At 40.2% G+C, this 1,105,013-nt stretch overlaps 3 protein-coding genes across 20 annotated transcripts; all 3 read left to right on the top strand.

The window, feature by feature from the left end:
* The first annotated feature begins 150,556 nt into the window (after nucleotides 1–150,556).
* STXBP5 (syntaxin binding protein 5) lies at nucleotides 150,557–269,135 on the top strand. Of its 11 annotated transcripts, none has more exons than XM_049800567.1 (29): nucleotides 150,557–150,823; nucleotides 152,659–152,756; nucleotides 181,817–181,898; nucleotides 182,760–182,860; nucleotides 195,160–195,294; nucleotides 196,427–196,490; nucleotides 199,986–200,069; nucleotides 212,517–212,640; nucleotides 213,949–214,027; nucleotides 220,144–220,298; nucleotides 221,371–221,443; nucleotides 223,677–223,824; nucleotides 224,231–224,298; nucleotides 225,374–225,414; nucleotides 227,511–227,731; nucleotides 229,274–229,452; nucleotides 231,278–231,403; nucleotides 231,882–232,033; nucleotides 233,537–233,620; nucleotides 239,885–239,947; nucleotides 243,539–243,598; nucleotides 243,693–243,740; nucleotides 250,719–250,769; nucleotides 254,962–255,201; nucleotides 256,673–257,042; nucleotides 259,674–259,839; nucleotides 260,674–260,785; nucleotides 263,034–263,254; nucleotides 263,962–269,135. In XM_049800567.1, the coding sequence occupies exons 1-29, from the start codon at nucleotides 150,671–150,673 to the stop codon at nucleotides 264,001–264,003; spliced, it is 3,540 nt and encodes a 1,179-aa protein (XP_049656524.1). In that variant the 5' UTR covers nucleotides 150,557–150,670; the 3' UTR covers nucleotides 264,004–269,135. The 11 variants fall into 11 exon arrangements, with proteins under 11 accessions (XP_049656524.1, XP_049656526.1, XP_049656525.1 ...); XM_049800566.1 differs by having other exon boundaries at nucleotides 150,665–150,823; nucleotides 239,882–239,947; XM_049800569.1 differs by lacking the exon at nucleotides 233,537–233,620.
* A 36,891-nt stretch (nucleotides 269,136–306,026) lies between these two features.
* LOC126038598 (SAM and SH3 domain-containing protein 1-like) lies at nucleotides 306,027–879,116 on the top strand. 6 transcript variants are annotated; one of them, XM_049800528.1, is made up of 20 exons: nucleotides 306,027–306,509; nucleotides 776,179–776,307; nucleotides 814,810–814,860; nucleotides 814,982–815,031; nucleotides 826,475–826,515; nucleotides 828,066–828,143; nucleotides 829,476–829,588; nucleotides 831,309–831,410; nucleotides 846,167–846,299; nucleotides 850,357–851,192; nucleotides 855,158–855,229; nucleotides 857,645–857,788; nucleotides 859,990–860,125; nucleotides 861,144–861,313; nucleotides 862,424–862,633; nucleotides 863,363–863,513; nucleotides 866,214–866,327; nucleotides 872,607–873,745; nucleotides 874,312–874,443; nucleotides 875,278–879,116. In XM_049800528.1, the coding sequence occupies exons 1-20, from the start codon at nucleotides 306,027–306,029 to the stop codon at nucleotides 875,536–875,538; spliced, it is 4,545 nt and encodes a 1,514-aa protein (XP_049656485.1). In that variant the 3' UTR covers nucleotides 875,539–879,116. The 6 variants fall into 6 exon arrangements, with proteins under 6 accessions (XP_049656485.1, XP_049656488.1, XP_049656484.1 ...); XM_049800531.1 differs by having other exon boundaries at nucleotides 828,057–828,143; nucleotides 850,357–850,703; XM_049800527.1 differs by having other exon boundaries at nucleotides 828,057–828,143.
* A 44,297-nt stretch (nucleotides 879,117–923,413) lies between these two features.
* On the top strand, nucleotides 923,414–1,101,819 carry UST (uronyl 2-sulfotransferase). Of its 3 annotated transcripts, XM_049800284.1 has the most exons (11): nucleotides 923,414–924,047; nucleotides 989,288–989,331; nucleotides 1,004,435–1,004,590; nucleotides 1,012,048–1,012,127; nucleotides 1,027,566–1,027,719; nucleotides 1,054,207–1,054,304; nucleotides 1,056,496–1,056,653; nucleotides 1,086,521–1,086,800; nucleotides 1,092,839–1,092,898; nucleotides 1,093,447–1,094,002; nucleotides 1,094,970–1,101,819. In XM_049800284.1, the coding sequence occupies exons 1-10, from the start codon at nucleotides 923,783–923,785 to the stop codon at nucleotides 1,093,466–1,093,468; spliced, it is 1,317 nt and encodes a 438-aa protein (XP_049656241.1). In that variant the 5' UTR covers nucleotides 923,414–923,782; the 3' UTR covers nucleotides 1,093,469–1,094,002; nucleotides 1,094,970–1,101,819. The 3 variants fall into 3 exon arrangements, with proteins under 3 accessions (XP_049656241.1, XP_049656242.1, XP_049656243.1); XM_049800285.1 differs by lacking the exons at nucleotides 1,092,839–1,092,898; nucleotides 1,093,447–1,094,002; nucleotides 1,094,970–1,101,819 and adding an exon at nucleotides 1,090,851–1,091,020; XM_049800286.1 differs by lacking the exons at nucleotides 1,092,839–1,092,898; nucleotides 1,093,447–1,094,002; nucleotides 1,094,970–1,101,819 and having other exon boundaries at nucleotides 1,086,521–1,089,130.
* Nucleotides 1,101,820–1,105,013: the final 3,194 nt, after the last annotated feature.

Here is a 1,105,013-nt window from a genome sequence, read left to right as displayed (position 1 = left end):
GAGTTGAAACAGTGAGTGTAACCGATCAGTTTTGAAGTCATTTAACTTGGCAGGAACATGAGCTCCTTATGTGGATGACAATTTGTGGCGTTTATAATAATTAAATAGTGGCATACCACACTTTTCATATGCAGGCGTTGGAAAGCTTCCCAAAACCTGGTTCAGTAGGCACTCACAAGCTTTCTGTGCACTGTAGTATTTTTCCCTTTCATCATTCTCTTAAGTGTTTTTGAGTCTCACAGCAATTCTCTGTAGTGGCAAACTCATGGCACAACCTTCCAAGGCTTGCTGAATACTCCTTAAAACCCTATCACTCTCTGTTTATCTTTCCTAAGCTATGTTTTGTCCATGGTGGCTTTGCTCAAAGTGATTACAATAGACCCTTGGTTCCTAGACCTTCAGCTGGAATTTAAAAATGTTTTTTAAAGGTAGAACCAGTGTGTGAATGAAGTGGCAATCGCAGGCTTTCTACATGAAGGGTAAAATATTTCCTCTAAGCTCTTGCCTCCATTAGCATTGAATTACTGTATTTTTTGGTACTGTCATCAAACGCAAATAAATACGTGCATTCATACTCACTAGCTAGCATTCTGTACTCACAGACAATGGTCAAAACTCTTACAGTGGTGAAAACTCTCTCTAGACCAGACAGGGCTGTTTTAAATGGCTTAAAGAATTTTCTGTGTATGTAGTCACAAGCAGAAGGTTGGGAAGCTAGACTGCCTACATATTGTATACATACAATATGTCCAGGATGTCCAAAAGCATTTCATTATCTAGGCAACATAAGAAACCATGAGACTCACCTATTTAATGCAAACCACAAGAAATTTTATCCTTTGCATTCTGGCCGCTGGTACTGGCTAGCCATTGCATTTGAAACTAGCCTTTTTTCTGCATCCTAATGACATACCAGATGTTCGGCCTTTTGGTCACCTGTTCTGTCAGCACCTCGCTGCCTGGCTTGAACTTGACTCACTCCTCTATCAGTTCTGTGATGTCTGTTCTTTATACATCATCACACCTACACACCTGCTGTGATGCCTCTGCCTCCATTCGGCCTCCTTCCTCCCATACAACATAAACTAAACTATCTGGCTTGAGTTTTCCTGTTTGAAAAGGCGGAATTGAAACCAGAGTCCTAAAACTGCACTGGTGATTTTTATTTTAAAGAGCAGGAGCTAAGTTTTGCTTTGGCCCATACAGGCTGCAAATGAAAAGCCTGTCAGTCTTGTGCTATAATTGCTCTGACTTTGTCCTCCCGATTTTGGAATATGGAGTATACTGCTTCATAATATTCCATCTTGTTTCCATGGCAATAGCACGTGTTGGTTGTCTTCTTATGTGAATCTCTAATGAGCTTCTGTAGAGAAAGATCAAGCTGACGTTCTGTTCTTGATGTCACTGCAAGCGCTCTAATGACATTCTGTTGTAAAAATCAATGCAATTCCAAAAGCCAGCATAACTGACATCTAAATGTCAAAAATTCAGCTAATAACCTGCATGATCACAACCTGTCCCTGCATGTAATCAGCTACAAACTGACTTAAACTCAGACACAGTGTACTCAGATCTACATTATCAAATCTGATTCTGATGTTATACACAATGCTGGGTTTCATAATTTCCTCATTTCAGGGAGTAATGTGGCATCGTCAAAATCTGCTCTGTGGTTTGTGAATGTCTCTATTGGCTAGTTTATCATTTCAACAGCGCAGGTATGATGAGGGAGTGAATTACTGTCACACTGTTTAATTGCATGTACTTTGGAGTATGCAATGTTTTAAGAGAAGCAGAGTAGCAGTTTTATTAAATCCATGTGCATATTCCAGAAGAACAAAATATCCACTTACCTCATAATGGAGCCTGAAAGAGAAAAGGCCTTGTCTGGATTGTGCCAAAGAATGAACTTACGTTGGACCGAGAAATGGATGACCGATGAAATTTCATATGCATCAGTTTTACATCAACACAACAGCTTTTTACATGGTGCACTATATTGCAGGCTAAGTTAGTGGGGAAAGATGTACAAAAACTAAACCAAGATGTAACTGTATTTCAAAACAGTCATTTGCAGTAATTTAAGGAGCCATCATGTTTAGCACTTAACTGTAAGAAAAGCAAACAAAACCATTCATTGTCATTTAATTGATAGGATTGTTGCCCAATAGTCAAATTCTGTGTTCAAATGGATAAAGCACTTTTATTCTTTTGTCCTTTAGGAGTAAGACAGCTTTTAAGCACCATATTTTTTTTAAATTTAAGCAGCCTTGATATCAAAGGAATTTGCTGCCTGTATTCAGTGCAAGAAATTGCTCAAATTCTGTTTTTACAGATTGTATGTTTCAGAAATATGCCATATTGCATCAGGCATATTTTCTTAAGGTTTTCTGTAATAGAAGCTCTGGAATTTGGATAGTCATCATTCCTGCTTATACACAGCTTGGCCATTCAGGACCAGATTCAGTAGGGGCATAAAGACAAGCTTTAAATTATATGCTTTCTTATTCAGTAAAGAACTTCAGCAAAGGACTGAAACATGGGGTCAAGCCCTTTACAGAACAGACTGGGTAGGGAAAGCTTTTCTGAATCAAGACATGACTCCTAGATCTTTTAAGATGACAGTAGTTTTGGAGGTGCAATAGAGGAATGGCTGCATCAAAGCACACTTTACCTGGTGGCTTCAAGTCACAGAACAGAGGGTTTGGAATTGGGGGATTGGGAGCAGGGATTGAACAGATGCCTTCTAACATTTCATTTAGAAAATCAGCCCTGAGAAAGTTTGCACAGTTTGCCACTTACACAGCCTCTAATTTTTGTTCATGGAACGACTCTGTATCTGAAGAACAGCACAGATAACTATGTCGATCTCTCAACATTGCAGTTTAGTTGTCTTGTGACTTGGAGAGTTGCATACTTCTCCCCTGAAATGCCAAGTCTTACTCCTGAGGAAAAGTATGGCAATAGCCATCTCTGTGCATAGATGAAGAGGTGGGGTACTCCAACAGGTCAGAAATCCTGATCTGTCTCTGACAGAAGATTGTGTGCTGCTTACAGAACCAGTCTCCAATATTCTGGTAAGATTTTCTTGTCGTTGTGTGATTCCCCACACCTTGAATACCTCCAACTCATGAACCAAATACAAAGCTAATTCCAATCTCTGTGTTGAAAACACTATCAGTCTCGTAGTATCTAATCATCGCTGAGGACTTGCACAAGGAGAAGCAGTTTCAGGAACCAGCACAGCGGCATGTGGGAGACAAGCCTGGCTTTCCTCCTGTGTACCAGCCATGCAGCTTGAGAGACCTCATAAACTCAGAGCTTAGGGCAGTACTGGAAATACTTTACAATTATACTTTGAGATTGGCTGGAATTTTGAACAAAGATTTAGGGACTCTTTAGAGCAGGGCAGCATCTTTCAGAGCATCTTTAATGTTGAGCTGCATTTTTGTAGTGGTAAAACAAAAAGAATTTGTTTACTGTACTGATTCCTGATACTTATTTCTCTTTCATATGAAGTATAGCCAGTTATACAAAAGAAAATGTCACTGTTCAGCAGAAGTTTTGAAAAGTTTTGATGGAAACTGAAAATGCCACAGTAGAATGCAAACTTTTCAACATGCTAGACCACATTGTGAATAATCGCTGAAGAATTTCTCAGAGTTTGCTTGTTTTACTTCTACATTTTAGGGAAAATGGTAGCATGCACAAAGCAATGCAGGTACCTGAGAAAGAAATTAAGTCTTTGACTTGATAATTCAGTTTAATGGGGATTAACTCTGTAAAGAGTTAATCACTTCTAATAATTCATTGTAGGTGTGTTCTACTAAGCTTTAGCAATTTGCACTGCTTGATCCTTTTCTTTTGACCAGCTGTTATGAAATAGAAAGGATCTTTTTCATTAAAAAGTATATCTAAAGTTACTTTTAATGCAAGTAGCTTCATTAATCTTCAAATGACTTGTCCCATCTGCTTTGCTTTAATTTGGCTGGCATTTACACAATGAGTTACAGACCAAAAACCAGACCAAGCCCGTTCCAGGATGCCTCGCCGCTGAGACAAGCAATGTGCTGTGAAATCAGGCTCAGTTCTGAGCTGCCAGTCTGCTCACCCCGGCAATGTGCAATTTACCAGCTATGTAAGGTCTCATTTTAATTCAAGGAAGAGACACAGCATTTATGCACATGCACAGCATTTCCCCTCCAAAAGGCAAGTAAAGTGTCTACATATTTTGTCTGGCAGAAAACATAAGAGAACAGCTTTGCATAATCCCACAGCAGTTTGCAGAATGAAAAAAATCTCACTTTCAGAGCCCTTTTTCCCTCTCATTCATTTGTTGAATCAGCCCTAATAGATTCACAGTCCAGGTAATGTTTCAATCATTTAAATATCCTTGTTATTTGCAGAAAAACAAGATTCTGTTGTCCTCCATCTCAAAGGAGGACAAAGATGGGAAAGAAGTAGAAAGTCAGGGAGGGAGAAGAAACAGTCTGCATCACATGTAGTGAGACAATAGCACAAAAGAAAGGTGTGTTGAAGATGTTACTAGCCAAAATACGAGAAAAGAGATGGGGGGTCAGGTGGGACTCAGGACCTTTGACTTCTGTGGCAATAAGAATGTGGTTAGGGACAGTGGTTCAGGGACTGGCAGGCTAATCTGAGAGTGAGGTAATGTACAGACCCAGGAGTAGCCAGGACATGTCACTTCAGGTCAGGTCTGGATGCACGCTCGTCTCTGAAACGTGGGCTCCTCTGCCTAACACCTGGACTTCTCCCTGAGGGCAAGCACCAAAATGCTCACTCTTTCAGGAATACATGAGAGGGTTTTGCCTTGCACATGGTAGCCCATTGGGTGCAGCACAATCCATGGAAAGCAATAGCCAGGCTTCTGTACCCTCAGCCTGAGAAAGCTGAAGTGGACTCTGTCGGTGTGTGCCCCACTCAGCAGGGCATCACAGACATCTTTCCAAGCTACCCATGACTTGGGACTACCGTGCAATGCTCACAAGCCCAGGTATAAGCACAGCACAAGAGAGCCTGATTTTGTGTATAAGCCAACCTGTTGCAAAGCTGGAACATGCGAGAAGGAGGGATGCAGCAGCTGCATGTTCAGGGATGTTGGTAAGGTTTAACTTGCTAATAAGTCACATAAATGAAGTGTCTTGCTAAAATGAGACCACTGTTTTGTGGCCTGGCGTGTCCTGAATTTAACTTCCATCCCATAGCTGGCTATTCTACAGGTGGCAAAAACCAGAAGACATCAGGGTACAGAGGCAGTCAAAGCACTCAGCTGTGGCATGGCTAGGAGCAACCAGAACTACTTCAGACATAGCAAAAGCAGAAAGTGCCTGAAGGGACACAAAGGGGCATTGGAAAATCCATCCTTCCCCACTCTGCCCATGCCAGAGACCACAATGCAACTCTGAACTTTCAGCTTTAAGGCCACAAAATTATTTTTTTTTTTTTTATTTTTTACACTGCAGAGAAACCTTGAGTTGGCTCTGGTGACAGTTGTTGGCAGAGGCTAGAATCATAGATCTAGATATGCAGGAAAGACTAAAGCTGCTCCACTCCCAGCCATCTGGGCAGACAAAGGGATGAAAACTTACGTGTCCCAGGGTTTTACAAAGCCAGTAAAAATATAGCTCTTGGGAACTGGAGAAAGGTAAGAGACCAGAAATTAGTCACAAGTGCCTAAAGCAATGCTTGTCCTCTTCTCCCTCACACCACAGAAATGTGTCATGAGGGGATGTGAGGTGCAGCTACTGAAGGAATGAGAAGCTGCTTGCTCTCACCTTGTCCTTACTCTTGATAGAATGAGTTTCACAGCACTTCCCTGTCATCATCAAAAGCATTAGGAAAAGCAAGGGAATGCTTTTCTATTGTTCCAGTGCAAAAGGCGGCTTTCCCAAAAGCACATTTCTCAGGCTTGCTTAAGTGGCTTTCACCTAAATTAATCAGTGTTAACAGTTCCAAAGACTTCATTGACATCTTAGCTTTTTTGAGTGTTTTCTTTTTTTCTCCCACATATATTACTAGCTTAACACATTGCAGCTGCAATGTTGCAGATGATAGAAACTGTTTTGGTAACTGATGCTCTGAAATACCATTTATGCATAGACTGAGATATTCAAGTGCTGTTTAGGGTGCTTGCCTATACCCATATCTGCTTTCTCTGAAAGACTCTGATTTATTCACCACAAAACAAAGCAAATCTGGAAACTGGCTAAGATGAGAGGAATGCACTTCCCTGTCATACCTTACAAACTGGGTATACAGAAAAGCAAGTCAAGATGAGGTGTCATTGTATTTCAAGTCTTCTCACTGACCTTAGCAAGAGCTAGAGGTCTAGTATTTTCTCCCATGTATTTATCAGCACATGTGTTCTGAGTGTATCATCTATATAAATTAACGCACAGTCAGCACTGGTTCAACAGTACAGGCACGCAGCGCAAAACAATTGCAAATCAGGTGCAAGACATTTTATAAGATAAAGTCCCTGCTCAGTGAAATTCAGCTGGAGTTTTGCTAGAGGCCAGGACTTCACCAGTGGGATGTGCAGGGTAAGACATTGTGAGATATCACCCTTGACAGTCTGTCGTGGTTTAACCCCAGTCAGCAACTCAGCACCACGCAGCCGCTCACTCACTCCCCCCCGGCCCCGCAGTGGGAGGGAGGAGAAAATCGGGAAAAGAAGTAAAACTCGTGGGTTGAGATAAGAACGGTTTAATAGAACAGAAAAGCAGAAACCAATAATGATAACACTAATAAAATGACAATCGTAATAATAAAAGGATTAGAATATACAAATGATGCACAATGCAATTGCTTACCACCCAATGATTGATGCCCAGTTAGTCCCCGAGCAGCAATCCCCCCACCCCCACTCCCCCCAGTTTATACACTAGATGGGACGTCCCATGGTATGGAATACACCGTTGGCCAGTTTGGGTCAGCTGCCCTGGCTGTGTCCTGTGCCAACTTCTTGTGCCCCTCCAGCTTTCTCGCTGGCTGGGCACAAGAAGCTGAAAAATCCTTGACTTAGTCTATATACAACTTAGCAACAACTGAAAACTTCAGTGTGTTATCAACATTCTTCTCATACCAAACTCAAAAATACAGCACTGTACTAGCTACCAGAAGACAATTAACTCTATCCCAGCTGAAACCAGGGCACAGTCCAATTAAGTACTTTGCTTTCAGATACTACAGAGCCCAAAAGTCTCCCTGGTCCATCCTTTTTTAGGGGTTCCACTGGATTCATTGCTGCGTTCATGCTGTCACCCCAGCAGCAGTGTGGCTAGGTGGGGAAGTAATATAGATGAAGTGGAAATTACTTTAAATAGAAACCTACAGAAAGGTTGTGCCACAGTCATTTTTTTATCAAAGATAGTACAGATAGTATAGAGGCAATGCATAACTCTTGCCAACTAAATCTGGAGGCTGAGTCATTCAGCCACTTTTAAAAATTCATAATGATGATTGTTGCCTGGAGCAATTTCTAAAATGAGATGTCAATTGTGTCAATGCCAACAGGTAATATACACTGTGAATAAGGTAATTAAGAGATTATTTAGCTTACTAAATGCCTTGTAATTTTTTGTGTAGTCCTGATGCTGCTGTTTTCTTATGTAAAAATTTATAATGTTTTATTTATTAAAACAAAATATGACAGCTTTACAGTCATTCTGAGGAGTCTTAACACCTTCTTCCCACATCAGGTGTTTCCAAGTCTCATAAAAATACAAAACAAGCAAACACCTGAGTGCACTCTCAGCGCTTCTTTGCCAAACTGAAGATTTTTTTTTCTTCAGAGCAGTTGCAAAAAGAAGTGTCTTTCCACCACTAGACAATATCCCAGCACCAGTTTAAGGCTCCCCAAAATCCTGGGCCAGATGTGTTATTTATTAAGACCCCCCCACGCCTGTAGGAGCCACTTTTCCCTGCAGAGCTCACCTCGCTGCTGCTCCGGCTTCTGGCAGGGGCACCGGGGCAAAACGCCTTCCCCTGACCTGCGCCTAAACTGAGACCAGAGGCCAAATTCGGCAGCGAAGGAGTAACCTGGAGCTTGAAATAGCTTGACCAGCCGTGACAGCACGGCAGCTTTTGCCGGATCTGCTCGCTAGCGAGAGGTGTTTCTGTGCCTGCCTGGGCGGGCGACCGCGTCGGGGGGTCTTGGGGTGCTGCCCCCTCCCCACCTTCCCCCGCAGCCCAATTCCACCCTTGCCCAGCCACCACCCTGCAAACCAGGGGGGGGGAGATGGGACGGACACACGGCTGGGGCAGCCCAGGGGAGCTGCTGCTCAGAGCTGTGTCCTGGCTGGGCTCCAGCAAAGGCTCTCTATGAGCAATTTGTGGCTACAAAAGAGAAATGCTGAATTTCTAGCTGAGCTGGGCTTAATTCTGAGAGACTGCAGGCAAGGATAGCGATTTTTTAGTCTTTTATTTCCCCCACAGCAAAATATGTACTCAGTTTTGAGTAATGCTATAAATAAGCAAAGTAAAAAATAATAACTGAGAGGCACCGGTCTGCAAAATAACAAAAGCTTAGTGCTTTCAACTAGGCCCTTCAAAGCTGTGCCCTGTCTTGCCCTATTCCACTTTTGAAAGAGAATGAATCTGTGTGAACTGGAAGGATTTTGTGTGGCTTTCCATCCCTCTGTCCATTCAAAGGCGGTATGTGTAACTGCTCCACGAAGAATCTCGAGCTCAGCTCAGCTAACCAGCGGATGAACCGCCACTGCTGCAAACCCCCATGAACGCAGACACTGTTCATGTCTGGCTTTAGTCACCTCGAGTCCTTTGAGTCCGAGAAAACTTTTCTACTTTTTGTCTTCAGGGCTTCTCCTCAGGCCAGATAACTGCTCGGCTGGCTTTTCTCCTCCAGCAAGGTTGACACCACTGCACAGTATTGATCTCGCTGCAGCACAAGAGGTGCGGCCGAAATACCGATAGTCACTTACCTCGTATAGTGTAGTACAGTGAACTTCCAGAAAGTACAAATGCTTGTGCAGGAGACTGGTAGAGTAAATCATTAAAACTACCTGCTGTCCATTGTGCCTCTTGACATTCCTTGTGCTGTAACTGTGACTTGTTTTATTGACTCATTATAAGGATATAATGCACTGGGGAGTCAGGAACTTGCAAAGGGATGTATCTGCTGTCCCATAAATTGTCCCTCTAATTTTGTAACACATTACAGTTTAAAGGCAGGTCATAATGTTCCCAATCAGTTACCAAAAGGCAGGTGTCTAACTAAAAAATGCCTTGATTTTGTGAGGAGCTGAGGAACTTGCTTCAAATTGGGGCACTGAAAATCAGGCCAGTTTGAATTAACTGCTGGCGGAGTCTAGCTCTGAAAACTTGGGCTGCTATCTCTGAGTATAAAACAGATCCAGGGAATGAACGAGCATACAAATATTCCCGACAGCTTCAGGGTACTACTATTCAGTGGCACTGACCCTGCCTGTGCCGATGAGGTGCACGACCTGAAGGCTGTCACCCTGAGTGAAGACACAGTACAAGTGCCATCTCCACTGGATATGCATCTGCTTGACCCTGGGCAGGCTCTTCAGCTGGGACACCAAATCCACATTCTGCATGTTGTACGAGAGGAAAATCGGGGACCGGGATAAGCAAGGGTCTGTTTTCTCCCCTCCAAGTACTCTTGCACGGGTTGAGTAGCTAACTGTACAAGTAAGTTGAAGCATACCAGGGGCTGCTTAGGTTTTTGAACAGCTGATTGACCTTTTCGTTCCATTTGCGAATCTGATGATACATTTTAGTATGCTAATCTTTTTCAGCATATATTTGAGTTGCAGCACTAAGAGCTGTGGCAAACCACTTTGGTTTAGGTTTCGTTTATCACTTATTTTTCAGATGTCAGCATGCACCAAAGGTCTGCAGGAGCCCATCACTTCTCAGGGACAAGAAGACTGTGAGAACCTTCTGATGGGGAACAGTCCGTGCAGTCTTCTGCCTACAATAAACTTTCTTTTCCCAGTATGTGGGCAACAAGACAGAATATCACAGAGATTAAAAAACAGATTGACGCTCTCATTGTGCTTAAGCTGCAAGTATATATTAGGATACGGCGCTTGTCTAATGATGAGTCTTATGGCTGAGGTGTTAAAAAAGAATTAGTCTAGTCAATTTAGCCACCAGACAGCTATCGATATTAACAGAAGCAGTCTGATTGACTTTGAAAGTCTCCAGTTATAATCCTTGCTATAATTATGATTATGCTTCTCTGTAGAGCACTACTGAGCCTCCACTTTTGACTCATACCAGATTCCCACTGAAGTCAGCAGGAGCTGTGCCTGACATGGGGATCTCATAAGCAGTACTGTTTGTCTGAAAATAAACAAGCTGTTCCTGTAAACTGGCTCCTTAATATGGACTGGTTTCCCCTTTGTATGGTAATAACTCTAGTCATACATACAGCTTTTGCTTTGTTCTGCCACAGGAACAAAGTCAGATTTAAGGGCGCAGTGGTCTGGAGTATTTTCAGACTTGTCCCGCACTGTAAAATTCTTAACTAGACTTTTCAGGCTGTTAGATTTAGGGGCTAGCTCGAGTCTTTTGAGTTTCCATCCAATAATTCACTATCAAGAATACCCTGCTTGCCTGTAAATCTTCTCCTCATTAAATTTTGCACAGACAAGTAAAATATCTTTAATTGATTTCATCATCATGATTAGAAGGAGGCAAGTAGATTAACTGCAAAAGAAGTAAATACACAGGTCTATTGTGGAAAGCTTATATGGGAAAAAATCTATCTTCAGCTCCTTACCTACTGCATTATATACTCAGGAAAACTCTGCGTATTGATTATGGGTGAAGTTGTTAATTGCCTGGCCAGCACTGCAAATGAGGAAACGTGTTTGGGAAGCAGCTTTCCGTTTTTGTAGAAAAAGAGGAAAGAAAGACCATAAACTGGGGAAAATCTGAAACAGCAAAATTCATGAGACTATCATTATTCATGTTAAGATGCACAATTTGATAGGAAGATTTCATATTAGGAAGTTTCTGTAAAGGTTAGCTTGCTGACAAATTGCCCCCATTATCTCTATAATCGCTAAGCTGTAAAAAACATTAATCACTCATCTTGCAAGAAGATCTGTGGGAGTAAAATCCAGTGGGGTTCTGCATGGCCCTACCAGCCTCTTCAAGTCAATCAGAGGATGGGGTTAGGGCTGCTATCTCAGGCTATAATTGAACGTTGTTGTAGTCTCTTGTTTCTGGGAGAACTGGGGTCTTCATGCCTTCAAGTATTTGTCTGGGCATCAATGAGCACATATATCCAGAATCAGAAGTACATGGACATTTCTTCATGTGGACTTTTTAGAAATGTAATTACAACTGTCCTTAAATGCCATGTTCTACACTTTCCTGTGTCCTTTACAGTGCTCTGCTACACAATGGCTGTGTCAACCTAAAGCTTTACCAGCATGTTTATCTCAGGGTTGGTTTTTTTTTACTGGCTCCTTTTTCCAAAATTCTCAGTATCAAATACGGTCAAGCACTGAAACAGAACAGAGAGTATCACTCAAAAAGTTTTCCATTGCAGTGGTAGCTACAGCATGTTACCCTATGGTATTTGAGCACTTACATAGAGGACTGATTTCTGTCCCCTGAGAGTGCTGGGTGGTGGGGAGTTGTCCTAGTTTTGCAGAGAGTCATGTGGCTATTAGCAGTAATACCACATAAGCATTGTGGCCTTTTGGAAGTGGTGTTAGGTGGGAGGCACAGCATGGCCATGGTTTCAGAAGGAGTCTGGGGTCTTGCAGGACCTGGCCCTGGGCACACCATACTTTTGACAATTCAATCAATGGCTTCTCTCATTAATCCATAGCCACGCTGCACAACTCAGTAGGAGAAACCTTCTTGCTGAGTGCACATTACCTTCTTTCTGTTGGGAGGGAAACCAAAATTTGAAAAGTCAACTCATCATTTTTTCTCATCTTACTTTTGCAAAATAAAAAAAAAAAAAAAAAGAGGCTTCCTAATGTGCAACTGCTTGCATTAATCAGGCAGTGACTGTGGCTGAGAGGCGCTCAGGGAGCTCCCACCTGGGGAGGAGACGCCAGGTTAATATCACATTTCAACATTTCTGCTCCCTTCAAGAGACACGAGTGTCATCTAGTGGTGAAACAAACCCACTCACTCACACCCCAAGGGCCACCATCTGCCCACTGGTTTCCATAAAGATCATCGGGCGACACATTTTGTTTCTGCTGCACTTTAACAACCTAATACAGAATGTATATAGTAACACTTATTTTAGCTTTTGTCCTTGTGGGATTTCTTTTACGCATGCTGATGGAAATAATATGAGCCAACCACAGTTAAGAAGCAGGAGACTCTAATGGCTCTCTGCCTGAGGTTTTTCTGTCCCTGCGATGAGATACAGAAAGGGACAATGACCACCAGCATCAGCCTTGCTCCCCAGGAGTTAAGTGAGTGCTTTACAACATAAAGGGCCGTTTAAAGCTTTATTCACTTGTTATATTGTGTAATGTGTCCATTGCAGGAATGGACATTCAAGATCTTTCCATTTTAGAGTAGATTTTCTCCCAAACTCTTTAGCCGCTTTCCACACACAAATACAGATTTATTACTGAAGCAGAGCATAGACATAGTAATTCTCTTTTAATCAGCCAAATAAGACAAAAGGAAAAGCACTATCTCACCAGGAGCATCACTAGCAGAGGAACACACAGGGAAAGGTAGCTTAGCTGGTAACAGTGTAGTGGGGAAACACTGGCTGGTTATGTATAATTTTCCTGATTTGACTTTCTGGCAGTTCATCACAGTAATTGCAATGCAGCAATCCCAGATCAAGATATTGTGCTGGTCTTCTGAGGAAAAGCAGACTTTGAATGCCCACAAGTCACCTAGAAATCATCACGTTGTAATATTACTCCCACAATTGGGATCCACCTGAGTGCACGCAGTGCACTTTTCCGAGTGCGGAACTGGAGACCCACCTTTTTTTAGGACAAAGGTGAACTTCCCATATTTTCAGCTAATGCCAAGGACTGAGGCTTAAGGAAAATCCCAAGTGCTAAAATTGGGAGAGACGAGTAGGGGCTGGTGGACAGGGAGGAAGGAGAGCTACATGGCCTCGTAGCCCTGCTCCCACCATGGGCAGTGTGAAAAGAGAAACCACAGCATCTTATCCCCCTTCCCTCCCGCTGGAACAAGGCCAGTGGGCCATGCCGACGGAGAAGAGACTCAGGCCTCTGCTTCCCCTTTTGACTCAGCTGTTTCTCTGAGGAGGATTCACACCCAAAAATGAGAAGTGCCCAATGGCCGTTTGGAACTGGCGAGGGAAGAAGTGCGGATGGTCTTTCTGATCCCTGCGACTGAAGCCACGTGTGTCTTGCCACCAGTTCAGTGCCAGAGAAGTACACCCGTGTTTAAGAAAAGGCACGTTTCTAGTTCTGCCCTTGAAGCTGAGGAAAGGGTGCTCTCTTGGCAAAGGATGCTCCAGCAGCAGAGAGCAAAGGGTGCTCTAATTCCCTTCCCAAAGCAGAAGTCCACCTCTCCCACCCTTTCACCCCTTCTTACAATTGTCCCCAGGCTGTCTCCTGGCTTCGTGCTGTTTCCTCTCTTTGCTGCCGGATGCTTTCCCGTTAACTAGACACCCCTCCATGGCTCTGCATCTGTCAGGGGCTGCCCTGCTGCCTCCTGCCCAGTCGCTCGCCCTGTGAGCTGTGGCAGTGCTAATGCTGCTGCCAGGAGCCGGTATGGCAGTAAAAAAGGTGTGTGAACGTGAGAGCCTGGGCTCCCCGATCATCACCCTCCTCCTCCTCCTGAACTTTTGCTGCCCTTTCTCTGTGCTGTGCAGAGATGAACATCACTAATCCTAGATTTGACCTATTCACCACTGCATCCTATAGTGGTGCCAGCAATACAGGACGCACCAGTAAGCGGTGAGGCTTTTGAACGAGCAGAATTAAACTGTGCCCCTGGCTGCTCACAGATTAGCTCCTGGCTCCAAAGCCCCTGTGGTCACAGAGACCATATTGTGAAAATTTGAGCATCCAGTCCCTCTTCTAGGGGGAGAAACTAAGGGCGTGCTTCATCATTCTTCAAATGGCACTTCACCTCCCACTGCCTCGCAGAGCTTTCTGCTAGAGCAGGCCTTGGGCAGTCATGCCACACGCCTTTCTTTAGCCGAGGGGTGCACACAAGGGAGAAAAAAACCCCAACGACCAACCTCATAAAAAGCACTGAATCCCTTTGCAAAGCTGCCAGCTGGCTGTGTAACAGTGTGCTGGGCAGGACCCAGATCAGCCAGGTAGCGAGGGGCTCTCGGCAAGGCGAGGGCAGTGAGGCAAAGGGGTCTTTCCCCTGCCTTGCTCTGAGCCCGGAGCCACAAAGGGGAGGCTGAGCAAGAACCGCCAGCTCTTGCTATCTGCCAGCCCGTCAGCCTCCCGCTCCCGTTCCCCGTAAGAGCTGACCGGGCAGGGCTCGCGCTCGCTCTTTCGTTTGTCAGCCCGCCTGCGTCAGCAGGAACGCGGGGAGCTCAGCTGCTCATCGTCCCAGCTGAGAACGTTGCGGGAGGAATTAGGCGAGGCGTGCTGGTAAGAGGGAGAGAGAGGGGTTGAGGGGCAGTAGTCACAGGCGCAGTGATGTGGAAAAGATGAGATCAGGAAAAAAACCTCAAACGGGGTATTCTCGAGCTGGAAGGGAATGTATTTTTAGAAGGATCGGGCTGTTTCAATCCCAGCCGTGGGGACCCATGGGATCAGCAGTGGTCTCCCGGGGATTTCAGCAGGATTTGCCTCACGGCTGCAGTGAGCGAGTCGCCACGAGGCAATTGGCATTCAGCTGTGCTGTAGAAGAGCTAAATGGGTGGGCTGAGAGGCTCGGTTGTCCCCTTGTCCACAGATGAGATGTGGCAAGGGGCAGGGGAGGGCTTGCAGATGCTGCCAGGTCTGCAAGGGCACTGTGCAGGCTTTCCCTCTTCTGAGCAAAAGCGGAAAGCTTTGCTTGTCACAGATGCTCAGTCACACGCTTTTAGGCTTCAGTTTGAAGCACTCTTTCGCCATGAGGATAGTGCTAATGAGGAGAGGCCATGCCACAGCCGGTCTGACCGAAACCCAGGGAGGTCCTGGCAATGAGAGCAGGGTTAGTCGCTGTGCAGCAGCCAACTGGAGACCAGACCCTGGTACCTCTCTCATCAGCAGAGTGAGCAGAGTACTATATCAAAAGAAGGCACACATTTCATCAATTCCCGTGGTGCTGGAAAACTCAAATTTAATTTGAATTTTTTTAATCTGCTTCCATGTTTTGCCCACTGCTAATGCCAGAGCGACATTATTCTCCTTCTCCCAATTATTTCCCAGCAGAATGTGTCTCTTTTCACTGAAGTTCAGTAAACATTTTGAAAACACTGTGACAAGGCAAAGGACGTTTTGCAAAATCTTTCTCCCTGTAGCCTAAATGGACCTGGCAAAAGAGCAGATGATTGTGATCTGAACTTGGGGGAAAAGGTGAAATAACTCATCCCCATCAGTTCTGCTATTTGTATGTGGGAGTAAATTCAGGCTGATTGTCCATCTCCAAGTGCTGCACTGACCTCCAGATACATGGCATCCCGAGTTGCAGTGCCTGGATTGTCCAGTGGCGTGCACCACGTAGCCGCTTCGCTTTCCCAAATGCCACAAAGTGACCTCTGGAGCAAAGTCGGATGTCCAGAGTGCCAGCGCTGGGCTGACCACAGAGCCACAGACCAGAATTGTCAGCTTAGAAAGATGCCTGTCATGAATACCAGGGAAGGAACAAGTATGACGGTGCAGAATAAGCTTTGGGTTGGTTGGGGTTTTGTGTGTTGTGTCACGTCTGCACATCTAGAACCAAATACTGCAATATTCTGTGCCCATGTTTTGCTTTTTTGGACACACATTTCATTTTGGACACATATTTTCCATATCTCCAAATTTTCTGTAAATTTCAGCAGTCAATGATTATTTAACAATCAAAAAAAAATTGCTTTCTCACCCCTTTTTTTTGACTTTTTCTTCTTGCTAACTGGCCACCAACAGGAGAAGCACCGTTAGAGTAATACTGAACACAAAATCTTTAGCTAAGATTTTCAGAGTGACTGAGGGAGAATTGTCAAGGGAAAGGTGTCTGTCCTCTGCATAGCAGGCCCCAAAAGGTAAGCCCCAAAAGGGGATACCTTGGTGGTTGAGTTCTTGGCCTGTGGCTACATTTGAATATTCAACTGCTGTGATGGCAAAGCCTCCCTTGAAATGAATTATTCTCCCTGACATCATGCTGACAAGTTCAATTGCATTTCATATTCTTGCTAAGAAATTATCTCATACTGTGTTTTTCCTTTCAGAAAGTGCCTGGAGTAGACAGGCATCCTTTGCTAACAAGCCCAAAAGGAAAAGCCTAGCTTACACAAGTTAAAAAATGTCTGAAGGACTCATAATTTTGGCAGAAAGCACTTCATGCCCTCTAAGGGAAGATCATAAGAAGTGAGGTCTACAAATAATTAAGTCAGCTTAGCATTATCATAAACTTTGGGTTATTTGTCCTTATATCACGTTGATTTTTGTTTGGGAAATTCAAAAGCCGGTCCCACCCCTCTGTAATCTTTCAACCAAGCTTCACTTCAGTACCACATTGTGGGAAGTTTGCTGAAACACCTCATCATCGCCTAGATTTACTTTGTTCCTCCGTTCTGCCCAAGTGAAGAGCTTTTAGTTGCACAGTGCATATGTGTCTGGAGCAGCTTCCCTCTCGGGAGGTGCTCCTGCAAGAGCTACAAACACATTTCTTCTTCTTTCATTTGAGCTGATTTTTTTCCCCCATAGGGCTTTGCTAGCTGCAGTTGCAATAACTGGATGCAAATGCAGGACCGGGGAGCAAGGCCATTTGTTTCCAGTGAGACCCCAGGGTTATCCAGGCACTTAATTCCCCATATAACGACCTAATTCCCTGCAGTGAATTAATTCAGCAATGCATGGGTGCTCCTAGAGAAGCTGTAACCAGCAGCTCATAGATGGAGCAGGCTTCGGTGCTGCAGGAGTGGCTCTCATGGCAGGCTGGTCCCAAGGCTTGGAGAGTCAGATGAGGCTTAATGGTGACCTTACCCCTCCTCCATACAGACCTGGAGTCCATTTGACTCAGAAGAAACTCTTGTGTAAACATTTCCTCAATTCCCTGCTCTGCCCCAGCTTTGCTTCCCAAGTGCTGCATTCCTGCTCTGCCCCAGGCAGCGATGTGCCAGCCAGGAGGGGAAAACTTCTCCGGGGCCTCTGTCCTGACATTAGATCAGAAAAGGCTCAATCCTTGGACAAGTTAGGGCCTGCCATGAAACCTGGACCTTAGCGAAAGCAAGCTGAATGGAGAAAGTAAGCGATGCCTGCTGAAGGGACGATGTATAAAGAAGCCTTGCCTCAGGCCAGCAGCAAATACAAATTGGACATCAGGGTCTTCTGCCTTGGCATCAAGGTATATTTTGGGCTGAGGAAAAGATAACTCTAGGTCATCTGCTGTGAATAAAGGACTTGAGAACAGAGTTAAATGATGAGAAGCTATTGATGATGGGAGAAAATGACTGGGTACAGGCTGAAAGTCTGAAAAACAGGATTTTCCGGGATGGGTCTCAGATGATAAGCAGCAGCTGGTACAGCATCCACAAGGACTGAAGCAATGCTTGCCGTAAGCAATGCAGTGAGAATGGGACCAGCTCCCAGTGTCCTTCTGTGTCACAGGGCCAAGATATCCAACAGCATCTGGGTAACCAGCTCAGGGGCTTCTGCACCCAGGAAACAGTTCAGGCAGGGTCATGTTTGGGCTTTCCACCCCAGCAGCTAGGGATGGCTTATAGTCCCGTCTCTCTCTCATGAAACAAGCCTTTTTAAAATGTTTAAATATTCCAAGGTGCAAATCTTGAAACCTGTCCATTGCATCTCTGTTTGCTACCTGCGGCACATCATGGGAACCAGTGCTTACAGGTCTGCTTGGTGTCCATTTGTAGACCAGTGGGTGAGTTAACGAATTGTCCACCATGCTCACTCCTTATTATAAGCTATTTATTTTCACTTTAGAATACCAGCCAGAGGCCAGCAAAATTGGAGTCTGTATGTTTCTGTCTATAGCTCATTATATATCTACACGCATGCTCACACACACATAGAATAAACTGCACTCGGAACATGCAAGATTTGAGACTAAGGGGAAAGAAGTGTTACCCACCTTTTAAAGATGGGGTGCTGAAGGAACAGGAGATGATGTGAGTTCCAGATCATACCCAATACCCAAACACTTCACAAGAAAACCTTCCTTCCTTCCTGGAATGGAAAGAAGAAAGCTAATACGCACAGGAATAAATAGGACTGTACCTTCTGCAGAGTACCTGTAGTGTTAAAATAACCTTAATTCCCTGCCCAAGACAGTCTCCCCGCTTTTTTTTTTAATTTTGCATTCAGTAGTCTAAAGCAGGAACTGTGACACTTATTTTGATATTTTTTTTTAAAATTTCTTCATTTTTGCAGCAAAACGTGCAATAAATCAGACTCAGGAGCTCTGTGAAGTTTGCAAAAGCAAGCCCTACTCCGCTCCAGGCATTTATACATGATGCATACAGTCATCAGTGCTCACTGCTGTTATTTCTCTGCCAATCACCTCACCCAATGGGAAGATGTGTCACAACACTGAGCAAACATGGAAACAGCCACTTTAATCAACCATATTTTCCCCATCTGGTAACTTTCCTTTAACATGGTAGTTCAGCTTTCACACAGATTTTATAGAGAGAAAGTTTACAAGCCATAAAAATTAACAGCCAGTATATATGCAACAAACAAATCAACAAACCCCCCTTGTAGTGTGTGCCTGAGTGGATCTAATTCAAACTGTGACTAAACTGTGGCTGCATTTCCATGAGATATGTTGCCTGGTGATGCGCAGTATGCAAAAAGTGTGTGATTCTTTTCAGTGAGAACCAGACCAGGAGTGACAGGAAGAAGTTTGGAGGACAAGCACAGAAAACCAGCCACAACAGGAGAGGAAAGCCGCACGGAACTGCTTTGCACATGCCACAGTGCCCGTTGCTCACAGAGCAGTGACCGGGCAGGGCAATGACGGCCTTCCCTTCCCACGTACCTATGAAGAACTTACCTGGCTCCCTTCACCTTTACCTATCCCTCCTCATAATGAAAAAAACCCCAGAGCAATGTGGTTAAATGGTGGGATGCCCTGTCTCGACTCTGCCTCAGATCACACCACAGTTAGAGCTCCTCCACGCACACTGGAAGGACATTTCTGGGAGCACTTCTTTCTCAGGAGAAGTCTCTGTAGGGGCAGGGAGTGGGTGCCTCGCTAGAAGTGATCCTCGCCGTTCCCTGGGTCATGTGTTGTTAATGGAAGTACACAATTTCCACTGGCATAGGTTAGGAGCATTAATGGCAACAGAACAATGAATATCTGAGCAACCAGAATCTGACATCTTCTATTTGTCATGCCACCAAATGGCTTGTTTTCAAATTATAAAACACTTGTGCGGTGAATGGAATCAGGCTGTGATAATTTTTGTGTATGAACACTATTTTAAGGTCCACTCGTTACATCTCATTCAAATACTGCCGACGTGGATGTTGGCTGGATGGAGGAGCATACATACTTGCCTTTTCAGAGAGGCTTCTCTTCCCCTCCCTCGGTGTGGCTGATTGAACTGCTTTTCCTCTGGTTATTCACTTCCAGTAAGAGTGTGGGTAAGGAGAAGACAAACCGAACACAGCACAGCATCAGAGGACTTAGTGCTTTCAGAGTTGGCTGGGAGTTGTGGTCTGTTTTCCTCTCAAAACAAAGATGATGTGACAGCTCTGCCTGTCTCTTTTTGTCCAGTCTTCTCCTTCCTTCCCCTCGCCCTTCTCCTCTTCCATCAGCTGCGTCACCTCAGTCAGATTTGGCAAAGGAATGGAGGGATAATATCTCGGAGATACTAAGCTCCCACTGTCTTTGCCAAAGAGGAGAGAGCCCCTACTAGAGCTTGCCTTGAGGGAGAGGCAGGCTTTAGCCATTGCCTTGCAGCCTTGAGGCAGCTGCTCGCTGGCCGGTCATTACATACACAGCTCCCGGTTGCTTCAGTTATTTGCTGCTTTTTGTCCAATTTCTTTCCACTTTTTGTCCAATCGAGAGGCCAAGAACAGGTGAGGCAGTGGGATGGGATCAGGCTGCGCAGGGCAGCAGGATGGAGGGGGGGACAGGAGGGCACGGAGGGGTGGCAGAGGTGCTGGGTGCGGGGATAGACATCTGCGGCAGCGGTAGCAGTGGGGCTGGGGAAGTGGAAGCACTGCAGGTGGGACTGAGGATATTGCGGTACGTGTGAGTGAGTGCAAGGCCCCTGAAGTTAGTGACGAGGAGAAGAGGCAATGCAGAGAACAGAAGTCTGCCTATGATATAACTGGTCTATTTTCTGTGAAGAACTTAGAGTGAATTAAAAGCAATGAGTCAAATGAGATGTTTCACAATGTATGTTTCCCGTAACAAATTGTTTCTAAGGAATGCAATGGAAATATATTTTAAGAGAAACAAGGGAGAAGAGGGGAAAGATTTGAGACTCAAACCCCAGGAAGGATAAGTTTCTATATTTAAAATGTTCTTATTTCCAATTCTTTATTCAACTGCTTAACCATTTGCTTTGATAAAATACACTTGACTAATTGGCATAATCTTCTTTGTTTATAACGACGAAAGGTGATCTCAGACTCAGTTAGGAGATGCTTTGTGTTCTGTGGTAATTCCATGATAAGGTGGACTTGCAGTAGCTGATCATGCAACTTGTATTTTTGACTTAGCGAGAACAGGAGAGTATTGTTTCCTCTTAGCTGCTTGGGTCAATTTTGAGAGCCAGTGACATGTGATGCCAGGTTAGCAGAGAGCAATGTCTTATGGGCAGATGCAAACGACCATCTCCAAGCATGAAAGGAGTAGGAAAATATATATGGCCCTGGGAAATATTTATGGTCCGTGATGAGAACACTGGGAAGATATAGAAAGCAAGAATTATTATGGCCAGAGCAATCAGGGGTTATCTGACACCCATCTGTGGGAAGGTAGGCTTTCCCAGTTCCATACTGGTGGAATTCCTTTTTCTAGGAAAATTTGGTGGCATGGTGGCTGGTCTGTTCAGTTGTATAGTGCCCAGAGTGTCCTTGTTTCCCTGAAAGGACTAATGGAAGACAGTGGGAAACAACTAAAATAAATTCTTAACTGAGGTGTTTTCCTGGTACGTGCTTATATTTTCGTTCCATGTATTGAAATATCAATGTTGTTAAATGCAGAAATAAAATACATTGATAAATTTGACTTAAATCCCTTCAGCCCTATTGTTCTCTGAAGACCAGTATGTAATGTACATTTGATCTAATATGAATTTCATCAATACAAATTTAATTGCCAGCTTATTATCATCTGAGAGTTTTCTTCATCACAGGATATTTCAGCATTAAACTTTGTAGCCCAACTTTGCATAGGTAAGATTTTCGGATGAGGATTGCCCTTTAAATCGTTCATCCAGAAACAGTTGAAAATGGTCAGTGATCACCTCCTGCAACTCCAACTGCACACGCAAAATGCCAGGACATTTCAGAACAGCTTTCTTCTGTGTTCATTTTTGTTGGGGGTGGTTTAGGTGCGGCTGAAGCAGTTGTGCTATGTCTGGACAGGGGAAACCACAGCATTTTTGCAGAGCAGGCGAGCGCCAGGAAGTTGTCTTATATTCTGTTTTGGCATTAACTCCCAAATTCTCCTGTTCACTTTTCTAATATAATTTTGTTTTAAAGCAATATCACAAACAACAGGCTTCCTGGGAACTGATAAAGGTTTTCTTGCTCTTTTGACCGTAGCAGTGCTGTACTGTTCCAGCTCGGCTTATCAGAGTAAATTGCTCGCCTTCATTAACTGCTAACCTTTCCAAAGATAACAATGCAAGACCACAGTTTTTCTTTTGCTGATGAAAAAGATTTGTGAAGTCTGCTAAGGCATTGACTTTCTCATTCTCTAAATCCTTTTTTCTTTTTTTTCACCTGGTGATTTCTGGCATGTTGGAGAGCAGCTGACGCTTTGGGCTGAGGAATACCCCACCCAGCATGAGGACCTGCTGTTATCAATTCACACGGGGCCTCAGCTTATTCTAGAGATTAATCAACTGAATACGAATAGTGAGGGTGATTATCACATAAATAGCCAGCTCTCCAGTAAATAACTAAACCATTTATCCTGAGATCTGTTAATTAACTTTATCAAGCGTGGAAGATGAATAAACACCTAAGTATCTAGGTGCCAGTAAGATAATAATTTTTGCTTACAATTATACTGATCCTCTGTGAATCCCTACCTACATTTTTGACTCTGAAGACAAACCTCTTAAGAGTTTTGTGTTTCTCCCTTGTCTTTGCCCTAGTGTCTGAGCAGATGCACAACAGCTGATGGGAATTCAAAGATACTGTTTGCAAAGTCCTTTTCTGCAAGATGTCGTTTCAAACCCATCTAGTTCACAAAACTCCTGAGTCACCCTACATGTGGGTGTCTGAAATTCTCTGAACCAAAGTGGAGGATGGGGCTGATGTTCTGGTGTGACCTCACAGATGATCTGACTCAGTTTTGGAGCTCACCTGAAGGCTTGCATTGGTACACTAGTTTTCTGTGGGGACGAGGCCTGGATTCCTGCAGGTTGGCTAGTGATTCTGCCCATTGCCTTTTCATCACCTGGCCAATTTTGGCCAAATTTGCTGGAAAAGTGGAGCTCACAAAAACTATAGTTTCCCTATGCTTTCAAAAGTTGTCGGCCAGGGAAAGAGGCATTTGTGCTGCTATTGAAGGTACAACCTGCTGGCAAGGGAAGACGGGTCTAGTTTTCTTTTGCATCATTTTACTCATCAGCCAATTAATTAGAAGGGAGACAGTAAGTCAGAGTAACTTTTCATCTCCAGTCCTAATGTATGCCAAGTGCCTGTCCTTCACAGGGCTGTCGCACAAAGCTGAATCCTACAGCTGTGCCGTCTTGCTTTCAAGCATGGGTTGCAAATGAGGCCCCTGCAGAAGTTTCTTTATGAGAAAGTTCTCAGCACTGCCGTTATGGGTTTCCTTTGGATCTAAGTGGCCCCAGGCCTTATTCTCTTCCCCTCAAAGTGCAGAACTGCAGCAGTATGGCCTGTGCCTTTGCTTAACTCTCCTGTTTCTTGAGCCCTTATCAGGACAAACAACCAGAGTCCCCGGCTCTTCCCCTTTTTTGGGAGCTGCAATGAAAATTCGTTCAGTCAGCTGCGTGTGCAAGTTTTCCTGTGGTTTTAGAAACAGCAGCAGTGGAGCAACATTTAATTTGCTGCTTCTACTTCTTAATCTCGAAGGAAAGAGGTGGTAACTGTTAATTGCATCACAGCACACGTGTGCTGGAGAGCACAGCAGTTTGCACTGACTCTTGGTGTCCAGGGGCCAGCAAACCTAAGTAACCGCTGACCCAAAGCACCACGTGTTCAAACCTAAGCCCAAACCACACTGCAAAATATCTGTGTTTATTGTTCCTGTGGATCCGGAGGCATGAAATCATCAACCATCCCTCAGAGCTCCCGACGCTAATGCACACAGATATAAAAGATTGTGGGAATGCTGACACATACTCATCGGTGAGGGGGATTATGCACTGAACCTGTATATGTGGCAATTTTTTCCAAAAGAGCCTGAAGCTGTCTAGATCAGGCATGTTGCAAGAAATAGGTTGCAAAATCTGTTTTTGAGGCCCCATTCTTTTATTTTCAAGCTATGCCGGACCTCAGGGGTTCTGTTTGTTTGGGGGTTCAGTCTTTTTTATTACCTAATACTGGCTGCAGACTGCACAAGGGAGCATGCATTAGTGTACAGGGGAAGGATTGTGTGTGAAAGGCTACAGGGGTAAGGCTCCTGGGTGAAATCTGCAAGGTTACAAACTCTTACTGTTGCTTCTGCTTCAGGCTTGACCATGTTCCTCTCTCCCCTTCCCTCCTCCTTTCCCCTCCCTGCTCATCCTTTGCCAAGTGTAAAGCTGTCACTGTGAGAGGTAAGAGCTGTAAACGTCTGTGCTGTATTATAGCAGCTTGCAGGGAACCTGTGATGATGGAAATACAATGAAAATTGGACTTTTCTAATTAACCTCGGCAAAATTGCCATCAGGAATGCAGAGTATTCCCCGGTAAAGATGCTTTTAAGTGGCTGATTGTGTATTTGTCCATGAAGCTTTTATCAGACCACGTAACAGCTTTGGGGTAAGCTTGCAAGGACTGTTCTTGAATAGGCTTCCATCAGAGAAGGAGGGGTGGGAAGCCAGCTTGGATGCTGAGAGGCAGTCTGTTGCACTTAGGAAATACAGCAAACAGCCATATAGGAGAGCAAAAGAAATGAAAAAAACAACAGGGCTCTCTGTTTTGTGGCTCAAAGGCTTAGGAGCACCTCAGCCAGCAGAACCCAGCAATTCCAGACTGATGAGCCTTTAATCAGCTCACACTGGTGGAAGCTTTTCTGCATCAGAACAAATATCAAATCCTACTGACATGCATAATGACAGAATCTGGTAAACTATTTAGACCAAGCTACAAAATGAAGATGTGAACCGGACCAGCAACAGACAATAATAAGGTGCAACCCTGCAGCTTTACTGCTGTTTGTGATTTTTTTATTAGTAAATTCAAAAACTGCTTCTGTGTGATTTTGAGAGGTCCATTTCAAATATCGCTGCAGGGCAGTATGGGGCATTTTCCTGTACTGCCTTGCCTGCCTTAGGCTTGAGATACTTGTATTTAAACTGAGTCTCCCCCTTCCCCCTCGCCCCTTTCCAAACCTAGAATTAATTTGTTCCCACACCTCAGTTTCTGTGAACAGATGCCTCCATCTCTGAGCTCACCATTGCTGGCTGGGAAGTGATTCAGCTACTAAACAGTTATAAGTGAGCAAGGGAATAATCACTGGGTATTGCTGACATCTGAAGAAATAATCTCATGTTCATGACTTCCCTAGCAAATGAAAAGGGACAAAAATAGAGGCCCAAGCTGCCTCAGAGCAGGGCCGCATCTGAAGTTGTTTGCTACAAGCATGCCATGAAGAAACAAGAACCAATGAACAAAAAATCTCAAACTCGTGCATTGTAATGAGCCAACAGAGGGTTGCAAATATTTCTGACTCACTTTATGTTTTTTTAAAAATCTCCAGAATAAGCAGTTAGTTTTTATAGTCTTGAATGGGTTTTGTGCATGCAGTAAATACATTGGATTCAGTGTTAAGTAGTTCCTAGTTTGAGAAGTTTCTTAGTCAAAGCAGCTGAAATAGCTTTTCACAATTTATTAATCTTTGTAGCTGCAGTCTCTTCTTTTTGATTAAATTGTGTTCATTTTTACAATTTATTAATCTTTGTAGATGCAGTCTCTTTTTTTTGACTAAATTGTGGTGTTCAGTTTTATGAATAGAAATTTGGGGATTAAAATCACACACAGCTATTGGAGAAGAATGTCAGTTTGTTGATTCTTTCTGTGTTGTGTAATCTGAAGTCCAAAAGGATGAATTCAGCGAGCAGCCAAAAATGAAACAAAAACTTGTGCCAGAACAATAGCACCTCTGCAGCATAGACTGCTGCCTTGTCTTTTGTATTGTCTCCCCTGCAATAGTCTGTTAAAAAAAAGGCAACTCCAGCTAATAGCACAGGGGCATAACTCAGAATCTGTGGTCCTCTCAGGCTGATAAACCTAAATTGCACAGTCAGTCACCAAAATAAAAATCATAAACAAAGAAGACTGTAGATCTTGCTCCAAATTCCTTTATCTCCTTGAAGGCCAAAACCACGATCCATCATCAATGTACTATTGTGTGATGGGACTGGAACCCCACATCTGAACCTCTTCACACCCCCAGGCCTTAGCTTTTCTATATACTGCACATGAGGTGACCATGTCTGTGGAAAGAAATTCCACGATCCGCTCTTGGGTACAGGTGAGACTTTCCAGGTGAGGATGTATGTTTAATAGTCTTTATCTACTTTGAAGATCAAAAGCCATCATACAGGTAAGTAGGCAATAGATATTAAGACTGACCTGTTCGCTGAGCACGTTTTTTGCCTCTATATGGAGAAATGGATTGGCATAGAAATCAGAGAAGGACTTATTCTGCTGTATGAGTTTCACAGAAAAATTGCCACTGTGTACAGAGAGTACTGAATTTTGTCACTCATACTGCAGATAGGTATCTGCACAAGAGCCTGTTTTGTATTACGGTAGTAGAACTCATTGTACCATGACTACACTGATTTCACTCCTCATGCAAAGCAGCTGGTAGCAGTCCTGTCATCAGATTAGCAGGAGGTCCACAGGGATTTCTATTTCTGGTTGAAAAAGAATTATTAGTTTTCATATTTCAAGTGATAATGATCATGATAAAATCCCAGCTATAATTCATTCAAGGAAAAGAAACTCTTTCAATGAGTAAAAAATATTACCAGTACCTAAAACCATTGTGACTGCTCATCAGTTTCTTGTTAATGTAAATGATGTATAAGACAATGATGTCCTGTGAGCCAACTTTAGACAGGGTGGATTGGCAGAAGAGAGTATTGGTAAGGAAGGAGACATGAACACATCTTACCACTATGAGCACGTAAGTGGACCACTGTAAAGGTCACCATAGAAAGGAAGTTTTGAAGAGTCAAGGATTCAAATGTTTTGTGTCAGGAGTTGCCGAGGATGGCTCTGTCACTCCTAAGATAGCATTGAAGCTGCTTGGTCTAAAAATACCTCTAGCAGTAAGGAGTTTTCTGTGAGGAATTAAAAGAGGGCTGTTAAATTAACAAGTGTTTAACTCTGTCTTTCATCCTGTCAAAATATATAAAAAATTACAATTATGAATGAGAGGCATCATATGCTCATCACAGAAATGAAGATGTTGAGACAGATTCCATGCCACTGACAGAGTCCCTGGAAGCCTCTGTGGGTACTTGGCCAACCTCTGGGGCAGACACTGAACCTTACATGTACAAATATAGCTGGAAGAGCAGCCCCACACTTGGTCCACACACACTCCTACGGGGTCCCAGGGTCACTGCTGAATTACATAGGGCAGAATGATGTATATATGTCTCATGAATAAGTCTGGGCTGGATTTTATCGAAGTCCGGGTATGTGACATTTCCTACATTCCTGTGAGGAACTCCAGAACCATTCTTCTGGATCTCTCGTGGACCAGCTGAGGTTCCCTGCCACAGTTCCCACCATGACCAGTATCTATCATATGGTTGTGTGGGCAGAACTGGATCCTACCCTCTCCTTCCTGCTGGACAGACCTCATTACCCAGAAAGCCTGGGTACAAACTGCAGAATTATCATTATGTGTTTTTTCCCAAACCTCCTAAGTGATTTCATAGGCTGGCAGTCCAGCCTGGATCTTTGAAGTGCCAACACAGAAGACATCTCGAGCAGTATCTATCTTGTCACAGGAGACATCATCATAAGTGTATTAAATTTGTGGGTCGCATGAGGCTAGGAAGAACTATGCATGTGCTGGAGAACAGGATTATAAATCAGAATTAATTTGAAAAATGACATGAATCGAAGACTCCCTTCACAATGACATGAGATATGGAACAGTAAGGTGGGCCAAGGCAGAAATACAGGAACGCATATCAATTGCATGAGTAGTAGCTTTCCAGGGATGAATTCTACTAGTGAATTCACAGGGTAACAAGCTGACCAGGAGTCAGAAGCATCACACTGAAAAGAAAATAGCATATTTCATGCAGGGGTGTACTTACTGGACCACAGCCTGAAAGACACATGAAGTAATCCTTGGCTGGATTGGCAGTGGATGTTCAAGTAGGATTTCCTCAGCTGGGCCTATTTAAGCATCAAAACCCTACCTCCTCTCCTGTTTGAAAGAGAAAGCCAGATGAGGAGAAAAAGTGATAAATAGAGATGAATTCTGAACACAGCAAATAATAGTACTGAAAAGGGAGAAAGTGAAGCGAGAGATAGAGTCATTGCTTCATTTACCATCAAACTGATTATGACAGTTCAGTCTACCTCCCAAGTTCCCTTTTCCAGTCTGGAAGGAAAAGCAGACACCCTCCTTTCACGTTACCAGCTGGAAGCAGCAATATACACATATGAATGTTGGCCCGGTGTCAGTTTTGCCCTACACGTGCTGGAAGGAATTGCAGCACACTCATTGAACGACTGGATCAAACCCAGAAGAAGAGGTTATCGCATAAACCTTTTCCAGTGTATTTGCAAGCTAGTGTGCATGGCTACGTCGCCAAAGGCCTCTCTTCAATGGGATTATTAGTTTCAGTCTTCTCTTATTTAATTATTTCATATAAACGCTCTAACAGCATCTCAGGGCTCAAAAAACCTCTGCCAAAGCCTCCAGTGAAATTCCTGCTTGCAAGCCACAGCTCTCAGCAATTTTTTTCCTATTTACCTTCTTACATTCACCCCTAGTCACTGCCATGGTCCTCCTAACTTCAGAATTTGGCTGTGTCTCACAAAGCCCAACACTGTACAAGCCCCAAAGTTATCCCTAATCTTTAAGGTAGAGTTTGTATGCAGCTTCTGCTCTTTATTTTCTGCACTTTTTCTCTCAGCCTTTTAATTTACATACACTTAGCCCATCCAAGCTTTGTCATATTAACACAGAATAAAGATGAGACAAGTAAATCTGCTTTGCTTGCATTTTCTGCCAGTTTGGATCTAGCAAACTTGATATGATGGTATGATAATGTTTTAGAATTGATAATAATATTATATAGTGATGCCAGCCCCACAGCAAAGGTCTCTATAGTGTGTAAACTGTAGACGTTACTCAGCCATCTGGGGTGGCAGGAAAGGAACATCTGAAGAAGCAGCAAATCCCATCTTCTGTTTGCAGACAGCCCACATCAGCCTAGCAATAGCGGGCTGAAAGGCAAATTCATCTGGACTGCTAAGGAATATGTGATAAAGCACTGTTTGCATGAAGATTTGGGTTGACTCAGCAGGTCTTGCAGCTATATTGCTTCCCCATACCAGGATCTTTTTTTTTTTTTTTTTTTTTTTTTTTTTTTTAACTTTCTATATTTCTTAGGGGTTCATCTTTAAAATCTTTTGCATTAAACTAATTGTGGCAAAGTGAACAGTAGACAAACAAGCTTTCCCCTGGGACGGGGAACAAGGATGATATAACTATGGAAATAATTTTCTTTATTTAGAAAGGAATGCTCCATCAAGCACATTTTGATTGAAAAGTAACTGGTCACTAGCTTAAAAATCATAATAAAAACAGCTCATGTGCCTGAACGTGAAGAAGGCTGAGATCAGGACTTTGGATACTGGCACCTAAAATGGATCTCATAAGCATCAGTCCCCCTTGTTTTGGATCCCTTGGGACCAATAATTGGGTTTTAGCCTCCAGAGACTGGCAGGCTCAGTGTACATAAAAAATAGGATTTCTTTTTTAATTTTCCAAAAAAGCGACAGCTTCTCTTCCAAATAGCTGAGCTCAGACACTGCTGCTTTGAGTTTGTCTGCAAACCTGAAGGGTCCTGCTTCCATCTGAAAAGGTAGGCACTCAGTTCATTAGGCCCAGAAAATCACTTAGAAAGGTGGCCAGTTGAGGAGAGCTATGCAAAGCTCTCTGATATTTTGTGTAATAATGTAAAGTAATTCAAATATCCTACAGGCGTCAGAGCAATATTTAATAAAACACTCTGCTCTCTCTCAGGTCCGTAGGAAAACAGCTGAGGATTTCTTGAGTCCGGAAGTCATACTGAAAATTATTTTTATTCCAGAACCCTGTAAGATGACTTAAAGAAACCCTAACAGCAGCTGTTTTCTGTGAAAAGATATTGGATTTTTGGAAAAATTTATAGCTTAATTATCTATTATGGAACCCTCCCAATATGGTTATAGCTAGAGTCAGCAGATGGCACTGTTACTCATAGTGATAAAACTTTTTACAGCTGTGCAAAGCTTGGTACATCTTTGAATAAATTCTGCATTGCTGCTCATTTTCTAGTGAAATGTCCTTGGCCAAAACCTAGGCATTGGCTCCCTGCCTCACCTATTAAACCAAAGAAAATACTTAAGACAAATCTTGCCTTAGAGAACTGTTCAAATTCCTGAGAAAGGGGGTTGTTTGCACAATGTCTAAGTAACTCTGGTGCAAAAAAAAAAAGGAGTAATTGAATACTTTAAAGCAAAGAGCCATTCTTTTTGTCGGTGACTTCTCCTCTGCTGGGAAGTTGGTGCTTTCAAGGATACTGGTGCTTGGGCCATATGGCGTCCACCTCGGAGCCCATGAACACTGATGGAGAGGCTAGACAGGCACTGCAAGACGCAATGTGTGCAAAGCACCCTGAGCCATGCAAACAAAGGGGTCGCTTCAGTTCTAGGAGGAAAAAAAAAATCTGTTTTAAAATACACAGTCATCAGGTCACAAAAAGAAGGAGAAGAGGGTAGTTGAGGTAAAGCTGAGGAACTTTAGAGGACAGGGAGAAGCCCTTGGAAACAAGAGGTGACTCACCAGCAGGAAAATGGTGAAAGCACTTGAAAAGCCGAGGTAGAAACACATGGAGCATCGCAGGGGCAGCAAGACCGGTGGAAAATGAGAAGGGCTCTGAGAGGTACAGCAGGAGGGCAGGGAAGCGTGCCCAGAGGAGGCCGGCAAGGGAAGGCCGTGGGTCACTCACCCGTGGTTATTTGTTCCCCAGGAAGAAGCAGCACCTCTCAGAAAAATGCTGGTCCAGTCTGAAGTATTTACCTCACTGGTGCTATAAACAAAAAGAAAGAGTGCGTAACAGCTAGTAATTTTCTCAATAATCGCATCTGTCTTTGTTAAGGTTGTTTTTTTCTCCTAAGGGTCTTGTAAAAACCTCTGCGAACAGATTCCACTTGTCAATGTTTTGCTGGTGTTTCTGGCTTCTGTTATTAAAATTGTGGCATCAGTCACTTCAATCTGTCTGTTGATGATGAGTAGACACACAGATGCAGACGCACAACACTTTTTTGTCTGAGAACGACTAGTCCTAAGCTGAAAAGGATTTTACTATTTGACTGAGGCTGCATAAATCATCAGCAAGGTCTATACCCGGTGAGGGCAAAAGCCGGTTTCTAGGAATTTTCACTGGGATGTTCCCATCTGGTTTCAATTCTCTTTGCTACATGCAAATCCACAGGGATACTGGTCCCACTGGAAGCAACCTGAAATTCAGCCAGGGTTGAGATCTGATGGGCACCCTCAGCTCCTCACAGCTGTGAGCCAGGGGGAGCGGAGATGATGGGGGGAGAGAGCTAATAGGGCTCATTTTTCCTCTCCTCTCTCATTTAAAAATATCTGTCTTGCTGTGTTTCTGTTTCTGTCAGTTAATGTCAGCATTCCATCCACAAGATATAATGTAGAGTCTCTATGCCCTCTGGAAATTTGGAGAGTGCATTCTTTCCTCAGAGCCTTCACAAAGTGCTCACAACTGGTTAAGTTTATAGGCAATTAAGAAACACAGAGCTCTAAAAATAACAGTCTGTTTATAATCTGTTGTGCTGCTACCATAGTGGTCACCATTTTCTCTAGTTTGCAAGACTTATTGTATATTTTTTGTGTTTAAAAAAAAAAAGACAAAAGTAAATAAGGACTGCTATAATGGTTGACTTGATTAATGTTATGCCTTAGGCTCTGGGTTTTCTCAGATTCTGCAGCCAAATTGTTCATCAGGTATAAAATTTATTAAATCAAAAGGAGTAAAGACCTTTAAAACTGCAGGAGGAGCACAGGCTATATTCTCAATCTGCTTGCAATAAAATCTGTTGCTTGCTTGTCATCTGTCCTAGGTTTGCCTGTATTAATCAATATTTCTCCATCATTGATTAGGGCAGGGGTGGACAATGAGGGAAACTGGCAACATGGACTGAGCTGCAATATACAAAAGGGAAGAAAAATACAAGTGTGTAATAGACTTCTATTTTTATTTATGGGTTTCTGCACTCCAAGTAATATTTTCTTACGTTAGCTTCTCCGTAAAGTTTTGTTTAACTACTAGCTGAATTAATGAGAGAGAACTATGTCCAAGGCATTAAGAAGTGGGAACTGGATGCTAGAGAGATCCTTATTTACAGACTACTAAATTATATGAGGAGCACTGCTGTAGAATGTGCTGAGCATATGTTCAATAAGAGCTGCAAGGTTGAAGACCTGGTAAAATCATTTGGAAACAAGTCACTTGCATGGCTTCCTTCATATGCCTTTAGGCAATTACATATTTAAACTCTCAGCATCTCTACCTTCTCTTTCAATGAACAAAGAAAGATCTACAAAAAAAATCCTTTTAAAATGCTATTCAGTCAATGTCCAGTTCTGTGTTTGTATTCCTATTAAATTTTGGCAGGTTCAGTAATTTTTGTTGAAAGAAATGCAGTCTTCCTGTGCATAAAGGAAGAGGCCACAATATGGAGGGGTGGGGGGAAAACGCGCATTTTTGCAGTGAAGTACCAGTATAGATAATGATTCTTCTGTATTCATTTGGATGAGAATTTTAAGGTAATAATGCTTAAATCTTCCCACCTATGTTTTGGAACAGATTAAAAAATGGCATGACCTTATTGTCTAGCAGACATTTGATATCACCTGGAGTGTTATGAATTTGGCGACAGCGGAGTGTATACCACTCTTCTTGTTATGTTTTGGTTTTGGAGTTAATTGTTTCAGCTTTGTGAGGGTATGACACAGTATGTGTAAGAATGATCATGTAAGAGCTCAAGACAAAGCTTTTGGATATAAGAGGATACAAATGAGAATCCAGTTCTTCAGCTGCAAGGGTTGTCTCTGTACTGAGCAACAGCTGCCTGCCTGAGGAGTCTTGATTAGGAGGTTGAACAGGGCCGGTGCTTTTGAACTTCATTTTGCTGTTCTCCACCGATGTCCCTGGATAGCACACTGTAGCTGGCTGGAGTGGAAGTGTCACATACTGCCAGGAGGACTGTTGTCTCCTGTCCAGGGAGTCCTTTCTGGCGAGGCACTGGGACACCTCAAAACTGAAGGATGCGTCTCCCTGTGTGAATTGTGGAGGCCCAGGTCTAGGGTATGTAAAACCCGGGGGCATAGCAAGCCTCGTGAGTCTCCAGAGAGTATTTTCATCAAAGCTGTGCTGGCAGAGACATCTGTTTAAGTGCTGGTGGCCCTTTTACAAGCCTGGCATGGGATTTGAGACCTGTCAACATCTCTGACTGGGATTTCAAAGATGTCATTATTTGGAACAGGGCAAAATAGAGGGCTATCTCATCCGAGGAAATGGCTCAGGAACAGCCTTGCTGAATAATATCCCAGATCTCTCACAGAGGTGTTGTGTAAATTTAGGATGAAGGCACAGGGTTTCATCCAATTTCTGTTGTTTTGTGATTCAGCCCCTTCCCTTCCCAGGGAAGGTTTGTTCACAGCCGTTCCGTTTGGCACAGCATTGTATCATCAGATTTTTTGCAAACCTCAGCCTAAGAGCATGTGATCCTGAATCACTTCTTTTCTACTGAAATACCCAAGGATTCTTTTTTAGACAGGAGCCTTGGCTCATGGTGTTTTTTACAGGAGAGGCAAGCAGAAGAGCTGTCCCAGGCCATATTTTGCTGCAGTGCTTGGTTGGTCTGTCTGTGTAATTTCTAAAGTGCTGATTCATTTCCAGACTTTGAAACTAGTGACCCCAAACATGGCCCTTTTCTAACTTGAGGAGCATTTTTTCACGGTAGGTAGATGAACGACATGTTAATGTAAATTGTCAGGGTAAAGCTAGAGTTAATCTGATGTGCTGTATGGAACGCAAAATAAGCCAATTCCTTCAAGGCTGTTCCTCAGATTCAGACATTAGCTGCCGCCACAGCCTCTTTCTGTAGCTGCCAAGATGTGAGCAGTGGTCAGAAAACGTTGTGCTTCAGCACGGGGAGTGTAACAGCTAACAAGAGCAATACCTGACCCATCCCTCTGCAATCTAATGCAGTTCAGAAAGGCAGCTTTGCAAGGGCACTTTCCAGACTCCTTCTCCATTAATGTTTTTGAGTCAGGGCACGTGCAGAATTCAGCGAGGCAGAAACATCGCCACTCCTCCCTCTCTAGTTTTCCCCTCTGGGGCAGCTTGCTGTTGGGGAGGGGGAGAGGGGCTGTGTGGAAATGAAGCCTGCGAGTCACACAGAGGAAGATCACTACAGGTCACACAGTTGTACCCTCTAGTTGAAAAGGGCTGGATGCATTGCTAGTGAAAGAGTCTCTCATCATTGGGCTTTGCATACAGTAATATGGGACTGTGTAAACGCACAGGAGATCATGGTACAGAAGCTGTGTTTCTGAAATCAGATTAAAAACCAGGTGCGGAATGCAGTAAAAAGATGGGATGGGCAAGCTACCTTAGAGGTATGGATGTCTGAGCTAGTGCATGTGCACATATGTGAGGGTTGCTTGCATGAGAAAAGGTTCAGCTAAGAAAAAAAAGAATCCTCAGGAGATGTGTCCCTTGCTTTTCTTTGAATTTCACTTCACTCTAGAAAATTGTGTAGGGACTCAGCTGGTTCCCTCAGGATGGGAAGGATATGTGAGCTGCAACTCTGCTTTTAGGTATTTCCAATTACAGAAAGTACAGATCTTGCAGAATCACCTCTCGGCTGTTTACAGGTAAGCTTCTGGATAGATGCACCAACTGCTTTGTCTAAACACAGCTAAATATCTGATTAAGAGCTACATTTTGGAGCAGAGAAAAAAACCAACCCAAGTAATTAATATCTAGTAGAGTGCTCTGCTTCTAATTGTTAAATTTGTATATTAGCTACCAGTAAAGCAAATACTTGCAGCTAAACCAGCTAAATGTGATAAATCTGTCTTTGGAAAATAATTGAGTAAGGTAACTTAAATTTAAGCAAACTAAGACTGGACCTCAGCTCCAGGTGTCAAATCCCATTTCCCTACGCTTTCAGGTTGTTGTAATTTAATATTCCAGGGCGTATGTGCTTTGCCAGGCAAGAAAACCTATACCAGTTATTGAGATTGATATCTAAGCTGTTAATGTAGGGTACAGCTCCTGCTCTTCTGAAAACAAAATGTATGCCATATATTCACTTCTGAACAGAAGAATTCCTTTTTCACTCTTCCACAACAACCCATGTTTAAAAGGATGGAAAAATAGACAGAAAAGGTGGAGAGGATGAAACTTTGAACTTACTGTTTTGGAGAGTGTATCCCTGCCAGATGACTCAGAATTCAAGCTGCTGCTCGCTTTGCAATGCCAAGTGAAAGTCAAGTACCAGATCTGAAAGAGGAGACTGGATTGGGCTGAAATACACTGCCCAAAAAGTGAGGGGGACCTGTTCAATTGTATACTACCATCCCATAATCTTTCTGGGCTTTCCTCCAAGAGATGCCTCTTGTAACACAAAGATGGAGTAAGAAAGCGAAGACATGCGGGGTCACTGCCTATAATTTTTAATAAAGAAAAATAGTTTGAAAGGTCTATTGGCCACCTTGTATAGCCTGCAGTCAACTTGGCTAGAGCATTAAGTATTTATTTGTGAACTTAGAGTCCTGGCTGGACAGCATGATGATGCCCTAAAAGGGAAGAGATCTTTTGACATTATTTCACACAAAATTCTTGTGAATTAACTAGGAAAACATGGTCTTTAGGACAGTGAATTGGGTGAAAAATTTATTATATCCAGATAACCTGCTCTCTGGATGTGGTTATCAATGTTTCACCTTCAAAACAGAAGAAGATAGCAAGTTGGATTCTTTGTATGAAAGGCTGTTTAGGGTTGTTTTTTATTGTTTTGTTGGGTTTTTTTTTTACAAAACATGAAGGAATAATCTGATCTCGACACCTCAAAAATAGAGCAAAACCCTCTGATTTCATTGAGCATTTTGCTCAGTGAGCTTTAATTGCAACAACAGAGGTAGAGTTCAGGTGCTAGGAAGAAAAGCAAACCCTAACAAAAGAGCAATCTAAAAGTAAAAATAATGTAATGGGCTCAGTTTTGGGGCCAGTTCTGTTTAATATCTTTATCAATCTTCTGGACGAGGGGATTGAGTGCAACCTCACTAAGCTTGCAGACAGTACCAAGTTGGGTGGGAGGGTTGATCTGCTTGAGGGTAGGAAGGCTCTACAGAGGGATCTGGACAGGCTGGATCGTTGGGCTGAGGTTCAACAAGGCCAAGTGCCGGGTCCTGCACTTGTGTCACAGCAGCCCCATGCAGAGCTACAGGCTTGGGGAAGAGTGGTTGGAAAGCTGCCCGGCAGAGAAAGACCTGGGGGTGCTGGTTGAATATGAGCCGGCAGTGTGTCCAGGTGGCCAAGGAGGCCAACGGCATCCCAGCCTGCACCAGAAACAGTGTGGCCAGCAGGAGCAGGGAGGTGGTTTTTCCCCTGTACTTGGCACTGGTGAGGCCGCAACTTGAGTCCTGTGTTCAGTTTTGGGCCCCTCACTGCAGGAAAGATACTGAGGTGCTGGAGCGTGTCCAGAGAAGGGCAACCAAGTTGGTGAGGGGCCTGGAGCACAAGTCTTATGAGGAGCGGCTGAGGGAACTGGGGCTGTTTAGTCTGGAGAAAAGGAGGCTGAGGGGAGACCTCATCACTCTCTACAACTGCCTGAAGGGGGGTTGTAGTGAGGTGGGTGCTGGTCTCTTCTGTCAGGTGGCTGGAGATAGGACAAAAGGAAATTGCCTCAAGTTATGGCAGGGGAGGTTTATATTGGATATTAGGAAAAATTTCTTTACTGAAAGGTTTGTCAGGCATCGGAACGGGCTGCCCAGGGAAACAGTTGAGTCACTATCCCTGGAGATATTTAAAATACGTGTAGATGTGGTGCTTAGGGACATGGTTTAGTGGTAGACTTGGCAGTGGTTAGTGGTAGGACTCGATCTTAAAGGTCTTTTCTGACATAAACGATTCTATGATTCTATTCTATGATTCTGTAATGAGATATTGTCTTAGACTTGGGAAGCTGTGGAGGCCTTTAAGAACAGGTTGGACAAACATCAGTCAGAAACTACAAGACAGAAGCTTGACCTGGGCACACACTGTGTGACTTCATACAGTCCTCTCCAACCATCTTGTTGTATAGTGCTGTAACTTATTCATAAAGCTTACATTTTGAAAAGCAATGCTCACATATTGCCTTCATGGAAAGGTTAGTTTCTAAATGGCTGTACCAGAAGTGAGGTCTTTTTCTCCTAAGAAATTGGAAAATACTAAATTGATAATGATGTACTGAGTAATTCTTTCCACTGCACCATCAAATTATATGCTTGCATCTGTCAGCCATATGCCATTCCAGTCTTTCCTGTCTTGATTTCATTAATAGCACTGGGCCAAACCAGGCAGAATTCCTGTTTGTGTAGGCAGGTGAACTCTCTCATTAATATCTTCTTGCTTTCTGTTTTAGTGAGTATAACCCCAATAGTATGACATTTCAAAATCATATACTTCGTTAATATATGCAACTTAGAGTTAGTTGCAAGGTGCCAAAAATAAAAATGCACTGTTTATATTCACTCCCTGGCTTCTTGCACCTTACAGAGACCCCATTTTTGTTGTGTTCTTCCTCGCCTGCTTGTTCTGTACCTCATTCCGCACAGTGGGACTGCAAATCCTAGGAGGAGCTGTTGTAATACTGACAATGAGTTCGGCTGACATGAATATGAACTCTGTGCTTTGTCTGAAAATAATTATTCTAGTGAATTGATCCTCTACTGAAGTGATGGCTTGACCTCCCCACACTGAGTTATTCCCTTAGAAATCTCTGTGGGACACATGCGGGAGGCTGTTTTTGTAAGGCTGGGTGACAGTTCAGAGATATGGCAGGTAATTGTTCTCTGGCAAAAAGAAAATCTCAGTGGGACAGATATGCTACTAGACCTTTGCTGCTTTAATGAAAATGCATCTAAATGTGAACTGCTGTGCCCAGAAAGCTTTTGGAAGATAAAGCCCAGGCTGTCTAATGCAGCTAAGCAACTTGGATATGATTGGAGTTTTTGGGCAGGGGGTGGGGATTGTTTTCTTTGAAATGGTGAATAATTATCACACCCTGTTTTATCACCTTGCTAGGAAGGCACTGCCATGGGATTAATTCTTAAACTTCCTCCTAAGCATTTCTCAAGCTTTTCTCTGCACCCGTGAATATGAGCTGGAAACCCTCAGGCTTCCCATGAAAACTCTTGTGATTCAGGTGGGTAGTGCAGCGATTAACCCATTGGTGCTGCACCGCTCTGTGAGGTTTCTGCTTTTTAAACACTTGGCAAGTGCTGGGAAGAGGTAACAAGGAGAGAGACTTTGACGTACAAGAAGAAAAGTGGTGCACTGCTGAAAAATTATGGTGTAGTGAGAAAGCTCTTTATGTTTACAATATTATTCAGAGGACTAAGTCATGCTCCCCCAGGACACCTCCTCCACAGGTGGATCTAGCTGAACGTCATTCATCACAGAGGATGTCCAGTCAATGGCTTTTTTCTGTGATTATTTTAAAATTATTTTATTTACTGAAGGGGCTGCTTTTTCCAAAATTATGGTTTCCCTGACCTGTCTTAATGTTCAGCGTAGCTCTGTGGTTTTATAGTCTCTTCACATTAACTTTACAGTATAGTTAATATGGTAGAATGACTTTGTGCCAGAAACTCTCAACATATTTAAAACAAAACAAAACAAAACAAAACACAAACCAAACCATTTTCCTCTCAAAAGAAAAGGGATGTTCAATCATTTCAAGACTTAACCAGCTGATGTGGAGGTGAGTTGTTTCTCTTTAGAAGTATTTTTAGAAAAGACCTAGTCTTCACTTGTACTCCAAACAATTTTTTTGTCCTTTCTCAGTCCTCACTTCCACCACTGACAATGTCTTTTCCTGTCGTCAAGTCTCTGGTTAACAGAAATTTATAACCCTTTCCCAGAACACAGTAGATACTTGCCCTCCTATCTAAATCTCTGTTTACATATAGACTGCTTCTGATTTGGGAATCTTTAACCTCTTTGAGAAGCAATGGTATTACCTTTTCCATGGAGATCTCAATTTTATTCTTACCTCAGATTTTATAAATCTTCATCCAGGGCCATTTTGTGAAGAAGAAAATGTTGACTTTAAATTTCAGTTTGTTGCAGGAATCTATGTAAAAAAAAAAAAAAACCTAACAAAAATGTCAATTCCTTTGAAATTAAATTGCCCAACTGTTGTTTACATTACAAAAAATAATACCTTCAAAGGTAAATATATAACTTCTTACTGTTACAGCAGAGCTAACAGATTTTGAAGTCTGACGTAACATGGTCAATTCTAGTTGAATCAGTTCCATTTCAGCATTTCCACTTAATATAACCAAACTGACAGAAAAATTATTTATTTGATTGTTGAGAAGGTAAAGCATAATCTTTTGGTTTTCTTTTTTTTTTTCTCTTAAACTGACAGAATAAGAGCTGCATCTACAAAGAGGTCCCCTTTCTATTCAAGAACAGTAGATGCTGGGTAGAGTGTGAAGACTGCCCTGAGAATAGCCAGGCTGTCTCTGGGGTGGGAAGAGTTTGGGCTGAAGTGGATTCTTCAGCTCTCAAGCAGGGGAAGAAGGAAAAATATAACCCAAGGTGTATACTTGTATATACACAAAGCAGGGCCTCTGGCAGCAAGAGAATTCCCTGGCCACAAGGTTAGGAAAAGGCTCTGAGTGGCTCTCCTGCCTGAACTCTGTTTTAGATATGGACCCCCAGCTTTCTCCAAGTCTAGGTGCTCTTCTGCGCTGGAGGGAATAAGGAAGGGAACAGATTTGCTCAGAGCAGGTTGCTCGTGGTAGTGGAAGGAGCGACTGGAGTGAGGGCTTGCCTATATGTGGGATTACATTATTTGTATATATTGACATATGTGGGAAGAGGGTAAATCACTTTTACTCAGGCTAGCGTAACTTCTACAACTGCCTAGTGAACCAGTAATTGATACTATTTCTGCGGTACCTCAAAAAGTATAGATTTTCTGCATGACTTGGCTAGAATATTTGTATTCAGGTAGTATGTAAAAGGGCCTTTCATCATGTACAAGTAAATGACAGACTACATCGCATAAGAACTACAAAAAGCTCAACACTCTTAATGGCCTCATATGCTTATAAACTGAGCTATATTAATTGGGTGGAGTTTCCCAAGAGTAGAGAACAGGAGAGCTGGAAAGAACGCTCAGCTGGGCTAGTATTGAGTCAATCCCCAAGAAGCCTGAATAGGCACTGAGATAAATATGGCTGAAATGAGGGAAATAATTCTAGCGTCCTCTAATGAGATGAGAGGAAATTGTAGAGTCCTCACACAGAATCTAGACTGGCTTTTTTTTTAAGGAGCGATAATTGAGTTTTGGGCGATGTTATTTTTCACAGTTTGTATGTGGAGACAAAAACTATTTCTTTACTTCAGGTACTTAATGTGGTGCTGTGTGATGTTATTCCTGAAGTTTACTTGATTAACTTGGACTGAACACATCTTGCTGTCCTTTGATCCATTTGTGAAAGTTCATCTATTATTGCGCCATTGCAAAATAAGCAACAGAAATATTAACAGCATAGAGACTTCAGTCTTCATCACAGTCGGGATTTCAGGAGGATCAAACCTGTCACCAAAACCACTGGAGAGTGTAAGTCAGACCAACGCACCTTCCCTCATCCACAGCTTCTCAGTGGCTTTGGAGGAATCACACATTTCATGAATGGTGTTTCTAGAGGATTGTGGAGGGCGGTAGGAATACTAGACAGCTCCTTTATATCAACAGATCATGTAATGCTCATCTGTAACAAAAGGAAATGCACTTCAGACTGTTGAGACTGCTGATCTCTACTACACACCAGTGCCGTACCATTCACAGCCACATAGCTGTCTCCTGGAGTGGGTGGCAGCTGTACACCCAGCCTTTCCCTGGCCACAGGAGGTTTGGGCACATAGCACATGTGTTATGCAGCAAATAGAATCAGTTAAGTCTTTTGCTACTTTGGAGATTAACAGAAAAAGGCAAGCCAGAAATATACTCAGCTGGAAAGGTGAGTAGGCTGCATACCAGCTATAGGTCACTGTAGAATTCTGCTATACATACTACTTCAAATGCAAGGGACAGTAGGAAATTAAAAACATAGTTCCTTAAATAGGTACTGATCTTAGAAACATTGCTTCCTAGTACTTCAAATACTAGGATATTCCTGAAATTTGCTAGCTTTTCTAGCCTTTGTACAGGGAACACCAGTGAAATAAAATTGGCCTTGTATCATATACCCATAGCTTTTCGTACACTGAGGAGGCTGCAGATGATGTGGCAATGGGAAAAAGAGGGGGACCTGAGGGTTTCAAGCAGAGCAATACCTGAGTGCAGGGCTGCTGCCCTTAGACCAGTTGAGGGGCAAGTCCAAAGGATTTGAGCAACAGGACTTGCCAGGATAGTAAGGCAGGAAGGCAAGAGAAAAATATGTGGGACGCAAAATGCAACACTAGCATGAAATTTGAGTACAGATTTATGGCAATAAAAGAATAAAGAAGTTTTTTACCTTCTCCTTCCTGCCTCCCTTCCCCTCCTCCCCCCCACGCTCTTTTCTTTGGTGGAAAAGTCCCATCTTCTCCCTTGACCTCAAAGCAGGATGTCCATAGACAATCTGACCTGGCAAGGATCCCTGCAGCATCTCAGGTTTAGAAGTGTGCCTATCAGCTTTTCGTATGGTATTATTTGATAGGACCATGCTGACAACTTAGTAGTATAGACAATCATACCCCCATCCCTAGGAACAATCTCAAGCTTTATTTAATTAATGAGGATAGACAGCACCATGTTCCCTTTCTGAGACTTTTTACTGGGTGTTCCTGGGGAGCTGCAGTGAAATGACAGAAGCTCTACCGATATTTAGCTGCTGACAATCTGTTAATTGCAGAGAGGAAAGCACAGTGAAACAATTATCTCTTACATCCATGATACCTCCTTCTTGAAAAGCTGCCGGTTGTGGTAAAGAGTGTCCATATTTATCCTGAAATCCAGATAAGCTTCTGTTCTGGGTTTGTAGTTTGGATGTATCTGAATTAATGTAGAAGTGAGGTGCCATGCATCTTCAACTTAATATGACAATAGAAAAGAGACTAGAGGTCAGACTAAGGATCCATCCAGCTTACTGTCCTAGCTACTACAGTGGTCACAAATGGAGGCATGTAGAAAAGTGAAAACAGTGCAAACATGGGCAAGCCTGAATATTCTCCCAGCTATAGCTATTATTGTCTTAGGGAATGTTGTATAATGAACCTTATCCTTTTGTTTGCTCTGAACCTGGCTCAGAATGGCTTTCTTTACTGCCTCATTTATTTTACTGGCAAAGAGGGCAAAGAAGCAATCCCTTTTTAACCTATTCTTGAGCTTCATGATTTTGTAGACCTCTATCATATCCCCATTTGGTCATCTTTTTTTGTGACGGGTAGTCCAATCCTATATCCTTACTCTTTGTTGCTTCCCACTTCTGAATCTATTCCAGACTCCCACAAGAGATGACTCGACTGCACATAATATTAATGATCCAAATGAACCGTGGCATAACGATGGTCTCATTTTGTTCTCTATTTATCACCCAATAGTGCCTGCACTTTAAGTTTTTAAGCATTGCAAAGTATTGAGCTGGTGTTTTCATGGAGCTTCCTATTACATTTATATAGTTATATATTGTGTTCCTATTTCTGTTACAGTTTGAAGATACCACTTCTGAGTGGTAATGGTCAGCTCAGTGGTAAGGGTTGTCATTTACATGTGAATCTGGGATGGTGCTTTATCTTCTGTGCATCCTATATTACCGCCTACACTGAATTTCCCCTGGTCTTTTATTGTCCATTCAGCTCTCTGGTCCTGCCATTTTTCTGTTGGCCCCAATCCTTAATAACTTAATATTTACAAAATAAGAAAACTTTCTTGGTGCATTGTTTAGCCGCTTTCAGATCCTTCACCAGGATGAGAACCAGAACGAGTCCAAGTAGAACCAGTAGTCAGCAAGGAATAACCAGTTACTTCCAACCTCTGTTTCCACTCCTTTCAACTGACTATTCAGCTATGCTAACACCTTCTTCTTTTGTGCTGTAGTTGCTTGTTTCTTCCACTTTAATAAGATACCTCTGGGGAATTCTCAGTAGATATTATCGGCTTTATCACTCTTTTCCATAGACTTTCTTGCCCCCTTCAAAATATAGTTTTGCAAGGCATAACTTGTTTTCAAAGCCATGTTGACTCCTGAAATTGATCATTAAGATGCATACTAATTCTGTTTTTTTTTTAATTGAAGTTGCCAGTTACTTGCCTACTACAAACACCAGGTCAAGAGGTCCGGGATTCCCTTCAAACTGTTTGTTAATGATTGATGTGACATTTGTCGTGGTCTTCAGTTACCCATGCAATGAAAGGCTGCACACTGTCCTTGGTGATTCAGTTATTGGATCCCTGAGTTCCTTTAGAGCTCCTGGGTAAATACCATCTGGTCTTGAGAATTTGTTAAGTTCATTTTTTCAATTTGTTCCATAACTTATTCTACAGACACTTCAAATTCAGACAGCTCCTCTGTGTCACTCATTAAAAAAAAAAAAAAAAAAATCCCCCCCAAAACCCCACCTTTTTTTGTTTTGACATAGGAGTCTTCCTAGCTTCTCCCAGAATGAACAGCAGTGCAAGAAATAATATCTTTTCTTCATAGGTTTCTGTTCTTACGTTATGATCAATTGACTCTTTGTAATCTTTGACAGCTTTTCTGCTCCTCATGTACTTAAAAGTAGATTTATTAGTGATACCTTTTATCAATTGTGCATCAAAGTATTTTTGTCTGCTTCACTGTGTGTTTAGATTTTAATCTGCAGAAGTTCGTGATCCTTTTTATTCAGCTCATTTGGACACACCTATTCAGCTTTCTGACAGCTGGCTCTATAATGTACTGTGTAGCGATACTGAACTCCTATTGCTCCCTTTCTCAAGGATTTCTCAGTAGATGGTATTTATTTGCCCCATGCTTTCAATATGGTGGCTTTACAGAGCTTTGAGTGTATGGATGTAATTCTTTTAGCTATACCTTGTCTCCAACAAATTTTTCATTAATTTTTACATAGAGTTCTGACTTTTTGCAATAAATTTTTCAGCTGTGAGTAAGAAAAGTTTTCGTTTTTTCATCTCTGAGTGATTGGGTTAGGGATTCCTTGCTTTTTTACCTTGAAACTTGTTCTAGATACCAGCAATAGTTATGTACTCACTTAGGTCCTCTCTGCACTCCCTGAACACTAAAAAACCCCCCATAAATATACATACATTTTATGTATATATAAAATAAACATACATACGAATAAAAGGGAATTTGTGTTGTGTTCTGAATCAGTAGCACCACATGGGATGAATTGGCTAATTCTGGATCATTTTTATGACTTCATATAGTAAACGAGTTCCTGATGAGCTTGTTCCATAACCTTTTGATGTTTTTCTATAAGTCTCTCTCATAGGATTGCAGTGACTGAAATGAACTGTTCAGATAGCTCTTAGTTGCTAAGCACCAAGCAGGCCTTCAGTAAAAAGGAAAAGATAAATTTGAGAACTTAAAAATACATAAGAAATTATTTTAATCCCTAACTGCATCATTTGCTTTGACGTTATTTGATTTTGTCGTTCTAAAACAGGCAATGAAGGAGTGTAGTGTTCTAACCTGAGCATTGCTTCCTCTGGTTGTATATGGCATGTCTTGAAGCATATCTTTGGAAGGATCTTAACATAAAGCTAAGGCCACTCAGTGAGGCTTCCTGCTTATAAATTAACAATTTTATCAGTTACTAAGAAACACAGGCTATATTATCTGCCGGTAGCAGCTCTCTGCATGTGGGCATCCTGAAATATTGCCATGTATTTGAACAAGAATGGTCCTGTGCAGTTGCGTCTTTAAGGCTGATTAAAACACCGGAAGAGTTGCATGTGAGATTTAAATGTAATTATTAAAAGTAATTAAAACACCGGAAGAGTTGCATCTGAGATTTAAATGTGATTATTAAAAGTAATTAAAAACATCTCATTGTATATCTGCTTTCCTAATGCTACAAGTCCAGCTGACTTGTGGACACATTCTTGTGTACTACACATATATCTTTGTCTTCCTGTGAAAGATGAGAAAAATGGCTAGTAATGAGATGAGTAAAGGAAGACACGTTGTTATCTTCCTAGAGATGACAAGTTTGACATCTAACGCTTTGATGGTACTGGCCCATTAGCAGCGAGCTTTGTGCCCTGTCTGCACACTAAAAGTGATTAGAATGCATCACAAAATAAGTCTGAAAAGGTTCATTTGCCAAAACCAATTTTTTTTGTTTGGATTTTGTTGAAATGCTTAATCTCAGGAAGGTCAAAACACTATTTAGTTGCGATAAGGTTGAGGCGTTTTAGTTCAATTTTATCCAGTGAGCTCTTCTCTTACACAAAAATAGAATTTCTAACGTTGAGTATTTGAACAAGCTTTTAATGCTGTGTTGTTCCGTGACCAGAATAGCAGGCAGGGTGTCACGCAGAGGACACCCACTGCGGGCACCCCTCTGAGAGCAGAGCCAAACCAAAGCAAATATGCCTCAGTCCCTCCAGCTACTGCTGTCATCTCAGAAAAGGGAATATTATTGTTCCCTGTAAATAAGTCTTGACATAATATGACCAGCACTTCCATGTACGTACACTATATTATATAATACAGTGTGTAGGCATTCACAGGAAACTGTGATCACTGTCTTACTCTCATTTTCTTCTCCACGATCAGATGTTGATTTACAAGGACTTTCTGATCTCTTTCAGTGGTGGTAGAATCGTAACTTAACATTTCTTCTGGGGTCTAGTTCTGACACCAGCATAAATGCTATTGTAAGTAATAGTTTATTTTTCAGTGAGATTGTTTAATTTTCTGTTATATGCCTTAATGGCTTGCAGGTATTGATAAAACAATGAGAAACTGCCACGGTATTTTCAGTCACTTGAATATGACTTTTAGTGAAGTTAAATTTGCCTGCTCATTTATAAGATGCACTAAATATGGTGAAGTAGGATTTATTTTGCCTGAAGTTTGTTCTCTGAAAGTAGTCTAGGCAAGTTGGTTTGGACATCTGTAGTTGATGCACAGAGGAAAGTTCTTCCAGTGCTTGATTCCTCCCATGCACTGAGGTTGCCTCCATTTGGATGTGACAGATTGTCCTGTGGAGCAGGCTTGCTTTTTTCTTGGCTCCACAGCCACCTCATAAATGGCTTTAAGTTGGGTGCATAAAATCAGGGATGTAGTTGAAGGAGTTGGACTTCAGCAGCCCTCTGGTAGGATTAATCAATGCAGATAGGTCAAGAGACCTCTAATTCTTTCATTTGATAGCTAAACCATGCTGTTTTCTCAAGTGTGGGGTAATGCTATGCCATCTTTTTACTTTTGATCTGTGCAAAAACAGTGTTGTCCACTGCTCTCAATGTATAATCAACAAGAGACTTTCCTACAAGCTGCATCTTGTTGTGTCAGCCTTATCAACGGGCAAACAGTTATTATTTGCTGAATTTAAAACATTCAGCCATGTTAATATGCCTGCATCATGTCTGAGCTTTCCTGATGTATGACTGTACCATTGGTCTCTTCATAAAATGCTAACCAGCTTCTGGAAGAAGTTTCTGCTCTCCAAGTGAATGGCCTTTCTGAGGTAGTAACTTAAGGTTTGAGCATGTGTCTACTAGGATTACTAGGAAAAACATCTCTCCCTTACAAAGCAAAGGGACTGCAAGTGTGCAGAGGCTGTGATGGAGAATCACGGGAGACACCCCAAACCTTGTACAAACTGAAACAATCTCTCAAAATGTGGAGTGGTGAGATAAATATATGGCTAGAGGCTGCCTCTTGGGAAAAGGGGTCAAAGACATTTTATGTCATCTTGGAGGCACTCTGGAGGAAAACCCAAAATGCACCAGAGGGAGTCACACTCCCACCTTGATTGTCTCTGACACATAAGCTTCCCATAGAAACACGTTTTGGTATTGAATGACACCGCAATGTTAACACCTGATAGATTGCTTCTGCAATTATACTTTGGTCTCCTCTCCCTACAGTCCTCAACTCATCTAGTGGTAAAATCATCACTTTATGAGTGTTGTTCAAGTTAAAATGCAGCAAATAAGCTTGGAGGTTGGAAAGGGAGGAGACAGAATATATCTGTCTTGTCACTTACACCTGGTTATACAAAAAGGTGGAAACATTTTCAACCTCTTCCCAGCAGGGATTGCAGTGCTCAAAGTGATTCCTGCTTCGCCCTTGATGTGGCAATAATACATCCTTTAAGAAGGACTGTGAACACCTGAAAAATGGAGGAAGTGGTCATTCTCCAGCAATAAAAATCTAATAACTTCTAGCATCTGCCAGCTCCGGGGACTATCACTCACTCACTGTGGCCTGAAGTGGTAACAGAAGTGAGGAAGCATTAGCAGGAAACGCTTCTTTTTTTTTCTTCTTCATTTCAGTAATCCCAGCTATGGAACAAATGATCGTTTCCAAGTAGTTCTGTTGGGTAGGGGTTGGTATGGCCGACTGCACTGCCAATGAGTTTAAAAAAAAACCCAAACCCAGGTCATAGTGTCTGTAGTCTCCTCCTGTATACAGCCATCCCAAAATTGAGGCAAATTAACTGGTGCGAAACCTCAAAAGCAGAAAGATGAGTGTAGAATGCTGTGACTTAAATTACTGTGTGGCAGATGATACCATTTCATGTGCAAGTACTGTCTGCAAGGCGTATCTAGCTAGTAGGATTATTACTTTTTTTAACCAAGTCTCTCTTAATTACAAAGAAGAAAACGCTGAGCAATTATTTCTACTGAGTTTCTGAAAGAAGCATTTTTAGTTGCAAGTGGTAATTATGAAACATAATTATTCTTAATTTAATTTACATGTAAATTAAATTGTATTTCAGTTGCCACTCAAGCCACTCTTGCAAGATTATTACTAAGTGGGAAGAATGAGTCAGATGTGAAAAGAGAGTAGACTTCATGAACTGAAAATAAAAATCTAAATTATATTTCAAAATTTCAATTTTAACTAAATAATTGGTGTCAGAAGTGCAAGACAGTTGAGAAGACAGAAAAAGGGTTGTAATAAAGACCTTTAATTTTCCATGCACTGCTTGATACATTTGATACGAATAAAATCTGGCTTATTTAGTCACTTTTCACAAGTTAATTCCTGTCAAATTCAGATGGTCTTGCTTGAAAAAGGTGAACAAGATTTGGCTGGCCTGAGTCCAGATACAGTATACAGCTAATTAAGTTCACAGAACACCCACCCACAAAATAGCTTTTACATCAGAATCTGAAAGCACGTTGTATTTAACACGCATACTGGAGATAGGCAATCTGAGAGTACTGAAGGGGGAGGGGAAAAATATGCTTTTAGAGTTTCAGGCTCCTTCCTGATCGCTCTAATGAAACAAGAAACAGCGAGTCATCTGGATTTAGGGTCTAATGGGAACATTCCCAGCCTAAGCGTAAGGGAAACATATCCCCACTAGCCAGTTTTTGGCAGGGGGGGGTCCAGATGTCTTTTAAATTAGTAACTCAGATAGCGTCTTTGCTCCTACTGCCTGCAGTTACCTATCGAAGCAACCTGGCACACAAGTCCGTTTCCCACGTTTGCCTCCGTGAGGGGATCGCTTGCCCCAGAGTCAGTACATACCATCGCTGCCCTGAGAGCAGGGCCGATGGCTCCGGCGGTGCGTTGCCCCTGTGCCCCATCGCAGCGCACCAGCTCCCGCCTGGCAGACCGATGCGGCAGCACAGCGGAGCCTGTGAGGCAGGACGGGGTGCAGCTCCAGCCCGGCCTGTAAAAGCGGCCCCAAAGACGTCTGCTCCAAGGCAACATAATTAAGTTGTACAGAGCATCCGTTTGCTCCCAGACTCTTTGCTTATTAAGGAAATGGCTGTAGGAAGACTTCACCTCATTGTAACTCACAGCACGTGCATGCACGCTTTCACCAGCTTGGACCCCCTATTAAATAACAATTGTTTGTGGTTCTGGAAAACCCCGACAGAGCTGCTCTGTGACAAAGGCAAGAGGACCTGAAAGCCACAGAAAATAACTCTGCACAGAGAGGGGCTTAGGTGTTCTAGCTGTTACTGGCTATAGTCACGATCTTGTGGAGCGCACATCGTTGATTTCAAACAACAGGCTTTATACTGCCTGATGCAACAGCTTTCTCTCTTTGATTTTTGTGACCGAAAACTTTCACAAGTCGCCATACCTGAGTGCTGGTACCCAGACTGCAGGGGCAGGGAACCCAAGCAAAAGAAAATGGTTTTAAGAAATTCAGGAGATAAAAATTAAGTTGATGGTCAAGTTTCTTTTTTCAGTAATGTTTTGAAGTTGGCTTATTCACTCTACTCTATTCATATTTACACAATACAAGAATGTGTGTGTATTACTTTCCTCATTTTTTAGGGAAGAGGGCAACTTTTCTGTGGCATATTAATGTCCTAATTTTTCCTGGTTTAACTTCCTTTATTGGTGTAATAAAAATATGGCATATATAACTAGTGTACTGTGTAAGAATAATAAGTAAATCTCCTTGAGTTTCACTTTTGGACAATAGATAGTGAAAGCACCCTGTTATTTGTTTGTGCTTATTAAATTATGTACCATTTATTGTTGTCATTTAAAAAAACCCAACTTTTTTCAAATTAATTAAAAATGGAAATATATACCCGTGTCTTTGCAATACAAACAAAAGTGAAAAATGGGGAGGAATTCTAACATTTTAATGTGGAACTCTACAAAGCTGCTTTTATGCCTAAGCTTTTTTTCTGGATGGCTCAGTATGTACAGAGTCAGACTTCTTTCAGCTGGCAAGCGCTTGCTTCTAATCAATTAATAAGAGGCAGTGTTCGGCTCCTCTCCTGTTTGTCTTTTAGATCCTGTGTTCTCATGCAAACAACATTCTTCCTAATTGGAAGCAATCTGGGAGCTTGCTGGGATTGGCGCTAGGATGGTGAGTCCCCAAGTTGACTTGTTTTGCAGATTGTTTACATACCTGAGAAATTAGCCCTATCATCAAGAAATATGATAATAATGTAGGAATCACTTTTAAACAGGTATGTCATAAACAAGGTGAACTGTAGTCTAAGGGAATATACATACATATCTGTGTGCATACGCATGCACATGGGCAGACACCTTGTGCACAGTTTTCTGCTGAACTTGCTGTTCATTTCTTTTGCACAAACAATCAAAAGACCACTTAGGATTCCCAGAGGTTCCTACCAGGATTTGTTCCAAGTGGTCACGATTCAGCCTGCTGGGGTTTTTGGCACTTACACTCGGTAAGAAAGGTGCTGTTAGAATTGGAAATTCCTTAATCGCTGCCACAGAGAGTCAAAAAGCTTTCCCATTTGGAGCTATGGTTCAGCACAATTCCAGACCCTGTATTCAGCAGTGCAGAGAAGATGAGACTGTCTTTTCCATGCAAGGTGTCTGTCTGAGTTGCATTTCTCTTCCCCCTTCTCTTATGCATTGTGTCTTTGTAGCTGTTATTTTCTAAAAAATGCTACATGAGAAATTTATTTGTCCAAAGGCTAGCTGAAGTTGTAAGCTGACCTTGTCTTGGCTAGTTAAGGTCAAGAGATACACAGTTAGTGAAATCCCCCCCCCCCCCCCCCCCGAAGATAAGGGTTGTTTTGCTATTGACATTGAGAGGCAACATTTTCCTCCTCCAAATTTTCCCAAGGGAGGGACTATCTGTGTAAGGGACAGGGTACGGATGAGTGTTTTGATGTATTACCTACTGGTAATAAGCAATATAATCAGCCCAACAGTTTATACTAACAATTGAGATACTGAACTGGCTCAGATCATAGCTAGGGAGAAAGGGGGTCAAGAAGGGTTGGGTTTTTTGTTTTAGAGGTTCCCCCTAAGAGTTTCATAGAACAAATCTAATTTGTCCCTAATTTTACTTCAGTTGGTACGTATAGACTTACTGGACTTCATTTTGCAGTATCTCCACTTTATTTTTTTTTTTTTTAAGTCCATCACAGATGGAATTAATACATGTATGGCTTTGGTAGTCCTATATGACTTATTAAACTGAGGTAGTGATGAATGATCCACAGCTTGTTTGCAGAGCCATATTAAATACACAATGTTTTTATTTTCCTGTATTTGCCCAAAATTTTCAGGCCTGGTCCTTCAGTCCAAAAAGCAAAGGCAATTGGAAGAGCTTCAACTTCTATCTAGTCTGCTGTGCAACTGAAACAGACGGTTAATCGCCTTCCATAGTATCTGCTGAAAGCAGAAGTGGTTTTGTAGGATAGAGCTGATCCTGAATGCCTCTTCTCCCAGAGCAAACGTGCCTCCTGGCATCAGGCTGTGGTGAATGTGTCTGCAACAGTACATTTCCGCATAAGCATGTCTTGCTCCCTTCTTTGGAAGTCCAAAAACAGAGCTAGGCTTCTTGAATCGCAGTCCCTGGAGTGTTCTTTCCTTCTTTCTGTACTGCGTGACACATCTATTTGGTTTTCCTTTGTCCAATCCAATCCAATAAAAATTCAGGAAGATAGCATGTTCCTAAAAGCTAATGTTGTTACAATTAGATAAACTGAAAGCCATTTACTGCCTTTGCAGACACTTGTATAAAGCTAAACAACTCTTTTTGCAGTCATGAAGGAAGTATGTGTAGAGTGTCCTTTGTTCATCTCACCACTTTACAGAGAAGATATTGAAGTATAAAAACTTTCATAAATGTTTCCAGAAAAATTGTATTTCTCTTCCTCTGAAGTACCCTATTGTCCTCCCACATTTCTTTATAAATAGAAGAAAAATATGCTCAAATAATGATATTAAACATAATCATGCAATATCTGTGTAGTTTTGGAAATGTGTACATTGTAACTGATAGAGGCAATGCTAGATGGATGGCACTATGATGATATCATCACATTTATCACACCCTTGTTGAACTCCTTTGCTATTTATGAAGTTCTTTGTGATCTATGTGCAGAAATCATATTCTTTCTAAGACTATATGAATCGGTATTGGTACAACGCCAGCTAAGCAAGTTGTCATACATTCAAATAACTCTTGGTATGCAATAAAGTTAGAGCTTTATGTAGATATATTGCAAGTATTCATATGGCTACGTAAGTGTCTATATACAAGTTTGACATTCTCCAGCAGCAGAGAAACTTTTGCAATACTCCTAGGCACATGTTTGTTGTACTCCTACACCTCCTGATGGGGTGAGATTCACAGCAGAATTTCAAACCTGCTTAGCTGAATCCAGTTGCCATCTCACCTGCCATATACTACTACTAAGGTATGCTGGTAGTAAACTGCGAGTATGGGCTGGATAGCAGTGTCAGTCATATGAGCCTAAACAGCTGGTGTAATTTTAGAGCAGTGGTATATTAAGGACTTACACATTCCCTCTTCATGGTCTTTTTCTGATTGTGAAAAGTACATTACCTTGAGAGAGCTGGGTGCTAATGTGCTCTAGGCATATACTTTTTTTAGGGTTTATGTTGGTATTTTTGTCTCAGTTCTCACTGTAGCGAGACACCCAGAAATGAACCATGTGCAAATATGCAAGATCTTGCTACCCTTGTACACCGCTTTTATCTTAGATTTTATGGTTTCAGTTAAAAAAAAAAAAAAAAAAAAAAAGATAAGCAGGGCAGAAAAACTGCAATCTGTTTAAAGAGCTGCTACCCATTTTCTCTGTAATATAGTCATGTACTACCAAGGGACTTCTCTCTGTATCAGCAACCAAAATGTGATGTGTTAGGACCCTGCATCTGAACAGCGGTCGGGGGGCATGGGGTGGGGGGGACGACACCTTTTTTAAAAAATAACTGGTTTATGTTTGAACTACTCCAAAAAGAGTTTGGATATTACTACTGTGTTACAACAACAATGCTAAGGACCCTCGCAAGAAAAGCTCTCTTACCTGCTGTGCATAGTATAAAGTTTTTCTTGTGCATTAGAACTATCATAAAACACAGATTACATCCAGTTAAACTAAGGAATTGTCTAGCCCCCCCCGAAAGAGTTTGGAGGAGAAGAAAAGACTGTTGTCACACTTCACTTAGAAAAGAAGTTGGAACTAATGTATATTAATGCTGAAGAATCTGTCTAATACGCATGGCAAATTCATTTTGTACAGACAACTACATAAAGGAATATTCTAAAATGAAACCAATATACAATCCTTAACAAATACTGAGGTGGATAGGAACAGGCAGTCGACTGAGAACACAGCAAGCTGCTAATGATATCCTTCAAACAAATGATTCACACACCAAGTCTTTTGCTATAATCTTACTCATACAGTGCAGGTCTCTGAGGGGAAAGAACAGAAACAAATTGTGTTTCACTTCACTTGGCATCTCAGTATAATCAAAACCCCAGATCCAGGTGAGTGTGCTATTGAATTGTAAAGTATTCTTATCCCTTTCCTAAAAATGTCTATTCACATGAATCAGCTTTGCGGTCCTTGTTCTGCTGCCTGAGCTCTGCTGCCAAGCTACAGGGAGACTCAAAAGCTCAGTTCAAGCCAAACTTGATCAGAAATGGCAGTGGTATCAGGATTTCTGTGAAACTTGCAAGAATAGGGTTGGAAGGAAAGTCTGAAGTTGACACCTGCTGCTGAGAGGTAAAACTTTCAAAGTACTTAAGTCCCAAATGAGGCGTGGGGTCAGATTTTTCAAAGTCGTGATGCTGCGTAGACAGGAAGGTAGGTGCCAATTGGGATTTTCAGGGTCATCTGAGAAGCCTGACTTCCTAAAGCCAGCGTTTACTCAGGCTGACTGTGGTGGTTTTTTCCGCATGCATGTTGATGCTCATTTATGTCTGTATATGAAAAGAATGCAACTTGCTCAGTTCTAGGTGAAAAGGAGCTGTTTCAGTATGTTTTGGTTTTCAACATGCTCCGTGAAATTTAGGCACAAATTTAATTTGACTTTAATTCTAGTTTTTAACCTCATTCTGATCAGAGGTTTGACTGAGAGCTGGCAGAGTTTACTTTTATTCTGCACTACCTTGTACAACTGCTAGTTGTACAACTTGTGCTACCTTGTACAACTATATGCCAGTCCACAAAGCTGAAGCTGTTGGTTCCAAGACCCAACCCTGAAACTAGTTGCTCCATTTAATGACAACTTAGTAAAGCTTATCTGACAAATGTATCTATTCAACATGTTTATCTTGCAGAGGGTTAGAGACAGAAATTGTACACTATTCCTTGTTCATTTTGTTGATGTTCAACTCTTGTGTTTTCCCCCTACTGGGGTTTTTCACTGACTGTTTTTCTCCTAGTGACCACATCTAATGACCAGTAACTCTTTCATAATCACAGCAATAGTGCAAATGCCTTGCAAAATTTTTGAGGTTTGCAGAAACCTTAATTTTTCTAGATGTTATTTTTTTCCCTAAGCTTGCAAGTTACAGCATGCACCATGTAAGTGAACAACCAAAAAGTGGAAGGCAGTACCACAACTGGGGAGTGGGGAGGATGACCTTAGAGCTGAACTGACCTTAGAGCTTGACTTTATTTTTTTATCTCAGTTTTAATTGCTACAAGGCATTCAAAATAGTAATACAGACATGCTCAAATCAGAAGTGGTTCAGACCGTAGATACACATAATCTGTCATGGGACCACTACTAAATAACTTAAGCCCTGTATGAGTGCAATTTTGTACCAATTCCCATGCTGTTTCTCTAGGATTGAAAGCTGCAGCAGCAGTGACTTGGGCTCCAGAGGCTTTCTGCTTCTGGAACTGAGCACTCCCAGAAATACCTGGAGTGCTCACAAGTGACCATGACAAAGCTCACAGAGGAGATGCCACCTGCTTTGGGACCAACGACTGCTTCTCTGACTCAAGTCCTCCTTATCCCAAGAATATCTGAGACTCCTGCAGTCTTTCACTGAGACTCAATCTTACCCTATTGTCGGGGGATGCAACAAGTCTACGGAATTCCTGACAGTTCGAGAACAGAGCGACCTTGAGCAGCTTGTAGTATATCCTTGAGAGGTCTGGAAAGATCCGAGAAGACCAGTACGAAAACAAGATAGTGATAAGAAGAACCGTCCTGACAAACTCACCAATCATGAATTGTGAGTTACTAACTAAGCCAATCATATACTAACACATACTCTGAAGAAGGGGATAAAAAGGTGTGTTAGAACAATAAAGTAGCCATTTTGCGTGATCTATTACTCGTCGTGTCCGTCTCTACCGCGACACCCTATCGTTGCGTACGTTCAGAAAGTCATGCCTTTCGCTTTGAAATGCAAAAGGTCACCAAACTGTACCAATACTACTCCTCGATGCCAAACCCTGTAGGCCCTGCAGAGTGCAGCACTCATTTTTACTTTTAGATAGAGGAGACAAAATTGAATTTTGCTACCACAAGCATGTGGGACAGGGAGCAGGCCACTACTGCTGTAGGAAGAAGATGAGGAGGCAGGAGGTTAGAGAGGAGCAAGGCTGCGCTGGAAGGTGACTGTGGGAGGTGCTTGGAGATGTAGCCCTACTGCTCCTTCCAAGGCTGAATGAGGAAGGGATGTGGGAAGAGGAGAGTTTATTGTTGCTCCAGACCCCAGCAACAACCTGACCCACAAGCCCTGAGCCCTCCCTTGGCAGCAGAAGTGACACCAGCTCCACCAGCCAGGGCTATTGCAATGACAAAGCAGGCAGGGATTGCAGGCAGCTTTGCCACTCCAGCAGGCTGTTGCCTGGGGAGCTGTACTCTTCTGTGCCCAGAAATGCGATGTCCCACTGCCCACAAGACCGTCTCGAAGCAGATAAAAGAGCAGAGCTCAGCTCTAGCCATGCCTGAACAGCCTGCTATCTGCTCAGATCAGCTAAAGTTGTGAAATTTGAACGGGAGTTTTGGGAAAAGTGTGTCTAACAGATAAATAGTTTGGTAATTAAACACTGTGGTCATTCTCTAGCTCTTCTTTTTTTTTTAAGAATGCTTGGGGGTTTTTTGGTTGGTTTTTTTTTTAAGAATGCTTGTTATGAACCAGATTAATCTTTTCATTGATTGATCAGTTCACCAGCCTCCATCCGTTAGCACTGGTGGAGTGCATTGAAGCCTGCAATAATTCATGGGACATTCATCACAGGGTGTCCCTGGGATAGATGGAACTGGGGAACTTTTCATCCTCTGCTGTGGTGGAAGTATTTCCCAGGAAAGGTATATTTGTCTGTTTGCCAAATCTTCTCTCTTGTTGTCTTCTCCCAAACTTGGAGTGTAGCCACAGTCAGGGCCAGATGTCTGAGTTTGCAGGCCTACTTTCAATTTCAACAGCAGTCAGTATCACAGCTTCATTAATAATTCAGGTTTTTCCTTCTGTTAGGAAATCAAGAGCTTTTCCTCACTAATCTTTAAAAGCTATTTTAGTCAATCTTACCCATTTTTACATATTCTGACAGGTGGCAATACAGTGTCTGGTTGTGTTCTGAAGGTTTTTTATTCTATAGTTTTCACTTTGAGCACCCTTTTAATAATGTATTAAGCAATGTGATCATCCCTATTGAGTGGCCGGTTTTTCACCTCCTCCCTTGAGACACAAATGTGTTTAGGAAGCTGCTTATTTTGTACGGACAAGTCCTGCTCTGGTCTGAAGTTCTCTGGCATTTTAGGGGGTATTACCATGTGATTATGCTACAGAAGACCGAGTTCAAGAGACACACCTTCCATTTGCCTTGGAAGCAGCACATTTTTTTTTCTTTTTCTTGGAACTTCGTTTCAGAATAAATCTGTTCCCCAATTTCAGACTGGCCCTTCATAATGTTTAATGTGACAGCCTTATAAAGTGCAGAGCCAGAATTTCTGCTGTGACATCCCTTATCTTTAATAATTTATAAAGTCTTGTCTTGCAGTTTGCCTTTCCTTGACATTCTGTGCTTTTATTTAAGCTGAGTTTAAGCAGGACAAATGAAAAAACTAGGAACCCAAGAAGAAGTAGTTCCAAGGTAAGCATATTGGCCAGATGTATAAAATGTTTGGATATGATTTCATTGCAGGCTCACATTCAGCTGATCTAACACAGAATGGTATATTGGCATTTCTTTCTCACTGATATCTTGTTCCCAAGAATCTGATTTCTTTCTTTTTAAACAGTCTCTAATATGGTCACTGAGCTCTAAAAGCTGAGTGTTGTCAGTATAGTGGCACTGGAGTGCTATGTCTGCTTGCATTTTCAGGAACCTGAGAGAATGTCTTTGCAAAGCTATGAGTGCCCTACTCATCACAGTGCCCTGTCACAGTGTTTTAAATGCCAGCATCCTAATGTGCTGCATCTCTGAGTGTATGGAAAAGGTCTGGCAGGAAAAACTGTCCTGCTGAAAAGATGGCTTGCCTGTGGTGGTGTAACAGAAATGCTTTTCCTAATTGTCAGGGAGGACAGTGACTATCCCGCACTTGAAAACAACCAGGTCTTTCTCCTCTCTCATCATTTCTAGGTGATATCCATCCCTTAAAGCAGAAGGTTTTGCTGTCTGTCCTGAAATGAATAAGCTTTCTATGTGGAATGACATTCTCTCTTACAATTTCTATTACTCCAGTCTGCAAGGTCTTCCTTTTCTTCCAATATAATTGTCTAACCCTATTACATCTCCGTATGCCTCCCAACTTCAAAGGGTCAGCAAAGTTCATCAGCATGCTCCAAATACTGACAAGAACATTATGTAAGATGAGACCAAAAGACCAATTGCTGAGAAACTGCCTGCCTTGTTTCCTTCCAGCTTCATACTCCCTTCCAAGCCACTGTCTTCAGCCCGTTTCTTGCAGCCTACAATTCTCATAGGTAGACCCTATCTTCTCTAGTTTAATTTATAACTTCCTATGTGGTGGCAATTTAAATAATTTTGTGCTATTAGCTCAGCCATAGATTTCCCTGTGTGAATACTAATTATCTAGGCAGAGAAAGAAATCAGTCTAATCTGATCTAACGCTTGCAAATCCACATTGTGTCTTGTCCCATTTGCTATTACCTATTTCCTTCCATGTCTGTAACAATTCTTTTCTTTAAAATTTGCTTAAGTTTTGGTAAAAGCAAAGCCAAACAAATGACTCCATCGCTGCCAATGTATTTATGGCACCTTTATCAGCTAAAGGCATTGTGTTTGCTGTTCCCCAGTCAGATAACACTGCTGAACCCCACTTCCCGTGTAAACATGGCATATCACCCATTGCGTTCCCCAAAATTCTGGGGAGTGAATTGTCCTGTGCCTTCATTTCAAATGCATCAGTTTCTTCAAGTATTTCACTTGCACCTGTGTGATGGGTTGACCCTGGCTGGACACCAGGTGCCCACCAAAGCCGTTCTATCAATCCCCCTCCTCAGCTGGACAGGGGAGAGAAAAAAATATAACAAAGAGCTTGCGGGTGGAGATAAGGAGAGGAGAGATCACTCTCTGGTTGGTGGGTACTTCATCTCTGTATACTAAGTAAGTGTCCCATTCTTGCTTTTTCTTAATGCAAATCTGAACCAAAAATCTTGGTGTTTTGGGACTATAGTTGAAATGCCTTTACCCTAAATGTCCCTCTGTGGCAGGGAGGATGGGCCCTGGAAGGGCTCAGGAAAGCAGCTACACCCTTAGGCACCGTCAGCAGAAGGGAGGACACCCAGCTGGTGGATTTAAATAGCACGTCTCTTGGAGGAGATTCCCAGAGGAAACTGAATTCAGGGAAAGCCCTTACAGGTGGAGGAGGTTTTCTTTCTCAACTCCAAGATGAATGAAGGTATTGAATCTGAAACCTGGCATCGGCTGCTGCTTTTACCCCCTTCTAGAGGAGTATCTATGGCAAATGTTGCTTACCTTGGTAGGCAGCAAGAGCCCATGTGCTGACCTTTCCCAGCCTTAAAAATAGGAAAGACAGAGGGTGGAAGAGAAGGAAAGAGACCTCTTGTTTTAAAGAGGAAAAATACTTGAAGACAGATGCTGTCTCAGTTTGGGAATGTGCCACTGTGTCTTTGTGCCAGTCTCAATGAGAGACAGTAGGTGCGTCTGTGCCACTAAAAATAAGTCTGCAGTTCACTCTCTTTTCACAATTGCATAAGCAGAAGCTGGAATCTATTCCCGCATATAACCAGTAGAGACTGTATCTTTCCTAGTCTCTGAAGTCCCGCTCATGCAGGCAGAGTTCTGGGCAGAAGTATGCAGTGTTTCATAGTGAAAAGCTATATGTGAGTATGGCATAGTACTCCAAGAAGCTGTAAAACCTACTTCAGCTTGAATAATCTGAGATAAATTGAGCTTTTAGCCTGCCTGTAATCTATTTAAAATTATAAATAAGAAATATTGTTGAAGAAATATAAGTTGTTGGGGTTTTTTGCCCAATGCCTTGGAGGAGAAGGGTGTAGGGAGGGGACAGCCTCTCTGACATCCTACTGGGAGGGGCAATATTGAGCTCCTTTCTCATCAAAATGAGCACTAGCAGTGTGTGTTTATTTCCATGGTACTGCAAGCACAACCAAAAGACCTGCAGGCTCCTACTGTAAAACTCTATTCCGCAGAAGCAAAAAGGTTCAGTGACGTAGCATGATATACAAGACGATAACCACAGATTGCGCTGTTGATCTGTGCACCTTGCCTGAGGAGATCATTTTGCAATTGTTTAACAGGCTAATTGCAATGTTACAATGTAGTTTGGGATGGGCAGTGAAGGCTGACTTTATCATAACAAGTGAATTAAGAAACAGGTTGGAAACAAACATTAGGAACAAGACCAGGAAGTTGGCCAAAGTGGTGGAGGGTAGCTCCTCACTTCTGTGAAAAGTACCCTGAGACTGATTTATAAGACTAAGTTCTGAATAAACTCTGGTTCCCTATGGGGAGCTTTGATTTTATGTAATAAAAGTAGCTGCTTCCATTTTATTTTTATCTTAACCTGCATCTTGAATATGAAAGGAAGAGGAGATCATGTACATTATACCATGGCCAGACATCAGAATAACAACAATTCAGTATTTTTAGTACATGTAAAGAGTCTCAGCCATCACCTTCAACATAAATTATTCTAATCGCTCCAAAGGCAGTTTGGCAACCTTTGAGGCCTGCAGAACACAAAATGCCTTATTTTAGTGTTGAGTTAAAAATCAAGACTTAGAATAGACGCTGAATAACAAAATGCTAGGAAAGTGACCTTTTTGTCAGCAGTTATGAGAGCTTACTCTGCTTGACTGAGCAGACTGGACAGTCAGAATACCCTTTCACTGTAGAAAATTGGAATGAAAAATTTAATGGACGTGGCAAAAGGCTGCATTCCTGCATGGAGTACGTGAATAAGAACAAACTTGCAAAAGCGTGATTAGTGATACAAAATTGCTACAAGCTTTCTGAATTCAGAGGAAAAAATGTTCAGTACACTTGAAATTACTTGAAATTTCTAGGCCAAATTGAACTCTGATGTGATAGAGAAAAATTGTTTTGCTGTTCTTCTGTAAGGGTTTAGTACATCAGTACTTAATAAGCTAAGAAACCTCACACTGTGACCCACCAGATCTTCCCTTTCTGACTGTGCAAGTAAAGCAATCCACAAGAGGTAATACTTCAGGTGTAAATGCAAGATTTGTGCCACAACAATTATACACACACAAGTACAGAGCAGGAGAGGTGAGCAGGATGCATACTGACAGTCTGACTTGTCCAGAGGAAAGTTTGCCCCGATAAGACAGAGCTACTTCACTGTTAGTTTTAAATCACAACATTGCAACATTTGAAATCTCAAACATCTTGACTTTCCCCTGATACAATTACTTACTATTTCTTCTCCTAATGTTCTGTGTGGTTCATTCTTTCTGAGGCCTTAGGTAGAGAAAGACAGCCTTATTTTAAGCTGTCGTCAATGCTTCTGTTGAATGGTGATCAAGTAAGGTAGAAACACTTGCTGGAGACGTATGGAAAATGTTTTTTCCTTCATGTGATGAAATAGGCACTTGGCTTATTTTAATCCACAGCCCCTCAGAAATCATCATGCTGCCATTAGGTCTCTTTCATCTGCTACAAGAAACAGTAGCTCTAGCAGAAACATTGCTGTCTCAGCTTTCAAGAAGCACTGAGCATTTTAGCCTGTACTTTGTTTTCAGGGCCCAGTATGAAAACTCAAAAAACTTGCATCAAAACCCAGCTATGGTCACCAGTTCTTCTCAGTCATAAACCATAGCTGTTCCTGGAAGCGTACTGCAGAAAACTTGGTCAAGCTTCATTGAAATTTAGCCCAATCTTAGCATTAAGCTGTGGTTCCTGGTGAATCCTAGCTGAATTGTGGAGCTGTGCTGGGACTGTCAAGCAGACTCAAGGGAGCTTTGGAGGTGCAACGTTATATCTGAGTGTTACTGAGCATGTGCTGCAATTAACTCTAAAAATTAATTGCAAAATGTTCTTTCCAGAAAGGCTAAAGGGAGCTACCTCAACAGGAGAGGTTTCTGATAAGATTTGCCCCAAGCAGTCCCATTTGGGAGCAGCCACGGAGCGGAGTCTGCAAGCCCTCTGCAAGTGCCGATGGCCGCACGGTGCCATTCGTGGTGACCTGCTGCTTCATTCGCCGAGCGCCTGTGTGAGCATTAGTTGGAAAAGGATGTAGATGCAGGTGCTCCTTACATCTGCCTTATAAAGGCAGATCTTCACAACTGCGGAGTCATAAAGCACCTGGCTTGACATTCATGGGGGAATTATGACTGGATCTATTTCCTTGACTTTCAGCAGCACAGACCGTATGGGCAAAGTGGGTGAGTGTGCACAGGGGCAATATACCACTTTGTATGTATAGGTGTAGGAGACATGTTTTCTGACTATGCAAATCAGTTGCTGAGTGCTTGAGGGGCAAGGTAATATTTGTTATTCACATTTGCACATTACTGATGAGGCTATGCATTTAAAAAGAGGCATGCCATTTTCTTCTGATGTCTGTGAGTTGCTCCGTGTCATTGGGATGTCTATAGCCCTGGCATCAAAATGACATCTCTTTTATCTCCAACCATTTGCATCTGCAGAAAACGCATTCGCCCTAATGTGGTACTGTTTCCAAAAGCCTGATACTGGGGCTGCATTATAAAACATTTTCATAAATATTAAGCTTCACAAAATAAAGTATTCCCCTTGACAATATTAGGATTTCAAAAGAATTTAGAAACCCTCTTTTTCATTCAGTGCAAAACAGAAGTATAGCTTTGTTGTTAAAGCCAGATAATAATTGACCTATATTTCACATGCCTTTATTTCTAGAAGTTGACAAAAGCACTGCGCTCTTGAAGCTGATAAGAGCTCATACTGGAACTGGGTTTAAACTTTTTTTGTGGTGGTCCTCTTTGCATAGGTTTTGAGGTTCAAATAATACTGATAAAAACTGCTGTACTTTGAAACAGTTAGTGTGATGAGCTGTAGTTTTAGAGAGGAAGAACTCCTGTTCTTTATTACTGACAAGTTATGGGACGCTGTCTTAGTTAACCTTCACAAGTGAACAAACAAACAAACAAAAAAAGACTACTGCCTTCATCATTCCTTAGCCAAGACATGATCTACCTAAAATGACGGGGAAACCATAAGGTGTCTGAAGTCTTTGTTGGTAGCAAGAGGAGAGAGAGAAAAATCAGAAGTTCAAGCTGAATCAAAATAAATTGAACCCTGTAAAAAAGCAGTTTAGCAGTAGTCCAGAAATTAATTTAATTTACCTGCATGGCCTGCAGGGCTCATATTTTAACCTGACCTAAGGCAGAACAAATGCTTTAGTAATTCCAGTTCATGAAAGAAGATCAGAAAATCACGTCTTTGTTTATAGCGGGAGTTAAGAAATGAGCATAATAACGTCAAAAGATCTTGGATATATATACAAATGCTTGCAAGCTTATCTCAGATAGAAATAAGTTCGGTCTCAGGCATTTCACTCTTACCTTGCTCTTTTGTACCTCTGGTTCAGTCTAACTTAGAATTTTCAGAAGAATAATAGTCTCTGTCCCTTACAAATATCATATTTCCTTGAAAATGCCATTGGTTTCAGGTGTTCTTGTCATCTTGAGGTTGGTGAACTGCATATATAATTAAAGCATAGAAGAGTAAGGAAGATCATCTGTGTCACACAGAGTCTACACTCTCCAGATAGTGTGTCTGGCTCAGAACTGAACCAAGCATAGGGGAGGACGGGCTCTCTTGCTAGGCTGGTGCTCCCTCACAGCCTGGGAAAAAGAAAAACTGCAGAATCATACTCACTAAACAACAACCTTGGTTAGGAAACAGGCTCCTGATATAGCTAGTCAGGAGAAAAAGTCTCGCTTTAAAGAATTAATCAGATCTCCAGTGTATTACCAGTGAGTTTCCTCTCTCAAGGTGGCGTAGTCTGTATACACAGGTTGAGCTGATTATATGTGTAAATTAGGTATGGCAGTGAAGTGTCTAAAGACACATAAATTGAATCAGGACTTCTACAGCCTTAAAAGCAGTTATAGGTGGGAACTGGAGAAATGTCAAAAGTAAAGAATAATAGATACAATATGCTTGATTGAGTCACATCCTACTTTTTTTTTTTCTATCTAGTGTAATTGCACTATGCCATGAATTTGAGCTTGTGCTGTGAAAAGGGAAATACCTTGGAGGCTGTTGTTGTTTTTACAGAAAACTTTGCATTTATTTTTAATAGCTCTGCCTTGAAGTGAACATTTTATGGAAACTGTAAGTCTTGTGATTTGAAAAAAAATTTTTTTTCCCAATTTCATTAAAATCCCACCATCCAAAAAATCAGATTTTCTTTGTTTGTGTTGAGATTTTCCAGCCTGTTTTAGTAACTAAGTAAAAATTAGACATGTTTAATTAGCAAAGAATTTTTTGTTTCAGGTTTTTAATCAGTCTAGTTTTGTTTTCTAAAGCTCTCTTCCCCTACCGCATCCCAACCCCCATGGACTGCTGTAATCACATATTACTGCTAGTCACTTAAGAAAAAACAGCATTTCATAGAATAAGTAATGAAAGAAGAACCAACCTGATGATGCTACACGAAGGGACCACCCAATTTTCTAAAGCAAAGGTAACACTGAGGTTGTCAGACACCTCTGGCCTCTACTTGTGTGGAGTGCTGAACTCCTCACACAAGTCAAGTCTCTTCTAAATGGCCACGTTATTTTCTGCAGTGGTTTTCTAACAAAATGTGTTTTCTGTTTTGGGGTTGGGGGTTATTTTTGTGATTAAATTTAAATGAAGTGTTCCCAAGCTGGAAGGGAGAATAGGATGAGTGAAAGAGCAGGAGAAGGCTGCAGACAGCTGTTCTTAATGTGCCACACTTGAGCACAAAATTGTTGTTTTAAATTAAAACCAAAATTCTTCTTCCCCCTACTAAGTACTGCAGTCTAAGGATAAAAGAAAGATCCATTAAATAAATAAATAAGGCAACAAATATGGAAGAAAGGGATAAAACGCTGGTCAAGGAGAGAAATTTTATCTAATTATCAATGATGAGTGTGTATGGAAATACAGCGTGTGGGTAAAACCTGCTGGCAACTTGAGGCTGGGATGCAAATACTCCGAGAGTTTGCTTTGCCAGCCTGTGTCTCCTCATTAGGCGCTTCCTGCTTAAAAATGAAGCAATTCCTATTCATCAAAGAGAATACTGCTATATTCTGTGCTTAGGAGTACATATTATATATGATACCATGATGAGGGTTCTTTCTTTGTGAATACTCCAAATCATAATTTCTTTTTTCTTTTAAAAATGCATGTTACGGAGGTTGGTTTACTACCAGGGAAAGGCTTTCAGGTTATTTTCCATTTCAAACACAAGGGGAAACATTTTATATAGAGAATTGACAGTAATTGACTGTTCTTTAGCAAACTTTCTGAGTACATCCACAGACATTCAGTGTGTTGACATTATGCTAAAAAAAAAAAAAAAAAAAAAAAGAAAGCTGGGAATTTGAGGATGATCCAATTCAGAGATGTATGCATGTATATTTGAACACTTGGAAAATCTGCGTCTTTTGGTGGGAACAGGTAAACAGTTAGTTAAACATGATCAAGGCCTTGGGTGAGTATCCAGTACTGAAAGCATGATCGAGACTGATCCAGAATTACTTAAAAGATCATTAAACTGTGGCCCAAAGGACCCTTAGTCATAGCTGTAACCTGCTCTGCATTTGGGGCTCGAGGGCTGACAGTGGATCCGGGCGCTCGTCGCCGCGCTGGGAGCATCGCTGCCTCTTCCCCCCTGGTGAGGACTTCTCCTGCCTTGCCTCCGCATGGCGTCACGCAGAGGAGCTGGAGGAAAGTGGCCGTTCTTCCACCTCAAGCACTGTGTACCAGGCGTCATCAATATAAATCACAGCAGCACATAACCAGATCACAAACACAATATCTGGTGAAAAGACTGGATTTCCTGACAAGGATTTTCTCACCCTTGAAAAAAGCATATTCCACCAGAAAAATTTAAGCCTTTTCTCAGAAAAAATCTCTAGTATTGGTTTTGAATTGTCTCTCTCAGTCCAGTAACATCCCAGCTCTGACTCACTTTCAGTTCCACTTTAATGCTTGAAAGAATAAATGCCTTTGATCTCTTAGAAGGACATGCTTTCCAGATAACAAGAACATCAGAATAAAACTTGGAAAAGAGGCTACCTTCAAACCATTCTGGGTAACTAGTGTTTCACCAGGTCATTCATAACAGGTGACTTTTTTTCTGAGGCAGGACCACCAGCTGCATCTCTGAGTTTCTACCTCTCCACCCTGCATCTGACACAAATATAAACGAGAGAGAGAATGTTTCTTAAGAGTACCTAAACTGAAATGATCCTCTCCAATCCCATAATGAGCTGTGTTTTTCATAAGATTAATTCATAAAAAATGAGTTTTTTGCTCCTTTCTGTGGCTTCAGTGGGAAAATTCCACTCAGCTTTGGGTTGGCTTAAGTCTTTGAGGACTCTGCAAAAAAAGCATGCCTTAGATACGAGATTCTTTTCAAACAGGTCCCACATCTTCCTTCCCACTGGCACCTGGCCATTCGTGTGTGCCCCAGCAAGTACAGGTGACCTCCTCTCCCTTCAGCTTCCTGGGGCTTTAGTGGTCACTGCAAAGCTGCTCTGTGCAAGCAGGCTGATGATGGGAGTCAATGACACTTTGGTTTCCCTGACTCTGGGAATTGTAAGGTACAGCAAGAAAAAAGGTTTGCAGGGGTGAGGATAGTGCAGATTTTCCCTCTGGTCCCCAAACTCTTGTAAGTCCATTTATAAGATGTCTACGCTTAGGTGCCAGCAGTAACATGGCAGGTCCCTTCCCACCGTGTTGAGTCAGCAGGATGCAACCCTCCTCTGGCAAGTGTTGTCAACAGCATTTGGCTGTCCAGAGAAGGACGATGGCGGCACGGGTAGTGTCACACGTGCCAGTGGAGCCCTGCAAGTGGTCCTGCTGAGGCAGAGGGTGAGCAGAGCCCTCCCCTGCTGCACGGCCAGGGCTCTGCCTACGGGGCAGTGCAGCCGAGCGCAGCCCCTGGCAAGGGGTCAGCTAGCTCTGCACCTCAAGAGCCGCTTTCTTAAAGTTAAATTGCTTGTTGGAAGGGAAGAGTTGCTGCACTCTGGCACTCAGACAGAAGTGAGCTCTGGCTTCTTTAACGCCCTGCCGCCGTGGGTCTCTTGCACTCCCCCAGCTGACACTTGCAGGAAGGCTGACGGGTGGCAACTGCCCAGCAAAGGCTTACCAATATTTGCCTCACAAAATTAGCAAGGGGAGAGGCTTTCTGCTGTCTCATGCTCATAGGTCATGCCCTATCTCCACAAAACTGCCAAGAGGAGGGCTTGTGAAGATGTTGAGGGAAAAGGAGAGAAATAATGAAGTTGCAATAGGGGATAAATCTTTGGAGAGGTACAGGCTTTCTCTAAGTCATCTTCTCTAGGTACTAGTCTAGTCTGTCTTATTTTTGGCACGATCCAGCTTCAAAAGTTTCCAATGGCCCTTAAAATTCTCTCGCAGCAATTGTTTCTACTATTTCTGAACTACTGGCTCCCTGCCCCCTGCTCTGCTGAGCTGACTGCAGAAAAAAGCCCGTCTCCGGGCCGTGACTGACAGCACGCTGCCCCAGCAGCAGCAGCGCCTGAGAGCCGGTTTATGGCAGTCGGCAGGGGACGTCACCCCGTCCAGGTCCTGCTGCTCCTCCACACGTACAAGTAGCACAGCTGAAGAGGAAACCTGCTTAACATCTCGATGCACAGGCAGCACAGGATGCCAAGTTAACAAGCCTGGGCGTCAGTGTTAATAAAGCGCCTATGAAAGGGAAACAGTTTAAATGAGCCGCTGATCCCACGGGGAAAATCTGTCAAAAAGTCTATTTGTGTAATCCTGTAAAACAAGCAGACAGTGTGTCTTTTTCCATTTGACACTTCTTATGGCGAAAGCTTTGTCTTTGTAGCTGGGGTGGGGTTCTGGGGGCTGTATTGCTGTAACATTGCAGATACTCAGTACCAGTGTGTCTCGTGAAGCTATAGCACATTCATATAGATGGCAGGAGAGAAAGGAGTGGTACCATGAAGAAGCCAGCCGGCTGCTCACTGCCATTGTTGTCAGTCACTTACAGCATCACACAAAAGCTTTACTAGGGGTTAACATAAGGAACTACGCTGCACAACCATATCTGTGTAGAGCCGGCCGAGGAAACCAATTTGGAGAGAGAATAATTCACATTCTTCAAGTTTGTATTTGCTCCAGCTAGTAGTTCTCCTGCCAAAATCTTAGTTCCCCTGCAACGTCAGAGCTGTGCCTTTAGCACTGAACCTTGCAGCAGGGTGCTGCTATTGGGAGTGCTCCAGTGAAGGTCGGACACAGGCACAGCTAAGATCAGGAGTTCTGTTCTGGGTCCTGTTTACAGCCACAGCATTCGGAGTGTGCCACATGTAGCATGGAAAGAGTACGGAAAGACGAGCCCTGTGTCAAAGAGCTTAAAATCGTTATAGATGCAGAAACTGGAAGCAGGAGAGGAAAAGTGGGCTTGGTATCAGACACTGGGTAAAACAAAAGGGAGCTCTGATAAGGAACTGCAGGACTGCGATCTTAATGCAAACAAGTTTTAAATTTTCAAAATGTATTTAGAGGTTTTCTGGATGCCTAACTTCTCGAGAAGTGCTGAATGTTTATGCTGGGGAAAAACAAGCTTCCTTAATGTGACAAGTCATGCATGAAGAATTGACGGCATCCAAAATCATCAGTTTCTTTCATGAATTTTCACTCACGTACAAAGATCCAGAATAAAAGACACCGTATTTCTGAAAAAGTATTAGCGATGTTTTTAAACAGTTCTCACTCGTTTTAGCAAGGGATTGTGGGCTTTCAAATAAAGAGATAACACACTGACAAGAAGTTAGCTCATGAATATCAGGAAAGAAAAGAGTTCAGCCCTGACAAACAACGACAAAATGCCTTAAACTTAAACCCACAGGATCTGAACTTTAAACTCGGATCAGACCTGAAGCATCAAATCAAACATGTGATGTAGGACGTAAGCCGAGGCAGCAGCCCGCTGAGCTGATGCACTGCCTGGAGGGGAGGCCGGTGGTGCTCATGTCATGTATAATACAGGCCAAACAGGCTAGGGACTTCAAAAGGGGAAGAATGCGCTAACTTGGAGCAAGCCAGACCACAGTGCTTTACACCAACTTGAGCTGTCAAAGTCCTGCTAGTATTCCTGTAGAGCGTCAGAAGCAGGTTAGCTCCCCGGCCACAGCCTCACGGCCAGCCTTGTGTGTGGCTCATGTGGCAGAAGGACTGTTGACTGCACGGCTGGTACAGAAGCAGTGGAGCAGGAAGCTACTTCGATAAAATAGTTTTTAAAAAAATCATTGAGGATTAATGTTTAAAATATATATGCAAGCAAAAGAAGTGTGTAAACAAAATGCAAGCCACTAAAAGGACAGTCTAGCTCCATGGCTGTTATTAGAATACAGCTTTCTCCGCTGTAGCTGCAGAGGAACCAGTTTGCTGCTTCTGTACTGGAGGAGCATGTGGGAGGGGACCTGCAACCAGTAAGAAGAAACCATCCTTACTGGTGAGGATAGGTGCCAGTTCACGTAGGAGCAAGGCCTGTGCCTTACAGCCATGCCCGCATCTGGCTCTGGTCTCCTCTCAGAAGGAAAGCTCAGCCTTAGGGTAGCAGCCACAGCTATAGGGCAGCCCCTATAGCCTGCATATCTACAGATGCCCTGCAGCAAGCATGGTCTGTGGGGCTCAGTGGGTGGGTGTGTGCAACAGGGCAGAAGACTTTTCCCCAAGTAAAGCCTGGGGTTAATTAGATGTAAACTTAGATACAGTTCTATATGTACACTAATTGCTTTAGAGAGTTATTGCCCTGGGCTGCTCCAAACAAACACTGTGTTACAGACAGCATTTGCACTAGTTGTGCCTCCTGCAGGGATTTTCTTTTTCAGAACTCCTGTGCCCAGTGCAAATGGTTTTTGAAAGTCTGGATGTTTACGGCAGTCGTAACTGAGCCCAAAGTAACGCAAGTAACAAATGCTCAGTCTCAAACGGAAAGGCTAGAAACAGGTTCCTGGGAAAAGCGCTGTCGTAAACCTACCCCTCACCTTGCATCTGTCTGCTTTTTCCAAAAGCTTCAGCTCTAGTACTGCTTTGTTGTTGGAACCTTTATAAGTCTGCTTTTTTTCCTGTCCTCTGGTGCTTACAGAGAGGCCAGAGCTCCCTGAAAGTAGAGAAATAGAAGTAGTTTACAAAAGACCTAGCTAAGGTTTAAAATTCAGCATTTACCACTTTAGGTAATTGCAGAAATTTGCAGTTTAATTTAGACAGAGACATCATGGCACAACCGCAGCTGCAGAGTGCCTCTTAACAGAATGGTTGTAAGGTAGCAGCGTGTCTTTTTCCCTCCTTCACAAAGAGAGGCCACACACAAAACATGAAAAACTGGCATCCTTGTTGCTTGGTATTTTTCACTAGGTGTCCAATACTTTTAAAATGTCATGGTAGGGTATTGCTTGTTAGATGTACCAATCACTGCAAACTTTTTAAACTAGCTTACATTCTCTGCATGCTTTTAAAATTTCTGCTCAAGTGCTTTTGATGTTTTGCAATACTTCACAGACTACAAATAGCTGAGGAGGTTAGAACTGCTATACATATCGGCTGAAACCTTCTTTCTGCTGCATAGGGGATGATTTAAGACAGAAAGGATGGTGAAAGGTTTTCATTTGGAAAATACTTTTATAGAAAACAAGTCACAGAGGCAACACTGAACAGACAGGATTAAAGGGCATGCAGGATTGCTCAGAAATGCTACTTAACAGATAGTGATAACAGACTGATTAAAAGACCAGCAAAGCATTAGAGGACTATGTAATCTAAAGCTAAAAAAATGAATAATTCTTGACAAAAAAGGAGGAGAAAGGAAAAAACCTAACTACTTCTTGTACAGGAAGAGGAAGCTCGCTCTTATAGTAACCAAATCAAGTTTTGACATTATGCTTTCTATTTTGCCATATGGTTATGTTTGCTGACTTCTAAAAAAACCACCCCCCAAAACCAAAAAGCATTCCCAACTTGGGTAAACTCTTCCTTGAAGATGTAACGACCACATGTAGTCCAGGCCATTAATTATCCTCCAATTCCCACTCCTTTGCCACCTGCACTGTCTCATGGTGTATGCACATATAGGGTCCCTAATTCTCACTTAAATGCGTTAACCTTAAGTTCTAGGAAAATGATAGTTCTTACCAAAAGGTAGAGGAAAATGAGACTTCAGTATTTGTTTTAAAAACAGCTGTGAAGTTAAACATGTACAGCCCTCAGAGTGCTGGCTGGTACTTGAGTTGATGAGATTTTTAACAAAGTGGTAATGGTTGATTCTTTGCAAAAGAAGAGTCAATATTCTTTCTAAGGTCAAAGCAAATCAATGTTGTCTTCTTAACTGCTTTCTATCCAAAAGAGAAAATCACAAATTTGGGGTCATTTCACTGTCTTTCCCAGGTTTTCTACCCTCATCTCCCTGGATGAACCTGGTTCTTCCAGCTCTTTTCTAGTCAAAATTGAATTCTTTCCTTTGCTTATGGCCTGCACTTTCCAACATTCTTGCTATTTCTTTGGTACAATTTCTGTCAGGAGTCCAGCTCCAAAATCAAGTTTTGTTAGAAATAAAGAATCTTTACTTAATATTGGCTTTCCTTGAGAAACTCACCTATGAAAAATTCTAGCAATAACTTCAGACCTTTAATATTTCTGCTGTTTTTGTCTGGGTCAAAAACATTGTAAAGAAAAATTGCCACTTGAAATGTAAATCCATGAACATTTATCTTATATGTTAGAAGACCTCAAAGAAATGGAGAAAACCTGTCTCTTTTCAAAAAGAAAGAAAAATTAGAAATTTCATCCTAAAAGAAGTACCACTGTGCAAAATATAATTTTTTTTTTTTTTAAACTAAAACCAGAGAAGATTGAAGTCCTTCTGTAAATGCAAATTTAAAAGCAGATTTAATTACATAATTTCTCACGAATTTTGTGAGATATTTTGTATGGCTGAATAGCTGGCAATGACTAGCTGGCAGTGTAACAGAGCCTGTTCCTCTGATGGTTTGCACCTCGGGGAGTTATTTACAAAAAAGCAGACCCTTGTTTTCTGCTTGCAGTGAGTAGCTATAAACGACCGTCAGGTGCTTAGCAATAGCAAAAATGCAGGTCTTCCCTTGGTAATTTGATTTCAGGCAACCTGGATGTTTGGAAAGAGAAGGCAGTGACTGTATATGTATATTTATGTGAAGTGAGAGTACATTCCTCAGCTGTGGGGCCAAAAGACACCCGAACTTACCATACAACACCTCCCTTGTGTCCACCCCAAACCAGACACTTTCCTCCTGAAAACTTTGGGTATGCTGCGCTAGCTAGCAGAGGATGAATACACTAGCCTTTCTAGGTATCACGTGCTCTCAGAGTTTCTTTTAGGTCAAGTTTATGATTGGGTATAAGCTGCAATCTGTACCGTACTGGTCTGGGGGCCAAAGAGAAAGAATAAGTTCCTCGGATGGCAAAACAACACTAAATGTGCACGTAGGTTTATTAAAAGGGTGGAAGAAAACTTTGCATTCCTTTCTAACTCACAGAGCCAGTTACCTAGATGTAATTAAGAGATAAAGATACTTGAGAACAACCAGGAAAACCAGGGTCTCACCTAGAGCTATTTTGAGTGCCTTCCCTGAATGCAGTTGCATAAACAGAGTAAAGCTCTATTTTTAGCCATTCAGGGCAGGACAAGACTTTCCAACATGTTTGCTCACCTTGGTCTGCCGCTGCACAGTTCAGCACCAGGCTTTAGCTTTGCAAAGTTCAAGGGGAAGTTTAGAGCTGAGGTTTTGGTTCAGGTGTACTGTGAGAAAGGAAGTCAGATTTTGAATGTAAGAGTGGTCTGGCCTCCTATGGAAGTGCTGGCTGCTTGACCATTAGTACTTGTCATTTCCATATGCTCTGAGTTTCAGCCAAATACTGAAAAGACCAAAGAGGCTACCTGCTATGTGCCATACAAATATAAGCCTGGGTGCAGGCTGGGTGCTTATTACACCTGATCCCTTTACCTAAAGCTGTTATGCCTGCAGCCTTGTAGCAGAAATTGGAGAATGAAGGAAAAAAACCCGACTATGTTCCTCCAGCCTTGACACCTTTCTTTTTGTTTTCCATTCAGCAAGGCTTCACAATAGAACTAAAGGGGTGACATCACTCCACCAGATAAATTAATTTAGATTCTCACCAGAAAGCTGGCAGTCAGTACCAAGGAAGAGAGGACCACACAAGGATTGGGAAGGCCACCATCTGCACAGTGAGGTGGCTGGTGCCAACTGGGCCCAGGGCTAAAGGATGGCGAAGAGGAGAGGACGACCATTGTTCTGCGTGCATGGCTTTTGTTGTTTTCCTAGCTACAGATGGGACATGCCCAGCATTTGGAAGTTGCTGAGACTGCTAGGAAAGAAGAAAAGTACAGAACCTGGAAGCATGTGGCTGGAATTTGTCTGGGGTACAATTTGTAGTGTCTAAACATGCATGATGCAGTGAATTACATCAGTCCTGTCCTTCTGACTGTGTTTATTTTAGAGAGTTAGAGGGTTTAATGTTGTGAAAAGATCAAAGAAAGAGTTTCCTCCTCATGCTTAACTTCCATCAATTTGTTATCTGTCACTTTTATCAAAGCAATATTTTCCTAGTCTGGAGAATTCAAGACTGTGATGAAGCGTAGGAAATATCAGGATCTTCTCTCTGTATAACCCCATTCAGTCACTAGGAATCTGGTATCAGCAGGAGACTGCTACCGTCGCATCTTCAGTTCAGACACAGGCTGTTGCAGAGGAGATGCAGACTGTGTTCTCCCACAGACTATTTACTTTTAGCTTCTTTTGTTGTTCCCTTTTATGCAAAGTAAGTATTTCTGAATGTAAATATAAAATTAGGACTTGTATATGGAAAATGTGATTAGGCAGTGTGCGCCTACCAGCATGCATATTATTTTCATTAATGAGTGGTGACAGTCATTTTGTTTTCATGGTTTTTGGCAATCCGTTTGCTCTATCATGAAAGACTCGGTACCTAAGGAGTTTGCTGGAAAACATAATTTTGCAAGAAGACACTGGAAAAACACATTCTTTCAACCAGCTAAATGCTGTCATCAACAGTTATTCTCACATTATATGCAAACCATGTGTGAAAGCACAACACAAGCCCTTCCCAAGCTCCTTTTGTCTGGTGAAGGCTCATGGGGGTATATTGCACATATTTCAAGATGAAGGTTTTTTAACATGCTCTTTAGCTCCCTAAAGGAGGTTTCTGACTTGTATGTCCTCTGATCAAAAAAACAATAAGATTTCAACCGGACCAGGTGCTATTATCTAACCTATCACCACTTCTAAACTAATACTGTTTTCTTGCTAGGGAGATATCTCTGAGTTTATGGCTGCGCCATTTGGCTATTGGCCTAAATAAGCATACACATGACTGACGTGTCAATGGTAGATTTCTTCTTGATGAAAACCAGGTGTTTGACAATATTGCCTTAGCATCTCTTCTTGATTATGTTAATTACAAAGAAATGGGATCTGCCTTTTCCAGCTGTAGCCATCAAAAAGTTATTCCAGGTCATTCACCTAGGCTCTTACCATAAACCATGCAGGCACTTCTTAAGAAAAAATTGTTCAGCCTTTATCTCTTCCCACCAGCTAAGGAGATACGTACATGACAATAGCAGATATCTAACTTGAACATGGCTAACCATAAATGAGGTGGTTTTCCTTAGTGTGAATGACCCAGCTCTGTCTTAAAATAGCCGTTTATGTAGCTGGGATGTAGCCTTTCATTTAGTTCCCTACCCAGCTGGGGCAGCTGAAAAGTCACATAGGGCTATAGCTGCAAAAGGACTCACGTTCTGTGATTCCATGACTCCAGTTCACAGTTTGAACCCATGGGCTTGATTCTGGTGATTAAACTGCCAACAACCTTGGATGCCCAAGGTCCCCCACTTTGGTGGGATGGTTCCAGTTGCACAGCCCTTGAACTTGTAAGTAGGAAATGCTTCAGACACAAGTTTGTACCTTAAATCTTACCCTTTTTCTGAATCACATGTAACTTCACTTGATAGAGAGCTCCAGGTGTTACTTAGACTACTTAGTCTAGTGGTCTGGAGTACCAAATCACTTCCCAGAGCTGGGACCCTAAAAGACTCAGGAGGCATAATTCTTTTTTATTGAAAACATCCATCCCTGAGAAAGTCCTACTAGTATGAACCAACCTCAGCCTGGTATGTGTTTGATGACAAATAATGAGTGAATGAAAAGTCTTAAGACATCTTAGGGGACTGAACTCGAGGTTAATTCTTTGAGGCTCTGAAAGGTTAGATGTGTTCTTGCTGCCCAGTGAATTCACATCTGTATAATGGAGGGCCACATTCAAGAGTCAACGTGGGAGTACGATATCAGCTGAGGCATGGTGGTCAAGAGGTTTTGTGTATCCCAAGGTTAGAGATAGAAAATCCAATGTGAATTAACTCATAATTCGGATACTCCCTTCTACTGGAGGGAGTAAGTATGCACGTGTTCATACGGTGAGAAAGGGATACTCAATGTCATTCTCCTCTTTCTTTGTAGCTTTAAATGAATACAGCTCCCAGCACTGTTTTGACTAGGGACCAAACCTACTTATGTATCTGTTTTCTAAAAAGCGTACTGAGGATGGCTGCTAGGTCTGCTTCACTATGGCCAAGAAACATTTAAATTGAGGAGCCTGTCCAGTTTCGGGAATTAAATAAATTTGCTGAGCCTATGAGATGGAGAACTTCCTCTGGAGTTAAGCAGAAGCAGAACTTCAGGGAACTTATAGTGAAAATGCAATATATCTATTTTTTTGTAACTTTCTCAAAAAACTAAGTAGAAAACTTGAGGAGCACCATCAAGACTCTAGGACTCCAAGTTGTCACTTCTCATGGACTTGCTCCTTCGACTCTCTAATAACATCTAAGTATTAGGAGAACAAGTTCTTAAAGTCACAAGTTTAAGATTCTGTGGCAGTGGGAAGCCCATAAGCACTCAAGAAATATAGAAAAAGAAGCCTCAAGCCCTCGCTTCACGCCCTCTCAGAACTGCTTTATGGTATTAGGTATATCATTTATGACAGTTTCGGAATCACTGTTCTGCTACAAGGGTAGAATATTAATTCTAAATCCAAAGTGTATTTTGGCATCACACACACATATTGAGGCCTTCTTGCACTTTAGAAGAAAGACAATAAAAGTGGTATGAGATGATATAACAAAAAGAATAAAGAAACCAATTTCTTATTATTTGCTCCTTAAAGTATTATTCTGTTGAAATTCTGTCCTCATTCTACTTGTAATGCACTTACAAAAAGTTTAAGAGAGGATTACTACTCTATTGCATTTTATAGCATCCTGAGAGTAGTGGTCAATCTATTTTATTTTCTTACTGTAGGTATATTTATCTCATACTATTCCACCCAGCCACCATGCCACAAGAACGGTTATTTCATTGGGGTTGTATGTTTCAGTCTCTCTCCCTTTTTATTTTGTTACTTTGTACCAGATGTCAGTGGTTACTGCCAGAGTCAGACTCAGTTTTCTCAATGGTCTTGCTTTAAATCTTCCCTCTCCAAAAATATGTCTATTCTCATGGTTCAGGGACTGAAGCCATGACAATTCTAGCTGCTTTCCAGGTATTCTTCAACCTTTTAAGGTCACAGGGGAGTCTTTTAGAAGATGAAATGGCAAGCAACTTTGTTTGGAAAATATACAGTATAGTCATATAGATAAAAGCAAACAAAACTCATTGCATCTTCAGAGTAGTCCGCAGTCCCGGTCTTAATAACTGCTTGGCTTATTTAGGTCAAAACTCTACCCATAAAACAATCCTTGTGCATCTGCAGCTTCCCTTGTGGAATCAGTTAGACTCAGTCAAGTTGGCTGGTTGTTCTTCTGTGTGCTCATACCCCCTCCAGTCCAACACAGTCAAGGGTCCTGGATTCCACTCAGCCTTGCCACAACCACCTTGCTCTTGTTGAACAAGGCTGACCCTGCCTAATTTCTCTGTTCTTACCAAGGCTACCAGTACAAAGAAACCAAACAACAAAACCTTCTTAAACCCCTTGTCTTTCAGAGACAGCCCTGTTATTGAGTGGATTTTTTTCTGCAGTAGGAGCCTAAGTTTGACCGACCTTTAATATAAAAAGCACTGTTGCCGTAAAGTAATTCAAATGAGCATTTCTCTTGAGCACCAGCTATAAAACTGTGCACTTTTTTAAATGAGTTCATGGCAATTGCTCTGGGCACATAGATAACAGCTGAATCTCACTGGATAGCTGCCCTTAACCTCTGTCGCTTTAATTCCTCCTGCCATTAATGATTCTCCCTCATGTTGCCAGTGCAGATACAAAGAGAACAATTCCAAACCCACTAGTAAGCCAGACCTTCAGATGCAAGTACCATGGTATCCACAGTGAGTCTGTTCTCCCTTCTTGTAGCCAGGATCAAATTCATCCTTGGTGTAATTTTATCACGGTCAATGGAGTTCCACAAGAAATGACTTTCAGGTAATTCTCAGTGGATGGCCCAGCAGGAGCTGTTTACATTGGTGCTGATTCCCAGAGCTGTCCCTGTTGGTTTTAAGAGAGAGGCTGGAAAGAGGAGTTTTGATTTTTCAGTATGATGTTTCCAGGGAGTATTTCCCTTCTGAGTAGAAAATAAAATAACTTTAAAATGTACAAAAAGTGACATAAAACTGTATGCAATCTCTTTTATTGGACTAACTAAAAATAAGAGGCTATCTTCCATTACTGTTGCGAAGCTGTAAAAGACTGGGAATGTGATTTAGTTGTTAATGTTGTTGAGCTTCTCTGACAAAGGTACACCCATCAATAACCTCTGCTATTATATGTTTATGTCCTCTAAAAATAGCTGCTTATTTGCTTTACATCTTTTTCTTCCCAGAAAGTTTGTGGGACAGCTCCTTTTAAGGAAAAATTAATTCTAGCTTATAAATTACAAGACTCCTTGAAGTTTCCCTGAATAAGTTAGAAGACATCATAAGTCATTCTCTCTCCATTTCCCTTTCTCATACCTGTATTGCATTGCCTATGGAAACAAAGAAAACTCCCATGCCAGTGTGGAACTGAGCCACAGCAAGGGAATCTGGGGTTGGCCCATAGCACAGCTAGGCACTGCTGTGCAGGAACAGCCCATTACCACCTGGTGACTTCAAGACCTTTACCAGGGCATATGGAGGAGATTTAGGACGCCTACGGCTCTCTCTGACAAAGAGAAAGAGATCACCGTCAAACTTATAACACAAGTGGAAACAAACAGGTAGGCATAAAGAAAACAAACTGCAGCCTCACCTCATTTCAAGCAGCAACACCAGCCCCCATCAGGAATGTTCTCTGGGGATTAATATCTGCTAGTGGTTAATGAGCCAGAGCACAATGTGGACCATTAACTCCTCCCAGCTGGTTATCAGTTCCCCAGGAAATGTCCTACACCTCAATCATTATTGTCCAATTACAGCCACATCTCTGGGTCCTGCAGCCTTGCTGCAACATCACATTTTGAACAGCTGTGTTTGGCCAGCCACTAACTAAAAGGCTGCAGCCCAGTTTGAAAGTCAGCAGAGGGAGAAGGACATGAGGGCTGGTTGATGAGCAGCTGTGGTCAGTCCTGCATCTCCCTGGCTTTTGAGCAAAGTGTACTGGCAGTACATTCATAGAGTCATTTAGGTTGGAAAAGACCTTCAGGATCATTGAGTCCAACCATCAACCATGCCCACTAAACCATGTCCTGAAGTGCCTTGTCTATGCGCTTTTTGAATACCTCCAGGGATGGTGACTCAACCACTTCCCTGGGCAGCCTGTTCCAATACCAGACAACCCTTTCAGCAAAGAATTTTTTCCTAATAGCCAATCTAAACCTCTTTTGCTGCAACTTGAGGTCATTTCCTCTTGCCCTATCTCCAGCCACCTGACAGAAGAGACCAGCACCCACCTCACTACAACCCCCCTTCAGGCAGTTGTAGAGAGTGATGAGGTCTCCCCTCAGCCTCCTTTTCTCCAGGCTAAACAGCCCCAGTTCCCTCAGCTGCTCCTCATAAGACTTGTGCTCCAGACCCCTCACCAACTTGGTTGCCCTTCTCTGGACACGCTCCAGCACCTCAAAGTGGAGAGGTCATTCAAGTGGAGCACCTCATTCAAGTGGAGAGGAAAAAAGCAATAGTCATACTGGCTCCTTAGCTTTGCAGCGGGCAATGATCAAGCCCGTGGAAATCAGGAGCCTCGTCCAAGCATCTGCCGTACAACAGCTTTGGTCAGTGGTTCCCGTGCAGAGGTGTTCAGAAACCCAACTAGCCACACTGCATAGGCAAATCTGATTTCTTGTTTTGTTTTGTAAAGCCTCATCTTTCACACTTCCTATGAATAGACACTGTGGAAACTGCAGTGTGAATCTGCTATCAAAATGTTTGCTTTTGATACCATTTTCATAAAGTTAAATCACTAGGTTGCTTTAATGTCAGAATACTATCTATCTATATTACGTGTATATAACAGCTCATTTAGTATTTAAATGCACAGTAAATCACAGTGGTAAAAGTTGAGATGAGCTGTTTTCATAGCATAGAATTGAAACGAGAAGGCTCATTTTTCAAATGGGAAGAGTCCAAATGAATCAATGCTGTCATGTTTCTGTGAAATGTGTCAATTTTAATAGAACTGTCTCTTTAATGGAAACATTATTCTGTCAGAAATTTTCCAACCAGTTATATAGCCGGCAGCAACTGGTAAAAATGCTAGCGCTGGCTTTGAAGGCTGTCCCACTAGCCCAGGGCAGTCTGGCCGGTGAACCAGCTGACAGCCTCCTTTGCCTGAGAGGAGCTGCTGCTGCTGCTGCTGCTGCTGTTGCTGCTTTTGCTGCTGCTGCTGCTGCTGCTGCTGCTGCTTCCATGCGAGGGTGCGGGCAGGTCCCTCCTGCCAGCCCCAGCAGTGGGAGCTGCTCCCACCGCATGCCTGCTTGCACGGTCCTCAGTTTTCCTACTTCTCCGCCACCTTGCAGCTAAGTCTCATCTCCTGTAGTGTCACATAGCAAACTGCCAATACTTCTGTTCCAGGCAGAATGGCAAACTGTGACATCCAAGGGGTTTGCAGACCACCCAACTGCTCAAGTCCTAAGGGGCAACTAGGGAGGCACCTTCCAGTCCCTTGGAATAGTTTTTATTTGCATTTTATGTGAAGGTGACTGCGATATTTTCTTTCTTCAGTGTATTATGTGGAATGAGTCAAGATTAAATAAATGAATATTTAAATACTTGGGGGGAAAAAGCTGGTTTCGAGGAGTCACAAGCATATGGGACACTAAAAATGAAGAGTTTGCAAAGCAGTTGGCTATTTGTTGGCTTTAAGGACAAACTTAAAGCAAAAATCCCAACAATGCTTTGAAATTTTAAATTAATTTGCATCCACTGAAAGCTACATATGCAAGCGCAGCAAATAATCACAAATGAAAATCTCAAAGTGTCACTTGTTTTCATGCGTAAAAATGTAAGTAAGTTTTGGATGTCCCTGGGTACTCGCAAAATACCTGGAACTATACAGTTCATGTAACCAGTCTGGAAAGTTTTGTCCTGGTTGCTGCCTGCGAATCAAGGCACAGTATCTGCATCTCCTACACCTATTAAATTCTCAGCAGGTAAGTGTATGTGTTAGCTAGGTTTAGTCAGAAAAAGTGGGCTGCAAGAAGTCTGTTGTACAGGATCTACTTTTTAAAAGGTAATTTAAACAAGGTTTCTTTTCCTGGATACAGCATTGTACCTTTTGTCCGGCTGGAATTGTGACTTGCAAGCTCTAGAAGCAAGGTGATATGAGCGCAAAATAAATAAAAAAAAAAAAAACAAAAACTATTTAATTTAAAAGCAGTATGTTAAGAACAACATCTGTAGAGTGAATTCCAGACAGTCTCAAAATAGACTTTTGATCTTCTGTTCTCATCCATTGCAGAGTGAAGGGCTGTAGCTTCAGCAGAATGCAAATAAAGTAGGTAGTCTGTTTCTCTTACTGAACCTTATAAATTTCAAGACCACTTGTACTCCTAATCCTGTACTCAGGTCATAAAAAAATAATCCTTAAGAATAAAGGAAGCTAGTTAAGAGGTGTGAAGAGTAGTGATGCTGAGCGAGAGCCCTGTGGCGTTACGCAGGCACATAGTTGTCCCCTCCTGGAGGGCCTCGCTGCAATGGCGATGCAGGCGGCGTCGGGACAGCGCCTGCCACGGAGAGGGCGAATTGGAATGGTATTCGGACAACTTTTGCTTTGCACATCTCAGAGGCCGAACACCTCTACCTTCCCATTAGAAGATGCTGTTTCTGCTGGCTCGTTTTGCTTTCTCTTTCCAGGGTTTGCCCTGAACTGACCTTGCAGTTTTCTCTCCCTGCTCTTGGCCCTCAGTCCAAGCTAGACTGCCTAGAAGGTAGCAGTGCTACCAGGATGGACTGAATCTCAGAGCAAGGCTTATCCTCAGGTACTTACCTAGCAGATCTCTGCATCCTGCATTATGTTTATTATTGTTCTCTTAGCAGTTTAGTTTTTGTAGTTACCTCAAATATGGTTTACATGAGCTGCAGTAGTACCTTTGACGGGAGTAGCTGGGAAATCTCCATTGCCTTCTGAATGGGAGGTAGTTTGTAATCTGCTCTTCAGAAAAAAAAAAAAAAAAAAAAAAAAGTCTAGAGCTACAATGCCTAAATGGTGGCTCCTTTGGCAGTGACTCCAGGAAAGCTTTCTCCTACACGGCTGTCCGTCAGCGTTCTCTCCTGTGAAAGACAATGAGAAGCTTCTGCCTTCCTTCCACTTGTAGCTTCTGCTTGTAACTCACAAATTGTGCTCCAGCGCTACGCTTTGAAGGCTCCAGCAGCAAGGTTCCCAGAACAAGAGCCAAAACAACTCCTCATAAATGCTAATGAGGGTCATGTGGATAAGTCTTTATTTGCTGCACATTAAACTTACCCTGAAGGACAATTTCCGAGACTTTAAAACTTCAGTGAGATGAGGAGGAAGGAATATTAAGACTCTCTTCTAATGTCAGTGCCTTCTGGCCAGTTTCGTTACTTTCATTTTATTCCTTGCCACTGATCCTTAAATAGAATTTATGGTTGTCCATTTGCACTCACCTTACTCATAGGGTCACAGATGTATCCATGCAGAATGATTACTATCATACAGCCAGAGGAAATAAATGCTCCCAGAAAAAGAGCTCTGGGAAAAAAAGGAGGATAAAATCTCTTGGAAAAATCAAGCTTCTCCTATTTGCTATAGAAAAGACCCAAAAGGGACAGAGTAACTTTTCCGCTTTGCATACACTATGGCAGTGGCTTTGTGGTTAGTCTCACCACAGCCAGCATTATCCCTAGTAAGAGCACAGCTTCACAGAAAGAATCCAGAGTTCATGGAGGAGAAGTTATGCTTGTCAGCATGCTGGCAGAAAATAATCTTCCATTTACTTGTAAGGATCACATCTGCTCATGCCACGAGAAATAATATGCATTCCTGAAAGTCCCATGCATAGAGTGAGGAAACAAGACATACACACTGTCCTAGTAATACCTTTGACAAAACTGCCAAAATTATAGTTATACTTTGCCCTGACTCCTTTATGTGCCACTTCACAGCCAGTGTCTTATCACAGGATCAGGTAATTATGTTGGATTGGTTTTATATATTGGATGCAGTGGGGTACCATCTTTGACGCATCATTTCAGTGACCCCCTTCTTACTTCGGTCGGTGGTCTGGCTTCTACCTTGAGGTGCCCCGCGTGCAATGCTGGTCCGATATGTGCATGTGTGACAGCCAGTGTGTCACCATCTCACCTGATGAGCCAAGGAAACATTGCTGACAGGATGCGGTGCAAAGAAAGACCTACATAGACCAAGAAAGAAACACAGAAATGGAGAGGATCCTACTGGTCTCACTGGGTTTTTAAGGATTCAGAACAAGGCCATGAATAATTTCATTCCACTTGGCTGAGCAAGATTTTGAAAATTTTCAGAAATTCAGCCTTCAAAATGAAAGATAACACAGTAATTACTCAAGAAAACTAACACTGCAAAACTTTCTTACTCAACAGAAAAGTAGCTCTTACGTGACCTCTGTTAACTTTTGGCATTGTGTTATTCTGAGAGATTGACTTTAGTGTGACACTAGCCATGTTACCTACTTAAAACCACCAAATAATTTACTGTCACAGGGCAGAAAAGTTTAAAAAGTTTACCATCTACTTTTGAAGAAGTATATAAAAGAATCTAAGTAAACTGGTCTTGAATTTTGAGAAATAAATTCTATTTTTTTGTCTTTCCTTCCTTAGCTCCCGTGTATCTTTTCACTTGGTCATACTTGGGACTAGAATTAGAAAAGCCAGTACAACCATTAAAAAGACATTAGGCACTCAGAACCTGTTTCAACTGGAATTGAGCACTGAAGTACAAGGGAACCCTTTGAAAATCACAGTTTTCAGTGTTATTTGCTAGCTACAAAGGATCCTGAAGCATTATACGTAATGAAGGAGATGATAGGAGATACACTTTAAAAGATGCCCACTGTACCTTAGTTAAGGTTACTGATGTGAAACACCTAGCCTCCTCAGAAGAAAGATTTACACAAAATCTTGCAAATGTTTGTCCTTATGAAAATTTCCACTTTTTAAATTTTTTTTTAATAACTCAAGAACTTGTAGATCTGAAACATCCACATGTGGTAGTACTTCAAGTGAGGAAACTGGGACCTTTTGGAAATTTTTCACACTTCTTTCACAATCAGCAGAGGATTGCAAAGTAAAAGGTTGACATATGGGTCACTTTTGCTGACACACTCGCTAGATCACAAGCAGCTGCCAGACAATTGGTTTCAAGGACATAGAAATCACTGAGTTACATTAAGAGAGCTGCACACATCTTAATCGGTAGCTCCTCTGCAGAAATGTGTACCTAAGTTTGAAAGTGGTCTCCCTCACTAACTGGAGAATATACAGCATAAAAACTACTTTGTAGGTCTTTTAGAAGAATTCATTTGCTGATTGTAATGTATTTTTATTCATTTCCTCTTTCATAACATGATAGTTGGACAAAAACTGAAGTGTATAACAAATTCACAAACATAAAATATTTCTAAAGAAATAAACTTCCTACAGAAAACCAAAAGCTACTTTTCAGACTTCCCAAATTGCTCCTGAAAAATATCATATTTCCTTCACTGCCTGCTCAGATGGTGGGACTAGTGTGGCATTTGACCTCCTAAATTGCAGAAGTCTCCATGTAAGGTTTCCACTTTCTCTTTTTTTTTTACACTGATCACGTGTACAGAAAAGAGCCTGTTTATGGTCCTGAAAGTAATTGGTACTATTTGTTTGTTATCCTTGCTGAATGAGTCTTCTCCATTGGCATTTTTTTTCTGCCTAAAAAGCTCTTACTAACATTCTCATTTGTAAAACCAATGTAACAATGGGAATGTGAGCTCAGCTATACTGTGATTCATGGGTAAGAGTTACACTTCAACTGATGGTCCTTGTTACCACAGAGGACGCAATTTGATTTCAACTTGAGCTTAGGTTTGCTGGGCTGACAGAAGACAGTCAAACAGAAGTCAATGAGAGGCGGTAAAGATAAAACCTTCACTAACATCTGTAAAAAATTAACAAAACCTTCCTGACAATATAAAATATACAGCATGTAAAGACAACTTCTGAGTAGAGTTTTCCCCCCCAGAGCATACACACTCCAAGAGACAAAATTATTAATGATAGATTAATCTTTTCCTGTTGTTTATTCCTCATATACACCTCAGTCTGTAACACTGCAGTCATTTGCTGTAGAGGTTGTGATGGTGCCATAGAGAGTAATGACTGCAGTTGACAAATTAGGCACGGAACAGGCTAACTGCAGCAATATTCGTGTTCATATCGCTTCAACTCACTTGCAGCCTTGAAACCGGCCACAGGGCTAGCTTGTGTAATTTCTTCTGCTTACCTTGGTTAACCTAAATTACTCCTTATTTCATCATGTTTTAATGTTGGCCTGAGTCTCTGAGTCTCTTCATGGATGTCCTGCCACCACAGGCACAAAACAGAGCTCCCAATCTTTCCCTGACAAGTCTATTCTTTCTTTTGCAGAAACCACTCCATCTTCCTTGCCAGTTTGCTCTTTACAATAGTTCTATCCCTGATCCTAAAGCTGCATCAGAGCTAAAGTTTTCCCCTTATTCCCTCCATAACCTTCCAAAAATTGGCTACCTCTTCTCTCCACACTCACAAATAAATTCCTTATTCCCCTGCTATGGCCAGAAGGCTTCTGCAACAATCCTTTCCCTGGCTTGTCAGTACCGTCTTGAGGAGGGTGGAGATGTTGCACTCACTGGTAGAATGAACTATTCATCTAAAAAAAAAAAAATTATCACAGCACTGCTTGTCACTTCAGGTATGATCCACTACAAAGCCTTTCTCTCTTCCTCTGCTGTGAAATACCTGCCTAGACTATCCCCTTGTTTCTGCTGTTGACCCCTTCCTTGGCTTTGCCAATAATACCAATCTTCTTGTGTTTTCCTCTCATGGAAGAAGAGGCCTCCAAAAATTCCCCTCCCTCAAAACTGTCTCTTGTCTTAATGCTGACAAAAAGCACATGCTTATTAAAATTCAGGCAGCAGAAAAGCTGGGGTTACTTTGTTTCAGGCTAACTAGTATTGAGTCATCATTATCTCTCTGTTCCCCTTCCTGGTTCAGCAGACATTTTTCATCACTTATGTTACTCTTAGGTTTTAAATTCCTATATAAGGTATATACTCTACCTAGTAAGATGAGGCCCACATGCTATATTAGTTTCTGACAGCTGCCTCAATACAATAACAGAAATGATATGTTACTACCTAGGTTGTGGAGAGTGGGACCTGCACTTGTAGGTTTGCCAGTCTAATTGGCACCTTTGACAGCCACCATAATTTGCATTAAAATAGCTGACACAGAACAAATTCCTGTTTTATATTAAAACATCTAGCAAACACAGACATGGAGGCTCAGCCATAATGGAGGGAATCATAGGAAAGCTATTGCTGAAGTAATACTTCATGGTGTTTGACATGTGTAGTGTTACAGGGTATGAGTGTGCGTGTCACGTCCCAAATTTGGAGTGACTCAGGTTCGTGGATTTCTGTTGTCAGAATTAAAGTGAAATGACACCAGGGGAGTTCAAACAGCAATCAACATTTATTCAACACAGCTAACCTTGCCCAAGTACAAGTGAACTTATCAATATGAACCTTGCAACATGTCATTAAGCCGCTGTTTGAAAAGAGAAGGGAGGTGTAGAAAAAGAAATGGAAAAAGGAACATGGAACTGTATCAGGAGACCCCTCCTGTTGAGTCATGAGGTGCAGAGCAGACCCCCTTGCTTTCTGGACTTCTCAAAGAGGAGCCCAGGGGCAGCTGGATCTACTTCTAGTCTCAGACTTGGTCAATGGTTTATGTTTAAAAGAATGAGGTGTAGGGACTGTGGAAAAGAGAGAAGGAAAAGAGGGAGAAAGAGAATGAGAGAAAGAAAGAAATAGAGAAGAGAAGGGTTTCACCAGTCCTGGGTCCAGCGTTGGTCCAGCCAGCGTAGAGATCCAGTTCCGGAGGGCGCGCACTGAGAACTCCTCTCTTCTTTTATAGTGTGTTAGTCGATGGTCTCGACATGCACAGTTCACGTTCCCGGGGTTCTCTGGAATCAGTTGGTGAGCTCTGGGGGGGGGGGGTGTTCATTGTGGAGTTCCCTCTCTTTTCCTGCTGGCATGACCACTTAAGATAGAAGCACATCCCCATCTTCTGTGGGGCCTTCTTCCAGGCACATATGCTGCGCTCCTTCTCCTGGTCACTTAAGATAAGGAATTGTGTCTTTGGAGAAGTGCAGTCCCACCCTCTGTAGGGCCCTCTCCTCCGGCCACATTGTCCTGTTCACAAAACTCCAGTGTTTTTAGAGAGGCTGTTTTCTCCACCAAAGTTCTTTAACGAATGTTTGAGACATTGACTGTAATTTGTCAGACCGTCACAGTGTGTTTGGGATAGGGTGGGAGATTAGGGGCTGTATAGATACCCTTGAGATAGCAGCTCTGCATTAGGGAGTGTTTCTAGTTGGAAAGGGAAAGGGAAAAGCAAGTGAACAAACTTTACATAGGAGATGGTGGTCCCTCAGCAGACCTCCTTCTCCTTTCCCTGGGATCTTGTTCAAGAAGAAACAGGTCTGCCTGAGAAGCTGCATTTGGTGTCTGAGATGCTGCATTTTGTGATGTGGGCACAGCTCGTACCAGGTACCACTGTTCTACTAATCTGGTGTTATCGTTTCCCCCACCACCCTTTCAAGTCAGATAAAACAGCATAACCAATTCTGTCTCCACAGGCTAATCTGCATTGTCCTTATCTTGCCACTTCACTGGTATTTAATGTTCTCCCCACAAATACGCTGATTCAGCTTGACCATCTCACACTTAACAACCCCTCTCAAACAACTTTACAGCCACCTCACCAGCAATCTTTAGTTCAGACACAGTCTGGGTCCCTGCCTCTCTGCCAAACATTCATTTTTGCGTGCATCAGTACAGATTTTCCATTCCTCTGCTTTGGTGTAATTCAGTTATGCTTAACTGAGTTACTCCTGATATTCTCCAGTGGCAGAGAAGAGACCTGGCTGATCGTCTTTCTTTTGTCAACTGTAATTCTCAGTTACAGTTTTCTTAAAACTATCATCTCCAATTCAGTGTCCATTTCAGAGCAAGCGTGGACAAAGCTCAATTTGAATGGCAAGTTGTACGTAAATGGCTTATTACACCAGTCCCTGGAGTCTGTGGGGGAGCAGCAGCCCCCATCAAGCTGGAAGCTGCTCAAACACCCAGGAAAGCCTCTGAACTGAAGGGCATCCAGTTAAAATAGACAAGAGGGATGGCTGAAGGGGAAGTGTTACTTCAATAAAGGTGTGGAGCTGAGGAAATGCTGATTTGTCAGAAGAAAACTGAACAGATACCATTAAGGTATGACTTAGAATGTCTTCCTCATGACATTACTCCTCTTCCGATCCACAAGCACACTTAAAAACCATATTTCTTCTCCATTCTTTCCATTGCTTTTTTTCCAGCTAAACAGGGTTAGAGTTGGCCGGTTCATTACCTAGTGCAAAGCTCGCTGTCCCCACTGAAGTCCATGGAGGCTGATGACCTTTATTGCCAGGAAATGCAGTGCTGCAGAAATAGTGTCTGCAAGGATGTTTCTGCAGAATTTCTGAAGCTTTTATGGAGACTTCAGGTAGCAATTGATGACTTCCCATTTTCTGAGAACAATATAAGTGCCACCAGAGAAACAGCATGGGAAAGACAAAAGCAGTTAGTGTCTTGCTTCTTAAAGATTTCAGAACAAAATTATTGAATGGATGTAGTAAATATGGGGGTTTATACATGTTTACTGTGAGAAATGAAAATGGCTGATAACTTTTTTTATGAAGACTGTATAGAAAATGAGCCATGTCAGAACAGAAATATTTCATCCTGACAATTCCTGTTTGGAAGACACCATTAATTCTTTGTCACATGGCTCAGCATTTCAGAAAATTATTTTGTGCATATGTGCGTATTTAAAGATTAGCTAAAGTTCTTACATCTTAATGTAAGCAAATAAAAAGGTACTTTGTAGTTTATTGCATTACCATTATTCAATGTGTTTTATTGGTATGTTCTCTTTATTTTTTTATACTTCATAGTAAAAGCATTGAGTGTGTTATGCTTTTTGAAAGGAAAGATTAACCTGCTTACTCTTCTACAATAAACAGATGTAAAATAGAGGCAGCAATAAAAACACATAGTCTTTCGGTAAGCAGCTGGACATGATATCAGGATCAGAGATTCGGGCTAAATAGATTTGCTACTTTAAATGAGAGCCAAAAAATAATCCTTCAAAAAGTAAGTAAGTTCTAAATTTGTCAAAATGTATGTCTAAATATGTGTCTTGACAACCATACCAACATTGTAAAACAAAGGGACTATACCAGAATTTCTTAAGCCTGCATTTCCCTGGTACGTTCTGAAAGCATGGCAAAAAATAAAGCTGATGGGAAACACCACTGAAAATGGCAAATTCCAATTTTCTTACATTCATGAAACTTTGTTCTAGGGAATGCTGTGATGTCTTTCACTGCTGTGCTGCCAGTCTTTGTGCATATATTTAACTTTACTCCCCTGAACAGTCTCATCAAATTCTCTAAAATTGATCATAATTTTAGAGTTAACAATGGAGATGAGAGCTTGCAGGATCTGGAGTGCACTTTACCTTTCCAGTCTTAAATTACAGCTAAAAATTTTCTGACTTTTACCATTAGTAGAGTTCTTCTAGTCCCTTGCAACATCTTGCAATTTTGCAAGTCTAGAAGCAAAAGAACAGTTTGCGGCTTTGGGGCTATATTTTCTTAACTACTGAATTTCAGAGCCCTTGTTAAGTTTAGAATAATGCATAATCGAAGCTGAAAATTATCTTCCTCCTCTAAATTTGTCTCCATGGACTTCTAGACCTCAATATTCCTTGCCAAGTTTTAGTTAATAAAACATGAAAAGTATTTTTTTCTTTGACTATGAAAATAAGTCTTTTCTGTTGCTCCATTTACAAAATATTTTAAAAAACAAAACCTGTTTTCTGAAATGAAAAACCTAATTGAGGTGCTGATATTCTTAGGAAATCATCGCTCCTGAAACTGGTATTATTTTACAGTGTTTCACACCTTTCTGTAAAAAAAAAAGTCATGTCATGCTGGTAAATGCTGCCCAAGGAGTCTTCCCCCGCACCGTCCTTACTGGGTTTTGATGGCTTCTATTAATGCCTAAGAGGAAATACTACATCTTTCATGTATAATATCATTTTATGCAGAATACTGTATATGAAGTATTTTGATTTGTTATTTGTCCTTTGAACAGATGTACCTTCAAAGATTTACAAAACAAAACCCCATTTTTTTAAACTGATTTTGCCAGCTACCGAATGCCCCTTTGGTTGTCTTATATAAAAAATTAGTAAGCAGGGAGAATCAGAAAAATCTATTATATCATTAGAGTGGTCTAATATCACAAGTATGAAAATGGGACCATTTCCAAGACACATCTGCCTTTTTATCAAAACTTTTCCTGGTCTTTTTCCTGTATCTGCACAGTCATCAGAATCTGTCATTCATTGACCCTTGCATTTGCACAAACTGAAAAATTTGAGGTAGTCTTTTGTTATAAATCTGGACTCAAGAAGGAATATGACCTGGTAATTCTGAAGACCTAATAAGGGAACTGCAGTTCATATGATAGTACAGATGTACTCTAGATAGTGGGAATCCCTATTTGTTCATGTACTTTGGCTTGGATACTATTAACAATATAAATATATTTTTAAATATATTTATAATACATATATTTATGTTCTCATTTATGTTCTGATAACATTACCAGTATGCAGCTAAGGTACATACTGGCATGATATATTCTCAGCTTGGGCAGATGTACGGATTAATGCCTATTCATAGGAGAGCAGCTATTTAATGTAAAACTCTAACAATGAAAGAATGTATGATGTTAATATAGTGTGACAGCACTGATGTGAAGTTCTGTCTAATGTCAGCTATAAGGCACCAAAACAATTAAATCTGTGCATAGCTAATCATTTCTGGAACACTTCTTCCTAGGAAGTATGCTCCTTAAAGAATAGATTATCCATTCTTCATCTTTAGCTTGCACTATGCTGACATAATTTACATTATAGAAAATAAAATAAGCCGCAGCAGGCAACAGAAGTCCATGTTAATCTAACAGGTCATGATACAGAATTGCCACTTCTTACTTAAATTTTTTAGTATGGCTAAAACCCTGTTCCTGTCTTCTAGGCCTTTGAAGAGTATGTCACCTTCAACTTGGTGCTCTCTCAAAATTTTCACACGTCTTTGCATAAAAAATTTAGAAATTATTCTTACATTACATTTCTAAGAAAATGTCTTTCTCATCCTCCTTAAAGCAGGGCCCTTGTCTCACATGTCAGTTACAGCAACATCCTTTTCTCTTTCTTTGTGAAATGCGGTCTCAACCTTACTCTCCCCCACCCTGCCTGCTGCAAAGGTCTTTTTCCTAACATGCCCCATTGACTGTCAAAATTTCCCTGTGCACCCCATCCCTGGGCTTCCATTCTCTGTTTCACTGACCATGCTGCTTGATTTCCTTCTGTAAGACTGCTGATACCCATCCTGGCCATATGCACTTATTCTCATTTCTTACAAAACCCCTGATCTCTGACCAGATATAATGCCAGCGTCTGCTTCTCTTGTTAACCTTCAAACACAGTCTTCGTGTTTCTCTCAGGCACCCTTCATACTCTAAAAGAAAGGTCCATGACTAGTCACAGAGCTACCTTATTATTTTTCTTCTCTGTCTTCCTTATAATTTTCCTTTGCTGATGCCTATAAACTTTTGACAACAGCATGCTCAGAGCACATGTTGATCAATAAATACTATTTCTTTACTCTTTTATTAGTCTTCTCACTTAGCCTACGCTCTCTCAGAGGCAGAGGATGCCTTGTGGTCCCTATTTCCACAGTGCCAAGGACAATAGGTCTTTGTCCATGAATTAGGCACCTAAATGCTATAATATTCTGAATAGTAACTTGTATTCCCTATGAGTAGGTGTCTACCCATGAAGGGTAGATAGATAGATAGATAGATAGATAGATAGATAGATAGATAGATAAACAGGATTTTAGAAGCTTGAATTCAGAAGTAAAGTGTTCTAGGGCATTTTCATGGTAAAGCCTTAAGGAAGCAGCATGATTGACTTTTGTGCTGGGATTTCCCATTGTACAGTTCTATTTTATATGCCCAAGGAAACCCTTCTTCACATCAGACTTCAGTTTGTCTTGTTCTGTGAAAACCGGCGGCTGCTTCAGGGGAAGATTAGAAAAGCTCTGTAGAGGAAAGTTACGTAAAAAATATGATAGAATGTTTATTTAATCCTATCAGTTTATCACTGGTTTATATGCTGAAGCACAAAGGTCCAAAAGTACTCATTTTCTCAAAAGGAAAAACAATCCTTCCTGTAAATTCTTGTATGTATGACTACAATTCCAGCTTTGGAGATTTTAGAGGGAGGGATAACTAAAAGAAAAAAAAAAACAGAAACATACTCTTTGTTATACATTTCATAATTTTTTCCAATCTCCTCTCATTAGGAAAAAGCAAAGATCAGAAATAGTCACTGACTTCAGAACAGAGATTAGGAAATAAGATGGACACAAATTACCAACAAAGTAGTGGGAGTAATGGCAAAAAGACAGTGATAAAGACCTGGATAAGCTCAATAAGTTAAAGGTAAAACTGTACTCATGACCTGAATAGTCATTGCTAGTTCCTGCAGAAAAGGAGAAAAGTACCCAAGGCAATGATGGCTTAGACACTCTTTTAAAAATGAAGATTCTACTCTTTTTTCTGTGAGTGGAATGCTACAGGGAGAAGCATGATGGAAAAGCCTGAGAGTGTATAGCAATAAAAAGAAATGGGTATATGAATGAACTCTGTGGCACTAGGAAGCAAATAAAGAGAGTACTAGGTCTAAGGGATGGCAAATGCAAAATGTCAGCATATGTGGAGATATCCTTGAAAGAAAGGGCATAACAAAATGACAAATAAAAGACAGGTTTGCTATGAAAAAATATTCTAAATCAAAGCTAAACCCCTATGTTTAAAGACACTATTACAAGAAGAATATAAGTATGTTATGTGTAGTATCAATTAATGGACAGTAAAGAGATATAAAACATTAAGTGCAAATTTACTCCCTTTTAAAAAGCACTCAGGCATGAAGAAATGTCATTGCACAGAACAATGAAAACAAAGCAGAAGCAAATAATTGAAAAAGAAAGAAACCTATAATCTATAAGGCTACTTTCCTTAACAATACTTTCAGAAGCGCTGATGGCTCTTGGACTTTCACATGTCAATAATCTTCCTCACACCGATTTTGTTTTAGGTTTTCCTACCACGAGGTTTCTAACCTTGTTTGACTAATGCATGTGTGTAACCTCACCATGTATGATGTCGTTGGAAGGGTTAGACCATTAAGATAAGAAGAGCTTAGGGACTTCCTGAGCTAGAGGTCTTATCTTTGACTATGTCATACAATCTGACAATCTGCTGTGAAGAAGTGGTAATAAAACCCCTTCATACTGAAATAAATGACTGTGGCCAGTGTTATTTATTTTCTAGGTAATTGCAATAGCAGCATATTTTGCTTTTGAGACTCCTGACGCTGTAAGATGACACTCAGAACTACCATATCTAAAGACTGTAGGCTGCCTGTCTGCAGCAAACTCTGGCACTGAACTCACCTCAGGAAAACACAAGACTTCAGACATGCTGTTTCTTGTATTTTTCATATTATGTAATAGCCACAATTAAGAAAGGGTCTTTGAGCTCTCATTTAAAGAAACACTACCTGAACAGAGACTATCTGAATCCTGAAACCATTGTTGATAGAGAGAAGATAAGCTCCCACTTGAAAGAATAAGATTATTCTTATTAATATGTCGTACCAGGGTAGTTTGCGAAACCCTAGTAGGAGTAGGTCCCTGGATCTTCTGAGTATCTTGCAAATACAGAAGGAAAGGATGCACCAAAGAATGACTGGGGCCATCTGAATGCCAGCAACTTGTTCTAATGCATGCACATTGATGTACACCTAGACATTCTCATTACCTGTTGGCAAAGATGTTACCGTTTGAATCCCACTTAGGGGATGTCATCACCTTCCACCAGCACCAGGAGGCCTCACCGTGTATTTGTGTTGGACACCCGATTGAAGGAAATCACATGAGCAAGGAAGAAATCGTCATGTGATCAAAGTGTTCCTTAAAAATAAAGTGTCCTAGGCAAATAATTCCTGAATAAATACTTAAAGACACTGTGTTAATAAGGGAAACATTAATACAGTTTATACTTCTAGCCTGCTGTCTTGGAAGAGAACTTAATCATCAAATATCCAAATGCTGTACCATTAAGATAAATACATGTTTACACTGGGTTTACCTCAACAAATTTGATAATTTACATTAATGTTGTAGCTTATTGACAGTTTAGCTAATGCCTCTTGCATCTTCTGTGCAATTGTTTGACAACATTGCTTTATGACTTTCCTGAGCTGTCAAACACACTGAATCTACGTCTCTGCATGAGCATGCATGAATGGTTCAGTAGCTTCTGTGTACATGAAAGCCAAAATGATGAAACACAGAAATACAGTTAAAGGCGTAGATAACCAAACCCAATTACTCTACATAGTTTGCACTCTGTTGACTCTGGTAATTTTAATTGTTTTCAATCACAAACAAGACAAAGGTCAACATGAATGTGAATCATAGTGTGTCATGCGGTTCTTGCAGACTTACAAACAGGTTTGTCAGCATTTCTGGCATACAGCAGCTGCATGATGGTACCAAACGTTTTATGTCTAAAGCTCATTAGTTTTTTCTTTGCTTTACAAAAATAGAAATCTGTGCACACTTTGAAACAGGAAGCTCTGAACTCAAACTGTACATCACACTCAGTTATCTTTTGTTGAAATGCCTGCTTCAGGTAAGGCCATTAGCATATTTATACTGATCCATTTTCATTACAGAATAAGGAAGTAGGTTAGTTACAAAGAAAATGGATCTATTCCTCATAGCAAGAATCAGTCTGATGGTTTATTTGTAAATATAATGTCGCAATAGGGAGTGAGGAAAGATACACAAAAGTATCCAAGCTAAGAACAAAGGTTTCTTAGGCTTTCTATACCATTACCCTCCCTTTCAAATGCACTCTGCCCCCACTAACTATACTGAGGATTTTCTATTCATAAACTTAATCTATAAGAAATGATCAAATAAATGAATGAGATATATGGAAAAATAGAGGGCAGATATGCTGGCTAAAATGAAATTGCTATTAGAAACTGTTTAGAAAGATAATCTCCATGTTTCTTTAAATTTCTGTATTTGCTCATTACAGAAATAATTATTTTAGTTGTTGACATTTGCCAGGGCTTGTCACACCTCACAATTTATAACCACTAGATTTGTTTCCCCTGTGACATTGATTGTACACAGTATAGCCAGAATGACTACAAGCTAATGTATGCTCTTCTAAAATGTTTCATTTGGGTTACAAATACATCTTAGGCCTGATTTGTTTAAAATCTGTATGCATGAATAGATCAATGACACAGGATCCTAAATGATGAAACACTAGAAACTCTAACAAGAGGCCAAGGGAGTATTCACTTTCTGGCTTTCTCGTGATAGAAGCAGGATGGCCTGGAGGCAGGGCAATGCAATAATTAAATGGGCATTGCCAAGCAGGAATGGACTCAGCCAAGCTGGCCACAGGATGTCCTTATTCAGAGGTTTTCTAAGCTGCTGAAATAATTTCCAAACAAAAAGATTGGAAACTGTAAGCCAGTGATGACCCACTTCTAGGTAGCAGTAAGGAAAGAAAATTCTTGGTGTGACTGTAGCCACACAGACTTTCACAGCTGGAGAAACTGGGGAGGACTGTTTTTCTTCCTCCCTCCCCTCCCCCCACCCTCAAAACATCAAGAATGGGCAATCAGGGCCCAGAATTTGCAAAGATACCTTCAGTGCTGTGCTTTGCAATACACAAAATTAAAGAATAACAATTTCTGTGCCTGTCTCCTTGGACACCAGGAGGAAATGTGTTAATTTGCCTGGGCAGACTTTTGCAATTGATTGATTTGAAATAATTTCCATGCTGCCTCTGTGAAAAGTCCCCTCAGGGTGTGGGTAGGAAGTGGTTGCAATATACACCGCTATATTTTCAGTGTGATATCCATACAGTGTCCATTACTTCCACCTCAGAATCTCATCAGCTTTAACGCAATTACTCTCTAGCTCTGCTGTGAGGACGTGTAATGCTACTACTCTTATTTATTAGTGGGGAAAATGGTGTATTGGAAGGCTAAGATCTACATATTAGACACTTAATTCCAGCTAACCCCATGTGAAAAAAAAAAAATCAGTAGGATACAGGCACCTTTATACCCCCAAAGATTTTGTTAAAACAGTTTGTCTAGGGGTACCACAGGGGCTTATGGGATCAAGGGAACTGGACCCAATTGTGTGCTCTAACTACACATCCAGCCTTTCTCCCTAGCTGGTTATTTCTAGTATCTCAGTATTCATCTCCTTATAGAGGAATAAGTATTTAGTGTCAGGAGTGGACATGAGCTTATTTACTGACTGTAAAGTCAGTACACCACCTAGCATGGGAGAATTTTTAAAAAGCTATTATTGACCTAGCATGTAACTGCATCCTTATTATTTGTTTCTGGGCATACGTGTCCTAGCGTGTGCTTGTGTTACTTTACCTTTATCCATTTCAAAACCTATGAACTGGAATGAAACTAACCTTTTGTTTGAATGAGTCTTTAGTGCAGAAGTGTAGCTCAGTAACAGAGAGAAACTCTTTTTTTGGCATATGCAAAGCCTGCTGTTAATGTGCTTGGCCTTAGGGTGCCAGGAACTCCATAAAGCCTTATTCACATTTGTCTGCTGTGTAAAAGGTTCAGGCAGATGAATGGGAAAGTTTCACAGGAAACTGTAGTAGATTCTGGCTACTAGATTTTTGGTTTAGCTTCTGAGTTGCCTCTGATGTAGCTCATATTCTTCCTTTTGCCTTCAGTGTTGCTCGTGAGACTGTTCAGGGAGAATTATTTTGGTATTACTACGATTGTTTTTCACTTGGACTGCTCATGACCTTATCCAAATGCCTCAAAATCCATCAATAGTGTTCAATGAACCTTTACTAGCTAGAAGTTGGAATGGCATCTTCCCTTTTGTTCATTGTATGCTGTCCTGGGCACACCTGAATGGCTTGCTTCGGCTCTGCCAGCCATTTTAACACATACTTTATTGTAAGAAAAATTGGCTACTAGGACACCATCAGTTTTCAGTGCAAGGAAAGGCTATTTTTATATTTGAGAGCAACAACCGTTTTCTTTCCTCATCCGTAAGCTTTCAGATGAGTTCAGTCTGCACCATGCAGCTCTATGCTGAAGTTCAGCCCCAAGGCCTTTGCCAGATCATTGTAAAGATAGAAGCCATCTGTAAAATCTGGATCTCTGTGCAAACTTCCTCAAGACTGGAGCCATTCAGATCTGAGGCTTTGATTTGCATGACACGCTTCTGAATATTGACATTTGGCTGTGTCAAAAAACACAAGTTAAGCCAGCCCGGAGCTTTCCTCTCCACCTGTTTGTACAAAGCTGCCAAGCAGAAAAATTAAATGCTTGTATTACTAAATGGGAAAGCCTGCTAAAACTCCTGAGCTGTTGATTCTTGCAGTTAGTTTTTGTTGACTTGTTCCTATAGAAATGTTGCTAGCATCTCTTATCAAAGCTGGGTATCTGTTCAAGGGTGTTGAGAACAGTAAATCCCACCAAGTCTGGGTTCACTTTTGGGATACAGACTCACAGAACAGCAGAGGCTGGAAGGCACCTCTGGAGATCATCTAGTCCTGTCGCTGCAGCTCTGTAGTGGGGTCATGTCTAGCTACCAGAAACTCCTGTCAGTGCAGATAAGGGGTTCCTGTACAGCCATAACAGTGGTGTCGCTTGGACCAAAAACTTCGGGACAGGGCTTACTTACTATCACTGCACAGCCCTTGAAGACTTGTTCAGAGCCAGTTCTGCTACGTCTGAAACCATGGGGCAGGCTGCACCTCTCTTGCTTGTCTAATTTCAGACCAGAACATCTATTTTACACTCCACCAAAAGAATGGCGCACCGGAACATAATGTGATAGCAATTGGAAATATAAGGAAGGAGAAGGAGGGTAGCGGCTTTAGCTTTGAACAGAGGAAACCAATTACAGTCAGCAGATGGGGAAACATCTCTGTCCATCTCTTGCTCTTTCTCTGCAACAGTTCAGGGTGACACTGACACCCCCCCCCATCACTGCGTTGAAAACAAATCTAACAGCTGATGGGCAAGGAGGTGACCGAAGTGATCAAACGCCTCCCAGTACGTGCCCAACCATAGGCACAGCTGTATATTTGTTGCTAGACTGCTTCCTCTGCAGAGAAAATTAAATGACATTTGTTCAGTTCTGACTGGGCTGGTATTTCACATCTTGCTTTCGACTCTTTTTGATCTTCAATCTGTTGACTGCATTTCCCTCCAAAATAATGAGGGAGCCTGCTGAGGAGCCACAAAGCACCTGAGAGCTGCGGGAGAGAACAACACAGCCCAAGGTTCATCATAATGTCAATTTAATGGGGCCTCCAGTGACCTGTGATTTAAGTGGTTGGGGCATCCCTTACAGTGTAAATTCTTACTTCCCTTGGAGAAATTGCATTATACAACATTAAGAGAGTTACGGGAACTCAATGCCATGCCGGCTCAGTCATTACTTCACAGATGTTCATGCACCAAGCGCCAAATCATGGGGCAAATCATGGGCTTTGTGACTGCAAAGCAGAATTTGGCGCAGTTTGTCATTTGAAAAACCCTTTTCTGAAAGGCAAGAAGCAAATCTTTGCCACTGCTTTCTAAGAGGGGGTGGTTTTGTTTCAGCTGGCCCAGGTCTTTTTTTAAAATACTGCTTCTATTAAACCATCCCTATTCAAACACCTTCTCTCCCTCCTTAAAAGTTAAGCTACATACTGCCTATAACACATTACAGTTTGTCTCAGAAATGTTACACTCAGTGTGTCAGTTCTCAAGATTAGGTGGCACAAGGCCAGTGTAAATTCATTCCTGCAGTGGATCCCTCTTTGGCTTAAAAAGTAGCAAATCCTGCTAAAAAATATATCGTAAAGAGTGGTGTAACATTTGGAAGCAGGAGAGCCTGTGAAGAGGCAGCACTGCCCTCTGTATGACATTCATATACCACAGTGGAAATGTGTCATGTTCTGAAACTAACTTTCTGTTAGGCATATAGAAAGAAAAAGAAATGGGTGGAGAAGTTGGAAGGAATCAGATTATATTTTTGTGATGAGAAAGGAATCCAGGAAATAAGAATTCTTTCAGTGTTAGAAAGGAAGAACCTGTAGGGGCGACAGTGGGGAGAAAGCTCTTACAAGAAACACATTTCAGAAATCACTAGGAGCATTTTGCAGACTGCATGACAGCACACTGGGCAGGAAAAAGTTTTCTTAACTTGAAGTAAAAAACGTAGCCCAGGAAGGAAACCAGCTGTTCCTGATGCACCCCCATCCTGCTCATCATTGCCACTGGTATCCTGCAAGCTGTCTAGGCCTGTCCTTTTCATCAGACTTATGCAAATCCTGTGTCCAAGGATTTCCACTACAAGAACCTGACAGATACTTAGTTCTTTTCTTTCCAACTAGTTTCTAGATCTAGATTTAATTTCAGAGCTATTTATCCATTCAGGCTTAGCTCCCTGTCTTCTGTCTATAAATCAACATTGATCTCCATCTTCTTATTCTTTTAATTAATGCTTATTCACTGAGCAGTGTACCGAGAGAAGTTTTACTAAAGACTGCTGCTGCATGGCAAATGAAGCTGGGGGGCAGTGGTGGGAAGGGTTGGAAGCAAACAGGAGGATATTGCCTTCTTTTTCCTTTGTTACATTTCATATATCTCATGTTTGCTATAAAAGACAGTGGCGTTGTGTTGAAGCCAATCTTGGGGAAAAGGAAAGAAAGAGTCAGAAATAGAAAAATACCATCCCTAGATGAGTGGCCGGAGCATACATAGAAAATACACTTATTTGTCCAGGATAGCTTAGCTACAGGCTGTTTCCAGCAGTCCTTTTCCTTCTGGATGCACAGCTTTGATGCTGTCTGCAAGGACCGCCTGGAGAAAAAGTTGCTTATGTCAGGTTAGAAGAGAAGGAAAATAAGTGAAGAGGAGGGAGGGGAAGGAGCCCAAGCTCATCTCCGCTCCGCAGCTGCCTCAGTCTCTGCTCTCAGCTCGTGGTCACTGGTTCATGATTTGCTACCCCTAAAACATTTTCATTCGTGGTGGTTGTCACCCATCCAGCAGTTGCCCTTCTCTTCCTAGCTGCCATCCACAGCAATGCTGAGTGCTGAACATGGATGAGAAATCCAACTTGTGTTACATGTTCTGATGTCAGATGTTGAAATAGCTGAGAAAGACTAAGTCTCGGCTTAATACGTTCCATTACAAGAAGGCCCATGCTTGTGAAACATGAACTTCGAATGGGTCTAACCAGCAGTGAAATACCTTTCACAGGGCTGTGTCTCAGAAGGCCTGGTGGGCCAGCTGCAAAAGCTCGCTTTAAGCTAAAAAGATTTCCTGCTGAGGATCAGTAATAAATGCTGATCTGTGATGTGAATTTGGCTCGGGCTGAGATGTGGAGATGCAGTGCATTGGGCAATGGGTTTTTCCCTCTGACAAAGGAGGATTGCATCTCTGGGGGCAGAAAAGGGGCTGAGCCCCAGGAGCTCTGAGCTTCCCACCAGACTTTGGGGACATTATTGGCTGTTTCTGCACATCAAGAGGGAAGCCAATTTACAGAAACTGTGAATTCATGTCAAAATCTGAGGTGTAGTAAAGCACAAAGGCCATAGGTCAGTGGAACACAGCTCTTCTGGGTATGGGTAACGGCCTGCATTTTAGTACTGTCCCATGCAAAGTTATTCAACCAGAAATGAAAAATGAAAGCCATGATTACAGGAAGGAGGTCCTAGGACACAGTTACTCTGGAAAGGACTCAGGGCCCTGATGAGCAGGACACAAAGGCTCAGCATACCTACATGGCCACTGTAGTTCTGGGGAGAATAAAAGGGGAATATTGAGTAGCACTACTGACATTATGTTTCCACAGTATCCCTCATTTGCACAGCTGCTACTAGAATAATTAGTCCAAATTTGGTGTTACAGATCAAAACTTACACAGATATATTGGAGAGAGATTGGAGCAATGAGCATAGTGCAGAAACAACTCCTGAAGAGACAGAGTGAAGGAGCTCAGTATATTTAGCTTACAGAGATAAACGATGATGTGGTTGCAGTCTGTAAGTATGAGAGCATAGAATGTGGTAATAAGGTCTCTGAAGTCTAGCAGACAAATGAATAACAAAATCCCAAGCGGGTGATGAATCCAGTTAAGTTCCTGAACCTTCAAGAACAAAGTTTAAATTTTAGTAGAAAAGATAATTAACTGTTAAAACAAAATTTTATATTTTGTAATAGTTCCTCTATCATTGGAAAATTTTTAGTCATTGTCAGACACGTTTCTAATAATGGCTTCAGTGCAAGAAGGAATTAATTCAGCCCCTGGCTTCTGTTACAGCGGAGGTCATGAAGGGACATTGATCAATTTTAACACCAGGATTAATGAACATGTATTCATCCCATTCCATCCCAGGAATACGCTTGTAGCGTCAGGACTTAAAAGACCAAGATCCCCACCCATTCTACCCTAAAACTCTCCGACAACTGAGGGAGATGTCCTTGAGGAGTTTGAGCCATGTTATCAGGTGATTTTAAGAAGGATAAAACATTACTCAGAAAACCAAATTTTCCTCAAAACCTCCAGAGGAAAAAAGACGGTGAGAGCTATTTAAGGCTGTTCTGCTGCCACATGTCACACGTTGTGACGCACTCTGTCAGCGTGGTTACACAACACCACCACCTCCTCAGACACAGCCGACTTTCTGCACAGGGCCTGTGCCCCCCCCCCCCCCGCCGCCCCCCGGCCCCCCACCCTGCCAAACACGAAGTAATAAAACTCTGCTGATCTCTATCAAACCCACCAATTCTGAAGCAAGGATGCATTCTTCTCTTCCTAGAGACTTTGTGCCTGCCTTTGGCACACAAAACCCTTGCTGTGATCAAAATGCAATTGCTATTGTACTTTTATTAATTATTTACTGACATTTAATTTGGTCTTCTATAGAAGTATTAAGGGATGCTGGCATTGCATATGAGAGAATCAATCCAGCAGTCTTTCCACCTCCTGACACCAGAGTATGAAGCTATACAGTAAAGGTAGATAAGCTGCACAGCTAGTTTTGCGTACAGCCCTTCTGCAGCCCGGGTGAATCACTGTGTCTGTTCATGCAATAGGAACACTGGAGGGCCCTGAAATACTGTTTTGCAATACTGTTTTGGTCAATGTGAAAAATCATTAAAAATTAAATTACAGCTATGATAGCTAACAGAAACTAGATAAAAGCATATAAGTAATTTAACAGGAGTATTTGCCTGGGTTTTGACTGAATTAAGAGCACTAAGCTTAAAATATGTACTGCTGTGGTCATTATTTCTTTTTAAAAATGTTTCCAGGCTTTAGAGATAAGCATGTGTTTACATAACAAACTACTGGCATGAAATATATGTATAACAAATAAGGCTACCAGTAATCTCAAAGTGAAGGTTGCCCAATACTTTCCAGAACAGGGCTGTGCCTTGAAGTATTTACGGACATGCCAAATTGTTTCTTTTAAACTATAATATTATAATGTGGGTACCTGCTTTCGAATGAATGTTTAGTGGGAGGACAAAGAAAAGGTCAGCTATTTCTGACCTTGAGACTAAAGGAAAACATCGTGCTCTACCATTTTCAAAGTACACTTTCAACCATTTAGTTAAGAACTGGAACACTGCTGTGTTTCTTTGACAAGGGAGCCAACTCAGGAGCAAAGGAGCTGTCCCTTGGGAAAACTCTGCTCAAATACAAATTAAAAGCCTTTCAAAATGTGCATGTTCAATGCACAATGAGGATTCCAGCTAAACACCCCCATCATTCTGTCACATTGGGAAAAATCCAGTTTGGGACTCTCGGCGAAGGGAAATGCCTGCACTTGCTCTTTGTCCGTCATGCATGGCTCTGGCCTGAGCCATGGGAATACGGGACCCATGGGGGGAATACGGGAGCCATGGGAATACGGGAGCCATGGGAGTACAAGGAACTGAAAGCAGCTGTCTCTGCTTTCATGTCCAGGCAGTATGCAGAAAAACAATCTGACCTGACCCTAGTGTATAGGAAGGGAGAGTAAATGAAGGATAAGTGTAAGTTTGTAGGTGACTGGATCAAAGACATCTTGGGTTGAGGATGACATTAACTGTGAAGACTAAGTTAATGTTTCACAAGTGACATTAGTGATAATGCTAAGTTTGCAAATTTACCATTCTCTGAATTTGAAAAGTTTATGCATAACAGAAAAGTCAAGCAGTCTTGAAAAAATCTTATCTTCATTTTTTTTATTTAGATTTTTGATTTTTTGCCTGCACAAACCAAAAGGAGAGGCAAACTCCGTGATTATTTTGATAATCCAAACCCATGAATGTCTTCCAAGGTAAGCTATGTTTTCTTTTTAAAACAGGTTCACATAAAAATATCTATTCCTTCTCCTTTACAAATACAAATACAGCAAGCTTTTCCAGAACCAAAGATCAAACGTGGTACTCAGATCTGTGCCCTCTGGGATTAGTTGTGTTTTCAGAAGCTGCTAAGAGCTTTCCCCCCTTCTAAGCTAACAGGAGCCCAAAGCACACAGGAACTTGCAGGAAGTTCCCAGTTTAAAACTGCCCAGTGCTGGTTCTGTTAGGTTGTCTGTGTGCAATACGTAGATACTTTGCTTCAAATACAATTTGTTACTCTCTTAACTTCACAGAATCACAGAATGGCTGAGGTTGGAAGGGACCTCTGGAGGTCACCTGGTCCAAACCCCACCCCCCCCACTTAAGCAGGGTCACCTAAAGCCAGTTGCCCAGGACAGGGTCCAGACAGTTTTTTCATATCTCCAAGAACGGAGACTCCACAACCTCACTGGGCAACCTGTGGTAGTGCTTAGTCACCCTCACAGTGAAAAACTGTTTCCTGATGTTCAAAGGGAACGTCCTGTGTTTCAGTTTGTGCCCACTGCCCCTTGTCCTGTCACTGCTGAAAAGCACCTGGCTCCTATTTGTGCCCTCCCTTCAGGTATTTACATACATTGATAAGGTCCTTCTGAATCTTCTCTTCTTTAGGCTAAACAGTCCCAGCTCTCTCAGCCTTTTCTTATATGTGAGATGCTCCAGTCTCTTCATCATCTTTGTGGCCCTTCATTGGACTCTCTCCAGTATGTCCATGTCTCTCGTACCCAGGAGCCCCCAACTGGACACAGTGCTCCAGGTGTGGCCTCACCATTGCTGAGTAGATGGGAAGGATCAATCCCCTTGACCTGCTGGCAATAATTTGTCTAATGGATGATACCACTAGTCTTCTTTGCTGCAAGGACCCATTGCTGGCTCATGTCCAACCTGGTGTCCACAAGAACCCCCAGGTCATTTTCTGCCAAGCTGCTTTCCAGCTGGTTGGCCTCCAGCATATATTGGTGCATGGGGTTGTTCCTCCCCTAGGTGCAGGGCTTTGCACTTTTCCTTGTTGAACTTTGTAAGGTTCCTGTTGGCCCATTTCTTCAGCCTGTCAAGGTCCCTCTGGATGGCAGGGCAACCCTCTGGTTTATCACCCACCCTGCCCAGTTTTGTGTCATCAACAAAATTGCTCGCAGTACATTCTGTCCCACCATCCAGATCATTGATGAAGATGTTAAACATGATTGGACACATTATTGACCCCAGGGGTACACCACTAGTTACTGGCCTCCTATTAAAATTTGCGCTGCTGATCACCACCCTCTGGGCCTAGTAATTCAGCCAGTTTTCAGCCCACTTTGCTGTCACCCATCCAGCCTATACATCAACAGCTTGTCTATGAGGATCTTATGGGAGACAGTGTCAAAGGCCTTACTGAAGTCTAGGTATAAAATATCCACCACTCTCCTCTCATCTGCCAGGCCAGTCACTTCATCATAGAAGTTTATCAAGTTGGTCAAGCATGACTTCCCCTTGGCGAAGCCACGCTGACTACTCCTGATGATTTTCTTGCCTTAATGTGCCTGGAAATAGTTTCCAGGATTAGCTGCTCCCTCCTCTTCCAAGGGATTGAGGTGAGGCTGACTGACCTGTAGTTCCCTGGGTCCTCCTCCTCTCCCTTCTTGAAGATGGGGTGACATTTACTTTCCTCGTCTTTGGGAACTTCTCCCAGTTGCCATGATTGATTACAGATTATCAAGATTTGTCTTGCAATGATATCTGCCAGTTCCCTCAGCTTTCATGGGTGCATCTCATCAGGGCCCATGGATTTATGTGTATCCAGTTTGCTTAAGTATTCCCTGATCTGATCCTTTTCCACCAAGGGTACATGTTTCTTGCACCAGCCTGTCCCCCTGGTCTCCAGGACCTGGGATTCCTGAAGGCCGGACTTGCTAGTAAAGACTGAGGCAAAGAAAGCATTCAGTACTTCAGCCTTTTTCATGTCCTGCATAACCAGGTCCCCCATCTCATTGAATAACGGGTCCCCATTTTCTCTAGCCTTTCTTTTGTCACCTATGTGCTTATAGAAGCCCTTCTTGTTGCCTTTGACATCCCTGGCCAGTTTCAATTCCATTTGGGCTTTAGCTTTCCTAACTTCATCATAAATAACCCTACAGAATGGCAGAAACACTGACTTTCTGGCCTTCTGCTGTGATTCTCAGTAGCACCATGGTCTGGCAACAGACCTCATGAAAACAGTTCCAAATTATGGATGTTCTGTTCTCATGCAAAAATATGAGCTTTTAATAGAAAAGGTCATGTCCATCCATATGATTTCACTGCACTATTTGAAAACTGTCTGTATGGTAATGGGTTTTGTAGCAACTCAAAGAAGTTCAGACCATGGGAATCTCACTTTATCAGCAATACATCATACTTCATTTTGGAAAACATGGCCTCTCCAATAATGTTTGCATGGTGAAGTGGAGGTAATCATGAGTGACCATGCAAGCCAAATGATTAAGTTGGGGGTTTGGGGGGCCTTTTTTTCTTTCAAAAGAAAGAAGAACCTTGTTACAAGAAATCTTCATAGTATGCTGCAAGCCATTGTGTCATTCACATAATTTTGGGGATTGTTAGCATACAGATAGTAAGTAGGTCCGGTCAAATGGCATTTGCAGACTCATGGATGAATTATGTTAGGCATTTTTTTGACATTAATGATATTTGCAAACCAGTCCAATAATTTTATATTTACTGGTGGCTAAAAACACCCTTTATATATTACCAGCAAATAAATGGCAAACTGGGTTAATAGCTAAATACTTAATGTTTGCATTCAGTAGGTAAGTTTGGGTTGGAGACCCAAGCCATTTGCTGCTTAAAAATTCTATGTCTCTGTCTCCTGGAGGCTCTACATCAATCTGCAGACTAAAGCATTCAGAGATATGAGTTTGACGTAGAAGATATATTCTAACATACTTTGAAAATGATTCAGTTCAGTAACTAGTTCAGGTTCCGCTCAGCTGAACAAGAGTTGAATCAAGCAAGATTTCAAAAATATTCCCTGTGTGTTTCCAACCAGCTCTAATGTTGCTTGCTTTCCCAGAACAATTTTTTCTTTGCTTTTCTCTAAAATAGTGATTTTATTGATTTAGGGATTTGTTTTGCTAGCCCTGTACATGTTATTAGAGTGAGCAAGCAGGCTGAGATCTCTGGCACCCTGGAACCAATGAAAAGAAAGGTCTAGCTGATAAAGGGAAAGAAACGAAGAGTGAGCTTGTGGGAAAGCATGTATCAGTGACATACCCATAGTAACATTTAGCTTTTCTCAGTCCATTTTCTTAAACTTGAAGTCCTGAAGTCACTTGAAGAAATTACAGTAGGAAGGGAAACAGATGGGCTGTGTCTATCTGTGGGTAATTGCATTATCCTAAAAGTGTACACCTCCTTGGTCTGGTCCTCCGCTCAAGATTTTTACTTGATGGAGGCCCATGGAAATGCACTTCTGCTACAAAGGCAGCTGTACTCAGGACAGAAAAAGTACTGAGGGGGTAAACTAGAGCCTAAGGAGAAGTTGGCATTGGCCTTAAGAATGTAACAGCTGGGAGTGCCAGGGTCCGGGTGGCAATAGAAGGGCATAAACTAAAACAAATGAAACTTCCAACCAGTTGATGATTAAGAACCAATTTTTAAATTGCCTGGGGTAGCAGCACAAGCTCGCAAGGGGATACTCTTCTGTGTTTAAATAGTTGCCAAATCTTTGAGGCAGTCCTTCTGTTAACTGAGGTAACAAGAGCCAAAAGTGCATGCCTGCATACCCCGTCAGAGTAAGGTGTGAGTCCTCCATCTAGATTAGCGTCACAGGGGCCTGGGGACGTCATGGCCACCCTTCCTCTTCATGGCCAGAAGTGAAGGGAAAGGAGTCATAACTCTGTAATGGAAGGTCAGGGAAGACTGGGATGATCTTGCACTGTATCTTAATAGTGATGAAATAAAAGAAGGGAGAAAGTAAAAGTTGGTGTCAGTGTGAGGGCAAGCAGAAGGGTGGAGAGGACTGCTAAAAGGAGCAACACATTCTGGCTGAACTTCTCAGCAGGGGGAAAGGCAGCCTTCAAACCCTCCCTTATCATCACAAAGGCAGAAAATACTGCAAATAGCCAAAGTGTAACTTATTCAGGAAACACATTCTGTCCCCTTTGGGGAATATGTATCCTCAGTGTCAGGCACTGCAAACTACAAGAACGCAGTGTGGATCTCTGCAGATATTACACAAATGTACAAAAATCCATATTATTCAACCTGGTAGTAGAGGCATACACATGCAAAATAAAAAAAAAAAAACATTTAGAAACCAAACTTAATGTAGCAAAACTCACCAGATTTTAAAATAAAAGCCATGTGGCTACACAAACTCACTGAATGGAAAGGTCCTGTTGTGTTCACACGGGGTTTGCACTATATAAAATTCCATAAAATTTTGTAACTCAAGAAAGAGGCAAGAGTTAAATTCTCTTATTGCTGAGTGCTGACTTTGTTTTGTTTTTTGTTTTGGGGTTTTTTTTGTAGTTTACAATTTTTGTTGAGGTTTCAAGCCGTGTTGAGACCATACTTAAGCTACTCAAGTGTGGTCACCTCTGTTCGCTGGTAATCTCCTAAACCTCTGTAAGCAAGAGGGCAGAAAGCCTTATTCCAGAAGGCAACCCAGCCAAACACAACTCGTGCTGCAAATTGCTCCATGAAGGAACTTCTCTCTCCATTAACTATATGGGAAGCTGAGAAAGACAGGCTGGCGATTCAGGTGAGTGGTTTCTAACATTGTAGGTATGGAGAAGAATGTAAATGACAAGAGAAGATGGGACAAGAACAGAGTTTTCTTCTGAAGGAAGAAAACTTGCTAACTAATAAATCAGAATTTCTTTTTTTCCTATTGTCCCACCAGCTTACAAGCCACACAAGGAATTACTAACAGTGATCCAACAAACTGTTTAAGTATATTCTTGATTTTAACTACAGGACCATCTACTTTAATATGACTGCTTGCATACTTAAGAATGTACTTCAGAGTTTGCTGGATCAAGGCCTGTGTTAATCATAAACTATGTAACCATGAGAGTAGTTTATTTGGAGGCTAGGTCTTGATAGAGTTTAGCTCTTCCTGACCTTATTTTTAATACAGGACTGATTGCTGTACCTGTTTAATACTGTGATGTGTATTAAATCTGCATAATTACCTATAGTGGGATTTGTTTATCAAGCTCTCCAGATTCAATGATTTCCCCACTCAGCAGGCAAGTCTCTTCTGCTTTTGATCAAACATATCTAAAGTTATAATGACTTCTAAGATTTCACTCTGAAGTAATAGGGACAGGGGCTTCATCAGAGTGCCCAGAAATAGTATTTGTTCTATGGTGTTAAATCTCCAATTTTGTTTGAGAGCTGTTTGTTTTCTACCCCTGGAAAAAAATTTATTTACTTAAAATCTGCAGCACAGCTGGGTAGGGCTCTACCTTCAAATTGAAATATTTGCCTTCAGAGAATTTATGTAAATCTTTGGAAATTAATTTCAAAAGCTCTCCTCTGGAGAATCCATGCTGTTCTTGTACAACACACAATTATATTAAAAAACCCCACGACTTCTAAAACAACATAAACCAATGCACATTAAACGGAACAAGTTTATTCCTTTCTATAGACCAAATCCTTGGCTTGTGCAAATTGGTACAACTTCCAAGTCTTCAGAATGTACCAGTTTATCCTAGCTAGCCAACTGTTTTCAAAATCTGAATGTCCTGAGCCATACATTTAATTTTATTATATTTGGAGTAAGTAGGTAATTAGCATGTTCCAAGCCCCAGCCAGGGGATTGCTGGAAAACCTGTAGAAAGGCACTGCCAATTGCTGGGCTATGTTAGTCAACATTAAATTAATGTGGTGTTTCATAGCACATTGAGTAGAGCATTCATAAAACCAGTGGAGCAAGTCTTTTGTTTTATATAGGAGCAAAGGAAATCTGTTATGGTAATAATGCTGTTCAGGAAATACAAATATCTGCACCATTCGTCTGCTGCCAATGCATCATTTTCAAAGGTCATAAGTCTTTTACATCGTGTGAATATTGTCCTCAGCCTCATTTCGCTCATGAGGGGTTTTTTTCCTTTTTATTATCCTCAGCTGTCCTTTTTCTAAGTGGACCTCCCCGGGGTTCCTTTCACCCTTCATTGATCTATATCTATAGGTATGTCTTCCTAGAGCTCTATACTTCTTTCCTCCTTTCCTTGGAGTTAGTACATCTCATATGTACAAACGGAGGTGAGATTTTTATTCTTCCAAAGAATAATTACCATTCCTAGACACAACTAACTAATCTATCCATGATTATTAGTATCATATTTAATCAAATAGAAACTCATTTCTTGTGATTCCCGACTTTATTCCTTTCATTTTTAGCTTGCCAGTCTAAACTGATTTTATGGGAAAAAGTAATTTATTTCTAATTAACCAAAGTTCTGTTGTGACCACCTGGAACATGTGAACAAAACAAGTATGCTCTTATCAGAAAGGAAACTTGTGAAGTTTTCTGTAGTCTGCTTCAAGAGATCAGATCTTTATTTAATCAGCATCTTTATCAATCTTAGAAGAAAATTATCCAAAAAGCCTTTTGAGAACCCTTTTTACAAGGACCAAAGGTCATCTCTTCTAAAGTCGTAACTTCAGCTGGGGATTGCAAGATTGTAAAATCATTAGGGACCCTTCCTCAATTTAATGTTCCTTGTATGTTCTATGGCTTCAGAGTTCATTAAGCAGTTTGTCAATGAAAAGATGATGAGATGTCTTCATTAAAACCTCTGCCATTAAGTCCTTCTAATTTTAGGGGAGAAAAATATTTTTTTGCTCTGAGTTTTCTCTGCTCAAAAGTAAATGCTTTGTAAAATTTAGTAAAACTCCACTTGGCCTTTCCTGAGTGAGCTCAGAGTATGAAAAATTATTTTCATTCATGAATTCTGGTGTGCTTCTTTTGCAGTCAACCAACTCCAAAATGGTCTTACTTGTAAAAACAAAAATAAACCCAAAAACAAACCAGTCATTACAGATGACTCTTTTAACTTGTTTAAAAAAATGCTAAACTGTAAATGAGGGTATCTCTTCTACTCAAAAAAAATAGAGTTGGCAGCCAGTAAACACGTGAGTAATACGGTAATGAAAACAATGCATACCAACAATGAGAATTCATGCCAACAGATCTAGCACTCTATTCAATGAAATAAGTATTCATTTGTGTGTGTTGTGTATATACACCCAAACACAAATCCTTGGCACATTTGCCTGGAAAGCACAATCAGTTAATCATAATTTGTAAACTCATTTGCAAAGCCTCTGTTCAGCAGTGTCAAATCCATCCTAAAAGAATAAGCAGCAGCTCAAGCCAGCCATAGGAAGATAGTAAGAGAAACAAACGGGATTTAGGTGTCCTCTTATCAGAAATCCAAAAAGCTTTTATACAAAGCTGCCGATGCCTTGGAAAAATCTTTGAAGAATGTAGAGCAGTGTTATACTACATATAACTTCTAGATCATGTTTCAGACTTTATGGTTAGACATCACCAGATAGGAGAAGCAGGACTAACCATGTCACTAGTTAGCTAATGCAGATTAGCTAATCCCCAATTTTGATGGGACTAGCAGGTTTATGTTAAACCCTGTTTTAATTGTAGTTTCAACCGACCGTGTGTAGAGCTGGATGAATGAGAAGGGTGGAGAACAGCTGGTACACCATGCCTACTTTCGGCTCCTGGGTTTGTATACTCATGAAAGGGAATTCCACTTGTGCCAGCCAGTACATGAATTTAGAATAACAATGAATTTGGAAACTTTTGTAATCTCCTGTTACCCTCCATGACGCGCCCTTGACTTTATTGCAAACTTACCTCCTTATTTATTGTTCATATCTTTATTTTACACACAGAGTGTCTAATATATTGGCCTAGGAGCTAATGCAGTTACTATTATCCATGACATGTAACTAAACTCATGATTATAAATCAGCTCCTGCTCTGGATTCAAATAGGGAAACAACATGGGAATAGTTTTCTCAACAACAATATAATAATATACATCCCTCCCAAGAAAAGCAAAATTCATCTGAGATCAAAGACCTTTCGTATGCCATTTCAAGGGAGAGATCAATTTCTATGGTTTGTCCTTAAAAACTGACAAGCCTAGTAAAGTCTAGAAAGTGTTGTGGGACTTGCCGCCAGAGCAATTCTCTGGTCTCTGTTGGCTTTGGGGCACTGCATTTGCAAGGAATGAGGTAACTGATAAACTCCTCCTATAAGGGTTGGGGTGTTACTTTTTTCCTTTTTTTTTATGGTTTGGGGAAGTTTGTACTTCCCTTTCCTTTATGTCAGTGCAATAAACATGAACTTCTTCATGTTTGTAAAGATGCAGGTTTATTTGGAGGATCTCCCATTTCCAGAATGAACCAATTAAAGATAAACTGAATATATTGCAGTAATCTGTTCCTGTTTGTATAGTATTTTGGCTAATGTTAGAACAGTAATAAAGCCTGAAATAAAAAGGAGCAAATTAAAAATTCATAAAGCAGCTGTGCATTTCTGAAGTAGATGAGGGGAATTTTGGAATTCCAATGAATACTCACACCCAGTTGTGATTTGGGACCTGATTTCATTTCATACCTGTAAATCCAATGGTGTTAGTGACCCTACAGCCATAGTTCTTTAAATGATGGGCATGTTTTGTATGTGATTGGGAAGATTAATCTTGTAGGAGTTTATATACTATATGGGATAATTAAAAGAACAATACTCTGATATAAAGGCATTTTAGGGTCAGATAGTACTGCCACCTGAAACACGAAGCCTGAAAAATCATAGCTGTTTATTGTATCTGCATGCTGTGAAACTGATTAATCTATAGCCTTTTGATTTTCTTAAGGATCTATGGTGAGGAATAGTATGTACATTTTAAGACTAAGTTGACTATGATAGACATGAAAAAGTCATTTTCAAAGATGTCCATATAAAGTTGATGCTTTCTTTTGGTGTAATGATGAACATTAAGAAACTGGAATAAGCAGCCTAAGATATTGAAATAAGAATGCAATACTTTACAGATTGTCCTGAGATGACCTAATATATAAGTGAAGCCATTATATTTTATCCTCACATGGAATATTTAGTTCATGGAAACCTCTATAAACAAACAATTCATGACCTTGATTTTCTTCTCTTTTGTGGTTTTTTTTTTTTAGCCAGCCCTAACTTTTTCTACCAAAGCGCTCTGGTATAATTTTGAAAGTTTCTGACCCCCTTCCCAGTTATTCTTCTACTTCCAGGTGTGTTGTGTTTTAAATAAAGTAATAAAGCTCTCATGCACTGAGCAGCTAAGCAATTAAAGGCCCTGTGGATAGAAGCCAATATCTTAGTTTTCTTCTTGCAGTTGTAGATGGGAGTTAGAAGGTGTTCTTGTGTGAGAGTTACAGAGCTGAACATTAAGTAGGTGTACCTAAAAAGATAGGTGGAAGAAGCAAAGGTCTTTCAGACAAATTTTTAATAGTTTATTTTTATTTAAATGAAGGAAGTAATCCCACCATCTGTCACACAAAAATTCCTTTACCAAAGTAAGAGATACCATGACTCAGAGAGGCAAAATAACTCCATTATTATTAGACAGTCATTTATATTTAAAAGTAAACAAGAAATAAATTGCAGTGACACTATGTAACATGCTTGGGTCTGCAACGAAGAGAAATAGTTGTTTCAAGAAGTGAATACATTATTGTGGAAAGAAATACTGAGAGAGTTAAGAAAAGACTAAAACTTAACTGTTTTTTTCATCACAGTAAATGGTTACATCTGTAAAAAAAAAGAAACTTATAAAAAATATCATAAGACTGTTTTTGCTTCAGTGTATTAATCAATGAAAATCTTCATGCATTTAAAATGAAACAAATGTTAAAATGTGTTCAAAATGGAATGGAAAACTATATAGAAGATATATTAACATCATCCTATAATGAGGTCCATCCCAGCCACAGAATTATTTTTTTTTGCACAAAATGCAGCAAAAGGAGTTACTCTCAATAATTTTACAGAGGCCAGAAGCTAAGGAAAAAAAAAAAAATTAACAAAACAGAATTTTAAAGCTTTTCAAGGTCAGGCTGGATGGGGCTCTGAGCAACCTGATCGAGTTGAAGATGTCCCTGCTCATTGCAGGAGCGTTGGACTAGATGAGCTTTAAAGGTCCCTTCCAACCCAAACTGTTCTATGATTCTATGACTGAGCACCATCTTAGACTGAAATTGATGGGAGTCAGTATTTTTTGTTTTCTGTTAATTAGTCTCTGAATATTTTTCAAATAATTACAATTTCTCAGGTTTACTTCAGAGAGCTGTTAGTAAGTTTAATGTTCTTTTATTGCAAATATCAAGTTATCTCCCATCAAACCCTCCATAGCAATCTGTCAGCATTTTGTTATATCCTTCCACATGCAAAACCTTGTTCATGAATTTTGAGAGGGCAGCCTAATATCAATACATATCATGCTACAGAAATTAACTCCTCCAACAATGACTATTTCTCCTAACTATGCTTTTACTATGTTCTCCTATCTGCTTCTCAGATTTATGTCCTATATACATCTTAACCATTTTGCAAACTGCTAGCAATGCCTAAACCTTCTTGGCTATACAAATTAGTCACTTCAAGTTACAGCAACTGAAGTCAGCACTGATTGCAACATTATGTTTTTGTATTATTAGCACACATTTACTTTGCAGATGACTCATTAAAATTCCAGGTATCAAAACAATGTGTTATCCAGTTCATGTATCCTGATCAAAATTTTCATGTCTTTTGCTCTGTTCTCCAAATCAACTCTATCTTCTTTTGAATAAAACTAATTTACTTATGCCAAGCTAACTGTTGTACCAATTTTTTTCCTGTGTGCTTTGTTGTAAGGCAGACATCTCAATAAATTCAGTAGATGTAAAGGTGATACAATCTACATCTAATTTTAAAAGCATGACCTCGGGCATAACCTGTAGTTACCTAATTATAATTTCACTGAGATGCTTCATAATTGCCTATTCTGGTGGGTTTAGTAATTCATCTGACAGATGCAAGTTTGTGTGCAATACACCTCAGATCTGCTCCAGTATCACTAATCCCATGTTACTAAATAGTAGCCAGCACTACTGGAAGATCTAGCTGTGTACACCTTTGCTAAACAGAAAGAATTGATTGTAGGTAACAGTACTGCTTCTTGGACTCCTGGAATATTACAAGTAGTACAGAAGTCCCATTTCATTTTTATGGTGATTTTTTTTTTTCTCTTAGTAGTAGTTCAGATGTTTGCCAAAAAAACCCCCACCCCAAACAAAAAAACAAACCAACAAAAAACCCCAAACCCCAGTTCAGATGTTTGCCAAAAAAACCTCACCCCAAACAAAAAAACAAACCAACAAAAAAAACCAAACCCCCAAAAACCAAAGCGTCCCCCAAGATTCAAAATTATTGCACTTGGATTTGTTTTATTTCAATGAACGTTTTCAGTGAAGGGCAAATCATTTTTGTTGAAAGCCGTTTTCCATTTTGCAGAGGTATTTTTGTCAGCTCCAGCTGAAAATGCACAGAAATGCTCCCTCAGCCTCTGGCTCTTTAGCATATTAGCCATAAAAGCATCACAGCAAGCTATGTTAGTTAAAAAAAAAAAATTGCTTTGACCAAGTGCAGAGTCCTGTTTTCAAAAGCCTATAACTCAAGCAAATCAAAACAATTTTTCACTCAATTTCAGCTTTTAACATCTCTCCATTACAGTTGTACAGATGTTCAAAATAACACCGGTGCCTTTTTTATAATGAGAAATGTCTGTCTATTTTCCCACACTCACAGTCTGAAATGAATTTCTGATCAAACATTTTAAAAATTCTTTCTGGGTAGAAACCAAACAAGGATTACTCCAGCCAAAAGTTGATTTTTTCTGAGTTTGAAAATAACTGAATAAAAAGGGAAATCATTATGCTGCTTCAACCAAAGTTTTAGTTGACAGTATAATCAAATAACAGGCTGGTATCAGAAACTGAGATTACCTGAGGTATGTGCTCACTGGAAAGAGAGGTAGAATTAAATGTAAGGCTTTATCAAAGTATAATTGTAACCCAGTGTTAAAAGTTACCAAATTTCTTGTCAGGGAGGGTTACCGATGCTGCAGACATCTGTACAAAACGTTCCTGCAGTACCTGCCTATTCAGTACTTCTCTGCAGACACTGAGCTGAAATACACAAAAGCACAAACATTCTCCTTCAGTTCTCATGAAAAGTTTAACAAGACAAAATTAATTTGATATGTACCCAGTAATATTTTATTTTCAAAACACATATTTTGTTATTATATTCCCTTTTTGGGGTTAAAGAGAAGGTGAAAGTTGAGAGATGATAGCTGGGGAATGCACTGATTATAGTGGTGCTCATTAGGAGGTTTTGTGCTGGTCTTTTTCTTTGTATCACATTCATAAATCACCTGAAATAAAGTCTGCATCAAAGTCCAGCAATTTAAAAAAGAAGTAAAACTAAAAAATTCTACGTGAACTTCCATCCAGAAAGCACAAATATATACTTCTCAACAGACCTATGCAGTCATGCTGCTGACATGCACACATACCCTTAGTGGACCCACACTTATTCTGAAGTGTTGTGGATGTTATGCCAAAGTAAGGCTGATGTTCAAGATTGTAAGAAAATAGACTATAAAGTTAAAAAAAACCAACCAAACAAAAAAAAAATCCCAAAAACCCACCAAACCACAAAATACCCCCAACAAACCAAAACCCCAGAGCCCCAACCTTAGTAGATAAGGCTTGCACGCTTTCAGATGATGATAAAGCATTTTGAACACTTCTAGTCCCACTTATGCTACACTGCCAGGTAGCAGGGACTATACTGTGTCCAAATGGTGACTAATGGAATATTTCTGCTCCAAATTCAGACTAGGTTAAGGGTGGAACATTGTGAGCTTGCTCACATCAGTGCTGAATTTAGCTTCTTGTGGCGTCAGAAGCTGTGACTGGTTTCACCATCCTTACTTTGAGTATGTCCCTACTCACTGTACATATTCTCATAGAGAAGAACTTTGTTTGAATCAGTCAAGGCTGAGTAAGTATGACATCCATGCAGAGAAAACTCTTGAAAGCAAGAAAATGTCAGATTACGGAACTCCTCTTAAAGGCACCTCAGTGCCCACACAACACATTTCCACTGACATGAGTAGACTTCACACCTCCCCACAGAACTTCCTTCTGCCTCCCAAATATAAGGGATCCCATCCAGCTCATTAATTTCACACTATAGAACCCCCACACTATAAGCCTAGCTCAACACTGATTATTTCATAAAGTTAGTAAGGTCAAGATGATGTGTATGTGTGAGATTTTGAAATAAAGAGGAGATGGGGGTGTTTGAATTTTATTTATGCTTCAGATTTGTAGTTCAGAGCTGTCCAACTGACAGCAATTTTATTTTTTTATGTTTGTTTTTTTTTTAAATAGAATAACATGCACATTCTTTTTCTAATTCTATATTTCGGACTACCAGCTTGGAGAAAATGTTTGGCATTCATATAACAGGTGAGGTAGCAGAGCAGTTGGTCCAAAGATTAAATGAGGATAGTAGTAACTGTGAAGAGTTATTAGGTTAAGAATATGAATTGAAACATGCTGGATAAGCACACAGGCAATTTTTAAATGGGATAAAGATACTACTTGGTTTCTGCTGAGTTACTTTTGAAAATATCTGCTGCCTAATGAGAAAAAAAAATAGCATCATTTGCTAAGGCAGTCAGTTCCTGTGTCTTTCATACACTATCCTGTAGTACTACTACCTCTTCTTATTGCTGTCATCTAATGTCTATATATGAAGCAATCCAGAATACACGCTTTATAACAGCACTTGCTCACATATATTCTGCCTAGAGTAGGTATCTCACATTAAAGTTGAATGAAAATGTAAACTTAATGAGAAATAAATTAAGCAGTAATGAAATTTTAATCACACAGTCACGTGGTTATTGCTATTGCTTAATAGGCAAACTGGTCCCTTAGACTCAGATTAGCAAAGCTATTTAGGATCTTCTGGATGCAGAGAGGCACCAGGGAAATCTGCAAGTTTACATAATCACTCAGACACTTTTGTAACCCCCCCTCATCTGCATGCCAAAATAGCTTTGAAATTCTGGTTTCATCATTTTCTGGATTGGAACAGCAACTTTGGTTGATCAAGGCTGAAGGGGCAGAGAAGTCCTAGTTAGGACTCTCTTTTAAAGCAATTTTTTTTGCTTGCTTGCTCTACCACTATCAGTTTGGAGAGTAGTTTCTGCATTACTCTGAAGTGTACCTAATTTCGACATCAGCTGCCATTTGTTAGAGTGCAGGTATTCTGGTCCAATCCCTACCAGATCAGATGTGTCTGAAAAGATGGGATTGTTGTGAAAACATGATCCGGAAGGCATCTGTATCAGCTCCACACCGCTTGAGCAATCCTTAGTAGTAGGAAAGGCTTGAACTCCTGATAAAATAAGAGTTTTCATTTTTCCTTTTGTGACTGGAACTGTGTAAAAGGGACTTAAAATCGAGTTGAGCCTGAATTCAAAACAGTTTTGAAATCCTACTGATTGATTCAAAGAACATTTGACTGTAGGTGAATGAGAGAGAACGGTAACAGAAAGATAGGGGGATGGCACAATAAGCATTAGATTTGAGGAAAAGGAATAGAAATTAAGATAGCATAATGAGAGGACAATAAAAAGCATCAAAGTACTTTTCCCACTGCTAGAAACAGTCGCAATATTTTCCTGTGGGAGAATATGTGGAAAAGGGTCTTCATTGCTCATTTTTCTTTCCAGTAAAACACATTCCTGTGATCCTTTTGAATACCCTTGATCACAAGGTAGCAGTATTTCATTCTCAGAAAACCATCATATTTCAGAGAATGCTGGAACTAGTTTGGGAAAACAAATGTCTAACCCTGTAACTGAACATTTGAATGCTAATGCCACGTTTGAATCACTCTTTTTAAAAAGTACCTGAGCTTGGAGCATATAGGGTAGACAAAGTAGAGTTTAAATGGTGTTTCAAAGAGAAATTGCATACAGAGGTTGTTAAGCAGAAACAATAAGTCTTCTGCAAATGGATTTTCAGATATTTTTGGGTTTTGAAAATAGGGAATGTGCTCCTCCCTCATAAAAGCGTAAGTAACTAGGTAGCAGAAATTAATCTCTAAAGGAGAGTTTTGATAGTTCTGGGGCTTGGTTGGCTCCAGATGAATATGGCTTACAGAATGAGAGAGAGATATGCGACCAGAAACCTCTCTAAAATGCTAGACAAGCTAAAATGTTATGCAAAGGTAACACATGCTGCCATCCCCCCAACCTTTAAAAAGTTTCTGAAATTACTTAAGGGCTTTATGTATTTTATTTGAATCTACCTCTATACATATGCTATGACCATACTGACAGAAATTCTTTCCTTGCGGAAGTTTGTAGTTCATTTTTTTCCTTTAATTGAGTCAGATTTTCCCCTGTTCTGACTTGGGTCCATTGTTTCTTGTTCTTCCGCTGTGTACCTCTAAGAAGACTCAGCTTCTGGTTTTGGACAGCAGAAATGTTTCCCCTGAGCCTTCTCTTCTTAAGGCTGAACAAGTCCAGTTCTCTCAGCCTCTCCTTTGTACACCATGTGCTCCAGCCCCCTTATCATACCGGCAGGCCTCCGTGGGATTGCTCCAGTATGTTGATGTGCTCCTTAGCTTGGTTAAGCTTGTTAACTTGGCCACGGAACCGCATGGATAAACCAGTCTGAGACTGGTACATCCTAATAGTTGGGTGTTACTGGAGAAATGTTCTTGCTCAGGCATCTCTCCACTGAAGGCTACTTCTCCTATGGTCTCAGCCGGAGAGGAATCCACACCCACCGTGGTGATGAACTAATCATCTTTCCTCTGCTCAGACTGTTTAAATTTCTGGTTTTGTTTCAAGAAATTAAATTAGAATCAGTTCCATGGATGGAATTGCATGCATTCCAATCAGATTTAGGCCTCACAAGAGAAAATGTGCAGTCTGACACTAAATTAGGACCAAGCTCTGTCTCAGAACCTCATAAGGAAAATAACACATCACTGCTATCCTAGTCAGTGCCACAGTGAGGTAGCCTGAGGCAATGCTCCCAGACATTAGGAAGAAAAACATGTTAGGGACAGTCTCAGGCATGGTTTATGAAAATCTGAGGTAACTATGAATGAGAACAGTTAAGGCAGAGTTTCTATTTAAAAATGAACAATATTTTTGTTTCAAAAACTTTCACACCTTAATCACAGTAAACCTCTGCAGATTTTACTTTAAAAAATTAATCAACATAGCAAACCAAGTATTTCTTGCAGAGCCCTGGAAGAAATTTCTTTAAGGAAGACCTGATTGGAAGAAGAATGAGATCTGTTTAGCATTTATCATTTTACTCTGCAATTTTTCCACATCAATCTCTGCATAAGAAATGTAATCGTAAGATTTATCCCCTTGCCAAACCAAAACTGGTTCCTCCTCAGTTTGCCTCCATTAGCCCCATACTAAGAATGCATAAGCATGATATCTGTAAGAAAAAAAGAAGCAAAAGCAGCTTTTTTATCCCCCCGCCCCCCTAAAGCACCTGTAGTAGTTCATAAAACAATGACCTTGTCCCGCTTCTGCAACCATAGATATCAGGGTGAAACAGCCCTCATCACAACAGCATCAACACACAATTGGGCCTTCTAATTGTATTTTATATACTGCCAGAAGAGCTCTCTTTATAAAAAATGTCAAATGTTAAACAAATGCATGTTAAAAATTTGCAAACCTCTAAAAGTATCAGAAGATTTCCATTCTTTTCATCATCAAAAATTATCTGTTATGATACGTGGGATATGTGATGCATGTGTGATTTTCCATTGTTTCCAAATTTTCCTTGATTTTCAACTGCCTAGTTTCACCTTTATATTTAAAGGGGCTCTCGCCTTTTGGATGTCTTGGTCTTAAAATTGTACATCTTGGTACTTTTATGACCTAAGACCCCGGATGATCAGTTCAGTCCTTGGTGCACATCTCATTGCATGCTAGCCACTGACTCTCTAGTGGCAGGGGTATGGCTGTGCTATAGATAGGGGCAGCATTGGCAGGTCTTAGTTTCACACTTCACTCTGCTCCAAATGTTCTAGACAGATCACTGCAACTCATCTGTGCATTCCTTCCTTTGGGGATAGCAGCATGTCCCCCTTCAGCAGGAGATGCTGTAAGCCATTCCCTGTAGTTTGCAGCATGTTCAGGCAACGCAGCACTCTAAACAGCTGCTTCCACTGTAACCCAAGTATTTATTTGTTTTTTACCTCCTGAAATCTTCATACATGCTTTCAGCCTGAAATCTTAAAGCATACTAATATTTGAAGATATCCAACTTTAAAATAAGAGGTCATAAGTAGCTATAATTCAGAAAGGAAATTATTCTTCTTGATAAATTATGCTGACTATACCGCTTCTTTTCCCCAGACTGGCCACGTAATTAGACACTGAAAATAGTTTGTATACAGTGAGGTTTTCTATTCTGAAAATGCAAGTCTGTTTAGGCATCTGTACAAAGTCTATAGAGGGTCCTTCACTCACAATTGCCATTCAGCAGCACCTGGAGTACAACCAATCTCCAGCACTGGCAGCACTGTACGTGGTGTCAACAGCAGTAAGCAGTAACGTTTTTATGAGCAGAACTGAAAACAACTTCTGCAACTGAAACTGTAGAGGGAGGTAGACAATGAGCTTGGAAATGGCATGAAATAAAGTTACTCAGGAGCAAAGCAGTGAAGTGATGTGTGCTTGGTCTATACTTGGCAGCTTCCAGAAGTGCCTAGTCACAAATTTTGCTAAATATGCAAGGGGATGCTTGAAGTTACCTATATACTTCCACTGTGAGTCATCTCTGCTATGGGGAATGTTCAAGATAATTATTCTTGAACATATTCTTGCATTGTAGGAATCCATTGTTCATACTAATGAACAAAAAGAATATGCATTTATTTGATTGTTTGATATTATATACCCCAAGATGGCATTGAAATGCATTTTTTGAAGAGTCCTGTGGAGTTCTGGATAGAGCAACACATCCACCAAGGTTTCTCTCCTGATCATAGCTCTCAGAAGTTGTATTCTGATCACTCTACAGCTCCACTAGTTCTCTTTCTGTCACGGTAGAGACGGACACGACAAGTAATAGATCATGCAAAATGGCTACTTTATTGTTCTAACACACTTTTTTATCCCCTTCTTCAGAGTATGTGTTAGTATATGATTGGCTTAGTTCGTAACTAACAATTCATGATTGGTGAGTTTGTCAGGACGGTTCTTCTTATCACTATCTTGTTTTCGTACTGGTCTTCTCGGATCTTTCCAGACTTCTCAAGGTTATACTACAAGCTGCTCAAGGTCGCGCTGTTCTCAAACTGTCAGGAATTCCGTAGACTTGTTGCATCCCCCGACATCTTTCATATAGTTTTCTGTGCATTAACATAAATTTCTTCACTAACATGTACATACTACACTCTATTTATAGTAATAACTTTTAAATATTACATTAACAGATTTTACTGGTTTATCTTATTTGTAGTGTTATTAATGTTATGAATAACATGTAATACTAATACATTTATGTCTATATGATTTTATTTGTCTATATTTATTATTGTTCAGTTCATTTATTTACACAGACATATATTAGGTTCCAAACCAGAGGCCAAATAAAGGAAGCCCCAATACTCTAGGGCCTTTTCAAACATACGTGACAGCACATCCCTTCCTCAGAAAGGAAGAGAGCTCTAAACCAAAGGCATTAAAACCCAAAATATATGTTGCCAGATAAAGAACTGGAAACAACAATAGTGAAAAAGTACAGAGAATACATTGTGTGCCTTTTATTCTGAGAACTGCTTTCTTGTAGAGGCAGACTCCTGTGTGTAGCCCCGCCATGGAGGAAGCACAGTAACGGCCAGCCGTAGCACTATCCATGGAGCACAGCGGAGCAGATTGCTTTTCCAGGCTGGAAAACAGAGGCCCTTCCTGAACCATTCCCAGGGCCTACACAGCTGCCACAGGCATTCAGATAATGGGCTTTTCCACAACTATCTTAAGCCTGTAGCAGAAAACCTTACGTAGGCTGCATTGGATTCAGCCGTTGGTCACTACCTGGCTCATCCTCTACCAATAACTTCTTGAAAATACAGGTACTTTGCTTATGAATTTTTCTTACCAGTCTTGACATGATCTTTGTAAGTCTACGGAAACAATATTTAAGGGAATTAACATTGATGTCTGGAATTGATTCTCCTCCTGAGAAAGTCATGTGCAACATCCATGCTACTATTGACATAGATTTTTAAGGTTTGACAAAAATGGTGAGTCAAGCCTGTTTGTTCACTACAGCTACAACTGGGACTGTTTTTAAGGAGTGCCTGTTTAAATACGTTTAAATACCACACCCTCCATATCAAGGGGAAGGCCCTGCTCAACCGTGGTGGTTAATCCTTCTAATGTTTTAATAATTCTACTTGTTCCAAAGTACATAAGGTTTTCTAGTTTGCTCAGAACAATGTACAGGTGTCATAGTACCTACAATATACACTGGACTATTCCATCACCACGTATGCACCCATTAACATCAATTCAATCGTTTCTTTGTGAGATGTTTCATTTTCAGTCATCTCAGCTCTGAAATGCCCACCTAGATAAAAACTACTCCTGTAGCTGCTGAGACTTCTGCTAAAATAAGAGTAGCAAAAAATGGACATACAGTCATTCTTACAACAGAATTAGTCTGGAGAATGCCAAGGTTGATTTTTGAGATTAATAATAGAGTATTAGAGTGCTTAAATCTTAATATTCTACTGGTTGTGGTTGCTGATGGTTCTTGCATACTGTCTATTATCTTTCTAGCCTCAAACACTAGAGGAGATGAAAGTAGTTACTGGCTTAGAGTGTTGCCAGAGAAGTACAAAGACATCACGAAGTTGTGCCTTTTATCATTTGTGCAACTGGTGTGTTGTGCTTGCCCTGGTCGCACACACAGATAATGAGTATCCACACAACTGCTCTGTCCGCTTATCTGCAGCATAGCAGTGACTTCCTTCCTCCCTTCTGGAAATTCATAGTTTTAGCATGAGTCTTATAGTGTCTGGTGTTTCTTTTAAATCCAGTCACCTGGTATTACCAAATAAAATGTGTACCTCTTTTTACTTTAACAAATGAAAATGTATCTAGCCCTTGCATTTGAAAAGAAAAAAACCCAAAACACACCTCTCAAAGAATGACAAAGGTATACCTCAGGGTTCAAAACATAGACAGTGAGTACAAAGAAACAAATTTATCCTCATCCATTCACAACGAAATGTAGGGAAAGCTGATGTGTTAGAACTCCATTTATCAAAATACTGAAACACATGCTTAGCATTAAACACATGAGTGTCACACACCCTTGAGTGCTTAAATTTAGGCCCATGCTTTTATATTTTGCTCAATCAACATCAGTATATTCATTTTATGAATGGACACTTACTTTCAAATAAAAAAAAATCAATGAAGAAAATAATTACTACAGTATTCCACTCTGCTACTTACTTGAAGGAGAACTAGTTCAGAGGGCTTAGTATCTGGTTTTGAAAAAACATGAAGTAACTACCACACTGAACAGTGGTTTCTGACAACAGGGAAGCCACTTAGGCAATTTATATTTACAGTGTTGTTTACATATGGGAATAATACTCCAGAGCACAGTATGTGAGCTAAGGAAAGTAAATATACACCCAATTTGTAAACTTTTAATATGCTTGTTTTACCATAAAAATAGACTTGTAATTAGTTCCCAGGAGTTTTGGTACAATAAGATGAAGTCTAATTTCATACAAGATGAACAGAAGATTGTTGCTTTAGCTGAGACTCAGACAAGCATGCCAAAACCATTAAAATGAATGGGAGTCTTCCTACATGTTTAAATGCCTTTACATCAGAATAAACAGCATGAAATTGAGAGTGCTGACTGACAACCCAGAACGAGATATAGCACTATATCACTAGACCAGAGGATTTTCTTTTCCTATATTCAGTCTCTGAGATTGCTGTGTAAACATAAACATACAGTTTTGAGCAATTAAACAAGATAGGATAATTAACTGTTCTGAGCAGGAGAAGAGAAAGAAATCCTAAAATGTAACAAAGTTGTAGATCCACAAAAGCATTATGGTATAAAATGCCCTTTGATTTCAGTTTTACTGGATGTAGGCTAAAGATCCAATTCTGTAAAGATTTATTCATGAGAGTAATGAATTGTAGTCATCCCCACATGACTACTAATATAAATAAAATACCAAAAAAGCAGGCTTGCAAAATTAGGTCCAAATCATAACACAATATGGTGAAGCTCTCCACATATAAAATACATGTAACACACATAAAATACATTTCAATGTTTAAAGCAATTTTAGCAACTCAAAAAAATGAGGGAAAACCAGAAAGTGCAACATCCATAACGATATTTGGTATAAGAAAACCAAATGTCTATGTGCATAAGCTTGAAGGTTTTTCTGCCATACTCGTATTAAAGACAGTTATAGCTGGAAGGAGTTTCTTGCATGTTTAATTTAGGTGATCAACACAGATATTTCAGAGCTAAATTATGGTTTTTAACAGTATAGGCATGGTCTTATTACATCTTTTTCCCTGTCATTAACAATTTTGGAGACTTCGATGCAGTTTTCAGCAACTTGAAGAAAAGTTTATGGAGTTTTTTTTATTTTGTGGTATTCATAATGAGCTCCTAGATGATACTGTATGCCTGAGGCCACTTCAGTAAACTCCCTTGGGAAAAACATCCCAATGCGCGCTTTATATGCATGGATAGAGTCAAAAAAGTAATAGCATATTCCTATCTCAAAAGATATCTGATTCCTGTTCCTGCAATGTCTGATACAAAATCTTTGAAGACCCTTTCTATTCCTACAAAATGTCATGCAACCTTTCTCTGTAAATGAGTTGTTTTCAGTTTCTCTGTATAAAGTAATTAAATTATTATCTGTGCTGCAATACTTTCCTCTCTTCTTATTGCTTTCCTTTTAAAGAATTATTTTTGGTATATATTGCTCTTCCCGAATCTGGCTTTCAAATTAATAACATGGGTATAAGCTCTAGAACTAGTAATCACCTGATAATGGACTTCTCCCATGACACAGAGGGACAAGGGTTTCCCAAATGTGACCACAATATTCTTTATAACAAGGTCCCTAGCTCTATCTTGTCTATCTAGTTGGTGGTGTCTAATTTCAGAATGGGTGGGTTTTTTCTTGCTTGTTATTTGGTTGGTGAGAAGAGAATGTCTTGTACTAGTTTAATCAAGGAAGATTATTATATAACATCTGTCAGATTGACTTGTACCATATGGGCCCTGGGCCATCTTCTGTAAGAGAACCTACAGAGACATCTCAAAATGTCTGTGAAAATAGAACATATTTTTAGAATTGTAGAATATCCTCCTACACTGCCAAATGAACCTGTCAAAAGCGCATCTTGATTTCTTCAGCTCCTACAATTCATGCTTGTTTGCAGTAACGATATTTATTGACCAAGGGTGGGTGGAAGAAGTTTTTCATATCTGCTTTTGCAGATGTGAAACTAACAGTATGGGAAGATTTTTAGGGTGGGGGTTTTTTTGCAAAGTTTTCTAGAAGTTCTGAAGCAATCTCTTTTTTAATGTTATATGAGAGGAGGAAAGATAAAAGAGACCAAATAATGAGAACAAAAGAGGAAAACAATAAGTAACAAAATAAATGAAAAGCATTTACATGGTCCAGTACTGTTGTTATGATCCAAACACAAGATTACATGTACCTGACCCTAGTCATGATCCAAAACTCTAGATTTTCAGTAGCAATAAGAAGTAAAATTTTGAAATAATGATGCTTAGTTTAGGGGTGGGAAAATGGCATCTTGCCATGGAGCTACTGGAGCTGGTTTGAGAAGAATGAGGGAAACAGGCAGTAGGAGTGCAACTCATCTGGCTGGGGTAGAAGGGATTCAAGGTGCCAGAGGGGAACTGGAAGGAGAGCATTTGGGAAACATGGGAAAGCATCTAGTGGCTCAGTATGTGGCTTTTTGACTCTATGTATTTTATTTACTTGGCTAGCGGTCTTTAAAGGATAACACACTCCTAGCCTACATACTATGGTAGAAACAGAACCTGCTGTTCCTCAACAGGCAGGTATTCTAGCTAGTTCCTAAGAGGAAAGTAATCAAGCAGTCGTTTGCTAAAGTCATAGCTGCTAGGATATGGGTTTCTAAATGGTGGTGTCTAACAAATGAAAAAGCCTGAGCATAATTAAGACTGAACACAAAAAAAGGTTAAAAAGAAACATAAAAAAAAGGAAAGTAAAGGTCCAGAAATTGTTCTAAAAATGTCCATTGTCCTAGGACTAACAGTAATATGGGTCTTCCATTAAGACAGGTGTCAGTGGAAGATCACATTGTCTAGATGTATGCACTTAGACCTTTATATTGAGAGCATCAATGTGAGCTGGGAAAGAATGATTCACGTCTTGTAAAAGAAGCTATAACAGTGGCCCTCAAAAATATGTCTTGTACTGATCGAATAAAGTGACTATTCCTGCAGTCTTCAGGCTATTATCAGCCATCTATCAACTCTGGAAACTACATACATCTAGGACCAGATTTTTAAACACAGTAAGGGCGGGATCATAGGAGCTTATCAGCATCATGCAAGTACTAGTGTCAAAAGCCACAGTTCAGTCACTACTTACCCTCCCAGCTACCTAGAGTAGAGCTACAGTGCTCAAGGAGAGGAGTGCGTAGCCGTCTGAACTTCTGTCAAATGAGCTGGTAAGACAATATGGTGTAGCACATGTGCCAGCATGCTAGTTTAGCCTCAGGAAGCAGTCTGGCTGTGAAAGGAAGCCAATGTGTGTGAACTAATAAGTTTTACATCTCAGCAAGCCTAATGAGCTTGGGATGACACTGTGCTGATATGACTACAGTGTGGACCATGCTCCTCTTTGCACTACGGACATATCCTTTTTCTCCATCTGCTGGCATCTGCTAGCAGCCTAAATGCTGCTTCCACCTCCCAGTTTGCAAGCTGCTCAGAGCCTTAGCTCAAGTCACAGCCCTGAAGATGCTAAAGGATTTTAAGTTAGTAGAGACAGTGGGTCAGAGCATTTTACAGGGCATACCCAATATCTGCGGAATGCCCCATACCCTTGTATTTTGGCACAAAGCCTCATTCTGAGGCCTGACACTTGCTACAAACATGACAGCTCCCCGGTGCCATGTAACTCTGAGTAGGAATATGGGCAAATGTCCTTAATAAGCAGATGTACCAATACTTGCCCCAAGAATGCATGTCTTGACACGTGGATGCTGAAAGGGAGGGATAAGACCGTAATCTTGAGAAGTGCAACCGGGAGGTGTTTAGGTTTATGTTGTCTACTGCCTCTTTGCTTACTGTTCCTCTCCATGTAGCTGCCCAAGTAATCCAGTCTGTTCAAGGCAAAGTCAGCTTTCAGGAACTAGAAATACTTGCATTATCTTTTATCAGTTCTCACCTAGGAACCTGTAACTAACAGTTGAGCAACCTCTTTAATCACCTCCTAATGCAACAGGCCATGTTTGTTTGAGGGCTGCACCCTCAAAGGTTGGCCTTAAATCACTGGCACTTTGTACTGAAATGCAGTGAAGGAGAAACAGTCATAATTCAGGCAGCAGTCTCACCTGGGAGGCCACAACAAAAAGCTGAAGGGTAGTCCCTGCACCTTCCAGGAAAGGTCTTTCCCTGCCTGTGGGAGTGCTTGCTGCCTTCTGTTCTAGGGCAAACATGGAGGACCAACATGATCAAGTGCTTGCAGTAAGGAAGCAATTTCAGCTAAGGGTTTATGCAGCTAAGGCTACCAGTTGTTTGAGAATACACTGGGCAGAAGCAGCAGTGAAAGACCATTGACACAGTCAAGAAGAGCTGAGAGTTAGTTTAGGATGCTACTGCATCAAAGCTGTTATTGCCTGAAAGCACAGGTTAGCTTAGCATATGCAGAATACATATTTGTCTGTAAATAACATTGCCGTGACCTCTAAATTACTGGGTAAGCTGGTATTTTAAGATGTTTATGGAAGAGGTCTGGATGCAGCTGCCAGAGGGTGGAAGGGCTGTATGGGTCTCATCAAAACACAGCTGAGAGGCACAGTTAGCACAGTGCCTCTGTGAGATACCACACGTAAGGCAAGAAGAATGCAGCTGCTGGTCACAGGTTACTAAGGGCTCAGAGACACCATCCAGATTTACCACAGTGTAACAAATTACTCTGCTATAGCTGTTCCTGCATTAGCTCCTTTATTCTTTGAGGCTTAGGCAGAGGGACTTCACCTCTGTTTGTCACTGCTCTGACTTTGATGTATAACCCATCCCCTCTGAGTCAATGACATTTATGAGTTCTGCATGTGCCCTAGCTTTCATGAGATTTACATAGTATAGATGTTTAGATTTGAGATCAGTAAGGAAGGACAGATTAATTAATATGGAATGCTTGTAATGCAAACATGACTCCTGACTTGCCAAATTAGGCAAGTAACCCGTCCTGTGCATTGCATGGGAGCCTAACCAGCATGGTACTTGATTTTAATCCATCAGAAATCAGGCACATTAGTGGAGAGGTGTCGCCTCACTGAAACAAGCAGTCTTCTGAAAAATATCCTAAAAACCTGACCCCATGTTTCCTGTCTCCTAAAGAACATGTGTGGTAGTGTAGGCAGCCAATTCTAAGACTTGTGTTTTAAAGGCCCTTAAGATTTAAAGAACTGGCATAACTGGTCACCTGTATGCAAGAGCATAACATGCCTGAGCTTCCACTGTAGATAGTCTTGGGCACTACCCAGTGCAACAGTAGCTAGGTGATACCGCTGACGTGAAACGTACTGTCAATATGGAGCAGTTAGTAAGCGGACCTGATGCCAATTTTGCATCTCATTTACCTTCAGAGAAGCAAAAGAGATCAGTAGGAGGTCTACACTGCTCCCAGAAGGCTGCATGTGGATCAGATGCAGATCAGAAGCAATATCACAATGTTAACATGCAACATGTGCGCAGGATAACATATGCTTCTTTTTAGCAGAGATTTGCAGCTTGGGTACAATGTCACGCTAACATGGCTATGTGATTTCCAGAGAACTTGGAGTACAGGCAAAAGTCATTTAAGTACATCTATACCTGCCACATAGGCACACAGACAAGAATGCATCTAAATTTACTTTTTAAATTTTCATTGCAGTTATATGAAATTATGGTGCATCTGCATTGTTTCATTAAATACAAAGACAGCATCTGCTTTGAACACAGCAGGAAGAAAGCATTTCTGGCTAGACCAACTCTAAAAAACTGAAAGTGGCTTTTGAAGCCTGTTCTTGCCTTTGAGGTAGCCATATGCATTCCAAAATGCAGGTTATTGTCTCATAGGCAATTACAAGGTTTTGATTTATTCATTTTCACAAGGGAGAAGATTTGAATACAAATATAAATATTGCCAAAGCAGACTGCATAAATGGCAAACTTCTTATGTAACTCTAGATATGTGTCATAGACAAGCAGTTATAGAAATTCAGCAAGTTTCCTTCATTAAGTACAGATTAATTCTAGCTGATCTCTAGCTTCAGCTGTGTCAGGTCCAACTAAAATGAGTCTGCAAAAATGTGTATTTTCTCATGTCAGTTTGAAAGCTTCTGAACCATTGATCAAACAAATTTGGAAGATTCTTGAAACATGCAGTAAAGGGAAAACAATCACGTGTATTTCTTGAGCATAAATTGGCAAGAGGGAAAGGTCATTCTATTGACAGGCTGCAAACAAAGGGCACTTTTTTCTGGCAGCTGCAAACAAAAGTCACCATTCCCTCAGAAGTGTAATATTTGAGAGCTTGAAACGTATTTTCACAGCAGGCAAAAGTCAAGAAGTGGCTTAACCTGTCCAGTACACGTAAGATGTCCCCTGTGCCTACTGTCCCCACTTTTCCTGCCTTGAAATCTCCCACAAGAATAGTGCAGCACCTGCTAAGTAAAATTCAGAGAGGGAAAACACCAAACTGGTCAGCTGAATACCTTTAATCTGTTGGCTTCTGCTGTCTAACTGCTATGGTAACCAAGCACATAAGGTAAGAATTGGAGCCTACTAACAAAATTGTCAATGTTAGTATTCTGAAATAATGGTATTTACAAATAAGACATAGTTTGGAGAAATGGAGATAATAACACATTTTACAGCTATTGTTTTAGGCTAAAGCACTGATGAATGCAACACTATATCCATTGGCATTTAGGCTATTTTCCTTACAGACACACGCATGAAAAAAATTTATGACATCTTAAAATCTGCTCAAGACAAACAACATATTTGTTTTATAGTGAGAACGGGTTTGGTGCCTATAATTTGTGTATCATAGGCATATAATGCTGGCTGATGTCTTTAGGGCTCTTATTAGGCTTGGCAATGGCCCATGGTGAGATTGGGCCTACATTTACTGAGATCACCTTGGCTTTTACATTGCATAAGTTAAAAACAGACTTAATATTTTCTATGCAGTAGCATTAAAAAATAATTATTGGGAAGGCTTGGCTTCTGCTGTTGTAGAGGAAAATTTAAGCATGTTTGCATTCTTTCCAGTAAGTGAAACAGACACTCAAACTTTCAGTTTTTGCAACAGCCTAATACTAACACTTCTTTTCTAGGTTCAGATTTTGGTTTTGCATTTAATGTGTAATTCTTCTCTATTCTGCTGCATAACATGGGACATCACTTCAACTGTGTTCTCTGCTTTTAGTCAGCTATATCACATCAATTTTCATACAATAAACAGTTTATTTCTTAGTTTTGTCACAGATCCAACAAGACAATAGGAGAGTGATCCAGATTCTATATTGCCATTAATCAAAACACTTATGCCATCTTCCTTATGTACTGTGTGATTACAACAGTGTAATTAGAGGCAAAACAACTATTTTTATTATGCCTAGGGTGCCAAAGGGGTGCTCCGTTGTTATGATACATGAGTCAGTAAAACACCAGTCTTGATTTTCACATCTCAGAAGTAGTATGCTTTGCTGCCAATTAGAAAAATCTTTTTTATCTATAAACTTGGCAAATTTTAGCAAAAAAGCACAGTCAATAAACATGGAATTCTAATTTTCAGAACAGAATCAACAAACTTGAAAACAAGCCTAACAAATGCAATAGTTAAAAAATGTCTTTTATCACATGAATATCAACAGGCACCAGTTTTGTAAAGTTCACGTTGTCTGTTTAAGTGCATCCTCCTAATATTTCATGTAAGGAAAGGAAGTTTCCTTAAGCAAACAAGTTTCTTTTTGTTATTATTCTCAACTGCACATACTGTGAAGTACAATTTACAGTGCAGAGCTGTGACAATTACTACACTGGTCTCTTGGTATATCTAGGCAAGTAAAAGATATACACACAAATTTGGGAGGCTGAAGAGCCTCAAAATTAACTAGTTTTCTTACCAGATGCAAGACCAAACAGAGAAAACTCTAAAGACTAAGTCATCTTTTCATATTATGAGAAAGTTGGTTGTAAAATTGGTCCTACCGATAAGACTCCTGAGATTCTTTCACTGGGCAGGTTATTAAAGACCCAGTCCAACTTAAAGTTAATACATCATTTGTCACACAGAGAACTTCTATTAAAAATTTCAGACCTACATCATTATGCACCATCTCACCATCATTAAGTATGTTCTTCATGGCTGACTAAAGTTAGCAGAGACACACTAATAATCAGAGAGATATTACTGCTGAGAATTGTTAATGCCTCCTTTCATAAGGACAAGCTGCTGACGATGCTCAAGCATGCAATGGTTATATCTTCTTTCCAGCTATCTTTGGATACCAACAGATTCACAAAGTATTGTCCTGCCTGGCACCTGTTCCTTTTAGTGAGCTATCTGAAATGGTGTTAGGTGGCTAAGTATAGACCCAGACAGAGCCTTCATTTGATTTTATCTTAATCAGACTGTACAGACTAACAGAATATTAAGCTTGATGGAAGGTCTTCTCACAGCAAGAATCACAAATAATTGTCCTGATTTTTTAGGTCTTCTCACCTTCTCACCATTGACCATAATGTATTTCTGGCCTATACGGATGTATTTCAGGAATTTCACTTTGGTAGGGGATTCCAGACTGCCAGAGAATTGATTTGTTCCTTGAACCCTTTCCAGAAGAACTGACTGTACTCTCTTGTGACCCTTCTCTTGTTTGGTGAGTTATACAAAAACCTCAAGGGGATTCCTACTTTCATAGTGAGTTTATCATCTCCAATGCTCTTTCATTAAACACAAATTCAGATTTTCTCATTCCTTTGCCAGATCTGACAGCAAGGGACGGCTCAATCCAGGAGTGAACTTTATTGGTAGAAAGGCATTTGGGGGAGCAGGTAGAAGTTTTTCGTGCCCTGTTCTTTGACAGCATTATTAGCTTTTACCTCTGCACTGAGTTTTACTTGCAGGGTAAGAGAAGAGTTGCTTTTAAGATGTTGATGTTGAGTACGACTGAAGCCCTGGGCAGCCTCCAACAACAGCAGGGCTCCCCAGCACAACTCCCAGTGAATTGTTCAGAGCTAGCTGCAGACTTGGGTCAACACATGTATCAAACACCAAGCTTTCTATCACTCTAATTAGGACTTTTCTAGAGTTTCTGCCACTCTAGTATCTGAGCAATTATGCAGTTACTCCTGCTTCATATCAATGTTGAATTCAGTCACATCCAGTGGCAGGAATTTCTCACTTGAGTGATCTTACCATTGGGATGTGCTGCCCTTGAAGGCCTAAATCTCATACCCTCCAGGGCATGTTGCCCTGATTTTTCAGATTAGCATTTGATTCACTCTTTTCCTTCTTGTTTTGAATTTTAATCTCCACAAGAAAAACATTCACCAAACCCAATGCTAATAAATTACATTTTAAAAACAAATATACATACAGATACATATGTATATAATGCTAGTATTTGCATACTTAAAAACAAATAATTCAAGGGTGAATTTCATTGCAATGGTTTTGGGTAAAAAAGCATTGTGATAATATGAAAACATGTAAGTGAAATAACCAGTCCAGTGTTCACTCTCAAAGCTCAACACAGCTGAAAACTAGACACACAGTATTAACATTATGTATGTGAAAGGTCATGCTAAGTCTATAAGACAGTAAAGAATCTTTAAAGGACTGTATGTACATGCAGTGTCATTTTAAAAGGCTCCTCGAGTTAGAACTGCACATCCTGCGTAACTCCCTCAATCCTGAAACACTGCACATGTTTCACAGAAGAAGCAGTTTCTTTGTACGCAGTGAAAATTTCCTACAGGTATCCAGGCATATGTGCTGCTTGAATTTCAAGTGTCTTCCAGGATTCTTGTCCAAATATTAATAAGTTTTTAAATGTCAGATACTGTGTTTGCCAAATATATATAAAGTTTAACATAGTTTCTCAAACACATACAAACAATACAGAGAATTTTTCTTATTTATATTATAATGAAGTGATGATTCCTCCCATTAACATTGTTTAGAGGGTGGGAAATGCTTGTTCCAGGATATGAAGGTAAATTTCAGAATTCAGAGAACAATTTCAGGAACAGAAAGGCTCCTGCATAGAGGTTCAGTCACTGTTAATGATAAAGAAAGTGAGATACTTATAAATATGGTAAGCAGAAAGAAACTCAGTCATAACTAAAAAGCTACCACAAAAGAAATAAATGCTGCCTTAGTTGGGAAAAGAACAGCAGTTTACGAATGGAATTAAATCAGTGGTCCATATAATCCGATTTCTGACAGCAAACAATACTTGATAGTTACAGGAAGTTACAGAAAACTCCAAAATGAAGAAATACAAGTGATCTCTCTGTAGAGGAAATTCCTTCCTTACTTAAGCTAAATTCTGATTAATTTAGTCATGAATGTCTATATGCAATATTTTTCAAAGCTGTCAGCTAATTATCAATGGATGTTCTTATTAATCAGCCAAATATCTTCTTTTAAAATCTTTCAAAGCTTTTGGCTGACTAATTTTTTGCATTAAATTGCAACACTTCATTTTGTGTATTATAAGAGATACTCCCTGTTGTTAATTTTTAATTTGTTAACTCTTAGTTAAGTATTTGTCATTTTTTTCTTGGATGACTAAGTATAAAGTAGGCTCATCCCCTTCTCATAATGCCTCATAACCCTCTCTTTTTCACTATTATTTGTATATAACTGAAACCTCTTGAAGTCATCTCTTTCCTGAATGACGTAGGCCTTCTCTTTAATATCTTGTTACAGTTTTCCTAAACAGGTCAGACTCTCCTTACTTATTTTCATTTTACTTTAATATTTAGAATGACAAAATATAGTCTCAATTTAATATGTCACTAGTTTTGTTTTAGAAATATATCTATTGATTGTGCACAATTTATTTGTTTGCTCTTACCAAGCACAGGTTCTCCTTGAGCTTTCTACAGGCGTGATGCTGGTAATTTAAAATGTGAAAATAAATATTCATATTTATATTTGAAATTTCCTCACTGTATATATATTTACCAGCATTTTATTTTGCTGGTCATATGGCTCTTCTTACCTTTGTGAAATATTCTGACTAGTTCTCTCACCTAGATGTCACCAACTGTCTTTTCCAGATCATTAATAAATATATATCAATACATACATTAAGCATATCTTGGAATATTGTGTTAGCATTATTATTGTTTTTAATTTACTACTTATATCTCTTTCTTTTTACTTTCTTTTTTTGTCTTTTATGCAGCTCTAGTCAACAACTTTTTTTTTTTGTACATAACAGCTGTTCAGATGGACATCATTAAAGTACTAAATAAGACCAACCAAATCTTCCTTTACTTATAGTTCCTTTGACAATCTTTGTTTCACTAAAATATTCAAACTAGTAAAGCTGTTTTTTTAATTGTGCTTTTATTGGCTTTATTTGGTTTTTTTTTCTCTGTTAAACGTAAATGCATCTCCACCTTGAAGCTGTTCCCGGCACCCCTGATAATGTCAAGAAAGCAAATAGTCTTAGAGAAACCTCAGACACTTAAAATAATTCTTATGTGAACAAAGACACTTCAGAAAAGAAGCAGGGCTCTTCTTTCCTTTCAAAACAATCGCCTGTGATGTTTGAGGCTTCTGTGTATAAGGTATATGTTGTGGTTTAACACCAGCCAGCAACTAAGCACCATGTAGCTGCTCACTCACTCCCCTCCCCACCCAGTGAGAAATCACCCAGGGGAGAAAATCAGGAAAAGAAGTAAAACTCGTGGGTTAAGATAGGAATGGTTTAATAGAACAGGAAAGAAGAAACTAATAATGATAACACTAATAAAATGACAACAGTAATAATAAAAGGATTGGAATATACAAATGATGCACAGTGTAATTGCTCACCACCCACCGATCGACGCCCAGTTAGTCCCCGAGCGGCGATCCCCTCCGCCCCCACTCCCTCCAGTTTATATACTTGTATTGGGTTTGTGTGGCAAGGTGTTCGTACCAGAGGGGGTTACAGAGTTGGCTTTAGTGAGAAGCTGTTGAAAGCTTCCCCTGTGCCCGACAGAGCCCATACCAGCCGGCTCTAGACGGACCCACCGCCAGCCAAGGCCGAGCCTATCAGTGATAGTGGTAACGCCTCTGTGATAACATATTTAAGAAGGGGAAAAAGTTGCCAGGCACACAGAAAAGGCAGCCGGAGGGAGGAGTGAGAACATGTAAGAGAAACAGCCCTGCAGACCCCAAGGTTAGTGCAGAAGGAGGGGAGGAGATGCTCCAGGCGCTGGAGCAGAGATTCCCCTGCAGCCCGTGGTGAAGACCACGGTGAGGCAGGCTGTCCCGCTGCAGCCCAGGGAGGTCCACGGGGGAGCAGATCTCCACCTGCAGCCCGGGGAGGACCCCACGCCAGAGCAGGTGGGTTCCCAAAGGAGGCTGTGACCCCGTGGGAAGCCCACGCTGGAGCAGGCTCCTGGAAGGACCTGCGGATCTGTGGAGAGAGGAGCCCATGGAGCAGGTTTTTTGGCAGGACTTGTGACCCCGAGGGGGACCCACGCTAGAGCAGTGTGCTCCTGAAGGACTACATGCCATGGGAAGGACCCACACTGGAGTAGTTCGTGAAGAACTGCAGCCTGTGGGAAGGACCCATGGTGGAGAAGTTGGTGGAGGACTGTCTCCCATGGGAGGGACCCCACGCCGGAGCAAGGGAAGAGTGTGATGAGTCCTGCCCCTGAGGAGGATGAAGCGGCAGAAATAATGTGTGATGAACTGACCGTAAACCCCATTCCCCATCCCCCTGTGCCACTGCAGGGGGTAGGTAGAGAATCCAGGAGTGAAGTTGTGCCTGGGAAGAAGAGAGGGGGTGGAGGGAAGGTGTTCTGAGATTTGGTTTTATTTCTCATTACCCTACTCTGGTTGATTGGTAATAAATTCAGTTAATTTTCCTCAAGTTGAGTCTGTTTTGCCCATGACGGTAATTGGTGAGTGATCTCTCCTGTCCTTATCTTGACCACGAGCGCTTTGTTATATTTACTCTCCCCTGTCCAGCTGAGGCAGGGGCAGTGATAGAACGGCTTTGGTGGGCACCTGGCGTTCAGCCAGGGTCAACGCACCACAATATTAGATGGGACGTCCCATGGTATGGAATATCCTTTTGGCCACTTTGGGTCAGCTGCCCTGGCTGTGCCATGTCCCAACTTCTTGTGTCCCTCCAGCTTTCTCACTGGCTGGGCATGAGAAGCTGAAAAATCCTTGACTTTAGGCTAAACATTACTCAGCAACAACTGAAAACTTCAGTGTTATCAACATTCTTCTCATATCTAACTCAAAAACATAATACTGTTCCAGCTAGTAGGAAGACAATTAACTCTATCCCAGCTGAAACCAGGACAGTATATCAATTCAGTTACATTATTTTAATTTCTATTATGATTTTTGGTTTTGTTTGTTTTGTTTTTTTTTTTTTTTCTAGATTGTTTACTACGTGGTGGGAAGGAAAAGAAGTTCATATCCTACGAGAAAAGTGGTAAATTATATACAATAAGAGACACAAACCCCATTTTTTCCCCCCTTTTAAGCCTAATTTAGATTGCATAAAAGAAAAGGACTTTCTGAGAGGCTTACTCAGCCTTTTAATTTGATTTCAGAAACTTTACGTATATGCACGTAGGGCAGCATTGAAGAAAAGAGGACACCCTCCCAAACAAATAGTAAAAGTTAGGAATATGAGTATCAGAAATTAATTTAGGTATGTAAGGAGGAACAGGGTCTTACAGAACTTGAAAACGCTGACAGAATGGTTGAAGTTGAGATAATAGCAGATGAAGAGTAAGTAGGGGTGAAAAGAAAGATTGATATATTGGTAAGTGATGGGCAAGGATGGTAACTTGTGTTGCTGTGTTTCATGGAAAAAAATGTGTGAAAAGATGTTTTTAAAGACACCAGAGGGATGTTGCATTAGTTGTTATGGGATGAGGACCCCAGAAATGAACACACCCTTGAGGAGAAGAAATCTTTGTGACACTAAGAAAGAAGATGAAGTAAAATTGGAGCTCATATGGCTGTGGAGAGGGAGCAGGGGACAATTCAAATACACTACTTTTAGTGCTGGTAGTGTGAGCTCACATTGTGAGCTGTGTCCAATGTCTGAATAACATAATGTTCTGGGAGGAAGACCAAGGGGCCTGATTCTCTGTGTGTTAACTGGAGGCAAACAAGGGGATACCCAAGACAAAGTTAAGATATGATTCATGTCTCTGGTGAAGGGTGACAGGCTTATAGATCACCATCAAGAGACAGGAGCTATAACTGTGATGAGATAGCTTGCAGGAAATGTTAAGTTCAAAGTTCCTTCAGAATGCACCAGAATAAGGTATGAAGGACAACGAAACAAATGGGGAGGTAGCCAGGATGGAGAAAAGCCATACATATCATCTGACACTGCTCCTGATGATTATCTGACATCTGGTGGTATAGCAAGCAAATATTTTAATATCTTTTGTTACCCTGTTACTGGAAAATTCTCAAATTTTATGCAAATCTACACAATAAATTATCTCAGTAAATCTTTTCTGGTTCAAACATTTTCATAAAACTGAAAGTAATTCTTAATACTTTTCCCTTGGATTTCTGATACCTTTACGTTAGAGCAATAAAAGGAACAGTTGAGGGGCATGAGTGTTGAGTAAAACAAGTCTAAGAGGAATATGCACAAAAATATGGGAGCAGGGGGGGTTACGCTGTCCTTCACATAGCTCTCACTCATGTAACATTGCAACAGTTGAGGTCACCTGAAGCACTCATAATCACAATTCCACATTCAACCAGGCAGGAGCTGAAGTAAGAGACCTCCACCAAAGGATCTTCAATCTTGGGATGTGTTTCTCTGTTAAACCACTGGAGCTGGAAGTCACTGACCTCTGGGTCACACTATATTTTACCCACTTGCATACTTTGTATTATACAAAAGAAATGTCTGGCTTGTTCTCACTGGAGAGGTTGTGATATCTTAACACTGTTTCAAGTTGTATGCTTATTTCACAAACACTACACAATGCACACAATTAGTCAGAAATTAAATACCAGGCAGTGGTAGATTATGATCTTTTTTCAAAAAGTATGAAAAGCAAAGCAGAATCGCGCTTTTCCCTATTTATGCTCTTCCTTTAATTTGTTTAATTTTGATATTTTCCAGCATGAAAATACATGAGCACATTTTGCTCCTATTAAATTTTAGAATGTTTTACTGCTACTGGGCATGAGTTTCACTGGTTGAACTATCCTACTGTTTTTAAGTAGCAAGAGCTCTGTGGGGAAATTTTGTTTAAAAGCATTCCTGTTTTTTAAGTATTTACTTATTCTATTTATGTTCTTAGCATAAATATTTCTCTCTGCTTTCACCTTTATAAAAGATTTTCTTTATTGTTTAAACAAAGTTCTATTTTTTCACTAAATGTAATTTACAGTTTTGATGAAATATGGATTGTCACAAATATTACCATTTTTCTGATTGAAGTGTAAGGCACATTTCTTTGATCATACTCTCTCTTGCATAAAAATACAGCAGCATGTATGTGCAACCAACTCTCCACCTCAAAGAAAACTACCGAAGGGAAACATTATACTGCTCACATAATTTTTCTTAGAAACTGAGAGAAAACAAGCTGTGTATGACAGATGAGAGTTATAATGCTGAACTGGTGTTCAGTCAACAGCTACAGTGGTGATAGTGGTAGTAAGACCCTATGCAGAACAGAATAGGGAGGCAAGATAAACTTCTTATTTCATTTAATCATTTGCTTAGCTCAAAGATGCCATGCTTTCAAAAGATGTGAGGAAGAAAGCATTACTCTTCAGCATTTATGTACATGGGTTTTGGGGGCAATGTTTGTTAATGTTTATATGTTGCATTTTGGAAGAGGTGAAGTTTTATCATAGTATAACTCTAATATGCTTTTTTTCTGGGAAGATACCTTTTCAACACATCTGTCCACACCTGAAGGCTCCAAAGTCACAGGCATCATGAATCCAGCTTTACCAAATTTATGCTTAAATGAGAATAATTCCTTGAAAATGCTATTCAATGGCCTAAATTCTTGGATCTAAACCCCTGAGTTTAGTGCAGGATCAGGAGATAGACAAAGATATGTCAAAGCACCTAACAAAAGATAGAGCAGCCTCTTCACTCTCCTGAGTATGCGGTGTGGTGGCTTCTAGTATGTGGTGGCTCTAGGGTATTCCTGAAATACAACGTATCTATGAGTGCCTCCAAACCTGAATGGATTAACCAGGAGGAAGTCTGTAGACATGGATATAGCATCTAATATATGGATAATTCCTAAATACCTGGTTAGGAATTGAGGAACATGTAAGTGATGGAAATATAAGCAACCTGATGACTAACCTAGCCTAGCCATTGGTAATCCCTGATGCATCTGCTCAATTTCAAGTGAACAAACTATACTAAAAGCTAGTGCTAGGGACTACACACTATTTCTGATTAGAGTGTGGACAACAGAACAAGAACAGCAAAATGGATTTTGCAAACCTTTCATAATCACTGCCTAAAATGCAACAGTTCTTTCATTTTAAGATACACACAGATAGTTCTCCAAATCCATGTTAGGCTTACAGTGCATAATAAATAGCAAATAAAAGCAAGCTGCTTATTTGCACTTATTTGTGATGCCGAATTACAAGTCCTGTTTCCTTTCATCACCACCTGTGAAGTCACTATGTAGTGTTGGAAATAGACAGGAGTGTTGGAAATAGACAGGAGAACTCTATTTTAGTGGCAAAACCTATGCAGTCAAATGAAAATACGCAACAAGTGAGACAGACAGCGTGAGTGACACAGATCAGAGAAGCCCAGGTTTTTGGTTATTCTTAAATCAGCTCTCAAAAAAAGGATGGGCTCTCTTGCTTGGGAGTTCAAAGACTGAGAGTGAGAAGATCTTTCCATTTACTTCTGTAATAGGAAGTAAGTGACATTGCACAATATAAATCTTAAACTCATTTTCATATTAAGTGAAACAAAATAAACAGCTTTAATAATATCACTTATAGTACATAACTATTACCAGATTTCCCATTTTTAAATTTGAGAATGGAGCAACTTTATACTATTCCCCCCCCCAAAATGATTCTAGGAATATGAATGCATGTCCACACTCAATATATGTCAAGAGAATAACTCACAATTGATATAAGGATTATTTATGAGATATATTTTTCTCTTTAAAAAACTTTGAATTGCTGAACTTCTAGACAAAAGTTATCATGACATAGAAAAATATTTCCATGGGACATAAATTATGACTGCCCTTCAGATATGAACTGCTACTTTAGATGTCACCATGAAAATATCAGGGCCCCGGGGGCACCGCCAGCCCCGACTGTGCCTGGCCGGCCCCCCGGGGCTCCCCGACGGCCCAGGACTCCACGTCAGCCCCGGGGCCGTCAGCCCCTGCCCCAGCGATGCCGCAGCAGGGCCGGTCTCTGGCCCTCCCCAGCCCTGCCCGGCCATGGGCCCACGTCCCAGCCCAAGCTCAGCCTGTCCCCAGGGAGGTTCATGGCGCCCGGGGCTGGAGCTGCCCTGGGGCCTGCCGGCGGCCTGCTCCTGGCTGGGGTGGTGGCCCGGGCCCGGGCTGGCAGGCCCTGTCCCGGTGGACCCCCACAGACAGCCCCCAATGACACAGGGACCACCAGCCCTCACAGTGCCCTGACAGTATGCATATCAAACCACCTTGACAAGGAAACCTTAATGGCCCAGAGTTAGTGCAGCTTAGTATTTATTAGTTAGGCTGGAGTGCTTTTCAAAAGCTTAGCCACCATTTTTGCCTTGAAAACCTTACACTGTAACTAAGGGCTGCTCAGTCTCCAGAAGAGCAGCAGCTCGGTGCTGAGGGAGAGGGCAGAGGGAGCCGGGCTGGCCGGGGAACGAGAAGAGGAAAACAGATCTCCTCAACCTGGCAGCGAGACAGAGCTGTGGGTACCCTTAAGCTGTGCCTGCAGCCTCCGCCGTACCTCTGGACACGTCTCAACATTGTTACAGGAAAGCTATTTGCTTTATGAGCAAGAGGAAAAATGCAAATAAAATGCAAATTACACAGCTTCCACTGCAGACTGTAATTTAGGCACAGCTGTATGAAGTACTACAAATCGTATCAGATACTGATACGTTTTGCACGGCTAAACCAGCATGGCTTCACTTGTGTGTGTGTCTCAATTTCCAATTGCTAAAATGAAGATAATCTCTTTTTTCCCATTAACCTGTCTGTCTTGCCTAAAGCGGTGGGCCTCTGTGCCAATTTCTCCCACTGCTTCTCAGAAACCACCTTTTTGGCCTGACCATCTACATGGTAATGCACTATAAAATATAGGTATAGTTAATAAATGTTGGCTATTCGTTAGCATAGTGACCAGCCCTAACTGGGGTGCTACGGCAGAAGGGATGGTGACTCACAGGGAGATTTGAAGGAGCAGATATTAATGACTCCTTACACACCTTGCCTGAAGTAAAGCTCAAAACCATGATAATACATCAAGTTGCTGAACTTAATCCCAGCAATAAGTCTAAATTCTGGTCAGGACAATGCCATGCACTACAGTGCTTGCTGAGCTGATCTAATTAAAGCTTACAATTTCCTCTAGCCTTAATTCAATCAGTTACTACATGCCAAAGTTCAATTGCCTCAATTAGGGTTAGATTAAGTCACCAACTGGACCTAAAGCCTACTCAAGAAGCTCAATGACTAGTGTCTTGGGACAGAATCTAAAATAATGTAAAGAATGGGAGAAATGAGAATTCTCAGGCTTTTTGACTTTAATAAATTGGAACCTGTCCTGCATAGTCTAGGCTTCTCCTACTCATTTGCCTTGTTACTCATTTACTTTGAAACAATTATTTGCCTTGTTAATTTCAAATTATTACATTCTTCTTAAATTGCAGGGCACTAGCATTTTCTTTGGAAAGTCCCAGCTGTCCTTGCATTTCACCTCCTGTTTCACTCATTGGGAGGGAGGGGGGAAGGTATAGAAAGAGATTCTGTTTGCCACGCTTGGAATGAAGTTAAAACCATACATAATCTTGTTTTTATGGAAAATCTTTTAATTGTCTTGAAATCTGAAATTTTCTCACACAACTGAGCTAACCAGAAAATTTAAATATGTATCTGGTATTATTATTTCTGAACTGGTGTTACAAGAAGGGTTTACGTTCACAGAAAAATGGTAACACAGAATGAAAATAAATGTACTAAAGAAAAAAAAGCCTAAAAATAAATGAAGCATAGGTGCATTTTGGATCTTCTAGCTTCAACATCATTAAAGGGATTGTCTGCTTTCTTGCTCGCATGCTTAGCCTTGCAGTTTATGTAGTTCACTGCTCTTAAAGTAAGAAGAAAAAATATCAGTGAAATAGTAGCCACTTTTAACAAAGGCTTAATGTTTCTTTAGTTTAAATGAGTACTTGTCTAAATTGTTGAACTACTGTACAACAGGAATCCCATTCCAGCTAATGCATTGTAATTACAGTGATAGTAATAAAATACATAAGCTTATTTTTTCTTGTAGTGGGCAGTCACTTAAAATGACTCATTGATGAAAGATCCCGTCTGAAAGGCTACACTTTGTACAAAATACTGTATATAAACAGATCACTATATTTGAAAGACATATTTTAAATTGCAGCACTACAAATCTAAGAATGGATAAATTAGTTTTGTCCATCATATTTTAGCATTAATTCATTTAACCCAAGAAAATCCTTCTTCACTTGGCAGACACTCATACTTTATCTTAATTTGGCTATTTTATAAAGCTTGTGTTGATTTCACTTGTAATATTTTGCTGCTTTTTAATGGAGACAGATTGTATTTCATATTTACTTCACTCTCTTACACAGGTCTTAAAGTGGCACTGTAATAGAAAGCACTTGTATTATACTTGACCTAATACCATAAAATGTGTATGATAAATACATATGAAACAATATTCATTATTCAGTGAAGTATCAGCCTGTATTTTTCGAGATGGATAAAAGCCTTACCTTGTTTAAAACCTGTTCTGATTGTACTAGCATTGTATATCTGAGGTTTTAATTCTGGCTTAGGCCTATTATTAATGTAAAAGTGAGAAAACAGAAGTACGGCACATGGGATGTGAAATTGTAATTTTATTTTGTAGTAACACAAAAAGCAGACGTTACAGAATCTCCATGTTTAGAGATATGCAAAATTTAGACATGACCCTGAGCAACATGATCTGACTTTGAAGTTGGATCCAGTTAATGACTGAGTGGACCATTGGACCCCATGACCACCAGAGATCCCTTCTCACCTCAGTTATTCTGTGCTTATATGATTCTGCATTAATATGTTTCAAGTATCCATTTTAATAGATCAAATTGCAGAAGCAAGACAATACGAGGCAAGTGATGATGCAAGTTTTGTACTGTTGACAAGTATGTCATACTATCAGTTGAGTAAATCATGTCTTCTCCCGATGTAGCTTAAGTTTATACATAGTGTTAAGAAGGTGCATGATTGCATTGAAGGAAACAAGGTTAATTACATGTTGAAGTGATGGCATAGATGAGGTTACAATCAGAAATTCCTTAGTATCATTATTTGTAATTTTGCTTTGCCATCTAATGAACAACTACAACATATTAAGTGAACTTATTTGTTGAATGTACATATTACATGCTCCTCCGGTAAATTGTTACAATCCACTAGCAGTATCTGAGTAATGATTTTCTTATAAATATATGGAGACTGAAAACCCCCAAACACTTCTGTTCAAATGAGAGATAAACATTATGACATTAATTCATACACAAGAAAGTATCCATAAAAATATAATTAGTTAAGAATAGAAGAAACTGATGAAGGATCAGCACCACAGTATAACAGACGTGGATTTTAGGAGCCTAAGCACAACACTGCACTTCAAAACTGCTCATTTCTGTGGCTGCCTAGACCCAGTGGTGCTTATTTGTGACAAGAAAATGAGAATTTTAATTCAGACACCCCACTTTCCACCTAATGAGTAGACAAAATCCAGAGGAAAATGTCACGGAAAAAAACTATCCTCTACTTTACTTACTGATTTTTTTCCAAAAAGAAAATAGGTGACAGAAGGAGATCATCTCTGCAGCTTACAGAGTATCTGTTTGGAAGGGAGGCATCCTGAATTGTGAACCCTGCTCACAGGACTGTTTATGCCCTATACCCTAGAAAATCATGAAAAAAAGAGAAGAAATACTCTGCCACCAAAACTGCCTGTTTTGAGTGCACAAGAGATTAATTTGAAGGGCACATGGCAACAAGGGTACAACAGGAAGCTGTTGTAACTAAAAGCATGAAGCAAGAGAGTAGAGTAGATGCTAGGGTTGAAATATCTCTATTCTTAACACAGAGCTGGCCCAGGCTCAAGTAAAATGTGATATAGAAAGCAGAAGAAATCAACAGACCGCATGAACAAAAGAGAACTGTGCATATTTAGTACAACCTAAGAACAAAATTAATTAAATGCCTGCACTGGCCACAGAAGGTTTGGATAAACAGAAAAATAAATTATTCCTTCAGACAGTGATAAAAGGAAAGGATTGGCTGGAGCCAAATCAGCCAGGCTATGCTGCTAGGATGACCTAACCTTAGGTACTCAAGACACAGCTGAAAATAATGAAAGTAAATTTGAAAACAAAAAATGTAGTGTTAACAACCTCCTCAAATATTTCTTTAGTGTTATTTATTTTTTATTTAAAGAGCCTTTATCTCATGGCAAAAGACAGATGGATGCTTAAGTACAACACTTTTTGAAAGGACTGTATCAGTGAATATGAGAATAATATGTAAATAGGTCAATAGATAATAAGCAATAAACATATTTTCATTAGATACAGTAAATTTTTGTGTATAGTTTAATAGCTGACACTGCCTTTGTCTGGTCCAAGATGAGAGTGGTGGGACAAAGGTGCAAATAAGCATGTGAGTTACTAAGGAGGACAGTGCACAACCTCTTTCATAAGTTTCACGTTTCCATCGCATAGTGCTGCTGTCATCCATTCCTTTTGCCTTATGTACTCTCCCTTGCTAGGGCATTGTAGCTATTCACCTCATCACATACCACTGGTAGCGGCCAGCATTCAGAGACCAACAGTGGTCAACTGGTAACAATTCCCCAAATTCTTCCTCAGACAACCATGCCTCTTTCTTTTGCCATGCTCTAGCTCAACACACAACAGCTACGTGGGCACTTGTATATTATTATCTGTAGTAGTTGGGTAGATCAATGCCACAGGGCCCTTCCAGTTCATACTTCAACAACCAATATATGCACTTGTCATTATGCTTGCCGACCTGAGATGAATGTGCAGGAATCTTGGTGCAGTCTCTGCAGCAGTGGGATGTACCCTCTCTCTGCCATGCACGTCCATACAGCCTAATGGCATCCATACATTGCGTGTTAGTCATGCTGTTCCATAGGCCTTTAATAAAAGATGCCCATGATCTGTGAGCCTGCCAAAGACCACACAAGCTTCCAGATGCAGGAACTCATCATATCAGTACAGGCCTGGTCAATCAGGATGTTTCTGAAATGGGTGACTTTACAAACAGTAGACAGTCATCTCCAGTTGAGGTTATGGCAAGTACTACCATCACTTTTTTCCAGGAGCTGACCAGCTAATTGACACATGCTCTTCATTTCCTTCTTGTTTACAGCTTATTCAAATTAAGCTGCAGAAATATCAAAAAGTTGACCTATAGCTGGAAGCCCTCCTTAGGATTTGTCACCAATGCAGATTATTGGGGGGGGGGGGGGGAAATAAAAATCACAGATGTTTGTTTGGCAACAGCTCTGAGTCTAGAAAGCTTGAGCAGTTTCCCAGCAGCCAGGAAAGATTCCAAAACTCACTTGGAGCTGTGGCTACACTGCCGTGTCCAATACATTTGAGTAGAACAACCTGAATAGGATTAGTTCAGAAATGTTTCCCAGCTTCTTTCTATTTATGGCAAGGAAATGTTTGGCTAGGGCTCAGTCAATCCTGACTCTGCAGTGTGAGTGACTAAGCACCATTAAGAAGTTCTCAGGAAAGCTAAGCATCTTAGTCTTCAAAACCTGGACTGACTGACTGTCAAAATCTTTAGTGCAGTTAAAGGCCAAGCAGAGATCTTGAGGTCACTTCTGATGGTCCTTTTCTCATCCATGCTGTGTAGTACAATAGTTACTATGGTGTGCAAATCACCTGGACTACACTGCCTTCTCTGGATACAACTGGTAACACTTTTGGGGCTTATATACAAAATAATGACAAACACCACGAGTAGACCTGTCACTTCACTACCTACCCACTGCTCTGGTATTGTTCCACCAAATCTTAGCATACATTATAACTGCACGGGCTTTTACTCGTTCTGGCTCGTGCAGGGCTACCATAATTCTCTTTCTTCATGCTGACACTGGTGGTATACTACCCCACAAAAAAAAAAAAAAAAAAAAAAAAAAAAAAAAAGAAGAAAAAAGAAAAGCCCATAAGCACAGTGATGGCTGCACTCTGCAGTTATCTGTAAAGTTACTGTGATTATTTTAAGGCAGAAGACCCAACAAGTCTGACCTGCACCAACTAAAGGTCTATGGGAATCACAGTGGTAGGGAGGCCAACACTACATGCCCCATTGCCTCAAATACCTGTTAGGAATAGTGGTTGCTTATGTGGTATCTGTAGAATACTGATCAAGAAATGAACAGGTGATCCTCTCTCTCCTTTTCTAGGAGCTGTAAATAACAGGATCAGTAAGAAAAGGCAGGCAAAGAAGACCAAAGCCACCTGGATTTATTTGGTGGCAGGCATTTGTGTGGCCAATGAAGACGCACCATTGGGGCCAAGTGACTCACGACCATTTAACAGTGGCTCTGTCACAGCTGGACTCCGTCACAGTTGAGTACAAAGATGTTGCAAACTAGTTGGGTCTGCTTGCTTCTTCCCCAGCTGTGCAAGACAGTAAGGCTTTGGACTGGTGTATAAAACACTGGCAAGAGATTTCAGACATCAGAGGCCGGAAGGTCTGAGTGGGCAACATGAAGTAAGGAGGTTAAGCAGAATTGGTCTCGTTTGTAAACAGGATGTGGTTATTGGGTAAGAGCTGGAGGCCCCAAAGAAGCTCTGAAATACAGCAGCTAAATCCTGAGAGATAATGGGGATGTTCACTGAACTATAAAATTAAATGGCCTACTGAAGTCCCAGTGAGAGGGAAGGTTGCCACTAATTTTTTAAAGGAAGAGTTGAAGTCCCAGAAAGCATTGATTTGTTGAATGGCATCAACTAGAAAGTGTGAAGGAAGAGAACTGCTGTTGTCTCAACCTCGTGTATATAAATTGCCTAAATGTTTGCAAGCATTGGTACAATGTTGCAATAATGAATGAGGTTCTCCCGGTGTTAGGTGCTAAAGTAAACAGAAAATGAAATCCAATCTCTCCTCCAAAAATGTATAGTACAGTTAAAGAATGGATGCAAGGGCCAAGTACGTAGAAGGTAAGAAAAGGAAAGGGACTGTAGTATGCAAAAAGAGTGCTTTTAAAGTCCTTTAATTCTTCATCCAGTTTTGAGGTTTGGGTTTTTTTGTAACTAATATTACTATAAATAATGAGGGTAGTTGTGCTATGAAAGTTATAACTAGGAGTGTTTGCAGGGCCTGGCCTAACATATACTGAGAACAGAACTCAAATGGGCTATAACTTATATTCTTAGAGTTATACTTGTACACGCCTTTACCTGTAACAATCTGTGTTTTCCATTTAGTCAGACACGGCCAAGTTCTACACATTTTCTTCCCGGTTTAGTGTGTTACAATAAGCATGTGTTAATAGATGGACAAATTAGACATTACTTCTGTAACTTATGAACTGTTAGCTAAAATATGTAATGGATAAAGACATACTGAACATGCACACATTGCTCTCAAAATTAATTTTTATATCAAATATTTACTGATCCTTATTTAAGTTTACTTATTCCTAGGACTTTTGCCATCTCTGCAAGCATTCTTTCACATTTTACCACGATGATTTGAGGAAGTATCCAACTGTCCTGGTAACACAGGGGAACAGCTATGCAAGTTCATGACTCAGTCACTTTGTAAGGATATGTAAACTGTCTTGGTTTATTTCAAATGCTTATACACCATATACCTGCGGGCAGCATGGCTGTAAATTGACATGGGGTTACAGGTCTAAGAAGAGTTTGTGGAATTTTTAATTTTGAGGTTATGACGATGACTGCACCGTGAACTATTTTGCTGCATTCTGATTACGCTTGTCCCTCTGTGCACTATTATATTTACTGTGCTAATAAAGCATGGCTGGCTATCAGGCTGAAAACACCTCTTAAAGGGACTTTACTGTCTGCGGAGCCTTTTCCTGCTAAGGCATTCACGCTGTAGCTAGGAGAGGCGAGCCAACGTCTTGAATCACATCACTGCAAGTTTTCCCTCCAAAAGTGGCGACTGATCTTTCAGTGCATTTTAGTTGAAAAGAAAGCTCAGGAAAGAGTCACAAATAATAACTACTTTCAGCAATGTAACGACGACTGAGACAAGAGCAATTACCTATTGCCTGACTGCTGACTAGATAACCCAAAACTGCAATCCAGCAGGAAAAGAAAAATAAAGCGGAACGCAGACTACTATACAACAGCGGTTAGCCGAAAGAAGCGTTTAACTCCGTGCCACCTCCTTACATTAGTTCTGCTGCCGTGAGAACGAAGGGAAGCACGGCGGTAAGCCGAGCGGCTCGCCTTGCCGCGGGAGGGCTGGCGGTGGCTTCTTCGGAAGGCGTTGGCCCGCTCCGCACTAGCCCCCGGTCCAGCCGCGCCGGGCTACGAACGGCTAGCGCTCCCAGGCCGGGGTCGCACCGCCTGCGCGGCTCTCCCCGGCTCGGTGCTTAGGTGAGGGCTACGGGAGGATCACACCCCTCCGTTAACCGTTACTGCCGTTGGAAACGCTCCTCCACGCCTCGCCCCCCGGCCCCGCCGGGTGCCGCCGCCACCACCTGTTACCTGCTCCCGCCTCGGCCCGGCCGGAGACCAACCACGCTCACGCCCGGCGCGGGGCTCTCGTCGCCGGGCCGGACCCCGCTCACCCTCCCGCCGCCGCGCCCCACCCGCACCCCTCACACCGCGACGCGGCGGGGGAGGGGAGCGGACACCGCCACATCCGGGTGCCGGCGCTCTTAGCGCGCATGCGCGGCCGCCCCGCCGCTGCGAGGCAGGGCGTCGCGGTAGTCACTGCCGCCGCCACCGCCGCTCCTCCCTGGGGCGCTGCGCTTCCGCGTTGTCAGGCAAGGGGGAGCGACCGTGAGGCGGGGGAGGCGCCCTCCGCGGCGGCAGGAGGAGGAGGAGGAGGATGGTTGTGGGGGCGGGCGGCGGCAGCAGCCGCTGGCAGCAGCCGGGAGAAGCCCCGCTGGTGACTGGCTGGCGGCACACGCAGCTCTGAGGAGGCGGAGGGTGCCTGAGCCGCGGGGCGGGCGCCTGCGAAGGGGGGAGAGACTGCGGCGGCGGGAGGGGACCGGCACACACACACACACGCGCACACACACGCACACACACGCACGCAGAGACGGATGACAGCGGCGGCCGCGGCTGCCACGATGTGAGGCGGGCTGCGCGGGGGGAAGTGGGGGCTCCGCGGAGAGGAGAGCAGAGGCAGCCCGCACCCCCCCGGCGGCGGCGGCGGCGGCGGGAGGGGCGGCCGGGCCGGGGCGGGCCGTGCGCCCCGGCGGGCAGGGCGCGGGGCGCGGAGCGGCCGCGGGCGGCGAGTCTGGGACCGGCGGTGGCGGCGCTGGTGGGCTGACCGGCTCCTGTTTGCTTGGCTCCAGTCTCCCGTCTCCGAGCCCGCGGGCCCCGATGAGGAGCGCCCCTGCGCTGCCGGACTGACGCCTCGCCGCCCTCCCCGCGGACGAGGAGGAGCGCTGCCCGGCGGCGGAGAGCGCGGCGCCCCTGATCGCGGGCCGCCCCTGCACCGCCCTCCCCGGCGGGGGCTCGTCTGCCGCCTGCGGGGCGGGCGGCGCGGCGCGGCGGTGACAGCGCGGCGGCGGCGAGGCCGGGGGAGCGGGGAGCGCCGCCGCCGAAGACCATGAGGAAATTTAACATCAGGAAGGTGCTGGACGGCCTGACGGCGGTCTCCGCCGCCGCCTCGGCGTCGTCCGCCGCGCAGCAGCAGCAGGCGGGCAACCGGGAGACCGAAATCCAGGAGACGCTCCAGTCCGAGCACTTCCAGCTCTGCAAGGTGAATGAATGCTGCAGCCCCGAGCCGGCTGGCGGCCGGGGAAGGGGGCGCGCCGCCGCGATGGGCTCTGCGGGCATTGCTGCTCGGTACCGGCCTCGCCGAGCCTGCCCGCCGTTCCTGTTTACTTGTTTGGATGTTTTTTTTTTTTTTTTTTTTTTTTTTTAGGGGGGGGGGGGTGGGGGCGGAGAAGGGAAGGAAGCGGTGGGTGTAGCTGTACAGGTCTCGTTGGATTTCTGTAGTCATCCTTCCTGGAGAGTTTCAGGGTTTGTCGTCTTCTAGGCTCTTTCATGCGTGTAATGTTGACTGTGTTCATGAAGGCTTCGTAGAAGGAGTGGGGGAAGAAGTGATACCTAGCTGTAGTGCAGATCTGATTATCGCGGCATTTGAGTAGAAGCCTCTGCTAATGGGCCCGAAGGACAGGGGATCTGTCTCTCTGCATTATTTGGAAATGCATTTATCCCGTTCCTTTGCGCCTGAAAAAGGCTGTAGACGCTCGTGGTGGTTTTGCTGCAGTGTGTTGCCAAGTTGCCTATGCCGCTATCGCAAATCTTCTCCAGAGGCAGAGGAAGAGTTCCTGGTTTTTTTATTTGCTTGTGCGTGATAACGATAACTGCAGTTTGTGTCTGCACACTTCAGAAAATGATGCAGCGAATTAATCCACCAGCTGTACCAAGAGGAATAAAAACTGATTTGAATATCAATACCCATTTTTATCTTTACATTGCACCCGTGGCCTAGCTTGATATGGATGAGCTTGTTTGTGGATTCTCTTCCTTGTTTTATCTAGTATTGCAGGCGTTTCTGCCACTTTTGCAAGTTGTTCATGAAGGACATTGAAAAGAGCAGAGCTGTTACCAGTTAGATTTTATTCACTGTGAAATACTGAGAGTTGCAGGCTATGCCTGCAACTTCAGTGAAGTAAAAGTACATCGGAAGTTTGCTACGCATTTATGAGGTCCTAAAATAACTCTCCTTTAAACTAAACCATTTGAAATGGAAAAGCTGGCTTATGTTGTGTACGTTTATAGGGGAAGTAAGAGTAAGTGACACTCTTATGTTCTTGATTCTGATTAATTGCAGTCTGAGAAGTGTAATGGAGTTATCGCTTGGTCAATTACCAAATTAGTCTTGGCTAACCAAAAAGCTAAATGTGCCAGTAGCTTCATATTAAGAAAGAATTCCATGGTTGAGGGTTTTTTTTTTTTGGCTTTGTTTGGTGGGATGTTTTTCGTTTTTGTCTGTTTCGGGGGCTGTTTTTTCTCTTTGGGGGAAGCAGAGGGTGAGAGATTGGTTTTATGGAGCTTGGGTTGTTTTTTTTTTCTTAATGTGCTGAGAGAGGTTGCACTGTCATGTGGGGCCTGTTGGATTGAAATTGAAGTGATTGTCAGACAAGCAGGTCTAGTAATTTGTAATAGTTCTAATGATAGGTCTGAATTTGTTGCCAAACTTCCTAGGAACATCTCAGATTTTAATAGTTTAGTGCCTTTGTTAGAGCTGAAAATAAGATGCCGTGGAGAATGAGGTAGATGAAAAAAATAAAATGCTGAGTTGATACAGTCTTTGTACAGAAGAAATGTAAGATTCAAATTAAGTTTCAGTAAGTATGGCTGTCACTTGATGATCAAGGATGAATGAGTAACTATGACTAAAAAAAATCTTTTATAATTGGTTCATGTAAGACAGCTGATTTTCTCAGCCTGTTGTTAAAATGCTTTGTAGTTCCTTTCTTAATTGTGATTAACACTGAATCCTGTTTCCTAACATACGATATTGATTCTGTTTATTTTTGGTCTGCTGCTTGACCCATCATTACTGTGATGCTTTGACTTTGTTAGACTGTACGCCATGGTTTCCCCTATCAACCTTCAGCCTTGGCATTTGATCCTGTTCAGAAAATACTGGCCATCGGGACTCAAACTGGAGCACTAAGGCTGTATCCTTTCATATTATGAAGCGGATTTAGTGCACCTCATGCAAGCGATAATTTGATTCAGCTGCTGGAACCATTCAGAAGTGTGGTGGGAACCAGGTATGCAGGAAGGGGGAAAGAAAAGCTCTGTTTTCTGCTGGTGGGTGGCCTGGCTGTTCTGCTTGTTCTTTGTGTCAGTTCAAGTTGTGTTAATGATGTGAGGTATGGCTGCTCAGTCCCCATTAACTCAAGTTAATATATACATTTTGTAGAGGGTTACTAGAGTGCTGACAGTTTATAGCAGCTGACTGCAAATCTAAAGAGAGACCTGGGCTGAGCTCTGTTTCATTATTCTGCTGTATCCTCTGGGATTGAAAAATTCCATGCTGCTTAGTGGGGTTTTCTTTTTGTTGGTTGGTTTTGTTTTGTTTTGGGTTTTTTTTTTGTCTGGTTCTTGATAAGCTTTGTAATACTGTAGTTACCTGCTACTGCTTCTGTGTTGCCAAAAGATGGTTTCAGGTGGGGACACTAAAGGGTACAGGAATTGTATCTCATGAATAGTTTCCAAGTGACTGAGATGAACAGAATGAATGTGTGGAATAAAGCACCAGTAACCCTGCTTTTATTTTTTTTTTTTTCCTTCACTAAAAAGTGAACTACCCATATGTTCATAGCCATATGGTACCATAGCCATATGGTAGTATCCAAGCCATGTAACAACATATGTGTTTAAACTTTTATTTTTAAAATAAGATGCCCTGTAGATTCTTTTTAATCCACACTGCCATTGCCCAAACCTTACTTTTCATCAGAAGAGAGTGAATTGAATTCTCTGTTGTCCTGAAATTGACTGAACTCTGACCTTTTTGGGGAAGGTTTAGGCCATCTTGCTAGAAAAATTGACTTAATCCTCTTTAAACTGTAGGTAAATCTCATCTTTTCCTTTGCTACTTATATTAGTCTGCAGGTCAACTTTTTTTTGTTTCCTTCTGTAGCATCACTACTCTGTAAGGTTAATTGCCTTAGGCTTGCCTTTTACAAGTTGAAAAATTAGAACTTCAGTATTAAATCTGAGGCTTTAAGAAGAGGCTTAAGTGGCTTGTGTGGTATCTATACCAATATCTATTATGAACTCCCAAGACCTCTTAATTCAAAGTATGAGCAACAGTAATGACCATGCAGTGCTCTTAATGCTGTATTTGAAACTACCCCTAACTCTATAAATTTGGGGTTTAAAAAGGTGATAAAATTAATTTCAGTGAAGAAAGAAATGTGAGTGGTGCTGTTTATTACACCATATTGGTAGAATAGATGAGAAAACAAAAACAGATCTGAAACTAAGAATTTAGGTTGGAGGAAAAGGAGATATCAAAACGCACCTGTTCAGAGCTTACTCACCTGTAACTTTGGGCAACATGATGCTGCAGTTTGGGTAGTGATGACTTGATAAAACCTGTTTACTGGCACTCATCCATGACTACACCTGTGAATTCTCAGAGTGTGAATTGCTTTCTAAATAATTGAGAGAAGTGTTGCAAGATTGTGAGGGAAAAACCAGTTACTGTAAGAGGAAGCAGTAACATTGACAGAAAATGTATTTCTAAAGGGAAGGGAAGAAGTTTCATGCAGAGGCTGAAATGTTGGTGCTCCCCTAACTCGATGAAGATGAATATGCTTCTCTGTACCTTGATAGAGATCTTGATTCTTGGAAGAGCTGGCTAAAAGCCCTCAACCTGAGCTGAAAATTGTTAACCCAACAACCCTGCAGAAGTTCCATCTCCTGTGATTGATTACTTGCTCTTTGGGATGGACGAGTCCAGGCAGAAGGGATAGACTCAGACACATTCCCAATGTAAAACCAGCCTGTCACTTTCTGCCTAGTGAAACTGATTTGCAAAGCACTCTTTGGGAAGGAGTGCAACTTGCAAGAAGTGCTTATTTCATTCCATTGCTCAAAGATAAAAACATAACCAAAAACTGCTTGTTGACCTACAGGATGCTTTACCTGCTAAGGTTTTTATGAACAATAAATTATGTGCAAAGATTCATCAGTGGGAGCCACTTACTCTTTGGAGCTGCAAAAGTGTTTTTAGTTGGAATGAGGTTGGACTAGAAAGACTGAGAGTCAGTAAAGAGGTATTCATTGAGAAGTAAATCCTAAAAGTGGGAGAAAAGTCAATCCTCATTTTCTTCTGCATTCATGTTGTGAGAGTATAGAAGGAATCATAATGCGTCTTTCATTGCCTACCAGCAGATGGGAGCTGGATATTAGTGTTTTCCTTGCATCTTCAAGTATAGGTGCATCTTGTCAAGCTTTCATTTCCTTCCTATTGCAAGTAAGTGATCTGAGGAATTGTGAAGCAAGTTTTATTTTTTTTTTAGAAAGGTATTAAAGTTAAAATATTCTTAAATCAAGAAATGAGCTAACCTGTTCTTGGTTTTGTTAATATGTGAAGAAATTAATATTACAGTCCTGATTGACTTTGGGCCATTTATAAGCTAGCCCCTTTAGAGAACATGCTCCCTGTGTATGAGCAGTCTGCAGTTTGGGTATTTCAAGTTCAAAACCAGTGTTGATTAGAACAGCTAAATGTGATCAGGAATTTTCTTGACCGTACTCCCATCTCATTCTTCTTTGAGGACTCTGTAACCGCTAGTGGAGGAACAGAGAGAATTCTAATATATAAATACTAAATGTTGTCTCTAGTATTGGTACAGTGACATGTAAAAATAGAATTAAAGCATTTGCTGAAGAACCAAAATCTGTGGATACAAATATACTGGGAATTCGCTGACTTACTATATTTATCAATTGGAGATAAATAAAGACAAAATAACATCAACACTGTATTGAATTTTCTGAATCCACAAAGTAATTGTGAAAATGGAAATATCTAAACTATAGGTAGCATGTTTCACTAATTAGATTAGAAGTAGAATTCCTACTGTGATAATATTCTTTGTCCCTGATCCTAGGCTTGATGGATTAAGACTGGAGGAGGGCATTGTGGAGTTGGTGGCTTAGTGTGCCAGAGGCAGGACTTTGCCATTCCATGCCGGTAAGCAACAGTTGATTCTAGATATTGCAGTTTCAAGAGGGAGGGAAGTCCATAAAAACATTAGGAGGAGCCTGCTTTTAGTGTAAAACTTAACCTTATGAGTCACCAAAGTTACAGCTTGGGGTTATTCACTAGCTTAACTTGAGCGGTGTATCCCTTGTATTCCTTAAAAAACCCCAAACAAACAACAAACCACAAACTTGATTCTGTTTCCAGAGTTACTTAGAAATATTTCTAACTCCGATTTAGCTAGGATACTTAAAAGCAAGTGTTTCTGAGGCAGGCTGATATTGCTCAGGTAATTATCCTTAATTAGAGTAGTATTTTGTGCCCACCATAGAAAGGAACATTTTGAGCAATTAATAACAAAGGCTGTGCTCTGTTTCCAGCTATGGACAACAACTTGGTTCCTTTACTATATATGAAGAAAAGTTACAAAGTGTATGGTTTAGTAGAATACAGATCCTGGAGAGAGGTCAGATGCTGGACCTGCTACTCTTGACTATAGAACTGCCTGCTAATGTGACCTTCTCCCTAACATTACGATCTGTTGACAATAGTTAAGCCCTTTGATTCTGTTTTCTTTATTGCAGGGGAAGTTGAGTGATGAGGCAGGCACAAAAGCAGAAGCACAGCACCGAGTGACATAAAATTTTAAATTTATTTCTCACGTACACCCACACTCATCTGCTCACACTGATCCAGTTGTTCTTCTGAGTTTGTGGTGCTGATCAGAGGACACTTGTTCTAGCTGCTTGAGGTGTTTGAGTCTTGGCTGGTGGCCTGGCTCTTAAGCATAGCAATTTTGCCTCAGGCTCACCCTTCTGCACAGTTCTGGATGTTTGTGGATGTGTTCTCCAGAAGGAGCAATTGTGCTCACTATTGATTTCAAACTGCAATGGTCAGCTTAAGCTGCTGGTGGCCTCATTTGTCACTGCAGGCAATATCTTTGACTTTCCCCATACTTAAAGGAATTTAGCTATTGTTATCAGAGTGGCTTTCACCTTTTGATCTCCTGTCCCAAATGTGTTGGATATCAAGCAATTAAAAGTTCATCTGTGCTTTGCTTCTTTCCTGTGCATACCCAAACCATTACAGCAGGCCACGTAATCCATAGTCTTTAGGAAGTTTTGTGCGTAACTGGCTGTGCTTTGTTTTCCCAGCAGATATCATAACCTTCTAATGAGTTAGAGTTGAATATATGTAGTCAAGGTTTAACTTACCTGAATGCTGTAATTAGGTAGACTTCACCCTGTGACATCCTGACAGTGCTGTCCGTTGTTTTCACTCTTCTGCTTACAAGTCTCTCTAGAAGTTGAATGTAATCTGAACAGGGTAGCATTTAAACTGTAAAGAGGTTTGAGAAAGGCAAAATGGACTTTGTCAGGATTTGTCTGTCTTTGGGATGTTGTTTCCTCAGAACTTTAAATTACTAATTGTACAGGGCTCTGGACTTAATAGTCAGCTGAGCTTTTTTGTTTGCTTTTATAGGCAGTAGAATAAGCTTTGAAGCTAAAGCAGAAAAATCGAAGTTCTTCTGCTCCCTGCTGTTTAACTGCTCCATCTTAAACAAGTTTCTTCAGTTTTCTGTGCTTTAATGTCTCAATAGCAAAACTAGGACAGTGTATCAAATGAGACATAGTTTGATTGTCTGCCAACATGAATGCAGTATCTTTATTGGTGCTTCATGCCTTAAAAATACTCATTTTCAGCTTGAAGATCAGCTTCTCTCATGACAGAGGTAATTCTAAAAAGCAAGATCATTTCCAGTAGAAATTCTTGACAATAAAGGAGATACCTGTAGAATAAGTGTTGTCTTCCATACAGACCAAACTGTGCCTAAGACTCTTTATTCCCAAGCAGAACAGGATCTTTAATTAAAGTTTGGGGTTTTTTTTTTTCTGTTGCAAACCCAGTTCACAGGAAGGAGAAAAATTAGGTTGTTTGTCATTCTGTCATTAAATATCTGAAGATCCCAATCGTTCTGAATGTCAGCATCTGTTCATTTCCCCCCATTCTTTTCAGCAAAGATGACTTTTATGTAAGCAAATGGCTGAAGTTTTTATGTATTTGGAGTGTATAAAACTTGTTTTCTGTGACTTCCATTCTCTGGCTTTTGTGAGAAGAACTCGCAACTGTTATTCTTTGATCAAAATAGCTCAAAGCCTTGAATGTGTGGTTCTATGTAGTCAGTTTCTGATGAAGTGTTTGTGTTGCAGCATCTGGATAGTTTTGCTGTAGATGTATACCAAAAAATTCAAGCAATTTAGTGAATTCTCTGAAGCTCTAACAAAATCCCATTTCAAACTTGTGATGTGATTATATCAATTAAAAATACTTTTCTTTTGGATCATTTAGACTATGCAAGGCAGTCTGGCAGTATGACTGTGGGGTTTTTTTTCCCCCTCTCATGGAAGTATCAGCTTGATGTTGTGTGTTTGGCATTTCTTTTAAGTAGCTCTGTACCTGTTCTTTCTCGCTTCTGGAGAAAGGGCAGCAGGGCAATGGCTGGAGTTGTGTTTGCATTGTACAGAGCAAAGATTTCAGTTTTTCAAACCAGCATCTAACTATGAAGTTGGCACAGCTTCAGGTGGGGAGACTGGACCAGATGAACTTGGGAGGTCCTTTCCAACCTAAATTATTCTGTGATTCTGTCTGTTCTGAATATGCCAAAGTTGAACTAAACTACTGTTTTGTGGATTGTCAGGGTTTTTTTGGCATTTGTATGCTGAAGAGAATAGTCTCAACCTTTGCCAACGTTCTTCTGGACTTTGAACAAATCTTCCTGTTTTCGGGAGAGTACATTGGTAAAGCTACTAAAAATATTGCAATAGTGTCGTGCCAGATACACTCTGATTATCTGTTAAAAAGGAAATGTTTATTGGCTACCTTGCCACCCAGTTGACAAAGTAGTTTAAATGAGAAAACTACTTTGCTTAAAACATACATTAATCTTATCACATTTCAGTTTCTTTTAAGGCTACCACACTTCTTGTTGTATCTTCCAGCACATAGTTCATGTGGGTATCATTAGCTCTCTTGCATCTTTCTTTCAATGAAAAATCCCCATCCCTAAATGAAGAAAATCAACTACCTTTGGATATTCTGAAATGAAATAAGGCCAAAATGCCATGATTAGACATGTAACCCTTAAACATGTATGGAATTATAGCAAGTTAGTCCTACACAGAGAAAGCTATGACTGAATTCTTCATAAGAAATAGGATGGTGTACTTTTTAAATCTATGGTTACACTTGTTGGGGGACTTGGTGTGCTGGTTTTAGCTGGGATAGAGTTAATTTACTTCATAGTAACTAGTATGGGGCTATGTTTTGGATTTGTGCTAGAAACAGTGTTGATAACACAGGGATATTTTAGTTATTGCTGAGCAGTACTTACACAGAGTCAAGGCCTCTTCTGCTTTTCAGCCTACCCCACCAGTGAGTGGGCACAAGGAGCTGGGAGGGATCACAGCTGGGACAGCTGATCCCACCTGACCCAAGGGATAGTCCAGACCATATGATGTTATGCTCACCCTATAAAGGTGGGGGAAGAAGGAGGAAGGGGAGGATGTTTGGAGTTACGGCATTTGTCTTCCCAAGTACCCATTATGTGTGTTGGAGCCCTGTTTTTCTGGAGATGGCTGAACACCTGCCTGCCCATGGGAAGTGGGGAATGAATTTCCTGTTTTGCTTTGCTTGCATGCATGGCTTTTGCTTGACCTATGAAACTGTCTTTATCTCAGCCTACGAGTTTTTTCACTTTTACCCTTCCAATTCTTTCCCCCATCCCACTGGGGGTGGTGGTCCTGAGTGAGCGGCTGCATGGTGCTTAGTTGCTGGCTGGGGTTAAACCACGACAGTCCTTTTTGGTGCCCAGTGTGGGGCTCAAAGGGTTTGAAATAACAGATTTGATTGGAATGTGCTAGATTGAATTTATAGCTGTTATTGCTGTTTAGCTCTTAATCGGCAGGCTTCTGTGCTTGCCATGGGGCTTGCTTGCTTTACTGTGTATTGGAGTCTAGTGCTCATTAGTGGCTGCTTTTTGCTTTTACTGCTTGCTGTACTGCTTATTGTCTTACTCTGCTGTGCCTGGGAACATTTTGATAACAGCAACAGTGATGCGCCTGGGCTGGCAGATGGCCAGGGCATCGCTGGTGTTTCTGTGCTGCTGTACCGGACAGGCTGGAACTCCAGTGTGAACTCGAGTCAAAGGCACTCTGACAGGTGGATGAGTCCATGCACGAGCAGGACACCCTGAAGCATCTGTGGCTGTGGATAAGCCCACGCCAGAGCAGGTTTATCTTGACGTGGCTGTGGTTATGTCTGTGCCACAGCAGTAATACCTCGGAAGGGATTGTGGCCCAAGGATAAGTCCTTGCTGTAGAAGTACACCTTGAAGCATCGGTGGCTGTGCATGAGGTCATGCTGGAGCATCTGAAAGCGCGTGGCCATGGATAAACCCACGACAGAGCAGGTACGCCCCTGGAGGGACTGCAGCCATGGGTAAGGCCATGCTGGAGCAGGTTTACTTTTGAAGGGACTGTGGCTGTGGGTAAGGTCACGCTGGAGCAGGTATATCTCTGAAGGCATTGTGGCCCATAGATAAGGCCATGCTGGAGCAGGCACACCTCAAAGTGACTGTGGCTGTGGATAAGTCTATGCAGCAGCAGATCTTTGATTTGAAGTATTATTGCGTATACTGTAACTCTACTAAACAGCTTTTAGTAGTAATTGCTTCTGTTCAAAAATACCTGAAGTATAACTGCATTAAATCTCATACTGTAATGTAGAAAAACTTTAGAATGAAAACTCTTCTTCCCTGTAGGTTTTTTACTGACGAGGCAGAAACCTAATGGATATAGCCTTGTAGCTTCAAACTTGCTGGGTCATTCTGAGCTTGGGGAAGGAAATGTCTTTGGAAAGCATGGAAAGTTTGCCAGGCTGCTGGCATTACTGTAGCACAAGCATAGCCTGTTTCCTTGTACCTCCTAGCTATTTGTGAAACACTCCGGTGGTATGGATTGTGTGATCTGATGATGTCGGGGTGAAATGTAACGGGGAATTGGACAGCTGGGACCCAGCTTGAGTACTGTACCAAAAGTCTGAAAGCCTAATTTGCTAGCCTCTTAATTCAACATTTTACTGGCTTTGTTCTTTCTCAGTCACTGTGGAAGGGCTTTTAGAACTGAAGTAGCGTTATTGCTGCAGGAGAAGAAATGAGCAGTTTCATTAAAGTCATGTCTGGAAAAGTAGAAGCAACTCATGATTTGAGATGTGATAAAGCTTGAAAGCACAAATCAAGATTGCAAACCCTTCCTAACAAAACTTCCTGTTTAGCAGAAGTTTTCTAACTGTATTAGACTACTTCTAAGTGTCCAGGTCTCTACTTTCACAAAGGTTTCACAAGGCAAATGTAAGTGTTCTTACGCGTTACCTTTAAGGTGACTAGAGGTGCCCTCAGTTGTTATTTTTGTATGTTTGCTATTGCTTTTCTAGAACAGTCTTTTGTTTCTTAGTTTAATGGAACAGTAAAAAACCACATTTTATGAGGGTTCCCATAGCACATCTGGCTTTTTTTAGGGTTATCTATGTAGAAGCTCAGTGAAAAACAGAATAAAACTTGTAAATTGTTACATTCTATATGAAGTTAAACAAAACTGGAACATGTGGATTTTGGGAACAGTTCACTTTGCCCTTAATCTTATCTAACTGGTAAAGGTTTCACATTTTGAAAAATAGTCCTTGGCACTTTTGAAAGTTAATACTGCAGTAGGTCTTTACCTTTAATCTCTTGGGTCTTCTCTTTTCCTCTTGCTAGTCTTGGTGTGGCCCATCCTGAAGTGCACCATCAAACTGATCATTATAATTTTTTTGGAAAATGCAGATTCTTAATCCTGCAAAATACCTGGTTAAGTAGACAAGACCACTTTTCCAGAGATCTAATTCTTTGACATGAAGTGATTTTATTTGTTTGCTGGCCTGAGGAAGAAGTTTGTGGTACTTGTGAACCAAGACAGCATATGAGAGTGCATTGCTTACCCACTGCCAGTATGCTGTCTTTCAGCAGCTTTTGAAGTTACCTTATTTTGCCAAACTGTAAGCTTAAATCATGGTATTGTAGCTGGTTCTTGAATACTAATCAAGTATAGGCTCTTGTTACTCAATTGGTGATAATTTGGATGACCTTTTTCATGTCAGCTCTTCTGTCATAGGCACTTGATAATCAGCTTACATGTTTATGAAAGGGACCACTAAGTTACTACTTCTCTTGACTTCCAGTGCAAATACAGTGAAGGTCTAATGACATAAGTTAAATCTCAGGCAGTGATATTTGTATCACTGAATTTAGGCACAGTTTAAAATAATGAAGGTCTTGGAAATAGCTAAAACTGAAATATTTCACTAGTGAGGACTGTCATAGAGTGGTATAATTCCTTATTTAGTAGATTGCTAAAATACGTAGCAATTCTGTCAGCCTCTGGAGACTTATACTCAATTCTGATTCATCTTGATTTTTACAATGCTTTTGTGAAATTACTTTTTCTGTGGCTGTCATTTAGCCTGATCTGACACGATGTTCTGTTTAAGACTCTGCCACAAATGAGAAACATTTTGTTTTACAATGAAAATCTCTCTTTGGTAAGAGATTCCAAAACTTCTTTTATGTCTGAGATCTGTACAAGTTGATAACAACCTTGGCTGTGTACTAGTTGTTCTAACTTAAATCACTTCCTGCAAAGACTTAGTCTATTTTGAATCCCTAAGCTTCTCCTAAATCAATAAAAAAATCTAGTTACTGACAGTGTTCGTATTGAGGCAGCTCTAGTAATTGCCGAATTAAAATTGATGTTAATGCTGTATTAGTAAAACTTTTTTCACTGAAGTTCAGGAACAGATCTTCCCTAGTCACGTGTCCACAGTAGTTCTACTCTGCATCAGTGGTTCTGTACTTACAGATTTTTCATTTGCTTTGAATTTTATCTTAAGTGTCAAGAATAGTGAAAGTAGATGAAACTTGAAATTTGTCTGCTAGTATAGAAAACAGTGCAAGATTAAATGCTTTGAGGAATGCTAGTTTATGCTGATTGAGCTAATTAAAAGATGTGAAACTGAAATTTTTTTTGTAGTAAATGGTGCTGATCTTGCATTACTTGAAATTGCAGTCTGAAGTGTTGTAGTTTGCAAAAATCAACTGGTTGATTGCTGTTCTACAGAGAAGTTTATAGCTTGATAGAAATAACTAAAGGCTATTTTATTCATTTTACTGAATGTCATGGGATTTTTTCATAAATGCAGTAGTAGTAACAAAGTGTAGTAACAAAGTGTAGTAACAAAGTGTAGTAACAAAGTGTAGTAACAAAGTGTAGTAACAAAGTGTAGTAACAAAGTGTAGTAACAAAGTGTAGTAACAAAGTGTAGTAACAAAACCAGGTTTCTGTTTGGACTGCTTGAAACTTTATTTCCTTCTAAAATTGAGATAATATAATTGCAGTGACCACTGCTTCTATGTCCAGAATAAGTCTTAGCCTGTCCCACTCAAACCAGACAGTGTTTGTAAGAGCAATACTGGTGGAGAGAGGAGGTTAGGTTCTCCAGCAAGAAGGCTAGAGACCAAACTTGCCCTTTTATGAGGTATCTCCCATGGATTCTTCAAGAACTAATTGTTTCCTCCTGCTCCTATATTCTTGTGAAAAGTCTTCACAGGAGCTGTTTTAACTTTGGAAAACCAGGGAACTAAGGGAAGGATGCAGATCCAGAGGAAGCAAGGCCTTTATACTTCTGCTTAGTGAGCTACTACTTTATTTTGTGTGATACATGCCATTTCAAGCAGGGGATTGCATTGCATAGCCTCTTGAAGCTGCTGCCAGGCTTGTATTCTGTATGTGTTCAATTAACACTATTACATCTTCGGTTCATGTTAAGATGATATATTTAACACTTCAAGAGTAGCTGGCTAAAGAGGTAATCCAGCCTGTATCCAATGTTTTTTGTAACCTTTCCTACTAAAGGTCCTGCCTCTTTCCTACCTAGTAACAGCAACTCGTAGTCAGCAGCTGCAGATGGACAAAAGCAATTTGCATTTTTCTACTTGCTTATTAGGCAAAAATAATAGAATGATAATTTTTTGGTGATCACTTAATGTTAAATTGATAGGATTAGCAAGCTTGTATTCTTTTTAGCATATGCTCTATCCAGTCTTACTACCTTGTTAAACAGAGCAGATGTTCATCTTCACAGTTGAAAAACATTCTTGACTGAACTTTGTAGTGTTGATATTAAAAGTACAGTTACTAAGCTTTAGTGATGCTTATTAATATGCAGAATGGGCTGCAGAGCAATAACTTGCCTGGCATTCCTTTTTATGTGTTCCAAACTTGTGCTGTAAACTGGTGCAGTGAGATTAGCTTCACAGTTGCCCTTAAATGTCAGATAAAAAGGAAAGTCATCAATAAAACCCCCTAATAAAATTGCGTTTAAGTGACTAAATATAATCAGATTTTGTGCTGGCATGGTGAATATCCCCTCATTCTTTAAAATAATTAGGTGGGAAACATAACACTTTGGAAAGAAATCCTGGTGAGTTACTAACCTGGAAAAAAAGAGATCAGGTAGCCTATCTCTTTAAAATACACAGTCTATGATTAGTGTCCCCATGCTGTCATAAAGGCTGCTGGCCAAAGGAAATAGTATTCAAATAGCAGCCACTCGTAAAGAATACTACCATTTTCTTAGATTTTTTTGAACGTACTTCTGCCTCTTTCAGTTAAAAAAAAAACTAAACAAAAATATAGGTCCATATGCTTTTTTCAGTTACCCCCAGTATATGTGGCTGCCTAGGACTTGACTGTTGCCCTTGTTTTCTTAGACATTGCCCATGGAAGTACTGTGAATATAATCCCAATTATATTAATAGTCAAAGGGATAGTTAAAAATAATAAATAGAATGGGATTTATATGTGCTTTAGAGGAAGCTGTGAGGAAGAGGCAGCAGGAGTTAACTTTTGTAATATTGTTTCTATTCTTGAGTAGCAAAGGACAAAAACTACTTGACTCTTGAACTACAGCAATTTGAAATCACTATGGGTTTGTTGGGTTTTGATTTGTTTTGGTTTTTTTCCATATGAACACTCTGCCAATAATTTCTAGATCAAATAAATGCTGTTCTGAGTAAAAATAAAAAAAAAAAAGTGGGAAGGAGGTGGCATTTCCTGAGCAAACTTTACTGACTTTTGATGATTGTTCTTTCTGCTGGCAGTTCCCAGTGGGAGAAGCAGCACATCAGAAGGTGCTAATGTGAAGTTTGGTTACAAAATATTTAGGAACTCCAGTTTTGCATTTTAGTGTATCATAACCAGAAGCAGTTCCAGTACTTTGTGATAGTCATGTTGTGCATAACTAACAGTGCATTCTGTAGTTTCCAGACCAGTTTTTTTTTTTTATGACACTTGTGCAGCCTCTTTTACCTCCGGTAGCTTTCTATAGATAAACTGACTGAAACTTGGTAAACACATATCTTTGAATGCAGGAAAGTTACCTGTAACGCATTCAGTGTAGTATTAGTGCTAACAGCCATAAAGGCCCCTGATACAGCAGTTTGCAAATACATCTCTACAGAAATAAAAACCTAACTTATACAGATCTGCAAGTACACAGACATCACAGCTGGTGCATAGCTGTAATTGGAGAGCCAAGTGATCAATATTTGAATGCATCACTATCTGGTCCCCTACCTTGCAGCAGAACTGACTTGTATTTGTAGCAGACTTTATTTAAAGCTAGCTCTATTTTAGTACCAGAAATTACAATGCCAAAGGGGTCATAAATGTGATAGTGTGTGATTTAAATGTAAGTATATTGTAGTCACTAAAAAAAAATTTCTTGATGAGTTTTTTCCATTATAAAATAGCTAAAAAATGAGGCTGTTATTACTCTTGCACCTGAGGGTAAAGTCATCTGCCTTGGCATAATAAGCACTAGAGGTGATCACTGTCACCAGTTCCTCTGGTAAATAGGAGCTACCTGCATTTAATTTCAGTAGACAAAAGTTGTGGAGATCCTTGCTATTTTGTTAAGGTTATGGACAGGCTCTTCTCCCTTAAGTGCTCAAAAGTGACCTTAACTTATCGGTGTCTAGCGTACCCTGGCCTAGGCAGAATACTTACAGACTTCAGCTGTTACCTTAGTGAAACCCTTTTAAAGAAGGATAGTTTCTAAAACCAGGAGGAGGGAAGTATTTGGTTGTTGCCTACCTAGAGTTTCATAATTCAGTTAAACTTGGCTTTTCCTTTACAAATTTAGTCTTCCTCTGTTTTCAAGATTGACCTGGGGGGGTAGGATGGGGGTGAGCAGTGGAAGTCAATTCCTAGTCAGGCTGCAGAAACTTGGGAGACACTACTTCAATTCCAAGAATACTATTTAAATGTTTAGTTCATAAGTTTTGTGTATAATTTCATAGCAATTCACCTGTCTGAATTCAAGCTGATACTTAGTGTGTTGTATAAATATAAATGTATTTAGTGTACTGTATTATATGTACTATATAAAATATATTAAAGAAAAATAGGATTGGCTTAAAGTAGGTGTTTGAGACACAGATCACACCAGTCAAAGTACAAAGCTTCCAATTGGTGGATGAGTGGATACATACATACTTTCTCTGAGCTGACTACTGAAACTTGGCTTTTTGATTTGCTGTTACCAAATCTGCCCAACAAACTTGGAAGAGCATGGTGAGAAGAAAAATAGATCATAATTTTGGTGTCATATAGAACAGTAGTGTGTCCAGATTTTGAGTCCTATGTTTTCCTGGTTTCTGCATCTTAAGTGGCATTGGTTTAGAGGAGGGAAGCTAGAATTATTGAGAACAGAGTAGCTGCTTTACAAGAGGATTAACAGTGCTTGGACTCTTCAGTTTAGAGAGGAGAAGGGGTAAATATGATCAAGGGTTATAAAATCAAGAGGACACTGGTTAAAATGCATGCTGCGCTGTCACATAGCAAATTTGCAGTGCAAAAACTAGAGGGCATTCCCTAAAGTACTGTTAGACTGATTTAAAAGAGAGAAAAAGCAATTTTTAGTTTGAATACAATGAGTAGTGAAATTCTAGAATTTGTGGGTGTGGGAGATGGTGTCAGCAGGCTGTACTACTGTATTCCAGAGGGGAATGGACAAACTGTCAGACAACGGCTCAATAAGCAGATGCTGAAGGGACTGGACTAGGATTTGTCCTCTAACACACTTAATCCAGTAGGACGGTTTGGTTTGGGAGTGAGAAGGGGATAAGCTACAAAAAGTGGCCAGGCTAGTGTGGTCTCCTTAAAGAATGTTGATTTGCTGTTGTAGGAGAGACAGTGCTGGGCTGCATGGACCTCTGGCTTGAGTCAGTGTGGTGGCTCCCGTGCTCATAGTCTGGCTGACTCCTGTCAGAGGGAAGAATTCCTTAACTATGGTAGTTGTTCCACAGTATGATTGCACAAGTTTCTTCATTTCAACTCAGTACTTCACATTGTAATCATTTTATAAACACAACTTAAAATTTTCTCAGCTTCTGTGGTTTGTTAGCAAGGAAATAATCTTTGCTGCTTAAGCAAAATTTATCAGATGCCTGAACAGTTGATGAAACAGTTTCTATGGTATGGTAAAATATAAAGTGCCGAGAGGGTTGGTATAGTGTAGTGGTGAGTTTTAACATCAAGTAAGCTGGCGTGAAAACTGTGCGTTAATAACACTGTGATCTGATAATGTTCTCTGCCTTGGCTTTTTTGTCTGCAGTGGAGGTTGCTGTTGCAATTAGAACAGAGTGCCAGGCAAGTTCAGGAAACAATGGCTATACGTTTCAAAGGGGAAAAACTATTTTGTGCCATTCTTCAAATGTCATAATGTGCTATTACAGTAGTTCCATCCAGTTTGACAAAGAAGATGCTACTAATGCTTGCTGTTCTAATCTACAGAATAATGGATTGACATTTTTAGGAATATGATTTCAGCTGCTGTAGGAAGGCTCATTAAAAGAGACTGTTCTTGTAAAATATTAATGAAATTATATTTAGTGTCCAACTTAAAATTAGCAGATTTCAGTTACAAAACAGGTAATATACATAAAAACATACTTTTTGCTACAAAAAAGCTCTCTAAAAGTAGAGAATCCTCTGTATTCTGAAACTTCTCATTGTCTGCTATAGTAAGTTAAAAGCATATAATTATAAATTATACAAATGTACTTAATTAGGGGGGAGTTCACTTCTGAAATTAAACGCAGTTGGGGATACTTGTTAGTGTTGTCTTACTACTGTCGTACTAATGTAGTACTGTCGTACTAATGGAGAATCTTTAAAAATGATCAGTGTAAGTGCATTCTGTATGAGTGATACTGAATCATAAATATATTATTTTCAGCTTCTAATAAGAACTTTTAAAAATATTTAGTAGTCTGAAGTCTTAGTAGCTCAGTGCTGGTCACAGCTGTTATTTGATATGTTACTTATCTGGTTATCTTTTTTTTTTTTAAAGGAATACTAATAAATGCCATTCAGCATACTATTTTTGTTGATGTTTGACTGGAATGCATGTATTGGTCCATCATGGTGGTTTTTAGTAAAACAGATTTCACCCTGGATTTTTACAACAGGCCTCTAGTTGATGTTCCTTTTTTCACTTGTATTTGAGGAGATTATATGAAGATATTGTTCCTTTTATAATTGCTATTTTGAATTATTGGAAATTATTGGTTAATAGAAGTAATCTCTGCTTGTCTTTTGAAACCTAGTTAATATGTCTGTATCTTAAACATATGCAATTTTCAGTGTCTGTATGCGATTGATTTTCTCACTAAACCATTATTCAAAAATACTGTTTTCAGGTGTGCTGTAGTACAGTGGTGCTTCTGGAAGAGTTAATTGCAGCTCTTGTCTGTTAATAGCTTCTAATAAGTATCTGTCCTGGAGGTGGTTTGGAGTGAATGATTTAACTCTTTTCTCTTTCTCCTCTGCTTCAAGAGTATCAAGTTTGTGTATATATGTGGCTTGTGCGGAGGGATAAGGCTTGATTCTGTTGAAAAGTTTCATTGTCCTGATTGTGCAGCCTTGTTACCACACAGTGAATTTGAATACTACCTGTTCTCTGCAGACTCGCCAAGTTTAGAGAGTCAAACAGACTCAGAATGTGTAGGGATTCGTAGGGGATTCTTGATTAAACAGCCTGTCTGTCTTTCAGCCTTTCCTGGAGGCTGAAGTTGGGAACCTGGGTATTCATGGGGAAAAATGAGTAGTAATCAGACTTAAGGTTGCAGTGCTAGTTAGTTTTTTATAGTCCTTTGTTGCAAAAGAAGTTGGGATAACTTGCAAACAAAACACTTCCAGACACGTAATTTGTCAAAGAATTAAAGTGAATCTGCATGCAGTTGGCCAATAAAGTTTCTCTTTTTGTAAGCAAAAATAAACTTGGCTTTTTCTCTTAATACATATATGACTTGAATTTAGCTCCAGTGGAATTCCTTACCATCAGGAAGTCTAATGCTTTTCTTAAATTATTTTTTTATTCACACAGAGGTACTGACCACTATAAATACACAATGTGATTATTAGTTCCTGTTTGCCATTCTGCTATGCTAACATTTGAAAGAAGAAATAAACTTTGCATGGTACCTTGTAGAGATGGTATTTATTCTCTTCAAACTTTTCTAGCCAAATCTTGGAAACAATAGTTTTCCCCTGTGTTTCTGTTATTTTTTTTTTTCTTTCTAGTAAATGTTTAGAGGAACATTACAGGTGATTTAGTCTGTCAGATATCAACTTAAATGCTTGCTATTGCAGTTTATCTGAGCCTCCTGTGTTTTTACTCCTCACCATGCAGAGCACATGTCAAACTTCCACGTTTTGCAGCTTCTAGTCAGTTGCAGTAGCTGGCTGAGAGTTATTTTGCTTGTTTCCTGCTGTTTTTTGTTGATGGAAGGTGTTACAGAAGTGAATTTTCAAAACTAATTAATATCACTTTCTCTGTTGCTGAGTAGAGAAAGCTGTCTGACATTCAAAATGTTAAAACAAATATTTTAATGAAAATGTTTTAAGCAGTGAATTACACTGTATCAGTGCAGGTTTTCCTGACTCAAAGCAGGTCTGAAATTAATAGGCTACAATGCCATGTTAATTTTTGATGATCTGGATTTGCTGCTTAGAAACCATCTTGAGGTTGGATGCAGAGTCCTGTTTCAGACGATACTTTCTTCTGTCTGAGCCCCTGCATATTTTCATGTTACGGCATTTCTGAAGCACTGTTTTTCACAGCTGGAAACTTCCCTAGAGAAAGTGGGAAACCCTGTCTATTTGACACTGCAGCTTCAGTCTTTGACATTAAAACATCAGTAAAGCTCTGGACTGTGTTGATAGTCTGCCTCAAACAGAGAGTGTTTGATTTCTTTTTTAATGCCTTTTTAAAATTTTATTTGCGGGGGTAGTACTGTGACTAGAGATGATGATAGAGGTTACTTTTTTGGAAGATGTATGATTGCCAGGTTTTAAAATACTTTTTATCTTTTAACTAAGCAGCAGCCACTTCACTCTTGGAGTGGTTCTTGTGTAAATAAGTTGCTGAGGATTCCAATGGGAATCAAATTGCTTAAAAATCCCCAAAGTCCATATTTTCTTAGTTTTGTACTTTAGCAACTGTCATTTTGAAGGTGGTAGTCTTCTGAGAAATCTGGCTGTATTTGTCTTCAAGCACATCTTTGTGCAGACTTGGTCTTTACCTTGCCACCTTTTTACCATTTAAAAAAAGGGGGAGAAACAGTGGAAAAGTGAATGTCTTCTCCTGGTATTTGGGGAGTTGGGTGGTAGTAAAATAGACAACAGCACTGTGTGGAAAGGAAAACCTCTACTTTTTCTGCAGCCTTTCCTTGGCTATGCTCAGCTTTCTTTACCTACCCCCCCACCCCCCCCCCACCCCGCATGTTTCCTTGGTCCTAATAAATGAGAGGTCAAACTATTAAATTCCAGTGTGTATTTTTTTAAGACAATCTCATTCTTGCAGAACTATTGCTAGATATTTCAGTTAAGCTACAGGATTGTGGAGGAACCTTGGAAATGCTGAGCACATAAATGGGTGTAGTTCTGCACCTTTGAAGGGCTCAAAACAGTGATTTGTCATATATAGTATTTCCTTCAAGCTATCATATGAAGAGAATGGGTTTTCCCCTTCCCTTGGAACTGGAACAGTTTCAGTTACAGGAAGTGACTTGTAATATATAGACATTCATTATTTTGGATACTTTTATCTAGAGGAAAGAGACATTTGTGAAACCTGCTATCATATGGCTCTATCTTGTAGTGTAACTACCTGTGTGTTGTAACTTTTCAAATGTTTCCTGTGACTGCAGCTTTTTATACAGAGCTTCTATTTTAGGATGTTGAGGTAATGCTGCCACCTTTCTCCTTTTGATGGAATATGGCCCTAATCTGGGTTTTCCTATCAGCTTCCTATTTTCATAAAATTTACAGCAAAGTATGATCTATAAGACTTCCCTTCTGTCAAAGTTGATCAAAATAGCTCTTCAGCCTCAGAAATTACTAGCAAAGGACAAACAAGCAAAACAAACATTCTTGTAATAGCAGGGCAGATAAGCACTGCCTGAAGTACCAGACATTACTTGGAATCTGACAGGAACTGGAAGTGCACAAGGCTAAAAGATGAGCAGATTCTCTAAAGTATCAAAAAAAAAGAAATCTTGCTGAAGCTAGATTTGCAAGGTAATATCGTCCCTCTATCTAGTAGTTTAAAGGGCCTACTAGAAAAACTGTAGGAAAGATGCATAGGAGAACTACCTTGGACTGTGCTTTGCTGTTGATGATCTGTTTTCTATGCTTCTTAAACTGGGCTGTGGGTACTCGGAAATCTCATAACACTGTCTGAATTATTCCCTTCCCAGTGCTAATAAAAGCTATTTGTTTGACATCCACGTCCTGTACAAAACAGTAGGTCTGTGTTTATACTCTCATGGGAACTCTTTAGCACTGTCAAGTGGTGCACTTCTTAGGGCCAAAGAAAGGACCCATCTGTAGTCCTGAAGGACACTGAGAGTAAACTACTGGATCTAAGGTGGCATCTACAACAATTTTAAGGAGTTAAGATAGAATAGGTAGTGTTATTTTTTTAATGCTATGTGTTGCATTTTAATAATATTGAAGAACTGCATGTTTTAATGCCAATTTTTTATCTCATAATTTAGGTTTTTCTAATGACTGTTTATTTCTATTTGACACTATTTTAAAATAAAATTTAAGCTAAATAAAGCAAAATGCCTTCTAGTGATGTTGAAAGAGTGCATAAACTTTCAAAAATGTAATACATTTGAGGAGATGTCAATTAATGTTGTATAAGCAACTTCTAGGGACAATGTCAGCATTTTAATAGAGGGTAAACACAAGCTACAAAAGTACCACTTCATGCAACACTGATATGTAGCTATTTTTGTGGTGTGAAAAGCAACTATGTGTAATAGCACAAATGTCTAGACAAAATAGCTAAGTAAAATTCCAGGTATTTCAACAAAACAGTGATCCCTCTTCATATTTTGGTATGTAATAAATTATTTTTCCAAGTTCCATGAAAAGCACAAAAAGAAATCAAGAAACACCCTAATGAGTAGGAACTGGTTTTGCATATTAAAAATAAGAATTCCAGCTCCAAGGTACCCCTTGTTTACTTGATGACATACTCTCCTCTTTTGATTTTGGTGGGAGAGTGCCATCTACTGCATTGCTTGAATTGTACCTTAGTTTTTCATTTGTGGTGGTAATTTTGAGCAAACCTTCTATAAAATTGTCATAACTACTTTGATAGTAGTGAAATAGTAGGTTTGTCAGTTTGGTGATTTGCAAAACTAGAAATTATGCTATAGTGGAACCTGAGGAGGATTAAAATAAAATTGAAAACAATGTTCTTGGACTATATTGCAAAATACTTTTAGTAGCAATGAGAGCATAGTTATTGGTGGTTCATATATTTTTGAGGCTAATTTTAAAAATCTTAAGTGTCATTTTGAATGGAGAAGATTTAAGATGTCTCTCTACTTATGCCTTTGAGCAGACTTCAGGGAAACTCTCTCCTGAGACCCATATATTGCATTATGTGTGAACTAGGATTTAGATGCTGGTAGCTGAAATATTTAAAAAGCAATAGCAGCAGTACTGGTTGTGAACATCACTTTGGGTATCTGGAAGATATTCTAGCTTGTGACCATTACCGCTATGAGTCTGGAAACAGGTTGTCATGTCAAGTTGGTATAGACAGAGAGGTAAACTTGTATCTACCACCTTGATTTGGGGTCTAAGTTCTACTTCTTGTCTATATAATGGAAGTGTTGGTACTTCAAATCTGTGACCCTCTTAGCACTTCAGCAAGTAACTATGCTGGTAAGTACTTCAAAAGGCTACATAAGCAAAAAACATGCTGTACCTGCATCACTGTTTTATCAAACTCCTAGTGATGAACTAAACTTTCTCCAAAAGGGTGTTTGGAAAAGGGAGTTATTTCCATCACTGGTACAAGGCAAAATGGTGTGGAAAGTAGAAGGGTGGATTTAAGGCTCATCCACAAGTTAAGTGTTGAAGGACTATGTCCAAAGGGAGGAGCTAATATCAGTACTGAGAGATAGACCACAGCAAAACCTCGGGGAGAGGTTCATACATCTGAGCAACTTAAGATTTAACTTAAGGTAGTTTTTAAGACCTTTTCCTCATCCAGATCTACCAGCACTCTGTTGATAATGTTTTTAGTTCAGTCTGCTTTAGTCATCTGCTTTTCATGCCTTCTTTCTCAAAGCAAGTGACTAAAAGTTGATACATGAAGAGTGACAAATTGAATAGCAAAGATGAAGGATGGGGCAAAATCTTGTTTGGGATAAGAGAAGAATTAAAAGGGATTAATAGTTGATTCAAGAAGCAAGGTGTTCATGCCAAAAGGAAAGATGATGTGAGAATAACAATTTTTGTAAAAGGAGAGTTATTAACTGAGTGATAGCAGAGGATCGGGGGGGAAAAACAGTGTAGCTTATGTAAGTTGTAACAATACCCATGGTCTTATTCTGTATAACCCCCAAAAGATGTAAAGGCTTAATGAGATACAAGTGAAACTGGGACCCAGCAGACTGGACTAGCTACTACCCAGTTTGTAGGGAGGGGATTGAGGAATGGGCTTGTATTTGAACAAAGTTGAGGTGAAGTGACTAGTGATTAGTTAGTGTCTTCCGTCATGAATATCCAGTAGTCAGTGACTTGAAAATAAGTGACAAGGACTTGTCTGCCAAACAAGAGTTAAGGGAAGTATTTTAGGTCATACTGTGTGAATGGAGAGAGATTTCTGGACCTAGCAAAGAATTGCTTTGCAGTCAGAAGTCACTGTTGATGGACAGTAATTGATTGGGTAAGGATTGGCTATGTTCTTTGAAAATGTTAAATTGTCCTTCTTATTAGATAATATCTATGGTTCTTTATGCTCTCATAAGTTAAACTAAATAGGTATATAAATTCACTTAACATCTAATTCAGAACATTACATTTGTTAATGCTGCTGTTGGCAATGTCTGTACAAAATATTTGGACACTGGGAAGAGATGTCATTCTTACTTAAAGTAATCCTCAGGTCTGGGAGCATAGAATGGCCCTGCCTTTAGTCTTGGCCAAAAAGCTATGAACATAAGAGGAAAAGCCTGGTTAATTATTAATATTATGATACAATATGTGCTACCAAAAAGGTGGATGAGGTAGGATATCTGTAATAACATGTTAAAATTTGACATTAAAAGTAGACTGGTTTAAATGGATGACAGATGAGCAGGACTCGGAAGCATGCAACAATACAAAGATTTTTGCCTCTGGACTTTGGTGATAATATTTCAAAATATATAATTATTTCCTGGATTTACTCTTCTGTATATAGTCTTTGGAAAAACTTCCCTGAGTTAGCAGTTACCACCCATTTCACAGCATCCTGTGTAGTCAGAGGAACCATTATGCAAATATATTTGTAGCGATTTCCTACTCTTTCCCCTTGTGTTCTACCCTTCTCCTTCCCTTCCATCCCAGCCAAAAAAGTACCAGATTAGTCACCTTTTTTACATTGTTAGTGCTGAAATACAGCTTTTAGACTAAAGTAGTAGAACCTCTTAGTAGTAGAACCTGGATCAGAAAACGAAGTGAGTAAAATCAAGGAAAGCTTGTAGCCTTATTAGTTTTTTGAAAATACTGTGTTGTTTAGTCTAAATTGATGTTTTTACCTCTTCATTTAACAACATGCTTTGCTATGTGAATTGTGTATGTAGAAACTTATTAAAAACAATTTTGTTTCTTGTTTGATTTTAAATCGCAGTTTTTTAATCCTGTTTGCATTTGTACTACTTAATTACATCTTGTTCTAATGAAAGATTCCCTCTCTGGCAGCTATGAGAAAATTCTACCAAATACAGCCTTTACAGAAAATTTGCTGGCACTTTTCATAGCTGTTTGGGAAATACTGTATTTGTGCATATTTATGTAAGCAACTTTGAAGGTTAACATGTACTTTGTCTCCTAGCTATTATTGTAGTTAGAAAACGGATCAGATATGAATAAATACTCACTATCCATTCCTATCAGTTTCTATGCAAACTAGTTCAATAGTTGTTTAATTTTAGAATATATAACTCATGCTAATGTAAGAAAGAAGAAGTTTGTGCTTTAAAATTGCTGCAATACAGAAACTAGTTAATGAACTTTAACTGAGATCTATGTATTTTGGTATTTTTTTAAAACGGAGCTCCTTTTTCACCTTATCAGTCTAAGATTTTTTTTAGTTAACATTGAATCAGTTGGCTTCTGATGTTTAAAGGAGCTGAGCATTGTTTTACAAACGAAGTGAATACTTATGGAAATTGATGTGCATTTATGCAGGAACTAATGTTATTGGTAGCTGGTTTGGAAGTTGAGAAATTCAGCTTCCAGGCAGTTGCGTAGTCACCACTTCACTGGAATTTCTAAAGTTGCAGTAGCAAACAGCAGTAGTAGTTTGCTGTAACCTGTTAAGCTAATATGATATTTGTAATAAGATCTAACATCAACTGTTTAAATACCATACCCATTGTTGCCCTCTTCCACCTGACAGAAAAAGCATGAATGATATGCTCGCCCCCTTCTCAGGAAAGCATGAACTCTTATGAGTGTCAGGAGATGTAAAAACTGCTGAACTCATGGTATTAAATAATTTCATGATAATGTCTCTCATATACTTTTTTGGACAAATATAAACTGTGTGAATGCAGCTTCTCAGCCCTCACTATTACTTAAAATAAAATGGTGAACAGTCAATACTATTGTGCTCAAAAATATTTGGGAACATTGTATAATGTTAAGATTCCTAGAAAATGAGAAACATAATGCGTTTTCCAATATTTTGGCATGTAAATGATCTCTTCCAATTTATCCTCCTGTTTTCCCCGCCTCCTTCTCAAAGAGAAGGGAAGACCTTTGGGGAAGAGCCTTTTGGTAACCTTGCAGGACTGACGTCCTAGCCTCTTCATCTCTGTACCCTGCATTGTCTTCATCCTTATGACTAACAATGAAGCTGAACATAGTTTGGTTTTATTTTGTTGTTTGTTTTTTTTTAATTGCCTGGAAGTTATAGTTTTTTACTCTCTAAGGACACATGATTTATGTATAATATGTAATGTTGACTTTTTTCTGTCCAAGTAATGAGGTCAAACTGTATCTAGGTATTGGCTAATTTGCAAGTGCTGTATTTGCACGGAAGTTGCAGCCAGTGTCTTCTGACTGTCTGTATCTGATGTCTTCCTTTTCCTTATCCTGTTTCCTTACTGTCAGTTTTCTTGCCTTCTCACTCTCCTTAGCTGGTAGAAGGAGAATGCATGGCAACAGTCTGGCAGGAATTCCCAGAGTGAATTGTTACCAGTAATTTGATAGTATTGCTACCTGATGAACTTTAGTCACAGTTTTAAAGCCCTAGTTTGTTTTTGCTTGGTGCTGTGATTTACATATAGGAGAGTGGATCTGAAGTGTCAACAAATATTATTGTATACTTTTGCAAACATAAGTGCTGAGACATGGGGAGGGATAAAGACCTGCTTAGCTGAGTGATATAAACACAGCAAGAAGCTATGCAAACCTAAAGCTTTAGCAGGAAACTCTAGAATCCTAAAGTTGTTGAAAAATAGTGATATAATACCATACCTAATGTCTAAAACTATCCCAAAAGTATTTTGTGGATTTTTATTTTATCTTGTTTGGCAATACATAGACATGAAAGGTCAAAGTGTTTTGTAGACTGTGTTGACTGTAGTACTTTCCAACTTTTTAAATAATTCTTTCTTGCTAAATAGCTGTGTGTCTTGATAGATTGTTCTTTGAGATTGTTTCTGTGAGAGATCATGCTTTTGTATGTGCAAGTAATAGTACTAATTAGGTCTGGGCGCAGCTAAGATTGACAAACAAGAAAGTTGTGTGAAGTTGTTCTTGTACTGCTTAAGTCCTGCTTAGATGTATCACTAGGACTTTGTGGAACTCTACTTGATGTAAATTAAGTCTTTGGTTTTTATCTGGTTTTGGACTGTATCCAAATTTGGCAATGGTGAGACAGACTTTTAATCTTTATATACTTAAAATACTATTTGGAAGTCTCGCCATCATTGTGTGTTTTTTCTATGTTGTGATGATTCTTGGGAATCACAATCAAAGCACATACAGAAATGTGTGCAAAGTAAGTGGTGGCTTTGCCTATACAAATAATTTGGGGTCTGATTAAATAAGGTGGAAAACTGCTGCATAGCAATGACTATAGTAAAACATGCAGTTGTAGTATGCAGTCCTGGAGAGCTATAAGCTACAGACTGGTATACATGAGAATACTCTAAGTAATCTACTGCCCTTAGTGTTTTGTATGTAATTCAGATAAGTGGTGTGTGTTTTCTTCTAGTCGGAGATCTATTTTTTTGCATCAAAATTGTCAAATATTTAAATACTGTGAGGTGTTACAGCTACAGTATTAAGAAGTATCTAGGAATGAATTTTAAAAGCTGCCACAGTTTCAGATGTGTCTTAAAAATTGCTAGCTATTGTAACAGTGGCAAATCTGATACAGGAACATGGTCCATATCTTCTGCTGTACTATTGAAACTTTCTATAGCAGTGTAATAATGTGAAGATGCAAATATCCATGTGGTGATAATTTGGAAAGTAATTTATATTATAAATGTGTCTCTGTATGTGTAACTGACTTATGCTAGGAATTGAATTGATAGTTACAGTTTTTGCAGCTGTCGCCTATGTCAGAAGGGTCAACCACAGGGGAAGAAGAACCCAATATTCCCTATGTCTACTTAGAGTAACTTAAATTTAAGAATTAAAAAAAAAACACAACACAAAACAAACCCTGCTTTTCTGAGGCTTTCATAAATATTCTGGAATTAGTTTTTTCTTTCAAACTATGACTTCTAAGGGCAGATGTGTACTGAGTTGCCCCTATGTAGATAAGCTATAAATAATAGTAATAATTTTAAAAAATATTTTGCAGAGAGAACTCAAGTATCACTAATTGAAGTGCTTTAATTTTGCCTGGAAAAAAGAGAAAGCTTAGGTCTGAAGCTTGTTTGGAAAAAATATCTTTTTGGAACTGTTGCCTTTTCTCACAAATCAAAGTAAAATCAGTGTCATTATGCAGTATTAAATCAGAGTGATACTGTGCTTTCCTTATGTATGACCTGTGCTTCTAGCAGTTATGAAAATGAACACTGCTGTTAGGACATGAGTATGTTATCTCTTCCTTCTCTCAGCCACAGCTTTTGTCTCTTCACTGCATGTTTTTTGAAAAAGCAAGTAAGACAATGAGATACCAGTGTTATACAGGGTTAACTTCCTAATGGTTGTGGGGAACGCAGAAGTAATATTCAAAGGTACAGCTGAGAAGCTACTAATTTATCCAATTTGTTAATATTTTGAATAGGGGATAAAACAGGAATAGTAAAGAGAAATGCTTGAAAATGAAGGAAGAAGGAGGGTCTTTAGTTAGAAAACAGCTCAGAGCAGACTGTTTCCTCTAGAGCTACCCTCGGTCTTTGGCAGAGAGTTTTTTCTGTCTACAAAATTAAAATGCTTTGCCCATCTTGTCATTATTCATTATAATGTTTGCCTATTTTGGGGACTACTATGTGGTAGATGATCACTGCTTAGTGCAGTGAGCTCTCTTGCCTTAAGCACACATACGCAAGTATAGAGGTCTTGAACAAACTGCATTCCCTGGGATTCTGCCTGCTTTGTGTGGTTGAGAAATACTTAACATGTACTGAAACGGGCATGTATTATTATCCTTCTACAGTCAGTATTTAAGTGACATGCTTTTTCAACTTGGCATACCCTGCAAAACTGGGAGGCTTTGCATTTCTTTAGAAAAGAAGATTAATGCTAGTTAGGAAGATGATATTAATTTGAAATGAGAAGAATAATTTTAGCTGCTAGGTGAAAAAGCAAAGATGACATCATCCTTGGGTAAAGAAACTAAATGGGACTAGTTGCAAGGACTATATTTATTTTTTTGATAACTGTAAGCACTATAGGAGGCTGAACTCTATTTTCAGATCTATACATGAGGCTTCCACTAATTTGTCAAAAAGAAGAAACTTTCTCTGAATGTTTAAAGCTTCTGTAAACTTATTCCCAGTGGTTCATATTTAATGATTTCTGGAGAGAGAACTGGTTCGGGTATCCTGGAAAATGCAAAAGGATTTTTTCTTTTGTTTAAAGAAATGTTCAAGTATTCTTAATATTGAAATTTTTACTGACTAGTTGTAACAGTGCTTCCAGAAATATTTGCATCAGAAGTGCTTAAAGAAAACATTTGAGGGATAGAATTTGAAGGGTGGAGTAACTTAAGAAATCCATGGGTTTCTGTTTTTCTGGGTCATACTCCTCTTGTTTTGAGGCAAGATAGCTGTAAAGCCTCAATTCCAAATAAACTCTGTGTGGGTGAATGAACAAGGGTTACATTTAATTAGGTTGGAAGCTGTTGTTCAGGGGAGGGGCTGGAGAAGTCTTTTTGTTAGAAAACTGTCTGTGTCAGTGCAGATTAATAACAAGTTTTAAAATTCAGTTTCTATAAACATCTGAATTTCACTTTCAGAAATTGCTTCTTGTCTATTTCTGCAAATAATTATTAATTCAAGTGAATGCAAAAGCATGAGCAAGGCTGAAGCAAGTCTGTTCTGAAATGTCTGTTATTCCCCGTGGGGAAATTTTTTCCAATCTGGCAATTTGTGTAGTCAATCCATAGTTAATGCAAAAGCAATGATTTTACGTTAAAAGTATTCTGAATCTGTGTAGGAAGGTATCATTTATGGGGACAAACATCCCCCTCCTCCCCCTCCCAACCCCCCCAAGTTGTAAGCTCTGTCTTTTTTTTTTTTTTTTTAAAGCTATAAACTCAGTGGAATGCAGGAAACATATTGATAAGAATTTAAAATACAAGGAAAAAACAGGTGAGGCAAGCTGGCTCTTTAAGCCCTTCCATACCAGAACAAAATTAAATTGCTAATACTGTTTGAGGAAGAAAGCTGGTATTAAGTTTGCTGGATTATTCAACATCTGCTTAGTATATATCAACATCTGTTTAGTATATATCTCATCACTTAGCTGGATGTTATGCTATGGATGTCTAGAAGAACGTGATTGAAGTTTAAAAGTTAAAATATTGCGGTGTGTTGAAGCAGACTTGTTCTCATTGTACTTCTACTTACATTTTATGTTGCCAGTTTAGAGGCTGAGCAGGAGATGTGTTTGAGTCTTGATTTTCATGCAACCTATTAAGTCTCTTCAGCCTTTCAACTGTCTCTAGTGTGAATGCATATATTTTTTAAGAGTATTTGTGTCCACTTTGGTTTTGATTGACAATTTCTCAGTAAATGGAAAACTCGCAGAATGGGTGAGAATTATACTGTTTTATTAATTTCTAGTGTATACTGAGAGAACAAATTGTACTCTGTATTCCCTGTTTTGCGTACGTGCTTGTAATGATTTCCTTTCTTCCAAAAACTAAGGTGCCTCTTTAAAACAAGAGGTGTTAAGCTCTTTGACAAAGTGTATTCCAGAAACCCTGGGCATACTATAATGATGAAATAGTGACTGCTTTGCATAATTCATCTGGACTTGTGTTATTTCTGCTCTGTCTCATAGAGGTTGGAGATTTCCTTAATTTTGTATCAGAAGAAAGGGGAAAACCGTGTTTGAAATACAGAATCTTTGCTACTAATAAATGAATCGGCTATGGAGAACTGAAAGAATCTGGTTGCTTCTGTTTCTCTTAGATATTCATTATGGAAGTATAGGACTAATTTATGTGTGAGAGGGGAAAATGAACAAGCTTTTGTTATCTCATAGTTGGTGTGAAACCAGGAAGTCTTGATACAGAGATCCCGGAAATTTATGTTATACATAATTTCCCATTGACTCCTCTGTATTTTGGCTACTGATCTTTTTATCTCGGTCACAGCAGATTTTTTTTTTAACATGCCTTGCCTTATTCAGCTCTTTTCATCTGTTAAGTAGTGTTTAAAAAGGAGAAAAAGCTCCTTTAGCACTTGAAAAATGTGATAATTTGATTATGATGCTTATTTAGATTAACTTCCCTCTATACTAGTCCTGATATTTAACACTACTAAAATAACTGCTTCATCATTCTCCGTCATGTTCTCATTGATGAAGAATCCCTTAACTATAAGTTAAGCAGTTACACACAATTTTTGTATTCCATGGGGAAAAATAAGATGGACCTTTTAACTTCTTTGTGTTACTTTGTGGTGTTTATAAATGACTTTTTTTGGTGATCAATCATATCTATGTGGTTAAATACGTTGAATGCACTAGCTAGAAGCAGGACGTTAATCTGTTTGAATGTGATATTAGTTATAGTGACAATGCTGGTTATGGTGGTTAGTGGTTGTTTTTTTTTTTCCTGTTACATACAACAATTATTCCTTAATGGTACCAATTCCAGCTTTGGTCGGCCAGGAGTTGAATGCTACTGTCAACATGACAGTGGAGCTGCAGTAATCCAGCTTCAGTTCCTGATTAACGAGGTTAGTAAAAGGATGTACATATTCCATAATTCAGAGAAGATACAGAGTGTATTTTTTCAATTTCTCATTAAGCAAGCATCAAAATCAACTGACACAAGTGACTCTTAGCATGAATGGTGCACAGTGATAACAATTATAAATAAATTGCCTTTTTTAATTTTAGAAAATGCTTGACTAACTGCTGAATGTATATTTGTCTCTAGAGTACTCCTTTGCTATAAGCAAGAACTTTTTTCCTTGGAATATTTATTTATGTCATTGAACGTTAAGTTATCTCTTGAAGTAGTAAAGTACATTTTCAATAGTACTAACAGTTTCAGTATGTAGTTAATTTTATTTTGATGGCGGTACTGTTTTAGATGTGAGTGGGGAAGAATGATCTCTAATCTGATCCCCCAGTAATTTCAGGTGTGTTTTTTCTAGGGGTGTAGCAGCTGAGATCTGACAGCAGTGCTGTTCTTGAGCTAGCTGGGGCCAGATTTGTAGAGGGACTTCTAGCTCAGAGGAATGGTGAAGTCAAACTTCACTAGTTTTGTCAGCACATAGATATTAGCAGTTGAGTTCATTGCTTAATTTCTCTACAGAGGTGGGCATGAGGGAACTAACGTGCCCACACTGGAAAAAGCTGCTTCTGCCCCATTACCCCTCAGTATAGCACTGAACCAAATGTGGGTAAGCTAAATGACATCACTTAACTCATTACTACTACTTAGAATTTATCTGCACTATGGTGTTGATGCGCATGCTTATAAATATTTTTTTTCATCCTGGTAGCAAACATGTAATATATTACCATTATAATGATGATATGCTGTTACTAGGATTACGAAAATAAGTTGACAAACTTTTTCTTTCTTATAGGGAGCTCTTGTGAGTGCCTTGGCTGATGATACCTTACACCTCTGGAACTTGCGTCAGAAGAGACCTGCTATACTTCATTCACTCAAATTTAACCGAGAACGGTAGGGATTGGATTATTATTGCTTTGCCCCTTACCATCACACTGTGTGCTATTGTAAGATCCGATTTCTTAATGTAGTCCAATTCATAACTTGTTAAATAATTAAAACTGGATTTACATTGGATTTGAGTTGCAGGCTGTTAGGGCCCAAAGTCCTTGTGAGCAGACACACTAGTGACCTAAACTGAAATGACTTTTCTATCACTTTGCATATTGCATTGCTGAACATCAATTTTCCCATCTTTAAAACATGGAGGGATAGAAGACCTTCAGTGTATGTCTCCAAAGGAATTTTGGAACAGAAGAAAGTGTATGTGTGTGCACCAACAAGACAACAGGAAAACTAGTTCAATTTTTTAATTGGAAATTTTTCTCCCCTTGATGACAAATCATAATTCTGCAGTGTTAGAGCCACTGTATGTATCAGAAGCAGAAAAAAATATGCATTTTTAACTAACAATTTTGAGACTCAAGTAAGAGCATTGTAAGCAAGCTAGGGAGAAGTTTTAGAAATTTAATCTAAAAGTCAGTTGACTAAATTTCTGCAGAAAAGTGTCCTTTTTTTTTTTTTTTTAAATAACAAGTAATCCTAACCCCTTTGGGAAGTGGCCCTTCTTTTCCAGTATGGGTGAAGTCTCAACTGGAATGCTATGTCTACTTTCGAGCAGTGTGTTTCAGAAATGGACTGCTTGGGGAGCTCAAAGGATACTATAAGAACACAGAATAATCTGTGACTTGTACCTCTGAATAGGGCAGGAAGTAATAAGCTTTAAGTAACAGGTAGCAATAGAAAGAGTTAAGTTAAATATTTATGTAAAATTTTCTAATGTAATGTCATACAAAGTGCTAAACAGACTGTTGGGTGTGTTATGGAGTAACCTTGTTGTTTTAAAGAGCAGGTTATAAACAAATTTATCAGCAATAACATAAATGCACATTACTGGGTTTTTTGGGGGGGTAGAGTAATAAGTGATTCTAAGTTTCTTTTGAGGTTGTTTCTATGATTGCTGTGCATAAACTTTACCAGGGCCTGTAAGGATAGGACAAGGCGTAGTGGTTTTAAACTGAAAGAGGGTAGGTTTAGATTAGATAGAAGGAAGAAATTCTTCACTGTGAGGCGCTGGAACAGGTTGCCCAGAGAAGTTGTGGATGCCCTATCCCTGGAAGTGTTCAAGGTCAGGTTGGATGAGGCTCTGAGCAACCTAAGGTAGTGAAAGATGTCCCTGCCCACAGCAGGTGGATTGGACAAAATGGTCTTTAAAGGCCCTTTCAGTCACAAACCATTCTGTGATTCAAATTGTTATGCAGAAAACAGAAAGCTCTGACAGTGCAGAATTCTCTGCCCCAAGGGAGTGATGGCGTTCCTTTTTGCAGCATAAAAGTCAAATGGAAAGAAATGCACTTCGCAACCTCTAGTTCAGCTAGGATTGTCAACTATAGAATGCAGTGGTGTATACAAACCAAATTTTCTCCCCCTTCTTTCTTAAATGACTTTTCTTTTACCTCAGCATCTATTTAAGTGTCAATATAAAATTCAGATTTGCAGCCTGAAACCACACTTGGACATTGGCTTTTATCTAATGCTTTAAAATAGGTATCTGAGGTGGTGATTCTGATTGTGTGCAAATCTGTTGGAAGCTGGCTTAGAGTCTTAGGTATATAGATATCTTTGGTTAAAAAGAGTGGAAGTTTTAAACCATGCTTTTCTTCTAAATGTGGTGTTCTCACTAGCAAAACCAGTCACAGGGAGTTCAATGTGTGTACTCATACCAGAAAGAGGGGTGGAGGTAGAAAGGAGTCAAGGTCACTCATGTCACTTCAGCAGTTGTATTGTTATTAATTTTGGACAGAATACTGATTTTTTTCCAGGAAAACCTGTGCTGTGCTGAAATAGGTAATGAGAGCACCATAGTTACCAAGAGTGGTGAAGGTACAGTTTGAGACAAGGGCTTGTTCTTCTGGTAATTTTAATCTTAAAGTATCCATTATAATAGCATACAGAAGTAGCCAGAACACTTAAGATCCCAGAACCATACATTGTCATAGCCACTTAAGTCATGCTGCATGACTGATAACTGTTTTCAAATATTCTGTTTTCTTTTGACTAGTTTATAAAATAAAGCTTTATAAAATAAAGTGTAATCTCATTACTAGGGAATTATTTTGATTTTGAACTTTAGAGAATTGCACAAATTCACTGTTGAATAATTCTGAATAGGTGTCTTTAACATGAAGAGTTCTTAGTAATGAATTATACCTAGTAGGTTTGATATGTTATGTGAATTTGAAGTAATTGGGCTTTGCTTAGGTCAGTTGCATGATGTATATTAACTACTAAGTTTGTTGAGAAAAGCATTCATGAATAAAACTTGGTCTTCTCAATTTACAAGTGCTAAGTTGTTAGATATCTAATTAATAAAACCTTTTAAATAATTTATGCTGTGCAATTAAGAGTTGCGCATAAGGATAACTAACTTCTCAAACAGGAATTATTTAAATATTAAATACTACAACAAAGCCTTGTAGCAATATCTTCTCTAATGATAGTTTAATTTGCCAGCTTGTGTAGGGAACTTCAGTATCTTGGAAATCGGTTTGGGTAAAAAATAAATAAGTTAAACTGGAAAAAAAGTCCTTGGAGGGGAACCAAAGCTAAATGTTACTATGTGACTGAAGCAACTATTCCAGTTATTCATTATTTGCTCTAGGACTCTGTAGATGCTAAGGTTTAAAATTATATACCTGATTGGGATTAGCTGGAAGTGTGTTGACACTGAGGAAAAGCGGTATTTGGGTCCTCTTTAATATGAGTTGACCTCAACATGTCACAGGCCAATTTGTATTCAGGTTTTGTTTCCAAATCAGAGTTTAACATGTAAGGGTTAAATGTGAACTAGAAGGTTGTTTGTAGCACAGAGAACTGTAGCAGTTAGCTACCCAGATTAAAGGACATTCTGGTCTTAAACTATTCTTGAACTATGTTTTAAAAAAAAAATTAATAAAATTTGAAAAAATAAATAAGGCTATAACTTGTTAATGAATTCTGTATTCTCCTGGCACAGCCTTTTACCAGCTCTGGCAAATTCCCTGCTTTTAGCTGTATGGAAGAATTACTGCCCAATAGTTAACGCAATTTCTAGATTTCATATCTGTTTCTCCTATTGGTAATCTAGTTTGTCTAGCTTGTTTTCAGGCCTGTTTTGAAAATCTTTCAAATAAGGAATAAAAACTAGACATAGCTTGTGTATAAATGCTTGTGTCGTGTCTAAGTATTTTGTATACTAACCTGAAAATTGGAGTATTAAGTTACCTGTGAACTAATTCAGAATGCAGTCTCCAGTATATGACTGGAAAGTGTTGTGAATTCTTGCTTTTCTAGCCATGAATTTTAAGAATAGAGTGGTGAGAAAGAGTTGCTTTTTCTTTTAAAATAATTCTATGCCCATTACAGACTTTGTTCTGAGCTGTGGAAAGCATCTTCATTGGGTAACTTGCAGCTTCTTAGATTTGAGCAAAACTTTTCTTTAAAAGTAGTGGCCAAGAGTCTTTAAAGATGCTGCTTTCTGTTAATCTTTAAATAAGGATCTGTAGATAAGAAACTGGCCATTTAAGAGATTCATAGCTCTTGACTGCCTTTTGTACCAGTGATGGTTAGTAATTTGAAGCAAGTCTTCTGAACTGGTGATTGATGAAGTTTTTCATGTATAACAAATCTGTTTGAAATTACTGATGGATGTCAGAAGCACAGTGCAAAACTAGCTTGTTTTGCAAGTTTTCTAGCCTTTTGTTCCTGTTGCATTTGTGTGGGTTTTGCAGCTGCTTCATGTTCTAGTTACCAAATAAAAGTTAGAAGATATTAAACCAATGTCATGCTAAGCTTGGCCACTGTTCCTTGACTGTGGGAAGCAGTGTTTAGGGACCAGGAAAAAAATGCATGATGTTTACATGGGAGGGGTTGCTTGCATGACTTGTCATGCAAGTTAAGTGTAGTACCTCTTTGCAGAACACACAATTCAGTGTGTGAATGTATTTAGTATCCTAGGTTTTGTACTTCTCTAAGACTTCTTCAGTGTATCACAATGTAGTTTCTCTGTCATCTACATACCTGTATAAATATCCTACACATAATAAAATTGTTGTGTGCTCATATGTAATGCAAGCCTCATGTCAAATGTGTTTTGACTTAATAGCAAATGTTCATGTTAGGCTAGATTAACTCTGAAATAAGCACAGTTAACACTTCTTATTGAAAGCATGTTGTGAGATGGATATCCAATCTGGCTTTAGTGTCCTTGCCATGCAAGAACTACTAATCTTTGTGCTGATCTAAGGTCGGGTGTGAAAGGTCAAACACACATCACTAATGAGCCAGGGACTTTCACAGAACCAATCTGAGATGGTCAAGTGACAGACTAACTTGATTAAAAAAAAAAAAAAAAGAAAAAGTGGTATGGGTTGACTAATTTGTCTCCTTTGCTGCAAACCCAAACCAATCAGCTTTACGTACAAGAATGAAAAAATTTGTTTAGTTATCCAAGACTTGCACCCTTACTGAGCTAAGATTCCCTGTTCTAATGCCAAAAGAACTAGTTTACTTGCTTTGTGACTTAGCATAAAGACAAGAACCAGAATCATAGCATCAAAATAGAACTGAGTGTTTAGTGTGTATGTGTACTTTGCATATCGATCACTGAATGGATTGATAGCAGTTTAATTTTTAATATGTCAATTTTTTTGCTGTGGCATTTAAATAGTTTTCCTCAATGTTAAACTGCACAATTCAAGGTGACAAAATCATGCTTTAAATGTTGCTTGTTTTGTACCCTGCTCTAAATAGCAACTGTAGCATTGTGTTTAAAACACAAACTCTGTCTATAGTGAGTGAAAAATCCCACTTGTATTTACTACTTATTAATAAACAAGAGTTTTAACTTTTATTATGACACATACCTTACCTTTTTAGATACTGTAACTTTGTCCCCAGCCTGTGCATTAGCAGACATTGGTTGTGAGACAATTTTTCCTCCTACCTCACTGAATTTATAAACTGACCAATTCTGCCACTTTGTGGATAGCAGAAGGACATACAGCTTTTCTTGCCTGTGAGAGCAGGTGATGATAGATATTGTTCATGGTGTTTTCCTCCACTTTCTGTGTATCAGTATCAGTGTTTCATTTCCAGCCTTTAAGGGCTGCCCTTATCCCCTTTGCCCTGTGCATTTTGGGGTAGGATTATAGTATAACTAACAGAAGGATTACAGATGCATATCAAACCACACTTCTGAGAAGTTAAATATTTGGACCCTTTGCAGTGTCAGTGATATGCCAAGTACAGGTTTAATATACGACATAACTAAGTTTTTCACACATAACTAAGTTTGGGTTTTTTACACTTTTTAAACTGGTTTTCTTGAGAGTAAAAGGAAATGATCACTGGGTCTGCTTGCCTTTATGATGTCATATAAAGCCTTCTTTTATCTGGTGGACTTAAAAATGTTACTTGGTGGTGATCCACTAGATGTAATTAGAAGAAGTTTTATCTTGTTTCAAGAAGTTAGCAGGAGAAAATGAACTTCTTGACTGTCTGGATTTGCTGTAGGTATGAACGTGTTTTTCATGCAAGATCAGATTCCTTTGAAAAACATTTTCTTGAGGCTGTGCATGCGTGCGAAGCCCCATGTGTCAGTGCAGTTGATGGAACTGCAGTTCCATCAGTTGCCTTCTGCTGCCTTTGGCACTGAGGCAGAACTGAAGTGCTATTACTATTACCTATTACTCTGAGATTTCTGGTTTCTAAGAAACAGTTTTTAAAAAACTATCTCCATTGTCCATTAGCTGTTTTCCTTGAACGCTGATGACTTTCACAGTGGTATGAGGCACATAATGGCCAACTGCCATGTTCCTGGGCAGAATTTGACCTCTAGTCTTTACGCCCAGCCTGCCTGACAGACTTTTCTCCATCAGTGATGGGCATAATTCTTCTGTCTCCTGTGGAAAAGCTGCATCTCTCACATGACCAGTTTTTTTAAGTTGTGGTATGTGACTTCCCAGATGAAATGTTCAGCCTGAATTGTGTGTGTTAGAGCAAGCTACCCAAGTTTTTTCTGATGCCAAAAGTCTGGTTACTTTTTGAGTCATGTCAGATATACCAACAGGAGGAGTTCACAAACATGTAGTGCAGAGGATTTTCAGTGCTAAGAGATCCTCAAATATTTAGGGTATTTGGTGGGCATTTCTTCAGTATTGAAAAATTTTCTTAGTTTTCAAATCAACTCAAAAGGAATGTGTGCTTTGGTCTTTTGTCATCACTACAAGAAGTGAAGCAGCCCTTTTCTGTTTGTGTATAAATAAAAATGTGGAGTCCCCTTCTGAGTAAAGTACAACTGAAGCTTGAAAAGCCATCTTGAGAGGTGAAATATGACTCCATAAAGGAAAGAATATGTAAGCTGTGAAATATATTAGGAACACGTAAAAATACAAATACCTGCAGTACCTAAGAAACCTCTAAACTGGAGCCACCTTCTGGAAAATGATCTATATGGCCCTAATATTGATCACATCAGTGGTGACAATTTTATTTCTGTTCTTGGCTCTTGCTTCCCCATTACTCCATCTTGACACCACTAGTGTACACCACAACTTAGGTACTGAACGTGTACTTCTCAGCTGCCTTTAGAGGCAGTCCTTCAAGTGATCGTATTTTGAGAAACATTATTTGGAGTGCTGTTATGGTATCTAAATGGAATTGAAGTACCTGATCCAGTTTCTATAATATACTGCATTTATCCACATGGTCTTTTGGGGGGACAGTTTTCGGGATGCATTGAAGAGGAATTCTCCCTCTGCATGTGCCTTCTGCGCCTTCAGGCCTTTTTTGCACAGGTAGGTATTTTAAGCTTATTGCAGTTACCAGGTCTGGAAATAGACCCCTTACAGCAGTCTGGTAAAACCATAGCCACTGATTGCTTCCATCCGTATGTCATTCTGACACTGGCTCTTGACTCTTTATGCCTATTGAAGACTTGACAAGAGACTGTGGACATGGAGTCTAGGCTAACATAAAAATTAAACTTTTCAGCCACCATGTAAAATTCAGAAGCTATCTAACGCATGAAAGATTGAAGGTAGAGGTAGGCTGAATTTTAACTTTGGTAACAACACTTTTCTCTTAAGAAAACTTTTCTTTTATCTATACAATGATGACCTGAGCAGCTAGTGTAATTACTGTAACTGCAGACCTATAATGATAGCCTGAGGTTCTAGAAATAGTTTCAGTGACTTAAAAATAAAATCGGTGTTTGTCATTCATGAAAGTATTTGTCACTGTGCTTTGTTAAAACAATGGAAAATTCTGAAGAACATAGAATACTTTATAATGAAGTAGACTAAGGAAAGGTAAAGATTAATTTGGAAGGATTTCTGTTGTCATAATAATACACTCAGGTGTTATCAGCCTGTCATTTTTACTTAATATTTCCCTTAAATGCCTAATTCTTTGACTTACATTAATTTAATAAATTGTATTCTTTGATATTTCTGTAATGAAATTCCTTTAAGGAATACTATCACTTGCTATAATAACTATAATAAACCACAATTAAGATTTTTCTTAACTAACTTTGACAGATTATCAGAAAAGACACATGGTCTGTGGTTAAGAAAGGAAATCCTTTCAGTAGGTTTACAAATTACTTTTTAAAGACTCCTGTCACTGCTAATACTCTCCCATAAGCAACAGCACAAACTGTATTTTAAGTACAGTAAGAACAAGAAATATTTTGAGGGCTTTTCTTATCAATGTTTTCCACTGCTAGTGTACCACTGTATGTAATATATAATTTTGTTTTCTTGAACTATTGCTTCAACTCTTACAAATTAATTTCACAGAAAATTGAAATTTTTTTTTTTTTGGAAGAGGGCAAGAGGGGAAGGAGTGGCTTTGCAAATATCTATGCAGTGAGGAGGAAGATTTTATGCTTATGGAAAAGAACAGCTACAGTAGAGTTTGGAACTACCCTGACTATTCTGGGGTTCCATAACAGTACCTCATTTTAGCAGTGATGTTAGCATATATTAAAATCATACTGTAGATTTCAGATTAAAAAAACCAAACAGCTCTTTAAGGCATTGGGTTTTTTTCTATAAAGGGATTTTTCTTTTGACAGGTATAGGGAAGTGAAATATTTGGAATAAAGTGCTGTGCACAATACTTGCATTATGCTAATGCAAGTTCAGTCTACTTCGGTAAATGTACTATACTTACTGATGTAGCTGAAATTTCCTTGGAGATAATGTGAGGAATCTGTTGTGCCATGAAAGAGCTACCTGCAAAAGCCTGCTTTCTGTGATCACTGACTGAGACAGTCCCAGCCTATCTCCTTAGATGCACAAAACTGGTCTATTTTTTTATACATGCTTCTGTTCTAGTATTTTTAACCAGACTGGCTTGATACAGGAGAAGAAGAGTATGATACTCCGCCTTTTACTGTTTTCAGGCAGTTGGGGTTTGTGCACAAGAAACACTGAACCCAAGTAAAAAAATTTTGCAAGTCTATCTGTAGTCTTTTCTCTCTGTTCCCAACAATTGATTCTATTTTCCAGATTTATGTATGTATCCATTTGTGGGTAGAGAGAGAGGGGGAACAATGCTTGAGAAACGGCCAGAGCATTACATGGCAACTTCCACTTCTGTTGATCTTAAAGTATGTTATGGATGGAGTATATTATTCTAATCTTGTGGTGGCAGAAAGGTTTCTGAAAGGAAAATCTGCATTTTTCAGAAAAATATATATGCTGTCCTTGGCCAAGTGTTAAATCAGCAAGTATTGCCTCACCACCAAGACAACCCTGACCTTTTGTTTCCATCCTCCAGAACAAGTTTGAATCCCTGTAATCCTCAGTTCAGTTTTCAATGGAGCAAGCAAGGCCACTGAATGTACCCTGTATGTTGACATGCTAGTATGTTGTCATTGGTCCTTCAGATGGTCATAGTGTCACTGAATTTCCAATGTTGTTTAAAAACTGCATAGTTTAAGGTGAAGCCTTAATAATTGAAGAGAGAGAAGCTCAGTACATGGACTTTAACGTTGGAAGTGTTATTCTGTAAATTGCGAAAATAAATGCAGTTATCTGAAATGAATCACTTTAGACAAAAATATAATTGAATTTCTGAAAGTTGGAAGACGTACTTTTTCTATTAAGAAAATAAATAGCAAATTAGGTTATGTTTGCAAATGGAGGAATGTTTGCCACATTCAAGGTGAAATGGGACTTCTTTCATTATAGCAGGATCAGCCTGACAAATTCCTTTTTGAATTTAAGTAGTCATCAGTTGTTCTGTGAAACGGAAGTTCTAAGAATATTTTTTAGGTTATAAAAATCATACAAGACTTTTTTTTTTTTCTGATTGTAGAAGACTGGTAAAAGCACACTTTGAAGGATAAGGTTAAGAAACCTGTTTTATATGTGGCTACACTTAACAACTTTGAAGTCTCTTCAACCTCCTGCCTTTGAGAGTTTGTAATAATTTTGTGAAGTTACTAGTTGAACTCAATTTATTTTTGGTGTGGAATCATTTCATTGCTTGCTAACTCTTGACAAAATTAATCTTACTTGCAAAGAGGAGACAAATTGAATATGGCTGCATATTCAAATAGTGTATCAAGAATATTGAGGAGTTGGACACTTCTTTAAGTGTTGTCTTTTTGCTATAGCAGTCGAAGTTGCAGCCCCAACTTATATTTTGGCCAATTTTAAATGAAATAGATCGGGTTTTGTAATGAAAGTGTTGGACAACTATAATTGACAATATTAACTCCCAGATCAAGACAGATAGGCCCATGACCCTGCTCCTGAATATTATTTCTGGCTGCTAGGCCATGTTTTTAGATCCAACTGATCTGGCTGTCAGCTGCTTCTGGCACATGGAGTCCTGGCACAAAAAGAAGCTGTGGTGTTGCAGGGTGCTGAGGGTTTTATGTCTTCATGCTGCATCTCTTTCCCCTTCCCCATGACCTGCTTGTAGTGGGAGAGCTCTGTTGCTGGGCAGTAAGGTTTTGGGGCATGCCTAGGAAGCGTGTGTACAGATGTATGTGATTTAGCTTCCAGTAAAATATTTTTTGTCAAGGACATTGGGGAAACTCAAGTCTTTAACCTTTGGTGTTTGCATCTGTTGTGGTTTAACCCCAGCCAGCAACTAAGCACCACGTAGCTGCTCGCTCACTCCTAGCCCCACCCAGTGGGATGGGGGTGAAAATCAGGAAAAGTAGTAAAACTCATGGGTTGAGATAAGAACAGTTTAATAGAACAGAAAAGAAATTAATAGTGATAACACTAATAAAACGACAACAGCAATAATAAAAGGATTGGAATGTACAAATGATGTGCAGTGCAATTGCTCACCACCTGCTGATTGACGCCCAGCTAGCCCCAGAGAGGCAATTCCTCCCCCTCATGTTCCTATACTAGATGTGACACCCCATGGTATGGAATACCCCGTTGGCCAGTTTGGGTCAGCTGCCCTGGTTGTGTCCTGTGCCAACTTCTTGTGCCTCTCCAGCCTTCTCGCTGGCTGGGCATGAGAAGCTGGAAAATCCCTGACTTCAGTCTAAACACTACTTGGCAACAACTGAAAACATCAGTGTTATCAACATTCTTTGCATACTGAACTCAAAACACAGCACTGTACCAGCTACTAGGAAGACAGTTAACTCTATCCCAGCTGAAACCAGGACAGCAGATCACTATGCTTAGTAAGAATGCTACAACCTCTGAAAGTTCAATGAGGTGGAAAAGCATTTTAAATCTTGTATATGGTCCTTTTTCTCTGAAACTTCAATAAAGTAAGTTAGTGCAGCCTTTTGGCTTAAATATTTAAGCACAAGAAATCAAGAAAGTTAGAAAATGGATAAATTAAAGATTTGCTTGAGCAAGCTGCATTCCCTAACTAGAAGGAAATTAGTGATATAAAAAGTAAAGTACACTTTTGATCGAGGTAGTATTACTACAGAAGCTTTAACTTTTGAAACCTGTAATACAAATTAATATCTCTTCAGCCATTAGCAATTATTTTTCGTTGCTGCTGTTAACTTCAGCACAAAAGCAAAGGCTAAGTGTGTATATACAGCATCTAATGCAAAGGATCTAAAGCTGTTCTTTGCATAAATACTTATTAACAGGTTTGTGAAGTGATGCGTGGATGTGGCAAGAAGGGAGCCCAACTGGGAGAAAACAAGAATAAAAAAATCTGTAAAGCTAAGGATTAGAGCTGACAGAATAAATTTCCATTAAATAATTATTTTACCTTATCACTGAAACATTTCTGAAAGTCCAAGTTTGATAGTCCAAGTAGCTTGGCAATTTCTTTCAATATTGGACCCTGTCAGATTAAAATGGTTTAGAGTTTACAGTTTCCAGAAAGTTTCTAGACTCTAATTTCAAGTTAGTATTTCTGTTGTATAGAAAAAAATCAGATACTTTAGAAGCTTCAGTTCCTACAGACATTATTTCCTTATCAGTTTTGAAGAAATGATAAACAATAAGCAGGACCCAAGAGGACAGAAATAACCAAGTTTTCAAATACTAATATTTGCACTGGAGCTATGATCAAAGAAGAGTTCTCTGCTGGTACAAACTGCATTAGCTTTTGTGTTTTGTTCAGGTACTTCCTTCTAGCAGAAGAGAAAACTATAAGGCAGAAAATTAAAATGTGGTTTAAGTAAAGTAGTAGCCCCAAATATAAACTACTTTTAAAATGACTTTTATAATTGTTTAGGATTGGGTTTAGGTTTGCTTTTTATGGGATACTTCGGGTTACATATAAACTTACATTTCTTATGCTTTATTTTCTGCCTTTGTCTCCTCACTTGAAACCAACATAATCTGCATAAGGCTACTTCTAAAAATCCTTTGTTATTTAAAACTTGAAATTAGATACATTTCAAAGGGAGATTTGTAGTTTATAACATAGGAGTATTGTATTTTAAGTTTAAAATGACAGCAGTCATGAGCACGTACAATCAGTATGATAACTTTCAAAGGAGGCTGAGTGATTTTTAGCTGAATGACTTAATAGTTTTTGAATACCTTGTTTTCTGTTTTTTTATTTAAGTTTTTACATTGTCTGTGAATCTCTTGCTTTTGTCATGTACCAGCTTTGCTACTTTTCTCTGACTGTAACTTGTCTTATTTCTTCCTGTTTGCCTATTGTTTTTCTTCTACTTTTTGGCAATGTAGACCTTGAAGTGTAAGATATCTGATAGACTTTTCTTTAATTCCTTTTTTGGTGGCTTTCTCTTTCAGGATAACATTTTGTCATCTGCCTTTCCAAAGTAAATGGCTATATGTGGGCACCGAAAGAGGAAACATTCACATTGTCAATGTGGAATCATTTACTCTCTCAGGCTATGTCATCATGTGGAATAAAGCCATTGAACTGTGAGTTTAAGCAAGTATTGTCTGTTGATGGGAGGGAACAGAAGTGTCCCAGATGTTACTAATATCAGTTGCAGAAATGTCATTGTTGCCTACAGTGGCCTCCATATTAGTCTCACTACACCAAATACATGATCAAAATATGTAAATAGTCATGTAAATACTTTTTATTCTCATAAATGTGAAGTGTTAATATATGTTTCTGTCTATAACACTATTTTATCATAGTGCCTGGAATAGACATAAAAATAGACAAAATAGGTAATATAAAAATAGACATAAAAATCATTATCTGTGGTGATAAAGAACTAGAAAAATAATACATGTTAAAATATGATGTGGCTGGTACTTGGACAGGTATGTCACTTCTACAGTTTTGGGGTTAAAGCCAAAGTATAAAGATATGCATTGTAAGAAGGCTGATGCATGCCGAGTATAAAATTACTGGCTGACAATGTAAATTTAAATAAGCCTATTCCAAGAGTGAAGTATGTTTTACAGCTATTGTTATTGCTTCTCCTTTTTAACAATAAATATGTTTATGCAAATATAGTGGTTTGTGGGTGAAAACATACACTTGTGTGCTGCTGTTCCTGTGCTGTTATTTTGTTCCCAGAATGCTATGTATTATCTTCAAAACATACATGAGGTCTATCACTTGCCAAAGGCTGTTGAAAAAAACATAGCTCTTCATTAGTCCATCTTCTTCAATAGCAAGAAGTCAACATAAAGTCTTAACTCTGTTGTTTTAACAATGCCCAGCTTGGGCAGTTTGTGAATAATGGCAAGACCTCTTTTCCAGCATAAAAATAAACATTTTATCCAACTGTGACAGTTCTGTAACAACAAACATTAAGACAGATATTGTAAAGCTACTGGCAATTTTTTTCTGTTACAAATAAGCAGTAAATAAGTCTTTACTTCTTATTAAAAGACAGAAATTAAGTGCCTAAAAATAGACAGAAAGTATTTATGGGCTTGAAGATAAAAGTAAAAGTGACTCCATGCTGAAATGTCAATAGGTTGCTTACATGGAGTCTACATCTGCAGAATCTGTATTACTTGCAGTCATTTTGAGATGCAGTTCTGGCAGGGGAAATTTTTTTTTTTTTAAATTGAAATATTTTTTGTTTAGGTCGTCCAAATCTCACCCAGGACCTATTGTCCACATTAGTGACAATCCAATGGATGAAGGAAAGGTAGGATATGTTTAAAGACCATTCAATACAATATTATTTAAGCAAGACTTTTTTTTAAAGTAAGATGCTACTGCTTTTTAAGGAAGGATTAAGTAGATGAGGACAATGTTGAAAGCATAAAGGAAGGCTAAATCAAGGTTTTAGGCTCTGAAAATAATATGAAGCAAGGTACAGACATGGCTGTAGGACACATTACTGGAATAATTGAATGCATCTTGTAATCAGAAACACTTGAAACCACAGCTGAAAATGTTTAATTGCAAAAATTCTTGAAAACAAAACCAAAGAATTTTACTTATGGTGGTAAAAATTAAGATGTTACCAAAAAAACCCCAATCATAACCTGAGTGCGGAAATAGTGGGGTGGAAATTAAATAAACTTTACAAAGGTCTTTGGTGTTACTGTTTCACATCTTTAAAATGCATATTAGTATAGAATATTTATATAGAATACTATGTACTTTGTCTTTAGTTTAGCTAATCTAAGGCAGCAGTTTTTATGGGATTTGAGGTCTAACTGACATACTCTCATTTAGCAGACAGCATCTAGTGATTATAAAAATTTTCTTAAAACCTAACTGGACTGTAGTGCAACTAGATAGTCAACTCAACTAAAACATGTAAGAAAGAGCTATGTATTAGACTTGTCTTTTCCTTCTTTTGAGGTAATATTAACATAATCATCTTTTTACCTTGACTAAAAGTTTTACAGTACACATTCTTGAAGCCCTTGCAAGACAGTAATTTTTATGTCCTGTGACATAGCCACAAAGGAGAACTTAAGATATGAACTCAATGGTCATGAGTTCCTTCTGTATTATTAAATTAAATCTACAGGTATTACCCTTTGCTTTGGGATATCTGTTATGAGGGTCATGCAAAAACAACACAGAATGCATAACTTTAGTCCACAGTGAAGACTTCATGAATTAAAAGAGAAAGCAAGGAGTTAAAATGTTAATATGCCTTCTCTAGGTGACAGAGACAGACAATGACTGTAATACCAAATCATACATTCCCCACTTAAGTCATGGTTGCAAGACTAAGTCTGTTACAGACCTCTTCTACAAGTCTTGGGATGGGATCACCTGACTCATCCACTCCATGAGGGATCTTCAGCCTCTTTAGCTTGCGTGCTTCATATGGTTATTTAGAAAATCTTAGTGGTCTGCTGTAACTTTTGTTCAGATCCCTTGGTCCACACTGAAGAGTAAGCAGGCAAGGGTTTCTTAATTTTGACAATAGGAATAAAGCAATATAGGAAAGAAGGATTTGAAAACAGCAGTCTTGCATGCATTTTTTACAAAAGTGTGTAGACCCCTGACAGAAGTGTGGTTATAACTTAGCCAGAGACACCTTGATGCCACTTTAAACACATTTTCGTTAATGACTCTGTTCTAGATTAAGCAGGCATAGGTGATTGAGTAATTGATGAATTAAACTTTGAATTATTATTTTTGTCAGTGTAATGTCTCAAATATCCTAGAGTTTTGAACTTCCATTTGTGAAGAATCTTCACAGAGAGAAAATAATTTTTTGTACTACTGTTTTATGTATGCAGGAGAGATATTATTTTTTGGTTTACTTGCTTTTCATTTGACATCTTAGCAATGGATAAAACTGGAGAGAGGGAATGACACTATTGTCTCAGCAGTGGTTTGAATGTTTTAATAGCATGCTAGTTATAAGCTTGTATCCTAGACACCTGAGGTTTCAGTCCATCAAGGAGAATTTCATGTATACAGTTTTTTTTCATTGGGATGAAGCTTACTAATGAGTTTCTCTGTAGAATTAAGTTTGAATTGTGTTCCAGAATCATTGATCCTAGAATATGAATGCAATTAAGCTATGGTAACTTGAGAAAAGACAAATGATCTATTTATTCTGGTGTATTCCACCCCACATTTAATTATTTTCAATTAAAGTTTAAGAATTACTGGTTTTATCAATCATGCTATCAATCGGTGCTTTAGAATCTGATCTTACACTCCTCTTTCTCATACAAAAAACATTGCTGAAAAAACCCTGTGCAGTTGCAAGAACCTCCTGTGTACTCACTTTAAAAATTTGTTCATGCTTTTAGCCTTCTAATCGCTGTGATTTTTCTAATGTTTAAAGTTAAAATAGAAAAACTATAAAATACGGCTTATGATAAGCAAGATAATTTAAAATAATAGTATACATGACACTAGTGAGAAAAATTCTAATATTCATTTTTGCTAGACTAAATGTTATAATAGCTTTAGGGTATTTTTGTGCTGTATAGCATTGGAATAGATCAAATATTTTATCTGTAAGCTGGTAGGACATCCTCTGTTTTTCATACTGGAAATAACTGTACACCTTGAAAATCTTAAGCTGAAAAATCTGTCCAGGCAAAACCTCTAGGTACAGCAATAGGCCATATTGATTTAGATCTCTGTCCTTGACTACAATGGCATGTGTGTGAAGGCAGTGTTTTGTAATTTGTAATACGAGGGATGCTCCTCAGGGCACTTCTGTTTGCTCACAGGAAATAGGCTGTTTCAACAGTGAGTAAATCCCAGCAGCCAACTACTCCTTTTTGTATGTCCACACTGGGAGAAAGAAGTGAGAGTGAAGGCATGCTTCTTAATGCTAGGAGCTGCTTCTCCTGTAGCAACATTGCTCAAAGGAAAGATCTCGCAGTAGGTCCAGCAACTATGAAAGATGAAGCTGCGTTGCCTCCTATATATCAAGTGCTAAGACTGTTACTACTGCCTTATGTTGGCCTTGTTTTGGTTTCATTATGAGAAGTGTCACTTAAGATAGGACTGCAAAGCACTTAGATACTCAATGTGTTAGACCAATTATTATGAGCAATTTGAATCTTCACTCCCTTCAGAAATGGTTTAATATTGCTTCTAGCAAAAATTATTTGTAAAATTATCTTGTTTAATTTCTCTCTAGTTTTCCTCTTCTTAATAACTAATATTCTTGGTGTTCCTTTAGCCAGTTATCTCAGTTGTGATTAACATCTAGAGAAAGCTTATATTACATAGTTTCTTTATAGACAATGAATCATTACCTAAAACTTTAGGAAGGAAAGTGTGTTCTTCCAACAAATCTAAGCAGAACAAATTCCAGTGAGGAAAATGCACAATAAAAAGTTCTCTCTCCCCCCCATTTTCACTCAGGAAGGAAGATACTTAGGAAAGTTTAATGTTGACCTTTCTGGAGCTCAAAGGGATTTCCAAGGAATCTTCAGAGGAATGCATTATTTTTTTTTTTTTTCTAACTTTGCATGAATGTCAGTTGTATTAGCAGGAAGTTTAGGAGGATGGCAACAAGTACAAAGTAAACCTCTCTAATATTGAGTTCTTCGCCGCTTCTCACTAATCTTTGTCTTCATAACTACTTGCAGTTACTACACGTAGTATTATGCTGCATCTCTTCAGGGCAAAAACTACAGGCATTGCAAATGGTATTATTTTGCTTATCCTTATAAAGACTTAATATATCTGCTTATTATTGCAGCTTCTGATTGGCTTTGAGTCTGGAACAGTGGTATTATGGGATCTGAAGTCAAAGAAGGCAGATTACAGATACACACACGATGAGGTAACATTTAACCTGCATTTCGTACTATGAGAATACGATTTGCCATTCTTTATTATTTTTTTCATTTCTTCTGCTTCTGTCACCAGTGGATCAATAAATAGGTCTCTGAAATTGCAAGTACTTGAAGTTTTCTCTAAAAGAGCCGTAGAGTTTGAATAATAGAAACTTTGGACCAAATAAGTGTTCACTGATTTTAAATTTGTGAAGCAATGGATGGTGGCATGGATTGGACTTCTTTGCTGATTTTGGGGGCTGAGGGGCAAGCTTTCAGATCTTTTTTTCTGTTATTAAGTAGTGTGACTTTCACCTGTGTTAAGAGCTTGAGTCATAAGTTGAAACAAGATGGTTTAGCAATTTCTGTAATATGGAATCTCTCACATATTCTGAAAAGTGGCGCGTTGGGTGGGAAGAAACTGCTAAATAGCCTCACTAGGACACTTCTGTAAATACACCCTTTTTTTTATAGGATCAAGGTTTGAAATAAAACTGGAAGAGGTTTAAAAAAACCAATGGTATTGAATGGCACTTCTTTCAAACTTGATTCTTGAGAGAATACAGGCTTTTTGAATGACTGAGATTAAGAAAAATCATTCAACATAATATGCAAGTTGATGTATTTTATTTAAAATAACATAAAATTAGTCTTGATTACATTTCATTGTAAAATGTCTGTACCATTGTTCAGTACCAGCTGGGACTGTTTCTTGTATCACAGTGGGTGTATTTTCCTTAGCTCTGTGCTGAACTTTTCACAAGACAGGATTTGGGGGTTTATGTGGTGATTCTGGCTCAGTACTCATGCTTATGTGTTGGTTCTACCAATGAAGAGTTTCTTTGAAGGGGTAGTCTCTGAAGTAGTCTAAGCCTTAGATCATCAGAGCTGTATTAGAACATCAGAGTGGAATGAGGTTTCTTTGTGTGTTCAGAAATGTCTGTATAAGCCTCAAAGTATGTTATGTGAAGAACAACTTTCAACCTTCCAGTTCCATTGCATTCACCTAATTAATTCCCTCCATTTCTTTGTTTCATAAACTTATTCATATCTCCATCTTTTTCTAGTCTTAATCAAGTTCTTCCTGTACCTCTTATTGTTCTTGCTTTTCTCTAAACCATTCTATTTAATCTTTCTTTTATAAAAGAGAAACACAACAACATAGCATATTCAAAATGTGGGTATGCTGTATTTATGATGTGGAATAATTAAGTTTGGTTTTGTTTTCTTTCTCTGATCTTGATACTGGATTAGTCTTTTGATGCTGCAAGCATTAAGCAGATACTTCGTTGGAACAACCTACTATAAAACTAGAGTCTCATTCTTCAGTGTTAATTGTCAGCTCAAAGTCCATTGTGTTATGTATCGCTTCACATTTACATAGTTGGACAATAAAAATTGTAAGTCTTTCTGTAGTTCTTCACTGGAATCCTAATTTCTACCTTTGGTAGTGTCAGCTTTGGTACTGTCAGCACACTTATCACCTTAATATTCTTGTTCTAATTTTCTATGTTATTTATGAATTAACTCAGCAGCACAGATCCCTGAGGGTCTCTACCAATTATCCTCACCCATGAACTAATCAATTACTGCCAGCCTGTCTTTATTCTAGCTTGCTTTATTTCCTGATACCTTAACCAATTATTCATCTGTTCAAGGATCTCTAGTCTGTTTGTTTTTATTTTCCTTTGAGAGATGTTGTTGAAAGACTTTGAAAATTGTGTAGACAGCTTAATTGATGTTTCCATTAGGCACATGCTTGTTAACATTTTCAGAGGTTTGTTGGATATGATTTCCTCTTACAAAACCATGTTGACTTCCCATACCTGGTATATTATATTCATCCATATGTTGATTAATTCTGTTCTTTAATGAAGTTTTGTTGCAGTTTCTAGAAACTTACCGAGGGTAAACACTATACTGCTTATTCTGTTTTTCTTTGGATTTTGCAGTCCGTTTGTTTAAAAATTTACTGTATACTTGTCATCTTCTTGAACCAACCCTGATTTGAGAGGTTGCAAACAGCAGTGAATAGTTCAGCTGTTTCATCTTTGATTTCCTTTAGGATTTATAAATGAATGCATCTAATTGTTCAATTTGGTTTTTGATTGCAGAAGAGGTAATGAAATACCTCAGGTCAGATCCTTTGGTAAAGAAATGTGCATTATCATAAGCTAGGAATGGATAGGAAGGAGAAAAAAAAAAAAGGTCTGTAGAGTGAACTTGATGAGTTTCACTGTTCTCATCAGTGAGAATAAACATACATAAAGTTGCTTTAAAAAAATACTGGCTATTCAGGTCTTAAAAGTTGAAGTATGCTTTTTCTGTGAGTTCAGATTGCCCTTTAAGAAAAATCTCTTTGGAAAAAGAATGACTATATGCAGTAATAATTTCTTGGTTTTCATCCATTTAACATTCTATGACAAGGTATTTCTTCTTCAATGGGCAAGTTATTTAGATCTAATCTTCTAAGGGGGAAGGCAGAATAGAATAATGTCCCATTTTTGAATTTGGATTTGATACAGTTAGGCAGTTTCAAGTTCTTCTGGATTCTGGCCTGAATGGCATAGAAATAAAATGATTAATTTTGTCTAACAGAATTGAAAAATATGTGTTTCTTGAAAGGTGGCATTGCGGAGAGTGCTGTAATTGTTTCTGGACCAATGGTCTTGAGAGAAGATCCTATCAGATACAGGAAAAATAATGAATAGAAAGCTGCAGAAAGTGGATGATTATATGTATGCTATATATATCTGTCCTTTTTTTGTGTGAGTCAGGTGAGGTGGAGCTTCTTCTGTATCCTTCTTTTATTCTATTCTTCAGTGCCTCTCAGTTTTGTATTTAGCTGTGAAAATGGAGAATCTCTCTCAATTTGTCAGTGAAAGGAATATTGAACTCTAAATATTATTTATCTAATCATATTGTGATCAGTGCTGACTAACTAGTGGCCTGTATAAATATACTGTTCTTGCTGTATTTCAGCTAGCAGTTTCAAGTAAGTGAATGTAAATGTTAAGAAATGCAGCAGAAACGGGGGTTTTTATTGTGTTGTGCAAGAATAAAATGATATTGCCAAATAATAAAAACTTTGCTAGTTTCTATGAGCAGCTTCCTTAACAGAAAAGAGAAAAGTATTCTCACATGCTTAATGCTGAAAGAGGTTACTGTGGAAAGGTGGGTAACTTTTTGAGTCTCAGAAAAGTAACACCATAATTGATAGTGTGAAAAATGCTGACTGGCATTGTTGGAATTCTGATAATAAGGTAACCTGTTCATTCTAGTTGAATAACTTCACACACTTATCCAAAAATGAAATATCTATATATCTATAGTAAGTAAACAATTCTTTTCAGTGGCAAGCTAGTACAGTTGTGTTGATTCTAAAGTAGAATGGAAAATCAGAAACCAGGGAAACTGAATTGAGCAGGACACAGACAGGGTACAGCTAACAACAGTTTTGGGTAAGAGAAGAGTAACTAGTAGACAGTTCTAGGCAGAAATAATTTAATGTGTGTCCATTCTAAATTTCAATGATGCACCTTGATTTTTTTTTTTTCCCACATTTGAGACTGATACTAATTTTGTTCTCTTTAACATATAATACTGACTTCAGAGTTGAAAAAGTTTGGTCAAGAAGATGCAACGTAATCTGATTTTTAAGATATGTAATAGAAGTAACCAAAGTGTTTTTACAAGAATGTTTTAGCCAGGATGTAATGCAATTCATAACTTTTAGAGTTAAGCTTGCTCCTGAATGGTTTTGTGGAATATCTTGTTGACTGAAGCAGTAAGACATCTGCTCCCTTTGTAAAAAAGGAGCCTAAAAAATTGGTGGCCATATTCATTCCTTATTTAGCTTCCTCTCCCCTCTATCCCCGAAAACAAATAATTAGGGTGACATATCATAATTATTAAAATACTGTAATGTCTTGCCAAGACTTTTATTGACTAGCTTAGTCTAATCTAAGATAGTGTTGTTCCCCAAAAAGGCAGTCTTACCCTGACCACCCCAGCAGTGTCTTTCCATAACTAGTTGTGGCTGTGTGACAGTACAGCAAGTACAGCAGTATAATTAACTCTTTTCCCTCTTCCTGTACACCCAATTAAAGTATCAGTTGGAAAGACCCCATTGCACGTGAAGACTTAAGGCTTGAGGAAAATCGTCAGACTTTGTCAATGTAGTGGTTGCCTTGCTCAAGAGAGTGTACACACAGAGTCTAGCGGTGGTGGAATAATGCCTTATCTCATGAGATCTCCTCTGCTTCTGTTAAGTGTGGCATAGAGCAGAGAAAGCTCTCTGCCATTTTATTTCCTGCTAGCAAACCTTGTAAATTTGAATACTTCTGTGCACAGAATCTTTCTAGCTCTTGTTTCTTGTTGATTTCCTGTTTTAGTGGCTTTGCCAGAGGTTTTTCATGTGCTGACTCTAAGGGCTGTATCCTGTCCATGAATGTGTTTCACCTCTTCTCTCATAGAGGGTAATGCACGTGACATTCTGCCCTGTAGCAGGAGCAGGATTTTAAACCTCAGGATTTATGTTCTTGGTTCTCCAGTTGTTCTTGATGAGAGCTCTTCTGAGTGTGGAGTTGACAACCAGTAAGAAGAGAGCAACTTAGCCCGGTCTTGTCACCCTTGAGATGTGGTGCAGAGCTGCTCATCAGATACAGGACATGCTGTCTGGTCTCCCTCCTTCCTCCCTGACTGTGCCATCTCAGACTGCTGAAGTGTAGCAGGGCTGGTCACAGAAGGATCTTGTTTGGTGAATGAGGCCTACGTATTAGCACTGGGGAAACATTCTCTGGCTCTAACACTATTGAAAACAAGTAATTCTTCTGCTACTGGTTAACCATGTAGTCCCATCAGTCTCATCCATCACCAGTCATTGCAAAGGTGATGACTGATTCTGTGCTGTTAGAAACTGCTGTGCTCTACCTGAGATATGAGCTTCGTTGATCCAAATGTCATTCTTTACAATTGCTATGGGTTTGTGTGGTGCAGGTTTTTTGGTAGCAGGGAGGGGGCCACAGGGGTGACTCCTGGGAGAAGCTGCTAGAAGCTTCCCTGGCTCCAAGTCAGACCTGCCTCTGGCCCAGTCCGAGCCCATCAGTGACAGTGGTAGCGCCTCTGGGAGAACAGATTTGAGAAGGGGAACCTGCAGTTGAGTGGTGGGATTGGAATGTGAGAGGAACCCCTTTGCGGATACCGAGGTCAGTGAGGAAGGAGGGGGAGGAGGAGCGGGGGAGGAGGGGATGCCCCTGCAGCCTGTGGTGAGATGGTGGGCCGTCCCCCCCCAGCCCATGGAGGTCCATGGTGGAGCGGAGGCCCCCACAGATGGCCGTGACTCCATAGGAAAGCCTGCGCTGGAGCAGTTTGTGACTGAAGATTGGCCCGCGGAAAGGACCCACGCCAGGGAAGTTCACGAGGAACTGCGGCCCATGGGAAGGACCCACGTTGGAGAAGTTCGTGAAGGACTGTCTCCTGTGGGAGGGACCCCATGGTGGAGCAGGGAGTGAGGAGTCCTCCCCCTGAGGAGGAAGGAGCAGCAGAGACAAGGTGTGAGGAACTGACCCCAGCCCCTGTTCCCCTGTGCCACCGGCGGGGGGGAGGGGGGATAAGATGGAGAGAGAACTGGGAATGGGGTTGAGCCGGGAAGGAGGGAGGGGTGGGGGGAAGGTGTTCTAAGGTTTGGTTTTACTTCCTAATATCCTTGTTTTGATTGATAGTAAATTAAATTGATTTTGTTTCTTCTCCAAGTTGAGCCTGTTTTTTGCCTGTGACCACAAGTGAAGAGTGATCCCTCCCAGTCCTTATCTCGACCCACCAGCCTGCCTTTATATTTTCTCCTCATCCCACCGTGGTTGGCGGGGGTGGGGAGTGAGCGAGCGGCTGCGTGGTGCTTTGTTACCGGCTGGGCTGAAACCTTGACAACGATCTTCCTCTGCTAAGGAACAATGTGAGGGTCAAACTTCCTGAATGATCAGAGGTTTATGGAAAGATACCTGTGCAATTTCCTCAGGGAAGAAGCTGAGTCCTATTATATCTTTTTGTAGTTTCCTGCTAGGTTTCATTCCAAATTACCTGACCTTTAGGAAGCTTTCTTGAAGCAAATTCCCATGTTGTGGTGGGACAGTCTCATCTGTTGCCTGAAAGCTAGGTCAGTGGAACACTATCCATGCTTTCTTCCTGTCCGAACGTGTGTGCCTGCCCAGTACCCTGTTCTGATATTTGCAGCACAAGAACACTAGGAGCACTCATCCCCAGGACAGGAATGCTTATAGGGTAGGCAACACCACCACCCCTAAAACCTTTGTGATCATATTTCTGCTTAACCATGGCTAGGGGAGGCAGCTCTAGGTCGTGATTAGCATTAGTGCTGATTGCTGGCGTATTCTTTCCTTGACAATGTTCTAGTTCTTAACAGGGAATTTAGTTAGAATTTGTTCTTGATTTTCCTATATTACAAATGAGATCCTGAACTTCCAGTACTCTATACTTTTTATTAGTACAGTATTATGTTGCATGTTTAGAGTTAGTTAGAAGAATGCACAAATGTAAAATTCTTTTTCAGAGAATTTGGAGGAAATTATCTTTGGCATAATGGAGCTACAGTTGTGAATGAACTTTTCCTTAGAAAGTTTCTTTTAAACCCTCTCCTCAAAACATCCTTTTTGTCTTGGGCAGGCTTAGTGGAAAAATAAGTCTGTAAATTCTTTTTGCATCATTCTCAAGCCTTTTATGCTCAAACAGTGGGGATTAAAAAAAAAAAGTTATGCATTTCTTATGTGGAATACGGTTTATACTGCAAACATTTCCCATATTATGTTTTCATCTGTGAAAGAAATAAAACAAATTTCTTAACTATCAGTTTTGTTTCTAAAAAATTGAAGTGTAACTTCTGAAAACTAAATCTAGTTTTTTACTAAAGTCCATTCTTCAAGTAGTGTGTCATTTGTTCTGATTTAAACAGAACAAATGTGCACCTCATGCCTAAACGGGCAAGCAATTTATACAGTTCAGTTATACGTATTCAATTTCCAAAGTTCTTCCCCAAAACTATTACTGGTAGTTGCTTATCTAGCACAGTTTCTTTTGGGTTAAAGTTTCCCTGCTTCAAATTAAAGGTACGGTGTTCTTTTATTCTACAGCACATGCTCAAGGAGAGTGGGGAGGGTAAGTCTCTTGGTCTTGAATTGAGTCAGTGGTGGTGATCTCCTCTTGCCACCTTTACCTTTCCTTCAGTTATCAAAGAATTTTGCAGTCTTCATGCCTGTTAGCAATTATTCAACTTTTCTGTGCCTCCTGGGGTAGGATGTTCCCTTCTTATCAGTCTTTTATTTCTTTTTCAGGGGCACAGTCTTTAGCAAGGCATGCCTTGTATCTTAAGGGTATCTTATTTCACAAGACCTTTGTGGTCTTCTTAAGTACATAATTTGTTGAGTATATCACAGTCATTAGGCACTTGCACATTTCATTGTATCAAAACAATCTTCATGATATATTACCATTTAAATCTCAGTAGCTACACTCATTTTTTGTTTCTCTTGCAGCATTTTTTTCCCTTTTTTTCTTAGGCTGTTGATGAGAGAGTTAGCATAGGTACTCTCAAGTCACTATGCTTGCTTCGAATACTTTGGAAAACCTGTAGAAAAGGAGTCGGTGTCATCATCCATTCAAGTTTACCAGAAAATACTGTCCATGTCCATGGAAATGGAGGTCTATCATGATAGGGGAGTGAAATCTGAATAGGCTATGGTAAACAGTCTGGTTTACAGAATAACTAATCTCATGTCATGGACCTTACAAGTCATGCACAGTATGATGCCTCAATTAATGGCACAAGAGAGTAATGGATCATGGTCAAATTCAAAGAATGATGAAAGGAATTCTCCATGATTCTGGTGCATTCCTGTGGGAAAGTATGCAGAAATTTTGCCAAAGTTTGTGTTATAATTGAAAAACAAGCAAGGAGGTGAATACTGTTTAAAAAATAATAATAAATAAAAGCCAGTTTAGTCTAGATTTTTTCTTTTGAGTTGTAGCAACTGTATTTGCAGTAGTCTAAACTTGGTATTAGAAAAATGGGTTAAAAAAAGTCTTAGAAACAGGGTAAACTGCTTAAATTAACAGATTTTGTGTTCACATCAAAGTATCAGTAAACTTCTGCGTATATCTTGTCTTGCAGGAAAATAGGATATGAAGACTGATCTCAAACTATTCTGAAATGGTATGCATATAATGAGCTGTAGGGTTAGAATAAGTCTGTAGGAATTGAAAAGAAAGGGATTTTTTATATATGTATTTTATGAATTACAACAGTTAAATCCCTTGGTGGAAAAATACCATTGAAACTTGGGTCTTTATTGATGAACTTGTCTCTTAAATTGTAGGGCTGTATTTGGAATTATTAATTTTTCTACCTCTTTTAGGAACCAAGAAATAATAGTGATTTCTAGGGATATCGACGAGCTATTGCAGCAGTAAAATTGAATTTAATAAAATGTTTTTAAACATGCATTAATCCCTTTAAAAAGCTAGTGATCTACTTAAGATATTTCTGTAGGAGACTTGCATATAAATTCTTTTAATTTTGTTCCTCAGACTTTTTCTTATTTGTGATTGTACTTCACAGTCCTACAGTCTCCCTCAGGTAACTGTTGCAGTCACTGCAGGAATGTTTCCTTCTGGAAATCAGATATGTTCACCTTCTTTGCAGGCAGCATAGCAGTCATTTTTCCACATGGGATAATCCTCCTGGAACAGGTGGTGAAAGTGAGGCTTCCTTTGTGCACAGCCTGTCTCCGCTTAATACTCTAGGATGGTTAATCTATATGTTTCTGGTTAAGTTTTGGCATATGTAGGACAGCACAGTCAATCATGCTGTGCTTGTTATTCAAAACAGTAAGATTTGATATCCACACGCACCCCTGCCAAAAAAACCCCCAACACATAATTGTCTCAGAAGTTCAGAAGTTTTGAAACAAACTCCAATATAGTCCAGAACAGCTACCTTAACTTCGAATCAAAGTGAAGGGGATAGTAGGAGTAATTTTAATAAGAAACTGTTAGTTATAATTAAGTAAAGATTTATTTAGATAGGTGTTTTGTTGGGTTTTTTTAAGAGAGCATTCTCTGTGTAAGTTCTTGTAAAGATTCCCTGTATTCGGTGCATGTTTGTAAATAGAAGGATTCAGAATGTTAGTAAGGTCAGGACTTGAGTTACCTGTGCAGACAACTCCTCTTAAGGATACAAACACCTTGTGCCTTAAATACAGTAACAGTCCTCTGTGGTACTAGTGTATGATCTTGTCATAAGGGATTACTGTGTGTTTGGGATCCGTATGACCAGTGATATATTCCACAAAAATACTTGAGATGATCGATTTGGCACCAGCTAATTTAAGCACATTGCTGCATTATAGTACGAAAAGAGGAGTAGTTGAAGTTTTAAGTCAAGATGAGAATTATGATTAAAACTGAGAGTTTTATTCTGAATCGGTAAGTTTTGTGTGAAATATTGGAAAAATATATTATTCCTAGGGGCTTTTTAGTGTCGAAGAATCTATGTATAGATTTGCAGCCTCAGTGATTTCTGACTGATTTTTCTGTCTTGGATGTTATGCTTTCTTTCTATCACTAATATTAACCCTGGAAAAAATGTCAAAACTTTTGCTCTTGAGTATTGGGGTGACTTTTCAGTTATCAGTTTTGGTTTGGTGATTGAGGCTATTGATATCAACCAACTAGTGCCACCTAAAGTTGTTGTACTTTTTTCATTGTAACTGACTTGTCACTGTAGATATGCTAGCCTGTTGCATACCTAGAGATTATGCTACAGCTACTTACAGGTCTGGTTTTATTTTTCAGGCTTACAAAAAGTTGTGAATTGTGTAACAGCAACGGATAGTGCTCTGTACCAAAGCTTATCACACTCAGCCCACAGAATGGATTATTTTAAAACTACATAAAACATGTATTTTTGTTATGCTTTAAGTGATATTTAGCTGCATTGCTAAAAGTAACCAGATGCTCTATAAAACTAGACAATAAATAACTATGAAGCCAAAGACCTCATTGTTCTCTTTGAGTGTTCTTTCCATCCCATCAGGTTCCTTGCAGAAATTAAGTGATAGCAGTCACCCTTCTCCTTTGTGCTCAGTTTATCAGATCTTTCTATGTTCTTAATCATTAATGCAGTTTCAACAGTAATGGGGTTGCATTTCCTTCCTCTTGACCTTCTTTTTCAAGAAAAGGAAAAAGTGTTAATTTCTTAGATTTATCCTTCTATAAAGCTTGCTTTCTTACTGGCTCTTAAGACCTATTTCTACATAAATGTGTATCAAAACCTGTTCCGTTTATTTACACTATGGGATGCCTACTGTTGTCAGGGTTAGACTCCACATGGGAGAGTATTTAAAACATACTTATTACATTGTATTGCTAGCCATAGTACGGATAATTTATTTTCTTAGTGAAAAGAGCTTTTTGAAATGCAACCTTTGCTTTACGGAGTCTGCACTTTAAAACTTGCTGATCCCTGACTTTGGTACTATGTTGGTAAATAAAAACAAATTTTCAATATTTATGCAAAATTTCTTTCATAATACCTTTTCTTTGCTAAATAAAAATTTATTTTACAGCTAGAATGAGCAAGACTATTTCACTTTGTAGGAGAATTCATGCGAGATGTCTAGGTTTCTGAGCTACATAGGTATAGATGTGATACTGGTACACTGAATCTGTCTTCTAACAATCTATAGTGATTCCACACTGCATAGGGAACAAGATTAAATTTCACTAAGAAATACTGAACTTAGTCAATCTGTAGTTTACAGCTATCCAGATCTTCTACTGCTTTAAGTTGGAAAAGTTAATACCAGAGACTCTACATTCATGTGGTGTAGTAATTTTCCTCTGTCTGTTCTTTAATCTCTGGATTCGCCCAATCATATTGCTGGAAACTGTCTTGGTTTTCTGTATAATCTCATGAAATGTTAAGATCTAATCTGTGTATAATCAATTAGGCAAAGCTAGCTTACATCTTTTTTTACGTGATTTGCTCTTCACCTAGTAATTTACTGCCTAAGCTTTCACTGATAGTTATGGTTTCTTACTACTCATTCACCTGGATTTCCTCACAGAGGAAATCCTTATGTACCTGAGAAGCTGGGGTGAATGTGCTTACAGACAAAATCTCTGAGCGTGTCTACTCAAAAGATGGTATTGTACAGCCCATCAGCTTTCACATATTCAGGTCCTGCTTTCAGTTTTTCTGGAGTAAGGTCTTTACCATAAGTATTAAGCAAATCTACCTTCTCAGAAATATCAAAGTTCCATACTTCTAGCAGGTAATACTTCCTTCTGCACCTTTTGGGTAGTAGAGAAATACTTTGGGTTTTCATTGTTTATTGATATTTTCATGCTATAACTAAAATTCCCTCACACATCACCTAATGGTTTCATAATGTCTCCATGTACTAATAGAGATATTGGAAACAAAAATGGCACCAATCTTTTCTTAGTAGTTAATCTATTTGCCTTATTTGTACTCTCTGCTTCATTGTTTACTCTTCTCTTACCTTAAGGCAGAGACTAGATTTTATTTAGTCAGGTTTTTTTCTGCAGTAAGATTTTACGTGGCATGGCTTAATCATTCCATTCCTGATTTTATGAATATAAAGATTTTTCTGTATTCATGGAAAGATTTACTAGTAGATTCCTACACTTGCTTGTACCTCAATATTGCCATTGCAACATTAGAATGCTTATTCAAATAATATTTTGGGGTTTTATAGTGTTCCCCAAGTGATTTTACAGTCTTAACTGATGAGGAAATTAATGTAAAGGGATTGCTTCCAAACCTGCTGAAGCAGAACTGTTTCAAAGAAGAATCTCTGTATTAGCAGCTGCTAAAATGATCATTATTCCTCATCATTTCCAAAACATCTTATCATTACTTCAATTTTTGTTTTACTCAGGTTCTCAGCCCATGCTTGCCTTTTGTGCATACCCACATAGACATCTCAAAATGCCATTTAAAACTTTGACCTAATAATCCCATGAAGTAGATAGGGTTGGGTTTTTTTTGTATGGACAGTGTATTTTTCCTGATAAAAAAAGATTTTGGTTAGAAAGCTCAAATAAGTGCTTGCAGTTATTCTGTGCATGCTATCCATTGAAAAATATGTTAATATTACACTGAGGAGGATTTTGCTCCCCTTAAAAAATACTGTCTTCATTGTAGTGACATGTTTATGCATAAGGTATATCTGAAAGAAGTACCTATGAACCAAAAACTTACCATGGGTAAATTAAGATGTACTAAAAGCAGTATGATTTAATTAGTACTTTCTCTAATTTCCTTTTGCTGTCTAATGTCATTGAGGAAGGAGTAAGGATAAAATGGTAGTAAGATACTCAACTTACAATGTTCTGGTTTTTTTTCTTTTCTTGCATAGGCTATCCACTCTGTGGCTTGGCATCATGAAGGAAAACAATTTATTTGTAGCCATTCAGATGGTACCTTGACCATATGGAATGTAAAATCTCCTACCAAACCTTTCCAGACAATCACTCCACACGGTAAGATGAAAATGGATGCCCACTGTGTTTGACAGCTCTTAAAACAGAGAGAGCTTATTTTTAATAGAAGTGTGTTTTGCAAACCCAAGTATTAAAAATACACTTGCAGTACAAGTAAAAAAACTTTCTCTGTCATACTAAATTCTGATAGATTTCATTAAAAAAAGTCTTTATGAAATAAGAATCCAAATCACTGCAGTTCTGTCTAAATCTCTGAACTTTAAGTTCGCCTTTCACACAATGGCATTGAACTCAAAATTAACTAATGCATATTTTGCAGGGCTTGCTTTTTGCTTGACATTACAGTCCCATATGTTGTTTAAAATACATATAAGCAAGCATCTGTTTCATGTATAAATGTGTAGATTACCATATAAATTCTTGGAAAGATTTGTAACAGAGTAAGACTAGCATCTGGTAAGATGTTCCCACTTCTCAGAAGACTTGAATTAATGTTAATCTAGGAAATTAACATTGCATGTTGTTCTTCTGTGAAATATGCTGCTGCTCTTCAAAAAAAGTTCTATACAAATGCCAGGTTTGCATGGTGTGTATGTATCTAAGTCATGTCTTAGGAACTTACTTACCTGAGATACTTAAGTGTGAATGTAATAGGATAATCTGTGACGTTACAGTTGTAGTACAAGATGCTATAGTTGAGCATCCTGGTTTGCTTCTCTGAGCCTCTAGCAAGTCCAGAGGCTCACATTTCTATTAAAGTTCAGATAGAAAAAATGCATATTTACACTGTACTCTTAATTTCTACTGACTCCATGGGAAATTGTATCTGTAGAAGCTTTAGTTGCTAATAGTCCACAGCTGAGAGAGCAGGCCTACATGTTCAAATTCAGGTCTTGGCCTTTAAGGATAACACTCAGAATAAACCTCTTTTTACTTGTAAGCTGACCAATTTTGATTGCAAAATGGTAGACACGAGATAAATTTTAAATCTTAGTGCTACTTATAATCCTCCCCTAAAAAAGTTGTGTTGGTTTTGAAAACAAATATTCTACAACACTTCAAAAAAAAACCACCCCAACAAACAAAAAAAACAAAAAAAACCCAAACCCAGACAAACAAAAAAACCCCACCAATGGAAAAAAACCCTAGACCTAAATATTCTAGGTTGTTGTATTGAGTTTTAACAAATCTTTAATGATATTATTCCAAGGCATACTCCATAATTGTCAGAGGTATTGAATATCTGTGTGTATGAATGTTCTACTCTACAAGTTGCATAGTGAATTTCATAATTTGTCATGATGTTATGGAACTGTAAGACTAATATAGGAAAATAATTCGCTTTAGGAAAGCAGCTGAAGGATGGAAAGAAGCCAGAACCCTGCAAACCTATTCTTAAGGTGGAATATAAAACAACTAGAGCTGGGTAAGACTTGTTCTGTATGCAAAATTAACATATGTAAAATAAATGCAGCTCTCTGGGAATGTAATTTGTTTTACAGTTGTTGGGATACATATCTTGATGGTGCTAAGCTATGGTAAAACAGCTGAAATAGTTTTGGTAAATCAGGTAAATTGCTGAATAAACTACAAAAACATGTGTGAACGAAGTACTATATACAAACCTTAACTTAGGTAAAGATACTGCTAATGCGTTATCTATATGCTTCTTCCATGCTACTAAACTCATGTGTATTTTTGCTCAATCTCTTGAGAATATTAAAGAAAAAAAGGCTGCTGAAGCACGGAAGACACTAAAGCACAGACCTGAAACACTGAACTTTGACAAATAGTAGCCTGATGCAAATATTCTAAATTCTGAATATGTGTTCCTCCCCTAAAAATGTTACTGACAGAAGCTTTTCTGGTAGAGTGCTGTAATTTATGCAGTGAATTGTGCCTAATTATGCACATTGAGAATGTAATGAAGCAGTAATTGCAACAAGAGGCTCAGATGGAGTTACAGTGTCTTGAGTAGCATGTTTTGTTACCAACACTGCCATTAGGATTGAAGGATTTCATGAACTGTGTGGAATTTCTTTTATTTATGATTCTGAAGTGGTTTAAAGAGTTTGAGTAAAAAGTGCAATATAAAGATAAAATATAAATGAAACTTGCTCAGCTATTTGTAAAGGTTGATTTTTTTTTTTTTTATTTTTTAAATTTTCTTTTACTTGGGGGGATTTATGTATTGTTTTAATTTGCTTTTCAGACATTCAGATTTATAGAAGATTGTTACTTGATGTAATGTAGTTTTCTATTATATGTTAGTATACCCATACATATAGTATCAGTCCTTTGTGTATTTTTATTGTTTGCTAATATGAGGTAAAGAGAAATTTAAGACTGTGGCTAACTCCCAGATGTATGAACATCTATGATCAATTGGAAAGCCATATTTTACTTGCAGCAGTCTACATCTGTCTGCATATTCTTTTCCAACTGAAATGTCAAAAGCTGATCTAAAGAAAGATACAGATAAGCAAAAGTAGTCTCAGCTTCAGCAAGTTACAATTTCTGCAATCAAAAGCCTTCTGTTATGAATAGTCATTCTGAAGGAAAAGATTAGTTTGAAGCTTGTTCTATGTAATTATAATATTACAATGTGAAAACTAGTTGACTTTTCACACAGTTTAAAGAGAAGCTTATTCTAGTATAATTTCTAAGAATACATAGCTCTTTGGGTAGACTACTTTTTCCTAGTGTGGGCTTTTGTTACACCTCTCATTTTCCAGTGTTCATCCAAACAATGTTTTGATGCATTTCAGTTTAGTATTTTCTCTCTAATGTTTTCTTCATCTTTAGTGCACTTATAAATCTGTACTGTTGTGATACTCTTCCAGAACTTCAATTAAAAAGAAAAAAAAAGAAAAAACCCACAAAAACCGCAATCTGCACTGGTGGTGAAGCAGTGCACTGAAAATCTCCATTTGTTAACTTCTACAAGTACTTCAGTTCATACTTGAATTTTCGGTTTCAATTGTAGTCTTACAAGAATTTTAAGGCAAGGCAGAACTACCTTTCAATGCTTAAAATTTTGAGTTTTCTTCTTTACCAATTGAAATTGGTTAGGTATGAACATGATACAATTTTGACTTTTAGGTAAAGCACTATCATTTGTTGTTCATGGTTTAATTTCTGTAGTGCAGAGGAGAATGATTTCTGCACAGGACCACATTTTTTCTAGCTACTGAAAGAATATAAGAAACAAATCAAACTTGCTTTTTTAACAGTCTGCACTAACGGTTCTTCAAAAACAAACCAAAAAAACCCACAAAAGAAAACAAAAAAGCTTACAACATCTTTAAGAGGTATTGTTTAATGTATATTTAAGTTATTTCACCTAACTTCTTTATTGTGAAAAACAGTGAGTTACCATTCCATGTTCACATTTTCCGTGCTCTGTATGGAACTCTAACATCTTTGTCACCTCTTCTTTCTTGCTCCTTCCTTATCCAGAGTGGTCTAGGATCTAGATTTGTTTCAATGTCTCCTAATGCAGAAAACAATTCATTGATGTGATCTTACTTGTTGTCTTTTCTGGTTCTAATTCTAATAAACTGGTTTTTTTGAGAAAAGGTGTCCAGAACCACACAGAAGGAAGGAACATAACTGATTGCAACCTGTAGTAGGGTCTACAGACACTATTCTTTCTACTTTTGCAGCTCTTATTAATCCTTTCTCACTTTTTTCCACCATTAAGTTCTCCATATTATGAAGCTGGAGTCGGGGGAAACAGGACAGTGTGAGGCTTTTTCTGGTTCTTACAGACTACCTATTTATTTTTGCAGTCTGTGGTTTTTCTGTTGCTGGGTTTTTTGTTTAAGTCTACTGCAGATAGTGCCTGTGAAGTCTCCAAAGCCAAAGTTGTTTAGCCTACAACAATAGTATGTCTGTAACTTTTATTTCTGGCTATTTAATATTGGCAGTCCTGTACGTGGGCTATGGAGTAAAAAAGGCAAGTTCTTGATATATTCCTTGAGCAAACTGGCATAATTTTCCAATCCCACAGCATAATGTCATTATTCTCCAGCCATTTAAGTTCATCTAAAATACTCTATCCCTTTTTGAAGCAGTGAGTTCCAAAGGTAGTTTACCTTCTGAGCTTCCTGATAATGGTTTCCATGTTGACTTTTATGCATACTTTTCTGTCTAAAGTGAAATTAGAGAAGCTCTTGAGCTTCCTAATGCCATTTTCCACTCCTCCAGATTCAGTCCCTTACAGTATTTACTCTGGTTGATATTAGCATTATGGTAAAATTGCCCAAGCTTATTCTTTGCTACTAGAGCTCTGTGTAGAAATTAGAGTTCAAAAGTGTCCCTGTAAACCATTAAAAAAAAAAAAAAAAGTATTGTCTTGGTAGCTAATGCAGCTGTCATTGACTAACTGTAGAGCAGTACCTCTTAGCAAGATGGATGTATATAATTGGGAACCAGGAGTTACAATAACAACAAGGTCTCCAGATAAGTAAAAGTTCTTGATCTGTTAATTTAGTTTGAACAGCACTATTTTTTTGTGTGAGCTTGTTGGTTCAAAAGCACAATTCCCAAAATGAATTTGTAATTTATCTTCACTACTACTTCAAGATTTCTAATCTTAAGCTAAACTAACTCTTGAAGTCTTTTCTACTTTTACTACTAGGGATTAACTTGACAAATTCACCCATGGTTTGAAAAGTAAGCCAACTGGTACCAATGGCCTGGCTTCTGTATATACTGTTCTGTCTCATATCCAGATTGCTAGAAACTGCCCAACATTTGACAGTTTACTTTTAAAATTGAGCAGAAACCTCCTCCAGGCTTGTGAGCCAGTCAGCTCTCAGTTGTATTATGTTTTCATACGCTGCAAGACCTAATACTGTGTTTTCTGAAATTCTTTTCAATGAAACATTGCCTCCCATGTAGTAAATTTTTTTTATAGTGTTCCCCAAGTGATTTTACAGATGTAAATGATGAGGAAATTAATGTAAAGGGATTGCTTCCAAACCTGCTGAAGCAGAACTGTTTCAAAGAATCTCTGTATTAGCAGCTGCTAAAAATGCTATATAGGAGTTCTCTAAGAGCTGAGCACTGCTTTTTGTTAAATGTTTTCTACTGTTTCACATAGGTAAAATGTAACTATCAAAGTTGGAGTAATCTCATCTATTATGTACAGTACAAATTTTTTATTCTAAATTATGTCTTTCTATTTAACATTCATGTGCACTAACCTTTTAATATGTATCACAACTGAAGGACAACACTAAATATTTAATTAGAAAACACACAGATTGTGTTCATGGTAAATCCATGGTTTCATAAAAATATTAAAAGTTCATAGACAAACCTGTATTAGTCTTTCTGGCAGACTAAAGTCAACTTTAATCTTTGATTCATCTGTGAAAAATCCATGTGACAGATCAATGTGATCTGTTTTTAGCTCTTCCATTCTTTGCTTCATAAGGATACAGACTCTGGCAAGCCTCCCCAAATCAATGTGATTACCTTGAGAAATAAAACCAGGAGAAACCAGCATGCAGTTTTCACTGTGGTGTGTGAAACTTAGAAACTGAAATATGTCACTTTGTTGTCAGTTGATCTTGGTCAACCTGCAAATCTAACAATTACTGCAAATTGTCCTGGCAGCATTATTGTTTAAAAAAAACTAATGAATTTGTGTAGACAAAAAATACTGCAATAAATCATTCCAGCACAATGAGATAGTGCAAGTCTATCACACCAGTATTTTTTTCTTCATTGACATCCTGAAAAATAGCAGCTTAAATTAAAGTTTGTCCTTTTCCTGAAATTAGTTCATGGACCTGACCATAAAAGTTTGTCTGAAGTTCCAGTATGAAGAATTGAGATTAAATGAAAACTTGGAGAAAACTTACTCCTTTTCTAGAAATAAACTTTGGGCTGCTGTTGGAGGCAGGATATTGAACCTGGTGGACCCATGGTCTAATTTATGGCCATTCCTTTGAGGTCTCTTCCTCAGCCAGCAGAACTCTTTGATGCTATCAACTTTTCAGTCATAGGGCTTTCTGAAGGATCAGGCAGATTGTGCAATAATTATAGAAATTGAAAGCTTATCTCGGTCTGCTTTGCCTTTAATGCTACAAAGACAGAGCACATTTCAGCCAAGCCTTAAACTCATGAAGGGCAGCATGTGCATAAACTAAACTCTTCATACAGTTTTCAAGAAGAAAGATGTACCTAATCTGTCACATTTGTGTTTCAAATGCTAACTAGTGAAGGCTGTTTAGACAGTAGGGGAAATATGGTGTCATAGAAAGACAAAAAATTAAAAGATCTCTTCAGCCTCTTTTTCACAATGTGTCAGGATGGTTTGGTGTGGGGTTTTTTGCCCCTACAATTTTTTTCTAGATACTGACATAGTAGCTGCTTCCAAGGTAGACATAAACAAAGGGGTAGGATTCTTACCTAAACTAAGCATAAAAGTAGATTAGAGGAATTTCATGCTCTTAAGTGCCTATTTTTCCTCCAGAAATATAACCTGGAATTTGAGGCAATAGTCAATAATAGGTGGAATTTCTTGAGCTGTGTACTTATAAACAGTCTGCTCTTTAAAAGGTGTTATGCCCTATTTTAAACATAAACAGTATTAAAATGAGTGATGACTTTTGATAATCGGGAAAGAAGAAAATACCTAGCAAAACAAATATATTCATCTTGTTTTTCAATAAATTAAATACTAAACCATATATTATGTACATATTGGAGAAAATGTGGATGTGTTTAAAAGTTTGTTTCTGTAAAGACTTTAAAAAAATTTTAAGGGAAGCCTCTAACCTTTTTTCAAGACTAGAAGAAATATTTTTGCTTTGCTATACTCAGCCATTTAATTATGCAGGAGGAGTAATCTATGGCAGGGTAGTTCCTTGAATTTTGTGCGTGGTGTTGGGGGCAGGGGGAATGTATAAAATGTCTAAAGTAAGTGTGTAATGAGACAACTATGGGCATTTATTTATCTCTTTGCTTCTTAAAAGACATTAGGTCTTTGAAGCTTATCAAGCAGCCAGTTGCTTTTCCAAGACAGTGATATTATTGTGACTGTAAAATTACGTTACACTGTTTACAAAAATGTTGATCCTTCAAAATTTAGGATGATTCCATACAGGAAGAAAATGGGACTATTTCTTCCTGATCCTGCTAGAATATTTTGTAGTATGGATAAATGGGGCTGTTGGCAAATCTGAATCTGCAGTTCAGTAGAAAAGAAACAATTCTAAAGTTTAACTAAATAAATAAAAAAAAATAATCTTATCTTTGGAAGCAGTTGCAATGATTGGTTAAATAAGCAATATAGAACAAAAAGTCTGGAAGAGATGTCTGACGTATTATAGTCTTCTAACTCTTGGGTTTTAGGTTTTGAAACACATACCCAAGCTACAAATTGCATGGAGAGCTGGTTTGCATTATTCTTAATGTATCTCTGCTTAGTGATATCTCACTGAAGCTTATAATAAGGTTACAAAATTTGCCCAGTCTCTTTTAATGTATTATCTTGGTGTGATCCTAAATGCCTCTGCTTTATTCCAGGGAGCCTTTCATCATTCTCTCAGGAGGCTTGTCATATGACACTGTAGGAAGACGACCCTGTTTAACAGTTATGCATGGGAAAAGTACTGCTGTGCTAGAAATGGATTATTCTATTGTTGATTTTCTAACCCTCTGTGAAACACCATATCCTAATGGTAGGCTTTGGAAAGATTTTTCTCAGTACTTTGACCTCTCCTCTTTGGAGTTTTATCCCATTCTTTACAATTGCCTTTCTGTTTTATCTCTGGGGATCAGACTGCAGCAGCAACATCTGTTATCTCCATTGTCTGAAGTATGTTTTATTCCCGAAGCATCATAATACAATAGTTTATTATAAAACCTATTTTGCTTCTACAAGAGTGCCAATTACTGGTTCCATGGTTTTTCCTTTTTTAATCCCAAAAGCACATGCAGACAAAAAGTAGCATTACAATATTAAGCCGTAGTTACTGCAGCAGATGTGTTCATTAATATTTATTTAAGCACATAAGACCTTTCCAGTCAATGCTAAATCTTGATTAGCATTTGTGTAGTACTCTTAACTTTTAGTGACTTTATTCATTCCAGTATTCACATGAAGTTCATGACTAACCTGTAATCTCTCTTCTGTAGAAGGGGATTTTTTTTTTATCACAGTTTAGGTAGTTGTCCCAGTTTAATAGTGCTGATGACTTCAATGTTTTTAGTTGTCAACTTCCAGCAGAGTATATAAAACTGCTTAGCTCAGAATTGAGGTCTGCCTGAAAGAGGGAAAGATAAACTTTGGAAACTCCTTCAATTTTCTTATTTTAGTGTCAAGTCAGCTGTCTTTCAATCCATTTTGTAAGCAATTATAGAATTTAAACCCCACTGAATAAGAGGAAAGGCAGTTGGGGGGGGTGGGGGGGGGGAGGAGGATGTTATTGTTCAGTAATTGGCTCTTTCTCAAGAATACTGCTTATACAAGTTCCTCTGCATGTTCCTTTTCCTGTTATTTGAGCTATTGAAATGGTTCTAGCAAATTAGAAGGGAGTTGAGAATATTGAATTAAAGGGAGAATATGGCTTCTCCAAACTTAACTTGGAGTATTCAGGGGAGTGAGTGTATAAAATATCTCCAGAAACTATAGACATCTAAGTGGCTTTTCTACTCCTGAGTGATAGAGTGCAAGGCCTGCTCACATTCTTGGGGCTGTGCATACAAGAACTACATTTACCAATAAGTAACTTTTTTCTTTCTTGTTTTCAGACTTTCAGGAACCATACGCTGTAGTTGTTCTCCTAGAAAAGGACTTAGTACTGATTGACCTTGCACAAAATGGGTAAGAATCTTGTGTAGTCCTTTTAATGGTTGCCTGCAGTGATCAGCCTGTTGTTCTCTGTTGTTCTGCTCTATAGCTTTTTAATCTACTGTAATACCTCCCTGTCCAGAACATAAAATTTTGAATATTAAATATAAGGTTTCTTCAGCAGAACTAAGTATCTGTATAGATCAACTTTTCTCAGGTTAATATGTAGTAAATGAGTAGAATATTATGTGACTTTTTCCAGGCTTGACTGACAGAAATTACTGATCACTGCTGCTTTTTAATTGTCACAGTTTATTTTGAAGTTGATTCCTTAGTGCTATGAGGGGAGCTCAGAATTTTGGGGAAGGGAGCAGGGGGAACAACTAATCAGATAATGCAGGTAATTTTGGCTGACGCTGAGTGTTGTTGTTACCACATAAATACTTGCTGATTTTATTGCCAAATGCATTGCTATCTGTTTTGCTTAAAGTAACTCAATACTGATGCAATAAATATGGTATATGTAAAATGAGAATGGTAACATCTACTTCCTGGTTTACTACTGTGGTAAGAGGTTGCTTAAAAGTAGTATCCTATTACAGTTTTCACAACTAATACTTGTCTAACCCATTTTGAGTCTCCTGTTACTTTGTCCATGGAACAGTCCTTATCTATTAAGTGGTGATTAAAAATTCTGGATCCTACAAATTTTTCTACCAAGGCTTTTGAAGTTAGTATAGGCAGTAAAAACTAACTATTAAGGGATTAGTAGCAGAGGAACCAGATGTATAAGATCTTTGCAGTGTTTCTGATTAAAACTCACCAGTGGTCAATGAATTAAAAAAATCCTTGTGAAGAACATCCTTCTAGGGTAAACAAAAACCTGTAAATATGTATCCTCAGAGTCAATGGTTATACCTTAGCTAATGAAGACTCTATTGAATTTGGAAGAAGGTCAAGTTTAGTCCTAATATCTCTGCAGCTACTGAGCAATTTCATTTAGTTTTTCCCAATGTTACATGGCCATATGCTGTATCCAAAACTTGTTTCTGATATACCAAGAGCATTAAGCTTCCAACATTCATATGTTGAAAGATGAATAAAACAAGTTTTAAGGAGCTTGAAATAAAACAGTTTGTACAAGGCTTTATTTTCTTAAGTGAAAGTTTGCAGTGCCTGAAATTTGAAGTTATGTTAAGGCTTGTTCCATTTCATTTTAAAAAATCTTCAGCGGTTATGTTTTTAGAAGACTTATGATGGTCTTTGTTACAAATGACTTGCAAAGTATTAATTGTTTCACACCTGAAAAGCAATTAATAGGGTTTTTTTGCTACAGGAGGTTTCCTCTTGCCCTGTGTCATATGGATTTATCATGTTTTGTTAAAATTGAGCCTCTTTTCCATTTCATTTTTAGAATATTGTTTTAGCTTTCCAGATAGCTCTGTATAAAGTTATTGATATGCAGAATATTTTCATCTGTAGTTGACAATTTTTCCTTTAGATGAGTTAAGAGGCTGTGTCCCTTTTGGCCCTTCTCAAAAAAAAAAAAAAAAAAAAAAAAAAGGCAGGGAGGAAACTTATGGATAGTATGCATTTCTCTGGAGGTAAATGTTCTTGGAACACAGATGTATTTACCTCTTATTATTATTGGCTTTTTTCCCTCATTAAGGCTCTGTGACTTTTCTGATGGAGGTGATGGTGGGGAGTATATATATGTGTGTGAGTGTGTGTGTGTTTGCTTCTAATTGGTAATGTAGTGTTGCTATCTATAGCTTTCAGAAAGTGATCTTGGAGTTGCAAGTAGGTTATGAAAAGTGCTGGAAGACTTTGTCCAAGAACAGTATAATAATTCAAAGTGGGAACTGGAGTCTTCCCATCTTTCTCCCTGGAAGAATAGTCTGAAGTTAGAAATAAATTCGTAGCTCTGCATTACTACAACTAGGACTTGGTAACTTCAGTTTTTCCACAGGCAATTAAGATAGTAAGCTTTTAAAAATAGGAAACTATAGGGAATAGCAGTGTTCTAGAAGTATTCTAGAAACAGTAAAAACTTTAGGTTCTGTCTAGAGTACTACAGTACCTTGATAGCATACTGGATGAGCTGTAAAGCTGCATAGTATATTTGTTCATAATCTAATTTGATATGCATTTATTTTCCTCTATATGAAAAGAACGCAAACTTAGTCTTTAGTGTTTTACTTGTGTTCCGCATTAAAAAAAAAAAGTTTTTCTTAGATTAACAGTCATCCCCTTTCATCCATTAAAGGTACCCTATATTTGAGAATCCCTATCCTTTGACTATACATGAATCTCCGGTTACCTGTTGTGAATATTTTGCCGATTGTCCTGTGGACCTCATACCTGCACTCTATTCAGTTGGCGCTCGACAGAAACGTCAAGGTTACAGTAAGAAGGTACAACATCTACTACATACGTATGTATTTGAAAAGACTGAAAATCAACAGCTCTAAACAACATAAGAGTGGCCATACTAAGACCAAAGATCCATCTGACTTGTTATTCTGTCTTTGACAGTGGCTAATAGCAGATTTCTAGGGAGGATATAGCATATGTCAAGCCTGTAGTCATGCTTTCCTGATGTGCTCCCATTGATTGCCGTATCACTGGAAGCTAAGGGACTTCCTGGAGCAGGGGTGTTGTTTATAGCCCTTGATTATTTTTTTTTTCTCTGCAGTCAATATGTCTACTTACTTTTTGAAGATGTGAAATACTGGAATCTGCAGTATCTGCAGTAATTTCAATGGCTTAACTTTGCACTGTATGATATTTTCTTCCTCAGTGTATTTGTTAATCTTCCAGGAATGGCCTATCAGTGGAGGCAACTGGGGTTTGATCACTCAGAGTTATCCAGAGATAATTATTACAGGGTAAGTGACACCATAGTGTAGTAATAACTTTCTTAGCTGATTAAGTAGAAGTGAGAATATTTTGCGCCTCTTCTAGAAACCAATGTTCTAAGAGTGGTTTGAATGATTTAAAAAATTATGTTCACCAGACAAGTCATTTGCCTAATCTTCCTGAGGTGTTAACAGGAAAGTAAAGCAAAATGTGGAGGAGAAGGTAGGAACAAAATGATAGCAGGTGTTTTACAGGATTATTATGATGTGGTATTGTGATTATGTCTGCTTGCTATCAATATATGCTGGATGAAATTTACCTTTTATTCTTTAACTTTTGGAAAAGAGTTAAGTAGTGTTTTAAAGCACGGGAAGTCCATTAAATAGTTATTGAGTTCAGTTCTCAAAGGGAAGCCAATTTTTTTATTTCAAAAAGGACAACCAAATACTTAAATCTGTTTTGATCTCTTTTTGAGACTGATCCTTCTAATACTGCTCTAAGGAGCATAAACCAAATATAATTTGTAACCATGCAGTGCATCACTGAAAGTGAGAGCACTACTCAAGTTTTTTTTAGAACAGCCCGTTAACCCTAATGAGGATTACTGTCACTTTATGCTACACATTGGAGAAACGTTGAGAGACAGTCCTGAAAAAAAGTCTAGTCATCTGATTCTTAATTTCAAGGATAAATAAACAAGTTAGGTGACTCATTTACACTGAAATACAGTACATTTAGGCATCTCCTTTACAAGTGTAACTCCAAATAAATGGCATCTTTTAAGAAACAACACATGGCAAGGTATAGCAAACTGCTTAAGGGATATGCAGGTATCTGAAATCAGTATTTAAAATCATAAATTAGTATTAGTACAGCAGAATTTCAGGGAGTTAGCCTCCAAAGGTTTTTTTAATCCCTTCTGTCCAAAGTAATTGGGGTGCATGTTTGCAAAATATCTGCTTCCAATAAATTGTGAAAATAAAGTGTCACTAAGAATACTAAAAAAACCATAATGCTAGCCATATATTTTCTAATCGGTAGCAAAGAGGTCTAACACTCCAACTAACCATTTTACCATCTTATTAATTTTTTAATATTTCATAGGCATGCTGATGGGTCAATCAAGTTTTGGGATGCCTCAGCAAGTAAGTGTTTTCAGTAGAGATTTTTTCCTGTGCAGTAGGAGTTTTCTAAACTTACTGATTTCTCTAATGGAATGTAATTGCAGATTAGTCATTCTCATTATTTCCTGCCTCATGTAAAGTCAGTAACTCCATAGGAAACTGATTTAAAATTAAATAAAGTTCACATTATTTCGTAGTTAATTGTTTCACTGTTTTTACCACCTCGGTGAAAATGTACTGCTAGTCCAAGGACCTGCTAGAACGGAAGAGTTCTAAAATTTTTTAGAAGCACCTTCAGAAGCACATTATTGAGCACAGAGATGCATGATGGGCAAATGCATTCCTTTTTAGTACAATTGAATTTCAGTAAGTTATTTCTGTCTTTTTAGACAGGAGAGAGGCATGTGTTCATAAGATATCAGCTCCCCATAAATTACAGTATCTAAAAATGAGAATTGGAACTAGTAGTAGTTTGTGCTAATAAAATGATCTAGGCATTTGTGAAGAAAGGCAGAACAGTAAAGACAAAACACTTTTCTTTGGTGGAACACTGAACAGGTCTGAAGAGTCTAATACCATTTTACATTTCTCTTCAGTTAGAGTCAGTTGCATCTGATGGTCTACACAGCTAACAGAGAAATGCAGTAAGAATTCAAACTAGAATAGACTGCAGAGAGTTAGATGTTTTAATTAATCTAGTTCTGACTAACCTTACTCTTGGTACTTAAAAGCTGTCTGAAGCAATCTTGGAATCATCATCAGTTGTCTTTGAAAACTTGTGGAAGACTGGTGAGATTCCAAAACGCTAAGGCGTGTGTGGGAGGGAACAGATGCAATGTATATGTTTAAAAACTGGGAGGAGTAGTATTTGGAGTGTTATATATCTTTAATTTCACTTTAGGGTGGGGGTGGAACTGGGGCGGGGGGGGGGGGACGGGGGGGACGACAACAATCCTGATTGATTCTCTGTGCTTAAAAATTCTATTCATCATAGATCTGTCAAAAAGATCCTGTTAAAGGCACTTAGTTTCTTTCTAAAACAGATAAATAAACCTGTTAAGGGAGAAACTGCAAGTATCCTGTATCTTGATTTTAAAACTTTTAAATCTCAATAGCACAGTCTTACAGATGAGCTAGGGAAGTGTGATTCTGGTAAAAGCACTGAAATATGGAAGAGGAGAAAGGATGCTATAAATTAAGATTTCCTAATGATATGATTGGTATTTGTAGCAGTGATTTGGGCCATTGACTAGAGAATATGTCTGTGAAGTCTGAAAGCAACACCAAGGCAGTTGAAAGAAAATGTAAGAAAGAATTAGAATTGCAATTGAGAATGATCTTGCTAATCATGGAATAGCATCCAAGACAATTTATTTGAATATAGGATCAATGATTTACACTCAAAACTTGTTCTGGGGAAAAAAAAAAATCGGAGATCTAATGGATTGTAGTGTCAGTGTTGCACAAAAAAATAATCATTGGGATAAATAAGTGGGAATATCTGTAAAACCAACATGGAGTAACTCTTTCACAATATTAAACTGTGATAAGGCCTCACTAGAACAGTTCTAGGAAAATGCTATCAAGAAAAGTATGGACTGATCAGAGGGCAGCGCTTTTGAATGATCAGACAGGACAAAATAAAAATTGCAGGAACTGAGGCTGTTAAGCCTGAGAAGACAGGTGAGAGGCCATGGATCTGAAATACTGTAAGAAGAAAGGAAAGGAGCTTTACTTTCTCTGCCATAGATAAGCTTAAGTTGTGGGTATGGCACATGTAACTAGATGTTATTGTTATAAAGAGATGCTTAAGTATAGTTAAGCCTTGAGAAGCTGTGAGGGCTTAGTTTGTAACTGAAGCTTAGTACGCATCTGTCAGGAAAAGTGGTGCTATAGGGGTGTTTTGTTTTATACTAACTGATCCTGCATTAGGCAAGTGGTGCACTGCATGGGCAGAGTGAACACAGGTATTCAATGCTTCTATTCTGCCCTCTTTTGTTTAATATAGTGGCTTTATCTATGAAGGGAGATTTGTAAATTAAAAAAAATTAACAAGAGAAAAATAACTGGTTAGATCAAAACTAATTTTTTTTTTTTCTTTTCTGGTTTGTTCCTAGTAACGCTGCAAGTACTCTATAAGCTAAAAACAGCCAAAGTATTTGAAAAATCCCGGAATAAAGATGACAGGCCAAACACAGATATAGTAGATGAAGATCCATATGCTATTCAGATCATCTCATGGTGTCCAGAAAGTAGAATGCTGTGTATAGCTGGAGTTTCTGCACATGTCATTATTTACAGGTTCAGCAAGCAGGAAGTGACAACAGAAGTAATTCCGGTAACTAGTATAACCATTTCTTAACTTTGTAGGATTTAGCTACAAGAATACTGTTGTAGCAATTTACTACTTCATTGTCTTTCATTGTATTAGTGAAATGGACAAACACAGTTGCCTCAAAGTGAGATGTATTTTTTGTGGAGAAAAAATAATAAATTATGAAATTTGGCAAAAAGTGAAAATTGCACACCAAGATTTTGGTTTTCATTGGCTTTTTCAGCTTTTGCAGCCAATAATAGTTCTTTGTTCTATTTATCAAAGCAAATAGTGAATCAAAACTTGGCTGTATCCAGGGTAAAAAGAAAACAAGTGAATGAGATGTCAAGTTGGAGAATTTTCAAAGCTTTTAGGGAGTTGATTCCTTTTTTTCCTTCGTAGTAATTCATAGATTCATAGTAATTACGACTTGTCTTGGTAAAACTTCTGCAGTATGCAGAGCTGGAAGAGCAAAAGCGTGCCAGACATGCCCTAAGGTCTCTTAAGGACTTTGCAGTGTCACTTTTTTTATTCTGTATAAGATACAATGATGAGTTCTATTACAAGAGTTTGAGAATTCCTTTGTTAAATCAGACACACACATGCAACTTTATCCTAATGTATGAGCTGAAAGCTAACTTGAAGCCATTTAATTATAAAATGTTATATGTTCCAAGTAAAGCATTAATCATAATGTAGTTGGGTCCCATCCCCCGCCCCTTATTTTGCCCCCTTCAGATAAGTCTCAGTTGAAGGAGATGAGGCATATTTTTTTTTCCTTCTGGTGTTTACTTATGTACAAGTACATTCCCTTCTGAGGGAATAGGTTTTTCTAAATGATTTTTACAAATCAGCCCCTAGCAAACTATTCTTCAGTACTAGGAATGCTTTAGAAACAATAGTGTGTAGTTCTTTTTCTCAGTCCATGAGTTAAGTTATACTTTCCAGATGATGAGAATAAAACGGTGGAAAACTTTCTTTACACTGCGCTACAATTAATCCTAATATTGTTATAGATCCAGCAGAAGGAAATCTGAAGTCCCAATGAACTCTACAGTTCTTTAAAATGTATGGTTTAGTTGAATGCAGCATCAAACATTGAACTAAGTCCCATGTGTACAGTGCTACAACAGTATAAAGTGTAGCTGTTTGTATGCCTTCAGCTCATCTTAGGTTTAGCATTCCTGAACTACCTAAAACAAGTCCTCTTCATAACTGAGAATTTTATGTGCACAGAATGATAATTAAATGGGTCTCGTATCCAATATTTAATTTCTTTCCAACACTAAGCATCAAACTTTTAAACATTGGGAAATAGGTTAGATTGTCAAGTTTTAGCAATCTTCGGATATTCAGTCTGTAGTAGTTAGTATGACTCTGTATTTCCAAAGACTACATGTGTGTGTTTAGGTTGCAGTGTTTATTAAACTACTGTTATCTTTTAAAAGATGGAAAAGTCCTGGATGCCACTTTCATCACTAGTATCTTCCATTACACTTCATTTATTTCATATATAGTTTTTTGAAAGGCAAAGTTTATTGATAATTTTTTTACTTTAATTTACAGATGCTGGAGGTACGTCTGTTATATGAAATAAATGATGTTGAGTCTCCAGATGCCGAGCAGGTGCCACCTTTACCAACTCCAGGCACAGGTTCCAATCCTCAGTCCATTGTTCCCCAGTCTCATCCATCTACTAGTAGCAGTTCATCTGATGGACTTCGTGATAATGTCCCATGTTTAAAGTAAGTATATTCTGTTATACTTTTGTTGAGTGTAAAACTTTACAAGAAGATGTGATGAGATTATATGTACTTTGATATAATTACAGAAATGTCATTGTTGGTGAAAATGTTTTATTTCTTTGAGCAACGTTTTCCAAATATCTGTAAGTTGAGATCTGTTCTAAGAAATTGTTGCAATCTTAGTTTCTTTACATTTCATAAGTTGATTTTAAAAAAAATGATCTGAAAACTCTTACCTTATGACTGCTGCCTGCTTTAGGAAACTTTGGCATAGATGTTAGTATAATTAGAGATGCTCATGCTTTAGAGCAAACATTTTCAATAGCAGCAACATATAGTTACTTTGAAACTTTATTGTCCATTGAAATGAATAGGCAAATCAATGTTTTGTGGCTCTCCTTAACTTTAGGCCAATTATGTCTGAAGAGATTTTACCTGTTAGTTTTCCAGAGCCTTAGGTTTTTAGAGCCAAATCAAAAGCAATGAAAATACTTACAAATAACTTGACTTAAAGGTAACTCTATCTATGCTTATAAATATTTTTTTTTTTCGTAACTCTCCAAGGGAACTACTTTGTATTTTGGGAACAGGAAACATAATTAAATAGATGTCCTATTCTCATGGATCTTCATTTTGCATGATGCCTCGTAGTGCTCACAGTGTAGGTTTTTGACCAATTTTCAGATTTTTTTAAATTGGGAGGTTTTTCCTTAAGGTTCTTTGTGTGTGAACTTTTACTCATTTGAGAAATGAAAAGCTAAAAGACGACAATTTTTTTTACTCTTCTACAAGAGTGCATTATGAGGCCTCTGTACCATCACCTTTTCCTTACAGAATATACACTGAACTTCATTTTCAGATATAAAATGAAGAAATGTATGTACTTTTTTGTTTTCTGAAGCTTTAAGATCCCAACTTGGATTTTAATTCTTTGAGTGCATCCATCTAGAAAATAACTAATTCTGATGGGGTTATTTTCTCTGGGTGGGTGTTTTCATATATTATTGGTTGTACAGAGTTGCAGAAGTGTCTTTCTAAAGAAAACTGGACAGAGTAGAGAAATGGAAAATTTTGAATTTTTGTAAAATATTGGCAAACCAAAATATGCATTAAAGAGAATGAATGGGTTAAAAATAAGAGGAATTCAGGAACCAGAGGAGCTTATGTTCTGTGTAACATTTTTCACCTTAAAAGATGAGAAAGACCTAATCCTTCATGGAGGACATTCATAAGTTTGTTCATCAGCATGCAAACAAAATCTTTCCAGGAGCTTCAATTCCCCCATTCCCAGGTTCATTCCATACAACTTGGCTACCATTATAATAATTTACCTTGCTTTCACTTTTTTCTACCATATCATCAGCTTTTTGTTTGCATTTGTCTCAGTACATTGTGCTTTCGTTTCCTTTTTCAGTATGCTTCTTCCACATGCACCCTTCACCCCCTTCCATTCTCTAAATCGGAGTTCTGGGAACTCTGAAAAGAATGGGTAACACCTTCCTTGTAGACACTGAATGCCTTTATCTGTTCAAGTCAACATAGGATGTTAACACTGTTATGCCTTGCTCTGAAGAGGGGAGAAATGAAGTATTTGTGGTCATTGCTCAATTAAGTTTCAGTTAGGTAATGAATAAAAAGAGCCCTTAAAGAAGTGAATGACCAGTTCCAATGTGGTTTTTTCTGGTTGCTTGTGTTGATTTTTTTTTCAATTTCCAACTTTCTGAACTCCAGTGTGGTGTAGAATTTAATGAATTCTGAGCCCATAAGGAAAAAATGGAGACTGTAGAGAGTCATAAAAAGATACCATGTTTTGCTTACTTTGCAGAGTTAAAAATTCTCCTCTCAAGCAGTCTCCAGGCTACCAAATTGAGCTAGTTATCCAGCTAGTATGGGTGAGTGGAGAACCTCCTCAACAAATAACCAGCTTAGCAGTCAACTCGGCTTATGGCCTGTAAGTATATTTGACAAAGTTTTTTCATTATTCTGTTAAAGAGGTTTAAAATTATCTATTAAAAATTAGGTCTCCATGTGTGTTCACATAAGCTGCACAGCAACATGAGAGTCAGTCTCCTGTGCTTAAAAGATAATTCCTTTTGGGTCATGGCAGATCCTGATGATAACATCAGAAAACGAATCAGTATCACTCTTCCTCACCTGGCACTTTATAGCCAAGAGTAAGTGTCATTTAAGGCACTGTCAGACAGGTTGGCAAGTACAATGATGGTGATCTGTTCTACTCAGTGTCACATGTTTTTACAAGACAACAATTAAACAATACTGCATTCTAAAATAGTAATTTATAAATATGCGTAATTTAGTGTAATTCATAAAAATTAGAAGTCTTAAAATGTTGAACAGCAGCAAAGACTGATATAAAACTTTACCAATATTGATTAGCACTATCTTTCCTTCCACTTATCTTTTTCCAGAGTAGTTTTTGGAAACTGTAATGGTATTGCGATGGTTGATTACCTCCAGAAGACAGTGCTCTTGAATCTAGGCACTATTGAACTGTATGGCTCCAACGATCCTTATCGCAGGGAGCCACGATCTCCCCGAAAAACTCGGCAACCGTCTGGAGGTGAGTAACCCAAAACTTGTTTTAACCAACTGTGCCTTTCTTCTGAGCTTATCTGGACTAATATTGTATATTCTTCGAATACAAGCATACTTTTCTCCATTTTTTAGTTTCATCCTTTCTTCTTGATGTGTCCCTAATGTCACTATTGCAGGTTTGTTACTTCATGTTTCCTTCAAAACTGTTGCTTAGTGGAATCTACTTATGCTTGATATCATTACTTACTTTTTAGTAGCATGTATGCTTTAAAAAAAAGCAGATGGGAAAACATTATCTGTGTGAATAGATATAAGTAGAAATGTACAATGGATTTACGCAGTTTACAAGATTTTTAACTTAACACAGCATGAAGTAGTAGAAATATCTTGGTATTTCTGATAAACCTTGTACCCATATCACATGCTTGTATAAACCCATTAATGTTTGCAGATAGCTGGTGTATCTGCTGGGATCTTCTTGCTTCCTGTTTTAAACTTTGACTAGAAATGTCCCTGATAAGCTAAAACGTTACATTGTATATGCTGTTATGTTGTGCTTGAGAGGAAGCCTTCCATTTAAATGAACAAAAGAAACTTCCAAATACAAAATGGTAAATTAAATCTTTTTGAAAAAAGGACTTTGATTTAAAAATATACTCAAGAAGGGTGTTTCTTTGCAGCTGAGGAGGAAAGTGACATTTGAGTCAAAATGCCAAGCTTTTTATTGCCAAAAGGAAAATTTAGTATTTTTAAATTATTTTCTCCTCTTTGTTATGTAGTGGATAGTTTTAAGTTAGTTTGGAAAACAGCTGAACACAGAATGATAAACAGTGTTACTGCTGCCCCAAATTATTATTTTTCAATAGGAAATAAACTGTTCAAAAAACTTCATGCTCTAGTGTTGGTTGCTTTATTTTAAGAGATCCAGAATAAAGTCCAGGTAAGTTCTTTAGGAAATATTTTATTCAAATTGAAGTGGATGCTGTAAGATGTATTTTAGTAAATCATTGGTTTGGCAGAGATCCAGTTAACATCAGTCAGCTTATTTCAACTGAGGAAACTGGTCTAAAAATCATTTACGTAGAGCAGAACATACACAGTTGGTAACCTGTCACGTAAAATATTTTCTTCTAATATCTAAAAACTTTATTTAAAAAATTACTTTTTAAGAGAGAAATAACTTTACTGGTTGACTCCGTTAATTCCTCTTGGGAATAAAGAGCTTAAATTCCACTTCATGCATTTAGACTATAAACTGCCTTTTAGAGTGTTGAACATTACTTTCTTTGTTTTCTTGGCTTTTGTTATTTTAACGTATTGGATCTGCATAACTCTGAGTTACAACTGTGTCTCTTCATGAATATAACTGTTACATGAAATCATATATTTTCATCTTACATTTTAATACTAACGATCTGCATGGCAAGAGCATTTTATAAACCTGGTGATACAAGTTATTCTGCTGGCTTTTCTGTCTCAAATGTACTGTTAGTGTCTCCGTCTTTCCTTTTCTCATTGCTTCATAAAGGTATGCTGACTGTGGCTTCTTGCATGTGCGGCCTTTCTAACTTATATTCAGAGTCTGTGAAAAAGCTTCGCACGTCTTATTTAAGTAAGTCATCTCATGGCAATAAAATATTTTTGAACATCTGAACTTGTTTTTTTTTTTTACTTGTTCACTCACCATAAATATTTTTGTTAGTTCATTTTAAGTAATTGTTTTACTTCTAGAAACCAATTTTAATCCATCACACATCTATTGTGTTTCTTGTTCATGGCATCATTAAAAGAAACTTGAAGGGAAAAAAACAACTGTAATAGTATCTGTATTTTGCATTTTTTTAATAAATAAATATCAAAAGCAAAAGGAGATGCTGTCTCGGAAGTTACTGGTGTCTACAGACCTGAGATCTTACTCGCCAAAATTAGTGTTCTTTTGAGATCTGAGGCTAGATGCTTCCCTTGCTTGGTTCCCCTTTCTGGCAGAAAAAGCTTCAGAACTCTGGTGTTAGATTATTATTATTAATAATAATAATGCTTAACATCGTAAAAGACAGTGATTTGTCTGTTACAAATGAAAATTTACTTCTACAAAGATGATGTTCATAGGGATTAAGAGTGGAGGTGTTTGTGTATTGGACAGCCCTGTGGAGTGCCTATGTGAGGGAGGTAGCCCATCAGAACCATGATTAACCTGAGGGCTTCTCTGACTTATTCCATCATTCACAGCATCCAAGAATTTGGAGAACATAACACAAAGCTGATTTTTAAAAGCGTAACATTGTTCCTTTCCCTAGGATGCCAGTTTTCTCCAGCCCTTGGGCAGAGGTAGGTAATCTCATCCCATTTTTTAATGAAGGAGAGTGGAGCAAAACTAAGCTAAGGGAAGGACGATCTGGAGTAAAAAAAATTAAATAATTTAAAAAAAACCCACAAAACAACAGAAAAAAAAACACCAAAACTAAAAACACCCCTTGAGATTGTGGTCCAATTCTCTTAGTTCTGGGAAATTTCTCTCCCTAACAAGGGAAAAAAAATAAAAATGTTTCAGATAGGCAGAGAGGGGTAGGATCAATAGCCAAATACTGCTTTCTGTATAGTCTTCCATCCTTTGCTGCCAAGGGACAAAGGGAGCTAGGCATAAAAGAAATGCCTCCACCTTAACATGATACAGAACTGAAAACCAGGATCTGCCACTCATTTATTACTGTTAAGGAAAGTAAAAGATGGGCAGAAGTGCCAAAACTGGTTTCTGAAGCCAATGATTGTGAAGCTGAATCTACCTGGACTATTCAGTTTAGGAGCATGTTAAAGCAGGTTTTGTACAAAAGAGTTAATTTCTTAACCAGGTAGTTAATTCTCTTTCCCTCCACTGTCCTGCCAGTATCTTGGTCAGCTGGAGCTACAGTCGTTCTAAAAACTGCAAATAACTTCTCTAGAGTTATTTACTATTTCTCATTATTTGTACTTCTTTCAATGTATGTTGCCCAGACTTCAATAGCCTAAATAATAAAGCATTATTGCTATGTAATTTTTCACAAATAAGTCTGTTACATTATAGAACTATCCTTTCCTATATTTATAGGATTGGAATTATAAGATTTGGATTTTGCATTCTCCCTTTCTTGAACATTAATATCTGCATTTAGTGTCTTCAAGAATGCAAGGAACTAATATTTCCTTGGTTTTGTTTTGAAAGATATGCCTTCATTGAATTCTTTATTGTTAAAACATTTGTATCTTAATACTTTTAAATTTATTTTTCTATGAATAAAGACATTTTCAACTACTGTACAGCTCTAATAACCTAGGGAGTACTAGTACTTAATTTCTAAATTTTCCTAGAAAAAGTGCTTATGTATTTAATGTGGTTGTTTTGAAGAAACTGAGTATATTTCCCATTCTCTCAGACAACCACAATGTATTTTAAAAAAAAAAAAATCATACTAACCTGTGCATGCATTTGGACAAGTTCTTAATTAGTTACATTAAGTTCAGGTTCAGACAGCATGCAGCAGAGCAGCATGTTGTTACTGTACATTGTAGCCCAAGATTGATAGAAACAAAAATTAAATTATTTCATTATAGAAGGGAGTAAGAAAACATTATTCTCTTACTCAACCACTTCCATAGGTTTTGCCCAAAAAAGGCAGCAAGAATTGGTTCTTCCTCATTAAGAACCCTGCTATTCTGTATGTTCCAGCATAAAATGTCTATGTAATAGATCATCAGTATCTGCGTACCTATTTGTAATTTAGTAAATGGCATGTCCTGAGTAAACCAATTGAAAATTTAAAAATACTTTTTAAAAAAAAGTTCATAGAGTAAGAGTTACATATCTTCTAAAATATGAATGGAAATGCAAGATTTTTCCCTTCAGTTCTGTTGCAAGAATATGATGTATGTTTCTGTCATCTTATTTTTTTCTACTCAGAAAAGAAATTCAGATTCCCGTCTTAAAGCAGCATCTATTTAGAGACAAGGCTCTCTACACTAGCTAGACTGTAAACTGTCTTTTCAGGCTAGCTCAACAGATACAAGCTCCCAGTTGGGATCGTGTTTTGGAATTTATCAGTGATTCATAACCAGGTATATTACTCACATGTTTTGGGTGACAATTTATAGTTTGTGAAGCATGCAGTATATGTGTTTTGTGAAGGCCTGCTAGACAGTGTCGTCAGGTACTTGTCAAGGATAAAAACAAAGTCAACCTTTGCCTTGAGATCATAGTATTGGGGGTGGGGGGAGAAACCAACTTTGTCCATGTGCTGGAAGACATAAAATGTGTAAGTAAAAGCTTTATAGTGTGATGAGAACCGTACACAGTGGAGGCTTATACTGTTTAGAGACCTTTGCTTGATATACTGTTTGCTAAGTATGACAGGAGCCATTAAGGAAGTCAATATTGGTACCAAATTATCAAACAATTGGTAATTTTATGACTAAACACCAAAACTTAGGGACAGCTGTTATTTTTCCATGCTAAGTTACATAATTAAGTTCACATAGGACACCAATCTTAACTCTTAACTTACTATTGGTGGGAGTTACAAGATTTTGTGATTTCTCAACTAGTACAATACAATACAACTTTTTATAAGTTAGTATTTCCTAGCTATACCAGAGGCAGTTTAGGATTCAGACAAAATAGAAGCAGTTTTTTGTGTGCATGTGACTTTAAAAAAATTTTATTATACATCAAAAAACCTTTTTTTGAATGTGATCTGCAAGGGATTCAGAACTGGGGTTGAGTCAAACCTGAAGAAAATACATGCCTAGAACTCTTCTGGGGTTGCTTGTTCTGGTTGTTTTCTCTATTCCCTTTCTCCTTGAACTGGATGTGGACATGAGCTGTATGAACTTTTAACTTGAACATCAACTAAACCAAACCGACATCAGCTGTGGCTAAGCCAAGTCCAGAACTGGATCAGGAAGTTAGTTTGGGTTTGGCGATTTTTTTGTCTCTGTTTTTCAGGTTAATTGTTTTTAATTTTAACTTTACATGTTCCTATCAAGCTAGTTCTAGTTGTAATTTTTCATTAGTCTGGTTTCCAGTCAAGTTGTAGTTTCTTCAGAGATATATCTGCCTGAAGCTTATGTGGAAAAGCTGGCAAATGTCTCATCACACTTATTTATAGATCAGTTAATTTCAGTTGTAAGTCTAGGGAGTTTTTAATGCTGCGTGGTAATTTTTATATCTTTAATGAATGAAATTATTTGATTTTTTTTTTGTCATTCATTTGGGGAGGTTTTGAGTTTCTTGCTACTAGAGTTCAGAGAGAGATGAGCTAAAAGCTTATTAGAAGGTCACTTTTCCATATATTTGTGTTCTAGCAGCTTGTGATCTTTAGAGTTCTGAAATGGAAACTCTTGGATTAATTTGCTTTTGTAATCCATAGCAATTTGCACATATGCTGTAACCCTGAAACCAGAAAACTTTTCCAGGAGAGCTGCTTTACTGCCAGCGTGCACACTGCTTCTGCCAGTGTACCTGGGGTTTTAAGATGAACAGCAATAACGATTGTTACACCAGTTTCTTCTCATTGCTCACAGACAAACCCTCATAGTTCACAGACTTAGATCATTCTTGTTATTCTCTGCTTAATTTAAATACTAATACCGTCATAGGTAAAATTACTTTTTATCTATTTCTGTTCCTTCTTCTCTGTTTTAAATAATAGCAGTGATGACTATGCTTAGATTTCCAAGGTTTATGTGCCATAATGATTGTCATTATGCTCACTTACTCTTTAGTGGGCTAAATCCTACCTAATGCATAAAATTAGTGCACAGGTTTATGATGCGAGAATGTTTTGAGGGTTTTCTGTTGGATCAATTGATCTGAGTTATTAAGATGTGTATTAATCAAATTATAGCCTCAAGACTTCTTACAAAGAAATCAAGCATGCAGGTGTGTGACGTCATTCTTGGCTAAAGACTATTCCTGTCAATGAAGGAATTCTCATAGGAAAACTAGTTTGAGAAGTTAAACTCTTACTCTGAAGATAAAGAATTAAAATATTTACAGGAAAGTTCCTGAAGTGCATGTTTGGATTTGTTCAGTTTGGTTCCTGAAAGAGCATGATCTAGAAACACAACTACTTCTAAAAGCACAGTACAGGTTTGTCCTCCCAGCACTGCTACTATCTAAAACTTGTATTGCTTGTTGGGAGAGCAGCACCTGGATTTTTGAAAAATCTTTTTACATTACCCTGTCTAGTACAAAACATTTAGACCTCCATGCATGTTTAAAACTCTGGTGCTTTCAGATGTCAAATCATACTTTGTTAGAGAATATGTACCACAATTATTCCAGACTGTTCATTGATTTACTGATAGATGAATAAACGAATTGCTTTATTCTTTCTTCTGTGTAGTAGAAACGTATAGCTTCCACCTGGGATTTCACCATACATTTTTAGAATTTAAATCAGTTCCCGGACTGTTGTTCAGTATAGGCTTAACCATGCCTGAAGATCATTTGACAATTTCACATCAGTCCTAGCCTTTGAGTTTTGAGGTTCAAGCTGTACATGCTCTTAGTAATCTTATAAAAGACTGTTTTGCATAAATGAAACTGTGTGCGAGGGCAACATACTTTTAATGTGTTCCACATGGATACGGTATTTCAGGAGAACTTTTTTCCTTTAAATAATTAACTTCTGGTTTAGTATTTGTAAATTTTGAAGCTTTGATAGAAGAGTAGTGCTGTTCCCATTTCTTTTTGTTGTCGTCTAACAGGTATGTACAGATGCATTAGTGAATGTGTAGTACAGCTGTATAGACAGGCTTTGCATGTGCAAGCCCTTGTTGCCTTAGCCATTACCATTACACTTATCAAGCTTTTAGACTATTTGAAATATTTGTGTGCATGCAAAAACCTTTCATTTTAACAAATATTTCTTAACTATTAGTGTTAAGCATTACATGCTTGTTGGTATTAGTATTGCATCACGACATTTCTGAAGGAAAACTTTAATATATAAACCTGAAGATGCTTTACTAGCCTTAAAATATCAATAAAATTCACTTTTCTTAATCGTGGGCAGTCTTGACAGCAAGTTCTGGTCAAAAAGGAAAATAGAAAAATACCTTGTATACTTCTATTTAGTTCTAGGGAATATTATTTAGGACCCTTAGGAGGCAACTTCCATCTTTACCATCTGATTGTGGACTCCTATGCTTTATTTCCTTCACTGAAACGGAAGGAATGAGCTTTTAGATATTAACATATTACAGTTATTCAAATGATCAGATTTGACAATGTAAGAATTTAGTGGATTTCCTCGATACAAGAAAGAACATTTTTGTAAGCACCCTAGAACCTAAATTCTGTAAGTGACATCAGTAGGGAGTTTTGCTGGAAAACAAATTTGGCAATGCAACAGCAAATACAAAGTGTATCACTGCAACAGTGGAAAAATAATTTTTTTAAAAAATGCACTGTAGTTTCACGCATCATGCTGCACACATGGTTATAATCTTCAAGATCCTCTTTTATCTGACTTTCTTTTGCAATTATATTTTTAATATAACTCTAGGATTTTTTCAAAACAGAAATAATTGTACTTAATAGCTGTCTATAGTGTGTAAATAACTGTTCTGTTAAGTCTTGACTTGCTGAAAATATGGTGGTTTTCACTGAAATTTAATGAGGAAGCATATTTTGTGAAGAAAGCTTTAGTAGGAAGAAGTGACTCTACAGTCACTGTGGGTAATGTTCAAATTTTTTTTAAAAAAATAAATTAATACATAACAGAAATTCTATCAGAACTGGCTGGTTTGTAGCCAATAAGAAATGAAGTTCCTAACTGTAGCGGAAGAAGGTATAAAATAGCAGCTGTATTTATTATATACTGGTTTTGTGTTCCAGCAGGTCTTTGTGATATTAATGAAGGTACAATGGTGCCAGAAGACCGCTGCAAATCACCTACTTCAGGTAATCATAACTTTCTCTGATCTTCAGCTTCTGATTTGCCCGGAAGATGATATACTTTAAGTCAACACTTACTAGTTAAGTAATTATATAACATCAAACCTGTTGTCTTCTCACAAACTGTTTGAGCTGTCATGAATTTTGCTGTGTTGCACAGCTGCATTTTTAAAACAAGGATGATTTAAGAGATGCAATAGGAATATGTCATAAAGATGAATGAAGAGAGATAAATCTGAAATACTTATGCTTCAGGGAACATACTACACAATGGAATTTTGAAACATTGATAAAAGATGCACAAATTCCTGTAATAGTCCATGTGATTGTGTTTCAGAGTCCTCAAAAGTGGTAAAGATTATTTCTGTAAAAAGAGATAGTTTACTTCTGCTTCCTCATACGTGGTAAATTACTATTTTTCTTTGGAATCAGAGGTCTTCAGAAACTGGCATCCTTACAAAGTAGGAGTTCCCTACTTCATGCTTCCCCCCTCCCTTTTTTTCCCCTCAGTTGCCAATGCTGTACAAGAATATTTTAAATGACAGCTTCAGCAATATGTAATACTATTTAGTATTTTGTTTAATATCGCCTAGTTGAGGTTATAGCCATGTAAATGCTTGATAGTACATGTCAATATATAGTATTCAAGATGAATGTTTCATGTAGTACCTGAAAACTTGTCACTTATCTTCACTATTACTGTGAGAAAACTTTTGAAGTAATATGTCTCTTTATCTGTTTCATTCAAAGTTGGAGTAAAGGACAAAATTGCAGGTTTATTCAAGTAACTAAAGTAGTCTGTGTGCTCTTTGCAATGTAGTACAAAATGGTAATCAATATAGGCATCTGAAGATAGATTCCTTTTCTATTGTAGCCTGTATCTTTCAAAGCCAAGTTGAAAGCATAACAAAACAAAATATCCTGTTTGTACCTCGAGTAGAAATTTTAACATAAATTTTAATTTCTGATTTGACAACTGCAGTCTTTTGATGTCAATTTTAAGTTGTGCAAAACTCATCTGGATCAGTCGATGTAATTTTCTTTTTTGCTAACCCTTTCTTAGTAACAGATTTATTTATAATTAAAGTAAAATTTGGCTGGAAATTTTTAATTAAAAATTCTTAACTGAAGATGTGATTTCATGACAAACCTGTGTAATGCTAAGTGTTGGCATGCTGAAGTAGTCAACTTCAGCATAATTTTTAATGGTGGTGTTTAGAATAAAGTGAATCTTTCCTATTTCATTTTTAAATATCAAGACCAATGTCTGCAAATACCTTGTAGTGCAGTGCTGCTGTTGCAGTAAATCACTTTCACTCTCAAGGTTGAGGAGAATTATTGTTCTTAGTAAGGTATTCAAATTTGACCCACTTAAACAGTCCAGTCTACTTTCTGATAGACTGCTATAAAATGTGTACAACGAATAGCTAATGAGTTGTAACCCTTAATCTCTATCCTTTTTTCCCCTTGTTCCAGCATCACTCAAATGTCAGCCCAAACCAGCCCAATGTCAGCCCAACTGGTACTGCTAAAACTTAAAACACTACTTAATTTGAATTAGAGGGTTTCTTTCCTAATTTAGAGTTGAAGTAGCCACTAACAGTACAGTGAAAGCAAGCCCGAATCAAGGTTTATGTGGAAAAATCCTAAATTTAACAATTTGCCTCCCTTCCCTCTGTGTTTACCTACCTCACTCCCTCCTGAGTTGTCTTTGCTGAAGTTGGTTAAAAACGAATGCAATCTGCATATTTCTTTAAGAGGATCAAAAAGGTGGCCACTTAGAATAGATGGATTCAAATGAATTCCTGAAAGGAAACAATTAGGGTTAAATTCCTAATCCTGCAGAGGTAGAAATCAATCTCCAATTTGAGTTGACTATCTGAGGAGACTATTTTGAAGTTAGTTCATGTTAGAATAAAATCTAGAAGTTTGGAGAACTGACTGTTCTGTGAAAAGAGCATATAATGTCTTAGGTACACACACAATATTGAAGAGAAATAAGTCTAAAGTACCAAAAATAGTGAATGGACAAAAGATGGAGGGGGAAAGCCACTGTTGTGTTCCCCTGTAAAATAGAATCTTGAACTAGCAAGGTTGGACTGTGCCTTGCTTCCCTCAGTTCTGTCCTTTCCTCCCAGCTCTTGGTGAATGAGATAAGGTTCATGTCAGGCTTCTCCAGTTTTCCTTTGGGAAATGTACTTGGAGGGAGGCACCTCCCTGGTAGGGAAATCATTTGGTGGTGTTTGTGAAGACAGAAGAGCTGCAGTTCCTTAGGTTTGGTTTAAGGTTTATATCTTTTCTGGGCAAGAGCACAAGACTGGAAGGAAGCTTGAAAATGGCATACAGCTTTCAGAGAGGTAAGAGAGGACATTTTGGAGAAATCAGCTGCACAGAATTGCACAGATGCAGGACAGAGGCCAGATTAAATGAACTTTTTCCAGTCTAGAGGCTCTCTAGTAAAGAGAAAAATACACTAGCACAAAAAGTTTGCTTGTTACTAGCTTTAAGATTGGAGGATGGGATTTGCAATTAAGTACACTATTGGCTTTGACTGTTAGAATATGATCTGTAAAACAGACCAGTCACTGTTTGGGCTGAAGTCTGCATTTGCTCAAGTGATCTAAATCTTCCAACTCTTCCACCTTTCTGTGCCCAGGTGAAGAGAAGTGGAAGCTAACTTCTATTAGACTTCCTCCAGTGGGTGGTTATACAGTTCAGAGGACTGTGAAAGGGACTACCTGCCTATGCAAGTTAGGAGAGTGTCCTGCAGTTTTAATAACACAGTACTATGGAAATACTGTGAAAATGCAAGAGAAATAATAACTTTATGTCCTGCTTTTTCCTACAGAAGTTAAAATGTAATAAGCTTAGGCTCCAGTGGCATTTATCTGAGCCATAAAACATTGCATAGTGTTGTAAACTGTCAAGTTTTTGTGTTCATGAGTGTCAAAATGTTTGCATTATATTGTGAAAGTGTAAAATAAGAATAGAAAATCCAATGACATTTGGCATTTTTTAGTTGAACTGAGCTTTAATTTCATGACAATCATAAGCCTCAAGTTGTGGCCTATAGCCACCACTGTTTTTTCAGTATTAAGGATTCAGAAAAATCCCAGGTGGCAGCATTGGCTCCAAGTTGGCTGCAGAACAGTTGAAGAACTGTGACCCAAAAGTGAATTACTGCATTGGAAAAAAACCCCCAAATTTTCAAACTTGAGCTTATTGTTCCAGCAGTGTTCTGTGAATTATAATTTAGGTTAATCTTTGTGTCTGGAACCATGATTAGAACAGCAATCTAGCTATTAAACATAAGCATTTTATTCAATGAGGGAAATATTTCTAGCAATAAATTTGTCCTCTGCAACATTTTACCTTGCATTATCATTTTTGTGGTTAATCTCAATATCGCAGAATTCCTGTCATACCAAAATAATTTGGATTTTATAGTGTCTAGTACAGCCACAGAGAATACCAGTATCAGTATTTGATATATTAATATATCTTTGTATTTTCTTTAAACTCAAAGCTTGTATTAAAACATTGGTTTTGTCAAACATATATCTTTGTATATCCATTTCATTCTGTCTTCACTCATAGGTTCTGGTTCACCAAACAATTCTGATGATGATCAAAAAATGAATAATTTTATAGAAAAGGGTACAGTATTTTTCTTTTCTATAACCTTATTTTTTCTTCAGTTCATCCTTTGATACACTTAGATTGATCTTTTTTATTAAAATATTATTTACAGTGAAGACCAAAAGCAGAAAGTTTTCCAAGATGGTAGCCAATGACATAGGTAGGAACTAGAAAATTCTGCTCTGTTCCTAATCCAGTGCCTTACTCTATGCAACACTAACCCAGCAGAAAAAAAATAAAATAATAAAAAAAAAAATTCAAATTTCAATGCATTACGTTATTAATTTTTCATCCTTTATGCTAATTGGTTATTCTGTGGGCTGCTTCTGTACTAAACACACTGGGCACAATAATTTCTAAAAAAATCAATGATATTAGTGGTTTAAATTCTCTGACTTTACAATTGCACTTCTCTATTTTCTGGATGGGTGAAATTCTAATCAGTACTAAGAGTTCAGTCTATGCGAGTGACAACATCATTCCACTACTTTTGCAAAGGTACACTCTCTTTGAGAACATGTGGCTGATTTAGTTTCTTTTTATGTCTTGCATTCATAGCCATATGGTCAGATGTCCATATGACTATGGTCAAGATAGAGGTTGTATCATGTTTTCATTTAATTGTCTGGAAGAGAACTTCATTATATATAAGTACCCCCTGTTAGTGTTCCAGAACTGTATTTACTTTTCTGCATCCATCAGTGACACAATACTCTACCAGCTCCAGACTTGTGTCTAAAAAATTTGGTGACAAAATTGTGTTGGAATATGTTGTATGCAGGTAGATTGAACCCTTTTATGACTGGAATGGAAATTAACTCTGCTTCTGACAACTGGGCCATTACATGAATGAAGGCGAGAGGCTGTATGATTTAATTTGGGGGAAGGGACTCTTTCTTCTTCCATAACCAGGATATGGTTATTTTCATTTCAGAATCACTGTGTTAATGGTTCATTTTGTTTTCATTTCGTATGCTAGTATATCGTTGTAGGAGGATTTCACTTCATCTCTTTAGTCAGATCAAAAGGTTGAAACTACTTTATATAGTAAAACTGTTTGCTAAATTACTATTTCATAGGTTGTGTGGAACCATAGGTTAAGAATAGGGAGGAAGAGATTTCAGGTAATCTCCGTTGGTTTTGCTGTTTGGGAATTTAACTTTTATCCTAAACCATTAATCTCTTTCATCACAATTCCATAATTGAGAATAAGAATCATTTAAAATTAAGTGAGATAAATATGAGTATGATGAAGTTCTCTTTGGAATCTGAGGTACAGAATGAGGAAGAGTAAGAGTATGCCCTTTTTTTAGTACTATGTTGAGCCCTTCTTGCACTGGTAGCAGAAATGTTATGGAAGATGAGTTCTGAGACAGTGGAAGCCTGAAGATAATTCAAGAAAGCAAATGGCTGTCAATAATATATCAAGTCATCTGTAATTATTAAAAACTGAGTATTGTTTACATGAGTATTGATTATTATGTTCTCCTAAAGGAAATTCAGGCTAACTAGAAACTTACATTCAGTTCTTCTAACAAGAACAACACCACTTAATCTTGTACATGTTGTATCAATGCCTGTTGATGATGTAATGTTTCCCCTTTGTCCTAAAGCAGTCTCTTCTGAACTTAAGACAGCTTATCTTGTGCAAAAAACATAGTATGTTTGAGTGCGACTTCATTTTTTTTTTACTTTTTTCAGAGTAAAGTTACAGTATTCATAAGGCATGTTAATGATTTCTCTAGAAATGTTGACATCTGCTTCAGCTTGAAGCCTTTCAACTGAAAGTATTGTGAATGTTTTTCACAGCTAAAAAAGCAAAACATTTATTTACAAGTAATGCACTCTTCAGGGCATAAGTTAAATACAGAGTTAATTGAGACAATAATGCATTTGACATGTAATTCATAAGCATCTCCCAGTCAGCCCATACTGTGATTTGTGTAACTTGTACAGTTTATTGGAAGTTTGAAGGAACTTAATTATTTCATCTGTATTCTGTTAGACTTCTGAGTGGTTCGATGCTGTGCACTGAATGGTTTTTTTCGCTGCCATGTTTTCTATACCTTATCTGGCATGTTTACTCTGCATGGCTCTTTCTTAATTTACATTCTAAGCTCTTCCATGTAAGTAAAACACCTCTTCTTTGTTGTTAATAGTTGCATGGTTTTGTATTTCATTGTTTTAATCTGAATTACCAACTAAATGTGAATGGACAATGAGTTTTGTAAAATGTGAGCGTCACTGTTGTTAACTTCATGTTGTATGAAATACTGTTTACCATCAACTGTGTTCACATGGATGAATTTGTACATAGGACAGTTGTAGCTCTTTGCACTGGCATATAGTGCAGTCAGTTCAAGTTCTTTCCATTCTTTGTCAATATGTGAAATATAACCTGTCAAATGGATTGTGAAACAGAATAAGAATTGTTTACATTGATAACTTCAGTTGCTTTTAATATCACTCCTGTGGTTTTTGTCACATGGGAACAATAAGTAAGGGAATACTGCTTGCAAAGTAATTTCATTTCGGTGATAGGGCTGTAACATAATACACATGCATTTAGAAATATGAAGCCATTATCAATTTAATCACTTTATTGGAATTTATGTAAAGACATCTTCATTTCTACAGGTTTCTGTCATTACTGACAGTGTCAGACAAGGATTCTTGCTTTGTTAAAGGATCAAAAACCATCTAAGACTGCAAAAATAGCATAAATAAACCAAAATGTAAATGCTTCATGTACCAACACTTCAGCTTTCCCATATATACTGTTAAGATCAGTTGGTCTTCTGTTTTATTCTTCTGAATACTCAGTTGTGAATGTTCCATGCTAAGGAATGGATAGTAACTCAAGTTAAAGACCTATTGTGAGTATGTTGCTTTTGGGTCACATTTCCTTTTTATTTGCATCAGAGGTGAACTTTGGAAAAGTTGCAATTACCTTGGATATGTGGAGATACTTGGTTTAACTAACCGTTTTTAGAAACTATAGAAAATACTGTGTCCATTATTAAAAGCAGCCATTTCTCTTGGGAATGGCAACTATTTGAAAGTATAAATAATGTGCTGTGAAGTAGTACAGAGAAGTGTAACGAATAGATGAACTTACAGGAAGAAGAATTGGTAGGAAGTATTTAATTTTTAAGGCCATGTCATTTTTATAGAAAAGCTTTGTGATCCAGCTTCAGTGGAAGCAAAATCTTAAGCTGTTTTACTCATACTTTGGTCAGTTAATTATCTGGCATGAAGAGATATATGCAATTAGATATACAGCTACAAATCAGGTCAGAAGTTAAGGGTTATTGTAACGTCCATTTCTGGAAGAAGCTTTAGTAAAGGTACATGCAAAATACTGTAGACTCTCAGACCTTCATAACTGTTCCAGTACATTTGTTACATTTGAAGTGTACACCTGAATTTTTCAAATGGTGCTAAAGTCATTGACTGTTAATGCTCTTCATGGAATCAAATCTTAAGATCCTCATAATTAAGTTCTCTATTTGCCTTAATGTCAGAGCAAGACTGTTTCTTTGAATGTGTTTTTTGTACTTTGGTCTAATTTTGGATATATCAAGTACATCTTTTCTTACGTTTTCTTGTAAAATGGCTTTATTACTCTGATATCAAATTTAGAGATTTCAGCATTGATAATCTATTTCTCTATTGTACTGTCACCAGTACAGTATTCAATTCTTTAAGCATCTTGAAATTGGTAATGTTAATCTTTCACTTCTGTGTAGTTGGCACATATAGAATAATTTGGAAACTTTGGTATGTCTAACATTCTACGCTGCTTAGTTATTTCTCATGAAATGTTAAATGAAATAGGCTTTATGTTAACTGTTCTTTTTGTCTGTAAAAACACCGAGGCGCTTGTCTCCTTTATAATCTTCAGATTTTTTTCAAAGGGTTTAGACTGTTTCCTTAAATAAGGAATATGTGAGTAATTACTCTATAGCTTTCAAACTGATGTGCTTATACATTCTAAAGTATCAGCTCAGGATAACCCACTGCAAATAAAATGTGACTATTACTTTTAAGCCACAGCTTCCTATTGATAGTTCAGTCATGTCTCAACCTTCAGTTTTTCTTCATTAAATTGCTTGAGACTCCTCTATGCTGAAATGCAACACACTATGCCAAGGTAACCCTTTGTATTTTAACACCTTGCCCCCTCAAGCCTCACCTATGAGAAATCTCCAAGAATCTTGAACGTTGGTTTTGGACATTTCTCTAATGTCATACTTTCATGTTATATATATTAGCAACAGAAAGGGGGGGGGGGGGGGACGGTGTGCGTGTGTATGACTCTAGGTTTTCTAATTTAGAGGAGTATTAAATGTAGCTCTAAACACAGGCAAAATAGTCATTGTTGCCTTGAGCAGCAATGTGCTAGGAGGAGCAAAATGTCTCTCCTGTCTCTGTTTCTTTGGTGCACACCAGCCACAGAAGGGTAGTCTTAGCTGTAAACACTTCAGTGACCACTGCCACCACCAAGAGAGGTATTAAACCCTGATATGACAGCTACTTAAGGTCAGCTACACCCAGCAGCAGCAGTCACCGTCACCTTTGCCCTGTTGTACAACTGGAGTAAAAAGCCTGACATTGAGCGCTCTCTCTGTAGATCTCCATCGTATCTCTTCCATTTCTCTGATTTGTATCTTTTGTGTCATAGAAGTTGTCTATCATGTTGCTATTTTCCATCTGGGGCATAGCAAAACTGAATTTTCCAAAACTATTGTAAACCATAAGCCAGATATGAATACAAGCAGGTTTCTTTTATACTAAGTAATGTTAGTTAAAAATGGCTTAGCTGGCAAAGTACTCCTATTTTCTTATTGCATCTTTAGGCACTTTTTTCTTTAAACACAAGATGGCAGTACTGCTATGTAAATAGTTTATTGTTTCCTATTTACATTTGAATTATTGAGGGGTTTGACACATTAATGTATGTTTTCAAATGTATTTTTTTGCATAGCACATTAATGCACATTTTCTAGCAATGACTCTGTTTTAACATTTTGTGTATTCTCTTGTCCTATTAATGAGGCATAGATCAGTGTTTGTAGAAAATGATGTGTAACAAATTTGTTTTACCTTATCAAACTAGTTCACACAGCTGGCCTTTTGCTAAGGAGCAAAAAGCTAAAATGGGGGGACTGACTCTTAGAATCTAACGCACTTGCCTGTACTGCTTATTACCTGCTATATTACCTGTTACCTAGTATCTTTTTTTTTGTCAGTTTTCTCCAAGTTTTTAAAATCATGTCTTAAACATTTCTATTTGAAAAGCCAAAAGTGACTGGTCTGGTCTTCAAAGTGACTAATTAATCATTGCTGGTATTCACACATGGTAAAAGCTGTGAAAAGCCAAAAATAACTCAAGTTTATTTTCTGTGTGCATACTTGAGCTTTTGCTCAGTATCTCAGCTTTTATGATTTACATGACTAACACAGAAAACAAGTTTTACGATGAGGAATGCCCATCTTATAACTCATAATTCCAGGTGAAGTTTCATGATCTCCTTTCAAGCTGATGTAAGTTCAAGCTGACAGCAAAAAGATGACCTCCTGGTCACTAGTGCTGTTTTTTACCGTGTTTTTCTGCTTGTATAGCTGAGCTCTGATCTGGAGCAGGAGTTGATCTTGTTAAAAATAACCCTTGGCAGAAATTTCATTTAAATGAGTTTTGGCCTCCCCATTAAGCTAGGCAGATGCCAGTGCCAACATGAGGATGAGGGTAGAAAACATGTAGTCAGACTGCCCTTTTCAGTTTCAGCCTGCAGTAAAATAAAGTGACTAGCATTTCATTCTGAGAGTAAGTAATTTCAATTTAATTTGAATAGGACATACTTTGTAACATTGACACATGAAGGAAATTAGAAGATTATTTCTGGAGTCTTATTCTCAAATTTTTGTAATGTATGACAGGAATAAAACTGTTCAACTATTCAGATAACTAGCATTTGCAATATTGATGAACGTAATTGATGATACAATGAGGTATTTCACTTTCTGAAGGAGTGGAAGTAACTTTAAATCACATGCTGTTTTTCACGATATGTAGAAAACAGAATGATTTCTGTTAAAATGGTAATTAGAATAAATTAACTATTTTTAGCTGAGAGAAGCCGCAAGGTTCAGGCTGCTTTATGACTGGTATCCATTACAAGGTACTCCTAGAATTATAAGGCTATTGTCCACATCTGCTTTAGGTAGAGAAGTATTACCTTTACAAGATGGTGAAGAATTAAATGATGCATCACAATTCAAGCGTGTGGCTGGGAAATAAATTCAGAGTCTAGCCCTGGTCTAGTAGTTAAGATACATCAAAATTATTCCTTCTCTAGTAATTGTTGAAAGCTGGAAGAGGGATGTATGGCTACTAATTTACTAGTGACTTTTATTATAGCAGCATTTGTTAATACTGTACTGCATTTTAAATGGACCACAAGATTTCCATTCCTATAAAGAGAATTTTCCAAGTCAGGGATGAGTTCAAATGCTGTTTTTGACTTCAGCAATATAATAAAAATTATACTATCTTTTGTTTGACAGTGCTACAACTGTTTGTATGCTGCTGATTTTATAACTGTTCTCTGTAACGTTTTCATGGTTACAGATTGCATCTCAGATTACTAGCTTTTTACACGTGTGCATTAATGTTTTAGTGTAATTAAAAGTTCATCTTTTCTCTTTTTTAAATACCTTGGGTTTGATCAGGAAGTAGGGCAGAAGAAGAGAGGATGGGATGCTAACTTTATGTAAACTTCAGTGCACATTCTTGCAATAGCCAAGAGTCCATATTCTGTCCTCTCACCTGAGAAGATAAAACTTGAGGTTGAGCCAAAGCTAAATCCATCCAATCCATCAAGTTCTGCCTGAAGCCTGAGCAGAAATAAAGCTTGGCAAAAGTCAAAGTGCTGTATTTTGGGGATTTTGGTATCTGCCACATTTTACTTTGCACCCCTCCCTTGTGGAAATGAGGCTGTGCTTTAGTAGAAAACCTGTTAAGTACTGCAATTAATGTAATAAACAATGATATATTAACTATTGGGAAAGAAGCAAATAAAGGCCAGCAGAATCATGTTTATTCCTTTTTAAAAAAAAGATATACTTCACTTTTCAGCAAAGATGTCCAGGAAGCTAAGTTTGCCAACTGAGTTAAAGCCTGATTTAGGTAAGTTTACATAGTTGATTTTATTTTTACTAAAACTGTTTTTACAGAATGCGAGTACATTGAAGTGAGAGTCCTAAATTATGTAAACTATCATGACTTTGTTCCATTTATCTGAAGTCTAGAACTAAAATTTTAATTCCACTCTTTTTGGGGGCTCTCAGGCACAAAATGTCATTGCTGTCATCATAAGGTAAGCCTGCAAATCTTGTATGTGGCTTATCGCACTTTCATCATAATTTTTAGGCATCTGTCACTCACTTTATCGGTAGTGCTATGATAGCAAAAGTGTGAATAAACAGGTAATGTAAGGAAAATTGCTTCCTGTTTTGAACCATCTGATACATTTTAAATTGAAAAATGAAATATCTTAAGAATAACAGGATATGTTGAGGTCCACTCAACAAATAATTGGACATAGTTTTACAAATGTTGTCTTGTGACCACTCTCTCTAAATGAAAATAATATACAGCTGTTTGGATGGATGACCAGTCTGAGAATTTATTTTTTCTTGTAAAAGCACAGTAACTTTCTTTTGTATAAGAAGCAGTTCAGTTGAGGTTGTTAGTACTAAAGGTCATTGTATTGGATAACTAAAACGTCATACAAATGAGTAGATTTATTATTTTTTTAGTACTTTGCCAGCTTGTAGATCAGATCCAGCTCTCCTGCCTTGTTCTCTAAAGATGATGGGGGACAGCTGTAGACCTACAGCAGTAGAATGTAGCCTGAATGTGAAAGCTGCCTTCTGCCTGCCACAGCTTGCTCCCCCTCCTGCAGCAGAATTGCTACCACAACCCCAGCAGAAGACAGACCAGGATCAGACTGGCAGCTGCAAAGCTGTGTATTTGGCAACTTTTGCTATCAGCAAGGAAAGAGTCCATGGCACTGGAATATCCTGAAACTGAGCTGGACCACCCTGATTTACAATTACAGCTTGCTCTACTCGGAGAAATGTTGGAAGGAACCCTCATCCTTTAATCCATTGCTATGGCAAGGATCCAGACATCTGACAATTTAACCTCTCATTTATTCATGGGCCTCCAATAAATAAGTTTTTAGAAAAATTCCCAGACAGAAAGTTCCAATGTTTTATATTAAGACAAATTTCCTGTTATTTAATCAAACTTCCTTACTTCCATATTAACTTTTTCTTGTCCTTTCCACAATGAACAGGGATAACAAGTACTCCCTATCTTTTTGTTAGTCATCTTTTATGCTGTTGAAAGCTGTCATCATATCTCTAATCTTCATTTTTACAGATTTTTTTTTTTTTTACAAAATTCAGTTCCTTCTCCTTTCCTTTTTTAGGTTATGTTGTCTAAATCTAGGATGGCTTCTGTTAATCTCCTCTGAACTTGGAATTTTTCTTCATCTTTCTAGAGCTCTTGTGCCCAGAACTAGAGGGATTTAACTGGCCTTGTTGGCAAGAAAGAGCAGAAAATTTTGATTTGTCTTTTCAATCTGTTTCTGTTCTTCCTTACTATGTTTACTAATTTATTAGGGATGATTTCAGTTTAGGGTGACTTTTGTCATACTTTGCAAACTAGAACACATTTGTATTTAAATATTATCTAATTAATTCTAATTCTACTGTTGTTTTACTCCCAGTTCTTTGATAGCAATAAGTATTTAAATGTGTTGTGGGGTTTTTTTAATGAAGACTGGAGAAAAGAGAATGCTTAAAATCTTTCAGCGCTTTCTGATCCTGAAAGAGTTTCAGCATTTTCTACATCATTTAATACTTGCTGTTCTTTCTGCTGAAATAATGGATTATTTTTTTTGTCATCTCACTTCTGGTATACTCATAAAATGGTTTGTACCATCTGAATTGTAACAGCCTTTGGTTTTGCTTGGCTTTGCATATGTATGGATATCTGCACTTAGATGCCTCATTTAGTTCTGTGTAAAATTCTTCTAGGTTTTCAGGTCTGTAAATAACTTCCTTAGGCAATTATAATCTTTTTTATTTTTACTTCTATCTTTTCTCCTAGTGGGATAGCTTTTGCATAGTGTTCTTCAAAGATTGTCAACTTGCTTGTATTTTTTCTGTCACTTATGTGGCCATATCTACTGGCTCTAGGAGACACCTGAAATGCCTTTCTCCCAAGCTCATTATGCTTATCATTTTCTCTCCTTTCTTTCCATGGCTTCTTGAAACCTACTCTTCCATGATCTTGTTCTTTCAAATTACTCTTCTGTCTTTAGATCTTAAACCTACCCCTTTTCCTCCCTAAATAGCCATAACAAAATCTAAAGTTTGTGCTTCTTATGTGCTTAACTTCTGCTTTAGAAAGTGGAGGATATCTTGAACACACTCTAGTCTGCATTATAGCATTGCTTTTCAATGTTGTAATCCAAATGATTTAGGTACCATTGCCACAAGGTCCTATCCTTCAGTTTAGTTGCTCAAGAGAGTCTCATCCTTCCATCCTTCTGAAGTGGTGTGTAGTGGATCAGCACACTGTTGTTCCTTCCTCTTCGTCTGAAACTAATCTATTAACTAACCATAGATTCTTCCTTGACTTCAGGATAAATAATATTCACTAAGGCAGTTAAACTCTTTACCCTTGGTTCTCTCTTCTGAACGAGTTGGCCACTCTCCACAATGCCTGATTTGTCTGGCAAGTTAATTTTTATGGGGCTTTTTCCTGTCCATTCCAATGCTTCTGGAATTTGTACACATGCTCTTCAAATATTCAACCAGATGTAGCTCAACAAATGCACATTTAATTTTATGCCTGTTGCAGTTAATGTATGATTATATTCAGACTGATTAATCCATGTTAGAGTTGAAAAAAACATTGTTAGTAAATATTCAAGCCTGAAAAAACAAGCATCTTAAGAGGTTGTGGTCATTAGAAGAACTATAAAAAACAAATAATTGTTTTCACTGGTTTACTCTAGATTTGATTTTTTTAAATGTGAAAACTTAGCATGTCAACATCTGAGTGGTTGACCTAGTTTCTTTCTGTAATCCATGTTTTACATTTGACTTAGCTAGCGTTCAGCAGGACGATAATTTTTCTATCCTTGCTGGAATGAGACAAATATCTCCTGAGAAGATTCACTGTTTGTGTTGAGTAGATGTCTGTATTTAGTCAGTTGAAAACTAGTTTGTATGCTTTTTCAAATGCATGTTAGATGTTCTTTGTAGAAAGTTTTGCGATAATTTAATGAAATTAGCATAGTGATACTTCCAGAAAGTATGTGCTTAAAGATGCCAGTTGCATCTATACCCTACCCAAAGATCCAAAACAATAATTTAATTTTTCAGAAGTCATTATATAAATTGCATCAAAGTTTTACTAGTAAGGTTTGTCTTGTGCTAAAATTTTGGAATGATGAGTTAAAGTAAAGCATTAATTTGTGAATGCACAGATAAATTCAGATGTGCTGATGTGTTAAGTATCACCACATGTGCAGATAGTGCACAGCTAGAATGGAGCAGCAAGTTTACTGGTTTGAGCTTTTGTTAATATTGGAATTCATTCTCTGTTAAGAGAACCTTATTTGCCAAGCAGCGAGCAAGATGGCCTGAAAAGTTTTAGTGCTGTTTCTGGCACTACAGTACAGTACTCAAAATGGAAGTCTTCAGCTTTTCATACCAGTGCCAGGTGGCATTTGGTAGCATTTGATGTTTCTCTTGCTAAAAGTTTGGGTGTGTGTAAATAGCCTGTTAGACCTCCTCCATACAGTTTCCTAAAGCGGGACAATATTATTGCGAGTCCTTACAGGTTACATGGTATCATGCTGTCTGGATGTCACTGCAGTTCTTAAAGTAAATTAATTGCAACTTCATAAGATTATTAAACCGTGTTCCATGGAAGCCAAGATTTTTTTCATCTGATCAATGCACTAATTTGCAGAGAGGTTTGTAATTCAATTTTTTGTTTTTAAAGGAAGAGTCCTGTTTGACTGTTATCCTCTGTCCTAAGAAGACAGAAATATTCATAACAAGCGTTCATGACAATTAACTAATAGCAACCTCTGCAAAACAAGATTGGGCACTTTGTTCAGAATACAGTGTTGAAAACTGGGCTAAAAGAAAATATGACTAAGGAAGAATACAGGAGTAATAATCAATGGCATGGTATTAGAATATATTTCATGCTAAAGAACAAAAAAGAAAATCCAAATTCTCTTAATACCTGCATTTTGCTATTCTTTTTAATTAAATTGATTTATTTTCAGATGTCAAAGACAACTCTTTCAGTCGATCCCGGAGTTCTAGTGTAACTAGCATTGATAAAGAGTCACGTGAGGCAATTTCAGCTCTTCATTTTTGTGAGACTTTCACAAGAAAGACTGATACATCGCCTTCCCCATGCCTGTGGGTTGGGACCACGCTGGGTACAGTGCTTGTCATTGTACTGAACTTACCCCCAGGAGGAGAGCAAAGACTTCTTCAGCCAGTAATTGTTTCTCCTAGTGGTATGTACAAAGCAGATGTGCTAAAGCATTGTTCTCGTTCATATTTTTTTAAAGAAACTGTTTTTCTCAGTTATGGATTAGTTTAATATATATTCCATTGATTTAGCTACTAAAGTTAATGATCTAGCTTGGTTACTTCATTACCAGAGTTTTAAAGTTGCAAAGTTGAAAATATGATCTCCTGTAATATAAAAATACCACTTTAATGCATACTTGCTGAGAAACACGTTTGCTAACCTTAATGTAGTACCTGGCAATTGTTAAACAGACATAGCAGAAGAGATGAGTATTTCAAATGCTCAAATTTTTTATATTTTTTTTTAGTCATGAGGTAGGAAACTTTCAGTTTTCCTGCATCATGAAAAGGGAATACAAATTAAGGGTTGTATATTGAACAACAAGGTTTAAATATTAGTGATAAAATATTCATTTGGATTGCTGTGAGAGGTCTTGTATCTTGTTTTTCTGATACACAGCAACTGATTTTGTTGTAATTATATATTAATGGTTTGCTGAATATACTGTTAGGTATAGATTTAGCTTTCCTGCGACCACTGCCTCATGCAGAACATGCTGCTCTGCTCCACTTTGCTCACACAGCTGGTATCAGGACATGTGAATTGCAATGCTATTTCATTGAAATGGTTATTAGGAGTAGCGTGACCTCTAGACCATATATGTGATTTGTGCTTATCGAGTATGGTATTGGCAGCAGTATTCAGATTTGGTAACATATGATCATAAAGGCAAGACTGCAGACTAGGCAGTATGTTTAATCACAGTATCTGCAGCATAAGCCTTAAAAGGATACTGCCATGTGTATGGGTTTTTTGTGTACTTAGCAAATGTTCATGTTTTTACTTATGTGTGAATAAATATAAGTAATATAAGAAATGTATTAGCTTGAGATCTGGCCTACAGAGATAGTGACTTAAACAGTGGGGAGGAAAAACTTTTCTTCTTTCATTTTATACTAAGGAATTGCTTTCAAGTATGAACTGCAGGGGAGGGGAAGAAAACCCATGTTGCTTGTTTCTGAACCTGCCTGTATTGAAGAAAAAGGAGGTGCTCACCTTTGACTAATATTTATTGTTGACATTAAGCACACTGTGTACTCCTCAGGAGAGAATGAAATGAGTTGCATTTGTGGCACTGAACTTGAATACACGTGTGCATTCCAGCTTGGCTCTCTTAATAAATGTATACATTTCCATTGAAGTTAATGGAAGAGTATGCATACACTTAACACTTGAAAACTGGTTTAACATTTTCTTGAATACATACGTGCTCTTGCACATGTTTCATTGGTTTTTAGATAAATATCCAAAGGTTTTGGTACATCTGTGTTGCTACAGAGGCAAGCCTAAGTTCTAGTTTTCATTGTGCTAGCTTCTGAAAGGAGTATTTTGTAGCTTGAAAGACAATTAGGAGAACTGTTTTAGAAATGTTCTCAATTGTTTTTTTTTCCTAGGAACCATCCTGAGGCTAAAAGGGGCAATCTTGAGAATGGCTTTTCTGGATACCACAGGATCTTTGGTCCCACCAGCACATGAACCCTGGAGAGAACTCAATGTTCCTGAAGATAAAGATGAAAAAGATAAATCGAAAAAGCGACGACCTGTCTCAGTGTCCCCCTCTTCCTCTCAGGAAATCAGTGAAAACCAATATGCAGTGATTTGTTCAGAAAAGCAAGCAAAAGTTATCTCACTGCCATCTCAGAACTGTATTTATAAACAAAACATAACAGAGACTTCTTTTGTTCTTCGTGGAGACATAGTGTCATTGAGTAACAGTATCTGCCTTGCATGTTTCTGTGCCAATGGGCATATTATGACTTTTAGGTAAGACCTGTTTGATAGTAACTTAAACATAAAAAGAAAAAATAGTCTTCTGCTAGATAAAAAGTTTCCTCTTCCATACAAATATGAAATTAAAAAAAAAAGTACATTCACTCAGTGTTCATGAACTTCTAACACTTGGGCCTGGATAATTTTGATTATGCATTCCTATTAGTTATGCCCTTAACACATGAAAAAGTTTACTAGTTTAGCTCAAGCTACCCCGATTCAACAAATAGTTCTAAACGTGATACCAGTCCATGAGTTGATGAAGTTTGTCTCAAAGTTGAATTTACTCCCTGATGGAGAAAACTGCCTTGAGTCAGACCTTCAGCTGGTACATGACCACAACTCTCCATATTTTTGTGCAGCTGTTTGCATCACATTCATGCCTCAAGCCAACCATTTTGTTGTGTAGCTTGCTCATTTCTATACCACAACTACTAGCAATTAATCTTGCCTTTATAGCCCAAGTTTAAGGCCTTTAAGACATAAGTCATCTAGAGTAAAGGGTTTAAGTTATGAGTTTAAACATGTGTAGAAGTAATGTTTGACTGTACTTACATTTCACTTAGGTAATTTTAGTATGTCCTTTTTCTTGAGCATTTTCAAATGATGTTTTATTCTGAACAGCAGTGTGTATATACCTATACCCTTGTCACCTACATTTTAGTCACAGCTAATGCTAAGATGAATGTGGCATTTTAAAATTGTGCTGGTAAAATTCCTAAAACATTATTTTTAAGGTTGCGAAAACAAGCTTTCAGCTTGGGAAATTCTCTAAAACAGACTTCTTCAGGAAATTGTTAGGAATAAAACCAAAGCTGATGCATACTACAATTAAAAAATAAGTTTTGATTAAGTCTTTTAACTCCATTGATGTGTACCCCAACATATATTCTAAGCATCTCTACAAAATGCTGCTCACCTTTTAGGGCAAGCACTGTTTTTTCCCCTAATGAAAACTGAACTTAATAAATAATGTTTTGGTACCATATATTGAAAAATCCTGTTTTCCTCAGTGTTTGTTTTGTTTTCTAATGAACTTTGCATAGAGGTAGGTGCTAAATTATAAATATTGAATTGTTACACTGTGTAGGGAAGTTGAATTCCCAAGGATTAACTCCATTCCATAAACATGAATTCCTGTTTGGAAGTGGACTTAATGTGTAAAAAAAAAAAAAAAAAAAAAAAAAAAAAGCTGTTTGTGTAAAGTTGTCAAAGCATTGTATCGTTCCCAAGATGGCAAATACTTACCTACTGATAAAAATTTAGATAGGGCATACGATTCTGTTAGGTTTGTTTAAAACTCTGAAAATGCTATCATGGATGTCATGCTCGTCCTATCTGATCTAATGTTTTTGTTTTTTGTCTTGAAGCTGTAACGATGTTTTATGCTTCCATCAGTCTGAAGCAAGGCATTTCTCTGTTACTAACTCACTCTTAGGAATATTCTTGGTTTAGATAAGTGCATGGCAGAAGTGTCATTTCTGAGTGATGTGCTTATAAGAGAACATTGGTTTTTATTTCTTACCTGTAGAACTTGCCTCCAAAGTCATGTTAAGAATTCTCCTTCCTTTTGTTTGTCATAGATTAAATCTGCTAAGAGCCTATCCACAGTCTGCAAAATGCAAGCTAAATGTTTAGAAATCTCAGTATCATATAAAAAAACACCCCAACGCTTACTGTTGTGGTTACTACATCTTTCTTTTTCATTGCTTTTGGCTTTACTTTGCACCTTTACTTTTTTTAGTTTCTAGCAGTAATAATCTTATACAGATGGTATCTGCAGCAAAAGCTGCTTAATGTATTGTTGGTACATTTGCAGCTAACATCTGATGTAAATTACGCTTTTACAAACATTTCAGAGGGAATGTTTTTGAGACAGAAGTCTATTTTGGGTTCTATTTATCAAGACATCAGGTGTTCAGTCACTTCTTTCTTGCATTTATTATTACTTTGAGGGAGAGGAGTGTTTGGTAGCAAGAGCATTGTTACAGCCTGAGTGTGTTGCATCTGTTCTTCAGTAGCTTGATGCAAATGTACTGCAATTACATGTGCAGAATCAGAAAATGCAAGGTAAGTAACCTTTGCCCTAAGAGGAATTCCTCTTAATTATGTGGTCAGACAGTAAAGTTGGACATAATTCATAAGATTGAGGCTACTGAATTCTCTTTTCCTTTGAAAGCACACCCCTGCATATTTCTAAGTGTTCTTGAGGAGAGATCGTTTAGACTTGTATTTTTAGTCAAGGAGAAATTCTTCACCCAAGAGAAGAGGCAGGATGTTTAGTTGTAAACTTTTGGTAGATACTTATCAAAATACTTTGTTAGTAATTACTGAATAATGCTTTAAGTGAATCTGAGATTTACATGTTCAGAGTATCATTTAAAGGATGCTTTTAAATGCGTCTGTGATGCAGATGTTTAAATTTCACTTTTGAGGCACTAACTTGAAAAAATTCATATTTATGTTTTGAGATTTTGCAATTGCATTAAATGATACCCTGTTTATGTGGTAATTATGCAGATGGTGAAGAGAAAAATAATTTATTGCAGTCTAAAATGAGATATTTGATCAATAATAGACAATCTTGCTATATTTAATCAGGTTTTTTAATTCTTTTTTCTTAAGTTTGCCAAGTTTAAGGCCGTTGTTGGATGTATATTACCTGCCACTCACCAATATGCGGATAGCCAGAACATTCTGCTTCACCAACAATGGACAAGCACTCTATCTTGTCTCACCAACTGAAATACAGAGGCTCACCTACAGTCAAGAAACATGTGAAAATCTTCAGGTAATGAATTACAAAAAATAATTACTGTTTTCCTAGATATATTCTGAGGTTCTTGGTTCTAGATTCGTGATGCTTACAGTAATTAAGTTTGTCATAAGGCCAAGCACTTTGGCTTTCATGCTTTGATTTTTTTTTGCACTGTAGAGTCTGATTCAGGGTGAATCACTCCTACTCTTAAATTTTACTGTTTCATCCATCCTCTTGTATTTGAAACAGTTTCTTACTTAATTTCCTTTTTGATCAATAAGATATTTCCTTGTTTAACATGTGCAGTTAAAAATCAAGTGATGCTGGTAAAGGTGTTCAAGTGATGCTGGTAAAGGTGCATGCTGACATAAGCGAGGAATACTAACTTAGGATAATTGAAGAAAGCTATTATGTTTCAGGAGTATTAACAGCTTGAAAAGATTCTCAGCCATACTTCAGCTTAGAAGTTGTATAGAATACTGAAATAGCAGAGATGCAGGCTGTAAGCTCTACTTTGGTACCATGCATGGATATGGGTATTTGTAGTTATAGTTTCACCAGAACAAAATCAGGAGTGTTGTCCAAGTTGTTGAGGGGCAAATGCAGCTTTACTTGAACCCATTTCTTTGCTAGTGAATTTCATGAGCTATAAGCTTTCAGCTATCAGAACAGATGGTTTGGACAGATTTCTTAATATGTTTTTTTTATTTTTTATTTCCTAAGTTGCTTTGCAAAGGCAGATGCCTATTACAGCATATTCATTTTCAAATTCAAATCCACAAAATAAATCCTTAAAGTGAAAGAATATTCCATTAATTTGCATGTGAAATAACAGATGCCTTGTTGTGTCTCCTCTTCATTGCAAAGGAAATGTTGGGTGAGCTCTTCACTCCTGTAGAAACACCAGAAGCACCAAACAGGGGGTTCTTTAAAGGCCTGTTCGGAGGTGGGGCACAGTCACTTGACAGAGAAGAACTCTGTAAGTTTTTAGTATTTGTTATTTTTCTGGTATTTCTACCCAAGGAAGCCAGTGATCCTTGAGAAATGTATTACCTGTGTTAATAGAACATTATATTTGCAAAGAGGAAAGTAAAAAAGGGAATGACAAATACTTTTTCATATCTTTTACATGTTGTACACCTTACCAACAAGATCAAAAAAGCCTGGTGCTGTTTTTTCACAGGCTCCTTTACCTCATTTATTTAGGAGTAGATTATAAAACAAGAAATGGGATAATTGATCTTATTTTTAGTCACCTTTATGAAGTGTGTAGTACTGACCATGTTTTTCTTAATGGTGTTAAACTGAAAGGGGCTGGTTCTGGAGAACACTATTCTAGACAGTGAGAAAATTAAAACTCCATTCTACTTCAGTTTGTTTGCTAGATTCTTTTTCCTCATTTGACTTGTGCAGAGATGCCTTAGGAATGATAGCAAGGACAGAACTGTATGGTAGTTCAATTTGGTGCTCTGTTCATAGGACAGTAAAATTCAGATTTGGCAAAGTTTTTATTGCTTTATCATTTTTTCATTGTTTTTTGATTACAACTTTTTTAATGTGGTAGCATGCAGCTTTTTAGTATATTTAAGGAAAATAACTTCCACTTATTCAGATATTTGCTAGATGCAACACTATATTATGCATGTTTATTTGTAAGAACTGTTCCCTTTTTAACATGAAACATAGCTCTTAACAGGCAAGGCTTCCTGGCAATCCTTTATTTTTTTTATTGGTTCTTTTGATGTATCCAATAAAAAATAAATTAGTCTTTACTATTTGTGCCTGTACATTTTGAACAAATATCAAATATTTAGAGGTCACTTTCTCCGTTAGAAATTCCATTTGTATTTATATATGTGTAGTACTTTGAAAGGTTGGTCAGGTATTCTATTAGAGAAATTTGAGTGCACAAATTATATGTTTAATTAGTATGACTGGGACAGGAAAAAAAATGGCTTTTTGTGGCAACAGAAAAACACTCTTGTAACTTTAGAAGCTATCTTCTTACATCATTTCAATTTTCCACCATCAAGTTTTGACTTGGATCTTCAGAAGGAAAATAGTATTGAGTGGGAGAAAAAAGCCTAATGAATTAATTGTAGCCTGAAAGCGAGTTCAATGACAATTCAAAAGACATCTGAAAGTCTCTTTAAAATAGTCATATTTAACATGAGGGTCACAGCAGAATCTGTAATAAGTGAAATGATTCCTTTTTTTTTTATTCTTGGGAATTCACAGAAAGATCTTTATAGTGTTAGTTGAAATCTAAATCATTCTTCCTAGAAGCATAACATCAAATCATAAAATCATGAAATACTGCAGTAAAACTTGTTAAGTATGTTAATATTATTTTTCCCAGAAGTGAAAAAAAAAAAGTTTAAACCATAATTTCATTGTTTAGGAAAAAAAAAGTTACAGATTATTTGGTTTGACTTCAGCATCCAAAAATGTTTTGGCCTTAACTCAAATTTTTGTAGAATATACAATTCAGCATGAGATTGACATGTCCATTAGGTGTCTAGACTGAACTAGGTGGCTGATGTCCCATTATGAGCAAAGGAGATGTAGTCAATGCAGTCACTGGAGTTTAGAGAGTTGTTCAGCTGGCCATTCATGGGTGTTTACTTCAGGATGAGCTGATGTGTTCTTACAGCTGTACTGCCTTTTCATGACTTAAATGACTTTTTTTACAAGATCTTTACAATAGTGAGAGCATAAACACCTAATCTTCAGGTGTCTGCATTTAAAACAGAACTTCCATCAAAGGAAACTTCTGCTGGTGGAGTCATACTGGCTAGCTACCCCAGCAAAGCACTTCTAGAACTGACCAGGCTCGTATTTTCAAAATTCTCCTCCTTTGTCTTCTGAACTCCCAACACCTTCCCTGTGAAGTAAGCTATATTGTTAAAAACCACTTCACCAGCACAATTCTGTTGATGACTGTGATGCTGGCACTGTTGAGAGAGTTTTAATTTCACACTTGAGCTGTGGAAAGGTTATAATTTTATAACCTGCCTGGAAATTTGGAAATACATTTGAAAAATCTCAATTTTATTGAATAGTAACATCTAGAAACATTGAGTAGTGAGTATTGCTCATCATCATGCCTATGATTAGGTGTTTGGTGTCCATGCAAAGAAATGACACCCCAAACTTGCATTGGTATTTATGTGATAGTGATAGAAAACTTTACTATTCTGTTTTTGCTGCTTTGCAAATGCTTCCAGTTGGAGAATCAGCATCTGGGAAGGCATCAAGGAGTCTTGCCCAGCATATTCCAGGGCCTGGGGGTATTGAAGGTGTCAAAGGAGCAGCATCTGGTGTAGTTGGTGAACTAGCACGAGCCCGGTTGGCGCTAGACGAAAGAGGACAGAAACTAGGAGAACTAGAAGAAAAAACTGCAGCTATGCTTTACAGTGCTGATTCTTTCTCTAAACACGCTCATGAGGTGAGTCTGCATGTTAAACTGAACATTAAACTGATACTCTAGCAAAAATTGCAAGTTTTGCAAGTAACTGGCTTCTGCAAAGGCATGTTAGAGGTGTCTAAAGGGAATGCAATATCGCTGAAGAAGGACACTTCCCTTTTATCTATCAATCATTACTCCAAATAATTAAGTATTAATGTAAACAGCTTTGTCTCGTGGCACATTGGTCTCGAGCATACCCTCTGCCTGAGTGGCATGTGGATTTCCAAAAGTGCAGCTCAGTTCACATTACTTAAAGAATTTGTCACTGAGTTAGATAAGATTATTGCTCTGTGTGAAATTCCTGTGGTTAAGAAAGACCTAATTGTTGTATGCAAACCCCAGAGTCCAAGTTTTGGGGTTTTTTCCCTCAGTAACTACATAGGATGGCTGATCTCTTCTGTGTTCATCCAGATCTCTTTCCATCCCCTAAACTCCTGTGCAACCTCTCCATTGTCCCAAAACCATCTTTTTCTATCTGAGGCCAGATCATCAGCAGTGTTGCTACCATTAGAAAATTCATCATGCTAAACCCTTGCTGTTCAGCAATGTTGTTGTTGCAGTTTTGAGAAGCCTTACTAAAGTCCCTCTTTCTCATGCTGCTTTGTAAGCATATAGTTTGTTTATATTATTGTACTTTTTGGTTCATTATAGAAGCAGTAATTAGAAATTGTTTTTTGTTTTTCTAGATGATGTTGAAGTACAAAGACAAGAAGTGGTACCAATTCTGATGATGCTCATCAATTACATCTGTTTAATTTTGTCCTGATGAAAAAAAATCTTGGTTTCTCATTAATTTTGGCAGGACCTTCGAAATTCAAAGGAGTATTTACCATTGGATACTGTTGTTTCCTAGCACAAATCACACACTGTTTTACCTCAGTCGTGGCTTTAACTGAGGAGCTTTACATTTAAAAGAAACACACACACAAAAACCCAAACTTGAGTGTTTCTTAGCTGTTGGTTAGCTGAGAGTTGGAACAAAGAAGGTAACTGGAACATGTGGGAAAGAGGGTAAAGGGAAAATGTAGTGTGAGATGGGCAGGGGCAATGCAGGGTCAATCCTGTGTTAATATTTCATATGCCAGAAGTTTTTGTGCTATTGTAATTGCTGCCAGTGTTATACCCTCCTGTGAGGAGAGGCAATAAATCAGGGGTCCAAGAGCTGGAATAAAGTTGTCTGTCGTGCTGGACGGTAGCTGACTTACACTTACCCTCTAAGACTCACTATATTTACCATTATTGTTGAAGAAGAGTTCAAGTTTGCTGTCACTTCTTTCATCGGAAAAGCTGGAAGCTTGGAAGATTTCTTGTTGAAAATTGTATACATAGTTGACCTGTGCATAGTCTTTTCTTGGACCCCTGATCTAGTATTCCTGTATTCACATCATATTCTGTGAAGTGCAAAACAAGAGAATACACAATTTTTGCATTAAAAAAATCAAGTGAATAATATGACTGGAATGTGTCATGCTGGGAGTTTTCATTTGTGTTATGGCTGTGCAATGTGAAATGAAATGTGGTAACATCTTCATTGTGGTAAGAATACTTCAACTTCTGTTCAGTTAAATATTATTTTTTGCCAAAAATAGTTATTGGTTCAGTTTGTGTAACATATAGAATTGGCTGTGGGTTCCATTCATGCTGTGAACTTTTATAAATATTTAACAGAATGTATCTTTACAGCCATTAATTAAAATAGCTGAGATAGTTTTGAGCAAAACTTAAGTTCTAGATGCCCCTCTAGTCCTTTACTGTGAAATCAGATAATCTTGGACTCAGGTTTTCAAAGTTTTACACTCTGTGGAGGTGCTGATGCATGAATAATGGCAAGCATCTAATATTTAATAATTGTCAGTATATTGTTTAGCAAATTTCTAAATCCTGCTAGTAGAGGTATTTTACAAGTACCTATCTCAGCCCCACCCAGTGCTAAAGGCCTAAAGTTTGGATTTAGTCTCTAAAGCAGTGTTTTCAATGTGGGCAGTGGTAAGTGTGCACTAAAACTTCAGGAACTGGTGAAATAATGTTCAGTTTGGGTGAGGTAAATAATATAGCTGAGCTAACTTGTTAATGGCTGCTGCACTAAAGCTGTAACAGTGGGAATGATCAGAGCTCTTTTTTTAAAAGAGAGGATTCCTTAAAATAAATGTTTGCATTTCAAAAATTTATTTAGACTTTCTTCCTCAAAGCAGGAATAGTTACTGACTGATTTTGTTTTATAAAAGGGAGTACTTACAAGCTGATAGGTCTACGTTGTCTGAAATTAATCATTTGGGTTTGCTTCTCCAAGCATCACATTCTGTGTGGTGTTTTTTGCACACTTTCTGAATGTTCTTAAAGCAAAACCTTTGTTATATTTGTATTGTGAAGTGATGTTGCAGGTACATAGATGAGGCAACCTTACAAAACACTTAAAGCATGCAAAACATTGAAGTTACTGATGGTTCTTAATTCATTTTTCAAATGAAAGGCAAATATGTTTGGGCATTGTAGCACAAATTGATAAATTTTCTGATTTTATGTATGGTAACAATTTAAAAAGAGAAGTGAATTCTGTTGCCAGTGTGAGGGCATGCCATACCATGTCCACTGTTCAAAGAACTTAGCAAATGAGAACATGACAACTTGAACAAGTAGCTTTGATTTCTTGATGGCTCTGTCCCATACCTACTGAGTCAATGGTAACTCCAGTTACTTAACTCAGCTTGCCACGCAATTTTTGCCTCTGCATGTTAATTCCTTTTCTAGTGTCCAATTAATGCATAATTAAATTAACACTATTTTGTTAAAAATTCAGGTAGAAGAAAACTAGATAAACTACTATCCATACCATTTCCAAAAATAAAACACCCTAGCTGACACTTGTCCCCTTCCTTATCTCACATTTATAGAGATGACTGATTATAATATTATAAGACCTGGTGAAAATGAACTATATTTCAGAGCTACAGAATCCTGGAAAATTAGTCTGGTCAGGCTCTGTGGGAGAGGATGGCAAAAGTACTCTTCAGCAAATCATGGTATCAATTCAATGGAAGATGACCTTGGTGTGAAAGGAAAGCCTACTTAACTTTCTCATCAATAAACATTTGACAACCACCAGCAAGCAAAAAAAGAGGCAATGAGAGACCATCTGCCAGTACAAGAAGAGTAGTGGCTTATTTGGTATTATAGAATTTATCATAGCTGAATCTTTTTTTCTGTTGCATATGTTCGGAGCATGCTTCTAGAGTTGAAAACTAATGAAATGATTACTCATGAGATGAATACACAAATGGTTCTTGATCAATAAAAGGGGCTATGTACAATTTTATTCTAAAGCGTTCCTTTTTCCTTCTCTGTGGAAGGAAGTTGATCATACGTCATTGCATCTTATTCTGCTATTGGTGGTGCACCTTTTGTACAGCAAAGTATATTGAAATCCTTAGGGTAAGCACCCCTGGTTTTTTTGCTAGCATTTTAGTTGCGTGAAATTTTTTTAGAGTGTCTGGAAAACTATAAAATACAATTGAGCTATTACTTTTTTTATTTTTTTTGATGGAAGTGTAAGAAACTGCTGCTACCTATCTGTTTGTGTAGTGTGTCTCATTAGGAACTGTAAATTGAAGAAGCTTTTCTTCACCTTAGTCCTGCCAAATTGTAACTTTTGAATGTTGATATGTGTAAATATGCGTGTATTCCAAATAAGTCTGAAAGTGTTACACCACAGGCATCTCCAGTGATTTGTTCTTCAGCAAACAGTCAGTTATAAATTATAGTAATATATAGCTGTGTTCGTTGTCTGTCTTTATGCAAAGATTTTTGCCTGAGGTGGTACTTGTATGGCAGGTGATGTTGGAAAGCTATATCCAAAGGAGGATTTTTGGAAGCAAGTTCATTTCCTTTTTTTCCTTTTTGCTTTCCTTTTCTCTTTTCCGTTTTGCATTTGGGTTTGGGTTTTGGGGTGGGGTTTTTTTTGCTTAATTAATGGCACTGATCTTACCTGAACTTTTAAACTTGAATTTTTCCTGCACTTTAATTCAATCATGGTATTTTATTCCTTAATTTTGTTTTTACATTTGTGCAGTTCAGGTTCATTATCTGTATATAAACACACATGTTCAATAAAGACTTTAGAACAGATTACTTTCAGGCACACTTGCTAATTATGTGACTATCATTTCAAATGTGTGTTTTCTTAGCAAAATATGTATATACAAGTATATACAATATAGAATCTAATGAAAGGCACGTATCCTGTGTCAGCATTCAGTTTATAAATTTCTGCAACACTTTCAGATTTGTTACTAGATAATACAATAAAATCTGTTATATTTATACATACTGCTTAAGAATATACTTTTAGTTTTAAATAATTTTTATATGTACACTTCTACCTTTAATTTTAAAAATACTTATGTTCAATTTTTAAGTCAAAGTACTTAAAGTATGTATATTATCCATAGAAGAAGTTGTTTTAAGCTTATGAATACATTCATATCTCATATCGAGATGATACAATTACTAAGCAATGAAAACAAATAGCCCATTTTGCTTTGCAGAAAATAATCATGCTTATTTTTACTTCTCATTATAAACATTCTTAAACAATTCCCTAAGTATGGAGAGGGAAGATAGTGCATTCAGAAAACTAACCTTATGTCAAAGTTTTCTCAATAGCTGCAGTTTGTGGCTGACTGGTTTTCTATGATTTGATTATTTTTTTTTTCAGGTATACACATGAAAGACTTCTTTCAGCTTTATTCCTTGGACTCTTAAAATTCCCAAAAATTTAAGTGAGGTTTGTCCAATAAGTAGTTTCTTTGAGTAATGTATGAATTTTGATTATACATCAGCTCTTTACATGTAAATCGGGGCAGGGGGGTAGGGGGGGTGGTGTGTACCGAACATGTGTGTGAAAACTTACAGTCTGTGGCTGAAGTGCCCTCTGATTTCTCATCATGGTTTAACATACCTGGGCAGGCATGGATAGCATGTTCGGTGCGTGGGGAAGGAGTGCAGTGCCTTGCCTCCCTCTCCAAGTTGCAGGGTAACTTCTTGATTGAACCTTTTCTCATTCTAGCCAATTTCCTATATGATTTCTGTGAATCTTTTTGGTGGATGTTGATAGCTTTGCTACTACCACAAAATCTTCAAATACTTTGTAGACAGAAATTAATGATGTTTGGGGGGAAGGAAGAAAGTAAAACAGAAAAAAGATGTGTAGTGTAGGCAAATCAGCTAAACCAATTTTATTTCAGTTTTCATTGAAAAGCTAAATTAAGCTGGGCCAATTTCTTCTTATGCATGTTATAGAGATGTGCTGTAAATCATCTACTTTATTACTGTTTCAAGCCAGATGAGTGTACTGTGTTTCTGGGTTCTTTTACACTAAAAGATGTGGGTGTTCGATTTTTAAAAAGAAAAAAAAAAGGGGGGGGGGGGGGCGGGGGAGAGAAACGAGGCAGAAACATAGAACAATCAAATGAAAGGTGTCAATCAGTATTCCTTTTAGTTTTCCATGTAAAGCACCTAGAAATGTTTGTCATACAGCTGTAGGTTACTTTGACACTTGTACTTCTTTTTGTTAGTACCTGAGTTACATACTACCAGGCAAATAATAACTAGAAGTTAAACTGTTTCAGTTGAAAACATGTAAGGAGTTGTATGTGGATTACCACTACCATTCAGTAATAGGTGATGCAAAGGGAGAGGGGGTGGGAACATGTTTTAAATATTCCCTTTTAAAACAGAATTGTAAATAAGCAGTACTGTGTTATTTTAGACCTGAGCTCTGCTATCTGTAGTGGTTAGAACTAGGAAAACATGCTGCTTTCTAGTTATGCTACTGCTTCCTTGTACCAGCACCATGGGGGGGGGGGGGGGGGGGATAAAAAAACATCAGTAAATTTTTCTAACATTGCCCCCTTGTGGGTAAGCATGCTTGATGTGTAGCAGTTCTCGTTTATGTATAACTTAGTGTGTACATGTGTGTTTTCTTTTTTCTTTTTGTTCATTGCAACTTATTCTTCAGTTAAGTCTTGCTGAGCCCCACTAGCTCTTCTGAGGGTGATTACTGGAATATGCATTTTAGGTAGGGTTGCAAATCCATCTGTCTACAAATATAGTTTCATATGAACTGCAAACTGTACTGTTACAAACACAACTATGTTAGATTGCATAGAGTTATTTTACTTACATGTACTTGAACTGAACTATGTCATCATAACAAAGTTAAAAAATTAAGTATGGAATATTTTTGTAAATAAAAATACCTGTGCAGCTGGTATTTTAAATTTAAAATGTATTATACATTAATGTTTCAGAAAAAATGTTCATATATGTGTATATGAATGTGTCATTATGCTGAAGGGCTCTTGACTGGGCAAAATAAACTATTCAAATCTCTCCTGAAATGAGTGGAGCTTACTCCTTTTCTTCCTAACCAGTTCTTTTCCTGCTGGCTGGAGCATACAGTGACTCCTTGCCAAAAGAGGCTGTTTCATTCTGCTTAAGTTTTTGTGGGATGCGCCCTACGACTAGCAGAGCGGTGTGTGCTTGAAGCACTGGCAGCCAGGCTGACAGTGAGTAGCCCCTAAGGAGCACGAAAGGCAAAATGGTTTGTCTGTGGTGGTGTTCCCAAGCAGGTCTAAAAACATTCTGAAATACACATCTTGATGGCGACAATGTGAAGTCCTGTTATCCTTTGAAGCTATGAGAAAAGTTGAGGTTGTTCATTTTACAGACTCAGTAAAGCGGAGTATTTTCTGTAGGTGCATTTTAACAGTGTTCATTAATTTAAGAATCCAGGGTGTGTGGGGAGAAGAGAGGAAGCTGATTATTTTTTTCCTTTGCCATATTTATGGCACAGCAGATGTATTATTTTCTGTGGTTGAGGCTCAGCTTTGCCACCAACCAATTTCCAGCTTGCAGTCTATTAAATTTTCTGTCTTCTGTTGCGTGGGGGGAACCACCTTTGTAAACATGCTCTGAATGATGCAGAAATACTGAATCTGAAGAGAGGCTGGGGCAGTAATTCTGAAGTGAAATTGCTCCACCTCAGTGAAATTTTTGGAATCTCATGATGTCAAATAGTAAAATATTTCAGTGCTGGTTGTTTTAGTATGTGATTGATGTAGTGAGGATGCAGTTTCATCTGTGGGAAAAGTCTGCTGGTTCCAGGCTTCTCCTGCCTGCCTCCCCCCACCCTCCCCGGTATCTGATAGTTACGTATTCTGAACTTTAAGCACTGCAGCACATGGAGTTATAAATAGGACGATGCATTGGAATAAAGAATTGTTTTATCTTCAGTCCAATTAAACTGAAATCTCTGCCATCACCAGTAACACAGCAAGAATAGCTCCCTCCGGATGGGGCCTGTGGGGCTCCACAGAGCATCGATGGACTGACAAGAGGAGGGCATTGTCAGACTGAGGTTGCAAAGTGAAAGACTTTTAGTAGAAGCCAGGATTTGATGAGACCTACATAAAATGGTCCCTTTGCGCATTGTGTGTTACGACAGTTCCGGTGCCAACATACTGTAAATTAACTGCATCTAGAACCTACAGACACATGATGGTACGCCCATTAGTATTAAACTGTGCCACCCTCCACAACTTTTCCTTATTCAAATTCTTTATTGGGAATGGTCCCCGGCCAGCTCTGCCTGGGAGGAGGCTGGGAATGCCTGTAAGGACATGGCAGTGGGCATCCAAGGTCCAGTGTGGAGGGACCGTAAATTGGGCAGTGCTAAAGACTGAGAACAGATGCAGGGACCGGGCTCGGGTCCCAGCTTTTGGCGGCAGTCTTTTCGTCTAGGCTGCATCACTGAACCAGCTCTTCCTTGTTGCCCACTGGCCTGCGGGTGCTTGGTGGCATCTTAGCCCTGATCTTGCCTGCTCCCTCCTCCTGCCCTGGTGCACCTGGGCTGCTCCCTTGGCCGTGGCTTGGCCAGGCGAGAGGCACTGGCTGTTTCCTCTCTCTTAGGAGAAAAGGTAGCAGCCTTGCTGGAGGCATCCCAGTCTGGCCTAAGGAAATAGGATGTTTTCCCTTGGTCCTGCACTGAGATAAACTCACAAGGGCAGTATGTCAGCAGCCGGTTTCTCACCTTCTAGTTTGCTGGCTGATTTTTTCACAATGCATAATTAATGTTCCCTTAGTAAGGGCTTAGGGGCCTGCATATGTGACTCATTATAGTAGCAGAGTTCTGCTCAGTTGCTGTAGCCGTTTTCTGTATTTTTTAGGCATGGGAGACGGCCTGGGCTGGGGCTTGTGCACTGGCTGCTCAGAAGGGAGGGAGCTGTACCCCCTGGCTGGCTGAGACCTGGGGAGCACTCCTTTATCTTCCAATATGCATTTAGAGCTGTTTGACTCAAACTACTCAGAAGAGGTGATGGGGGACTGTAGTAAAGCCATAGTCGAGGAAAAATAGGAAGATGTATGTTGTGTTTTGGAGCAGTTAACAGCATTTCTGCATCTTGCTGCAGTCACAGTGTGAGCCGGGCTTCAGAGAGAGTTGATCGTTTGAAGAGGTTTGCAATCAAAATGTCAGACTGTGCTTACGTTTTGATAAGTTTACCAACTTGTCTGCCTCATTAAGCAGACCTAATGAGAAATTTTATATAACTGTGGTTTCTGTGGCGCAAGAGACTCCTGGGAAGAATAATGTGGAATGCAGTCTGCTCTGTGGGAGTGAGCAGAAAACAATTTCAAGCTGGTATCTCCTAATTTTCTTGGGCACCCACAAGTCTCTTAGCACCACCTCAGTAAGTACCTTTTATCTGAATATCAGTGTCACCTACCGACTACGGTGCTTTTTCTTCTGGGATCTCAAAATACATAGCACAGTGGGCCAGGCCCTCATGAAGCTTTCCCATTACAGTTACTCTCTTTAGACTGAGTATGCAGATGCTTGTCATTCAAGATGTATCATAACTTAATACTAATTCATATGAGGAAGGACAGTTTTTTTAAAACCTATCTTCTATGAAAGGGTTAGACAAAATTCAGTAAAAAAAAAAAAAATAATCAAGGTCATTGTATTTCTCTTTAATATGCTCAAACTCTGAGTCAATTCTAGAAGTGAACTTAGGAGGTCCCTACTTCCCATTTTGTTTCCAAGCACAGCAGTTTCTGGTTGCGCTTTAGAGTTTCCAGTGTCTCTTAGAAGAAATCTGTGAAGCACCTGGGAAGATAGAAATCAGTTCCTTTATTCTACTGTTCCAGTTAAACCCCCTTAGAAAACTTTTTTTAATACATTCTTAAATATAATTTGTTGCCAGAGCAGGATTCATGGAAGCTGCATTGACCTCTAGAGCTTTCCTTTGGTTGTAAAAGGCCAGTAGTTGGTTTGGCTTTAAATGTCAAACATACAACTGCTTGTTCTTATTAGGATTCTTCTGGAAGCAGCTGCTTCCTTTCCAGTAGTCCGGTCATGCTGCATGCACCAATTTTGGCAAGTAGCTTGTGGGCTGTAGTCACCGATGCAAACTTTCTCTTCCTGTAGGTAAAGGAGAACTGAAAAATACCTGAACATTGCTGGCTAGGAGGATCCAATACCAGTATCACAACTGCTTGAATGTATTTAGCAGACTATGTCCTAAGGGACAACCAAAAATCTCTCCCTGTGCGCTCTGCGGGGCACAGTGCAAGGCCGTGGGACTCATACCATGTCGGAACGGGGGAGCACGGTGTGTGAGGCCTGTCACCCTCTCACTGTATTTCAGTACTGGGAATGTGTCTGGCTGTCAGTCTGAAGTGGATACAGAGTTTACCGAGGGCATTAATATAAACATAAAATATAAACAGTGACAGGGATGGGCCAGGTACCACATCCTGGAGAGCCAATTTCAGGCCTGAAAACCCGGCTCCTCATGATTTAACCTGGGGAAAAAGCAAAGCTGATGTGAATAATGGCTGTTTGCCATAGTCCTCCGCCGGACTGATGGCAAGCGATAATCTAAAATTTCTTCTGTAGCTGTTGAAAGGAGTTTCTTTACATTTGAATTACCAACAGTAAGGTTGTGATTTGCTCTCAGTCAGGGCATGAGCTGTGTGTATTGCTGTATTGTTGAGAGGCCTACTCATAGTCTACTACCTGATTATGACAGGTGGTGTAAAAACATTGAAAAAAATGTTGGTCTGAGCCTGGCCGCGTAGGCTTCAGCCTGGTAAAAGAATGACTGACGTAGGTCAGAGAGACAAGGGGGCAGAAACAAGAAGACAAGGTTTGGCTGAGCTGGTTGGCACAACACCCGTTCTCTTCTTGCCACATTTTTGCAGCTATTGTGGCAAAGAAATGCTTTTAAGAATGCACTGAAAATGAGAAAAAGCGGCTGTTTGGGCTTTTACAGGGAGCTGCTCTGACATAAACAACAGCGTGGAAAAAGTGAAGCGGGACTGTTTGAAAAATCTAACTGGGATTCATAGTGTTTGGCATAGTTCACCAATCGTGAGGGATCTGGCATCCCACTAAAGGAGCAATGATAGCTCTGGAGGGGACAGGGTGCTGAGAAGGCAATAAACACAGAGACAAACTGCTCGCGTTCGGGGCTGTCAAGAAGGGGGAAGCAAAGGGAAGGCAGCACAGGGGAAGGCAACAAGCACGATGCAGCAGGCTTCGGAATGATCTTTGCGGCTGTGTAGTGCAGAATGGCGTTTGTCAGAACCAGAGGACAGCATCTAAGGAGCGCTGGTGTGGAGCTTTGTCACATGGGTGTACGTGACAGGCTTTGCTTCAGAAGAGATGCACAAAAAAGGGCCCGTGAGGCAGCAGGCAGCCCCCTCGTCGGCACCGGGGGAGAGTAGCTGGAAACGATGCCTGAGGAGACACCCGCTTGACCGAACAGAGGACCCACATTATCCCAGGCATCACTTCACATACAGGCACCACCAGATATAGGCCACGGGTTTCCAAACACAGTCACACCTGGAGCAGCACTGTGGCTTGTGACGGCCCAGGAGTGACAGGCCTCAAATTTGTCTGGCAGCCAGGGCGAGGAGAGCACTGACCTGAGGGCTCTTCTGCCAGCAGCGAGGAAACTGAGAGCAAGAGTCTGACACTGCTGCCTCCTTCCCAGCATCCAGACCAGGATCTCTGTCATCCTCGAAGTGATCCAAATGGGCTTCTTGCCCTTCACAGTTGGTAGGAGGTGACTCGGGGACCCCTCGAGCGGTCCTGCTGACTGCTCTGACGCTGACACCAGGGCTTTGACCCCCGAGGTTTTCCAAGGTGGCTCTGAACCGAACGTAAAAAGACAGGTTTTCTTTTCTTTAGCAGGGAAGGTAAAAATTAATCATCCTTTGATTTTATAGATCTTTTTCTTTAAACAAACAAACAAAAAAGCCCTACTGCTCTGGGCCAAATGGACTGACAATGTCGCTCAATGTAACTGAGGCGCAATGTGCGCAGCTTCCTTTGGTGCACTGACATGTGGCCACATCTGTCCACAGGGCATTGCAGATGCAAGCACCCTCTCCTGTGAAGAAATTAGTAGTTGCAGAGTGCCCTTCAAGTAGCTTTTGGCTTTACAGCTGCTGTTCTGCAGGCCTGCCTTACCTTGAGACTCTTGTTCCCTGAAGGCAACGCACGTGACACAGGAACAGATTTTTTCATTTATTCCCAGAGCTTACAGTGGAAGTGTCACATTTTGGCTGAAGGCTCATGAGACAGGGTTTCCTGGGCATGCCAATTCCTGAGCTTCACTGCCAGTTGCTGTGAGTGGGATCTGCAGGAAACTCACAGGCTCGGCAGCAAATGTGCCCTGTAAGTAATAAGCCCTGTGGGTCTTGGGCACCAGATGGAGTTCATGGGAGGAGTACTAGTAATATTGCAAATTAATAAGTAAGGAGGCATCCCCTTCTCATTGTTACCACCCATCCTGCTCTGGAGTGAAATAAAAACCCCTCCTGCTCTGTAGTTTTAATTAAAAGCTGTGATGGTACATCGCAGGGCATTAAGGATGACTGAAATTGCAGGCTCCTCTTCCCCTCCGCTGGAAGATTTACTGTGTAGGCAATTGGGAGTTGTATGTCTTCGCGATAGCGTTATCCTTTAGTCCTTTGCACACCTCAGTAATACAGTAACTAGTATATGCTATAGGAAAACTTCCCATAAAAAGTTCCCATATAACTAAATTATGGGTCTCTAGAAACTTTTGCTTTGATAGGGTCACTTAAGAATCACACACTCAGCCTTTCTTTTTTTTTTTTTTTTTTTTTTTTTTAAACTGTTCCTACGTGTGTACAAGCTACAGGAAAAGCTTTCCCCAAACCTATTCTCCATTTTTTTGTGGAGCAGCCTGGCAGCTCATTGTGGAGGTTTTTCCTTGCTTGCTGTGCCAGGCAAATAAATGTCGCTGGGCCACGGGAGAGGAGGCACAGCAGACGTGCCTTGCAGAAAAGGAAAGCTCCTCCAAGGCTTTGCCTCTTCGTGAACGGCCGCCCTTTTCCCCTCAGGTGGGTGGAAAGCATGGCGTTTACGCTGGGAGAAGCAGCAAAGCCTGTGGATTGCCAACACGAGGGCGGGCAGCTGGCGAGTTTGGAGATGGAGGAGGTGGGCCAAGGACGGCGCGAAGGGAAAGGTCTGTGTGGGGAGAGTCGCTGCTCCGACTGCGCAGCAGAACTGGACTTTGCTTGCCGGGACCTAACCTCCTGCTTTGCAAATTTTGGGCATCACTGGAGACCTGTCAGAAGCAGCTTGGCTTCTCTGATCCTTCCAACCCACGCTATTAGTTTTCAGTTTAAACTCACTCTCTAACCAAGAGAGTGTAAGAGAGGGACCAGCTATGCACACAGGCTTTTACCTCTCTTAAGCTTTGAGAAAATCACCCAAGGACGGGAGCAGCGGCACTAGCATGTGCGTCACCCAAAATCTGACTGAATCAAACACTTGGGGATGCTGCACCCTGTGTAATCCTACTCGCCTCTAACTGGCGTTTGCTAGGAAATTCTTGTTTCTCAGAGGATGCTTTACACAGGCTTGTGATTACTGCCTGGCTGGGGCACTGAGGGTTGGAGCAAGGGGAAAAATTTGCCTCAAAATACATAATGAAGGCAACAGTGTGGATTTTTAGCTAGCCCTGACTAATGAAGTGAGCCTTGGGTCATTTAGCCATTATTGTGGTTGATTCATAATAAGCACTTCATAAATTGATGTACCCAGCTCCTACACAAGATGAGGGTTTTACAGATAGCAACCCTTGTCATATCGCAACAACTCTGATACAACTGTCCCAGTCTTTTCTAGCGCTGAACAAATCAACTTTTGTCAAAAGCACAATGAGACATTCGGCTCCTGGTCTGGGTTCAGACAGATCAACCCTGTGGTTTCTCAGGAGTTTTTAAAAATAAAAACAAAATGCCTTTACTTAGCATAGGCTGCTATTATAAAATGTCATTGTGCATAGATTACAGATTTTGCTAGAGTTTAACAGTCAATCTTTTCCATATGAGCACATGCTTTTGGCTGGGAAAACTATTATCTGAATATAATGGCTTTCTTTTCAAGCCAAAAACTAAGTATGGAAGGCACATCCAACTGAAATGAGAAATGCTGTGTTATTTCAGTTTTTGTAAAACTGCTCTTATTTCTGACAGTGGTTTTGCTGAAGACAGTGGTTTTGCAGAAGAGATGCAATCTTTCTTAAATAGACTATAAATAATAGCTAAAAATTGAATTGGAAGCAGAATAAATAGACACAATTAATTCAACTGAAAAAGGCTAATTTTCATTCTGATTACCCATGCTAGCACACAATCATCACTTAATGCCATTACGAGACTGTAGGATGAGGAACAAATCATAGAATTCAACTGATAAAATAAATAATACGCGTGCTGTTCGTTTCAATCCGTCAGTAATTATTCTCCACTGTGTTACATAAAAATATTCCTTTCCAGTTTGAACACAGTTTCAAAACTCTCATTTAGAAATTTCAAGACACTTATGTAGACAATGTGGGTGACGCTCAGTCCTCAGTTCTTCAGTGTTGCGTGTGTGTCTTTCTGCCTTCACTTTCCAAATGCATACTAGAAAACCCTTCTCGGTTGGCCAGTATGCTTATGCCCCCCCTCTATATTCTAAAATATTTCACTGGGGTTATTCCTCAAACTTCAGACAAATCTTGCTGCTTCCCTTCCGCCAGCTAATTTCCCAAGCTAGCCCACAGTTAATTAATTTTTTGTTGTCCTACTGTGCTGGACACATTTCATTCCTACCACCAGATGCCAAGTGAAGTTCCCTCTAAGTGGCAGCTGTCATCCAAAATTGGATCTGGAGGAAGGTCCGTGCTGCTCTCTGCTGGGAGGACCCAGAGGTACGTGCAGAATTTGATGGCTGTGTTGGTTTCGCTCTGCAGTGCCAATTTCCCCTGGAAACCTATTGCAAGACTGCCTTTAGAACAAAATTCCTCAATTTTATCAGTGCAGTCTTCATTTTCTGTTTAAAAGCATCCCTGTCTAATAGATTTATTTCACTGTAATACTGACCTTCACCACCCTCACTCATTTCTGCCCAGTCTGGACCAAAAACTATCCATAGCTCAGCATTTCTGCCATGGGGTGGGGGGTGTGATAGTACCAGTACATCTGCTTTTCTCATTCTAACTGCTGATGACCGGGGAATGAATCAGAATTTGGAGGGGATTGCTTTTAGCATGATGTGAAATTTAAGTGAAATTGTAAATTGAAGTTTAAGTTCAAAAATAATTTGCTCAGCATGGGCAGCCAGACTATATAAGCACATAAAACTTGTTTTCCTGAGAAACTGGGCTAAAGACCTGGTTAGAAACCCTCAGTACATTTGGATCAAACAGTACTGAGAAATCAATTCAAGAAATCATATAAACAACCCTACCTTAAAAAATATTGCTTCAAATATTAATTTCTAACTGGTGCAGCAATGTACTCCTAAAAAAAATTCTGTTAGCTGGCTGAAAACTTTTCTAAGCCTATCTTTCAGCTTATCTCTCATCTTTATAGAGTCTGGGAAGGCATGTTAGTCTCTAAGCCATGAATATGATTTGTTTACTCAAAGAGCTTCCTGAAATCACAACGCAGCACTTCTGTATGTTATTAAAAGATAAAAAATGTATTACTGTCAGGTGAAGGGTCAACGTCAAATCCTTGTTGTATCTGGAAAATTCAGATTTAAAGGTGAAGCAGTCTTGAAGATGCTCAGTTGAAAGCATCATATTCAGCAAAAATATCTCATGATACCACATTGTTTCCTATGTCTGGGTCCATCTAGTGTTGTCAGGAGAGAAATATCACCCTAACATGCAGCTGCCTGTCAATTTACAATAAATTACAAGTTGTACAACAAAAAAAAAGAAAATTAGAGAAAGACCATCTTTATAGTATGTGTGCTGGGGCGGGAGGAGAGGAGAGCCGGGCTGGTCTGAAAGGGCTTGCTGGAGTCTTTGTCTCTTTTTGACTGCGAGACCTGGTTCTGCACTGAAAGGAGACTTTTAAAATGGCATTGGTACGTACTGTATCTCAAGGGGAAAGGCAATAAAAGTAATTTCTGTCAAACAACTAAGCAGACATGACTGGATATTGTAAGAAGCTGTTCAGTCGGAAATCAGAAGTCATTTTTACATAACTGTGTTCCGGAAGAAAGATTCTTTAAGTTTTCACTGCAGGACTCAACCAAGTCTTGCATATTTTCCTTTTCATTCAGTTTTACACAGATACCCGCTTCATAAGGGTTATATACTCTTACTATAACTTATTTTGTAGAAACTATGATTATACCCTGCATAATTATTCTTGCCCTGGGAAATTATTAAAAAATATAGAAAGTCTGCTTGAAGTACTTATAGTCACAGCACTGTGATGAAGGTGAAGTAGCACAACTGTAACTTTTTATTCAGAAACCAAACCAAAATATCTGTTGAATTGGGGGGTGGAATAGAGCAGTGTGTTAGGACCACAAGGCAATCTGTTTTTCCAGCTAAATTGTAGGAATCCATCATGTTGCAATGAGGTTCTCAGAGGCAATTTAGCTAACTTTGTTTGATATACATCTCAAAACAGTAATGGTAACAATAAACTACAGAGAAAACAATTTACCCTGTTTCTGACAATTATTCTTTCAATATTGCAGTGACCCCATTAACCAGCCATGTGCATTAGCAAAATCCAGCATTTCAGCTAAGAATAAGGGGAAGAATAACAATGTCTAAATGGGTTCATTCTAAATCTAATAGCCATTTGAAAAACCTATAAAGTTTTTATCAAGCGTATAGATTCACCTAAATAGACAATGTTCTTACTTATTTTTCCACTACAGAAAAAGATGAGCTCCTTAAATCCAAGGCCTTTTCCACAAAGGGCTTGAATTTCTATTACAAATCTTAGCTACTGGAAACTGCTTTTGTATTGACATTTTTCTGACAGCAGAGGATCAAATATTTAAAATGCCTGATTTATTATTGCTCGCATGCAAACAATTTCTCTCTTCCAGAATGAACAAGTGCAAATAATTACTTATGCATTCCTGACAAGAGAGGCACATGGATTTTTTTTCCCTCATGTAGTGAGGCCATCGACCCATCAGGTATGTCTCCTGCAGCTGTTCTAAAGAAAAAAAAATATTAATGTCTTTCAACGCCTTGATATGATAGTGTGTAATATCAGCAGCTTATAATAAACCCTATTCTCAAATGATTTTGCTGAGACAGGAGTTCTGCTGACTTTCCATACGAGCGATACCCATTGACATATTTCTGCCACAAGCAGCTACTGTGGGTGTTAACAAATCACGTTTTGTCCCCTGGGACAGTCAGAGCCCAGTGGGGTTTGTATCACGTCTCGTCCTTGCTTCAATCTACTCAGGCATTTTCCTTGGGCTGCAGTTCCCATTTGCTAACACGGTGTCCCTAGAACAGACCATGTTCTTGCAAAGCTGCTTGTGTTTTTATTTCCGAGTGTCCCTATGCAACCGCAACCTTATTTCCATAGTTTTGTGCATTATGGCAGAGCTTCTTGGCTGGCAGAAGACATCCAGGGTGTAGATTCATTAATGCTAGCCAGCAAAGCAGCAACTTGGTAGTTTCAATTCTTTGGGTACGTAAAAAAAAGTTTTAGATGTTTCTCTTCAAGTTCAGATGTGATAGAAAGTGAATGTTGCAAATTCTTCAAATTCTGCGACAAAAAATCACAAATACAAGAACAACGTGCCAATCAATCCACGTGCGGTCTACGTAACGTTTGGCCACATGTAAATCATTATGGAGTTTGCCTGTTAGCACTCCTGTGCACCCCAGTAAAACAACTAGTCACTGCTAATGAAAACACAAAGCAGCACAAGCTTAGAGTCTGGTTCCATCTTATGCTGTGGCCCCATGTCATATAGCAGTTGGGACCAGATCCTCAAAGATATTTGGCTGCTTGATGCTCTTTGAAATTAGAGGAAATCGGGTCATGCTTACTTGTAAAACTTTGCTTCTTGGGGAATTTTCAGAAGCACTTAAGCACCAAGTTTTCATAGCTTTCTCTGGGATCTTTGAACCTAGGGGTTTGAGCATTGCTTTTGGGTGCCTCTCCACATCCTTAGGTATCTACATATCACTAAGACTCCTGCCTGTGGAGCTATGATCTCATTAAATCACAACAAGTAAACGGTATCACGGCTGATAAGTACGTGAACAATTTCCCTGACGCACCAACAAGCAGCAGCAGACCTCTTGAGCTAGAGATGTCCTGTTTTATTTGCTTGCTTGTGATCACTCATAATCCCATGGCATTTTTCGTAAAAGACCTCAGCCCACAATTTAATTGCGAGCTTAAACTGCAGCGCCAGCACAGCTGCTATTTGAAATGGTAGATGTGGTCCCACTGGGAGCCAGGCAGGGATGGAGCCGGCTCTGTGGGGTGACACGGGATGTTTTGGTCAGGCTGAGGTGCTCCATTTCCCTCCCTGGAGGAGAAGGGCAGGCAAGGAGGAGGGGAGCGGGGCAGGAGGACCGGACCCCACACAGGTGAGGATGGCAGGGCCACCGCCAGCTCGGCCCTGCTCCTCCTCCTCCAGCCACGGACAGCACAGCCCGTGCCACACGTGGCTGGTTTTCCTCCCTGTTGTGGTATAATCATGGCTATTATAAGCAAAGAAAAAAAAATAATTTTAAAAACCACAATAAATTAATCAAAGGCCGTTACTGAAAAGCAAAAACAGAATCGGGAACTGTTTTCAGACAGATTCCAGCAATACCACTGTGTAGCCTCCATTTCTTTTCTTTCTCTGGACCTGAGGCGCTACATGTCAAGCAAAGCAAATGTTTGTGACCCTGGGATAATGACTGTACAGACATTTGATGTTTTCATTTGTGCTTTCTCTGCGTTTCAGAGCAAGACCTCTGTGGCATAGTGGCATAAATGCTGTACTCCATGCTGGAGCATACACCCCTGGTAGGACCAGCTCTGAAAAATACAGTTTTCCCCAGGGTAAGTAAAGTTCATCAACCTGTGGTGGTGTGGGGGCTCTTATACAGCTGCTTTGCAGTTAGTATTTATGAGTGACAACCCGAGAGTTGAATGTGTTGGCTGTATGAGAGGTTTTTTCCTTAGAGTTGTCTTCAAAGTAGTAATCGTACTGTCTCCTAACAGTTTCCATCTGAAAAGCTACTTCAGATTTCTGCGAAACAGAGACGGGCAGTCTGGATACAATTCACTTCACTCATGACCCTTCTTGTCACACTCATCAGCAGTGTCTCTTGTGTCAGGCTGGTGTTGCCATGACCTGGTTGCCATGCCCAAGCTTGTGTACTATTTATTTTACTTACAATTACTTATTCAGCTGTTGGGAGTGTACACATGTAGTTTGGATCTTCACAAGTAGGACTAATGGTAACTAATGTTTGACAAATTTTGTACCAAATTAAAAGCCAAAGAAGGAAAAACCCATGTTGATACAGAAGCTGTGCCTGCTGTCCATTTTCCATCAAACTCCCCCCAGAATCTATTAATCCAGGGTAAGAGCTTGGAGGTTTCCTAGTTGCTGTTTCCTTTTTCTCTGCTTTTAAAAATTTCTAGGAAATTTAGTAAATGCTGGCGCGATGGCAGGTATAATGTTAATCCACTTCAGGCCACAGAGATCTATGGGCAGATGGGTCAGCACGGCTTATGGTGAAGGAAATCCTTTGAGGGAAAACAAACTGGCTTAAAACAGAGTGATTTATTTTTTTTTTTCCTTTCAAATCTAGAACAGAAATACAGCCAGCTATGATGGAAAGTTGAACTTCAGATGATAAATTATGCTAGTCCTTTATACTTTATGCATATAAGATTTATATGTTTTCGTGCTAACCTGAAACAGCAAACAGGTCAGCAGAGATTGTGTTCCTATTTTGAACAGTGAAAATTTTAAGGCGCTTAAGACAAAAGAGCTTTGCTTTGTTTGTATGTTGTAGGAGCAGTTCTGGTTACAAGGCAGACCTTTTCTCCTTGCCCCTGTTCCTACACACCAGGTTTCCTGCCAGTGCCCGTCCCCACTACTGCTGCCCCAGCCTGCCCCAGTGCCCTGGTGTCGTGGTTTAACCCCAACCAACAACTCAGCACCACGCAGCCACTCACTCACTTCCCCCCCCACACCCAGTGGGATGGGGGACAGAATCGGGAAAAGAAGTAAAACTTGTGGGTTGAGATAAGAACAGTTTAATAGAGCAGAAAAGAAGAAACTAATAATGATAATGATAACACTAATAAAATGACAACAGCAATAATAAAAGGATGAGAATATACAAGTGATGCACAGTGCAATTGCTCACTACCTGCCTATTGACATCCAGTTAGACCCCGAGTGGTGATCCCCCCAACCCCACTCCCCCCAGTTTATACACTAGATGTGAAGTTACGTGGTATGGAATACCCCTTTGGCCAGTTTGGGCCAGCTGCCCTGGCTGTGTCCCCTCCCAATTTCTTGTGCCCCTCCAGCCTTCTTGCCGGCTGGGCATGAGAAGCTGAAAAATCCTTGACTTTAAAGTAAACATTACTTAGCAACAACTGAAAATACCGGTGTTATCAACATTCTTCTCATACTTAACTCAAAAACGAAGCACTGTACCAGCTACTAGGAAGACAATTAACTCTCCCAGCTGAAACCAGGACACCTGGACTGGCCGTCTGGGTACTGCTGGGGCCTGCAGGCCCCCGCCAGAGCAGGGGTTTGTCCCCACCATACCCATCCTGCTGTTCCTCCTGCCCTGCAGCTCATCTCACCAGCTAGCCCTGCAGCACCTCACACCTTTCAGCCATGCCCTCCTCTCTCCTGCCTTCATGCCAGGAGGACCCTAGAAGCTTCCTACTAGCCCTGCTTTGCTGATTATCCCCAAATCTTCATTGTCTGTATCCTAGCTAGTCTGCTCCCTCTCTAGCCTCCTACCCTGTCACCCTTTTATAGTTTCTGCCAACCTGACTTTCTTCAGATCCTGCTGTATTCAGGTTTTGTCTCCAGTTTCATAGTCTGGTGTTGGCTTCCCAGCCCCAGCTAACCATCCTTCAACCCCAAAAGGGCCGAACCAATAATTTTCTATCTGAAAATAAACAAACTTTGATAAGCATTTGCTGAATTGAATAGACAAGGTTTAGCAAATTATTTTACTTTCACTGATTCCCTCAGCATTCCCCACCTTTGAACACCAAGAATAATGACTAAGGCTCTCTCTGAAGACCAGGAGCTGTCCTTTCACCAGAGCCCCTGCTGCCAGGTGTAAAAATGCTCTGTCCCCTACCCCACAGCTTTGCACATCCCTAGCGATGGGTCTAAGCTGGACTCTGTAGGGAAATCTGCTTTTTGTCCACTTTAATAATGGCCCATATAGCCATGTCCTTTCAGTCACCAAGCCATAAAATTGCTTTTGTTATTTGTTACAAAAGCACTTGAGTGCAGCCTCAGCAGAGCTTTCTGTGCTAGGTTGTTGGGTTTTTTTTCCTTTTTGCCTTTGTCTTGCAATTTACTGATTGAGGTCCTTATAAAGATGATTAATGTCCCAGCACTACTGAGCGTGGAAGAGTTGCATTTACCTCTTTCTCCAGACAGGAGGTCAAAGAAGTGGCTTGTGTATTTAGCCCTGAATATGGCAGATGTTGTGTTCATGTCAGGTCCATTTTGTAGTGAGCTACAAACCTCAGACTCTTGAACCAACTGACAAGGAAGCGAAAGGAAACATGGGTGCTCCCTGGTGCCGCTGCCGCAGAGGTGAGAGCTCGTTGTTCTGATCCAATTACAAATCCCAATTCCATAATCTGTTGGACTATGCAAATACAAATTGCAATTTGTTCACAAATCAAACCTTTCCTCTGATTTGTTGTTAGATACAGAAGTGCTAAAGGCAGCAGGGCAGGAGTGATATCATTTTGATAACCGGTGCTGCCTAGCACGTGTCCTTTGGTCAGCAATGCTTTTCTTGATGCAAACAATTTACATTCGTATTTCAAGCTTTAAGTTTAAAAAAGCGTTTATCATACAGCAGTCTGAATTCAACAGGAAAATTGCTGCTGCCTTTCCAGCTGTCAGTTGGCTCAAAAGAGCATCATTCTCCTTTCTACCAAACTCTCCTGTGAGACTCTTTCAAAGCCTGAAGAATATCTTAAGAATTTTGCTGGACAAGTAATGCAGTAATGCCATTTTTTTCTGTATCACATGTTTACCAAATAGCATAGAGTCATATCAAAATTAGGATTAAGTATTTTAGAGTTTCTATCACAAATGATTAGCCTTTTCAGAAAGGAAAAAAATACAAAACATTTACTTTCTGCTATTGAATTTCACCCTCCTGAGAGCAGGACATCCACACAAATGAAATTTTTGCATTGGTTGCTTCAGTCTTTTGACAGTTCAAGCATCTCCAGTGTCTTCCACCAAGGATAAAACATGCCTGGAGGCCAGGCTTGGAGGTTAGGATTTTTTTAAACCCCCCCCAGGGAGGTTTGCAATGTGAATTGAAAGCCGAATTTTTTAGGTGTTTAGAACACCAAAATGCATGACTGCAAGTGTACTTATTGGTTTGTACTGCATGGTTAGCATCCATTATTGTCTTCTAGATTTGTTTTCATATGACACACAAAACCTCTCAGCTATCTGTAAGCTTACGGACTTAACCTTCCCTGAAGGTTTCAGACTTTTCCTTGGTCTAGGTCATGAGTAAGATATTCTCCTGAAGGGAAAATGGGCTCTGGCCATCCTGTGAGTATTGTCTTTTCTTCTACACAGCAGGGTTGGGGTCAATAAACCAGCTGAGTATTACCTTCTCTTTCAAAAGACCAACAAAGCTTAGTGCAGGGAATTTTAGAGTCCTTGGATCAAAGGAAAGACCTGAGCTAGAAGAAAGTCAGTGCTGGGCTGTTAGAGTGAATAGGAAAACTGCTGGTGGTGACAATGACACAAAGTCAGGCCCTACCTGCCTTTAAGGTAGATTATTTGATGTGTAAAGTCTTCAAGGAGCCACTGGGCCGAGAAAGCCAAGGGGGGAGGGGGGAAAAAAAAAAAAAAAAAAGCACTGGAAACTGTAGTCCATGTTGACTATAATGACTATTTGTTTTGATATTTTGCCTTTATTATTGTCTAACCACTAAACTGGCCTGAAGCCCTGTCTCACGTGGCCATCAATTTTTTAGGATTGGGAGGTGGTGTGTTCTTGTGAATGCCCTTCTTGGTGCAAAAGTTTCTCTCCCAAAGCTCAGTGCTTTCTCTCTCGTAAGCATTTAAAGGGTGTTTTGTGTGCTTTTTGAAGTTTGAAGATCTTGTGCCATTCCCACTCTTCAAAGCAATATGAATTGATGGACAGTGAAAAGGCCATACTTTGGAGCTGTGATTTAATTTCAGAGATCTGGTTTTACTGCAGCAAGTTAAGCACAAACAGCAATGCCGATGTCCCCCTCCCCTCGCCTCCCTCCTCATAAAGCAACAGCTGTGGCTTCAGAAACAACACCCAACACCAGATATTAAGTCAAGTTTGAGGAGTTTCATTTCAACTAATTACATGTGCAGTGTTCCAGGGTACTGTCTACATTTCTGAGCTTCATCCATTTAATTTCTTCATTCTCAGCACTAATCCATGTGAATAGCAGACGACATGCAGACCTAGCAGTAGTCTTGTTACTCCAGTTGTTTCTAGTTAATCAATCATGAAAACCAGCCTTGGAGTAAAGTTTTCCACATTTCTTAACCTCTCAGCTTGAACTAGCTCTTTCATCATTTCCCTTCTAGCACCAACAAAGATTCCACAGAAAAAAAGAGAAAAACAAAGGACTGCATTAACCTACCTTAGAAAACAAAGAATAGTTAACGGAGAAGGGCATACCACCAGTGGCATGACTTTCCTCTGCTCCAAAAGAAATACTTGTATTGTTGGTCTCCAGAAACTTCATTGGTGTTGGCACTGGAGGAAAAGAAAACCTCTGACTTCTATGAAAATACACCTGGAAATTCAGTAGTTATTTCTTACTCTATTTTCTTCTGTGCAAATAATTATGGTTGCCAGCGTACATTGCAATAGAAATGGTCTGAAAGGTCGCAGGTGGTGGTGGGGAAGTTCACAAGAGTCGAGGACTTTGTTAAGTTGTAGTCACTGTTATGAAAGCCCCTATTCCATGGCTTTGGGCACTCTGGCCCTTCTTCCTCTTGCTGCCTTTCAAAATATGGATTTCATTTAAACCTGTGTTGGGGTTTTTTTTTCTTTGTTTTTGGTTTGTTTTTTTTTAATCAGCTGCACAGATTGAAGAGGATGTCACTGCTGATGATATTCTAATTCTCTGGGCTGGGATCTTTGAAAGAGCCTGGGTACCCAGCCTCTTAAAGCTGAACTCTGGCCTTACAGTGTTTCCATCCACTGCTAGGACTCACCTAAACAGAGCATCTAGCTGCAACTTCCACTCTCCTCTTCGCAGCAGTCCTGTCATCAAGTCACAGTACTTAAAAGACTTTAAAGAAATCAGCAGATTTTGCTTGTATATATAACAAATGGCTTCTAAAAAACAGAAAATAGGATACAACTCTGCTTTGTCACTATCCAGAGAATGTAGGAGCTCTTAAACCTGTAAACAAACCTTCTTCCTTGTGACCATGTAAGCTTCCTAGCCACTAAGAATAAACGCCTTATAAAGACTGCAGTAATTCCAAGTTAAAATTTAGTATACTTATAACTAGTGATGGATTCCGCAAAATAATTAATATTACATAAGTTTGTACTTTTGAAGAAGTCATTGTTTGTTATTGCGTTAGTTATGTATCAGTAGCACCAAGGCGCTTCGTGACATTTACAAAACTCCAGAGGGAAGGTATCTTTCTTGTAGCTCAGTGTTTCATTCATTTTAGCCACTCACATGTGAGCCTTCAATGATTTGCTGTTCTTCATTGTACTGAATATGAGCTTCTAAGCCTGTTTTCTGAATCTCCTGTGATTTAGCTCTGACCAAGCTAGCTCTGGCTTAGAATGTTGGGAAGGGTGGGGGTGGGGGTGGCTGGCTGCTATCACAGCTTTTTTAATGCAAATATGCAAATGACCTTCAGTTTGTCCTCCGTCAAGTGCCTCTAAGCATAGCATGAATTTTCCCCAATATTTAGATTGCTAATACCACCCCTTTCTCCAAATCTCTAATTAGCATTTGCTTCTGTGCTGGGGCCTGCTGGAATTAATTGATATTTGTTAGATGCTGAAGGGCAGGAACATATGGTGCCACCTTGCGTGCTGTGCCGATCTGTATAAAACCCTGCCTCTGTAACTGCTGAGTCAGTTCTTCCCTTTCCTCCTCGATGGCAGTAGCTCCAAGACTGACAAGTAGCCAAGGTGAAAACGCTTAACCCAGTGTCAGAGCACTGTGGCTACAGCTGCATTAGAGGATAGGATTACCCAATAGAAAGATATTTGTAGAGAGAAACACTCAGTGTTAAAGATCCAACTTTCGGACTATACCCAAGTCAGGAAGGTCACTTTGGACTAGGTCGATTCTGGTCCCCTGGGCTGAACCCCAATACGCAGATGCAGCAGATTGCATGTGTATTTTTGTTTACTTTTGATCGGAAGGAAACCAGCTCCTGTGCTCCAAGGCTGCTCTGTGATGCTCACCAAGCATTTGCTGATCTCTACCAAGTTTATCAAAGTGGTTAGCAGGAAAAGTTGAGATAATAAATGTAAGCACACTCTATACATGCCAGACCTTGTCTGTAGCAGCAATGCCCCGTGTGTGATCTAATATACAGTTCATTTTCCTGCAGATGTCCAAAGTGTGAATTGTTAATTCATGCCCTGGCTTTCGAGTGGGTTTAAACTAGCCGTTTCCTTCGGCAAAAAAACATGGGTGTGATGAGAGGGCTGCTAATGCCAAGCTCCACGCCTGTAGATGCAATGCAGATGTAGACAAAACTGTTTGGCTTTCTAAGACTGACGTAATCTTCCAAAAATATCCCAGAAACCTTTGTAGCCTCTCTCACTCATAAGCCACATACAAGTCTCCATATGACACACATGGACATCGTGCTGTAAAAAGTTGCCTGTGGTGGGCTGTGAAGCAGCCAGTCATTTCTGTACCAAAGGACACAGGGGTTCGGTGACTTCAACGCTCTAGTTTGCAGTTGTTGTGACTTGGACTTTGCTTCAAGCAGCAATATAAGAAGGCAGCTCAGCAACTGCTTGATGCTGGCTTTCACTCTAACAGGGCAGGGTGGCAATCCAAACACGAAAAGGCAGCCTACCTGAAGCCCATGAAGAAAAACACAGCCGTAGCACAGCAGAACATATTGTCCTTGTTTTGGCATGGAGACCTTTGGTACAGAGCCCGTGTCAGAGGGTCTGCTCATACATGACTCTCTGGGGTTGGGGTCTGGGCTCCATGTAAGCTTGTGTGAGGCTCTGACTGCAAACTCCCCTGTGAGTTTCTCAGTGCCTGGAGCAGCTCCTGGGGACCATGAGCAAGCCCTGCCCAGCAATCTTGGCCATAAGTTGCTTGAGCTTCTCCCAAAGAGCATGCCTTCCTGCTGTACAGGAGTCCAGCCCTGGGGAACATTTTGTCCTGGTTTCTGTGTTTTGAGGAGAAAGAAGAGGGCACAGCGGCTGTGAGTAGAATGCAAACATTGTCTGGCGCTGTATGTGGGCAGTGAGGTGTGAGAAGACAGGCCACAGGGCTCGGAGGCAGGCAGAGCCTTCCAGAACCACTGGACCATTTTTATTCCTGCCCCATGACAGCTACGCATAAGGTCTGAGCGGCTCAAGCTACCAGCCCGCATGTCTGACAGGGACCAGGCACCACTTCTGCATTGCATCGGCCCGTAGCGCAGCTACGCTCCCCGGCAGCCCGCTGCAGAGCACAGGGCACGCGTCCCTCCTCGGGAAGCCTTGCCCTCGTAGGCATCCTTGCCCTACCACACGCCACTGGATGGGGATGCTGCACATCATGACACAAATGTTGTTTCTTAGAAAGCAAGGTCTGGATTCTATGTTCACTGACATGTTGCTGCTGTGGGATTAAGGCAACCGTGTCTGTACTGCAGTTACTCTGGGTGCTTTTTTTAAAAAATCACCCTCATTCAGGGACTAGTGGTGGTAGTGTAAACATACAATGTATTACCAGCCTCCTGACTTCATTGTTCACCTTCTTTCCTTCAGAATAAATAAATTGAAAAGCCCGAAAAGAAAACAGAAAAAAACCAAGAGCCCCACCAAACCAAAACCTAAACTGAAAACTAACTCCCCATTGCAAAAAAAGGTGGTGCCTAGGAACCAGAGGTGCTGAAAAACTAAACGGGCCATGGCTTTTTAGTGCTGATTTGGTACACCTTTCTCCCAGGTTTTCAGCAGATGGTAGTACCACAGAATTAGTTCAGAGCTGGGGATGCAATCTAGACTTTGTTATTCCTAAACCATTCAGCGTGATCCCTTCTTAGAGAAGACACATGCGTTGAATAAAAGTTTATTGTTTTAAAGCTACGCTGCAGACCCATCTATTGAGATTTTTATTTTGTTTTTTAAGTTTACAGACTTAGCTATGTACTGGTAGAAAGGTGCATACACGTTTTTCTCAGCCAAGGAAAACCATAAATTGGCTACATTTACTGACAAAAGAAGGTGCTGCTAAGGCAAACATTCTATTTCCTGCTGAGAAGCTGTGAATCATAGCGCACAAAGCAATATGTACAGAGGTTTTATTCTGTTGTAAAAATATGGGGGTGAATTTGCTGCCTGGAAGAAATGAAATGTGGTGAGATAGTGTGAAATACCTTGATCTGTTGCTTGCTGACATAATGTGCTTTGGATAGCTTTCCATTATATTACCCTAAACAGCTGGACATTTGAGTTCAAGAGATTTTATCTATTTTTCATAATTAATATAGTTTTTTCTGAGGGAATGGTATTTCTAGCACAGCAAAGGGTTATTTTATTTTCCTTATTTTACTCTCATTTTTCTTCACATCTTTCTCACTGACTTTTTATTTCAGCACCTTTTGCTTTTCATGGGTCTTTAGTTCCATTAAACATCCAGCGCTAATTAGACTCTGTTGTCTAAACTGTACCAAACACTTCACTCAAAATCAAAGAGCATTTAATTAGTTAGTCTACAGGTTACACCCTATCTTGCAATGTTAACACAAATGAACAGTTGAAATGCTTGTTACACCCTAGCAAAAAATGTAAAAAAAGCTTCTTTAATAGCAATCAAGATTTCCATTTCACTATTGATGAAGGCAGGCATGACAAGCCCTTGCTACTCAGATGGCTGCTGGGCTGTTCATGATGGAGGGAAGGCACGGAAGCAGTAATGCTTATTTCCATCCTTTCCCAGGAACAGTTACGCAGGCAAAGCCCCATGCCTGTGCCAAGAGCTGCAAGAGGAGTGAAGCCACCGGGTAGCCTTGGCTTAGGGCAGCCTGCCACTGCCTTGGACAGGATCAAACTTCCAGAGAGTTTTGCTCCTGCAGCTTTTTTGGATCTCTGGGTGTTTGTTCTGGCATTTGAATGGGAAACAAGGAAGTCCAGAAACAATTGCTGATCTAGTCATATCTAACTGTTCTAGTGAATACAGCAATAGCATGCTAAAGTTCAGTTTATCTATGTTTAGTAAGTGTTTTGATATTGCTGAATGTGCTACCACCATGCTACCAAACTCTTCTCATCACCTGATATTTTAGTCAAGTTTGGGGAAGGAAGGGGTGCATGCCAGGTTTGGGGTACATTGACTATGGTGGCAGCTCACTGTTAATGTACCTGTCCATATCTTCTAACCGTTCACAGGCAGGAGGTATTAAGCCTAAAAAGACACATCAGAACCAACTAAACTAATTAAGTGTCTTAGGTCTTGCCCCTCTTTTCCGACTTGGACAATGTGATAATGACTGATACAATTAGCCACATGCAGGTGAGGTAGGAGGAATTCAGCTTCCATGTGCTGTCCGACAGACAGTATTTCTTTCAAGAGCACAGTAGGCGTAAGGTTGAACTGGATGCCCACTGGATGCTAGACAAAGCATCCAGTGCAAAGTTTACTACAACTCCAAATCCCCAAAGCAAGTGATTATGTGAAAACCTCACCTTGCTTTTTTTAAAAAACAAAAAAGTGTTCCCACACACACTCCACACACTCTCAGCTGCCCCTCTGCCAAAAACACCCCATCTGTCTTGAAAATAAAATTAATGTCATCAAACATCAGACCTAGTTCATGATTTCTGAATATTCTGAATTGAAAACACATTGGTTGCTACAGAAGCAAAGAATATTAGGCAGTTCACTTAAGAAGTTCAATCTCCTAAGTAATTACTCTTCAACTTGTCAAAACCATGAATAATAATTATTTGTGGTCTCTAGTAAAGCTGTATGTAGCCGTGTGAATGTTATGTTGAAAAAATGGAAATGGCTAAACAGAGCCAAAAACTTGATCTGAAAGTCCTTTAAATCTGTACGATCTCTAGAATACTTGGAGAAAAAAGATCTGCACAAGTGAGTGAACAAATTCTTCTCAAAGTAGTTCAGACCAGTGACCAGCAGTAATGTTTTCCAGGCATGCTTTACTCCTCCTTCCTTCTCTCCTCAGTAACAACCCTCTAGCAGCATTTTAAAAGAAAATTCTTTCACGTTCAGATTCTGCCTCTATTTTGCAAGACATTTAAGTATCTGTTAAAGTAAAACTCCCAAAAGGAGCCTCTTCTCACAGATGGATCTTCATGAATGATCTTTTCAAAGAAAACTTGTGCTGAAATATGCAGAACTGCTCAAGATGTGCTTGAGATAATTTGTTGACGATATCGGGTTAGGCAGCTCAGTCTGCAAGAGCAAGTTCTGCAAATTAACAAGGAAAATAAAATTAACTAAACTGATAGATTCCCCCTTTAAAAAATGGAAAAATATTTTTGATAGAGAAAAGAAAATTATTTGAAGCAATACAGAATCCAATTTATAATGCTTAACTCTTTTCAGTGATCTTCAGAATGCTACATTTGTCAGTCACTTGCTTTGGTTCACTAGCATAGCTGACTATGGCAGATATATTTGTGGTGTTCCCATTGTAAAACATAAAACAATATTGCCATTACCAGTTTCTAAGTATTATTATCATTTTCACAGTGCTGCTGTCAAGAATGATTGCCGCAAGTCCTCTCTCTTCCTTGTTCATTCTAGGAGTGAAAATCTGAGGAAATAAGGAAGCTTCTCCATTCTCCCTCATGAAATTAAAGTCTCCAAAATTAAGTTGAACTGTGCACTGCCAAAATTATAGTAAGTATACTTTTTTTGTAATAAGATCTTGCTAGAGCCATCTTTTAATAAAATTACATTAAATGCAAGTAGACAGGTACCACATATACTGCCACCATATCTGCAGGAAGACTTCCAATAGATGTGCAATTCCATGAGTTTGAGGTGTCTGCCACTCCTTGAGGGGAAGGTAAGTAAATAAAGCAACATATCCTTCTTTATATTTATTTTAGCGTATTAAAAAAAAAAAAAGAGAGAGAGAGACATGTCTGACAAGCAGTTGTGATTTTATTTTTTTAATCTGCCTTTAAACAAAAATCAGAATTAGCACTTTAGAAACCACATATTTGACTGGTAACTTCTGCAGTGTTTTAGGGGTGTTACATCTCAGGGCAACGGCAGAGAATATTGGGCATAGGTCAGATCAGCCAATATTAAAAGAGCAGCACTAAGTATCTTTGGTTTGCAGCAGAAAAAGACACAGTTTTCTATTTGTACTTGAGGCAGAGGCAAAATGAAGATAATATGGCATTCCATCACTACTTTTCAGAGCTCTGGAACTCCTAACATCCTTGGCCTGTCATCTATAAATACTGTTTATTGCTATACACCACAATTAGGAGTAAGCTAGTGTTTGAATTTAGTTTATTCTAGAAGTTCAGTGAAGTCTTCTAACATTGCAAAGGTTTATGCACATGCTTTGCGCAAAGTGCCTTCAAAATTTCATTAAAAATTATTCATTAAATTAATTATTCATTAAAAATTACATTCATGTGTGTAAAGGCTGAATTAGTAGGCAGACGACAGAGACATATAGGTTTCACTTCCACAGTTTTCTTTCATCTCCACGATATGACCTTCCATTTTGTATTCCTTACCTAATTCACCAAAATCTTTAGCATCTCTCTTGCTCTTACTTAACTTCAACTATGTGCCACTTCCAATGATCCCTCCTACAGTTAGAGTAGACATGAGGTGCATAGCTTGGCATAGCTGTGGGTAAGGGAGAAGACATCTATGAAATAGGGACTGTAGGCATTTAAAAGCTCTGATTGAAAGCACCTGTAGAGGACTATCTTTTTCTGAAGGTAAAAGAGCTCATTTGGGTGAGATGGAATTTTGTTAAAAGCTTGTAACACAATACCCATGAGCCCTGCACTGGACTTTGGGCATTTTGCACAGCCTGGAGCTGATGAAGATTTGTTTGGTTTGATTTTTGCTGCCATAAGACAGGTGAGATTTTACTATAAAAAGACAGGGGATGGCTGCAACAGTAGCTTATATGACTGCTAATGGAAAGGTAAACTACAGATTGCCTCATAGATTTACTGACTGGCATGACTAGAAAGAGTTTGCTTTTTGTATTATCTGGAGAGAGGAAAAAATAATTCATTACAGCACATCTCTGAAGAATAATTCTGACACTTCAGCTGACCAGTCTGAACCAATGCTGATTTTATAAGGCCAAGAGTGGTCAGAGATAAAGATGTATTAATCTTCTACCTGGGTCTTCAATTGGGCTCGAATGAAACAGGAATTGCCCTAATATTCGACTAATCCAAATTAGGCTAATTCATCTTTATTTTATTAATGTTAGATTTAGATCAAACCTTGGATCTTAATTCCAAATCAGTCTTGAACTTGATCAGGACATGATTTGACCTGTCTCAAATCGTTAGCAAGACTGAAACCCAGAGGCTGCAGTTAGATGGAAAGGTGGGTGTGCTTCATGGCACACTTCCGAGTTCTGCTCTCTCAACCATCTTAAGGTTTTGGTTGACGTGAGCAATAGCTGTCTTCCAGGCTGTGCAACTGCTGTTCTTACTATATGAGTTAATACAAAGGTAACTACCTGGATCCCCAAATTCCACTCTGGTAAGAGGTTGTGACACAGCTGAAGGTGTCACCTGGTCACCTGGGAGGTCAGAAACATCCTTGGTCCACCAAGCTGAGATACAGCCATTGTCTGATGCTCAAAAGGCAGAGCTATAGACTTACAACTGCGCCTTCTGAATCTGGCAACCTGAAATGGCAAATCAGGATGTTGACAAATGCCAAGGTGTTGTCAATGAGGCCGTTTCTGGGCTAGGTTTGACCCATGCTAGATCAGAGCTGGTGTCACGGCTTGGATCATCTCACATGTGCAGCTCTTTTTCCACTTACACAACAGTCCACTCCTACATTGCATACTCAGCTGAAGTGGGTGAGACATGAAAGCCTGCAGAAGCCTGGAAGGGAAGAAAAGATTTCTTTCTCCCCCTACCAACACATCCAGGGTTAACAAGCATCAGTGATCTGCACATATGGTATTTTTGAAATTTGAGAGTTATTTGCTTTATAACTCATCTTTCTCCTGTCTTCTCCCACCAGAGGTGCAGAGGTTAACCCACAGATCTGTCTATCTTTCTGCAGCCAGCGTCTGTACCCCTCAGCAGTCTTCCCAGATTCACTTCAAATGTAACCTGATAATTAAAGAGGGATGAGGGTTCACTCAAATGAAAGTGTTTGTAAATGAATGAAAACTGCATGCATGCATGCTATAGAGAAATGAAGACATAGAAAAATATTTCTGTTGATTTACTTTATGTTGAAAAAGAAATTAAAATATAATATGTCAGAAAATGTAAAATTGGATATGTTCCCTGGAGATAAAACCCATCATCCCAATTTTGTATCTATGGAAAAACTCTGTGTTCTTTTAGCTGGCATGACTCTTTATAACAAGGAAAAATGGTCTCGGAAGGACAGAAAACACATGTTATGTCTTCCTTTTTCTTCCTTGCATTTCTATTTGTACTGTTACATCAACTTTAACAGAAATGTGTGGTGTGAATGAATTCGTATGATTGTAAGAACTTTTGTTTGTTAATTCCCTGACCTTATAATATTCTGCTAGTCTCATATTTATCCATCTGAACAGTTAAAACCCCACAGATGTGCCAGCTGTGACTGCGTGTGTCAGGAAGATGGTGGGTATCAGCTGCAGGAAGACTGGAGTCAACCCTGATTTAATGAAGAGTCAGTGCCGAGCGGCGGTGTGGCAGTCGGCAGAGGCAGGGCGGGCGTGAGGGGTTGGGCTCTGGTGACGCGTGATTGACTCCTGACATGCCCAGGAATGGCAGAACGAGTCCCAGCTGGAAAAAAAGATTGCAGAAAAGGCGGGAGCTGGGATGCAGCATTGTCTTTTGGGAGACTTAGCTGAATAACTGACAAAAATCTATTAGGGAGAAAGGGGAGAGCATGAGTAAAAGGTCTCACAGCGTTTATTCTGACAGGATGATTAATTTCTTGTTGCTCATCCAGAATGGGGCTGTCTGGGGGGAATTCAGGGAAATATTTGATTCTTTCAAACATTGATTATTTGGAGAAAAGCTTTTGCATAAATCCAAACACTTTATCCTGTCTTTGTTTTGAAACGGCACAGCGGGAGTTTTCTAATTTCTTGGTGGAAGTTCTTCAGAGTCTCAGCACTATCAGGACTCTTTATTTCAAAGCCAGGAGCCAAATCCTTAGCTGCTTCAGAGGGTCTAACTTACTTGGGTCATGCTGTACCCTTTCATGCCAGATGGTTTCTTCTCCTCCTCCTCCTCCTCTAGGACTCTTGGTCCTGGTGATGTGTTGGGCTCAGGTCCACGAGAGAAAAAATCATGACTGCTAATCTGTGGTGCTGCTTGGCTCCAGGAGTTTTTACCTGATAGCCACCTGGATAATAATCTTGACTTCTTCTTGCAAGGAAGCACTTTATGTTTGATGACCATCAAGGAAGAAAATTAGCATTCGCTACTTTACTCTTGCTGATTTCTACCTTGCATGGCTCCGGCTTTTATGCCTTGTGTCTCAGGTGCCATTCAGGAAGCTCTGTGTGTTTATATCATCTACAGCATCTTAGCTCAAGAGAGAAAGGGAAAGCTAGGATAGTGCTTTTTCCCCTCATGAAAACCATACATAGCAATAGCCATGCTGAATCAGACAAGAAGTCCCTCCAGCTCAATATCCTGTCTAGGTAGCAGGTGCCTAAGCAAAAAATAAGTGTATGAACGGGGCAAACATTACAAGGAAATTTTCCAACTTAACTATTTTTGTTGGAGAGGCTGGAGGAAAGAATCAGATCTGGACATAGCAAGAGAAGAAGAATATAACTGAAAGAGAAGAGTGTTAACAAAAAAGGCATTCAGCAGAGAAGTCGTGAAGGAAAAGGGTAGGAGTTGTGGAAATAGGAGATGATGAAAAATGCAGTCCATGAGGCAGACAGAGCTGCAGGAAATTGGTTGGGATAACAGACATGGAGGAAGGATGGATGAATGGAGCAGTAAGAGCCCATGCAATAAGGGAACTGAGCATATGCCAGCAGGTAATAAGAACAGCCAGTCTCTACTGTCAGCTATGTACATAACAGAAAGGAGTTTAAGAACAGAGTTTTATTGCCTACATACTTAAGGGAGTCTGGGTTTTGAGTAATTTTGAAAATTTCACAATTTTCTACCTATCTTCCTCTAAATACCTTATAAATCCAGGCCTTTGCCTATATGCCGCTGAAGAGAGACAGAGTGAAAACAAACATGGGAGAAACAAGGACCTGGTTGTCATACGTCAGCTTTTCTGACAGCTCTGTAAAACAAATGGGTGACACTGCTCCAGGAGCGCACAGAAGCCTCAGCTGTTCTGCACTGAACTGAAGGGTTTTTTCCCTGATTTCCCCTAGGGTCAGAATACTACCTTGTGGTCTTAGGACATTGGAGAACCCTTTTGGAATGGAGAGGATAATTTCTGAAGGGTTGAAGGGTTCTCTCCTTCCCTGGCATAGGCTTTCTCTCCCACAGTAATTACAGCTGGTGCCACAATTTTTAGGGCAAGATACACAGGCTAGTTAGAAATGATGGATCCATTTTTGCCCATTTTATTAAATCCCCCCTTTTTTTTCCCCTCTACAAAATGCTTTGGTGTCCTGGAAAACTGGTGCCTGATGTTTGCAGATTTTTAATGTATTTGTTTAAGACATATGACTATGCTGACTGTGAGTTCAATTTTATTAGGCAGTAGCTGTATCCTCTAAATTCAGTTTCTCACTGAAAAAAACCCAACAAGCAACAACTTGAAAGCTGCATAAAGATTGTTGTTTCATGGTTTGTACATGTGTCTGATGAAGAAGCACTTCTTGATGAAGGGGACTATGTGGAAGTTCATAGAAAAAAGGAAACAGAAGCTCACAGTAAATGTCTAAGTGAGCAAAGTTTTCAGCTTTTCATTCATTATGATTCCAAGACGGTATCACATGGAAGTGCTGGATTGTAAATTGCGAGGACGTAAATATTTATTAGTTCTCTACCCACTGTGCTGATATTCAGCTGGTATTTCTAGAGACTTCCACAACTTAAATAGTAGCAAGAACACTACCATTAGTAACAATTTAGGATTTCTTCTTGTATTTACCTGCAATAAATAGTTCATTTAAACAGCATTCAGTGTGAAGCAAAATGTTTTTAGTACAGGTAAAATTCAACCATGTGCACACCGTATTGGCATTATCTTCTGGCTGAAAGCCAACAGTAAAGAGAGTGTGTCAGTGATTTAAATTTGTAAAGACAAACCTACCCTGAATTATTGCAGGGAACCCTTTCTTTCTGAAAATAGTTGTCTGTTACCAGCTGGTAAAATAGCAGTCACAATATATTTCTAGGGATAAAGTGAGGTTTTGTTTTGTTTTAGGATAATTTTGTTTGCTTTCAGGATAGTCTTTGCCACAAAAGGCCAAGAAGGTAGTACTTGTGCAAGCCTGTTTTACCTTCTCATTGACAGTGACATGCAAAAAAAATGCTAGAGGTTGACTGGTTAATAGAGAATTGGGTAGTCGATGGAAGAAGGTGAGCTCTTATACTTTCTTCTTCTGTTACTGAGGGAAAAGAGGCTAAATTTTTAGACTAAATTCTGGTTACAGAACTTAGTCTGAGGAAAACAGCAGCCTAGATTTGGATATCTATTCCCATTTCTATTCAATTTCCTTCTCTATTGCATTCAGAAATTGATCTTCTAGTTATCACAGACTTGATCTTAAATTAATGCCTGTAAATTTTTATGGGAAAGGAGCATCATAGTAAATAAAGTAGCTGCTCTATTTCAAATGCACTCTCAAGTCCAAAATAATTTTATCTTCATGACACAGAAAAATGGATGTTTCATCAGCTAAATCCTTTTACATTCCCAGTTAGATAGTCCTAGTGAGCATTGAATTATTACAAACATAGTGAGTAAATTTAGAGCAGGGGCTCGTGTTTTTGTATATTTTAAAGTTTCCTTTAAAATTAAAACATTGCTTTGTTTATATAAAATACTATGTGATAAATTTGTGTTTGTAAACAATTCTATTTTTACACTTAAATTTCATATAAATTCCTTATTGCAATGTTCTCATTAGTCTCCTTTTTTCTTTTTTTCTTTTCTGTGATAGAGCTTTTGCTAAAATAACCCTTCACTTCTCACAAAGAGCATCTTTTCAAATTTTTGTCTGCTGACAAATTATGAAGAGAGGCTGGGAGAACTTGGTTTGTTTAGCCTAGAGATGAAAAAGCGAAGGGAACCAAACTGCAGTCTTTCTCTATCTATGGGGAAAGCCATAGAGAAAACAGAGCCAAACCCTTCTTAGAAGTGCTCAGCAAGAGGACATGAGACAAAGGTCACAATTGATTTGACTAGATAAAAGGAAGATATTCTTCATGATGAGAGTGGGTCAGTGCTGGAGGAGACCACCCAGAGGCTGGGGAACCTCCATGCCTGCAGATTTTCAGAAGTCAACAGGGCAAAGCCATCTGCAACCTGATCTGAGTTTGCAGTTAGCCCTGCTCTGAGTGGGTGATGCCCAGGGATCCTTTCCAATCTAAATTTTCCTAACCTTCTATGAAAGAGTACTTAAAGTAACGGTCATCTGATTTTTTTTAATGAGGAAAAGTCAGCCTCCAGAGTGCTTAACAGCCAGTAATATTCATTAGAGTTAGTACAGCTCATGGGAGTTGACATGATGTGCACCAATGTTTGAAGTTCTAAGCTTTATACATCAGCTTATTTGTCTGCAGAGTTTACACGAGCAAATCTTCCTTTAGCTGCTGAGTTTTGTTGCTATGTATTCTTTAGGATTGACACTTTAGATAAGACATAGGATGTTTTCAAACCTTCTCTCACCGTTATCATTATTTTCCTCTGGATTCTTTGCCAGTGTACTCCAGGTACAGTCAAATAATTGCAACATTTTACACAGAAGTATAAATAGCTCCATTTACGTGAACTAATAGCCTGGTTCTGGAAATAACTGCCATCGTGTATGAGCAGTTGCATTCATTTTAGTGAATTATTCACCTTGTGCCCTAGTGGAAACCCTAGAAAAGTGTTTGAGAATCTGCTTCTGTTGTTTTAGAAAAGTACAGAAGTATTAGCTTGCACTCATTCATTGCACATTATTCATTGCAACATATTCATGCGGTACTCCCTCACTCTGTGCGTGAATCTGAGTTTCCTTTTCTAGGTGAACAACTTCACTAATATCTTAACGGAACTCTATTCATTTCGGAGTCTTCCTCACATTCATGCAGTATGTGATTACTCTTCCAAGCATTTGTGTTCTTGTCTAGCTTTGTTGTTTCAACATCAAATACATCAGTGTATGGTTCAAAACACTAAAAAGTATTTAGGTATCCAAAGGCCCACACTGTTAGCTTAATGTGTCAAAAATGGAGTAAGTCCTGATAAAGGTAGAAAAAAGAAAGAGCTCTAAGGATTCCTGAATATATTTTATATCTAGGTGTAAAGTTAGCGTTCAGCTACATTTTTTTTTTATCTCATCCCAAACAAAATTACTATATACAACATCTCATGGTATAGAAAATGTGTGACCATAGCTTTGCAAAATCTATCATATATTATTGTCAGATAATGTAATCCAATACATAATCAAACATTTTAATAGAATATCTTTCAGAACAGAAGGATGAAACCTTTTCATTTCCTGGTACACTACATAAATGCAGGGTGCCCTCTGTTTAAAGGATACCTAAATCAACAATTCAGTTAAAATAGCCTTTACATTTGCTAAGCAAATCTGTCATTGCTATGCTGTATCCTTTTTGGCGATATCAATCACATTTATGTTGTGTTACATGAACAATATAGTCTGGCATGGCAAAACCTGCCAGGAATCTTAGTTTTTCCTCATAGTAGGCCTGCACAGCTTACAGAGCAGGAAAAAAACCCACAGGAAAAATAGTTTGGTTTTTTTTTTTTTTTTTCTGCCATGCATCTCCTTTGGGCTTGGTTCTTCTGAATACATGTTAGAAGTAACTTTTACCCATTTTGCTGGAAGCTACCCTTAAATGCAAAACTCTGGTCCTTATCCTCCACTACCAAACTGCTTACATGTAAAAAGTCTACCAGCAACTTCATAGCAAACATTTCTGTACTTGCTCTCCATATGTGTGTACGTATATTGTGGCTGCAACATAGCAATCCTGTATTGTTGGTGCGACTTCTAATACATCTTCCCGCTTTTATCATCTGCTGAATTTGAAAACGAAAGTCAAGGCTGAGTTTGGAAATACTGGAGACAATCTAGTAATACTGAGCACTTCAGAAATTAAGCCCTTTGTGTCAAATATTCAACAGCCCCCACAATTCAAATAAATTTCAATCAAACTGTGGATTGATTAATTTAAGCTCAGATAAGCTTGGAAAGAAGTGGTCTTTATTTGAAGGACAAAGTAGGGAAAGCATGGAGAAGTGTCCTTTTCTCACCTGTTTATAACAGGTAGGAAAATATTTATTACGTGCTGCATGTATCTCCTAGGACAATGCAGTTCAGGTTTCCTCTGGGAGGCTCATCCTTTCTTACGTAGTCCATCAGCAAGGTCAGAGGTGACAGACCGTTCCATAGCCTGTGCATGGGCTTAGGTAATTCTAGAAAAGAGAGGGACTATTTGCATGATGAGAGCAAGGTATGATGCTAGATGAAGGAAGCCAGGATGTGTGGCACTAATATATTTACTTTTTAACTCATCATAGTTTGTTCTTCTGTTTATCCTGGAACTCAAAGGCAGACTTACCTGTACGTACGTGCTTTATCTCACCCATATTAGAAGTCTGCTTGTGCTCCTTTCATTTACAAATTGCTCATGCTCCAGCTCTTTGTTTAGGCACAACCTATTTCCAGCATGTGTCAGGAAACCCTATGCATTCAGGGAAAGCTTCTCCCACCCTGTAACATATAAACGCCTTAATTAGTATGTGTATATAATATGAATATAAATAGTGTACTGCAGAGATAAGCTAAATTTAAGGTGAAATACAGGATCTGTATTCCACCACTGAAATTAATCTGCAAATACTGCAAGAAATACGGTTTAGAATGATACTACCCTATTTATTGATTTAATAGTTCTGTAGATACAATACATATGATAGGCGGGGACTTACAATCAGCAAGCACACTCTCAGCTGGATTGAAACTACAGTTCAATGTCTCAGAAATTAACATTTTTTTGCATTTAATAATTTTTAATCATAACTATGCACTTAATAAAAAAAATTAAAAGCACATAAAGGAGGTTTTCAAACCGAGTTTGCTGCTATCACTCAAAACATGCCTCCATGTCCTGCTCTGCCACTCTGTGACCTTCCTTTTTTTCCACTCTCAAATCAGCTTCCCAGCATATTGACTGCCCCTCCCAATTTGGTGCCATCTGGGAACTTGCTGAGGATGCATTCATTCCACCTTGTCACTGAAAGCATCAGTGAAGATGTTGTACAGTGCTGGCCCCAGTATCAACCCCTGAGGAGCCCCCCTTCTAACTACCCACCCAAACGTCATCTAAGTCTTCACAAAGGCTTGTGCCAGAGTTTTCCTAGGGACTGCTGTGAGGTGGACTGGTCTTTTGTTCCCTGGACTTCTGATTGTCTTTTTTAAAGGTGGACATAACATTTTCTTTTTCTTTGTTGTTTATTGTTGTATTTCAAAGTCACGTAGAAGTGCTGTATTTCCTATCAGGTGAACTCATTTTGTGAAACTAAAATCAATGCCAAACACAACCAGAGCGAGCTTCACACTGTTGTAACCTGCTGCCACACTCCATGCTCCCATGGGGGTGCACCACTTCTCCTGCTGTCCTGTCAGAAGCTACGGATCCTACCCTTTTACAGGTAGGAGACCTGCAGTTTAACAAAGAACATCTGAATCATAACATTTGCAATACCTTAAAAGCCTTCCAAGACCCTTCCAAAACACACACATAAAAATGATATAATTCTGTATGTACTGTCAATAAGCCCGATGAAGATGGGCTGTACCAGTCAGTTTTTCCTATCTCTCACACCATCAATTCCAGCTCCAGTTCACAGAACCACCTTGCTAATTTCTCTGGCGTTGTCAGACTTTCACCCGGTCTGTGAAGAGAAGATAATTGCTGCTTCAATCTCTGTCTCTGGCCTGAGAAGAGGGTTTGAAATATTATGTGACCTGGAAGGAAAATAAGATGCAGAAAAAGAAGAGGGATGGAAGGAGATTTTTAAAAGGAGTAGAATGCTGTTCCTCCCTTCTTCCCCTTTTAGCGCATGAATCTGTGATCTCTAGGCTTTTTACCCAGAGGCTGTGTTTTAACCACTTGCAAGTATCTAACCTTTTCAAAACACCTTGCAATGTAATGCTCTTTGTGAGAACGCTGCTATGCTACACAATCCTGTGGCGAACTACCACAAAGTCCCGAGCAGAAACGTGGGCCTATCTGTTACAAATAAACCCCAGCAAATTGCAAAAGGGAGCGTGTCCCTCCTCTGGCAATCCCTGTGCTGCGGGGAGGCAGGGTGGGCGCCCCCACCGTCGGTCCCCAGCTCCCCCCAGCCCCTGTAGGGCTGTGGCTGCCCCCGTCCCTTCTGACGGGACCCGACAGGCAGGGTCAGCCCGAAATGGTCTGACTCCCTCGGGACCCCACGCGTGGGGCTGAAGGGTCAGCTGAGGGAGAGGCATTTGCGTAAGAAAACAAATTTCAACCTGTTTTAAATTCAAATGGCAGCGGGGGCCGCGCCTCAACATCCCCCACCCCCACCCCTGCCTTCCCCGGGGGTCGGTAAGGGGAGCGGGGAGCGCCGGCCACCCCGCCCCGCCACCCGCAAGGCCGGGTGGGGCGGCGGGGTCCGGGCCGGGCCCGCGTTGGGCTGCGCTTTCCGCAGCGGCCTGGCGGGGGCGCTGCGAGCCCGGCGTTGCAGGGTGAGCGCGGCGGGCAGCGTGCGGCGTCTCCGCCGGCCCCGGGCAGCCCGCGGAGGCGGCGGAGGCTGGGAGAGCGGGGCCAGCGCCTCCCGCCTGTCCCCAGCGCTTCCCGGAGGCGCGGGGGGACGCTCGCCCCCGCCGACAGCCCCCGCTCTTACTCCCCCCACGAAGGGTCGCCCTTCGGCCGCCAAGGGGCTCGGTGCTCCCCGCGGGGGAGCCGCCGCCGCCGTCGGTCCGGCTGTCCCAAGGGCGCTGGGGGTCAGCTCCCCGGGTCGTGCCCCCTCGGCGCGGTGCTTCTGCCTTGCCGGGGGCGGGGGGGGGGGGGGGAGGACGGGGACGGGCAAGCCCACCGGCTAGCTTGCGGAGCGGAGGCAGCCCCCCGCCGCTGCCCGGCCGGGCTGCCTTGCCCCCCGGCCGGCCGCACGCCGCCTCCCCGCGTCCCCGTCACCCCCCCCCCCCCAAAACCTGCGGGTCGGGCAGGGGGGCGGCCGGCGGGGGACACCGCGGGTTTGCCGGCGGGGAAAGTTGAAAAGGCCTTGGGGAGAGCCGGGGCAGGGGGGCTGGCAGCGGGGTGACGGGCGGCGGAGGAGGAGCGGGGAGAAGCCGCACCGGAGCACCGGGAGGAGCCGGAGGAGATCTGCTGGCGGCGCGTCAGGCGCCTCAGGGGTAGGGGATGGAAGGAGGACCCGGGAGGGGAAGCACCGCTCCGGGGTACCGCTGGCAGGGAGGGGGAAAGCACCGCCACCAGCCGGGGGAGGAGGAGGACGAGGAGGAGGTGGGGGGGGGGGAGCGCCGGTGACCTGTCGCGGATCGGCTCCGCCGCCGCCGGAGCATCGATGCACGGAGCGCCGGCTGCCCGCACGGCCCCGCCGCCGCCGCCGCCTCCTCCCGAGGGCGGCTGCGGGGAGCGGCGGGAGGGCCGGCAGGGATAGGGGAAAGCGGCGAAAGTTGGGCTGCGCGCCCCGGAGGGGGGGGGGGGGGGGGGGGGGCGGGTGGGCACCGCCGGCATCAGGGCCGAGAAAGTGGGGTTGGAAAGCAGTTTCTGGGCTCGCTGCCGGCGAAGCGCAGTTAACCATCATCCCAGGGGTGAAGGGGAACCGGGAAAGTAAGTCGGAAAAGTGAGTGGGATTCTTATTTATTTTTTTTTTCCTTCTTTTTTTCCTCCTAATCCGAAAGGACCCGTTTAAAAGGAAAGCAAAAGCCGCCGTGTGCGCCCGCTGCCGGGAGAGAAACGGGAGAGGAGGGCACTGCACACCCGCTGGCACCCCCGCCTGTGCTGGGCGAGGGTGCGGGATCCTGCGCTCGGGTCTCCCCCAGTACGATCGTGTACCAAAGCAGCTACACACAATAAACAGATTCATCATGCGACAGAGCCTAGGAAGGTGAGACAGAAGCAGAAACAGAAACTAACACTGAAAGGAAGAGGGGGGAAAAACCAGACAGCGGCTGCGGATTACTTCCAGAGAAAGTGGGTGGATGTTGTGCAGCAGCGGCTTGGGATTTTAGGGGATGCACCCTTACATTTTGCTTCTCTCTAGTCCGAGCCTCCCTTCTCCGGTGGCAGAAAGCGGCTGTACTTGGTGGTAGGAAAACAGGAGGAGGAATAAACAGGAGGGGTTCGTTCGGCAGTGCTTGCGATGCCCCGCTGATCTGCTTTAAGGATTTTTTTTTTTATTATTATTATTTATTTTTTATTTTTTCCCCGGTGGATGTTGGTTTCTTGACCTTGATTTGGAGACCTTTTAGTTGCATCGCAGTTCGGGGGCTGTGTTTTTCTCTCCTTTGGCGAGGAGTGGAAAGGGGGAGGCTGGCTTCGGTGCTGAAAGTTGCAACCGTGATTATTTTGGAGCCAGCATGTGCACCAACATAGTCTACGAGTGGCTGAAGACCCTGCAGCTCCCCCAGTACGCGGAGTCCTTCGTCGATAATGGCTACGACGACCTGGAGGTCTGCAAGCAGATCGGGGACCCGGACCTGGATGCCATCGGCGTTGCCGTGCCCCACCACCGGCGCCGGATCCACGAAGCCGTGCGGCGGCTGAAGGAGGCGGACGAGACGGCGGCGGGGCTCTACTTCACCCTGGAGCCCCAGCCGCCCCCTCCGCCGCCCCCCCCCCGGCCGGTGCCGCCCGCCGCCGGGCGCTGCCCCCGGTACCGGCCCCCGGGGCCGGAGGAGGCCCGGAGGGGGGCGGCCCCCCGGTACCGGGCCGGAGGGCGGCGGGGGGCGGCCGGCGGCGGGGGCTTGGCCGCCTACCCCAGGTTGAAGCTGAAGATCATGATCCGGGACAAGCTGGTCCGCGACGGCATCAACCTGAGTAAACCCCCCTACTCCAACAAGGTAAGAACCGGCCGCTGCTCCGCGGAGGGGGGCCGGGGGGCCGGGGCTCCCCGGTGCGGTGGGGCAGCGGCGGCAGCTGGAGGAGAGGGGGCCGCCTCTGCCGGGCGCTGGCGCTGAGCATCTCCAGGTGTGCCAGTGGCATTTTCGGAGGGAAGGGTGGTCAGGACGCGGCACCGGCCAGGTGTGAAGAGGAGCGGGGCCAGCGCAGGTCAGCTCCGCAGGTCAACGCTCGTTGGCCCGGTGCGGACGTACAGGGTGGTGCAGCATGGCGCTCGGGTTTTGGGTTTGCCTCTCTCCGGTTTTTGCCTTTTAGCCCAGTCCAGTTCGGGGCGTGAAGGCAGAAATTGTCAGGGCGGTCTTAACGGCTTGGGGCTTGGTTTGGCTTTCTTTTCGGTGAAACTCTTCTGTTGTGTCGGAGAGTGATGGCTCCTCTCATCTTTGGCTAAAGGTCATATTTTAGTGTCAGTTTCTGTTGGCGTAAATGGCTCATGAAGCAAGTGGTAATCTGGCTAGAGGAACCACTCCTTCCACTGCCTGGATTTATTTACTGGAGGATGGTAATGACTGGTGAATGTCAAAACTATTCATCAGGGGCTCCAGCACAGGCCGGTCTATCTCCTGGACACGTGGTTTGCTGAAAGGCCAGAGAAGTGCAGGTCCCGGAAGAGTACATTCCAGTTTGACGAAACCCCAATATTTACCTAATTCTTATCTTTTGAAAAGGTTAAAACGTAAGATTAATGTGGTTTGGAAGACAGAAAGAGTTTTGTCTGAAGTTTTCAGTAGGTTTCCTGCTGAAAACATCATATGCAGAATAAGTAAAATGATAGAATTAAATGGACAATACCATGGAGGAGAAAATGATTTGTGAAAGAAAATAAGGTGTTGTAATGCACGGTTGCTTCAGAGTTCAGAATTATTTGCTTCAATGTTGTCTGATGATCTAAGTTGCCTGTATTTTCTTTAATGATTTGAAGCCTGATTTTTCGGAAAGACTGAGCAATTGCAGTTGACCTTCAAACTGTGGGTACCTTTTACCTCTGAAAAGCTTACGAAGGTATGGAAGCAAGGTAATGGGGAAGTCTGCAGGTCTGGGTTTACAGAAATGTGAGGAATTAAGATTGAATTATCTGCTGTAGGGGACCTGGGTGTGAGGATAATGAGTAAAATTTAACTTGGACAACAATGCAGAGGTGCAGATAATAAGACTGATAGGACAGTAAGTTTCAGGACTCCAGTTTTTTAACAGCTTGGTGATAGAGGGCCGCTAGTCACTTCTCAAGTACAGCACAGTTGGCTAGTTTGAGGTGTTTATTTGTTCTCTTTTCCTGAAACATCTGGCTGATGACTTTGTCAGAGACAGTGTATCAAATCTGATAAGACAGTAGCCAAATCTAACGAAACATCCATGAACATCTAGTCTAAGTACAGCATCTTCCAAAAGTTACTGTATCATTCCGGAGAGATTTCCCCCCCCCCCCCCCCACTTCCCCTTAGAAGTGATCCATCGTTGGACTGACACCCTTCTGAAATTACCATTACATGCCTTATATAAAAGAACTTCTGGCTTACCGGCGTAGCTGCAGCACATTACTCACCTCCATAGCTACATTTTGCTTCTTCCTTTTGTCTTTGTGTATGTTCACAGTGACCAATTCCATCTTACCAAGTGGATCCTCTCCCTTCTCTCTTCTATACCTCGTCCATAGGAATTGTAAAATTTCTAAGATGCCAGCATATGACATCAAGGAAATTCAAATCTTTGGCGTTGATTTCTTCTTTAGCTCACCTTATTTTAATTTGATGGGTCTGATAATAGTGTGGATTAACTGTCAGGGCAAGCTCATCTTACACAGAAAGAGTCACTCAGCTTTAATTGGTTTAAATCTAAATGCAATATTTTGAAATAGAAAGAGGAACCAAGCTCACTTACCTAGTTTTAATTCAGCCTGTGGTGTCAATGTATTTATTTTGGATGATAAATGCATATAACATCATTTTTTTACAGTAATAGAAAAACTTTCTCCATCTCCTCAGTGTGAATCACTTCACATTGTAGCATGTTGTAAGAAACCATAAAGCTGGCAAGATTTGAGTGTGTGTTGCTCAACATGTGTTATTCTGAATGCCACCCACTGTAGCAATCCATCTCCAAAACGGCTTAAAGGGAATAGCAAAAGATCACGTCACTGTACATTATTCATTGGATGTTGTTTAGAGCAAGAAAAATGAAATACTGTATTCTTTCATTTGGGAAAGAGCCATGTTATAACAGTGTCTCTTTTTAAAAAAAAAAAAAAATAAAAAAAAAATTGTGGATATAATTTAAGCAACCTGTAGTATACTTTTTATATAGAATATGCAGGGTACAGACTTCTGCATGTCAAAAGAAACTGGATGTATTCTCTGCTGTGCACAGGATTAAAGAATCAGCTTGAGGTTTGTGTTAAGTTCTTTGTATACATTTATCACATGGCCATCTACAGATGGTCATGTGGATATTCTGAAGCAGGGCACTAGACACTGACCTGTTTGCCATCCATTTGCATTTCTGGTGCTGCTGGGCTGCTAGCTAGCCTTCTACTTCCCTCCATGGCTTCTGTGGAGAATGTCATCTTTTCCTCTTAATATCTGTGAATGGAAAGTAGTATCTATGAATGGAGGAGCATGCTTTTGTATACATATATGTATATGCATTTTACTTGTTTCCTGAAGAATACTTCGTGTGTTCAGTTATGTAGTTCTGAGACAATTTTGGAGTTTTATTGGAAAACACCCCTGAGAACTGGAAGTGCTGCTCCTTTGACTTGTTTGTAGCCTTTTGCTAGGTGCCAGAGCTCTAGACGTGTCAAAAGATCAAAAATGAGTATTGGATGTGGTCATGAAGATGTTAAAAGCATCCTTTCGTGGTCCTTCCAGTGTTGGTGCTGTATTTTCAGATGAAGGGTGAAACAGCAGAGTGGGAAGGATAGAAATGTATTGGCATGATAAATTTTAGTTTAACTTAGCTTGATTACAGTCAGCAGAAATGACTAACAACTACTTAGCAGAGCTTAATATAAATCTCTTAAAGACGTGCAAACTTTGAATTGAAGCCATGTGTGTGGGCGACTTCAGACATGGAGAATTATCACAAGCCATCTTGATTATTTCCATGGAGAATTAGAACAAGGCCTCACCTCCTCAAATTGCATCTTACATATTTTTCAGGTATAAACCAATATAACTGTAACTGAGAAGAACTCAACAGAAGTCAGATCTTGTTCCATGTTGGTAACGCTCCTTGATAGTCAAAGCCTCCTGTTTTAGTTTCATGCCTGCTGTTGCTGGCTGATAGCCCTGGAAGTCTCATATATCTAAGAAACTTCTTGTGGAGTGGATGGGCTTGAATGGCCTTCAAAGAAGATCCCGTGGTACCTCTCTGAGTGAAGTGAAACATCTGTGTCATCTCAAAATATCTAGCCGCTTTAAAAAATTATCCTTGATGGTTGTAATTCTGTCCTTAATTAGGAACTTAATTATGCCCAGTGTAGGAATAGTATTAATATTCTTTTGTCATGTAGACGTTTTGGAGGATGAACTGATGGCAGAAGGAAACCAAAATGAGCAGCCCCCCTGGGTTCCAGTGAAGATGAACGAAGGGAAGCACAGCACTGACCTGAGCCAGCTGGATCAGAGGAACAGAGCCTTTACCTCCACCAGAGACACTTCTTGCCTTGGTGGGCTTGTTGCAAGATGGATTATGTCCATGCTGGGTTTGAGCAGGAGTAACGTCACTAAATGTCACCGTGGCAGGGAAAGCAGAGGCGCACCAATTTTGTCAATATAAAGACAAGTAGGGTACCTCCTTGTGGAAAGTGCCAAGAGAAATTAAGTATCCTATTTATCTCAAATATAGATTAAGTGACATTTAATAGTTTACTGGAATTTCATTACTATTTCTAATTGAAATAAATGGCCTGACTTGTTTCTTGAGGAGCTTTATTCAATTTTTCATCTGCAGAGAATTGCAAATACATTAAAAATCACTAAAAACCTAGATGCATTAAAAGCTCCCACACCAGTTGATTTGCTTAGCCTCAGTAAAGTTATATTCATGTAGATTTCAGTATTTGTTAGAGAGAGTAAAACTGTAGCGTGACATATGTATGCGTACGTGACCTCACTGTCACTCACTGTGCTGTTCATGATTATCAGCATGCCTGAAAAACAAACACTAAAAATTCAGCTGCATTTGAGGTCATAATCTCAAGAGTTCAAGCAGATGTAGAAAAGTAAGAAGTCAGATCCAAGTATCTGCTTAAACACCCAACCACATTTTTTTTTAAGTTCTGTGCTGCTGATATAGCAGAGATTTGTGGTTCATATTAAATCTTTGTTTAATCCTTGCCACTACAAAATGAGGACTATTTCACGTAAGTTAAAAGTTAGGAGGTAAAGATGCCAGTAATACTGCTTTGAAATACACTGGTTCAAGCTGAGTCTGGTGCTGGATAGTGTAGTCAGAGCCTTAGATATCTACAGAAGTGAATACAGTGAATTAAAAATATGGTGCTTTGAAGAAATGGCAACAGTCACCCATACTAGAATTAAACATGAACCTTTTTCTAAAGACCTGGCTGCTTTGGAAGAACTGCATCAACTCTGATTAGCAGAGCGTTCTCAAATATGCCTTGGGGAAAGCTGCCTATTGACAAAAGTACTAGTGCATTAAGTAGTAACAATATTTTCATGGCAATAAATTAGCAAAGCTACAGGCAATGTTCAGGAAGTGAAAAGGTATTTTATATAAGAAATCACTGAATTTGCCTTTGATTTCATAACTCTGTTTTCTTTTAAAGAAAATATAGCACCTCATATATTGGGCAGTTGTTTCACAGTCCCGGTTTATTAAACTCACCGAAAACAAACTGGAAAAGATCTTCTTCTGATCAGACCATTAAGGCAAAATGTTGCAGAATATGAATAATACAGTACTGTGCCGTATTTGCATTTGAATTGTTTCTGAATATTTTAAAGTGTATTCAATCTCCTCTGGAAATGTTAATGTAAATCTTCCTGGGTTTCATTATCTCTCAGTTTTGAGGGGAGGAAAAGCCCATTAGGGTATATTAAAGGTGGAGTCCTGAGAGAGGATAGTATCAACTCCACAGCCTTCTGGCCCATCTTTCTACAATGGCGTGCAGTGTATTTTCTCCGTCCTGGTCACGGTGGGGGCTGACAGAGGAGCAGGGGAAGTGCGTGGCTCCCAGCTCGAAGGAGCTGTGCGGGACCGAGCCCCTGCCGCTGCCCTCGGCGCGGGAGCCTTCCTTCGACCCCACGCCGCTCCAAGTTGGAAAGAAGAGCTAAACTTGCAGGTCCCTGGCAAAAAAGAGAAATGCCTGGCCTCTTGTAGTTCCCTAAAGGCTTTTTGCCCCCCCCCCCCTAAAGGACATGATTTAGTCGGACCTCTGTGGTGCAAAGCTGAACTGAATTTTCTCACATAAAGTTTTGCGGGCGGCGGGGGGGGGGGGGCGAACCACACCTCCACAGGGACACCACCAGTGGTCTGGCAAAAGTCTAACTACCAGTTTCACTCCCGCACACCAATAAACCTGTCTTGTTTTAAGTAAGTTTGGTGATCATAAGTCTTTCTGAGGAGAAAAGAAAATGTTTCTGTTGATACCCCACCCTCAGAGCTTCTGTCTCCACCGTATGTAGGATGATGAAGCTCATACAACCATGTGTGAGGAGTCACTGGCAAAGAAACTGAGGTAATTTCTTACCAACAAAGTAATCTTGGGAACCATGTTCCTAGTTTTGTTTACAACTGATATCACTATTATTTCACATATGCCATAATATATAGGGCAGCTGTCTCCCTGATTTCGGATGTGACATTGAAGAATTTGCCTAAAGTCATGAAAAATTTTAGGCGGATGAAGTGTTGGGATCCATCCACTACTACAGTGTCTTTGTCCATTGCCTTATGCTTAAGTATAAACTTCCCTACGTGTAACAGAAAAGTGATGAAGGAACAACCAGTAACTTGCCTATATGGCAATTAATTATGCCTGTTAATTTTGCCTGTCAGTTATACCCTGAGCGTACATGTCATTAGGAAGAGTCCCTATTCACTGAAGACTGAGGTATATAGACCCATATGTATGATCTGAAACATGCTAATGGCTATCGTAGAATTTCTGAATAGTGCAGCAGAAGGGTTTGAAGTGACAGGAATATTGTTATTGCAGATTAGGAATTAATTTATTGTATCACTTACAGGAGCTCACTTACTGGTTTGAGACTCTTCCAAAGCGGGAGAGGACAGAATGAGTTAAGACTAGGTTGGTAGGTTCAACTTTTAAATTTCTTGCGTTGTCAGTTTGAATGAGCCCCTTTGCTTGGTGTTTGACAAAGTTATCTGGTTCAATCTCTTTGTCTAAGCTAATATGACATCTCATATCCATGTGCTTATCTTGACAAATGTGGTGGCTTGTACACGCTGCAGGAATTGTCATTTATTAGAAGAGCACGGCGGCTCTATGTTTAGCACTGCCACGTTATTTTGGGACCGGCTGTGCAGCAGGAAGGGGAGGGTCGGGTGAACCTTCCCTGACACTGGCAGTCTGCGAGCTGAGCTGGCCCAAAACTGCCTCCAGTGACTCATCCAGCCTCTTCGGTTTGTTACTTGCAGATAGTAAAAAACTTTTCTTGCGATTTTGCAAAACGAAAGAGAAGTGGTGTGTCACATGAAACAGGAGTAGAAGGGCCTTCAAATAGTATCTCATCCCGGTTCTCACAAACTCAGCAGGATGTGAATGACAGTGATGCATGCCTCTCACGGGAGCCTTGCTCTTCCAGTTGGTCTCATTCCCAGTGAAGTCAGTGGGGGTTTTGCCAATGATTTCATTTGATGCTGGGTTTGGCGTGAAGTGTTCGAATTTAAATTGGCTAACAAGCACACCCTTACCAACTGTAATTGTTGTGGTGGGTGAGAACAGGATGAGATGAGAACGATAAATACAGTAGTAGCATGCAAAAAAAAGAAGTCAGAACTTTTCAGAGCTTTAAATATCACCGTTAGCAGCTTGATCAGCAGCAAGGCAGACTTCTGAACATAGGTTCGTGCTGGAATAAATGTTTGATAAATATTCTCTGAAGTCTCCACTAACGTATATAGGCTGGAATCAAGTACACATAGTTGTTTATGGCTGTCCTCTCTGTAACTTAAAACTGGGGAGAAATGGCAATAATATATAGCAAATAAAACTTACAACTGGGTACAAATGTATGTCTTTTACAAGTTCTTTTTTCCCAAGAAGTTGGTTTTGAAGATCCACACCCTGAAGCAGGGATGTGGTGTTATCACTGTGTATGATGTCAGTCGGAACTTCAGGGGGAAATTAAGTCCATTTCTGATGTCTGTGCCTCAGAAACCACACGGTAAATTTGGTGTGGTTAAGAAAAGAGTTAAAAAGCTGGAAAAAACCCTTGCCTTCCAGTCAGGGACTAAGAAAAGCTTGTTCTGTTTTTTTCCCGGAGTTAGTTAAGTGGCCACTTGGCCATGCTCTCACATGCACGGAAGGAAATATTTTTATTAGCAGAAAAAGGCATTGAGAACTTCAGTGGCTGAGAGCTGAGCTAGGCTATTCATGCTGTGAAGAAGGCCAAAAGACAGTGTAAACCAAGAATTTAATAAGTCAATATTCCATAGAGAAAAATAAACCCTCAAAACTCAAAAGTAGGAGTGGGCGCCAGTTCTGCATCAGTGCCCTTGGTTTGTGGATAGAGATGTTTGCTGGGAGTGACTCTTCTGCACTAGCAAGCTCCTGTCCCTTGGGCTCTGCATCTCCCAACCCTGCTGTCCCAGAGCCCATTCCCTGACCTCTCCTAAATCATCACCCCTAAGTCTGCCTCCAGGCACACTATCTTCTTCCCTAAGAGCAGTCTCTTTCCCATCCAAGAATGTACATCTTTTGCCTTAAGTCTCCCTAATCTTTTTCTCCCCAGTCTACATTCACTCAACAAAGTTGAGGAGTGTTAACTGTGATCTGTTTGGGTGGAAAGACAGAACTGATGCAGTGATACCTTTTTGTACAGCTTGAGACAATGCCGTGTCTTTCTCACTTGACGCCATCCCACCCCATCCCATCTCACCCCAAGTCCTGTATGAGTTTCAATCCATCTCTCTCTCCTGCTGCCCCAGAGTCTCAGGCTGTAATTTGGCTCCTTCTCTCTCCTTCCCGATGAGAAGAGAAGCTTTCTCTCCCACTTGGGAGAGTGGGGCCGTCCCTTCTCTCTCCTTTTCACTCGGTGCCCCCAGCTGCCTTCCCGTTGACCGACGTGGGTGGCTGAGCCCAAGTTGTTCTCATAAAACTAAAGTTCCGGACTTCGATCTTAAAAATTTCAGTCTTAAAACTGCCACAAGCTGCAGTTATCCAAAGTCCCTCCAGTCCCAGTTCTGTGGCAGAAAGAAGGGATTGATCTAGGAAAAGGAGGATGCATTATAGCTGTGGAACGTATATATGGGACTGACTTGGTCTTTTCAAAGCAAGACTAAATGTATTGTTAAAAAAATAAGTTGTAATCTCATCAAAAGTTATGAGTTCAATGCAAAAATGTTGCAAGATTTTCTTGGCATAGTTTTTTAGGGCTAACCATGTGATCATGATAATTGCTTCTAATTGCAGCATCTCTGAATTCTTGTCCGATTGTTCAGTATTTGCCAAAATGTTTTTCTTCAAATTTTGTTTAAACCTGTTCTATTAATAACTACTTGCGTTGTACTGCATTGAGAATTTTTATACAAATGCATCTCTGATCTTTTGTATAGATCATAATCAAGGTTTCCGCCTAAATATCCAGCTATTAGTTTAGCAGAGGTTTTTCCATAGCTAGGGAATGAGAAGTACCAGAATAAAGAAACATCAAGAATCGAATTTGCCCTTGAGAAGGTCTGTCACAGATCTTCATGGGCTAGTTCCTAGGCTAAAGATTTCAACCTAAAGATAAGAAAGAGTGACTATTTCAGCCCCTGAGTCTACATTCTCACTCGTATCAGACCAAACATTACAAGGAAATCTCATTTTAAAACACTAACCTAAAGAAACTGAAGAGTTAATAGAGAGAACTGTGGAAATTACTAACCAAGAAGGTTTGTTCATTTTAAAGTGTTAACATTGAAAAATGGAGAAAAACAGAAAATAAGGAAATGTAAGTGAAACTATACCAAGAGATCTGGAAAAAGAGTCATTTTGATTTCACTTGCTTTCTTATTTTCGTGTGAAGAAAATGCATTGGACTTTCCTATGATAACTTCTAAATAAGATTTTGCCAAGAGAGTATTTCAGAGAGAGGATTTTCACATACACGTGGTATTTACACAGTGGCAGAAATAAAGCTCTCTAGCTGGTGGAGTAGGATGGGGCCAGAGGAAGTTTGACAAGAATAGCACTAGCTCGTTTCTGTCCAGCTCTAAAAATTACATGCAGTAAGGACATACTTCATGCAGTCAGTGAATAGGAGTAATAGAATGTGTGTGTGTGTCATTGCCGATAATGTCAAAACCAAACAAAAAACCCCAGTCACTCATTTTGTATCTCTTGAAGAAGTAACATCAGTATCCCTAGCAAAGGTTATGGCAAAATTCTCCTAAAAAGTTGACTTTATTTCCCAGATCTGTGATCTAAAAGTTCCGTGTTTGAAGCAATGTTGAAAAATTCTCCTTTCGGTAATACTTTGGCTCCTGATACAATAATTCCCCAGAAAAATGATTTTCTTCTTTTTAATGGAAAGGCATGCACCTGCTGCAAAGTGAAAGGAAGGGAAGTAATTTAATTGCTGTCAGGCAGCAATGGAAATCAGGTGAGCCAGGCTTGCTCCTGGGTACTCCCAGGCTAGTGCCCTCAGTGCTCATTTACTTCCATAAGTAGGAGTAGCACTGCAGAGGATTGAACCAGTTTGGGGTATTTTTCCCAACGGAGTTTAGCTAATCTGAAATACCACTTCTCATAGGTAAGTTTTATGCATATCAACAAAAGCAGAGATTGTAATTGTTAGAGCTAGTCTGAATCTCTTTTTGAAGTTGGCTCATACTGCTGCTGTAGTAAGTATGCAATAGCGTGGGTGCTGTGCGCTTTATAAAATGTTACATTGCTTATAAAATTAGGCAGTTTTCGTATGGGCCTTCAGTAGCAGTTATTAACTCACCTATACAGAAAGTGGTAAAGGATTGAGGTGTTTCCCTAAGGAATTATTTCATCTTAGAGCTGGAAACTTACTTAAAAGAGGATTTATATTCTAAACTTAAGTACAGTGAAAAGAATGGCTTATGCAACCACTGGATTTGTTAAATTGATTCCTATGGTGTCTAACAGGAAATAAGCTGTTCCAGTGTGTCCTTTGTCTGTGTGTGTGAGTGTGATGGTTTTGGGTTTGGAAGGAGCACAGATTTGTCCAGGAGAACTAATTGTTTTATAGAACTTGTTTTATAGATCTTTCAGTGGTTGAAATTGATGCAATAGTTAATAGTATTGATCTAGACTTGGAAAATAAGGCAGAAATTCCTTTGTGCTGAGCAGAATTCTTCCTATAGGGACAAGGAAATGAGCATCATTTTCTTAATAAGAAATAGCTTCGTACTTACAATGAATATGAATTAAATTCAAGGCAAAGGTAGTGAAGGAATTTCAAGGGCTTATTTTCCTTTTCTTCTTCTTGCCTCTCTTATCATATTTACCATGGAAAAATTTCTTTCTCTAATTTGAATTTACTGTACAACTGGACAAAACCAATTTTATCCTTTTACTTAGCACATTCTAATTCCATAATCTTCCTTTTTGTGTTGTTTTCCCTGACAGTTTGTGCAGTATGAATATATACTTCATGTACTTGATGGTTTTCAGTTCATAAGTGTCTAATTTTAAATTTTCAAGGTGTGCTATTTTTAACTGAAGTGGTAGCATTGGTTTTCCTTCACATTAAACATGGTATTTAACTTACATTATGAACTTTTAGAGGTGGTGTCATAAGAATGACTTTCAGAATGATTCAGGTATTCTCACGAACACCTCGCTTTTTTAGACAGTCTCTCCCAGAACTTATCTTGGCTCTTCAGTAGTAAAAGCTTGCTGCTATTTTTATTATTATTTTTATTATTATTTTTATTATTATTTTTATTATTATTTTTATTATTATTTTTATTATTATTTTTATTATTATTTTTATTATTATTTTTATTATTATTTTTTCTGCCCTCCCCCCCTTATTATTTGCTGATATATTGTTTTACTTCTCTGGCTCCTGCTGACAAAAGATTAAAAATTCCATTCTAAATAGCTTTGCTTTTGTCCAGTCCCTCTTTATTTTAGTGCGGGTTTGTCTTGCAAAGTGTTACATTTACAAAAAGACCCACCAAACTTTTCTGTAGACCCTTTCAGATAGTTACCTGAGTAGTAATTATCTATTGGCAATTATGTATATCGTGCAGACAAGGAACAATATTCTAACGGAGCAATTCTTACTGGTTTTATATTACGTGCTTTTAGGGGCATGCATGAATATTTAGGTTTTAGAGATTTTGTAATGCTTTCTAAACAGACTGCAGCACTGAATTTTTGTCTTTGTGTGTTTTCCTGCAGTCTGTTCGCTAGCTGCTTGCGAAAAGTGCAGAATATGTAACTGAAACATGTACGTTGGTAGGTAAATAGACTTTTGATATAAGAGGAAACTTCTGCAGTTTAAGCAGCAAGTGTTATCAGTTGCCTTTTCTATAGCAGGATTTTTCAAAAGTAAAAGCATGTTTACAATAGATCTGTCAGGTATGTAGGCTCTGACCCTGTTACACCCTATCATGAAAGTTGGTGGAAATTTTGCTACTGATTTTGTTGGGAACCGAGTGAGGCTTTTGCCAAGGACCAACGTTTCTGCTTTCGAAGTACTGAATCAGAAAATGTAACCATTATGGTTTCCGACTGAAACCTTGCTTTTGATCTAAATGACTTTTTAAACGCATTTCTATTAGCTGTTATTTTTGTGAACTGGTAAAAGTCCTTTCTCTTTGGAGTGGGCCGCTGAGATTGCGAATGTCCCCCCCCTCCCCTTGGTTAATGTTGCCATTCAAATACCATTAAATTGATCTGTACCTTTTTTCTCTCTTAGTTTTTTTTCCTCTCATCCCTCCTCATTTTTTATTTTTTTCTTTTTTTTTCCAGTTTGGAGACTTGTGAAGTAAGTCCTAGCCTGTCAAACAGTGTGGTGAAATTCTGGATGGTTTTCAATTTTTCAGCTAAAAGTAAGGGAATAGAAAATGTCATCAGTAAGAATGAGATGCTTTTTGGTACCTGAAAAATATTTAGAAGGCAAGAAATGGAAAAAAAAATATTATAATTGTGCTATAATTATTTACTGAGGCTGTATAGCCCTTTCAAAAGGAGTTTAGCTCCTATATGTTAATTATCGGTGCCTTACTGGACTTAAACTACCAGGGAAGAGCTAAACTTGGAAAGGAGGTAGGAGCCTGTAGTAAAGAAATCTCAAGAGCAGCCAGGTTGAGAAAAAAGTTTTTAGGCTGCGAGTTTCTATCACGTTGTTTTGGAACTATATTCCCCAAGGAGGAGATTGCTTTGATTTTGGTGAAATGGTGGGATTTGTTTGCAGATGGGTAGATTGGTTTACTTCCATGTTCAGTCAATCCTAAAGGCGGAAATTTGGTAGATGTAACCAATTTTCTGTTCTTTTCTAAAAGTGATGTGTTCAGAGAAGTTGCTGGCTGTCTGCCCGTATGCTCCCTCACTTTCTTCAGAATCTCTGGTTTCTGCTCCCCTTCCTGATAAACACATGTGGTTTTAGACCTGTTAGCCCATCGCTTATGCCCATGTAGACCATTTTGTTAGCCTGGGGTTAAAAAAAGCCTGAAAGGGTATGTGAATAACACTCTAAGGGTGTTTTCTTTCTATATTCCCAGAACTGCGTATAAAGAATACTTAAACTTTGGGTTTCCAAATACTGTCAGTGTCTCTTAAATACAAGAAAAAGTTGGAAGAGAAAAGCTTTTTTTTTTTTTAATAGGTTCATGTTTAAATCACAGCTCTGGATGTTGTTTAGACAGCTTGCAGCTGAAGAATATGTTTAGAAAAAAACTCCTGCAGTTTTATGCAGGCTTCTTTTCCACTGTACAAATAAGTGGTAGTGCTTCATGGAACTGAAGCAACTGTATATCTCAAGAGCAGAAAAAGCAGTGAAATTGGTGCAGAAGTTTTACACGTGTTCCCTTTCAATATATCTAAGGTTTGACTAAATGAATGTTGCCAAAGTTGTAAAAATAATTTTACTTACGTGACATCAGATCCATACTGGGAGTTAAATGTCCTTCAGCTCTTTGGCTAATTGGTAGTACCAACCCTTAGTAATTTTTGTGATTGAAGTACTTGTCCAATACCTCTGAATAGAGGTGACATAGTGGCAAGTGTTTTTCTCAAGAGTGAGCTGGATTTTGAAACTACTGATTGACAAGCAGTTGTCTAACTTTACAGAAGCTGCATTACTGGCGATCTTAATCTTGGCTATTAATCTTTTTACAATGCTAAGCTGTCTTTGCCATTAGAATTTTTTCCTAGTACCTTATGTAAATCTTCCATGCAGTTTTTTTTTTTTTTTTTTTTTTTTTTTTTTTTAGCTTGTTACTTTTTGCCATGTCTGCCAGGAGCAGGGAAAATAGAGTTTTTTTCTTTCCCTCTGGCAGCAGGCTTTAGCTACCTGAGGCTACTGCTAAATCCTACCTAAATGTCTCTGCTAAAATAGAGAAGATGATTGTTCATTAATCCTCCTTTCAGGTTATACTTTCTAGACCAATTCTCATTCTTTGAAGTTGGTCCCTTCTGTATTCTCTCCCTCATTGGTCAGAAGGTGTCTGGGTATGGTATCCCAGTGGGGGCCTTGCTGATGTTGGGCAGAATGTATGTTATTCTGTCTTTGCAGTTGATAATTTGGTTTGTTTGCCCCCATATGGGGCTGTTACCCTTTTTGTAATGTTATGATATTACTGACTCATGCCTTGGATCCACAGGAGGCCCCGAGACCTTTAGGTAGCAATGAGAGCCATTTGTTTCCCATTACTGGTGTATGTAATGATTCATAGTCAGGTGTGCTTTCTTGCTGTTGTCCCTGATGAATAACATTCCCTGTATTTACCAGGCTCTCCCTCCAGTTTAAGGCCATTTTGAAGTCTAAGCCTGGCTGCCTGTGCACTAATGCTCCAACCAGTTGAACGTGGCCTGCTGACATAAAAAAATTCTGTTTCACTACCCAAATCGGTACTAAAAATAATGATTATTGCTGTAGTGAGGACAGCCCCCTGCAAAACTTCTCTTGATACCTCTTCAAATTTTGACATAGATAGTTTGTAAATATGTTTTTCCTCATGTTTTGTACTCATTTGTTATTTTGATTTAGGCTGTGCTTCCCCAGTTTGTTAATACAAATGTCTTGTGAAACAGTATCAAAAGATGTAATGAAGTCAAGATTTTTGGCATCTACTTCTTTTTTTTTTCCTGGAGGTTTATTGTCTGGTATATGAAGAGATTAGGCTGATGTGACATAATTAGTTCTTGATGAGTCTATGTTGACTGTTAAACATCTTGTCACTTCTTGATTCATGAAACAAAAGCATTTTTGTGGGGGAGGATCAATAAGGTTTTTCCTATACAGGATAATAATCTTGTTCCAACAAATACAGGTTTGTTTCATCCTTCTGTTATCTTCCTTTACCCAAAAAGTAGCCGCTCTTGGTCACTTACACCACTGGTTTTGGGAGAGGGTAGCACGCTATCGTGGTACACAGCAGACCATCTCCTTGCACGCAGTCCTGATTTTCCCCCATGGTACCAGTCTAGTTGTGATCATTAACCTAGTAGGTGAACTCCTTTGTAGAGCCGTTTGTCCCTATGTATATGATGTCTGTTGGGCACAGACACCTATATGTCCTCTGCATTTCAGCTCCTGCTAGTTTTCTAGTGGGTAGAGGGAACCGAGGATAACTCTGTGCTGCACTTTAGCACTTTGTGCCTGAGGAGACTTTGTCCGTAGGCACTACAACAATGTGAGTGTACAAAAGCAGGGTCTGCAAAGGAAGGCCTTGAGGCACTTGTGTAAATCATCTCCTGGGGATGCTGTGTGCATTTTGGCCACTGCCAAGGATCTGGCCTGATGTGTATTGAATGCTCCGTGGCATCCGTTCTGTCGTTCAGGATGTAGCTGATGAAAACAGTAACGTGTCTGGGTCGCGCATTAATCGTGATTAAATTTCTCAACCCTCAGATGTATCTTTATTATGTGTTAGTCTGACTCAAAAATATAAACTGTAGGAAACACTTTTCCTACTGGGCATGTCATGTAAAAATAAATGTGTCTATTCTGCCTGTCCCTGCAGACGTACTGACCCGATTCAGGGTCGCTGGGGGTAGGACTAATGTGATCGCAGGCCTTTGTGATTTTACTGCATACTTGCAAGGATATCTCCCTCCCTCCTCCTCTCGCTGGATAAACTGGAGAATTGGTTTTTCCCAAGGAATTGCTGTAATTCTACATCTTTCCTCTTGCACCAAGACCTCAAAAAGTTTCATAGACTTTTTTGTAGGTCTGGCAATGGGCAGATAAGTGCCCTGCAGCTTGTTGGTGCGGGGCTTTTTTGTTTAGAGAGGGTAGACTAAAAACCAGCCAAACAAAACCCGAAACCAGTTGATTAGTTTGCTCTAGTTCAAACAACGCACCAGGGACAAAAGTCTGGCAGTAGCCTGCTGTACAAGTATGAGCAATTGAATGACTGACCCAGGAACAGACTTACAGGGCATACCACAGATGTCCTTCATTCTGTGTGGAGAAAAGGTGCCTTCTTTCTCTCCTCCTTGTGCATGTAGCTGTTGGTTTTGCAAGGAATTCATCGTTCATGTTTCTAATCCCTAGGATCTTCATCCCTTTTTAAACCCACCTAACCTGTCCCTTAGGTGGGAGAGCCGCAGCGGGCTTATTGTAAATCTCTTCTTCTGTCAACAGTGGTCCAGTAATGAAATCTGTGATACCATTATCTCTGAAAAAGGGCTCTTCCTCTATTAATTGCACTGCATGATGGCCATATGTTGCAAGGATCTACCTGCTGTGATGTTGCAAAAGACAGAAGCAAGAGCAGTTGACTATCATACCTTAAGCATTTGGCCTAGTGAGAAGAAATCTTTTCCTGACTAAAATGAGTGCTTAGTCATACACACAGCGTTCTGAAACACAGCACAGTAATGTAACCGTGGGGAGAGATGTGCTGCTGAAAGGAATCAGGTTCCTGGAAAAGCCCTGGAGAGCTTAAATGTACAGGCAAGAGAAAACCAGAGCCAAGTGACTCTCGTGTTTCCTTAAGCCTTAGCAAGGGAAGGGGTAAATGAGGAAAAGCAGCATCTGCATCCCCATGCCTGCTTCTCTCTAGTGCTGTTTATCTTACTCCCTACTTGTATAATCAGCAGATCTTCTGGTTAATGCAGTGGGAGCCCATTTAGTGTCTTTAAGTGTTGTCGGCATTATCGTTCTAATGGACTGAATATGTTTTGATTCACAAATGCTGATCTTGAGGTGAAGGGGGCAAGCTGCAGCATACTGGAGATTATACTTAATTACTGAACCTCACATTCATCTACATATACTTATGCAAAGTTTGGCATTTTCAACAGTTTATTTTTAAATAGCTGAAAACATTCTTAAATAATGCTGATGTTGCCTACTTTCGGCACGCTGTTCCTGAAAACAAACAGTTCAATATATTGCTTTTAGGGGAAATATTTTGCATGGTTGCTCCCAGCCTGGAGCTTTGGGAAAAATTAGGAAATAATTTAGGGGAAGCTATAAATCAGTGAAAAGGGACTTTTAGATTAAAGAATGCTTCTTCAACCATGACTATGGCTCATAATAGGATGTTATAATCTGGTTATGTAGAAATTTCTGTATTAAAGTTGGGGGGGGGGGCAGGGATGGACAGGGGGAGGAAAGGAAAGGATGAAGTGTACTTGTTCTGTTCAAATTCTGTCCCTGGAGATTCTGCAGGATGGATCTGCAAATTCTCTCTTACTGATTTTTTTTCAGGGTCTTTAATTTAGGAAAACCCCACCAGAATGTAAAACAATTGTTACCTACACTAAAATAAACTTTGGTGACCAGTGGAAGCAGACAATGACATCAGTATGTAGGTGTGGAAGAATCTTTGTGATTTAGGAAACTGGTTTATTCCTATCATTCATCCTAGTAGAAGCACTTCAAGATCCCTAAAACTGTGGTTTTGTGGTTTTTTTCTTTTCTTTTTTAAATAGGAACTGTTTTCTAATTCCCAACCCACATTTATTAGTGATTTGTTATTTATTTTTTTTAAATCATGATGACTTTTAGTTTCAGTAGGTTACTGTGTTTAAAAAAACAAAACAAAAAAAAAACCCAAAAACCCCAACAAACACCCCCCCCCCCCCCAAAAAAAAAAAACAAAACAAAACAACCACCCAACACCCACAAACAAACCCACCACCACAGTATATGGTCTACCTGTGCATAATCTCAAATAGAGGTTTATCTCCGTGTGTGCACAGATTAATTGCAACAGTACTTCCCATTCAAGGAATATCCCAGATTCACCAGCATGATGGGAACAGTCATATCTCTTCAATGTTTTTGTTCAGATAGCTGAAACAAGGAAATCTCTTTCAGTCTCTCCTTGTTAATTGGGCTGTCCAGATATCTGAACATCCTGATATCCGTTTTCTGCACCCATCTAAGTTTGTATTATCCATTTTTTTGGAATGTGGGTTTATTCCAGATGAATTTTTATTCTAGTATTCTATGAGATGTCTAGCTAGCATACACTTTCATATATCTAGAAACATTAAAGCCTTTTCCTGTTATGAGGTATTTAATTTTTCTGATTTCCTTTCCACCCCTCCTAGAAAACACATATTTCTAGAAGCCAATTTTCTTTTTATTGCCAAAGAAATGCAGTAGATTGCCCAAGTAGTGTGTGGGCACTTTTTCTTCTCTTTCTTTTTTTTTTTTCTTTTTATAATAAATTCATATACAGTGTTTTACTACTCTGTGGAATGTTTTTGGGCAGTGCTGTAAGTGATAAGTCATACCAGGTGTTATAAGTTGTTTCTTTAAGTTTTTAATTACAGGTCCAAATTGCATATATACCACTGCTGGCCTTTTCAGTTTTTATGTATAGCACTTAGAGCAGATTTTTTTAATTGGTGATTTTGATCATCACATGTATTACACTAACAAATGGGAGTGCCAGATCTAATCCTTGACACTTTTAACTTTTTTTTTAATACACCAAAGCAACTACTACTGTCCCTGCTACTACCACTGTCTTAGATAAAGTAAATGATTTTAAAGTTAATTCTGTAGAGCTGCAATTCTTGGTAACAAAATAATTTCAAGCACTAGTAAGAAAATTTATGGATTTCAATTATAGCTTGCAGTGTATCATAATTCTAGTTTTATACCCTGTGCAGTTCAGTGTTTTGGATTTTTAATGGGTATAGAGCAGTAATCATAAAAGTGATTCAAAATGCACCCAGTAATTACAGAGATTTGCTGTTGCTTTTGCATTAAAAAATGATGATGATTTACAATCAACAAAATTGCAGTCTGTGGTTTTACTTCAGATACTCATGCTGTTACACTGCTTATTAGTTATGGTCAGTGATTTAGAGCTTAAGAGCTACACGTTAGAAAGCTGTAAAATTAGTTATTCTTTAATAGATGATAACAGTAAATTTAAAATGGATGTTATATTAATTATAATCTTGTACATTAAAGAATACATATGTAGCCCTTTGTGTCTTCTTTCGTTGCTGGAAATCAATTACAACTAAAATGAGGTAGTTGGACTACAACCGCCAGAGTCACTTTTTTTTTTTCTCTTAGTTTCTATTATGGTCCAAGAATTTTAAGGTTAGCTGCCAGAGTAATTTCTGTCTAGCAAGTAATGTAAATAAGTCCTTTTCTTCACCACTCCCCAACCCCAAATGCATATCTAGGTGTTTATGAGTTATTAAAATACAGTTAATATACTGAAATTGTGAGCATTTAAAATTATCCAGAATGAAGGAAGACCTATTTTACCTGCAAGTTATTCTTAAGTACCTTTGAAGTAAGGTAAGAATATGGAGGGGATTTGTTCTCATCTCTCCTTTCTGTCCATTTTCTTCCTTTCCTGAATATTTCCTCTTTTTCATGCATCAAAACTCAAGGAAAACAGATTACTACCTGTAAGAAGTATTATTTCTGAATTGGGCTTTGCAGTTGGGAACAGCAAGAGTTAAAGCTATTGTAACAGTAACGTGTTTCTTTAGAACATTCTCAAGCATTAGCATAAACAGCACTTTTCCCTTCTTATTAAACCTGGATTTTAACTAAGATAAGATAGTGATCAGGTACATTAGCAGTCAAGTCACGATGTAAAATATCCTGGTATAGTTACTGATTATATAGCTGTTTGTTAGAAATACTGACTGAAAAACTCAGAACTAGAGAAGTTTCTGAACTGTTGGATGACAATGGTTTGTTTCTACAAGCTCTTATGGAAAGAGGGCCCCTATTATTTTTTTGACCATAGTGTTACTAGAATAAACTTACAGTGCTTTATTTTAGATTGTTTTTTACGTGGAATCCGTAGTTGACTAAGGTTTCAATCACTGTCTTGCATTAACAGTTGTATTCATTTTACTGTTTGCAAAATATCCTGAAGTGCTGGCCTTCAGAAATTCTCCTTGTCAAAATTCTTCATCTGAAAAAGGGTTTTGAAATGTAGCAGAGACCACCTCAGTACTAGTTGCTTTAGGGTTTGCATACTCTGGCAGATCCAGCGAGTACCTCGTTTAGGTGGTTATGTTAGTGTGAGACAGGTGCATCGGAAAATTAGAATAGCAAGATCTTGTCTTTATTTTATTGTGGTTAAGGACTTGACCATTTCTAAATACAAGCAGGAGAGACAAAATACAAACCCTCACCTGAAAAGAGTTTTGGTTTGGTTTGTTTGGGGTTTTTTTTCCCCATGGTGCCTTCAGGTCTAGAGATTGTTGGATACTTTTTGATTGAAATTAATAGTCTGGAATGTTTCATTTGGGTTCTTCCAGGCTGAGTGAACTTTCGCTTTCTGATGAAACTTGGCTCAGGCTTCCAGCAGAATCTCTCTGGTCTGCAAAGCTTCACCTGTTCATTTCTTCTTCTCATCCTCTTCCTCACTAGAGGACCTGAGAATCCCTAGCTGGCGTCTGGCCCCAGTTTCTGCAGCCAATCTCCGATATATTTGTGAAGCCCAGGTGGGTTTCTGTTGGGTAGCCAACACTTCAGTGTATCAAGTCCAGGAATTGATTGTCAGGGTAAGGAGGAGTTTGCCCAGGAGCCATATATCCTGCAGGCACTCACAGCTGCTCAGTGAGATTGCATTCTTGCATGACTAAAGATGCCTTTTGCCAAATCAAGTTTTAACTACTGTACTTTCACTGCATTAGCTGAAATAGCCTGTATCAGAATTAGACTCTCATTTTACAAGCAGTTTAGACTGGTTGTGTTTACCTGCCTAAAAAAGGATTTGTAAAAAATTACTATTTTTTTTTTACTTTAAATCTTTGCTACCTTCCTCTTTTATGAGCATGCACACAAACTCCTGAGTTCCTTCTATGAGAAGGATTAGTTTTGACTTGGATTAGTCCAGTGATATGGGCAAGTCCATGGTCCTGCAAAGACAGGTGGCATAACGAGCATTAGGAGAGAGTAGAGGCAGAGAGGAGGACATGAGGGATGGGGGGAATTCATGAATGCTTCTTCAGAGTCGGGGTTTGCCTCTGCCTCCTTAAGATATGTGACCCTCTGTCCTGTGCAGTGTAGATTCATATTTTTTGAGCAAGATTATTTCATCCTAGTATTAACGGGAAGGGGTAGGGAGTGATGGATAAGTAGCAAACAGCCCTGACAGAGTCCTTTACTCAAAATAGCTTCTGTTTGTCAAGAGAGTTCAAGCCTGCCTGTTTCAAAATAGCTCTGGATTTGCAGAAATAAAAGTGTTGGGCAGAGGTTATTGTCAATTTGTATAGTAGCTTGTGCCGGATGGGTTAATACTTGCTGCTAATAATTCAGTGGTTTTTCTGTTTGGACTCTGTTTTCCATGTAATACAGGAAGGACAGAAAAAGTAAGACCTTAAGTTCCCAGTAAGTCTGTAAAGTGCGAACATCTGCTGGAGTCATGAACTGTGTATTTACTGTGTTTGGTAACAGGGCAAAGGCAGCTGATCATGATCTTCCTTCTCTTAATTACTTTGTCAAATGTCACTACAGCTCCGTGTAGGGAAAAGAGGTATTTCCTTAATGACAAGGAAATAAGATAAACAGCAAGCAAAAATGGGATAGACTGACAGTATGCTGCTGCTCTTAGTTTTATTTAATCATAACTGTCACTTGTCATGTTGAATCCTTTCTCGCTAAGATCTCAGTACCTTTTTTCTACCAAAATACATGGTCTCAAGTACTAGTTTTAAAAACTGTTGGCCTTTCATCCTTCTAGTAATTACCCAAAGTGAATATAGGTCAGAGTTTCAGTTTCGATGTTTCTTCTGGCACTTCTATTTTCTCTAGCCTTGTGCTTGTCCATCCTAATATTGATGGGGTTTTATAATGTCTTCTTAATGAGTGCTTTTGTGCAGCAAGATGAGGATGAGGTATACTTTGCAAATGTGAATGGCTTACCAAAATGTAAAATGGACAGACTTCAAATGAATCCATTGCTAGTAGCGAAGCCTAGCAATTGAAATTACATTTGAGGCCTTTGGACCTTCAAGGGACAGTAGTAATCCATAGCTAATCTTTATGTTAGCAAAATGAAAGACATGTTAATACATTTTTAACACTGCAGTACTTAGAATATTCTACTCCAAAATGGATTGAATAGGTAAGCCAAAAGTGTATTACATTGTGCTAATTCCATATTGAACATTTAGCTTGTGAAGCTTGAATGAGGTTGTGGTCTGTGAGGCAAAATAGACCCGTGACTGTTACAATCACAACCTCTGCCTGTACAAAGGCAAAAATCAGCCTTTTTCAGATTAAAGCTAGCTAGATGATAACAGTAATATCCCAGTTTAGACTTCAGTGTCGACTGTGAAATTCTGGTGGGAATTTTCTGGACAGCAAGGGACATACGGTAGGTAGATGTGCAAGTTAAACTAAAGCTGTCCTCGCGTTGAGCTTAGTCTTTTCGATTTGTTAAGTACTGTTGAGTCCCCTGAGCATTTCTCTCTGTGGGAGTATAAGACAGCACCAGTTTCCTGTGCAAAACAACCTGCTACTGCTGTTTGTTAACACTTAACTATAGAAGTGACTGTTTGCCTTCAGTCATGCTGAATTATGTTAGCCTTTTAAGATGGAATATTCTGAAACCAGCTGCATTTACATGCATTAGCTGAAGCGGCCTAATTAGTTTAATTAATTAGCATAATTAGCTACAGCTTCATTGTTCTGCAGTTAGACTGCTGGGTAAGTCTTTGGGCTCAAAAAGGGTATTTGAAGTACCTGGGCTAAACTAGGGTAGACAGGGATGAACTGACTATTTATTTATTAATCTCATAAGTAATAAAAGATGATATGGAAGGTACTGGTGGGGTTAGTCTTCATGTGTAAAGGAGGTCTTTAAGTCTGCTAGGATGTAGAGTCGTCTTGTATGAAGACTTACATGAACTTTATTTGAACAGTTTTTCTTATGGCAAATATAAAACATGAGTTTGAACTATGTTATAGCGACTGTATATGAGATTGGAGCGTAACTTGTTGGGATAGTTTAACATAACTTATCAACAAAAGGTCCAGTCACTTGTATCAACTTTTTAGATTATAAATTCCACATAGGTTGCTTGGGAGCTTTGTTAGGTGCCTGCGAAGGACCGTCAGGGACCTGAGGAGCACCAGCAGTGGAAGCTGCCATGTTCACTACCATTTCGGGTGTCTGGGCAGACTCAGTCTGCTGATGGGAGAGGAGCATCTCCTCTCTGATGGCTGAGAGCAGCACACCTGAGGCAGAGTGCTTTGGTACCCTGCTCTCTGCAGCCTGGGACCGTGCCGGGCTCCATGCCCTTTCACAGCAAGTACCTGTGCAAACCAGGTAGGCAACGGGCTGCCGTGACCACGTGCAGGTGCATGCTAACCTTCTCAGACTGTCCAAGGGACTGGTGGGTTTTTTCTAGGTTGGGTTGCTTCTGGAGAGGTGTAGATGTGTTCTGTCTGCTTGCCTGTCAGGCTGACGGTAGGTAGGGTTGGGTTGTTTTGCTTGACTGCTCACAAAACTTGAGGGGTGAGACTTGTGCCTGATGTATAAAACTTTTGTGGAGTCACTGCAGAGTTGAATCTGGTATGTTTTGTCTTGTGTGTCTTTTCAAACTAAACCAGTAGTTTTAGTAGCTGGATGAACAGTACTGTACGTTCCTCAGTAAGCGTGCAGTGCCAAAGCATGCAATGCCCTACACCAGCAACTAGAATACTGAGGCTTATATGGCAAAGGAGTGAAAGGGAGGTAAGGCATTGTGCTCTACTTACAAGTTCTAAAAAATTAATAGAATAGGGAAATTGAGCAATGAAAAGGACGTGAGAAATGGCAGCAGCTGGTATGGACTTATATAATTTCAAGTGTGAAATTGAAATTGTCTTGTGATCATAGTAGGCATCTACATTATTAATGCCTGGTGTATTGGTTCCTACAGCAATAGTGCTGTCACTTGTCTGTGAAATAATATGTAGTAGACACTTTTATTTCAGTGATCAGCCTAAAAATAATTTTGAAAGGCACAATTTTAGAGGCTCAGTTGGAACCAGACACTTGTGACTGATCAGTCCTAGGACACATTCAGTGTTGAAGCTTAGCTTGAACGCTTACTATTCATTCAAAATCTTGCCTCTTCTAAATAAATGGAAACGTTACTTTACTGTGTGAGCATTTCCTTCACCAGCACCACTTGTTTCAGAAAACCTTGTAGATAAGTGATGAGTGTACGCTAGGGGCCATATGGATGGAGAAATAGTGTTGAAAGCCAGAGTAATTTATTACAATCAGCTTGTTCCTGGAACAGGTGGGGTAGATTATTAGTTGCCAAGGACATCTCATGAGTGTGCAGAGAGGCAATACATTAACTGAGGGGGGTGAAAGCAGACGGCAACTTTAATATTCTCTTGTCCCAAATATAAATGAGGAAGAAGAGTGGTACAAACAGGATATTCTGCCTCACAAGGACTAGGGAAGACATTGTGTTTGGTTTTTTGTTGTTGTGGCAAATGTATATTGCTGCAAGCAGCTAAGTTTTATTTGTCCTGCTAGTTGTCACTGATACCCGATAAGCTCTTTGGAGTTTGCATCCCCTGTTTGTTCTTTAGACAGTTTTCTGCACCTGATTATAATGCTAAAATTTCAGGAGCCTGTGCCTTACCTTGTCCAAGTTTTAAAACCAGCTATTGTTATACTTAATTGGACAGGAGAGCTGGTTGAAATTTTTTTTCTGACAATATTTTAGTGGAGCAGTATTTTTTAATTAAGTATGTGAGATTTGATACTACAGCATTTTTTTAATGTTTCAGTTTTTCACAAGAAACAGCAACATTCATTATGGTTTTAAAAAGTGTTTTAAATGGTCAATTTAGAATAGAGTACTTGATTTTATTTAAAGAAGTCTGTACATCAAAGGAATGTGGTGTGTTAGGGGGTTTGTTTTGTCTTGTTTTTACCTCCTATGGAAATGAGATTCTTTTTTTGGAAAATGGAAGTGATAGTTTTTTCCTTCAAACAAACAAACAAAAATAGCTGGTGCTGATGCAAGATGTGCAAACTAAGGAATGTGGGAGATGGAAGTAAGGGATGTGATGAGTGGAGGCCACCCAGGAGAGTCGTCATGAATTTATTCCTTCTTGTTTTGGAAACTGAGAAGGAAATGTTGCAGAGCAAAGGGAATGCAAAGAAGGTTGAGATGGACGTATAGGTTAGTATAGCTGTCCTATGCCAAAGTACCAAACCTCGTGTGTGCCTGATGATGGTTGCTTTTGGGGAGAGTTTGTTTCATATTAAATAAAATATGAATTAAATAAAGCTGTGGCCTGCCATATAACCTGATAGTGTTATCCTTGCTGCATGTTTGAACAGTGATAGCTAAATGCTGTCAGATAAGAAAGTGACTATTTGACTTGCTTTACATAGCTGGGATCTTCTAAAGCACATCTACATGCTCTGTGTGCTTGTTCCCACCCTTAAGGTTTGCACAGCAGTATTCCAAAATAAACTTGGGTCTTGGCATTGCATGACTGGTTGTCTCTCTGCTGACAACCTATACGTAACTGGTAGTCTCTCTGACAACCTAAACCCCTTTTGATCATGATTTGTTGCAACTGATTGCTTACAGATCCTCTTCCAATCTGTGATGAACAATAGTAACTTTTTTCCTCTTTGTCTTTCTTCCTTCATACAGCACAAACTAGGTCTCTAGTGCAGCTAGCACATACAGTGCATCACACACAGCGTGCACAGAACTGTTCTTGTTATGTTTGTACAACTCTGAAATTAAATCAGACCTTGACTGCTGTATGGGATCTCAAATGATGAGATTTCCATCCTAATCAAATTATTCTAGTTATTACATTAAATTTTCATTACATTTAAAGTTATACTGCTAACTTTGGTTTTCTTTATACAGCCAAGCTGACTTCTGTAGGTGACATGCAGAGAATCTCTAGATGTCGCTCCTCCTCATCTCGATTGTTTCAGGAATGAGATTGTGCCATTTAATATATGCTAATTTTGATGATTTGTTACAGATGTTTATTGTTGTTATTGACACGCTATGAAGTACAGCCCAACCTAAACGTGACGCCTCTCTCAAGATTTCCATTTGTCCAGACAAGATGACAACCTTTTCTGGTTCAAGGGGCTGTTTGGCTGAGCGTCTCAGGCCCTAGTCTGTCCAACATCTTCCTTTCTGTGTAGGGTGGCGTACTGGGGAAGGGAGCTGACTGTTGGATCCTCCTGGCCCTCTAAGAAATCTGTGTGGAGATAAGACAGCAGAGGAGTTGTATCACTAGTCTAAGAGCATTGATATTTGAATAGTTGTGCCAATGAATTTAGTCTTTGTCGTAGGAGAAGGGGATTTTTGTCTTTCTAACACTATTGTTATCATATTCTGTCTCTTGCCTCTTCAGTTGTTTAATAAGGCACCCAGATGACTGAGTTAATAAATAGCTTGCATCTTCTTCCTGCTCTGCATACTAATCTAGTTCTTTGCAACTGCTGTGTCCAGTAGGCAGTTGTGATTGGCTCTGGGTTTTTTTTCTAAGCTGCTTGGATCAATTCTGAACTGCTCAGCCGGTGCTTTCCTGCTGCAGTTAGAGGGAGGAAATGTAATCTCTGATTGGTGTTGAGGAGATGCAGTGTCCTGCTGAGGGCTCTGTCATTAGTCTCCCTCTGTGTCTCGAAATCAGAAGATTCTTTTCCTAGTGGTAAAATATCAGTGATTGGAATGCATGTACAGCAGCATAAAGAGGTAACATATGAAACAAGTCATCTCCTGATGATGAAATCAAGAAATATGATATGTCACAGATGGCAGAAGGGCTGTAACAGAGATAAATGGATGCAGTTAATTTCTACGCTAAAAAAATAAAAAAAAATCTTCTCAATAGCGGACTTGGTTGAACTCGTTGCCTTATATGTGAAAAAGCAAGGCATTTGGGAATTACAATTGTTTCTTGAGTTTTAAAGCCCAACACGAGAAATGTTTACTGAAGTGGACATTGCTTTTCTTTTTTAACTATTATTCTTCTAAGTGTTTCAGGTTTCATTAGATAACTAAAAGGCACTGCAGTGTGCATCTTTAAACTGCCGGGAGTCAGGCAAACAGATACATAGTTGCAGTTGAATGGGATGTTTAATAGCTATTTGTGTAACGTGGGTTTGCGTGCATTCTTTTACTTTTTTTTGCACTACTTCAGTCCCAGGGTTTCACAGAGCTCATCAGTGCACAGAATTTATGCTATCGTCTGCACCAGATTGTTCTGTACATCATGTGTTGGCTTTCCAATGAGAAACAGCTCTCGGAAGATAAGAAATTTTTGAGGATGGTAGAAGGAGGAACTGGAGGCTAAAGTGTGGACCAACGGTTCATGGGAAACTTTCTGGGGAGAAACAGGTTATGTTCTGATCTTGAACTAAGTGATCAATGTGAAAGGGAGTCAAGTGTTATTTAAAACAACCAAACAACAACAAAAAATAACCCAAATCCCAGCATTAGTCAAGGTAGCATTATTGCAGGCGAGTGTTTTATTGCAGTAAATCTTAGATAGTTCTCATATCCTTTATAATTTAAATGTACCAAGTTCAGTCAACAGTGAGTGGTTTGGGAGACTACTGGTAAAGAACTGACCTGCAAGCTAATGGAGATTTGCTGAATTTATTATTCAATACCCAGGTATCACCCGGGCTCCAGCTGAGCCTGTGGGATCTGTGACCTGAGGTGGCAGGCTGAAAAAAATCTCTGGTTTGGTACTGAGTGTTGTTGTATTTGTTAATGAGAATTATCTTTGTACCAGGTTAGCGCTTGCTGCCATGCTGCTTCACAAACATGTTGAGGAGACTGTCACTTGGACTTACCATGTGAATAGGCAAGATGAACTATGAAACAGGAAAAAAAAGGTGAAGGGTAGAGCTGATGCATACAAGAACTGGGACTAGATTTTCCAGGTTGATAACCTGTCTTCAAAGCTATGCTGACTATTGATAAAAGGAAATGGCGACCTTTCTCCTAACTACTCCTGTCCTTGGTTCAGCAGGCCTGCAGTTTTCTTCTTCTTTGTGGCTGATTCTTAATGTATGAACCCTGATTGCTTGTGATGGGACATAGACTGCGTTTGGTGACCTGGTGCTGCCTTTGTGCCAAGTGATGTGATTTATTATTTTTTTTTTTAATCTTGCTTGGAGTATACAGAAACAACACAAGAATTTTTCCTGTTTCCCCTTTCAGGTAGGTAGCAGCGATGGCTGGAGGAGCTGGCTGGCAGCCTCCCAGTTCCTATCTGCTTCTACTTTTCAACCCATAAACACTGTCGGTTTGCTTTATGTTTCCAACCCTCTCAATGACAAAGCTATTTTTCTCACTTAACAAATGTAAAGTTTTGGTGTGTTATACACAATATCTTCAGTGTTAGAGTAACCTGAGCACAAATAAAATGATATAATTGGCAAAAATGCCTTTGTTATGTTTATGTTTTAAAGTAAGAGAAGTCTTAGTAATATCTCCCCAGTGACGAGAAGACAGTAGTTCTGTAAAACATAATTACAAATTACTTTCTCTGGGCTACTGTTGGCTTTTGTTTCTGATAAACAGTGTTGTTTGTTTTGTTTTTTTTTTTTTAAACAACATTGTTGCTCAGTATCAATGGTTTCAAGTTAGTGTTTAATGTTCCAGCAGTTTGGGTTTCATGGGAGTTGAGAAAGGGCCAGTTCATACTTAACAAGCTTCTTGGTTTTCCAGCCAGTGCAGTCATATTTCTGAAGTAAAAATAAATAAATATATAAGTCTAAGTTAATATTTGTTTTAGCTGACTTGAGAGATTCATTTTCTTTTTCAAGAGGGCTATAGGTGACTTTTGGAATAAATTAATCGCTTTCCAACAAAATGCTTTTCTTACAAAGTGGGAACAATTATTTTAGTAGGGTTTTGGATTTTTTTTAATCTGTATTATCTCAGCAGTGATACTGTCAAGGCTGTGAGAATACTTTTTAATATTGCATGTGATAATTTTTTTGTTCATTTAATCTGTAGGTTCTGTAATCTCTTGACCTAGATGCCTATTTAGTGAACTGAAAAATAAAAGTACTACATAATGTAGAGGTCTTCATCAGCAGATCTGAAGTGTTTTACAATAGAAATAAGTACCATTTGACAGATGATGAAACTTATGAATAGTAGCAAAATAAATCACCCAAATGTTCTCATTAGATAAGATGAAGATCTGGGAATAAAACATAATTTTCCCGCACCATTCTCTTGTTTTCTTTCCAATAAAAAAAAACCAAACAACCTCCTTGTGCAGCCAAGTTTGTTGGGTTTTTTTTTGTTTTTCCTGAAAAGAATATCAGGCAGTTACTGAAAATAGTAACAGGTAGCATATGTGTGTGCATATAGTGCTATATATAGTGCTTGCCTACTCAAGGGTCTTTACGGACACTGAGTATTCTAATTATCTGCAAGGTTATATTTTATTATATAAGTATCATTAATATTCCTAATTATCTTCAATGTTAATATAATTTTTAAATTCAGTCAAATCTGTCTTTTTTCCAATGACAGCATCATTCTCTATGGTTTAAAAGAATAAAAAAATAAGAGATCTGGTTGTTGTATAAAGTGAGATTTATCTCTTCTCTTCTATAAATTTTTGCAGTTTGTTTGGGGGGTTTTTGTCTGTTCGGTGGGGTGGGTTTTTTGTTTTGTTTTTTTTTTCTAAGATTGAGTAGAGATCTCAGTATTGCTTTTTTGAAAAAGCTGTAAGACTGGTTATTCTTGGCCTCCAGCACAGAACAAAGGAAGTCATTCTGAAGTGGGATTAAACTTTTATTTCTATCATTAACATAAATGCCCCATATGCATAACGCGGCTATATTTCAGCTGAAATGGAATATTTCCACTGTATATACCTCATTGATCCATCACTGAATTATATCCGCTTTTCCTATGCGCAGTGTTGTCCTGCTGACACTTGCAGCTGATTCAGTTTCATCTGTACACTCAGGTGTTCCCTCCTCTAATGTTTTGATATAAACTGACCTTGCACTCTGTATTGGTTTTGTTTGGAAAGGTTTTGGTAGCAGGGGGGGGGTTACAGGGGTGGCTTCTGTAAGAAACTGCTGGAAGCTTCCCCTGTGTTCGAGAGAGAGCGAGCCCATATTAGCTGGCTCTGAGACGGACCCGCCGCCGGCCAAGGCCGAGCCAATCAGTGATAGTGGTAACGCCTCTGTGATAACATTTTTAAGAAGGAAAAAAAGTTGGGACGGAGAGAAACTGCCGCCGGAGTGAGGAGTGAGAACATGTAAGAGAAACAAGCCTGCGGACACCAAGGTCAGTGCAGAAGGAGGGGGAGGAGATGCTCCAGGCGCCGGAGCGAAGATTCCCCTGCAGCCCGTGGTGAAGACCCTGGTGAGGCAGGCTGTCCCCCTGCAGTCCAGGGAGGTCCACGGTGGAGCAGATCTCCACCTGTAGCCCGTGGAGGACCCCACGCCGGAGCAGGTGGGTTCCCGAAGGAGGCTGTGACCCCGTGGGAACCCCGCGCTGGAGCAGGCTCCTGGCAGGACCTGCGGATCTGTGGAGAGAGGAGCCCACGCTGGAGCAGGCTTTCTGGCAGGACTTGTGACCCTGTGGGGGACCCGCGCTGGAGCAGTGTGCTCGTGAAGGTCTGCACACCGTGGAATGGACCCATGCTGGAGCAGTTCGTGAAGAACTGCAGCCCGTGGGAATGGCCCACGTTGGAGGAGTTCGTGGAGGACTGTCTCCCATGGGTGGGACCCCACGCTGGAGCAGGGGAAGAGTGTGATCAGCCCTCGTCCTGAGGAGGTGAAGCGGCAGAAAATAACGTGTGATGACCATAAACCCCATCCCTGTCCCCCTGTGCCGCTGGGGGGGCTTGGTGGTGAAATCCGGGAGGGTAGTTGTGCCCGGGAAGAAGGGAGGGGTGGTGGGAAGGTGTTCTGAGATTTCATTTTACTTCTCATTACCTTGCTCTGGTTGATTTGTAATAAATTGAGTTAATTTTGCAAATTGAGTCTGTTTTGCCCGTGACGGTAATAGTGAATGATCTCTCCTGTCCTTATCTCGACCCGCGAGCCTTTTGTTATATTTTCTCTCCCCTATCCAGCTGAGGATGGGGAGTGATAGAACGGCTTTGGTGGGCACCTGGTGTTCAGCCAGGGTTAACCCATCACACACTCTGAAGTGTTATAGCTGTCTCTTTTCCATACAGTAGTCCTTGAGATCGTTCAGGGCTGTGTGAGACCAGCCCTCCTGCGTGGTGGTGAACCTCCCCTGTTTTGTGACGTTCACAAATGCCACTTGCTCCTTTTTTCATATCAGGTAAAACACTAAATAAGATCAGTCTTGGGACTGATCATTGAAAAACGCCAGCAACAACCTTGTTTGTGTTGCATAGTTCCCTTTTCACTATAACCTAGCTACATCTCTGACTGCTTTCAAATTCATGTACTAATCAGCCTGCTGTCCCTGTAGAAAACTAGGCAAATGTGATGTAAATATGGAGAAAATGAGACAGAACAGATGAGGGGTTAACAGTTCACCAGGACCAGATGCCATTTACCAAAGGGGACTGAAGGGACTCAACTGTGACATGCAAAATTGCTGAGCTGCTGGCCGAGTTGAGTAACCTCCCGTTTCAGATGGCCACCATGCAGAGTGCTAGTATGGCCCCCATCTACAACAAAAGAGCTTAAGTGGCCACCCTGGAAACTAGGGACCAGTAAGTCTGACTTGTATCCATGATACAATGGTAGAGCCTATGATAAAGGGTAAGATCAGCCAGAAGATGGCTAAATGCTTTTGGGAGAGGATGAGCATGGCTTCAGTAGAAGGGAAATCCAGCAAGGATTTTGAATGTGTACATGGTGTGTGAAGGAGGGGAGGGGATCCCCTGAACAAAAGTTTATTGGATTTTCAGAAAGACTCTGTGGTTCTACACCAAACACTGTTAAAGAAGTCAAATTGCCCTGAAATGGGAAGAAAGGCCCTGTCATGGGTTAAGGGGCAGGAAGGAAAGGGTTGGGGGTTAATAGTCAATTTTCAGATTGGAGAAGAGTTAGCACCGGGATTCCCACTGGGATTTATGCTGGGACAGGTTTTGATCTGTATCTTCGTCAGTGGTGTGAAGAAGAGCTGAAACAGTAAAATCGCTAATCCTATGGATGATGAGCTGCTTTTTTATTGTTGTTTTGGGGTTTTTTTTTGAGTGGTCAAATGCTGTAGTGATGTTGGAACTGCAGGAGGAGCTTCATAAAACTGAGTGGGCAAAAAGGAAACAGCTTTAGCATAGAAAATCAATAAATATGGAAGTAGTGCATTGAGGGGAACCAGGCCTACATGTTTCTGAACTTGGAAATGCCAGTTAGAACTCAGGAGCATCACAACATGACAGAGCGGATTTGCTATTTGCCAAATCTTGTAACAGGAAAACTACAGCAGACTCAAAACTTGTAGGATATGGGTATAAAATGGATAAAGAAAGCATTCCTGACACAGCAAGTAGGGAACTTCTAAAACTGCCTGCCCTTACAACAGGGAGGGAGATGAAGAGAAAGTGCCTCTTCCCATGCCTGCTCCTTCAGTATCCCTTTCCCATTGCTGCTGCTTCTTGGGGCAGAACATGGGGTTGAATGGACCGGTGGTCTGAAGCACTGGGATATTTTTCTTGTTCTGTAACAAGTGATCTGTTAGGTTTGTGCAAAAAATCTCCCCACTGACCTGATGACTTTCATTCCTGCTCACAATTATGGAATGCAGATCGTCTACTTCTCCAAAATCAAGTGTAAACCTCTGCCTAGATTAATCTAAGAGCTCAGTCCTCGCTTGTTCATGGCTCCTGCCCTCATGTTGCATATCCTCTGCTATTTAAAACTGAGCCAAAGCAGGTTTTGGTCCACATCTCAAAAATTAAACACCATCTTCCCAAAACTTTTTTTAGTGACTGATGAAAATAATCCATTTTCTACCTTTCCCAGCAGCCACTGGTGTTATTAGTTCCCTTTTTTTCATTAATTTCTATGTGGTAGATTCAGTTACTGAGATAACAGTGTATTTGTGGCTTCTTCAGTAAAACACTGCTCTTCACTCATAGCTTCAGATTTGTATTTAAGCTGAATTTGATACAGCAAAATTTTGGTGATGCTCTGTGTGAATGTTTGACTTGACGCGTGCTGTGAGAAGGCCAGCAGTAGGAGTATATTTGTTATGGAAACTTAAGCATAAGTATAAGCCTTTGCAGGATCACATTTCTGGGTTCTTCATCATCAGTTACTTAAATGCTTAAAATGGCTATGACTTGTTAGTTTGACTTCAAAGCTACTTACCTTGTATACTTTTGTGTGGGAGTTTTCTTTCTAAGATTGTAACAGAATAGAATAGGGTTGGAGAAGAGTTCCAAGGGACTGGAGGGCCTTTCAAAGGGTTATCTTCAAGAACGAACATCAGGGCTTTATTTTTTTTGTATTTGACTTAACTGTTTTAAGAAACTAAATACAACAATGCATGTTATAGACTTCTGCTAGAATTTCTTGAAAGGTTTTGCTTGTCAGCATTTGACTTTTCTCTTTCACTATCAACTTGACATAAGATAAAACATTCTTGGTTTTGTGTGTGGCTTAAAGGTTATCCTTTGTAACATGTAAAAGATGGATAGTGGGGGGTTTTGGTATGGAACAACACAATGCCATTTTTGTATTGTATCAAAACATTTATTTTTTTCCTTTGTATTTCTTAATTTCCTTAGTTCAGTGTTTTAAGCTATAATTTTCTTTTAAAAACACCATAAGCAGTAGTTTAAAGAGATGCATGAACAAAATTCTCTGTGTAATCCATCTATCATTTTGTGGTTGCACTACATAATTTGGTAGGATACCAAATCAATTAATAACAGCCTCATAATTAACATACTGGCACCAGCAGGCAATTATTTGAAGTGTGATTTTTTTTCCCAATCCCTAAAAATTGTTGGTTGGTTTAATGCAACCTACAATAGTAGTATAACGAAAAAAATTGTGATGAAAATATGCTTTTAATGTATCTGAAAAAAACTGATGTGGTCTATAGAGAAAGCTTATATTCTTGATGAAGGGGAAAATTAAAAAAGTCTAAGAGTACTTCAGAATATGTTGGATTGCCTTTAATAGCAAAATAAAGGGAAGGTGATCCTGGGTTTTAGGATAGTAACAGAGCATGAGATAATGTCAACATCTTCATGTCACTGACCGAGGGATCTCTCCCAATTTCACCTCTTGTCTCTGTACTCATGGAAATCTTTATGAAAGGACACGCTCACGCTGACTCCTCCAGGACAGCAGGGTGAGGCACGGACTTATATGCCATTTAAGCTATGCATAAGCCTCTCGGTATGATTTTTGGTGGTGCCTGGGTGGCTGTGTGGTCTCTTGCAGCAAGGTGAGTGTGGCTGTTCGGTTAAAGCTCGCAGGGAGTGCCGGGGTCCTCCCCCCAGCCCCTTCCCCTCCCGCTCCTGGCCCTGACCCTCCACTCGCATCTCCCCCAGGAGAGTCGGGGGAGACGCGCCGTGACACATTTCTGAAGGGCTGACTTTCAGCCTTGACAGATGGGGCGGTAAGTCGTTAATTCTGCTCGCGTTCAGTGTTGCAGGGGCTGTCGTTCCAAAGAAGGCAGTTAAAACTGTCAACACCTAACAGTGCTTGAAGATAATGAACGTAATAGAAACCTGAGAAGCCCACGAGCAGCACTGGCTTCCCACACAGCAGATGAAATCCACTGGGTCTCTGCATTTCAAGAAAGCCTCTTAATCCTATTCAGGCATTTATAATATGTGCTTATGCAAAAAAACCCAAAAACAACAACAACAAAAAACCTGCTTGTTCAAAGAAGCAAGTTAACAAAAAAGTTAAAAGTATTTAAGCATCCGATGTTTAACGTGTTCCAAAACCACTCCAGGATGTTGACAGCTGGTTATTAATTACAGTGCCATGGATAAATATGCCATGATAATGCAGCACATAATTTTATGTAACTTTTATATACACCTTCCAGTACATGCTCAGTGTTCCCATGGTAGGTTTTAGTGATAAAATACGATATGGTGGATTTTTGTGTTTTTCACTAGCTTAGCTGCTTTTAATTGAGTGAAATGTAGAAGCAAATTTCATTATCAGTTAGTAATGTTTGTGATACTTGTTTACTTACCTAGAAGAAAAGTCTTTGTATTTAAGTCATTTTCCTTTTTGGGGGGGACAGGAAGGAAGGAAGAAAGAATGAGCCCTTAGTAAGGCTCTTTCAGGAGGAGTAAAAGCAGGAAACCTAATGATGGAAGAGGCCTGGCTTTCAAAATCCTTTAAAATGAAATAGAGTACAAAGTATTGTAGCATAAAGTAATCCCCAAGGAAAGTAATTAAACAGAGAAATGATCATGAAATGTGTGAAGTCATTGCTGAGAATCATGCATACAGAAATAATTTGTTTTCTGTCAGCATGTGTGGCTTTAACTAGAATAGAGTATTGTTTGAAGATACTTAGAGCTGCCACTAGCCATGGAGTATTCTGTGTGATTTCCTTTTTACTTACCTATTACAATTGAAGTGGCTTGAGCTTTTTAATTACATGACCCTATATGATAGGAGGGATTAAGAATGATATAACACATGACTTTCATTGTAGAAATCACATGGATGCTCTAGAAGTGTTCCGTAATTATTATTACAAACACTAGTCCATACACATATCCACACACAGCCATGGTATTTATAGAACTGTAAGATAATAGAGTTTCTGCCAAGAATGAATTTTTCTGTAAAAAATGACTTGTTTATCCTCAAACATTTTCATCTCCTTCAGAGAGGTGTGTGCTTTGTTGTCCATCCTCAAGCAGTAGAGCATGTAGTATATTATTAGTTAAAACAGTAGAGCCAACTTTAACAATGGGATGCAAACTGAAATTCATCAGTAGCATACGTGAACCCGCTTGTTGAGCTGGCAATGCTCTTGGTAGGTCATGTTGTTTTGGGAACGCATAAAAAAGAACAAACTAAGCTGGGGAGAATTTACATCAGCTATGAAGGCAGTAACCCATTTTGTGTACTTCCTTGAAGGTGCAATTCAGAAAAGAATTTCACTTTCAACTTTCTGACATAGCAAAAGTGTCCAAGTTAAATCTACATGGGGGGAAAAAAACTTGGGTCCCCTCTCCCCAGATTACTTTGAGGGCAGAAAAGGTGAGAGTTACTGTGCCCTGAATAGTTATACACCATACAACAACCTGACTGATACTGTCTCATAGTCTCTGTGGAAGCTCATCATTGCTCCTTCTATCTTTCTCTTTCAATACTATTTCTACAGAAAGAAAAGACATCTGGTTTTGTACAAACTACAGCGTTTAATTCAAAATAAACAAGTGACAACTCTGTGTGACGAAGCTGTACAGTAGAGCTCTGGCTTAATTTTTAATACCAAATTATATGCTTAGAATTGGGGATCCCTGTGTTAAGAGTGCCATGAAATGCTGCAGGACCTCTCTGTAAAACTCTGCAAAATCCTGGGTGCACTTCAGCTATTACTTGCATATAAAATGGATTTTAAAAATAAAAATAAAAATATATTATTTACTCCTTTGTAATGTAGAAATAAGTGTTGGTTAGGAGGAGGGATGCGTTGGGTTTTGGAAATTTGTAAGGGACCTAATAGTGAAATGCACCACTGTGGGAATGCATATAGCTAGCGAAGGATATAGATAAAGTTGCTGTGCACTAATAAAACTGATACACTGAGCAGTTAACTGACTTTGTAGAATAAGGGTCTATGAACATTAATGACACTAGCTTGGTTTTATAAAAATTAGCTGTTCCACTCAAAAATTATTTCTCACTCATGTCTATAGTTAAGGAAACATTCAAATGTTTGAAGTGTTAATCCCATGGACGTTGTTTTCTGGAATGGGAGTTAGTATAAAACTGGCATTATTACAGTTTTGCATATCCCACAAGAAAGACAATGCTTCTGAAGAGAAAGGAAGATTTGACCAAAAGTTTGGGGGTTGTTTTTGGGGGTAGTGGTTTGTGGGAGGGTTGGTTTTGGGTTTTGCTTGCCTTTTTTTTTTTGTGTGTGTGTGTTTTTATATTCTTGTGAGCATCTCTATTTAATGTTTCACGTGCTTTACTGACACTTCTTTTTCATTCAAGCCTCAGGCATCTTCCCTTTTGTTGTAGGGTGTGATACCAAGCTGAACAATATTAGTTAATCTTTTCTACTTTGGGCTTGGGCCAATAGCTGCATGCCACAGTCAGTGATCAGCTCAAATTATGGAATAGGGAGTATGTTACATGAGTGTTTGATAAATACATATATTCTAACTCCTGTTTCTGAAGTTCTTAGGATGAAATACTACAGGGCTGCAGTGGATAGGGCACATTCACCTGCACTACAAAATCAAACTAGTTGTAATTTTTCCCATTGTAAAGGGCTATTGAAAGTCATACAAAGAAACAAGTCAACCAATTGAAGAAAAAGAAGGAAAGTTGGACTTTTCAGTTAGTTCGTCATGTAATTTCCCCGGAATTTCTCAGGAGAATAAATATCAAAAGGCAAACCAGGTAAAGTGAATAAAAAAGGATTATGTCTGTAACTTGCAGCTTTGGGAAGACTTCAAAATTGTATAAATCTTAGTGTTAACTTCAGATCAGAAATAAATGGGTTAAACTCTGCATTTAGATCTGGTTTCTACTTTCCAGTTAGTTCTGCCAAAAAGTCATTCCACTGGAACATTAGGAAGGAAATAAACTTTTAAACATAATTTAAGACCGGAAAAATCTTTTATGGTTGTATTTTGTATCATGACTTTTTATAAAAACAACAACATTTATTATGTAAAAAATGAAACAGCCCTTCAAATATGTGCAGGATGAAACAGTACATCCATGGGACCAAATGTCAGGCATGTCACTGTTTTCTGTATTTGTTTTAATGGTTCTCAGTGTTTAACATTCTTAGCAACTAGTTCATATACTAATGGCTTAATTCAGTAAAACCCTTTAAGAATACGGATATCTACCCAGTCCCTGAAAAATCATTCTGGGGCTTGTTCAACAATGTAAGTGCTTACATAAGAGTGTGTGGGGTCTTCAGTTTTATTTAAATATTTTCCTAAAAGTATTTCCCTGTTGGTTTTTTTTTTTGTCAGACCTGTAACTCTGAAGCAGTTTGTTTATTCTTTTCAGACAGCATAAATGCTGGGAGTTTTTCCTTTCTGTCTCTTCACTTAAAGCTATTGTTGCAGTAGAACTATACTTGATGCCATTATTTCCGTTGAATAACACCTTATCTTTGAAGTATTTCCAAACAACATGTGTAAGCTGCTACTCGTAAGAATAAGGATCTCGAAACTTGGTCCTCTAGAGAAACCAACACGAGTAAGAAGCACAATTTTTCATATAGTTTGGATAATTGTTTAGACTTACTGTGACTTGCAGAATTACATAGCTTGTTTTTATTCTTGTAAGACCAACAAATTCATCCAATGGTGGCAGCAATTCTCCCTCTATGTTCCTTGGAATAAACCTGCATGCTTTGGGCAGCTCTCAGACATCTGTATATTCAATGAACAGGGACATAATTGCATATAGAAACTTGGTTTCCAAATTTTGAACAATGGGCACACTCTGAAAGAAGAAAAGTATTTGGTGATTATTATTGCTGTTTTCTCTTGAATATTCATTGGATTGTCATTGAAAGCAAATCATGCTTGTGACTAAGTGTGAGCAGAACAGGGGTAGGCTGGTGGCAATGGTCTGTAGCTATATGCCAGCTCCAGCCAGCAGTGACATGGGAGGCCCTGTGTTTATTAAGAAAAAGGTATAATTCATCAAATGTTAAAATTAACATTTAAAATCTTGACTAGACAAGGTGAACCACAGGCATGTAGATGATCGAGGCCTGTCCTTCTAGAGTCAAACATAGATGACTGAGGCCTCAGAGTCCATTGTGAAACTGAAAATAAATTTAAAACATCTGATTTTTAAACTAGCTGATTGCTTGATGCCACATTTTAGCAAACCGTATGCATCTGTGGATCCTTCTGTGGTGCCAGAAGCCTCACTAGGTTGAAAACTAGAAAATACCAAAATCTTAACCCCCCAAAGTTACCAAAATTAAAAAAAAAAAAAAAAAAACTAAATATTTTCAATAACCTGAAGAGTCCGTGCCCCTGGAAAAATGGCAGGCAAATGTATTGTCAGCTTTCCGAATGGAAGGGGTAGAGATTGAGGGGAGAAGAGCATGGAAAGTTGCATCTAAAAAGCCCAGAAAGGAGAAGTATGGAAGGCAATAAGCAAAGTAACACCTAAAGTATTTTCCATAGGGAGTGTGTTAAGTAAGGGGAGAAAATAGCTATGCAGTCAATAAATTTGAACATGTGCTGAAAAATATATGAATTTATTTTGCTATCTAGTCAAATTGCTGTTAATTGGAGTAGAAAATTAAAGTAACTTAGAAATAAATTCAGTCTTATTCAAATATTTGTCCCACGTCACCTACTTTCCCACCCCTTTCCAGTGTACAAAATGGATGAGAGGAAAAAAATCTGGCTGTAGAAACAAGTTGAAGCACTCCATGACAAACTGTAAAGAGTGCGTGTTACTTGGTGAGATAAGAATTTAATCAAAAAGATCTGAAACTTGGCACAGGGGGTTTTGCATGGGTTTAACTTGTTAATGTTCTCAAAATGCATGTACTAGGATGTGACTGATTTTAAGTGTTAGGAGTTAAGTTTGCATCTTTACACCCTTCTGCTTCCATCCTGAAAATTTTTCCACTAGATTGGATGCACTTATTTAAAATAACCTAAATTAGTCTTGCTTGTTTCATATTAGCCATACTAAACACATCCTTCACTAGCTAGACGAAATTCAAGTTTTTCAATTAAATTTACAAATTCAGTTTCTAAAACAAGTAACTTCTATAAATACCAAATTCTAATCACTTGGTCATATTAGTTGATCATAATTTGACTGTTCTATGAATTATAGGCATAAAATAAAAACAACTTATAAAATTTTTAGGTATCTCTGTGGAAGTAGTAGTTACCTTGATGATTGTTAATAGAGGTTTACAAATCATGTTACTTCATAGTTTCCTTCTTGTTGTTGTTTGGTTGTTTGGTTGTTTTTTTTTTAATATTTCAGAGAAAAATAATGTTTTGCAGAATACACTGGTTTACATAATCTTATGTCAGAGATAATTTAAGGTCTGGCCTCATCCAAGTCAGAAAGCAGTCAAATATCATGCTACTACGTGTCTAACATATTCTACTTGCTGTAAGAAGGTTAATTATAAAGGAGAAGCCTTGAACAAATTGTAAATGTGATTATCAATCATTTTTCAGGTTGCCTAGGGGCAGTGTGCATTTCTGTAATTAAGGGTGTGCATTTAACCAGCACAAACATAGAAGAAAAATGTATCAATGTCTTAATACAGTGTTTGTGAAGCTGTGTTCATTTTTTTTTCCCTGAACTGGACTACACACGTGAGGTTATTGTATCAAATTCAAATATCAAATAATTGTTGCTTATGTTATTTTCAGTGGTTTTAATGAAAAAACCCCAAACTTCTAAGGTAATGGAGACATTTTATTTTAACAAAAAAGTTTTGGTGTAATGCTGTCTATAAATATTAGGTAAAAGATGATAGTCGTTAAAGAACAGTTTCAGGTGGTGTTCAGGAACTGGGTCATGGCTTTCTGGAGAAGAAAATGTTACTTCTGCTCAGATGTTAGATTACTAAAAGAAAAGTTTAAATATTGTATGCTGACTGTTCTTGAAAGTCTTCCCCTCCCCCACTCAATCCTTGCATCTCTCTACCCAAGTTTTGAATGAAATCAACTGGTGTATGTATGGCTCGGTTTGCTATGGTCTGTTTTTGATTAACCCAGGGCAGATTATCCAGTTTTGAGATTAACTCAACCACAGGGGCAGATGGACTTGCTGGCAGTAGGCAGGGTGGGCTCTGCCACCCTGGGCTGTTGTTGGGGACTGCTTTGCCCAGGTGCCTCTTGGCTTTTCCATTTACACCTTCCTGTGTTGCATAATCTCTCTTGCATAAAGTAGCTTGATCTGTTTTTTTCCCCTCTGTTATTCATGGTGTGAAAAACTCGGTAACCTACAAATGTAGGAAAAAATGGAAAAAAAGGAAAAGTGCGTGACTCTGAACTTGAAATGAGAGTTTGTTAAAAAAAAAAAAAAGTACAAAATGAATATTCTGTGGGGTTTTACCTTCCTGAAGATCTTTGTCCTCTCACTTTGAAAGGGAATTTTTGCGTGTTGGAGGTTCAGCCACCCTAGCCTCCAGTGTTTATCATGGAAGACACCAGCTCTTCCAAATCAATTGTGTAGCACAATTGGTGTAACTAGATCTTTTCTCAGGCTCCTGGTGTATGTTAAGAATGGTTAAATTGGGTTGTCTTGTGTTACTGTAGGTCATCCCTGTGTCTCACTGATCAATTTGTGGCATGGATACTGTACGCTTTCCTCTGCCATTATTTTACCTTGCACTTTTAGCTCTTCTACTTATTATTATATTGTTAATTGTATCTTTCCCCTCAGTTCATACAGAAGTCTTTTCTGTATTTGCTGTCTCTGAAGATTTTATTCAGGCTCATAAGTTTTAATATCAAACAGTGTCTGCTTCAATGGATATAACATACAACCACTTTGCTCAATGTTTCCACTGAGCTGTAATATTGCAAATATATTCAAAAACACTCTAGTGGGTGTCTCTAACGCTGTATTCCCCCGAATAAGCTCGTCATAGCTCTTTGTTTTCTTGTAGTTTAAAAATAAGAGCAAATTTAATAGAAAATTGAAATCAAAATTGTGTGATTGAACTTAAATCCATCCCAGAAAGCAGGATGCAGTTGAAATGACAACTGCAGTTGCCTAAAGTGTCATTCTGAATGATATTAAAAGCAGTGGCTGAATATTCTGTATTTAAACTATAAAAATAAGAAAAAGTCTTTCCTACTTCAATCCTCCCCCTTGTGTGCACAGACAAAATATGTCAGGTGAAGAAAATCTAGTTGAACAATGACTTGGACTCTTTGCGAACCCTGTATTTTACTGCTTCTTGAACTGTACACTTCATTAAAAATTGAGGTAACAACTTTGATAAAAAGGCCCTTTTTAGATAATAGAAAGGAAAGCAAATGGAATGTCATGTCAAGCTGCAGCACAAAATGAATGTAACATGCACAGATGTATGTTAAAAGGATATGTCTAAACCAAAAGTTAATTTAAAATTTTCTTGTGCTGTGTACAAATAGCCCAGAACAGAGACCCTTGAGATCTGTACAGCAATATTAAGTAAATTATTGTAAAAATCAAATGCATCAAACTAATAGTTCTATTAAATGGATGGTATTTCAAGAGATAATCTGTGCATTTGACAGCCCTTTACTATGTAAAGTGTTCTGAAATACAGCTATTTACACAACAGTCTATGTGGTATCTTATTTCTCACAGTATTTCAGACTGGTCTTCCAGTCTACTGCTTGCCAAAATGTAGTTATTGGCATTTGCCTTTGTTAAAGACTTCAGAATCTTGCTAAGTTTGTTTAAGGATTTGTTGACAATAACTATATTAGGGAAGCTTGCAATATAAATATTTTATTTCATGTTGTATTATGATGCTTTACACGTGTTGCTTAATAGTTAAATCTAAATTTTTCTTTAAGAAGAAAAAATCCAGTTTGTTTCAATGAAGTTAAAGAATGTTAATTTAGAAAATGAAAAGCTGTGCTAAATGGTTTAGTATGGTAATCCCGTGATTTGCTTGGGATCAACAGTTGCTTGGGAATAAAACAGCTGCTTAACACATGTATCCATTTAATAAGGGTCGATACATTAGAAATGAGGTACAGCTCATCAGGTTTTATTCTTCAAAATTTTTCTTAGAGAACTTGAAAAATAACAAAACTACTTCTCCCTTCTTTTTCTTCTCGTTGAAAATCAATGTGCTCTCTAGTAGGAAATATTGTTTCGGAAGAGAGCGCTAGCACTTGCAAATGAGTTTCATTGGGAATTTGGGGGAAAAAAACACGTGTATACACTTACAAGGATGTAATAGTGCATAGTTATATGCTTATGACTGATTTCCTTATGCTGACTGTAACTTGCTCTTCCTGAGGCTTTTCAAAATGTCCTGTTTTAAAAATCAGGAGAAGGGCTATAACACTGGCTAACTTTTAAAATAGAAGCCCTTTGGGCTGCTTGAAAAGGGCTGAGCTTTCCCAGCAGACCATGTTTCTCGCTCTTCTTGTTATTTAAATGCCTATCAGTGTGGAGAAGAGTCCGCCTTACACCCCTTGCATTGAACCATATGTTCTTCAAAATAGCATTCTGGGAGGGTGAAGGGTTTGAAACGCTGACTACTGAAGTAACATGAACTAGGTGAGACAGTGCAAAGGAATAGACCTTCTGGAACTGTGTGGACCCCCATCCAAGTAGCATCAGGCTATGTCTCGGGCTGCAAGCTGTGCTTTGGGAAGCCTGGCTTGTGGTCTGTACCAAAGTTGTTCTGTGCAGTGCCCAGAAATCCTCAGACTGTTTTGAACTGCAGCTGCCGAGGTAGCTACGGTATTTGGAGACCACCCCCTGGTGTGATGCTCTCAAAAGAGGCTGTGTTCAGGTGATGCGAGTGCAGCACACGTGGGGTTTTAATGGATTGTGTTTACTTTGGGTACCTGAAAAGCTCCCTGAAACCTATGTGGTCCAGGTCAAACTTGGTCATTTGGCAGGTCTAGAAAAGCAAGAGTGTAATTTGGAGGACAGTATAAAAACATGTTTAGCTGCAGGAGGCATTGTTTTCCTAAGCTCCACTGTGCTAAACTTCATTTGAACAGTGTTTTCTTAAGAGTAATTTCTATCCTTAAAATATTTCTTTGTTTTACTGAGAAGCTGTTTCTTCATCTAACCTTCTTATGCCAGATTACACGATTACACTGTTCCCATTTTCCCTTTACGTGCACAGGTGAAGCAAGGGTTTGTCAACAATCAGAAAGTTTTTTAACCTCTAGGTCACAAGTTTAACTTTGTCTTATGTCAGTACTGGTAGACAGGGTCACGTCTGAGGAACTGTGTGACTAGGATGTGGGATCTCAATGACATTTTTAGTAGCCTTCATCCATAGAGTAAAAAAACCCAAATCTCACTTCTCTTCACAGCCTAGGCATGATCCTTCTGCACTAGGATGGAATGAGTTTAAAAATGTGCATCATTTGTCTACATTCTCTCTTTTCCCTGGATAGAATGTTTTTAAAACTGCAAACCCCACATCTTTTCTAAGTACTAAATTCATTATTAGAAAATAGTCTTATAAGAACAAGAACAAACCCTTTACTTCCTCAGTTGTGAAATTTGCTTATGACTCTTATGTTAAAATGCATCAGTAGATACGATTTCCCATTGGTGCATTACTTCTAAAATTTCACAAACAGGAATCACTTCTAAAGTGACTTATAAATGTATAATAGCATACTGATTGGTTTGATTTTATTTCTAGTGGTGACGCAGAGCACAGCAAGCTACAGACCTTTGCTGAAAAATCCTTGAGGTTTTTGTCCTTGCGTGTGCTCAAGGAATAAGGACAAGTGAGGGAAGGAAGTTGGGTTATGATGAAAGAAGTAGTGTTCAGTTACCCCTGATTATGTTTAGTTTGGCAGTGTTGCACATGTAGACTCATGATGAGATATACATTTTTCCACTTTCTGTTGCATAGTGTATATGTACTTGTTTTCTTTGGAACTGATAGAGAAAAGTAAATGTCAAAGGATACACTGGGCATAGTGGTGTTTAAGTGCACACTCCTCTCCCTGTAAAACACGTTTCTATGTTACTCAAAATGAGAACAAGTTGTTAAAAGCACACAGCATTTGTAGAACTTTTATGTTTTAAGTGTAAAAAATGCAAATTTTTGTGGGTTGGTTTTTTCGAGTGCTTTTTTTGTGGATATTTTACAGAATAGAAAATGAAGCAGATGTTTCAACAGATGTCAAAGGGGGCCTCTGGAGGGAATGGCTGTTCCACACACCAACAGCATTAGAAAACTACTGAAAGGGAGGGGGGAATCTAGAGTTATGTAGCCTGAGGTCCAGTGAGCTAGAACTCAAAGGCTCTGAGATTGCAGCCATTAAGAGTGGCAGGTTCTACTTTTATTCTTGTGTCAGGGCACAAATTCAGAAACCTTCATCACAGAGAGTATTTCTCCTCCTTTGGCAGCTATGAAACTGTCTGCAAAGATTGCAGTGGCCCTCTGCAAGCTCTTGTGCAAAGCGCTCCATCTCTAAGAGGAGCGTCAGAAGCAGATTCCCCTGCCTTGTGAGGAGAAACCTTACTCTGGCCACTGCAGAGATGTGCTCCTTGGAGGAGCTGCCAGAAGGAAATGGGGCACAGCTGTCTGGAAACAGGTTTTCTGGGCTGGAGAAAACTGCTGAAATAAAGGATGAAGAATAGAAATTAAAAGCAACTTTATGAAAAGGTAGAATGGGATATGAACTTTAGACTTGTTGCGCAGCTAAGTGGTACCAGTTGTAGCATTTAGTCAACTCTAAATTGAGACTAATTTAATTTCACAGCAAGGACGAATTGCAGCAACCTCCACATCCTGCCTAGCAGTGCCTTGCTCAAGAAAGAGCTTTCCTAGCGCCCCCCTGCTTTTTTTTTTTGCCTTTTTTTTTTTTTAAATCAGAATGCCTTTCCTAGTTCTAATAACCATAACAAGGTAAAAAAAAGTTGGAGTTAACTGAGGTGTTTATCACCTAATTTTATCTTTATTCTCTAATGTGCAAAAATGTTAGGTGTGGGGTTTGTTGATTTTTCTTTTTTTTTTTTTTTTTTCATACTATATGAATATTGGCTCCAGCAGTCCTGAGTCAGCATGGTTATTCGTAGGGTATTCATGTCATGAATGTGATATGCTCCATTCAGTAGATGCAGTTTTGTGGAAAAATGTCATCTTGCTAATGAATATAAACACATATTAAGAAGAAAAAGGAAGACCCCATTTCATTTGGGAATAAAAGCTTTTGTCTGTGAGGCCTTGTAGCTTCCAAATGTATCTGAATCTTCTGTCTGAATGACACAAAGCTACAGGGAAGATAAAGTGATAGGTCTTAGGAGTCAAGAAAACCTTTCAAAATGCAAACCAAGCCTTTATGCTTTTAATTACCTAGAGTGGGATGGTGAAAGGAGTGGGATGATGGAGGGGGCAAAAGTAAGGAAAGTAGCTCATGATTTCTGAGCTGAACTTGTGCAAATCCGCAGAGGCGGGAAACGTAGGTTTTCAGTTCATTAAAGGCAGCAAGCTGTCAGTCAGATGCTTATGAGCCAGCTCAGTTGAGAGAGGGCACATGCCTTGGTTGTTTACACAGAAATCCTGTGAGTGCTGCACAGACGCTTTTGCAGCCACTGTTGGCAGCACTTAACACAGTGGCATGTTGCTTTGATTTTGGACATGCTTCCCGGTTTGGACCTACTTTCCCATGTCATCACAAATCAGCTCAGAGGCATACAGAGCACCTTAGATTTTAAGTAGTTCAGAACTAAAATTTACATGCTGTATTTTACCTGGGATCGACTGTGTGTATCTATTAATTTAATCTGTGAGTTGCTGCTTCCGGGAATAAATTATTGCAATAACTTATACAATGGGAGCCTGTAGTACAGCAATAGAATGAGTTCTCTGTAAATCCATCCTTTTCCCTGCTGTATACTGCAATATGAAGAACAGCCATCACCCTGCTTCAGGTGGGAAAGGATTGCCAGGGCAGGAGGAAGAGAGGGGTTAAATTTTTAAGAGGATTTAAGAATTCCTGACAAAATAGGTTTTGCCTCGTGCTTTTCCACAATGTGAGAAGCACAAAATGAAGGGGAGAGAAAAAAACAGAAGTAAATGGAGCAAAACAAAATCTAGAAACATGGAGCTGTAAGAATGTATGAGGTGTTTTGTTGGGTCGGGGGTTTTTGTCTGGGGTTTGTTTGTATGTGTGATTTGAGGAGTATCTTTTGACTCTGGGCAGCACAGAGCTGCATGAACAACACTGTGTGCATGAGTGTAGAAAACACTGAAGAGCTCTAACGAGAGGAGTTGGAGCAGAACCTGGGACCATCCTGGGCTACGGTTCCCAGAACCGTGTGGTGTCCTACAGAGAGATAACATCAAATGGAAAACAATGGTCTGCTGAGAGGGAGAAAAATACCCTAAGGTGGCTACACTCACCAATCCCTTATGATACAGCATATTATCATGGTTTAAGTGTCACAGAGTCTGGAGTAATATAATATTTTGGTGCAAATAAAACAAAAAGTATTGTGAAAGATTTACGTGTATTATCTATCCACTGCCCAAATGGAAAGAAACTGTCTGCCAAATTCTTAGTTGTGAGATGTAAATGGCTGGAATTATACTCAGAAAGATGTCTTCCATTCCTTTTCATTATATCGTTTAGTAGCTCCTGAAAAAAAAAGAGAATAGTTTTGCTGATTCAAGGGCCTTGGAGATGTTCATTGCTATTTTCCCATGTACCATAAATCTCATCATTTGTACTTCCAGCAGCAAGCTGATTTGCAGATGTAGAGGCTGAAATTTATGGCAAGAAGTAGAGGACTCCAAGTGGGCTTAACACTATCCACAGCTGAACTGCAATAAATCCAGAGCAACTTCATTTAAATATAACAGTTGCTTCAGAACCTTTTTTATTGCAATACCTTTTCTCTCTAATGTATTGTTTTCCTTTATTTTTATTACTACTTATTTATCAAGAATCATGTGACTTGAGACCATTAAAAAGGGAATCAAGAATTAAATGTTGGGTATTTGTGACTCTTATTAGAACATCTGCTTTATTCATAAAGGCCAACCTGTTGTGGTGGCAGGTTTTTTGGTAGTGGTTTTCTTTTGTTGGTTGGTTGGTTTGTGGTTGTTGTTTTTTTTAAGTAATGCACAGTGAAAATATGCAAAGACACTCTTACGTGGTGGAGATTAACCCAAAAGGAATTGTATCTATATTACTGATGTATACATTTTCTTGATTTGATTTATAAGATCCAGTATAAGACACTCTGCAATACAGCATACTGCAGAGCCATGGAAAATGCTTCTCTGTTTCAGAAAAGTGCCAATGCAGGCTGCCCTCCCCCTTGCAAATGAGAAATGCAAGCATTAAAGAACCATCATTGTTAGTTTTTATGATAGTTTTTAATATTTTCATGCATTTGTGATCTGAAGGTGGAGCAGGCGGTGAAAGCGTAGTTATATTTGATGTGCGCATTAGATGAACCCTGTGCACTGTGGAGATGTAGATGTGTTTGTTTATCGTGCAGTTTTATTTCTCTTCCATTGACATACCTTGACAGAAAGTCCCATGGAAAGACATGGGACTTCTGAGATAAGAATCCATGGCAGAGCAGTGACATTCTTTCTAAAGCTTTATTTATTGAAACGCAGGGGGTAGTTGAGTTAAATGCCTCATATACGGTATGTCTAAAGAAGTGGAAATATGTATTGTTTTTTAGCAGGGTCAGATTTGCTGCCCAGAACACAGAGAATTCATGCCGTGAGGAGGAGGATGTGGATGGGGGAGGAAAGATGCTATCCTTATGACTTACTGATGGTGTTTCAATTCTTTTCTCCATGGTCTCTTTGGGAACCACAACTGTGTAATGTTAGTGAGTACAACTATGTTATTTTAAAAAACAGAAGAAAAAAGAAAAAGTATTGCATATGTAGGTATGTGTAATAGATCTCTCTAAATGGTTGTGAACAACAATATTGCTAAATCATCACATGCTCATGCCAGAAATTCTCAGTTGTGTTCTCAGGAATAAGAGTGCTGGTCCAGCAGTGAGCATAATTTAACCTGGTTCTGGGCAGTGGAAGATATTTGCTATAGAGGCCTATTTAGATATCTGTATGGAAAACCTGACTTGTTTCATCACCCTCATTCTTAGCTACGAGGGATGAAGTGGATTCTGCAGTAAATATCTTTTGTGCTGGATGGGGTCAGGAGCTGTCATGTTTTTCCATCTGCACAAGGGACACATACTGGAGACTTTGATGCCATGTTCACCTCGGTGGTACATGTCCCCTTATGGTGGCTCTTAATTACTTCAACTTCTACCTGACTGGGTTTAGGGCACTGCCATCCACAGATCTTACTGAGAGTGTAGCAGCCATTTATTCACTCTTCTAGGCCACCACGACTGTATTACCACTCAAAAAAAGAAATAAGGAAACGGACTGAAAATCATGAGATCGATTCAGATTCTTTCAGTGCTTCTGAAATTAATTTTTGTCTGTTGTTTTTGCTTTTGTGTTTTTTAAGCTTTTCACCCGGCTACAAAGAACACATCATTAAAGAGCGGATGCTCATTGGATTGTCACTTAACCATATGCCTCAGGAAAAAAAGGAAAAGCGCTGATAGCACTTCTGACAGTGTTGTAGAAGTTGGCAACATGCTCATATCCTCTCTGTGTTCTTGACAGAGAAGGCAGGCTGACTTTGACACTTATATTTTGACACTCTAAATTATTTGGCTGACATGCATATTAAAAACAAAAAAACAAGGAAAAAAAAAAAACCCTTCCTATTTTTTCCACTACTAGTATCTAAACAAAGAAGCGAGAATCACATTTAAATATCCTGGTGTCACCAGACTTTTATTATGGTTGAGCACAGGTATAAAAACTCATTGTCCCTGATTTCCCTCTTCCCACATAGGACTCCAATCATCAGTTTTGTGTTTCCAAATTGTTCTCTCTTTTAAAACTTTTATTTTATGTGAGCATTGTTGTCCCCTGTAGAAATTTCCTTTCTTTTCGTGTATATTCTATCATCATAAAAAATTAGCCTCTCTGAAAACAAATACATGTTTCTTGGGTTGGTGAATTGGGTTTTATTGCACTTTCCTATTCTCAATATGGCATAATAACACAAGCAATTTAAGGAGAGTGTGTTTTAATAATAATTAGTTCAGCTACAAGAGGTATTCCAATAACTTCAACTGTAGCAGTAACAATATTTTCTCTATATATTTTTAAAAAAGGGCCATTACACAAAGTGTTTGCAATAGTAGCAGGGACATTTAGCTTTAATTTAATCTACTGGTTGACAGATCACCTGTCATCTGCTGATGCTGACCAGTTTCTGAAGGCTGAATGCAGTTATGTTTCAACATAGCTAGAAATTCAAGTTTCCTCTCCTGATACTTCAGTTGAAGGGGGGGAAAAAGTCTCTTAATTGACTTAATCAGTACCACACTAAATAATTACATAGTTTGATTTATATATTTTTTAAAATGCCAAAAAAACAGGAAGAAAAAGGGAAAACTAAAGGACCATAGAGGTGCTACTTAAGTTACCAATAGTGTTCCTGTGCTATTTGTTTAATTCCAGTAGTTTGGTTCAATACATTCTCCTTTAAATTACTTTTCTGTTCAGTTAGGCTCTTCCATGCTCAGAAAATAACCTACTTTTAGCTGATGTTTGCAATTTAAATGTATGATTTGGTAACTGTTATGTTAGGGATTTTTTTTGTGTGTCAGGTAAACAGAATCATTGACTGTACGTGATACTTGCTTAAACAGGCATCGGGGGAAAGGGTATCAAATGCAGAGGAAAAAGTAATATGAAAAGTCACAAAATAAGTTATGGATAAAGGTTATTTTTAAAAATGCAATATCAATGATTTATTCTTAACCAGTTGATCCCCCTTGGTTCATCTTTCTCCAGACACTTCAGTTATTAATGTAATGCAAACAATAAGTCATTCAATTTCTCTTAGTTCTCTTTACGCTTGTCAGACACATTTCTGTACAGACTGTTTTGGCAGCAGCAGTGATGAAATACATTTATTGACTGCAGCCACAGCAATCTAAATAGATATCTGTCTTTCCCTAACACCATGTAATAGGAATTTGTGGGTTTTATCCCTGAAGTAAATCTACTTAGAGAATTTTTCCTACCATAGGTTTTAATGTTTGTTTTTGTCTAGAGTGTTTTTGTTAACTTTTGGAATACTTACAGAAGGCAGGAAAGTGGTTTCCTGTGACACAAAGTTCCTTTGAACATATCTTGCTATATTTCAGACTTGTTTCTTACAATTCATGTATAGAATTTTGTTCTTTTTCTGTCACTAAAAACAGTCATTTACTGTTTTCTATAAATGTGGTATAAAAGAAGCCTGGAATAATGGGGTTTTTTTTTTCCTTCATTCCAGTGCATGACCCATCTCATTTTCTTTGATTCATTTTTCTTCTTTCCAGGTTATCGAGAGGACTTCTTCAAATAGTTCTAGTTGTTCTGAGAAATGTGCAATAAAATTAAAGCAAATTGCTAAATCAAGTAGACAATTAGTTGTAATGGGCAAGTCCTCGGTATTGTGGTCTCTATTCTGCTACCTGTGTCTTTATTTTGTATGACACAATAATTGGATAAAACCAGATAATTCTGTTAGGAAAAGTTATTGGTAGAACAGTGGATGGATGCCTTTGTCACAGACTGTGGAGTTACTTACTTTTCCAGTGCCCTCCTTTCCCCCTTTTCTTGTCTGTGTCATTGTACAGACAAGCATTGCAGAGTTCAACAGGGGACAGAAAGTGCTCTAACTCGGTCTGTCCTATAATTTTATTATTAGCACATGCTTTTGGGAGGTGAGACACATGGGAGGGTGGAGAGTGCAGAGATAGCACCAGGTTCTTCGTCACTAGTTGATGCTCTTCAATTACCTTTTTAACAGACCCAGGCAGGGAAGAAACTAGAAGATAGACCATGTATTACATATGAGTGGCAGGGAAGGCTATACTTTCTGTGTGTGAGATCTCAGATGTCGCAGGTCATCTACTGCCCATTCTACTCTCTAATCTTGCAACTGTAGCTGTATAATGACCACTTTTTTCACCAAAACCACTTTCCTATCAAACCTCTATATTACTACTACCATTATTGATTTTCAGTTTCTTCACAACTTGAACACTTCTCTATCGGGTTTGTGTGGCAAGGTTTTGGTAGTGGGGGGGCTACAGGGGTGGCTTCTGTGAGAAGCTGCTGGAAGCTTCCCCTACATCTGACAGAGCCAATACCAGCCGGCTCCAAGATGGACCCGCTGCTGGCCAAGGCTGAGCCCATCAGCAACAGTGGTAGCACCTCTGGGAGAACAGATTTAAGAAGGGGAAAAAAACCCTGCACAGCAGCAAGTGCAGCTGAAGAGAGGAGTGAGAACATGTAAGAGAAACAGCCCTGCAGACCCCAAGGTCAGTGCAGAAGGAGGGGGAGGAGATGCTCCAGGCACCGGAGCAGAGATTCCCCTGCAGCCAGTGGAGAAGACCATGGTGAGGCAGGCTGAGCCCAGGGAGGCCCACGGTGGAGCAGATCTCCACCTGCAGCCCGGGGAGGACCCCACGCCAGAGCAGGGGGATGCCCGAAGGAGGCTGTGACCCTGTGGGAAGCCCACGCTGGAGCAGGCTCCTGGCAGGACCTGCAGATCTGTGGAGAGAGGAGCCCATGGTGGAGCAGGTTTTCTGGCAGGACTTGACCCCACGGGGACCCATGCTGGAGCCTGAAGAACTGCAGCCTGTGGGAAGGACCCATGCCAGGGAAGTTTGTGGAGGACTGTCTCCTGTGTGAGGGACCCCACACTGGAGCAGAGGAAGAGTGTGGGGAGTCCTGCCCCCGAAAAGGAAGGAGCGGCAGAGACAAGGTGTGATGAACTGACCCGAACCCCCATTCCCCATCCCCCTGTGCTGCTACAGGGGAGGAGGTAGAGAATTCCAGAGTGAAACTGTGCCTGGGAAGAAGGGGAGGGGTGGGGGGAAGGTGTTTTTAAGATTCGGGTTTATTTTTTATTATCCTACTCCGATTAGCTGGGTAATAAATTAAACTAATTTTGTGAAGTTGAGTCTATTTTGCCTGTGATGATAATTGGTGAGTAATCTCTCCCTGTCCCTATCTTGACCCATGAGCCTTTTGTTGTATTTTCTCTCCCCTGTCCAGCTGAGGAGGGGGAGCGACAGAGCGGCTTTGGTGGGCACCTGGTGTCCAGCCAGGGTCAACCCACCACAACTTCCTTTTATTCCATCTTCAGGCAAGCAGCCTCGGAAGGTTTCTCTAAACATTCCTCCCACTCTCTACTTAGTTCTCACTCTGCAGATTGTGTTCTTGGTGAGATGTAATGTGTTTTGGAAGCACTGGGCTTATGGTACTCAAGTGTGCAGGTGCTTGGTAGGACTGAAGTTAATGGCAAGTATCAGCTGAACTTACTAGATCAATATTCTCTTAAACTTCTGATTTATCATACAACTGCCAAATTTTTAGGCATTTGTGAGAAGGAATTTTGGTTTTGATAGTAATATCTAAGCATTACATTGCAGGTAAAATAAACACCCTGAACAAAACTTACAATGACAAGTATCCTATATATTTGTGTAAGTGATAGTTTCACTTGAGTTATAAATTAGGTTTCTTTCCTGTTGTCATGTAGTCTATTATAATAATGTGACACACATTCACGAAGAGATTTCTTCGACTTCCTGGGCCAGAGGGAATTGGGCATAAAGTGATGCAGTAGGATTTAAAAACATCCTTGGTATCTTTTTTGCTATTGAGATTCTACCAGGTACCTCTGTGAATTTTTGGTTAACTAAGTAGCTTTTAGAATTTGATGTGGAGTGGTTTCTTTCCATCTCTGGCTTTGCCAATGCAACTAGTTTTCCAAAAGTAAACAGCATGCAAAGACTTAAGCTGAAGAATTCAGGACTACAGGAGGAGAATATTATGGCAGAAACAAGCACTCTGAACAGGGAGGAAACCAAGTTGTGGCTATCTGTGCAATTTTAGCTTCTTTACCCTTTCCCTTCTTCCATGTATATATTATTTCATAGATTTTTTTTTTTCCCAACTGGTCATAAACTTTTTTCATCCCACGGGATGTGTGATGTGCAAAATGTTACTTTTTCTTCACCATATCCCTAGTACATTTTGGTATGCTAATTAAACTATGTTTAATGCAAAACTATTCATTTCGCTGTGGGCTTTTACGGTGGATGTCAGTGAAGCATCTTTGTGCTTCACAAAGTTGGTTTTTTGTCGTCCCCTCCCCCCCCCCCCCCCCCGATATCCCTTGATGTACTATCTCTATTATACATTTGGGTAACTTAGATACAAAGGAGGAAAACCAGTATCAGAATTTTTAGCGTATTTAACATCGTATAGACGTACTGTCAGATTCAACTATGATGATGGGAACGTTCTGCAATGAGGTCTTTAGCTCGTTGTTAGACACCCCTCTAAGCTGGCTGTCACACATTGTAGATGATTATGGTTCATATGAAATACCTCATATAATTACAATATTACTTTTGTAAAAAGAGATATGCCCATCTTCTTGGTGAGACAAGACAATTAAATAAGGTTATTCACAAACACTGCAGCCCTGTCATGGTTTTGCATAGGCTTCTCTTTGCTTTTGTGTATCACTTGTATACCTTGATGATTTTTAAATTAAGTAATATTCATAGGCTGCCTCATGATTTATGTATTCTCACAGGCTTGGTGGTTATAATTGTTTTTCTCAAATTCCCACGCTGGTGCCATACTTCAGAATCAAGAAATAGGTGAGTGATTTTTTAATAGCATTTGTCTCCAGTGGTATATATGCTGGAGACCAGAAATGTCACCGCTTTTGTAGTTGCTCTGTATGTTCACACAGCACACACATATGGTCTTGTAAGTCAGTAGTTAGCTAACGTGTTCTAGTAATGTGATGTTAATCATGCAGATGGGCATTTAGGAAGTCAGCGTTTTCTCAACTCTAGGTTGTTGATGATTTTCTTTAGGACTAATTAGTAGGGTTATTAATCCAAACAATTAAATTCTCTTCTAACACTACAGCTGTTTAATTAATGAATCTATTAATTAATCAGTAGGTTCTCCAGATGTCTACTGAGATACTATCCCTTGAGCAGCAATATTAGTTGTTGGATTTTTGTAAACCAAGAACTAGAATCTTTCATTTGCTTGGTTGTATATTAAACAGGAGTTGGATTTATTAAGGTACAAGAGTTGTATCTTTTTCCTCTTTTTCTCTGAGTAAAAATCTATTTTTAATTATCATTGGTTAATTTTTCCATTCAGCCACCTGACATACTTGTGAATAGATAATGTGTGATTAAAATTTAAGGGGTTGTTATTCAAATGTCTCCTTTGCAGCGACCCGGAAAAAGCTTGTGCAAAAATGAATGCTACCATATAAACATGCAGATAGCGTAATTGCTTTCAATTTCAAAAACCTACTCGCCTTGTGCCAGTAAGTCATGATCTTACCACAATACTGCTGCTGAACTCGCATTTACGGGGGTGTGTTTCATGTTTTTCTTAATGCTCAATGGGAACACGCATGCTGAGCCTAAGGTCACTATTTTATTCAAAACTTTTGGGTAATAAGCCATTACTAAAGATCTGGTGAACCTGCCTGCTGCCCTCCCACATGCTTATCTCTTCCCCCTTTCAAATTATACCCATGCAAGGACGGGGAAGTTTTTATGCCTGCTTTCACCTAGAGACTTAAGTGTTGTCCTTCTCAGCCTTTTGTAGAAGGAGACCAACCTGTGTGAAAGCGGTGTGCGCTGTATCATTCCCAAAGGTGTGTTCTTATCTGCAGTGTGCTGCCTCGCAGTGCAGCTTGAAAAAGGGTGGCTGTTTGGGTGAAGTCTGACAAAGTCATCTTGTCTGGTTTCATTTGACTGGTACTGTTTATCCCACAAGAATGGCAAGCACTTTGACCACACGCTCTGCATATCTTTATGTGCACAGGTTTGACAAAAAAAGTTTCTCTGCATACTGAAATATATAGGATATACGTGCATGTTTATGCTGGTCTGCCTGGTTTGTAATTTCTTCTGAAAAAGTGAGGTTTCCAAAATTAAATATTATATCTTGGTATTTTAGCATCTTTTGTATCACAACTAAAACTGTTCTCAGTTTATTCAGTAATGAAATCTTAGTCATCTAAAAGTAATGAAACCAGTGATCATGCTTCCCTCTCTGTTCTGTAGAAGCCAAGGTATAAATTACCTCATCAGTTCTAATTATCGTACAACAGGCTAGAATGTAACTGTGAAGCTGCCATGGCTGCATTTTTGCTAGCACAAAAGAGACAAGGAGACAAGGAACTATTTTATTTCTCATCTCATTCCTTCCTCTTAAAATTCCTTCCCTTTTCATTTATCAGGTCCAAAAGAAGGTAAGGAGAAGGAATGTAAGCCTCAAGCAAACTGTATTCATTTTAATTAAAATCCTAGAATGCAATCCACACCTATTCCTGTGCTGGTGTGCATGAGACTCCAAAACTTGCCAGCCCACAGCTGCCAACGTTGCTGTATTATTGGAACATATGTAGAGTTGGCTGCTTTTCCCAGTGCCATGCATCTATGCCGAGAAAGGTGCTATACTGGGAAAGGATGATGTCAGAGGAGCTAAGGGCATATGTTCTCAACTGGAGTTTGTCCATAGTGACGTTTTGCTGGAGGCTTGTGCTGTTTGGGAAGGTAGTTTTACTGAGGTGACAGGCTAGGTTTTGCCAGCTGGCATCAAACTTAGGCAAACTATTGGCAACAAGGAACAACTACTTTGAATAAAACTTGTAGGAGCTCAGACCTGAGTGAAACTGGCTTTACTCGGGAAACATCTTGTTTGGGTTCCTTCAGCTTTTGTCCATCTAATTTATTGTTAACGTGGATATTTTAGGGAGCTTTGAGACTACATTGTCTCAGTTTGCAGCTGATGGGAACTGAAGACCAAGCAAGGGTATAATTCTGTTTCTAGCGATAGGCTGAACTAGAGATAACTGTTAAGTGTTTATTGTCTTGACTATGTTGTGCAGAAACCTATAGTTGCACTATATCAATAGCTGTCTGTGTGTGGCTAACCAAGCAAAGAGGACTAACTGCAAAATAGGAAGAATGCTGAACAACCAAGGAAATAAATCCTGAATCTATTAAAGGAAGAAAATAGAAAACCTAGCTCTATAAAACTCTTCTGAATTAGGAAGAGCCTCAATCTGCTTCAAGGGCAAAAGTTTTATTTAGATCATCGCTAAGAATCTTCAGTATTCTTGTTCCTCTGAATTCTTTTGCTGGGATTTGAAAGATGAATCTGACCTATCATTAATTGAAAACCTTTCAGTGGCAGCTGAACAGGTAGTATTTGGGTTTTTTTCTTGTAATTTATATAATATCTTTTTATTCCTGTAAATGTGAAAATCATTCCTTGATTATTTTTTTAAATAAGTGTTTAAAAAACCCCAAACAACTCCTCTCCCCCCCAAAACCCTGATAACAAAACTGTAACTATGTAAGCTTTTAATAGAAAAGAGTAACCACCCCTAAAACAAATGATAGTGTTGTTGGAAAGGTTTGTATAGTTGCATCTTAAATATTTTCTCTGACTAAATAATCTTTGGAATCTGGCTAATCAGAAACCGGAAAACAGTTTGTCTTTCACACACACCCACTCCCCTCCCTGCTCTCCACCCCCCCACCCCCCCCGCCAGCTCAATTCATTACCTAGTTTTAGAATTTTATAGTCACTTGCTATTGTATTAGTACTTGTATTTTCTATGGATTTAAGGCAACAGTGCTAAGAATTGTTTGAGTAGTAAAGTGAAATGAGCAAAACTCACTGTTTGCCTACTTTTATCTTGAATTTCCACTGTGTCATAAAGGTTTTTTCACTCTGTGGTTCACTAGTTATTGGTGGTCTGGGAAGTATATGGCAAGTATTTGATCCTTAGAGAGCTAGCTAATCATATGGTTTTAACTGTCCTGTTCATTTTCAATTTCAAAATTGCATTAAAAGGAAGACAAAACCACATTGCCAATATTGCTCTCTTATGTAAGCAATTTATATAGTCATTGAAAAGATATTATATGACTTGTGAATGGAAAAGGAAAGTTGTCCATGCCTATGAAAGGAAGGATATATGTTTAAGAATTATGTGAAGACATAGTGTACAATATAAAAGCATTTGAGAAATCCTGCGATCCAACCTCAGCCTCAATGTTTTCATATATTTGAATTCAAGGATAACCAGTGAGGTCCAAAACCTGGGTCTAGAAGTTTTCAGAGGCAGAATTAAGATGTGCTCAAGTTCTGCTGATCTACAAGACAGTTCGGAGCACATCATTTTATTTTGTGCCTTTGAAATTGTGCCTTTGAAATTGTTTCCTGGCAGTGAAATCAAAAGGTCCATTTTTCAGTCTTGGCTCTATTAATATCTTGATTTCCCCTTTTTGTGTCCTAACCAAAGCTATATTATAATATTTACTCCAGCCTTTCTAGCCTACTTACAAAAAAAGCACCACAAAGCTTTTGCTGCTGTAGCATTCTGCATCCTACACAAGCACTAATAAAGATTACTTTAATAAGACAGAAACTTTTCCCCATCTTTTTTATATCTGTTCTCTATTATAGATTTCCACATTAAGTGCTGAAGAAACATGGTTTTGTGAATCTCCACAACTTAATGAGAAACTTCCTCCTAGGATGGACCAAGTAGGTAATTTGTTGCAATGAGCTCCACTTTTGGCTAGGGTTGAGCACTCCCTGAAGAGCGTAGGTCAAAAGCATACCTCCAAGGTGAGATTATTTCAAGAAACGGTAGTCTTTACGTCCCTGCCAAACTCTTCTGTGTGCTTCAGTTTCTCACCACCTTGCTCTGTTTCATTCCTTTGACACTAGCTATTTGTAGTGTTTAGAGACGCTTTTACTTCATCAGGATGATCTCGAGTACAGTAGATTCTTGCTATGCGAATAACAAGATCCTTTTGAAAGCTGGGAGACAGTGATGTGCCAGCCAACTTTCCAAGCAGGTATAAATAAATTCCAAAGTAGATTTCACAGAAATGGGTTTGTACCTTTGGTCCTATTTCTTCAAAGAGCGTAGCCTCCATGCTGTCCTACTATGTTTGACAAAGAGGTTTTTAAAGGCAACTTAGTTTGAACCTTCTGGTTTTTGATGTATGTGGTAAGGATCCTTGAAATATGAATAGCTTTTTGTTCTTCCAGCTTACCTAAACACAGCTCCTGGAATGTCAAGTCAGTTTTGAATGAAAGCGGAAGGCCCCCTTAGTCTCCTGTTTAGGCAGACTTTCTCAGTATATGGTGCATGATACTTCAGCACTTTAAATAAACATGCTGTGTCAGGCATACTTGATCAAAGGTAGCCTTCCATTTCTGATTAAGGCAGGTGTGCTTAGAGCCTGCCTTTTCAGAAGTGCTGAGCATTTACAAAGCTCTGAGTCACCTGGATTTGCAAAGACTCAGCATCTTTGGAAGTCACACCACTAGCAATGACAAAACTGGAGTATCCAATTAGGTGATCTCATTATAAGTCCAGTTAAATTATAGATGTTAGTATACTTACAGCTGCAGGTAATCATGTGAATGCTTACCTCCATTGAAATCAATAAATGTTAAATTACTTCGTGCTTTTGAAAATCCCATTAGGCACTGAGACAGCTGAATAACTTTAGAAATCTGATGTATGGGAACATTATTTTCTGTGTATGGCACCTATTATGCTCCGAGACTGCAAGAAAGCTGAGCTTTTTAGAGGGAGTAAAAGGAATTAATTGCCCAGTCAATGGGGCATTCAGTGGCTAACTGTCGTAAGCTGCTTTAAAGCCCCAGATTGACGCCTCTGCTTCCAGAGGTTTACGGCCCATATGTAGGACATGAACAACTTGGCGTATGGCAACACTGAAGCCCAGCAGAATGTTTATAATATTCAACACACTGTTGCCCTTGGCAGAGAAGTATAAGTATTGACCAACTGCCATACTTTCTAACCACTCTTAGCCAAATTCTCTTCTGAGATATGTTCATGCACTGCCATTAAGTTCAGTGGACAGAACCTAATAAACATCAAAAGGGGGGATATCTGGAAAAGCAGGAATTCTTTAGAGTTTATTTTTTTTTAGTATCCACATATTTAACTGGATTTTCTTTTTCTCCTGATCTTTGTGAAATATAAGAAAATAATATTTTCTATTTTGAAAAGCTTGTGTGTAAGAAAGGGTTATAATCTCTTGGGGAGGGAAGGGAGAGTTATGGATGATAATCAGAAAGCCTGAGTGGTAGAATTCCAGTTACAGTGTTAGTGAGAAGAGTAGATGCGTAACCAGTATGAGTCAGGTGAGATGATGCGAAGATAGGCAATTTTACTTGTCTGACAGATGTTCAAAAACTTATTTCAAAGGCGTGTCTAGAAACCTTTCAGTGAATATGAATGTATTAACGATGTTGTTCTTAAGGTTTCAAAAAATAAAATACATTAAAGCTACCACTTGGCTATTGGGTCCCCCATGAAATTTTCCAAATGCCAGCCACAGATAATAGCAAGAAAGTTTGTTTTATCAGATATTATCAGAAAAGTCAAATTATGTCTTAGCGGCACTCTATTGAAACAAGTGGCATATAGAAAAGGATTGAAAACACTACGTGAAATTTCCTTCAGTTGTGTTTGTTGTCTTGCGTACCTTGACTAGTCTAGACAGCTTTTTGTAAAATTTTCATCATAAAAGTCTCTTAACATGTTAAGATCTTAAAAATGTATTTTCAATGTGGTCAGTTAATCCATTTAGAAAAACTGTAAAAAGCATGTCTTCATAAAATGCACTTGGTTAAACTTTTGAATACAGAAACTGCTAAAATTAAGGATTGAGTAACAATTTTTTATGGTCTTAAATATACTTATGGTCTCATTTTGTGATAACAGCAGTAATGGAGCTACAAATTTTTACCTAAAAAGCATCAGGTGAAATGCATCTAAATTACTATTTATTCCTGCAATGCTATTCCCTTTTCTTGGGCCAGGGGGCAAGTGAGGATGGGGTAGGTTTGGGGACTTTATGGGAGGTGCTTTTTTTGATGGGGAAGAACATGGTTCTATTGGGACAAATCTTGAGGATGGACATTTAGCAGAGCTTTCAGCCTTCACATTTTTTAGTTTCCTTTCTGAAGATAAGGGTCTGGGTCAAAAAATATTCTATGAGCTTAGTGACAGTAACACTTAATAGGGCTGCAAACTGACCCCTGTGAATGGATTGTTCCACACAACTCCTCCCTGTTCCGTGGTGTTATAATATAGTATGTAATAATCCTCAGTAAATCCCTGTAGGTTTTGGGGTTTTTTTGGTTGGGTTGTCCCGTCCCGTCCCCCCCCCCCCCCCCCAATATGGGATGTGTTTGGAGGTAAGGTAATTTGCCATTGTTTGACCTGAGACAATTTTGTACCTCACCAGAATAACCTATGGGAGCCAAGACATAATATTTTTGATGGGACTGAGCACCACATTTGTACATGCGTGTGTTTTAAATTTTCCATTGTAGCTGAATTTTTATTTTTAGTATTTTTAAAAGTTTTGGACAAAATGGGTGCATAGTTTCTGGAATTGAGATGAGGAGAAAAAATGTTTTGCACTTAAGATAATTCCCACAGCTTTTATTATTATTAACTTTATCTACTGACTTCCATAACTGACTTGGGAGCATAGCCTTGAAATTTAGGACCAGGTGGCCTTTTTGTCAGGGCAATGTCTTTCGTTATTCATTTGCCAAATTATAAACTTTAAAGTCTGCTTGCATGGGCTGAATAGAGACAAAAGGGAGGTATTGAAAAAGGCTAATCTTCTCTGTAGTTAATAGCAGACAAGTTCTTCCAGGGCTGATTCAAAGGATCAAAGTTAGGTTCCTGCTGAGTTGCTCTCTTCCTTCATTACTTCTGGAGGAAGTCAAGGGAGAGAAAACTCAGTTGACTGAAGTTAGCCTTGGTGAACACTGCTTTTAAGGTTTTCTTGAATTCACTGAAGTTGTGTGTGAGCATTTTGCTGCACCTTTTAGTTCTGCTAGTGCTGACCAGTCTGTGCACATATCGACGCCCCTGAGATACTTAACATACTTTAGCCTGGAGCTACATCATTAAAGTCGGATTCATTTTACTGCAATTGCTGCTCCTGGCTGAAGAACTAGCACCGAAACTGAAATCATAGTCGCTATCTTGCTGTGCTCTTGGTGAACCCCATGCTGGCCCTGAGGCAACGCTGTGGAAGAAGCTGTCAGATGGGAGCGTGCAAAGCAAGAGGGAAGGAGCAGGGCTGAAGTGTTTCAGTGGCAGTGGAACAACAGCAGTGGGAGGAAGAAGAACTAATAATCCTGATAGTTCATATCTTTTTTGTGACACAGGGGAAGACGGGGAATGGAGGAAAAACCAAACAAACCCCTGGCAAACCTGAAGCAACCAACCAACAACGAAAAAACAACCCAAACAAAACCCCCTTGGTTCTTCAACATGGCACTAAACCCCTTGCTTTTATATGTTTTCTTTTACTTTTTTCCTATATTGTTGCCCGCTGCTTTTTAATTTCATATTTCCATAATAAACCCATTTAGACTCAAATGTATAAGAGAATGATGCTTTTGTGTGTTGAATGTTCTTTGACATAATTTATCTAGAACTTGACAGGGATGTCATCCTTGATGATTAAAAAGGCATTAATGAGATGAGTACTTGTCAAGACTGGATTATGGCCACCTCTCTGTTAGTTAAATGGCAGTGGAATGACTACTGGAAACAAATGTGAAGCGCACATTTTTGCAATGAATTATTGATTTTTCTTGATAGAGGAAATAAGAAATTAGAATGATTGGACAATAAAATATAAACACTCCTTGATATTTTAATGAGGCATATTATGACATAGTTGATGTAAGATAAAAAGCTGCATGATATGAAGTCTTTTCTCTTTAAAGAAACCTAATTCTGTTTAGATAGGAAAAAAGGAATGCGTGGGGTTTTCTTTTTTTGATTAAGCTGTAATGCACTATGGTTTATGTGATATGCAAATAGTTAGATTTCTTCAACATGTACATGGGAATTCTTAATTACCATTAGATAAACTGATAATAACTCAGCTAGATACTAAGCATATGGTTGACATTACATCTATAAAAATTCTCAGAGCTTAAAAATTTAAGAATACACTAATGCTGATTTAATTTCTTAGCTATTTAGTTATCTATTTTTATTTGACAAACTGAAATAGGTGGCATCTTGGGGAACCAGACCAAAATCTGATGTGTAAAGACTTGCTATCTTTACAAATTGCTTTACAGACACTGCTTTGCTGTGAAAGTCTCTTCACAGATTTTTATCTTGTAATGTCAAAACAATTAAGGGGAAAACAAGCAGTTCAGGGTGCTTCATCTTACTTGTCTTCAGTTTGTTAACGAGCTCATCTCTCTATATCTGGAAGTTTTTAATATTTATGTGTGAGGAAAGATGTACTGCAGTGCTGCTGCTGCTTTATGGGGCAGTAAGGTTTCAAGAAAACTGGAACCATGAATGAATATTCCTTCATTCCCTCATCTAATCTCAGAACTATGCAATGTGAGATACAGTAAACATTTCCTGCTCACCATAAATTTGTGTGTCTTCCAGCAAGAGATAAGGAAAACAACATATTAGGGTTTGGCATTTGCAGAATTTTGCCTAAACGTGTCGAGATATTTTTAGGGTATATTGGTCTCTAGTATTGGAAAAAAAAACACTATTTCTTTTCAACAGCCCCCCCCCCCTTTTTTTTTTTGCTATTCTTCCCGTCATGCAATTGAAGAAAAATGGAGGAAAACAATTTTAATCACTTTTCATTCCACAATAGCAATTTCACTATTTTTGCTTGCGTACATCAAATAAGCAGTCTTTATCCACTTTCATGTTCATTACTGTACCAGTATACTTTCCTATTTGAACCCTCATAAATAATGGTAGCTTTAATTCCAAGGCATGATGAATGAGTGTGTCTGGGCTTTTAACACTCGATATGAGAATTTTAAAAAGTCTTTATTTTCACATCTCATTTTCAAACATTGTTTTAGTAAACTGCAACAAAGTAGTAGTTAGGAAGATCCAGCACTGACATTAAATGTCTGGTCTTGTGGAAAACCAAGCAGTCCTCTGTTCTGAGTTAGCTATGTACTTTTGTTGGCACTTTGGTTTTGGGTTGCAGCACAGGGATTACAGGATTACATTGTCTGCTAGGTTAGTAAATGATTCCTGCCTGGCTGTAAGGCAAGTATGTAGCAAAGCTTACCTAAACTTTTAGCTCTTCTTTTTAACCTTTTTGTTTCTTAATGGCAATAACTTGGAAAACTGCTCCCTATCTCCTCAATTCTTTCTAGCTGCCTGTGTTTTTTCACGATGACAGGTAATTTATAAATATCTAAGCATAGATGTCTTGTGACACATTTATGGATGTAAGCATGCCAAAATACCCTAATTGGTTTACTAGGAAGTGTGATCATCATGTGTACAAACATTATCAAGCACATGATCACTTGTTGTGACTTTAACTTCCCCCATTTGGCAATAACATGAGATAAACTGCCTCCTCTTAAGCGCTGCGAAGGGAACTGTTTCCTGCATGCTGGCCAAGCAGCAGTGCTGGCAGAGGGATCCGCTTTGCTTCTCCCACACTAGGATTACACTGGGAAGAATTTCCAAGCCATCACATGGAAGGGGAAGGGAGTGGGTCTGTGTGTGTATGTGTGGTAGTGGGGTGGGGTGAGTATTTCACCAAGAGAAGAGTTTGGTCTGCTGGGTTTTTCAGCTAAATTAGCACTTGAGCTAATTAGAAGCAACTTAAATACCTGCTCAAGCTGTAAAGTAACTGTTGGCAGAACAGGCAAGCACAGACATTTTTCTGGCTGGCTGGGTTGTGCCAGGATGTGAACAGCTACTTTTTAGATATAACATGCAGAGTAAAATCCATTCAGGTTTGCAATGTACATTAGCTTTTTCATTGAAAATGGTAACTTTCAGAGCATTGGGCTTTTTTTCAAATTGTTTCTGTTAATGTAAGGTTTCTGCATTTAGAGAGTGAGAAATACCCCTTTTTCCAGTTTTATGATGCTTGGGTGTTTTACCTTTATGTGAAGGTTTTTTAAAATTATGAGAGTATTTTCTGATTAAAATTCTCCTCTTGCTGAAATCAGTAGGAAAAACCTCATGAACTTGACTGGGAGGAGAATCGGGCTAATAATGGGTAGGAAAAAATGAACCATGCTCTGACACCAAGCTGGTTCCACTTGTACCCAAGCCCACGGCATTTTCTCACACGACGACTGCTGGGAGGTTGTATGTGTCAGCCCCACGCTGGTAAGCCCTGGGCTGACTGGAACTGCTCCGAACAGACCTAAATATCACCAGATACAGAGGAGTCTGTTGCATGTTCACATCATTCCTGCCCATAAGAAGCAACTTGTGGGTAGGTGTAGGCAGGTGTAAAAACGCTGGTTATCTTTATGTTAGGTCACAATGAGAGTTTTACCAGGTCTGCCACAAAATCACAATCCAGGAGGATGGTATGTCATAGCCAAACCTGTTACACCTTGGTGTGATTTAGTCCTAGGTGAGAATTTAGCTAGTGTAGCAAGCTGTAATGTTTTATGTCAGCGTTTTGCAGCTGAATCAACACAAAACATTAGACTCACAAGAAGTGTTCTTAATACAAGTCCAAGCATACAGTGAAAATTAAGTTTCCTATAGAAACTCTCTCAAAATATTAACTGTGATGATTCCACTATTATAAGTTGTTAGCTCCCATTTAGTTGAATGTTGTGGGCATATAAGTAAGTATGGAGTGGAGAGAGCTGTGAGAGAAAATAGGTTCTCTCCCCATCTGGTAGGTTTAAAAGAAAAATGATGCTAAATTAGAGGTTTATATTATCCTTTATTGATGGTATTTTTATGCTTCCATAACATCTTAAATTTGAAAATACCAGTGCCTCAGGAAGCTAACTCACTTCTCTGTAGGTGCTAAAATTTCCATAAATGTGTGGCATGAAATCTGATAGATTTGTTTTTACTGAATTGAGATGTAACTGAGGCTCTATTAACTTGTTATAATCCCTCTGCTAAATTGGGTTCTGCATGTTTTCTCACTGTTAAGTTTCACTATGCAGTGTATGTATTGCAAATATGTAACTCCACAATTGACTGGGAATAGTTGTGAAGAGGTTGTTATGGTCTCTCTTGCGTAAGTAATACATCTTTAGAAAACAAAATTAGGTCATTGGCACAGGCATTTAACAGTGATTTGACTCAAACAGAAGAACTGGAACTGTTTCTTTGCCCCCTGAGGAAAAGAGCAGTTTTGCGTGTACTAAAGTCCTTCAGACATTTCATCTTCGGCTTATGCTACATGTTATGATTGCTGTCCTTCCTTTGGAGGACAATTAGACCTTTTGGGTCAGTGTTTTACTTTTTATCCTGGTAAGTGAAGCACCAAAAATCTCTGCGGTATTGCCATGGCTGCGCATTAAGTCAGTAATACACGAGATAAGAAGTCCAGAAGTCCAGAGTGCCATCCGTTACTAGTTGAACTACTACTACTTCCAATACATCTAATTAAATAACATCTGAAGGGTAACTATACATCCAGAACTGGTAAGCAGTTTTAACAGTTCATATGAGAACAACTGATAGAAGCCTTACATTTTTAAAGGATCTCAGTGGCATGAAATTAGTTAAGAAAATCAGATGTGTTGCTGATGCAGGACATTGGCTGGCTGGAGTGGCACTTGTCCACATGAGTTCCTCGGTGAAGGCTTGAGTTTCCCAGTCTGTGTGTGTGGTTGTGCCTCCGCTCTGAGGGAAGTACTGCATCAGCATAGCTGTGCAAAGCCGTGTGCGTAGTCCTCAGTGTCCTTCCTCCTCCCCACACCCTGCTCTGGCTTGAGTATGAAATGGCTGTCAGAATATTACATTTAAATGTCCTTTCTGTTTTCTACATGAGACCCTGTTAAGGCTGGTTCTTACTTACCTGGGAACAGTTTTACACCACTTTCACATTCTGAAGACTTCACATGGTCTCAGGTTACATCACCCACCAGTGGGATGTGCCTCACTGGTGAGGTGGAAATATATTGTCCGTGAGCTGCAATGCAAAACATGAACAGAAAAACTTCGCTAGACCTGTACTGGTTTTCTGCATGGTCAGTTTGTTATTTCAGTCCCTAAATCTTGGTGCGGGAATTTTGTAGCCATGATAATTTCCCAAGAGCTGTGGCTTTGGAAAGGTTAGGAGAGGTTATTCTGCACTGCTCCACAGCGTGAAAAAATGTACAGGATAATTTGTTTCCAAGTGTTAAAATTTCTTCAGTTATTCTGGTCAAAACAGAATAGCTTCATCAAATCTAGCATATATATTCTGGACTGGTATTCAGTAAATACAGCAGAATTGTCACTTTACTGCTTGAATATTTTATTCCATGCTTAATACAATGTTCCTGACAGAGGGACCATTTCTTTGTATTAAAAAAACACCCTGGAGTGTGGCAGTTGGTTGCATAAGAATCTCAGCACACTTAAAAATAAATATATGAAGTAATGCTATATGTAGCAACTGTCATATGGTTTAATCATAGTTTAATACAACCAAGTTCAGCCTGGGTCCAAGAGATAGTTATCCTATTAAAATCCAGTGTGATTACAGAGCTGTTTTCAGGAAAGAGGGGGGGGGGGGGGAAAGGGCTTGTCAGCTTTTGGCAGTGCTGAGGTGTTGGACTTTGATCAGAAACTTTGATTCCTGTGGCTTCTATTACACAGGAAAGGAACTAGTCTTGGCACATCTTCTAACAGGTTGTGAAAGATCTGTTGCTCATGCCCATTGGAAGAACTTTCTTGACTATCAGACATCTTGGTTTCATTAAATAGTTCAGAGAAGTCATGAATTAGAACTGGAGCATTCACAAAAATGGTTTTAATAATGAGTTTCCAGGAACCACATTTATGAAGCATGGGAGAATAGCACTTCCCTGCCTGACAGATATCTGGAAGGAAAAGTTTATTGAAGTTTGAGATACTGTACTTAACCAGAGATTAAAACATGGTAAGGGAACAGAAGGTGAAAAATAATTTGTAAATACTGGTATGAAAACTAGAAGCTACCATCTATGACTTATTTTAATAAGCATATTAGACAATAAAAAATGGTTGAGATTATATATCTTTTCTTAGGTTTTACATTTTCTGTTTATAGTTTGTATGATTTCAGTCCCCTCTTAAAGTTAATGTAGTGCTAAGTGGTCAGGTTTTTTTCTGTGTTTACCCCTCAAAAGCCACTGGAGGGCTTGAAATAGGAACATGTACAATCCTAAACAGTGTCAATAAAAGGAAAGTGAAAAGATACTGACTGAATCCACCTTACTTCCATTTCTTCAATAAAGCTGAACACTGCAAGCATTACACAGAGCTCCACAGATGAGGAATGGAGTTATATGGAAATTCAGGTGCCCATTTTGGCAAGCCTCTAGGCAGGCATGGATTTTCTAAAGTGGACAAGCGTTGCTGCTTCCCTAGCACTGCCCCGAATTCCCCTATCTTGCCCATGCGAGATGGGAGAGGCTGTGTAGGGTCTTCATTTACTGACCAGTCAGCCCACTTCCATGTCTGCAGATACAGCTGGCCACCTACTGCAGTTTTCAGAGCTGTGGAGCTCCTGCTGGCTGATCTCAGTCATATTGCAGCTGTCAGCCACCTCAGGTCTCAATACTTCTGAAAATTCAGCTTTAGCTCCCCTCCCAAGTGTTTCTTATTATAGCAGAGTGTGAATTTAGAGTGTAATAGCTGTGTGTGATCAGCTCCACATCCAGACCCTAGCAATAGGGATGCATATGCATGGAGTTAATCAGAAACACTTTCATATACAGATAGCCAAACTAGTTCATCCAAGGTAATGGGGACTGGGAAACACAGATTTTGGGTACTGTAAGTTCGTGCTTGTAACCTGAAGCTTTAGTTTATCTTTTTTCTTTAAATGTCGCTATTGCACTGGTTGATGAACAGTGTGGACTGAGCACATGTCTGCAAGTATGTCCCACAGACCCAAAATGCCCTAAGGTTATCCCGGCCAGATGTGGAAAACTAGCCTTTCTTGCTGGGAGACAGGGACTGCAGGAGGGGAACTGGAGGATTCTCACTGTTATTTTATTTGTGTCTCTGTAAAATGGGCAAGTGCTAACTTGGTTTAAACTAGATCCTGGGCTCTAAGCCACGCTGCCATCTGTGCTAGCTAGTCAGAATTCAAGATATCCAGACTCAAGTTAACCTTTTGCCTTTGTAGAGGTGAGGAGGTTTCAGCCAAGATTCAGTAAAAACATTGAACTATTGATAATGCAAAAAGGACAGGGCTTATCTTATTTTTCATTAACTTTCTGGACTAAAATGGTTTGTTCTTGTATCTGTAGTTGGAGATAATGCACAAACAAATTTCAGTCTTTAAAAGAAGCTTGGAGTAATTATAAGCTTCCATACAAATTAATAATATTAAAAAAATAAAAACCTCAGGACCTGACAGGAGTCAGTGTTTTTGTTTTTCTTCTTACTATTCCAAGGCAGAATTCTTCAGTTCAGCTCTGGGCTTGATTTTCACTTTGGATGATACAGCTCTTGTTTTAACTGAATAGCTAGAGCTGTCATGATGTTGTAATAGTTATTTAAGCCAAAGATGTTGTATACAATTTTTTTAAATGTTCCCTGGTTCGGGGAGGGGGGGCAATAAGGGAGAGTAAATTAAAAACATAAGGGGTTTTTTTTCCAAAATATATCCTTTCAATGTTCTGAATACCACAATTTCATGTTTAAACTTTTAACCAAAATCCAGCACACTTAATGAAGTACAGCATGCAGATCAGTGGTTTCCAATTTTCTGCTGTTTGTGAATCCAGTTCCAGCATCATAGCTTTTTTTCCAGTTGCTCCTTAGGTCTGTGAACCCTGATTTACTTGAAAACCACTGAGTTTGCAGAACCATGGCTATGGGAAACCTCAGTAATGAGGAATGAGCCCTTTGTTTGTAGGAATACCAGTTCCCAGTGCTGCCTTGGCTGGTGTCCTGGCTCTGACAGTGCATTTGACAGCATCAGATAACTGAAGTTGTAAAAATGGCACAGTAGGCAGATAATTTCTTCTTCACAACTGTTTTCACCCTGATTACAGATATTTAAAGGCAGGTTTAAAACCATAAAACATGAGACTTTGATAGCCTTTCAAAATGTTATGTTAGTTTCACAAAATCTGAGTATCCTTGGCAGCTGTGCAAGTTATGCATGCCTGTCAAAAGTTTAGATATATCCTTGCTCTTATTTTGAATTTTTCTTTCTGTAAAACACTAGTGATCAGTTTATTTCTGAATTTCTCTGCCTTCGGTTTCATTGCATGACTCCTTGTTCTTGTATTGTGAGACTCTGATTCTAACTTCTCTATACGATCACTGTGTTACTTTTCTATCCTAGCTGTTCTTATTCTTTTGCTTGAGCAAAACAAAAAGACTTAAAACTGCAGTCTCTTCAGTTTCATGCTACCAGGTTTTCTTATTTCTGTAGTTCAGAATGGTACAGGTCAGGTTGTTGGACGGACCGTGGCAGGCGGATCATTGTACATTTCCCTGTGTGTACAGCCTCTCCCTTTTTCCCTTCATATTACTCCCAGCTGCATATGCCTCTTATTTGCCTCTGCGTTGTCCCCACTAGTTCCATTATGTCCTCTTTATTTTAAAATATCTCAAACCTTTGGCTTTCTCTGGGCAAGAGGTGGAGCAGCTGGGTGGATGAGCACTCTGGCTGGACACGTGATGGAGGTGGCTGGGAATTGCTGGGCCAGCTGGCTTCTGTATCTTGCCTGTCAGCTACTTGTGGCAATTTACTCTTTCACGGTGTACTCATTTTCATAGCACAGATGTGATAGAGGGGTGATGAATTTAAGCTGCTCTCCGGTGAGCCTGGATTGCATAACTAAGTACATTGGTATATTGTTGATATGTTTACTGTTTGAATATGCAGCTTCAGTTTAGCAGGGAGCTGTTGGAGGAAAAATTAGTAGTGAAAATGAGTATCAGAAGGTAAACTGCTTCTGGACAAATGTAGGAGAACCGTTAGCGGCAAGCGACAGGATGGGGACAGGTGGTGATGTGGTGGCAAGCTGAGGGAAGGGACCTGCTTGGGAGAGAGTGTGACCCTTTTTGGTGAGGGGAAGCAGAGAATCAAGCTAGAACGCTGGCTGGACTTGTCTGAGCCCTTTCCTAGATTACCTGCAGACAATGGTCAGTCTTTGCGTTATCAACAGTTTCACATAGAAAGGCCTTTTTTTTTCTAGAGGCAATGTGAATGCTACTTGTGTTTGAAGATGGCTTTGCAGCTGGTGGCTTGTCACAGGCGGCTGGAGGCCCAGCCTGACAGACCCAGCCGTGCCGGGGCCTGTGGGAGGCACACAGCGGGCAGGCCGGGCAGCTGCAGGGGCTGTGAGGTGGGGCCTTGCCAGGCTCTGCCGTAAGGCCTGCAAAGGCCGCAGGTCTCCAGGTCTAACTGGATCATCCCTCCAAGCGGAACTGAACTTTTCCTTTCTGAAGGTGAGGGGATGTGCTGGAGAGGCAGAGAGAGACAAGGGAGCTGGGGCAGGCTGGCTGCCCAGGAAGGCAGGGCTGGCTCTTTCTCCCCCAGGCAGGACTCGCTGCCGTGCCTTATACCCTTCCTCGGCATCACCGGCTCCTCAGAGATCGTCACGGGAAGGCAGGGACAGCTGCACAACGTAAAGGATCCTGCGCCGAGAAGTCTGAACAGAGGCAGCCTGGCGTGGTGGCAGCAGGCGAGTCCTGCCAAATTCCAACATATTGGAAAACTGGATGTGAAGAAGCATGAAACTTTCTATCTTGATTCAGGATGTCAGTACAAGTTCTTTTATATGAAATAGTAACTAAGCCAAAGGGAAAAGCTGCACAGAAAGAGGCTGGGACTGTCATTCACAGACCAAAGCAGACCAAAGGACAGTACCCCTTAAAAGAAGATGCAGAGGTATTTTATGCAATACTTTCTACCCCATGTTGGGATAGGTGTCATTTTCTGAAGGTGAAGTTCCTTATGCCGTTCTGGGTGTGGCATTTCTGTAGTAAGTGGAAGAAAACCAAGAGAAAGACTTTCTGAGTTTGCTAGCAATGAGGGTCTTTAACATCAGTCTGTTGAAGGGATGTGAAGTTATTTTGCAGGGTATTTATAAATCCTTTCTGTTCAGCTAGTATTTGTGCCTTGTACCATAATTTTTGGCGAGAGCTGTGTTATACTCAATCTACACTTGTGATGGACCCCAGAAATCATCTGACTGTATTTTCTTGCAGGGTTGCAATGTATGTTTCAGTAAGTGTTCTTGATAGTAAAGACTGTGATAAAAGCTCTGGTCTGATACAATATGCGTGGTTTTACAAATGCTTTGCTCAGATTAATTTTTTTATTCCCAGTGCGTCAAATAGCAACTTATAACTGGAGTTTTTTTCATTAAGTTGTTGAAAATAACTGTACTGCAGCAAATGACAAATATGCTATATTATTCTGAAAATTCTGCACTGTAAAGCATGAACATAATTTTCGAACTTATAAGATACTTTCCATGCTGTGCACAGATCTCTCATTATGTGTCTTGTGTTGCGGTTGTCCTTATTTTCATTTAAATTTATTGCAGTGCTTTGTCTGAAGAAGATATTTTGATTGGTTAGTAAACATGCCACAGGGGGTAGGTAATTTACATGAACCGGCAATTCCGTTGGAATTGCTATTCAGCAGTTTAAACTACCTATTTCATCCTTGCAGTAGTTAAACAAGGAGGAAGAGCTCCCCAAAACATGACCTGGGGGGGGGGGGGGGAACCCAACCAACCAAACAAAATGAAGCAAACCCCAAACAAAAACACCCCCGCCCCCTGCCAGTTCCAGAAGTATGGAATAGGCGGTTGGTTTGTTTATTTGTTTCTAATAAGGGAGTAACTTTCTGGGAAAATAGTAGGAGCACAGTCTTAGTCTCTGTGAACACCCCAGCAATGTGTTTCTATTGCAGTAAATTCCTGTAGCCATCGATGCTGTTCTTGTTCTGCTATAAAACTAGGTGGGATTGAAGTTCATACTCGTAGCTTGAGACAACTAAAGTTAATGTCTCAACTACTCCCCTTAGCACTAAAAGATGCCTAGAAAGTAGCAACTTCTTTGACAACATGAAGCAAATGAAAACAAATATCAGAGATCTGTCAAGTATGAAGAATGCTGTTTTCTCCAGAACATGAAGTTTCTTAAAAAGCTGTTGTTTGCTCTTGTTCTCATAAATCTGTTAAGTATTAAATAACTAAGACATTATGAATTCTGTAAAACCACCTAATACCTTAAACATCACCTGAGGATTGTTAAGGAATGTTTAAGGTGTGAATGATGTCCTAGTTCTGCGACAGGACTTTTGAAAGTTGTGCAGTCCTGGGCCTCCATTTCCCAGTCTTTCAGGACTGTGTCAGGCTGTAAGTGAAAGCATTTGTGTTTGGGAACCACTGAAGCGTACATAATGCTGAACACTTTAAATATGTAAAAGATTCTGCTCTGGGATGTGATGCAACAGAAGATGTCCTTTGTTACTCTTGGACATTGCAGAGCAACTTGCACTCTATACATACTTGTGAAGTGTTAACTGACAAACTCCTTTCTGCTGCCTTGCTCCTTCTTTTTCCATTTTCATGCATTCCTGTTAAGTACTGGGACCCAAGCCCCACTGGCCCCAAAACTAGATAGAAAAAGAAATTTAGAAGCCTAAATACATTCTCAAGATATGTCTAACCACACACATGTCTTAAGTTAATCAGTCTTCTGATTTTCATTATTAAAATTTTCTGAGAGCTGGAAGGTCTGTTTCTGCCTAGGCATTAAAGGGTCTGCCATATCCATGTGAGTATTCCTGTCATTTTGCTACACTGAAAAAATCACAATGGGACTGCAAAAGAGGGGGGAAAAAACCCCACCTCAAAACGTGAGGGAGGGGCAGCCTTCCCATGTCTATTTTAGAGAGTTCGGCAAGGATGCAGAAGATTGTAGATAATTTCTGTCTTACATCTGGGAATGTGCAAACTCAGAGACTCAGGGAAGTATGCTGCCTTGCAGATGACATTCATCTGGACTGAGGGACAGTCCTCAGTTGAAACAGCTTTTTGCACACAAAAAGATGCGAGACCTATCTAAAAGCAATAACTAAGAGTTTAAATTGTTTTTAATGTTTATGTACCTAACTCTTGGACTACATTCAAAGCTGTTTAAATGGGCACATTGCTGCTTGTGCCACAGGGGGAGTTGGGTTGAAGATGCACTGTTAGGTTCCCCACTAGCATTTATGGTTTCCATTGGCTAACTTCATCATCTCCCTAGGCAGGTTACTGGTTCCTAAGGGTGCCTTGGGAGGCACCTCCTTTCCCTGTGAATGCAGGGCGCTGAGCACAGGTACTCAGCTCAGGATTGTAAGGACAGTGCCTGGAAACTTGGCAATGAAATCTAGGCAGCAGGTAGCTCAGCTGCACAGGGGCTGTGTGTCTCCCCAGAGAAGGTATTTATCAAGTTGTATCCTCTGTCCAAGAGAAAATAACCTGTAGACTTCCTTTGTAAGTCAGGATTTGCAGCCTACCTAAACACTGCAACTTCATGATTAACATTAACCCAGGCCATTTCCCCATCAGAAACTGCAAAAAGTTTGTACCAGGACAAAGGAGGCAGCATGTGCTAAGCATGTCCACGTATAACATGGGGGTTGAAGAGCCAAAGATTTTACTTTTTCCAGATAATCTTCTCTAAAACATAGCTACACTCTTAAATCCTGTACATCTGAAGAATTAACAGTAAATCTTGAGACCAGCTGTAACACATCTGATGATTAAATGTGGTGATCCAGGGACAGAATAATTCATTCAATGCTGAGCCACGTATCTACAGCATCCCTTTTTGTTGTGTTTTGTGATGCCTGTGGATGGTTTAGTGTGAGAGATTGACTCACTACACAGAGTATACAACAGAAGCTTATTAGCTTTTCACTCATTTTTCAAATACTTCTTGCTCCGATAAAAGTAATGAATTAAAAATCAAAGCGTAAGATACTGTAGTATTGCTTCTTATAGCTACATGCAGGCAGTTTCTTTTTTTTCTTTTATTCCTTACTTAAGCTCTTCTGATTCAGTGACAGTTCATTTATGTCTATAAAACGCACCTCACAGTTCACTCCAATTTCTAAAATGGTTGAGTTTGGAATGCTATCTCTTTACTGTAGCTCTGTAATAGAAATATTTCATGTCATCCACACGAAGGCCAGGCTAAGCAGCAAACTGCACCAGGATTTGCCTGGCTTCAGCCTTAATAGGAAGTGGTCAGGAATTTCCTGCTTTGAAATGTTTTTGATGGAGTTTTGAAATTCTTGTGACATTCTAATTTAACACTGTTTAAATTAAATAGTTCTGCTTTATTCTTTGGTGCTTATTTCAAAGGCTGTAATAATTTACAGAAAGACAAAAAAAAAAAAAATTTAGCCGACAAAACATTTCAATTGATTTAGGATTACTTTCGGCTTGAGGCCGTGTTTGGATTTTTGACTTTTTATTCATAGTTAGAAAGAAAATTGAAATTTTGTGTGACAGCAAAACAGCTTCTATCCTGGTCTAGTATTAATATTGTGTTAAAGCTAGCTTTTCGCATTGGAAACTATGAATGGAGGAAAAAAAATATGGAAGGCTATATTTCTTAGACATAAGAAGAAATCATTACGAATGACATGAAAAAACTGCTAACCTTCAATTGACAAAGTCAATGTCATAAATATGTGAATATGTTTGTATATGCTCTAGCCTTAAAATATTTTGAAAGCAACAGCCACCACTCCACCTGAGCATTTTCTCATGCAGTTTTAGTATCTCTGTTTTCTCTTTTTGCTCCTTTTACGTCTCCTTGCTCGTGCAGATGGGTGTGGTATTTGTAATATTACAGCTATTCTTGCTGACCTGAAATGTGCGAAAGCTCAGTAGCTGATGAATATACAGCATAGTAGCAATCATGATGATAATGAAGGCTAATTTATTACTCTGTCCCAAGCCTAATTTGATGCAGTTGTCAATGTCAGATGCCTATGAGGTGGTTGTTCTTTCCATATTACCAAGTTAGGAGCAAACTGAGAGTTGGCAAAAAATAGTGGGAACGTTTTCACTCATATTTTCCAACTTTGTGAAATGCCTGTTGCCATTTGACCTTTTACTGCTGGGATGATTTTTGTGAAGTTATATTGGTACTAAAGTGGAGAATAGGAATAACAGTCTACCCCAGAAACTATAATGTTGTTTTGAAATTTTGCATAGATTCTGGATGATTTTATTGGAGTGTTAGTATAAGCAAGTGTAGCCATCAGAGTGGTAGAAAGCCAATCAACCACCTCCTTCTTAGCTATATGCTAATGTATTTTGAGGCATCTCTTTTGGGGAACAGCCCATCCCAATGAATAACTTATTTCAGGGCAGTTTAAACTTGAGTTACAAGCAATATATCTTCTTTGTCTGCGTGTGGAGGGATTCAAAGCCCAGGCTGGAAATGGGCAACAGCAAACCTTGTTAAAAATCGCAGCTTGGCAGAAGTGTGATGTAGTTATCACAGACAACTAATACCACTGATTATTTTACAGGCAGAAAACTAGTTATAGGCCACAGCTGGGGATAAGGATGGAGGGGAAAGGAAGCATGCCAAGACTGCGAGAAAGAAATCGCTTTTTGTTGAGCAAGTTTGAAATGTTCAAGGCAGCCTCCCAGGTTACTGGTGCATGGGTTGTTTGCCCACCTGAGAAGCAGAAATATACCTGCTAGGGAAGTGCACATGATGGAAACACTGACAATAATACCTTGTTGTTAACTGTAGTAATTTCAAATGGCTTAGAAATAGTAGCCATTTAAAAAAGCAAAGGTATTTCAAAGTGGTTTAGAGTCAGAGTAATCTAGGTTGGAAGGGACCTCTGGAGACTCAAGTCCAGCCTTCCACTGCAAGCAGGATGAACTACAGCAGGTTGCCCAGGGCCTCATCCAACCCAGTTTTGATTATCACCAAAGATGAGCATTCAACAGCTTGACTGGGCCCCTGTTCCAGTGCTCGACTGTTTCATTGTGAAAACTGATTTCCTAATACCTCACTGGAATTTCCTGTATTACAGCCCATGTCAATGTCACTCATCCTGTCCCTGTACGCTTCTGAGAACTCCTTCCCCCCCCCCCCTCCCCCCCAGTTTAGCTAGCTTACATTACCGTGTTATCATATCCGTGCTGACTGTAATGGAAAGAAAGAACAAGTAGCCTTGTTTCCAAGAGGAGCTGCACATTCCGACTTACATAGTTTTGCAGGGACCCAGAATGAGAAATTAAGAGTACAAACCCAATATCTAAAGTGGAGCATTTTGCTTATGTGTCATACTAAATATCAGTAGCAACAGAGCAATAATTTTCTATCCGATTTTTTTCTTGGTTTAAAAAATGCATATCTTAATGGTACTTACAATATAACCCACATCCAGATAGACTCTACATGTTATTACTGACAGGAGTCTAGTGTACACCTTTCTTCCTTTTTACGATTTCCGACCTAACTCTGTATTGATACTAGTTAATTAGATTTAATAATGACATGTCTTCAGTTCAAGCGTAATTTTGTCTTCACATGCTCCTTGATACATATTATAGCAGAAAGAAGTGCCCTCATTTGATCATCCTCTTAGAAAGTCCTTTGCCTGCCCCAGTTCACTGTTGAGCAGCTACTGTGATTTATAGGATAGTTTCTGTGTCAGTTACATAAAGTGTGGGGTGGCAAGTTCATGATTACTAAAGAATATGTACAGCTGATCACAGTTAAGATTGATTATGCTAATTGTGGTAAAATACAGTACAACACTGGTGCCAGTATGGTGCTTTGATGGGCCAAGGACAAATACCTTGCAAGCTTTTCATGCACATAATTTTGCTTTATTTTGTTGCCTAGGATGAGTTTCAAGTCACCTAAATCTAGCTGTCTGGAAAGGCACAAGTCTTGGGCATCTCCACACTGTGGGTTGTTTTGTTTTTGGATTTTTTTTTTCCCCGTGTCTATCTCCAAAGATGCTCTCTACTCTTTTCTTTGACAAAAAAAAGAGTACGTGCTTGGATTCCTTGTTTGTTTGTTGTTTTTTTTTTTAAGCTGACCAAAACTAGATAGATAAATCCTGCCCCTAAGCAGTAGCTCTCTCTGGTGTAATTCCCAGCTTCATTTTCATAATAGCGTAGTTCTTTTCATACCTTCTACTTCTTATTTGTGGATTTGAAAACGCAGTGGAGACTAGTAGCAGTATACCAGTTTCTGGGTGGGAAACTAGAAACATCATAAGCTGAGAGTAGAAGCAGATAACAAGAAAACCATAATTAGAATCTGTATTTTCAAATTCCCCGTGTACTGCCCTAACCTCTAGGACACACTGTAATGTGAGTCCTTTAGGGATTTTTTTTTTTTTTCTCTTTTTTTCCAGAAATGCTAGAGCTTGGAATTAGGTTATTATGTGATAACTTCTATTCCCTTTTTAAATTTTAATTAACCCCCCAGCTGGAAGATATAAGACTCAAAGCTCTAAATGTGTAGAGAAAATAAAGGCTTTTACATAGAGTCTCTAAAAGAAAACCTATTTTTAAACATAAACTCTTGAGCTTTGAAGAGGGCCTTAGTCATGGCTCTCCCCAAATGCCAAAGATTTCACTTCCCCCCCCACCCCCCCTAACTTTTACTGTCTCCTTATGTGTATGCACTTAGCCAGCACAGTATGCTCTGTTTAAGCAGTGATGGTGGTAAATAGTGATAAATATATTGCAGAGTAGCAGGTCTTTGTACAGAGAGCTGTGGGTAGTAGTCTAATCTGTCTAGTGTAAAGATGACTCAGTATTGAAAATCTGGGTGGTCTTGGAGGGGAAGGAAACAATAGCCTGTTTTAAGTAGCTATATTTTAAGCAGACCACCTCCTTGCTTTTGCGGGGCGGTGGGAGTGGGGGGTAAAAGTGAAATTGATCTGTCATCAAAAGCCAAGCAAGTCTGGAAGGGCTCGTTTTCAAAATGTATTATGTTTTTTTACCATGGTGGGAGTCTCTCCTGGATCGATGGCAACTTACAGTAAGGCTGTGCATCTGTTGGTGTGGAGTAATTAACAATATGGAGCAGTGCAGGTGCTTACCCCTGAACTGCAGTCAATGAGACCTTTTGTGTTTTTAGAGCTAATTGCAGCAAGTCTACATAGCAGGGCATTTTACTGTAGGAAATACCTCTTAAACATTGCAGTTTCGTCCAATATGAAAGAATTTAGCAGTAAGGCTGATGAGGATTGAGTTAGTGGGTCAAAATTATTTCTCTGGATGACTATCTTAGACTAAAGATAATACAATTTTGCTAGTGGTTTTCAGTCACCTGCAAGTAGGTAGATTCTGGCTTTATGCCTAATATACTACGTGACAATGTTCTATATAGTGTTCAATAATGTTAATTTCCTAAACTTAACAAGTATAGGTACAATAAATATGAGAAATGCATCATTCTGGTAACCTAGAATGGTGTTAAAAGGATATAGAAGGGAGTTCAGAGAGGTAAATGTTTGCTCTGTGTGTGTTCTTCTGGGGAGAAAAAAATCTAGTGAGGAATACGTAACTACTTCAATGTGTTGGGGGGGCGGGGGGGATAAAATATATGTACTCTTGTTATCACCTCAGCATATGTATATGCTTCATTTCGGCGAACTCAATGCTTATAATGCAGCAAAAATCACCATTAGGCAATATTTAAGAGAGTATTTTAATTAAATTTAAGCCTCTAAACAATTAATTTAATTAATAAGTTGTGTTCCTTAATGGCCTCTAAATAAAAAGGAACTTGTTTTGTTTTCTGTTGAAGAACAAATGGTTTCATACATAATAAGCTGCTTCAGGACTTTTCCTTTCTAAACCTTTAAAAGCTGATTTGGTCTTTACAGAAGAAAATTCAATTGCAACTCCCACTTGTGTTGCCCTGCTGCCAACATACCTAGGGAATGATTAAGATGGTACTGTATGTTACTGTGCAAGTTGAAGAAAACATAATGTATCTTCAGTACTACTCACTATTTTGCATGTGCACATATGCAAATGTTATATGGGTAAAAAGTAAACACCAAGATTTCTAGCTGAAGCTGTCTGTAAGCATTGATTAGGTACTTTTTTTTCCTAAGTAGACAGCTATATCGTGTATATTTGGAGTCAGTTTAGATATAGTTATTTATTTCTGTTCTGTAAACGTTGGCTGTCTGCCTTCATTTCTTTATGTCTGTGCCTGTGATAAGTTTCTGGACAAATAGTGCTATACTTTGGAATCATGCTGTTGTAGCTCAAACATTGTTTTAGCAGAGACTTGAAAGGAGTATATTAACTGTTATTTTAATTAAGCTGTAGCCTTTTTTAGTTGGCAATATAGTACACTTCACATTATATATATGAAATCAATTTAAAAACCATTTTTTTCCTACTTTTTTTTTATTTGGCAGTCCCTGAAAAATATCTGGAACCATAACTATTCCGGTTTATTCCTCACTTTTGTATATATTTCTTTAATTTCTTCTATTTCCCTTCCTCAGGGTTTGCTTTCTCTTTTTTTAGGTACAATCTTTAGATTCAGTCCTTTGCTTGAAGTACAATCACTAAATTTTATTGTATCATAGTAAGCAAAGTGATGGACTACAGCCCTTGTTATACACTCATTGCATGGCTCAGATTTGTTTTTTGAGACGGTGCAAACAACCCTCGGAAACAGAGAATGGCTTCTTGGGAAAGGGATAGAGGTGTCCTTTTACAGCTGACTGTCACTTACTTGAGTTGCTGGTAGGAAAACAAGGATAGAAACTGGACCTACAAAAGAAAGCAGCCCTCCACCTAAGGAACTCAATAATATAGCACATACTTTCACATGAGTTTGTGCTGTGCTCCCCTCAATGCAATGCATCAGAGGAGCATTAGGGGACACTTATCGCAACAATACAGACTTGGTATGCGTTATGCTCTTCTGGAGCATGAGGAGGAGAGGAATACAAACTGAGTCAGTCTCCCTCTTAGACTGTTTCTGAGACTGCACAACTGCGTCCTATTTGCTTGTGACCTGCATTGGCTGCAAATTTAGAAAAAAGCCATTTTAGGCACTTAACAGGGACCAGAGCAGTTTTATTTGCAGAATGCACAAGGCTGTATTTTAGTCCTAAGTGGTAAAGCTTGTGTGATTGAAAGCATGTGACATACTGCTAATTGCAACAACACCCAGCTCCTAGCATTTGTAGTGCTTGTCCAGAGGAAATCTGAAAGCACTTCAGTAAGGTTACTGCCATTGGCCTTCATTTTGAAGATTGGGAAATTGAGGCACAAGGTGACAAAGTTATATGTCTAGATCAGTGAGGCATTGGCAAGTCTTATTCCCCAGAGCATCAGCCCAACATGCAGTACAATAGGCCACTACCTTCTGTTTGGCCCATCTGTTATCAATGAAAGTGTGATTGATTCAAGTGCTCTTTGGACACAAGAGCACTGTGTGAATGGTCTGTTCCTGTTATGTTAGGAAAGATTTTTTTTCTTTCTTTAATGCTGTTAAATATATGTCCATGTTCTAGAATCAGTCATTGTCTTATGCTTTTAGTCTTTCGGTTTTATATTGTACCTGATCCACCTCTGTTTCTCCATTATCTTTTACTTTCATTTTAAAACTTTTTTACAGTTTGACAAAGGTTGATGGTTTTCCATAATAGTCTTTATGCTTACACATTCTTAATATAAAATCAGTTTTCTAGAATAAGGATATAAAAGCTTAATTTTAAAAGGTGGAATAGAAGTTTCTATGTATTGTGTGATTTTAAGCTCTAGATATCAGTGGCCAACACAGTTGCTGCAGCTCAGACAAGAGAGGTGTTTGCGACACTGTTCAGGGAGGGCAGTCCAGGGATGTAACATTGCATCCCACTACAGGCCTATGAACAAACATTAAATAATGGCAGTACTTGAACAAGATTTTCAGAGGTGCTTTAAATGAGCATTTAGTTTAATATGGCTTTGAAGGCAGGTGGCATGCAATTGTTCTGAAACAGAATTGAATCGGTGGGTATCATCTATGTGGGGATGGAGTTTATTCAGTATCCTGCAAACCATGTATTCTTCACTGATGTAAAAAAACCCCAACAAAACCAAAACTAGTCTTATTGCTTTCTCATCACGAGAATGCACTTCGAAAATCTTTAAGTAATTCCAAAATAAGTAAAAAAGACTTTTGATCCAGGCCTACATCTCATCTTCTCTTCTTGCAACAGCGTTTGTACCCTCTCTGTCCATGCCTTCTCATGAGCTATGGAGAATCATTGACTTCAGTGGCAGCGTGCATTTTACTAGTGAGACACTGTGGAGAAAATATATAAATCGAAGAGTCATCATACAGGCTTTTGGTATGTGGTTCATCTTTTGTAATAAAGATCAAATAGGTGGTAAATTTCAGTTTAAAAATAATTTCATGTTTGAGATACAGAAGTAGGGAGCACAAAGCATCTGTATAATCCTTGAATTGGTGATAGAGAATTTTTATGCTTGGGTGTTTTGTGTGGTTTTTGAGGTTTGGTTTTTTGTTTGTTTGGTTGGTTTTGGTTGGTTGGTTTTTTAATATGCAATTTTACAAGAATGACAAATACCCTCAGAAATCATGGGAACAAATCAAGCATAAGAAATTTTGTCCCAAAGGATGACCGTCCTAAGAAAATTTATGCAAATGCCTGACATAGGGACTTATGATAAAAATGACTTCTCAATCATAGCTGTGACATTGTCCCTCTGCTCCCAAAGTCTGCATACTGGATGTAGCAAACAAGATTGGATTTTGTTTGGTTGTGGCAATACACTGCTGCCATTACTGCTAATCCTTCATGCAGGTTGTTAGAGTAGTTATCCTGTTGTTCTCGTGCAGCATTAACTTAGCTCTAAGTATATGGTATGCATCCTGCTTACCTGCAAATTCCCGGTTAGAATGGATGCAGCATATTGTGCTTTTAACACAGAAGTTACCTTCATATTGTCAAGTAATTGGCAAACCTTTACATGCTAGGATTGGCTTCAGCATTGCTAAAAATTAAATTGATACTATGCCAAATTCATTCATGCTGTAACATCGATGGCACTGCACCAGATCTGAGTTTAGTCTATTGTGCTTCTGTTGCTTGTTTTTTCTAGGCACAGATACAGGAAGGAACAGGGTGGGTATAGAATAGTTGATATCTTCTTTGCCTTTCCCATGATTCATTTTTCTTGTAAATTAGCTTCATTGAAGGAAATGATATAACTTAGCAGATCCTTGGCACAGTTCTTCATACAAACAAAACACATTATGGAAAAAAAATATCTTTGTCCATTATAGTTTGACAGCATTGTGTTCACTAACTATGTCTGACATCTGAAAATATAATGGGGCCACTCCATCTGAAGCAAGGAAGGAACAAAAAAAGCATTTCAAATAGGATGGCAGTGACCAAATAACTTTTCACAATATGGGGTTTTGTTTGTATTCTTTTAGATCTTTTATAACATTGTGGTAATATTGACAAAACCCAACCAAACCAAATAGCTTACACAATAGTTTTGTTTGGAGTATTGTCAGTTAAAGTAGGACACAAAGTAGAAAAATAGGCAAATCTAGTCTGTGCAGCAAATTTGGTCTAACCTGATGATTGTCCATCATGTCTTATGGAAAGAAATTTAAGAAGAGAGAAAGCAGCTTAGTCCTAGATTCTACCCTGTGGACAAACAGTAAAGCGTGAATTGTGAATCTGAAAATGACATTTTGGGGAATATGTCTTCATATTTTACTTATTTATTTTCTATTCATCATTTCTTCAACAACTCCCGGAGCTGGCAGAAGAAAAGAGGACAAACTTAGTGTTCATCCTGTCTCTTCTGTAGGCACTCATCCTTCTCTTTGCCACTGTAAATGAAGCTTGCTTGTCTTACCTCATTTCAGGTTGGTGCATGGTATGTCTGTTTCCTGGCCTGTTGCATTGACTGTGCCATGATTTGAGTCTGTGGACTTGCTGCTGCTTTTCTCCTACATAGACACTTGTCATTGCTTGTTATTTGTGTTCTGTTCCCTTTTGGCAGCAGCCTGCTCTTGCACAGGATAGGTCTAACATGACACTGCTTTTGGGGACATCATCTTCTCTCTTGTATCATTCCACTATCTCTGTCTCTATTGCCTACTAAAGAGATTCTGAAATGAGCACCCATTGCAGTTTCTTGCATGCAGCTTTCTGTACTTGGATGGAGCTCATCATGAAGATCTGCAGAACTACTTCATTGCTTTCCTTCACATCCTTCCTTTAAACTGTCCCCCAAGATGAGGCCTATGGAAAACAGACTTTGCATGTGGCTGTTGGGCCGACCTGCACTGCTCACACTTTTTATTTTGGTGGACCTCCACCTCTCCAAATCCATCTCCCCTCCTTCCCTATGGATAATATTTTATTAAAATGAAGGACTATCCATTTGTTCTTCATTCTGTTTTCTGCAACGGTGAAATCTTGATCCGTGGTTAAGGCAGAAAGTAAGTCATCTTACTTGTATTCATTAGCATGTTGCATTAAGGAAGGACACAATGGAAGGATAGGGAGAACAACACTCAGAAAAAGCACTAAATTAGAAGAGTGGCTGAGGTATCAGGACCAGTCCTTTTAGAACCAATGCCACATGGCACCGTTCCTTGCAATAGAATTTATTTCAGGACTGTTTTTCTTAATTGTTCATTCAATTTCAGTGTCATCACCCTGAAATATCTATCTCCAGTGCTCGTGAGAGAAAATTATTTTGTGGTTTAGAGTTGGCATGCAAATCTTAAAATTAAAACAGACTGGAGTTAAGCAGCTCTTGAAAGCAGCACTGCTTTGAAGTAAAATTCTGTTCCTCCTGCAACCCTGTTCATTTAACATACAAGGACAGGCTTGCGTGCAGGAGAGACCAGCTATGATATATAGGAGTACAGATAAGCATTAGTGGGGTTTTCTTTGGGGTGGGAGAGGTGGGGAAAGACCAGCGGTGGGAGAAATTTTGATTATAGATTCAATTTATGCCCACTCTCCCACTTTGCTGATCTTGTTGACAGGAAACTGGTGGAACTCCCTTCAAAACTGTATTTTGGGGATGGGGGATCCCGTGTGCTTCTGAGGTTGCACAAAGCCTTTGCTAAAACCCTTCACTATCCTTTCTTCACTGGTCCCTCGATGAGAACTGCACATTCTTGCTGATTGCTGTTGTACTCTGAAGTAACTGTATGTATTATTTCTTGTGAGATTTATAGCTCTGGTTTTGGGGTTGTTTGGTCTTTTTTTTCCTCTTTCTCTAGTGTTGCCTATATATGAGTATACATCATTACAGTTGGTTCTTCCTTTGTAGAGTGTCAATATCCACTCTGACCCTAACCTTACAATAGTATATTAATTTTTAGGTGCAGTATTTAAGCATGTTGATCTTTAAATCCACTGGCAAATTTCACAACCCAGTGAAGTAGCACAGGTGTCTAGGAACTATTTTAAATATTCCAGCAAATGCCACAAGCCGAATCCTGTTCTGTTCTATACCAGTGTAACACAGAAGTTAAGTATTTGCTGGTCTAGCATGGATTTACAGTAATGCTGTAGATGCCTTCAGTTCTTTGGACTTTGCAAAATTATGCTGCTATTAAATTAAGCATACTAATAAAATGGAGCACAAAGCAGAAATAAAATGTCTCAGTATTATTTTTTTACATTCTTTTCTAATAAGTGTAAATAATAGTGATGGGCCTGTTTTATGAAAAAAGGAAAAGTAACATGAAAACAATTAATGTATTTTTCTTATTTTTTAATCAAAATGTCTTTTCATAAAGCTTCGTTGTTCTGACAGTGCTTCAAAAGGGAGGGAAAAAGCCCTAACAAAAGACAGAACTCATCCTCTAGTTTATTTGTTACTTACTGCCTATGAAAATCAGGGATTAGAATATTATTTTTTTTTTTGGTGGAGATAGAACTTAATGACACATATGACATTGTGGTTTTACAGGAGTTTAATTGCCAGAGGAATGATCTGTTGCTCTTTTGTGTCAAGCAACAGGGCATTTGTTTAGGAGCAGAAGAGAATCCAGTGTAGCATCAGCTATGCCTTCCCCAACAGGTGGGCAGCCGAGAGGGCTGCTGAGTTTGCTCTTGGACTGTGACAGGTGAAAAACGCTATTTAATGAGTTTTTTTCCCAGTCAATTAGCAGGCAGAGGGAGCTTTCCCATCTGTGCCTGACACAAACAGGGTTTGCCGGTTGCCACATTTCCTTTGTGAGACTGATGGGCAATTCATAGAATAGGGTAATGACAAGACTTTGCTGGCTGCAGTCTCACTAACTGCTCTGATCTGTTTAATGTCAGGGTTTTTTTTATTAAATACCTCCCACTAGTGAAAAAGGCAATGTGGAAGAAGGGTTCTCACTAGCACAGTGCAGTGCTGTACGTGGGCTACGGATGTCTCGCAGTAAAACAGAAAAACAACTAGCAACTCCCAGACTGTACTTAATATTCTCATCTATACATGTAATGTATCAATAAGACATGCATGTTTGTTTGGATTTCTTACTATCTGCAGGAGCTGCTGGTAAATGTTGCCTTATTTTTGACGACTACTGGCTTTCTTGAAGAAGTGTGCTATACCCACATCAATAAAATACATATAAATCCTTCTGAAGTCTTTATTAACCTCTTCCCACCCTTTTTTTTTTCAGGGCACCCTAGTAAGGATAATTTCAGTCTGACACCAGAAAGCACAGAAAAATTCAGTAGATTACCGTTCACATGAATGTAATGTGCCTTCCTCTCTGCAAATTCTCTTCTTAATTTAAACAGAATTTTGTAATTGCGTATTTTATTCATTCCTAGACTCTATTAATCCCTCTAATGCACAGACTTTAAATTTCTTCACACATCAGTTCTGCTGAAGTAATGGAAATTAGAGCACATTAACATATCACATCCTACTGCTGATACATTATATTTACTTGCAGTGATACATAGAATTTTCACAAAGGAAAGGGCAAGATAGGTAGCTATGATTTCTGTACAGCAAATAAAGATCTCTTTGCAGGTTTACCTGGAAAGTAAGGTTCTGATAAATATACAGCATTTGGCCAAGAATCTATATACTAGATGACATTCAATTGCCTGGTAGCAGTATTATTTCTGTTACCTACACTCTTGGTACTTACTTTTCTCTTTCCAAAAACTATTTTTGTCTTAAAATCTACTTGAGCAATTTTATTTCATATGTTTTATTGTGGGTTTATAAACTAGCATAAATACACTTTTGAGTAGAGGGAGTTGCTTTGGTTTTCTTAGTCTTTTCTTTTATTTTAAATCTTCAATTCTGTGAAATATAGCTGCCTTGGGGATTCCTTTGAAAAACCTGATAATGAATGTAAGATGTGAGTGACTGGTGTGTGATTGTGTTGATGTTTTCCCTTCTCTTGAGCCCAGTTTGAAATTCAGCTCTGCACAGCAGGGATTGTCCTCAGCCACATATGACTATTTTGAGGATTGTGTGCTCGAGTAGCTGTGCAGGCTTTGGGCAACTGGCAGCAGTTTGTCATGGCTGCCTTTAGGCTAGTAAACCTTGGGGATTTTAATCCCTGTCCTTCTCTGTCAATCAAGTCTGTTTCACTTTTTAATGTAGTATTATATATTTTCAGACAAATGGTGTTCATTCTACAGTGAGTGCAAAAATACCAAAAGGCAAAATGCATAATGTAGGGGGCTCACCTATTTTCCTCTGGCTGTGTCACTGAAAATGATTTGCTCTGTGATATAATTGTTCATATTTAAATCATCAAGCTTGCTTGCCTATTTTCTCATTGTTTTATTTTGATTGAGTACTTTGATGCTGTGAATCCTGGCTGCATTTAATACATTATAATCATGTGAAACTAAACCCTGAATGGCTTCCAAATGAATATTATTTAATTTTCTTTGGCATTCACACAAGCAGCTTCTTTGCCAGCTGAGTAGTAAGTATAGACACGTTTTTCACTTCTGTGTGACATGGTCAGATTTTAGAGCTGTTCTCTTTTGCATTTCCAAAGTACTGAATATGCTGTTCTGAATATTATTATTCATAGTTTTCCTTCCTTTTAGTCCCAAAATGTGAAAAGTAAAGAGTAAATGGTGTTAACAATTTTTTCAGAGCTGTACAAGATGAAAAGGGAGTTTCCACACTTAATAGCCAGGTACTGTGCAAAGATGATGAGGCATACTGAATGTTCAGGAAGAATAATTTTGTTTGCTACACATTTAAAAATATTATTATATAATATGGAAAAAAAAGACATTTGTATGGCTTTATGTGTATAGCCACGTTATTCAGTTGCAAAACCTCACATTGTAATGTTGACAGGACTTCCAACACTCCAAGTGAATTAGTTTTGATTTTAGGATTCTTTTTGTCCCTTGTTCTTTCTTCGGCAAGTCAGTGAATGTGGTTCACAGTCTCTATAGGTAACTCATACTAAAATGTTGGAATTTTGATTTCAACAAGTTAGTCATAGAAAACAAGTTAGAAACAAATTGTGCTCAAATATAAGTGATCTCAAGAGGAGGCTGAGGTATCATCTTTTATTGCCTGATGTGGTAGAGGAATCGGTGTGGTTTTCAAAGGCTCTTTTGATTGTTGAAATTGTACAATTCTTTTCATGTCTGAAAGGAGCAGGCAGCCAAGAAGTCAAAAGTTGCTCACAGTGAGCTGATGGAGCTGCACTGCTAACTGTGGTGTGCTAGAAGCAAACCAACAAAACCCGTCCTCTCCTTGCTTCTCCCAGTGGAAATAGGCATTAGAGTCTAAAATGTGAGGCCTTTGCAGCATTTTATTTTTTTTTTTTTCCCAAAGAAAGGTCAATGTAGCTCCAGTTCTGTGGCACCCCAATCATTTTCACCACCCATGAAGCTTGCATACTTGGAGTTTGGCGCTATTTTTTTTCCACTCCTTTGGGGGATTGTTACTCTATTGTAGGAAGATGAGTCTGGGTTTTTGTTCCTTTAGTGGGGTTTTGGGTTTTGTTTTGGGGGTGGTTTTTTTTTGTTGTTGTTGTTGTTTTTTGGGTTGGTTTTTGTTTTGTTTTTTTTGGGTTTTTTTTTTTTTTTTTTTTAATTTAATTCAGGATCATCAGTTGAGGGATTTCCCTCCCCTACAGCAGATTATATGATGAGCAACATCTTTCATGACATGACGATAGGGCTAATGCCAGCTTCCTTGTCTCCTGCCTTCCTGTTGAGTCTGAGAATGGGTGAGTCCCTAAAGCCATTACTTAAAAAAGGTAAAAACCCTTCATAATGGACTCCATGTAGGACAAAATCCAGAGGCTTTGTTCAGAACAGAGGTCATCCTTTAATGATAATTGTCATGGGTCCTCTGGTCAACACAGTACATGTGCTCCTATGAAAGAATGTCTTGCCTTCTACTCACTTAGTTTGGTTTTTTAATAGGGTTTGAATACATAAGAACTGCAGGCTGTGCTGCATGTATTTGAATGGTATGAACATCAGCCCAAAACAAGAATGAAATGGGAATCCAAAGAATGCAAAAATGAAGTGGCAGTCAGTCCTGATAGATGAACAGGAAAAAGAGAAATGGAGGAAGGGCTTAAATCTCATGAGATGTTGGAGACAACTCTTGCATCCCATTTCAATATGACAGTAAGGAGGTATATTAAATCCAACATACTGTGCTTGCACTTCTTGTGTTCTGCAAGGCTTACCAGACATTTGATTATTAGAACCCTTGGTTCTGCTTGCTGGCTGAGGGACATGCTTAAATGTGTCTACATTTCCTGTAGTTGTATTTAGGTTTTTTTAAGCCTTTTTCCCCCTGTAATTTCCATGCTGTTACTACTGTTACCTACTCAGTCACCTAAACACTCTGCATTCTGCAAAACTTTGTCCCAGTATTCATCAGGCTATCAGACTTCCATGGTACAATTACAGAATGCATGAGGGAGGCTTAAAAATTATTTGGTCCCCTAGTTCTTAACAGTTTTACATATGATTAGCTACTAACTGTCTCAAAATGCTGCTGTAAGCACCATCTTTATATTCCACCAGAGAGGTGCTCTTGGGAGAACAATGAGACGTTTATGGTATTTGGGTGGGAGGGAGATTAGAAAGTGTAAAATAATTTCTTACTCATAAACTCCTAGTAAATTATCTTTTCATTTTGTAATAAAATACTTAGTTTCAATAAAGATATACATCAGGCAATTGCCAGAAAATGGCACTATATTTCTAGTCCTTACTGAAGGATAACAGTGAAATAATCAGATGGTTTTGGAAATTGTTTCTCACAAATATTTGGATCTTTGTTTCTGGGTATTCTAATGCTGAGCCCTTTCATTTATATTCACCTCTCATCGTCTCACTTTCATTAATTCAGAACCTCAAGTTACTGAATCGTGAAGTCTGCTTTTGTTTTCATTTAAATTGCAGAACATTAAACAACAGTGGTATGTTATACTCAGATGGCAGTGCCATTTTTCTCCTGAAAATAGAAGACATACAGCCCAAGACCCAAATCTTCTTCTGGCACAAAAGAATAGATGGTCCCATAGAAAGACAGGGTCTCACTCGGCCCTGGCTGCCTGCTTCCTTTAAACTCTTGTGTTGTCTTACATGAAAGCCTGTGACTGCGTCACTTTTTGTAACATTCTAGGTGATGGCCCTTCTCCATAGCCTAGCTGGTCTTTAGCATGCTTTTCTGAAGAGCTCCCTAGTCCGGTTTAATTTTTTGTGTGGAAAAATAATGAAAGTGGAATGGATGCTATGGAAGTATTAGAGACCTCTTTCTGTCTCTGAAATGTCACCTTTCATACAGAAAGCTACACGGATGAGAGATGATTTGGGCACAAGGACATTGGGACAACTTAGAAGTTTCTCCTGTGGTTCAAATGATTGGCTTTTTTTCTGGTTCTCTTTCCAGAGTATAGCAGCTCACTTTGAGCTGGATCATCAGGCTGCGGCATCATATTTGCTCAAAACTTGCCTTGTGGGTTTGAAATTCTTCAGGCTTAACCCTGGGAATGGAAGTAAAATTACCTTTACAAATGACATGAAAAGCACATGGTAAAGAGTCTGAAGATCGTGTCCTTGGGCACGGAAGTGATTCTCATTAAATCCCCATCTATGTACCATGCTTATATTATGGATTTTAGACTTACACTCTGACCTTTGGAAAACCAGCCTGCAACACGTCTGGTAACAATTGGTTAAAGATCTTCAATATCTGTAAAGCATGCTTTTGCTACAGCTCCATACAGTTGGATAATGTCTAATAAACTGAGGTACAGGTCAGATTCCCAGTGAATAATGAGCCTCTTTCAATCACTATAATCCTAATTTGTTTATTCTCTCTATTCTTAAAAATAAGAAAGAATTGCCATATTTACTGTTATTATCACTGTTTAATTTTGTTTAAAATTTATACACAGTCCATTCTTATGCCTTTTAATACTGCAGTAAAACAGAATGTTGGTAAGCTTAGTTTTCTAGATGGCTAGTCTTTGGCTTCAGACTTTTTCTTCCTCTCTCGTTGATTCAAGTTCCTGATGTTTTCACTTAACATCCAGGATTCAACAGCCTAAACTAATGGACCTGTGTGTGTGTCTTCCAACAGCTGACATCAGTACCCAGTCAGATGAGTGCTGAGCAGTCGGGGATTCTTTCAGCAGCAATTCTGCCCAGCATTTTCTGAGGAGTGTGCAGTACCTGGCTGATCTGTGGATATCTTTTTAAATTTGGAACATTTTAGATGGACAGAATAGTTTTGGCAAAATACATATTTTTCTAAGGGAAGTTCAACCAACTACTTTTTTCTCTTGTATTTATGAATTTCAGAGTATACGGCCAGACTTCAAATAGCTGATAAGCTTGCTTGATAGGAAGAACTTGCATAAAATTACAGTCATGTTTCCACACTTGCTTCTTTCAGTGCAATAGAAAATGAGAGATGCGGTATGTGGATGGCATACCGAAAGCAATGGCATGAGGAAATGGTCACAACTGAGCACTGTTACATTTACCAGCCTTAGAAAGAACAATAGTACAATAATCAAGATGCAAGATGCTGCGGGCTTGCATGAGCATTGTAGCCATGTGGATGGATACAAAACAGCCCTATCTTCCTTCCTTCTCCCAACAACCCTGACAGCTCACTCTGCCTCCTTTTACTTGCACTAGTGCCTCAGTTTGTAAGTCACAGAACTAAACCCAAAACAAAACACAAAACCAAACCAAACAAAAAAACCTCCAAACCCACAAATGCTACATTCAAGTACAAAGAACTAGATACACTTTCGCTACACTATCTTTCCATGCTTACACAAAAAGTAATTCTCGGTAGAATTATGTAATTATTTTTTTTATTTTTAAATAAAGGATCATACCAATTGTGAGGTCTTCTGTTCAGTTGTTTTCTTCATTTGTAATACAATACATATTTATAAACTAGTAATACATATTTATGGATTGCTTCTAAGACAGTAACTATTCCACAGTTTGTATAGAAAATGGTTCACAGGGCTCTACTATGTAATTTTCAGAGCTTGTGGAAAAATAACAGTATCTGTAACCTTCTTTTGAAGAGATACAGCCTTAGTAGATTTCACTGTTAAATTAAAAAAAATTAGAGCATGCCTGTATAGCTACCAAGGCTTTGCTTTTGAAACATGGCAGGAATGCAGTTGCCCTGAACCATGTTTTATTTTTCTTTTCCCCCTGTCTTCCTAAAGCACAAGGAATGGAGAAGGAGTGATGTAGGTAATCTGTAGCCTTCCCACTCACAACATGCAGTACAATCCATTGTGTTTGGGATGAAGCCTATGGACCAAACAGAAACATTGGTCTGGCTGTTTTGGGGTATGAAGCTGACCTCTGGTAGCTGGGCGAAGGAGCTGATGTGGGTTACGAAGCAGTTTAATACATCTAGGAGACATAAAGGTGACTTTTGCTTCTTCACTCTGCTGGACTGAGTCTACTCTGCTGTACTTCTTAATTCACCCAGCAGAACTAAGCTTGTGAATCAGAACTAGTCACTTTTGATATAAGTCTTTGTGGCTGCTTTCTTAAAATTAGCATATTTCAGAAAGAGTTGGACAAAAAATTACTGGAGAACAAAATATGCAAGTCCCTAGGAAGTTTTTACAGGAAGGAGTTGTGCCTGCATTTTAAAAGCAGATAGCAATGGGAAGGAGTCATTTCCTAGACTTAAAATGTTCTGTCTTCATAGTGTAATATTACTGATCGCTGTAACTTTCGTGTTTCACTTCCAAAAGTCAAAAAATGGGGTTGTCTGATTCCTCAGTTGATTCATGCTGGTAGAGTGATCATCTCTGCCTCGGGGCTCGGTTCAGCGGCCAACAGCATGTCTCCCACATACATAGGAGTTAATCAAAGATTGGATTACTGCAGGTCTTAGTTGCCCAGAATACACATCTTCTGTCAAATGAATCTAAGTTCACATAGCACTTCAAAAACAGCTTTTCCTCTTGCAGGATGAGGAATATATTGCATACATAACTTGAGGGAACTGGGTACTTCTGTTTGTGCTGAAGCACATACTGAGTGAATGGAGAAAGTGAGAAAGATGAAAGCCTGTTTCTTCACCTCTGCTCATCTCTAAATTATGAGTCTTGTAATGTCCCAGCTTCATGTTGGGACAAGTCTAGACCACATAGTAATTCCTCCTACTTCTCTTACTGCCTCTCCCCCCACCCCCCCCCCCCCCTTTTTTTTTTTCATCTTTTCCCTGCACCCACACATGCTCAGGTCAGGTGCCCTGCAGTTCAGACATAGTCTTTGTGACTAACAAGCCCCAGTGTGGATGGGAATCTCCAGCTGCCTTGTTATTGCAGCACCAAAGGAGCTAGCCATAGGACTACAAGGCAAATTTTGTTATATAGAGAGATATTTTTTTATATTCTGAAACCTTGTATATCTGCTATATCATGAAAATTTAACTTTTTAAGCTCTATTTTTGTGATTTTTTTCTGTATTCTTTTTATTATTGCTTTAATGATAAGTGCTTATATTAGTTTTGTGGAGGCTTTGCTACTCTACTGCAAAAACGTTTGAAATACAAAGAGAAATGCTTTAAAAAAGATCTAAATTTTACAGGTGCTCAGATTCCTTTTGGTAAAATAATTTCTATTCAGCTTTATCAAGGTCCAAACTAGGGTGTTTGCAAGATCTTCCAGCTTTGAATGTACTTAGCAGTATTAGAAAATTAAGATTTTAGAGACTGCTGGTATCTTATGCTGTTTCAGTAGAAGTCATATGTGGACATCACTTTGCTTTGCTAATTCGGGAGGATAACTGAAGGTGCCATTGCAGTTTTGCCTTTGCACTGCACAGTCCTTATTGTCTAGAAATGAGCAAGGACCTTCATGCTGAGGGGAAGAAGAAAGGAGTTTTCCAATGAAAATTCCAGAGAACCACAGTCACTGTACTTTGTTCAGAGGACATAAGTGGAGATAATATTTCTTCCCAAAATTTACAGCCTGTCTTATGTTGTTGATAATTGTGGATAAAAGTAAGAAACCACACAACAAACCAAAACTACATAATTTAATATCCTTGACTGCAGCAGTACAAATTTGATGGATCTGAAAATGGAATTTCCTGTCTCAGGGCTTGGCACGCAGTCTGGGAGCATAATGCCTGATATTAAAACTATGGCTATTAAACTGCATAAGGTAAACTAAGCTATGATTCTCAGCTGTGTTTCAGGTATCAGCATCCAGACAGGCAGAGAGCTGAGGGCTATCTTGAAGTGAGCATGTATACCTGCAAATCAGCAAGGGAATTCATAGCAAGGCTGAGGCATTAAAGAGAAATATAGGTGGCAGATATTTTTTGTTTCCTATCATTTTCAGAGGAAAAAATACTGTTAATGTTTCAAATGGATCTGTACATAAGCTTGGTAGGTGTTCAGGTTCTCTTGTTTCTTACAGGCTGTAATAAGGGATTTCTGGCCTTTGTCTCCTCCATTCACTTTCTTAAGTGAATCTGTTGCATGTAGCAAGAATGAAGAGTTTTATAGTACTAGAGAATGCACTATGAGTTCATGGTGCCAGCACACTCCAGGTAACCAGCCAATACAATCCTCTGCTGAGAATTATACTCTTTGGTTGCCACTGAGTTTTTTTTAAGGCTTTGTGACTACCATAGTAGCAGTGCTACAGGGAACTCATTCCGATTTTAAAGAATTCACCTTAGTCTTGGTAATTCAGCAGGGTTAGTGAGTCTTAATGGCCATAATATTATATGCACTCTCACACTCCCTGCCTGCCCCCACCCCCCATTTATGTTCATTAATGTTACACATATTTTTGCTTAATACGTTCTCTTTATGTTTTTTGGGTGGGGATCCTGTGACCTAATAATCTGTGGTGTATACATCCACATGTGAATTCAGCTACCGTTGCAGTTCGTAGAAGTGGCACTTGGAGAAAATGATTCACACATTCATCCTCTGACAGATGTCTAGAGCTGGTCAGGTGAATCACAGCCCAGAAATGCCCTTCTCTCATGGTGAGTCTAGGCAGCTAGCCAAGATGTGGATGTCTGCGTTGCAGAAGTCTGAAGCTGTGTCCTTAAAATAAAATGTCATTGCTTTCATTTCCTGAACAATGCAAGCTATGGCATTCTAACACTATTAGGCTATTTATATAATTGCATGAAAAAGTTTACTTTCAGAGTCTGAACTTTAAGAAAATCACTTAAAATGATGGCTAAGTTAAGTAAATGAGAAAGCGCATTTATTTAAAATTATGGTTAAGTAATATTGGTATTTCCTTTATCCATTTGATTTTGGTGAGAAAAGTAGGACTTGTACCTTATATATAACATGCAAAATATTTTTTGCATATTATATGGAATATGTTGTAGGCACATAGAAACTTTTGTTCAGTGACTGTAAAGGCAGATGCTCCCTCTAGTGCCTAAGACTATTTTCTGTAATGTCAATAGCTTTGTTGGGCTTTCTGCCATGTCTCACTATCCAGCCATTTGAGTCCCTCAGGTATGAATCTTAAAATAGGTAATATGAAACGGGAATAAACTCTTTGGTATTGCATGCCTCCTGCATCTTTCACCTTCTGTGTAGCAGAGGGAGTCAGATAATGCATTAGGATAAAACATATGGGAAAGTTAATCTAAATATATTATTTTAATTAATGTAAAGTTTTTTCTATAGTCTATCAGGTCAGCAAACTGTTTCTTCAAATTAAATGTCATCTGGGAAAACGATGGTACTTGTGAGCATTTCTGAACATAAGGAGGGTTCATTGTGTACATCAAACACGAGGGACTCAAAAAGTACCTGGACACTAATCTCAAATTCAGGTCATTGTTCCCTTTTTGATATTTTTGCTAGCTGATAGTTTTAATATGGCTATTGAAGGTAGCAGACTAAAGTTATATGATGTGTTGTAAACCAGTATATAACATCACTATTATGATGTAGAAAGAAGACAAGGCTGAACTATCTAGACAGCCATATACCAGTTTAGTAAGAAAGCATAAGCTGTGGGCATCTATGCTGCCCACATATCTGGTATCTGGTAGCAGGAGAGGGGAGAACGGAATATATTCGCATGCCACATGAGATGCCTGAAGATGCATATCCTCCTTGCTTGTTAGCCTGTGGCTGCATTCATCCCAGCACACAGTTCTTTCTGAAGGCAGCCTTTCTACACTATGTGCATTCTAAATTTTTTAAATGTCGTTTTTAAAAATATGCATTCTATAGTTTTGTGTGTATCTGTAAATCATGCTTAAAAATAAATTATGTTAGAAATAGCATGCATAGGGAAAAAATATGTACGAATCAATGTATATTCCTAGCAATGTTCCATGATAAATTGTAAAATCCAAGGTTATGAATATTACTGCACTAATGCATTGCCTACACCATTATCGAGCTCTGGTAGATGTGACAGCAGAGGGTTTTGAGGGGATTTGAGCGAAGAGAATAGCTAGGGGTTTCTGAAGAAAATTTTTCCAAGTATGATGGATGGTAAGTGAATATTCTTGTGCTTTGTATTTATCCTGACTAAAAGCTGTCTGAAATGGTAAGCTTTTATTCTGAGGAGGTTTCTTTTATTTCTGTAGGTAGTCTGTGTTTCCCTTTTCCCTTCTTTTCCCTCCTTCAATCTTTCTCCCCACAAGGAAAACAAATGGAAAATCTATTCTAAAAGCTCTGTTGACATCAGCATTCAAACCCAAGAAAAACGTATACAAGTAAAATGCATATTCTACTTAGGTGCACTGGGAATATCAGTAATATTTTTCATTCTGTAGCTTGCATTTATACAGCTGAATGGAAGAGTGATACAGTGCAATTTGAAATAGCAGCCAGCAGCAGCCTCTCTTCTTTCCTGGATCCTTGAATCTTCCTCTTTCCCAGGGGGAGGGAGTGAGGAAGTATCGTGTTTTAGCAATCTATCTTATCAACATGTACCAATACATAGGGTAAGAAAAAGTAACTGAAAGTAATTAAATATGCTTGGTTACATTTTAAAGTAGTCTGAAACTAGAGCTGAGAAAAAAAAATAATCCAGTAACTTGTTACAATTATAACTGATTGTCTATTAAAAGTTACTTTCTCAGTGTTGCCATTGGCAAAGCCATTTGCGGGCTGTAAAGATTCCTTTTCTCCTTGTGGTGGCATGTTATCAGCGTTAGTGGGTATGACGGTAAACAGCAAAATCATGTTGTTTAAGAAATAGACTCTACTACAGATAACCCCTCCATGAAAAGGATGCTTCTTAGATTACCTCTCTTAAATTCTGACGATATGTTTACATCCTGTTTGATGTCTCCATATGCCTTTAACCACTTGGAAGTTTAAATGCTGTGCACTTACTCTTTTGTTTCCAGCTGTGCATTGTAGACTTTGTGCAGTAAAATGTTCCACTTATCTGCTTCAAATTACTAGGTAGGCTAGACCCTTAGCCAACTGAGTCTATATTTTATTGTGGTTTTTTGGGTGGTCACTGACCTTCTCAAGAAGGGCACATATTTCCTAGGAGGGGAACTTAGCCCCTAACTTTTTATTGTGTGCTACATGATTACCTTTGCTGAGGTTCTCTCGAGAGAAATGCTGTTTCTTGGCAATTGCAGTATAATGTAAGTAGAGACAAATATGGTTCAACAGAGTCATATTCAGGAATTTTAAAGATCAGGTAACATGTCAACATCCTGAAACACAGTATGGAAATGATCATTCACGAGGATGCCAGTTGCATGAGAATATCACATTTCTTTTCTTTGAGGAAATGGGAAGGAATTTATCTATCATGAGCATTTGCATTCCTGCTTCAAATAAAGGTTTTTTTCTTCAAGCTGCGTTGAGTCAGCAGGATGTGGCCCATTGCTATGGTTCCCTCCTTGCTGCTTCTTCCCTCTAAAACTATAGCAATTAGCTGATAACCTGTTGGAATAGCCAATTATTACTCCCCCTCCTGCTGGCTCTGCTTAAGGAGGGGAAAAAAGGAGGATAAGATTTTGAATATGAAATGCTGAATTATCTCCTTCTTTTAATCTGATGATCAGCCCCTGTGTATTCAAACCGAAGATGTGGGTGCTATTTCAGAAATGTTTAATGAAGTAGTCTCTTTATTGTAATCTATCCTTAACGTTGTCTTATAACCATTGCTGTTGCAGAACCAAGATTCTCAGACTTGTGATCTTAGGCCTGTTTCTGCTCTATTGCATGCAATTAGCTTTGTGCTTAGTTAAAATTGTGATGTTCATTTAGAAATGGCTAAGAACAGAAGTGCACAGCATGATGCTGCACTAATGCAGTTACAGTTATAACTATAATTTGTCTAAACATCAACTGCTATGGGATTCAAACTTCAACAAGATTTTTAGATTTATAGTTTTGGTTTATTAGTAAAGGGTAAAGACTGCCCTGCAATTCTGAAAAAAATGCATTGGCTTTTGGTTTTTATACTGTATACTAGTTTACCAGGTAAGGATAGGAGAATTTCATGTAGCTGTATATATATTTAAAAAATGACTGTTTTCAGTAATTATTCTTTGAAGATATTTTATTTTTGCTTCCCCAGTCCTGGGAATGTCTGAGCAGTGGGGCACTGACCTGACCTGTAATTCTGTCATGAATTCAGGTCCCATCATAGCTAATCCGATTTATATCACTGCTGAAGTTCAACCAAGACCTCAACCATTTATATGTCATGTAGTGATTTTTTTTTTCAAGTAGTTTTTCTTTTGTTCAAAATGGTGACTGTTAACTTACTGTGAATTGTAGAATTCTTAATGTTTTCTGCCAGTCCTGTTGTTCTGAGTTAGTGTTCCGCTGAATACATTTGTACACTGTGTGAAAGCTGATTTTTCTATGATGCAACATGAGGGCAGAACTTAGCTTGATTTCATTTCATTCTAATAATGACCTATTTGGCATAGTTTGCAGTTTGCCTTTTTATAGATATAAATTCATACCTCATGTCTTATATTTACGTATTTCATCTGGATTTTCTCAGGATAGACCTAGTGAAAAATGCTGTCTATGATAAAAGAGCTTTAAGATGCTAAAGCTACTGCCTGTATCAGACCTATATTTTCTGCAAAAGGAGGCAGCCATAACAATGAAACAAAAGTCCATCAAACATTTAGCATTACCCTACATTCCTAACTTAAAACTATAAAATAAACCCATTGCTATTTCTCTCAGTTTTCTCTTGTAACAGTTTATCATATCAATAATCTAATTTACACCATTCAACTGACGTGCTACCAGGAGTTATCTTTAAAGTGTAAATCAAACTTCTGGAAATATTCCAGAATATATCACAGTGTTATATATGTCATTGTATAAATATGTTGGCCAAGCTTACCTTAGTATAACTGTGGTGAACTAGAAGTGTGAGCCACTGTGTTCATGTATTTCCAGTAGCTATTTTTCCTTTTCACACTTTTATGATAGTTGACCTGCTTATCTTGTATTCTTTTCTCTGATTTGTATGCTCTTTCTCATTTTCTGTCTGAGTGTTATAGTTCTGTATGTGTTTCCTGACAGCCAATTAATCGGCTAGGTCTTCTCACAGCCAAGAATAGAAGTAGCAGTTCTACATGGACCCCTCATGTCCATTGATGTGTACAGCAGACATCCTAAGAATGGGGACATATTTCCCTGGTCTTGCAGCTGCATGCTGTTCACATCAATTTCCCATTAAAAGGTAATTTAAAGGTATAGCCCTAGGCAGACTCAGGAGAGAGTTATAAAAAGAGTTTAATTAACAGTTCAGTGTAATATAATCTAAGGTTGAATAGTCTGTAACCATCTCATTTTTTTGTTCACATTTGTCATTTCCTTTACTTGCAGATTAGAGGAGGCTTCCTTGTGTGCTAAAGAACACAGTGAAATAAGTCTTCGAAGAGCCTTTGTTGTACGTGTCTGGGAGCTAGCTCACTGTGTTATCACGAGTTTTAAACCTGCCACTGCTTATCTCCCTTCTGCATTAGCTCACCTCTTCTGGTCAACACATTTTAAAGGGAGAGACTCAAGTCACCTTCCAGTTGGGCCCTCTATGCTTTTTGAAAGCTTTACTGCTGTTCAAGAATATATTTAGCCCAACTTGTTCCAAAATACTCTGAAGAAATAGCTATTTTCATGTGGAAAAACAAAGGTAGAAAATGGGGCTAGAAGAGATATAAGAGGCTTTGTATTCAAAAGCACGTTGTCTCTCTTTCCTCCCCCTTGTTGGTTATATTTTTGATAAAACTTTCTTTGCTTTGTTTTTCTCTCTTCCCCCCCTCCCTCTCTGTGTTTTTGTGTTGTGCAGGTTTCTGCACATGTCCAGCCAGGCTGAGTATAACAGGATGTGTTACTTTCATGACTCCTAACAGCCTTCAAATTGGAATGATTTTCTGTCACGCTGGCCTGACCTTTTCCTAGAAAAATTTATTACCTAAAAGAAGGAAAAAGAGAGATGTAAGGGGTCCGAAGTACTCCCTTCCTTGAGGGCTAAAGATATACAGTACTTGTTGTCATTTAACCATCCACCCACCTAATTCATTCTAAAATGCCAGCTACAAGTGCAACAATTTGTGGACATGACATATCTTGCGTGCTTGGTACATTAGTCTACAAGCCTGACAATTTTATTCCCCCACAGAAATCTGTCTTGCTTGCTTAGATCTGCCTTCTTTTCTCTTCCAGTGGAAAATATGTAGATTTCATAAAAACTTTTGGTTTTTACATAGATCACCTCTGAGGAATAGAGTGGAAGTAGTGACTGAACTCTTGTTTTGCCCTGTGGCCTAGTATGTTAAATCATTCCACAATTAAATATGGCTACACTGGGACATATTCTACACAAGTTAAATAAGCCTGACTTGTCAAGTATTGAGTTTGTTTTGATTGCAGAGAAAATGAGATGAGGCATAATTTGATCTTTATTCTTTTGTGTGCCAAGTTTTTTAGTACGTTATGACAGTTTAGGGAAAAAAAAAAAAAGGCAAAACAGGAATCTTTTCATATGATTGACAGAAAGACCCCTAAAGAAGTACTTGAAGTGACTACCTCAGTGAAAATTGTTGTGGAGCTAAATCAGCTTTTGCAGTATCTAATTAAGACTCCCACAACATCCAGATAGTTTGTCAATTATCATTCTGCTTCTCCCTTCAGTTGCTGTGTCAGGTAGGCGCAAAAGTTAACATGCACCTCCATAGTACACGTCAAATCTGTTAATTTTCATCATACCCTCACAATGGAAAGCTGTAGAGGTGATCAAAATAATTTTTAACTATAGCCATTCTGAAGGCTTAGTAAGCTTATGAAGCAAATGTTAATGTACACATGTCTATTTCAAACATATGGTGGGTTTATAATTATAACTGTGGAAAGGTTGGGGGGGGGAGTTGGTCCATCTTGTAGAGCTGAGAAGAAAAGCAACATTTTTCAAGCAAGCCTGAAAAACTCCCATGGTGCTGACAACAGGGACTTTCCAAAGTGAGCATAACCCAAGCACGCTTGATGTTCAGTGCCAGGAAACTCTGACTTCAGGGGTCTCTAGCATTCATGAGTTCCAGGGAGTGAGTGAAGGAAATTAAAAGTAATTTAAAAATAGAGCTGTGTTTCTCAGCTGTAGTGTAGACATGCTGTCTCATGAAAATAGTCACTGTTACTGGGTTTTGGTGGATTATTTTTTTTCTCCTTTTTTTCTCCCCCTGCCCAGTTACAATGTCAGGCTCCTCATCTGTATGTCCTATACAGCAGACCCTGTATGTCTGAAGGCATAATATTTCCATACAGACATGAGAACACTACAGTGAAAATGGACTTTACCGTCCTATATGCATACTCAGCACTTCATTGCAGGATTGAGCACTGCTGCGGGAGAGGTCTAGTGCTTGACTTGTACCACTGCTGATGGACGCCAGAGGTGACGTGAGCAGGAACAGGCACACCAATAGCTGCATTTTATTCTTAGCTTTCTGTTTGCTCACAGGTAGTTGCTGACCTATGCAAACAGCATATACGCTACTCACTAAGCAAGTCTGGCTAGTATGTGCAGCCACCTGGAAACAAAGTTCTGTTTATCTGCAGTAAATATCTACTCTGAGAGGAACGAGGAGAAAGCAGTCCAAGTTACTCCTGTGATTTAGGCTTAAGGACTTGATAGCCCAGATAAAGATGAAAAGGAAGAGATGAGAAGCTTCTCACTGGGTTGCATAGTGGAAATCACTGTCTAGCTATTACTTGCTTAGGCCTGAAACTACCAATTTCCAAGAACAACAGTAAGATACATCTGTGTCAAACTGTCACTCCATCTTGTGTTAGGATTTCCATCCTGTATTACAGCAAGAACACATCTAGCCTTGCCCAAGACAGTGTACTGCAGACATTTTACCTGCTGACAGGGGCACTTGATGGCTTGTCCCTGAGAGCCTTGGCAAGGTCATCCTAGACATCAGTTTGGCTTGTTGCTCAAAAGTTGGCCCAGCTAGCAGGGACAGTGAATTTTCTGTGGAAGCATCACTGAATAACTAATAACACCTGACACTTCTCAGCCTTCCTATGTGGCAGAGAGAGACAGTGCATTCAAGGGTTTGTTGATCATACCTGTGCAAAGATGACTGGACAACAAGAAAAGAAGAGATACTCTGCCTGCCCCAGAACATTAGAAATTTTCAGACTCAGGAAAGAGTGAAATGAGACAAGAGTGGCCAAGCCCAGTACTTTAAAGGGTTTGGAAATTCTAATGAAGTATAGTGGCTGTGATTAAATTATTCCCCTCATTAGACAGAATTGGTAAAACTAGGAACAAGAGGAACCTGCAGTCAGGGCAAGGACTGAGGAAGAGTGAGTTTAAAGGGGCACCAAAATATTCAGAAGAGGTATATGTCAGACCAGGAGAGAGTTGGATCATTAAGAGCTAGGGGGGTCTGCAGATGCTTTAACTGTTCAGCGGTGGACTGGCCCAAACTGTCACATTGAACATCGTTTGATGGACATCCTAAACTACCACAAATGCAATCAGGAGAAATTCAGCACATTGCAGTTTTAAAAATCTACTTGCAGTGCTCTTTCATTTCACCAGCTGTTCTGTCCTTACTTTATAGTAGCTTCCAAAGTTTTAATTATTCTTGCCCATAGTTAAAATTATGCTTGTGTGGGTAAATGGAAGTGTGTTGTATCTAATGTCAGAGATAATTGCTGGCTGCCTCAAGAGACTTGATAGATTCATTACCTCTACATATGGTAGGAAGAAAACTGTCAGATTTTATTTAAGCTTTGAAGAGCCTTTAAAAAGGGTTAGAAATCAACGCAGAAAGAGCATCAGTTTGCTAAACAAGGTCCCACACATTGCTGCATTAGTGCAGTATATTTAAGTTGATACATTTTTCCTACTTGTCTTACAAAAAATAGTCTGGAAACAAAAAATAAAGGATTTATGGCTCACTCTCTGATGCCCATAGATCTTCCAAAATGAAAGCACTTCACGTTGGACTCTGTCATTTTGAATGTCCGTAGGAAGTCTGTCAAGTATACTGAGGTATTTTCCAAGCAAAATCTGTGATGCATCTGATGCTATTACTTACTAAGAATATGGCCAGTTCAGCAAACATTACAAATGACAAGTTCACTTTGATGTCTTCTTATTCTATCTATTTTATTTTTCCAGTGTGACTGCACTTAATGGCCTCATTGAGTTTGAAGTTGTGTTGTATTGATGCAGATGAGACAAGTTCCTGTCTCAGAAAAGTAACTGAAGTTCTTCTAAGCACCTAATGAGAATTTAAGTTGATCTCACGTCTGGCTGCATAGTCCCACTCTCTTCCTTTGTCTGATGCACGGTCTCATCCCACTCACTTGTGCCAGTTCTGGTATCCATCAAACCTGCATTTCACCACACCACACCACTAAAACACTGGTCGAAGTAGGCAGTAGCTGGTTTAGTTTAGCCTGCTGTAGAGCCTCAGCCTGGAGGGACAGTTACGTGTTACAGCTGTGCTCATCAAGAGGTGTAGAGAGGAGTCCTCCCTTGCTCCTCTTGTCTGCTGCTAACCACAGGGTTCTACCCATATCCTTTGCCACAGCTTTTGGTTCTCACCAACTTTTCATTTAATTCATTTAATTTGCTGGTTCAGCAGAAAGTTCTTCAGTTCCTTTTCTCGGGCTTCTTTTCTGATGAATGACTCTGCCTGGTGCAAAATTTGACGAGCGCTTGATGTGGTCCAAAGGAAGATGAGGGTCAGATGAAGTGATTGGGATCAAGGGGGGGAAATGGCAGAAGAGTTGGCAACACTGGGAACTCCTTCTTCAGTAGCAGTGTACTTTACATTAGCTTGGGTCATAATGTGTCACTTCTCCCCAGCATCATAACCAGAGGAGCAGGTAAAGCCAAGGCCAGGAAACAGAGGTGCAGAGAAGCCAGTAGTACCAGAGAGCTGGGAATTAGGTCAGGAGCCCTGCACACACCAGGCTGTGCTGTCATCGTGCTTTTTTATGATCTTTTTGAACTTGTGGCAGGGTTTTGAAAATTACAGCTGTTGCACAAAAAAAGCACAATAGATATTATTGGGTGTTTTCCCATTTGAATCCCACTGCCTTCCCTGAAATATTTACATGGTTATAACAGATACTGATGAGTTGGGGGTTTTTTATGCACTAGAAATGTTACAGGCAAATTTCAGTGTGTGAATGAAATATTTAAGAATAAAAGGAGGGAAGTGTGTAGTGGTAAGAACAACAGGTATTTTCACTGACACAGAGGAAATGTGAAGGCTGTAGGACAGTGTGGTGGCCTAAGAAGGTTTCCCGGTGGCACTTGCTGGAATTCTCAAAAGCCCGAATCCTCCCTTTGTGCTGAGCTGTCATGGGTGTTTAAATCTGTCATGAGCAAGCAGGGAATTGATCAAAATATAGCATGCATTTGACGTAATGGCAGCTACAGAAAAAGGGATTAAATCTGTTACAGATGTTGACATATTTCAGCTAGCTCAAGTGGAAATCTAGCTTGTCTTAATTAACACTCAGAAAGCTGGAATACATATAAAGAGGGAAGTTCTTCAGAGCAGATATGGAGTCTTTCAGCTAGTTAGCCAGCTTGCTTTCATCTCAAATTCAGAACGACATACCTTTGGACAGAAGAGTTGGATGGTGAAGCACAGTTGTGTCTCATTTTTTCAGCATTTAAGGTTAAGGAATCTGGTTATCCACAAAAAGCCCGTTTGTAAAAATGTTGTTGTTCCTAATATCTGTAGCAAACTGTTGGGGAAACTGTGAGAATCAAAACTGGTGAAGAAACAGCAAGGAGATTCACAGCTTTTCTAGTTTTGATGTCTTTCCTTCCAATCAGCCAAGCATCATGCAAGTGTACTACTACCATATATGGACTACTTAGGTATGAATTTTATATTAAAGTAGATGAGAAAGCACATAAAGTAGCTATATTAATCTGTAGAATAATCTTATAAAGCAGTGAAAGCAGGTGTGAAATTTTCTTCCATGTTTGACACACCTGAGAAACAGGGGATGACTCTGCAGAGTGGCATGTAGGAAAGCAATTAGTTCAAGGTGTGATGTAATGTGCATAGAGAGTCATAAAACCCTTCTGTAGTGTTTTATTTAGAAGTAAAAGAGCATTTGTTTGTTGTGTAAGCCTCCTTTGAAGAGAATTTATATTGGTTCTTTTGTCCTCAATTTTGTCAGTGGAAAAATTTCTGTGCATTCTGCACGTTTCTCTGTTTCTCTCTCTACACTGCAATTTTCTCTGTTACTCTGGGGAACAGACTTCTTGAGGCCAATAACTTAGAAATTCTGCAGATGTCATCCAGAAAGTGAAATTTATCTTACTATTGTCTGAGCTGTAGGAATTAGCTTGTGAGGTTAACAGTGAAATAAAAAATGGGGTTTGGTGCGATCTTTATTGTTTGTGATTTATTTGTGGTAATAGCCCCTGTCACACAACTAATCACTTTACAAGTGTTCGAGGAGGATATTCTTTGCTCTAGGGAACTCGCAGCATAAGGAAAACCGGTCAAGGGAACGGAGGGACAGTGACAGGCAATTTAAAGCTTTGAAAGTGATGACAAGAAGCTTAAATTTGATGTGATAGAAGTGGAAGGCTTCAAAGAGGGAGTGACTTGACATGATCAAATCGACAGGTGAGGAAGATGGCTGTTGCAGCTGTGTTTTGCATGGAATGAAGGGAATCTTTTAGCAAGTCAAGGAACAGGATTTACCAGTGCTGAAGGTGGGATATAATGAGGGTCAGAGTAAGAGACTTGTCTATAGGAAACACAAGCAGGATCTTGGAGATGTTGAGAAAGAAGTAGCAGTAAAATTGGAGTGTGACTCAGCCACACGGTAGAGGAAAGAGCAAAGTGAAAATTAACTCTTCAGATTGTAAGTATAAACCATGGTGAAATCAGTTGAGTAGTCATCTTTCATAAAGAAGTGGAAAAGCAAAACCAAAATCTTTGTAAGGAAAGATGTGGATTCTGTTGTGGCACTGTTATATAGTATCTATGTACTTTGTTATTGGACCACTGAAAAATAAAATTGGAAGTGCATGTCTTTCACTTCAGTTTTCCAGGCTATAGGACAAAGACACAAGGCAAATCTTCCACTCTGTGGAAGTCATCAACAGTGCAGAGCAGAACTGTGTACACTGTGGAAAACATGGGAGGAGTTTAGAGAAAGAAAATTTAATTCACCATGAACTGAATTAAAAACTTCTCAGAGCAGAGCCACATGAATTTTGCTAATGGGAAAAAATTCAAGTCTCAGAAGTCAGTGAGATACAGAGAAGCTGTATTCAAGTGAAATCTAGGCTTTCTGGCTGAAGAATAGGCTATAGAAAGCTCAAAGTCAAGCAAAACTATTTTAGTACCTCATGTCAAGTTCTAAAATATTTCCGCTGTCTTCCATGTGCAGCCAGAAGCACCCTTTTCAGAGGAGCAAAACCCTAATCAAACACAAAGAGCTGGCACAAATCACAGCAGCATAGTAATTTTAAAAGTTATTTTTTTCTTGTTGCTTGTAGTTGATTATTTTTTTTCCCTAGGTTTTTGTTTTGTTTTGTTTGGGTGTGGGGAATTGAGTCTTAAGGAGATTTTTTTGGAAGCATCCTAAAGGCTGGGATTCAAAGCCATTACTCTTATCAGGAGAGTTTTCTAACCAAATTATTCAGAAGGGTTATCTTTGGGCAGGCATCTCATTATTAGATAGTACCTATGGAGAAGATGCCCATTTCATCAGTCTGTATCTCACCTCTTAGCTCTTCTGAAGTTTAAGCTCTTCCTGGCTGATGTCACAGGAATGTTTGAAAATTATGAAGCATTTGTTTTCTCTAGATTTCTCCATATACTTTTTTCCTGCTTGCTTAACTTACAGGATATGAAGTGTGTGACAAAATTTGCGGGTTATAATTGTGCATTTATGAAAAAAAAAAGTAACAAAAAAAGAAAAAGAAACCTACAAAAATCAAATTAACAGTCAGATAGCACTTAAAGATACTCTAAAATTGTTGCCAACATAAGAATATATGGAAAGCCAGGCACTGTTGATTTTAACCAGTCTCACAGCATAACAAAAAATTACGATCTGCCAGCCTGTCTCTTCCATGATTATTTTTTTAGTCTTGAGCTTTATGAAACACATTTATTTTAATTTTATTTTATATTACCATCTGAATAACATGGTGGCTGAATGTCAGACTAGAGTGAAATATGTTCTCCTCTACTGTAGGCTTTCACGCAGGCCTTTAATTCTCCTGTTATTGCAGAATATCTCTTGTCTGAGCTCTCATAGTGAAATGTGCTGCAATTCTCTCTGGCTGTCTTGGGTGTTTATGGATTGCTGCTTTACGAAGTAGAAAAGTTTGCATTACTTCACAAACATAACCGTTAAGGTAGGGTAATGGAAGAGGCAGATAGCCCCTTTGCTACTTTAATGGCACAAGCAGAATTACATTTCGTGTTGCACTTGCTCGTGGTGACCAGAAAGTGCTAGTTTTTTACAGGAATTAGTGGCCAGTGGGACAGGACTAAGAGAAAACTTCCTCTTAGACAGAGTATCTGATGCATAAAGGTAGAGGGAAGAGAGGTAACGTATCATCTTTGTCATGATAGAAATCTCAGGCTTCCTGGGAGTCATTGGCAGTTACTGCAAATAAAATTAGTGGGCAGGAGCTGTATTGACTTATGTTTGGTTGCATTTTTATTTTGATAAAGTTACAGAGACTTTGCCAGCATCCATCAACTACATTTTAAGGGGAAACAGAGCTTAAAGCATTTATACAGATACACTATGTGTTTTCATTGCAAGAATGATGTAGCTTTGCAGGTGCTTCCTTGTGGTGGTGATTTCTTTACTTTCAAACTTGCCCAGTGAAGATTTCTAAGTATTATTAACTCGCTTGTTCTTTTTCTTATCTCTCAGTGTAGCTACCTGGTTACATGATCCAGCTTTCATTTTACAAAGTCATGTTACTCAGTGACGATGTCTTTGTAGGGTTTATATTCCCTTTCCATGGGAGCATTTTGGAAAGGACAATATGGGAAGGGAAAACTCACAAGAAAATGGCTATATGTTCAGAATAAAGTAAGTATCTATCTGTCATACTAAGTCATATTCTGTGTACTTATATATTTGCATTTTTCTACAAAGTAAATGCAATAAGCAGGGGTTTTAACCTTTGAAAATAAAATGTTTAAAATGCAGAGAGACTGAAACAGTGGTATGTAATGTAGGGGCTTGTCTACAATAGCAAAGATCAGATATTATTATGATTCAAGAGAAAAACCCTTGATATTTGTGGCGGGTTGACCCTGGCTGAATGCCAGGTGCCCACCAAAGCTGTTCTATCACTCCCCCCTCCTCAGCTGGACAGGGGAGAGAAAATATAACAAAGGGCTTGTGGGTCAAGATAAGGACAGGAGAGATCACTCACCAATTACCATCACAGGCAAAACAGACTCAGCTTGGGGAAAATTAACTCAATTTATTACCAGTCAACCAGAGTAGGGGAATGAGAAATAAAACCAAATCTCAGAACACCTTCCCACCACCCCTCCCTTCTTCCTGGGCTCAACTTCACTCCCGGATTCTCTACCTACTCCCCCCAGTGGCGCAGGGGGACGGGGAATGGAGCTTACGGTCAGTTCATCACACGTTATTTCTGCCACTTTATCCTCCTCAGGGGCAGGACTCATCACACTCTTCCCCTCCTCCAGCGTGGGGTCCCTCCCATGGGAAGACAGTCCTCCACCAACTTCTCCAACGTGGGTCCCTCCCACAGGCTGCTCACGAACTGCTCCAGCGTGGGTCCCTTCCACGGTGTGCAGTCCTTCACGAGCACACTGCTCCAGCACGGGCTTCCCATGGGGTCACAAGTCCTGCCAGAAAACCTGCTCCATGGGCTCCTCTCTCCACAGATCTGCAGGTCCTGCCAGGAGCCTGCTCCAGCGTGGGCTTCCCATGGGGTCACAGCCTCCTTCGGGAACCCACCTGCTCCGGCGTGGGGTCCTCCCTGGTCTGCAGGTGGAGATCTGCTCCCCCGTGGACCTCCCTGGGCTGCAGGGGGACAGCCTGCATCACCAGGGTCTTCACCACGGGCTGCAGCAGGATCTCTGCTCCGGAGCATGTCCTCCCTCTCCTTCTGCACTGACCTTGGGGTCTGCAGGGTTGTTTCTCTTACATGTTCTCACTCCTCTCTCTGGCTGCTGTTTCTGTGTCTGTCCCACAACTTTTTTTTTTCCTTCTTAAAAATGTTATCACAGAGGGGTTACTACTATTGCTGATGGGCCCACCCTTGGCCGGTGGCGGCTCCGTCTTGGAGCCGGCTGCCATTGGCTCTGTCGGACACAGGGGAAGCTTCCAGCAGCTTCTCACAGAAGCCACCCCTGTAACCCTCCTGCTACCAAAACCTTGCCACACAAAGCCAATACAGTATTTTAACTTCTCTCTCTACAAGAGTTACTGCTGTTAAGTGTATGGGTGATCAGCTTCAGATGTTCACTACATACGAGGAAGGCAATCTTTTTTTTTACATTATATCTATCTCTTTCAGTGGCTCTACATGTATATACATAAATATATAAAATGGATAATAAGATGGCTAAATGCTGTGTGTGTAGGAACTGTAAAAAAAAACCAAAAACAAAACCCAAACCAACCAACCAAAAACCAAACAAAAATACCCAAACCTACAAAGGGTAGAAACCAGGAGGTGATATATTAGAAAGGACTTCAGAGATGTGGAAAATGCAAAACCCAAATTATACAATGAGAAGTTATTCGATACAAGGAGGTCTGTCTGCCCAGACTTGCATCTTTATTCTCCATATTAAATTCTAAAATCTCCAATCATTTGTATATTCTGGTAAATGCTTGACAGTTCCTTCCCTGTGTCCAAACTAGTATTATTTGGATGGACTTAAGTAAGAGGCAGCAGTAAAAAGAGACCTTGAAAGAGAAAGGAATTTTACTTGCAATTATTCTGTTGCATCTTTTTATGTAGTAGTAGTCTGCAAATCTACAAAAAAAAAGAGGAATAGCAGATCCATGACCTGGAAAAAAGTGCACTTGCATGTAATAAACCACAATATAGTAGTTACTGGTAACTTTTTAGGACCATTGCTTTTAAAGTTTTAGCAAAAACAGTATGTATAAAGACAGACATTCAAACAAAATTGTGTACTATATTTTTTCTGACGTATATGCTTTTTTCAAATTGTTGCATGTTATTGGAAGAGGAATTTAGCCATATGTTTTGAGGAGATACTGTTTAGAAGGCTCTGTCCCCAATTCCCTAAAATATATGATCATGTGCTACATTCCAAGTATTAGAACTGACTTCTGAGTATTGAGAACAGTAGCAAAAGATTAGCCATTTGTGGGCTTCCAGAGGTGGAAAGAAAGCTTGTTAGATTTTTTAAATTTTTTTTTTTAATTTCCATTCCATGGTTTCATTTCACATCAGGTAAATGTTAACAAAATCTTTGTTAGTTAAAAAAGAAAACCCCAAATTCTTTATTCGGAGGCACAAAGAAAAGGCATATGGATATGTTGGTAAAGCATATGGAGGCCCTTATGTAAAGACAAAACAAAAGAAAAATAAAGTTACTGGCTGGACCCCTGAGGTGCAGCACATAAGAGTGTTTGGTGGAATGTTGCCAATTCTCTTTTCTTCTGAAGAACAAAAGTTCCTTTATATCCTAAACAAGTAAAAACAACGCAGACAGTATACATCTGGTAGCAGCAGAGAGTTGCACACTACTTGAATCTCTGTTTTTACACTGGTTATTTTCACTCAGTGCTCAGAAAGTAGTGACCTTTAAAAGTTTGTGGCAATCACTGTATTACACTAGTTGGTTTATTCCAAATGAGCACAATGCACTTTTTCCTCAGTTTGTGTATCCACAATATACAAATATTGCTACTGGAGGAACCTCCTTTCTGTTAACAAAGAACTTTACTTGAAATGATGTTTTCCCACTGTAGTAACTTAACTATATTTGCAAATAAAACTTCACTGGCTGAGCCCAGAAATGCAGTTTAATACACTTGGTATTTCTCTAAATTTTATGCAAATTTCTGGTAATTTTTACTTCTTTAGTAATGGTTTGTGTCTCCTGTTTTCATTTATGGCAGCCATTTAGATACACCAGCTGTGCAAAGGTAAACATGTACTTTAAAAAATTAAAACATTTATCTTTTGCTGAACATATTATCTATTAACAGCTTGCTCTGAATGTATTTGAATCAACCTCTGGGATCTGCTATAACTGACGCACGCTGTCATTACTAAATTAAACATGCCAAGAACTGTTATGGCATATCCATACACTCATAATACATTTTCACACTGTTTTCATGTCCTCCAAAGCAGAAGCAGCATGGCTGTAGGCACTCTGCCTATTAGGAACAGTCTCTAGCGTATACTAACCCCTGAACCATAGCAGGAAATTGTTAGGGACCACACTGGTCATCACAGCCCAAAATCATATTCTAGTGATTTAATAGTAGAGACAACTAAGGTTTGGTGCCCAGGAACATTCCTTGGCACTGTAAACTTTACTATTGTAGGTGTAACCAAAGAGTACTTCTAGTAAGTCTTCTTTAGGCTACTGCTCTCTTTCTGTTCTGTGTTATTTTTAAAGACTATTGCTCAGAAAAAGAGATGTCCTTACTGAGTGTTACCCCTTTTCAGAGCATACACATAGGCTGGAACTCATGTATCACTGTGCACATTGTTTAAAAAAAAAAAAAAAGGAAAAGTAATCCTCTTTGGAGATTTTGAGCTATGTGAACTTTCCAACATTGGTATCTAGTAGATGGCTAATGCATTGTATTGAATTTTTTTAAAGGACTCAGAGTTGAGTACTCAGAAGCAACCAATAAAGAAGCCTTGACAACTTCAGGTTCTTTTGACAATAATGGTCTCCATTTTTATGCTATCTTTTTATGATGTCCTTAAAATTATTAACTAAAAACCCCATAACAATTACTGTTGCAAATTAATAAAGTCTTTCTTGCAAAAGAGTAGAAGCTACATCCCAGCTCCCAGTGTATAACTGAATTTAAGTTCTGAAATGTGAAGAATGTATTTGGGAAAGCTGAATAGTTGCCATATTCTTCTACACTCAGATATTATGTCCTGAAGTATATCTTTAAATTACAGACTGCAGTGAAGTAGGAGCATGCATGGACATGAGGGGAGAGAAGGGGAATTAGACCCCCACGGGGAACTGCATACCAGAAGCAACATCACTCAGAGCTGTGCCTAAGACGCATACAGTGTCTGCATAGGCACTGTGACGAGACCTCTGCAGCACCATTTCTGCATCAGCTGCAAACTGTTTTAAATGCACAGATTCATCTCAGTCCTGCCCAACCTAGTACATGAGGGATGTGCTTCTGTGTCCAGCTTCTCCCAAGCTAGGATGGTATCCTGCAGGTTTGAAGGATGGCACTGGCCTTCCAGAGAGAGAAGCTCATACATTTGCCTCTTATCTTGGAGACTGCTGCACTGTACTGCAGTGTGTGTGTGATTCCTAGTGTAGCCCCATGCTGAAGAAAGTCTTGCTAGAAGGCTTCTTGTCTTCCCTCCCCACGTTCGGAGAGGACTGGCACAGCCCATCTTCTCTTATGTGGCCAGTACTCACTGCAGACACCTCCATTGTGTGGGCCCTTGGAAGACGAGAAATTTGGTCTCTGCCTGTAATGCATCTCAAGTTTCTGTAGCATCTCCATTTTGGTTTTGGAAAAGATCTGTAATTTGTGGTGTTAAACGTAATTCATTAGGAAGGCATTTTACCATGGATAAGTGTGTCCAGCTGTTAGCACGAAACAAATAGACAAGCGATGCTTGGCCCCAAGCCGTGACTGAAAAGCAATTGGGCAACGTGTGCTACATGTCACAATTTGTTTTGCCGTTTGTTGGATGTAATTCCACTGATATGGAGAATTCATCCTCTACCCCCACCTCTCCTTTTATAATGGCAATAGAATTTCAATTGAGAACAGTTTCCCAGACAATCTTAGTGTTCCTTAAATGCTAAAGACATTTTTGCTGTTTACTGTAAATGGGGTGGAAAAAAATCTTAAAAAGCCAAGCAAGCCATGTCCTAGTTTACGTCAGTCATCTTAGCAATTTCCCGTGATTAGATTCAAAATTCATAAATTATCTTTACTTTTATTGCCTATCAGTTGCATCAAACAGGGTTGTATTTTTTGCCTCTGTAAGTGTTCTTAAATGTCAGACTGATAGAAACAAATGCAGAATATCTTTGCTCAGAAGCATGTACTAAAAAACTTTGAAACATTGTTGAGAGCATAGAGGTAGCCTGGAGAGTGAAATTTTACTGCAGATAGAACAATTTCTTCTTTTTCTTCCACACACCCCGATTCAGTCATGTTGTTAAGGGTCTATATTATGCTCCTGCATTGGAAGATTAAAATATTTTGGGAAGCTTATGCAGAGTGTCCCTGCAAGGAACAGACCATCTTTTCAGACATGTCTGTGCAATCCCATAGAGCAGGGTTTGACATGGAGGTCACAATGAGCAGGAGAAGATCAGGAAAACTGATAGGTCTGCTCCTACAAAAATTTAGCAGCCATTCTACAGAGTTGGGGCATGGGAGAGACCAAGGGGCTGCTGCTCTGCAACACAGTTAAGGAAGGAAGATAACTTTCATCCTAGCTTTATTACTATCAAGTATTTCTGCTAATAAATGTTTTTGTCCCGTGGCAGTTTAAATATGCCACATTATTAAAAGGCACATAAGAGAAGAACAGAAAAGCTGGAAATTACAAGAGTGTCGATGCGTGAAGGCAATTTTCCAGAAGACTTACATTGCTAATACATTCAAATCTTTCTGATATGATGCTGTATTTGGTATTTTTTTTAAACTTCTTCCAATTCAAATTGTTACCATATTATGATGAAGAAATGAAGATTGTTTTAGTGCCTGATGTTATCCCAAGCAGTAGGTAGCAGCAGTGTTTCCCCTACAGGTATATAAATAATTTTTTTTAAGGCTTTGACCCTCAGGTACGTTTCACCATAGGTTTAGTGAACAAAATCTTCCTATTTCTGTAGTACAAGATGGCTACCTCAGTTTGAAGGCACAGTATAGAGTTCCTTCTATTGAATGCTCAGATAACAGCTCTGGCTGAGTCCTAACCCACTAAACTCCATGTTTTGAACCTTCCCTTAATACAAGTAGTTTGCATTGTTATTGCTTTGTTTGGGCTCAGTGGCATATGATGGTAGTAAAGGCTCTCCACCTATTAGTCCTCCATGGCAGTAGGTACTTCTGCAATTTGGCCATGCTAGTCCCCCAAACTATTGCTGGTTCCTCAAATACATTCTAGGTGTGCAAACATCATCTTCGGAAGTTAATGATTCTCTGTTGTGTTTGCTATGGGAGATGAATTTTACTATTTAGACAACAGATGATGGATTCCAGGTATGGTGAGGCATTTTCTGACAGTTTGATAAATCAGTCAGAATTTATCACTTGTATATACACAGTTTATTAGAATAGTTGGTTCTAGAAACGCTCCTTGGGCTATTTCCCAGTCTCCTGAGTGTGACCTACAGGTATCAGTTGGGTGGGTTTATATAGGGGAGGCCTAATATGGAAATAAAACATAACAGCAGATTAAAGGAAAAGAAATTGGAAGTCAACAAAAGGTAGCCATTTCTGTTGTTGAAGTACGAGATCAGCTGGAACAGCTGACATCTCGCACTGAGTAGCACCACAGTCTGCCAGCATTGCATGTTCTACAGAAGGATTTTGAAAGGCTCAAACTAATTCTCTATGTAAGCAGGGTATTCACTATCAGTTTCACTGAAGTAGAACATTTTGGTTACAATTTTTTTGTCCTCTTTCACTAACCACTATTAGGGGGTTTTGTAATTTTTTATATTGACAGAAATAATAATTACAGCTAACTTAAGATATGAATACAACATAGTCCTACAGGTGTACTGAGATAATGGGGAAACACTGTTTTAGATGTTTTTAAATTTAATCATACATGCTTTTTTTTCCTTCCTTCTTCAAATCAAAAATGTGATATTTTCCATTGCTGAACTGCTTTTGTTGTATTAAATGATTTTAAAGTATACTTTAAGAATAACTTTAGATCTTGAAATTTCAGCAGTAATTTGAATGATGGTAATAGTAATGGAATTGCAGGTTTGGGATAATATGCTTGCCTTCAAGATCAAAGGCTTGATTTTAATCAGAATTAAAATAAGAAAACTTCTTGAAAGGGAGCTGTGATACATCTTCATTGGTGTACATGTGGAGAGCCTGCTGATGTCAGTGGTTCATGGACTGGAAATGGTCCTACGAGTTCTGGTAACTTGAAGTCTTCATCTCCCAGAGCAGTATCTTTAAATTCTGTTGTTGGGGGTATAAGCGTGTGCAGATAGGCAAGCAGTCGACTAAACATCAGTGAGCAATTTCCTTCTCCTTTCAAGGAAATTGATCTTTTTATCACCAAGTGATTTCTGAATTTCTCATTCTGTTAATCAAGATAATACATTATTTTTGCCTTTCAGAAAGACTTGGACATGCATAGTCTAATTTTACAGTGTTGCTTTTTAGAATGGGAGCTGCGTTTAGCACTTCTGGTTTCCTACATAGCACATTAGGAAGAGATTTGTACATATTTAGCAAAGTGCACAATGTCATTCAAGACTAATAATCTCAGGCTATCAAAATTATTTTTGACAGCCGAAATTGCAAATGATCTAACATTCAGAAGTACCAAAATGCCAAGAGGGAAAATAGATGTTAAAAAAATATATATATTAAGCATGAGAGTCATTTTGTAGAGCTAAGATGAACTAGAACTTAGTCACGCTAAATGCCCTTAAAAAGCTGAAGACTAGAGCTCTCTTACCTTTCCTCAAGTGCATAGGTGCTGTCCAGGTATTACAAGGCATATCCTTGTGACTGAAAAGTTGTCACGTCCTCTGGCTGTGTAGTGCTCCCATTTGCAAAGCTTCAGCAATGTGAAGAAGATTCAGTAACTTTAACAAATCGAAGGGAACTTGGGAGGAAGATTAGTAATAAAATTAATTAAGAAATTTATAGCCCCTTCTTACACTAACACGGTCGTGTATGCATTTTATGCCTCTGACCCTGCAGCTTCATAAGAGGATGTTTACTTTAGGAATGTGTGATAAACCACATATTTGTAAATTTTTATAAGTATTAGTCTTTGCGAAAAAAAAATGATAGTTCTTCATTTAAAGCGAAAGCAATTCACTTTACATAGAAAAATGTCATTATCAAAGAGATGAGAATTACACGTGGTTGTTAGTTTGCTGTAGACTTTTAAAGAAATTATAATAATCTAAACCATATGGAAATTTATAACCTTCTGCTATAAAACAGCTGCACTTTTCATAACTGGTAGAAATTATGCATATTTTATATTTGTCAGATTAACTGCTGAGTTTGGCTTTTCTCAGAACTGCTGTTACAAGACAAGATACAAATATTAAGTTCATCTTTTTAAAACTCATTCAGTTATTGCTACTGTTATTATTCTTTCCTTTTTTCCCCCTTTTCCACTCCCTTATTTCACTGTAATCATTCCCACTCCATCTCCAAAGATCTTTTTTCAAACAGACTTAAGTCTGTTGTTGAAACTGGTGTGAATACACTGTTAAGAAGGTGATAGGTAGAGTGATGCTCCTGGGCCTTTGCAGTGGAGCAAAGTTATGAAAGAGTAAATGTTTGATATTAAAGAGTAAGTGTTTTAATTCCTATTTTTTTAACATTCCTCTGAATCCTTACCTCTCAGTGCTTATGCCCTGTCTACCCATTTTTTATGTCTTCTGTGTTAACTGAAATAAGAGTGAGATTGCTTATCTGATTGCTTGTTGTCCTGTAAGCAGTGGCATTTTCGAAACACACCACCACTACTATCATGATTTGTGATAGGATGCTGATTTCAGAGAGCAGTCTTTCGTATAGTTCTTTCAAGGAACGAAAGTTTGTCCTTTATTTATACATAGAGATGAGCAAAAGGTGTCTCTCTAGGCTCCACTGGCTCCCCATAACCTCAACTTCTCAGGTCCTCTAGCTAGACAAATGTGCTGAGTGTCTGCACAGGGTATTAACTCTAGATCTTGTTCAGGAGCTTCATGTATTACATCATCCTATGAAAAGCAAGCAGCTGATGCTGAGGAATATCTCATTCCTATTTTGCAAAGGAGAGGTGGGAGTTCTCTGTTTTCTTCCCTTCTCTCTCTGCAGCTGCTCCCCTTCTCCCTTCCCGACTGTGAAGATATATCTCCTCAAGTGCTGATTTTAGAATACTTGACCAGAGGTTTCAGGTTGCTTCCATTTGTGTCTACTGATGTAGGTGAAATTAATTTTGAATGATGAGTTATTTCAATTACACGGCCTTTTCTGCCTGCTTGTTTTTAGACAGAATCCTTAACTGTCTTAGCTATACATACTGTAATTATTGTTTTCTACAAGCTTATTAATCATTAGTTTAAAATAGAAAATGCATTACTAAGGGAAGAAGAAATCTCAGTATGTCTACTGTTAATCTGGATTTTTTTTTCCCCATCTGGTTTCCTAATAATGGTAGGTTGTGAGAAAAGGATGTTTATATTTACAGCTGTAATGAACTGCATGATCACATGAAGATTTGGTAGAGGCCTGCTGGGGATAATTCAGGAAGGAGGAAGTGAGACACAGAACATAAGTGCTGAACACTGTGTGTAATTAGAAAATCTGCAGCATGTTCTTATGAACTGTGTGACCATTCATCTGCATTGCGTATTTGTCCTTAAAGGCCTGATCCTGCGAGATATTGAACGTGATGCTTGCAGGGTGCAGGTCTTGTTGATATTAGTGGGAACTGAGGGCACATGTCAGCTGGTATGAACATATGCTCAGAGGGATAACATCAGTTACCTCCCGCCATGTGAATGCCAGCTTTGATCCATCACAATGCGGTTTCCCAGATGTGTCCTGGGTCAGATCTCTGCTCAGCCAGTATTGTTCAACTAGAGGGGTTGAGCGTTCTATATCGCTTCTGTACCCCTTCGTATGCCTGGGAGCCTATTTGAGCCAGCACAGCTCAGTTACTGCTGTGACAGCCCTCAGAGTTTGGTGGATGGGTGGCTCTCTGTGTATGAGAGGTGATGGGATGTTTACTTTTTAAAAAGAAGGAAACTGGTCAGAGGAAGAAAATACAAAGCTTAATTCTCCTTCTGGAGAAACTGTGGGGTGATGGACTGTTTTATTCAACTCTGTTAAAAGTGCTCAAAATGTACTTACACCACCTCATTGATTATCATGACAAAAAGTACACAGGAGGAATTTTGCTGGAGGCAGAGACAGCACCAGAATGTCTGGCAATTATATTACCACTTTAAAAAATGATCTTAACCTCTGCTTTTAATCAGCATCTTTAACAAAGTTGTTTGTTGAGGGGGGTGTGTGTGTTTGTGTCTGTCTCTTCCTTCCCCTTCACTTTCCACATTGTAATGGAAATGCATGATGCCTGTGTACAATCTTTCACCTCTGACAGCATGTACTGCATACTGCACACAGCTGTCGTGGTAATGACAAGTCTGGTGCACCAGGATAATTGGGTACTTGAAGAAGATTCATAAGGCAATATGCTGCACAGTACTGTGTTGTGCCCTGGGGCAAGGGGGAAAAGAGAGAGGGTACCAGGCAGGGTAGGGAGTCTATTTGTGAGAAATGATAATCTAGTAATGTGATTTTGTTTGCCTATGAAGTGGTTTCCCTCATGCCCACCCGCCCCACAGAATTACGTTAAGGGGTTCAAAGTTGGTTTGTACTGCGTAGGAAATTGGGTTCCGTTTTATAAGTAATGGAATTGAAATACCCCGTCAGAGTGAACGAGGTGAGCATCGTCACAATGCTGTGGCTCTCTGAGAAGTAGCTTGGTGTCAAACCACTATAATCCTGCTATCTGACAGCTCATTATTAAGAAACAACAAGAACTGACTTTATTACTATAGACTATAGTTGATTTATCTGCAAATTAACAACTTTTATTCCCTTGTGACAGATTCTGTCTGCTTTTCTGGCATCTGTCATAAGGTGTTAAAGGGGAGCACATTTTTAGAGTTTAATGTGATAACAATTAACCTCTGATCTCTTTTTCTGATACATCTCCTTTTTCATTATTGTTGAAATTATTTGTCTTGGAATGAAGATTAAACACTTGAAGACCATGTATTTATGCACACTGATACTGATAGTCTGCATAATGCAGTATTAGATGTTTAACAGATTACTCATTAAAATTTTTGTCGTGGCTTCTCTTCAGTGAAAGGAAAGGAAGTGTTGGTCACCGTTAAAAGCAGGAACCTAGGATTCAAACCTTCTGTCTGAATCTCTGATTTGTTTCTGCATCCTTGAACAAGTCATTTAATCTCTTGGTATGATGAAAATAATAACCATGGTACCTCACCAGCATGTTGAGAAACCTAATTAATTACTGTTTTTTATATAGCACTTGAGTACCAGCAGATGACTTGTGGCAGAATTATGAAGTACTACTAGTAACAATAGGTTGGAAAAATTAAAAACTGCCAGTATTGTTTCACCTGGAGAGTTTTTTGTGGTATCATACAAACAGAATTTCATCCAAAAAATAAGTCATTAAATAATGAGATCTATAATGCAATCTATACAGCAGGTAATATAGATAATGATATGAGTGTAATACAATACCAGCACTTGTAAACAAGAGCTGACTTGCAGTTATGTAGAGGAAGGTCATGTGCCGAAAAGCTTTTCCAGCATCACCAATTTTGACTATTACAGAAAATGAAACATGTATCAAGGCATCCTTATCTTATTAAGAATAATGAGGTTGACACAGGCCACAGAGGAGTGCTGTAAGAATCACTCCTTAACCGCCTATATGGTGAATTAAGCTGAGCTTCCTTTTCATACGTCTTTACAAAGCACTTTGTAAAAAGATTTTTTATTGTTTTGTAGATCTTACCCTTTGGGACCCCAAGTTTTTGGATACCCTTCAAGGAAATTAATTTGCGGAGTTTTCCATTTTGCAGTAACATATTCAAAAAGTAATCTAGAAGCCAGCATGCTGTCTTCATATATTCTTTGTTTCTGGCAGACTGAGACTATGTATTTTGCGTGTGTTTGGTCTTCATCTGAACAGATGCTTCCCTTCACTCCCCCTCGTTCCTCTCATCAAAAAGGGATCTGAGTTTTTTCACTGCATCCCTATCCAAAGATGCCTTTGTATTTTAACTATCTAAGGAGGAGTGTCTTAGGACAGTCCCATTCCCATTGGCTTTAAGTGAAAGTTCCAGGCGTGACCCTGCAAGGTGCAGAGCACTGCCACCTCACAGTGTCCTCACTGGGAGATAACAGCTCTTCATGTCCCTGAAAGGTTTGTGCTGCCTTGCAACGTATTATTATTCAAATAATTGTACTAGAAATGGAGAAGTTAAAAGGCAGCGCAGAGATGGAAGTCATGCTGAGTCGTAGTGTTAGCTTTGCCTTTTGATGACTTCTGATTAAACCAATTTCTTTTTTTAAGTATCGAAGTGGGTAACCTTATACTAGTCCACACTTTATTGGCCTAACTGGTATTGAATGCAGCTCCCTCAGATAACTCATAATGTATATGTAAACCCTACAGACATAGGACCTTTGATCAACACTGGACTCTTGGCCAAATTTTCCTAAGAATGGAATATAATTTGTTCTCTCTCCTCTGAGAGCTGCAGACCTAAATTATCTCTATAAATGTTATTTTCAGTGTAGCGATGAAGCACAAAGGGTTATTTTTTGTGATAATACCTCTGAAATCTCTAGTGCCCAATCTTTATTATTTGTTAGCACTGAGATGATTCAGGCTATACTGTGTGGTAGTATGCCTTTGTTTTCTGACATTTGAAGGCATGCAATGCAAGACCATTTCACTGCCCAACTGATAGTCCCATCTTGATATCAGGAAAGTTCTGAGGCTGGTTTTTTTGTTGTTGGGTTTTTTTTGTTTGTTTGTTCATTTTAATTCAGTGTTTCTTCTTTAAATGCAGCAAGACTCAAGCTTAGGTTAACTTAGAAACAAATTATTTAGTTTTTCAATAGGAAGATGAGTGCTAGCACAAATTAAATATAATATAATGTAAAGAAATTTATTCTTGTTGTGTTACAGATGAAGGAAAAGGTCAAGTAAGGAAATAAATTTGTAGCAAACCAGACACAAGTCCATTACGCTATTTTGTATGCTGTGAACTAAGGAGTTAGCTTCAGAAAGTATCATTGTTTGTCCTCTTAGGGCTTGTAAGGTTTTTCATTCTTGCCCCATTGGGTTTAGTTCACTTTAAAGGATCTTCTACAGGAAAGCTCATTTTACTCTATTATTGCACAGAATGATAACCTGGGACCTTAATTCATTTTGTAAATATGCTGCAGGTTGGTGATGACAGCAGGCAGATAACTAAAGTGTCATGGTTTAACCCCAGCTGGCAACTAGGCACCATGCAGCATCTTGCTCACTCCCCCCACTCAGTGTGATGGGGGAGATAATTGAAAAAAAGTAAAACTCATGGGTTGAGATAAAGACAGGTTAATAGGACAGAAAAAGAAGAAAACAATAATAGTTATGATAATAATAAAAAAAAATTAGAATATACAAAACAAGTGATGCACAATGCAATTGCTTACCACTCCTCAACTGATGCCCAGTCAGTTCCCAAGCAGTGGCCCCTGGACAGCCTTCCCCCCAGTTTATGTACTGGGCATGATGTCACATGGTATGGAATATGCTCTTGGCCAGTTTGGGTCAGCTGCCCTGGCTGTGTCCCCTCCCAACTTCTTGTGGCCCTCCAGCCTTCTTGCTGGCTGGGCATGAGAAGCTGAAAAAAACTTGACTTATTATAAACACTACTTAGCAAGAACTGAAAACATCAGTGTGTCATCAACATTCTTCCCATACTGAATCCAAACCACAACACTATACCAGCTACTAGGAAGAAAATTAACTCTATCCCAGCCAAAACTAGGACATAAAGCCACTTACAGAGACAAGTAAAGACAGTGGCCTGGACTTCTGGCTGCTCAGAAACGCTTGGCTGCAGTTCCTGATTGTGATGAAAGTCCGCGCCAATGTGGGCCTCGTACGATCTTTTTTTGAGTCTGTTTTGTGTATAAATTGACTACAATACTCTGTAAAACAGAGCCCTGACCATATTATCTTATTTCCTTTAACATATTTGTTATATTTAGTGATAGACAGGTAAAGGTTAGATATGCCAGGTGGGACAATCTGCCTACAATCTGTCCCTATTGACCTGCCAAAAAGGCAGGTTGTTGCATCTTGAGGATTTGACCCGGATTATTTAAAGTAATAAGACTGAGCCTTGTGAAGCTCTTGGGGTGTGAGTGCATATACTTGAAAGAGTGGAGACCTGCAGTAGGTGGGGGAACTTTTCATATTTCAAATCTCATTTACAGGAAACATGCACATTCCCTAAATTAATTTGAACATCTCTTTATTTTGAAGAATTGGGATTTATAGTCCTCACCTATTTGCACCATGTTAAGAAGCTTTTTGAACCTCAGCAAAAGCATATTCCAGTTCAGTGATAGCTAAGGCATTAGATTTTCTTTGCTTTCCATCATTCTTGCTAATTATAAATATAAATGTGAAGAACTAAATTGTAGAACAAATAGAGACTAATACTTACAAATACTTTTGCTCATTGAATTCAGTGCTGCTATTAACAGTCTTTACTCATTAAAAAAAGGGGGTATAAAATCCTGCTATTCACAGAGGTTTATTTCTCATGTGAGGTTTTTGAGACCCATTAACCATATCAGCCAGTAATTTTAAGGAAGTCCACGTTCCCTAGTACTGAATGAGAAAATGTTAACTTTTAACCCTACACATAGTATACAAAACCACAGTAAAATTTATGTTTACACAATCAATAAAGCACAAAATACTGTTCAGTAACAGCCTGATGTTTGACATCTGAATTACAGAGTTTATACACATACCAAATTATTTAGAAATAATAATCTGTAATTAATGGTTTCATTTTAATATCAGCTAAAGAGAATCATGAATGGTTGGAATGAGAGAACCTATTTTTAATAAGTGAGTACATCATTTAAGTGCTAATTAATTCGTTATTTGTTCATCTTTGACCATTCATTTTGTCTTTTTTTCCTTCTTTTCTTTTGAAGACCATTGTTGCAGCACCTTTTTGATCAGTGCCTTGAGCTTCTATGCAAAACTGTCAGATATTCAGATCGGCCTGCATTTTAAAAATTATAAATGTCACATTTGGAGGAAGCTCTTCACTCTTCCCTTGCTTTTGTTTTATTTATGTATAAAAAAAATCATAATGATCCTTGTTTCCCCACACCACAGAAAAGCAGGTAACAAAGGAATTAAGGCCTTAAGGATTCCAAGGAGTTACCCTTAAGCCACAAACACAGGTCTTCAGTTTTGTAGGCCAAGAAAATCTCTGAGGAAGTCTGTTTCCATTTTTGAAGAGCATGCAGGATCCATAGTAGGGACTTCTTTTGTTGTGACTTTAGGGTCTTTCTCACTTTTTGCAGTCTATTCCTCATGCTGGGTTTCTAGCAGCATCAGTAGGTGGGAGCCTCACAAAAACTTTCCTACTGTAGCTACTATAAGATATAAGCCACTTGAGGGGCTCTTTGGAATAATCAGCTTGGATATCCATGGAAATCAGATGGTATATTTATTACTGTAACTGCTCCTTGGCTATTTTAGCTCCTGTCCTAAACATGCCCATGGCTGACAAGCAATGTTAATATCACAAAGTAATGATAAAAGGTGCCTGAGGAAGAGCTCAAACAGAGCAGTGGCTCCTCTAGCTCTTGTCACTCTTACCGTACTCACGCAGGTTTAGTTGATCTGGTGGTTTGCTTTCTCTTGAGTTATTTTGTTGAGATGATCGGGATCAGTATCCAGAAAGTAACAGAACTGTAACTAAGGTATGAAAGTAGTTTAATCATCAGTGCACATATGACGCTCTAATTCAATCTTTTGCATCTAAGTGCTTTTTAGGATATATGGGAACAGTACAGGAAAAGGTAGACAAGCAACTGTCCTGAGGCATTAGTTTAAATTTTGATTATATTTTTGACATGTGTGGTATGCTGTGGAAAAATAGAGTTACTTCTCAGAGGAACTAGCACATTCTTTTTTGCAGGTTTTGCAGGACTAATGTGACCAGATTGACAATACTGAAGATACTATTTAAAAGTGAGACACAACAAAGCACCACATTGTTTAAAAACAATATTATTGGAAATAATGATGGTAAATGTGATTTGCTGGTGGTAAATTGAAATCACTGATTAAATTACATCTTTGGCTAATAAATTCACTGGGGGAACAGTGCACAGCAAGTGCCAACGCAGCACAGCCCTAAGGCATAAATAAAAGTTATCTAATTGATGGCAAAGATAAATCAGAATAGAAGCAAGCGGCTTGTTAATGTGCTTACACAGAATTCATTACAGCTGGTGGAAAAAGCTCCTTCTCTCTGCATGCTTCACTGCACAAGGCAACTGTAATGTCTGTCACTTTTACCCACCTGAATTTGTTACCTTAAGCTTTCTCATGCATGTGGGTTCTTTTGAGGGGGTACAACAGGTATCTGTGAGATACTCCATTCTTACTAGACTACATCATGGTTAACTTGACACTTAAACTGTCTTTAGTTGCTTTCATAATTTTTCTCTGTTTGCTCAAGAAGCTCTGAATATTTTACCAGGAGGTGTCTTAACTTTAGTTGAGTGAGTGAGTCAGGGTCCCAGGCTGATTTCAAACCTACCTCTCTCAATATAGTGAATGAATTCCTAAACCAGCTCTGTTGGGGAGTTAGTTTTTTCTAGTCAGTGCAATCACCTGTGCAGAGGGAAGGGAATGCACTCTCAAAAATGCTTTCCCTGGAGTGGACATCAGATCAAAGTCGAGTTTCAGCCTGATGACTGAGCAGCCATTAAATGTCACTCAAAAAAAGATAGTATGGAAATTATCCTTTCCTTGTAAAATACTTTGTAGTATCCTTGGTTGCTTCTTTGGGCTATGTGATCATGTGGCTAGCAAACGAAGGCTTAAAAACATTCATTTATTGCATAAAAAAAGTGAGTCTGGTTCTGCAGCCTTTGAGATTTATCTATAGGAGAAGTCAATGGGAATTTAGATATAGTTCTTCAGACTTAGTTTTTCAGTTCTGGACTAATACAACTTTTACATCAGAGTCAACACTAGTGCAAAAAGTGAAGCATCACTGCATATACTATGCTGTCTCATCTGCTTCTATTTATGGTTGTGTTCTGATCTCAGTGTCACTGAGTAGGACTCTTGGGTAACTGCTGCATTTAAGGAATTTATTGTTCCTCTACACATAGCTGAACAGAACTTGTCCTGCTACCTCAAGCTGACAATTAGTAAGGATCTAGTCACTTCACAGAGGTTATATTGTGCTGCTTCTTTGAGATGGGAATTTTGTGATTGATATTCACAGTGTTTCTGCAGCTGTAAAGCTTAAACATAAATATGCATGTTCAAATAACGGCAGCAGGCTTAAGCTGCAGTAGAAATCCCAGAAGCATTTTCAGTTGTGTAGTTAAAGGCAACCACATGTCCTACATAAGACAAAGTGTGAAAGAATATAAAAGTGTTACAAATGCAAGTAACTGTTGCATTTGAAAAAAATAACAAAATGCAGTTCAAACCTGACAGTGGTAAACCCTGAAAGACTTTACAGTCCTTTTATGCTATCTCTAGCAGTCTGGTTTTTCATTGTTCTTTGAAAGTTTGGAGCTGCAATTTAGTGGGAAAACCAAGTCATCTTCTCTCTTTGAGGTAAAAGGGGTAATGGTTCATCGGTAAGTTAAGAAAAGAGGCAAAAATTGCCTTACTTGAAATGATTGTGTAGTTTTCAGAGACAGAATGACTGAGCAATCATGATAACCTTATTGACTTATTTTACCCGCCTTGTTGAGTGGACATGTCATTCAAATGAATGCTAGTCAGCATTGCACAATCCTTTGAAGCATGTCGCTGATTTTTTTTATTTTTTTATTTCATCATGAAGTACAACTTCAGGCACTGATGAGTTTGTAAAGAGAAGCAGGGTGAGTATCAGGAAGAATGATTATTGCGAATGGAAGACTGGAGCAGGTGGACACTGACTGTTAAAAAAACCCGTTTTGTACATAATAAGATAAGTGGGACAGTCAAGTTTTTGTCTCCAGATGAAAAATTTTCCTTGCTGTTGCAGCATATTTTCTCTAACCTAGCTTGTGGATATGTGTATCTACAGTTTGTGGCCAACAATATTCAATTTTCAGTGCAAGAAACTAAAATCATATTGAAACAGCTAGAATAGCTTTTTTTCTGATTGAGGTTCTGGCAGCCTTTGCTAGAGTCATTACCTAACATCTCTGAAAAGAGTTTCTTTTGCAGGGATGGCTAATTGAAGGTGCTCAATTCTGAGGTAAAAATAGGCGTGTTTTTTATGCACACAGCCATTCATTCAGAGTCTAATGCTATATATACCACATGCATGTATACGCTGAAAGCTATCCATAACTGGATATGGAAGGCTCTTTTTCCTGTTGGGTGATAGAGTGGTGCGTCCATGGCAGCCTCTGAATGTGGTATAACAGAAGGAAGCTCTGGAGGTAAACTGAGTAAGCGGTAACTATCATTTGCTCCTTAGCCTAGAGGCTGAAGGAAAAGAGGTGATGGAGTGGCAGGGCCTTTGCAGAGGGCTTCAGAGCCAGCTCCTGCTTTGGAAATGAGTTCTATACCTTGAAGGCTTCCATAATGCCTTGCCTAAAACCAGCTGCTGCTGCTGCTCTTATGCATAGGGAGGAGCAGAGTTCCCCTATAACAAATATAGCTGTCTCTTTAGCACTGAAACACATTACTTATCATAAATGGCAGCGATGGAAAACCTCTTGAGATTATTGTCACAGCTATGTGCTATCACATGCCTTGACATCCCCATTCAAGGGATTAGAGGTACAAAGAGAATGCTCAATGAGCTGATTAAATCAAATAAACAGATTTTTAATTCTCCTTAAAAAACATTAAATAGCTACTGCTTTTACCAACAGAGGAAAAAAGTCTAATGTAAATCTGCTGCTGTAATTCAGAAAATTTAAGGCAGTGTTTGTATTAGATATATTGGGCAAATGTAAGTGTATCTTGCTGAATGTTGCAAACCTTTTGCATTATAAGCAGCAAAAATGCCAAGGTACATTTTACATTAATCAGTCAAAATGCAGAAAGTAAAATCTAAAACCTCGTAGAGCAACAGAGGATATTCCTCAGGGGCTATTTCTGTGGAATTGCCTGACTTTTGCCACTGCACAACCCAGATATCCAGCTATTGATTTAAGTCTAATTATATGCTTTTTAGTAATGGTTTACATGTGTATTAGAAGAGGTTTCAGGAATGGAGTAAGCAGGTTGGGAAACAGAGGTAAAATGTAAGGGCAATCAGGAATTGAGGAAGACAGATCTAGAAATGTCTTTGAATTGCTGTGAAACAATTTTTTGCTTATATGATGGGAGAGTCACAAAATCAGAAAACCATTTTATTGCAGGCGTAACACATGTTTTGTTTAGCATTTTTGCCACTATAAACGAACACTTATTTTTCTCAGTATTTGGATTCCTGTAAAAACAGAACTAATATGTTTATTTGGTTTGCCTGTAAAATTGTAAAATGTCCTGAAGAAGGGCAACCAATTTTCAGACTGGAACAGACAGAGAGACAGAAGGGAGGAAACAAGAAGAAAGAACTGGTAAGAGTTATATGAATACCATCTTGGCTTGTCCGTCTGGTTCCTTCCTTCCTTCATCCGTCTTCTTTTCATCCTCCTCTTGGCCATCTGCTTTGGTAGCAGCTCCCACAGGTGCTGGGAAGATGAGCACATATAGCAAAGAGTTTCCATTTACTGGAACTGGGGGTTGTTCTCTCATTACAAAAATGCCCACCACTTCTGACTACATTCTGAATCAAAATATTTCATTAAAAGTTCCATGGGAATTTAACAAAAGAAAGTCTCCCAGTTCAAGCATAAGGTAGGCACCTGGTGGTCAGGGGCTTTTCTATAGTCGTCCTAGCAGCTGTGGATTTAAAGTCGCTGCATTTGAAAGGTTCTTTATTAAATGAGAGTAACAGAACAAAGCAAAAAAAAAAAAAAAAAAGTGAAACAAAGCTCTTTCAAGGCTCTGGTATATTTACTATGAGGTTTCTTTAGATGGAATAATACGCGTAGTGCTGAACATAACTAACTGTACCTTGCAATTCTCTGGTCTGAGGTGACTGAATTAGTAGTGAGAATGTTGAGGGCCCAAGTGAATAATTGTTATTCCTTGGGGGCCCATTCTAGCAAAACACTTAAGCACACACAATACTAAATACACAAAAAGAAAAAGAAAGTAGTAGTCAAATAAGTAAAAGTTATACCTGGAATATATGTACAGCAAGAATGAAGACACGCTGCAGGCTTCACAGAACCCTTAGCTTGCTAATTTACACACATTTAGTAAGAACAGAAATTTATTTGGATAATAGCTGAAAATCAATATTTGAAGGTAAGCTTTTACAAAAAGGGTAAGTAGAGAACTGCAAAAAAGAGATAATATATAGTTTCCTATCCTGTCTTTACTATAATAATAAAAATAACATTTTTTCTCTTTTTGATCAGTTTCCTGATGATTTTCCTTAGTGACTTGATCCTGTTTCTTAATTTTCTCCTCATTCAGAGCATAATTCATCACAAAAAATATTTGTTGTAAAAATAGCTGACTTCAGAAGTAGTCTGAAGTAGGAAAAGATCATATTTTCAGGAGGACTTGTTTTCAAAGCTAGTAATTTTGATAAGGTCCTGAGATACCTGTCCGTAGCAGTGAGCACCTAAAGACCTTGACAGTTCTGGGCGTGACTTATTTTGGAAAATAGCATAGTTTGAAAGTGGGGGTGAAATTACATACCTTAAACCAGAATTTATTTACTGGGTTGACTGTTTTAAGTGTTTCCCACTCAGTACTATGAAGTGTGTCAATATCTTTGCATGCACACAACTTCCTTATCTTTTCCGAGCTTCCTCAAGGCAGCAGCTGAACACTTGTTTTATTTAATAAAGTCTTTGGGTTGTATGGATATCTGACCTTGGTCCTAGGTAATTTGATTGTACTTTTTTCCACAAATAATTATCCCCACTGGAGGTAGACAGTCCCAAAATATTAGGAAATGAGTAATGGAATGATACCATAGACTTTCTTAAGTGACAAATGAGTCATGCAGATTCCATTTGTGACTTGGGCGATATTCTTATCAAATTCTTCTTTTCTGAATCATCTGCTTCACTAATTGTGTTTATTGTTCCCTGTGGAACAACACTACAAGTTATTGCTCAACAAACCCAGTGTGGACAGAGGTGATATATAAACTCTTAAATATTAACAGAACTTTTTTTCTGCCTTAATCTTTGTAAATTATCTGTTGGGGTTTTTTCCCCTTGTCAGTCTCACTCTAATTCTTCAGTCTATTTGGGGGGGGGGGGGGAGGATAAATTATGTCTAAATTACTGAATGGAATTAAAATGTAACTGCAAAATAGGTATATTTTTCTGACTCTCCCCTTCCCAGTGCCTCCTGAATGATTAATTTCAGTTTATTTCTAATTAGAAAAGCCACATCAGACTAAGCCACAAAGCATGTCAAAGAGTATGTAAATAATGTAGAGTACTTGAAAACCTAGGATACTTTGCCTTTAAATGCCCTGTGTGGTTTATTAAACTATAATTGTGCTCTCTGAAATGTCGTATTGCAATTATATCCTGGGTTATTAATTAAAAGAAAAGAAACTATAAATGGTGAAAGATAATTTTGCCTGTGAAAAGCTTTATTGAGATTTTAGAGAAGGGCATTCAGGCAAAAAGTCATTTGTGAGAAAAGCTCTCACTGAAAGAAAATTAGATGTTTGGATCACCTTCTGGGGAAGGGAACCTGCATGCATTCTCAGCAGGTTGGGAACTGTAGCTAAAATACAGTGGACCACAAAGGAAGAATTGTAGGTGATAATGACCAGATATTTATGCAAATTCATTAACACCAACCTATATAAGGAAGCTCTTATTTTCTCTAGTCATATCTTTGGGCAAAAAACGGTTTGTATTTTTTAAATATGTTTACTTGTTGGAGTTACATAATATGGAAGTTGTTAATGTTCTTTAAAAATAGATGCAGATGATGAAACTTTTGAGAGTATCACCAGCGTTACTACCACCTCTTGTAGAAGTGGAGGTTATGTGCAAATCTTCACTTTAGGAAACGACACTTCAAAAGAATAAGTGTTCATGCACCTGGTAGGAGTTCAATTTCCATTTTCTGTAGAATAATATGACTTTTTTAAAAATGGAATTTAATTTTATGATATACGGAGCAGACCTAAAATGGCTCTCTGCTAAAGTAGGAAAGAAATATTCTGTAAGCCACAACTCACTCTTGTCTGACTTCTCTTTAGGAGTTTGTTTATGATTGAATCCGTCCTGCAAATGAGGGATTTGAGTTTGGCCAGAGCCTTCTGGTATAAAAGGTTCAGTTTCCTCAGTCTTTTTGGGTGAGAATGCATTTATACTTCTCAGAAATCATTGTGCTGTTGGACTGTATTGCTGAGATGGAGCATGCTGAAGCATTTTTTGGTTCTTCTTTTCTATAAAGGCATTCCTTCTGTGCAAACTGCATGCTCACAGATCATTGCTTTGCATCTGATGTCAGAAAATAAATCTGGCAAGGTCCAGTATGTCTTTCTGTCTAGGTGGATATTGTCAGTCAGACCATAAATAAACTATGTGTTCTCTTCTCTCTATATAAACGCGGGAATATTTTTTTCTTCTTCAAAAGAATCCTACAATTAGCTGTCTTTGGGAGAGGGGGAGGAACATCCATCAGATTACTTGGTAGATCTGTCACCAAAACCAATATTTCTGTGCTTCTACATACTAGCGGTAGGTCAGGATGTGTGCAGTGCTTCTGAGAAGATGATACTGCAGTAGCTGGTTTTCCCTTTAAGCATTGTTCTGTCAGTGCAAGTCATAAGGTTGCTAACATTGGAAGAGTGTTCAAGTTACGTGTTTTCAGCATATGGCTTTCATTTAATTCCAGAGAGACAGGGCAAGCTGGGTCAAGAGGTACTGGCAAAGGAGGGACCAAGAACAAGTTTTAAACGTCAGCTTTTGTGTTAATCTTGCAGGTGTAAGTAATTCTTACAGTCAAAGGGGCTGCTGGAATGAATGGAAGAGTGTACAAATAATAAATAAACTGCCCCTTAGACTGCACAGAAAGACCAGCTTTTTATGATAAAAAAAGCTCTAGCTCCTATCTTTTTCTTTCAGCTGTTGGGAGGAGAATAAGCACAGGGAGTTGGTTATTTTGTGGAATACTAATCAGAATATGCTTTTTGTTAAACTGTGTCTTTTAATTGAGAGAAAAAGAGGTGAAGAAAAAAATATTCTTAGAGGGATTTTTATACAACTCAATGAATGAAGAAAAAGCAAATCCTCTCCTCTTGTTAGGAAAAAAACCCCAACCCCAAAGCCCCACCACATAACTGGAGGCATAAAACTCTTTAAATTCACCTTTGTATAGTCTGTTTTGGAATGCGTCTGGCACAAATGCACTTACGATAGTAAGAAAGTTTCACTGAATCTGGTGTCCCAGTTTGAGAGTTGCTGGAGGAGAGCAGTACTTCTTGGAGACATGCCACCGTTGAACCCATTCCTCTCTTAGGAAAAATGGAACAATATGCTTTTTTCCACAAAGCAAATAACTGAAAAAAATAACCTGTCTGAACTGCCAGAAAGCAGAGTACATCCTGGAACGAATCAGGAGCTTACCACTTCATTGTAGCCAGTGATCTTTGGAAGGCTCACAGATGTAAAATAGTACAACATCTATATCAGTATATGACCTTATCTGCTCTCTCCCTCTGATAGAGGCTGTATTTCACCTTCCATTTTTTCAATTACTTGTATTAGAGATATGTGAAATTTAGGAGCTTTTGGAAGTAGCTTGGGAGAATAGCTGAGAAGTTTGTTCCAAAGTCGAATGCTTATTTAAAAAAAAATACTGTAATCATCTAATTGTTCAAAACCTAACTGATGGAAAGAAAATAATCTGCCTTTCAGTTACAGGCTATAAAGAATTGATAGCATGATGTTTGATACCATTTACTTTCAAGGGAGAGAACTCTCTTAATCTAATGAAGAATTCTTAAACCTAAATACTTTCTTGCTACTAGGTATTATAGCTGTTTCATTAAAGCAAGCTTAAAATAATATCAATATAAATGTAAAGTTAAAACCAAGTTAAATTCTGTTATTATTTTAATAGTATGATTTGGATTCATTAGCAGCTCATCAGTAGGGTCAGGATTTGAAAAGCTGAGTTTCATTTGTTATTGCTGTGAACCTACATTACCATTATTGTGAGGTTCTGAACAAAAGCATATGTTTAAATAACTATTTAATTGAAGAGTATTAAGACAGCACTGAAGACACTGCCACGAAGGTGTAATAAAAGTGAAGTTGTAGTACTGTAAAAGACTCATTTTGGCACTTTTACACTACTTTTAAATCCTTATAAAACTTTAGAAATAAGTTTTTTAACTCTGTAAATAAAGCAGTAATGAAAAATTGGATTTTCTACACTGTGAGGCTGCACTAAGCTTAAGCACAAGGAGCTGTGGAGTGACTGCGTGAGAATGAGAATTACTGCATCTGAATTTCCGGAGCTTAATGTGCTCAGTTCTACAGAACTGCATAGTTTATACCCCAGATTTCTGAGGAAATCTGCAAACAAGATTGTCAGTTTGGAATTAATAATTTTGAAGGAATCTACAATGACAGGAATAATATTGAAGCATAGCAAATTATTTTTCGAGGAATGACAAAAACTATTTACACAACTGAGGAAGATGGGAGTTAGTATGTGAAATATTAGGAAGTGGAAGAGCTGACTAATGGGACATGACAGTGGGTTGTATTGTAAAAGAAAGTACTGGCTTGAGGGGGAAAAAGCAGTGGAATTTCCCAAAGACTAAGAAGTTATTGCAGTTAGTGGTATTTTCATTAGTAATATTGTAGCAAGTTGTAGTGTTCTGCTGTTGAAATTGATATAAATTTAAGAGGGACAGTCCACAGAGAAAGAGGTTTTAGATAGTGGGCTGGAAAGAAACAGATGAACTTGAAGATTACAAAAATGTAATGAAATGCAGGATCATTCCTGTAGATTACATGTAGACTGCTAAATAAAATGGAGAATAGGTCATGAGATCAGGCAGTAACTACAGATTGTACTGCTTAATTTTTAGTATGGTCCCTAATTTTTAGCCTGCTTCCATATGTGGCTTTAGACCATGCCAGCTAGCCCTCTTCAAGACAATGGTCAGGAATGGTTCAGGGAACAGTGTGCTCTAAACACCATTCCTGACAGCCAGTTTAGACAAGACAAAATCAGTGTTGGCACCACCTAATCTCACAGGCTTTGGACTTGCAAATGTTCCCATATGCTTTCATACTGCACCCTTGTGCTGCACATTAGACATAACCTCCATTTTGTGGCATAAAAATACTACAGTGGTGGGCTACAACATGGGTTCTCATTGTTTCGGGTAGTTTGAACTGGAAAAAAAACCCACAACAATAGTAATAATACTAATAGTAACAATGGCAGTCATTGTCATCGTCATCGTGTCCTTGGGTCTAAGAGGCACAAAAGATGCCCAGTCTTAGATTCTAATGCTGTGTAGTGTGTATGTGGCTTTAGGGATAGTGAAGTCCTGGGACTTGTTTTCTTTAGCTTTACAGGCTACCAGTTTCTGCACTGAGGTGCTCCCTTCAATCACAGATTAACAAGTAAGAAAAAAAGACCTGCAAGGACCCTGTGTACCAGAGGTACTTGCATGCCAAGTCCATAAATCAGCCAGTAGGAAACAGTGCATTTTGGTAGAGATAGAAGAGCATTCATGACATTGTACAGGACAGTGGAGAGACCTCCCCTGACAGTTTTGTTTAACCACGTCCATGGAAAATGAATTTGAACTGGGACAGCTGGAGCTGGGGTAATTAAGGAAATAGAAAGCCTGCCATGCAGAGGGGACAAAAAGAGCTTGGCTTGTTAAATGTAGTACAATTAAGGCTGAGGACTGTGATTACTCCTTCAGGGGCAGGCACCAGAGAAGAAAGTGAAATAACTGTTTCAGCTAAAGGGCAGAGGTAGCACAAGTGCAAAATGAATGTAACTGTCCCTGAATATGTTTGGCTTGGGAGATATCTCACCATGAGACAGAGAGGGTTCTGGAGCAACCTGCCAAAAGCAGCAGAGGGAGCAAAAAAACTGGTTAGTTTTACAATGGATCAGTGGCGACCTGTGAAAGGACTGGTGATCAGCGCAGAAGTTTAAAAGATGGAATTGCTTGCACGCCCTGGGCTATCCCTTCCAGGTTTATCTTACTTTTGTCTAGAAGAATGTGTAAAACTATTTGGCTATTGAAAGAAAAATGAGCTTGAACATTAAGCAGATTCAGGACAATACTGACAGTACTCTTTAGTTTTCTCAGGTTAAGCTGTACTGGGAAGAAGCTGCAAACACTCTGATCTTCTAGTGCTAAAGAATAAAGTCTCTGTGTACATCAGGTTAAACAAAGGACGTGAAAACAATGCAAAGAACCTTTTTTATATTTAATTATTAATTAAATCTTTGTGATTTAAAAATCAAGTTCGTGTGACACAAAGTACCTTCTATAAAATGCCAGTGTTTTCCCACTTTTATTGCCAACCCTTTTCAAAGATGAAATGTAGTTCTGAAATAAAACTAGGCTTATTTGTTTTCATACCAGGGGAAACCAGTAATATCCCCAAGGACTCATTTTTTTTCATTTTAACTTGGGTATAGATGAGCTTATATTCCTAAAGAAAAATACAAATTCTTTGCATGTTCACAGTGAAATTAATTGCATAAAACCTATATGCTCTTAATTACAACTACAAAATGGTAATGCTTGTATAGGCTGTCTGAGATCTATGTTATAAACTGGCTACAATTTTCCTTTTTTTTAAGTTGATTAATATTTTGTGTAGTTCTAATTAGAGTGTTCTTTTAAGATAGCCTGTTTAAAACATAATAATATTTAATGCTGTATTTCCCCTCTCACCTTTTTATTTAATCTTACAGTAGTTCTGGGGATTGTGATTTCTGAAGTTCATACAGGTATAAAAAGAATAGTATTAGGTTAGCCAAAGTTTACCAAATAAAAGTATTTCCCAACTTCTAGTAGTGAGATAATACTCACCACCACAATTAATCTGGCAGTCTTAGTTTGGGTGCTGCTACCTTTTGCAGCTCTTGGAGATATTATTTGGGGAAGGTGAGAATTTAGGAACACTTGCTTTTAGGGAATTTGTGACCAGTTATGGTCTCCTTTTCCTGTACAATGATTTGATGATAACTGGGCAACTTCTAGAGGGAGAAGGTCAGTAAGAGAGTAAAAAATGTATTGTTCCTCAGGGGAAAAAAAAAAAAAAAAAAGTAGTTGCTATTATTTTTAAAAAAAGTTTGTAATTTTAGTGAGAGATACTTAAGAGTTTTCAGGGTAGCACATGGGATCTGGGGCTGTACAACCAGTGTTACCAGTGGTGGAAAAGTTGATCAGTTAGGGACCATGTCTGGACATCTACCAGCCTGAGCTGTTATTTATAGGATATGCTGCTGTAATCTCAGTTGTTCATCACAGCCTAGTCTTGTTGAAATTTCTGTTTGTGCTATATTACAAATACCCATTCTAAGCAGTATTACTGGGGGGAAGACTAAATATATCATGCAATTAGCTTTATATATTGGCATTCTCAAACACTATGTATGTCTAATAACTTTTCCCCTGAATAAAGAGACCCAATATATGCAAATGTATGAGGAGGCATCCATTGTTCGGCTGCCTTTGTGCCTGAGGGCACTTTATGAAGTGTCAGTGATTACAGGTGCTTTTGTTTCGAACAGCATTTCCCCTAAAATAGCAACAATCACCAGTAAGAGGAAAACAAAGCCTTGCCAATATCAGCAGCATAAATGAACTCAAGGGTGCTCAAGGGCCCTTGTAGTAAAGATGGCTGGTAGGGAGATGGTCTCTTGGCATATTAAATGTGTTTTATTGGGGTGGGGGTTTTTGTGAGAGAGGATAATTACACCTCTCAGAAACCCAGTGGGAGTGACACTGCAGCATAATGGGGCTAACTTTTATGCCTCTCCTTGAAGCACCTCATCATAGTCGTGAGAGATTGAGGGAATGGGAGCTTCTAACCACTGGTTGCCTACAGTCCCCACTGTGCAAAGAAGCTGGAGAAAAGCTAATATATATTGCAAAGAATTGTAAATAAACTAAAACGCTCCCTTAGGAGAAATGTTATGGTACTGCTACAAACACAGGGGTTTAGGCATTCTCCCACTCTCCCTGCTCTCCAAGGACTCTGTGACTGAGGCTGGTTCTTGGAAGGCATTTTGTTCTGAATGATGCCCGAGCTACCTGTTGCCACATCAGCCGCTGCAGCTCTGCGCAGGAGCCCTCCCGCACTGCCTACTGCTTTTGACTGCTGTACTTTGGTGTTGGGTACTGTGATAGCTGTTGTTTCCCCAGCTAACCACAGCTGCAGGTATGGAAGGATGAATAAAAAAAATCTGTAAAGAAAGATGAATGGTCACATAAAATTAAGATGTTAACACTTAGACCACAGTAAATATATTATTAACATATGTGTTAGAATTTGGGATTGCAAAATACAGGAAAATCAAGCTCATATCTTTCTATTCTTTTGATTAACTCATTTGAAATACTTTTCTCTCTGCTACATCATGTTACACATTGTTAGGACACTTGTGTGACATCACAGCTGGCATCCAATCTTAATACAGACTCTTTCTCCTACACCTTTTTTTGCTCAGTAGAGCCCTGATTTGAAGATGCAGGTCTTGTTACATGCCCAAACCTGCCTAAGGTGCCAAGGGTGCTGTTGCATTCTCTTCCCTCCGTGGCTCTTCTGCCAAAGAGGAAGAGAGTCATTCAGAATGCCTTAACAATATCACTGAAGGACTACTGAATGCAATGTCTAACTTCTAGAAATGCAAACCTGGATGTGGTATCAGGTTGCAATCTCACATCCAGGCAGGGAGAAGAATGTTCAACTAGGTCTCAACATTTTAGCAACGCCCTGCAGCAGTGTTAGCCCATTCTAAGGTAAACCCTTCCACCTGATTCACAGGCAGTGGCTCACAGCTCAGGTTGTTCATGCTCTGAGAATTACATTTTCTGTACCAATGTAGACAGATAATGATTCTTTATACAAGCATGTATTTAAATGAGAAAAACGTATCTGACTCGTTACTAGCTCTTGAATGAAACTGGACTTGATAGCCATTCTGAAGAGGGATTGTGTTTGGAAGAAATATTTTTGAAGAACATTTTTTTTATTAGCTGTGTTTTGTTGGAGCAGCAGTATTTTGTTGGATACTGCTGCAAGTATGAAGTAGGAAAATAGGAATTAAATTAGTATGTTCCTCTTGACATGAAACAAAATGTTATAGGCTTACTTAAAACAATCTTGAGTAGATTTTTAGATTTTTAATTTTAATTAAGATTTACTGACCTTGGTAAGAAAAAGGGTTGATGTGACAGTATAGCTAAAAATTATTAATAGATTTTAAAGATGGAAATGCTGCAGACTTCCACACTGGGAGATGAATGACTATATAATGCAAAATCTAAATAGCAGAGAGCAAAAGAAATAGATGTGCCCAGCAACGTTTCAGTGTGCCAGGCTACTGTGAACTAAAATGTATGATAGCTCCAAAATCAATAAGAAAATATATTTTGGGGAAATAAAGGTTGAAAAAATTGTGGAAAATATGTTGGTTCCCCAATAGACTCTTTAAAAAGCCGTTTTCAATTTCTGGTGATACATCAAAAGAAAGATAACATAATTTTCTATAGTGGTGCTTTTCTAAGGCAGAAAGAGTTTCTACGTGAAATAGATGGAACATCAGATGCAATTAACTTGTATCTAACTCCTTAATTTTGCACAGCAGTAAATGCCATTAGCAAATCTGATCTTTCCTTTATGATAGAGTGTATCAGGACTTTTGTCTCATATTAGTGTCTGTATGGAGACCTATTAATTTCAGACTAGTTTTTACCTAGGTTCTCACTGAACCAGATTTTATTATAATGTGTATGTCTTGCCAGAAAACAATATTGTCACATGGTTTTCAGTAGCAGCCTAACTCAATAAACTGTAGTAAGTAATCCAGGTCCCAGTTGTCAAAGACTGATCCAAAAAAAGAAAGTCTGCTATATGGATACAGTCTCATTTCAACAGCATAAATGGCAGTGAGCGGAAAAGTAGACATGTAGAGGCCTTGCAGTATGAGGTATATGCAATACAGAAATAAATTAATTTTGAAAAATGTGTATTTTGCCAATAACCAAGTAGCTGTCAGGTTAATTGATTTCAGGTTTCTAGAAGGTCTTTTGGCATACTGGCATACTGTTTCATTAAATGTAAGTTTTACAAAAGTTCTACAAGCAGTTTTATACTGTATGCCATTTTAAAATAAACCAAGAAAAATCCTATAAAGCAATTATTATTAAATAAAGACAAATAGTTCTAAAGCATGAAATTCCTTGTATGAGCTATGGGCAAATACAGTATTTAAGAAGGCTATTTAGTATTAGGTTAGTAAAAGTCATGGAACACATACAGCCTATTTGCTTTGTAATTGAAATTTCCTGGGCATCATAGCAGTCATATGACCCTAAAGAAGAGAATTAGTGATTGCAATCATATCTAGCTAATCAAGCCTTCTGCAGTAAGCCATACTTGAAAACTCTCCATGTACACAGGATGTTTCAATTGACTTCTAAATTTTTGTCACACATTTTCACAACAGTCCAATGTTGCATATTTGCTAATATTTCCTAATCTCATTAAGCAGAGCATGGAAGATGGATAGTTGGTATGGGAGGAGAATAATGTCACAGACTTCTGTGAGCAGAAGTTCAGCTGCTGTGGCTGCTTTATAAGAACTCCTGTTCTGTTTGTTGCTCTGATGTGAGAATTGAGAAAGCTCCAAGGTGGAAAACCAACATCGCTTTTGAGTGAGGAACAATACCCCATTCCCTAGAGAAATTCATAGGCTCTGTTTTTTCCTCAATTGATTTTTCATTCAATGAAAATCATGACAATGTGTTAGATGCCCCCAAATAATAATCTCATAAATAAAAATGTTCATTTTTATAGGCATCATTCTTTATGAGACTTATTTTTGAGACATCTTAATTCCAGCCTACAAAATCACAATTTCTTCCATACCTGTGCTGTCTCTCATGTTCATATAGCAAATGAGTATTTTCTGCAGGTTCTGCCATAAAGAAGTGGTCTTATAAAATTATTTTAGACAAGGGGAAAAAAAAACCCAACCAAAAAAAAAACCCCTAACCCTGAATTATTCAAACTATGATAGAGGTCTTTCTCCTGATTGGTTCCAAGCAGTAATTTAATGAGGTAGTTTCCATACACATTTAATGTATGACAGCTCTCTTTCCCATTTAAATTGTCTCACTGGAGGAAGCAGGATTTTGTCTGTCTTTGCTGGCTGAGCTACAGCTAAAGACAGGAGCACAGGGCAAGTCTGTTTTATCTGCAGTAAAACACTGGCTTTGAGGCAGATTTTCTACGCCTAGTTCTATAAATTAACAGGGAATTGAGCTTGGGGGTTGAAATCTTGAATTCCTGCATCCTGACAGCAGTTCTCTTTATTGATTCTCACTGTTGAGGTTTGCACAGAGACGGTGGGAAATGTAATGTCAGATTAGATGATCATAATGTCCTTTTCTGGCCTTAAAAATCCATGGATAAAGAACTTCAACCTCTCTGTTCCCCAGTCTCTCCATTTTTAAGTTGAAATAATTCTTACACACATAGGTCATGGGATATGCTAGGATTATTTAGTGTTTGTGAGTGCAATGAAAATAGAAAGGTATATTATTTTTTTTAATAGAAATAACTCAAATACTTGTAGAGACTTTCTTTAAACATTTACTAAAGTATCATCTGGCTGTCAGAGTTAATGTAATATGAGTAACAATTATATTATTGTGTTATGCAATACTGACATTTCAATACACATTCACAAGGGATTGCTTCTGATTAATTTGTATGGTAATCCAGTCATTTATTCTACTTTGCTCCTGTTTGTATGGGGTCGTTATAGTCTATGTTAAGGTGTTTGTGAGCTGGATAGGCAGCTGGATTCATGCTCATTAAGCCTCAAAGCCTCTCACTTTCTCCCCTGCTAGCAGTGTTCAACGTGCTGTGGTTTTGTGATTTGGAAGTACAGCACTGAGGGAACCGAGCTGAAACCACCAGTCTAATTTCACTTTGGTCGTTTTTCACTTGACTGATCACAATGATTTTCAGTCACTCCAGTCAGGGCTGGAATCCCAGAGGTGAAAAGTCAGCGAGTAATCTGTTTAGCCACCAGGTCCTCCAGGTGGAGCTTAGCTAACTGTAACAATTATTGTATTCTCTTCTCTCTTATCATAGCATGGCCATTGCTAATGTTATGTTGGAGCTCCCATTTTAAAACATGCTTTGCAGGAGATGTAGAATTTGCTGTAAAAATTCCCTATGTGATGAATCTGGACACAAAAGGTTGCAATGCAAGAGCTGGGTTTGGCACCAATTGAAAGATGAGCTTCAGTGACTTTTAATGAAAAATTGACTTTTTAATCCAGAACATTCTCCCCCAAAATCCATGCACAGAAGAAACCTTCTGTGAGGGGAAAAAGGGGTATTTGGTGGGATATATGTCACCACATCTCCCCAGCTGCTGCATAAGTTGCAGAGGGCCCCTCACTTCAGTATTGGAAGAAACGTGGAATAGCAAAGGAATACCTATGGACTGACCCATTAGTTAAACATGCTAAAATAAATTTATTTATTTATTTATTTGACCAGTAACACCACATTTTGTTACACCTAAAGTACTGTTTAACCATAGAAATTGCTTTTCGTGCTTTATGGTTTGGTTAAGCCCTTGCACTTCTTTCAGGTTGGAGAATATGGATCTGAGAAGTCACTTGTGTAAACAGTCAGTTTCAGTTATCAGGTTCCCTGTACTTCAACATCAGGGAAGCAAATATCACAAAATGGTTTGGTTTAATATAAAATGGTAGAATCAGGATGAGGGTTTGTTTTTTGTTTTTTTTTTTTAAATAAATGCATTTCTTGAATCCCTGTTATAGAAAAAACTAATTTTTTTTATAAACAAATTAAATTAATATTAAATTAATATCCATCCCTTTTTAAATTATCTTGGCAAATCACGTGTGTGTGTATATATATAGATGACATATATTCTCACATGTGAATTTTTAACTTACAAAGAAAGTAACCTCTCTTGAAAACATGAAATGGTAAAAACCAGATAGAATATAGTAAGGTCATTTTTCTTATTTTAAAAGCAACTGTTTTATAACGGTTTTTATGTTTTGTGAGGTCTTACTCTTAAGGACTACAGACACTTGAAACTGAGGGAACTCATGAAGAGTTAAAAACACTCAAAGGAGATATTTCTGAATAGTATTCCATTTACTGTCATTTCTCCTGTTTGGGCTTGGGTTTTGGTCTCATATCCTTACATTCTTCTTACTCCCAGGAAGAAAACATTTGAAGATTAATGGCCTTTCTGTTCCCAGGCAGGGAACAGGATTATACCCTTAACTCGTTACTGTTGTTAACTGTGCAGATACCTTCCCAGACATTATTCTTCCAGTTTATCTCAAGTGCTGCCATTTCTCAGGATTCGATGGCTCCATGGAATCACATAAAACCTTCTGGTAGATGCACAATTTATACTTTATCCATCTCTGAAAATTCAGCCTCCAAAAAAATATAACTGGGGGGGGGGGGGGGGGGGAACCAACAGAAAAAAACCTTCTTTTGTGTTACTGACCTTTCATAGCTGCTGTGCAATCCTTATAATTTTATCCTAAATTTCCAGTAAGTGATGTAACATTTAGCAGTATCACCAGGTCTTACTTCTCTTAAATCCTTTGTACTTGGATCTACTTTTGTACATGGGAACAAGATGGTATGCATTAATTTTATGCACTTGGGATATCCAAAGTGTTTTCTCTCTGGTAACTGAAAAATAGGGGAAATTATCAAATAGGAGGAAATATTTTGAATATGTCTTTCAGTGTACAGAACACAATAAGAAAGCTGACAAAGCATTCCTGAATTGAAGATTCTTTATTTATAACAAATCCTTAACAGTCTCTTTGCTGTTAGAAGTGAGATGGATTCAATTATTTTAAAAGTGACAAACTCTAATCAATATTCAATTATTGGTGTGTTAATTAGTAGATGATGCCTTGTCTCTATTATTAGCACAGGCAATTTGCTGCTGAAATTTTTTGACTGCTCAGTTTCCCGTTAAGAGTTAGTATCACTGCAGAAGCACAAGCAGTATAACGGTTGCCTTCTCAGAGCTTTAGGTTAGCATTTGGCCAATCGAAACTCTCAAGAAATATGAAATTTCTGTGAAGAAATATTTCTGTGGGATTATGTTGCATAAAACACTTTAAAGAGCTATTATTCATTAATTAAGCAAAGGCAAAACTGCAAGAGATGTTAAAATATCTGCCTGTGCTTGTTTGTAAAGGGCAAGTGCATTGCTTTGGAGTCAGCTGCAAAACATTCCTTGACTTCAATGCAAGCTTGCTGGGATTATTAGTGTGCATTGCAATAGGGATGGTCTTTCTATGAAGTTAGCTACATATTAAATTCATGTCTGGACTCCACTTTCAAACTATTAGGCATTGTATGCACACTCGCATATATTGAAAGCACATGATCAGAGTAGGGAAAAACAAGAGCTGGAATTATTTCTCACAGTCGTAAATGTCCAGAAGTTTATATCCTATCAAATGGCTGAATTGTTGCTTACGAAAGTAATGTTTAAAAATGCCACTAAATTTAGGACACTGTTAATCTGTTGTCTGCTTCTGAAAGTTCCTTTACTTAGGGCAATAGAGCATTAATGCAAAATGAAATGGTCTGAGTCAAGGACTGTTAGTAGAGAGACAAAGTTGAATGCAAGCTCATTTTAATCTGTGAGATGTCAGTAAGTACGGGAGAACTGCAGCAACATGCTTTTGGTGAATCTACCTGTTCCTACAGAAGCTGGACTCCTAAAAAATGGCAGATAAATTTATACTTTCCAAATGTATTAGGGTACATTGCTTTTGATTTTAGTGGGTAGCTAGATAGTTCTAGATGATCGGTGGTACTCTTGGAGAATTAATTGCAAAACCTAAGGAAAACAGTGTACAATGCTAGTATTTAGCATCTTGCCAATCCTGACTATTTCTTTTAAAACACCCAGCAATTCTGCAAAAAGAAGTTTGAGTACCATCACTTTCCAACCTCAGTATAACACTGGCAGCTTTTCTCTACAATGGCTCCATCTGCCTTTATGGGGGGTGGGGTGTTTTTTTTTTTTTTTTCCCCCAGGACTTTCCTGCTGGGCTACTAAATGCACATTGCACTACAGCTTTGTAATTTTTTAAGTATTAAATATGAAATAGAACACATGCAGTTCAGCCTTGCTCATTTTTCCTTGTTTTATGATACTGCTTTTCTCCCTCTGTGTACAAGGGGAGAAAATGGATGTTGCATGTTGAAAGGGATTACATGGAGAGGAGTGAGAATGGGTGGTTTTGCTCATCAGAAACTACTGATGTGTAACCCACTCTAGCTTCAGCATGTTTTCAGATACAGCTTTTTGCCTGACCACTCTGTCTTCCCACCTCCATGTGGAGCTGAAGTCCTCCGTATTCCTCCCACTTCCCTACACTTTTCTTGGTGTGATTTAGCTGGGCAACACTTAATTAAACTCCATTTCCTCTCGTTACGCTTCAGGTATTATTATGCAGCTCCCTTCAAGAGGTAATTTGTAGGCTGTTTATCAAAGCTGTGAATTTAATAATATCAAAGCCATGCTATTGCGCTGTCACTGTAATAAGATGTATTGACATTTCTTATGAACAGAATTTTCTCTCCATAAGTGTGTTGTTCCTCTGCTGAATATTGTGGGCTTTCAAAACAAAAAAAAAACCAACCCCTACAATATCTACATTATTTAGTCATATTATTCCATTACCCTCACCTCCTTCATAGTTAGATATTGCCACCTAAAAACCAGAACTTCAGCACTGTAGTACTTTGGCTACAACAGGAAAACTATCCCATGTTTTATCTAACGGTGTTACCTGCGGTACTCATCTAGTATTTCTTTTAAGGCATGAGGGGAATGACAGCAGTGCCCTTTCAAACTGTTGGGGATACAGGTAGTCTCCGCTGCTGTTCCACAGCAGCACTGAGTAATTCTAGAGCTGGTCAAAAACATAGATTTTTGTTTCCTGTGGAAATTGTGTATGATTTGTTAAAAAGTTCAGGTTTTTTCAGGAGAGAGAGTTCTGAATAAAAAACATAATTATTGTATAGAAAGTAGATGCTTTCTTTGATATAATGGAAAATTATTTGGTGATTTTTTTCTGTATAGTTTCACAATAATATGTAGTATCATTACAATGTTTGTTCTTCCTTTAACTATTGGGTATAGCTCTGCTTTTCATGTAATTTGCTCTCCTTTTCGTAATTCTTTCCCCTGCATTCAGGAGGTCTGCTGAGTTTGCATATCTAAAGTATCCAAGATGCAGATACTAAAAAATGAGTGTGGAAGGTAGTATGAAAAAGACCAATAGCAAGCAAAATTACCAAGTCTTAACTCCTGCTCCCTTTTTTTTAGTTTTTCTTTACTTTAAATTTCATAGTAGGATGGGAAAAGGAGCATCTTGTAGACATTATACAATCAGCAATGTTTTAGGTAATTTTAAATTTAAAGGTCAGAATATGCAGTATATCCATGCATTAATGCTAATGTCTATGGCAGCATTGTGGCAGCCCTGTGATATTTTTGAATGAAAAATTATTCTTGAATATTCAATCCAAAGTTTTTATAGCTTTTTATTTTAAACCTGTAGATTTTGTTGTTACACTTTTACATTTGGGGGCTATTTTTAATATTCCTTTTTTTGGAGAAAGTATGAATTAATTCTTTTCTTAGCATCAAGAACCAATGACTGATGTTTCTCTATTTATATGGGTAACTCAGTTCTTCTATTGTTTCTTCTTTGAATGAGTGTCTACAAAGATTCTATATTTGGTTCATGTGTGACTCATGTACATGAGACTAGATTTATTTTGAGTACTACTGTAAATATTGTAGCTGTGGATGCTACTGTTGTTGAAAATTCCTGGCATAAGATTACCCTTGCTTATCTAAAAACTTGCTTTCTGTTGACAAAATACTTACTCAGAGCAAATGTAGTTATGTGCTGGCTGCAAAGTCGTTGATAAGATAGTCCTAGCTAGGCATTTTGACAGAAGGCACAGTGTCTCAGATCCTCAAAACCTGGTCTGTCCTCATCTGCACTATCCTATAATCTCATCTGCTACCTCAGTGACCATAGGTGCTGGTATAATCACATAGTCAAATCCAGAGAACTTTCTCATAGGCAGTCCTCTGTTCCTTTCTCTCTTCCCTTCTTAGTGATGCTGCCCTCAGCCTTCTCAGGCTGTGAAAAGGAATGTACACTGGTCATTGTGGAAATGAACATCCAACATGAGAAGACAAATCTAAATTCAGAGATGGTCTGGAGATTGTAGAGTTGCTGCACAACCCACAGAAAATGTGCAGCATATCTTCAACCACTTATCAGCATTGTCCAATGACTTCAGTCTCGTGGTCAGAGAAGCTGAGGGCATATTTCAACCTCCCCAGGTCAGCTGTCCCACTGCTAGTTAACAGAAAAAAAGGATCAAAATGGTCACCAGCTTTATCTATGTTGGTTGCCCTCTTCTCAGATCCGTAGCAAGAGACAATGAAATCTGTCTTCTCACTTTCAAAGAGAATTCATCTTTTAGTTGTGAGGAAAAATACAGATCTGATTTTCACTTCACTTGAAGTGCAATGATATTATACTTTTTGCATTTCTCCCCGAGTCTCGGATTCTGTACAGTCACCATATTCAACACCTTGAGCTGTTGGAGTACCACAACCTGTACTGGATTCTGGAGTTTCACTGTCATGAACAGGTCAAATGCTAAGGGCATACTGAGATGTTCCTCAGTACTGGATGTAATTGAGTGTTTCATTTGCATTGGGCTGAGTACACACAGAAGAAGGATTCTCAAATGGGACTTTTGCTGCCAGTTACCTAAGCAACAAAAGAGGAGCTAGAGGTATTCAATCAGTTCAGAAGAGGAAGTTATGCAAGGACAGCATAATTAAAAGTAGTCCTGCAGGGGAGATTACAAAATATTTTAAGATCCTAAAATGCCCTCTTGAATTAACCCTGTTAAATCAGTCTCAGTATATACTATCCAAAGGCTTTGAGCTGAGAAAACAAATCAATTATGAGGCTACTGTAGTGTTTGTGGTGAAGTATGGCATTCAGGAGAGAGAAGAACTTCAAAGAGAATTAGTCACCACCTTTCAGTTGTGTGAATTTGCTTAGTTGACTCCTAACTGTGTTTGTTCCTCAAATGTCTGTCTGTTCTCACATGAATGTTCGCATAGACTGTGAGAGTACATCACAGTGAAATGGTTGTTGACCACAACAAAAGACCAACAGTCAAGCTTAGTGTGAGACCAAATGCTGGCCACGTGCTCCATGTCTTCTATGACAGAGCTACTTATGTGAAGGGCAGTTGCATTCTCATTTTGTGATTTGATTTTATTTCTCCTATTCATTGAGCTTTTATAAATTTGGTCTTTGGAAGGAAAAAAAAAAAGCAACTTTACATTTATCTGTAAACCTAGCTTCTTCCTACTAACTGCCCTTTTCAAGAGGCTGCTTTAGTCATTGTGGCAGATCACTAATCCCCTGGCTTTTAGGCCTGCCTACCATGCTCTTCAGCCCACAAACATTCTTGTGGCTTCATAAGCTCTGGAGACAGTTGAACAATGAAGCTATTGCTGCTCGAGGCTCCAAACCAACTGTTTCTGAGAAACCAGGAAAAACTTCAAGGTTGCTATTATCAAGGGCTGTTGTTCTTGATCCTAGGCTCATTATTCCAAGGCCTGTGCCTGTAAGCATGAATGTTTTCTGTTTCTTGAAGGACTATGATGCCTCTGGTATTTTCTCCTCTGAGGCATCTCAGACACAGACACCTGTGGTTTCCACAAGTTTGGTGTTAGCACCAGTCACCTCTCATCAGGCCACATAGCTCAGCACTGAACATCTCGTCACTGAGGCTGCTCAGGACATTGGCCAAGTTTATGAGTTAGTTTAGTGTTGAAATCTGCACTACTAAACTTGATGAAAGATACGATATTCAGGTAGTTGCCAGCTCCAATTCCATTTAAAACAGTATGAGGTAAAATTGGCACTCTGCAGTGGATGATTTTGCCTCTATTTCATCTGTCTCTTTGAAAAGAAGCCAGGGTGCTCTCTCCAGTCACTTCTCCATCACAGATCTCATAGAAGGAGGCAATACATTGAGCCATTTTCAGAGAGTGAAAAGGGGGGACGTTTTCCTTACAGCAACAGATCATCTATTCTCAGTGTCCACTGTCCTTCAGGAGCCCTGTTGTAGGCCTTGAATGTCTAAGTCTTACTGGATTGTGAATGTTTTTCAAAGAAGGTTCTCTTAAATGATCCTATTGTTCCAAGGTCTCTCTCAGAGGAACTGGAGTACATGGTTGCCTTTTGTACCTCTATATTTTCAGTGTCAGTCACTAGAAGGCAAGGAGTACTTCAGGAAGACCTCTTTTAATAATAGTGCCTCTCCAAATTTATGAGGCACTCCTCGTCAGGTGCTTTCCACACTTAGTCCACCTCCTAAGATATGGTTTAAGAACTTATCAAAGGATAAGTTGCAAAGATAAGTAATCATGGATAACTTGGAAGAGGTATCCCAACTTTTTTAATAACATACACACAACAGCACTAGAAAAACTCATCCATTCACAAAGAGTGCTCTAGATATACTGAGGTCATTGGGCAAAATCTCACCTTCCCCAGAAAAAGGAGTATGAAAGTACTGCTAGGTCATAGCCAAGGAAGAAATCTTGGATGGTAAAATCTAAGAAATGACCCATACAGTGGGGACACGTGAAGGGTGTTATGGTTCAGCTGACCCCGTGGTAAGTGGCTACTAAAGGAACAGTCTTTTTGCTCTCCTACCCCAACACTGTGTTCCCACTTCTCTACTTGGTGCTGGATCAAGTGATTTTATCACTAGAAGGTGAGTTGATATATCTTGTTGATACTTCATCAGAAAACCTTCCTTCTGTTTTTCTGTGTTGGCAGAGTTAGTTTTCCACAGGATGAGTCAACTGAACTAACTCACCACGTAGTTGCATAATCTGACACAAGGCAGAGAGACAAGAATCCTTGACACAAGAATGCAGAGAAATGGAATTGTTTGGGCTGTAAAATCTGTTCAAAGGCTAATATCCAAAAGGGAGGTAGCCAGTGCTCAAGGTCTTAGACTGTAAGTCTGACTTTCTCCTGGAGGCCCTTTAAAAAAGTTGGATTTGTAAAATAAATATTATTAATATTGTATGCAACTAATGTGACACATAAATGAAAAAAAACCCCTATCTATTAAGTTGGCTGTGCAACACATTGTTATATAATGAACATTTTACACTTTGTATATATGAATGTTATTGCTGGTGCTCACTGGGGTGTATCTCTTTTCTTATTGGCTTGGATACCCGTATCTGGGGGGTTTTGCATGCTTGTTTTCTCATAGCCTCACTTTAGAGGCTGAAGGCTTGTCTTTGAATGTGCTGCAGCTCTTCTATGATCTTCTGAATAAATGCTAGGTTTCTGAAAATGAAATGAAATATAGCAATTTTTTCTTTCTAGCCAACAAGAAATGAAATTAAGTCCAATGGCCCAACCTGTAAATATTCCTATGCTTGTCCTTTGAACAAAACAAAACAAAGCAAAACTCCAACCCAAATTTCTTTCTGCTTGGCTCGTCATGTGTTTTAAGGCTACAGTGCCTTGTAGCCATGTATTGTGTTATAGCATTTGAAAGGTTTTTATTCACAAGTACTTAAAAGATTTAGCAGCAGAAACATATATTCTTCCTCAATTATATATATGAAGGGAGATGAGAGGAAAGATGGGTATTTGCCATAGATAAGTATGCATTTCTAGAAACACTGGAAACAATTCATAATCTTAAAAGCATGTAAAAAAACCAAATTTATCCTTAATTTTGATGTTTTCCCTTTGTATAGTAGAAACTGAAAGATGGAAACTATTAAATGACAGTTGTAAACTCCTTACAGTAAGCGTAGCAAATTTTAACACTCTGCCAGACCACAAGGTGAACTCTGGGAACGTTGTGTTTTCTCTGAGCTGATCTCAAGGGACTTTGCTCATGCTCTGAATTGGGAGTGAGAATTGTACGGGCAGCAGCATCTTACTCAAATAATTCTGAAAATATCTTCCATTGTGTCTCTAGGAAATTATTCTCATCAGCCACATGAGAACAGCAGTTAAAATATAGCAGGACACTGCCCTTACAAGTTGTCCTTTTCCAAATTTTGTCAGTGATGGTCAGTGCAGTAAAAGCAGTAACAAAAGTGAAAGCTCTTTTTCTTCCTTTAGTTTGGAAATCTGACAAGGACAGGGTTTGCTCTTGTCCATTAGTGTCATGTCATGTTCCACAACTGGAAGAAGGCACCCTCATATTCAAATAAATTCTTTCTCTGTGTACAACGGAGGGTGTCCCCTTTTTGTTTTCTTTCTGTATCCCAAAATACTTTCTCTGTGGCTCACTCGGTAATGCCTGCTGAATGCATGCTACTTTATTTGCTCCCTGTTGTGTCCTACTGAATTGTCTGTTGCTTTAATTATCTGTGCCCCCATGCGATATCACAGGATGTGCTGTAGCATAGCATGGTGTGAGAAGGGCTCATTCAGCCTTTCTCTTCTTGGCTCTGCTAAGGAGATCTGTACTTTTCCTGAGGGATTCCTGCGGTGCTTTTCTTCTTTGGTGCTGTAGCCACCATGTGAGTGATATAAGGAAGAGAGTTAAATTCTAGCACATGGTAAAGGGCAGGTATAAGTACAAACAAGAAATTCAGGGATTATTCTGAAGTTTGCTAGAATTGTTTGGTTTAGATTTGGGAGAACTGACAAGTAGGAAAAATACATGATAATGTGAAAGTGGGATCATATTTTCAGAGTGTTAGGAGGAAATACTAATGGAAGAAAGGAAGGACTCCTACCATATGCCAGCTGGATGAGAGAAAAGGGATGTTCAGGAAAGACACAGAGTGAGATTGAAATAGCTTTAGTGATAGGCACAGCAACCGCAACATAGGGAAACAATGGTAGTTGGGAGCAATAAAGGATTGTATAGCAAAGGAAAATAAGAAGAAAAGGAAATAATATAGTTAGAATAGAGAAAGATTTCTAATAAGATAGATATGAAAAAGAGAAAAATAAATGGAATGTGCAGGAAATTAAACACAATTTCTCCCCCCCCCCCCCCCCCCCCGGCATTTTATGTAAAGATAGTTTAATGACCAGCTCAACTATAATGGTTCTTAAGAAAAAAAGAAAAGAGCTTGTGGCAAGTTGAATTGGAATGTGTAGATACACATAAAGATGTAAGAGCAGTGGCAGTATTTGTAGAAGATGTGGGGCATCTGTTCTGCATTGCCCAGTTTTAATTTCTATTCTAAACAAATTCTTCTACCTGCCAGTGATCAGGTTTCTCCTTGACAAAGTTGCATTTAAGGTCAAACCAAATGCAGAATCAGTGCAGTCTTCTTGGCAAAAGCTTCATTGCAGACACTTTGGCAGAAGGTCCCTTCAGAGCTTTTACTATTGACCAGAAAAAGTCAAGGCAGAGAAAGGGCATAATAAGCAAGAGGAACAGGATAATAGCAGATGCAATATGTCACTGCGTGCGTGCACCACGTCATGCTGTAATGTCCTTTTCAGGAGGAAGAGAGTGCGGGTGTGTTGTTTACTCTATGCTTGGTTCTCTCCATGTGGCCATAGTTTGGATGGTGTCAGCAGCCAAGTGTGTAGTTGTACTGAAAACTTATCTTTTGGCCAGGCTTTTAATTAAAACAAGGATATTAATTAAGATCTGTACATCATAAATGCATAAAGTGCTAGGATTTTAAAATCAGATTACTGGTTACGAAGTGTTCCCAATGACTATTAAAACAAAGCACAGCAAGGCATTAAACCCACTTTTTACTGCCACATAGAAGGTCAGTGCACTGTAGTAGCCTAACACAGCGTTTTATTTTGCTGCTCCGATAGCTCCTCTGTGTTTGCTGCCATCAGACATACAAATCAAAACATTGTAAGAACTCATCTTGCTGTACGAGGATTAGGCAGACTCAGCTGTCTTATCAGCTTCAAGATTGCCCTGTGCTATACATAGGTAGCCATTGCATGGATGGTGAACAGGCTCACTGCTTTAACAGCTGAGTACTCAGACATGGGAAACTTCCTGTCTTCTGTTTTTTCTAGATTTTGAAGGAAATTCATTGTCAGAAGTAAGCAAGAGGTCCAGCTTTTTTGGTCACAATATGAGATACTTATGGACAAGTTACTTTGTTATTAAATAAATTAAGCCTAGTGCTGTGGCAAAATATCCTCTTCGTGCTGCTGCCAGATACTGCTACTAAAAAGAGATGGAAAACTGTTATCCTGTGATGTACTTTTGATCTCAATAGAGGAATAAAGGGAACATATATACATTTAATTCAATAAAATGTTCAGTTTCATTGAAGTTAATGGCAAAACTCCCTTCAAATCTTCATAGTTATCACTGTCATATTTCTCAAATCTACCTTCTGTAGTTTTGCTTACATGTTTTTAAATTATTTTCAATGCATGTGGTACCTTTGTAAGTATAAAATGTACAAATATTTCATGAATCTCTCCTTTAAATCTCAAATCCATTTCCAGTTATTCACAGTGACTCTATTCTCTTGGCCACTTGTCAGCATGAAGAAAACCTGTGGCAATTATTTCCTGGGGAGGTCTGCCTTGGGCCATAGGATTCTGAGACTATGGTTCTCATCTATTCAATTTTCACTTAAAAACAGAGGGCTTAGGGTTTAACTGTGGAGTAGTACTTTTCTGGACTGCTTTGCTATTTGTACATTAAAGTTAAAGATACAATCTTTAAGGTAAGTGTAGATTATATTTAAATTTAGATTAAGTTATAGGTGCAAATTATAGGATACTTGAGTATCTTTGTTAGGCTTTCCCAGAAAGTGAAGGATTCAGAATTTGCTAGTTTCTAGTGATTTTATGAAACTTCATATTTTGATAATATTTCCTTCCATCTGATATTTTGTGTAGCTGCTTCATTCCTCAGCTGTAGGTACCTTTCAGGCCCCAAGTTTCATTCCAGTTAAGTCCTTGGATTTGGAATAGGTACATATCTTCCATTGTATTTTCAGTATTGGATTGTGCAAGAAAAGAAGGTGTTGAGATAAAGTCCATTCTCAAATTCTTACAAGCAAAAGTAAATTATGGCATACATTAACATACATTTACATATTTTAAAGATTGGTCTGTCAGAAAGTTTTCACTAATTTGGATCCTCTGTATGATATGACATACTCACAGTTTTGTCCACTGTCAACCCAAAGGTTTTGCTTGAGAGAAACTGTTAAAAGTTGTCTATTACCAGTGTAAGCAGCCTTGTTCCTTGCCTAAAATGACTCCTTAGCCTATGGGGTTTTTCTTTTTTTTTTTCTTTTTCTTTTTATTTTTTTCTTCTGAGTCATACTGATATGAAACACCATCTGTGTCTTTTTCAAGGCTTTTAGCACATTTCTTTTGTAAAATCTTAAGGTACAGGCAGGTTCAAGGTATCGGGTCTTTCAGAATCTGCTTCTAGTGAAGCCTTTCCATGAAACGTTACTTGAATGATAAAAGCAATAATTACAGTACTTAAAAATGACAGTCTGTGCACTTTTAGTGAAAACATGCAAAATTATGGCTCAGAGTTGATTATTTTATAATAGTGTCTAATTACATTATTGTTTGCAAAAACAGGGCGGTGTTTATACTTGCAGCAATTTGAAAACTAAAATTTTCCTACATTGTAGCCTTGTTGGAGTAAGACAAAATTGATCCCAGCAAAGCATTTAGCCTGGGGTAACTCCAGCATAGCACCTTTGAGTAAGAGCGAAGAGGAAGGAGGGTGTGTTCAGCTGCAGGCTGAGGCACGTCAAGGTTTGTTTGGAATTCAGAGCTCTCCTTTCAGTGATACTCAGTGTGTATTTAAGGTAGGAGCATGTTCATCCCTGTCAATTTGAGAATTACTGTAATTTTCTTTTACTATGCTGCTCCATGCCTGGTAAATTGCTTTACAGTACAGAAATATTGTAACACAATGCCTTTGTCACTTCCAGGAAAACTTTCAGTCCTTGAAAGACATGACTGACTAGCACTAAATAAATCCCATGATATTGCTAAAAGGACAGAATGCTAAAATATAGTAACTTGTCTCTCCTCACAGCATCCACTGAATTCTCTTTCTTGTTAAATTTGACTAACACAATAATGCTATTAAGAGCACGTCTGAGAAACACATGTTTGGAGGATAAGATTTTTGTATACTAGCCTGTAGACTAAGAGTCCTCTTCCTTTTGCAAGCCTTCTCTGTTATCTCTTCCAGGGCTGTTAAAATTCAGCTGCATATTCACACACAAGGTCTCTGCTGTCCTGAGTATTGTCCGAGAGGAGCTGTTTGGCAGGAACTTCTTAGTGGTTGTTGTTTTTTTTTTATAAACCATAAAATCCTATACACACACAAAAAAAAAAATGGCAGGTAGTAGCATGAATATAAGTGATGTAAGGTTTCTTGGATAGAAAGTCTAGAGAGATTTTAATAACCAGTTTAATACAGGTGTCCAAGTATGGTATGATGAAGTGACTGTGTCAGTGTCCTTGTATCTTCCATAGCTCCTGTTGTTTCTGTGCAACTATAAAGGATAGCTGCAATATAACCAAAGATAGTGCAGTACGAATAAATGATGACCCTGCCTTCACTTTGTATAGATACAATACTTGTGATTACATACATTATGGAAATACTCTCGTCTTTGAATCCCAGTAAAATACACAAGAAACAGCTGTTGAGTATCTGAAGAACTTTTCTTTACTCCCTTCTGTGGTCTGGTCAAATCCTCAAAGACACGTTCCTAGCAGAAAATATTTGACAAAATATTTCAGAAGAGTAGGTTTCTGTTCAACATGTCTTTCTGTCAGGCTTATGTTCGCTATGGGAAATCATCTTGACCTGTATTAACCCAAAGATTTGGACTATAATTTTCTGTAAGATGCAATAAAATTGAATACGAACCTGTGGATCTTAATATTGGATGAAATATCAGCATATTTTGACTGCTGCCAAATGATTTCTGGAGGATTTAGTGGTTTACAGATGAATGAAATGGTGGAACCAAACTGTTGGCTTGTCTCATTAGAAGTCTGATTGTCCATCTGTACTGTGACTGGGGTTCATCACTGCCTGGAAAAACTTCAAATAGCTTCTTTAAAAATAGAAATCACAGGACCAAATTCATTCATTCATAGGACCAAATTCTATTCTAAACGTTGAGGTGGTTTTAAGCATGTATAACATATGGTACCACACAAGAAAATTTTCTAATCTTCTAATGTGGGCCTCAGCTTTAAGAAAGGATCCTGTGGAAGCAAGGATAAATTTTTTATGAGCTGGCTTTAAGAATGGAGAGTTAGTTTACCATTTATTTTTGCAATTGCATCCAAATTTGTTTATGTTTGATTATAGTTTTACCTAAGGACCAGAGGTTGAGAAATTCTTTGATACTAGGACAGTTTTGTTAAGTTACCTGTCCTTCTGTCTGCCAGTGCACCATTGTTCTTCACAGGCAGGTTTCCAGTGGTTTGTCTAATTTGCTTTTAAAAACCCAAGCCAAATTGTGCTTTTGCCATTTCCTATGGGAAGATGATATTCAATGAGTCTCAACAACCATATATATAATTTATTTAAATTATATATGATGTCATCAGAAATTTATCATCCAGATAAAATTCAAGCAGAAAAAATATTTTTATTTATATTTGTTCAGACAGTTTCTGGCATTGTGGTGATATGTTCTTTTCATAGTATAAATTTTATACCTCAGTGCACAGCAGCGCCTATACTGCTGTGTTCTACAGGAGACTTCTGAGAAGACAGATTTATATAATACAGTCATAATTTACAGTCATTAATATGAAGATGTTTTATCAATTACCTAAGCAAAAATACCCTGCAGAATTTATATCTTTTAGTTCTTAAAAAGTGGTGACTATCTTAAATTAGTTATTGGAAATAAAGAATTCAGCAACAGAAATTAATCACTGTCACATCCTTGTGCATGTCTTGTGGATGCTAGGCTGTGTAGAACATTTGTTTGGAAAAGGGGAAAATATTATTATGATACCCTTAATAGAAACAGACAATCAAACAAATCTTAATTTGAAAAGGTTTTTGCAGTCATAAATCATAATGGCACTGTGCTCTAATGGAGGAAAAACATCTTCATAACTGTATGACCTTGGTGCAGAGGGCCACATTCTGGGAGGCATATGGTCTCATCAGACAGTTTTATTTTTCCATTTCAAAGACAGATGATATTTTTGCCAAAATACAAAGTTAAAGGCACAGATTGTAGCTCCTGGTAAAATCCTTATATTTTCTGGCAATTAAATATGTATTGCACCAGTGTGTTAAGATTATCTGTCTCTCTGTAATAGACACGTTGTGGTCATTTGTAATGTCACTGAAGCCAGCACAAATTAAAGGTCAATATACATTTAACATAGCTATAAAGACTGATGTTCTGGTAACTCTTTGATTGTTAGGGTCAGGAGTACTTGGGCTGAAGAGAATGAAGTAACAGCAACAACAACAACAACAACAAAACACTCCAAAAGGACAAATGTAAAATACAGAACTTAGGCTGCACAAACATCAGTTGGGGATGTAACATAGTTTAGCTGCCATTTAGACAATCTGCCCATACAATCTAGAGAGGATTTATTTTTACATACATAAGTATATTAAAGATACTAATCACATCTTCATTCCCATTGAACAGGAGAAGACAGTAGATATTGAACAAATTAAAGGCTGAAATGATGAAGATACTTCTCTTTAGCCTAACAGATTAGTATGAATTTAAACTAATGAAGAGCTGGATAGCAAATTAAGATAGATGAATTGTAGTTATTTGTGTAGTTTACTGTATTCTTTATTTACAAAAGCTACTGTCTTCTCACCTATCATGTCGGTGGGAGGCAACTAGCATAGTTAAAAAACATGAGGGAGATGTTTTGTGAATTAATATAGTTGAGTAACTTATACAGTTGATACAATTTCTATAATCGAGGTAACTGCCATTGGCCTACAAGGCCTGTTTATCTCCCTCAGTCATATCCCTGAGATGCACCAAGAATGGCGTTTCAACACCTGTATAGGTTGCATATGTTTAGAAAAAGCTGATTGTCCTGGGTTCAGCTGGGATAGAGTTAATTTTTACAGGAACCTGGGAGGTGTGGGCATAGCCTGGGCAGCTGACCTGGACTAGCCAAGGAGCTATTCCATACCATGGGACATCATGCTCAGTATATAGATGGGGAGCGGGCCGGGGGGTGGTCTCTGTTTTCGGTGGGGGAAGCGGCGGAGCGTCGGGTCCCGGGTGGTGAGCAGTTGCACTGTGCATCACTCTTTTTGTATACTTTTTTTTTCATTAGTGCCGTTGTTGTTGTTGTAATCTCTTTGTGTTTGTCCCAGTAAACTGCCTTTATCTCAACCCTCGAGGTTCCAGTTTCTTTTTCTTTTCTCTCCTCCGTCTCCTCCCCATCCCACCGGAGGGGGACAGAGGAGTGAGCGAGTGGCTGCGTGGTCCTTTGTCACCGGCCGGGCTGAAACCACAACAGTCCGTTTTGGCGCCCAACGTGGGGCATGAATGTCGTGGTTTCAGCCCGGCCGGTGACAAAGGACCACGCAGCCACTCGCTCACTCCTCTGTCCGCCTCCGGTGGGATGGGGAGGAGACGGAGGAGAGAAAAGAAAAAGAAACTGGAACCTCGAGGGTTGAGATAAAGGCAGTTTACTGGGACAAACACAAAGAGATTACAACAACAACAACGGCACTAATGAAAAAAAAAGTATACAAAAAGAGTGATGCACAGTGCAACTGCTCACCACCCGGGACCCGACGCTCCGCCGCTTCCCCCACCGAAAACAGAGACCACCCCCCGGCCCGCTCCCCATCTATATACTGAGCATGATGTCCCATGGTATGGAATAGCTCCTTGGCTAGTCCAGGTCAGCTGCCCAGGCTATGCCCACACCTCCCAGGTTCCTGTAAAAATTAACTCTATCCCAGCTGAACCCAGGACATTGATCTCCCTGCCAAAGAGCAGGGTAAAGGGTGTAAAGGTCATATGGTGTAAAGACAAGAGAAAGTAAAAAGTGATGTGGACTGAGAAATTGAACCTCTATCTGCTGAGCCCAGCTCTGATACCTGAACCACACCTAGAGTCATTCAACAGCCTAAGTTGGTTATATTTTGAGATACAGTGGTCACCGGGGGGGGGGGGGGGGAAGAAAAAAAAAAAAAAAAGAAAAAGGTAAGATTTGTTCTGTATCTTCTGAAAGGTAATAAAAATAGAATCATGAAATCATAGAATCATAGAATAGTTTGGGTTGGAAGGGAGCTTTAAAGGTCATCTAGTCCAACCCCCCTGCAATGAGCAGGGACATCTTCAGTTAGATCAGGTTGCTCAGAGCCCCGTCCAGCCTGACCTTGAATGTTTCCAGGGATGGGGCATCTACCACCTCTCTGGGCAACCTGTTCCAGTGTTAAACCACCATCATTGTAAAAGATTTCTTCCTTATATCTAGTCTGAATCTACCTTCTTTTAGTTTAAAGCCATTACCCCTCATCCTATCACAACAGGCCCTGCTAAAATGCGTCACTACTGAAGCAATGAAGGGCATAGCAAAAGATTAGTGATATTGTTCCCTGGTAAATGTTTGTTGTCCATCAGTGTGTAAGCTTGTACTGTGTCTGGCTTACATCATTACTGTGTATGTCTACTGACCCTCTCTCTTTGTGTAATGGGATGCACATCCTGCAGGTTTTCTCAAACAAGGATTTTTGGAGTAACATTTTGGAGTCATTTTTGAGTGTGACAGGTTTTCTGCTGTAAAATGAACAGGCCGCATAATAAACAGCTCAGCAGTATCACATAATTTTTTTCAGGTCACCTTTAAAGACAGACATGGTGTTCCTACTGTGCTATATGCCCCCAACAAACTGCTTCCTTAGCAGGAGCTCTGTTGTTTTATTGATAGCACAACTAACTACAGATAAATCCTCTGATTTGGTAAGTCCCTTGTTATGTCCCTGATACAAGGCATCTCCTACTGTGTTTCTAACTATCAGATGATCAAAAAACTGAATTGTGAAAGGAACAGTAACCATGAATCTTCCTTTCAGAATCCAGTTTTGGAAGTAAAAATCTTATAATAAATTAGCAGATGAATGAAATATATCTCATTAATATACATTATAGCAATGAGAGAGAGCAGATTTTACGCTAATTAAGGAAATAGAGTAAGTTGGAGAGAGTTCAGCTTTGCTTTTTTACTAATGAGCTATATGGTGTGGACAGTTTGTCATTTAAATTACAGCATGGTATGTGATTCAGAAAACACCTACAATTGTAGATCCATAAAGTAGAAGAATAATGATTGTGTATGAGGTGGTACATTACCCAGCTTATCTGTACACAGGATCACACTGTGATCTTGAGTATTTTTCTATTTGCTGTCACTGAAGAAGGCACTCACAAGCTTTCAGCACTCGCTCTGAAAGGAGAATCTGGAAAACTTCCTGACTCAATTGTATGTATCAGCTATATATCAAAGCTTCGTAACTTTGCTTTAGCGAATCTCTGTTTTGGGATGTAGTTCAATGACATATTTTCTCATGAAATCTCACTGCCTAAAGCATACTGAATGTGTCTGGTAGCCCACACGCATCTCGTGTGGCCCTGTCAGAGGGATTTTAAGGCTGTGGTTGTAAATGAACGGCTTCCCAGATTGCACCTCCAGTAACTGTTCAGCTGTACTGCAGTATTTACTCAATATGGGTAGGCACTAGCTGGTCAGAAATACCTTAAAGACAATAAGGGGGCTTTGACCCAGTCTTGGTAACAGTCATGTTACATACTAAAAAGGTTGGTTAAGACTCTGGAATAGCTGCTGGGGGAAAAAAAAGAAAGAAAGAAAAAAAAAGAAAAGCGGGTAGTGGTTTGGGCTGTGGATTTGTAGGTAACAGCTCTTGTTCTTCGTAGTTTTTGTATGGAGCTGTTAGCTAATAAAAGTGGTATTTGCTAGAATGTAAGTGTTGCCTTTCCTAGTATTACTTCTGGAAGAATCTCAAACAATTTGAATATGTTTGCAGAAACCTGCATTCAGTCACTGAACGTACTGATTCCACAAACCAGTCCAGCACAACTGGAAAGAAACCTTCTCTGCTTCTCATCAGTCTGACCACAAGAGCTGCATTTTGTCTGATATTCCTGTGATCTGGAGATCATAGAAAAAAAAATGCTGATGGAAAAAAACCTGGCTAAGTTTTTCAAAGTTCAAAAAAATGTTTGGTTTGACTGTGATTTGGATTTTGGATAAAGAGGCAGTGGAAAGAGAACATAGTTTCTGTTGTCAAGACTGGTTTTCCTGCTCATCTGATTTCACGTTATTTCTGTATGTTATTTATTATGAAGATCTAAAAAGCAGTGGGTTATACTTCTCATATACATATATAGATATATAAACGCCCCATTTTTCTTTAGGAACCCTGGTCTGTATTTTGTGTCTGACTTATGAAATATGGCAACATGAATGAATTTATTTAAAAAAATAAGGTAATATCCCCTGATTGTGGCTATAATTAGAGTGCCAAGATTCTGTTTCAGAAACAGACATGTACCCAAATCTTGAAATACAGAACAAAAACTCAAGAGTCAGTGTAATTGCATTTAATGTGTTTTCTGTACACTGAGAGTAAAAATGGAGAGAGATGAGAAATGAAGGGGTAGAAAAGTAAGTAATGTAAACCAAGAGGCTACTGAAACTTGTTAAAATGCCATTAACAGTGTAATGAGCACCTATGCAGTATCCCCTGGGAAATGCATTCCTGGACTTAGGACAAGGAAAGGAGAACTTGCTGTAGGTTTTTCTCCAGTTGGTGAAAATCCTTTCCTGTTTTTTATTAATGAGGTGCTCTGGTGAAGTATGGGAGGTTGGAACTGTCACTTTGGTTACTTTATGATGGTAAAGGGTTCAACATAAAAGGGCTGCAAAATGCTAGCTTTTTTAATGTCTTACTTCATAAATGAGCTTAAAAAAAAGGGCAGTCTCTTTTAGAAATAGAGGGCCACACTGTCATTAGTTGGATAGTGTCATGGTAATCATATTACATTTTCACTAAAAACAGTAACATTGCTGGTTTAGGATCAAAACCCATAAAGTATCAAAATAAAAATGGATCTTGTGCTTTCAGAAAACTTATAAGAAACTTTCTACCTGTGTGGTATTCAAAACTGAAATTGTCCTGTGCCCCTAAGGAAGAGGACAGAGAAGCAGCTTTTAATATGCACTGATCTAAAAGCGTTTTTCCCCAAATTCCACAAGTTTATTTTATGATTAAGCAAGTTTATTATGTTTTGATTATAGATAAGAAGCATATGGATAGCATATGATAGCTGGGACGTACATCTAGACTACTTTCTGCTAAGCAGAAAATTATCAAATGTATATCCAGTTCAGAGTGTGTCTGAGGTTCAGAACATACTACAAACAGATGACATTCAGCAAAGATATCCACATTCGCTCTTCCTCGAACACATACATTCCAAATTTTCAAGAGTTTTGGGTCTAACTATAAAGATGTCTTTGGTTCACAATAATATACAAATGTTAGAGAAGCAAAAGTGACATGTCATTTTACAAATGCAATGGAGATTGTTACTTGGTTGTACAAGATGTTATTTACAATAATAATTTCTGAACCAGGTAATGATCTTTTACACTTCCTATAATGATTTGGATATTATATCATGATCCAATGCATCTGGACTTATTACCAAGTCATTACAACAAGAATAAAGTTTTCATAATTTATAGAAGTGATTATGCTGTGTAGCGTAGAAGCTGACCAAATAAATAATAGAAAGTGGCATTTTTGTCTCAGTTCCCCTGGCACTAGCACATGTCTCCACTCTGACTATTAGAAAAAACGTGTCTGAAGCTACTGTTCAGACAAGACAGAACATGGTTACAAGCATCTTCATGTCCATCGGTCTGAATGTGATACGTGCTTAACTCAATCATGTAAGTTTGTATACTGGTAGTACTGTACTGATAACTTCTGATGTAGAGAATAGAGTTTTATTTTTTCTTTTCAGATTCTCGATGATTTCACTCCATCACATTTTTATAGTTATGTATGTTATACAGATTGTTAAAGCTTTAGTTCTGCAACCTGTATCTCCTTAGGGCTTTTGCCTCCATAACTGTCAAGTTTCCTTGTTTAAATTAGCTTGTTTAGAGTGTATAGCAGGAAGAGACTGAGTAATGAAATCCATATCCTGACTGTATTTAAAAAAACTTTTTTCTCCTTGGAAGATCTGAACCTCTGTATTAATTTTGGGCTAGTTGTAGAAAGGCCTGAAGCACCAATTCTAGACTTGTGAGCAGTCCTACTTGCAAACTAGACCAAAAAGTGCTCCAGAGAGCAGCCTGGCTCCTGAAGGAGTAAATTAGGGGTACAAATTTTAAGCTTGTAATTAATTGTCAGCTTTTTACAATTAAAGTCTTAAGTGCCTGTCACATGGCAATCAGCTGCAAAAGCTTAAGAACGACCTACCAATTGCCTGCTACTGCTGGACAGCTGTGTCAACAGGCCATGTGAGAGTTCCTCAAACAGTGCAAAGTTAAGTGGTTTTATTTTATACTGTCATGGAAATGTGGCTTGGGCTAAGCTGCTGGATTTCACACTAAGTGGCTGAAGAATGCAGGTCAATGCAGTAACCTCCAGCATCAAGGCAGTAGCACATTGCTGTGGAACAGCAGTATCTTCAATTACTGTGGGTGCTTGCTAGGCAAAATATACATCTGATCCTTAAAATCTATATTCATTTAATGAAGACAAAGACTCCTGACAGCCTTTCCCTGAGTTACAGTACATAGTTTAATAATTGGATCTTTGCATATGAGCTTGATTTTTCATTTCCTTTTTTTTAAAGAAGGGTTAATTTTTGAAGTTACATTGTCTTTTTCTTTGCTCATGCTATTAGGTTAGTGTATATGCATACTTTCAGAAATCTAGCTGCTCTAGAATGAGGATTTTAAGCACTCTGACAAGTGTTTTCCTTGACAGCTGATGTGTAGTTTTTCATATGCAAGAGTGATGTGTTGATTAGAAGGGGTTATTTAGAAGTATAATATAAGATGAAAAAGGTAAAGAAGAAACTGGGAGGACTTTTAAAAACAGAAACCCAATCTTGAGACCTCTTTCTGACCACACCGATATACTGTTACTGGCTTCTGTCATACTCATGCATACTGATATGGCGTGGTTCTTTGTTATAGGTTCTTCTAGAGAGTATCTTAAGATTGTCTATTAAATAAAGCATAACAAAAAGGAAGAGGATAGTGTATGCCACCCATCTGCAAGGTTCTCAATAAACCATCCACAATCATGCGTTTGAGCAGGGAGATATATATAGAAAGGATAAGGAAGAAAATGCAGTACTTTCCTTTAAAAAATTTGAATCTTAGGTCAAGAAAACAAAATTCTGAACAAAAACCTTCAATAATATGAAAAAGTAATACCCTATTGTAATCAGAATGTGTCAGTTCGGTAAACTGCCATTTTATCTCGAGGGCCTAGCTCTGCATTGCAGACTTCCCTTTGCAGTGTCATCTTTACTGTCTGTTGGAGTGCGTTACAGCAACAATTTTGTCAGAGATGCTTGACAGCTGGTGGAGTGACAGGCTCCAAGTGGTCACTGTGAAACAAAAGGCCTTTGACTGAAAGATATTTCCCTATTACAATGATAGTTGCTCATCTATTATTCACTCTTTACAGAAAATAAAGGGGAATATGTACGTGTGGGTGTTTGAGGGAAGGGAATATGGAGAAGGCAAAGCCCTGAAGTTCTCCAGTGAGAAGTAATCATAGTTAGCCAGATCCTTGTAGGCAGGCTCAGCTGCACAGCCCAATGAAACTTGTTAGCAAAGCGATCAGTGCCACGTAAGGAGTATATTCTTTTCACGGCTCTTTGTCAGTGTGATAACTCTCCAATATATTTTATTCAGACAGCGGTGTTATAAAGTTAGGAAACTTGATCACTGAGATTCAATTCTTTGCCTTCTTGCCATGTTTCTTCAAGAGGTGTAGCACATCTGCAGAGAAGTAGATTATGTAGAGGCAGTGTCTATGGGCAAAGCTCAAGTAGCACAACAGAGTTCACACCCATATGGCTAACTTTTTTCCTCCAAAAAATACCTTGGCCTCATCCACACAGCCTTTGCACAACAGTCCCTGGGCTCTGCTACAACCAGGCTGTTACCCAGTCACACCAGTGGTGTCTGGTGTGAGTCAAAAGCACCAGACAAGGTATTAATTACAACTTTGACAATAAGTGATCACAGAGTGGCGCTGGAGCCTATTCCCAGCCCTATTATCCCTACATTTGGGGGGAATGTATCTAAATATCTGAAGTAACAAAGTAGGGTATACTCTGGCTGGACTTATAAAGATGACTGATCACCCTCATTTCTGGGATGCCAGAAAGGATAGTGCATCTGAGAGCTCTAGGACCACAAGACATCATTAGTCGTTAGACAGACTCCGTAGGCTTTACATCACGTGGGAGGCAACAGGTGTGGCCATGTGTTAGAGCCATGTCTGTCCAAGACAGGACTGCCTAGGTCATTTCCATGTTTTCACAATAGCTTGCTTAAAAGCCTATGCAAGTAAAACAAGTGATGGAGAAAAGCTGAGAAGAAACCTTGATGAAGAAGGTAGAGGTATACTGCAGCTGGCACAGTGTCACTTCTTATTCATGTTCACATAATGAAAGGAGCAGGTTTACTCTTGCTTATGTAATGCTCTAAAATGCTCTAAAATTGCACTGACTTTCACTCAGTCTAATCGTCAATCGTAAGTGACTGTAAGGTAAAATGGAACAAACCTACAAGGTCATACAATTACTGTAAGGGTATGTTTGAAAGTTTTCAAAGTTAATACACAAAATTCACCCTCTGAGTATTCTTTAAGATGTAAAATGTAAGAAATATACATGTATGTCTGCATATAGGGTACCTTTGAGTTTCTAATGAGTGCTTGATTGTGGGGATTCTAATCTGATAGCAATTTTCATCTTCACTTCCTTATTTCTGGCATGGAATACTCTATCGTAAAAAATAGACTGTGTTCTTTTCAAGTATATTCACAATAACTGTAGGGAAATGTATTTCATGGTTTTACAATAGGGCTTCAGACTTCACAAAGCAACTGTATTGGTTTTTATGCATCCTTTCAGCATCTAAGTAACTTTATTCAGTAGTAATCACCAGTAAAAGGCATAGTGCTCTCTTGAGATGTGAAGACATTGATTGTAAATCACAGTTTTGTAGTGGTTCACTACAAGAACTAAGAATGTCAAACTATATGTATTATTTTTATTTAGGTGCCTGGAAGTATCCTGCTTTTTTCAAGTAAATCACAAATAACCTCATGTAACAGCAATGGCTTTTGTTTAGGTGAATGCTTCAAGACTTGATCTGGTGAAAATCTCCCTGCCCCTTCAAAATCTGTAGTCTATTGCCCAAGCTCTGAGACTGACTGGAGGTGGAGGGTAGAAACATTAAGCAGAGAGTGCAAAGAGAGGAGCTGCCCTTTTCAGGATCGGCATGGATGTAGATCAGTTTAAGAAAGTGCTGAGACCACAAGTGGCAGAGACCAGGATGCTGGTTGCAAGCATGAGCTGTCCTGGGCAGCCACCTGCACATCCTTACTCTGGTTCTGCTCCTTGCTTCCTGGACTATGTAGGGATTTTACAGAAACCATCCAGCAAATATGCTCACTTTAATTGATGCTCTTCCTCCAGTTTTTCTAGTCTTTCAAGTTGGATCAGAATTACTGTTATGTCTTTGTTTGTTTCCAAGAGTTTTAGCACCTTTGCAAAAATTATATGCTGATTCAAGGGAAGGAGGGGAAACAGGAATGCAGATGCGTGGGGAGGGCAGGCGTGCTTCTTTGGGTGGCAGAACAGATTTAACCTGGTATAGACTACATTGAGTACCTGTCTCCCCTTCTTCTTGTCAGAGTTGAGGACAAGGCTCAGTTGAGGTATGGGTTAAGAGTAGAACAAGGTTAGTGCCTCTGCAATTTATAGAACTATTGCAATCACTGTAGAGCAAACCACTGTATTCTGCAGCCTGGATTCCACTGTTAGAGTAATGCCTCAATATTAATGTGAAAACAATACATTTTTGGTCCATGTCTACAAAGGTAATCAGTCTTCTTTTGATTTGGATATTAGCTGATTTGGCCTTCAACTGTTCTGTGCTTCAGATCTTGAACTCTGCAATGCATATTCATTTTTTCCCCATGCTTAACAGGAGTCTTAAATAAGAAATATGTTTAAAACTACGAAAATTCAAACAATGAAGTGTGAAAATGGCTCCATTATTGTTTTGCAGGAAGGATAAGAGATGGTGGTTGAGTAGGGGATGTGGAAGATAAAAGGCACTGAGAAAATGTCAAAAAGGTAGAATATATACAAAATAGAAGGACCATTCTGGAAGTTTGGGAGGTTCTGCCCATAGGAGACTGTAGCTTTCTGGGTTTACTTAAATAAATATTTCACGGAATCTAACAATAATGATGAATTCTAAGATGCAAGAGATAATAGCAAACCTGAAGCCAGATCATAGCTTGGTCCTTCCATGAATATACTGAAGCCTTTGCTGCAGTAGGAGCAGGCCAGCTGACCCAATTTAACAAAGCATATATTCCCTCCTGATGCCTAAAACTGCAAGTTCCGTTGGCAGAACATTAGAAATTGTAATCGAGACTGAATGTGCCAAATTTCAGAGCCTAAAGCCTTCAGAAAGACCCAGCACCCCGGGAAAGTCTTTCAAAGGCTTTAGGAAAGGGTTGCAACAAACAAAATGATAGCTCTTCTCAAAAATATTTGTGCTAAAAAGCAGAAAATTATTATTTCTGAACTTCTTATGCCAGTGAAATTTCTATAAATTACCTCAAAGGGGTACTTCTGTCATCTGGAAACGTTAATACCTCACTGTAGTCTCTGTTTATCTCATTGGTCATTAATTTCCAGGAAGTGCCTGATGCATCCAGTAATGACTCCTCAGATAATAAATAAATAATGTAAACCAAGTATGCCTTAAACTTAAAATATAAACCCCCTGTTCTTAAAAATTGTAGTCATGTGCAATAAATAGATTCAACAGTATCAGACAGTCAGCATCTAGTAACTCTCTCCTCTTGATTGATTTGCTCCAATTTCTCAGACCCAGTTGCCAATAAATACCTTTCTGGATAACTTTCTGCTGTACTAATGTTGCCACTTAGCCTGCTGAATCACTTCTGCCATTGAAGTAACAGACATTTTTTAAGTGAATATCACCAGTTTTTAATGGGAATATGTTTTGCATGTGTTCTGCAGATAAATTTCCTTCAATAATTCGAATTAGATAAATTAATTTTAATGAAGACCTCCTGTTTGGACATTGAATAGTCATGCTGGCATTTTCTTACTGGGATACTTAAGTAAGGTATCTCAGTCCATGTTTACACATCAGAAATAAACACTTAAATTGCTTGCCAAAGGTTCCAAATTGTAGAAATTTAATTAATGACATTTCTGTAAATCAGGCCACTTCCATTTTTATACAACTTGGCCATCCGAATTTGAAACCACTGACCAAACTTTTACATCATGCCAACAATGGTTTGGTGCTTTTTCGGAAAAAAATGCAAACAAAAAAAAATTGGGTTTAATGTTTTGGGTTTTTTTCTCAGTAAGAACGTCCCTTGTGCTCTCTGGGGGTGCATCCATACAGATAATAAAGGTCATGATCTCAGCTAAGGGCCTCCACCCTTCTCCTAGGAACAGCCTCAGCATTGTTTTGGCCTCTCCAGTTAGCTCTTCCCCAGACACAGCTATGGTGGAGGGTCCTGGGCAATGTGAACATGAATAGAGCAGTTAGTTTGTGGCCATCCTGTCTTCAGCATCATGGAGGTAACCGGTGCTTGCAATTCATCTGGCGCCTGTTCCAAGTCAGGATCCAGAAAGCAGGCCATCCTCTCCCTGAATATTCAGAGGGTCCTGATCAGCTGAGTGCCTCAGAAGATCCCAAAGAGGTGATGGCCAGCAGAGCTCCTCATGGAGCGTGGCTCCAGCTACCACGTGCTGCTGGCGGAGACCGGGCTACAGGTCTGTGTCATCTTCTGCCTTTCTACCGATTGCCTTAACCTTATGAACACATCCAGGAGCTGCGGGTCCAAGTTGACTCCCTTCTCAACATTCAGGCAGAGCTGTTCACCAGCAGCTTCCTTATTTATTCTCATTTTCATAAGCTGTAATTGGTTGAGCATCAGTTTAAGGGATTCTCACCTGCTTCTGCCCTGCCAGCGATGGCTTTTCCCTCAGCCCTGAGGAACAGCCCTGGGGGTGAGCCTGCCCAGCCGAGGTGGTGAGCGGCTGCTTTTTGCAGCACAAAAGGCTGAGGAGAGGCAGCCAGACTAGTGCAGGAGAGTCTCTCCCTTCTCCCTGTCTTCTCTTCCCACTGGAAGTTTATGCCTGTCAGTTGTAATCTCTGGTTAATGCCCAATCAACTCCTGGTTCTAAACTTTCAATGCAGCTGCTGCCTATGGAGGTGGAATCTCTGCCTGGAAGGAGGGGAAGGGAAACATCAATTATAATTTTTACAGTCTGTATTTACTGCTGGCCTTTTTTTCTGGCTGTAACTGTTAAGTAGTTGGCTCTCTGAGTTTTGAACTTACACTGGAAAGGCTTGAGGTGAGTATTTTGATCTTTGCATGGTTTGGGGAAGCTCAGAAGGGGCCCCGGAGGACTGGTTGCCAGCGCTTTTGAGCTGAGCTCCAAGCTGTTTCCTTTGTTCTGCTTGGAGCCAGCATTGATTCTTATGAGTTGTGATGGTGGTTAGACATAATCTTTTTTCTTCAGTGATTTCAGGTTTCAACATAGTTTAGGGATTTTTCTCCTTTATTATTTTCTCTAGAAGGATTAGGTATGTTAAACAAATCAATGGATAAATTATTCCAATCCAAATGTGCAGACGGAGGACTGTGACCCTTCCTCCCCTCCCCTGCAACCCTCCATATTCAACTGTTTCAAAAGAGACCTGACCTGGGTTTTGTTTTGCACCTAGTTTTAGCAACTACTGTTGTGAGATTGGCCTGGCAGCATTTTGAAGGAGTATTTCATATCCCATTGAGCAGTTTTGGTTTTATATAACGATATAGGACACAAATTACAACATTTGTGAGAGAGAAGGGTACAAAGACTTTTATTTATTTTGAAGTGCTGTTGTGGATATAGCATGATTGTAGGCAAGGGGAACAAGTTAGCCTGTGAAAATGTACATTACGTTCATATTTGTTAGGTATGTAACTGCATTCTTCTCTTCTCATAATACATAGAAATGTGTTTATGCTTAGACTTGCAGTTTGGAGCAAAGACTGCCATAATAGGAATGATATGTCGAGATTTAACTGCTCTGTGGATTGTAGTACAATAAAGCAGTAATCCGTCTCCCCTGTGCTGGTTCTAATTTTTTATTCAGCTGTGGCATTCCATACCATGCTGTTTATCTTGTACTTTCATTCACTCATGGATCTGATAGTTGTGAAATTGGCAGATGGTTTGTGATGCTTTGCTAGGAGTGGTTGTATCTATCCCGGTGATTAAAAGGCTTGCTGATTTGCTTACCCAAAAGGATTAATGGCAGGCAGCAAGGGCTTTGTTTGAAAAATCCATGCCCCACAATTCAACAAGAGGACAAAAAGTAGGCTGGAAGTAATCCAGTATTAGAGTTGCTTTATGGAGAAGCTTTTTAAAAAACTTACTGACTCAGCAACTGGACATTTCCTGATGAGATCTGAACTATCAAGGAAAATGCAGCTTCACACTGTTTTCTCTGTCATTCCATGAGAATAAAGTTCAAGTTTTTAAGCAGGTCAGCAGCAGAATTGAATGACATGTAAAACTTTGGAGAGCTGCCCTGCATATTTTGCTTCTGTATAAAATCAGAAATGCAAAGTACAGAAGCATGACCTTGACCCATCCTCTCCTACCTATGTAATTTAAGCATTCATAAATTGCTGTTTTTTCATTGGTATAGTCAAGCGCTCAGGCAGACCAGACTGTGAGCACTTTAACCTGCTCTTAGGCTTCTTAAGTTATTGGTTTCCTAGGAAATTGTAGTTGCAAATTGCAAACTATAGTCTACGGTAATAGTAGGCTATTAAATGTAAAGTTAAATGTCAAAACACACAAAGCCTAGTGAAAAGCAAACTCCGCTGGGAGTTCAGGATGCTGGTCCCTGTTCTCAAAACCATTTTAAGGTGTATGCAATGATCTTTGAATGGGAACAGAGCTACTGTATCAGCCTTTCTCATGCCCATTCTCTCTTCAGCCCTTCACCTCTTCCATTCTTGGTTTCCCAGCTCCAAGCAGATGCAGTTCCCTCTCAGTCCTGCCTCTTATCAGATGAGTAGGGCAATCCTGAGCAGTGGGGTTCAAATATTCTCAGGGTAGGAATGCCTGGGTCCTGCCTCTACCAGCAACTGTGCTAACTACTGGATGCCCCACAGAGGTCTGCCCAGTGTGAGCTTCCCGTTTCAGTCAGTGCAGGCTGCCATAGTCATTTGTGCATGATTTGTTCTGAACACATCTACTGACTATTTCTTTGGGGAGTGGAGGTGGAGGTAGGTACACTGGAACTTAGATGACAGACACCTCTCCACAGCCTAAAGTGCTTCTCCATATGCAAAGATACTTATTTTGTTGCTAGGAGATTGAAATGAAAATGTTTCTTGACTGTGCATTTCTGAAAATGAAGAATGGGTTGAAGAGTAAACAGTCCAAGGATGCCTGTTTTGGGTTCCTAATGGACTGTAGGCAATTGGTGTATGGTGTCATACAGTCACAGTGCTGCTACCACTCCTTCTGTATGTCAGCTGATTCTGCATATTGTTAACCTTTCTTAAAAATAAACGGCATCCCTTGGGGGTTTTTGCTTCATTATATTATCCCTATTTTAGCACTTTGCGCAAGCTTCAGGTATTATTAAATATACATTGAACTAGCTCTACTTGCTTTTTGCTTCCAGCCATTCCTTGTGATACCTTTGCATTTTTAATCTTGCCTATGGTGTCAGAAACTTCAGCCTGGTCAATGTGGTAGCTGTTGCTGGGAAAATGAGAATCACCTTGTAAAGGACTAATTCTAAGTCTCCTCGAAATCTCCCTCTGAGATTTCTGTCCTGTAGTCTGATCAAGAGTTGGTCTTTTATCTCAGCTAATCCTCTCAGAGTTGCAAACAGCTTTTCAGCCTTAGATCAGCCACAAACCTTTCTCAAGGTTTAATTTATTTTCTGTCCTCAAGCTTAAAACATACATGTTTTAGAACAAATGTGTCGGTCTTACATGAGGTATGACTCTCTGTAGCTACATTCAATGCACTTGTACAGTTAGCTCCCTCTGCGTGATTGCCAACCAAAACACATCAAGAACACAGGAATCTGCTGCTATCAGACTATTGTCTGCATGTTTTTCTTTTCACCAGCATCCATGCCTCAAAATACATAATGTGGTTTAGATCTCTTGCAATTGCCTTCCATATATCTGGATGTTTCCATCTTTCCTGCTCAGATTACTTTCTGTAATTTCATTTTCTTCCTGGTGCTAGATGCTGTTCAGAAATTGCTTTGGACCACAGCGCTTGGGAGAGAGACCCTTATTTTAGGGGTGCATTTTCAATCACTTCTGCTTAATGGAGAATATGCTTCTTCATGAGATCTTCCTGGGCCTTCTAAAGAATGAGCAGAATTATGTAAAGCTCCAGTACTTCTATCAAATAATATCTGTGCTGATATCGGCCAGGTAACTCATCTGGGGTGTTGTCTACAGAATCTGAGACCCAGCTGGAAAACCTGTCTTATAGACCAAAGATAAAATTTTCAAATGTGCGCAAATAACCTAAGATCTTACCTGGAAAAGAGAAAAAAATACTTGGGATTCTAAATTTCATTTAAAGTACTCTTTCTACATTCTTTGCATTCTTTGCTATGCTAAATTTAAATCCAGGGATTTTAAATATGCATATTTTCCATATTGTCTCAGCATACTCTAGAGACGCTGTATGTAAGCTGTTTTTAATTAGATTTGTGTTAAAGAGAGGCTGCCTTCATCCTAGTTGAGCAACCAGACATATGTTGAAGACTTTTAATGGCAGTCTCTCACTGCCCTAATTGTATGTGTGATTATTTATTATCATTCCAACTTATAAAAAGACAACCAAAATTAGCTTCAAGTAATAGAGGCATGACACTGATGTGGTTCTGATCTCACAGGTAGTAGATGGGAATAAACTACTGACCCCAGGAACACCTGAACAGTGAATGAACTTAGGATGCCCGTTTGCCTAAAACTTAGGATAGCTTCACCAATCAAATAATTTTCCTTTCAGTTAATTCCTCCATATGTGGGCAGGGCACTTCTTAGTAGACATTCGCTTTAGACAAAATTTTTCCAGAGCTTTTGTTTTGACTAGAAAGGATTGACATAATGAGGAAAAAAGTCCGGCACATGAGTAGTTTTTGTTGCCATGAGGAAGAGTGAGCAGTTAAAGACATGTAAGGACAGGAAATTCTTTTCTATGCATATTTTGAATGTATGGAAAAGGTTCTCAAGCAATCCAGTTTTAGCTTTGACTCCACAAGTACCTAATATATTCCAGAATTCTACACAAGTTATTTGTGCAGCCCGAACAGCTTAGGTTGTATCACTATTTTCCTGTGTCCAGAAACAGTTGATTAGGCTGAGCATATGTGAACTTCTGCATATCTGTGATTAAGCACGTGTGCATATCCCAATCCTATAGAGTGGTTTTGGGGAAGAGAATCAAAGTGTGTTGAACTGTATTGTGGAAGAGACTTGTAGTATTTCTGTACGGATTTGTCATGCAATCTGGTTATTTCATAAATACAGTATTTGCTGCAATGAACAGAAATGCAGGGTAAATGTGTTTTTGCATCACAGGTAGTACATTTGCTATCTAAAGCCACTGTTACCACAGCTAGCGTCATCCTTCTCTGTGACTGGCTTCCTTCCATCAGTGCTTTTCTCTCAACAGAGTGCCATGCAAAGACACATCTCACACTAAAAAAAAAAAAAAAAAAAAAAAAAAAAAAAGTATGTCTTTCCAGTGGGGAAATTCATAGAGTTCCATTGTACCTCAGGTTAAGGAACAGTTAATTTTGTAACTTTGGAGTTGAATAGATTTTTTTTCAGTCCATTGATATTTTTTTTTTTTTTTCATATTTAAAAAAGCATCATCACATTTAGCCTGTGGAGTCCACTGCTTCCTATTTGAAAACTGGATGTAAAATTGGTTAGGACAAGAGTAAGCTCATTCTACTTTGCAAGTCCTTGTGTGAACATAGGATACACGCATTAATAACATCATTTTCAAGCTTCTTTTTAAAGAAAAAATGTTTTTCTTTTCCTTTCTGATTTGATTGCAATGTGTTCACCTAATGAAGACCTGTAGAATCTACAGATTGCATTCTAAATTCTAATGCCCCTGATTTTAATCACAGTTTGTAGGCTTTAACCATAGGAAAAATATCCCTTACAGAAGTCTGATCTTCCTAGTAACTCTTAGAATGACTTGACTTTAAGACTGTCTATAGTCTGTAACTATGAGATCCCATTCCTTGGACCATAGAGCAATACCTTATTTCATCAGACTATTTCTATTTTAGAAGGTATAAAAGACTCACACTTTACATTTCTGTGCTGAATAAATATTCTCCCTATTATAAAAATTAATATGTTTCCTGGAGTATAAATAATGTACCCCTAGGACAGGGTGATTGGCACAGGTGATCAAGTTAGATGACAGAAAAAAAATGGAACTGCTGTCTTGTGGGGACCTTGAGAGAAGAAGCAGATAAAGAGGTTGGATCCTACCCACACTGGTTTCTCTAGGATTAGTGTTAAGATTTTTTATCTTCTCCATAGAGTACTGGTTCTCCACAGTGTAAGCCTTATTGCAACTAAAATTTATTCAAAATCAGATTGCACATAAAGAAGAAAGTAGCAACTATTATGGAGTAAATTCAGAGAGACAAATTACAGGGATGAATTAAAACATTGTGGTTTCATTCAACAATAACCTAAAGTCTCCTGAATAGACTTTTATATCTTTAAGAAGTTTCAAGTAAAACAATGAAAAATGTGTGTGTGCACATATGCATATGTATGTGTAGCTGACAATTTACCTTAGTTTACACTCAGATCTGAGGCTTCAAAACTCAATACAAATGGTAATATTTATATACTGTATTTTCTACCATTTCAGTGTAAGTACTGCTCAGTGCAAGTTTAAATGTACCTGATAGGAAGGAACCTATAAGCTAAAGTGGAATTATCTTTGCCCAGAATAATTTTTTTCACAAAAAAAAGTAAACAAGTGAATATTGAGAACACATCCTAAGAATTAATAAAAATTTAATAGTTAGAAGTACCAGCAGGTAAAAAAATTCCTAGGTATATTGTTAGTAATAATTATCCCACTATATGACTCAAAGATATAAGTGAAAAAAAGATCATTATGAGGAATGTAATGAGGCAAAAGAACAGTTCACAGTCTGAAGATTAAAAACAGATGGGGGCTAGAAAAAGAAAAAAAATCATATAAGGAAATTAATTTGGGTAAAAAAACATCCTGGCTTTTTAAGCTGTATGTCTACTTATCCTATTTCCTGACTGTAATTAAGTGTCAGATATGTTTTTATTTTTTGTGTTTTTTACATTTATTTTACTTATGTAAAGAATGAATAGGTCTTGCCACCTGCTTTCTTTGAGAATAATTTGAACATATGGTTCAGAACAGGTCAGCATACCCTAACACACAGATGTTTTTTTTCCATTTGCACAGTATCGCTTTCCCAGATGAAAGTTTGGCTGTGTCTTGCTGGGTTGCTAGTGTTTTTGCCAATACTAGCTTTGGACCATGATCTATCTGGTGTCTCTTTTTGGATCTGTGTAATGTAATGATGAAAGGGAGAGAGGAATTGTTTCTTAGCATTGACCTAATTCACTCTGCTTGTTTAATGACATGATAGCTTAATGTGATGTCCGTAATGAAGCTAGTTGGTGATGACTTCACTTGGGATGGAACCAGCCTTAGGCTACAAAACAAGGCCAGCCAGATACTTTTTTTTTTTCTTTAATACCTTGAAAAATCTCGTGACCTATCTTCAGCACCCTCCTGCAGTGGTATTCTTTGTGCCTAACCTCTTTTCTGTGCCTGACTGTGTAACATTAAAAAAAGCCAAAATCCACTCCCCCGCCCCCCACCCCGAGTTATTCTCCAAACTGGGTATTCAGAAATTGAGAATCTGTACTAAATTTGGAAAAAAGGTCCTTTGAGTTTATTTCAAGATTGGTTTTCAATAACTGATGAAAATCAAAAGCTAGAATACCCTACCACTTACCAGTGAGAGATCGGGGATGTAGTTTTTTGAGAGGTCTTCCAGATAGGGACTGAAGGTTTCTATAAGAAAAGAAAAAATAAGAATAATCCCACTCCCCACACCCCCCGCAAATGAGATACTGATTACAGGTTTGATTAACTCTGCTTTGGGAAAAGATAGCTGTAAATTTTTGCCACTGTATGGAATAGTAGATTTGTATGAAACAAGAGATTTGTACTGCAGATGAAGGCCAGAGAACTGGTGCAGCATAGGAATGACAGGTGCATCAACTTCAGCTGAAGACAGTATGAATCTTTGTGTCTCATGCCAAAGGATGTATTTTTGTCCTGTTTCTAGAATTTTAGCATCTCTCTCCCTTGCTCACATAGCTATACTATTTGCAGTACAAGGAAGTACAGGAAAAATAGACTTGTGGGTTTGGGTTCTTGTTTTCTACTGGTTGTTGTGTGACATTTGCAAGCTCAGGAAGTCATATATTTTCAAAAGCATAGTTCTGTACCCTATTTAACTAATTTTTAAGAGCAGTGATGGCTTTAGTCTAATTTGGGGTGAGTGATTGTGAGACTGAAAGGTAAATTTCTTTTTTTCTGTAAAAAAACTACCATTTGATAGATGAGTTTCAACCAAACTTATTAAACAAAGTTGCTGGCACAGGTGGTAACTGGTTTCTGCCAAACATCCACGGAGAAAGTGAATTATGTCATCACAACATGATACAGAACAGGCTGCCCTGTGTGATTCCTTTGTGAAGGAGATAGGTGAACATCTTTGTAATACTGTTGAAGAAGAGCTTACGTCTCCTCACCTGAATTGGTGGCTGTCATAAGGTTTTCTAAAAACTACTACATAAATCTTACTTTTTGATGATTTCTGAGATTGAATTCTGTTGAGCTGAAGCCTTTATTGCATTGAATCGCAATGTGAGTCAAGGACCAACGGACATGAATAAGAATTAAAGAGATGCAAGAAAATAGCCCTAATAAAAAAGCACAGCACTTGGGTGCCACAGTTAGATTGAGTCCTGAATTGTCATTGATGGGTTTCTCAATCTTGTCAGTAATGATGGTTTCCCATGGTGCCAGCAAACTGCGAGCAATTTTCTGCAGTAGCTGCTGTGACCAGATTGTATTAAGATGAAATGTTGTCATGAGACAAATATACAAAATCTTCTACTTGCTTGTGTCTGATGCAAGGAAGAAAACCATCTTTCTCTGCTTGGTGAAGCATAGAGAACCCTCCTCAAATCAAGGCTGGAAGAAAATGTGTTGGTGATTCAGTCATGTGCCATTTATTGTGTCTTTATTAGACACAACTTTTGTAACTGGAATAAAATGAGACTGTGTATGTACAGACTGTTTTCAATATATTAAATATCATTTTGTCATTTATGTGGATTTACTACCTACAGTAATGTTTTCCTCATTAATCGCACAGTAGAACAAATAGTCTAGTAAGCTAACCTAGTATGAACGTTTGTAGATAGCATTGCATTATGGCTAGTGCATGTTTTCTGTACATAATTTAAATTTGTATTTCTTAGAAGTAACGCCAAGTAGCAATGGTTGAATAGAATAGAATAGAACAAAATAGAATATTTCAGTTGGAAGGGACCTATAACGATCCGCTAATCCAACTGCTTGACCACTTCAGTTGCTGGTGAGACAGGAGAACAAAATTGTTGAGATGAGTTTATTGAGAAGCACTGACATAGGTGACAGGTATCTGCATCAGAGATATTCAGTTTCGTTAAATCCATTGCAGTCTTTCATTTGAGGCCTTTAAGATGACAAAAGTTCACAACTAAACAGCCCTCTGGTGGAAATTTAGCTGTTTTCAATTATAATTAAATATGAACCTAATTACACCAAAGTCTGGAAACAACAGGAAGTCATCATATCCAATTAATTTTAAGCAGGAATTCTTAGGAAGGATGCCATTTAAGGTTTGTGTTCTTGTGGTTGCTTTTGCCAGTAGTGATAGAGACATACTAGCAGGTACTGCATACAAACCAGTTTCTGGGCGTTATCAGTAAATCAGAAAATTTCTCTCTTTGGATAACTGAGAGGGATAGTACTTTCAATTTTAAGTACATAAGCAGTCAGGTGCAGTTGAAAGAAAGTAGAGCAACAGCTCTAAATCCTTTAGACACATCATTAGCTGAAAACAACTTGTTTTGGTTTGGTTTTAAAAAGTGTTTATTCATCATTGTTGTGTAACTAACAGCAGCCTATAATTCATCACAGAAACCACTCTGGCACCTGAGGATGGAAGGTGGCAAACGTGACACCAGTTTTTAAACAGGCTTTCTGGGAAGTCAGGGTTAACATAGACTTGTAATCTATACAGGTGTTAGTCTGTAACAGACAAATATAATTTTCAGGGAAATGAATTAAAACTGTGGTAAAAAATAGAATTACCTGACACATGGATAAATACGATGAACATTCATGGTGGCTTTTTAAATGGAGCGCTTGACTCACAAAGCCACTGGAATTCTTCAAAGTTGTCAGCAAGTACATGGGTAAAGGAGATTGTCAGAATTTCCAGGTGGCCTTCAACAAGACTTCTTTCCCAAAAGTTTTAAGGCAATTTAAGTGACTACAGGATTGCTGCCTATACAGTTCCTTGCATAGACAGATAGTGGGTCAAAAGACAGAAAACAAGGAATAGAAATAATAGCATGAATATAGATGTAACCAAATCTGTTGATGATATTAAAATTAACTTAGCATTGTAAAGACAAGGTTCATCAATAACAAACTACAAGATGAACTTACAGGAATCAGTGACTGAGCAGTGAAATGAGAGATGAAATGCAATGTAAATAGATACAAAGTGGTGCATGTAGAAAAAAGTCTGAACTTCACACAGAAAATGAAAGCATTGAGCTCACCATTAATACTCAGGAGAACCAAGAGTGGCCTGGACAGGCTGATCGCATCTTTCTCTGTAAGTAAGAGGGAGCTGAACTGAAGCTGGCAGAAGGCAGGTTTGGAACAGTAAAAGGGTACAGCTTCTCACCAGTCATGGAATTCCTTGACACAGAACAAAACTTTGCTCTGGCCCAAGGTCTTAGATTTTAAAGCCAAGGAGCTAAAATGGGCCTAAAAATTATTTCAAGGACAATTCTCTCTATGATAGTCCCATAACATGGCTTATATTGGTACTAGCAGCTGATAACAAATAATAACCTTCTTTGGCTGGCAGACAGACCTTCTGAACTGTCCTGCTGCCAGCACTTTCACAAGGAGCCATATAGTAATACTGACAAATCTGTGATGTATTGCTTCACTGGTACTATTTTCAGTCTTGTGAAGATACACAGGACAAATCCCACAGGTACTGTGCTGTCCTGGGTGAGAAAAAAGCCTAAAACACTGAGGTTGAAGCACTCACAGATGATGGGGACAGCTGAACAAACAGGATGCTTTTGAAGTGGTGAAAGAGAGAAATTGCATTTCTGAACTCCTGGACCCAAAAGCTGAGACAGGATAAAATGAAATGGAGGAGTTAAAAATATAAGAAATGCACCAGCAAAGGTGGTTGAGGTTGATGGATACCTGTGGGCAAAGTGCAATAATAGCTCCCTGCTAGAGAATCCCAGAAGCTGCCTGACTTACCAACAGTAACACTATCTCAGTTTCTGATTCATAGGCTTGAGTGAGACTTGAGTAACTTTTCAGACCTCTGCCAAAATGCGTACTTCTACACGTTTTAGGTGTATTTAAGTAGATTGGAAAAAACTTCTTGCAAAATGTTTGTGAGGTTTTTTCCTTCTGATCATGACAAGATGTGATAGCTTTACAAGTGCACACCCAGAAGAGGAAAAAAACATAGTGCTTTTTTTTCCTTTTACGTTGTCAAGTCATTTCCTGTTAATTCAATGGAAATAAGTAACTGATCTTTTCATATCAATATCACAGTGCGTGTCTACTTTCTGGCAGGACTTAAAACAATAATAAGTGCTTGTTGTGTAACGTTGCTTATCATCGTCTTCTAAGATTGTTTTGAGTCCTTCAGTAATTTCAGTTGCAGCTTAGGCAGTAAATATGTACTCCAGTAATCAATTTGAGATGAGTATTTGGAGAGAGCTGTACATACTTAAGTGCTGTTAATATGTCCTTTAGCTTGCAGGTGTACAGCATATGAAAAAAAAAATAGAATATAGCAGGTGGGAATACTGAAGACCTCTGAAAATTGATGAATCTCATGCCTCTTTATCCTGAGAAACCATGTGGCTTCAACTATTGTTAAATATGATTTATTTATATGCTGCCTTGATTAATTATTGGCTTGTTTAGGATGCTTAGATTGGTTAATGTTTGTTCTGCCATTTGTCATGGATGCAGGTAGTCTTTGTATCTCTGGTTGCCAACACTTATTTACTTCTCTCCACTTACTGCATCTTTGATTTAGCTTCTGATCTTTCTTGAGGCCAACTCAAACTCCATCTGTATCTTGTGTACCTTAGGCATCTCTCTTGAGTAGATAGTCAGCCTTTTAAAGTGGAAAAATGCCATCCAATACCGATTCCTTGGATTTTGTTCCTTAAACTACCCATATTTTCCATACCGTCTTTCTATCAATGGCCCTTTCTCTTTATTGACTATTTAACTCTGAAGCTCCTTTAAAGCAAACAAACAAACAAACAAAACCCAAAACTTCTACCAAGCATCTATTTCATTTCTTGTCAAGCTAAAGTTCTATTTTTCTGTTGCCTGAAACCTCCTGATATTTTCCCTCCAAATCATCCATCACACCATCCCTAGATACACTCCACTTCAAAATATCCCTCCCCATCTGCCTTCTAAGACATGTACCTTTTCTTTATCCTCTCCTTCTTGCAAACTCCTATGTCTTTCTACTTTCCAAATCTCATGGCTACCCAATATATATACCCCTCCTTCCCTCTTTTTGCCTGTCATACATATATTGCTATATTTTAACTGTTCAAGATCTATTCTCTTGTAAAAATGACCTGCTTGCTTTGCTTCCATGTATTGCATCTGTAACCCGCAGCCTCATCTCACCGGGATTTCTTCTTTTCTAGCTCTTGTACTCTTCTCTGTGGTTGAGGGGGCACTCCTCCTTAAAGAGACCCTCTAACTGTCTGTTAAGAATCCCTCTGCTAGCTCTTTTTTTTACATCTCGCTCTCTTTTTTGCTTCCTCTCTCAGTCACCCAGAATGTCAGCTATGGTAAATTATGTTTTTCACAGCAGTGCTATAAAAGCGAGACCAGTATTTCCTCATTCTCCTTTCTGGCTTTCATATTCTGTATTGCTGCATGAAAGGACATTCCTGATCTCTCTAGAAAGTGTAGATGCCTGTTTAGTGCCTTGCTATAAGTAGAACCACACTTCTGAAAAGCCAGGTCTGTATGGGCTGCAGTAAGTGCCCAGCCACAGGACCAGCTCATGGCCCAGAAGGTTAATCTTGACCATTTCTTACTGTGAGATGAGTTCTTTGGACTTTGGCTAACCTGATTTATAACTGGAGCAAAATTATCTTTGTAGGTATTAATAAATAAAGCCTTTACAACAAAAAATTGCCACAGATATGTTCTGATATTTCTCCCAACAGTGCACAACTAGAATGCTGAATCTGTAGGACAGGTAGATATAAAAATGATTGGCCAAGAGATTAAACTTCTCTGCCAGATACTCAAAAGATATTAGGTGCCTAACATCTAAAATACCAGCTGTCAAAACCCGTAAAATCCTGCTTTTTGAGCAGTATGATCTCTGAGCTGGAGTGGGAGGAAAGAATATTGCATACAGGAGTCTGAGATGAATGGGTATTGTGCCAGTTTCTTTCAATTCCTCCAACATTCACCAAGCTTTCTGTGTGCAAAAGGAGAAACAGATTAAAGTGGAAGACAAACTTTAAAATGGATGCTATTTCAGAATTTAATTCAATTTATAAACAGTCACAGTCTGTTCCCTACCAACCCATCTTCAATTAGCTTTTTTTATAAAAATGCAGTGTTTTCTAACTTTTAATAAGACTGCAAACAACAGAAGCCTCATTCACAGTCTGTTCAACTAATGGATTTTAAATACTTGCAATTTTTTTTTCTGAAAATATATCTAAATGGCTAATCAGAATGGATTATTTCTTCCAGTGATAATGGTTCTGACTGAAAACAACCCTTCTAATGGGTAAAGTTTATAAGTTTCTAAACTTCTGTGGCGTTTGTAGTTGGGTGAATCTAAAAGCACTTACTAACAGAGGGACAAATATAGAGAGGAAAAAATTGCTATCGCAGTACTAATCGAGCAAGTATCTTCTATATGACATTGTCTGTATATGATTTAGGAATAGGTGTGTAAGTATTCTGTTTCTGAGGGGGAATTTCCTTGGCTTTCATGGTCTTAATAGTTCACACAATCTGCAGTCACACGGGACGTGTTGGTGACTTGACTTGTCATGTACACAATGGTGCTGGAAGGTTACTGTTATATTTCCAGGGAATCTGTAAGGCAAATGCTTAATGTCTTACATTAATTGTAGAAATACCTAAACATGTTTTTCCTTTCATCTTTTAAAATCTTCCATATTCCCAATCTAATGCCTCCCACTTCAGAAATATAATTTGAAAAGAAGGCCTGTAAAACATTGCTAATTTTCAACTAGTCTTTGCCTTGTAAGGTTTTTACCTGGATTTGGTCAATTAGCTGAACAGAGTCAGGCAACATCTGTTCCTCCAGAGCAGCTAATATTGAATTTCCTAATCACGAAAAGCAAGTGCGGATGGGTCCTGCAAACGCACAGCTGCACTCTCCCAAGCTGCCCTTGCTGCTGCTTCCAGATCGAGATGCCATTCACTGGGCAAACCCAGGAAGACCGAAGTTCCAGACACCTGGGCTGACTGTGTGGTACCTGCACATACCCAGTTAAAACATCATGCCCGTTTCTCATGAGAGCTGGCTGGCTCCAGCTCCAGCTATCCCTTTCTTCTTTCAGGGGCTAGCACTGGTCACTGCAACCTGACCCATGGGGTTTCCAGCAGAGGAGTCCAGTCTGTGTTCTCCCTTTTCATACAGGGGGACAGAGAATACATATGGGGGGATGCGGCCCACCATTTGTGGGGTGATTCCTGCCTGCAGAACTGCTGAGTGAGGCAGTGGTGCCTTTCAGGCATGGGATGGGATAGAGGCACTGCTTATCTGATCATCCTGCAATCATTTTCTTGATGTGGGACATATACAGATCTCTTCTGAATATTTTACACAGAGATCCCTTAACTGAATTCTTTTTGAGTTGTCCCTGAAATTTCTTCAGTTTCTGAAAATAATTTTTGTTTTATGCATGCCAAATACATGTGAAATGCTCTCATGTGAATTTAGCACTGTGTTGAAGTCATTATTTCTGCTTAATCCTCCTTGCTCATGCCCAAGGATTTCATTAGTACCTCTTGTCATTAAACCGTCCTGGGAGTTCATGTTCTCTCTGAATCTTTTTCAGCTTCACCATTTTCCAGGGTTCAAACCTCCTGTTCTGTTAGTGTAGCCTGCGTTTGCAGTTCCTACGTGTGCTTGCCTTTCATGCACTACTTCCTTCTCCATATCAGAGTATACTAGCAGTCTTTTGTGTAATTTGAAAAATCAGCAATGTTTTTTTTTATTTATTTACTCCTAGATTATTTTTTAAAATGCTTAATGGGATTGTCTCCAGTATTCAATGTTACAAAATCACACTTTCAGCATTTTAAGAATGATTCAGTATTAGATAATTTTAGATCACTTAGTGTTCTGAATGTACGCTTTACTGGTATTGTCCAGTGTTGCGCTATTTTCTTAGTAGTTAAGGTGGTTCTAAGTGAACCAGTACAAAATTCTAAGAATATCCCAACTTAATAGTTACCAATTTATAACCGCCTAAAATACTAGAACTTGGTATGGCTGCCAAGACTTCCATTATGTAACCCCAAATATAGTGTTTAATTGTATTCACATGCTCCCAAACCCAAATCTTTGGAAATATTTTCTTTTCTCATGCATGGCATTCATACTTCTTTGTTTGCCTTAGTTGCATACTGAAATGTTAGCATGCTTACAAATTTCTTAAGTTTCCTGAGTATTACAAGGCTTATATAAAAACTGGTAATAGTGGTTGAAATAGCTCTCCAGCCATTTCCATAGAGCTTTGGGGTGTCATTGTAAAAAAGAAGCTGATTTAGTAATCCTTATCCCTAGTCCCTGTTAGGTATTTATCCACTTATGTTACTCACATGATGAAAAAATCTTTCATCATTCTCATGCCATGAGTACCACATTCTGCTTTTTGCAAATACAAGTATTATTTGAATACTTGAGCTTCATCGGCATGTTATGAAGTTTTATAATTTCCGTCTATGGTTGAAGTTTTTGCTATTGCTAAGTCTTCTCTTGTTGCTATATTTTAACGCCTTTTTTGTAATGGTTGTATACCTGTCATCTCTGATTTGTTTCTGGTTGATCTTAGATCTCATCCCCATATTTCTGATAACAACCATCCCACTGGTAATGATAGCTAAATAATTTCCCCCTTATTTTATTATTCTCCAAGCCAAAATCTCTGGTGTCAATTTGGCATTAGCTACAGCCTTTGGGGAGGTAGGGGTAGAAAGGGAGAAATACCAACCAGTTGAATCCTACGATTCATTCCAGTTCAGTCCCTGTATAGTTGTGCTTGAATAAAGGTCATCTTTGCTTATTTTTAGGTTTACCAAAGCAGTGACATACTTGACATTTTGGTGTTTGCATAGAATTTTCTAATTAATATTAAATGAGCTTCTAAAAATTATGGAAGAAGCAGCTTCAATAAATAATCCCAAAGTGAAGGATTATTTTTTTTAATATCAAAAATAGATGGAAAATAAAATTTAGCAAAGCAACCCTATTTATCAGTTTAGCTGAAGAAATCACACATTGCTTTTCCAGATAGTTAAGGTCTGACATAGAAATTGCATGTATCTTTTGAAACAAGCTTTCGTTACCTTAAACTTCAGTGTAGTTAAATTGCTTCCATGTGCAAATCCTTTTCTAAATATGCCTGTGTCAGTAGGCCAGGCATCATGTTGTGAATCAAAAATCACGTTGCTTTTTACTCCCTCTGGAAGTCAGGTGTTGATGTTTTCTGAGAAGCTGTTTGCTCTGTAGTTAGTGTGCTGGGGCAAGTCTGAAGACATATTACCATGGAGCCTGCAGTTTTTCAAACATAAATGGAACACCCCTCCAGCCTGCTGTGACGAATTTCCTGCACAGTCATGTCCTTGAATCATAAGCAATCAGTGAAGCATGGTTCCAGGAGACGATTCTGGGAAAGAAACCTGGGGGATAACTACCTTTTAGAGGGACAAATGTAAGCAATAGAACTATAGCTCTGATCCCACAGTCAGCTCCAGATTAATTCTTGAAATTATGTGTATTGAACCTCCCACAGGATCTTGGTCTTGAAAAGGCACAGGTCTGTAGTAACGATTTTAATCTTAAATGATACAATAATCGTCCTACTAAATTAGAGATTAATCCATTCTTTAATTAGACATTGAACAAAAACCTACCTTCAGTTATTTTAAAAGGTGGTGAATGCCTTCAAAGAGAGCTGTTTGTTATTCATGTCAAAAAGCCAAACTTCTTAGATACCTAAGTATAGATTTAGGAGTCTATCTTTAGGCACTCCTGTAAAGAAAATTCCGAGTGTTCTTCAGGGCAAAAATCTCTATTCTCTCCTCTGTCTTGGGTAAATGGAACTAACAAAACCTAATAAAACAGATAAGGAAACTAGAATTAGTAACCTAGGTACAAAAATGCAGTTGCATACATTTTTCTTAAGCTCCTCAAAAGGAACTTTTTTTATGAATACAAGAGCTGATGGGATATTTTCTTGTTCTTATTTTCTTAAAATTCCAGTGAACTCCAAGCAAGAGGTTTATCTCAGCACCCATTCCCAACAAATTTTCATTTTGATATGGATTCTTTATGGACTTTCATTGGGAAAAGAAGATTTGAAAGTCAGTTTTTGATATCTTGAAAATAATGTAACTGACAAGAAAAAAGAACCTCAAAAAGATAGACTCAATAGAAAACAAAATATTAACTACTGAAGTACAAGACTACCACATTATTTTTAGAACAGTTTATTTGGGATAAAAGATTGTTGTGGAAAGTAACTTTTAAAGTGCAATCTAACCTGAAATGCTGATACAATCTTTCTATAACCGAAGTAGAAGTCTCTCAAATGCTCCTTTACTTTCATGTGTTCCTCCAAAAAATATTTGTCCAATAGGCCATAGAAATCTTTTTAAGTGACATTGTAGTTTGTTAGTGTCCTAAGTATTATTAATTATTAAAACAGCTGTGTTGTCTTCTTCAAAGTAGTTATCCATCTGAATAATTGATAACATAATTGCTTGTGCTTATTCCTATTACCTAAGGGCTTGTCTATTTTTTGTTTTAACATAGCTATCTGGAAGGAGGCTACTGATAATACAGTAAAACATCTTTTAGTGCTTATTCAAGAGGATAAAAGGGTATTATACTGATTTTTGGTGATGAATTGCTACGTATCTATACAAAGTCTGTGCTATATTAGTGTCTCAGGGAGGAAATGTCACTACGGTTCACCTTGGGATATTATAATATACAGTAGGCAGTCAGTACATTTTTGCATTCCTCTCATTTTCTTTCAGCCAAGCGGTTGCTGAACTCTATCCCTTACGCAGTAGCTTTGTTTAACAGCACCTGTAATCTCCTAGCACTCTTTGTTTCCCACATCTCGGATCAGACGGCAGCATGCAAAGCAGCCTAAAACCAGCAGAATGGCTGTCAAGGGATCAGAGTGGCAAACTGGTAAGGCTATGAGGAGGGGAGGAAGGATGAAGAGGAACATGGACTGATGTCATGATCACGTGTGACACATGGCAGCCGTGCTTCCGTCCTTGGTCCTTCGGACTTGGCAGATTTTTGGCTAATACTGTGAGAAAATTATAACTGTGAATAGGATTTGTGTGGGCATTGTGTAAAATATTTCTTGGTTGTGCAGGAGGATTGGCTGTTAAGCACCTGGGCAGTGCGCTGCACCCTGATTGCTGGGCCTCCATTCCATATTGCAAAGTGGCCTTTTCTGTAAGGACAATCCTACTATTGCATTAGATGCCTGTAGGAGGTAAGATGGTTTTTTCACTTGCTAGCGTAAACAGAAGGAAGAGCAGCCTCTCCGGTTACGTTCAGCTCCACTTACTGTCACAGGCATAGAAAACATGGTGAATGGTACATGGTTCATTCTTTGGCTTACAGGGTCTTTGACTTGGAAGGCTGTGGTATGTAAAGGGAAGGAGCTCTTTGCCCTGTTGTAAAAACTGAAAGTTGTCTCAGCATGGCTGTAAAAAATTAAGAATATGATGAAGGAAGACATAATCTCTATGGAAAGAGAGTTGTTTAATTGTGATGCTTCAGTAGGCGTGTAGTTGTACCAACAGCTTGAGAGCTTTCTCAGCGTCTATATTAGATTGCGCAAAATGGATATAATAGTATAGACTCTAGTTCTGTGATTAGTTTCATACTACATTTTTGTAAAGAGCTAAAGACCACGAGCTCTGGAGAAATTCTAGGTGGTTGTTGCTTTGTAAAACACTAGAGAACCAATTGCAAAAATTTTGTAAATGAAGATGCTTGCCTATTTTTACGTGTTAACAGAAAGCAGTTACCACTTCTTCTCAGTTAGTGCCACTGTAAGAATTGACAAGTTTGCTCCCAAGACTTTGCTTTAAGCAATTGTCATGCCACATACATAACAATGTGTGTGTTCGCTGCCTCCTTGCACTACTTTGTGACAGCAAAACAAGTACCCCTTCCATTCTTTGCCATAGCAGTGGAAAATAAACATCTGGCTATCTGTCTCCTCAGAAAATATAAAATGCAACTTCTGAGAGAGCGTCTACATACCAGAGCATTACTTTGTCAGAGAAACAATACTTTATCTAAGAAAAAAAGCCCCCAAAACTTTAAAATCACAGTGTACAGCATTAACATCTGGTTTAAAGTGTATTAAGAGCCAACAACTCAATGTCAATTTGGTCTGACTTTACGGTATTACTTGCTTGATTATGGCTCTCACTGGGGGAGCCGAGCATTTCGATATCATCCAAAGCCCCTGAGAACGATTCAAACCAGCTGGTATTCTCTATATTACATAATTACGAAGCACACAGTGCCATTTGGCATACTGAAGAGGCACTGGGGGCCCACTTCTCAAAATATTTACAGCCTTTTATTCTTCTCTAAACAATCATTTGCATAGTAAAAGTGATATACAGCACACCAACATGCGAGTTTACTTTATTTTCACTTTCTCGAACTTACCTGGAAGTGCTGGTGTTTAGCAGTGAGTAGGCAGAGGGGAGATGGAGCCAGCAGGAATAAAGGCTGCAATGTTTCCAAGAAAAGATTTATATTGACTCAGTCAGTGAAAGATGAGGAATCTTTCAAAGAAAACCTGAAAGAGGTATAAAAGTTCTTTTCCTGTGCGAAAGCATAGCGTGAAACATCTCCCCTGGAAGCTGGAGAAGCTAGAAACCAGGAGATGTTGCAAGTGAGCAAGCTGGTCATTACAGGGTTGTTCATGTGTGGATGAGATGCAGTGGCTGCATCTTGGTGGGGAGGGGGGAGTGCCTTTGTTTTAAGTAGTGTATTTTTGATTGTTAGATCTGCTTCTTTCTAAGGCAAAGTTGCTAAAACTGTATTTTATCTAAAGTGAACAAAAAGCCATGGAAGTTATCAATAGTTGAGATGCCAGAAAAAAAGAGCGGAAAAAAGGAAAAATCTGTTGGAGTTTCTATCTTTATGTATTAGTCTGAGAGATTTAAAGTTACAAAGGGATAGGTGAAGGGTTAATGGTAACTGTCTCTTTTCTCCCTACCACACCAATAAAATAGATACACTTCTTGTACACACGCAACTCTTGAACTACAAACCTCTATCTGATCTTAGCACCCACAACCTACCATCATGCCATGTATGGGAGGCATTGCACGATGTAGCAATGTGAAAATCCTTCAAAGCCCAAAATTCTTCTCAAGTTTTCTGTTATTAAATTCATGTTTGTCAGAACGAATCACATACAGCAATGTTATATGATAGATTAATGAATTTTTAAAGGCTTTCATGCTGTGTAGTACAGGTTTTCTGTCTGTTTTGATTTGGTGTTAATTAAGAGATCATTTTAAGTACTTAGTTATGTTGTGTGTAGGGCTAAACCCCAAATCCTTTGTCTTTTTATCCACAAAGCTTCAAATCTGATTTGAACCAAACTTTTGCAGCTTGTAAAATTGTTTTCAGGAGGAAAAAAATATTAGCTGAAAGTGAGCACAGGCGAATTATTAGATACACTATAGGGAGCCTGGTATTTACATATTGTCCAGGATCTGAATGGTTGGTACGAACAGATATGATTAGTTGTAAATCTCTGCACCCCTGCAGGTGGTATTATCATTCAATTTCCACACAGCAAGGGTTACTGAAACTAATTTTTGGTGCCTGTTTGTTTCCTACTTTCAAGATGTTTTAATGCATTGCATAATTTGGACTGTAAGTGAAGGTGTTGTAAGTGCAGAATCAAAATGAGAAATGTAATGGCAGTCTGAATGGACCATTAAAAGTGGTTTGCTGAGCACAGTGACACAGTATGGCATGTGCCACTGTGCAGTTAAACCTGCAGACTGCAAACCTTCCTGAATTCTGAACTATTTTTTGCTGTCTGGTCCACTGCAGAATTTGACTGAGTGCCAGTGAGTTTCACAGCCAACTTCCTAAACTTGTCCAAGAGATAGGGCAAAGAAAGAATGCTCCTGTCACACAGAACAAGGAGACAAACACCTTCACCATGCAATGTCATGTTAGATAAGCAGACCACTGGACTTCCCATTGCACTATTTCTTAATTTAAGCATACCACCAGTGTACCTGCCACAGGAGATGCTAGAAAAAATTGCCTTAAGACTGCTGGACAGCTGGAGATTAACTTGTCTGTTGCCTTAGTTTCTCCAAGGAAATACCTGACTGCATTTTAATATATGCTGTTTCTGTAAGAGCTGCATGAATGCTCAGATGGGAAACCATACCACTGACTGTTGCTTTACAATTCTTCTTGTCCTCTGGTTCTCATTCTTTATGATTCTGCTAGTTTTGCCTTGCAAGCTTTCCTGAGCAGAGACAACATCGTGACGGAAAAAGGGGTGAATTGAAGGAAAAAAAGAAATTAATTTATGACACAAGTAATCAATGAGCCAACAAAGGAGAACCCTCTGCTGGACCACATACTTGCAAACAAGGATGAACTGGTTGGGAATTTGAAGGCTGGGGGCAGTCTTGGCTGCAGTGATCATGAAATGGAGAAGTTCAGGATCCTGCAAGGAGGTAATAAGGCAAAAAGCAGGATCACAACACTAGGCTTCAGGAGAACAGGCTTTCACCGGTTGAAGGACCTGCTTGGAAGGATTCCATGGGATATGGCCCTGGGAGAAGAGGGGTCCAGGAGAACCGATTGATTTTCAAGGATCTCCTCTTCCAAGGTCCATAAGGGCCCAGCCTGATGTGCAGGAAGTCAGGCAACGTTAGCAGGAGGCCTGTGTGGATGAACAAGGAAGTCCTGACAGAACCCAAACACAGAAAAGGTAGCAGACAAGAGGTGGAAGCAGGGGTAGGTGACTAAGGAGAGATATAGAGACACTGTCCATGTCCACAGGGATGGGTTTAGGAAAGCTGAAGCCCTGAGCAAAGGGTCATGTACAAAATAGGCACTGATATAGATTAAAGGCTTAGCTCTTGGGTCTCACAGACTGAGAATTTCTTTTCAGAAGTGGATCTGTGTATCCTGGAACCTGTTATCTTAATAACAGCCACAAAGCGTAGAGGGAAATCCAGATTTTTTATTTAATTATTTTTGGTTTTGTTATTGTGTCTTTTCTGTATGTCATTCTTAGGCTTTTCTGAATGTTCTCTCTCCTAAGGATAACACAGTTTTAGCTACCTGCTCAAATGAAGTGCAAGCTTTTATCAGGCATCCAATCTTCCAAACAAAATAAATTTTTGCTATGTTCTGATATCTTTTAGGACCCTTCTTCCTTCTCTAGTTACTCAATATAGTAGCAAAACCTAGTTCTATTTTGTCTGACTGTGTAGATGCTGGGGGTTTTACATGAGACAGGAAAGGAGTCTGCAATGCAGGGCAGAAATACTCCTGCACTTTTGATAATTTATTCAGAAATAGCAGAAACCTCCTACACAGTAGCTCACTGAACTCCCAATGATATCATTCTCCCCTGTAATCCAGACAAATAGTGTTCCCAGTCTATAATATATACTTGAGAAGCACCCCAGAAAGGTGGACAATCATGCCCATCTGCTCTCACTACAGAAAAAGAACAGTCAAGATAATGACATATCTGGTGAAGTTTATGTTCTTTCAATACCACACATTTTAACACTATGGTAACTTTTTCAAAAGCCATGTGCTGGAGCATCCTATTAGCATGTATATTTTTTAACATAAAAATGGCCTTCAAGTTTGTATTTTGACGTTGAATTTGGAAGTCTGCAGAGGCAGAAACTTGGAGATTTCAGTTACATACTCTTTTCCATATACTCTCTACTCATTCTGTCTGTGAAATCAAACAAGGTGAAGGAGAGGCAACAGAGTCATTGACGTAATCAAATCTGGTAAAACAGATGATGGATGTAATGGAATTCCTCTGGAGGCTCAAAGTAAAATCCATAAATCAGCTATGAATAAATCAGCAAGTTTACCTACATGGATTTCAGATTTGTTGCCATAGCACATGACCTATTAAGGAAACTTGAATCAGTGTAAGAACACTTCACAATAGAAGTCTAATTTCTACTAATAAGATAGATCCCTCAAAGAAGGCTTCACACAGATCTCTAACCAGGCAGTGGGTCCATCCACGCTGTGGCTGGACAGATGTTGTGGATTGAACACCCATCTTCCTGAACGGGCTCTGGTCTGCACACCAAAGAGATAGGGGTTTTGCCTTTCGCCCTGATACTTCAAAGACATGTGCATGTAAATGAAAAGAAGATATTTGACAAGAGCGAGGTTTAAAACAGATTTTTGTCTCCTTGCTTGTAGGTTTTGCTCAACAGTAAATGCAGCTTTCCAATAGACAGTCTTTCTTTTTGTCACATCTCCAAGATAGTATTCCTTTGCATTCTGACATCTTTTAGCACCTCGCTTACCTCTCCAGCTACTTTAATATAGCGGTGACACTTGGTTCCATCCTGTGAGATCATGTTTTTCTTATGGAAACTGGAAAAAGCAGTTGTAGCTGGAAGCCTGTCTGCCTCAATATAGGTAGACCTTACTAGCAGTTACCCAAGGCTAGCTGAGAAATCCATTAATTACACGTGAGTATTTTTCTCTCCACAAACCTAAGATATTTTACAGTCTATTCTGTGTTCTAATCTGCTTCTGAAACAGAAACTTTAATGAAAATTAGCCATAATCCTCTTTAATGATACAGGCAGAGTGGATAGTGAATTGCATGTAGAACAGACAACATACCTCTCCAAGCCTATGTAAAACAGTGTCGATGCTTTGTTCTTTGCTAAGGTTAAATCCATTTTTTAGCTAGCAGATTCAATAGTCTGTGTGGTGCTACTAGAAAATTTAATGATTTTTAATGATTGCATTCAATACTATTATTTATAAGGTTCAACAAAAAGAACAGTGTTGTGGAAAAGCAATAATATCACTTACGACAGCTCAAATAAGGAAGTAACCATTATTCTATTGAATGTATCATATCCTGATATGATTAACTTTAATTCATGTTGAAAAGACTTTTCACCTGTTACAAGTGAATAGCTTTTCACATATGGTTCAATTTCTTTTACTGTCTTTGATAATTACATTTATCTGGTACTAATTTTTCTCCTTTGCAAAAACGTGCTTAGTAATTTTTGTGTGTATGTATATTAACTTAAATTACCTCATTTCTTAACTTTGTAAAGCTGTTCTTTAAAAGTCCATACTTCTTGCCACAGGAAAAGAACTCTTGTGCACAGCTTGTGTCAAGTTATTGAAGGCGAATAATGCAGTTCGTGTTCTTCTGAATAGTATTTGTGCAACTTTTTAAACATTGATCTCTATGCCATTGTTATAAATCACAATTGAACCCTTATTTGCTGAAAGGTTCTGAGAAACATCACTTTAAAATGTGCCTTAAACCATTCAGTTAAAAGTGATACCTTTTTAAAATGCATGGCAGCTAGCATTTTGCTACTTGGAAAAAGAAAAAAACCTAAAGCTTAATGAAGCAAATGCATCAATTAGGTAATTAGCTTAAAAAGCAAAAGGGAATTTCATGTCACTTTTACTTACTAAACCTTAGGATGTCTTACTAATTTACACATTAGATTTTTCTCATGAAGAGGTCAATAGATTGTGTGGTTGTAAGTTCATTTATGTAGATGGTAAAAATAGCAGACATGGAAAAGGAAATTTGTAAAACTTGAAGAATGGTGCCTACTATGGAGGAGTAGTTTGCTTTAAAATAGGTCTCAGCAATAGGTCTCTGCAATAGGTCTCAGCGTATGAAATTAAAATGTTGATTAATAAAATCATGCTTTGATTTCTTTAATTCAGTTGCAGGAAGAACTTAAATAAGAATAGTACACAGGGAGAATATTATGTCTTGAATGCTATGTTGCAGAACCGGTAATTATTCTTACAGCAGAACATTTTAGTTTCCCTCTGTCAGAAGCTGATTACATCTGTTAGGGAGGCATAGTTTCCAGCCTTTCTTTCTCTGCCTCTACTTTATGGGATCCAAACATGATTTCCCTGTTATGACTGATTTTTGCGTACTTGAACAGTTAGGGTCCTCACTGTTGTACTGCAAATGCAGGATGAGGCAGGTGAAAAGAAAGGATTCTTTTAACTGTGTGCTGCTTTGTAAGATGATGTGACCTCCTTTAAAACAGCCAATAAGCCATATCAATTTCTAAAAAGCACCTAATACCTTCCCCCTCCTGTGAATTACATCTCCTGTTTTTCTGATGGGTGAGGGTTGTTCTTTTTTATACATACAATATTTTCTAGCCACAGTGTTCTAAGAAACTTGTGCAAAACTACATTAGAAAATCAAACAGAGAACTTTTCTCATTTTTATCTATGTCATAGTACTAATATGTAACCAATGAAGGCACAAAGAAAGGGGCATCAGTATAATAGTTTTTAAAACAATGAAATTACTGAGAGATGTCGCATATTTTTCTAACCTGCTCTTGCAGGTTTTTGGTATAATCCTTAATCACTGAGTATTCTTAAATCTAAAGTTGCCTTGCATAAGGATTTTATACTCAAGTACCGTATCAGTGCTGATACAGTCCTTGATGCTGTCGTTAAAAACTTCTTTCAGATCACCCTTTGATAATTTCTAGACTGCTGCTATTGCTTTCTCACATTGATTAATATCCTAGGAAAATAGCTACTAAAAGAGATTCTACCTAGTTAAAACCATGACCTTGAATTCTGACATCTTGTGTTTGCATGCAACATCTACTCTTGTAGACTGATTGACAACTGACTTTTGTTTGAAGTCCTAAGTCTTACCTATTTTTCTAAGAAAGGGATTTTCAGAGGCTCGCCTAATTCTTACAGGTTCTGTGAAAATCCCAGATTAATTCTTGATTCATTTGGCTATTGACTGCACAGCTCTTCTTCCATTATACTTTTAGCCTCTATCTTCAAATAAATTAAATTGTGTTTAAAGGGATTTTATGGGTATCTTTCTTAGAGGTACTTGTAAGGGCTTTTAAAACTCAATTCATAACTATTCTATAAAGCTTAACTCTAAATCAAAATTGTAAATTCCTCAGACTGACCCAAAAAAATGGAATGATACCTACAGAGGAAAAGCTTACCATCAGGCTGTCCATAAGTTAGCTTTCTGTAAGTAAACTGCCAATCCAGCTGTGTTTAGGATGTATCTGTATAAGCCAACTGAGGGCTTTTGTGCTTCAGCAGAGGAGCAATAGAAATTCAAGAATTTACTTGGTTGTACCAAATTTCTGTGTGAACTCGTGTCACCTAGTTGCAACCAAAACACAATTTTTGAAAATAAATCCTTATAAAATAGACCAACGTACTTCAAAAGTCAATTTGTACGTCCGTATATCATGAGGCAGTGTGCTTGAATCAAGGTCACTCAGATGCAACCAGTCTGTTTCAGTTCTCTGTTTTACCTTTGCTTTCTCCTCTTTTCCCTCCTTCATTTTCTGCCTCATGGTTCAACTACAGTCCAGAAAGCTGTAGCATGGTCTGTGAGCCTGCATGGCTGCCATTTGTCCTCTCTTCTGCTCAGGGACCATCTCGTCTCCACACCTGCTTTTGCTGCCATTACCTGCACTACCAGTCTGCACAGGCCAACAGGCGCAAAAGTAACTGGAAAGTGCTTGAAGAGGTTCAGTTAAACTCTTTCTTTCTTTCTTTCTGTCTGTCTGTCTGTCTTTCCGTCTTTCTTTCTTGTTTCTCTTTATTTGTGCCAGATTGGCTTAGCCTGCAATCTTACTAAGCCTAGCAATGGCTTTTATCTAAGCAACGTTGCTGAGCGTGTCTAATTTCTCGCCCCATTGGCCTGCCAGCTCCAGTGGACTGACTAAATGGTTGTGAACCTGTCAGCACTAAAGGACAAGAGGGCAATATTTTGTTGCACAGCTATAAAACCACTTCAGCAAAGCTGTAAGAATTGCAGAACGTTATTGTACAAGGATGCATAATGTCATCTGAACCTTCCACAATATTGATACTAAAAAGTAAGAATCATGATACTGCAAAATATGTGATGCTATGAAACTATTTAGGTTACGTTTTAAGAGTCTGGGGATCTCTCTTTTTCTTCATTAACACTCTGTCTTCCAGACGGTCTTGGTTTTGTTGTGGACATGAGGACATTTCTCTGGGAGATTTTGCCTTATATTACCAGCTCTTTTGCTGCGGCTTGTGAGGGCACTCTCTCCCTCATCAGTGGCCACCAGAGCGTCCCTCCAGGTCCCTCCAGCAGCCTCTGACCCCACACATGGCATTGTGCTGGTAGAAGTCCCTTTTGCTAGCATGCACAAGCCATGCTTGCAGTGATGTGCCCACGTTTGGCCCAGGCTGGGATGAGTTTGGAATAACAAGATGTGGTGACTTAGCAAAGGGCCAGACCACTTCTGGGACTACAGAACGAGACACTGGTACCACCAATACCACCGTAACATTAATATGTAATCCCTGAGATAATACTAACAGGTTTCCGTTTATTGCTGTTCCAGGAAGAGGCTCCAAGAAATTGAGTTCACTCCTGACCCTTTGTCTATTACATGTATGTTCCTTATCTACCCAGGATGATGGGTTATCTTGAAAGTGGAAGTATTTCAGGGGAAAAGGATATTAGAGGAGTTCATCAAGTGAACAATCTTATTTAATATTCTCCTTAATGACCTTGACTCACAAATGAAATTTGCTGATAAAGCAGAGATGGGGTCAATCTCAATGCAGAGGAGTTGAATAACAAGTAGGATGAACTGGGTAATATTGAGAGCTGAAATGAATAAAAAGAGGTGGATTTTAATAGTAGAAAAGACAAAGCCGTGCATCAGAAGCAAGTAATAATTTCTGCTATATTCTGAGCTCTCATCAGTTAAAATAAAAAAGACTTAAGTGCATTAGGCAGTCAGGATGTTTACAAAATACTGATGAGATTTGGCTGTGCAAAACACACAATAGCAAGAGCTATATGATAAGGTATTTCTAGCCATTGTACTGAGTAGTAGTATCAACTATTTAAAATGTTGATGTAAAGTTATCAGGGTTCAGGGAATAATGACAGTGAAATGATCAAATACAAAATTTTCCTGCTGGAATTCTCTCTTCTAAAATGTCTGTCTTCACAAAGGATGAAAATTATATTGAAATCACTGCAAATAAGGACTCCTAGGATTGCAGATTATCAAGGAAAGGACATGTTTGTTCAAGAACAAATAGGTATCAGCTAGTTGTGCGTACCTCTTGCCTAGACAATTTCTGTTAAGTACTGAGACAACCACTGCACTAGCTTTCCAGTGGGAATAGGAAATCTAGCCAGATTTAAGATGACATTTGATAAAGTTATAAACAGGATTATGTGACACAACTGCTTGTCTGGTATAGCAGGGGACTAGATTTGGTGGCATGCAATTGCTTGGAGTATACGTTTTCCCTTTGAAGAGAGCTCTTAAGTTTTCAAGCATTGAAAATAAAATTTAATAATCCACATCAGAGAGATGCATTCTCACAACTATTTAACCTCTACAAAAGAGGCAGTGAAGGATAGAGTTGTGAATCGCTTTTGCCAGACATATTTACCTTTTTTTTTTTTTTCATAAGGGATTCTGGAAGGTTGTGTTTAAGTTTCTTTGTAACAGAAGAATAGTTTTGCACAATACTGATTCTTCCCAGTTGACTGGAAGAACTCTTTATTCACAGAATCTGGGCATCCCTGGTTTGGGAATAAAAATATTTACGTCCTGGTGTTTCATGATTTTTCAACATCCTAAAAGGAAGCTTGCCCTTCTGTGTTAGTTTCTCTGAGTCACCAGTCCTTCTTGAACTTTACCACAGTGTAGACTGATTCCAGACAATGCCTTTTCATCCTCTTTGGGTTTTTTCTGTCTGCAGCATGTGTCTGGATTGTGACAGGAAATGCATAAGCAACTTGTTGATAATGATAACATCTGTGTGTAGTGACAGAATCTTTCAGCTGAAGACACTTTCCAGCTTTTTCATCATTTTGCCAGAAGGGTTCCTTTATTCTCAGCCCATATTTGGCTCTTCTAAAGAAAATATTCCTAGTTTTATTTCATACACCAAAGAAATAATTCCCTTTGCTTTTTTTCTAAGAATTTCTAAGTATTTGCTCTCAAGGAACTTCAATTACTTTGACAGTGACCAGATATAATGCTGGTTACTTTCCAAGTTCTTATTAAAGATCATTTCAAAGACCTCAGAAAACAGGCATCTAATTATTACAAGTGCCTACATCTGAACAAAAAGGTCAGTGGTTTTGCTGGATCCAATAGGATTCATGAGAATGAGAGTAACAGAATCCCTAGACAGTTCACAGAAAGGTAATAATTCAGTTACCATCAGAGTTTTAACAGATACCAATGCAGCATCCACAAGCAATTTTCTCTCAGATTCCTAGGCATTCATATCTTAGGCTTCAGGACAAGAAACTGAGGGATTCACCTTCCAGACAATAACCATCTTTGTATTTCTCAGTCACCCTTAGAAAGTATGCACATTTTTTGACTTGGGCATTCATTAAAGAACTTGACCTTTATTGTGATCCAGAAAGGACAAGATTTCAAAATTCAGCTCAGGAATACGTTAGTGTTCCTGTATTGTTAATTATACCCATATCCTAATTTTCTAAAGTTTTGGGTTTCAGTGGAAGAAGCATTCTTTAATTTTCCTTCCAGTTCTGGATCTTTTTCCCAGCATGTTCTAATTTTCCAAATTCTTAAACTAAGTCTGCAAGAATAGAGAATTCCAGCAGGAAAATTTTGTATTTGATCATTTCACTGTCATTATTCCCTGAACCCTGATAACTTTACAGATGGGAGACTTTTTTAAAAAAGAAATTTGTATTCAAACATTTCCTATTAATGGTTATAGCAGGCCCACAGAGTTAGTATGTATTGACAGCTTATGCATCTGGAATCCTTACATGTGCATTTTTTCTTTGTATACTGTGGCTCTCAGGACAAAAGCAGGATTTTCTAGCCTCTAAAAAGTTTGGTTGGAATAACAAAAAAAAAATCTACCTGTCTCTCTCTGTTCTAGGATTTTCACAACCGAACTAGTTGACTGCAACTTTGGTTGACATGAACAAATTAATGCAACAGTTATCACTGAAGAGAAAAATTATGGCTAGTAGGTACTACTAACCACTGCCCACTACTTTCAGTCTATATACCTAAAACCTTTCTGAGTGCAGGTAATGCTTCATAAAAGGTTATCCTTGCTCACTTAAAGAACAGGGCTGCTTCTTGGGCAAAGAAGAGCAACTTTTCAATTTTATCAATTTGCTGCTTGGTTTCCATATTTTCAGTGCATTTCTGCACTTGACACTTAAGAAAAGGGGGAGAAAAAAAAAGAGAGTTGTTCAATAAATGGCACTATTGCATCCTCACAATCCCTGTCTTCCTGCCTCTGCTCTCCCAGACTTCTCTACCAGTTCTTCCTCTCCTCCAGCATTCACTGTCTTCCCAGCTGGGCAGGAATCATCTGCCGCTGGAACTGGCTTTGAGTTCTTGACGTACTGGTTGTCTATCTGATTTCTGCTGCTTAAAATGAGCAAAATGTTCTTTCTACCTCTACTTTCAGAAAAAAGGAGACACATAAGTCTTACTCCACTACTCAGGTGATATATAAGAACTTTACTCCCTTTAAAGCATGGCTAAAACATTAAAACATAGAATACTAAAACATTCAATCATATTTAAAAAGGTTCAAAAAAAAGGCAAGCGAGGGATCACATAAGGCACTAACAAAAGAAAAAAAAAATCTATCCTTTTCCCTCATTTCTATTTTTTTACTCCAAGATGTAAGGTTTGACCCACTGTAAAGGATCGTGGAGCACTGTATGCACGTTAGTGAAGGAAATACCCTTCCTTGTTCAGCACGCTTTTTAACAAGAGAATATCTAGAACAATTTGTGAAATAATTATTAAAAATACTCCAGATGCATAGCTAACTGGGGGTGAGATAAAAAAAAATAATTAAATGGGTCCCATGGGAAGACCTATTTAGCAGAACATGAAACGTAGATAATTTTGACTTCTTAGATTTCATGGGAGGAGGTTGATAATTTTGGTTGACTTGAACCTGAAATCTACAACACAAAACTGTAAGATGTGAAAGATGACAGAAGCAATCTTTGGGGAAGTAGTTTAGGGAAGAAGAAATGGCAGGATGGCGAGAGAGATTTTTCTCAAAAATATCTTCTGTTTTGTCAGTAGAAGGGAGAAGGACTTATGTCTTTTAAAAATAGAAGTACTGTCTGGCAGTCTGCTTTTAATAAATGTTTGCTGGCTGTTAGGATTTCCACAGGGCTGCTCTAGATTAGCTGATAGGAAGGTTCCTGAACTATGAGAAACGTGTATCCCTCCTTCAGCAGAGTCTTACTCTTCACGTTTGTCAAGGAGCGTCTTCTCCAGGTGAGATCTGTTCCCAGCAAGTGGTGGTGGTTGAATGCATGACAGGAAAATAAAGTAATTTATTGTCTTAGGAAGTATAAAATCTGATGGGTAAAAAAGACTCTTGATATTTTTGGTACTGTAGTTCTCTTTGTATTAAGCATGTCTGGGGAATTTTGAGACCCTCTTCTAACATTAAAAAACATAAGGCCCCAATAGGTGTTATTCACTGAGAGTGTATCAGATGATTCACTGCCATTTTAGTCAATATTACTTTTCTCCTTTATTTTTCCATTGCTTTATTATCCCACTCACACAGTTTTTAACTCAAAATACTGTCTGTAGCTATTCCACCTTCAGGTAGGTGCCTTGAACAATTATCAGCTATGATTACCAGTTCCAGTAGAGAAAATATTGGGTAGCTTTTTTCTTCTTTTTCTTTTTTCTCCTGCATGCTACTCCAAAAGACACTGACACATGCTACTTCAGTCTTTGGACACAACAGTTGCCATGGGAATCTGAATGTTTACCCCCACGTCTTACAGAAGTACACCTTCCTTGTGGCAAAGGTGTTTCTATGGTAACATTTTACTGGAGGCCATAGAACTTATACGGGGTGTGCCATAAGGCTTCTTTTGCACATTATCTGTCTTAAATATGTCAATGTAGGCTTAGCTATATTAAGGCAGGTAATAGTGAGAAGAAATGTTTCCCTTGGAGACTGGACTCTCTAGGGGTTATTGAACACAATTCATCAGAATTTTACTTTATTCCAGGTTTTTATTCTGTGCTCTTTCATTATTTCTAATGGGGTGCCCTATTTTTCAATGCTAGTCATTCTCTGAATAATATTGGCTCATTGTACTATTGTCAAAGAAAATATTATATCAGTATCACTTCTGGTCCTTCTTTAATAAACCCAGTAGGTCTTTTGATTTCCAAGAAGGTGGTGTTGGTGTTTTTCAACTTCCTAAGATGTTGTTTTGGTGTTTGTAAGGAAGTCGCTATCTGTAGCAAATGTACTGGACTGAGGGGTTAAATATGGGGGTTTGTTTCTTTTGATTCATTATAGATCATTGTCACCTCTGATAATGGCTTTCACCTTAAAAAATGAGATGACACTTCCCAAATTAAAATGTGCCATGTTTTCTCGCTGAGAGTCATCCATTGATGTCGGCTTCCATTTACAGCAGAGCCTGAGCAGGCAGCAGCATTCTTGCCTTGTAATAAATAATTTTGGGTTATCATCAGTGTTTTATTACTGTGCTATCAGCCTTTATATTTATTCCTATCCATCAGTGAAGGGACTCTTATTGCTGCCAGGTATGTGGGCCCATTTTGTTTCCCTGCCTGTTTCAAAATGTTGGTCCAGGCTTTGCATCAGCCATTGCTTTGCTTTCACCATTGGGACTAGCTACAATCTGGGTTGTTACTAATGTCAACCATTCCCTGCTGGCAAGGGTACAAAAGAAGGCTTCAGCCAACACTGTCCTACTTCTAACAAGAGTCTTAGATCATCTTCCTTGGCCAGGGAAAGGTGTAGATGAGAAAATGAGATGAGCTAAAAGAATTAGGACAAATAAAGGCATTTTATGAATTCATTTGTGACAAATTAGCTCAGACTGCAAATAGATTGATTTGTTTGGGTGAAATGAATTGGTTCTCAGCAGCGTAAGGATCAGAGTCTTCAAGTTTGACATGAGGAAGGTATATTTAGAACCCATGTTAGCTTTTTCTTCTGGCATTAACCCCAAACTGAAAATAGAGTCTGAAGTTAACACTGTGGAAGCTTCTTATGTATACAGCCTTTTTGTGTAAGGAGCAGCTGTTCTCACACAGAAGTTGGATAAAATGCAAATTCTGAAAGTGAGAAACAAACTGAGTCACACCCTGTAGAGTTAATACTGCCTGCCACCTTACACATACTGCCACCACGGAGGAGGGTGCCAGCATCCCTCGTGCTCACTTGCCAAGACTCCAGAGTCTCATTCACTGCTGGTGCACTTAGCTCCACATCCACGTGAGAGGAGTCCCATCAGTCTGCTCAAACTAAATACTCTGAGCTGTTTGCCAGCAAATGATTGATGCTAATTTTATCTTTGCCATGTAAAAGCACAAAAAGGGGAGAGGAAATTATTTCCATCCAACCTGTTGGCATTTGGATTATTTCATCCAAAACAGCATTACTTTATTCTGCTTTATAAAATAGGTGCTATGCAATGAGAAGCTTTACAAGTGAAAAATTCATGCACACGTGACTTTATCTGGCATTAAATCTTCTACATGGAAAAATAAGCAATTCAATAAAATATGGAAGCCATATTTTCAGAAGGGTCTCAGTGAGGCATCTGAAATTATTAAAGTACTTTTAAACAAGCATTCATTGCCATGCATAAGTTAGGTGACTATGTACACAATCATTTGGTCCTTATCTGTACTGCTTGGTGCTCAGTTTCAGATTCAAAATTGGAACATTTGTTTACTTAGCTGTATAGTTTAGAAAAGTGTTTTGCCAAGACTTTAAGCAAGCCAAATATTTATGGATGCTGTTTGGTAAGGATTCTTCCTAGAGGCAAATCTTCCAGACCCCGAGATAAAGTATTAAGCCAGTTTATGTGAAAAGGCATGAGAAATGCTGTGATGCTACTTGTTCCCCCTCTGCATTTCTTTGGTTCATTTCTACCCATAAATCTTTACTTCTCTGAAATAAATCATTTTTGTGTTCAAAATAATCAGTTTAACCCTTTTGTAATTGAATTGTGCCCAGCCAAGTGAAGTCAGTTAATTCTAGTATCTTGGCCAAATCAGATTAATTAATGCTGGCCTCCACTCCTTCCTCAGGTCTTCTCTGCTGTTATACGAAACTGCACCCTGGATAAGTAGCAGGACTTCAGGGCACCATATAGTTCTCTTTACTTAAGCATGCTGCTTCCTCTCTCAGCAGTTCAGAAACTATTTCATGCTGCCTTTCCATGCCTAGGAAGAAGGAGGAGGCACGAAGGTTAGTATAAACCTTGTTCTCATCTTGTAGACTGTGAGAATATAGCTGTTTCCCCACTTCTTCCTTCTTCTCTTCCTTTAACTTATAATTGTAGCAGCATCTGTATTGCTCTTTTTTTGTACCTTGATTCTCTCTTTCTACCCATGCTTGTTGCTTTTGGAATGCAGCCCACTGATGGAAGACAGAGATCATGTAGAAGGATAGCAAGGCATTTTAGGTTTTTCATGACTTACAGGAAAAAGAAGTCTTGATGTTTTGTTTCGTGGTTTTTTTCCATGGTATTCGAAGACAATGATAAAGTTAAATAAGTGGTGTGGTACGAAATGTATGGTTTGGCATGCAGGGAATTCTCCCTTGAGATTGCACAGCTCTGCTTGTGTCCTAGGAGCTGAGTGGTTTTACAGAAATGGAGGGAGAGAGGGCCTGGAGATGAGCCATATTCCTCTCCATTTTTCCTTAGCCAGTAGCAGGTTTTCCTTATCCCTTGAAGTACCAGAAGAGAGCTGTCGTTTTTGTCCTGTCGTAAGGGGGAAACTGGCACAGGGAGGCAATCCTGTACCTGAGGAAAAGGGAGAATGTAGAGAGAGTCCCAAAAGTGCTCTGGGCTGCAGCCTGCACCATGGGATCCTGACCTTTCCTGCAGGATTGTATTTGGAGTAAGGGTCTAATTTCAGACAGAAAAGGAGATTCATGTCTTTGCTCAGCATCTCCTCTAACCTCCTTGAAAATGTTGGTAATATTTCCATTTAATCCTTGTGGAATTTTGGTGACAAAGTTGAAACAGTATCACTCTGGATATCACTGAGAGCTAGGGTAACCCAAGAAATATTCCAATAATGAACCTTCTTTTGTGGCATCAGTATTTGCTCCATAATTAAAGTAGAAGTTTCCATTATACATTTGGGTTTGGATCCTTCAGTGAAATCTGTTTAAGAATTTCCATCAGCTTTAAAATGGGTTAGATTTCCTACAGGACTGAGAATTTCTCTCTTCCTTCCTTCCTTCCTTCCTTCCTTCCTCACCAAAAAATGGACAGGAATTAGGTAATATTTGCCTGAAGACGATATTCCTTAAGAAGAGGAGGATGTGTATTCATTTGTATCTAAACAAGAAAGAAAAAAATTTGGGGATTTCAAGTAGACTGATGTGGGAGAATGAGCATTTTTCTTGTTAAGTACTTGTTAAGTATTTAATTTTTATAGTGGTAATTTATAAACGTGTTGTAATGAAGATTTGTAACGCAGTAATTGATAAGCATCAGCATTGTAATTTGATGGTAGATTTTTTCATCAATGCACTTTTATTGTGACCATCCTTTCTTTTGTTTCTAGTTCTTATTTATGTGAAATAACAGACTGATGACACATATATTGTTTATGTGTGTTCAACAATTAATTGCTAGTTGGGATGAATATGGATATACTCATATGTACCTAGTAGCTTGGCAAAACTAGTCATAAGATTTTCGGTATTTTCATGGTACCATTCCTTTGACAAGTTAGGTAGAAAGTGGTCCCTAAACCTGCTGTTAATGCAGTTACCTTGAAATTGCTCTAGATGGAGAGAGAATTAAATCCAGGACTCCTACTTCCTGGGCAAATTCTCTAGCCACTAGGCTAAGACTTTCTCCTTCCAAGTCCTTAAACCAGGTAATTAAGCACAGCTCAAAGTTTGGAGCTTTTCACATTTCTTGCAGTGATGTTATCTGGGGGTGGGGCTTGGCTGAGGGGTGTGTCTGTCTCGCCCCACCTAGCCAGCAATTTTAGTGGCACTCATAATAAGATATATAGGGTTCAGTAAAATACAGCACTCAGTTACGGTTTGGATATCCTGTGCAGCTATGTTAAATGAAACTCTAGCAGTAGATCATGTACTCAGTTATGATTGACACAAGATTTTGAAAGAATTGTTGTGACTGGTTTTGTACTCTCTTAACTAGCAGCAATGGTAGGAAATACCGGTTTTGTTCTATAGGTGCAAAATAATTTAAAAACATATGAATGAACAGAATTTATTATTCTTCATTGTACCAGATTCTTCTATAATGAAATTTGGCAGAATCATCTAATTAAAGTAAATAGTAGTAAATGGTGACAATAATACATGGAAGCATAATAAATAAATAGCTATCTTGAGAGACTTTATTGAATGTTTTTCATAACCTGTTCAAGCTGTAATAATGTGCACTGCTGTATTTTGCATGTTGTGTAGTGACTTGGTATTTTAAGAGATTTTTCTTTTTTATGGTGGTGGTTAACTGGTTTGGCGGAGTACAGTCACATTAAATCTAAACCAAAGCTTTACTTATCGTGTACTTTCTTAAAAAGTAAAACAACAGTATGGCCTGCACTATTATTGAAGTGTAGCTGACTGAGTTATCTTAGCTGTCATTTTCTTTTGGAAAATAAAGATTATGGGTTCTAATGCTTAGTACAGTATTAATGCATAATACTGATCTCTTTATGTAAAGACATATGGGGTGGGTTCATTGTAATCTACTAAGACAGAGGCAATTCTTTTAGTATTGCAGTGTTTGGAAATGTTGTCTTGGTTTTCTCAGTTCATCGTGAGCAGAGGCTGAATAAATTAGTAAGGAATCATATTACCAAACTATAAAATCTTCAGATTGCCATCCAGTGTCTTCTGGTTTTATGTGTTGGGGTCACTCCAGAATAGCACATGTGTAGGCAGAAGATGTCATGTGAAAAACAACCTTATTTCAAAGGAGAGTTGAAAACTTCAGACTGGTTCTTATAGGAGGAGTAGTCACGTCCTCTAATGCTCCAGTTCAATCTAGCCCTTATTAAAAGTTAGTGGGCACAGGGATGCAACTACCATTTTACCCAAATATTTTAATTCATGGAATTCCAATAATGTAAAAAAAAAAAAAAATATTTCTTGTCTTTTACAAGCTAATTTTAAGAAAATTTAGTCATAATTTCTTTCTGTGATTTTGGCTTTCAGTTATATAATGTTGTGTTGCCAAAAAAAAAAAAAAAAAAAGAAAAGAAAAGGTGATCAGGAGATTAGGATGGGAAAGAACTGTTGGGTTATCTTCTCTGTTACCTCAAACACATTGAGCGCATTGGATGGGAGGCAAGATCAAGTAGAAGGGATTCAGGGATTTATTTATTTTTTCAGCACTATTAACTTTGATTTTGCATAAATTCCATGTGCCTTAGGGGCCTGCTAGCTTGGATAGAGGTTAGCCAGTAACTGCTAACCTTGTCTGCGTTACTATTGATTCTGTCTTTCAGGCACAGTTAAAAAGACAACTTTCTAAATAAAAATTGTGTCACAGTCCATTACAAAGTGTTTACCAAAGCAAAAGTAAAAAGTATCTAAAGCGTGCCCTTCTGTGTCCTCTTTAAACAGTGGGATTAATTTTAAATAAATGCAGGTGCTTTAAATGTGCCCTACAATTCATACCGTAATTGGATATAGTGTTCTTTGGTAAGCAGCAGAACTTTTTAGATGTTTGTTCATATTTATTGGTTAAATATTGGATTTTAAATCATTAAGGAAAGACAGGAGAGAGGGATGATGGATCTCCCTTTGACCTGGTCACCACTCCTTGGATTTAGACTTCTGGAGAGGATGCTGGAGGTTTCTCTTTCCCAAGAGCCATCGAGCTTCCAGTTTTGTCACTCAGGGCAGAGTAGAGCAGGTCAGCCAGCAGGAGCCTTCAGCTGTGGCATAGCCGGGGAGACCCGGGCAAAGCTGGAAGCTATGGGCACTGGGAAGCCCAGTCCCTGAGCTGATGAAAAGAAGAGGGTCTTTCCCATGCCCTCTGATTTAAACCTAGACACTGACAGTCACTGAGGTGAAGGCAAGGCAATAGTTTTTCTTCAAGCCCTTTTGTTTACTTTTTGTCACTCGGCAGTTCTGAATTTCTTTAGCTGCCATTATCTTTTTCTAGTAATTCTTCTGGTTTTCAAAAAATAAGTCTTAGAGACTGCATTAAAGACTGCAAATATTTGGTGTCTTTAAGGATGCTTGAAAGAGAGAGGGAGGCAGTTGTATCCTAGGGCTCCAGCTGACTTGAAATTATGTCAGGCTTTTCCTTCAGCCACTCTCTGGTTTGCACCATTAACCTGAAATTCAAACCACCCTGACAGAAAAGGGTTGGGGGTCAGACAGGGAGATGGTATTGATCTATTGTGTCTCTTATCCAGCCAGTTTACAGTTGCTCTTAAAATCACGCATGCTGTAGTACACTGTGTCAGTTTGTCCGGTCTACTGTTAGGAATCCCAAATGAAAATTTCCTTTCTATGCTCTCCTTTCCTTAATGCCATCATATTTTCATTTTTGTATCTTCTTTATAACAGCTTAAGTACTCTAGTAAGTCTACAGGCTGCCTTTATACATTTTCAAATAATTTTAATAGAGATTGTTTGGGTGTGTTTGTTTACATTTAAATAATAGCAGTTTTATCCCAGCCTCCAGGTGTTTACTGGTGATACTGTAAAATCATAGCACCATTAAACCAATGTATCAAGATAGAACTTGGCCAGCTGTAACCATTTGTTCCTGTGGCGTTCCCCAGAAGTCACAAAGTGCTGAATAAAATCCTGTGGCCCAATGTCTACCAGCACGTAACCACCTGCCTGCCTGCTTTTCATTTACATGGGTGAGTGGTCTACTGTGAGAAGTCCTCCTCTCTAACCATTACTGGATAGAGTAGCATGAGGAAAGAGGTTACTGTCTGAGTGAGTCCCAAGATCTTGACAGCAAGCTTTGCCTCACAAACAAACTAGTTCTAGCACTTAAAATAAATATTCTGAATGTTCACATATTTTCTGTAATAGTAAATGGTAAAGTTAGAGTGGTTTTGTAAGTTACTTCATAATAATATAATCACACATCGCAGTTTCTGCTGTGCATTTTTCTCAGTTGTGTAGTAAGAGCAATGTGTAAAGAGTGGCTTGGGCAACAATGTTAGGGGAGAAACAGGATGGGGAAAGCTCAAGGGAATCACTACATCATCTTTCTACATGAAAGTGATGTTGCAGTAGTAGTGATATTGTTCTCACTGAAAGCTATTCTAAAGAAATGAAATATTCCACTAGAGGAAATGGAAAGCAAATTTGTTTTGACTTCACAACATACCAATAAATATTGTATTTTCAGTGGTGTGAAAGGAAACCTTTGCTATAGCCAAAGGAATAAGATATTTCTATTGTAAGAAATAGCTCTAAAAAGCAAAACGAACCATGCAATGCTTTTCTTTTTCTTTAAACAAACAAAATGTCTTTAATGAGGAAATGGAGGAAAAAAGTCATTATTTTCACTCGACAACTAATCATTATGCCCTTGCCTTGGTAAACAGATATTTCTCTCAGTTTAGCTGCCTTACATAATAAAATATTCTGGTTTCAGCAAGTGTGTTTTCTGCTGAGTGTTATGAAATTTAATAGAGAAGTAATGTCTTATTGATGCTTAGTTTTTGTGACCTTTTCCGTCTTGTATTAGTGACATATTGGTCCTCTGTCTCCAGTACTATGGGATTCTAATGGATAGTATAGAATGGGTCAGATAATGAAAGTCCCTGGTACATTAACTTTCAATTTCATGAATGTCTGAATACTCCCTGGAAGATGAATAACAGGCATTTCCTTCCTTTTGCATTTTAACATTTATGACCTGGTTACGATTTTTTTTGACCGTGTTACCTCACAACAGGTCCTATATTATCATATTAAACTGTGTACTTCTGCTTTTGGCAAAGACCAAATATTGTAATTTACAGAGGGAGACAGATAATGCCCAGATCCTGTTAAATGAGATAGTCTAATGCCCATACTTTCTTAGCAAATGCAATTTTTTTCCCCAAAGTTATGTTCCTTCTTTAATCAGGTCTCACTCAGCTGGTATAGCAAAGCAGTTAGACTTTGTTAGTGGTTGATCTGTGACTGAAAAAAATGGTAATTACTGTTGTAAGCAGCATTTGAGCCTTGTAAGGTTGTAACAGTAGGCAGGATATACGGGAGACAGCCAAGGATAGGGATTAACCAGTATTTATAGGATGTATGTAAGTGTACATAGGATACAATATTACATATATAATATACATATTATATTGTATATATGATATAATGGGGAGGTGGAAGCAATTAGATTTGATATTGCCAGTGTTAAAAGAATGAACTGTTAATGATATGACTGAGGGTACAGCAAGGTGGGAACTCAATCTTCCACGTCTTCATAATATATTAATATAGCAGTTAGTCTTTTTGCAAAGTGCATAAGAACTGACCTCAAGCTTTCTAGGCAGGACTTTCAGAAGATGTTTCAGAAGGCGTCACTTTGCAGGTCAGAACAGCCTCCTCTGCTGATATCAAGAAGCCTGTGTAATGCCAAGTTCTATAGAAATGGGTATCAGAAAATTTCTGAGAGCACAGGTGATAATAATGCCTAATATTAAATAACATCAGCGCAGCATCTTCAGAATCTTTCTTTTGAAAACACTGTCAAATATTTGCAGGGGAGGAGAACAGGATAAAGCCCACATTCTGTAAAAGAGTTCAGCTGCATTTACTCTCCTTCCATTCAGCAGCATTCAGAAACTGGAAGCAAAGTTATTAGTGTCAGCACTTGTTTCATCCATTGAGATTGATGGATATAGATGAATAGGGTGGTTAACAAGATGGGAATATAGCCAGTGCACTACGTCTAAATAGAAATTGGACTAGATATCCTCATTAAAGTGAGGTCTGTGGTTTCTGTTCCAGATTTTAAACTGATCTGAGGTTGGGACTAGTGGGAAAAGGATGTTTCTCCCATGTCGGGAAGGAAGAAAATCCACAAACATCTTGGATTTAAGTGAGATTTTCTAAAGGGAGGTATGAAACATGATGCCAAAAGCAGGGTAGGTTACATCAGAATGTTTTATTGTTTTGTGGCTGCAACAGCTGAGTCAGTTCACAATGCATCTTGGAGACAAATTATGTGTCAACGATTTTTCAATTCCCAGCATCAACTTTATTTATGATCACAAAAGAAGAATTCAAAACATTCTGGAGCTGGATTGAATCTGCTGCCTAGGACCCCATTCTTTCTCTGAAAGCATTTTATGGTGGAGTATTTCAGAAATGAGCAGCACGTGAGACACTGAATTTTGCAGAGGTTCCGTGGAGTCATAAGACTCCAGCAGTTTTATAGGCATTTTATAACTAACTAATAGTTTGATAGACATTCTTATTTTGCATTCAAATCTGTAAAAAACAAAAACAAAAAAAAAAAAAAACAAAAAACAAACAAAACAAAACAACAAAACAAAACCAGTAATAGCTTTTTTTGAAACAGTGCATGTTGATATTTTTGCTTTTTCCAAAGGTGTAATTTAAAGGCCAACTGTAATTTAAGAACAGAGTATGAACACCTAACACGTTATATATTTTGTTAAAAAAAGGAAAAAAAAGTTTTCTTGGGCAGGCTGTATGCAGGAAGACCAAAATTTAACTGCAAAGCAAGAATTGCAAAGTAACTTCTGTGTTGTACCTTTTGATTTGAAAAGTCTAAAAGGTGCTTTTTTAAAATAAGTATTTTTGGAGGAGGGATTCTTCAGCATGGGTCATGCTCACTGCCATTAGCAGTCCCATCTGTTGCAAGAGCAAGGACGACTTTGTGAACAGCTACAGAGGTTCTGTTATGAAGTACAACGAGCGTATATGCACATGGCGCATCTTTTACCTGGATTTAGAGGATTGCTTCATCTTTGGTAAAAAACATAGTTGCAAAGACAGTGCCCAAATCCTTCTTTAGCATTTGAGAGGCCATAAAAGCCTGTTGATGTACGTAGCATGTGTAAAAATAGGCTGTCTCGTACAATAGGCTATTATAAATAGCCAGCTAACCGCTTTTCAATTCTAGTTTGGTTCCAGCATCAAACAGGATAGCTGGTGATTGGAAGGTTGGTGCATGTGCAAGTGTACAAAATAATTCATGTCTCAAGTTGTCCTCCTTCCATCCAGGTCTAGTTGCCTTTGGAAGATCACAGCTGGGGTTGTGGGGCTGCTGCCATCCCTCTCTGAACAGACCTTTGACTGTCACTGCAGCTGATGACATTGCCAAAAGCAGGTGTAATGGTATTTGACCAGAGGTAAAATCTACAAAATACAGGTGTCATCTGCTTCCACAGTTAAAAAGGATACCCTAGCATATTCAGTGTGAAGTAGAGCAAAACTGTGATAGAAGGGAGAGACAGCAAATCAGGCTGCCATATGGAATGAACTTGATTTACTTGCATGTTAAAATGAACTGGATTGCATCAGTCAGTTTTGGTCTACTGTTAAAATTTCATTTATTTTAATGCACAGACAAAAAGGTATTGAAAGTCATAATTTCAAAGTGCAGACGTAAAACTTTATACAATGTGTTTTTCCCAGATTTAAGAATGAATCAATAGAATCAAAAAGAGATAATCTGCAGTTCAATGTTATTACTTTTAAAGCATTTACAATACAGCTCAAGATGTACACTTTGTGGCAGAGATGAGTATACAGTTCTTTAAAATGAGTGAAATCAATCTGGTAGAATTAATTTAATATGCAATCTGACTATATTTTAAACTGAGGCATGTGACTTTATGCATTACATAGCACATTCACGATTCAGATTCAGACAAATCTTATAGGTCCCATTTTCAGTCTAAAGGCTCTTGTCTGACTGGCCATTGCATGAATTAAATGGGAAGTTTAATTTGTGTTCTGCTACACACAGACCTGAGTGACTTTTAATATAACTGGTATTGCATTACTCTCCATCATCTTACCAGGGCAGTGATCATCACAGCTTTCTTACAACGATGAAGAGAGTGACCTCTCTCTTTGTGGGGTAAACACTATTTAATAGCCTTGTGAAAATCAGAGAGGAAGCACAAGGGGATATTCCTGCACCAGCATATTTACATTTATGTACATCCTAAGTATAAGACCTCTCTGCTTGAGGAAGGGGGAGTTTGTAAATAACTTTTTGTAAATAAACACATTGTACTAAGAAAATGCCCCACCTTGGGGCTGCATCAGGATCTCTTTAAGCGAGAAGTGACTCTGGAAGGCCCCTGGGTCTTGTCCTACTAAGCGAAGTGTCTGTAGTACTAAAATTTCAGTTGGTTATCAGCAGTTTGATTCTCTATTAGGTCTAATCAAAAGTGTCCTGTTGAGGTGGTCCTGATGCAGCCTTGCTAAGAAATGCTGCTCTGAAATGGATGGCTGTTCTGCAGAAATGTGTGTGCCTGACCTAGGGCAGAGGGTGGAACAGTAACAATGCAAATATAGCTGGTGTTTCATAGAAAAGGCTAAGAAATTCTCTAAGAGAATTCTCAGTAGGGAAAGAAGGTTGATGGTGCTTGCAGTTACAAAAAATGTAACTACATATTTTCAGGGTGAAAAATCCAGGAGACCAGTGTGCTTGGGGAAGGCAAGCTCAGAGGATGTACTTTAGCAGGGAAAAACTGCTTTCAGTTTCCAGTGATTACAGGTACAGCTTGATGGATTATTGGTAATAAATTCATCAAGTTCCATTTGAAAACTAATTAGAACAGTTGCCTCCCTTGCTTATACAGACTAGTAATTTCCTTTTAATTCCCAGACTAAATTTAGTTTTAGTTAGCTTATACTTAGTTTTTCTCTTGCCAACATGACCAGTTTGTTTTGATGTCTTTTGTTCTTCCCTAGTGTCTGTGTGCCCAAGTGTCTCTCTGGTTCCTTATGTTATTTGTATGTCCAGTCTAGCTTCTACCTTCCTCATCTGGCAGACTTTTCCTTGACATAAACATATGTGCATATACCCTAATTCACAAAGTACCCCACTATAATTAATTACTGTACTCTTATCCTTTACAATTAAATCCTTCTCTTTCCCATTCAAGCTTTCTGAAATTATACTGCCCAGTGCTAGGAACTCAGGCCAAAAACCTCTCCTCGTGAAGCAATATAAAACGCTGATCTTTGAACATATTCTTGCTGCCCAGTTCAATCAAAGCAGAACACATTAAAGGTGGAGATGGCATTTAACTTCCATTCACCAGAACTGGGAAAAGTGCAACCAGGAAACCCTATGCAGTTATCATGTTTCTCTCATTTTGTTGGAAAGTTCCCTTTAACCCATATTAACATCTTACGCTAATTGAGGAAGAGGTAATAAATTACTTCATGGATCATTCAAAGTATGATGATGCCATGACATACAAAGGTTTTCTCTGAAGAGTCATTAACTGATTATTTAATCTTTGCCAGGGCCTGAAATTCTGTATTTATATCTAGGCTTTTTTGGAAGACTTAAGTGGAAGATGTGATGGTCATATCCTAGAGATACAGTGCCAGAAAATTAACAGTGAATGTATAATCAATATTTCCAGCATCTATTGATTTATGTCAGTAATTACTCGTGAACCCATAATGCTGACTGTTGTCAAAATAGCTTGCTCTTTATGGTGTAAAATACTAGTTGTGCCAAGGGATTCCTTATTTATCTCAATAAATTAAGTATAATAGTGATAACTCTGAGCAAGTGTTTATATTATATGGCACCTTTGACACTGGCCAGAGAGTAATTCATTCAGAAGGTTTCTAGGCATGAATTAGTAAAGAAAATAGTAATTCCAGTCCAAGTCAGACAGCAAAACCCTTGGGCTGAGTCACCCTGGGCAATGCTGATGTAAAATATAGTTAAAATATAACAAGTCAGCTTTCCTGAAAACTTGCACAGATTCTGTTCTGGTTTGACACTTGTGTTTGATTATTTTAAACTAAGAAGCAACAGTCTAAGTTGTATTGCCTGGAAACTCATTACACAATAGATTAGAGCTTATGGAAATTGAAATACAGCACTGAATTTCTCTAGGTTAGTAGTTCATAACTGAATCTGAAAAAGAGAGGCCTGCAAATTTACTAGTTAATTGCAACTCTGTCCCTGATGGTTTGTATTGAGCGCTTCTAAAAACAGAAGCTTTAACTTGCCAACTAGGTAATGCTTTTTCAAGGTGCAAGGTGTTCCCGATTTCATCAAAATTCACAGGAAGCTGCAGAGGACTGGAGTCATGGATTGTCAGTAGCTTATATGTATACTCAGTCCCTTTCAAAAACAAACCAAAATTGTGGCTGTGTATCCTCGTAATTGAGGAGCAATATTGAGGAACAGTAATTGGTACAATTTGGTCCATCTTAGAATATTTACAGAGTTGCCTCAGCTTTATACCTGACTTGGTTGTAATGATGTTATTTACCACAGTGGCAATTCATGTCTTGAATGACTTGACTATTCGACGGTTCACCTGTTGCCTAGAGTGTGTTCTTGTTTTGTTTGTGATAAACACCCTCCTTTCCTGGCTCCTTATTTTTGTGTTAAAATCACCAAGATTTTAAAGGAAAAAAAAACCATAAAACCTCTTTCTTTAAACTGAAAGGAACACTAAGAACATGGGCTCTGATTAATTTAGACATGATAGCAAAGGCCATATGTTAGTGCTATCAGTACTGCATTACACTAGAGCTTAAAATGCTTAATGGAAGTTGTTAATCTTTATTTTTCTACCATTATTTAATATTGGGAAAAGATTTTTGCTGATCCATATTGCTTTAAGATTAATTGTTCAAATTAGCAGTGTAGTCACACAGCTGAAACTAAGCATAAGTGTATGAAAGGTCTTTTACACAAAAGTCACCGAAGATATAAAAAACATTCTTATAGCAGAAATCCTCTGGATGAAAAATGCTTGTCCCTTATGTGTTTCTCCCATTTTTCTGAGATAAATGCTAAAAAAAGGTTTGGGTCTATTATCTGTGTTTAATATTCCATTATATCTTAATAGTTGTCACATAACTTGGTTAAGTAACAATAATACTGTGACACACACTAAATCTATTAAATTAAAAGTTCAAATATAAAGCTATGGTGAATTAGAACAGTGGACAATTTGCAGACATTCCTCTGGTTTCTATGACATCTTCTCTTTAACAATTTCATTTAAGAATGAAACATCTGAAATGAGAATCTAAAATATCTAAAAAGAAACTGTAGACAGATTATGAGTAGTCTACTGGAAATCAAAAGAAATAGTACAAAGATTAAAAATTCTCATAATGAGTAGGACAACTGAAGACAAAAAATGTAAGAGCAAATTTGAAAAAATCGAAGAGATGGATAAAAAGTATGTGCTGAATGTTTTACAGGCATGTTAGATGCTCAAATCTGAGAAAAATTATAGTCTTTTTTTGTAAGTCTATTACCTATGAAGAGTAGTTTTAGTTTTTTAATAAACAGTTTTACAAATTAAATGGCAATAGTATTCGTTGTATAGAACAATAAGATTAAGAAACTTTGGAACCTGTAATGAGATCATGAAGAAGAGAAAATTTGGGAATGGAGGTGCAACAAAACAAATTTCTGCTGTTCCCATGTGAAATCCTAAACCTGCCACCTAGACGTGACTGCAGCAGAAAGCAGTCCTCCTTTGTGGTGCCAAGGTCTAGGTGCCAAAGTGAGCCTCAGATTGTGGGAACACACCTACTTGGATAACCTCTGGAGGCGAGAGCTGCAGAAATCGGTTCTCCACTCTGGAGTTAGCCAGAGTTAGTTTGTTCCCTATGGGACATAGCTAAAAATTTAGCCTAGTAGCACAGCAATTTATAGGATTCACCTATCATGTAACTACATCAGGAACACTGAAGAGTAACAGCCGCTGGCAGCAGGGCTACATATCTCTTGGTTTTGCTGGTTTTATGCTTAAGTAAATAGTACTCTAAACTGTAAGAAGTTTATAAAGATAGCATTAATAAAAATTCTTATGTTTACCTAATCTGGAATAGACAGATATATCAGGAATTAAATTGTCCTATACAAGTTATCATTGTAACTAATTTTATCTGTAATTCTTATGAAGTTAAAGTATAATTCTTTTTCTTTGGTTACATGATTTTGAACATGTAATTTTGCATTCCAACATGAGAAAAATCACTTTTCCTTTAAGTCCCTTAGCTTCTGATTTGTAATTCAAGAATATATTTACCTTACTCGTCTCTATTCTGTGTTAGAACCGTGGATTTTGGTTGATGTTCATTTGTAACAGTTAATGTGATCAGAAATTAGAGAATGTCCTAGAAAAATTTTACAAGTGCCTGACAAGAACAAGTGGATAAAAGAAGCAAGCAATGTGTTCCGAGGATAATCATTCGATAAAATTAATTGAACTCAGCAGAAGAGCTCCAGGTAACTCCTCCTTCTCCAAAACTGTTCAATTATCCTAACAAAACTTTTGTGGCTTGAATGTCAATCAGTCAGTCCCTTGAGGCTTGCCTGATTGCAAGTGAAAGGTTTGGGGATTTTTTTTTCCATTTGCAACAAAACTAGCATGGGTGCAGGGTAGAAAGTAATTAACTATAATACAACCCCTAGCACCAGAGAAGAGTAAAACAAAATAATATTTGGGAGGAGTTTTGTGTTTGTGGGAGGACCAGACAAAAAAATAAAGGGTTTTCAGCTCACTGAAGCACAACACTACATACCCACTTGGAGGAGTAGGGGCACGATTCCTCCAAGCTGGAGACGCAGGGCAATGTTGGGGAGTTCCCTTCTTCACCCAACTCCAGTCCCCTCTCTAGAGACCATGGGAGCCTACAGTGTTTCTGCCTGTATCGGGATATGCTGTGTGGGTCTCCTCAAGCAGCTTTCGTGTTTCATCTTGAACAGCTTCACTTCTTTCCCCCACACAACAACTGGTGGCTGAGTATCATCTCTGACCTGCTCAGAATTACAACAGACACATAATTCACAGGTGAGGTCTCCAGCAGTTTTAACAGGAGGTTTCGCTTCTCATCCTGGAGCATGTGGGTGCTCAGCCTTGCTTTACAACTTTTCAGATTTCCTCTATCCAAATCAAGTAAAGCATGAGACGTTGCTTCCTGATTCTGAGTTCACTGGGTTTGTGATAAAAAAATAAGTTAAAAAGGCAAGAAATCTTCCCTGCTAAAACTATAGTCCATGAAGAACAGATTTGGATGTTTCCTTGAGAATAAGGAAATACAAAGCAATATCCTTTGATAGGTCACATCTACTGAAGTTGACAAGAGGAAGTGCGTATGACGTAGTGAGCTTCTGTCACTCAGCATTGCATTTGCGATTAGTAATGCTACAGTCAGAACTTCTGCAGTCAAGGACTTAATTTAAAACCTTCATATTAACTTACATTATTAATACTTCAAAAAGTTAACTAGCAAAAAAAAAAAAAAAGTGCTGATACAAGTTTTTTTCTGGGTTACATTATAAAAGCGTTGAATCTTTCCTTTTTGTCAGGTGTTAATATTTTAATTACTATGAACCTGTGGTTTCACCTGAGATGAGCAGGGCTATGGAGCTAGCAAATAAGGAGGAGAGATAACATTGCAGCCTAATTTTAGGATGTTTTTTCATTCTATTTTTATAGATAAAACCTATTCATTACAGGGGAAAAAAAAACAACCAACCAACAGCCACCCCCAAAAAAACCCCAAAACAGCTCTAATAGCTCCAGAAACATTCAAGCTATAATAAAACCCCTCTTTTTATCGTGCTTCAGTTTGTGACAGACACAGCTTTCAACAACCTTTCCCTCACTGTCAGAAGCATTTCTGTGAAGGCTGCAGCTAGATGAGTATTGCAGCCACAGCTGTGATCAGCAGATTCTGCTGCCACAGCTATTATGTAAGTAAGACTCTTCGAAGAGAAAAGCATCTTTTCTGATGAAGAACTTAATACCTTGAGCTTTCAGCATGACACATGAAGTCCTAGTTGCCTATGGAAAGATTGAGAGGGCAATTCTCAGGAAGAGTTTGAATTCCCATCTGGTCCAGAAAAAGCAGAAAGCAAGAAATTTAATACTCACCTGTCTGCCTGTACACCAAGGTTTCCATTCAGACTGGAGATAAGGGGTTGCTAGCGATATGTTTATATTTTGAAGGGATATGGCATCCTTGACAGGCAGATTTTTCCCTGCCTGGTGACCATCTAATATAGCTCTCTATTTCTAAAGACCATGGGTTACACAACAATAATGTTTCTCTTGATTTTGAGGAAAAGCCACAGTGACAGCTGTTCCTTTGTATTTTAATTCTGTTGTAATTCCCAGAAGTTAGCACCTCTAGCATTAGCAACTACTTTGAAGTGTTTCTTCCGATGTAACTCATTTCTGAGTGTTGAATAGATGTGAAATACATATACCTTCAGGGTTTTACACCTTTGTTTTATCACCTTGGGTTCGGCAAGTCCAGAAGCAATCTCTTTAATAAGTATAAAAGATTTTTTAGTACATGTGAAATCTGCGGGGTTAAGAGAACCCAAACCAGAAAATATGAAGTAGAAGGTTTTGTTGACAACCCACACTGGGCTATGGAAGGATTAAATCTTGTAGGGAAGGAAAGTTGATATTAAGACAAAGTGCTAATAGCTATAATCGTTGTGATGAGTGTAGAGTGAAGTACATAGCTAGCTGAACAGCTCATAAAAATAAGCCGTGGTTACTAAGACGGAAGGACAGGCCAAATCTTACTTTTGCCAGGACAGTAAAGGTGTCTAGCTATGGCCTTGTACTCCATCAAAGCAGTCCTAGCAAATGAGTGCAATGCAGCATGCATATACTGTTTTTCTGAACTGAAACTGTAAAGCTGTAACTAGCATTACTGTTGACTTTATGGAAGGTGTTAGCTAACTTGACAGTTTGACCTTTCTCTTCTGATGACAAACACTTGAGAATATGCACTAGAAGTTAGCTTGACTTGGCTTTTTCTGCTTTGGTGCTATTGCTGCTGCCTTTTAGTTTTTGTGAGGGAAATTGCCCTTTTCTTGCATTCTCAGCTCCAGCTGAGTTTTCTGCCCTGAAAACCTAATACATAAGGTCTGCTTGCCATCAGTTTGCTGGCTGATATTAAGCACAAAATTGATGTCTTAGGGTATGATCAAGTTTTTACCTTAGCTTTATAAATATTCATTATCTTACATTTTCACTAATTGCTCTAGAGCAAGAGAAAATGATAATTTTTAATCAATAATACAGCATGCTTGAGAACATTTTACAAATTAGAAGTTCATTTAAGTCCCAGCATATGTTGTTAATGCTGGTTGTTACATGCTAATTAGTTCAGATTTTTCTAATCAGGTGCACTGGAAATGCCAGCTATGGAACTGGCATTGAGCAGAAATTTTCTGAGCAGAGGTCAAGTAAGAGTTCCTGTATAGAAGAAGCAGGATGTAGTTACTTGCTGTGTTGAGTTTCCTCTATGAAATCAGTTGATAAGGAAATTAACTCCTTTTTCTAATATAGGTTAACTGACTGTAACTGTAATTCTCAGGAATTTGTTCTGATTAGTGATTTCACCATTTTAAGGCACCATGATTACAAATTGATGGGTTTTTTGAAGGTGAAGTATTTTAAAGTACACAGATATATTCATGCAGGCTATCAATTACTTTGATATCCTTTGAATTAGCATTAAAGTTAAGGGTCTTTGGACTGAAAGGATTTCATTAATTGCAGGCAAAAGAGATGGAGTCCATAATTCCTTTGGATGTAACTGTCATGAATCTTGAAATGTGGCAGGAAGAGTCATTAGCAGAGTGCCATTCACATTGGCTCATCAGAAAGGGAGTTTGATGGGATTGCCTCAAGCAGAGTACAGAAGGTCAGCACGGGCCAATACCCTCAGCTAACAGAAATGTAGAAAGTTCACAGAGCTGCATGACAGCTAGCTCCAGCAATCCTGACTCCTCTGTCTAGATGAGTTGTTTCTCTGGGAGAAACCTATCGTCAACTGCTCAAGGCTCTTGCCATTTGAATTCTTAAAGGGATTTTATTTTTTATTAGGTGACATTTCTATAATATTCTACATGACTTAACATTGTTTTTAGGGGTAGTAGTAAGGTTCAATTAGAGATTAAGGATCAAGGCAATGACCTGCTCCCTATTTCTACATGTTTCACTTCCAATTTTTCTCTGTGTTTAATGTTCTCCTGCTATAGCTTTTGTGTAATTTCACATACTTACTAAATGCAAAAAGAAAATCTTGAGTCTTTACAGACTGAAAACACATGTGACAGGTCAGGAAGGGACATTTCTCCATTTAGCAGAGCTTAGGCACAAAAAAAGATGGATGCGTGAGAGAGAGAGTGCACTGATTACCAATTCTCAGTTCTTTTGTGCTTTAGCTTATTCTACCAGTGCAGGACCAGTAGAGGAGGCACACTTGAATGACTGGAGGTATTTACGCTTCTGCCCCCTGCACCAATAACATGGATGGGCACTATTCTGAGAGCAAATGAAGAGGCACAGGCTGGCAGAGCCACCATGGGCAATGAAACATCGGAGGTATCCAGAGAGTCTTTGTTCAATGTAAAAAACTTAAAATGTTGTTAGTAGAAAGGAGAATATTCCTCTAAACTTTTGCTATTCATCTTATCCAGCATCAAAAATCCAAGATCTGCAGATGCTTCGGCTCCTTCACTAGATTTCAGTTACAAAAGTTTAAATCTTAACCAGTTCTGTAGTGGACAATGAATACTTTACTGTTAATATGGCTGTTGAAATTATATATATGTTTTCATGGCTCCTGGTTGACTCTCAGAAGTCATTACAAGGGGTATCTGCCTCAGTCTTCCCTGCTTCTTAATCCTTCTACCACCCCACTGTCCCATGCTGATGTTAAAGTGAAAATTCCTGAAAATGAGATTTTGAGACATCAAGTTGACCCAAGTGGCCTGGCTTTCTGGCTGACACAGACTGTGCATGACTTCATGCCTACAGAGAAGTAAAGGGAGGAGATTATTTTTTTCTGAATCTCAGTTATTTCTATTGCTTCTGCAGAACAGATACAGCTTCTTCACATGACACTTACTGGTCCTAGCCTCTACAGGAAGGTTATCTGAGACTGGGATTGACTGAACAAACCACTTAATTCATAAACCTTTCAAATTACTGAATTGTTAAATCTGGAAGGACAGGAGAAGGGATGAGAAAGGCCTGGATCTGACTGACTGGTAGCAAAAACTGGTCTCCTGTAAAGATTACAGTGCAGAACAAGGTTAATTTTTTATTTTTTTTCTTGGGGAAGGAAAGTCTGTAGTGGTTTTTAGTGTGGTCATTACTTATCTTTTTATGCAACTGCCTTCTGGGAAGTGTGTGAGATGCACTTGGTTCTGGTTGCATGAAAGTTCATGCTTAGCCTCTGGGACTGTGAAAAGGTTCAGTTGATAGTTAAAATAAAAGGTAGGTCACTTACTGCTAGTCATATTTTAAATCTGGTGATGCTTTTGGGGAACTACTTTCCATGCCATTACAAGCAAAGGCACTTTTTCCCCTTTTAATTGGCATTTCAGGTTGTAGCTATATTTTCTGTCATAGTCAAGGCTTGAGCTTTTATGTCTTCTGTCACAGTGACAAAGTGTTAACGATTTCATTGAAGCAGTCAGTCAGTCAAATTAAAATCTCACACCATCTATATTGTTTATCTGTCTTGTCTTACTATCTTTCAGTAATACTTTTGATCTCTAATGGTCAATGACTCTTAAACCTTGACCAAAGTTTAAGTCCAAAGGCTTATTTGGGGGTTTTCTTCTTTATTATTTAATTAAGTATATTAAGTCTGTGCCCCATCACAGTATCTGCTTCACTTCAGTCAGATTCATAAGTTTTGGTGCTGTGCACGCTCTCAGATTCAAGTCTGCCATACAAGTTCCAGCCTTACTAGTCACCTCTAAATGAACAGCAGTCAGAAATGTTAGAGCCTGAAAAAAAACCCATGACATCACAAATACTTGTATCTAAAGTAACAGCTTCCCAGATCTTCCATGTACCTCTTGTTTTATTCTCCCCTGGCATGTGAGCTACATTGTTTTAACTTAGCTATAAGTACATGCAGTTTTCCTGGTAGTAAATGTCATGGTTTAAAAAGTGGTAATTGCTGGCACTACTGCCAAACAATGGAGATCCATTATTTCTTGGTGGTTTTCTTCCAGACTCAAGCACATGCAGCATCTGGAAATATTACTATGCTGTATGAGTTATTTACCACTTATAAGATGCTTTTTCTGACAAAATACAGTCCTTTTAAAAAAAATTTAAATTTTGTAACTGGTGATGATGATGTGGCCAATGGTGACTATATTGCAGTCCTGTAGGGAAGGTGCAATAGCCCCATTCTGTGGGACCCAGAGATGATAGTGTCATCATGAGGGAAGAAAGCAGAGTGATGAGTTGGAGGGTTTATATATAACTGTGTCTGTGTGTGCATATATATGTATAAAGAGTAGACAAATGTGATAAGACCAATGAGTGGTTTAATTTGGTTTTATTTTATAGTTATCCCAGAAATCCATTGAACAACCTTTTTTCAGATGTAGATTAAATCTAAACATAAATCCAAAGCAAATTGCATATCCATTTATTCCACACAAGGGAAGAAAATGCATAAATAAGCTTAGAATCATCTTAGAATTTTTTTAATGTTCACTTTATTACACATGCCCCCTGATAGTTATTTAATTTTAAATGGTTTGGGTTCTGAGTCATAGATTTTGAGCACATATTTCTTCAAAGAGATTATCAGTGCTGCTGCATTCCTAAATAAACTGTGATATAAATAAGGCAAAGTAAAAATGTTTCAGTAACAAAATTTAAATGTAATTAATGTTGTAGTTCACAAATCTCAGATAATTTTAAACACCATTCCTTTATTTTCTAGGTGTTTTCTTCACTTTTTCATATTTATCAATGTAATAAATAGCTAGAATATAAACTATAAATGTAAATATACACAGTGCATTTAATAAAAATGTAATAAAATATTGCATACACTATGTACATATTTTCACTTACTGTAAGCTGATTCAAAAAACTGCAATGCAAATTCAAATAAAATTTCCAATATTCAGATCATCTCACCTACTAATATGAGGCCTGCTTTGATCCAGACCTGTATAATTTTGTCTAAAAGGGGGCTAGGAGGAAACAGCTTTGGTGTTAGTATAAGTACATATGAAAACACATCCAACTGAGGTGATGCTATAGATGGAAATATTTCAATAGAGCAACTATAATAGGATACCTAAGTAACATTTGCTTGTATTTATTTCTTTGTAATTCAGCCTTTGAGGGACAAAAATCAGTTAGGACTTTCTTTAAGATACATATGGCAAAACAAAATGGAGACAGACACACACACAGACATGCAAAGAAACAGAGACACTAAACATACTGGGACGTTAAATATTTTTCTAGCACAAACTCTTAATCAAGATAATATATTGACTTGTCCTAGGGTGGTCCTCCACCTCTGCCTTGTGTTTCTTTAAGTATCCTCATTAGGACTTGGAGAACTCATAGCGTTCCTAGGAAGAGCCTTATTGGTGAAGAAAGAAATTAGCATGGTAGCACTCAAAATAGTTAGAAATGTCACTGCCTGACATTAATTTTAAAGTAAAGATCCCTGCAACATTGATTTTATTTTTTTTTCAGATGCTTCAACATTTTCAAAGCCACAAAATGATCTGTCTCAGGCTATCAAAGGCTGCTTTAAGATTATGTGAGCTCTTTGTAAGAAGAGTCCTTGAGGATTCCCTGCCATTTTTGATCCAAATGTGTAGCTTTCATATTGATTGAATTGAAACTTTCATGAGAAGAAATCTCCTTGTAGCATCTTTCTCCTTTATACCTCTGGGTAAAGCTGTGCTCCCCAGATCTCAATTAAATCAGCATTGACCTTGCAACTCCCAGTAGAAAACACAGGAGTTCGCCTTGTCACTTTTTTCCCCTGCTGTTTTCAAGAAGTTGTCATGACCTCCAGAATTGTAGGAGCAAACCTTCAAAAATATATCCAAACCACACCATGGAAGTATTTAAAATGCAGTCTCTGTATTAAAGGTAACCAATTACACAACTCAATGTGCTGCTTGTGGAAATAGTTTAAATAATACAGAAGTCCATCAAAATTAATTCTTCAGTCCTCATTTGCACTATTTGCTTACCTCAGGTCTCCCTAAATTTCTGTCTACGAAGGTGCTGTGCTGTGTGGCAAGCTGAACTTGGTAGTGGGGGTTATTGGGATATGGCAGAAGGAGTCTAGATAGAGCAGGGTATATCATAAGTAGGTTTTAACTGGCAGTTGAAGAAGCAGGTGTGCGTTTTATCACTGCGTTCAGCCAAACTGAAGGGCACACAGATCAGCCACTGGGTCTTATAACAACTAGTTGGTATAGAGGACAAGCTGTATACGAGATATATAAAGACCAGGACGCTGAGAAAAGTGAACCCTGCAAAACTGATTTTTTTTCCTTCAACTCTGCAGAAGGGCTTGTGTGGATATGTAGCTTATACAAAAGTCAGAATACAGACCTACAGTGAAGCGGATGCTTCCTGAATTCTAACGATCGAGGGTTATTTTTATAGAAGCGTAGACATTCCTAAATAGGGAATGAATAATACAAAGACAATTATAATTGATTTGAAGGCAGTATAGTTTCCATGTTATTCTCTACATTTTATTGAGCATTAACTCAAAGAGACATTGCAGCTTATTTTGCATTGTGATTATTCTGACTTTTAAAAATAGACTTCTCCAGTAGTTTTAACAGCCTGCAATATTTTTTTAAGATGTCTAGAATATGGTACAGGTGTTTTATTTTTCTTCTTTTCCATTTTTCATACAGGAATTTTGAAAATCTGTTATTATGTATTGGAAGTTATGACATGCTCTATTCCAAGAGTACAACAAACCAAACCCTAAAGACTGCTCTGTTACGTTTGCTAACATTTATGCATTTTAACTATTGCCTGATTTTCAGAGGCATCTGTGCTATTACCTGAAGGGCTTTTCCCTCCTAAGAAGCAATTTTGTAAGGTTAGGTCATTCAGAGACTTGTTAAACACCTGGTCAGGGAGGACTGTTTTTCTGTTTTAAATTTCACTCTGTTTTGGATTTTTTCCCTGTTTTACTTTTGGATTTGGATGAGTACTAAAACCATGTTTATTATGGATCTGGGGCATTTGCTAACCTTCCCTGCTATGGGTTCTTCAGTAAAACATGTTTCTTCATGTGCTCTCCCCAAAACTACAGAAGTTGTCTCCAAATTCACGTGTCCCTTTCTATTTACAAACTAAGAAAGATGTTTCGACTGGCTATTTTTCATCTTTCTTGTGGGCATTTGGTGTATATAGAAGTGCAGGGTTTTTTGCTCAGCATTGTCTGTTATAATTACATGCATTATAGTAGAGTTTGTGGTATCAGAGAGACCTAATACATTCTTTTCTCTATGTACTCTAAGCACTTATGTGTCTCCAGTCAGACTGGAACATGTATGTTGATTGTAATTTCTTCTGCAAACGCTAAAGGGACACAAGAAGAGTTGACATTTGTTTTTCATTTTGCTAAAAACTTTGAGGGAGAACTGTGGCCTGGTAAAAGCAGGATGAAAAGAAACCAGAAATAAGGTGTAATTGGGCTTAGAGTCGAAAAATCTGGGACTCAGAAGTTGTCCAGTCATAGCCTGATCTGCTGTGCTTAACAGAAATAGGTCATGTATTCGGGGCAAGAAATATAAAAGCGGCAGGCATTTTTGGCAGCTTGGATCGGTTTGTTCAGGTATTGTTAGCTGGTACAAATACAGGATATAATGTAGCATAAAGTATAAAGCAATTATTGTCTAACTAGCACGCAGAAGATAGGTAGGATTTAATGAGCTATTAGGCTAAGCATCAGTCCATAAGCATTAGCATTAGCTATTAGGCTAAGCATGCAGCACCGCCGGCCAGCATGAGCCCAGCAGGGAAGGGTCAGCCTCTGCAGCCCCCGGCACTGGCTGCGCAGCGCTGCTGAGCTGCCGTCTGCCACCAGCTCTGTCATCACTGCTGTCACTGGCAGCTCAGATGCGTGAGCTGATGATTCCCAACTCGCTTGACCAGCATCCATGGCTTTTCCCTTCAGGATTTTATACCTTTACATGTTGGTGCACCTTTCCCTCTTGAATCCCTGAGCTACTAATAAGCCCCATCTCAACAACTGTACCCTATTTGTAATTTTTCTTTTCTTGTCTTTCTACTCTTTCACACAGCTCTTTCTCCCAACTTAGTAATTTCCTCAGAAACCAGAGGCACAGTTACGTAGTTGGGCTGGATCAGAGCTGGGCCTCCAGTCCTGGAAACACAGATGGCCAGGGCCCTGGGAGACGGAGGGGGAGCTTATAAAGCATCACTGTCTGTTTTTACTACAGCCTATTTTATTTTTACTGTTAATATTTAGCTTTTACTGTTAATATTTAGCTTTATCAATTTTTGGCAACTAAACAATTCTGAAAGTTTTGTTTGTGGAAGCATAGCGCTACAGCCTGCTTTCCTCCTTACATCATTATAGGCAGCTGTTCTATACTGACCCAATATCTCATCTTTCTACCTTGACCTATATTTCTATATTGACCTATTTCATCTTTCACTACCCTTTTGAACCATTGACATTGTTTTCTTTTCACAACCACTTTCAGGTGCATAGCATATCCTGTATGTTTATAATACAAATTCTATAACCAGGAAATATATGTTGCATCCATTACAAAGGAAAATAAGTCACATTTCCAGGAGGTCATCTGTGCTTTCACTTCACAGCGTAACTTTGTTATCTTCCTATATTTCTAGAAGCAGTCCTTATAAACTGATATTTATGTAAATGCTGAGAAAACCAGACATCCAGTGAATTACTTTTTCCAGTATAGATTTACATTTGGTCCAAATTCCTTTCCTGAATGTGGATTGAAAATCTATGTTTTGAGTATCTAGGAATACTCTCTATTTCAATGGATTTTGTATACTTATGCAAATTACTACTCGAGTTATATAAATTTAGTTTGAGGTCATTATATGGATAATTTGTTACTTAGTAAAGTAGTTTGTCAGGTTATGAGACGTTAATCCTCCAATAGGTCTTTAATTAGGAGAGATGAACTAAATAATTCATAGCAAGACTTGGCCTGCAAACATTTATACTACTCGATTAGACCATTTTACATGCAATGACAAATTGTTTTGGTGTAGTCTGGAAATAGCAGGACTTAATTAATTACTTCCAAGGTTTTAGACATCTGTGATAGGTTCTTTAAATGCATTAGATTGGAAATTCATGCAAAGGCTAAAAATAGAGTTCAAGTCCTTGGGGTTAAAAGCTGAGATGAAAAGAGAGCATTCTGCTTGCAGAAAAGAGCAGGAAGCAGCTGAAAGAGGAGAGGAATAGCAGCTAACCAGTGTGTCCAATTCCCCAAATATTACTTTTGCAAAACTGAGCTGCAAATCATTAAATACTGAAAATGACATGGTTTTAAATTTGAATAAAAGGAATGTGCTAATTACTTGAGTGCCTTTTACTCATCTGGCCAATTAGATGGAAGGGGGTGCTGACAAAGGAGCCCTGAATAGCTTAAAGAGCCTACAAACAAATGAAAAAAACAGGTGAGATGTTCTTCTATTCTGAAATCACCTCGCAAATGAAATCAACTACATGAAGATAATTTACTAGACTGGAATGAGAGATTCTTTTTTCAAAAAAAAACTGGGAAATAAGCTGGATGTTGTAATAATACAAGGTTTAGTGTATGTCATTAAGTGGTATCTTCAGATGATGAAGCGGTGAATCACACTGCTTTTGCATTTACAGCTAGTGGGAAGAGCAAATAACAAAGGGTTATAGTCATATGATCATATAAATCTGAAGAAAAAATAATTTTGATAAGAATATTTAGGAATTTATGCTGTGGAGGAGGGTATTTTTTACAAATTAGATACCTGCTTGAACACTTCAGTTGGGAACTCTAAAAGATTGAAATTCATAACCCCAAATCTGGAATTAATCCCTTAAAATGGTCCTTTTCAGTATGGACAAATACGTAATTTTTTCTTTTACACAGTCAAGTTGCTAACCTTTACATGTAGCCTCACAGTTGGATCACTCATCCAGCAGTCTCAGGTTCTGACTTCAGTTTCCTCTATGGCCTGAGAAGACTCAAATGCACATTGCTACCTCACAAGAGGACATCTGGGTTCGGTAAAAGGAGCTGCACCATTGTGCTGAATGTGGCTGTAGGAGACCAGAAAGTGAGAAATCAAAAGGGAGAGTGATGGAAAAGAAAAGTCATTTGCAGGCTACATGAGGGGAAATGGAAGTCTGAACACCATACAGGTTTTACCTACAACTGCTTTCTGACTTTTTGCTGTTAATAACTACTACGTACCTACCAGCAGACCTTGAGGTTATGCCTGTTTAATTTGCTGGTATGGATATGGCTTGTGGGGACAGCTGGAAGTTTATGAAACATTCTCCATGGGTCTGGGCCACTCTCTTCCACTTAAACTGGACGTTAGGTGCCTCAGCACTTGTGCTGTTTTAGACCTCTGTCACTTGAGTTTCAGGTTATCTGTCTCTTTGTGAAAGTACCGAATTGAAAACCTCTTCTGACCAAAGCACTGGTATTAGGAACTGTGGCACTGAGGACAGCAACAGGTATGAAAACAACATGAGGAGGCTGAATGGAAATAAGAAGGGAAATAGCAGTAGCCACCTAGTAGCCACTACTGCTAGCATGCACATACCTAGCCTCATTCATAATAGATTTCACTACTAATTCTTTCTAATGATCCTAGGAAGCCTCAGAATATTTGCCACCTTTGGGGTGATTCTAGACATCTGTAGAAAATTTCAGACAGGTCCATGTTTAATGAAGAAAGACTCTGACATCCACCTCAGAAGCGAAATACCCCAATGTATTATAAAGTAGTACTGATAATAGAGGTGCAAAAAGCAGAAGAAAAGGGATATGTCTCAGCAATACAGTGTAGTTATATAAAGAAGGGTAAATAGCTAAAGAGTAGACTTACTGATTATGTTTGTCCCATATTGTCCCAGATATGTGGGTTAGGTTGAGGCTGAATTTTATGGGTTACATGTGAGTAAAGAAATTGCATTTCACAGCTTCAAAGCAATTTCTTTATTTCATAACCATCCAAAATCAGATGAAATTTGCCTGTTCCATTTTTCAGTCAGAAACACATTTTTACAGAACCCACTTTTTAGCAAGTCAGGGCACTTAGCAGGAGCTGCAGCAAACTCTTTCAATTCATTTATCAAAGCATTTGCAGCACCCATTATAAAACAACAATAGATGTTAACAAAAGGAAGTTAATCCATATTCTATAAATAAAACGCTACAGAACATCAAAGCTACTTGCAAAATCTCATGTTTCTTTTAAGCTTCATTCAATTTCCCCTCTTTGCATCCATGTGATGAAAGTTTATTTAAGGAGCCCAGCTAAAATATTCAACATTGTAGAAAAAACAAAACAGGCTACATAAAGAGAAATATGAAAAGTGCAGCTGAGTGAGAAGGATGTCAGAAAACAGCTTAGCTGTCAGTAGCTGTCATATGCGGCTGAGGCAAAGCCCTGCAGACAGGCTTTAGTTGGCTGCTGCCCTCCTCAGTGCGAGAGGTCAGTGCCCTGAACAACTCCAGCAGCACCACTGGACAGAATCACAGGACAACACTCTCCCTCCAGCATCCACAGCCCCAGTGCCTGCCTGAAGCTGAGCCTGGGTTTCGAATTAGCCTATGCTGTCAGCGTGGCTCCTCCCAGTCCACCCGAACAAAACACGAGCTGTTGGCCTTGCAGCGGCTGCTCTGCTTTCTGTGTGGAGCTTTGTGACCCTGCTGCAGTCCCACTCTGCTGTTTTGAGTTTGTTCTGAAGGAACTGGTCGATAGAAGTGATGGCTGCTCCTTTGTCTCTGGCAGTAGGAGCAGCACCAGCAGATGTGGCATTAAACCACACATGCTAAATAGCACCAAAATTGTCTCTGCCTAAAGTCTTCAAAATAAACAAGAAAAAAAAAAAAAAAAAGGTAAAGTGAGATACTCAAGATAACTTGAAAGGTCAGTGGAGGAGTTTGAGTATGGAGTCTAGCAGAACAGCATCCTCTGCCAAGGTGACCCATTACATGTGAGGGACGCAGGGCAGAGGCACCAGCGCCAGTAGAAGTCAGTGTGATCTATCTCAGCAGAGCCTGGCTGCTGAGAGCCAACCTCAGGCAGTGACAGACGCAGTCCAAGTTTCCTCCCCTACAATACAGTCCATAAAACCTGAGATAGGTGTCCTTCCAGGGCTAGATTGCCTCTGTCGTTTTCTGAAGAGCTTTTCATTATAAAGCTTGTTGTGTATTAGTCTAATGTTAATCCATCTCAATTTGCTGCATAGATTTTTCGGCGGCAGAACAGGTGGTCGGTTTGCCTGGTTGGAGAAGCTACCAAGATAACAAATGGTAAAATCCTGCGCTGATGCCACTCAGAGAGGTTAATCTCTGCTTATATCATAGGCGAATTCAGCCTGTGAAATTGTTTGAAAGTAAGTTTAGCTCACTTGTATGATTTATGGTTTTTCAGAGCAATTCTTACAACTGGACAAAACAGATACCATTCAGTTATTTTACTTTGTGTTTGGAAAAAAAAAACCCAACATGTATTTTTTAGTCATTCTCACTAAGAATGTTACTAAAATGAAGAATACTGACCATTTCTCAAGCTACTTAAATAATATTTTGCATTTCTCTTGTTTCTCAAATCATTACTTAGATGCATACAACCATCCTAAGTGTACACTGCAGTCATGGATGGATATTAAAATGCAGTGATATTGTATAACTCAAGTACGGTTTGCATGTTTGGCTCTGTGCAAAACCAGCTATTTAAATACTGGGAGTTGCAAAAGATGTAAAATCTGGCAATGAGGAAAAAAAAAAAGAGAGGCTGTGACATGCAGGAGCAGTCACACTGCTGAAGTGTACACGCTGTGCCACCTCACAGGTGTGGCATTTCAGGTACGGGGTGGGGGTGTGTGTGCTGTTTGTGCAGTTTATGTCTTTGTTGATGTTTGGTAACCGTAAAATCTTTCTTTCCCATGGCAAGGCGGATGAAAGGCAGGACTTTCCTCCTGAAGAGCTCATCCCTCAGGAGCCCGAGAGCTGCTCCTGCCTAGCAGGAAGGAGGGCCCTGGTGGCACCTGAGCCGGAGGCAGGGCAGACAGGCGCTGTGAACGCCCCTGCACACCCGGATTTCCCTCAGCCGCCCCAGCGGCAGGTTCAAGCAGAGGCACGTGTCTTTCTCCTGCTACACGTCACCCATCGCTGACCTTCTCAGGAACGGCTGGTGCTGTAGCCCACCTCTGCCTTTGGGGCCCACGTGCAGAGGAGAGGGGCTGGAGCAAAGCCCACACACTTTGGGGTGGGGAGAGGCCCCAGCTGTGTCCTTGGGAGAGCTGGTTAAGTAGAAAGGATTGAAAATGGGCTTTTGGGCTGAGTGGGCAAGGGTTATGGGAACGGACCTGGCCTGCGGCTGGGAGGAGGGTGGCCTGGCCTAGCCTGTGGCGGGCATGCGGCCCTGCCTTGGGTGGTCAGTGGGGCCTTGCTGGCCAGGCAGGCCGTGCTTCCTGCTATGACCAGGAAAGGTGGCCCCAAAAAGTTGGGGCATGGGGGGGAGGACATGTGCCCCGGGCAGTGCCGTGTTCCTCTTGTGGCATGACCGCCGGGCAGGGTGTTGATGTGATGTGTGCTGTCTGCAGCTTGCTTGGTTTTCAGGGAGTCACCGCAAGTATCTGGCTCAAAGTTTGTCACATCGCGTAGATGCGTACAAACACCTCCTGGGCACAGGGATATGTTGAAGCTCATTTGCCAAAGATGGGACTTTCTGGAGATGGAGAGCAGGCAGCTGGGCGGGCAGCGAGCTCGCCTCCGTGGGAGCGCAGGGGCTGCCCAGCCTGCACTGCTGTCCCTGCCTGGCGTCCCCAGCCTCGCGGGGGCCCTGGTGCTGCTTTTGGGGCCTGTGTGTTGGGAAATACAAAACTCAAAGGAACATGATGCACTCAGAGATATGTGTACATTAATCTTTTAAAAGGAGCTGTATCTTCCGTGGAAAACTCTTCTGTATCTATGAATCAGAGAAGGCTGAAAAACACCAAATTAGCAAACAGATAGCTGTTGCTGTTACCTGATCTGTGATGTTTTCACTTCATCCTGGTTATAGTGTGGAGAGCGGTTTGAAAGGTTGTCTCTTAGGCTTCCTTGCTATAACACTGCATTAACTTTTGGATAGAAATAAATCAAGTGCTAATGCTGCTTTTGTGGAAATACAGTATCCGTAATTACTGGTACTGAAGGAAATAATTCACTCTGTTCCAGAAACTCTTGACTCTGCCTTCATTTACTGCTGGTTGGCAAAAGACGAGATACTGTGTAAAACACCTGCATAATAAAGTAATCTGGAAAAGTAATGGTCATATTCAGAAGACGCATTGACATCATTAGGTAGCATATGGTAGCTCCTTGACTCTGGGTGTGTGCTGAATTTGCTCACCAATATTCAGTGTTTAAAAAGCTTAATTAGAGTGGAAAACAGAGCTAATTTTTAAACTGCCTTTTGGTGCACTTGCAGAAATGTCTTTTGAAGCCTGCCTGTACTGAGCCCCTCAAGGTGATGTTTCTTGATGGCTCCTGCCAGACTTCTGCACAGCCAGATCATCTGGTGGACTAAACTTGGTCTGTAATTAGGCACAGTTACATGTCTGGTCTCTGCTACATGATGGCAGTCATCCAGTAGTGACTCTAACCTTTAGGAATCTTCCTGAACTTTGTTTAAAAAATTCAGCTGTAAAAAACAAACAAACAAACAACTAATGCCTCTGTCCCCTTTATCCAAGTGCCAGTATCTTAGACTACCTTCTATGTACTGAGAGTTCTTCTTCAGTGCCTTTAGTGTGCTCAAACTGTGTCTCTCTGAGATGGTGTCATCCATACAGACCTTCATGAGAATTCCCAGGAAAAGCAGTAAGGAGTATTGGAAAATGTACAGTAAAGACTTAATGGGAAGTCTCCTGTGCAATCCATATCCTCTGCCCACCAGGAAAGCCATTTATCTCCCCTTTATTTGATATGACCTTACCCCAGATATTCTGACACTATAATTCTTCAGCCACTAATGTTTCTCTCCACAGTATTTGTTTATAACTTCGCACAGGGATCTTTTTCTCCCTCTTTGGCCTCTGTCATTAAATATACTGGGAGGTGCTAGCCGAGGAAATTCCGTGAAAATATTAGTTGGAAATGAGGGGAGAGGGATATGAAGTTTGCTTCAGTGTACAGAACAACCTCCTTTGACTGGCTTGTAAACTTAACTCTGCCAAAAGGCAGAGGTCCAATATGGCCGGGGATCCCTAACATGTAAGCAGGGCAGAGACTTTTTTCATGGAATTCTCGAAGAGAAACAGCCATGAAATCTGTGTGGGAGAAAGAAAGGAGCATGAGCAAGGAGCTGGGTTTGCAAAACACATCTTTAGCAGCTGACTTGGAAAACTGGCTGTGGTGTCTGCTGGAACCAGCTGTCAAAACCTAAAGAATATGCTGGATTTGGTGTGGTGGCTTCTCTCTTTTAGTGGTTCTTTTTATGTATTGCAGACTTTTCTGGGTGAATGCGAATACTTGTATTATATACTACACTGTGCTATTTTAAGTATGGGTAAAAGGTGATAAATTTGTGAGAAAGGGAATGGAACTGGTGAGATGCATTACATAATATATCACTTTCAGGTTTTGCAGATAGTAAATGCATATAAAATGAAAATGTTTCCTTAGGTTTCACTACTTGTCAGTCAAAGCTCTGCCATACACTCCATAACAGAAGGCAGGAAAAACCATGCTGGATCGCTTCCTTGAATATAACTTATGAAAAAATCTCTTAAATGGAAACCTCCATTACACAAATGGTCCTTTGCTTATTACATCTTGGTAATAAAAGAAAAGCATGTTCATAAGTTGATTAGATAATACTTATTATCAAAATGCAGTTTTCAATCAAAAATGACCTTTTCTTACATTTATTGGGGAGCTAGCTTTACAACACATTAAACTGAAGCTTTTGTGCTGGCGCAAGCTTGCTCTTCCACAAAGATGATCTTCAGTTCATTTGCTCTTTACAACAACTATTACAGACAGCTGGCTGCTTAATAAGATTTTGGGGAAAGGGGGGGGGGGGGGGATGTCTCTTATATTTTGGCTCATTCTTCCTTGTCTTTCTGTCTCTGCTGCATGTTATTAAGTCAGCTTTATAAAGCCTTCGCTCTGCTTACATTCTGGGCATAAAGAAGATGGATAAGAGGGTTTTTAGGTAAAAGATTGACCCCTGAAGATTATGCAGCAGCTTTATTACATGGGGTAGTGCATAATGTTATCTTTAGTTGTTGAATAAGATGATTTTATTTGAATTAAGTTCTTTCAGAGAACATAAACTTGCTATTTTCAAGTTTGATTCTTATTGCCATTCTAGTTCTATTGCTAGTTGTTGTTTTCTAGTAATGGCATTTTTATATCAAAATTCTGGCTCCTTCCGGAGCCTTTCTCATCCTGCTAAACAACATGGGGAGTACAAACAAGGATCTAACCATGCTGACATTAGAAAGAGGGAGAAAGAAATTATAGAAGTTAGGTGCTATTTAAGAAATGCTTTCACCTGCTGTCTTTTATGTTTCTTTTTTTCTGCTCAGTGATACATTTTTCAGAGCAGAATTTTTATACTTGTCCAACATTGGTTTTTTGTGGTTTGGGTTTTTTTTTTGTTGTTAATGATCATGGTAAGGAGTTATTATGTTAGAATATTGGCTTTTGCTACAAACCATTTAATATTGTATATTTTCCTGCAGCATTTTAAGGTACTTAAGCATCTGTTTTTTCTAGTGGTTTAACCAGTGTCGTGGTTTAACCCCAGCCAGCAATTAAGCACCACGCAGCCGCTCACTCACTCCCCCCTCACCCAGTGGGATGGGGGAGAAAATCGGTAAAAGAAGTAAAACTTGTGGGTTGAGATGAGAACGGTTTAATAGAACAGAAAAGAAGAAACTAATAATGAGAATGATAACACTAATAAAATGACAACAGCAATAATAAACAGATTGGAATGTACAAATGATCCGCAGGGCAATTGCTCACCACCCGCTGATCGACACCCAGTTAGTCCCCGAGCAGCGATCCCCCACCCCCACTTCCCAGTTCCTATACTAGATGGGACGTCCCATGGTATGGAATACACTGTTGGCCAGTTTGGGTCAGGTGCCCTGGCTGTGTCCTGTGCCAACTTCCTGTGCTCCGCCAGCTTTCTTGCTGGCTGGGCATCACAAGCTGAAAAATCCTTGACTTTAGACTAAATACTACCTAGCAACAACTGAAAACATCAGTGTTATCAACATTCTTCTCATACCGAACTGAAAACATAACACAGCACCAGCTACTAGAAAGACAACCAACTCCATCCCAGCCAAAACCAGGACAAACAGTTTTTCCTTTTTGTTTGAAAGTGGAAATAACACTCTTGTTGAAGATTTGAGTTTTAGTTTTTTCCAGCTGTAGTTTTTCAATAATCAGTAATTGCAAGACTCCTTTCCAGACACACCAAGTGTTTTGTATGTTACAGCCATGGTATGGGAATTATGTTCCTCTATCTGTTGCTAAGCAAAGCATTTTATCCATATACTCTTCTGTATTATGTAACTTACAGCAGTGCTAAACAGGACTGAGCTGCCTCATTGTTTTACGCCGAGGGTAGGGTACATCTTCCTTAACTTAAAACATTCCTAACATAGTCATCCACATGTGAACTAGTGGTGTAGACCCTCCCTTTGTAGTCAGTGAAGAGAAAAAGGCCTTTCTAGGATGTGGCCGAGATCATTCTAAGGTTAGTGCCAAAAATGCAACAGAAGTGTCTGTTTCTCTGCACTGACAATAAAAGTCATCTAGAAGTCGTCATTCTCTAGACATGTAAAGTTAAGTGACATTGCTGTCAACCTTTCCCACAACTGTGGAAAGTGCACAGAGATACAGTTTGAGAGCATTGCTTACTGGGGATCAGTAACGCCTCCATGTGTTCAAGTTAATTGCTGTGTGGTTTTTAAGTTCTTTTGGAAGAAAAATTTGGGGGTTTGAGAAAACCAGGATTTGCTTTTAGATGGGTGATAATTTTTAAATAGTAGCTGTGCCATATGGCTTGATACCTTGGGATGTCAGAAATAGGAGAGAGAGATTAATTTGTGGGCAGAGGGCAGGTGAAGATAGCCAGAGGTACACAGTAAAAGTAATTTATCAAGTGGTTTTACTGCACAAAAAATGCAATTTATTCTGTAGGTAGTTACCACGTAACATTTTTTGCTGTGATTCATCATAAGCTGTGCCTGTATCATGCCGCTGTGGGGGGCACAAAGTAGACAGTGACTTTTGTTCTGTTCCTGTGCAGGAGACTGGCAGAGGCTCATAATTTTCCACACTGCTTCTCAGGAGGCTTCATGGAGGATCTTACTGGTGTCAGCTTTACCTAAGATTTTGTGGAATACCTCTGTCTGCAGTTTCAAAGGATTATAATAGATTTGGAGAAAGCTCATATTTTATGCTCTAATTGCTTGATGACCTGACAGAAGAATGCAACTTTTGTGCTAATGTCAATGATATACAAGCTTCTTGGAATTATGAAAGACAAGCTTCTGTCTTTTTTTAATGGGAAAAAGTATCAAATGAAAGAAACTGGTTTTTTAAAAAAAGCCTGTTTAAATTTGGTTGTGTGGACATAAAAGTCTTCTAGAAGACAGAGAAAAACTTTTTTAATAAAGAAAGATTTCTGATATGTATGTATTGGACAAACAGGCATATTACCTCCACAGGTAAATGTTTTAAATCATTCGAGGGGTATATGGAGCACAAACCATGAACTATCTATACTTTTCTACCATATAAAATTATCCATACATATATAATACAAAAAAGAGTGGAATTCAGGCTGTACATCTCAATGCTTTTACATAAGGAAATTGTTTTCAATGCTGTATAATTAGCCACAGTATCCTAAAATTAAAAGAGAACTTTCTGTCTGAGAGGCTGATGTGTTTTGTGGAAACACTTATTTACAGAAAAATTTACCAGATTACCTCTCACATAAAACACTGATGTTATCATTACAGATACTACTATCTCAAAGACTTAGTGTAGGAAAGTTTTGACAGAGACACGATGGAAGGTCAAAGCATTTCTTTACTTCGAACATGTTTTACTTCTAAAAACAATATTGTGCAAGCTCTATAGTAAAACTATTGCAGTTTTTAGTTATGTCTTAAAAACAAAAATAGCAAAGAAACGTTTTCCTCAAAGTAACTCCCATGTACAGAAGGGAGCTGTTAATTTTTGTATGCAGTGTCATGTTATATACCACGAGAGCTACCGGGACCAGTACTTATTAATGGTGTTTGTAACCTCCTAGGGCATCATTTGAAGATTCTAGGGTGGCTTTAAACTTGAACATCACAACTTGGATATAGAAGTTATATATATAGTGTCAGTGAATTGTATGAAGGAAGAGCAGTCTGATAGTGGTGTATTTTAACTCTGAGGAAGAAAACACAACACTAGGAAATTGTTTTCCTCCTTCAAATCCAAGACCAAAGGAGAATAAGAGTAGAAAAATACTTCAGTTTGCTCTTAATTTACTCAGATATGTGAATCCATGAATGGGTGGGATAATTTGGTTATTTAGGTGAATCTCTGACTTTATGCAGATAAAAATTCAATGAGGCAGAAAATGGAAACTCCACACTAAATAAAGGCTGTTCTTTTTATGCAGTTAACTGATTGGAACAAGTGGAAATTAAAAGTAAGCCTGGAATTTAGTGACCCACTGATAAGATGCCTCAATTCAAGTAGCACAAGGGTGGGAGAAAAATTCATTGGGTTCAGGAAATAATATGCAAGGGTGCTGGTACCAGACAAAGAAGGATCAATTTTCAAACTCTGTGAACTTCATCAGGAGTTTCTCACAGACTTGCAACTACGTTATGTGTGTATATATACATATATTTAAAAAATGCATATCTAGTATATATATTTTAATGTATATTTTACATATAACATTTTCATTTTAAAAGCACATTCATTTGCAAATGGCATATTAATCTGCAAACCTTCTTTTGATCCCTCAGTAGATCTTAAAAAAAAAAAAAAAAGGTTATTAATATTGCATTCCTGGCTCCTTTAAAAGTTTACAAGGAGAAGCTGTAATCTCCACAGTTGCATTCTGTGGGCATTACAAACCATGTGAGGAAGCACATCTTTCTTCCACAATTTTTGAAGCAGAAGTACTAAAGTCATAGTTAAATACTTCCAGTATCTCTAGTGTGCAAATGCCTTTTAAAACTCAGTTCCGATCTACTGACACTATTTTTTTTTAATTTATACATTTTATGATTATGTAAGTGCATCTCCAGAGAGGGGCTTTAAAATGAACAATTATTTGGGCTTTTTACTCGCTTTTTTGATAGAATTCTTTTTTCTCAGTTGTCTTTATAATATAATTTCCCTTAAGTAATTATATAACTGAGTAGACTAACCTTCATTTAATCTCTGCTGATCTTTCTCAAGCTAGAAACAGTCATAGATGGATAGTGAAATTTCTGTCTGACAGCAAAAGTCTCAGCTGAAGTCCTAACAAAGGATTCTAAAATCTGCACTAAAACCTAGACTTTGAAAATCCTTTTCTGGCTCTTATTTCTTAGTAGCAAAGCTAGCAAACTGCTAGTGAGAGAATAGATTTTTAAAGGTGGCAGTCATGACACTTCCACACTTCCCCTCACTTCTTTAAATTAGCACTTCTTAGACTGTAGAGGTAGAAATAAAGTTGAAGGCTACAGGATTCAAAGCGGGGGGTGGGGTGGCGTGGGGGGTGTTGCTTGTTGGTTTGTTTCAAGTTTGGTTTGTAGCTAATGACGAAATAATGCATCCATATTTAAAAAAGTGCCAGATGAGATTATGAGAGTTACAGAACTCAGCTGAAAATTATAGAGAGATTTTCGTTATAACTTCAGATACACAGTTGCAAGTGGCATAAATAAAAAAGTGTCTTCTAGTTAAGAGTTCCTACAATATTTCTTTCTTCTCTAAGTATCTTGTGATTTCTTGTGGCAAAAATATGAAGACCGCATTTCAGCACTTAACATCAACAAAACATATTGTTTATTTGAATTTGTTAATTTAAACAATTTTCTTTGTTCTTACTTTAGTAACACCTCCAATTTGTAATGTTGGTTATAGACACTTGCTTCTTTCTTGCCTAAAGGCCAGGAGACCATTGTGTCAAATCACATAAGCTCCATACAAAGCAGCTTAAAATTTTTGATGTATCTGAGGTCCTTATTGTATTGTTTGGGGTTCTTTGGTAAGTTTAACGGGGGGGGGGGGGGGGGGGGATATATGTACTTTGGGGTGAGTATTTTTGCTAAAAGACATGATGAAGAGTCAGCTCTTTTCTGTGCTTAAAATGAGTGTTGCCAATTTCAAAACATAGTGGTAACCATCTCTAGTATCACATATAAAAACCAGATCTTCCCCTGGGAACATAACGGATATGTTTTAGACCCACAGCATTGGAAAGAGCATACTTCCTTCCTACCTTTGCAGTTGCAAGTGGCCAGGACAGCTCTACGTTCTCCCTGTGGTTCTATGATGGCCGCAGTCCTCACATTCTGCAGTTAGTGGGAACTATAAATTATCTTTCATGACGATATCGCTAATGAACACACTGCAGCCTATGGTGTGCAATATTTCTGCTTTCTGCAGGACAGTTTTGAGAGGGTTCAAAGGGGACTGATATGTCCTCATCACTCCCCTGCTTCTTGGCCAGTTTGGGTTTACTTTTAAAGCCAGACATGTTCATGGGGAACTTAGACCCGTGGTGAAAACTTCGATATCACATAGTGCTGACAGTCCCCAAACCCCGTTCCCTAACAGTTCCTCCCTTCAGCTGCTGTCCTCCTGGGACCTGCAGTCTTGGTTTTCCTGCTCTGCTCCAGCCCATGTTGGGAAGAGGAGTACAACTGGCTGGGAGAAAAATGCCTGACTAGGCCCTTTCCGGGTATTGCTAGAGCAGGGAGCACGTAGAGATAGCATTGCTTTATTTGGTAGAGGGAGAAAGGATATAAAAGCTGAGTTGCATGAAGCCACAGCACTAGGTTGTGCAATTAGTGTCAACTTTCTGGGGGGTTTTGTTTGGTGGTTGTTTTTTTTCTTCAGTGATGTGGTTTGCTAGTTGTACATTACTAGCAGGAACTTGGCAGTGATACACTTATCATAGAGTTCTATGAACCTAGCTTTTCCCCCTCTATGCTTCTATATCTAATTTTCACTTAATTTAGAAGGGAGGTTTAACAGACAAGGGTCACTTTCTTATAACATATGTAATGCATAAGATAATAATTTCCATGACCCAGAGGGCTGGGAGGGGTATATTTCGTTTTATTCACATGCATTTCTAACACTCTCTTAGAAACCGTGCTTCAGCCAACTATCAAATCTGCTATAGCTTTTCTAAGGTGGAAAGTGGACAGGAGATGCTCAGCAATTAAAGAAAGTACTCATGGAGTCTAGTTGATGAAAATCGGTACGATGCTTTTCCTCACTTCACACACATCACCTGAGAGGTCTCATCCTTCCAGAGTTCTCTCTTTGTGCTTTGTCTCTGACGTGCAGGCAGAAGGCCCTCGTAAAGGTTTGATGATTGTGCTTTGCTTTCTGTTGTATTCAGTAGAACTTTTCAAGGAAATAGAATCAAATCCCTGTAGGTTTTCAGGGAAATATCATTTTGATGTTGAAGTGTAGAAATCTTCTCTGACCTAAATTTTTGGAAGTGACTAATGCTTTGGGGAATTGCATTTTCTAATCCTTGAGCTGAGGTTATGTAAGGAGACCTTTTATGGAGAATGAGTGCTAACAATTGGGGAATTGACAAATCTTAAGTGATCTAAACTGGTTATCTGAATATTCGTGCCTTAAAAATGTATGGAATACAGTTCCTTCTCTCTAATTGTGCAACATAAATACATTTTTTTCAGTATTGCAAAATCTATTCAATTATTAACTGGTGCACAAAGATGTGTTACCATGAATCAAAGCAGGATTATTTTTTTTCCTGTTCTGATTGAATTACTCCTCATATCTTTCCCTCTCTCTTTCTGATTCATTTTATGAAAGCTACATTACATTTTATGGAAACAAATGTTAGGATATGGATAAAAATGTAAATCAGGAAAATAAAAAGTAGGGTCCTTGTGATCTCTGTCACTTTTCCTATCCTGTATTGATATGCAGTATTTTGTTAGTGAGGTTTGTAGTGCTAAACATACAGCATAAGGGAGCTGCTGCTAGAAAAAAACTTTTTGTCTTTTGATTTTTCAGCGATCTTTGTGGTTTTTCAACAGGAGTTCTTCAAATTTTGTTTGTTTGTTTGTTTGGAGGTTTTTTCTGGTTAATGTAAATTGCTTTCATTAAATTCTATTTGACCTTGGGAAGAAAATGTGAGTAAAGAGATACTTTATTTGGAAGAGGAATAGAGATTGATGTAAGGTTTCTCTATTGTCTGATGGAATAAAATTTGCAGGCTTGCCCACACGCTGACTGAGTGGCTTTGGGTGGTGGTCCAGCAGATGCAAAGCAGCTTTCCTAATTGTGCTTGTTGTAGCCAGTTTTTCATGCTGATGTTTAGAATTTCAAAGAAATATGTGCCAAGAAAAACTCCGTTCTCTTACACAGATAAAACAGTAGGGAATCACACTTATTTAAAGATGGTCCGATGTCTTTATAACATTCCTGCATTAATTTGCATATGCTGTATAAAGTGTATAAATCGATGCTTAGGAAAATGTGTCTCAATTTTGAAACGCAAATATCTGTTTGTCCTCTAAGTAGACAGTCTGTGTGTATCTTCAAAGCAGGTGGCAATCCTCATCAATGTAATGTAAAAAAATGTGTATCTGTCCAGATCTGGACAGAGAAGCAAGGTATTCTTAAGTTACTTACATTTTATTACCTATTACTGAGAATAGTCTGGAATTTAAAGAAAAAAATGGAAATATAAAGCATAAGAATTAAGGTTTGCTGGTTTAGAGAGCTAGAAATGTTGTTCTTCATCTCCAAAACCTTTAAATTTCAGTGGGTTTCATATTCAGTAGATTTAGAAGTGCTGCTATACTGTAACTGAATCTTATTTGTTGTATATGAGAACTGACAATGTTTTTAAGTGCATTGTAGAAGAAACTGTTTTACTGCTGAATTATAGGCATCCTAAAAACAGGATGCTGGCTACATTGGATGAAAGTTAAATCAACTTTACTTGACTGCAGTTTACATCCAGAAGGATTGTGTATTTTAAGGGTCAAACTTAGCATTTCCACATCCCTTCTCAAAACCTAGCTTAAGAAATTAGGACAAGATTTCTAAATGTGTGGGGTGCCTAAAGATGTGGTGATGCCTGGCAGGATTTTGGAGTCACATGCATCTGAATGGTGTTGATTTGTGGGGTAGCTCCTGAAACTCAGTGTGGAGGGAAAAGTCTATGTAAGGATGTAGCTACTAAACAGTTTGACCATAGTCTGACCTTAGGCACTCTGAAAGTGATGGGAACTTTCAGCTTTTAAGCCATTTCTGTAACTTAAAAAATTTTCTTATTGTCTCGTACACTGAAAATTGTTTTGCACCTTTAAGATTCGTCGTGGTTTAACCCCAGCCAGCAACTAGGCACCACGCAGCCGCTCACTCACTCCCCCCTCACCCAATGGGATGGGGGAGAAAATTGGTAAAAGAAGTAAAACTTGTGGGTTGAGATGAGAACGGTTTACTAGAACAGAAAAGAAGAAACTAATAATGATAATAACACTAATAAAATGACAACAGCAATAATAAAAGGATTGGAATGTACAAATGATGCGCAGGGCAATTGCTCACCACCTGCCGACCGACACCCAGTTAGTCCTCGAGTGGTGATCCCCTGCCCCCGCTCCCCCCAGTTCCTAAACTAAATGTGACGTCCCATGGTATGGAATACACTGTTGGCCAGTTTGGGTCAGGTGCCCTGGTTGTGTCCTGTCCCAACTTCTTGTGCCCCTCCAGCTTTCTCGCTGGCTGGGCATGAGAAGCAGAAAAATCCTTGACTTTAGTCTAAACACTACTTGGCAACAACTGAAAACATCAGTGTTATCAACATTCTTCGCATACTGAACTCAAAACATAGCACTGTACCAGCTACTCGGAAGACAGTTAACTCTATCCCAGCTGAAACCAGGACAGATTTAATGGCAGGTGATGGCAGAGAGGAAAATCTGGATAAAAAGAGAGGTACAAATACCCTATGAACTGAACTCTTCCTGCCAGGGAAGAGAGAAGGAATGCCACAGTAGATGGTATTATTGCAAATTTAGTTTAGTTTAAGAAGCTTTTAAATCTGAAAAGTGAGTGTAGAATTCAACTGCAAAATAGGTTGCCACAAAGGCAGCTGTTTGGATTTACCCTATAAAGTAATTTCTTGCTGTTGAAAGCTGCATTCAATACAATAGCTGGATACATCTTCACTGCACAATGTTCTCTCATCACTTCTTTTCAAAGTACATTTTTGTGAAGAGTTCAAGAACAATTTTTCTCCTCTTGAACCTTTTCCTCCTTCCCCATGCAGAATTCCACAGCTATGCTTTTGAAGACAAGATGCCTCTCTAGACATGCTTGGGGAGGGGGGAAAGGGAGTTTTTGATTTATTCAACACATCAGCTTCACTGATCTCATAGGATTTAGTAGTCATCTGCATTAGTAGTTCACTTTTATGACCGCTGAAGTAATTATTTATTGTTCCTTAAGTTGGCATGAGAAAGTTTCTTGTTACTCTTGTGGATACTTTTGAGTATCCAGGCAGCTAATTTGGGGGACTAAAGCCAGCAACATCAGTGTTAAGTTGTATATGCTCTTTTAGTTCTTCCATGCTACTGTGTGAAAACAGCTCTTCATACTTTGAAAGCTACTCTTTTGGCTGCTAAGCACTAAGTAAGAGTTATAAGCAAGCTTGAACTGGAAAAGACATAGAGTGGAAACTAGCACACCTATTAGTAGGAGATTCTGGTGGCCTGACTGAACCTTTGCTCAGGGCTATCAGAGGATGCATACTACAGGATTTAGTTCAGTTCACTGTGTTCAAAGAAACTGTACACAGATGCTAGTAGGAATGTTCTGAAGTAATGTTCATTAAGTTACCTTCAATAAGATACTGGTAATTTGTTGCAAGTATTACAGTAAAGCACCTATATAAGCCCTGGTTAAAAACACCTTTTCACTTAAATCCTTGTTTTGATGCTGAAACGTTCATAACTTCTATGAAACCCTTTTATGTCCATGGAACCAACAGAAAAGAATAAAATATGAGGGAAGTTAGACAGTTACATCAAAAATCCATTTGTGGAGGAAAATACCCAAATACATTTGATTTGACAATAAAATTCTTCTTTCCTTGCACTATGCAATTGTTTAGATGTTTGGCTTATGACTTATATGTAAAGTGTTAGTACAATTACATTATTCCTAATTAGCAAAACACCAACAGATGTTTTTCAGTATATAATGAATAAAGGTTGACTACATTTTCAACAATTAAGTGTTACACCATACAATAGAATGTAGTAGAGTAACTGTAGTACTTTGCACATACTTAATTTGAAAATATTTGAGAATCTTCTTTCTCTCATGCACTTCCTTCCTCATTCATTTGTAAATGCCGGTGTTTTATAAAGCTTTATTAAGGACTTCACATGTGTGCAGCTATGGATAGTTTAAAATTTCTTTTTGGAAACTGTATGGTTATACTTGAGTTTGTAGTTTCCTCCTGTACAATGTGAGCCATGGGAAGGACAGTCTAAGCTGCAGCAGCCTACTTTATTATATTACAACCACTGATCCTGTGAAAGGGTTGTGTCATGCTGCATTGTGTATGTGTATTATTTCTCAAAGAGAATCACTATTCAGAATAATTAATCATAATTAGCAGCAAAGCAGGAACAAGGTCAAAATACTAACTGATTTTTTTCATTCACATCAATCCCACCTATTTATGGTGCTGTCAGAAAAAAAGTCGTTTTTTTAGAATGTGCGCTTTTGTAGTTTGGATCCAGCAGCATAAGACATTAAAATGCAGCTGTTACAGCTCAATTTATGCAGGTTTTTTTCACCTGAAAGAAAAAGTCCCCATTTAAGCACTCAAGTTAGGCAGTATTTCCTTTGTCATTCCTTAGGAATTCTAACTAGGATGTATTCATCCTATTCAGGGCTGTAGGGTATATTGCCGTCAGTGTTGGTGACACATATCAGCACCACAGAGTGAAATACAGAAATGAAAATAGAATTTGAGGCCAGCACATGTTTGCTAAAAGCACCGAAAGAGATATCCTTAGCAATAAACAAGAGAATAAGAGGGTAGACCATGACAGGATTTTGTGCATGTCCTCCAAACATGCACTGATGCTATAAAGCTGTACAAATGGAAATAATAAAGGGAATGATTTTTACCCCTAGGCTTGACTTAAATAACTGATAAAAAGTAAGAGGAGGGAAAAATCTGATGAATTCTGCACTGAGGACTGAGGAACTGGAAAAAAGGTTATGATTGATTTGACCCTGGATACATTAGGAAATTAAGCTAAATGCAAGACTGTTGCAACACAATGCTGTATACTGGTTATCCTTATAGATAAGAACCAACTGGTTGAAGGCATATTTGAAAGTAAGAACTAGATGTTTTGTACTTAATGGGTCAAAGCACTCTGAAAATGTTAAATCACCTTCGTACTAGGTAGTTGCTATACTTCTACTTGAAGGACAAAAGGTTTGAGAAATGTAAATAAACCAACAAAATTCTTTCTGTTCTTGAAAAGTTAATGAAAACGTATCTTTATCTTTGCCCCTTCAGTCTTTACTTTTTTGTTTTGTTTTGTTTTGTTTTTGTTAACAAAGAGAAATCACTCCTGACATAAGATAATTATTCCTGTCCCTAAAACCAACGTTTTAGGCATCATTTACATGCTCTACATCAGATGTTGTAACTACAAGTTTTGATAACTTGGAAGCATGGGGTTTGGAATGCAAATATATCAATGTGCTGTCTACTAAAGCTCAAGAAGGAGTACTGCTGGGACAAATCACAAACTATTGAATCAAACCAGAGAACGCAATGAATTGCTCCTTAAGTAACTGCAAATCATATAAGGAAAGGGAAATCTTGTTGAAAGGCCTCAATTTGCAACAGGCATGCTAGAAATTGCATACAAACAACATTTTCTACGATTGATACAAAAAGTTAACCTCTATGATTTTTTAACCTAGTCAAGTTCTGTAAAATACCCTTTAGAAGTGACAGTGTTTCAGAAAGGAGGGGAAAAAATGTAAATAGGAAAATGCAAAAAAAACCTCAGAGAAGGCCTTGAGTAACATATACTTAGTGATAGCATTTCAATGCCAGTGAACCCAAACAATTTAAGCTCTAAATTAAAGCTTGTGGAAGAGCTCTAATTACAGTGGACCTAAAGAATGTGTTTCACTGTACGTAAATGTCACATTAGAGATTTGGCAATGAGATTTTTCATAAGAAATATTGATCTTTAAAGCTGGTAGAGGTGGCAAGTGGCTCCCTATTTTTCCCTCTCCTTCCTAGTATCTCTTTCAGCTAGTTTATTTTAATAATCATATTTTTACTTTGTTTTCCCCTTATGGAAAATCTGACAAGAAATTTCTGAAGTACTTCCCAATTCTGTTCCCATTACATCAATATCAAAGAGAAACAATATAGCACATATTTTTGTATGTTTTATATACATTGTTAATATCTATCATGAAATATTTAACAACTAAGTAGCAAATTAGGAAGAGTTTATCCAGTTTTCTTTCTCTGAAGGAATACAAAGAGCTGAAGACTTGGCTCTATTGAGATCAAGCCAAGCTATCAGAAAACTGGGTAAGGCCGGAGGAAGTCATATACTCATCACCTTTGCATATCTGCTGTCCTTGTATATTCATTTGACTGAGTTACTGGAAAACAGGAACCACTGAGGACAAGATTTTAGACAGGAAAATGTGGAAATGACTGTAGGAATAACTGATTATGAGTGCTCCTGACTAGAGAACAGATGTGAACTGGAATGTCATTGTTTGAAGTTCTTGTGAACTCCTTATAAATTACTTCAGTTATTTTTTTCATTACTATAGAAGAGTAATTGTTTATTACTGCTGCACTCTGTTCCAAAGTGCTGCATCATTCTAGAGTGCTCTGCTGAAGGGATACTTCCCCAGCATCCTAAATGTTGTGTTTTAACGAGCAGATATGTAAAGCATGCTATTATTTTCTCCTGATTATTCCTGGCACATTAACGTTTCTGAGGTGGTTTCTAGCTGATGATTAAAACAGATTGTTCAAAAGCAACAAATCCAAGAGACCAGGGCAAGACAGACTAACAAAATTTAGATTAAAAGCATGAAGCCAGCTTTGCAGTTGCTTTATTTTGCCTTAGCAGACAATATACCCTTGACTAGATAGAGTCCAACCATCTAGTACAAATTCTTATACTTGCTGCTTCAGTGGGTTTTGTTGATGATACTGGCTTCTACTATATGAGTCAGCAGCGTTTATCAATTTTAATATAATGCCTCAGGACTATCGCCACTTACACTTTAATATGACTTGGCGTGTCAATTCAAATCCTGGTTTTTTTTGCAATTTTAAACTCTTATAATATTATAGTTTAAAGGGCTCCATGATAATTCATAAAACTATACCTTTATGGTTCTTAGATAAACAGCTTAGGAAAATGTGGCTTTTTATTCTTGCAATGAGCTGTTTTATTTGGCAGGTTTTATTTACTATATTTAAAGTTGTAACATTGAGAAAATTCTAAATGCAAGTTTAGAAGTTCTTATTTGAATCACAGTGGGCATCTCAATTGGAAAATGCTCCTGTAGAGTCCATTCTGTAAAGATTTAATTCTTGTTGCTGATATGCCCTACAAAATTCTTTGTACAATCATGTTTTAAAATCACACCTTTTCTTAGCCTACTCACGTGGGAAATAATCATGTTCTGATATAAACTGATACCTTAATTCATTACGCCAGCACCTTCTAACACCCATCAGAAGAGTTCTGTTTCCCAGTATGTGCACAGCCCTGAGATCACGATATCTCTTTGATACAGCCTTTGTTGTAGAATTTTGCAGGCAATGCACCATGAGAATGTGGGGGATTTGCAGTGCTGTTCTCAGCTTTGTATGGCCTTTAGCAACTTACTTTAGCAACTTACTTGCCTCCTCTTTGCTTTGAAGCTCCTTGAGTGAAGACAATAAACCTTCTTCTTGCACACCCCACTCCACATAGATACCTTAACTTAGTAATCAAGTGAATGGCATTAGAAGACTGAACTGAGTTCCTGGCATAAATTGCTTTGTAAGCAGTGTAACCTTATGTGCTAACAGCGTCTTCCTGTGCAGGAAAGAATTTCATTGCCTTGGCTTTTCAAAAGCAGAGAAAGGTTGTGTTATCTCTGTCTTAAAGATCACTTAGAAATTTAGTGGCAAAGCAGTTTTTCATTATTTATGCAAAAGAACAACATATTTGATTAAAATAAACAATATCACTAAATTTGTATCGTCTTCATCCAGAAGTTGTACAAACATTTTTTAAAAAGTCTTAAGACACATTTGTGATGTGTCATGTAAAGACAAATTCTTTATGTGCATCAACTATTAGGAAAATGGGGTTTTTTCAACATTTGCTGTGTGTTACGATATAAAGCTGGGAGTATTTTAGTAGGAATAATGTTACTTCTGCATTGCGAGTATGTAAATACTATTTTTTGGTTGGCACTGGGACTTTCATTTTGATGTTTGGAGATTCTTCACTGTGAAATATGGTTGCAACACTGCACGGTTCCTATTGTGTTTCCTTAGGCAAACCTTGCTGTCATTAACAAAGAAGTTGCAGAGCAAACCCAACTATTTTCTTTATAGAGGTTTTTGTCGCAGAGATGGGACAATGCAAACCAAAATCATGCCAAATGAACACTAAATCCCAAAAGCGTGCTGGTAATTGAGTATACTGCTGAATAGTAACTTTCAACCTGTTTGAGCCTTGATTGTGGGGAGTGGTGAGGGTGTGGTAAGGGTTTAGGGGGTTTTTGTTGTTCTTCTTGTTTTTGTCATCTGTTGTTGTCTTACCCAGCATTTTATCAGCCCCATTTTTTTGTTTCCCTATTTTCTTGTCTGTAGCCCTCCCTATTTGTACATCTGCAAGTTACTGGGTACACTTTTTTCTTATCCCTCCTGCCATCAAGGTGCTTGTACCATTTCCAAAGTGATACTCCAGGCACATAGATGATAACTGGTGGGTTAAAATCTTTTATCAGCTGTAAAAGAATAGTTTATGGAGGAGGTTTACTGTGAAGCATTAACCAGCAAAGGTGGGCTTAAGACATCTGCTTTTGGAAAACAGTATTTCCAAAATAAGTTGCTACTGTACTGACTGATAGAGAATTCATATGCCTCAATTGTTTGGTATTACAGTCTGCATGCATATGCTGACAGAATAAGGGAAAAGAGAAGGAGCTCCAAGGATTTAATTTATAGTATATACTACAGCTGTAAAATTGTATTCTTGTTTTATGTGTTTAGTTTTCTCTAAACTGAAGTTTATGGGGGAAAAAAAATATAATGAATCCCTGTATATCGTTTTCCTTTATTCCAAATTTATGGCTTTAACAATCTTCAGTGAGAAGCTGTTTATCTCAGCTCTGTGCATTTTGACATACAGGACTCATGTGGCTTCATTTATTTAATCTAGAATGCTTTTCAAAGAAACACCAATTGCAACTGTGAATATTCAGAAACATAGTGTGATTCTCTATATAAGTAGGACATTTTCTTGACTGTATGGTCTCTTGATCTTTCAATACTTTTACTCTTATACCCATGCTTATACCTAAACATTTAGGTATAATTTGTAGAAAGTTAGTTTAATTCTTAAAAAAAAAAAAGTGAGGAAATGAAATAACTTTTTGTGGGTTTGTGTGTGTGTATATGTGTGCACACACTAATTTATCAAATACCGAGCTTCAATATGTATAGTGCTCTTACATTTACAGAGGATAACTTCAGTGGAGGTTCCTTACAATAAAACCTGAGAGTTGTGCAGGTTTTCCTCTGCAGACATCTGCCCTTTGGCATTCCACGAGCTGCGTTTTGGGTTCAACTAACAATATTTGGAGCATATTAATACTACACAGAAGTTACACAAAAGAAGGAAGCTGCAATACATCTAAGGGTTTCTGTAATTTATAATTTCTTATAGGTGCTTTCCATTTACATGCAGATTTATTGTTCGGAGAGTAGAGCTGAGGCAATTAATGAGCCGGTCTGTAGTTTTAAATTGGACAAGTGACAGAGGTGACAGACTTGAGCTGTGGGAAAAGGAAATTTGTGATAGCTTCTTAGAGGTGGGTTTGGGGTCTTTTGTTTGCTTGTTTTTCCACAGCGCTCAGCAACTTGATGATCGTAAGTTTTCTTAATGTAAGTTTTCTTAATGTCAGAGTCAGCTCTTCCTCCTTTTTTGTGATCTTCATTCCAGTCCCATTGCAAGAAACCATTTAAGTGATCTTTGTGATATTTACAGTGAAGCTCAATATTGCCCTCCCTAGATACACATTAAGCATTGGATCCATAAATTGGCCTGTTCCCTCTGGGCAGAGCTGTTACATCTTGGCCCACACAGAGCTGAGCGGGCATTTGTATTAATGGAGCGTCGTGTGGTCACTGCTGCCACGGCTATCTGAAATTTCACAGATAACATCACAGTCTGATGTGATTTGTGTAAATATCTCCTTGCACTGAAAACAATATTCTACTGATCCAACCTTCCAGCTCTTTCCTGATCCTAACTACTGTGCCGTGTGGTTTTTCTCCTAAAGGTTGAACTTTCTTCATTATGTAACTGCTTATGCTGTTGAATTTTCTATCATTATTTATATGCAAAGAACAAGTCCTATATGCAAGGAGCACTTGTATTCCTTCCTTCCAAAATCTCTGTGTTTTGTTCCTCCCTCCAAACCCAACATATCCTGGAAATATATTTCTGAGAGATTCAGACTTCTCATCCTCCTCCTTGTCTTTTTGTGCAACACCCTGTACCACATCTAGGCACCTTTCTGACCGCAGGGTAGCTCTGTTTTCTGTTAGAAGACCCACATGACTGAGTTTTAAATTAGGATAGTGTTGTGGTTTAGCATCAGCCAGTACCTCAGCCCCACACAGCCGCTTGCTCACTCCACCTCCCACAGTCGGATGGGGGAGAGAATCGGAAGAAACCTTGTAGGCTGAGTTTAAGACAGTTTAACAGGTAAAGCAAAAGCTGCATGTGCAAGCAAAGCAAACCAAGGAATTCATTCCCCACTTCCCATCGGCAGGCAGGTATTCAGCCATCTCCAGGAAAGCAGGGTACTCCATCACACCTAACAGTGACTCGGGAAGACAAATGCTATCACTCCGAACATCCTCCCCTTCCTTCTTCTTTCCCCAGCTTTTATGCTGGGCATGACGTCATATGGTCTGGGATATCCCTTGGGTCAGTTGGGGTCAGCTGTCCCAGCTGTGTCCCCTCCCAGCTCCTTGTGCCCCCCCCCAGCCTCCTCGCTGGCAGGGTGGGGTGAGAAGCAGCAAAGGCCTTGGCTCTGTGTAAGCACCGCTCAGCACTAGCTAAAACATCCCTGTGTTAACAACACTGTTTTCAGCACAAATCCAAAACATAGCCCCATATTAGCTATGTGTGCATATGAAGAAAATGAACTCTATCCCAGTCAAAACCGGTGCAGATAGTTAAATAAACTCTATTATCTATATCACAAAACCAGTAAGGGGATGTGTCCTTCAACAACAATGGATGAAATTACTTAGGATGGCCAAAATTTTAAGTAGCTCCTGTAGGGTGGTCAGGAGGAACTGCAACAGCAGACAGCATGTCCCTGAGCACCACTGCCAAGCAAACATCTCCTGCCTTGGCTGTTGGGTAGATTATGGCTATTAGGTCACTTCTAGCTCCCCTGTACAGACCAAACACCTTGACTGTGTGTTTGTCTGTCTCTGTGCTGATCTAGTCAGTCTCTATGAGACTGTCTTAAGTGTGATGGCCTTGACATGTGGCAATGTTTTACCACATAGTAAACCCAGTGTTTTGTGATACTGCTTGTCCACTGCATTTCTTTGTGGTTTACCCATAGAGGTTCACACTGCCCATTTTAATGGTCTAAGTATGTCTAAGTGGCTCCCGACTTTCTCTTCATGACTGTCTGTGCGTCTATCACAATGAGGTGTAAATGAACTGTGACTGTCAGTAGCAACATGGAATTTTTTTAGTGACAATGTATAGCCTAGCTGATCACTAATCAGACCTACAGCCTGTTTTACTCCTGTAGATGAGTGCAGAACCACAGCAGTTAGCTGTAGCTATGAATTTTGATCAGAGTAAACACCAAGGGCTCATTTGTTATTGAGATAGGTGAGAGTATGGCAACAGGTGATGATGGAGGAAAGCAGGGCTGTGTGCTGCTAAGAAATGAGACAGTCAAATAATATTACACTTCACAAATTTTCAGACACGAAATATAGTCTGAGCGTTTACAAGGCTGGTATACAGCAAGTGCCTGGCATTATCTGGTAGCACTTGGAATGTGTTAGTACTGGATAACTGAGTGTCTGTGCCTACAGTATTCAAATAAATCTTTTACGCAATGTCTCTAATAAAAATTAGAGAAAATTGAAAATGCTTTCAATAAAAGGTATTTGCAAACTGCCTATAGGTGCACTCAGTCTACAGCTGTAGACTGTGTCAAAAGACCATCTGTGTTAAAAATGGCTGCTTCATCAAATGGAAATAGTATCTGATGTCCAGTTAGACGTTGTTCATTTGGCTTCTCTGTAGCATTTCCTTTGATTTCTCTTCCCACTCTTGATGACATCATCTTGGGATTGTACAAGTTCTGACGTTCTATCTACCACATTGACATGGTCTATCAAAAGCAAGTGATCTCTTCCCTCCACGCTTCTATCATGTTTATTTTATTAGTTTGCTCGCCTGCTTATGGTAAAGATATGCTAAAAGAAGGCACATGGGGACAGGTGGGACTGCATTTGAAATACAAGAGACAGTCAAGGTCTGGATTACATTGCTAATTGGTAAGCCCTAAATATTGCAGGAAAAATTATTTTGTAACTCAGGACCTTCATTCTGTCATTGTATTGGGTTTGTGTGGCAAGGTTTTGGTAGCAGGGGGGTTACAGGGGTGGCTTCTGTGAGAAGCTGCTGGAAGCTTCCCCTGTGTCCGACAGAGCCCATACCAGCCGGCTCTAAGACAGACCCGCCCGCCAGCCACGGCCAAGCCCATCAGCAATAGTGGTAACGCCTCTGGGAGAACATTTTCAAGAAGGAAAAAAAAGTTGGGACGGACGGAAACAGCAGCTGGAGAGAAGAGTGAGAACATGTAAGAGAAACAGCCCTGCAGACCCCCAGGTCAGTGCAGAAGGAGGGGAGGAGATGCTCCAGGCGCTGGAGCAGACATTTCCCTGCAGCCCATGGGGAAGACCACGGTGAAGCAGGCTGTCCCCCTGCAGTCCAGGGAGGTCCACGGTGGAGCAGATCTCCACCTGCAGCCCGGGGAGGACCCCACGCCAGAGCAGGTGGGTGTCCGAAGGAGGCTGTGACCCCGTGGGGAACCCCGCGCTGGAGCAGGCTCCTGGCAGGACCTGCGGATCTGTGGAGAGCGTAGCCCACGGAGCAGGTTTGCTGGCAGGACTTGTGACCCCGTGGGAAGCCCACACTGGAGCAGTGTGCTCGTGAAGGACTGCACACCGTGGAAGGGACCCACGCTGGAGCAGTTTGTGAAGAACTGCAGCCCGTGGGAAGGACCCACGTTGGAGAAGTTCATGGAGGACTGTCTCCCATGGAAGGGACCCCACGCTGGAGCAGGGGAAGAGTGTGATGAGCCCTCCCCCTGAGGAGGATGAAGCGGCAGAAAATAACGTGTGATGAACTGACCGTAAACCCCATTCCCCATCCCCCTGCACCAGTGGGGGGGGGGGGGGCAGGGAGGTGGTAGAGAATCCAGGAGTGAAGCTGTGCCCAGGAAGAAGGGAAGGGTGGAGGGAAGGTGTTCTGAGATTTGGGTTTATTTCTCATTCCCCTACTCTGGTTGATTGGTAATAAATTGAGTTAATTTTCCCCAAGCTGAGTCTGGTTTGCCTGTGATGGTAATTGGTGAGTGATCTCTCCTGTCCTTATCTTGACCCACAAGCCCTTTGTTATATTTTCTCTCCCCTGTCCAGCTGAGGAGGGGGGAGTGATAGAACAGCTTTGGTGGGCACCTGGTGTCCAGCCAGTGTCAACCCACCACAGTCATCTTCAAGCAGCTCTCAGTTTTACAGCACAGGACTTCTTGTGATATTAGCTTTAAGGAATACTAAGCTGATTGGAAAAGATACTGTTTTGGTCACTATTTGCACTGTACAGTATTTCTAAGGCTGCAGTGAGCTAACACGTTACTACATTTTAATAAAAAGTTCATCCCTGCCTCTAAAGCTTTACAAAGTCTGTTTAAAAGAACGTAGTGAGATTCCAAAGTCAGGGGCTCAGAAGTTAAAAGTGCAGCTGCCTAGGCTGTGAATTAATACAGCCACCTCCTTGATTTATGAGAATTTATGGCATTGTGTTCCCTATTTTTTTCCTCCTCCCTGAAAGCCACTGCCTCATCTAGTACTCAAGATCTTGATAAGTGCTATATGGAGAACTAATGCCATTGATAGTAGATCATTTGCCTTGTTTGTTCTTGTATTTAGAAGTTTGACACCCCATATGCATGGTTTTAATGCCTCCAACTGCACAACTACCTTGGGTATGTGTGTTTATATATATCCCATTAGAATTGTTCAAAGGTAAGTTCATCAGAATTTGTACATCACTCAGATTCTGCTGTGATTGAAGAGTGTAATTTAACAATTCTGCCAGGATTTTGTTGCCATGCCATAAATACAACTCGAGCTAACACACAATTTCACAAAGATAAAGTCTGACTGTCCACCGAGCAGGTGCTGCACAGAGATAAAAGTTTCAGCACCAACATTGTACAACCAATACTTTTACTGTTATGAAATATATATTTATGTATGCAAATTTTATCCACTTGGTATTTATTTTGGGGGTTCTATTTATATGTATCAATAGATAATTTAGGTGCCCAGATACCAGATGCAGAGAGTTTACCAAGTTATGCTCAGTAACTTACTGAAGGCCTGTCAGTGAAAAGGAGAATTTTTATTTTAAAGAAGATATACACAGAACCAAAAGATTTCTCAAAGATTGGCAATGTTTGGCAGAGATTTTATGTTTAGCACTGATATAGTGTTTCTGTAGCATGGTTTTATGAATCAGGCCTTAAGTGTTTTATATAGTGACCAGCTTTATATAGAAAGGGATTCACCCAACATTTAAATGAATTCTGTTCACACTGTCACTAAGTGAGGTACTGAGAAAAGCAGAAAAATGAGATATCTGATTTTTATTGGAAGTAAATTTTTTCATATTTGTATGGAAGAATTGCAAAAACATGCCAGAACTAACAGGCATGCACAGGCCTATTTTATAAAATGGCTTACTATTTTATTAAAATAATATAGACACCCCACACAACTTTACAAAATAAACAAACTTTATAAAATAATAAGCAACAGGCATTGTTCTGAGAAATATATTCTCATGTTTTATACAGTATATGTTCTAGAAGTAGTTCATTCTCAATCGCTGGGCCTCTGTCAATTTTTTCAGTGCCACAGTAGATACAGCTCTCAAAATATGATGAAATTGTAGTTTACGCAGCATTTCTTTTCAGATTTTCTTTTTTGGCTTTTGGTTGGTTTGGGGTTTTTTGAGAACACAGTGCCCTTGCCAGTGAGATGGTATATGCAATAACTACACTATTTTAAATCTCTCTAACTTAACAAGTCATCAGAGGCTGAGCTGACATTATCTCTAGTGGCTGGTTACATTTCCTGCTGGTGGATTTCTGTCAGGAGTGAGGGAAGAAACTCTTGGTGGGACAGATAGAATCTAGCAAGCAGTTCTGCTGTAATTAATGTAGAATTTCCAGCAGAAAATTCAGACTGTCAGTGATATGTTCAGTAACTAGCGCCAAATCCTCTTTATCAATAATGCTTGTCTTTGGAAGGGGCATAGTTAATTTCTTCAGTAGTCCGTAAGTTATTACAGAACTTACAAATCTGCTATAAAATCAATACAACTAATTGTAAATTAATAGATTTCTAAGTGTGAAGGAGCATGTAATAATGTAGATGAGTCCTTGAATGAGCATGCCAGTTCTGGTGTCAGGGGTGGGAGCTTCCCACTGTTTTATGTGACATCTTCAAGTGTAAACATATTTCTTTTTCTTTCCCCAACTGATTTAGCCTGCTACCATAGCAAGTAACATTTCCATTAGCCTCCTACTGTTAAATCATGGAGTAACTATAATCACAAAAACATCCACCATGTAAGCAAACTAGTAGAGCAGTGACTGTGGTCATAGCTTATCTCCCTCTTACAGGCATTTTTTGTGAGTTCACCACAGTTGGTGCAGAAACAAATCCCTTTAAACTGAATCTAATGAAGGAGAATAAAAATGGATGGTTACAATGCAGACTAAGGGTTTATAGATATTCTTGACTACACTTGCTAGAAAGACAGACGTTGTTGTTTGTGTTGTTTTCCTTATGTGCAGTATTTTGCAGTAAGACAGTGTCCTATTTGTTGATGCCTAGACTGCTCAGGATTGAAGTGGCAGAAGAGGAATGGTCTGACTTCAGGATACTTAAATTGTTATTTAAAATAAAATATATGTAGATGCTGACAGGTTTAGCTGTGTTACAGGCAGTAGGACAGAAACAATTTTAAGGCAAGAAAAACTTTCCTGTTTATTGCTTGCACTATTTTGGTTCCAGACTAAAACTAACTGTGTTTGCATATGTGCAATAGCCATAACTTTCTGTGATTTAGCTTTCTTTTTAACTAGAATTAAATAAAAGATAGCTTTCATTGCATAGCATACTAAGGTTTTGTTTTTCTAAAATCTCAGTTTGGTAAAGCATGCAGACTTGAAGCTGAAGTGACTCTGAAGCAAGGTTAACTTTTACACACAAGTTTTTCTGATCTGGGATTTCAAGGTGTCCTTATCTTCCTCTGAGACTGAAGTCTGGAAACTTGGCAGGAAGCCATTCATGCCAAAGGCTTATCTTGCAGCACAGCTTCTCTCTTCTGGATACAGCTATACCTGTTAGTATTAATGAATTTGATGGTAGCACCTTCAATATCTCTGCGCTGTGGGTTTGGTTTGTGGGGTTTTTTAAATAATAGAATCATGAATAGGATGGTGATACAAGGTCTCATGAAGAGTAGTCTCTATGTTAAATATATGTAGTAACAGGATATTTTACGTAGGAGTAAAATACATGGTGTGTCATCGTTTGGAAGGAGGACAGAGTCTTAATAAGCTTCATAATGATCTACTAGAACTAAATGTGTAGAAAGTAGATGCTTTTGCTTTTTTGCTTTTGTTAATTTTCTTACTTTAATTAGAACTAAAATGTGGGATTTTTCTAATAGCACATTAGGTGACCTAACAGTGTGGTGATGTGGAGGGGGAAAGCACAGCTTGCTGTGCAGCACTGCCCAGGAGGAGCAGCAGCAGCAGAATTGTAAGATAATTCTTAACTCTGTCAGGTGCTGCCCCATCATTCTGACAGCCACCCAAGTTAAACATTGTGGTAATGCTTTCCAGGATTGCTCCTTACAGTTTAGTAACTCTTAATGCTTATATACGTTTATTAAAAGTCAACTGTTCTGTGTTTCTAACTATCCTGTAGTGGTAAGATAGTGGTAGAAATAAGAGGTACCTTAGAAACTATCTGACCTGTGCTCAATGTCCCCAATCCTGGTTCATCAAATGTATCGTGAATCTGAATTTTCTCGTCCAAATATGAGCATTTGTTTAGGGCCCATTTTGAGTACTTCCCTGCAGAGTGTCCGGCTGGCTGAAAGGGCACAGAAAAGCAGTGTCTTAGCTATGAGTAATATGCAAACATTAAGTGAAAGGCTGAAGAGAAATGTATTCCTCAAAAGGTCTTAGTTTAGTTAGAGATGAGACGAGTTTTAGAAAAAATGAAAGTTAACGAAGAGCTTTACATAGATTGACAGAGGGTTTGGTGCCGTGTCATCCCGTCGTGTTCTATTCCCCCCGCCTTAGGATGGAGGAGGGGGGGTAACAGGTGAAATCTGCTGAATGCTGGCTATGAGTAGAAAACTGTCATGCCCAGCCTGGAGCTCCCAGTGGAGGAGCAGTCCGCTATGGAGCTGCTGAGCAAGTAGTCTGGTCTGGTGAGGGGGAGCTCAGTCCCTCTGGACCAGGGGGTGGCACATCAGCTATTTTTTCTCTGTAGCTTTATGATGAAAGGGGCTCTGCAACTGTGCTGTGTGACACAGCCTTGTGCTAACTAGATGGCATCTGTGTCTCCAAAATAATAGGAACATTCTTGCTGTGTTAAACAAAAAAAAAAGGATTCACTTTAAGTATATGTTGGAAGGGCACAACTGCATACAAACTATTTAAAATCTTCTGAGAATTAGAGGTTTATTATATAGTCAGCTATACTCTGTAGGAAATCCTTTGTTTCTCTTTAACAGGCTTTCAAGGTTCCTTATTTAAATGCATAACATCATATTTTAAATGATTCAAACGCTTCCTATGATGGCAAATTTAGAAAAGGAGCAGTGTAGTTCAAAGGTGGTATCAATTGTAAATGAGGGGCTTTGTTCTTTCCCTTTTTCTCTCCTCCTAACCGCTCTTTTAAGTGTCCTTATGCATTAAGCATTTCACGTGGTTGAACAGTGGTGTATTCTGAAACTACCCCTTCTTTGATAATACATGCTGGTAATTAGAAAGGCTTTGAATGTCTGTATACACATTTACAGTGGAGACAATATGTGCTATTTTTTAAAATCCCATGTTCCAGTAACTTTTAGATAGTACCTACTAAATTCATGTTTATTATAAAAATTTCTGCTTACAAAACTAATGAATTATGGAGGATTTCTGATATAACACCACTCCGTTTATTAAGGACTCTTTTACGCATACTGGATTAAATACTATGTCAGTTGTATAGCTGTTTAGTTGTTGGTTTTATAATAATCTATTAATTTAGTTTTCATGGGCTCTCAAGTAAGGCCACTGAAATCAATCAAACCCATTCAGAAGGGGTGGAGCTGCCTTGGGTGTGCCTTCACTGAGCGACCCTTTGGCTGTAGCTCCAGGCAGAAGAATTAGTCCTGATGCTGCCCGGGGAGGGGGTGAGCTGGGGGGCTGGCCCCCTGACCAGGGAATTGCCCAGAGCAGCTCTTCCATCCATCCCTGCCAGACAGGGTTCGTCTCCCCTCCTAAATTATATATCCATTTCCCCGTGTTCTGAATTTCTGCACCATTTTCGATAAGAAGCATATGATGATGATGTGTGTTGATTAAATGTATGTGCTGGTTGTAGTACACATGCAGACTTCTGTAGTTTCTTATCCCCTGCAAAACATCTTTTGTCTTTTTTATTGTGGGAGGAGGGGGAAGAAGGGAGAATCGAAACTGAATGAAGTAAAACTTCTTTCCCTCCCCTAAATGTCAGATCTGTAACATAGATTTCCTGATATATTATTTTCATCTTTTTGCTTTTTTTTATTTTAGGTAAGTGGAAACTTTCTCCTCGTGACTCGGGGACTGGTTTAATTGCTGTGGTAAGTGTCCTCCATCACATGAATATAGGGATCAGTTGTGTGTAAATTAACACTAACACCGAAAGTTGGCTTCACAACCGGCAGCTGATGGTTTTTAGAGGGCTGCATATATATATATATATATACACATGCTGCTTCTCCTACACAAGTTGTTGGTATCTTTGAATACAGATGATTTGTTCTCTGCAGTTCTGCTCAGTTGTACAGCTTGCAGGTACCCTCAGTCATTTTTATTCATGTAACTTGGTTTAGCATTAGCTTGTTATGTTGTGTTTGGTCTTACAATACAGAAGCTTGTTATCTGAAGTGGTTTACCTGTGTTTCTGTTTTGGCTACTTGTCCTCCAAATTTAATGCATTCAGCTATAGTAATAAGCATTATTTTCCTTGTCTCTGTTAGCATTATTTCACACCGGTTTGCAGTAGCATAGTTCTGGTTGTTAGTGGCTCAGACTTATTGCTTTATGTGTTTTTTTTTAATTGCAAATTAATTTATGAATTGCATGTGTGTATGAAAGGTGGGAAAAAAATTGAACATCTAGCCACGAGTTCTTTCACAGTAAAAATGAATGCTTGAACTTGATTTTGTGCACTAACTGTTCCTGATATACCATAGCTGGGTGAAAGGGAAGGACAGACTATTTTTTAGGAACTTGGCTTTTAATGGTAAGGGGGAATCTTCTCTTTGGGGCATGCAGCTTCCACAGGGTTTTTCTGTCTAAGCAGGTGTATGATGAACGAGGCAGTGGAGTGTAGGAGAGAGAAACCTCCTTTTGTGTTTCTGGCATTGTCCTAGGAAGGGCAATATGTATGTAATCCTCCTGTTGAAAGGACTCCACTCTCCCATTCTAGCATCATCTGTTCAATTGTGGCTTTGAAATGAAATTTTATGACCCTGCTTGATTTTTGGTTTCTTTAGGAGGGGTTCAGAGGTTTTGTGACCATAAATCTTTATTCTATGTGGTTTTCAGTTATATATTGGATTAAAGAATGTATTACTTATGGCAGTAGTATTTTAAGCATATCCAGCACATTTAGCCTTTGCCAACAGCATTATTTCTATTGACAGTATTTTTGAATGCAAGTAAAGAAGGTTATGCTAGTGTAGAATAACTCTTAACTTCATTAAAATGGCTTTTTTTTTCCAGTAGGTTTTTTAAAGACGTATGCAGTTTGTACACTATAATAAAAAATTACAGTTCACCTTTTTAACCAAATTAGGGTAACTTATTTTCATTGCGATTATCTTTTTGTTGCTTTATCAAAAAGATAAAAATGGTGATACTTATCTTAATTTTTAAATAATCATTTATTAAATATGGAAGTGATGTCCTGCTTCAGAATGTTCATACAAAGTCTTGGCACAGTCCATCTACACTGGCATGTCTATATTCTGTGGAAAAAGATCATTGTGTAGTTAAGAATGTACTTGTAAAACTCAGGTTTTACTCAAGGTATTTGTGAATTAGCTGGAGGATACTCAGCTGTGCTTTTTTTGTTTGTTTTGGTTTTTTTATTTGTGGTCTTTTGGGGTGGTTTTTTTTTGCTTGCTTAAGGGAAACATTTACTCAATACTATGCCCAGATCAAAATTGGATATAAATTTTTTTTAAAGGCTATAGATTATTGCAACTCCAGAGCTAATACTGGGGTGAAGGAGAAGCTAGGATAGCAGTCAAAATCACAACATGTTTGTGATTATGTACGTATATAAATATATGAACTTTTTATTTAAAGATGTTGCCCAATGATTCAAAAGTATTCTAGTGCTTAAAGTAACTTTAAAAAAAAAAAACACATAAAAAAAAAATAAAACAAAGGTTTCAATAATATATGTCTTAACTAGGTTGTGTTCAAATTATATTTATTTTTTTATTCACTGACCTGATAAAGAATGTTTACTTCTTGTTTCAAAAATTCTGAATTTAGAATGGGAAAGTACTTATTTGCTTCAAATGTCTTTTCCCCTCACCTATTTTTTTCACTGAATGCTTGCTAGAACACTTGATTCCGCTCCCCCCACCCCCCCGAGGTCTTGCCAGAAAAAGATTGTTTGTAGTACAACAAGACAGATAGAAAAATCCAAATAACAGATTCATAATAATATTCAAAATAACTAAAAAAAATCTAATCACCCCTTAACCAACACAAATAACATCTTATTGCCTGGTGATGTAGAGTAGAAAACTGATAACTCTAAGAAGTAGCAAATGTCCAAATGAGAGAACATTTCATGCCAGAGTTGAATAAACAAACGCATGGAAATTGTCATCCCTGTTGCTTTAGTTGAGTGTTGGCTGTGTGGTTAGAAAGACCAGAAACTATCCTGCCAGTGATACCCATCATAATGGGGGAGGAAGCCATGCATGTGTATATAATGTTACACATTATATACAAACTATCTGCTGATGAGTTGACAGTGGTCTAAGTGTGAAGAAAACTGTGTGCTTGAGAATGTAGTTATATCAGTGTCAAGCCTAGTTACATATTATTTTTCAGCTCTTAAATTTTATCTCCTTGTTGGGTAGGAACACATAAAAATTAATTCCTGGCAGACAAATAATTTTTTTTCTTGAAATGTACTAAGGACAGCAGATTTTACTTTAGATACTACCTCGAGGTCCATGCCCCATGCTGTTTCCAACCGTGCTATAGTTTTCTTTCCTGTTAAAGAAGCAGGACTAGAAAGATCAGAAAATAGAAAAATGGGAAGGTGAAGAAGGTCAGGTTTTGTGCTTGCGTAGGCTTTTTCATACTTGTGCTTTGAACCCTTTTAAGAATGACAGAGGTGTACAAATCCAGATGTTATTTGAAGAACTACCTCGAAGGAGGTTGGTCAGAGCAAATCACACCAGTGTCAGGGCAAACCTGTGCTGTGGCTTTTTGTGACTGCATACAGTCCAGCAGTTTGACAGCTGCACCCCTTTCCAAGTCTTAATGGTATACTCATATGCCTGTCTTTTCTTTTGCATTTGATTTGAGGGTGCTGGTTCTTAACACCTGAAGTTGCTCAGTGTAAAAACTGCAGTTAACAATGTGTCATAGTTTGTTTTCTTTTTTTAATACTGCTTACCACCAGTGATCCTCATTTGTACTCAACATTATTATTATAATTTATGAAGCTTTTTTTTTTCAGCAGTGATAGGTATTCTTAGTTTGCATTGTACTTCAGCAATCTTCAAAATGTTAAAAACTGAATTTGGGATTAATGCAGATATTCAAAATTTTCCAATTCATTTTGCAGCTCAGGTTGCTTTCAAATTTCTGTAGAGAAACCTTAATAAAACAAAACGGTATTGTAGAAACTGGGGAAAGTAAATCTTGAATCCTTTATATGCAGCAAATGCTTTAATTAGCCTGGCTTTGGAGTCCTGGTCATCATTATTTTAGGTTGTAAATGTTTTTAGTGTCACTTCTTAATATTCAATCACTTGTTACATTCTTACTGACCAATTTTGGTTTTCTTTTCAGAAATCAAATAATTTTTTTAAAAACCTTTAGCTTACAACTTCTATTACCATGTTGCATGTTCTCTTGCGCTAATAAGTTAAAGGCTACAGTAAAGACTAAACATCAAAAGAAACAGCCGTGCCTTTTGCTGCTGCTCAAAGGAGACACCAAATGTAAAATTACACTATCAAAAACTTGTAAACACTACAAATCTTATGTTTCAAAATAGTTATTCAAAAGAACAGTTTGAGTAAATGTTGGATTTGGTATTCATAATAATTTAGACCTGTTAAGTTTGCTACGTATGTATTGGAGAGGAAAGCATTTCTGAACAGTGCAGCAGGTTACTTCAGCTGAACATGATTTTGAGGCATGGCTGGAGTGCATGTATTCCTAGGTGGATGAAGGCTATCATTAAGTTTCTCCATGTGGCTAATAGGACACACTTCCTTTCAGAAAGAATCCTGGATTGAGGACCTTTTAGGGGTGGGGAGTGTTGGGATTTTTCTTGTGGTGGTGTGTTGTTTCATTGTTTTTGTTTGTTTGTTTTTTCCACTTGCTATGTTTCTCAAAATATTTTTTTTTAATGTTTGTATATTTATTCACAAAATTGATTTTTAAAAAATATTTGATTCAAGAAAGTGCTTTCTTAAGCTTTTATCTTAAAGGATAAATCATTGCATTTCAAGATGTTTCACAAACAAGAATTAAGCAAATAAGATCTCAGTCGTCTTGACAGTACAAGGTGCAAAAAAAACCCCAAAATGCTCTGTCTTGTCTTTGGAACAGATGTGAAATTTGCAATGACAGATTGGTTCTAATAAATTTACTTCCACTGCATTAATCTGTTAAGTAACATCTGACTTTGCTTTTCATGATTATACTATTGAGATTTTCCTAAGCAGCCTTATTTCTACAGCAGGTTGGTTGAGGTTATCTGTGAAAGAAACTTAACCTCCACTGAGAGAGACCCAGTGCCTTTCATTGAACTAAATCACTAAAATAATAATCTAAGAGTTTTGAAACTGTATACTTATGAATGCATGTATGTGTAAACATGCAAGTAAGAACAGGTTTATAATACCAATCTAGCTAGATTATACTTTCCAATTTGTTGTTTTGATGATCAGAACTACATTACTTTTTTAATGACTTTGTACACAGACTCTTCGTATTGCATTGTGATCTCTTGTAGTCCATGACCTCACCTTCACCTTACCACGTTTTTGGTGGGATTAGTCTGAATCGCATTCCATAAAGCAAAAAGCGCCTTAGTTGCATTAATTCAGAAATCCAGTCCGGAGGGATTGTGGTCAGAAGCTTATCATTGTACTTTTTAGTCTATTAAATTTAATTTGAAAGTCTTAATAATAAGCTTGTCGCTGTAGCTTTTTTTTTGTCTTTGGTTTCTTAATTTTGAAAGTGAGGGGTGAATTTGTATGGAAATAATCAGTATAGTCCCAGAAGATGCACACGATCCTCCATAGCTGGATTTGTTTCTTTATGCTAGAGTGAATAGAACCACTATGGGCAGCAGTAATAGTGAGCTTCTGTGTGATATGGTTTCAGATTACTTGGTTTACTCGGCTTGCTCAATATCCCTTGTATAAACCCAGCGTGCAGTAAGTTAGAGGTGACACATTGTCTTGTTAAATTGGAGCTCTCGGGTTTGACTGCGAGCCTGTTGAGAGCACTTACCTCAATGTTTACCTGCCCTTATTTATGCTAGTCAACACAGGACATTGAAACTAAGCATCTGCTAGTTTACATGTTAATGGGGCAGTCAGCTAGCCTTAACCATTTTATGAAGCCTTGAAATTAACTTGATATTTCTGTGCTTTTTCCTATCAGCTAGTGAGGACAAACTGCAAGTCAAATTATCTGGTGGTGTGTGTCAAAATTGTATGTTAAAAAAGAATCATAGTATTGTTTATGGAGGAGAATAACTCCAGAGTATTTAATTGCTGTGAGCACGCGAAAATTAACAATCATATCGTGGACTGCCACATAAGTATTGATCTATGCATTTTACTACCATGAAATTCTTTTTGAAACAAAGTGGAATTTATGAACTGCAGCTGAAATCCATATTTTTCTTGAAAATTATTTATGAACCATTTAAGTGAAGCATTTGTTATTTTGTGATTATTATTTGAATGAGTGCTTTCCTAATTATATGAAATACTTGTTTTCCTCAGGGTTTGCTGACAGGAAACAGTAAAATGCTATTTTACAACTTGTTAGTAATGGTTTCTTTTATTTTTATATATATATATATTTTGCCAGCTGTGAGGGTTTCTGTCTCATTCTTCCATATTCAGAACTTAATTTTTTCTTTATGGAAAAGACATGAGGAAAGAAACTTGTAAATACCTGTAACACCACCAGAATGGAATGACAGCAGAGCTGTTGACAACACATTGGTTTAAGCTTTATTACAAATGTAATTAAGAACTGAAAAGATAACCTTAAAATAAAATCATGGGGGAGAGTCTTATGCATGGTAAAATCTACTCTTTCATTACTGCACACTTTCAGCGCTCATTTACATTGTTATTTCCCGAAGTCCCTGCAACTGTTAAATTATGCAAATTAAGTTGCCATAATAGTCAGTGCCAAAATGTTTTATTTAATAGCAGTCATTAATTTATTTCTCTAATCGAATCCACTAGGAAATCATTTTAAATGTATCATTTTGTTTTAAATAGGTCCCAGTTCAGCAGAACAAAAACCTGTTGGGCCTTACGATCATGGGGTTTTTTCAACGCCTACATGACAATTCTGCAGTGATGCCCCCCTCTTTCCCTCCCATTTACCCAGTAATTTTGCATAATGGGAGAATCAAACAACGTATTTAAACATGACATAACCAGGTATTTTGAATGCAATGAATAACTACTGTTGTTAATGCTTCCACTCGAAGCAGAGCATTGTAAGAAAGAGAAGAGTTGAAGCAGACCTGAGAGAACTAGGGTAGCACCTCAGAGAGATGGTGAACAATGCTAATGAGATTAAAAAAAAAGAAAAAGATAAATTCTTGCACAGCTCTGGGTCTCTGATTCACACGATCTTTAGAATGGAGTACAAGGGCATCTTGAATGAGGTAAGCTCAAGCTTGAACTTGAGGTAAGTTCAAGCAGTTTCTGGATCTCCCAAGGAAAGTGATTTTTTTTATTATTCCCCCCCCCCCCCCTAAGTCTTAGCAAAGGGGAGGCAGGGGAATTTCCTGTTGATTCATCCTTCTGCCACGTGTATGTCAACTGTGTTATTTAGAGGAGGGAAATTTTGAGGCACGTGATCTGGTTTACTGTGAGCACAATAAGGAGCATGATTATGGAGTTAGAGCTTCCCTAGGCTTTGGGAGGGCTAAACATTATTTAAAGGTTTTGTGATCTGAAAATACTACTCCAGTAACATACACAGAATTTCTTTTTGTCAGAGGAAGCTATTACATTTGAAATCCTGAATTTTGGGTATAAAATATGAAGCTTTATGTGCACGTATTTATAAGCAAAACCTGGATACTGGATAGATTTTTCTTTCCACAAAACTCTAAACCTTTGCACTCCCTGCCCCCATCCCAATACTCTTGTGCAGCTGTGGCAGGAAATTAAATTCAGTGCAGGACTGGAGATTGCAATCGTCTCTCCTCCTGTATCTGACATATTTTTACCTTGTTCCATTGCAGGGAAGTTTTGGCAACTTGTTTGAAAATGCAAGTGAAATATTTTTGCAGGGACAAATAAGGTAACTTTGCACCATTTAAAAGCCACAGGGAGCAGAATATCCTGTTGTCTTTGAGAACACGCAAATGAGATTCTTGTCTAATTGAAAAATAGGGCATTTCTAGGTTAATTGCTGGAAATGACCAATTATCCAAACACCTGCAATAAAAGAAACACTACCACTCATCTGCTATCTATCTTCAAATAAATTATTATCATCTTTAATATGTAGCACCATTCACCAGAAGACTACATGATTCTTATTACTCGGTTTTGTGAATAACTGATAAGATTGTTACCCAGCTGCCTTATTTGCCTTTTGAAATTAGATGGAGCAACAGTACTGATGTCAGTGGATTGCCTCAAACCTGGCAGTATCTGTCTTAGCTACAAGTTACAGGTCCTTACACGCATGAAGTGATCTGAAAAAGTAGGTAGGTGACCATCCCCTCGTGTTTTCCTACCTTCCCTCTATGCTATTTAATCGAGTCCTAAACAGGCTAATTCCTTCCACATTCATTCTTCCTTCTCAGCTTCGTTTCTAGAAGTGTTGCTGTAGGAAGCAGAAGCATTAAAGAGTGGAGAAACTGAGTATTGTTCATACGGGGTGAAGGGCAAAACAAGGCTGCCCTGGTCTCATCATGCTTCCTCTCTCCCCCTCCCCAGCCCTTCTTCTGCGAGTAGGCTTCAGGAAGATCTGGCAACGAGGAAGAACATTCCTGGCTTTAATATTTAAAGCAATCTATGTTTATAGGTTTCTTTATATGCTTATTTAATAGATTGGGTTTTATGCAACCCCAACATAAAATAAAGTGATGGGGTGTATGTGCCTTTTTGCTTAGTTAATGGTGCTTACCTCAGGTCACTTTGACTCTTTATATGTACAATATCAGGACTTAAAGGACATTAGAAGAATAAGTAGGTCTTTTGGAGAATTCTGCTTCTATTTCTTTGACTTGGAAACTAGGAAGTTTGTAACATTAAATAAACACTTATTTTCATGCTCAGGACAGATTTTTTAATAATTATTTTCTGAATCAATAACTTTCAAAACAAGAATGGCACATAGAAAAAAGATATTAACTTTAGCCAAAATAATGTAAACTACCTGTGACTAATGTGCCCATACAGAGATATTACATTGTGACAAAATCAAATTTTCCAGTTACTTTTAACTAAAATAAAACAATAAACAAAAGCAGCAAGCAAAATTGGTGACTATCTCTTCTTTTTCCCTTCCTCTTGACTGTTCTTGGCAGATTTCCCATCTGTGATTATATATTCTTGCATTCCCAAAATATAAAGCTCTCTACTGAATCTCAATGACAACGAAAAGTCTCAGCAGGTTTGTTCTCTAGCGATCTGACCTTTCCTCTGTCAACTTGTTTACTTATGAACAGTTCTGCATCTTTGATTCAACCTGCAGTTTACTGAAAAGCAAGAAGCAAAACTTCCAAGTCTGCCTCTCTACTTCTGCGGTCTGTAATTTCTGTTGCAGAGTAATACTTTGGAAGATTAAAGGGGAGGGGGAATGTTTGTTTTTTTCTTTTTTTTAGGAGGTCAGGGTCTCGGGCTTGGAATTTTGTGAGCACTTATTGCTATCTTGAAATGCTGTTTGCCTCACTGCAGTGTTGGATATTAATTGGATCAAATGGAGGCAACCAGCTGCTCACACTTCAACTCCTGTCGCTTCTATATAGAGATAAAACACAGTAGGTAAAATGCCAGTTTATCGGTCCTAGGCTTTTTCCAGTTTTCTGGTTGAATTCTTTGAGCGTGATCTAGAAATACTTTTACAAACTCACCTGTGTGAGAGAAGCCATTTGTAAAGGAAGCATGGCTGTGGGCTTGAGGAACGAGAGAAGCCTCTGTCAAACCTCTCCGACTCATTTGTCAGCCTGAGCCTTACTTTCAGGAATGATAGTTTTTATCTAGGTCCCCCTTCCCCCTCACAATGCTTTTACCTGTACCCAGTGACTAGACTTGTCTTAGCTAAACTGAATCTACCTACCTCTAGCGCTTTGTGTGAGCATATATGATTTTCTAGTGGTTTTGCTGGTCATGGAAAATGTGGAGGTACTTGGGGTTTTTTAATCATAACATGGTAGAGACTGAACTGGTACATACAAGTTTTTTGGGGTTTTGTTTTTGTGTTTTTTTTTTTTAAATCTAACAAATCTTCCTTGGCTGAAGACAGTCCACAGCTCAGAAAGCACGTCACCTTTTATTAGGATGTTTATTCTTGTCATATATCAAAGCATGTCCTATAAAACAATCTTGACTTTTCTTTCCCTCTTCCTCCTTTCAGGATTTGGTTGTACTGATGAGGTTTTTGTTGGGGTTTTGTTGTTGTTGTTTGTTTGTTTTGTAAGGTAATAGGACACTGACTTAGAAGGTGTTTAGACAGAGAAAAGTTTTTGCATAAACTAACTACCACTTTGGTCACCTTTTGTAGCTGTCCCTAGGCTTCTGCTCCCCCTGTTTTCCCTCTAGAAGAGTCTCCCTCTGCTCATGGTTGGGAGGATGCTTGGGGACCTTCCCATTGCCTGGCAAGTGCTAGACTCTCTGAGGGTGCCCAGGGTGGCAAGGTGGGCTTCTCTACCGGCACTCAGTGAAGACAGCTGGTAGTGAAGATTTTTTTTTCAGGAGTTCAGAAATTACTTTCCTGATCACTTGCTGCACCTGTTACCAATTAGCATTATCTGCAAATAATGTGTTGGTTACTCATTAAAGCCCAGATTCTTGAAGTTATTTATAAGACCAACTTCTGTGGGTTTCAGTATGGAAAACTTGAATAAATTTTGTGGAAGATAAAGTGACTTCTCAAACTTCAAACATCTACAACCAGTTTGCACTCAGCTTCATTTCCTTGATAGCCATCTGCTATGCTGCTGCACACTCTTACATATAGAAAGTGGATAAGGGAGCTTAAAGTGTATTTGGGGATTGGTTGTTTGTCAGTTATTTCCATCAAGATGACAGTGGCTAAGAGACTTTTTTTTTAAGCATGTAGTATGAAGTACCTGAAGGTGCGCAAATGAAAATTAATACTTGCATTTTTTACTGGCAACTTTTACTGTTTTTTATCCTGCTTTATTGATCATCATCATCAGAGATGTTTGTGCATCTACTTCTCCTGAGTTTATTTTTACCAAGATATGATTAATTTGTATGGAAGAAGTAGTAAATGATTTAAATGTCCCTGCTTTTCTGCAAATATTGTTGTTCAAACTGTACAAAGGATCAACACTAGTGATGCTCAGTGCTCTGTAAGGACACCAGTTTCAAGTGTCAACTTTGAAGCCATTAGTACCTGTTAATAGTCTTTGGAGCTATCCAGCTGAAATTTTGAAGTGATTCAGTACTACATTTCATCAAGTACATAATTATATTGCTATTATTCAAAGAAATTATGTAAATTAAATATACTCTATGCTTTCTTCTCCTGATAGAACTAAAATTGCAAACTTATAAGGTTTTTTGTTTTAAGAGTAGGCTGAAATCTTGTGTCACTTGACAAGACAATTCACATGAAAAGAATTCTGACTAAAAAGGACTAAGATATCTAACTAACCTTATTCTGAGTGAGTCACTGACAGTGCTGGTACAGCCTATGGTCTCTTTCAGGCAGAAATTTCATCTGCTTGGTATCTGTGTGCCTTGGTCATGTGACTTAGGGCAGCATAGTTTCAAGAAAGATTTATTCTGATTTCAGGCAAGTAAAGATTTAGTCCTAAAAAGGTTTCTAGTGAATGCATTTGCTAGATGAGGCTGAAGCCTGACTGTTGGACTAGTTTTTGCCTGCCACAGGAGTGTACTCAAAAAGAGATGGGAAAACTTGTATATTTGTAGGATTCAAATGTACAAGACTGTCAGATTTTCTACTGACAAATTAAATTTGTTTGTTTTCAAGTTTTAATTATTAGTAAGTAATAGATCTGTATTTTTAATAGAGTGAAACTATGTAGTGTTAAGGAAGTGATTTGAAATTAAACATGTCTTTGAAGGTGTGGTGGTGCATTCCTTCCCCCTCTCTGGGCTGATGTATGAACTCGGGAAGAGTTCATGACAGAAGGTTAATGAGCAATGTGTTCCAATGTGTTCTTAAAGTAATCTGAAAATGATTAAGAATATGTTGTATAAGTAAAATGTATGTCATCTCTGATTGTATAGACAATTTGATTTGAGAAGGGATCAAAGTCCTAAGCTAGCCTTAGCAGCCTGCGTAAGATTTCTGACTGTGGAAGATAGCAGAGCCCTTTCCACACTGACCGTGAACAAATGAATGATATTGGTAAAAAGTAATACAACAAACTGAAGAGGCTAGAAAGCATATAATGCTTTGAAAATTACTTCCTTTTGTTTCATAGGAGTTCTGGAAACTGCTCAGCAGGTTTATAAACTTTACTCCGGAGGGAAATGCTCTGACCAACAGAAATGCAACAACAGCTAGAATTAATATGTATATGTTTACATTTAGACTTATCTAGGAGTTGTGTAAAGACTGTGCATCCTTTCAGCCTGTATTCTACCTAGCTAGTCAAGGAAGGAAGTTGCATGTTTGCTGAGATTCTTCCTAGTCCATGTTCTAAGTATCGTAAAACCTTCAAGCTCTTATTATTCCTTTCTAGTAAACTTTTTTCAAAAGAAGGCCAAACACAGAAATGGCACAGCATTTTGGCAATAAGGTATATATTATGTAATGTGCTCAAAACTGTAGTTTCTTTCCTGAGTCAAAGATGTTGGCCTTTAGTCAACTACATCATTGCTGCTAGTAGACACCACCAGAAAGCTGATAACAAAACTCACATCCATTGAATGTGTTTGCTCAGCAGATGTGTATCACTGAAAATGAAGTTATATTCATACTTCACTCAGAAATCTAACAAAATGATCTTTGGTATGCTTTAGTCCTGAGAATTGAAGTGATAGCTGACTGAATCTTCCCTGTCAGACATTTATTTATGTTTCTCACAGGGAAATGCATTGCACACTTAGGAAGTGACTGGAATTTGTTGCAAAAAAATAAAAAATTATTTAGAAAAAGTTTCATCTATTATCAACATCAATGACATTTCGTTTAAGTGTGATGAATGCATATTTGTATAAGAAGTGGGACATCCTGATGCTATTGCACATACGTCTTTGCAATTATTGTTGTGCTCTCTTCTAAGAAGCAAGTTTGTTGCAGATAAGTATCTTATTTTTGCCAAAGTGTGCTTTAGAATGCTAGGTACTTGATGCTCTAGTAATCCCCAAGACAACCTGAGAATTTGTTACACAGTGCAGAATTGGCCCTGGAAACAGCAGTAGATCCTAAAAACCACATGGATGATTTCTGAAGGTGGGCTAGCGGCCACAGTAGCAGGATCCTGATTTCCACCTACTTTGCCATGTTGGTGGCTGACGGCACTTTGTTGGACTCTCTATGCTGATGAAGTGGAATGCCTTTGACATTACTTTGCCTCCTATGTGGCCATGGTGGCAGCTCAGGTTTTAAATGTCTGCTAATATATATGCCTCATGGAGATGTTTGTTTAACTGTGCAACGTGAGCTTTCCCATCAGCTATTCATCATCTCTTCTAAAGGAAAGTAGTAGGTCACATAGCAGCAGGCCAGGTTGTTCTTACTCTTGCTCCCTTTGGGCTAAGGAAAGTTAAGAGGAGTAGAGCTTGAAACAGCAAAACTTGTGATACCAAATAGGAATGAAGTGGAAATAGATTCCTTTCCACTTTAAAGTCTGGTTGAATTTCATTTTATTAGATATCTCTCAATTACCTTCCTCAAAAAGGGAAAAAAAAAAAAAAAAGTAGGTGAGTTATCCTAAGATCTTTATTTTGTTTTGTAATATCTGAGCTGGGCTATTAAAATATTATATTTGCTTGTTATTTTGCATTTCAAATGCCTGATCAGATCCCCACAAAACATGGCTGGCTCCACTACAGACGCAGTACTGTGTACTTCCCGAAGAGCAGAACCATGGATGGTTCTTACAAGGCATTTTAAATTGTGGGAGAGGCTGACGAAGGTCTGGGGAAAAGTGTGGCAGAACTATATTCGTACGTTTGAGGAAGTAACATAGTCTAGTACCTGTTCTATAATAATTATGTCTTCTCAAATTGCATGCCACAGGGAACTTGATTCCTTGCTACCTGTCCCATATCAGTTTGGGCCACTGCATGTAGCTGCTTTTTTCTTTTTAATCTTGTGTGCCGTATCTTAAAATGCATACAAAATATGATAAGGAGATTGTATCAATGACATTTCTAAACATAGGATTTCTGGATTTCTTTCCCTACTTTGATGTGAGGGTTTTGACAACTGCCCTTTACTTGTGTGCCTACGTGCTGCAGTTGGGGGCCCAGTTTATATCTTGAATTCTGTCTTTAAAGCTAGATTATTTTTCTTTTGACATTCTTTCCTCTTTATTTTGTTTTTTACCGTTTACAAACCAATTTGTGATTTCATGCTGGTTTTATTTTATTCTGGTTTTTGTACTAATAGAAATGAGCCCACGCAGGTTTGGTACTTAAGGGATTTTTTTTTTTTATTTCTGTAGTTTTCCAGCTTTCCTGTTGTTCACAAGGTTTGCACAGACATGCTACACTTTTACAGACATTACACTCTAGTCTGGCATTACATTGTATAATCATTTGTAATCAAAATTGCTTCAGATGGTTTAGCAAGAAACATTGAATGTAACTGTTAAATATAGGAAGTATGGAAGTAGAGCCTGATTTAAAGCCTGCTCTTAGGTCTTAAAGCATAAAACTATTGGTGCTAAGATGGTAATGTGGAGACAACTATGTGTTATCTGGAGCTGACATGATAGAAGCCTAGGCTATACTGTAGCCTTCACCTGTAACAAATACTGCTACGCATAAGGAGAGCACAGATAGAAATGAAATCAGCTCCCTCTGTCAAAAGTGAATTCGCAGATGCATCTGAAGAGGATCAGCAGCATATTTGTACAGTTCTGTTCCTGATGGTTTCATTGTTCTGAAATGCTGCAGTTCTGTTAAGGATTTTAAGATCAAAAGGGTTGTTTTACTTCAAATTAAAATTGAGTTAGGGGACTTGGATTTTTCTTATTTTTGTTCTACTTTTTTTCCAGAGCAATAAAATACAAATATTAGATAAGTCTTTAAAAGCATAATAAAATGCTGCTGTGAGTAATATGCTCTTCAGAGGACGCAGGTGTAACTTATTTCCTCATGTATCATCTTGAAAAAAATTCTGTTAAAATTTCAATGGAAATATATTTTTGAACATCAGTCTGAAGGACCTGTGTACAGATATCAGGATATAAAGACAAATGTTCCGATTCCAGTTTTAAAACAAACTTTTCTTTTGTTGTGGCTTAACCCCAGCCAGCAACTAAGCACCACGCAGCCGCTCACTCACTCCCCCACCATCCAGTGGGATGGGGGAGGAAATCGGGAAAAGTAGTAAAACTCCTGGGTTGAGAATGGTTTAATAGAACAGAAGAGAAGAAACTAATAATGATAATGATAACACTAATAAAATGACAACAGTAGTAATAAAAGGATTGGAATGTACAAATGATGCGCAGGGCAATAGCTCACCACCCGCCGACCGACACCCAGTTAGTCCCCGAGCAGCGATTCCCTGCCCCCACTCCCCAGTTCCTATACTAGATGTGACATCCCATGGTATGGAATACACCGTTGGCCAGTTTGGGTCGGGTGCCCTGGCTGTGTCCTGTGCCAACTTCTTGTGCCCCTCCAGCTTTCTCGCTGGCTGGGCATGAGAAGCAGAAAAATCCTTGACTTTAGTCTAAACACTACTTGGCGACAACTGAAAACATCAGTGTTATCAACATTCTTTGCATACTGAACTCAAAACATAGCACCGTACCATCTACTAGGAAGACAGTTAACTCTATCCCAGCTGAAACCAGGACATCTTTGTAAGATATAAGCAAGTTACTTGTTTTCTATAAATCTTAGTGTTACTATATGTTAAAAAAAATAATTAGGAAATCATATTTGGATATGTCTATGAAAAACTAGGACATTGGTGGTGTAGAAGAACCACATCTAAGCTGTGTTTTCATAGCTATCCTTGGGGAAGATGGTTTGAGATGGCTTATTCTAACAAATTGTTAATTTCTGAAGAGTTTGGGAAAAGGGAATGGAAATACTGATGAGGAGAAGAAAAGGAAAGGAGTCCTCACCTTGAGGGAGGAAAGTTGAATTGGAACTCTGAAACTAAGAAAACTCTACTCCTGGCTTCTACTTGTATGGCATAGGTATGTCAGTTGCTTGGCCTACTATCCAAAAAAAAGCCTTGTTCATCGTTTTCAACTCAACTGGTAAAAGCATGTGGTACGTATGGCCAGGGTGTCTGTATGGGTTTACAGACAAATAAACAACTGGGATAAGTGGAGAAGGTGACGTACTTGGGATAGATGGGCTTGTTGGCTTTTACCTGGAAAGTCTAAGATGGGGGAAGAAGCATTTCCCCAGGAAGAGGAAAATAATTCCTGTTGAAGATGCCAAGGAAAAGAAAGCTAATGGAGATAAGTATGATTGTGTTTCGTGGTGCAGAATGATGAAGAGCATTATTGCAGTCTGTGGTTGAAGAGGCTGGGTGTGATTTTTACTTCTGCAGGTGGCTGTAAGCCTTATTCATTACCTTTGTCTAACATCGTCTCTCTATTTAGTTTACAGAATTCAAAATCTAGCACTGACTTTGGTGCTAGGATTGATTTGCAACAATTTCAGACAAACAGCTTAAATGGGTTTCTGACACAGGCTAACATGTTGTTCTATTGATGTGTTAATTAAGCTCTTAACTAGGTGGTGGTAGGCTATGACAACATAGTTTGAGGATGCTGCCACATCACACAGTTCCTGAAAAGTTATGTGTTTAAAAAACCAAGTGGGTGGTATTGCAGGTGGGATATTCATTTCCACTAAAATTGTAATAATGCAGTTTTTAAAATCAAACTTATTTTATTTTGCTCTGAAAAGATGTGACTTCAGATTTATTCTTTTACTGTGCTTAACATTTTTATTTAGTAATCTAGTTCTGAAATGTTTTCTTTTCTATTTTTTGTTTATATTTATTTATTGGCCTTTTCATTCCCTTGCAGTGTGTTTGCAATTTAATGGATTTTAACTTAATTTTTTTAAAGTCTTTAGAAACTGGAGGTTAGCATTGCTTCATATAGAGATGTCCAGGTACCAAATTCAGTACCCACGTGGTGAGCAGCATGGAAGACAGAAGTCTTCCCCAGGAGCATTTAATTTGCCTATGGAGACAGTGTCTTTTCAATTGAAGGAAATTTATTATTATTGAAAAATCAAAAGGTATTCAGCCTTTTGGTGATAAACGGTCTCCTTGCAGTCAGACAACACTTCTTCTGAAGACAAAGGCATTGTTAAAATATTGATACTGAAAGGTGTAGCAGGCAAAGGGATTGTAAGGCTCTAATTGCAAGATTGCCAAGAAAATTATGGGGTTTTTAAACTTGAGTGATCTGAAGGTGAAGAATAAGGACCTTATGGAATACATTAGTGAGTTGAGTCAGAAGCTGCTACTGCTGCTGTTTCTCTTATGGTGGCAAATGTAGAAGTTGAGTGTAAAGAGTGTTTTTACAGCTGAGTGATGTAAACTGTGCCTGGGCAATTGTACAGTAGTTACTGGTGAATAAAGTTAGAAAGGGTGAGGTGGTGTTACAGATGCCACCGTACTGCCACAGTACTGCCAATGTACTGCCACAGGTGGTAACAGAGAATTATGTTTTAAATACTCTGATTGTTATCTTGGTCCTTAACTACGCTTGGACTTTTTTTTTTTTTTTTAAATCTTTCCAATATTATTTCTGTCTGAACAGTATAATGGTATGGAAAGACACAGCTGCTCTCTGAAGCTATTTACAGACACTGCTGTCTCAGTAGCTGCTCTGTACATCCTACAACTGATACATCCTAACAGGTGGTACCAACATTGGCTGTCCCAGGAGAAGATAAAAAATATGCTATTATAAATAAGATTATAGTGTATCTGTATAGTATTTTTGATGCTGTAATTACCTACTAATGCTGTGAACTATAATTATTTAACCCACCCCCAGTTTACAGTTTGACAATGCTGCTATGGAAGCCTGGAGTTAAACAAGTGGATAATTTCGAGCTTCAAAGCTCCTGGGGTAGATGTGTCCAGAAGTCCATTCTACACTCTGAACTCTCTGCGGGTTTTCAGTTACTACACAAAGGTCATGGTTTCCAACCCCATTGTTCTGCTCTCCACTAGCTTTTCCAATCTCTGATTTATAGTAGAGAGTGAGATAAGAGCCAGTAAGTAAAAGTGTGTATGTTCTGATGGGGGATGGGATGGGAGGAAAGGCTACAAATCCTTTTAGTAAAACAGAATGCTCTCTTGGTGGCTGCTTTGCTGCGGTTTATTAGTTCACCTGCCTTTAAATGAGTCCTGCAGGTGCTTTGACAAATGGATTGAGAGATTGCCTAGTAAGTTCCTCTGCTTCTTGTAAGTACTTCTGTGTTCTGTGTAGATGATTTGTAACTTCCTATGCCAAGATGTCTTTGTAAATCATAACAGAGGCCCCTATGCCTTCCAAAGCCACAGTGCGGCTTGGAAGAAGAAAGGAATGCAAGCAGAAGAAACATGCTGGGAGAAAAAGTATTAACAGAATTTCAACACCTTAATTTCCTAAATGTGTCTTGAGGAAAGAGATGTCTCTTTCTCTTGCTAGTTCTTCCTCCTCATGGCAGTATGTGCTGCTTTCACAGTTCTCTTTTCTGCCAAGTACCTGGGTCCTAATTTGAATCTCCTCCTCATAAGTCTCATTTCTGTTATTGCTTCTCCCTGCACTACTATTGTTCCTCAAGTGATACTTCAGACTCTTGAGTTTGGCTCGTCCCAACACCACCTCTGCCTTGAAAGAGAAGTTTAGACTTGACACAGGGACTGGAATTATTCACAACTCATCTTGACATGGTAATATATTTGATCTCTCCAATATTTAGAGAAAAGATTAAAGTTGTGGGTGTTTCTGATGCATGAAGGAAGTGGGGAGATCATGTTTAAAAAAAAATTACATATGTAGCAATCAATTTCATTTCACCTTGAATATACTTTAAAAGCATTTAGTGTTAATCTTGTTTGCAGCTCTGAGATGGCAAGTGTGATATTGTTACAGAGGGAAGAAGGGGGAAACATAGCATAAAGTTAAGTGTCATTTCCAAGGCTCAATCTCAGGAGCTGGAAATTCCAGAGTGCCCTGTTTCAATCCCCTCCCTGTTTATAAAGAGCTTTTTAGTTTTCTGCAGGATCCTGCAGGTTGAAATTCAGGGCAGCACCCACAGGTGAAGGACATCTTGGTGGTACATAAGCTAAAATGACTTGTTAAATTTTTTTCATACTTCCAGAGCATGCTTTAAGTCAAATGCAAGATGCCTGGCTCCATACTGGGATCACTGGGTAGAATTTAATTTGCTGTGATCTAGTAACAACTGACTGATTCTTCTCCTTTGTGGGAACAACTTGTTAGGGACCTGAGAGGTCACATCTGTTTGCACTGACTAAAAACTTTTATAGAACAGGTGTTTGGTTTTAATCAATTCTGGAAAAGTTTCCTTCTCTATGTGAAAATATTCCCATGCATATATGTTTGTATGTATGTATGAAGTCTGGGAATAGTACTGCCATAACTCATTATGTGACCTTCTTTGTAGGTATCCTAATCTTATAATTTCTTCTGAAGTGTTTACTGTCAAAGCTGGTCTCAACATTTTAAGACTGACCTATTAAATTATATCCAAAATGAATAGCACCGGAATGTTAAAGATACTGATTTTTTTTTTCTAGCAGAAAAAAGTTTTAGAAAGTAGGATTTTCAAGTTTTAAATGTCTTTTGCAAATTCTTTTGGTACTTTGTGTTCTGATATCATGTAACATTCTGTGCTCTTTTATAGCAATGCTTGATTCTGAAGTCAGACTGAAGGGGAAGACTATTTCTGAGAGAAAGAGCACATAAGAAAGTTCACTAAAATCTTAGCTTGTTTTATAATTGAGCAGGTTCTGGTGTCCTTTTTCTTATTTATGCAAATGGATGGAGTGGCAGGGGGAGAGGCCTTCTGTTTCTGCTTTCTTCCTAGAAGGTTAGCCTGTACTCTGGCTGGCTCTTAGTAATTTCTGTTTCAATTTTGGATCTGTATCTTTTTATCACCTATTAATCTCGGAAAACTTAGGGGAGTTGAGCAATGTTTTACCTGCAGTTACTCTTCCCTGTTGGTACAGGAGGGTAATTTTTGATCCCACTTGGAAAGTGGGATTTGACCCTCTTAATCAGCTGTATTTTCATCTGTCTCCTCCAGCTAGGGAACAAGTTTTCTGGTAGGTGTGATGTTTCTCCTACTTGTTTTGTACCTGAAGTCTTAGACTGTGGCTAAAATGTGCTCGTATGCTTAGGTTCCTTGTTTTCAAAAATGTTGGTGTCACCTCTCGAAATTCCTGATGGAGAGAAATTAAGAAAGACTGATAAGTTTTTAGAAATGCTATTTTACCTGCTGGGAAAGTTACACTGCTTCAGATGATGTAAGCAATAAATGCACCCAGGTGACCTACAGGTTAACAATGACCTTTGATTGACCATGGAAGCACATGAAGTCTTAATAACTGATTCCGTACAGAGACAACTTGTAGCCCGCTGTAGTTAGTAGTAACTGAGGGCCATTATATTCTGATGGATGTTTGGAGGCTTGTATAAAATGAGGTGGCTCTTTCAGGCTAAACTTGAGTTGACAGACACCTATATCTCTGTAGATTCTTTTATTGGCAAAGGTACAACTCAGCCAGGATTGATGTGAACTGTCTTCATGTTAAGAATATAAATAAGGGCATACTCTATTCTTTGGCCAAACCAAATACATTTTTTTTTCTTTTATTTTGTTTCAAATCAGAAATACAAGATGAGAACTTATATAGGTATGAGTTCCAGAAAAATATTTTAAAAAATAGATGTAGACATCTGACTTGATCAGCATTCATTAATGAAAAACAGAAGGGCCTTTCAGATTGGAGTTTCAAATTATTGACTAGATTTTGTATTTAATTTGCTGAGTGTCTGGAAAATCTCTACTATATTTTATTTTTAAAGGGAAATTTCAAATGTCACTGCAGGCCAAATATAGAACTAGCACTAATAAAAGACCTCTGCTTCTTTCTTTGTACACATATGCATACATCCAGTGTTTTTTCTTTTTTCTCTTATGCAGTGTTTGCTAAGGAATGGACTAAGTTCTGTTTTCTGATGATATTTACCACACAGTGCAATATCTGAGCTCTGGGGGTTTCCTTAGATTACTTTTTTTTTTTTTTTTTTACTTTCTCTTGTGTGAAGCTGAACTAAGATAGTCTTTCTTCACACAAGAGAAGAAAAATGTTCACTATTTCAATTTATCAATGTTTTCATTTCTACAAGCTTGGGAGGTGATAGAATTCAACAATGAGTAGTGTCTTTTTCTAAAACATTTGTTAAGGGAATAAAGACAAGAAAAATAGAGTCATAATTCTGAAAAGACATATGGTGGAGCACTGCTTACTTTTCTTGATGATCCTTCTTCAGCACTCTAACAGTGAAAATCTGACAGCACAAATCCAGTCATCTCACTATGTAAATCAGCAAATAATTGTATGGAGAAATTTCTAGATACTTTCAACAATTTAAGCTTTTGTTACAAATACTAACTAAAACTCTTTCCCATTAAAAGAAATTGTTTTCCAGTGAGTATTTTATATCCATTTTACTTAAATTATTGTTATCTCTTTATTATTTAACTCTTTGCTGTAGGCACTGTCTCTTCCTATGGAGAAGAGAAAAAGTGTTCTGTTAAATCATTTGGGTTACCGAAGGTGTTTAGGGGTAACAGAATAAAATGCTTTTGAGTTTATTTTTAAAAACCCAAACAATCAAATCAAACCAAATAAACTCACATTGACATTTGTCTTAAATCCTTACACATTAAGTGTAGTAACTTTGAATTATACTTAACTAAGGAGTTAAACAGATTTTCTCTTCTGCTCTGCATTTTCAGTGTCTAGTTTTGTACTGTGTGGGTATTTCAATGAACCAGGCAGATTTATAGTAAGGTGGGGATTGATAAGGTGGTGAGTTTGGGGTGGTTTAGTACTAGATCAAAAACATCTCAACCATGTAAATGGTGAAGAATTTATTCCAGTTCCAATTTGTTTAAAAGCTCTGAAAGAATAGCTTTGTCCAATGAAGATTCAGATTGTATTGGGTGCTTCTGCTTGCTTACACTATTTGGTTTTCAGGCAAACTTTATGCTGGAATGGTGCATCTGTCTTGCTACAGCATGAACACCTGCATGCACTCTGGTTAGATGGAAGGATGCACAAGCGTATCTTCAGGCTTGATCTATTTCAAACTAGTACCATATGGTGTGGCATTAATGAGTATGGCATCATGGTAGGAGAAGGCCATGTAAATAAACTGAACACCAACTCGGAAAACTTTTGTTGGATCCCTTAATATAAAACAGAGCAAAGCTACCTTGGTCAGTAGAATTAAAAATAGCAGTACAGATGACAGCACCACAGTATGAGCTGCCTGTTGAAGAGAACTGAAAGCTGTGTTTGCAGTGGATGTTTTCTGGATTCTGCCTCAACCTTTACAAATAGATCACAGCTGGAGTATTTGCAGAACTTCACACCATTGGGGCATGCTCAACACTGGCTTTTAGTATAGATCCGTTTTTCCTTTTGCTGTCTCAAAAGGAATAGAAGTACAGGTCAAAAAGAGCATCTAACTGAAAATACCCAAGTCAAGATAGCAGAACAATTAAAACAGGAAGAAAAAAGCAGGGGATAATAGCAGGACTTAAGCAATCACCAAAGCATGGTAACCTTTGTAGCTGAGCCTGACCTCTTTGCCTTTCAACTCCCCATGTCGTGCTTATATTTTGGGAACATGTTAACTGGAAAAAAGAAGAAAAAGCAGACACTAATCAAAGAACACTAAAATAGCTCAGCAAAATGGGGTATTGGTGTTGCAATCCGAATGCTATTTAAACATTGTTTTACAATGCTAATTTTCAATTTTTTAATCTTTCTTTTCCTAACTGAGCACACATATACCCGTGAAAAATGACACTTGGCATGCGGTGATTCGAAAATCGTTGTCTGCCCCTTGATGTCTTCATCTGACAACATCTATATGTTGCCAGGTTGCCATGACAACTAAGTACAGTTGTAATTGCAACCCTGGAAAGGTAATTCTTTCACTCAAAATGTGGCATACATTTAGCCTGTCTGAAGTTTCAACAAACCATCTTTTAATGACAAGTATTATGAAAGGCCTGAATGAGGTAGTTGCTTTGATGTCAATTTTTTTTTTTTATTATCTCATATAGCTTAACTAGATAGATACGTTGCCTTTTATTCAGTGGAGTCTGTATTTTTTTAACCTTTTTATGCTTTATTTAAGTTTCAAATATATGGTATCAACTGTGAATCTGAAATTAACATATGAAAGCAAAATACCACATAAAGTGTTCATTTACTTGCGTTGGCAGTTCTGAAAGCAGATCATCTTGATATATTCCTCACACTTACCCATCATTTGGGTTAAATCAAATTAATTTTGTTGTATGGCTGACTGTACTTTCTTAAATAAAAAAAAAAAAAAAAAGCGCAGCCATCAAAACCAAAAAATAAAAGCAAGTGTTTCCACTGAGCAGGCCACACAGTACCACAAAGGAAATCTTAAGAATCAGCAAAACTACAGTAATTCTAAGAAATTTCCACCCGATTTGTATGCCTGCGGGAGGAGAAAAGGAATCGGAGATTGTGTGTGCATAGCTGGGCCTTATTATTCATCTACAGTCCTAGATACTGAGAATTGGCAAGATGTAGTTGCATTTTACCCTGTTGACAGCCTGACCTGTCTTCTCCATCTATGATGATGTACAATCTCTCACCATCCATTTCATTACACAGGTTAAGTAATATGCTGGTCAACTACGCCACTTTGTAGTAGTGCAAAAAAGCCACCTTCCTTGAATGATTTTTTTTTTTTTTGTCATGTAGGGCTAGAATATTGGGCTTTATACTCTCTGAAGGGTATAAACTAGCTCTGAAAAGTAAGAGTGAATGTAGTCCTAAGCTTTCCACATTAATTTCCTCAAACTGTGGTACTGCTCCATGAGGACATGGTAGGAGCATTTCTTAGGTTGCTGAGTTCTTGCTCACTAAATGATAGTACTGTCGCTTGGGATTTCTGGGATAAATTGGGCAACTTTAGTTTTCAAATCTGTTAGAGCTTCAGTGAAAGGTGAACGTCAATAGTGTGCATTTAGCTTCATATATGCTAAATGCCTGCATTTAGGTGCTTATTTGTCTCAGCAATCCACAATACTAAAATCGCCCTCCGTAAGACACACGCAGAGATGTTTGTGATTTTATTTTTTTTTCCTTCCCTGAAAAACAAGAGCAGGTTGGGCCTTTGAATGTGTTTTGAAAATCAGGTTGATTTGCTGTAACAGCTTTGACTTTTCAGCATACATTTCAACTGTCAGTTGAAAAATACTTTAAATGGATCGAGGCCATTCACACTCCTGATTATATTTTATTTTTATAATAGACAGTCTCCTTGCAAGTCTAGACATCTATGATCATTTCAGAAGGACAGGTCCTCTGAAGCAATTGTGCCGTTATGCCATCTGATTATTTTTTTATCTGTTCCTTTGTGCTTGAAATTATTCAAAACATTTTTCTCTGTCTTTTTTTCATTGCCTCCTAATGAACCAGAAGATAAAACCATGGTATCATTCAGCAAACTAGAACCTGTATATTTTGAAACAAGTCACAGATGTGTCCCTTGAGATGTCCTAAAGCTTATTGTGACCAAAGGAGTGAAGTAGGATTTCAATATTCTAACACACAGTGGTATAAATTGCAGAGAAAGAATCATGATTGTTTAATTTGAAATAATCCTTTTATCTCTAAGGCCTGAGCTTTGCATCAATGTGCTTTGAGTATTTTGTGTGATCTGGTAAACAGTGTTCTAATTGTTTTTGCAGATTTTTAGTTTAAAAAGCCAGCCACACCTTCTACACAGGATAGAAAACAGCCATTCTGTTATTAAAAGACATTGAGCAGCAAGCACATAACAATACTGACTGGTAAGGCAAGTGGAGTAGGGAAGGGACCACAGAAATCCTCAGTATGTCTCCACATATATTACTCCGAATATCAATATAGGGAGATATTCTAGTGCCTCTGGATAAACATACTAGGGTGTGCTGGCATAATTCAGCTCAGAATTTGCTGCTTAGTATATATGAAATATATAAAGTGTTTTATTTTGGAAGTTAATTTTCTGCAATGGAAATGTAGGTAGTAAACCCACCAGTGACAAGTGGAGTTCTTCAGGGGTTGGTACTGAGACCAGCGCTGTTTAACACCTTTGTCGGCAACACGGACGGTGGGATTGAGTGCACCCTCAGCAAGTTCGCCAACGACACCAAGCTGTGTGGTATGATTGATATGCTGTAGGGAAGGGATGCCATCCAGAGGGACTTTGACAGGCTTGAGAAGTGGGCCTGTGATGAACCTCATGAAGTTCAACAAGGCCAAGTGCAAGGTCCTGCACATAGGTCGGGGCAATCCCAAGCACAAATACAAGCTGGGCCATGAGTGGATTGAGAGCAGCCCTGAGGAGAAGGACTTGGGGGTATTAGTGGATGAAAAACTGAATATGAGCCAGCAATGTGTGCTTGCAGCCCAGAAAGCCAACCGTATCCTGGGCTGCATCAAAAGAAATGTGGCCAGCAGGTCAAGGGAAGGGATTCTGCCCCTCTACTCCGCTCTTGTGAGACCCCACCTGGAGTACTGCATTCAGCTCTGGGGCCCCCAACGTAAGAAGGACATGGACCTGTTGGAGCAAGTCCAGAGGAGGGCCACAAGGATGATCAGAGGACAGGAGCACCTCTCCTATGAAGACAGGCTGAGAGCGTTGGGGTTTGTTCAACCTGGAGAAGAAAAGGTTCTGGGGACACATTATAGCAGCCTCCCAGTACTTTAAGGGGGCCTACAGGAAGAAATTCTTTACTGTGAGGGTGGTGAGACACTGAAACATGTTGCCTAGAGAGGCTGTGGATGCCCCATCCCTGGAAGTGTTCAGGGCCAGGCTGGATGGGGCTTTGAGCAACCTGGTCTAGTGGAACATGTCCCTGCCCATGGCAGGGGGGCTGGAACTAGATTATATTTAAGATCCTTTCCAACCCAAACCATTCTATGATTCTCTGACTTCTTTCTGTAAACTTTAAATATTCACTTTAGCACATGGGAAGATCAACTAGGACCTTACATCCTGGTTTTTGGCTTATACTGTATTTGTTACTTTTCCTTTCCTTAAAGCCATTGAGATCTAAAAGTTGGCCCAGTATTCTTGCATGAAAACAGTTTGTATGCGTTTTGAAAGCTAGTTATGACTGAGAGTTTCATTTCTTATCCTAGTTGCCACTGTTTCCTGGCAGAGGCACTATGTTGTGCCATCAAAGTTTAGGAGTTCTCACAATCTTGTAGCAACTCCACACCATTAGTTTGTTTGGGTTTTCACCTACGGGAATTGTGCTCTGAATTTTCTCTTGGCATATGAAGTGACAAGTTCGCTTTTTGTTGTTTTTGTTGTTGCATGTTTGCTGAGTAAAAGTTCTTGCCTTCCCTTCATGAGAACTGTGCCTTCAGGATGACCTGGAAATCACTCACATGCTCTAGTACTCTTCCCCGAGTGCTCTGTATTTACAATTTATCGGTTCCGAGGTGTGTGGTAGGCTATAACTTGTCTATAAGTTTACGTTGCATAGGATTAGAATGTAACTTTTTCTTAACTTGCACAAGGAATGTAAAAATAGGAATCCCTTTAGTGTATGTTCTCAGTTGCCTCAAGGTCCTTCAGAACCCTTGTCCTGTTTTAAACCCACTTGCTTTCGTCCTTCGTGTGACACTACTTGGACAGGACTCCACCTGCTGAGAAAGCAAGCTTTTCACTTTCTGTATTGTGCCAATACTTTTATGGGCTCAGTTCCTTTGCTGTGTATCAGCGACTTCTTCATAGACCACTCCAGCACCGCTTTGCACAAAGCGTTTGACAAGCTGGTTGCCCATCTAGGCAGCTTGCTTAGCCTGCCCACTCTTGGGTCAGGGCAGCAATGTTAGAGTTAACCACCTCACCTGATCCTGCTTCCCACAGAGGCGTGTTACGGTCCCCGTTCCCACAGACACACACTCCTCCTTAAAGCAATTGCATGTCAACATTATAATGGTGCCAAGAATTCATAAATTATATATAGATGGCTTGTATCATCATACTTCTCTTTTGTCAAGAAAACCTCATTAGGATAGAGGTGAGCTAGTCCCCTGGGTGTCTTTCTGATGTTCTGGCATCTCAGTCAACACACCTGCTTATAATCCTTATTAATTGAGACTTCCAGCCTTCACTCTGTGTATGGCCCCCTATCATGAAATTGTTTTAGGTCCGTTTTCATCTCCCTGTGTAAATCTCCTCCTTTCTTGTTACATGTGGGAAAGCTGTACAGAACGAAGCATTCATAGCTCCCGCTTCTCCTTAAGTTCATTCATCCATGAAATCTGTTTTTCACACATGAATTTTAAAGAAAAGGAGTTACATGAGGTAGATGTGAATTAACCTGTAATGCTTTTGCAAACCTCTACATCTGTGTGATCATTGAGACAAACGGGTGATTGTGATAAGTTTTGTAGGAAAGAGAAGCCACTTACATGCAGTTTTGCCATTGCTGTAGAGCCTTCTTGGAGAAGTTTGGAATTCGGAGCATGTTTGTCTGCTCATCAGGTGGGTCTTGTAGTTAAGAGAGAGTGGTAATTATGAGAGAGTTAAGACTACATCTTTTCTGTTGCCCATTCAGTGCATATGAAGAAGTTGTTTCTCACATAGAAATGTGATGTAGACACACTCTTTTGCATACTCTGTAACAGTTCTGATCTTGAATATGCATACTGTGATTAATACCGTCCTCACATCCTTTGGTTATAAATGTGAAAACATGGGCTAATCTGTAAAAATCAAACTTTCAAAATGTATGATCCATGCTTATAAATCTAAGAAACCCATATTGGCAATGAAAAATATGTTTGAAGGGAAAACAGTATTTAAATCAGAGGGTCACACAACATTTTCTTTAAATCATAACTCAATAAAGAAATTGATGCTAATTAGTGTTTAAATCTCTCATCTTGTCAGCTTTATGTGTGGTGCTTTGTTTGAAGTGAAATGTTTTTTGACATAGCCTTCCTAATGCAAAATTTGTTTCCCTTAGTTCTTTGATGTTGTCGTTAAAGGGAAAGACATAAAAAACCCCAACAACCCCAAACTGCTCTTTAGCAATAGTAGTAAAGGAGGGGAATTGATTTGATATATTAAATTCTCTGGGGCTTTGCATGTAAAGCATCAACAGCTCTGACCTATCTTTATCAAGAATAGAGAAAAAATGATTTATTTTTTGTATTACAGTAGCACCTAGAGGCTCCTTTCAAAATCAGCTTTATCATATTTGATGTTATACGTGGTAATGACTATCTGTCTTTCAAAAATTCCTAAACAGGCCAGGCAAAGACTGTAAGTAAAACCAGTGTTGTGGTAAGCTGGAAGGAGGTGCCCAAGGTCATTCATAGATCCAGTGCAGAGCTGGGAAAAAATGCAATATTACAGAGAGTAGGACCCAGCACAGCACCCGCATCCCCACCGGTGTGCTAGTGGCAGCACAGCAGCATTTGGGGGTATCGGGGGGGGCTACCAGAGTTCATAAACTCTGCTGGACTCCTTGGATCAAACTCTGCCCTGTCTGCATAGCTTCGTGGAAATGAATGGGGCAACAGCAGCAGCAGCTTGAGGTGAGCTGAAGGAGGAGAAAATGGTGACACTAAAGGCTTCCTACAAGAGCATTGATACTATAGTGAATTGCACTATTTCTGTTATATATACACCCCTAATGCAGTGTAGTATAAAACCACATGAGCTGGCTTTAAATGCAGTGATACTACAGTGTGTTGTAATCTGCTGTTCATCCTGCACCTGGCAGATGCATAAGACAAAAAATTCCAGGTGTCAGTGAAAGAGAAATAATAAAATATGCACTATGAAATAATAATGTGAGAGTGTGTTTGTTGGGGAATGTATGTGCGCGTGTAGACATCATATGAGTCATAAATAAACCATGATTATATAATATCATACACAAAAGCAGTGTTAAAGTAGCCTTATTAATGTCATAAAATTTAGCATTCGGGAGCTAGAAGATGTTTGTTGTGAAGGTTTTCTTCATGGTCTCCATTTAATCTTGTGCATATACATTGTAATTATATTGCATACACTGGGGTTTTTTTTCACCTCCAAGTTCTTAATTCATTAAGCAAGGATTGTTCCTTTTTTCTTCCCCTCTCCTGTTCATTCTTTGTGTTCTCTCCCTGTACCTGCTTTACTGCATGTTATTCAATTCCTGTTCAAATAGAATGGTTTATATCCTTGTAAGTTTTCTAAGGTGTTTTATCATTACACAGTCCAAACATTTAAATGTTAATAGACCTGTCAACAATACTATTGTGAAATGGTATTGGTATCGTTATTCTCTTTTAAAGATTAGTTTTTCCAGTGTTTTATCACAGAAAGCATCAAAACTGCTGGCTTACGAGTAGTCTAGAACTGAGGCAAATAGATTATGGTTAAAAATAGCAATCAAATTTCTTTACCTGATCTGAGATGTCTGGGATCATGCTTCTCGGGGTACTGCTTGGTTCAAAATACAGCTCCTGCTTGGATCCACAGTTAATAAGATTGGACCTACATCACTTCTACAAATAAGAACCAGACTCTTCAGCTGAGAACATAGACAATGTGAAACACAAACATTTAACCATCTATGAAAGTTAAGGTTGTGGTTTGTCCAGTATTCTGACTTTGCACACAGTGAATATGTAAAGGCAAAATTAAATTCACCATGGCAACATCCTTAAGATGTGATTTTTTTGAATTATTTTTTTTTCCCTCTGCAGTATCTATCCAGCTCGGGGGGAGGGGGGAGCAGGGGGCAGGGGGGCCCCCAAGCCTGAAACAAAGGACACAAGAATCTTGTGGGTGTTAGTAATCTTTACATATCCCCAGGGGGAGATACATGATATCCAATGCCCATGTCACATATGGAGTGAAGAAAAACAGTGTCTGGTCAATTTTAAAGATATATAATGCAGTTAGCAGCCAATGTGACACATCTTGTTCATCTGCCTTATGTCATTGTTAGTAACGGAAACTGTAGGACTACTTGCAAATGATGACTGAGTTAAGAGAACACCCAACAGGAATGGAAAGGTATTTTTCTTTAGGTTGAGGGGAAGATACTGAAGGATCGGTGCGGGTGGGTCTTGGTTTTGGGTTTGGGGGTTTGGGGTTTTTTGTGGTGGTTTGGGTTTTTTTCTTCTTGAAGCACAGTACAGAAGACAGTTGCTCAGCCTTACAGCCAGAAGGCTTTTTTGAATAGCCTGTATCTTAATTTAATTTGTCTATATGAGCATATTGTCTTCCATTTTAAGAAGAAATCAAATTTTGGTAGCATGTAATGAGAGTTTTAAAGCTTCTTCTCTGAAATGAAATATAACAAATAAAAAAAAAGTATGTAAACTGAGTGTATCTTTTTTTTAATATCATAATTTGTTTCCGAGTCACCCTGGTGACTCTTGAGTGGGTACACGAAATCATAAGTTGCGGTAAACTAAGCCTGATTACCAGATCTGAAAAATAGAAATCAACACTAAAATAGATTCTTCTCTATACATAGCACAGAATTAGCAAGAATGTGGGATATATCTGAAGATTACTTCAAATGCCATGTGTGTATTAAAGGATGTTTCATTTCCAGTATTTTTAAATAATAATCAATTGCATGAAACTTTAAATTTCTGGATGAATTGATTTGTTCTGTCTATATTATTAATGATGAACTGCAGTTGCAATGTTTGTTTATATTAATGATGCATCTTCAGTCTATAAACAGCTTCCAGCAAATATTTGAAAACAGCAATCAAATCTGTTGGTATTTTCCATGGATTAATTTGTATTTTGTGACATCTGACTTTCTGCTCAGAAATTTCCTCCCAAAATAGCAATTATTATAATGTGAACTTTATGTGGAATATCTTTTAAGAAACTTGATAACTACTGGTTTCCTTATGATATTAAATATTTTCCTTTATCAGCACTATTTAACTTGACAATTTGGAAATTCTCAGTCCTCCCTCACATTCTAAGGGCAGCCCTACATGTAGTATGATAGTGCTGGAGAGCAGCAAGTGTAGAGAAACCATCTCACAGAGCTGTCTGAAAATCAATTCTATTCCTTAAAAATAAATTCTAATATGTATATGTTGCTACTCTCAGATATTTTTTCTCTTTGGATTATGTTATGTTCCATTCATGTGTTTCTTCCTTCTTTGCGTGCTGTGAGCTATAAAAATGTTAAAGCATTCAGACTATTTTAATAATCTTTTTAAGTACTCTGAATACTGTTGGATAGCTAATCTGCAGTGGGGCGTTATTAGTCAAATGAGCCATTTCCCATGTTCTAGCAATAAGTGTAATATTTAGATATATAAATTGCACCTTTCATTTTGTGTAGGTGTTACGCTGTCATTTCAGTATATGAGTAGCCCGGAAAGGCTGTAAGTCTCCCTTCCATAGGAAGAAATTATTTTTCTGATCTCCAGGGCACACCTCTGCCAGCAGTGAGCTTTGGGGGGACGCGCTTTTCTGTTGGCTGCTTTTTTCTCTCACGTCATGTATTTGTGTCCTTCCGTGTATGACTTCTACTTAGGTCAAGGGCAAGCTTTGACAAGGCTGTTCCTTTCTGTAACTGGGGCTAAAAGCTGTCTGTTCAGGCCTAAAGGAACTCATTTTGTTGTTAATATGGTACGTCAAAACACTTGTACAGTCAATATTCACAGATTTTTTAGTATAGCACTTGCTTTTAGAGTTTCCCCAAAGTAAGTAAGTACAGAAGATCACCGATTGTAATTGCAATTATCACCAGCCCCAGCTGCCGATGGAGCCATGTGAACACCCACTGTCTGGAGGAAATATACAGTTGTTCAGCTCTTGCTCTGCCCCATTTGAAAAGGTTATTTTGTCAGACTGAACGCATCACTGTTAGTGTGACCATTTAGATGGCAAGGAAATTTCCTCTTGTCATAGGGTAGTATGTTAAATAGAAAATGTTAATAATGTCAACCTTAAAATAAAAGGTTTTCTGTGGTTTTGTGGGCTTTGTTGTTGTTTTCTTTTATGTAGCAAAAGATATGCCCCTTAAAGGTCAAGTACTCCTTGTAGCATTTTGATAAGAAAACATTTTGGTAACTGCAAGATCAGTTTACCTTACTAGTACCAAAAATACAGCTAACTATCAATCTCGGACCTTTCCCTGCGTCCGTCATATTGCTACCAAGTGTTGCCCATTTCTGAATTGGTGAGGATATGATGGATCTGCCAGAGCAATTTAAATATTTAGGAAGTGTAGCTAGGCAGGAGGGATATTCTAATGGCACTGGGGCTGCAGCAGAGAAATGCTTGTTCTCAGATTTATCTTTTGCAACATATAGTTACACTGGAGGTCTGTGTGTATTGCCTTGCTGTCCCTGACATCTATATGTAAATCTATTTTGTGTCCTTAGATAATTCCTTAGTATTTCATTTGCCTACAAGCATAAAAACTTTAGGAACATGTTACTTTGATAATGTTGGAAACGTGGGTTCAGGGCTTTTAAACTCTGATTAACGAGGAGCATAAGAAAGTTTTTGCAGGAATGCCATGTGAATTTAGTGAATTGTATGTTAAGGATAAATCTGTATTCTAAACACAGCCCTCAAAGGTACCCAAGCTGTGCCGAGATAATTCAGAACAGTACCCTGTGTGGAATATGTATATTACATTTTAAGCTAAAAAATCATGTACGCTTTAAGCTAATATTGCTAGTGGCTGTGCAAGTAAGAAATAATTTAGCCTTTGTATTACATCAGTATGCTTTGTCATGAAGAAATGAAATAACTGTAATTTTTCTATTCACAAGCAAAGCTAGAAAATTCTATGACTTTTTTAATCAGTTCATTGTGGATTTAGATTCCATAAAAAATTTTAGGAGGCTCTTTTCTCATGTTGTCCATATAATTCTAGTACTGACAATGTGACCTCTGTTTCACCTCTTCATTGAAAATGAGGTTAACAAAATATATCTAGATATTTAGATAGATAAATAGATCTAGATATTACAAATATATATTATCTACATTTAATTGTATTGAATATGTAATGTAACTTTTAAAAATTCTATGAATATGACTGACTATATCTGGAGAAATTATACCATGCTTCAGTATTTCTGAACTTTAGCTTACGGGGGGGAATATTTTGCATTTGAAACTCTGAACACTTGCTCATAAAATTTTATACTTTTGCTACTGAATTATATGAAGGAAAAAATAAAACTAAATGCATCTGAAGCAAGTATACAGAATTAAGAAAAAATCAGAAGATAATGTTGTAATGCTTTATCATTTTGTGGGTCGTTGACCATTTAACAGTCATCAGTTTGAACCACTCCAGCCCAAGATAGCAAAGATTTTTATACTTGTCAAGCTATTCAGTAATGAACTGGAGGATTGGCCAACTCACTTTAGTCCCTGACATTTCACTGGTAGCCTTAATAGATTAGATCTTGAATTATATTTTTTAACAGCTGGAGAGGTATTTTTCTCAACTTGAACACAGTACCTTTGCTGTACTGTGTTTCATACTGACCTTGTCTCCTTTGGAGAAGATGGTAAGGTGTGGAGTCATGGAAGGTTGGTGGTGGGCTTCTGGGCAACTGATAACATATACAGGTATTAATCTCAGTAAAATAACTTTTTTCCCTTTGAAAATAGTCGTTTTGTCTTTCTCCAGTTTTATGGCCAATGCTGATTACATTTATAGTTAGTAAACCTGTTATCTAGCAAATCAGAAATTAGTTCAGTTGCTCTTCAACTTGAAAACTGAATAAACTCATGAAAAAGTTGTATCTGAGTATTCTGTTGGTAGAAAGAGGTCTCGATGCAGGGGTTAAATTCCAGACTTTCTGAAACTTTATTTTTAAAAAAATAGATGTTTATTTTCATCTGGGGATGGGGTTTTAATGTTTTGGGGTCTTTTCAGCCAGATAAACAAGCAGAGGAGTTTAAAGGAAATTTGCCTTTTGGTGTCTCGGGCAACTTCAAGATAATTCCCCTTTTTAAGCCTTTTGGACTAAAGGAGCTAAAAATGTGCAGGGAATGGGTGTTCTGGCACCTCGGAGAAGGAGAAAAGCTGCACCTCTTTCTTTTTTCAAGGAAACGCTCCTCTGTGGGTTGGAGGGAAGGAAGCTAAGTGGAGAGAGCGCACTTGGCAGGAGGCAAGCAAATGTAGGCTTCTGTGGTTTTCTCCTTTATGTCCACTGATGTAAGGCTTGGATTTGGAAGAGTACATTTGAAGGTGCCTTTACCTATGCAGTTATGGGTTGCAAATCAGAAGAGGGAGCAGCACAGATTTAAATTCTTTGGGTAGATTGAATGAGGCAGATCCAGAGGCCCTTAAGCTTCAGTTAAAATTCCTGGAAGACAGAACAGAGTCTGGATCTCGTGTCTCTGAAAGCAGTTAGGGTAGCTTGTGAATAATTTTGCATCAAATAATTTTTGAGAAAGCACAGTCCTTAGGCCCAAAGACTTTAAATCTTGATTAGATTCAGGCCTCATGGGTTGCACTTGAAATAAATTTACGTATTCAGTGGTAGAAATTAAAAGAAATTGCTGTCTCTTGAAAAAGGAAAGTCAGCATTTGTTGAAGAATCCCTTTAATTATATTTCTGGTCTACATTTAAAAAAAAAGAAAAATTAATTCAGCATAATCTTAACTGCTATCTCCAAAATAAAACTTGGTTTAGTTAATTGACTGCTGAAAGTGAGCAGACTCTTATGCAGTTGCAGCTTGACTCTTTCAGTGATAAGATGGGGAGCGGGGTGTAATCTCTATGCAGAGCTATCAGGACATACATATTGCTGCTGACAGGAGCTGCGGCACTTTCCATTATAATACTTGTTTTCTTCCTGTCTATATTCTAGGCAAGCACTGAATATTTGTGTGAGTTTTCATGCAGAGCTCTGTCAGCATATTCTGTCACTATGCAAGCCCCACTTATTTCTTCGCGAGAGCCGCTAAACATCAAGCAGCACAATGTTTTTTTGCGATGAAGGTTAGATGACAGTGATTTGTCTGAAGCCACCAAATCAGTTTTCAGCTTTGGCCAGAAATGGATTTTTAAACTAGTTCAAGGTGATAGACTGGCTGAGTAAGTAGTACAGAAGAGTCATAGATGATATTAAAGCAATAACTTGGTAATACTATTCTTGTTATTGGACTGCATATCAAGTTGCAATAGAAACTATGATTAAAAATCACTTATGAAATCTTTCATTAAACAGAATTAAAAGGCTGAGAAGTTCTGATCAAATTTAGTTGCATGATTTTAAATACTTTAGAATATCTTCACAATAACTTATTTAAGAAAAGATGGGTCCTTTGTGAAAAATATTATTAGTGGAGTCCTTGAAGCAAGTGCTGGAAAATGGCTTTTCCATTACTTCAGAGGCAGCATTAAAGTACCACGAAATTCAGAGCTGCTAGTTTTATCACAGACATTTTTATACCAGTATTTAAGTATTTCCCTTATAGACCTTATATCTAACAGCCAGCATTTTAAGAGAACTGATATACCTGGAGATGGATCACCAGGTGATCATTAAACAGCAAATTATAAATCTGGAGACGGATCACCAAGTGATAGTTAAACAGCAAAGAATAAATCCATCAGATTTTCTAAGTGTTGTAGATACTCATATATCATTAACTGATATTACAAAACATAGTTGGGTTTAATTAAAATTCCAGTTATATAGAGAGCTTGATTTTGTAAAAGGAAGTTGTAAATTTAGCTGACTACCTGAAGCCAGCTCTTGGATCTTTTTATTTATTATTTTTTCCCAGTTAGGTGGGCCTTTACAAGTTAAAAGAAATTTGTCTCCTATATAAATTAACTTCCAGAGATCATTCCAATTATTGTACTTGGTGACAATAGGAAATTTTTTTTCCTGTTGCAGTGTCACCAGTCTATAGAAGAAACAATTTGCATTTCATTCCTCTGTGGAGACAGGATATAAGAAAAAAGAATTAGTAGGTAAAACAGAGCAAGTCTGAAATAAAGCACTTGCACTGACTGTCCACCCTACCGTCAGTCTCCCCTTTCCAGCAAATTCATTGAAGCAATATTTTTTTCAGACCTGCAGATTATTTAAGGTAGCTGTGGCTGATGACTCCAAGAACACAGCTGCTAACACCTGGGTTATAAATAGGGGTAATTGCAGAAGAAGAGCAGATACATACCTGTCTCCAAGCCAAAACATTTTACTGAAGGAGCACTTTCAGAAAAAACAGACTAGGACAATAGGAACAGTTTGAAAGAAATATGTTTAAATGGCACTGTACCAGGGCAGGGCAAGAGGGGTTGCAAAACAAGAGCAAACACTTTGCTCTGTATCCAGAGCTATGGCTTACAGGAATCCAGAACGAGGGAGGAGCTGGGTGCCTCAAGAGGTTAGAGGGGCATTGCCACATGTCTTTTTATGGCACTTTTTCTCTCTTAAATAAGGGTAAAGGAATGCAGTATTACAAGCCTCTTACTTTTGTGAGATATTTGAGTGCCTGCTGTATATGAGGCAGATGTATTGTTCTTTTTTTCAATTACTGGTCAGAGGAGTGCTCTTTGAATATTACTGGTCAGTATTAACGTTACAGAAAAATATAGCATATTATAGCCATAATGTTTTGTCATCTTCTCTCACTGTGATAAAGGACAAGGCGCAGTGAAGGCTGGTCAATGCTTGGTTGGTAAATCAGGAGCTTGAGGTGATTCATAGGACTGATTGGTGAAGGCAAAGGGGGATACATAAACGATTGCTTTAAGAGAACTTTACATAAAGCTTATTCTCTTGGAAAAGTTGCAAATCTGAGGTTTGGTCACTTAAACTTTTGACATTCTATTTCACCTTTCATAAGTTGCTTTCAGAAGTGACAACTAGTGATGTCCAGACCAAATTTGACTTTATGTAATTGTCTTCTGACTATGCTGCAATTCTTGTAAAACAGTATAATCACATCCTCTCCCGAAATATGGTCTGGTGTTATTGCGTTTTATAAAATAATTGTTCCTTCTTCCCTAAAGTATATGTATTGAAGGGGAAATAGGCAAACTGCTTCTGACAGAATAATTTTAGGCAAACTAGCAAGGAAATAAGGTTTCCTAATGCTTTCCATTATTAAAGCCTGCTTCCTGTAGCTTATAGTTTTACCAGACTTAAATTTCTGGTTTGGAGTTTTCCATGCTTGATCTCTGTCGTAGGACATTTTTTTTCACCACATTAAAAATGAAACTTGAGACTGCAGGTATAAACTCTTTGCACTGCACAAGGTTTACAAGTATTGCATACACCTATAATTATAAGACTGGTTTATTGGAAATAAATTTGGCTTGAATTGGTGACCTTACTGTTAAAATTTTGTGAACTCTTGCATGCTTTTAACAAGGTGAACATTTCAATAAAATTCATGCGGCAGTCTTGTGTTTGGATAATGTAAGAAGTAACTAAGAAGTCACAAGTTACCAAATATTACATTATGTATAATGTTATTTCCAGAAATTTAAAGTTAGTTCTTAGAATGTTGAAGTCATAAGCTTGAAAGGAATTAATCTGTTCAGTCACCAACAAGCTAGGGGAACCACCCAGAGGAAAAGCAGTAGCCTCTATTTCATGACATTCTTTCATTTGATCACATCTTTGTAGTTAGGAGACAAAGCTATCTAGATTTAATAAATTTTTATTTGCTATGAGATCATATGAAACGTCACTTGGAAATATATTTCCAGTTGACTTAAATTTAAATACCCTTTGATGGGTGAAAAACTGACAGGCAGTAACTCCAGACTACTGAATGATCAAGGACAGTGCACTGACTATAGGAAGGAGGATCTACTGAGCGCATCACGAGTCGTTGGTAGCCCTGCTTACGCTGACTGAAGAGTTTCAGTAGTAATTTCTTGGGGAAAAGGCCACATATTTATAAAACATGTTGATTACACTAAACTGGAAGAGAAAATAAGAAATGGAACACAAAGTGACTATTGATACAGACAGACAATAACAAATTTAGATTTGTTATATGGCAGCGGTAAAAAAAAAAAATAAAAAAATGCCGTTTTAGTTTAAAAAGAAATCTTGTCATGGTGGGGGGATCTCTTTTCGTAGTAAGGATATAGTTTAGAGCTATCACAATCTGGTGCAACAGCATCAAAGCAGGACCACTTGGTATTAGAAAGAGAAAATCGAAAGTTGAACCTACAGTAGTAAATCATTAGTTAGTGACTGATCTCTGCCTCGCACAATAAAGAGGTCCGGAGTGCCTCAAGTCCACAGCATTCACATTAATCCCCTCTAGACTGACTTGATGGGGCTCCCACCATGTCCATATTGGTCTCCTCCGATCTACATGGGGCACCCCTGTCACTCCCAGACATACTTTATATGAGCATTGGGCATGGGACAGAAGGGAAGTTCAGTTTGTAACCTGAAATAGAGAGAAGGCTGTCACAGCCCACCAGGGTGGTGGTTTATGGCATAATGTCAAGGAGATGACAGCAGTAGTCAACTTCTCCAACAGGAGAGCTGGTCCTGGCAGACGGTGACATTAAGTGGTGCTGCCTCCTTCATACTGCTCCTTAGAAGGAGAAGCTGAAGCAAGTCCCCTACAACCTTATGTCAGTTGTGTCTGACTATTTTCTCGTTCCTCAAGGAAAGAGATGCAGATAGTCAGCGGGACATGGCCCACGATCAAACTAGAAACCTGTGTGACTTTGTGGCATACATGTATCCTTACAATTCTTTTTGTTGGCTGGAATGACTTCATTTGAGTCTGATTGTTCCCTGTAATGACATGGAAGTAATGCCCTACAAAGAAAGATTAATAAATATGGTAAATTAAGATAGAAAATCATGATAGCTTGTGCTGGACTAGTTCCGAAAAACTTATAACCTGATGGGTCATTTGGTTTGGGTTTTTGTGGGGTTTTTTGTTGTTTGGGGTTTTTTTTAATATATATACAATGTCTTCCACACCATTGAGACTAATAGTCTATGCTATATGCCCTTAAAAAGCCAGGAGTGACTGTATTGGTAAAAATTTCCATCACTCTGATTATTATTGTTCTTCCCAAGCTAATGCAGTTGATGACTGTTAACCTGAGAATTATTAGGGATGGAATCAATGATGTGTGCCATCTGTAACAATGAAATTGTAACATTAAATGGCAGAAACCATTAATGTCCAACACTGGGTATTAATAAAAAGCTTTGCATTAGAAATACTATAACTGACAGAATCAAGGTACTAACGAGATTTCACATCTAGTTCTATTAATTTCAAACATCTAGGGCTCGTTTTAGAATCTAAAATAGGGATCTAAATCTAGATAGATATTCCCAAGGGGGAGTATCCGTGCATGTTGCCAAATTTTATCAAAGTAAAACTTATGAATGTTATTACAAAACTAAGAAAACTTTTTTATGTTGGTTTGGGTTTTTCCTTTTTTTTTTTTTTTTTAGTCTCTACTGCATTTCCCATTTTTATTTTAAGAGAAGAGCTGTTGCTGAAATTAGAAGCTATTATGGGATAAACAATAAATTTGGATTTTTCTGTGGGTTTAGGATTGAAGAAGGGTACACAAAAAAGTCTTAAGATCTTTGGTCAAAATTGCTACTTGAAAAATATTTCAAGTGTATTAATATATCTGACCATTTCATTATTTTTCTTTTTTTATATGAATAGATACTTACAAAACAAAAATAGAAAATATACTGGTCATTAAAGTCTAGTATGTTGCTTATGGAAAATAATCCACAATTTGATGCCAATATATATGATGTTCTTACTGTATATTGAGGCAGATTTTCTAAGGTGAGAGCTATTGTTATGTGGCATTTTCTGTGATGTTTTCCTTTAAGATACTACTCGGTCTACATGCAGTTCCTAGTGTGTCCCTTGCTGCCATGTGAAAAATATATTATAAAAGTTGCCTGTGAATATGTTCATGTCAGTCACTTTGTATGAAAACAAAAATTCCATCTGAGCAATGACCTGCAGAGAAAAGGGCAAAAGAATGAGCAGTAGGATCTATGCCAACAGTATGTCTTATATCTTGAGGAGAATGACTTTCTAAGATTAATTCATTTTAAGCAAGAGGAATCACCTTGTTTTACGACCAAGTAGTAATCTCAAGGTCTGTACATTAAGTTTTGTCATTATGAAAGGAGGATTCTGAAGTCATATAAAAAAAAACATGACCTCTTAGAAAAATCCAGTGCACAAAGTCTATTTGCAAAGATTGTGTTATAAATCATGATTCATTCTGTGATTGTGATCAGCATGTAGTAGAAAAAATTCATCTTTTTCAGTGGCGTTTTCTTTTTATGGCCTTCTTGTTATACAGTTAAATTGCTTTACTGCTCTGTTCTTTATCTGACTTTAAAGAGTTCTTACATCTTTGTATATTTTCACAGTATCTATTTTACAGCACTGAAACCTTTAAAAGACGAAGGAAAGCTTTTCTTTTTCTTTTGTTCTTTATAGAATCTTACATTTGCATTCATGCATTAATGTTTCAAACACGAGACTTAGTGAAGTATCGCCTTGCTCATTTCTGACCCAGACTGTGGCCGACACCTATTGCTAGAGGAAGGATCATATAAAGCATCCCCCTAAGTCTTCTGCACCACTGGCCTGGGCTTATAAATTACAGCCCAGTGGGGAGCAAACCAGTGCTGCTAAGCATGGATGAGAAATGAGGTGGACACCCTTCCTCACTGCTCCTTTGCTGCTAGCCAGCGTGCCTGAGCCGAGACAGAGGTGGGAATGATCTGGACCACCATAAAACTGTCACCAGTTATGTCCCTTGCCTTGGAGTTACTGCCTGATACAACTGCAACTACGTGTTTCTCCCTTGGGTTTTGTATCAAATGTAGAATTTAGTCCTTTGTAAGCAAAGGATATAGATGTTTGCAGGCTTTGTGAAAACTTCGTTTTCACTGACTCTCAAATGATTTAAAAATACAGTTCTGGTCTAAAACGTGATGACATTACAGACTTGTAACTTTCCTTTACATGACATGAGCTCAATTTACGCCCCAAGATTTTTCACTTGTCTCTGCTTGAAGTACTTGAAAATATTTTTCTCTGCCAGCAAGTGCAGATAGCTTACAGACCCTCTGTATTTAAATACCCCATGTATTTAAGAGGGTTGCCAGTTACCAAACTTCAGCAGTGTAAGGAACGACAGATGGAGAGCATAATAACTTTACTATCTCGGTAGAAAGCCAAAAAACATCAAACTGTCTGACACGTGGGCCCAAGAGCACAAAGAATGAGAAAACTTTTTTTCACTAGGGAAATTGGAATCTAAGATCTCATTTGACACACAAAATGTGAAAGGTATGGTTGGATGTGTACAGTTTTTAATATAAGAATGCATTTGCAGTAGCTTTCTTCTTTGCATTCAGATGATCTCCCAAGGATCTATAACCATAATAATTTGAAAATAAGTAGTTACAATTCTTCACTCTAAGAATCCCTGATACAGAGTACTATATTATTGAATTGAGTAAGACCATTATAAATCTTTCACTTGTACTGTTTTGTGTGCAGAATCTTGAACTCTTCTACTGCAGACTATCAAACCAAATGTCATTTCTTCTGCACGCTATGATTAACAATGTGCAGGCCTTTGAAACTTTGAGCTAAGCTTTCCTAAACATATCAGTGCATGATATTTCTTTCTTTTTATTCCAATGACGTGACCCCTGAATCAAATCAGGCAAGGCTTGCCTTAGAATTAGTCTCTGTTGCTTTGAGAGCAAGCCAACAAGGGATGTGTAAATTATGCAGAGAGCAAATCCCAACTGTGTGCCGTTTACTTGCACAACAAGCCCAACTTTAATTAAGCCAGGGCCTAAGATCCTTTGCCAAGTTGCTTTCAATACTGATTTTACAGTTCATAGAGCAACATCCTCACCTATATGAAAGCCTTTTTAACCCTTCAAAAACCTGCCTGTGGTAGAATATATGTGATAAGGGGCCCTCATAATTCAGTGGCTGACAGAAGCACTCTATGATAAATATAATCATTTTGTCAGATTGCAGACTTTAATTTAAAAATGCAGATTTTTAGAATTCTTCAGTGCAACAGGCATAATGATTGACATGACCTACCACTACAGTGTCGGTATTAAATCTACAAGATTATTGCCTGCTAACATCAAATGGAAAGGATTAGAAAGAGGTGACCTAAAGGGCACACCCAGGATTTGGAAGTGAGATAACTTCTCATAACTCAAAAACACTGAAACTCCCTTGGGAACTGTGAAGATATTTCCCAGTGGGCGGAATCCGTTTTAGGGATGCTCGTTACTGTGTGAATTCTTTCCTCCATGAGGAAATAAAATATTAATCTATTTTGCTTATATTCTACAGAGCTATATATTTCAGTTCTATTACAGCTTCTAGCTAGCAACTGTGACTGTTTCACTTCAGAGGGAATGTGGTTGCTGTTATTTAAATAGCATTAAACATTATTTCTATAAATTACAGGGTTTGATTTCCAGTACTAAAATTCAATGTTGTACCTAACAATAAAGTCTATCTAAAATCTCATTTTAACAAACAAGAAATTGAAAAACATTGATCACCTTACAAAAAATTAGTGCTGATTAGGTGTGTGTACAGTTGAACCTGTCATGTGCTGTTAGTGGTTTGGACTTAATTCTAAGTATTGAAAGAGACCAGTTTCACCAGATGAAAAAAAGTTATCAAGAAAATCAAAGAGAAAGAAGTTTTGAAGAAATACAAATAAAGATTTGGAAGGATTTTCTGTTTTGTTTTGTTTTGTTTTTTTGTTGTGCTTTTTAAAACCACTGTACTAGCTCTGATAAAGGACTTAGTGCTTTTAAAGCATGTGCAGAAGCAAAACTTCAAAAAAAGAAGGTTGTATAAAAACTAGTGGTTAGCTGGGGGGTGGGGCAGGGGGGAATGTGTTTTGTTCCTTTTTTGGTGTTTTCAGGGGACTCATGTTTTTTGAAAATGAGACATTTCTATAATGTCCAAGAGCTCTTTCTGACAGTCTCTAATAAGCTTCAGCAGAAATTTGGACTTTTAATTGAGATTAAAGTGAAATTTTGGTTGTTGACAGTCTGTCCTAAAGACACTACTGTATGTCAAGTACAGCCAAACATGGGTCTGTCATTGGATTTCAAATCTTTTATTTATTAGCAATTTCAAAAATAGTTTATGCTCCATTATGCCTCAGACCTTTTGAATGAAGCTATCTGGGACTTGATGGTGAAGGTTAAAATTGCAAATTGCTGTAAGTCCTGGTCATTTGAGCTTAAAGCCATTATCAAGTACTACTATTTCTAGCTCACTGATCATATACAGATCTAATGCATGCTGTGATATATTTTTGTGAGATTTCCCTTTACTGCAATCTCTGGAAATATAAGTAATAATTTAATAGTAAAATGGAACCTCTGTGTGTAAATATTAATGCCTGGCTCAGATGATATCTTTGACGTTATCTTATGTGCCAGCACTGTTTCTTCTCTGAATTTTTTAATTCCTGTAAGATACTCAATGGATTGTTTAAGGTATATGCATCTGTTGGTATTTTTAAAACTCTGTATAGTACTGAACAGTAATAAATATTCTACTAGTTCCTTTTAATTTTCAAGTCGTAGTCATACACTAATTCAGCAGACGTTAGTTCCCCACTAGGCACCCTCAGTTTTACTGAACTTTTCTCTATGTAGTTTTTCTAATTCACAAGCTTGCAGCTGGTGGTATGTAAAAGTTAGGTCTGGAAATATTGTAAAGGTTCAATATTTAGTTATCACATATACAGACACAGTCTACAGAGACTTCATGCATTTTTCCTTCCTTCTGAAGGACTGCACACATCTCCATATTTTTTCCCAATTCTAGATTTTCCAAGCTTTTCAGGAGCTTTTTTATATCTTTGTTTCTAGTCATTATCTGATTCTGTCATGAAATCTTCTGTAGTCTCATCAATGTGTGTTACTCATAGTCAAAAAAAGTTGTCATGTTTTCCTTTTCCAGCCTCATATAACTCTTGCTCCCACCACTCAAATTTCATGCAGTGTTCTTGAATGTACTCACTATAAATTATGGCCCGACTCATCTTGACTTAGTGCATAGTGAGGCTCTCAGTCCTGTGATATTTTAGAAAATTACTGAGTTTCCCTTCTTTCTGAGCCCAGTTGCTCATTTCTGGATCTTGAAGCTTTGCACAAGGATTTTTTTTTTCAGTAGTCGGTAGATGAGTACACGTTACTTAAGATTTCTACAGGGAGATTCACTAGTTATGGAGAGCAAACAGTTCTGCCCTTCAGGGCTCTGCTTCTAGGACACTGAATTTCAAAGAGCAACTTCAGAGGTATTTGCTGAGCAGAAGTCAGCCATGGCCTTGTTAATCACACTCTACTTCAAAGGTGAAAGAATAATACTGAAAAGCCCAAAAAAGCAGAGGATGATTAAAATGGTTAGGGAGCTGGCGTGTATAACAATAGGAAGAGAGGCTGAGAGAGGTGGTTTTACAGCCTGAAGAAGAGAAAGATAACCGGGGATTTAACTGCAATTTTCAGTTAACATGGCGGGGAGGAGGGTTTTGGAGAAAGAAACTGCATTTCTCTTGGAGGTGCACGGAGAAAGGACAAGTGGCAGCAGGTACTGGGTTGGACGTATGAGTGAAAAAAAAAATCTTCACCATGAGAGTTCCGCACTGGAAGAGAGGACAAGGGAGGTTGTCATCTCTCCACCGTTAAAGATTTTCAAAACTTGGCTGGACAAGGCCCTTTGCAACTTCTTTAGTTTTGAAACTGCATCTAAACTTGGAAGTCGTCCCTACTTTGGGCAGATGGTTGGACCTGGTCACCTTCTACATGGCATTTGATTTGAAATCACATGGTTGAAAGTTCAAAATTAATATGGTATACACAGAATAGGTAAACAGAGGATAATTCCCATGGGAGTGTTTTCTAGTTGGGTCTTGTAGGAATTTATTCTTGTTCCATTGCTAATTAATATTTTAACTTTTCACCCCACTTTCTCCCCCAAAACAGAAAATATTCAATGGCTGGTGAGGAAAAAGAAAACTTTTTCTTAGTTTATTTATTTTTCTTAGTAAAGAAATTTACATAAATTGAAACAGCATTAAAATAGAAAAAAGTTCCTACTGTCAAAAATATGATGAATTGAAAGAAGAAAATGTCAATTCCTGTAGTGTGAAGTAAAAGTCACACCTTGTTTCTCATTAAATACCTTGTATAAACTGAGAATACAATATAGAAAATAGGAATGAAAATACATGCAAAATCTTCTCAATATATTTGCATTGCTGAAAGAGAACTCTAGTTTAAGGCAGTCTTGTCTTTCAAAAATTATTATTCTTTCAGTAAACTTTTTTTAGTCTTACTTTATTTCACTGTCCTCATAACGAGGTGTTGGCCTGTTCTTGCATCCAAAGTTGTAACCTGTCTCTCTTCCCACCTCCCACAGCCCTCCAGAGCCCTGGACTAGGGAAGGTTGGGACTGGAAGTGAACTTTGGGGCTGGATCACGTTCCTTTCCTACTGTGGATGAGAATAAACAAGGTGGTCTCATGGCCAAGTATTCATGGCCGTTAATTCAGTTCTGTTAGTTGTAATCCACTTTGCTGTTATGTGCAATAACTATGTTGCCCTTAAAGGGAAGCTATGTTTAGAGAAGTTGTTTTAATCGATTTGTAACTTCATTATCAAACAAAACAGTAGGAATAGCGGGCTTATCTTAAAAGAAGGAAAAAAAAAAAAAGAAAGAAAAATGTCCTGGGTCATTTGTGAGCAAAGGCAAGGGACACCAGAGATGAAGGAACGAGAGCACCTGAAGTGGCACTATCTCCAATATTTTGCTTAGGGAGAAGAAGAGGGAGGGAGTCTTCTAAGTCTTGACTACATTCTTGTCCTTTCTCTGCACCTCTTAAATATTTTTGGTTTAAAATTCAACAGGTAAGATTCTTATTTTAAGCTGTCAAACATTTGTTTGAAAACTAGAATCAAGTTGTCAGTTTTAATGCTTTCTTCTTCATTTATTTTACCTTTTCATAATGAGTTAAAGAGGGGGGAAAGAGAGAAGAAGAGAAGACCCTACCAATTGTAATGACTGGCAGACAGGTCCTTAACACTTTTAAGTGAGCATTTTTATACTTTGCCATTACAATCTATAAAAGAAGAGTGAAATGATTCAGGACTGTTTGTTGAAGTGCAAGTCCTTGGATGAGCCAGGATAGACATGGGACAGACAAAATGCTGGCGTAGTTCTTGGTCCCTTTGCTGAGCTTGTGTGATGGGGAACAGGTAGAAAGTTATCCAATACTCAGGTAATGTTAGCCATTTCTTACCTCACGCTCATATATGGAATGGATTTGAATATGCCCTAAAGTGCATCTTTGTAGGGTTCTGCTTCTATCAGCAAAAGAAACCTCCAAGAAACTGAGTTACACCCAAGAAAAAGAATGCTGAATTGGTGCTATAGGAAAAAAATAATAAAGTGGCATTATGTAGCATGAATTTTATTTATTTTGGTTTTATTTGGTTTCATTTTTCATTCATGCACCACCCCTAACCTTTAGGGTAAAAGGTATTTTACATTAGCATAAATATTAAGGAGATGCCATTTGTGCTACAGAAAGAACTTTCAGCTAATCATTTTTCCATGCATTTAAATAGGAATATTAGAATGAGGGTAATTACTTCAGTTTTCCATGAGTGATCCATCAAGACATTGACTTTCACTGTATGTTGTGGCACAGATTAGTAAGTGTAGAATTAAATTAAAAACCAGTGTTGGAATATTTGAAGTGTTTTGACAAGTTTGGTAATTTTTAGGTTTTAGCAAAGTTAAGATTTTATTTTTAAAAAGTATTCCCTTCTTCTGAAGAGGTTATTTTGTCAGAAAAAGGTACAACAGATTGGATAAGGGAGAATTTAAGATATGACCAGTTATATGAAGGAATAACCTCGCAGGAGTGGAATAGAAAGTGTGAACAAATAAGTTAGAGAAGTTGCTTTAAAATTAAAGATTCTAATCATTATTGTTGTTGTTGTTTTATTTCACATCAAAGATACCACTGTTGGCATTGGGGAAGGACAGTACAGCATTGTTGAAGCAAATGTAATTGTAACAAAAAAAGTATGACTTCAACAAAAGTATTTTTTGGGAGATTCAGATTTGCCTATTATCAAATAAAAAGAGCTTTTATTTGCTCTTCCAGTTTTTGCCTGTTTTACCTGGATAATTTTTATTTTCCAAGTCTTTACAAGAGTATTCCACATTCAAAAGATCCTGCTAAAAAATTCACATTTTTATATACCAAGAGGCTAAGTAGCTGTCTCAAAAAATGTCTCACTAAGCTAGGCTTGTAAGGAACCGCCAAGAATTACACACCATCAGGTACTATCCACCTTGCTTAAGCACAAGAATGTACCATTCATCCCCTGCCCAGGTACAAAAGCAATGCCTTTTTGTGTCCCTCTCTGCTTGACTGTATGCTTGAAAGCTGATCACCAGCTAAGCAAGTGATGGGGCTTGGGGAGAAATTTGCTTTTTGAGTAAAACAGATTGCGTTGCCAGAATGCAGTATCAGAGGACTGGCTTATTGCATGATCGCAGATCTGATATTAACAGGATGCTTTGTCAACGGTTGGAAAAATCCTAAGTAGGCATTGACTTCTCTTGCCAATATCAAGATTTATTGGCACGAGAGATATTGACTTCAGCAAATCCATGACATTATTATATCTCAAAGGTTAATAAATCTCGTTACCAGCCAAAACCATAAGTCAATATAATTACGCTTGATGATGCATGTTTTCCCTGAAGATCTCAGCTTCATATTATACTTCCAAGAAATATCAAAACATTGAGGAAAAAAAACAACTAAGGGACAAGTCAGTATAAATAGCCACATCCACATTATCATACGTCTCATAGTCTTTGGGTCTTCATGAAAGGCACTTGCCTGTTTCTGTGCTATTTCATATGCTTTTTGAAATGGGTTGTTTTGTTTTGAAAAGTTGGCCTCATTTTCAGCAATAGGATTTAATTTCTATTATAGAAAAATAACCAGACAACACTTACGTGTGTCCACAGGAACTTCTGAATTCACAGATAGTCTTATTTCCAATTTATATTTTAAAATATGTAGGTCTAATGGGCTGCATAGGACTGCAGTCTGTTGAAAAGACCATGTTTTATAACACCTGAAAGAAAACAGTGCTCTAGCGTGCAATTTAGGTAAAAAAAATCAAAACCATGGTCCTTAATAACCTGATTTATTTTGAGCCCATTTATTGTGTTGTGGAAAAGGTAATTTTTATTTTAAAAAGACCCTCTACATTGATTATACCTAAAGTTTATTTCCATCAGGGTTTTTTTGTCTTGGATTGTGTTCTTCAAAGCAGAAAGGGGGGTGGGGGGAAGCCAGGAAAGCTGCTTGGCTGTCCCGCCGCCTGTGGTGGGAGGGACCCCCCATCACCATCCCTCCCGGGGACGACATGGGACCCAGCTGAGATCTGGCACATGGATGATCCCTGTGTGCGGGGTTGGACAGCAGAACTACTCAAAATTCACAATTTCTGCAGTGAACAGCTTAACATAGAAACAGCATCACTCTGTGACTGTGTGGTGGTACAATAATTTCTGGTCCTCTGTGAAGTGTACAGTACGTAACTAATGGTGCAGAAGCAGGAAACTGCCAGATTAGTTTTGACTTCTTTCTGGATTTACAACTGCTTTTACAAATCTGAAGAAGCTCTGTCTGAATATATATATAAACACAAAATTATTTTTTTCCCCAAACTATTGCATGATTTCAGATGGTTCTTTTAAATGATCCTCTTGCTGAGCTTTTCTTTATTTTCCTCTTTTAACCATGGCATTTTCTTTACCTGTTGACATTATCAGCAGTAATAGCTTTTCTTTCCGATTTACAAAGTAAATGGTAATCATCTTATTGTGGAAGTTTTGGTTTAATCTGTTGACTTGGGCAAATACATAACATCAAACGTATAAGCTAGTAAATTTCTGAAGAAAAATAGGAAAGTTCACAAAATGTAGCCATACATTAAATTACATATTTTCATTTTTTCAAAGAGAGTATAACAAACCAACAAAAAAGATAGGAAGATCTACAATCACACAGCAGTGGACGTGATAGGACTGCACAGGAGTTGAATTCAATTTTGTGACAAACCAGTTACTGAAAAGGCATTTTAACAAAATGGAGATACTGATGGGGTTGAGGAAGAAGATAAGTTTTAAGTTTGTCCTTTCTTCTCAACTGCTTTAATTTCAAATTTGTCACTAATTTGAGGTGAGAGGGCTTTAATAAAATATCAGGTCACCTTTTTTCTGAGAAGTCTAAGCCATTTATCAAAGGAGGCGGACAGCGTTAAGAATAGGTGCTTTGTCACATCTGATATAGTTGGGGTTGCAAAACAGTTTCCATATAATGTGAGGGGATATAAAGTATTAATGGTTCCATAAAATCAGGCAGCAAAATCCATTCCCATAATCTTCCTTTTGCTCCCACAAATTAGTTGGAAGATTGCTTTACTTCAGAGCAAATAAGAATTGTCAAGTACTTCTCAAAAGCACCGATTAGATCAGGGAGATTTATCATGTTACAGGATCATATCAGTTGGTGTTTTAATTTTTTTCCCACACATGATGTGGTTTATATGTTATTCAAAAGTTGAGATAGTTGGTCTTATGTGATTTGAAGCAATCTATAGAGATTAGGGTTGCAACATAAAAGAATAACAAGAAGCTAAAGTATAAAAAGCTGCATAAAAATGCTCACAGAATTACAACAGCTTTTTAAATTCTGTCTGCCCTGTGCTACCTGGGAGGTTTCAAGGTGGCACCTCTCCTAGAACTCAGGTCTTCTGCTAATAAAGACAGTACTAGCACGACAGGAAGGAAATAGTTGCCCCTTCATCTGTAGACTCAAATAGCATGTTTTTTCATGTGAATTAGTATATGTTTTCCAAACTAAATTTTGTAGGATATACCCCTTTTTAAGTATTCCAAATATTGTACTTCATATTTTAAAGACAGTTTCACAAACGTAGTTTTCCCCCTTAACGTGGTATATTTGTCGCAGCGCAGAGCATAGCACAGGTGATTGTATCAAAAAGAAGAGGTAACAGAACCTAGGGTAAATGAGTGTATAGTGAAGTCTAATTCGATTACTTTCTGTTTTGATAATCTTCCTCCCTTTCCTTCTGACTTGATGGATACTCATCTTTTTTTAGCTGAAGATCCTCTACGGCCTCTACAGTCCTTTGGCAGAGATTGCATCTACAAGTGCACGCTAATTTGTGGGGAGTTTGTGGCAGTATTGCACTATCGCGTTGTGGCTGAGTGGACCATCTTGTTTTGAGGAAATGTGGACACACGGTTAGATTAACTGTTGTCTCCTCAGAAGGTCCTAGGAGTGCAAAGGAATGTGAAACTCTGTAGGAGGAGAGGGGGAAGCAACGTCTATGGGAAAGGCATTGAGGAGAGCTGTGCCAGAAAAAGGGAAAAAGCACTATAATAAGTACAGATACAGTCAAAAAGTTATTCCTTTTTTTTTGTGAAGGTAGTGGGGATTAAAAAACAAACAAACAAACCCCAAAACAAACTATACAAGTAAAAATTCCATGAAAATTAAAGACAAATGTTTATCCATCTGGGGTGATAATGGGGAATTGTTTTCTCTGAGACTACTTGGACTTCTCTGCACTGTTCTGGAGTCTGTGTGTATCTGATGTAACCACAGCAGAACTGTGACTTACTGAGGTACACACGACACTTAAGAATTTCAGCCTTTTACAAAGCAGGTAGGTGAACCCTCTGTCCTAGTACACCTTTAACGCAAAGTCTCTAAAGTGGTGAAATCCGTAGCTAGGCTGCATGTCTACAAGGAAATAATTTTTTGTATTTCTAGTAGTTGTTTATGGCAAACTTCGCGGAGTCTTTTTAATTTTCTATTTTGAGTTGGTTATAATAAGGATAGCATAGGATGGCTAAGACGCTGTTATAATATTACATTTTCTTAATTTTACGGACATATATTGCCTTTTCCAACATGAAACATGAGCTTTCTCAGTACGTTATGCAAAGGCAAAAGCAAATATGGCACCTGCTGTTCTATAAAGGCTTTAGAGTAGCACGGCTGGAGCTAGCTTATACTGCAAATGCCAAACCACGTGCTATAAATTTCCTGATGAATTAGTGACTTGTCATCTTGCTTATGCTGTACGGTTACATCCAAAATACAAAATTCTGTACAATTTCCCTAATCTACTCATCAAATCATTTTGTTTATGAACAATATAAGATAATGGTATGTTGTACTCTGTGTGTAACTGAGCCATAAACCTTTGCTGTCTGCTCTGGTAGGGGTTCAATTTGTAATCTTTGATTCAAGCCATAGCCATTGCTCATTCTTTTTATATTCTTCCCTCTCGGTTGGCTGAGTCCCAACACAGTTTGTTCTTTAAGCAAGCACTGGGAGCAATAACCATTAACCTTTTTAAAGTGGCTTTTTAGCATGTCATGAGTTTGGATGTCTTGCTTCTTTTCACCATTAACCTTTCTGATGGGACAGTGCGCTGTGTTTTGCTTACTTCAGCATGTCACGCACATTTTCACCCCTTGCCCATTTGCAGGCACTGTATTTCATTACAAGAAGGATGGGGGAATGTGGTGGGGAACAGACAAAGGCAGTGTATGCCATACCTTTTCCCTAGGCACATGAGCAGCTAGTGTGACTCTAGTTAAGAAAAATAGCCCATTAAAGTAGTATCCTTTTTCAGGTGCAGAAGCAGTTCCTCTAACACTATCACTGGTGCTTGCTACAAGGCCTTAATTGTCAACCATGATAAGGCATTGCAACCAAAGCCCTCAAAACAAAAGCTGTTCATCTAAGGCCAACATCAGTGAAAGGTTCAGTTATTCTTGCTTTACTGAGCATGAAATGGAATTGAAAGGCAATATTAAATGGGTTATTAAACTTAAGACATGGTGCCTTGTGATCTTCTCTTGCAATTGCCCTTACCACATGCATATATAATGTGTGGAATAGTCTCTATAGGGCTAGTCATTTGTATGGGCTTTGGGTTTCAAGAAATGTTAGCATTGCAATTATTCAGTCATCATTTTATGATAAACTAAAAATATGGTTCCTTTGGAAACTAAATGTCTGTTGTCTGGTTCTTTTCATCCTCTCTATATGCAGGCAGGTATCTACCACAAAGAATGATTAAGAAGTGGAAAGAATATACTTACTTCTAGCACAATTTCCCTCCCTCAGAAATTCTTAGTGAGCAACACCTACTTTTGTTTCTCTTCAACATAAACACTAATCTCTCAAGTTTTTGGTTTATTTTATGTAGCATTACGACTTCCCTCATGTCCCATTGAAATGACTCTAGGACAATTGACGTATGTTTCCTGAAAACAAACCAGGCATTTAAAAATGAGTGCCATCATCTAGTAGCATTGTGGTCAGAACCTTTTCTCAGGTGAGCACTGAACAGCTGTTTCCATGGACTTCAGCTGGCTTGAGGGCAGGCCCAAGGGAACTGCATGAAAGCACATTTCTAGTGCTGGATTCAGTGTTTGTTCAGCTTGCCTAGAAACCAGACAGGGCTGGAACATTAAACAAAAGGAATTGATCTAAAGGGCGTTTGCCAATTAATCCCAACTGCTAGTAAAGGTGCCTGGTAACATAGCATTTCCACTGTTTGCTCAAAAACTACAACCAAACTGGACTAGGAAGCTCCTGTGTAACTCTTCGTCATTTGCCTAGCAACAAAAGTATTTTCTACATGTTAACTATCTCCATAACTAATTGAAAGACTTATCCAGACTGGTTAATTATCATCAGACAGGACCATTTAGTATCACTTCAGTAGCACGAATTAGAAGTTGGGAAAACCGACACTGTGCCTAACTGGCAATTAAGCAGAAGACAGAGCATCCGTTAATTTTCTTAACTGAAGCTTAACTCCAATTTGTGTTTATCCATATACCTGAGAGTTCTTGCTAAAGAACTGCAAAATTTAGAAGGGGTGGGGGGAGAAATATTCCTTGTGAAACAAAAGAAATGTTACAATATAATTCCCAAAAGATATTGCTAGAATTGTAATCACTTCTACTAGGATTTGTCTGTCTTATTTTGACAGTTTGCATTGAAAACAGCAACTTGACTTAGAGGTGGCAAAGGATCATCGTATAAATAGGTAATCTGTATTAGAATTTCTCATGCCTATAGCTGCAAGGTATGAATCCATTTCTAAAACAGTAGTGTGCTGGAATAGAGTTAATCTTCTTCATAGTAGCTGGTATGGGGCTATGCTTTGGATTTGTGCTGGAAACAGTGCTGATAACACAGGGATGTTTTTGTTACTGCCGAGAAGTGCTCACAGAGTCAAGGCCTTTGCTGCTTCTCACCCCACCCCACCAGTGAAGAGGCTGGGGGGGCACAAGGAGCTGGGAGGGGGCACAGCTGGGACAGCTGACCCCAACTGACCCAAGGGATATCCCAGACCATGTGATGTCGTGCTCAGCAACAAAAAGCTGGGGGAAGAAGGAGGCAGGGGGGATATTCAGAGTGATGGCGTTTGTCTTCCCAAGTCACTGTTAGGCGTGATGGAGCCCTGCTGTCCTGGAGATGGCTGAACACCTGCCTGCCCATGGAAATTGGAGAATGAATTCCTTGGTTTGCTTCGCCTGCACATGCAGCTTTTGCTTTACCTATTAAACTGTCTTTATCTTAGCCCGTTTTCTTACTTTTACCCTTCCAATTCTCTCCCCCATCCCACTGGAGAGGAGTGAGCGAGCGGCTAGGGTTAAAGCATGACAAGTGGTAAAGAAATTCACCTTTAATGATTCTGAAAATATTTTTAATTATTATCTCTTTAATAATTCACCTAACTCTGGAAGAACTGTCAAACAGCAAAAGAAAAAGAAGTGGTGATACAGTCAAAACACTCAAAAATAGCCTTAGAGCAAGGATAAAAACAAATGAAGTTAAAGATGCCACTGGGGAGGATTTTGGTTTAATCTAATGACTTGGTTTGGTTTACGTCTGCTGACAGACAGGTCAACTGCCACAGCTTCATTTTAACACTTTACAAAATCATCTTCCAAATTGCTAGAAGCACAAAGACCATTTAAAGGCAACTTTCACCTGAAAATAAGTTTCTGTATCAGGAGAAAAGTGAGGCTAAAATTAAAAGCTTCAGCAGACCAGATTTGGGTTGCTTGGACAAATACAGATGCTGTAATGTTAATCTAAAGATACCCTGAGAGCAGGGTTCCATCTTACTCAGAACTAAAACTATTTAGTTTAAGATATTCAAGTTCCTACCAAATTTTGGTGGGGTTTATGCCTGGGATTTTGGCTTATCCTAGTGGTCTTTCACAAGAACTATAGAATATGACTTCTGATTTTGGGGCCACCTCAGCCAGCATCTAAATTCTGGATGCACTATTCATAAATCACTTTTCAGTCATAGTATTTTATGGCTATACATGGGAAAAACAAGGATTTGTGCCAATGATTTTGTGTGTTTTCTTCTTGTCATTTACAGTAATGAAATTCTAAGTTGTATTTTTTTCACACTAGGCATTTCCTCCCCCTGCCATTAAATCTTCCGTTGTTCTTCAGCACAACCCCTGGAGTCCAGGGAAATGTACAGAAGTGCTTTTTATTTCAAACACTAACACTACTGATCCTATTTTCTGTGTTAAGGAAATGAGTAAATCCATCCTTCCTGCATGGCTCAATCAATTTCCTTTTGAAAGGGAAAACCTGTGCGGCTTTTACCTTCAGACAATATGTCAGTATTTCTACTGTGATATATAGGCAATGGATTTAGAGGGATTTTTTTCCCATAAACCAACTAGACCTACACAGACTGTTTGCTCTGAAGTTCACGTTTGAGGTATGCATACTGCAATTAATCCTTCAAGGACTGTTTTTAGCACTGCAGTTTGTGCTTCTGCCTACGTGAGGTTGGTTGTTCTCGCTACTTCTGCTCTCTTATTTCACAGTGATTCAAGGACTTTCCGCACAGATTTGCGCCAGTTGTGCGGTGCTCTATGCAACCGGTGATACTTTGTCGTGTGTTGATGCAGTAAAGAGCAGGTTTTGAGTGCTCTCCATAGTGATGCCAGTCTGTGTCTGAGCTGTGCGTTATTCACGTTTAGCTTGCTGAGATCCAGTGAAAAAGGAGTAGTGCAATACACAAAGATGTTGCAGTGCTTTGTGATTTTGTACAATAAACTTTTGCAGTCTTATTAAGACATGAGATCTTAGAGGTTTGCTCTAAAACTGTCAGAAAAACAAAGTTTCTAGTTTGTGGGAAACTTCAATTTGTACCTCAAATTTGCCTTAGGTCAAATTGGGCTTGGATGCTTCAAATCCACTCTTTAGCCTCTCCATAACACATCAATTTACTATAGCAGGTGCAGGAAGCTCCAGCATCTTTCTCCCCAACTAGCCCAGGAAAACCTATAAGGAAGCCAGGCACACTTCCTTAAACAGCCTTGCGTTCAAGAAACCCAAAACATAAAAAAACCCCACCAAACAAAAATCCAAACAAACAAACAAAACCAAAACCCCAACAAAATACAGTAAATCGACTATAAAGATTGACTTTCTAAAATTTCATTTTTGAAAGATAAGTTGTGCTTCTCTGAAAAATCTTCTGGCCAGTTCTGCTCGATGTGACTTGCAGTTCTCTGACACTGGCAAGGGCAGGGGCCCAAAGAGGTGAAAGTCCTGTTGTCTTCATATGCAGAAACTTTATGGTGACATCGAAGAACTGAACACAGGTTTTTTGGTGTTTTTGTTTTTTTTTTCTCTTATACCTTATTTATCTGGTTTTCCTTTTATATTTTAAAAATCATATCCATCAATCACACCAATAAAAGATGAATAATTTGTAGTTAGTCTAAATGTACGTGGTTTTAAGAGAACCTGAGTGGCATTTGAAAACCTCCACTGGGGACAGAAGTAAAAATAGAAGTTTATGTTGGTTTTCAGGTCTAGGACAGTATTCCAAACAATATGGGAGTGTATGGAAGAGAATATAAAACAGAGTATGGCTGTCAATCCATCCTACCCCTCACTGGGTTCCCTTGGTAGAACAGTGGCTTCTGTAATCTGTTAACATATTCAGAGGCAGTTTAAGCTCAGCAGCTTTAAAAAGATTGGAAATGGTTGGGTTTTTTTTTTTTCCTCCCCCTTTTTTAAGGTACCTCTAAATCTCACTGGTGTCTGCTCTTACATGCAACAGGGATTCTTTTTAACTCTGAGGCAAGGCCTGAGGCTCTAATCCATGTCTCCAGGTGACCTGCAGTTAAGGCTTGTCAGAATAATTACATCTTGCTGTGGATAGGCATAAGCATTCTTTGTCTTTTTAAAGATTCTTCCCTGTAAACTACCTGACCTGAGCTGACTACCCTTCACAATGGGGGAGAGGGAGCGTAAAGTAAAATTAGCTATGCACGTCCTGCTGTCAGTCTGAGATCTCCATCATTGACTTCTGTCAACCTCCTTGGCAGGAAAACAACCTATTCTGCCCATGCTTTGCTTTATGAAAACAATGAATGCTTATTAAAATAAGGAAGGAGAAACAAAACAAAATCCTCCATCATACATTCATTTACAGCAAATTGTCCCTGAAACCAAACCCCACATGTTTATTAAGATGTGTGTCCCCGTTGCTGTGACCACCTAGCATTGCCTTGAACTGCAGAGAACAGACAAGGAGTGATTGAGTGTGCATTTTTCCTCTTTATGTATTATACTTGAGTTTAGTCTCAGTCTGGCTCCTAAATAGAATAATCAATGCCATTATCTCTTCCTCCCTTATCTAAATCACATCAGGAGATCAATAGCTACAACAAAGACGGCCAGTGCTTTCTTTCCACTGGGACTCATTACTTTGCTGCCCAAGATGGGGGTATAGATATTCTCAGGAAGGTTATCTGGTGTTCCCTGGTAGTTAACAACAACTGTCAGTTATTAATGGTGCTCTGCAGCCTCACCTTTACAGCGCTGTGACTGATAACAGGACATGTTTATAACAAAATGAATCTCTGCCACCTTTTCCCCTCACCCTCCCAATTCTTGTTCGTTCTTTAGTTTCCTTTCTCCCCTCCTGTCTGCTGTTGCAATCTGAGGCAGCATGTCTGAGAATATCAAACGTTGGGGGCCTTCTCATTGAGATTCCTCACAAGTGCAGGTTTGCTTTTATACAGGCTAACATCTGCTGCAGTATTACAAAGACTAATTAAAATAAATTCAGATCCTAAATTAGTCTTTTCAGTAACATTTATTACACAAGACACTGGGCGATAAAGTGTATAATACAGTTAAGCTGAAGCAAAGTTGTATTTTGATTGGGTTTGCTGGCCAGTCAGGAGCAATCTCCCCAAAGAAGTTTACCTTTGCAATACAGTACTTTCTGCTAGACTAATAATGAAGTCTGCCACAATGTTCTCCTCATGTTTATTTATACATAACAACTAAATGTAAAAAATGATGCTTTAAAAAAAAAAAGAAAATTACACTTCTCCTGTCAGTTTGGACTACACTCCCAGTTTTTCTTGTCAAAAACAGACAGCCGGTTTGCAAATACTAGGTGAACGGTGGGACAGACAATTCACACATCAAATTATCAAATCCTCAAAAGGGTAGTTAGCCACTAATTTAATGGCTTCACTTTCTGCAGTGGCACAGCCTCAGTGTAAGTGCAGATCCCACCCTACACCGTAATCCTGCCTTGGGGGGGGTCGGGCATGGAGCTTGGGTAACCCCAAATTTTTGCGGAGTGATGAGCAAAGAGAAGCAAGGCAATGGTACCTGAAGTACATTTGGTATATATCAAAAGTGTTTGCAGCAGTTAGAAATATATGGATGACCAGGATTGTATTTATTCCTTATTATGTGCTTCAGAGAAGCAGAACAGGGTGCCCAAACAACAACATTATCACTTTTCTGGCCTGCAAGACTGTAAATGAATGAAAACGAGAAGAGAGCAGTTGTGAAGCTGTGCCCTCCGGACACGCTAAGCTAAGGAGCCAGAACGTAAAGGAGTCACGCTGCATCTTTCTTCTAATACAACATCAGGATTTGCTTGTTGACTCTTAAGGGCCTGACCTTATGCCAAGTGAAAATAATGGGAGTTTAGTGGTTGGATTCAGGTAGGAACAAAAGTCACCTTTCTCTGCAAGAAAACTAAGGGTTTTCAGATGCGTGGAGGAGGAAAGAACATGTGCTGCTTCAGGCCTTCAGACCGTCAGTGAACACCACCATGATGTGAAATATGTAGCTGTGAAAACGTTCATCTTAATAAGGAACTGAATTACTCATATTTCCAGTCATTTGTGCCACTTATTAGGAGAGGTTATTACAGTGGGGGTTTTGTGGCTCTATGTTAATAATTCTTTTTGGACATTTTCTTGACTACTTCTATCTGCAGTCACTCCTTGTTTTCCATGAAATAGTGTAAGAAAGAGCAGAAAACATTTTTACGTTTGTTTCGATTGTCTCTTAAGGTACCTAAGAAAATATTCAGGAAGGTGGAGTGTGGGGGTATTGCTTTCCTTTGCCTGCACAGCATTTCAAGTGCAAGACATCTTGGCCTGGACCATTCCAGCTTTTATTTCTTTATGCATTTAGGTGCTTTTTGGGGTCATCTTTAAAGATTTTGAGGCCTTTTTTAATTAATAACTTGGTATCTGCCCTGCTACTCAAAGATTTTGTGCACCTTCCAGTGGATGGGTAGTAAGTTAGTTGGGAAGAATGTGCATTTCTTTGTGTATGAGAGAGAGCACACCCCTACATACACTGGTTTTTTTGATAGTTTTCATTCAGGGCAAAAATATAACTTGAAGATATATTTTCCAGTAGCTCTCCCTTGGCTACTTCATTTTTCTTGCACGAAACAGAAAAGTAGTGCAGGAGTTAATAAAAGACAGGTCTGTAAAAAAGGCATAATATGTTACAGATAACTCAGGACTGATATTTATGTTTTCTTTTGCTCTGTCATTCCCCAGATTATAATATACAGATTGAGTATTTCCAAGGACACCACAAGGAAATTTGCAGAGAAATCAAAATGGGCTATGGTAGGGCATAATCAAAACAAACAAAACCACTCCAAAAAATACCCCTGAAAATAACCAAGCTTCAGAGTTAGATAATCTCAGCAAAACACTTAAAAGAAATGTAATGAATGAAAGAGATGAGCAGCAGAAGTGACTGAAGTGGTCTTAAATTAGAAAAACACAAAGGAACTTGGTGTTGTCTGTGTCTGAATTTCTTGAGAAATCTGCGTGAAGTTCCTTTTTCTCCGATGGTTTCTTGTGTGGCATAAATAAAATGACTTGTGTCTAGTCTGCTGCCTAAAATCAGTCTAGGAGAAGACATGAACTGGTAGTTAAATTCTGGATTGGCTGATACCAACTTCTTACATCTTTGTTACCTGGGTGATACCGTATCTTCATCTCATATGATGATGAAGGGCTTATATCTGTTACAGTACACCATTCTTTTTTTCATCTGGCAATTTTTTTGAGCTTTTCCCCGCTGGTTTGGGGGCTTTCTATGTGCTAGTAGCCATCCACCATTGTCTCTGCATTGCTGTTGCTGGCATTACTGTTCAAAACCAAGAACAGATTAAAGCAAATGACATATCTTTAAATCAAAGTGTGATCGTTAACTAACACAGATGCATATCTCAGCCATGTAAAACTGGGAAGGTGCTTTAATGCACACCTTCACCTTTGACATGCTGAAAAGCAGGTGGTGCTGGAATTTGGATTCAGTCTCTCGGAAGCTCCTAAGATAGTGAAAGTTTAGTCATAGAGTTTGCAGCATAATTTTTGGCTACAGTTCAGCAAAAAGATGAGAGGGGAGGAGCGAGGCAGCAAGACAAGCACACCACGCGGGAGCACTGATGCTGATGAGACGTTTCACTAAGATGATTAATGCCCATTTACAAAATTGGGCTATTTACAAAATTGAGCATGTAACTTAAAGACTGCCTGGGTTAAAAGGAAGCGTTGCTGCCCACTGACACCGCTTTTATCCCGCACTGTTCCCTCTGTCCCATTGTGCTGTAATTACAGCTGAGCCTTGTGCAGTGGCCTGTCTCGGGTGGCATTAGTCCAGGACCTGCTCGCTGCTACTGCTCCTGTCTCTACCGGTGTGTTGTGCCAGGCTGCGGGAGCAAGGGGATAAGGGAGCACTTAATGGAAGGCAAGAGGTTTCCATTTATGGCTGTTATTCCACTCTGATTCTGGGGTAAGAGCCATTATAAGGGTGTTTCAGAGCACAACAGGAAAAAACTACCATAACTAGGAGTAATGGGATAAGATTGAGCAAAGGCAAATGGAGGCCATTTCCTGACAGTGAGATCTATTAGACTGTAGAACAGATAAGTCTCCCAAGGGAAGTGGTAGAAGTCCAAGCACTTGAGTCATTTAAAACTACAGTGGACAAAGAACTCAGGAGTATGTAATAGGGACTAATCTACCAGTGGCCACAGAATGGAAAATTGACATAACATGCTCTTCCATCTCTAATTTCTGGAATACGTACAGACCAATTGAAGCTTTCCAGCTTGTAGTTTCCTGCTAAACATTTTTTAGAAAGTCTGGTTTCTAGAGAAAGAGTAGTAGCTGCAGATGTTTCTGAAAGGAAGTACTGCTGGTTTTATAATGCTGTTCCACAACCCTTTCTGTAGACGTCTTCTCTGCAGGTGAAAAGTTTCAGGCTTTGCAGCTGAGTGAAGTCCAGCTCAGGGGGACAGCTTCCCTTTCAGAAACACCATTTTCCCTCCACCCTTGTTGTTCACCACATCCTGTACCCAAATATGCATAGCATTATTAATATTAGTTTCAGGCTTTTGGTTGCCTTGTACCTTGTTGAACCATTTTTGTAAGTAACCTAAACCACAGAAATAAGGTTTCATCTCAGTGCTAGCCATCTCCTTCACCTTACAGCCGTATGTTGGCATGATGGAGTGGGCTTTGCAGGAAGAGAATCTGTGGTCCTATAGTTAAACTCAGGAAAGGCACCTCATACATGAGGGACAGTAAGAATTCAAAGCACAAAGCATGTATGAGAAGCACAGCAAAGTCTAGAATTACTGAAAGAAGGCAAGATGGGGAATGATGCAATGCCGCAGGAGAGCAGTCAAGGCAGGAGCAGCAGAGTTCTAAAGTGTACTTGAGCACGAACATGATGCAAACGGATAGTCATGTGAGCAACGCAGTGCCCTAGAGCAATAGAACTGAGATGCCAAGTTTTTGATAACTTGAAGGCAAAATTAAAGGTGTTGATCAGGAGTCACTCAGGTGGGCAGGAAGCATGTTAAATACTTCTGGGTTTGGAAATTCCACTGCCTCCAGTAGACAATATTGATCTCATGATGTGTTAAAAGCTGCATCTAACCTGTAGCTTTGTCATTCTTTCACTGTTGCATGCATAACGTTAGATTAAACCATAGATGGCAAAATTCACGAGCAGGTTGTGCGATGTATCTGTAATTCACCCCTCCTCTCAAGCTATAACCCTTAGTGGGTATTGGCAGAACAACACTACTAGCATAAGAATTGGCTTGATCTAAACTGCAATGTTGTTTATGCTAGAAAATGGGGAAAAGAATAGTTATTGAAATGGATTATGTTCAAGAAGCCCTGAGGGTGGGCTAATATACTAAGAAATCTTTAGCACCCTGTAATGATTTGCTGTCTTCAAGAGGTTGGTTTCTTTTTTCCTGTGACTTGTTTTTCTTTTAATGTTGCCAGATTCATTTTTAACAAATCTGATCCGAACATTGTATTGTTTGCTTCATATTTTTTACCACCTTTCCCTGTTGTTTTTTTAAAACATTTATATATATCATGTTGGTCATTTATGTCTAAGCACATGTGCTTTGCTCTCTCAAGATGCTCTAGTTAAAAGCCTTAGCCAAGAACTGAAACAAACACATTGACGCACTCTGAACTATGTGCATATCACATTAAGTCTTTTTTATGTTGGGTTGCATAAATGCATAGATCTTTGCCTTATGCCTGGATAGTGATCAGATTTTTTTTTTTTTTTTTTTTTTTTTTTATTTTAACTAGCTACAATGGCTAATTCCAAAATTTTAACCTCCAACTAAGATGTTCATTTGGTCAGCACCTCCATATTTCCATTTCACTGACATGGGTAGTCAAGATATTGAACATAATGTTTTGTGGTGCAACTTGGCATGTCAAAAGAAATGACAAAATTGTTTATTGGTCTTTTTCTAATTCAAAACCTCTATTTTGCATGATACGTCATCCCCAATTAACAATAGGAGCTAAAGAAAAATTTTATCTGTTTTCTGTTATCTATACTGAGCAGACAGAGACAGATCTTCTGTTTCTTGCTGTTCTGTTTTTTTGCAGAGCAAATCCATAAACTTTCTGTCTCAGAATTGATTTGTATAGGATAATAATAAAACTTAAGTATCAACGTTGTACCAGAATAGCTATTACTTTAGATATATTTTATATTTATAATGCTCTTCTATATTTAAAATAATAGAGAAACACTAAAAGAGGAGCAAAATTCCAGTGACTATACCAGTATTTATCCACTAAATGAACACCTTTATTGTATCATTTAGGTGAAAGATAGGTATATTAAAAAGTATGTGTTATGGTAGAATACAGAGTGTGTATGCATACGATATACAGTCAATTAGAAAGCTATGATGAAACATGTAAATGGATGAACACAGCCTATGTAACCATAGTCTATCAATATATATATATATATATATATATTTCCATATTATTTCCTGTAAAGCATTTTCCAAGAGGGGAAAATAAGAGCATGTGAATGGAATACTGATTCTACTGGTAATAATGGCATCTGATCTACAGAGATGGCTAGTAGATTCAAATCATTGTCAGCTCCTGCCTTCTAGGCAGCAATCTTTCAGTGCAGGATTTACCATAAAGATCAGAAAAACAGCTGGCAACTAGCAACTTGTTATATAAAAGACCTTTAAATGTCTTCTGCTATCTAGCTGTGATGTAGTGTGATTTACTTAAAAATGTAGCTATTGAATGCACAAAATTATTGAAGACCCAGAACTCCAATTAGCTGGTAAAGTCCAGTTATGGCTTTAATTGTTTTAAGGTTTCCAAGGGGATACGAGTCTGTGAAGTGCTGAAATGGGGAGGGGGGACGGGGGGACGGGGCGGGGGGGAGACGATGGAATGCGTTCTGGATGTTCATTTTCCTAACTGCGGCCGGAATGTTTAACCAGACAGTGCAAATGCAGTCATTAGTGAGCAGGAAGCCCATGCCAAATATTGAAGAAGGATAAGATACAGCAAACTGCAGAAAAAATGTAGTTGAAAGGAAAAAAATAAATTTTGGGGTTGAAGGCCATGTTGAACATTTAAAGCAGGGGAATAACTGAGATAATGATTTTTCCCTGTCACTCAATTAGAACACCAGTGGAGGTGTACAGCCCGCACAAACCCATGCGCACTCTACACTGCTGGTGGGAATGATGTATCTGCACTGCAGTCACTACTGAGAGAACTGGATTGGGGTGATTTTGAATGTGGGTTTTTAAGGCACCTTCTTTCCAAAGTGGAAAGCTATGAGAAAATGTAGTTGCCATCAGCATGATTTTTATATCTATTTCTTTTGTAAGGTGCAAACTTGTTCTTCAGTCAACCATATTCACCTTCTTTTTCCACACACACACCCCACCCCACCCCACCCTCCTCTGATTCCTGGAGCTCTTTCTGTATTACCAAGTATCTAATTCAGCTTTCATATCTGTTTTAGCTATCTATCTCTCTATTATAGCTACTATAGCTATATTTCAACAAACTATCCTGCTAAAATATCCTGTCTGAAAACTCAGACCGACAGCTTAAAGAGTGAGTTTGGATGGATGGATAGATAAACGGTTATCCAGAATAGCTCTTAGAGCTGTCTATTTTAGCAAACTATTCAAGCTGTCAGCCTCTGTGTATTTATAGCCTACTTATCACACTAGTATCTGAACACCTATCAATTTAGCATTAGAAATCCAGTCCAAGTCTCAATCCAATTGTGGAAACTCACTGGCTGTTCTCTACTTGCCTTAGATGAGTAGAATAAAAGATGTGATATGCAGCCATGCTTAGCTTTTTCCTTCCTAGTCTATTGTCTGAAAGCTTGATCTGGGGCTTCCTAAACTGTCAAGAGAGGTTCTTTTTGGTGATTCCTTATAAAAAGTAGTTTGTACTTGTTCAGAGCTCTTCTCTGAAAAAGGTTTACCTCTTTCTGAAAAGGAATCTTCAGTAAAAAGGCTTGCAAAATTTCCAAACTAAAATGTTAATTTCCATTTCTCCCAATTTTTTTCTCCTTTTTTATTGTTTTACCCTTTCCCATGTCTTTTCTTTTATCTTTGAAGTTGTGTTTGTTTTTCACATTACTAGTTGGGCAGTATACTGAAGAGAGAAAGTGAAAATTATTTTTTTTCCCAGTGAAAACAATGGATAACACTTTGTTGAATGTATCACCAAGTGGTAGAGATATTCACTTGACAGTGAGAAATGCTAAGCTTTGAAAGTGAAGCAGTTCTCCAGTATGCTGAGCTGAGAGTCATCTAGAGAAAGGAAAAAGGAAACATTAAACAAAATTGAAAGTTTCATATCTGATAACTTGGCTTCTTTTCCTAAAAAAAAAAAAAAAAAAAAAAAACAAAAAAAAAAAAAAAAACCACAAAAAAACAAAGGAAAAAAAAACACAAAAAAAAACCCAAACAGCAACAACAAAAAACAAAGATAAAAAGGAGCTAATGGTTTTCAGTGCTATGTTCCCATGAGAAGGACATCCTGAACATGTGATGGACTGCTCTCAGGGTTTATGCTGATCACAAAACTGCATGCCACACATATCAAAGCAGGCATCTACATCTTGTCTTTACAAATGGCCAGTATTAAAGACTGTGTAAAAGAAAAAATGGGTTTTATTACTGCCTAGGTTAAAAGGCAGAATAGAGTCAGGGTATGACAAAATACAGTATGATAGCACAATACAGCTCTTTGTGCATCCTGTGATAGCGATTGTTAATGCAGTCATACGTCATTAGTAGAGGTCAGTCCATTTGTGCTCATGGTAAGATCCTCACAAAGGCCTTTCTGCAGCACTGGAAGGTTCTCGTGTTACCACAGACGCTCTGAGGAAGCAACAGTAAAAGGAACGGGTCAGCATGGTCACAAGTTACCCACGCGGACAGGGATGTAATTCACACCTCCATTATTGCTCAGGTCAGCCAATTTTCTGGTCATACCTCTTCTTCAGAAGCAAAGAGGAAGACCAGATGCGTGCAGCCAGAGGCATGCCTGCTTTTGTTCAAGAAAGAGTGCTTGTTTCTCTTGAGGGGGAAAAAGCTTCTTCATATGGTGGTCTCAAGGAGCAGAGGATTTCTTTATTTTTTTTTGTCCTTGTTGAGCCACTCAGAGGCACTTGAGAGAGCAATCAGTCCATAATGTATGAGAATCCATCCCTTGGTCAAAGGGAAGTGGCATTTGTGGCTGAGTTAAGAGTTTGTGGTTTCTTAGACTTTGTTGCCAAATCACACACGGCCCGTTTCTTCTGTGTCAATGTTTCTGTCCCGTTTCCACTAAGGGAGGTCAAAAAGGAAAAAGCTTGGATTACACCGTTTCCCTTTCACTGAATTTGAAGTTCTGGTGCAGATAGGTGATTAATTCCCCAATTAATTCAGTATGGAACTGAACAGGAAGAGTATGGATGTATTTGGCTTTTCAGTTAAATGGGAGAGATCACAGGGCAATGTACTGGATGTTTTTGTAGACCCACTCAGCAGGCTGCTTTTTGATGCACTCAGGAACATGCATCTTTTTCTCCTTTCTTTTTTGTGAATTTTATTAATTTTCTTCATATTAAATTAAAATTAGATGTGTTTGAAATACTAAAGCACAGTGGTTTTCAGGAAAACGAAAAAAAAAATCCCAAAACATTTAACTGGTTGGAGAAATCCGAGTTAGAACTGGGAAAACATTGCAGAGAGTTGTCTGGATATCTGTTCTCCTGAAAGAGCTGAGGGAGAGGGCAACCAGAAGATGAGGATGCTGCAGGATGGATCTCTGTATTGGGTCTGGTGGGGATGGAGTTAATTTTCTTCAGAGCAGCCTGTACGGTGCTGTGCTTTAGATTTGTGGCCAAAACAGTGTGGATAACACACCAACGTTTTAGCCGTTGCTGAGCAGAGCTTGCACAGCTTCAAGGCCTTCTCTGTTTCTCACTCTACTGCCCCAGAGAGTAGGCTGGAAGCGGGCAAAAGGCTGGGGGGGGGCAGCCAGGACAGCTGACCTGAACTGAGCAAAGGGCTATCGCAGCCCATACAACATCCCGCACAGCAATAATATGGGGGTGGGTGGTTTTTCCAAAGTAGATGTTGCTCAGCGGCTGGCTGGGCATCAGTCTGCTGGTGGGAGGTGGTGAGTGATTGTCTTCCTATCACTTGATTGTTTTCTTTTCTTCACTTATTACACTGTCTTTATCTTGACCAGGCAAGAGGGAGAGCAAGTTTTTCTTGCTTTTGCCCTTCTGATTCTCTCCCCCACCCCACTGTGGGGGAGTGAGTGAGTGGGCTGGATGGGGGCTTAGCTGCCAGATGGCACCAGCCCACCACAGTCTGTGATGATTAACTCTGGAGACAATGAAAAAGGCCAAGTCTTTCCTGTTGGAGATAAGAACTTGCTATCAGCTCCTCCCTGCTATGCAGCTATATTTACTGCTAACATACTTGTTGTATTCATAGGTTGTTCGCAATAAAAATATAATGGGGAGACAACGACATGTGTATAAATATAAATCTCTAGAGGTGTTAGTGACAAGCTGCTCTCAAAGGAAACAGCTGATCAATGTATAGGAAAGATGAAGGGGTGTGATCATGATCAGACAACAAGGTTAGCAATATCAGCCAGGTCTCCTAAAATAGATGGAAGAGTTGCAATTTCATGTCTTCAGCTACAACCTGGCCTTGTTTGCTGGTTTCAAATATAAAATAGCAATAAAGCATCCATCTACCTGACATCCTTTTATGTTCTCTTTCAATCATGGGCCGCAAAATGTTTCTTTTCAGGTTTACTCTGGTTTGGCAGCCCTGTTATTGCCTATCACTTTAAGGAGTTGAAAAGGCTGAGGATTGATTTCATTTTCTTTTAGCTCGCGAGCTTTTTTATTCGGAATCTGTTTCTCACTTGGTTTGCATTTCATCTAGGATAATGCTGGCTATCAGTGCTTGAATAATAATTGAACAGAAGCAAGCTGTTCAGCCTAAGGTCTCAAGCTGGGAAAGCTGTGTATGTCACGTGTGGGTATTTCAAAAGAATTTAACATTCCAAAATTAAGTTGCGAGTAAACACAACAGGTAGGGGAAATCTGTGCTGCTTTGGCTATGCAGCTACACCACTGCCTTCAGTAGTTCCTCACTGTACCTGAGCTAGTCCTTCATGTTCTTTAACAATTTTCATCAATGGCATGTAGTAAAGCATTACAGCACTGAGAGGGGGAAAATGGCATACTGTTAATTTTGAAACACAGATGAGCCTTGTGGAATTGTTTCTCCCGTCCCATCATATGCTTAGCTTCTGTTGAATGGGCCCTTAATAGTTACCTGACTTGGAATTGCACTTTTATTTAGATACCATTAGTGCCACTAAAACATAGATGCTGGTTGTAGCTTTTGTAATTATGTTGCTACACCTTTCGCTTACAGTAACACTATACCATTATTGCTCCACCATCTGTAATCTCTTCTAACAAGGATTTGAAATTGCGGCTCAACTGACAGGAAAAGCAAGCTTATTTTACAGTATCGGTCTGTAAATGGATTGGTGATTATGCAGTTTGTAGATTGCTTATATTGAATGCCACTGTTTGACACATGCTGCTTGAATTTGGCAGATGTTGGAGACAAATGGTTTGGGGTTGCACTTTGGGCTCACCTGCAGTGAGTGATGGTAAGCACCAAGTACTCGGAAAGCTCCTTCTGGCTGCAACAGGCTTGGGCTGTGACTTGGGGACAGGGTTTTGGTTGGGGATAGAGGAGTGGAAACTTAACAGATGTCTACAAAACTATGGAATGTTTTATCTTTTTTTTTTATTAGATTGCCATTTGAATCATTCTAATTTTCCTTATTATAGTCTCCTATATAAACCATTTTTTCAAGTTGGGTGAAAAATTACATTAATGGTCCAGATAGTAATTACATCTTGTAAGTCACAATTTGATGGCTTGAAAACAAGGGTTAATTAAAACTTTGCAGACTGTTTTTGGAAAGCTTTAACCTTCTCCTACCCTACTTAATCTAGACATGGCACTGGAACTTCACCAATATATAAGCACCTTTACATGTTTTACTAGCCATTCACATGCACGGTTACTGTGCTACCAGTTAGGAAATGTGGTTCCTCTGTGCTCTGGAGATGAGAGACAAGGAAGGATGTGTTAAATATTAAGAAAAGGTCTTTCTATATGAAATTCTGCCATTTGCATAAAAGATGCTACAAGACACAAAAGTATGAGTTAATCACAGAGGTTAAACTATAAAAGAAAAAGTCATGCTTAAGGAGACAGACATTTCTGTTGTAGCTATCTATGAATTTATGATACTGCTGATGGATATCTTTTAAACTTCAGAATTAATGAGCACCCTGAGGACAATGAATGATAGTTGGTTAAAAAGGAATAGAAGAGTAAAGGGACAGTATTCAATATAGGTTTTTTTACTCTGCAGGGGTAGAGAATGCTAAAATCCTTTTGCTGATAAATATAAAATATATGTTGGAAAAAAATCATGCTTCAGCCAAATAAGGAATTGCACAAACAAGTTACCGTATAGCTCCTGCAGCTTAGTTCCTTTATAATGTAAAAGAAGAGTCAGCTAAATAGCATAACTTAAAATAAAACCCCAGCTTTTTCGTTACGTCTGAAACTTCAAGGAGAAATGCCAAGCTTTCAAGTGTCAGATCATATCCAAACTGTTAGTGACTTCCTTTTTTAGAAAAGCAGCAAAGGAATTGGTCTGCCTTGGGACTGTATTTTGCCGTGTACATAAAGTTAGGAGAGGAGGGTACACATTTGAAACATCCCTTCCTGAGCAGGTGCCTGCAGAATCCTATTGCGTGTACATTTGCAGTCTTTCTGAACTGTGAAGACGTCGCAATTCAGTGTGAAGTACTTGCTTAGCATTTTCTTTCTTAGGTTTCAAGTGCTCCTCATCAGTTTTGAGCACTCCAAACCAGGGATGAGGTTTACTACTTTCAGTACTGCTCAGGCTGATCCACGTGACCTTGATGGGTTGACTGAGAGTCAGACAGGCCTCAGACTGGCATCTCTTTTTTGAGAGAGAGTCCTGGTACAAAGTAAGATTAGTCACATGTACAGCAAACCTCAAGAGGTATTCAGCTGTTCAAAAGGCTGCAAGCATTTCCATGGGCATCTCCGGTCAGTGTCATGGTGAGGGTGTGGATTCCGCTTCCCTCTCTTGAGGGTACACACTTTACCGCCCTTGTGCAGGTCTTTGGGTTGCACCTGGTCTCTCACCTGGCTGTGCCAAACCAACAGCCGTACCTTTGTCAGCAGCCTCGGCAGTAAGTGACTCTATAGGTTGTGAATCTGCCACCCGCTTTACGGAGGGAAGGGAGCAGTGTATTTTACAGAGTTGTCTTAGTCTCATAACGTTGTGGTTTTTCTCCACACCAGATGTCTTCATCTTTGCTCCATTTGTAAAATACTTGGGCAATTGTCTGCAACTTCCAAGTTACGTGGCATTTAATAGTGAAATTTGCGGAAGTTTTTCCTTGCCTCTGGAAAAACTTTTCCTTCAGCCTTTAAACATCAGTTCGGCCATTTGTTGAAAAGCTCTGCGTGGCTGACAAACTCCTTTTAATGCCTCCATTCCTCTGTCTTGTCAGCCCTTTTCATGAAGAGCCCTCTTTCACATGAGTATTTTGTTCTTATCAGGCAGAGTGAGTGCCTTGCTGTTCAACATAAAGCCCTGAGACTTCCCTGTATGACGGGGTTAGACAAGGTTAGACAAGTAATTTCACCTATCCTTATACTTTTTGAGTCTTGGGCTGATCAGGTTTTTCTTTACCAAAACAAACTTTTGATAGGTGAGCAAATCGCGGAGCGTGCGACCGCAGTAAGTAGGATGAAATCTTCCCTCCCCTGGCAGACGTGGAGTTCAAATGGTAAAGAAAAGGAGCATGATCAGTTCTTCTCTGCTTGGGGGATGTTTTCTGGGGAAACAGCAATTCTGCATCTCTTAATCACAGCAGATACTGGTTGAACAAAATCTCCCAAGGCAACAGTGAGGCTAATATGACCTGCAATCTGTGGATAGTTACAAACTTCAGATTTTGCACTTGGTATGACTGCTGCTGGATTACTGTGTCTAGTTCTGATGTCCCCAGTACAAGAAGGAAACCAGCAAGTTGGGAAGATCTCGGGAGAGAGCCTTGCAGTGGCTGACTAAAGGATCTTAACTGGTTCAGCTGGTCAAGAAAATGGTCAAGAAATAACTGAATTATTAGTTTAGTAGTACTTACACAGAGAACAGGAGCGTAATGTTAGAGGGCTTTGCAATCCAGCTGACAAATGTATCTACCAACTGGAAGCTAGACAAACTTGAGAGAAATATAGTGCCTGCTTTTAATAGTGATAAACACTGGCAAAGTGTACCACAATCAAGGATGGATTTTCTAAACCACAACAGTTGTGGAACATGACTCAATATTTTCTAATTCAAACAGGCTTTAGTTCCAAGAATAGCAGAGGTTCCTTGTAGCCTCACATGAAAGTCTTTTAAAAATGATACATAATACATGCCCCACCTTTCTCTTTAATTCTGTTACGTACATTCTTTATATTATGGAATAATGCCTTTTGCTGTATTTCTGGACTCTCCAGCAGTTTCTCTTTCTGCTAGGCACAGAGTCTGTACTGTATATCGGGGACAGTGATGTGAAGATCCTGACTGGGTTTGGACTGAGTGCAAAAATAGTATAAAACGTGAGAGCAATTATTTGATTTTCCTGGGCTTTGAAACTGCTGTCTTAGAGGACAAAGCAGAATAGAGAGCCTTTCTAATCTCTGGCCATTCTCATCGCTTTTTCAGACCTGTCACAGTTCCTACTTGATAAACAGGTCTATGCTAGTGTTAGGTTTGAAGTGTTAGCGTTAGACTGCCCTAGTAGTAACATAAAGGTAGATAAAGCTTTATCTTAAACTTACTACTTTAATTAAATGTGGGGTTTTTTAGTAATCACTCCTGAAGCCCATTCCTTCACTCTACATTTTACTTGCACTCCTTGAATGGTCTTCTTGAAAACGAGCTTTAGTTCTGCAGTCTCCTGAGCCTTTACCAGGGCTGTGGATGGCAGCTATGCTGTGTGATTTTTATTATTTTTTTTTTTTTTTTTTTTTTTTTTAATAAAGGTGGTTCAGTGCCTGCAGTACTTCATGCTCAGAATTGAGAAAATGGCAATGTGCTCCCAGCAAGCATCAGAATATTTAATCCCCAGGGCTAGGACGTGCAGGGTTTATATCTGTATTTATTTCTCAGATGATTTTCATGTTTTGGGTTCCTTTTACAAAATAGGGATGCTTGCGCTAGATTTTTTTTTTTTTTTTTTTTTTAATGAGGAGGAGGAGGAGAATACAGACAAGACAATAATAACTTCCATTTTCATTAGCTACATCTCTACCTGTGTTAACATTTTCTGATGAATACCCCCTAGAATATCATCAGCAGCAACAGCAGCAAAAAAATACTGACTGCGCTTGAGGTTTCTTAGCAGGCTGAGAAACAGGGAAGGAGAAAAAAGAATATTCCAAAAGTATATCGACTGTGGCAGTACTGGGGTCTGCTTCCAAGTGATTAATATAACCAAAAATACACTTGAGAAATAAAGGAGCAAGAAATTATTTGTATTCTCAGAGATACTCTCTCCCTTCAGCATATACTATTTGTAAATCCTCTTTCCCAGTTTTTAAAAATACTTTTCTACATAACTAGTTTACGTGTTCTCTCCATGAAACATGAATGAGAGCCACTGTATTTTTAAAGCTTCATCTGCTTTGTGCGTGAATGGTATAGACCAGCTACAACCAGTGCCATTTGTTTTAAACACCCTGTTGAATGGAACCGTTTTATGGAGAGTTGGCTGACAAGTGGCTTCAATTAATGGCAGTGGCCAGGAGGACAGCTACGCCTACAGCTTTCTCAGCAGTGCCGAGTAGCTATTTGGTCTGAGTCCTCAAAATAAGTATGAGCAATTTTTGCAAAAAAATTTAGTGGATAGACAAGCCTTTACCATTTGAAAAAAAGTCTTTCCAAATTTGAGCCGCACAATTATATATCTGTCCCAGTGTTTCTGTCTCCAGCAGTGGAGAGTATTAGATCACAGAGAAAAGTGCTAAAACTCCCACAGTGGACAATTATGGAATAAGCTGCTCTAAGGAAAAGTTCCTTCCTGACCCCAGGATGCCTTGAAGTATTTCTGTTCTGTTTAATGTAATTGTAGATCTTCATATTAGTCCTATAAATGCCAAATCCCTTTATTAATCCTTCTGCAAGATTATTTCTTTTAAAAGTCAATTCTGCACAGTGGCTGTTCAAAAGAAGTAGAAATTAATCTTTAAAAAAATAAAAAGAGATTCTTTCTGTTTTCAAAGCAGGACAAGATCTAACTGATAATTCATAAACATATTTCTCTTCACAACTAGCCTGATACATTCCAGTTGAAAGACAAGAATGATTATTCAGCCTGGTTGTAGGCAACTGAATAAATGATGTTGCTGCTAGAATATTCTTGAGACTTCTTTTTAATGTTGTTATTTTTTATTTATCTGTTCTAGTTATACCTATAATTCTCTGTATTACACTCGTTCCATAATCCTTTGAAACATACCTCAGATGGTCTTCAGGGCATCCTACGACTTTTTTTTTTTTCCTGGAGGTTCATGATCTAAGTTTTAAATATGTAATAGACTACTAATCTTTGTAAGAAATAGGATCATAAATTCAGGTATTAAAGATAAATATTAGGTAAATTATAAGGCTAATGTGTTCCCAACTAAGACATTTTCTGATAAGCATTGACATTTCTGGAAGACATTTAATTATTGATGTATAATATATCAGGAATGATTAATCAAAAGGGTATCATAAGTTCAAATGGATATAAATTATATGTTTTATAATGCTGACATTATTTAATTTACTAGGATTTTAGTTTAGTAGTCATCTTGGATTAGACAATGTAGGGGCACACTGTGGGAATATTAATTTTTGTCTGACTTCCCACAGATTCTGAACTGGCAGGAACTGGGCACAGTTTCCAAGGCTAAATCCTATGTAGAATTCCAATATTGAATGCATGCCTGAAAGACTGTTTAACTTATATAATGGCATCAAACACAAGCAATCTTTTAAAATACAATTACATTGGCTTCACTTTTCCAGGACTGGGATAGGGGGTGGTGTTTAAGGTTTTAATGATCTTACCAGCGAGACCTATGTTGTACCATAAGGTGGTGAAAAATTCCATCATCCATTTTTATCTAAGATTTAATATTCTAAGGTTACACTGAAGAGTTTAGATGCTGTAGATTTGATTTTTCTAACACAATTTTTACTCTGATAGGGTAGTGCTGGTACTGTTTTCTCATGAATATGTAGCAGCATAAGGAAAGAACTGGACAGTATGTGTTCTATATTAGGAAACCTATTTTCTCTTCATTATGAAACACAAATATGTTCTTAACAAAACTATCCATACTGTAAGTATGTTTAGATCAGCTGTTACACATTGGTCTTATGCAAAAATGCAGTTCTTTTATACTCATCTTCTGAACATGCTGTCTATTGTGCAGGCTGTGTGCTATCTGACAGATTCATAGCTAGTAGGATTGGGTCTGTGGTGATGATTTCTCAGCCCTTTTGAAGGTTGTATAAAGTTTGTGGCCTTTCAACTCTGAAATGAGTTTGTTTTCCAAAGTCAAACTCATCTCTAAAATGCCTTTTCCAGCTGAATAATCAGCCTCAATACCAAAGTAATTGTGAATCTAAAGCTTTAAATAAAAAATAAAAAATAAAATCAATGCAAAACAAATGGAAACATTTTAGCAGCCTTCAGGCAAAATCAGGTTTTCAGTGAAAAATCTGGATGCAACTTTAACTAGAGAATCTGCACTGGAAAATGTTGGCAGATAGGAATGTTTGGGCAGTTTGATATTTTCTCTCAATCTGACTTGCTCAATCATTCAAAGCAGATAGAAAGTCCATTACTGGGGCCTTTGGTTACCAGGTCCCTTAAGTGTACTAGGGTAACATTGCTCTTCGCACAGCTTCCATGGCAACTGCGGGATATTTAGAGGTTCAGTTCAGCGGCGCGCATCAGTGATAGTAGGAAAAAGACAGTAGCTGACAGTAACCTCTCTGTTCTCAGGTACTCTAGAGAGCAAGCTAATGAAAGGAGAAAAAGAAATACCCCATTTCTGCTATAGGTGAGAGCAGTCCTGGGTTTGCCTGCATCTTGTGCATGGAAGTATAACTGACTTAGGCCTTTTGCTTTCCCAGCATACCATCCAGCCATTACTGGAAGTCATGCAGAAACATATCAATGTATTACTTTTTTTGCTTCTTCCTTGAGAGAGGTGACAATGGCAACTGTACAGCCAATACTTTACAAAAAAAGGTCATCTCCTCAGTATGGCAGACTTCAGCCCTTATGATGATGCTATTGCTGAAAATTCATGCAATTTCTTTTTAATTACTACAATATCTGCACAAGGACTGTGATAGTATCTTTTGTCAGTTTGAAAGAATTAAAGATCAAAATATCTTAGGTAGAATTTGCTGAAAGGCTTTTGATGGGTTTTGCCTATACGCTGATCATTTTCAGTAAATTGTTTGTTTATAGTGGAGGAGTGAATACTGCAGTAAGTCAACTGTTCTTTTTCTTTTTCTCATGTATCTCCATTGAAAGGAGGAATATGTTTCGGGGTGGAGATGAGTGCAATTTTTAAGAGTTGCATTAAATTGCATTTTTAGAGGAGACAGAGTTCAGTATCAAAAGAGAAATCATCCAACAGCCTAAGTATTTAATCTGGCTATAAGTTATTTAACCAGCTGTAAGGTCATGACTGTGTAAGAAACCTTTCTGTTCTATAGCTATTGGCATGATTTTTAAAAAAAACGTTTGGCTTCCACTAGACTTTCTTCAGCCTCATTGTGCCTTTGAAAACACCATGGTACAATAAAATCATTTTGAGCTGGCGAGTTCTGGACAAGTGCATGTGTTTTAGAGATGTGTGATCACACTTGTGATCTTCCTCACCCATCTGCAGATGCCTTTACAGAGGTTCCCCATTGTCTGCTCTGACTCCTCCATGCTCAGTGGATCTGCTCCTGATGTCCAAAGTTGAGTGATTACCTTCATGAGTGGCCTTTTACTGTAGGCTTTACTTGATTTTTCGTGTGTGTGTGTGTGTGCGCGCGCTGTTTTTCAGATTTTGTATTTGAGCTATTTTGGTGCAGGTCAGCATGACTGAGATTTTGTTCAGGACCTTAGCTTGATTTAGGATAAACAATGATTTTGTTAATAGCAAAGCAATAATGTAAGCAAATACAATGGATCTTCAAGTAAATGAACAAAGAACAGAGAAATGTGATTCCCTCATGTGCCATCGAGTGGTTCACCTGGCTATGAAAGGGCCGAATCCCAAGGAATTACTGAAGTTGAAGGGTGAGGTGGTGCATGTTGGGGCCGTTTTGTGCTTAGTGTCACTCCAAAACAAGTTCTGATCCCTAGGGTTAAAGAATTCAACTGTCATGATTAACTTATGGCAAGGAGAGATTGGAAACAGCAAACAATATTTGGTGGAGTAATTCTTGAGGGCTTGCATATATGTTTGTATAGAGTCATTTTAAAATTGCATATTTTAATTCATGAAATGCTAAGATCGGTTTGTAACTTCAGAAGACACTGCAGAAATTGTCACAAGATAGTTTCTGTATTTTGTAGAGTAAATCTTTTCTTCTTTCCTCTTTATTAATTATAAGAACTTAGAAGTTTAAAAAAAAACCATACTTTTTTGGCTAATGAAATTGTTGATCTGTGGGAAGTGAATCTTGGATGCCTAGAGCAAAAACCACAAGCCTTTGGTTGCCTTTGGTCAAAGAATTAACTTTAGTTTTTTGTTTAAGCTTCTCTGCAGGAGTCAGACAGCCACAGTATTCTGGAGTGGGCTGCATTTACCAAAAGGGCTTTTTGCCACTTTTGTGTAAAAAGGCTTATGAGCACTGAGTCTACAGCATGAATTTGGAATGGGGAAAAATACAGAAAAGGAGGAGAAGAGTAAGCATTTTGCATTTGACAGAGATTGATGTATTCAAGGATGGTATTATTTACCAGTAGAGATTTTCTACTTCCTTTTCCTCTTATGCACCATGAAATGTAGCTTAATACTGTTGATCGGTTTTATGGTGGCTAGCTGCATGGTTAGGTGCAGCGGGCAATGTGCCTACCTGACGGCAGTCTAGTAAGGACTCATTCCACTGCTGCTGAGTTAAAATTAATCTGTTTAGGGAGAGAATTCATCTTACCACTGTTCTTTAAACAGACAAGAAAAGGCCTCTTCTGCGAGGGTTAGAGGCTTTTCAATAGTCAGAGTTGTCAGCCGAGTGAGCGCTCTGTTGGCTTTCCCTCTGCAGGGGCCTGTGTGCAAAGTGGAAATTCAAGGTTGAAATGGGATCTCTGCAATCATTTATGTGAAAGTTGTACAATGATGCCCCTAGATGAAAGAATACATAAAAATTCATAAGATACATGAGGAACAAATTTCATTAATATTTATCAGCCTTCTCCTTTGTGGAATATACAGATGTTAGCTCATTGTTGCATTTAAATGCAGTATACTCAAGACAGGAAAGAAGTAATGGGCAGTAAATTTCAGCAACCTGATACTTCTGAGTATATCTGTACATAGCCATGCAGCCAGAATGATAGTATCCATGCTTTTAAAACAGCATTTTCAGCTACTCTTTTCCTCATGTGAGTTTGTGAAAATTAATCAACTTTATTAACATCTCAAATTAAGGACTGCATTAAGGCAATTTGGTTTTCAAAGGTTGCCTTTCAGACTGTTCCAATTGCCCACAGTCACTACCCCAGCAATACTGGAAAATTAAATTACGATGGTAAAGCACCATTTCTGTTAACATAGATGTTTTCAATCTCTTGCGCTCTTTCCGATAGAGGACAAAAGTTCAACCTGTAGCTCATCGTTTAATGCTGCTCCAGAAGTGTAGCTGAAGTGGAGAGGGTTATTTGGAGTTACAAGTGTGCTAAAGCCTATCAAATTCTGCTGTGGCTACTCTTGTTCTCATGCTAGGGGATAATTACTTGGAACCAAGGTGCTTGGCAGATATACTTTGTGCCATACCAGAAAATCAAGCTGAGCAGTGCAGTATAATAAGCAGTATTGTATAACATGTTGTTCCAATTAGCTCATGCCAGGACCTATTAACAGCACTTTCTCTAATTTTTATTTCCCAGCCAAACACAACAGTAATACCACTGGAAAACACAAGAAAACAATTACAATCAATCCATCAGTTCTAACTAAATGGCAATATATAATTAGTTACTGAGGGGTCCTGCACTGTTTTGTGTTGACTTGATAGGGCTGCCCTGAAGAAAAACCAGAGTGTAAGCAGTCTTAACTGTGGTAATTCTCCTTGTGACTCAATCTCAGTGGTTTCACCTGCTGTGGTTCTTACCTGAGACTTTCTGGAGCAAAACAGCATCCCACTCTTCTGGGATGTGGGAAAGATACCACCAACTTCTGTATAAAAAGTGCCTATCTTGGTTGACCACTTCCTGCGATGCTACCTACTTCTTGTGTTGTCCTGCTATCTGGGGTCATAGCTGCCCATGGTATACGCTTGTTGTTTTCACGGCAGCCTTCAGGAACCACATGGTATTGGCTTTTGCCTTCTCTCCTTCCTTACCTACTGCCAAGTCCTGGCTGGGTCTGATGTTGGTTTCCAGCAGTGCATGCCTTGCGGTTTTCAGTTGAGCGAAATGTAATAGCTATTGAGAGAATTTCTCCTCAGCCCATGTTTTAGATCAGATATTTGTGCAGATCCAAGATATAGTGAAGTGCCAGAAACATCTGTGTGAATTTCTGCTAAGTGGGCCCTCCTGTTTCACACTGCATTACTGTGAGAGTCAACTGTCAGCTATAAGATAGCAGCTAGACCCACGTGCATTCTCCAGGCTATTCAACAGACTTCAGAGAATTACAGCATTACTCTCTGTGTCAAAGGTGGGAAAAAAATTTAAATAAAACAATCAAAATTGATGTAGTTCTCTCCGCAGCGGAGGTTGGCTCTAATGGACTGTCAGAGGCACACTCTGGTGTGGAACTGTGTGTGTCAGACCTGGGCCATGCTGGCCACACAATGGGCTATTACACAAATGCTACCAGAGGAGCAGTTTCAAACAGCCCTGGGGGTAAAAAAAAAAAAAAAAAAAAAAAAAAAAAGAAAAAAAAATCAATGATCTAGAAAAACAGAGTTGAAGAAATGATGATAGGACTGTAAGAGTCCTGAAGGAATTGAGGGCTCTGACCCTGAGCGGATTTTAACTAAATGGCTACTTAGTTAATTGGATTTACTTGGGGACAGAGGGGTGGAGGGGCAGGGAGGAAAAAGCTTAAATGAAGCTGGATGTAGAAAAGATTCTCTAATAGATCAGACTGAACAATAGTAAGAGCTTTATTACAGTCTTGTTAAAATTCCCCCAGCTGAACAGTTACTCAGTTATCGTGTTAAGATCCCACTATAACGTGTTCCTAAGGGATTTTTGCAGTCTCAGAGGTTGTATCCATGCCATAGCAGAAACAAGTCAGTAGTTCTTCAGCTTTTGTGCCAAGGGGAGACTGTGAACTCCTTTCTTGTGAGACATCAGCAGAGCTGCGAAGAGCAACGTGAGCCAGGTACAGACCATTTAGATCAGACTTCTGCACCTGCCTTTTCATCCAGGCCACAGAGTGTGTCTTTAAGTTTTTGCTCTTGCCTACGTACAGCCAATTTGCTGCTTTTTTCTGCTATTAAAACATCACTCCTTAGTTTTCCTTCACTGAATGGCATGTGTCTGTGAGTCCTGTTAGCAACTCTTGGATCTTCTTTTTTAAGTCTACTACTAAGAAGTACTGCTTTGTATTATTCTGAATATATTCTACTGCTCCAAACATCAGAATCTCTCTCATTCCCCCTTGTCTTCCAAGCACTTCACGTTGGCTGTAGCTCAATCATTCTGATCTTACAGTAGGGCACTTCAGCTCAAGTGATGGCTCTGCAGGCTTCAGTGACCTTTTGCTTTCTCCAGCCAGAAAAAATATGTGGTAGAATCCCAAGAGTATGTGATTGACTGCACGTGCACCAAGGCATTGCTAAAGGAGTACTTATTGCCGTACTTCATACATTGCATACAGGCAGATTCATGAAACTGTCATACTAGGTCTAGTAGGGGGATGGTTAGATGTTTCTATAAAAATGCAAAGATGAAATGCGTAGTGCAAAGGACAGTGTCAGATGAAAATGTGTCAGCAGATGGCAAGCTGCTGCTGCTAGTACTACTGGTTTATTTGTTTCCGTAGCAAAATGTGTGTAGGAAAAAATATCCTCAGTCAACTAACTGAGCACACAGCAAGCCTTGGGCGGGGGAGGGGAGCCTTTATCACTGATTTGCAAGAAAGATCATTCCTGTCATGCAATTTCTGGTATCACAGATTGATCAAACTGCTCTTCATAGGAGAGGCTGCTAGGTCAGACCAAGTCCTTTGCTTGGTGTTGCAGGAACAGTGTTAGAGGACACATCTGTTTGGGACGTTCTCCTCCCGAGTACTGATTCCTGTGGCCCAGCTGTCTGAAGATTAGTAGTGACCCCTCAGGCTGATGAAATGAGTCTTCCTCCAGAACACCATGTGGATTCTTTGGGGCAACTTTTTACCTCTTTAGAAGTGTCGTAATGGCTGGAGTTGTCATGCAATATCAGTGGAAGGTTTCTCTTCATCCCCACCTTTTTGTCAAGAAGGAAGACTCAGGTAAGCGTAGATGATTTAGGAACCAAAGAATCATGATCAAAGTTCATGAACATAATGCTTTTCTTTGTAGTTTACTTCTCCTTGGGAGTCTAGCTTGTTCAGAAAGACAGGTCTCTGCTTTTGCTTCAAGCTCAGATAGTAACTTTATTTTAAGCAAGTAAGACAGGATCCAAATGTGGAACATCTCTGATCCATTTATTATCTTGCTGTCATAAAGTGTCATGCTCAGCATCACAGAGCAATTCCCAGCAGACCCCCCTCAGGGTTCTGCTCTAAGTGACCTCTACCCATGGACACCATTTGTGAAGGGCAATCCCAGCCTGCTCTTAGCAGGAACCCATTTAAATTGCTTTGTAAATACAGAAATTAAAAACCAATTAATATAGAATTTTCACTTAAGGAAAAAAAAGTCCCTAATCTCGTTGGGATTATTTTTAGTCTTCGGGGTTTTTCAACAGCTAGATTCATGATATATCTTCATACAGAGTTTGACTGACAGAGGTGCAACCCAAGCACACCTGCTGATGAGCAGTATTTGCACCTTGCCTCAGTACTCCTGCTTTTTACTGACTCACTGCATCTTGCATTATTTAAAAGCCTTGATTTTGCAGACATGCTCTTAATTTACTCACATAAGAAGTCTGTCCTTCAGAAAGGTGTTGTCTTATGCTTAAAATAAGCTTTTAAAGGCTAATCTCAGATAGATTTATAAATACGTAGCAGGATCCTTTTTCAGTGCCATGCATTTAGTGAAAGCTGCTGAATATTCCACATATTTAAAAGTAAGGCCTTTATTTTTATTAGTGTAAAGAGGCTGTCTTGTATGTGTTGATAGTTTTCTTAAAAATTTTGGACACATTTGCTAGATGAGGACATAACACTGGAAGCTTGTGGGGTGGGGGGATGTTTTGGATGGGATAAAACAAATAAACCTTCAAGGACATCTTCATGTCCCACAGAGATGGAGAAGTGAAAATTCTGGGGTCAGAAAGAGACCATATGGCAGAAAACATCGAAAATGTTTCTACATTAAAGATGCATTGAAACAGGCTCATGTTAACCCATGATGAATTACAGCAGTATTAAACGTTGCAACCAACTGAGTACTGAAAGAGAGCATTGGCATAAACATTAAATCAGCAAATACTAGGAAACAGAAATCAATTGCAGGTTGTTATGACAGGTGCTGTCTCAACTCTGTCTCAATACCACAGCTACATTTTATTTACTAATCAGGAGGAATACATAAGTTTTACAAAGAGGAGGATGGAAGTTGAGTATTATGTACAAACTTCTATGGTGTTGTGTTTAGCTTTCTATCTCGCCTGCAGTTTGCATGGGACGTGGTTGAATGGTATGAACCGGTGCTCTGGTCGGGATTACATGCACGGGAAGGGTTTTAGGCTCTGCACGAGCCCTGCCTGTATCTCACCCAGGGCTAAGGCACCTTCAATCAGCTCATCAGCAGGCTCTACTATGATTTTTGCTGTGTTTCTTAAGTATGATCTGCAGGGCGTATTGGACGTCCGTCTCTCATAAAGGCCGGGTAGGCTTAATGTTAGCTTGGGAAAGAGAGAGGCATCCATCTTCCACTGAGTTCCTGCTGACATTACTTCAACTTTGGGGAAAAAAAAAAGTCATCTTCCAAATGAAAGGGGAGGGACATAAAAAGAGAGGAGAATGAATACTTCAGCATTATGAACAGCTGTGATAGTGTTCGAGAGCTCATGGAATGATTTGCACTTTACACAGATGTAAACATTTAAAGAAAACATTATATGGTCTCCATTTTAGAGGAACCACTGGAGCTATAGCTAAGTATGCTTAGTGACTTGGAACTTTTCTCAATTACATATTTATCTACCGTAGATCAGTTATTAAAATAATTACACATCAAGTAACATTTGTCAGTTCAAAGAGGTAGCAGAGTATGGGGCCTGTAAATAAATCACCTTTGAGTGTTTGGAAAGTAAAGGATTGAAAGATGAGCCTTTTCTCAGTGAAAATACAATTGGAATTTCTGGCTGTACTGCTGCTCAGCCTATAAAGGCTGATAAAGGGTGGGTTTGCTGTGCTGCTGGTGGTGTGTAAAATTCCTAGAAGATGTTCTGGGTTTAGACAGCTTGCTTTGAATATTCATTCACTGAATTCATATAAATTCAGATGATGCTTGTCACACTATTTAGAAAACAGATTGGAAAATTATTTCCGTAACTCTAGTAATGGTTAACCTTCAGCAGAAGAGTAACAGAGGGACCAATGGAGTTATAGTGCATTTTTTAGATTTTCCATATTTTTAACGTGCCTTGTAGTTTATTAAATATAAGTACTTCTTACTTTGTAATATATAGGGAGTGCTATACTTAATAGTCGGTCTTTTACCCAGTTTGAAGTTACTAAGCAATTTTTAGAGCATATTCTGCTCAATAAAGGACACCAGCGCAAATTATATCCTCCTTTTCATGACTTTTAAAAAAATAAAATCAGCATGACTAAAGTTCTGGTTATAAACTGAAATTCAGAATTTTGAGGAGAATCCAGAAGTTCTTGAATTATTGGTATGAAAAGAAGCATCAATCTGCCTTCCTACAGGCAAAAAAAGAAGTTTCTATTGGCTATTTTTCAATGTTTAAAATATTTGTAAGGATTATATATTGTTTAAAAATTGTGGAAAAGTTTCAAAAAATATTTGAGTTATCCTGTTATCACAGAGAAGTCGAATTTTTGTTCATTTAATTTTGATCCTGGCTATAATCACTTTGACTGAAGCTCTTTACTAAAGCTTCTTCTGCAGCATTAGCTCTTTGAAATCATTTCAGGTTATTTTTCTTTTGATACAAATTTCTCAGAATGTATCTCAACTATTATCAGTGACATTTATACAAATTATTTCCTTGCATAATCTTAGCAACTCTTTGTTGTAACAAATTGTTAATTCCTTTTAAAAATATATCACATTTATAAACTTTTTATTCTTAAAATTAGTACTAGAAATTTTTCTGTGTTTGCTTTAGTGTTTTGCTGAAAGCAGATGGACCATTACATTGAGAATTAGTTTTTAAGACTTGTAAATACAGGGGTGAAAACTGTGAATTTAAATACTGATACAGGAATTAAGCTTTCCTTCAACAAAGACAATTCATGGTAGTTCTTTTGGAAATGCTGCAATCTGTTAAAGCTGAAATTACATTAAAATACACATATTAAATATGTATTAGATAACTATTAAGCCTGAAATATGCAAATGCTGGAGCCTGTAATTGCATTTTTTGTTTTTCCTGATGTGTCTATTGATTTTTTGATGAAAAAAGAAAAAATACAGCCATACCAGAGTTAGTTGCAGTATCTTCGAATCCACAGTGGATTGAACTAGTGACTCGCCTCACCTTTAGTATTTATAAAGTACATTTGGTACATCTTAGATATTAAGGGAAGTGAATAGCTATATAAAACCAATTTCCAGTCAAATGCCATTTGAGAATTTGGAGTAAATATTGCATTATTGTATGCACTATCATTTATTATTTACATGGAATAAAAATAAGACTTTGACCTTCAGTGATTCAGTTGTTTTCCAGGGTACAATGAAGGTTTTACTAAATGCAATTTAATGTTCTGGAACATGGGTAAAAAGATGTGCAGATACAGACTGTAAGGAAAATGTTAATTATCTTAAATTTAATTACAGAAAAAGATCATTATGAGAATAAATAAAAATGCTTGAAATGCAGCCAAAACATTTTCCAAAGAACATTAAAAAATATTGCTGTTTCCTAATCACAGACGATGTAGACATAAAGCTGCAGTGAGAAAGATGTTTAAATTTCACCTATGTGGGTAGCAGTAGAGAATCAGGGCTAGACGTAAAGTAAACTGGAACCTTAGTCTTATAAAAGAGTAATTTGTCTAAGGCTGGAGCAGAGCCTTCCCGTTACCTCTGAACCGTGCCAGCTGGACATGTCAGAAGCCCCCATAAGCGACAAATGTCTCCACACCGACTTCCTCATCCTGAAGTACCAACGCACAGAAATCGCATATGGTCTTTGTGAGGAGTCCTGCAGCTTTCAACGGTCTCCTTTTGTGTTTAATGTAAAGTCTGAAGATTACAGGTAGAAGTAATGGTACATGACAGCAGCATTACCTACTTGATAATTGCAGGTGTTTAAGGATTCCTATCTCTTACATGCAGCTGGGAGCTTTCTTCATTGTGGCAAGGATGGAAAGTTTCACAATCCTGTGCTTTCAGACAAGAAATGTGAGTTAGCCAGGGATGAAGCAGAAAAGTCTGTTTACTGGAAGAAGTGCTCGTGACTATTTGTTTTCATCTGAGCACTCTGACTCCCAGTTCCTTTGACAGTACTGCTAATTTCTGACAAGCCTTGTTTTTATGTTGTTTTATGCCAAGCTGAATCCCAGAAAGCTAATTTTTGTTCCTATTAAATGTAATATTTGAGATTTATATAAGTCACTAAATTCAAATGAGCATTAGAACATGCGAAATTATTGTTTCCTTTCAGAATTGACTGAGCTTTTTCCAGTTTTGCTTAGACCGCTCCCTCCCCCCCCACTCCTTCCTCCAAGGAAACAAAGTGTAGGCAGTCGGGCTGGCCATTTGGCTGGCTGGCTTCCAGTTCTCCTCTTCTCCTTAGTCTGAGGTGAATAGGCAGAAAATACAACAAATAAAAATATCCACAGAGACACGCTAATGAAAACGGATCAGACTTCTCACTCCTTAATATCCAGGTGGGTTGTATGAAACTTTATATTCCACAGAATACTACCATATCTCAGACTGCTAGGAAATCTGAACTTAAACTTCCCAAATCTGAAGGCAAGACGTGCAAATTTTAAGGTAAGGCAAAGGACGATATTCAGGTAATACAAGGACAGTCCTGAGACAAGAGTTCAGGATCCTGATGGTCTGTAGCATAGTGCTTCAAAGTGTCAACTCCCTCATCCTGCCCCCATCCTCTTCTATCGCCTTGATAAATGAATTAATTACTCCAGTGCCCATTAGTCTTAAGGTGAGAAGAGGCAAGAGGTCTGACATACTGCAGGAGAGAAGGGAAGGACTGGAAAGGAAACGGACAGGCTCAGGAGTGGGGCAGAGCACGGGCTGAATGGGAGCGCGGAGCAGTGCAGGTGAGCCTTGGCCACAGGTCCTGCCCGTGCTTTCTGCTAACAGTGAGATCTGACCTGTCACTAACGTGCTCCCTCACATCTGCTGAAAAAACGAATCGGAGAGTAACAAGGAGTCTGGAACATCACGCTCTGTCCGACGGACCACAGTTAGAAACCTCACACAGCCGTGGCTGTGGATTTGGCACCCCTTCGCAAGCCGTTTTCGGGGAGGTTTTGTTCTGACCTCTCGGGCAGCGAGCGCCGTGAGCTGGCGTGGGGCTGGTCCCCGTGCTCGGGTGGGAACAAAGGGAGCTAGGGGAGCAAAACAAGTGCACGGCAGAGCCCCAGGAGGGCTGCTGGGCCTGGCATGTTCGGAGAGAAAGGAGTCATTATATTTTAGGCAAATCAGAAAACACTGTGGCTCATAGACCTTACAGGCTGCGCAACAGATGGTGTTGTTTTGGCTGGCGCAGGAGGCAGGTGTTAAAGCAACTTCCAGAGATAATGGAGCTGCAACCAGCAGAGTTGAAAAGAGTACAGAGAGTTACAGGGCATAACACATTTACATGGAGAACAGGGGAAGAGGAGCTTTGAAACTGAACTCAGATTTTGGAGGCAGCCACCTGACTCGTGCGCTGCTTCTAGAAGGAAAGGAGATACGACGGCATGAGCTGCTTTGGGCTCCCACGGGAGTGGTGTGAATTGCTGAAAACACCTAACCTTGTCAGGGCTGACACATTGTGGTTATCATCTTTTATTGCTGATGTTTTCCATCCCCATATATCACTGCAAGAAGAGATGTGTTGTCTGGGAGAAGTAAAAGTTGTGAAAAATAGGTGTAGATGGTCCCTGAGCATGGTAGTATTTATCCGCCAGAGCAGTCTGATAGGAGAAAAAGCATTCAGCCGGGGAACGGGTCTTCAGGCTGCAGAGGGTCTCGTCTTCAGCAGTGAACCCCAGCCTGTCCATTTCTGGGTTTTGTTTCTGGAGCTGTAGTTTGTAAGCCCTTGCCGGGCACACCTCTGCCAAGCCACGAGGCCCGCTCTGATTGATGGTGGGCCCGGCCTGACCTCTCTGGTGTCTGCACGGCAGCTTCGCCCCTCCGTCAGGGTGGCTGGGGGGGTGTCAGACCTGCTGGGCTGCGAGCCCTGGGGGCAGGTGCCCCCCAGGGAGCCAGCTCTGGGAGACACGGCGTCTAGACCGTGCTCAGCCGTTTGCTGCTGTGGCCAGGTAGTGCTGGCTAGCTAATCATCCCGGCTTCCCGATTCCATTAATGCTCGCTTGACTGCAACTAATTGTACTGTAACATGGGCGGACATATCTCATATTCAAGTGAAATTCCACAGGCTTGTGGTATAGGCTTAATAAAAGAGCAATATTAAATCTTACTAACTCTCTCTTCATGTTAATTTGCCCCTTGGCAAAGACCTGCTACCAGGCTGCCCAATTTATTTTGTGACTAGGCGTAACTTCCCATAAAGGAACACTTGAAATTAAAAAGAAGGGCTATCATACTGGCTGTCTCAGAGCAAAGAAATGCTGGATGCACCTGCACAGTTTTCTTGCAGGTCAAATACAGATACTGCTGCAACCTCATCAGGTCAAGCAAACCTTAAAAGTGCAGAGACCAGCAGGTGTGATGCACATACTGCCATTGGTGTGCACCCAGCTTCAGAGCCCCTGGCTGGGAGAATGACTTCTTAGGTATTGACTTTTTAGGGATTTTTTTCAAGCTGCAATTTCAAGGGTTATTTTCCCTATTTCTTCTCTATCTTATTTTAGCTAATTTTATTTCCATTTCATTGTGATCTGTTTTGTCATTGTTACCATGAAAGTAAATAGTAGTGGAGTTGCTATAATAGTTACTGTATACAGATAATTAAAATAGAAAAATATTATTCTACTCGTTTCCTTTGACTAAAGGAAGTCATTAATGAAGTCATCGAACATCTCAAATGCCACTTACAGTTTAAGATGTACATCCTGATTGTGTTAGCTGCTCACTTGACAGATAGTATAAAGAAATACAAGCTATGTGTCCCAGTTAGAAAACTGTAATAATACCTAGGGTATTGCATCATGGGGATCCTTTCATCTAAGGATTGGTGTGAATAGATTTTGCAAAATATCACAGACCTCCAAATCCCTAGAAGTTTTTTTACAGATTTTTCAATCATTTGATCTCTTCTTGAAAGTGTATATGGGTTATAACTGCTGTATACAGATAAACAGAATATATAATAATCTTCTTGGAAATATAATCTCTCGGGTTTCTAATTTAGACTGCCGAGGTTAGTACTGAGTGTTAGTTATGATCTGCGGGGAAGATTGATGCTCAAGTTGTCTAAATAGGCAACTGGAAGTCTCCCTTTACAAAGAGAGCTACAAAGCTGCTCATTTTGCAGTGACTGAATGCTACAAATATGTATTATTCTTGAAGTACAGTTCTAGATTTTAACTGATTTAGGGACTTAGCTTGCAATGGGACATTATGTCTAAATTATTATGTCTAAATACAGCAGTGTTGTGATATCATCCACATTAAAATAGGGGCAGTACAAATTATCTCTTAGACATGTCTGTGGGAGAGCGAGCAATACAATATTTGAGCTCTCTCTGATCTGTGCATATTGCTCTTGGCTGTATGCTGCCTGGTAGTATCAAAACCATAACTCTCAACATTTGAGGTTGACTTACCAACTGACAAAATAAGCTCAACACCCACTCCACAAAACACAATCTTGTGTAGAAACATAATGTGAAGAATATTTTAAATATTTTGCAGGGCAAAATGCTTACTGTTTGGGTTTTTTAAAAGAAGTTTCAGGCTGTATAAAAGTATAGGTTTTTATACTTTATTATCATTTAGTCAAGCAGATTTTCCCCTCTTTCAATTTGCATTTAATATAATGGGAGCTTTGAGAAACCTACTGTAATTTAATTTGACATGTAGTTTGTATATGCGGCACAAATTTATAATATGTGGCACTTAAAACACACTAAAGGTCTCAGTCTTACTGAGTTTTACTAGCCAAAGAATGATGAATAAAATAATCCTATCCTGAGTCTTTGGAGAAGCCAATATGCGTTCTTCCTTCCAAGAAGTGCATTTGTCTTGCCTGTTGGCCTAAGTTATCCATGTTCTCAATAAAATGTGAGGTTTCGCGTGGCAGTTGGTGTGAAGTTAGCAAGGTGCCTAATTTCTTGGTGAATATAATCAACAAGAGATTTGAATATAAAATTATATGGTTATTATCATTAGTTTAGAGAATTTAGTTTGTTTTAATATTCAAGAATAGATTGGTCTCATTTTCCTTTATTGCAGTTTGAACAAATCACAGCATAATTCAGGTTTGAAGAAAGATCAGGAGGCATCTACTCCAGACTCCTGCTCAAAGCAGGGTGAGCTATGAGGTTGCTCAGGGTTTTGTCCAGTCAGTCCTGAAATGCTCCAAGGATGGAGACTGCGCAGCCTCTCTGGGCAATCTGCTCCACTGCTTCACTGTCCAAGCAGTGAAAAAAGCCTTTGTCTGATATCCAGTCTGGACTTCCCATTTCAACCTACGCCTGTTGTCTCCCCTTCTCCTGCCAGGCACCACTGTGAAGAGCTGGCTCCACCTTCTCAGTAACTTCCTTGTAGGTACCAGGAGCTGCTGTCAGGTCTTACCAAAGCTGTCTCTTCTCTAGACTGAACATGCCTGGCTCCTTCAGTCTCTCCTCATGAGGCAAGTGTTCCAGGCCCTGACCATGTTGGTAGCTCTCTTCTGAAACTGGTTCAGTTTACCAGTGTCTTTTGTGTATTGGAGGGCCTAAAACTGTGGTCTAGGAAGTGCTGAGTAGAGGGGAGCCGTGGCCAAGGGGATCCTGCTCATGCAGCCCCTTGTAGGTGTTATTCCTCCCCAGGTGCAGGATTTTGTGTTTGTCCTTGTTGAGTTTCATAAGGCTCTTGTCGGCTCTCTCCTTCAGCCTGACTAGGTCCCCCTGAATGGCAGCTCTGCTCCCAAGCTTATCAACGGCTCTCACCATTTTGGAGTGAGCTGCAAACCTCATGACAATGAGCTCTGCCACCTCCTCTGGGTCACTGATAAAGATGTTAACCAGGACGGGTCCCAGGACAGACCCCTGCAGTGCTCTGCTTGTAACCAGCCTCCGGGCAGACCACCACCACCCGTTGACCCTCACCCCCTGAGCCCAACCAGCCAGCCAATTTTGTACCCGCATAGGCTGTAACACCCTAACTTGGATTCAAGAATATTGTGGGAGATGTGTTGAAAGCCTTGCTGAAGTCAAATGGGCCCACTTGTTTCCTCATTTGGCCGTTTACTTCTAAAGCATCTGTATTGTTTCCCTTATTTTAAGTGCGTTTTGCTGACACCATTTATTCCTGTTCTTTGGAAATTTTTGAAGCAACTCTTTTGACTGACTGGACCAGAATCTCCTCTTTTCACGAGTTCATGAGTGGCCTTTCACTTTTGTTTTATTGAGTAAAAATCAGAATGAGTGATATTTGTCATTTAATAAAAGAAGTAGTGGAGACTATTAAGGAAAGGAATACTAAAACATCATAGTTTGTTCAATGAGTAATAATTTGCTGTGCCAGACTCGCTTTTAGGCTTTTTAAAAATGTATATCTGTAGTGGAAATGATTTCTGTTAATTTTAAAGACAACTTATAATACAGTCTAGTGGAAAGCTTTGTTTTCACAGCAGTATCTTTCAAAAAGGTCATCCTTCAGCCTCAGAAACTGCCTTCAGGCAGATTCTGTTTAGGCTGATTTTTAAATGCATTCTTACAGATAGCATGTCCAGGTAAGTCCTATTAGCGTACAAAAGTCATTTCTAAGTGGTTGCAGTCCCTAAACTATCACAGTTTAGAGATCTGAATGTAATCTTTGCAGGTAAGAAACTCTGCTATGTCTGTATGCGCGTGCACAAAAACTTGTGTCTTTGAGACCAAAATACTGAAGAACCTGAATTCTATTTTCCCATATGGCAGATACTGCAGGTCGTGTTTCTAAAGCCGCCTAGGTACCAAAGGATTTATGCAAGCAGTGGGATTGTTAAAAGCATCTGGGTATCTATCTTCATCATGCTTTACCTATATCAACTTTAGTCATCTTAAGCACGTAGTCAAATAGAGTATCCTAGATTCCCCCAATCAATCATCAGTAGAAAGAGACAGATCCAGCACACAGTGAATTCTTCAATGCAATCCAGATACCTTCCGGACTGCTTGTGCCCTGTGCAATTTTAGATTGTCTAGTACTGCCATGATTAAATATATTTGGGCCTAGATAACATGATTGTATCTACTTAATAATTTACTATCTAAGGACTGAAAAATCAAACTTTTAAAAGCGTTTATAAAATGGTGTTTAAGAATTTTTCAGCCCTGAGTTTTATTGTCCATATTTATTGCAAAGCCCATAAGGCTGGCCTTTAAGTCTGAACGATTTTGCAGACTCCTTTTTGCGTGTAAAAACAAAATGGAAAAATGAAAAGCATTTGTAAATTATGTTAAAACACACTTCTGTGTATATTTGGGGGGGGGGGGGGGGGGTGTCCTTCTGTAGTATTTGTACAGCAGTTTTCCTGAAGGTAACTATTTAGTTGTCTTCTGCTATGTACACAAGGAAATGGGAGCTTATGCACTTTTCACTTCAATGGTGGAAACAAAACCAAAATGGATGCACAAACTGCAGAGCAGCTGTCCTGGCGAAAGCCCACTGTTTCATCAGTTCAAGTACATTTTTCTTCATGCGTTCAGATAATAAGAAAACAATGTATTCTAATTTCTTCATCCTGTTAAAGAAGAAATATGTATGAAGCAAAGACTAAGACTTTATTCATATTAAAGGAAAAACGTGTGCCTAGACAGGTCAGAGGTAGTAAGTGGAAATACTCCAGAGAAATATTTCCTATTATGTGGAAATCTTTATGCATATAGTAAAAGACTGCATAAACAGTTTCCTTTTTATTCCGGGCGGCTAGTGGTAGTGAATTTCTCGTAGAAAGGTGTCTACCAGAAGCTATGGGAGAGGATAAATTTGATAAAGGTCCTTGTTTGGGATCTGAGCTCATTAAAATAGCCAGGTAGCGGGCGCTCAGTCTGCAGCTATTTTTCAGGGCACAGCACCTAAGGCTAGAAGGTCAAGAGGAACCACCTGCATCAGCAGGCAGCGCAGAGAGGCAGGCGAGGACCTGGGTACCTCTGCTGTGAGCAGAGTTTGCAGCAGCAGCCCTGGCCAGGAGGGTAAGAGAGAAAGGGGGCGAGGGGGGGGACGCGCTGACGGGTACCCGGAGGCACACCGCCATCGGGACGAGCAGCCAGTTCGCCGGCTCCTCAGCTCTGCCACCCTTCAGCTCAAAAAGCTCTGAGAAAGAGAGGAGTCAGTCGGTTAAACGGAATAATTGCATTCCTTCAAAAGTGAGTGAAAGTGGCACATGTTCAACACAGATCTCCTCCCCCCCCTTCTTGATCATAACAGAAGATTTGGGCGGATTTCCTATTCAGAGGCAATCAGTGAGTGTGGAGAGCGAGGGATGCAGGACGGCCTGGCTGACCTTCGGAAGAATTATTGTTCCTTTCACTCGTGGTCTCTCCCCCAGTCTCCCTTGTACAAGGCTTGGGAGCTACAGAAGCTTTCTATTTAAAAACAGGTGCATAAGTGGAGCTGTCTGCTGCAGGGATGTAATTGATTCAGGACAACAGTGCCCCTAATCAGACAGCTGCTTTTGTCATCTTGCCCTTTTGTAGGAGGGAATAGGAAAATAGCTATCACTATGCATTTTAGTCAGGAAATATTCAGCAAATATTTGTCAAGTAACGTGCGTTTAGAATACTGCTTGAAATTATACATATATTTAACACTTTCCCCTCCTTTACTGCTCAGAACTGTCAGGCTTTAAAGGATACGATTTAATTAGCGGTGGCATTTTAATACAGTTACCGGCACTGCCTGTGCTGTATGCAAATAATTTATTTCAGGGAAATTGTATTGGGATTGAAAATGTTTTTTCTTTCCCAAGAAGTATTATAATTCCTAATTGACTGAAGCTTTGCTGATTTAGAAATGCGTTCAAAGAAACCAAGACGCAAGTCAAGGATATAGGGGGATTAAAGTTACTGTCACTCTTATGCAAATGCCTGTCACCCCGCACAAGGCTCACAAATTAAAATTGAAGTGCCGGTTTGCTGCCGCAGTCATGCTTTCAGAATAATCAGTGCTGAATTCAACTGACATACCACAACTGTTTCTTGAAACCAGAGCATCATTCTTGTATAACATGGCACATTTATATTGTTAGAGAAGATTTATATCAATTTCATTCCGCATTCAGATTTTTGGAAGTTGCTAGATACGAACCGAGTGTACTTGCGTGCCCTGAAGATGAGTTTTCCATGAGCAGCGCCATGCTTGTCATTACAGATTAGTGCATCGTTTAGAGGGAAAAGGGATAGACAGAATAGATAAAATATTTTGCATATGCATAATCAACACAATTGCAAATAAAGGCAAAAGTCTTGGGAGGCAAAACACAGCTGTAATGCTAATACAGAGTGAATAATTTTCTTGATGAATTTAGCCTCTGTGTCTTCTCACCAAATGTCTTCAAACATATTGTAATTTCTGTAAATTTGGTTATTCTTTAGAATTGCTGCACTGTTTTGGTTTTTTGTTTTATTTTTTACTCTTCGGATTGCATGCAATTTGTGATTATAAAATATTTGCTATTCAGCCTGCAGGCTTTATTAGCTAGTAGTCATCGATCATATAAACATACCTCATTTCTATCTACTGGTTGGATTGGTATAATTCCTTTAGGAATACCATCTGCAAACAGATGACCCATAGCAAAGTCTTAGAACTTTATTTGTGGTATATTATGGTATGTCCTAGAATTAGTTGCTTTCTGTACGTAAGGGAAAATTTTAAAATGTACATAGTTGCAGCCTTTGAAGGAAGGGCAAAAGATAAAATGGTGGTATGTTTCCCATGGGATATTTATTCTTTTCTCATCACATTTTCATCTACTTGGTCTGGTTGGGCTTTTTCTTCTTTTTTTCTGTGGAAGGGAATGTTGATTTGCTTTTTTTGTCTAATGTTTCTAATCTTGTTTGTAAGCAAATTAATAATGATCACAAGCATTTTGAGAGAGGATCTGTAAGAATTCTCTATCTGAAAAGAATTAGAACCTCTTTCTTGTGCAATATAAATAGCTTATTAGTAAGGAATAAGGGAACAAGCATTATTTTGGAACAGTTACTGTCCTTCTTAGAGTGATTAGATGATTGCTTTGCATTTTGTGGAAGGAAATATTTACTTTAGTGGTAGTAAGTTTTACTTCACCTTCTGATTCTAGTTACTGGAAACTGCTGTAGTGAATCCAATTAGGCAGCTCAGTATTGTCTTAACATATACACAGGCTGCCCAATGATTTGGGAATATTCTCTGTGACCATGTTCTAATGGGTAGCAGACAGGTTATATCAAAAGCCATTACAGAAAGTATAAAGCTATAAACCTTTTGAAGTATTTACACACAGAAATAAAATCTCATGTTTTCAGAAACAGTAAATCAAGAACATAAATGTTCTTACAACTTGGGGCAGGGGAGTGGAGACGTTAAATGATCTTATTTTAGTTCCTGCAATTTAAAAGTATTTAGATGTACAAGCACCAAACAACGGGCTGCTGCCTACAGTGGTGTCTGTATTCTTGCATTTGCCTTTCCATAAAATCCATTAGTCAGGCACCACTCTTCAACAGCCTCTGTAACGGGTGTTACAAAGCATTACATTCAGTTATTCTAAAATCAGCAAGTTATATATGCCAGAAGAAAATCACAAATACTGTATTTGTCAGTGGCTCTGTACCAGTGGTAGGGTTGCAGTCAAGCTCCCATACATATTATATCGTTAATGGTTCTGACTGGGTAATCATCACTCTCATAATAAAAGAGAATGAATGATTGCCCAAAGCAAAACAGTGTTTGCAAAGAGCTCTTCATATGCCGTTTTCTTTCGTGATACGTTTGATGACCAAGTACAAAACCTTGCTAACTCCGTAGCTATTATTCAGGAACATGGTTTATTTTGATGTGGGGAAGGAAGGTCAAATTCATTTAACAACACTGCATTTCCCCTGCCTGTGTTTTTACTATGTTTAGTGTCTAGATGTTGACTATCAAATCATGTTTCTCAAGACCTTATTTGAGAAAATGATCTGGATGCAGTTTTTATGTCTATGACCTGCACTACGTTTTCCGGAATTATTAGAAGTATATCAACCGGATGGATCCCTTTAGCACCTGTAATTTTTATTCTCCATTTTGCGGCTTGCTGTCAGCCCTACCCACAAGCATTCATCCCTGGTGAGGCATGCAGTATTGCTGTTGGTCGTGCAGTGGCTGTCTGGGGTCTGAGGGCTTTGCTCGGGGTTAAAGCTGTTCCCTTATAGCTCCTAACTTTGCCATTTATTAAAGCAGTACACCTCAGTGAGGCATATTGGCTAGTGCTATCCTTCCACATCATGAAGCAACAATTTACAAACTGGAACTACCTTTTCTTTTTCCCTCTGAAAGTAATTATTAGCTACAAAGCTGTAATAAATCAGAGCACTTAAAGATGGCCCAAGGGAGCTTTCATGTTCGTAAAACCTTGCCAGTCAGGGTTTGCTTTTGCAAAAATTCCTTGTTTTGTTTTTATTTGAACTTTCAGAGCAATGAAGTTGAGAAGGTTTGGATTAAAGGTTTTTGCTGGGCTTTTTTTTTTTTTTTTTAATACTGTTATCAATGCTAATTCCAATATTAGATATAGTAAATCAGTTCTTTTTAATTCCCAGGCTGCAAAACATTTAAGCTGGCATGAAGAAAAGCTATACGTTTTTATATCTTTCACAGACCTACCTATGTCTAGCCAGACCGTTTAACTGCTTACACTACTCTGTATTTGAAGATGGTTTGTCTTGAGCAGCGAGATAGCTTGCAGAGAAGGACACATCGAGGTCTCAGTGCAGGAGAGCTAAAGCCAGGCTAATCCAGAGCACTGGCACTGGGGGTGTTCAAAGGGTGCACTTACCGTACTGGGAGCTGCAGACATTTTATGTGCTCACAGAGGTTACTGCAAATGCAGGCACCTCAGGTCCTGGCTTTACAGTGGCAACTTTATTATTTATACTGCAGATGTGTTTTGCATTGTGCACAATGTTATTGGAAGTGCTTTGAAGTACTTCTGGTAGAGGATACAAAGCTTCTCATAAGATGGGGAGTTGGACTCCATGATCTTTAACGGTTGCTTCCAACCAGACCATTCTGTGATTGGTGGTATGACAGTATGATGTGCAGGAAGAAACCTCTTGAAAGAGAAGGTAGTTTCAACATTGTCAAAGACTATGCTGTTACAGTGATTTGGGGAAAGAAATATGGCAATTCTACTCCTGCAAATGCTGAAAATGAAAATGATTTCTAAAACTATTCTAAGTACTGAGCCTTTAGTTTTATTTCAGTAAAATGGATTTCTTTTCTTAATAGAAAAGTAATTCCTTTTTTTACAGTGAATTAAGTCAGAGTTTCCAAAGTTGATATATATGCTCTTTTAACAAACTGAATGGGACTAACTTAATGGCAGTTTTTGGTAGGGCAGACAAGGTTAAAAGCATTAGTAGAGAGAGCAGAGACATAGGCTGTCTAGAGAATATCTGTTGTAATACTTGAGGTGGTTTTAGCAAGGAGAGGGTAGTTACAAACCATTTTCTGTTTACCGTCCGTCTTTCTTCCAGACAGTAAATCTACTAACCAGTTAGTAAATGTAATGCAAATAAAATGGGGGGGGGGGGGGGGCAAAGTGCTGATGAACTCCTTAAGCTATACTGGGAATATCAGAGGTGTAAGGATGAATTGGCGCAACTGTGGAAGAAAAAGCACACCACTGCAGCGTGGATCAGGTGGGCACGGGCTGGAGCTGTTGATTTCTCATGTTTTAAGTCTTTCCTGTCTGTTGTTCCTCTGCTCCACTGCAGCAAAGGTAAAGAGGTCACAGAAAAATAAAGTTATCTTCCAATAATGTATATTGTAAGCAACTTTTTGTAGATTCCCCAATTTAGGAATGAAGTTGTTACTATAGTTCTTACCGTATTTGTGGAGTGGCTGCAGGCTTGATTAAAAAAACCCAAACAAACAAAAAAAGAAAAGGAAAAAAAAAGACAACCCCAAAAGTGTGTCATAACTGAGTGGGGACTGTTAAACTGCTGGGTGGGTGGTTAGATGTATCTGAGAAATACAAGTGTTACTTTAGGTAACAGTCTAGACCAGGACATAGTGACGATGCATTGATACGCAGGGCCAGCTATCTAAGAACACTAGACCCCCATTAAAATAGACACTATTTAAATTATTATTAAGAAGCCTTTGAAGTATGAAATGCAATGTTAGAAGAACAATGAAAAAGGAAAATTAAAGCACTGCAAATAATTCCTCCATTTCAAACGCTCTCCAATTAAATGCCTACATAATCTCTGCTAGTCATTAACTGAGATCAGCTAATGAAGAATGCACAAAACATTTGGGCTGTAGCTCTGCTGTGCAATCAGTCATGTGAATAAAATTGTTACCTGATAGTAAGGAAGCTTTATTGAATCTGATTGATAGTAAAACTCCAGCTGACTTTGATGAGGAAAGAGTGGAGCTGGGATCTCATTCTTCGTCTTTAGCTAATGGATAGACTTTTAACACCGTTGAAAAGGGAAAGAAATTCTGCCTCAGCTTGTCACTGAAACACCTCCAATAAATAGGATTATACATTTGTAAGCTCTTCTGATGTAGAATAAACTCAGCAGACTGACAAGTGAATACTCAAACAACTGAGGGGTCTGATTGCAGAGGATGAACGGTAACTGAAATGAAGGCAATGTATGTAGAATCAAATCATTCCCTCTTTAATTTTGCTACACACATATTGGGAGAATTAGTGAAAAAAACTTGTTCTCAACTGCCAATGATATACTCATAAAAGTATCACAAATCACACAGTCCCGCATATATTTAATGGCGTATTCCCAAATGACAGGAATCTTCTCTGCGTCTAACATGTTAAAATCTCTGCATGAAATCAGGCTGTGGGTGAAAATGAGTAAACATAAAAGTGATACTGGATGAAAAGGTAAAACACTGAAGAAACTAAACCAAGACGTTACTTTGGTCTTACCGTCCCTATGAGCAGTGAGAAGCATGGGCTCCTTTTTGACACTCCACAAAACTTCAGTACCTCCCCCCGCCCCAAGAAAAAAGCTTCGAGCTCCCTTGGAGATGTCACTCCTTCCTCCCTAACGAAGATTTGCGAGTCGTGCACATACTAACTCCAGGCTCAGCAATCCTAATTTATAGGCTTTGTAGCTGCATGTGACAATGTGGTAGAGCTCCCAGCTGGCAGGCTGTCCAGCTGCCCTCTGGGACAGCCCCTTGGACTACGCTTACGCTGGGTTCCTTCCAGCAGCTTTAGGCACCCCTTGCTAAACCTGCTAACAAGGATCTGTTGCCCATCTTTGTGTGGAGGGTGTAGTGGCAGCAGCAACAGCTTGTTAGTTTTAAGCTCGTTTACTCCTTTTTGGCAACTCCTTCCCCAATTCAAAGGGGCATCTGAGAGGTGATAGGTGCAGCCCTTCTGCTTTTCTTCCCTGCTGCAGGCACAAGCATTCTCTGGTCACCTTGCTGTCACAAGGTGAATCTTTGAATCTTCCAGTTCAAAGCCAAAGCCAGCCAAAGGATGTTCAAAAGCAATAATTACTTTGCATTTCTCTGTAATGTCATCATCTTGAAAATTGTATTTGTCAGTGAACCTCTGTGAGAAAGTCAAGAACATCTGGTCCTGGGAAGGCAAATATTAGGTGAATGTCTAGTTTGACCATTGTTCACCATGAAAAATGACTTTCCATCATAAGAAGATGATATTTACTTGGCATTGCTTTGTGTTCGTAAATCTCAGCTGCTTTTACTCTTGCCAAAATAGTTTTTATTCTGAAAAGAAAATGTCAGAGAGTTAAGAACTTTAAGACTTTTGTCTAAAGTTGTTGCTATTATATGGAAGATGCATGAAAGTTATAATGATGGGGAGAAATGTAAAAACCTTAAAATAAACTTTTTTTGGAACTGGAATGATCCAATGAAACGGGTAGAATTACTGTAGTATAAATCATGGTTTGGCCCCAAGTCTGAGTACTTCTGCAGTTTTTGGTAATTCCACGTAAGGCCCTTGTAATTTTGTCAGCGTACAGCGCGTGCAGGCAGTGTTGCCACTGCCCTATTCACACTTGTTTCCAGTATTTTCTAAATGGGCTTTTGGGGCTGAGTGCAGGTTTTTCCTTCACTGTAGGGTTCAGTTATATGGAACTTAGTTATTGGGCCTGAAAATAGCTCATGGTCACAAGACCGTTCCAGGCGCCTTTAGAAGGCCTTGAACAGAATAAACAAGAAGATAGAAAAAGATACCAATTAGAAAAACACAGGTGCACATTCCACGATAAAGGGAACTGGGCACAACCAACCTCAATTCAGGGGCTTATCTTGACCAATTGGACTAAGACAAGTCTTGCATGCCCTAACAAACACAGCCAATTATGTTCAGTGTTTATGCGTGTGTATAAAATGAGTATAACTATCTTATGTTTATGCACGTGGACAGTATCATTGTAACCAATCACTGCTTATGCTTGTGTGCGTGGACACCAAATGCTTGCATGCAGCAGCCAAAGTTTCTAAATGACTTAGAGAATTGTATAAAAATGATCAGTTAAGCTCAATAAAGTGGCGACTTTAATCATCATATTGGTGTTCTATGATCCGGGCCCCGCATGGAATAATCCCTAAACCCTACACTTCACCTGTGAAGGAACACAGTGACAGGGAAAAGGATCCCATAATGGTTCCTTAAACCGGAAACAAACAACAAACCCTAACTAGTTTCCAGAGAAAAGAAATATTAGTCACGTTTTCATAGCACAGAAACCACCATCTCAAACCAGGAATAGTGCCAGCAGTCTCTGATCCTTGAATAAGCAGTTTACTTGCTCAAACTTTTATGCTGTATGGGAATCAGCACTTCCCCCCCGCCCCCCCCAATAACTCTGTTACTTGAGATAAGTAGTCCAAGTGTTGCATGTATTCATGATCAAGGCTTCATACTTTGAATTTCAGTTGAGAGAGTTATTGCATGCAAAACCTGATACCTTCCCTTCCCTCAGACTTTACTAGCTATTTAGAGTTGGTTAATAACAAGTTGCAACTATAGGAGCAAGTGAATTTTTCACATATTTGTATGGGATTAGATGAGATCTGATCTGATGGGATTGGATCAAATTTGGTCTTTGATACATTCAGTGTGCCTAATTTGAGAAGTTCACGGTTTGGGGTAAGCCCAGTACTGCTTGAAAGCTGCTGACTGGAGAGCTGTCAAAACCTAGGTCGTAACCCAAATGCTAGTGTCAGTGAGACATCCAGCATTAAGTTTCTTCAGGTCTGGCTTGGGCTGCTTCTAAAATCCTGAAGGAAGATGCTGAACAGTCTCAAGCACAAGGTCTGGGGGTATGTGTTCGGTGTCTTGCCTCCAAAGCAGCAGGAACAAGTGGAAGTGTCAGGGGGTCACCTGGCTGAGATGTTGTAATGAGCTTGTGGCACAGCTTGGCCCATGCTGTTGCGGTTGAGTCTGCTCTGGACCAGTGCCAGGCTGGAAGAGAAGAAGTTGGGGGTGCGTTTCATTGAGTATGCTGTTAATAAGCTGCATGCACGCTCCTTGTTGGTACTGTGCAGTTTCTTTTTTTCTGGTCAGTTTGCTTAGTTTCTTTATCGGTTTCCTGAAATTCTCCAAGGAGGACTGAAAAGCTTTAATAGCTAATAAAATTAAGCCTTTTACAACAATAGTGAAAAAAATGATATTAATTTCTCAAACTATGTGGTGCTGGGGGTTTGATGTACTAGTATTTGGGGAGGGAGAATGTCTTCTTTTAATATTTTTTATTATAATTTCTTAAGCAGTATCAGTATTCTGAGAGATAAAGAATACTTACTGCAGAAGTGGGAGCACAGGAATCTCAGGTATTCTGAACCAAAATGATAGGAACTGGAAAGTCCAGGGTTGCAGGTTATTCCTGCTATGAGTGAAGGCACTGTAAGCACTCACAGACTTTGCAAGGGTGCAGAGACATCCGGGGTGAATTTCTCCTGGAAAAGAGTCTGAATTAGCTCTCTTAGTGCTTGTCTGCAGGGAAAATTTGCCAGTGTAATTAAACTGCTCTAGTCACACAGGTGTAACTCCTTGTTCGGTCACTCTTGCTTCAGGAGGAGCACCCAGGCGGGGCGTTTATACCAGAGTAACCACGGCAGCGTGCTGCCGTACGAGTACAGCACGGCCATTTGCCAGCTGGTGCGTGCCAGGTGGTTGCCATCTGAGATGCTCAGGACAGCATTGCTCATGGTGAAAAAAAATTGCTGAGCTGTGCCAGGGCCTTAGGCAGGACACACATTCCCATCAACGCCCTGAAAATAAACATTTTAAGTCATAAGTCAAATCATTTCCCTATGTATATAAGCCCCTTTGAAAACCTCCTATCGCAGCTTTCTTTCACAGTTCCATTTGACAAAAAGATGAGTTTAACTGTTAATATTTAGCAGGCTTCTGATGTTGGATCCTTAACCCAGTTTCTCACCACCCCGCTTTCCTACCACCCCTCTTTTTCTCCACCCTGCCTGTGACTGCAAAATGATTCCTGACTTAGGGAAAGGCTGGGAAAGGGATGAGGTGACTAGCTGGAGGCGTGGGTGACCTGGCTCCGAGTCCTTGCTTTGCTGCAGACTTTCCATATGGTCTTGGGTAAGACAATCTCTCTGCGGTTTGATTTCTGCCCTGCGAAGGTGAGGAGCAGCATGTTCGCGACTCCGGGAAGAGTTGGGAGTTGTGATAACCATGTCAGAGAAGATGAGTTGCACAGGCTGGGCAGGCTGAGAGGTCGGGTCAGTATCTCAGCCGTGTTGCATTTCCTGGGAGATAGGGACTGAAAAGTTGTTCGTTCCCAAGCCATGCTGCTTCTCTGGAGCAAAGCCTTCCCTCCTCTTCCCTTACTGAGCAGTCTTGCAGAGCCTTAACTGCCTAAAGCACATTTCCGTTTGTCTTAATGCACTAAAAATATCTTTCTGAACAGGGATAAATCCCCTTGAAACCCCTTGTGACCCCTGATTATTACAACCTGAAGAAATAATTGATTTTAAAGCAGGAAGGTTCATAACACTTCTCAGGTCATTTGTTTTACGAAGATTTGGCTGGAGAAAGACAAACCTCATTCAGAGAGAGATGTTCTAAAGAAGTTGACTTTTCAATGTATGAGATATCACAGTTCATTACGGGACAAGCTCTGCTATTACTGTCAATGTTTGCTAACAACAGGTTCAGAAAAATTGGCAGCACTGGATGTTAATGTCGGCTACTGAAAAAGAGAAAGAAAAAAAAAAAAAAGAAAAAAGCACGGGGGGGACCACCATTAGATGTGAGCTAAAGCTAGGTTGCTCTTCATGTCTTCATCATCCATGTGTAGCCTCCCAAGCTTGGCCTTGTCTGGACTGGAGTTGTTATTTGGTTAGGGGTTTTTGCAGCGTGTTGCTGAACTGCTGAATATTTTGTGTGTTCATCAGCTTGCATAATTTGCTCCTACTTGTCTTACACCAGTCTCTGTCTGAGGGGGAAAAAAGCGCATATCTTATGTGGGAACTCTATTATACAGTTGTTAAAAACAGCTGTTTGAATCCTACTATTCATTCTTTTCTCTACTTCATTTCAAATGGGACAGTTCAGATTGTGAGTTTAGCTCAAGGATATACAATGAGGGTAATCAAACGTCTTTATATAGCCTCAAATTTGTGTCATAAAGAACTGCAAAAAAGGCATCCAAACACAACATTGAAAGTTAGATAGCAATTTATTTCTACAGTGTAATCTGGCAGCCATTTCCCTGGCCTACAACAGGCTTGGAAGTGCTCTACTGTGGTTTGTAGGCTCTAGAAAGAAAGAGATCCTCATGAATGTACATGCTGATGTTAAACGTACCTTTAGTGTCTCAGAATTTGTGTTTACTTGTGTAACTGTAAGCCTACAATATCCCTGACATAAAAATGAAGGGACAGGCTAATATTTTATCTCTATTCCTCTGTGTTCCCTCTTCTAGCCATACCATGTTTTCAGCATTAGATGTCTGGCCATGGGAGAGACAAACCGTAGCTTTTTAACAGTAAATGGATCGTGCTAGTCCTCCCGTCTAATCCTCGGTCAGAATAGCGGATGGGGTGATGGAGATGCGCTTAGTGGATTGGAACTGCTGGGTCCAGTCCCTTTCCTCACCCAGGCTTTGGCTGGCTTTCCTGCCCTCCCCAGGTTAGTGAACAGCACTCAGTCGGAATTCACCCACCCCTGTTTTCTCTTAAAAGCTGTCTCTCATTGAGTATCCCTTTCATATTTTTTTTTAATTATTATTCTTTCTCTACAGAGAATTATTTTCTCAGAAATATTTCATTCTTCTTGTTTCTTTCAACATGCAAAGCAAACCAGTGCTGTGTCCTTTCAGATCGCTGGCGGATCTTTTGTTGCTTTTTTGTGAGGAGGCAACCCAGGGTGGCAAAGTCAGACAGGGCCTCCGGTGCAATAGGCGCTATTGAAATGTGGCTAAAATCTGAGATGCTTTTGCAATCCTAGCTATTTAGGGGAAAGCTCACGATATAGTCAATGCTTCGTGGGATTTGTCTCTATGCAATTTCATCAGTGATGGAGCTTGCTTGCTTGGTCTCTGTGTTGGGCTAAACAGCGATGGTGGGGATGTTTTGTTCCAAACTTGCTTTGCTAAATTAAAAAAAAACAACCAACCCAAACCACAAACGCGGTACTTCTACAGCCATATCGGGCATAAATAGTCCTCTTTGAGACCGCTGGTAAGTTTTGTAGCAAGCCTTCTCCGAACGCGTCCTCTGCGGAGACGACTACGTGTGCTCAATCCGCCGTACCTACCCCTCGGGGAGGGGTTTATCCGGAGAAGGTCCCCGTCCCTGCCGGGCGGCGGGAACCTCCTTTCCGCGCCGCCCCCCCGCCCCGGCCGGGCGGCTTCGCGAGCGCGGTCTGACCCCTAGCGGCCAACGGCCGCCGCCGCCCCGGGCCCGGCCGGTTTGGGAGGCGGAGGGGGGGGACCCGGCGCTGGCCGAGGTGCTCGCTGGGCTTCGCTCTGCCGGTGCCGGCACACCTCGTTACTTTAATTAAAATTAAAAAAAAAAGCAAACCCCCAAAAAACCACAGTCCAACACCCTCTCCCCCCCCCCCCCCAAAAAAAAAAAAAAAAAAACCAAAAACAAACAGAACCACCCCCCCTCCCCGCCAAAAAAGCAAAGAAAACCTTAAAAATGTCCTTTGCATTTAAATGGTAGAGCTTTGGGGCTGTGGCTGGGTTGGGGGGGGTCTTCGTTATCAGCTGCCTGGGGAGGGGAAAGCCAGCGCAGCGCTGAATCCTGCACCTGCCCGGCGTTTCCCCGGTGGGTGCTGGCCTGGGCTGGGCACAGCCCTCGTTGCGGCCCTCGGGGTCTGTGGGTGCGCCGGGGTGGGTGTTGGGGTGCCGCTCTCTGGGCTGCCCAGAGAAGCCGGCTGCCCGCTGTGGGGTGGGATCTGGGGCTTTGGGGGGTCCCGCAGCATCAGTAGCAGAGAAGGAATCGGCGCTGTCATTTGCCTTTGTGTTTCAAAAGAAGTAAACGTTTGTTGAGGGAATGCCCTGTGTCTGCTGAAAAAGTCCATGCCAAACAGCCTCTTCCTCCCTGCCCCCCCCCCCCCCCCCAAACCCCAACAAAATGAAGGAAAAAGGAAGAAAACCATAGGACAGCTTAACTTAAACAGGCCAAAGAAGGGAAAGCATGATTTGCTTATGTACAAGATCGCAACTTAAACACGATATAGAGGAAAGAGCTGATATTTTGTCCTGATTTAATAATCATAACTTTACTTGTGACTTTTTTTTCCAAAAATGAAATAGTTCTGATAAGGATGATGGTGTGGCTTAAATAATTTAGCCATTTGAGCTTTTCTTTCAAATTATCTGGCATCTATTAATTGAAATGAAGTTCTGCCTTTGGCTTTTTTCAAGGCCTAGATTTGAAACTACAGATTTATTTGCCATTTACAGCCACTTCGCATCAAAAATCACTACTGTAAGGTTGCTAGCATTTGTGTTGTATTTTGGTATTGACCACTGCAAGATCACCAGTCTGTTTATAGCACAGAAAAGTTGTTTCATTGTGTCCTTTCCTGCTATGCCACGCTACCTTTCTGAAATCAATGGAACCACGCACGCTGGAAGAGAGAGGAAATTTTGGGGTGTGTATGATGTTCTGGACAGAAATAGATCAGCCAACTGAGTCCATTGTGGTTTATGATGGAGAACTGTGGGTATAAACAAAATGCTGAGAGATTCCATTGGTGCCAAGAGATTTTGATTTCCCTGTTGCTAGTGCCAGACATTTAAAAACAAAACAACAAAAAAAGGTTTATTTACCTTATTACATTTATATCTTTTAGGCATTAGACTTCATGTCCCTTCTCTGTAATGCTGAGTACTTAAAACATGATATTCTTCAAGAAAACTAAGCTTCTCATAAATAACATGATTCCAGCAGCTGAAGCTTTAAAAAGAGAGCTATGGTTACATACCTTTGAGAGAGAGCTCAAAATTATGGAAGTCACGTTAACTAAATGATAGCATTGTTGTTTGGGGGTTTTGTGTCTCATTTTTAGTTATCAAAGCATCTATGGATATTGTATATAGATAATCAGGAGTGAGACTGACCAACAATACTGCTACATACTGTTCTATTAAAGCCAGATGCTGGGGGAGGGATGGGGATACAACCACCGTTTTTGCTAAGAGCCAGGTCGGGGCTATATTGACTTCTAGCCTTGGACATTTTTTTCCCATCAACTATCAAACCCTGACTTATCCTTCATAGACTACTGTCAAGAAGTTTGATAAATACCTTGCTGATTATTCATATACTTCATATAATTCTGGCTTATTTTTGACAGGTAATCATATCAGTCTTTGCTGCAACCTAGCTTGGGCTATAAATGTTTTTCTCATGGTGCCTGGTTGCTACATTAAGTTGAACACAGGGACTGTCTGCCATAGATGGAGAGAAAATGATGCTGCATGAGAAAATGATGTTTAAAAATCTCTATTTGCAAGTCTGAACAGGAGAGAGGAAGGGTGTTGTTTACTGGGGTGGACTTTATACAAGAACAAATCAACTTCTTTTTGTTTCTGGTCAAGATCTGTTGGCTGAAAACTACTTTAGCTTCTGGGGTTTGGGATAGTAATTCCAACAATTGGTAGCAGCCTCCTAATAATGGGCAAGAAAGTTGTGTAGGAAGCTGCCAACGTGAACAATGTAATTTACAAAGCCACTGGAAAGTTCAGAGTAAGATGACTTTTTCCTCTCTCTTCCTGGGTTTTTTTGGTAAATGAGATGATAACTTTTTAAAAATCGCTATCAACCTTTACTGCATTGTTTCCAAAAAACCACATAATGTTCATATGTGGCTAGGCCTGACCGAACAAAGGGCATTAGGGGCTTTCTGTTCCACCTTCTAGCGTGGGCAAATTGTAGAATAATGTACTGTATCAGAAATTCATGTAAGCACAAACCCACTTTTCACAGAGATGGCTGGTGTCACTCCTCTGGAGGTAGCAGAGCTGCCTAAGGGTTTTCTCTTCCCCCTCTGGAGTGGCAGCACTGTGTGTACGCTGCCTGCAACATACAGCACAGCGTATATTGTCGACAACCTGAGTACACAAAACTTGGATCAGATGAAAGTAAGGCAGCTAGCAGACATCAGGTATTTTCAAAAGAAATTTTTTTGTTCTGATTTGATTTGATCTTTAACTAAGCTTAAAATTGCTGCTGTTAGTCTTTCCAAGCTGGTAAACTCTGCTAAGGAAGAAATACTGAGCCATTTCATTGGAAAGTAGCTAAAAATACATTTTTAAAACAGTGAATATTTTATTGTGCACTCCTTCATTCCACACAACCCCTTGTTTTACTTGTGTTAGTGTCCAAGTGTCATGATCTGTGCATGGGACCTGTGAGCACAGATAAATGTCTTCAGTTAGCCTGGCTCTAGATGGAGAGCAACGCCATCTGCTACCTCTAACTCGCAGCCCCAAAGGCCGTAGATCTGATCTACAGGAATGACTTTGTGCTCCTCTGCTTGCAATATTTCTTAAACGTTTATCACACCTCACATAGGAGTTGATCTTGATGTCCCAGCTTTGTTGCAGCAGTGGAAGGACACCTGCTACTGCAAGTTTTTATTCATACCATGGTTTTCTGCTACAGGACCTATAAAGAGGAAAAGAGCAATGGGAACTCTTCCTGTCAGCACCCTGATTTCAAAAAGCAGCATTTTTTCCTGCAGGGAAAAAAAAAAAAAGGAGAAGGAAAAAAAAAGCATAAATAGTTAGAAAACTAAAAGCAGCATTTCCTTGCTCCTCCATTTTGGCATGAGCATCTGGGAATGTGACAAAGTTTGGGTACTCGTTGATGCTGAATACCTGTGTACGAGTTTGTGGACGGTGAGGCTGCTGACCTGTGCTTCGAATTCCCAAACCTGCCGTGAACTCTACCAACCTCACTTAGTGTCCCAAGCCCTCTGAAGACTCCATGCTCTCACTCTCTTGTAAATTAATGAAAAAGAGGACTGAAGAAAATGCAGTTAAAGGGATGATAAAGTTTTTCCTAGCCAAATTTTTGTCCTGACCCTTACAAATCTCTGTAGCGTAACAAGCAAGGGTGACTGGTAAAATTAGGGTTCTCTTAGCACAGCTATGTCCAGATTTACTAATTTACTATATAGTTTGCATCTGGAGTCACTGTTACAGATGTTGGAGATCTTTCTGCCCCATTTCCTCTTTATCAATTACCAGAGTCCTCTCTGTTGTATTCTCATGTACTGCTGTGTAATAAACATGGAAAAGAACTCCTCTCATCCCTCAGACTTTGTACTTAGAACTGTTACCATTTCATGTAATAATTCTTAAGTGTAAAATTGAATCCAGTATTAGAGAGTTTAGTTAGAGTTCAGAACTCTAGGATTTTATGATCAAAACTCTCTCGGTATTTTGTGACCCAAAGGGTATTTTGGAGTGTCAAAGGAGATCACGTACACAGATAACAGTGGGGATTTATAGCATGGTTGTGTTTGACCACTTACCGTTGTCTCAAACAATCCAAAGCAATTATTTTCAAGTATCTTCTAGTGTGGAACATAGCATACAATAATTTTCAATATCCAAGGTCTAGAACCACCATTGCTGCTTATGCCTCTACTACACATCTAGCTCCTCTCTTATATTTTAACTTGATGAGTCTGATCCAGATTCCATTGGCATTAATGAAGAACACTTATTGACTTCAATAATCTTTGAATTGCATCTAGTATCAACCACATTAACATAGTCAAGTGAGAGGCAATTGTTATGGATGCATTATTTAGCACTGATTGGGAAGGTACTGTCAGCTCCCAGTGTCAGCTGGTGTTAGATGTTATTTTATAAGGGCTTGATTATTAAATTACTATTGCAGGCTGTGAATCTTTTAGTTGTGCTTTCACTTTTTACTCTGCAATATTCTGTATTTATGTTTATAGTTCCCCTAACGTGTACGTTGGAAGGGTTCAGCCACTTTATATGATTTCCAAATCTGTAATCTTTTCTTCTGTGAAGTGGCATTTCTTACAAACCTGAGTGAAGTGAGGGCCACAATGTGCCTCATATTGCTCTCTGCATCACGTAGTGACGCACCCTGCATCGCTGCAGATAAGGCTTTGACTTGACAGCGCTCATTCGTGCATAAAGTGGGAGAAGCAGTATGCCAGGTTTCTGATGCTGCTCATTCGAGTCAGACTCCTGGCACACAGTGCTCCTTAGCTTGGAAGTCGCTGAAGGCCATGAAGACAAAGAATATCAAACTGCTGATGCCACGTCCTGGAATTACTTCCTCAAGCCCTGTTCAGGGGGTGTGATCAGCAGTCATAAAACAGGCAATTGCAAGTGGGAAGCAAGATGCTGGCAGGTCACACGCGTATAGCAAAGCTCTGGTCCAGCTGGTTTTAGTGACGGTGTTCGGTGCTGCCCTGTGCACTAGAGGCTCTGCCTGCGCCCAGGACGTGAGCGTGGTTGGATTGGTACATGCAATAACATGTGGGGTTAAGTTTTTTAAAATCTGTGTTCAGCTTGACTGAATCTAGAAATATTCGTGGTGCCCGTTGCCACCAGTTTAAAACCTATACTTGATCATAACTTGAGTGAGCAAATGCAGAGGCCACAGTGGTGTAGGAATAGGAGACAAGATACTTTCTACAGTGATAACCTCGGTTTTGTTAATCCTTAAGGGGCAGTTAAATATAGTTTCATTGGTGATCAGGGTTTTTCTCCAAGAAGCTGCAGGGGACATAGACCTCTGCTGCAGGTCAGCTGCTTGCCTTCCAGGAGCACGTAATTTGTTTTTAGTGAAGTCCAAAATTATTAACTATCATATTAATCAATGCATATACTTGTGCCAGCAGCTAGAAGAATTTCACCTGAGATCCTAACCTTCAGGCTGAGGGACTTCTGTGCCAGTGTGAGACTTCATCAGTCAACAGAAGTCCGTCTGCAATCTTATTTCATGTTGCAAAAGCCAGACCACACCCCGTAAACCAGACACGCAGTCTTCCTCTGCCTTGTCAGAGCGGAGTGAAGATGCTGGAGAATAATGTGGTTGAAATTTCGGGACAATGAAACGTGTGCATGTTGTATTGGGCACAGTAGTATCATAGTGGGCTGTCTTAATCACCCAGCGGATAAGGGCAACCTGCGGTGTTACACCAGGAGGTGACGAAGGCCCCTCGCTGGGGTGCGTTGCTGCACTGCCACAGCTGAGAGAGAAATTTGTCTGTGACTGTGGTACCGAGGTCTGCTTCACAAATAGGCCATTAAAAACAGAGTACGCTTGCACTTGCTACAGCAACCAAACCTCAGAAATCTTTCTCACAAATTAAAGCAGGTAAAGTGTGCTGAAGCACCAGGGAAAAATATTTGTAAGAAATTAGTACAAGTGCCTGATTTTAACGTGTAGCTATTTACATAGGTATTGAAATTAAAATACAAAGTGGGCGGGGGCGGGGGGGGGGGTGTTCTGTCTGGTACAGGCAAAAGCATGGAGCTAGATGATGGACATGTGAAAATGTTCAAACCATATTGGGGGGGGGGGGGGAGGGGGGGATCAATATAAAAGAACTTCAAGAAGGGTCCATAAAGGTGATTTACTTTTCACCTTTTTCTGGCTTACTGCAGAAAAATGTAATTGAACTTCAACTGGTCTCTGAATTATTTGGCCTTCTGTTAAGGTAGCAGAGAAAGACCTTTGATAGATGTTTATTATGGTCCTGATGGAACATTTTATGCTGTGTAGCACAAGAATCAAGGGAGAAAAAAAAGAAAAAATAGACTTTTAAAGATGGTTTCTACTGTGTGCCATTTCACCTCTGTGGTTTTCCTTGCTGTCTCTATTCCAAATTCCTGCTCATAGGATCCAGTAGTGCACAAGCTGCCATCGCTTGCCCTTTGCTATTCTTTTTCACCCACCCTCTCCAAATATTAGTTTGAAACCAAGAATTCCATCATTTAGCATTTTCACCGCAGTATTTCTAACTGTTGAAATTGTTTTCTAGTTTTTGAAATAACTGATCTGAGGTAATTTTCCATGTAAATTATATTTCATAACACAAATTCAAATGCTCTTCAAAATAAAGTGACTAAGTAAAATAAAGTAACGTTATCATGGTAAAGTAATGGATCTACAAAAATTCCTTAGAGCTTACAGTGGATCTCAGCGACAGGACGTATTTCCAACCCACTGGGTTTAATGTACATGGTTCAAAACAACAGATAAAGTATTGGAGACTTCGTGGTTGTAGCTGGAAAGCCCAGAGGCTTAAGGATCTTTTGCAATAAGACAAAGATGTCTGCATTCCACAAAATGCCAGAAGAATTATATTCATTTGCCAAGTTGCAGGAGTCACAGAATAAAGCAGGAAAAACATACATGCCAATAAAGAACAGTTTAGTAATTTTTGCAAATCAAAGAGCTTGAAAAGCACTAATAATAGATTTATTGCTGAACAACATCCTTTGTGATTATTTATTTCTGGACAGACACAGGATGATCAGCATCCTGATTTATTTCATTTTGTTTGTATAAGTAGAACACTGAAGTGATTAACTGGGAATAAGTGCTGATTAAAGGTGCATCTAATTTTATCCCACATTGTTTGGGGATGACATAGACTCGGGAAATCTGAAGTCAGATCACTGGATTGTAAATGTTGATCGGTGTGTTAAATAGTGCAAGTATATTCCATGCCAAAGTGTGCAGTCAGAGTCTGGTATGGATGTTTTACTAGCCTGAGCAACACTATTGGGTGTAAACTTGACATTTTCATTCTCCTTTTCCTTTTGTCCCACTGATCTAATTAAATGCTGCCTGAAAGTGCATAATTCGTTCAGGTTGTAATACCATAGATATTATGCTATTATATGTATATTGTATTATTAGGTATCATATATATAGGTAGAATTTCCAAAGCTGTAAGAAGGTGTAGGGCTTTTCTTACATTTTTAATGATTTAATGGGGTGATAGCATTACTACTTCTTACCCAGGGAAAACCACCGGGTAGGTGTTTCACAGCCCAGCTGTTGAGGGCTCGCTCCAGCTGTGCATCCCCAACAGAAGCTGCTCAGGCTCCCCTGGGACCGCTCCCTGCTGCCATCCACATTCTTACTTGGCTTTGACTGTCCACTTCTCGTAGTTACAAGAGCCAGCAGGCACAGCAAGGGCATCAGAGGAAGATGTTAAAGACAGGAGGATGTTGTTAAAGATGGGAGCTTGGCAGAAAATGTAAGCTTCTAAATGTTAATGGCTGGAGCTGTGGCCAACTTTCATCTAGGTTGTCTCAGCAATTTCCAAGCCACAGCACCCACAGTGTCCCAGCTCATTAGGAAATGTCAAGAGGTGCAGAGTGAGTACTACCTCAGACCTCAATGTGTCAGAAAAAGCAAAAACTTGCAAATAAAAAAAAAGGTTATCTGATCGGTCTGGTGAGGGCTTGATGGTCATGTAAAGGTCTGCAACAGCATTTATTTGCTTGGAATGATATTTTTAGTGTGGGACTTGAAAGATTTTGAACCTTCACAAGGTTTATCTGTGAAGGCAGCTGACCAAAAGATTTAAAGATAGGCAGATAAAATAAATGACAAATCTTGCACTGGAGTCTCCTAACTAACAGGCAGTCATTAGGTTGTTAGGTATTTCCCCCCCCCCCCTTTTCAGTTTACTGCAGAGAGTTGTTACTAAATTCCTCAGCCTCTCTTCTTGGGGCACAGACAGGTCTGCATGCCTATGGAGAAGACGACGCAGTGTTTAGATTGTCCCTGGATCTTTTTATCCCCATTTCTCCAAAAACACACTGCAAATTCATCTGTGTTTTCTTGGAGCTTGGGATATATTTTTTTTTCAGTTGTTAAAAGTGGCAATTATAAGCACATTTAAATATGTTTTTGTAACTTCTTCCTATCGCAATAGTTCTGTGCATTAATCCAGTAAGGCATTGTGGCAGCCTAGATGTTTTTAACGTGTGGTTTATGATGAACTTTATGATATTTATATACGTAGCAAGCAGGAATCCACAGTTACGTTCCATACATAGAATGTAACTTCATACACCTTGGGGACTTACACTTCAGAGGCTTTTAAATACAAGCCTCTGGCTTGAAGCTATCTTTCTCTTGGCTGCACATAGCACCCAGTAAAAGTTTGTATCTGGCACGTCATTTTTGAGGTGTGGCAGAGTTATAGATGGTAATATGAGTTGAAGTTTTACAAATGATTATGTTAGAGACATGTATGAATCCTTGAGTTCCTTTATTATACGTTGTGCAAGCATTCAGTTAGCTGAGGCATACTTTGCTTTTGAATCATAAGGAAAATGCCACTACCCAGCTTGCTTGCAAACTCGTTTGCTTAGAAGCCTCATTGCATCAGCGAAAACAACAGTGCGTGTTTAGAGTGCTCTGTGGAGCACAATGTTTCCTTTTCTTCATTCTGTAATTTAAATGATTGGAGCAATACTTTTGACAAGGAAGAAATAATTTCATTGTTATGGATCATTTTTCACGTGAAACTGAGTTTTGGAATAAAGTGATGGTAAGTAAACCATGTGAGTGGGGAAGGAGGGATTATTTTTGTTCCGAGTTTTATTCAGCAGTTTCTGAAAACTAAGATGGAAGTGATTTTGATATTCTGACTGCAGGGTTATATGGTTTTTATTAAGCGGAAAACATAATATAATGATTAAAAAAGGGGTGAGACAGTAACAGGCATGCTTGCTGTCGTGTTCCATGGGGAAGTGGAATGTGATTTCTCTTTTAATATCGAGATACAAATCTGATTCACAGTTAGTTCATCTGACTTCTTCTGAAAGAGAAACATGTCAGCTCATTAAATAGATGCGTTTTTGTCTAAGCAGCTGCTTTTAACGTAATAGTAACCTAGATTTTCAAAATAATGTGTGAGATTGCTATCTAGATATTTGAAGAGGGCTTTTTTTTTTTTACTTTTAAAAAAAGAAAATAAAACCAAAGCCTAATTTTATTTCACATAGGGAGAAACTTTTAAAATGACTAATTATGATTGTTCTCTTTCTGGGAACTGCATTCTCTGTATTCATTGTATTCTGCATGTTCTGTAAGTAGCCATTTTCTTTTCTTTTGTTTCTTTTTTCTCTTTTTTTTTTTTTTTGCCATCAAAATGCAAATAATACTTCAGTCATTGAATTATCGATTTCATCCAAGAGAGGGTGGGTGTTTTTAAGTCCAAGTTTCACCCATAAGAGTTAAAAGGCCAGACAAAATAATGCTGCTTAAGTATAGGGAGGTAACCATACGCATAGCTGCAGGTTAGGACAAGTAAACTTTATTGTGCCTTCTCTTGTTGCTGATGGTAATCAGGACATTCATATTAGCCTGATGAAAAGAAAAAAAATCAGCTAGAGGATTTCTAAAGTAACTTAAGGAACACTTTTTTTTCTGAGGGAGAGAGGCATGGTCTAGCTGCTAAAATGTATAATCAGTGTGTCTGGCTTATCGTCTCAGGCACTGCCACAGGCAGCTTTAGATGAGTTTGAGGAAGCCACCGTACAACCAATGTTACTACACTTGCTTACAAAGTGAATTGTACTTTGTTCACGTAGTAAGGTATGCCAGCAAAATCTTTCGGTTTACATATTTTTAAAATACCAGTGATTTTTGTCTCCTTCACAGGGCTGCTATGACTCTTACTCCATTGGTGTATTTACTCTTTGATGACACCGTTTCAGCCATCTCCAGGTCTTTCCTCCACAGGCAGCACTGCAGTTGAGGGGGAGTGATTATTATAAAACTTGTTCAAATTTGCAAGGACTTCTTTTTATTTCTTTGTTTTAAAAAAGACAACTAAAGTAACCGTTTGGCTGTCCAACTGCTGAAAATACAGGAGTACGTAACCAACCTGCACTGTGAAGATGTAGGAGTTAAGCTAATCTTTTTCCATATAATTTAGTTCAAGTTTGCAAGCTACGTAGTTCTTAATTTTGCTGTCTTGTATATGCAATTTGTACAAATGTCCTTAGCTCATGACAGCAGGTTTGCAAGTGGAAATGATCATCCTGTTGAACCTTTAGGCCATGATCGTGCAATCTGGTTGTAAACCAAGAGTTCTGTGGGTAAAGACAACCTCTGTGGTTGTCTGAACATATATATTGAGTGGGTTCCCCTGTGTGGAAGTTACCTTTGCAATTTAGTTATTTCAGGCAAGCTTGTGTCCAGTGATGGCTTTGGGCATGTGTCCTCTTCATGATTTGCTAACTGGTTTAAATATTTCTTAAAAAATAAAACTGAGAGAGCAGCTCAGCTTGTTCTTTTTTTGCAGTGACGGCGGTTTTGTTACTGCTGCTCTCCCAGAACAGTAGCACTTCCATCTTCACTTGACTGTACTCTTGTCTCGGGTGAGCTCTCTCTGCCAAGAGCAGAGCCCTGAGCTCAGAGCTGAGCTTTGTAAACACTACATGAAGAAGATGCAATGAAAACTCCTGTCTACGGAACTTCCCATCTCTTGAAATCAAATTTTCAAATAACTGCCCATGTGTCCTAATGTTTTCCTGTCACAGAGCGTTGCTTGTAGGACAATGCAATTTACTTCATTGTTTATTGCACTTGAACACAGCTTAATCATTTAAAATGTCCAAAGGAACAAAAATGATTTTTGAAAAATAGGGCTATGGTTGTGTGAATACTGTAATTTTCAGGAAGGATTTTAAAAGAAAGGAGCCTGGAAACATTGGTTTTAATTTCAAAATAAAACAGCAAATGCATTGCATTCCTGTGGAAGAAGCCAGCTAATTGTCACGAAGACGATATGCCGGTGTCCGCATTGTTAAGCGAGGTTTGCAGTAACACTGCTGTGCTGAGCTGAGATCTGGAGGGGATTCTCAAGTCACTCTGCAGAGTATCTCAATGCTGGAAGCTGGTGAGCTGGTTGCCCGTGTGTCTTTGAGGATGGGGTTGTCTAGCCAGCTTGGCTGAGAGTGAGTCAGGATAGCCGGTCCACATGGGATCACTGGACTCAGTCACATCCCTTGTCAAAGATAAAAAGAAGAAAACGCTTTGAGGCATGCTAATGCTTCAAAGGCAGTAGTGGACCCATTCTCCTGATCACAGGCATTTTGCTTACCTCAGTTCCAGTTTTGAGTTTTGGTAAAGAAATACATGATAACCAGAATGTGGCTAATGACATCAGTATAGAAAGTGTAACAGCGGTAGAAAAGTGTTTAAACCTATAGTCATCTTATGTTGAAAACTGGGGAGTGAGAGAGGTCATTAGAGCAAAACGGCTGCAACCAAATCCTGTGGAAAGATTGGGATCTTTTTTCCTCAGTTCCTATTAGACGCTGGTTTGCTGCCTTTTTTGTTTCTTTGTTTCTATGAGTCAGGTTTGGGCTGTGACTCTCGCCAAGGGCAGATGAATGTGGAAGGTCTCTTGACTCCCCTTTGTGGCTGCTGGCGTCCTGAGCCCAAGCATCGCTCTTGCAGGCTCAGGGGTGCCCTGCCATCCTTATCAGCTGCTGGACCATTTAATTTGGGGTGCAGCTAGTCACGAACAAAATCTCTTAGTGAAGGGGGTTTTCTTTGTATGAATTCAGAACTGCTGTGGTGTGACAGTTGCTGTCAATGCAGTGTTTGAAATGGGCTGAGAGAAGGAGAGTATAAGAGAAGAACTGTTAATTGCCAGGTCATGGGTTCAGGGGGTCTGTCTAACCATAGGAATAGGATGTGCCAGTGTTTGCTATTGGCAACTTCAGGGTCACTCTGCTAAGATTTTTGGGATGTAGTTCAGAAACTTGGCTCTGCAAAACTGTAAATGCACTGTGTGTGGTGCCAGCTTCACCATACAATGGAAAGGGTGATCACACTTTAATTGAAGTGCTTAAAGTAAAAAGATAAGCTAAAAAGTACTTCAGCAATAAGATAAATAAAAGCACTAGTAGGTTTTAAACATGAACACCAAAGAAGTAATCATTTAAGAAGAAAGCAACCCTTCTTCTGAACTCAGCAGGTTTTCTGCAGTCTCAGGTGTAGAGGAGGGGAAGCCTTACTAGTAAGCTTGGGCACAGCAAGGGAGTGGGCTGCATCTTCTCCTTGTTCCAAATTCTGGAAACGCTGATTGTCACCAGCTTCCCTTGCCAAGCAGAGGTCCCACCATTTTTGAGAGGCCTGCTCTTGTCTGCATAGAGTCCACCAACATCTGAAATACTTTACCCATCACTGACCAGGTGGAAAGTTCCAATTCACATGTGTGAAGAAACTGCTGATCCATTTGCGTGATATGCCACAGTCCCACTGCTTTTTGTGTAGTTGGATAGTAGATAGCAAAAGATACTGAAATATATTTTTCCGTAGTAGTTGCATATAAAATGACTTTTTTCTCCCTTCCTCCTAATTTTCCTTCCCGTTTTTCAACCTCAATTTATATTTTGTGTTTCTTTTTCATCCCATCTATGGAACTGAAAGCACTGTATCTACTGCATGCCCGCATTTGTTTTCTGTCAAGTCATCCAAATTCTAAAAATCCAAACCCAACATTTACAGGTAATCTGCTCATCTGGAAGCTTTTAATTTTTTTAGAATCAGGTTGGAGGCTATATGCTTCCCCAGAGAAAAGACACATATATTGATGTGTTTATGCTTTGCAATAATAATATTTGTCCATGTGAGAAAGTGTGAAGTTTTTTTCTTCTGCCACACCATATGGCTTATGACTATTTACAATCCAAACAATAACAGCTGCTGCTGAGTAAGAGAATCCATTCCTCTGAGCGGGAGATGGGCTGAGTAGCGAATGACAAAGTATACGTCCACAGATGTATTCCAAATATCCTCATTTACCACTCAACATCCTGTCTATCATTCTCCTCTTGGAAACTGTTGGAGCTTTTTTTCTTATATGCTTAGCTAATGGGGAGAGCTTTGACAGCTTGTTTTGGGAATTTGGGAGCAGGTAGACAAGCTGTGTCCGATGATGGCTATCCAAATGGGAGAAGGGAAGGAGCACCTGGTTGGGTGCTCAACAAAATGAAAATGTGAATCATGCTCTTAACCCCTTTCAAAGAAAAAGCAGTTGACTCTTAATAAATTAGAAGTTTCTAGCTGGAAGAATAAGCCAGGCAGTCTTTAGACTTTTAAAATGTGGGTCACTTCATGCCCTTCATTGATGGCATGCCTGAAGTTTGGAATTCCATATTACAAAGACACATTTTGGATTTCTCAGCCGGTATCAGTTGTTTAGGGCTCCTATCAGTTGCCTGTTTGAGCCTCTTTTTTTCTGCAGTTTTCTGCTGGCCATTTTGATAATTCCTGAATTTTTGTATCAGGCATTGTAAGAGGTGACTTACCATTGTCAGTCATTCCTGTCAACAGCAAGAGGATAATTTCCAGATATTATACAATTGGGCTACATGCCTGGCCTTCACCTACAGTGCTCTGATTGGAAATGGCATTTAAAGCATGTCTGTGCCTGTCAGTAGGTTCTCATATTTGCACCAAGTTGTTCATGTACCTGCTCTTTCCCAATGGGTTAGACAATTGGCACATTATATTTATTATGACTTATCTCATAAAAGCATATTCCAGGGAGAATGAAATGTTCGGGGGGGTATTCCCCGGGTATAGTCCTCCTGTCACGCAATAATCTAACAATGCTCGTTAGCAAAAAAAGAATTGCAGGTTTCTTGCAGTTGACGCTTTATCTGCCATGAAGCTTTTGCTGGTAAATAAAACCCACTGGATTTCCTCCGACTTCAGAGTCCATTGAAAGGTAGCTATGAATAGAAGTGATCACACTTTCTAACAGCATTTACTGTTACGGTGGAGCCTTCTCATTGAAAAGCCTTTAAATTAAGGCAGATTAATTCCTTGACAGCATATATAATGAGTTCTATCATTTACATTTTATTTTTTTAAATGTATCTGTAGCACTCCTGTGCCACTGGGAATTTTTTATGTCAAGGCTACAGCTACCATAGAAACAAAAGGACTAAGAGGAACTTTCTGAGCCTTACTGGTAGTTAGGCTGGCAGCCCTGAACCTCACTGCCTCGACAACCCTTTAATTTGGATGCCCTTGTGGTCATCTTACAGAGAGATATTTTTAACTTAAATAGTTTTCTTCCCTCTGCTTGGTGTGAGCAGGTCTCCATCTCAGACTCTGCTTTACTAAGGTCAACGGCCTCTGCTCCTCTCCTCACATACGATAGATGCTCTGTTGCCATGATTACGCTGGCTGCTTACAATTTCTCATTCATGACTGTGTGGTGACCAAAAGGGTGTTGAAGAAGGGACCCCACAGAAATGCATAGGCGCTTGTGACCACTGAGAATGACCTGTAGGGCACGTCCCATTTGCCAGTTCAGCAAATAAATAAAGTGAGGCTCCAGGTAGATACAGGTCAAATCCCTTTATTGTAGAGCCTAAGCAATCCTGCTTATAGTTAATGAAAAATCCCCTTTATAAATCTAAGGGCTGTGATATGGCACCACATAGTTTTGATTCCATAATTCATGTGCTGAGTCAGCTCATTCCCACATGATGGAAGGAGTTACTTGAGAACATGCGCCTCGGTATGAATTTCATTTCACTTGCCAGAGATAAAATGGAATTACCAGAAATATTTGTATGAAAAGTCATAAGTACAGGCTTAATCTACATCAGTGCTATGGGAAAGAGCTTCTAACATATTCCTACCAGAAAAATGGTGATAGGTACCATCTCCTGCCCCATTTATGCTTCACTAGAAGAGACAAATTACTTCAGCTTTCTTGGATCAATGCAGCTGTGCCCAGGTTAAACTTGGAACTGCGTGGAGAGAAATCAATACAAAACAACTGACAACAAAAATGGCAGATGGGAAAAATTGCTCTGTATAAACTAAGGCTACATTTTGTCATGGCCTTTGCCTGCCAAAGCTGTTCTGTGAGCAGTAACAATGGGTTGCATAAACAAATTTAAGGGATTGATGGAATTTGATTTCATGCTTTGTTCTTGCTAGCTGTCTGCTATGTTAAGCAGAGAATCCATTTCAATATCCACTATGCAAAATTCTCAAAACAGCTGTGATTATTTACTTCTAGGGTGCTGCCTAGGGATAGCTGGGCTTGTTGGCAACTCTGCGTTAGAGCAATCAGTGTCAAGAAATCACCTAGTGAATAAAATTGTTTTGCTGACCTGTGACAGGATTTGATGCCATTAATACCAGATGTTGAAGCCTCTGCTCCTCCTCCAGTCCTGCTCTTAGTTCATACAACACTGAGATGAGAATTTGCTATTGAAAGCTGTCTCTGCTTCTGTCGTGGTTCAACCCCAGCCAGGAACCAAGCACCACGCAGCCGCTCACTCACTCCCCCCCATCCAGTGGGATGGGGGAGGAAATCGGGGGAAAAAAAAAGCAAAACTCCTGGGTTGAGATAAGAACGGTTTAATAGAGCAGAAGAGAAGAAACTAATAATGATAATGATACCACTAATAAAATGACAACAGAAGTAATAAAAGGATTGGAATGTACAAATGATGCGCAGGGCAATAGCTCACCACCCGCCGACCGACACCCCGCCAGTCCCCGAGCGGCGATTCCCTGCCCCCCCCCCACTTCCCAGTTCCTAAACTAGATGGGACGTCCCATGGTATGGAATACACCGTTGGCCAGTTTGGGTCAGGTGCCTTGGTTGTGTCCTGTGCCAACTTCTTGTGCCCTGGCTGGGCATGAGAAGCTGAAAAATCCTTGACTTTAGTCTAAACACTACTGAGCAACAACTGAAACCATCAGTGTTATCAACATTCTTCACATGCTGAACTCAAAACATAGCACCGTACCAGCTACTAGGAAGACAGTTAACTCTTTCCCAGCTGAAACCAGGACAGCTTCCTAAGCAGGGAATCCATGAGCTTCATCTGTAGAGGAAAACCGCTGTATTGGCTTAACTAAGGGAACATCCATATGGGCTGTTGACTTCATAAAAACAAAAAGCATATTGTCACACTGTCCAAATGCAAAGACTGAATTTACACCATCCCTTGCTGCTTTGGGATGGCTTTGGAAATGCTGTAGAAATAAGTCACAGAGCTTATCAGCTATCAGCTTATTGCTAACAGCTTTGCAAGCCGGTGAAATTGAGCGTCCCCTGCACAGAGGCAGCCTTGCATATTAAAATTGCTTTATGTTTGGGACTTCATAGGTGTTGTCTGCATTTTGGTTTCAGACCAACAGGCTAGAATCTAAGAGAGTAATCTCTCACATCCCATACACTTGCTTTAGCGTAGCAAGTTAGAGCAAGAAGCTTTGTTTGGACAGCATCCCAGTGAGCGTAGAAAGTATGGAACTAATTAATGTCAGGAACCTGTACCTTAATGTGAATCCTAGTGTCCTGGAACTGCTGAAGCATACCTCTCAGAACTTTCCTTCTGGAAGTTAGACTCGCTGATTTGCCCAGAGACCTTTGCCAGGACCCAAGTGAGTGATCTGAATGTGCTTACACAATAACCTTGCGAAAGTGTGTCCATTAGCATCAGGCAAGCACCTCCAATAGGGATTTTTTGTATGGTTCTTGGCGTGCCAGAAAACATTGAGCAAGGGATGAGGTAAGAGGGAATTTGGGGAGGTCTTCTCTCTGTCTTACTCAAAAGTAAAGAAGAAAATCCTGCTTCTTCTGTCTGAATCTCCTGTCTGTAAGGGATCTTCTCTCCTGTGTTTCCACAGGCTGATAGTATGAGGCCTCATTTTATTGGAAAATACAAGCTAGGGGATAACAAGACAATGCAATAACAGAACCTTACAGGAGAAGAACTGAAGTGCAAATCCTGTGTCTTCCTCCTTTCCTCTCCAGAAATGCCCCATTTCTTAGCTCTGCCAAAGAGCAGGGCTGCCAGCAGCAGGGACGGCTCAGCACCGCTGCAACTCCAAGATCCTTGGGGCAGCCTCAGGGCCCACTGTACCACAGGAAAAGCATTTTGGGCCGTTCCCACCCGCGTGGCTGTCACTCCATATCTTGAGAGTGCAAAAGAGTCAATCGGTGCCCCAAGCGAGGTTCTGACAGGCTGGGAGCTGTGCACGGGCAGAAGGGTTGTCAAGGCTTCAAGCATCTGCATGCTCTGCTTTAACACAGGCTATTTTAGATTTAAAATGTGCCTGAACTGTCATCCTAGACTAATTCCTGCAACGTGAATTGCACTTTATAGTGCCATTGATCTCATTATTTCTACAATTTCATTCCTTTTATTGTGAGTGTTGTCTGGCGTGGGGGACCAAAACAAAACAAAACAAAAAAAACAACAAACAAAAAACCCCGCCAAACCCCAAAACCCTGAACAGTTTACTGATTTACTGTTCACCACTTTCTGCTGTCACAGGATGAACTTACTTTCCCCAATACCTTTACTAAGCCGGTGGTGCATATCCCCTGTGAAAAACCTCCAGCTGTTACAAGAATTTCTAATGTAGATCTTTGAAATCCATCTTTTGCATCTTGATTTAATAGCCTTCTAAGCTATTACTTCAAAAGGGGATGTTGCCTATTTTTTATTTCTTGGGTTCAGTAGTTAGTGATAAATGAATCTCGAGAGAGAAAATAACTGAAGAAGATGAATAGAAGAAAAATGTTCATTATTAGCTCAGGCAGAAAATGAATCCCTTTTCAGAAATTCAGGAAGTTGATAATAGTGGATTTTTTTTTTTTTATAGATGATTAGCCTCATGACAAATCTATCACTTTGCCTTCTCAAACAAGTATGATATGTTTTGTCTTTTTTTCCTCTTGACAAGGGAATTCATGACATAATGTCACCCTGTTGGAAAATGTGTATGTTTCTGGTAATTACTGGAAAATGATGGTGTTCTTAATTTCCATATTACACAGGGTGGTTGTGATTAAAAAGTTAAGACATTGACATGCAAGAAAGTGCTGGGATAAGTCAGTTAATGTCTTTTAGCTGCAGCAGACATTTTTCTGTGAGAAGACATACTACCACTTGCACATGCTTAACTGTTTAACAGCAATCCCTGCACAAACCAGAGTGGTGATCCCACACAGCTGCTGAATTTCTGTGCTATCTTCAGTGAAGGTACCCCATCCCTCATGTAAATTTTTACATCATAGGGAACTCTGCGATACCTTTTATTATCGCCACACAAAGCAAAAAAAGAAAGAACTGTTTTCTTATCCATTTCCAGGTCTGTATGTATTATTTTCAGAGATGAAACATCATCTAAGCACCCATCCCCCTACAGTGATGTACTGCACTTGAAACTCAAGCAGAGAACAAGATGTCATGCTGTCCTTCTTATCTCTAAATCAAAATAGTATCTCTGCCTTCTTAGACATATCCTGCCTTTGGACTTCATTTAGTATTTCTCTCCAAATTGGTCTGTTACAAAGCCAAAGCCAAGGGTGACAGAACCACTCTGTCACCACACGTACTGGTTGCTCCTCACTGTCGGCTTAATGGGTGAAGTCACAGCTTGTATTAAATCTTGCCCAGCCCTTTATAATTTCTCAGCTGCATTTAACACAGCATATCTGGCCACCCTTAGGCGTGGTTGGCATCTTTATTCAAAAGATGTGATGGCATGCTTACCTAAAACATTTGCCAAAGCAAAGGACCGAAGCGAAGCCAAGGCTTAGGGTTCCCTTGGGAAATGGAAAGAGAAGCTGGCAGTGTGGTCCTGAGGGTCCTTCCAAAAACCACGGGGAGAGAAGTACTTGGTAAAGAGGGGGAATCAGAAGAAGGGCTGATCTGCTTACTAATACCCCAAAATAAGGCAAGGTTTGCATTAAGGTGTTGCTGCAACACAGGCGAACCCTTAGAGCTTTCTGAACTCATGGTAGAGAAGTAATCCTTTAATGCAGTGAGAATTTATAGTATTTCAACACATTTTTCTTTCTCAAAGTAGGATGGAAAGCCTAAATCCTGGGAAGCACCATAAATTCACAAACTAAAAAGAATTAAATAAAAAATGAATAGCAACGTCTCTCTGTTTTCTGTCCCTTTCCCTCCTATTTTGCACCTTGTTTTGCCAGGATTTTACTCATTACTAATCCTTCAACACAACAACAACAAAAATGCTGCCACAGAAAATACAACCTTTTACACTCAGTTTTGTTGTTGGCAAATAAAAATTTTTATAAAGATAGAATGTGTTTATTAAAAAAATTTGCAGTTGACTCAACTCTACTCTTGAAAGTAGTCCCTTCAAATCCATGCAAAATGCAGATAAAATCCCCCTTAGTAGTCCCTTCCCCTGGACTACGGTTAAGGAGTCTGGGTCCCATAGGCTCAGGACGCAAGATGAAAACCTGTTGCGTTGACTGGACTACAGTATAATCTGGGTTGAGCAATGGCATTGATTTGTATAGCATGTGGCCCAAAGTCTCCTAAGTTCCCTGTCTGAAGGCAAAGGAAGAGGAAAGAAACCTTGTGTTAAGTGCCTAGATTAAACTCCAATAATCTCACTGTGTTATAATTGAATGACTGATAAAGGAATAGCACACTATAAAATGATGTGGAAAAGACGAATACCTTTCAACAAGATTAATATGCTAGTAAAGGGGATTTTTTGCTCTGAACTAATTATAAAATCCACCTCCTGCAAACAGCTGAATAGACTTAGGTTGCTTCTTCCTAGCATTTCTTTGCTGTTGGTTCTCTTTTAACAGTAAAGTTCATTAGTTGCAACATAACGGTATAATGAAAGTAAGAGAAGGAATTGTCATCAGTTCAAGAGGGTCTGGGATTTTTTCATCTTTACAGGCTTTCTGGCAGTTTCATTTAGCTTTCAAACCTCCAGAAAGCTGTATTTAAATTTTAGATCTTGGATGCAGCGTACAAAAATTTCAAGCAGATGTTTTTAGCCTGAACACCAGTCAAGCAGAGTGGAGCCCTGCACATACGCTCTGGAAGCTGACGTGTGGTGTTCCCTGCCTGTGCTCCAGCGAGACGTGTGCCAGATCGCTTTGGCTTATTGGGAAGGTTTTGTCACGTGCGACTGACAAAAAAAGGGCCTTTCTGATATGATTCCTGTGGAGCACAGGGAGCTGTCGGGGTGGAGAAGATGGAAACGCAGGATAGCTAAAGGTTTCTGCCAGAGGAAGACAAAGATTCCCTATCTACGCCTTTGCTAGCAGTTATAGGAGGTGGTAGAGGGAAGTGGGTGGTTCTACGTAAGCAGGACAGATGTATGGCAACTCTCTCACAAGATTTCTCTTTCTCCTGCAAGGCCCTCATTTTCAAAGTCACCTTGCTTTAGCACAGCTTTTGTCTGATGTCACCTCTCTTATCTAGCATCAGAGGCCTTTTGGTGCTACCAAAGGCTGCCTAAATCTTGTGCTGCCTGAAAGGAGCCCTCCTTTATCTTTCTGAGGCATCTGTTCACCATCTAATTTCAAAGCATAGCTGAAAATCTGTTTTGTTGGTTTTCTTCTTTTTCTCCATGCCAGTGCTTTAAAATTTCTTAATTACTTTGTTGCTGTTGAATTTGTAAATTTTTAGATGTGGTCCCTGTTTTTCTTTTGAGAGCAAAAATATTGCCTCAGATTGCTGTATCACAACATACACCCAAAATTTATTGGTTAATAATACTTTAAAAAAAACAAACCACAACATCCTCGTTCTGTTTAAATCAGTGTGATGATTTAGACCTGTTTTGTTTCACCAAACAGAAAAGCACAAGGAAGAAATCAGCTCTTTGACTGAAGAGCTGAAATAGTTAACCCTGATGGATTTCCACACATCAGTTTTGGTCAATATTTGGGTTTTTCCCCCAATACTGTAAGTCCCTTGTCTGATGCTGGGATGCTTGCCATGACACTATAATTCCTGACTTACAGAGGTTGTATGTGCTCCTTGGTGCATGCAAGGATAAGTCCAGTTTTCCTTTCCCATCCCTTATACTCCTCTTCCCTGCTCCCCTCAGCTTTTTTTTTTCTTTTCCATATTTATACCAATAGTGATGAAAAAAGGAGGGAGAGCTACCTCCTACCATTTCCTTCAAGGCCTAAGAAACTGGGGTATGTATCCAGCTGGGTTACACTTTTCAGTTTCTGTGGATTTTTTTTGTATTCTCTCAATTTATAGACTGAAGCCAGGAATTGCCTTCCTCTTACATCCAGCCACAATCTGGGGCCCTTAGAGAAGAAAGAGGAGGGACCCAGAGCACTTTTTCTTTCCCTTTCCTCTCTCCCCACCTCTTCCCCCTTGAAATCACCCCCCCAGAGAGACTCATCTCAGCCAAACACACCTTTTAAACTGCATAGATACGTTGCTTCCCCTGAGCACCTTCTGAGCTGTGTTACTTGAGTCTGCTCAATGAGAAAACATTACACAGGGCATTTTCACCAGTGCAGCTGGTGGCCTGCATGCTGCACCACTAGGTATGTTTGAAATCTGAAACTTAGACAAGACAAAATCTTTTTTCACCAGAGGACTGAAAGTTGCGTCTTATTGCTCCTTATATAATATTTTGGTACCAAATATTTTTCTTCTCCTGCTCGGTATTTGGGGATGAAAACTCTTTTTAAGAAATGGTAGAAATTATGAAAATAACATTTAAGTTTTCATAGTTCTCCAAAATGTTTGAATTCTGGAAAATTCATCCTCCAAGAACAAGAAATACAGATGATGTGAGTCTAGAAAGTAAAATTAATTGGAGCTGTAAAGGTATGAAAATCAAGAGGATCCGCTAGAGATATTCATGCAACATGATAGTTGCTATTCTTCCCTCTGTAACAGATGCCTATGGCTGAACACACGGGTTTGGATATATACATTCAGTTACTGTAAAACTGGTCCTACTGAATCCAGAAATCCTGAGAACTCAATTGAGAGGTTTTGGAAAACTCTGTGAATGTTGAGTTACAACTGTAGCAAATAAGAATTCTGCATCTATCATCAGTGCAACAGTTTGGGGGCAGGGGGATCTCATCAAAAAGCTGGTACAACGAGTATGATTTGCCTGAGTTTCTCCTTTGAACTTAGAGAAAAATGTTCTCCACCTAGGTGAGCAAGAGCCAGCTACTTTCTTGCTTGTACATATACATGTCTGGTCCTGTAGAGTGGGCAGAAACTGAGCTGATGTACTGAGCAAGTGTAATTTAAATAACAGGTTTAATTACAGTCCTAGAACTGGAGTGTCAAGTTTGTGACAAATGCATAGGAATTTCCACTGCACTTCATAGAGTCAGCAAATGTTGATCAACAGGTACTGCTTACTCCGTCTTTCTGAAGTTTTGATTTAAAATAACCGAGATCAAACCAGTTCTAAGAACAAGATATGCATGCATTGGATTCTTAAAGTTTATTCATTTTACCAATTCAGGATTTTTCATGGTACATATTCACTGTAGCAATAGACATTGCAAAACAACTGCTATGACAAGATAATATGCTTTTAAAAGCCAGTACTGTTGAGTGCTGGAAAAATAAATAGAGAAATGAGTAGCTCTTGTACAGACTTAGAATTTGTCTGCAGTGACAGTTGTTTTCCTGGATATCAGTGGTGTGTCAATAATCACATCCTATTCAGGGGATATGTCATCAAACCATTCTAAAGGCTACTAACTACACATTTTTCATTAAATCAGTCAGAGCTGTATTCCCACAGCATTTGGAAAATCTTCCCTTAAAACTTCCTTGAAGTTTTAGATATGAATGAAGCCCCTTATATTAAAATTGCTTTGCCTCTGGTTAACAGAGAATAGTCTTGTTAATGCAAAAACAGTAGAAAATGGTGCACAAGCACTTTATTTTTAGAAGCCACTTTACAAACATTTCATTTGTTTTATGTCCATTACCTACACTAAAAATGAATGCCAAAGTGGGAATTATATTTTAGAAAGAAACCTTTTTTCCTCTTTGAAATATACTTTGTGCCTTTTTTTATGAGGCCCTCTGGAGAATTAAAGCAAATAGTTGATTCTCAGGAGGACTTTCATTTGTTTAAAAAGTGAGGGGTTTTCTTTTATTTTTTTTCTTTTTTCTTTTTTTTTTTTACAGCAGGTGTTAGTTATTCAAGCTAAATGGGTTGTTGGTTTCCTGTTTCTTTGTTTTTCTCAGTATCTTTTGCTTTTCCAGAGGACTCCCAAAAACACCTCCATGTATTTGAATGTTTATTTGTTACTGTTAAATCAGTGTTAGAAATAAACAAATTACTCTAGAAGATACTCTAAAATACCAAACCTATCAATTTTATTTTGTCCCTTTTAATTCAGGCACACTTATTCTGTTCCTATCAGGAATCTGGGTCCCTCGATTTTTCTTTCCTCTCCCCCTCCTTAAAACCTTTGCAGCATCTCAGTCAAATACGTTAACTGCAAGGTTTTTGTCTTGTTTCTAAGCTCCAATATTTGAATTCAAGAAACAGGTTGCATCTAATCTGTTCAATTTTGATGCCTCTGATGTCAAAACCAAGGTGGGATGCACTGAACACCACCTTGGGCTCTTCAAGGTGAGAAGCCAGTTTTGTGTTATCTTGTATCCGCGCCTATGTTTTCCATAATGCATGATTAATAGAAAACAAAAGGGCTTGTCCCCTGTATTTTTAAATTGATCAGTTCTGTTTTCAAAAAACAATTTGCTGAACAAAATTTTTTACCATGTGTTAACTCTCTGCTCTTTTTCTTTGGCAAATTTTAGACCACTTTGCCAATATCAATCATACTTGAAAAATTATATTTTGGGTTTATTTTTCCAGTTATGTTTGTCAAGATCTATGAAATAACTGAATATTATATATGAGTAGATTTTTGCTTTGCTGTTTGCAACATGAGGATCAGCAATTCCATTAATCAGCTGTTGAATACAGGGCCAGATAGCAAGACAGATGATGGGAGCTTCATGAGCCCTACCAGACATGAGCTGTTCCAGGTAATGGCAGTGAAAGACCTGTGGGTCCTATTATGCAGTCCCCCCACCTGGTGTCCTTATCTTTGTAACTTTCCATCTGAAAATTCCCATCCTTAGAAAGCGTCTCGGCATCCATAGCTGTCAAAATTGTCCACTATCTTTGAGTGTGGTGGTTCCAACCATCCCCTACTCTACACTCCTGAAGGTACCACCCTAAGAAGATTTATATCAGTTCTGCCCTAGAGTATCCTGTGTGAAAGCGAGGCTTGAGCTTTTCCCCACACATAAAACGTTGTGAACTTGTCCCAAGACGTAACTTGACAATTGCGGCTCCTTAGTGTGATGTGATACCTTGACTCCATGAACAGGACTCCCCTCAAGTCCTCTTCTCAGGATGCCTCCAGAAAGAGAACCTGCAGTTCATGCCACTCCACCACAGGGAGAAGGGAATGATGCATGTTCCCTCCAGGCTTTCTGCTTCTCCTTAAGGCATTAATCAAAAAGCTGCCTTGGAACCAGAAGACTTGAGGGATGACACTGTAGAGGTGTTCATGGCTTCTTGTTGCAAAGTGGAGGAAAGATCTTCAGGGAAGTGTAACAGCAGAACTATCTGGGCTGGTTTTGCAGTCTAATGATATTCACGTTCTTCCTTGGGTGCTGATGAAAGCAATAACTCCATTAGATACCAGTGGACTCTTTCTGTTACTTATATCAATCCTGGTAGGTGCTATTGTTCATCCAGAAGCAATGCAAAGAAAGGCAGGCCGAGTAAGAAAGAGCCAGTTGTCTGGTGTTATAAATACTGGCCTGTGGCTTTGCCCTTAGTGACCTAAGAGGTACCATAGGTTGAATTTTTATTAGCAGTACTTCCCCAATAAAGCTATTTTCCCTCAAACATCACATATTAAATTGATTATGCACCATGTCATTTTAAAAGTATGCAGTCGCTGTTTGATTTATATGGTCAGACTGCCTGCCAACTCAGCAATTTCCATCCTAAAATAACAGATCCAAAAAAACCCCAAGCCCCATAGTCGGCTGCTTTATGTTGTAATGAGTCAGCTGCAGATCTGTGCAACCACTACTTTCAGCCCATTTGTCCAAAGGAACAAGCAAAACCATGCAATTTTCTAGCAATTACAATCAGTGGAGAACTCTACACGGAAATGGTCAGCAGAAGTATTAAGGAAAGAATTTAGGAAAGAATTTAAGGAAGAATTTTCTGATGTTTTCTGCGTGCGCTTGTTCTCTGTATATACATATATATGTTTCCAGTAAACAATTAAATGACAATCACAGACATTGTTGGCCAGTTTTAGGAAAAGAAAAAGAAGGGGAAAAAACAAACCAAAATGAAACAAACAAAAATCCCCAAACCTGGAGAAGTCAATGAAGTTGCTAGAGGTTTGCAACTAAGTGCGTACTTGTTGTGGTTTAACCCCAGCCAGCAGCTCAGCCCCACAGAGCCACTCGCTCACTCCTCCCCTGGTGGGATGGGGGAGAGAAGCAGAAGAGTAAAAGTGAAAAACTCGTGGGTTGTGATAAAGAAGTTTAACAGGTGAAGCAAAACCTGCACATGCAGGCAAAGCAAACCAAGGAATTCATTCCCCACTTCCCATGGGCAGGCAGGTGTTCAGCCATCTCCTGGACAGCAGGGCTCCATCACACCTAACAGTGACTTGGGAAGACAAACGCCATCACTCTGAATATCCTCCCTGCTTCCTTCTTCCCCCAGCTTTTTTGTTGCTGAGCACGACATCACATGGTCTGGGATATCCCTTGGGTCAGTTGGGGTCAGCTGTCCCAGCTGTGCCCCCTCCCAATTTCTTGTGGACCCCCAGCCGGCTCGCTGGTGGGGTGAGGTGAGAAGCAGAAAAGCTCTTGGCTCTGTGTAAGCATGTTACTGCTCAGCAGTAACAAAAACATCCCTGAATTATCAACCCTGTTTTCAGCACAAATCCAAAACATAGCCCCATACAAGCTAGTAAGGAAAAATTTAACTCTATCCCAGTCAAAACCAGTGCAGTACTTAAGTGAATGGATGCTGGCAAGGCAGTGCAAGCTTTAATAATCTCTCTTAATGCCATAACAAAATGAATGAAAAATTTTCTTGGCAGCTCTTCTATGCGTGGTTATTTCAGATGTAAAGCAGGCAGGCCTGTGTGTCCTGTTTGTGATACTCTGCCGTGGAACAGCACACAGAGTAGTGGTAGGAATGGCAAATACAGTTGTACGGTCATATCTAAAAGCAAGAAAAAGTAGGGAGGCAGCCCACAAAGCTAAATAATGCTGGTACACTCTTCATGTGTATAATATGCATCTTGGTATTAATTAGGAAGGAGTAAGAGAAAAAATCAGTCTACTTGCTTCTTGTAGTTCAAGATATAGAGCTTGTTGATCTCTTCAGGATATTGTGATAGAGATACCTTGTGTTGACCATTTAAAACCCACTGCACCAGAGTGCTACAGTCCTTTCTTTGTGACTGAAACATGAAAAGCTGCAGGGTAAGAAATGGCATTCTCAGAGTTCTCTAGTGGCAGCAAGAAACAAAAAAAATTCAACCCATGTAGTATGGCATCTGGGAAACAAGGAGCCCATCTCCATTAGCTTCCCTTTTGGCACTACAAAGGTCACCAGGAATTCAGATATCCTTTTTGATGTGAAGGAGCCAACGAGCATTTGACAGTCACTGCAGATGCCAGCTTTTATCAGTCCAATCACTTATGATCATAATCATGTGTGGCTGTCGTTTTAAGGTGATCTATAGAGCCTTGTACTTAACTTGTATATTATTTCCGTTAATGATGCATAGTTAAGCCCAGAGCAATAATGTAATGAGACGAATCCAATAGAGTTCATTTGTGGGGCTTGTGAAAGGAACATCTTTAACAGACCTTGCATTTAATGAGAATATGGTATTGATTAAATTAGATCCACAACGGCATAAACAATAACACTGAATTTCCAAAGTGTGCTCTGATTGAGCTACTATTTCAGATTTAGGCTCTAGGGTTAGAAATGGGGTGAATGCATATCCATAAATAGTCTTTGCATGGCATCAGTACTAATTAGTATAATTATATCCCAATGTCATTTGCTTAATTTATGAGTTGGCAGCATGGGTGAAAGTAGGGGTTTTTTCTTGCCTTTTCTGTTTAGAATTTGGTTATTAAGATGAGGTCGTTAGTTTACAATTAAGTGACTTTATTTCCTCTAGCACTAATATTAATGGAACACTTCATCACTGGAGCCCATATCTTGACTTTCTGGTAAATAGAGGGAGGAACTCCTAAGGGGTTTAGCTTCCCACTCCATCATTAAAGCTGAAGGAGGAATTTCTTACATGTGTTATATGAGACAATGAAGCAATTTCTTATGAAGTCATTTTTGTACACACATTCCCATCTCCATGCCTCCAGTGGGCTCTTTGGATCTTCCCCCCATCCCTCTGCCAGCACAATCCGTCAGTTCAGATGTGGAAGAATGCTTTGCTTTGCAGGGGCAAAAAAATGTGAAACAGCTTTAATTACAGAGTTTTGCCAACCCAAATCAGCCCTAAACATTCAATTCTAGGCTATGTGTCTGGCAGCAGTTGACATCAGAGCCCTCTGATGAAGACTTTTTCTCCTTGGTGTGGAAGGGGGATAAGGGAGGAGACCTGTTCTGTGGACCGCTCTAGACTATCAGTGTGCCGTGTAAATAAAATCTTATTGTTGTCACCATGTGATGCTTAAAAACAAACATACAAAAAAAAAAGAATGCAAAGGAACAAAAAGGGAGAAAGGATTACTTTTTTCCCACCTGTATTAAAAAAAAAAAAAAAAAGAAAGAAAGAAAAATTGGCTCAGGGCTTTTTTATTATTTGTCGGAGCGTGATCTGTTTTAACCAGACACTCTCTGGCATTCCCCTCTAGCAGTGGAGCAGAGGGGGAGCGCTGCTGCGCTCCTGCAGGAGCTGCTGCAGAGCAGAGCAAGAGAGCTCCTTGCTTATGGAACTGGGCGGCAAACATTTGAGTCACATTTTAGGATGCAAGTTTATAAGCAGTTGTTCCTCTTTTAAATACTGTATTTTCCAGTCATGTCGTCATATCCTTTCATTGATTTTCTTTTTTTCCTCCCTGAAGCTAAATGACCTACAGCTACATACCACTGCTATAAAGCGCATACTTCTCTTTTATGGTCCTCTTTGCCAGCAGGATCTGCTCAGAGCATGAGGCATGCTGTGAGGATAGAATGCTGTATTTTAATCCCAATTCACTAGTTGTGTCTTTTATCCTTCTAAGTCATTCTAGGTACGTTTTAAAGGAATCCTAACTCTAAACACACCTGAGAATGTGCGTTATGGCTTTTCAACAGCGTAGCAGTTTCACGTACACGCAGGGATACAGGCCCCTGCATATAAACTCTATGCCTGAACCTTCTGAAGTGAGTATCTTGAGTTCGTTGTAAAGCCCCCCCGCGTGGCTCCTAGTGGAAGCCTCGGGTGGTTGCTTTGCAGCAGGTGACCATGTGAGGACGTGTCAGAGCCGGGCTCTTGCCAAGGCTGGCCTCCTGCCACCCCTCCACGTTTGCCCATCAGCCTCTGGAGGAAGGTGCGTGCTGAAGAGCTCTGCCCCTTGACGGGAGGATTAGCTGTATTCCTAATTTGCTGGGGAGTGGGGGGCGCAGAAGGGCTGAAGCTGAGCAGCTGGCAGGGCTGTGAAAGCTGTTAAATGGAGAGCTGGGGGTATTGCCTGAGAGTGGACGTCCTGTCCTGGTGTTTCTTCGTCCATCCCACATTCCAGCCTCCTGCATTCATTTAGATGTCTTCCAGAAACCTTCCCAGGAGAAACAGCTGCCTCGTGCTTAAGAGAGGAAATACTGAAAGCTCCTGAGGTTTTTAAATCTGGGGGATTGATGCAATTTCTCCCCTTTGGCAACACAAACGGTGTTTAACTCATCTCTTGCCACAGTCAGGGGCTGAAGAACTACCCAAAACTTTTTTTGTTTTCTTGAATAAAAGATGGTATTTTGTGCGGGCTCTCCATGGTCTTAAAAGTGGACAGCTCTTTGGTATTAAATCATGTAGCTTAACAGGATTTGAAAAGCTATGTTGAGAAAAGGATGGAAGTGATGTGATATTGGCATATGGGCTCAGATTTTCAAATCTAAGGTACCTTAAGCTTGTTCATGTAAAGGTGGCTCCTTAAGTGGGATTTTTGAAGTGTCCACTAGTAGTTAGGAGAATAGATAGATCATTTACCAAGTCTCATTTTTTGCCCCTTTGAGACCCTAAATAGCTGTAAAAATAAGAAGCGTGGGGCTTTCTCTCCTACAATGGCTGAAGCTCTTACTATAATGCCTTTGGAAGGGACAGTCAAAAATTTGTCCGGTATAGGGCTGACTCCTAGTGATTACTCACAGACAGTAGCAGCAGCCTTACAGGAGTCTGGCAGAGAGGCTGAAGTCTGAATGGCCACATGCATGGATATGTTCATGCACGTACTGATGTAAACAGGCAAATTCTGAGTTGGACTTGCAGCAGATTAATGTTAATTGTTAGGGTAGGTATTTTGAGTCATAGACATATTCTCCCATTCCCATGAGAGTATGGTTTGGCTTGTGTTAACACTTGCAGTGCTGTAAATCCAGAGTAACTCCCTTGAGACAGTGGCTTTAGCACAGATTTTACCAGAATGTAAAGGGAAACAGGGACCTGAAGATGGGCAGTTAAGACATGAAAGAGAAATGAATTGCTAGATATTTGCTAGATAAACAGAGGAGGTAGAGGTGACTTTCATACTCTTTAGAAAAAGAAACAGCAATTCTTCATAAAAATAGAATCCAACGTTCCTGTAAGTAAATGGATATGAAGTACTTTTTCTTCTATTCATTTCTTCCAACTTTCTTGCTTCACGCATTTGACAGCATTTTGAGGATAGCTGTGTTTGCTGTATCCCCTAGCATATCATTTAATCAGTTTTCAGTGTTGTGCCCGGGTCAATGCTGTTTGCAGGAGTGCCAGCTGTATGCTTGGCACTGTCTAAGCACTTGAGGATGGCAGCCTGGATAACTGCTAAGGCAAAAAGAAATAACATTACACAGCTTAAAAATCAACGTATTTTCATAAGCAGCATGTCACAAGTGGATCTGCCAGGTTCAGGTAAAGCAGAGCTTCTGCGTAAATTTGAGCAGGAGAGGTGATATGGGGCAAAAGACAAGGAAACTCTGAAAACTTGGCAGGCAGGAGGTCTGAGAGGAAAGGGGCGGGGGAGAAGAAGTTAAGATAAAGCTTAACAAGGGGAAGATAAATTAAAAGGACCCAGAATTACATTGAGCTTGGAAGGTGCTGACATCTGTTATGATTTTGGAGGGAAGCCAACGGTGAAACTAAGAAAGAGATGGGGGGAGAGGAAGGAAAAGAGGTGATCAGACTTCCAGGCAAGAAACACATGTTTATTTGGCAGCACTTTGATTTGTATGCCTTTGTGCACACGGGAAGGCAGAAGGGACGAATGGAGGCTGTGGTGATGAAAATGGGATATGTGTGAGAGATGGAGCAAAAGATTGCACTCTAAGGATGGAGATGAAAGGGTGGATTTTGAAGATGCTGAAGAGGTAAGTGTTGTGACTTGGAGATGGTTTGGATGTGGCTAAGGGGGAAGGAATCAAACACAACCCCCAAATGTGAGCTGGAGCAATAGAAAGAGGAGTGGCATTGTCAACAGCACTAGAAAGGTTTTGTGAAGAAAGGTAAATTTGTTTTGGCCATAATCCATCAAAAATGACAAAGAATTACAGATTTTCTTGGATAGCTAATTCGTACTTAAACAATTATTTTTTTCATAGGATTAATACAGTATTAACTCCCAGCATCTAAAACAGTTGCCAGCTAATTTAAACCACTCTTACATGGATCTGTAAAGGGCCTCACATTTCACGACATAGAACTGTTGAAATGGTTGTTAGTTCTTGGGTTATATAGGTCTTTCAGATAACAGTGGGGTAGGAGAAATACATGTATTTTTTAAGGGAAAGTGTGACTGGAAGATCCCAGAAGTTGACAAGGAAATGCAAGGCAAAATGTTAGTACCTTAAGTAGGTAGTCTGTATGTGGATATGCCTGTACTCCCTCTTTGGGTGGCTAGATTTCATGATAGCCATCTCTTGAATTTCCATGGATGTCAGTCTTTCTCTCTGTCTTGCTCTTTTTTATTTCACTACCACAAACAAATGCAGTGTCAACTTGGAACTCATCAAATATGATGGCTAGTATTACTCTTGATGCCTTCCTGGACCACAGTTCAGGAAAAAGCTGTTTCTCAGCCACTCTTGATATAGCTACATAGGGCTGTTTATTTCAAGAATCTCTATAGTAATATGAAAGTTACCAGTTTTAGTCTATACAGCTGAAAGTCATGGCTGTTTCTTTCAGGACTGACAGCAAAGTTTCTTTCTCTGGCAGCTGTCAGGTCCAGGGCACCCAGGAGAAGTCATCTCCTAATGAATCATTATGGACTACCCAAGTGGGAGAGCCTGACACTTGTTTGACAGACGTGCATCAATATTGTGGCAGCATTGTGACTCGGCTAGTAGACAGCATTGAAACTAAGAGTTGCCAATATTGTCGTGGTATTCACAAAACTAAAAAATCAGTGAATTACACATTTTCCCCCCCTCTCTGTGCCTTTTCTTTTGCTGTCCTCTGCTGCCAGCGTGGGATGACGCTACCAGTGCCAGCCTGACTATTCCATCTGGGGAGGTGAGGGTAGCCCCTGCTCCTGAGGGAGTCTTGAGGGCAGCCCCACTTTCTTTCCATTCCCTCTGTCCGGGGGCACCCCTTTCTGTTCCCAGTAAAATGCCAGAGCACACCCGCAGCAGTGAGGTTACTGGCACAGATCCCGAGGGGCTGCAGGGGGGGTGAAGGAGGAGACTCCAGCATCGTTCTGCATTTCAAGCCCCGTGCAGAGTGAAGTCCCCCAGGGGCCTGGGCTCCCAGCAAAAGCATGTTGTTTAGGAAGCAGAGGAGTTAGCACAGGAAAGACATTCCTGATGCCAGTGGGATACTCGTAGAAACCGGTCTACTGTGTGACAGTACAGATCTAAATCCTTGAGGAATATGGTGCCTTTTGTCTTATTTCAAAATACAGATGAACATACTGCTTCTTTTAAATGCCTTGGTGCAAAAGAGAGGCTGTAGTGCAGTTGATTTTAAATGCTAAAATGTATTTATAAACCTAATGCTTCCTCCAGCTGGGAGCTGGAGCAATTCCTGTAGTTTCTTGTTAGCTACCCAAGGACAGTTGTGGCTGGTCTGTGATAAGAGAAAATTATTCATCCGATCTGTCTGGAATACAGATTGCATCCTTTATTTTTAAACTACTAGAGGAAGGACATGCACATGAGAGGTGGAAGGAAATAAAAATGTCAAAGTTTTAGGAAAGTCAGTCCACCTCCTACCTCCCCCCCCCCCAGGAAATGTTTCCTTGTGCAGCATCAGTTTTGCTTTCCTTGACATTACTATGTGCTATCATCATCTTACAGCATTCATTATGATTTCTGAAGAACACTGAGCTGGAAACCCCCCATTTTTAAACTGAGCGTTCTTTGCTAATGAGGGTATTATGTTTCATTTAAGGAAATCACAGTCTAATTTCCTGCTAAGCAATCTATTATATTGGGGTGGGGAGGGAGCTGTAACTGCTGCTGCTGCAACTCTTGTTTTAAAGTGCTTGTCTGCATTTGCTATGAAGTTTGGGGTTCCCTGTTTCATATGCATGTAATAATTAGAGAAAAGGCACTTTAGAAAGTTTTTATGATTTTCCTCCTGAACCAGACTGTGCTGTCACACCCCTTGCTGGCCACCTCCTGGGAAACTGTGCAGGATTTGTGGTGGTCGAAAGACCAGAGAGCAAATAAAAGTGGCAGCTGTGGAGAAGCACCAGCAGCGAAGGTCTGCCCTTATCCCTTCAGCCCCAGGTTGAAAGTTACTCAGACCGTGATAGCTGAACATTTCCTCTGTAGCGATATCTCAACATAAGCTTCCTCCAGGATATAATTGGGTCACTTGCAGTGGGTTTTGCTATCTGTCTGCTATGAAGTCTTGCTTGAAATGTATAAATGGGTCAAGACCATTAAAGTCTTGTGGGGAACTGCTTTCAGGGTTAGATCGGTATTTGTGCGTATGTGCTCGCAGAGGCAGGGCTTAAGGCATGTAGCCCTGCGTACATAGACTGCCTGCTGGCAGAGGGGAGGTCTGTGCATACTAAGACAGATTAACTTCTTTCCACTTGGACAGTAACTAGAATACAGGAGCATGCTAGGGTAGCCAGAATAAATTGAAACGACATTACTCTATACTTGCTGCTGAGAAATGCAGAACGAGAGCATCTCTAGTCATGTAACATTTCCTCACTTAGGCATTCAGCTAAGGAGGCATGAGGGAGTGCAGCTTTACTCTTGCTGGAAATAAAACAGCCCTAGCCCGCATCTCCTGATTTACAAACAGTGCTGTGTGGCAGTATTACTTCTGCTTGGCTGGAGTGATAGCTCCTCTCTTGATTCCTTCCAGTTTTAGTATTGTTCACCTAAATATAGCTTTGCTTATCACAGTCATCTAATCCTTTACAAAAACAAGGCTAGTATTTTTTTAAGGAAAGTAACTATCTAAAGCCGTTGTATTTCAAATTCATTGATTACTTCTCTTGCTGCATTTCCAGGTTGACTTGTCGGATCACTTCCAAACATTGTGCTGGGGTATATTGGGGAACCAGAGCTTAATTTGCACCTGCAGTGTCCAGGACCAGAGATGAATGACCCAGTCATATTTTTACCACTACCTCTATCTCTCGGGTACCTATCTCTACCTTTAGCTGTCACACTGCAGCCTGTGCTCTGCTTTGATTGCCTTCACTGTTCAGCTCCATGTTGTTCTCTCATTGCAGTGAGTCAGCTTCCAGCATGGTTCTAGAGCACAGATTTTAATGCGAGAGAATCACTGCACAATACAGTGCCGGGGATTTCAGCATGGAGCCCATTCAACCTATCATTTATGTTGGATCAGTGCTAGGGATCCCAGATGCAGTCTGGTGGAAAGGGTTCATATTTGTCTGTCCCTTAAGTTATGGAGGGACAGTTGTGAAACCATAAATAGCTTGACTTCAGCACTTTGATTGCATTGATTAGTAAAGTCTGAAGTGGACAAAGATGAAGAGAAAGGCTAGGGGGAAAGCAGCACATTCATCGTCCTCCAGGCAGAATCCATCAAAAATTACATTTACTATGCCTGAGCAATAGTGGCTGCCTTGGCCAACTCTGTCTCTTTCCTACGTGCCTGTGCACATATGTATATGTGCACACATACACAAATGCATACACACCCTCAGTCGTTGATACGACAGAATTTGTGATGCTTGCTTGGCTCCTTTACCTACGTGTCAGTCCTTCCAGGTATAACATATGCTTCTGGGAGCACAGTAACATCACTGTGCCAGCTGAGATCTGCGAGCAGTTGCCCTCCTCTGCTAAAGCAAGTATGCTCTTTGTTCTGATGAGATGCCATTTCTCATTTACATCAACCCTCTTGCAGTACTGCGTCCCCCAGGCTGGGGTCCTGGGAGGGCAAAGGAAGAAGGATGGCTTCAGCAGAGGTTATGGCTCATTTCAAATTGGCTTCTGAATGCCCAGGTGTTACCTCACTAGAAACGTAACCTGTTCTAGTATCCACGTCTGCCAGTATATATCCCATTACTCAGGATTTGCCTGAAAATTTTGTGTATATTTACTATAAAAGCCAGAGATGCTTTAAAAAAATAGAAATGTGACTTACCTGTGTGATTTGTATAGTGAAGTAAGTGAACATGAGCACTAATGAGCAAAGTGTGAAGCATGGCTTGGAAAGCATGCAAATCCAATGAAAAGTATGTCAGATTTTAGACGAGACAAAGAAGAGGGAACACAGATGTCAGAGAGAGTTTTCCCTCAAGACAATATTGTTACTGTGCTTGATGAAAAGGAGGAACTGTTCTGAAATGCTGAAGCAGTCTAGACCCAAATGCATTAATTCCAAGTTCAAAGACTATCACAAACCGATCCAGGGTTGGTGGTGTTTGATTTTATTTTTTGTGATCCACCTGCACGTCAGGGGTAAATCCTTCTCACATACTTAAAAGTTGCTCCTTCTGCCACTGGTGATGCCATGCAGAAGCAGAAGGTTGTGCTTGGGTTCACTGAGCTGGAACAGCATATTGATATAAACAGACCTGGGACCTGCTGAAAGAGATCCTGCTTGGCAGTACCACCACCTTGAGTTCAGACGGGATGTACATCTGTGCCTCATTGATAATGTAATAACCTTCATTACATTCTTGGCTGAGAGCACCTGTGCACAGCCCAAGACATCAGCCCAGAGCAACCATTTTGATTGAGGTGATATTAACAGTTCTCATTAAAGCTGATGACTATAGCAGTGCCCAATAGCACTGATGTACTAAAGCGTCTGTCAGCATTTCTATTACAGAGCTCTATTTTCAAGAGTTAATAACTTGGCCATAAAAGTTTGCCTACATCTGAGCTGAAACTTGAATAAGCTGAAACAAAATATTAGACTGGGGTTTCTTCAAAGCAACATAACTATTACAGGTCTATCTTTCACTTTTTTTCTGAGGCAATCTTGTGCTTTGTTAACAGTGCAATGGCATCTATCTGGTAATCATAAGATGCCAAAAAAGTCATGTGTCTTCCTAGGCTGGAATGGGAGAGCTAGAAATGCCTGAAAAGTCTTGGGAGTCCATTGGAGGAGGCATCCCCCATCTGCCCTGAGAGGAACTAAATCAGGCTTTCAAACTTTAAAATTGGGCATTGTTCTAAAATACAGGAATATGATTATCTTATTTGTAATTGAACTTTGGCTTTTTTTTTTGCTTGAATTGCATGTTTAGGCTGTACAGTAGTTTTATTTGGATAATAATTGTCTCAGTAATAATTAAGGAATAATTATTTCAGATAAAATATTCCTGGTTAACTTTCTGCAGGTAGACATGCTTATTTCAAAGTAAGAATATCATCTATCATACTAAGTTTTCATACTTTGGGAGTGCATTTAAGTAATTTCCAAAACTTAGGTATTCTGATATTGGAATATAAATTTTTCTACTGAGTTATTCCTGAATCATGTTCAATTTAAATATAGTTGCCAGTGGAGACAGGCCCTAAAAGACACTTAGAATCATTTAAACATGCAAAGCTAAGGCATAAATACAGAGCATGAAATGTCATCTTTCCCGTGCTTAACTTTACTGGCAAGTAACATTAATGTGTTTGAAGGGTTTAAATCACAATATTTAATTATACAATTCCTTACAGACACAAAATGACCAGCTAAATCGGTGGGACCGCAAGACTGCAAATACATGTCAGCAAAGAAGAATGTGGATAAACAGCAATTATGACACAGATCTGACAAGTAAAATTCCAGCTGAGCTCTAGAAGTTTATATTTTGGCATCTGGCTCTTTGCCAACACCGATGTTTCATACTTGACACCTTACATGGACAGTGTGTACTTTTGAGAATATTCTTAGACAATTATACGCATCTTGGCGAGCCAACATCCCCCTTAGGGAAAGGAGGGGGTGGGGGGGAGAGAGAGAGAGAGAGAGAGAGAAAGGAGAGAGCAAATAATGGGAACATTAATTATGCCTCTTATTAGTCATAAATTATAGAATCACATAATAATTTAAGTTGACAGGGGTTTATGGAGACCATCTAGTCCCAACCGCCTGCTTGAAGCAGGGCTAACTTCAAAGGTAGATCAGGTCCTGTCAACTTTTGGCTGCCTTCAGAGATGCTGATTCTTCTAACTGCCCGGGCGCCCCTTCCAGTGCTGAACCACTCTCACTGTGAAGAATTTTGTCCTTGTGTCTAACCAGAATTTCTATTCTTGCAGTTTGTGACTATTGGCTCTTTTCCTGTTGTCATGCCTCTCTGAGAAAAGGTTGGCTCTGCCTTCTCTATGACCCTGCTTTTGGTAGGTGAAGACTGTTATGTTGCCCTTCTGCCTTCTTTTCTCCAGGGTAAGCAAACATGGCAGCATTTGGTTTGGGTCCAACCTCACAACTCTTTGGCCTCTGCTACATTTCTCTCTAATCTATCAGTATTTCTCTTGTGCTGGGTGGCCAAATTGGCCACAGTGCTTTGGATGTGGTTTCAGGTGCTGAAGAAAAGAGAAATACCTTTTCCCTAGACCTGCTGGTTATTATCTTGCTCATGCAACCTGGTATACAGCTAGTCTCTGTCACTGCAAGGGTGCATCACTGGCCCACGTTCAACCTGACCTCCCGGTGCTTTTCTGCAAGGCTGCTAGCTAGCTGGGCAGGTCAGGCTAGATCAGTGCTGCCTTTGGTCTCTCAGTATATTGATGGGTGATTTTTTCGGTTTTGGGCTTTTTTTTAAAAAAAAAGGAAACATTCTGAGATTTCCACATACTTTTACTTAAGAAGCAATGGAGATGTGAGGATAGACAGGAAAATTAGTTCTCGTATAGCCTGTGGAATTGATGCAATCAATGAAAGAAGGTAACCTCACCTGTAAGTTGTATTCATTGTTTGTATAACTGTTTAACACATAGGTATAAAGTTTCATCATCCATAAAATCTGTCTCTTATACAGATGAGTAAAACATGCTAAGCGTCCTTTCTATGTATGTTACCTAAAGCACAGCACAGGGGTATGCTAATTTAAGCATTCCTCCAAATAGTTCAGCAAGGTAGGGGGATAAACATTACGACCACCATATAGGGAACAGGAAAACTGAGGCACAATGATTCAGCTTTCTTCCAGAGATCCATGCAGTAAGTCATTAAGTGAGCCAAAAGGAAAACTCTCCAATCCCTCTCCTTAGTGATGTAGCCATCTCAATCACCTAAGCTATGCTATATGTGTATTTTAAATATAGTATCTTTAGACTTTTAGTAAAAATGATTTGAAGATGGTTTGAGGAATGCATGAGTGTTTTGCATATTTAAGTTATGAGTTAACCAAATGGTTCCTATTTCTGCCTTTAAAAAAAATGTTTAGGACAGGATATACCTATAAAATGCCAGAAAATCCAAAAAAGTTTTCCATTTCCACAAATGAAAGTAGGATTTGGCTTTCAGTGTTAGAATGACTACAATTTACAGGAACAAAACCCCTCAAAAGTATATTAAAAAAAAAAAAAAAGTCAAACTGCAGTGAAATGAGCAGTAAATCTGAAGTTAAAAGACTGAGAGAAGGCAGCTGTGATTTGAGGAATGTGGTCCTCAGAATGCAAAGACAGATCCTTAAATCTTCACTTTCTGGAGTAATCGATCTAAGTAATCCCTTTGTGATCAGTCCTTCCAAGAGCAAGTAGACTGTGCTCAGTGTATTGAGTGTTTTACATTAATTCACATGGGGTCTTACCAGCCAAACCAGAGAGGTGGGAAAGCAGATCAGTTGCTTGGCACTCCTTTGCGGCTGAGCTCAGCCAACAAGCTGTTCATGATGGCAGCAGATGTTCCTGCCTTTGCCTTATGCCAAAGTTCGCCGTATGGACTTAGTTCATGGGCTGTTCCTCCCAGCTGCAAATTCCAGTACAGGCAAAAGCCTTTCAAAGTAGAAAAATTGGATGCTGGGCATCAAGATCTGGCAGCAGTCAGTGTTTTCGAGAAGGTGAATGATAGAGTAATAGTAATCTGCAATGTAACGATGCAGATATTGGAATTGCTTTCTTTTCCAGTCTTTGGCCCAGAGCCGTTCTCTTTTGTTTCAGTGCATAAACACTGAGGTTTTTGTGGCTGGACCACATTAAAATTTGCACTTCACAAAGTCCATGTTTCCTTTGATGTAGTCCATGAATATTTGAGAAGCAGGTTCCTCAAGGCCACAATCCAACCCTGTGGAACAAAAGCTAGCATGGATTTGAATATAATCTAAGATTTTTTTTATTTATACTTCTTTTATCCAGGGACATCCTGGTTTCGCTAACGAAGGGCTTCACAAATAGCAAATTTAAGACCAAGGCCAGCTCTGGTGCAGAGGAGACTATCTCAAGAAAGAAACAAACTTTGTCATGTGCATCAGTGAGGTGTAAGATACAGGTGCAAACTCTTTCCTCCTGGAAGCTCTGCATCACCTCTGAGCCTCCGAAAAGTGAGCATGTCTTGAAGCCATCTGGTGAGCGCTCCTGTAGCCTGCTCCTGCCTCTGTGCTCCAGGGGGAAGGGGGCTTCAAAAATCACACGCTTAAGTACAGAGATCAGAATTCGTTTTCAACTTGGGGGCTTTGGGGATTTGGGGGTGTTTGTTTTTTTTAAGAAAAAGAACTGGGTGGACATTGCTGATAATTTCAGAATAAATTGGTCATTTTTTTCAATTACTCATTTAATCTTGCCCTAATAAATACATTCATTGTTTTATTTTTAAGCACAGAAAGTCAATTAAATGGCTAGTTTTACAATGCTGATTTTTTACATATTAGAGTAAGATAAATGGACCCATTTCAATTTTATATTCCCTTGTGTGTGGTTTTTATCAGTGTATACCAGTTATTAGTGATTTTTCTATTTTGCTTTTAAAAAATCAGAAAGTATTATGCAACATTTCAGAAGTTCTGATCATTTTTCACAAAACTTTCTTTTTTTACATATATTTTACTATGAGGCATGCTGCCTATTCCTATACAGGAGGAAGGCAGAAGGCACACCTGGATGCTCCTGTAGGAGTACAATGTCGGTATTTGTATATTTATTACTGCAAGGGAATTCTTAAATATGTGACACTTTTCAGTTTTCATAAATGGGATTTCGGAGCCATTGGCTTTTATTCAAGAGAGAAACCTAAGAGCGGTTATACTGCTGAACAGGATTTGAGTGCCTTTGGAGCTCTGTTCCTGATTTTCAAAACTCAAGCACTTAATGTTTAAATTGATTTTGAAAATGGGACTTGGGTTGCAAGACCGTATAAGTGCTTCAGAAATCTGTTGCCTTTCAACTACACTGAAACAGAATCACAGCATCTGGTTAGAACACGTTTAAAACGTATAGCATGGCTGGCACCTAATGGCAGAGCTTAACATTTTGTTTATTTCTTAAGAGTATACATTGCAAACCCCATCTTTTTTCTTTAAAATTGGTTAGTTACCTAACCCTTAATTTTTCCGCATGCTTACTGACAGTTTGATGGAATCCTAAGTAAGCCTCCGGAATCAATTCCGCTGTTTTATACACCATGCTAAGAGTGATTTGATTATCCCTGTGGCTGCGAAAAAATAGCCTGCATCTGTCCTGAATTGAAAACAGATCCACATTAAAGAGTATTACATCAGTATTGTTGATACACTAGAAATGAGTCAGTTGGGAAGTACATTTTCAAATAAAATATGATGGAATTACAAGCAATTAACTTCTTCCTTGGAGTAACAGAGCGATAGAAGATACACGTTCTGTTCTTTAAAAATACCTCCCACTGTTAGTTAGAGAGTAGGATAGGAATAATGTGCTTAAAGAGTGGACTACATAGGTAGCAAGGAAATACATGCTGCACAGCATCAAGGACTGTTCGCTTCAGCCTCACACATGTAAGCTGTAGATGTCCGCTCAGTTAAACGGTCATCGCTGCTTCCTCCTTCAGCTGAAAATATGGCCTAATGTCTCTAATCATGCTGGTGCCTCATTAGCCTCATATCAGGCTCTAATATATGTTTTAGATTTGCTCTCACTGTGCAAGAGACTACAAGTCTGTAGAGCCAACACATAGTTGTAATTCATACAGTGCATTTCTTAGGTTGATCTGTGTTTGGTACAAACCAAAAAAATTACTTACATTATGGGCATTTTTACCTCTCTCTTGTAATGAGGAGAACATACTAGTTAGTACCGCTGTTTTGTAGCCACCAAAATTTATTAAAAAACAAGGCAGCTTTTTCATAACCCTTTCTATCTTAAACATGTGTGATTGATGTAAATTTTTTCACCAGAGAAAACCTCATTTTAGCAAATTAAAATGCAATATATCAGTATCTGAAAATTTGAAAAGTATATAAAGCATACTATAATTATTATCTAAGTCCTTTGACTTTTCTACTTCTTCGTTTATTTTGCTTCTCAGCAGTTTGATGTATTTAAGGACCAGCTTATGCCAGAGGTGACTGAGCAAAGCATGGAGCATTTTGCTATAGCTAGTCATTCACTTTGAAGCTGCCCTTGACTGTTTCACCTCCCTTAAAAAAGTTAATAATAAAGTTACACTGCTTTGCTATTTTAGTTCATTGCTTTGGCATTTGCATGTAAAATGAAGTCTCTTCTTGGCATCTGGGACAGCAGTGACAAAAATTAAAATTGAATCATCTAGATGTATGTTGAGTTCAAGTAGCGGTTAGCACAAAGAGAGATGGGACAACCACCTTGTTGATTGCTTTTGGACTGTCTGCTTAGGACAGGACAAGACCGTGGGAGGCAACAGGCCCAATTTTTAAGGAAATGAGGCTATGAATCAAAGATTGAGTCCCTGCAGGAGGTATGAGTTACATCCAGTGACTAAAACCATGTGAAAGATAGGGAGCCAAATAGCTGACAAAAGTGGCAAGAAGGATTTTTGTTGATTCATTATAGGAGAAATAATGAAAGCTAAAAAGATTTTGGGAAGCTGGGGTAAGAATCACTGGGAAACTTTCTTCCTTTCTTTCTTTCAGAGCTGTCGAAAAAGTGGGAGCAAAATCTGATCTAGTCAGCTACCACTTTCTTTTTTCTAAGTCCATTGATCATAAATATTGTGATGGTGTTAAGAGAATTTATGTTACATGAGATTCCTATAACTGAAGTAATGATATATTGGCCAGGAGGTGATGTTTTCTTTAGAGGATCCAAAATTTTGTTGTGTTTTGAGAACGTGCCAGCATCCCTTAATTTATGTCAGATTTTTGTGTGTGCCAAAAATGACTACAGACTGCCATGGGACCATCTTTGCCTTATGATCAGCCAGATTTTTTATTTGCTTTTTTTGGTGGCTTATTTGTCTTGACCTAATATTGAAGGACTAAAAAAGCTGTTTGGTAAAATTAACAGATTACCAATAGCTCAAACTGTTTGAGTAATGGGTCGTTGAGAGTCAGTTAAGGAAGTAGATTAGTGGATAACTCTTCCATCTCTGAAAATCCATATCGTTCCATATCAATAGGAATGGGAAGTTATCTTTCGATGGTTGTATTCATCTTGTCCTTAAATTCATTTTTTATCAAAGTTAAGTACACATTCCTTGTTTTTGACTCACTGACACTGCTGCTGACAGTCTCGTCATGGCAGAGGAGCACAAAGGACAGGGCATGCTCTCTTGGGGGTGAGATAGGGACATGCTGTTTGCGCTCAGGTAAGTCTTCCTGCATTACTTGTGTAAAAGGAAGAAAAATGTTACTTGAATGTTTTACTACTGCACAAGCTGGGGTTTTACAGAAAATCTACTCCACCATTACTATTAATTTAGGCTTAGGTGTATGCTTTTACTGAAGAAACATGACAACATTTGTGAGAAATAAATTAACTAATTGCTCTACATTGATTTTGGTTTTTCTCTTTACAGTTAACTTGTGTGTGTGTGTAAGATTACCTGGTATTCAAGGAATTTGACTTAAAATATTTGCAAAATCCCCCAAATGTCCCAAGTTATTCCTGGCCTTGCATGCTTTGCAGATGGTCATCAGGCATTAGTCATCTCTATTCTGTAATCAGAGACCAGAAGAAATAGTCAGCAGACAAATAGCCAAAAGTGTAAGTATTATACTAAATTATTCAGGTATGAGTTATTAACATGAAATATGGTCCAGAAACAGACCAAATGAAAGTGCCATATAGATTAGTGGAAGAAGGAACAATGCAACTATGTGGCTGCTGTGCCATCATGTGAGCCATTGTTACTGGGTATCTGTAAGATCAGGGAAGGGCACTGTCTCCTTAGGTTCTCCTTGAGAAATCTGCATTTGTCGTCTATTAGATTAGATAATTAAGCTTTGGTGTGGAAAAATACATCAACTTTTACAGAATTTTTGCTTAGTGGTAGTGAGCTGGCTGCACCAGCTGTGCCCAGGGTGCAGTGGTGAATGGTCTATTGCAAGCCCTGATAAATCTGCCGTGGATGCTACCAGCTGATTTGCTCAGTGTTACATCATGTACTCAAGTGACTCTTATTTCCTCTTCTAACATAACTAGAACACAATCTTGCAAGATATGGCATTTAAGCATGAGTTTAACCATCATCACATAAATAGTTGAATTGAGATGACCCACATTTTTATTCTCAAATACACGTATAATTATCATGTTGGACTGACACCACAGAACTTTCCAATATCTTGTCAGAGCAAGACACTGTTTTATTATTCGGCAAAATGAAGTAACATAAGCCATGTATGGGTATGTTTACACTACACTTGTAACCGTATTGAGACATCCAGCTATAAGACTACTGGTTTTGTCCACCGTTATGGGGCTTTTATTTCTTATTTGGTTGGTTGGCTGGTTGAAGGAATTTTTGTTTCATGCATGTTGAACCACCGTTACAGTGGCTGAGGAATATCCCTGAAGTTTAATTCTGTTTGTAACCATCCTCAGCAATGGAGTTCTTTCCACAGCCAGAGGTAACATTGCCAGTACTAACAACGTACATTCTCTCAACTTGCCAAAAAGTTGATACTCAACAAAGAGTAGCTTTCTGGTTTTGACTGGGGAATGTAACATAGAAGAATAAGGATAATAAACCAGATCATGACTTTTTATTGACCATATCACCAAAACTTTCTATATCCTGTATATCAATGCATATCCATATCTGGAATACTGATTTTATTATCAAAGTTTTTTCTGAAAAAATAAGATCCTCGTTTTCAAAGGGAAATATTTATTTTATATTAAGACATATGGTCTGTGTGCTTATTTTTTCATGCATTAATTTCAGGAATAGATATTTATGTTATTTATAATTTTTGAAGGTTTTCTATCATCTCAGCATTTCTAAAGGGAAATGGATGATGTGTATTGATTAATACTCTATATGATTTTTTTAGTTAGCAGCTATGCCAAATGATTTAGAGGCAGCTATCAGAAAGGTTTTCTTAATTTATGCAGTTATAGACCATATGACATGAAGGACAAATAAGTGTCAAGAACTCAGGTGTAAATTAAACACTCTATTTTATTCTGCAATGCTTCGAGTCCTGTATTTTAAACCTCAGCTTGCTTGGCAATACATCAATTTTTTAAAGTTCAGAATGTACTTACATTTGGGCATGCACATAGAAGATAATAAGTCACATTTATTCTCTCTTACCATTATTGTGAGCATCCTTGCAATTACTGCTTTGTCAAAACCAAAAATTCCATGGCCTGCAAGAGATGTAATTTTTTCAGACTATCAAACACAAGGGGAATTTAAATTTGATAGTTTTGAAAGGAATTACTGGTGACGTTTTACAGTTTATGACAGAAAGACAGATAGTAAAGTGCTGTCGAAAGGGAAGGCACCAAAATGAGGCACTGTGTTTGCCCTTTCACAGTCTCTGGAATGCCAGCCTCCGCTCAGGAGGGCCCAGCGGCAGGGCTAACAACGTTGAGATCCCTTCAGACAATTCTCTGGCTTCCTTAGGGTAAATTTCAACCTGAACTAGCTTGTTTGAAAACAAGCAATTTATCTAAGTACTCTGTAACCTCTTCTTTTTCCTAATCTGACCTGAATTCTCACCCCTTTGTCACTCATATTAATGGTGTTAGACACCTGATAACAGTTAACATTGTTAGTGAAACAGAAACAACAAAATCTTTAAATGCGTTTGCAGTCTCTGTAGTGCATGTTTGCTTTACGTTCCTCTTGAACTGTGGATCAAAGCGTTTCCTGGTCCCTACAGTTAATCTACTGTACTTTCTTGTTAGGCCTCCAAACACAGGAAGTATACAGCTCAGGTTGCGCTTAGATTCAAGTATAAGATACGTAAATACAGGGAAGGTATTTGCCCAGACTTAAGCCAGTAATTATTCCATAGAGTAACTTACATTTTAACTGATGGGTCTCTGAAACTTAAAAAAAAAATACAGCTTTCCACTTTTGCCTGGGTTACGTGATTATTTACTCTTGTTCTTCACATATCAAACTTTATCTCGCAAGATAATTTTCTAAAGGTATTCTGTAAGGAATCCAGGAAAAAACATGGTTTCTTTCTGAAATGGTTGATACTCCTCTTTATTCTTAGAGGACTGGAAATTACATCCCTAAGAAAAAAAAATCTTCTTTTGAACAGTTGTTCCTACCCGTTGTGCAAAAATGCAGTGGATTAACTTGGCTACTGCGGTAGTTTTCTAAGCCAGCAGATCTTCTGTCAGTCACGTAAGGTTGTGCAAGCACTCGGAGCAAACCTCACTGGAGAAGCACTGCCCCACACTGTCAGGAAAATCTTGCTGAATTCCATTATATGAAAAGTTAAGTGTTCTTCACACATGAAGACCTCTTTGCAAATGTTTTCCATTATCTAAACTGTTGGCCTAGATCCGCTGGCAAGAGCAATAGTGGGAGTGTAGAACAAGTGGTGAATATTGTTGTCTCTTTTCGTTTTATTAGATTTCTCATGATATTTGGTACTTTTGCTAATCCTTAGTTACTGAATAAAGTGATCACATGAGAAAGACAAGCTTTCATTAAAATAAATGGGAAGTTGCATCAGTGGTAAAATTCAGCCCTTGCTTTTGCAAAGACTTTGAAAACATACACTCTGGAGGTGCAAAACTCTGAATGGAAAAAGAGCCCTCAGATCTGCCTCTTACACATGAATTTAAGCCACTGTAGGACATTGGGGAGTGCAAGCTACGGTATTTGAGAGTGGGATGTCCACAGTCTAGGGTATATGCATTAAACACCACTTGTTCCTTGCTAGCTTCTGAGAGTAGCACAAAACCCAGCAGTAGCCAACTCACTGTGTGTATGCAAAACGTCTTTTGCCCAGTGAGGGGGGAACAGATGAAGTCGCTGGGGGACCAGGCACTTCCAGATAACACCAGATGCACGTTAAAAGTGATATGCAGCATCCTCCTGCTCTTTTAAAGTAGCTTTGAAAATCAGAACGTGGTGCTGTGTTCAGAAATGGAAGAATTCAAACTTTTAAATGTTAAGCCGGTAAGATTTAGAAGGGAAGATAATGTAGTTGAGGTCATATCTGTTTGCATTGCTAGGACTAAAACAAGACCAAAAAATCAATCTTAAAACACAGGCTCCACACAGTGAATGATATGGGTGAGCACAGCCAGTTTGTGAGCAAGGCAGTTTCAACAATCCGGTCGAATTCTTCAAGAAATGGTGTTGATCTGAACTGGAGCAGGAGTTACCGCCCGCAGCAGGGAGCAGGGCAGCAATATTCCTCTGTCCCAATTCTGAACCTGTGCTCCAGGGGGCCCTGCGCGGCCAAAAGTGATGCTCCCTCCCGCTCACCATCTGCAAGCCGGGGGGTTGTGCTGCTGCAAGCACTGTGAAACCACGCTTTGCTGCTCCCCATTAAATAAAGTATCGCAGGGCTAGAGACCTCCTGCCCAAGTCCTGCACGCTTCCAAGCGGTCGCTGCTTGCTTTTACCTCCGTGCTGATCGGGACATGTGTGATGATGCTCTGGCTGGGAAAGAGTTGCTGTGTTCTGCCCCAGAGAGGATTAGGTTTCAGTGCTGAATTGCAGTGTTCTCACTTTATCATACATAAATGTCGGTTTATATGTTGTCTTTAAACTCCTTCAGAAGTCCTTAAATGCTACAACAAATCAAAGATTATTGTAGGAGTGACGGTTTATTTAGAGAGAAGTATTTTACTTCCAAACAAGAAGAGAGCGAACACATGAGAGCAATGAATTTCGTGTGTGTTCTGTTTGCATGTTTGTGATTGTTTCCGGACCAAAAAAAAAAAAAAAAAAAATCAAATTAAAAATGACCCAGCAGGAGCTTAGCAGGTTTCAAAACAGTTGTAGCGCACCTCTTGGGCGATTCCTGATCGCCATCACATTAGGGTGCGTGTCTCTTCCCATTGTCTTCCAAGTCCTCTCTGCAAAACTGATCCATGTTGCAAAGGGTGAGAGCAGCCGATTCAGCTGTAAAACATTTGGACTGTCTAACACCTCTTGCTTCCTTTAAATAAAGTGTGTTTCCATATCACAAATGAAGGGAAGTTTGGATTTCCGCCTTTTCTTTTTGTTGCTTAAGTTTCAGCTGTACTTGGTCATGTTTACTCTGATACTGTACAAGAAAAGCACCCCGTCCTTTTAACAGTTCCTGTCATTGAGACAGCCCTTCTTCAAGGAGGCACCGGGAAATTTTAGTCAGCAGTATTCCCCATGGCGGGAGAAGAGGCTTGAAATGAAGCTTCTTGGCTAACTTCAGGAGTCACAGGGAGCCTTATTCCAGATAAGCTTTAGTTATTTCAAATAAGTGATTTGGAAGTTGAGGTTTTAGAGTTGGAGGTAAAGATTTCTTCTTTCTTTGGCAGTCTCTAGTTTTTCTGTGTGTAGCAGTAGACACAAGACAGTTTCCTGGAGCGAAGGGAGAGAATGCAAGGAGTCAGGCTTGCCTGTTACATGTAGCTGTTTTGGTGTGTTATGATTAACAGTAATTGTGATAGGTCACAAAGCAATCCTCAATTTCTTCAGTTTCCTGCAGATTTATGCAAAATGCTTACTTAGTTTTGTCTCATTGATGGCTGGAGTTTAAAAGATATAATATGGCCTAATCTTAGCAACAGAGATCATTCTTGCTTCTAAGCCCTTCAAAAATATCAGTGTGACAGACTTGGGACGCCGCTTAAAGATGCAGTTAGAAACTGCCGTGGTTGTAATCATGGCCTGTTTCCACAGGGCACTATTACCAAGCTTATAAAACCGGTGCCTAGCTTTATTTAGGTTTACAAGGCTTTAAATTCATTCTAGCAGAACCACATGAGCCTGTTTCCCCCACACCCCCGTAAGAAGGAGGGAAAGTTTAGAAAGGGGCCCAGCCATTACTAATGAATGCCTGAACTGTGCACACAAATCCCAGTTCTCGGCGATGTAGGAGGGTGCTTTGGCTGTGGCTCCACATCCAGGAGCAGCGCTGTTTGAATAACACCTCCCATAAAGCAGCCTTCCCTCTTTCCTCTCTCCCACCCCAGGCTATATGCCAACAAAAGTGTTCATGTGGCTTCCTGATGGACCTGATCGCAGAAGTGATCTGGCTGGAAAAATAGCCTAGAATTTTATTTCAGGTTTCTTTTTCCCCATCCAGATCAGCTCCTTGATACATTTCACCACACAGCTGCATAAATAGTTGGCTTTGGCAGAGCACAGGGAGAGGAGTGGGGTGGGTACCCATGTCCAAAGAAGAAGGAGAGCCAGGGCTGTTTAAATTATCCTTGCCATTGGAAAAGTGCTCCAAGAACCACAGTCCCGGCTGCATGGAATGCAAAAGCACAGGTCTAGATTTCCAGCTGCTTTCTGTGTTCATGAAGAACCCCTACAAAATTGGGAAGCCATTGCATACAAATATGAGACACCCTCATCTGTTTCTTCTGTGCGGACTGTTCTCAGTGTGCAGTTGTGATGATCCACGCTGGTTATGGTTGTTCAACATTATGTTGTTGGATACCACCCAGAAGTAGCTTCATGCCTCTAAAAAAGCAACCTCCAGATATGAATAAAAGTGACCATCGGAATGGGTGGTGCCAGCACTGTGGTCCCACAGCCATCTGTCCTCCTTACCTGCCTTGCCATTAAGATCAGGTCTGTGCAACAGTAGACCCAGATCAATTAGCAACACAGATGTGTCCTGACTCAGACTTCGGCACATGGTTACTCAATTAGCCTGAGCCTGCAAAACAGCATGTATTTCTGACTTCTGTTTATGCTGGATTCAGAGGACAGACAGTTCCTAGTCAGGAGTAACGCCTTCCAGAACAAAAGTTATCCTTCAGAAATACTTTAAAGCAAATTAGAACCAGAAATGTAGCTTTGGGCAGGTTCAGCATTTTATGTCAAATAGCTAGATTTTATTTTATTTGGTACTATGCGCCCTAGAACCAGAGTTACCACATCGTGTGACAACAACCTGATAATTCTGCACAAGAGCTACAAAAGGAATGAAAAAAAAAATAAAAATCATAGAATCTCCCCGGCTAACTCCAGTTGGTTAAAATCCAGCTCACTCTAAACCACCAGTAGCTTATGAAGTCTAGCATGCAGTGCTCTCTACTTTTTTTAATGCCTCAGACTTGCAAAACTGTTCTGAGGCAGCTGAATGAGAAGTATTAAGAGTTTCTTGTTTTGTTTTTGTGGTGGTCCTCTTTTACAGAGGGGGAGATGGTTAATTTTGGTAGCCATAGCAACTGTGAGCAGCATCCCTATATCTTAATGAGTCGGTGGGGGCGTGTATTTTTTACGTACCCAAGCAAAAGCTTTTTACACAATGAGTTAAGCTGTTTGCAGTTTGAGGTTTTTGAAGCCACCTCTAGAGATGGTTGTCCTGCAGTCTGTGTGGACGTATTAACTGGACTGAATACCTGCCGGGTAACTGCATCCAACCGAACAGGGCATTTCACAGAATCCTTCTGGAAGGAAAACTGGCTACGGAGGTCCCTTTGAACACTTGGGATGATGGCAGAAAGGAACAGACTAAATTTTTATGGAGTACCATCCTACAGGTCACAGAAAGCAATTTGCAAACATCGGAGAAATGTCAGGGAAAAGAGAGGCAACAAGGTCCATCCAGCTCCGAAAGCATCTGTGAAAAATTATATAGCCCAGATGGCTGAAATGGTTTTCACATTCATTGCACATGTAGTCTGGTCTTTGCTATCTCCAGTGCAGTCCTTCTGCTGATCTATGGTAGTTATTCCCCCCATCAGTGCATGAGCATGTTTCCCATTCCCATAAATAAGAGTTATGTCTTTGTATCCAGAGGGAGGGGATTTTGTCTAGTGCCAAAGCAGCTTCTCACAGGACTGTTTTCCTCCCACACTTGGTTTTGTTCAGCTCTCCTGACCTGCGTTTTCTTTGTTTTGAGCTGTTTGGACTTTTATATTCTAGGTAATAAATGTTAGTAAACTATTGGAGAAGGTGACATGGATAGAAATGGAGTCCTTAGTGGGTTCAGCCATCTAAGTAATGCAACCTAAAATATGAGAGATAGCTAGAAAGAGAGGGAAAAAAAAATCTTGAAAGTTTTGCAGCATAGAAGTAATTTTATTTTATGGGATGACATCATCATATTTTTCCCTCTCCTTTCCCCCCCATACCTATCAGTGAGAGTCTTGATTTGCTATATGTGGGAAAGCTTGCTCCTATTTACAGGGCTTTTGTGCTATTTAGCTATTTTTTGTCAATTACTTTTAAAATCTCTGTCACAAGGTACTATTCAAGTAGTGCCAGTGATAACTGTGGCTATCACTGCTAAAAAGCTTCTAAGCCATGGAGCGTGGGTTTCTTTTGTATATGAGTTTAGGTTGTTTAATTAATGGAGTGCAATACTGATGACCAGGGTACCTCAGGCCATTCAGACATTGGTGCTGTACTTGCAACCACAGGGTCTCCTTTGACACCTCCTGTTTATTGTCCAAGACTGTTGCTGGGAAGGTGGAGCTGGTGATGTTCAAACGTTCCTCAAGCTGCAATGTCGATTTTTGCCATTTGTTCTCCCCCCTGAGCACTTCCCTTGGTTACAGCCATGCTGGGAGAAGGAGGTTCGGTGTGCTCTCCTTCCAGTGAATTTCTGGAAGTGTTGCTGATGCTTCTGCTTCTCTCCCCGTCATTTTTTCTGGGGGAAGAGATGGGAGAAGAGGAGGAGAGGCAGTAACAAAATTTTAATTTTTTTTTAATTTCATTTTTTAAATTTTTAAAATTTCTTTTCATTCCTCTGCTACTGTTACAGACCAGGCCCTCCACCCACTCCAAACTGTCTCCTTTTGTGTGACAGAAGCTGTCATCTGACATTCTGATGATGCCATTTCTCTTTAGGTTTTCTGTCTCTTCTCTGTGCAGTCCACAATTTTCTTACCCTGTTCACTGACTGGTTAATCAAACAAATTGGCACACAGCCATCTTGGGAAACAATTGTATAACTGAAGATACCAAGGAGAAGGCAGGGGAGGTTTCACAGGTGTAAGGTCAATAGCAATGTGGGAGGAATAAGCTCCTGGATAGCACTGCACGCCCGCTAGAACTCCCTCGGCTGGCTCCTGCCTAAATTGGGGTCAGCTGAAAGCATCGCGGGGGGAGTGAAGGGGTTGTACTCGCACATTAAGTGAGAGCTCTGCAGGGTGCTCGGTGACGGTAGTTCTAGGACAGCTTTGCATCCAGCTATGGGCAGATCCCGCTCTTTTGCGTCCTCCGCACTGGTGAAAGGTGGTTTTGCCTCAGCTCCTCATGGTGCTGGGCGAGCACGCTGTTCGCCTGGCTGCTCCCCGGGTTATCAGGAGCTGCAGAAGCAGCAGATTAGGGCCATTCACACCGGCAGTTTCCTTAGTACCTTTGCGAGACTGATAACTTCTGGCAGAGAGGCAGTGACGTCAGTGGGCAGCAATCTTTTCCCCAAGGAGAGCTGCCCGCCCTGCACGTGCGTTTATCCCCACAGGTGTGGCTCCCAGCTCCTGGAGACCCGGTCTCTCCTCCTAGTTTTCGGTGCCCAAAATAGTATCCCAAGCCGGTCACCACGGCTCATCCGGCTCCAGCAGTCCTCCCCAGGGAGCCAGTTCTGAGCAAGGTCTGGGGGAAGCGTTGCTCAACAGCAGCCTTGTCCTTCGCGGGTGCCGTTGCGGCCCTGCCGAGGGGGTACGTGCTGGGCCAGCCTGGCTGCGGCAGATGACGGCCTTCACCCCCGCTTCCTCCCTGCTGCCTGGCAGCCTGTGGGGAAAGGTGTCGGCCCGCAAAAACAAGACGGGCTGGGTGAGGAAACAAGAAGAGGCACGAGAGCAGCTCAGTTTGATTCCAGGCCTTCGCGTTTCAGGGCTGCCAGTCGAAACGCAGGGCACAGCCCGAACAGCCTGGGACGGGTGGCCAGGGAGCGTGCCCACCCCGGGTGTGCGGCCAGCGTGCAACGTGGTGCCGCAGGAGCGTGCTGCGAGCGCAGCCGCCGTCGTTGTTGACGCAAACCCCTTCTGAGCCACGGGCGGGCCGCCGGCCCAACTTGCTGCGCCTGGCTGAGTCCCTTGACTCAAAGGCAACGCTAAGTACAGGCGTGCCCTTAATCTTGATTTCCTATCCTCACCTTCGGGGGAGTTACAAAAGCAAAGTCCTACTGTGTCTGAGGATTTTTAAACACGGCTGTGAATGTATATTAGCTTGCTTGGCCCAGGATATAGTGAGCTACTGAGAAAGAGTGTTTACTGAAGTGTACCCTGGCATCCTTATCCTTCCTTTGCAGCTGCTATTTACCAGACAGCATTTGTGGTGAATGTAGCTGGCAGGAAACATCATCTAGGAATGAACTGGATGAGTTAAAGAAATTTTCACACTAACATTGTCACAGGCGTTTGAAAATACTTCACATGAAGGCGTAGTTTTGTAACACTGAATTAAAATAACATTGCATGAAGCTGGCTCAACTAAATCAAATTTACCATCAAAATGTTTGGTGTTTTTGTTTTGGGTCCCTGCCTTGTTTACAGCTCCGCTGTGTTACACTCTGTGTTGCAGAGCATCTCCATCCTCTCTATTGACACGTTGTTCCACAAACGTGGCAGCAACACAGCTAATTCACTGGCACTGAGCAGGGAGGAGATTTAGACTTTTTCTCAGCAATTAAAGAAACTCATTATGAAAATGCACGTATTACTGGTTTAGTCAAAATGGCCTGCTATGACGCTATTTCTTTAAGAAGCTCAGATTGCTAAACTACAACGAGAATGTCTTCTTTAAAAATTATCACACTAGAGTAGCAGGATTGTTTCTTCTGAGATTTGGAAATCGCCTTCTCCATTCTGGGATTTAACTTGCCAGTCAGATGTAATTATTCTTCTTGTAGTTTTGTAACCCATGACTGGAACTACTTCTTTTTTTTCTTTTTTTTTAAGTCATCATTCCAGAAACTGAGAAAACTGCTTAAAAATAGATTTTAGAAGAGATCAGAACCCACAAAAACAAAAATATGCTGCCATTAATATGCATGTCAGTCCACCGTGCTGATTCTTTGTAGGTTGTGCAATCTACCCCTTCCTTTACCCATTGTCTTTGTTTTCTTATTTAGATCCTTGTTTAGATTTCTTGTAGGACTGTAACTCTCTATGTTGTTTCAAAAGTTCCTAGCAGATTGTGGTTGCTATAGCTATATGGGAACAGACTATTTTTGTTGAGTTATTTATTTGAATTGGGACTCTCTAAAACCCCCTCCTTGTCATCAATCTAATAGAGACATTCTGACAGTCAATGAGTCATTACTGGAGTGACATGAAGCAGAGTATAGTGTTTGGAGACGCCCTTCCAGTCAAAGACACTGAGGTTTAAGCCTCCTCACAGATGTGCAGAGCTGTACTAGCCATGCCTAACTCCCTTGCATGCTTAATAGGCTTTTTGCCTATAAATCCCCGTGTGCTATTGAGAGATTGGATCTTTGTAGAAGGGCTGGATTTAATAGGAAGCCTGGATGTCTCCGATATATCTCACAGCTCCTGTCCGCAGCGTTGCTTGTGGGGGTGGGTGAATATGCTGCTCTGACACCAACTTCTGTTGCCACCCGGGTAGGAGCAGCAGAGGGGGAAGATCTCCCTGCCCAGCACTCGGAAGCAGGCTCAGAGCTGGGGCTTTGTCTCCAGAGCTCTGACAGCAGCATGGCCATGAAACAGCTGAAGTAAACAAACCAACAATACAGGCATTTTTGTACAGAATAGATCCATTATTCTTCCTGACAGCATGACTTGGATTTTGAGTTCTCATTCTTTGTATTGTTCCTTATTTAAAAAGAAAGAGAAAGCAGAACAAGGAATAATACAAATGAGACAGCCTAGGGCTTATGCTTGCCGATAGGATACTATTAAGGTCCTGTCGGGCGCTACAAATTGGAGCCATTTTGTAACCAGGTCCCTGAACCCAGCTGTATTTTTAAAGCAGTCAGGCCCTAAAGTCTTACGTGCTTGCATGATTGATTCGCCCAGGACTTTTATGCAGATTGATAACCAAGATGCGGTAAGCTGTCATTTAGCAAGATTGATTCACTGATCATTCATCATGCAGACTTTTCCTTGCTGGACAATGGGGCTCACACAGTCATATAGAGAAGCGCATGTGTGTGCGTGCGTGTATTTACTGCCCTATCCATTTCAGCCCCAGGTGGGATTTAGGCCAGAGGATGCGCTCGGTGGGCTGCAGCAGGGATGCACGCTGCTGCACGTGGGCACGCCAAGCGGTGAGCCCTCTCTGTGGCTGGCTACCGGGTTGGGTTCTGCCCTGGCCATCCCTGCTGGGCAGAGGGGCCTGGAGGGAGCCCACGGCCACAGGGCTGCTGGAAAAGTGCATGAAACTGTCAGGGCTTTCGGACAGTGGTTTGTTGCAAGGCTCACACTCAGTAAGGCTTCAAAAAAAGGGTTCAGCTGAAAGGGTTGTCAGGAATTGGAACAGGCTGCCCAGGGAAGTGGTGGAGTCAGCATCCCTGGAGGTGTTCAAAAAAACGTGTAGACGTGGCACTTCAGGACATGGTTCAGTGGGCGTGGTGGTGGTGGGTTAATGGTTGGACTCGATGATCTTAAAGGTCTTTTCCAACCGAAACGATTCTATAATTCTATGAAAAAGTTTGCATTAGATAAATTTTGAGACCTTTCTGGTCATTCGAACTGGAAATCGATGCTGTCTGCTGGACACAGAAAAGCCAGCATGGATTCTGGGAAAAAACCTTTTTCTCCTTATTCCAGCAGAGGCTGGCTATGCCTGAGAAACAGCTCTTGAGCTTGCTGAAGCATCAAGGGCGGAGACATTTCCCAGCTACATCAAGAGAATATGGATTTATGCACTCCTAAAAGCACACAGGCTCCCTGCCAAGGGGTAATGAGTTTGTCTGGTCTGCATGGTAACCTCCTCACCTGGCCGAGGAAGACTTCTGGGGCGTTCCTCTGGCTGGGGGACACATGGCTGCGGAGAAGCCCTGCCTGTGGGAGAGATGAGGCAGGGCCTCTTGAAACCCTCACGGTCTCCTCGCACTGACTTTTTCGGATCTGGGCAGTCATAACAAGGGACAAGCAATAAAGTCGTCGTCACTGAAATGAGACGCGCTGTTACCATAATCAAATTAGCTATCCCAAGCCCACTCCTGGAAAGAGCCCATCAGGAACATTAAGTAGAAAATTTGCTGTATGTTTAAAAATTGTTAGTTACTGATTGCATGTGTTAGAGCCATAATCTCTTGGGTTGTTCCATGCCATTTTTGTTTTAATCTCTGCACTTGTGATTTCCCAGGGGGACACATGGAGTAAATCCTTATTCGACTTTCAAGACTGTGTGTAAACCCCATTTTAATTGGGCAGTCTGGAAGATCTTTCATTCAACTAGACGCCGTTTCTGTTTATACATCTGTAGCATTTAAATATTGCAGGATTGTTTAAATGCAATGTTTACATGCACTTAACATTTAATGCGTTTATGTTTAAATGCATAAACAATGCATAAATTTATGTTTAAATGCATAAACATTGTGTGACCACCTCAGTTCATGGTCTTAAACATATATAATTGGGGGTTTTGGCCTGAAGCAAGCAACAGTGGAGGAATTAAAGGGGACCACAGAACATCCTTCTGACAGGTAACAGATAACAGAATAACTTTATTGACAGATAAATAAATAAGTGGCTGAGAGTTGTATCCATTAACAGCAACCAGCAAACCAGCTTCTCCACTTACTGTCCTGATATGGTTTGAGAAGCTGATGCCCAGAAACCCAGGACTGCTGTTCTCTTGCAGCGGGAGGTGGGAAAATGGGGAGGACAAGCAGCAAGGAGAACAGGGTACATGAGGGAAGGAGTAGTCATGAGGAACTCTGGCAGGCAAGTCAGATGCATTAAAAAAATCTTTGACTGAGAGACATGGAAAAATGCGGAAGCGAGAGCTGACAGAGGCATCCAGCAAGAGAGGTAAATGGGAGCAGAGGCCCTGGTACAGGAGGACATTAAAGCGTCCTGGTCAGGAGATGTGGAGCGGGAAGATGAGGGGACACACAAGTGTTGTGTCCAGTACAGGCTGTGGCATCCAGTGAGGGTCAAGGGATGGAGGCACAACAGAGGGAAAGGGATCACACGTGGGTTAATGTCTCGTGCTTACAGACCCAGGTACCTGGGACACAGGGAGGCAGATGGCATGGAGGGATTAGAGAAGCCCACACTGGGAGGACATGGGGTGCATGCAGAATTGCTGGCACAGGGACACCATGGTCACCTGCAGCAATGTCTTGTGCAGCCCTGGGAGAAGTTCTGGCCAGTTCTCCCCACATCTTTATTGTTCGATGCCTACAGAGGCAGCATATGCAGTGAGACTGTCCTCAGCAGTACACTTCACAAGACTGACAGCAATAAAATTTCCTCAGGAAATATGTTGTGCATCTGTTATTTTCAATGGGTATAAGGTGGGAGAGACAGCCAAAGGTAATTTGCTGGCTTACTCCCCACTCATACTTTAAATTTGGAAGCTTAAGCCTTTTTTCTGGCATTGTGACTGTTCAGCAGAGGTTGTAAAGCTCAGCTTTCAGTGGGGAAATTGATCAACTTGAAAACCAAAAATTCTCTCTGTCTGACACTGTCTTATGAATTCTGCAGTGTATACTGTCTTTTTGCCCCTTTTCTGCTATTGATTTCCTAGTGTAGGGTAGTTGTGCCATATTTTTGAATGCATGCATATGTCTAATTGGACATTTGTCATTAAACGTACGTAAAATTCACACGCACACACACACACATTAAGCATATGGAAGTTTTGTTAAGAAGGAGTTATTCCCTCCGTGGCCATATACAAACATTTGAAATCCTTGAGTCAGACTGAATCACAAGGTTAAAAATAGATCGGCAAAGTCTTTGTATTTACTTTCTAAATTTTAAACCCTGTGGAGGAGTAAGGAAGCATTTAAAATTTTCTCACTTTAATCTTTTTCTCTGAACCAGAAGGAGTAAACAGAGAATTTTCTTTCCTTTTCTTTTAATGAAAACAGGAGATTCTCAAGACTTGAAATGAAATCCTGAGAATAGGCGACAGCATGTTTCCCGCTTCCTTCCCGTGTTGTTCCTGCCAGGGATCCTCAGCTGTTGGGCACAGCCCCCGACCCTCCTGCACCCCCCTTCAGCCCTTTCCCTCAGCACTTCTGCCTCGCCCCCCTTGGACGGTCGGTGTTGTGCTCGGATGGGCTAAGGCTGCTCCTGCTCACTTTGGTCCCAAGGCCACTGCCACTGCTACTGGGTGTAAACATGGGTGTAAATCCCTGTCCCGGAGCCCAAGGACTGTGGCTGTTTATTATATACATCTCACTTAGTCTCAGCCCTCGTTCCTCTTTCCATAGCAAGCAGGGATGGTTAGTGGGGTCAGGATGGTGTGCAGCTCTAGCCCACACTGTTTGTCCCTGTAATATTGAGGTCGGGCCCTCTTTCTCCTCCTGGGAGCGTAGGAGAAGCAGACCCTCTGGGAATTGCCTGATTTAATAGCTGCAGATAGAAATGGCACCTATAGCGACTGCAGAGAGCTGCTGCTGCTGCCAGAGTGCAGCTTTGCTTTGCAAACGCAGGAGTCGCTGAAGCTGCAAAGGTGAGCTAATGAAAGTAATGGAGTATGAGGAAATTATTTAAAATCACTGCAGTCACCATCATCTGCAGAAAATGGGTTTCTGCCCTTCTGGTACTCCAAAACAGCAATGACACTTTTGCTCATATGAGAAAGAAATCAAGACATTTTTAATGTGGAAAGGGAAAGTCTAAGAACATCAGTGACTTACAACAGTGCGGAGGGACTTCTTATATGGCTCTCCATCTCAGAATGATTTTACCCCTTTTGAACTCATAGTGATGTATGTCCTTGATAGAGTACTTAATTTTTTAGCTTGCTTCCAAATAGAGCTGAAAAGGTATTTTAGAAAATTATACACAGGGACTTTCTAAAGGCCTAACATTTAAAATCTTCCATGAGTGTGTGCGTGCATATGTCTAAGACAAATTTGTGCGTGTATATTTAGGAACAAGCCAATTTTTCAACACATTTGCTTGCTTTCTGCACTCCAAGTTCACTTTTGTTTGTGCAGTTACAACGCTTTTGCTGTATTTAGTCCTAGATAAGATTCAGAAGGCCACGACAAATTGGCGGTACAATCCTTATCAGTGGTTTTCATAACTGGCGGGGTTCGGGTTGGTCCAGGCTGGAGGGGAAGCTGCGAAGGGACCAGCCTGGGCTGGGCACCGGGGCCGAGACCGTGACCTGTGGGTGAGGGACACCCCCAAAGTGATTCTGGGGTGGTGCTGGGGCTGGCTGCTCCCCTCGCAAGCCGGAGAGCCCTTGCCTTGCGGGCACAGCCCCGCCGCAGCAGCGTGTTGGCAGTCGGCGTTAGCGGGTAGCTGGCGCGCAGCGGTGGAAATGACACACGTCTAGCAGAAAGGGAAAAAGGTGTTTGTCAAAGGAAGGCCAGCAGCTGGACAACTGCAGCTGGGCGGCTCTGCCTTTGTTTGAAATGTAGTGCCGGGGAGTCAGCAAGGCCTTTGGCTCAGCTCCTCTGAGCCTTTGTATGTACCCGTCTATACACTTTTTAATATTTTAGGGAGTGGTTACCCAGCGTTTTTAGGAGGTATGGCTCTTCTTTAGGAAGGGACTGTTTGGCTTGCTGATGCTTTTCATCTGGAGCATGAAGTGCTGTTTTGATGGCCGATGGGTTTTTTCCCCTTGCTGGGTCTGGAAGTTGGTGCAGAATTGAGTGGCACAGATGCTTTGAAGAACAGCCTGTGCTTTAAAGAAGAATTAACTTAATCCCTATTGAGAAAGTTGCTATTCATTGATGTCAGATGGTAAGTCATTTACATCACTCCATCCTCTTATATTTCTATAGCTACGTACCTGTATTTCCAAACTACATTCAGGTTACACTGATGCTTTTTACAAAGCTATCATATGGTTAATTGTAGCTGAATTTAATAGTTACTGGCATTGCATGTTTGCTTGAAAATAAGCAGTTACTTTCAAACTGGTTTCACCCTGAGAAATAGAAGCATTACATCTGATATTACTGTTTGTGATCAGTTCTGCTGCTTGCTGTCTTCCTATTGCAGAAAGGTAAGAAATGAAGTTAGACAGTTATAATTACAGGTAAAATTTTAGTGTTGGTTTATATTTTTGATTTCTCTCTTTAAATAAACTTTGTGGATAAATATGAAGGTGAGGAATGTTTAAATTGAAAGGGAAGAGGCCAATACGTACAAATGTGGAGCAACAGGCTGGATAAATGTTAGTTGTGTGAGGTTTTTTTTCTCTCTCTGCTTTAAATATTAGTGAAAACTTGCTTCTTGAATTTAGCTTGAATTCAGATTGTTTCTCACTTGCTACATCCTCTAGTTACTCACCTACTCACATTGTTTTAGAGTCAACAGAAACTGAATGTTGCTCCTATGTATTCACTTGGTCTAGATATAATTTTCTGTTCAGGGCACCCGTATCAGAGAACATAACACTTCAGTGATTCATTGGGTGACTGAAGCTGTTAGTACTTCCCAAGGATGGCACAAGAAATGAAAACTCAATTAAGAGTGACTTTCCCTTACAAAGTAAAGCCTTTGAATCAGAGTGTACCTCTGAGCCTTTTGTCTGCCAAATGGGTGGGGGTAATTCAGTTGAGAAAATGCAGTCAAGATGTGAAAAAAAAGTGCCTGGGGGCATGCAAGGCCTGTTTCCAATGATGCACGGATGTTAGCAACATGCTGAGCTTTAAGATACCAGAGCACAGTAAAGCAGAATATTCCCTTCTCACTCTCTGGGAATTAAATTAGGTGTCAAACCAAAGGGCTTAGGAAAATAAAATCAAAAAATGTTTGGTTTTCAGTTGGAACTTTTACATGACTTACAAATTTTCTGTGTGTGAAAGCTTGCAAAAATGTGGTTCTTTGTTGGCACTGAAATGAGGAGTTGTCACTTTTTTCATGTCAGTGCCTTTTATATAAGCGAGTTGTAACTTTAACTCAGAAGCTGTTCAATTATATGCCTAGTTTCCAAAAAAAAAATTGCAGACTACGCTTCAGCAAAATTAATAATAAAAATTTTAAAAGTATAAAGTACTTTACAGTATTTACACTTCACAGTAGATGGTATAAAATCAAGCTTGAGATTCTTAATTCCTAGAATCATGTGTAGAAATGAACCAAGTTATTTTAAAAGTTCCAGCAGAGACTCTTGTTCCAACTACATAAGCAGGTTTCCACAAGTGTAATAATCTCACACATTGTAGTATTATACTAGTACCTAAGAATTTAAAATTAAAGAAAAAAAAAATCTGGACTGTTCAGTTTCACTGTTCCTTCAGTGATGATAAATACAGTACGCATCCCCATTGAGAAGCACTAAAAATATATTTTTAAAGTCCCTACACTTTCAGAAGACTCGTTAGGAAAAACAATGGTGACAAAACCAGGACTTGAGTCATTCTGGTTGGAGAAGACTTGGCTGTTTGCATCCCTCGCTGTATCAGTGGGAACTACTGCACCCTAAAGGGACTTCAGCTAAATTTGTATTTCTCTGAACAAAGAAAGTAGACAAAGTGAATAAAAAGGAAATACAAGGTAGTGGCGCTATACATTTGGTTTAAATTAATTTGAAAGATACCACTTGAACTTTGTGCGAAGATACCGCTATGGAGAGATGATTATATATCTCTAAGTGCAAATTGTCTATTTTAAGAGAAAATAATAAAAAATTAAAGAAACTGGGCTTTATTCTCTTTTCTTCATAAAATATAAAGAACATCTTTTTTTAATACTTTCCATTTTCTTCCTCTTACAGGCTGTTGTAAATAGGCAGTATTCTTGATCTCAGCTGATCAAGCTTAGGTGAGGCTTTCTGAATAATGGGAATTCTTCTTTAGAAAATTCTCCCCAATATATTTTTGGTATCTTATTATGTCAGGTGAGGTTTCTTCAGTATTTGAAATATGCTGAAATTGTATTTTCATGCACTGTAAAATCAAGAGGGTTAAAAATCTCGGCTTTCTTCTCCTAATCTCCATTTCCATTAAAAAAAAATAAAAAAATTGTGTCCACATAACTTTGTGTGTTTGTAGAGGGACAAGGAAGTGCCAGCTGTCATAAATTCTTAGGTTGAAGATCTTCCAACTGAGCTAGCACTAACTCCCAAGCGGTTGGGGTTTTTTTGAAGGACATGTTTTGCAGATCTAACAACGAGGTCTCTAGGTTATTTAAGGTGTTCTCTGGACTCTTAATTGATTCAGATCTTTTTTGAAGTGCAGTGTCAGCAATGAGTCTCATAGTCCACCTGAAAGGAGGTCTTGCAATGCTGAGGAGAGCAAGAGATTTATTTTACACGCTGTCTGTTAGTAAATCTTTATATAATGGCTGCTTTTCTATGACAGCAAGAAAGAAGTTGACTCATGTTCAGCCTGCAGCCTGCAGATCCTTTCGTGAGAACTGCCTCAGGGCCAGCTGTCTCCCATCTCCTGCTCATCCTCCTAACTTATGTCTTCCCAAGTGAAGTATTGTGCAACAATATGTCCTTTTTGCATACTGCCTCCTGTTTGCCTTAGCCCATTTCTCCAATTTCCATATCCATCTGTGTATCTAATCGTGCTCTCCGGTATGCCTGCAGCTCCTTCTAGCTTTGTGCAATCTGAAGACTCAGAAATCTGACTGCATCATCTGCATCAGTGGCTAGCCAACAACATGGTCCTCTCTTACTCACTCATGGTTTTCAGCACTTTCTGTTGGCCTCTGCAGGTTCAAGCACTTCTTGCAGTTTGCTACTGAGCATCGTGATCTGGAGAGGCTGGTTATTGGCCCTGGAAGAGCCTCGAAACAGATGTCTTGGTCACAACTCTCAAAATGCAAACAGCCCCTAAACGAGTATGCTGTAAAAATATTGAGTAGTGTCAAAATGTCTTGATGCATCTTTCCAATTTGATGAGGAACCACTGATAAATACTCTGATGTAGTTTCCCTGTCATGCACTGACATTCACTGACAATTTCACGTAGACTATTCTCTTCATGAATATGCCATGTGAAGCAGCATTGGGAACCGTATGAAAATGGAGATATATCTCATCTGCTTCCTTCTTACTTGTAAGGTATCTCATTGTACTATTGAACAAAAATTAGCTTTATTTGACAATAATTTACATTGTTTCTCACAAAGGCATGTGACTTTGAAATCTTTATGTGCTTGCAAATAGCGTGTGTGATTCTTTGTTCCTGAGCACTTTTTCCTGTAAATTTAGGTCAGACTGAAAGGTCAGTGGGGCCCCTGTGAAACCTACTTTTGGCTCATAAAGATGAGCATTTGCTTGCCTTTTTTCTGTCTTCTGCAACAACACTAACCATCTGTATTGTTGTGCCTGCATCTATCCTACTGGCCTCGCCGGACTTGGATGCCAGAAAGATTTTCGTGTCCGTGGCTGAGGCAGCCGGAGGGCAGAGGTGGTGTGGGGCAGGGCGGCTGCGTGGGGCAGCCCTGCAAGGGGCCGGCGACCCTGCAGGGACCCAGACCGCTCCGGTGCCCTCTCTGGGGGTGGATAAGGCTCGGTTTCTTTCCCTGTTTCCTGCCCAAGATGTATCTGCCATGACCACCTCTAGCCACTTTCTCTCACCTATGTACCAAAGACACTCTTAGTGGCCTGTGGGGTTTGTGTCTCAGCAGCATTTGTGTAGTTAAGTCTTTCTGCTTACGAGCAGATTCTGCTTTGTGTGATACTATTCAGAAATAATCCTTATTCAACCTGCTTTATACCAGATGTAGTCATCTGTTGTAAGTGTTCAACAGTACCAGACCTTTTGTTATTTTTTCCTCTTATTAATGCCCCAAAACTCTCAACGGGGCTTTCTGCTCTGTCTTTACAGAGTTTGGAACAAGCATACGTTACCTTTGGAATACAGATGCAGGCCTCTCTATTGCCTATCATTCCCAAACAAACTGTACCTTTTCTATGTTAGAATTTCAGTTGTGTGAATTCTCAGCAAGTTTCTTTTACGCCAGTTAAGTCTCATACTTTATTATGCATTAAGACTTCCTGTTATTCCTATGCATTCCTCCTGTTTTATTCCTCATAGCTCTTTTATTAGCACATAGGCTTTTAATACATTCGCCAGACTGAGCTGCTATTTGTTCCTGTTCCTCTTGTGACCTTACAGTGAACCCCAGTATCTCTTTTCCCCTCTTCCCCTCTTCAGAGTTTGTGCTCTTTTTTTTTCCCCTCCTTTCCATTACTTCCTTGGGTTTTGACCATTGTCTGCATTGTTTTGGTTGAGAGGGGAGAATTTAGTTCACTTTGTTGTTTTCTGTCTTTCTTCACTAGATGGATAACAGCAGAATAGCAAGGAATCTGTCGTGGAGCCATTATCCCATGATCAAAGAAGTCAAAGCACTCCCGGCAGTATCCTCTGCATCCAGCCCCAACGCGTGCGTGTGTGCACGTATGCACGCACGTCCACGTGTGCCCCTCTCCTCTGCCTGGTCTTTTGCACTAGTTTGGTATGGTCTAAGGTGACGCTTAGGGAGCCCCTTCTCCCTAAGCCCAATTATTGTCTGAATTTGTCCCGCTTTCCCTAGGAATCCATGGTTTTGTTTCTGTGCATTTCCTGCTCTGTTTTTTTGAAGTAAGAGAAGCTTTTTGCCCCTCCTGAAAGAGGCCAGAACTATGGAGGGAGGGAGGTCACTAAGGTGCATAAGCACCTAGAGAGGAGCAGGAGTGCTTCCCACTCGGGCTGGGGGTGCCTGGGGTCCTGATAAATTGAAGGGCAAACAACAGGCAAAGGAAGAGGCTCAAGACCCTAACGCAGGGAAACAAACTTCTGAACAGGTTTTTAAAAAAAACTTGGGAGAAAAATTCTGCATACCTAAGGGATAAAAAAGGGTCTTAAGGGTCTGAAAAGAGAGTTTGTAATTTCCTTGAAAACATCGCGGCCACCTCCTCCTTTTCACCGCTTCTTTCTCCTTCCTTTAAAGACCGTGCATTTTAGTGCAGTCTACATATATTTGAGGTCCTCTATGCTACTTAGTCACCTAACTGCTAGGACATTGCTGTGTTGAACTGACTACTAAACTGCCCCCAAATAACTAATTATCTTGCATACTTTTTGCTTGCAACCATTCCTACACATTAGCTGTGACTTCTGTTAGTACATACCATAATTTAATGGCCTATTCTGCATGTTTAACCATTAATCTGGTACTGTAACTTACCTAGTTATTTTCAGACTCTGGTTGAAACTCAGCAAAAGCGATTTGCAGCTTTTCTGTATTCCTAAAGATGTCTAGGCATAGATGCAAATTGGTGTGGTGAATTTAAGGCTATTAAAAAAGAAGACATTTTCTTCATTACTTTATAAGGACTTCATTCAGATACTTAGTAAGGCCTCAGGAGTCCGTGAAGCACAAGCCGAAAACCATAGCTTCAGAAACAATACATTAGGAATTAATGGTGAATTCACAGTGTTTGTTACCTGCATTGCTGCTAGTAAACAAGAGGAAGTGTGATGGGTTGACCCTGGTTGAACGCCGGGTGCCCACCAAAGCCGTTCTATCACTCCCCCATCCTCAGCTGGACAGGGGAGAGAAAAATATAACAAAGAGCTTGCGGGTCGAGATAAGGACAGGAGAGAGCATTCACCAATTACCGTCACGGGCAAAACAGACTCAGTTTGGGGAAAATTAGCTCAATTTATTACAAATCAACCAGAGTAAGGTAATGAGAAATAAAACCAAATCTCAGAACACCTTCCCTCCACCCCTCCCTTCTTCCTGGGCACAGCTTCATTCCTGGATTTCTCTACCTACCCACCAGCGGCGCAGGGGGACGGGGTTGGGGTTTACGGTCATCACACATTATTTTCTGCCGCTTCATCCTCCTCAGGGGGAGGGCTCATCACACTCTTCCCCTCCTCCAGCGTGGGGTCCCTCCCATGGGAGACAGTCCTCTACCAACTTCTCCAGTGTGGGTCCTTCCCACGGGCTGCAGTTCTTCACGAACTGCTCCAGCATGGGTCCTTTCCACGGTGTGCAGACCTTCACGAGCACACTGCTCCAGCGTGGGTCCCCCACGGGGTCACAAGTCCTGCCAGAAAACCTGCTCCATGGGCTCCTCTCTCCACAGATCTGCAGGTCCTGCCAGGAGCCTGCTCCAGCGCGGGCTTCCCACGGGGTCACAGCCTCCTTTGGGAACCCACCTGCTCTGGCGTGGGGTCCTCCCCGGGCTGCAGGTGGAGATCTGCTCCACCGTGGACCTCCCTGGGCTGCAGGGGGACAGCCTGCCTCACCGTGGTCTTCACCAGGGGCTGCAGGGGAATCTCTGCTCCGGTGCCTGGAGCATCTCCTCCCCGTCCTCCTGCACTGACCTTGGTGTCCGCAGCATTGTTTTTCTTACATGTTCTCACTCCTCTCTCCGGTGGCTGTTTTCTCACCATCCCAACTATTTTTTCCTTCTTAAAAATGTTATCACAGAGGTGTTATCACTATCGCTGATGGGCTCAGCCTTGGCCAGCGGTGGGTCCGTCTTAGAGCCGGCTGGTATGGGCTCTGTCGGACACAGGGGAAGCTTCCAGCAGCTTCTCACAGAAGCCACCCCTGTAACCCCCCCTGCTACCAAAACCTTGCCACACAAAACCAATACAGGAAGGCATCTGCTATGTATTTAAGCAGTGAAGATTAGCAGTAGAGGTTTCAAAAGTAATTAGTTTACTCCACTGATACCAACATGGAAAGGACTTCAGGAGCTAGAGTATTCTAAATGTCTCATTTCTCTTTCTCCCCTTTCACCATATTGGCATATAGTTTTCACTATGGGGAGGTAACATGAAATCCAGAAAGATGCAGGAGCCTGAAATAAAGAGAGAAAACTATCGCTATGATTCTTACAATCCTAGATTAGTACGGTTGTAATTGAATACTCCATGATTCTTCACCTTCAGTACTGTGTCAGCAAATTATGACCGTGGGTCATTATGATATAGTGTCTGCTACTTCCATGTAAAATTATAATAATAATAATTATAGAAAATACAACTGAAATATGACTGCCTGTCACTGTGCTACGTTCCAGAAAGATCATGGTGCTGATAAAGTTCTCCAGATGACTATAATGCTTTTAGTACTAACATACCAAGTTTCCTTGCAAAAAGATTTGACTTTAAAAATATTTGGTACTTCAGTTTCTTGTGAAACTCTGCATTTTCCATGCACTTTGTGGTACAGAAGTATTAGTTTCCAGCAAACGCTCCCACGTCTTTGCATTGGGCCTTCATTACAGAGCATTTCCCCTTCCTGGTTACAAGAGTAAGTGTCTGCTTTCAGCTGTGTATTTTCTGTGGTTGTTGCTGTAATGTTTTTAACAGGTTTACTTCCGTTACGCTTCATTGTATAAAAGGTGTCCAGCAAAACAGATCATTTCCTAAGATATCTTTGCTTTTCTAGAGTCATGGAGCATGTGACATGTAGCCTGGATGGGTGCACGATTATTTACAGCATGAGAAGTACAGCGTGGTCCAGTCGGCAGTGCCCTGGACTGCAACCCAGGAAGACCCTGATCTCCTTTGTGGCTATATTACCTATTTGCTGTGTTTCTCAGTGCTGTGTTTCTCTCCTTTCATCTTTGTGCATCTTCACCCTCTATTTCTGACTCAGATGTAGAGTGAAGATGCCCTTAATCTATATGCAGTGTTTAGTATAATAAGAAAGATCTTGTTCTTTGGGTGAGGTGTCTACATGCTTCTGTAATAAACATTAAAATACATGCTAAATGCTAAACAATATTTGAAGAAGTAACAAAACATGTTCAGAAACTGCAACAACATCAAAGACCTATTTGGGCAAACACTTGTCAGGCAAATTTTCATCCCGCTACCTGTCATTTCCTGGTCCTGAATTTATTCCTGCATTATTTATTTCTAGACTTTCCAGAACCTTATGAGTAGACAAAAGCTCCTATTTTACTTCATATGTTCCTCTGACTTTGGTAACTAACTTTGGTAACATTGTTACTTACTACTGCAGGAATTATAATATCTTGAATTGTGGATGGCTGGCATCATGTCAGTTCAGGTAGTAAGATGCAAGTTGCTTGGAAGAGAGGGAGCTCCCTTTCAGAGCTGTCAAGGTAGTTTTCAGCTATGGTAAAGTCCAAGCACTGATGATTTTAGATTGAGATTGGTTTTTAACATGGCAGATAGGCATACCAAGGGGAAAAAGCTCTTTTCAGAAGCTGCGGTTAATGCTTTATTATCCATGTCAACGTTCATTTTCTGGGGTTTGTGCAAATTGGATTAGTTTTCAGACATTTTAAAGCAAGCGTAAGTGGTTAGTGCAAAGAGGCTGCAGGAAGGGAGTGCTGGGATTTCAGGGGAGACCTTGTCTCTGTTCAGTGCAACAGGGAGAACAGACTGGCTCTGCCCGGTCCTGCCTGGATTAAGAAGGAGAAAGGAAACGTCTTGCTGCTCCTTTCCAGAAACTGCTCTTGTTCCAGGGGAAGTGAGTGGGAGATTTACGATTGGCATTGTACCTTTTGCAATGTGCAAACGTAGAATTTACTAGGAATGGGGTTAGACCCTTCTGGAAGAGAAATGAGATACTTAAAGTGTAAGTTGCTGACTTCATTCCTCTTTCAACTTTTGCGTTTGAAGGGAGGGAGGGTTTTCCTACCAGTGGAGTTATTAGCTACAGTTATTGTACCTTCAGAGTTAAAACAAAACTCAGTCTGACTTTTGTGGTGAGGCATTTAATGTGGAAAGGGTGTGTATATGTTTTCTTTTTCTTTCACCCTCTGATATAAAATACTACTGCAAAAAATATTCCAAACTTTTCCAAAGGACTTTTGCTGCGGAAAGCACTAGTACAAAGAGTCCTTTGTTTCACAGGAGTATCCAGACCTGTGGTAAACTCTTGCTCATTTTTACCCCCCCAGACAGGTGCTGTGAAGCTCTTTGACATTTGTAGAGCAGATGGGATGCCATTTTACTGTTGTATCTAATTGACAGAACCTTACTAACTCTCTCCATGCATCCTGCCTTGGAAAGTGTGTGCCGTGGAGTCTTAGGGAGCACTTTTTCCTCATCAGCAACTTGCTTAACTCACTTACTGCCAGGTGAAGAGTGAGAGCGATAACTTGCTAACTGGCCTGTGAAGCCTCTTGGGAATTCATAACCCAAGGAAATGATTTCTTGCTGCTGAATTTGCCATTTTGGCTGGTTGGTCACTTGGCTGTTGACTTGGCTACCGTACATTGTATTATGCGTATCTGCAGCCACAGATGTTATTGTGTGCATATATTTTAATCTAAATAGCAGTGTTGTCTGTCTGTGCAATCACATAATGACATATGTAATTAAATATGTGTAGAATACATGAAGATGTCTGTGAAATGCTGTCTCTGGGGATGTGTGAATGCACACGTCTCTCCGTGCCTCCTCCCCCTCTCAGGCTCCCAAAGGAGGGGGTTTGTGAATGTCCAGTTTGGGGATTCCAGACACGGTGAGGGTCTGATTTCCAAAAGGCTGGTGCCTGTGAAGGTCTCAGAGAAGAATGTAGCTGTCCCAATCATTTCTGCTAATCTTGGCATGCCACCTTCATACTCAGTTCTTGCATATATCTATGTCTTACAGGAAAAACACAGAATAACTGGTTTGAGTGTAACTTCTGCTAAAGGTTGTACACTCCTTGGCAGGTCTGGTTTACACGAGAAAACCACATTTGCAATGTGCTTCCATCATTTAAATCCCGATAGACACATATGCTTCCCCAGAAATTTCTTCTCTGAAGACAGCAGGCGATGATTTCACTTTTGGAAAGGTAGCTAGACTGTATTTTATGGTGATTGTCATTGGATATAGCCAACAGGGGTAGGGATACCCAAACAAATATTTAATGCATTTCAGTTGGAGTATAAATGAACTAAGAAGACCCTTGCCCTTGAGCAGCTGTAATTTTTAGGATTATTCTTACGAAGCATATTGAGTTTGAGATTCTTGGCTCTCTTGTGCAGCAGCCTGTCTCTCTGGCAACTGTCATCCTCAGTCATATCAGTTACATGCTGCCACAGCCACTCAAACATCTTGTGCAAATGTTAATATTAAAAGCAGGCCAGATGGTAGCAAACTCTGGGCTAGATCTTCAGGTCACTATCAAAATCACAGGATCTACAAATAACCTGTATAAAAATTCTCCATTTCTCCAGGTGTCAATAGGTGTTTCTGTGGCACTGGCATTTCAACGCCCTTTGTGGTATACTTGATACCTGTAAGCTCTAATTCTAACTCGCAGCATTGTATGCTGGCCTTTTGGCATGAATGCCATTCAGATATCCTTTTGGATAGATGCTGGCTGCTGTACATAGGGCTTTCACAGTCTGGTTTTAAAGAATTAAAACACAAAAAAGTATTTTTTAAAAAAGACTAGAAAGAATCTTAAGAGGTTATTTAGCCAACCCCAAGCCCCAGAGCAGAATCAGTTGTACCAAAATAATGGGATGTTGGGAGGCTCTCAAGAACAGGTTAGACAGCGATGAAGGCACCACACTGACCCCAGGCAATCAATTCCACTGCTTTTACCAACCTTGCAGTTAGAAAGCTTTTTCTAGTGTTTAACCCAACATCACCCCTGCTGCAATTAAACCTGTTGATTCTTGCCCTGTCCTCAGTAGATAGAGAAGTTTATTTTTCTTAGCGAAGCAAAGCTTTTACATATTTGAAATTATTATCCTATTCTGTGGCAATCTTCTTTTGTCTTGGATAAAGCATCCTCCTCCTTTCAATCTCTGCTTGTAAACATCTCATTCATGTAGTTGTTTTCTCCATTTTCGTCCATTAGTCCATGTCTGTCTTGAGGTCTAGGGCATGCTGGGTCAAAACACAACCCAGTACTCCAGCTGAGGGCTTGGGCTTGGTGAGCAGCATACAGATTGCTACAAGTCTTGCATGTGGTTGTGTATCCTACTGGCTGTACTGAGTATATCTTACCATGAAACTTGCTGCTCTGCAACAAGATGACTTGTTTGATTCATGTTCAGTAGTTATTTTCAAGCTCTCTGAGCTTTCTGTCACCTGTAAATTTAGTGAGCATATTCTCTATTCTACCAGCCAAGCTATTAATTAAAGTATTGAAGAACAGATCCCTGCAAAACTCCACTCAATATATTCTTTCACTTTGGCCGCCAACCACTGAAAAGTAATCTCTGTAAGTGTTTTTTTCAACCAGTTGTGTACCACTTTATAATGGTATCAGCTGACTGTCTTGAATAAGGTAGAAACTTTATTAAATTCCATATGTACTCCATCTGCTGCTACTTCTTATCCAGTACCAATTATCCTCCAAGGAAGGAAATTAGATTGATTTGACACAATTAATTCATGACAAATCCATTTGGCTGTTTTATACTTTTACAGGATAGTCAGGTTGAAAAAGAAACGTTATATAACTTGTCCGTGTATCTTTCCAGCCCTGAGCTGGCTGTCCCTTAGCCTTCTTGAACTCCCCTCTTCATGAGTCCTCATTTATAATTACCATGGTGCAGGAGTGAGAGCAAGAGCTGGAGGCAGCGGTCATTATTACTGCCAAAATCTTTGCATCTTAAAGCCAAGCCTGGGCATTCTTGGACAAACATGAACAGGTTAAGCTTTTTTGAAACCACCGGGCACACTAGCCTCTAATACTGTTTAGCCCTTTGACACTGACATGAATTGTGTCATGCGTTTCAGTCACTTCTCATACATCCATATAAAAACAATTCAGCTATTTAACCTCTGTTACCTATATATACATACGCTCCTTTGGGAAATAGTACGTGCTAAAATATTTTAAAACTGTTTCTCCCTTGCCAAAATCTTTGGATGCATTTGAACTCATTAGAGATCAGGATAATATTGTGCATGTTTGGGGGTGCTGTGAATAACTAGGTCCTTTGAATTCCTTTCTGGTTGCAGACAAACATGAACAATAGCTGGGCAAGTACAGGCAATAGAAGGCATAAGTTTAAATCATGTTTAATACATTGAAAGCTACTTTAAGTAACTACCCAAGAGAACAACTGTATTTTCTTTCTAACATAAGAAGTCCATGTCTGTTAGTATAATGTTACCTGGAAAATGCTAGGAGATAAAAAGGTATCATGACATTTGGAGAATGCTTTTAGGAAGTAAGGAATTTGTCTTTTTGACAAGTTAAAATGCAGTGTTTTCTTAGCTCTGTCTGCTCATGCAGTTTACGTATACAAATATAATAAATAAATAATAATAAACAATAAATATAATAATTATTTTTATCTCCGGGAGTTTTAAATTTCTATATAAAAACCTGAAAGTTGGTGAGTAATGAAAATCATCTAAATGAGACCAAATACCTTGCTGGCATCTTACCACATGCTTATGTATTCCCCAAATGCCACATGTGTAATCATAGGGAACCTAAGGGCCATGTAGGCTTTTCAGACTTCTTAGGCAATTGCCCAGGTAGCATACCCCTTAGAATTACTCATTAAAACCACCCAAAATAATTCATGTAGCTGCAAGCCATATGAAATTAAGTCATGGATTGTATCTAGCCCAGAGCCTTGTGGGCTCACCACCCGCCCCTGCTGCTGCCTCCTCAGTGGTGGAGCTGGCAGATAATATAAAGTGACTCCAGAAGGTCACCTGGCTTGCCCCCAAGACACAGAGTTACTGCTGCTATTTCTCATATTCCCCTCATGAATATAGCAAATTTCTTTCATTCCTTTTAGTCCACTTTCACATATTTTGTCCTCAATGACAAATAGCAAGGACTTCTGAAATGACCAGAGCTTCTTTTGTATACACAAATAATGTCATCGTTTTAGGAGCCAGTATTTCAGGGCTTAAAAACACATACATTTATCTCATTGCCCTGAGTTACACCCTCTTGAGCTTTCCTCAGCAATCTGAGTTTCCCCTTGGTGTTTACACACCCTTCATGCTTTCAGATAATCACTGCATCCTTTCCAGTCCCTTTAACCTTCATCTAGCCTAGCAACAGTTGTTTGTTTAAATTTATTCTCATAAATCACATCTTCCCACAGAAGTCAAAAGGAACGTGTGATGTACTTCTGGGATCAAGTGTATTGGTAACTTTCAAAACCCCAAATCTCAATTACTTTTTGTTAGGCATATGTTGCTACAGGATACACATTGTACTGAAGAAGCGTATTTGGCCATTCAAACAGAATTGCCTAATTATTAAATCCTTGCAGATGAAGATTCATTTTTCTGAGAACTGGAGATACCAGCCTACTGTACATATACCTAAACAAAATGACTTCTTGTAAATCTTCATCAACAAGGAGCCAGTGCAGCTAGCTCATTGCCCTCGAGGGCTGTTGTATCATCATTGATGCAGTTGGTTGAGTTGTAGAGGGTAAATTCCTCCCACTCACACCACCGCAGTCACAATAATCCTTCTGTTCACAAACTTCCCAAAATATTTATTGAGAGAATAGCTTGGAGGTATGTTTTCAGCAATGCTTAAACCTGTTTTCACTTGTCTCTCTTGCTTTCCCCCCTCTTTTTTTTTTTTAAATTACATTTTGGGAGTGGGTTGGCCAGTGCTTAAAAGCTGGAGTTTTAGAGAGACAGCTTCTCCTTGCTTTAATTAGTTTGACAGGCACCTCTGCTTTCCAGCTGAGTTGCCCTAACTGGAAGCAGCTGCTCTTTGGAATTACTCCCCTTCCTCGCTGTGTTACAAAAGTAGTAAGTGTCTTGTGCCCCTTCAATGAATTTGTGGACATCAAATGCACAGTTCCAAGGCTTAAGGTGTGCCTGGCTGCAAAGAGATGTTTCTCTCCTTTCTTTATTACTTAATGAAGTTTTATGAAGTGAAACATGTCATTAACAATACAGGGAAAATGAAATGTACAGATCGGATACGTTTGTCCGCTTCCTTGTTAACTCTTGTTAGTGAGTGTAGAACAGGTTTTAAGATATTTTTCCATGGCAATTTGAAACTCTGATTTGAGAGAGAGCCTTGAATGATTGTACAGCTTGCCAAAGTAGTGAAGAGTAAGGATTCTCCAGAAGAGCACGGGCTCTGTGAATCAAGCTCATGCCTGTGTTTACAGCCACAGCTGAAATGAATACTTATCATCTTGACTACATTGTCACAGTCTTGTGAATGCTCCTGATTTCATCACTAGCTTGATGATTTATTTAACATCCTACCACGTGGAGCCAAGTGATGTAAAAATCTCAATTTGCTGCTGTTTTTTAAATAATGGAAATGTAAATTCTGGCTTTTATTTTCCAATAAAAGCATGAAAATGTGACCTAAGTGCACCCTGATGACTCGGACAATTGAAGCTGAAGCACTCCAAAAGTCTTACTTTAAAAATTCCATTATATTTAAATGCAAGGGTAATTTTCAGGTGCCTGACATCTGTGAGCTTTGAACACTTATCATTACAGCAGAAATTGCAACACCAGGTGTAACACAACTGCTTGCTAGTCAACTGCTGTTTGTTTTTCCCTAAATTATCTCTTAATGGACGTGTCTGGGCTTGCTGGGTGGTGCACAGGTCAGCTAACCCAGGGGCACAACTCTGAGATGGGGTGGACACCTGTGTTTTGGTCTGATCTGGTACTCCGGAGAAAGGGCAGGAAGCATTTACAAGGAAAGGTAGGGCGGCTGTTTGGAAAGTGAGAGAAGACTGGGTGCTCTGCATCCATCAGACCCCGCTGATGAGAGCTGTTTCCAGGGTTGGAGGCACGAGGAGAAGCTCTGGCGATGGAGCAGGAGCTATCCCAGCAGAAAGCGATCTGAAAGAAGGGGCTGCAGTAGGGAGAATTGACCCTAGGCTGACATGATCTGCAAGCAAACAACAAATAATCACGTCTGGTCTATTATCTTCACCTGTGGCTAGCTGAGATCATCAGGCAGGTTTCTTTGGTTGGTTGGCTTCTGCGTTAAGTAGGCCCACCTACTCCTTCACTAATAATATATCTATGTGGCTTGGGACACAGGCTTGAAAAGTGCAAAGTCTGAGCTCAGTACTGAGTCCTCGTGGGACTGAAAGTCAGGCTTTGATAGGGTCTGTTCGCTGCTTGTTCAGAAGGGTGGGGTATTAACTTTTAAAGAAAGTTAAGGAAATAATTTGTGTTCTATTATGTTTTGGGACAATATTTAATTGGTAAATTGGGTGCTGGGTGTTAGGTGGAGTTTGGAGGAGGTGACTTTTGGGTGGAAGTGGTCTGCTCTGGAAGAGCAGCTAAGCAATTCTTCCTCTTTTGTTTTCTTGTAAGTCTCTACCATTGGCATGTTTGTGTCACACATACTTTGCTGCAGTATTTTGCCAAGGGCAGCTCTGTGAATTTCTATCTCTCCATTGATAGCAAGCAGATAACTTTTTTTTTTTTTAAGATCTACATTTGCATTTCATAATTGGTTGCTTTTGCAAAGATACAATTAATGAAAGCTCTTAGGTTTCTTTTTCAAGAAAGTATTACTTTTAGGAAAAGTTTCCCTTTCAAAGGGAAATGGAATGAAGGTCTTCTCTGAGGTGTATCCGTTCTTATTTTAAAAATTTGAGCTGGTCATGGAGTGAGTAGTAATAAAACAGTCACTATGTGAGCTTGGCCACCTCTGTTGGTGCTCTGCCCACCTTACTACAGCCAACTTGGCATGATATTTACATCAGCACTGAGCATCTCTGAAATACATGGCTATCACATGCTACTAAGTTGTACCTTGTTCTTGGCTGGTTTTATGATGTGCTTTGGGATGAGATCATCTGACGCCTTTTCATTAGTAATTTACTAAGAGTTTCAACAAAGGAATCAAAGGATACTGCATTTGGAAAAAGGAGAGGCTGAAGTCCTATTCCCAGTTCTGAGGCTTGCTTTTCTCCTTTTTCACTTCCACAGTTCTAAAATTATTTGGGGTAGGAGCATCCAAAGGAATAAATAGTTCTGTCTCTGTGGATTTTTTTTAAGTCTCTTAGAGAAAAGATTTGTATGTATCCTTTCTAGCAGACGCTTACAAAAAGAATATAAGAAGTTGAGCAAACTCCTGTGAACAGCAGCATAGAGACTACCCCTAGACATCCCAAAGGATGCTAAACTCCTGTCTGAAAAATTAATTAAGGTTTATAAAACATTTTGTAAGAAGCGCTGCAGAAAGCTAATAGAAAATGAATGCTAACTATTTAAATGTTGACAGGACAATAACACGGCATCAGAGCTGGCTTTGCCATGCAGCTGGAAACGAGAGGGTGCTGTGTTTGGGTGGAGAAGGCAGAAGTAAGTAACATGAAGAAGCAAGAGTGCCTGACATCGCAGGAGGCAGACGGAGTCCTGATCTGCGGGTGGTTTTGGAGTGGCATGCTGTGCACCTAAGCAGGATCGCGGCTGTGGTGTCCCCAGGGATGTGTGCTCCTCACTGGTCACGCTTGGCTCTTGGAGCCCTGCCGCTGGATGAGCTAGCACTGCTGCCTCCCAGGTTAAGAAACGCGGTGCTGTGCTCTGCAGTGGGGAGAGGAACTGGGCAGGATACGGGAGGCCTTTGTGGAGCACATCTGAGGGCAGGAAGGGAGGATAGGAACCTTTCCTTTCTCCTTTTGAGTCAAAAGGTATCCTTCCAGAAGGGCTGCGATACTTGCTGTGTTTGGATTTCTTTTCCTTATATGATTTCTCATGTAAAGTCACAGCCACCATATTTTAACTGAAGCCTGCCAAGCTTGGCCGTATTGGTATGTCTACCGAGCATGGTGCTAGCCCGAAGCATTGAGACTACTGGAATGATGTTCCTGGGCATGTGTGTCTCCCTCCTTATTTTTTAACCTAGTTTGGTACTGATATCCAGGGGAATGATGGATCAGATGTAATGCGGAGAGTTCAGACTTTTATCAGAATAAAGCAATTCGTTGTTCCTAACTGCTTTCTACTGATAGAATTAAACAGACTTAACTCCATCTGGTTCGTGTTGGGCATATTAGTGTACTGCTCTCGCTGTGATGTGATACTCTAGTCATGAGGCTGGCAATAAGACAGGGAGCTGACAGCTAAGCCTCTAGGAGAATAAATAATGATTACTGACTGTACAGCAAAGAGTATATGGTCTAAATACTGTCTCTTTTAAAGTCACTGGATAAGTATTGCTTGCACTGCTTTTAAAATCAGGAATATTTTCCGTAGTTATCTAACTGGCAGTCAATGCTGAAACTTGATCATTTCAGCAATATATAGCGGTCTGATGTGCAAATGCACGCGATGGATCTAGCACTCTCTTACAGTTTATGCCTGTATGTAACTAAGGGTGTCTGAGACAGAGTGACAGCCTGTTTAGCAGAATGGCTGATGGGTTGGATGTGTGGGTCTCCATCCTGCCCCACGCTAGAGGCATTCTGGAGTGGCTGCTGGCATGTCTGCTTTCTGCTGGAGGGCAGCTGCTGGCTCCTTTGGCTGGTATGGGTGATGCAGAGAACCCACTCTGAGGGACCCCGTGACCAGAAATAAAAATCATACTTAAATAATTCTTAAGGAAAATACTTTAAAAATGAACTAACAGGTCAGAATTAAAAGAAATTATGTTTTAGAAGGACTTTCAAAAAAAACGTAGTGAGGAGAATGAGATAAAATTGTTCCAAGACGGCTTGTGATAACTTGATGGGATGGAGCCTGCAACCAGTAAGGGTTGCAATTCCAATCAAAGGCTGTGATGTGAAACTGTGTGTTTCAATTTGATGACCTTTACCAAGGGGAAAGAGGGAGAGAGCTGAAAGGAGATACAGTCATTCCTAATAGTGTGTTGCATTGTAATTTGCTTGTGTTAAGAGTTTTAGGGCTTTTGAGGGTCACCTGTAGGGGCTAGCTGGAATTTTTATTTCTCCCTTCCCCTGCACCCTCTGTGCATACAATGGCTTGCTTATTTATTTCTCTGAAGCTTTGATGTTCCGGGGCTGGGCAGGGTGTTGTTAGTGATGTTGAGAAACCTCATGTGTTTTGTTCACGCATGCAGAGTTAATTGCTGGGCGTCTGAGCAGGAAGCCATTTCCCTCAGGTCATCTATCGGGAACCTATGAAGTTTGGTGCCCATTACACTGTGGGGCACGATCCGCTTCCCAAGGCAACCCGATCTCTCCCAGCCTCTTGCATGTAATTTAAAATTGATATCAAAGTGCTCGGGGTTGTTTGTGGTATAGATTTCTTGGATTAAATGCTTTTTACGTGGTTGCCAGCAGTTGTGATAATTTTGTTCTGATGGTGCACACCAGCTTTTCTGGTTCATTTTGACAAATATTTCAATTTTTCACTATTAAATGCTTTGTTGAAACCATTGTGTCGCTTTTGTGTGATACTGTGGTGAGATGATACATGCTACTTTGGGACAGAAAGATTGTCATCTTTTGCCTTAACTGAGAGGTTTGCACAGAGGTTTGTGCTTTTCACAGAGGAAGAGTTTGGCCTGGTGAAGGCAATCCCCCTAAACCATTAGTAAAGAAAGGAGTGAGATGAGCTTCTCTATGCCCCGCCTTAAGCTGGAGCTAGGGTCCTGCTCTGAGTATCCCTCGAGAAGAAAGTCCATCTCTGTTGAACACAGAAGAGCGCTCTTCAAGTTGGTTAATCCTGCCTGGTGTGTAGATGTGGGAAACTCTTATTAACTGCACACCCACGTGTAGCTGATGGTGTGATAGGAGGATACATTCACATGCACAGTGCATCTGCCATAACTGGGTGAAACTAGATTCACCACATACGTGTTGACCGTTTCCATCTCCTGTATAGAGACTTGCAGGAGAGCAACCGTGGGGAGCTTCGTAGCTGTTCTGTGGAGGGATTTTCCATCCAGAGTGCATTGGAGCGTGTGTGAGAACAACCACGAGCCCGTGCGCTGCAGGTGCCACACACTGGGGAATCGTACCAGGATCACTGCCTCACTGCCTAGTGCTGCCCCATAACTGCATATTGACCATTTTCCAGGATTTCCAAATGTTAAGTGCCTGGTCAGAGCTCCTGTGAGATGTCCCAAAAGTCTCAGAAAATTGACCAGATTTATTTCTTCCCAGTAGCATATAGAGGTCAAGTACAACATGCTTCTAGAACATGGTCTTTCGTGGATGCTTGAGTTATCGTCTAGACAACTACCGATAAAAATGCAAACAAAAATTGTATTCTAACATGCAAAATTTCAATTACTTTGTAATTGTGTAGTAGCAGTTGTACCACAAACCAAATACTGCAGTCATAGCTGGGCTTCAAAACCCATGTAAGGTCTGAGTTTCTGCTTGTTCTAAAACTCCCATACTCTTGTTGCAGCTGGTTTTTGTAAAATGCCCCTGGGATTTATTACTGCGGGACATTGGCATCATTAAAATAGAGGAACCCTGTGATATCTAGGAGGGGGATCTATTTGAGGGAAGGAGAGGAGGCAATATTTTAGCATGCCATAGTCATTGAATGTCTTGGGGAAACGGCATCTTGTGAATGTCTGAAGATGAATAGATACTATAATTGCAAGACCATAGAAGATGGTAGCTGTTGTAAACTGCTGTGCGTTTGTTGCGATTCTCTCATGTCAATTTGTTTCTTAAAGCAACTGCTCCTGGAGTCAAGTGATTTTGCAAGATCTTTTTGCCTTATGACCCTTTTTTTAAATCAAAGACTCTGCGTCTCAGATAAATTAAGGTCAACTGGCTGAGGGGAAGAGTGCCGCAGCCATGCGTCATGTTCCTCTGATGAAAGTTGCTGCCTCCACAAAAGAGGTGACATCATGGCTCAGGAAGCAGCTCTTGGACCACCACAATTTATAATCTAGTTTCTGTTACCTGTAGTGCAAGGCTGAAAAGTGCGGATATTCAGGACCTGCTTCTGTAAGTAGTGTAGTCATCCTTGCACGGGAGCAATAACCTCCATTGGCAGGGAGGAGCAAGGCAAGTGGGAGTGCTGCCCCTTGCACCTATTTGATCTTAATCTATTGCTGCCTGAGTCAGAACAATGAGGGCTTTTTAGACTTTGTGCTGCAGAGTTGCTGGTTTGGTTTTGTTGTTGTTTTTTTTTTTTAATATGGCTCCAAACTATAAAAAAAGACAGTGTACGGAAGACCGTGTGCACAAGAGGGGCCCAGAATATTTAAATCCTGAGATCAACAGTGTGCCTTGTTCAGATATTTTGAAAGTAGGTTGACATTACTATTGTTAAGTGGTTCAACATGGATTTCAGAGGGGCACTAAGTAAATTATACCTGACTAATTAAACCAGTTTTGAGTTATGCAAGCTATCTCAGAGTACTGAGAGACTTCACTGGCACGCCTTTATCCTCATACTTCATTGGCTTATAGTTGCTTACAATTTAAAGGTCAATTAGTAGAGGTTTCATACCTGGATTGGGCCTTTCATTATTTCTCATTACTAGTCAATAATATGATGAATTACATAGTGTGTATCCGACATGTGAATCCTAAAGAAGGGTCAATAAAAATGTGCATATTTCTACATCTTCAGTGGTTTCTTCACCACTTTCAGCATAATCCTCTTTCAGATTTCCTACCTGTGGTCCCCACCTCCTTTTCTCTCTTCTGCACGTGCCGTTTACCACTCCAGCAAAAGCCATAGTTAACACAGTGCTTAGAAAAGTCTCGTCCCTTTCTTTGCATACCAGTTGCTGAGAAAGGAAGCATTTTGACCAGCTTTTCTCTCTGGTGCCAGCCTCCAAAGTAAAAGGAGCAATGTTAGCTTTGAGGACAAAAAAAGAGCATCGCTGGGAATGTGGAGAGAAGAGGAGGAGTGCAGCCACCCCTCTTCTGATTTATGCCTTCTCCAGAACTATTTTTAGCCCTGTTAGCAAATGGTATCATTTGTTGCTCCAGGCTGCTGGGGCCGTGCAGTCGGTGCGAGCCTTGTCAGCTGTGGGGCTGGGGGGAGCCCAGTGCCGACCAGAGAGCCTGGGAGGGGAGCGCGGGTGCCGGGCCAAGCCCAGGGTTGTGTTTGGGTGGTGCGGGGCCTGTAACATCCAGCCTGGCAACAAAGCGGGGCTGGCGGGATGCTGGAGAAGCTACTAACTGCTTGATGATATGAGCTCTTAAAGTGCTGGGCCAGCGCATGAGAGCTGCGTACCCATTAAAGAAGACACTTCCCCCTCAACCCTGTGCGGACAGGTGCCTCCAATAAGCAACAGCTTGAAACAGTAGTGTTCCCAGATGCACCCAACCATTTCAAAGCTTAAGGATGAGCACCGAGACACGGAGGAGCAAAGGATTTCCTCGCCGCTGGTGGCAGCGGGCAGGCCGGGAGAAGCGCCCCGTCCCGTCAGGTCATCCTCCCGCTCCGTCCACCCCGCGGGCAGGGGGTTCGGGCACCCTTATTTAGGGCACTTTCCCCAACAAGGATGCTCCTGTGTGTCCGTGTGCGTGGGCGCTCAGCTGTTTCCTAGGAAGTGGGAGCATCCCCATTGGTGTCTGTAATTAGTGATTATTCAATTTCACTATAATGTGGGGGGGAGGTGGGGGGTAAAGCGATGGGAAGCAGGACGTATGGAAGGAGGAAGGGCTTCCACAGTGCTTCCCCAAGGAGAGCTTTGCCTTTTACGATACACTCGGCGACGGCCCTCTCCTCCCCTGAGGGGAACGATGGGATGCCGGTACTTAAACCAAAAATCCGAGTTAACCGGGCGTCTCTTCCCGTGCCGCCCACGTAACGAGAGCGGCCGGCACCGCCGCCCGACTGCTCGTCCCGCGGCCCTAAGACGACGCTGTCGACTTCGCCGCCGGAGCGCCCGGCGTCCAGGTGAGGCGCGGGCACGGGGTGAGGGCCGGTCGCCGACAAGCCCGCCCTCCCTCCCCCGGCGAGCTCACGGCCCCGGCTCTCGGGCCGGGGGCGGCCGCCGGGACCCGCGACCGGCCGGGGCGGCGCCGGGGCCCCTTGTTGCCGCCCCGGGGCGGCCGCGTGCGCCGGGCGAGCCCACCGGCAGGCGGGGGGTGCGGGGCCGGGGGGCGGAGGAGGAGGAGGAGGAGGGGCTTTGCCGCCGGGTGGGCGCCCCCGCCGCGCCGCAGTGGCACCGCCGGCCGCCCTGTCGCTGGGCCGAAAGTTTAGGGGGGGGGCGGCGGCGGCGGCGGCAGGGACGGCCCGGGGCGGGCCGGGAGCCGAGCGGGGCGGGCGAGGCATGGCGGGGCGGGGCGGGCCGGCGGCGGCGGCGGGGAGCCGGCGTTGATCCGGCGGCCGGGCCGGGGCATGGAGGGGGAGCGGGCGGGCGGCCCCGCCGCCCCGGCGGAGAGCGGCACGTCGGAGGCGTTCGCCCAGCTGTGGGCCGACGTGATGGGCATCCTGGTGAGTGGGGCCGGGGCGGCATCGGGCTCGGGGGCAGCCTGCCGTGGGACGGGGCGGGCCGCGGAGCGCCGCTCCCCAGCACTGCTCCCCCCCCCCCCCCCCCCCCGGTGGCGGGCGGCGAAGCCCTGGCCGCGCCGGCGGGTCCCCCCGGCACCTGCTGCGGCGTCTGCCCCAGCGGGCGAGCGTTCCCGCCGTGCGGGCTCGGACGTCCCAGAGAGAGTGGTTCCGTGGGCGAAACCCAGTGTCGTATCGTATATCGGCGACCGCTTTCGTCTGGGCTTCGGCGGAAAGTTTCGTGGGCTGTCAGTGCAGGAGAGACGCGAGCCCGGCGCGGAGCCCCGCTGGGGAGCCGGGGTTGGGGTCGGGGTTGTTGACCGGCCCGGCCCGGAGCGGAGCGGACCCCGCGTCTGTTTACACGCCCAGAAGCGCTTGCTCAGGCTGATCAATGGGCGCATTGTTTCCTGTTGCTCCGGCACGCTGGCAGATGCAGTTACATTCGGGCGAAAGGCTGGTGTCTTGCTGCCTTTGCATTCCACGCACGTGTTTTCGGCGTCCCGGCGCCAGGCGCGGGTGAAGCCCCGTGTCCCCCGGGGCAGGGCCGCCCGGCCCGCAGCGCTGCCCGGTTGCCGGTCGTGGAGCTCTTATTCCCGACGGTTTTTTGGAAGCGAGTTGCTCGGTTACGGCCCGCGGAGTTTCTGCGCTGGTGATCTTCTGAGGAGGGACTAATCCTCGTAATTCACTGGTTACAAACAAAAGAGATGGCCCCAGTAACAAGGGCTCAAGGAATTGTATTTAGTGGGCACGTAGCGTACCGACAGGATGGACTGGACGGCAAACAGTAAAAGCGCAGGGAGAGTCAATTCTTTACTTCTACTTGCAGCGAGAGAATAATATTTACTTTAGGTGGAAGATGATAATTACCGCAGAGGACTGCCACTCAGCAAAAAAACAAATACTAATGTTATATACGCACTGGAGCTGGCACTTTTCCAGTGATGAGGAACGTGGTAATCAACAGTGGAGTGCCTGTTTATTCATTTTAAAAGCAAATGAATAGGCTTGATGCGTATTAATTTTTGTTGTTAACATTTAACCAATAGACGTTAAAGAATATTGTTAGAAATGCCTTTTGGAAAACTCAGAAGTGGTACAGAATTGAAGAGATAATTTAATTAGCGTTTTATGCTGCGGTTTTTTCTCCACATGGGCTTTATTGCGAGTACTCAAAGTAAGATTAAAAAACCTGCCTCATTCCTGCTCTTCGTAGACATTCTCTGTTGACATGGCATTCCGCTTAATAGCACCCGGCTGCATACACTCTTTCACTGTTAATGATTTTAATCTAAGAATGCAAGCAGAGTCAGTGCTGCCAGTTTGTAGGAAGCGCACAGTTGGTACTTTATGAACAGTCTCTTTCTCTCTCTTTCTGGCAGGTTTCAGTACTGCATTTAGTAAGAGGAAAGTGCTATTGGATGCCTGGGAAGGAGTGTTTGAGGAGGCCAGACCAACAGCCTAGCACGCTGGAGCTCAGTGCAGAAAAAGATCTGATTCTCACACCACTAATAATTTGAATAGGTTTCTTCTGGCTGTACAAGCTAGTTTCCTTCCTGGGAAAACAGAGCTATTTAATTATTTGTCTTCTAATAAAACTAAGCTAAAGTCATTTGTCTTGGAGTTGGTCTGCTTTACGGGAAGGAAGCATCTTGTAACTAGTTGCTAGTTTATATCGGTTGCAAATACCACCCAGCACTAGTATCTTTTCGTACTGCAGTGTTTTGTGTTGCAACACAGTTAAAATATGAAAAGATAACCTTGTGTTGGGTCTCAAATTATAACTTATCTGAGGGAGGACAGAAGCTCTTTTCACTGCAAGTTGTCAGCTTTCTTCAGATTTAGGTTGTTTTAAAGAGTTCCTAGTCTTTGTGTCTGCAAAATATGTCTTAATATGGAATGGATATAAACTTATTTAGTGCTCTGTCCTTGTCTGAAGGTGAGGAAGAGGTAGCTCCAGTGCCTTTTTCACCGCTCATCTTTGTGGTACATAGAGCTTTGTCCCTTTCAAACCTGTGCTGCGACAGGCAAACAAACATTAAGCTGGATTTGTGGCTTTCAAATGGAAGTCTGTGGATGGTTGCTCGTGGTCCATGAGGCCACAACAGTGGCCTGCAGAGCTGGCTTACTTCTTCAGTGTTGTCAATGAAGCGAGAGTATGAGTCTTAAACTCCTAGGATTTACAGTAATTCACGATGCAAAACATCTAGGGAGCACAGAGGTAGACACTAGAGTGATTCACTGGGAATGGCTCTGTGAACGAAGAAGTCGGTGCAGCAGTAGGCTGGCTAAGTTGGCCCTGCAACCAAAGGAATGCACTAGCAGGGGGGAAGAGGCAGGAGAGGAGAGCCAGGATCTTGGGAGGGGAAAACTACAATGAAATTAAGAAAGGTGATCATGAAAAGTTTGTTGATCGAATGGGAGAGAGAAAATTGCATTCTTAAGCAATGATCGTAGGACCTCAGGCGGCATCTGGCCCGACCTTGAGCTGAAGCAGGGGGAGTGCTGAGGCCAGGTGAGGTTGCTTGGGGCTTTATCCAGTCGGGTCTTGAAAACCTCCAGGGACAGAAACTGCATAACCTCTCTGTGCAGCCTGTTCCACAGCTTCACCGTCCTTATGGTGAAAAAGATGTTCTTTGTAAAAATGATGAAATGCCTGATTCTGTCCTCTGCACGCTGAGGAGTTTCAGCAGTGGGGAGGAGGAGGGGAAGGTGTCGCCTTCCTCCCACTGGCCCTGCTGGAAGCCTTGCAGGGCATGGTGGTGGCCCTGGTGGTGTCTCCTCTAGGTGCAGGTTTAGGAGGAGAGGCCATGGAAGTCAGGCCAGCTGGTATTTTGGTACTGTAGTTACTTAAAATATAAATAGAGCCCCTCTCACTTAGCGGATAAATATATTTTATTGTTTGTGTACATTCAGTTAAGTTCCTTAAAATAGGACCTCGTTAGCAGGAACCTGTGATGGCAGATCCCAGGTCCGGAGGGGAAGCAAATACTTTTCAAGTGCTGCTTGTAAGCAGTATATTTTACGGACTTTGAAGTCGCATAATAACTCTCTCTATACTTGACAAATACCGAGTGTACTTGCAGCTGTACTGGGATTTTGCTGAAGTAAATGCTACTTTTCCCTTTTGCACTTATTCTAATGAAATATTTCATAGGTGCAGCTGTGGTATAAGCACCTCAAAGCTATTTGTGCTGTTAATGGAGCTCAGTAGATAACATAATTATACTTAAAAGCTTTTCCTCAGTCTGTAGCAAGCACATATTGGAATGTACTGGTTAATTACAATTTGTAGTATTCGAAGCAGCAATGGATGGTGGAAGTCTATTAAGGTTTTAGAGAGAGATTGCAGTAGGTGGATCATGAGTAGTAATGTAGAAATCCTCTGCATTCCCCAGACTCAACACCATAAAAAGGGATGTTTTTGACAGAACATCACATATTGATGCAATAATAGCAAGCTCTTTGCTACTAAGAGTCTGAAGGTTTGTATGTGATCAGATCTGAGAACAAATCATAATACGAAGTGGAAATCATGAACTTTATTCTTTCAAAGATGGGCTCTCAAAACATGGGCTATTGACCTTAGTACAGGGAGGATGCTCTAGTGTCTGTCTTGTTTATGGGATGTTCTTCCTTCTTGCATAGCATGGCTGGAACAGGTATCTTAGGTCAAACCTTGACATTAATGAAATTACTGGCAAAACTCTGGTCAGTGTTGATAGAGCAGGGACTTCACTAAAGAAAACTATTTGTGTGAAGAGTTTTTGTCTTCAATGGCCAAGATGCAAAAGATAGAGGAACTTGCAAGAGATGCAATGAAATTAGAAGTCTTTCCAGCCTTTTATTTCAAAGTGATAGATAGTTTCTTGTTTCAAACTTGAATCAATTATAAAAGCTGAAAAAAAAAAAGAAAATTCTTTATTTTTTGATAATATTTTGCAGTTATACTAAGAGAAAACGGTGCTTTCCCACCGTCTGCTGTTAGCTAAAGAGAACAGAGTATTTTGAGGACAATAAAGCTCACTTGGGTTTGTACTGGGAGCCCTAATATTTACATATATAACCTATCTTGCTCTCCGTGTTTCAGTGACTATTTGAATTTCTTATCAAAGTAATAAAGAAACAAACTGAAAGAGAGAAAGACGCCAGCTGATAATACTACTGTGATAACATGTAATTACATACTGGCTAACATACTTTGGGGAGAGGCATTTGATGTTAAGCTAGGGAGCCTGGATATCTGGAGAGATCGGGGAAGTAGATCCCTGACCGATAAAAGCAGTCGGAGGGCTGCCAGGAGGAGCTGTGGCAGCTCACACCAGCTGCAGATTTCTCCCAGGGTTGCTCTTCCTTAAACCATTGTTAGTTCGCTGTGACCTCCTGTGGAAATTTCTGTAGTCCATTGCTCTCCCAGTGTCTCCTTCAGGTGACTCCGTTTCTCTGATGCCTGCTTGGCACCGAGAGGCCACTCCAGCTGAAGCTGTCAGTGCTCAGCGTGGTTCTGTGGAAAAGCACAGGCAACCAACTAGCTACTCCAGGTAGAATGTGCTTTTGAAAATGCAATGTACTCGGTTTTTTCTGATTTTTATTGACGTGTCAGCAAAATGGCTGTGGCACTGTGTAATTAGCTCAAAAAGCACTTTGGGACATTCTGATTCAAAACATTTTTGTTCCGACTTCTACTTTGGAGTGCATTTTTAAAGCGTATCCCAGTTGCAACAGCAAGGATGAACCCAGAAGGCCTGGCCTCTGCTTTTCAAACTAGCAGGTATTGTTTTTTCTATTTTACAAAACCATGGAGTGTATTTTCCTTTCAAATAAAGAAATCAAAACGGAGAGTGACTGTCAGTTTAGGTGTTGGATTCAATTTTATATTTTAAACTTAACCTGTTGCATCTCCTTTTCCTCTCATCTCCATGCAATGTTGCACCTAGCAATGCTAATGCTTTTATGAAGAAAGACAGCTCATAGAGATAACCTTTGGTCTAGGCTTTTTCTTGCATGTCAGGCCACATAAAACAGATGTCTCCATCAGAGAGCTTAGTCCCCACAGGACCCTATGCAGTCAGGAATGATAAGAGGTTTTGGTTCTGGTGCCCTCTTCGTTCTTTCTTGAAAACAAACTCGAGGTTTCCCTGGCCTTTGAATTGCAGAGGAAAAAGTAGGGAAGATTTTTATATACCTGTTCTATGTCTGCTATGAACTGCTGTTTGCTAGAGAATAACCATAAATTCAAGGTAAGCGTGAATCTTGGTGATAAGATTTTATTTTCCACTGTGTTGCTGGTTTGCTGTGAATACCAGCTCCATTATCAATATGTGGAAATACTCTTTTTCCTCATATTTACTCACATTTTGAAAGTCAATCAACCAAGCTCTCTCAGTCTTTTAAGAGCAGTGGAATACCAGATTGCCAGAGTTTGCCTGTAATGATACCTCCTTCCTTTTGCGGATATGAAAAAATGGCAGTTTCTAATCAGAAAGAAAATATCAAAATTGGTGTGGAAATGGAAAAGTGTTGCACATGCAGGACAATGAGCACTTCAAGGAATTTTATTATGTGGAATGCAATGTATTATGCTACACACATTGGTTACCATTTTCCGTAGTCAGGTGAAAAGCTCTTATTTTTAGTGCGTATCTTGGAGCAACCGACGTTTTACAGGACTAGATAATGATTAACTTATTCTGATGCTGTCTAGAAAGCAAGTAAATTAGCACTGATTGCACGAGATGCTGTGCAACTGGAGGAGCAGAGAAATTAAGCCACGTGAGCTGAGTGGAGGGAGTGGGGTGCAGCAGAGTGGGGTCACTGCTGGACACGGTGCAGGGCCAAGGGACGGATGAAAGGGGCAGTGCCCAGGGCAAGGGAGTTTGAGTCCGAGGGGAGAAAGGACTTCCCTGTCCTTCCAGACCCCAGCTGAACTGCTCCAGCTTTGGCCCTGGGCTCGGCTCCTTCAGGACTTTTTGCCTTCCAGAGGTGGCATGGTGGAGGAGAGGATGCTGGTGCGCCCAGCCCTGCTGCCTGTGCCTTCCTGGGTTTCCCTCCATCATTTGGAGTCTCTGGTTGTAGCTTTCCTTCACGCAGCAGCACAGGCTTTCTCCTTTTCTACTAACCCCATTGTCACAATATTAATGGTTGTAGAGCCCATGTTGTGCTCAGACTTCAGGAGGTTCAGTAACACAGGATGAATAAGAACTACTTTGCAGTGACCCAGCAAAGAGTTGTGTCACAATACCTGTTGCAACATAAAGTGCTGCTAATAATTTTCCAATTTGTGATTACGTGATGCAGGCGATTGCTAATGAACCTGCTGCTTTGTCTGTTGCCATTACTGGCGGTGGGAGGAGGAAGGTGGTTGTTGTGACTGTGGGCATGCTGAGGTGGCTTTGCAGGAATTTGGATTCCAGGTTTTTTGTGAGGAAATGAACAAAAAGAAGGAACTGGGTTATGTGCAAGTCCATAAAAATTAAATTTCTACTGTAAAAGCGTATTCTCTGTAGACGCATGTTGTGTGATTAGATAAAGAGATATGAAGGGCTTTTATTTCTCACTGTCATCAAGAGACTTAACTGTCCCGTTGTCAGGAAAAAAATTACCACATAGTTCACTGAAACACATTCAAACCCAGGAGTTCACAACACAGATTTCCATTATGGAAAATAACTAGTCCAAAAATAAAAGGAGCAGCCCCTACCACACTGCAGGAGCTGTGGTGTGGGTCAGGTGTGGGCACGCTGGCTCTGCTTTGATCCTCTTGAGGTGAGGGGAACATTTTTCCTGGCTTACGGTAATAGCAGACCTTTCGTGTCTACTGCCATGTTTTGAAGCACAAAGTTATAATGTACTATTTTTATTTGAACTAAGATTAGTATAATAGAGTACTTAATGGTTTAAGTTTTAATGACACCTGGATAAGCATTTTTGAGCTACGTACTAGTTTTAGAGGCGCATTTCCTCTGAAGAGTTTGAGATTGAGGATTGTATACACTATCTGGAAAACAGTTTTAAGCAGGGTATAACTGGAAAATTAGAGGCACAAGTTTAAGAATATAATAAAACAATGATTTATAAATCACACTTTCAGGCTTTTTTATGGAAAGTCATACAATACATTGGAGAACTGGTTCCTAATATCCATGTTGTGATCTGGTTGGAGTGCTCTTGTGGGTCTGCTCTACCACAACAAGCCCATTAGATTTTGGTGATTTGATTTGCCTGTGGCCCTGCATGGACATGGGGATATGCTATTGAGATCAGTTTATGTGATCAGACCTCCAGATGGAAAAAAAATATGGTGATTCTTCTGTGCATGGGTAAACACACATTGAAGCTTACAAGCATGGTAATATAATTATCATGAACATAAATACATCCTTTTCTGTTTCATTATTGTCACTGTATTTGTGGTGGTAATACAATGCTTTTTGCTCTTTAGTAACAGCATGCTAAAATTTTATAACACAGCGTTCTCCACCTTCAGTATATTCTCTGTGTGTGGGAGTGTGTGCGTAAAGGAGATTAGGTAACTATTTAATGCAATAATAAAAGCAGTACTTTGAAAGCTTTGCAGTGAGTGTGACGAGAGTCAGTAGATGGTAGTGAAAACAGTACCATGCTTGTTACAATATTAAATCGAGAGTACGTGAGCAATCTCTTGATTGCGGGATGCTCCTAACCCTTTTGCTTGGAACTGAAGATGCTTTGTGCAGTGCTGATGGGTATGATGGAAACAAAAGATGAAGAAAAGAACAAAAGATAAAGGGTCTAATTTCTGCCCTGTTTACGTAAAAACTTCATGAGCCTAAGGGCCAAAGTTTGTTTATACTGGAGCAGAGTATGGCCCTGTAGGTTTTCAACAAGAAAGGAAAAAACTTTTGTCATTCCTTCACAAGTTTGGATGAGTTGAGCCTCCTGGTCCTTCCAATGCCAGCACCAAGTTGACCCTGCTGTGCAGAGCTGGTTCTCTGCTTGACTGTAACCCCAGTCTAACTTGATGGAGGAAAAAACGGATTTGAGAACACTTACCATGAGAGCTCATTGCACCATGGTGGCACTGTTAAAAGTCCTTTCAGTGAGTCTACATCCACAGCTGGAGCTTGGGTGAAAACATGTGCTAGGGCTGATTGCATAGCACTACATTGCACTTCAGGAAAAAGGCATTTTGGAATTTTAAGATATTTTGCTTGCCAGAATAATATCTTAACAGTCATAATATATACCTCTAGATGTGATATGTCATTTCTGTAGAATCTGGTTTTTATGCACTTAAAACTGGGAAGATGTTTGGGTGTTTGTGTTCTGTCTATAATTTCTGTTTATCTGTATCTGTTACAGTTCTGAAACACGTTCATCCTCTTCAGATTTTGTGCTTGCAGTCTTCCAGCAGGACCTTCCCATGTATTCCAACTCAGCTGAAAGGGTTTTTTACACCAGCGATTTCTAGTGCAATCCTAGGGATGGAATGCAAATTGAAGATAGTTACTTTCTACTGCTAAATTGAAGCTCATCTCTCTTCACCATCCCTGTTAGACGTATTTCATAGTTATCAATATCACTGCATAGACTTAAATGTAGCCTTCAGTTATACAGAATAATTTTTAATACTTGTGAGTTTTGGAGCTTTCAGTGTTTGGCCAGCTTAGTGCAATAGCTCTGAAAACTGACAATAAATGCTTTGCATTTAAACTGAAATGTATACTCTGTGAGGATGGAAATAAGAAAACTCCTGTTTTATACATAAGTATTTGCATTCATACATAATATACACCACAACTTGCAGGTTGTGATTTCCACTCCATTATTAGGCTCCTTTCCCACCTTAGAATTCATAAATAACCATTGTAAAACAGAAAAAGGCATGGGCAGGCTGCATGTTGTATGTCAGTCATGGTTTCTGTCTTCAGGTTTCCAACTTCAAGATGATTATATGTTTACGCTTCAAAAACTCAATGCTTCAGAGTGTGTTGCGGGAATGTCATGTTTTATACAAAAGTTGGGGAGAACAATTTCCATGTGCAACATTTTATCAGTTATGTAATCTGATAATAAAGTAATAAAGAGACTGTATTTCAAAACCAAAAAAACTGGTAAGGTGAGGAAATCTCTAGTTGAGCAAGCAATCAAAAGCTCATGGTCAACTGTCGCATTGGGGATACCAAGAAGTAGAGCAGTTGATGGGCAGTGGAGCAGGGATGTTAGGGTCTGTGGCACTAAGCCGTGTTGGCTGGTTTCTGACCTGTTCTTTGTTGGAGTTACATGATGCTTCATGTCAGACTGAGGACTAAATAGGCTGAGAACAGGTATTTGCTTTTTGCTATCTCTTGCATATAAATGTGGTGGTTTTTTTCAGCACAGCAAACGCAATGAGGGATCTCCACCACAGAAGCTGTTTGTGTTCCTGCTTTCCTTGAGGTCACTTGCAATTTGCCCCTGATTTTGGTGGAAGTAAGATCAGGCTGTGCGCAGGCTGCTTATATCCCTTGAAAAATGTTGACAGCAGAGGTAGCTCCAGGTACCACAGTGAGGGCACACAGGCACTGACGTCCCTGCGCCACTGGAGCACTGGTGTGGCTCCAATAGCAGGCATCTCTCTCTCTCTCTCTTCCCCCTCTGGATGTGTTTCCTTAGGTCGGTCTGTTTTCATTTCTCGGGAGAAAAAGGGCTGAGAAAAGGCAGATTTTCTGCTGGTGGGGCATGTTGTGAGTCTTTGTACATGGCAAATTCTTTGGAGGTTTTTCTCTGTTTTTACATACCATACTTTCAGTTTCTCTGAGGTTGTGTTTTCCTTATAGAGGAAAATGGCAAATTCCTGGTGTCTCTTCTTGATTATCCAAATTTCTCTGTCAGTGTTGCAGCTTGTATGTGGAAGTTCCTACCTTGCTGTGCACTGTACAAATACAAATTGAAAGATGCATATTTTCTGTTATATTTCATTTTGTGATGATGTGTCCTGTTTGCTGTTTGCAGAGGTCTGGGGGAAAGGTCTATTTTATTTCTTGTTTCATCGGTGAAGACTGCTCAGTTATAAGTAGTGCAAGATGGTTCTCAGTCCTTAAGAATTCTGTTTTCTTCTTTAATTACAGCTACCTTTATTCTGAGCATTTTGTAATGAGGCATGAAATGGAGTCTAATCCTGTGTCATCCCCCTCCACTGTGGTGGCATGTTCTGTTGTGTACCGAATTGAAGGGATACTGGGACGTGTTGGCTCAGTGGGGTATATTGTTTCTTGCCCAGCCCAGATCCAGCAATGTGTTGTTTAGATTTTGTGTCCGGGAGTGAGTATGTATGTGCAGATGGATAAACTTTGTAAAACCTAAGCTTTGCATGATAGCTATCTAAACTCAGGAAGTTAACAGAGAACATAAGGTCAAGGACTTAATCAAAATATTGGCATGACGATGAAGAACAGCTAGCTTCCTACCGCATATGGTGCGTGTTCATGCATGAATGAGAAGGGAAAGGGATGCTTCTGCATATCCTTGTTACAGACCTACTCATGATGAGTCTCATTGGGTTTGGTCAGTGTGGAGGTTCAGTTCCTAATTACCAAAATTGAAAGAAAGGAAAGAGGTGGATGTTCTCAGTGTTGCTTTTTCTCTCTGATGGACCAGTACTTTCTTCGAGTAATCTTTGCCAAGTTACTTGTGGTTTTTAATCCTCATCTCAAATATACTTAGAATAGAAAAGATTGTAAAAATTTTCATTTTTCATCTGCCAAACCTAATTACAACTACTGCAAAATGCTTACAGATAGTTGTTTATTTTGTAAACTGCCATGAAAAAGAGAGGGGAGGGGGGGTAAAAAGGTATGTTAGCTCCTCTCTGGCCCTTCTGCCTTTCTTAGGTAGATGTTGATGTATGGGTTTGAGCAGTTTAAAAAAAAATATTTTTGAAAAAAAGCAATGAGAGGTATTTTTTTTTCTCCAGTCTCATGCCTCTCTCAGGAAAATACCTCTCATATAAAGAGGAAACGGAGGATGACAAAGGATGGAGGTGCAGTGACTCAGTGTCCAGAATTGTATTTCTGTGGCTAGAAAGGCGAAAAGAGAGTCCCAGCTGAGAAGGGTAACTTGGAACTGCTAGGAAGAGGGATTTAGGAGTATCATGTGAGAGGAAGAATTGACGCCTTCGGAGCAGGAAGCGGCTGGAGTACGCACAGGGACCTTGGCAGGGGAAGGTCATCACGCAGGCTGGCTTCGGGGAGGCCCAGAGGAGGTGGCTGAACGGTGTGGATGGGCTGGGAGCGTGTGGGAAGTAAATAATGGAGTTCTAAGCCTGGTTGAGAAATGACAGGGCTCACTCCAGGTGCTGAGTGGGGATGTCAGAGAGCAAAGTAAGCCTTCATGTCTTGCCCCTTGTTTTGATTTTGCTTGAAGACAAATACAGACTATAGGTGGGTAACCATTGATGTGTGTATGAGTCATGTAAAAGCATGCCATTTAGGTATTACCAGCAGATGCTTCGAACGGGTGATTTGTAGCAGAGGGCTGGTTAGCTACAACAGGCTAAGGATGAGAGTGCGATTTACAATTTCTCTAGAGACAGTCTGATGCCCTGACTCCCTGTTCACATGTAACTCGTTCTGAGCCAGCCTTTGCATTTTGGGTTGTACCTCAAGCTTTGGAGAGATCGCCACATCTGAAGATGTGTGATTCTCCTTTCTCCTTGAGAGAGTCATACAGCAAAATCTTTGTTTCCCTTCAAGTCCTGATACTTTATGCATGAGGCAGCTTATTTACTGTACATGCTTTCATTTGAAACTGATAATGCTGCATACTGTGAAAAGTGGTGTAACATCTTCCTTTTGCTCAGAGAGCTCCCTGCTGTTTTTGTGGTGCTTCAGATATATCCTGGTACACAGGTTGTCCTGCCGCTCTTGTGGGTTCGTGGTTTGGTGTTCCCTGAGACTGCAGTCTCTTCTTTCATCTCAAAAGCAGAGTCTGTGAGGAAACTCCGTCATCTGAGGCTTTCTTCTTGTGTTACAGTCACTTTTACAACTAGGTGAGATGTTTTTCTTTGGCATGACAACTCCCCTGACAAATGGTTAGTTAGCGGGATGCTCTCCTTTTGATGTTTCAAGTTGCTATGCATAGGGAAGTTGCTCAAGTGATAACTTAGCTTACCTTCCAAGTCCAAGTGTCTTTATGTACAGTTGTTGTCTTTCAACCTGGGGTTCAGGGCCTTGGGTCGGTCAGAGTCAAGCTACTGGGTTTTGTAGAGACACACAAATTTTGCAAGCTTTATTGACATTGGGGTTCTGCCAGCTTCTGCTTTTTATGATCTCTTTAGCTACGTGGAGCTCTTAAAATTGCTTCATGCTTCAGTTTGGGGTGTATCTCTGTGATGTGCAACACTTGAGTAATGCATTCAGTCTCCAGTAAAAGCAACATAGAATCATAAAATATCTTGAGTTGGAAGGGGCCCATAAGGTTCATTGAGTCCAACTCCCTGCTGCTTGCAGGACTAACACTAAATTATGTCACTAAGAGTGTTGTCCAGATGCTCCTTGAACTCTGACAGGCTTGGTGCTGTGACCACTTCCCTGGGGTGCCTGTTCCAGTGACCGACCCCCCTCTCGGTGAAGAACCTTTTCCTAATGTCCAAGCTGAACTTTGCCTAATGCAGCTTCGTTCCGTGTCCTCGTGTCTGTCATCAGTGGGCAGAGCCACTGGACTGATAGCACCCACAGGCTTAAGCATTCCCTTGGAACAAGCGCATGGCATCCTGCTTACTGGGGAGTTCCTATGAGTAATAAAGTGCATGTTGCCCCTTCAGAGAAATGTGTGCTTGAAACACCTGGGAGATAAGGCAGCCACACACTTAGTCAAGCCCAGACTCTAGGATTTGCTCCGTAGGTAAGCAGAAATACTTCTCTCTTATTTGGGTAAGAGGCCTATTTAGCCTAATTAGGAAGCGCTTTGGCAATGATAAAGCAATATGAGCACACAGGAACGCAAAAAGCCCATCTTCACTGTACACAGATAAAGGGAAATGAGCAAATAAAATACGAGATCCCAGAGTAGAAAGGATTATAAGCTGGCAAGAGGTAGAGTTCTTATTGCTAGGTTGATATCCCTAATTGATATAAACATGAAGCCCTGTGCAATCTGGTAGTTAAAAGATATGCATCTAAATAATATTTAAATAGACTCTTGCATTTTTAAGACCCACTGGAGTGTAATTGTATTCAACTTAATTAAATGAACTGAAACCCCCGGATAACTATGCATTACTGCTCCTAAATAAAACACTCTCCAAAGAGACTTCAAGATACTTAGTTAAGGCGATAAAAAACCTGAGCCCACTGCCATGAAGTTTTGCATGAGCAGCTTTATATTTAGTTCATCTGTATTGCTACCTACAGTGGTTGAGAGTGTGTGTTAACAGCGCCGTAGCCCTGCTAGAGTCAAATCCGAGGCTTCACTGAAGTGCTTCAAGGCAGAGTCGTCTTTCTGGTTTTACGTTATTTGTATGAATGCGGGGTGTCTATTTAAGCTGGCTTATTAATGCCACTAAAGACTGGGAACCCCTCTACACCTATGCCAGCGGCGGGCACCCGTTCCCTGCAGAAGCGGGGGTTTGCGGGGGGAGCATGGGCAGGCGGGATGGGCGGCATCAGTGAGGGGGGGCCTGGGCGCAGCTTGCTTACAGCAGCTACAGGAAACCATTTCTTCTGTTGCTAAGATTATGTGGGGAAACATGGATTGCTGCCATGCTCAATTACAGTTGTTTCCTTCCCTGATAAAAGACGGCCCGTCAGGAAGCGGTAGGAGTGAAGGCGAGGTTAGTCCCTCGGTTCGCAGAAGCGTTGGGTGTATCCTCCAGGCTGCAAGCTGCTGAATTTCTAGCAGGAAAAAATAGAAAAATAGCAGAGTTTGAGAAAGCAGTTTAAATGTCAACATTCTGGTTTTCCACAGGTGACAGCTAGGCTGCCCTCTGCGCTTGCAGCAGTAAATCAAGGGCTGTGTGTCTGGGGTGTACCCTGTACCGCTGGCCACAGCAACCAGGATAGCCAGCTTCCATATCTACTCCCAAAACAGAGGAGACACCCCTATCGTGCCTTGGTGTGCAGAACAGTATTTTTTTCATGCTTTGCGAAGCTGGATTTTGGGGTAAAGGCACATACTCCAAGATTCCCTTTCCCCCCTTTCCAGAACCCTCACATGGCTAGCAGGAGGGTGCCTGCCTCTTGGAAGTAAGCCTCTTAAATGGCACAGGGAGGAATAAGTAATTGTGCTTACTGTCACACCCAACTTCATAATAACGTAGTAGCATTTCTAAACATTGGAATGCTCATCGCTGAGCTGGGTGCTGCATGAATAAAGGCGCAGTGCTGCCCTGTAGTTGTTGCCATGTAAGTGCAGCTGAGGCGATAGGCTTGTCCAGGCAGAAGAAACCTGGGGCGACCGCATCCCCACTGGGCTTTCCTGGGCACTGGCTTCCCAGTGGAGTGGGAGAGGGCTGGGCTTTCTCCTCCACTCTCCAGTAATTGTAGCTGGGGGGAAGGTCCAGTGCACGGTTTGGCTGCTGAGGTGGTGAGAAATTAGGGAAGGCATGGAGGGCTCTCCTCCTTTATTGGTGCATCCCCGAAACCAGTACCACCAGGTTTCAGTGGGCTGGGGGAAGCTGTGGTCCTTTGGGAGGGCCAGGCAGGAGACCCGGTCAGGATCTCAGTCCTGCCTCGCGAGAAGGCCGGGGAGGGAATCCCAAACCCAGAGAAGTAGAAATAAAGGGGCAAGGAGCACACAATGGTACACTGAAGAAGCAAGGTAAAGGGGCAGGGGGAACAGAAAGAAGGATAAGAAGGGTTTTTTGAGTGAACTTTCCTTGGTCTGGGCAAGGTGTGTCCTGCTTGTGCCAAACTGTCCTGGTGAAAAGTTTAAGATGGTTATTCTCTACTACATGACATTTGGAAAAATAAATTAGTAGAGAGGAGCAAAAGTCAGAGTAGGTACTTGTCACTGTCACTGGGACTTTTTTTATACAGCACCTAGCACAAGGCAGAATGAAATACCATTTCTTCCACAAAGAAACTACAGATTGTAAGAGCTTCCTAGTGTTGGAGGTGGGAGGAGGGAACATTCCAAGGGCCAAAACAAATTTAGTACATTTTATTTGGAGAAACTATTTAAGGACCACCAAATTGGATAAAGAACTATTTTAGTAAACAAGCAATTGTCTTGCCTTGGGTAGCATGGTGACAGTTATATTTGATATTATTGTTATGCCCCTTGTGCATGTACCTGTTAGGAACCAGCGTATGTTGTGTCTCAGGCAAGAATTAATTTGAGTAGTAAATATGTAAGGTATAGGGTACTATGAAGATTTTACTGCCATGTGTTGATGCAATCGAGATTCACAAATCCAAAGTTTAGTAAGTGCTTTCTTTTTTCATGCTTTTTTTATGATGTTGAGAAGATACTTCATTTACAGGATAAAAGGATTAGGTTAGAATAAAATCCCATATAGGAGCAGAATATTAGTGTACCAGTAGATAGTATTAATATTCTGGATGTTGTTCTTGAATGGAGGTTGATTCACAGACAGATAGAGTTGCAAAAACAGTAGAGAAATAATTTCCTATTCCTAAAATAAAATCATGCTTTAAATACTTCTCAGCATACTCCTAGGAGTATGTTTATAGTGAAACCCTTTATTTTATGGTAGTTTCTGACTTTTTTTTTTTTTCCTCAGTTGACAATGACACCATTATTTCATACAGTGGAATATTGTTAGATAGGATCTTGGTGACTTAGATTAGGGCATTTTACTGTTTTATTGTGTTTCACCAATACATCTATCTATAAGGGAATGCCCCATAGTGATTACTGGTATGAAGTAGAAAACAGTTTTGACTGTGCTTTTTGTAGTAAAACTTGGACATAAACATGACCAAAGTTTGCTTTCTCTGAATCTACCATGTGACTTTAAGACCTTGGGAAACACTGTAAACCAGACTTGCTGAACTTACGCAGTTGTCCTGAGATAATGTTGTCTTCTCCGTTTGTTTTGACTTTAAATATCCCCCCCCCCCCCCCCCCCGCCTTTTTTTTTTTTCTTTACATGTTTTCTGTTTAGGTTTTTTTCAGGCTACTGTTTTAATGATTTGCTCACACCCCAGTTATGTAGACCCAAATGTCACAGAAGATTTGGTTTTGTCCTACTGTGTTACTACTAAGTATAAAGAAAAGATACAAATTTTAATGAGACCTCCTTCGCTATTGCAGTTGCTATGGCCAGCTCACCGAGGTAAAGATTTACTTTATCATCTACTTAAGATGTTTGGGTTTTGCATATCTATTTCATTAGATTCTAACTTTAACTCAAATATGAAGCCACCCGATAACAGATGCTAAACTTCCTGATTCTGAAACAAATATGTCTCCATCTCCTTAATGGTGCTTTAATCACATATATGTTCATTGCTTAAGTCTTGCCATTTGTTTCTGCACCAAGTGTCAGGATAGAAGCCCACTGCAGCTGGTGTGCATGAAAAGGCACATTTCCACTCAATTTGAGGAAAAAGCCTCAGCAAACACAGTGTGCAAAAGAAGGAGGCAGTAAGAGCAAGGGAAACAAAACTAATGAAAGGTGATGTCAGGTGCAGCTATTACATGGCTTAAGGAGTTGTTAACTTATTCTGCTTTACAAGCTGGTAATGATAACCTGTGCCTGACTGCTGACCAGCCTGGTGGGTAATGGTGGCCTGGCAGGTATCAGAGCAGACGAGTTTTGAGTTACATTTTGACGAGCTTAGTGGAGATCACCTTGGGGAAAGGAGGATAGAAGATAATATGCTGTTATTAGGCAAGCTGGACAGTAAGGGTGCTTTGAAGTAACTTTTCATGAATAAATTTGCATGTAATCTTGTCTGTCAAGATAATGAGCATGTGAAAGAGCTGGTTTTACTTGTGATAAATACCTACTTTTTAAGTATGTTGGAATGTACATTTGCATAGGTACAACTTTTTCGTTAGCATGCATATACACACACATATTTTTATTTTTTACATAGAGGACTTCCTTGGTTGCATGCCAGAGAGAGGGATCCCAGTAGTGTGCTTTCAAATTGATTTTAATTTACAGAGGGGGAAAAACGTAAATCACATTCAGAACGCTTTTCCAGAGATGCTTTGTTACATCTTCTTGACAAAGACTTCAGGGCTTTACAGTGAAAAGTAAAGGGGAAAAGGATTATGGTGCTGATGAAGGAAACACTTCATTTGCACAATTTTGAAAAGGGGAATAGTTTGTTTTGATGTAAAGATAGGGCAAGGTTTCATATATATATATATTAGAAAAAGCTTACATAGCTCTGTAGTTTAATATAAAGTTCTGGGTCTAGGGTGACTGTGCTCTGAACTCAGTGGGCTGTATCAGTTATTTCAGATAACTGCTGCAAAAGCTTTTATATCAAACTACCATTGTGCATTCTGCTTATTGTACAGAATCTAGAACTGTTTTAACTGTGCTGCAGATAGCTTGACACAGTTTTATTAGATCTATTTTTGTAACTCTGTCTGTAAAGCCGCATAGCTTAATGACTCAACCCTCAGATGCCATAAAAATTAATGGAAAGTCTTCTATTGAATCGGTCTGATCTGTATGTTCTCTTTGTTCTCGCAGTCCTGCTATAGAGAGGTCAAAGGAACCATGACAACCCTTCAGCATCCTCTAAAATAGCTGTTCTCAATATAAAAATGTCATGACTTCGACACTGAGTATTTTATGCCTTCCCCTGAATTTCGAGGCAAGCGCTGGACTGCGTGGCCTTGCGCTTCTCTCTCATTCACATTTCTGACCCTGCTGACTGTCAAGACAGACTTTGAACCTGTCACTTCATGGATAGCGGAATTGTTAGTTCTGCTGAATGGAAGATTGTCCTTTCGGAGCCCTAGGAAAAGAAGGGAACGTTTCTCTAGCAGCTTGTTGGGTTTATTTTTAATGGCAACCATTTTGAAACTAAGCCAGAAGGCAAAACATCAGCCTTATTCCCGGCAGAAATACATTGCTAGCAAGGGACAGGTAAGAGGGTCAGAAATGTGTAACAGATAAAATTATGCTGAAGCTCTGCAGGTTTTCCTACAGCTGCCTGTCCCCATGGTGCAAGCCTGTTACTGTAGCAAACCGAGACACAAGCCCTAGCCAGAAAGGTGCACGCAGGTTTAACTCTTCTGTTTTGAGAAGGTTTGGATATGATTTAAATCTGCCTCCTTAGAAAGAGCTGTGGAGGAACATGAAATACAGTGTGTCTCTCAGATTAATCAGCTGTAGCCTGAATTCATGCATTAGTGTATTTTGCAGTGCAGGGAGATACACTGCCAGTCCAAGTTTGCCTAGGGAAGGATCCACAAGTTTCTCGAGCTTCTGTGAGCCTGCATTAAGAAAAATACCTAAAAAGGACTGATATCTTATTCAAAGTTGTCCCATGAAAATCTGAGCATCCCTTGCTTTCTAGGTAAGCTAGTTGTGCTTAACTTTAAACATTTCGTAGGGTATGTGGTATGTAGATGAAGTCTTGTTGAAAACCCTGTGTTTATTCGGTACAAAAATGTTTCCCTTCAGCAGATGTTCTCATTTCACCGCTTTTTTGGTCCCTTCTCCCTCTTACCCCTATCCTCTCCCCAAAAAAGCCTGTTTGCTCTGGCCCATGTTCTGGCTTTCATTTACATACTTCTTACAGCTATCCAAACCAAAGGTATTATTGAAATGCAGGGTCATGTTCCACAAATTTTTGGTAGGCGTCCCTGTTAAGATCTAACTGCCAGAAATAAGCTGCTAGTGTTTACAGTGACTCTCCACACAGTAGTCCTGTGTTTCAGGCACGGAAATGGATTTTTCTCATCTTGGGCTGTGAAGGTCAAAAACACGCCTTTGCCAGGGCATGATTGTAAAGTGTTGTGAAAGAGCATCTTCCTTTCGTCTCTGCCCTTTCCACATACATTTATACTTTAATAGGAAAAAGTCAGATTTTTTTTTTCCTCCCAGTTTCTGACCTGTTCCTAACCTCCCAGTTTATGCAAGTGCTGTGGCCATAGCTGGAGTGGTTTTTAAGTTAGGAACTTGTATAGTTGCATTGTATGCTGTAGTCTGCATTGCTGTGTGCAGATGGAGACCCGTCTGTCTTGCTGACCAAATGGTCTTGTAGCGTGCACATTCTTTTTAGATTTTTGAGATTCATACAGTTACATGAATTTTACTCAGTGGCATGGCGGGTGAGCACATATATCTGATAATCAAGACCTCTTCCCTGACGTTCCTAACATCTGCTGGAATAGGAGGAGGAGGATACGCTGGAGTATGCAGTTTTGTGATACATTTTTTAGAATCTGAGATAGGAATGTACAAACTCAAATAGTTGTATTTTTGGTGGCTTTTTCTAAAACTCTTATTCTGCATGGAAACTTATGCAGAAAGTATGTATGCTGTGCCAGTGCCTAGTATTTAGGTTCAGATGCAGGTTCATGAAATGTATGTGTTTCTTAGCAAAGTCCGTTATTCCTCCTTACCTAATGGTGGTTTTATTTTATTACTATTATTAAAATGTGAATGTATTTTTATTTAATTTTATTGCCAGCAGAGATCTCTGACAAAACGTTTTTCTCCTTTACACTTTCACATGTCAAACACAAAGGATTATGCCAGTGCGTTAAACCAACTGATGTGCAGTGACCGAGAAATCCTAACTTTATAATAAGTGTCAAATCGGTCCAACTTTTCTTTGTAGTCACTCCATTAACAGGAATCCTAACGGATTCCTTTGGTATTCACATGCATATCAGAACTAATTCTCTGGGAATTCCAGGGCAATTCATCATTTACTCTGTGTTTTATGATGCCAAAAAATGTTGCATGCATACACTATGGGATGGAAATTTAGGAGCATATTTAACAACCAAAAATAAAAATGTGAGATGACTTCTGTTTTCATTAGAATATTTTATTAAATCTTCATGTTATGTTTAACCCTTTAAAACTAGTGGTTTGTTTACTTCCCTGGCTATCAGACTTTTTTATGGAAAGGTCTCAGGCAGTAGTGAAGTCTTAGGAGAAACATGTTGTAACTTTTTACAAATAAATAAAGCATTTCAGGAATGGTATTTCTGCTCGATATTTGTGTTGCTTACAGATTTTTTCCAGCAGAGAAGATCTGTGGGACTACATAGCTGGAACATTGCAGTTTGTGTGGCAATAAACACAATTGGTACAAAGCAGTCTTCCTGGCAGGGCTTTGCTTAACTGTTAACTTTGTAACAAAATGAGAGAGTTTATTGTGAGGTCTTGGTTTTAAAAACCTTACTAAACTAAAGCAGTTAGGAGTACATCAGTGGCTGCTGACCACTCACATAAGCCGTTTCAAATACGGGCCCATCTGTCAAAATGGGACATAGTGGCACATAAGGCTTATTATGAATTGCAGTGGCTTATTATTTTTGGTATCAAATAGCTGTATGCTTTTTCCTACCTGTGAAACTAAGATGGCAGTCCATGTTTGTTTAGACCCTGTTGTAGTATTGGAATCAAGCCCACAACGTAGAGCCATTAATTAAGGAAGAAGAGGAATGAATAAATTGATGGGTTTAGACTTTTATTTCTATTATCTTAAAAATCCTCTAGGTTTTGGCTAGCATATGAAAGCGAGAAAGTAAAAGGAACTTAAGAAAATTAACATTGGCTCTTATTCTTTATACATCTGAGTGAAATGTATTTAAAATATTATTAGTTATGAATGCTTTTATTGTTCTTTTTTTTAATAATGCTAGGGTTTTTTTAAAACATTTTGGACAATTCCTTTGACTCTCTTTGTAAAAGAATGAATGACTTCTCAAGCTGGAGCTACTGTTTTACATATGACTATTTTTAAAATACTCAACTTGAAAACAAAATAGAAATACAAAGCACACTGGTGGTCATTTTGTGTGAGACAGTTTAGAACTGTTTGGAGAAGTTGGAGGGTCAATATAATGAGTAGACAAAATGCCATAGTTCAAAATTCATCTTCTGATTAGTTGTACTTGCTGTTTGTTGATACCTAAAGTAGGTTGTCTTGGCCGTTATCAGTGCGGTAGAAAAATGAAGCATCTTCTCTTTTCTAGTTTTCCCATGTTTTTAATAGTGCTTGAAGAATAAAGAAGGAAGACGGAGATAACTATATGTAGGGATAAAATTTGGGGTAATATCAATCAGATATACGATCCTTTGTTACGTTATGATGTTATTTCCTTGCGTGTAACGTGAGAGGATGCTGTGGGGTGTGAAATACTTGCTGTCTTTGGCTTGGCTTGATTTGTGTATCTGTATTTCTTTTGACAAAAGCAGTGCTTTCTGGACACCCATATGCATAAATTCATAAAAGCAGCTCTTTGCCACAGAGACAAATGATCTAGTCGGCATCTTCCACTGCAACTTCCTGGCAAGCTGAGATGTAAATGCAAATATTTGTATTTTTGTTCTCATTTTTTGAAGCTAGAGACTTCAAACCCCAAGCTGTCCGCGTGTAGTTAGGAGGTTGTGTGCCGCTTTTGCGGAGCGGCCAACTCATAAAGCTACCCGCCCTTGGCCTGGTAACCCAGCAAAACTGTATGGCAGAGTAGCAACGAGTATATGTTTCAGTTATCAATTCTCATCTCTAGGATCTTTGTTTTTTTTCTGCTCCTTCATCTATTTTTGGATGTCAAGCTCGCTTTCACTCGGGACAAGTCTTCCCCGAGAGCCGGTACGAGCTGTATTTGGAGCACAGCCCCTAACGCGAGTCCCGAGCATTGACAGCGATCCCTTCTGTCAGCCCGGCAGGCTGGTGCCTGCAGCTCCACGTCTCTGGACGGCGCGGCACCGGCGGACTGGGATGCTTGTGAATAGACCTTTCTTTGCAGCCACGTGCTCGCTAGCGGGGGGGCCACTCGCATTCTGTGGGCTTTAATTGGGGTGCTGCAATCGAGCTAATTTTGCTCTAGGGACAGTCACAAGCCTTCAGCCTTGTAGAGACCACCTTTAAGAAAAACGCGGTGAACGGCACGCCAACATAAGTGAAAAATGAGCACTTGTTCAGCTTTGTTTGATCTGTTGTGCAGCTCCATTGCTATCCTGCGAGCGGTCTGTGTCCATGGACCTGAGGAGGTCCAGGAGGGTGCACGGAGGAGCTCTGGAGCATGCTGTGATCCTCACCTCGGCTCCACCCGGCTCTCAGCTAAGCTGATGGTCACTTGATATGTTTGGCCTTGGAGTATTTCACAGTGTTTGGAGTCACACCCATTTCCAAGCAGGTGTACTATATGAAATTTAACCGTTTCCAGAATTGAGAGAGGAGATGGACTGATAAAGGAAATAGGCAGATTCATATTGTTCAAATAAAATGACGGTTTCCTGTCTTGCCCTTCTGTCATTACTGTTTCCAGCTCCTGTACTCTTAACTACCAAAGCTTATCAAGGAATAAACAAACTCTGGCTCAGGAAGATACTCCAAAGTGGGAATTTTTGGTAACCCTTGGAGAGGGTTGTTTGTTATGATGGAGTTACAGTTACTGGGATTCAGATATCATGTCGTCTCTTTGGAAGTCATACAGGTTTTCTTACTGCCTGCAACAGTGAGCAAATGAAGTTTTGGTTAAGTTTTGGGGTTGTTTTTTTCTGTTTGGCGTTCATTTTTCTCCCCAGCGCTGCAGCAGTCATTATCCCCACCAAGCGCGCAAACCTTGCGAAAGCAGCTGGTTGTGCGTGTGCGATCAGCAAGCGTGCCCTCAGCCGCCGCGGGAGCGTCCAGTTGCACAGGCAGATGTGTGGAGCTTGCGGTACAGGTGGAGAGTCAAAGTTTCTTCCCCAGCTTGTTGGGAAGCAATAGATGGCAAGGAGGTGGCTGGAGGAAGGCATGTGCTCACTGCCTGCTGAACGGGTAGAGCTGCTGCTCCGGTAGAAAGGCAGGGTAGCACTGTCACACTTCTCAAAGATGCTGTCGTCTTGTCCTTGTAAACTATGCACTTGCTTAGCGGTGTGGAAAGTTTTTAGCTCTGGAAAGTTTGAAGTTCCCAGAAGTGTGTTTGCACTAAGGAACTCAGTCTTTTAATGTTTGAAACATCTCCTGTTTGAGATCTTTGGCAGGTTGAGAGATAGAAAGTACATAGGTGTATATATAGCAGAGGGTGTGTGTATAGATGTATTTACTGTAGTTATGTTGCTTCTGCTGCTCCAACAAGTGACATGCAAATTGTTTTCCACCTGTACTGTACACAGTAGTTTTGAGAAACTGCAAGCTGTTCTGAATTTTGGGAATGTGAGCTCTACGAAACTTCCTGGGGAATTTGAGATACCTGTTGCGCATGTGGAATTGCACTTTAAAAAAGCAGAGAGTGTGTTTCACAGAGTCTGCAGTTTAATAGGCTTTCACTCCGATTTAAACTGGAATGTTTTTTCCGATTCTGTGGAAGTGATACCTCATTAGAACAGATCTGCCTCTTCAGCATAGTCAAGAAATAAGCAGGACCACATGCTTATTTCCAAATGGCAAGAGCTTCAGTAATGTGTGGTTTCTAATTTAAAAGATTTCTTCCTAGCTTGTATGCTAAAATGCTGCATTGCAACTTATGTATATTATTAGCACAATTATTTTTAAATGATTTCTCGATTGCTTAGTTTTTTCTTAATATTCTAATAATTTTCTAATTCTAATATTCTAAATAATTTTATATTTATCTGTTGCATCTATTCACAGCAACAATGAAATAACACTGCAGTGTATTCTTGTTCTTCTCTCAGAATATGCACAAAGTGTAGATTTTTGCCCTTTAAAGAATGTATACAATAACATATATGCCCCTTCATAAATTAGACAGAGAAACAAAATTACTCCATCCCATCTTTTGGACCTATTTTAAGTGCGTGCATATTTTACCAAAGAAATGTTAATTCACCCTGCCCACCCCCTTGCCCAGCCTTCTATGGCATACATATCTGAAGTTTAGAAGGGTTTCTCATGTCACTTAAAATCCAGCCTGTTTTTTGGTTTGGTTTGGTTTTTTTCCTTATTTATCTGTCATTTTAAAAATATGAATTTTGACTGTAACTAACAAATCATTACAATTAGATTCCTGGCTATAGCCATTTCATTAACAGGGTAGCAATCCTGCCTAGCAAAGCAGACATCTGGGACTGAGCAAACCATGTTTCCTCCTCCAGTATATCTTAAAAGAGCAACTGGCAGAGTGTCTTTGTGGGTGGCATAAACTGCCCTGTTAAAGTCATTTGGCTGGAATTGTTTGCAGTCTGGCTGATTGTGCTTATAAGCAAGAAGTTTAATGTTTTAAATAGCTGTTAGTCATTGTCAAGGAAAGCAGGACTACTCCCAAGTAAATAAGGTCAGTGAAACGTATGTAATGACTGGTTATTGGATGAGTGGGCAGCTGCTTGGGAGAACCAGATGGAATATGAATGTATGTAGGTGGGAGGGAATTGAGGCAGATAGTGCCTGGGGATATGTTGTTCCACTGCTGTGCGTTGCTGTCTCTGTCTTCTCTCTCTGTGTAGGAATTAGTAAGGTCCCACCTGCTTCTGAGGAGCTACTGTGGTACTGCAGTTCCCAACTTTTCTTGAGTGTTAGCATGCTGGGGGCTAGGGATTGAGAGGGTGACCCAAGAGCTGTGTGCTGGGTGTGCTGCAGGGAGGGGGTCTCCCTCAGAGTTGTGGTGTTACCTTTAAATTAGAATTTTAAAACTGATTAACCTCTTCTCTTTTTACTTTGTCTCCACCATAGGATGGGTCACTGGGAAATATTGATGACCTGGCACAGCAGTATGCAGACTACTACAACACCTGCTTCACGGATGTGTGTGAGAGGATGGAAGAGCTGCGCAAACGGAGGGTTTCCCAAGACCTTGATATGGTATGTAGAGAAGTTATGACTTTATTAACAAATGATTGCCATTCATGTCCCAGATGAAGAATCAGTATTTCAGCTTGAAGAGTTCTACCCAGGGAAATAACTGTATGTGATTGTGTTCACGCACACAAACGTTTCAGCCAACTCAATTAAACACTTGGAAATTAGCAGGATTAGTTTTTTTTCTAGTTATTTGTTATGATTCATTAAGCCTTGGAGTCTGCATTTCTTAGTTCCTCTTTAATTAGTGTACTTTTTACTTGCGCGCACTTGCTTGCAAACCTCAACTCTTGAAGGCAAGATAATGTCTGACAAAAGCATTGTTTCCTTGCTACAAAACGCTCCCAGCGTGAGCACAACGAAACTGTGTGCTGTCTTTTGCACTCCAAGGTGCAAACACTGCTTTCAGGCTCCCAAATGCAAGCAGTCTTCAATTTTGTGAGCCCTTTTCCATTATTACGTGTTACAGAACCTGTAGCGGGGGACATTGAGTCACTGAGTCCTTCAGGCTGGAGGGGACCTCAGGAGGTCTCTAATCCAACCTTTGGCTGAAAGCAGTGTCAACACTGAATTCAAACCAGATTGCTCAGGGCTTTATCTGATTGGGTTTGAAGACCTCCAAGGATGGAGGCTTTGCAGCCTCACCAAGCAACCTGTTGTACTGCTTCACTGTCTTCATAGCAAACTTTTCTTTTTTTTTCCCTGATACTCTGAGATACCTCCCATGGCAATTTATACCCATTGTCTCTCATTCTCATGCCATGCACCACTGTGAAGAGCCAGGCTCCATCTTTTGATAACCTTCCCATAGGTACCAGCAGGCTGCCAGTAGTTCCTTTCAAAGCTGTCTTTTCTCCAAGCTGAATCTCCCATCTCTTCTTGCAGGGCAAGGGCTCAAGTCCTTGAGCACCTTGGTGGCCCTCCCCTGGACTTATTCAAGTTTATCAGTGCCTGCCTAGCACGCAGGACTGCAGAGCCAGAAGTAGCGGTCCACGAATGGCCTGACAGATGCCAGGGAAGGGGGAAGAATCGCTTCTCTTGATCTGGCTGCCCTCCTGCTGACACGGTGTGGGGTGCTGCTGGCTGTCATTGCTGCCCGGGCATGCTGCTGGCTCATGCTAAGGCTACTGTCCCCCAGGCCTTTTCTGCAGAGCAGGCTGGCCCAGCCAGTAGGTCCTCAGCCTGTGCCAGTGCATGGGCTCGCTCCTCCTCAGGAGCAAGACTTCGCATTTGTCTAAGTTGAATTTCATGAGGTTCCTGCCAGGACACTCTGAATGGCAGCCCTGCCCTCAAGTGTATTGACTGCAGCCTGAGGTGGGCATCATCTGTTACCTCGACAGGGGTGCCTTCTGTTTCCTCCTCAGGTATCTAACAGGATAGGCCCCTGCACTACTTTGCTTGTAACTGACCTCCAAGTATGGCACATTAAATGCTACTTTTAAAGCCCAGCTAGCCAGTTTTTCAGCCATTCAGTTGTGTAGGCTCCCTGGGGAGTCCCACTGTAGCTGAAACTAATCTATATACAGGTCATCTCCGTACGTCACTTTTGTTAGGTTTAAGAAGGAACCTCTTAGGAGGCCTATCACAAAAACATCATGTGTTTTCACTTATTGGACAATTTCCTTACTGTCCTGTAACATCAGTAAATGTTTGTCACTACTTAGGGTATGTATTACTGATTGCTGTGCTTTTTGCATTGTAAACTCCTTTGTTAGTTTTCATAACGTTCATACAGATCATCTGTGACAGAGAAAAAACTAAGTCTGCTTTGTTAGATCTTCAGTGTTAAATTTGTGTTTCCCAACAGTATCATACACTTTTACATACAGACTTACAGATATTTCCTTCAAGTCTTGTCTTGCAGAAAAACAGGTTATTGAAGGAATTAATTCTTTTGTCACTTATGGTTTTGCTGTGGTGGTAATTTTTGTATAACACGTCCAGAAACTCATAACCAAAGTATAGTTAATACCTCTACTGAGGCACAGCACTGTGACAGAGCCGGCATGGGATCTGATCACAGTTCCACAATTCCTCTACAAGATCAAATCCTTTAAGACAAATTTGGGTGCTGAAGTTCTAGAATTGTGTGTTCTACCTTTGCTTCCCCAGATCCTTGCACTGACTAGCACCAGGGAGTGGTTTGTGTTCTTTCTCTAGCAGCTGTACCTGATGATGTGGATTACTTAAGGCTACTTTCTTTCTTTTTGGGATTCTAATTTAGCAACTGAGAGGCTTCCAGAGCTTGTACGGACTATGAATTTCGGTTACACAATGAACAGCTGCAGGATCAAGGCAAAGAGAGTCATCTCCTCAGCCCCACTGAAGTTTGCTAGTTCCTTCTTTATTTTAAAATGAAAAAAAAAAAATCAAATGTATTTTGCAGATCTGCTGCTGCCAAGAAGTTCCAAGTGTTAAACAAAAGGTTATTGCAGGAAATCCGTTTGTAGACAGACCCTTGAGGCTTCTGCAAAGAAGCTGACTGCACAGAATCCTGGTTCTCCTGAAAACCCCTATGCTCAGAATGGCTGGTATTCTGGCTAGCTGTTGGCAGCAATGAAACCCCCTTTCCTGGTGCTCTTGGAAGGCAGCTCTTGTGCGGGGTAATGTAGTGTGCCTTATGGTGGGAGAGGACTCCCTTCCATTTAGACAGATGGGCCTAATTTGGCTTCCTTCACTTCCGAAGCTGCAGAAGCCAGACTGGGGAAAGCCATGTGAGCTTAATTAACTCACATCAAAGGTGCAGAGCTTCATGCTGGTTTAAATAGATGTGAGCTAACCCAAGACAGACCAGTGAGTGATTCACTACCTCATTCTGCTTGAGAGAAGCTGTAGTCAGAGAAAGTGGCTGTGTAAAAGACATCCTGGAGATTCCTCTAGAGTGGCCCTCATATTGAGTTTGCTCACTCTAGCAGTCCAGTGATGACTTCTTGAACTGTCACCTCAGAGAGAAGATATTGCAATTGAAAATGACATTAGTGGTCAATTTTTGCTATGTCTGTCACCACTATAATACAGTTTCTGGACATCAGATAGCTATTCTGCTGATAACACATGAGACTATAGAGATACTGGCTCACTTCCACAACAGCAGCACCCAAGCAGCACTGACTGCAGCTGAAACTTGCTCTCATTAATAAGTAGGCAGGCTTGACTTAGGTACACAGGGAGTGGGAAATGGCCATGTTGACTAGAAGGCATTTTCAGTGTGGTAGAGGGGCATGCCTGTTTATTAGAATATTGGTGCATGTTAGTCTAGCCTGGCTTTGCCCTGCTGTACATTGCTCTCCTAGCATGGGTGAGGAGGAACAGTGCTGTCTATATACCCTCTCTTCCCAGCAGTGGGGTTGCCCCAGAGCTGGGGATGGGCAGCACTTTTGCTCCCCGGCCCTGTCTTTCCGCTCTCTTTAGCAAAGTGCTAGAACAGAGCAGAGCTGATATGCACACAGTGCTAGTGCAGATTTCCAGGGGCTTGCTGGAATGGAGGTTACTGAATCATGAGAAGGTGTTACCACCATAGGATAAACCCAACCCCTGCACTGAGATCAGGTCTAAATGAGGAATAAGGGGGCAAGGGGGAGAGTCTCTGTTGACAGCTATCTCAAAGCTACAGATGCTGTGTGCAAAAAAATTCATAGAGCAAAAGGTATTGGGATACATCTTTTTATAATCATGAAAGGTCAGGCAATCAGCAGCTGTGGTATAGCTGGGGGACTGCAGCTTGATTTTTGGATGGCAGTTCTGATGTCTCCCTCTGAAATGCAGTATGAGTGATAAATGATACATAGCAGGAACACAAAAGGCCAAAGTTAGGTTTGGAGCTGCTTTTACTGAATGGTCTGAACAGAGAGCAAGAGTGGGTCACCCCAGGGATGGAAGCATCCTCTAAAAGTTGCACGGAGAGGCTGTGTCAGGAGGAGCAGTGTAATAACAAAGAAGTGCCTGAGCTAGCAGAGCTCTGCCAGGAACATGTAATTAGCGCCAGCTCGCCCAGATTGCCCTTTGTAGTGTGTCCGCTGGAAGGACAGAAATATGAACCGTTTATTGCTGCTTCTGTACACTTTGAAATAATTTTAAACTGTTTGGGAACAAGTGCTGATATCTTGATTGTATATTGTACTTTCTAATCAGCTCTCCAGCCTTTCCTATCAGACCATGGCCATTCTGGTCTAGATATCCTGCTCCGAAGTTGAATTTTTTAAAAAATCACTTGGTAAAATTGTTTGGGAGAGCAGCATATCTTATAACAAAACAGTAGCTGCAGATGGAGCTGAGCAGAGTATTTTTCCAAATGGTAGTGCCGTCAAGGATTGTTAGTTGTCCCTAACCACGATAACTTCTTTCTGCGTTTGGAATTTTGCCTCTGTTTTCGTAATAGAGAATGTGCTTGGGTTTGGACATTAATGTTTGTGAACAGCATGGGAGTTGCCCACATTTCCTAGCATTTGGCCTATTTCTGCACACCATGTGGTTTTTTGGCTGAGGAAAAAACTGCAGTTGGAGTAGATATAGTAGATTTTCAGGCCCGTAATGGATGTATCACTGGTAATATTGAGCTGGGCATCTGCTAAAACGCAGTTACGGCCAGCAAAGTGACTCTGTGAGGATGGCACCTTGTTACTGCTCCTATCTGCTTCCTTTGCGTCTTCAGGATCATATCTGCCTGGCTCACTGACAAAACCAGGTTCGCCTTGCCTGTCAGCAGGGCAGGACGACATTGATATAGCTGTGAAAGAGCAAACTGCGTTCTGCTGTCTCGTCCATCACTGAGAGCGGCCAGCTAACTGCTGCTGCCAAGGTCTGTATTGTAGCTGATGAAGTCAAAGAACAGCTTGAGGTTTTTCTGATGGACTCTGACAGCTACGGTTGTGGCACTGAAAAGTTGCACTAATCTTTTGACTTGTAAATTACATAAATTTAAAATGAATGCCACCGGAAGGCTATAAGGCACACAAGTATAACCTTTTTTTTTTTCCCCTGTTCATTTAATTCATTTTGATGTGTAAAAGGGGAAGTGTTCAGAATCTCTCTGTACACATGGTGGTAAAGTACAGTGCATGTTTTTTGATAAATTGACTTGCCTAATCCCATGTGTTTTTACAGTACCTTCACATATACACATGCAAAGTCAGAAAATAGAAATTAATTTTAAACCAACATAAGTTTCTTGCCTTGCTGCCCAACAGGTATGTAGTCCTCATAAGTCTTGGCTGTGCATGGTTTTGAAAGATGCTCAGCAACCAGTTGTTTGATTACAGATGGGGTTGACCATCTAGATAATGTCATCATGTATAAATGGCATGGGTCTAGCAAGGCAGAGTGGAGGAAAAGTGGCAAAAATAGAGTAATTTGAGTCATAGAGGAATTAGGCTTTAACCTTTTTGGAGGTGTATTTTGTTGATACGGTACTGGTGATTGGTGATATCATAAGACTACTTGAAAAACTAGCCAACCTTCACTGAAGGAGACTAAAATACCCAGAACTGTTGCAGTCAGTGATTGATGTGTCTTTAAGAAATCACTGTGGGAGTTAGCCACCGAAGCTGGAGTTGGGATGCTGGACATCTTTGTGGAGTCTCCTGTCTCTTCTTTGTAGCTGGCTCTAGCCACATCGCCATCCTTTGCATCTTACGTACATTAAAATCTCAGGATCCTAAAATAGACTGCTTATTCCCTGCCATGAAATGATCAGCTCTGCTTTGCAAATGCAATACTGGCTGCTTTTACCTTTGTCCTGAGAGGATACCTCTATATCTTGCTGGAACAGGATCCCACTGTTTTGTTTTGTCTTGCTGGCTGCAAAAGGCCCTCCAAAGTATAAACAACATCTGAGTTGGATTAAAAAGGTATCTACAGCACAGAAAAAGCTGGAGAACACACAGATAAGACTTACTAAATTTTGGAGAGTTTCCAGGCTTTATCAGGCAGACACACAAAAGAAAAAGTAGCAGTGAAAGACATGGACTTTCAAGCATTATTTATTTTTTTTCTCCGGTATAGCTTGAAATAGAGGAGGTTTTGCCTGAATATGAGGTGCATAAAGTAGATTTACATAGAAAAAATATAATAGAGATTTACTATGTGTGCAGTCTCAGTCTCTCAACATTTTAGGCTTTATCTTCATAAGTTTAATACATAGTAATTTTTTCATCGTTAGTGGAGCTTTTCAAAGGTAGACACAATGGAAATTCTGGAACAGATGGGCTATTTTTAGTGTCTCATGTATCACACACCAAGACAGGAAAGGCATTTAAATACAGAGCTAGCATTAAGCATGAAAATAAAGCAAGGCTTGTTCCATACTCAGCAAAGTGAATACTGTTCTTAAACAGTTTTTAGTCCACTTAGTACTAGCAGACTAAGTAAAAATCTCTTAACTTTCTGATCTCCTAATGATCTCCTGCAGTCTCACCACTGTTTTTGTTGGAAGCCCATTTATGAATAATCCCTTAAGCAAAATCTGTCTATTTATAGGCAAGAGTTTATAGGCTGGAGACTCAGCAGACTGCACAACTATATGGTGGTTTGGGTAACCTTATCTTTTCCATACTTTCGGAGGGTCCTTGCTTTTTGGAGCAGGATCTTCAGTTTAACACTTCTGGTCTTCTGAAAATGTTTGTATTTTTGCCAATGTCAGTGTTATGGGAAGAACAGGTTGTCAAAGGTAATTGTTATTTTTTTCTGAACTGGTAATACTGTTATGAATAAAATAATATTTATGTTATAAATAGAAAAGATAACTCACTTCTGGTAGTCTGATGGGTAATTGTGGAGGGGAGAAGTTCTCCTTAGTGTCATAAATGTATTTCTAGCTATTCTTAATCTTTTAGCATCATCTGTAGTGATTTTCCTGTCCCTTTACATTCAGCAGGACTTTTACTTTGAACCTAAGATCAGCTGAATATATTCTTACTGTGCTGTTCTTTTATCCTAGAAGCAGTGCATATCTGCTGGAACTGACAGACTAGATTTGTATTAACTCTGTGATTTAATCTCATCGGAGCCTGAGGACTTTGGGGGGAGGGGGGAATTGGTTGACTAACTTCAGCTCCCTTTGTGTATTTTTTTTTTTTTCCTTTCTCCCCTCTGAATTTAAAAATGACAGCAAAAATGAAAATGTACAGCATCATGCTATCTGGACCATTAGGTAAATTTCATTGCAAAGGATACGATTGTTAAAAAAGAAAGCAAATTAAATTGTCACTTAAGAAGGTGCATATCTGAGGAAAAAAAATCCAACAAAAAACTAGAAAGAACAAAACCAACAAACAAACAAACCAACCCCCAAACTCTGTGGTGAACAGTTTTTGTGGCGTGCAGCCCAGCTTGCCATTCCCGTTTCACTAGAAGAATTCCAAAATACCCATCTGAATGGCATTGCTCTGGGAAGAACAGCAATGTGTATTGGCTGGGTCAGAAGAGTGTCAGACTTTTGTAATGTGGTAGCAACTAAACCAACAGAAGAACGATCCTAGAAGGTGTAATGTCTTGTATTTAGACATCTCCTCAATGTCCATGTATAGCTTCAGCTTGACTCCCCAAGCAGCCTCTGTGTACTCTCCTTCCATCCCCCAATCACTGCTCTCCAGTCCATCTATGTGTGCTGAAGACAGCTGACAGCAACTTCAGAGGTCAACTAATTGTTGCGCTAGCTTGCACTTCTTCTAAGTCCTTGGGTTGAGGAACACCACCACGGGTCCTCAAGGAATAGTGAGGCTATTGCTCAAGACAGAAATCTTGAAGCGAGTGAGGTATTCAAAAACCGCGCTTGTAAGAACCATAACAGCCTTACAGGTCATCAGGGAAAACAAACAGGCCTTAATCAAGAATAAATCAAGAGCATGTTGTGATGAGAATGAGAAACACATCACGAGTATTTGTGCACATCTGGATGTGCTTTGGAACGTCTGTTTCTCCGCAGCAGAAGGACGCTCCTCCAACAAAGATGCCCAGAGGAACGCAGAAGGCAGGCCTCCATCTGCAAATTCAAAGGGGTGGTTTTTTTGGTTTGGTTTTGGTTTTGTGTTGTCTTTTTTTCCAGCCTGGCCCTGCTCTTCATGATGTAGGTTCTGATGCTGCACAGCTACTCTCTTTTGATCTCTCCATGCTTTATCTTCTTTTGGTGTTGTGTAGGTTTCCTGTTTCAGCAGTGTCGCCTGAAGCACGCAGAGAAATGCTCTGTTTCAAACAAGATGGTCTCTGAATTGTGTGTTTGAAGGAGAACTCAAGCAGTTCGAAGAGATGTGATTTCTTTGGTGATTGATCAGTCTGTTTTCCACAAAATAATGAAAAGGAATGGCTATCAGCTGGAAACCCTTCTTCCTGACTCCCATATGTCATATCCCTCTTGATTTGTATTTGTAAGTTTTCCCCAACAGTTTAGGTTGCAGCTGTATTTTACATAAGGGAACAAAGTAATTTGGGATTACTACATCCAGATTTTCCCTGACTCCAAGGTTTTTTTGGCTGTTCAAGCAAACTGAGTTGGGGAAGGCAATAATCCTGTAAAAATAGATGTATGAAAATGAATGGGTAATATTTTGTAAAAGGAGTCAATTTCAGTACCTTATCAGAGGGGTGAATTTCTTGTGTTGCTGGGTATGATGAACAAAATCAGTCATGGATTAGAAACTAATTAAAGAAGAAAGACTTGAAATGATTAGCAAAATTTGGAATTCATAAGTTCTTTATGAAACACATACTGGTAATTTTTTGTTTATGTCTGTATCTTGCCTGTTGCTGTTGAAGTCCCTGATAAGACCACAGTTACAATAATTTGGTTTAGGGACTGTGTGAAAAGAGTAGCAGTATGGTTGTGTACCCAGGCTCATTTAAGGATGTAAAGAAGGCAGTGTTTGCAGGAGTACTGTCTTATTAAATCGATGGATGAAGGTGTGGAAAAGTAGACAGGCTTTTCATTGTATAAGGCCTTACTCACAAGCCATCCAGATAAATTAGTAAGATAAAAAAAGCTAGCAAAAGAAAAATCAGAATTTGGAAGCTTCCTTTAAGACAAACTAGGCTGATAAATTAAACAGTATTTGAAAGAGGTCCATCTCCCCTTCACCTCCAAGGGCACACGTTTCAGCCTTCAGTCAGCTTTCTGTCTTGGTGCATCCACAGACCTGTTCAGGTTTCTCCTTGTTCTGGTATCCCAGCAAAGGTTAAGTCATAGTTCAAGTCCATTTTGACAGAAGAGAGAGCTTTGAAAGTTTTGCAGCATATGAGAGGTGCTGAAAGTCATGCAAATGAGAAGTAAGAAGGAAGTCGGTCATCAGAGTAGCTTTATTATATTCATGTGGTTAACTGTTGAAAGCCACATAATTGGAGCTTTCAGTTGCTAGCCTACACAGAAGCTCACAAAATAGTTTTATTTCTCCTTTGTGTAGCACTTTCCACCCTCGAAACCCTTTAAAAACATTAATTAGCCTTTGTTGCCTCCTTTGAGGTTGGTAATTTTAGTACCATTATCCCTATTTAGGCCTTGCCTCCCTGAGCTTCAGTTGCTGATAAAGATTTACCTATGTAATTCCCTAATTTCTCCTCTGTAACTCAATTTGCAAGAGAGTAGCATGAAATTTATAGTAAGATACAACTTAATAACAGACAAGGGCATTAGTCTGGGTCTCCCCCAGTGTAACTGTAAACAAATACCAGCCACAAGAGCTAATTAAGCAGTGAATGGGCAGTGAGTGACGGATAATCTAGGTGACCTATGGCTCAAGTCTAAAGTCCAGTCCACTAGACCACACTTTAAAAAAAAAAAAGTCAGATGTATCTTAAAATTGTGCCTGACTATTACAGTGTTCCTGATCTAGCATCTTTCAGAGAACTGTTCTATCTTCCTGTGGTGTGTGGAGGTCTGATGAAAAGTCTAGCTCTACTGGTCAGTAGCTCACTGCCAACCATCTCTTCTTTGTACCATCCTGCCTCTACTTTAAATAATTGTCCAACATATGGCAGAGATAATGTTAATATAAATGCAGAGGCAGAGAGCTGTTACTTCACTGTGGAGCAGGCTCTCGTTTCTTGAACAATGCATTAGTTTCACTGGCATAATGTCAGTTGGTGATGGCTGAAAAAAAATGCTATTTCATGAAGCTCCAAACTAAGTATTTCGTTTTGAACACCTGTGGGAAAGTACGAGAAATGAAAGGCATCGTGTGCAAAGTAGTAGGAGGTGGTGGTTTGATCCAGCGGTGTAGAAAATCAAAGTTTGGTTCTCTCCTCTGCCTGAGGAAACTTGAACTCTTATCTCCTATCTTGAAGCAGAGTGCTCTGCAATTTAATATTCTGTAGTCGTTTTAACCTTATCTGGTGATCAACCCTATTCGCATATATAAACAGTTCCTGGTGTAGCAATGGGAATAGTAGTGTCTCATCTTCCAGGTAGGCATCTTCTCTACAAAGTTAGTGAATCTTTTCTTCTTCACTTGCAGGTTAAATAATTTAAATATTTTAAACAGGGTTCAACAGCTTTATTAGGAATGGAGTAGGAATCTCAGCCTAATGTTTTTTCGGCTCCTTTTTTATTAGTTTATGTGTTTTGGTTACTTCATGTTGGAATGGTACTCTAAAAAGGAGCCAAGCTGCTGACCCTCTAGCAAAATTCAAGCTTATTTTTCTTGATTGCTGTTTTTGACTGCGTAACTAGTTTGGATAACTTTTTGTTTGTAGGCTAGACAATAGCAGGCAAATTATCTCCCTTGATCTCTTTGTTTATGAGTAGCCTCCCAAGTTAACAACAGGACTAGAACTTACCTCAACGCTAGGCTGGATGAGCATTTTGGGGGACTTGGTAACTTTGTTTTTCTTCCTTTGAACTGAGTTATGTTTAGCCTTAGTGGATTAGTTTTGTTGTGGCTATTGAATTGCAGGTGGTACATGCAAACTTTGTCCTGGTTTCAGCTGGGGTAGAGTTAATTTTCTTCCTAGTAGCTGGTACAGTGCTGTGTTTTGGATGTAGTGTGATAATAATGTTGGTAACACACTGATGTTTTAGTCGTTGCAAAGTAGTTCTTATCCTAAGTCAAGGCTTTTTCAGTTTCCCCTGCTCTGCCAGTGAGGAGGGGCACAAGAAGCTGGGAGGGAGCATGGCTGGGGGCTGACCCGAACTAGCCAAAGGGTATTCCATACCATAAGATGTCATGCTCAGTATATAAACTGGGGGGAGTTGGCCAGGAGGGGCGGATCACTGCTTGGGCATCGGTCAGTGGGTGGTGAGCAATTACATTGTGCATCACTTGTCTTTTCTTGTGGCTTTTTTTTAAAAAAAATATTATATTTCTTTTCATTACTATTATTATTGTATTTTATTATTGTTAGTATTATGTTTTATTTTACTTCAGTTATTAAACTCGTGGGTTGAGCTAAGAATCATTTTACTTTTTTTTTTTTCCCCTGATTCTGTTCCCCATCCTACTGGGTGGGGAGGAAGTGAGTGAGCAGCTGTGTGGTGCCTAGTTGTTGGCTGGGGTTAAACCACGACAGCTTACACCTTTGCTCTTGAAATATATAGATGTCTTGCAGCAGTCATCCTAATTTGCTAAGAAATGTTAATGTTCAAAATTTCTTTAAACAGTGGAAAGGGAAAAACACCATGATTTGCATCAACTCTTAGACTTTTCTGGTAAAGTGGAAATATGAAATATCTCAGGAAGCTTTCCATGACTGAATGACAAGGGGTAGTTAGGTATGGAACACATGTTGTTAAAAAAATGTAGAAAAATAAATTAAATACATTCTTCTCAGTGTTCTACAGTTTGGCTAAGATAAACGGTTATTACAGAATTTAAGTAGCCATGAATTTTTCTTACCAAATTTGTGGTCTAAAGGGAGTAAAGGAGGTTAGGAGGAAAGAAAGGTGAACATAAATTTTGGGCAATTGGACATGCTCTTTGGAGCTTCCTGCTCATTTTTTCCACTCTTGTCGGTTTTGTTGGGATACTTAGACTTTTCAGGCACAGGAGGTGATGAGTGCTGAAGGAAGGAGCCTCAGTTGTGGGGCAGTGAGGGAAGAATAAGGAATCCAAGAGAGTCTGGAGCAGGTGCCCCAGGAGCTGGGACCTCTCACTGCGTTTGTCAGGTGGAAGAAGAGGGATGAAGAGAATTTGGTCATTGCTTGCTCACAAGGGTGAGGAGTGAAATGCTAGAAGGTTCAGTGAGTAGGTCACTAGAAAACCAAGCTGGAGTAAAGAAAAACAGGTGATGCACTCTGGCTGCAAGGGAAAAAAAAAAAATGCCACAAAGCAGCAAGCTATTTTTGCTTATGTAAGCCCTGAACTGTCTGCATTGATCAGGATACCATAACAGTATAATGTATTTTAAAGTATGGTAATAAATAATAACCAAAAAACCCCAGTAATGTAGCACAACTTTAGTTATTTTAAGGCACTTTTAAAAAATGTTTCAATTCTGTTAAGAGTTAGAGCTAGAATGGATTGCCAGAAACATCATCACTTAGTGGCACACTCTTCTGTGAATCTGTCATGGTTCCTAGCCATAATGCAGGCTCAATTTGATGAGGCATGAGGTCAGAGAAGGAGAATTTGAATAGCAGTTCTGACCTTTTCATTATAGGTACTGCAGGAGAAGTGGTGAGCCACGGTCAAGGCTCTGATTCCCACTACGATAAGTTGCTCTGAAACTTTGCAAGCTCCAAGATGAAATAAATGAGAAGAGTGAAGTGAAAGGATTGAAAAAGAAAGTAATAGAAAGGTTGTACAGTTTCTTCATAGAGTGTTTTACACACCTGAAAGCACTCGGGGGCGGGGGGGGGGGGGGGGGGAGGGAGGAATTGAAGTTAGCCATATCTTAGTCCAGCTTCACAAAATGACAGGAGGACTTAAAAACTGTTAACTTTTAAGAACAAACTGCACAAGTTTGGTGAAAAGATAGGAAGATCCTGGAATACAAAAGGTATTTATTGCATTATAGCCTCATTTGGAGCAATGGCAGGGCATGAATATCCTGAGGGTTTGCAACTTTAATGCATTTCATCTACTCTTAAAAATTACAAAAATAGAAATGTCTTCCTGACCATAGTTCAGCCAGCGAATGCAGAAGAAAGCAGGAAGGCATTTTAGCAGAGTGGTATAAAAAAATCTAAGGTCCGTAATGAAGTTTAAGGAGATGGGCGTTTTGCCAAAAGTCACTTTCATGGGAAGCATAGCAAAGTATGGTAGGAAACGCTCTTTGTGTTTTCTTCTATGTCCATGCTACATGGGACAGGAAATACTTATTGTTTTCTCTGAATAGTGCAAAAACAATTGATCTTCTCTTCTTAGTAGTGATGCATTGAGATTCTTCTGACTGAAGTTATTCATATTTCTAAAACAAGAATTAGTCAATAGTGGCCTTTGTGGACAGTAGAAGGAGTATAGGGCAAGACATTGCAATTGGCTCTAAGATTGTTTGCCTTATAGTAAACTACCTGTTGTGTTTCCTTTCAGCCTTTGATATAAATGGCTTCTTTAAATCTTCTGTATTGAATCTTGGGGTCCTTCTAGCACTGAAGAATATTTTATCATTATCTTTGAGGTAGTTTGAGGTGATTGCTTTGAAAGGATGTTTCTAGTTAGACAGTAGCAGCTCTTGAACTGTGCTTCAAGTATGAAAGCTTTCATGAGAGGTTATAGCAATTTTCAAATCTCTGCCTATAAGCTTATGGACTCTTAAAAAGCTAGCATTCTTGAAATTTTTTACATGATCTCTGGGTGTGGGTTTTGGGTTTGTTTGGTTTTTGTTTGTTTTTGTTTGGGGGGGGGGGGGGGGGGTGGGTGTTAAAACCCATTTCTCTTCATCATTTTATGACCACCGTTGTTTTTCACCCTCTTGTGGACTTGAAAACAGGAGTATAGTATTTTCTGTATGAGATCACAACAGTCTGCCAGGACCTGAGGCCTAAGAATTTAATTCTTAAAAAAAAATAAATCTGAATTTAATATTTTACATAAAACAGGGCCATTCTGTTTCTTACTGCTAATGCAATTCTCTCTGGTTAATCTCTGTTACCTGCAGGTCACCTTGAAAGTTATTGGCTTTGTTTACTTGCAGGAAGAGACACTTTGTCAGTGAGTTGAACCTAAAAATTTGGTGGCAACATTAATGTAATTCCTTTTCTATATGAACACATATTGTATCGTGGCAATGCTTTAGGTAACGTAATACATGTAGTGCAGAAATGCTGACCCCACAGCACGTAGAATCTTGCATTGTTCATACCCCAAACCCACCCAAAATGGAACGTTACAAGATGAGCTGTGTCCTGTCTCCCCTGTCTAACCAGAGGAAAATGGCACATTTCACTTAACAGCTAATAGAAACACCAAAGGAGATATGGAAAGCTAAAAGGATGTCTTGCATAAATTTCTCTCTCAGCTGTCTGATAAGTAGAATGAAAATGATATTGAGGCTTCTCGTGAACAAATGTGACTCATGAGTATTTAATGTAATTTTAATAGCTCTTTTAATAAAAAGTGGCTTATTAGAAGTTTTTAAGGAACATATTGACTATCCATGTCTCCAGCTTGGGTGGAGTTTCGCATCTATAATAAGGGTGTGCAAAAATTAATCTTATGTATCATACTAAGGAAATTACCTTGGCATGAATCACACCACTTATCCTGGTGTCAGTAGGTGCTGTTGCTCATTGGAGGACTGGATAGGTGAGCAAGGCTTACAGAAGTTGGACCTGTTTCTTAACCTGGTTCATTACGTTCAGAACATGGTAAACACATTTAAGTAAGAACTTACCAGTCTGCAGAAAGGGGTTTCACAAAAAAAAAAAGGCGTCTTGAAACATAAGCATGTCAATCTTTGTACCCCTTCTGTTACCAGCAGCTTCAGAGTGACTTGGATGCAGTTATGTTGAGCGGTGAGATGTTCAAAATGGAGAATGTCACGGACTATTACCATATGTTAGGCATTTTTACTGTTCTAATTGGTTTTATCTCTGGGTTTGAGCGCAAGACCTTTATTTCCACTGCTCTTACAGAGCTGCTAAGTGGCAGGTGAAAGGTTTTGATTACCAACATTGGATTTGTCAGCCTCTTTCCCAGAGTAGAGGTAGGATAAAATACCTGAGGAAGCTGTGTTGTTCTAGAATTACCATGTCTATCCATCAGTGATAGTTCAGATAGTGCCTCTGTACTGCCTTGTTACAGAAGACTCAAAGCTATGGGAGAAGCCTCCATCTTTTATCTGTAAGAACTCTCCTTCCATGACACCGTCTTTACTCTCAAGGCTGTTCTTCTTACAAGTCCCTATCATCTTCCTCTTCCATCCCTTCCCTTAGCAGCTCAGCCTATGCTCTCCCACCTTCCTCATTTCACTCCACCCGTGTATCTTTCCAAACCTTCACAACCTATTCTTTCTTCAGTACTCAGAGTAGAAGAGTCCTTGCAGCACCCTTATTCCATTCACTTTGTCCTGCATGCTTCATTTTCTCTTTTCCTTGAGTGCCTCCTCCACCATACTTTAATTCCACCTTTCCATATTCCTTGTTCTTTCTCATACTTACCTTCCTGAGTTGGATATTGTTAACCTCATGGAGAGCAGGAGCTTTGTGAAAGCAGCTATGCTACTTCTGCAGAATAGTAATAGAAGGAATGTAAAAGACCAGAAATCTGTGCAAAAACATTCCCTTGAAGACTCATGAGTTGAGAATGGTGCAAAAGTAAAATGTCTTTTGCAATACAAAATAAAAGTTAAGCTGGTGTATTTAGGTTCTCTTCTTCCCGTTTTGGATTAGACATCACCATAAGCAGTCTGTGTCTCAAGCACACCAGATTAAGGTTGCAACATCTGCTCTAGGATAAAGTTGCCTGTTATTACAAATGGAGGAGTGGAATTTCTCTTTGTAGTTATGTGTGAAATGTATAAACCAGAAGTGAAACACAACTATAGCAAGATCTGAATTTTTTTTGTTGTGGTTGAAGATGGGTTACCAAATGTATCCTGTTTTTTTAATACTGTTGTACTTCATGGAATTTACCTTGGCTTCATTTTATATTTTGAGAAATCACGTGGTGCATCCTTTGCCACAAGACACATTCAGCTCTGCTTATCATTCTTGACAGATGTTGATCTGACCTGTCCTTAAAACTGTCCCAGCATGTTAATTCCACTGTCTCCCTAGGCAAATTATTCTAGTGTACATAGTCCTTACCACGGAGTGGTTTTTATTGGTATCTTACAGACATCTCTCTTTAACTTTTTGTGTCTTCCGTGGATGCCAAAAATGTTCTTTACAGCAACTCGTTTTGTATTTATGAAGGGCATTATGTTCTCTCCCCTGCCCCCCTTTTTTTCCTCCCTTTTTTTCTTCCCGCAGGTTAAACTGCTGACTTCCAACACCACCTTTTTGTAGACCATTCACAAATATTGCTGTTTCTTTTTCTGGACTGTGATCAACTTGCTGCCTCTTTTTTTGACCAACACTACCAAAAACTGAGTATGGGATTGCACCTGAGGCGTTAGCAGGACTAACTAGAGCACAAGGGTTGGTAGCACACCATTATCTTGTTTATACTTGTAATGCAATGGTGGTTCTTTACACAACAGCATGACACTAAGACTTAGGCTTAGTTTACTATTCACGGTAATCCCTACATCCTTTTCTGCCAACTTGTGAGCTCTCCAGATCTTCCCCACCCTGGATCTCTTTGTCTGGGTAGTTCTGTTTAAATGCAGTACCTTTCAGTTCTCTATACTGAATAGGATCTGATTTCCAAACATTAGGCCAGAATAACCTGCTTTTTCATCAGTTATTTCCCTAGCAGTGGTGGTGGCTTGACATGTTTGTTTTTCTAGAAAGGAGCCTTATATGAAAACAACCTTGTCTATGTAATGGATAATGACAGTACCTTCCAGCCCTTTGCTCCTTGGTAATAGAAGTAGATGACAGTCTCTCTTTGCACCTGTATACATATATAAAATATATATATGTATGTGTATATTTATATAGATCATGCTAGCTTTGGCAAAAATTAGGCAAGGTTCTGGGGTGGCAGTTTTTAATTGAGCAGTCCCATTATGTGCTCTCTTAGTCTTTGTAATTGATGTAGAACTCTTTTCAGCTCCTTCTGAAAAGCACGTGCTACTGTGGGTATTTGTAGGAAAGGGTCAGTCTGTAAGTAAGAGTGACAGCGAAGGGTCCAGAGAACCCCCCGTATTTACATGTGACCTTGTAAAAAGATGGGAGAGAACTTAACCTGTCTCAACAATGAGGTCATGTGCCAAATGTTAAATAGTTTATTCAATGCAAATTATATTCCATGGATTGATTTGGTATATACTTACTATGTAGAAAATTTTTGCCACCCTCTCAAGTGGAGTTACCAGTATTATGAAGTTGTTTTATTCATAATGCCTTCTTTAGTCACTATTTATTGATTTCTGTAGCGGAGTCTTCCATAAATTTAGTAATGAATTACTTGATCTTGAACCCTGAAGGCCTTATTTATTGCTTGCTGCAGTAAAGAAAAAACAAGAGGTCAACTCAGGCTGTAACATAACTGCTATCCAACCTTCCTTTCAATAGAACAGAGCTGTAAAAATAAGTGTTTATTGTTTTTTCTCAATTTAATGTAATATTTATACCTGCTATTTTGTATATTTTTTTAAATTTTCTTGATGTTTGCAAACTAAACAGTTGCATTCCTTCTGTGCCTGATGACTTTGAACTCAAACTATATTGCATAGATTTACAATTATATAATTGCTTTTTGAAACAAAATTATCTGTACAACTTGTTTCCCATTGTTGGATATTTTGTTTTTCTGTGGAATTGTATTGTAAAATCCTCATTTAGTTTTTATTGTTTCAAAAACAGTATCCTGAACATGCATTATGATGGGGAAAACTTGTTTTTAATATAGGTGTTTGTCTGCCACTTTCTTAATTCACAGACTATTTTATGATCTGGTTTTCATTAATATCAAATAGTATCCTATTCACAAACACTCCTGCAGAAATTACTTTCATGTCCCCTGCCCCCCCACACCACTCCCCGCCCTTTCTTGTGGAAAAGACCCTTCTTCATCAAAAAAAGTTTAAAACCATGCAGAAAGGGAGACTTCTGCGGTGCCCACTTGGCTTGTCTGAAAAAATCATTTTAGAAGTTTAAGGGCATATAATGTAAAATATCTTCTGTCCTTCACCAACATCATGACATCTCTTTCTGAAAACACATTTTCAGGTAGTGGATTATGACTGCCCTGGAGAGGACAGACTGTCTCTTACAGCACTGTGAGGAGTTACTTCCATTGTCTCACCATATTACTGTGTATGCAGACAGGATATTGTTACATATGATTTGCATCCGTGCATTGCGCAAAGGTAGATGCTAAAGTACCCATTTTATAGATGGTTAAACAGAGGCATACAGAAGTCAAATAATTTGTTGAAACTATTTGGTTTTCATCTGGTGCCTATTGACAAAGTCCATTCTCTAGATGGGTGTGGATCAAGCCTGTGATGGGATGGTGACCGGATTTGACTAATGACAAATGATGCCTCTTCAGCAACACTGAGAAATAACACAGCAAATGGGTGTTCCTGGTGTTTGGCATACAGGATGTTCTGCTGCTTTTGGTTTCCATGTGTTCTTGACCTTTGCTTGTGGGCCGTTTCTGGATTTTCATTTGCCAAGGTAAATTTTCTCAAAATTGCAAGAAAATAAATTAAGCCTGTAAGTGTTGAATGCAGCAATGTTCATTCTCTGAACTAGATAGAAATTTCAGGACATTCATTTAGATGTATGTGAAAGGCTCTCCAAGTGCAGAAAGCAACAGTCACCAAAGGAACATAAATTAGCATTTGAAGGAGTTGCAACAAAAATTAAGGACGTTCTGTTGAAGAGATGCTAGGTAAGGAGGAGAAGGGAAAAAACCTTGATACACATAATGCTGTCCCTTTAAATAATCTAGGAAAGGTAATATTCTTGTGCAGTCAGGAGAGATTTTTCTGGAAGAGCAGAAGGCTCTTTGTGGATGGTTCCCATTTCTCATTAATATGTGGCAGACAGAGCTTAAGTCTCCTTTGCATTGCTAGATGAGGACCTTATCTTAAGCAGTCAGCAAGGCAGTGCTGATAATATGAAAACGTTTGTGTATACTGTGACATCGGCATACAGAAACAATTACATTATGGCTACAGAGAGAATTTATGGAGACCATAAATATGTTGGTTTAATTAGGGGCACAGTGCTAACTGGTGACACGTTCTCCTCAAAGTCTGCTTTCAGAGCATGATTACTAAATGTTTTTTTCAAAACAGGAAGTTTGAAGGGGCAGATTAAGTTGGATAATGCAGTTGGGTTTTTTATGTGAGAGGTGGAAGTATAGTCACAGTCCGTAAAGTCTGCAGGGCTGCTTGTGTGTGTGCATCCAGAATCAGAGCCAGAGTTGACAAAGAGCAAATCATGAATTGCTGCGTAGATCAAAATTATAACAGTAAGAGATGTTCTCTCATCTTGGCACGCATGCTTTTAATAAAGCAGCAAATTGAGAAGAATGAGTTTTCAGGGAATTGGCTTGTCATAAAAAAATATATACTCTTTTGTTATATAGGTATATATAACCTTTTGTTCACCCCCGCCCCCCCTTATTTTTTCAGAATGGTTATTTACTCTAAAAATTAAAGACCTGACAATAACCATGCAGTTATGTAAGGTGGGGTGAACTATGTAACCTACTCAACAAGACTGTCTGTTTGCTGGGGCCTTTGCCACCTTTGCTTTCACAAAGGCTGTTTGTAACATGGCTCCTGTCTGCCTGCATTGTCTCTTTCTGCTTTACTGGACACCTAGAGATAGCTACCCCTGCCTTTAGTGATCAAGTCTAATTAAAATCTAGTCTGTCTAATAAAAAAAAAAAGCCACAAGCAGAAATACCATATACACATCCCTAAAGAATATGGAGCAAGAGGTTTGTTTGGGACTGAGTGGGAGACAGTTGCAGAGTGTTTTGTGGTTATTTTCTCAGATGATCATCTCACTGATGGTTTTCAAGGCTGGTTTTGGCAATGGGTGGTTGCAGTAGCAGAGTCCTCTTTGGGTAGCCGGATGCACACCATGGGCTAAGTTGAGACTGCAGGTGTTGAGGGCTGCAAATGCAGGGCAGAGCTGCAAATGCAGGGCACCAAGGAAAGGAGATGCTGTAATTCCAGTTATTTATACCTCCATATGTCTTTTCTGAGGTGTTCAGGCAGCTTCACAAAAAGCTGTGAACTACAGTAGGTAAGAATTCTTTTTCCAGACAAATATATTGAGACACAAAGGGTTTAAATAACTCCCCTGAGATAATACAGATAGCCAGTAGCAGAACTGGAAGAGGGACTGAGTATTTTCAATGTCTAGATGTCTCTCTTACTGTTTTGGGAATGCTATTCACAGAAGGTGAGAAGGGAAACACTAGTTTCTGTGCTGTGTTTGTGGTGGGTTTGGTTTTTTTTTGTTTGGGTTCCCACCCCTCAGAAGATGTGCTTCTTATTGTGGTAACAAATGATCCTCCGTGTTGTCTTCGGGCATTGTAGGAGGCATGTTATAAAAGTTTTTGGCAATTTGAGGCAGAACAGGCACCAGTAATAGCTACCTTTTATGGTTTTGATCTGATAGCCTGGGTCATTGCAGTTCAGGCTCCTAAATCCTAGAGAGGCTTGTTCAGAGTATTTGTAGCCAGAGCACATGAAAATAATGAAGAGGAATTTTTTTTCTTTTTAGGTTCACTGGGTAAACCTACTATAGAGTCACTCAGTGCTGCATTGAGCTAGTTTATTGCACGAGGAGCAGTAGGTGTGAGGAGCCTTGCTGTCCATTGGAAGACCACAGCAGTCTGACTAACTTCAAGTGTAACCTACAGATATATCAGCACTGTGCTACTAATTTTGTCTTAAGCTCCCCAAGGAGCACCATCTTCTGAAGTAGTCTTCTGTGTGTTTGGCCTTGGCACTGTGTTCTCTTCTGACCATCACACCGTGCTCTTCCGAATTTTGCCTATAGAGCTGCAGATCTGTTGTTCAGCAGTACGAATGAGAGAGTTCAAAGCAGTATGACAGACGGGAACCCAGCGCCTGTCCTGGTGGGAGGTATCGTCTCGAGGTTGAGTAGGTTTTGGTTTAGTTTTTCTCTTACTGGGAATAGTGGTGAATTGTGTGTTTCATGGGCACCACATAAATCACTTCTCTAAGTGTGTAGCTGTGGAAAAAATCCCTTGGGAGCTGGTCCCACAGAGACTGGGACACTATATAGTAAAAACAGCTCTAAAAAGCAAGTGTTTTGCTTCAGGCAGTACAAAGTGCAAAATATGCAGAAGAAAACTTTGGAGGAGATTCCGCTTTGAAGACTTTTACTTCCCCTGTCCCTGGTGTCAAGGACATCAAAATTTATGGCTTGCAGTATGCCCAGAATTAGAGAGATGGGACATGCAGTTGGAAAGAGAGGAACAGGCTCAAATTAGCTTTGCATGCCAGCCTCTAAAACTACAGTGGTCTTCTTTCTGTAACTCCTCCTATTTTACACGGACTGCTAGCCAAAACAGTTTTATTATTTTCAAGCTTGTTGAAAATAATGATTACAAGCACGTCTATAGCTACCAAGAAACTGATTTTTCAAGATATTAAAGCAAACAGATCATTCATTTTTCATTCTGACTGGTTAACATTTCTCTTTTTTTTCAGTAAACTGCAAAATGTCTTTTTGTCCTCTAACACTGAGACTTGAACTGACAGAAAGGGATGGTATAAAAGATGAGCATTTGCCAGTGCTAGAGAAGCCAAGGACGTGCAAAGAAAACAGATTAATTCAGTAGCAAATAGGCAAAGGCCATGAAGAACAGTTTTTACAGCAGATGTCTTGCATAGCCAGCAAAGGGACCGGAGTGGGAGCGATCTACTGATAGAACCTCACATTTCAGTACGTAAACAGCGGCAGCGTTTGAATCTTTGCAGGCACTTCAAGGCCTTGTTGAGGGGGGCAGCTGCAGAAGAGTTGCGAGAATCCATTCAGTCCAAGTCTTCTGAAACATGCAACGTTGCGTTGTTAAGTTTTTCCTTCATTAGATCTGAAGTGTACTGAAGGAATGAGCAAACAAAACTATTAATATAAAAGGCTAATAATTGAGTTTATGTAATTAATACTGTCTAATTCAAGCTGACAGCTGGGAGGCAATTTAGTTATTGTTGTAAAGATAAAGATCATGTCAAATCAATGCTCTCACCTTATTTAAGCTTAAATTTTGGCATTTTAAAGTTCTAGCGAGCTACATGTGATTTGAAAAGAGGCCCCTTTCAGTATATACATTTGCCATGCATTTTTTACAGGGAGCTAGAATTGAGTACTTATCAAGGACAGGGAAACACAAGAAAGAAATCAAATCAGTTATGGATACAAGTATAACTTATCTGGTCTAGTGTCATCATGTACTTTGGAAAAAGTTAATGGCGAACAACTGGTGGATTGATTTTCTGAGGGTTTTTTTTCTTCTCTATTTGAAGCATTGCTTCAAATCAGAAATGAATTTGGTATTGGCATTGCAATTCCATCAAGATTTGGAGCTTGTTTTCAGAAGTGTATAGTACCAGTAGGTCTTTGACATCTAAGGAGTTCTGTTGCATCTGCTTTTGCAATTTAGCAGTCATAGGAGCCCTCGCAGAATTTCAGTGTGTGAGGAGTACACCTAGGTGTGAGGAGTTGCATGCATTTGTGAGGAATGGTGAATAATGAAACTGGCTTCAGGTAATCTCCCTGTAATTGCTGTGGCCCCCGCTCTTTCCTAGCACTGACCAGTTTCCACCTTCTTGTCTTCTTTCCTTGTGTGATCGGATGAACTGACAAAGAGCAGCCTCTGGATATGCTTGGACAGTGAGTGACTTACTCTTCTTCCAGATTTAAAAAGATCTGTCTATCCTCTAAAGGCTTGGTTAGTTGTGTAGAAACTGCAGGTTATGCATTGTGAAACATGAAAGCTGCATTTTCTACAGGAACTGCAATTCCATGCGATGAAAAATGAAGGTATCCTGCATTATTTACTAGTTTCTCTTACTGCTTGTACCCTGTCCTGTGGGTTCAGGGCTCCATCCGGTAAAGCATGCAAAAACATGCCAGAGTTTAAACATATGAGTACTGTTGCCAGGCATGTGCTTAAATACTTTGTTTTCTTAACCCCTCAATATCTCTGTAAGATTATATTAAAATATATATTATATATATAAGAATAATCATAGATTAAGCTAAATGAAGAGCAGACTAGAAAGACAGGGAAGATAACTCAATGCCGATAACTGCACTGCGTGTCTCTGGTTTGAAAGCCAGTGAAAGTACATAAAACCATAGTTTCTTTATAGAAGTACGGAGCACCCTGAGCACATTGCAGTACACTTGATCTAATTTGTATAGCTGGACCTGTTGGTATCTGTGAAAGCCTAGTGTAGCATACGGGAGATTGTTCTGTAGTTTCAGCTACGATTACTAATGCACTATTTTTATTTCACTTTAACAAAATCTTGTGTAATTGAAAACTCATTCTGTATCCATTGGCATGCACTTATTCACAGAGTGCGCATAACATTGAATAAGAGACAATATTATTGAGGAGCAGTTTGTGTTAGAACTGGACTTAAAACAAGAAAAAATTTTAAAGAAATGGTGTATGCACTGATGAGAGCCTCAAGCTGTTGTAACTAAACCCTGTTAGGTCCATAACCTGGAATAAACCTGAAGGTACTAAGGGGAGTCTGAGCAGAAAAAAATGAAGCTTTTTGGTTAAGACATTTTGTTGCTGTCATGATTAGAGCAGACTTGTTTCCAAGAAGCCAGGACAGCTTTCCCTCTTGAAGGCAGCTGAGCAGAGGAATTTGTACCATGGACGCTCCCATAACAGTGGCAGCACCTGCCCAAACAAGCAGGTCTTGGCTGCCAAAACCCAGGCACTTGGAAACTCTTGCAGGTGTTTGCACAGCTTAAATTTTACTTTGCTCAGATTTTCCTTACCACAGTAAATTAATTTAGTTGGAGACCCTACCAGCAAAGTGAGTCATAATGCTTACACAAAGACATTTGCAAATATGGGGTGTTTGGTCATTTGTTCACTGGGTTTTGCATGCGTAATTTATATCTGCTGGAGGGAAGAGGAGACAAGACACAGCATGCTCCCTTTCCACAGCAAACCCCTTTGCTTGTTGCAGGCAGGCAGCTTGCAGTGCGCTTGCTCCGTAGGCTTGCCAGCAATGATGAAGCAGCACTGAGAGCGCTTGGCAGCAAATTATTAACTGAAATGATTTGCCTTCAATAGATCTTTCCCAGTCTAAAGCTTCTGAGTGCCCTTCAGTTTAGATTGTAATTCAGCTGTTATCACTCATAGCAATACTGCAGTGTCTTTAAAAGGCATCAAGGTCTCTGGACTTGTAGATCTGATGTATTAGGTGTTTGCGAGTTTCATGTTTCTTTTGTACCTTTGCTACTGCTTTTCTCTTTGTGGGGTTTGTGCAGTTGGTTGGATTTTTTAATGGTTTTGCTGATGGTTCTTTATTCCAGGTACTTTATCTGTCTCCAGGATAAGGCCTGGCTCATCACTTCTTACTTTTGAGGATTGCAGTGTACAGTCTGCTTTGCTCTTTCTCTTGCTATACATGCATCCCAGCCATCAACATTTTCTTTGTCACTTCTGGTCTCATGCTTTGTTTTAATTAATCTTCTGGGTTTTTGTTTGGTTGGGTTTGATCTATTTCTGTTCAATGTACACACCTGTTAGAAGGTGATGGGAAGGCTTAGTTATGTGAAGTAGGAGTCATAATGAAGCCCCAAGTTTCTACAGCAAGAGGATAAAAGATGGCCTTTATATTGTCCTTAAATCAGCTGTGTTTAATGTGGAGCATGCTTGCTCTAGCTGGCCTCCAGGGTTGCAAAGGCATTTCTTGCATTTACCATTGTAAGGAATCTCCTTCCAGTCATTTAGTTTTACAATTCTGCTGAGGCATGTGGAGGGCTGAGCCTCCTCTGCAGCAGTACAGATGAGGCATAGTCACTGAATTGGCTAGTTTTACCTAGTTTGTCAGGACATCCCTGGAACGTACGGCCAACTCTTGTGCTACTGGGTAGCCTGCATAAGCCCACTATTTTGCACTGTTGCCAAAGGGGCTGGGTTTTGAATGGACCTCTGAACAAAGATAGTTATTGGTTGCTGAGGGCTCTGTTTCACTTTGTGTATGTTTTGAAGAAAAGTTATAGAAATTCAAAGCAATGCATGCCAGCATTTTTAATGCCATAATTTGATTACCTGTGGCTGCAATATACCTTTAATGGTAAAATATGGTGCCGAGTGGATAGTGTGAATAAGAAGGTGCATGAGGGAGTGTAAAGCTCTACAGGCTTTTCTGGAATGAAGTGTATGTGCTACTCGTACATACTGCGTCACTGAAAAACTGTGGGTGGCTCTTGGAGTGCAAGTCTGCTCTGCACTTGTGCTTCATTTGTTTTTGCATTGCCCGTTCTGTGCGTCCTTCTTAGTCAAGTGTGACCCACAGTCTGGTGGAGAGAAGGGCTGAAGTTGCAAGTGGAACTTGGAAAGAAGCTCATTGTAGTTGCCACTTCAGGAATAAAATGGTCTAAGTAGCTGAATTGTGAGTATGGAGTCTAACTCTACAGGAGAAAATGTTACATGAGAGAATCATTTGTAAGGCTTTACTGGAGCACTCTTAATTCTCTGGTGAATAGTTGTGGATGATGATTGCAGATTATTTGCTTGGAGCAGCAGTGGCAGCTTTCTTTACAGATTCCTTAGGTCTGAGTTTTCTACGATTACTGAAGGACATCTGTTTGCTGAGGTTCAAATGCTTTGTCTGTAAGCAGCACATAACAGCGTCATAATTACATTTTCTCTGCAGACGTTCTTGGTACTAGGTTTGTTCATTGTTCAGATATTGGCCTCTTGTTTGGAAAAGACTCCCAACTGAGTCTGTGATAGGATAACCACACGTTGCATAAAAACACAATGAAGCAAAGCAAAATTGTGCATCGCTGTCCTGTGCTAGCCTGGAAGTGGTGCGATGCCCCTGAGTTGGAGGGAGCTGGAGTCAGCCCCAGGGATCGCACAAGCCTGTTCTCACCAGGAGGGTGCTGCGGCCCTGGGGAGAGGGTTCTGGTCCCCGCTGTCCTCTCCTGGGGCAAAATCTCTGAGCCTCTTGCTTTGAACAAAGGGAAGCATGAGGACTTTACAGCTGTTTGACAGATCCTCAGAATTCAAATTTGTTGCCCTTTCAATTTAAGAATCACTGAAACCTGTGTTAACCACTTTTCTGCTGCCTGGCTGGTGTGCCAGGGCAAAACCCACCTTCTATCCTGAGTGCTGGTTATGTGGCAAGAGCCCACGTGTGCCTTTTCAGCCGAACAGCTGAGCTTTGCAGGACCTGGCTAGAGCTCTGCAGCTGGGCTGGAGCCTGGCCCAACAGTGGGAGCTGTTAATGGTGTGATTGAAGGCTTTAATTTAACCCCTTAACAGCAGTTGTGCTGATTAACTGTCAGATGTCACTGTTGCACCATTACCCTTCAAAGCAAAACTTGCTGCAGCAGTAATCCCGTAGAGCACAGCTTCCATTTGCTGCACCACCATTGGGGACCATTAGTGTTAACTACTCCATCTACAGCATAAGAGTTTCTAGTCAGGTCTTACTTTAAATGTAAATAGAAAATGAAGAATATTTCTGTGAATAAAAATGAAGAATATTTCTGTGAATAGTTGTGTAGATACAGGTTTCTATCATGAATGTGTAGAAGGCAATAATTACTCCTCAATATTATCAAACAGGCATGCTGTGTATCTTCTTTGTAAATACACAAAATTGTGCCAAATGGTATAATGGCCTTCAATAATAATTCTTCTTTCTGATGGGAATGATCTTCCTTGTCATCTTTGGGCCTAAATAATACAATACTATGCATCAAAGATGATTTGAAATTCAGTTTTATAATAATCATCATGTGATGGCCAGTGATGAAGACTTAAGTAAGGATCTGGCCCAAAGCATCCATCAAATATAGGCTTCAATTTCAAAAGTAAAGAGAGAATGGCTAATTTAAAAGTCTCTTTATCAAAGGCAGTTTTTATAGCAGGGAGGATGTATAAATACAGACTAGCAATTTTTGAGCTAATCCTTTTTTGCATTAATATGTTTAATTTGTTTTCAGTTCTCTTATTCAAGAAATTAATTTCTCCCTCACTTTCTAGGAGCCTTTGAAGTTAGCATCCAACTATCAACCTTTGTCTCTCTTCCCTCACCCCCTCACATTCCTGGAGTGCGTTTATGCAGGTTGAGAGCAAGCAGTTCAGTGCCTAGCTCTAGGGAATGAATTCATATTATCCATCTTAATTTTCAGGTGTTCAGTTTCACATACCTACATAATAAACAAAACCAGTTTGATTTCAAGTTAAACATTGATTCTGCTTTTTAAATGGTTATAAAACTCAGATTTTTAAAAGTATATATTGAAACTTTTCCCAGTAGGACCAGTTTCTTTCCTGCTTCAAGTGTACCTTCTTAAAAATGATCCTGAAAGAAACTGCTTCTTCGAATGAGTTTATTGTAATAAAAAATGTTAGCAAAGAGTCGTTCCCCATGTGCTGACACAAGTTTGTCTGATAGAAAGTTTTTTTTAAACCCTTTTCTTATCTGTACTCCTGATGTTTCTACTGTCAGTGTGGCTGAAATGGGGGTCAGACCCCACCAGCCCATCATGTTTATAAGTCATGAAATATACAGCATATCTCACGTTACAGCTTTCTAACTGGGGTCTTCTCATGAAATAATGAATATAGGAGTCACTAAGGGGGAACTAAACTTCATTGAAAACATTAAACTGAAAGTGCAAATCGGCAGAAAACGCCTACCTAAAACGCTGAGAATGGATGGATTTGAAAGCTAGGGCTGCAAGGCTTTCTGCTGACAAAGACCTGAGTTCAGGATGTCTGTATGTTTGAGCTTGCAGCTGTTGATGTTCTTAACCTCTGAAAGAGGAAAAAAGGTACAGTTTTACTCTCAGTTGGAAAGCAAGGATCCATTTTGTCCAAATGTTTAAAGTTTTGACATAATTCTTTTTGAATGAAAGGGTGCAACAGGAGGCAGTTTGAATTTCTTCGTGGGAAGATGAGAAAACCAGTAAATGTGCATGTGGGCACAGCCACATGATAAAACTACTTGCCAGGGATGTGGGATAATGCGGCTCAGGTCCTGGCTCAGCTCAACTCTGTTACATGGTTCTGTTGCCTCTGTTTCCTGTTTTTTACTGGATTCTTTCACTTCTCTAAAAATTTAAAAGAAAAATTCCATTTCCTGAGCAGTAGCACTAAAACTTTCAGAAATTCTGTGCTGGGTGTGAGAAAGTCTTAAATCTGGTAGATTTTCTTGAATTAAATAAAGCCTTAGTCCTGTTCTGAAAGGTTTGATTTCATGTTTAAAAGAAAACACAGGGTAGGTGTATGTGCCTCTATACATACAGACTTTTTAAAATTAGAAACTTGGATAAAGGTGCAGATTTTCCCAGGGGCTTATGAAGCCAAGAGGAGGTCATGAGCTCAGAAGAACATGGCCTGATAGCAGCAACAGGCAGCCCAAAGGGTAGCAGTTGTAGAAACAAGTGTGGTGCCAGGTTTCTTGTGAATTGGTGCTTTTCTTCCACTGCCCACAATGCTGTCAAGTTCTGAATTTTGGTTTTGCCCACCACAGCTAAAGGACGCAACAGAAAGAGTCGGATCTCTTTCATATGTATTTGGGTTTTGTTTTGAGTCTTTTAATGTGAGGTGTCTCAAGTAAAAGAAATAGAGAGAACTGTCTAATTTTACTGCTGTAGCCAGTCTGTGCATTACAGTGACTGCAATGATGGAAGTTTCTGACACAAAATGCATTGCAAGTTATCAGGTTGACATAAATTGGGGGAGAAAAAAAAAGGGGGGGGGGGGGGAGTTTTAAACTAAAATATACTTTGTTTTCCACTAGATAACTTTTGTAAGTTTTGTTAAATCTGTCTCCTTTTTAACAAAATAGAATAAATCACTGATTTCCCAGAATGAAATTAATGCAAAGTATTTCCCCCCTGCCCTGAAATGAGGGACTTCATTGCTGGTGCCTCATGCATCTGTGGCAATAAAAAAACCCCCTTTGTGGATTTCTTAATGAGTAGTGCTTTCTTCTGATTTACCTACTCCTGAATTTCACCAGGGTTTTTAAGGCCGTAGTAACTCGAAGTCAACTGTAGTTTGTGTTTTCTGCTACAGATCTTCTGAATAATTCATTGGTAACTTATTGTTTGGTACAACATAAAGTAAAAACAACGTAGAGTTCTTAAATGTTAGTTAGCACAATAAAAGATGATGTGTGTCCTGATTTTGGCTGGAACAGAGTCAATTTTCTTCATAGTAGCTGGTACGGTGTTGTATTTTGGATTTAGTATTAGAATAATGTTGATAGCACTCTGTTTTATTTGTTGTAAAGTAGTTCTTATCCTAAGTTAAGGCTTTTTCAGTTTCCTATGCTCTGCCAGTGAGGAGGGGCACAAGAAACTGGGAGAGAGCATGGCTGGGGGCTGACCCGAACTAGCCAAAGGGTATTCCGTACCATAGGACATCATGCTCAGTATATAAACTGGGGGGAGTTGGCCAGGAGGTGCTGATGATTTCTCAGGAACTAACTAGGCATTGTTCAGTGGGTGGTGAGCAATTGCATTGTGCATCACTTGTCTTTCTTGGGTTTTATTTCTCTCTCTCTTTTTGTTATCTTCCTTTTCATTACTACTATTATTATTATTGTTGTTGTTATTACTGTATTCCCATTATTAAACTCTTCTTATCTCAACCCACAACTTTTACCTTTTTTTTTTTTTTTCCCTTTCCAATTCACTTCCCCATCCTGCCAGGGGTGGGGGAATAGCGAGTGAGCAGCGGTGTGGTGCTTAGTTGCTGGTTGGGGTTAAACCACGACAACATGAAAGGGAGTATACTTGCAAGAGTTCATCAGTATGACAGTAACAACCCATTTCACAAGAACCCCTGAGCCTTGAGCATATTGATTGATTCAGCACGAAAGCTTCCATTCATTTGCAGTGTAGCTCATCTGAAATTTCATGTGCTGGAGGCATGGATATTGGCCTGTAGGTTCAGAAATACAGTATCAATACAAATACGACATATAGTGGACTTGTGTTAGCCTATGTTTCCATGGTATGTCTGAAAGGATTTATAGCATGGCTGTAGAAGTTTTCCTGGAGGCATTGGTCTTAGCCTGGGCTTCACCTTCTCTTTCCTTGCTACTTTTCAGAAAGAAAATACATCTTCTGTTGTTCTTGAAAGTATTGAAGAGAAATTGAGAAAATGATAAATAAGCTTAATACAAATGTAGTACAGCTTAGTGTACATGAAAAATTGGTAAGATCTGGAAAGTGTTTCACAGAGGGAAATAGAACATCACTGACCCTGAGGAATAGGTATCCTGAATTTGAAGAGCGCATAAAAACAGATCGGGACCGTCGATACTCAGAAGTTTGGCATATTCTGCCATGGCTTTCAAGGCGAGGAGCTGCTTGTGATTATTTTCATCTTACTGGTGATGCTATGAGTGCTTCACTTCAAAACCACTCTAAATTCCTGGCTGCGCTGTTGCAGGAAAGCAAGGTGCGGAGTGGTGGTGGGAATATGTTATTCACGGAGGTGTTGACTTCCTAATTATTTGAGGGTATTGGCTCAGGTGGTGACCGAGGCTGAGGTACCCACACGCTGCCATAGCCATCCTCGCTGGAGGGCCAGCAGCTGGTTGAGGAGTCTGTACTTGGCTGACCAGACTGTTCCTACTCCAAAGTACACTAACAAACTGTTGTTTGTTTATTCATTTATTTTCTCCCTTCTTTGTGTTGTTTTCCCACAGGCCAAAACCCTCTCCCTGGGGGAAGTGGTGACTCTTCCCTGGGCCCCCCTTGTCAGCTCCTGCAGGAGAAGGGCCCCTTGCTCTGGGCAGTGTCCAGTTGGGCTTTGCCTCACGCCTCCCTCGCCTGCATCACATCCTGAGCACTCTCCCGCTTCACATTTAACCATTCTTGATGTGGTTTGTTTGGCTTTTTCCATCCCTCTGAAACATGACAGCTCTTCCTGATGCCACAAACACCCTCACTATCTTAAAGTCCTCCCTGGAAACCCACATCTTCTGCTGTGTTTTCCGTTATTATTTCTCCTCTCAAAAGTTCTTTTTGGCCTTACCTGTACGATAAAAGTTGATGCTGACAGACCTGTGGAGTTTTAGGCAAAGACGGCAGGTCTTACTCATCCAGTTTACACCAGCAAGAGCTCTAGTATAGATGCAGTTATGCCAGCACAAGAGTGCTTTACTATTTTACCATTTGGGTAATGGGTGTAAAATAAATCAATCAAAGACCTGCTGTGTCACAATTGCATATATACACCTTTATATTAATATGTTTTTAGCACAGAGACAGCTACCATAGTTCTGGGCTTGCTTCATCTTGTTTAGAAAATTGATCAGAAGGTATTTGATTTCCCTGCTGCAGTCCCGTATTGACTTTCTCTGAAGCCCATTGCTGTTGGGTTTTTGTCTTTGTGCCATAATTTCACTGGATTCAGCCTCCGTTTGTTACAAGTGGATTTATGAGTTAGTACTGCCTCGCTTTTCATTGTTACAGGGCTTTACAAAAGCTGCAGTTTCTTTGTAATTGCTAATGAATTATGTTTTTCAAAATCATCATGGAATGTTTTTCAGCCCCTGTGGCTTCCAGCCTTAGTGCTGAATGCAATGTATTTGAGATGGACAAAAAAACCCTTCTGTTCTTATTGTTGGCAGAGGGGAGAGCGTCAAACGCTTCCCCCCATGACGTGTTACATTCAGTAGATACCAGCATTTGCATCAAGCTGAGAGGCATGATTTTTCTTCCCTACCTAATACTAAAAGCAGACATGAGTGCTGTAGCAGCGTGTTCTCTCTGAAGCTGCATTTCATCAGTAGTTAAGCCAAGTGTTTACCTGTGTCTGCAGTGCTGTATGAGGCGCTGAGACACGTGGACTGTTAATTCATGTGTAGAAGTATTTATTGTTTGAAATCCCATTTTTTTAACCATTCATCCCGCTTAGCTTATTTCCTTGATTGAGAGTTTTGCTGCTGCTGCAGGAGGTTATCATTTAGCATGTTATCAGCTCTGGCTCTAATGTGCAAGAGTAATGGAGCAGAAAGCCTTCGCTCTTCACTGAAACGGCCAAGGGGATAGTCCAGAGGTTGTGGTTTGAGACTCAAAATGGGACTTTTACTAATATGTACCACTGGAAACTCACTGAGCTGGTTAATTCCCTCAAACGCTTGCTGAGGTGGTTGCCACAGGAATAGGTCTTTCTTATTTCTTTATTCTGACCTGTGACCCATAGCTAGTGACTTGTAGGCAATTTCCATTTCACACCTGTGTACCTGCTCTGTCTCTGCACAGGGGCTTCCCTTCGCCTTCTCCAGAATCTTTGCAAAGGCTGAAATAGGGTGTGTGGTGGAGGACTCCAGGCAGAACGATTGCTTTCAAAGTAAAACAAACTCTTAGAGACCTTTGGTGCTCTGGCTATCTTTCAGATACAGCTTTGTTTAATCATTTCAGAAGCTAGACTAGAACATGCAGTGCCTGTTCAGAGCGAACAGGGAAAATATTTGGGGGAAGAGACTGGCAGAATTTTCTCACAGAAGTTTTCTGCCATAGGTGCCCTATTTACACCTGCTGAAATGGTTTCATAAAATCATTTATAAATTTATGAGCATTTTAGCCATCTCCTTTTCCACTGGTTATGTCACTGAATTTTCTCAGCACTCATCTGGGTCTCACTTTTGCACAGTTGCTGTCTGCACAGTGAGATTAATCCTGTCTTGGGATCTGCAGAGTAGTGTTTAAATTTATGATTCAAATGGATACAGCTCCTGTGGCAGAAACTGTGAAGAGGTTCATGAATTTCTAATTAGAAGGGATTCATTCCATGAATATAATTTCCTGAACTAAATTGTGGTGTGGAGCATAGATGAAGCTCAATGTTTAGGTAATTAAAATATGCACATTCCCCCTAGAATGTGTGAGCCTTACTCTGGATAACCATGTTTCCTTTTGGATGCTCTTCTTTACCATGCTTGTGTATTTCAGGAGCAGAACAGCAATACCTTCAGATAGGCAGAGATATCCCGCATCTGTTGTGTTACATACAGAACAACTGAAATGCAGTTAGCACGGGAGGAAAAAGTCCCTCATGAATTCAAAACCTGCCATTCCAGTCAGGAAATGGGTTTCCAGCTTCTTCCCAGTGTATTTTGTGCTTTGTACTTTTTTCCCATATGCATTTTTCAGGCTTAGCTCATAAATGATTGTAAAACTGCTTTCAGGATTTTTACGAGGAAGGTAGTATAGAAAACCAAAATCACAATATTTAGAAACCTGCCATAATTTGAAAAGAAAATGTATCCAAACGATCACATAAATCACAGTGTACAAAATAAGCAGAAAAGCTACCTGTGAAGGAAGCTTCTTCCTCGAGGGCTGAGGCGAACAACTTAAGGCTTGACGCATAAGCCGCAAATCCTGCTTGTTAAGTTTACAACACGTGTTTTCTTTCAGAATGAGAGATTTGCAAGAAGCACTTCGCTGGTTCGCGCTTCTGCACCAGAGCTCCCGAGCCGTATCGGTTTGGCTCCACAGCCGCTTTCTGCAGCGCAGAAGTTGGCGGTACGGGGCAGTACCTAGGCAGTGCCGTGCCTGCGGACCGTCCCTTCCTCCAGCCGCTGGATCACAGCTTCAGCCAGGACCTCGGGGACTTGTCCTGTGGCCATCTCTTGGTGGCATCAGCTTTGGTTAAAGGAGGGGACAGGAAGGAAATAGGACTGCTAAGAACATGGCTTTAAAGCTGGGAGAACAAAATGTTTCTGCAAGTTGAGATTGTTTTAAATTGGTCATAGGTGGCCTGATGGAGGAATCCTTAGTTTAAAGTCAGCAGGCTTTGCTCTGCAGGATATTAACATTACTAATTTTTAACAGCTCCCTCTGGCTTTATTATCAGTATTTGAGATTCTATGCTGCGCTAACCTTGGACCTTGAGGGGAGCTTCGGACAAGCTGGTGCTAAGCCACCGTTTGCCCTCCCTCTTATGCGTTCCCTGGGGGTTGGATACAATTGATGAATATCTCCATTTCTGCAGAATCTTCAGATCTTTGTTGCTGTGATTTAACAGCTTACTGGATGTGTGTGATATGCACCAACAGTGTCTGGGTACAGGACAGGTAACTTAGGCAGGGCCCCTTAAATCTGGAAGCCATACAAGTAAATCGGACACTTCTGGGAAGCACTGGACTTAGTCATGTAGCTTAAGGATTCTACACTTGATTGGGTACTTTCTCAGATCCTTGGGTTTCTTGCACCAACACTACATGGTGTGTAGCTGGCATGAATGTCTGGTACACCTCAGACAAGCTTTATGGGCACACATTGAGGACAGTTACGTGGGGCAGCAGGCTGCTAGGACAGAAAATACCTATTGCCCTGACACCTGCTTTGTCTCAACCAGAGTCCTGGAAATGCAGGCCAGGTATGTCTGTTACTGCAGCCACTGTTTCTGTAAACCCAAACTCTCCTCTGTTTCATTTTAAAGGCTTGGTTCAGAAGGATGAAAGATGTACTTTCATGAAACTAATCTTTGAAAATATTTTTTTGAAAAGATGTTATAGCGTGCTTGAGAGCATGCCAAGGGTACAACATTTGCTCAACCTTCTAGAATTAGTCATTGGTATTAAAAAGGCCCTGATCCTGCTGGATTAAAGTCAACACAACCTGTGGATTTTAATGGGAGGTTTAACCTGAGGTTTAATGAATTTTAACCTAAATAAATAGAATTGCTCAAGGCTGATAAAAAGTTCTGTGATACAGATCTATGCCAGAAGTTCAGTTGAGAGTAGTATTTTCCTAAGTATTTTCCTTTGGTTCTTGTCTAAATAGCAATAGGAAAAATATCATTCTGCTGGAAAGGTAGGTGGGAATAATAATCACAACAGTACAGAACTATCAGGTGTTTTGCATTCCAGCATTGCGAAGTAGAGTGTTAGAGGAAGGAGAGGAGAGTTGTTCTTGCTACTTGTCCTCCATAGTCATCCTGATCCTGTAAAACTGCTCCTTTTCTAACAGGGTGGGCTTGACAGTAAATGAGAAAAAAAGAAAGCAAATACAGTCAGCTTTTTTAAAGATTTCTTTACGTGGAATGCAGCTGACTTCAGCTGAATAGTTGTGGTGGGTTGACCCTGGCTAAATGCCAGGTGCCCACCAAATCTGTTCTATCACTCCCCCTCCTCAGCTGGACAGGGGAGAGAAAATATAACAAAGGGCTCGTGTGTTGAGATAAGGACAGGAGAGATCACTCACCAATTACCATCACAGGCAAAACAGAGTCAGCTTGGGGAAAATTAACTCACTTTATTACCAATCAACCAGAGTAAGGTAATGAGAAATAAAACCAAATCTCAGAACACCTTCCCTCCACCCACCCCTCCCTTCTTCCTGGGCACAGCTTCACTCCCGGATTCTCTACCAACCCCCCCCAGCGGCACAGGGGGATGGGGAATGGGGTTTACGGTCAGTTCATCACACGTTATTTCTGCTGCTTCGTGATCATGAGGGGCAGGACTCATCACACTCTTCCCCTCCTCCGGCGTGGGGTCCCTCCCACAGGAGACAGTCCTCCACCAACTTCTCCAATGTGGGTCCTTCCCATGGGCTGCGGTTCTTCACTAACTGCTCCAGCGTGGGTCCCTTCCACGGTGTGCAGTCCTTCAGGAGCACACTGCTCCAGCGTGGGTCCCCCACGGGGTCACAAGTCCTGCCAGAAAACCTGCTCCATGGGCTCCTCTCTCCACAGATCCGCAGGTCCTGCCAGGAGCCTGCTCCAGCGCGGGGTTCCCACGGGGTCACAGCCTCCTTCGGGAACCCACCTGCTCTGGCGTGGGGTCCTCCCCGGGCTGCAGGGGGATATCTGCTCCACCGTGGAACTCCATGGGGGACAGCCTGCCTCACCATGGTCTTCCCCACGGGCTGCAGGGGAGTCTCTACTCCAGTGCCTGGAGCATCTCCTCCCCTCCTTCTGCACTGACCTTGGGATCGGCAGGGTTGTTTCTCCTGCATGTTCTCACTCCTCTCTCCAGCTGCTGTTTTTGTCTGTCCCAGCAATTATTTTTTTTTCCTTCTTAAAAATGTTATCACAGAGGCGTTACCACTATCACTGATGGGCTTGGCCTTGGCCGGCGGTGGTCTGTCTTAGAGCCGACTGGTATTTGCTCTGTCGGACACAGGGGAAGCTTCCAGCAGCTTCTTACAGAAGCCACCCCTGTAACCCCCCTGCTACCAAAACCTTGCCACACAAAGCGAATACAATAGTTTTAGGTTGAAAGTGGTAACTTTTCATCTAACTCCAATCTCAGGCTATAACTTCACAACCAGCTGCTCAAGCAGAAGACTTATATAAAACATTGGGAACCCAGATAGCATCTTATAAATGATACTTTACAAAAACTAGCATATTTTTTTAAAAAAACCACTTGCAGCAAGCAGGTTTTTAGGCCAACAGATAAATCATCATGAAGTTGGGATCTAAAGACACCTTGGGGACACAGTGGATTCTTCTGGCTGGCATACTGAAACTTTAAGATGGGATAGCTGATAAAGTGCTCCTTTTTTCACCTATGTAGCAGTGTGTGGATAAATGAGGTGCTCATGAATGGGAAATGTTTGGACCATGGGGCTTGTCTTTCCCTTCTTCTCTGTGGACTGCTAGGTCAGGGTGGGAGAGTGCCCGAGGAGGATTCACAGCGACGTGTCTGCAGACTTCTCCAGACGCAAAACTTAGTCGGATTCCATTTTGACAGAGCTAATGGAGAAAGAGAGAGATGCTTGGTACCAAATAGCAAATTCCACTTTCCTGATCTGTGAATGTTTCTGGAATTTCGCTGGGCTCGGTACAGGTTCTGCTTGACTAGAGGAGGTCTGTTGGATCTGTCAGTAAGTGAATGTGGTTGCCTTTTCATGCAGACTTCCACTCAAGGACTTCATTTCCCCTTTTGTGCTATAAAATCAGCAAAAGGAGATACACAGACCATGCATGGTCAGGCAAAATCTCCCAGTTGGGCAATGACCCTGTGGTAGCCTTGTTTCCCAGCAAGCACATGGCCGTGAGCCGTCCTGTGCCCTCCTGGCTGCTGTAGCCTGCAATGCAAGCTGACTCAGTCGTGTGGCGGAAGAGTAGGTTCTTCACTACTCCAGATCTTGCAAAGTTTCTGGGCGGGCTAATCAACAGCACTTCATGGCAGCCAGCGGTAATTTCCTGTTTAGTATTAAAAGGCTGCATTTCCAGAAAATTGTGTCTGGTTTTCTTTTTTTTGTATTAAATCTTAAGAACGTTTTGTCACCCTTTTTGTAGACAAAGGGCATAGGAAGTACAATTTCACAGAGATAAGAGATTTGTATGTAGGCTGAGGAATGCGTGAACAAAAAGACCTCCAGTATTGAGAAATAAATCCATGTTCTTTTTTTTTCTTTTTTTTTGAGCATGTACACTACTGTGGTTGCTTACTCAGCTATGATGGCCTTTCAATTACAGTACTCACTTTGCAATAACTTAACTAGGGGTAGGACTGGCTGAGAATAAAATAGGCATAAGTAGGTTCCCCCATAGTTTCACACACAGATCAACGAGCAAAGCGTAGTTCTTGGTACTGACAACTGTAATTTCTACCTCCATTCTAATTGGAGTTTTCCCACTGACTTCAGCTAGACTGGTTAATAGTACGTGCCTTTTAGGCAGCTGGCTTGCAATCTTAAATTAGATACCACCGGTGGGACTGGCCTCATCTAACTTGAGGCAGCTGAAACCCGTCGGGCGAGCTGTTCTATAAGAGTTCCTGTCTCTCTCCATCGGCTGCAAAGGGAGCCTGGATGACCGTGTCCTGGAGTAGATGATTATATCCTAGATTTTGGAAGGAAGGTGATTTGAACTCTGTCTTGTTGAAAAATTTCTGTGCGAGAAACTGGCCTTGCTGAAATGCATTGTAATCCTCTCGGTATTTTTAGCTCAGAGAACACTCTTTTTAATGCTAGATTTTTGCTGTATGTTCTTCCTGAAGGTAAATTTTGGGAAATTGCACTTGAACTTACCTAACAAATTGTGTGATGATCTAGTGAAAATAACGCGTTGCTCCTTCTATTTTGAGTCACCTCCATCTGCCAATTTCACCTTCTTCTGTAGTGTCCAGTGATAAGAATGGAATTAGCTGTTTTACTGGAGTATTTCAGAATTTATCATGAAAGTGATTCCTTCTGGAAAGATTAATGTTTCTTATCTGAACGGTTTTGAGGTAGTCCTAGGCTCTGTTACCCTGTTTCTTCTTCCCTTTTTCTCCGCTTCACATTTCTTCTTTTTAGTGTTTGGATATTGCATTAACCTGACATTTGTTCTGTTTTAGGAGAAAACTGATGCCAGCCCCACATCTCTACAGCTGCGATCCCAGATTGAGGTAAGCACTTTGATTTTGATAATCGATTTTTGTTTGTTTGTTCGTTCTTTCATTATTCTGCATAAATCGGGCAAAGGGTGCTGTCATGTCTGCTCTCACTGCTATGTGTCTTCTCTTGCAGGAGTCACTTGGTCTCAGCAGCACCTCGTCAACACCTGACACTGAAAGAAAGTAAGTGAAGGCATAGGAGGTGAGAAAGGAGGGAGGGGGAATTTGATACGTTTTGTTTTTCCTTGGAGTAAATTCATTTTAGATTGTGTTGGTGCTTCAGGATTTCAGATCTAGCCACTATTAAGGAAACCTCTTTTGGAACCTGGTCACTCTCTTTTGGCCTTTTATTATTTTGGTTTTTAGATCAAGGGAGGGTTATCTTTTCTTCACTCTGTGAGCACTTGGGGTGTGCACGCACGAAGACAACTGGTAGTCATTTTTGAGGAACGTCACTGATTTCACATTCTCTGCAGATTAAACCTGCTTGAAAAATACTTTTCTGTGACTAGACCTAAATGCAGCCAAAAAGAGATGGGCGAGGGGAAAGGAGGGTTACAGTCTTAAATCACTTTGCTTTTCCTGTGCACTCCTGGGTTTGTAACTGTGCTTTTGAAGAAGGTGCCAAGGGAATGAAGTATTTGAAACCAAGTTAAAAGGAGCTTTAATTTTAGCAGTCCTTAATAAAAACCTCTCTGTGAGGACTGAGAGAGTTTCTGTTTACTGTCACCTCCTGCTGCAATGTGTGTGCTTGTTTTCTGCGCCTCCTTCCTTTGATCCCAAGATCTTGGATCCCTACTGCTAAGGGTAACGTGCAGCAGTGCATGAAGACAACTGACACTGTATTTCCAATTGCCTGCACTTCGTGGGATAGTGCCAGCTGGACTGGTTCAGAGGGAGCAAGTGGAATCCAGTTGTGATGTGAAGTGCTTTCGTAAGGTTTTACAGTCCCACATTTGAATATCTTCTAGTGATTCAACGCCGGGCGGTAATGGGAAGGTTGTAAGAAATTGCCGCCCTTGGTCTTGCTAAGTTCAGTTGAAGGAGCGTCAGTCCCAGTGGGAGCTGTGGTGGATGTGGGGTATGGCATTTGCCTGAGCATTGGCCATGTGGAAGTCGAGTGTACAGTAGGGAACAGCTGCTTAGGGGCTTCCTGTGGGGTTGTCTGAAAGCTGGTTCACGCTAAAGGTCTTGCAAGGCAGTAAGTTATCTTTTAGAAGTGCCTTGTCTCTCTTCATCACTCAGAGAGAAAACAGTGATGGTTTGCTTGAGGCAGATGCTCATTTTCAAAACAGCTTAAGACAGATAAGGTGAATTTTACCTTGGCTACCATCACTGCTCCTGTGTTACATGCTGTTAACAGAGAAAGCCTAGAAAGCTTAGAGTTTAAAAGTGGTGCTTCAGATACTGAAACATGGAAAAGTTTTCTTCAAGGATACCTCCCTGTCTAACATTATAATGAAACCAGAAGTGCCAAGTGGATGGGAACGTTATGAGAACTGTAATCTGGGAAGTAAGCCTCCAAGGTTATCCTATGATCATAATACTTTTCTCTCAGTCTCAAAGCGCTTTCCCCATGGGTAAATATCATCACCCCACCTCAGGGTAGTAATGAGATAAAGATCTCGCAGGAGGACAGCACAAAACTGGGAATAAACTCCTTTTACAAGTTCTAGCCAGCTTCCTAAATTGTGTCTCTGTGTAGGTGTTGTACCACAACTAACTGAGTGAGAAGGCGTTACCTACAAAAACATCTTCTGAGTGACTCTGTTCTGAGAGTCCACTTACCTCACTGAAAGGAAATTAACCTTGTTATCTTAGTTCAGGTGGAAGGGACCTGTGATTTTTGTGGACCTTTCAAGAATGGAAGTGTCCTGTTTGAGGATTTGTCTGTCAGTTGAAGGGTATGTGGATTAACGTGATCAGATATATGAAACTGGTACAGGGCAGGTTGTGTCAAATATTTGTGCAATAAGAAACAAGGCAATGTGATGCATGCTAATTGGGCAAGGTGTTGAAAATAATAAATATCTACTTGATACTACACAAATTATTCCAAACTGAAATTATGCAGGCCTGTGCCTATTAGTGACAGCCTGCCACATCAATGCTGGTTTCATCCCTCTAGCTTGGAGGGCTGAATTGTCATGGGAATGCCTCTTCCAGGGAGGCAGAGTTTATAAAATTGATCTGCAGGAAAATGACGACTTCAAGGCCATCTGATAGGTCTGTACTTGCTACTAATGTGTTGAATTGGATGTTTTTCGGGGGAGGACAGCATGTTGGCCCTAGCGGGTGTTATTGAGTTCAGCATTTAGTTTATGGTTTTCATCTGAATTTGCTGTGTGAGCATGCCACAAGACAGGAAAGCTTGTCCCTTTGGGGACACTGCTTTTGTGGCCCTCTCATGCTGCGTGAAAGATCTGGGGTAAACCTTTTACAAAACTTCTTTTGTTGTGAGAAAACTCCAGTTTGCCAAACCTGAAACTCGATGCAGATGTGCATTGGTTTCTTACAATCACAAAGAGACCTGAGGGGCAAAAGGAAAGATTTGTCCCAAAATAGCCATCCAGATTTTCAGGAGCTAAAAAATCTGTTGTTGTGAGTGCTCTTCCAAAGCCCAAGTAAGAGCTTGCCCAAGAAAAGTTATATTTCTACATATTGAAAATACAAACATTTTCCTAGAGTGAGGTGAGCCGAGTTGTTTCTGGCCTGGTGTTCTGAGCGGATTGCTTCAGAAGTAAAAGTAGTCCCAAGGAAAAACCCGTGCTGGGATAAGGAGGAGAGGGCAAGCAGCTGGCTGGAACATGGTGGCTCTCGGTACCTCCCTTGCCCAGCGCTGCTGCCTGCACACCCCACAGCTTAATGCTACCAAGGTCTAAAGTTTTAAAGTAACACACCTGGATGGTTGTTTAATTTGCCAGTTGAGAGATTCCAGACAGAAAGAGGCTTAGAGGGAGTCTGGAAGAAGCTATATTTGTTTTAACCTGGTTTGGTTTTCCTTTTCTGTGGCGCCCGACCGAAGAGAGAGCCTGACAGGCTCCACTGTACACCACATTGAAAACAGATTAGCCTTGGTGCTCCATGGTAGGAAAAAATCTTGTTTGTGTGGACAAGCAGTGTATGTCCTGTCTTGCCTTGAGACTTAGTAACCCTGCTGCCCAGTCTGTTCAAAGCCAGCATGAAATTAGTTGGTGCCCTCAGTCCAGCAAGTTGCTCAATAAGTATCTGTCCAGCCGGTGACTTGCAGCAACACAGAAGAGCAGCTGTAGTGCCTGGAGGGAGGCAAAAGGGGTTAAATGAGCCCAGAGGCAGAGCGGCTTGTCACTTCAAGTCATTGTCCTTCCAAAACGCATTTGGGGCACTACTACTTTCTTCTGTTGCTGACAACACTGTTCCTGTTAATTAGATGAAGCTACAAAAAAAACCACTGCGCATATGAACCTGCTCTGTGCATTATAATTGCCCTACCAAAGATGGCTTTCCTTCGATTGATTCTGACAAAGGGAGAAGAATCATCACTGCAGCAAAGGCCTCTGAGATTTATGTGAATAACAGCAAGGGTACTGATGCGGCCTGAAAAGCTATCCGTAAACAACGGAAAACAAAGTCATGTTTGTTCAAGTTTCGCCTCACAATTGCTCTGATTTTTTGGCTATACTGGAGTTCCTTCTGTAAATTGAAACAGTTGGTCAGGCTTCCAAGTCATAATGTTTAGCAAATAATGCAAACCATGGAATGAGATGTTTGTAGCTTTCTTCTCTTAATAATAAATTTCATTTACCTCTGTCCTTTCCAAGATTCCCATCTTTTAAACTGCAGTCTTGCTGTCTGTTGTGGTGCTAGTGGAACTTTGCAGATTCTCAGCATCCCTTCAGCAAAGTGGCTGTAGCATCTTTAACAGTGATATTATTACTCATTTTAAACAAAAATCTCTGCAGAACTGCAGGTGCTCCTATATAGACACACCGACTTCTACTTTTTCTAGAAGAATCATCAGTGTAACAAATAGGCAGTAAATGTGTTCTTAGCAGTTACTATTGCTTCTTTGTCCCCATACCACCTTGGTCTGGGGATGCACTGTATATACAATCCCTATTATTTCCAAGTGATGGCAACACCCCAAGGATGTTTACTCAGGCAGGAGGCTGAGCAGGGTTTTCTCATAATTGTAAACAGAGCATTTAAAACAATGTAATCCAACTTTTAGCCTGTTCCCATTTTTGAACATTCAAGTCTACATGACAGACTGATGAGCTCTGCACGTTTGCCAGGAAATCCAGGTTAAACCCAGTCCCCTGAACTCAGGCTTCTGCATCCTGACTCCATCCTGTTTTTAGAAGAACTGGGAATGTTGCAGAGGGGAAGTTGTGTATTTTCCCTCTTGGGAAATAGATCTGTTTGCTGTTGCTGTTTGCTCCAGCAGCCTCTGGGCAAGTTTCAAATGTGGTGTATCGGAGAACTGCCAGGAAAGAGAAGGAAGTGGGTGAGAGACCCAAGAGCACTGCATACAGATAGGGTGAGGTACAGTCACTCCCATATACTCATTTTTTTTCTTTGCAGCTGCTAGAGAAAGGAAGGACAAAAAACAACGCATGAGGTAACAGTTGTGGCTGTATGTGGTGTTTCACAGGCATTCCCACCACCTTCGCGTGGCAGCGGGTGTTACGAATTGTCAGCTCCTGTGTGAATTGCCAGCTGTTTCTTGAACTGTACCACTGAAGCACATTCCTGACCAAGTAAATGGTCATACTTCATATTAAGCACCACAATTCATCCTGCTGTACTCCTCAGCCTGCGGCACAGTACAGTTTAAGTGTTCTCAACCCTGTGATCCTCAGGACTTAAATCCCAGATTCTGTCAGCAAGGAGCTGAACAGAAACAGACCTGTCGAGCGGAAGGTGCTGGACAAAAGCATGCACGTGTGGGGTGCAGGCAGCACAGGGCAGCATTGCTCGGGGGCTTTACATTCCCCCAGCATGGGGGACCTGCTGTGTGCCTCTGGCAGCTGTGTCCTCAGCTCCCCGCTTCAGCTGCTCCCAGAGTGAATGCCTTTGTCATCCTCTCTGTGTGCACAGGACGTACATCTTAAACGGAGCCCCTCACACGTTCAATTCATCCAGTTTGGCCCGATCTCTGATGGCTTGTTGGGAATGTCAGAGGAGGAGTTGTAGGCTGCTCGGGCATTACGGCTTTCTCCGAGGTTGTTAGCAGGCAACCAGTGAGGCCCCAACAGAAGTGGCTGCTATCTGCATGCTGTTGTCTCTGCAGGAGAGACTATTGACTGAACCTGGTTTAAGGATTTTCTGCAATGGATGTGCCATAGTAAAGCTAGTCACTGTCCTGTGGTATAAACTCGAACTCCAAATCAGCCTAAGGCTGGGAGAGTGCCTGCAGTTCAGTGTTCCCATCTTTCACAGTGATTTTCAGTGAAAGCAGCAGTCTCTTTAGTAAACGGCTTTCGTTTTGCAGGAGGGTTCATGCAAGCCTCGATTCTGCCCCCTTTGGTACACTAATCTACTGGCCTTTGCCAGTAGTTTTTAATACTAGATTTCCTAATCCTCTTCCCCTGCAGCATCCAAGCTGCAGGTCAAGCTTCCCATGCAGGAGGTTATTAAATCATGCCTCCAGGTCATGGATGGGGAGGCTTAAATTCTATCGCATTTGATTCTGGCAGCTTCTCAAGGTGCCCAAATTAACTTTGGCAGGTATTTGTAAGCTCATCCGCAAAGAAACAGGAGCGTGGGTTTGACAGAGGACTTTAGGCAGAGAGAGGGCAGAAACTGAGTAGAACAAAGCAGAATAAATAAATAAATAAATCCCTCAAACTGAGGATGCTAAAGGCTGCACTTAATTACTAACAAAATTAATTGTTCCTTTTGCATACTTTGAAAATGGAAAGGAATACTGGAAGAAAAAGAAGTAAGAGCTTGCTGTACTTCAGATGTCTACATTTAAGATAATTTTTTTTATACCCTGCGCTTGCAGGAATTGAAAAGAATTAGTGAATGTGAACGGCCCTGTTTTCACTTGTTTGAGGCCTGATTTAGTCAAAGCCAAATTATTCATGCTGCCTTTAAACAGCCTCCTCAAGAGAAGTAGGGCAGGAAACTCCCACAATAACCCGCACAATGGGAGCGAGAGGCCAGCCAAACGCCGCCCGGGACACGTGAGGAGGGAAACCAGTGTGCCTTTGAGCAGCTGGAAGAAGATTTCAAGCATGGTAATTTTGTACGAGGAAGCACGAAGGGTGCCTTTCACGAGAAAGTCTGACTTGTCGCAGCTAGTTGACAGGGCATGTAGTGAGCAACGCGCACAGAACAGGGGTGCATTGCATGCGGTATGTTGGGCCCTGCTCTTTGCTGTTGAAGAGTTTTTAGCTGGCAATTCTCTGCCTCCTGGCTAGGACCGACCAGTCGGTTATTAAATACGTGACGTAGCCCCATCTGCCTGCTGCTAGTCACCAGACCAAGCCCGTGGGACCAACGTGGTGGCTTCTGTGCTGGTGGTGGTAGAAAATACACATAGGCACACACGGCCCACAAGCAGCTCAGTGTTTGTTTCCACTGAGAAAGTTTTGACCTGCTTAAAGAGCTATTGCTATGGAAACCTAATGAGAAGATAATTGAATGAAACGTCTTTGCTTTCCATCCCTTTCTCACACTGGTGCCAGCAAGGTCAGAATCTTGCAGGCCTGCTTTCTCTTCAGGTTCATGCAAATTTGATAAAAATACCAAAGGCCTGTTTTCTTCTCTGTGCCAGCTCCGGTTAGATAAATTATCCCGTATTCAGTCAGGAGCAGTTACAAGTCTGTCAGTTTTTCATACTAATTATGTGACTGGGCCATTTTTAATGCACATGGATAACTAAATGGCTTTGCAGCACAGCCACCATGGGCTTTCGCATCGGTTTATTCACTGCTATGAATGTGCATAATATTTGTAGATTGAAAATCCCATCCAAAGCATTTTCCTCAATGGGCTATAAATAGTCATTGGGAAGGAATAAGAGGGCCACTATCAGTTTATTGAAGATCATAACAGTAGTGGTTTCATTATCAGATGGTGCTATGCACCTGTGGATTTTATGGTTCGTAAATGAGATGCAGCCATGTGTTAAAGCACATCTGCATTTAAAATACTTAGTGTTGAAACAAAAACCCATCAGAATCCTGTCATTCTCAGTTCCCATGTTTGTTCTGTTTCAAGAATGATGAGCTTTCAAAAATCAACAGGCGCATTCATGAAAGCAGCACATGGTGTCATTTGTGTCCTTTCCCAGTTCTGCGGTGTACCAGCACATTCACATCTTGGGGCATGTATGACTGTCTCTTGTAAAACCAACCGCTCTGTATGTGAGAGAAGCCCTGGCATTTTTCTGTCTGAGATCAGAATCAGTGCAGAGTTAACAAGGAAAGCTGTAGCCTAGTAGCTCGATGCAGCCTAGTTAAAACCTGTCTTCATAATCAGATACAGTCTCAGTTGGCTTATGATGCAAACGTCTGCATTGGTTCTTCCTTGCGCTCAAAGTTTTGGAGCCCACCTCCAGGATTCAAGGGTTAATTTATAAAAGGGAGGGATTGCTTAGGTATAGCAAGGTCATCCCCGCTGCAGCACTTTGATGGAAAGATAGACTGTTCTGGATGCCTGGCTTTGCCATTGTTCTTACAGAACCCACAGGCTGCAAAAGAAAAACCAGAAGTGCCCTCCAGAGGCAGTCCTCACGTCCAGATCTTTGTTGTCAGAGACGTCTGGTCTGGTCTCTATCTTTCAAGCACCCTCTTAAAAGCAGTTAGTTTTTAAAGCTGCCCTCCCTTTCTCTACCTACTGTTAGAATTTTGTCCAAATAGGTTGTCTTAATAGTAAGGAAATATTAACTCCTCCTTGCTAATTTTTTCCAGCTTGTATCTACTTGTTCTTCTGTCTGATTTATTAATAGGCTGTAAATTAATCTTCTTGCAGCTTTCAATTTTGACAGACTGAACAGGCAAAACTTTTCTAGCTTTCTTTGGTAAGAAAAGCTGTCTGGTTCCTTGACTATTCTAACAGCTTTTTTCTTTACCGCTTCTGGTTTGAATTCATCTTTCTTGAGCATAAGTAATGATGGGTACAGCTGTTCCCATATATATTCATTCTTTGTACTGCCATTGGAATTTCCCATCCTTACGCCTGTTAGGATTAACGTGTTGGGTTTTCCTCAGTCACCCTTTTGCAGCTGGTATCCCCAAGTACTCTGTCATTTGCAAACCTCTGGCATTTGAAAGACTGACTTCCATGCCAGTCCTGTTTGTGTACTTGCACATTTTAGTGTTGAATGTAAACTCATTTCTGTTAAGCCAGTCTTTCTAATCAGCTAATTCCTGGTCCAGGGTCTCTGCTCTGGCTGTTGCTAGTAAATTTTTTGTCACTGATCACTGAGTGGCCTGGTGTAATCTCTGCTAAAATGCATCATCTCTCTAGAGCACTAATATTTGGTTACTCCCAAAAGTAGCTCCATTTTTAGATTATCTATTGTGCTCTGCCCCCCCCCCCCCCCGCATTTGTTTATTTCAGCAGTATGGCTCCAAGAGGCCTGAAGTATCAGCTTAGAGATGGTTTTGAATTTGTGAGATTAATGAATTAAAGTTTCGACCCTTTCTGCAGCCTGCTTCCAGAGATTATGGTTTGATAAGAAAGTACTCCTTCCCTCTGGCCGTATATCTTTTTTTCTTCTTTCTTGTCTGAACATATACCCATATGTTTCTTCTGCTATACACTGTGACAGAGTACATTTCACGTGAAAGCTTGCTAATGAAGTTGTACATCAGACCACAACAAAAATGAAGGCCTCCACGGTGGAGTAATGGCATTTGGCTCCCTTTCAGACGTGCAGTGCTGAAACTTCTGCCAAGTGTCACTGCATCATTAACTTTCAGTACAAGTTATCAGTCTATGAATGGAAGAACACAAATCACTTTCAGTGCACGTTCACAGAGGAGCTGCAGATTTAACAGAGTAAGGGAGTGTAATTGGCAAATCAAACATACAGCGATGCCGAGGTACTCAAATTTTTCACCAGACATCTAGGAAGTAAAACGCTTGATTGATTTCACTGATGTTTTTTAAGTGTCAGAGTTGTCTGGTGGAACTAAAAAGCAAGTGACTTATCAGGCTCTATGTGGTAAGTTTTGTCAGCATTTCCATCTCTTCAGACCAGCTGTTAGCATTTTCAAGGTCAGGCCAGGCATGGAAGATTTCCTCTTTAGGGAATGCATGAAATGATAATTGGAATCTGCATCCTCTGATGAAACTCAGCATAGTTCTTAAATCAGTTACAAATGAGAAGGTGGTCTGCTTGCTGTGGATTCTACTCTTGTCCTCACCCCCTCTAGCTCAGGCGCGTCAGAAGTTTGCTCCTGCTGCTCTTCCCCTTCTTTGGAGGCCAGCGTGCAACGAGTTGGTGGCCTCGGGCTGATTCCCAGTGAACAGATGTCCACATCACAAACATTGCCGCTACACCTGCTACTTACTTGCATCGTTGTTGGCAACTGCGCAAGAGAAGAAAAGGATTAAAATGGATTTGGAGGCTGAAAAGCACGAGAGACTGCCTCTCCACTTTGAGGCTGATTTCACTAGTGAGGCAGAGTTCTGATCATTAACAGATTTCATTTTCTAAGGGTTGTGATTTGGTGCATTTCATGGATACTAAATTTAGTTAAGTTAAACAGAATAACTGCTTGATGGGTGCGGTCTATGCTTGGGTGCAAGACATACAGTGGATTAATTCTGTCAGTTCCAACAGAACTTGATTTTCTTTTTACTTGGTTGTCTCTATATACAGGTCCACACACTTTTTATCTGATTTACCTTTATTTAGAAAAATACTCACTGACAACTTTACTTTTAAGTGTCTGGATGAAATCCTGGCCATATTGAAAGTCTTCAAATTTCGACACTGGCTTTTCTGGAGTTTTTGCCCAGAAAGTAGGGGGTTTGTGTTTTTCTCCTGCATTTGTTATTCAGGCTTCTTAAAAACTAAGCATTTGGTGGCATATCACCTGTATCATTAACTTTTCCCCTTCAAGGGTAAACTTTATCAGCAACGGAAAACAATAAATGTCTCCCTCTGCCTGGTGCACTACAAATCTGAAATTTGGTTGCTTCAATTAGTTTGCAGTTTGTGCTGGATTAAATTTCTAATCAGTCTGAGGTTGAAGTAAGTTACATTTCAGAGCTTCGCTGTGGCAAACCCTCCTTGTCTACATGAGTTACTAAATCAAACTTCATACTGTCTCATTTCCCATTTAACGATGTCTTTGCAAATTGGTGAGCATGTTTTTTGTGCTTACAAAACGTTGGCCAGTAATAGCTTGCATCTTCTAAACTGTGAACCTGCTTGAACTGAAATTTTCCTTCAAGTGGTTTACTGAACTGATCAAAAACTCTTCATTGCCCTCTTCTGGGGGTCTAAGAAAACACAAGGAGCCTGCGCAAACACTGTGGACAGCAACAAGAGTACGGCATGTGTGTGTTATTATATGGCCTCATTCAAAGAACGATTTGGTTTGAGGTCGTCTTGGTATGCTGGGGTACGCATGTTTCCATTCTGCATGGCTGCAGTACAGTCACCGCACAATAGCGCATTGTTGTGCAGCGGGACTGAGCTCTCGCAAAGACGCTGCAGTAACGCTTTGCACTTGGAGCCTCCAGCAAAGCCATTGAAGCTGGCAGAAGTCATTTTGCTGTCTTGGCGCAGCATGGTTAAATAGTGATTCCCATAGGAGGGCTTCAAAGAACAGCACAAGATTTGGTAATTTCTGTTAGCTCCATTTATACAGACGTGGAAGAAAAAGGCAATGAAGCGGTGTGGTGGTGTCTCATCAGAGATCCCACAATGAACCGTTGGCGCTGAGTTGGAATCCATTATGGAAAACTGGTTCAACGAACATAAAGACCGAGAACAAAAGATTTACTTGCTGTTTTAGGGGGTTGTTTGTAGAGTCCATGTTCTGTTAAAATGAGTCTCTCCAGCCAGCTTTTGAGGGAGGGAGCATGCACTGGTGGGAAAGCACACAGAAGGGTCTCGGGGAGAAAGAAGTTGTAGTCTCCGGTTATCTATGGTCGCACTTTAAAGGGTCTGGACAAGTTTTCTTCACCTTGTCTTTACACCTCTACTCCTCTCTTGCACACAGTGGATTCTGAAAGCTTAATGAGTGCATATTTATAAAGCATTTTCAGATAAAAAGCCAAATAGGCCGACAACTGTTACACAGCTAAACAAATACAGCAACCCAGTGCTGCAGTTTCTAAGGCAGCCATATTACTGTTTTACAAATGGAAAGGGGGAAAGTATGTGAAAAAGTGTTTTTCTGAGGGATCCCTAGACTCCTTTGCCTTAACCATAGGTTTTTGTCAGTATATATTTTTCTATGCTGGTCACAAAAGGCATGTTTAAGAGGGGAACTCAGTTACTGTGGTCAGACCAGTGGGTTCAGTTTTTGTTTCCAACTTGCTGTGTTGGGAAGAAAAGGGAAGAGAAAACAGCTCATGATATATTGTTTGGCAACTATAATTTACTGTAATCAGACAGCTCCCATGAAATGTGAGACGCCTGCATCAATAAGTTCATTTCTCTTTTTTGTCCTAGGCTCTCCATTCATAAATCAAGTTCGGAAGAAGGCTCTGTAGGTCAGTATATTTCATTTTATTTGATACTCCTATGGAATTTTTAAACAGGTTTTGAGTTTTGCTTGTGCTGGGTTGTGAAGAGCTGAGTAAACACAATGCTGGCAGAAGTCAGCAGCATTTGTGTGTGTGGGGAGGGTGAGTCTCAGCAGCTTTAAGTTAGATGCTGGGTGTCTCAGTGATAACTGAGACTGCCCAACCAGTATTGTCATGTGATAATTATGCATCTTTTGACTTGTTGTATTGGATTTCAAATGTCTGCATGTTAGATCACTGCTAGCCTATATGTTTGTATTGTGAAAATGACCACCACCAGTGAATAACAGGGTTTTTGTTATGTTTGTTCATGTCATACCAGAGTGTCTTTGTTTCTGAAATATTTTGCCTTCTTAAATATGCATTTGTTTTCCATTGTCTTTCACTTTTTCTTTTCTTTTTTTTTTTTTTAAACTTACTATAATTAGTTCGTATTGCTATCCTAACTTGTTAGTTCAGCTGATACAATTCTGGACAAATTTTATTTTGCTTACTGGAGAGGAAAAGAAAAACTGGGAGGGGTTTTTGGTTTTTTTTTAATGTTTTTCTAGGGACATTTCCACACAGTCTGAATTTAAGCTGTGTTTCAGACAGTCTGTAAACCCAGCTCTAGGTCTTCTAGGGTGAGGTCCAAAATACTATAGTCATATGCTGAAACTCAGTATAAACTGTGTTCCATCGAATTTTTCAAAAGCAGAGGGATGAAATAGCTCTTTATCAGTAAGTGTTTCTGCCAGATCAGGCACAGTGTGTTCTCTTGCAGGTGGCATAAACTTTATGGCATGTGCCCTGGTTAATTCAATGGAACTAATTTACATGCCCTACCTTGAGCCAGATCCTATTTCTTTTTTAGAACAAATGATTAACTTCTGGGTCATCAAGCCATACGCAGATCTGAATGGGCCTGGACACCCCATCCTTGTACAGTCCAGGCATACAGAGAGCAAGAGTCAGATGTAGCTGATGGTCTCATAAAATTTCTTATGCCAAGTAGTAGAATATGCATATGCGTTTGTGCGTATGTGTGTGTGTGTTTATATACATGTAAAGTATTTCTTTTCTGTATAGATATGCACACACATATTAGAAAATTACTTATCTGAGGTGTGCCTCGGGTTGCATAATTGTCGTTCAGTTAAAGAGAAAAAACCAACAAAGTGCCTCAAAAACACTTCCAGACTTGATGATAACAACTCAACAGATATCAAAATGAATGTAAAATATTTTCTGTTTATAATTCAAAATACGTAAGTTACTGGCTTATCTCAGTCCTCTATAGCATTGGCAATTATAAAAGAATGTGCATTTCCCTGAAATAGTTACAGCAGCACAGTTCTAGTACAGAATAAATCAAGAAAAACAGAAAATTTGAGGATTTTTTATTCTTGTCTTTGACTTAGACAATACAACTTAATGCTTGAAGATTTCTCTAGCATTTACTAACTAATTTTTTTTTCTGAAATTCTTTTTCCCTTTCCCCTCATTCTCCCTCCCCACTTTCCTTTTAGGGAAAGCAGACTGGAAAAAGAAAAATAAGTTTTTTTGGCAGAATTTCCGAAAGAACCAGAAAGGACTAATGAGGCAGACTTCAAAAGGTAAATCTTTTTTAAGGACACACAGCCTATCCGTATAAAATAGAAGGAGCCAGCACACAAAGGTGTAAAATTGATTTGCAAAAGTGTGGCAGCTGGGGGCCTGTGGATCTGGAAATGTCGCAGGTTTGGTTCATCATGACAGGGCTCGTAAAGACGAGTCATGTTCTGTGAGACTGCAGATAGGAGGCTGGGACGCCTTCGGTCCTGACTGTCCATGATGTCACACATGCAAAGTGATGTGTTTAATATATATTTACAAGTAATATCTGTAAATAAACAAGATGCCTTTTTTTTTTTCCCCTGATCCTGACTTGATGAGAGAAATACTGATGTGTTTTAATTGAAATATCTTTCTCCTTTCTTTGGTATTTGGTTACATTGACCTGTTTGCTTTAGGCTTGAATCCAACCTTGCATTGTAGAAGACACTACAAGAACGGAGAAGTAAAAGTGCATCTGGTGACTAGTGCAAATGTAGGATCGATTCCACTTAAACTGTCAGGTGTCTTTCTCTAGTTCTTGTCCAAAAGATGCAGCTGTGCATTGCTTTAAATATTTATCTTCACAGAGAAAATTCCTGTTTCCCCATGTGTATCTGTTAGATTCTTGTGTTGCAGATGCTTCTCCACGTCGCTATGTCTGTATTCAGAGGGATTGTGAAAGATGACAGCAGCCCGCTTAGGAAGTCAAAAAGGGGCACATTACACTTTCAGTTAAGAGTAGATCCCTGCTTGCTCTCAAGGCAAAGTTCTAATTGTCCATGCTGACATGTCAAGCACATACCCAAAGGAGAGGTCCTGGAGTTGACAGCCCCAGTACATCCAGCACCGTGTGCCAGCTCAGGGGCTGGTTAGGTAGCCTGGATAGATTGGGGGATGTGCCCAGTCCGCAGCAGAGAGCTGCAAGGGCCCAGCACACCGTTCACGAGGAGGCTTCCCATCCGCTCTGGCAGCTGGCTGCAGTATTCCTCAGGGCTGAGCGCAGGACTTTTCTGCCATTAGCACCTTCACTTTTGATTCTTGTCCTTCAGGGTCAATAACTGAGTGATGACAGTCACTCTTTATTTCTCCTTGTCATATTCTCTTGCTTTCAGTGTCAAAGTAGACTTAGTTTTATCACCCTAATTTACTTCCTTTTCTTGCTCAGTTACTTCCAAATCATTCAGTCCTTTGAAATCGTAGTGTGAGCCTGCTCTGGGGAGGGTCTGTTTCTGGCCAGCCAGATCCACGTGGCAACCAGATTTCAGAGCAGTGGGTAAAATCCAGTTTCCATGTGTCCTGCTCGGTGCGTGACCTCTTACACGTGTTTGTTATCTCTGTGCTTTTTCCTGCAGGAGAGGATGTAGGGTACGTGGCCAGTGAGATCACAATGAGTGACGAGGAACGGATCCAGCTGATGATGATGGTCAAAGAGAAGATGATCACCATTGAGGAAGCACTTGCTAGGGTATGATATGTACATACTTCAGTTTCCTTAAGAAACATGTTTTAGGATGTAGGATATACCAATTTAGAGTTTTCATTTGCTCAGAAAACAGAAGGGGGAGAAAGCCTGCCTGTTTGTCCCATCGCACTAGGTAGCGTAAATTAGTTAGCAATTCCTTTGTTTATGGGGAAAAGTGAGATTTAGCTCAACCAAAAATAGATGTCCAGTGCATGGTAAATTGAGTCCTACAAGCATTTGCTTCTCTCCATGGCAATAAAGGATGCTAATCAGAGAAAAAGCTCAAGTGTAGACATTTTCATTGCAGCTGTCTAAAGTAAGGGAGAGAAATCTGACCTGTACTAGCCCTTATTTATCGTGTATGTTCATGGGTTTGTTTAAGTACGAAAGGAATGGTTCAGGTTTTGCTGAGCTTGCCTTATTTGTTTCAGAACACATATATTTCTTATGGCTGAAGGGCAGTTTGATTGAAGGCTTCCATTTTCAGCAATTAAAACGTAAAAAAATATTAACATTTAAGCTAAAATTACTTCTGCTTGTTTCTTAGCCAAAAGGTAATGTTTTGTTTTAGTAGCCTTCAAGAAAACATATTGAGCCATTTTTGACATTTGATACTAAAATCAACACGGATGTATTTTTTGACAAGTATAGTGGCTGTCACAAGTGCTTCTGTGCAAAATCTAAATATTAATAAACCACAAGGAAAATAACTGTAAGGTATTGTATTTGTGTAGCAGTAGGGCTGAGATTTTAATTTCTCAGGAGCCAAAAGGTCAGTGCTGAACTTCCCACACCACTTCTGATTTTATACTCTTGTGCAAAATACTGTGATGGAACACAGGGTATTCTGCATGGGCTCCATTAGAGGTGCAGAAAATATGATTTAGATCATGAATTGGCACTCAGATAAATTTCTATACTGACATACTGCACCTTGAAATAGATTATCCTAGAATATAAAGTTATGTTATTGTCTGAGGAAAATACTACTTTGCTGGGAATCGTATCATAAAAAAAAAAAAAAAAAAGCAACCTTTTAAAATTACCAGTTGGTAATACTGGGAATTCTTTTACTTCTGTGCTGTTAAAAATTTGGGGGGCGGGGGGCGGGGAGGGTGAGGGGGTGGTGTACCTGATCTGTATGGTTCATATATATACTGGTACTGTTTCCCTCTAGTGGTCTGAGCTACTAGCAGCAACTTTTTTTTTTTTTCTTTCTTATCCGTTCTTGATGATCCTCTCAACAGTTTGACTCCAGTAGGATTGGTTTTATGTCTTAAGCCTTTTATTGGAAAATGGGAAAGATGGTCTTTTGTTTTAAAATTATAAAAGGTGGTTCCTAGTCTTTACTGTGGATCATTTTCTTTGTGAAGGAAATTGGCAGGCTATTGTGATTTAGTCTGTCCCCTGTAAACTGTGCCTCTAAGATGGGGATGTATAATTTATATTTTACCAATGACAGTTCATCAATATTCAGTATTTACAGATCACTTCCTTTTAAGGGAAAAAAAAAAAAACCCAACTCATCACTAAAACTTCTGATTCTAAAACAAAATAATTTATTCTAAACAAGTGAGACATGCAATGCAGAAGTTCTGATTTTCCCAGTTCACAGTGGTACACAGTAAAAAAAACCTGAAAGGACATAAACTCTTGCTATTTTAATAAAAATTGGTAGCTTCTTCTTGCTGGAAGATGTTCTCTCTGTCTTTTCGGATTTCAGCTGAAGGAGTATGAAGCCCAGCACAGGCAATCAAGCACTGTAGATGCTACAGAATGGCCTGATGGATCTTACTCAACATTTGATGGGTCTTCCAATTGTAATGTAAGTACCTGTCATTCTGATACAGCTCCCCAGTATCATTTAATATTTAAATGCTTTTATTGCAGTGCAGAAATATCCTGATTCACCCAGAGATTTCCTTAATAGGAAATGTGTCATTTGACCTTGTGATGCTATGTGCTGTCTGCAGAAAATCTTTAACATAGATTTTAGATCTTCAAGGTCTGTTGTCATAGACTTTAACAGTCTTATTGTATAACCTCTCTTTTTTTCTTTTTTTCATTTTTTAATCTTTCCCTTTGTCACTGAGCTTTTGAAGAACAAGTGATCTCAGGCAAAAATGCCTGTGTTCCAAAATGCACAGAAAAGGTTTTTTAGAAGGAACTGTTTCTCTTTGTTGATTCACAGTAACTGAAAAGTAGAGTTTCTCAGGCCTTCCTAGCCCTTGTTGATACATTCTAGATGAGGGTCTGGCTAAATCCTAGCTGCCTGGTGCTTTCAAGTAGTTCTATCTCTGCATTTGCTAACTGTCAGCCCAGAGAGTTTGCAGTTTTTGCCAGACCCATAAGCAGTAAGGCAGCTTTCCTCTGTCATTTTTATTTCTGAGCTGTGTAGCTTCTGTTGTTTTTATGGGCACCAGACAGTCTTTGTGTCATGCCATACTGAATTAATTAATTTTTCCTTCCAAATATCTTCATTTTCACTGAGTAGTTTATTCCACTTCATTTCTCTAATTGAAAGTTCACAGATAAATCTTGGAGAAGAACACATTCGGCTGTCAAATCCAAGCTCTTTGTAACCCATATAATTGAATCATAAGCTTTTGAGACCATTGATTGATGTATTTATTTTATTGTCACTGGAATTTCCTGCTAACTGCAGCAGACAGTTAGCTTCTCCTCCCTAAATGAAAAGAGGAATGCTATGTCATTTTATGGGATGTTTAAAATATTTTGTGGTGGAGAAAGATTTTCTTGTTTGTATTCAAAAAAAAATATGCCCATCTTTAGTTAAATGGGAGCAGAGCGGGGACTGATGTTGCCTTATACTCTATTCTGATATATCAGAAATGTGCAAAGAATAGAGACTGACTTTTCTGCACTGATTGTTTAGCCGGTTGAAAGATGTCTTGATCTTTTCCTCATTAGTATTTATAGCCTGAACTTTCCCTTCTCGAGGTCTTTGGCTAAGGTGCCTATAGCATGAAAGCCTCAAAACTCTCATTTACCATGCTCAAATCTCAGAAGGATACTGAATTTCTCTCTTAAATCTTCTGATAGAGGTTTACACTTCTGTTGAAGTTACTGAAAGCTGTGTATACCTCTGATGACCAAACGTGACTCAGTATTTCCTCCCTAATGGAACAACTTGGCACCTTTTCTCTAAAATTATTTTCCTAAGCCATCTTTGCACTTTGAGTCAACAACTCTGTGGCCTCTCTCTGCTGTTCTGGTAGGATTTGAACCATCCTCCTGCTAACATCAGTGGGGGATCTCTATTCCATTGTTGTAGATACCTCTCAAGATTCTTGCCCTTGCTCCTAATTTTTATCCTGGTTACATTTAACAGAAGCTGTGAAACTGCTTGCCTTCAAGGGTAAAGCAGATCATCTGCAGAAACGAAACTTCATGCTATATCAAAAGTCAGCTTGGCTTCTTTTTTGTGGACAAGAAAGAAACTAGGGTTAACTGGGGTGAAAGACTTTGGGCTATAATTGACATGCAAGAGTGAAAAACAGTGCAAAGTATCAGATAGGTCTAAAGATAGAGTGTGTGTTCACCCAGACTGTTTTGCCAAAGGACATCTCTATTAATCTAAAATGACCAGCTTTTTAGATCTGCAAAGTTGATTCTGTTTTCAGGTCCTTTCTTTGCCAAATAGTGTGACTTTCAGTGCTATTTGTGTGATTTGTACTCCGTGAATTTGGAATCTCAACTTAAAACTACCCTGCTCATTTTATAGAGGCCATGAAGCAAAGATGTTTTTCCATATATTAAAAACATTCTGTTAAGTAGCCCATTGCCTTCTAACCTCAGAAAGTAATTGAAAATATGAGTCACTGAAATTGAAGTTTCTGGTTTGAATTAAAACTCCCTGGGCAATGGCTCTTCTGGTTCTGTTGGCATTTTTTCCGATTTTTTTTTTTTTTTTTCAGTTTCATGGCCAAATTGTTACTAGGCAGTTTTTAGTGGAACATAGCGATCATATTTGATCATTTTGTAAATATTTTATACACACAAATGATAAAAGCTAATTGCAGAATAATTACAGATGGAGGGAATTTAGAAAAAGAATAATTTTTAGTTTACTTGCTATACATTTGTTTGGTAACCTTGGGGATTTAAGAGATATCAAGACACTAGTATAATGGCCTTTTTTTTTTTTTTTTTTTTTTTTTTTTACCTTCTCGTTTTATCTTTGCAGGTAGAAAGACCTGCTGCTAGTTAGGAGGACTTAGGAGGATGGGTCACTAGTTTTTTGTGGAGAATCTTGGTCTAGCTTTGCCCAGTGACTACATTTCAGGAAAGGGGGGAAAAAAAAAAAAAAAAAAAGGTAGAATCTAAGCAACCAGGGAATCTAAAAATGGAGGCGGAACGTGTGGAGTGTTCTAAGGGTTTAAGTACTCCATTGCTTTCAAGTCAGCTCTGCCCACAGCATAAGAACAGCCACCTATAAACTAACATCTAAAGGGCAAATATCATAAGTTGTTGTTTTCCTTTGGGGGGCAGGGGGGGAAAGAGACTACTTTTTTTTTAAACTTGTATAGCTATTATATGTTTATGACTAACATTGCTGGTGTTGATCCTTAACTCATTTTGAAGATTGATTTAGGGATTCTTTCTCCCAGCTCCTCCTCTTTTAAATTACTATGCCAGGAAATGGAAACTTGCATTTTGTGCCCTTACAAAACTAAACCCAAAACATGAACCACAAAGGATTGCAGGGTCATCATCTCAGCATCTGAAGGGAGGCAGCCCAATGTCATTGCTGTGCGGTTAATTGTATGTCCTGTTTGTTTGCTCTTAAGAAACAACCAACCAACCAAAGGCCTTGCCACGTCAGTAGGTGACTTGGTTCTCTTCCACTTTAGAGAAGTTTGTAGCTTTCAGTCTCACTACTGTGGTCCCTTTGTTTCACAACAAAGTATGCGTGTTATTTAATTGCTAATGTGGGAATGCACTTGAAACTGTTTTTCTTTTTAGTCAGATGTATCAAAAGTCTAAAACGCTTCACCATTTTTTTACCAATTTATTTCTGAGTATTTATGTTTCATCTCTGTCGGAATGAAGGCTGCTCACAGTAACACTAGACAAGCTTTCATTGCCTTGTGCCAGGCTTTGGGATGTAAAGCAGGTGCAGTTTGCAAATGGATCTCTTTCTGGATTTTAGATAAGGGCCTATTTGTCCTCAGGAGTCAGAAAGTCCAGGGAAAGAGAGGACTTCAAAATTGTACCACATTCTTTCTTTACACTGAGGTGCCTTTTATGCTTCTTAAAGATAGAAGCTCATTTGATAACCCTTGGGGGCTGAAATTCTCAGTTCATCTAAAACAGGGCTGCTTCATCCCCAGAGCCCCGCTGGTACCGCTCCAGCCCAGCTTGGAGGACCAGCATTAGGAGAAACCAGTATAAATCCTTTCCTGTGCCCTCTGCTGAAAGACTGCTGATTGGTACCAGTTGCCATGTTTGATGCAGGAGTCGGGGAAAGGAGAGAAGCAGGAGGGAGGTTGTGACAGAAGTGTGTATCATACGTGTGCTGCCACTGAAACAAACCGCTAATTAACTTCGCTGACAGTTTCTGTAGATGCAAGTTAAATGAAGTCATAATTATCTCTGGGCTGAACTGTTTTGTTGGTCTCGTCGGGCTTCTGTGTTTCGGTTTTGATCAGCAGATAATGGTCAGCCATCCAGGGCTCATTAATGCAAGCTTCCAGGTAGCGTAGCCGGCCTTCGTTTGAAGGGTGCTGCGGTGAGCTGTGCCGGGCTCCCCCGACACCTCCCCGCCTGCCACACGTGGCCTTAGCAGCCTCTGGAGAGAGGCCGTAGAATGGAAGAGCAGGGAGAACAAAACCAGCATCTCCCTCGAAAAGCACGGCCCGCAGGTGGGCCCGCTGGGAGCCCGCAGTGCTGTTCTACCTCCCTGCCCTCCCAACACCGCTTTACCCAGGACTGTCAACGTGGCACCATTACCAGGAGGAAACTGGTGCCCCGTTTGTTTTCACAGAGGAGGGCGGCAGCGGTTGCGCGGACCTGGAGGGGTGCTGTGCACATCTGCGTCTGCCATGAGGCCGGTGCTGGGGGAAGCTGCCCCTTGCGTCGCCGCTCTTTCTGACTATCGATCCTCTTTGTAACAGACGGCAGCAAATAGAGTCCCTACAGCCACAGCTCTAGCTGGCGTGAGATAATCTTTTGTTGCTCCTGTTCTTCCTATTATTTCCTGAGGACATTTTTATTTACCAAGTCATTAAATGGGGCTAAAAGCTGAAAGAGTGCGCAGCACAGGGTTTGTGTCTGCTACCAGCGTCAAAGGCAGAATAACAGACGAGAATGGACTTTGGGTTGTATTCATTTCAATCCGAGAGATGCTGAAGCTCTTGAATCAGGATTGTATTACCTATGGTACAAAGCTGACCGACAAAAGATGAAGTCTGATGGAATTATCTCTGGCTCACGACAGTCGTTACTGTGTTGTTTGGTAAGTGTGAGGAGTAGGAAGAAAAGAAATAATTACAGTATAACTTCTGTAGCACCAGCTACCTTGAGAGTAAATCTAAGTTTAACTACAGCAAATCCACATTATTCAGAGTTATACTGCATTTCAGTGGTTCAGATTGTGGATGCTTTCTAAATACAGTGATTTTTAAATGGATTTTTACTCATATTACTGGTGGATTCTTTAAATGTTTAACCATTTGTTAACACTATTATTGCTTATACTACAGGACTGTTAGAGTAAACACGAAAAAGCCCTTCCTTTGGTACAGTCAGTTGAACTTGTTAGAACTAAGCTCAAAGTTGATGCATATTGTGAATCAGCATTGGGTATCAATGGAGACTAGGGTATGATGACTTTTTTTTAATTTAAACAGTAGTGTTTAAGCTGAGGCAACACAGATACTTTGAGCATTTTCAAAGCTCTGTGCTATGGTAGCCCCGTTTTTGCTGTTATCACAGAACTTAACCATTTTTTCTAAGGTTGGGTTTTGGGTTTGGTTTGTTTTTTTTTTTTCCATGGAAGGCTAAAAGGGGGAAGAGGATGCTTCTGTATTTCAGTTCTTGGAGAACTTGTTGCCACCTCCACTCCTTGCATGCTCTTTGAGGTGATGGGGGGGAGCTGATGTTGAGCATGGCTATGAATGAACGCAGGGCTTTGCTTCGAAGAGTCTAGTGACCTGATTTCTGTTAAGATTTCGTGAAAGGCACTGATGTGCCTCATTGTGTTGGATGATATATTTGTTACTACTATCCGAGTTCCTGTAATACTGTCAGTGCTTAGTAACAGTTATGATGAAGAAAGAGCCTATAATAAGAAATGGCTCAAAATGATAGTACTCAATTCCCACACTATGTGCCTAACACAGGGACCTGTCCTGGGAGCTGCTGGCTGCCTTCCCTTTCCACTGATCTCAGGGACAGTGTCCAGCACCTCTTGGTGAAAGCTAGCAGCAGCAGATTTACAGCATATTTTGTTACGAATGTCCCCCCTCTCTATCCATGCATAAGAGCAGTGTTTCCTGTTGGTGTAGTAATACAAAAACCTTCATGAGAGAAATGCAAACCGTCATTACGGTTCCCAGGACACAACACAAAGTTTTAAGTAAGGTCAGCGCTGTGAAGTGATGATAGCAGAGTGAGAGACCATTGATGTGGTTATATTTGGTTTTGCAGAACACTGTAAGCAGTTTTTTACCTATTTGGTCTGAAATTTTCCAGAACCCTTTAGAATTAGCAGGAGAAATGCATTTATTTACGAATAAAACTATATCGCTTCTTTAAGTATTACTTACCGTGCAAGACCTGCCCATGTTGTCATCAGATGCAACTTGACTAGGTGTGTGTCCCTAGTGGGACTGAACGCTGTCACCACAGGATTGTACTGAGCTGTTGGCAGTAATGTAGCCCAAGTAAACCTCCTGCTCACTGCCAGTAGGAGTTGCTCCTGCAGATGTGAAGACTGGATGTAATTAGTCTGTTGTAAGGTCTTTCAGAAAAATCTTACTGCTATCATGACTCAGAGAAGAGAGCTTATGCTAACATGCAGGCAGTGACTGTAATTAAGCGTGTTCATAACCACTTCTGTTTTGACTGCATTCACACAAGCTCTATTGACTTACTTTACCGCAAAATGTTTGGCCATGTATTTCGGGAGGGTGGGAGGTGGGAAGGCAAATTAATTTAATATTCATTCTAACACATGACTTGGCTTTTTCTTATACCTTTTTGCCCTTGGGCAGATGCCTAATTTCTCTGCTTATTACCTAGAGGGTGGGGGGACAGTGGTAACAGCTTTTTCCTATTCTCCCTGTATGCATCAGCCAGCAGGAGATGCTGTAATCCATAATGTGGTTTCCCTGCCCCCATCTTTTCTGAGACCAAGCCTATTAAATTGGAACAAAGCCTTGCTCAGTTCAAGAATTAGGAATCTCAAAAGCCATGTGTTTCACTGCCCTATTTGGCAGACCCAAGCTGAATAATCTTTACTTGTGGTACAATAGAAAATTTTAATTGCGCTCCTGTCGGCTACCACTTGCCTCCCCTCCCCACTGCTAGTGTTTCCTTCCTCGCACTTAGCACGGTAACATTAATATTGTTTGAAAATACTATAAGAATGTAATTTAATTTACTACGCCCTTCACTAAAGGGAGCTCATTCACTTCTTTTTCTTTTTTTTTTTCTTTTTTATTCTCCAATATGACTTTCACTGTATTTCATGTATCGCTGTTCCACCCTTGGTTTTCCGAAGTGCCGGGAGGTTGGTTTCCAGTGCCAGTGGTGTACTCCATTCATTAATAGTACAGGCTACACCAAAGAAAAGGGATTCTCCCCAGGCCTTCTTAACCTTGCCAAAACACAAGATGAGACCTCCTTGTTAGAGACTCTCTTTCCCATGTGTAGAGGAGTCTGCAGGAGAATTGGAAAGGAATGCTGTATTGTAACAGATACAGAATAATGTAATGCAGAGCTTCATTCTGCCACATATACCTATGACAAGTGGTACATGAGTACAGCTGTAATGTCATTAAAATTAATTATGCTAATCAGGGAGAGAAACACTTTGCCACGAGGAAATGTGTCTGGCTTGCAGATGCAAACGTCAGCAGTGTGCTTCTCAAAATTACTTAACTAAAACCTGGAAACAGTTAACATCTAGGAATTTGCCTAAGCAGCTATTCTAGTATCAAGACAGACCTCCTGGGAGAATTAAATTTGCGTGCTCTCGTTACTTATGACAAATATTTCCCACTAATTTCAGCAAGCAGTGTCGTCACCAGCTAATGTGTAATATATCTTTCACCAAAGTAGCCGTTGGATTCTCCTTTGATTTCCTTGTAAGTAATCACAGACCAAACCCAGACATGGTTACCTGGGGGGGCTGACACTTCCACTGCACGTTTTAGACTTACACAGCCCTTGCAATTCATGCTCTTGCAGTTAATTATGTGAAGTGGCAAAAACATTTATGACTTCTGTTAATTTTCTTACAAATTTTGGAGACCATTATTTGCAACCTCAGGATATGATGTGGATTATCACATCTGAGCTTCACTCAGTTTTCTATAAACAGCCTCTGCAAGGATTAGAGGTTTGCGAAACTTTCTTAATGAAACCCCAAACCTTCAAAACTCAAGTTGCAAAGCCCCAAACTTAGATCAGTTTCACTCATGGCCATGAACTTTTAAGGGAATCTGGGATACATTTCAAGGAAGTTGCTGTCATGTTTCACTTGATGTGGGCTGGTATGTTATTGAAATTGGAGAACACTAGCTGGTTTTATCTGAAGCTTAGAATTTTCCATAGGGCTTTACATCAGAGTTTTGGGGCTGAAGTAATTGAATGGTAAGAACCAGCTACAACACACCAGTAAATCTAGTTTACATGACCACTAGGGAGTAGAAAAGCTGTGTACGGTCACTAGTACAAAGATGGAGAAATTTAAAAAGGACATTTGGCTAGGTGGCTCATTAAAATCAGCCAGTCATCCAAGGAAGCAGATGTTTAGCCCTCTTGTGATTTCACTGTGTGATTGATCTGTGGTGAATCCAGATTAACTGGCCATTGATGGTATGGTCCTGAGTAAGGGGAGTCTTTTCTGAGCTTAAAGAGGGTGCTGGTGTGGTATGCCTTTGCTACTGCTTTCCACCACTGGATAGCAGTGCTCCTAATTAGTAGAGGGTTTGGTCTGTGGTTTTTTGTGCTCTGAGAAGAATTGTCCAAATTCTGGATTTGTCCCAAGGTTTGAGATTAGGTATGGTTGACTATAAGAGGAGCGCCAGTTTACTTGAGCATCTCAGCATCTGTTTCGTAGGAAGGGAGGTCTGAGCCCAGCCTAGGAGGAGAAGTTGGAAGTCACGCTACAATGCTTCATAAAGCCGCAATGTGGCTAATTCTAGACCAGTCTGATATTTCTGAATTAAACATAATTTGCCTTTCCAGTTCTTAGTGATGTTCTTTTTTTATAGCACTGAAACCAAAGGGAAAGAAAAAAAAAAAAGTATCTTAAGTTCACTAATTTAAAAAACATTAAGCAAGGTTTATTTTTCTGTCAAATTAGCCCTTTATAAAGGGAGATTCTCAGGGGGGCTTTTTGTCAAAAGAATTAAAAAGTGAAAATAAAAAAAGCCTGGTAAAGGGCCTAAGTTATATTTCCTATAGACACAGCCTCTCCTCTAGCGGTCGTGTCTGAGGGTCAGTCTTCGTCCTGGCTTTGCAGAGATTCTCTGTATTTTTTTTCTTTCACTGAAATTCCATAGACAGTAATTAAGGAACTGGAGGCCAGCAAGAGGTCAGCAAGCCTTCGTCAGTGAAAACAGGGATTGTTTGCCATGTACAACACTCCCTTTTTTCCTTGTGGTGAATAGAAGATTTGCTTAGAGCTGATGACTTATGCCTTTCTTGCAAGTTATGCAGCTAGCGAGTAACTGGGGGAATCAATCAGTGAGCAGAAAACAGCTAATTGAGTCCAGCATCACGCTTTTTTCTTCTTTACATATTCAGTGCTGGAATCGGAGCCAGTTTGGTGTCTGATAATGTAACTCCACAGAAGAGGCATTTTGTGCACAGGATTCGGAGCGAATACAATACTTAAGAAGAAGGGTCTACTGCTGAATTTTAGGGTTACGAAGCTGACAGCAGTTGAGGACTCAGGGGGAATTACTCGAAACTGAGCTTTAGGCCTATAAATGCCGAAGCTGGTAAGTCACTGAGCATGTAGCGTGATGTGGAGAGGATGTGCCTCCTGTTTCAGAGAGGGAGAAAGAGAAAAGGCTTTTGTGGTTATTCTTAGGCACAGCACAGCATGCATAGCTTTTCTCGGTTCTCCTCTTCGTTTCCTTGGGCTTTTAAGTTCTTTTCTGTTCTATTTTCCTGTCTCTGACTTTATCCAGGCATCTTTAATAAAAATTTTTAAAAAGTTAGAATGGTTGTTTTTTTTGGCAGATGTAAAGCCTGTTAGAGAGAAAGAAGAAAGGACACGTGTAGCCACGTCTCCTAAAGGGAACAGCAAAATCCCTTTGCGTTTACTATAGAGCTTGTAGTTCTGAAGTGAGCTAGCCAGAGCTGGGGGATGTGATGTGATATGCCCACAAGTCTGAATGTGGCTTTTTGCCCCACTTTGCTGAACGAGAATTTTCTGATAGCCAAAAATAATTGCAGCTTGGGCTTAATCAACTATTAAGAGATTTCCTTGTTTCTTAGATGGGAGGCTTCCTAGAGATTTCAGTTTGGGGCTGAACTATTACTGGGCATAAAGTGAATTGTAAAATGGTAACATCTCTCGAAATGGCTTCACACAGCTCATGTAAAAGTCACGTATGTTTTTTGTTTACGGAGCTGAAACAGATTAATCAGTTATGATAGCTTTAACTGGATATTGTTCTAGTGTTTCTTAAACATTTTTATTAGGACCTGGCTAGCAGGCTTTGCCTATCTTGTGTTTTTTAAGGGCTGCTGCTATAATCCTGAAGTGTTTCCAAACATAGTCCTGCCGAAAGCTAGCTACTTACTTCTGGTTTACATTTTGCCAATTAGTTCCAAGTACCCTAATAAATGTTAGGTTTCTCTTTGTGTGTGCGCGTGTGTGAAGCGCTAATTCAAAGGGGGAGGTTAGGATTGTTATTTCTACGGCGTGTGAAATGGGCTGGATGTTAGAGAGCAGCAGAGCAAGGTGTGTGCCCTGCCTCCAGAGCAGGCAGCGGCAAAGAGCCTGCGGGAGGAAAGCGGGAGAGAAAGCAAAGAGGGCGCCAGGAGCAGAACCGTAGATAGCTCCTTGAATATCAAAGTAGGCGTGCTAATTTCCTATTTGTTCCTGGATGCGAGGCTTTTTGCTTTGATCTTACACATGAGATGATGCAAAGCGTGGCCTTTAGAGGTGCCCGAGTAGGAAAAGTTTTCCAAGGAGAGCGAGACGCTAGAGGTGGCAGAGGGAATTGATCTCTCCTGGATTTGAGAGCACCTTCAGAGGTTTGTGGCCACATTTGTTAGCGGCGAAGAGCTGGGTGGTGGGGACGGGCCTTGGCCTCTGCGTAATTTTCCAGCCATGTGGTACGTGGTGGCTGCAGTCCCCCGCATGCAGTCCTTGGTATTTCCAGATGCTGTTAATTTAGTCCCCGTTTCCCTGCAGTCCTTCGCGCGTTTGTGCAGCCGAGCTCGTCCAAGCTGGCGGGTTTCCGCGCCGTGAGAGCATTGCAGATGTGTCGGGGATGCACTTGCTCCAAGCGGCGCGGGGAAAGGCGGCTCCACCCGGCCAGCCCCGCCAAGGGGCCCCGCAGGCTTCGCCGGGTCCCCCGCAGCCCGGCCGAGCCCCGCGCTCTCTTTAAAGGAAGCGCGATTTTTTTGTGCGTCGGCTTTGGACAATTTGTTATGGTTTAAGGCTGTGGAGCCAGCTGTCTGCAATCTGATGTAATGTTGCCCTGGAAACCAGAAATGAAACACTTAAGCATTCACCACAGAATTACTACATACAGCATTAGCCAAAATAATTAAAAGTTGAGCCATATGGGCTTTCAGATGGAAAAATTTGGAGCGGAGGAGATGGAAGTTAAGTTGTTCCTATTTGCAGTGCTGCAAATCCGTTTGTTTTCCCCTTGGTGTGTGGGGAGAGGCCTGCTCCGGCGGTGCGTGGGGGAGACGGAGGGGCCCCGGCTGTTTCACCGGCGCGTTAATGACGCCGAGGCTTGGCCTAACGAAGACGGCCACGTGCCAGGGGCTGGGGGAGGCATTGGCGGAGGGGTGCGCAGCGTGGCCTCCTCCTGTGCTGGAGAGCCTCCGGCCTAGCCTCTTGCAGACGCGTCGTTCCCTCTTCAATAGACTCTGTCTGCCCCTTTCGCAGTGCTGCCATGCACTGAAGCACTTGTTAAAAAGGGGGAGAGGGCGAGAGGGGGGCTGGCAGCCAGCTGCGTTGAAGCCCCGTGCCAAGACCTGGCTGCTAGAGCTGTCCAAGGAAGACATTTGCCCAGCCCGCCACACGTTGGGGAGATTGGGGCGATTTTTCTCATCTGAAGTCAGGGACAGCCACCAAAAAAAGCAATTTGGTCACTGTGGAAGTGTGGGGGGAGAGCGGGTAGAGTGGGTCAGGGAAGTCAAAGCATCGAAGTTCGGTGATTTCCAAATATGTCGCTTACGGCCTGAATGCTTTACATTTCTGCTTTCTGTTTAATATTAGCTGTAAAAGAAAGCATGGCTTGAGCTGGAAAATTAAGCTCTGTTTCCCATGTGCCAAAATGGAAACTTTTGATAATTTCAAGGCCTTCTTTTAAAAAAATTGTTTCAAAAACAGGAAGAGAATCTAAAGTAGTCCTTTTTCAAAACGGTTTCATTTTCAAGGAATCAGCATTATTTGACAAGAAAGTTTCCTGAGCGGCACCACTGGCATAGTCACCGACGTTTTTAGACCTTTTTGAATGAACTTATTAGCCATCCTTTTCCTTTACAGAAGATTTTCCGTGCCACATGCTACCCGATACGATAGGAAATAGGTTGCTGCAGAGGGACTGACTTTGTTTTTAGTCAACCCATAATCCGTCGGCTCCCGTTGTTAAACATGAGCTGTTCTTGCCTCTCTTGGCCAAGCACTGGCACTGGGAAGGGTCTGTCACTGCCTGCAGAGGACCCTGGCTCAAAGGGTGCCGGGAGTCCTGAAGCAGCAGGGAAGACCAGCTGACACTGGATTACGATGGGACTTTATTTATTTTGAAGTGTGGTGGGGACTCCCTGTACCACCCACTCGGGTTTGATGTCAGTACCTTGTGCTGAGGCTATTTTGGCGCTCGCTTTCACAGCGGTAGTCATGAATGCAAATGTCAAACATCGTAAAAGCTTTTGTTGTCGTTGTTGAGTCTTCTTAACTCTGAGGGGGACAGTTCTTTATTGGATACCAGTGGTGCAAAAGTAAGACTAGTTGTTTATTCTTTGATGAAATCCTGAGCGGGAGGACCAGGTATGAGCTGTTCTCTAAGTCTCATAGAGCTCACAATTTTACAAACAGTAGTCTTGCAAACCAAGGGTATATGAAAAGTAATGAAGGAAGGCAATGACTTAGAGTAATTGCATTTAGACACATCTTGAGTGCAGGGTACGCATGATGGTTGCTTGCCAGGATGCGCTTAACGGCCTAAGAAGTCTTGACTGAACTTCTTGATTACGGTCCATAATCCATTTGTCATCATATCTAAATATGTCTGGCTCGTTGTTTGACATGTCATTAAATTGTCCCAGCCATAATCTCTGAATTAATGCTCATCTTGCTGTTTAATTTATCTTGATATAAACAAGTCTGGTACTCCTCTTTACAGCCCTATTTTTCCTGAAGGAAGATTATTAATTACCTAGCCAGCCTGTACCCATAATAAACGCACTCCTGCAGCTTTCCGATGGCAGAATGGCAATTCCTTCTGCCATATGTGGTCCATTTGGTATTTCTTCTTGTTTTGGAGTAACATGAAGTTTGTGGGAAATCAGTAACTGACAGTGCCCTTGTAGAAAGTGGCTGAAAGGTTGCTCTGGTATGGTTCTGCTGGCCTTGTGAGGTGCGTGCTTGCGAGGTAGGCTTTCAGAGCTGCCCTGGCTCCTTCAGGCACTGTTATGCCTTTGAAAGTGTACCCGTGCAACTGCTAATTGGTGTCCTGCCCCGTGGCATCTGCTGTTATTGCCACATCCTGATATTTAAGCATATTAGAAAAGCAGAAAGTGTTCTTATATTTGGCCTGTCTTTTATTCAGCCTTCAGATAAGCAGACAGCATTTTTGCTGGGGAAGACAAGAGGGTGGCTTTTTTTTTTTTTTTTTTTTTTTTGGCTTGCATTTGTTGGGGATTTTTCTTTTTTAAAAAGTTTAATTAAGGAGAAGGAGACAAAAGGATGAGCGTGCCGTGGAAGCCCAGATAGCTGTGCCGACAGGAAGTTGCATGAGGGTTTTTAGAACTGACCATTAGGAATGCGGCGAATTAGCTGGGACCGCGGGTGAAAACAAAGTAAGGTATATGATCCATACCACGCTCCAGCTGGAGCCCGCACTGCGCACAGGAATGTGCAGCGGTGCACAGTGCCAGGGCTGTCCTGGCCGAGCCAGAGAGCCCTGCTGGCCTCCTCTCCTCTCCCCTTCCCTTCCCCCCGCCGCCTTCCACATTCTGAACTGATTAAAACAGAGGAAGTAGCACATTGAACGCTGGATCTGGCTCGAAAATCGAAGTCGTCTTCTCGTTCACAAGGAATGGATTGTTTCAGCTTGTTGTGTCACTGCTGCTGGAGAGAGGGGAATTTTTTTTTGTCTCTGTAATGTTTGATACTTGAGGGAAAACAGCTGGAACCAAGCATACTGGATCAGATGCGAAACGAAACGGGATGCTGGGGAATATGGACTGCACTGTATATCTGAAAAGGTCAGAGTTTTCCCTTGGTCAGTGCTGGAGGAATGCTGTGTCCATCTTAATTCCAGCCTCAAGAGCCTTCAGGAGGAGTGTAGGGAGCAGGGAGGAGGAAAGGAATATTTTGTAGCTGTGGCAGTTGGTGAGCGAGGCAGATGAGGTCTCCTCCTTCCTTTTCCTTCCCGTCCCTTTCTTGTGCTGCTGTTTTTGATTTTCTGGGAAGACTGGGGGGAAAAAAAGCAAGTCGTCAATGACACAGCATCAGTTTGGAGAAGCTGTTTATAACCAGGTTTAAACAGCAAGTTCTGAGATGCCAGACAGACCAGTGACTGACCCAAACCACAGGAGCATAACTGGTATGGTAAGAAGAGCCCTGGGAAAGAGCCCTGCCTGAAACGTACTGAGAGAGGACGTGGAAGTAGTTATTACACAATGCATGGGAAGAAAGACAAGGGCAGGAATGCATTTTAATGCCTAGGATCTTACATTGCACAGATTTAGAAATCAAAATGGTATGTCATGCTTTCAGAAAAAGAAAAAAAAAAAGAAAAAAGAAAACCCTCAGTAATTTAAATGTTTCTGTCTGACCTGAGCTGAAAATATAACAGCAGTTACAGAGCTGCATTGACACAGCGCAGCAGATGAGCTGGGTTAACTTGACTTCAAGGAGCAAGCCGTGGAACTACTATTTTATTAATATTCCCTTTGTTTCTTTGCCAGTCAAGAGAACAATCCGATGATGAAACAGAGGAATCGGTGAAGTTTAAGAGGTTGCACAAGCTGGTGAATTCTACTCGCAGAGTCAGGAAGAAACTCATAAGAGTGGAAGAAATGAAAAAACCCAGCACAGAAGGTAAAATGCAACATGCATATGGTTAAAACTGCGTGTGTGAATACATGTTTCTGTTGAGAGGGGACAGAAAGTGGAGGGCTGGAGGAGGGAGGGGTGGAGTGTTCTTAAGGGATGATAGGAAAGACTGCCTTGTTTATGGTGCATGCCTTACCCAAGTAATTGCATTTTGAGACTGTGGAAGGAGGAAAGTGACAGCCTAGAATGTGGTTACTGCTGATCTCCTGGTATTCCCAGAGCAGTGCTGGAGAGTCCCTCATTAAGAGATTAGGACTTGGTTCATGTTTTATGCCCCATGCTGGGGAGGGAATGAGACAAGGAGCAATCCCAGCCGGCTGCCCCACAGGCTCAGCAAGGAGCTAAGGAGAGCGACCACCACGTTGGTCCCTCCTCCAAGGCCTGGAACAGCACACAGGTGAAGCTCTTGCTAGTTCTGGGAGGGTAGGAGCTGGTTCGTGGTATAGTTGCACCACATGGCATCATCCTGTGGCAAAAGTACAGAAACTCTATCAGACATTCTTGTGGGATAGCGACTGCCTCGTGTAATATTAACTCCTACTTCTGGGGGAGCCTGCCTGCAGTTTGGCTCCTGAATGAGCCCTGCTGCCAAGAGAGAGGGGGAGAGAAGGGGGGAGGAGGAGGAGGGTGGGGAAACGGGAAGCAGAGTTCAGGCCCTGGGAATGGCATACTGCACAATTAACTCCGGATGACCTGTATCTGCGTGTGAGCAGCCAGATTAACGGCGCCTGAGCCTCAGGAGCCTCCCTGGACAGCCCTGGTTGAGTCCTCACTGGAATTGTGGGCACCCCTCTATGTTAGTGGCCTTCCCGGGTCCGTATGCCAGTTCCCCTCAGCTTTGCAGTGAGCTGAGCTGTATTCTGATTCCTTCCTAGTGCATTTAAGGAGAATGCGTGCATCTTCTCAGGTATGTGGCAGGAAGCTGTTGGCAGATTTATGATCTAGCCTGTGTCTCTCCTGCGTGATGATGGTTTTATGGGCTGGTGTGAAAGGCACGGCCAGTCTAGAGCTCTGGACCGGGCAGCTGTCTTGCTCTGAAAAGGTTTTGTCACCTCATAGGGTGAGCATAAAGCTGAGTTACCTTGGAAGCAAAACCATGGTTTATGAGAAAGGGCAATCAAAACAGGGCTATTTTTCCCTGGCTCTGAGGAAGGGACCCCAGAGAGGCCTTTCCTACCCCCTTCCTCCCTGTGGGCCTGGGAAAAGCTGCAGGGAGCAATCAGCCAGAGGCCAGGGTGGGAGCAGCTGCAGGAGCAGGCAGCCCGGGAGCCCGTGCAGATGCCTTCCTGCAGTGTGACCAGACTTTCTCGTCAGCATGTTAACTGTCTGGTTTGCTCTCTGTTCCCTCTCTTACAGCACTTCACCGCTGTATTTCCTTTTCTCTTTCAGTCTTTCACTTAGGTGTCCCAGTTCTTTCCAGGGTTTTTTTTTGTCCACAGTTTTCCACGTCTGCCCCCCACAGAAAAATCACTGAATTAACAATTGTTTCAAAAAAAAATTTGCTCTGCTTCGTTTTTTTTTTTCCATCTCCTGCCTGTCTTCTCTGTTTTTAACTCCAGGCTTTTCTGAATGAATTATCTGTAACTCTGAGTTTGCACTTTATCTAAGACTTCGTAGATTGGCTCTTGAGAAACTGTAGCAAAACCAGTTATTGCTAAATAACAACATGGATTGCTTCTCTATAACTTCTGCGTAAGTAGAAGGCCCCTTAAGTAGCCAAGTCTGCATTAGGAGCAGATATCTATGACTCTTCTTTCAGTAATTTCTACCCACACCCAAGTTTTCATGTGGCAAATTAGAACTGCTTCATAAATGCTGTCCATCCTATATCTCATAATGTAGGTCTGTATTCCCATTTGGATATGTCAGAGGGCTCTGCAAGATCGCAAAAAGTACTGTGGTCAGATTTGGGGATTGCTGTCTGGCCTTCCAAGTTACCTGTGGTTGACTGGATCGGTTCTTGAGCTGCTTGCTGCTGTTACTTGAACCTGTGTTATGAATGTGAAGTAATGTGAAATACTACATGGCTAGGTTTTGGGGAGTTGGCTATAAAATTTGAGTAACATCAGTAAAATTTCAATAAATTCATCAGTGTTCAACAGCCTTTAACAAAGCGTGAGAGCAGGCTTGGTTTGAAAACTGGCGTGCAGTTCCTCAGAAGAAAGATTCCTCGTAATCCACTTCAAAAATTCTCCACAAAGAACAGCTTTGCCAAATTTCCCTTACACATTCCTGTTTTTAAAGAAAAGTACACTAGTCCCAGATCCTTCTCCCACATTTCTACTGTTGACTCTGTTATCACACTAAATAGACATCTGGATGATCTGATACTAGAATGTGCCAATATCTGAATCCATGTGTCTCTTATATTAGTCTGCTCCTAGTAAGCTAAGTAACTGAAGCTTCCTAATTCCTGGGTAGCATTCTTATATAGCATTTAAAAAGAAATCACATCTACATCTGTGTCGTTATGGCTTTGTGTCATGGACTCACTCCAAATAACATCTGTTACAGTGTTGACACACAATGCATATTTTACAAGCTGTTTAAAAACATATTTACTCAGTGGACTAAAATTGTTTATCAGCACATATTCAGTCCCAGGAGAATGTCTATTTTCTGTTCAAATTGAGAAGTAGAGGGGAAAAAGAGCAAGTTGGACAGTCCAGTGAAAGTGGTGTCAAAATCAGTCTCCAGTCTACAGACCCACCCCAGAAAAATTCTCAAGAGCGAAAGTTGTGTGTCAGATGTCATCCACTATCCCTTCACTGTCACAGCGAGTTTTTATTTTGGTAAAATAGCATCTTAGATTTCAGCAAATATAGGTCAAACATGTTTTGCCAACAGAGTGAACTGAAGCTGGGAGAGGAAGCCTGTACAGGGCAACTAATGTTCTTTCACCTTGAAATGTGTCCCCTGTTACTGAATGAGCGAGTTTAGTAAATCATAGGTATTTTGGTAATGGTTCAAATTTAGCTCTGCTCTAAGACCATGGAAGCAATCAAAGATGAAGGCAAAGCTGGGTCAGACGAGAAATAAATAGTCACATTTCTCTGTGTGTTTCTGATACATACCTATGAATGCTGTGAAATTTGTCAGGCAGGACTGAGGAGGATGTGTGCTCTTGTTTGACTCTTTCCTTGTTACTGCATCTAATACCTGAGCCTATACTTTGCTCAGAAGAAAACACCAGAGAAAAGTTTCTCGAAAGATAAATGTGAAAAGGACTTGCAATTTCAGGTCCTTTATTCCATTCTCTCCACTCCAAAAAGGAGACCTGGCTGTTTGCCCACCTCCAGTACTTGCATTGCAAAAAGTCTTCTTCCCTTTCTGTGAAATATTTATTTGGTGAAAACCAAGTGTTTCTGTCATTACCAGGACACTGTTGAAATTGGCACACCCACAATTTGACCTACCTTTTTTTTCTTTGCATCTGTTTAAGTAAATTCTGTGTGATTAAAATTGGTGCCTCTTCATCTATCGAAAATCCCAAACTTTTAATTTCATCCTGGAGCTCTGCTCCATAACTTTCTGGGAAAAATACTGCTTTCTGCAGCAGCAACAGCACTGGGTATTGGAAAACTGGACCTGACAGATACTTGTTTGGGTTTTAATACCTGGGTGTACTTCTGACCTATTGTAATGTCACTAGAGCTGAGCATCATATGCAAGTATCAGAAGAAAAACATGAGAAACAGATCCCAGTTCCAGCTTTTAAGGTTGTTCTTAGTGAGAGCATCAGTAGTCTTACTTAGCTGCAGATAAAAGAGAGAAACTTAAAATAATGATGAGTTTACTTATTACAGGATGCTGTCATCTCTCTACTGTTAACTCATCCCAGAACTCTCACTTCACAGATGGAAGGAAGGAACTGCTTCAGATTTATCCACTCACAAATACCTTCTGGGCTGCTTATATCAGGAAGAGTTTTCTTCCATTTTAAGTGTATGATATCTTAAATAAATACAATAAGTCTCTACAGGGAAACATCTTGGAGAATTATGAACGATGACACGCATTGTGCTGCTTTTGTCCCCTGTAGGTGTGGAAGAGCACTCACTTGACAACTCTCCTATATTGGATGACAGATCGGCACTTTATTCTGGAGTTCACAAGAAGCAATTCTACTTTGACAGTTCCTGTGAAAAGCAGCCAGAGGACGACTCGGACTCACTTACTACTTCTCCTTCATCCAGCAGTCTTGATACGTGGGGAGCTAACCGAAAGCTGGTGAAGACCTTCAGCAAAACTGATAGCCGTGGCCTTATCAAGCCTCCCAAGAAACTCGGGACATTTTTCTCTTACCCAGAAGAGGAGAAGACCCAGAAAGTTTGCCGCTCCTTGACAGATGGGGAAATGAAGAAGAGCCTCGGCTCGCTGAGCCATGGGGTAAGTACAGAAAGCATTTGCTTTTATGACAGCAACAGGCACAAGCACCATCTTCTGGTGTCCCTGGAGGAGATTCAGAGTGTAAGGAAGCAGATCCGATTGAAGAAAATGGATACTAACTATTCCTGTTCCAGAGCTTTTCTTTGCCAGCGCCCTGCTAGGAAAGGAGCATCCCCCGCAACTTGCGACCTACAATTACTGCGGCACAAAACGAAAGGGGGTGGAGGTTGTGGCTTCCCAAACAGAAGGCTACGAGGGCGCACTTCTGTCAGCGAGTTCAATATTACCTATGTGGTGGAGAGAAGCCTGTACAGTCACCTCAACCTCTCACAGCTGGTGCGTCCCGTTACTGACAGGACCCTGAGCAAGGCTGACAAGCAGGACCTGAGGAGATGCCTGCTGGAGGAGGATGAGGAGGCCAAGAGGAAGTGGGCTGCCACAGTGGATCGTTGTACTAAAAGGGTTCTCTTGAGAATCCACCAAAAGTCTGTGAGTCAAAGAGTTGCCATGAAGGTGGTTGGTCTTCCAGTTTCTGTGAGGTTGCAGTCAACACTTTCTGCTTTATACTTTTAACTAAAATCCAGTGCTTCTGCTTAGAAACTCTTAAGCACTGTAATTCAGATGTAAGGGAAGAGTTTGATATAATCCCATCAGAGAAGAGTTTTGTTGAGTTTGCAGTTTCGATGTGTACAGAGTAACTCAATGAGAGAGAGCAAATACGACAAAATGCTGCTTTTTAAATTCATCTAGTGCAGAAATTGAGATCGCTGGTGAACAGAGGAGCTTTGAGATGCTATAAACGTGTTCTTTGTGATGCTTTGGGAGTCGGTATTCTCTTAAAGGGATACTGAGAGATGAACAAAATTTTCAGAGGATTAGAGCATCCTTAGTCAACTGTGCTCTGTTTCTCTCCTGCTGTCATTGCCTCATATTGGCCCTTCCCTTCTCAGTTTGCATCTCATCAATTCACCCACCCAGCTCTGTATTCTCTGTTATACACACAGCTGCAGAAAGACAGGGGGTTTTACATTATCCAGACGCTGCCCTCCTGCTTGCTGCACACCACCACCAGAAGTGCCCCTTCTGCTCTGTCCCCAGCCACTGCTCCTTCTTTTTAGCATGGGGTGAAGGTGATACCTTCCCTCAGAGCGTTGTGGAAAGGGAACAAGGGGTAGCCAAAAAAGGAAATTGGGCTTTACAATGGGAAATTAAGTGATTTGAGTACTCCAGATGGATCCAAAGCTGCTTCCTGATTATATGACCCAGTTTTGACAGTTCCCTTAACCATGATGCTGAGTTTCCTAGGAACTTGCCTTTGGGGCCAGCCACATCTCCAAAGCTGAGCCAGCTAGTCTGTTGTCTAGTTGACAATGTAGATATGTTCCCTTCAGTGGGTGGAAACAGCAGTGCACCCATAACATGAAGCAAGATATTCCAGGGAACAATACAGTAGAAACGGCTTTTCCTCTTGAACTACAGATTTTATTTTGAGAGGTCTCTGCTTCTATTTCTTCAGGTGTGAGGTAGTCTCAATATAAGATTCAAAGCCTTAGTCTCCTTGAATAACCTGTGGGAGGTGAGCAAGCCTTCATGGTTCACTTTTTGCTCTTTGGCCACAGAACAGATAGGTTTTTTTCTACCCAATACCACCATTCTGTCTTGGCAGCTTCACTATTTCTTCTGTATTGACTGCTTGCCCTGCCACTCGGAGAGTACTGTTTATGTTCATAGACATTGTACTCAAAAGACGTTTTCCCGTGAGGATATTACAATGATAACAGAAACCTTGAAACCTTACTCATCCTTCTGTGGGTTGAATAATAGGGGTATCTCAGGCAAGAGAGCATACTCGTACATGCTAGACATGCCCCATAATTAAAAATACCATTAACTGTCTTTGTAAACATAGATGACAGAAACAAGGTTTTCAGTTCCTCTAATAAGTAGTCTCGCCATAGTAATTTCATTATGAAAACCATCTGGACTGATTTTGGCTTGTTCATAGAGATACAAACAGAGAAGAAATGGATAGTGTTTTGTTGTTGTTGAGGAACTCAGTCAACTGTTCCTCCATCTTTGTTTGAATGGGATAAATGGTGGAGACATGCTTCTTTTACTAGCTTTTTCAGCACACTTCTTCCTGAAACTGCCAAAAGCTGGCAAACTTTAACTAATGCCACTCCTCATTCCTAGAAACACTTAATGTTTGTTTGCTGCAACCTCAGGGAAATTGCAATGCCTATGTATTCAGTGGAACTGGTCACTCTGTCTTGCCTTGCCATTCATTTTTGTCATTTATATTTGTTTCAGTGACCTGGACATGCATGAAATTTTCAAATCACATCAGTTTTTCTTTTCTCCCAAAATGGTAATACTTTTAATTGCATGGCCATTCCATTGAATATCCCTCTCCTCATCCACAGACCTTTTGTTTGGTACAGTATTGCCAGGGTAACTACTAGAATCCAAAGGCGTAAGTCAAATGTTAAATATATGGGGAGGTCCATAATGAAACAATAAGCATCATTAATATGGTATGTTTGTTCAGAAACTTTTAACCAACAGATATTTTGCTCTCTGAGAAGGCTGCTTTAGGAGGAGCTCTGGGTGGTTTGACAGACAAGTTTGCTCAGAGCAGTTCCAGATGTCTTCTCTTCGTTGCTGGGATTACCATATGCTGTAGGATTAGTTAGAATGGACTCTTCACAGGAGGACGACATTACTCATAGCTAAACGTGCTGTGCTTTAAAAACTGATCTTATTACTTGTGGTTGGTCTCAAATGCTTTCCAAAAACAATTTTAAAAGCTATGCCATAGTCACATTGCATTCTGGAAAAAAACACTTTAAAAAAATTCTACATCACAGCACTCTTTTTAACGTGTGTGGGGCCTAGACAAAGCTGGCTTTGAGTTCTAGTAGTTGTGGTGCGTACAAAAACTGTCATCCAAGCACTGTAGGTGCACAGCACCTAACATAAAAGCTAGAAAAGACGACTTTTTAAAAGCTGTTAATATGCATGCTGATTAGCAGTGAACAAGGCAGGAGAAATGTTTACTTTAATAGAACTAATTGATATAATAGTATACTAAGTGGCACAGTTTATAGAGCTTGCTTCTTCCTAAGAGAGTGTCAAAGCAGACTGGTAGTTCTCAGGTGGTGGGTCTTCACTGACTCCCAAGTACACACTCACTGTACTGATTGGGCAGTCCTTTGTCGGTATGATCTGATGCTTAGCTGAGTCTTAAGATGTGTTCAGAGTTACACCCTTGGGTAGTTCAGGCCCTAAAAACTTACGGTTCACAGGTGGTTGATCTTCTGCCTCCTGTTTGTCTCAACTCTGACTCTGAAGAGCATACTTACAATAGACCTGCCTGTCTCACAACCCACACTCAGAGCCCTGAGTTGAAGCTGTGGAAGTAAATTGTAACTGCCATGCCTTCATTTCCCTGGATTGCCTTGTGAGACTTCTGTCAGGATGAGGTACTTGAGTACTGTGCAGCTGGTTGTTCCGTGGCCAAATAAAAAGTCAAAGGTTTTACCTTTTGGATTGCAAAGCAAAAGCTGGATTCTCTCTGAGCCCCCTAAGTGTCTGGTCTTTTTTCAAGTGATACCAAAGCTTTAGCAGAGACTCATCTGCCACAGTTAAACAGTGGTTGGCTATGGGAATGCAACTGTACTGAGTTTGGTTGCTCTCTGCTCTTGGGAGGGAAGCAGTGTCATAGTGCTGATGTTCTTTTTTTATTCGGGATGATTATGATAAACTGCATCTGTGCATTCAGCCAAAACCGAGTCATTCTACTAGGTGGTTGTGGCATTGTAAACACAGCGTACTTTCTCCCAGAAGTAGCTGAGCTGCTATGTACCACCACAGGTGTGATGGTAAATACCTAATCTGGAGTCAGGGCTTGGTGAGTCTCTGGGGACACAAGACTTATGGATAGCTGGGCTGGTTTTTTCCCTTGTCTTATCAAGGGCTTGCCCTACAAGGCCTCTAGTGTATCCCTGTATTTCAGTGCAAATGGAGTCTATGCAGCTATTCCCAGAAGGTAGGTTATTCAATGCTTTAAAAGATTGGTGGTTCGCTGTTTCAGTGCTACTATGGACTTATTTATGAAGGCAGATGGGAGCGCTGAGGTGGAGTTGCCAGCACCCTGGAAAACTTGATCCATAAGATCAACAGTTCCCTCGGACCAAAAAGTCTTTTTTCTTTTTAAAGAGTAGGCAATAGATGACTCAACAGCAGCAGACCTTAGGCCAAGGAGTTGTCTCTGGAAAAGCCAAATGACTCAAATTGCTTTATAACAGATTTCTTGATTTATAATCTCCCATCCTTTTGTTTGTTTGTTTCCATTTTTGCAGACATTTGTGTTTTCACTGCTGTTTTCCAAATCACAGATGTTTTGAGTGAGCTAATAATTGTGATAGAACTGTATCCATCCTTTTTTTTTGCAGAGAACCTGTAGCTTTGGAGGATTCGACTTGACAAATCGTTCCCTTCATATTGGAAATAGTTCTGACCAAATGGTGAGTTTAAGACAAGAAGGCACAGACTTGAAATAGCATAAAATGAAATGTGCAATAGAGTTATAATAGACTGAAGTGTAATTTAGGTCTGTAATAACAGTTTGAGGATCCAGGAAAACAGAGTGTCTTTGTTAACCTCAAACTTCCTTAGCTTTGAGAATAACATACCCACCCATATCCATGTGTGTATAAGTATTTATATACTGTATGTGCAAAGAGGCAGGAACAAGTGATCAAAGCACAGTTCTGGGGGCACATGTGGGCTATTCTTACGTCTCACTTCCTCAGAGCATCACCCCAGGCAAAACATAGGATTACTATACTTTCTTGGTAAAAATATTTACTATTTGGAATGATGAGGCACACTTTCATTCGCGGAAGATCTACAAGTTACTTGGGTGGAAGTCATTATGTAAGAGATTTATTATTTGTTTTCTTATTGTATCTAAGAGCTCTGGAGTAGACCAGGGTCCCATTGTGCTGGGTGCTGCACAATTGATCTGAGAGCTCTTTGTATTTAAAAAAAAAACCACCACCTCCCATGAGAATTAATTCCATTTTATGTTACTTATGTTGATCCTGGTGTTACTTTTGGTCAGTCTGTGGCCAAAAATAACAAAACAGAAATGAGCCAGAACATTATATCAAATGAAACTGCCAACGTATTTTTTCCTTTTGTCCATATATGTTTCTCTTTTCTGTTTCAACATTGGCTCTGATAACTTCTCTGTCCAGTGAAATCAAGTCTAAATTGTGAAACATTTTGTATGCCAGCATTATATTATTTTTCATGTCAGCTGGGGTTTTTGGGGTTGTTTTTGTTTTTCTGATTATTTTTTTTAACATTATAAATTACCCCTAAGTTGGCCAAAACTGGGGATGGTTATTTTATTCATCAATTTTCAACTCAGTAAAAAAGTTAACTTCCAAACTTACAGTGTTTATCTTTAAACATAGATACTTTGGCATCTCTTGTTCAGATTGGTTTTGATACAGGAAAGCGTGAAATCTAGATGTTACATTTTTGCCTACTAGCATTAGTAGTGGGAGAGATGCAGTGCACCAGAATAATGTATGCAGATCAAGGGTTTTTTTCTTGAAAACTTTTAAGTCCATTAAATGGACGGGGTTTTTCCAAAAAGATAAGGCAAAGAGCTGTCCTTAATTTGTGCTAAAAGACCAAAAGTTACCAAAGAAGTTGTAATCCACAAACAACTTGTAAAGGAAAAAATATAGAAATGTCAGAAATGAAGTATCAGCTGAATTTCAGGAAAACTTTTGAGGAGAACATTAGTAAAGTAGCAAACATACATAAATTTAGAAAAGAAAGATAAATCTTTTATGTAGAATCTAGTGGGCGCTTATTTTAGGGTTTGTTATCTTATGTACCTAAATGGTCCTTAGAAGGATTATTGAACCAAGTTGGAGACCAACTTCAGTAGTCAATCTATTTGGCCAAACAGATTTTGGTCCTTTTTGTCTTGTGATTTTTGGTGCACCCTTGCCAATGGAGGGTGCTGGCGGTAGCTCTAATAGAGCTGCTTTGCTGTGGTTCCTGACACACTGTAGAACAAAAGACCATGTTCAATGTGCTGCCTGGACAATCTGAGTAAGGGCTGAGTCATAGAAGTTTGGCAAAATGTCAACTGATCCATGTTAATTCTTCACATGTGCTTGTAGCATAAGTAAATGCTAGGTATCTTAAACTGGTTTAGAAAAGGTTAAATGCTTTGAAAGCAGCTGGCCTTTCTCATCCGCTATATATGGACCAGCTAATTTAGTTCGGCAGTACCCTGTTGTGTGTCTTAAGAATAGCTGTGCAAGTGTAACCTTCTACCATGGTTGATGGACTTAGTAGCTTTTTTTTCCTTTTTTTTTTATAAACAATCCACAGTAAAACCACAGAGACAGTCATCAAGAGAGGTTAACTGAATGCCTGTCTGAAAATAAAAAGTAAAGTTGGGTAGCCAAATGTAGGTATCCATATATATACACACACAGATACGTATTTAGCTAGGATCTCAGAAGTACCTTTATTCCTGTTAAACTGCATGTAGTATTGACCAACATGAGCCACAACTACTGTTGCATGTCCTGTCAGGAGGGCTTAGCCTGAAACCATGGAGTTTTCTATGCGGTCAAATGCTTACCTGAAACTCAAAGAGATGAAGGCATCCTAACAGATGCCAACACATCTACACAGAGCACCTGCAGTAAAGGTTACCAGTCAGGCCTTAGGAGTAAGGTACAGTGGACTGCTACAGTGGTTTTGCACAAGGTCTCAACAGTGAATTTAGAGCAGTAAATGGGACACCATGCTGCCATCCTGTGTCTGCCTGGATGCTTGCAGACTGCTGAAAGAGGAAAAATATGGCTCTTGTATTTTATAGGTTTAAACCCTGTTTTATTTTGCAGGGCAAAGAAGGAGACTTTGTTTATAAAGAAGTGATCAAATCGCCCTCTGCCTCCCGTATATCTCTGGGCAAAAAGGTGAAGTCTGTAAAAGAAACCATGAAGAAAAGGATGTCTAAAAAATACAGCAGCTCTCTGTCTGAGCAGGTATGTAAGGTCTGCAATGGAATCCACTTAATAGCATAGAAGTGATAATCAATATTGATTCCTACGCTTCAAGGCATCTCTGAAGAAATTTCTAACAAGACTATGTCATATGGCTTATTCCTATGTTCTTAGAAAATCCCTCACTGTGAAATGGCTTCCTATAGATGCTAAACCATGAAAATGCATTTTCAGATTTTCATTCAAATAACTCATCAGCAGAAGCCTGTGGTTGATGGCATTACACATCTCACTCTATATTTCCATTTCTTTATCTATCATCATTATTTATGAAGGGAACTGGTCTGTGACACAGGGTCACAGTAGTATATTTAATCTGCAATTTACACCTTAGTTTAAATTCCCAGCATAACTTCACATACGGGGTTCCTCTCTGCTGTTACAGATTTTTTTCTCCATCATAGCTTGCCCACTGCAGCAACCCATTAGAACAGATGCACAATGTAGTCAGAAAGGGGCATCCCACTGAAGATTTTCCTATTATTCTTTCATTACAGATTTTTATAGCTTATTCTTAAAGGCAAAGCTGAAGTACATTAGTTGTAAATTAGGCTTTGAATTGCAGTGGCCTAGGAACAATTGCTGTCTTTTTCCCTTTCAGTATGCTTTGTGTTCTTTGCTTTGATGGAGTGTCAAAAATTCGGCATTTGTTTAAAACCAATCTTGCCCCTTGAAATGTGTAAGGAAGAGCTTGGAAGGCGGCTGGGAAGGCAGAGCTCTCTCTGGCTGATATTGCCACCAAGTGGCCTCATCCTGGCCACTGAATGGCCGGGGCTGCTTGCGGCCATAGGGAAAGGAGAAGGAAGGGGAAAGGGAAAGGAGTGCTGCCCCACCAGATTGGCCTTTTGGTGTTAATGCAGAGCCTTAATGCCTGTGAAAGGAGCAGTTCATAACATTCAAAATAACAACCCCCAGCTGCAGAATCTGGAGATGGTATAGAGAGGCAGAAAGGTGACCAGTTTTATGCAATGCTTTGCAACATTAAAATCCCTTTCCTGTAGGATTATTAGCCATACTTATTCATAAGCGGGGGCAGTGCTACAGTTACGGTTATTTAATTTAAATTTACAATTAAAACGTTTTAAGTTCTAACATGATTTGATACCGATAAGGAGATGCTTTGGTGTCTGACTGGCCTTACAGTGCCCCTCTGCAAAGCCTGCCTAAGAAAGGGACACTTTGAGAAATCGGTTGACAGGGAGTTAGCAATACTTCTGCTCTGTAGCTCTCTCCAGATTAACTTGACCTCTGAAGTCATAAGCTGGGATGACTTTTTTTTCTGATGATTCTGCAGCATGCAAATAATAGCTTTCATCTAAAAGTTTTCTGACCACACCTCTCCACAAAAACTCTTCTTGTATGCAAGCTAGAGTTCGTTTGGGTTTTTTTTTTCCAAACTTCTTGGTATAGTAATTTTAGAATATTTGTACCTTCCTGTCATCATGACTGCAACTGTGTGCCAGTAGCTCTGCATTGAAAAAATCAAGCAAAAGCTATTCTGGCCACAAGTATCTGCTGCTTTGTTTTAACTACTTCACAGAGGCTGACAGAATTTCAATTTAGGAAAGACCCTTTTTGATTTTCCCTTTTTGATGCATGACTGAGGGAGAAGAGAAATTGCCTCACCTATTGCACATGTAGCAATTTTTTTTATATTTATGCATTTCTTTTTATGAGTATTTATGCTATGCACAGGCTGCATTTTCTAGTTAATTCTTTTTTTCTTCAAGGTAAACAAGCAAAGATATCAACAATTCACTGCAAAAAAAAAAAGTACATTGCTGTGTGTCTCACTTGCATTGTCTGATTTGTTTGTATTCATCTTTGTACAAAATTCTGATTCAGAAAGCTGAATTTGGCATTAGCTGTTTTGCAAGTACTGCTGGCAAAAATACCGTGTGTCATTAATATCTTTGAATTAGGAGTTTTGTGTAATGTTTATTTCTACTTACAATGCTAGATCTTTCAGACTGGACTGTTTGCTCCTGCCCCCGCTATCATGCCTAATAAAGTGGGGTTTCCGCCACAGCTGAGTACCATTAAATGAGTAGAAAAAACACAGAAGGTTTCATCCTGTCTGGTAAAGAGCAGGAAAACAGAATCTCTTTCCTTGGAGATGAACGAGCAGCTCCTGTCAGTGCCTGTGTTCGTTTACCAAACTGAAATGGTTCAATCCCTTTCAGGAGTCCAGCCCTGGGGTCATGCCAGGTTCTCCGCAGTCGCCACCGCCGGACACTGACTCCCTGGACAAACCTAAGCTGAAAGCCGGTGGCTCAGTAGAGAGCCTGAGGAGTTCCTTAAGCGGTCAGAGCTCAATGAGTAAGTTCGACTGTAATTGCGTTGCTCCATTTCTGTGGCTTCAGGGAGTGGAGATCTCCACAGTAAGCAGAATCAGAGAAAGTCAAAGCAGAAGCAGTGGTTAAAAAGTAGAAAGGCTGATGGGTTAGTCATTAAGGGTTTACAAAGAACTGTAAATTCTTTGATGCAGGGATGTTCTTTTTTGCTTTGTGTTTATACAGAGCCCTGAAAAAGTGAAATCCTGCTTTCTGGCTGGGTCTGATGGGTCCTGCTATTATGATATAAATGATTGGAGTGAGAACTACAATCCTTGGCCAGTAGTAAACAGCTCATCTTTACACTAGATTTCTCCTGGGCACTTCTGATGGGCTCCCCCCACACACACCCAGAGAGACCTTGAGGTTCTCTCGTTAACTACTTAGAGGAGTATTATTTAAAACCTCTTTGGTTAAGATAAGGTCTGTTTTGTGTAGAGATAAAAGTGGGACACAGATGGTGTGAACTTGCTTCACTATGAATTATTGACCAATAGAAACCAAGGGAAAAAAAAACTGAAGAGAAAACTCCATTTTTAAATGGCTCAAAGTGTGTTCTGAAAATCATCTGCTTTTTTTGTTTTGTTTTGTTTGTTTGTAATATCAATACGGAGTGTTGCCATAATACTAAATTTCTGAATGTGAGGGGGATTCTGGAACCCTCAAGCAGGATTCAGAGCTTATTTTCCCCACACCACTACACTTTTTGTGGGCAAAACTTCCCAGAAAGATGTCATCACCTGTGATGTACTATAGATGAGACACTAGTTAAACAGCTCCTCAGTTAAATACTGTGGAGCTGAATGTGGGAGAACAGGAGTGCAAAGTAGATTAACTAACTCTCCCATCATATGTATATAAGAAGTAGCAGCATATAAGGACTTAACTTTGATTACTATGTTTTGTAGAAGGAAGACCCATTTTCTGTCTCGCCTCTGTTTGTTTCTGAACCTTCTTCACAAAGAGATTATTTTTTGTGAACTGATACTATGTCTCTCACACAGGTGGTCAGACAGTGAGCACAACAGACTCCTCTACCAGCAACAGGGAGAGTGTGAAATCAGAAGATGGTGATGATGAAGAGCCTCCTTACAGAGGACCTTTTTGTGGAAGAGCCAGGGTTCACACTGATTTTACTCCAAGCCCTTATGATACAGACTCTCTGAAGCTCAAGGTACCAGCTATATCTGTTTTTAACGGGACAAACATTTATTTTGGCAAAAGTCTTAATTAAGAGCTCTTTCCAAGAACTATACAGTTCTTAGTCTTTTTATGAGTTTACAAGTGTTTTTTGAAGCCCTTTAACCTGTCTTATTCTGATACATTTAAGATTTGCTTGAATTATACAAAATGTTATAGAACATAGGTATTAGTATTTCTCCACATCCAGGGAAAGACACTTGTGTCTTCAGTTTCTGAAAAAATAAAAATGTGCCACAAATTCATTTCTATTTTTCAAGGATTTTGTTTGAAAGATTGGAAAAATACACAATGAATTAATCTATCAGTGGAAAAATTTTCAAAATCCTTGAAAGAAATGTGGATGCACCTGCACCTAGTATCTCTTAAAGGCATTTCAGTTGATATAACTTGTTTTGAGTTAATATTTAATTACTTTGCTGACTGTGAGTTGCCATCTCCCCTTTAATTTTTCTGGATATCAGCTTTTGTTATTTTTAGTTGTGCTATATTTGATTCAAACTATCTGACTCCTTATATTCATTACTTAAAATTCCGAGGTCAGCTAACTCCTATTAAAGCAGATGTATGTAAGGTAATCTCTTTAAGGATACAAAACCAGTTGTGCGTCCATTTCTTTGTTACGGTTAGGAGCACATTAGGAAAAGCAACAGTCTTGCATGGTTCCTTCTGCATACACCTCCTTTCTGGAGGAGATCTGATGTGAGTTTGTGCCCATATACACTGAGCATGTTCTTATTTGCACCAATTTCAGATAGTTGCCCAGCTGAGAGACATTTGTACAAAACAGCAGTGATGCACTACTGGGGTGTAAGCAGGTTTGTGAATCTGGACAGTTGGGGTCCATTCCAGGCTCTTTTGTTGACTTGCTCTGTGGTCTTAGGCATGTCACTTAATTCCCTTTTCTTCCATTTGTAAAACAAGTATAATCAGACATTTTTGCAAGAGCTGTGTTTAACCTTTTGAAACCTAAAGAGTGTTGTCCATTCTATGTACGTGAAAATCTAAGAGAAAGTGGGTGTGTTTGCTTGAATATCCGTCAGAAAGCATGCCTAAATGCCTTTCTTGCTTGTTTGGTCTGCAGAAAGGTGACATCATTGATATAATCAGCAAACCCCCTATGGGCACTTGGATGGGCCTGTTGAACAACAAAGTTGGCACTTTCAAATTTATCTATGTGGACGTGTTAAATGAAGAGGAAGAGAAGCCGAAGCGGCCCACCAGGAGACGCCGCAAAAGCAGACCACCCCAGCCCAAGTCAGTTGAGGATCTCTTGGATCGCATCAACTTGAAGGTCCAAATTCTCTCATTCTGTTTACCCTTCAGTTTTCCTTGTGGGAAGGGGGCCACACCTTTGGAGTTGTTAGTTTTGAAAGCTGCACACCAGATACATAATCCTAAGGCTCGTGACACCACTTAGGAGAATCAGGTCTTAGCTGCAGAGTGAAAATAGCTGAGGCCAGGCAGAACTGCCTGTCGGGCTTAATGAAGTGCTGCAGGCTACAAGTTGTATGCACTCAGAGACCATAAATCGTTGCATAGTATGGCTACTAGCTAACACACTTCAAAAGCAAGCAAAAAGTGTAAAATAACAATAGTTATCCTGTCTTTAAAGAGGAAGGGGTTTTCCACATTTCTGTTCAGAAGAGCTAGGGATAAACTGGTGCGGCTGTTGTTCACCCTTTGTACTTCTCCCTTCATACAGAGCTGTGCCTTATTGTGCATCCAGGTAGCATGCTACCCGAGCCATTTAATACAGTGTGTTACAAATACAAATATATGTGCAGCATTCTAGTTCTGGCACAGCTACCTCCCTGAACTCTGACCAATGTTTATACAAACTATAATCCTATAATTTTGCTGTTATACAGTGGTTTGCATTTGCTAAGCTACTGCTTTTTTTGCTGGTTGTGAAAAATCTCTTCTGGTATCTTTATTGACAAAATAAGTTGAAATAAATATATTGTCTCACAACTGGTCTTTTTTTTTCTTTTTTTTTTTTTTTTTTTTTCCTTTCATGCAGGAGCACATGCCTACTTTTCTGTTCAATGGTTATGAAGATCTGGATACCTTTAAGCTATTAGAAGAAGAAGATTTGGATGAACTGAACATCCGAGATCCTGAGCACAGAGCTGTTCTCCTCACAGCAGTGGAACTTCTGCAGGAATATGATAGTACGTGGGATGTTTAAGGTTTTCAGTTTTACTAGAACTCTGCCAAGAACCTTGTGAACCCCTTAAAGCAGAAAACTGGTTCCAGGATTTTGATTTCTTTTTTTTTTTTCCTAATCCAGTTATTTCCAGGGTAATCCTGTGTCACAACATGTAGATTTTTGAGGAGTGACTTAAGACTTGCATTTGTTCTGCCACAAGTCTTTTGTTCATGTAAGCCCTGCTACCCAACTTATTCAAGTGACGTCAAGTGTAAAACGCATACCCTTTAGAATACTGATGTTCAGGAATAAATCCTGAGGTAATGTACTAAAAATAAGAAGCTGAGGCATGGAGAACAGGAAAGAAGAAACTTCTAGACTAGAGGGAAGAGATTGAGGTTATCAAGGGTAAGAAAAATTCAAAGCCCAGAGGGCTGTGGAGAAGGATAATGTGAATTAAACTTTCTCTTATTTTACCTGCACATGCATACAATTCTTGAACTGTGACTTGCAGGATTGTACAGGTAGCTTCAGGCTGTACACATGACAACACAGCAATTTTCAAAGGGTGAAAATACATCAGTCAAGTGCAAGGAGTGAAAGGCAGTGACCCACCGATGTAAGGTGCAGCAGTGCAGTTCTGCCTGTTGTACAGATTGTCTCAGGCAAGTGATTGCAAAGATGAGGGAAAGCACAGTAAGCCATGGCATTCAAATTCAATGGTGTTTTTGCCGCACAGGAGGAAGCAGGGCTGTGCCATCCAAGAAGTAGTCATGGTAGGGTAGAATCATTTGTAAAGCAAGTGTAGCTTGAGACAGGAATTTAGATGCGCTCAATACCTAGTTGCAGCAACCTAAGACAGCACTCAATTTCTCCTTTGTTCCTAAGTCTTAGCAGAAGTTTGGTATCCCACCAAGCAGAATCAGTGGAACGGATTGTATGAGGGCTTTCTCAGCTGTTTCTGTGCAAAATCCTATCTTTTAGCTTAAATTGCCATAGCAGCCATTTAAACAGCTGCTTATTAAGTGGGCAGTGCTTAATTCTGTTAGAGAGATGTGTGGTTAGTATCTCTAGATAGTGCTGTGTGGTCTGAGTTTTCACTGACATGTAGCTTTCTTGTTCATTTCATTTCATTTCCCAAAGAAGCATCCACACTTTCTCTGCCTTCCTCTACCCCCTAGTAAAACTGCAGTTTCAAAATTAGATTCTTTTCACTTATATCAGAGTAGCTTTTCGTCATCTAATATGAGCTCCTTTTCATTATTTGCAGACCTGTTTAGAATGCTTACTTCCTTGACATAATTTTTTTTTTTTTTAGGGCCCTTCAATTTTGGTTTGAAAACTTGAGGAACTATGTGATGTGGTGGTTGGAAAGTATAAATTCCAGCTCCAAGTCAGGGTGATGAGGAGAAAGAGAAGTGGGGACCAGACAGCTGGAACCTGGGAGGGACAACGCACTTAGTTCCACCCCATAATTACCTTTCATGTGCTGAGAATAGGAATTGGAATAACCATTTCTGACATTTTATTGCAGGGAAAAAAGACAGAGCATAGACTGTATTCTTCCATCATGAAGTTGGTTTTCTGTATCTTCAGCTCCAGATTTAGTTTCTTTACAAAATATGATTTCTGACCAAACATTCTGGGTAAATTCCTGGAATACAGGAATTACCTCTGCAGCCTGGATGGACCACACTTGAGTGTTGGCCCTTTGCACAGACCAAGGAAGGAAGGAATTTTTAGCACTAGTCTCTCCCTTGTCCCTTCCCCCTTTGTTAGGGGACAGTATCTAACTTTGCCAGACCCACTCCTGATCCTTCCTCTCAGTCCCTTCTGGAAAGTAGGTCAGGGTTAGGATTTTACTCTTTTTTCACTTGATTTGGTTCTTTTTGGTGCTTTTTGCTTTTGTTTTGGTGTTGGGGGGGGGGGAGGGTTAAGTCTTAGGAAGAACTTGACACCATCATTTTAAATAAATTTCCATGGTTGTAAGTTGCAGGACTTGGCCCCAAGGTAGTTGAGGTGCTGCTTTCATTATGTATCACACTGCTCCCTCACACTCATGCTGAGGCTGTTGCTTATTCCTTTACCAAACGGGATGAATATTTCCAACATTTGTGATGGCTGTTCCTAATGCTCACTCTTTTCTAAAACAGTGGTGTGATACAATTAATACAACAGTGAAGATCATAGAATAGTTTAGGTTGGAAAAGACCTTTAAGATCATCAAGTCCAACCATTAACCTAACACTGCCAAGTCCACCACTAAACCATGTCCCTACGCGCCACATCTACATGTCTTTTAAATACCTCCAGGGATGGTGACTCAACCGTTTCCCAGGGCAGCCTGTTCCAGTGCTTGACGCCCCTTTCGGTGAAGAAATTTTTCCTAATATCCAATCTAAACCTCCCCTGGCACAACTTGAGGCTATTTCCTCTTGTCTTATCGCTTGTTACTTTGGAGAAAAGACTGACCCCCACCTCGCTACAACCTCCTTTCAGGTAGCTGTAGAGAGCAATAAGGTCTCCCCTCAGCCTCCTTTTCTCCAGGCTAAAAAAACCCAGTTCCCTCAGCCGCTCCTCATAAGACTTGTGCTCCAGACCCTTCACCAGCTTCGTTGCCCTTCTTTGGACATGCAAGATAATGGTGTTGGAAATGGAAGGTTGAGAAGTTCAGCCGGATTTTCTGTTTGCCTGTTTTTCACTGTATTCTCACATCCTCTAGGTAACAGCGACCAGTCAGGATCTCAGGAGAAACTTCTCATTGAAGGCCAAGGCCTAACCGGATGCTCTCCTCGGGATTCTGGCTGCTACGAAAGCAGTGAAAACCTGGAGAATGGTAATGGTCACAGCAACGAGCCTTATTATCCCTGCAGCCTTTTTTCAGTAGATAACTTCATATACGTTCTGCTCCTGTTCCTAGCTAACACAAGCTACTTCATACTTGACTTGCTCCTTTGCTCTGATTGCCTCTTTCCCTCTTGGCTTGAGCCATTGGTTTTCATTGCTACTGTTTCTAATTTATTTAATTGTGTTGGTAGGAAATAGATCACATTTCACAAATCATCTTTCTTTTGTGATCTAAGGCAACAGGCACTCTCACTGCCATTCCTTGCCTTATCCACTCCCTATCATATTCTCGTGCAACCATGCCTCATGAGGCTTCCACTACTTATACTCCAACAGCCCATGTCTAAGGGACCACTGACAATGGAGAAGTCACTGAGCTCCACTGAAATTAGGAAGATTTCTTCTAAACCCATACAAAAACCATTTAGAAAGTGTTCTCTGTTTTAGGCCATATTTTTGTGTTTGCTTAGGTTGAATGTTGCATTCTCCTCTGATCAGAAGCCAACTGCAGAGATTTAGGACTTTTTAGTATATGAACACCAGCAAGTTAAATTAATTGAGAAGTTAGTAAGGAAATAAACTATGAAAAAAAAAATGCTTATGATCTCAATTCTCATTACCTTAGCTTGCATCAGTGAAAGGTGATGCACTGAAAAATTACCAAGACAGATGATAATAGAGATTGCTCTCTGTTCTGAAGAAATCAGGTGGTTGTGCTGATGGAGCATGCTTTACTTGAGGGATCATGTAAACTTGTCATTAGGGATGAAATACTAAAATATGGAATTGGTTTCAGTTTGGCATTATCACTCCAAGCATTTGAGCCATGGCTTGGCCTGGTTTCATCGCTAACATCCAGCATAAACAGGAAACCAAGAACAGCATAAATAGAGATACTGTACACCCCTTATAGTGGCTGTTTTTCCAATTTAAAATATGAGCTAAAGATCTTTCTCTAAGTATGTGCATCTTCTGTCAGTCTGCCACTCAGAAATAACCATTTGTTGAAGAAAATTGCAATTTGCTTTGAAGTGGAATACCTGAAATCAGCAGTACACTAAATTCCTGAAAGCAGAGATTTATTTTTTTCTTGAATATGAATCCCAATACAGTAGGCATGCTGGAATATAATCATAGCTAAATATATGGCATATGTGACAATTTGCTTTCCTTTTTATTTCTAAGTGCCATCATAATGATAGCTGTAGCACTGAAGTTAAATTGCTGCCTGTACATTTTCCTTATTTTAACAACATAATAAAATCTTTAGAAAGCAATTGTCATTGCCTGTCTGCTTAGATACTTACATTTAAACTAATATTTCTATGTGAGTTTTGCAGTATGTGAAATACCACTGATTATTTTTTATATTGCTTTTCATGTATGGCTTGCTGCATTTCTGCATCATTTTTGCTCACAAATGCATTTAGTGCTTGTTTTGAAAACCATTATGAAAAGAACATTTGGTATGGGATTCATTCAGAGATTTTGTCAAGGCTGGTTAATCTCAAATGTGCTCCACCTTCTTTGCAAAGTTCATGGACCATAGTTGTTTATATGCATGTTGTTTTCAAAATACACTGGATTCTCATCTGTTAAAATAAGGATAATCATTTGTCTAGTATAAACACTTCATAAAGGGGAAATGCATTCTGAGAAGAATTGGTCTTCAGATTTTCTGGGGAATGGTTATAGATAATATTTTGATGACTAGTATAGTGTCCTCTTTTGGGCTGGTACTGGACCTTTTGGCATCAGTTCAAGATTTCAGATATGCTCTTAGATTTTGGCTAGAAAATGGTTTGCTATGTACTGTGGTAGTGGTACAGATGTATCTTTTATAGGTACTTCTCAGGGTCCCACTGCAGAAATATTTGGGTATTCTCATAGGTATCCACAATGTACTTACAGCAGCACTGTGATTTTATTCTGATTTACAGAGAGCAAGGAGCATACAGTTTGTGAACTGTTCAGTGTTAGACAGGAAGAACGTAAGAGCAGAAAGCAACCATCCATGATCCGACCATTAGTCCATATAGTCCAGTCCTCATTTTGAAACAAGGCAGAGAGAGCAAGCTCTCCTTTAGACTTCTGACAACGGTGCAGTTATTGGGCTTGTTTTGCCTGCAAGCATCATCTGTCTGAGACACATTTGGAAACGTTATCAGAAATCTAGTTCTCACAGGACTGGCCAAAAGCAGATAGCTAGAGAAGATTATAGGAACAGAGCAAGCATATTGGATGCTTCCCAGGGTACTCTTGGGGAATGAATCATTTAAGGACTTCAGAAATTGGGTACTGTTCCCGGGCATTCATCCATTTTCCTGAAACTGTTTTTCTTTATGAACAACCCTGGTCTTCCTTAGAACCTCCATACCTAGCAGTGTCTCTGTATAGACCTCCGTCATACTCCTTCCCAAGTCATCTCTTTTCTAGTCTGAGAAGGCCTGTGAATTATTCCTTATAGGTCATTCATGTCCCTGATCTTGCCTGGCTTCTTTGAACCTTTTCTTGTTGTGCTGTATAGCTTTTTTAAGGAGAGAGGGGATGTGAAGAGATCAGAATTGCACATGCAATGCACAGAGCTGAAGAAGCAGACAAACCATGGCTTCATCAGGTGGGATAAGGGTGTTCTCTGATTTGTTCAGAAACTGAAGCCCAGAGTGCCAAGTAGGCATCCTAAGCACTTAAGCGTTCAGTGCTAATTAGTCAAAAAAGGAAGCGACAGAACAGGTGGCCACATTGCCTAATGTAATGTGCATTTCTACTAGTTTGCAGTCAGTAAAAAAAAGCAATGAGGCTGGGATTGTCTACTATGCCATCATCTTTTTTGTGTCAACAGAGCTGTTTGAAATGCATGCAAAATATAGCCACAGAAAGCAATGCCAGAATGAAGTTGTTAAAATCTGGGATCTGGACAGGCCACTGAAAGCATTCTGTGTCTAGTTTTGAATACTTAAATTTCTGAGGATGATCTTCCATACAGAAAAAAATACCGAGACAAAGACTGAAAATTTGTTGCTGTAGCTCTGGTACCTCTGGAAATATTCCCCAGGATAATCTCATTTCTTCTGAGGCAGATAATGATAGGGAATTGAAAACTTCCTTCTCTGTAGTCTAACAACAAGAAGTATCATGAGAGGTGGACAGTGCTTTGTCTAATAAAAACTGCACCGTAATGTTAAACAAAAGAGTTGAAGTATGCCTGTAGCTTGAACTGAACCTGGAAACAGTATAAACTTTCCATTTGTTTTGCGTAAGGACCACCTTTGTTATCTTAGTTTTCACCCAGACACCTGTGTCCTTCTGCTCATGTTTAAATTAGAGATGCTACTGTGTTTGACAGCACTATGAAAGGCATTAGACTGCTTAGCTGTACCAGGGAATCATAAGAATGAATTATTATCGAAAATGCTAACGTTAAAAACGTGTGTTAAACCTTGCTAGCTATACACTTATAGTTTTTTTCAGGTTTTTTTCTGAGAAAGGGATGGAATGTTACATTTGTGGACATTGTTTATATAGCTGCTCACTTTAGAATACAACTTAAAAACATATTTAGAAGTCTGTTTTCAGGAAATATTACCCTCTTTTCTTAATGTCTCAGAAGCACAATGAAGTTAGACCTGCCAGTCAGGAGGAGGGAAGGAATAGCTAGAAGAAGAGAAATCACAGCTGCCCTCCTGATACTGCTCTTGACTTAAATCTATGTAAGAGAAATCACATTCTGAACCCCTGTCCTTTGTACAAAACAGTAGCATTGAACCCAGCACTTTTTCTAAACCATTTTGAAGCAGAGATCTTAGAGAGTGCATGTTTGGTTATGTATTTTATAGACAAAATGTTTTGAACTTTCTCCCATTCTCTCCACATTTGTTTGTTTTATGCAAAACAGGGCTGAAACAAACTAAAGATTTTATTTTACTTTCCCCAGTTTCTCTTTTCTCATTTTTCTTGGTATTTGCTTCTTCCTTTTCCTATTTCCCATTTCTTCTTTTTTCCATTCCCAGGCTACTGGCTTTACACAGACATATCCCATTTCTAAAGAAATGAAATGTTGTTTACTAGATACCTTTATGGCCTCAGTAAGAGCTTATATTGTACAGTAGTAGCATTTCTTGCAACTTTTCTTTCAGTGTTGAGGTTCCCGAGTGTCTTTTCCTAAAACCAATATAAGCCCTGATCAATATTTCAGATCGAAAAGAACATACGTGGATTTTGTTATGTGAGCTGTGACAGCAAGCCCCAGACAATATGGTGAATTACTACACACGTCAGACACGTACTAGCAAATATGAATAATGAAAAGAGGACACTCCTTTCCATACTCATTACATATTGACATTAGTGCCTGAAGGCACTAAAAAATTAATGTAACATTTCTTACACATGTCTTTTTAATGTGGTTGAAAGTTATTTTCAGAAGGTGGTGTCTAGCTCCATGGAAAGATGCAGGCAGAGAAGTCTTCCTGCTACTTCTCTGAGCTACCTGAACTCAAGGGAGCCAACTTAATGTGTGATGTCTCTTTATTAGCTTGAGTTGGACTGTGAACCATACAGGTTCTGAGAAAGGAGTTCCTGTATGCTTGCATTCATCCTTGTAGACGCGCCTTGATTTTAGATGGAATAACCTTTCTGGCATACCAGTAAATGCAACCAACGTTTTTTGAGGGGAATGTTTTCCTTATTTCTCTTTAAATATAACCTCCATTTTCTTTGCTAGTTTTCTGGATACTTTGGTTTTTAAACTCCTTGAGTAGAGAGAGAGGCAAGAGAGAGGAAGCAAGCTATTTCTCTTTAGGGTTAAACAGGTTCTTTCATTCATATTCAAAGCGAGCAGTGTATGTTATTCAAAAGCCAAGCATTGAGCTTCTTTCAGGATAAAGATTTGAAGGCAAGCTGTATGAGAAGAAAGCATCTATTGCTTAAAAGTACACCAGATTAACTTAGTTCTAATAAAGTTAGCAAAACTTCTCAGATCTCTAAAAGTAACTGGTTCTTTAATTGGCAGCTATCAATTGCCTGTTATTAAAGACTTTCAATAGCATTTAGCCAAACCTGTTGGTTTGGGGTTTTTTGTTTGTTTTTTTCCACTGGAAAAAGAAATTTCAAGCTTTATTTATCTATCCTGATTTTAGAAGGCTTACTGTACATGGGGGAAAGTATCCCTGTCACCCTGAAAACAATAGCTATTCAGGATGTGCATTTCATTGTGAGAGGTCATCTGCTTTGAGACAACTTTACTTCTGTCTTGTTAAAAAGAAAATTTAAAAAAAATCTATGCAGTATTTGAGAAATGACCTTGCATTTCATCCTAATGAATACTCAAGTGAGCTCAGTCCCTTTGATCAGAATTTTTCTGTCTGATGGACTTCACTATTTAAAATCAGTGGTGCACATCTCATAAAAATATCAGATAAAGCTTACAAAGAACATGTGTTCATATTGATTCATGTTATCTCGTCTTAAGTGGTTATAATAAAACACCATGTCTCTAAGACCTTCCACTTCAATAAAACACTATGGCATGGGAATAACACTAAGATTAGTCACACTTGAAACTGCCTTCTGAAACACTTCTCCGTCTCATAGTATAAGACCTTTTTCCATAAAACTCTGCTGTCCTTAAAAGTAACTTTATAAAGGGACTGGTGCAAAACCAGTCTTCCAGCACTTTTTTGCTCTCTGGTTCACCGTTGTGAATACTTCGCTGCTTATTGTAAAAATGAAATAACACTATTGGTAGACTTTGTAATTAAAATGAATAAACAGGATCTTTTTTAAAACAAACAAACAAAAAACCTTTCCTAATCAATCTAGTAAACTTCATTAGAAGGTGAACATAATTATCAATATCCTAAGCAAATTAGAAAACTAGGAAAAAATGGTAGGCCTTTCGAGTTATGTCTATGTGGAGTCAAACCAGTTCATACAGTGGTTATAGCGTATCAGTTCTAACTAGGATATTTCTACACTGAAAAAGGTTTAAATGAGCTAAACCTCGAATCTCTGCAAACTGGGGAGTAGGAAGGATATTAAGTATTTTAAATGTATTTTCCTTACGCGGTCATATTTACCAGTTCCTCATTGATAAAGCTGAAGCTCACAAATTCATATACTTAAAATAGCACTGAGTTCTTCTACATTTAGGGTTAACAAAAGATAGTAAATCATTTTGTTTCAAAGGCATTTAGAAGTGATCCATTAGATGCATTGCAGATATTTTATTTTATTTTTAAATTGTGGATTGTGATTTATTTGCTTCAAGGTAAAACTCGAAGGACCTGTCTTCTGCCCTCAAAATCAGCAAGTGAGCATAGCTTTAAGGACTTCAGCAGAAACCAGCTATCAAATTATCCTACACTTCCACTGACCAAGTCAATAGAAACTCTACAGCAAGGGGAAAAAGAAAGCCGGCTGAGTTGTGCACATCATGCTCTGAAGAGCTCTGTCAAACCTCCAGCTGTTACGGGTCTGAAGAAGAACCGTAGAAGTTTACCGGTTGCCGTCTGTCGGAGCTATGAAACTCTGGATGGCCCCCAGGGTGTAGATACATGGCCAAGATCTCACTCACTGGATGATCTCCAGGGAGAATCCAATGTTAACCTACAGGACGCTAGCAAGGAAGTAGGTTCTTTTCCTCAGGATTCACTGGATAGAGCAAAAAAGGCAACTGGCTCTGCCCTGTCACCTCAGTCTCGTGGAGGCAGCTGTATGGCAGATGACTTGATGGCTAAGCAGGGTAAAGGAGCTGCTAGTTCTCAGAAGGGGAGAGCTAAGGAATTGGACTGCTCTGTAATGGAGACTGCAGGTGGAAGGCCTGCTCTGTATCCCCTGAAAAACTGTGAAGCTCAGCCTGCCTTAGTGACGCACCTTGCAACAAGGACGCCTCTGGAAATGCAAAGTAAAGTCTTTCATGACCTTGCACGGGCTGATTATGCTCCAGTCCTCAAGGGAGGTCTAGAAGCTGAGCAAAAAGGCGCAAATGAGGCAAGAATGCAACCAAAAAATCCTTCTCAGCCGCCACCTGTCCCTGCCAAAAAATGCCGAGAACGCCTTTCTAATGGATTATATCATCCTCCCATGACGGCAAGTGGGAACCACTCAAGTCCAGAAGCACCATGTTTGCCAGTAAAAAAGACCAGCTCATCCACTCCCATTGAGTGTCATGGAGTACCTGTCCACAGGACATCTTCAGAACAGGAGCCCAGTACCCCTCCTAGCCCACTGCCACCCTGGCTGTCGGAGCTCCCAGAGACTGCTAGTGTTCAGCAGCATGTGATAAAGCTAGGTCCTGCTTCAGCGAGGAAGGTCTCATGTAGCAGGGGAATGGATCTGGAAATGGTAATAGAAAGCAAGTTGCAGTCTGAAGACATTGATCTTACTGAAGAACCGTACTCTGACAAGGTAAGTGGAGTACACTGCTTCAGCGTTTTAATTCTACTAGCATTCCAAGGGATAGTCTTTCATTTATTGTATCTGTTTTATTTTTGTGAGTAACCAGCCTAGATAAACCATAAATCATTGGGACATTAGACATTCTGTAACTATGTTTGACTTTACTATCAGGCCTTATGCCTAAAGTAACGCTTGTGTTGTGGGGGAACTGAGAAATCCCAGACTTATTCCAAACCTTCATCTTTTCAGGCCACTAGTACCTCGGTGGCACTGGGCATGGAAATGTGTCTTTCTCTGCTAGTGTGGGGAAATAGAGCTGAAAAAGGAAGTCATGATTAGATTTTATGCATCCAAGAAAATCTGAATTGATAGCACAGTGATTAGGACATCTTTTGGGGAAGGAAGGCGGTCTAGTCCTTCCTTTAGGGATTGCTTTTTCAGTTTCCGTGGAATCTCGAGGAAAGCTCCTTCTTGCTCCCATCCTGCACTTCTCTTTATGTTTGCATTGATTGGTCTGTATTGATACACTCTGTTCATCTATTCTCTCTCCTTTGTGTCTGGCTGGGAACATTCAGCATGGTCGCTGTGGCATTCCTGAGGCTTTGGTACAGAGGTACTCTGAAGACTTAGACCAGCCTGAAAAGGACGTTGCCACAAACATGGACCAAATCCGGGTAAAGCAGCTGAGGAAGCAGCATCGCATGGCAGTGAGTATTTCCATAAACCCAATTTTCTTATTTATGAGCTGACATTTAAAAAGGACTGACTGCTGGTAAAGGGAGATACCTGCAAAGTCCTGGTACAGAATTGCTCCCTGTGTTCACCCAGCAGGTACAACGTAGGTAGGGGTACTACAGGGGCAGGAGGTACCTCCCCCTGTCCCAAAGGAGGACAGTTAGTAGTGGAAAGGAGAGCAGATAGCCCTCTCTCTTGACTGAATAGTAGTCTTGAAAGTCTAAGCAGACTGCAAGCAGTGGTAACAGAGACTTGCTCACTAAGGTTGGCATGTATTAAATGCTTCTGCATTGAAAGATTTTACACTCCTTTTTCATTTCTTAAACTATACTATTGTCCACTCCTCCTTAGCAAAAGCAGGAGGGGGAAACCGTCAAAAGCTTTCGTGGCTTTTTATAAGAGAACTTGGTCTGTCTGAGGAGGTAATAGGCAAATTTGGTCTTCTCTTGCCTTACTGAGAAATTAATAGATCCCCCTGGAAAGTCCTGTCACTGGGTATTTTTTACTGATGTCAGACTAATTCAGAATGGCACACAATGGTTGCCCAAGCAGCTGGATACTTCCCACTGCATCTGCATTGCCAAATTTCTTGCTGTTGCTCCTGTGCCAAGTAATCTTAGCCTTTCAACCCACACCACTCTCATACTGACAAATGTGACATGAGAGAAGTTGAAACATCTGCTATGAAATTCTACCAGTTTGGAAGAAGAAAAAAAAAAAAAAAAACCAAAAGAAAACTTGCTGTAAAACAAGCCGTTATGTTTAACATTAAAGGTTCTTTTCTTTCTTTTTTCTTTGCTGTCCAGATTCCAAGTGGAGGGCTCACTGAAATTTGCCGAAAACCTGTATCCCCAGGACTTATCACCTCTGTATCTGACTGGCTGATTTCCATTGGTCTACCTATGTATTCCAGCCTGCTCACAGAAGCAGGATTCAATACACTGAGAAAAGTGCCTTCTCTGTCACAAACTTGCCTTCAAGAAGCTGGCATTACAGAGGAAAGGCACATAAGCAAGCTCCTGGCAGCGGCAAGACTCTTCAAACCCTTTGATCCAGAGGCAATTTAACGTGCTCCATAGTGTGGCATTGCCTGGTTGAGAATCCACTGCTTCTTCCTGCACCAATGTTGCTCTAATTACTTCACATAGCTAAAGAGATCAAGGAAGTGGCTTCCAAGGACAGGCAGATATCTTCTTCAAAGGATAAGAAAAGTTTCTATTGCTGTCTTTGGCAGCTGAAGGAGAAGAGAAGCAACCACCAGGTAACACAGATGTGGTACTTCCCTCCCCCCTTGCTCCCCAGTAAAGTATTCTTATTTCATAAAGTGCACAGGGTTGGCCTGAGAATCAGACAGCTTCACAAAATTAAGGGACCCTTACACATTTTCCTCAAGTTTGTGAAAGTAATACCAGTAATAGGCCCTGTTTCTGTGGAGAGCTTCTTAGGTTGGGGGTCTTCTGTACATCAGGTTCCAGGTACCTGGAGTCAGTCCTAAAGACCAGGTATAAACCAAGGTGCAAATTCCAGTAGAAGCTGTTTGGCAAATGCCTTTTGTTTATTTTAGCAGTCTAGAGCTAAACACAACCCCCACCCCGGTCATCTTTGCTGTTGCTTGGTATAGGTCCCAGTATGCCACAAAGCCTTTAGCTAGGCCAAAGTTAATGGACTGGAATTAGTTTTCAGTATGGTCTGTCTCTGTCACTCCAGTGCAACTAACCCGTGGAGAGTCAGAAGGCTTCCTTTTATTTGTACAGAGCTGAGGTCATTTTTATAACTGCTTTCTAGCAATCAGCTTTTTATTTGCCTTAAAATAAGCTTTTAAGCAGTTACCTAGTGTTCACTTACCTGTTTTCCCAAACTTACCTGTTTCCCAAGCCTTGTTTCAACCTGTCACCCTTAAGCTGCACTTAGGGTGATTTCCAGCTGAAGTAGCTTCTATAAAATGCCTCATCATAACACCTTCTGTGTTGTAGAGATGCTTTTACAAATGCAGGTTTATGCTAGGTTTTGGTTGTCAGGCTAACTTCTTGTTCACTACAGTCTGCATTTACTGTTGTTACTAAACTGTTCCAAGATATACTGCCTTGTATATATGTAACTGCTTTTCATTTTAATCATATTCTGTGTACTGTGTTATATTGTCAATCATTACGCTGCAGCTTTGACTTGGTATCCTGACCATATCGATTCCAAACAGTGGGTTTCTGCAAATGAAAATTCACTTGTGGGAGATCAAATGCATTGAAAAAGCAAATAGTGTCCCATAGAAATCATCACGTCCATTACATGGATGAAAAAAATCCTATCTAGTCTTATGAATTACACTGTGATTTTACAACAGTTGATATCCCTGATGACTGTGTTAATGTTACACTCTCACTGGAAGAGAGCATTGTTCTGGCATATGTGGTGAACCATTTTTCCATTATGTAATGATATTTTTCTGCCTAAATCCATGTAAAACGTTCCATTTGCATATGTGGCTAATGACAGATGTTATTTTTCTATATGGGTACACATTTTATATACCAAATACAGATTATCATGAATAGCACATAACTAGCTTTTTCTTTGGGTCTATATGGTGTGTCTTTCAGCTTCTTGTAGTGCAAACACTCCATGGAAGACAGAGCAAGCGTACTCCGGCAGGTAAAGGGAGATAGATAGTATAGAAACCTGGGCACAGGCCAGCATGTGTGGCTGTTTCCAATATCAGTTCTGACATCAACTTCTTGTGTAAAACCAGACAAGGCACTTCACTATTTGGTGCCTCAGTTATCCCAGCCTCATGCTGAACTAATGACACTTTTTGTGATAAAATGCTCTCAGACTGATGAATGAAAAATTGTGGTTACTCCATGATTCCTCACTGTATATGGTCCTTTCATGGTCATGTTTTAAGTCAGATGAACTATGCATTTTACTACAGATGATAATCAATTTGGCTCCTGGTGGAATTGGTAGGTGTAAGGTTTGCTTTCCTTGTTTCATATTTCACCACTGTCTACTACACACCATCATGAGAAGGCAAGTAATTCACTAAGGTAACTTGAAATTGTTCTCAAGCAAAGCTCCTCTGGATCTGTTTCTGTAATGTTCTCCTTGGTGTGTGGATAATCAGCATGTTCTAATATGACAGCATCAGGAAACATACAGCATAGGTGTTTTGCACAGCTGGTGAAAATCTGGGAAAAAAACCAAACAAGTGTTTTTTTTAATAATGATGATTTGTCTGTTGTTCCTCTCTGAGGCTTACATGGTGACTATCAGTAAGCAGGAGATGGAAAGAGTATTGAGACTTCCTGGGATTCCTGGCAGGGGCCAGAACTGAGTAGAAGTAAGTAGACAGCAGCTATATTGGAGCAAGAGAAAAGTCCAAGCTGGCTCTATGCAATAAAAAAGGAGACAAATTTCCTCATATTGCAGGGAAGGCAAGTCACATAATACAGCTCTCCTGTACCAATTACCTTCCCCTCTCTTAATGACAGAAGAATTACAGAAATAAGCTGAACCTGTGTGCCAAACGCTCTTTGTAAATCAGTAATTTCTAAATGATTGTGTAGCCCAGGGAAACCAAATCACATCCATCAGGACTAGAGTGAGCAGTTTGAGATTTGTGAGTTTTAATAGTTGCTTTGTTTTTCTTTTTAAGACTCTGCTCTGTGGTCTTACTTGAATTACCATTTTAGTTTATATTTTAATCTAAAAAAAGCCTTAAGCTTCTCGGTGTTTGAGCTTCCCTGCTGTGGTTTCAGTAACCTGTGGCATTCCCCAAGCAGGTGAGGCGGAGTGGTATGAGAGCCATAACCTCTTACATTTTCTTGCAATCGTTCAGTGCTCTAAGCAAAAGTTGACTTGTTAACTCTTGGGAAGCACGAAAGAAACCTGCTGCTGGAATCCTAATCTCCTCTGCTCAGGCTAACGATGTTAAGCATCTATCCATCGTACTGTTGTAACTCAAACAGCTATTTAACAATAGAAGCAGCAAGCCCAAAATATTACTGAATGCCGTCATAACCATAAGCTTTGATCAATAACCCTCTGTTACTACCCAGGTGGCAATGATGCCTGTAGTTCCCTGTGCTCTCTCATGACCGTGGCTTTGAATGCAAACTGGGGGAACGATCAGAAGCATTAAACATTGCATTATTCAAACAGGTCATCATCTCTAAGAGCAGCAACAGTGGTTGATTCACCAAGTCACAGCTGTGCAGTTGTACTGTATTATTTTTAGAATAAATAATACTTTTGGTCCAAGATACTTTTATCTTTAATTGACACCCTCTGAGGAATCAAAACTGTCAAGCAAGTTATGTAACAACTAACAAAGTTGCACTTTCTGTATATGAAATCAATATTTAAATAACTTATTTTTCTCCATTTGCTGTTCTTAAATGATGTAAGTAGCTGTAATATACCAGTACTCAATATGTCCTGCAGTTTGCTTCAACCCAAGAAAGCTGTGTATTGTAAAGAAAAAAAAAAAGAAAAAAACAAAATATGAATGTGTAAAGATTATTGTGCTGTTTTCATTTAGCAAAAAAAATGGTTGACAAAAGGGTTTTCCTGTGTATCAAAACTTGTCTATAATTATATGTCATACTGTTCATAGATAAAAAGGAAATAAATTTCTTTGGTCTCTCTCTTTTTTTAGTCCTTTTTTAATTTAGCTAACAGGTCTTCTATTTACTGGTCTGGTAGCAGTGTCCAGCTATTTAATTTCTTGGCTTGTATCCCAGGCCCTCTCCCGGCAGCTTACCAAGCCTGTAGTTCCTCACCTTGTAAAGCACTCTCAACATGTATCTACAGCAGGAGAAAAAACGTTTTAAAAAAGAGATTAAAAGCCCTGATAATCCAGGACTAGAAGCAGCCCTCAAAATACGATTGCATCGGATGTGGATCATGACTGTCCAAACTTTGTCTCTTGTATCCCATGACTGTCGAGCTGCTGGGCTCAGGGAGATGTGTGCGAGGGGTCTCCCAGGTCTCCCCTTGGGAGCTTTTCCACTTTGCAATGGAATAATTAAAAATTGGTGTAACCGCAGAAAGAGTATACGAGTGTAATGCTCTGGAGTTGCAGTTACAGCTCTTGCCTGCAAGAAGTGATTTCAAACCTGGTTTTCGAATGCAGCTCCACTTCACTGGGTTGGCAAGATGCCTCATTCTGGAGAGGGTGGCTGTGACTCCTGAGCGGTCAGGTAATCTCTGCAGTCTGTAATAAGATGCCAGTGTCCAGATTTTAGGGCAAAGGAGCCTTAGGACATGACTCTCGGCACTTCCTTCTAGCTCACTTGAGTGACTTCGTGCTTGGTGTGTTGCATTTGTTGGTCTAGTTAAATTTGCTGCATAATTAATGGGTATGCTTAACTACCTAACAGAGCACTGGGCTGGCAGGCCCACAGAGCTAGAAGTTAATCCTTTGTGGATTTAGCCTTAAGTAACAAGGGTGGACTGTGCCTGCATTAGTTGTCAACCAGAAGCTTAACTCTGGAAATGACATAAAAAGAAAACAAAAACTCTATCATTTGGGTTGGATCCAGACAGCTGAATCTTCGGTTCCCCTCAGGCAACACTCCCGTCAGAACTGTACGACGTGGCAAACAGTTCGTGGGAATGCGATAGCGTGTCAGATGTGAACTTTTAATTTTCCTCCTCTATTAATCTCTTTTGGGTTCAGCTGAGGACCAGGCTGCTGCTGTGCATGTGCACCAGAGGGCACTGCTCTGCTGGCCGGAGGAGAGCGTCCAGCCAGCCTCAGGGGACTGCCGCTGGCTCCAGCACAGGCTGTTTCCAAGAGTCTCTCAAATAACAAAACAGAAATAAAAACAAAACAAACACTGCACAACATGAAAAGCCAGAGTGCTTGCCATTTCTGCAGCTGGAAGGAGTATTGCTTCCCTTCCAAGACTGCTATGGTCCAGGATTGCTTTGGGAGCAGCTGAAACACAAAGCCCCTATCTATTGCTCTCAGCATTTTACAGGGGTGTTTGATCCAAATGTGTGCTAACCACCATAGCCGCTGCCAAAACCAAACTCGGCCGCCCCCCCGACACATGTATATCTAGCCTTATTCGAAAAGTTCTCTCTCCGCAAGGAAGTGTTTGCACCAGAAAAAGAGGCACGGGAGAAACACGTTAAAATTCTTGCTACTAGTACTTATAAAGGAAACTTTATGCCTGAGCAGAAGGTTCACATGTAAGCCCATGGAGACTTAAAAGCTATGAATGTAATGCTATATATACCACCAGAGCTACCTCATGAGAGTACTAAACATTAATCATTTAACATTCAGGAAGTAATATAAAGCAAAAGTCTTAGCTCTTAAATTTGTCCTTTTGCAGGTACTGCATGAATTGGGCATAATTTGAACTTATTCTACACCAAAAAAAAAAAAAGCCCTCTTTAAAAACTTTTCAGGACATTTATGATGGAATGAGAATGCTTCCAAAAAGACTCAGACTAGAACAAAGCCAGAGATCTTATTTCACGGGAACCTTGTTGCTTAGGCTGCTGTGGTTGGAGTTCATAAAAACTCTAGGTGCCTAAGGTCAAACAGAAAGACGCCTGGTGGGATTAGTTGCCTCCAAGACTAGACAGGTTTGAGTAGGAGAAAAAGGTGAGTTGGGATTACAGTTTTGCACTTCAAACAGCTTTGTTGTTTATTGAATCCAGCCTTTTAACTTCACCATCTCTGAGACAAGTACTGCAGAGGCTTGGAGGTTCTAGACTTGGCTCTTCCAAGGCGGATCTCATCCCAGGTAGGCAGAGACCTTTGTGTCCCTGACAAGTTCTACGTTCATTATATTGGCATATGCTATTCTGACAGTCCCATGAGTTGTATTTCTCTGCTTAGCCACAAAAAGCGTATACAGCTGTGCAAGTTTATGAAAACATGACCCGTATTTATGTCCATAAATCCTGCCGTAAGGGGACACACTTGAGAATTAGACTATCAGTCTGCTACTATTTGTTTTGCTCTTTGGCTCCGCTGACTCCTGTGATACTGAATATATACTCACCGGGTATTAAAAGTTACAATTTTTTATGTTTTACCAAAATGTGGGTAAGCTGTTATCTAATGCTAGCATTCACTTTTAAAGTTCTGATTTAAGTGGCTCATTTGCAGTTAGCCAAACAAAACCCCCACCACCTATGACCAGTTCTCTGCCTCAAAGAGTGAAACTGAATTGCCTCTCTTGCAAGTTCCATGTTGATTAAAAACCAAAATGCAATGCCACCTCAAGCATACGGTGAGCCATTCCTGTACAGTACCAGCAGTGTTACAATAACCCATCCTTCACTCTGAGGTCCGTATGCCAGAGTCCCCACTGGAACTAGCTTGATACCGAGAGCTGAGGTTAGTTCAGCTTCCAGGTCCGTTCAGGTCTTAGCAATTCTACGAAGCCAAAAAAAAAGAATTGGCAATATTGCGGACCGCCTACTACACCCTGAGGCGTGAGCAATTCTATAGGTTACAATGGCTATCTGAAAGCAAGATTAGCGATGCTGCCGAGCACGCTAAAACTATAGGCAGACACTATATACGTTTTTGTTTTCTTTTAGCAGCACCGAATTGCCTGCCATCTACAGGAGCTGCTGCATGAGGAAGGCTGTATTTGCTGCTAGTGACAAGCAGGGCTGCTCCCCTCCTGCCTCCCACCGCGATGCCTGCTCACTGCGTCAGGTCTGCCGCTGTTACAGAGCAGCACAGGCTGCACTTGCTTGTGAGCATCAAAGTATGAGCATCATAGAAGGTGCTTTGGATTTGGAGCAGTGCTGTTTCTGAAGAGCAGAAGAATAGCTTAGATTCAGTTACACAAATAAGCACTTACGTGCTTAATAAAGTCATCTAATGAAATGAGATGAGAGGCTTTCAATTCATTAAGCCTCTTCCCTTTGAGAGTGACTCTTTTTTTATCCCCAAGGGCTGGATTTAGAACATGCCTTGGGACCAACTGCTGCCTTCTCAGTTTTCTCCTCTGCAACCTGATGACAAAGTAGGAGAGGGTTTCAGGCTGCTTTCTAATACACATGTGAGTGTGAGTCAAAAATTTGCCTTTTGCTGCGGAGCAAAACCTATAGAAAGTGCTCAAAACCTTACTACTTTTCTCTTTTGTGTGTATTTTGGCACTTTGGTCAGTTGTGTCTTGCTTCAGGAACGTGGGAGGCTTCTACCTGAGTCTATGGGGATTCATGCAAGTTAAAATTAAAAGCAATGGCCCGAGCTCCCATGCAATACCTGTCAGTGTGTAGATATGCCTCCCCTGGAGCAGACAAGTGTCTGCAACACACAGTGTTTAACCTCGCAGGCAAAGCTTCCCAACCATAGATATTTCATGCCCAGGAACACATAAAAGAAACACATTTGTCCGTGCTTGTCTGCGTAGATAGTAGGCCAAGGTTCAGCCTCACTCCTTGCATCTTTGCAAGCCGCATCCTACTGCATCCTACTGTCATGTTAGTTGTTCAGCCTGTGAGAAGACAAAAGCCAAGGTTTTGTCAAGTTCTGGTCTCCAGCTCGTCGGTCAGTGCTCACTTAGGTGTGTGCAGGATCAAAAGTGGCTCTCCGATCCCTTGTGCGAGCAGCACCAGAGGTATAAAGCGTCACGGGGAAAATGCAGCTAGCACGACATGGATTTGGTGAATACCTCATCAGGGCCTCACAAAAATCCCACATTCAAATAGGAAACAGAGGTGAGAAAACAAACCAAACAGCTGGAGGCCTCCCAAGCTGATAACTAGTTCTGCTCATTTTTCCAGGTGTATATCTGCTTTGCTGAGCGGTCGTGTGAAGTCAAGATGCTATTTGGAGAAGAGAAATTCAGTTCAATTGCATAAGTGAGAGAAGCATCCAAGCCAGATGCACTCTTTAATTCTGAGTAACGCCGCTTTAGCCAGGAGTGTTGGATCCTGAGGCACAAGCAATGAGAGGCCCAGGGGAGCAGGAAGGTACGGTGGGTAACAGTGAGATCCCACAGACACCGTCTTCTTGATACGCGAAGTGAAGTAAATCTAGATAAATCCTATTTAGAGCAAACTGCAAAGATCTGTCAGGTTGCACCCTGAGGCTTGTGCAAGGTTTGCAGTGCCAGAGTAGGAAACATTTGATTTCTGTTACTTGTTTTCTGTTATTTCCAATATCCTCGCTGATAGTGTTCAATCCTGTGTCTGCTGTGGGAATAACATTTACAGGCTGCACCTCTATTCTTCCTTCGTGCCTGTCAAGGTGTGCCTCAGCTGCAAAAGCATGGCAGTCCCTCCGAGCAGCCCAAGTGAAAAACCAGCTCTGGAGTATTCCTGGCATGGGTTTGCTCTGGCTGCGTTAGGGGCTCTCCTGGCTTCAGCCAGGACAGAGGTAATTTTCTTCTTAGTAGCTGGTACAGTGCTGTGTTTTGGATTTTGTGTGAGAATAATGTTGCTAACACACTGATGCTCCAGTTGTTGCGAAGCAGTGCCTATCCAAAGTCAAGGCTTTTTCAGTTTCCCCTGCTCTGCCAGTGAGGAGGGGCACAAGAAGCTGGGAGGGAGCATGGCTGGGGGCTGACCCGAACTAGCCAAAGGGTATTCCATACCATAAGACGTCATGCTCAGTATATAAACTGGGGGGAGTTGGCCAGGAGGGGCGGATCACTGCTTGGGCATCGGTCAGTGGGTGGTGAGCAATTACATTGTGCATCACTTGTCTTTTCTTGGGGTTCATTTTTTAAAAAAATTATTTTATTCCTTTTGATAACAATTATTTTTTTATTATTATTATTGTTAGTATTACATTTTATTTTACTTTAGTTAGTAAATCATTCCTGTCTCAACCCACAAGTTTCACTTTTTTTTGCCAATTCTCCTCCCCATCCCACGGAAGGGGTGGGGAGTGAGCGAGCAGCTGTGTGGTGCCTGGTTGCTGGCTGGGGTTAAGCTGCAACAGGGGCACAGGAGGGAGGAAAATGGATCAACCGGCTCATGGAACAGCTGAGGTGGTAGTGAGGATTACTGGGAGAGAGAGCAGGGAAAGAAGGAAGGGCTGGATGAAGAAACTAGTGGAAAGAGGTCTCACATTCTCAGATGTGTATTTGGTGTGTATTAGACAAGGCTGTGCCATGCATTTAATTAGTTAGTTTAAGAAGACGTTTTTCAAAGACAAACTACCTAATAATACATAAAGAATTGAAGAAAAAGAAGAAAGTTCTCATTTATTTCTAAACACTTGTGGGAACTACATGCTGTTATCCCCCAGAACAGGCATCTCATGGTGCAGGACAATTACTACCAGACATGGCAAGACATCAGGCTCTCAGCATGGACTGCTGTTCTCTGTTTCTATGTTGTTCTGTGCAGGCTGTCACTAACTCCGAATTACAACAGCGTCTGATTCATCCTTTCTCACAAATAGCAGTGGGAACACAAAATAGAATGTTAGTTTTCCCCGACACATAGTTTCTGCTCGCTGGCTTGACTTACAAGGAAAGTAGCAGCTACAAGGTTTGCCATCACCTTGTGTTAACTACCTCTAAAGCCCAAGGGCTTTTTAAAAACCAAACAGAATCCAAATGATGAGAGCACACCAAATCTGCAACCCCACACTTGTTGCTAATGAGCCAATTAGCCAAAAACCAGTGTGAGTATCTCTGAACCGCATTTGCATAAAAACTCTGCCACTTGGTGCCGTCATCTGCATCCCATGCAAACCTACGGTTTGCTTCCAGCTCCTCTTCAATCCAAAGTGGAATGCAAACAGTAACTGATGTTAGTACAAGGCTCTGAAAATGTGAACTGTTGTGCAAGTGCTGCTGCTTTCACCCCTGTTATGGAAGGGGCCAATATTTGACAAAAGGCCATTTTTGCCTCTATCAATCCATACTTTTAGAGATCACAAAGCTTCAAAACAAATGTATAAATGAAACAATGAAGAAAACCTATGAGGCCCATCTGTAAGATGGGAAAGATTATTTAATATTAGCAAAATACACTTGAACCTGGTATTGGTTCACTGCCTTCCCTTCACTTTGTCGCTTACTGACTCGTTGCCCTTTTTCAGAGAAGGACGTGTCCTACCTCTCTTCAGGTAACCTAGGTGGACTACGGCTCTCCCTGCCTGCACAGCCCTGAGCCGGGACACACCGTGGGACGATGCGGAGCACTTCAGCCGTCACCGCGTCACGCAACGCAACACACAGCTGGTGCCAACCCCCTGACCTCCCTTCGGGTGCCCCTAAATCCATACCTCCCCCAGCTCCCTGCTCTGGAAGGAAATCCCACCACTCTCACCCACCCCAAACTCTGCTGAAGGCTCTGGGGACCTGGGCACGTGGGATAGGCAGATAGCTACGCTATCAGCTATGTCAGCTATCGTCCATGCCAAATCTGACGTATTCTGTGGGTTTGATCTTACAGTGACAATCCCAGAAATGGCCCTGGAGCAATGTAAAGAAGCAGAAGAGGCACGGACCCTCGTATGATGCACAGGCACGGTCTGGGGAGACGATCAAACAGAAGGGAGAGGATTCAGGGAGTTCTGTGCAATTTTTTTCTTAAACACAAGAAATGAATTTACACTACTCCAGGAGGAATAAAATTCCAAACGAGTAGACACCAAAATTTACATTTTTACCTCCCAAGTCTTCTAAAAACATCAGTGTAAGAGACTGTCATCACTAAAACAACCAGCAGCCTTTAAAGACATGAAAATCTTCCCCTTTGCTGTAAGGCGCTGCCATTTCCACACACACTTCTCAGGTCTTATTTATTCTGGCGTTGCCTCATGCTGGCCAGCAATATAATAAAACACCAGTCAAATGATTCACTTGGATAATGTTTGCGATCCAAAGTTGCACTTTGAATATATAACTAAAGCCCCCACGGACTTGTATACAGAGAAGTCTCTTCGCATGATTGTTTTGTTGGCCAAGTACTGGACTGCCATCTACTGGAGAGTAAAGAAATAAAAGCCAATAAACAGATTTTGCGTAGTGAGGGAACTATGTTGCCTGTGCATTTTTGGCTTTAACTTTCCCTGCTTCTACAGAATTAACCCAAGTCTGTGATGGCCTATAAAATGGTTTCTCTGTTATGGTAAACCACTTCTGGTCTTCACTATCTTCAAAGTTAGACCACATAGATACTACTTTTAGAGTGAGGCACTTAGAACATTTTTTTTTAAAAAGTTTCTTCAAAATGTGCATATATGGTCCATTTAGAGCTGGAATTACTAGATAAGCAGCCAGAAAAGAATGTTGCTAAGGATTAAAGCTTTCTTAGTCCTGGACTTCTGAATTTGTGTGACCTTTGTGGTCTAACAGTTGTAAGAATGGCTACTGGATAGCTAAATAGTATTACTATTGAGTGATAAAATTATTATGCCAATGGCAAATTCAAATGAAATACCTAAAGCTTTCTCCCTCTGCCCGTCTCCTTTTCCCTGTGTAATGCATCTGTGCATTTAAGCCCATTAATATGCAGTAATCTCTTGCTGTCTTCCAATTTCTTTTTTTTTTAAAAAAGACCATAAGGTCGAATGTTCTTAGAAGATAGGAAGAAGAAGAAGAAGTAAAATTTGTGGTACAGCCTCAGCTCACCCTATGAAGTGCTCTACAACTGCCTTTGATGGGCTGAACATGTTTCCTACAGGACACTCGTCCCAATCGCTGCAGAGCCTGACGCTGCATTAAGAGACTGTCCAGGTGGCAGATTCAAAAGAAGAGTTAAAAAATAAATCTATAGGACTGTGGACTGCATTACTGAGGAAGTCTGGGGCAGATATGAAACGAGGCAGATGTGTACAGTAACAGAAAGAATGGTTTCATGGCTCTGTCAGTTGAGGCTGGCTTGAGTCATGCCTGTAACACAGAAAATATGAAAAAACAGATACTTTGTTTAAAAAGACAGATGAAGATTATTGAAAGGTTGGCTGTGTTTCAAGAAGAACGTGCTCCAGCCGCCACAGCTCTTCTGAGTTCTTCTGCCCACCTGTACCCCTGCCCCCTCTCCATCTTTCTTTATGTCTGTCCTCTGCCAGTCCCCTATTTTCACTCCCCCTTTTCTCCTCATCACCTCTCCTTGCTTACCTTGTCATTAGTTCATCTGTTGAGGTGCTTGTTCCAGCCTATTTCTCTCCGCTGAATACCACAGCTGTGAGTATTTCACTCAAGACAACTTATTCACTCATTGCTGCTGAGGCTCAGCTGGTGCAGCAGGAGAAAGGCATTTTGGGGAACATCCCGTTCAGATCCTGCAGTATTAATGGCAAATCTGCTGAACAGATTTGTGTGGTGTGCAGTGGCTGTGGCCAGCATTAAGACTTGCTTTAAGCTGGACTGTTTTCAGGGCAAAAATAAAAAAAAATCTCATCATTTAACTGTTATATTTTTACAAAAATCACAGAAGTGATGAGACCCAGACTTTGTCAATAGCCATGATCCTAAAGCAATGAAGCAGCAAGTGCTCAGTGACAAAAGAGAAGTAAGTACAGTTGAGGGATTGTTTGTTGTTATACCATTCTTAAATTTTTTTCTTAAATGGCTGAATGATTTTTCTTAGGGGAGAAAGCAAATCAGTCTGCAGCGTAACCAGGGGAATCCACCCTCCCAGGGCTGGACACTAATACTTATTAGAATAGTGTTTATCACATTAATTTGGGGGGGTTCCTTTTCAGGAGAAAGTCCTTTTCTGCTGATCTCCTTTCCTTGAAAACAAAGCATATGGGTTTTATTCTCTGCCTCTCACACAGGGCATGCAGTCTCTCTCTGAAGAAAATCCACCACACCATCTGACTTTGATCGTATTCCACTTTGTAGTAACCCTTAAGACAGAGGCAAATCTCAGTGCTAAGCAATGTATGACTAGGGAGAAAAAGAAAACCGCTTTGCTATTGGTACAGTTATCCTCCAGGCTCCAAGTCAGGAGATCAGTCAATTTTCTGTGCAGCAGTTGGATATTTTTCCACTTTGACGAGACTATATTTCTTGAAAACAAAGAGAAAAAGCCAAATAGGGTGGGGAGCTGGGGAAGTTTCCAAGCAGAGCTCTGAGAGATGGTGTGCAAGAGACAGAAACTTCAGAAATAATAGCCCATTTCATTTGTCCAATAAACTTTCCAAGTGGCATCAAAAGCAAAAAAGCTCTGCGGTTCGCTGTCGTTCAATCACGTTTCACGCAGCTCTGGGCCGTGCCCATTTATTTGCCCCTTGTAGCCCCTACGAGAGCCGATACCACACGTTAGCTGGCCCCACGGCCCGTGCCACCGCGACCCCCTCCCAGCCGGCATCCAGGTGAGGCTGTGCCCCAGCGGGCAGCTCTCCCCCTGCCCACCCGTGGCCGTGGCTCAGCCAGAGCCCAGCCAGCCCCCAGGTTTGACGTGCAGATGCCAAACAGGGGAAAGTCCCACGTCTGCTTGAACGTTGCACCGTCCTCCTCGGATCTAGAAATCCGGGCTTAACGGCAAATTAGCACCGACTTGATTTTGTGTCTTGCTGCCAGTGGCTACTTTAGACTTGTCTGAAAATGAGTGTTCCTGTTCCCGTTGCCTCATCACGAATCAGCTCGTACCTCCATCTGTGGTATAGATAGCAAAGCAATTAGCGTGGATAGCCCGCTGTGTCTTGTAGAAGCTGAAGCCTTTTGCGGAGGGAATGGGAGAATGAGAAGTCTGTGAAGTGTTTTTTGCAAAACCTTTTAATAATCTTATTTGGAGACTACAGCCAAACTTACGTGTTATTGCGTTTAAGTTTTGTTACTTTCTCTTTACAACAACAAAACATAGTGATATTCTGCAAAATACTTCCATGGGCTGCCCTGAACTAAGGCGCTTACTTCTGCCCATCTTGAGTGATCAAAATGATAAACCAACCTATTGCTGGCCCGGGTGCCATAATGAAGTCTAGCATATAGCTTTATATAGTCACCCAAAGATGGGTTTGTGTATTTATTTATTCTGTGGATCCTTGGCCTTCAGTGCTGTGTCTTGAGGACAAAAAGACACTTTTCCTACCCAGAATATGTGTGTTCGGCCTTCTTTATACACAAATACAGTATTACCCTGTACACTGCCCTGTCTAATTCTTCCAGGGGCTTCAATGACCCTAACAGCTTTCTTTCCTGCTACTATCATTACCCTCTCCCTCAGTACTTTCCCTTCACAATATTAACCCTATTTTAGCCTCCACTGTCTTAAAAATTAACCACCCAAAGTTCCTGCCCCTGATAACAGCCCCTCTGTAGCAGGCTAGCCCTGGTGCCATTGGAGGGGCACCTCTTCAGGGTGGCACGCTTTTCGGGCAAACCTCGCTCTGTGCTAGGGCAAGTCTAGGAGTGCCTTGGCGCAATCGGAAGAGTCCAAGAGGACACTTCTGGGCTTGCGGTAAGGCAAATGTGGGTCCCAGCGAAGCAGGGGGGACTCTGTTCTTTCCGTTCAATTATCTGAGTTAGTAATATTTAATTGAATAACTTCCTAATAGCTGTGGAGTTTACATGTTTATCTGTATCTTACCTACTGGATGTCATTAAGGTCATTGCTACCTCAGAAAGCGATGTGTTAGAATTATATGTGGTATAGGATGAGGACAGGGATGTTCAGTGCGGCGCAGCTTTCATATGAAGAGAGACTAAATAGCTCTGAGGTCTGAAGGGAGATACTGAGGCAGGATAGGATGAAGGCCAGTGAAATGACGATGGCCAGGGAAAATGTGAATGGAGAACAGTTTGCTCAGGGTCTTCACAACACAGTGAACCACTGATATTTAATCAGCAAGAGGAAATAATTCTTCGTGACCGTGGTGTTAAATTGTGGTGTTCCTTACAGCAAGCTGCTTCAGAGCCCACAAGAATTAAGGAATTGGAGAGATTGTGGAATATAGCTTCATTTATGGCTGCTAAAAAGATTGTGGTGTGAATGCAGGCTTCACATGAGGACACACTTAAACCACAGACAGCTGGGAGAGTGTGCAGGGGAAAAGGTCTCATACTCTTTCCATAAACATAGTTTAGGATGCATCCGAAGGGAAGGTACCAAGGATGAATAAACCCTTAGTCTGACCTAACACAACTGTTCCTATGTTAATGCATTTGGAAGACTTACTGGTAGACTGGAAGGTGCAGCTTGTGCCTTCCTCCTTGTATCTCATTTCTTCCATAGTCCGGACTAGCGGTAACAACATGGATTTAGCCACAGTGGTAAAATATAAGATTGCTTTTCCTTTGGCTAAGAGCAATCTGCAGTACCTCAAACCCCAGTTTAATTGCCCAGAAGCCTGTGAAGGTTCAAATGAAATAGGAAAGGGCCTTTCCATTAAAAACGGAGTAACTGGCTACTGCGTTACTCCACAGGACTTTTCAAACGTCAACTGATGCCAACAGCAGCAGCTGAGGAATGATCTCTCCTGGCTGACACTCCATTTTCATATACAATTTATGGAGCTTAGTGTTAATATATGGCCTTAAACAAATGCTGCTTTTCTCCTTCCATGTGATAATGAAGCTTGTGACAAAGCCAGGAGTACCTGATGAGGAGGAAAGGAAGCAGAAGTATTTTCATTGCAAGGGTCACCACGGGAAGACTTCGGTGAATTAAGCAGCCGTGCAGGGGGTGACATAAATGTGGCTCGGACGCTATCTTTGCCCTCCCATCCTTTCCTTCCAGCTCTTCACTAATGCCTCGCAAAGCGCGAAGCAGAGAAACCATCCATCCCGTTTAGTCCAGACAAATTCCAGACATCTACTTTCTCACTGTTATTCCAATTACTAATATTTCAAGGTCGAAGCGACCGCACAAACCAGAGAAACAACCGCAGCAGCCGCTGCCAGACCTCCACCACCCGTCTCTGGGAGAAGCCGGGGGCTGCCGTGGCTGGGCGAGGGAGAGCCTGGCAGAGCACCCCCGCGGCTGGTGGCCACCCCCGCGGCCGGTGGCCACCCTGCAGTGCTCACTGGCCCGTGCTCCAGCAAGTCCTCCCAGCACACTGTCCTCCACGCTCCACTTTACTGCCGTTCCCAATAAATAAAGGGCTTTTGGGGACCCACAAAGCCCACGGTCACCACCCGCAGCCTGCGCGTTGAAGTCTGCTCCCCGCCGTTGTTTTCTACAGGAAAGTGGCTAAAAATCCCTCCGTCGGTGCCATGTTTTTCCACGAATAGGGCCTGTCGTGATTAAGTATGTGCGCATGAGGGAGCTTTCCAAGCTTGAGCAATCCATCTGGCAGCAGTCCGCAACGCTATAAGGTTTGTTTCTGCAGTATGGGACCACGAGCTGATTTAATTGCATTAGTCACCAAGCAGCAGTACCGCTGATCTTGGACCCAGAGCGCTGGCTGGGCAGCAAGTCTCATGGTTATTTTAACTTTGTTTGTTTGACCTTTTCAGTGGTCTGGACCCCTCAAGGAGCTGAAAAATGCTTCAGCCCCCGCTGTCGCCTCTGAAACGCAGAGCAGCTAGGGCCAAGTGTTAGGCTAAATATCAGGCTGAGTAATAGTTCATCTTCACAGGGGAAAAGCCTGCCTCTTACTGATTGACTTTAAAGAAACTAGTTTTTAAATAGTGACTCAATTCAATTGGAAAGAAGGAAATGGAGCTGGTTGCTGTTTATTGCTCTGAGGATCATTAAGCATTTCTTTCTTTTATTTATTAGCTGTGAGATTTCTTTGCAGGCAAATAAATTCGCAGATCTGTAGAACAGAACCAAAACCTGGCATTTAGACCCAGATTCAAGTTTTCCCAAAGTCTGTGGGTGTTTGACTCATGTTATCCGCTGATTCAAGCAGGATAAAGAGAAAGAAGCTGAAAAAGTTATGTCCTAAGATAAAGTTTTCAAAGTCCAGCAGGGCTCTCTCTTTCAGGTAGATCATTTAAAGATACATCTTGTGTACCCAATACCTTTACTTGCTGCGATTCATATTACTGTAGGCAAAGCATTGCACAAGTTTAAGTCTCCAATTAATATTTCTAAAAAGCTGTTTACTGCCAGACCATTATTTTTTTAACCTCTTGAGCCAAACTCTCTCAAACTGCACAGCATCTGGGGAGGAAATTATTGCTCAAACTGCCAGTGTCAGGACAGATGCCAAACAAACTTTGTTCCATAGCATTGATATCTTGCTCATTGCTGTCAGAACAACACACTTGTGTCTTGGAGTCCTGCACTCTTCAGCTTTCAGGAGAGAGCTTGTAAAGCTGAGCTGATGCAAGAATTTGTACCTGAGGAACCATAACACAACTTGCCTTCGACTCCTCTCATCAGCTGGATTACTCCTGTGTGGCAGGTTCAGAAAATGGAGAAAAGCTGGAAGGAGTTCTGCACCAAATAGTCTGTAAAACTGTAATTCTAACAAAGTCATATAGAAATAAGGATTAAATGTATGAAATGTATTATATGATACCTGATATTATGGAACCCCATACCCTATGGAGTTTGAAAGACCTCCGGAAAAACCATAAACTTGATAGCCCCAAACAGTTGAACTGTAACAAGCTACTGCAAGAATCATCTCTCAGTTTTAATAATCTTTATCTCACAAGATCCTGGTAAAATTTGATGATGTATTCTTTTTAAAAGATCCCATACCACTGAGTTTTGAGGATGACAGAGATGATCTAAATGTGCTAACGGGTTATTTGTGCTCACTCCAACACTGAGCTCGCAGGTTGATGGTCCCAAAGTTGGAATAGTCACTCCTCAGGGCAAGGCTGCTTTTAGCTGGAAGTACTTTACTATTTGAAACTGCCTGATTAACACTTCTTGGGATTCTGTAAATAGCTGGGGAGGAAGACATCTGTGTCCAGATAAAAGACGTTCGTGGATCTGCTGTCGGGAACATGCAGTTCCCAGAGCAGCATTACCCGCGATCCCTGTGAGCCAAGGGAGATGACTGTGAAAACGATGCCTGCGGTAACACAGAGAGTGAGGGGGACAAATGGACAGCCACAATCAGACGCTGCCTCTGGAGGTCAGTTAGGACTCTGGTAGATTACCCAGTGAAATTTGCAATAGGAAGAAAGATAACTTTTAAATTCCTCCAGATTTTTTTTTTTTTTTGCTCGCTTTTTCTCTGACCAAGGAGTTAGGGCAAGCAGCTGTATTTTCAAAATTCACTTTTATGGTGTGAAATTTCTTTACAATCTAAAGGGAGGGGAGAGGAGGGAGCTGAGGCTTGGTTTTAGCAGAAAGTTAACATTTCAGACTAAACTTCTTTTAGCTAACTAAAACATGATAACCTTTCTTCCTGTACTGCCACATAAACATATATGGTATGGCTCCGTCCCAGCTTCTGAGGTTAAGAGCTCCAACTCCAGCTCTACTCTGAAAAGATACTCTGTAAAAAACCCACATCCATATTTATTGGTTCTCAGTCACTCAAACCTCAGATCTGCTCATTTAAAAATAAAAAAAGATGGGTTTTTTTCTAGCTGCCGGTGCTTAAACTGCACCTGGCTCACAAATCATCTCTCATAGACTTCAGCTGCACCTTAACTGCGCCTGCAAGGCATCTCGCTGGGCTGGGATTATGGATGAGGCCGTCAGTGCCAGGAAGAACACAGCTTGTCTTTCACAGCCCTGAGAGGGTGTGCGGGGCTGGCAGCCTTATAAAACATCTTTTTTTGCTTATAAGTTGAACGTATCCAATCCACTGGTCAGCTGAAACATTCCAGAAATCACCTGAGGTTGTGCTGAATACCCCGAACGCAGACGTGAGAGGTGGTGCGTGTTCATCATGTAGTCAGTGGAAAAGGTCACTATTCTTCCGTTAATAAGGTGGACCACCTTCCTCACAACATCTCTGGCTTTCTCTCCAATGCGCTTCTCGGGAGGGACAGCGCAGTTATGTTACATCAACCACAAAATCCTACCGGAGGGAAGAAATGGTCTGCACGGGTAGCTTAAGTGACTCTATTTTTTTTTGCTTTTTAACGTGGTTTCATAAACTTATAATTGCAAGTCATCTGAGAAGACAAATTCCCCATAGCTTTCTGGAGCACCAGGAAAATGCAAGGACCCCGCAGGGCGGCACAGCTCCCGGGAGAACCGCTGAGCCCACAGCTGCGGGGAGGATGTGCTATCGAGGGAGCCGCCGACCCAGCCCCAACACCGCCAACCGCCGGGCCTATCTGCAGGAAATACCCGGGCTTTGGCACCAGAGAGGTTGGGGAGACACTAAAGCGTTTGTGGGGAATGCCAAGCCTGTGCTGGACGCAGCGGCAGGAGCGCGGAGCAGCGAGGGTGAAGGCTGAAGCAAGCCCCAGGAGCCAGGCAGAGGGGCACAGGTGTAGCTGCACCTGTAGCTAGGCTGGGCTCAATTCAAGGAAAAAAACCAAACAAACAAACAAAACAAGGAGGGAGAGAGAGAGGGGAAAAGAAAAAAAATAGGGGGGCAGGGGGTAGCTCATCTGATAATTGCTAATTAGGTCTTGCTTGCAGGGACTTTGGAGGTTCTGTCAGAAGTAGGGAGGGAGCCGTGGGCTGGTTTTGTAAGGTAAGCTCTGCACCACCATTCAAACCTGCAGTCTAAGCTAGCGCAGGGGCTGTGCAGTGGGGGTCTCTGCTTTGGGGCAGGGTGAGCACTATCAGGGGGGCAGGCATGTGACGTGACTCCAAAGCAGCCAGGTCTGGGTCATGCTAAATCTTCTTCCCCAAACCAAATGTTCCCCAGGTGTTCGCCAACTGCTGTGGCTGCAGGAGCAGTGGTTATCTGTGCTCAGTTGTATTTCTTGGGGGAACTTTTGTATTTTGCCCTTGAAAAAATGAAATTGTGTTTTGTCAGGAAACAAAGGGTGAGCCGAGGGAGGGTGTGGGCCGCAGTTGTGTTAATGTGCTTGATGCGAGGTGTGCTGCAAGGGGTGACCGATTGCTGGCCCTCGTCCCTGCGGGTGCGTCCTCAACCCGTGTCTCCAGAAGGATCACTCCTTCCCTTTTTCTCCCTTCTTTATTTTTATAGGTCACCCTCCCACCTTGTCCTTTCACTCCTTAAGCTAATGGATTGTCATTCAGCTTTAATCATTCACTGTAATTTAAGTCCTTCTGGTTGTCCAAGCAGTGGTGGAGAGCTCTTAGCATGTTTTCCTCTCCCTTTGTAACTTGTTTATGTTTCACTTGTGTAATTCTTTGAATGACCTCTTCCTCTTGACTGTGCTCTCTCCTACTAAGTTTCTGTCTTCCAGATCTGCTTTCCCCCTTCAGTGGCAGTTTTTCTCTCTCATCTATATATGTGTGATTCTGCATATACTAATAATGGGGTTCAGTGCTTTGCAACACAAGGTGATTTTCTTTGCATTACAAACATGGATAAATGTTCCTACTCTGAACCAGCTTGATCTGTGCTCTCACTTAGCAGAATGATAAACTATTTTGCTGAGTAACTGCCCATCTATTTTCAAGCAGTCCACTTTGAAGAGGAAAAAAGCTGGCAGTTGTTTCATTTATTAAATCAATGTCAGTGCAGTTATGCTTTTAAATGGGTGAGGTCTTTTATTGGAGGAGGTAAAGTCTGCCTGGTATAGGCCATCAGAGTGTTATCACAAATTGTTTTTAAGTGGCAAAGCCAATGTAAAGAATCGCTGTGTGACTAATAAATGCATTATCATCTTTAAGCTAGAAAAATTAAACCATTCCCTCCCTCCTCCCCTTGGAAGGAATGTATCGTTTATCAACCACTGCGGCTTCAGGGCGTAAGAGTTCATGATGGTCTGTGGTGATGTAAGCACACTTTTTGCACAACGCTGAACCTGTAGGGAGTTTTTTCATTTTTATTTTGAGGCTAAGAGGCAACTGAACTTTTATCATGGGTCTAAGGAATACACATATACATATATTGTTTCCGGTTCCCTTAAATCTCAGTAAACAGGGTTACGCTTACAACAATAAAAATCATTTTGGCAGCTATGGCAGAAGGCAAGAGAGACTAGGATAGTTCACAGCACTAAAGAAAAGGTCATGCCTTCTAATTAGGATAAAGCACATGGCTGTGAGGTGTGGGGGGCCAACCTCTCATTCACCTTCACCAACAGCACAAGGGGAGAAGAGGTTTAGTTCCCACCAACTGCCAGCAACTAATTCTCTCTGTGCTGTAGAAATCAGAGGAAGGTTTTTTTGAAGGGGGGGGGGGGGGAATGAATGTCACAAAATGGATGAAGACTATGCTATGCGTTCTGGGTTTTTTTATGACTGTTGCAGCTCCAGGGAGCACTAGACCATTGACTTCAGCCTAACCTGAGCTATTGCTGGCTGTAATTTCTACCATCCCTTGTCTTAGGAAGATTTACCAGAGCATCATTTCTCTATGTCACTGCACAGAAGTGACAGCGCTTGTAAACAGATGATGATGAACTACCTGTGGGAATTACTTGTCCTACACACAGTGCTGTTGGAGGGTAATATCTGCCTGGTAGCAGGCGCCTGCAGGAATCCAGCAAGAACAGAGGGACTAGAGAGACCAATCTTCATCCTGCCCTGCAACAGCTTGACTTTCGGTGGGACAGCTTTGTGGCTAATCCAGCAAAGGCGCTGTTTGCATTCCCTTTCAGTGATATGCTTAACCACCGCACTTGCTGAAACAAGAGGCTGGAACATAAGAAGGGAATGAAAAGCCGGGGGAACTGTAGCCGTCTCCTACGCAGAAGCATCAGTGCTGCATGCTCACTCTGTTCCCCTCTGCAACACTGACTGTATCTCCAAAGCTCTCCAGCAAATGCACTCCTCCAGTGCCGCCTACTTTTACCTTTTCACAAAAGCATCTATCAAGGTCTGATTAAAACCAGAATACGCTGCTTGACAAGACCTGGTCTAGGGTATGAAAGGATCAGTCTGGTAGAGCCAGAATGCTCTCTGTAGATGGGTACAGTCCTCTGGGGATGGAGCTATACCCAGCTTCAACTTCTGCCAGCACTCACAGATGCTAGCCCCACCAACAGTCAAACCTCGCATGTGCTGCCAACTACCTGGATAGACAGCACTTCAGCTGCTCCAGTGTTATCCCCACTCCCACCAAAGTACCATGCACCCCATCCCGCCTGCCAGCACTCTTCAGGACATGCTCAACAGCCTCAATGCTGGGAACCAATTTAACATATTTTAAGAAGATAGTTCTTTAAAAATAGAGAGGAAATCAGGTTTCCTTGTTCCTTTTTTTTTCTTTTTTTTGTTTTTTTTTTCTAAAAAAAAAAGCCCTTTCTCCCATATGGGCATGTTGAGTAAAGAACTGTGTAAAAATTATGCTCTCTTCTCCCCTCACTTTCAACTCTAGCAGACTTGTTCAGAATTTAATCTGGTCCAAAAAAATCTGAAAGTATCAAAGGTTTCTTTCCCACTTCAGGAAAGTGCAGTCTTCTACTGGCAACCCACAAGATCATTCCTCTGTCACTTATCATCATGTTTCATGAACCTTATGACATTTCAAGCAGTTCTTTTTATGGAATACAGAACAAACCTACTGAATTTTCTATATCTCTCACTGAAGATTTTGGACACACACACGCTAAGCCAACACACAACGGCTTTCATTTAGTTATTTCTCTGAAAGAATATTTTATTAATTTTCTGTATTGTGAAAAAATCCTTTCATAAGAATACAGAAGACGCACAACAGTCTTCTAGTATCAAGACACGAACTGTGCATGTCTTGGCTTGGAGCTTATTGAACTCTACCATAGGACTTATGCTTGGTGGGGTTTTGGGGTAGGGCTGGGGTTTTTTTGTTGTCTTAACTGCACGTGTTAGTAACAAAGGGCATAATGCCAGGGGCGACAGACTCCTGTAATATCTAGGAGCTAGTCAATACTCATTTGAATAATTAGGTGTTTTCTAGTGCACTTCACGGTCCTCTCCTTCCACCAGGGCCTGACAGAAGAATGCAAGACGCTGTGTTTGTGCACCATTACATGTGCGATGTCGAAGTGACTTCCGTACACAGCTACCTGTACCCCACCCAGAGTAGAAGAGACTGGCGTGATGAAAAAGCATGGATAATAGCAAGAGCATTTTGCACAGGCAGGCATCCAGGAGGCTTTTCTAGGAGGGTGGCTGGCACTGAACTGCAGGCGATGAGCCCTACAAGCGGGTACCCTGGTGCTTAGCCTAGACCCATGGTTGGGGTGCAGAGCTGCTCAGGCTGCTCTGTGCTGTGCCGCTGTGCCACCCCCAGAAGGTTCTCCTGCTCGGGTGCTCGGCATCCTACCCCGACAGGCTCCAGAGAGTCACGCCATGCTCTGCACCACAGCAGGAGCCTCCCCAGAGCTGGAGAGCCAAGCAAAGCCCGGCAAAGGTGCCATCCCAGAGCACTGGGCAGGCTGTTTGGCTCTGGTCTGGCTCTGCGCTTGGGTGTACCAGATCCTGGCCAAATCCTGACCTGAGCTACCGGGTTGTCTCTGTGTCACGGTCCCAAGTCCCTGTGTTGTGCTGATAACTTTTTTGCCCAGGACTCTTGCCCAGGGTCTCTCCAAAGCTGAGCGGTGCTGTGTTAGTGGGGCAGCTGGAGGGAATGAAGCCATCCAGCACTTGGATATGGAAAACCACAGGAGTTCGGTCTTTAGGGTGTTGATTGCAAGTCTTCTAAAAGTACTGAACTGTCTGTTATCATCATAGTGACTTTTCAGCTCAATACCAGACTCAAGCCTGCTGGGAATTCATGAATTTTTTAATATATAGATCAACATATATATACACTAAATGGTGGTGTTGTGACCTGTTGCCCAGATTTCACAGGGTAGAACTCAGCTATAAAATGTCTGCACTTTACTTGATCTGCACATCTAATGCATAGTTTCTGTAATGCTTGTAGTTGTGTGGTGGGTATAATAGAGCTTGAGGAACCATATTTACAAGTTAACAACGTATGCGAGATACCATACAGTATAGCAAACTGAACAAGAGATTTAATCCATGATCTTTATCATGTGGTGTACCTGAGGACCTGAGTCTAAATGTAGAGACCGAAACACTAACTGTGATATTTTCAGGTTGATGTTTGCAAGTGTCTGTCTTCACCTTTCTTGACCACCAGTTCTACATTGTAAATACTGCAAGAATTCCCTTGGTGTTCCCACATGATCCAGCATTTGCTGGAGGCCAGTCCATTCTTCCCCTTACCTGAGTAAATGTCTTATACACTCTGTGAAAGAAGAGGTGCAGACACAGACTCCTAGCTCAGAGAAAACCACATATTCGGGTCCCCTGAGAAGAGGTCCTTCATCCCCAGTACCGCTGTATCTAGGTAAAGAGAAATTATGGAGCACTATTGCAATGCAAATCCAGGTCACCGTGCCCGATATTCGAAAATGAACCTACCTAGACATATTGTTGATTAGTTAGACATGACCTGGTAAAAAGGCAAAACATCTCCAGAGTATATTTCATCTGGATCAAATTGAGGTTAATACCACTGAGGTTGCAGAGTTTTGTATGCTGTATAGGAGTAAAGCCAGACTCAAAGCCAGGTTCAGGAAACCTTCAGTAAAATCAACACAAATTTCGATTGTTAGATTTGTTTTTCTCCCAGTGGAAAAGCAGGTAAGAGTTCAGGACAACTAGCAGCATGTTAGCTTTAAGGAAAATAATGCAGAAAAATCTATGGAGTAGGATGACAAATGGAATTGCTGTGAGTACTACCTGTTGGCCTGGTTTATGTTTAGATCCTTTTCTGAAAAGAGTCTTTCTGTTTTGTTGTGGCTGAGTGTTTTTCCATCCCCATTTAAAACTTGAGACAGACCTTAAAACAATATATAAAAATCAGTGACATGCAAGTAAAACGCTGACATAGGAGTCTAGCGCACTTTTGTAATTAGCAATTTTTTTTATTAGAAAGGAGATGGCATAGTCCAATATAGAATACATATATCTTATACATGCATCTTATATATATACATTCCTACATGTAGTTTGGCACTTTAAGTTTGGGTAATTTTCCATTAGCGACCTAGGCAACTTATCTAAGCTCCACCTCCCACGCGTGCCTTACTGCTTCTTGGTACGTCTACATTTTCTTCATCACTGACGCTCACAGTATATACTATAACATTTATTGCCAAGAGAAATAATGTTCCTCATGGTGTTTTTAGTGATAGAAATGTTTTTTTAAGGCTCAAGTGCCAAACTCATTCACAGTTACTTTTGGCATTGTAAGCAATAGGACTGTGCATTCTGTTCAGAAAGTGTGTGACAACTTAGGTTAAGTAAACAAAAAACACTTTTGCATTCTTTTTTTATTAACCAACTATGTAGGAAGGAGGTAGCCTGCAGAGAAAGTGTTGGAAACTTATTTCAAAGGCACGTTATAGATTATTGACGAGAGACCCAGTAAAATCTGGGATGAATGATCTGTCCCAAAGCCAAAAGAATTTGAAGAAAAAAGCTTAACTAGTTGGAAGAAAACAACAGATGATTTTGTCAGCTTGAATCAAGCAGAAGAGTGAAACACAATTTCCTGGGAATTCATGAAAAGAGGTATTTCAAAAAAAGAAATAAAGTAAGGATGCTGTATCCAGATGGTCAAAATCACACGGTGAAAATCTGTCTTCAGCAGGTGGAGACTGCCAGCCTTTTTAAGTGGTGGTGTCAAGTCTCATCAGCTAAAAAACTGCAGATGCAAGCAGTAGCTGGGCAGGAGGCATCAGAAAAACGTGTAAGCACTGTGTTTCTCCCAGTAACTCACTAGATGTCATTTCCCACTCAGGACGGAGCACATCCTCTGTCTCGGCGCTGAAAGGTACCATTTTCAGAGTGAAACAGTAAAACTGAGCTACTGACCTGCTGACCTCTGCAGCAGTTCAAGAGAGATTACTGCCATTTTTGCATAATTAAGAGTGGTGATTTCCACCCAGCCTTTGGGGTTTGGTTTTTTTTTTTTTTCTCCTTACATTTCCAGGAGGATAGAATGTCTTAGAAGTTTGGAAAACAATAATATAGATGTAAATGTTGGCACTGAAATCTCTGAGTTGGAGAGGACAACGGAGCTAGCTCAGAAGTTCTGGCTCCAACTCCAGGTTCTGGATGCCCTCTGGAGAAAACCGCATATGATGCTGCCACTCTGCTGTGGGGTGAAGCATTAGGAGCCTGGCGGTCAAGGAAGAGGGAATGCTGGCCACAAAAGTTCCAGCCATCTAAAGCTTTCCTACCTTAAAAAGTAAAGGTCTTAAGTACAGCTCTTACGGCTGCATTACAGGGTCTTCAGGTACTGGGTTTGACCACTCGCACTGTTGCTGCTGGTCTAAAATTCCAGGTGGAGAATTTTCACTTTGGCGCTCTGTCCTTCATCTCCCATCTTGTCCTCTCTTGCATCAATGTTTGGTTTTTTTACGTAAAAACTAAACATTTACCTAGCATTCTGTGTTTGTAGTTCTGGGTCAATAACAACAAGTTGTTACGCTTGCACTCATCTGCCTAGACTGCTGATGTGAAGACTGAAGTACTTGGAGGCGGGGGAGGGTTCTGCTGTTTTCATGGGCAAAGTCTGCTTCCTGTCTTCTGTGCATACCACCATAATTTGGGAAGGAGAGGCCCAGCCATGGGGGAGCAATGGGTTAGGAGCTATTTTGGCTGATATTGGCTATATTGAAACCCAAGGACCAGCTGATTCACACAAGAGTGCTGACTAAGTAATAGTAAACCTTTAAAAAAAAAAAAAATCACCTTTCATTTTGGGATAGGTGAATCAATTTTCAGCTCCTGACTCTAGAATTCTTTTCTAGATGCCCTTGAAAAATTGTTGAGCTCATCACAAATATACAGAAAAGAATAATTTATGAATATATTTTTGTGAGATTTATTTCTGTTCAGAAATACCAAGTACACTCAGTGTGACTGTACAATGAGGCTGATTCAGTGCTCTAAGTGTAACATAAACATATTCCTTGTCTTTAAGTATGTTTTCTGCATTAGCTAACTTTCTACTAAAATGAACAGCAGTATAGCAGTTAACAATGTTAACATTTAGTCTGTCATCTTCAGAGTCACTACTGTACGGGGATGAACAGGTCATACCAATTGAAAATTACTCTTTTGATTGTCTTTGGTCTCTTGAAGATAAGACTGCATCAGTTCTGTTTGATTCATGTCTTCAAGGATGTGAAACTTCAGAGCACCAGCTTGATAACAGATTTAATAACGACATAAAGTCTTGTGTGAATGCAGCACAAGAAATTTCAGAAGCACAAGAATTCAATTGAACATGTCCTTCGTCCTTCCACCTTCTTGCTTTCTCCCTGTCATACTTAAGTTCAGGTTGGTATTCGCTGACATAGCACGCAGTAAGCTAACGCCAGCTATCATCTCTCAGCTCCTCCTGCCTGTTTATTTCCATCTCTGTGAAATATTTATTGCTGTTTCTTATATTCTTATATCCCGAGGGGTATGGCTTTTGTTTACATCTTAACAGAATTAAGTAGCAGGATGTGTTTGCACAGGCCTTACAGGCATGCTCCTGCTTGGTCTGCTCAGGTATTAATTAAAGGTGCTTGCGGGGGACTTGAAAACTTGAAAAGTTTTGTCAGCAAAAGTCTATGTTTCTGGTAGAATAGAAAGTGGTTTACATTACATAACAAGAGAAAATGTGTAATTTGGGGACCATTCACCTAGCTGAGCAGTTTATTTCCCTGCAGTAATAAATGTATTTTGCATCTTTCTACTCTTGATGCGATTCACAATTCTGTATGTTTACCTGTAACAAGGCACGGTTACAACCTAATCATTTGCCAGAGGGTTTCCCAGTTTAAAATCTGTTTCCCTGTCCCTAAATCTACTGCCAAACAATTTCTCATCTGTAGTTAAATTTACAAAAGGATGTAGTGGTCTTAACACTGCAACACTTGATCTAAAGGCAAGCATGGCCCTTCTGTGCAGGGTGTAGGAGAGGAGTGTTGAGTCTTCCTCTTGCCTCAAACTATTTAAACTTGGATCTGCCACTCTTCTGCAAAGCTCCCTCCTTCAGGGGCTGCTCTCCTCCACTCCTGGGGCCAGGGACCTTCAAGTCTTATGCAAAGCGGAGCATCTTTAAACAGGGCCAGCGTGGGGCTGTCTGCCCCTGCCCAGTAGATCCCTGGGTAGGATGCTCGCCCGTGGGTGAGAGGGAGCCGAGTCCTCATGTCCCGTTTTCTCTGTGTGCTGAACAGGCTGATAGAAATTGTCAGTGGAAACAAAACCTCTTTGCATGTCTCTCTGGCACCCGAGAGTTCTGAGGAAGTTATTGTCAGTCGAAAGAGAATGGATACTTATTACAACGCAGTTTAAAGTACACCCACAAACTGTGAACACTGAGACACATTTTTCCCGTAAGAAGTACCGAGAGGATTGTGTGTGTGAAATTGTATTAACAATTAAATAGCTCTTCTTAGCTGCTTCTGAGCAAGCCTCGTTGGGTAGGTCTGTCCTGCTAAATAAACCATGGCAGGAAGCAATACATGGCCGAGTGGTGCAGGATGCGTCCCTTCGGTCCTCCCGGTGCCTGGCTCCCCTGCGCAGAAAGCGCCCGTGAGTCCTGCACAGTGCTCGGCCCTGCACCTCCCTGGGGCCTCACCTGCTGCACCGAGGCCCTAGGAGGTGACAGCTGGGTGTTCAGGAGCTCTGCGTTTGGGCTTTTTTTCCATTTCACAGCATCTGAAGCAATCTGGGCTGCATTACAGCCCACAGTGTCGGTGGTTTTACAGCATGAAACGGCGGGTATTGTCACGTGCTGTGGTGTCGTGTCGGAAACGTTTCGTAGTACAAAGCCTGCTAGAATAATGTCAGAAACCTGTGCTCGGTGAAGAAAGCCAAACTTGGGGCAGCCATGCCCATATGGCCCTTTGGAAACAATTCATGGAGTGAAATATTTCCAGAACTGTACTCGCTGACCTCCTGGAGAAGGTTATCAGGTCTAGCCCACAAGAGCGAACTCGCTAGCACCAGAGCAATGTACCTCATCCGAGCTGTGGTGCTAATGCTTGCTGCATGGCCGTTTTGTTTTAATTTAGCAGTAGGGGTGTGCTCAATGAATCTCAGCAGAGGCCGGGAGCTACAATTTCTGTCCTTGCAGAGGTAGACTGTAATGAGAGAAAACAGACTGCCCAAGGCATTTTGCTTCCTGGCTTATGTAAGGGCTGTTTGCTTGAGGCATGGGATGCTCTTGGCTTGGAAAAAGTGGAACAGAGATGACTTGCAACTTTCTAAAAATATGTACATTTAATATGACTTTAATGGTCAAGAGGAATAAAATACATCTAGGGAATATCTGTCTCTCAAAAAAATTAATCAGTGAATAAAAAACAAAACAAATTGAGACTGGAGCAGGACATACAAAGAAGGATTAGGAGGTAAACATACATTAAAACATGTAAACATACATTAAACATAATGTAAACATACATTCAAAATAAACATTTTATTTCAGCGTTTACATTGTCATTTAGGTCTGGGCCACGTTTTCAAAAGCAGATTTCAAAAAACTAATCTAATAACCTTTCATAGATAATTAAGCTCCTAAATCACTCAGATGTTGCAGAAAGTAACATCCCCCTCCCATTTTCTAATGAACTAACTTTCTTAGAAAATAACAGCTTAGTTAAAGAACAGCTTAAGTTAAAGGTTTGCATAGTCTGTCATTTGTTGTGGGGAATAAGAAAGGTTCCCTGAGAAGTCAGAACTATGATTAACACTGCTGTATCTCTAAAAGAAAAGAATTTAGACTTCTTCTGTTATGTTTCAGGAAAAATGCTAGTTGGAAGATTATTGGTTGGTGTCCAACTCTCAAAGATAATTGTCTTAATTAGGACTCTCGCTTCATCACTTTGCTATTCCCATTGTCTGTGAAAATGAGAAGTTTGGGTTCCAGAGAGCAGACTTAAATGGTGAAAGGTAGAACTGCCTGCCTTGGTGAAAGATCATCAAACCATAGCACTGCCTCTGCTTTTCAGCACTGCATATAAATAGGGTACATATAAAAAGGGTATTAAACAACTGGAGAGTCATGGACAGCAACAGCAGTGAGCAGAGCTTGAGGAAATATGTGACCAGTGACAGAACTCACAGGAATTTGGTTTGTTTAGCTTGCAGAAAAGGTGACTTATAAGTATGGTAATAACAATCCTCAGAAATGCTGCAGGCCACCAGGGGAAAAAACCAACCAACCAACCAAACACACCACCCCACCCCCCCACCCCCCCCCCCGCAAAAAAACCCCAAACTTCTCCGTGATCTCTGTGAATAGGACAAAAAGTAATGATCTTAAACTGCATCAAGTGAGATGTAGCTGAGACATCACCAGTCAGAATAGCAAAGGACTGGAATTGTGTCTGGCGAGGTGGTAGGCTCTTTGTTGTCAGAGGTTTTAAGAACATCTCTTCAGATGTTTAAGTACAAACACCTGTTGAGGCAGTCTAGGCATAGCCAGCATAGCCAGTTCTACCCTGGGAGAGGTAGGTGTGCTAAATGACCTACCAAGGTCCCTTTTGGACCTACTTCCATCATTATACTACTCATAAAACAAAACAAAACACAGCTCTCTCTAGCTACTATGTAGTATTACACTTGTAAAAAAAAAAAAAAAAAAAAATCCCTTTTGTGTTTGCTAATGCTTTCTCGCCTGAGGTCACAAATAATATAGGGAACCTCACGCTGTAAGGCTCCTGAGCAATGGTTTAGCCAAATGTTGTCTGGATCCATAATTTCTACCCCTGCTCACGTTCCACAAAGTCCTAGAAAATTTCTTTACCTTTGAGGGGGGGAAAAAAAATCTCTTGATGCTCCATCTTCACCACAGTAACTTGGAAAGAGATGTGTTTTACATAAGCAAAAACATGCCTTCCTTTCTGGAAAGTGTTTTTCATGTTTATGATCTTGGCCACTGAAGCAAAAAGTGAATGATATATAGCTGTACCCATTGCATATAGGGGGTTTTTTCACTGAAGGTAATGGCAGAAACCACAACTACAGCACAGCCTTTTTCTGTTATGTCCTTTGGATTCCATAATTGGCTGGGATTGTTCCTGGAGTCAGTCCACACAACCTTCAAGCTTATTCAAAGGGGTGAAAAATTTTCCTACCTCTATAATTAAAGTCTCTTGGCCTTTCATGTTAAAGTCTACAGGAGAGAAATTTTTAAAGTAATGAGATGAATATCTATTCAGCAAAATGTGTACACATGTTTTTTGGAGTCCATTTAGTTTTGATACCTGAACACACTCAGGCATGAGCCTTGCTGAATCACAACTGCAATGCCGTTAGACTTTGCTGGTTCATAATTACGGAGCTGAGAAGTGTAGTGCTCCCTGGCAAAACTTGAATACCTCCTAAGTGCAGAAAATAATGTGAAAATGCACAGTACAGAGAACAACAGCTTTATTTTCTTCCAATCAACTTATATACCTCCAGTCTGCACTCTTTTCTCTTTCAGGTCCTGCTATGCTTATCGCAGGCTGCCTGGTCCAGCCGACTCAGTCATTTACATTTGGAAGATCTTCTGTTAACCACTGGTGACTTTCTATTCATCATTCAGCACATTGTCTCCTCTGCCATACTGTCCCCTTTTTAATTTCAGTATCCTTGATTGTCCTCTTTGATTCTATGATTCCTTCTCATTTCAGATCATCTTAGATTAAGATCAAAACTCTTAAATTATCTTAAACTATCTATCTATCTTAGTCCATATCATAGCCACAGCTTGCTTCTGTCCCTTGAAATTTCTGTTCCTTAGTAGGCGCACAGATAGGCGCCCTTTTTACTTTTGTTGTTGTTGCTGGTTTTCACTTACGCCTTTTGCTGTTCAAGTTGTTTATTAATATATATCATCTGATACAGTCACCTCCTCACACTGCTATACTCTCCAGGGTTTTAAATTTGAGGCTTCAGTAGGATCAGAAACTCCACAGTGAGGGCAAAGGACACATTTAAAAGTACCAACTCAGAGCTTGGCCACAGAAAGGCATACATCTCCCAAACGCTATGCTTGGAAGGTGTGACCAGGAAAGATCAACAGCATTATGCACAAGAGCTCTGACCAGGGTTAAAACTAGTAACTGGGCCATGAAGCTTGTGAGATGAGCACGCTGTACTCCACCTGAGCATTTCATTAGGACTGCTGAGCACTGATGGGACCCTGGGGCTTCACATGGAGCTCTGGCCTACCCAAAGGGAAATCTCTTGCGGCAGAGTCCTGCTAGCTGTATGACCTAAAGTAAAAGTCTAAAAATTAGTATTTTGTTTCAACAGATTTCATTTCTGGTCTTCTTTCCAAAAGCTCTTTCTTTTCTTGTCTCCCATTAGCTTGGTGCTGATGACACCAAGCTGTGTGGTGCGGTCGACACGCTGGAGGGAAGGGATTCCGTCCAGGGGGACTTTGACAGGCTTGAGAGGTGGGCCCATGAGAACCTCATGAAGTTCAACAAGGCCAAGTGCAAGGTCCTGCACGTGGATTGGGGCAATCCCAAGCACAAATACAGGCTGGGCAATGAGTGGATTGAAAGCAGCCCTGAGGAGAAAGACTTGGGAGTATTAGTGGATGAAAAACTGAAAGTGAGCCAGCAATGTGTGCTCACAGCCCAAAAAGCCAATCGCATCCTGGGCTGCATCAAAAGAAGCTTAACCAGCAGGTCAAGGGAGACGATTCTGCCCCTCTTCTCTGCTCTCGTGAGACCTCGCCTGCAGTACTGCGTTCAGCTCTGGGGCCCCCAGCATAAGAAGGACGTGGACCTGTTGGAGCAAGTCCAGAGGAGGGCCACGAGGATGATCAGAGGGCTGGAGCACCTCTCCTGTGAAGACAGGCTGAGAGAGTTGGGGTTGTTCAGCCTGGAGAAGAGAAGGCTCCGGGGAGACCTTACAGGAGCCTTCCAGTACCCAAAGGGGGCCTACAGGAAAGATGGAGAGGGACTCTTTATCAGGGAATGTACTGATAGGATGAGGGGTAACACTTTTAAACTGAAAGAGGGCAGATTTAGATTAGATATTAGGAAGGAGTTCTTCACTGTGAGAGTGGTGAGGGGGTGGAACAGGTTGCCCAGAGAGGCCGTGGATGCCCCATCCCTGGAAGTGTTCAGGGCCAGGCTGGATGGAGCTTTGAGCAACCTGGTCTAGTGGAAGGTGTCCCTGCCCATGGTAGGGGGGTTGGAACCAGAAGATCTTTAAGGTCCCTTCCAACCCAAACCATTCTATGATTCATTCTATGATTCTATATTTCCAAAGGGATGAAAATGGACTTAACTCCATAGTTAAAGCCTTCTCCCATGTTCTGCTTAAGCTGTGATTAGAGAAGGACAGAGAAATAAATATTACCAAAACTGAGATGCAAAATAAGTGCCTGGAGCAGTTTAAGCTGAATGACTGGGTAGGCAGAGTAGGTTACAGTCAATTGGTAATGTTTAGATATAGCCTGGTTTGTAGAACGGGGGAGAGGTGCAACATGGAGGTAACACCCAGGTGTCAAGGCTGAGAGACTGGCAGGATGGCTAAATGCGTGAAGAAGAAAACAGCAAAAGAACATGTAGATGAAGATTGAGTTCTTCTTCTACTGTATTAACAGCTAAAAACCCACGAAGTGCAAGGGAGACAGGCTGCAACTTTGGCTTGGACAGGAGACAGATCTGAAGTGAATCTGCAAGACAACAAACTGACAATAACTGCATTTGCGTTAAAGGTGTGGTGGGAGAAGAGAATGACAGTGCCCACAGAAAGCTGCAGAGGACAGCAAGGCTCCTCCGAAGGAGCGGGCAGGAGGGAGAGGAAGGACCCAGAGCCTGTTGTGGAAGCCGGGGAGGACCTGGCTTCGGGCAGAGTCAGCAGCGACCACAGCACATGGCTGGTCACTGAGGAAGAAGTTCTGCACGCAGCTTCGAATTAAGGAAATGGGCATCTGAAACCTTGTCAAGAGCAGCCTGCCTGTTCTGTAAGCAAGACCCTAGGTGTTCTAAACTCTTAAAAGAACATTTAGTGTTTCTAAATCACTTCTGACCCCCACAGGAAAGGCCCCACGTCAAAGCTAAGTTTTACAGTTTAAACTGCATCCCTGACAGATGTACAAGAAAAGTTTTGCTTATCACCTATTAATGTATTCATTCTTCTATGTTCAGAAACCTTTTACATGGTAGGTATAGCTGTAATGTCAAAACACCAAAGGAATTGTACTCCTGTAAGCTGATACATCTTTAGTCAGCTAGATTATATCCAACTAACTATGCATTATATGAAATGGAGAACTGATAAACTAAAAGGGGATAACCAAGCGACCTTTTTGTAGTGTAGAGCCAATTAAAATGCAATGCATAATATTTAGATGTCCATCATGTATAAAACTGTTTGCTTCCAACACACTAACTCTGCAACTTGAGTTGAAAAATCCATCCAGTCATTCAGCTATATTAATATTATACAATGAAGAGATGACATAAAACACTATTGTCTTTTTCTCTTCCCTTTTTGCTTCTATTACTAGTAATAGTAAGAAGTAAGAAAAACTTGTTATGTAAGGTAGGTTATTCAGTAAGCTAGTTATAATTCATATGGAAAGAGAATATTGATTTTTATGGAAAGGCTGAAATGAGAAGATATAAAGCATCCTTTTGTCAGATAGGTTTTGGGGCCTAACTACTCCAACCACATTCAGAAACAAAAACTGCACTTCTAAAAAGAGAAATATCCTGATAACCAGACTGCAAGACAGTGACACATTTATCTAAGTAATAACATTTCTCTCGCAGAAATGACAATGGATAAAAAAAAGGAACATTTATAGCAGGCAGAATGATCCCTTGGAAGAAAATAATAGATGCAAGCTTCAGTCTAACTTCTTTTTTTTTTCCATGGAAAAATCAATGACCTATAGTGTATAGTAAATTAGTTAACTATGTAATGTGTCAAACCTCGTAAATGATGTAAGATTTGATTTTACAAATCAGTTCTGCCCATGAGAAGTTTTGCAATAGTAAGTACTAGTGATTAAAGTGTCAGCATGAGGGACTGCTGCAGATTCTACCACTGTAATACAGAACATAATAATTACATGCTTGGAAAGTCCACATAATAACAAATACAAAGTTAAAATTATTTTAAAGGGTGGTTTCAAGTGAAAATTAAAAAGCAGCACTAAGGCACAGCAAGGTGGTCTCTGTATGTGGCCTTTTTTAATCAGAACATACTCCACAGCTGCCTTTGCAGCAAATTTACCACCCTGCCAGCCAGAGGACTCGTGTTTGGGGACAGTGTCAGATTGTCTGTGTCTGGCTTTTGCAAAAATTGCACATATTCTGAACATGATGCTTTTGCAACTTCTTAAAACACTCTCCTATTCTCAGTTATTTGCATTCTCCGTTTCCCAGTCAGACGAATCCCAACAGGACTTGACAGTTTCAATGACAACAGTTTCTTCCCCTTTTTCTAGAGCATAACATAAAGAAAACACAACAGAATTCCTATAGGCTTTACCTTACCTCCTAATGTACCACTTGCTTTCAGTACAAGATCCAGTCCTTCATTCCTGACAAGCCTAGTACTACCATTTTTTAATGCAAAAGGAACATCACACAGCAGTCACAGCCTAAAACTGAACTCTGCAGTGGCAGCTTAGGTTTATTTGATAGGCAATGTCTTCTTTAAAAGATAAAGTCACGTGTGTATTTCACATTTACCAAAATGTAGACTGTTGGAAAATAGTGGCAATGGAAAATTTTTTTTTTTTTACTCTGAATTTGGAAATTTCCCTCCTGTGGGGTTTTTTTTTTTTTTTTTTGCATTCTTTTCCTGTTTAGCATCTCCTTCCTATAGTTTGCTTTCATTCAGCTAGAACTGTATCTGCTCGCAGGAATACAGCTTGTCCAATTCTGTTGTTGTTACAGGTGTGCTCTGCAAACGTCAAGACTTCTGATATTTTTTGCATCTTAACTTCCTCAGAAACTTCTCTTTGAAGCATTGCTGTCCATGAAGCAACTCCTTTAACAATTCCTTCTAGCTGGACGCACTGCCAAAGCAGGTATGCGATTATTCCTTTTGGGGACTATGTTACAAAGCATGCTCAAAGTGCAAACATCTGGCAGCCTCTCTGAAGCAAACAACGGAGCTGTACACAGTACATTCAGCGTCCCATCTCAGCTTCTCACCGCAGACGTCCACAATGCATTACTATATCTTCATATTCACTTAGTAAAGGACAGATAGAGTTTAAATTAGGAGACACTGGACAAACTTTGGGAATTCTCACCTTGCTATCATCAGCTAATCCTTGCTTCTCTGCAAGTTAGCGTGCAGTGTTGCAGGAGGGAGTAGATTTCTACTCACAGTAGAAATCACACTATGAGTAATTTCCCTTGAAAAACATAAGACAATGATGTAAATGTTATAAAATGTTTCACAGTCTCTCTGCCAAACTTCTTTGGGATCTTCCAGCCCTGCTTTAATTTACAGAAGTCTTGAGCTATGCAGAAAAACAGCACGTGGGGTACTCATGTGCCTTCACTATTCCCCATTAATAAGTCCCACCATTAAGCAATATTATCCAAACTCTTCTGAAATTATATTGGTTTGTTTGCTTCTCAGAGTTTTCCCAGCCATAAAGCTCCTGTAAAATCACCACCATCACCCCCTCCTGGTTTTGGTTGCTTAGTTATAGGACCTTTAAAGCAGAGCCAGGGGAGGAGAAGTAGAGGCATCCTAGGGGTTGCAGGTAGTAAGGAGGAATGACTGGATTTTTATTTTGTCACCTGTCGTTTATCAAACAAAACCCAGTGGAAGGAACATCCGTCTGGTTGAGATTCAGGAAATATGGTGGACTGTCAACAAAGGTGAGTTGTGGCTCTGCCCCAACAGCAGATGTGTTCCCTGAGGAAAGGGAAAGACTTAGGAAAGCAGCCTATAAAGCTCATAAACCAGGATTCACTTATCTATACACTTGTAGGAAGGGGTTATCCTTTCAAATATTTAGAAATAAAGCAAAGACCTGGAGGCTCATACTATGTGGGCATTTGGTAGCTCATTTTTGCAGAGGCTGCAAAGAAACTTACATGAGAAGATTGATTAATTAAGTAATTGTGCCACTCAAGATTTTGGCTTTCTGTATATCATCAGGAGACAGGTGTGGCTATTAGAAGAGGAAGGTATGTTGCTTCCTTACAACCAAGGCCAACAAGAACCCTGACATTCAGTATGCAGGGCAATAAAACCAGGCTTCAGAAGGTAAAAGATATAGGAGCAGGGAGATTATAAGATGGAAATATTACAGAAATGACCTTTAAAGAGCATAGAGACCACCAGACCAAGTCTCTCATTTAATTGACTCGTGCTGTAGATGGCACACTATACTCATGCACTGAATCCTCAGTATTCTTGCTTTTTATATAAAAAAGTGATATATAAATAATAAAACTTATTGCTTGCCATTTCAACACAATAGGAAATATCTGGGCTTGTAGTTCTTATGCATCTGTCGTGGTTTAACCCCAGCCAGCAACTAAGCACCACGCAGCCGCTCACTCACTTCCTCCCTGCCCAGTGGGATGGGGGAAGAGACTCAGGAAAAAAAAGTAAAACTCATGGGTTGAGATAAAGACAGTTTAATAGGACAGAAAGGAAGAGCATAACAATGATAATAATAATAAAATGACAATAATAATAATAAAAGGATTGGAATATACAAAACAAGTGATGCACAATGCAATTGCTCACCACTCACTGACTGATACCCAGTTAGTTCCCGAGCAGCAATCCACCACACCCCCCACCCCAGCCAACTCCCCCCAGTTTATATACTGGGCATAATGTCACATGCTATGGAATATCCCTTTGGCCAGTCTGGGTCACTGTCCTGGCTGCATCCCCTCCCAAGTTCTTGTGCCCCTCCAGCCTTCTTGCTGGCTGGGCGTGAGAAGTTGAAAAATCCTTGACTGACTTAGTCTAAACACGACTCAGCAACAACTGAAAACATCAGTGTGCTATCAACATTATTCTCATACTAAATCCAAAACATAAAACTATATCAGCTTCTAGAAAGAAAATTAACTCTATCCCAGCCGAAACCAGGATAGCAGGAAAAACACATGGAAAATGGATTAGACTTCCATGTCCACAAGCTCAGAGAAGTTGAAATGTCTCAGATATAAGCTGCAGTTACAAGAACCTCAGCTGCCTATTAGTATTAGTAAATTCAATTGGTAATTAATAAGTAATAAAATTCTTTTACTCATCTTATATTCTTTGAAGAATTCAGAGAACACATCTGAAAAGCCTTTTTAAAAAGAGAAAATACAGTGAGTTGCAAAAGGGATATAGGAGAGAATGTATCCTCTGTAATAAGAGATGAATGTTTGTCATTAGTTTAATGAAGGGGCCCCAGAAACCTCCTACAGCCCCCCATTAGTCTAACAGTTAGTCCATTGTATACATATACAATACACAGTCACTTGTCCTTGTGGGGGATCATGTCTGGGGTAAGTCTAAAGGCTAAAAATGAAGCCATTTCCACATGTCTGAAGCTTAGATTTAAGGCATCAGGAATTTAAAAAAACCAACAAACTTCTGACATCCCTATTTTTCTAAAATAGTATCTCATCGTTACAACAAACTTTCTCCTTTGGTTTTGGCTGAGGGCTTGGTCTAATCATGATTTATTTCCATCTAATATTTATGTTTCTGGTTAAAAGGAGAATTTTCAAAACATTGGTGTTCAGTTTTGCACCTACCTCTCCTGGCTTGAACAAACATACTACATTTGTGAAGACAGAGACATTTTGGGCACTTGTGTGAGCACTACATGTGGTAATGAAGAGTGGGAAAATTTTAGCTTTCCATCTTGAGAAGTTAGAGGCATAAGGGGGTCATTTGGAAGGGGAGCTTGAATGAGGATAAAAGCTGCAGTTTATCCTTTAACTGCTATGATCCATAGCTATATGGATGCTGATGGCGTAACGCTCAAGCGAGTAACAAAGTAATGGTTAAAATATCCTCCTGGGGTGAAATTCACCCCTTGCAGACAAGCCAATCAATTCTCTGAATTCAGTGGGAGAATCACACTTTGGACCCCGTATCATAATTCCTTCCACAGCACTTGCAATTCATACACTTGCAGCAGAGTGCTGTAGTTTTTTCCTGACCTGGGATCAGACACAGATGATTGCAGGAGGAATAATTCTTCATCACGCTGTGCTTGGCACAAGGAACCTAGGCTGAGGTCCAGAAGAGTGGAGATGCAGCTGGTGCAATGTGCAGATTTTGGAGCAATAGCCTTGTCCTGCCACCCTACTCTGGTTATCTGTCCTAAAGGAAAGAGGGATTTACATACCACATGACCTCCGTATGTATTTGGAGGTTTCCGTTATGCAATTCAGGGTGAGATTTCCTATCCAGGTGCACATCTGTCATCTCCCATCCTTCGGCCAACATAAGACTCTACAAATGTTAGAGGTCTGTAACTCATCTGAGGGTGTAAGCACAGACTGTCATACACAAACCCTTGCAACAGTCTTCTGTCCATGGATAAATGTGGTTGTGAAATAAAAAGGCAAAGCTGGGGAGAAGGCAATATGATCTTTCTTTTACAGTAAATTAACAAACATTTTTCATAACATTACAAACATACAGCCTTTTGGCTTTGTGCTGTTTAATATGAAAAGGCAACGACACTTTAAGCAGATCTTCAAAAGACACAGTGTACTGTTCTCTGAAATGCAAATGGCATATGGTTGAGCCTGCTTGTGTTAATTTGAGATAAAAAGAAAAGGAAAAAAAAAGTGACATCTTTTGAAAGAGCCTCCCATAAGGGCAATAGAGGCTGTCTTTACAAGGTGTGATGTTGAAGTCTGGCTTAGCTCAATCAGCAGCACACACACAGCCCCACTGAAACGGCTAAGGTCGCTGCAGCAAGAGGCAGGGAAGGAAAATATAGTGGAGACAAAGTAATAGTAGCAGCAACAACAGAGTCAATTTTTATTTCATCGAGCAACAGAAATCAGACCAGTTGATCATAATTGTTGCTCTGGTTTTTAAACTCAAGTCTCTCAATCAGGAGATTACTCAGTTGAAGGCCCGGTATAATGAGAATATATGCTTTCTTTTTCCACAAGAATTGGAAATATTATGATCTAAGACGGACAACCCCAGCATCTGGGAGTGCTTAAAGCAATTCATAGTTTTGGTCCAGTCACGTGGCTCTGGACAAAGACTGCAGAAAAATCAAACTGGTCCAGAGGAAGACTTGGTGTTGAGTAAAACTCAATAAATTGAGCAAGGAGCCTTTGATTTATTTGCCTTAATTCATTATAAATGAATTACATTCTTTCTCCTCTTGCAAATGCTTGGCTGCTATTTTTGTGTAAACTTCCATGACTATGTTAATTGCATTTCATCTTTTTATACTAATTTTATAGATTTTATTGCTCTACTTCAGAGGTCCTAAACAATTGATTTATATAGTCTACTTTTTCAAAAGGCATTTTCGTAGGCATTATCTTCCAGATGTATTTTGTATAGGCTTAAAAGAAATCCGTACTGCATGCCAAAAATACTGTTTCCAAAGAATCTAATTTAAAAGTGGGGGAAATAGTTTACGCTATGCAGATCTACTTGCTGCTTTGCGTATTTCACATTTTAACAGCAAGAATCTGCAAGAGTAACAAGAATGAATTATTTAAATGAGAGATTTTCCTACTGAATTAAAAAATTAAAAGGTTCCATATTTCCCAAGGTTATTCTGCAAAGTGACACTGAATAAAACTCCTAATCTGGCTGTGTAGAATGAAAATGAAACTTTACATACAACTTAAAATCTTTCAGGTTTATATGTGCATGTGTCAAGGAAACGATAGGAAGCCAAGGTTATATATGTAACTGTCTGGGAAATGAGTCAAAACTAAGAAAAAGAACTCTCTGAGCTGGTGCAATAAGCTGCCTGAACTAGTGTTAAGTCAGCATTTTACACCTATGGCTACTCCATATGTGTCTGTGTGCATATTTGTATGCAGGACAGCGTCTTCATCTTTGGTGCACCACTCTTTTCAGTCCCTCATACAAGGGGAGAATTATCAGATATTGGTCTAGCAATTTGCATTTTACTCTGTTGGCTTGAGGTTTTACATTTTGACCTTCCATTTCAATTCTCAGCAATGTATCACCACTCTACAGTTAAAAGTTGGCTGATAAAACTGAGTGCCTAAAAGATCAAGTTATCTACAGAGCAAACGCAAACAGTTCTGAAGGATGTTCCCTCCACTGTAGTTAACGAGTGAAGGTTGTATCACCTGAAATATGGTGTACTTCTGTTTTGGGGTTGGAAGCAGCAGGGCATTGGTAGCTGAAGGAAGAGCAACAGCAGATTCATGCAGCACATGTGCTGTGGGGCCACCACTCATGGGAGGTTAGAAGATGAAGTGACCTGATTTACAGACTTTACAGTAGATTTTATCTTGTGGGTCAGTCTCTTTGTTGTACATTGCATTTTCCAAAATTTGACCTAACATGTAATGACACCCTGTGGCAGATTATACAAAAGCAGCCAATGCGTAACTCTGTTTTTGGAGAATACCACTTCACCAAGTGAGGGATCCATGCCGAAGAGCTTGACATTTGCTGGCTTTTTGATATGTGAACAAAGAGTTTTTCTGAAATACTTTGATTACATGCAATCTGCCTATGAATCATTCAGTAAAGTAACTTCTAGTTTGTGAATTGTTTCATATGTAAGCTCTGAGATGAGCTGAAAAAACACAGGGCCAAATTTACTGAGGGATTTAGACCCCCAGTTGTTCAGACAGTCGCTTTTGAAAACCCCACCTGGAGACTGAGACTGCCAAGCATTAAATGCACCACATCAGGTGTTGTTTTCCCCACCCCACTAGGAAAGAATTTCCTTCTTCTCCCCTGTAAGTACAAATCACCTCTCCATCTTGCACACCACACTAGGTGTATGATCTTCTCTCTCTTCACCCTTGGTGCACCACACTCTTCCAGTCCCTTATATGAACCTGCTTCTCACTTCTTTTTTAAATTTCTTCTCACTTTGGCTTTTCACCTTCTTCTCCCTCCCCTCCCCTCCATCCCAAAAGCCCTAAAACCAAAACCCAGACAAGTTAAGAGAGTCTTTTCCTACTTGTTGGAGCCCTCATCTGTGGGAAAGAGACCTCATTTGTAGGTCTGCCTTATTTATAAGACAGCAGTGTTGGCATTAGTATTAGTAGAATATTAGGAGTTAGAATATTAATTTCTAGAGTAGTTTCAGAGATGTGGATTGATGTTTCTTATAGACAAGACTAGATGGCTGGTTTTTCTTCCCATAGTGATCCCAGCTGCAACACCAATGCACATCTTGGTGCGTTAGCTTACTTCTCCCTGAAGTTTTTCCCTATGCTACAGAATGCAGTGAGCTACGGGGAGCTGTAAAATGTCTCTGGGATTGGCCGAGGTAAACCGGTGCCAGGATGGCTCTCTGCTCACCCTGGCTAAACCTGCTGAGAGCCCTGCGTTAACTTGGCTCTGCTGCTCCCTGGTATTACAATGGTGTTGCATGCATGCACCAGCTACTCTGGAGGTAGCTGTGTGTTTCTAACATATTTTTCTGTTTCCTGGATTTAGACGTAAGTGCCTAACTATCTACTTTAATTAGTGCCTAATTAGCACCAGTACTGTATTTTCGCCATGTGACTGTCTCCATCTTTACATGTCTAAATCTGTCCAGTACATCATATGGTGTTACTCTGTTAACTGTCTAAACAAATATAGCTTTTAATGGGTCTGCTGTGTGAAAACTCATGTTTACACATTGAAACTTCTGCCTTTCTATTAGTAGTTCTGCAGACAAATGCAGGAATTAGACTGCTATCGGAAAATCAATACAAAAAGGACACAAAGTCAAAGGGAACTTAGTTGGGGGGTTCTGAGTGGATATTTATGAGAGGAAAGGATTGATCATCAAGACTATACATTATACAACATCCTCTTTTACCTCTAGCTTCAGTTGCCGCTTCTGAATGATGTGCATGCTGATTAAAAAAGAAGGCATCCTGGTTGAATTCTTTTGTTACCCATTTTTGTAAGAAAATTAAGCAAACAAATACACACAGTGGTATCAGGAGTTAGAATAGCCCTGTGAGTAGCACTTTGCTGGAAATAGCCAGCAATGCCAAGGGATTAATAGAAATTTCTTTTGATAAATCCATCACACTCCAAGTGAAGTCAATAGAACATGCTCATGTAATTCCAAGTACCATTTCAATTACAAATTATAAATACCTACCTGTTCTGAAGTGAACCTGCTCCATCAGAGTGTCACTAAGTTGTATCCATTTGGCACACAAGTTCATTTCCCTGTCTTCAGATATTTACTGTCATATTTTTCCCAGGGATATATTCCTGAACCTTCCACAAAGGACAGAAATTAATACAACCGGACAGCACAGGGTTGCAATTCCAGTTCAGTCACGGCAAATGAAACTTGCAAGCATTCTATATGCATGAAATGAAAGGGTATGGTACGCCCTTATTTCATCTCCATCAAATTATCAACTGTTGCTGAACAAAGCAAAATAAAGCTTGCACAGTTGCCATCAATTACTCTGATATGCTCTGAACCCTTTCTGAATCGCAGAGAGCGCTGGAGGAATCTAAAGCTGTGATCTTTCACGGGTGCTTCTCAGATGACATTACGTTATGTTATTCTGTTATACCAGTGAAACTTTACTCAGTGAAGCCTTGCATCTAAATTTCCTCTATCCTTACTGTCTTATGAAAATTAGGGCCCAGGCTTTATCTTATCCCTTTCTAGTTATTTATACCTTTGCAAACTGTCTATTTTGAAATATCCCAGCTGGGGAATTTTGCTTAATGAGAATTTATTTAGAGAATTTATTTAGAAAATTTCAAAAAAAATGTTCAGATGTTTCTCAGAATAAGGGAAAGATGTTTTGCCTGTGTTAGAAACAAAATACTACTGCTGCAGAAATGGGAAATCATAGTGCATCTGTTCCTTGGAGCATTGGTCTTTGTTTTTTTGGGCATGTGGGTTTTGCTATTCCCATGGAAGACTAGAGATCTCTCTGTAATCTCAGATTATGTGTGCTCAGTAACAGAGAGCAGCAGCACCCCAGCAACCTGGTGCAGACATTCTCAAACAAGATACTAACGACATATAGGCTCAGAATCACAAGCACACAGCCCAGTTGGCAAGACGTTACGTCCAGGCTGGCTGAGTAGCAGAACTGACTAGCTAGTGGGTAACCCAAGCTGATGTAGCCAAACGAGTCTCTCTGATGAGTACTGCCAGACACAAAACCTCATGCGCTCTTTATCTCACTTATTGAACTTGTTTCTGAATCCATGCATTTGGACTTACGATTCAGCTCAGGAATCTCTTGCACAGCACCAATGTGGATCCACTTTGAAATTTTCACCAGCTATGTTCTCTGCTCCTTTGATTGTACGGAGCATCCTCTTCCAGCCCTGGGGAAGCACCTCTGTACTCGCAATGTCCTTCATGCTGGAACCATTGCAGCCGGGAGGGGCATTCAGTCTGAGCAAAAGCTGGACCAAGACTGGATGAGGTCATGGAAGGAAATAGATTTGGACAAATATCCTGGAGCTGAGACTAGATCTAGGAGAGGAGGAAAAAGAAGAGTGGGACAAGGTCAAGGCAGGCAGAGGATTAGGACTGCTGCGGTGAATGCTGCTCTGAAAATGATTGATTCTGTGTCTGCTAGCACCAGAGCACTCCTATATGATGTCAGGCAGATTACTTGAACTACAGGTGGCCACCAAGTGCTCTTTTTATGCTTGGTGTTCGGTTTGAGAGCCTGAGGTCTGATTTGTAGGAGTAGTTAGCATTCACAGCTGCGCCTGAAGTCAAAGGGAGCTATGCTTCGAACATACAAAGTGCTGCATAATGCTATCTATTTCAACAAGGCAAACCCCAGTCATCTCAAGGCTGGCAACCAAAATTAATAGATGCATTTAACCTTAATCTTTCTGTGTCTCATTTTCCAATCAGTAAAATGGTGATATTAGCTACATCTCATGAAAGTAATTCATAAGCATTCATCATATGCTCAAGGTACGGTAACAATGAATGCTGTAGAAAAGCCTGTATGATGTTAATAATTCCACATTACAAGCAGGGTTTAAATAGCTTTAAACAAAGCCTGAGGACATATGTTGAACAAAGAGATTAAAAATAAACTGAAAAGCTGCACGTTCAGTGAACAGTGTCTGTCCCATGCACTATGCAAGGCAGTGGTCCTCTGAGCAAAACAATATCATCACACAGTTGAAGGCTAAATTGTAAGTCATATCCTCTACAAGTCAAAACAAGTTTGTCTGAAAAATCTCACCTTTGGATTATCATAAAGTGTCAGAACTTGGCTTTTCAACTGTAATATTCTTTTAATGTGGCGTTTGAGTTTTGGATTCTTTGGGGTTTTTTTTGTGTGAATGGGAGTGTAGTAAGTTAAGAATGTATGTATTTTAATTGCTTTATGCTGTGCATGCAAAATCATACTGTTTTTGTTAAAGTAGCTGAGTAACAGGGGAATTACAAATAGGAAAATAGTTGCACTGTATCAAGCTATAGCACAAAGTAAATAGTATTTATTTTCCTGCTCATTGCCCTAGTTTGATTTAGGCATTCTAACTGATAGCATAACATAGGTGTGATAGTTCATATATGTGAAAGTAATGTGAAATTACAGTGAATTTATACATTTAAGTATATGTTCCAGAAACAAATATTTCTATTTCTTCTTCCTCCCAAGAGAACTTTTTACCTGGCAATGCCTAGAAATACAGCAAGAACTCTCTCAACAGTACAGTCTTCCCACTTAAATTTTACTCCATTGATTGGTCTGGTTTTCCATCGTTTCTTTAAAAAAAAATAAAAATAAAAAAATCTCTTCCTAGAGATCAAAGACATTCTTTGCAACCAGAAAAATAAAGATTTATTGATTCACCTTACAGGTGTTGTCTGTCTTCTCATCAAAGCATCCATTTTTCTCAAACATTCAGTGTAAGTACTTATCTGTTTCTCATCTGCAACAGCAACTAGCACTATTAAATAAATCTGCAGCGTGGTCATTCAAACAAGCCAGTAGACATGGAAGTATTCAAAAGAATATAAAACAATGTAAAACATCCATGGAGCAGTGCAAGACAAAATAACCACGGCAGCAGAGCATGTTAAGTAAGTCCCCAATACTTCCTGAGTGTTTTAAAGCAACGTTCATGAGAATTAAGAAGTGGTAGTTTAACCGTGCAATTAGACTTAGGACTTTATCTGGCGCAAGGTGTTGGATATTTCTGTTTAAAGTGAACTGCAGCCCTAAAGATTTACCATTTGCTGCCTTCTTATTTTTTTTTTTTTGGTGCTTTAACACTAGCCCAAAGAGGACTTATTTTTTGTATTATACTGTTTTTCTCTTTTTCAAAAATGACCTGTCATTCCTAACTTTGTCTTTGCTACAGGTTTTGTGTAAGATTGTGAAGGATCTGTGCAGAGATGCCACAGAACTGTGCAACTAAAACCAGGAGATTCCTCTCAAAACTAAGAAGGTCTGCTCTTTCAGCCAGTATGTGGATATTTTTTATCAAGGAATGCAATGGGATTGGTTATTTATTGTCAGATTCTGGCGTTGTGCTCTTGTCCACACCAGCATGATTAATTTCCATATTTCAGCAGATGCCCTTTGCTGGTGGATGCCAGCAGCAAAACGAAGCCAGTAGTGTAGGTAAGGTTCAGGCACTTACCCAAGCCTTTCAGTATAAGCGGCAAAAACATCTGAATGCAGTCTCCTGAGCAAAATTTCCAGCTGCAAGTGCGCAAAGATTATGAGTCAGGCCCCCCTAAACCAGGATGCATTTTTTAAGCCTAAAAAGGAAAAGGGTGATTGCTTTTTAATTTCTGACCTGGCAAATTGCACTCGGGTCATGATTTCCTACTTTCCTCCCAAACCACGGTGGATAGAACTTGCTATTGCTTAGAAATGAAGTCTCATGGCATCCCATGAGCAGGATCTTGGTGAAGCCCCCCCTCCCAGCCAGGTCCATAAAACGAAACGGTGAACTGACAATACCACCCCACGCCCCCCTCCCTCCACTGCCGCGCTGGCAATGCAGCCGCATGAGGGAATGAAATGTATTTCTACTTCAGACAATGCCCAAGGACAAGAACAGCTCCAAATAAGCCATCAGGACATATTGGGGACATATGTTGTATAAAGAGGATGAAGCTATTAAAACAGCTCAGCGCTGAGTGAATGCCATTTACCCTACGCATGGTGGGAAGCGGTCCTCTAGGAAAGATAGCATGATTGAGTAATTAGAGGCTGTATCATAAGCCATATGTACAAGGGGGTCAAATTAAGGTTGCACGAGCAGTTTTAATTTCGTAATTTCTGTACTTGTCTAAAGACTTGTCCCCAGTAGAAAACACCCCACTTTAATCGTCCCAGGTAAGCCGCAATGAGAAGAGCGATCCCTCTCTCCCCTCATGAACGATGTTACGCGACTGTAAAGGTGCCGGACCTTAATGCTGCGTTACGGCTTGTCTAAATCACCGCCGTATTAAGCCTCTTCGCTGCTATCAGCACTGTAAGGAAAGGTATGTCAGTCCCAGCGTAGCCTCTGTGGGCCACTGGGGCCCTGGCGAGATGAGACCCCTCGTCCAGGCCCCGGAGAAGCGTCCGGAGGCCTGCCCCAGCAGCAGAGGCGCGGGCAGGGGGCCATGGCGGTGTTTAGGGCGGCTCAGGCCCCACCGCCGCTCCCCGCGGCCGGGGACAGCGAGAAGCCCCGTCACGGCCCCTGCCCCACGGGTACCGGCCCCGCTCCCCGCGCAGCCCCACGGCCCCGAGGGGGCTGCCCGCGGCGGCAGGGGCGGGCCGGGGCAGGTGGCTTAGGTCGGCCGGGGCGGGCCGGGCCGGGCGCCGCCGCAGCCGGGGCCGGTGGGGCGGCGGCGCCCGCAGGGGTCGCTCGCGCGGAGGCAACGGGCGCGTCGCGGGGACCGGAGGCCGGGGCGGGCCGGGGTGGGCGGGCGGCGGCGGCGGGGCCGGGCGGCGCGCACAAGTCGGCCGCGAGTTGCCGGCGGTCGGTGGCGGAGCAGCGCTGGCTGTAACTTGACACCGGAGCGAGAGGCCGAGCGGAGAGAGGGAGCGAGAGCGGCGGCGGAGGAGGAGAGGAGCCCCAGGGAGCGGGATGGTGACCACCTCCTTCCCCTCCCCTTAGCGGCGCTCCGCAGCAGCAGCCGCCGCCGCAGCGCCGGGGACTCTCGCCTGCCGCGGGGCTGGGGGGGCAGCCGGCGATGGGGACGGGACGGGTCCCCTGAGCTCCTGGGAACTTTCCCCGCCGCGGGCAGCCGGAGCCGAGCAGGCGGATGGAGGATGCGCTTTGCCCGGCGGGCTGCGTGAGCCGGCGGCGGCGACGAAGGGGAGGATGAAGAAGAAGCAGCAGCACGGCGGCGGCGGCGGGGACTGCCCGGCGCCCCGGCTCCCCGCGGCGGCGGCGGCGGGAGGGGGCCCGGGCCCGGGCCAGGGCGGGGGCTGGAAGAGGCGGCGGCCCCTCTCGCCGCTGCCCTTCCTCTCGCTGCGCGACTACGGCTTCTGCATGGCCGCCCTGCTGCTCTTCTGCCTGGGATCCCTCTTCTACCAGCTCAACGGGGGGCCTCCGCACTTTCTGCTGGACCTGCGGCACTATCTGGGTAAGGGCGGCCAGCGGCGGCGGGGACTTGTTGCGGCCCCTCCTCGCCCCCCGTGGCGGCTGGGCTGGGGCCTCCCTTCGACGCCGGGCGGGGGGACGGGGGGGGCGCCGGCCGCGGGGCCCCCCGGCTTCCCGGGCGGCGGGAGCGGTGCCGGGGCTGCCCGGGCGGGGCGTGCAGGCGGGACGCAGGGCGGTGAGGTCTGACACCGAGGTGGGAAGGACCGACGGGGCTTCGGCAGCGGGGCGCGGGCGTGCGCCCTCTCGGAAGTTAATTTCGGCGAAAGGTAGGGTCTCCTTGAGACCCTTCGACAGACCGGTGGCCGGGGGCGGCTCTTTGTCTGCCGGGTGGCCGTGGCAGAGCGCGGTCTGCCGGCTCCCTCTCGCCGTCAGGTCGGGGCTGAGGCGGCAGCGGAGGGGAGGGGAGGGCAGCGCGCGCTGCCCGCGGGTCGCACACCGGGGATGGCGGGGGCCGGGGGGGGGAGAGGGAGGGGGGCAGCGGGGGCGTGGCAATCCTGTCAGCGACTCCCCACCCCGGGCAGGTGCGCAATTACCAACGGCTCGTGGTTGTGAAAAAACAACAACTAACCAAGCAAAGAGAAACCCCCCCAACAAAAAAGGCAAACGCGTGGGCTCGGTGAAGCGAGCGTCAGTCCGTGTGCAGCTGGCTCGGCTCTGGGGAGAGGTGGGCTGGCAGGGCGGGCGCAGCAGCTCGCTCTGGGGCTTTGGCACAGGCGGCCCCGCGCTGTGGCCTGTATCTTCACCCCCAGGTTGACCGCAAGTGCGCGCTTGGTTTTCCTTTGTGCCCGGTTTCCACATTGCTGCGTGTCACTTCCCTGCTTAACGGAGAAGTGAAAAGCAGAGTGCATCGTGAGGCCATGTAAGTACCTCGGACTGGCAGGGCTGGTTCAAATAGGGAACAAAAATTAGGCGTTTCTCCGTGTGGGAAGATTACTACAGAATAATTTGCGCTGTGAATTTTTACCCCGTTAGCTACTCCGTGTGGCTTGCCGGTGAAGGTAAGCCTTTGGTGGTACGCCCTGCAGAAGGGCTGTCCATAAGAGACAGTGTCAGGTTGCAAACAAAAATACGGGACTTGTGTTTCAGAGAAATAAGCTGAAAATCCGAATCTGTGTGTACATATTTTATGAACCTCTTGGGAATACAACTCAGGAGGTGTGCGTGTATGTTGCTTTTCTTTAAAGGAGAACTATCCCATGTCTTCAGTTAACAGATGAGAGGGTATGGAGAGGACACAGCCAGGCTCTTCTGGGAGATGCACCGCAGTAGGACGAGAGGCAGCAGTCACAAGTTGCAACAAGGCAAATGGCAATGAGATATTAGGGAAAAAATTTTCAACGTGAGGGTGGTCAGACATTGGAACGGGCTACCCAGGGAGGTTGGGGTGTCCTTGCACATATTCAGAACTCAGCTGGACAAGGCCCTGAGCAATCCAAGTCAATTTGTCCCTGTTTTGTTGGGAGTAATAGGGCCAGGTGAACAAAAGTCACTTCCAGTTCATGTTACTCTGTGATTCTACTGTAACCAGAGAAAAAAAATTGGTGAAAAGTCAAGTGAAAACAGTAGAAGAAACACTTTGAGTATTGCTTCCCAAACACAACAGAGTATTGCTTTTTTGGCTTGAGTTTTAACAATTTTTTTTATTTTTTTCCTTCCTTTAATGGTACAATTGGGAAGAAATTCCTCCACTGAAGAGGAAATGGACAAATTTTCCGCCAAGGTAGAAGCAGATTTTGCTTACAATTGATTGACTTTTTAATGGGATCACGAACAGATCTCTAGTTTTCAGAGAAAAGTTGATGTCAATTTTTAAAATTTTAATCTTCATCAAGGGTGAACGTTGTTTGGCTTGTGTGAGAATAGAGTGCGAGAAGCAGGGTTACGCAGCTTCTCACTTTGTGGCCTTTTGACTGTTTTTGAGGGATCTGGGAAATAAAGCTAGGTTCTACTACCCTAACCACTCTAGCCAGTAGTTGTGTCTCTGCTAGAAAATCTTCTGAGGCCTGCAGATGAAAGGCTTGGAAACCACTGCGTCTTGGTGAATAAGTCATGATAATTTTAGTGAGGCGCTCAGCAAGTGCAGAAAAGCCTTTATTGTGTATGCCTGAACGTGATGAGCCTCTGGGGAAGGAGTGCAGTCTTATTTGAAAAAGGTTAGGGGTTTTTTTTTTGAAGTTTTGGATTCTCGTGGGATGAAGGAGACAGATCTGTTAATGAACTTCTGCACTTGTTATATCAGTTAGTGTAGGAAGTTCCTCTCTGTGCCTGGGTCACCTGTGGTGTTGAGGAGACAAGGACTTGTCTAACATCCTGCAGCAGGCCAGTGGTTGAGCAGGAAGCAAAGTCCTTGTGGTTGGAGTCCTAGTACCCGCTAAGCAAGCTGTGCTGCTGCCTTTGCAGAGATGTGGAACATACTTTGTCTGGATGCCAAGGTACCTGTCTGCATGCTGCTTTCTAAAGTTATTTTACACTTCGTTGGTGTACAGTTTCACTTGGGTTGTGAAAGTTGAACCATGTGGATGACCTTGCTAAAGATTTTTTTTTTTTTTGTACTGAGTGTAGATTTTGCGAGAGTGGAGCATATTCCTTGAGGTATCCAACTGGGAAGGTTTGCAAATTATGAACAATTTTTTTGTAAACAGTAGTCTTGTCGTTTTCCAGGGAACTAACAGAACTGCTTGGAGGAATAGGTATTGGACATGTAGTCCTGCTAACTACCAAAGCCGTACTTATGTACGTGTGTTTTAGACAACCGTTGGACTAGTCAAGTTTCATGACATTAAAAAATTACTTTTTTTTTTCCCTCTGAAGCCACAGATCCAGTATACAAGAAACTCTTTCCTTCCAGTCCTTCAAACCCACAATTTATGGTGTTAAAATTTAAATCCCCAAACAAAAAGCAGCAGTTAGTTTGCAAACCATGTTTGCAATGTGTGAATTTTGCAATCATCCTTATTGCATTTAAAGCTATAAGAACCAAGAAGGACTAGTCTAAAGGGAAAACTGATTTCTGTTTAACTACTTTGTGGCCTCCACAGCATGGGGAGGGGCCATCTTGTCTGGCTTTGGGTTTTTTATTTTCATTGCAAATTTTGGTGCATTGCTCGTGGTTAGTTACGTTACTCTGGAGGGAATGCTTGGATGTTTTTTATCTCAGAACTTGAAAGGATGCTCTTAAGTAACAACAGAAAACTTCAATAGCGATCAGTGTAGAAATCACACCTGCATCAGGCAGGTGTGTGCATCAAAGAAAATCAAGGCAGTGTGAAAACACTGGGTTTGAAAAACTTTCATTTTGTTCTTAGGCCTGCATCATACACTGTGGAGGAGGAGGAGGTATAAGTCTACTTTCAAAGGAATTAAGTGTGAAGATTTGCTACTTCTATGAACTTTCCTTTGGTGGTGGTGGGGATGAGTGTATTTTCAGAATATTCAGGCTATTAGTAAATTTTTTTTCTCCTGGACCAGCTTCTCTGATGTCTTGTCCATGTGCCTCTCCCTTTTTGTTTGATCGCTGTACTGATTGGGGAGAATCTTGGCATTTTGTAGGGAAGAAGGTAGCTATATTCAGTATTACCATTTTGCATCGCCGTCTCTTTTATAAAACTCTACCAGAGTCATATGGAGCAAATGAGAGTAGAGCAGTAGATAACGAGGCTGTACTTTGTTATTTATCCCATTCTGACTTGAAGCTCATTAACAGTTCAGAGGACAGAAGGGTCTGTGGAAAGCTAATGGTTTCTGTTGTCTGTTCTGGCTGTGGTTCATGATAACATGGCTCAAGTTTCACACTGTAGTCATCCCATCCGGATGGATCTAGAGCCCTGGTTTTCAGCATGTAATCAGTGGAGGTGTGGACATTAGTGGGTTATTTCTAAAGAATCCGTGGAAGATACTTTAAAGCCATCTGTTGCCAGTAGACTTAAATTTGCTGTATGGGGGTGCATACCAGTCCTGGACCATCTATGAACTCCAAAGCCCAAGAAAATTTAAAAACTGCCCAGCTTTCCAGTAACAAACTGGAGAATTGGGATTTGCACAAATGAGGTCTTGCTTGTTGATTCTGCCAAGGTAATCCTGGCTCGGTAATCAAAAAACAACTCCAGCAGCGGGAGGAAGTGAGAAGAATCTTCCCTTAGATGAGTAAGACAGAAATTGTAAATCTTGGACAGCCCTGTGGCTTTTGGGGAATGCACTAGGGACTCCATTCCCCTGCAACTGCAGTGGTTTTGCATTGCTTTATTCTTCCCTGCTTGGCTTGTGATATCTACATGCTTCAAAATACAGAAATGAGTATTTCCAAGAGCTGGTAGCAACCCTCTAATGGCCAATAAGAAAAACCAAAAAAACCTTTTGATCTTCAGTATTTGCAGTGCAAACTTGTTGTTCATGTCAAAACATTTCCCCTGCTGAACTCCCCAGGAGCCTGCCAACAAGTACACTGGTTTGATTGCACGTGGAAGTTGCCTGTGCTGTGGCTTCCTATGCAAGAGAAAAGACTTAAGTGGCCAGTTGCGTTCTTCAAACAATCTCTGAATTGCTCCCTACTCTCACTCTTCGTGCCACTGGAAGCTCTCAGGTATTTTGGTGAGATGTGCTTAGTAGGCTTAAAGTTATCACAATAACAGTTATGTTTGTTTTGGACACATGGGGGAATATAACCATCATTTTGTCAAATAGAAGAAGCAGAAAGAAATCTGAGTATTTGGGGAGTTTGTAACAAAAATCTTTAAAATATTTAAAACCAAAGTGAAACTTTTCTTAGTTGAGGTAGTATGAATTGGCTTTATTTTGGTAGGGTGTTTTGGGGTTGTTTTGTTGTTGTTTTTTTCCTGAAATGTCTGGCTTTTTCCTGTTAATGTGTTAAGAAACCTGGTTATCCAAAGCAAACAATAAAAGTGACTGACATTGTTTTTATACAAATTTTATACAGAGGCGGGGGGAACAAGAGTTGGGGTTTTTTTGAGGGGTTGGTTTGGGTTTTTTTTATTCTGGTAATACTGCATTTATATCTAAAGTGATGGAAAGCACAGAATTCTTCAGGGCAAGCTTTTCTAAACAATAAAAGCACCTAGCATGCTCCATTGTAGGTAGATGGCATGCTGCTTTTTTATGGCCAAAAATGGTTGTCTCATCCAGTTTTGTTTTGCAAACAGGTCATGAGTCTTTTACAGTTTTGAAGGCCCTTCAGGTGTGTGAGTAGGAGAAACATGGTCAAGGAAAGAGAGTCAGGTTTATGGATGAGGTTTACTGTGTGGTGACACAATACCTGTTTCTGAAATGAGTATGCTTTTAACAAGGCCCTGGTTATGGTCTTAGTGACAATTTTTTTCTAATTGTTTTCAAGAATGTGTAGTGTTCTCAAAAGAGAACAAAAGTTCTCTTCCGTACTTGAAAGCATTTTGATTTTTTTGCTGGCTTTTCAGTGGATTGTTTAATTCCATTGCACTTGGAATTTACTACATTTTAAAATTCGTTAACGTTGTAAGGAACTGAAAGGTCAGTTCAGAAGCTGCTTCCTAAAGCCTTGAAAAGAGATGGTCCAAACCAAAATGACAAGTCTGTAGCTATATCTTTCTCAACTTTTCTGTCCTCTTTGGACTTCCTCATTTTGCTATTGTGAACATGATATGTATTATCCTTTAGATAAAATATGTTTGGACTTCCACTTATTTGGTAAGTACTCAAGTTACAAGTGAGCTTTTTTGGAAGACAAAAGATGTGCCTCATCTCCAAGAAGCTCTTGTTAAAAGGCTGCATGACTTGCTCATCATTCACAGCTTGTCTGATTGTAAGTTTAACAAGGCTCTACCTAATGCATGATGCTGTCAAGGAATACTCTGGAGAACCAGAATGCACCTCATATTATGACAGACTCAAGCCTTTTCCTTTCAAAAAGATGAAGTGGTCACTGGACTACATTATCCTGGCTGACCATAAAACGCTGCGTACAGTGAAGTCATAGCAAAAAATGTTTAAGACTGTGTGAATGTGTTGTGATGATATTCTAAATATATCTGGAAAATTGGACAGCATTTATTCAGAGATGTATTTTCTGCTTTCAAAATCCAGTCTGGGAATCAGGTATTGCATGTATGCAGTTGTGTACATTTTTCTGTTTCATATTGTCAACTCTGTCTGTTGTCAAGGGATTTAAAGGCTTAATTCTGTTCCTGATGAGATGGAATGTTACTACAGCTTTTTCAAAAATGTGTTTGGTTTTGATTTACTTTCAGGTTATTTGGTAGTGTGGTATATACACCTGTGAGAGGACAAGACTACTGATTAAATGGGATGCTCCACTTGGGCTTGGGGAGATGAGGGAGGCTTCAGTTCCCTGCCTGACAGACTTCATGTGACGTTGAACAAGTTGTGTGTTAATTCGGTCTGCATTTAATTCCCTTTTGTCCAAAGGACATTTTGAAGATAAATGTGTAACAGAATTATGATATTCTCAGATATTACAGTAATTGTAGCCATAGAAATACTTTCAGGGAAAAGATACTTGTGATAAATCCTTTTATTGTGGAGGGATTTTTGGCTGTGTCAAAGAGATAAGGCAGATAGAGAGCGTTACAAGGGAGCTTTTCTGTACACTGAAGCAAGTCAGTAGTCCAGCTACTTCTCTTTCAAGGGTATCACTACAGTTCATTAACACAGTCTCTGTACAGTTTTACTTCCAGGAGTTATTGCTATAATTGGTTTCCAGAGTCTCATTAAAGGGCATTGTTTCTTATATGTGTCCTCATATAGAAGACTTTATGTCCTGGAGAATGTAACGGGGTCACTTCTTGTTTCCAGTGGTGCTGCTTAAACTTGATTTGCAAAAATGAAAGTAAAAACATAGTTTCTTGAAGCTTTGTTCACTTAAAGTGAACAGCAAGCACTTTGTGCTCTATCAGAGAATACTCAGCCAAAATGAATCTTGGCTGTCATGGGAGTAAAAAGGTGATTGATGCAGTGGTTCTCATATTTTCACACGAAATTAGGGAGATTGCTTTTGCTTAGGGTTTGATGAAGAACAATAAGCATTGAAGGCTGCCAGAAAGGCATACTGTCTAGCAAAAGTAACTCATACAAAAGCTTCAGCACTTTATGCTCTGTGAAGAAAACAAAGGCTGTCTAATTTTTCTTTTTTTTCCTTAACTCTAGTAAAGGAACTGAGATTAACATCTGTGCTAGCTCTACTGCACTGATTCCTGATAAAACTGTTTTGAAATCTATAGCGTGCGTGTCATAATCAGCAGTGACAGTAAGGGGGAAATTTTTCATTTACTATTTAAGTATAGGTCTATATTGTCAAAATTTATAGAACATATGAAGAACGTATAATGGAGGGACTTGATTTTGGTGTGATTTTTGATGGGAACACTCTGTAAAATGGTTGAACAGGTCAAATAAGGTCCTAGGACTGTTCTGACACAAAAGCTTGAAACAGTAAATACAATGGGATAAAAAGAACACCACGTTTATTTTTCACATCTCATATTTTTCTGCTATCCTCTTCTACCCCGTTTCCAGCTGGTAATTGATTCTTTCTCCGCCATCCTCTTCAGATCGCATAATTTAAATTCATGTATTAATAACAAGAGAGAGTTTCTAATGTCTTTTGTGTCTAGCAAGAAGTGAACTACTGAAATTGGTTGAGTGTGTTTTATATGATTATCACCCCATTTTTTTGGGCACAAATTTTGGGCACTTAAGAGAGCCCTTCTTTTTCTGGGTTGCTGTCTTAGCCTTGTGTGAAAGTACTTGCACATTGTTAGCTTCTGGCTCCTGTAACCCATTCAAGAAGAGCAGTGCTGGTTATTTTGGTCTCATAGTTTGTAGGTGAGATGTAAGAGTTTACATTTTCATCTTGGACTGGACAAAAAAGTCTGTTTATAGGGTTTTTTTGGAAGTTGTGTCTTTGCACCTGCTGCTGACCCCCTGCGAGCATGGTTTTAAATTGCAGCGCTGTGAAAGGAAGCCCTGTGTGCTTCCGCTGTTGCGAGTACAGCCAAGGGGGTGAATAGCCACTCTGTGTGCTCATGCGAGTGTGTATGAACACACTTACGAAAATAAACTACTGCATTGTTATTCAGGGTAGATAATTGTAAGGATGCGTTCACAGCCCTTTCTAATTGGATTGTCTTCCCTGAAGAACTGGGTGGATGGGGGAGGTCCCCCTGCTCCCCTTCTGTGCTGTTGTGCTTTTGGAGCAGTAGGTTTTGGAGCCAGGGCTTGCAAGGGTGTAGAGGCTGCTCGTTCTTACCATGGGGGCAAGAAAGGGACAAGAATCCTTTTGAAATTGGTGAAAATTAGGTTCCTCTTTGGATCTCGCTGTAAGATTTGTATCACTCAAATTTATCTGGACTTCCTGTCTTATCAGTGAAGGGAGAGAGCCACTTCCACATCATTACAGTTTACGATAGACATATGATGCAAGTAGGATCAGCCCTTTTCAGAGATGTCAGTCGTCTGTAGCCTGTTGTAATTAACTTGGAAGGGAACACCAGGCTTGAGTATGCTGCCGCTGCCTTAGCCACTGTTGCCTTTCCCTGGGCAGTGGAGGTGTTTGCCTGTAAGACTTACTCTGATCAGTGTAGCAGTGGCTCAAAAGCATAGACTAAAATCTTGTGGTTCTCTTTTATTTTATTATTATTTTAACTTTCAAGTGAAAGCTGTGGAAAATGATGACACATGACTTTTCACCAAGGAAAGTTTTACCACCATTATTGGTGAGCAGGCAAGTAGATTTTCAAACATAACTTATGTTTATGTAATGAGGCATTTGTTTTTCTTTGTTTTAGAATCTGGGTTAGAGGATGTTTGGTGACTGGAGGGGTGGATAGGAAGTGGAGAGCAATTATTTGGCTGAAATTTATTTTACTCTCTTGCTCTTTGGAACTGCATTGAGGGAAGCAGAGCCTCTTGTGTGGAAAATAGATGTTTGGCTTTGTTTGTAAGCATGGAAGCAGGATGATTAGGTTTGTATTATGGTTTCCGAGTACTAACGCTTTAGAAACAGACATTTGGATGCTTGCCAAGGCTTGCTTCTTATCACAGTTAATGATTCAGGGTAGAAGTCATCAGGAGGCTGTGATGGAGATCATGGAGCCCATGGTGGTTTGAGTAAAGAAGCAGTGCATCTCTGCCATATGTAAATAGTATGTTTTAGCACCCCTGAGAATGTTTATTTTAAAAACCTCTACTGGTCAAGTGTATGGTTGGTTCAGTTTAATGTATCTGCCCCAGAGGGAGGATGACAACATAACATTGTACTCATACAAGGTCACCAAACTGCTAGCAAGTGGCAAATCTGTGAGATGAGCTGCCGGTGGCTGGATTAAAAGCTGATAGTCAAGAGGATTTGACTTGCTGTTTCCACTTCTTATTTTCAATGTGGAAAGTCCTGGACATTTGCGGAGGAGGAGGTGCGCCTTACAACTGTCCTTGTAGTTTAACAATAGGAGTTTCTAAAATACAGATGACAAATTTGTAACAAGTAGGTGAACGTTTCATAGCTTCTGCCTAATTACTACTAGGGACTATTGTGAAGTCTCTGTTGTTGCTTGTTTTTTGATCAGAACTGTAGATTACTTTGGAGGAAACCATGATTGTCTCAAAGAATTTTACATGATGTTTTGGCCCGGAATTCAAAGCTTACTCTAGAAATCTAAATTCCAGTTCTGTGTCTTTCTACCTTGTCAGATCTCCTAAACTTTGGGAATTCTTGTGCAGATTAGAACTTGCATTGTTTTTCTGAATAGATTTGTTTTGTTTTTTAATTGTCTATTCGGAATATGAAGTTGTATACTTTTGCTCTATGGCAGTAACTTGTGTTGAAACAGACGCGAGACCTGAAGGGATTGGGGCAGATGGGGAGGTGTGAGAAGAAACCAGGCCTTATGATGTTGTTTCAGAAAGCATTTGATAATTGTTTCGCAATATACCAGTTTCAGCTTCAATTTCAGATGACATAGTAATTTTGTGAATGCCTACAGTAATTTTGTGAATGCCTACAGTAATTGATTAGTATTATTATGACTTTGTTTACCTCATGGCAATTAGCAGGAGACAGCATTAAGTGTGGCTACTTTTTTTGCCCCCACCCCGCCACCTTCTTTTTTTTTTTTGTGTGTCAGAAAGGAGTTAAAATACAGTACCGATGTAGTCTTTTTCTTCGGTCTCATTTCCTCTCATCTGTTTTCTTATTGCCTTCCAAGATGTGAGCACATTCTTTTCCTTCCACTCCTCTTGTATTTACAGGTAGTTGCTCAGTCTTCTTATTAATTTGTTCCTGTACAACACCAGCCCATGTTTAGCAGATGATGGTTTCCCAATCATGTCTTGCTGGTGGTCCTACTTCCTTCAGCCAAGTTCTCTCCTCAGTGGCTTGCATTATAAAGCAAATACTCTTGCCTCTTTTGTCTGACCTACATCTAGAGAAGAGCCATCTGGATCTGTGTGTTGAAATTCAGAAGTGGGGTTTTAGAAGAAGTGTCCCATGAGTAGCCCGTGCCTTTGCATTCTTAAAAGGTAAGTGTCATGGTTTAAGCCCAGCCAGTAACAAAGCACCACACAGCCACTTGCTCACCGTCCCCCTGCCCCGGCCACGGTGGGATGAGGAGAAAATATAAAGGCAGGCTGGTGAGTCGAGATAAGGACTGGGAAGGATCACCCTCCACTTGTGGTCACAGGCAAAAGACAGGCTCAACTTGGAGAAGAAACAAAATCAATTTAATTTACTACAAATCAAAACAAAAAAAAGGATATCAGGAAGTAAAACCAAACCTTAAAACACCTTCCCCCCACCCCTCCCTCCTTCCCGGCTCAACCCCATTCCCAGTTCTCTCTCGATCTTCCCCCCCCGCCCCACCGCCGGCGGTGCAGGGGAACGGGGGCTGGGGGCTGGGGTCGGTTCCTCACACCTTGTCTCTGCCGCTCCTTCCTCCTCAGGGGGAGGACTCATCACTCATCCCCTGCTCCACTGTGGGGTCCCTCCCACAGGAGACAGTCCTTCACGAACTTCTCCAACGTGGGACCTTCCCATGGGCCGCAGTTCTGCACGAACTTCCCTGGCGTGGGTCTTTCCGCAGGCCAGTCTTCAGTCACATACTGCTCCAGCGCAGGCTTTCCCATGGAGTCACGGCCATCTGTGGGGGCCTCCGCTCCATCGTTCGCCTCCGTGGGCTGGGGGGGACAGCCCACCATCTCACCATGGGCTGCAGGGGCATCCCCTCCTCTGGCACACCTCCTCCCCTCCTTCCTCCTCACTGACCTCGGTGTCTGCAGAGGGGTTCCTCTCACATCCCAATCCCACCACTCAACTGCAGGTTCCCCTTCTGAAATCTGTTCTCCCAGAGGCGCTACCACCATTACTGACGGGCTCGGCCTTGCCCAGAGACGGGTCCAACTTGGAGCCGGGGAAGCTTCTAGCAGCTTCTCACAGGAGCCACCCCTGCAGCCCCTCCCCTGCCACCAAAAAAACCCATGCCTCACAGACTTGTAACAGTGATGAAAAACGCTAATGAGGTACTTTGAAATACACAGAAAGATCTTGGAGCTGGGATGTTGATAGACCTCTTCTGTACAAGTTTGATGAGATCACAGGTAGAGGTTGCATTCAGATTGGGCAGTACAGTGCCAAGAAGAGATTTTTAAATGGGAGAGAACTATTCAGGGGAAGAGGGGACAGACAGGTGTCTTGATGATCAGAGAATGTTACACAAGATTTAGACTCTGAATGGCTTGCCTATAAGGCCCTGACTCCTTCTTTCAGAGGTTCTCTCTGAAGTCAGCAGGGAGAGGCAGAGATATCTCCAAAGAGCAACTCAGGCTAGCTGTGTCTTTATGACAGCAGAGCCCCTGACTTGTGCATGGAGAAATACTTGAAGTTTGGTGGGAAGAATCTGGGTCGTCATGGTACTTATTCTTAGAAACATTTTTTGACGACCAGTGGAAGGCTTCCAAAGAGGAGAAGGAGGAAGAGCAGGGAGAGGAGCCTGGAAGTCACGCTAGCAAGATTTTTAGATTGATAGGTCGCTTCGTGCCAGTGGATCGTTGAAACCTGAGTGCTTAGGATCCCTAAAATTAAAGACTACATAAAGCAGTGGTAAAATAGCACTGCAGGGGATATCTGTCCCTGCTTGATGCGTGAATTTTATGCCATGTTTGTTTCTTCCCAAGTCTTGCAGTTCTACGAAAAGGGTGTACAACAACAGCTTTGGTATAATCTGAAATGTTGCAGCAGATATTGTAAGGCAAAGGCTGTGAAATTGCTGACTTCTCAGTTCCTTTCATATGTGCAGCTGATTGTTCTTTCCTAGCAGAACTTCCCATGCAAATCTACAGATTTCTTTTGTGCTGCCTGCTGGGAGATATCACAATAAGTAAATTAAGATGAATAACACAATAACAGGGCCTAAACCCTACCACCTGTGGTTGGTTGAGTTTTTTGGGCATTCTTTGTGTTTTGGTTTGTTTGTTTGTTTTTTTCCCCAGTTGTGTCATTTTGGTCATCACTGTTATCTGTGCAACAGGCAAATAGAGGTAGCTGTATATGTAAATGAATAGTAGCAAATGTGTAGGCTACCATTAGGAACAGGCATGGAGGCAGGAGAGATGCAGTGGATCTGTGGATGTGCACAATCTGTGGATGTGTTGCGACTTACTGGCTGAGGAAGTGTTGAAACCAGAGACAATTTGGGAGGAAAGAGAAATTTGATGTTTTACGAAAATCCGGGAGTAGCTGCTGTAGATAGACATCCCCTGATCGTTGCGTATTTCCCAACCAATTTAATTTTCTGACAGAACTAAATTATTTTCAACCATACTCACAGAATCCCAGAAGGGCTGAGTTTGGAAGGGACCTCTGGAGTTTATCTGGTCTGACCCCCGCGCTCAGGCAGATCCACCTAGGGCTGATCGCCCAGGACCACATCTAGGTGGCTTTTGAATATCTCCAACTTTGCAGCCTCCATGGGCAACCTATGCTGGTGCTTGGTCACCCTCACAGTAAAAAAGTGTTTCCTTATGTTCAGGGGGAACCTCCCGTGTTTTAGTTTGTGCCCGTTGCCTCTGGCCCTGTCAGTGGGCACCACTGAAAAGAGCCTGGCTCTGTCCTCTTTATATCCTTGTATTTATACACATTTTATTTATACAGTTTGATAAGATCCTCCTCAGCCTTCTCTCTTCTGGGCCAAGCAGTCCCTGCTCTCTCAGCCTTTCCTCCTGTGTGAGGTGCTCCAGTCCTTTCATCACCTTTGTGGCCCTTCACTGGACTCTCTCCAGTATGTCCCTGTCTCTTGTACAGAGGGGCCCAGAACTGGACACAGAGTAGTCCAGATGTGGCCTCACCTTCTGAACAAGGGAACATTGTTTGAGAATGTGTGAAGAAAGCCCTTTGCAAAGCAGGGGCTTCTTAGGAGGTCTTTTTCAGCACATAGAAGAGGGAGAGAGGAATCTGAGTAAATACCATGTACTTGCATATTGTCTTTCTGTTGCAGATTTGTTTCTTAAATCGCTTTTGAGCTGGTGGAAGTTCACATTAAGAACTGGATAACATTACTACTCTCTTGAATGTGAAGTAGCCATTCTCAGAAGTGTGATTAAATGAAAGCTGCAGTAGTAATTGCTTCTTTCCCTGTGAGCTCTCTACCTTGCCTCACTTACAATAAACAAAACCTCACTTAATTTCATCCATTCAAGAATATTTTTCTGGCAAGTCAGTCAAATCTGGCCTGAATTATTTAATCTTGTGATAAACACCCTTACTCTATTAAGCCTGTTGCATTTTTTCCTCTCTGGTTTTGAATCTGATACTTGTCTCATCTAATCAATGAGGCAAATTTTGGCAAAGCTCTGGGATTCCTTATAGCTCAGTGGTTGTCTGGTTTTTGCACTATGCTGTATGGAAACAGCTGACAGCTTCAGGATTTTTCCCTGGAACATTTTGGTTATGAATATTAGAAGCTGGAAGATTTTTAAATAGCATGTAGTGTCTTTCACCTTCTGACCCCAGCTCAAATACAGCTGAGGTTGACAGTAACTGGATCTTATTACTGTGCTGAGCTGTTCAGTGACTCAGGCGCAGTAAGTTCATTGTGTAAGTTGTGATACCATTGCTGACACTGCCACTCCTCCTCACTCCACTGGCTCAAGGATACAGCATGTCAGGCCAGCATGGGAGCATATAGCGGCAGTGGAGGATCCAGTGGGTTTTATCTGATGGGAAACCCAATGGACTGGTACACTTTCATCCCCATTTCTGTGTGCTGTGGTGCTGGGCTTGGTGCTGGTGTATGCACTCTCCATGCTTAGTGCAAGAGGCAAATGAGATTCAGAAAGATGTTACTGAGGGTTATAAAGCTTGTGATGGGTGTGGACCTAACTGTCTGCAAGGTGAGAGCTGTGCCTGTGTAGTGGATTTCTTTGTACTACCCTGCTCCATAGTTAGAGCTGTTTGTTTGGAGCAGTTAAGGCATGTACCAATGATAAATTTATTCCTTAAAAAAAACCCCAACAAAAAACAAGCTTGAATTTCCTGCTAGGTGTCATAGGCCAAGAAATCTTTCCATCTTCTGCAAAAGAAGCTGCTAAGTGTCTTCCTCACTTTCTCTTCTCTCTCTGTCACTACTGACTAGAGAGTACAACTATCTGTTCCTTAGCCTCATATAGCAGTTTCCATCTAGCAGGTCAAAGAGGAAGGTAAATTTTAACACTTATTTAAAGGGCACAGAGAGGTCATGTGCTTTGCTTGGTGTCATTTGGCTGATCAGTAGCAGTATCAAGAACAGGGCCATGATTCCCTGCATTCTTATAAGGGCAGGGGTTTGCCTGGAAACGTGTGCAGCGTGTCTGACAAAACACTGATGCTCAGCAATAAGGAAACTCTGCTGCTTGCCCTTATCTCAATGCTTACCTGCCTCTTCTGGCTGGGGTGATTTGAGTTTGTACAGTCTATGGGGCTCATATCTGCACAATGGTCCTCAAGAGTAGTGAAGTTGTTTTTCTGATGGGGCTTCTGAAGCACAGGATAGCTCAGGGAAGTATGAAACCAGGTCCACTGAAGTGTGGAGCAGCTTTTACCCAGCAGGGCCTCCATCCAGCATAGGTATGAAACTCACATTTTCCTGTCTGCGAGCAGCAGCTTTTTAGAGTCTTTCCTCACCCTGTTCCCATCGGCAGGGAAGCCGGCTACTGCAGAGCTGTACATTGGGCTTGGGACACTCAAAATGACATGGAAGCATGTAGGAGGGAGTGATAGCTGGGAGAAGAAAGTGGAGTGAGAGGAGGACAGGTTGCTGGGTAAACGTTCCTGATTTAAGCTAGAACAGCATACCTTTTAATGTATTCTGCTTAAAATGAGCCTGCAAGAGACAGGAATAGTACTGGGGGAGCAGATCAGTGATAAACAGCATGTTAAGGAACCTATTCCCACTGAAAAGTATTTCTTGCTGCTTTCTGCAGCTGTCTTCAACAGCTCTGTGGAATTCGCTCACCAAAGCCTCAACTGTGGGTGGAAAAAGTTGTATTTGTGGCATGGGTAGATGTTAAAGCAGCTGCTTTATGTAGCCAACACAGCTTAAAAGCTGTATAGCCAGCTTCAGAAGTGTTTCCTTAACTTATTTATTCTGAAGACAGAAATATTTTTAATACAAAGGAGCTCATAATGCAAGAGAGTTGATGAGAGGCTCATGTAAATTTTATCCATCTGTTAGGCCCTCTGGCTATTTTTGGCTAAAATTTTAGACTCAGAGTTTTTCTTAACTCTGAGGTAACAGTTGCATTGTATGAGAAAAATGACCAGAGAACTTTTTTTTGGTCATTCTAACAGAATCATTACTGTGTCGTGAGCACAAAATAATTATGAAACTTTAAGGCAGATCAGTTGAATGGTTTATGCTCTAGCTCTTTACCTTTGCAGAATGATTATATTTTGGCTCACATAGTATGAAAATTTTCTGTTTTCAGGCAGAGTACTCTGGATCCTTGTTTAAGCTTGAAATGTCATTTCTGTAAGAAATAGATGTGGTGGTCTCAGACTATTCCTTTGTGAATATGGTCAACATCAAAGAAAATAAGAAACCCACAGTAATTCAATATATAGTTAAGTCCGAGTTAAAAATGGCAGGTTTAGCTCTTCAGTTGTAATACAGCCCTGGTTAAAAATATTTCCTTACTCGTACTCTACAAATAACATCGTAAGTATGGTTTACACTCTTTTTCTCCAAACACCCATACTTCACTTCTGTTCTAGACTGTTTGCACTCCTGATCTCTGACTGCACTGGGTCTTGCTCACTGGCCAGGCATCTCTCTTTATTTTCAGTAAATCTTTTATTTGCTTTAGTGGCATGCTGGTGCAGGGAGTGGTTCGTGGATTGCAGAATGGAGGACTTTTAGTTCCTGATGCCACTTGACTAGGTAGATTTCTTAGGACAAACCTGTATATTGCATTTAGTTATATCGCACAGAGGCTTATAATACTGTGCTGGTCACACCTATAGTTTGGCAATTGCTCCTGCTCAACTGGGAAAGAAGGTTGGAGGGAAGAACAAGGAAGAGGAAAATTGTAAGTGTTCTTTCTCTTTCCTTCCTTCACTGTTTTTGGATACTACAACAAAGTGATGTTAGCACTAATGTGAGACTTAATGTCTTTTGACTCCTGCAGCTGTAGTTCTTCATGAACCACAAAGAACAGTTTATAGGAAGTATAAATTTGTGAAACGTTCTTTTGTGTGCTTTCGAATACATTGCCATTTCTGTGACAAAAAAAAAAATAATTAAAAAAATCACTTTATCAGCTTAAAAATCCTGGAAAGAAAAGGAGTTTAGAATTGGGAAAATTTGTATTAGGCAACTAAAAAGTTAGAGTTTGCATTAATGGTTCTTATGTGAGTTTTTCCAGCTTAAGTCTATCTGTGACACAAAAGTTAAGCTCCTGCTGAGAATTACAGTTCAGTAGGGCCTGATATTTATTTTCTTTAACTAGAAACAACATAGAGTATGTGACCAAAGTAGGTTTATTATACTGGCATATATTGAAATTTCTTAGAATTTACATTTCATTATTTAATATTATTTTGTTTATGCAACTCTATCTTCAGTTTGTTTCATTTGGAGTTCAGTCTGTAGTGCCATATTTTCTTTTTTAGGAGGAAGGTCTGCTGGATTTTTCTTCAATAGTAATTTTTTCCTGCATGTTTTTGAGTGTAGAGGTGGTGCAAAGCTTAGATGCTGGGTTACAGGACTTTTTCTGTAATAGAAGTAAGACATAATCTACTTCTGGAAAAAACAAGATCAATAATACACGTGTGTGAATATATGTATGAAAATAGAAATCGTATTCTAGGTTACACATAGTTTAATTAACATGAAGAGGATGCCCCTGTTCATGTACAATGTAAAGCTGAAGCATGTGTAATACATTGTTTAAACCCATGCTTTCTTCTTTGCTTTGCTAGTTGTCAGTATTTGTGTCCTCCTTCTGAAGTAAAAATGAATAAGGAATGGATATAAACAGTTAAAACACTGTTGGACCTCCTCTTTGGAGGTTCAGGTGAGAAATGTTTGATGATATATCTCCTACATTTGTGGTAATAGATAGCTGGTATTAAGGATTGCTTAAATTAGTAAGTTTTTATAAAAAGGGTTAAATAACCCAGTAGATTGATCCCAAATACTCTCTATATTTATCTGTTTCATACAAATTCTTCTCAAGATGAAAATGGCCAAGGCTGCCTGTGAATGTAGACACCAATGTGCCTATGAAGAAATTGGTCTGAGGTGCTGTTGAAAGTAACTTTGGTTTGTCTGGGTGCTCTCCTCTTGGAATTCAGGAGCTTAGACAGCAATGAGTGTGTCTTGCTCCTGTAAAAAGTTGCTTTATACTTCAGACTTCTTAAATTTTTTCCTAAGTTACTGCAAGTGAACTCGCTGATGACTTTCTGGTAAGATCTTTATTGAATTCTTCCTAGAAGTACAGAGAAGCTGTTTGAGCAGGCAGGGATGGGGTTAGGAAGGCCAAAGCCCACCTGCAGTTGAATCTAGTGAAGGATGTGAAAGGGAACAAGAAGGGCTTCTACAGGCATATCAGCAGCAAAAGGAAGAGCAGGGAAAAAGAGGGTCTGCTGCTGAATGGGCTGAGGTACTTAAAGGCATGTTCACCTCAGTCTTTACTGGTGAGATTTGCCTTCAGGAATGCCGGGCAAGGAAGACTTGCCCTCGGATGTGGAAGATCAGGTTAGGGAACACTAAAACAAACTGGACATACTTTTGTCTGTGGGGCCTGATGGGCTGTCCCCATGAGTGCTGAGGGAGCTGGCCGGTGTCACTGCAAGGCCACTCTTCATTATCTGTTGAAAGGTTGTGGTGATTGGGGAAGGTTCCCGAGGGCTGGAAGAAGCAAAAGTCAATCTTATTTTTAAGAAAGGCAAGAACAGCCAGTCAGCGTCACCTTGATGGAGCAAATAATCCTGCAAACCATTTCAAAAAATATGAAGGACAAGAAGGTGATTTGCAATATTCAGCATCAATTTATGAAGGGGAAATCAGGTCTGACCAACCTGATGGCTTTCTCCAGTGACATGACTGTATCAGTGGATGAGGGGAGAAGAGCGGATGTTGTTTGTCTCAGCATTGGCAAAGACTTTGACTCTCGTCTCCCCTGGCATCCTGACAGACAAACAGATGAAGTGTGGACAGTAAGGTTGACTGGCAACTGTCCAAACTGCCAGGCTCAAAGGGTTGTGGTCGGCAGCATGAAGTCCAGACAGAGGCAGTCACGAGTGGCATATTCTGGGACCACCAGCACTGTTCAACATTGTCATTAATGGCCTAGATGATGGGAAAGAGTGCACCTTCACCAAATGTAAGAAAGGTATGGGCTTAGCTTAGTGGAGTGAGTCCAGTATAGGGCCACCAAGATGATGGTGGGACTGGAGCATGTGTCATGTGAGGAGGGGCTGAGAGAGCTGGGACTGTTCAGCCTGGAGAAGGTCTTACCAATATGTATGGATACCTCGTAGGGAGAGTAAAGATGGAGCTGGACTCTTCCCAGTAATACCCAGTGACAGGACAAGAGGCAAACTGAAATACAGGAAATTCCATTTAAACATAAGAAAAATCTTTTTTTCTTTATGCGAGGGTGATTGAACACTGGCACAGGTTGCCCCGAGATACTCAAAACCCAGCCCTGAGCAGCCTGTTCCAGCTGGCCCCACTCTGGACAGGGGGGCAGAGCGGACAAGAGGCTCTGCTGAGGTGCCTTCCCGCACCGCCATGCCGTGGGGCTGTGCTCCTGGAATCTAATGGTGTGTGCTGACCCTTCAGAAACTTGGTTAGGAGTAGGAGTGAAAAGTCAGCTCTAGTTTGAAGCACAGAGGAAATACTTCCTCTCTGGTGCTAGGAAATGAAAGGGCATAGAAGAAGCATTCATCATGCTAGTCTGTATTTCTTGCTGTAAATGAGATTTTGTAAAATTAAGACTGAACATCATGAGAAGAGAGTCTAGTCCGTGTAGCCAGTTTTCACTAGTTGTGGTACTGTACTTTATGTGGAGCTGTTTACCCTCTAATGTATGCATGCATTAAGGAAGATGGATATGATAGACATGTTGCTGATTAGTGGCAGGTCTGGGAACAGAGCTTGGGTCCTAGTATCAGTCTCAGCCTAAAGGAGAATGAAATGTCAAAATTGCATGTCACATTCATGAATCACTTCTAAGACTCGAAATTTTTTTCAGAACTCTGGAAAATTATTTTCTAGGAATTGATTAATTGAACATGGAAGAATGTAATTTTTGTGTTACAAAGGGAAGGACAAACTACTTGACTACTAACTACTTAACTTTAGACGCTTCAAATCTTACTTACGCATTCTTTTAAGCTGGAAGGTGGAATATGCTGCTGCCAACTTTTTTTTGATCATGGTGTTCCTTGCATAGGTTTCTTTTAGTAGCTATGTGAAATCTGCCTGTCGTCTTGCATCATGTCATTCTCAAAGAAGGATGTAGTGAGTGATTAAAGAGAAAAATCAGTAGTGACTTTGGTAATAAACTTGGGTTTGTGTTTTACACAGAGTTAAATATCCAGTTGGACTTGAGCCTAGGAATCAAAATAATTTAGACCTACAATTTACAGTAGCTGAAAACATTTTAGAAGTATTGTTTGATTAGCATCTGTATGTATTCTACAAAATTAAGTTTTTCCAAAAAAGAGTCTTAGATAATGTGTGTGTCGGAGTGTGAGGGAGAAAGAGTATGGATAGGAAATACAAGAGAGGTTGTAGATGATCATCTTGGGAAGGGAATGCTCCTTAGTGATTTCAGTTATCATTGACCACTTCTGCCACGATCACTTTTTTCCCCTTTTTACTTTGTGTGCTTTTTCCTCTTAGGTCAGTAGGAGAGCAATTTCTTAGAAGGGGGAAGTAGTACAGTAAATCCATTGTGCCTCCAGGACATAGTAACTTCAAAAGATATGATGCTTCAGTCTCCTAGCTAAAGGCATGGTCTAGTTCTTTCAAGTGAAAAATATTGAAGCAGATTTTTCAGTCAAATTGATACCACTGGCAAGTTGGATCTAATTCAGATGGCTGTGCCAAGGATGGGAGTCTTGAAGTTTAAGGAGACAAAAGAAAACAGAGAATTTTTTCAATTATAGTTATAGTTTAATTTAAAAAAAAAAAATTATAGCAAGCTTAGCTGAAAATTACATGTGGATTGAGAGCAGAATTGCTATTGTGTTAATTTATTTACTGAGATGAGCAGTAATATTTTGAGATTTTCCTTCACACACATGACATTCATATTTGGCACTGGTAAGCATTCCTCTCTGAAGGAATTTTTCTTGGTTTTTTTGCAGAACTTTTTCTGTTTTCTGGAGTAAAGGAAGAGCAATTTGAGTACGTTTGCATCCCTTTTCCTACAGTCCCCCTGTAATTGCATGTGTTAACTGGCTAAGAGATTCTGAGGAAGTTTTAAATGAAACCTTCAAAGGGTCAAGACTGAAAGGATTGGTGCTGTCTCATCAGGGCAGGCTCCTGTATCTTTGCAGAGGTTCAATGGATGCAGTGATGTTGCAAGTTGACAAAGAATTCATTTGAATAATTCAAATGCTAGAATTTAGGTGTGTAATTGCATTTAATTGATATTTCTTCTTTTTTTTTTTGCCCACTTCCTTTTTCCTCAAATGTCTTACGGATTGTAGAAGTCTTTCTTCTGATGTTCTCCATTTAAACAGATACAAAGTACTTTCCTCTTTTAAAAGGCTTTCCTTTCTCTTATTCTCTGTAGGTCTCCCCACTGGGTTGCCTACTGATTGCCTAAAACTCTGAAGACTTGAGTTTGAGTAGCAGGAAAAGGACAAACCGGCTAACAGTGACTTCTCAGCCTTTAACATGGGAGTCTGCTACTGAATCACCCTTGGGTGAAAGGTGAAGGACACTTCCAAAAAAACCCAACACCCCAAAACTAGGAAACAAAGGAAAATGAAAAGGATTAAATACTTAAAAGATGACTTGTGACCTTTGTGGAAGGATATCTGTCTGTTAAAATTTTAATTACTCAAGTAGGTAAAACAAGAGGGCAGCAATTCTCAGATAACAGGCCTGTTTAATTTTCCCTTAAAATTGGTAAATGCTTTGACACTCTGAGAGTGGCGACGTGCCCTGTGAGTTGCAGGCCATGCAAAAGATCTGTTTCCTTTGGTGAGGTGGGTTGTGTTGTTTAAGAAAGAAGTGAAAACCTTTTCTGCTGTTCATTGCCACTTCAGCTGACTCTTTGATGTAAACTGGACTCAGTGACGTTGTTGTTGGATGCTAGCACCCAGACTGCAAGCATGAGCCAGGCAAGAGGGTCTTCTTGAGCGGGAAGGGGGACTGCAGTACTGCATAACTGACCAGTGCTCATTTAAAGCTGATGATTCTCTGCTCTGAGAAATAAACAGTGGCAGTAAAGAGAGTTGGGAATACAGATAAGCATTGATAAAGCAGGAGTGAATATTCACTTTACATTATTATGGTAGATTTGTATGCCATTTTTACAAAGCTATACTTTGTTGCTCTGTGGAACAGTACATGCTGTTGCAAAGAATAGGAAATTTCCCTTAAGTAACCTTTGGGCAAGAGTGGTTTCACAGCCCTTTGTGAGATGGCTACTTTATGATATGCTGGCAGCTAGCATTCCCTCATCCAGTGTGTTTGCTCTTCCAGTCTACCTTTTCTTGGAAAGGCAGGACTGTAAGTAATAGCACAAAATATTTCTTCTGAAGTTGCATTGGAAAGTAAAATTTATCTCCTTCAAATACATACAATACCTTACACTGTGACTTAGTTTTACTATTTAGAAAAATGATTGTGGTCTCTTGTTCTTACATGTAGGAGATTAATATTTTTTAAATTTTTTTTTTTAAGTTGTGCCCCAGTTGGATTGTAATTTCCTTATGAACTAAACAGAGAAGTTTTGAAGTTAAAAATCTAGATAATTGGTGCAAGGTTGTAGAAACAGTGCCTACCAGAAACTAACACTAAAAACCCAGCACAGATATCTTTAAAAAGAATGTTTGAGACCAGAAAGAGGAAACAGTCTAGGAGGTGGTGCTTGTTGTTATTAAATACAAAGTAAACTTCATGAAATACAAACTTTGATTTAGATAGAAAAGAATTTACAAGGAAGGAACCTTTTATAGCTATAGAGAGGAATCAGAAATTACATGAGTTTTAAGCTTATTTCTGTCAGTGTGCCATTCTCTGCACCACATGCACAAGTATCTAGAAGCAATCAGGAACCAGATGGTATTCCAGAAAGTTAGCAGTGTTTTAAGCTTCAAGGAGGAATGGTTGAAATTGCAGGAATTTTTGAATGTCTCTTTTAGCTTTTCTCTTAAAGAAAGAACTTGGATGTGCATTTGAATCTGGCTTTCTGAAAGTGAATATCAATATGGTCTATAAATTTTGAAATATATTGTAATTGTCATCACATAGCTGAAATTTACTACTAACAGTTAAGAAAACCCCACGATCTAAAGAGAACAAATAACCACTGCTTACTGTTGGACTTGCATCAAAATCCTTCTCTCAGAAAAATGCAGCCAGCTGTAGCTGCCAGCTAATGTACAAACAGAACCGAGAGAGGGAACAGCTGCACTCTGAAAAATAGCATAACTCAAAAGCAGCAGTGCCCGCCTCAGCCCCTCTGGTGTTTGGTTTCAGGCTAGGATTACATATTTTGGGGTAACTTTACATATTCAAGTAAGCTTTTCTAGGTGATCTGTAGGGTTAAAGATTTCTAACCTAAACCCAACATATTGTTACTTTTTTTTTGTTTTTGTTTTTGTTTTTTTTTTTTTTTTTAGAGTAACTTCATTCTGGTTTTTCTTACCTTTGTGCTTGTAGCATTTCTTACACATTTGTGGCAGCCTGCGTTTGTCAGACAAAGATTGTAGGTCCAGTATTCTGTAGTTAGCATCTCTGAAGCTGCTTGGTGAGCGTGTGTTGGCCAAAAAGGCCTTATGCCTGGTTCACCTGGATTATGAGGAATATCATCTAGAAATAGGTGGGGGTGGCCTAATAGAATATTTCTACTTGCTGGGCCTCTGTGTCCTGGGAAGCGTGGCCACTTTGTTAAGGAGCAAATAGTGTGTGTCACATTTCAGTTAAGACTGCAGCTGAATCTGCACATGGCAGATTTAAAATGAGAGTTAAGTTGTGGCTAAAATTAGGGAAACTACACTATCAGGAAAAAACTAAAGCGGTGAGTATAAAGAGTGACAAGTATGAAGGTGTGCATTCATGCAGCTTTTTGAAAGCTTCGTGGTGTGCCAAATATCACACTCTATTTCACTGGAAGGTACTCAGAGCTTGTCATGTGGAAGGAAGTTTTTCACGAACTAGAAACTCTTGACTAACCATCTTCTAGTGAATATAAATTCAAAACTGCCCTAAAATCTGACTTCCAATGACTGCTTTAAGTGACTCCAAGTTTTTATGTAGTATTATGTCCATCGGTTATTACTGAGAACTGACAGCATTTTGTCTCCATAGCTGTTGTGTGTTTTGTTCCAGATGTCACAGGATACAGCATCTTATTTTTGAACTCCACAAAAATAAGCTTAATGCTTTATTTGCTCCAAGCCAAAAGAGCATTTATTTCCTGTTTGTTATGTTTTAGCCAATGCGCTGTACTTTAGAAAGGGTGTAACACTGGCATTTTCTAGGTATCGTGAACGTAATTTGTCATGCAGGAAAAAAATTATGTAGATTGTCTTAGATCCTGAAAAGGTAACTTGTTTCTGGGTTCATGTTACAAAGTTCTCGTTTACTGAGGGTAGGGCTACTCCTCCCAGGAGAGTATGGTATTTTGTTTTCTGCATAAAACCTGGTAATTTTCAAGGGCAAGACAATTGCAACTTGTTTACTGTTTTTAGAAACTTGGGTGCAGCTGTTGCCAAGCATACAAAGCAATGTTTTACATTTTGACAGGGACATAACATGTAGCCGGGATCTGTCTGTCGGCTCCTTCACTGACACCTTGCTCCTGGAAAGTGTTTTCTTGCTGGGAAGGTGGCGGGCAGAATCTATCCCTGGCGTTGCTGCCCTGGGGTCTGTCACCTCACTGGCCATGGGGCACCCTCTGGTCAGAATAGTGGCCCTCATCACTGGGTGTAGTTTTGAGCACGGTTTGTCTGACGTACTGACATAAATGTTCCTCAACAGATGGAGAAATAGTGCTAACGTGGCCCTTGGTAACAAATCTTGTAGACAACATGGCAAAACAGGTATCTGATCTAGTAACGGCTTCTGTGAACATTATGATACATTAATACACTTAATTGAAAGTGTATTTCAGTTGATAGTGTCTTAAGTGATTCTCGTTGGGTCACATTATGTAGTTTGGGACAAAATGAATACTCAAGTAAACATTTTTAATTAACACCAACTTTGGTGGTTGCAATAACATTGTTTAGGAAGAGAGAAAAAAAATAATTATTGAAGGCACAAAACCATTAATTTGTTTTTAGTTATATAGCTCATATGAGATTTATTCCATAAATAGAGAAGTTGCTTCTCTGAAGAACAAAGGTGAGTCACTTTTTTCTTTTTTTTCTTTTTATTCTAGTCACAGGGGGAAAAAAAGAGCCCGATACTGGCCACTTCAGTTTTCTGTGAAAAGCATTTAAAAATGTTACAATGACAAGTGTGGTGGTGGCAGCCACACACAAGTAAGGTTGAAGAAAAGAGAACCTTGGCAGTAGCAAGGTAAAGCTTTGAAGGTTTTTCAGAAATCGTAGCATTTTAGCTTTATTCATATTTTAGTACATAATCTTTTCCTGTTGCTTCAGAGTTCTGGAACCATAGTAGTTCGTGCATTTTGTCTGTACTTGGGTTTAGCATGCACTCAGTTTCCTTCTGACATTCTGCAAATCTGATGGCTCCTGGGATAGGCACATCTTTGATGAATTAAAAAGCTCTTCAGTTTTGTGAAATGATATCAAGAATGTAATACACATTTTTTTATTAAAGCTTCTAGTAATACTGAACAGCTGGAAAAAATTATGAATGTTTAAAAACCAAAATAAACCGAGCAGATGCAGGAGAATACTGTTTTGGGCATGCTGCAGCCATGTTTTCTGGTAATTGCAGGTCATGTCCTGGTCATGTTGGCTGACGAACATCTCCTGTAGAGCTGGAAGTGGAGCGAAGGGTGTGAAGCAAAGCCAGCTTTCCTCAGGGTATGCCAGTGGTGTGTGTTGGGCTGGCGAGGTCGCCCGGCCAAAGCTGTGAATTTCTGGTAGTGCCAATGACTTACTTAGGAATAGCATAGTCAGTATTATCTGTTAAAATACTGAATTATATTAGCTGAGTAATGCTAGTTGGATGGATGCTGAATCATCTATGCTGACCGTTGCAGAATGACAGGAGGTGCCGTTGTAGGCTGTGTGTAGGTCTTAGTGTTGAATGCTATCGACATTGAAAACGTCTTGAAGGTTGTGGGAATAAAGGCATAAAGGCTTTGTGGCTTATTGAGCAGAAGGCGTTCATTCAGTCTTACCAACAGGGGACCTAAGTTACCTGCAAGATCCTTGCCTTCCTCCAAAAAACCCATGAACCCCCCTCTGCAAGGTTCCCAGTCTGCTCTGGGCTCTGACTAAGGGGCTAGATGGCCAGCCAGTACCTCTTGCAATAGCACTGACTACATTTGGACCAGGACCTTGTAGCTCTACGTCACCTTTTTGGGGGGATGTGTTAGAATAAATTGTGATGTATTGCAGTGAATCTAGAAGCTGTGGACAAGGCCACGGGGGTGCAGATGTTGAAGAGGGTGCTGCTTTGTGCAGTGCTTGGATGTCTGCACTGGTCCTGAAACACACCCTTAGGCATGTGCCCTCTTTTCCCATCCGAAGTCGTAGAGCTACCAGTGGGAAACTGATAAACTGAACAAATTTGCTGGTTTACTTTGTGAGATATGGAAATAAACTATGTATTGGCTAAATTAAGCATATGTAAACTATATTTACTTATGTTTAACTTGTCTTTGGATTTAGATGTAAATGTTGGGACGCTGCGCTTGTGAAATTTCTAAACAATTAATCTCCTGCCTGTCAAAAGGGGCACTCCGGCCTTGATTATGATACCAGATCCCATCTGTCCTAGCTGGTTTCATCATGCTGCTTCAAATTCTGTTAACACTTGAATGGGAAAGTAAATGTTTGCTAGTTTGCTTTGTGTGATGATAATGAAACTGTGTTTTTGAAATTCAAGAAATTAGTTATGTTAAATGACTAAGCCCTTTCTGCAGATCTTGGAGAATGGCATTTACAAAAGCTGGAGATGATACACTGGATTAGATTTTGGAGATGCTTTTTCGGTCTGTTGAAAACTGATTGCAGCAAACTTCTTAATTGAGCACTGCCAAGTTCCCCGGGAGTGCTGCTTTTGTCTTTTGAACTTCACAGATGCCAGACATTTCCTTACTTCATTATATGGAAGCATTGGAAAATACGTGCATCAAGTGGTAGATTTATGGAAGCATTTGTAGCATAAAGCTAAGAGTGAAAACACTGTTCTGTCATGTGCATCTTCCCCAGATGCCAAGAACCTGTGCAATACTGTGGTTAAGATATTTTGGTTCAATTTTTTCCTGTATGTTAGAGCTGTTGATATTTTAGGAATTTTTGTGGCAACAATTCAGCAGAGGAAAACATGATTAAAGGCTTGGGATGAGGGAGACAACCTACATTCTATGTATGCTTCTACTACTGGATATATTTGGTATGTTGTTTAAAATAGCTTACCTTTATTTTCCCTTTTGATAAGCATATGGACTAAGCTGTTTCTGAATAGTAAGCCACACTGCTGTGGTTCTGGATGTGTAATTACTGTAAAGACTCTGAACATAATCAAACCTACTCTTTTGGCGTTGTCTGAGTTGGACTGAAATAAGAAGCTTTTAATAGCACATACCAGCGAAACTGCCTGTTCAGAAATTGTTGACTTTATCTCTTACACTTGAATTTTAAAATTCAGCTGAAATTTCCAGATGATGTCGCATAATTTGCTGAAAACATGAGGGTGTGTTTTTTTCTGTTTGTTAGGTCTTGTTGCGTTGTCAAGAGTGGAAAGTTGCAAATAAGCCAAAAAAAATTCTGATTCTGAACCACTTCCAAATTTGATTTGTATGTTCAGCGGCATAAATGAGGCACCGTGTTTGAAGAGACATTCCATGCCTCTTGTGGGGACGCTGGCTATCAGCAACAGAGTGCGGAAGCCGCTGTTTGCCAGAAGTCCGCAGTGGAGAAATTCAGTTCCTCTATTGAGTGTTTGTGGATTAAGCCCAATTATTAGAAACGGTCTAACTTGTAATGTTTTCCTGTTACAAGCGATCATTTTTATATTTTTTTTTAATGTGGATCACCATACATCATTTGTTACAGATTGAAAAGAATAAAGAAGAGGAAGTGCAAGTTAGAGAGAAAAAAATGGTGGTAAATGTTTTGGAAGTATTTGAAGTAGGTTTTATAGAAATGAAGATTAGTGTCTCTAGCTCTCTGGTAGCTGTGGCTCCACGGTGCGTTTCATACCAATTGATGCCTCTGTGTGTTGATTGAGCTGTAAGGTAAAGGACTGGATTTGTGTGGTGAATGATCTTGTGCTGAATCTCTGCTCTGTCTGTTCAGACATGTTGCTGGAGCGGTAAGCTGTGAACACAAGTGGCAACAGTAATAGTATTGAAACTTTTGGGTGCAAATATTTCAATTCCTACAGTTAGCTGAGGTGAGAACTCTCCCCTCCTTCTTAGCAAATATTTTTTTCTAATCATGGATCACTGATTATTTTTTTTTAGATAGCTGAGCTTGCAAATAGGTTTGAAACTGCAAAGGGATCTTTTAAAGATAATGTACTGAGGTATCCTTAAAGATCCAGCTCTAGCAATGTGAGCTAAGGGCCGAGCACTGTTCTTGGGCATCCTGCTTCAGTGAACTTTCTCCTTCATGTTCTGCCTGCCTCCAGGGATGCTTTGAAAGCTTACTTCCTTTTGGAGAGTTTCTGATCCCAACTTGCATGCTCTGGCAACAACATGAGCTTATGGGGAGGGAGTTGGAGGGGGTGGGTGTTGCCCAGCAGCTGAAAGCCCTGCCCTTGTGTTTTCTTCTAAGAATATGAATGAATCCATAAACAAATAAAGATTACACGTTTGCTCATAAATGCTGTGTTTGAGGACGCTTTTATGGACAGCAGATATACTGGGGAAAAAATAACAGGTAATATCGGCTAGGTTGTCAGGCTGCCAGACTGCAAATGAGAAAATTGCAGAACGCTACCTGAAGAAATTTCAAGTGCTCTTTTCTTTCTCTTGAGGAGAGCTAGGGAGTTGTGAGCTATGTAATACAGAAATCAAAGCTAGGAATATGGGAGGGAAGGACTGTTCAATCCAGTCGCCTGCTACTGTAAGCAGCTACCTCCTATAAGACATTTAAAAAACGTTTTAAAACTAGTTAGGTTTTTTTACTTTTGCATTCCTTCTGAAAGCTTGTTACCAAACAACACTGCTCTGATGTTTAGAATATTCCTCTCATTTCCAGCTGAAACTTTTCACTCTGGCATCTTTATTCATCTTTGTTCTTGTGCCACAGTCTTTTTGTAGTTTAAATAGCTCTTGTTCCTCTGAGCCTGTGAAAGCTAACATAGCCCTTTCATGTAAAGAAAACCAGCACTTTCAGTTTCTGGCAGGACTCCTTCCGTTCTTCTGATGGTGCTAGTAACACTTCTTGCACCTGTTACAGGGTGAATTACTCTTTCTGGAACAAAATGGACAAGAATGGTACACGTTATTTTATACACAGTATCATGCAAGACTTTGTTCACTGGTTCCTTTCCTCTACTGGGCATAACTTTCCCGATGCACACTATGCTCCTGTTTGCCTTTCTTAACATTCATTGTAATCTTTTTACAGATATGGACACATTAATTGATATCCATTGTTTCTGGGTGAAAAAGCTCCTGTCCTATTAGGGAGGGTCCCTCAGTGTGTGGGTTTGTACTATTTAATTTCCCCTCATCTCTGTTATTCTAATCCTCAGCATCACAGCAGTTCTCCACAGACCAAGATGTAATACTTCTGCTGATGGTTCCTTCCAGCTTCAAGTCACTAGGAAGCTTCATTATAGCTCTCCTAACCTTTGTCCCAAAGTAATTACCAAAATTATGCCATTCTGATTATAGACCGCAGCATGTCCAAAGTAAGGTTTGTGCAACTTCTGGTTCTTATTATACAGTTACAAACTTCTTTTCTGTCTTTCTCAGGCAGAAATGATTAAGTTCAGAGCAGAGGGCCAAATTGTGTTGTGTTTTCATTTGGTGTTGATCTACAGTCATGTGAAACTGTAACAATTCTGCGTTTCTTCAAGTATCAGACTAGGATCAAACAAGCCCTTCCCTCTGAATGTGCCATTTCAGTTCCTTATAACTTCGAATTTATTTGTAAAATATGAACACACAGTTGGAAATTATGTGAGTCTGAGATGGGTGGTAGCAAGGAACACTAAGATTACTAATTAGAACTGGATAACTGTTAATGTTCCCCCCTCTATTTTGTGTATGTGTTCTGCCCTGTAGCTGAAGATGCTCTGTGGCAGCTTATGCGTAAGGTACAGTACGTTCCTTCCACAACCCTGGCAGAGCTTGCAGGACATGAAATTCAAGACAAAAGGATGAGATTCATGCATGGTTGATTGCTCTGACTGGATCTTAAAAGACTTGTTAAGTTGTTAATTATTTATTTCTTGAGTAGTAACATGAAATATTTGGAAATGCCCAACATTGTTATTTTTTTATTGGAAAAATTTAATAAATCGGTAAACTACAGGTATTTAATGTTTTTTCTAATTCAATTTAAAAAATATTAAAGTGATATTTTTGACAAATCTCTATTGAAGGTAGCTTAGTTTTGTAGTTCCCAATCTTACAAGATCATGATAAAGACTAAGATTGCTGAACTGGTTTGGGTTTAGAGATAGGGTTGAAAAGTTTTGTACCATAGTGTGCTGAAAAGTCGTCTTGGCGGTACGGAGCAACTTAAACAGTTGCTAGAAGATCTGTGAATTTATTGATTTATTTTATGAAGAAATATCACAAGTAAAATTTTAGTGTGTTAAGTGTAAGCTGCTTACCTTTCCCTTTCCATGTGCCAGATATAATGCATCTGATTCTGGATATTATTGGCTTCCTTCAGAAGACTTTCTTTTCAGAAAAACATATGGAGTCATTTATGTGAGATACCAGAGTATCTTTCTTTCCATCATTTAAAAATGAGATATACTTCTAACTGTTGACCTCTGTCTCCTCCTATATTTTTGTATGTCTGCTAAAGCAAATGAACTGTCACAATGAGGATAGATGTTTCTACCTTGTAAAACCTGTGAGATCTGATCTATTAAGCAAAAGAAGGACTGCACATCTCCAAGAGGAACACTGTGTAGAGCTTTAATATGTGGGTGGTCTGTTTTCCCTCTTGGAGTTTTCCAAGGTTGCCAAAGTACCTGGGTGTTTTATTGCAAAGGAAAGCTTTCTGATGTTTTCTTGTGCTGGAAATAGGCAGTGTTTGCCCCTGAATTTGGAGGTAGAGAGGCAGTTTCATGCTGGAGCAAGAAAGCCCTGCTAAAAAGACCTGCAGATAGGTTTTGTGCAAGATTGGTGTAAATTGCCCTAATCGGGATGTAGCCCTAGAGGGGCTGTATCAGCCCTTGTTCCTCCTATTGAATTAAGCAACTGATAACATGGCAATGGGCTGCTTGGAGAGTAATATCTGCTGTTTGCAAACTTTCTAGAATGCCTTAAGTATTTTGGTTTTAGTTTCTTACAGCTATTGTTTCTATCTGTTAAATGCCAAAAAGGTTGTCTAGATGCCGGGAAGCACACTAAGGGTTTTGAAGTACTTGAGCAATCTGCTCAGTACTGCTGAAACTGAGCTGCAGGTTTGTCTGATCAGGTGCTCCTGCCCTCAGTCCTGAACAGGTGGTTAGACCAGCTGGTAGTGTCTTAGCTGATGCAGGGAATTTTGTTAGGAAGTCAGTTCAGGCCATTTTGAAAGAAGTAGTCACTTACATGAACAATCTGTATTCCTAAGATGATCATGGATGCATAGAAAATGAATGTCAGGCAAAAGTTTTTTGGCAGTTACAGAATTCAAGAAGCAACTTCTTTGTGAGAATCTAATCGTAATGAGACATCCAGTACATCCAGTGTGATGGATAGCGCTTGGTGTATTTTGCCTCTGGAAATAAAGTCCTCCTTTGCCAGGAGTTCCAGTGAGTGGATTCCCACTTCAGTTCTGTACTGTTCCCCTTCACTGATCAGGGCTGGAGGGGATTTGGGTTGGGTTTTAGTCTGGTGCCCTCGGTTTTGATTATTGCTGCCTTTGGGTTCTGCTGCTGCAGTGCAGAAGAGCCCTGTGCCAGGACTCCCTCTAAAAGGCTGAGCGGAGTAAAGCAGGTCTACAAAGTAAAGGGAGGATAGCGTGTATTAATACCATGGCTTTTTTATTCTCTCTGGTCATCTTCTTAACTGTTGCTGTGCATGGATGGCCATCAAGCACCTGCCTTGAAGAGTGGGTGGCAGATTGAAACTCAAGGTGGTATAGAAATCGGAGGAGCGATCCTGTCCTACAGTGAGCTTCCTTAGCATTGGTGGATTTTGGTGATGCTCCTGGGTACATTGTTTTCCATCTAAAATGGCTTAATATGTAGTTGTCTTTGTTAAGCAATGCAGGAGAGGCCAGCCATCTTGTATCTCAAATTCTTAATTTTATTCTACTCTGAAACTGATAGAGTTAAGCAAATTGTGAAAAATGGCAATGTGTCATACTTCAAATTCTTTTATTTGAAGTTGCATTGAAGTAGAATTCCAATAACTTTCACTATACTTCTCAAAGCTCAGAGCTGAGGGGAGTAAAAGTGTTACAGTTCCTCCCTAAGAAACATGACTGACATTTTTGCTGCTGAGGTACACCACTGGAGGTCAAGTCAGCTTCTTGCCTCTTCACCTAACCTCATGGAAGGTATGGTTTGTTCCCAAGTAATGTATCTTTGCTTTACAATACAATAGGAAATTGGGTTAACGCTTTAGACAGTAACAGTTTGTCCTCTTTGATACACTGGAGTAATTGGCCTGTTAAGCATTAAGATGTGGTAGGATATCAAGAAATTAAAGCAGTCCTTTCTCAGGGAGGGTCACGAGGAAGCATTACTCAAAATGTAATGGTTAATGGAAAGTGGTAACTGGAAAAATACTTAGTCTAGAGACTTTTCCCTCAGCTAAGTTAGTAAAAACAATGAAGAGCCCTATATTTGCCCTTGTATTTAAATTTTGTTTAGAGGGTTTAATGGGGAGCAATATGAACTGATTGTGTTACATATCAGAACTTCAGGAGTACAAGACAGAGGAGATGGCTCCACAGCTTAAACAATAAGAACCAGGGAGAGTCCCTGTTTTACTAACTAACTGGTAGGACAGATAGAGGAAAATAGTGTTTTTTATTGCATAACAACCCCATCTGTATGCATCTTTCAGGATGCATCTGAATCAAAGCCTGTGGATATCTTTAATGCTTAAGGTTAATAAAAATGACTGAAACAGTAGGATATTCAGGATAGGATCTGCTGGTTCTTAGATCTTGTGTTGTCATGTGTATGCCATATGACTCAGGTGATTAGATGCATCTCAAACTCAACACATATGGATGTATTTTGAGGAATTGCCGAGATAGCCTTCCTTACACAGTGGTGACTGACTGTGCAGTTTTAGCTCATTGGGAAATGGATAGTTTTGTTTTGATTGATGAAGCTGGATGGAAAGCTGTGTTCCAGTACTTGCAAGCACTGTGGGTGTCTAAACTTGAAAGTTCAGACAGAAATATTGTAGCTGTGTGGTTCATACCATGCTGCAAGGAAGACTTATGCATGCAGTGAAAGTGAGAGAAAGTAATAGCAAGATTCTGGGTTTTAAGGGTCTCCAGGGAGATCCACTGTCATTCAGGAAAGGGGAAAAACATGGCTATACTGATCTAAATGTGAGCAAGTACATTTGTCATGTAAAAAGGTTACTGGAGTGGCAGAATGCTACAATTCTACTGAAGATGAGAAGAATAAGAGAATAATCTGTAGTGTCCTTAAGCTTTCTTTAGTTAATTTAGTCATTCCTGTAGTAATCAGCATAATGAGCGCAAGCAGAGTACTGTGCTAGTGCAACAAGACAGATGCAATATCAGAATGGCTTGTTTCCAGGACTACCTGGGTGTCTCCTGTAGGACTTCACTGGGCAGTGCAAATGTGACCTGAGAGCTTTCTGGTTGTATGGCCAGGCTACCTGTCAGTTCTGGTGAGTGCAGCAATCATCACAGGAAAGAACAGTATTGTGTTGAGTTTGTCCTAGGTACAGTCTGCCTTTCTTTGGCGGTATGTTTGATTTTGCTGGAATAAGGAATATCTTTACCGTGGGTGTTGTCTGCAAATCCAGCCTTCACAATGGCTAATGGAAGTGGCTGTTGGGGTCTCTCTGTATAACTCATTCAGTTAAAGGGAATGATGGAAAGCAGTTGAGTTTTTTAGCAATTACCCACTGCTTCTCCTTGGAAAGAGCCTGTGATCCTAAATCCTTCTCCCTCATATCAAATAGTTCTCCCTCAGACCAGACAGCACTTCTCGTGCAAAAAAACTTAAAAGGTTTGCATATCTGTATTCATGACACAGGCCAATTAACATTTAAAAATTATTGTATGTGGAGTTACTCGGACTTGCAGAAATTGGCACTCCAGTAGGTAGAGAACACAGTAGAGGTTTGGTCCTCATTGTAACAATCTTTTAAAGTGTTTGAGCATATGCAACTTTTGCTTTTGCATTCTTGCTTCCTTACATGCAGGGAGAAGGATTTAAACAGCAGTGAACCTGCGTCAGAGGTGATGCTTCTGTCAAACAGGTGAAGGCCTACTCTCATGAAACAAGATTTCTTCTCTTTGAAAGTTGTTATTTCTTTGTAATTAGTTTTTCTTGTTTCGAGTGGCATGTTTATTCCAGAAAATGGGGGGGTGGGGGGCTTTGAGAGCAATTACCTGTTTCTCTGGAAATTACTACTGTATGAAGCTGGTAGAAAGCTTTTCTGCTATTAGTGTGCTGGCTGCAGTTACTTGTGAAGTAGGTCAAAGGGGTTTGAAGATACACAAAAAAATGAGAGATGTATGTTGGGCTTTTCATAGTTAGGTGATTAAGTAAGAATTACAATAGCACAAAGAGGATAGACTGTGCTGCGTGCTGGAATCCCCAGGCTGTGGGATTTCATGCATGTGTTTTAAGGTCTTATTGAAGATTCAAATAATTTGCCTAAAACATAGGGATTGTATAATAATGAAAGATATTACTTCAGTTAATGTTTCCTAGGAGGAAGAAAAATTTGAATCCTTTTATTTAGGGAATACCTATTTCAATAATAATGCCGTCAAACTCTTGTATTCAGGAGGTGGGGGGAAGAGCGGGTTTAAGTGGCCGTTGCAGGAGAGAGCTCACACAGATGCAGAAGGAGACGCCAGGAGACCGAGCAATGGAGAATGTGATACTTGCAGTTTTGGCAGGCCTTCTCAGGAGGTATAATACCTTCCTTCCCTTCCCACACCTCCTGCCTATGCTCTTTGTTCACGTGAGTAATTTTACTCACAGAGACAGAATTACTTTGAGGGCCATGGAGGTGGTGTTCTCATGGCCGCTACTATTGTACAGGTACAGGCTCTGGGGAAGGATGTGAGTGGTTTTAGCCATTGGAAATGGTTAGGAATACTTATAAAACAGACACTTTCAGTTTGGAGGGATGGAAAAGGAGATGGTAGATATTAACCTGAGAAACAGAGAGGAAAGAGAAGCCTTTTACAGTTGTTCCATCCTTTCTTGTATAAGCCTAAAGATGAGAGAGGAGAAATGATCAGTTGAAGTCAAGAAAGAAAGGACTTTTTGAACTTTTTTACTTTGCCTTCTTCACAGAAAAAAAAAAGTCTTAGAAAAGTGTTTGATAGGTTTGCAAGTGAAGACAAGTTGAGCCTTTTGATATTTTTACCACAGATATCTCAAGTCCCTTTTCTGGGGGATGCTGAGAGTTTTCTGTGTAGGCTCAAGTCGGCTCTGGAGGCAGTGAGAGCCACTTGACAGGGCCTGGAAAATGGTGTGGTGGGAAGAAGCTGGGTATGTTTGTCACACTGGCTTCTGGTTACTGCCTTTGAGTCACTTATCTTGTTATAGGTACGTCTTTGCAGTTTCTTTAAAAAGGTGCACACATTTATAACTGTTAGAAACAGGGTGCTCAGTCATACCACAGATTTAGGTACTGTTTGGTTTTAAGTTTTGCTTTCTCTGCTAGGTGTTTCATGTATACACACGTTCTTGTAAGCATTCCTGTCTCTGAAGTCTAACATTAACAAAATAAAAATGCAAATGCGTAAGTATTGAAAAGATTTTTGTTTGCAAATCGGAAAGGTATTGTGTCTCATATCTTGTACTGTCTTAACTGTGGATACTGTATCTTAGAGAGTTGCCCTGCAAATGAAAGGGGGTGAAATCCATAGTGCTCTAATGAGCATTGACGTTAGGTAGAAGCTATGTGTTTGTGCATCAGTGACGCTTCTGCCATGTTCAGGCAGAAGTACTGGATCTCTTCTGCCTTCAAGAGATGAAAAAATGTTCCGTTTCTGCCACAGGATTGATGAAGTTGAGCATTATGGGAAGAGGGCTAAGGTTTGTTTTTATTAGGTAACTGTTAGGACTGGGGGGTGGGGTGGGGTGTGAAGGAAATTCTCTGTAAAAAATGTTTGCTAGCTGAGATAACTAGTTTGTGAGAGCAGGATATCTTATTAGCTGTGGAGACGTACTCAGTATTTCTCTTCTCCAGTACCTCAGAGATCTGTTTTCTTTGCTCTGCAGCTTGTACGTAACCCCCTTATTTAATCCACAGGGTCAGTAGGGTACTACACTGAACAGCATGTCCTGGCTTGCTGTCATGAAGCATGTGCGTGCCTCAGTAAGGTTTATGCCATCTGCTGCTGGCAAATTCTTCACAATGAGGTAAACAAGTACTTTCTCTCTCAGGTAGTCATTAACTGCTATTGTTTGCATATTTGGTAAGAGAAGACTTCCTTTTTTTGCATACATCAGGTGTTACTTCCTGAAAGCCTATAGCACAAGACAGAAAGATTTGATGTGGAAAATACTGGTTGAAATGGCCAAAGCACTTTTAGTTTCTAAGCAAGTGGAAATGGGACCTTGTGACAGGAGATGAGTGCTGCCGTTGGTAGTAGGTACAGCTACCAGGCTGTCCCCAGCTGCCATTGCTGCAAGCCTGAGGGACACCAGCTGAAGGCCATGTGGCAGCCTCCTCTGGTCAGAGCCAAGCGGTGGTACAAGGCCACACCTGGGGTGCTGGGACACCACTAAGGGCGCAGAGATGTCCATGCCTGCCGAGGCCAGGGGTTCCCCACGTACGGGGCCAGGGCAGCAGGAGTGTGTCACCGGACAAGGCCATCACATCGGCAGTGTGGCGTGCCCCGGTGCACTCTGGCTTTATAGCGTTTTAGCCTGAGTGCCAGCCCACCGTCGAGCTGATACGGTCTTTCTGTTTCCAGGTGTGGCTTTCCTATCTGCACCACCCACTGTGGGTCACAGAGGTGTCCATGGTTTCATGCTTCATGTTGTCATCAGTGCGTATTTTGGCAAAATCTAAAAATTAGTATGTTTGTTTTCTTGCTTTCCACCAGCTTTATGGCCAGCTCTAGCGATGCTCATCATTTATTACGAGAGAAACTTGTCAACATGAGGGTGGTTCAACAGGCGCAGGAGAGAAATGCTGTTTTGAAGAAAGAACTTCTAATGGCAATGGAATGTGAAAAAGAACTACTGGAGACCTCTGGAAAAAATGTTTTTCTTGTTTCTGGTACTAGCAGAGCTTCAAATTTTAAAGGTCTGCCAGCAGATCAGTGAGGAATTGGTGCTTGCAGAGGCATATGCTAACATTTGGAGGGATTTAGATGTGAAATTGCTAGTTCAAATTCACTCGATCTGTATGTAAGAATACTCTGAAATGTAAAATCTGTGATATTTAAATACAAAGGGCGAACTGAAAGACCTAAGAATCTTCTAAAAATTCTCTGGGCTTTGTCTTTTGTTGTTTATGTTTTGAAAGGGCAGATGCTAAGTATTTATATTTCTTGCCTCATTTTAAAAGCTAAGCCCAGGCAAAGGCAGGAAGTGCCTGTGCACTTCTGTGTACATCTGTCTAAATCACCATGATAGCATAGGAAGTTGCCTCCACTTATGGAAAAAAGAGGGGGAAAAACCCTACAGAATGCTCAAAGAAATTAAGAGCAACAAATAAGGTTCTTTGGGGTTTAAGACATTGTAGCCTTTTTTGGCTATGTCCAGTCAAATATTTCCTCCATAAGAAAGGAAGACTCTTCAAAAATCATGAAGATAAATTCTGCAGAAATATAAATATATATAGGGGGGGAAGACGTATCCGGTCCTTCTGTAAAACAGTGTTTTCATACAAAACATGATGTCTATACGATGACCAAAGACAACAAATTTTGTTAGAAGTCACACTTGGGCTTCTGCTGCTGTAGACTTAATTTTTTGAATGTAGATATGGTATTTCGCTTCAGAAATATTTATTGACAGTGACTGATAAGAGGTCTAGTTCAATGGCTATTAACAAAATAGCAGTTTTAAATTATAACTATTATTAACTTGCTACAGAGATAAGTTGATGGTGTCTATTTAGAATTGGTCAGTACCCGCTGTCTTTATGATGTCTTTGATGTTAAGTATTGTGTCTGTGACCAAATGGAAATTAGTCCCAATTCATAGGTCAAAGGCAGAATTTTTAAAGTCTAATCCTGAAAATGAGTTGGACAAGTAATACTTGTAAACTCTATTTAATAAAAAGCATTGTCCTGTTCAGCTTTTCTTGGCTATTAGTGTTGCCAGTATCAAATACAGTCATTTAAGGAGTAAAACTTGTTTTGGTTGTTAAAATCTAAAAAATCCTTTCAGTCTTGCAGAGAGATAGACCAGTATTTTATATATTTAAATATCTGTTAATTTTGGCCTAAGGAGCAGTCACTACCTCGCTAGTATAATGTTTGTGCCATCCAGATTTAGAATCCTTGCAAATACTTAAATACATAAAATAATTGTGTAGGTCAATATTCAAATTTAAGCTTGTGTTATATATAATTTTCTTATGTATCAACATGCGCTTCAGACTGATGCTGTAGTAATAAAGGAATGATTTGCTCCTGATACACGTGAACAGAAGAACAGTGAGAAGGCATTTATCTCCGTGCACAGTATAGTTTTGAACAACCACATTTTTTAGGAGGAAAAACCAAATTGGAGAGAGTACTGGGGGGGAAAAAAACCCCCAAAAATTATTTGAGGGCTGGAAAAAATACCTTGCAATGGGAAACTTGATGTTGGTTTAGCATAAAGAAGATTGGGACATAACTTGATCACAGCAGTCAAGTACCTTTGCAGGGAGAAAATACCAAGGAAATTGCAGTATGTGAGAAAGTCATAACAGGAAGCAATAGCTGGAAGCTGCAGTCAGATAAATTTGAATTGGAAATAGCAACAATAATGCGGTTATGTGGAGGACTGGGGATCAACCATAAGATATGTCAAGAGAAAAATCTATTGTGGAGAATCTGGCTGTAACAAGGTCAGTATCAGTAGCAAGATATTCATTAAAAGTTATTATGAGAAACATTTTGGCTTTCTATGCTGTTTGTGTAGAAGCTATGGAAAAAAAACCCCACATTTTTTAATTAAGGGAGGAGAAGAATGTTCTGGGAGGTTATCAAAAATGTAGGACAAAAACATTTCTTGTGGCAAGGACTCCAAAGATGTCTTTTCTGAAGAAAAAAAAAAAAAAGAAAATGTTCTGCTGATTTCTTTGGTGAATGCTAGAGTTGTAATACTCAGGACTCCAAAAATAAGTCATTTTTTTACAACCTCATTGTGCCACTTTAGTTTTTAAATAAAACGGGCTGTGACAGTCTCTGTCAAAATGGACTTGAGCTGTTTTGAGCAGTATCAACTGCTTTGCTTCCGCCTTCAAAAATGGCAGCTCTCACTGAAAGCAGGTGGACTCTGTAAATACTTTGTAAATACTCTATGGGTGGGAGAACCAGGCAGTAATTGAGGGGTAAAATTCCCTAACCTGTTGTACAGGACTGTAATGCGAGAATAACTTCTGGCCTTTGGGAGAGAAGGGAGATGCTTTCTGATTTCAGGGAAGAATCTGAACTTTATGCCGCGTTTTTGGCCATGTTCGTTCACTCTACATACTTTGCCCAAGGGTTAAACTCTGCTTGAGCTGTATAGTTGTCCCTTTACAAAACATGGGCGCTGCGAGGCTTCGTATTATAAACAACTGCAGATTATAGCTTAGTCATGACATGGCCTTGAACAAGTAGCTTGTGTGGGAGCCAGAGAGAGGAGAGCTCCTGTCACCAGCAGACCTACAAAGTTGTCATGAAAAGGAGTTCCCCATGAGCTCTCTGAACAAGATGTGTAAGTTTTCACTGAGCAAGTTTCTCAAGAAGAATGGTTTCCTCTCTGTTTTTTCTCCCACACTATCTCCCTTCAACATTGTCGTCTCTTTTGACTGCAAGGGAGGAAGAAAAGTTGCGGGCGCAACATGACTTAGGAGACTTGGGGGCAATGGAGGATGCCTCACTGAGCCTGAACCTGATGGAGCCAGGTTGCATTTTGCAAATACAGGCAGACAGAGGCAGCGGGCTGGGGACAAGGCAGTGAGAGCCAGGGAGGCAGGCTGGCAGAGGTGCTGCAGAGCATGGCCAGCAAGCAAGGGCTGCCTTTGGCCGTACCCGCTAGCCAGGTCTCGCAGCTGACAGTGGCAGCGGAGCGGGACTGTCCCAGAAACAGAGCCAGGCGACCAGTGAAACAATCATAGCTGCTCCTGGGAAATTTTTGTAAATGCCAGGAGAAACCTTTGCTTGTGTTTTTCTTGGATCTCTGTTTTGTGCTTTTCGTAGAAAACAACAAGAGGGTTAGCATCAGATCAAATTTGAAGTTTGACCTCCTGAAAAAGAAGTTGGAAATCAAAAAGCAAAGCACGCGAATTTTTGTGGTTTAAAAGCAGATGTCCAGTTTAATATTATATACCTCCCCAAAACACTGCATATTGCCAAACAATTCTAAGCCAGTGCTAAATATCAGCATCAGTGTTAGTGCCCTGTTTCTGCATTGACCCTGCAATACTTGGGCTCTATTCAAATGGATTGCATTCAGACTTTTCTCCTAATAGTAGCTGAGCCTTTTATACTTCAGTTCTTAATGTTTTGAACAACAGGACTAAAAATTCTGAGTGATGATTCTTTCCTCCTGTATTCCTTAGTGTAACATAGCAGGAAAGTAGGAGACTAGCCCTCTATCATAACTGAATAATCCCAGCTGCTCTTCCTCAGTATTGCAGTTAGTCCTAGGCTTTCACATGTCCGGAGTAACATGCATATGCCCAGCATTACCAGTGTTAGCTGTGAGCTGGTAATCTGCTTGAAGATAGACTAGAAGAGTGCTTTTACTTATGATCACCACCAGAATCTCACTAAACAAGCTAATTTTATGTATAGAAAAAATTAGAAAATAAGATTAGAAAAACAGACACACTTGTTCTTGTGAATGTGCTGCTAAGTCAGATGTAACAATTTGGAAATAAATGTTTTGTCACTTGAAACTATGTCAGCCAAGGCACAGAAATTATTTTTCTGAACTTAGAGATGGCAGTTGCTTCTCACACAAACACCCCAAAAGAAATGGTGTAGTGTTTCTTCACAGCTTTACATGGAAGTTAGTGATGTTCTGTAGTGCTTGGTCATCCCATTCAAATGTACATGCTTTGGTTACGGAGAGCATGAACTAGTTTCTCAAATTTTGAATCTGTTTATTTTGAAACAGACATCTGTTACTGTAGAGAAAAAATAATGCCTTAAAATTAGGATTGGATTTACCATGGCTGATAGGTATTGTGATATTGTTGTGTGGTTTGAGTATTTTGTTGTGGACTTTGTGATGTATTTACAATTTTACAGAGGACTCGCAGGTCACAAGATGCACATCCCCACCCTTGTAATAACCCAGCCGTTTACTCCTATAAAGCTGGAGATCTAATAGGATGACCATTTTATTAATCCAAGGAAACTTGCCACGTTAAAGCTGGAGGAAAGAGAGACATAAATGCTTGCATTTAAATAATGGGATAATACAGATGAGGCTGAATTTAGTAACTTTTATTGGACAGTGTAGAGACAACAAAAGAAGCTAATGGGCTCAAGCTGTGCAAAGGAAGGTATTCACGTGGACAGTGCTGGAAGGCTTCTTGCTCTCACCCTCTGCTTGCTGAGATCTGTACTTCGGCCTCAGCTCTTGTTTTTGAAAAAAGACTTCTAGAAAAGATGGTGGATCTGGTGCAAACAAATATTTTTGTATATTTTTCTCAGGCATTAGAAAGGAGAATGGTGATTTTTTTTTTTTTCTTTTTATAAGAAAAGAATAGTCATGGCTCCTATGCAAGGTACAACAGCCTGAGATATCTCTGTATGTACAGCCTCTGGAAGAGGACGGGATCTCATGATGCAGAATATTATATAGCATGTCAGCTAGGATAGCACTCCCAAAGAGTCTGGGAGAAGAGTCTGTTGTGATCTGTTACCAAACTAATCAGTATCTGAAAATGTCTGAAATTGATATTTTAACTATTGAACGGTTTGACTTTATCAGCAGCTAAAATCCACACTCCCTCCCCAAACTACTTCTCTCTCTCATTGGTAGTAGCAGTCTGCCTCCTTTTTAATATATTTCGGCAAGACTATTCCATCTTCCTCCCATGTGCTGTGTCTAATACTGCTGTGGGGTTTTCTGGGTGTTGAGGATTTCATGTCTTTCGGTGCATGTTCTCAGAGACCTGATAGAGCACTCTGCTGCTCAGTGTCTTGTAACAGCAACACTTTGTCCCAGGTGTAATCGGGAACAGGATCGTGGCAGGTTTTGGAGGGATAATTGTGTAAGTTTGGGTGGTCATTGACACCTCTTAAAGGAAGGCAAAGGAAGCCTCCTGTAGGTCAAGTCCAGCCTATAAGTTGCCTATGAGACACACTTCAAGTAAAAATTGGAAAGCTGACACCAGGGCTGTGCTTCCAGAGAAACCCAAACTGTCATGAGCGACAGCATAAAGAAACTACTGGCTATTTCTGCGTTGTTGCATCAGAACTTTCTGTGTTTCAATCTCTGCACGTCAGGTACAAAACAATATCTGGAAATATGAAGTAAAAAAGAACTCCAAATTCATGCATTTTTCAAGTTTACTGATTTATTTCAGTGGCCTTTATATTACCAGGAATAAAAGAACCTCAATATATTTTCTGAAGAAAAGTCATTAAAATGAGACAGTTGGGAACAAATTAGACATCTGTATGCTCAAGACTTTGAGGATAAACACCTACCGAAATTCAGAATATATGAATTAGTAATGGCATGACTGTTGCACATCTCACTGCAGTATTTCAGTGTGATCGCATTCCACATTTATTTGCATGCAGCTTTTCCTAAGGAGCTATTCAAAACTTGGATTATGCTTTTACCATCCCGTGATCCTGACATTCAGCAATAATGAGTTCGCATAGTTAAGTTTTCAGTACTTGAAATAACAAAACAAAACCAGTAAAAAAAAAAAAAGCAACCCCCAAAACAAAACTTCTGTTAATTGAATTCAGATGTCTTGTCTGGAGAACATTCAGTTAAACACAAAAGTAAGATACTTTTTGGTTCAGCAAAAAAGGGGGGGGGTTTAGTTTTAATTTCTTTGTTTCTTGTTGCATAGTGTTTCTTGCTTCTTATGTGTACTGAAAACTATCTGGATAGTGCAGTATCAAGCTTTCTCCTGTATGTATTGTCTTGCTTTCCTTTTCTTCTGCTCAGTTAAAAACCAGGTTGTGTTTCCAGCTGTAATTTCTATGTTTTGAAACAGACTCTCAAGCTAGATACTCACTGTTTTACAAGTCTTTGTAAATTATAAGACTTTAGAAGGAAATACTCAAAGTTGTTCACACGTTCTGCCATCTTTAGATTGAAGAAAATAATACCATTTATAAAAATTCAATTTAACCTTGTTTTTAACCTGACTTGATGCCAGAAATGAAAATCATGGTTTGCCTGGGGGAAGGAGGTGAATAAAAGTGAGTGTGTTTAGTTGCAATAGTGCCATGTGAAGCTGCAGACATCTGATAGTTAAAATATTGGTGATGTTTCCCTCGCCATTTTCATTAAAAGTAGTCACTCTTCTTAATTAGTTGTTCTGTTGTCAACCTGGGAAGGTCAACAAGAGCAGATCTCCTGTGCCCACCCAGGCAGTCACTGGGCAGCGTGGTGTGCCATGAGGACCACTGCCAAGGACCAAGGAAGGAAAGTCAGCAGACAGCATATATTGGAAGTGTTGGTGATGGAGACCAAGGAGCATAAGTAGAGAAGCTGGAGAATGGGTGCAGAATTCTGTGTTGCATCAGGGATGCAGGGACAGGCTGCCCTTGGCTTCATCAGGTGCCCGTGTAAGAGTGGTCCCAAATGAGAGTGGAAAACCTCCTGCCAGTGGCACCAGTGCCCCGCTGGAGGCTGGCACTCATTCATGCCTTTCCAGCGGGCGCTCCGGTGGGCAGTTCGGTTGGGTCAACACATTTGCAGGTGATTGCAGGCTACTGGGCACCGAAAGGAAAATGTTTCAGTCAGATTTCTGGAAGGTGTGCAAATGACACCAGCTGCAGTTCAAGCAGGATGCTTGTCTGCCCTGTGAGCGGGGAGATTGTTTTATGGGCTGCTCCACAACTCCAGCAGCTGCTGTGTACATGTATTACATCCTTGCTAATGCTCTTCTGTGGCATGTGTACCTTGGCCAGTCCTACTAGCAAGAGGGCTTGTTGCCCTGAAGAGCCTTCCTCAGATTAATTACTACTGTGGCTGCCTGTGTGGCTGTGGCAAACTCACCGTGGCCGCAGGTCTGAGAGTTACTGTAGGACCGTGGTGTCTCTGTGTGAGGCAGAAATTCCTGCTGGGTGCCTGTGGGTGTGGGGAACATTAGGTTTTCCATGGTGGCCTTGCACAAGGGTCCCTCGTGGCCAGGCTTGCAAAACACTGCTGCGGGGCTGCCAGCCAGGGCCCTGCAGGGTTTGGAGCCGGTAGGGAAGCTGTAACGGGCCCTTTGGAGGAGAGCATGATGGCTCAGCTCAGCCAGAGACCAGTTTCTGCTTTGAGTAGGATGGCAGTTGAAGTGCTGATGGGACTGTAAGGCTGAATCGATGCCCACTTGGCTTGCATTGTCCGCTTGCCATGACTTGTGGCGAGAGGCTGTCAGGAGGTTTAGTTCTGTTCTATCGCAAGTAAAGTGTGTTTGTATAGTGCTTGAGTGAAAGCTGTCATTCTTAAATATTGTGGGGTTGTGGTTTGGGCTTTTCTTTGTTGTTATTGCATTAAAACGGCATTCCTAACTGTTGAAGAAGGTGCAGAATTGTCACGGTTGAAGTGTTTATAGGAAATGTAAACATGTGATGGACTATACTGGAAGAGCAATTTAGCTGGCCTTCTGTTTTAATTTGGCAAAATCTCAGCTATTGTGGAGTAGTAGTGGGTTATTCAGCTGTCACTTAGAATGTTTTCTCTCTCTCTCTGTACTGTTTTCCCGTGTTGTTGCTGATCAGGTGAATGACTGAATCAGGAAGAGTTTGGGAAGAAGTGGATCAGTAGCCAAAGCACAGCTCCCCCACTGTTCAGTACAGGATGCTCTCATCGCACCAGAAGTACTTTTTTTTTTTTTTTTTTTAGTATTTTGCAGAATGGGGATTTCTGCTGAAGTAAAAGCAAGAGATTAAATGAAAACATGAATGGAGTTGAGTTTTTCTGAAAGCGGCAGTAGGAAGAGAAAGCAAACAGGTTTTGGTTTCCATAGAGACAAAGAGAGAAAAAAGATCTCAAAACAGCTTGTAATTCCTGTCTCCTTTCTCGCTTTAACATTTAACCAGAAGTTTGCAAAGTAACCAGCTTATTAGGGATCCTACTTCCAAAATGCATGGTTTCAATTCAGGGCTGGTAGAAATGAAAATACAGTAAAGAATTGTATCTCAATGAGTAATTTCATACATGCCACATTGTAGTTTTGGAGCATTCAAAGCTGCATTTGCTGATTCAGTCATAGACTAATTCAAGCTTAAAAACACCATCCATCGTGTGCAGCGTTGCACAATTTGCTATCAGCCGTAAAAACGTTACTGTTCAAGTGCTTTACGCAATGCATGGAGAAGCCTGAGGGGCAGCTGCTGTGTGCTGGGAACAAGGGTCTTGCAGCCATGGTTCAGTGCTCGGAGGTCTTGTTGAAAGCTGCTCGCGGAGCAGGTGGTGCAACGATTCCCGGCCCTGCTCGGAAGGGAAGGTGACACAGCTGAGGTGCAGGTCCGGCCCAGCCGCTGTGGCTGGGCGAGGTGGAGGGAGGCTGCTGCCGGGGCATCAGTGGGGCCGCTGCGGGGTGGCACTGGGGGCTCAGTGACGCAGGTGCCACGTTTGTGCCCAGGTACAGCTCAGGGCAGGTTTGCAGAAGGCAGAGGGATGACGATGTACTGGTTGCAATGGTCTCTTGCGGTGCTGAGGATGCTGCTGGTTGGGAGTAGGGTCTGGTTGCTGGATGTGGTTGTGTGTTACTCAGGGTGTGCTAAAGTGCAGCACTGCAATTACAATCAGAAACCTGATAATGTTTTATAGAAGCAAATTTTCTTTACTTCATTTAACCCACGCTCTCCATTAGCCCATAGTCTTTATTGCTGAGAATAATAGTAATGAGGATAATATTTTTCTTATACCACAGTGCTATAATGGCATATGTACACATTAAGGAAGGTGTCTGCTAAGGATCAGTACTCTGGTTTTGTGCAACGTCTGCTTTAATGCTTAGAAAGTGGAGAGTTAACATTTTGATTATATTTGCAGATGATTCTGAAGATATTGTAAAAGCTAGTAAGGGCAGAGATACATTTCAGAATGATCTAGAAAAATGAGGTTGACAGTAAATAACAGGTCACTTGTGGAAAAATATGGAACTGGCATAATTGCAGAAAAGTAGTTAAAATAGCAAAATCGCATAATGTTCTGAGTACTAAATAGCATACTAACAACGGAAGTCAAGTTAAAACCAGGTTGCATGCCAGATTGCAAAGAAATAAAAAAGGCTATAATTTCAGCTGTGTGAAAACAGTGTTATGTTAGACGTGAAGATATTCTTCCATTTGTAATGGCAGAAATTTCCTAATCACTGAAGACACTGTAACTGGGTTTATGACATTTCTGTGCTGCCTTTATGAGTTTCCTGAAAAGTGTGAACTGCCTTCACTTATTTCTGTACTGAAAACAAATTTTGAAACTGTAAAATGCCTGTTTCTCTGTGATTGTTTTAACAGAAACCGTAGCTCCTCCAGGATATTGGTCAGCGGCGGGGAGGAGTAAAATTGCTTTCCCCTTTGTGATCTTTGAGTGACTAAATTATTCCTAGATTTTAGTTATACTATGAAATCCCATTTCCAACCTACCCTAACTACTTCTGACATACATTGCTGTCCTATTCCGTATGGCTGAAGCCATTGCTGCCTAGCAATGTCATATAGACTAATACAAACATCTTAAAGTTCTTGAAGCTTCAGAGTTGCTTTTTACTTGCATGTTGTGCTCTTATGGATGGATGCATGCATGCTTTGGAAAGGGTACTTTGACTGTCTGGTATTTTTCTGTTAATATTGTCGGAATATTGCACAGAAAGTGAAGTGTCAGAAATGTCCACCTCACAACAGCTTGGGTCTGTGCAGGAAATCCCTCTTTCCTTCAGAGGAGAAACTATTCTGCGTAACCAAAACTTAAGTAGCTGGAAGTTTCCACTGAATTCAGCACTGGCTTCCAGCAGAAATTATTTTAAAAGTTCATTTGGGTTCTGATGACCTGAGTGTCTGTTCTGCAGAGTGGTTGAGAAATGAACATCAGGAGTCCCTAGGTAAATGGTGGTTTTGTTTTATTTTGTCTCTTTGTTGTTGTTTTTTTTTTTTCTTGTGGTTTGTGGCTAGACAACCATTAACAAATTGATGGTATAACCTAATTGCTTCTCATGCATTGTCTGCCTTAGCCCCAGCAATGGTACTGGTGCTGGTCAATGTATTGGGTTGGCTCTGTTGAATCCACAAGTTTAAGAAACAACTACAGAAGTCCCAAAAACTCCTTAACAACTGTTCAGCTCACTAATATTTGTTTTCCAGTTCATTTTTTGTAAAAGAGGAGAGAAATCCACCTGATGGCCTAATGTTTTGCTCCACATTTCTTGGGACTCACGCACTGCCTTTTTTCTGTCTTAGCTCCCACAGTAACTTTGAATGTGTTTACATGCCAATGTGTCCAAATCACATGTGCAAAGAAGAGCAACGAAGCTGTTGAAGGGTCTGGAGCACAAGTCTTGTGAGGAGCGTCTGAGGGAACTGGGGCTGTTTAGTCTGGGGAAAAGGAGGCTGAGAGGAGACCTTATTGCTCTCTACAACTGCCTGAAAGGAGGTTGTAGTGAGGTGGGTGCTGGTCTCTTCTGTCAAGTGGCTGGAGATAGGACGAGAGGAAATGGCCTCAAGTCGTGCCAGGGAAGGTTTATATTGGATGCTAGGAAAAATTTCTTCACCGAAAGGGTTCTCAAGCACTGGAACAGGCTGTCCAGGGAAGCGGTTGAGTCACCATCCCCGGAGGTATTTAAAAGACATGTAGATGTGGCACTTAGGGACATGGTTTAGCGGTGGACTTGGCAGCATTAGGTTTACAGTTGGACTTCATGATCTTAAAGGTCTTTTCCAACCTAAATCATTCTATGATTCTACAGTCTAAACCAAGGCTTGTGATTCCTGGGAGCTGTGGAGCTTGGCTGTTGTGAACACTGTCTCTCAGACTCTGTAGACATTTAACTTAAAAGAAGTGGTCCCACTGTTGCTGGTTGTGCTCCCCAATTCAGCAGTGATGGTGGAAGAGGTTGAGGGTGTGGCCCAACCCCTTGAAGCAAGGCTGGCATTTTGTATGGAGTCTGGGGTTTTCTTTGGGTCCGTGTACCTGCAGTAGGCCAGCTGCCAGAGTAGCCCAGGAGGCTGCAGCGCAGGCCTGAGACCTCGCAATGTCAGTGACGAGGTGCTGATATCCATGTTTCTGTTTGTTTTTCCTTCTCCCAGGGAATTCATAAGGGATGACTTCTGTTACTTAATAGCTTTCAGTCATGGTACTTGAAATTTGACTAAACATTCAGCATGTGCCATGAGAATACATGGTGAAAATGTATCCTGTCATTCAACTGCATTAAGAAAAGGGAGAATATCATCAGAGCTACCGTTTGTTGAGTGCTAGAAAGAAGCAGAAGTCCCTGAAATCTTTTCCTTGACTGAAGGTGGCGGAAGAGGGTGCACTGAGCCTGCTGGCATCCTTCCCAGCCCAAGCAGAAATATAGTAGCTTAATATGACATGATAGCTCAAGTGCAAAGTTGCTTTTCTTCCCATGGAGATTATATGTAGAATTATCTATGATTCCATTACAATAAAGACACACTTCTGAATTAGTGGGTGAGGGGGAAGGAGAGAAGCAATGAACAAATCAAAACCGAAAATGGTATATGAGGGCAAAGCTGGCCTTCCTGGTTCTGCTGTTGAGCTTTTGGGTTTTATTTGGGGAGGCGGGGTGTGTGTGTACGCACTGGTTTCCTGCTGTGATTCATGCGCCAGGCCATTTGTTTTAAAAAGAAAAGGAAAGCAACCTGACTACCCTGATTTCCACTCAGGGTGGTATCTGGGAGTCTTTGTCTTGCTGTAAAATTGTGTAGTTTTATATAAGCCTCGTATAGCTGCCTGTGCAAAATCCTGTTTGTGCTCACTTGCCGCAAGTTCCAGCTGATGGCACCGTATTTATGACTCTTCCTTTAAGTTTCCATTAACTAAAATGGTGGCAGCATATTTCAGGGTTTCTTGGGAGCTAAATGCAATGCTTGTTTATATACCAAAGAAAGAGTAAAAAGTGTAAGAGTATGTAAAGTCCTGGACTTAAATGAATAATAAACTCTTATGGATGTTGGAAACCTGATGTGTTTTAGTTAATTGTGAAGTTAGTATGTGCTGGGCCTTCCATGAGCATGTCAGAAGGCTGTATCTTCTTTCCAAAGAGGTCCTGATCTGAAGGCTCAATCCTGCAAGTGTTACTGGTGTAAAACTTAGTTCACCAGTTGCCCTCATGGCTTTCCAATAACTACCATACTAAAGTAACCCTTTGCAGGGCTTTTGGATAGTTTACTTCTATAATGGCTGTTACAAAATATGTCAATGATTTGGATTTTGAGATGACTCTGAAGGAAAAATGGCTGTTCGAGATGTTTGAGGTGACACTGTTTTGTCTTACTTTAAAGAAGGATTACAAAGAAGGGAGAAAAACTGCCTGGCATGGGAGTAGGAGCTCCGAGTCCAGTTGAGTCATATGAAGCACTTTATTGCTTGTGCCTTGGCTGCGAACTCACATTTCAGCCTGAGTAAATACACCGGTGTCTTCTGAAATATGAATATTGGTAATCCCAGTGCCACAGCATTTTGTCAAGTTTTCTACCCCAGTTGTACCTCCTTAAGGTGCCATTTTCAGTTTCCTAATTTTCAGCAGTTTGGACTGGTATATTTTCAGTGCCAGAAGTCTGTCTCAGGCTGATTTTATTTTTTTTCTTAACTATTTGTTTTAATTTGAGTAAAAAAGAAAAAAAGTACTATTTTTTAGAAAGCAGCTAGGGGAATTACATTGTTAGTGTTCGACAAAAATAAGTTCTGAAGGGCTCTTGGTTGGTAAATAATACAGTGAAAACTGCTGTGGGAAACAAGAAGAAAACAGTGGAGACCTCTTAAATGGCTTGTGCGAAGTTGCAGCGGCAGCGGAGAGGAGGTATTTTCACAGCTGTATTTTGTTTGGAGTTAGGAGAGCTGAGGAGCTGACACTCTGCCTGACCATAGCATGAGAGCTGCTGATAGCAGATCCATAAGGATGTCAAGACCTGGAACAAAATGACTTGTGGTAGGAAGTCTGAGATTAGTTTTTGAGGGCTAGAGAGGAAAATAACGCCACAAAAGTCCTGACACGTGTCCTGAAGCCTAGAGCGTTGTCAAGCCAAAGACACTGAAGCCCTGAGCAATCTGCTACAACCGTTGCCAAAAGGTTATTTCATGTTCATAGCAGGGTAGTAAATTGAGTTGTGCCTGCTGCTGTGGCAGTGCAGTCCAGTTGCATGCACTCCTTTAAAGTGTGAGGGCTGCATTCAGATTGAAACAAATTTGGTGTTGGCATTATACTGGTTTTTGGGTGTTGTTTGAAATGGAATCCCTTTCCCACAACAGTCTATTCAAAGGAGAGTCAGTATTCATCAGAAAGTACCTTCTGTCTTTGGATCAGAGGTCAGGACAATCCACAGAAGTGTTAAATTCTCCATGAGTAACTAGTATCGGTATTGCAGGCACTATCCACATAGTTGTCTGTCTGTCCTGATGATTTTTACACTGTGAACCATTGTTTCTTTGTCTGGAGTTGTTGGGTTCCTTTATTTTTAGGTACCTGGCTTCAGAACAATCTGAGCATTTACCCTCTGAAACGGGCCTCTTTCAAGATGCAAGGGTATCCAGTCTGTTAGATAGCTTTAAAACATAAGCATTAAAAAACCCAACCAGCCAAACAAGCAAACCAGCAAAAATACCACTCCCAAAAAACCCCAAAAACCATTAACCCCAAACAAAAATCCGTGAGCAGCAAACACTTCAATATGCAGAATGAGATTTGATTTTTGTTTCTGTGGTGCTTGTGTGAACACATCTCCATTATAGATCTCCTGTGTAAAGACTGCCCATCATGCTAAATGGGCCTCACTTAAGAGAAGTGAGCTTTGCAATACGTTGCTGACTGGGGAACTCAATAATTTACCTTCACAATTACTGTACTGAGAGAACCTCTGCTGTAAAGGGACAGAAATCCCACGTGAAGAAAGACAAAGCCATAAGAAAATTAATAAGAGAGATCTGGATGATCTTGCCTTGTAAAAATGTTTTTACTTAGGGAGACATACAGCGCATAAGAGTAAATAAACTGAGCTATAATTGTACATAAGTTAGTATTTAAGCTTCTAATACACAGAAAATCACAACGCTATAGACTTTGTAGTAGGGGAGAAGATAATTCTTATGTATTACATTTGTGTAAGATGAATTTTTTTGTATTCTTGCTTTCTCAGATATAAGAATATGAGAAGAACCCATGTTTAGTAGTTAATCATGCACTTTTCGTAAAATCATGGTAACAAGTGCTGCTGCGAGACAACATTAAAGAGTAGCTTGGCTCAGCTCTAGAGGGTCTTCAGGCTTTTTTATGTAAAACAATAAATAATTCTCTAGATTAGTTTTCTCTAGGTAGATTTCTCTCTATCATTTTTGGTGTCCAGATGTCATCTTTCTCAGAAACCTAGGATCTAATACAGAATAAAGGACGAAGAATTGCCTTTTTCATGTGTCTGAATGTTGATTTCAGTATGCTGCAATTTCTTTACTCTGTATCTCAGCCAAGCTCAATGGAAATTTGTGGAAATAAAATACTGTCACTGAAATGACCCTGTGAAATGTTGTAGAATTACACCACTCTGCCTGCTGTATGATTAGAACAAAAAGCCTATTCTCACCTTTCAGCAAAAGTTTAAAAATATTGCCGTAAAGCTCTGGCATTAAAAAAGCATTATTACTCTTTCAAAGAAGGCTGACAGGCTTGTCCTAAAAATAATACACCACCTAGTAATATAATGTAATAATACATCTAAGTTATACTGTCCTGTACTATGTGCCAATATGAATTACCTTTGTTGTAACTTTTTTAAACAACTAATTTCATATTGGTTAGGAGTTTTCCAACCATTCAAGTAAAGTAGAGATTGTTGCTGATATATATTTATATATTTAGATGAAGTAAAAAAAATTCTCTTAATGCATGTGTACACTGAGAACCTGGATTTAGATAATGACTACTATATTGTGATAGTCTACATGGCACAGATGTTTTTCGTATACTTTAAGATGTCTCTTGTAAGAAGCATGGTCTGCAGGAGGGCTGGTGAGTGGCAGTTGGAGGTCTGTTAAACTACCACATCTTAGTGGTGACATCCTGATGTGGTTCTCCAAGCTAAATAAAACACAGGAAAATGATATAAAAAGAAAGAGCACGCCTAGGTAATTGTTCCCAGTAGTCAATGTTTGCATCTCAGAGTTCATAAGTGCAGTCAAAGCACCCAAGAGCAGTCCTAAATAAATAGTTATCCAAGTGAGTCAAAATGCATTTTAGACCTTCTTAGTACCTTCATCGAGTTGAACTCCTCACGAGTTAGCTTAGTAATATATATAGAAAGTGCAGATCTTTCTGGGACAGGTAGAGAGCACAAGACAAATAATGCCAATTTGAAGACTTTGGCTGAGGTTGATGAAACCTGGACTGCTTGTGGTGTTGTATGACACTGCATCCAGTGTCGTTACCTTTTTAACATAAAGATGGTTAATGCAGAATCTGTCACTGCTGACAGTTTCGAGACACTGTTTTAGTAATTGGAGAGCTTAAGGCTGCAAGAATTAATCAATACATCTGAAAAATCTTCATGTGTCTGTTGTCTTCCAAATGTTTTCACTCAAACTTTTGCAAATTGAAAGCATAGTAAACGCTTGATAATTGATAGCCAAATATTTGCTGTTTACAATCTGGGAAAAAACATCAGTACATGTTTATATTTACTGCTGGATATGTTTATGAATTGGTGAAAGTCATGAGGGTTGTGTTGTCTCTGTCATACAGGTAAGCCTTGTGTATGCGTTGCATGGGTCTTATGTTGTCCTTATTACTGAAGCCTTAGATTTTGAAGAGCAAAAGTTTTTATAACAATACTTTATTATACAATTATTATTTCATAGGGCATCCTACAGAATGTTTATGAATCAATCTAACAAATCATGCGCTCGTACAAACATGGGTACAAATCTTGTTTAAGATCATGAGGAATGAGGCAGAAGGCAGGAAAAGTCATCTTTCTAGAAATCATGATGCTTGTGCTGGGCACTTGCAGTGCTTTGAAGAAGAAAATTCCTTCAGAAACACTGAGTTTTAAGTTATCTATTCCATGTACTAAAATTACTCTTTTCTCAATAAAGGCTGAAATCTGAAGTAGAACGTATGTATTGCAAGGGGTTGGAATGACAGGAATGGGGTTAATCCCATCCTTTTACAGTTGCAGCAGATTAAAGGGTGCTGAAATGGAAAGGCACGTTTAAGCCAAGTCCAGTGCTCCGTGGTGGCTAAATCTTGCCTCTTATTTTTAAAGACATAATTTCTATATAGAAGTTCCTAAAATACAGAAACACTTGCACTGAGAAGCTTTTTGTCACTCAAATGCAACTGTCGGAGACGGGTAGAAAGGAGTTAAAATGTCTTCATGAACAGAAGCCAGTAGCTGGATAGTGTGAAAATTGAGCAGTTTGGCCAAAGCATTTATAGTAATGGAAAATATTTGTATTAAATCATATTGAAGTCTAGAAAACCATCTGAAGCTTTAGTATTTTTTGTAATAGAGATTAATAAAACTTTATGCTAATGTGTCATAAAGAAGTAATAGCTCATTTAGGTACAGTATGTTCCTTATCTGACCTACTTACATACTCTGTTTTGCAGTTATAGGCTTCTAACAGACTTGGCAAGAAAAGCTACTTCCAATTTTGTGCCTGTTAAGCCTTTTGAGGATGGGAAGCTAATAAAGGTTAAACAATTTCTAATTTTTAAAAAAAAAATATTTTCAGGGAAGAAAGCAATACAATGGTAGCCACTTCTTACATAGAGTGCTCTTGGTTTTCAAGAAAGGCATAAGTATAGGGAAGAGTTTTACAATGATTCTCTTGTGGCACAAAAAAAAAACAGTAGAGAGGAGGAAAAGGAGACAGACTTGTAAAAAGGCTCTTTTTTTTATTATTTTTCAGTCATACTTCTTGAGATCAGATAGGAGGAGAACCTGAACTGTGAAGAAAGTGGAAAACCATGCAGACATACAGCTCAATCCTGCAGGCTACCTCATATGGGGGGTCCATTAACCTAAACGCAGCTGCCTCTGTAAAGAAGTGTGACAAAATCATAGCGACCCTATGACTCGAGAGATGTGAAAAGCACGTGCAAGGAAAACTCATTTGGCTTTAGCATTATAAAAATATGAGTAATTCTTTAGAGCTTTATGTGACCAATTGTCTGTGAAGTGTGTTCATTTCTTCTGTGCTAGGAAGGTGCCACTGGGGTCAGGCCACAGACCTAGGCAGCTTCTCAGAAATGTGTCTCCAGGGACAGGAACTTCAAACCGAACGCCCAACAAACAACCCATTCTGGATAGCATTTGCAGCGTAGTACTTAATAATACTAATAATAGTAATAAAAGTCTTCCTTGAATAACTGGTGACTTGCCAGTTGGGTGTTTTCCAAACTCATTGACTTGCTGTTTTCCAAGATTGCCTGTGCAGGGGGAAAAGAGAGAGATGTGTATCTGAAAATATCTGCATAAATGCAATGAACAGGCATAAAACTTGCAAGTTGGGTTAAGTTTAAATAATAAAATCCTTGTCTCTGGAAAAACGTCATGCAAAAGAGCAGAACTGATGTCTGGTGTTGATGTAATAGGAAACTCTTGAGACTGGTACCATCTGAGAAGGTGTCTGGTCAGATACAGATTCCCTGGAGTTCGTAGCCTGAATGGCAGAGTGAAGTGAGACTTAAGAGGTCTCACGTGTGACAGGGTCTTCATTGAAGCTTCATCATTGTGTCCTTTGTTCAGCCCCCAACCTCACCTTTAAATTGTCGTCACTTGGGTAAGGAGAGCCTTGTAGAGAGAAGGTTTATCTGTGGAGTTGCAGTCCTGTACTTCCAATGCTCAGAGGGAGGTTTTCTGTGCCTGGTGTGCTGCTCTCCGTGGGGGGAGAGCGTACGCATTGAGAGGGGAAGTGTCATGGCCCTGCCGCCATCTTTCGTCCCACAGAACTTCTTCCTATGCGTCATGCAGTCTGCAGGCTAGAGGTAAAAACGTTTGCTCTGATGAAGGCAAATCGCCTGCAAATATTCTCACATCTATCTCTCACTCAGGAGGAAAAGGGGGAAACAGAGTAACTGTAAGCCTTAAAAAGTTTCTTCATATGACAATCAGTTAAAACAGACTTCTTGCCAAGCTAGTGAGACTATCACTGTACATTCACCTGGAGTGGAAAGATCTTCCTGAAAAGTTTTCACAGAGTGCTCAAAGAGATCTAAAGGAAGGGAATTGGTATTCATCTCCCATCATCTCTCCCCACGCTCCTTTCTCAAATTTCCCCTTTGTTTCCATTCTTTTATGAAGATGTTGCTCTTATCCAAGTTGAAAATTTTATGCTTGTTTTTACTGAATTGTATCCTGTGTTTTCAGACCACTCCTTTAACTGATCAGTATCTTTCTGTGTTCACACAGGAGTTTCAGCAGATGTCAAATACCTTCATTTGGTATTGTTATCAAATTTAATACCAGTGCTCCTTAATGCATTTTTTCAAGTCATGAATGAGAATTTTGAGTGATAGGACCCAGAACAACACCCAGGGAAAATTCGCTTTATTTAAAAAAACAAAAACAAAACAAAAAAAAAGCATGAAAAAGAAATAGGGCTGGAATAGGAGCTGGTTTAATTTGCCTGTTGGGTCTAAAGCAGCATGGCAACACCTAGGTTGCTCCTGGCAGATGCCTGCCTAGTCTGATCCTGGAGATCTCCAGTGGTGGCCAGTCCACATCCCCCTGACTTACTGCAACATTTTTCTGTTTCCAGTTCAAGAGTGTCGGGTTTTGATAGCTACTTCCAGAGTATTGTCTTTCAGCCAGATTTTCACTCATTCATTCTCGATTAATTCTCAGAGATAGTTGTTAATGCCGCCTGCCACAGGCAGTTTCTGAAGTATGCTACCTGAATGTCATTAATTCTAGCTCATTTCCACTGTTAGATGTTTCTAACTACTCTCGAACTTCCTAGTTTCTATGCTACACCAATCCTTTTTGTATTCAGCCATAGTAATTTGACACAGTTTCCACTATTCTCGTGTTAGCCAGTTAGGAAATGAAGTAGGAGATGCCTTTGTCTGTGTGATTTCAGTGGGTGCCAGTTCAGCTGTCAAACTGTGAGCTTTTCCCAGCTTGCCCCTTAAATTTTGAACAGCTTCGTTCGTAGTTGCCTAGCTTTAAGTATTGCTTGACCACACATTTTGGGAGGAGAATTTTTCCCAGGGATGCCCCAAAAGGCACCAAAAAACATAGTACTGTGTGTATTTGTAGAACTGACTCTTCATTTTTGTTAAGGTAAATCTTGCTAAGGAAATTAAAAAAAAACAATTAAAAGTCATTACAAAATACCTGGCACACTTTGTAAATTAAGGTAGGATAAAAATCTTCCTTGAAGAAAAAAAACCAACACCCCCCCCCCATTTAATCAGTGTCCACTTGCTATGTGATACCCAAAAGCAGGACTTGAGAACCAGCTGAAAAGTAGAGTGAAGATGAAGAACAGATTAATAGGACTTTGAAGTGCATTTACTAAAGAGCTACCTGGCCACAGAGAAAGATTGCAGTCTTTGTTCTCATAGTGAAACACATTCAAAAAAATTAAAATAGTTTGGCTTAATGGCACCTTATTTTTTTGATCATTAGGTTTTCTCTGCACTGTCTTGATAGAAAGCTGCATATCTGCTTTTCTTTGAGTGCAGGAAAATACCTGTTGGGGCTGGGTTTAGTACTTGATTTGGTTGTATTTTTTTTATCCCTCTCCCTGCCCCCAGTAGTAATAAAGCAGTTTATTGACAAATCAATAACATGAAACACCTGTCTGTACATTTTTAATTGCTTGTTACCTTTCTGCATAAAGTGTGTTGAAGCAAGACTTAACCATGCAATTTGGAGAGGATCTGTGATTTTGGAGTAGCTTTGCCTTCTGGAGTCTCCTCTCTTTGCAAGAGGAGGGCCATGCCTAGCATGCACCTTCCCCTGTCCTGCCCTCACCTCTCTGCTGCATGTGCCAAAACCAGGAGAGCAGTCAGCCTCTCACCACAGGTAACTAACTGGGCTGGCAGTGTGCTGCTGTTGGGTGCAGAAAGGATGACTGAACCTGCAAAGATCTCAGAGAAGGGCAAGGAGGATCTCGGAGGAGTAGAAAGCAGCTGAGAACTAGCAATGCAGAGGATAAGACTGCTGTTTGCCGGTATGTTGGGCTGGGGCCACTATATATATTGGTCTATGAAGACTTCTGAGTGCTAAAGGCCAGTACAAGAAGAAAGTTGGTGTGAACTGGTCCTGTAAGACTTCCAGAGTGAAGATTAGATGCAAGTGTCTAACCCTTGGGGGTTAGGAAAAGTCTCCCAGCAAGCGTCTCGGAGCAAAATATTAAACTACTCGATATGTATATAGGACAGATACACAATGTGGGTGCTTGTAGTAGGAAGATTATGAATTTTTTCATGTCAGACCATCTAGATCTGTGAGTATGTAAGATGGAAGGTTTTTTTCTCCTTATTTGAGAGCAGGTTTAGCCAAGAGTTTTCATTACTGAATATTCAGATTCAATTTCATGTAGCTAACATTTCTAAACATTCATTAAAATGGGTCTTTCATCTTGTAGAATTATAGGCTGGAAAGTCTGTCATTAGAGGGTAGAAGCAAAAGCAAAAGGCACCAGAAATATCACTAATAGACCCAATGTCTGTGATATTTCCATTGTAGTGCTTACTGTAGATCTCATAATTTGGATAGATGGCATCATATCAGAACTTTTATTTTTTTGATTTTTTTTATTTGAACTAAACCACTGAAAGTTTTGACTTTCTTATTCATTAATTATAATTATACATTTCAGTATGTTTGAATGTAACAAATACAGTTAATGTGGACATTTTTCCTAAGATTTTCCTCATCTGTGGAACAAGTTAACACTCTAGTCTTGAGTATGTTAAAAGGCAACCATATCAATATAAACACAAACAGATTTGGACAAGCTGATAGTATACAGAAAGTCAGTATTCTTTAATAGTTTTTTTCATAAAGGTATTTTTCTTAATTTAGGATCTTTCTCTCATGTATATTCTGCATTGGTTTGGAACGTACCATTATCTTCATATAATACCCTTCGTATCTGTATTCCAATAGTACTTTTATATATGCAGAATTACCAGTAAGTTTTCAAAAACTGTAGTTACGTGTGCCAGTTTCTCTCCTAATTGTGTTAGAAGTATGAAACTGGTAGGAAAACAAATCTGAATTATATCTTAATGAAGTTTCCAGGATTCAGTTCACTGGATAATAAAGCCAATTAGGTATTTTTATCATGGTCTGGCTTCTTAGCTTCATTGCATGCAGTGATGTAGAGTGAATTAAATGTATGGGTTTGGTGTGGGGGTATTTTGGTGATTTAATAAATAAGGAGTAACCAAAATGTTTTGAAAGGCAAGAAAGGAAGTAGAAAAATCCATTGTGAAATGTTTTTTTAAAAAAATGCTTACTCTACATTTTTTTCATGATCAAAATTTTGACAGGATGTTCTTGCACAGAGGAAACCAGTTGTAGGTACAGCACCTTTTACATATGATGGAAGAAATTGCAGTAAGTCACTTTGTATTCCAGTGCAGACTGGTCAGTGGGGTTTTGCTATGTTTTGCTATGTTAATCTTCTTTGCACACCTCTGAAAAAGTTCCTTCAGTTAAAGTTGGTGTGGCTATGCTGACCTCAGCAATAGCAGAGTTTTCCTTTTAGGTTGGATTTGAGCTGGGCAACATTCTGCTATGCTGCTAGTTTTCAGGTTGTAGTCCCTAGCCCCCTTCCTGCCTTTGGACCACAGTGGCCTCCACGACATGATGACTAAGAACATCTTATTATTTCAGAGGTGTAAAAGTCTATGAAAAATCCAAGGATGTTCACTGCTCCACTAGGAGAGAAAAAAAAAAAAATAAAGGGAGGGGAAGAGAGAGACACCTATAAAAGGCAGGAGGCTGAGAATAAACTGCAGAAACCACCCCCAGCCTATTGTTTCTGGCAGTTCTGTCTGGCCTGGGTACGTGCTGCCATCCATGGGCATCCTGTTTGAGGTAATGCTCCTACTGGTGGAGCCTCTCCAGTGTTTTCAGTAGTGGGAAATTTTTCGTGGTGGAAAGAAAAGAGTGAAGAAATTGCACAGAATAAAATGATAACTGGCACTGGGGAGCCATGAACTGATTTTGATTGCAGGTGGTTTTCCAGTTTCTTGCTTAAATAATTTTTTGACTGGAAGCGGAACAGAACTGATCCTCGTCTGATTACTCACTGGCACTTTCATGTATTTTGAAGGTGCAATTCTTAATGTTAGGGGTGCTTGGTGGGGGAGTCATTCTTCAAAGCCTTGATTTCCAGACTAGAAGACTCATCAGACAACTATTAAACTGTTCCTTTCCTTCAGCCGTCAGATGATCTAAGGGGTGGTATGCCAGTAAAGGTTGTATTGGCGCCTGGAAGTTTAAGACAGTGACCAAGTGAAGAGAACGAAGCAGGATTTTCACAAGACACATTAAATTTGGCAGTAGCTGGATCCCAGCTCCCTTAGACTGCTGCTTGTGATTCCCACCAAGGGAAAACCCTGCTCCAGGAAAATAGTCAAAACTTGACATTTTCCATGTTGGCTTTCTCCGTTCATCTCTACTCAGTTCTTTCCGCATGATATCTAAATTGTTCAAATAGAGTGATCCTGTTTTGGTTGCTATCAAAGGGTCTTCAGTTCATACGTAAGACCATTTACCACCTCCTTCCGTACTTCATGGTCATTTTTTGGAAACCTTTTTGTCAGGATTGCGGTTATTCTCGTTTTCTGTCGTTCTGAACTGATAACAGTAATATTTGTCCTTAATACTGAGGACTGACCATCTTTCTCTGTATAAACTTGGCTTGCTTCAAGCAAAACCCCCACACTTCAGTGATTCCAAGAAAAAAGGAACATAACCACAAGGTTTCCCTGAAGATTTTGAATACAGCTGATTCACTTAACCTCAAGGATAATAAATTATGGAAAAATTTGGACTCCTTCCATGTATTCACCATGTTCTGTAATAAAGCTGAATCCTTTTTCTTTTTTTTCTTTTTTTTTTTTTTTCTGACAGAGACTGGAGGAGACAGTGTTCAGTCAGCTCAAGTGTGCTGTTGAGCATGTTTGTGGAATGCATAATACCACTGTTTTGAGACTTGGTTATTCTGTCTGACTTGTTTCTAATGCCTTAGACTTGCATGCAATTACAGGAAGGCAGAAAATTTTGTTCTTAAAGAACAAATACTCCTCTTCAGGAAAAATAAAAAAATCTAGAAGTGTCTTGTTGGGCAACAGACAAGAGCAGTGATGTCTTTATTAAAGTTTTATTAAAGGACTTCAGAGAAGTCATCCTAATAATTTAATGACATAGAATCATAGAATATCTCAAGTTGGAAGGGACCTATAAGGATCATCGAGTCCAAGTCCCTGCTCTTTGCAGGACTACCTAACACTAAATCATACGACTAAGACACTCCTTGAACTCTGACAGGCTTGGTGCTGTGGGGAGCCTATTCCAGTGGTTGCCCCCCCTCTCGGTGAAGAACTTTTTCTAATGTCCAGCCTGAACTTCCCCTGACGCAGCCTCATTCCATGTCCTTGTGTCCTATCGCTGGTCACCAGACAGAGGAGATCAGCACCTCTCCCTCCACTGCCTCCCTCCTTCAGGAAGACATAGGTTGCTTTGGAGCAATGGACTAGGTTCTTACTGAGGAAAGATGACCTCCTCTACGATCACTTTATCATTTCCACCACAGAAAGTATCTTCTCTTCTTGTGGCACTTAGTGATGTCAAAACACTTGTTGTCTGTGCTAGGGCATGTGAAAGCTGCATAATAACGTTCTGCACCTTAGATAAGCCTGTTGTGTTGATGTAGTTAGAGTAAACACTTGAGCTTATGAACAGTGGTTTCAGTGTTTATGGTACTTACTCCCAAGTCCCTGATTTTTACTGTGCAACTCTCCTTTTTGTACTACTTTGTCATTTCTTAGTAGACAATTGTTCATAGATTGGCTTTACCTTGGGATTTCTGCACTGTTGCAATTTTTATAATGCTGAATTTTTCTTTTGTTTTTCAACTAACCTAGTCTGATACGTAGTCTCTGAAAAGTGGCCCTACGTGTGAAAGCAGCATCCTCTCGCAAATTCAGATTTCTAAGTGCCCAATGTGAGAGTCATGCTTAACAAGCTTTTCATGGCCTCTTCCTGTGTTAGAAAATCATCATCTTTCCTTCAGGTTTTCTGCAGAAGTATTCTGACTAGGTGCACGTTTTTTAGCACGTTTCTGCATACATTAAGGCTCCTGTAGTGTGGCCTGTTTTGCAGGCAGAGGGGAAGCAAGCCCAATTCTATGATATGATGGTCAGTGAGAGCATGTGCAGGGCTTCGCAGGGTTAAGGAACTGGCCGGCGTACCCCAGAGCCCGCCCACCCCACTCCATCACAGCTGCATTTGTTGAGTTATTTTAGTGTTTTTTACTTAGGGTATGGAATGAATCATACAGCAGAAGGTTTCACTTTTATTACTGAAAACAAATACTCATTTTAAACTTGAACCCAAAAGAATTCAGACTATGGAATTGATGTGGCGTGCTGCGAATGCTGAGATCGGCTCTGGTTCATGCTGAGGAGCAGAAGTAGGAGATGTGGCAGGAGGAGGGAGCTGGCTCCGCACGTGGCGCTTGGGGCAGTGTAAGGCAGTGGGGAATGTCTGCAGCTTTCCTTCCGCTGCTCTCCGTTTGGCAGTTGTTCTGACTTGGTTTCAAATCATACTCTTAACTTCCTTGATCACTTGTGTCTGGGAGTCGGTTTCTATCGCTGTTAGTTGCGTCTGGATTTGAGCAAGCAACTGCCGTGAAAAAGACCTTTATAAAATGGGCCAAAATTGTACTATTGTCTTTTAAGTGGATACAGTAGTAACTAGACTGTGCTGTAAAAAACCAACATTCTGAGAACAGAAATCAAACCTGCAGGATGTATGTCCAAAGCCAGAGATATTTTGGTGTAATTTTAATCATTAAAAAATTACAAAGGAAGGAAAATGCAGTATGCATACTAAGAACATAGATTACTGATACAGAAAGGTGAAATTGGTTAAGTTATTGGCTCCTTAATTTTAAAGAATGTCTCAAAAAAGTTTCCATAATATGCCTTAGACACTCTTGATACTGCTCTGTAAGATACTGTATAAACTCTGACTGTAATGATGTGCTTTCTCAAGAGACGGTGGTTATTCAAATCTTCTCTAGAGCAAAATGGGCTATGATATGCTAAAAATATAGTTAATATATATGTAGTTAATATTCCTTTTTATTTGGGTAAACATAAACTGCCAATGTTTTGGGGAGGCGAGAAATATATATGACTATTAACGTATCCTTCTTAATACCAATTATAAAAGTCTAAAGTTTTGTTACTCCTGCTTTTGAACAAATTAGTAGTTTTCATATAATGTTTCTGGCATTTCTCATGTGTTAATTTGTTTAGACAACAGAAAGTGCTTTTTAGAAAACACCACCTGTTTTAGCATGGATCAAAATGAAACATTTTTCCTGACACCATGAGAAAAACCTTAAGAGTTATTTTTATTAACAACAGTGGCAGTGTTTCAGCTTCATCAATTACAAAGAGGAGACAGTTGCTGTGAACTATGTAGTAAGAGCCTGATCCTACAGGAAAGTTAAATCCTAAATCAGTGTGGATGGAGAGGCACTAACAGAGCTTTCCTTGCTCCTCTTCCAGGGGTAACCCTGGGTTTACCTGAAATGCTTATTTTCAAGTCCATCTCACTGGATATGGAATAGCTACTTTATTGGAAAGCCATACACAACTCTGTTACCAGTTTGTGAAGTGAATTACTTCCCTGGCAATTGGAATCAGATCAGAGGAATGGATAATAGAAATTATCCTGAATATAGGGAATCAGCCAAATTATGGCATTGAAGTAATCAATTTGGTCGTTCAAAGGACGGGTATTTGTGTCAAACGGATAGAAAGATGAGTTTCTGGTATGGTCCAGAAGGTGATTTAGTTGGCCATAGAAAAGTTACTGTTCAGGCTTTTGTAGTTGTGTGAACTCTTGTAAGATTGCAGTACATACAAAAACAAATTTGGGGTATTACAAGTAACCTTTAGATGAACTGGAAGCCTTTTGACTCAAGTTTTCGTAACTTCATAACCTATGCTAGAAAAGCATAGGAAAAAACAGAAGACAAAACGCTTCCGCAAAGTAATCCTGAGTTTTTATTGTACGTGGAAATTCATCACATTCTCACACACAAACTTCTTCTTCCTGCCTCCTGAATCCAGAAATCTCTGTTTTTTCTGGCACTCCGAAAAACAATGTGACACAGTGTCCTTTTGGCCAGATTGACAAGAGAAGAGCTCTTTGGTGCCAAATTCTGTTCTATTCCCGCTAGCCTGCACTGCCCCAGAGGCAGTATCTGCTGCCCATTCAACACTCCAGGAATGGAGATGCTCACGAGTGGGACATGCTTTTTACAGTCCTCCTCCATGGGACATTTGCATACCTTGTAGGCACTTGTAAAAGTGCTTCTGATATGCCGTACTGATGTAGGGTTGGAGCAGAGGTATTTTTGCTGTCTCTGGTACGAGGATGACTGAGGAGAGGCATGTGTGGCCCAGGGGGGACTTACAGACTTGCTGCAAGGTTTCATCTTCTGCTGGGACATGTTGGGAAAGCTCCTGCTTAATCCTTTGGAAGAAGGGTTCAGGAAGGACAGTTGCAGGGAAGACAGCCTATGGGTGTGCATGGGAGGGCTTATTTTATATATCAGTGTGTGCTTGTAAGTAATGGGTAAAAAGTCTGAAATTGTTGCCTTTTTAAATTGTAGCTAACTAAAAAGGGAGCACTGAAAAATTTTAGAAGCTTTTTTTTTTTCTGAAGCTTTTCATCTGAATTGAAAGAGCATCTTGAAAGGACAAGTGTAATTACATCAGAATACAACTCCCATTCAGTCAATACTGTTTGGGAACAAAAAAGTAGCTTGGAGGTTGGGGAAAACCCATGTTAGAAGAGAGATAGGTGAATGCTTGTCAACTCCATCGGACCAAAATCTGATTAAGGTCTTTGATACTTTTATTATTTAAGAAATCTTTTTGAGGTTAATTGTGCTCACTTGCTTAAAATGTTCAAGGGTGCAGCTGACAGTTTTTGTCATGCAAATAATTGAATGCCATGATTGATTAATTAAAGCTGCCTTGGCCCATTTAGTTTTATGCTAAAATGGCAATGTGCATCTAATCTTTTATCAAAAATGTAGCCAAAACAAATCAGGTTTTTTTCTCTAGTTAATCAAAATTAAAGCAGAGAGTATTTATTTTCCTTGAATTATTTGACACCACAGAACCAGTGGGATAGATTTACACTGGTCCCATGAATTGGCAAGTTTTAAAGTTGTATTGGATGACTTTTGCTTATCTCCATCTTTCTTCTTTTTGTAGGAAATTCCACTTATTTGGATGACCATGGACCACCCCCTCAAAAGGTGAGCTGCTATTGTTTGGTGTTTGATTTCTTCTTGCTTTTTTGATTTGGGTGTTTAACTAATTGTATGTTTACTTGTGTGCAAAGCAACTCTGCTGAGTTTACATCAACAGCACTTGGCCTTTCTGACTTTTTCCCCCCAGTGTTTTCAGGCGTTTGTAAGTAACTTGGGTTAAATCTCTGTGTGATTAAACTAATGAAATTTTTGTCATCAAGTCAAGGGAAGGCAGGATTTTAGTGATGTTTTGTCTGTCAGCTCATTCATGCAAAAACAAGACACTGCAGTTGGAGTTAATAAGGCAAATGAAGATGGCCTCTTTACTGGCAGCAGTTCCTACAATGTGGGCTGTGCTGCAGGTGTAATGCTTTCAATCAGAGCAGTAGGATATGTTTAATGAATGTGCATAATGAGCCCTTTTATAGGGATAGGGTACACTGTTCCCATCACATATGACTGTGCAGCATTGACTTTGCTCTCACCGTCATCATGGCACCTTATGACGTTTCAGGTGAGGACCAGCATCGTGATGGTTTCTTCAAGAGGAAAAAGTGGAAGCAGGCATTTAGAGTCTCTTGTTTTGTTTACTTTTGTTTTACTGTCTGTGGGTTTATTCTCTAAAACATGATTTTCTACTATCTTGTGTTTTGTCTTTCCATACAAGGTGGCTGTTATAATTCCTTCTGTATAGTAGCTTTAAGAAAAAAAGACAACTGTTACCTTGCCATGTTCTAATTTCTCCAGACTCACTTTTATTTCTGTAAGTACAGTGTAGTATCTTACTGAGGTATTTGGGTAGAACTAACTGTGGTTTTGAAGTCTTTATGCTGTGCAGTGGCAACACTTGAAGGTGCGGCTTTTCTGAAAGTTTCCTTTCCAAATTATGCAAAATTCTTATTGTTACTTGTAAAATACCGAAGCAGAAAGAGGTATAGGCTAATTTTATATAATATAGCCCATGGCTTTCTTTTATATAAAACTTTTCAAATAGTATTGTTTAAATGAAACTTAGATGCCTGAATGCTTTTGTAAGCCCTATTGGTATTTAAGTAGAAATTGTACCTGTTTTAAGAACTCCGCGTGAAAGGGTGAGATTCCGTGGTCACTTCTAGCCAAAAAATGTAGTCTGCTGATGAAAGGGTCATTTTTTCCTCAGCAGTGCAGGATTCCCACTGGGCTGATGTGCATGGGCTAGAGCAGTTACTGAAAACACGTCTGTCTTCTAGTTTAGTTTTCAGACAGATTATTTTGCTGATGTGGCCCACCATGAATGCTAGTGGAGCAGGTGAGAGTGAGGAGTTAGAGACGGGGTGGAGGCAAGAAGCCACTATCTTTGATGGTAGTGCTCACTCCTCTCTGTTCAAATTGACTATGAAATCACACCCTGAGCCACCAGGCCTTGAGTTTGAACGCTCAACCATGTGTGTGCATTGCTGTGGTGAAACAGTTGGCTTTTGGTCAGCGGCAGGAGGGTAATGTGGAAAGTGATTCGGCTTAGCTTAATTATCAGTGAAAGCAAGCTACAATAATCTGGGTTTCTTAACCTTTTTGCTGCAAACTCTGTGTGCACAAGATCTGTAATTTTCAGCTGATATGTGGAAACTCGTTACACTCTTGAAGTTGAGACAGCTCGGAGGGATGATGTACATCTGATTTTCTTCCTCTCATCACAAATTACTCACATTTTCTGCATGCACAGTTACAAAAACAAACAGATGCAGGCAGAAGTGACAAAATCAACATGTGAAGTTCATCATTACTGAGATGGGACGGGGGTAATCTAAGGCTAAATGAACGTTTCACATTAAAAATTTATTTAGTACCCTCTTGTGCTCTTGAAAGATACTTTTTTTTTAAATTTGGGTACCATCTGCTTGTCTTGCCCAGAAGTACAGCAGCTTGCATGGAGTAAAGCATTATGTTTTTCAGGTCTCCACAGTGAATACTCAGCTCAGAAGAGTAAAGCAATGCTTATTCTGGACCTGTATTTTTCATGCTTGCATTACCATTCAGAAATGCTTAGCTGTGCTACTAAGGAAAAGGCTGTAATCTAGAGAAGTGTTTTTAACCTTGAAAACTTTATTCAGATTTTGGTCCTTTTACTTCAGGAATTTTGTGTTACCAATTAATGGTGCTGTAGATGGGAGCTATACTCCAACAGGAATAGCAGTTGGACAGATTTATCTAACCCAGACACTTTCCCATTTACATTATGAAAATTCCTTTTGCCTATCTAAACATGTAATTTTGGGCTATGTTCACACAGCTTCATCCAGCTACAGCTCAGCTGTCTGTAGAAAGGTCAGCTGGTTAGGTAGCTACATGATTGATTGATTGGTTGTATAGGTAGTCTTTGATTACCTACTTAGTAAAGTTTTTGGGCTTCCTCTGTAATCATCCTCACTCCTGAAAGCTTGGTGAATAGCTCAGTGAAATAACAGGCTATAGCCTCGTATAAGTTACAGGTATTTTGCTTTTTTGAAGTACCTGCCTGTGTTTAGAAACATTGATAAAAGATGGGTGCATACATTTTGATCATCCCTGGGACAACATGTGGGCGAGCCTGCTTGTTCTTGGGTGGGGTTTTTTGTTTTGTTTTTCATTCTCCTAATCAAAACGTGGGCAGGGATTGGTAAAAGGGCAGATAATTCCTGGTATTTGCTTAGGGTCATGTTTTGCATGGAGATGCTCTTGCTTTGTAAATCTCACGGATTGCATTATTGGCTAAGTGCAATTATTTACCCTCCTACAGCTTCAGCTCTGAACTGTGAACTCTGCCTGTGTGAATGAAACTAAATTCACTGTAATTGTCATTATCTTTCAGGTAGCCTCTAGTCATATGACTAGGTAACTGTCTACATTTAAATTACTAGATCGTTAAGGTCAATGAGTGGTTTAATTTGACTTACGAAAAGGTGTCAGAAGAAATTAATCCTGAATCCAACACTTAAAATATTTCTTTACAAATAGTATTTTCTGTTGTGATCTTCACAAAGCACAGATGAAATGATGCACCTTTATTAGTAGCATGTGTAATGCACAGATGAAAAAGCCCTCAGTTTGTTTCTTTCAATCCTGGCAGTCACTTACCCTGGGAAGCATACCCTTGCCCTGCCGCATTCAACTGTGGTCAGTCCTATGTGGCACTATTATGTGAAGCTCTCCAGCATTTTCCTAATGCCTGCTGTATTCATCAGAGGGATTTACAGCATGCCCTGAATGAAATGAAAACACAAGAGGGGGATTTGGTAGGTTTAGGAAGTAGAGTCAAAAGGATTCTAATTTTATGTGTCTGCTTAAAAATGCTTAAAAGCTAGAAATTGAGATAATGAACAACAGTCCATTGCCCGGGGTTGAAATGACTGATAGCTAATATTGACGGTATGTAGTTAGCTGTAGTGGAAGGCCACCAACAGTTGATATGCACTGGACTGTAGCTGTTTCGCAGAGTACATTCCAGTGTTTTGTTGGAAATCGTATTAGTTTTGGCTTTTCGTCATGGCTAGGTGCCAGAACTGGTTTTGTTGAATACTGTGGGGTTTTTCTCCCAGTGGAAGAACTGAAAATAGCACTTGTTCTCTGAACAAGGAATAGCATCATCACATTTCAGGAGATCGGGGTACTGGGCTGTTTTTTCAAATAAAGGTGACAGCAGCAATTTTCTCAGTGCAAGCAGGGAAGGAAAGCTTTGCTCACTGCTGTACATTAACATTGCTGGCATGGTTCTGGTTCTCCCTTTAAGGCCAGTTGAGCCAGCTTTTCAAGTCTTCCCCCAGTAAAGGTTTACTTGACTGTTAAAAGTTAGCAGTGGTTATCCTTGCCAGTGGTATGAAGGTACTGTGTCTGCCATAGGCCACTCTTTGGTCCTTAGGCACCAAAGACTTGACCAGAGATTGACTAATCCTAGATTTTCACGAGTTCTAAGACAGATCTCTGTGTGCTTCTCTGCAGGTAGATGCAACCTCCACTAAACCTGGCGCAGCTCTGGTCTTGCTAGTGTTAGTATGCAACAGATAAAAAGAGAATATAGTTGAGCCAAACGTAACTTCCTACCCAGTCAGTAAGAACTAATTCTTCAAGTTAAAGCACTTGAATTTCCTAGTTCATATCTCTCTACCTCCTTGGATTTTTTATACACATATGAAAACTATAAATTTTAAGGTTTTTGCAAAGTGATCATTTGTTTATCCTTTCTCTGTAGATTGCACTCTAAATGATGCTTATAGATGATGCTACTCTGTTTTTAAAAAACACCTGTGAAATTGGTTTTCATTAGTGACTGATGGTGTTCAGTTGATATATTTCATGTCTGAGCATTTCAGCAAATAAAATGGGTGTATTTTGTTCCAGTACTTAGGCTGGCTATTTCTTTAGCAAAACTTCTGAGGTTTTATTCCTGCATCCAATGTGGAGAAGCTGACCTTTGAGGACAAACGATGCGATCTTTATCAGACCTACTGTTGTTATTGATTGAAAGCTTTTCCCGAGAACTTGGCAAGAGCATCAGGATATGTCCATCTTTTGGTGCAGCTGATATATACGTGTAAAGGAGCTGTGCACATAAATGACAGATAAATTACATTCAAGTGGTCTATTCTCCTTTTCTTGACGGTTTTCCCATGGGATGCCTGTCACAGACCCAGTATATTCTGGCAGCTGTTTAGGTGTCAGCAAAGCCCTAGGCTTAGCACATGTGCAACACTGCTTCAAAGCTTTAAGTGAATACAAAAACGGATGTGGGTCAGGATGAGGTCAAAATGAAAAGAAATAAAATGCATACACAAAGTAAGTTTGATCTGATTTTATTGGTTTGAAGTTGGAAGGTGGGTAAATACCCTTTTCACCATTCTTTCAGTTCTTACCTAGTACTTACGTAGATAATTGTTTGTGTTTTCCTTACGGATCAAGACTGTGGGAAAAGATAGCAGAATCCTTGAGTGGCCTTTCGGATGTATATACTCGTCACCCTCTGTTGTCAAGTAGGTTTTTTTTATTGTATTTGACTTTAAATCTTACTAAAAGTTGATGTCAGCATTGCCCCCATTACACTGAGGTTTTAGGTTCATCAGGTTTATGTCAGCTTTATTATTTTCAGTTCTTTTGGTAACAGTACTAAGATAACAGCCAAGAGCTGTGCATTTTTCTTTCAGTTTTGCTTTATGGTTGTTTTTTTTTAGTGGATACTTTCTGTTTCATTGGAACTTGTGTTTTAGTTCTAGCCATCTTTTCTGAGAACATGGGTTTACCCCTTCAGCGCTCTACAGTCTTAAGTGATTGATTTTTCAGGGATGAAGTGCTTGATTTTAAAAAACAAAAAAACAAAAAACAAGATTTGTTTCCTATTAGGTACATGCTTATCAGGGATTTTAAGAGCATGTATAGGAGCGTGTGTGTTTTTGATAGAGTTGAAATTCTCTGTTTAGCAGGTTTGAAACAAATGGTGGATAATCTTTGAAGCAATCTATGCAGGGCAGGGTGGGAGGAGATTTCAGTGATTAAAAAAGCCCTATACTGCTTGTCAAATGAAGAGTTGTTCATAAGATGATCATGCAGTGCAAAAGTTTTCAGCTAGGAAAAATTGTCAGAATTTAGAAACGCTAAAATAGAGTAAGTAATTTCCTGTGGTTACCAGACTCAATACATGGCTGATAAAATCAAAATATTAAGACAATTCAGTAAGTGCCTTAAACACAGAGATCTACTTTATAGTTTGAAGTACTGTTTTACTGTATAACTGAGCATTTGAGCCTAGTACAGTCAATAAAATACTGTGATTTTAAATAACAAAATATTTCTCCACTTCCCTCAGTTTATTAAAGGCAGTGTAAAATAATGGTAGAAATATTGGGAATAATTGTTCTATGTTCTTTTTAACTTGTGTTCTCCTTCCTTAATAACTAACAGTATCTCAAGGGAAGACAATTCTGATTTTTCCAGATTTCCCTATTGTCTGTTAATTATAGTCGGTTGGAGTCCTGCTCAAACTACAAGTAGTGAATGATATAGCACACTAGTATTACGGAGATATTGCCAAAAGCTAGAATTGAATCTGTACTATTAAGTGTGAATTGGGTCATAAAAATATTTCAGTAGTACTGAGGTACTAATTTCTCTTTGTTTTTCTTCAGGACAAGAAATTATTTTATTCTTTTATTTACCAAAATAGAGAAGATGATAACTTATTTTTTTTAATATTTTTTTCAGTTTATAGTAAATGGACAGTACAAAGAGACTTGGGAAACTAAAGCCAGACTGCCTGTCATAAGGAGATAAATGTGTGAGGTATACTGTGCATGCTGACACCTTGCAAAAATTTGAACAGTAGTGAATTGGCTTTCTACTGGGCCTGACATTTTCAGCCTCTCAATTTTGAAAGACTTGAGGAGACTGGTCTTGTGGGGATGCAGGTTTTGTGAATGACAGTAGTCTGTTGTTTTCATCCATTTGATTTCAAAGATGCTTGGAAAGTATTTCATCTTTTGGTTTGTACTTTGTCAGGCAGTGTGCATAATTAAAGGTGAATTTTGCTTACCATTGCTAAAAAACTATCCAAGGCATTAGTATCCCCACTTCCGAAGCTAGTAGAGCTCTGTGTCTTCACTGAAATTTAGGACATAATCCATTCTGAGTTGATTTTTGTTCACCTGCAAAGCATCCACGCAGATTATTTCACAGCATGTGAGTATCTCTTACAGATTACGGTTTTAAATTTCCAGCTGTCCAATACATTGCCCTCTTCTTTGCCTTCTTTCCATGACAGGAAGGTATTCATAAACTAACATAGCGTAAGATGAGGTAATAAGCACTGTATTGGGTTTGCATGGCAAGCTTTTGGTAGCAGGAGGGTTACAGGGGTGGCTTCTGTGAGAAGCTGCTGGAAGCTTCCCCTGTGTCCGACAGAGCCAATGGCAGCCGGCTCCAAGATGGAGCCGCCGCCGGCCAAGGGTGGGCCCATCAGCGATAGTGGTAGCGCCTCTGGGAGAACAGATTTAAGAAGGGAAAAAAAGCAGTACAGCAGCAAGTGCAGCAGGGAGAAAGGATTGAGAATATTTGAGAGAAACAGCCCTGCAGACCCCCAGGTCAGTGCAGGAGGAGGGCAGGAGATGCTCCAGGCACTGGAGCGAAGATTCCCCTGCAGCCCGTGGTGAAGACCACGGTGAGGCAGGCTGTCCCCCTGCAGCCCAGGGAGGCCCACAGGGGAGCAGATCTCCACCTGCAGCCCGGAGAGGACCCCACGCCAGAGCAGGTGGGTGTCCGAAGGAGGCTGTGACCCCGTGGGAAGCCCGCGCTGGAGCAGGCTCCTGGCAGCACCTGTGGATCTGTGGAGAGAGGAGCCCATGGTGGAGCAGGTTTTCTGGCAGGACTTGTGACCCCGAGGGGGACCCATGCTGGGGCAGTCTGTGCCTGAAGGACTGCAGCCCATGGGAAGGACCCACGTTGGAGAAGTTCATGAAGGACTGTCTCCTGTGGGTGGGACCCCACGCTGGAGCAGGGGGAGAGTGAGGAGTCCTGCCCGTGAGGAGGAAGGAGCAGCAGAGACAAGGTGTGATGAACTGACCCCAACCCGATTCCCCATCACCCTGCGCTGATGGGGCACGGGGGAGGTAGAGAAAATTGGGAGTGAAGTTAAGCCTGGGAATATGGGAGGAGTGAGGGGGGAAGGTGTTTTTAAGATTCAGGTTTATTTCTCATTATCCTACTCTGGTTGATTGGCAATAAATTAATTTTCCCTAAGTTGAGTCTGTTTTCCCTGTGATGGTGAATGGTGTGTGATCTCTCCCTGTCCTTATCTCAACCCACGAGCTTTTTATTATATTTTCTCTCCCCTGTCCATCCGAGGGGGCAAGTGATAGAGCAGTTTTGGTGGGCACCTGACGTCGGGCAGGGTAAACCCACCACAACCACTCAATCATGGCTGCTTGCATTATCTTTTCATTAGGAAGTGATGGATTATAATGCTGAAGTACAATTACAGCTGGGTCTGGATGACCTAAACCTTCAGTGGAAAAACAAAAATCTGCCATTCTGGATAGGGCTAGCATGATAAAGTGATTTGGTTGATGTTGCTAAGCCTTGTGACTCAGTTAGTTAACACTGGTGATTTTACCACCAGTCTTATATTTGTTGATGCTGTTCTTAAATCCTGAACTGTTAGTATTAAACAGTTCTGAAAGAATCTCAGTTGGCCTGAAAAAAAAAGGGTTTTTTCTAGGTACGATGTTTGAAGAAATAAACTTGAAAACATGGAACTTGGGATGCCGTAGAGGCTTGCAAAACTGAAAAAAAAACCCAACAAAACAAATAAGAATTCTAGTATTACTTCGAAAGCTTCACGATTTTGAAGAGCTGGTAGGTCCTGGCAGTCTTCTACTCGGGCTTTACAAAACTATCAAGTGTAGTTCAGGAAACAGGAAATAGTGGTGAACTACTCTAATAAGGGCTGTGAGCTCTAATCAAAAATGAGATTGTAGACTTGCCCTATGAGTGGTCAACAGCAGAGTCAAAGAGGACAGGGTGTCTTAACTGGGCTGAAGGGGTCTATGTGAGAGTGGTGGTATCATGGTAATTCAAGCGAAGGAGGGATTTGGGCAGGTAATGTAAGGATAGGGCAGTGCAGGTATAAATAAGTAATTCTCGGGACAGCACCCATGACACCCCGGTGTCCTGGTGGAGTGTGGAGGCCTTTGCTGCTGGCACCATTGGGAATTTTGAGTAGATGCAGGGAGAAGCTCCCTCCATTGAAATGGAAAGGAATCCTGTCTTGGTCAGCAGGAATGAGGTTTGGTTTGCCTGAGCAAGCCAGATCAATCATTTCAGATTGCAGAAGGGTGAAATGGGAGCACTTGATGCTGGGGCTCATCCATTATTGCCTCCGACGTGTCATCTCCAACACCACAGGATCCACTTGTGACTTGGACGTGGACCATGGTCAGTCGGGGAAGGTATTCTGGGCCTTTGAGTAATTTTAGATGATACTGGGATTTCTGCTGTGTTCTGGCTCTGCTGGAAGAGTTGGCCAACAGCACGTTGTCCTTTCTGTAGGTGCTTCTTGGTGTTGCTTCTTCCAGGTGGTGACATGCCATCAGGAACTAGATTTGAATCTCTTACTTGCAGAAGCAGTGATGGAAATTCAGTCCTTTTTTGTTCCTCTGAGCACGCAGAGCAAGAACACGGCAGAGCCAGCTCATCAGTAATGAACTTGTGGGTTACAGTCCAGCAGAACTGGCCTGTTTTACTAATTAAAATCCAGTTACAGCTATAAACCACCTCTATTTCATACTGCAATTGACTTATAAAGTGCCTGTGCAAAGTGCAGTGGGAAAGACAAGCATGCTGAAGATGTTAAAATAAAATGTGAAACTACTGAAGGGGGCCTAAAGTAAAGGGCAGGAGGGCAAACTGAAACACAGTATGACAGAGCCTTGGCAATGGAGAAACCATGAGTGGTTGCACTAGCTGCAGCCCAATAGTCAACCACAATCAGTACAAAAGGGTTAAACCTTAATGTGAAGAAAGACATACAGAGGAATACATTATTTAGTCTACCACTCGCCACATTCAAATCCAGTATTATTGGCTCCCGGGGTGAATTCATGAGTATTGCATTGGAAGGCTAGGAACTAGTGTAAGGTAGTTAGGTTACTTAAGGGAACACGAGTGCCATGATGTATTATAAAAAGTTTTAAACCCAGGCTTAGCTACTTAATATCTCATTTTGTAAGTATCCAATATAAACATGTGGGTTGGATGGGATAGGATTTACTACTTAAACAGAGAATAACTGTGCCAGTGTGTTCTGAGCACATCACAGAGTGTACAAAACCCTGGGCTCAGGAGGAAAACCAGTAGTTTTAAACTTACAATTCCAAGGTATATATACATATAATACGAAGCTGCTCTGGAGTTAAAATCTGGCTTGCACAAATTCTGCAGCTTAAGGGTTTTTTGATATTATGTGGAAAACCTTCCAGTGGAAAACTGGGTAATTAAAGTGACACCAAAATTCTTAACCTACCTGAATTCATGCTAGTTCCCTCAATGAATACCAGCATCAGTGAACTGTGTCCTTACATCATTTATCTCCTTTATGAGAGAAGTGCATACCTGTAAGGCAACTTCCACAATGTGATGAACTTTAGAAGAGATGAAAATACTGCTTTTCAACAGAAAACTAATGAAGGTCTTCCTGTTCTTTTTCTGTTGTAATTTGCATACACTCATGTAGGGTAAAGAAGAAAAAGAGTGATGTCTTTCTGTTCTGTACCCCTCTCTATACTAGCAACAGTCCCACATGCTTTGATTCTTCTAAATGCCATCCTCAGATATATTAAAAATGGACATCTGCAAGATAGGAAGGATAACTGTTCAGTTCTCCTTGGCACTATGGTGACAAGATACAGCACTATATCTAATTTTGGTCCCAGAAGAAGTGAACAAGTTGCAAACTACAGAGGAAAGAGAGAAGAATGAAGAGGAGGTTAAAAAGCGTGCTATGTTAAGAAACGGTGTAAGGAAAGGATTTGATTAATCTAGCAGGTGCCTCCCCAGGCAGTTATCTGTTTGGTAGGGTGATTCCCTCTCACCTCCTTCATTCCTGAGAGGAGCCAGAGATGCCAGCACTTGCGTGCAGCGAGTGTGGCTGAGTGATGAGAGCCAGGAGTCCTGCTCACACCTCCAGAGGCTGCCTGTCATCAGTGACCACCTGAAACTGCTGAGTGAACAGAGCATCTGCTCTTTACCAACCTCCTTGAGTCTTTGCATACATGTACTGGATTTGAACATTGCTGTAACTTCACGTACCTGAAATAAACCTGGTTCTGCACTCTTTTTGGCAGGGAATCTTGTGCAGCAGGTTGCAGAAGTAGAAGTAGTTGTTCAGCTGTGAGCTGCTGTTATAGGAAGGTAAATCAAGTGTAGAGCAATAAAAGGAGCAAAACGAAATATGTTGACAGGATGTGGCCAAAACTTTGAAAATTGATCTTTGACCTTTTCTTTGTAATTTTCCCAGGTTGCTATTATCATAGTTTCCATTTGCGGTATGTACAGGCATAGTATGTTGACATGAGTTATTTGTCTGGGCAAATCGTACCTGGGCTCGGAAATTTTTGGCAAATGAGCAAAATTATACTGGTTTTGGCTCAGTAAAAGTGGAATTATTTGGGCCCTTGGGTGGATCCCTAAATTGTTCGCACTGCCTAACTTTCATTAAATTGACGCAAAGGTTTACCTGGAGACAAAGCCACCACTGAAGATGGAAGTCTGGGCTTTTGTCAGGCTATCTGAGAAAGGGCTCCCCTCCTGAGACTGGCAGACCTATCCTGCTGAATACTTGACAGTCGTCGTCCATAATGCAAATTCATTTTGGGTTAAACTTGCTTTTTCTTCTCCTCAATTTCATTCACAATGGTTCTTGACATCTTTAACTGTGGAACAAAAGAAAAAAAAAACTCAGTTTGAACTGACAAGTGAATTGTTATGTAACTTTCCATACCCTTGGAGAGAGCTGTTGTAATTATACTGTGGGGTTTACTTTTTTTATAGCTGTAAGTACTAATTCATTTAACTCCAAAGTGAATTACATGTTTGAATTGTTTATATTGCGTCTGGGCTTTGATGCAGTGCTCAATAAAGTCACTCTGTAATTATTTTGAACTTGTGTATATTGTTACATGAATATCATGTTGCCAGAGCATCACCTCAGCAGTTAGTCTACATGATACATACTCTCATTGTAAATAAAATGTAATCCAATTAGTATTTTGTAAACCTCCAGCTGCTGTTTTCCATCTTGTTTCCACTGATATAATAAGAGCCTTCTTTTCAAGTGACTCCTCTGCCACCATCTCTTATGTTGTCTGAGTCTGTTGTGAGTATCGACGGGGGAAAAGAAAGAAGTTGCTCTCTGAAAAAGTTTTCAATTTCTTGCATTTCTAGATTTGCCTGATACAAGCTCAGGTGTCTGGAAGAAGTATTTCTTCCAAGAAATTACTTAGACATTTGCTAAAATGCACAAAGCAGATTTGCAGCATCCTGAGGGAACTGGTCACATTAAACAAATCCTTGCTTATGTACCAAAAGCCTGTGTACTGCGTGGCTTTGTGCACTGGGCACACCCTCTGGGGTGTTTAGGTGTTTAAGTGGCATAGTGACGTAAACAGATGAAACATGAGCAAAGCTTCAGCAGTACATCCCTAAAGCTAGCCACATTCAGCAGTGCTGCAAGTGAAGTTTTGATTACCATTAATGACTGTGTTCTTCTGAAGTGAGCTTTGAGCCGTAGCATTTATCTTGAATCTTGTCCTATTTTACCTAAGTGCATTCAGATGTTTACTGAATCAAGGCATTGATATATTGGCCTCATTTAAGCTAAACAGTTGTCTGAAAATAATAGCCCTTTATTTCAGTTTTCTCTGTCTGCAGTGAGTATTTGCTTATGGATTCTTTTGGAAGTTGCCATGGTTATCATCTGTGTGCAGAACAGAGTTGTGCTATGTGGGAAGGTGAATTTCAGAAACGAAGGTGAGAACTGGCCAAGCTTGGTAGCAACTGTCATTATTTTAGCTGGTAAAGTTGTTTGCACACAATAGAGACTTTACAAAGGCCTGCTTTTTTTTTTTTCATTTTTAAAGAATGATAGTAATAAGACTCACCCAAAATTACTGGCTAATCAAGTCAGGGATTTAATTAGAACTTGAATGTAATCTGGGTGCAGCAACATTCTGCTTGAAATGTACCAATGAAGAAAAAATTTTGCACTCTATATTGCAAAGTGCAACTTTGCTATGAAAATAAACCAGTTAATAATTATGAAGCATTTTTAAACATTTCCTTAGCCCTACAAACTCCAGTCATTCATCACAGTTCCAGGATGCTAGGCAAACAAATGCTGCGTATGCTCTTGCTCCTTCGCTGGCATTTGTCAGCATCTGCTTAGCATTTCTCTTGAAGACTTTCACATACTTGCACAGCAAAGTATGCCAAAAGCGTATGTCTGAGCAGAGGAGAAACTTCCACAAGGTAGTTGTTGTGTGGATAGCGTGGAAGGGCTGTGCCAAATACTGATGCTGGTTTTTGTTAAACAAAGAAATGAATCAAAAAGGGGACAATCCAGAATATGGCTTGTATGTGTTCTTGCATGAGGAAAAACTTTGATGATGGTGTCCCTAGTGTTATAATCAACATAATAATATGTGTTCAGATGTTAACCTTTCAGATATCATTAGCGGTTGTTTTGGAAAAGGTTAGCTACAGCTGTAGCATAGAGATGTTAAATTCATCACCTTTGGAGTTCTGTGATCATTGAGGCTGGGATTTTGCATTTCATAGGAAGCAAGGCTTCTGAAGGAAAGATTGATAAGGAATAAGGGGGCTAGGTTTCTCACAGAAAACTAGAAAAATGTTACAAAATAGTAAGACTTGGTGTGTTATGTGGGTTTTGTATGAGCCTTGGGAGGCCCATGATTACTTGCTGAATCAGCAGATGTGGTGTCCTGGAACTTGGAAAGCTTAACTGAGGCCACAACCAGCAAATACCTACCCCTTCCCCAGGTAATCTGGAGAATGACAGCTTCCATGTTTATGTTGCAGTGAAGGATATCCTAAACATTGCAACCAGTAACAACCGTAATGTTCTTTTGGTCATGAAGTGTAACCTTGATAGCAAAGTGCCAGTATGTTCCCTTTATATGTAAGGGAATCCAGATTTTTCCTTTTATTTTCTTTTATTATAGTTTGCAGTCCTCTCCTCTTTGAAAGTAATCTGAAGGGTTGCCTGAGGAATCGTTTTGCTTCCCTGATGAAGATCTATTAGCTGTTCAAATACCATGAGAAGTGCCAGAGGCCCATGTGCCTCATCTGACTGCTTTTATGTTAGAAATCCTTCTGCTGGGAGGACGTGATTGCATCAACAGCAGAACTAACTATAGGTTGATACACACCATCACTTTGGCACGTGAACCGTTCCTTGCGCTAAACACATGTCGCCTGGAACCTGGGTGCAGGCCCTGTGTCAGGAAACATTTAGTGCCAATCGTCTTAATAGAAAAATGAGCTTTCCATAAGTGAGTGCTGTATATGCACTGCTGTGGATGAAACTGTGAGCTCCTGACTATGTTAGCCAATTCAGAAGGCTTGAAAACAGATGCCTCTTGGCCTATATTACCAGATGCTGCTGCTATATGCTATACACCAAATACTTGTCTAGTGTGATAGTGTGACTTCAGAATGCCTTTTACTGAAAGAACAGCCCATGGGCATTGTCCAGGGACAAACAAGACTGCATCCGATGCGCTTCAAGACACTGAATTACTACGCGCTTGTTCTGGTTTCCTGGGGAGGAGAGCATGGTGCAAGAGTTAGCATGGCCTGGAGACTGTTCCCAGTGGGCAAGTTGGATGCGGCTGTTTTGTTTTGAAGTTTAGTGAACGTTACCTGTACAGAGGTGACCAGACTGTGCCAGTTTGCCTCCAGGCCACCTGTGGCACCAGCATTGTTTATTCCACAAGTAGATACCTAGCCAGAGGCATGATTTGCTCTCCGAGTCTCTTTGGAAGATTCATGTTTATATTTGAAATTGAAACAGTTGATTAATTTTAACTCTATACAATAGGTGGTTGTTTGGTTTTGTTTTATTTCTTTTTAAGCTGAAGTTTTGCAATTCGAGCATTCCTCTTGCATTATGTCAACTTCACTTGGAGTTGCCAAACTGTAGTGCAAATTCACTCCTCTTCGTTCTTTGTATGGGAGGTGGCCAAGTAAAGCTGACTATTTGCATTGAGGTTACAAGCAACAAGTTTAAGCCCATCATCATCTTCACTAGCAGATACCAGCAGTGGCTTAGTGTTTCTGGAGTAGCTACCAGTCTGCACTGTTACATTAAACTGGATCATGGTGGGGAAGTCTCAGCTTGCCACCTCCTGAGCCATGTATTTCTATTCTAAAGAGCTTCTAGCTTGCTGGTGGAAGTGAATGCTTCCGACCTGGGCAGGGCCCTAAAAATTCTCCTGTACGTATCTGTTGGCTTATGGTCAAAACATGCTGTGATTCAGAGGTACACAGAGACAAAAATACCAATATACTAACTCCATTTTTTTCACTCTTTATTTAGGTGCTTCCTTTCCCCAGCCAGGTGGTCTACAACAGAGTTGGAAAGTGTGGGAGTCGAACTGTGGTTTTGCTTTTGAGAATTTTATCAGAGAAACATGGATTCAACCTAGTTACATCTGACATCCATAACAAAACAAGACTGACCAAAAATGAACAGGTAAGATACTCCTGCTCATCTTAGATCCTGTTTCCTTATTATGTTTGTGAAACTGAGAAATAAAGGCATATGCTAGCAGAAATAGTATTGAATCGTGTACGCTACTTTGACCTGAGTAATCAGCCAGAATTCATCATCCTCTAAGTGGCTTCAGTTAATAGGAGTGATGGATGGTAGAGCCAAGAGCAACATCATGTGGAAGCTAACCAGAAAAACTAACTTCCAGTGAGCCAGGTCTTGAATTTAGTCAGCCTAGCAGTTAGTCCAGCAGTGGGGCAAGAAGGGTTAGTACAAGTGAAGTTAGGTGCTAACAGCTTCTGGGACCTGTATTAATGTATCTGCAGGGCACAGCCATTTATCATATAAGCAGGCCAGCTTATTCAGACCTATCTTGGGTCTCCTTAAGCAGAGTAGGAGTAAATAATGGCCAACAGGGTGTTTTAGCTCACTTTCTTAATTCACTTCTAATAATCACTTGCTTCAAAAAGTTGTTTCCCAGGGCCGTGCTAACACATGTTACTATAATCTGACATGCCCCTGATCCTATCTTAGCCTCTTGCTCATCTGCCTTTTTCATGTTATCGCACAACCCTCACTAAAGCAAGTAAAAATACCACATGAAACCTCTTTACCAGGACACGCCTTTTCATGTTCCCTTACAGTTGTAGAGGGCATTATTTTTGCAGCTTTGATTCCACAAAGATCCAGTTATTTAAATTCCCTTGTATGTAGCATAACCACATGCCCTCTGTGAGTATCGCTGCCATCAGTAGGTATTGCTGCAAGTAATACAAAAAACCTCAGACTCCAGAGTGTACGGATGTAGTCAGATGCTGTACACGCGACTGCAGCACACGTTGCCCACAGTTGCTATTTTGATCTGCTGATCAGGTAAATGCCTGTGTCACTGCTAGGAATAGGAGCCTGCAAACCACAAAAGGATGTATGCGATGATCAAAATACAAACCTGGGCCTGCCACTGGCAGTGTGCTGCATTTGGGGGTGGTTTATTTGTAGCTTGTTTTTGTTATTTTAGATGCAGCAGTTCATTCCAAATGGAAATTTGGGAGCATGTATCGCTCCTGCAGGTCCAAGAGCACCTTCCTCCCTTCCAAGGTGGCCATCAGGGTCCCACCGGCAGCAGGCTAACCTAACCTCGCATGCACCCGAGTTCAGCCCGAGCCGGGGACCAGCTGGCCAGGGCTGCCATGCCAGCCCAAAGGCTTCTGTGCACGGCTGGGTGTGACACCCCAGTGAAAGGCTGGCGGGGAGGACAGTGGGCCCCCACTGCCCCTGCCTGTGGTCGAGGGAAGGGGCAGAGCCCTGGGCTGCAGCTGCCGCAGCATCCCTCTGTGTATTCCACTGGCAGCACCGTGGAGGCTGGGGAGTTTGCAAAATGGTCCCATCAGGTCGGGGTCACACTATGCTGTGCTACAGAGCCTGCCTGGTTAGTTTTTCTGCTTAACTGTTGGATATGGGATAAGGGATTTCTGTGGGTATGACTCCTTTTGTGTTTTGGGCTGTTTGGGTTTTGTTTTAACCATGTCCTTCATCGAGTTTCATTGCTGGTTGGGAGACACATCATAAAACCTAAAAACCTTTCAGGTGTTAATAATCACCAGCTTTCACCCTCATTGTCTACTTTGTTTCAGTTCTGTTCTGCCTTCCTCTGGTAGGTGGATTGTCCTTTGTTAAATGTGCTACAAGATCGCATCTCAACGGTCTTCGGTGCTTTAGTCCAGCATGTGGAGATTCTAGAGAGGCTCAGACTTACTTTTGATGCAGCTAAAACGCTGACGGAGAATAAATACCTGCATTACTTTTTGCACTTCAGAAGCTGTTGGGTTACTAGACAGAGAATGTGCTGGAACACAGATGGTGCTGGATGTATTGCTACAGAGCTGATGATTTACTCTATAGATTGCCCTACTATAACTTGACTCTCTTTAATTTATGGCTAATTTACGTAGTTACAATAGGTTCATAATTTAATGAGTACTTTTGCTGAAAAGTGCCTTTGATCGCCAGGAAACATGCCTGGAGACAGTAACAGTTCTGTTGTTCAAAGTATTTTTAGTTGTCTTCTCATTTTTTATGAGCAGAATATGAAAAAATAAATTATTTCTCTCACCTTTAATGTGGTGTTCACAAGAGGAAGTTAAGAGAATGGATGGTCTCAGGCTCCAGGCATTGGAATGAGAGAAAAGAGAGCTGGGCTGGGTTGTAGGCTCCCAGCATGAGCATGGGCTTCTCACTCAAGATGATACATCTCTCTTCCTTCTGTCATTTGTCTGTCCTGTGTTTGGTTAAAGCCCTGATCTAGCCAAGACTTTTCTGTAAATATTTAGCTTATGCAGTCTGCTGTGGTTAAATAAAGTTAAGCACGTAGGTGTTCTTAATGACTGCAGGGATTGCACATAACTGGAATCCATATTCTCCTTGCCTTTTACCAGTCTCTGTCCTACTGAGAAATTTTCCCAAATTATGTGAGCCTGCCAGCAATTAGAATTGCAGCCTTTGAACATCTATGGGCATAAGGGAGTGAGTTCTAGAAACAGATGAGTTAATCTGTGCCTTAACATTTGCTATAATATTTCCAAGTAAATTAAATACAGAAAATAATATGTAGTATTCATGTATACAAAGTCAGTCTAATTGATGTGGCTTTAAAATGACACACAAACTGTTGCAAAATGAATTCTTCCCCTTCCCTCACTTCTTCCCCCACCCCCATTTTTTTTGCATTCGGAGAAGTAAGAATGAGTATGCTTATAGATATACAAATACCAATCACCTATGGGAGTAACTGATAGTTTATCTTCATATAATTTCCTTCTACTGCCCATCCTTATGGCTTTACAGCCAGCTTTATATATAATTCCAGTTTAACACACTAAAAATCCATCACTAATTTTTCTTAAATTCTTTTGAAGATAGAAAATTGGTCATAGCAGCTTGGGGAGCTGCAGAAATTCTTGAAACCATTCCAAATTTTTGAGAGCTGAAAATGAAGATCTAGTCTCATTCCTGTGAGTTGCAAGTTGTTTATTGAAATGAATACCAAGATGAAAGTGATATACCAAATACCTGTAGATACTTGTGCCTCCTGGACCCTACATGCCTTCAGTACAGACTGAAAACAGTAGAAAAAGGTAAAGAACTCACAAGACAGACAGAGATTTTTCTTGTTGTTCTATTTGTATCGATGATAGCGGAGACCATCGTGTGATCCAGCTGACCTCACTTGAAGAATCCCAGTTGCCTCACCATTTTTGTACATTTTGACCTCGAATTCTCCCAGTGAAATACAGCAGCTTAAAAAAAGTAGTAACATTTCGGCTGTTGTCTGTGCAGGCTTATTATCTGATTATTTCTTTTTGTTCCCAGTAGATTTTACTTATTGCAAATCTCAAACCAAACAGGACTGCTCTAGGCAGTTAGCGTGGTGGGCTGGCTGTTTCCAGAAGAGGGGAAGAAGCTGTCCTCTCTCAGAAGCCTGGGTTGAGATTTTGTGCAGGAACAAGGCTGTGGCTGGAGCAAAGCCATCCTCCACGTTTCTCGCTTTTTGAGGAGGGCCCCATCCAGTCTCTGTCGGTCATTTCACTGTGCCATCTGCTGGATTGTTATTTACAATGCAGCAGCAGCCGAGTACAAATACACAGATGATGCTGAGCCAGTACAGTTTGATTTCTGCCGTACAGCCAACTGAGATCCCACAGTGGTAGTGTAGGACAGTAGACTAAGGAAAAAACCTTTCCCCTTGGAGTATTGCCTCTTGGTGTTCTTGCTCAGGTGGGCTTTAAGGTTCAAAAATAGCTTGTGATTTACAGGATTGCCTCTGTTTGCAGATCTGGTCTTCTTTAACGGTCCTATTTAAAAGTCAGCGCAGAAAATGAATTTTGGAGAAAAATTTAAAATAAAAGCTTGAGCAAGGAGTCACAGTTGATAGAAAGATGTTACGCTAGGGAGCAAATCAGCATTTAGCCTAAAGGCTCTGGTCCTTCCAATTAATTGCTGTTTGAGGGGGAGGGCTGGAATGACAGCAAATGTGTTGACCACACCACAGAGGTCTTCACAACTGCTTGCTGTGGTTTAGCATCTCTGCAGGCTCCTGTCCTGTGGTGTGCATGCTCCCCTTTCCTGGGGAAGCACAGTGCACCCAGTGCTTTGGGTGCAAATAACTGTCTTTTTCAGCACTGTTTCACTCAAAGAGCGTAACTCCCACAGGAGAGCATGGGCAGCAGCAAGAGGAATGGCTCTTAATGGGCCCTTAACCTCACAGGCACGTGCTCCTTTCAGGCTTCCTCCAGATATTTTTACAGCTTCTCCCTTCAAACACGGATATGTTCTGGTTCCTCTCTCCCCTAGCAGTGTTTGCCAGGGTAGTTTTATCTTCTACTGCTTGTGCCTTTTCATCTCTTTTCAAACTTAGGTTGGTTTAAGACCATCTCCTAGATCATCTCTGCCTGTATGTATCTCTCCTTCATCACTCGTTCCATCCAAAGGTACTTGCTTTCCTCTGTTCACTCGTGCTCTCTGTGGGTCCTCTACACTAATCATCGTGGAAAAAAAGGCAAACAAACAAACCAACCAGCCACTAAAGACCTTACTCTTCTGGGAGACATTGGAAGATTTTTCTTTACTTTTTTTTTTTCTTTTAATATCATTTTAAAAGGAGGGGCAGATCACTAGGTATTCCTGAGCAATACATTTGGCTTGTTTGACTGAAATCAGTTCAGCACAGTGGGATCAGAGAGAGAGGCCCATGGGAAATATGGCCACAATTTGCATGTGGCCGTGAGCCATTACAGTTACTTATTTTTCCCTCCTGACATCTGTGTGTTGTTTCTGTTGAGCCTTACTTACCCTTTTGGCAGGGTTTTTAAAAGAATGTTTTTTGCTTGTTTGTTCATACGCCCATTGTAGCTTTATCCACATCTGCTTTTACAAGTCCAGTTGATCATTAAGTGTCTAAATATGAAGGTACTTTCAATCAAAACAAAATTCTGTGTCTGCTTTGGAGTAAGCTATTATCATAGCTCAAGAGATGGAGTTTGGTAGCAAGAGATTTTAAAAAAAGCCGGGAGCCAGATGCTGTCCTGCTCTCCATGCCTCTTTCCAGACTCCCTTTGCTTCTGAGGCAGAAGTGCCTGCGCTGGTCCGGCAGCAGGCTGACATGAGCCTGACACTGACCTCAGGTGAAGTGCAATGGGAAATGTGGTGGTGGCGTAATGTCAACTTGCCTGGCACCAGCAAATTGGTACCAGCCCCAGGGAGAGCTGAGGGGCAAGGGAGGCTTGCGTGGTACTTTGTAACACTCACATATACCCCCCCACACCTTTATCTAGCGGTGTTACATGAAAGCTGCCTGTCTTTTTAAACTCAGTGGGATTACTTTGTATGGGTATACTATCTTTACATCTCCGTATTTATACTCTAATGGTGGTTTTTCATTTATTCCAAGGCGAAATTATAGTGGTGACCATAGTGGCATGAATAGAGTGTTTATACCAGTAACTTCCTTCTGCCATCTTCCTTCCTTCATTCATGCAGACAGAGTAACACACATAAAATGTCAATTTAACATAAAGCTTCATACAGGTCTGAGAATTTCAGTTCTGTAACTTGTCTGGGTAAAACCAAAGAAAGAAGCCAATTGAGACACCTGATACCCAGCCTCTAGAGTCTCCCCTTGTTTCATTCTGCAAGGTGAATGAATATAATTTTTTGGTAGAGAAAGTTACCAGTCCTAAAGAAATGTCGGCTTGCTTGGCTTGCTGGGAAAGCCTTCGTCTCTTCAGAGCATTAACAAACAATACTCAATTATTTTGTGCTAATTATTGCAAAGTTTCCTGGGCTTTCTAATTCTGGCCTGGGCAAGCTCTGCTCTTCAGATTTATTAATTTCTTGCTCATAGCATTTCTATCATACTGAAGGAGCTGTATAAAGACCTGTTTGTATTTGAATCAAACAGTCCAGAGTCCATATATGACTAACTAAAGCAGGGGGGGCTATTCCTTTCCTGCCCCCCCCCCTTTTTTTTTTTTTTTTTAAATCACACATCTTCTCTCTGTTTTCTCTTGTTTCTCTTTTCCTTTCACATTGTCTTTTTTTTGATGGTCTCCTCTTCTTTATGTTCCATACCCTTGGGTTTACAGCCTTTCTCAGATGTCATATACCTTGATATACTAATATGCCTTGATATACAAGGTCTATACCTAATATGCCTTGATATACTCCAACTAGTTTGACAGGAGAAGGCCCATCCTGAGAAGACAGACAACCTGAACTGTTTGCTTCAGTGCTGATCGCACAAGTGTGCATATATAATTGTTGAAGGCAGAGGAAAAGTAGGGAAAAGCATATTAGTGTGTGCATTTTTTTACTCAGTCCTAGAAGTTAAATGGCTATAGTTTGTGTTGTCTGAAAGAAGAAGGCAGGTTATGTGTCCTAGGAAAAAATGGAGAACAAAAGATGGATGAGAAGCAGTAAAATGTGATACACGGTGTAAAAACCATGGCAAAATACCAGTATATAGAAACTGGGAAATAGAAGGAGAAAACCACTGTCATTTCAAATGCATTTGTGTTCAGTGTCCATAATATAGCCTGCATTTGAGCACAGGACAGAAAATCTGAAAATAAATCTTAGGAAATTAATAGTAAGGAAAGAAAATTAACCAGGATGTCTTGACTCTCTAGCATGATGGTCCATTAGACACTTCCAGTTTCCTCTAGATCATAGCTAGAGCTCAGCTTACAGAACATAGATACTCATATCCGTAGTGAGCAGTCTTCAATATATGCTGTTTACGTTATTCCATTTTAATGATCTGAAAATTTAAATAATTTATTTTAAAAAAAAAAATTTTGTGTGAATTTGCCTGAACTAGAACTTAGCTTTATCTTTCTGAAAGTGCCCATTTAATTTGTACTCTTAATTGCTGTAATAGTAAAAGGAACAGCAAGTGCTGATTTCTATATTTAAACAGGCAAATCAATCAAGTGTTTTGGCAATGTTGGCAATTATTACATGAAAATGGTCATTGGCTCAGCTCCCACTTTCTGTTACATTTTCAGACATTTTACATTTTGGCATTGTGCTGAATAGAACCAGTGTCTTCAGAGGGCAGCCACCACTTGCAGAGCTCTGATGCAGATTTAGGCAGGGGTTAGATTTTTCTTTTAGTTTATGCCTTTCCTTAAACTGATACCCACTTTTGGAAGTACATAAGCTCCATGATAGCAGGATGGTGTCTGCAGCTTAATCTTTCTTGCTCAGGCATGAAATAGTAGTTGTGCTATCTTGATGACGGTGTTCGGGAGGGATAGTGGGGAAGGAGTTCCTGAGTGATTCAGACTTGAAAATTACGTCATCATATGTTGTTTGAGAGTTATATTTGTCTCAAAATGTGCATTGACATAACATGGAAAATTTGATTTGTTGATTCTTTTTAGATGGAATTGATTAAAAACATAAGCACTGCTGAGCAGCCCTATTTATTCACTAGACATGTTCATTTCCTCAACTTCTCAAGGTAAGGCCTTTTTTCCAGTTAAAAGTCTCTGTCATTGATTTCTATTAACTGTAATACATAGAACATTTTCCCTCATTTTTTACATAGAAACAATACAATGTACTTTTTTTTTTCCTCCTTTCTGGCACTGGAAGTCACATTCAAAAGTTGGGGGGGGCGGTTCTGCGCTCTCTTTGCTACAAGATAGTTATGTACAGTATGTTTGTGAAAAGCTAGGATGTTATTGCATGCCTTTGCCTCTGAGATGATCTTGGTTTACATTTCCAGACAAAATGCATGAGATGGTAACTTGGGTCTTCATTCATGTTTTAAAAGTGGCAGCACACTGTTGTGAATGTTTCATCTCTGTATAGCCAGATACTAATACAAGACTGAAAACTCCACTGAATTAATTAATTTTGTACCTGGAATGACTCTTCACCAATTTAACCAATTTAATTTCACTCTGACAAAATAGTCCCCATTCCACAGGGCATGGAAGTATTTCTAAACCATGGAAACAGATTATGCTTTGTATCATGGGAGTGCAGTCCCTTCTGGCAGCTGTTTGAAAGTATGCACCAAGACTCTAGAGACATTTATAGCATGGAATGTGAAGAAAATTAAACTTGGATGAAAGTTCTGAGGAATTTTTGGAAGGATGCGAATGAGTGATGCCAGTTAGCATTTAGCCAGGACACAGAGGTTAAAGCTGACTGCGGATGGTTATTGCCTAGGCTGTAAATTTAATTTGGAAATTATATTTGGAAACCTGTGCCGCTAGGTTGGACTCCTCACATTTATATAAAAAAATTTCTGTACAAGTGTGAATTTCTGTAAATCTTTGCAATGGCTAGCCTAACTTCCCAGCCTTTTGTTTACATTTGGTAATGTTAGTGTATGTCTTTTGAATGTATGGCTTCAGGCACGGGTAGACAGTGTAGTAAGAAATGATAAAATTGGGGGAGCTGTTGTTTAGTTTTGGTTTTTTCAAAAATAAAATATTTTGAGCAATTGGAAATTCTCTTGATACATAACATAACTATCAGCATGATTTTGTTACATGAAAACAAGAAGACTTAAACAAAATTCTGATCTTCTGTGTTCTCTAATCTGTTTCCATGAGAGTTCCATTTCTAATGTATTATCTTTAAAGAATAAAACTCATTAAAATACGACTTCACATCTTTGATAAATGATCTCTTCTCTCTGCCAAAATGCAAGATCAAACAAGAAGCCACACCTGGGGGTCAAAGGGATATTTCTTGATTAAACTGATTTTTCAGAGATGGTACACAACATTAGGTACGTGAGAAAACGATGAACATCATTACCTCTTGCCCCCCCCCAAGATCCCATTTTCTATACATATAATACATCCTTGCCATGTAAGTAACATGTTTCTTCTGTAGCCTGTCCATGAGATTAAATCTCTCTACATTTTTCTTCCAGTAGAAATTTGTGAAAATACATAAAAATTATATAAGATGTGTAAAAGTATTTGTAGCTTCCTTTTTGGCTGCTCCTTGCAAACCTGAAAAATATATTTTTCTTTTTATTGAGAGGACACTTGGTTTAACTAGTAGCTGTGAAGTGGTGAAAAGGCTGATGAGTCTTTTAAATGAGACATCATTGAAGTGCACCAACATTGCTTACCATTGGTTTAGCATTTCCTAGTGTTTTCTGAGTAATTAAAAATTTTTGACAGTTTTAGTCTTTAGTTTCAAAATTGGTAGTGTTACACTTAACAGTGAAGTAGCATGTTGAATATTCTCTCTGTTCCTTAATTCCATGGTTGGTTGGGTTTTTTTAACCAATTTTATTAGGAACTGGAGTGTCAAGTATGGATTTTGCAGAAATTTCAAGAATGTGATTTAAATACACATTATAAGTATTACAGTATTGTGAAAGCATTTTAGTTTTGCTTGATTTTTTTGAAACTATTCCTTTATAGACTCTCTCTAGTGGAGAGCTGAACTCGAATTGTCTCCTGTTTGCCCCAGCTTTTCTGCCAGCTCAGCATAAAAGCCATGCAATACCCCAGAAACTAAAAAAATGAGTGTTAAAGTATCCACGTGGTGTTTTCTGGCTGACAGCTGAAGACCTTACACAGCAGTTCACCGTGAGCAGCCAGCGCCGTGGGGAGCAGGACACATGCACAGGGACAGGTCGGAGACAACCGACACCTGACCGCAGGCTTAGGGCACCTTCAGGTGTATGAAAGGCTCAAAGTTCAGCCTGAAGATCGAAAAACCCTACTTTGGTGAAACCCCTTGCTCCTTCCCAAGGCAGGGGATGAGGCTTTCTACATGCTGTTGTAGCAGAGCTCTTACTGGAAATCATGAATTTTTGCAGGGGCAGCCATCCTGGGCATTAGTCCAGTGACCAAACTCGCTTCTCTTGTTTGGCATCTCATACCTTTGAAACCAAGCTTTTGTTTGCAGGAAGGGATAAGGAATGCTTTATTCTCCTTCCTACTGTGTGTATCGAGCTGGCAGACAAGTAGGAGATAGAAGGCATGTTATCCTTGCTACTCTTTTGGTAAGCTTGAAGGTCACTGTTGGAACAAAAGGAGTCTCTTCCGCTTGCCTTGCACTTCTCTGCTTGAGTGCTTTCAAGATCAGTAGGGATTGCATTAGGCTGTTTAGTCCATCTTGCCAAGGTACTAGAGAAGCAGAGAAAATGTAAGCAGAGGCGTGCAAAACGGGAGTCTGCTTTGCTTTCGCTTATTGGTGCTTTTCAGCTCCCAAACAGTAGTAAGAAAAATAAACTTGATTTTCATTTAACTTCACTGATGTGTATAGCAGCAATGACAAATCACTTGGATTTCCCCCCTTTGCACCCTGCACCTGCTTATAAACCTGTCAGCACTTAAAGGTCTCTGATTATGCAGAAAAGCATCACGGCATTTACTTATGATTGTTTCCAACTGAAATAAAAGGGACTGTATCTTCTTCCCAGAAAAAATCTCTAGTGGAAGTGAGATAAGCCTTCAGTGGTGAACGTGAGCACATGCATGTTTCTGAGGCACCATTAGTTCTGCTGAACAAAGTTCTAAAAACTTGAAAATCTCATCCTGACCTGAATACTTGCCAGGGCTGGTTCCCATCGGTTTTGAACAGTTTTAAGAGTGCCTGCTGGTTCAGCTGAGCAAGTGAATCCTCATTTACTCACCTATGTCTTCATCTTTTAATTCAGTACTACTTTTTCTCAATCCAGAGTAGTGCAAAGAGGTAGACAAAAAGAAAAATCTTAAAAGGATGTATTAAAGCAAATCTTATGTGAATTTTTACAGGCATAAATCTAATTAATTGTAGCTTCAAACAGAAGATAAAAACCTAAGTTTCTTGCTCTGTTGATGTGAGTGAATTTCTACATAGCACTTGTCATGGGAGAAGCTTTTATTCCCAATGGTTTGCAGCTTCTGTTCCCAGTCTCTCCAGTGCAGCTAGGGCTAGCTTTAGGAGATGACCCCCTGCTTTGGGAGGGTGGCTATTCCGTCCAGTTCATTTTGGGACCGTTTCTTTTGGGGAAGGTGGTACTGTTTATTGAATGCTCCTTTACTTGTGATTCCTGGGTGAGGCTTTTCATTATGGCTCTGTTGTCATCGTCCTGCTCATTTCATCCTAAATTCTGGACTGACCTCTCCATACGTGGCTTTCTTCTAATAACCCTACTTGGAAATGTTCTTATACACAGAGGTAAATGTTTAGGTGCTTTTTGGTTTCATACTGCCTGTTGCTACTGGGGCTAGCCCAGCATGGGATTTCCTTGCTCTTGATTGGAAAAAGAGAGTATTTCTCAGAAGTCTTCCATGAAAGCGTCCAAGCTGCATTTGAAGGCGTCATGTTACACCGCCTCTGCCATTTCCTTGGGCACCTGGTTCCAGTTGTCTGTCAGCTTTACTGTCACAAATTTTTGTGGCTAATTTCTAAGGTGAATTTCTCTGGGTTTTGCTCCTTATTGACTGAAATGCTTTTTTTGTTCTCTGGTGTTTCTCCCCATGCATCTACCTGCCACTGCCGTCTCCAAACACCTTTCACTCTTCCTTTTGATCACAGGTACTCGCAAACCTCTTGCCAGCGGGTGTTTTCCTCATCCATTTAATAACTCTGTGACTCTTCTCTGAAACTTCTCCAGTAGTTCCATAGTCTTTATTAAGTGTAAGCATCAAAACTGTACTCTGGACCTGTATCAGCTTCACTAATGCTGTACATGGTAGAAGAAAAACCTCTTTGCAGTTGCCATGCTTATACCTTCTAAAGCTACAGTTGCACTAGAGTAATCTGGGCTTTCAGGGCGAGTTGTTTTTCCAGTGTGTTTCCTAGATCCTTTCCTAGTCACTGTTTACCAGGCTGCCATTTCCCATTCTGTAGAAATGGCCTTCATTCCTTATTCTTACATGTGTTAACCAAGGGGAAAAAAGTGAGCGACATGAAGCATGCAAAATTGCTAGCTTCTGTTGTACTGCAGTGGATGTTGTGGAGTAGAAAATTCTTTGAAGAAAAAAAAGAAAAAAAAGAACATTTCCCTTGATATTTATGTGTACTCTTAGAATGCTGAGATCTGTTGGCCTATGTTAAAAAAACAAGAAGAAAACCAAAGAACTTTTTTTCTCATGTGCCCAAGGAGCTCTAGAAGTTGTCAGTCATATCCTGTGCTGTGGTCCGAGATGCACGGGGCAGAGGCACCCCCCTCCATTTGTGCGGAACTCGGGAGGTTTGCCTCCACACAGGTATGTGTGCCCGAGAAGGGCATATTGCAGGACCAGGGTGACAGCTATTATTTATCTTTGTCATATCCCAATTCCTCTTCAAAGTCAGTGCTGCATGTATTTAAAAAGAATTATGGGAGCCGTTAAATTAGTAAAAATACTGATAAATTTTTTTGTCTCTTTCTGAATTCAAGTTTATATACTAAGGTTGCTGGGAAAAGCATCCAAAATGTTAATCAGAAGCAAATATTTAAGAATGTCCCTACTCTAAGCAGGTAAAAATATACATGCTGATACATTTGCTGAGATTGCAGGCGTTATTGGTAGATCTAAGCAATACACTGTTAGAGTGCAGAAGCTGTGAAGAACTGGAATAACCTGCAGAGAGACAAAAAGCTGTTTCAGGATAGCTGCAGGTTGTTCACTGTGCTTTATCATAAATGCTGCTTGTCATCTCTTTATTTAGCCTGAGAAAAAATGGAAGCAGGAAGAAGCTTCAAGTTTGTGCAAAAGCCCCACTTGACCTCTTGGTAATCTGCTGAATTAAGTAACTGTAACAGTCTTTGGGCAGCTACTCAAGATGCCTTGTGTGTGCTCCCAAGTGTCACAGATTTCAGAGAAGCAGAAATAACATTTGCAGGAATGCACAGGGGATAGTGAGGCCACGGGTTTGGGTCAGGATGAATCAGGGGTGGGCAGAATTGCGCAACTCCCATTTTGGACGCAGGAAGGCAGCTTTCTTCCCTCCGACACTGTTATCTTCGAGCATGTACTTACCGACCCCAGTTCGGGCTGAGCGAGAAGCTTGGCTGCTCCCTCCTGTCTTGGGGTAAATGAACGTTACAGGGCAACATGTAAAAACCTAAAGACGTGCCCCTGTCAGTGACTGGTAAGTGACTTTTGCTTGTTTAAAGGGTAGCTGATTAGGTCAGGGTAAAGTCATAGGAGGGAGAAGCATTAAAAAGACCACCCAGAGAGAGAAATAGGCTTTTTCATCTCTCACTGGAGCCATGAATTCTTTACTTTCTGCAGTAGTTATAGGCCACTGGGGAACGATCTCCTTTAAAGTTTCCTATGATGTGGTAAGGAGATGCAGAGATAAAGCATGGACTCAATTTTAATCTTACATTTTAATTAGGTCTTATAATTCAGTTCAGTATATCTTATTTGTTCAAAGCCAGGATGAATTATCACCCAGCATTAGTATGTGAGGAGTCATCCTTTCTGTGCTGTCGGGCTGCTGTCCTCTTCTTCTTTTCAGCTGCAGTTTAATATCTGCAGCACCTATTTAGCATACGTGTGTATGTGCTTGAGGGGGGGACACACCGCTTTCCTTTTAGCATAATTTTCTAAGGAAATAAGACTCAGACAGCAGTTCCAGCTGTTGTGCGTGTCTTTCCAGTTTCCCCCGATGCCTAAATAATTTCTGAACCCGTTGGCCAGTTTCAAACCAAATTTGGAAGGCCAGTAGAAGACTCGGAGACAACCACGCTGCTGCAGGTACATCTGCTGAAGGGAAGGCCAAGCAAAACAGAGCTGCTGGACCTTCTGCTGGGCCACAGCCAGCAGCCACCCCCTCCCTGTGCCCTGCTTGGATGCCAGCCCCAGCTCTCCTGTGTCCCTCTTGCTCAGTGCATGAGGGGTGTGGGGGGACAGGTTTTGAGGAGGAGAGAAAGACCTGTTGGGTCTTCTGCTTGGGAAGGTACTTGCCTTTAGTCCCCAGAATCAATGTAAGAAATATTTTTGATTTTCTGTTATTCATTAGCAGAGTTAATGTGTAAAGTTCTTGTTTTTCTTAAAAAAAGTCTTTTTTGGTAGACCGTCTGTATCAGCATTGCTGATTTTTATTTTTTTTTAATATTACTTTTTTAAACAGACACAATGGCCAACACTAACTAATAAAAATGAGTAAACCAGGCTGCTGTAGCGGCAGGCAGTGTCACAGCCAGCAGTGCTGATCAGTTTGGACACTTTCCTTCAACTCTGACCTGAATTCTGAGTTACGGGTAGTAGTAAATCACATATTGAATGAAGGCAGAGATAGACAAAGAGAGATTCAGTCTGGTTAAGCCCAAAAATAAACTTAGTTTCTGAATATTGTTCGTTTTTTTTGTTATTCATCAGTTTTGTGGTTTTTCTCATGCAGAAGCAGCTCTAAAAATTGCAGTTTAACACAGCAATTTGACATTACAGCATTCCCTGTTCTTGGGCTCTGTAAAATGTGTCTGTAGCCAACAAACAAAAAGGAGGTAAATCATGAAGAATTAACTTGAGTAGATGTCATGCAAATAAGCTGCATGTTTGAAAGCAGGAGCGTGCTCTGTGCTGACAGCGTGGTGTCTGAAAGCCTTGCCTGTTAGTTAGTTGATCATTTGTAAGGGTTGGGTGATACATTTACAATTTTTTATGGCAAATATCTCACTTTGCCGTGACTTAACCTATGTATGTGTCTTTGGTCCACTGATTTGGAAATAGAATTTCCAAATTCTATTAAATTTTTTATAGACTGGTAAGAGGTCAGTAAAACCAGGGTGATTCTGTGATGCTGTTTTCATTGACTTAAGATGAGTCATGGGATATTTGTCACAACACTTAGATTTATTAATAACGTTAGGATTCTTGTTTCTCCCTTTCTCTGGAACAAGTAATACATGCCTGTTATGTGTTTTAACCGTGCTCTACTACCTTTGAAAATAGTGTGCTGGGCAAATGTGTGGAGCTGACGTAACAAGATGCTGAACATCCATGACCCTATGAATGCAATCTCAGGTAAACTATGTATGAACGGCAGTAGTTCAGTCAGCTCCCACTGATTCTGTACAGCTCAGCTGTGCGAGGGATTGGGCTCTTTGAACGCCTCCTCGATTGCAGCCTAACATTAGGTCCTAAAGTAGTTTCATGTTGTGGACTTTTTTTCTCCTTTAAAAAAAATCATCCACACCTAGGAAATATCATTAAAAATATGGTAACAAAAAAATCATTACCCTCTGGGTAAGCTCTTAAAAGTAGGGAAATGTCAGCTAAACTTACGTGCACGGCCTTAACACTGTGTCTTTATGTGTGTTCATTATAATCTATACTTTTTGCTAACACATCATGAAACACTTTCTACCATCATGTGAGGTCTACCTTGTAAAATACACATTTCATGAATGGCCACATGGTGCTGTAATCCCTCCTACATCTTTTTTCCTTTTTTATACTACATTTTTTTAATGATGTGAGTGTGTAATGATTTTTTTTAACTGTGACTTGATGGAAGGCTAAGCACAAATTTAACATGCAGTTTGACCTTTGTATGGTCTCAGGGTTTTTTTCAGGTTTATTTTTTTAAACAACATTGCTCTATGGTGAGTTTTTCCACAGATTTTAAGATTATCTGATTTAAAATTTATTTCCCTAGATTTCCTGTGTTCTTTGCATAATAGACTTTTTAGCTTTCATTCAGCTGGTAATACGATATTCTCAGAATGGAGGTGGTTGCTTGAAATTTATTTACTGAAGGTGGGATCAGGCATAACAGCTAAATTATGCCTTTTTTTACTGTTGTTTGATTTCTGTGCTCATGTTCACACTGTAGATTATATTACCAGTTCAGGAGCAACTTAATTTAAGAAAGATGTTGATTACTCCAAAAGGGAATAAAGAGAATGATCAGAGATAAAAAATTGACCTGTGAGGAAAGATTGAAAGGGCAGAGAAAGAAAAAAAAATAGAGACAATTGGGAAAGAGGGGACTGTGATAACACTTTTGAATTTTATATTAAAAAGGTTCTGCAGAGATAAAAGGACTAGATGGTTCCTTATTGAGTATTGATAGCAGAAGTGGTGGTCTTAAATTGCATCAACAGAGTTCTAGATCAGACGTTTAGGAAAAGGCTTGAACAACAAGGACAGCGAAGCAATGGAGTAGACTGTACTTGAGGATTTTGGAGCTGGTAGTGGCAATTACATAGCTGATCCTGCTTTCAAGCAAAAAGATGGATTGTGGCAGTCCCAAGTAATTTCCAGTCTGTCTTATCCTTGTGTAATGCACAATACAGGCTATTTAGGTTTGAACCTAAGCTTTCATCTTTCAGGAAGGAAATTTAAGTCTTCATTCAAAAATCACCAGTACTAGAAAATCTGCTGCCCTTGGTAAATTCTTCCAATACTGAATTGTTCTCTCGGATTATAAATAGTGAGTTATTTTTCCTCTTAGTTTTTCTGAGAAATCCAATTGACTCCTTCTCCTTGGATCTCAGAGTACATTTGCCCACTATGTAAAGACTCCTTTTATCAAATTTTTCCTCTATGTAAGCTTTCATGTGTAATTTCTTACACTCCGTCGTGCAGTCATCTCTCAGCCTTCTCTGTATTTTTTTCTCTTCTCATTTTCTTTTCAAGCTGAAGCTTTTCAGGTTTTTGACATTTTTCAGTTGCAAGGCATTTTTTTCATCCTTGTGACTCTGCAGTGAACTTTGTGCATGCTTTGCATAAAATGGACTCTGTTAGTGGTCACACTGGTGCTGTGCCAAGTCTTTGCTCCTCTCTGCTCCTGCTTTTGCTTCTCAGGAAAAGGGAAACTAGGATTATTCTGGCCTATAAGGTCTCACATGCTGCTGATAATCTGTGGAGGCGTGCAAGTCCTTGCCAGAACTGCTCCTTCCCTGTGGGTGTCCTCTGCTTCTGGTTCTAGATGCTTTGGGTTTTATTTGCTGTACTACAGTGCATGATCTTTGCTTATGTCTTGCTTGCCCTGTGGCTCAGTTGGCTCTTTACCAGCAAACTGGTCCCTTCATTATTCTCTCCTTTTGCAACTTTGTTATCTGAAAATGTTATCAGTAGTTTTGCACTTCTGAATCACAGATTATCGTGTTAAACTGTGTAGATTCAAAGCCTCAAGCATGATGATATCCATAGCTTGCTCTGTGTGATGGTGATTACGTAGAATTTCACATCTGGGACAGGGTAGCCATGTTTTCAATTTCAGTTACATTGATTTTTATATTGTATACATGATACATACTGCCCAGTTACAGTAATTTTTTTATTATACCCAGTTCACTGTATTTCAGTTTCCATATAGACATTCTTAGCATTATCTTGAGTAGTTCTCTGCGACAGCCATTTCCACAGGACAGCTGGAATCACCTGTGACACTCCTGATAATGTATTCATTCGAGAAGTTGAATATGCAGTACCGAGTACATTGCAACATCTTTTGCATTATAAGCTTCCTAAGAAGTTGAGTCCTGAGATTTTATGTGAACATAACTACCTCAGCCAAATCTGTGGTCTCATCTAATTTTGAAGATGTATCTTTTCTACACACCACGTTTGTTGATTTAATACTTTCCAAAGAGCTGTATCAGCTGTTCTGCTATTTGCTGGAAATTTATTGTAATAATTTGTAATTAGTTTTTCTCTTACTCTATATAAACTGCAACATTTGCATCTCTGAATTACAATGAAATGTTAATCAGAGGTCCAGAGACATCCTGAGCCAGACCTTTGGAAGTCTTGAATGCAAGGTATCTGGAATTAAGTGATTTTAAATAATGCAGTTTGACTATAGCTGCTCTTAGTGCTTTGTGGGGAATTAGTGTTTTCTCTCTTACTTCTTTCCAGCTGTAACTTTGCATTACATAAATGAAAACACAATTAGTATTTCCTTCTCAAGTGTTGCCTTTACTTGGCTTGGGGATGCTATAGCGACTCAAGCAGGATTTGTATCAGTGTTGGCGCTGTTCATTATAAATTTACGTATTAAACTACTTTGATATCCTGAGCATAATGAAAAAACCCTTATTGTTTAGCTTGCATGAATGTAAAAGATTGACACCAATACAACATAAAATATTCTGGGAGATTTACAGGGTAGTGAAATAGAGAAATACAAGGCTTTATAGTGTAATCTTTTAGCCATTTGCTCGTCTGAGGCAGTTTACTAAGCAATTCCCAGAGGACTCGGTTGTGATTTTTACAATGACATTACTCAGCCACGTCACTTCAGAAGCTGAGATTTCTACCACTGAAATCACAGCTCCAGAAAGGGTCATTAATGAATGGAGTGTGCCAGTTTGCGCTATTTTACTGCTAACCTTGAACCACTGGGCAGTTTGGATCCCCACACAGACCTCCCATTCAAGGCCAGGCCAGCCAAGGACACAGTTTTGAAATGAAAAGATTAATCTCAACTCACTTTCCTTTTTTTCCCTCCTAATTCCAAAGAAAAGCTTGGAAACATGACCACAGCGCAGGGTGGAGGCACAAAAGCTGGAAGCGAGGCACTGCCGACAAAACCAAGAAGATAAACTCCTTGATTTTGGAGGCTGGAAATACCATGTAGTCCCAGGCAGGTGGTACCTCAGCCCACTCCTCTGGGAATCTTTGCAGCTCACCCTTGAGAAGGCTCGTTGGAGCATCCCGGAGGTGCCTGGTGCCTCATGTGCAGAAGAGGGTTGCTTTGCACAAGAGCATGCTAATACAAGATGTTACAATAACTTTTAATTTCAAGATACCTTTTTCAGAAGATAGATTTTGATGTAACTGCATCTTAGTGAAGTCCTAAAGAGGTGAAAGTTGTATCTTAGTGCTTTTACGTAACCTCCCCGTGAAGCTGTGCTGCAGAGCAGGTGATGGAGCTGTAACATAATTGATGAGTAAAGCTTGCTGGGCAGTTGTGCTCTCCATGTGTGATTCTCAGTTGTATGAAGCTGTAAAAGGAAATCGTGTTTCGAAGTACACAATATGTCTGTCCCTATTACTATTAGGTAACTGTCAGTTCTTGTTTGCTTCAGTTATATTGAATTTCTAGCAACCAACTCATTTGTTTAAGGGGAGACGTTTTACATTAAAAGAGTAAGAGGCAGCCAAAGTTCTTACAGAGAACAGGGTGGGAGTCTTCCTCGAGGAGTGTGGTTTGCCTGCAGGGATGAAGAAGCCCGCTTCTGCTTGTGCAAAGAGTTTTGTGCTGAATGGAAACGCAGCAGCCTCCTGAAGTAAAGTGAAATGAAAAATAGTAGGAGCTGAGAGATCCTCCATTTTAAAGCCAAGCAAATAATTTTGGTTGAATTTTTAAAATTCTTTTATTTGTTTTTCAAACTCATCTTATAAGGGGTTTGTAAATGGTTTTGAGCAAAGATTTTGTGCATGTAAATAATAAAATTGGGTTCATCAGAGACATTTTTCTAAGGGGCAGACTTGCAATATCTGGCATACTTCTCAGGCCTTTTTTTTTTTTTTTTTTTTTTTTTTTTTGCTTTTATTAAAAAAGGGGTGGAGGAATATATTATTAGTGAACCTAAGATTGAAGCCTGCAAATACTCTAGTTATTTTGGTGAGGACTCCAAAAATATACCTGTCACAACAGAGCAGTTAAAACTAATAGGATGTAATAGTATATACTAAATAAATCAGGAGAAGTACAGGAAGAGCACTGCAGAGGATCAGTGTACATTTTCAGTGCTCTGCTGGCATCGTGGTGTCCTGGTCCACTCTACCCAGTTGCAGTGATGCGATGCTGGGCATGATAATGATCAGGTACCTTCATCATGCAGGATCCAATCTTGATCCCACTCGGGGAAGGTAAGCCTTCTGCTCAGGCCTAGAAAAATATGATTGTGTCCCTTCTTGAATCCTTCATAATAGGTATTTGAGTATAAATAAAGTGACACGATGTATAATGAGAGCACGGTATGTTGTTGTTTGCAAGAGCACTTTCATGTGGGTGGTGTTAATTTGAAAAGTTTCACTCTGGAGAGCTAAGTAATATTTAGTATCTTGTGATTGATAGGTACCTAAAAATATGGAGAACATACTTGAACAAATGGAGCATTGATTTGCCCTTTTTTTTTTTTTCCTCTAAATAGCTTAAGGTTATTGATTTTTTTAACCAGTAGGATTTTTTATGCCATGCCAGTGCTGCTTAGCTTCCATAAAAGAGTCTCAATACAGTCCATAGAAACAAATGGTTGGAATTTGAAGTATTATAAACGATGTTTAAAAAAAAATGCAGATTTGAATAAGAGCCAGAACAGACTTAATTTTTCTAAAAATTCCCTGCTTGTAGCCTGGTGGAGCAACTGCAGCTGCATGTATACCAGGCTGGTTACAGTGTGCAGAAAATCAGAAATCTGGGCTGTCATTTGTTTTGGGAGGGCACAGTCTACATGTCAGAAATGAGAAGTTCCTCTGTAGCTCTTTGTGAAAGAGTGACCTCCCATCTCAGCCGTCCTGTTGGGACGAAGAAGCTTGCATGTGCCTCTTCTCTCAGAGCTGTTGGTACCGAGTTTACAGTTCATGTGTTCAGGGACATGACCTTACCAGCAAGAGGACAGGCTCTGACACTTTGGTGGGTTGGTTATGCAGTCTGACCCCCCCTTTTACTTCAGAAAAGACAATATGTGTTGAATATTTCTATCTAGACAACTAATAGCTGCCTGCTTTTGATTTTTCTCTCTTCTGAGGAGCCTTTAGGCTTACTGTCCTCTGCAACACCCAGGGCAGGGTATCCCTGCTCTCTTGCTTCTCTGAATCTTGTAATCCTTCTGTCTCTGTCTTAAGACAGCGTGCTGCTGACATCGCTCCTTACTGTCTTCACTGCTTCCCCTTTTCTTTGCTCTTCTCCACTCCTTTCTGTCTTTAGATTATTGCTGATCTGCATCAAGCAGCAGGAAGATAATGTGTTCAGTAATTTAGGTGCAACCTATTCTTGCCAGCAACCTCACTTGAAAAATGTAGTTTTCATGGCTACTAGCCATGGCATTCACCAAAAGCTTTCTATTTGAATACATATTGTCAAAGCTTTATGCCCTCATCATTCTAAGGTATTTGCAGGAATACTTTTTTTTAATGTAGGTTTTATTTTTGTATGAAGACAAAAAGCAGCAAAGACAAGCTCAGAGAAGAATTCAGGGTACTGAACTGAGGATACTTCCCTTGCACACCCATGTCCAAACTGGGCTATGCACTAATCCGGAAGCAAGGAACATCTGCCTTCTTAATTGGAGTGTTTCAAAGTTTTATGCTGTCTGTGCAATTTCAAATTATGGCAGTGATCCTGCAACACTGAGGTCAGTGAAATTACTGATATGCATAGTTATTCATGAGACAAGCCCTTGCAGACTGTATTTAGTGGTCTGGAGAATCACACAGAATAAAAATCAAGTTGAAACTGTATGGGATTTTTCTCTTATCTTTTACTAGAATTTGTATTTTTAAACAATTTTGCTGACTCTTTAATATTTATGAGGAGCCCTGATCTTTTATTATACATATTCAATTATTCATCTGACTTAACAGATGACAAGAAGCCGAGAGGGGTTTTTTAATCTAACGGGTGTCTTCAGTTTTCTCTCATCTTACATTTTACATTTTAAAAGAAAATATATAAATTGTGACTCAGAAAATCATCAGAACAGCATTTAAATACTTAAATATGGCTATGTCCTCAAGCTCCCAAAAATAAAGTGTAAGCTCATGCCAAAGAATTGTTCTCCTAAATTAGGGAAACAGAAGGGAGAAACATAATTCATGTTCTTAGATCAGGCAGATTCCAAGTTGAATTTATCCTATGAACTTCTCAATCCAAAAAGGATTTATTTTGTTCTTTATCTCCCAGCATTTGTAGTCCATAAGTGTTCCATAGCGTCAATGTCCGTTCTTCAGTTTTGACCATGGGAGAGTGTAAGCAGCTTTCCTTTTTTTCTTCCAGTTAGGCCTGTTCTCCTGATGCTGTGTATCGACATAAAATATGCAGTCAGTATTTTAACACTGTGAAAATGCAGTATTATCACAGACCTTCTCAAGCTCCCTTTTTCTCCTTTCCTCTTTTTTTGTATACCACCTATTAAACTGAAGATGTTTGTCGTTAACTGCCAGGAGGAGGCGTACAAGAGGGTAAAGCCCAGCTGATGAGGTTGCTCTGGCTTATCTTCTCATCTCTAAATTGCAGGTACCTATGCAGCATTTTGCTTTTGTGCAGAGCGTGGTCACAGCTGGTTTTACTCTTTCCTTTTCCTTGGACTTGCATGTACTTGAAATTGATACTTAATTTCTTTTTTGAAGCAGGAATTTTCCTATTGACTTTTTAAAAAAATCTTCGTGAAGTGTGTAGTACAAGGATAAGGCATTGCATAACCATGAAATAACCTCAGATCCAGCCGGTGGTGCAGGCTGGGGGTGAGGGAAGGAAGATCTGCACAAGTTCCAGCAAATATAAAGATGGAAATACCATGCATATCTGTCATTTCATCCAAAGGAAGCCTCCTGAAATAAGCTTGAATGTTGCAAAATCCTTTGTGCATTACTACACTTACTGTACAGGTGAAGGTGAGCCAAGGCTGTGTTATAGCAGTTAGCGTTAGGTGGTGCCTGCTCTGCGATGACTTCCCAGATGGGAAACGTGTTGAGAAGAAGAAATGCTCATTCTTGGATTCAGCTGCAGAAGGTTCTTCATCTGAAAACAGCAAGGAGAAAACCCAGGAAGCAAAACTATTGACACAGTGGAAAAAATGGTCTTAAACTGTTTGTAGTACACATGGAGCTTAATGTGATACCATATTTACTGTTCATCCTTAAGAGATCTTACATGCTTTTACAAAGTTTTGGTAACTAGTTGTAAGCTTCTCGGTTTCATTCCTAACTTTGTAGAAGCTCTGAACCTCTGTAGGGAGTAATTTGAAAACATGCAGATGAAAGATGGATACCTGTGCCTTTGTGGAACCTTCTGATGAGATTCACCCATTTTTTTTTCCTACCAGGTTTGGAGGAGACCAGCCGGTGTACATCAATATCATTAGAGATCCTGTCAATCGGTTTTTATCCAATTATTTTTTTCGACGTTTTGGAGACTGGAGAGGAGAACAGAATCACATGATCCGTACCCCCAGCATGAGGCAGGAGGAAAGATACCTGGTATGTTTAAATAAAAGGCTCTGATAACCAATTTCCCAAATCATCACACAATGTTGATGTTCAAACTGTGTGCTTGAGAAGTGGGAGACTGAGGCATCTTCCATCTTGCATTTTTTCATCTGTCTTTGATGCCTGCTACTTAGTTTGGTCAGCTTTAGTATGTAGAGTGTTGCTGATGGATTCAGTGATCCAGTTTGATCTTGTATAAGCTGACAGCAAGTCCCAGACCGCCACCGTTGAATTACGGTCCTTTCGCTGAGTTGGATTTGCACTGTACAGTGGTTAGGCATAATAATTCCGCCTATATTTATCACAGTGAATATTCAGACAGATTTTTAGGTTGAAACTATGTCTGTAACTGTTCAGCCTCAGAGGAAAATTGGGAAACAGAGCAATTCAGTGAGCCCAAGCCTCTAACATTCTTGCTGGTAAGTTGTGCATAGTGTTCTTTATACCAGGGCTCTGATCTCAATTCTTGGTTTGGTTTTGTTGCCTTTTTTGTATTAAGAAGGTGGCAATAATGCTGGATAAGCTGTTCGTAATAAGTTCTAATTTTGTGCAACTGTTGAACTGTCATAATGCCTGTCAGTCTTTGTCACAGACCAAGGTCCCATAACAGTAGGTGTTCTACAAATGCTGAATGAGAAACACAGAAGCTGGGGAGGTGGTCAGTTTGTTTGATACTGATCTCTTTGCATGCACACTGACACCTCCCTAAAAAGACAAAACGGTGGAATTAATTCTTACCCTCTCTGTAATGGAGATCCAGTTTGATTTGACTCAGCCTTCAGCCACACATGAACCTGCAGAGGGTTCAATGACACAGTGGTGACAGGACAGCTTGGTGGTCTCCTGTGAGACGTTGCAGGCCAGACGTAATGTCAAAACAAGAGAAGGCTGTGGGTTTTGGAGAACAAAGAGGATGTTTCGATGACATTTTGGAGCGGCAGTAGAGTAAAAGACACGGTGCAGGTGAGCCACAGACAACACGGCTGTGAATGACCGCCACGCAACACGTTTCGGTCCTAGCTGAGGTGACATGAATCCAAGGAGGGCTGAGTTTTTTTCTGTGTGACAGGGCTATGTTGATGTCTTTTGAGCTTTGCTACTGTTGTTTGTCATGCAAAGCCCTGTGAACAGGTAAGCTTATAAATTTTGAATAATTGAAGGGGGGGTGGGTTATCAGTGTAATTGTGTGTAGCTTTAAACTTTAATGATATCTGCTATACAGGTATGAACTCATTTCAATAGCGTTGCAAAGGATTTCTCGTTTGCTGTATGTCTAGAGATACCAAAGAGGTCCCTGCGTCAGCTGTGCAGGTTTTGACCTCCTGGTGTGCGGAGTTGGAAGGCAGTCCCAACAGCTTTGCATGCTGTGTGCATGGACTTCGGTTTCCTTGTCTCTGAATGGGACAGAGGGGGTTGCAGAAATGCGTGCAGGGTGGGTTTTCTACTACATTATTATTTTGTTAGCACTGTCATGGTTTCTTTCTTGAAAATCTTAAAAATGAGCGGTACAGTCTGTACTTTGCTCTGAGTGCCTCTACTTCTCACTTGAAGCGGAACATGCAGTGATTGGCACGTCTCGTGACTGACTGACGCTGTAAAAGCTGGTGTTAATTCATCACCGCCTGTGCAGTTTAAAATGCGATATGTACAGCCACTGAAATTTTACTTCAAGCAGAACTGAAATGAATAGATCTAATTCCTGTCGTTTGTGTTGGTTTGAAAGCTAATAGAAAGAAATCACCTTGCATTTTCATTTTCACTGGGGTGTTCTTTAAGAAATTAATTATTTATATGCACACGGACATATGTGTACATACACAGATCAGTACAAAAGCTGTAATGAAAAGGAAATAAAAAGAGGCCATCTGAGGTCAGTAGTCATTTTGTTCAAAAGGCAGTTTGTCAATCTGAGACACTATCAGCATCCTTTATAAAAACTATTTTTCCTTTTTCATTTTGATCTTCTCTGTCAGTAATTCAGTGTTAGAATCCTGGAAACATTTTTGGAATCCGTTCTCCATCCCTCCTTGGCAGACATTGGCTGTCACTTCCAGTGCTCAAAGAGGGCAGTTGCTACTGTCACAGTAACGTATAGGCCACCCACCAGTGAAGTTCATTTTAACAAAAGCCGCTCGCTCATTCCGCATGTTAAGCATTTTTAAGACTTGTGCTACCCAACCACATAATATACTGCATGACTGCATTTTAATTTTTTCCTCAGTGGTGCAAGGAGATCTGCTGGCGTATTTTTTAAAACTCAGGTAATGGATTTTGTGGAATGGTAGCTTCAGAAATCTGCTAAATCAATTGCCTGATCTAGCTGTGAAGAAAGTAAGCAGCTGGTTTTACCTCTGAGCATGAGCCAGTGCGGCCTTTTAGCACAGGACTGATGGCTGGCCTGATTGCTGACCTCATACCTTTTGCAATTCTTCCCTAATGGTTTTTTTCCTTTTTTTTTTTTTAACTGAAAACTCAACATAAAGCATTGCTTTTTTTACAGGGGACTATTTGAAGGATAAGCTTAGAATTATCATATTAAGTAGTTTCTATATTGATAACAGTATTAAACCCAAGTCATTTGAGATGAGGTGTGCCTGACTGTGAGCAGATATGTGAAAGCGGGGGAAGGATACAAGAAGCTTTTACTTTCCTTCTTCCATCATGCCTCAAATCAACAGCTAGGCACATACAAAACTGCTGATTGCTCCACAACGTTGAGCTCATTGCTGAAGAGCCTGAGAAGCCTTCTGTTGACAGCAGTTACAGACTTACAAAATGGACTGGAGAAGCTCTCAATGTAACTTCTCTGTTTTACCAGGAGAAACAGGTTTGCCTGCGGAAAGATGTACATCTTTTCAAACTGGGGTATTAGGGGCTAATTGTGCTTTTCTCAACCATGGTGTTCCTGGCTTCCCATCTCTCGGAAGGTGTTGTGGGCAACTGGGAATCTTTCCAGGACATCCTGGCATCTTGGTCAATAGCAGCCAGCACTGGCCTTCTCCCTTGAAGAGCTGAGGCCAGCATGCATTTTCTCTCAAACTGCATTGTGAAAGTGTGGGAGCTCAGCATCTCTATAAAGCCAGCTCTTAAGGGAGGAAAAGCATTTTAAGACCAGGTTTTGTTTCTGATGAACACCTGCTTGGCTATTGGGCTGTGATATCCTTAATGGAGGCATTCCCTCCCCTCAATTCTGATCCTTAAGAGAAAAAGGGGGTCGGGGGAAAAAAAAAACAAAGCCGCAACCTTGAAGTCTTATAATACCTTGGGTACTGGTTTTTTAACTTTGAAAATCTGAACTGCTGACATTGCAAAGATCAGAAACAGAAATTGCCACTGTCCACTGATCATTTGAAATTTTCTCTGAATAGAGCTTCAGGCTTTGACTCTGTTCCAGAGAAAACAACCATTCATTCAGGAGTCAGATAAATTATTTTAAACGTTTCGGTAGATGTCTGTGTTTACCAAAATTTAATTGAAAGCCAGGATAGAAAACAAGTCCTTTATTCACGAGTCAGATACGGCAGAGGCAGCTGCTGCAATGTGAGACTTTCCATCCAGATCAGCCAGCTCCTGGCCCTGACCTGGTGCTTTCTCTGCTAGAGTGAGTTACTGTCAGGCACCTACAGAGATCACTTCCAAGCTTCCCCAAAATAAATAGCGGCAACGTATTAGCATGGAATATGGCAGAGAAGTAATGGTCTGAAACAGTGGTGAGCACCTCAGGTCAAGTCTCAAGCACACTTATGCAAGAGCTGCCCTAACTTATGGTCCTGTAAGATGAGATAAATTCACAAAATTTAATTTAAATCCATCATAATGAATGTGTTTCAGGTTGAACCAGAGTTCTTGGAGTAAATACACCTCAATAAAGCAAGTAGCCCCTTATCAGTGCAGCTGTGAGTGCTGCTGGTAACAAGCAAAAGAAAAATACAGAACCAGATGATTTAGTTTAAGGCTTGAAACTGCAGAAGGTAGGAAGCGCTCCTGCTAAAGAGAGGGACTACAATAAATATTGAAAGCTTTGTATTAAAATTGTCCTTTCCAGAAGGTTTGTTAGTAATTACCTATTGTATATTACAAGTGCAGCATGAGACATCAAATATAAAAGGTATGTATGGGGGGTTTATCTTTCCTTAATACTTGCTAAACTTTAATCTAAGACAGCTAAGGCTGAATGAGCCTGTGAAGTGGGCTGTGTATTGTTGCCTGAATTGCAAATTTGGGAAGTCTGGTTGTATGCAATTCTGATCTCTGCTAGGCTCACAAACAGCATGGCTCCTAACTCACTGAAGTATAAGATCTAAACATCTTTGAGCTAATTTGTTGGAAGAGATAGGTTTTGTATAAAAAAGATCATTCAGTAAATTAAGAACTTGTCACCTTCCTATAGGACGTTTTAGATTTTCGTTATAGTTAGTAGTTAAGTTTGCAGCACATCTCTGTCAGGCTCAGCATAGTCTTCCAACTTCATCTCTGAAAATACATATGCTTTTGTCAGCTAAAAATAAAAATATTCTAAGAATATTCAGCTTCAGTTATGCTAAAGATTACTCATGCAAGTAATCCCATAAAGGAGAAACTGCCTTTTTGTCGTTTAAATTAGATGTTAAAATATTTGTAAAAAGTGTGTTAGGATTACTGCAAAGGAGGGAAGTAAAATTCAGAGGACATCAGGGAACTTTCAAGTCAAATTTCTTATAGTAGGGACCTCTCCTGTGACAAAAATTGGCTTGTCTTGCTAAATATTTAAACTAATGTTGTTTAGGTTATTTCATAAAGTTGAAACAAAATTAGAGAAAAAGCTGAACGGTTAAACTCCATAGAACAATTCTTTGCATTCCTGAATTTTGAGAAATTCCTTTTATGACTACATTGTTTTTCATTAAGGTAAGCATGTTTGCTAAATACATTTAACCAATTTTATTATTTACATCCCCAAATTTCTATCTACAATGAAAAATATTTTTTTATCAATTGCACTCGTTTTCTGACAGCAGCTAGCTGTCTTAGTTCCTGTCTTTATCTGGATAATAGGAATATTTAACCATGGCCAATTGTATTGAGAATCGGCATCAGTAATAACACACTGAGCTTTCTCCTCCTTCATGACTTTAGATATGTTTCTTGAAGCTTTTCAGTCTGCCATGGATATGGCCTCCAGGAGAGACCATGATACAGAGCCCATGCCCCCACTCCCTGACTGGCACTCTGATGAATGTGTTTCTGTATCAAAAAAGGCAGTGGGAGAGTTGCCTGCCTGCAGGTTGGGGGGGGGACAGGGTCAGGGAGCGTTCATTTCTATACGGTATATTTCTGCTGAGGACCTCGCAAGGGGCTACACACGTCCACTGATTGAAACCTCAGACTTTTAGGGTGGGTCTGGTGAACTTGGTTAACATTGTTTAGATTGGAAATCTGAGGCATGCAGAGGTTAAAACGATTTGCCTACATCTGTGCAGTGCATACCAGGTATTAGGGAGTTAAGTATAGAAATAAAAAAGTACATTTTTCAGTTACTGGCTTCTGAGCTGTAGTTAAGGGACTAAACCTCTTATGCACCCTAGCGTTTTCCCTAAGTTACCCCATACGTGCAGTACTCATTTTGCTCCCTGTGTTGTGTCTCAGTGCTGAGATGCTTTGAACTGGTCACTGGACGTCCCACAAGGTGTCCTGAGCTGCAGCGCAGCTTTGCAGCTGTAGATCTGGTTTGAGGATCACACAGTAGCATCAATCTCTGCAGCTGGGACTGGGCTGCTGGGAGGGCATGGCTGAAGCGCAGGCACCTGTCAGCTGACCCAATTAGAACAGTTTGCCGCTTCTTCCCTCTAATGAGTGCTTTTAATAGTCTCCAGCTGTTTCCTTTTACTGCATTAACTCTTCACAGCAAAATTTCTGGCCTGTTTTTGTAACTCTTCATCTGGACTGTATGCTCTAAAGCACCATCTTTCCCTTAGATTCTCCCATTTTGTTTTAATAATTCATTGAACCACAAAGTTAATGATAATCCAGACCTCAGCTGGAGGAGGGACTGATTAAACAACTTATAAAATGTAATATTAAAGGAAATGTTTTCACGACTGACATTTACTTTTCAGTGATTTTAATTTACAAACCAATATTTTTTAATGTTCCCCTGTGGAGTTGGCATTCCAAACATTGCAGCATTATGCAATTATACAAGAGCAAGAAAATGTGACTTCCTAATCTGTTTTCATTTACTAGTCTGAGTCAACTGCACATAATAAATAAGCAATATACCATTGGTTGAGATTGCAGCACTAAAATCTTTCATGTAATTCATAATACATACTTACCTTAATAGCAAAGATAAAAAGATCTGGATTTTATTAATATCGTGCTTTTATTTTAATGATACCATTCTGTATTGCATTCCTTTTTGTAGAGGGAGGATATGGGATAACCACAATATTTTGCTTCAGAATGTAAACGTGAGGTATTTTTTCATGCAATGTTGTACTGGTCTGAAAATTTCTGGCTGTTGTAAATGTTAAGAAACTACAGGAGAAACCAGAAGTCAAGTAGCAAAAGAGTCCCAAGCACTAAGTACCCACAATCTTATTTAAACTTATTACAGGGTGTTAGTACCACCAATAAGCAGTATGTGGTATTTAAGACATTCATATATATAGTATTTTATGGTTTTTTATTTAAGGACCTAGTTGTATTAAGCTGAGAATGATGAATCTTCATTTTTATGGTGATTTTGCCAAGTTTGTTATTTGTGCCTTTCTTAGCACGAATACAAGGATAGCTCTTGATGTTCTCTTTTGTGTTCTTCGGGGAGTTTTATGTGTTGTGGTAGCCTGGGGAACTAGTTTTCTCCAGCTTCTCTGTAGGAAGCTATTGTTTGTAGAGTGGAAAATCCCAAAAGCAGAACAGAGTCTACTATATTGATGCTGGCCTTCTAAGGCCATATAAGAGGAGAGGGTTTGTCCATGTCACAGTTTGGGGAGATATATTTTGGAGATTGAAACAAGAACAGAAAGGAGCATTCTCATGTAGCCCAGGGATAACAGCCAGCCTTGCCTTCAGCAAAGGTGGGAAAGAAGTTTGGGTGGAGGATTGTCCTTATTTCATATAGAAAATGATGGGTTCTCAGCAGACTGTTACCATTCAGGAATGAGATCTTGTGTTTGTGGTGGATGGTTCTACCATAGCTTCAGCTCAGTTCTCAGTAGCAGTCAAAAAAAGGCAAATCAAAAGGAACAGAGAACAAAGGACCTCATTGTGTATAAATCTGTAGTGTGGCTGCATTTGACTTCCTGTATTTGACATTTGTAACCTCCCATTTCCTAAATGGGTTTGGAAGAACTGGAAAATACTCAGAAATGGGTAGGAGCAATGATGAAAGGATGGAATAATTTCCATACAAGGAATGACAAAGATCAGGACTCTTCAGATGAGGAAGAAGTAAACAAGGGAAAGGATATGAGAAGACAAATTTGCAGGAGGCATGGAAAAGTTGCAACAAGGATGATTGCTTGTGGGCTGTTTCAATATGAGACCTAGAAGATTCCAAATGGAATGGGCAGTTGCCAGATCCAGGAAAGAGCAGAGAGATGTGAAGATCTGGACAACATATAATTAAGCTGTGGAAGTCCTTGCTGGACATTGTTGTGGGTAACAGTTTAAATGTATTCAAAAAAGAAACATTTTAGGAAACAATTTCTTTAGAGAGTAGGTGGTCAAACACTGGAACAGGCTTCCTAGAGAGGTGGTCGATGCCCTAAGCCTGTCAGTGTTTAAGAGTCATTTGGGCAATGCCCTTAACCGTGCTTTAACTTTTGGTCAGCCCTGAATTGGTCAGGCAGCTAGACTAGAAATCCTTGTAGGTCCCTTCCAACTGAAATATTGTATTCTACTCTATTCTGTTCTGTTTAAATAAAGAGTAAATATGTAGCTCTCAAGAGCTATTAATTACCAAAGTAAAGTCTCTTCATCAGAAAATCTGATAAGTACGTAGCTGGAGCGTCGGGGGTACCCAGGAAAAGGGTCCTGTCCATATGGTAGATGTTCCTCATAGCCCATGCTGGTTTTCTGAAATTAGTGGCTGCTCTGGGTAACTCAAAAGCAAACTTTGTAATTACATGCTTGCAAATGAATTCTACTACTAGGTGATTTATATAAGTTACCGTTATGGTCATCTCCAGCTGAATGTATTGTATCTTGACTTTAAAACAATTGAGTGTTCTTGGGTTTATGCCATAGTAGCTAAGGTTTTGTTGTCTTACAGCTCTGCTGATTAAATGAATTTTTGTAATTTCCGAACTGACGCTGAAGCTCGTAATTGTTAACACTGTCGTGACTACTCTCAAATTTATCTTAAAAAGCTAAGATAGAAATACATTTAAAGTATGAAGTGCATCCACAAGTTTACATTATGCACAGCTAATAGCAAAGGTACCAAAACAGAAGATGAGAAAATCCTGAAGGTAGTGGGTTTAAACATTTTTTTTCAGTGCATGCTTTCCAGAAAATAGAAGTCTCTTGGTTTTGATGTACAGTAGTTTCAGTATAGATGAATTTCAGGTGTTTTGATAATTTTTTGTAAGTCTCAATTTAAGTATTTGCATTTTCAGTTCTCATTTATTTTGTTAATGTGAAAGCAACAGGAAGACACATCTACGGAGACACTTAAATGGTTCCTAGTAAGTGATGACTTAATGATAATTAGCTGGCGAGTAACCATTGCAGGAGAATGGAAACAAGAGAATCTGTGTGTGATGTGAATGTTACCTTCAGTGCGTAGTCCAACATTTTGTGCATTGTGAAGCTGGAGAATAGTCTTTAGTAGTCATAACGTAAAACTAATTATTGATTGGTATTTTGTCTGAAGTTGGAATAGAATGAAGTTTAGAACTGCAGTGTTTTATCATCCAGAAGAAAAGAATGCTTCCAATTTCCATTTCTGTTAGTATAAATTTTAAAATTAATGTTTTTAAAGTTACATTTTATACATCACCTAAATAATAGAGATGGGGCATTGACCAGCAAATAGTCTGTTTTAAAAATATGACGTAAACATATGTGTGTGTGCGTGTATTCAGAAGTCTGACTTTTTGAAATGTTTAGTATTGTGTTCATGTTTAATTAACAAATGTTTTGAAGTCTTGTCTAATGAAATCATGGTATCCTTCCCTAGAAAACCCTGCTAGATACCCTCCTAAGTACGCTTCTTGCTAGGAGTACACCTGTTCCCTTTTTCTGGTTGCTTTATGCTCTAACCACATTAAATGAAAACTGTTTTATTGGCAGTGTGATGCAGAGGGAAACTGCAGAACCTTTCAGTCCTCATGATAGAGGAAGGGCAGAGAGAGGCAGCCCTCCCCTTACTGCCAATATATTGAACGTGTTCAGGCTGTGGCATGATAATGTAATTTCAAGCGGTCAGATATTCACTTCACTCTGTAGGTGTCAAAACCTGCAGGAGCTGACAACCCGTGAGAATAAAACTGAATTTGTTAGCCCATTTTATTCCTTGTCTGTCATTCTCCTCCTTTTTTCCTTTTTGTAGTTCATACATAAGTTTTCTGGCTGTCAGCACTACCAGTGAAGTGAAATAAACTGAAATCCTGATCTCTAAAACTTACTAGCTAAAGCAAAACTGAAGCTCTGGGGTGGCAGATGCCAGGGAGAATTCAGGGTGGTGGGTTAGGAGAGCCACCTGCCCGTGGCATGCAGCTGACGTGGGGAGGGATAGCCCTGTTTTTATAAAAGGATCCGAGGCTGTCCTGGGCTTTAGGTGTTTGTCGTCAACAAAATATTTTCCTATTGTGTAATTTTTTGGTGGTGGTGTCGACTCTTCTGTTGATTGCAGAGTCACTGGGTCACACTTGTGAATTCTGTATTTTTAAGACTCTGAAGTAGTTTATGTTGAAAGCACATGGAAGCGGAGATGACATGTTGCAGAAACAAGGGACGTTCAGTGCCCAGGTGTACTCAAGACTTAGTTTATCCTAGTTCTTCTGAAGTCTCTAGGGTTTAGTCTAGGCTACAGAGTAAAATCTTGTGCCTTGTCCTGGTCCCAGCTCGCACGGACCGTGGGCCCAGTTGGAACACAGGGTGCTCCTTTCTGGTCAGCACCCAAGCTCACATCCCTGGAGCCGGGACGCACACGGGGTGCCTGAATGTCTCATGGGACACAGCTGGGATGCACGTACACACTGGGGGCCGGGGGGGACCCTTCCCAGCCAGCCCACCAGGCAAAGCCTGCTGAGCCTCCACAGCTTCTTGCCTTGCTGCCTGCCGAAGGGTCACTGCTGAGGTTTCTTTCAGGTGCTAAAGCTGATATATTGTTGTCTGCCCAGGTAGAATAAATAAAACTACTATTGCCTGTGACCAGTAGGTCTTCTGCTGGGGCAACCCCTATCCAGTACTGTCCATTTGGACACTGTCAGACCAAGGCTTTAAGGTTTGGCTTGTCAATAAAGAACAGCCTGGAGCACCACGGAAAAGATGCCAGCCCTGCTCAGTTTGACAGTGTAATCTTTCAAGTTAGGACATCATGTGAGCTTAGGACCAAGAAGAACAAGAAGGAGCTGGAGGAGTGGATAGAGAAGAGGAAGAGAAGGAGAAGAGAAGAGGGGGAGCTGCTGGTGGGAATGGGAGGAGGTCTCAAATGCATGTCCTTAGTGCAGGGGTCACAATGTTTTCCAGGATGGTGTTCCTATTTGTTCAGGTCGTTCTAGTTAAATGGAGAAAGGGACAAAAAAAAGAAAGGCTACTTGAATTAAAAGGACTAACGTCAACAATCACAACAGGAATGTTTGATTCAACAATAAACATCCTATCATGTGAGATTTGAGGGCATCCATAGCCACTGTTCAGACTCACTTGTCCTCTCAGAGAAACAATTCCTATTTTAGACCCACAGTCTTTACCCTGAGTATCACACTGGAAACTGTCAGGACAGGGAGTATTTCCCTGTGCACGACACACCTCCCTGTGCACCGCTGTGATCAGTCCTCTCTGTGTCTCATGAGTAGAGAAGGGCAGGCATGGGTTTCTCTGCAGTGTCAAGTATCAGCATCCTCCTTTGTTGAATGAAGAAGCCTATGTAGTGTCAGTGGTAAGTAAACATAATAAAGATTATTTACGTTGTAAGGATCTTGCATTCACAACATTGTGAACACAAGGCACTGCATGCTGAGTAGAGTCTCTCTTTTCATTTAAGAATAAAACTGACTATAATTCTTGACTGACTAACCACATGCAAATAAAGGAAAGAACCCTTTGTACAGTAGTGAAACTGAAGCACAGAGGTGTGAATTTAGTTTTTGTTTCTGTCTCATTACAGAATTACCAGATCTGAACTGGGGGGTAATCTTCCCAAAAAACAGTGCTGGCTGTTTAGTCTTGCCCTGTTTCAGTATGCTCCTGTGATATAGAAATGTGCATTTGTGTTTCTACAAAGCAACAACCAAATGCCATAGGTTTGTGTTGGCAACTGGATTGGGATGTTGTTCTCTCCAGTTGCTTGGCTCTGCCTAGCAAGTAGCTGGTGTGCTTTCCCACAGGAGTGCTCTTCAGGTTTCAGATATTCCAGAAATCAGATTTTCCATCTTGGCATAAAGGGTATTGCTACAGATGTTGTTTTTCTTTTTTTTTTTTTCCTTAGACTTTTTTTTTTTTCTTGCAAGAGTGTAGTTTGTGTGATGAGGTTATCAGCGTACTAATAGCTTCAGTTAAATTACTTTTTTTAGTATGGAGGCTCCAGACTCATATTAGGTATCCTCCGTTCTCATTTTTTTCCTGAAGGGATATGAAAGGATGAGGGACTTCAGACAATGAGATGACAGATTGGCTTCGTTGCCAAACTGATAAGCAATTGCAATCAAAAGAGCAGTTGGCAAGTTTTTCTGCTTCATGCAGTAGCTTTTGGAAGACTAGTGGCTTCTGTGCCCTGAGATGAGGACAGGTTCAAACCACATGCTCTAAAGCCTCTTGGCACCTCAATGAAATGGAAACCCAGCGGAGATAACCCAAGCATCTGAGGGATACTGATGGTCACAGGGAGTCTTTCAGAAAGCTATGCACACCCTGATTTCTTCAGCTTTTTGTGGTGGGTTTTACTTGAATTCAAAAGAAGAAATAAAACCAGTTTTTCAGAACTTAGTGACATGATGTTGCCAGAAGAAAACATGAGGGAGCAGACTGTGACAAATTGCAAACCTGTATTAGTTGACATTGAGTTGGGGTTTGGGGCATTTGGCCATTGTTTCCTTACAGTGGGTCAAGTGAGGAAGGGTGTTGCTGCCAGGAACTCTCTCTTTTTTTTTTTTTTTTTCCCCTGTCTTAAAATTCCACCTTATTTTAAGGAAGAAATGAGAGAAAACAAGGAACAGACATCAGCTCTTTCAAATGCACTTCCCCTCCCCCCCCTTAAGATGACTTCTTAAAGTCACATAACCTTATTAAAAAACACACGCATCCCTCACCATTTGGCTGATGATATTGTATGGTCGTGAGCTGTCATGGGGGTGGGGAGGTCCTGTCTTGAATGAAAAGGTAATTCCATCTTTCAGAATAAGCAGTAGACTTTCAGTGTCAGTTGAGAAAATACATTGCCCATGAACAAGGTAGGGAAATCCTCCTTTGAAGTAAAAGCAGTGTTCACTTTTTCTGATTTTTATTCTAAGCGTTCTTTTCTTTTTTTTTCTTGTTGACTAGTATTTTCAAAGGTCTTCTCTCCCTTGTAACTATAGTTGCTTTACATAAAATCAAAACCAAAACACCAAAAAAACCCCAACAAAGAGTGTTTAGCTGCTTATTTGTTCTTCTGGACTCTGGAAAATGGACTGCCATTGTTTCAGCAAAGGTGCCTACTGCTCAGTGAATAATTGAAACACTGTCTAGTCAGGTTACCTTGGACACAACTTTTTCCTATGAACTCTGATCCAAGCAAAGCCAGCCACTATTCATAACTGAGCTTGTCAAGAGTAATTTCCTTTTTCTTGGGGAAAAATTCACTAACCAGTGGCAAATAGGAAACTTTCCATGGTGAGTATTGATTGCTAAATGAGATAATTTTTTTTTAGAAATTAATTTTCTCTTCTCTTTAAAAAGAAAAACCAAAACTAAAGTGCTCATCAGTGGTTGAAGGAAAAAAAAACGAAAAATTTCTTTAGAACGTAATCCAAAGAGATGATGTTTTTGATAAACAGGAAATTAAAAAGCAGATTTTACACTTTTCCCCTCCTTCTATCAAGGTTATTAACTTTTATGATTTTATAATTGATCTTTTTGATGCCATAGCACCTGAGATGAGGGGATTGAGAGATTCTGGGTTTCCGTGGGGAGAGAGAGGTATGCATTTGTTTTGCATAGTTGTAGAATAGAACTTCAGCACATGACTCAAGGTTCAAAAAATTAAAAAAAGAGGCAAATAGAAACATTAATTATGCCTCTGAACCTTGTAATTTTAGGAGTTTTTAAATACTTGGAGTTGTCAATACAGTGATAGTCTTATCAAACTGAAAAGGGGAATCAATATGTTCGTTCCATTTTGTGACTGCTATTCAGAATGGCAGTGCTATGAATGATGCAAAGTAGTAGTAATTTTCCAGAAAAGCATTAGAGCTTTTCAGCAGGGGGAAGACTATAACTAGGGAAATTGGACAGGGGCAGCAGAGCAGAAACCATCCCTAGTTGCAGCAGCAGGGAAGCCACATGCAGCAGCAGTGTGGTTTTTCCTCTCTGCAGTTCCTTTTGCATTTCAGCCCTGAGAGATGAAGGGAGAAATTCAAAGTCAGTTGATGCTGGGCAGAAGGCTGATAAGAAAGCAGAATTAGTACACAATTTTCAGTTCTAGCTCTTCTAGGCTAGAAGCTCTTCTAGCACTTCTAGGCTTGTGGTAAAGTGCCACCAAAAATGTGGTAGGTCAAGGGGACATAAAAGATATTTAGACCTTGCTGCTATGAGGAAGCTGGTTATTTGTGTCTTAAAAGTCAGTACTGTGCTTTTAAGATTTATCATCTAACTTTAAAAAATGGGCAAAACCAAAGAAATCTATAACCTGTACTGTATGATGATCATCATATATTTTCTCTTTTTTAATGGAGAGGTCAGCAGCAGGTTTCTTTTTCTTTTCTGCTAGGCAGTGTACTTGATGTGACTAGATTATTTCAGGTGCACATCACAAGCTGTTGGACACAGTCCCTCTCCCTTTAGCATCACTGAAAGGGAATTGTACCACTGGAATTCACAAAAAGCAGATCGTCTGAGCTATAACTGAGCAGTATGTTGAAATAAAACTTTTAAGATGCATCAGCTAGCTGGTGTTCATTTTCTTTAGTGAAATTTTTGCTACATCTGCAGATGAGAGAGGCTTAATAATTAAAAGAAATACTGCTTTTGTGAAGCTTGCAGTAATTTTTCATTGTGGCATATCTTTCCTTCTTCATGTATATACTCTTTTATTTGAGGATTTATATTGAAGAAAGTAAGCATTTTCCTCCATAATCCTTGTCACGTGAAGTTCTGTAAAAAACGTGCAAAAGGAATGATCTCTCGTGTTTGTTTTTCCTCTGTCATGATGGGATATACGAGAGCAATAATATTTAATGCTCATTGCCAATGAAATAAATTTCCTTTTGATTCATGGATTGCTTCTCTCTGATGACATGTTTAACATTCAGAACACTGATACTTGTTTTAATAAGCCTCTGAAACTTTTGTATTGGTAAAACTATTTTTTGTGGACCTCTACTAAAAAGCGTATTGCTAGCTTCAAGATGTGGTGGCATTCATAGAACTTAAATGTGTTTCTGTTACTGTATGCGTTTTTGAGGTTTGGGCTAAAATCTGCTGAGCATAAGTTCTGTGCATGCAGTCAAGCTGTAAAGGAATGAGAACGTTTGACCTGGGAAAGAAAACATGAGAAAAATGTGAACTGCAGAAATGTCTTGTTATTAAAATAGGCTTTCCTTTATTGTAGCAACGAAACAATATTTTGAAACATTGAAATCCTGTGATATCTCTGCAGATGACATTGTGTCATGTGTAAAGGTGTGAACTTTCTGCCTTAAACCCTTCTTGAGACATGAGCACCATCCAGCCCAAGATGGTGGGGAAGACAGTACAAGCTGTGGACAGGCTAAAGGGTTGCTTCCCCTCCAGTGTCCTCTCGCCTTCCGATGTTCTTCAGCTTACCACTTTCCTGAGCCAGACATTGCTTCCATATCTGTGTTTAGTAGCACTTGATAGACCTTTCTTCTATGAATATATCTTTTTTATTTTCTTTTTTTTTATCATGTTTTGGGGATTTTATTTTTTTTTAAACCCTGTTACACCTCACCTTTGTCATCCAGAGTATCCTATTGCGAGGACCAATGCATTTACCAGCACTGAATTTTTTCCAGCATTTTTTTTGCCTAATCAGCATTATACGGTCCTTCTATAACTCCTTGAGGTCAGATTTCTTATCTGCTCTCATTAATATTCCCTGAAAAATTTGCTACTTCACTGTTAACCCTTCTTTGTTATGCGCAAGAGATGTCTCAGCACAGATGCTGTGCGACCCTACTCAGTGTCTCATTTGAGTAAGAAAACTAGCTATTTTATTCCTGTCCTTAGCTTCCTATCCTTTATCAGCCTCTCCTATATTTCCTCCCCGCCCCCCCTCAAGAATTTAGGAACACAGGACTGCGTTTATCACATCCTTAGTGACTGAATCAAAGACCTGTTGGAAGTTGGAGAGGCACAGCTTGCTCTGATGATGATTCTTCCCCTTGCTGGTTGTGTTCCTCATTACAGAGTCATCTAACACTAGCTGGTTCTGGCAGTCTTCTGTTCATTTTATCCATTTTTCCCTGAAGTGTCTTTGACTGTCACTTCAGTTCAAGACGCTTTTTTTTTTCCTGACTTACGTGCTCTTTAGAGGGACCTTTTCTTTATGTGAAAGCATCCCAGATCTCCTATGGTATTTTTTGTGACATGATTGTCCATTTGAGCGATCTGTAATGCATATCACTGCTCAGCTGTGAGCAGGACTTGCTCTCAACACCGGACACGCTGAGTCTTAGTATTATAACGTGCTTGGCTGGACAGCGAGGCTTTTAACATTAAGAGTGGTGTATTAGAGAGGCGATGATCTGCAGTGTTACATGATTATTTCCTCTGTATCTTTTCCAGTTTGGTTTTTAAAAAATGTGTAGCAGAAATAGTTTCTGGGATCCAGCATTTCAAGTCAAATGGAAGGTGCTGGGTTCCAGGAGCCAGGGACATGAAATTATTTCTTAATTCCCTCCATGGCGCTCTCTTGTTCAGATGAGAACTTACATAAGGCACCAGCAGGGTCTTTTCTGCTTTTCTTGGAGCTGAAAAAGCCTAGGTTAAAAACTGTTCTGCTTTAGGACTTCTAAGAAATTGAAGAGAGTCCAGAAGACAGTCTTAAAAAGCAACTGCTGTAGGGAAATGTAAGTCTTCAGATGAGTAAAAATGTGCTATGAAAAAGATGCCTTGCAGTTACTCCTTGTGGTCACCAAGATTAAGACAAAAAGGAGTTTCCTTAAATTGCATTAAGGTGTTTTCATATCAGATACTAGTAAAGGTTTTATGACAATAGGAGCAGTAAAGCACTACTACGAGTTAGAGTGGCTATGAATATTTTTATGAACAAACTGGACAAATGGCAACCCTGGTTTAGATAAACTCGGTACTCCTTTAGCAAAGGATGGACTAAAACGCTTCTCGATGCCCTGGGTCTTCTGTAGCAGCCTTTCTTGCCGGGATGGGCAGCAGCCGTGGCTGCGCTGCACCACCAGGGATGGTGAGACCACCCTGCCAGGAGAACCCTCACCCACCGGCTGCATCTCTGTCCACGTCCAGCCCACTGACCTCAGCCTCGTAGTCGGCTCCAGGCTGAGGCTGTCATCTGTCGGAGAATAACTTCATCTGTGCTCCAGAGCTACCTTTTGTGAGCATAAATTGCTGGAAGTTACCTGTTGACTCGCTGCTTTTCTCACAGGCATCTGTTAGCTAGGGTACAGCAGCACTGCATTACGGAGGGCTGAGAAATCCTTGAGGTGGGGGGTATTTCCTGCTCAGCGTTTGCAGAATTGAATATATGCCATCCTTAATTGACTTTATTAAGGGTCATCAACCGAGCAGACTAATTTTCCAGGTTCTTTTCTGAAAAGGTGTTAGTAAACAGAATTAACAGATGCACTGTCTCCCTGCTGTTAGTTGCCACTGGGATTCATTCTTGATTGCAGCATAATGGTCTGTATTTTTGGTCTTCCCTGGATCTGTGCCCTCTGTAACAGGATGGTTATTTAATGCTTGTACACTTCTTCCAGCTGGCAGGCACTCTCCTTTTTTTTGGCATAATTTCTTCCTATTTTTTTCATATATTTTCCATGCTAAGATGGTTTGAGGTGAAAAATACAAAAGTGATGGTAAAGAAAGATAGGAGAAGGTGCCTACTTACAACTATGAAGTGTTTGCGTTCTAATTGGTAAAACTGGTCTAATATGATTTCTGATAAAAGAGAGAAATATATCCACCTACCTATTTCTTTGATGTGGTACATCATTATAAGTTAGAAAATTGGGATCTGCAAATGTGCTTAATGTTTGTCACATCTAAATAGTAGCATTGTGGGCATAGTTCATCACCTCTGCTATGTTAATGCCAGCAAAAGTTTGTATATGAATGAACAATTTATGCCTGCACTAAATGAAAATGTCGATGGTTAGCAGAAGACGCTGTTTTGTTAGCCGCTGCTTCACTTGCTAAGATGCCAGGAAGAAGCGCTGAATACATTGTTGGCAGAAAAGCCAGGCAAATTAGCCCAGCCAGAAGAGTCCGTCAAAAAGAAAAAAGTGGGAATTAAACTTGGCAGGCTATTTGCTTATGTGCTCTGGGGGAAAAAATGAAAAACACATATTTTACCAGAAAAAAAGTCGAAAGTCAATTAAAAAAAACCAAAACAGAATTATCCTCCACCAAAAAAAAAAACCCCAAAACCAAGGAAATCTATGCTGATGTCAGGACAACACAAACTGAATCTAAGCAAGCCATAGGCTACCCTAACCTAGCTTTAAAAAGTCAAGTTTCCTCATTAAAGCACAATTAAAAGAAGACTTAACTGAACCAGCCTTCGTATCCTAACAATTTGAAAGTACTTTTTTATCTTTTTCTCCAGATCTTCGTAATAGAATTTTCTCTTGAATAATCGTACTCTTACAGTACGGGCTTTTTTAATTATAGAAAAAATATCTCATACTATGAAACAAAATGAAGTTTTATTAACTTGCAAGTATAAAAGTCTAGGCTACTGATGCAGGTAATCAGGGAAAGTATATGAGAAGAGCAATAGAAGATGTATATATTCCTTATTATACTCTCTCTACTGATATTTAGGGTTGATCTCAGGTCATCCATAGTTGCCAAGGGTGTTGTAAGCTTCCCATCCCCTCTCTCAAATGCAGCATTAATGTGCTACCATGGAGCGTGTGAAATAGAAATATTTAGTGTAAGTCTGTAAGCTGTCCTTGTAACCATAGGTGAAGAAAGCTTAGCAGAAAGCTATGGGGATTTATGGCATTGCTGCTACTTGGTGGTGCAGTGTGGTGGTGTGCTTTGCACACCTCAAAGATACAGGGCAGCAAGGAGGTGACCGTATGTGTTTAGATTAAAGCCATTTTTGTGAGAACAACAGTCACATCTACTCAAACCTTTAAGTTTGGATGCTGTTTTGGGTACAGAGGTAAGTTCAGTTTCGATCTAAACAGGTTAGTTGGTGAAAACTCATTCCCTGGAGATGAAATTGAAAAAAACCGTATATTTCCAGCCTTTCCAATGTTCTATCACAAGTACCAGAAATACTTTAAAATTTTATTTTCTCAAGTCAACTAAGCACCTGCAGGCAGCTCCCTCCACCCTTTCTCAAGATGGCTGGTGGACTTACCCCTGCCTGGAGGGAAGGAGAACTCTCTAGCCTGTCTTCTCCATCCATCACGTCTCTGAGCTGGAGACTCGTGAGAGGTAAGTATAGCAGTCCTGCTCACGAGAGAGACTGCCATGCTAGAGAATGAACAAAAATTCTTCTTTTCCTTTCATTTTATTTAGGTTAAACATTGGAGAACTAGGGGTTTTTTCAAGTTTCTAAAGTGCATTTTTCTTTTAAGAAAGATTTTTCAAAGCAAAGACCTTTATGTTCCCCACATTTTTAATATATTTTTTTCTTGTATACATAGTTTACTGGCTTCAAGCCAACATATTGGTGTGACTTGCTACCCAGACCAGCAATGCCAGAGAGGGAGCTTGCTCTCAGAGAGGGAACAAAATGTCTTTGGAGCCCTTTGGCATGCAGTAGCCTAGCTAGATGGCTGATACGGAGAAGAGCTGACGTATGGGCACTCGAGAGTTGCCTCTGTCCGTAGGTGTCTGTTGTTTCCCCAGGACAACTGTGTATGTGTTAACTTTTCATAAGAGTCCTTTCAAAAATAGCCCAGTGAACAATCAGGAAAACATAGCAGGATCCAATCCTCCCAGTTGTCCTCCTTGCTTCCTTGGGGACTCCCTGGGGGCTTTCTGCAAGACGCCGGGTTGGCCTTTGTAGCCCTTGGCTACTGACAGCGTGCTGCCGCTGCTCCTCAGTCCCTGGGACTTTTGTTCGTCCGCAGGAAAGCCAGTCATCTGCAAGAGAGAGACTTTATCGGAACTCGTAGGTAAACACCCCACGTGTCAAAGCGAGTAGCTGACTAATGATGATGTGCTGACGGAAGAGGTGGTTGTAGAAAGCATCTGAAGAATCGGAAGAGAGAAGGGAAGAGAGTCTGTTTCCAGATAATACGAAGCAAAAAATTATTCAGGGGCAAAAAAAACCAAGGCATTTATAAGAGCACATTGCTTTGTTTTACAGGACAGCTTCTTTAAATAAGAAAGCTGGAGGACAGCAGCTTGAATCAAATGAGCTGGCTCTACAGGGTGATTTTGCTCTTCCAACACGCTGCTGCTAGAAGTCCCTGAAACTTTCTAAAGGATATTCTTCTGGTCCTGCGTAGGCTGTTACACTGTCTCTTTCTTTAGTAGTGCACTGGGCCTTACGGAAGTATGGGTGATAAGAGGGCTCTTTTCTTCTCTTCATTCTCCAGTTGCTTTTGCTGCTGCTTTTTATCAAATACATGATTTAGCTGAAGGCAAAGAGCATTTTGTTGAAGAAATGGTAATGAGGGTTTTCTGGGAATTAGAGATCAAGGATTTTTTTTTTTTAAAAGCACATTTCAACTCCTGACAATTTTGTGGAGGAAAGGAACTTGAATACCTGCAAAGGTGTGAAATGTCTGTGCAGCCTTTGAAGAGCTGTATAAAAGCCTTCAGAAGTGTATCTCTTCAAAAACAGACATGCCAAGCAAGAAGGAGTTGAAAGGAATGTTATCTGTGACGGAAAACTAGTTTTAAAATGCAAACCTTAGCTCAGCTTTCAAACGTACTATTTGTCGAAGGTAAAGCAAGATACCTCTTGGCCTTTAAGCAGGAAAGCGATGGTTAAAGCCAGCTAGAAGGGGTTGTCTTTGGGGAGCACAGCCCAAGCTCTTTGGTGCCCCAGGCGCTTCCCTGTTTCGTGCTCCAGTCTGCTGTAGCATCTTTCTTCACAGGGCAGACCTAAACCTGTTGCATGGATCCACCAGAGGATTAGCCTTTACTGGATGTCTCCAATAGCTGCGGTCGTCTCTTTCGCAGCAGTTGAGATCCTCTTCAGGATGAAACGCGAGTCCTGCCTCTGCTGTCTCACCAGGAACTACACCAGATCTGCCAGGTAGCTGAAAATAGAGAAGTCCCTGGCACCTGTGGATTTCACACTGCCACAGAAGATGATGCTGGGAGCGTGGGTGGCTCTTGCAGCAGCAGCAGCATTTGGGCGTAGGGGGACAGTCGGTGCCGGGATGAAATGGCTGCACACTCTAGTGACTTTTTCCCAGTTGTTGCAATGACCATGTTGGCAAAATGACTAAAAGAAACGAACATGGCAACTGAAGTCATGAAACATGGCCTTCGTCACCCCGAGGGGGACCTGCCCTGCACAGCTGGAGTGCAGCAGCGGTGGCATCGCGGCATTTCCATGAGCAAGCCCCACGTTGTTCACTCTTCTGGTAGAAGACAAGAAGGCAACAGAGGGAAAGAAAAGGGGTTCTGTTGCTTTTTGAGCTGGCGGAGCCTGCACAGGAGTGAAGGGGCAATCACAGCTGGTGCAGGGGTTGTCTGGGGACAGAAACCTGTGTTTCAGTTAGCTAGATCAGCTCTGCCATCTCATGGAGCTTCTCCCCAGAGTGCCCACTGCTCGCTGTGCAGCCTGCCACTGGTGTCCCAATAGACTTGTCCAGCTCGCTGTCATCTCCAGAGCACCATCACCCCACCCAGGCTGGCACAATCCACCCCACCTGGCAGCCCTCCTTGGAGGGGCTCGGTACCACAAGAGCACGGGCTGGGAAACACTTGGCTTTGGCTGTGTTGTCAAGTGCTGGTTTGAGAAGTGATGACCAGCACCCACCCACCCCACAGCAATCTGCTGCCAGTGCCGTTAGCATAGGTGCATGAAGAAGAAGCAAATGCCACCAGAATTTGAAAGAAAGAGGTCATCTTGCTGCTGTGTGGCTCTAGTTACCCAAATATTTGGTTGAGATTGAATAGAAACATTAAATGTCACCTCATGAAGTAAAAACCTCTCTTAGGCTTTAAAATACATTGCATTATAGTTTATTTCCCATAAAAATATGTAAATAATTAGTGCTTTTAAATGAGATTTAGTAAGTCATGGTACATTTATATTTGAAAGACTTTATGCCAACTATACTTTGACTTTTCAATGTCTTTCTGGAGCCTTACAAATGAGAAAGTTGTGCTTTTCCTTCTTTCATGTCATATTTATGCTCGTGAGCCCTTTTCTTAGCCGTCATGTTTGCATTTTCTTTCCCATCTCTGTGGCCACCCAGAGCTCCCTAATGGGGTCAGAGAAAGCAGTGGATTTTTATTTTTTTTCCCCAGTGTGGTTGTATTTAGTTCGTATGATGCAATGCTGTCCTCAGGATGTAACGGTCAGTTTGACCTCCTTACAAACACGGAGAAAATATGTGAGAAAACATTTTACAAGCCGTGAGAGGATTCTTGGGGGCTGTCAGCAGAGCAGAATAATTTTCCTTGGCTGGCGACAGTGAGGACTAGACTGTGCCGCTGACCATAGCGGCGTATGAAGAACAGCCTTACAAACAGCAAAAGTCACCACAGACTGGGCTCACTCACTGTTTTTTCCACATAGTTTTATCTCATTTCATTTTATGGAAACTTGAAAGATATTTATTTAGGTCACTACTTCCTCTGTAGCCTTCATGACACCCTTCAACTTCACATCTGCAACCTTCAGACTTAAGGAAGGAGCATGCACCATGGCTGGGCTGTAAGCAGGGTCTCCTGATTTCACAGAAGTTGCAGCATCCTGCAAGGGCAGGGCATGGAAAGACAACATGTTGTACTTTTCATTTTGATTGTGAGAGAAAGGCCATTTTTATGGCTTCCCATAGATTAATGGATGATTAATGGAAAAATATTTGCAAAGCATGTATGTATTTGAGTTGTGATTCCTCATTTTAAATTGTTAGGGATACTAAGAATTGCCGTACAGCCATGGCAGAATCTGGTGTTTCTGTTGAGGATTAAGAAAAAGGGAATGCTTTGAAGCCCAAGAGTTATCTCTTCTTTTAAAAAATGTAGGTGTTCCTTCTACTGGACAAAAAAGTTATTAATTCCCCCAGTACTCTTAAGATTTTATATTAGGAGGGGGAAAAAAAAATCAAGCTCTCAAATCTAAGGGCACATCTTTTTGTATATGGTACAGTATTTGCCACAAGTTAAAGACATTAACTTAAGTAAATTGTTTATGCTTCTACAAAAAATACTTTAAAGTTCACTCTTTTTGTGATAGCATTAAAATTCCCAAAGGAATTTCATATCCATGAAATTTTTTTAATCATGTGCCAACTGCCTCTTATGACATGTATGAACTCGCTATGGCAAATGAAACAGTTTGTTATTAACTTTAAAAAAAATATTAATAACACACCTTTGATATATTTCTGATAGATCAGTAGTCTGGCTCATTGACAGATTAACAGATTAGGGCACATTGTGATTTTTATGTGAAAGACAATTTTACACAAGAAGATAGTAGACATTACCAATTTACCATTTCAGCCAAAATTGTTAGCAACAACAGAAAAATATAGTACTATTAAAAAGAAAGACGGTTTCTGTTGTTACTTGCAGCCCCAGGTCTGGTTCCTGTGTGTCCCTCTGCCCTGCTGGAGACAGAAGCCCAGCAGGACGTGAGCAGTGTGGATCATAGCCAGCAGCTGAGGAATAACATAAAATTCCTCTTTCTTTATTGTGGAGGGGTATGATCAAAGTAGCTGTGTGTGTTTCTTTCTGTATCTTTCCTGGCTGTGTTAGAATATAATTTTTTTTACACTCCAGCGTAAATCACTCCAGTGATTTAAATGAGCAAGGCTGTCATCTGTCACCTTGCATTTTTTTGTCTCACATAAAAACCTTTCTGCCCTGAAAGATCTGTGTCCTGCTGGGAAAACACGCTCTTACTGGGAAACGTGGCATTAGTGTTGCTTAGGATAACAGAATAACACCGCCTAGAATAATGTCATTTCACCTTAGCTTTCCGTGCTCAGAAAAAAACCAGAAATTCCTGTAAGTCCTGCTAGCAACCAGCTTCCTGTAGGTGTGTTTAAGTTTTGTAATGACTAGCACACCTCAGGCCAACCTTTCTTTCACCCCACTTCTTGGTTAAAAACTGATTTCACATCTCATGGAGCTGCATAATTATCATCAAGTAGAATCTTCTCTGAGGGGATGGATGGTGGCTGGTGATTTATTTCACAGATTATGAATATGGTAAAATAAGAAAGGCAAGCAGGTGGTGCAAATGCATCAGGACCCTCCAGCAGCTGTAATACAAATCACAGCGGTGGTAGTAAACGGGGACTGGAAAGGGGCAGTGCTTTTACCGTGGAGAAAGCCTGGTGCTTCTGATGTCAGGAACATGAAATGCGTGCCCTTGTGTGGTGAAAAATTCTAGGTTTGTATGAAAGCATACCTGGCTTTTATCTTAAACCTTGAGTGCATCAGCAAGGAGGGGGAAGATTTTTCCCTCTCACCCTTCGGTATTCCTTCCATAAATCAAATTCGAACGGAATTGCCACTGGATAGTTTAGACTAGTGCTGCACCAGTTGTTTCAGTGATCCTACAACAGTCTACCCTAAAAAGGAATACTAAAAATCTCTTTTTGATAAATATAAGCTGATTGCTTGTTAAAGCTGCAGGATTTTCCACGTGAATTTACATTGCTTTTATTGTATGGATGTTTCTCAGACCGTATTCATCAAACATTGTTTTCAGAATGACCAGAAGGTCCCTGTTACACTTCTGTGTTGGGTATTGATACTTACTTATCTCAGGGAATATTTTCTGAGTCACTGTATTCATTATTCTTGCAAAGAAACCGTAAGTTTCTTTGTTGTGAGGTAATGTCTGTTCATCTTTGTATTGGGGTAAGAAATGATTCTTGGTTGGGTCTTACTAATTGTTTTTAAATCTTATGTAGGTGTTTCTGCCTTTCAGTTAATCCATCTATCAAGTGCAAGCTGGCTTAGACGTAATTTAAGTATTGCCAGGACAATATTTCAGATTTTTTAAAATCCAAGCAATTTATGAATTAATTGCAGGTCTCTGCAGGTTCTTACAGAAACCAAAAATACGTATCCCTGAAAACATCTCCGGTGGTGTCTGTAGTAAAAGTACAATAAACCTTTAAAGAAGTGCAATTTTTAATTCATGTTAAAAAAACCCTATTGGGGTGATAGGAGGGACACATTGCCTGTGCCACCGTACTGTCCCACCAGTAGATTTCTTAGTAATATTCATAGCATTGAGAATGGGGGGCTGGTTAGCTTCAGCTCAGAAGCTTGAATGTCAAAATTCAGGTCTTGACCATAAATCTTCTGGAATGTATTTAAGGCAAGCCCTTCTCAGTATGCTTGAATACACAGGGGAGCAGGGGAGATGGGTTCTTTGTATCCCAATTGGCATTTTTTATGTTGTTTTCTTTGATGGTTCCTCACCATGTGATTTACTTCCCAGCCCAGGATCTTCTGATGTGCTTATAAAATCTGAATCACATGAGTGTAAGACAGACGAGGAAAGAGGACTGTACTTGAAAAGGCTTATGGACCCAAATGTGACACTTGTGGGAAGAGCTTCTCTGCACTGAGGTCTCAGAAGCGGATGCTGCGGCTGGAGGCCGGTACCCCACGCGGCCCCAGGAGAGCAGGGGATGCTCCCCATGTCTCCCCCGCTGCTGAGCACTTCTGTCTTGCCAGGGGCACGTTGCCCACTGAAGTCTTCTCCATTGCATTTTATTTACTTGATGAAGTATGGATTTGATTAGTCATTGATTTGATATTGGTGTGTATCAAGCCTACTGCATTATAAAAGCACGCGTCTTTAAATAAGAATGAAGATTGCTTTGCAAAGATGAGATCCTTTCATCTTTGCTTATGTTGTCTTGCGTTGATTCTTTTTTTTGCCCTGTATGTCTCTTTGGAGTCAGTGGGTCTGCTTGCAGAGTAAGGGTCTGTTAGACTAGATAAGGATAGTGGAATTCAATCCCACTTGCAGGTACATTTATTATTGTGCTAGAATAAAGCTAGAAATGGAATATAGTTCCTCAGGGTTCAGTAGCTATGCCTAGTCTTTGAAAAATGATAAATAGCTCCTAATTAGATGAATGACAAATCAGGAAAATGATAAATACTTTCTAATAAGCCCTTTTCTCAGTGGGAGTTTAGACAACAAGCTCAATTCTGAACATCTGAGGAATGTACAGAATTGTAATCAAAAGTGATGTATGTTTTTATATCAAGAGTAAGCTGTGCGAGTTACAGCTTACGTTTGTTCATTCCAGTCATTGAATGAAGCAGAATTAAAAAAAAAAATAAAGAAAGAAAATAATTGCTGTCTCAATTTGATTTATTCTGGCTACTTCAGGTTTCCCCCAGGGTGTATTTAGAAGAAAGAAGAGTCTGAAAATAATCTCCTGAATATTTTAAATGTAACTCAGTATGCAAGTTGATCCATGTGTCCTGCTTTGAATCATGCAGTAATCTCAATATAAGAATTGTGTTATTTGCAGCAAGGAAAAAAAAAAATGGTTTTTGCATGCTAGGACAAAATGGCCTCCCCCCCCCAAACTTTCTAATGATATTTAGAAGTGCATAGATGAACCTGTAGATGACTTTTAAAGTATTTGTTACAGCCTCAGCGCAATTCTTTGTCTCTGAGATGACTGTATAAAGTATGGAAAAAGAAAAAACTTGTTAATAGAGAAAGGAAAATGCATTATTAAACCTCTTTCTTTTTTTCTTTTTTTTTTCTTTCCTCCCCCACAGGACATAAATGTATGTATCCTTGAAAACTACCCTGAATGTTCCAATCCCAGGTTATTTTACATCATACCGTATTTCTGTGGACAGCATCCAAGATGCAGGTAAATATATACAAGGTATCCCAATTTGTTCAGCAATAGCTATTGCTAACAATTTGTCAGAAACTGGTAATAAAGAGGCAGCAGTTGTTTGAAGTACAAGAGAAAAGTGAAAGTACAAGTGTAGCACTGTATGTCGTAACTGCCTGCATATAGTTTGGAATAAGGAGGGTAAGGCAAATGTAGTACTATTCTTTTTTCTTGATTTAATATGTGAATAATTCCTCAAATCTGGATGTGTTTACATGGATTTTTTTTTTTTTTTCTGGGTTGGCAAGGTGAGAATTGCAGTGACCATATGTGCTTGTTACTCGTTTTACCTCACTGTAATTTTGTAATATGTGTTTTAGCTCTGCTCAGATGCTCACATCAGGTCTATACATGAGGAATTCCAGGTTTCTATGTCCACGTAAGAAATAGTAATCATGCTTAGAACTATGTAAAATGCAGCCTCCTACTCTGTAATTGAGCTAGCTCATTTTAAATGTGTCTATTTACACCATTCTCGTACATATGTGAATAATTTTAAATACCTTCTTGTTTTCAAATACTTTTGTATCGTTGGTCACAGCATGTTCTTTATTAGGTTTGTTCAACTTCAAGGTATTCTGTTTATTTATTGTTACTGCTTCTCCATAGTGGAACAACTGCACGTGTTTTCAAAAATTTTTTTCTACAGCCATACTTTTTTGTAGCAGTAACAACAACTGAAAGTGTCTTCCTTCTTGCATCTCTAAGTATCTTTGCTGTAAAATCCTGCTTTAGTTTTTTGACATAAGTGAAGTTACGATTAAGAAGCAAAACAGATTCATTACTTCATTTTCATTACACATTTTTTTCTTGATGTATTTTGGCCTCATTTGCAAATGCTTATGGTGGCACCTTGAACTTGTGTGCATGAGTAATCCCATTAACAACACTCACATACCTGAATACTTCCACAAGATACCTCTGCGAGGTTCCCAAGCAGTATATTGAAGTAGTGTTCTGCAGCTTGTTATAGATCTGTCTCCTATCATGCCCTTTCACTTCCTTCAGCTAATTCCAAGTCACACAAGGAGCTGCAAGGAGGTTTGTAGTATTTGTTAGGACACTTTGCTCTTCCAGAAAATGGATCACTGCACAGAAAGTGGAAGAGAATGAAAAACTGCTCCAAGTCTGCTCTAGTAGGTTTGTAAAGCAGTAAGTTTTTCCACATCACCAAAAGAGCTTCTGGCAAATGTTGTTGGATTCCCTGTTGCATAGAGTTTGCAATAGCCTAATGGAGTTAGGGAAGAGGTGTGATCTCCAGCCACTCTTGGGTAGCATGTATGACTCGGATGTTCATCATACCAGCTGGAGCCTGTGAAAAAGCTGATTTCCCTTAGTTTGGGGCACTGGCATTATATCCGCTATCAATACAAATGCTGACTGCTGCTCCCAGGACATAATTAACATGAGTTAGTGTAAGGGATTTAGGATTCATATGCTTGTCTAACTAAATTGTGCTTCTAAGAAACTATGAGAGAAGCATAAAGATGCACTGGTGTCCTGCCAGCTTCTCCCACTGGGGGAAAAGATAGAGTAACCCTAAACTGATCTTCAAAACCAGTGTCAGTCAGAACAAACAAATGCAAGTCCTGTAGCAGAGCCGCAGGGCAGTCAGGGGTGATGGCAGGGAAGGGGAAGCTCATGGAGACTTTGGCAAAAGTTAAAATGAAGGACAAGGTGGGAAACAGCCTGGTAGCCTCCTGTGTAGTATTCGCTGGGTAACAGCAGGTGACGATGGCTCGCAGGAGTTCTCCTGAGGTGGTTCAAGGACACCGCCACCCCTTAGCACCCTTCATCACCCAAGGAAGTCGTTCCTCCCGTGAGACAGGTCATGGCTTCCAAGTTGAAATACAGAAGTTCACAAGTTTGAGCTTATAAATAACTTGGTGAAAGACATCTTCAGAACGGAGTACTTCCACGCAGTGATTCACTTCCTTTTAATGTGATCTTGTTTTTACATGCCAAACCAATTCTACGTGTTGTGCAGAAAAGCTCAGTAAGCCACTCGGGTTTGGGGGGGTCGGGGTATATTCTGTTAGAAGTACAGCACTGAATATTGTTTGATTCAGTTGTGTTCTTGGCTTGAATTTCAGAAGTAAATGCAGCTTTACACTTTTTTTTTTTCTCTCCTCTCTCTCTCTCTCCCTCCATTAATGTCATACAGGGAGCCTGGTGAATGGGCCCTTGAAAGAGCAAAGCTGAACGTTAATGAAAATTTTCTGCTTGTGGGCATTCTGGAGGAGTTGGAGGATGTGCTGCTTTTATTAGAAAGATTCTTACCTCATTATTTCAAGGATGTGCTTAGCATCTACAAAAACCCAGGTAACTTTTTCCATTAAAAAGCTATTCTTACAGAAACTTTGGCAAAATCTGCATGGCTGCTGAAAGGTACGTGTTGTCTTGCTTATTCAATGAAGAGATTTATCTCCTTTTTGGGGAGCAGATTCGATTGATGGGGAAGGCTACTTATTCTGATTTTATTCTTAATGTTACTGTGTGGTTTTCATTTCTGGGCAAGCACTTGGTGCTCCAGTGGTCTTGCCACATGCCAGAAGGCTTCCCGTTTATCATTGGAGTGACCTTTTCTTCTTTTAATTCTGTCATACTCGGCTCTCAAATAATACTGTCAAAATATTCTCAAAATGGTGTCAGCAATATCTGCCTAAGTAAACCTTCAAGAAATGGTTTGGGGAGCTGAATGCTTTGGAGATTCTCCAGTACCAGGATATTTATTTTCCCTCAGCCTTGACTAAGAGTTGAAGTGAAATCAACATTCAGTTAAACTGAGTTAGGTAAAGTACAAATAAGAACATGTATTTACAGCACTTTAAGTATAAAGCATGCTGAGGAAAAAAGTTTGGGACACTTGAGTAGAGAAATGAAAACAGAGAACACGTAATCTACCCCTTAATTTGCACCCCACAGTCAATCTGAAAGGGTTCTCTCTTCTCTACATCAGTCCATCCCTCCCAATGCTTATTTATTGCTAACTTATTTAGGAGGCAGTCTTGTGTTCCAGCAGAACTGATTTCCTGCTTATATTTGGCTGGGCCATCAGCATCGTGTGAACGAGGGAGGGATAAACTTCCCTTATTGCTTGGTGACTCGGTTATGTTCGTGTCAGTGTGAAACACCTACAGCCACTGAAATGTGTGTTTTGTACCAAGTTGTATATTAAAAACACGCAGATCAAAGATTGAATTTTGTTTGTAATGCATGCAGCTGATGGCCGGCATTTGACTGAGGGCAGCTATCACAGTAATCAGTCACTTTGGAGAAATTACGGATTTCTGTCGGTAGCCAGGAATTACGGGTGACTGTCCACCAATCCCTGCTTGCAGGATGCATCTTTGAAAATTTTGTATTTAGCGATGATACAGATATTATAGGGAAAGTGGGGCATTCCTTCTCTGAACATGATTTCAGTAGGTCATTACCTGCTTGCAATAAGGCAGTTAAGGCAGCTTTTTAGAAGGTATGAGTGTTAATTTGTTGTGGTACTATATGCAGCCATAGAGCTAATTTGCTCAATAACAGACACAAGGAGAGCATGGTATGGTATTGACATGGGAGCAGAGCCCAATTTTGGATCAGTTATTTCTCTTTGTAAATTAAAAAATAAAAAGACACATGTTTGTAGTATGTGGAGGTCTTCCTAAATGTTTGCACAATTCAGTCTCCAAGGTTTTCCCATGGGGATGTTAGACAAGAGGGAGGCTGGGGATCAATAGAAGGATGCTGTCTTTGCAATGAGCAGACTTTTCTTTGGGAATCAGTAGCACTTCCTCAGCTGTTCTGTGCACCATAGGTTTTTCACTTCTCTTACAATGGGGGAAGCTAACAAACGGCACAGAGGGTCTCAGTTTTCATTGGGGTGCCCTAGAATTAGTCAGGTGTGAAATAAGCAATCTCCCAGAATTGTTAAGTGCTGGATAGTCTTTCTCTTCTCTGTGTATATTCCAGTATCTGGGGGAGATTTGATCCCCTATTTCAGGACAGTGATTTCCGCTAGGATTTCATGTGTAAGACTGGTCTTGTGTCATGTCTGAAGGTTCACCTCTTTCCTTCAGTATTCCCCGTGAGGATTAAACTTTTGTTTCATTTTTCCAATTCACTTATTCACAAGGAAGAATAGAAAGGAAACAGTTTCCTTGTGTTAACTCTCTCCTCCTCCTTTCATGCATGCATATGTTTGGGGTTTTTTTCCAGTCATAATTTTTTCAGGTTATTTCTGAGTTGGTGCTAATGCTTACAAAATAATAAACAGACTCAGCCAGAAAGGGGGGAAAAAAAAAGGAAATTCAAGTGCTGTGTAAGAAATCCTACATCATTCTCCTCAGGGCACCTTAGACCTGATCTGCAACACCCTCTGCTGTTGCATCATGAAATGCTGGGAAGAAGAGATGTTACTCTGCCCAGCTGTGTGGTGATCCCACAAAGCAGCAGATACTTTGGGCCAAAACTGAACTTTTGTTGCAACTAACGCTTGCAGATTAAATCTGTACACTTTACAGTTTTGTCTGCTGACCTGCTGCTCCACCTGCGATACTCTTATCACAGTCTCTCCTCTTTTTGCATAAAGAAAGTAAAGCTTTTCCAGAACTTATCTTTTATCAGTTGAATATATTGAGATGAGAAAAACACAGTGAAGGACCGTGTACAGAAAGGTGATTCACTTCCACATCAGCGAATCTCTGCGCCAGAGTCCACTGCAGGAAGCAGTTCTGGATTAGACACAATTCAAAAACTGGATTTGTAGAGCTGCTTTGAAGCAGAAAGTAACTGAAGGCAGGCAATTTCCATCCAGTTTTGCTTTAGTGGATTACATAGATTAGAAAGCAGAGTAGGAAGCTGGTGATTGCTGTCCCACTAACATCATAATCTAAACCAAATTAAAAGCACCTACCTCCTGCTGTAGGAAGCAAACTGCTGGATGTTATCAAACCAAAAAAATCACATGTGCATTTAAGATACGTCTGTGGGAATTCTGGGTTAAACCACTTCTTCCCAAAGTTGGGATGCTCCTCCCTCGTTACAGGTGCTTTGGGTGGGCACCAGATCGCTATAGCTCCCATCCAAGCACACTTCTTATTTTCAGGAGCCTTCAGTATAGCTTGATGCTAATAGAAATCAGGAAATCTGGAAACTGTGTCTGATCTCTATTTCTTTTAACCATGCAAGCTGTATTCAAGCTTCTTTGTTTCTTCTGTGTCCGTAGTAAAATTTCTCATCTGAGACAGCATATAACAACATTTTTTGAGGAACTCTTGCTCAGTGACCTCCTCCTAGCTAGAATACAAAGCCTGTAGCCTTTTTACCTTCAAAAATACTTTGCTGCTATTGTTCTGAAGCAGAAGATCAGTAAAACTGTGGCTCTATTGACCAGGTAGGTAGTAGAAGGTTTACATCAGAGAGGACAGAAATGTGAGTGCGGGTGTCTGTATATGTGATGACACAGATAACTGCTTAATGCAGTATGACTTGAGTGCTTTTGTCAGTGATGCTAATGATTTGTTTTACATAAGCTGGCAGAAGGAAACTGTGAAGAAAGGTAAAGTATAAAAAAAGGAGTGAAATGCAGTTGACTTGTTCAGACACTATCACTAACAGTGGTTTATTGAGGTTTTTAATATATTGTGCTTGCCAGCTGCTGTGTATTTGTTCCATGCTGGCTTTTTTTTTTTTCTTTTAAACGGTGTCACATTTTGAAATGCACTCATTTTTCTCAAATTTTGTGAGTTTAAAACAGTTGGCAATTCTGCATGACAGGAAATTTTACGGTCAGAGGACACTAGGAGGATAATTCTCTTCATTGCATTAATAAAAATGTTGCCTTCAGCTAATCCATATGCCAAATATTTTGACTTGTGTGTTTTATAACAATGTGCAACAAAATGCAAAAAGCTCTTTGTGGTGCTAAAGTTTTCATTGGAACCAATCTGGTTTTATCTTGTAGAATAATTTAGAGCATCAGGTTTCCTGTTTTTCTCCTTTTCCACTCTCTCCTTGAAAAAAAAGTATTTTCTTAACATTGATACCAAGTCAAGGAATTGCGGAAGGATTCTCTTTTTTGATGCCTGTCTTGTCCAAAGTGACAAACTCTTACTGCCTTGACAGCCAGGACTGCCTTTGACAAGAGATCAAAAGGGAAGCGCAGGGGCAGGTGGCGGCAGCGAACGGATTGTGGAATAGATAGACAGATCAATAGGTGGGTAGAATAAAAAAAAAAAAAAAAAAAAAATTTACCGTGTTTACTAAATTTCTTTGCTAACACAGTAAAATTTGCTAAAAATTTTGTCCTTTTTTCTCCCCATATTGGAGCAGATAAGGTCCAACTGCAAAGCCTTGGATTGTATTTATTTCAAAATTTGGAAGTATTTCTTAACTCTTTGAAAGGCCTTGAAATACCTATAGCATAACTTTACATGTAAAACTTCTCCTCGCTCTCAGGAGCACAACTGAAGGAAAAATAATTGGTCAGTCCTGTTCATTTTTGCTGGCTATAGCTCACTTCCATAGCCTGGCAGAGAATACTTACAGAGTTTCTTTTGAGATAGGCATGTGTGGGTTTCATTTCCTTGGTGTTTTTAAGAGGCAGAAAATACACACTATATACGGCAAAACACAGAATTTTCTTCTGCCTTGTCAACTTCTGTGTCATGGGGTAAAAGTTAACAGCATCTAATGTAAAAGAATAGAATAGGTAATAAAATGGGTTTTAGCACCTCAGAAATAGGCCATATCCTCTCACCTTTCTGCAGGAGTTCATAAATTTTCTTTGGCACCAGAAGCCCTATAAAAACACTTCTTCCCAATATTGGGGGGGGGGGGGGGGGGATCTTTGTTTCCTGAAGTTACGTTTTGCGTGGAGAATGTGTAGATCTTGCTCTAAAGCAAGAGGACTGACTTAAGCTTTTCAAACAGTGAATTTTATTGAGTGCAATGAAATTACTCATGCTGTCAGCTGGAAGAAAATAGATTGTTCAGGTAAACTGTAAAATGTGCTTTTTTTGAAAATGCAACAAAAATGAGATTCTCCATAAGAATCACATTTACAGGGAATATTTTAAACTGTAGTAGTAGTATTATCCCAGGTAATATAAACCTCCTGATTTTTTAAATCCATTCTGTTCATGAATGCTAGTTACCCGGTCTTGATGTTTTCAATTTATAAGCTTCCCCTTCTCTTTAAACCCAGTAAGGAGGGAGATGCTGCCATTTATCTTGATTGCAAGGCTGAGGTCCCATGAGGCAGATGATGAAGCCTTTTTTTGATGGAGTTAGGAGAAATGTGGGATCAACCCTGGAAGTCTTTGCACCATGCTGAAGATTGCTCCTGTGCCAGGGCAGCCCTGAAGGTGGGGCATGCCTTCAGATGGTTCCTGCACTGGAAGTGGAAAAGACCATTTTCCCCACTCCTTGTCAAAATAAAACTCTTCGCAAGTGGAGAAGGCCGAGAGAGGCTTTTCTTTCTTTCCTTATCCCACCTCCCAGGCCATCAGTTTGTTAGCGGTGCTCCCCAAAGTCTGACTGTTACTTTAGTACTAAATTCTTGTGGCAGCCTTTATCCCACCCTGTTCTTGGGTGCTCTGGCAAGATGTGGATGCTATGCATTTGGAAATGTTCAGGAACTGAGGGTCATTGCTGGAAAAGTAGTTGTGGTATGAAGAAAGCAAAGGGAGGGTGGGAAGATCCCACTGTTCTTTTTTCCCCTCTGAGAAACTGGAATGGATGTCTGCAGGCACAACCTCCAAGAGCAAAAACTCTGGGTAAGAAATGTTGAAAGAAGTCTGATGGAAGGAGGCAGTGCTTTTTGTGCAGTCTTAAGCAGTGATCATCTTATATTCTGCCTTTGTTCAGCCCAAAATGAAATGAAAGAAAAAATGAGGACAAGCAATCTGCAGCTTCTAATAGTCTGCATGCATCTCGTGAGCTGTACTTTCTGGAGAGGGTTGTGACTGGTACGGGGAGAGGGAATATATTGGCTCATCTCTTGCGCACAAATGCACAACCCTTCTCTCTCCTACAAGCATCTGCACTCTTGATGTAAGAATAAAAGCAGCCTAGATTAGATTCAATTCCAGTGCTGAGACTTTTTTGCATCACTTCTTTGCATCTTCTACTTTCTTAAAACAGAATTTGGGAAAACTTGGAACACAATCAGATGTTCAAAAACTTTGGAGACTCCAAACATGCTGTCTTTTCTTTTGCCTCTAAAACAGCTTTATGCTTTCCCTAAATAATACTTTTGAGAGGAATCACTGTGTATGAAAGTTTTCTACAGAAGAGGAAAATTCTAAATTTCATGTGGAGGTAGAACATGAGGTTGGACTTGGGAAGTTATTAACTGCATAACGCGTCTATGGCACGTTCCCATCCATTATGTGAAGCCAACTGTATGTGCGACTTAAAAAGTTTTGTCCAGGAGGTGGTGTAATCTCCCTGCTTGTTCAGGACTTGCAGGGGACTGGAACATCGTGCCAGTGGTAATAGCACATGTGAATTTACATTCTGCCTGGGTGGCATTTTCTTCTTTATCACCCAACATCCTGTTCTGAAAATAGAAAATAAAATTAGGAAATGTGAACAAATTGTTCCTTTCTTCTCCCTCCAAAGTCTGATCTTTCAAAATTACATAGAAGAACACTCTAAAACAATGGGTATGCTAAAACAGGCAGTTTAAGCTCTAGGAGAAGTGTTTAACTGTATTTTTGTTTCTTGTAAAACAAATTCCCAGTTCTCTGTGTGCAAGAAAGGCAGGGAAAGAGAAGAGTCACAGTGCATATCCCTGAGGACGTTTGTTCCAATTAGGTTGATAGCATCTAGGACAATCTGCACAACTCATCTGCTTCTTGGTTTGTTTTATAAAGCTGAAGGTAGTATCAAAAGCTGTAGATACATTATTTAGCTCTTCAGCCATGAAAATACAAGGTTTGGAGAGCAGGGACAAAACTGGACTGCCTGATCTGGGATACCTTGAAGTTAGCAGAATCACCAATCAGTGATAAATGCAATCAGTGGACATATCCTCTTTTTTTCCAATTCAGTAAAGAGCACTTCTGGGCTTTCTCATGACTCTGTTTTTCAAAAGATCCACCAGGTCTTTGGAAGATTTGTCTCAGAAGCTAAACTTCTCTGTGGCAAATTCTGCAGCAAAGATTGGCAGCTTATAACAGCTGTGGTTCTCGTTCTGCTGAGGAAGGTGGAGCCACTCCAGACTATGTGTGTGTTGCATGAGGGACACAACTGTGGCACCAAAAGATTTATCCAAGATAGTATCGGTCTCATTGCTAAACTACGAGCAACAGTAAAGGTGTGGCAAGAGAGTTTGGCGTGGCTTTCCAAGCCCACGTGGAGCTTGTACACATCCAGGCTCAAGTCTGCTGTATTTACTGTTCCCTGCTAGCATGTACTTGTTAGATTGGAGTTAGCTCATATGTGCGTGGTTACACAGCAGAGCATTTGCCTATAAATACATTTTGTGACCCAAAATGAACGGCACATTTTGATACAAAAAGTGAGGTAGCTGACAGCCTGACATGACAATGACAGTCACTCCAGGTAAACCTGCTCCCTGAGCTTATAGTGCAAGGAAATGCGATTTACAGGTCCATCTGCCAAGCATATTAGTATGGTTCTGCTTTCTCGGGATGAGTGGCTGGCTTTGCAGGTACAGCAGGACCAACAATAACTGCTTATATCACGTGAGAAATTGATGTATTTCATACTGGCAGGTTGGGATGGTGAGCATGGTTCATGAACTGGAGGAATGAGGAGGGCCAGTGTTGATCCTCAGTGTCCCTGCCCAGCGCTTCTGGCATTTGAGAAAGTTGGCCACCTTCCCGGTCTCACCACTGAATATGGCAAAGAAGGGGATACGGTTCCTCTGCTTGCCAGTTACGACGCAGATTTTTAAATCCTTATTTTAGGCTTGGATTTTCATGGGAGTTGAATTTGTAAAGGCTTTGCTTAGAATGAGTTGTAGTGGAAGGTGAAGTCCGTGTTCCCTTAAATCATCCTTTAAAAAACCTAGATCAAATGTTTCTCTTCTACTAAAGTTTCTGGACACGTGAGCTCGTAGTCTGGCTCTGACAACCTACAATGTATTGTAGACATAGGCTAAGTATTTTTTTCATAAATTACTGAATTTTTCCTTTCTTTGTGCTGTAATACACGTGGTATATACAGAGCTTGTGTTCTGCAGTCTGCTACCCTTTTCCTATTCGTTTCCACCACCTTTTTCATATTGCTCTTTCCCATCAACAGGCAAGGTCTTTGCCTGAAGCCAACCACACTTTACTTTTTTGCATGCTCTCGTCTGAGTCTCTCCATCATGGGCAGACTTTCCCCTCTCTAAACTTTCTGTATAATGCATTTATACCTGTAAGATTATGAAGGCTGAGACCACCTACAGCATTGTCTTCCTCTCAGTGCAATTCCAAAAGACTTCAGCCTCCAGATTTTGCATTTCATCCCACATCTTCATTACGCTTGCATTGTTTCAATTTCCTTTCATCAGATCTATTGGTGGGCTGTCTGGTTTTGGACTAAACCCACACAGATGTAATTTCATACTTTGTTGCAGTAAAAATAAAACTTATTTGTGGTCTAAATCCCAAGGGGCTAGTCAGCCAAACCCTTGCATCCAATGTATTGAGTTCATGTGTATTTTTTGTGTGTGTGTCAGGAGATCATTTTGAAGGGTTGATGCTGGTATCTTTCAAGCAATTGTCATGTTTATCTAGTAAGCATATCAGTCACTAAAGATGTTATGGTTTATAACAGTGCTCCTGCTATTCATCTGAGGTTGATTCCCTGATGCATCTTTTAAATGTTTCCTGTTCCTAGTATAATAAAGTAAAAAACCCATGGGCAAGCAGCTTTGTTAAAGCTCTGGCACAGAGGGAAAGCTGCATTCAGATACAGCATTAGCTATATCTCATAAATAATCCAGGGTCAAAACACCGCAAACATTTTAATGACAGACAATTAAAGTTTGCAATGACAGTTCATTCCTTCTTGACTAAATTACTAGCTAAAATCATAATGCTATTTTAATCAGTAACATTCCAACTAAACCTCTGTTACTGCTTCTGCTTTAAAAATAGCATTTGAATAAAAATTATAGCAGTAACAGATTATGCAAATTGCTTCTTTGCCAACTTTGACCTCTATTCAGGCAACAGAAGGCATAGAGGAGGAGGCAGATGGCCAGTAAATCCCAGTTCCGTTCCCAGCTGCAGCTCCAGTACATTTGCACAGGTCTTCATTTCACCTACATGGAAACAAGCAAGTTGCACAAGGTGGCTGAGGCTGAAAAACTTTAGTTAATAATAGGACCAAAACAACTGAGAATTTAGCTCGGTTAACATTGTGTCCCACAGTATGTTTTTCAGGGTCAGTGTTTGGGGAGAAGCATCTTTTAACTGAAAACTGAGCATATTTGGCATTGAAGACACAGGAACAGTATGGTGCAGATGCCAGAGCTGACTATTCGCTTTGCTTTTAGGAGCATAATCACATTTTTAGTCTTCAAAGGAGGCTATTGTATTTTTCCCTCAGACTAATTGTAAGTCCTGCCCAATTGTATCAGTGATAGAATAGGCTACACGTTAAACTGATCATTCTTATCCCTGAGGCATCTTGCAAGAGCAATGCGAGTACTGCGAGACAGAATCTTTGATGGCTCAGAAATGTTTTGAACAATACTAAAAGTAAAATAACTACAGAAAAGAAATTTTGTTATAAAAACACTTTTACCTGTGATTTTTGTACAGTAGAGATGAGCAGCCATTCCTAAGGAATTAGTTGAGTTTTCACATAAGCATTGCAATTTAAAATTGAGTTTTTACGGTGATACAAATGAGCTGCTGTAATAATTAAAATGCTGTAATAATTAAAATGAGGAAAACATGAAGGAGCATAAATTCTGACAAGTTAGGTGTGAAATTATAGCAAGGCACTTTCTGGCATGCAGCTTGCTAAAGGCATTGAAGCTAATACCAAAAGGGGTTTTTTAGCCACATCAGAACTAGGTGGCCCACCACAGAGTTGGGGAGAGGGAGACAGTGGGTAGCTGGGAGAGGTGGCAGGGAGACGCTCCCAGGGAAGAGACATCCCCAGAGTACATCTGTAAATAGACCAGTTACTCCCAGGGGACACACTGTATTGCGCTCTAAGTCATCTTAAGACCACTGTTACTACTACTAGAAAAGAAGGGAACGACTTACTAGAATAAATTTCCGCCCTTGATTACAAAGTTACAAGAATTAAAGCAAAGGAAATATATTAGCAGCATAGCTCTCAGCTGCTACGCAGGAGTCCTTTTGGTATGTCTCCCAGCCATCACTCCTGAGGCGGTAATCTGCTCACTTGAGCACAGCTTCACACCGTGGCTGTGCTCCTTCCTCCCAGCCCCTTTGCTTTGCCTGCCCTGGAGGCAGTTTGTGGCGCGGGAGAGCTGACCCCTTGCTCTTCCAAGAGTGAGTCTTTCTTAGAGTTTATGGTCCCTGTTTCCTTTCCCGGTTGGAATTTCCCAGCCTTTTTGATCTGTCTCTCTTGAAAACTTGCTCTCCAAGAAGCTATGGCAAGAGAAGAGGGGTTTACTAAATATGGCTAGGAAGATTCCTTTTTTTCCTGCTTTTTCTCTGTTCTTGAAGTGGAATCACAAATTCACAAGTGTGGTAAGAAAGAGTGTTATCCCCTCCGCTGCTCTCTAGGCTCATCTTCCCTGTCTCCTCCCTTTCTTCCAAATTGCATTCCCATTGTGTTCTTTAATTAGTATCTTCTTTCCAGTTGGGCTGCTTTTTCTCTCTCCCAACATTTGCACAATTGTGACTGCGCTTTATAAATCTCATCTTTTGAGTTGTACTTGTACTGTTTGGACTCAATTTGAATAACTTCTCAGTTACTTGCAGATGCCATCTATAATACAGATAACAGATTTGGTGTCAGGGTGTGGTGTTTTTTTCTCCTCAGTGATCTTTACTCCTTGGCAATGTCAGGAGTGCTGCTGTCAGAGCTAGTATTCACCAAGGATCTCTTTGAAACTGAAATTGCCAACTCTGCGGCGTGTCCTGTCGTTCAATCAGCAGCTGTTTTGGAAGAATGGAAGGTAGTTGACATGACTCCAAGCTTTTAAAGGGCTGCAATGGTCCCCTGGACAGCAACAGATGAAAGTATCCAATTTATGTACTGGTAGGAACTATAATAAAGAATGGGATTAATAGACAGTTGGGAAAAGTCAGTATGGTGTTTGTAGAGCCTCACAAATCAACTAGTTCCTTGAAGGAGACAGCAAGCACAGGGATATGAGATGGTACAGGTGTGATTTTCAGCAGGATCTCTGTCCAAAAGCTCTTAAAGAATATAAGTTGTCAGGATATGGGAGAGAATGTTCTCCTGCAGGATAAAGTTGGTTGAAGAGGTAGGCTTTAGTTGTTTGGTAGCCCCCCCTTACTTTAAACAAGCACAGGAGTCCTGCAGGGACCGTGTTCCAGCCTGGGATAAATGTTCTCTTAAAAAGATGAGACTGAGGTGAGAGAGGTCACTGTCAATATGAAACTACCAGGAAGCAACAAGAACACTGAAGTGTTTTAGTAATCGTAACAAAGCAACGAATTAAAATTCAGCTTCTGTGCAGTTGAGAAGGTCTGTCCTCGGCACTCAGGACTGCAGTACACTGATGCTCCGGGTCCCGGTCTGTGTCCAGGTTGGTAGGAAAGTGCGCAGACTGTCAGATGGGTGGGTATTCTTTTCTGTGCAGGGAAGCAGTGCCCTACAGAAGAAATTTTTATGAGAAGCTAGATCAAACCATGGCTCAGTTTTTCCAGATGGCAGAAAATGATGACGCAGGACAAAAAGGCTAAATCCTGGCTAAATCTCAAGAGCAGCTGAAGGAAAGACGTTCACATTTGAGGTGCTGCCCTAGCTGCAAAGCAGGGAGTTCATACAGCTGTAGTTCTGATCCACGTTTAATTGTAGGTGATTCAGCTCTGATTTATCAGTTCTCTTTCAAGTTTGTGTTCTGGGTGGGCAAAAGGTGGCAAGGGTGACAGTGAAGCCAAACAAAGGTAATTTTCTGTAGAAACACCAGGCCTCGTTTGCCAGCTAGACTTACCAGAGGAAGAAAGAAACTGTTGAGTTGGTCTCTGGTTTTCTAGCAGTGAGCAGCAGCTGTTTTGGTAGCAGTAGCAGCAGCTCATATAACAAATGTTTCATGATGAATGCAAACAAAAGCCAGCCCTGAAATTCCAGCTCCACTATGTACGCATAAAATATAAAACCAGTTCAAAATAACATAACTACTCAACTTAAGGGATTTTTCCCCCCCGCTAAATAAATTCCATATGAGCATTACTGTTTGGTCTGCTTGGTTCTCCAGGGCTTGCCCAGCAAACATTTTTATCATACAGGCTGAGGGCAAAAAGTGAGCATAAAAACAGACCAAGAAAAAAATATTTTTAAAAGAAGTGCACGTGCAAAGAGGTGTGTGGTTTGGGGGAAGGCTTTGAGAATACCAAACATGCTTACTGGATTGAAATTACTGCTGATTGTGAGTTGGCTGAATTCACTTGCCTCCAAAATAGGTCTTGGAGGAATTCTTCATGCACCTCCGTGCAATTTGGTTTCTGAAGATGACTTGTGGTTTTAAAGGCATCTACATGTTAGAAGAGTGTTATGCCCTCTAGCATGAATGTCTTTCCAGATAGCTGGTGGGAGGATTTCTGGGGAATGCAAGTTGCTGATGAGTGCATACTCAGGGGAAATGAGGGTATTGAAGAGAAAGAAAAATATAATAATTGGAGACTGAGGAGAAATAGAAGAGCTATCCAGGGGGCACTGCCTTAAATTGTCATCTTCCTCCAATTGCTCAAGTTAAAACAAAAAGTAAACCCCAGCATTTACCCTTCCCTCCCTGCTCCGTCGCTTGCTGAAAGTCTGGAGCAGCATCTGTTGTCTGCCCACGCAAGCGCTCCCGCTCTGTTCTCAGGCCCCGAAATATTCTCTCTTCACAATCGGTTTGCTTTCCCCATGGCTTGCTTTGACTCCTCTGGTCTGGCTTACCTGTAACTATGCGATTAATCAGCTCTGCGCATCCACCATAGGAAGAAGCCTTATATCTTGTGATCTGCCAGATCAATGATAAAACAATATAACCTGTTCCTATGCCTTTTGCAGTATGATTCCATCTAATACTTTTTGTGTAGTGAAAATCTTAAACGAGGTAGTTGTAGTGGTCTGTCTTCTTCCATGGTGTTTCTTTCAGTTGAGTTTTGGAGGGTCTATGAAGTTGTGTTACTGAGTAATGTATTGCTGTACTTAGGGTACACGCATACCTGTAAGCCATTATGAGTATTACATCTTTGGTATTATAGAGCATGCAAATGCGGGGCTTAGAACAAAATCTGTATGCTTGTCTTGGTCTTTGTTTCTCCTGCTGCTTGACTGCTTTGATTGATTTCCAAACAATCAGCTACGTTATTTGATTTCTTGCTTTTTGTGGAGTGGAAGGGGGAAAAGGAGATGAATAAAGAGCACTGCTGGACCTAGCAAAAAAACAGAGGAGAGAGGGGGTGGATTATTTCGTTGTTTGCTTGTTTCTAGCCAGAAAAAAGTACAACACAAGTTTCTGGGAGAGCCCAGTGGCTGGTTCTGTTGTGCCTGCATTGAGGGAAGACGTGGAGCACGCTGACATTGCTGCAGCAGAGTATTTGGTGCATGCCTGCCTTGCAAGGAGCACGTGTGTGCACAGTCTGGCCAGGGCCCCCGGTGTTTTACAGAGCTGTGCTCTCAGGGCTTTCAGGATGTTAGCAAGTTTGGAAGTTTGCTGCTTGGGCAAGAACATGTGCTTTTTCTGTTACATAAAGTGAGAGTGGGGGATTAATGTGTGGCTGATATATAATATACATCTCCTAAAAGCTAGTGGAAATTGGACATGACAGGAATGAGAGTGTAGCCAAAGCAAATTTATTTAAAATGTTGAATGAAAATATTCACAGAACTCTGTTTTAGCCTAAATACCACTAAATATTTTGCTGGGCATTGAAGTCTTATTTTAAGTTTTCTTCCACTCTTCACTGTCCCTGTAAGTGCTCTGCCAGTTTCAAAGTAGCCGTGACTGATCTTTGAAGGGTCTTCAGGCAGCTGACAAACCTGTTTTACTTAATGTCAGGTGCTTAAGTTATGTACCAGGGAATCTGAACTCTCTGCATGATCAGTGAAGAGAGGTAAATGGCTGTTTAGCTCTCTGGGGGTTTGTTTGATGCCCTGAGTGGCTGCCTGGAGTTCAGCAGCAGGAATATTTCTTACTTGTGCTGTATACTGGTATACAGTTGGGTAGGGATGGATGTTGTCAAGGAGTTGGCATGGAATAGTTTTTGTAGGAGCAAGGATGAAGTATGCATATAAAACCAAAGTTTTTATCATGACTTCTTAGTGCTCACCTTGTCGATCCAATAGATAGATCTTTGCATCATTAAGTGCTATTTTGGCTAAGCTTTTACTGGAATTGTTTGGGTTTTTGGCAGGGGGGTGGTTTGGGGTTTTTGAGCACCCTTGGTAGTATCTTTTCCTGCAGTGTTTCCAGGAGCAAAGTCTATGGCATAGTTCCTTGCGGGGCATAGAAACACAGCAGAAGCTCAGGACCTGCTTGCCAAGAGCAAAGGAGATGAATGAAGAGGAAGATCTATTCTAATAAACTCTCGAGAAACCCCTGCGTGGTGACCAAAGCAGCTGCTAGAAGAGTGCTTAGAGCAAATGAACTATAGAAGACAGGAAACCTGGGCAAGAAGTTTGGATAATAAAACTATGAAGGGATCTTGAAAAGGGTGAACCATGGCAGGACCAGCTGCGGTAGGGGATGGTGGTCAAACCAACCTGCTCAGGTATTTGGCAGCAAGGGAATTTCACCAGTTGCTTACTCCATGTTCTCTCCAAGGTTTTTTGGATGCAGCGCATGTGAGGTGCGTCTCTGGTCTTGCACTGTCCACAGCTTATGTTTCAGTGTTTGAGAAGTCCTCAATCTGTTCTGATTCTGCACTGAATCACAGAGACTAGTGTTTGTCCAGTTTCACCATAAAGGTATCAGGTAGTAGTGCTTTCCGTGTCTTCCTTAGGGTTATTATTTCAGGATTTGTGGATCTTTCAGGTGTGGGGAGTTTTTTCCCCTCTAGATTCTTACCCTATCCATTCCCATTCTTAATTTAGTTCAGTAAGTGGTAAATTCAGTGGTAAATTTTGAGTGCCTGTGATGGCAATTAAAAGTCATTAGAGACAGGGTATAATCTGGGAATCCTGGATGCCAAATAGCACTCTGAAGAAGTCATGGTCTTTCCTGGTTTTGAGTACATAGTTTTACTGATGATTTTGAGTGTTAAACCAATTGATTTTCTTTAATGACCAGGTGAGATGCTTAGCATGGGCGGATGTATACTCTTTTTAAGCACAATGAAACAGATTTCTCTTGTTCAGGTTGTTTTGTTTTGTTTGAAAATGGCAAATTGTTCTTTCCAGTCAGCATGGTGAAAAAGGGTGAGATGAGGGCTATTGGTGTCTAAGCCATTGAAAGAAAGACATTATCCTGATAGGCACATATATATATAATCACAGATATATACACACACACATATATACACACACACATATATACACACATCCTGATACACTTATATATACATCCTGATATACCAAGAACAGCTCCCATGGCACTGCAAACCCTTTTTGTAGTCAACTGTTTTCAGCTCTTATTAGCTGAAAATAACAGGAACAAATTGCAGCTTGTACAACTTTGCCTGTTTGGTGCAGCTATGCCAATGCAGGTGGCTGATAGCAAGAAACCTCAGTCTGTCGTCCTATACTTTAGCAAACAGCTTATCAAAAATGTCAGCCCAGTTCATCTGGAACTTTTACTAACAGAAGAGCAATGAAATTGCAAAGCATATTTGTCCATGTATTGAGTTTCAGCATTTACTTAGCACTGCTTTCTGCTGCTGGTGGAATATGGCATGGGGTCCCTGGCAGGCTCCAGTACTTTGTGCAGTTGCAGAACAAATTATTTAGCCTATTTTAAGGGCAGACTCACCGCTTAGCCAAAGGTTCTGCTTTGAATCGCTGAAAATTATTTTCCTTGGTGCATGTTTTTGCAAGCTACTTGTAGAAATCAATGGTTTGAGTTCCTGCTTAATTCAGCCATTCAATTCACAGGCTGCTCCTGTTACCCTTCCAGACCACATCTTGGTATACATCCCACTTGTTCAACAGGTTTTGTTTTAATGGAAATAAAAAGTTAGTGCGTAGACGCTTTGTATCTCACGTGCAGAAAAGGAAAAATTCCAAGTCCCACACATCTTTTCATATTGTACACACATGTGTGAGTAATTTTGTGAAGAAATGGCACATGATACATTGGTGTATTTTATTAGCAATTGGCAATGCCAGACCAACATTTTGATTTCAAAATAGTGGCAGAAATTACACAGATTGCCACTAAAATCAAAGGACAAATCTAGCACCGCATCCCTGCTTCTGAGTCTTAGCAGACAGACTGGATAATCAAAGGCAAAAGAGATACAACAGAAGTATTTTGATAAACAGGTGTCACCCACTTTAAAGTGTTGAATCTCAGTTTAATTTTTCCCATGCTACATAAATAGTCCCTTCACTTCCTTCAGCCTTGTGGTTTTTCATTTCCCGCTGTTATTCAGACCAAATGGGGAAAAAAAGAGGAAAAAAAAAAAAAGAAAAAAAAAAAAGAAGCAGTTATATTTATGAGGACTCTATATTTGCTCAGTTTAGGGGTTTTTGTTTCTTCAATAAATGTACTTAACAAAATTAAATGCTCTGGGAATGTGCCAGAAATGCTGTCAACCACTGTGGCAAGCAGATGGATGAAGTTTCAGCGGAACGTGATATGCCCGGGTTACTGCATTTGTTTAGAAACTGATGACCATAGTCACTGGCCACACCAAAGTAGCCTGTGAGGAATGTGTTTTTAAAGAGCTCGGAATCACAATTTCATATTGCCAGCACCTGTGGACTTACAGGAGAACTTGGGCTCCATCTAGACACTGAACTGAGTTCTCGGACCAGTATACTCAGCATTAAGACAAAACCTGATTGCATGCATTGGTCTCCCAATGAGTGCTAAGCCTAGGTCAAAACATGCACCTTAAGGCCCTGTTGGCATCTGTAAGTGCATATACACATCCATCGCGGTATGTGTCCCTTCTACGTAAACGTACGCCAAGCCTCCCAGAGATGAATTTTTGAGTTTTTTGAACAGGCCTTTACAAAGCTCCCTTGATTATTATTTTTTTTTTCCTCATTATTGTGGTTACTATGGAAACCCTGAATGTACCATTCTCTCAGATAACTTTTTCATCAAGTTTTCCAGAGAACTTCATTAAAATATTCCATTTAAAAATATATATATATATATATATATAAAGTAGTGCATCCTGTCTGCAGATTTTAAAAAGCTGATCATTTATGATTTCAGGATTTCTTTGAACTATTGGGCAGGAGTGAAATTTAGGCATTTATTCTTCTGGTAAGCTTAGCAAATTGAATAGGATTTCATATATCAGTATCAGATTAGTTGTTTTGAGGAATATCTGTTGAAATTGGGCGCTGAAATGTTAACTCTTGGTTCTTAATGATATTTTCTGTGTTACTTTACCAGATAAGGCATTTACTTATAGGTTCCCCTCTTGCTTTTAGAATTAGCCTGTGAAGTTGAAGAAATCTCTTGCCCTGAATTGCCTTTTTTGTTAAAGAAGTATTCTCAGTCTGTGCTTTGGGACAAGCAACAGTTCAAATCTGTGGTAAAGGCACATAGGTTATCATTTACTTCTGATTCTTAAGTATGAAAAAAAAGTTTAAATTAGTTATGTTGTATGGCTTTTTAACTGCAAATTGCAGTGTTTTCCATTACTTATTTGTAACTCTAATCACACCATCTCAAAAAGGATCTAACAGAAAAGGTGCAAAGCAGGAGCAAGGGAGATGGTCAGGGGCATGGAATGGCTTTCATAGGGAAAGAAACTTAATAAATAGACCTCTGACTTTGGAAAAGAGACAACTGAAGTGGAATATGCTAGAAACAAAAAATGAGCTATGCAGAGAGATTGAATGCAGAATGATTAGTCTTAATTTCTCAGGGACAATCAGTTTTTAAAAGTTTAAAATAGACATAAAGTGTTGGGTGGTGTTAGTTGTGGGTTTGGGGTTTTAAACCAGTAAGTAGTGCAACACACCATGCTGATGACCAAAACCACCTTGGTAGGACTGCAGAACTGCTGCATTCATAGAGAAGTTCATTGTGTCACTACATTTAGTAGCCACCCATGCAGCTTCTGGCTCGAGGGGTGCGCGGCTCCTGAGCACCAGAAGCTGCGAGACGGCACTGGGGGAGGACACGGTCTGTGCCTCTGCCACTCCTCCTCCAAGCATCCACTACTGGCCGCCATTCAAATACTCAGTATAGTGACTAAGTGGGTACTTCATCTGATCCGTTGTGCCTGTTATATGCATTATGTATGTATTTTGTGTGTAAATTTTAAATTTCCTAGACAGGTGTGACAGGTTTGCCCAGCCCTGACAGCAGCTATTTTTACTCTGCTGGCTCTGGATGGGTTCGAGCTAATTTTCTTTATAGCAGCCTATACAGAGCTGTGTCTTGGACTTGTGACTAAAACGAAGCTGACAACACACCAGTATTTTGGTTGTTGCTCAGCAGAGCACCCACAGCGTCAAGACCTTCTCTGCTTCTCGCCATGCCCTCTCTGTCAGTAGGCTGGGGATGGGCAAGAGCTTGGGAGGGGAGGCAGCCAGGGCAGCTGACCCAAATTGGTCAAAAGGATAGTCCGTACCATAGAACGTCATGCTCAGCAATAAAAACAGGGGTGGAGGAGGAAGAACAGCAGGTTTGGCTTCCAAGGTGGCCATTGCTCCGAGACTGGCTGGGCACTGGTCTCTCTGTGGGAGCTAGTGAGGGATTTCCTTTGCACTGCTTTTTTTTCCCCACCACCACCTATTAAACTGTCCGTATCTCCACCCACGAGTTTTCTCGCTTTCATTCTTCCTGTTCTCTCCCTCATCCCATTGTGGGGGAAGGGGGAGTGAGCAAGTGACTGCTGGCTGGGGTCAACCTACCACAACAGGATTTCTCTCTTTATCTTGATGCAAGTCTTAATGTTGCATGTCTCCTGAATAATGTTGGGGGCCTTTATTTCACCACTCCTGAAGATGGCAGAGTGGAAAATTGCAAAGTTCTTCCAACAAAAGCCTGTTTTGTTGCAGGTTTAGTGTTCTTTTTAGTAACCTTGCTCCCTTCCAAAATTGATCTTTCTTGAAGAGCTCTTCCTAATTGCTGTCACATCCTTGCCGGTTTCTGTCCCATTTTATCTTCATTCAGAGGTGTTAATGTTTACATGTGCCCATAAATACTGAAATGGAAAAAGGCAGCAGGTCATTTTATCTCCTGTTTTCTTAAGCACAAGGGAAGGTTTTGTGCGGTATAACCTTGAAGCACGGTAGCTGTTATGTCAGGGCTAATATTGTCGTTAAATCAAAACAGTGCAGTCATCCTGGAAACTGTGATACTAGCCAGTCTCTCTAACACTGAAACGAAACTACTGATTGAAACACTGCAGACATAAGACAATTTGCAGGACTAAGTGCAGGAGCAGTGGCTTTTCATACCCTGTAAATCTCCCATCCTGATTCATGGGTGTTTTCACAGTACTCTGCTAATTCCTTTAACCTGCAACAGAGTTAAGGCTACTGAGAATACACTTCCTGTAAACGAGGTGATAGATGACAGAACGATGTGCCCATGTATCTCTTCCCTGTCAGCACAGTAATGCTAAATGCGAGTTGAATTAAAAAGGATCGTTGAGCAAACTCTGTTTCCTCAGTGGATTGCTCTTGGTGCTGACGCACGAGCGAGGATGGTCAAGGTGTGCTGGAGCTGATCACGTAAGTCACTGAAGACAGATGAGGTACTACGGGGGAGGCTGTCTTTGCTGCTGGCTGGTACAGATGCGCGGGGTTCATAGGGAGGCCTTGGTCTGCAAAGATCTTGGTCTCATGTGTCAGAAATGCCGTGTCCCCTCTCCTTCAGGAGGAAGAATCTATTGCCTGGAATACAGAGCAAGTACATACATGTGTAAATCTCGATGGTGTTCGAACAGTATTTAAGCACCTAAAAATGTCCTGTATTCATTTATATTAACCCGAGCAGGTTAAAATCACGCTTCTCCTTGAACTGGGGCCTCCTTCTGAAAACCCTCAGACACGTAAATAATTGCTAGGGGAAGTCTCCTGCCACAGCTCACTACGTCCTGCGATACAGCCTCTGCGGGAGCTCGCCTCACCCAAGCACTTCAGCGCTCAGAGTCAAGTGGGTCACGCCAGACCGAGGGATTTTCAAGTCCTCATCCCTCACCTGTGGCTGTGCTGCTAAAGAAGTGATGAGGTTGGCATGAAGAGCCACTGCGTCTCTGTGTAACCTCTGCAACAGCATCTGCCTCGGAGGTTTCAGGGAGGCCCTTGACCTCTCAGCTTACAGCGAACCCCAAGCGTCCCAAGTTCCCCATCGCAGACCAGGGCTGCAGGCTCTGTTACAGAGATGGCAAAAAGCCCAGGTGTGGATTGAGTTGGGCTTCATGACTTTCTGGAAATCCAGCAGGAGTCACTGTGAGGTCCTGACATAGCTAGATGTTTGGCTTTTCCATCTGTCAGACTCTTCAAGGTCTGCTAGGTGCGTAGAAATTTCTGTCTTTTTATGAGAGAGGACACTCGCCCTCCGTGCGAACTTATTAGTGCAGGCATGGAGGGGAGCAGCGGGGCGCCGGGGGCTTCCTGCAAGGAGGAAAGATGCATTCTTGTTTCTAGTTCATAGTAACCTCGGGGGACGCAAAGTCGCTGGCAGCCTTAGGGCTTAGCCCTGTTGAGACGTTACACTTTGCCTTCTAGCCTGAAGAGCAGAGAATCAAGACATTCCCTCTGCAGTAAAAGCATGGGGTGAGAATTGCATTCGCCACACTAGGAGATTACTCTCCTCTCCCAGGACTTCCAGTTAATATAATTCCCCTTCTTTTTATTTTTTTCTCTTGCTGAAACAAGTCTGCCTGTGTTAAACAACGGACCCTTTTCCTCGATTTTGGCCAGAGGAGGAAGCCTTTGTCCCGATACCCTGGCAGCTGGCCAAGGCAGTCGGGCTGTGGGCCAGGAGGGGGTGAACTTGAAAGGAACAGTGTGTTGTTTCTGCTCTGGTAGCATTCTTCCTTCTTCACCAGTGCCTCAGCCCCTGGCTGCCTTCAGTCACTCATTATACACAAAAGAACCTAAGGGCAAAAGAGAGAATTTTCTCTTGACCGCCTGTAACTTGCAATAATAAGAAATAAAACAATTTCAGGGCTTTCAGTTGTCTGCGCAGACATAGTTGGGAGAAAATTTTCTTAGAACTGGCAACTTTCTCACAAGGGAGAAGAGAACTGACAGCTTTTTTTTTTTTTCCTCCATTTTAATAGCAGCTTTCATACAATAATGTACATCTTTCCAGTCCTGTATACCCTATCAGTAGTGGCTTTACCTTGGCAGTGCATAAATTTTATTAGTGGCTGTTACTTTAGTCCTAGCTAGTATTTTTGCTTTCATTTCTCATTTCAGTAGTTATTCTTATATAAAGCAATAAGCAGTCATATGTACGCTCTAGGAAGACAGGAAGAGGCAGCACTTAGAATTAACAATTTTTGTTCTCACGCTTTTTGTTTTGTTTTGTTTTTGTTCTCACACTTTTTTTAAAAAAATGTAATGTTAGGCCTGATACTGCAGGGTGGTGACCACTTGGTTTGAACAGCCAACGACTGGAAAGACTAGCGAATTAGGTGTTCAGACATCTTCCAGAAATTACATTCACACTGAGGTATCTCAAAGGCACTGACAAAGAGGCTTTCACTAGTGGTGCTCCCGACTTGGAAGCTAACACCTGCAAGGCGTTTGGAACTTTCATCTATGAAAGACTTAAATGGGCCATTGGGTCATTCAGCTTGGCTTCTTGTGTGCTACAGGAGTTGGTTAAGTTATCCAGCATTGACGTAAAAATATCAAGTGAAAGCAAATCAACTCTTTTTGTTTTGCTCTAGTGATTAATCATCTTCACCACTTTAAAAAGCTGTGCCTTACTTCCAGTCCGCATTTCTCTGGTTTCTGCTTCCAACCCTTCAGTATCCATAGTTTTCTCACCATGAAAATATGCAGATGCTGTAAACAAGTCACCTCTCAATCTTCTTTTTTTTGGTAAGCTGACCAGAATGAATTTATCATCTTTTTCTAAAGTGTCCTTCCAACCCCAGTATTCATTCTGAGGCTGTTTTCATACCCTGTCTGATTTAGGTTGTGGTTACAAAACTGGATGCTATGTGCCAGTGTTGCACTCATCAATACTATATATGGAAATAAAGACACCTCCACCTCGCTCCATCCCTCTTAGACGTCTTAAGCTTGCACAGCACGTCTCTTCCATCGCTTCCTTTTCGTGGACAAAAATCACAGATAGCAGTCTACTGTGACTCAAAGCACAAAGGCAAGATGCTTGCTCTAGGTTCTCCAGTCCCAGGCTAGATCTCTGCAGATTTTCTGCATAACATACCTGTGGTGAAGCTTTTCCTGCTTGTGGGCGCTGCTGAAATTTGTCTTGATCACTGCAACTTTCTCTTCTCACTGCAAAAAAAGTAATAGTATCTGCATAACCTACTGTGCAACACTGTTCACAAGTGATCTGTAAGAACCTATTTTTAAATTGTGGTTTTGTCGGATCCAGATTTTACTGGATCCATTCAATAATACTCGCACATCTAGAAAAGATAGGTTAGAAATTGCATATGAGCTGCAACCATAGCAATTCTTTCGGCAACCCGAACTAGAGAATCCTGGCATTTCCTCTGCAGATGACTTTGGTTTTGGCACCTCCAACTCTGTCTAGTTCAACTTAGGAGTTGCTTAACAGCAATGAAAATACCTGATCACATTCTCATAAGAATCCGCCTTTTCACTCCACCACTGTGGGTTAATTTTCAGGGTTTTTTTTTCCTTCTGTGTTAACTTACCTTAACTGGGAATGCAACATTAAAGTGCACCAATAAAGGAGTCTTTTAGAAGATCCTGTTGAGATTTGTTATCTGATCATGCGTGAGATACAGCATGTTTCCAGGCTGGCTGGGGCAGCAGCAGAGGCAGTGTGTAGTACAGCAGGGTCAGCTGAGGTGTCCCATGTGGCTGGAAATCCACATTGTTGGATCCACAGCTCTGAACTGGTAGGAGCAAAGGTATAACACTGTGAAGTTTCCAAGAGGAGAGTTGGATGTTTCATGATAAATACTTACTGGCTGGAGAAGAGACCTTAGAGAGTGGTAGCTGTTTACAAAATATGAAGAAAGTTATATATTTGCATTGCTGAGGGTGTCATAAGGCGTGTGTTTCATAATAGCGAGATGATGCCTTTAATAGCTTAAGTAGTATTTCAGAGCACTGTTGAATGCATGTCACTGTTACGCTGTCCAGCTGACAGCCAGACCAGTGCAGTGTTGACCTCTGCAATATATTCACAACATATGTTAACTTGCATGCTGTAGGAGGATGTTTCTTTTGTTATTTTCAGCCTTATTGGCCCAAGGTACTTCTTACATTTATCACTGACGTTATTCTTTCTCTTTTTTTTTTCCCCTCATGTTTCTTCCTTGTTCTGAATTTGTGCCATGCCTCCTTGGTGTTTACATCCTTGAGCATTAGTAGTTGTTTGGTTATGTGTCTTAGATTATCTCTGTGAGCTCTTCCTGGCTAATCTCTGTTTTGGCATCCCTCCATTTTTCTCTGCCAGGTTATCATTCTCTGAGCTCCCTGCATTTTGTCCATGTTAATGTTAATAATGAAATTATATTAGGATAACAGTGACATTATTCTTCCCTCTGGTTTCCTTATTCATTGTAGCGGTAAGAAAAAAGAGCGAGCATTGCTGTAACTGTCTCACCTAGTTCAGTCGCTGTCATTGGCAACCATCGTTTTGCAGTGTCCGTGCTAATTACGGTCTGATGTATTTGCTCCCAAGATCCCTGTTTGACAAGTAGGACATCCAATTTGCCTATGATCGCAGGTCTCGAGTTCTGGGTATTTCCGTGACCCCTGGAGAGCTGTCCTTTCAGAGAGATCTGTATCTGATCTTCAGGAGAAGGGACATTGCTGTGTGCCAGTGGGCTAGAGTTCTCCTAAGCTCCTGGAGTTGGGAGTCGTTCCGTGTCATCAAAGCAGCACAAGAATTCAGGACAGAAATGCTAAAACAAAGCAAGTGTTGCTAGTGAGTCTTCAGCATGCACATGAGCGTCTCATCTTTATCTACACATTGTTAAAAGTTACACCTTATTTTGTGGATGTGAATAACTGAGAAGAGAGTAAACTAGCAGTAAGGAGGTTCATAACTGGGATTCATAGTATTTCAGACAGACAAAGCTAGTAGATGCTATGGGACAAATTACCACCTACTTCTTCATCAGCTTTGGTTTTTAATACACTTCTTCCCGGCCGGTGACTCTGTTAGGTTTTCTCCACCGACCCTGCTGTCCTTGAGCAGAGGTGGGCCTACACGAGGTGCTCAGTCGTGCAGTACAGGCACGGTGCCCCATCCCTCCTCCTGCCTCGGACCTCAGACCTGGGACCTGGGACCTGCCCCAGGCCCAGCACGCTCCCGAGCGATAGCAGCCCCATGGCCGTCGAAAAGATGGCACGCGAGCCAAACGTGTCGGCGTCTCATCTGTTCTCTCAAACCCGTCCTTTCCCAGATACCCTTCAAGAGCCTGGCTAAAAATTTCAAGTTTGAAAAGCAGAGCAATTGTGCCAGAGAATTTTCTGATGAGCTGCATTTAGATATTCTGGGGGGAAAGCATTTCTAGCGTAGCCATCAGAGCCCTGTTATAGTACCGCAGCGATCGTCTGAGTGGCATATCAAGCAGAGACCCTCGCCGATTCGTACGTCACGTCTAACCACAGTGACATACATTTATTTCCATTTAAAGCTGTGGAGAAGTAGGTATGTGCCACAGCTCAGCTGCGTACGATTGAAACGCGGGGCCTCCCCGCGTAGTTCAGGAAATGAGTTTACTGTATCTGTGACAGCCATCGTGTTCACACAGCCTTAGAGCAGCAGAGCTCGGCGTGCGGTTTTTCCACCGTGAGCGTTAGCCGGGCAAGCCCACGGTTACGGTTGCCTGCAGCCATCCTGCGCTGGCTCCAGCCTGGCTCTCCTCTCCCTGCCAGATCCCCAAGGGCGCTGGGCTCCCTGCGGCTTCGTCCAGGAGCAGCGGAGCAGCGCTGGGGGGCGAGCCTCTGCGTCGCACCCACCGAAACGGCAGGGCGCTGGAGAGGGCGTCGCTCCGAAATTCTCTTCTGAGGTGGAGAATGCCTTTAGGATCATTTTGTCTAAATATGGCAATCCAAGGGGTTTTGAGCCACAAAGTATAAAACCCACTTTTCCCTATGGCTTGGATGGCTGCAGTGAGTAATGCTGATTTCTTAGTTTAAAAAAAAAAAAAAAGAAAAAAAGAAAAGAAAAAAGCGAGAGCGGGGAAAGTCGTAGTAGATACTCATCACCTGGTAACCCAAAGAATTTAATTTTCTTCATCCGTATCTGCATACCAATTTAGTCTTAATTCAAGGCATGAGCAGGCTGCACTGGGAGGTTGGGTTACTCTATAGTACATTCTTTTTAGTAATTTAAAAGAATGCCAAAGCAAACACAGTTTAAAAAAAATAACCCTAAAAAGTAAATGGTGTGGTTTGTTGCCCTCCATATGGTTAGCTGTCTCAAAGGTCATAAAATGGGGGTCCTATGGTGGGGCAGCTGGGTTTATGTAGCATATGCAGATTGTTATTTTGGCTTTAAGCCAGATCTACCTAATTTTTCCATTTTGCTTCCATGATGAGGAGAGGTGGTTAAGGTGACTTCAAGCGACGGTTCTGTGATTTCATTCAGATTTGTATTAAAGAGCCTTTTAAGAGTATTTAAGATTAGAAACCGGTCTAAAAATTCAAGTGCAAAGAAGGCGAGTTCCCTTGTTTTACCAAAAGGCTGAGCCTGCCGCCAGGCACGGCCCCAGCTTGTGCCATCAGACAACCAGCACCTCACAGCTATTTACGCGCTGCAGTTCCTGGTGATTATACTGCGATGCAAACCAACGGAAGCCAGAAAATCTACCTTGCTCCCCGTAGCCTTCCAGAGTGTGGGTGTTTCTATCTGTACGTACGTATACAACCATAGACGTAGATGTCTGCGCAGAGCAAAGAATTGCACGCGTCCAGGAGTCCTCTATGCCATGACTACTGCAAATTCGGAGGAGGAGAGTATTTTGCTGCTTTCTCGCCGCCCGCCACGAGGGAGGCGTGCAGGACCTGGCCAGTTTGGCAGATGGGGTGCCGGCGGGCTGCTCCCTGCCTGGCCCACCACCAGTAAATTCCCCTTTGGCTGGTCTTGCCCCCCACTGACCGCCCCCCCAAGAAAACAGTCTAGCGCTTTTCACCTTGTCATCGTTGGCAGCGCTCCTGGGCTGAACACAAGTGCCCCTCTCTGCTGGGAGGAGCAGCCACCAAAGGGAGCTGGAGCTGTAAGAAGTGGCTTTTCCCGCTTAGAGTCCTGGAGGGATCATATAAGTAAAGGGCTTTTTCCAGCGAGGTAAATGGAGTTTTCTGTAACAGAAATAACCTATGTAAAATAAAAATGAAGTTGGCACGCAGTATAAAGGCTTAGGCTTAATAAATGCAATATTTAGTAGTGTACATTTGCTGCTGAGTTTGTAAAGAAAACCAGACTGCAAAGCTGGCAGGAGCTACCAACTAAGCACCAGAAAGAGGAATGTCTTGAAGTGCTCAATAATCGTGAGGCAGCGGTTGCCTTCTCACCCAAGGACAGACCGAGCACAGGGTCCTTCCTGGAGTGTATTCATCTAATACCCATCCATGGCAACTGGAACAACTGACTGAAAATTCCAGAAGATGAGACATTTGTTAATCTATTCCAGTCTATGGCTAAAGGTGATGTAGAAGAGAATTGGCTCTTGGGAACCCAAATATTTTCACCAAAAATATTTCACACCATTCGCTAGCTACAGCTAGTGCTTTCTATGCTGATGTCTATTTTAAATCCAAGCATTTAATGATCCTTGCTCTACCCTTTTGCTAGACAGCATGTTAAAGATCGCTTCTTTATTTTTAATTCATTTTTTGTATATTTTTATCATTTTACTCCTGTCTAAACAGAACTATACAAATTGATAAACTGTGAACAGTCAGTAAGTATAGAGCATGTACCGCCATGCATCGCTAAAATTAAAGAACAAAGAACTCTGTGTACCAAGTTGGTTAATTACGTAGATATATGAGTAGAGGCAGATTTCAGTGTAAAGAAATACAAAGTTTGGTGTAAAAGCTCCATTTAATTACAGAGCAGCATGTTTTAATTTTTACCAACTAATGAAAACCAGTCTTCCATTAGAGAAGGAAGTAAAAGTACAAATTCAAAATAGAATTAATGCTTTAAATAATTTTTTTGTGATTTAGAACAGCATTACGTTTGGTAAGCTAGTCAACCTATTCTCTCTTCGTATCTTATTCTTCCCGCATTTCAGATTACTCTGCTGTAATTGGTAAGCAAAACTGAGAGCGAGAATACCTCTTTCAGATACAAAATTTTTTTTCTGCACCAGATGTATGTGACGCAATGGAGTCAAATGAATATGAGAATGTCCAGCGCAGCAGCACTTGCTGTCTCATGTAGTGTTACTAAAATGTGTGGTTCTCAGTTGTTCTTCTTTAATTCTTTTACTCTGAAGTAGGAAAAGGTGTGTCCATTGTCTGAAAATTGCAGCGTTTATAGGTGTGGATACCCTAAGCTATATGAACTTCAGTCTTTTAAAATGTAAAGAAAGCCGTTCACGTTCACATAGCTGTTCTCTACCTTCCTGTTGTACTTCTCAGGATTTCAAATCTTGCATAATACCAACTTTTTGTCTAAAGATCAGTGCTGTTGTGTTTGCTAGCTGGACTTACTCATCTTTTATTAACTTTTGAAATAAATGGGTTTGCCATTGCTTAACATTCCTCTCTTCCCTAAAAAGTTATTCTTGATTATTTCTCTTGAATGAACGTATTGCTTGTGGACTCCCAAGAACAGCTCACTTTTGCTACTAGTAACCATTGATCCATCCCTTAGCCTTACGTGTAAGCAATTGTGAAAATGTGTTTCTTTGTAGAGCTGCTAAGCATGCATTTAGCCTTGCTGGCACGTGCTTCAGAAGGCTTCAGTTTGGACTGCTCGCGTGAGCAAAACTCTGTCCGTGGTAAAACCCCATTTTGATTCAGGGACTCCCTCTGGAAGCAGGGGTGGTTGCTGCCTCTGGGAACCAGCTGGAAACATTAAATGGTCTTTGTCGTCTGCTTCCTCCTTGTAAGTTTTTTTTTATTGCCATGCTTCATGGCCCGACCCTTTTGAAATCCTCCAACTTGCAGAACTGCTGTTACAATAAGAATTAGGTTTCTATATCAAAATCAAGCTGCTCTTCACTGCAACATTTTATCTGTGTGGTCATGCAGAATATGGGGATTTCTGTTTGGCATTTGAGGCAGCACAAATAGAGGATATAAATATTAAGGAAAGAATGAGCAGCAGAAGCCAAGACATTATCCTGGAACAAAAAAACGCAGTTCTCCTGCAGACCTTGCTGTTGTAGCAAAGAGCAAGGAAGTGAAGTAAGCACTGGCAAGATTAAAATTTATCTATTCGTTTTAGAGTCATGGAAGATGTCCTTAAGATGCCCCTTAGTCAAGTGGCTTCCCTCAGGAGACAATCAATTAATTTGCTCTTAAAATCCTCCAGAGATACAGCTTTCCTACCTTGTATGCCCTACTGCACTGCCTAACTATCCTTGCCATGAAAGAGGTTTTTTACTAACGTCTAACTGGCATCTGATTGCTTCCATGCAAGCCCATTCATCTTGCCGTGTCTGGACCCAGGTGTATTCTGAGGCTATTACAGTCAGTTCCATGAGCATCACGTTCTCTCAGAGTAACACATGAGGCTTACTGGATTGGAGCACTGAGCTTTCAGAAAACCTATTTATAGAAGCTAGTACTTCATCAGTGTAATGTTCATCTCCACTTCTCCTAGAAGCTGCAGTTGCTAGGGGGGATACAGTGATGCTACAGATCAATACTTCCAGCTTTTTTTGTTGTTTTCTTCACAGTTGACTTTCAGTTACATTTCTGTCTTGGAGAAGAAGAAAATTCTTAGGATGCTCTGGCAGCCTGTTGACATCTGGTAGAAAACAGCAAAATGATTGCCTTGAGAGTTTGCTTTACACCTTGTTCAAATACATTCACCTCCAATGGTAGAATAATCTATTTAGAGAGGAGGCAAAGAGGCAATTCAGTATTTTTGTTAGTAACTCTAATTCTTTATCAACAATAAAGGTGTTTTATTTCAGTTTACCAAAGCAAAAGTTGTCAGGTGAAGAAAAACATACTGAAATCTTCCAGTCCCAGGACACGACAGGAAGATGAGTCTAATTTAATTAACAGTTATAACAGGATGAGAAAGTCAATGGGCACATTCAGTCTTGAGGTGTCATGTGGCAATGCCAACGATGCTTCGGTGCTAGCCTGGGATGGATTCAGGTTGATAAATTTCTGTTTAGATTTGAACAATAATAAAGCCACAGCGTAGTATGCCACACAGGAAATAATTGATTAGTTCAGCTCAGCTGTGTGCTGGATATATGCCTCACATGCATCAGGCAAAATTTCCAAAGCTAGGCAAGGTTATGGGCTTCTGTACGTGTAGTTTATGCTCATAGTTGGTATGACCTAATTTGCATTTTCAGATAACCATTGCCAGTTATGATTCTCAGTGACTACATGCAACGCCAAATGCTGTGTATGAGCTAGCCATATTTAAACATGCAAGTCTAACTTCAAACATCTATATTTTTTCATCTCTTGTTAAAAGTAAATCCATTATTAAGGAGGCAGATTGAGCTCTTTTGTATCAGTAATGCAGTAGGGCCATGCCTTAATCTTTCAAAAAACAGTTTAGGTCCAGTCTCATTAATCAGCACCCACCATGTTGCTTGTTTTCTTTTTTACAGAACATAGGAAACTTGGCAATCTGACTGTGACAGTGAAAAAGACCGTCCCCTCTCCAGAAGCAATACAGATCCTCTACCAACGCATGAGATACGAATATGAGTTTTATTACTATGTCAAAGAACAGTTCCACCTGCTGAAGCGCAAGTTTGGACTGAAGTCTCATATCAGGAAACCACGTCCCAGACCCGAGTTCTTCATTCCTTCTCCCCTGGAAACAGAGGAACCAATAGATGATGAGGAAGAAGATGATGAAAAGTGGCTAGAGGATATCTATAAAAGGTGATGGATGGAAGAGCTATCCTGTCTCTTCTGGTGACCCCTCCAGCTTTCTTAAGATTTTTTTTAATTATTATTAAAAGTAATTCCTTAAGGAACTGAGTTAATGCGCAGCAGCATTTGAAACGGAACAGAAGAGACCATTCCCACATGCTGGGGCCATGGGGAGATACCTGGTTTTGCAGGTTTGATTCAGTATATGGTGTTGGCTCTATAGCATCTTTGCTATAGCATAGTTCAAGAGAGAAGTATCTATCTACTGTCTATCACAAAATAACTTTTGGAGTATACAGTAGTCCTCTGGGAATCTGCAGAACGTAAAAGAGTAGATTAGGCGGTCTTGAAAAGTGAATTTTACAGACTCTCATCTCTCTCCTTCTCCAGAAACAAGTCCTCGTTGCATAACACTGCGGCATTAACTACCGGCAATGTGAACTGCGGGCAGTGAGCCATTTGGGAAGAGTGCCTCTTTCTGCCCAGAGCGCACTGGTATGCCAGTGGTATGGTCAGAGCCATTGCTGTGTCTGTGCACATCCAAGGATAACAGGCTCAGAAAGGGGCTAGATAATGGCTTCTGAATTACCCTCTGTGGGAGGAGCGAGGCTGCTATTCTGGCAAATTAATATTAGTGGACATAAGGCAAGGTACAAGAGCCAGATGGTTTTGGTAAACCATTCTAGTTCATAGAGTGGAAAGAGTTACCAAGTCCGTGAATGGCCACAACAGATGAAAAGTGCAAGGCAGGGCTACCTGAACGGTAGAGTTTGGTTTCTGCATCTCTATTACACTCTGAAGGAAAAGGTGCAGCGTATGGGTTTTATGTTCAGGAAGGGTATTTGTAGATTTTTATTCTTCTTATGGGTCACAAATCCAAAGAGATACAGAAGAAGTCATTCACGAAAAAACATAGATGATCTGGAACTCCTTTTAAGCATGACCTGTTTTTCTGCAATCACAGAATTTAGTTGTTCACATTTGAAGCTGAACGCAGCTGCCCCACCAGCACAAACACCAGATGCCTGCCTTTAGCATGGCTAGAAGTAAAATTAACAATATGGACATACACAACTTCTCTAGTTGCAATATTTCAGAATGATAAAACAAAGAAAAGAAGGTATGCTCTGTGAAACCAAAGCCGATTCAATGATACGTTGTTAAGAGAGTCACTGTGAAAGTTACCCTTGTCAAGCACTACATGTATTATCAGCAAACACTAGAAGGGGGATGGGTGGAGGCTGGGAGGGGAAAGGGGAATAGCTCCAATATGTGACATGCTGTTGGCTTTAAGGTGGGTGTCCCTGGGGTTCCCTGTGACGTGCAGGCTTGCCGGCTATTCAACAGCCTGCCGGGACTGGTGGTGCAGAAGTGACAGAGCTGCAGGCAGCAATGGGCAGAGCTGTTTGGCCACCTGCAGAATGGGGGGGATTTGGCCTCTGGTGCACCGTTGCTGCCAGAGGAGGCTGGACTAGTAGAGGATAATAGCAATAAATTCCTGTCCTAGAGCACAGGCAAGAAGCAGGGCCAAGGAGTTGCAGCTTCTTCCCAGGATGAGTCCCAGTAACACATCATGGGCGATGCACCTCTGTCTAATTCGCGTCCTGTCTCAAACATCTACCAGGCAATTTTTGCTTCCTGTTCTGTGGCTGTCTCTGTAGTGTGTCTGCCATCTGCAAGGTCATACTTCAGTTTGCAATAACAAGCAAAAGTTATTTTGTGATGGACGAGGCATATAAACTCGGGCTAAGCTCGAATGCGCTTTCCAAGGGTTTCCTCTTCCATGAGCCTGCTGAGAGCCGATAAACATTATGGTCCATCGTCATCACCAGTCAGTCTTTACTGTACCTACATGCAGAGAACGAAAATAAAGAAGTGTAATCGTGTTAAGACAAGATGTTAACTTACAGAAAATATTATGTAGAAGATTCTGTTCTCATTATTAACATGCCAGGTTGGTGGTAGCAATGCGCTACCGTGGGGGAGCACGTTAAAGAAAGCTGAAAATGGCACAGATAACAACTAACATATTAGCTAAAATACGAATCTGCTGCATTGTATATTTTAAGTGGTTTCTATGAAATTACATTGAAAGAGTAATGATTAGTTTACACACTGTGGAGCTGTTATATTTTGGAAAGAAAACTAATATTCTCACCTTTCTGAAATTCTGTTTAAATCCTTGTTGCCAACGTTGTAACAGAATAATCAGTCACTTAACACATTCACCCTTCCTGCAAGTTCACTGCCGCTTACCGTAAAGTCTATTTTTATCTGTTTATTTAATGGTATCTTCAGCCATCACTACTTATAACCTAAATACAAAACCTGTTTAATGATTTACTCGCTAGGTTTTAATGTTGTTGTATTTTTCTTAACAATCAACCTGGCCTCTCCTCCTTGAATGGTACTTCATAAATTTATCTGGCACATAGCATCTAAGATTCCTGGTCCTATGGCCTATTTGTCTGTCATGAAATACATTTTACTTAATTGTTAAAAGGTACGTTTTAAGCTGGTTAATCTTTGACTTATTTATTGAAACTTTTCAGCACATTCCAAATTTTAAGTTGCTCAGGAAGAAGTTGGATTTAAATGATTATCTATTGGTCTGACGGATATTTCTTATTCAAAAAAAAAAAATCGTTTGTAAGCCTTTAGCCCACGACAGCTTTGTAGGAAGTGCCATGCATGTACTTGTAAATCTTTGTGGGGGGGAAAAGGTGAGTGCTTGACAATTATGAAAATAAGAAAACATATGTGTACATTAGCTTAGCTATAAATGAAAGCAACGTATGTTTTGGGATGAAATATTCTTTAACTTATTCACTACCATCTCCTGAAATATAAATAAGCCATATGACTCTCTATTTTTCAGTCCAGTGATGTTTAAAAAATAAAACTTGTGCATTTCTTCCTAGCGCCATAGTCCGCTTGCTTACACTAGTTTTCTTGCCTGGGTACAGCAGCTGTGGGTAAGATGTTGGAGTTGCACCTAGCAGAACAGGATTGCATACGGCAGTTTATCATCTGAAAGTCATACTTTAGCAGCAAGATTGGGGCAGGTTGTTCCTGGTTTATTCTATGTCCTGAACTGTCTGGAGGTGTGAGAGTGAAGGCAGAATTATTTTACCCACCTGAGATGTGCAGTAAGTATCCTGAAGTACATTGTCTCATGTGCTTTGTGGCTGCTGCTAAGTGGAAAGAAGTTTTATCCAGGAGAGAAATGGCATGGTCCCCATACACTGCTTTTTACTAGGTGTGGTATTTAATGGCCAGGTATAAAAGCTCCAATAGCCCAGAGTGATGTTGTAATGTAAGTAAGTGAAACGTCAGTGCTTTCACATTAAAGAGAGAATCAACCATTGTTAAAATGCAGCATTCTGGAAAAAAATAAATTTTAGTCTTAAGTTTCAAGTGACAGTGACAAATGATGCGGGTTTTTTGTTCCTGTTTAATTCTCTTCTATATAAATTGTGCTGATGATGCAAGGCTAAGTCTGAGTATCTGAAATGTTCTCTAACTATATGTAGAGAAGTAGCTCGGCGGAACTGAAGGTATGTGAAACTGATGGTATATTTGAAGGATTTACATTTCTTTGCGATTCTTTATCATAGGACCTTTGATTAATTGTTTTAATGTTATAGGATGGTACGTAGTATCATAAAGACAGAAAAACCACAAGTTCTAAATATTGGAGAACAGATCTGTGGATTTCAGCTGTTGAATTCTTCCTCCTTTCAATTCTTCATGTAATAAAAATATTTAATCTAAAGGTAGATTGTTTTGACTAACAAAGGAAACCACACTGCACGCCAACTTGGGTCCTCTTATCAAATGAAAAAACATCGTCCACCAAAGAATAAAGTTCTACATCCTCTTAAAAAATAAAGTTCCCAGTTAAGAGTAATGGTGCTTTGATCTTTCCCTCCATTTTCAGAAAGGGAACATCTGTGACGTTAGACCATAGCCTAAAACAACACAGCAGCATTTTTGAGAGCTAGAATACTGTAATACAATACCACAGCATTCCTTCTGTTTTTTTTTTTTTTTTTTAAGGAATCAGCCTTTATTGCAAAGAGCTCAGCAAACATATAAAACACTGTCGATCAATCTGCTTGCATGAGCCAAGACCAGAGAAGAGAACTGAGCGTTGTTCCGTATAGACCTCCATCCACAGACTCTGTGGGAAAAACAAGAAAGGTGTTACCAAGCGTGGTACCAAGAAGTGCCTGTCTAGTGGTGTTGGAATCACTGGGACCACTTTTGCAGGGTCTGTCTGTCCCAAGGGAGGCTCTGCTTGGGTGCCCACAGGTATGGTGGGAAAGGTGCTGGAAGGCAGCTCCATGAGAAACAGGCACTGGGGGGTGAAAAAATCCCCTGCAAAATGTTAGAAGTGGATGGAAGGGATCTTATTTTGAAGGTCAAAAGTTAAATCTCAACCGCATAACTCAGTTGCTGATGTGTCACTTGCGACTGAAAAACTGTCATACATTTTCTTCGGTTTGCCCAGAAATGGTACTGGATGCCAAGCTGCAGCATGAAGTGAACTTCAAAGCTCAGTTGTAAGCTTTAGAAAATAGCTGTGTGTAGTGGAAGCACCAGCACACCGTAACAGTTGCGTCCCAGCACCAGTGTCTGATGCTGTCATATTAGAAGAGCCTGGAGATGGGGTGGAAGGTTGTTCTAGGGGCAACAGGGGATGGGGAAGGGGGGAGGTTTTCTGCAAAGACAGATTTGGCCTGTCAGACACCTTAAGATGGTAAGATTTGACCAGTGGTATATTTGAATGTGGGTTTTGAATATAAACATGTGGATTTCCTTTTCTGAGTATGTAAAGGAAGAATGCAAGTCTGGTTTTGTATTTAACTGATTGTGGCTGAAAGGGTAAGTTAATGCCACTGCTGTCAGGCAGGCGTGGTAGGAGTGTGCTTTATGCAAACTTGCCATCCTGTTCCCTTCTTTGGATCCGATGGGCAAAAAGGCTGGTGGCAAAGAATTCTGCTACACCACAGGGGAATTGGTGCTGTGAAAAGTAGAGATTAGCAGGAGTACACGGAGGCAATGCTGTTCAGGGTTAAGAATAATGGTCTAAACACTAGGATAATATAGAGCACCCAGCAGAAGCGTTACACCAACTGCTCACTCTCTTTATGGCTTTGGCTCATCTGGAAAACTTGAGACCACGCTTCAAAATGAAATGCTGCTTCAGATTTGTGATTTGTATTAAGTTAGCATTCGGGGGGCTTTATCCATGCCCTTCCAAATTGCTGCTTTATCTCAGAAACCTGGCAGAGTGTAAGCATTCAGCCTGTACCTGCACCTGATGTGCAGGAGCTGATCTGAGACATAGATTTGATCCTTCAGCCGACCTCTCTCCAGGTTGAGTGCAAGTAATGAGCTGAGTGAAACGAATCCTTCTCAGCACAGCGGTACTGCTACTGGCCGAGTAATTTTTAGTTCCTGTGCCACAAGGGAAAGCATTCCTGTAGTTTTCATTTACCAGGCCAGGGCGATACAGGAGACTTTGGATAACCTCAGGGCTCATGGGATCATTGTCAGGTAGCAAAGGCCAGTTGCATCTCCCAGTTTTGAACTCATGATTCTCTCCGTTTTGGGTGCAGGAGAGAAACAGAGGCGGTTAGAGTCTGTGGCAGACACAAGAGCAACAGTCCAGGGTATGGCTTCCCACGGCGCATGGGAATTTCTCTTCTTGGAGCCTCCAATCTAGTTTGTGTGGTGGTAAGCTCACGGAGGGCAAATCAACTGTAGTCGTTAGTCTCTGATTGCTCAAAGACAACAAGATTCCCAAGATCATGCTGGAGAGATGTGCTAGAAGAAGCAGCAGGCAATGAGGCACCTATGCCTCACTGAAGAGCCGTGAGCCTTTTTCATTTTCACTTTCTCCATTTGTTTGTATTTGAACAAACCATAGGCCATATTTGCTGTGTTTCCCAAGGTCAATCTGTGTAGAGCATTTCTTCACTAACCATATTGTCTGAGCATCTTGGAAAATGATTTAATATATTTATCCTTTTGATCCACAGTGGAGGTAAAGAAGTGCTGTTATCCCCATTTCATACATTGGGAATGGATACAGCAAGTGGGTAAGTGATATTCCCAATGTCACACAGGAAGGTTGTGAAAAAACACTGATTATAATTTAGCAAAGTGTCTTAATCCTTGAACTTCCTTTCCTGCTCTAAAATCAGTCCTAGATTTTAGAAGGCAAAACAAGTACCATGGAAAATTTTAGTTACATGGAGTTGTCTCCCCTTATCTTTTCCTAAAACTCTGCAGACTTTTCAGGTAACTTCCTCAATATGAATGACTTTTTAGCCCTTCAGCAGACTATTTTTGTCCCTTTGGGACAAAGATTAATTCCTAGTCTTACCTGTTTAGTTGCATAACAAAAACCTGCAGAAATGGCATGGCTGCAAGGCAGATTTGTGTTTGGGAAAGGTGATTCTGTAGCAGTAAGAGCAGATGAGCAGATAGATGGGTAGATGAAGTCACATCTTGCAAATTTAGCTATTCGCAAGAATATGGTCACATTTTCTCCTGCAGTATGTGGTGCTTGTAGACTACCTGAAAAGTCATCAAACCAGTGTTCATGTATGTAGTCTAAGTTGTGTTCTCCTTTGGTTTCCCACAGTGCTTGGAAACCCACAACATGAAGCAGTGCCTTACTGTTCAGCAACCTACACCGACACGGAGTGAAAAGACGGTTCTTGCTCAGCTCACCAAGTAGTTGGTTTTGTCTGGTGCATCCATAAACCAGAAGGCTTCTCCAGCTCTCAGACAGGGGTATATGCCTCTCAGCTGAGAGATCTGGTGCTTTCCCGTCATCTCCTCCCAGTCCCTCCCTTACCTGGACAGTACACATCGTTGAAGCGTTTGCCTACGTCTTCTGGGGAGCATCTTAAGGAAGATTGAGCAAACGCGGACATAATCCAAACTCCTCTGTCCAAGCGCCCGTGCTTTGTGGAGGAGCATGAGCTGCTGAGCCTTGCTCTAAACTTTGATACTGGGGGAAGGCTCTTGAGGTTGAGCCCACCTTGCAGGTGTCAGCTTTGTTCCTGCTCCAGATCTAGTTTCTGCTCTGAGTATTAGGGCGAGTCCCGGCCTGTCTCTGTTGAAATAACTGAGGCTTAGCAATACCAAATCCGTCCCCTTTGGCTTCGGGCCAGGAGGCTGAAATGCGCTGGCAGGTGAGTGCATCAGGGTGCAAAGAAGTCTCCGCAGTGTCAGTCCTCCGACGTGAGCAGAGACGCTCCGTGTCGGCAGCAGCCCCGGAGGCCGGTGTCTGAGCAGGGCGAGAGAAACGGAGCCAGTTTCTCAGTCGTAGCTAGCTGGTGGGCATTTCTGCCAAATCTCCCTTGGACAAGTTCATGCTAGTCCTGTCAGCACTTGCTGTGGGAAAAACCTTTCTTCCTGCGCTTCTTGGGACAGAAAGCTGACAAGGAGAGCCCGGCAGCGCCTCTTCCAAGGAGGCTGGAGGAATCCAGGGGAGATGTCGGGGTGCAAGGGAGGGAGAGCAGCAGCCTCCTGCCTGCCCGCCCCACGGGGGGCTGAGCTCCAGGCTGTTTCTCACCAGACGCAGGCAGGACGGTGCTGATAGAGGACAGTTGCTCCTTGAAGCATGAAAACCCAGCTCCTCACAATGGGGTTTCTTGTCAGAAACTCTGCTGTGAAAACTCCCTGGGGTCTCTGCATAATTGTAGCTTTCCAGCAGGTTTCGCCTCAAAGAACGTGATTTGGCCCATCAGCGCTGGCTGGAAACTGAGCTTTCTAGTGACTCCACAATCCAGCCCTTGTCAGTCACGCCAGTTGGGTCCGTGCATGGGGCTCTTTGTGATAAACCTCACTGGAATTTGGAAAATGTTCAGCAAATTTGACCCCTACTTTGTCTTTTAAATATCACAGTGTCAAGCAGCATCGTGCATGTCTTATCACTCCAAAACTGGGAGAAGGAGATGGAATTATTATGCAATCAGATCTGATTTTCCAAAACAGTATCTTTTGAGTCAAAGGAAAAAAGCTTTTTGCTTCTCAGAAAGAAAAGGGAATGTCCTCTTTTTGCCTGGGGGAAGGGGGCTCTTCTCAAACTTACTCTGATCCCTCATGGGCAGGTACCAGTCACCCCAAAGGAGCCTAAAGCATTTTCATCTTTTGTAGGTAGAGCACCATGGCAGCCGGCTCCTGCAAGGAAGGCGAGATGAGATCCAACCCATTTCTCTGACGGGAAAGGGAACGGAGGCGTCGCCAAAACCTTGGCCAAGAACAGCTCTGACTGAAGTTAAGAGCTTCTAACTTCTCTGCAAAACAGATAGAAAAGCGCAAAATAGATAGCAAAGCTTACTGGAGCAATCCAGGGAAAATGCATTTAGCCGCAGGTCAGCATCTTTTAAGCAAGCTGCTGCTCCTTGCTAACATGAGGAAGGTTAGGCCCTTTCTTTCCTTAAAAAATGTACGTGGTCCCCCACCCCGGCCCCCTTTACGGCTGCTGCCTGGGCTGCCGCAGCCGTGCCGGTGCTGTCGCCGGCGGCAGAAGAGGACGCAGCGGCCCGGCTGCCTCGGGAGCCCCACACAGCAGGCGGCCCGGCTTGCTGCCGAATCGCTGTGTGGCCTGGCCTAATTGCTTAAAGCTTTCCTTTTCCCTTTGCTGCAAAGGCCGGAGTGTAGTATTTATCTACTCTGCAAAACTTTTATGAGAATTGGTACGGTTTTGTAGAATTCCTGAATAACAGGGATCACAATAGCTGCGGTGGAGCCAGACTTCGCAAACCCAAACGCCTGTGCTGTTTGCCTGATTTACGTGCAGTCTCTACAGGCAGGAATTGCGCTCCTCTGCCTCCCACCGATCCCAGCGGCAAGAGCCCCAGACCACTCAAAATCCAGCTGAGGTGCAACTGCCCAGCGTGCTTCAGCCTCCACCTCCCTCCTTCTGTGTCAGTCCTGGGCACCAGCAAGGAGCCCAGGTACCACTGGAAGGCAGCGGGATGTAGCTCTCTAAACCACTTGGGGACTTTGCACTGGTTTATAGTCCTCTGGAAATAAAAAGGAGGCACGGAGAATTTCCCTGAGGAAATTTTACGTGGGGAAAAACCTCCTCATTTTCCTGCCAGATAGTGAGCTGTGAAAAGTAATTTGAAATAGGATAGGTAATCCCCACCTTCCCCCAAATATCCCTTCAGGTTTTGGCCAGGCCTGATGTACTGTGAAGCCGGCAGTGTCACGTCATATCCTGGAAGACTCCTCTTACAGTCAACATTTAGGATCAAACAGTAATAGTAATGACTAATAGTAATTATAATAATGTGTTTACCTCACAGTGTTAATGTTCAACTCAGTAGTAGATGCTGCAACTGAAACCAACCAAAAAAATGCTTCATATGCAGAGGAAACCTTATGCAAGAAGTGGATGAGTGCAGCTTAAACTGCAGGAGCCTCTTGCTGAGGCAGCCTAGACTGCAGTGCTCGATGGCTGGGCGTAGCTAGCTTTTTCTTCTTCCTTGCCCTCCAGTGCATGCCAGTCATTTCAGTTTAGACTGAACAGCCTTTTAGAAAAAATAGTAAGCCAAGCCAAACCCAAGTATCCATTGCTTTCTCCACCCCATCGCTCCAAAAGCAGTTTGCTTTAGTCCAGTGAGTCAAAAGGTATTGCTCCCTTACTCATCATTCCCATTTGCATTGCTCAAGAGGAGACCTGGCAGAGAAACGGGTGTGCACAAGCCCTGGAGCTTGTACAGGGACTTGGTAGCTCATTCTTGGGGAAGCGCCACATTAGCTGTTGGGACTTCAGGCTTGGAGACTGTCTAAATGGTTGTTGCTATTTGCTCAGGGCCAATGGAGCCTGCGTGAAGGTGCCACCCTAAAGGGAACTGCAATCTGAAATAACCAGGTGGAGCAAAACCAGGCTGGCACACGCAGCCATGGCAAGTTCCCACCGTAGCCCTACAGTTACATGCAGTTATCACGTGTTAGGTTTCTGCCCTGTATAGGAACATACACAGGTATGTGTATATAGCTTCAAAACACTTAACTACGGCCTTCTGGAGCTCCACAGGGTTTTTGGACATGAAACGCAGAAGGGTTTTGCTTCTATAAAGTTTGAAAGAAGTTTGGACACCACAGCAGAGAAACCAGAAAAGAGGTGAGGTGCGTGGTGAAGTGTAAGGAGCAGAATGCTGTACAAGGGGAGGCAAGGATAGATAATCCCAGTGCAGGTGTTATTAAGCAGCTGGATATCCATAAGGGAGCTGGCAGAAAGGCCAGTCACAGCCTCTCTGGCTCCGCTCTCCCTGCCCCTCTGCTGTAGGCACGCTTCACGAAAAGCCCACATCTGATAAAAAACAGGAGCGCACAGCAACAGGGAAAGGACTCAGACCCAGACCTAGTGATGGGTTCCAGGTGAAACTGCTTAATAACCCTGGAAGCCGCTGCCCTTCAGGTGCTGGAGCTGATCTGGGGGGAGGTGAGTAGAGACGGGATCCTTTCTTCCTTTTGGTTGTCATCAGCGAAGGCCACTGCTGGTGCAAATTAACTAATACTGCACATTTATGAAAGGAAGCAAGGCTGCCCGTAATACTCTTCCACGCGTTCTTCTAGCAACCGGTCAGTATCAGGATTGTTTAAGGGTTTTCTTCACCTCTCAACCTCAACTTCGTGCCCTCTGCTTCTCCAAAAAGAAGTGCTGAAGTCAAGGGAGGCTCTGGGCTGCCTCGCTTTTCCCAGAGGGAGGGTTTTTCCTCCTCCCGCTGCTGCTGCGGTCCCTTGTTCCCGCACCTCATGGCTCTCCGCATTTCAGCGCGGAGCCTGCGCTCCGCAGATACGGGCGGCAAGCTTTCAAAGAATCCGTGTTTGTGTTACCTCTCCCCGGCCCAACATCCTGTTTCAGGAAGAATAGCTTCTACCCTGAGAAGCGGGGGGAAGCGAACCAATGATTCTTCGTGCCGGGGCGAAGGTCTTCCTCTCCCCCTTACCCTCTTTGTCTGGTTTTGGGGCGGACCCTTACTTTTTCCCCGCAGCTGAGGGCAGGGGACGAACCCAGCCGCGCCCTCGGCCCAGGCCCGGCGGGGCCCTCCCTCCGCCTGCCGAGCCGCAGCCCGGGAGAACGGCAGCCGGCTGGGAGGAGGCTCCCCTGGGGAGCCGTACCGGCTCAGCCGGGGCCTCTCCCCCGGCCCGGAGCCGGGCGGGCACTAGAGGGAGCCGGAGCGGCGGCCGCGGCCCTCCCCGCTCCCGCCGAGCCCCCGCCGCCGCTCGGCCCCGGCCCCGGCCCCCGAGGCGGGGGAGCGGCCCCGGGGCTGGCTCCGGGTCACCGAGCAACCTCGGGAAGTTCGCTGTCGGAGCTGGCTGCGCGGTTTCGCCTCGGATTAGCGCTTTTATTCGGCCGTGGCTCGGGGCCGGCAGCACCCCCGGCTTGCTTCGGTCCCTCCCGTCTGCAGCTGCCGGGCCCCGGGTACCTGCAGGGCCGCGGCAGGACCGGGGCAGCCGGCGAGGAGGAGGAGGAGGGAGGACCGGCTTGTGGGCAGAAGAAGCCTGAGGGGGCCCAGACGGAGCCGGGGCTGCCAAACGAACGGTTCTGGAAGGCAGCGAGCATCCAGGCACCGAGAAAGGCAAGAGGTTACCGGCGGGAGGTGGTGTGAAATGCGGCAGGGCTTTAGAAGAGGAAAGCCAAGGAGTGGCCACGTCTCTGGAGATGGCAGCAAGGACGGGCTCGCTGCTGGAGGAGAGAGGAAGGCGCCTTGCTGCATACTGGAATGGTAACATACAGCTCGCTTTCAAGAGCCAACCAAAGAAACCAAGTGTGTGAAACGTCCTTACCGGGCTGGGGCTGTAACAGTCTTTGCCGAACAAACGTCAGACCTGCAAAAACATATTCCCGTGGACTTCTGGCAGTGGGAAGAACAAGTTAAACTTCTGCACAGATGGTACCTTTCTTCTGGTGACATCAAAGCTCAGAAAAGATGAATAGCCTAAACCCTCTCACTCCCTTGAGAGATCGTTCACTATTATAATCCCAGCTTTGCTGGGCACGTTTAGAAGCACGTGGCTTACCCAGTCTCACGCTTAGGAACGGGAGCCCAGGTCTCTTCCTAGCACCTTGCGTTAAACAGGAGCCTGCGTGTGTCCGTGTGTCCCGTCCCCCCATGCTTTCACCCCTTCCTATTGCCTCTCCTCCAGCAAGCCGCACCATACAGGGTACGGGCAATTATCATTAGGTGAACTCGCCCGTGGTTCCTTGTTCGCTATTTTGGTCCGGACAGAACATAGATCCTGGGACACGGGCACAGAGAGAGATTAGGTGGTTTAAATCTTGTGCCTCGGGCCCCTCTCCAAGGAAAAGCTGTTGCTAACTTACAGCTGTCTCGTGCTCTCTGTGGAATGAGAGGGAAGTCCATTCAGTCTGGTGAAAATAAACCCACCATCATAGCTGGCATTCTCGTTGGTAGTCTCAGTGCAGAGGCCAAGGATTTGAGGGCTGTGACACATGAGGCAGCTCGCTCCTAAAGAGCTTGATCTGGGTTGAAACGTGTCATCAGAAAAGCATGAGGAGCCTTGTGCTCCCACTGTCAATACAGTACTTGCCCTCTTCACACAGACCGGTTTCCTTTTCTGTCCTGGCCCTTTACTGTACATTCATGTTAAAGGAGAAGGACACACAGTTTCCTCTCGCTAAGCTCAAGGACTCAACCGTCAATCCTGCAGCTACCGTTTTGCCATCGCCATTTGTCCTTCTCTCTTCCTGTATAAAAGGTTGTGTCCTATCCTGCCTGCTACCTGGCAGGCACCCCGACGTCTCCTCTGCCTGTTCACCCTCCTCCCTTGTTCTCCAGCTCCTTCTGGGCATGAAGCTGAGTTCTTGTGCTTGTACCTGGGTACAGTGACTCACAGCCGGGCAGACTTTCAAGAGGATGAGCAGTGAGAAACGGGCTGTTGCACAAACATCATTCTGCTAACAGCCCGGTGAGGAGGAATTGGGAGTCCCTGTAGACACGACTGCACCATGCTGCACCCCAGGCAGCAGCCATGATTTTTGCCGTCCTGATTGACGGCTGTCAAGGGACTTAAGAAACTCTCCTTGAGTTTGCCAGCCCTGCAACATCAGCCATTGCAGCATCTAGCAGACAGACTTCCACGAAGAAAAGTGCTTCTGTTTTGTGAAGTGTTGTTGGCTGAAGGGCCAGAAAAAACAGTGCTCACATGTTTTATTGTCATTCTTCACATCACTTAAAATGAAGCTACTACGAGATGTTGCGAAGGGGGGCGTTAAATAGCGGAATTAAATCTCATCAGAGAATTTCTCAGCTCACTGACTTGCCACAGGTGCAGCTCTAAGGATAAAGCAGTTGTCAGGAGCTCTTCCAGGAGCACGGCAGCACTGTAGCTGTGTACATGCTCTGCCATTATCAGCCTTCCCCTCCGGTTTAGGATCAAGAGTGAGTCTAGGGCTGTGCAAGAGGCTATCACAGGCAAGAAGTGTTGACTATAATAAGGCTATTTATCATACGATACAAGAAAGCAGAAGCTTTCATCATAGAGGCCTGGAGGTTTTTCTCTTTACAGTTTTACCAACAGGTCTGAGAGTTTATACAGACTCCTCATAAGGGGTGAAAGCTCTGTTGAAGTGGGTTTCATAATCTTCCCGACTTAATTCATTTAATATGGTCAACATAAGCATAGCACACAGCAAATAGGCCAGAACAACTCTGTGAGGTGAGAAGGTACAGCGAGTGAGAAGGAGAGATGCCGGGGGGCGATACACCACCAGCAGAAACTGAAATGCAAAGCCTTCTAGAAGAGTTATGTCGCCACTGTAACGGTTTCACTTTTCGCAAGCTTTTCCTCATGGAGCCTAATCCAATGGCCACTGGCCCCGTGGCTGAAATTAAGGAGGTGAATCGCCCTGGAGATGACATACGGGCTTTTTAAATGAAAGAAATAAAAGGTTAAAAAAAAATAAATCAGTCTTAAGTCTCCAAGCTTTCCCAGGCAATTCTGGGTGGCCTGGTTTGATCTCTTCCCCCTGCATTCGCTGACATAGGTGTTTTCTTGATACAACTTCCACACGCTTACTGTGAGTCCTCCTCAGAGCTAAGCATGCTATGTGTTCATTCTCCAACTTTAAAAAAAAAAAAAAAAAAGCTGGAAAAATGTAAGCGAGGGGTGCTCCAGCGAGGCTGTGTGGACAGCTCTGCAGCGCCCGGCTCCTGCACACCTTCCTCTGAAGGCTATGGAAAGGGTTTTAAATTATATGGTGCCAAGAGAAGGGGAGGCCTGCAGCTGGTTTTAGTCCTGGGGTAAGAAAGTTAAAAGAATAAAAGAATTACAGGCAGCTCTTTCACGTAGGTGATTAGTGCAAAGGAATGTCAGATTCGGCAAAGAAAGTTTGCTTATCAAGCTGCAGATTTATTAAATGCGTTCCAGACTTGCATTGCTTCATTCAAGTTTAACAGAGCTGTAATACTTAATATGCCCTTTAGCAATTTAATACTCTCTTGTACAAATCATTGGAAAATTTAAAATAGAAAAATATGTCCAGGCTTAACTGTAAGAAGAAGGGGAACTCTGTACAAAAACAGAGGAGAAAGAATGCATGGGTAAAGCTGAATATTACTGAATATCTTACCACATGTATTATTCTGCTGAGTTATTATTACGTGCACTCTCATCTGCGGGCTAAAGGAGGAACTAGCAGTAATAACTTACAGAACAACAATTTTCAGCATCAGGGCTCGAGACTGGCATCACATCATGCCCAGAAATTACTCCTCAGGAAACACGTTTTATACGGTTTTTTTGCCTTCAGAGAACACAAATGTGGGTTTCTTCTTTAAGGAAATGAAAATCAGTTGTTGGTGCTGCTTATAACAGACAGGAAATATTGCTGTCAAACACCATACAGTTGCTTTCACAATAAAAAGGGATGTAAACATTGAATTGGTACATCACTGAGACGTTAAATACAATCTTTGTTGGAGATAGAGAGAGGACAAGCCTGTAAAATGCCTCGCTGCTGCATAATTATGTGTGAATATAAACAAACCCATAAACATATTTCTGCATAAATATTTTGGGTCTAGCACCCTGTGTAAGAAAGTTCCTTTGAGGCTCTCTGTGCCCAAGGTGTGCAAGGGTCTGTCCCAGTTTGGACAAGAGGATGGTATTTAATGTTTCCCACATGGGAAAGAAAGGAAGGGCTTTGTTTTGTGGTAGTCAGTTAGACTGCTTGACTTTTGGTTTTTTAAAGGAACAAAGGCTCTTAAAGCAGCCTTCCCAACCAATTAGCTGCATTATAAAAGCATACTCCTGAATCTGTAACTGCCCTGCAGAGGGTTGGACCAGAAGATGCAACAGTGCCTGTTGCATCCTACAGGGAGACGTTCCCAGGACAGAATTCAACTGCAGGAAGGGGATAGTTATGTACGTGATGAGTACATCCATCTCAATGTAGGTACAACTGATGCAAAACTGTATATAGTACAACACTGTATGCCGGCCACTTCTAATGACACTGAATCATTCTGTCAATCAGTATATTGCTGCCGAACCAGACTGACTGTCAGTAGCCAGCATGAGTCAATGATACACACAGATCACAGGGCCTTACAGAGTCTGGGGAGAGCCATTGCTCCCAGAGGACAAACATACTTGGAACATAAAGGACGGTGGGATTAAAGATTTGCCAAAACTCATGAATTGAGTTAAGCAACAGCTGGGACCAGAATCTCCCCTCTCCTGCCCTAGTCACACACTACCAGGCCCTGAGCCATTTTTAACAATTATCGTTGCCTTCTACTGGCAACCTCAGACTAACTCTTTCCATACTATTTAAGGGCTGCAGGACTGGATATGACCTCCTGAATCACTGATCCTGGTCCCTTCTAATTGGAGGCAACCACATCATATGAGCCTAGTCAGAAATGTCTCAAAGTGAGTGGGGTGGTGGGACGTGTGATGATTTCATCCTTCCAAATTCCAGAGGCAACACCCAAGTGTTTGTGGCAGTGATCGTCTCTTGCTCAGACATTACGGGAAGACTACGGTCGCCTGTTAACAAGAGGAATTTGTGCTGAAAGGTGTTCTGTTTTGCTTGTAGTTTTCCTGACGTGGCTATGGAAATGCAAGCGAGGTGGTATCTGGGTAGAGCAGCCACTCATCTCTCACACTGTGGTAATCATCAATGGCACCGAGTACTAAAGAGCAACTTGCCAGCATCTGAGACCTCAGAGAGCCCTATTGAAGCAGAAGCTGGTACAATATATTGAATATCAGAAAGATCTGGTCTATGGTAATGGGGCCTGATTTAGGCATGAACGTGTTAGCAATGTCTGCCTTTGAGAGGCACATATTTCATGGCCTCCGTGATATACAGAATTAATTTCCTGAGCAGAAGGAGAGGGCTTTGATTCTCCTTGGGACCAGCTCTCTTCTTTGCTGGGGAGCACACCCTGCAATGCACTTCTGCTACCAGTCCTTTGAGAGACCATGAGCGTGGAAGCAGCATGATGTGCCTGAGGTGGGGATAGGTGACCACAAGAAGGAGAGAGGTGAGCAGGACTGCTTGGATTTTGAAGGTGGGAGAGAGAAACTAAACCAAGAGGTATAGGGCTGTCACACCAGCCTCTCTACAGACCTTAGAGGCAGCTGGGGGCCTGGGTCACCTGGGTGCTGCTTAAAAAGTGCTCTTGGACATGGGCGGTATATGAAGAAGTCTGAACATGGGCCAGAAGCACAGAGGGAAAAGGATTGGAAAGGACTTTGGAAAGAAGGGCACGTGCTTGCAGCAGCTAGAGAGCCAGAGCTCCTAGCACGTGTCGGATTCACCCAGACATGGCAAGGCCCAACAGCATCTTCCACCATGGCACGGCAGAAACAGGCAGCAGGAATTCAGGACTTTAAGCCTTCCACAGAAACAACCCTCTTGTGCTGGTGTCTAAAGAAGCTGCCAAAGTACAATGGCAAACAGCTATGTGTTAAAGAACAAAGGCCCCTTAAATATCAAATAGTGTTTTAACTTGCTCCAAAATGCAGGAATAAAACTGAGTTTCATGTCACCACTGAGTTGTGACAAGCTACCAACAGAACCTACTTTGGAGAAGCTGGCATGGTTTCCACAGTTGATATCCGGAAGCTACATAGAATTATCTGTGGCAACACAGTGAGGGTAACAAGCAAAAGAGATTCCGTTGTCAGGAGCAGGAAAGGGGAATCACATAGTTCAGATGTACTGAGGCAGATGATCCAAATAGCTCAGGGTTTTTTTTAAGTCTCGTCTTCAACAAATACCTAACACAAGAATGTATTAAAGCTGCTTTCTCAGGAAGAAAGAGGCAGATCACTTGCATGCATTGCAAGGATCTCATTCACGTAGCATTAATAAGCTGCTAGTATCACTGTAGCTCAAGTACAGGTCATTTCACTCACACTTAATTTTTTTAATTTAAAAGTAACACTCTTGTGAGTCCTGCTATTTAGGTTACTATAAATTAGTGTAGGCTAGTAGTCAAGATTTGGAATTCAGGCTGGGAAAATGAATTAGTGTTGACCTTTGCAGGAAAACCGTGCAGTCCTGCATCTAATGGCTCAGGAGGTCGGTCATTCACAGCACATGGGATGTAATTGATCAGTACAGAGAAATTCAGCACATTCCCAAGCAGTTAAATCTGTCGTTCGCTGCGAAGAGCTGCAGTGGTCAGAGGCTTGGGCATGCTCTATGCATCAGAGTGTGCCCATGGGCAGACAACATGTTCTGAGCTTTCCTCTCTTTTCATAAGATGCTGGCACACCTGTGGGGGTTAAGGTCAGATAGAACCTTTCAAGCCACCAAAAAGTACACAGAAGGCTTCCTCCATTTCTGCTGGAGATTTAATCTGATTATTTCTACATGTGGTTGTGTGAAATTTCTTGGCAAAATTCAGCTTTTAGGAAGGATATTATAGAATAGACATTGTGCTGCATCAGCATTCTGTGAAGAGATATTAAAAATAGACATAAATAGGAGTGGCAGGTGTTGGTAGCATCAGTCTTTAAGTCAATTGCATGTGGTTTCCATAAAGCCCTTTCCTTATGAAAATCAGTGCTAAGAAAATATGATGACTTTTGCACCTACTCTGGAAACAAAGAGATCGCTGTGCAGGACCTGGGGAAGAGACCTCCTCAGCTGAAAATGATGCAGCGCACTGGCAGCTCCCATTGCTCTCCCCTGTGCCCTCAGCC

The sequence above is a fragment of the Accipiter gentilis genome, chromosome 5, assembly GCF_929443795.1.
Source record: "Accipiter gentilis chromosome 5, bAccGen1.1, whole genome shotgun sequence".
In the NCBI taxonomy this organism is placed as follows: domain Eukaryota; kingdom Metazoa; phylum Chordata; class Aves; order Accipitriformes; family Accipitridae; genus Astur; species Astur gentilis.
This window is presented reverse-complemented; position numbering and strand designations above follow the sequence as displayed.

Coding starts and splice junctions, on each gene's coding strand:
- STXBP5 (XM_049800566.1), top strand. CDS start 150,671: ATGAGGAAATTTAACATCAGGAAGGTGCTGGACGGCCTGACGGCGGTC. Junction 243,599..243,692: donor GAATAATTTTATAGAAAAGG/GTACAGTATTTT, acceptor TATTATTTACAG/TGAAGACCAAAAGCAGAAAG. Junction 243,741..250,718: donor GATGGTAGCCAATGACATAG/GTAGGAACTAGA, acceptor TTCACTTTTCAG/CAAAGATGTCCAGGAAGCTA.
- LOC126038598 (XM_049800527.1), top strand. CDS start 306,027: ATGTGCACCAACATAGTCTACGAGTGGCTGAAGACCCTGCAGCTCCCC. Junction 829,589..831,308: donor TTGAGGAAGCACTTGCTAGG/GTATGATATGTA, acceptor TTCGGATTTCAG/CTGAAGGAGTATGAAGCCCA. Junction 862,634..863,362: donor TGGATCGCATCAACTTGAAG/GTCCAAATTCTC, acceptor CCTTTCATGCAG/GAGCACATGCCTACTTTTCT.
- UST (XM_049800284.1), top strand. CDS start 923,783: ATGAAGAAGAAGCAGCAGCACGGCGGCGGCGGCGGGGACTGCCCGGCG. Junction 924,048..989,287: donor GGACCTGCGGCACTATCTGG/GTAAGGGCGGCC, acceptor TTCTTTTTGTAG/GAAATTCCACTTATTTGGAT. Junction 989,332..1,004,434: donor ATGGACCACCCCCTCAAAAG/GTGAGCTGCTAT, acceptor CTCTTTATTTAG/GTGCTTCCTTTCCCCAGCCA.